Source organism: Myodes glareolus, chromosome 2 (genome assembly GCF_982192425.1).
Source record: "Myodes glareolus chromosome 2, mMyoGla1.1, whole genome shotgun sequence".
Classification (NCBI taxonomy): Eukaryota; Metazoa; Chordata; class Mammalia; order Rodentia; family Cricetidae; genus Myodes; species Myodes glareolus.
Genome location: NC_142027.1, coordinates 2,410,123 through 3,526,680, shown reverse-complemented (window position 1 = coordinate 3,526,680; position 1,116,558 = coordinate 2,410,123). Strand labels below are relative to the sequence as shown.

At 44.6% G+C, this 1,116,558-nt stretch overlaps 6 protein-coding genes, 2 long non-coding RNA genes and 1 pseudogene across 20 annotated transcripts in view; 4 read left to right on the top strand and 5 right to left on the bottom strand.

Moving 5' to 3' along the window:
• Window positions 1-14,081: 14,081 nt before the first annotated feature.
• On the bottom strand, window positions 14,082-35,195 carry LOC125392812 (integrin beta-2-like protein). 3 transcript variants are annotated; one of them, XM_085685850.2, is made up of 16 exons: window positions 35,028-35,195; window positions 30,533-30,593; window positions 30,258-30,346; window positions 29,195-29,375; window positions 27,553-27,723; window positions 26,526-26,683; window positions 25,477-25,632; window positions 24,576-24,671; window positions 22,618-22,707; window positions 20,774-20,914; window positions 19,474-19,661; window positions 18,573-18,817; window positions 17,856-18,075; window positions 16,784-16,971; window positions 14,732-14,884; window positions 14,082-14,451 (listed from the first exon to the last, which is right to left on the bottom strand). In XM_085685850.2, the coding sequence occupies exons 2-16, from the start codon at window positions 30,588-30,590 to the stop codon at window positions 14,384-14,386; spliced, it is 2,202 nt and encodes a 733-aa protein (XP_085541976.1). In that variant the 5' UTR covers window positions 30,591-30,593; window positions 35,028-35,195; the 3' UTR covers window positions 14,082-14,383. The 3 variants fall into 3 exon arrangements, with proteins under 3 accessions (XP_085541976.1, XP_048278724.2, XP_085541979.1); XM_048422767.3 differs by having other exon boundaries at window positions 14,082-14,454; window positions 35,028-35,192; XM_085685853.2 differs by lacking the exons at window positions 30,258-30,346; window positions 30,533-30,593 and having other exon boundaries at window positions 14,082-14,454; window positions 35,028-35,190.
• A 21,725-nt stretch (window positions 35,196-56,920) lies between these two features.
• Pcp4 (Purkinje cell protein 4) lies at window positions 56,921-116,775 on the top strand. The gene is made up of 3 exons (XM_048422609.2): window positions 56,921-57,075; window positions 84,501-84,552; window positions 116,376-116,775. The coding sequence occupies exons 1-3, from the start codon at window positions 57,067-57,069 to the stop codon at window positions 116,501-116,503; spliced, it is 189 nt and encodes a 62-aa protein (XP_048278566.1). The 5' UTR covers window positions 56,921-57,066; the 3' UTR covers window positions 116,504-116,775.
• Window positions 116,776-189,736: 72,961 nt separating this feature from the next.
• On the bottom strand, window positions 189,737-760,717 carry Dscam (DS cell adhesion molecule). Of its 2 annotated transcripts, XM_085685855.2 has the most exons (34): window positions 760,576-760,717; window positions 652,468-652,785; window positions 636,824-636,970; window positions 445,993-446,139; window positions 441,597-441,875; window positions 437,569-437,844; window positions 432,720-433,016; window positions 431,729-432,004; window positions 413,345-413,623; window positions 403,448-403,567; window positions 381,623-381,796; window positions 320,892-321,088; window positions 318,970-319,066; window positions 318,282-318,410; window positions 312,525-312,692; window positions 304,053-304,123; window positions 291,346-291,586; window positions 289,780-289,926; window positions 284,596-284,751; window positions 279,250-279,383; window positions 257,367-257,520; window positions 252,433-252,550; window positions 250,349-250,512; window positions 248,531-248,629; window positions 245,171-245,359; window positions 243,836-244,126; window positions 240,886-241,062; window positions 229,543-229,573; window positions 222,289-222,404; window positions 219,023-219,172; window positions 211,213-211,410; window positions 209,298-209,600; window positions 197,846-197,908; window positions 189,737-192,250 (listed from the first exon to the last, which is right to left on the bottom strand). In XM_085685855.2, the coding sequence occupies exons 1-34, from the start codon at window positions 760,616-760,618 to the stop codon at window positions 191,895-191,897; spliced, it is 6,105 nt and encodes a 2,034-aa protein (XP_085541981.1). In that variant the 5' UTR covers window positions 760,619-760,717; the 3' UTR covers window positions 189,737-191,894. The 2 variants fall into 2 exon arrangements, with proteins under 2 accessions (XP_085541981.1, XP_085541982.1); XM_085685856.2 differs by lacking the exon at window positions 197,846-197,908.
• Window positions 541,199-541,296, top strand: LOC125393010 (U6 spliceosomal RNA; annotated as a pseudogene).
• A 207,521-nt stretch (window positions 760,718-968,238) lies between the features above and the next one.
• Bace2 (beta-secretase 2) lies at window positions 968,239-1,053,717 on the top strand. Its single transcript, XM_087898701.1, has 9 exons — window positions 968,239-968,574; window positions 1,012,379-1,012,467; window positions 1,020,132-1,020,348; window positions 1,024,690-1,024,818; window positions 1,025,943-1,026,077; window positions 1,027,756-1,027,857; window positions 1,034,896-1,035,045; window positions 1,038,375-1,038,543; window positions 1,053,253-1,053,717. The coding sequence occupies exons 1-9, from the start codon at window positions 968,275-968,277 to the stop codon at window positions 1,053,504-1,053,506; spliced, it is 1,545 nt and encodes a 514-aa protein (XP_087754827.1). The 5' UTR covers window positions 968,239-968,274; the 3' UTR covers window positions 1,053,507-1,053,717.
• On the bottom strand, window positions 971,832-974,115 carry LOC146895750 (uncharacterized). Its single transcript, XR_015735559.1, has 2 exons — window positions 973,112-974,115; window positions 971,832-973,031 (listed from the first exon to the last, which is right to left on the bottom strand). It is a non-coding gene; the product is annotated as an uncharacterized LOC146895750 (long non-coding RNA).
• LOC146895751 (uncharacterized) lies at window positions 1,038,550-1,047,653 on the top strand. Its single transcript, XR_015000684.2, has 2 exons — window positions 1,038,550-1,046,156; window positions 1,047,376-1,047,653. It is a non-coding gene; the product is annotated as an uncharacterized LOC146895751 (long non-coding RNA).
• Window positions 1,053,718-1,062,891: 9,174 nt separating the features above from the next.
• LOC125392659 (interferon-induced GTP-binding protein Mx1) lies at window positions 1,062,892-1,082,277 on the bottom strand. 7 transcript variants are annotated; one of them, XM_087898690.1, is made up of 15 exons: window positions 1,081,935-1,082,274; window positions 1,080,971-1,081,108; window positions 1,078,839-1,079,029; window positions 1,076,340-1,076,532; window positions 1,075,437-1,075,574; window positions 1,074,628-1,074,782; window positions 1,074,257-1,074,395; window positions 1,072,130-1,072,328; window positions 1,071,307-1,071,385; window positions 1,070,193-1,070,315; window positions 1,069,744-1,069,885; window positions 1,068,353-1,068,511; window positions 1,067,121-1,067,197; window positions 1,065,713-1,065,967; window positions 1,062,892-1,063,466 (listed from the first exon to the last, which is right to left on the bottom strand). In XM_087898690.1, the coding sequence occupies exons 3-15, from the start codon at window positions 1,078,938-1,078,940 to the stop codon at window positions 1,063,233-1,063,235; spliced, it is 1,995 nt and encodes a 664-aa protein (XP_087754816.1). In that variant the 5' UTR covers window positions 1,078,941-1,079,029; window positions 1,080,971-1,081,108; window positions 1,081,935-1,082,274; the 3' UTR covers window positions 1,062,892-1,063,232. The 7 variants fall into 7 exon arrangements, with proteins under 7 accessions (XP_087754816.1, XP_087754819.1, XP_087754820.1 ...); XM_087898693.1 differs by having other exon boundaries at window positions 1,081,989-1,082,274; XM_087898694.1 differs by having other exon boundaries at window positions 1,080,971-1,081,105; window positions 1,081,989-1,082,274.
• Window positions 1,082,278-1,091,514: 9,237 nt separating this feature from the next.
• The window catches only part of Fam3b (FAM3 metabolism regulating signaling molecule B), a 39,740-nt gene continuing 14,696 nt past the window's right edge, over window positions 1,091,515-1,116,558 (bottom strand). For 3 of the 4 annotated variants that reach the window (XM_048422657.2, XM_048422660.2, XM_085685858.1), the window contains exons 3-8: window positions 1,102,627-1,102,750; window positions 1,098,904-1,098,962; window positions 1,096,924-1,096,974; window positions 1,096,273-1,096,360; window positions 1,095,220-1,095,352; window positions 1,091,515-1,091,648 (exon numbers count right to left, since the gene is read on the bottom strand). In XM_048422657.2, coding sequence (XP_048278614.1) covers window positions 1,091,559-1,091,648; window positions 1,095,220-1,095,352; window positions 1,096,273-1,096,360; window positions 1,096,924-1,096,974; window positions 1,098,904-1,098,962; window positions 1,102,627-1,102,750 — 545 coding nt within the window. In that variant the 3' untranslated portion in view covers window positions 1,091,515-1,091,558. The remainder of the gene's footprint in view (window positions 1,091,649-1,095,219; window positions 1,095,353-1,096,272; window positions 1,096,361-1,096,923; window positions 1,096,975-1,098,903; window positions 1,098,963-1,102,626; window positions 1,102,751-1,116,558) is intronic. The other variant, XM_048422658.2, reaches the window with a different exon arrangement.

Here is a 1,116,558-nt window from a genome sequence, read left to right as displayed (position 1 = left end):
AAAAAGATTGTCTTCCTCCCCGTAAATGGAGACTGATAGTTTGTTCCCAGATGCCCAGACCTGAATCACACAGAAGCTATTTTAATTACAACACTGCTTGGCCAACAGTTTAAGCGTATTTCTAGCTAGTTCTTACATCTTAAATTAACCCATTTCTATTAATCTGTGTATCACCACGAGGCTGCGGCTTACTGGAAAGTTTCTGGCAGTGTCTTTCTCCTTCAGTAGCTACATGACTTCTCTCTGACTCCGCCTACTCTCTCTGTATCTCTGTTCGGATTTCCCACCTGGCTTTACTCTGCTCAGCCATTGGCTGAAACAGCTTCCTTATTAATCATTGGTAATAAAACATATTCACAGCATACAGAGGGAAATCCCACATCACTCCCCCAGCAGCTACCCGCTGCTCCTCAGTTTATGGGCGGGGACTTGTGAGCCCCTCACCCTCTGTCCTAGTTATGGTTACTACTACTGTGATGATGCTTACACTTCCATATCACAGTTCATCATCAAAGGAGTCAAGACAGGAACTCAAACAGGGCAGGAACCTGGAGGCAGAAGCTGATGCAGAATCATGGAAGGGTGTTGCTTACAGGCTTGCACTTGCTCATCCTGCTTTCTTATGGAACCCAGGACCCCCAGCCCAGGGATGGTACCACCTGCAATGGGCTGGGCCCTCCCACATCAATCATCAATTAAGAAAATGCCCTACAGGCTTGTCCACAGTCTGATCTTATGGAGGCACCTTTGAAGGCATGAGTCACAAAACAATCCCACACCAGTTTGAAATTATGATTAACAAAAAGGTTATTTATTTAAAGGGAAAAACTTACAAATCACCGTCCTAGACAACAGTCCTCTGTGTGACCGGAAAGAAGTCTAGTAGCCGGAAGCAGAGCCTGAAGCAAGAGGGAGAGAGAGAGAGCTCATGGATACTGCTGCTTTTTAAAGCAGGTATCTTAAAGGCTATTGGCTGAAGGAACGGAAGGAGCTCCCGTAGCACACTTTCGTAACTGAGATTTCTTTCTCTCAAAAATGACTATGGTTTGTGTTAAGCTAACATGAAACTATACATCACACTCCATGCTGGGATGTTGATTGACTTGGTCTTGCCCAGGCAGCCATGGCTGCTATGACTTCTTGAGTGCAATGGTCCTGTGGTGTCCAGAAGGCATTGCTTTTTACAGTCCTCCCTGACCTCTGGCCCTTACAGTCTCTGCCCCCTTTTCTGTAATGGTTCCTGAGCCTTGGTCGGTGAGGGACTGTTACAAATGTTCATTTAGGGCTGAGCCCTCCACAGTCACTTATTCCCTGCACTTTGACCCAATTTTGTTCCTTAAAAAAAAATATAATGTGGCGAGCTCCCCCCCCACCCCCAGCGGCCTGCAAGCCAGGCAGAGGCTGCCGCCAGAGCGGTGCAGATTCCCCACCGGGCTTATCCCGGACAGGCTGGTCCTGCCATGCGGCTGGGAGATTCATCCAAGCGGGTGGGTGACCAGGTGGCGGATAAAAGGCTTACAAGACATAGCAAATAGACATAAGGCTGAACATAAAGCTAAGCATTTATTACTTAAAGAAGAGGCAGAGAGACAGAGAGACAGAGAGACATAGAGGAGACATGTGTGCACATGCTAAGAGAGGAAACAGAAAAGGAGTTAAGATGGCGAGAGGTCAGAAGAGAGGTCAGAAGTCACTGGGAGTGGGCGTGGCTTGCCCGTTAAAGGGACCAGACCAAAAGAATAGCACCCATTGTCCACTGTATCCACTGCATGAGCATTGGTGCTGTCTTTATTATTATTATTACTATTATTATTATTATCATTATTATTATATGTGTATTCTGCCTTCATTACTGTATGTGTACCAATGTTCACAGTGCCCATATAAGCCAGAAGAGAACATTGGATCCTCTGGAACTGGAGTTAAAGATGGCTGTTAGCTACCGTGTGAATGCTGGGAACTGAACATGGGCCCTGTGGAACAACAGTCAGTGCTTTTAACCATTGGCCATCTCTGCATCCCTGGTGCAGAGATTTGGGTGGCAATCCAAAAAAATCGCAGTACTTAAAAATGAAGTTGTTTCCAAGAAGGAGTCAGGAGGCTTCGCTCGTGAGTGGCTCAACTTCTCCTGGATCTTCTCATCCTGTGTAAAACCAACGTGGCTGTTAGGATCCAGGATGAAATTTCTGCCCTTTCCAAATCCCATCTACACCTACGTTTGCTCAGTGAATTTCACTTCCTGCACCTGGTGTACTCACATTTAACCTAGACGCATGGCCGTTTTTATCTCGCGCTCCAAACTGGTTAGTTCAGATTTCTCTTGTGGTTAGTAGTTAATTAATCTCATGTTTAGCTATGCTACTGCTAGGCTAGAGCTTTACTTTTTACATATGACAAGGCTATTTCTGTGAAGCCCAAACAAATGCTTATTCACCCCAGAGAGCAAGCCTATGACAGCCCAAGGTACGGATACCATTAAAGTCCAACTTGTTGAACCATAAGTTTTACTGAGGATACTTACAGGAGCAGAAACCACTCAAAGACAGCTACATCTCAAAAGCCTACATCAGTGTGGGTGACAGACCACACATCTGGAAACCTGAGGCACACTGTGAAACCTACAGACAGCTCAACAGGTTGAAAAGTATCCCTTCCAGGTCTCTCAGGTGGTCTTGTCTGAGAGGGACTGGTGGAAGTCTTTACTGCTTATATACTTCTGGGAAGGAGGGACCTGGTGAGTCTGGTTGATTTCAGGGACTCCTTGGAACTCTTTTGAGTTATTTACTGCCTGTCTTAAAAGCTTCCCTGCAGGATGCAATGTTTCACTCTTCCGTCAACATCCTGTCTTAAGAAGTTTCCTTTGAAAATAAAAGGTTCTAATCTTGGCGCAAACTGCTACCCAACCTTAGGTTCCAGCGAATTCTGTGGAATTGTTAAACAAAAGATCAAGATGCATACCTTGTCACTCAGAACTCCTCCAGAGTCACATAGCACTACTTAAACTTCAGTTATTTAAACTAAATAGAATTCAAGATCTTTTCCCCTCAAGTATACCAACACATTCCAGCCCAGTAGTCACTCATGGCCAGGGGCTACTGCATGTAGACAGTCAGATGGCAGACTTTCATGGTTGAAGAAAACTCTGTTGGACAGTGCTAATCTACAGAGAGCTACTTGGTGATGACCTTGACCTGTCACGGGCTCTTTCACACAAACACAATCTGTGTTTTCCTCAGTGTGAAAGCCTTCAGTCGACTGGTTTCTATTTATGGATACCGCAAACCCCAAGGCAGCTCTCAGCTCAACATGGTGTTTTGCTGATGTGGTAAAAGTGTCTTTCACTTTGCAGTGTAGACAGCTGAGGCAGGCTCAGGAGGCTGGGGTGTGAGGAGGAGATCCGCAAATGACATGGACAAGGTGGTTTATCCAGAATATAGATGAGGGTCTCTGGTGAGGAATGTCTGATGAGGTCACAAATACAGATAAACACATACCCCTCAAAGCCTTGAGCCATCAAATCCTGGCTATAGAAAAGCCCCCATTGACATCCTGACTGATTTTGAACTTGACTGCTTATGCCTGATCTTTTCAGGGCCTTCTCTCGTTGACTTAGGGCAGGACTGAATGGGTGGTGACAATACCCTGAGGGTAACTGGAAGCATTTCTTCTGCTCTGTGTGGCTCTGACCTCAGCAAATCATTAGGGAGGTGAAAGATTGCATGTTCCTAGCAATCAGAGGGCATCAAAAGTTAATGGGGCCATGACAAACAAGAGTCACATCATCAATATCTTGCCCATCAAAGTGTTCAGGACACCTTGGAGAGTAACCATCTATTCTGTTTGGAGATGGAAAATCTGAAGAGCTCAGGGAGGAAAGGGGAAGATGGTGAGGGGAAGATGGCGAGCAAAGGCTCAGAAATATGGAGCAAGCCAAAGGCCTTCCTTGGGAAGGGGCTCCAGTGGCCTTGCAGCACACACACAGACTCAGAAGGCCTGAGAGGACTAGTGGTGGTAGAGTTGGCTAGACCTGTGTAGAGCAGATCCCATAGTTTTTGTGGCCTTAAGTGGAGGAACATAGCCAAGCCTAGGAACCCACCCTGAACTAGCCTTGGCCAGAAGCCAGATGCTCTGTGAGCACATTGATAAGTTAGTCTGGGGAGGGGGAGGGCAGCGGAAACTGAACTGGGTAAGGTAGTGTGTAAAGGGTGTGGATGGATAGGGCGAATGTTCAGGAAGCGGAAATCAAGGAATAGTGAGTGCATTTGTGAATCAGAAGGAAATACAGGCTTCCCAGCAGCTCCATGGCTCATTCCCTCTCCCCCACAAGGCTGGCCACTTACCCAAAGTGTACATGACCAGAATGCATGCACCTTTCTTGATTGAGTAATTCAGGCCCTTTGGTAACCATGTCCACATCAACAGGACAAGGAGACAGAGTGATAAGCCTCTGAGGTTCCTACTCACTGTCACACGATGCAGGAATTTTGTCATTGGTCCGTTAGTCAATTGTCAGGAGCACCTTGGCCCATAGGGAAGAATTTTCATTAAAGGGTGTGTGACCCGAATACCCAAATGAAAGGTCAGGGCGGGCAGAGGATGCTTTCTTGGGTGTAGGCGAGCTGGCGCGGAAGCACACATGGCTGGCAGCTTGGCTCTGATCTACTTTTGGAACAAAGTGGCGTTGGCGGCCCTGTGCGGAGCTTCGTTCTGTCCAGTGAATGCAGGTCATTGATTCCTGATTGACCCCATTTGCTTTCCTTCCTTAGTCACAGAGATGTTCACACAGACAGGACAGCACCCATCCTATCCTCCCCCAGCGTGGCCCAGTGGTTGGAACTGAAGCGCCTAGCACCCTCAGTAGAAGCACGGGGTGGGGGTGTTTTTGCAGGCGGCACAAGTTTGATTCCTCCCAGCACAGCCTGTAATCCTTGGGCAGGGACTGACAAAATGTATTTGTGGTGTCTGGTGGCAGACTGAGTCCTAAGCAGCCCCCATTGTCTGTCTTGTGCTGCTGGGAGCATAGACCTCTTCTAAAACTGCAGTGGGATTGTTGCCCACTAGGGACCGAGGCAGATCCTGAGAATTATCGCCCAGCCAGTTGTTATGGTTGTTTGTACAAGCCACGCCCACGCCCTCCCCAATCCGTTGAGGCAGGCTGATCTTCAGCTTCTGGCCTGAGCTCGCTCTCTTTTCCCGTCTTCGCTTCTGCCTCTCTGCCCACTTCTTCGCTTCCCCGCCCTTTATCTCTCTGTCCTCTTCTCCTTCTCCTCGCCTCTCCTCTAAGCAATAAATACCCAATTCTATTCTGTACGATGTGTCTGTGCCTCCTACCCGCCGCCTGCTCACACTTCTGGGCTCGCTGGGACCAGCCGCTGCCATGTGTCTCCCTGCCTGGGACCAGCCACCACTCGGGGACCAGCAGCCCTTTCTGCCAAGGACTGCTCTCAGGGTCATGTGCCTGCCGCCACATGGCCGGCTACCACCATTTGGGGACCTACCGCATTTCTGCTGCATACAGACGCCAGGGATCTTGAAGCATTTTTTAAAAAAATCATAACACCAGTGACCTCAGGTCGACAGATTAGAGGTTGGTGTCCCACCTCCTGATAATGCTGGGCTGACACAGCAAAAAATCCATAAGGTCCCAGCCAGTAAATCTGAGGGGAATGTAGCCCAAAAGGCTTGACTGTAAGTCTCTCTGGGAGCCTAAAGAATGTGTGTGTTTTACAGGATAACTTCATTTGCAGTTGGGTAACGCTTTTCAGTTTCATGGATAATAAAGTCTGAGGTAGTTCAACTAATAGAAAAAAATCTAAATAAAAACACTATTTTTTTATTAGTGATGGAGGTTCCCCCCCCACCAACTTTTAAAAAATTAATTCTTTGGAAATTTCACATCATGACCCCAATACTGTTCATTGGCCAGTCCTTCCATATCCACTCCTCTCTCCCTTTAACCTCTTCCCCAAAAGATAATAAAAGATAAAAATTAAAAAACAAAAATAACCCCACAAAACTCCAATAAAAACAAACAAATCATCTTGCTGACCCCTCTGGGCAATGGCCAGCAATTTCAGCCTTCTCTCACACCAAGCACAACTGTTACGTTTCTAGTTCCACCACATCTGTGCTACCCTCTTCCTCTGTCCCTTCACCCCTCCTCCTCCACCCTTCCCCCTCCACCCCTCCTCCTCCTCTAATCCTCCACCCTTCTTCCTCCAATCCCCCACCCCTCCTCCTCCAATTCTCCTCCTCCTCCCCTCCTCTTCCACTCCTTCTATTGTTCTTTTTAAAAATAATATGATAATGGGATGTCCCGGGCAGCTCGCGGAGCAGGTACAAGTGGCAGTGCCATGCGGCCGGGGAGTCAGGGTCCCCGGGCGAGCGGCAGAGTCAGGCAGCTGGATGCGGTGGACAGCAGAGTAAATGGACATAAGGCTATACATAAAGCTAGACATTTATTACTTAAAGAAAGGGAAACATAGACAAACATAGAAAGAACATAGACACACACATATATACACACACGCACGCACACACATGCACACACACACAAGAAGAGAAGATGGCTGTGGGGGGAGGTCCAAAAAGGCTGGGGTGGGCGTGGTTAGTTCTTAAAGTGTCCCAAAGTAATAACACTTTCCTCCCCTCTTCTTCCTCCCCCTCTCCGCCCCTCCTCTTCCTCACCTCTTCCTCCACCCCTCCTCCTCCAATTCTCCTCCCCCTCCTCCACCCCTCTTCCTTCCCTCCTCCACCTCCCCCTCCTCCTCCCCTTCTCCTTCCCCCTTCTCCTCACCTCCTCCACCTCTCCTCCATCCCTCTTCCCTCCCTTCTCCCCCTCCTCCTCCCCTGCTATTCCACTCCTCCTGCCCTTCTCTTCCACCTCTCCTCCTCCACTCCTCCTCCTCCACCCCTCCTCCTGCCTCACCAGCACACCTTGGAACGCAGTGGCATTGGAAGCCGTGATGTGACCTACAGTTTATTCTTTTGCCCAAACAGATTTACTTGCAAATGTTCATTGCAATGAGTCCTTGAAGGCTTCTGGCTTTTGCTACCCACAATACTGGACTCTATCTGAGACTCCTCTTGGATGGTCTGCTGCTTTCCCGAGTCATGGAGATCCTGCAGGTATGGTTCAGCAGGACAGCCCCTTTATCCATGTCAGCAGTTCATAGGTGGGGTAGTTATCCTAGTGGGTCAATTTCAGTTCCTGGATCTGGTCCTGGGTGATCAGCCTGGGTTTCCTCTGTGCCCCACCCCCAGCCACGAGGGGTAAAGGGTAGGACCAGCTGGCCCATGAGCACATCACTACTGGCACTGCAGATAGAGAGGGGGTAGAAGGCAGCTCTTCCTAGCGCAGTGGCCAGAGAGGGGCAGGGTGCTACTCAGCGTGTCCCTCAGACTTCAACATGGTTTCAGGTAACCGGCCAGTCTATGGACATCTGCATGACCTTTGGTGGTAGCACTAGCCATGAACAACAACACAGACCCTGGCTGCCATAGGATACAGCTATGGCCCTCGGCAGCAGCCATGACCCAGATGATGAAGATTTTCATTCCCTTCAGAAAGTACAAGTTAGACAGTTTGGGGCAGCATAGCCGCTAAACGCTCCTATCACGGGAGTAGCAAGGATAGAAAGTTTTGTTTCCTTCCTGCCTTCTCCCAGCTTCATGGTATGTTTGCATGCATGCAGCTCTGTATGATGCATGCATGTGTGCATATGTGAGTGTCTATACATGAGTACATATTTGATAGGTATGTGAATTGCATGGGTACATATTGTATGTATTTGTGACTATATACATGGCATGTATGTGTGCATTTATATGAATATAAGACTATACACATATGTGGTATGTGTGTACTTTTGTGTGTTAGTGTATGTATTATACAATTTTATGTACATGTGGGCTCTGGTTTAACACCCCAGCTTCAAGTCTAAATTCTCTTTATGACCACCAGTGATAAGAGGCCCCTCTCTACATACAGGGATGGCAGCTGGCCAGGGACTTCTCTTTTCTTCCATTGTAGTTTTTGGTCAGTGACATTTTCCTATTCCTCTGACATACTTCTTCCACAGTTACTCCCGAGTACACCCTCCACCCAGTGGCCTTTAATTCCTCTGATAGGTTAAAGCCTTACTTTTACTTTTTGTGTATGAGTGTTTTGTCTGAATGTATGCATATGCACCACATGCAAACCTGGTGCCCTTGGAAGTCTGAGGAGGCTGTTGGATTTCCTGCCACTGAGGTACAGAAGGTTGAGAGCCACCATGTGGCTGCAGGAAACTGAGCCTAGGTCCTCTGGAAGAGCAGTAAGTTCTCTCAATGCTGAACATTCTCTCCAGCCCCCTCCCACAGACTTTACTCCAATCGCTCAAGCCGTTCTGCCTGCCTGTCAAGACGCTCACCTTCCCTGTGCCCTCCTAACTCCTGGCTTAAGCATCTCAGTGTGCTTAACTTATACATCTTAAGTTGTGTTAATATCACCATAAGCGTCTCCTCCCTAGAGATGGGTTGCTCAATGTGGCATAAATACGATGCTGGACAATATGTGTTCAATGTGTGTTTTCTGAATCAGTTCCCTGCAGGTAAATAGACTGACTCCTCATCTGCCTGTCCTTGCCTGTTCTGATGCTGGTTGCATTGGGGCAGGCACCTTCTGCATGGCGCATAAACTCTCATGGATACAAGATTTAATACAAAAGCTAGGAGTCAGGTGAACATGTGTTTTCTTTCTAGGCAGCAGCTTGGCTGTTTTAGGAATCCCTGTATGTGCTCAGGAGTGGCCACCCACACTCACTGGCTTCTTAGCCATCAAAGCCTCTCAAACCAGGGGGCAGGCAGGGCTAAGTGTGATCATTGTGATATGTTATTGTAGGGTTGGAGTGCCCCTTTTTGGAGTTAGGTGACCCACAGAAGTATATTGCATGGGAAGCTGGGAGAAAAGTGACTGAGCGTGGGGGTATCCTACTGTGTGACCTGGGGTGTGGTGTTTGAAAATCTGAGACACGGACTCATTGCTAAAGGTCTAGTGCATCTCCACATGCATCCAAGATTACTTACTTGATTTCTTTCCCTCCTTCTCCCCTCCTTCTTTCTTCCCTCCCTCGCTTTCTTTCTTGTCCGGAGCTGACACTGGAAACACTCCACGTACTAGGCAAGACTAGACCTCTGAGATAAATCACCTATCTCTTTTGTACTTTCTATTATTTACTTTTCTTTAACGATTTATTTTGTTATTTATTTGTCCATATATATGCCTGCCTGTGTGTGGTGTCCATACAGCTGCAATGGATGCCTATGGAGGCCAGAAAAGGGGATGAGATCCTTTGGAACTGGAGCTATCGGTGACTGTGAGTTGCCCAATAAAGGAGCCGGGATCCAAACTCAGGTCCTCTGCAAGAGCAGCAAGAGCATTAATCTCCAAGTCATCTCTCCAATCCCCTTGACTTTTTTAGTATGATACATAGTCTCACTAAGTCGCTCAGTGGCCTTGAACTCACACAATAACCCAGATAGGGCTTCAACTTGCAATCTTCCTGCCCCAGCCTCCCCCAGTGGCCATGACTGCAAGTTTGTACTGCTAGACCTGACAGATTTCTCAATGATTAACATGTGCTAGGATTCCACGTTGCTTGAAAAGAAGCTTCTGATGCCCCACAACACCTGGAAATACCTGCAAAGTCTTCCTATGCCCCCAAACATTACAAAGGCAATAAGCCTATTTATAACCATAAAAACCTCATTGTGTATACAAGTGTAGAATGTCACAGTGTAAGACACGTTAAATTACCTATGAATGCAACTACATTAAAAAAAAAAAACACTTTGGGATTGGGAATTGGGTTTGGCTTTGTTAGGAGCCTCAGCAGGAACTGTTGGCCCCTTGGTAAACTGCAGCTATTGGAAGTCATGTTGAGCATCTCTGGGGTCTCCTTGGGGTCTGCCAACCCTCTTCCAGTCCCTGCCTTTGACTAGATGACAGGTTTTTTCATAAATAATTATACAAACTTTGCTGTGTCTTTTCTTTATAAATTCGCTTCTCTGTCATCTGTGGACATGGGGGATTTGTCTCTACTCTGTCATTGAAATACTTACAAAGCTATCTGCCACAGCTCAACACTAGCATCCATCCGATGATTCAGAATCATGAATTTGTATCTGTAAACCTATCAGGGATTCTGAGTACTCATCCTTGCTCCTGTCATGTGTCAGGAAACACAGAAGTGATTAAAGAAAAACAAAATGAAACCCTAACCAAACCAGAAATACTTTCAAAAGTTACAGAAATTCACACACAAGTCCTATAAATATTTTCCAACTATTGAGTATGTATCTTATGACCCAAGACACGTGACTTAAGTGTTTGCTGGCAAGATGATCCGCACTATTTTAGAAAGCAGTGGAAATCGTCAATAAAATATGTTTCCGTCTTGCAAGTCCACGAATACTGCAAGCGAAGGTTATATAAAAATTAAAAATTAATAGCAGAGGAGAGAGGAATAGCATGCTCTACAAAATGCTCCTTAAGCCACCCTGCCTGTGACATTGTGCACAGCATCCTGAATGCACTGTGCTCAGAAAAAGCCAACCATAGGTATCTACAATCAGGTGATTGGCTCTTTGACATAGACTCTTGGCTTGCATAACTCTTGACTCTTGGGGTATAGTCTCTCTGGTACCTCAGAAGCATCACCCTGATAAAAAACTGACATGTTTCAGTATCATTGTTCAGTGAATTTCCATGGAAGCTTCAAGGTTGCCAAAAGCCCTCTTTGTCAGAGCTTCCTTTGGGACATAAAGAATATTCCTGTCTGTGTAGAATTTCCAAGTTGTTGGTTTTGTTGGTGTTTTAAGCTTGACTGTAGTTTATAGTCACATCTCATTGAACTTACATTTGTAATGGTCTGTCCTGTCTCTTTAAGAGATAAGCCACGCCCACTCTCTCCTCACTCTGAGACAAGCTGATTTTCAGCTTTTCCATCTCCCTCTTCAAGAGATCTGCCTCTCTCCACTTCTCTCCTTCCCCCCTCTCTCATTCTCTCTCTCTCTCTGCTCCTCTCTCTCTCTCTCTCTCTCTCTCTCTCTCTCTCTCTGCTCTTCTCTCCTTCTCCTCCTTCTTCCCTTCTATAACCCACTAAATAAATATCCAACCTTACTCTGTATGGCATGCCTATCCATGTCTTTGTCTCTTGCCCACTGCTGTGTGTCTCCCTGCCCAGGACCAGCCACATTGGGAGACCTGCAGTGTGGTCTTGTGGGATTCCCATTTTTCTGTCTCTCCTTGTGGTCTCGTGCACTGTCCCTACCTGGGACTGGCTGCTTTCGGGACCCCCTGCCCACTGCCTGCTGCCACATGGCCTGCTGCCTGCCATTGCTTGGGGGCCTGCAGCGTTTCTGCCCCTGCAGCCACAGGGGATCCTGCAGCATTTTTAAATTTTTCCTTTTTAGTATTTAGGGGCCAGATTGACCTGTAGCTTCTCTGATCTGTGGACTATAGACTTTTCAAATACCCTCTATAGTTAGCCTGTGTGCAGGCTGGGACTTTTAAAGATATTAGTAAAATTTATTAGAGATTCGTAATTGTCTCTTGAAGTTAGTTACCTCATCACCCAATGTCCTGATTATGTGACCCAGCGGTAGCAAAATTGATGGGGTAACGGTGTGAGTTTCTTCTCCTACACAGAAGGTTGTTTCAGGAAGTAAGGACTCAAGGTAGGGAAAGTGAGGCAGGAAAGGTGACATGAGGGTGCGTGAGTTATTAACACAATGCACGGTGTTAGTAAGAGCTACTGCTGTAGGTGGCCTGAGCCCAAGTCCAATGATACTTAAAATAAAAATGTGGGGTGTTTTTCATTTACCTCCTTCAGGACACACAGGAGCAGGCACAGAGGAAACCTGAAAAATGCAAAATCTCATTCTCTGCCCTGGAAAATGTACAACTCCTAACTTGAAAGTTTCAAGCACATGATGGTAAGAGCATGAACTAGAGTTGGCCATGGTGCAGACTCTCGAGGTTTCATTTTATCATTAAAATAAACCCAATGGCAGTTGTCTGGGTAAAATCTTGAAATAAATCAGGAATTTATGTCATATAAAAGTCTAAAATGCAGAACAGATTAGCGGCAGGACCCTGAATGATGGAGAGCCACCATGCACACATTTAAATGGCTGTTTTAAGAAGGAGGCCCTAGTAGCAAGGTTGTGGGTGGGGCAATGAGACTGACTACTCTGGGGAGGTGTGGTGCTTTGAATAAGAATGGCCCCCATAGGCTCATGCATTTGAATGCTTAGTCATCAGGAACTGACACTACTTAGAAGGATTAGGAGGTGTGACCCTGTTGGAGAAAGTGTGTCACTATGGGTGGGCTTTGTGATTTCCAGGGCCCAAGCCAGGTCTGGTGGCTCTCTCTTCCTGCTGCCTGTGGGTCTGGATGTAGAACTCTCAGCTACTGCTCCAGCCAATGACTGCCAGCACATACCATGTGTTCCTGCCATAGCAATAATGGACTTAACTATTAAATATTGTAAGCAAGCTCCAATTAAATGTTTTCCTTTATGGGAGTTGTTGTGTGGTCAAGGTGTTTCTTCACAGCATAGAACACTGACTAAGACAGAGGGATGGGCACTAAGGTCTTTGGAAAATTGTCTCTTTCAGGATTGTTTAAATCTAGGACAAAATCATGGTAAGACAGGAATTTGGGGACAGATATCCTGGGATGCCAAGGTTGACTCAGAGAGGAAGCTGTGGGCAAGAGTAGACTAAGGATATTTATCAGGAAGAACACATTTTGCTGGCAGTCCAGAAGGACTTGCCATTGGGTTCTCTATAGTGCCTAATTCATGAGTGAAGAGAGATGATGTGTGAAATAAAGAATCCAGAGAATATTGGAGAAATACTTTTTGGGTGCTGACTCTACCCTGATTCACTATGGAAGGGAAAGGTTCTGGAGATCATCAAGAAGAATGACATGAAAAGAAGAGAAAAGGAAAACCCAACATTGGGCAAAGGGTGGCCCCAAGAAAGGCCAAATGGTAGACAAGTGATCTAGCAAGGAACAGGTGAAGCAGAACGGAGATAGAAGGAAATATCATGAGAGTACCTACCCTGGCATCAAGTCTTCCTCAGCTCATGGATGATGGTCCTAAAAACCAGCTGAGTTTTTTTTCTTTTTATTTATTTTGTTTGTTTGTTTGTTTTTTGTGGAAATGGGTGTGCAGATGTGGTTTGAAGCTGGTTTGTTTCCCAAAACTCCTGCAGGGGCTTAATACTTCCAAACCATATGTTAATGGTAGGAAGAGGGTAGAAGATTAATTTCAGTGTGGTGGCTAACACCAGAGCTTTTGGAAAATTATTAGATTAGGCAAAGTCATCAGATTGAAACCTCCACTATCCTTGTGGTCACTTTATAAGAAAAGGGAGAAAGCCCACACAGAAAAGAAAAGAGAAGAGAAGAGAAGAGAAGAGAAGAGAAGAGAAGAGAAGAGAAGAGAAGAGAAGAGAAGAGAAGAGAAGAAGGAAGGAAGGAAGGGGAAGTCAACTCCTGGAATGATTGATGCTGAGAAGCCCAAGGTCCACAGTCATCTGTTGATGAATGGCTATAGCCTGTGGTGGTTAATCTTGATTGCCAACTTGACTAGATTTGGAATCACCTAGGAGACACTCTGAAGGGCATTTCCAAGCAGGTATAACTGAGGTAGGAAGAGTCACCCCAGACATGGGCAGCACCATTCTATAGGTGAGCGAGGGTCCATGACCAAATAAAAAGAGAGAAAGTATGAATGCCAGCATTCATCTCTCTCTGATCCCTGACTGTAGATGCAAAGGGATCAGCTGCCTCATATTCTGGTTATCATGATCTTCCTGCCCATGTAGTCCCAGAAACAATATAAAAGTTGGGCTAGTTCTTGGAAGGGGGAACCCTAGAACTCACTGGCTAGCCAGTCTAACCAACTGGTGAGCTTCAGGTTCAAGGAAAGACCTTGTCTCAAAAAATAAGGTAGAGAGTAATGGAAAAAGGCACCTAATGTCACCTCCTGACATGTATGTACACAGGAATACACACCCAAAAGAGATGTTTAACATGTAAATTAGCCCTACATTTAATTGAACTGGTTTCTTACTTTTCACACACAAAGCATGTGCCTGGCCTCCTAAAACTTAGGAAGTTTATTTTTTTCTCAAAGTTTTATGAATGATTGAAGAGGGGGCTGTCCCTGGAAAGAAGTCCACTGAAGACCTGGCAGCTTGGTTGCTATGGGAACAAATAAAGACAGCTTTTGTGTTGGTGATTTGGGGGATAAGCCATTTGCTGGTTGGTTATAGCATGGAGGTGTGGTTGGTGGGTCCTTTCTGGTTGGTCCTGGTGCCTTATCTTCATCAGGTATCCTGTCTCTCCTGATCCCACCATGGTGATTCCTTATGGTGCTGTTCTTGAAAATGAGGCTCTTCTGGGGGAGAAAACAAACATGACTTTGTTTGTGTGGGGAGGGCTTCTGGGGCTCTCTTGGAGGCTACCAGGTCAGTTTAAAGATGTCACTTTGAGGACCAAGGCAGAAGTGAAGGGTCTTCCCACGAATTAAATCGTTGCAGCAAAGCTTTTATAGTGTGCACTCAGCTGAGCTGCTGAGGCAGGGTGTTTGCTAACCTTCAGAATCAGCCATGACCTACAGTGTGAGAAGTTACAGAGCATAGCAGGGTGCAGGATCATGTAGTCTAGTCACTTACGCTGGTCCAGTGTGCGCCCAACCCCAACCATTCTGGAAAGCTTGACTTTCTGGGTTTCCTTCAGGTAGATTATCCAGAAGACCAATAGGAGGACAGCAAGCAGCAGGACACCCACTGCAATGCTCAGCACAATGGTGGTGACGCTGGGACACTCTAAGGAAAAAGCACAAGCCTTGAATTATGTGAGTCTCTACCCAGAAGACTACAGCCTCTGCATGTTACCCACTCTACAAAGGGTCCCACTCCAGAGACTTGCTGTCTGCCACACAACATGGGTACACAAGAGAACACAGCCTCAGTCAGCATCAGAAAGCAAGGCCAGTCTTTATGGTCCCAAATGATACTTAAAGGCCACTAGGCCTGGCCTTTTATTCACAGAGAAATTTATGGACATGCCTGAGGAATTCTAAGCCATCTTACTGCACAGTGGGAATGCGGACCCCAGGAGAAGTCCATGATCATGGCCTGAGGACAGGTCCTCACCCAGAGTCTGTGCCCCACCTACTCTCATGAGTTTCAGCTTGAGAAGGGTTGGAGAACAGTAGGCTCCAGGTTTCTGTCCTGTAGGAGTTCCAGTGTGCTGCTGGCCGACATTTCTTGTGGTTGCTCAAGCGATCTCTCTGCCTTTGTCCTTTCAGCTAAGTATGAATGGGATGAGGAACTAGAATTCTGGAGCTGCATACTGAAGACCTGAAAGGACATCTTGCCTTCTGCCCAAATCCACCATCTTCTACATCTTTGGACATTGTCACTCATCACATCTCTGAACCGCTCTAACCCCCTGTGTCTCATTCATCTGTTGGGGAACCCTGGACCTTCAAACTATCACTTAGTCCTCTATCTCTTCTGCCATCTCCATCCAAGGGTAGTATCTGTCCATACTACTTCTGGACTCAACCCAGCTCAACCTGCCCTCCTCCAGTCTTAGTCCTGACCAGGACAGCAATATTTGGCAGGATCATGCCTATCTAAGCTCAAGATAGGACCATGTCCACTTGGTCCCAGGCAGTATAGGCACACCTGTATTGATGACTGGACAGTATCAGTATCCCTGACAAGGGAGCAACCACTTTATACACTGAGATGATTATTTCCTGATATCACTATTATATCTACCTGGTCCCCGATAGGTGTGGGTTAACCCAGCTCTTGCTAGAATTGTATCAATATGGTCCCTGACAGGACTATCTGCACCTTGATTTCTGATAGTGCTGGGTCTGTTTGGTCACCAAGAGGACCATGTTCACCCTGACCTCTTACAGTACTGTGTCCAATATGACCCTCAACAGTTCTGTGTTGATGAGATGAGATTTTTAAAAAAAGACAATGTGAGTACTGCCCTTTTTCTTCTGGGAACTTCTCATAGCTTTTGGGCATGCTCAGGAACAAACTTGTACCTGTAGAGGATGTGTGGTGCCCTTGGGCTGATGACTGTCATGACCGCCGACCTATTGGGTCTCCTTGTCTCAGTGATCTCATTTTTCCTTCCAGGAGAATGGGCCCCTCACCACATGGTCTTGTGTCATTTTAACTGTAGTTGCAGCCTCACACTGTGCTGGACGTTGCCTGACAGGACCATGCCATGGACCCCACAAAGACTAGGTCAGAATCTTCCATTCACAGATATTATTGTCCAGGACTTGAGCTGTGTGGGGGCAAGGAGGGCTTGAGGGGCAGCAGCATCTCCATTTCTTTGAGACTTCTGATAGGTATCCTGAAACAGCTAACCGGTACCAGTCCTTGGGGCCCTCCCATCAAACGGGAGACGCTCCCACTGTAAGGAGTGGTGCTTCCATGGTTCCATGCTTAACACGGACTGCAGCTACCATCAGAGGTACTTGTCTGTCAACCATCTCTTGGTGCAGGGGCAGGTGAGGGTACTGCTCCCCTGCCCAGATATCCTGGATAGTTCTCCTTCTGCTACTGAGTATCCTTGCCCACTGGAGAGAGACCCTTCCCTTTGCAGCTCTCTTGCTATCTGCAGAGGCTCCTGGGCTAGAGTTCTTGTCACCACGTCCTACCTCACCAGATCTGGGCACTGTCTGGCCTTACCTCGGCTCTCCTCTACGTAGATGGAATAGATGCTTCTCCGGTCTCGCTGGCGCACAGTGTAGGTTGTCCAGCAGCCCTCCGCATCCTGTTCACTGCAGTTCTTGCGATGAAATTCTGAACTCAACAGATCCATACACTCCCAGAAGCAACGTATTCCATTGCTGAGTTTTAAGCACTTGGCACAGGAGCTGAGGAGAAGTTGGAAATGAGTTTGATGGAATGGGGTGGTGAGGGAGTGTCCAAGGGCACAAGGATGAGCAAGGTGCACACTGTGTGAGGGTACACAAGTGTGTTGGGGTGCAGCATTATGCAAAGATGCATGAGTGTGTCAGGATGTACAATTGTACGAGACATCACAGGTGTCAGGCTGCATGGGTGTGTCAGGGTGAATGGTGAGTGAGTGCATACTGGTGTGTGAGCATGTCCCAGCCAATAAGGGTATACTGATGTGTAAGGCTGTGTGTGTGTGTGTGTGTGTGTGTGTGTGTGTGTCAGGGTGCACGAAGTGTACTTGTATGTTGGGGAGCACTGGTGAATGAGAGAGTACCGTGTGCAAGGCTGTGTGAGTTTGTCAAGATGCGTGTTATGTGAGTGTGAAGTGGTGTGTCAGGGTGCACTGGTGGATCAGTTTGTCCAGCTGTGCAAGGTTTCACAGGGATGCCAAGGTGTATTACTGTGTGAGCGTAGACTGCTATGTAAGGGTGCCCTAATAATTAGGGTGTACAGATACGCAAGGACGAGCAGGTGTCTTGGGGAACGCGGGAGTGTCAAGATTCACAGAGCGTAATATGTGAGGGTATTCCACATACAAGCTGGTCCTGTAGTGAGAATCCCAGGTGCCCTTAGAGGTCAGCACAGTGGTGTAAATGAGGATGGAACAGATTGTGATCCTGGGAAGAGACCCAAGGGTAGAGCCAGTGGAAATTGGATCCAAGGGAGGTACAGACCTCCTCAAAATGACACCTCCTGCTGGGTCTGCTGGATCTTGCTGAGAACTATGGTGTAGTGGCACCCCTGGGGGACTCCCTGGTGGCCTAGCTGTGAGGGCAGTGTGGGTGGTTGGTACACTCACATGTACTTGTGGCAGCGCGAGAAAGCACCTGAGCTCTCCTCACACAGCGGTGGTTGGTAGCCGGGGTCACACTCACAACGGTTGCAGCGGCATTGGCCATGGCCATTGCACACCACCAGGTTTTTGCTCAGACAGCCCTCAGTGGACCTCCGACACTGGCAGGCTGAGCCCTCATAGCCTTCCTTGCAAACACACTGGTCACAGGAGCAGGAGCCCCTCTCTGGAAAACAGTCGAGGTCACGCAACTCACCTTCCTGGAGGTGGGTGAGAACTAGGAACCACTCTCCCACCTCCCTGGGCCCTTGCCGATAGTGCCTGCCAGGGAGGACTGTACTTACAACCTCCTTGCTGCCTGCTCCTATCATTACCTTCTCACCCAGCCCTACAACACCAGGGAAGGACAACTGGGCAAAGACACAGGGACCAGGGAGGTTCCCCACCCCTCCAGCAACACATCCGCCTTTCAGCCAGACTGGTCCTCCACATCCTGTTTGAATAGCCTTTGGGTCAGGACTGTTACTTCTGTTGTTTTCCAGAGACAATGGCTGACCCTCACAGACATGGAAGGCCTGCCCATGGAAGAAGCCTTGTTGCTGCTGTGTAGCTTGGCAAGACTAGCAATCATCTGTTCATCGGTCCCAGTGTCCCATTCAACGTCTTCTGGCGCAAACTGAGAAGAAAGCCCACCTCCCATTTCCGGCGGCCCTTGTCACTCACGTGGGCCACCGCAGACTTGGCCTTCGTATCTTTCGCAGTTGGTGTTGTCACACTCGCAGTACCGCCCGAAGATCACTTTGTTGGCGATGTCACTGGTGTGGCACTCACACCGCCCACAGATGCAGTCCCCCAGTCCCGAGCACACGATGGAGCTGTTGTCTTTGCGGCAGCTTCTCTGCAGTTCCTGGCTGCTCTGGCCCTGTGTCTGGCACTCACAGTTTTCCCCTATGTATCCAGAGTTGCACCTGTGGCCGTATAGGAAGGGCCGTGCTCAGGTTCTTCCCTGAGGTGGGCACACCTTCAGCCCTTGGGCCCAGTGCACACACCCAAACACCTATAAAGTACGGCACACCGTGGCCACTCCATGGTGGTGTTCTGAGCATGCACCTGAGATAGACACGGAGAGCCCTCCCAAGGCTGCCCTGGGTAGAGTGGCCAACCATAAGCTTGACTTTGGCCCATGAACAGTCCCTGTGACAGGCTACTATGGCATTGCACAGATGGTCCACATCGGTCAAATAGTACACTCCTTGAGGCTTCTAAATGTCCCTGGATCTCTGGTAGCTGATGGAGCAGACCTAAGCTTTGACTTGGTCTCAGTCCTTGCCTGCTACTAGATCTATCTTTTGGTGAGAGGAGTTTCCTGTGAGCCAGTTCTCTGCCTGGGACCCTTCATGGCCAGAGAGTGGCCGGAGAGAATTGCTGAGGAATACCCTGTTTTGGGGCGTGATAGCAAGGACTTTGGGAGTGTGAACCCCAGGCTCCCCACCAGCACCTCTCACACCGTGCCGCCTAGGAGTTATCTAGGGGAAGAAAGTGCTGTGGGTTGTCCGCAATCACCTCATCCATAGATACCCTTCCCATAGGTTGGACTGCCAAGGGCTGCAGGTACCTGCCTCACCTGCAGATGCCACACTCCATGACACCCTTGCCTCCACAGAGGCCGTGCTCCTGACTCGAGTCCCGGCACTGGCACTCACACTGGGGAAGGACCCTCACGGTCACCGAATCAGTGGAGCTCGGGGCCTGGATGACAAAGGCTTGCTTCTGAATGCACTCTGAAGCCATGACAGTGACCTGGAAGGTGACCTATAGGAGGATAGTGGGGCTTAGACAGGGACCATGGGTAACCTCAGGGGTGCTGGTAGGGATCAGAGTGATGTCTGGGGAGGGGTGGCATGGGTTCTTTCTGAAGCAGAGTATCTTGGGACAGATTATGGACCAAGCTGTAGGGAGCCCCGACCCCCACTCCACCCCACCCCCAGTCCTTACTAACCAGCATCCAAGCACTGCTGTGAATCAGACTAGGGAGGTAATGTTTTTCATTATTACAGTAGGAGATTTTTACACTGAACGTGTGGGGCACTGTTTTCCCTTGTGTCCAGAGTGCTAAGATAATAGAACATCACAGGAAGTGTGATGTTCTTTATCCAGCCCAGAATAGAGGTGAGGGTCCCAGGCTGTGACAGCACACGCAGGCGGCACAAGGATGGCAGGGCTGGTGGCAGAGGGAGCTGGTTTGCAAAATCAAGCTACATCTGAAATCAGTTTAAGCCAATGGTACTTAAAGATAGAGAAGAAATGTCAGTAAAAATAAGTAACGCACCATCTAAAATTTAGAATAAAATTTGTCAATTTCCCATGTAAATCACCCAGCCCGAGGGGATGGTATTCTGTTTGGGGTGTGTGTAAGGGTGTGTGTGTGTGTGTGTGTGTGTGTGTGTGTGAGCTAAAAGAAAAATTAAAACTTGGGTAACAAATTTATATTTGTTAGGGAAAGAACTCAGTTTGTTTTTCTTCTTACCTGACTTGATGTTTCCATCAAAAGGTAAAATGAAACAGAAGTCAGAAAAGCTGACCCAATCCGTCTTGTTCTTTAATCTCTCTTCGTGTCTAGCAATTGCCCCCTAGGGGGCGCTGTTATTGCATGACTGTTAGTGTGTCTGGGCTATTCCAGGAGGGATGTGGGGTTTCCTGGCCTGCGCATTTAGTGCCTTCCTGCTCCTTAACATTACTGTATAGACAGCACCAGTCTCCCAAGTGATGTTTACAGGGAGAAGCGTCTGGCCGCTGGCCACCAATTGCTTTCCCATTTGCTTGCTCCAGATGAGCCTTTGTTTCCTCCTAAATGTCCCTGGGATTGAGTTATTGAAATACCTGGTAGGCCCTCTACCATGCTGGGTTGGGAACCCCAGGCTCACCTGGTTGTTGATCTGCCCACCGTCACACTCCCCTCTGAATTTGCCTGTACTTGATGTCCCATTACCGCAGAAGGAGTCGTAGGTGACTTTCAGGGTGTTGGGGATGGTGGTGTGGTCCAGGAAGACTTTGGAGGTGAGTCTCTGTTGGCAGAGAACAGCCATGCTCAGGGGTGAGAGGTTTCAGCTGTCCCTGCCCCCCAGTACTGTGGCACTGTTATACTTTTTATGCCCCCTCTGCACACCAGTTGATGACACAAACACCTATTGGTAGCTCAGTGAGCGTGCCAGGGCAGGTCAGCACGTCGATGCCATGGCTTATTCTGAGACAGGCCACTGGTAAGAGATCAGCATCGACACAGCTGTGAGCCCTTTGAGGACAGTCCCCTCACTGCTGAATGCCAGGGCCAACTGAGGAGGAGCCACAGACTGTTGAAGATGTGAGAGACGGAGCACAGATGGGAGGAGAAAGGGAACAGGTGGCATCTGGCGAGCGGGCAAGGATGATGTCACCTGAGTCATCCCTAGAAAGGCAGAGCTAGCAGCAGCCTGGCACAGAGGCTTCTTGGGGGCATCTGGGGTTCACAAGGCTACAGAAGGAAATGAAACCTCTCCATGGTCAGTGACGGCAGTGTTACAGGGGCCCCCACACACTGTGCTGGCGGATCCCAGGATGCTTGGTCACAGAAGGCTAGGTCAGAATTGAAGGATACCTGTCACTTGTAGATTTCGGTATCTGTAAGCCCCGAGCAATGCAGTATTTGGTGCACGCTGGTGTCTACGAGAACTCTGGGACCCCGAGGGTGTGGATTTGGATGCAGCTGGATAGGCAACACACCAAGGGGAGGATGAGGAATGAGGGTCTGCAACATTTGCCTGGGGCAGGAGTGGGACCAGCATGCAGGAGGAAGTGCTGGTTAGCTTCTGTCAACTTAATACAAACCAGAGTCCCTTTGGAAGAGGCAACCTCAGCTGAGGAATCGCCTTATCAGGCTGGCCTGTGGCCACATCTGTGGAGCATTTTCTTCATTGCTAATTGATGCAGGAGGGCCCAGTTCACGGTGGGTGCTGTCTCTTTAACACAGTAACAGCAAATGAAGTAGGACAGGTCCTTCTTCCCAAGACTGTCTACACAGCATCTGAATTTACTAAGGTGATGTCTGCAGTCTCCCCAGCCTGTGAGACAGCATGTGCTCTCCCATGGCCACCTGCCCTCCTCTATCTCCATGGCGGTAGGCAGGGGAGAGCCCCATCTGGGCAGGACTTAGAACTCATGTTTTAGGGAGAGCCAGATGAGATCTGTGAGCCACACATTCATTCACCAATAAGAGGAACTGCCCTGTGCTCTACGTCTGTCGAGAAGGCTGTAGGGTGCCTGTCGGGGCTGCGGGAGGCTACAGCAGAGTTCTGTAAGTCAGGGCTCTGCTAACTGGTGCGGAAAAATTGTCTGTATTCTGTCAGTAATGTTTTAAATAAACGCTGATTGGCCAGACCAGGAAGTAGAGGCAGGGCAATGAGAACAGGGGAATGTTAGGAATGAGGAAGCCCGTTCCTCCCAGTCCTTCCCAGAGGAAGCAAGATGTAATCTGCCCAGCTGAGAAAGGTACCAAGCCATGTGGCTAACATATATAAGAACAATAGGTTAATATAAGCTACATGAGTTAACAAGAATCCTGAGCTAATGGGCCAATCAGTTTTATAACTTATGGAGATCTCTGTGTGATTTTCTTTGGGGCTTGCCCGCTGTGGGGTACCAGGCAGGACAGAAACCCCAACAAGCCGGCCCTCAATGTTACAGCTAACTGTGAAGTTCAGACCATCTCATCCAGCGACTCCATGAGACTCACCCTGTGGGTGTCCTTAATGAACTGGGTCACATTGCTGGAGTCACCTGAAAGTTCCCTGATGGCCAACGTGGAGATGAACGTGGTGAGTCTCTGTTGGGAGAGAAGATCAAGCTGGCACCTGGGACCACCAACTCCTCCGTGCTCGTGAGGGCTTGTGACACCCAGAGGGACCCTCTAGCTTTCCAAGTGGCTAGGATGATGCTCAACTGAGTCTCCACTTCACAGAGTCACAGAAGGAGCATCGGTGGCATGCTGCCAAGTGCCGACACCTGGATCTTAGTACGCTCGTGTCTGTGGTGTAAGTGCCCCTGGCAGCCAGTTCCACTTTCAAGCTGTGATGTCACTGACTGGGGAACACGCACCTGTCCTGTCATGGGGCAATGTTTTTACCATATCATCTTGGTGGACAGAAATCATACCCGTGACACATAAGGGCACAGACGGCTAGGAAGTGGTAAAATCACAGGAAGAGGTAAACCCTGAGCATTACTGGGTTTGGGCCATCTGATTTTAATGGGGACCATGTTACACAGCCCTGTGACAATGAGTTCTGGCAGGACTGATCTGCTTCCCAGAGTGTCCCTGGAGGTGGCTCAGCCTGAATCCCTGGATAGCTGCCACCATCCTCCCCACAGCTGCCTAGTGTCATTCAAGGAAAGGGAATGTTGTACCCTCTCCAGATAAATCCTACTGACAGTCAGGATAGACACTTCTCTATCCCGCACTGTCCCTAGAATGGAGTCTGCCTTCTCTGGGAGCACAGTAGGCTTTTTACATCCAGGCCACCAAACCTCTCTGAGCTCGTCAACTCAAACATTGTCATTTGTCTTGGCTATGGGATCAGCCCACCAGGAAATTTGGGCTCTGCCTTGTCCAGTTTATGAAAGTTGCTTTCTTCTAAGTCCAGAAGCATCCACAGAGAAGGGTCTTGTGTGTAACATTCTCATGTGCTCCCTGAGGCATTGACCAACCTCCCAAGAACTGAGCCTTATGAAGCCCAATGACCTCTCAGGGTAAAGGAAGTGGCGGGCCTCAGGTCTTTTATCTGTGGCTTCCTTCCTTGTCACCACGCTGCGTGTGGGCTCTGTGAGGAGGGGATTGTCATAGCCCAGTCACAGATGAGGACACAGGGGCTGTGACATCCTGACTATGGAGTGGTCTCCTCTTTGTTACGCTAGCTGGCAACCTGTGCAGAGCCAAGCCACTGTTCTCCGTGACTGATGTGATGGCAGTATTCCAGGCTGCCACCTGTCCTCTCGTTGTCTCTGCAGGGTAGTTTCCCTTCTCTGGAGCCTGGAAACCTAACAGCAAGAAGTGTGGTTTTCCTGTTGTCTTGGCAACCAAGGCTTGCCTGAGACCTGTGATGTGACCCAACCCTGAGTCCGCATTCAGCAATGCACATCCAGCAACAGCCAACTTCCCAGCCATTGTAGAGTTTCCTCCCCCAAGATTCATGTTCACACTCAACCCAGCCCTGCACCCGGCTGTTGTGCAAGGCCACACAGCTTCAGAGAGTTCAGGCACAAGGGGAGTCAACCTGAATACTCATGTGTATGCCTATGAGGATGGATGATGTCAGGGGACACTGATGTCACTCTCAGATGAGGAGAATTTGTTACTGGGGCAGCTGCTTTCTGAATTAACTAGATGGATCAGCTTAGGGGTCCCTGGAGCAGTCCTCATAGAGGAGGAGGCTGAGGTCCCAAGTTTTCCCACTGTAGACCATAGCTCTGAGGTTCTCCTGTAGGCATCCTGCTGACCCAGAAGAACTGGTCATCAGACAAATAGATCATGGCCATCCTCCTCGTCTCAGACTGCTGGACGTGTGTCTCATTCTGGTCTCAGGCCCTTACTCTGGCAAGTGGAAGCAGGACTCCGGTGATTCTGCAAGGACGCTGGGCTTCCTCACCCTGCAACTGAAATGCCTGCCGCTCTTGGTCAAGACCCACCTCTCTTACCTCATGTGTTTTCACCATCCTCGAGGGCACCATGACAATGGGCTGGATGTTGTTTTCAGCCAGTTTCCTTGCCAACTGGAGCACTGAATGGTCGTCCTGGGGAGAAGGGAGATCCCGTCAGGCCACCCAGTGGCCTACGGCTCTGAGGACTATGATATCCCCCTTGTCCTGTGGTAGCACCTTATCTGAACAAGGCGTGCAAATATGTGAACAGAATTCAGCAGAAATGAATGGTACTGAAAGACAGTTAAGAAAACACCAAAAGTTGCTCTGTGCTTGGTTTCTTGGTGCAGACCTGGGATTCCTCTAATCCTTCCTGGCATTTTCTCAGCCTTCCTTCTAACCCACATCCGCTCATTTGTGGCTCTATTAGACCCCACTCTAACAGGGACCCATGGCTGCCGTGCTAGGTTGGGACTCAGGGAGGGGGGTCTTCATTGTCCTCTCTTCCAGACTCTGATTCAAAGTTACCATTAGTCCTGCTGCAGCTTGCCTGCAGGGCCCTTCCTCCTAGCCCACTCCATCCCCTAGGGACTGTTCTTCTCAGTGGCTCCTTTTAGCCCTCCAGCCCATCTCATATTCCTTTGTGACTCCCCTGCTGACTTGCAGAATAGGGGAGACTCTCTTCAGTATGTCTTGGTGTCCTGCTGCTGTGCTCTGGCCTGAGGTTGATATCCGAGACCTAATAGGACCACTCACAGCTTCCGGAGTTTTTCTTGAATTTGTTTCTTAGGTTGGAAAGAGGTATTTAAGGCTCTGGAGAGGTGACCCTGTGTGATCCTGACCTGGCTGGTATGAGGGAGCAAGTTTATAACAGTCCTGTTTTTCCCCCTGTTTGGGTTCCTGTCTTGTGTCCTGCAGGGCTAAGCCTCAGACAATGCCAGGGAAGGAAGGGGCTCACAGGCTCTCTTCTGCTCTTGAACACGCCATCTTCCAAGTGACAGTGGCTATCGCTGAAATTCTGTCTGGTACCCGGACTCTTGTCTTTAGCCAAGTAGAAATCGTTGTCTGTGACGAGCACCAGAAACCGTGTCCCATTACGCCAACCGATTTCTCTCTGAGAAACAAATGGCCTGGAGTTACCCACTGTACTTTTTCCGCTGGCCACCTTGGGAGCCAGGTGTGGCAGCCTGGAGCCTGCCCCTCTTGCTTTGGGGTTTCACAGCAGCCAGACAGCAGAAAGAGGGAGTTGAGATTGAGTCTGGGGTGTGTCTGCTAAGATGCCCAAAGTGTGAGGTGAGGGGACATGAAATGCATATCTACTTCCCAATAGGCAACACTTCTATAGACCATCCCTCCAGACCCAGGACTGGGCTCCCCAAAACATCCCCCCAAAATCTGTGGTGTCCATCACGACAGGCAAATCCCAAGTGTGAATACAGGGACCACAGGGGAACTGCATCTTCCTGGAGAATCCCCAGAAAGGAGTGTGTGCTTGCACCCAGGAAGGTTTGGTCCAGGGCTCCAGGGAGGCCAGAAAGCTGTGAGAAAAGAGCTGAGCCAGGGCACAGTTAGCTTCCTGCAACAGTGACCTAAAGAGACAGCCTGGGGCAGGTGTGGGACGGGTGTGTGGGTGAGAGGGGTCGTGGGCGCAAACTCTGGCCAGGGACTGGTGTCTTGCCTTGGAGGTGAGAGTGGACCCCTGACTCAGGATGTGTAGGATGAGGCCCAGGTTACCATGATCACTTGACAAGTTCTAGGCTTCAGGAGGGTTAGGCATCATAGATAATAGTGAAATCTGCAGATAATCTCCCAGGTTCCTTTGCCCTCTTCCCTCTCTCCCTCCCAGCCACCTCCTGTGGCTCTTGAGAAGGCTAGTGAGGGTTATTCCTCTCAGGCTGACAGCCAGCAAAGGGGCCATCGACTTGACCCTTTGAGAGAACATGGCTGGTACAATAGCTTGCCGCACCCCAGAAGTCTTCAGACCTCAGAAGGGCTTGGTAGGCTCACCAGGCACGTGGCGACTTGCACCATAGCATCCAGCTGTCCCTTGGGAGTATTCAGGTTTCCAGAAACCAGTTGCTTCGCCAGTTCCTTCTGAAACTGACTGGAGTCATCGGTCAGCTTCAGGATGTGCTGGAAGGTCATGTTCCTGATGAATCCGAAACCTAAGGAGGACAGGTGAGGTTGGGAGGCTGTGGTGGTAGGAGGTGGAGGGAGATACCTGGACACAACCTTAGTTTCCCTGCCTTATAGTAAAACAAGGGAGAAAACAGGATGGTGGATGTGTGTGTTTGAGTATGCATGTTGTGGGAGTTCCTGTGCATACATGTGAGCATTCAAAATCATGTATACGTCTGAACACAGTTTACATAAGTATGTTCCTATATGAATGTGAGCATGTCCAGGTGTGGAAATAAATTGTTCACCTGTGTCACTGTATGTATTTGAGAATGTGTGTGCACATGTGGTCTTATACATGTGTGAGCATGCCTGTGGGTGTGGATGTGGCTATGCACACACATACAGGTGCATGAATGTGAACACAGATGTCCAAGTGTGAGGGAGTACATCACTCTTCAGGGAAGAGAGTGCTGTTTGGGGGAAGCCAGGACTCGTGGAGCTGTGCACACATCACACATGCAAGCACCCAAGCCTTATTCTCTGTGAACCTGTTGGTGTTTATGGAGCTCTGACCCTTTGACCTGCCGCTCATTGTGATCACGGCCTTTATGCTACAATGGTTACTTTGTCGACCTAATCTGATGTTTACTTGTTTTTAGAAATTAGCACTTCTGTCTTTTGATCTTACCAAGAGAGGAGTGAGAGAGAAAAGAAGAACCAGTGGAGGGCTGAATCTTGTGGTTAGTGACTGGGCATGGTCCCTGGAGGGGATGCAGGCCCGCTCCACCCACAGTGATGCCCTGAGAACTCCCCAGCGGCAGCTCTCAGGTCTCTGCCTCTGGTGTGTGGGGACGGGGTTGCCCAGGATATGGGAAAGGCTGAGACAGATCCCTGCGGTGGCTGCGGACCTCACCAATATGGCCTGATCTGGTGATCTCATTGAGAGCTTGGAGCAGGTCACTGCCCAGTGTCTGGACATTGGAAAGATGGCCTTGCATGGAGTCAGAGATGGCCATCAAGAGGTACAGGTCAACAGAGTTGACCTGGGTCTGCTGGACGCTCACGTTGAATGCTGCCGCTTGACCTGCGAAGGAGAAGGGTGTCTCTACTGGGCTGTGTTGTCTTAGGACACTGGTACTGAGCGGGGGTTGCACATGAACTGTTCTCTCCAGTAGCACCTCGGTCCTCCCAGTTTCTTCCATCATTGCTGCCTGGGATAGCATCCTTGAAAAGGGACCGATAGCTGTGCCTGGTGGTGCACACCTTTAACCTCAGCACTTAGGAGACAGAGCAGAAAAATCTCTGTGAATTGGAAATCAGTGTGGGCTTCATAGAGAGGCCCTGCTTAAAAGGGAGAGGGCACCAAAAACTCTCGTGCTTCTTCCTGCCATGTGGGGACACCGGACAGATGGCTGAAGTGGCTTCTGAGGAACCCAGCAAGCTCCAGCACCCTGATTTTGGGCTTCCATTCTCCAGATCCATGAGCAGGATGTCTTATGGGTGAGTTAATCAGCTTGCGGAGCCAGCCCACACAAGCCCTTTGCTTCTGCCCATGGCTGGATTTACTACCCTGGCTCCCTGCGGCCAGGCCTGGTATCAACACTGGGGCCTGTGCTCCGAAACACTTGCTGTGGCCACAGTCACATCATCTGTTGGGCAGACTGGTTTAAATAGTTTCTCAGTTGCAGGATTCATCAGGGCCCTTCTTCTTTCAAGAATACTGGGCCTTCTGAGAGTGAACGCAACAGTATTTTCCAAATGGTTTGTTCTCTCTTCTCAACACCAAAGCAAAGCAGAACAAAACCAGCACAGGGTTAAAAAAGAGACCAGGCATCCAGTGTAGACAGCAGACAATGGAGGCTGGGGGAGATTTGCTTGCTTAGAGTTAGCAAGAGGCAGAGCTATGTGTGGAGAACCTCAGCATTTTTAATTAAAAATGCAATTATGATGTACATGGTGTGTGGTTAGTGTGTGTGTGTGTGTGTGTGTGTGTGTGTGTGTGTGTGTGTCTACCCTTGAATCAACCCCTGAATTCAAGTATGTCTCTTGTCTCAGTCTCCTGTGGGTATTTCGGAGCTCAGGTGTCTGGAGATTGGACATCAGTCTTCCCAGCAGCCTTCAGGCCAACCTGGATACACACCCTGCAATGGCGAGTGTTAACTGTCCACCTTACACAATATAGAATCACCTGGGAGAAAGGCCTCAGGTTTAACCTGTGCGTGACTGTCCTGTGTCTGCCAGCTGAGGTGGGAAGACCTGCCCACCGTGGGCGGGAGATCCTGTGCCCTATGAGTTGCGTAAGAGCTGAGCAGCGGCATGTATACATCACCCTCTGCTTCCTGACTGTGGATGTCAGGCTCCCGCTGCTGTGCCTCCCCCACCATGATGGGCTGTACCCCTGAACTGTAAGTCAAACTCTCTCTCATTTGAGCTGCCTCTGTCAGGAATCTCAGCACTGTCAGGAAAATAAACTGAACCACAGTGACGCGGGGGATGCTGGCCGAGCTCCTGTAAACACCTTGTGCCTGGTCCGCCCCAGGCAAGTTCAAGCCTACCTGGTCTCAAGTAAAGCGTCACATTTTGCGGGGACAGCTGCTTCTGGTCCCTGTCCTTGTCCTCCTGGGGTTCAGCAAGGCTCTTGGGGTCCACGAGGTACTCAGATGTGCATCCCCTTAACAACAGTTGCTCTGGAGTGTCACAGCGGACTGACTCTGGCTGCCCTTGGCCTGTGAAGTTCTGGGGAAAGGACCAGTTCCCCAGGTTAGTGTCACAAGGAAGCTGACGGACCATAGGAACTAAAGATCCCAGCCTATCTCCTCTTCACTTGCCATTACAGTTTGGCATAGAAACCTCTGTGGATGGGGGCAGTCTACCCAAGGAATATCTGGCCTTGAAACAACCTTGGTCTCCTCGAGGGCTCCAGATCAGGCAGAGCTACGAGCTGGAGGCCCTTTACTGCCCTTGAACTACTCCCTCTAGCACTGAGGACTGGAGTTCAAATCCCCAGCATCTACACGCAAATAAATGCCGCATGTGCCTGTATCCCAGCATAAGCACTTCTGGCCACCAGCTTGTCTCTAGGAATTGAGAAGGAATAGGCGGAGACTGAAGTCCGCTTCTGTACTCTACTTGTGTGCATGGGTACATAGACCTATATCACACACACACACACACACACACACACACACACACACACACAAGCACACAGACACACATACAGAGACACAGACACACATACCCACACAGACACAAACATACAGAGAGACACACACAGACAGACAGACAGACAGACACACACACACCACCCTCAATGTATTTAAAAAAAAATGGGGAGAGTCATTCTGAAGAAATTCAGAACATCCAGAGGGGCCCCTGGGCAGGCTTGAGACACTGAAACATCATTGGGCAAATGATAGTTACAGAATATTGAGTAAGATAGAGATGCATGTATGCATTGAGGGGAGGAAAGGAAGGAGAGACAGACAGACAGAGAGGAGAACGACAGTCATGGGGGAGGGTGAAGACCAGAGAGAGATACACACAGAGAGAGAAATAGAGAGAGAGACAGAGAGAATGAATAGATGTTATACTCCGCCCATCAACTCATGGGGTTCTTACCAGCTTCTGGCACCAGGCGCAGCCAGGCCCTGACCTGATGCAGTCCCGACAGGTGCTCACTCTGTCCCTGGTACACAGCTGGGACAGGCCTGGGGAGACAGTTGGGTGAGTAAGTTCTGCCCTGCCCATCCCAGCTACCCCAGAGTCAACAGGGGGAAGGGGGAGGGACACAGGAGAGGTCAGGTCAGGACTGGAAGCCCCGTGTGGCTCTGTGAGTTGAGCGATGTCCTTGGGGTGTGTCTGTTCTTCCCAGAACACCTCATGATAGAGCTCACCAGATCCCAGGGAGAGCAGCCCAGTTAGGATGAGGAGCAGGGGGTGCCGGCCCAGCATGTCCTGTGGAGGGAACGACCTGGTGAGTCAAGGCTGACCACCGACAGAGCCCCTTCTGGATTGTCTGAAACGCAGGGCTGCTGAGGGTGGAGGGGATCTAGTCCCTGATACCTCAGGGTGTAAGAATCAGACAGGTTCCACGCAAAGTCAGTCACCAGTGTCACCAGGCTCGGGGAAGGAGAAAGTGAGGAGCCACAGGCCTATTGAAGCGGCTGGGGGGCACCAAGTGCAGAAGACACAATACTCACTGTAGGTGATATATACAGACATATGCAACACACACACACACACACACACACACACACCATGTGCTATCTCTCAACACAGACACTGCATGTTACAAACGCTATGTGTGCTCCATGCTGCTGAGGCCGAGACTTCAAGGATGGAACTTGGGCTACAAGCTGAGACTCTGTCTGTCCTGGTAGTGCTGGGAGCTATACATGTGTGACTGTAGGCCACTGCTTGTTCTCCATCCCAGCCTCCAACCTGTCCTTGAGGTGTCTGGAAGTGGGCAGTTTCAGGGTTGACTAGTTGTCTCTGGCCAGACTTAGTTACTGAGTAGATCACACCAGCTCTGGGTGGATACCTCCTAACTTAGATTTGCTCTCTTTCTAAGCATACCAACTGGACTCCCCCTTCCTCCTACAAAAACCAAACCAAACCAACAAAACAAAACACCGGTGGCAGTATGAATATTCTTGTACCCTTTGATAGGGAAATTTGAACAGGATGGATATGGACCTCGTGTACCCCACACTGTCCAGAGAACAGGAAGGGGCCTGGGTTACAGCAAGACTAACCCACAGATGCAGTGTCCCAACGACCTGATGACAGGTAGCCTGCCAGGGTGGCGGTGGTGCCACCTCCCACCCCCACATCGTTCCTTGCTTATGTGAACCCTGTGGTTATTACAAAGAATGGCCTGGGAGACTCGTCTCGCAGGCTGGTGACAGGCAGGCACTCCAAAAGACCCTGAAAGCGACCACACTAGGAAATTCAGGACCCACCAACTCACCAGAAGTCTGTAGCAAAGCCAGCTTTCTCCCTGGGGAACTGGTGGCACAGCCCAGCACTCTCTCAGGAAGTGGTGAAGCTTACCACAGCCCCTGCTTTGGGCTTTGGTAAGTTTCCTTCTGTGGAGATTCTGTTGAGGACCCGGGTGCCCTCCCCTGGCACCAAACACAGGCATCGAATGAAGACCTTATTTTGGGTTAAATCAAGCTGCAAACACCTGGGCTATGGGACCTGAGGAATGCGCTGGAGGGGAAATGGATCCCATCTACATTACGTGTTCCCATGTAATGTGCAGTGAGGGCAGGAGGCTGAGACCAGCAAGAAGAGGGGGATGACTTCCTGTTGCAAAGTTCTCCCAATTGCTGAACCCTCCACCCAGTCCCGAGAAGCCCGAGGCTCCCTGGGAGAGATACCTGTGTCAAGATGTTACAGGGGTGAGCAGGGAAAAACTTGCAGAGCCCCAGGGTGGGTTTGAAGGGAGAGCAAGCGGCAACCCACGACACCTTGTCTGAGGGAAAACAAAATTAAAGCCTTGTGATGATCACAGCCCACTCAGTACTTTACATGGAAGCCCAGTGCCAAGGTGGAATCACTTCTGCCTTTTCACTCACAAAAGACCTGGGGTAGGGGAGCAGATGAGAACCAGGGCATTAGGGGAGCAGATGAGAACCAGGGAATTAGGGGAGCAGATGAGAACCAGGGCATTGGGACACCGTTCTGAGATCCAGTGCTCCAGGTAGGGACAAGCTACTCCATCACCAGTATTCTCAGTTTCTCCAGTAATCCTGTCTGTGCCTTCCAGTTTTCTATATAAATGTATATAATGACATCTTTTAAGAATAAGGTTATTTTTATTTATGAGCATTTCATAATGTATGCAATGTAACTTAATCACATCCACCTCCACTTAGCCTATGCCCACATTTCCCTCCCAACTTTATGTCCTCCATTATTTAATATTTACATAATTTTTAAATTCATGTGTCCTTGCTTACATATATGCATGCCACATGTGTGTGGGAGCTCAAGGTAGCCAGAAGTGGGTGTCTGATCCCCTGGAGCTGGTATTACAGAAATTGTCTGTCTCATGTGTGCCCTGGAGACGAACTGGGGTTGCCGGAAGAGCAGCAAGCAGTCTTAACTGCTGTTAAGAGTTATTAAATAATTCTTAAATAATTAAATAATATTTATTTATTTAAAATTAAATAATGATTTATTATTTTGAACCCACTGAATTCAGCTCGTGCTTCTCACATGCATGTGGCCTTGCTGTCATCTTTTGGAACCATGCTCCCCCGCAAAGAAGAATGACTCTCCCTCCCATGACAGCTATCAACTGCCAAAACTACAGGGTGGGGCCTTGGAAGCCCCTCCCCCTTCCACACTGGAGTCTTTCACTGTCTTGATCCATGGCCGGTCTTAGAAGAGCTCTCAGTTCTGTAGTAGCTAACGCACTGCCTGAGACTGCCGCTTCCACAACCCACTGGCTCTGTTGTTCCCACCACATACAATCCTGGGGAGGATTAGACCATGGCGGTGGCCGCCGTGCTCCATCAATCCCTGGATGGCTCTTGTTCACTCTTTCACCCACTCATCCCTCTAGCAAGTGCCTTTCGGTCTCTCCTGGTAAAAGACTAGATCCATCTAGGCTATCCTTAAGGATTACTGGATTCTGCCTCTACTGGTCCCTCGGCATCTACATTGCCCCCACTTCTACTGAGTTTCCACTCCAAATGTTCCGGACACAAAAGATGCCACTTAAAAGCCAGCTGGGAAGAACTACTTTCCCGAAGCTGACTATACTCTCAGACTCTAGAGCACCAAGAGAGCCCTGCCTGGGGCTGGGACAGAAGAACCCCATGCCTGGAAGCTTCTATAACAGCAGCAGCGTGCCTCTCAGGCTCAGAGGTCTCTGCATCTCATACCGGCCGGATCTGAGCATCTCAGAGGCCTGCCTCCAGCCCATGTCTACATCTCTCGCCCACAGGAAATGATAAGACCTGTGGTACCAAGTTATGAGCAGGAGTGAGGCTATGGAAGGCCCACTGGGGTCAGGGACAACCCAGGGTATTGGTTTCCACGGTGTCCCCTCTGCCAGCTGATCATGCTTTCCCACACAGCCTTGGTTTGCACTACACCCTTTCTGGGAGGTGGACCTGTAGACAGCATCCCAGCGTCCTCAGCAGCTCTTCTCTCCATCCACCCACGGCTCCCAGTCTGGTGCTGGCCTCCATGTCACAAGCATGGAGTCACTGTTCCAGGGGGGTGGTTGGTGCTACGGCTACCCTGCTGCTCTCACCGTTCACCACAGTCCTCCCCGTCACGACTGCCGCTTCAGGCACCACAGGAGGTGGCGGCTGTGGATGCTGTCCTTCCTTCCACTCATCAAAGGACAGCAGTGCAGGGACCCAGCCCCACAGTCGGTAAGCTCTGGGTGGAGATGGCGGCTGGGCAAGGGGCAGGCCACAGCGCTCAGATCCTAGAAGATCCAAGGGGAGCCCTGGGATCCAGAGGCATGACTTCAGCTGCCCTCTCGTCTGCCAGCGGCCTTGAGAACAGCTCTTATGAACGAACCTGACCATGGTGGAGAGATTAGGGTTACCTGAACCAGAATCCCACACTAGTTTTGTTCCCTTAAGCACAATGCTGACCAAGTGTGACGTCTACCAGGCCAGGCCTTTTAAAGCCTGAGCACCAGGGATTCAGGAGACACCACTAGGGAAGACACATGCGCGGGCACACACACGCACACACACACACATGCACCACACACACATAATTGTACATACATACAAGCATGCATGTGCATATCAGCACACTTCACACAGACCCATGTGCATGTGCACAGACACACATATCACACAAACAGACCCACCGTCTCTCACACAGGTGAGTCTGGAAGTAGATTTATCAGGCCTAGAGGTGTGAAGAGGTGGATAGAGGCGCACACAGCTGGCTCCTGCACATAGCCCTGAGAACTTCCCCCAGAGCTCCAGTCCTTCTTGGACCCTCCACTTCCAGCCTGGGGTTAGGAAGCTCTCCCCATAAGAGGATCATCCCGTCTCTGCTGGGTCTGGCAGCCGCCATGTCTCTGGAGGCCCAAATAGTGTATAAGATCCTAGAACCAAAGCTGGAGGCCTGTGCATCTATGCTTATTCTTCACCAGCCTGACCTCATGTTCTCAGCTCTAGGTGTTCCTAGCCTTCTTCATGGTTCTTCCTGAAGGTTTCAAGGGGCCTCTCCTACTACAGGGCCTTTATATGGTAGTCTTGGAACAGTTTTCCTTCAGACTCCCTGAACTGGGGTCATAGAGAGGCCACAGGATCCTCACCAGGGCTGGGGTCAGGTCTCCCGCTGCTTAGAAAAGACTAACATTGAGGTATCCTCTGTAAGAGCCACAGGGACAGGGCCCCCACTCACCGCTTGGCTCCTTGGAGGCCTCGGCTCAGCTGGAGGTTCTTCAGCTCCTAATCAGCGTGTCCTGGGGACTTCTCTGGCAGACCCGCCTTAGCTTGGTGTTTCCTCTTCTGACTTAGCTCCTGGGAGGAAGTGGTGATCTGTGGCTGATTGCCCTACACATGGGCCTTACTCAGTCCTCCATGCCATGCCACACACTCTCAGCAGCGACAAGGTGGCGGGGCGGGGGGGCTGGCAGTGATGAAGTGCTCATGGAGGGAAGTAGACCAGGGGAGGAAGGGGAGTTGCTTAGAACAGCTATCTGAAGACACTGGAAGATTCCCCAACATGTCAAGGATGGGTCAGGATCCAAGGGCCAGTGGGCAGGGGCTGGTTCTGATAGATTCGTGCCCAGATGTGGGGAGGTATGATTTAGGTATGAGCAGCAGGCAGAGAGCCACAACTCAGGCAGAAAGCAGCACCGCAAAGCTGGTCCCCTCCTTGCTTCCCACCTACACCCTCCTCTGACATCAGACTGCAGTTTGGCCTTTCAATGTGGATGAAAGACCAGCAGCTTCCCAGGAATCATCCAAGCCTTCAGGCCTGATTGGAACCGCCGAGCACCCAGCCTCATGGACGGAGCAGCTCCCGGCCTCCCAGGTTCTCCGGTGTGTAGATGGCTGTCAAGCTCCCACTGTGTAAACTGATCTAGTAAATTCCTTTTTATAGCACAGATTCATCCCTTTGGTTATTTTCCTCTTCAGAGCCATGGAGGACACAACAGAGCACACGGTGTCCCGGCATACACTTTAAAACATCATTACATTTTTTGCTACTGAGGCATTGGTCCCAAAGAGTCAATAAAAACAGTATTTAAGAGAGCCTCAGAATTAAAACTGATGATTGGACCCAAAGGAGTCCGTTTCATGCAGTTAAAAAAACGATCTCAGTTTCCATTTTGTAACATATGTGCTTATAAGATTTATGTGTTTCCTCTTTCTAGATTTATATGAATTAACTCAACCTGAATCCTTGGAGCTTTGATTCTTATAAATACCATAAACAGTAACTTTGTTAAGTTTTTTCAAAACTTTAAATTACTCTTCCATGCTTCATGAAATGATGGGCCAAAGCCCAAATCCTGATACATTTCTGGAACTTTTATGCTAATATATTTCATTGTTGTTGTTGAATGTGCATGCTCGCATAGGAAATTTAAATTCTAAAATAAGGACACTAAAATTAAGCCTTAAAAAAAGCTGTCTGCCTATCTATCATCTATTTGTCCATCTCTCACTCTCATATCTATTATCTATCTATCTATCTATCTATCTATCTATCTATCTATCTATCATCTGTCTATTTCTCTATCATATATTTATTATCTATCTATCATCTATCTACCATCTATTAATCTATCTATCTATCTATCTATCTATCTATCTATCTATTGTCTATCTCTCTATCATATATTTATTATCTATCTATCTATCTATCTATCTATCTATCTATCTATCTATCTATCCATCTTCTATCCTTTCTTTGCTAACCCAGCCCTCCATGTACTTTGGACTTGTGTAGTTATGGTAACAGAGTCTGCTTTATACCTTTCTGCTAGTAAGGGTATTACAGCAAGAAGAGTGTGTGGTTCATTGCAGTTCTTTTCACATGGTTACAGTGTTGACTTCTGTTAGTCAGCTGTGCTATTTAGGGTCCTTCCTTCCTTCCTTCCTTTCTTCCTTCCTTCCTTCCTTCCTTCCTTCCTTCCTTCCTTCCTTCCTTTCTTCCTTTCTTTCTTTCTTTCTTTCTTTCTTCCTGTGAACTTGACACAAGCTAGAGTCCAGGGGGAAGAGGGAATCTCAACTGAGAAAATGCTCCCATGGGAATGCCCGTAGACAAGTTTGTGGAGGCATTTTCTTGATTAATAATTGACGTGGATGGGCCAACCCACTATGGCTGGTACCACCTGTAGAAAGACTGAGCAAGTCCTAAGCAGAGCTCCTCCATGGCCTCTATTTCCGTTCCTGCGTTCAGATTCCTGTCGTTGGTTCTCACCCTGACTTTACTTGGTGATGGAGTGAGACCTGAGAGTTGTGGGCTGAAACAAACCCTTTCCTCCCAAAGCTGCCTTTGGCCAGTGTCTGATCACAGAAATAGAGAACAAAGTAGTATAAAAAATGGTACCAGAGAGTGGACTATTGCTGTGATATCCCTGCCCTTGTTGTTTTGCAGATAATTCTGGAATTATTTGGAGTTTGGGGTCTGGAAAATTCATTACCGCTCAAAGCTTAATGGGCTATTCTGTTGGAGCCTGGACGGTAATGCTTGAGCATTCCGGACAGTGGAGGCCTGAATGGTACTGTTGCAAGCATTCTGAACAGTGGAGGCCTGGCTCGGGAAGTCTATGAGAGAAGTTTGAGTCCCTTGAAGACTTTGTCAGGGCCATTCATTTTATATTCAAATTCAGAATGTGGTTTCTGGTCAGCTGGAGTCAGAGAATCAGCTGCGATTGACTGGAGACCAGTACCATTTCAAGTGAAACCTTTGTTTTCCTGGGACAGTGGGTGTTGGTCACTTGGAGCTAATATTGGCGGTGATTAAGAAGGCATCAGCCTCACTGTGAAATCTTCTCATGGGCTTTTCTCAGGGTCGGCACACAGAAGCTGTAGTCCGCAGAGGCCATGGCTACGTCTGGAGCTGGCAGCCAGACTTGGTCATGCTTGATGGTGTGAGAGAGTCATGGAGGGCAGCTTGGCACTGTGTGGCAGAGCCAGAGTCTCTCAGTCTCTCAGTGTCACTGCTTTACAAAGAGTGGGACCTGGGAGAGTGGAGCTGATCAGTGAGAACTGAAAAAGGTACCAAGCCATTTGGCTGACATAGACAGGAATTATGGGTTACCATAAGATATAAAAATTAGTTAATAAGAAGACTGAGCTAATGGGCCAATCAGTTTATAACCTAATGTAGACTCTGTGATTTCTGTGATTGCACAGACTAGCGTTTCGTGCAATAGTCAACTTTATTCAGGATTCAGGCAGCTTATACTCTGAGGGTTAAGAAGGTCATGTGAATATAGTTCTCATGAGTTCAAGCTGTAGCAATCACAAGGACAAGCCACACATGGCAAAAGCATACTTTTCCGTAGCGGCATATAAAGGCTGACTAAACATTTAACTGAATAACAGCAGCAAGCAATAATAAGTAATAAATACCAAGTGAACGCCCTCTATCGCTACCCCTGGCAGGAGCACGGAAGCTCATTATGTGAACAGTTCTGTGTTTTGAAGAAGCTGAGGTCACAACGCTCTTGTTTTCTTGGAGTGTTCTCACAAGCACACAGAATTCTCCTCACATGGCTCCGTTCCTGGACCATGTTCTGACAGCCGAGGACAGGCCAGGTGAGGGAAAGATCGTAAAGATGAAGCGTCAGTTGGGACGATGACCTTGGAAATTGGAGGTGCCAGGTCAGTGGGATGACTGCCAAGAACAGCAGCCATTGTGGGGTGGATCATCCTGAACCTGCGAGATGAGATGTGTTTGCTGTGAATGGCAGAACCAGAGAGGTGGGATTATCAAAAAACCTTACTCACTGAGTGTAACATGAGGGGCCGGCTTGTTGGGGTTTCTGTCCCACCCAGTACCCCACAACCGGCAAGTCCCAAAGAAATCACAGAGTCTACATTAGGTTATAAACTGATTGGCCCATTAGCTCAGTCTTCTTATTAACTAATTTTTATATCTTATGGTAACCCATAATTCCTGTCTGTCAGCCATATGGCTTTTTCAGCTGTCAGCTCACATGTTGCTTCTTTGGTGATCTGGGCAGGAATGGCAGAAAGAGCTTCCTCCTTCCTAGCCTTCTCCTGTTCTCATTGCCCTGCCTATACTTCCTGTCTGGTTGACCCGCCTATACTTCCTGCCTGGCCAATCAGCGTTTTATTAAAATACATGATTGACAGAATACAGACAATTCTTCTGCACGAATTGAGGATCTCGATGAAGTACCAGATAGCAAATACGAAGCTATTTGTAACATTGGGTTTTGATTTTAATTCAGTTTAATCATAACCGTGTCCTGATGCTTCCCTATAAAATAAGGAATTTTTAATTAGTTACTATCAAAAGACTTTGGACTTTTAAAGAGATATTAGGTATTCTGAAGATAGTAAACTTTTAAAGTGTTTGAGTTTTTTAAAGTATGGGATTTTCAAATTGACTATGTTTTATATTGTGGTATTAATGTGAGGTCTTGGGGAAATAAAAATTATGGTTTAATGATGATATATTTGTGTTTCAAGTTGACAACAGGTCAATTATGATCACTTTTTTTGTCAACTTGACACAAGTTAGAGTCATCTGGGAAGAAGTCTCAATGAGAAAATACTTCCACCAGATTGCCTGTAGGTATTTTCTTGATTGGTGATTGATGTGTGAAGACCCAGCCCACTGTGGTTGGTGCAGACCCTAGTCGGGTGGTACTGGACTGTATACAAAAGCAAGCTGCGTGAACCTTGGCGCACAACACTGCCTTCCCCTGTGGCCTCTGCTTCTGTTCCTTTTCCAGGTTTCTGTCTTGCCTTCCCACAGCGATGGGCTAATATTTGAAGAATATGATGAAACACCATCCCTCTACCCTGGTTGCTTTCAGCCAGTGTTTCGCCATAGCATTAGAAAGCAAACTAAGTTATCAGATTTGTCTTGTTATGATAAAAATACTGGGAAAAACCCAACTTAAATGAGAAAAGTTTTTCTCTGGATTGTGCTTTCAGAGCTCTCAGTCTGTGGTCACCTGGTCTGTGGTGGGCAGAACCTGGTGGAGGAAATCTACTTTGTCCTGTGATGTTTTACTCTTTTGGCTTTTTTGGGGGGTGGGGCACACCACTCAGCTCCTAAATAAATCACACATGAAGGCTTATTCTTAGTTATGAATGCCCAGCCTTAGCCTGACTTGTTTCTTGCCAGTTTTTCTTGAATTATCCCAACTACCTTTTGCCTCAGGGCATTTATCTTTCTCTATTTCTGTAGACCTTTCTTTCCTTCTTCCTCCGTGGCTTGCTGTGCAGCTGGTGGCTGGCCCCTAATTTCCTCCTCTCCCTTACTCTCTTCGCCTCCTCAGTTCTCCTTTTATTTATACTCTGCCTGCCGTCCCTGCCTATCCTTGCTCCTGCCTCGCTATTGGCCTTTAGTCTTTTTATTAGACCATCAGGTGTTTTAGACAGGCACAGTAGCACAGCTTCACGGAGTTAAACAAATGCAGCGTAGACAAAAGTCACACACCTGAAAATAATATTCCCCCACACCACTTACCTCCTAGAGTGCTACTAAGGGAGGGGGAGGGAGTAGAGGGAGAAGAGGAAGGAAAGACAGAGAAGGAGGGGGATGGAGGCCAATGATGAGTTAGCCTACTCAGAGCCCATTCCTCTGAATTAGATCCCACTTCCCAAATTCCCATCGACTTCCCTAGACCCTCCAAAATTCAGCCCTACCAAGATGCACCCATTGGTGAGGAGAGTTTCCCAAAAGTGCCTCCTTTGGACCTTGTTGCTCTGGGAGACCAGACCTTCAACACATAGGCCTTTGAGAACAACTTAGATCTAAACCAAGATTTCGAAGAAGTCAATATCCAGCCACCATCCTCCGGTCCCTTTATCGTGTGCAGAATGCCAACGGGCTTTGTTTCTTCCGTTACACTGACCTTCATGGACACCCCACCCCCCTTGTTAGATGCTGGGTGGCATTTCTCTAAAGTTCGTCTCAAGGTTATCTTTAAAGCAGACGATGTGTGTCCCTGGAGGGTTGAGGCAGCGGAAGTTACTCCCAGGAGCTGGGCAGGATGAAAAGCAGGACTGCCCGCAGCCCCTCACTACACCTGGAGTGATGGGTTCTTGTTGATTCGTAGAATGGTGGACCAAGCACACAAAAATTTCGTGAAACCGCATATTTTAATTTAATGTTTTGTTTGTAATTTGGATTCTAATTTTATCCCTAGTTGTTTTGTTATCAAATATTTATTCTTCTCCAATTTCCAAGCATTATTGAGGCTCTGGGATTTGCTTGTTTCTGAGAAAAGTGGGGATCCTTAGCCTGGATGGCCAGTATAGTATCAAGAGAAGAGGTTAGCATGGACTAATTGAGTACTCCTCCTGTGAGGACAAAGACCAGACTATCCAGAACTGACAGTTTGTTGGATTATGGATGCAACTCCAATCCCATTAGCTCCTTGCAGCACCTCACATACACCCACAGAAATTAGGAGCATGATACCCTATGCCTAAGCCTACCCAAGCCTGGCCCCCCATGTAGTTTTTTTTTAGGGTATATTTCCTAATATAAAACATCAAATTCAGCTTTGGGTCTCATTTTCCATCTCTAAATGTTGTTTCCCCCGCTGAGGCTTCCTTCATGACCTCAGCTAGAGATCATTTCCTTCCACAAATGCTTACACAATAAGAAAACAGAGCACAGGGAAGGAAAAAGATGGAGTCAGGTGGGTGGTGATAGAACTAGACAATCATCATGGGGACCACCATAACTGTTGGGACCGTTTGGAGTCCTGGCCTCCAGCTGCTCTTCCCTGCTAGTGACGTTTTCTTGCCCTTCTGATTTGAGCTTCTGAGAGCAGTGTCAAAGCTGTTTACCAACCATGCTTCCTGAGCACGTATTGCCCTGGCCTTGATTAAGGATCAGGCAATGAGGTCTTCACCTGTGGCCCACCTGACTGTGTTAGGTATAAAAGCCTCCGTGGTGCTGTTCAGTGGAGGGCTTCTTTTACCAGCAACTAGAGAGGTGTATGCATGTTTAATCCTGACATCCTTCACTCGGTATTGGTTCCAGGCCATGTAGGCACGGCACACAACTAAAACAGGTAAAACTTAAGGGACACAAAATTATCGCGGTACAGAATAGCCATACAGCCTTAGAGCATCCCTCTCCCGCCCACGTTTCTAACAGATCACAGTATGAACTTTACTGTGTCTGTGGAGAGGTTTGAGTGATAGTCAGCGCAGTCATCGGTCCACACGACCATCACTGGAGATTCTGACCTCATGGGCTGTCTGCTCTGATGCACACGGATGGGCTCAGCATCAAATATTCAGGACTCTGAGCATCGTCCAGGCTCAAATCAAGGACGTGGTACCGTCGTGGATAACTGGCATTTGACTACAGACTTACATACGAAACAAGACCATTTATCGCCCATGTTAACTTTCTTGGGTGAAATAAAATAAAAATATTTAAAACTGTTAGTTTTCTTAGAACAGTTCTGGGATAGGGTGTTATTTATAATGATTTCAACCAACTTCCAATGACTTAGCCAACAAGGGGGAAGGAGGGAGGAAAGAGGCTGGGGGGGGGCAGGAGACAGTCAACAAGCGAATGTAAGACGTTAACAATCAAGGGTCTCCAGGAGATTATTGTCTTAGACTTCTGTAGGTCTGATGGCTTTCAAATTTTTGCAGTAAAGAAAATTACACAGCAGTAAACCTATGTACATCCTTTGAGACTTTAGTCTGTGCCCTCTGTCCTGTCAACTTCAAGCCCAGACTGGTCTCTGATTCTCTGGCCTCAGAACACGTTTGTGGCTGAAACCTCTGCTGTAGGAAGAACCCTATAGCAGAGTCCTTTAAATGGGAGGGGAAAAACCTATGATTTTTTCCTGCAATTCTTTTCCCAGGTGGTACCTGTTCCTGGGGCCTGTGACCTCGTGGCAGGCCACCCAATTGCTGTCCTTGAGTGATGTTTAATCTGAGGGGCTAAAAGCCTTTTGATTCTATTCTACTTTCCACTTGCAGTGGCTGAATAATTCAAACAGGCATCATCAGAAAGGAAGGAAGGCAAAGAATTGTTCTGAAAATGAATTTGAAGATATCTCAGAAGGAGGTTTATCTTTTAAAGTGTGTTTACACAGACCAGTTTTAATTTGCACATTGGTAGGGTTCCTCTTGTTCCCAGGGTGTACCAGGCACTGTGCTGGGTTGTTCTTGGAACCGTGTAAACTGGAAAATGGTCAGATGTCTACCCATAAAAGCAGGGAATAGCTGGAATACACAAGCAAGACAATTGGGGCAGGGAAAAACCAAAGAACTCTTGCCACCATGACAATCCTTGGAAACTTTTTCTCTACTCTCTATTGACTTTTCATTTTATTTTTATTCATTGTTTTTGCTTGACAAATAGTTATTGCAAAGATACCCATAGAGCAATGTTAGCTTTGATTGACACACATAGTGATCCTCCTAGGGAAATCTCCATATTTATTTCTTTAAAGTTTTATCTGTATTGTGAATACTTTCAAAATCCTAACTTCTAGCTTGAGATCTATAATTTCTTATCATCTCAATCTCTCTGCCCCTCCTTCACTTCCTCCCCTTTCCTTCTTTTTGTCTTTTCTTCCCTCATCTGTAGTTTTAGAAGCTGGACATGGGCTCCAAGGCCTTGTCTATGTTAGGCAAGAACTCTATCACTGAGCCAGTCCTTGCTTCACTGAAATGTTGAACGTGAGCAAACCAAACTGACTTGGAGGTGAACAGAGCCACTGCCAGCTGGGTTTATGAAGTCAGCACTGAGTAAGAGGAAGACAGGGGCAAAATGCAGGAGGGGTCTTGCCAAAGACCAAGCTTATAGGAGAATCTGATCTCAAGTCAAGTCCCTTGGCTATCGGCCAGGATCAGTACTTTCGTTTAGTTAGAGTGAGGCAAACTGGAATGGAGGCATGGCTGTCCTTTTGCCAAGGTCTCCCCAAACAAGAAAGAGTAGAGGGAAGAGGCATGCTTTCATCTTCACTTCCTCTCTAAACTCCAAGGAATAATTATTGAGGCCTTTAAAAAACTCATTAATTCTCTCATCTGCATAGAGATTGGAATTTGTTAACTGATCATTAATGCGTTTCCCCCTTTTAATTAAAATTCATTGCCAGAGGAGAGTATGGGTGTTCTGGGGAGACACATTAAAGGCAGAAAGTTAAGTTAGAGGTAAGTGCATTTCCTCCACAATAATTTCCACCATGTTCTTTCTGCCCACCACAGGCCTAAACACAATCAAGCCAGGTGACTACAGACTTAGGTAGTGAATGGGTGGGCTCGAAGCCCTAGGCATCCTGCAGTGTGTGGGGCATCCCTACTGAGGGGCGGTTGTCTGTATCCAGTGCCCATGGCTGCTTCTCTAGCAAACATCTCCATACACCCATACTTACTCAGACAATAGAAGGAATTGTGATGAGCCTCCACTAAGCTCCCAGCAGGCCTGGGAAGTGATCTCCATGAACTTCTAGGGGCTCAGGATTGACTCATGAGGCTGTAGTCCTACTGTGTGTCTTTGTGGCTTAGGTAAAGTCCACTGACCACAGACAGGCAACTCAGCACTCCAGCCTAAGTTCTGGGAAACCTTACCAGATGATTATATGGAAACCGTCACCCAAAAGCTCATCAAACCTAAGTGCCTGAGATGACCATTTTGCTGACATGGGTGCAAGCATTTCATAAACTCTCTCCCAGGACACCAAGGCCAGGCCCAGACAGCCTAGTCATCGTCTGGTTGGCTCCCATCGGGCAGACCTGCCTCCCTGTGGCCACTGGCCATCCCTCTCTTCTCCTTGGCTAAAGTCAGGCGAATGTTTGCTTGGTTTGAAATCAGAACAAGCCTAGGCGAGGTGACTCTGTGTGCTTTGCTCTTACTCACATGCAACAGAATGTGGAGCCAGAACCAGGCTTTCAGCTCTTTTTGAAAATGAGGTTAAACTTGACACTTCACACAAATGCGAAGCTGACCTTCTTAATTTGAAGCCCCAGAGTTTTGCTGTGTGTGTGTGTGTGTGTGTGTGTGTGTGTGTGTGTGTGTGTGTGTGTTTGAAGCAGGAAAATGTAGCTTTTATTGTTCAAGGTCAATTTTTGATAATTAAAAAGGAAAATTATCAGTGAAGCCAAAAGTTGTTAATTAAAAATTTTCCCTCTTCCCTCCTTCTGTCCCTCCCTCCGCTTCCCCTTTTCTTCCTTTCTTCCCCCTCATCTCCTCTCCTCCTTTTCTCCCTGACACCCCCCAACCCCGCAAGCACTGGGAACAGAAATAGAGCCTCAAGTACGCAGGGCAAGCGCTAATTGAGCTACTGAGCTACGGCCAAGGCAATGTTTTACCCCCTCCCTTTTTTTGTTACTACTAATTTTTTAAAAAGTTGAGATAGAGTACCACTAGTTTGCTGGGGTTGGCTTTGAACTCACTTTGTGGCCCAGGATGGTGTTGATTTTGTGATCTTCTTGCTTCCTAAGCAGTGGTGGTTATAGGCTTGCATTGCCAGGCTCTGATAACCTAATTTATAATTTTTCTTCTTTCACTCCTACTTTGAAACCTGGTCTTATTGTTGTCCTGGAGACGCCACCAGGATCTACTTATTTATTGAGCATCTGAGTTTAATACGCTGCAATGACACGTGAACATGGGGACTGATGTCCCAAAGCCTCATCATTGTGAATGCTTTTACCCTGTGTCTTGTTCATGGGTGACTTGTTCGCTGTTTTCCTTGTGTTTGAACTGCCAAGCTGAACTATTTCAGATGAGTTATTGTCAATGTTCTATCCTCCTCAAAGATAAAATTGCTTCAGCCTAGACTATGAGGATTAGGCTTGAGCGGGAGTCCCAGCTCCTAAAGCTGAAAGGAGCCATGGCAGCATCCGACACCCAGCTGCTGGCCTTCTGTTTTTACAAGTGTTAGATATCATCATTATCATTTAACTTATCAGAAAGAAAATGCATTATGTCTGCTACACAATGAGGACCAGATTCTCAACTCATCAGACACTTGGTGAAATTCTTTGAGACGAAAGAGAATTTTCCAGAAATTTCATGCTAGAGTTGACTTCAAGCTCCTTGGAGCTATAACCTGCTCCTATGTAGCCTTGGTCTTACATTGGCCTTGGTCCATACAAATTTATCCACAGCCAACACTCTTCTGTGCTGGCTGTTTTTTCTTTGTTTGTTTTGTTTTATTTTTAGTTTCCTTTTTAAATATTATATACTTGACACACGCTAGAGTCATCTGGGAGAAAATGTCTCCATCAGATTGGTCTGTAAGCAGGACTCTCAGGGTATTTTCTGAATTAATGCTTAATGTGGGAGAGCCCAGTTCCCTGTGGGATGGCCTAAGAAAGGCTGCTGAATGTGAGCCTGGGGAGCAAGCCAGCAAGCACCCTTCCTCCATAGTCTCTGCTCCAGGTTCTCTCTCCAGGTTTCATCTTGACCTCCCTTCACGATGGGCTGTAAACTGTTGGAGGACAATAAACCCTTTCTTCCTAGGTTGCTTTAGGTGATGTTGTTTATCACAGAAACAGAGCAAATGAGAATAACTTCCCTCATTTCTCCTTGTGCTTCTCTGGCCAGGAGGAGTCCGACTCAATAACACTGTAGCCTAAAACTTATTGGCAATGTGTGTGAGAGTCTCTCTCTCTCTCTCTCTCTCTCTCTCTCTCTCTCTCTCTCTCTCTCTCTCTCTGGGAGTCTTTGGATACACAACCCCCCCATGTCACCTGCAGATAAAAGATCTTCTTTTGTAATCTCTGTTGCTTTGACAGGAAAAATAACCTCTAAATATTACTGGGAAAGTTGGTAGCTATCCCCCTGGGGATGAGCCTATTAGATACACGAGACAGTCTTCATGGCCGAGGTTCATAGGTGTGATATCTGTGGTGTTTGCCTTTGTCCATCCAGGCTGCTCCGTCCTGGAGCCAGGGCCACCCTCCAGCTGTCTGGTGTGCTATGCAGGTGCCTTCTCCCTTATATCTTGGCCCACCCACCCATCAGTCTCCTGCTTGTGCTTAGCACTCCCACGGTAAATACCGCAAAGGCGGTGACTTCAGCATCCCTTTCTCTTCCGGCTGCTGGGTCCTACTTTCCCCTGAGATATAAGGGGCTGCGTATTGTATCCGGGCATTTCAGGCTGTTATCCTCACATGGATCTGGCCCACTCCTAAGTAGTCATAGCTCATTGTGAAGTTTCAGGTTCGTCCATGGTTTTTAGAAACCTGCAGGCGCACAGAATCCTCAACAATTATGTATGCTGGAGTAAGGATATGGCGCAGTGGATAAGGCGCTGGCTATGTGAGCATGAAGCCTGAGTTTGGATCCTCAGCACATTGTGGATGTCGGGCATTATAATCCTAGCATTGGGGAACAGAGACAGGAGGGTCCAAACCGTAAACGAGAAACTTTGTTTCCAAAGGTAAGATGGACAAGCAGTTGAGGAAAGACACCCTCGTGTCCACCTCTGCCCTCCACATGTGCCTGTCTGGGCAGACATTTCTTCATACATGCATGCACATACACCACCCATACAAATAAAAGATTAAAAAAGAAATAAACATTCCTGTGGACCTTGTTCCGGCATCTGTTAGGGAATGCACGTTCCAGGCAGAGTGGGCAGAGGGCTTGCCTGTATTTGACCGTCCTCAGGAGAGGTGAAGCCGCAGGTGAATTTGGTTCTTTAGAATGCTCAGGTCAAAATCAGGCGCAGCATAGAACGTCATCACCACAACTCCCCGTGGCTGCAATCCCGTTCTTAGGAGAGGAAGGAAGAGCTTTGGTTCTGGCTCTTGTCTACACATGAGGGAAACAGCCGTTGGGTTCCAAGTATGCAGTTGCGTTTATGCAGGTCTTTTAAAAGATTTTTTTTCTGAAATTCTTTTTTTAAAATTTTATTTTATTTAGCATTTATTCATGTATTTTACACGGTTTTATACCTCATTCTCCAAGCTGTGTGTGAGCTGGAACTTGTCACAGATGGGACACAGTGTGCTCTTGCTCCGGTGGTACCTCGTCCCCACTCCTTGGCTGCTTAATTAGGAAATAGAATCTTTCTTTTTTTTTTATTGATTTTTATTGAGCTCTACATTTTTCTCTGCTCCCCTCTCTGCCTCTCCCCTCCCATTCAGCTCTCTTCCAAGGTCCCCATGCTCCCAATTTAGAATCTTTCTAAAGACTCTTAGTTCACCGTATTTGACTGACTGGTTTTTCCCCTAATTTCACCATATTGGTGATAGTATTCATTAGCATGATCCAGTAGCTAGAACTGCTTAAGGCAGGTATCCACAGAAAATGGAATAAACCCATCATTCTTTATGCTAATACATTTTTATTCTTGAAATAGCGAAAAAGATATGAATTCTTTTTGGGGGCATAATTTTTAGACATGACATTTGCTTTTGTTGGGGAAGATTGTAGCATAGTTTCCCAGCATTTCATTGGCATACACAGAAGGGCTGGAGAGTGATAATCACCTAGCGTTCTTCTCTCGTGTCCCCTTGCACAGAGCATCACCAGACATGTCACTGCGGACACTCCAGAGTGTTTAGTCTCTCTCAACCCCGTCTCTTGTTCTACTCCTCGGCTCCAGAGGCCCATGGATAGTCCGTGGCTCAGATATTACAGACCCTCCCCCAAATCTTTGCCTCTAAATACATCTGCCTGATGTGACCACTGATTCTCTACCACAGCTGTGAGAGAGGAGTGGCTCTTACAAAGAGTGAGAAAGTAAAGCAAAATTTAACATGGGTACTTTGAACCATCGAAATTATGTTCCTGGAGGGAAATCGTGGGGTTGATGCATCTAGGGAATGGCATGCTGACATTGTGGGTACCACACAAAACCACCTGTTCTCTGGTGTGTTTGCAATTTGTGTGTGTTCACAGCAACAGGAAAGGGACTAATACATTCTGGGTGCCCATGAGTCCCGGTATGCTGTCACCGGGGCTGCCTTACGGCCAAGCATACACAGCTTTAAAAACAAACCTAAGTTCAAGGGGGCAGCAAGAGCTGCCAAACCACTGGGATGTTATATAATGTTATTAGTTGGGGCACATTACTCTCCAGAGCTGTGTTTCCTTCCCCGCTCTGGGAGCTCAGGCCATGGGCCACGTGCGGAGGTTCTGCCCCACAGGTGTATTTTGGCTGAGCTCACTGTGTCTGCTCCATGCCGGGAGGCCGTCTGTGTTTATGTCCTGTGTCCTTTCACCTAAGCCAGAAGGATGATAATCTGGGCCCCTCTTTGTACCTGAACTCTGGTTGTACAGCAGTTGTAGGAAGGGGGAGGCCCAGGACACTCACGTGTCTGGAAAAAGTGATACCTTGGGAGATTCTGGAAGACCCCTTCCCAGTATTGCAGGAGAAGTAAATGACAATTGGGGGAGAAGACTCTGGTCAGCCTGCGTGGAGAGAGCACATTCTTGGGCCTGTTGGTCTACCTTCAAGTATGGCTGATGGCTGTACCCAGGGGTTCAGCTTCCATGAGCTGTCGCGTGTGTTAGGGTGGACTTCTTATGATGTGGCTGCTTTTAAGTCTCTGCCGCTGTCAGTTACCCCAGTGATAACTCATTGGCTCTCTGGCTCACCAGTATGTCAGTGACACCATTACATCTGTCTATTGTTCCCTTTCAGGGCAAGTGGATATGTGCTGCGTATCTTTGGGAAAGTCTCTCACACAGCTCTAGAGTTGGCAGCCTTCAAAACATTTGGCTGCCAAAATGTCTCTCCTGGCCTGCTGTACTCCAGTAAATCATGGCCGTGGTCATTTGAGGAACAGTTGGAAGCACTGATGACATGTCTGGTAGTCTGGTAGTCTGGATTCTGTTGCATGGGGTTGGCCTAGCTTTCAGTCAGCTGCCAACTTCATCCAACCCTAGAACTGGACCAGGAAGCTGAAGTCTTCTCTTTCTGTGTTTTCTCCGAAGAATTTTTTAATAATGGCATAGAAAAACAAACAGGCAGAAATACTTTGAAAAGAAGTTTTTTCTAAAAAAGTTTTATTTATTCTTCTTTCATATAATGAACCCTGACCACTGCTTCCCCTCCCTTCGCTCCTTCCAGTTCCCTCGCCTTACCCTCTCCCTCAGATCCACTCCCCACATCCACCCCCACCCCAGAAAAGAGCAGGTCTCTCAGGAATATCAACCAAACACAGCACAGAAGATACAATGAGACCTGACACAGAGCCTCACATCAAGGCTGGTCTCAGGAGCAGGCAAAAGAGTCAGCGATACCTCTACTCCGCCCATCAGGAGTCCCCCAAAACACCAAGCCAGGAAGCTGAGCTTGTAACTGCTGTGCCTGGGTCAGTCTCTGTACCACCCACTTGGGGTTTCTCCTGTCATTTCCCAACCCACACGGGTCTCTGTATGTGTAGTTTCACAGATCAGTGTTTCTCAACTTGGAACTGTTGACATTTTGAGACAGACAGTTGGTCCCTCCTTCCTTTATTTCATTTTTTCTTTTTATTTTATGTGTCTGCATGTATGTATGTACATCATGTGTGTGCCTGGTGCCTGTTGAGGTCAGAAGAGGGTGTTAGATCCCTTGAAAGTGAGTTGGTTGTGATCTGTCATATGGCTGCTGAAAATTGAACCCAGGTCCCCTTCCCCCAGATAGTTCTTCATTGTGAGGCATAGTTGATACTGCAGGACATTTAGTCGCATCCCTGGTCTCTGTGCATTAGATCTATATAGAACCTGTGATCTACTTAGGTTGTGACAACTAAAAATATCTCCCTTGATTATGACAACCAAAGTGTCTCCAGATGTGAGGGGGAGGCAGAGGATCACTTTTCCCTTCATTCGAGACCTAATTGTCTCAGCTCTGTGCTCCTCCTGATGGCCACCGTTACACCCCTGTGAGTTCTGTGCTCCGCTATTATCTTCTAACAGCCGTAGGCCATGGCAGCCACTGACTGCCTCCAGTCCTTAACTTGTTTTGAAGAGCGCTCTCACCTCTCTTCTGATGGTTGACTGTTGACGGGCCTTTGGTACTCCCTTGTATCCCAGCCATGGCTGCAGAAGAAGACACCTGAAAGCTTCTTGAGAATATTGGCTCCTCTCACCAACACATTCCTACAGTGTCAGGAAGGGCGAAGACCTCGCTGCAGACTTTTGAGTCTGTTCCACTGTGGGTATTTGCTGATTCTCTAGCACCTCTGGGATTTATTCCGGAGCATTCCCCCTGTCATTTGAGGTTCCCTCTAACTTGGTTTCAGGGAGTTTTCGTGTGTGGGTCGATATGCAGTCAATGACTCCAGGGAACTCTTTGCAAACGTTCGAAATGTTACAGCTGTCTTTCTTCTGGTCTTTAGTCTTCCAAACCTTGGTCTCTGGTGACTCCTGGTGAAGGTGACGCCTTCTCTGTGTTTTCTAGACCTACTTATTCACTCCAGCATCGTGCCTTCTGCCTCTATGTTGATTTGGAAAGGGTCTCTTCTCACTCCTGTTCTCATACTTCCTCTTTCCTCCCTTGAGGGAAATACCTTAACCCTGCTGCCTTCAGTGGCTTGCACTGTACCCGAGACCACTGAGGGGTCCACATGGTCTGCATTGTGTACCTGTGACTACTGAGGGTCCACATGGTCTGCACTCTGAACCTGTGACCACTGAGGGGTCCACGTGGCCTGCACATTATACCTTTGACCACTGAAGGTCCATGTGGTCTGTGCACTGTACCTGTGACCACTGAGGGTCCACGTGATCTGCATGCTGTACCTGTGACCCCTGAGGGTTCATGTGGCCTGCACTCTGTACCTGTGACCACGGAGGGTCCACATGATCTGCACTCTGTACTTGTGGCCACCAAGAGACCCCTATTGCTTGCACTGTACCTGTGGTCACCAAGGGCTCCATGTGGCCTGATAATGGGTTGATAACACAGATTTGGCATCTCTCTGCTCTTGTTACCCCTGTGTTGGTCAGTTTGCCTGGAAGGCAAAATGAAGTGGACACCAGACTGTGGAACAATATCACAAGGACCTTGACTCACAACCACGGGGAACTTAAGAGTGGGGTGGAGCATACGGGCTGGTTCTGGGAGAAGAGCTGCTGTATTTCTCATGGGGGCTTTGGAGCTGAGGTGAATGATAAAATTGTCTAGAACCGGAACAAGAGTGCCAGGCTTCCAGGGGAGAGACACCTGCTCTGCATGGCATAGTGGCTTGCAGGCAGCAACCTGCTGCTGAGCACAGTCTTTGGAGACACTGAGCTGAGAATAGAGTCCATTGCTGGTGATGTCAGCAGCTGAGAGAACATGTCCTTGGTATGTGAGAGGGGGATTGGAGTGCCTACTACAGAGTCCACAACGGACGCCAGCCTTGGCTGTGGGTCAGGCGGCATTGCCAGCTTGGGAGGCTGGAATAGGACTCCACAGAGAGGAGGATACACAGCTGGCATTTCCTGACAGCTGGAAGTCTGCGGTCAAGGAGTCAGCAGGACTGGTTCCTCTGGATGCCCCCTCCTTGGCTTGCAGACAGCATTTCTCATGATGGCCTGGTCACTCTGGGCTACATTCCAGTCTCCTCTCATGTAAAGACACCAGTCATGCTGGACTAGGACCCATCTTGCGCACGTGTTTGATCTTGCTCATCTCTTTAAAGTCTTGGTTCCAAAAACAGGCTGGGGGCCAGGGCTGTGGCATGTCAAATCTAGAGGAATTCGTATAAGCAGGTGCTGTCCTCCGCCCCAGGCGAGCAGGTTGGGGACACTGTGAAGAGTGAGCCGGGAGGCTCTCCCTGCTCTACAATGGAGACGGGCAGATAATTAAGAACACAACAAAGCACACTTGCGTTAGCTGTCAGGGACACTGGGGATTGAGAGTCCTGCCAGCAGGCCCATGGCACAGCCTTTGGCAAATGCCGCTGGCCTCCGTGTCACAGAGGAAGTTACAGGGGTGACAGGCTGGTTCTGTGAGCATCACAGACAGCCCTGGTCCCCAGGACAGGCTTACTCTGTTAATTGGGCTGAAAGAGACTGCAGGTTATACAATGACCTTTCCCTCTATAAACAGGGATAAAAATAATTCAAAGCTTAGGAAGACAGCGGCTTCAGACAAGTTTGCTGCACTGGAGCTCAGAGGAGAAGCCGCGGTCCGCCCCCTCAGCTGTTCCACCAGTCTCTTCTTCCCTGAACCTGGAAGCTTGGGAAAGAAACAATGGTGCCACCCAGCATCAAAGTGGGATGGAAGGCTGAGGGCATAAAACACACATGATTTAAGACAAGAGACAGCTAAAGAGGAGGAAAAGGAGGAGGAAGATAGATGGGGTGGGGGAGGGGGAATGGAGAGAGTGGAGAGATGAGGTGAAGAAGACAGAGACAGAGGAAGGGAAGTCCAACAAGCTTGAACAATAAGACATACACACCCATTATGCAGACCAGTTAGGTAAAGGGGACCAATAGCCTGGGAGAGATGGAGGGTAGAACAGGACAGCAGGATGGCTGGACCGCATCATGTGCTAAACCCCGACAAGGCCACAGCCTTCTATTTTTGCTGTTCCATTTCTCCCACAAATGCAGCAAAGTCCAATGATCTAGGCTTGGAAGAAGTTCACTTTGCTAGAATTAAAGAAGCAGTTTTAGAAAGCAGGCTTGAAACTGGCAGCGTAGAGATATTTGAAAGACTCTTTACCACTTGCAAAAGAGAGAATTCTTATATGTCTTCAGGAAGCAAGTGCATCTAGAGTTTTCTTTCTTGCATAACCTTCACACTTGGTGGCTGCTGGAAGGTTTGTGTGTAGCTTCGGGTGTCCACTCCTTGCTGGGCTATGAGACTCCTAAGAGCAGCAGAAGCATGAGCAGGGTGGGAGGGCCTGGCCTTTCCCTCCTCCAAAGGGTGCCAAGCCCAGATAGAAAGACAAGACTCATAGGTAGTGGTGCCCATTGGTATGCCAAGACCACCACATGCTTGGAGAACACCACAGAGTATTCAGAACCAGAGAGGCCCCTGACTCAGAGTTCAGTGACATCTATCTAGCAGGTTGGTAATGTTCAGAGCAGCAGAAAGATGAGGAACCAGGTGGGAGCCATGGGCCTCTGTTAGGGTGGGGTTGCTGGGACCCAGGGATGGCAGAGGTGCACAGGGCTGTCCTCAATGCTGACGGGAGAGTGGCTGAAGTAGGAAAAGGAGGGTTATCATGGAAGCTGGAAGCCATCGCCAAGCCCTGCTACAGCCCCTTTGACAGTGCCAAAGCTTCCTGTGCAGGGATTGTGTGTGCTGTGTGGGAACATAGTGGCATCTGGACCATAAAGCGTGACGATGTCAGGCATCAAAATCTGAAGAAGCAGGAAGGAGGCTGGGGGTGGCTCCTTCTTACCTCCTTCCCTCCCTTCCTTCCCCACTTCCTCTCTCCCTTTCTTTATTCCTCCATGGCAATCTTACCTGGAGCCCTACAATACCAGGCTAGGTGTCTACTGCTGAGCAATATCCTGACTCCCTTTCCCCCTTTTTATTTTGGGACAGAGGCTCACCAAGTTGCCCGGGTTGGCTTTGAAATTGCTGCCTCAGCCTCCCAAGTAGCTGGGATTACAACGGACCTTCAGGTACATGAAGCGTTACATGAGCCTGGTTTTAAAAAAAAATTCTTCTACTCCATATCTGAAGAATGATGCACTTGACATAAAAGTCTGATTAAAGGCCCAATCAAAAATAGAGTGTGCCCATGTTTTCAACATTTTTTTGGCCCACCTCTGCCCCCTAGGCAAGAGCATGTCTCTTCTGCATGAGTGTACACACACACACACACACACACACACACACTTTACACAGTTCCATAAATTATAAATTACAAAAGCTGCCTATATTTTAATGTGGCAAGAGTGAAACATGAACTGGGATGTAAAACATGAAGTCATAAATTTTACTCTCCTCAGGTTCTTTCAGCATTTATTTACCAGCTCAACTCAATATACTCAGTACACACAGATCACAGACAGACAGACAGACACACACACACAGAGATTAAGTCTTCAGCGACAAAGTCTTAATTCTTGTAACCAGTGGAGAAGAGTGGACACTGATGATCAGACAGACTTTTGATAAAGTTGTGTACAAAGCTACTTGACACCCTGGATTCAGGTTCCAAGTTCCTGGTCCATGTGGCATCTCCTGTGTGCCATGCTGTTGTGGGAAGTCTCTGGTTGACTGTCCATGGGCTCCCCATCTGCAGAGTCGCCATATGGTGCCCGGGGTTCAGATTTCCAAGTCCGGTATCTGTTGGGAGGGAGGGAGGGAGTGGTTGCATTTCTGCTTCTCCTCTGAGGATGGGTGAGCTTCCTTTTATCTGGGCTGTTTGCAGCCTTTTATCTGAGCAGATAGCACTATGGTCCCAGGTCTGCGTTCAGGATCTGGGGATACCTAAGGATGTCATGATGCTGAGCCTTCATAAGGGGGTGGATGTAGAGGATGAAGAGGATGCTGTCTATATGTTTATATGGTTAGAATACATAACTGATTTGTATATAATATACACACTAGCATACGTGTACACGCATGCTGTGAACCATGCTGCCCACAGCGTTCACTCTGTGAAATACGTACCCTGGTGAACATCCAGTGCTTCCCCTTGGAAGACATGATGCCCATGACAATGACTCTGAGCTAGGCTGGGCCACAGTTGGAACTGTAGCTGAGACTCTGGTCTGCTGCTCTCTGATCTCATTCCTACCCACACACATGGACTAGAGCTCTGTTAAGACAGAGCGCCTGGCTTTGCTCCTTTCCAATTGGGGACACATGGAAGATGACCGTGGGAACATAAGGCAGACAACTTGGGGTGGACACAGCTGAGCTGAGAAGAGAAAATTAGTACACAGGGGTGCAATGTGGGTCCTTCTGGGTGCAGGGAAGCACTAGGGCAGGTTTTGGGGATGCTAGGAAAGGTTTTGGGGGCTCTTGACCTGGTCCTTCTAGTCATGTTGATGCTCACTGGGATTAGCTAGGATGTAGCCTGCGATTATCTCTCACCTGGCAGACACCACACCTCCAGTGTGGATATTAAGACTCCCATGGTCAGGACTAACGGGAAAAAAGAAAAGAGTTTCTAACCCACAAAGCTAGATAAGACCAGGGCAAGGAGCCCTTTAAAGGGGTCTCATTTGCTAGATGGGGCTGTGAGAACCCTCAGGGAAAGAAGCTGCCCACACCCCACCACTGCCAAGTGGGATTCAGGATTGTTAGACTCCAAAGGTCACAACACACACCTGTCCACATCCTTCTACCCTGGGGCCCAAGCAGGCAGATGAGGTACAGGGGACAAAAATGGTAAACTCTAAAGCCTGAGCCTGGTGCTCCAAAAGGGAGGCAGGAGACAGTTGCTGGAAGCTCAGGAGGACTTCCCATTGCTCTTCATCGGAAAACCAAACCAGTGAATTATGTGTGAGATCTATTCCCCGAGAGTGTGAACCTCACACCTCTGAATACATCAATACATCATCAACACTGGGGTCCTGTGGCCAGCTGTGTGGCCGTGACTCTTATGTTCATCATTCTTTTAAATTAAAAAAAAAAAAACCTTTCAAAGCAACAGTATTCATTACGGCCTTTTCAAAATTCTTAGTTTTGGTTGGTCTTCCCCCTCCTCTCTTCTCTCCCATTTCCTTGCTCCTTTTCCTCATTTATTTCCCCCTACCTACCAGTATTCCCCATCCACTTTCATTTAATTTTATTTTTACCCTCTTTACTTCATCCCTTGAACCCTCCCTCATTCAAATAGAAATACATGTAAAAAGTTGAAGTTGGGATAGCCGTATGAGCAGGAGCATTTATCTTTCTGAGTCCAGCCTACCTCACTTACCATAGTATTTTCCATTTTTTCGTCCGTTTCACTGCAAATTTCATGATTCCTTTTCTTCTATGGCTGAATAAAATCGATTGTACCATAGTTTAATTATCTGTTCATCTGCTGATGGGAAACTATGCTGCTTCTCTTTTCTTGCTATCGTGACTAGAACGGCCATGAACATGGATAAGCAAGTATCTCTGCGGTGTAGAATCCTTTTAGGGTGGATGCTCTGGCGTGCAATGAATTCCTCGGTTCCCACTTGGTAGTGGAGCTGAGACCTACTGCGCAGTTCCACGATTCTCCACTAGGTGGCTCTTTGCACTCTCGTATGTCTGCAGGCGTTCAGACAGGTGAATGCATTTCATTGGCTGGCGGGAGGCATGATGCCATCCAGCAGCTCTTTTTAAGAGAAAAGCCAGGACCAGAGAAACAGCCACCCCTGAGCACTGCCTTCTGTGCTGTTCTGTGGGACGTAGCTGCGGAGTCAGGCCAACATGAGTGAGGTGAGCAATGCTTGTGCTAACACAGGGAACCGGGCAGTGACAAGGGTCTGCACCTCTGGGAGTCTCAGAAACACGAAGGGTGCCCAGAGGGGTTGAGGCGTAAATGAATCCTGTCATTATTTGCTTTGAGGATAGAGTCTCCTGATATCTTGGTTTGAATGACAGTGTAGAAACTGGTTAAGTTTACAACTTTTGAAATCAACCTTAGAAAGAAAAAAAAAAAGGGTAGGTATATCGTTTCTGATCTGTGACTTTGGGTTTTGTACCTTTGAAGAGAAAGCCCGTTGTTTGACTCTCTCTTGAGGGTTTGTGCTTCTTCCAAGGAGTGTGTCCTCACGTGTTTCCTTGGGGCACAATCTGAGGGTTGGCGGACAGAGCTGGGAAGCACAGCTTCAGAAGAGAGGTGGGGAAGGGAGTGAGGATTTGTGCTGGGGTGGCAGCTCCTGCAGAACCATTGCCTGTGACAGACAGGGCTTGCCATTAATCAGTTAAACAGAACCCAAGGAAGCATACAAAGTCCTAGTCTAAGAGTATATGTGTGTGTGTATGTGTGTGTGTGTGTGTGTGTGTGTGTGAGAGAGAGAGAGAGAGAGACAGACAGACAGACAGACAGACAGACAGACACACAGGCACCCAGAGACAGACAGACACACACACACAGAAAGACAGACAGACGGACAGACTGCTACCTCTGAGACACCAGGGGGTGTTGGCAGGAGAGTTCATCTCAAACTGAAGATGCTTCTCCTATTTTGTGTATGCAGAGCATGTTATGCTGGGGTAAATTTGTGGCTTGCATATTTTTATTTTAAGAGATTACAATCTCTCCCACATGAAGATTTGGGGTTATACAATGCTATCCTCTTTCAACTAGAAGTCCAGGCAAGTCCGTTTTCATTTCCCCTGGGTTGGTACTTAATTACTTTGAGAGATCTGTTATCTTCTTTGTATTTTATTATTTAAAAAAAAAATGTTTGACAGATGGGTGAGCTTTTTTTGGAAGTCTAGAGTAGAATTAACAACTTCAGAAATGAAATGCCTCCTCAAGGCTCTCCTCTCTTTGACGGGCAGGCGGCTTTGGATATAAACAACAGGAAGAAGGGCGGGCGAGGTGGTGCTGCACTGAGGTACAGGACGTGGGACCGAGCCAAGAGCTTGGGGGAGGGGGTGAATCTGGGCTGGGAGATGGGAGTCTCCTGGCAACCCTGGAAACAGGAGCCACAGTGACAGCCATTGGTTGCCTCATGGTGAAGATACTGAGTGCAGTGCCAAGCACTCCCACACGGATCCCCGTTCTGTGAACCTCTCAATACCCTGGACAGTCTGTAACAGACGAGGAAACTGAGGCACAGAGAAATGCATTCACTGGTTCAGGGCCACCAGCGAACAAGCAGGAGATCCAGGACTAGCCTTGTCACACTGCAGCAGTTGGTACCAGGTTCCTGGTGGAATCCAAATGCACATGGGGGCCTCTGAACAGCTGGGGCAGGGAGGAGCAGAAGGAGGTGAGCACCCTGGGCTCTGAGGAGCAAGGGCATTGAGGACAAGGTTTCTTTTCCCTTCTGTGTGGAGGAGGGGCTTTCTTCTGGGCTTCACTAAGACTTCAGAAGCACGAGGCTTAGGAGGACCTCACCTGGTTTGCAGTAGGAAGGGGTGGCTGTACAGTCAGCTTTCCCCATGCATATAACTCAACAGATTCTCATCAAGGAGGGGTCTAGAGAGAAGACTAATCCTGCAGCAGGGGCGCCTTTCCTGTGCCCAGTTAGCAACCCTGGATAGTGCTCTTTCACTCTTCCTGCCAAGGCTCATGCCTGGGGGGCCTCCAGTGCCTCCTTGGGCGCTCAGAAGATCTCCTGACTGCGTAGGTCTCCAGGGAGGAGCCTAATCCCAGAGGTCAACCCACAATTAGGTTCACAACCTCCTTTCTGCCGAACCTGAAATTAGGGCAGTCTCACAGACCCCACCCTGTCCTGGCTGTCCACAAAATAGTGTCACAGCCCAGTGCTCGTTCTGAAATCTGCTTCTGTGTCCCCAGTCCTTCAACACCCCAGCTTTCCCGGGCATCCATTTCCGCTTCTCATCCACACCACCGCTCCTGATCTTCCCGCTGCTGGCCAGTCTCTTAGTCCCTGGCTGGTGGTGTTCTTTGGAAAAGAGAGATTTGTCCTTCGACTAAAGCAAATCTACTTTAAGATTTAATAAAGGGGTCAGGGAAGGATCAGGGAAGGGCACTGAGTTCCCAAGGTTTCCCTTAGTTGGATGAACTACACACACTGCTTATAGTATCAATAATTCCCAGGCAGGACTGGAGACACATGATCATACATGACTAGTTGTTGGCCAAAGCAGAGGCCTTGCTTTCCCTCTGCCCTCAGGCTTATTTGGGGTTGATGCAGGTGAGTGAGTGAGTGTGTGTGTGTGTGTGTGTGTGTGTGTGTGTGATTAGTCTCTTTCTGCAGCCCTCAGGGTTCATAGCAGGTGGAGAAACTCCAGAGATCTCTAGTTAATCCCTTGAGTCAACACTAACCTATATTGGACAGAGAAGACCCTGAAAGGCCAAAGGCTGCCTGGGGTCAGCTCTGTACTTCTGGGATTGTTGGCCCCAAAGGGGAAGGGGCAACCATAAACTGGTCCTGATGCTGGATTTAAAGGGGACAACTTAGCACAGTGTGGTTTCCGTGCCTCAGAAGCATTATTTATTCATTTATTGCAGGGAGAATGGCATGTGGTCAGAAGAACAGGTTAGGTGTAGCAAGGAACTCGCTCTGCTGTGCTTTGTTGATCTCGTGGGAGATCTGTCTGCCCCTTTCCTAAACAGAAATGGAGGAGGAGTGGATTGTGGGGAGACAGGGTTTACGGTTAGGATGGGAGAGAGACTGAAGAGGAGGGAGGGGAAGTTGAACCCTAGATGTAAAATAAAAAAGAAAATAAATTTATTTTAAAAAGTAGAACACCACCAACAAAAAAGTCTAGCAAAGAAATAAAGTCCAGATTTAGGACCGTGTGAGAGTGAGAGGGGAGGTGGTTTGCGGGCATCTGATTTCCATCCGTGTTAAAGTGTGTCAGCTGTGCTTGGGGCAACCTAGGGGGTGAATTGGGAGACAATTTTGTAGGGATCTAAATGTGGGCTTAAGTCTGGTAACCGCATTTGAAATCTTCCCAGCAAGGCCTGAGGTTGTAAAGTAGCATGTACAAGAAGGAAGAGCCTCCCGTTGCTAAAAAGGATTCCTGGGAGCAAGTATAATGTCCTAGGTCTTCATCTTAGGGTTTGCTTTTAAGTGGCTTTTCAAAACAAACAAAGAAAAAATTCATTTTGGAGAGCCCCGAGTGAGATTTTAATGGAGAATAAATTTAAAACATGACATGCCCTCTCACCCTGTATGGAAACTGTTTGAGGGAGATAACTCCATTATATAACACATCAGACATGATAATCAGACATGAGACCCTAAGCCTCCCCTGCACGCTGTCCTACACTCTCTGGTCATTTTGGCTTAAGTAAGATGGGTTAGCCCAGGGCCAGAGCTGAGGATCTTTGGTCCATGTAGACACTGACCACAGTGAAAAGGCCGTGCCTGGTGAAGAGGTGGTTGAGACAAGGTCAAAGACATCCAAGGGCATATGTGTATACACACACATGTATCCTGAGCACTTAGACAGACCTATTGCCTCTTCCTGAAAACACTGATCTGGAAGTACAAAGAAAGCAGGACTGATTGCCCCACCCCACGGGACTCCCTCTGAGGCTCCCTGCACGGGGTAGGAAGCACAGAAGATGCATGAGCTTCACAATCAGAAGTAGATACAGGTTAAAAATGTGCAACATTGGCTGGGGGCCAATGGAGAGTGGGGTTAGGAGACAGCAGGACCCAAGGTGAGAATTAGTGCTGTAGCCTAGGTTCTTAGGACTCCATTGCCACAGTGAACTGGAGCCAATGCTCTGCATGGGAGGTTGGGTTTTGGAAAGGACTGTGTGGCTTAGACAGACACATGGATTCTGAGAGTTACAGACAATCATGGTGTTTTCAACAAAGGCCAACTGGCGATTTGATTTCTTATGTAATTCTAGCCTCATTTAGGGGAGCACATGAAGTATGGATATGGAAAGATCCAGTGAGATCCACTTAGTGAATTTTTTTTTTTTTCCGAGACAGGGTTTCTCTGTGGCTTTGGAGCCTGTCCTGGAATTAGCTCTTGTAGACCAGGCTGGTCTCAAACTCACAGAGATCCACCTGCCTCTGCCTCCCGAGTGCTGGGAATAAAGATGTGTGCCACCACTGCCCGGCTCCACTTAGTAAAGTATTTTTATTATCATATATTATTTGTACAAAGTAATGGATTTCATGATGTCGTTTTCAAACGTGGATTTTGCTCAAGTTAAACCACACAATGGTGGACGTTATTCTCTCCTTCAAATGGGGATGTTAAGTCCTGTTGGATGGTGATTACAACGTAGGTTCCAAGGTTAAGCCCAAAGACATGTTTTCAGGGCTGGTGATCACAGTGGATTGTCATAAAAGTTTTCCTAAACTGCATCTCATTAACCAAGCTCAAGATTAAAGCACCCGGTGTTTTCTCTTTTGAATTCTAAGAATGAATGAAGGCAGGCTGCATGATTATTTTTTTTCCAGGGAGAAAAACTGAGTAAATGAGTCCCCATTGATTTTATTGACGGTTTGGTGGAGGTGGTGTGGTCAGCATGAAAAGGAGACCCACGCTTGCGCCAGGCAAACCTCTCGGGTCTATGATGGACACAGCCCCTGCTCCAGCATTTAATGGTCATTTCTTCCCTCCGTGCTCTGAGAGACCTCATTCTAGTGAACTCTGTACTTCCTCAGTCCTCAGCCTGCAGGGTGTAGGAGCCAGTTAGACTCAAACAGAACCACCAGCCTCAGGTTCAAGGTTTCTCACAATTTCTGCAAACAGTGTAAAGGCTGCAGGTGTGGAGTCTGATATTGCACTTGTCTGTTGGCTTCCTAAACCCAGTTTGAGCCAGCAAGCTCATAAGGCCCTGAAGGTGCACTGTAAGGACTGAAGCATGCTTCCTGGCCTGTCAACCTGCTACCTACTGATGGGAAAAGGCTGGGCTCTAGATACAGAGCCAGGTTTGTGTCTGCCAACTAAATGAATCAGTGGGATTCCAGTGTGGATTATTAGGGCTCTTTCTCCAGGCGTTCATATTGTTGTAGGATGTGTTATCAGGGGACAGAGCTTGCATTTTGTTCTTTGCACTGAAAAGAACACCCTTTCACTAATCTGAAACCCCCGGTGTGCCACTCAGATCTCTGTAAATGGGAAATGAGGGTGTGGCCATACACACAGAACTCATGCTTCCATAGAAGCAGAAAGAAAAGGAGAGAAGATGGGAAAATCCCAAGAGGAAGAACACTGGGCATTTGGGAAATGCCAGGAAAAGTGCGAGAGCTAAAGGAAGGGTTGGCTCAGACAAAACGAATCCCCGTTAGTCTCCTTTGAGACTGACTCACTTCGGTAGAGTTGTGTGGAATTAAACAAAAAGGACAAAGACAGACAGAGTCCAGGTCAGCGGAAATTGACTCTATTGTATCAAGACTGACTGTGTGAGAATTCTGAGAGAGTCTAGGCAGATCTTTCATAGGAGGGCTTCTGGCATGGAGACAGACATGTAAATCGCAGCATATTGTTGGAGGAAAAATATGTCTAAACAGACGGAAGGCAGGTTGTAGATGTAAATATTTTAATCAACAGTTAAAATTAACTATCAATAATTATCAAATTGTTACAACAAGGAAAAGAGATATTTTGATTAAAACATTTGATTGGTTTATTATTTTGTTATTATTAATGCTTTTGCGTGTGTTCATGTGTGGGGTGCGTGTACTTGTGTGTGCACACAGTGGAGGCCAGAAGACAGTCTCTGGTGGTGCTCTTCAGCTGTCCACCTCTTTTGAGAATGGCTTGGAGCAGCTTACAGGTTGGCTGTGCTGGCTGGCCAGTAAGCTCCAGGGATTCCACCTCCTAGTGCTGGGACTATAGGCACCCACTGCCATGCCTGGCTTTGTATGTCAGTACTTGGGATTTGCATTTGATAGGGTTCTCATGCTTGCTTGCAAAGTATTTTTTGACTGAGTCATCTCCCCAGCCCCACAATTGGGCTATTTTAGGTCCCAAAAATGTTTGAATGTTTAAATATCTTAAACAGGACTGTATTAGCACATGGAAGGTGACCAGCCCAAATGTTTCTTGGGGTACTCCAAGGTAGAGCGCTTTCTACACCCACAGCCCTGTTATAGACCCCTGCCCTGTTGGCCTTCACTTTGAATTTGGCTATGCTATTTCCAGTCTTTAAACTGAAGTGAGGCATGTAGCCACATTTCCCTTCAGTGGAATAGAAACATGAGAAAGTTTGTAGATAAGACAAACCAAACTAGCCTGCCTCACCCCTCAGTGGGCCAAACCCATACTTCTAACCCCCGTTTCCAGGGCCGCTTTACATGAGCAAATCTGCCTTAGCCACACACATTCGGCATCCATCGGCCTGTTACTGTTTGTGCCTCACAGATAGTACTGCATTTCTGCATCGGGATTTCATGGTATGCCTTGTCATTCGGTTTCTGAGAGGGAAAGCAGTTGCCCAGATTTATGGCTTTGCCAGCAGAGACATCAATCACCCACTAAACTCCTGTATTTCTTATTCTGCCCTTAACCTGGTACCTGCTAAATAAAACAGAGACGAATTAGAGTCATGGGGCATGAAAGCAAGCCTCCATGCACAACAGGACCCCTGCACAGAGCATCTGTTTGGAGATCAGGGTGGATTGTTCTTCCCACACAAAGGAAATCATTTGCACAGTGCAAAGCAGCGAGACCAGGTGCAGGGAAGTACCTCTTCCTACATAGTTTCTGCCCTCTTTTGTAGACAGTCTTGGCTACAAGAAGACTCAGATGTTAGACACACCTCTATCACGCAGCCACTGGTCTATTTCCATCCATGCAGAAACTAGGCTGGGATATGGGCTCACTTGATTCTAAAATTCTGATTCTAAAATCCAAACCTGTTTGAGTGAGGTGTAACCAGAGTCATGTGACCTCAGAGCACCACACCTGTGTCTCGGCTAAATGCTTAGCAAAGTGACTAGCTACTTTTTTTAAAAACATAGTTGCTGAAAATGACAATGCATGTGAACATTTATCTAACACAAATAAGAATAAAAATACAATAAGGAAATGTATCTTCCCCTTTCCTAAGATCTTTTTCAAAAGCTGATACAGAAGTCTGTCATATGACCAGATTTCAATACAGAAAAATGAACTGGAGCTGACACGTAGCTTAGTTGGTAGAGTGTTTGTCTAGTGTGCACCAACAATGATGCAAATACATAAAGGGGACACGGTGGTGCATACTTATGCTGATGAACAACCCTGGGTAGACAGAGGGAGGCAGGAGGATCGCATGTTCAAGGTCATCTTTGCTTACAAAGCAAGTTTGAGGCCAGCAAACAGAACGTTAAAGAATTTTACCTACGCTAACATGGAAGTTTCCTACATGTATAATACTCTTATTAGGTAGTAGTTTCATTTGGGAGCTATTTTCTTGTACATTGGAGACAGGCAAATTGTACCTAGGTGTTGGCGGAAGGAGGCAGAGTCAGAGAAGCCATGAAGCCCCAACGGAGATAGATGCTGGATGGGATTTTACCTGGTAAGCCACAGCCACGTGGCAACACACAGATTAATAGAAATGGGTTAACCAAAGATATAAGAGCTAGCAAGCAATATGCATAAGTGATTGGCCAAGCAGTGATTTAAGTAATATAGTTTCTGGGTGGTTATTTCGAGTCTGGGCAGCTGGGAACAAACAAGCAGCCTCCTACAATACCTATAGTTTTCTTATTCTAATTGTACACACAAAGACATTCCTGAGTCCACGAACTGGTCAGACTCCAAGCCTGAGAGTGTCTGTGTTCAGGGCTGGCATCTGCACTGGTGAGGGGTAAGTGCCTGAGATATTATAGCAGGCAGACAAGCCTGAGAACACCCACCTAGGGCAAGAGCTTCCTTCAAAGATTCTCAGCTCTTCCCACATTTCAGACTTCAGGGTGGAACTGCACACCTGAGTTGTCATAGTCATTGGTTTGTACTATTCTGTCTGAGGACCCCTCCGTTGCCATCACCAGCCTTTCCCCTCCCACCTCTGACTCTTCACTTAGCTGGCATTGCCCTAACAACGATGCTTTCATCACCACATCACTGTTGGATTGCTCAGACCTTTTGCAGATACTGATGGGACAATAGAGTAACATCCCCCAAGGACCTCGGCTTGGTTAAACCCCATTGTTGACAATTTGTGTACATGTATGTACACTCACTGTTGTTTCTTTTTAAATTATGCTTGTGTGCTAATACGGTTTAGCTGTGCCGGTGGCATGGTGTGCATTAAAAGCCATTTACCTGCCATAGGGAGGTGCCGTTAGTTAAAGACAGATGGTGCTATCTGAGTCCTCCTCAAGGAGCATGAGACATCCGATGTGGCATAGTAATACTTTCAAGGCATGTATCCAGGGCAATTTCCAGCTATGAGAATCTCATGACACCTCTAGAAAGGGAAAATCCCTATCACTCCAGTTCTGAGCTGTTTGTGAAACCCAGTCTTTGATGGCTGTTACCATCAGCAGATGCAAACATAAACCCTCAATTCTCTTCACTCAGCACGATCCTGACAGTGACTTGCCTTACAACCTCAGAGGAATTCAAACAGTGTCCTGTGTCAATGATACCCTCCAGAGTTGTGCTGTGTACTTGTACCGTTGAACATAGTGGCCCTGCTCCTGCTGGCTTGGTGTCTGTTTAAGAACTATTGACACAGGGAAAGACTACAGCTATACATAGATGTCAGATTTGACGGAGATAGTCACATCAGTCAAAGTGGCCATTTTCAGTTTTTATTTGTTACCGGTCATCTGTCTACCTACCCACCTATCATATCTACTATCTATCTATCTATCTATCTATCTATCTATCTATCTATCTATCTATCTATCTATCTACCTACCTACCTACCTATCATATTTACTATTCATCTATCTATCTATCTGCCTGTCTGTCTATCTATCTATCTATCAATCATCTATCTATCATCTCTATTATCTTTTATCTAGCATCTATTTATCATCTATCAATTATCTATCTATCTGCCTATCATCTATCTCTTATCTATCAATCATCTATATCATCTATGTATTTACATATCTGCCTGTCTGTTTGTCTACCTATCTTCTATCCATCTATCCATCAATCTTCAAGGCAGGTCCTTTCAGTATCACCTAGGCCAGCCTCCTGGGGACAAATGACCCTCCTGCTGCAGCCTTTCAAGTACCTGGGACTTATGTGCACTTTTTACGGGGTTGAAAGCATTCATTTTTCGTTAGGGGACTGAGTGACCTGAAATTAATCTCATTGAAAATCCCAGAGCTCTTGAGAAAAAAAGCTGGTCTTGTTTTTTCCTCCACATTTCTCATCCTATTAAATTTCTCATTTTCTGTCATATTCTGGAAGCTACCCACTACGTTTTATACCAGTCTCACTTCCACTTAAGTATCTGCAAGAAATAATTGGAAACAACATAGTCCTGGGTATTTTTTTATAGTCTCTAGCAAAAATAGTCCCATAGAAGTCTGAACAAAGACCCTCACAGGTCTGTTCCTGGCTTCCGAGGTGGCTTCCCAGCATTTACTTTCTGTCCTGATTTCTTTTTCCCCATGTCCCAGTAACGTTTCTATGCCCATGAAATAGTTTTTGGAGATACTGTAGGCAAAGTTTACCAACCACGTCCATGCCTCTCTCCCCTCCCAGGGTTCTGAATAAGAAGGAATGATCTATGTCCCAGAGAATTATGGCCCTTGTCCTGATCAAAGCTGTTCCTTATATCATTGTCAACCACACGCTTGATAAGTCATGTTGCTTCCTGTCCTCTACAAGTGTGACGTTATAAGTGGCTGTGTCTTCCACACATTTTAATCCCAAGCATAGCCTTGAACTCCCACTGGTAGACATCTGGTTTACCTGTCACCCGCTGCTGAGGGTGTGGAAACACAGTTCTGGCCTCTTAGGCTGTTAGTGGAGAGACAGAGCCATGGAAGATTGGTTCCTTTGTGGTTTCCATATGGAGTACAAGTGTCCGGGAAGTAGTAGAAGATTTGTCACTGTGCAGGGCGGTGAGGAAGAAGAGAGACAAGGTTCAGTGAAGCCTACCAAAAGAGGGAGGACTCGGTTGCCGATGAGGATCATAGGAACAGTTAGTAGATCTTAAAGGATTAGCATTTTAGAGTCAACTGAGAAGTTATCAATAGCCAGGATGCATGAGTGGGTACGCACCTATTGTCATGTTATACTTAACTTGAAGATCTCTGCCTTAGTGTCTTTTTCTGTTTTCATGGTACAGAGCTCTGATAGGAACAACTTAAGGAAGATAGGGTTTATCTCCAGGTTCAGTCCATCATGATGGGGAAGTTATAGCAGCAGAAGCTCAAGGAACCTGGCAACACCACATTCACCATTAAGACACAGAAAGGGAAGGAAGCTAAGAAGATTGTCTCCTTTTATGTAATCTGGGACTCCCGGCCTGGGGAATGGTCCCTGTCCATGGTGGTCCAAGATGGGCTTTCCCACATAAGCTAACATAATCAAATGACTTTCCATAGGCAATGCAGACGCTCTCCAAGAGATTCTAGATTCCTGTCAGGTTGACACGCACCATCACATGCCCCAGTGTCAAGAATATGCTAAAATAGACAGAACACACTCCTATTTTTTACTAATCATAGTGGGACTCCGTTGATTTATTGCTTTAAAAAGCATGAAGAGGGAAATTTTCCCTATGCTAAATTAGAAATAGGTCACAAGGGTGCAGTCAACAATATTTTTTTCTTGGAATTTTAACATTGCTCTATTTTGTAAAGTTTACACATTCTAATTGTGAGAAATCTTATGAATTCAGACCCATCTGCAATTCATCTTCCAGGAGCGCTATTGCTGATTCATGACGGCATATGGCTGCGTTCTTTAAGCCTTAGGGCTCCAGGTGGCTTCTGACCGTCATTATTATTCTCTTCTCTTTAGACTTTGCCCTCGGATGGACTCAGCTTCTATTTCTAACTCCGTTCCCACATCTGCATTAGCCCTCTGAAAATCTCTAGCTAATACAGGACTTTCTCTCAAAAAATTTTTTTCTGTCAATTTTCTCCACATTAGAAATGTGGGCTATTTTGCCTCTTCTTGAAGAATGTTTCTTAAAATAGTTGTAGCAATTTGTCAAACGCCTCCACGAAATACCTCCTTCAAGTTCATAGCTGTCTCCCCCACCCGCACTGGGATTTAGTCTCTCCCATTTCCTAAACTGACCTGTTTTGTTCTAGGGGCCACCTTTTTAGAAATTTCCGTGGTATCATTTCTCTTCTGAGTTCTTGCGGATAGTCAGTTCTGGGAGAGACTCGTGTGAGCATTTCCCTACAGTTGAATTCTGGGTGAAGACTTTGAATTTTCACACATGCATGCACACACACACACACACACACACACACACACAGAGATACAGCCTAAGATGACTCCAGAGCTGTGAGACGTGGCCTCAGGGGACCCTGTTCTGACTTCCCGAGTCCGTTTAGAATCACAATGCAGAAGTGAGACACAGACTGTGGATGGAAGTGGCAAGCAGACCTACCAGACAGGAGGGAGTTTAAAAACATCAATTGTTACATCCACTCCTCCCCCTTATTTCACCCCCATGGCTCTTTTGAAGTGTTTTAGCTCAAGGTTGGGAGAGTTTGTGAAAAAAAAAAAAGCAATACAACCTTCCTTGTTAAACATTCTTAAGAATACTAAAATGTGACAACAGAAGTTAGACCCAATCTGAGGTCCCTCTTAGGGTGTAGTGTGACACAGTTGCCTAAATCACCCCGTGGACAGCCCTGGGTAAACATAGAAGCCTTGGTAGCTTTTTGATGAAAACACACAAGAATTAAACAGAAAATGAAAGCATCTGTGGAGGTAAAATGTGATTCTGTCACCCTGGAGGGGTAGGGGACTTTAGACATTCAGTCTGTTCTTTCTGAGATGACCCATGTCTGACACTAGAACTTGGTGGGCTGGGTCTTTCTCCCCAATCTGGAGAGGCTTCTGGGCTGACTCTGAGGCAGATGAGAAATTTCTTTGTCCAGGAGTCAATTGACCCTGACCATTGTTTGAGCAATGAGGTTATAGAATTGATTAATAATACTCTCTCTCTCTCTCTCTCTCTCTCTCTCTCTCTCTCTCTCTCTCCTCTCTCTCTCTCCCCCTCTCTCCCTCTCTCTCTCTCTCTCTCTCTCTCTCTCTCTCTCTCTCTCTCTCCCTCCTGCCCTCCCTCTCTCTCTCTCTCTCTCTCTCTCTCTCTCTCTCTCTCTCCCTCCCTCCCTCTCTCTCTCTGTGTGTGTGTGTGTGTATTTGTGTGCACATACACACATGTGGAGGCCAGAAGACAATCTTGGGTGCCATCCTTAGGAATGCTGTTCACTTCCTTTGAGGCAGGGTCTCTCACTGAGCTGAAGCCCATCAGTTAGGCTAGGCTGGTTGACTAGCGAGCTCTAGAGTCTTCCTTGGTCCACCTTCTCACCACAGGAATTATAACACACCATCACAGATGGTTTCTTCACACGAGTTCTAGGAATCTGAGCCCATGTGGTTATGTTTGCATTCATTGCAAGCATTTTCCCAACTGAGCCATCTTCCTAGCCTTTGCCTGTCCTCTAATCTGTCTTAATTTTTAAGTATTGAACGATGATAGCTAATTTAGGACAAAATAGTCTCCTTTCTTCCAAAAGTATACAACCTCAGCCTTCTACCATCTTGTGAAGTTATTTTCATGTAAGTAGGAAAAAAAATTCTAGCAATTTCTTTGATACCCAAAAAGGAAGTCTCCTGCTTCAGAAGCTTGGTATACCTTTCTGAGAGAAGCACATTTAGCACCATACAGTATTAAGCAAACATCTGCTTTCAGCAAGAGATCAGGAGGCTTTGGCTCCAGACGAATGGTGTTCACGTGGGAGTTATGAAGTTCCCAACCATGTGACCAGAGGTCAGGAGTGACAGAGGGCTTTTCCCGCTCACAGAGCCCTATTCTCACAGGCTCACGACACAGGCCTGTGAATCTGGCACTACACTGACTCTGCCCAGAGAGGTTTTCACCATCAAGTTTGAAGAGAAGCTCGTGAAATTGCTTAGCCCATCTTGTTTCCTAAGATGTGCCTGATACCACCCCATGTAGAACTATGTGTGACATCATCAGTTTCTGTGCAGTTGCTTTGTTCTTTGAATAAGGAGGGGCAAAGATGACCCAAGTCTACAGGCAGATGGACTGAGTTATCTGTACTGCAAGTGGCAGAAGGCACCTCCCAGTGTGGTCCTTCATTGTCTAAGTCTAGATTTTCCCCTGTAAAAAGGTAATGTTAAGGGTCAAGCGCTGAATTTCCGTGCTGGTCTGTTCAAATTCCATCATCCTACTCGGTAGTAACAACCTAGGGGTACTTCCAAACCTCGTTCCACCTCAGGCTTTGTGTCTGCCGGACTGGACCTCAGTGCTGTGCCTGCCATGAGGCTGATTCCCTAACAGTGCCAAGCTGATGTGTAGTGTTATTTAATTTGTATTTTAATACATATTACTTGCCTGAAGATAAGAGAGTAAAACAGCCCCACAGGTCATTCTTACATACAAGGCAGTGGTAACACACACCTTTAATCCCAGTAACCACACTAGTTTGCCATAGAAACCAGACGGGGCATGCCTTTAATCCCAGCCCTAGAGAGGATTGCAAGATGGGAGGAGACTGAGAACTGTCTCCATTTTTGGACTGAGGTTGAGGTAAGAGCCAGTGGCTAGCTGTTTTGCTTTTGTGTTCTTCACGTTGAACCCCAATTTCAGTCTCTGAGTTTTTATTAATTGTGCCTCATTTAGCATGAAATGTCGCAATATTGATGCTCTTGCAAAGGGGAACTTGGTCATTTGCATTTGAAGAAAGAGCCTTAAGCTGATAGAAGAAATGAAAACATGTTTGCCAGACTTGAGGTATCACCCATTCACTCAGCCTTACTGTGGTATTCTCCCAGGTAGCAATGGATTCGGCTTGTGTCTTTTCTTTCCTCATTTGTCTGCTTGTTCGCTTGAAGAAGCTGAGCATAGCAGTTGGTTCTTACTGGCTCAGCCACAAGAGGGTTGATATAGCCAGATGTGGATGTGTAGCAACCTGGGTAGGTGGGCACTCAGGGACCTGTGGAGAAAGATTCTCCCAGTTGTGCGATTTCATTCAGAAATTGCAATGCCTGATTTTGGTTCTCAACTTGATGACATTTAGCATCACTTTGGAAACAAAACTCTGAACACATCTGGGATGGAATTTCGGGGTTCACTAAGGTAGAAAGTCTCACTGTCAATGTTAGTGACATCCTCCCATGGGCTGGGGCCGCTGTTTAAATAGGAGAAAGTGAACTCAACTGCTTCTTTTTGTTTGTACTTTTTTTATTTGTTTTCCAAGACAAGGTTTCTGGTGTAGCTCTGGCTATCCTGAAACCCACTTTGTAGACCAGGCTGGCCTCGAATTCACAGAGATCCATGTGCCTCTGCCTCCCGAGTGCTGGGATTAGAGGCATGTGCCACTATTGCCCAGGCATTTTCTGCTTCTTGACTGTGGCCGCAATGTGACCAACTGCCTCACACCCCTGCCACCATGCCTCGGCCACGGTGATGGAATGTCCCGCACACCGTGAGCCCTGAGCCCTTAAATTGTAAGCCAAAAGAAACCCTTCTTTCAACTGTTGCTTTTGCCAGGTTAGCAGCAGGAGAGAGAACTACGACCCAGGTCTCTAGTTACTCTTTGCCCTTGAGAACACCCAGCTCAGCCCGGTACAGCACATATCTATGATGCCACACATGATGGAAGAGGGAATGTTCTTGTTACTGTTGACAGCAGTGAAAAGATGTATCTCTTAGGCTGGAGAGATGGCTCAGTGGTTAAGAGCACTGTCTGCTCTTCCAGAGGTCCTGAGTTCAATTCCCAGCAACCACATGGTGGCTCACAACCACCTGTAATGAGATCTGGTGCCCTTTTTTGGCCGGCAGGCATGCAGGCAGGCAGACCACTGTATCCTTAATAAATAAATCTTTAAAAAAAAAAAAAAAGAGAGAGAGATGTATCTCTCTCTGTGGCCAGTTTCTGAAATCCCATTTGACTCCGTGCGATTTTCTGCACCTCTGGTCTTAGGAATGCAGACCATCTGAAGGGAATCACACTTTGCAGGAGAAGCAGGCAGACTTTGTGTTTGTCTTAATTGCCTTACAGCATGGCTTTCATTCAGTCCTTGAAAACTGGCTCTGCCTGTTGAGTTTTCTCCTCTTTTTATTTTCCTAAGGTAAGCGTCCTCCAATGAGCTACTGGAGGTGAGCCTTGTTCCTGTGGCTGCCTGTGTCTTTGCCTTGACAGCTGCTACCCTCACCCTCTTTCTTACTGCTGCCCTATGTCTCGTCATCCATTACTTCTCAGAGCAGGGAGAGAAGCGAATCTCTTCTGTCCGTCTCTGCTCTGTGGGTATCAGGTGCCTTCTGCATGTTCTGTGACAAGACATTCAGATACTTCCGGATATCTGTGCCTCTGTCTTCTCTGCCAAGCACAGCATCTGTGGCAAGAGCATAGATGGCCTTTACCCCCGTGGCCTTCGTCATGATGGTAATCTAAGGAAATGGCTCAAATGTAGGCAGTCAGTGGGGGAGGTGGGTGGGAGGAATAGGGTGTCTTTTACCCAACCTTGGGTTTTCAAGGAGGGTCAAGGGTAGATTAAACCAATACTTCAAGTGGCCTTCCTCCAACCTCAGACTTGAAGCGATTGAGTCCAATATACACATATGATGTAACATTAAATTCTCCTGGTTTTCCACCCTCAGCTGTGTCCTGGCCATCAGCACATCTCCCTCCTGCATGGTCCTTTTCTAGAAAAAAAATATACTATCTGTAATTTGTACCAAAATAAAAAGGCATATCTGTGGCAGAATCAGGGGTCCAGGAAACCTTCACTGGGACCAACAACTGCATGGCTGGCTCAGGGAGAGGCTGCAACTTAGAAATAGTTCTCTATCGCTGGATTCTCATAGTGCCTGTAGAGACTTTCTGATTTCATGCTTTTTAGTTCTCCTTGAACAGCTTGACTAGATAAAGCAACCACGATGCTGAGGCACGTGCATAGCGTCCTTCAGCCATGCATGAGATGGATGGTCACTCTTTACCTTTCCATGGCTGAGTCAAATGTAGCCTTTTCTGCTACTGTAAACATATACCACCATGTGTATGATGGAAGAGAAACAGTCCCACTTCTTCAAAAGCCCGTGTTTACCATTTCAATGCTGTGCTACTCCTTTTAGGGAGTGACCACTGCAGTGTGAGCGGTCAGTTCTCACAGCTCCCTGGGGGAGATGCCTTCTTGTTCCCATTTTGTAGACCAGCAAACTGTGACCTAGGGAAGTTCACTGTCCTTCGCAGGGTCACAGTTCTAAGGACTGCTGGACTAGGATGCCCTGGGGTATCTATGACCCCATTTTGTTGTTTGAAGTTTTGCATGTCTGTTTGTGTTGTTGCTGGTATTTTTAAGCCAGGCCTTCAAAGGTATAGTTTATATATATTGGCGGTCACCCCTCTCTCTTGTGTGTGCTTTGGCATGTCTGCAGTCTTATTGTTGAGGTGCTGACTGTTACATCCTCCTCAAAAGTCCCTTTGTGTTCTTAGGGTCACTTCCTCTTCCATCCCATATCCCTTACTTGCCTCCTTCACTAGTGGTCTCTAGGTGAAGAAGGTTCTAGTATGGTACCCGCAGTGCCTATAACGTCACAGAACAGATGACCTCAGGGGCTTGTATAGCTGTTTTCTCGCTGTATGCTTAGATTCCTAAAATTACTGGTGTCTTGAACCCCAGTCATGACATGTTTTCTGTATATCATTACTTTGTATGAGTTTGTAAATTTGGCACAGTTAAGAGATTAATGCTGAATAATGGAAAGGAGCAATTGTATTTATATATTGTAATCAATACTGCGATCAAAGTTGAGTAAATACGTGTTCTCTGTCTCTCCATGCTTCTGTATCTCTCTTGGCTCCTTTCTCTGTGTGTCTCTCTATGTCTCTATATCCCCTTCTGCCTCTGTTTCTCTCTATCTCTCTGTGTCTTTGTCTTCTCTACCTTTCTCTGTGTATATCTCTCTCCATATCCATCTCTATCTGTCTCTCTCTCCCTGTCTGTCTCTCTCTGCCTTCGCATCTCTTTCTGCTTCTCTCTCTCTCTCTCTCTCTCTCTCTCTCTCTCTCTCTCTCTTCTCTCTTTCTCTGTGTGTGTGTGCCTTTCTCTGTCTTTATCATTAGACTACACTAATATTTTTAGACCTCCGTTGGCTAAGGGTGACTGCATCCTCACATAAATGCAGGGAGGGGACCGAGCCACAGTGGTTTCCAAATGGTGCTTTACAAGGGCCAGTGGTGGTCAAGTCACAGACCTGCAACCCCAGTGCTCAGGTTGCAGAGACAAGGATGAGAAGTTCAAGGCCAGCCTTACCTACAAAGAAAATTTGGGGCCCACCTGGGCTGCATAAGACTCTGCCTGAGGCCCTTCCCCATCAAAAAGAATAGGGCAAGTACTGGAAACATGATGAATGACATTTTGGTGGAAGTACCAGGCTTTTAAAGTGTGTATATCTCCGAAAGTGCTAATTAAAAAGCACACAGCTGTGAGCTAAGAGTACACAGTGAATTTGTGGCAGCCCTTGATCGCCTGTAAATAAGGTCTCTTTGAAGGTTTTGGCTGGAATTACAGGTGTGCCATTTAATTCCCTTACACAACGGTCAGTTGCAGGTGCTTGGAAGAGCAAACGTATTCCAGGCAAATTTTAGCCTCTGAGTGTTGTGTCTCTGGGTTGAGAACCAGGGCACAGGGAAAGAATGGCAAAGGTAAAATAGCCCGACTTCAAATCCTCATCTCTTTTTTTAACCAATTTTTTTTATATCTTTCCAGCTGAAGTTTTCTTTTGACATTAATTTCTACTCCTTTAGGGATTAAATTAGCAGAGCTTTTAATGTTCAAATTTTGGAATGTTGCTAGAAGAATTATGACTTAAAAATATCAGCGGCAAGAAATTAAAGCTATTCTCCTCTCATCATAAAATGTAGGCATAAAAGTCTCTCCTGCTCTTCGGGCAGACTCGGGGACTTTGATTGGAAAGGTGTCTTTAATGACATGCTGTTGATGATCACTGTGGCCCCAAGCGCTCATCAGCAACCTGCTGGCCGACCCAGCTGTCGCCTGCTTCTCAGCTCAGCCGCTGCAGGCTTTGCTACCCTGCTCATTTAGACTCTGAACATCTAAGAGGCCCCTGGTCCTTCATCAATAAAACATTAAATGTAATACCACAGAAACACACCTTTTTGTTTCCTCATAAACACGGGGATCAAAAGCAAGCAGGGAAGGACTCTTAGAAGGGCTTGCTGCGATAATTGGGGAGGCTTCTCATTTGATTTTTCTCCTGTGTGGGATTTTGAGTCTGCAGAGAGGCTGCAATATCCGAACCTTCCGTGCCTCGGAGTGCAACGCTCTATAATGGCATGCAGATTCGAGCTTCTTGCTTTATTCATGACTCATCGGAGGGATGGCTCGTGAAGATGCTGCTAGTGTAGGGGAGCTAGAGACCCTGACACTATCACAATGCGACTGTTAAGATTTTGTAACGTGGAGGAAGACAGTTCCACAGAGGAAAATCAAAAGAGAAAGTGTGTGGCTGCTGGGAGTGGGGGCGGGGTGGATGATAGAAAGTAGCATCGCTAGCAGGAGCTTCCCAGTCACAAGGACAATGACAGGAATGGACAGGGACGCTTCTTCCCTTTTCTCCGTGGACCACCTGAAACTGCTTGGTAGCCAGGGACCAGCCGAGGCCAGAACCCAGGAAGGGAAGGTGAAATGCTAGAGAATGCCTTGCCACCAGGACTCACACTCTCTGTACCCAGGGAAGCCATCTACCGGATGGGCCTGGGTGGTGGCTCTTGAAAAGATACCATCACAGAGGACTGAAGAAGAGCAGGACTCAAGGCCTAGGTCTCTGGCATGTGCCCAGCAGGGCCCAGCTATGAATATCTTTCATCCTGGGTGTGTGGGAACTGAGACTGAAGAGCCTAGTTGGTGGGTAACCCTGTGCTTATGGTTGGCGATAGGCAGGAGCCCCTGTGAATGAGGAGCTTGTGCCCAGACCTTTGACCTTAGGTATTCTGGGCTCAGAATTGTTCTCACGTGTTAGGTTGGCCACTTTTCTCTCTTTGACCCCTCCAGATTGTGAGTCAGCCACAGTGGGAGAATCTCTCTAACCTAGCCCAGGCCTGGCTCAGTGAAGGCAGAAACAAGGGATGTTGGAAGAGTCACTGTCCAGGGTGGCTTCTCATTTGCCGGCTGACTTTGTCTCTGCATGCCAATGAATGTACTTGATTGTCATAATCTGTTTCCTTAAAAAAAAATTATGTGTATAACTTTGTGAGTGTATGCCGTGTGTGTGTGTGTGTGTGTGTGTGTGTGTGTGTGTGTGTGTGCAGGTGCCTGCGGAGGACAGAATAGGGTGTTAGACACAGGAGTTCCAGGCAGTCATGAACCACTGGATGTGGGTGCTGGGAGTGAAAGCTTCGTCTTCTGCAGCAGCTATGCTCACTCTGAACTGTTGAGCCATCTCTCAACCTCCTGGTAGCTTACCTTTAAAGTGATCCTTTCATTTCTGTGTCAGGATGACACTAAAGCCCTCTAACTGGGAATTTTCTTAATTAATCAGTTGAGGGAAGCAGACACCTGGTCCACGAGGACCCATTTCCTTCCCCACACAAAGAGCTTGGCAACAGGGCTGAGAAGAAATTTCGTTGTGAGTCAAGGGCTCTTTGTTACACATTCCTTGTCTTCTATAAACCCAGCCCCCAAATCCTACAATGGTCATTTGCCTTTTCCAAAGCTGCCAAAGTCAAACTCAGATAAAATCCTCTCTCTGTGTTCGAGAAGAAGGCAGGAGACTGGCTTCTCCGTGACTGAGGAGAAGGCAGGAGACCTGGGTGTGTGCAGCCTGAATGAGATTAGGCATGTGCAGCCTGAATGAGATTAGGCATGGTTTGTGCACTTAGCTCTCCAGGAGGCTCCTTGTTTCTTAACAAAGTGGTTTTTGAAATGGATGACTGTCCAGCAAAATGGTATCTTACAAAATTAGTTAACTAATGAATTCAGATTTACCCACAAATGCTGTAGACCCACCTTCAGAGAGTATCCCTGGGCTACAATTTAGATTCCCATTTTTTTCTTAAAAAGTTTCTCCTCCTCTTCCTTTTCCTCCTCTCCTTCCTCCTCTTTTTATTCTCCATCCTCTTCCTCTTCTTCTTCTTCTTTTTCCTCTCTTTGTGATGTGTATGTGTTTGTGTGCATGCGTGTGTGTGTGTGTGTGTGTGTGTGTGTGTGTGTGTGTGTGTGTGTGATGGTGCACTTGTGTAGGTCAGAGGAAAACTTTCAGGAGTTCATTCTCTCCTTTCATTGTGTGGATTCTGGGGACCAAAGTCAGATCATCAGGCCTGACAGGTCCTCTTTACCAACTAAAACATCTTCTACCTCTCATTTTTTTTTCTTTTTTTGAGACAAAGTCTCATGCAGTTCAAGTTGGACTATGTAGACCCAGATAGCCTTGGTTTTGTAATCCCCCTGCCTCAGTCTATCAACTGCTTGCTTTGTAGGAGTGTGTACCCACCTGGTGCTGTACCCAAAGTCTGCCCAGTGAGAATTCAGATTGCATTTCATACTCTTCAAACTTCCAGTATTAAAAATGTCATTTCCTGAGGGTGTGCATCTCATTCTAGAGGTGTAGCTGTGCCTGCTCAGACAGAGTGAACCTTGTGTCTCAAGTTGAAAATTAGCATGAATAACGACAGTGCTTTTGCTGATTTAGCCTCCGGTGTGTAATACAAATAGCATACTGACATCACAGGCATGAATGGTGAAGTAGCAGGTGGGCCTGCAGCCTCAGGAGTCAAGAAATCATGTAACAAAACTCAGGAGCCAGCGACGTTCATTCTTAACATGTAGCTGGGGTTCACAATGTGACAACGGCTTTAACAATTGTTCTGCGCTGGAATAACTTTCCAAGTTGTTGTTGTAACTAGCAGTCTTGAACCTAATGCTTGCATTCAGAAAACACAGGGATTTGTGCTGTCTTGGCCGCACAGGAGCCTGAGGCAGAAGGGCAGACAGACATAAGCTCAGTTCCGGCCCTAAACTTTGCTGGTGCCAGCTTTAGCGTTGCGTTCAAGAATCTACCTCGATGACTGAATTTCTTAGTGTACCTGTGTATTTGGTCCCCAAAGAAGTCATCTTGTACCAGGGTGGTTATTTTGTAAGTGTGGTGGTTTTGTGGGTGAGTTCTCAGGGAAGAATAGGGGGACTGAGATGTTGAGTCCATTATGCTCAAAGGAAACATAACCAGGGTTTTCAAGAGATGTCATCAGGATGTTGCTGAGTGTGTTAATGATGTTTCTGGCACTTTTCTGCTCACTGTGATGCTGTGTTGTCAATGTGCATGCTCCTGACTGTGGCTTAGAAGAGGCATGATCTGTATCAATATTCATTCTTAGCTCAAAGTACGTGAAGAAGCCTGATCTACATCAATATTTATTATTAGCTCAAAGTACGTGAATAAATAAACCAAGTGCCGACTATTTCCTAGAAATTGATGTGATCTGTTTAACCAGAGGACATCTGCTATGAAGCAATCATTCATGGCTTTGCAACTGGCCTGGAAACAGTTCACCCAGTAAGGTTTGGGTGCTGAGTCCTTTGCCTCCTGTGTGCCACAGCAGTCCTTGCCTGTGAGGAACTCCGTGGCCAACAGTCCTGCGTAGGCTTGGGCGTGTGCACAATTGCAGCACATCATTGCCTCTCCGCTCCAAACACCTCCATATCCATCTCCCTACCCCTTCCCCGGGGACTCCCCCTTCAGCCTGGCCAATGCACAGTTAGGCAATGGGAATCAATGCTCCGTGGGGTGTCTTTGATCAGAGAGACAGAAGTGCTGAACTACAATTCCTGTGCCTCCTCTGCCCGTCATCCCCACTGACAGCCTGAACAGCTCTTGAGGGCGACCTGCACCTAACCACGGTCAGCTTGAGGAAGCATCCTCATAGTGGATGCCTCTGCCTACTGCCTTCCCTTCACTCGGGTATCACCCTGGCTAAAATTATAGCATGAACAATGTTTCTCTCAGGCTCTGCATTCTGGGAAACCCAGACTAAGACACATACACACACACATACATACCACATACACAACACCCATACATACATACACCCCACACACAATATACACACACCACATATAGCACACCACAAACACATACATCACACACATACATGAAAATATATAGGCACACACATGCATGCACACACACCATACACATATATGCCACATACTTACAGATGAGTGCACAAACAAACACATACACCATCTCCACACAGATCATCACCACATCTAAACACACACACACACACACACACACATTCAACACACATGCACGCATGTATAAATGTTTCCCAAAGATCTTTATGCAGTGAGACTGTTCAGGAAAATTACTTCAGAAGGTGTGCCTTTAGGTTACTTCTCTTGCCTTTTAACTGATACTTAGAATAAATTAAGCTATCAAAAGGCACATTTAAAGGCACAGGCCTCGTTGATACTATCAATTGTTGTTTAGACTCCTTTTAATTAAGGCTCACTAAATTCTCACATGTTCTATTTTTATTACTGATCATTGGTGGGGAAGAAAAACTTCATGTCAAAGTCTCTCGGAGAGCATCTACAGATGGCTAACCTAGAACAGCGGGCCTGTCTAGGATTCTGTCCTATCCCCTCATCAAAGAGCTTAGATACATCCTATTGCCAATGTGGACTGACCGAAAGGGGATTTCATGTTTTCTTTTGAAGTCACGTGGGTCCTTAGCACACCTAATTGTAACTTAAGGTCAGGATTAAAGTTGGAGTCTCTGAGGACTGCTACATGGCCTATGATTCTTGTAGTCTGGCCATTTATTATGGTAACAGCAAAACTGAGTGGAAGGTCTTGGACCATAGCGGGTCCTCTGATTCTACACGAGGCTCTGAAGATGACTACAGGGACATGACTTTAACATGTCGGAAGACAGAGCTGTGCACCAAATGAGGGCAGACACGGAGCTGCCTTCTGTAGCAGGGATGCTCACTTCAGATGGCAAAGGAGAAAGAGACTGTCATTCTCCCAGACACTCACCCTATGGAACAGGATGCCAGGGGATCCCAAACAGGAGCATTTTGTGAACCTGGTCTTGTTAGGATGGGATGGAGCAGGAGATGATCAGAAGAGGATCCAAATGAGAATACTTGGTCCAGTACCTTTGACAAAGTAGATGGTCAGACTCTGTAGGCTTCTCCTGGGACTAAATGATGAGAGGTCCCAGGGCACAGGTTCTGATGTAGTTGAGATGCAGGCTGAGTTTCTGCTTCCAAGGTACCACCCATGTCTCCAGAAGAGACAATAATCAACTTCTCATCATCAGCCCTCCCTGTTCTCAGTGCCCACAGCCTTTGACTAATTCTTTAGAGTCCCCTGAAGACACCCAGTCAGATTTAGGCTGATAGAACTTGTGGCAGGACATGTCCTCAAAGCTCTCAGATACACTAGCGTTTGGTTTTCTGGACTGTTCTGAACTATATTTTCAATACCTGACGTACAATGTGGTAATTTTTCCATTGGGTATTAAATTGTAGCTAGATATATTTACCTGGAGTGACTTCTGCCTATGCTCACATATTATATTGTGAAATGGATATTTGAACTCAACGGCAGTAGTGGCATTCACAAAATCATGGAGCCATTTCTGACATCTTAGAAAAGGACACAGAATTCCTGAAACAGGGTTTACCTCTTCGTTGTGTTTATTTCCTTTAGCACTTGATTTAATTATGATAGATTATATTCTTAATGTTTTGTTCAGGGGGCAATGTAGTATCAGGATGATGATGTCATAGTTGGAGTTGGTGGAGGATGGAGAGAAGAGTCAGCTCTTCTCTTGCCTTGGGGTGAGAGTAGGGGTGGAATGAAAAGGCAGCCTCTTTTCCAAAGGTAGATGTTTCTATTACTTCATTAAAAGTAACGTTTTTCCTCATTATCCTTTACAGAAAAACTTTATCTGTTCATCTGTTCACTCACATACCTGCCCATCCACTTATCTATCATTCAACCACCATCTGTTCATCTATCAACCATCACTCATCCATCCATCCACACATTCATCCATCCATTGACCAACCCACCCATTGATCCATTGATCAACCCACTCATTGATCCATTGACCCATCCATCTATCCATTGACCAACCCACCCATCGATACATTGATCCATCCATCTATTCATCCATCCACCAATTAACTTACCTAGCCACCCACCCACCCATCTATTGATCTATCTATTAAATGATCCATCCATCCATCAATTCATCCACCTATCCATCTACCAGCATCTCCATTAATCTATCCATTTATTGATTCATCCATTTATCCATGGATCCATCAGTTCATTCTTCCAGCCACACAGTCATTTATTTCAGAATAATTTAACTCTGATATTTGTGCTATATATAAGCTCAAGAAAAAACCCACCTCACAACCACCCTACACTTCAGACCTTTATTATTGGTCTAACTACTTCTTCCTATAATCCAAGTGTTCTCGATACTTGATACCCATGGGTGCCAATGAGGTCACGTTAGTCTTAAGACATGAATTCCCGTCCTTTGGTTTCCCTAGCTGTGGTGGTGGCTCACATGTGGCACATCGTGCAAAGAGACACACGCTTGCATAGTGGCTAAGAGCAGGACCCGAGTGCCTGCTCTTTGGGTGTAGTCCTGGCTCAGCACTTCTCAGTTTTGCCTGTGTAAAGCTCTGCTCTGTGTCTTAGGACATAGTAGGTAAAGTGAGACTGAAGAAGCTGATGAGAACACACACCTCATTAAAGACAGTGTCAGAATCCACAGAGCTGGTGGTGTCTGACGGTCCCAGGGTCTGACCTGAACCCTCTGCTCCTTAGTCCAGAAATACTTGTCACCCCATGTAATGGGACAGTAAAGTAAACATGTGAGGACCAGACTGTGGGGACTTGGAAGCTTCTGGGCACCCTCCACTCCACTCAGTCTTCCTTTGAAAATGTCACCAGGATTTTGAAACAAGATGCTTTCAAGGATTTTTTTTTCTGTCAGGATCATTTTCTTATCTGAGACGGCATCTCTCACGACGTCTATCCCCTCCATTTTGTTTCCATTGTGCAAGAGCCGACATAAAAACCCTCCTCTTAGAAATCCTGAAAGAATGACTCTTTTTCTTCCTGTGCACATCTCATTCAGTCTTCCCCTGGCTCTAAAATGTGATCTTTTATGGTGCTAGGTGGCATTTGTGGCACCTGAAAGGTACTGGTGTTTAAGGCATTTAAAAATGATGGGCCAGGGCCTGCACCCTCTTCGTGCTTATATCCCATTTAATTTGTCTTTATTCTGCCCTGAAAAATCTCACCTTTCATTCTGCACAATTTCTCTTTTATCTTCATCCATCTATGAATTATTCAAGGAAGGGCTTAGATAGTGGGCTGGCTCATACCTGGGGTGGCAGCTGCGTCCCTGATTTGGGTGGTTTAGCTTCCATCAGGAGCCACACATTTACCAGCTTTGTATGACAGAGGACAAGCATTGGTATCAAATTAAGGGCAGACGAAAAGAAATGGCTGTTTGTACCTGTACATTTGCTCTAGGCAAGGAATGTGCTCTCTGGCTTAAATTAAGCTGGCTGTGTTACAGCCTCCGCCTGGTAGGGGTGAATGCCATGGCAGGAACAATTGATATCTGGCTGGGGGTCGAACAATGGCAAGTCTATCGCTATAGAAACCCAAAGGTTCCAAATTAAATATGAAGAAGGGGCCAGCTTTCTGTGAACTTTCCTCCTGGTTCCTTCCAGAGAGGAGCTTGTCTCACAGGGTGGAGCACAGCGTCGCTGATCTTTAAGCTTTGCAAGGGCTGAAAGTGTTGGTAACATCCTGGGGGGCGGGTGCCCTTCGGTATGCTCTCTTAGATAATCATTTCCTCGGGACAGTAAGCATTACGGGTTGTTCAACTATGTTGACATTCATATTTATCATTGATTCTGTTGGTTTACACTGATTAGAACCTGGATAATCCATGTTCATCAGTCATCATTGACTAATGACTCCCAAATTCCTTATGACAACATTGAACACTGAAGGGCACTGATACCCCTCCTAGGAGATTGTTTGTAGACTGGCCTGGGCCTCATGTATGAACTCTGATGTCATCATGACTTCTTAGGGGTCACTTCTGGTGATTTGTCTTTTCTGGTAGCTGTCTGTCTTTCCAAAACCCCTTTACTGTAGTTATGTTACAGTGGTAATTTCCACAGGACACAATTGGCTCCATGCTTCCTACTGGCCCTATTTCCTTCTCCTAGAAATTAGAGCCATTGCAGCCTCTTCTTGTCTTCTCAAACTGATGCTTCCTGAAAATTGTCAAACACTTGGATTGACAAGATGCATATTCCTCCATGCATCAAAATAACCGCATAGGCCACAATAAGCTTTGAAGAGACAGGCTCTCTGTTTATATGTATTTATGTATGTTTTATATATATCTTGAGAATGCTCAAGGAATCTCCCAGACTGAAGCAAATCTAACCTTAAAAGTTATTTCTTCATACTGAGTTTAATTAGGGATGACTAAAATTAAATATATGCCTGAACAAAAATGTCAAAGAATGAATGAAAATGGTATTAAAAATAGCTCATAATGTTTTTCATACTTCTTGCCAAACTGGACAAATGGAAATACCCGGGACAGGCATAGACAATGATAGATAAAGTGGATTAGCAGTGGGGAGGAATGAGCAACATAAGAGTCCCTACAGTGAACGTAAGAGTCCCTTGTGCCTGGTGTGAGAACAGGGTGGTGTGAGGCCAGCCTCGGCAGCCTTGGGGTTGGCACGCAGCCTTGGCTACTTTCCTTCTGTTTGGATAAGGTTATGTTCAATCAGCAACCCTCACCATCTGGCTTTTCATGGGGCTTCTGAGCTGTCTTCAGCCAGCAGTGGGCACTGGCAAGCGAGGCGGTGGGCAGCTTCAGCAGGTCCTTGATGGGAATCACTGTTTCGTGGTCTCGCCGGCACCATACTTTAGAAGTTATGGTAACTCTGAACTCAATGTGATATGAGAGATATTTGAATGAACAGAAAAGATGAAGATAATCCAAAATATGTCTGATCATTTCTTTTTCCTTTCTTAAAATGTTTTTCAGAGACAAAGCGCTGGAGCGACCAACGGAAAAGACAAGACTTCGGGAGATAATGGTAAGACGGCAGCAAAGGTCCTGCTGCCTCCCCACCCCCATCTGCGTCTCCCTGGGCATGTGTAACTTTGAACCGTGCCTTCCACCCAAACCGGCTTGCTATTTGTACCAGTGCTTTAGTTTAGAGTGGCTTTTAGCAACTCACAGCGAGCCTTGTGGTCCATCTTTGCAACGAAAAGCCGAACAAGCTAAATGTGATGCTAAGAGCCATTTCCCTCCCAGTCAAGAGGACTCCCATTTTGGGCAACATGTTAATTACAATGCAAATATAGTTCTCTGCTTTCTTCATTAGGGTTGGTGAGATTCCACCCAAGTTGTTGTGAGGCTAAAATGAGATCAAATGAGATAAGTGCTTTGAAAACTGTGAAATGCTCAACTCCTGGAAGGAGGATAGAGAACTGGGCTCTGCCCTCCGGAGCACCCAGAACCCAGTGCTGGTCTCTGCCGTGGTGCTGGGGCAGGGCTCCTGCTTTTACTGCAGAGTCACCCAGAAATAAAACCATAGGGTGCTGGGAGCATACGCCTCCCTTCTCTCCAGGGTTCACTGGGAACAATCTTCAGGTGTAGGAATGAACTTCATATTTTATGGAAACTAAAGACTGGTTTGGAAGACCTGGATTTGGGGCAGAGAACACTGTGTAATAGTGAGCCCCTTTCCCCACAATAGCTGGGGACTACAGTGTTGTTCTGAGGATGCTAGATTCTGCATGTTCTTAAATTTTATGAATTATAAAACATGGTCTTCTTTATTAGAAAAGTTCTATTGCCTCCAACTGTGTGGAAGGGAAGCTGGTGTCCACCAATCAAAGTGTGGATAACAAATGAGACTCAAGGGGAGAACATCCCGTTGTACTGTCCTGGTCACGGACAGAGCTGTTGAAGTGACAATGACCTTATCAGAGTGGAGGATGAGAAGGAGGGATGCTGGGTCTTCCAGATCCTGAGGATGCTTCATTTTATGTCCAGAAAATTTTTGTCCCCTGTACAGGACTGAGGGAATATGCAGGACACTGGAAGGAGATCAGAAAGTTGATGGCAGGGCAAGAAGGAGGAGGAAGGTTGACACTATTGGTTCTAAACAAGGAAGGGTGTCTGTGTATCGAGGAAGGGCGTCTGTGTATCACAGAGAACTATACCCCACTGAGGCCTCCACTGATTTTCCTGGTCACACAGTTATATCCACCTGTCAACTGAAGTCTGTATCCACAGCTTCTCACAGCATCAGGACTATGGCCTTTACAGTCCACCTATCCTCAGGGTCACCAACCTGTTATAACTTCACTTGTGACCTTAAGTATGCCAGAAGACCTCCCAGACCTTTAATGCACATTGGCTTCACTAGAGATGGTCCCTCGTCTGGAAGTGAAAGTGAAGAAGTTTTCAAAGCTTGCTTATTAATAAATAGGAATAAACATTCTATATATCAATTCAGGAGACTTTTATTTATGAAAACTTCCTATTTCCAAAGCATCAGTTCTATCTAGTGCTGAGAGCAGCGGTGTTTACATCTCTTGCTGATGTCTGCCCGACAGAGACCTGCCGAGTTTTCCTGTCTGCTGATGCATGCCTTTTGCAATGCCCCATGATGTGCAGCCTCTGGAAAATTCCACCGTGTACCTGGGAGGGAACACGGTTTTAAGAAGGGAATAAAATCTTTTATTGTTCAACTGCATCCTTTATAATCTCTTTTATGACATTGTCCCTAGCCCACACTTTGAGTTGCCTGTTCTTGTGTGAGCCCTGAGTAGCCTGGAGCCTGATGCTGAGGCATGGTGGTGGCTGGGTTGGCACCAGGTCTCCCGTGACCCATGCCTCTGTACACACACTGACTTCTCTTGACGTGCCACTGTTTCTTTGGGGCATGTCTGCATGTCCTGGGCTTTGTATCACAGGCATGATTGACCCTTACGGAGGACACACCTTTCTATCGTTTAAAAACTGCAGTTTCTGCCAGCTTTAATTTTTTTTAATTAATTTTTAATTGTTTAATAATCATTTAATATTTGAATTAAGAGTTGGTTCTCATCAGTAGGCATGAAGTGAGCCTCTTTTGTGGAGGTATAAAAATTAATCAAATGGAAAAAGTCAAGATACTATGAATAAGGTTTTTTTATTATATAAGCCTAGATCTCAAAAGAGATTTGCTTCTAAGTAGCAAAAATAAATTAGAGATTATTTGATAATTATAGGATAATGGCACTGTTTAAATCCATACTATTATAAATAAAATATTCCTTGCTTTGAGAAAAAGCTGCTTACATATATTTGTGTATGACATACTATTATTATATTAGTAAGCCTTTTGCAGGCTTTTATCTCGAGAATGAACAAGGACAAAGACTAGCAGGGCCCAAAAAAGACTGCGCATAAAATGTCCCAGGAGCAGAACAAATTTCCCTGAAGATTTTAAGTTACTTAATTTCTTATTCTCAAATTTCTGGATCTTGGAATTTCTGTTTTAGCTTAATATTAAATCACATTAAAATTCATTCTGTCAGAGCAATTATCAAGGGAGATCTATTATGTTAATGTATGTTTCCAGTTACTATCACGTGAAGCTGCCTACACGTGTTAAAGGAGCAAGGACCCACGAGAGCAGACCCGTGCAGCGTGAGACGCCGCAAGGCTGTGAGAACCACATCGCAGTCCTTAATTTTAAAAGGAGGATTTCCAGCTCTATTAGTGCTTACAAGCCGACATGCTATTTTTCTAAACATGGATTCTGTTGAGGCCTCTGTTTGAAATAGAAGGTCATGACAACTTTGGGAACGATCTGTGGGTCATGACGGTTTGTATCATGAAACACGGATATAGGGGATTGCCTTCTGGGCTTGACTGACCTGTGTACTTAAGGCTGTCCCTAGAGGGCTAATGGCTAGGGACAAGATTTCCAGAAATGCTTGTTGTCACTATCATCATAACATCCATTGACACAAAACATGACACCTATCCATTTCTTAATGTCCTGGATGCCCCCTTACTCTCCTGAGGTATCAGTCCACAGAAGCCCAATGCCCCCTGTGTTCATTTTTAACTTTTTTTTTTTTTTGTGTGTGTGTGTGTGTGTGTGTGTGTTTGTGTGTGTTGGGAGTTGTACCTTTGGAGGCAGAGGTAAGAGATGCTCCTGGAGCTGGAGTTAGAGGTGATTGTGAATTGCCTGATAAAGGCCCTAGGAATTTAGCTTACATCATCCGGATGAACCATACGTGCTCATAACATCTCACCTTACCAGTCTATGGCTGGCAGGTTTTTTTTTTTTAACATTAAGATTTTGATTTCTTTGGTGTATACATCTGCTCTTGTGTGTGCAAGTATATGTGTGTGGAGGGTGTATTCCTTCACCTTTTTTCTTGAGACAGACTCTCTCACTGCACCTGGAGCTCACTGGATTTTTCTAGGTTTTCTGTTTCCACATAACTTTGTATACATGACTGTATCGAAAAGTCACAAGGGTTATGGGGATTGAACTGTGTCCCTCGTTCAACAGGCACTTTAACCAGTGGAGCAATCTCTTCAGCCTGGGCATTGGAATGTGGATGACCTAGAGATTTCCCTGGCTCTGTGGACAGAGCTCCTGGGGCCATCTGCTGAATCAGGCCCTGGGAATCACGGCCCCTGATGTAATTTTCCACCTCAGTGAAACAATAGTTCATGGCCCCAGTGACAGATCTTTGCAGTCTAGACAGAAAAATTAAATCCAAACATGTTTATAAATACAGATGCCATCTGAATGTACATAGCTCAGTACTATTCGCCTGTTTATTCTTGCAAAAATCATATCTCTTTTCTGGATGTTTGATGTGTGACCTGATATTGGTCACTCAGAGAGACCTGGTTTAAGTCTCTGTGTTGACAATGGAAGTAGAGAGACACCGAGAGGCAAGCAGCTTCGGGGAAGTGGGGGGGACTTCCCGTCGAAGGAGAGATTTATGAGTAATAACCCTTCTGGATGACTCTGCTGCTTGCCCAAAGCTAAATTGAGTTTCTAAAACTGGGACAGAATTCTCCTGACTTATCGAGCTATGATGAATTTGTTTCTAAAGATTCCATGTGAAGAGTGAAAGGCAGACAAACCCACCAGGTTGGAGAAAAGAGCAGCTCCCTGCTCTGAAGGGCAGTGTCTGTCACTACCTGGGGGTCACCCTGGAGTTGGGGGTTCTTTTATGAGGGTAAATAGTACAACACAGCCTCAGGTTTGTAGTCCAGAGGTATGCCTCTTCCTTGGGGTTGGGGCTGTCACTGGGAAGTTTCTGGTAGCTGTGAGCATGTGCAGGAAGAAGGCAAGACTTTCCTTGATGGCCTGCCACTGACAATGAGGGAAGCGCTCTACTGTATTAGGTTCTGTCCTCTGCCTATCTTGACTACAATCCAAATAAAAGGAATTCAAGTTTATTTTACCTTTACCTTCGAGAGAATCCACCCACTGGTACATAAGAGAACATTGTTCTTATTTTTCTGCCATCAAGCAGGTAGGGAGAGTGACTGAGACCCACCTTAAACACACATAGGCATGTATACACTGGGCTTCTTTGAGGGCTCAAAGAAGATGTGGAATTCTCCTATGCATGCCTTGTGCTCCTTGCCCTATCCCCACCCTTATTTTAATGTCGCCCACTAGCCAGCAACAGTCTTGTCTTTGTTCTTGGTGCCTGACAGGTTATCAAGACCCACATACAGATGTGGGCTGATTGTGCCTAGGATCTGCTGAATCCATCACTTTTTGATTTGTACAAGCATGGGGTGTGAGGTCACATGTGCAGGGGCGAGCACGCGGTGACAGAGGACTCACATTCGTGCTCAGGAGAGAAGACCATTGTTGGAGGATGCTGCTGAGGTGACATTGCATTTGTGTCTAGGCTGACCTAGGAGGCAAGAGAATGAGATGTGTTCTCTAGAAAGGTGACTGAATGAATGTCTAAGACCCCGGGTGCTTCTCTGCGTAACGTGGCTATGCCTGACTTTACATAAGGCATGGAGACAGGGAGGCCCAAGCTGCCTGGGATGCAGTTTTGGTGTTGGGAGTCAGGAGGAAAGCTTACCAATGCATTTGGAAGGTGGGTAGAGATTGATCCCTTAGCTCCCACCGAGGGGCTGACTCCACACACATCTCAGTTCAGCTGAGATTTGAGCTTCTTTGAAAAGGGACAGTGACACCCTTAAGCACACCTCAGAAACTTGTGTTGCTTACCCAGACTGCACCTGGCTATGGAAAACTCCCCTCCACGAAGCCATCAGGTTCCACAGTGTGTGATATCTTCGAGGCCACTGAGCCTTTTCTCTCTCTGCTGCTGCAGTAAAACCTGTCCTGCAGAAGCCGGGAGCCCCTGCAGGAGGACCGGGAGTGCAGCTGTGCATACCATAAAAAACAGAGAAACAAAAAACAAAAGAGAAAACATCAGCATGCCGGGTGAAAATCAAAACACTCTGATCTCTATCTAGGCTTTTTTCTTGTTCCATTTCCTTCTCTTTTCTTATTTGAAACACTTAATTTACACGCACATTGAGAATTTCTGAAACTCAGGGGTGAATCCTTTGTGCTATTGGCTCCGAGTCCTCTACAGAATCTGTATTCCGGGAGGAAAGGATGGATGTCCAATGTTGCTTCTAATATTGATCCAGATGGGTAAAGAATGAAATTGGAATTGCTTATTAAGCCGGGCCTTTAAGCCATCAGGGTCTGCAAGGAAGCCTGCTTCACGCGTAGCATTGTTGAACGAGTGGCTGATTCTGTGTGAAGGTTGTCTTGGGGGTTAGTGCTGACCGGATTTATTGCCATCGATCTGAGGTAGCAGACGGAATTTTAAAGAGATGTTTTGCCCTTTGGGTTGAGCAATGTAGTGACTTTGATACACAAGAATCATCTCAGAGAAACTCGATGTTGGTCTTCTTTGGAATGAGTACATCTGATACGTTATTAACCACATAGAAGAAGGTGCGGGCCTCATCCTCTATTCTTCCTCCCCTTCCATCTTCATTCCTGTTCCCCTTCCCTCCCTCCCTCTCTCTCTTGCTTCCTTCCCTCACCAACTTCCTTTCTTGTTCCTTGCCTCCTCCCTTTTTTTTTCATCTTTTCCCCTTTGACACTGAACATGGTATAGGAAGGCTAACTAGACTAGCTGAATATCAAACTACATTTCACATCACAGGCATTAATGTCAACCTGAAGTGATGAATGATGCTCAAGAATGCTCTTAGAGGTCTTTCTAAGCCCACCATGATATCATGACCTGGGAAGATATTGACCTCTGCCCTTTGGAGCTCTTTCCCAAACAGGAGACAGTAGCTTCAAGCTACGCTTATGAATTATTTGGTCAAATGAGGAAAAATGCAACAATTTAGACATCTCAATGGACTTCCGTTTGTGACTCTAGGGCTGGGCACCCCCCGCCTATGAAACAGCACATGCTTTTAAAGGAGCTGACAAGTTTTGTAGGCAGAAGGGCTATCGGAAGCAGAGCAGACGGTGGCTTGGCTGCTTTAAATTTCATTTTTCATAAGGGTTAGAACAGAAGGAACCCCCTCCCAAACCTTGCACCCCGAACTGGTCTGCTGGGGGGTGTGACTACTATGTCTATTCTCATCTGGGGTCAGATGATGCCTTCTTGCTGCTTGTGATGTGGCTGGGCTGGAGCAGGCACCCTATGCAGACCAGCTCCTCCTCTGGGTCTCATCCCACAGGTTGTATGGAATAGTATTTCCTGTGTGCTTGCAAATCTCTCATTCCCCACCCCCACCCCGGGTAGGTGAAGCAGTCCTAATCTTATTTAGAGAATTGATTTTTGCAGACAGTGATTTCCTGGAGGTGTGAAGTGGTTTACGCTCCAGCCTGGGCTATGTGAAGAAAAGGTGGTCCAGAATCATAGGCGTCACACTAGGGAGGTTTGGCAGGGAGTAGCAGGCCTGTGGAAATGCTGGGGTATCCCAGCAGTATAGGCTCCCAGAAGGCATGTGAAAATGCTGGGGTACCCCAGCAGTATCAGCTCTCAGCAGGCCTGTGGAAATGCTGGGGTACCCCTGCAGTATAGGCTCCCAGAAGGCATGTGAAAATGCTGGGGTACCCCAGCAGTATCAGCTCTCCACATGCATATGAAAATGCTCTGCTGTTCTTTGAGAGTGGGTCACGCTCACGGGCGGATCTGTGTTCCCAGCTAATGTGCAGGATTGGGTGCTGCCTGGCCACTGCAGTGTTTCCAGGGGCAGATGGAAGCCAGTCTACTCCAGTTTCAGGTTCTAGGAAGGAAGGCTCAGAAACTGTAAGAGAAAGCTCTCCAAATACACCTTTGGCGAAAGCCCTTGGGGGCTGTTGGGAACTTATATAAATTCCTTTCAACTAAGTGATTAGCTTCTATAGCTCTCACAATGAGTAACAAGTCAGTTTCTGATCAATATTAATTAATCATGAAGACTAGGCTCAATATTTTTCTCTATCCCATCAAGAAATGCTATTTCAATTTCTACAGTCTTATTCTCCCCTAAAAGGGGTTTTCCTGATTGAGTAAGTGACCAGTTTTCATTAGACTTAGGCAGGCTGAGAACCAAGTTATGCATCAATCATTTTTTAAGAATCACCTCAAAATGAGATGGTAATCAAGCCCAGAGGGCTGGCCCCAGCACCATGACTTTGTCTGGTAGGTGGCAGGGGTGTGCCGGTGTCCACACACCTCTTATGGTTATCAAGATTGCAGAGCCCATGGGAGACATAGAGCAGGCTTTGTCTTGAGTGTCCAGCAAGTACACCCAGGCTCCAATTCTGGTAGGAACAACCTGAGCAAGCTTGTTCCTGCTTGTTCCACTTACCACCCCTCTTTCCCTGTTTGTTGTTCATGAAGGACAGGGCCAGTGGCATTTGCCTAGGTCTCAGTGAGACATGGAAACTTGTCCTTGTTTAAAATGATTAAGCAGCGCATCACACCACATCCTCTGGGTGGAGGTGCTTTTCAGAGCCCGGCTGTCTGCTCATGTGGCTGGCTCAAGATGGACATCATATCCAAATTTTATTTTTGAGAAAGCAACTAATCACACAATGATCATGTCAGAACCTATTTTCACTGTGTCACTGCTGAGTTGCTGTCTTATTTCAACGTAGAGATAACTAGAAATTTCTAGGCGTTAACAACTAACTCAACGAAGTTAAATGGGTGGTAAAAATGATTTATTGTTCACTCGGAAAACTGCACTGGAAGTGTGCAGCTCAGTAAATCCAAACCCTGAGATCCACTTTGGACTCTTGTGAATCTTCCTGGACCATGCAAAACATCACCAAGTGGGCTCAACAAACAAACAAACAATAAAATAAAATAAAATAAAATAAAGCCAGAAACTGAGGAGATTGTTCAGCCAGTAAGATGCTTACCACACACTAATGAAGACCTGAGTTTGGATGTGGAGTATCCATGTCAAAGTTAGGTGTTGCAGCATGCGCCTTTAACCCCAGCACTGAGGCAGAGACAGGGAAATCCTTAGGGTTTGCTGGCATGGCTGAATTGGTCAGTTCCAGGTTTGTTGAGACACCCTGTCTCCAAAATATAAGGTGGAGAGTAACCGAGAATGACATCAAACATTGACCTCTGACCTCCATATACATGTGTGCACACATGCATGTGCAGCTGCCACACACTTGTGAGATACACATGCCATACACACAGACACACAAACATGCATATATGTATACCACCCCCCCACACATACACACTTATTACAGTGGTGGAGTTGGTAGGCACACCAACACCCAGGCTTGACTGGGTGACTGAATACAGAGGGTGGCCAGTGAACTCAAGGAAGCAGAGTGGATCACTGAACTTCAAGTTCGGATGCTGATTCTTTGGCTATTGATCACACCTAGACAGACAGGACACTCACAACACAGCCTGGTGCTTGCAGAGCTCAGGGTCAAGTTGATCCCTACGTGATCATTCCTGCCGCCCTGAGAGAACTCTCCCTGAAGAGGCACAAGTGGCTCCTAAGCCAGAATCAAATGCTACTCAGACAAGCGTTTTCCCAGAAGAAACTGAAAAGCTCACAGAGCAGGAACGCATTCAGCATAGGAAAACACCAAATCAAGGAAAATGGAAGGAAATATTAATTGGGTTCTCATTAATTTCTCAAATGAGGCGCAGCAAGCCTGAATGCTATTTTTATTTTAATGAGCTTGGCCGAGACTGCTGGATCCCTGTAGGTGCTGGTTGTGGCTTTGTTTGATTTCTTACTTGGACCACACCTTGTGGTAGATTAAAGATGGCTACCAATTACCACCTGGCAAACTTTGCATCTGGGTGAGCTCCGCAACTCATCAGACCCCGAGAAGCTAGCAAAGTGGATGCCACATCACAAAGTGATGCCCAGCCTCACTATTGGCAGCGTCTGTTTTCCTGCTTGAGAGTCATCCATGGAAAAAGCCAGTTGCTATATAAGAAAGGCAGCTTCCTTGGACCTCCAGGCTTTGAGGGGGCCTAGGCTAGCCATATAGAATGGCCACATGTATAAAAATCATCTGCTCATGGCTATCTCAGTCATCGATGAAGAGCCACGATGAAGAGGGCTTCAGATGGGCCACTTTGCTTCTCGCATTTCCTCCCCTCTCACCTCCCTTCCATTCCTCACTGCCCTTCAACCTTGCTCTTTTCTTCTCCCTCTCTCTTCTTATGCATCCTTCCCTCCCTCCCCCTCTCCGTGTGTATCTCTCCTTCTCTTCTTTTACTTTCTTCATTCATTCATCCATCCATCCATTCAATATTCTCTTGTCTACTGTGTACCACATTCTAATCAGAGCTGGTGATGAACTATTGTAAGGGAGGTGTGTGTGTGTGTGTGTGTGTGTGTGTGTGTGTGTGTATGAGAAATCTGTAATGGCAAATATACCTGTTGTGGTCCCAGGAGAACACTGGAAACACTGAATGGATACTCTGAAGTGCCTCTGCTCTGAAGGGACTATTTGCAAAGATGTGTGGCAGAGCCGAGAGAAACACAGAGGAGAGAGTGTGCCGTCTAAGACTTGCCATGAGATTTTGTCGGGTGTCAGGGGTGTTTACCAGGACTTTGGGAACAGTGGCACCGCCGCAACATAGCAGAGATGTGTGGGGCTACAGGATTTAGCAAATCAAGGTACAGCATGTTCACCCAAAGTTCAATTTCAGATAAGCTGAAAAAAAAATGTTTTCAGGATGCATATCATGCAGTGTTGGGGTATAGTTCTTTCAAAAACATTTTACATCTGAAGTTAAAAGTTTACCAGGTGTTCTAGTGTGTCTGGCAGCTCCAGGTTAGAGGGAAGGAAGAGAATAAACAGGTTTTCTGACCACAGCTAGGGCCACCAACTGGAAAACCTAACCAGCACCACAGAGCCACTGTCAAGAGGAGGAGAGAGAGGGATGGAAAGCCAGGGAAGAGAGGACACAGGAATGGCTGTGTGGACGCAGGGTCCATGCTTAGTTTCCCACAATGCACTTCTCTCTTTCAGTGTTGTGCTAGGTCACTCTGATTAAATAACTGAGGCACTTGTACTAACGTGTCTTTACGGAGACAAAGCAGGCATGTCACCCAAACTCAGAAAGAAAAAAAAAACCACTTTCTTCCTCATCTGTGGACCCCAAACTACAATGCTTGCATACATATATGTAAACGGCTATAGGTGTGGGTCTAGTATAACATTTAGAAAGGCGACAAAGGGGGGTATCAGGTGATGAGCAAGGCTGAATGCAGGCAAAGGACACAAAAGTCTGAGGAGGACATAAAGCTAACTGCTTTTCTAGTTTTAGATCTGTCATGTTTCCTCTCTCTTTTTTGTGGGTAAGTGTATATAAATACATACTTGATCATGAAACTATGAAATCTTGGTAAAGTTCCATGGTTTCTGAGTGGCTTTTCGAACCATAAAAAGCTCACTGAGATGTGTGGGGTTGGGAAAGGGCTTGTTTAGAGGCTACATTAATCTAGCTGCATGATGTGTCTTTAACACTATTTAGTGAGTATGTGCATGTACCTGGGTGTATACGAGTATACCATATGTGCTGCATGATGCTAGCAATGGTGAATTTATTACAATAAAGTGATATATATATATATGTGTGTGTGTGTGTGTGTGTGTGTATACATCCCCACATTTACACACACACACACACACACACACACACACACACAAACAGGGATGATTACCTTTCTACACAAATAAAACACAAAAGCAGGTACAGCCAGTCTAGGCCTGACATCCTTCCGTTTGAACACTTAAAGCCTGATACACTTAAAGTAAGGTTTGTTTTGCAAGGCCACATCTTGCTCTCCCAAGGGCATTCGTCTGTTCCTGTGCAGATGACGGAGCATTCCTATCATTCCCTTTGAGCCCCCATCCCCACTTATAAAGGGATTATACAGGATCAGAGGAGCAAGGAGTCCAAACAGCAGACCCTAGTGAATCCCAGGCATCTGAGAAATGGAGAAGGGGGGAGAGAAACATTGCCTCAGCAGGTTCCTCAGAGCCTGGAGGAAAAGAAGTGCAGCTTCTAGACATCTATGATTGAGGACCACAGGGACCAAACCCCATGTATGCTTAGAGAGCTCATTATCTGTGGCAGGAGCCCCCAACCAGCATACCACAGACTTCCAGGAAAGCTGCCTTCCTGTAGGCTGAGAGAGAGCCTAAGGCTGCTCCTGCGGAAGGGATCTGTGGATGCGCTGTGCTGGCCCACAAGGAAGTGGGAGGGGCACCACTGGCTGCCGCAGTGAACACTACCGTGCCTCCTGTGCACAAGGCTGAGCAAGGCTGTATTCAGTATTCATCTCCCCCAGTCTGCTGCTAAGGGAGGAGATGTTAGCATTGGCCTTGACCTTGCTGGGGAGGATGGAAGAGCCATCTGCTCTCCTTCGGGTCCTTCTTGGCTGCCTCAGCTTTGAAACCTTGATTTAAGCTTCTCATTAAACTGAAAGATCTGCAGCTTCAATAGCACAATAAATGGCCACGGCTCTCTGGTAATCAGCCATGTCTGCTTTTAACCTGCTCCCTCCTCCTCACCATGATGCTAAGAATTGTGTTTTCCTGTATCATGGTGAGAAAAGAAGGAATAGGACCTCGTTAGTGATAAGCGACATCTGGAAGTTTCAAACAGCAGCAGAGGTGGTCAGTGAATGGAAAACGAGCAGTTTATTCACTTGATTTTTCCCGGCATTAGTTTGAAGATTTCTTAGTCTTGCTGTTGTGGTTCAGAGATTGTGGGTTGATATTCCGTCTTTCACTATTTGTTCCTCCTGCAGGTAGGTTCCAAATCTCTCCAACTTCGTGTAATCCTCTGCTCATGGTACACTGTTTGGAGCGGCTCTTTCCCTATCACATCTTTTTCGGCATTATCACCATGAATAAGAAGACTCATTATTTGCATAGGTGATAGTCCATTCACTGAAATGCTTGCCTTCCAATCATGAAGGCCTGACTTCCATTTTTTGAACCCATATAAAAAAGGAAAAAAGCCAGGCTTGGTGGCACTCGTTTTTTTGTTTGTTTGTTTGTTTGTTTTTTGTTGGTTTTTTTTTTTTTTTGCCCTGGGCAGTGGAGACCAGGGGTTTTTGGGGATTCACTGGCAAGCTGGTCTATCCTATTTCATAAGTCTGGAGCCAAAGAGAGACTCCAACTCAAAGAAACAACATGGATAGGACCTGAGGAATCCAATGTCTTCCACATGTGTATGCTTGCATCCACACATACACCTGCACACACGAGCACACAAGGTTATATTTCCCTTGGAAGTTACCTTTCTCCCAGTAACTAAATATGAGCTGCTTCTTAGCAACTCTTGAGGTTCTTTTGGAGTCTGGACATGATTTTCCAAATTAAGCAAGCTTTTCCCCTTTTTTGTTGAGATCCGTGTGGACTACAGATTAGCTGACATACAGATTGCTGCTAATGCATTCAGATCAGCAAACAGAGGCCTCAGTTCACACGGGTTTAGAAAGCACTCCTCACAGTCTGTGGTTGTGCTGCACGTGTGCCCTGCACTAGCTTTGTGTGTGATAACTGCCTCTTCACTATTTCTAAGCACATTCTCCCCTCTGTACCATTCTACCACTGCAGATGCTACAGATAACTGAAAATTGAGCCATGCTCTGGAATTCATTGAGGAAACAGGCCCTCAGATATCAGAGATATTTCTTTGCAGCCAATGCTGATGGGAGCAGAGTGACTTTTATTCCAGCCCTTTCAATCCCAGCCGTCTTACAGAGCCAGTTGTCTCCAGGAAAGCTCTGTGTGCATCAGCAGAGCCCACCCCCTACCACACAGCATCACAACGTGTTCAGACCACAATTAGCTGGCGATTTCTTGGACTTCAGGTTGCCATGTTTCATTGTGGATATAAAAACCCTTTGGCAGTTTGAATTAATAAGTGCTTAGCAAGGTGCAATTTCCCACAAGTCCATAAAGCAGAACAGATTTTTATAGTGAACTATGATGATGAGTTGGGACATCAGTGATGGCTTTGATGCTATCTTTGCTGGTTATCAGGCACCTGCTGGTCTCTGCCAGCGCCCTGGCTTCTCTGAGCTCTGTAATCATTTCCTAAGACTTTCTCAGGGACAAATGTTCAGCTCTGACCTCTCCTAGTCTATCTATGGGTTTGCTGTCACCATACTGTCCCCTCCTCCGGTGTAGGTGCATTTCAGCAGATGGCTCTCAAGTCTGTCTTTCCTTCTTTGGTTATTACCCTGACTATAGCAGGCTGAGCCTGCTTGCTCTGAGGCTTGGCCAGACCACTGTATCTGACTTTTGATTGGCACCCAAAGAGATCATGCATCAGAATCCAAAAGCTTCCTTTGTCCCTGTCATTCTACACCACTGAACCTGTTCTGGATTCCCCCACAATAGACCATTGCATCCCTTTGGTCTTCATTGTCTTCAGAGGGGGATAATGTTTCTCCTTTCTCATTGTGATACTTCATGAGTTTGTGACTGGCTCTCGTCGTTTCCAGAACACTCTAGAATAGTTTAATTCTCCTTTCCTTCTTTTCATGTATTCATGTGTGTGGTATATGCATGCATGCATGCATATGTGTGTCTATGTTTTTATGTGTGGTGACATGTGTGTGTGTGTGTGTGTGTGTGTGTGTGTGTGTGCATGCATGTACATGTGCACGTGGAGGCTCCAGGTTGATGTCAGTTTCCCTCCACCAATCAAGCTCAGGTCTCAGCGCCAAGGTTGGTCTAACTAGCCAGCTTACTAAGGGGATCCTGATTCTAACTTCCAAGGCTGCAATTATAGATGAGCCTCTGCACCCACAAAGCATTTTATCTGGGTTCTGGTCATATTAATTCTGGTTGTCTTGCAAGTGTGGCAAGTACTCTAGCTGCTGAGCCATCTCCCAGCCCCTGAGTTCTCTTTATTTTTCTTTTTCATGCATCAAAGAAATGTTAGATATGAGCCCAAGAAGAGACATGGCAGACGCAGTGGAGGGGAAAGAAGTGGGGGGGCTAGGGAAAGCTGAGCTGGGGCTGTCAGTGAAGACACAATGACAAATAATTTGTAAGCAATTTATCAAAAATACAAAAATGGGAGAATTTGATCTAAATTTTATTCTTCTCTCACCCCTCACACTACACACAAGCGCATGCACACACACGCACACACACATATATACACACACACAAGCATGCATGCATTCTTCTCCCACCACTCACACACACACACACACTCATGCACATACATGCACACACACGCGTGCACACACACACGTGCACACACACAAACACGCACACATTCTTCTCCCACCACTCATACACACAGATACATGCACACACACACAAGCATGTGTGCATTCTTCTTCCACCACTCACATACACACACACACACACACATGTGCGCACGCACACAGTCGCTATCATGGCATCTGCTTTGTGTTGACCAGCTATTCCTGAGCATGGGGCCTGCCCTGGAGCGCATTGATAAACCCAGTGACAGTCCACTGAAGAAGACCGCTTTGCCTCCCCTAGCACCTCCCCTAGCAGCTGTCCATCACAAACGGCTGCTTGGGTGGGACCTTGTGCTGTTTTCCTCTTCTCGGTGCTGGGATTTTGTCTGACTCAAACTTGCACTAAAACAACTCCCCAATGACCTTCTGCTCCACCCATAGGCCAATGTGTCACACAGCCCTCACCAGACAAGCTGTTTGCAGTAGACGGTTAACACAGACCCATACGCAGACCACATGCAGGTGGTGAGAAGGCCTGCAGGACTCAGCCATAAGCAGGTGTCTTTAGTAAACCTCTTCCACCAGGGTTCAGGGTTCCATGTGGAAGCAGAGGCAGGAAGATTTTAAGAGCAAGAGGTGGTGAATGACTTTGAGGAATCGGTGCCTTTTATACACAACAGGACTGGTACACGTATGAACTCATAGAGACCATGACAACATGCATAAGAATCCATACGAACTCATAGAGACCATGACAGCATGCATAAGAATCCGATCTTTTATCGCATAAACTGCATTTCCAACCAGCTGACTGCTGATTATGTAAAAGGGTGCCTTTTCCTGGACATTACTCTGGTCTGCATGCAGTTTTTCAGGGTGGATCCATGACCACCATTCAGATGAGTACAGATGTAGACAGCAATGTCCCACACGTCACGGATAGAGGGGGCTCCTCCCATGCCGGTGAAATGAACACCTATTAAATCACTGCTGTTTTTTCAGCCAGAATATTCCTATTATCTTTTGTAATTTTGAAGCTGTTTTCCCTGTCAGTCAAGGCGATGCCACTCGGCTCTAAGCCTTTTGAGCAAGTGCCTGAAGCGGCCACACTCTGCCTGCCTCAGTTCTGGTCACTGGTGTCAAGTGAGAATTACTTGTCAAAAGATTATCATTTGCCCCTTTTATTGACACTTAAATTATGGCTCTCTGTCTGAAAGAGCAGAGTGTAATTTTGAAGTTAGTAGCTAGATATGCTGTGGGCGAGGCAGCTAAGGCCTTAGAAGACGTTGTGAGACACACGCAGATACAAACTTCACTCTTTCTGTTCACACATCTCATAGTTGAACAAATCCATGAAATCCTGCCAATTATGTGTCTAGGTTTGAGACAGCCCAGTAGGTCACCCTGATTGTTCACAGTGAGTGAAATGTAATTCCCCACTGTATGTTTCTAGGCTCAGCTTAGAATAACTCTTGTGAAAGGTGGGCTGTAACTGCTCTTGGGAGATGTTCCCATTCTATAACGCACTAATGTCAGGTGCTTTTTAAAGAATTCTGCCTCAGTTGCAACCCTTGCCAGTTCCAGCTGCTGTACCGTGGGCACCTGCGGTCCAAATGTGTCCTCTCTCACTTCTCACACTTTTGATCTAGACAGGAAGGTTCCTATTCCCTCTGTTGATAATTACAGTGCTTCAAGAATGGGGTTTTAACAATCGGCTGGAAAATAGGTGTTTAAGTTTTTAAATTTTATTTTATGTGTGTGAATGCTTCGCCTGCATGCGTTCTGTGTACCACATGCATGCATCATTTATGTAGGTGAGAAGAAGGCATTAAATCCCTTGGAACTGGAGTCATAGATGGTTGTGAGCCACCACGTGGGTGCTGGGGCTTGAACCCCGGTCCTCTGGAAGAACAGTCAGTAACCTCTGCGCCATCTCTCCCACCTCTGAATATCGGTCGGATCACATTGCCTGATATGTTAGTTTATTTTCTGTCATCATGATAAATACCATGACCAAAGCTACACGGAAAGAGATTACCACCTCCAGGCACAATCCATCCTTGAGGGAAGTTACCCATTTAAGCCTGACTTCAAAACACAAGCAAACAAAAGACATGCTGCTTCGGGGTCCCTCACTGGCTGTTGCTCAGCTGGTTTGATTACACAGCTCATACCCACGCGTGCCTAGGTGTGCTAGGTGTTGGTGCCACACACAGTAGACTTGGGCCACCCACACCAACGTCCATCCAGTCTCCCATGGATGTAGGGCAGACTGATATGGGCAATCCCCAAGAGTTTCCCTCTTCCTATGTGACTCCAGGCTTGGTAGAGTTGAGAATAAAAGCTAACCAGCAGCTGATGATGGAAATTTCTCTCTCTTTCTGGAATTCACGAAGGGACTGAAATGAGCGTGTTTTTGTTTTGGTCTGTAAGAGTGCTTCTGGGGCCCTTGCAGGATCAGTCGTCTGCCTGCCGGTCACATTGCATGGTGGCTGAGGCAGCTGGTTCTCCTTGTTCATCCACCTGTCCTGATGTGAAAGAAGCCCGGAGTTCACCAACCCTGGGGAAGCTTCCTGGAATTGGTTATTAGAACATTGTTAGGTGCTGCTTAAAGCCAACTTTCCCTCTCTAAAACCACACAGTCTTCCTGAGCCCAGGTACCGCCTTGTGTGGAGTAGCATTTCATTTCTTCTTGGGTTTTAGTTTATTTATTTTTGTGTGTGAGTATGAATATATATGTGTATATGTGTGCGTGCGTGTGTGTGTGTGTGTGTGTGTGTGTGTGTGTGTGTGTGTATGTATGGAGGCCAAATGATGACCTTAAGTGTTATTCCTCAGGTTTTGTGCCACTGTCTACCTTACGTTTTGTTTTTAATATTTTTGGAGACGGGCCTCTATCACTGACCGAGAACTCCCCTTGCACATAAGCTAGGCTGGTCGGCCAGTGGGCCTCAGGGATCTGCCTGTTTCCACCTCTCTGGTGCCAAGATCACAAGCACACACCACTCTGCCTGTCTTTTGTTTCGGGGTGTGTTCAGGGGATCTAGAACAGGTATTCATGCTTGTAAGGTGAGCTTTTCACTTCCTGAACCATTTCCCAAGCCCAGGTTTCATTTCTACTTCTTTTATTTTTATACCATCTGGGCCTACTGCACTCCTGGTAACTAGAATGAAGCTTAAGCTTCAGGTGAACCATCTCTAAGGAGTGATTTCCAACCCCTCAACCAGTGTTTGTTTGGTCTCTGGAGTCAGCCTTCCTTACAAGCAGACAGCAATCAGATGTCTTCATTGCAGACATAGGCAGTGGAAGGCCGCAGATGTGGGCTCGGAGGTCGGAGTGTGATGCTCAGATGCCAAGGACAATCTCTGGTAGTCAACACACATCTTCGCATGAATAGACACATGTATTATTGATCCAACTCCAATCATTGTCCTTTCTGTGTCATTACACAAATATTCAACCATGTTTATTGTTTTAAAAATATACAGAGAGGGCAGACATCTTCACAGTGATGCCAGTTCTGCCTTCTGCTTCATCAACACATCCAAAAGCACATGAGATTTGAGGCTGGTGACGGCCCAGGTGAAGGGCACCTCTGCTCAGCTCTTCTCAGCCCTGATGAGCTTGCCTCTGGCCACGTTGCAAGTTCTCTTTCAGAATTCCATTTAGAGATTTGCACCTAAAGTCAAATTCCACACACAACAGGCTCATCTGTTTGCATCCAAAAAAGACGGTACAGCAATCCTTGACAATATGCAAAGAAAACAGCTGTCTGCCTGGATTAGAGGCACAGAGCTAGAAAGCCAAGACAAAGGTGTCTTATGAGATAGAGCCTGGCTTGGCAGCAGTGGGAGCCATAGGGGAAAAAGCATTATCAGCTGAGGATGCCGGAGCAGCTCGCTCTGCTAGGAAAGCATTTTCATCAGAAAGCAGTGACAGGAACGGGGTAGGGAGAGGAAAGGCTGAGTTTTGCCTGCTACTTCCGGCTGGGAGGGCGATGCTATCTGCCATACTGAGGTTTGATTCCAACATCTTGATGAGCCGAGCCTCCTTTTCTTCTGAGCCCTGGGGCGTGCATCCTATTTGCCTAGTTTCTTCCTTTCCTCTTTCATGTCAAGCGGTCTGTGGACTAGGATAAGGGGAGAGTTACAGACACTCGGTGGATTCCAGGGTGTACATTAGTGAGGCTCTCTTCAGGCTTAATGTGTGCGGCAGCTTTGATTGTATTTGACTGTTCTTCCTACCGAAAACAAAGGAGGTGTCTGCTCCTCTGAGCTCGCATCTGGAAGTTCGGGAGCTCAAGGCATAGGTGAAGTTTGTATGTCAAGGAACACTTGATACCCGGGAGATCTAGGCAGGGTCAGGGACAGGAGAAAGACTGATGGTTCGAAAGCTCTGGAAATGATTCAAAATGGGGCCCAAAGTAGAGAGAAAGGAATCAGTGACTGTGTAGGAAAATCCTCCTCCTAGATGCTGCATCTGCCCTGCCCACTGTTTCCGTAGTCAAGTCCTGGGGGAGCCATGCTCTTTCAAGAGATTAAAATGCATCGTTAAGTGAGAAGTGGATTGCTACACCCTACAGAGGAGAAGATCACACCAAGGGGGCCTTGCCTGCAGCTGGTGGCTGGTAAAGGGTATGGATGCAAAGGAAATACCGCTGTGAAGCTTCGTGGAAGACGTTCCAGTACTCGGGGCGGAACCCAGAGCCTGACACATGGCAGGCAGGGATGCTACTCCTAAGATTTATGGCCCCTTCCAAACGGCTTTTCATTGAGACAAGGTCTGAAAGCCAAAGTTCTCAGATTGTTCTTGAACTGATCCTCCTGCTCCAGCCTCTGGGGAGCACAGTGCTGCACCTTCAGACTGATCTCAAACTGAGGTTCTTAGAATTGGAACACTGTGGAGAAATGACCGCCCACATCAGAAAGTGAGCAGATAACACAGAAGAAAAAAAAAGGCACTGTGGTGTGCCTTTGGGTGTCCGTTATTACCTTAAATCCAGCATGTCCAGGTGTGTTACACTCTGACTGTGACATATGTGTGAGAAATGAGGGTCATCAATGGAAGCAGAAAGCCCAATTAACAGCATAAATAATAAGCAAGATTATTCTTCTCTCATCAAAGGGAGTCTGGAGGTCAGTGTCTTCCAGGGAGAACTGAGAGTCTCTGTAACTGTTCTTCCTTCCTCAGGTTAAGAACTCTCCCCTCTGTGGTCCAACATGGCTGACTAACATTGGCCATTGCATTCACAGTTCTGCATAAGACAGGGACGGCGGGGAAAAGGCTACAAGGAGAAATTTTCCTGTCCATATGGTATCAGCCAGAACTTAGTTGTACATCCACACCCTGTGGTAGGGATGCTAGAAGCTCTCTTCTTCTGGATAAGCACACACTCAGTCTCCAATCCAAGCTTTTATAGCTAAGGAAAGAGAATAAACAGAGACTTTAGCAGACGTCACGACATGCACCTACCTCTGGGGGTTCTTGAGCACTTTTGTCCTGGCTGCTCTCTTATGGGGAAGGCTGTGCAGGGTGGGATGCTGATGGAGGGTGAAGGAGGGAAGGGAGGCACCTCACTTCTGTGGTCCTCCATCTCATTGGTTTACTGCTGTAGAGAAGGGACTTCAGTTCATTCCATATGCTCCGAGGGGAGGGAGACTTTCAGGATGCTCTCCCCACTACCCCTAAAGGTTCCAACATAGTCTTCCCCCTTGCAGTCTCTCCAGTCAAAGCACAGACCACTTCTTTATGTAATGAGGTTTCTGTCCTCCCTGTTCCTGATGCCGGAGGCGAGGGTAAGATCAGAGGGGCCAGCATTGCAAGTTACCTTAGGAAGTGCTTTATTACAGGGCACACACATATCACAGGACGTCTAGGAAACAGAGGAGCATCCTGGGTGGGGCAGAGCGAGGCAGGATGCATGAGGGTCATCCAAGGGATGGGTCATCTAGCACCCTAACCCAGAGCACCAGGCAAAGGGCAATAAACAAGGCATCCCTGTCCTACTCCAGGGAAAGCCCCTACATCAGGATCCTAGTGCTGGCTGGAGTGGGGTCCTCACGTTTTTGGGCTCTACCTGGGGCTTGTATTCTCCTTCTATCTTGTGTTCCGACAGTGCACACACTGGCTGAAACCTGCTCAGCAGAGTTCCCAGGAATTGCTTCCCCTGGTTCAGCTTCCTCAGTGCAGTGAGGAAGCCAAAGGAGAGCACACTAAATGAGCCAGCCAGCTGCCATCCCTAATAGTAGTGATCCAGTCCTGGTTAAAGCAATGTACACTCAGTGCTTGTCCCTATATGAACCCAACCCAGATTCCTGTTCATAACATTTTCCCATATAGGGAGGGACCTCAGAGCATGTACAGACTCCCCTTTCTGTCCTGGCCAAGCTGCTTCTGTGTGCGTGACTGTAGCTGTTTCTTTCTTCTAAACAAAGGAATAGTTTCGGCTAATACTGTGCCCTAAATATAGAGGCAGGAGCTTTAATCTCTGTCTCTTCAGAGTATGACTGGTGACAAGCTCTTGAAAAGTGTGGTTGGGATAAACTCTGGTGGGATGTATGCTTTCAAGGGGAGATCAGGACATGGAGCATCCAGTGGCCTGGCCCTCTGGGAACACAGGAGGGGCATCTACAAGCCAAGAAGACAGCATCAAGGGAAACCCACTTTTCTGAAACCTGACCTGGGCTTCAAGTGCTAAGGGTGGGGTGTGTATGGACCATCAATGTTTGTTTCTAAAGCCCGCATTCCATTTGGTGTTATTTTGTCCTGTTCGATCTGAAAAATGAACATGATTAGAAATGAGTTTTGCCTTTCCAGTGCAAAATTATTTTTGAATGTTGTGTAGATTGGATCTTGGGGGATTGGACTTGAGGGACATTCGACCCTATGATGGCTTTCTTTTCCATCAGTGCCGCTATATTTGCACACACTTGGTTAGATAAGCGCACACACAGTTGTGGATGGGGTAGGTGAGGTTACGTAAGCCAGATACAGCTCCACGGAGCTGGAGATGGGATGGTGGTCACGGGAAGCCCAGAGTAAACTGTCCTTTTCACATGACCAAATTAGGCTCCCCATCCTCCAAAAGCCAAGCCACTCAGCACTGGACAGCAGGTCTCAGGGTACCTCTATTTTAGGACAAAGAATTACTCTCCTTTGGGAAAAGCTGCGTGTACCAAAGAAGGGGCTATCCTGGTAAGTGGGGAGTTTGAGGAATGGGGACCCTGTTTTTCTATGATTTATGGAAAACCACAAAGCAGGAAGTCTACCTGCCTGTTGTGGCTAACGCTTGACCTTGCACATTAGTCTCTGCTCGTTGCAGAGACTGGGAAAATCGCAATTGTTCACACCAGCTGCCCCCGTGCAGTCAACACAGAGGTGGCTGCAGGAGCCAGCAGGGGCTCTGTGACTTGTGATCACACCTCCTGCTTGGCTAGGGAATGGCCCTTTCTCATTGCCTCGCCAAAGGGACACTTCGGATCTCTGCATGCCCTATTTTCAGCTTTTAAGAACATTTTGTCATTTTTTTTTAAAATGGGGACTTCATAAAATACAGTGCTCAGTGTTCAGTGTCAGCACTGTAATCCCCTTATGTGCATAAATTTCTTCTTATTAGTCTTAGTTTTCAAGAAGAAGGTGGCTTTATCTTCTCCACACTGGCTGTCTTACTGTCTATGTCTTCATCCATTTCAAGGCTTAAGGAATTAAAGCTCCCAATTCCTGTGTGTTTTCTTTGTCATTTTGTCTTTCACTATCCCAAGGGCAAGGTTTGGGTCCTCAGAAAGGAACCCACACTGGTTCCCTAAGTCTTTGATAAGAGAGAAGTGTGGACTCAGCTCAGATCCCCCAGCTGCTGTGTGGACTAGCTTAATTGTATCAAGGGCAACACAAGTCATAGACTAATTCTTTTAGAGTTAATGTTATACTTTGAAAGATGATAGGGCATCCTGTGAACCCTGGTTTTCACATACCCCACTTGCAGGGTGTGCTTAAGTTAAATTCCTGTTATTTCCTTATGGAGTGCTAAGATTTCAGTCCTTTTATAGCGCGCTATGTGCTGCGACTCCCAGCGAAGGGAACTCCTACTCAGGACAATTATATCCCAATTTACTGCTTATGTACCGATTTCTGATCTACAGGATTAGGCCTTAGGAGGTAATTAGTTTCTGTCAAATAAAACTCAAACTGCAGAGAGCTGTGATTATGTAAATGGAAGCCTTTCCATGCGTGTGTGTGCATATACATGGGTGTGTATGTAGTGTGGGGGTGTGTTAAAACTGAAAACTGTGTGTTCATGACTTACTGCTAAGCACCAGGGGATAATGAAGTCACGTTATCATAAACCGAGAAACAAAGTATTCAAGAGTTCCTTTCTGAAGGTCAGGGGTGAATATGGTGTGCGTGTGCGTGTGTGTTTGTGTCTGTGTGTGTAGGCATCAAACTTAGGGTCTTGCACCTGCTAAGCCTTGCTCCACCACTGTGCCCCACATACCCCATCTCATAATATAATTTTGAATTTTGCTGTATTTCAGACTCTTCACTCCTTCTTGAGCTGGGGTAGGATCTCGGAAGAGCTCTGTCATGCTCTGGGTGACTTTTCACAGCTGTTAATTTCTATGGAATTAATGTTCGTTATTTGAAGTCTGCTACTTAGATTGTGACTGCAGGGATGGGTTACAGCTCACTAAATTGTCATTTCTAAGCCATGGAGAATTTGGCTGGTGCTTCTCTCCTTGGGACGGGATTGGACTATCCCTCATCTCTCTCTGGTGGCTTACCTGATAAGCCATCTCTCTCTCGCACACATATAGTACACACACATCACACCATATACACATCCCACAGACATACACACTCATAAACCACACACATACAGCATACCACAAACACACACATACCACACACCACACACACACACACACACACAACACACACATCATACACCATATACATATCCCACAAACACACCTCACCCCAAATACCTCACCACACAAATCGTACACACTCACCGTGAACACACATACCATACCCACATACTGCCTACCTCCCACATCTCACACATGCAAACCATACACACACCACAGACACACACATACACAGTCACACCCCCAAACACCTGCAAACCATACACACACATCACAAACACACAAACACACACACCCCACACTCCCACACCCCAGACATGCAAACCATACACACACATTACAAATACATACACACACAGACAGACATATACAAACACATAGATGCAAACACAGGCACACACACAGACATAGACACACACACACACACACACACAATACTTTCCTGTCTGGCTTGGCACCTTTCTCTGATTTGAGAATGCTCTAAAATTCTACTTTTTAATGAGCATATTTATCTATTTTCTGCTTTCCTCTGGGAATCAGGAACCCGAGTGTGTTCTCTGCTACACTCCAGTCCTCAGAACAGTGACAGCTCATTGTGTACCCACTGCTAAGAGATAATAAATCCTGGCAAACCGCACCTGGTCAGCCTGGTAGATGTTTGCAGGCTGATTGGTTGAATCGTGTGTTCAGACTGGAAGCTCTGAGGTTGTGATTTCTCCCAGAGCTATGCTAATTACCATATGCAGGAGCCCATCATCCTGGCCTACATCCACGGAGCAGAAATAGCGCGGCATTGCCACATACCCACACAGTGTAAAGACTGGGTTTGGAGTGTACTCACCAGGTGATCTTGGGCTAGACACATGGTTATCTCCAACCTCTGTAAGATGGGGACAGCAAACATTCCCCATGGTAGCATGTGCAGATGAGGACACCACATAGCAGAGTGGCTTGAAAACCCAGAAATTCCAGAGTCAGGTGAGGGATCGTCATAGGCTGGGTTGTGATTCTCTCCCACAACTCTATTCGAAACACAGACCTCTTGTACATCAAAATGTGGCTACATGTGGGGACAGAGGCTTTAAGGAGGTGGACTAGCACCCACCGAGGCCATTAGGGTGAATGGTAATCCGGCAGGACTGTGTCCTGTTAGACTGTAAGTGTGCGGCCACAGGGATACTCTTTGCCGTCCAGGCACACTGTGGGAAGGCAGCCCTCTGAAGACTCTGAAGAGAGGACCCAGGAGAAACCGGCCTTGCTGACACCTGTTTCAGGGTTCTCCAGATGACACAAAACACATCCTAACTGTGGTATTCTGCCACAGTGACCTCACTGACAGAGGGTGCTCATCCAGTCCCGTTGATGGTAGGTGGGCAGACCTAAGGACCACCGCTACCACACCAGACTTGAAGTCTGTTAGAATCTAAATGTGCAAGCTGAGCTGTGAGTTGTCCTAACACTACCAGAGGCCTGAGATACTCTTGGGACTTTCTCCAGCTGGTAGCAGTTCCGTAACTTTGTAAATGAGATTGCCTTTCTTTCCTTCGTCCATCAAATGGTTTGTATAAGAAAACCTGTGGAAACACGTGAAGGAGGACCTAGCTCAGGACCAATAAACAAAGACTCTGAGTCTAGAATGAGGTCTTTTGTCAGGGTTACTCGAATGCTGCCATGACAAGGCCAGACATATTTCCAGAGCTACTACCTGCCTGGATTTCTGCAAGATGAAGCTGCATTTCAGGAGCGCGGCATCAGAAATGTCTGTGGTGGAGTGAAGTATAAAGCCGAGTAGGACTGTTACTTTCTAACTGGACCTTAGAGGGTAGAGCAGAAGCACAAGACATCCTGGCACTCAGGGAGAGAGGTTTCTTCATGACGCTTGTGGCATTTGCAGATTTCTGTGGCATGTCCTGCTAGTTTGATAAAGTCTCTATTTAGAGGGAAAGGCTTACTTGGCTGGGGTCGTTTTCCAAGCTTTGTGTTCTTTGGTCTGTGTGTCTGTCGGTCTCTGTGTGTGTCCCTATGGTCCCCTTGTGTAAGAGAGAGGAAGAGAGGACGGACATGCATTGTGATAGTTAGACAGATGTATGATAGGTAAATGATGAGTGGAATGGTGAATAAATAGGTGAATGGAAAGACAGATGGGCGAAAAATGAATGGAATGGTGGGGGGTGGATGGATAGACGAATAGGTGAAGTGGACAGATGGCTAAATTAATGGACACGTGAACAGATAAATAGACAAAACAGATAGATGACAGAAATAGATAGATAGGTAGATAGATAGATAGACAGACAGACAGACAGACCATAGGTAGATAGATAATGCCTGGGTAGATGTTATAGTAGTTAATGTCAGTTGTTCAGCTTGGCAAATTTTGATTTCTACTTCTTGTAAGACAAGGTCTTCTAAGTGATAAACTCAAGAGTAGAAGTCTGTGGGGTTGGTGGGGGCTCATGGTCCATTGCTCACAGGAGACATTGCGGCTACGGGAGCCTTTATTTTCTTGAGCAAATGGTCAGGAAGTCAGGGCTGCCTTCATTCTCTGATGGAGCTGCGAACTTTTACACCGTCTGCTGAGTGGTGTGGACATGCCCTTACTCATGACCACTCTGTGATCAGATTCAGCATTTTATTGCCCATGCAGAAGGAAATGACATTCTTCCAGAACTCCAAATAATGTCTGTGCAATCCTACGCTGGAGTGTTGTGGAAAAATACTGCTTGTACAAAGTGATAAAAAGCCACCTTTAGAGGCAACTGGTGTAGGGTTTTTCCAATTCAGGCATCAGAATTCTAAATAAAAGTGTCAGGAAGGGCCACCCAAACCAGATACAGGCCTTCAAATATCTTTATGAGACAGCCAATAGAGCTAAAAGGAGAGGGTTGCGCTGCCAGGTGGGAAGGACAATGGCACTTTGTACCTGCTGCTAATACAGACGTACCACTCTCTTATGGATAGAACAGCTGCACAGAGAGGCCCCTGCTGTGTTCAGGGTCCTCCTAGCTACGGTGACTGGGGAGGGCACTTCTGTAGTGTCTAGTCTTTCTGTATCCCCTGGCCTGTGAGTTATGTCCAGCAGAAATGGTTGTCCCTTACCAACCAACATTTTGAATATGTTTTCCATGGTTCGAATTACACAGCTGGGACATTTCTGTAGCAAGCCAGACATACTTAGCTGCCTAGGCTAACCATGAAGCATCCACGATGGTACGTGCCTGTTTTTCTCTGAATTAGTGCACAAGTAACCTGTGAATCACACCAGTAAGTAGATGCAGAGACCTCAGGGCTTAAACGCCTTATGCTTGCCTGTACCCTCTTTCCCTGCCCCTGCAGCCCTGGCCACATATAGCCAAATGCATTTAATATTACAGTTTTACTTAGAATAAGGTTTGATCTGCACAGCTGGGGGCCAGGGTAGGAAGTAATTTGACTTCAAAAAAAGGAAATTCAGAGCTGTGTTAGCTGCAAACCTACCTTGGGGTCACGGTGGGTAGAGACAATGCTTAATGTCACTCTGATCTAAACTTCTGTTGTGCAGTAGTCTTAGATGGGAAGATGCAAATGAGCATCTGTTCACCCCAGGACCACAAGGACAGACCAAAGGAAACATGTCCACCCAAGTGTAGCTTTGTCAACCAGGGTCCTCTGCGTTTGCTGCAGAGGCATGCGTGAGGGCTTGCATACCACAGTATGGGTGATTCAGAGGCAGCTGCATCATCAAAAAGCCCACTCAGAGTGAGTGACAACCCATGAAAACCATATTCCTGGCAGACAACTCCATGGAGGAGCCTGCCTGCCCTAGAAACTGTTTTCTGTCTTTATAAGTCTGGGGAGGGGCCTGGTGAGTTTTGTGATCTTCACTGGTTTCTGAGTCTCTCTGCCTCCTTCCTGGGGGAGATTTCTCGGTTTGGTGGAATCCGCCACTCATCACTCCACTTTAGTCTGTCTGTGACACTGGAGGGTAGAAAAAGAAATTATTTCGTGTCTATATTTTTTTAAAAAAGGAAAACCAAATACCAAGGCAGTTAAAAAAAACCTTCCCCTGGGTCACAGCAGCTGAAGCATCCCCTAATCTGACTCTAGCTGGGCTTCACACCTCTAGTGTCCCCGAAGAGGGTCTGACTGGTGTGGGGAGCTAGTGCCTCACTCCACAGAGGCTAAGGGCACTGTGGGAACACAATGCATGTGTTTTGTTTATTTCCTAGCCAGATGACAGTGGCAGCCAGTGTCTAGTATGGGGTAGGGTTGAGAAACCTGCACACAGCTCCCCTTGACAATGGGGATGCTTGGACTGCTTTGTCCTCACCCAGGCCTTCTCTGCTATACCCTCTTCCAAATCCCAGGTGCTCAGGTCAGTGATGGGAGGTAACACCTATGCCTTCCTGATCTTTCTTTGGGTATCTATGCCTGCATGACCGTACCCTGTTTTCTCTACCTCTTCTCTGAGGTCCACCTCTTTAAGAATCAATGCTTCCTGGGCCATTCTCCCATGGCCACATCCATGTCTTCACATCTTCCGTCACCTGTTCATCGTGCACTTCTGGTGGCCCCACAGTGGCTTTGACTACACACTTCCCAGCCTCACTTCCTTAGAGACCCGTTGTGAATCCATGGTAGAGGTGGAAGGTGAGAACAAGGATCCACTGGCCAATGGAAATTACCTATTGGAGGGCATGCTGGTGTCTTAGACCTAGGCTGGAATTGTGTGCTCACTTGATAGAGTTGTTCACAACCAGCAGCTACTCATTGAACACCCATTTGGTGTCAGGCCTTAAGAGAGCTGCTGGAACAAGGTAAGCAGAGCCTCTTCCTTCTCAGGCTCACACCCTAGAAAGGGGGGTTGCAATGAGGACAAACTAAGGATGGAAAGAAAGGATTAGAGTAATGGAATTAGTGATGGTTAATAAAGGCTAGAGTGACTTACAACGCAGATGTGTGTGTGTGTGTGTGTGTGTGCATGTGTGTATACATGCACACATATAGTGTATTTTCAATGAATATCATATATGTAGAAACAAACCCTAGGGTCTTTGGCTTTCCTGTTTACAATATTGAGAGAGTCTATGACATCAACAGCAAAAACAGAATGAGCCCTAAGTTCTGCCCTGGCATGAAGGAGAAGGGAGGCTCTCCTCAGAGTCACCCTGCTTCTGAGCTGTCATCATCACTAGGGATGGTTCCAAAGATAGAAGAGGCTCTGGAGACGGGGCTTAGGTGTGATACTCCCCAACTTCTGTGGCCCTCTCTGCTGTTGCTGATTGGTTCTCAGAACTGACCTGTCCTGGCTGTCAGAACCCCATGGAACCATTGCAAACCCTTCACTGGTACCAACTCTTTGCCCTCAGATCCGATGAGCTGTCTGTCTTTCTCCTCTTTTTTCCATCACTCTAGTCCCTGGTACATGAAACTCATGGCTTCTTCTGTGACAATGTAGACTTTCCCTGAGGGAAGGAAAGGCTCTGAAATAAATAGAAAGTGACAAGTCCTTAAATATAAGAAGTTGCTTTGGAAAGCACTGTAATATTTCTCAGACATGGGTGGGATCAATAAATCACTTTTGGTGGGAGATATTAGTTTAAAATGTAATTGTAAAATTGATGTTTATGACCTGTCCTACTGCTGCATCTCGGATTCCCTAAGATACATATTTTTCACATCTTCATTTATCATTTGTCAAAACATAAAATTATTGTTTTTCCCCATTATTACAAAAGGGAGAAGGTGGATCAGTCTTTCAAAATACGTGGGCTGCAGCAACATTTTTAATCTGAAAAAAAAAAACCTCTCCCAACCTCCCTTGAGCTGCAACTAATTTCCCCTATTGCATGACTTTGCAATGGATATAGGGTCTCCTCTTGGAGGGAAGGATCTGATGTACAAAACTCCTGTGAGAAGTAGCAACTCACAGAACTACAGTCAGACAGTGCCAATGTCAGTCCAGAGTTAGGGCCCCTGCGTATCTGTCATTCTTGCTGTTAGTTCAGTTTCATATTTCCCAGCATCTGCTTGGGTTGCAGGCAACTCCTGTCTTTTCCCGTGGCCCTGCCCTCCATATTCACTGCAGTGTGGATCAATATGCCAAGGACTCCTTGACCCTGAGGAATGTAGCCAAAGCCTTCCACCATTCTCTCTGTCAGTTGGATCCCATGAATCATGAAGGATGCCCCTCAACATTCCCTGTACAATGCACTCTTAAGTCTCAGCTTCTGCAGTCATGGCAGTGAGTTAAAAAGAAAAGCGAATTGATTTAGGTCACAAACCCATCACACTAACAAGGCTTGCAAGGCCAGAGGCAGATCACTCGCTCCCAGATGGAAGAATGCCCAGAGTGCTTTAGGCAGAACCTGCCTAGTCTCTAAGAAAATTGAGAGGAGCCTGCTTAAGGATCTGCAAAGGAAATGCCATGCTAGAGGCATCTGAAACAAGTGTGGGTTCTTCTGTATGTCTCTCATCAATCGTCTATCTACCACCTACCATCTATCTACTACTCTCTATCATTATTTACCTGCCTGTCTGTCTATCTGTCTATCTATCTATCTATCTATCTATCTATCTATCTATCTATCTATCTATCTATCTATCTATAGATCTATTTATCTATTATAGATCTGTTGATCTATCATCTATTATCCATCCATTTATCTATCTGTCTATCTATCTATCTATCTATCTATAGATCTATTTATCTATTATAGATCTGTTGATCTATCATCTATTATCCATCCATTTATCTATCTATCTATCTATCTATCTATCTCTCTCTCTATCTATCTATCTATCTATCTATCTATCTATCGTCTATTTATCTGTCATCTATCATCTATCTATCTTCCATTTACCTATCTAGCTGTCATCTTTCTATCAATACTCTATCTTATCTATTTTCTATATATCTATTATTTATCTATTATCTATATTTATCATCTGTTATTTCTATTATCTTCTCCCCTCCACACTCTGCTTTATCTAGCTAGTCTCTCTGCTCCATGTGCAAGTCCAGAGTGGCAGTGAGGCTTTTGCATAGGTCCAGGGAAGGTGGGAGCTGCTGCTGTCTCTAGTTGTGGCTTGCATTAACCTTAGTTCCTTTTGACTACCTTCTCTGTACATAAGAACTTTTGTCTCAACTCAACTTCCTTTTAAAAAGGAATGACAACCTGGCCTCTTCCTAGGATTAATAAATGAGCAGTCTTGCCCTTATAGGCAACTTCCTTTAAACTACATAAGAACTCACCTGATATGGGATTCTCCTCTGTATGCTGTGAATACGTTTTGTTACCATTAAAAGCAGCTTTGGGCCTATGGCAGTGCAGAATAGATTAAGGTAGGAATTCCAAGCAGATACAGAGGAGAAAAGAAGGTGGAGTCAGGGAGATGCCATGTAGCTGTCAAAGTAGACGAATAACCCAGAACCTTACTGGTAAACCACCAGCCTCATGGTAAAATACACAGAATAATAGTAATGGGTTAATTTAAGATGTAAGAGTTAGTTAATAAAAAGCCTAAGCTAATAGGTAAAGCAATGTTGTAATTGAGACAGTTTTGTGTGATTATTTTGGATTTGGGTGGCTGGGAAACGAACAAGTGGTCTCTGCCTGTAGTCTCCCTGAGTCTGAACTGGAACCCTAGTGTCTGCATTCAGAAACAACAAAGAAATGATTCTTTTGATGAGTCTAATGTCTAGTCTTCATTGGATTGGAAGATGTAAAAAGATGTCCTCTCTCCCTTCTCTGGCAGGAGGATTTTGCTTACTTATTTTTTACTTCTGATCCCCTCTCAGGAAGTTCCCAGCACAAAGGCACAATCACCTTAAGTTGTCACTTAGCACTGGTTTGTCACTGTGAGCCACCCAACTTGCCCTGCAGGATCACACTGTATGATTTATGGAACTGTGATCTCTTATGGCGGTGGTCACATAGCGTCATTTGGTTATGAATATGACAGCTGCTGGAGCCTGGAAAACAATAATCAAGTTCATTAGCAGCACAAGTATCTAAAGCAGCACCCAGTCAGCTCTGAACACGGTGACCATCAGCTAGCCTTACAGAAACAGTCAAGACTGTGTCAGTGACTTTCACCTTCCTGCTCATGGGTAGAGTTCAGATCATCAGAGCTCTGCAGGTCCCAGGATTTTGCTTTACAAACAGGGCCCTGTCTTGGGGTGGGTGAACGAGTACCTGTGGGTACACTGTGATGGGCCACCCTACGCTTCTGCCTATGCTTCTGCTTTCAGCTAGATGGTCACCTGATGTCTCTGGTTTTTGTTTTGTTTTGTTTTGTTTTTGAATACAGATGGGCAGAAGAAAGTCCAAGAAGAGTTTGACATCGACATGGATGCACCAGAGACAGAGCGTGCGGCTGTGGCCATTCAGTCCCAGTTCAGAAAATTCCAGAAGAAAAAGGCCGGATCACAGTCTTAGTGGGGAAGCTGCTTCCTAGGCAATCCGAAGACACTGAGTTCAACCACCACCCATCGAGAGATGAAAAGAACAATACCCTAGAGAGACGTCATCCACACAGCATACACCCCGCGGCAAACCTGAAATGCATGTACAGAAACCCTTAGTATTTATGCCCCTATAGGAAGGTGTGCACATTGAAATTGTGAGCAGCTTAATCGGGTTCTCTCCATTACAGTTCCTCTGCAACTATTTTCCTTGATGTTGTAATAAAAGGAGGTAAGATAAGTGAATCAAGTGTCTGCCTTTATTTTCCCAATTAAACAAAGCCAGGAAAGTGTCCCTAAGGTTAAAGCAACCGCCAGCCTGGCATCTCTCGTACTCTTCAAGCTTAGAGATGTAACAAAGTGACTTGTGACGGTGGAGCTATTCATCCTCAACCTAGCAGTGCCTGTCTTATTAATAGGGTGCTAACTGCCAACAGGTTGTTGCTGGATTTTCTTAGCATGGACGTATAGTCTGTACCCTCGATTGTCCCAGATTCAGAGTTTATAACCCATCCAGGAGAACACAAGGTATGGGAGGGCCACACATCTGTGGCTGGAATGTCACCCACATGTGCTCAGCGAGGGCATTTCAGATCTACAAAGAGTTGCCTCGTGCCACCAGGGCCATATTTGCACCCGTGTAGCCCCAAGCAGCAAGCACATGCTCCAGGCTCCTCAGTGCTCATGGTGTTTTGTTACTGGTTAACCTCATTCATCAAAATCTGTAGTTTGGAGAGGATGCCCAACTTTTCTCCAGGTCAAAACTCTCAGGCACATGGTTTTATATGCTTTGGAGAGCTCCTACTGATAGCAAAAAGGTCCGTTTCATGGAAAGCATGGCTCCATGGCGTCAGGAGTCAAATACAGATTGGTAAGGTGTGACTGTGAGCTGGCCTTGCACAGCAAGCACCAGGAGCATCAAACACCTATGTTGCTTATGGTTGCTCATTTGAGCATTGCTATGAGAGAGCCTGAAACAGAAGGGACATTTCACCCGACACCTGAGAATGCTCTGTGCTCTAGGAAGGCACCATGGGTTCTATGGACTTGGGCGTGTGACTCCGGGTGGGTCATAAGCACTTGTGAGAGGAGGGAACAATGTGTCTGAGTGTGCACACTTGCATGCTGGCCTGTGGATGAGTTTAGTGGGATGATGTCAGCTAGTGAACACTACACAGGACCATTTCTTCAATGCCAACCAATGGCGGCTAAGTAAGATTCCGGATGGGCCAGTCTCCATTGAGAAGAAGACAGTAGGTTGAGAATATACAAAATAAAGAGTAGCTGAGATGGAGGTATGAATGTCACAGGAATTAGATGGCTTAAGATGTCATCCCCAGGGCTCTCGAAGGCTGTTACTATAAAGGAAGTTGGAACCCCAAAACATGCGCATGTAAATGCTATAGTTGTCTGTACCACCACTTCCCGAATCCTCCATGGGGAACTTAACCTGCCATAGGAAGGTAGTTCCTTGATATCAATATGCTGATAAAAATCTTGCTTTGTGGTGGTTTTAAGGTTCCCATTGCTGTGAAGAGACACCATGACCATGGCAACTCTTACAAATGAAAATATTTAATTCAAGCTGACTTATAGATTCTGAGGTTTAGTCCATTATTATCATGGCAAGGAAACATGGCAGTATGCCGACAGACATGGTGTTGGAGAAGGAGCTGAGAGTTCTGTATCTGAGTTGTCAAGCAAGCAGGAAAAGAGAGATCTTTGAAACCTCAAAGCCAATCCCCAGTGATACACTTCTTCCAATGAGGCTACACATTTCCTGATAGTGATACTCGCTATGAGCCTGTGGGGGCCATTTTTATTCAAAACACCACAGTGGTGTGGCTGGAAAAATTTTAATAATCTAAAATGAAGTAGGTAAAATACACATATTTCAACTGGCAAAAGCATGAGATCCTTATTGATACTTTGTCCTGGCTCAACTCAAACCATGGGTCTCTGCTATTTATGGTCACATCCACTTAAATCAATAGATCCTGACCCAAGGTAGGATCAACCAATCAGGTTCTTCCTCCTGAGAATTTGAGTTGATGATCATGAGACGTTAGGCACTTAATGGTGTGGATTTGAGGCTCAAAGAAGACTGTAATAACTTAAAGCTAAAAAAAAGGCATTCAAGTTTTTAAAAAAAATTATTATTGCTAATGAAATTATCATTATTTGTGAGAATCTGTAAAAGTCCATGTGGAAGGAGATACAGGAGCATACAGGGGCAGAGTGGAGACTCAGAATACACAAGCCCATGAGAGAGAGAGAGAGAGAGAGAGAGAGAGAGAGAGAGAGAGAGAGAGAAAGAGAGAGAGAGAGAAAGAACCCAGACTGAGTTAGTCATTTGATTGCTATGAACAGGAATCCACTCACAGTAGCTAAAAAAATAAAAAGAGAGAGAGAGAAACCCCCAAAATAGAACATTCAAGACATCCAAGGAAAAAAAGAAAGAATCCATAGGCAGGCAGAATTTTTTGAGGGTTATTGGTATCCTGGGGTGCAGTGAGAAAGAAGTGACGTCTCCGACATCATCTCTGCAACATCTTATGACTTACCGTAAAGTTTTACAGTTTTCTTTAAACTTGTTTTGAGCTTTTCTTTTTGTTCTGTTTATAGACATAGCCTAGTATTTGTTGTCCTTCTACTTGGGACCTTTATGCAAAGTATTCTGCAGCTGCCTTTGCTGCTGTCTATGAAAATGATTGATTTCTGAATCTTTTGTTCTGCGAGTGTTCATCCGAGTGAGCCGTGTGATGTCGTGGCTTTTAGGAACTTCCTGTGGCTTCGCAGGGAGACAGTCCTGTCTGTTGCAAGCAATATCATTGTCTCTTCTTTCCCATGGCTTTTAAATTCCTTTGCTTTGCCTCTCTTCTCTTCACTGTAATCCATCCCCATGCCTTGCAGAAGGCTTGAGGTCATTTCAGGGTCATGGTGATGGCGTCAGGTTGTCTCCCAAGAAAGCCCTAAACAGGGGTCATACCTTTAGGGCTGAGTGATTTTGATTTCAAATAATCATCTTTTTAAAGTCTTATAAACCTCTTAAGTATTATTGAATGTATATATTTTACTGACGAGTAACCTAGATAAATTAGTATAATCATCACAAGAGACTAGACAGGGAGGGAAGCTTAGTGTTAGATTTTCCGAGGGTTTCTATTTGAGGGGAGGTTTCATTTTAGTGTTGGGTCTAGGAAATTACAACCTGTATCCCTGGGTGCTATGTCCAGGGTTCTATGCCTAGACTCTGTTCTGTGATACTCAGTGTCTCAGTCAGCTAGAGATGCTGTAACAAAATGTCATGGATTTTTCTGACTTAAACTCTTGGCATTTGGCCTTTGCATTTTCTGGAGGCTGAAGTCCCAGGTCACAGGCTTGGTTCCCAGCTATCAGCTAGCTGCTGTATTGCTATTTATTTCACTGAAGAGAAAGAAGGAAAGACAAAGTGGAGAGAGAGACAGAGACAGGGAGAAACACACACACACACACACACACACACACACACGAAACAGACACACACAGAGAGAGACAGACAGATAGAGAGAAAGTGTCCATTCTTCTTTATTTTTGTAACCTAAACTTGAACTCCCCATCTTTTTGTCTGAACTTCTCAAGGACAGAGGGGATGTGCCACTGTGTCTGACCCCTTTGCTATTCTTGTAGGATACTAATCTCATCACAGGGGCTCTAGCTTTATAACACTGTCTAAGCTTAGTCATGGGTCAAATTCCCTACTTTCCAATGTCCTAATATTTGGGGTCAGGGCTTCACTATATCAGTTTAGGACTGGGAACACTCAATTGGTCTGTGCCATCTGGCTCACTTTAGGGCTCCTTGTTACATAATGGGATCAGGCCAGAGAACGATTGTTCTTTGTTTACCGCTCGGTTGATTCTCCACAGGCTTTGGCCTTATGCTCACCGGCTGCCTCTGTCCACTTTCAGTTGTTGCTCTCTCTAGTTTCCTTACAGCTGTGACAAGCTCCTCTGCTTCCCATGGCATTGCCCTTTCGAGGTTTTTTGTTCTTTTGTTAAAAGGAGCATAATTGAATAAGGATCGGAGAAAGCAGCCTGCTCCGGTATGTGTAACCTTTCCAGGAGTCAGAGGTCTGCAGAGCTGGATAGTGATGGGTTGGGCAGGACACCACACACACACACACACACACACACACACACACACACACTCGCACCACCAGAGGCAGGGCCCTGTGCTCTTCTTTGGGTAACACGGAGGACTGTTACAAGCAAAACTATTCACTCTTTTCTCTCTGAACTGTAAAGCCCTTTTGAATCTGAGGCTCTTGCAGCCTCAAAGCTGCCGTGCTCATTATTTCAACGCTGCGGGTCCTCTGCCCCTAGGAGCTTAAAGGACGAGGAGGCAGTCCTCCCTGAGTGCTTCCAAGGCTTTCATTTGGGACCTGCGTGCTGCCTTAGCTACACAATCACTTCCCCAGACTGCCTGCGATCTGAGGACCCACAGCAGTTACTGTAGATAAGCTCTTGTTGAAGGCCAGGCTCTACTTTTGCCTCAGCCTGATGAATTCCTGCCATGAAGCACCTAGACACCCGAGAACGCATTGATTCTGTCGACAAAGGAGGACCCTACATTCCCAACTGTGTTCTCTTGTGAGCCTTCACCACACCACAAGTGTCATCCTGGTGCCTTGCTCCCTGGTGTAGCCTGGGCCACTGTCTATAGGTGTGCTACCTGTCCTTGTGTTTGGAAACAACAGAGAACTGGTCTGAAGTGGAGCCTATGTCTGACTTAGGTTATTAACTGGTTCAGAGGCCTTTGTTGTTGGAAGGAGAGGGCCACTTGTTTGTTTTCTGCTGCCCAGCTAGCTTAGATCCAAAATAACCACACAAAAGATGTATTAATTAAAAAAAATCACTGCTTGGCTCATTAGCTCTAACTTCTTATTGGCTAACTCTTACATCTTAATTTAACCCATTTCTATTAATCTGTGTATCACCACGTGGCAGTGGCTTACCAGCAAAGTTTTGGCATGTCTGACTCTGGCAACGGCTCCATGGTATTTTTCTGACTTCGCCCTTCTTCCTCCCAGCATTCAGTCTAGCTTCCCCTGCTTACCTAAGTTCTGCCCTGCTACAGGTCTAAAGTAGTCTCTTTATTCATTAATGATAATCACAGCACACAGACGGGACTCCCACATCACTTTGTGAAGGTACTGTGTGAGAGGCATCACCATTCTAGACGTCATCCCTCTGATTTTACCATGATGTGCCCATTTTGCTCCTTCTAGAAATTCTCCTTTGGTACCCAGCACATGAGTCTGGCTGTACTACCCTTACCATGTTGTCCTGCCCTCCAGACTCAGTCTCTCATTGGCTATACTATGAGGTTGGAATGAAGCCAGTAACTTTTGAAGGCCTGTCAGGGGCCGCTGTCTTCACTGTTTGCATGGTCCTTTTGCTCTTTCCATGTAATCTCCCCTATTGCTTATCTAGATGTTAGACTCACAGATCCAGCCTTTGCCTGACCTGTCTTTGCATCAGGAAAATTCCCAGCGTTCTCTGGTTCAGACCTGATATACCTCTTCCTGAGGTGGATGAGGTAAAACTGACTCCTGGATAAGGTAAGCTTGCAGCTCTTAGTGCCTGCTCACGGGAGAAGTTTGTGGTTTGTTTGAAGCAAAGTTAGAGGCTAGGGACTTTGGGTCAACTCTGTTCTCCAAGTGCAAGGTGTGTGCAGGTTCAGATCTGCAACAACAGACATTGGTTCTAAAAGCCAATGAGCAGCCCCCTCCTGACTGAAATGGCAGCTGGGAGATGTAATCTGGCTGAATGCACCTGGGGCAGAGAAAACAGGTCTCATTTACTCCCTGTCCCCCACTCCTCTTGAACAGACTTCATCCATGGGGTACTCCTCTTGAAAGCATTTATTATAGTGCAAGTTCACATGCATTGATGTGATACTTTGATTCATTCTTGACCCTTCTACTAAGCTACATGAGGTTAGGGACATCCATTTTGTTGTTTAACTGTTTTTTTAAAAAAAATTTGTAGCAAGAATGGATGAAGAAGGCTGGGGATGTAGCTAAGTGGTAGCATGCTTGCTTACTGCTTGCTCTGCATGAGCTTTGGGTTCCGTTTCCAGAACTGCAAACGAGAATGACTGGTTAAGTGTGGCACACTCTGTGCTGACCCCATATTCCCCACCATTTCTGAGGGCAGAGGTATATGATAGGGAAATGTCCTATGCTTTCCTTCAAGAATCAGTTAAGAAAATCCCCGGCCCATCAGAGGTCACAGCAGCCTGTATCCTTCTGTCTTCTGTCTAAAGATGGCAAAGTCCCCATGGTTTGCACTTTCTTGACACTCAGTTGTAATGAGTAGATATAGGCATTCAGAACAAACAGACATCAGAGCTCGGGGACCTGTCTAGGCTTCCCTATGATTTCCCCTTGAGACCAAGCATATTCTGAAGCTGTGGCCTCCTCAGGAGAGATCCCTATGCTCTAACCCTGAGGTCCTGCACACTGCCTTCTGCATGTATTCTTTTCATGAGAATGAGGTCCTTCCATCCATCAGTCTCATTGTGGACAGCCTGGAACATGAGAACAGTTGAGCCAGCTTTTAGTTACTACTGCTATCAATTTTATATGGCCTCAATCTCTCTCTCCTTGTATAAAATGGACATGATATAATCCCCAGAGGCAAAGATTAAACAGGCCATCTGGTTGGAGTAATTTCTGTATGTCAGGGCATCATAAGCCAATACACACTTGGCATGTATTGATTGTCTCATGTAATATATGATATGTCCCCATTTTATAGATGAAAAAAACAGAGGCTTGGAGTGGATGAAGAGTGAATAGGGTCACCAAACTTGGGTGAGAATGACTCCTTCATGGGTTGGATTTATCAGTCTGAAGTCTTTGAACCATCACTTGGTGCTGTATGAGGCATTGAGCCTGGGTGTGGATGGTAGCTCCCTGTGGTTCCTGTCCACATGGAAGACTGACTGGATTCCGCTGTCTCTATTGATGCTATGCTGCATTCTTCTGTGTTTCACAGCCTTTGGAGACTTGCAGCCTCTGAATCTCAATGGAAGTGGCTTATAGACTCAGAGCCTCTGAAGACTTCCTTAGCATAGGTGAATGTGCTCCTAACTCTGTTGGAGTGCCTTGCATACATGACCAAAGTCAGGATTTTGAGGTGGGAAGACTCTCCAGTCATAGGCTCTGTATTTGAGGGAGCCAGGGGGATGTGGGCTGGGAAAGGAGCTGGAATGGTGGCAGTGAAGTTGATAAGGTGTGCTTTGAGCTTGGATCAAGAGTCATGAGCCAAGGACTGCAGGTGGGATCTAGAATTCAGGGAAGACAGGAAGACAGATCCTCTCAGTTCCTCCAGGAGGAACCAGCCCTACTTGAACTTGGGCTTTGTGTTATAGACTATGAGTCAAACCCTAGGATAGCATCAGCAATTTGTATGGTTTGAAGCTACTGGGTGTATGACATTAATTAACTACATCAGCAATAGAAAGCTAACATCGTGGCACTTTGTCCTGACCTTTGCCTGTGAACACTTGATGTCTTCATGCAATGATTACTCTTAACATGAGTGTGAATCCTATTCTAGCTCAGCTAGAGGGAGTTCCCTGGGAGGGAGCATACGAGTTACTCAGATCAGCGCAATGGTGCAGATGGGGTAGTGGAGGTGGCGCTACCTATCTGCTGGGCATTAAAACTGGGCACAGTAGTGTGACCTCAGATCCTATGTTATCTGGGGGGCAGGGGGTTGTGACCACATTACCTCCCCACAGTCTGCTGGGAGCCCCTGAGGAGGTGCTGATGGCTGCCGTAAGCCATAGGCATCTGCCGCTGCTTGACCAGATAGTGGCAGGACAGCTTCAGAGGCAGCCTGCAGCCAGCCTTGCTGTCATCACTAATTTACTCCTGCCTGATGGGGCTCAACCCATTTTGTCTGACTCGCCTGCCATCAAGTTGGCAGCCCCCGCATGAATGACCGGGATGCTGAGTCAAGCTGATAAGCAAGGCTGTGGTGCGGATGGCTTTGCCACTGCCGAGCTGAGAGCTGAGGGGAAGAATGAACACAGGGTGTGTTACAACACAGGCTGCTCTTACCACTCCTGTCTCTGCAGGGCGGTCCAGTTCCTAGAGAATAGGGTGCAGCCTCTCCGTGTTCCTGGAGAAGGGAGTACAGTGGTGCAAACGACTCGAGGTATTCGGCTATTAGTTCATAACCCCAGGTAAATGAAGGATGGTGAAGCCACTCCTGTAGCGCTGTTCCTGAAATTCCCCGGCTCAGCTTCTGTGACTGTCAAGATGAGCAGAGGCAGTGGGAAGCTCCCTTCTGGAGGATTCGCACTCAGCCTAGCTCTCCTTCCCTTTTCCACCTCACCCTCCTCATTGACCTTCTATGGCTCATGTTTGTAGACCAAGGGCTTTCAGAGCTAAAATGACCTTCAGGGCCTCACTAACCCCTGCACTTTATAAAGATGTCAATCAAACTCAGTGGCTCACCCACGACTGAGGCTAAGCCTTAGCATGGTGTCCGGTAGGGTCAGTTCATCTTCTGTTGAGGTCTCACCCACCGGCCAGGACGATGTACCCATCTACCTCCTCCCATCAGAGACTCTAGGCACGCTCCTAGTGGCTCCTGAGAACATTTGCTTAAATTCCCCGGGGATAAAATTAGGGGAAAGATCAGAAGGTGGCTTACCCCATAACTATTCCAATGTACATTGCAGATGTGTTTGTGAGGATGGGTGGCTAAGTTGTAAACTCAGCACATTAACCAGCGCCCAGGGTAGCAGGGGCATCACCAAGAAGGATCCTTTGCTTTAACACCCTCAAAGGATACCTGTTACAGCCGCTTTGTGGGTCAGAGGCAGAATTTCAGCCTTCTTCAGCCGTCTTTAGGACCCCACTTTTCCTCTTGTGGCCAGATAGATTGCCACTGTGTTCAGATCCAGATTCAGGATAGGACAAGGTGAGGGACGACTGTAAGGATAAAGCTGGAGTGAAAAGATCCAATCTCTACCACACAGGCCACCTTTATAGATGGATATTGGTGATGTGAAGTCCCCAGAGAGGGGACTCCTGTTTTTCTCACTGGTTTTGTGGTATTTCCTGCAGGTGTGCTCATAGTTGCCTGCATCTCTCCAGAATGTGATTATCCAGTTATATCAATACTCCCGCTTGCCTGCACACAGGGCTGCTGCAGGTGACGGCTGCCTTGCACGGTTCCTAACCTGATGAGATTCAGAAGATGAATACCCAGCTCTCTTGATCTTTAGCCTCTCTGAGACTCCAGAGGTCCTTGAAGCGGGCAGTCCCTCATTATACACAGTCGTCTGCTCAGAGACGCAGTCTGATTAAACCTTCTTTCTTTCCCTGATTCAGATCCACACTTTGCCCACCCCAGATGATCCCTCAGTCTCTTTAGCAAACTCCTTGCATTCAAACCCTTGCCTCAAGGTTCGCTTCTGGGAGGCACTAACCCAAGACATATGGTGAGGGAGATGTGTGGGCATTTTGAGCCAACACTCAGAGGTTCCAAGAATTCTAGAGCCTTCAGAGCATATGCTGTGTTTACATCATGTTTTCCACAACTTGGAAGAAGAAAGCAATCTCCTAAGATTGGAATGGACACTTAGTTTTAAGTCAACTGAAAGTTACGTTCTTACTTTGAAGAGCAGGCAGCCCCACAAGGACAAAGAAGGGTGGGGTAGGACTGTGTGGCTGATCTACCTTGCCAGACCCAAGTGCTGGGGAAATGGAGATGCAGGGTCTCTACTTTCCCAGAGGGCACTTTCTGATGAGAAGTTGAAGATGTGAATCTACGAGAAAGACGTTTATGAACCCCATGATGTGCCACGGTGTGGCTCGGACTTATGAAAATGTGATTATACTCTTGAGAAGTGGAGAGATCTTAAGGGCGGGCTGGGCATCTGGAGGTTTCTAGGGGGTGACTGGAGAGGGAGGAGGAGAGAGGACACTCAGGGAGGAGGGCAACATTTGTAATGAAAACGTGTGGCTGCATCCCTCACCACGTGGCTATAGGGACTTAAACCATCACTCCCTTCCGTCTGGATCTAGAATCTTCCAGGAACATTAGCTCTGTTCTTCCTGGTGGGCAGGGGTGCATTTTCAGTGTTTCAGAGACATTGCCCTTTCCCTGGTAGAGCTCTGCTATTTGGGATGGGAATTTCTCTCTACATAGGACACTGTGTCTTGGGGTGCTCTGTCTTGGGGGTGCTTCATCTTAGGGATGCTCCGTCTTGGAGGCCCTCCATCTTGGGGACTCTCCAACTTGCCCCGAGTTCTCTCTGCTTCTTCTAGGAATTTACTTGTTTTTCTTTCATTGAAGATCCTGCTACCTCTATCCTCAAATCGTTGCTAGAACCCTCCTTCCTTGACCCACCCTTCTGATTGTCTGTCCATCCATTGGTTTTCCTGTTTATTCGTGTGTGTGTGTGTGTGTGTGTGTGTGTGTGTGTGTGGTTTTTCTCTCACTCTCTTCAAGGCTTTTATCTCCTTACACTTCTTACCCGCACTACCCTGGAGCACCCTACCACCATGTCTTGCAATGGTAATTCAGATCATTTCCTAATTTTGCAATGATTCCAGTGGACTGTGGGGCTAATGTGGGACCAGAGGATGTGTGGGGATTGTGCCCTCCTGATCACAAGTTTACCAGAAGCTCTCCACACTTTTGACTGGGAGAAGCCTGACTTTACTGCCTACAGGCCTCTGAGCTGCTGTCCAGCCTCTGCAGTTTCCCGAGACCTTGGAAATCAGTTCTGTGTGGGGCACCTCAGTTCTTCTAGATCAAAATGGCACAAAACCATGCCTGTAGGGCATTTTCCTGATCCTAACGGATGTGGAACAGTCCATTCTCTTATAGGCAGTACTGTCCATGGCCACATGGTCCAGTATTGTGTAAGTAAGCAAGCAAGTGAACCAACAAGCAGTGTTCTTCCACGGTTCTCTCTCCGGGCTCCTGCCTTGCATTCCTGCCTGACTTCATTTTAAGACCAACTACGGCCTAGACGTGTAAATTGCTTTTGATCATTTTGATCATGGTGTTTATAAAGCAACACAAAGCCAACTTGGACAGACATCCTCCTCCTCCTCCTCTTCCTCCTCCTCCTCCTCCTTCTTCTTTTCTCTCTCTCTCTCTTTTTCTCTCTCTCTTTCTCTCTCTCTCTTTCTCCATATACATATAATTTATTTAACATCTCAGCCCCAGTTTTCCCTCTCTCCTCTTCTCCCACTCCCTACCCCTCTCAATCCACTCCTTCTATGTTTGACAGACCTCTTATGTTGCTATAAAGTGAGGGTGTAGTCTAGACTAGTGCCTAGGTGTGCCCCATGACTTCTTCTGGCTCATGACTTTATTTCCTCTCAATGTTCACTATAGGGTTTTACAGTCTCTACTACCATGCCTTACAATGAAAATTCCTTTTAGTTTCTGAGCTACCAGTGATCCCAGTAGTAGGTAGGGTAGTGTGGGACTACAAGATATATGTGAGTCATGTTATTCTGAACCCACATTTACTTACAATATTGGAACTTGATACAACCCCTAAGGTGAGGATCTAAGCCATGTACATCTCACCCTTCCTGCCTTTCTGCTTTCCATTCTTCTACCACCTTCAGATTCCCGCTGTAGATCTCCTGGGGACACAGTTGTGTTGCTTAGGGCATTGGTGTGAGGTACTGCACTAGGTGACGCCACATCTCAGTGGTTGAATTCATAGGAAGAGTGCGTCTTACTCCTAGTTCAGGAAGTGTGCATCTTACTCCTAGTACAGGAAGTATGTCTTAGTCCAGTTGTGTTAATGAATAGGAAGAGAGGGTCTTACTCTTAAAGGGCTAATGCACAGGAAGTGTATGTGTGTCTCATTCCTATCAAATCGAGGAAGGAGCATCTTCCACTCTACCCGGAACTATCTTGGGAGGACAGGCTCCATCCCCTGGTGATTCTACACCTTTTGGGCCACTGGCTTTGGAGAGCAGGAGTTTGGACAATCCCATGGTGTAGTCATTTCCTGGGGCTATTCCCACACAATGCCATGTACCAAATGCCTGGAAAAACAGACGGTTCTGGAGTCTAAATATCTTTTCTCAGGGGCTGACAGTGTTGATATCTTCTGCAAATTACAAGGAAGGATGTATTCCTCAGTTCTCTCTTGACTCCTGTAGGCCAGCAGTTCTTGGTACTCCCCAGTTTGTGGGTACAGAGATCCCTTCACATGCCATATCACGCTTGTGAGGGTCTCCTTGTTTGCATGTTTTGTCTCTCACAGTGACACCTGCCATCTGGATTTAAGGCTCACTCTACACCCTGGGTGACATCATCTGATTTCTGACCTACTTACATCTATAAAAGCTCTTTGCTCCATGCCACCACCCCAGGTTCCAGGGGTTACGCTATGCCTTTAGGGAGTCACTGTTCAAAACATCACACAGGTTACTTTTATTGCTAGGCCTAGAATGGGGTACATGTGTCCATTCTCATTCAGTTTTCCAGGTTAGTGCAAGCACACAGCCCAGTCCCGGCCGTACAGAAGCAGAAGAAACTAGTTTCCCTGTGTGCCCCAGAGAAGGCACAGAGTGGGCAGTGTCTGGCCAGTTCTGGTCCAGAAGCAGGAGCCCGGGAGCACTTCCCATTGATCTGATTCCCTGCTGCAGGCCTTTCAAAGCTGTCTCATTATCATCCTTATAGAAAGTAGGTAGGCACGCTTAGTTATTGACTTTCAGATAGAGAATCAGGGGCACAAAGACATGGGACAGATTTCCCAAGGTGTTTTCAGGTAAAGAACCTACTCCTCTTTTCATGGGAGTAGACTATTTATAGAGTTAGTATGCTGTGTGTGCATGGCTGTCCACTGGTGGCAAAAACAACAGAGGTGTGTGTGTATGTGTGTGTGTGTGTGTGTGTGTGTGTGTGTGTGTGTGTGTGTGTACAGGTGTGAATACGTATGGGAGTGTGTGAGTGCAGTCATGCGCATGTACATATGTGTGGAGATGTGGATGTCAGGTATCTTACTCAGTCTCTCTAGTCCCTCACTGAAACTGGGACTGGTCAGGTTAGCCAGGGAGATTCAGGGGTCTGCCATCCACCACATCCCCAGTGTTGGGCTTATAAGTTCCTGCCATTGCATCTGCCTTTTTACGTAGGTTCTGGGGATCAACTTGAAGCCCCGTGTTCAGTTGAAGCAGCCCTCTCTGGACCATTTGCCAAGCTCTCTGCAGAGGGGAGGCCTCTCCGCACTGAGAGGCTATGTTACATTACTGGCGGCCTCCCCTCACTAAGATGCTGGTAGGACTTGTGTTTTCTGGAAACTCGAGGAAGAATTTGCTTCTTGCTTTCCAGGAAGCCTCTGCTGACTCCTGGCAGTCCTTATCACTTTCAACTTGGAGACACAAAACTTCACTCTCTGTCTCCATCTCTCTCTGGCTTCCTCACACTGTGCCAATTCCCGACCATTTGTCCTTGTGAGACACAGTTGTCATGGTCCCCACAAGTCCCCAGACCTTCCTTTTTTGATCTTGAAGCTGAGTTGGCTGCAGTCAAGAGTTTGCTGAATGTTGCCTTTTCTCTAGAATATTCTTTGTCTCGCTATGGAAAATGTCTCACCTTTTCCCTTTTACACCGTGACCTTGAGACCAAGAACACAACCAAGTTCTAATTTAAAAAATTGGTGACACAGATCGACAGGAGTGACAGCGAAGATTCCTTAAGTTGATGGAAATAAATGTTGATAAGTTCATCTGCCAGAGGAGAGGAGCTGGCAGGGTGGAGGCCGTGTGGTCAGCTTAAACCCAGCTATTGACTTTGGAGGCGAGGAGACTGCAAACTCATTTCCGTCTTGGCTGCTCTCGGAACTGCAGCTCAGCAGCTCAGCAGCTGTAGCACAATCTCCGTCCAGCAGTAAGACATCAATTGGCAGCTTGTTTGAAGTGGATCCAAACTACCTTGTCCAAACAGAACCACACAGTGCATTTGTAACAAGACTCCTTGACTTCACAGTGTGCGGGGAGGCAGGGACCAGGGTTAATTTCCTTCCCTGAGCTGCCCCTTCTGTCCTGGAAATTTTTCTGCTGCCTTGCAGAAGACCGAAGAGGAAAAACGAAGGTTGTTAATTTTGTACTTCGCTACTGATTATTGATTCATATCTTTATTGTACACATAGTCAACCAAACAGCAATCTTTGAAAAATAAACAATGACTAAGAGGAAGATGAGGAACAGACAGAACAAGAGAAACATCAAGGGCAGGGAGAAGGGATGGAGAGGAAAGCAGGAACAAAGTAGTTAAGAAGTGGGAAAAAGCAGAGCCCTCTGGCTTGATGCTGAGGTAAGAGGACCTACTCCTGGCCATGCTGCTACTGAGTGCCCAGTGAGGCGGAGCCATGTTTGTCAAGGTCCCCATCAGTCCACTGCCATTCCTTTCAGAGGAACAAGCTGCCTCCACCCTAGGAGCTACACAACTGTGGTCAGTCCGTTGTGGGAGAATGTGAACATGAAACCAGTCCTGTTTGCACCTCTAACATATGAATCACCGTGCCAAGTTTTCATAGAAACCACAAATGGCACACGAACAGCTGTTCTTGTGAGAGAGCTCCAGCACCTGCTGTGTTAGGATGTGACCATCCATTATCCAGGTGATAATGGTTGGAAGAAGACTTAGATTATCACGGCTGGCCTTTACATTTCCCCTTTCACAAGCAACCATGACAGGGCCCAATCTTGGGTCCTACTTGCCCCTGGTTTTAAGGAGGCATGGAACTACTTAAATTAATAAATCTATTAATTGACAACTCTGGACCTAGTATATTAACAGACAGCTATCTTGTCCTACATGGCAGGGACTTTTCCTTTGTCTCAGTCTTTCAACCTACTTTGGGCAGGGGGTGGGGGATGGAGCGATGTGTTTCTTTCTGCAACTGCTTCAAGCTGACATCATGGCATTGTTATCCGGGCCCAAGTAGGTTGAAAGGCTAGCCAAAGGTGGGAGGGGGGCATTTAGGCAATGGGGAACTCAACAGACTTTGCTGAATGAACAGGGAGGGTTCTTATCAGCAGACTGGTTTACCCTGAGAACTTTGCGCTAATGAGGTCATGCAGCATGTGGCCATTGTTACATGCTGGTACAATGTCTTTCAAATTCACGTGGATTTAGTTACTGGCATTTTATTCCTTCCTATAGAAGAGTGGATTCCTGTTGTGGGGCGATTGCAATGTGTTTCCCCAACTGATGGAAAATGATAAAGAATCAAACTTTTTTCCAAAGCAGCCATTGCGTTTCTCAGCGTGCCTGCCTTGCATGAGATAGTGAGTCGGTCCCCGTCCTTGGAGACACTTGTTCTTGTCCCTCACGACCTTTGGAAGTATCATTCATTATGTCACAACATCCCTTAATTTCTGAAGAAAAACTCAAGATCATTTTGATCCCCAATCCTTTGTGACTTGGCTTTGCTGTGAAAATTATAAGATTCATTTATTCTAATTTTCAAAAACTTTGCAATGACGGTCCTATGTCAGTCTCTTCCATCCACCTGTGCTGTGTATACAAAAAGGGGCTTTACCCTGTCATCTCATGGCTCCTGCCCATGGAAATTTCCCTAAATAACTTGTCTGGTAATTTCTTCTCTTCTCTTTTTCTCGGAGTTCACTTTCTAGAACATCTATTATTTGGATGTCAGCTTCCTGGAACAATCTTTCACTTTGTAATTTGTCCTTCCCATTTTTCATTTCTCTACCAATTTGTCTCACTGGCTAGATTTTTTTTTCAAATTTTTATTTTTTTATTAAGACACTATCTACTCATATCTATCAGGATATTAATTACAGGTTTTCTCTAAAGATCTGTTCTTATTTTTGCACTCTATCATTTTTTTCTATTTCATGCTTTGGAAATCATCTTTCTTTTTATTCTAGATAAGTAATTCTTAGTGGAGCAGGAGTGTATTCAGATACTTAACTGTCAAGTGTTGGTTAGTGGTATCTAGAAAGAGTCTTGGTTCACAGCTGGGGTGGGATGCTAACATCTAGTGGGCAAGGTCAGAGATGTTACTAAGTGCTTTACAACAGAGAACACACTCCCTTACATCATGAAGTCATCAATCCCGTGTGTCAACAGCACAGGCTCTGGGCATCCCAGTGCTGACCAGCTTCTGTCAGATGCCTGTTGGTTCCTGTCTGCCAATGCTTCCTTAGAAAACATTGTGTAGACATTGCCCAACACAGATGAGAACCTCAGACTCCCCTAAATGAGAATGTATGGTGGGAGGAATACAACTCTGGGAGCCTGCATTCTCTAAGAGAGGAAAGGGGCTCACCAGTTAATGTGCAAACTCGTATTTGGTCTCAGGAGAAGCCGTAATCACTGGATGGACCTATGCTCACACAGTCATTCAGTCATGTCCTTGTGTGTGGTGACACGTGATGTTTCACAGTTCCTTCCCCAGCGCATTCTTCGTAACTTATACTTGCCTTTGGAGTTGACTTCACCTGTTTCCCTAGCAACTGCCACATGCTGCTGGCTTCTTGAGCCTCCGTATTCCCCTAGTCGTTGCTAGGCCTCCGTTTTCACCAGGGAAAGTTGAGTGTGCTATCTACCCATTCCGCAGCCCCTTGATGCAGGATGCCTGTTCCGCAGCCCCACGATGCAGGAACTCAGTTTATTACTGTGAGTGTCAGCTTATATAGCTTAAGTGACATGGTGTGATGTGGGGTACCTCCATCCAATGAGAGGCTGCCAAACCTTCCCTCTGACTGGAAGGCATCTACCTAATTTCTGCTGTCTCATCCTCACTCAAACTCAAACCAGGCTTTTCTTTCTGACCTATAGGCTTTGAGGTACAAGCCCTGAGATAATTTTGGCCCAAGAATATGTTTATTAAATCCTTCTTACATGTCTTCCCTATTTCCACATGTACCCTGATGACGTAGCCCATGGTTGAGTTTACTGGCAAAACAGAAGCTATTTGTGATGGTCAATTTTGAGGGATCCATAAACCCCTATGCCATCAACGAGGCCCACATCTTGGTGTTTCTGTGAGGAATTTTATGTAGAAGACTATTTGATGGGGGAACTCACCCTGGATGTGGGTGGTACCATCCTGTGGTTAGATTTCCCAGGCTAAATGAAAGGGGAATGAAGAAAAGATAGCTGAGTACCAATATTTTCTTTGCTTTCTGATCCACTCAGAAGTAAGCAAACAGCTCAGCTTTCTACAGCCATGTTTGAAATCTCTCTCCAGCCTTCCGTAGCACAATAGGCCAGAAAGACAACTGCAGGTGAGAATAACTTTTATTAGTATTAATAAATTTTCCTCCATGTTACCTTTATCAGGTTACAGCATTGATCCCTCTGTCTCCCCAGTCCCCTCTTTTTTGCCCCTGTTGCCCTGTGTACAAAAACATATTTGTCCCCTTGCCAGGGTGCACGATTATCATGTGGATTGGATCACACCCCTTCTGGTATCCTCAAGGGAGATACTCTACAATTTCCACATTTTTTGTGAATATTAAATTTCTTTCTCGCTGTAGCTTTTCCCTTCTCTGTACCAATAGAGCTAAGTGCACTGTCTTCCAAACCAAAGTTGCTGACAATCTCATTGTTCTCTTAGACATCTGATAGGATAAGGTCAAGCATTCATAACTAAAAAGAAGTCTCAGAGTCATGATTTGGGAGCTGGTTGGTGGTCCAAAAGCAAAAGCCTGTTACATTTGGTGCCCCATATTGGGACCAAAGTGCCATTTTACCTTCATGAGAGTGGCTGCACTTTAAGCTACCAGGTGTCCAACCACCAAGGCTGTAGCCTGTGGGGAGAATTCTCCAGATAATGGCTGTTGCTGCTGTTAAAGGCAGTTCTAACCAAATATCTATCATTCTAATACAACTTGAGATTTAAAGGCTAGAGTGAAATCCAGTGAGCTCAGTGAGTTATAGCAGCAACTGGCTAACTTTCTTGGCTGGTGTCCCCAAAAGTCACTCCCTTTCACACTGCCCTGACCACCACCATCACCACCAACAACATGCTAAGCTCCCCCCTGCTACTTCCTGTCAACCAGTCATTAACCCTACCTCTCTGATCCCAGGTTAATTTTATTAAATTAATGAAAAGGCAACACATCGTTACATAGTTAACAAATTTAATACAAACAAATGTAATGCAATTTTGCCTGGTTAAACAAATATTCCACAATACACATTGACCTCGAATTCACAGAGATCTACCTGCCTCTGCTTTCTGAGTGGTGGGGCAAAAACTGTGCACCACCATTCCCAACTGTCTGTGGATTTCCTCTTCCACCTTGCATACTGATGCTGTGGCAGGCCTTCCTCCCAGAGAGAACTGTGTTTCTTCACCCTGTTTTTTTTTTCCCTGTTGATTTCTTCTCTCTACCTCTTTGGCTCTTCCTTATATTCTTACTCACTAAGTGGGGATCATTGCTTCATGTCATTTTTCTCTGGCCAGGATAATCTTTAAATGTACCCACCAACTGTGTTCAGTTGGCTTTTAAATCTTCAACCAGTTTCCTGGTTTTAATATAAGACACAGAAAATCTTCCCTGCAACCGTGTGGGTGTGTGTGCATGTGAGTGTGTGTATTATATAAATATCTATGTGTGCACGTACATGTGGAAGCTGGAGACAATCTCAGCGGTTGTCTCTTAGATACTCTCTGTGGTGGTTTGAATAGGTATGACCCCATAGTCTCATGTGTTTGAATGGTTGACCATAAGGAGCAGCAGTCTTAGGAGGTGAGGTCTGGTTAGGGGAAGTGTGTCACTGTGGAGATGGGCTTTCACGTCTCATATATGCTCAAGCCATGCCCAGTGAGACAGACTCCTTCTCTAACACCATGTCTGCCTCCATGCCTGTATGTCCTGCCATGATGATAATGGACGAAATCTCTGAATCTGAAATTTTAAAAAATTAAAGGTTTTCCTTTATAAGAATTGCTGTGGTCATGGTGACCCTTCACAGCAATAGAAACCCTAACTGGGACACCGTCTACCATGTTTTGTTTTGCTTTGTTTTGTTTGAGACAATGTCTCTCATTGGCCCCCAAAGGGATACTTGGGCCACCAAACCACAGGAATCTGCCTCTTGCTGTTTCCTTAGCAATGGGATTATAAGTATGTAATACCACAACTTCCTTTTTCATGTGGATTTTTGGGGTCCACTCTAGATCTTCATACTTACCTGGCAAATGCTTTACTGCGGAATCGTCAGCTCAGCACAGAAGCGACCTTTTGAGTTAGGCCATGCATGTGTAGTAAACACATCTTTATGTTCTCAATTTCACAATGCTTTTATGTCCATGTGTCTGGGGAGAATGCTCTTCCCGAGACAAGTTGATTTCTGAAGACAGTCAACAGCTTCTCCAAGCCAACCAGCCTGAGTCCCTGTTCCCAATCGTTTCTTCATCTGACACTCACAGTCCTGTCCCATAGTTTTTCTACCCGAAATCACTCCAAGGCCCAGGACCCAAAGCCACCCTGTGATCTAGCACAAAGCAATGTAAATCGTCCGGTCCTGAGCTCGCCCACCCTGGTCTTCTCTGCCTCTTCATCTGTTTCCATGGACGTCTGAATAGGTGTCAGCTGTACACGCCTCCTCCTGGGGACCGCCTGGCACGGTGTGCTCCTCTCTCTTGGGAGTGGTTAGTACTAACACCTTGTCTTTGTGCTTTCTCTGTCACCCCTACAAATCAAATCCTGGGTACAGCTGACACAGCAGAGGTCAGAAATGGTAGCTAAAACGGTGCTGCTGTGGCCAGCCAGCATCCTGTCGACCCGTGGCGGCTTCTGGGCTCACACCAGGAAATTGCCTGTCAGCTCAGCAGAAGGATTTGACCCCTCTCCTTCCTTCCATATTAAACCCATACCTCACTTTCTACCAATTTGGCACCTTTTCTAATTCCTCTGAGCTATTCACATACTTCAGTTTCCCAAAGTACCCTGGAATTACATTCTGCGGTCTGTTTTATAGTCTTGTATTTATTGTAAATTCAGAACAAAAGCTGTTTGTTTGTTCAGCCTTTCAGAGCATGGGGGCAGGCCCACTCTTCAGAACTACAGGGCTCACCTACTCATTATGCTGCCCCTGGCTGAAGTCTCATGGCTCAGGTCCTCCTTGGTGTTGGCTCACTCTGTAATCTCCTGGGGAGCATTGTGAAAGCAGCCCCGCTTGCTCTCTTCCCTAGCCTGATTATGGGTCTTGGGCATCGGAACTTTAACAAAGCTTTTCATGTAGTCCTGATGTGTTGACAGACCTGAAGGCCAGCATTGCGGTTGAAATTTCTCATTGCTCTTTTGTTCGTATTTGGCTCTGTAATTTCCGTGTATATTAAAAATGGCATAAGAACAGGTTTTGGGAGCTTGCCCTTGGTGTCCCTCAGAAAGATCTGGGCAGGACCTAAGGATTTACTTTTCTGATACACTTCTGCCTGGTACTGCTGCTGCTGCTGCTGCTGATCCAGGGTCTGGAGCTGGGGAATCACGGCCTGACTTGGTCTGTTGGCAACCTATTGGTTGCAATTTGATTCTGAGATCTAGGGGTAACCATTCAGTCTCTATATGGTTATAAAAGCCCTGTGTCCCGCCAAACTCCTCCACCCTGCGAAAGCCTGGGATAATTTGTCACTCAGTTTGTTCACTTCTAATCCCCTGTAGTTGGAAGTGTGACTATCGCAGTGCACAATGCCTGTCTGCACTCTACGCGCTACCATACAGTTTGCGAGCTTTGGGCAAAGGGGCTGGAGGTTGAAACACACAAAGACACAGAGACATGGACCTCTAGTCACTGGCAAGAAGCCCTTTATTCAATAGCACCACGGAGGTTTATATACCCAACAGACAGGTGGGCCAACAGGTGAAAACCTTATCCTCTGATCCTCAAGGCAAGACAACACTTGCTCGTGAAGCAGAGCTGGTAAACAACTTTGACACAGCTTTTAGTAACTCAAATCAGAAGGAAAGTAAAGATCACTAGCAGGGAAGAGCAGCTGGAGGCCAGGACTCCAAATGATCCCACAGATCATATTTAGAACAAAAGTCTTGGTAGATAGCATTAGCATGAGAATCATGAGTTGGTACTACCTGCATCTGGGCGGGTCCCGTGCCCAATGGCAGGTTATCTTTTACAGAAAGGAAATAGAAAGCAAGTTCTGTGACTCTTCTTTTTGCTGTGACTAAATAATCTGACTGTCACAACTTGAGGGAGAAAGGGTTTATGATTGGCTCACAGCTTCAGAGGGCTGTGTCCATGATTGCTTGACCCTACGTGCTTGGACAGAACATCATAATTGCAAGAGGTTATCCTGGTGGGTGTTCTTTCCTTCTTACCAGACAGGAGGTATAGAGCATGACAAGCCAGGATTCAGGAATAATATACCCCCAGGACCTACCTACTGAACTAGTTTCCCCAGAAAGGCTGAATGTCTTAAAGTTTCCACACCCTCTAAATAGTGCTGTCAACTGGGGAACCAAGCTTTCAAAGTGTAAAACCACGGGGGCATTTCATATTTATACTTTAAGACTAGAAGAACAGGAAGCAGCTAGGCAGCCAGAGAGAGATGGGATGGAAGGATGTGTTTCCAAGCTAAGAAGTGCTTGGAACCACCATCAACTAGAACAGGCAAGGCATGGAATCTCCTCTGCAACCTTCAGAAAGTGCAAAGTCATGGTGACACCTCGGTTTTCTGTTTCCTTGGGCTCCCACATACTGTTGTTTGGAGCTACCCTGTTAATTTGCTACAGCTGTCTAAGGAAAGGCATTTGGTTATACTAACCACGACTGTTCTAGATGTGAGACACTGAAAACACATTGTCTCTGCAAAGACTAGGGCTTTGACTGATGGAGTCTATAAAAACGCCTCCCAGAGAGAATAGCTAGAAGCCACCAGTGCACAGCTAATCTGGCTTATTAAAGTGTGGAGGATAATCTACAGCAGATCATTAAGCAGCAAATGACATAAAGAGAAAAACCTATTAATGACGACTGTGCTGCTGTTTTGTTTGGCCAGCTATGGCTGCCTGACGATCATGGATAACACATTAACATGTTCTGGAGCGTTTGTGCTCTGGGTCCAGAATGAGAGCACTGGGGGAACCTGGGGAGGCCTGGCTACCGTCGGGGCTGGGACCGTCCCGCAGTGTCCCAGAGTCAGATGACAGCAGGCTACAGAGGTCCTCAACACAGGGAAGCAGTACCCAGCTGAAAAGACTGGCCACATCCAAAGCATGTGAAAGGCAGGCAAGATGGATACAGAAAGGTCCAGAAACAGCAACAGCCCTGCCAAACCTAGCCTGGCTTGGGGGGGAAAGCAGGCATAGGTGGGTCTGGGCCTGCTTGACACATTGTTTGCTCCATTGGTTCTGGATATTCTGGCTGTGGTTGGAGACATCCAACTCTGACTCCCTTGCTGAGTCTTGAGTCAGGGTTTCTATTGATCATCAATGTCTGGATGGTTCTCTGAATGTACTGCTGTGTGAATAACCTCATCCAGGCCCTTATACTCACCACCTGTCTGGAAAATATCACGTGTAAGCCAGGAGTAGTGATTAATTCCAGTGCTCAAGAGGCAGAAGCAGGTGACTGAATGTAAGGCTAGTCTGATCTACAGAGGAACTTCCATGTTTACTAGGTCTACCTAGTAAGACTGACTCAAAAAATTATTGTATAATCTGTTACATATTTTCTTCTTTTTAAAAAGTGCACTCTATGCCTGATATAAACCTTTACTATTCAGAGACTGTAAACATTTTCTTGTTTAAAAAGTTTACTATGTGTATTGTTTAGGTGGAAGTCCTACTAGTATCTATGTCTATACAAAAAGATTGAGATGTTTGAAATCCAGCTCAGGCCCATTCCAGACCCTGTCCTCAGGGTGCTAAGCTGCAGACCCCTCCCCTGGAGTTGCCTCAGTCCAGACTCTGCCCCTGAAAAAGCCCACCATCAGTGGCTCCACCCCTGAAGGGAATTAAAAGCCCCCACCTTGTAGGTTCCCCTGTGGTCTTCTCATCTTCCCCGGGATCACTCAGGAATGCTTTGCTCTGATCAAATCTGGATTTATTAATTCAGTTTGATTGGCTTATGACATCAGTGGTAGCAGATTCCCATTAACTAGGGATTCAACTTATCATGCATTTTATGCACACAACATTATATTTTAATACACATATGCAGGTCACAATCAGGTTAACTGGTCTCTCATCTCACAAGGTCACTTTCTTCTTTATTTCTCTTTCTCCCTTTTTCAGTGTGTATGTGTGCATGCATGCATGTCCAGAGCCAATGTGTCTGTGTACATGCCTGTGCATGTGTCCAGAGCCAGTGTGTCTGCATGAGTGCATGTGCATATGTGTGTGTGTCCAGAGACAGTGTGTCTGCATGTATGCATGTGTGTGAGTGTGTGTGTGTGTGTGTGTGTGTGTGTGTGTGTGTGTGTGTGTATGTGCATGCATGTGTGTGTATCCAGAGCCAGTGTGTTCTATTCTTCAGGAATTACATTGTGGATTTTACACCAGACCTTTGGGAATGTATGCCATGTTTTCTGTGACTTTATTGCTCATTCTTTATCACTAGGCTCCTTGGGAAACAGGTTCTCACACTCAGAACAGTTGTAAAGAACTGTGCTAAGACATTGGTTTTTAAAGAGTCCTCATGTAGTCCTTTTCAAACGTAAAAGACGTGCCATATTTAGCTCTTGCTGCTGTCTCAACAGTTGACGGTGGGGGACCGTCTTAGAGAAATCCTAATGATCTTCCTGCTAAAAATAGAAGCAACCTGTCAAGATGCAGTGGGCTCAGCCTTCTCACTTCTCCAAACAGAGTGGGTAGCAAGCTAAGATGCTGTAGGGTTTTAGCAGGCAGCCATGGTGTGTCTTCGTTTTAGGGAGGTTAACATAAATGAAGCTTTGCTATCCATAACTACAAGGTAGATTCTAGGGTTTATTTATTGACTTGTTTTTAGACTTTGCAGTGTAGACAAGAGAGTGACATTTTGTGACATTTCCTTCAAAAGAGCGGGTTTCATAAAACCCAAGTAATCTTGCTCTGTAGCTGAGGTTGACTTTCAATTTCAGATCCTTCTGCATCCTCCTCTGGGTGCTGGGGTTACAGGAAGGTGGCTTCATGTCCAGGTTGAGTGACGTGACGGAACCCAGGGCTGTATGCATGCCAGGCAAGTGTTCTATTAACTGAGCTACGTCTCCCGCACAGAGAGTGACTGTAGGAAATCCTCCCAAAGTGAAGCTATCAAATGCCTGAGTCAGAAAAAGGAGAAGAATCTAAAAATATCTGTCGCATGTGGATAATGACTGCAAACACTAAACATCTTTATTTTCAAGAACTTTGGTACAAAACTTGGAAAAGCTTGGTTTTGGCTCCCCTAAATGTCCAGTTGGATCTGTTACCACTTTCGTGATGAGGTCGTGATGAGGTAACAAGAGTGATGTTACCAAACTAAACAGCAAGATCAAGGATGCTCAGATTTTCTGCGAAGGAGACCTGACTTCTTAGTTGCTATTCTAAGGGGTTGTTTCTAGATGCATACCAGTGTCTCTGCAATGTGGAGGCTCTAGTTACTGTCATGCGAATGAAATTAAGCTTAGGAAAGATTAGTTTCTTTTAGTTTTAGCATTTTCTAGAAACACCTCCAGGGGAAGTGCTTTCCTTTTGTCCTCCTTCCTGCCTTCTGTCCCTCCTTCTATTCCTCCCCACTTCCTTTCTTTCTTCTTCTTCTCCCTCCCTTCTTCCCTCCCTTCCTCTCTTCCTTTTCTCTTCTTTTTTCCCCCTGCTTCTTACCTTGGGAAATTGTAACTCCTGGTAGAACAGCTTGCTAACTCTTGGTTTGCAGGACTAGGAATGGCCTCTTCCAAATCCTGAAACCCAAATGTGTAAGACCAGCTTTGGGAAAAGAGATGGCATTTTGGAGTATATACCTGTGCTGGCTAATTGTATGTCAACTTGACACAGGCCAGAGAGTCATCTGAGAGGAGGGAACCCCAACTGTGAACCTATCTCCATGTAATTGGGATAGAGGCAAGCCTGTAGATCATTTTCTTCATCAGTGAATGATGTGGGAAGGTTGTTTCACCCCTGGGCTGGTGGTCTTGGGTTTTGTAAGAGAGCAGGCTGAGATTCACTGGGGAGCGAGCCAGTAAGGAGAACCACTCCATGGCCTCTGCACCAGCTCTAGCCTAAGAGTTCCTGTCCTGACTTCTTTGGTGAGGAATAGTAAGTAGAAGTATAATCCAAAAAAAAAAGAAAACCATTTCCTCTCTAAGTTGTTTTGGTTATGGTGTTTCATAACAAGAGAGTGGGGTGTTGCTGTGACAGACCTGACCATGTGGTTTGGGGAGGATTGTGGAAAGACTTTGGGACTCAGGGCTAGAAAAGCCTTTGAGTGTTGAGAGCTCTGTTAGTTGTCCACTACTAAGTGAGCTGAACTTGGTAATATAAGATTCATCTAGGGTCATAGAAAATAGCTGAGGCTTGGCACTGTGGGAGGCCAGGAGATTATCAGTAGCCTCAGTCGAGTTGAAGTTCCAGGATTTGGTGTGGGAGAATTGTCTGTATTCTGTCAATCATGTTTTAAATAAACGCTGATTGGCCAGGCAGGAGGTGTAGGCGGGGAAACCAGACAGGAAGCGGAAATGATGCAAGGAGAGCAGGAGAATTCTGGGGAGGAGGTAGTTGATTCCTCTCTCTCCTGCCCAGATCACCGAAGCAGCAGGATGTGATCTGCCCCACTGAAAAAGGTACTGAGCCACATGGCTAACATAGATCAGAAAAATGGGTTAATCAAGATGTGAGAGTTAGCCAGTAAGAAGCCTGACCTATTGGGCCAATCAGCTTTATAGCTTACGGAGTCCTGTGTGTGATTTTCCCTGGGACTATACAGCTGGGGGGCAGGGCGGGAAAGAAACCCCCAAACAAGCAGGTTCCCCTCATGTTACAAGGATTGGAGGGGTCATGCAGAGAACCACTGTGAAGAGATCCCAGGGGAAACCCAGAAAGTAAAACTGTTGAGAGCAGAGCAGATGATGGAGGCCTGGCTTGCAAGTGTCAGAGGGAATTTAAAGACTCTATTGTGGCCATTTTCTATTTCGAATAGCAAAGGGTCTGGGTTTCTGGTTAGCACTGACTGAAGAGTCAGCTGTGATTAATAAGATCCCAGAAGCCTACTAAGGTGAAGCTTTGTTTTGCTGGGATACTTAATGCTGGCTGGCCAGAGTTGAGACATTAGAGGTGATTATGAAGTGACCAGCATCAGAGGTGAGGTCTTCTGGGAAGTGTTTCCTGAGACTCAGCACACAGAAACCATGTCCCAGAAGCAGCCAAGGTTGTACCTTTATGGTCAGCTGAACTCCGGACTTGGGAGTGTAAGATTCATCCAGGTGGCACTAGCTTTGAAAGCATAAAGGGGTCATGGAAAGCAGCTGAGGCTTGACTCTGTGAGCAGCCATTGGTGAGTAGGCAGCCTAGGTAGCGGTTGAAGCCCCAGGATTGAAGGGGTTATGCAGAGAAGTGTGGTACCATGAAGAAAGCCCAGGGGAGGCCATCGGTGAAAGTGCAGCCTGAGTTCAGAAGAAACCCACGGCACTGTGGAGATGCTAGTGTTGTGCAAGGACCACCCAGAGTAGCAGCAGTCGTGGGGTCAAGGCTGCCAGAGCCTTGGAAGACAAGCTGTGTGTGCTGGGGAGGGCAGAGCTGGTGAAGTGACCCGAGCCCCTTGGAGGAGCCCAGAAAACTGTGAGTGAGTCAGATATTGGACACTGAATTATTTACATGGTTGGGGTGTGGTTTTGCTTTGTGTAGACTGTGACTGTTCCCTGGTTCTTCTTTCTTTAAGTAAGAAATGTTTAGCTTATACTTTATTTCATAGGACCTGGCAGTGGGGAGACTAAATTTTTAAAAGAGATTTCTTATTTTAAAAAAGACTTCGGAGTTTTATAGCGACTGAACTTTTAAAGTATTTGAATTGATAAAGACTGTAGAACTTTTAGGTTTATTATGTTTTGTATTTGTGATATATATTAATCTGAGATCTTGGGGATGAAATACCCCCTCCAAAAAAAGGTAAAATTTATGGCTTAAAAAGTGTTGTGTTTCAAGCTGATAAAGCGTCAATTGTGTTGGCTAATTTTATGTCAACTTGTTATTAGCTAGAGCCATCTGAGAGGACACAACTCCAACTGAGAAAATTCCTCCCTAAGACTGGGTTGTAGGCAAACCTGTAGAGCATTTTCTTAATTGATGGGGAGGGCCCAGTCCATTGTGGGTGGACTGGTAGTCTTAGGTTCTATAAGAAAGCCAACTGAGTAAGCCATGATGAACAAGCCAGTAAGATCCTTTCAGGCCTCTGCCCTGTTTAAGTTCCTGTTCTGACTTCCTTTGATGATGAACAGTGATGTGCAAGTGAAGGCCAAAGGACATTTCCTCCCCAAGTTCTTTTGGTCATGGTGTTTCATCACAGCAATAACAACCCCAACTAAGGCGATAAAAGGTATTGGGATGGGCAGATGGCTCAGTTGGTAAAATGCTTCACAGGCAAAAATGAGGAACCAAGTGTAGATTCTAAGCACAGGTGTAAAAGATGGGCTTAGTGGTCTTCACTGTAACCCCGGTGCTTTGGGGGCAGGTACAGGAGCATCCCTGGGCCTTGCCGGCTAGGCAGTCTAGCAAAATGGGAAGCTCCAGGGTCAGAGAGAGACCCTGTCTCAAAAAATAATGTGGAGAATGGTAGAGGAAGTCACACAAATCCAATGTCTGGGATCTGTCCATGGAGTTCCTGGCACCACTCAGCTGTCCTTGCTGCGTTCTCTTGGTCTTACTTTCTCTGAGCTTTCCCCGAAATGCACTTCCATAAATATTAATGCTTTATAGATGAGCTAAGCTGCACATTGAATTGGTTATTCTTTCTCACTGCTCCCTTAAAAACATGCTGACCTGATGTTTTCCACTTCAAATTTCAAGAGCCAGGTGGAATATATATATTTTTAAAGTTTGTATGTTCTCTTTAGCTGGGACTCAAGGAGGAAATGGGCAGGCATTTCTAAAGTGACTTTTCAGAAAATGTTATATCTATATTTTCATTTTTAACAGCTTGAATTGAAGTTTTAGAAGACTGTTGTTGCCTGTGAGCAAGGAAAACCTTTCTTAAGAGTTAGGACCTAACTAGAAAACTCCAATAGCATATTCATGTCCGTTTGCTTAGGGCGGCTTGCAAAGATAAGAAACTAAACAAAGGAAGAGGATGGGTTTGCCTGGGGCCACTCAGACCCAGGCTGTCATGTCAGCTGTTGGTGTCGTCATTTTTAATATTTCTAGAGTCACCATAGCCTTCAATTCCATTGTGATCTTTGGCCCTTTCCATATCTCCCATCCATGCTGAATTCTAATTTTAAGTCATGGTGATCCTATAAGATACATGGAGCTATTCCAATTTTTTGTATATATTGAGGTTTGCTTTGTTACCTAGTATGTGGTCAATTTTTGAGAAGGTTCTATGAGGTGTTGAGAAGAAGGTATATTTTTTGTGTTTGGATGGAATGTTCTATAGATGTCTGTTAAGTCCATTTGAGTCACAATATCTGTTGGTTCTCTTATTTCCCAGTTAATTTTCTGTCTGACAGATCTGTCTAGTGGTGAGAGTGGAGTGTTGAAGTCTCCACTATTAGTGTGTGGGGTTTAATGTATGATTTAAGCTTGAGAAGTATTTCTTTTACATATGAGGGTGCCCTTATATTTGGGGCACAGATATTCAGTATTGAGACTTCCTCTTGATGGATTGATTTTTCCTGTGACATATATGAAATGTCCTTTCTTGCCTTTTTTGATTTTAGTTTGAAGCCTATTTTGTTAGATATTAGGATAGCTACACAGTTTGTTTCTTAGGTCCATTTGATTGGAAAAATTTTCCCAACCCTTTACCCTAAGGCAATGCCAGTCCTATGAGGTTGAAGTGTGTTTCTTGTATGCAGTAGAAGGATGGACTCTGTTTTCATATCCAATCTGTTAGCCTGTGTCTTTTTATAGGTGTGTTGAGTTCATTTATATTAAGGGATATTAATGATCAGTGATTGATATCTTCTGTTATTTTAGTTTCTGTTGTTGGTGATGTTATTATGTCTGTTCTTCCCTTCTTTGGGATTTGCTGCTGTGAGATCATCTATTGTCTGTGTTTTTGTGGATGCAGCTAACTTCCTTGGGTTGGAGATTTCCTTCTAGTACTTTGTGTAGAGCTGGGTTTGTGGCTAGGTATCAATTTGTTTCTGTCATGTAATATCTTGTTTTATCCATCTATGGTGATTGAAAGTTTTGCTGGGTATAGTAGTCTGGCATTCGTGGTCTCTTTTTTTTTCAAAGTTTATTAAATTATAAAAGTTTCCATTTCCGCCCCTCCTCCCAACATCCTCCCACTCCCCCCACTCCCTCTCCTCCTCCCTCTCCATCCCTAAGAGCAGTCAGGGTTTCCTGCCCTGTGGGAAGTTCAAGTTCCTCCCCCCTCCCTCCAGGTCCAGGAAGGTGAGTATCCAAACAGACTGGATCCCAAAAATCCAGTATATGCAGAGGAAACAAGTCCCAGTGTCATTATCAATGGCTTTTCAGAAAGACTCCGGGCCAGCCACATCCAGAGCATCCAGCCACATCCAGAGCATCCGGCCACATTCAGAGAATCTGGTTGGATCGCGTCCTCGTTCAGTCCCAGTCCAACTGGCCTTGGTGAACTCTCCTTAGATCAGTCCCCTTGTATCAGTGGGTGATCGCACCCCTCACGGTCCTGATTTCCTTTTTCATGTTCTTCCTCCTTCTGCTCCTCATTTGGACCTTGGGGGGCTCAGTCCAGTGCTCCAGTGTGGGTCTCCGTCTGTATTGTCATCCATCGTCGGATGAAGGTTCCCTCTGGTCTTGCCTTCTTTGCTCACGTTCTCTTTCCTTCTGATTCTGGTTTGGACCTAGGGAGTATAATGCTTGACCAGGACCTTCTGGCTTTCATTGTTTCCATTGAGAAGTCAGGTGTAATTCTGATAGGTCTGCTTTTATATATTAGTTGTCCTTTTTCCTTTCCAGGTCTTAATATTCTTTTTTTTATTCTCTATGTTTAGTGTTTTGATTATTATGTGGCAAGGGAACTTTTTTTAGATTGAGTCTACTTGGTGTTCTGTAAGTTTCTTGTATCTTCCTATGCATATCTTTCTTTAGGTTGAGAAACTTTTCTTCTCTGATTTTGTTGAATATATTTTCTGTGTTTTTTGAGTAGGACTTCTTCTTTTCTCCCTATTGTTCTTAGGTTTTATCTTTTCATGGTGTCCCAGATTTCCTGAATATTTTGTGTAAAGCTTTTGATAGGTTTAATGCTTTCTTTGAGTGATGAGTCTATTTCTTCTATTGTATCTTCAACACTTGAAATTCTCTCTTCTATCTCTTGTATTCTGCTTGTTTATGCTTGCATTTGTGGTTCCTGATCATTTTCTCACTTGGCTTGTGTTTTCTTTATTACCTCTATTTCAGTTTTCAAGTCTTTGAATAGTTTTTTTTTATCTGTTTGATTTTTTATTTGTTTTCTTTAAGGTATTTGTTTTTCTTCTAATTTTTTTGTTTGTCTTTTTCTCCATTTCTTTGAGGAAATTTTTCATTTCCTCTTTAAGGGCCTCAAACACTCTCCTGAAGTTATTTTTAGGTCATTTTTTTCTGCTTCTTCTATATTTGGTTGCTCAAGTCTTGCTATGGTAGGGCCCCTAGCTTTTATTGGTGTTGTGTTGTTCTTTGTGGTGTTGAGTGTGTTCTTACCTTGTCTACCCACCTTTTCCTTTGATTGGTGTAGTTGGGGCTTTCTGTGTCTCTGGTGATCAATCTTCCAGGTGCTAGTGGATTCAAAGACCAGATGGTTGTTCTCATGGTTCAGTCAGGGCCATGGTTTCAGTCACCTCAGAGGTCTCTCAGTGTTCCTGGAGGTCACTCATCACTCCCAGGTGTCACTTTACTGTACCTGGTGTTGTTTGTTCAGGCCTGTTCCTATGGAGGTTGCTTACTTGGGGCTGCTTCCACTGAGGTCACTGTCTTAGACCTGTTCTGACAGAGGTCACTGACTCAGGCCTGCTACCTCAGAGGTTGTTGGTTTATGCCTGGTCCCAGAGAGGTCTCTGACTTGGGTCTGCTCCCTCAGTGGTAGCTCCCTTGTATCTGCTCCTGTGGCAGTTGTTGCCTTAGGCCTGCTCCTGTGGAGGTCACTGGCTCAGGCCTGTTTTCACAGATGTCCCTGGCTCGGGCCTAGTACCTCAGCAGTTGCTCCCTGTACCTGCTCCTGTGGAGGTTGCTGCCTGAGGCCTGCTCCAGCAGAGATCACTGGTTCAGGTCTGCTGGCAGAGGTTGCTGGGTCAGGCCTGCTTCCTTAGAGGTAGTTGATTCACGCCAGGTCCTGCAGAAGTCTCTGGCTCCCATACTTTCGTTTTTAAAGACAAGTTTTCATGTAACCCATGCTGGCATTGAACTTGAGTGATCTTGAACATCTGATCCTTGTGCTTGTACCTCACAAATGCTATGATTACAAATTTGTACAACTATACCTAGTCTGTGTGGTGCCAGGGATAGGGACCAGGGCCCTCGGCATGCTAGGGAAGCGGTCTGTCCACTGAGATACACACCCATTCCTTACACTTTGTTGGAAAGTATGTTTAGACATCAGGTGAAGATGACCCTGCTCCTGTCCCACCGGCAGAAAACTCTGGAGTTTATGGAAAGAGTAATCAGCCTCCTTCCATTGAAGGGTCTTCAATGATGGAACTCTTAAGGCTTTCCACTGTTTTAAATGACTGTTTATCCCACCCGTGCCTAGGAGCCAGCAACCTGTCCAGCATTTTAAACAGCCTTTCTGTGTTCCATACAAGTCTGTCACCAGGGCGCTAAATGACCTTTAGAAGTGGTGTCTTGGTTTTGAGGATATGTTGTTGATTGACTTTGCACTCAGTGTAATAGAGTTATCATTTCGTCCCTCGGTGGTGATGACATGCTCAGTGCCCTAGGCTGTGAGCCAGAGTCAACATCCCATGTAAGAAAGCCATCATGCCCTTTGCAGAAGAAGAGAGATAATAGATTCCCGGCTCCACCTGCTCTACCCCCACCAGCTGGGCGGAACTCATTTTCTTTTGTAGCCTCAAATCTAATGGATTATCTCTTCTGAACTATCAATTTCAGTTTATCCAAACTGATGGGCCCTCAGGGGATAGACTAGGCACTGGCTGTGTGCTTTGATATAGGGAAAGCATGGACTCCCATGGTCAGGAGATGCATGGTACACTTTTAGATTTGTGTTAGTCTTCAAAAGGTACTCACACACATCATGCAGAGTGTAATTAAGACAGCTAAGAGCATCTTCATTCACAGTGTTTCGGTTGCTTGTGGCATGCACTGCACTTCTGGGAAGCCTGGTAGTGTTGCAGTATGCATGCTGCAGAGTGAAGTAACTGACCAGCCAGGACGCTGTCCAGTTGAAAGGGAGCCAGACTTCTCACAGACCACTGAAACGCACGCTGAAGTCATATGTTGCCTACTGACCTGTGTACTGCCAGTGATCACGCAACTGCATGGACTGAGTCAGGTACAAAAAAGCTTTGCTTTGGTGACATTTTGGACATGCATGTAAGATCTAGGAGTTTTACTTGATGGTAGCCTTTATAAAGTGTTATATGGACAGAGGCACAGAGCTCCTCTCTCTCTCTCTCTCTCTCTCTCTCTCTCTCTCTCTCTCTCTCTGTGTGTGTGTGTGTGTGTGTGTGTGTGTGTGTGTGTGAGAGAGAGAGAGAGAGAGAGAGAGAGATTGAGTAAGTATGTGCATGTTTGAGTTCATGCATGTTCTGGTCTCCATCACCAAGATTCAATCATGTTTGGTTCCATCCTGATTACTCCATCTAACCCTAATCATCCCCTAAAGGTCCCATCTCTAAATAGCAAAGTAGGATGGAGTCTCAAACATTATAATACCCCCTGGTGGGGATCAGATTTCTACAAGAGGCTGTAGGGGCACTTGAACTATACCCAGACGATAACAATGACAATTTTATCTCATACTATGAATTCAAAAGCAAATACAAACATTTAGGCATTCAGAATTTATTCATTCTGAATAAATTCATGTTTTACAGGTTAATATCTGCAGATTCCTATAACATGATGTATACATGCCATACCCAGATTTGGGGTTCTTGTGAACTTATGGATTCCATGGTAAATAGATGATGATTTATGACAGAGGACTTTATAACTACCCTAACAAAGATGAGAAATTTACCCTCTTGATGCTCAAGTCTCTACACTGGCAATGAATCTCCATCTTCACATCCAGGTAACCATAATGCAGTCTCACACATATGTGTATGTCCTCAGTCTCTACCCAGTGGGGAGCCAGCTCTAGAGAGTTCAGGAGAGATGTAATGACTCAGAGTTTCCACTGATAGCTGTTTTTCTTTTCCTCTCTTTGTGGTGAAGTGAAAATTCAAGGTGACAGCATCCTGGAAATGAAAATGTATCCTATCCTTTGTCTTAATCTTTTTTACTGCTGCCATGACAAAATATCATAGACTGGGCAACTTAACTGTAGAAAGAAATTTATTCCTCATCATTTAGGAGGATGAGAAGTCCAGTATTAAAAGAACTGGCATCTGGTGAGGAATTCTTTACTCTAATGATGTCATATGTAATAATATCATACTAAAATGACATCACTATATGACATCATTGTGTGATTGCATAGAGGAAGATGCCACCTGACAAGAAAACAAACACATATAATCCAGCTCTTTTTTGAAGTCACTAATGTTAGCAGCAATGTTTTGACCTGATGACCTCATCTAACCCTAAACATTTCTCACAAACTGCACTCCAAATACCATCAGTACATGATATTGGGGATTAAATTCTGGGGGACACATTCAAATATTATGACCCATTTTTGGAAGCTTATTAGACATCCATGACTGTTGGCAGAGGCCTCTAGTTCATTTCCCAGCTGCCCTGACTTGAAATAACCACACAGAAACTCTATTATTTGCAATATTCTTTGGAAAATAGCTTAAGTGTATTCATAGCTAGCTCTTATATCCTAAACTAACCCATCTCCATTAATCTGTACATCACCATGAGGTCATGGCCTATCAGAAAAATTTCAATGGGCTCCAGTGGAGGCATCTGTCTCCTGCGGGCAGTTATATAGCTTCTTCCTGACTCTGGTTACTCTATCTATCTATCTATCTATCTATCTATCTATCTATCTATCTATCTATCTATTTATCTATCTCAACCTGGCTATATTCTGTTAAGCCATTGGCCAAAAGCAGCTTCTTTATTAACCAATAAGAGTAACACATGTACAGAAGGACTTCCCACACCTCATGACCTTGCTCAATGAAGCATTATTGGTCTATGTACTTCTAGAGTTTCTTGTATCTATTTTTCCTTCCTCATTCACTGTGCCATTCCCAATGAGGACAGGACTCTATCTATCTACATCCGTGGGGATGGCCTAGTTGACATGTCTACTCTCTGACTTTGTAGCTGCTGTGGCAGACAGAAAGGTTCAGATTTGGGCCCCAGGTGGGCAACAAGGTGCATCTAACATCTATGCTTGGAACTCTAAGTGTCTTGAGTGTAGGACAAGGTGGAAATGGAGCATTTTCACCTGGTAAAATCAATAAGGTCATTTATTCTCTGGGGAAGTCTCTAGTGGAATTGAACTTTGGTTGTCATTGGGATCTTATGAGGAGAGTGGAGGCATTTTTAATCCCCTCTTCTTTCAGGGAGAAAATTCCCACAGCAGTGACTTGTTATAATTCAAGGTATGGATTTAATGGGTAGGGCAAACACTCAACAATAGTATCTGTGGGTTATGTCTGCTATAAGGTTGACTTTCATTAAAGCAAACAAAAACTAGAATGTAATTTCTTGAAGCAACTGACCAGATTTCACTCAGATCTGATGACTGAGGCAGGTTAGACACTAGTAAGCATTTTAATTTATTCAAATAAGAACAGAAGTTGCTTGGTGGTCTTGAGCCAGCATTGTTCTGGAAGGTGGCTGAATGTTTTCATGACCTCTAAGGCCACAGGTTCAATCAATTTGCACATCTCTGCTCATCTGTTCTGTTGTCCAGATCAATTATTAAAATGATGTTTTAAAAAGTAAGACATTTGAGGTTCAGGCATGGGATGCTGGCCCAGTTTCTGACTATTCCAGGATACCTTGTGGCCTTGAATAAGCCTTCCAATTCATCCCATAAGAAGCAGACTCTGTGAAATGCATTCAACTTGGTTTTACAATTTGACTTTAATACATATCAGCTTTGTAAATTAAAGTTTACAGTGCAGCATATCTTTATGAGCACACTGTGTCTTGGTCCTGGGTACCCCTGTTCCCTTCCCGTTCCCTGCCAGTACCCATCTAGTCCCTAAAAGTCCATCTTAATTCACTTGCCTATCTCTCATGTCCTCTATTCCACTCTACACCTCCACAAGGTTGACTTACTGATCTCCAAATGTGAGCCAGAACCTGTGGTATTTGTCTTTCTAGATGCTGAAATATGGAAGTTTTCAGACTCTACCAATGGGAATCTAAGTCAGTATGTCCCTTTCCTTGGGGTCTAACAAGCCAACTTGGAATTTTCCCAGCTTGGGAATTTTTTCCTTGAGAAACATGGTAAGTAAGTAAAGACATCTCTTGTCACAGGGTCCCGATGACAAACCAAAGACACCATGGAAATTAGCATGGGAACACTCAAATAATGGAAAATGCCAGAACCCAATGAGAGCATCTTTACATGATTCAACTATGTCAATGCTGAGTATGCACATAACGGAGATGAAATGCTTATATTCCAAAAGATACTTTTACCCCCAGTTTCATTACAGAACAATTCACAGAAACCAAAATGTGGAACCAGTCCAGTTGTCCTTTGGCAGGTGAGTGGATAAAGAAAACATGGCATAGTAGAAAAAAACTCAGCTGTTAAAGGAATGAAATCCTGTCATTTGCAGCAACCTGTGTGGAACTCACAATAAGTTGAATGAAACAAACCAGACATGGGGGGAAAATCAACATCCTCATTCACTTACACTGCAACTTCAAATTGCCAATGAAGACTATATAAATCCAGGTTGTCTTTCTTTGTTAAATAGGATACACCTTAAGTAACTAACAGAAAAGAGTCCCACTTTTTATTTTTTGGATAGATGAACATATGTGAAAGATACAAATACCTATACATAATATAAACTTTCCAACAAACCCCTGGGGGATTCTCACCCATGTAGTTTAAACCCTTTGACAATATTAGGTCAATATTAGACAATAATAGAAGTTACCCACACCACTTGATCCAAGATCTTGGAAACCTTTTTGTAGGTGAGAACATTGTCAGAAACTTCATGGTGAATACAGAAGTCACTAAAGCAGAGATGAATACAATGGAAGTTTCTAGATCTAAAAGGAAGGCTAAAGAATCTTGCTCAGACAAAGGGTAATGACCAAAGCATGACGGATGAAGCCACATACTGGCCAGTCTGTATTCCTAATGCCAGTATTCATACAGCCTGGGGCATAGGTTCCCTCTGGCCCTGACTTTACCATCTGGGACATGAGGTCTCTCTGGCTGAATGGAAGCCCTAGACATCCATATGGTAGCTATGATAGTGACCCTGCCACTAAGTCTTTCACCAAGAGTCCTGCAGTTTTGGATCACTGTAACAAAATGTATGGGATAAGTCAACTTATAAGAAAGGTTGTTTTGACTAATTTTGACTGACTTTGGAGATTTGTCTGTAGTTAGTTGGCCTGTTGTTTGGGGTGCTGTGGCAAGAATGGGCTGGTTTAAGTCACTCATATCACAGCATCTCAGATAAAATAGAGAAAAGTGAGCTGAGCTCTCAAAAATCCCTTCGACTAGCATACCACCAATGACCTAACTTCCTCTGTGTCGGTCCCAGCTCTTAAAGGCTTCACTGCTTCCCAACAAAGCCAAAAGATGACTACCAAGCCATTGAGGGATGCTTCAGCAACAAACTGTAGCACCTGGAATGGTGGGGATACTGCACGGGGAGTTTGGCCACCAAGATTTGTGTTTCCCATGCTATCCATCTTCTCTCTATTCCCCTCTTCCTTTCTCAAGTTGTTTATTCCTTACTGAGTTCCAGTGGGCCTTGTCCTTTGCTGGTACACACTTGATGCTTGCTGATGAAGTTAGGGTCAAAGAAGGGATTGAGTGCCAGTCTGAAGACCCAGTCCTGCTATAGGACGGACTCATAAATTGCCACACGTTGATGAGTTGTATCTGTATAGGAGCCTGTAACATGAGAGGGCCTGCTTATTGAGGTTTCTATCCCGCCCAGTACCCCACAACCAGCAAGCTCCAAAGAAAATCACAGAGTCTACATTAGGTTATAAACTGATAGGCCCATTAGCTCAGTCTCCGTATTAGCTCTTGTAGCTTATATTAACCCATTGTTCTTATCTATGCTAGCCACACAGCTCGGTACCTTTCACAGCTGGGCAGGTTACATCTTGCCTCTTCGGTGATCTGGGCAGAACTACGGAGGGAGCTTCCTGCTTCCCAGAATACTCCCATTCTCTTTGCTCCACCTCTACTTCCTGTCTGGTTTTCCTGCCTATACTTCCTGCCTGGCCAATCAGCATTTATTTAAAATACAATTGACAGAATACAGACAATTCTCCCACAACAGGAGCCAACTGTGGTAGGAATAACTAAGTTCATCCAATCAACTCTTGTGTGTGGTTACTGGAATAAACACCAAAACCGCATAGCTTTCTATGTCAGAGAATTTAATAGACACATCTGTCTGAGACAGCTACCAGCTTCATTGCAACTCCACTCAACACATAGGAATGTGGGAGCTTGACATTGAGGCTTGATCCCTGCTCTCTCTGAAGGATACCTACCAGGTACTGAGAACTAGTCACTTCTCTCATACCCTAGCCATTTCCCAATGCTAGCTTGTGATACAGCATCCACTCTGATAGAGGAAAAACTAATGGAAGGTCCACAGAGGAGCACAACCTTCTTACCTGTATCAAGTCCTTTGAGGCTGAATAACCACTCCTATTTGTTTTAAGGCTTTATTTTGTTATTTGCTCGTATCCGGTGCCTGGCAGATTGGGCTCCCTCAACCTGTGTCAATCCTGCTTCAGCACATGACCCATTACAGGTGTTTCCTGGAGGAACCTGTGTACAACATGTATGTAGGAGTTCCTAAAGGCTGATTCCAAGGCTTGTGAGTGGGCAGATGAACATCTCTAGGCGTGTGAGTGCCTGAGAAGGCAGATAAGCTTCTTTGGGTCACACAGGTTTCTTGGGAATGAAACCTGTAAATACACTTTTTAGAGACTTGTTAAGAAGAACAGAATATAGTAGGATCACTGTAATTGGTGGCTAATATTGTACTTCAGATGGGAAAGAAACCAAGTCACCTTTCCTGGTTGTTACTCACAAGGGCAGCTTTCTGCTGATTGTGTTCCAGAGCAAGATAGTAAAAGAGACCTCTCCAAACCAATGCTTTTTGTTGATCATTGAGATTCACCACTCCTCATCAGTCTCAGCATGTCCCCCTTTCAAAGACAAATCACAGAACTTCAGCCTTGTGCCCAAAGCAGATTTTTTAAATGTGGTACAAACAACAATATTTGAAATGCCCAGGAGGCCTTTGGAGTGGGGACACTCACCACAGTGAGACAGAACTTTCTAACTGATGGGAGGCTGAGCTCCTCTGAGAAGTCAAGTTCAAAGTCATTTGTCACAGAATCCTCATTTAAGGAAGTGTATGTCACAATGTCATTATTTTCAGCAAGGACAGTGATTTTACCTTTGTTCCCAAAGAGTCTGGTTTCTTCAGCTCAGCATTTGTGGTTTCGGTACATCAATGAATTTCCTGCCCGTCAGGGCCTCTGCCCTGGGGACATGTCTCCCTTATGAGATGTTCAAAGTCTTAAAAGAAGCAGAAGGATAAATGTGGTCCTGTGCAGCTGGGTGATGGGGTCATGGGCTGCCCTGAGAAATTCTGGGATTGAGTCTTCGTGGAATGCCAGTGCATGTGGGAGTATGTCCTTGCCCTGTTGTTACAGTTAAGACCCTTGGGTAGCCTGGCATTCTTCCTAGGAAGAATAACCTTCCATATTACAAATCATCCATGGTCAACAGCTCTGGGTATACACTTTCTTTTGCACAACAGTTTCTTTTAAGTGTTTGTTTTGATATTTATTTTCTCATCTATGCAGATGTTTTAGTTTTGTTTATTTAACTTTTGTGTGCACATGTGCATGTGTGCTCATGCCTGTGGAGGCCAGAAATTAACTTTGAGTGTCCTTCCTAAGCATCTGTCTACTTTTCAGATTTTGAGACTGGGTCTCTCACTGGCCCAAGGCTCACTGAACCCAGGATCCATTTGTCTCCTCAGCACTGGGATTAGGACTGTAGAACACACCATGCACAGCTTTTATGTGGAACCAAACACCTTAATGACTAAATTTTCTCTCCAGCTTCTACATTTATTTTGTTTGTTTATTGTGTGTGTTTATCTTGTAGAATATATGACTACATGGGGATTCTATAGTGTTCCATTTACTTTTAGGTCTCTCTGTCTTGAAAGTCCTGGCTTGCCTGGACTCTCCCAATATTCAGGAATATATAAACTCAGTAAACACAGGTCTGACCAAAGCCTCCCAGCTCTTGTACTAGTTCATGCTCATAACCGCCCCTTTCTTGGCATTACCAATTTTAATAAACTCCAGACACATAAAGATTCCTCCCCAAGAGAGGGTCAGCTTTGCTTCAGACTTGTCTCTCTCCTTAAATGGAGTGGCTCACCAAGAACAGCAACATTCTCTGGATCCTGTCCTGCCCAGGAGGCCTGCTCTGGGTCTTCAAAGCATGCATAGCCAACATCAGACTGAAGGAAATTTCAGTAACACAGCATACTTCTGGCTCATTTTAGAGCCATGAAATGCAGTTTTATTTATTTATTATTTTATGCTTTTTGCCAGAAGCTTAAATTATCTCAGTCAACCTCTGTTGATGGTCTGTGGATAAACAAAAGTGCCTGTTGAATTTGTGGGGAAGTTGCACATAAAGGAGGCTTGTCATTAAGTGAGGGATCAGCCTTTGGAGCAGCTAATTAGGCAAACCTAACAGAGCCTCCATAAATGTCTCCCAGGGAACCCACAGCCCTGCTCAGTACTTCAGCTGCATATTAAAGATTCATAGCTTCTGTGAGCCATTCAGAAACCTGGAACAGTCATAAAGGCACATTCAGCTCCTGGGGAAAATGGAAGGCATGGTGTTTAAAATAATTTGCTTCATTAAGCATGTGTGAGAGACATGGAATTACACAGTGGGAGTCTTTGTGGCTACCTCCTACTTTCTTTCCAGAATTCCTGACCTCAGCCTTCATGTTGCACCTCTCCACCTGTCCCCAAACAGGATCCTGGGCCCATTGGTTTATATTAGGAAGCTGTCTCATTCGGACAATGCATACCCACTATGCTTTCCATGGTTGAAAATAGTGCACTTTGACATGCCATGACTTAAGACCAAAACAGCTTGAGATTCAGAAGGATTCTGGCCCTCAGCTGGCGCCATACAGAGGATACAGGGTTGAGGTGGGGGTCAAGATTTCTTCTTCCTCCCTCCATTGTGAGTGTCCTGTGACCCCCATCACCACACACCACATCTGGGTGTCCCGAAACATTCCCTTGTCTCTCGAAGTTCTAGAGGTCAAAGTTCATGATCATGGCAACCAAACCTTTCTCTTATCTACCATGACTGACAACTTTAGTGTGTCTTGGATTTCAGGGACCCCAGCACTTCACCTTAGTTTTGATGTGTTTTCTGTGTCACTCATTCTTCTGTATCACTCTTATAAGGACAGATGATGCCATATTTGGATCCTACCTGAATGGTCTAGGGTGACTTTATCTTGAGTTTTGAGGGTTTGTTTGTTTGTTTATATTTTTGCTGTGTGTTTGAAAATACCATTTTTTGCCCAAATATGGGTACCTTCCAATGTAGGTGGAGGCCACTCATTTGTTTCCTGGCTGCCCAGACCCAAATCAATCACACAGAAATTGTATTAATTGAAACATTGTTTGGCCAATCACTTATGCATATTGCTAGCTAGCTCTTATATCTCAAATTAACCTATTTCTATTAATCTGTGCATCTCCACATGGTTGTGGCCTAATGGTAAGTTCCTTTATGGCATCTGTCTCCTGTGGTCTCATGTGGTAGCTGACTCCATTTTCTCTCTCTCTTTCTCTCTCTCTCTCTCTCTCGCTCTCGCTCTCGCTCTTGCTCTCTCTCTCTCTTCCAGCCTAGTTATATTCTGTTAAGCCATTGGCCGAAAGCTTCCTTATTAACCAATGACAATAAAACATATGCATAGCATATAGAGGGGAATCCGACATCACTCCAAGTTCAACCCACCCTTTTCTCAGACTATAGCAGAGAGAAGAGCCCTGACATTGTATTCACTTGACTTCCAGGAGGCAACCCGTCAGGGTCAAAGACAGGAACAGTCTTTGCTCACTCTAGCTCACTGTCCTCCTCATGGATATGGTTTCGATTGCAAATGTTTCCCAAAGGCCAACCTGTGGTGCTCTTGAGAAGTGATGGATTCTTCAAGAAGTGGGTTTGATGGGAAGAGTTAGTGTTAGGGGTATGCACTTGAAGGTCTCTGATCTATTCCTACCTCCCTTTGTTTCTTTGCTGCTATGAGATTAGGTTTCTTCTACTATGAACTCAGTGTATTAAAACCTCAAGGATGATAAGACAAGTCAACCTTTGATTGATTTTATTAAGCGTTTTGTCACAGCAATGGAAATCTGTCATCAAGATAGTGTTTTTAAATTCTCGGCTTGATGTGCCCTGTGGTGTAGCTCTGGAGTTGTCAGTATTTGCATATAAAAGGTAGGACCTGAGGATAAATCCTTGAACTATATACCCTATATCCTTGGGGTATGTGTTTGAACTATATAACCTATATCCTTGGGGTGGATTGTGTATGTGCTTTCTCTGTTAGTCCACTTGGTACTGCTACAATGGAATATCACAGCCCTGTCTATGTGAACAGTAGAAGCTTATTGTTTTTTGAGTTTGAGAAGTTCCAGATGAAAAGGCCCTAATTGGCAATACCCTTGTGCACTGTGACACAGTCGGAGCCATCCCATAGCGAGAGAGCATTCATTGCAAGAGACGAAGATGTTTATCTTTCTTAATCTACTGTTGTGTGTTCCCTCAAGACCTAAGCATCTCCCTTTCGGTCTTGCCTCTTAAGCTGTTGCAGGTGAATTAAGTTTCCAACACACTCTTGGGTCAGGGCACTTTCACACCCCAACAACTGCTGAGGTGTCTTCACAGTTAAATTGGAGACTATAGAAATAAAAATCAAAATTCCTTAATTGTCAAATAATGACATTCTGAATTCCAAAGGAGTTGGCAACCCAGCTGGCACGTTTTCCGGTCTTTCATCTTTAATTAGAGCTTGAATTTGATCAAGAGAAAGCCATAAACATAAAGCATGACCTGAATGAAAGGCATGCGTTTGTTCTCTTGTTTACAGCTTGCTGAATAAAGGTCCATGAGGGCAGGGTCCTTGTTTTTCAGGTAACTGGGATCCCAGCTCCCATCGCCTGAGTTAGATCTGCCATCTCTGAATGGAAATGTGGCTACTAAGGAACGCTTGGAAATCGCAAGGCTCTATGTGGGTATATCTTGTCTGCTCAGAGTCCATGTTTCTTCATTTACCAAGGTCATTTGGTTCTCCTTGGAGTCTTTTTGTTTGTTCGAGACAGCATTTTTCTGTAACTCACTTGGTAGACCAGGCTAGCCTCAAACTCATTGCGATCTGCTTGTCTCTGTCTCCTGAGTATTGGCATTAAAAGCATGCATCACCATGACTGAGCATCTCTTGGTGTCTTGACCACCTTCTGTTCACATGCATCCCATTGGACTGTGAGGAATGCAAAACACTGTGCTGGGCACGGCAGATCAGATCTCTCTCTGTCTCTCTGTCTCTCTCTCTCTCTCTCTCACACACACACACACAGTATATAGAGAGAAGAAGATACCTGCTCTGCAGGGTTGTTCATGACAGAGGACTGGAGGCTGTGGGGCAGGTCTTGTGGTGACCATTGAGTGTAGTGTGTCTCACAGTCCCTGCAGGACGATGTAGCTGGTGTCTTATCCAGTAATGTCACAGGATAACAGGACCTAAAGCCTGCTGTTCATGGGTCCTCAACAACTCACAGATGATTCCTGGGCCCAGAAGAGGGAGGATTGCCGGACTGGACTGGGCCTTTATCTTCAGGAGCAGAATAGGGAGGGAGTTTGCGTTGGGGACTTTTCGTCCTCCCATCCCCATTTTTGTCAGAAGTCAAGAGCAACAATTTCTTTAGACTTCATTAAAAGCTTAATCCAGAGCTGTCCATGAGAGCAGCTCCAGGCAGCCTCGTTAAGGTCAAACCACTCACTCAGTGGTGTATGTTGACTCTGTGCCTAGATCTACCTTTTCCCTACCGGTTAAGGAAATATATATATAATAATATATAATAATAGCATCCACTTCCCAGGATGTTGTCTGGAATAAGAGGATGCATAAAAGACACTGGAGTCTTGCCTGGGACTCAAAAGCCCTGTCCACTGTTGTCATGACGGATAGGCCATGTGCAGGTGTGGGGCAGATAAGTCCAAGGGGAACTGACTCTGCCACTAAGAGATTTCACTTTTTAAGGTCTCATTTTCCCTTGTGGATAGCCGAATAAGATATATACAAGCCCCTTAGGAAGGTGTTTTAGTTTCCTCCATTGCTGTGATGAAGCACTGGGGCGGGGGGGGGGGGGTAACTTAGTGGAGGGGAGGGTGTATTTGGCTTACAGTACCGGGTCTGAGTCCATCATTGTGGGAAGTTAAGGCAGAAGCTCAAAAAGATCTTGAAAGAGAAGTCATGGAGAACAGTGCCTGCTAGTTTGCTCAGCAGTTTATCCAGCTTTCTTTCACGGCCTAGGGAACGGCACTGCTGCCCACAGTAGGCTAGGCCCTCCTGTATCAATTAATCAGAGAGCCCCCACCCACAGACCTGTCCACAGGACAGTCTGGTCTACGGAATCCCTCAATGGAGGGTTGCCTCTCAGGTGACTCTAGGCTGCGTCAAGTTGACAGTTAAAACTGCCCAGGGCAGAATGGGCGCATAAGGGCCTGCCAATGAAACCAGTGTCTGGGAGAACAACTGTCTTCTTACTCTGCACACTTTTTCTGCTCTCCATCAGGATCACCATCAGGATAATTTCCACTGACTGAATTCTTACGTTTATACAGGGGTTCAAAGTTGTAAAACATTCTTAACAAGTTCAGGCCACAGTGTTAAATTTTAACGTCTATGGTCCAGCGACTATAGCCTGGTATCTGAAGTTCTGAGATGTGAGGAGAATGCCAAGGTTGCTGGGCTATGGGCATTTCAGAATTCACAGAAACCACAGAGACTTGACTGCTTCTCATACAGGAAGGTTGGTGTACACCTTCCTGTCTGCTCTAGTGCACTCAACGTGGTTCTGGTGAGAGTCACTGTTGTCAGTGTGTCCTGTGAGTGTGCTGTGAGGAAGGCCAGGTATAAAGGCATACAATAGAAAGTTATGGAACCATGTGAGGCCCTAAGCGAAGCACCGCAGGGCAGGGTTTGGATAGCACATTTGGGGGATGCTGTTCAAAGGGTAAATTGGATAAATTGGTAAACCGATAGGGGAAGAACAGGATGAAGGGAGCATAATGAGGTGGGATTCCATAAGGAACAGCCAAAGGCTGTGGGGAACAAGGGTGATCTGGGCTCCCCTCACGTGAAAACAAGTACAGATGCCCTTGCCGCTCTACCATCTCAAAAACTGTATTCTGGGGATTGGGACACAAGCATTGCTTACATAATTTTTATAGGCATAATTGATTGAAAAGAAGGCAGAGTAGAAACGTTCATTTGCCCTTAAAGTCAACTGCCTTCCTCATACGGGGAATGTGTTGGGTTGAAAAGAGCTGGGGGCCTCTGGAGGGTCTGAGACACTCCAGTCAACTCAAGAAAACAGTCCGAGTCCAAATATCCATGTCAGTCATGGTGAGTGAGGTGGAGTGTCTCACAGAAGGTGGTAACATAGCTCTGCAGACAGAAAGTCCTTGAGCGGTTTGGCAGAACAGCCATAGGGTAGGGAGCCACAGGAAGGACGCTTTATGGAAGCAGAATGAGCCTACAGCCAGCCTGTGGAACTTAGGGAGAATGGGGGGCGGGTAGAAAACTTCACAGCAAAGAATGAGTAAAAGTAAATTGCCTGGGAACCAATGCTTGCTGATTTTAAAATAAGATTGTTGATACTGTGCATTTTGCTGCTTTTGTTTATAGACATAAATATATTTACATGGACTTTTGAGCTTCCTTCCCTTTGCAAGGCTTGTTTTCTTGGTAAAGTCACTTTCTTTCTGTCAGCTCCAGTTCCTTCTGCACTAGGTGTGGAAACCTCCATCTGTGTCACAGTAAAAAGAAGGAAACAGCATATTCAGTTGTTAAGGGAGGCTGCTCATTCGTTCCTGCTGCCCAGACCATGAAATAATCACTCAAAAACTATATTATTTGCAATAATGTTTGGCCAATAGCTTAAGCATATTTCTGACTAACTCTTACATCCTAAACTAACTCATCTCCAGTAATCTGTGTATCACCACATGGCTGTGGCTTACCAGGTAAAGTTCTGTCCAGCTTCTGTCTCTGGTAGAGCTACATGGCTTCTCAATGACTCTGCCTTCTTTCTCCCAACATTCAGTTTAGTTTTCCTGACTAGCTCTACTCTGTCCAATCACAGGCCAAGGCTGTTTCTTTATTCATCAACCATTAAAAGCAACACATATTCATAACATACAGAAGGACTTCCCAGACCATTTCCCCTTTCCTGTCTAAATGAAAAGGAAGGTTTTAACTTTAACATAGTAAAATTACATATAACAAAACAGATATCAAGCAAGAATTACAGTTACAATATTTATATCTACTTTATTTTTTATTATAACTAAGGAAAACTATATAACTATATATTCTTCAACTCAAAGACTCCAGAAGGATATATTACTTAAGTAAACAGGAAGTGCATTGTAAGCAACCTCCAAAACTCTAGAATTGACAGAGACATCTTCCTGCCCGGATAGTCACCCAAAGTCCTTCCACACCATTGGGGCATCCATCTTCAGTCTACTGGCCCATAGTATCCAGCAGACTTTTTCATGAAGCAGGAAATTTCAAAGACAGTTCCACCTTTGTTGGCAATTGATCAGCCACTTTCTTCTGTATCCTTCAGAATGTCTGGCAGACTCTTTCATAAAGCAGGAACCCCAAAGGTCCATCTCACCTTTAGGCAAGTTTAGCAGTCATTTCTCTGTGGGTCCTGCATGTCCAGTGACACAGTCCAGGCAAGAGCAGTTTCTTGTCTAAATGGCTAACCAGCTCCATAAGGAGCCTCTTTGATACCCATCATCCTCTTGAAGTAGATTGGTGCTGCCAGGAGCAGATGTGTCTCTTTGTCATGAAAAGTCCCAAGTTCTTGAAACATTTTAAATGTCATATTCTGTAGTCTTTGAAATAAAGAATATCTAACTGAAATATATATCTAGATAGATTGATAGATAGACAGACAGATAGATATAAAACCTAACTAACATGACTACAAGCTTGACTATTATAGATGACTCTATTAACCTATATTTCTTGTGTAATTATGCATTACACTTTTTAATAAACTGCACAAACACAATACCTTAATCAAGAAGAGAAATATATATATTACAAAATTGACCTTAAATTTGTATCAGTAAACCAAGATCCATACCAATGCAAATCTCTATAGCATATCTCCCCTTAAATAAATATTTATAAACAATATTTGGGGAATTTGGGTGCAGTTCTCTCCAAATTGCTTCCTGCTTTTGGTCTGGTGAAGTAAGTTTTGGGGGTGTTCATGGTGACCTTTCTGTAGGCTTTGTTCCATCAAACCATATTAGTCTGGAAGAATTCCACAGGTATTCATCTTCTGTGGAAACAAAAGTAGAACCCCTTTTCCAAAGCAACATATCCTTAGACTCAAATTTTGAAGTCAAGATACCTTTAAGATATATTTTGGTTTAATTTAGCAGCCCATACAATGAAATTTATCTCTGTACTTAGCTCATTCACAGTCAAAAAATTCAAAGAAAGCACAATAATATACACAATCCAGACTCTCTGTGTATATTCCTTCATGTGACTTATTTTTCTTTACTCCTTTAATCTATGACTGACTGTACTCTCTCTTTAGAGACTTTGTTTTATTTTTTAAAAAACCACTTACTTCTTTTTACAACTCTCTATACTCTTTTTGTTTTTTTTCCAAGCCTGCATACATTTATCAAACACTGTGACCAATTTAGAGGTCTTAAAAAAAAACCTGAACCTGTCTTTATTGTGTATCTGTAATTATTTTCTGACCAGAAGTAACTTTTTTAAAAATACTAAGTGGGCATGTCTAGGGCCAACACGGCCCTGCCTGCTTGTTCTGGCCAGTCCAGCATGGCAGAGGCATGTTTGCTACCTCTGAGAGTCATGTACATTACCCCTTTTTAGGTACACAATAGGTCTATATTGCTACTATGCAAGTTGTAGCACTCTGCTCACAATCTCCATTTAGTTGCTCAGTCTCCTGAAAGACACAGAGTTCGTGCTGGTAGCATGGTCCAGGAAGCTGCCGTTTTGAAGCAGTATATTTTTGTTTTGTTTTAAGAGAGGATGACCTCTCTTAAGAGAAACTGTGTTAAGCTCTGTTTTGTGTCTAGAATTCCTTTCCAAACTCTCTCAGGTTTTAAGTGGATGCAATCAACCATGTCCCCTAACATTCAATGCTCTGGCAGAACCTGGATAGGCTAGTCATTACCCAAGCACCATCCCTGAGACTACAGGACCACTTTCTTGGAAACATCTGAGTAAAAAGACTCATTTGGTTCTTTTTGAGATGATTTCATGGTAACTGTGCTACCATGGAAAGTGAAAGGGATGATGGGTAGTTTTAACTGTCTACTTGACACTATCTAGAACTGCCTGAGATGGACAGTTCAACTGGGGAATTATCTAAATCAGGTTGGGCTGTAGAGGACTGCCTTGATTGTTAATTGATGTAGACAGACCTCCCTGGTCTGGGGTACTGGGCTGTGTAAGGATAGAGAGGGCTAGCTTAATCTAAGCAGGCAGGCAGCTTGGGTGCACACCTTTCTCTCTGCTCTTGACTGATGTGATAGTGACTAAGTGCTTGAATTCCTGCCTTCACTCCTCAGACAATGAACTGTAACCTATTTTAAGCTGAAATGAACCCCTCCTCCCATAAGTTGCTTCTGATATTTTATCATAGCAACAAGAAGTAAAGTAGAACAAGAAAAGGTCACCAGGTTTGGGAAGTGGACAGCATGGCAATATTCTGAACTGTACTGTAGGGAGGTGTTCCTTGAAAATCCTTCACGATCATGAGCACCTTCATAATTGCATGAAGGTCTACTGTCCCATCTATGTCATTAATTCCCACACCACCCCTCAAGGCCAGCACCTCCCCTCAAGAGTCCCCAAGGAATAAAGACCCATGATTGGTCACACTCATCTCTACGTAGCATACACCTCTTTTTCTCCTCTCCCCACTTTTCCTTGGCAGATGCTTCCTAGAATAAGGTGGTCTGGTCACATTAGTCAATGATTAATAAAAAGAAATTAGTAAGTTTAGTCAAATCGCTCACTTAGGGAACCTGGGTCCTTTCTTGATTGCCCTCTCCTTTAGCTTCCTCATTCTGTCTCCCCCAACACCAAGTCTGTCATCAAGCAATAAATTCCTTTTAAGATTATTTCCCCACAGAGTTTCTGCTAAAGGAGGAAATTTTTCTTTTGGAACTATAAAAATCTAGGCAGAGCTTAAGAACCACCTGAGTGGCCCCAGCCCACCTTCTAGTGAACACTCATTACATCCCAGGAAATGGTTTCCTAGCTCTAACAACTGCTATGATGAAATGAGAATTTATTACATGGTTTGGGAGCTGAATGTTCCTTGGGAGTTCAGGAGAAATAGAGACTAAACTCCTGTTCCATGGCCAGTGTGACCCCTCTAGCAAGTGAACACAATCTCCTTTTTTTATTTTGAGCTCAAAACTGACTCTAAAATTCTAGAAGTTTCTGTTGTCATTGCCACTTAAAAGAAACTGGTTCTAAGAGCATCTCAGTGCGTAGAACAAATGGAGTTCTAATGGCCTGTGGTGCTATTTGAATATGTGTGCCAATAGGTATTACCCATTTAGGAAATAAGTACATGGTAACCAAGAATTAATTCTAATGCTGGCTGTTGTTATGGGCAACTAATTTACGTTGATTCTTGACTACAAGGAACAAATTGCTAAGAGCAATGAGGAAATTAAGAAAGCTATCTTTTTCCTCTGCTTGTAGCAGCCGGTGGCAACCTCTCCTGCATCTGTGCAGCGCCCAAATGTCTCCCAAGTGCATTTTCCATTTTTTCCAACTGTTGAGCATCCTGTTTGCTATGTACTGTTTTTTGGTGAATAATGAAAGAATCCAATATGGAGGACTTCCATGGGGTGTTAGGACTGGGACACTTAACACATATTTGGTTATGTTTCTCTCAATGTAGGCCAAGTAGATGATCCAGGAGAAGTTGAGGGCACTGGGGTGTTGTAAAGAGGAGCGGGCTGCATTCCTGTTTCCAGGCTCACGACCGCCTGGCTAGCTTATACCCTGAAATAATTACACAGAAACTGTATTCATTTAAACACTGCCTGGCCCATTATATCTAGCCTCTTATTGGCTAACTCTCACACATTAGCTTAACACATCTCTAATAATCTATTTGTCACCACGAGCTCGTGGCTTACCAGGAAAGATTCAGCATGTCTGAACTGGCTCCTTCATGGTGGGCGGCTCTCTGTCTCTTCCTTCTTTCTCCCAGCATTCTATTCTGTCTACTCTGTCTATTTAAGCTGCTATCCTATCAAAAGGCCAAGGCAATCTCTTTATTTAACCAATGAAAACAACACATAAAAGACTTCTACACCACTGGGGGCTGATCAGAACAATTGGCCTTGAATTCAATTAAGGATATAGATTTAACAGCAACAACAACAACAACAAAAACAAAAAACAACAACGGAGGACTAGGTGAGACATAGCTGCTCCTCTTCAACAAAGGAGGAGGATCCTTGAGGATGTAAGGGGAATCTGGGTGGTTTTCCATGCTTCACATAGGGTCATCAGAATCACAGGCTGGCCTGACCACCAGCTTTTCTCTAGAATTAACAGGCAAGTTCTCATGACATCACCTGGAGTTCTTCTGAAGATGGCTGTCTTCTGAGAGCTGTCCTATGGGAATTCTTTAATTTTCTTTCCAACTAAGAGTCATGCTCTTAAATAAGACCAGGTAGACAGAGAGTCAAGAGATAAGCTTTGGCTCGAACCCTTGCATGGAATTTTTTCAAATCCCCGTGGTTTCATCAGATTTTGTTTCCCCATAAAGAAGTCAATTTGTTGAGAATACATAACTCATTTTGTTTGTTTATAAAAGCAATTCATAAACACATTTGCAAGTCCTAGAATAATTTCCTTTCTAACTGCGCACCATGGTCTTAATGTCCTTCTGGGAACGATTAGATTTTAGGCTGTGTCATTTTCAACTCTGTTTCTATTCATTTCTAAGTTAAATGATGATGTTCTCTCTTAGTAAAAATTAAAAATTAACATAACTCCCGAGCTTGGAAAGCATTTTAAATACCCTAACGAGAAAAATGCCGACTCTAGGGGTGTAAAGAAAGCTGAACATTCTAGCCTGACATACATCTTCCTTCTCCAACATGGAGATGCTTCCAGCATGGAATTCAGCTATGTATAGATCAGTGTCTTCAGATGTCACTGGAACCAGTCTATGCAAAGACTTGTAGAAAAACAAGAAAACAACAGTCTGTGATATCCCTAGAGGCCAGAGAAAGATACCAGATCCTCTGGGACTAGAGTGACGCAGGGTCATGAGCCTCCATATGGTTCTAGGCACTGACCCTGAGCCATCTGAGAGAACAGGCTATGCTCCTTACTGCTGAGTCATCCCTCCAGCCCCAGTCCCTGCTTTTCATATCTTCTCTCTCTGAGATATCTGGCTGTGGTTGCAGTCATTGCTCACTGCTGCATCTGTATGCCTGTCCCTGGCAGGCAATAAATGCATAATTAGCTGGTGAGTATGATTTGTACTCAGGCCGCATGCTATTGAACATGAATTTCCAAGTTGCTCTTACTGGGAGTGACATAGAGATGTACATACTTTTGCTTTATATCTTATGTTCACATGTTTAGTCAGAGTTTGAGGACCTACCTGTTATCATGAGTGTTGGAGATGATTATAGAGAGTTTCTGTATCTATCTTTGTTCCTAATATTAGACAACTTTGTTTTACATGCTTTCCCAGTTCCTAACCATGCAGGCAACTTCTGTGTGTGTGTGTGTGTGTGTGTGTGTGTGAGAGAGAGAGAGAGAGAGAGTGACACAGAAAAATACAGAGATGCCGAGATAGACACAGAGACACAGAAAGACACACAGACACAGAGAGACAAAGGCAGAGATATAGGGACAGAGACACAGAGACTCAGAGGGAGACATAGAGACTCAGAGGGAGACATAGAGACTCAGAGAAAGACACAGACAGACTTAGAGACACAGTGACAAAACACAAAGAGATCCAGAGACACACAGACATAGAGAGAGAGGTGCAGAGAGACACAGAGCGAGACACACAGAGACAGACACACAGAGACAGAGACACAGAGACAGAGACACAGAGAGAGAGACACAGAGACAGAAACACAGAGAGAGAGACACAGAGGGAGAGACACAGAGACAGAAACACAGAGACAGAAACACAGAGACAGACACAGAGAGAGACACAGAGCGAGACACACAGAGCGAGAGACACAGAGCGAGAGACACAGAGCGAGAGACACACAGAGAGAGACACACAGAGAGAGACACAGAGCGAGACACACAGAGACAGAGACACAGAGAGACACAGAGACAGAGACACAGAGAGAGAGAAAGAGAGACAGAGAGACATACAGAGAGAGACAGAGAGACATACAGAGAGAGAGACACAGAGAGAGAGAGAGACACACACACACACACAGAGACACACACAGACACACACACAGAGAGACACACACAGGCACAGACACAGAGAGAGATAGACACAGAGACACATACAGACACAGAGAGAGACTCGGACACAGAGAGAGACTCAGACACAGAGAGAGACACATGGACATGGAGAGACACATACAGAGAGAGACACATACAGAGAAAGATGAGACAGAGAGGCACACACATAGACACAGAGACACACAGAGATGTACACATGTACACACACAGAAACACAGAGATACATACGTGTGCACACACAGAGATGCATACATGTGCACACAGAGATGCATATGATGCGGGAGAATTGTCTGTATTCTGTCAATCATATTTTAATAAAACGCTGATTGGCCAGGCAGGCAGTATAGGTGGGAAAACCAGACAGGAAGTAGAGGTGATGCAATGAGAACAGGAGAATTCTGGGAAGCAGAGAGGTTCCTCTGCCACTCCTGCGCAGACCACCGAAGAGGCAGCATGTAAGCTGTCACACTGAGAAAGGTATGGAGCCCATGTGGCTAACATAGATGAGAATAATGGGTTAATATAAGTTATAAGAGTTAACAAGAAGCCTGACCTAATGGGCCAATCAGTTTATAACCTTATGGTGTCCCGTCTGTGATTTTCTTTGGGGTTTGCCAGCTGGGGGGTACCGGGCGGGACGGAAACCCCAACAAGCCGGCCCCCTCATGTTACATGCATACATGTGCACACACAGACACACGAGATGTACACAGACACACACACAGAAATGCACACATGTACACACACAGACACACACAGAGAGATGCACACATGTACACACACAGACACACACACAGAGATGCACACATGTACACACACAGAGAGATACACACATGCACACACAAGGGAGAGGAAGAAGCTGCCACAGGAGTCAGCTAATGGAACACATGATGAAAGCATCATTTCTTGCCCTAGCAGACATTTAAAAATGCATTCCCTGGGCTGGGGAGATGGCTCAGTGAGTGAGGAAGCATGCCACCAAACCTGACAATATGCTTTATTCTGGTACTCATATAGTAAAAAGAGAACGATAACTTCCACAGGTTGCCCTCTGGCTTCCACATGTTCTTGATGGAATATCCATGAATACTACATACATTGATAAAAATAGAGAGCATATGTATGTGTCATATATGCACTAAATACATAAATAAAAAATAAAGAGTGTATCTGAGTGTCCCACACATACATACTACATACATAGATAAAAATGGAGAATGCATCTGTGTGTAACACACATGCACACTACATAGATAAAAATAGAGAACATATGTATGTGTCATATGCACACTAAATGCATGAATAAAAAATAGAGAGTTAAGTCCAGTGTTCCAATGTGGGTCTCTGTCTCTATCTCCATCCATCGCCAGATGAAGGTTTTACGGTGATAAGCAAAATATTTATCAGTATGGTTATGGGCCTAGGCCGTTTCAGGCACCCTCTCTTCTGTCCAGAGAACAATCTGGGGATCTCTCCTTGGACCTGGGATCCCATTTATAATCAAATCTCCTGTAAACCCTAAAATGACTCCCTTAGTTGAAATATATTCTTCCCTGATCCCATATCCATCCTTCCTCCCTCCCCCCATCCCAGTCCACCGAGCTTTCCCCATTCTTCCCCTACTCCCTTCTCTCTAACCCTCTCCCCTTCCAACAACCCTCCCACCCCCCCATGCACCCGAGGTTACCTGGGACTAGGTCCAAACGAGAAGCAGAAGGAAAGAGAACGTGAGCAAAGAAGGCAAGACCAGAGGGAACCTTCATCCGACGATGGATGGTGATACAGACGGAGACCCACATTGGAGCACCGGACTGAGACCCCCAAGGTCCAAAAGAGGAGCAGAAGGATGAAGAAAATGAAAAAGGAAATAAGGACTGTGAGGGATGCTATCACCCACTGATACAAGGGGACAGATATAATGAGAGTTTACCAAGGCCAGTTGGATTGGGACTGAACGAGGACGCGATCCAACCAGATTCTCTGTATGTGGCCGGATTCTCTGAATGTGGCTGGCCCGGAGTCTTTCTGAAAAGCCATTGACAATGACACTGGGACTTGTTTCCTCTGCATATACTGGATTTTGTGGATCCAGTCTGTCTGGACACTCACCTTCCTGGATCTGGAGGGAGGGGGGAGGAACTTGAACTTCCCACAGGGCAGGAAACCCTGACTGCTCTTAGGGATGGAGAGGGAGGAGGAGAGGGAGTGGGGTGAGTGGGAGGGTGGTGGGAGGAGGGGCGGAAATGGAAACTTTTATAATTTAATAAAATTACTTTCAAAAAAAGAGATTTATTTATTAAAAAAATAGAGAGTGTATCTGTGTGTCACACGTATGCACACTACATACATAGATAAAAACAGAGAAAGCATCTGTGTCACAAACTATTTTATGAGGGGGGCATGATTTAGGTGTGAAGTCATTGCCCCCCACCATTGTCCAATAGCCCACAGACTGTCCAACGGGTTCATTCTGAATTTCAGCTTCAGATTTAAGGCAGACATCACATTGCTCCTGTCTGTGATTTTCAGCTGGGCCACGGTGACACTGGCTTCTATAATGAGGGATCAGCAATTGTATGTGATTTTGTACAAGTTTCAACAGGATGCTTCTCGGGACATAGAGGGACAATTGCCCACTGATGGCTGTCCTAGTTTCTGTCCATTAAATGACCCTTAGTAAGTTCGTTGAGTAAGATATCCAAGTGAACAGAGGAGGTGGCAGCGTGGCTTAGAAAACCCTCTAGATTACCCACCATGCACCCTGAGCAACTAGTGTAACCCTGAAGACCACGTACTGCAACCACTGTGGAACGTGGTGGGGAACTCAGAAATACTGGCATCTGGGTGGATCAGAAGCTGGGGCCGCTGCTCACTGGGAAACAGCACCACTGCCATTCTGTACAATCTTTCCCTCTTCCTTTCTCTCTCTTCTTCCTCCCTTCCCTTCTTCCCTCTCCTCCCCCCTACCCTCTCCCTCCCTCCCACTCTTTCTCTTCCTCCTTCTGCTCTCTCCTTTCCTCCATCCCTCCCTCCTTCTCTCTCTCCTCCCCACCTCTCTCTCTTCCTACCTTCCCTTTCTCACACCCTCTCCTTCTCTCTTTCTTTCCTGTCCCATCCCTTTGCTTGTCGAAACTGAGGCCCCAATGCAGTAAGAACCAACAAATCTTGGGCCAATTCTCTCTGCCCAGTAGAAGCACCCATGGGAATCTCTCTAAACCAGAGGACCCCACTTGGGATTTTCCAGAATCCCTGCAGCTTCATTGTTTTTTCCTCCAAGGAAGTCAATTTGTTAAACATATATAATTTATTTTTGTATGCTTGTAAAACCTCTCCTAAATACATTCATAAGCTATAAAAATAATCACATTTCTAAATTTGCAGCAGGGTTTGTGCTTGGGAAACACAGATTTTAGACAAGACACAGAGACAGATTTAAATGAACAGCTGGTGAGACAAGCTAGGGAAAAAGAACTCAGCCCCTAAATAAGAGGGAGATTCTGACGAGGGAGTGCAGTTCATGGGCGTCCAGATGACTTCACAGGGGCTCTTGCTCAGTCAGTGTGAGTCAAGTTCCATCAGGAGTAGCTCAGGACTGAAATCGTTTGGTTCTTGAGGTTCTCCATTTCTTTAGTTTGGATCTCCGTTACTTCAATAGCCCCTTCCCACTGGCCTCTCAGCCTGATGTAGTTGCCTCTTCCCTTTAAGATGCCTACAATTAGAAGCCTCTTGCAGCCTCTCTCCCAACTGATCCACAAACCTCAAGGTAAGGTGGCTACAGTGATATGGTAGCCACTGGAAAGCAGGGACTGGGACAGGCTTCTCACCTGAGGGGCAGGCAGATAGGACTGTCCTCGACTGAAGGCTCAGGTCTGAGAACTAAAGCTTAGCTAGAGTTGCACCTTAACCATCAACATCCACCCACTGTAACTTTTGAACTTATAAGTTAGTCCCTCATGTTTGTAAAACAGGCAAATGATATCTCAAAACATGAACAATACAGCCTCCAGCACAATGCCTGAAACTCAGTGTTTGCTGCTGTGGGAAGCGGGCATCAAGAGTCAATGGGAAATGTGAATATTCACAAAGTCTTTCCAGGGAAGGCCCAATAAACACACACCTAACACATACTTGAGCATGTGTATATGTATTAACATATATGTGGCTGGTTTTAACATTCCTACAGGCCTGCACATGTGTGCATGTGTGAACACACATGCGGCTGTTTGTTAACAATGTTAGTCCACTGTGCTTTCCCCTCTTCTTCCTGTCACATGCCACCTCTGCCTGCCTGTTCCCTGTGAAGCTGCTTCTGGATCTCAGTCTTAATCAGTCACTTGTCATCCTACAACACATGTTCCACTCCTTTAGCAAGATGGCACAGTGTACATGATCAAGGCCACTCTGACCTTGCTAGACTGAACTGCTTCTCCACACAGGCCATACAACAGATATAATTCATGCAACACATACAATGCACACTATATGAGCATGCTACCAGACAACACCATTTTCAACAGCAGACACCACACATGCATAGGTAACCAGACAACACACACACACACACACACACACACACACACACACACACACACACCACACCACACCATATGCAATGACACACATACCTCATGCCCATATAATACACAAACTGTACTACACAACGCACAAACAGCAAACATATACTATATATACTAGATACACTCACATTGATCACACACACAAACCACAAACTATCATACACACAAAAGCTCACATACACCCCACATATTATATGTGTACACATACACACACACACACGAGGCATGCATAGAGGCATGTACACAGACACACATGCACCACATCTACACACACTACACATGAAAATAGTACACACATATAAACCGTGCTGACACACTCTCCTAAGCTTGGGATATTATTGATTTTAGTGAGATGGTAGTCTCCTTGTAGGTGGAGACTGTTTGTTTGTTTTCCGACTGCTCAGACCCGAATAATCACACAGAACTGTATTAATTACAACACTGTTTGACCATTAGTTTAGGCATATTTCTAGCTAGCTCTTATTTCTTAAATTAACCCATTTCTATTAATCTGTGTATTGCCATGAGGCTGTGACTTACTGGGTAAGTTTCTGTTCTGCCATCTTTCTCCCTGGGCAGCTACATGGTGTCTATCTGACTCTGCCTACTTTTTCTCTATATCTCTGTTCAGATTTCCCACCAGGCTTTGCTCTGCTAAGCCATTGGCCCAAACTGCCTCTTTAATAACCAACAGCAATAAAACATATTCATAGCATACAGAGGGGTATCCCACATCATCCCCTGACACATTGGGCACAGTGACCACATTTATGTAAAGTTTTCCCATGCAGGTTGATATGGAAGTTCACAGTCTGGACCCAGCCTCTCTATCACTGCTCCACTGGAGGCAGGAACCTGGTCCCTGAAGTTTCTGAGTCTGTATCCCATTTTCTGGCAGCCAGCTGTGCAGAGAGTACAACAGTTTTCAGTGGTCTGGGTCTTTTAGGTTATGATGTGAGGGAAAAGGTGCTAAGTGAGGTCTGTGCAGATAGGGAGGAGCTGAGACTTCTTTGGGTTATGGCCCTCCAGCCTCATTGTCTCCATAGCAAGAATGGTGTCAGGAGATCCTAAATTCCATCCTGAGAGGATGTGATGGAAAGGAGAGACTTCTGGGGAAGGTCCCACCCCCCGTGCCTGATGCTGTCCCATGGAGTCTTCAGTTCTTCCAAAGTCCAGGCAGTGACCAATGCAGACAAGTCTTTGAACTCCAGCCTGGGGGCGGTGATAGTGATTTGATTTTCTCTCATTACACTGAGGCAGGAGACTTTCCAAGGCTCCCAAACACATCAGAAAGTGTCATCTTTGCCTGCTGCTTTTGCTCCAGGTGGCAGACGTCACATTAATAGTTTCTTTGCTTGTCACTGTGACAAAATACCTGACAGGAGCCACTTAAGGTTGGGAGGGCTTGTGGTGAAGGTTTGCAGAGGGTAAAGCCAGGGCGGTGGTTCCACAGTGGTGTGGGCATGTGACAGAGCTCCTCACGCCACAGCTGGACCAGCAAGCAGAAAGCTGCTCTGAAATCAAAGATTTCTTCTTTCTGGTGCCAAAGGTTTCTTCTCAAGCCTATATGTGCTATCTAGATCCTATTTCCAAAGTCTCCCAGGACAGCTTCCCTAGTGGGGGAACCAATATCTGAGTCTTTGGAAGACATTCCAGGTTCATATTGCAACAGAGGGAGCAATATAAAGATCTCTGCCACTCTCCTCACATTCATAGGAAGATCTCTGCCACCTGGGAATGTCCCTCCCTTTTGAAGAGATGTCTTTAGTTGGGTCTTCACATCGCTGGGGGAGCAATAGATGAGGGTACTCTCATAACCTGGGTTCCTTTGATACCACCAGCCACCAACATTACCAGTGGTTTGCTTTAGAGAATGAGGGGCTCACTCCCCAAAGTCCCCTACAACGATATTGCTGCTACTCTTTAGCTCAAACCCAATGTGAGAAACTCATAGAATTGGTGAGACAATGTCTTCATTCAAATTCTGTACCCTGTACAGAAAACCACAAGATTCTGAGAGAGGCACCTTGTCTACCCAAGTCAATGGTGGCAAGGTTGTGAGGGGTGGAGCCACACACAGAAACTGCTTCATTGGCCTTTTGAACCACCTAAACAACGCATGCCTAAGATTCCAAATAACGATTCTCTTCTTTTCCCATCAGTGTGTGTCATGACCCTGCTGTCCCTTCAGTAAGCATGAGAGAGCCATACTCAATGTTTCCTCTTTCCTTGCCTCTCATGTGATCAAGCACCCAATTCTTTCTAATTTGCCTCTGGAATATTGTTAAAACTCTCCACCTCACCAGCATCTCAAACAAAAATCTGGCTTTTGAAATTCTTATAGCTAACGAAAGTCAGGTGTTCAGGAAGCTGTACACAGGTGCAGTGGAGGTGGCATGAAACACTTGTGTGACTGGGCTCTTGGCAGGCAGCTGTCGTAAATGTTACTACACACACACACACACACACACACACACACACACTTGTGCACACACACTCTCATACACTCACACACATTTACATGCTAATACGGAGTTCTCACATACACTCATGCATACACATTCATGCACACACACTTTCACACACTCACATTTACACACTAAAACACTAATTCAATGCTCTCACATACACACACATTTGAGTTCATGCATCTCTTTCACACATGCGCTCTGCACTCTCATGTCAGCATTGAAGATCAACATTTTACTTCCTGGAGAAACAGGAAGAGATGCACATGCATAGTGCATAGGAATTAAAATCCCGTCAAGTTCTCCCTCTCCCACCAGAATCTCTCAGGGTCCATCCTGCATCTCTTCCCTTCTCTCCTTTGATTTCACTTATCTTCTCTCCTAGATCTTTCTCTGTCCTTATTAGCCTTTCCAAATGAGATGTCTGTCTTTCACTTACCTTCCCTCTCTTCCTTCCATTCATCATGGACACAGTGGGGCTCTTGTTTTGGTAAATGTATTCCTTTGCACACATTTCTATCTGGAGTAGAGATGAACAGGGCTCTGAGAGGGTGAGGAGAAAGTTCATAGGATGCATCAGTGCAACAGTGATGGTGACATAGAGGTTATGGTCTATGGTCTACGGTCGTAGGAAAAGCCATTTGATGTGATACTTGAAAGTTGGGTGGTGACTGTTGTTGGTAAGTGATAATTGTAGTATTTGGGAAAGAGTGCCAGAAAACACACAAGGCTTTGATAGGTGATAAGGCAAAGGCAGGGCACAGGAGAAAGCTGTCAGTAATAGACACACAGAGGGTCCCAGTAATACAAGGGGAAACTTGATGGAAACATTAGGGTACGGAGGGATCACTCAAGTCTAAGGATGTTTTCAAGACCTGGCATTTTGGTTGGCAGAAGAGGAAGAGCGAGGATCATAGAGAAATCAAACGTATGCAGAAGCTCAACGTTTGGAGAAGGGGAGCTGCTCTTGGAATCATGGCTCCCCTTCTTGCTAGAATGGTGGCCTTGGGGAAGATACTAAATCCTCTGAACTTTGCTTTGTTCATTTGTGTACCTTTTGGGGGACACAGAGTTTCTGTAAAAGGCTCATTTGGAATGCTATGCTCTGTTTGACCAAACCTATACATGGGGAAAGAGGATACGATGCTCACGATGTGTCCGATGTCATTACCTGAATTCAATGCCTATTAACTCATTGAATTGTGTGCACTCAGTAACTAATCATGCAATTCTTAAGAGACTATGGGGTTATTATCTATTATCCCCACTTCACAAATGAAGCAACCAAGTCAGAGAGAGATTAAGCAACTCTTGAAGGACACAGAGTTAGTGATCAGCAGAGAGATCAGCTTGACAGTAGCAACCACTGTGCATGCAATACCACTTCATGCTAAATGGACTTTCAGGATGAACACTGAACAGCTGATGTAAAGATTGAATAAGAAAAGAGAAGGAAAATAGATGGGAAGTTTCACAAAGAAGGTATGAATATCTGTACTGATTATTTATTTACCTATTATCAACTTGATACAAGCTGGAGTCACATGGAAAGAAGGAACATTAATTGAGAAATGTCTCTACCAAACTGGCCTGTAGGCAACTCTGTGAGGGTCATTTTCTTGTTTAGTGATTGATGTGGGAGTGTCCAGCCTACTGTGGGCATGCCTGTCAGGTGGTCTTTGATGGCACACATACTAAAAAAAAAAGCAAGTTGAGCAAGTCAGGAGGGGCAAGCAGTAACAGAACTCCTCCATGGTCTCTGTTTCAGTTCCTGGAGTTCAGCTTTCTGCATTGAGTTCCTGCCTTGATTTCTCTTCACAATGCCTGTAACCTGTAAGTTGAAATAAATCCTTTTCTCTAAGTTACTTTAAATCATGGTGTTTATCACAGCAACAGAAACCTAGGTAAAACATTCTCAGTAATCCATATATAAATATTCACCTGCCAAAGACGAAGAGCAAGAGAAAGGAAAAGGAAAACCTGGGTTGACTGTGATTGTGAGTGTAGGCTTATAGGCATTGCTGAGGCCAGGAAGATCTATTCCCACACTTTTGGTTAAGACAACAGATTTTCTTTTTCTCTTGCTCAATTCCAAGTAGTAGGTTGTTCACAGACTTGCTTCTGAAAGACAAAGCATTAATTACTTAGGAGTCTTACAGGGGAAGAAAGGCAGAGTAACTGTTACCACACAGTAATATCAAGTGCTCTATGAATCTGTATGTTAATTCCCTAGGGTAGCAGCGTCAAGTTACACCAGCTATGTGGCTTAATGCAACTGGTTCTAGAGGCCATGGGCAGGGCCATGGGGAAAGACTGGCTTTCACTTTTTCCCAGATTGTATGTGGACACCAGTCCTTGGATTTCTTCAACTTGCAGATCGACCACTCCTGCCTGCATCGCCTTCACCACATTGTCAGCCTCCCTGTGTGTCCGTGGCAGTGTCCCCCTCTTTTCTAAAGACGCTCAGTTTGTTGAGTTAGGCCCCTTGCTGATGAAGTATGACCTCATCATAAGTAGAGTCTTCAGAGAACCTATTTCCACACAATGCCACATCCCCAGGCCTTTTGTGGGACCTTGTAGCTGTTCCACATGGCTATGCATGGCAAAGAATCATTTTGCTGTTTCATCTTCTCTGTCCCCTGCCTTTCTACTGGCTTCTAGCTGCTATATATGTCTGAGCTCTCAGAGGCAGAGATGTAATGTCTAAAACAGAGGCCAGATCCTTGACTTCTGAGTTTCAAAACAGTCTCTTGAAATCCACTGTGAAGATAGGCTAAGAGCCAGAGGACTTTTGGCTGGTAAGAACTCGAGTTTGTTGAGAGGCAAGAGGATTTGTGAGCTCCTGCCGAAAGCAGAGCACAGCGTATAAAATAAGGACACAAGGATAGAGAGGACCCAGGCTGTGACTCGAGGATGGATTTCCAAGAGCTCACAAAAGAAAATAAGAATTCAAGGAGCAAGGTGCTTATAAGGGAACTAAGGAGGCAGGCCTTAGGCACTGCAGGCCTTAGGCACCGAAGATTATAAACCACTCTCGTTCTGTTCCCTACCAGAGTGCACATCCTACAGAAACAAGAATTAAGTCGAGAGATTTGGGTACTCCATGAAATGGGGTAGAAACAGCAAGCCTCCTCTAATGGAGGAGTGGGGAGCACCCATGATGAGGGGAGTGTAAAGCTGGAGATATCTAACTGTAGTCTCAGGGTCCTGAATCAAGGTAGACCAGATATCCTGAAAGTTATAACTGAGCACAGTGGCCATGTGGGACCTTCCGGAGCAAGATGGGGTGCTGTATTTATTTAATAAAGAATTTCTCAGTACAATTTGCTTATTTTAAAAAAGATATAACATTTTAGAAAAAAAGAACTTGTCTTAATACTTTTATTAAGTCTAATAGATAAGAAATAAATGAGACATGTAGTCACACAACATTAGTGATGACTTCACATATTAAACATGTTGCTTTCTGGGTAGAAGCAGTAGTTTTTTGGAAAGTTTAAACTACAAAGGTTGTCATTTATACATTTGGGGGTACAGATTCTTGTAATTTGGTTCATTCTCTGTCCCCACCATTTTCCTCCTCCTCCTCCTCCTCCTCATTCACTTTATGATTTGGACTAGCCCAAAGAACAAGATATGATGTCACAGATGGGAAGGGAAGTATATATGATAAACCACAGAAGCATGTGGTTCAACATATACATGAGTCCATTGCGTTAGGAATTAAATCTGGTTCCCATGGGCATTTGCCCAATCCAAAGTCTTGTGGGAGTGTTTGCCTTATGCTCCTATGCCCACATATAACAAAATAACCCTATTTGGACCAAATGTTGAAACAGTGCTGGAGTCTCTGAGTGGGATATTTGTTGGGACATTCTCCATCAGCAGGTGCTTCTGAATATGTGTGGGTTAAAATAGCAACTGCTCACATTTTTAAAGAATTTATTTAGCACCAGGCATTATTCCAAGCCCTTTAGGTGTATTATCTCATTCTGTACTTACAAAGGGCCTCAAAGGAATAACAACCTGTGATGGTTAATCTCAATTATCAACATAGATCGAAAAATCGCACTGGAGATGGGTCTCTGGGCATGCCTTAAAGAATTATCATGATCAGTCTCATTGAGATGGGAAGCCCTTCCACTGAGGTGGCACTGTTCTCCAGGCTGGAATCCCAGACTCTGTTGAAAGGGAAAATGGGACTGGGTACACATGCTCATTTATCTGTTTCTTGACTGTGGATGCAACATGATCAGCTACCTCAAACCCATGTAGTCATGTATTCCCCTCCACAATTGACTGGAACCTCAATCTGTGAGTCAAATAAACCCTTTCTCCTTTAAGTTGCTTCCATCAGGAGAGTTTAGTAAACAACAGGAGAAGGAACCAGGACACAATCATTTCCTGTGCTTTACAGATGAGGAAACTAAAATGTGAGCAACAGCTCACACAAGATCATATCCTGGCCTACACTACAGACTGTCTGGACCTGGTCTATAGATCTGAACCTTGTCTGTAGATTCTATGTTCTCAACACAGTATGTTAAATTTCTCAAAGGACTGCTGTGCATCAGGAAGTCAATACAAGAGAGTCTGGAATAATAAGAGAGAAGTAAAGCACCCCTGTTTTGGCTGCTTCATAAGTTTATAGGTAGAAAGATGCTGCTATGGTATACAAGAGTACTTCAGGGTACTCTTGACTCACAGACTGCGAAGTTGTAAGGAAAACCATTCTCATTTTACAGATGGAGCAGGGAGCAGTTCCCTAAGATCCATTCCTTTCTGAAGAACTAAGTTACTGGTGTAGGGAAAAACATTTTCTTCCATGGTGTAGCCTCCTATGAGTAAGTTGCCCACTCTCCTGCAAATAATGTGTAGTCTGAGGTGTTTCTGTGTCCTGGCCAGTCCCACAGTTGCTTATAAAATAATTACCCAGAGGCTTAACATTAACTATAACTGTTTGGCTAATAACTCAGGTTTATACTGACTAGCTCTTACATTTAAATTAATCCATTTTTATTAATCTGTGTTCTGCCACATGGCCCATGGATCACTGTAGATGCTCTGACATCTTCCCCCTTCAGTGGCTGCTGGCCTCCCACTCAACTCCACCTTCTTTCTCCCTGCATTTCTGCTTGGATTTCCACCTAGTTATATTCTGCCCTGCCCCAGGCCAAAGCAGCTTTATTTATCAACCAATAACAGCAACACATATTCACAGTATACAGAAGGACATCCCACATCATTTCCCCCTTTCTGTCTAATTAAAAAGGACGTTTTTAACTTTAACATTGTAAAATTGCCTATAACAAAACAGGTATCAAACAAGAATTACAGTTATAATATTTAGTATGTTTGTATTTGGCAAAATTAAAGACTCAATCATCTATTCTATCTTTGTGAGTCTAAAGTTTTATATATAATTAATCTTTTATTATAACTAAAGAAAACTATAGATATCCAGTCTTAAATTTCATCAAAGACCCCAGAAAGATATAATATTACCTGTGTAAACAGGAAGTGCATTGTAAGCAACTTCTAAAATTCTAGAAATTTACAGAGATATTTGACTGTCTGAACAGTCATCCAAAGTTCTTCTGTAATATTGGGGCATCCATATTCATCCTATAGGCCTAGAGTATCTGGCAAACTTTTCAGTGAAGCAGGAAATTTGACACTGTTCCACCTATGGGGAAGTTTGTCAGTAATTTCCCTTTGTGTCCTGCAGAATGTCTGTCAATTTCTTCTGTGAAGCAAGAATCTGAAGGACCCTCGTGCTTTCTTTTGACAAAATTCAATGGTCATTTTCCTGGGGATCTTACATGTCCAACCCTTAAAGCATCCTGTCAAGCAGTTCAGGCAAGCCTTGTCACATTGAAAGCAAACTCTGTAACAAGTTTCTTCAATGCCCATCATCCTCTTGAAGTAATTGGTGCTGTCAGGAGCAGATGTATCTCACTGTCAAGGAAAGTCTAAGTTTTTAAAACATCTTAAATGCCATATTCTTTAGGTCTTCAAAGTGTTTGAAGATTACCTTTCCATCTGAGATATATCTCTGTATATATAGAAAACCCAACTAATATGACTATAAGCTTGACTATTAAAGATGTCTATTAATTTGTATTTCTTAATTTTATATTACATTTTAAATGAGCTTCATAAACATAATACCTTAAATGAGTATATATATATATATAAACAAAATTGACCTTAAATTTGTATTCATAAACCACAATCCATACCAATGTAAAGTATTCATTTCTATATCAATAACTCTTCTTCTATGCACCTGTAGCAGCCCTAATTTCAAGCTCATTAGTTAAACAAATGACAGGAAAGTAAAAGGGGAGAGTGTTGGGAAGAAGAGGATCAGTGGGGGGGTGCCAAGAGAGGGTGATAAGATGAATAAGTCACAATACATTATACACACACATGAGAATGTTACAAGTAAACTCATTACTATGGATAATATGTATGACTAATATATGCTAATGAAGCAAAAATAATATAAGAATAACAACAAAGAAAGAAAGGAACAACAGAGCAACAAAAATGAAAAAACAAAAAGAAGTTCATGTTTTTAGGGCTATTATTTTGGGTCATAATCTAGCTCATTTTAACTTTGTGTGAGATGTCTTTTTTCACCCATTTCTCTCTTTTTAAAAATGCTGTGCTCAGTTCCTTGGCTCTCACCAACAAGCGCTTTCCCAGGGTGTTAGAAGCAGTGGACTCTGCTTAGCGGAGAGTTGGGATCACAGACCAATAATAGAGACACCACAAAGGAGCCTTAAAGGGAAGTCAGACTTGAGTTTCTGGAAATGCATTAAAGGTTCTGCAGGTGTGATCCAAGCTATAAATACCAGGAGCTGTCTTTCAAAGCCCTTTCTGCTAGTCCAAGTGTGAATCCTCATTAGGTTGTAAGCCCTGAATGGATTTTTGTCATCAAAGACAGTGCTAAAAACAGATGCTTCCTGGATGATTCCTGTCCTGCTGAAGAAATCAAATGATCACCCTTCACTGATTTCAAAGCTGTTTTGGGCTCACTTTCCCTAAAATCCATCAGTATAGATGAGAGACCTTTTTCTGAGTGCCTACATCATAGGACAGTTCTGTTTCTGTGTGTGTGGGGGGGGGGGAATCTGAACCCAGGACAGTGCTTCATCTGACTACTGGGTTGTAGAGTCCAAGGGCCTCTCTAGCGTCTGTTTCCCCTGGATTGTGGGCAATTGTGGAGCAATCTTCCAAGTTCTTTTAGAAACACAAATGAGAATTTTTCAAGAGGAAATGACCCTATCCCTTCTTCACACTTAACTAAGATCTATTTGAACCATATGTTGAGAAGCTCAGACAAACATCTCTCTGAGTAAATCACACCTGGGGAGAAGAAGAAAAGTGATATTGACCTCTGCACAGCTGCTTACTCTTATTCATCCCTTCCACTATGTATTTTCTTCTTGTCAATATTTATTGATCATCTAATACATTCTAGGTACTAGGTTGGTTGCAAGAGTGGAACAAATTGAAGAATTCACTTTATATAGAATCTCCAGATATACAACTTGAGATGTGCATTACTGAAGAGCTTCTAGGTAAAACCAGAAAGATGGAGGATTAGAAAGGTTGCAAAGGCTCTCAGTAAAGACATAATGTCTGACAAATGTGTGAATTCAAGTGACTCCTGAAAGATGTACAGGGCAAGAAGGATGGGTTTCTATGTTCCTGTACTTGTCAGTCATTGGCTAAGATCTTTCTGGGGATTTGTCAGCTCCTAGGCAGTTTGGAAATGTGTATTATGAGGACATGCAATCCCCATAACTCACATGTAATCCCCTGGAGGAAGCTGTAGGTGCCCCCATCACAGGAAAAGAACATAGAAGCTGGGAAGACTAAGAGAGACCTGGGGATTTGGGTAGTGAAACACGAGGGAGAGTGATGACTAACTTTGTGTGCCAACTTGACTACATGCAAAATCAACTAAAACCCAAGGATTTTTCCAGATTGGATCATTTGAGATTGGAAAGCCCACCTTAAATTTGGGTCACATGGGAGGCCTGCCCATTTCTGAATGGAGACTTATGAGGAAAGGATGGGGAGGCGGTAGATAGGAAGGGCAGGGAGAGAACAGGAGGAGAGGAGGGAGAAGAAAGAGGGGTTGGTATATAAAATAAATAAGAAATGTTAATTAAAAAACTGGGTTACAAAGTGGTAACCCACATAAAATGACTGGAACAAAGAAGATTTTTGCCTATTTGCCCTCACTTTGCTGGCAAGTTCATCTATCCTGTTGTCAAGACCTTCCTTCCCCTGTATTATAATGAAGTTCTTTAAGATTACTCCATCATAGACTGAATGCCACCAGCAGTTCCCCAGCCTTGGACTGGGACTGCCTAGACATCCAGCCTCATGACCTGAACAACTGCTAGATTTGTGGTCTTTCTGTCAGGAGATAGCTGTTGTTGGACTACATCCTGTAAGCCCTTCTATTACATCCCCTTTTAATGCATGTGTGTGTGTATGCAAAGTCTTCAGAATAAAACATTTACCAGTGTTGGCCACTGTGGGAAATACTGAGTTTGAGTGGGTGTGAGGGGTGCAGAGGTTTCGGTAGACTAAACAAACTAGAGAACCATTATTAGAAACTATTATCAGTGCCTCAACAGTCCTCGAGCACTCAGTGTAGCCTTGGAATCGAGGAGAAGACTGACGTCCTGAAGTTGCCTTGACCTAGACAGGAAGTTATGCAAGAATCTGTGTGAGGAAGGACACGAGACAGAGCAATTCTAAGAAGAAAAGGAAGCAGAATGAAAAGTCAGGTAGAACATGGGACATAGGGGGAGAACATGGTGGTAAAGCAGGGTTCCAGTGACACCAGGAGCAGAGGGTGAGTGTGCCACCAGGTGGAGGTGGAGCTCTGAGCAGATGGTCTTGGCCACAAACTCTGAGAGCTCACAGATTTGAAGGAGCTTTGGAGAATGAGGACCCTGGGCACAAAACTAAGAATCAGTCCAAAGAAGAAAAGAATTATAACCCAGGAGGAAGACCATGGCTCTACCGCTGCAGGAGAGGAACCATGGTGCTGGTTGTGAGGGGAGCCATGACCTAACCAAGGAAGTGAAGGGCAATGTCTACAAGGTGAGGGGAAAGGGAAATTTTATTTTTCTTTATTTTTTTAGTTTTATTTTCTTTTTTAAAATATTTATTTATTATGTATACAATATTCTATCTGTGTGTATGCCTGCAGGCCGAAAGAGGGCACCAGACCCTATTACAGATGCTTGTGAGCCACGATGTGGTTGCTGGGAATTGAACTCAGGACCTTTGGAAGAGCAGGTAATGCTCTTAACCTCTGAACCATCTCTTTTAATTAACATTGTTTTCATTTATTTTATATACCAACCACAGTTTTTCCTCCTTCCTGTCCCCCCTCCACCCAGTCCTCCTGTCTCCATTAGAAAGGGGCAGGCCTCCCATGGGCTTGACAAAGCATGGCGTATCAAGCTGAGTCAGGTCCTAGCTCCTTCCCCTGTACACTTTTTCTTGATGTGTGAGACTTAGACATTTTGCACATCAGAAGTGAGAGAGTCTGCAAGAGGGCTGTGAGGATCCAGGGAATTGGAGTTGTTGCCATTCAGACCCTGGCAGATACTAGCTGTGAGCAGGAGGACACTCTTCTCTTGTCCTCAGTGGACTGGGGTCATCAAGGGTGTTGGGTCAGAGGGAAGAGATGTGGAAAGGAAATGGAATGAAAATTTAGGAATTGCCTTGAAAGCTGCACCTCATCTGTTTAGAACCAGTTTGGCTTTAGATGTGCTGTTCTCACAGGAGCTGGCTCAGCTCTGGTCCTCTACTTTCCATTTCTAATAGGGAAAAGGGGAAATGTTCTACCAACAGGGGCAGTGGTCTGAGGAGTGACCGGAACCCCATCATTCTGGACAGGCCATGTGCCTTTTTACCAAGGGCAGAAACAACTTAAATCACTTTTATGATTGATTATATAGATGATCCAGCAAGAACTGCTAAGGGTGATTTTTGAGTAGAACCCTGCCTACCGAGCAGCTTTGTTTGTGAGGCCCTGGGGAAGTTTGGTCGTTCCTGCAGCAGCCTGTGAGATATTCTACAGCAGTGCCTTTAACTTGCTATCAATCAAGCTGTTGTTTCCTTTTCTTCCCGTACCCTCCCCAACAAAGAGCAAACACAGAAGTCAGGTTTAGTGGCTCACATCTATAATTCGAGTACTCCAGAGGCGGAGACAGAAGGATAGTTGCAAGTTTGAGGCCAGCCTGGTCTACACTGTCTCAAACAAACAAATGAATGAACACAGCAAGCTGAGTTTATGGATTTATTAAAAAGATTAAAATCAGCTTTCTACACCAGACTCATGGACATTTATTTAGACTATCATTTTACATCCCACAATACTCCCACACCCCTGCACTCACTTCATAATGAACCTTGAAAACATTTACCTGCTTGTGTGCAGTGCTAGGATTACAAAAACAAAAAACAAATGAGAAGTTTCCTTGGCACCATGATGACTTTCCCACATTTGCCCAGCGAGATAGATACTGAGAAAATCCATTTCCCTGGGGAAGTCATCAGGATTCGAAGATCTTCTGGTCCAGCCTGCTGTCTCACTACAGAATTAACCTTGCTTGAAATCCAAAGATGGGTTACTGTAGCAGTTGGTGCGGGTGTCAAGCCTGGGTACATAGAAGCACACTGAGTATCTTTTGCTCTGATACCATGTGCTTTGCTAAATCTCAAAGTCTCCATGCAAATTTGTGTTCTGAAGAGTCAACACTTGAGTCAGGAAGGCAGATTAAAACCTCAAGGAAGGTCTTTGATGGATGGACAGTCAGTGACGTAGTCGTGGGGATGCTCTCTAATATGCTCTGAGATACCTCTGTGGGAGCATTGTGATCCTCTGTTCAGTGCAAAGTTCTGGCTCTTCCCCTGGGAATATCAGCACCTTGTTGTTAAGTGTTAGCTCCTGCACATGAGTGGGTGAAGTGCCACCCTTTAATCTGAGACACATGGAAGGGTTTCACAGAGAGCCAACTGGAGAAGTTCATTCCAGAGGGAAAAGGATGTTGTTTTATCACACCCCCAGTCAGAACGGCCACAGTGCTGGCTTTAGACACACTGACACGTCGCTCTGGAGGATAAAGGAACGGAGAGGTGGTAGAAGGCATGCCTGCTTTGTTGGGCTGGGTTTGTTGGTAGCTCTATGAACTGTGCTCCACATGTCTGGCATTAAATCACAGGTCAAGATGTAGCACCATCACCATTATACCGGAGAAGAGGAACTTCATAAGACACGTTCAATTTTGCATTAAGAAATGGGTTGCTCTACAGAGTTAAGCTGTAGGGGACCCTCAGCATAAATAAACTCTGGAAGTAAAACCCTATATCTTCACATAGTGTGTGCTTAGAGACTCTGCTTGTCTTGATGCAATTCAGGCCCTGTGGTGCCCAGTGACCCTTCTAAGCACTGCCCAGCCTCTGATACACATGATTGTATCCCTCAGTACATTTTTTCTCAATGAAAGGGCTATCTCCTTGAGACAGAATTCTGTTATCTCTGGGAAGACAGAGGTAGGGCTAATAAACATGTCTTTCTTCTTACAGTTTATTTGAAGTTTGCAGAACACAAAGGCTCACAGGCTTTGTTTTGGGGAGATAAAGCAAGCACCCTGCAGGTGCTCAAAGTCACTTTCCCAAGTTTTATAATTTGCTTTGTCTGAAAGTGAGAGGTTGAGAAGAGGAAAGGAAAAATAAAAGTAAAAGTAAAAAAAAGAAAAAGAAAAAAAAGAAAACCTGACCAACATTTCCAGCAAAGTCAAAACACTTAAGCGTGGATCCCTTACAGGGCTAAGCTACATCTTGCCTCTACAGAGTTCAGGAAGGGAGCTGGGGCTGCTCACTGTCAGTTTGTAAACCAAGCAGTCCATGTAATAGCTTGTGTGCAGAGGGCTCATGCCATAGCTGACACTCTCTGAATGGAGGGTGCTTACTATGCTCTATTCTGGAAACTGAGGATCCATGCAATAAGACAGACTTCTCTCCTGATGGAGTGGACATTCTTAGGTAGGAGAACTGATAATAACGACATTATAAGGAGTAAATTATATAGTGATGTAGAAAATAAAAAACATGTGAATAAAGTGCCGGTGTGGATGGCAATCCTGGGACAGGTCACTGTGGTGTGGTACAGGAGCCCATACGGTTTTCATGGAGGAGGTAAGCTGAGACTGAATTGAGAAGAGAGAGGATGCTCTCTGACCTCCTGGATCTTGGGGACCAGTGATGGTGTGAACTCGGACTTCCTCTCTTCATTGTCTGGGTAGTTCCAAAGTCTGAACAGAGCATCTGGCTACTCTGCCAGGCCTTTGCCTCAGGAGATGTCATTTTCGTTATTTACAAGAACATTTAATTTAACACAATATTCTCATTGTTTATCAGGAACACACTGACTCTGTTGTTCATTTTCAATGCAAACTTCCTTGAACAAAAAGTTTCACCAAAGCCCTACAGAGATGTTCTTAATTGTAGGGTGTCTGTTTGGTGGGGCACTGAGAACTGTGTCCCAGCACATACTTCCTAGATCTTGCTTGAGGACTCTGAGATGATCTCATCACCTGGACTCCCCCTGACTTCAGTCTGTGGGATCCTTTCTATAGCTGCTATCTGACCCTTACACGGTTCTGTCTTACTAGGGCTCCATCACCTCACGCCTCTCCTTCAGAATGTGGATGAATGTTGTCTTTTGTATTTCTTCTTGATTTAAATCCCTTGTTGAAGGGTACAATTCCTTGATGGATGAGAAAATACAGCCTTTCTTTTCATCTCATCTCACCTGTTTCGAGGGTGATTTTTGACCAACAATTGAGAAGAGAAACTTGGCGGCTCTTCAGAGCCTTGAGTATTAATGTGTTGATCTAAGAGCTGAGGTCATCTCTGGGCCATATTCTTTAGAAGGTCAAAATAAGGCTTTCCAACATGAATATACTCTTAAGTTCCTTTAGCCTTTATTTACATCTGAAGCTGGACTATGACAGACTAGTCCTTGGCTTCCTGATCCCAGATTGCTGTGCATCATGTTGGAAATGGGTTTATTATATCTTTCTAGAATATCCTGGTTGAGTTTTAAAAAAAGGAATAAGGTTGTTCATATATCACAGCCCCGGGTCAAAAAGACCTTCTTGGAGAAGTTGCTTATTTGAAGAGCCGTCTAAGCAATGACTTGTTCCCAGTGTCTTAGGGAAAATCCAGGAGTCCCTGCCACAGCGGTTCCACAGTTCTGCCACAGAATGGGCTAAGAACATACAAGCCTAGCTCGTGAGCAGCTTCATGCTATCCCACTCTTTAGATTTTCCACCCTCTTCTTTTAGCCTTGTGGATGTGGGTATCAGTGAAGCATCAGGCAGACACGTGAACTCAATAGAAGCCCCAGCATCCCTAAAGATGACAGAAGTGGGAATGCTGTGTGACTTACAAATATCTCTACTTACTTTAAGGAGGGGCTATTTTCCAGTAATTTGGTTGGATTAAAGGAAACCCAGTCTATTGAACCAACAGGTCTTCCCCATTCACCTAACAGCTGTTAGCCAGAGGCTAAGGAATTGATCTGAGTTGACCATTCTAAGATATGGATAAGATATAAGATAAGATAAGGATATGAGAGCTGGGGTAATCCCTAGGTCATATTCCTTAGCAAGGGAAAACAAAACTTTCCAGTGTGGAACTCCAGTTAAATTCCCATAGCCCTTTGTGAGGACATGAATAGTCCAATGACCTTCCGCACACAAACAAGAGAGACAAGAGGATACAGAGGAAAACTCACTGCTGTTATTGCTGTCATAATGGTCTTTTAATTCACAGCTCTACACCCCTTTGCAGACAGTATCAGGCCCCGATCTGAGGCAGGGGGAGAAGTTTTGGATACAGTGCTTGCACGTGGAACTCATTTTAACAAGCGTTTCCAAGGCAGGAGTCTTGCAAGCAATCCATCGCAGAGGCAGACATGTCGAATCTTTTATTTTTGTACATCTTGGGAGAAAACAAACTGAATACACTTCCAAGGGTGGGAACTCTACAACTTTTTAAACTTATTGACGCTAGGGTCCGTCTTTCTTTCTCTAGAAAGTAGCATCTCGATCCTCCCACATCCGTGAGGATGTCGAGGGTAAATTGTGCTCTGAAACCATAGCGAGCAGCACGTAGCTCCCATCCACAGAGGCCCTAGTGTCGGAGCTGTTGTATGGCTGTGACGGAGTCTGGTACCTGCTCTGACTGTGCTCTGTGTGTCTGAAGCCCAGGAGGCACAAAGTCTGCCTGGAATAGATGGAAGGAGGGAAGGGTAGAGAGGGATGGGAAAGACAGAGAGGGAGGGGGAAAGGGAGTGCTGTCATCTTGTTCCAGATAGCAATCACCACACCAGCTTTTGCTGGTAGATTCCGTGGGGGCATATGAAGGAGGTCTGAAAAGGAACTTGTGTGTGGCATTACTGGGAAGTAGGAAGCCGTGGACGTGGGGTCAGTTTTTTTCCAGTCAATGCCAAAACTCTAATGTGAAGACCTGGCTCTCCTTGCCTGTTAGGGGAGGCATCTGGAATGGGGTTTTGCTGCCTCAGAGAATGGCAGGCTCTTTCTAAGGCACACTGTGTAAGAGTCAAGGGATGTGTGGGGTATAGTTCCTCCCATTTGTGAGTAGGCTCTCTGTTTGGGTAAGCCCTATGACAAGGCATTTAGACAGAGAGAAAGGAAAAGAAATACAGAATTTGGAGGAACACCATAAAAGGACTGATTTTTCCTCTGGACGCCAAGGAGAGGGTTGGAGGAGACATCTGAAGATGATCTGCTGTGAACCTGTCAGTCACAGCGGAGACAGGGCAGGGAAAGGGAGGGGAGACACAACATCACTTCCTTTCTCTCACAAGTCAGGGCTAAAACAAGGAACTTAAGGGGTGAGCAAGCATCTCTTGTGAGGAGCCAGAGAATACTCTGGGCTTTGCGTTACTCAACTTGACATCACAGCACAAAAGCAACCACAGATAATGCAAATGGAGCGAAGGGCCTTTGGACTTCTTCCAATAAAACTTTATTGACAAAGAGCAGTGCGCTGGATTTGGAGATGGTCTGCTGACCCTGATGAGTTTGGCAGCAGGTCCTGCACGGGACAAGGACCTGAGTCCTGTGAGGGGCTTAGGATATTGGACGGAGACCAGGCTGCCTTTTGTTTGTTTTCCAGCCGCAGAGCTGACGCCGTGTCTTCTGCTCAGAGCTTTCACATCCGTTTTCCTAGATTGGGCACTGGGTCCAGTCATTTTGTTCACAAACAGTATGAGCAGGAAGAAGGCCTGAGCCATGGATAGGAGGTATCAGTAGACATGCAAATAAAGGCAGACCACCTTTTCTCTTTTATTTCGCTTAGACAAAATGCAAAGAGTGTCTCATCAAATTAAAAAATAAACAGAAAAGAAGACCGAATGAGTTTCCCCCCCCCACCCCCTCACTGAGAGCACTCATCCTAATTAACAACAGAAAACCAAACCGAGGACCTGGTTCCTAGTGGGAAGGAATGGTGTGCACAGGTGACGGAAGCTTCCCCTGCCCCCTTAGCAACGTTCCTCTTCGATTCACAAATAGGCTAATTTCCCCCCATTTCCTTTCTTGACTCTTGTGTGCTAGAACTTCTGTTCAGAAGGTTTAACGAGTCCCCATGCACTTTGTAGAAAATCAGTAAAAATGCTATAGCCTGTGAAAATCATAAAACTGGACTTCTTTCCCCAAAAAATCAGATGCCCAGGCAGATGGAGCCCACACTTAGACGGAAGAAAAGCAGAGTAGTCTTTGCACTGTCTGTGGTTTCAGTATTTTCTTTCTTTTTTTTTAATATATTTTGGCAATTTTCTTTAATTATAAATATTGGAATTCCGTAAAAAAAAGGTAGCTTTGATTGGATCGTTTAAATTGTATTTACAACCGCTGTCCAGCCACGCCATGTGTTATACCAGGGTGTAAGATTTTGCGTAGGGATTGTTTCCTTTTAAATGGCCCCGAGAGTCCAGCAGTGACTCCTGGGAGCTGCTCATTTTAGCTGCCTGTCCCAGCTCTGCACCCTCTCGCTGAGGTAAGGTGGCCACGGCCCCTTGTTGCCACGACTGCTGTCCTTCTCTTGTGGAAGAGGCGGAGGAGGAAGCCTCCATAGGGGTGGGCTCAAGGACCGTGGGGCGCTTCAGGGTCCGACTTTTCTGGGGTTCCAAGCACGCTTGTCCTAAACTCAGGTCCCTGCTGGTGCCTGGTGCCCCCCGGTTTAACAAGAAGTCCATTCGAAGGTATGGAGGCAGGTGTATGAGGTCACCTGGGAACAAACACAGAGAGTTAGTCAGTGCCCTCATTTGCTTCTCTGGGCAGAACACCTCAGGAAAGAAGTGGGAACTTGGCTCGAGAGAAAGTGTTATCACTGTGTCAGGGGACCCTTCTTAAGTCACCTCACTGGAATGCGCTCCAGATGGGCAAGCGGATGTTTTTTCACACTTCTCTCCCACGGGCCACAGAACACTAACTGTAGTTCCGCAGTTTGAGAGCCTGAGGCATGGAGCTAACAGGTCCTGATGCCCTTACCAGTATCTATGTATACCGGATGCAACACATCTGCTGATATGAACCGTGAGAGCAAGCCCCATGTGATTAGAAGTGTGGGGTTCATGGGGCTGGAGGTAAGAGCCAGGGATACTGAGGAAATGGACAGCTCTCTACTTTGGACGATCCAGGGAGCCCTGCGACCTTGGAAAGTTGTGCGTGATGAACTCAGGTGAAGAGAGCATGGGGCCCCCCAGCCTTCTCACCACCCTGGCCATCTCCTTAGTCTCCTCTGTCTTAGCCAGGCTGGGGTGAAGATCAGAATATCTGAGTTGACTCTGCTTCCTTTGGCTTCTATGCTGCCATGGCAACACGCCTTCTGTCCTTCAAGAGTACTGGCTTTGGGGAAAAGGGGTGCCTGATGCCAGCCTCCACTCACACCCCCACTTGTGGAAGCTTCCTCTCCTCTGGGATCCCCTTTTGTCACAGGCAAGGGAAGACCCCTCTGGTGACTTTTCTTTCCAGTTATCCCTTCTCCATGATGTCCTGTTACCTGGCTGGGGCGTCCTGAGCAAAGCACTGAAGGCTGTGCTTCTTCCTGCCTCTGTCCTTCTAGGTCTCAGTCTGCACCACAGTCCCTGACCCACCTTCCCCATGAGGATTCTCTAGCAAATCCTTTGTCTCTTTCATCTGCCTTGCTATGCATTTCTTGTCAACGCTGAACGGTCCAGCACGGTGTCTGTGGCTCTCAAGTACAGAAGCATCATCGTGGAGGTCACTCCAGCCCAGTTGCCGTAGTCTCTGCTATCTTCCTGGTCCTCACCTGCTCCAACCCTGGCACCATCTGATGCTATTGGTATTTTCCTGCCCCACCTCTATGGCCTCCCAGCTGCCTCTGCACCTCGGACCAGTAGTCTTCAGTCTTCACCCCACAATACAGAACTTTAGAACCTTCCCAAGGGCCTGTCCTCAGCCTCCTTGGGAGGGCCAGTTGCTTGCATCATCTTTTTTGTTTGTTTGGTTTTTTTTTTTAATCAGTAATTATCCTTTCCATTCTGTTGTCTCCTGAATCCCAAGCATGAACGTCAGAACCTCGGCTAACATTTGCCTATAGATATCCACCCTGAGTGTGAAATGCCACAGTCCACAAATTTAGGTCAGAAAGGCCAGGCCTCGTGCCAGCGCAAACCCTAAGCATCCCGCTCTCCATAGTGCCCAGCACTGGTTACTGTTGTCAGCATTCTTCCAGACATTAATGATAGCCTTTTTATGGGGGAGTGCCTTCCTCTTCTGGTTACTTTGTTTGAATATTACCTTGTGACTTGTTTTTGTCCCCCATCTCCATGAGCCTGTCTAGAGACATTAATCCATCCCACCACCCCTCTCAAAGAGTCGGCACACTGGCGTGAGCCTGTAGAGGCAGCCGCACTCTGCAGCTTGAGTTGGACTCGGTCTGGTACTTAGCCTCTGTTTTCCTGGAAGACATACGCACCACCCTCCAGCTTATCTAAACATCTTAGTTTTCTCACTTTAAGACACACGTAGACAAGGACTGTGCAACAGGCTGAAATGACCCCGGGGGTCATCTGCTTCTGCTGATCTCGAGGCCGCAGGACCTCACTGTCCTGGCACACAAACCAGGTGGGCAGGCCAGAGAGTGTGGCGGCCATGTGCAGTTCTCTAGCAGTGAGGATGGGGAGGGGGATGTGTTGATGAGAGAGACATGACAATGGCCTGATCTCGGGGCTGGGGCCGCTATGGGATGTGAGAGAAGAAGGAAACTGAGACACGAAGGACACCTGTCAGAAATGGCTTCCGATGTGAAGTGGCAGTGACCAAAGGGAAGGGTGAGCCCTCTGTGACTCCCTCCAGGTTTTAAGCTCAGGAGATAGGGGAGAAAGTTGACTATACCATGGTTTAAATGTGCTCATACATTGGAGGCTGGGGCCGTACTGTGGTGGTGGAGCCTTTAAGGGGTGTGGTCTAGTAGAGGGCCTCAGGACAACTGGGAATGGGCCTTGGAAGAGATATGGGGGTCTCGGTCTCTAACTGGCTTCTCAGTCTAAGAGGCGGCCTCTCCACCACATTTCCACCGTCTGCCACGGCCCTCTCCAGAGTTCTCATTATGCTTTTTGCAGCTTCGTTCTTCAACACTGACTTAAAGCCATGTAGTTTCCTCATAAATCTAACTTGCCTTTGGTATTCGTTGTATTCACAGAATCAAATAAACATAAGCCACCAATTACAAAATGATGCACTGGGGAAAGGTGGTAAGCTAGAGAGGATGGGTTGATCTCAGACACATTGAGTCTGGAGGGATTGGGCCTCACCCATAACATCTCCAGCATGACTCCCACTCCCACCCCCCAGTTCTGGCTAAAATGGCTGAAAGTCCCAGTTTATTTTGCTTCAAAATATTTCTGGGGTGCCTTATTTTCCTATAAGTTCAATGTCATTGATCCAGATTGCCTGTGGTGGGAGTAAACCCAGCATCCCAGAAAGTTCTCTGTCTTCCTCACTGAATAGTCAGCAGGACATCGAGGACCATAGTCTACAGTTTAAGGCTTCTAGGAAGAAATAAACCCAATCCAAGGCAAGCACCTCAGAGCATCTTAAAGGGCATTCTCTTTTTTCAAAATGGTACTGCTTTCATAAGATTTCCCCCAGAATATGAGGAAGGATGAGCCTACTCTTTGGAAATTTGCTAAGTGACTTTCTTGTGTGCCGCAACAACTTGCCTCTTGGTATTGGTGGTGTGAAGATTTACCTACATTCTCTTGTGGGCCTCCTGGGGCTCTCTCCACCCTGTAAGGACTGATGAGGATTGCATGTTTTCATTACGAACCACTGTTTGTCATCATCCAGATGCCCTGGCCAAGCTCATGAAATTCAACCCTAGTTCAATGCTGGTTTTACACATAAGATTGAATCCTATGGGGGTCCAGTCATAAACACTCAATAAATTGATCATGACCCTTTGGAACAAATGACACACTCCACTATCCTTCTGAACAGGGTTTGGGTCACTTATTGAAACCAGATGCCACCTCTGCAGAGACTAATGTGGAATGGACATGAAGATTAGATTTGCTCTTAAAAATAAACGCAAGGATTTAATTTTTTTAAAAAATGAAACCCTATGGTCTTAAAATTTCCTTGTCTTCATTATAGTAATGGACATATTCTTCAGTTTTCTTTATCAAATGACTAATATATGCAGAAACAAACACCAAGCCATTAATAGAGATGGCCTTTAGAAATGAGATAGAGGGTTAAGGTAACAGCCCAGTGGAAAAAGTGTTTTTCATGCAACCATGAAGCCTGGAGTTTTGATATTCAAAACCCAGATCAATTCCAGAGCTCTGATGATGGAGACAAAGGCTCTTTGGAGCAAGCTGGTGGGCAGGACTAGCCATACTGGCAAGTTCTGGGGTCAAGTGAGAGGTCCTGCCTTAACGAATATGGTGGAAAGTGGAAACATACCACACATACATGCACAGACCACACATGCAAATAATGCAAGATAAGTAAGATGGAGGATTATTTTTCAATGTGAGGGACACTTGCTCTGTGAATCCATACATGCTACCTGACCAATTTTGAAACATATGAAATTTTATATATCTAACCCCCTAAAAGTGAGTATTACTAAGAGTTCAATAGGCAAACTAGACTGACGTACTCTTTTATTCAATTGTGTGATTATTTTTTATCCTGTTGTCCCAATGCGTGGAACAGGTGGATCACATATATGCCAGTGTTATTTAAGGGGACAGGTTAAGAAGATCGGTGACTGCTTCTGATATCTGACTCCATCTTGCATGCCTGGTGTGTCTGTAATGTGCTATGATCCACTCAGGCCTCAGTTTTTACCCCATTTGCTCTCCATCCCATTTCGCAAACTGTAATGATCCCCAACAAGCCTGTGGTCTTTCAGTCCCAGCCAGATTATAGATTTCTCTGGTGTGGGATTGTACAGCTCAAGACATACATGTTTAAAATGAGACCACAATGCTGTGTGCTGGCTAGATGGTTCAGTAGGCAAAGGCATTGGCCCACCTTGCCTGGAGGCCCAAGTGTGGGTCCCAGGACCCACATGGTAGAAGGCAAGAAAAGACTTCCACAAGTGGTCTTCTGACGTCCGCACACATATGCGCATCTATGCGCACACATATGTGCATCTATGCACACACAATGAATATGACAAATATTTTAAAAACAGGGCACCCAAGGTTTATGCCCATCACAACTCTCCCTGTCGGTGCAGTGACCAAGAGTGTGTGACAGCCTAAACAAAAGCTTGGTTAGAAGTGCTGATCTCTCGTAATGAAACTAGAAATCTTCACAGCTAGGTTTCCTTGCTGGTCTGTCAAGCAGCTCTCAACATCTACTATCTCATAAAGAACCAGAGTTAAAAAACAGGCAAAGCTTTAAGAAGTTAGATGGTTGCTCAAAGAGTTGAAGAGCTACTCTCCTTTGTGTGTGTGTGTGTGTGTGTCAAAATATATCATATAGATATATCAAATATGAATGATGTTTTCTAATCAGTGTATAGTGCAGCTCTTTTGGCTGTGTGAGTGCATCAAATGAACATGCTTGATAATGCACGTGCTTATGGGGAAGGAAGCGCCAGGGTGGTCAGCATTTTATTTCTGTTGAAATCTACATCCACACTAAAGTCTGAACACCGGCTGGGAGATGGGGTTGTTTGGAAATCTGTTTAGATCCTAGGTTCCTCAGGTGCCTGCACAAACCAAGGCCATCACTGAGACGACAACTCCAGGAAGACAGGAGAATCTGGGGTGGAGGTGACGCTGGGCACTGGCTCACGTGTCTGCCCCCACCCCAGCTGTTTCATAGGAGAGACTCATTCTTGACTCCAGAGGCAACAGCTGGAGGTTGGGAGGACATTCTGAGAATGACTAGTGTAGGCCCTGGGTTAGGTAGCCTTGTCTCAAGACAGGAATATTTCTCTCCAGTACGGAGTGCTGTGGCAATGACTCTATTAAGCAGCTTACATGCAGGTTTCAGCATAGGACAGGGGTTTAGAGGTGGACGCCTTTCAGAAGAATGAGAGGGGGGCTGATTAGTGGCACCCATGGACCCAGGTCCAGAATTCTGAGTGTAGCTTCACCCAGAGAAGTGGCCTTTGCAGATGGGATGAAGCTAAGTGACCTGAGAAATGATCATTTGGATTTAATACAGGCTTTAAATCCAGTGACATATGCCTCTATAAGAGCCAGGCAGAGGGACATGGAAGGGCGTGGGGATTGAGCATTGAGAGAATGGAAGTCGAGCCAGAGTGTGGTCGAGCCAGAAGCCCAGGGAAACCTGGAGCCAGCAGAGCAGGGGTTGGCCAGGAGTGTGCTCTTACCTAGAGCCCTCAGAGGAACATTTGTCAGCTGGTGTCTTGACTTTGAACTTCTGGTCTCTAGAACTGTGAGAGAATAAATCTGTTTTAAGCTCTCAAGTTTGTGGTGACTTGTCCCAGCAAGCCTCGGGAATCCGATACCTTTTCTTCTCCTCTGTGATGGCCTTAGGGTCTCTCTAGCAACGGCCACACCCCTCCTATCCCATTGGTCCTTTCTGCCTCCACCAGCCGCAGGAAGAGAAGAGCTGAGGGAGCTACAAAAGGTTCCTGCAAAGGCTGGAGCTCTGCTGGAGAGGTGCTAGTGCCACCTGCAGTCCCTCCTTTCTCCTCCACCAAGCCCGAGCCACAGACCTGCGCCTGCTCTCCCACTCCTGCAGAAACAGACCCTGTGTATCTGGCTAGAGAGACAACCCAGAGCTTGGCAGGGAGACTGGCTTCCTGCAGCTCCTGGACCCCCAAGGGAAACACCATCCTCTATGAGGGCCTCCAACTCCACAAGAGAAATATACCCCCACTCTGGTCAGCCAGGATCCTCTGAGTTCCCCACACATTTGAAAGCACTGGTAGTCAGCAATTCAAGAGCCCTTTGAGTGAGTATATTGTTTATACACCATGGTGCTACCTCTGGGCATCCTGTGTGCGGGATCTGGTGCTGTACAGGTACAGCAAAGTCAGTCCTCATCCTGTCTGCAGTGTGGCTCTGCGGGTGGGAGTTGTAGGTACCATATCCTTGGTTCTTCTTCCTCTTGGCCTCCCACTGGCCTAGCTTTCCCTCCCTTCCTCCCTCACTTCCTCCTCTTCATTTTCCTCTCCTCCTGCTTTTTCTCACTCTTTCTCTTTCCCCATCCTCTATTTTCCCCCTTCATTTTCTTCCTTCTCCTCTTTATCCCTCTTTCTGTTTTGTTTTTCTTGGATAAAGCTTTCATTCATGAAGTCAAAGCCACAGAGAAGGGTAAAACTCAGGGGTTATGGGTAGGAGAGTGCAAGGCAGCAATCACCCCAGGCAGCCAACAAAGTGTGTGTGTGTGTATGTGTATGTGTGTGTGTGTGTGTGTGTGTGTGTAAGAGGGAGCAGGGAAGGGGAAAAGGAGAGAACACACACTTATGAAAGTGGGGACACACCCATGCCTAGGTGACGACTAACATTTGACATGGATTCTCTTCTTCCATGTCTTCTACCCTCTCTGTCCTTGTTTATCCCACGGTCTGCATGTCTACTTTCCCCTAAGTTACTTCAACCCACTTAGTGCCTCTTTCCCAAGCCAAGCAGCAACACAGACTTGTTGGCAGGGGCTTATCAGAATCCCAGCTGGGCCTTTGAAACAGTCTCCTTTTGACTCAGTCAAACTTAAAGCACACATTTGTATACCCGTCAAGCCCCTCTGTGCTTGGGGTCCACACCCCTGTGTCAGAAGCAATGAAACAGGGCACTAGGAAGCTGAGGCACTTTGGGGATATGGCCCTGGGGGAGCCAGAGCTGAGTTCAAGATGTTGAGCACAGAGTGGCGTGTGAGGCTGAGCTGGGTGGGGACAGGGTGAGCTGTGGGTGGGTGAGAGACGGCCACAGGGGCAAAGAGGCAAACAAAGAGTAAAGAAATGGCTGCACACAGGAGGACAGAAGCAGGGGCAAGAACAGGAAACAGCCACAAAGAAATGAAAACTAAAGGTGGGACAGAGGTAGAAGGAAAGCCTGCTCCAACTCACAGGCCATCAGAGAGGTGGGGTGGGACCACAGGTAGAAGGGAAGCCGGCTCCGACTCACAGGCCATCAGAGAGGTGGGTGTGATGGGAGTACCCGTGTATTACAGTCACGGAACAGCCCCTTCTCAGCTTCTGAGATGTATGTGCCCCACCAGAACAATACACATTCATTCCAGGCGCCCTTTCTCACATTTTCCCCCTGGGTTTCGCTACAGATGGCAAATCGTACCCACCACTGCCCTACTGGGAGGAGTCCAGGCCTCAGATTTAACTTGCATCTCAAGGAGGAGGACAATTTAACTATTAACTCAGTGTTATGTGTTATTTTCCGATATAATGCTTCGTTTCTCATCCTCTGCCACGGCCCTCTGGGGACCTTCAGTGACAGTAATGTCTCTGAAAGTCCAGATTAAGTAAGCTAGCATCGATTTCCCCACTTCTCCTAACTGGCAAGCACACAGATGTAATTACTGCCCCCTGGCCTCTAAGAGGCAGGATTCCTTCCTCTCATCCATCAGCACCTGAGGCTTAGAGCCTGTCATCCTCCACAAAGAAGGGGGCAGAGTCAGGCTGTCTGTCCTGATGGTGTGAAAACTGCTCTATGTATATGCTGCCTCCTTGAAGCTAAAAACTTCCAAAAACTTCCCGAGCTGTCTCAATGTATTCAGACTCATGCACGAAGTCTGAGTGTATTTCAGTCCTGGAAAGGGAAGGACATAATCCATCAGCACGGCTGCAGAAATCCTGCGGTGGGAGTCAGTCCACACATCTCAGCTCTGTCTCCCCACCCCGTGACCATCTGTCATATACCATACAAGCAGAAGCACTTGGTCCAGGTCAGTGAACCTTCGCTGAGGTTGACCTCACCCTGGGGACCTGTGTGACCCATATTAGCAACTATGGGTCAGAGGGCAGGGGGTGGTCAGGACCCTTCCCTCCAGCACCTGTCTCAAGATAATCACTTTGATATCACTGCTGTTGGGAGCCCTCACTATAGATGTTGAAAGTTCAAAAAACCCTAAGCAGACCCTTCTCTGCTTCCAAATTCTACATGGGACTTACTGGTCTCAACCTGTGTAGGGCAGTAGCCCTCTCAACGTACCAGCGCAAGGAGCTTGGCCTTCGTGGAAGACCACGGGAAGACGGGTGAGTCGTACAGTGGTCAGACAAAACCCAGGCGATTCTCCCACTGAACCTGATGAGGTGGTTGCTGAGTGAATTGGAAGGGCCAGGGTTTGAAAGTTCATGCTAGAATCCCCCCTTTGCTTCCAAATAGTTCTGGGGAACCCCTGAAGCACCACAGTCAACTGGGGGGGCATGGAAATGTCTTGAAGTTTTCAGCTTGACAAAGTCTTTCTTAGATGCTGTCTCACTTATAACATAGGTAAAGTCTACCTTCACTGGAAGCTGTCGGGTCAGTGTGTCCGATGGAAGGAAGGAATCCATGCTTCTTTAAGAGCTGAGCATCCCTGGATGTATTGCACGGTGACGCTGCCTTTTCATCCTCCTCTGCAATACCTTGTTATCCAGGAACTGGGAAGCTGCGTAAATGCTGTCCCAAATTCATGGAAAACTAAGTGTAGCACAGTTCTCAGGGGCTCGGATTGCCTCCTGGGAGACATAAAAAGGACCTTTCATCAATTTCTAACAAGGTTTTGATGTCTGTGCTTGGATGCAGCTGGGTATTGACGCAGAAACAAGGCACAAAGGGCACTCAGACCTCGAGTTCTAACAATTTCAATCACGACCATGGAGATGAGACTTGCCACACTGCAGTCTAATAGCTAATGAGTGAAGGCGACTGTGGAGCCTGCCTTCACCTCAGGCAGACAGGATCTAACACATTTTTTAGTTTAATATTAATGTCACACTATGGTAATGAAAACTTGTAAACCAATCTCTCTGTAAACGAATCTTCACTCCCAAAACAGCAACCAGGAAAAACTCTAAATAAATGATGTGGCATTAATATCAGAGGGCCCACTGTTTGGACTCAGTTACTGTTCTTGGCTTGTGCTTTGGAGTCTTCATGCATTTTTAAGAGTACACTGATACTGTGGTCTTCCTGTTTGCTATGGACTTTTAAAACTACACTGAGGTATGAGATAGGACTTTTTAGTCACATCTCATGAGTCCTCAACAGTAAACTCCTCTATTTATACCAAAGTGGGATCAGAAAGTCTTTCCTGGCCTTAGGCAGCAGGAGAGTTCATGAGCTGGGGTACTGAATTATCCACTGGGAAGGTAAATGAGGTTCTAAGACAGATCTATCCCTTCCAAGAGGTCCCCTTAGGAAGCACAAACTAGCCTAGGCTAGGAGCTTGTACTTCTCAGTTTATTAAGTAGGTTGAGAAATCTGGGCCTCTTAACCATAGCAAACAAGATGGTTAGTATTCCTAGATCCACCCACAAGATGAGCTGAGTTAGCCTGGTAGAAAACAGCTTTACTCTAACTCGGGGTTGCAGGAGGTCGGAAGTTGGAGACTGGAGAGCAGGGGAGGCTGGCAAGGAAGATGGGTGATTCTTCAGTATCTTGCCAGCTTCTACCCTGAGAACAGTAGGAAATCACTGAAATCATTTAACTTAACTGTTAAATGTCTTGAAATCATGGTTTTCTTTTTCTAGTTGGGGATCTGGGATATATTAGAATGTGATAATATTGACAAAAACAGTATGGAACCATGTTAAAAAAATGGTCTTCTCTAAGGTTGTCTCTTACAGAATAGTCTGTAGACCTCCATGATAGTGTGTGTGTGTGTGTGTGTGTGTGTGTGTGTGTGTGTGTGTGAAAATGCATGTGGTGTGTGCATGTATGCATGTGGATATGTGTACAGGAGTGCCTGTCTTCCAAACCTGGGTTTTGTCCTATTTCTGAGATTTTTATTTTCAAGATTTATCTGTATTGTATTTTTAGGATCTTTTTTCTGCATCCTCTTTTATGACAATCTATTCAGATAAACCAATCAAATAGGGGAGAGTATTAGGTAAATTTATTAATGCCTTTATGGTTTTGGGTAGTAATCAATATCCTTCTATACTAAAGATGTTCAGTCAGTAGTAGTGGTTCATATATGCATTCTGATGGGGTGTATCTGGAAATACAGTGAGCATTAAGTCACCATGTTGAGCTTTTTTGCTTGTCTTCTGTGGCAAAGAACTCTGGAAGCTGCCTCTGGTTACTCATGGGGAAACAGGTAACCTTGTTTGTACATCACTGGTCCATTTAGGGTAAGGCTTTTTTGAGACTTAACACCTCTTGGGAGACTGAAACAGTTTTTATCTCCTCAACAACTAGAACATAACTCCAGCAAATCAACCAAGAAAGCAGAAAGTTGTCCGCTGGGCCTCAGAAGTTAAAGAAAATGCAGTCATAGCCAAGAACACAAATAGTGTGAGAGGAATGGCCAATCGCCCATGGAGCAACCGTGGCTAGTATACTTTGCAGAACACTTGGCAATGTGAGAGCCTCAGGCACTGGAGGCTCCTCCTGAAAGAAGGGGAGGTGGCTGCAGGAGATTCACTCGGCTTCGGTTTCAAGAAAACAGTGGTTAGTTAGTTTCTGTCAACTCCACACGAACTGGATTCACCTTGAGAAGAGGGGCTGGAGAAAGTGCTTTCACCAGATTGGCCTGCAATCATGTCTGTGGATACTGTTCGGATCAGTGATTAGTGTAGGAGGGATCAGCCCATTGAGGGCAGTGTCACCCTGGGCAGATAGTTTTGGGTGGTAGACAAAAACAAGCTAAACAATGATGGAGAATAAGCAAGGAAGCAGTGTTTGTCCAGGGTTCCTACCTATGCTTGAATTCCTGGCCTGACTTCCCCCAATAGATTGAGATGTATAAACCAAATGAACCTTTCTTTTTCCAAAAGTATCTTTTGGTCATGCATTTTTATCCCAATAGAAAGCAAACTAGGCCATGTACTTAGAATTCTAAGAATAGGGCCATTGAAAAGAAGTCTTTCCGTAATGAATGCACTGAGGGACCATCACTGAGAGCAGACTAGAATACTAGGGAAACCTATAAGAAGCTGAGCTGCAACTGCCCATCAGGGAGATCTGGTTTCTAGGAAGGAGCAAGAATGAGCACACTGCTCCACTCAGAACTGCCGAGTGGGCAGAAGAGCCACTGGCTAGGTCTGCTGGCCAGCTCCAAAACTGACATCCCTGGTGGGCATTTGGATGTTTGCCTGTGCTTGGTAGGTCATATGGGTCTATTGTCTCACGCTGTAAACACCAAATGCATTCTCACACCCTACCTTTTTTTTTACTCTTCTGTCTGCCTGGGCCATGGCCACGCAGGGTCTTCTCTCTGCTCCTTCTCTCATATGTTTTACATCTCATTGCTTCTGAGAGACTTCTCTGACCATCTTTGCCAAAATATTCACTGATAGATTGTACCCTATCCCTAAGCTACTTCTCTCTAAACACTTAGCCTGACAAAGCTATGGTGCTGGGTCATGCAATGACATCCTTACAGCTTCTTTTAAGATGGGGATCTTTCTGAGTCTGTCTAGTACCTTATCCTCGGCTCCCGGTATTTACCAGATACCCAACAAACTATTTACAGGAATAAAAGGAAGATGTGTATTTTAAGAGTACAAGCTGAAAAAAGCACCTTGTAGTCAAATACCATTAAAATCTAAAGCCAAGCTGCAAAAAGTAGTGATCTGCCAGGAAGGTGGTGCTCATAGACACTGAGAGTGTGTTTGTGTGTATGAGCCATGTACATGTGATTTTGAATCCATGTATATGTATCTATGCCTGCATGTGTGCATTTTCAACCAACTCATTTGTAGAAACATGCATACATGTGCCAACATAAAAATATCAGAGATACATATTTCAAAGGGAATCCTTTTCCTGGCTCTTGGAGTGACATTCATGGTAGAAATTTCAAATCTGAGTGAGGAAAATGCTGAACCTCAGTGTGTAGCCTCTAGATGAACATCCAAAACAGAAGTCAGGGCAAGGAGGTTCAGTTGCTTGAGGGGAACTGTGGTGGTTTGAATAATAAATGTCCCCCAGATAGTCTTGGGCATTTAAACGCTTGGTTCCTAAATAAATAATGGCCATGTTTGGGACGATTAGGAGGTGTGGCCTTGCAGATGGGAGCGTGTCACTGAGGATGTTCTAGTGAGCCCTCCCTGTTTTTCTTCTCTCTGCTTCCTGCTTCTTCTTCCATGCTTTCACGATGCCGTGTGGGATCACAAGCCCAAGTGAACTCTTTCCACGCTGCGTTCGTCATGGTGTCTTGTTACAGCACTAGGAAGATGACTAATACAAGAGGGATTTATGAAGCATTGGCTGTGAGAAGCAGCAACTAACACCAAGAAAGGGAGCACCAGACCCTAGTGTGAGGAAGAGCCAAGGGAGGTCATAGTGCCAACTACTTGCTAGTGAAGAGTTATGGAGTTTAATCTTCATTAAGAGGCCAACATAAGAGCCCTTGAGGCTTCAGAGATGGAAAGCACATGTTCAGATAGGCAGCCTTAGGTCGGAGTAGTACTTAAGTGCTCAGAGGCTGGGTCGTCTTCTAGACACCCATTCCTTCAGGCATGGGTCCTGCCTCACTCTCTCCTCCCCCCCCATCTATCTCTGATCCAATTCATACCTTTAGGAGAGGGAGACAAAATGAGAAGAACGGATCCTAAAATTATAATCCAACAGCTACTTCGGATATCTGGTTATTCAATAATCCCCTAGACAGAAGCTAGCTGGGTGAGCAAGCCATTGACCAGCTGGGAACTCAAAGACATCTTTGGTGGAGAGCTGGGTGAATAGATCTAAATCCAAGTTAAAGATGGTGCAGGTATAGACACCTTAGGGTAATTGCTTTCCCCAAGGCTGCTGGACCAGGTACAAAGGGAGCATAAAGAGCTGTAAGCTGATTTGTCCCCCTGCAGTGACATCTCTCAGTTGCATAGGTTAAGCATCAGAAATAAAGAAGCCATGGTAGCCAAAGAGTGACAGAAAGTGGCTCAAATACTCCTAGAGCCAAGAAGGGCTCCATAATTTGGGAGAAGGGATGCCCTTGAACTTACAACCAATTACTCTGAAGAAAAAAAGAGTTTGAAATTTTTTGTCTTTTAAAAGATAGAACTAGCTAGCCCTGACTGAAGTAAGCAAGCACATTCTAATAATTTACTTAAAATGTTAAGTCCTTAAAAGTTAAAATTAGGTAGTATTAAATGTAAAGCTAGACTCTGACCCACTGGGGGATCATCCTCTTTTCTGTCTGGAAGTGATAAGTTTGGATGTTGTCAAGGGCAAGAGGAGAAAATACATCAATTTGCCTAAAAGTATGTTGAAGTAAACTTGGATTTCCTTTTGTACTTAAATATATCTGGCCAATCATTTCTAGCAATTAAAATATGAGCCAGTTGTCCAATCTTGTCATGAATGCAACCATACATATTCAATAATGTCTATAATGCCTATACTATGCACAGGCATAGCACTATACATAGATTCCAACACTGTTAATTCACATAAGACTAATTCTTGAACACTGTCTAGGTTTTCACTGGGTTTCTATAGACCCTGAGGGAAAAAGATAAAGATATCCATGACCCCTTTTCTCTTTTCTTGGAGTTGTGTTTGTGACCCAATTCCTGTTTGTAGGGAATCTGAAAGTTTGGAATCATAACTGTTGGTACTGAAGACAGGCAACGTAAAAAGACAAGGAGATAAAAGTAGAGCTAGTGAGGAGAGGAGCAAGATACCCAGAGAATGGCAAGGCTGCACCCAGATCCAGAAAGTGAGATGCCCTATCTGGAACTCAGGGAGACACAGAGCAAGGGCAGGTCAAAGAGCTGCGGCTTGAACACACCCTGCAGTCAGCATCATACGAGATGGCAGCCTTCTGCTCTGCGTGTCTTCCACTTGACATATGACGTAAATGCAGCTATCTCACCTCATTCCCATCCCTCCACTACTTCTCCTGAGGGAACCTGTATGGTCTTCCCAGCATAATAGTAAGATAAATAGAGAAGACCAATTCTTCATCCAGTGGGATGTGGAAACTCTTGGTCATTGTACCAGAATTGTGTTAGACTCTCGGTCATTTGCTCAGAAATTACGCATGCACTTCATGCATTTAGGACTGACTGATGTCACTTTTACCCTGACCTTATAACCCTAATTTTTTTGACCCAAATACAAAGGTCAACTTGGTCTCCCTGCCACCAAGGATCATGATTCTTCCAGGAAGTCCCTGTGCTGATCTGCCTGCTTTGGGTGTCACTACACCTCCAGATCTATTGTCACACTGGACCTGGGGTCCTCCATAACCAATTCTTCGTCCACACCAACTTTAGTTGTAGTAAGAAGGAACAACAGAAGGGACCTCAGAAGATGGAATCTCTCTCTAGAGCATATTAAAAATTCAATAATAATCCAGCCCTGTGGAGTAGACAAAACAAAGTCTGTGGATATCAGTACTCATATTGATTTAAGAAATTATTCATATCTAAAGTTATAAAATCACTCCACTTTAAATAATTCAGTAAGACAATAGCCACTTTGTGGTGATCTTTGGGATGCTCTAAGGGATTCAGGAAGCAATGTCATGAATAAAAGTATAAACTTTAAATAAAATTTTTTTAACCCAACTATACAGACAACATGTCATCAGAGAGAAAGGTCAAACCTTCAATAATTTAAAGGCTTGCAAAAGTAGGGCAGTCATCCTAGCTGGAAGTGTTTTCTATGCCCTAAATCACGCTTGAAGGGGAAGTGGTGGCATGTTTCGGAGCCTCCTACACTGCAGGGGTCCTAACGACTTTCTGGAAATAGGTTGGTACCCAGAACACATTCTCTCCTCTTTGCTTCTCTGCACTTTGTAGCACTCTCATGGATAATCCCCCCACTATGGCACCAGCGCCACGCCCATCCACAGTTGCCAGTGAAGCTAAACAAAATGCCTACAGCTCATCTCTCCTGCTGCTGCTCTCGACACCTCTAGGATGAGCAAGGTCTAAAAGCCATTCAGTTTATCGCATCTTATCTGCATTCGCCTTTTAAATAAACACTCAGCATAGCAAAATACGTGAAATAAAAACACCCACAAATAACATCTTGTCCTCTCCCTGGCAGAGATAGACAATGTAAAAATAAATGTAGTTCCGACTCTTTAGATTTTTTAGTCTCTGCCATGACTCTTGGGAGATTACTTGCTAGATAGATAATTCTTATTTTACATACTTTAGTATCCGTATTTATTAGGGCCTTACTTCAGCAGTGATCATAACTTAAAAGGGAAGGCATAATATTTTTAAATAGTGCCATTGCTGTGGCTCAGGCAAAGAAGTTCACTGTTCCATGTGGCTCCTTGGCTAGTCCGTGAAGGGGAAGGCCTGGGGGGCGGGGCGTTTCTTACAGGTGGGAAACAACAGGGAAGCTGATTCCTTGGTTAGCAGTCTACTGGCCTTGCGGATTCAAGCCAAAGTTCTCCTTCAGTTGTGCTGGGCATGGTTTGCCAATACTACAGCCAACATGTAACAACTGAGCTTCGACAGAAAACCAAGACTTGTGACACAATGCCCAACCAGGGCCCTCTGTACTGTGGTCAGGTGGATGGAGGTGGTGGGTCTTTTCTTTTAGCTAGACCTCAGACTAGCTAAAAGTCCTCAGACTCATCAGCACTGTGAAAGACTGGACCTCTGCCTGTCAGCCCTCATCAAGTGCGAAGTTTAGATCTCACTCCCAAGCCCAGCGTATTTGCACAAGGTCAAGCTGAAATCACATTAGCACCAGAGTTCCATTCCCCAGTTCCCGTTATCTCAGTGAACAACTGGGTAATGCAGTTCCCCTGCTAAGACCTTTTCCCTTTCAAAATCCCCCAGTGAAACAGTATTAGAACAGCTCTTGACCATTGACTCTCTCATCAAGGAGATGGGATGTGTTTCCTTTGACCCCAGTTTCCTGGGCTCTTCTTGGACAATAGCCTACCTGGAAGGCATGTGTCAGTACTAGGGCTGGGGATGGCTGAGTGTGTGTCTGAGGACCCCAGTGTGGGAAGCTTAGTTTTCAGAGTGTTGATGCTGGGAGGTGGTGGGGTTGTAGGGAGTAGGAACCCAGTGGAAGTTCAGTAGGTCATGGTTGACAAGGTTTAAGGTGGTTCTGCATTAATTCTCTTAAGAGCTAGCTGTTATAAGAGTTCTTTCCCATACAGAGTGTGTGGTCTTTTTGTACAGATATATCCCAGCCCCCCAAATATTATTTACTATGAGACCCTCACTTTATAGTAATTGATGGCAGCACCATACCATCAGACTCTAAAACTAAATAAACTCTCTTTCCTTACCAAGTACCCAGCCTAGGCAAATTTGTTATCATAATAGCAAATTGATTAATATGGTTCCCCCACTAACCTTAATAAAATGTCTATTTCCACTTCCTCTCAATTTAGAATGCATGCACTTAGATCTAACTCACCATGTTAGGAGGATGCTTAGGCCACATTCTGGAAAGACTTACGTGGGAAACAGGGCTGGTAAAGACTTGGAAGTTGAGTTAGTCATTTTTTAGAAGTGGATCCCACAGTTATGGCTTGCTTTCCTCACTAGACTTTGATCAAATCTCAAGATTCATGAATAAAATAAGTGAATATTATTGCTTGCAGCAGATAACTGTGGAGTGATGTGTTCTGCAGCAGTCAGTCAGCAAGAAGAACACCCACGCAATCTGAGGACTGAGAGAGTGTGCACGGTAGACAGATGACCTAAGCAGGTCCCCACCCTACCTCCTCACCTGGCCGATGGGCCTTCGGAACCGCCATGTTCATCACTCGGCCTCCATCCTGAGGTTTCGGGGGAGACGCAGTGAATCTGCAGATCCCCGATTCTGAAGGGGTACTGGAGGTCAGACTGTCCGTGTACTCGTTTGTCCCTGCCGTCAACTGCTCGGAGGACGTGTCAGATATGAAGCACTCTGTGATGGTGAACTTGGCATGCCTCAGCTGTTCTTCCATCTTGGCATGTTCGTAGGCCCTGGCCAGTTCTTCGTAGGTAGAGGAGGCACTTTCTGTGGAGACCATGCTGCTCCTGGCTCGGTCTGTACCATGGGAGGGAGAAAAGAGGAGGAACGACTTAGTTGGTGGTCCATGTGTGAACCAACCAGATGACCTTTCCTGGTTTCTAGCTGTAATGTGCAGACTGATAGGACCTAGGAGAGGCTTGGCTCTGTCTGAGGATTTGTCTTCTACTACTCTGAGGACAGCTTCACCAACAAAGCTCAGGGACTTTGCACCAGCTCAGCTGCTGTGGTCACATATCCCAGCACTGGGCATTTTCATAAATAATCAAAGCCTTCTTCTTAAATAATTTGGCTTTTGGCAGGGACACTTGGGAGGCAGTGTCAAAGCCACAGCAGCCCTTCCTACTCCGACCCGCAAACACGTCTGCCCTGCAGAGACTCTGTAATTGGCATGGATATCCAAATTCTGTGGTTCAGCTCCATGGGCCTTAACTTGGGAAGGAAGCTGGGATGGGTCTTAGAACAAAAGGCTGGAGTTGGCTGAGTCAATAAAGCACCTGTCACTGAAATATAAGGATATGGGTTTGAACTCTAGTGCCCACATAAAAACTGCATTTAGTAGAGGCAGGAGGATCCCTGGGGCTTGCTGCTGAACCAGGTTAGGTGAATTAGTGAGCTCCAGAGTTAGTGAGAGACCCTGTCTCAAAGAAAACAAGATGAGGGTGATTAAGGAAGACACTTAGTGTCAACCTCTGGTCTCCTTGTGTCCATGTGCGTACACACACACATTATGCACACATTCTGAAGACTGGCTTTTTCACAAGGCAGAACAATGCCTGGTATCCGGAATGTATCCTTTATGGTTACCTCTCTTGATGGGAACTAGAAAATAGGACAGAAACCAGTACAAACAGGCCTTATAATAACAAGGCCATTTTGTTTCTGTTAAAAGCACCCCTGCATTTTACATCTACAGCAAAGTTTTGAAGTTACCTCCATGGAACTCTGAGAACCTTCTAAGAGAAATAACAGACATAAAAATAAAATCCCGCGGTGACATACCGCCTTTGGAGTCCTGTTTTTGAAGTGCATTGTGAAGGAAGAAAAATGACTGTTAACCTTTCCTATAGCTATTAGATTCAGATCTCAAAGATTAGGGAAGTTCACGTTGGAAGTGAGATCATGGTGGTTGACACCATCAATGCCATGGCTTGTTTACCTTACAATCAACCTGGTTCATTGCCAAAAGGAACAGCCCATGTTCCCTCTATAGGGGATGCTGTGACCTTGTTATTGAAGGAATGTCAAGTTCAGGCACTTAGTCCTGGAGGTGGGAGTGGGTCAGACGCCTTCAGAGTGCAATCAGCAGTTACTGCCATTGCGTGGGTGAGAATGTAAAAGTGTCTCTTTCTGTCTATAGGATAAAAACTAAAAGGGAAGAAGCATCATGGGTGGGAGATCCAAGACACCAGCAAGAGATGTTTCGGTTAAATCCTGCAGAACCCAGGGAGGTCTTGCATATGGGAAAAGCTGCACAGTTGGCCTGAGAACTGGCCGAGAAATGGGTATCATTTTAAAGTGACCTTCAGGAGACAAGCTAGGCAGGAGGGAAGAAAGGTTACACAGGCTCCCCTTCTCAGAGAGCCTGGGAAAGCCTGCTGTGATCAGGGAAGAAGAATGCAGGGCCCACCTGTGTCTTGTGATGGGCTGACACTGTAGCTGTCACTCTCCTTGTCCACGGATCCTGTAGCCCTGGGTGTGGGCAGTCTCCAGTCCGTGGTGAGGGTGTGTGCTGAGATGGTAGGGTGGGGTCTGTTGAGCGTCCACTGGCTGGCGTACCGGTTTCTTGCTGTGGGTCCAGCTTTCGCGTTCCTCCTGGTAGTGGGATCTGCAAGGAGTGAGAGGTAATGTGTATCTGTCTTCAGGGGTTAAGTACAGCATGCAGCTGCCATCCCTCACCTCCTGCCCCCTCACTCAGCCAAGCCCCAGGGAAGCCTTCCTTGGCTTTTCCTATTGAAAGTCCTCTTGCTTTTTTTCATGGCTTACCAAGTTCATCAGATACTTAATTTTTTTTTTAATTCCATACACAGAAGAACAACCCATTTGGGTTTGAAATCTGTATATCAGAACCTTGTTTGTGGCCATGAACAATTTTATGACCAGAAACAGTCATTTAAACTTTCTAAGTATCAACATCTCCCATAGATAAGAAAACTTGACCAAATGTATTTGAACAAGATTTTCTTTCTAAGGTTTGTTCACCCTCCATTGCTGGTGTGGACTGAATTACACCCTGTTCCTTACTTCCCCTCAAGTACATGTTCTCATCTTGACTCCAGGGATGTAGACTGTGATCTCATTTGGAAAAATAGTCCTTTCATGCGGGATCAGTCAAGATGAGGTCACACAGGAAGAGGGTGGGTCCTCATGATGGTGGCTTATGAAATAGACCCAGGAGACAATTGCCCCCAGCAGAGAGAACAAAAACTACATCTTAGTTCAGGATGTCCAATGAACAGACTGAAGCCTTATGACACTGACATCAGAGTCTCTGAAGACTTGTGGTTTCTTATTGACTCATCAGTTCAATTTCCCATCCGGTTATTTAAGCTGAAGTCCTTGGAGACAAAAGACCGTATCTTCTTTCTGGTCCGGCATTCTCTCAGCACATGATAGCAAGTCTCTCAAGCATCATGGGAACTTCAGTGACCAAGACTTGGATACTTACTATTTAACTATCTATTGATCATATCATCTGGATAACATGTGTGCACATGTCAGCAGGCTGCTGTCAGGGGTGTGTGTCTTCTATAAATCTGGAACTGAGGCAGCAAGTGAGTAGGGCAGAGTGCTCTTAACTCAACCACTGTGATGAAAAAAGGGACATACTAGCGGCTACCTGTGTTGGACCCTGGAATGGGTCAGCGTATTACTTTTCCTGGAATTCTGTGAAGGAGGGGAAGTGTTCTGTTCCCTGGAGTGATTTTTTTTTTCTGGGATTCCATCTGAATGGAATAGTAGCCTCGGGTCCTGGAAGAGTCCTTCCACTGCTGAATTTTCTGCTTCTTGTAATGGCATGGTCTGGCCACTCTGTATTCATTGCTGATACAGTTATCTCAAAGGAGCAAACTGGGATCTAATTTTTGACATCGCTGCCTACTCTCAATTGCATGCTCCCATAAACTTGGATGTCTCCAGAGCAGAGGCAAGGGTCTACCTTTGGAACTATCTCTATGGCCCACAGTACAGCCTGAAACCTCTTCATGGATGAACAATGGCAGATTAGGCATGACACAGCTCTTCTGCCCATCTGCTCAGGCACTCTCTCTCTCAGTCAGATGTAGCCTGATCCTGGCTGTCTGGGTCTGTAGTTAGGTGGCCACATGACCATGACTTGTCTATAATCTCTGTTGGAACAAGAAATGCTGATGCTGGACATCAGGAAGAAGCCTTTTTGTGTATGTGTGTGTGAGAGAGATTTTCCCCTTTTCAGGTTTCTAGTTATTGGTATTTGAACCAATCCATCATTCTAAGATTCAGGAGAGGAACATTAAGAAGACAGCCAAATCAATACATTTTAAGATTCTCTGGGTCATCAGAAGACCCAGTCCTGATGCACGCTCTCAACTGCATTGATTTGATTTTTTTTTAAGACACATTTCATCTCTTGCAAAATTCCGTAGAAGAAGGCTTTATTAGAAGATAGTTTTTGGTCTTGGTGAGAATGCAAATGAGCTATGCCCGAGTGTCAGAGCCCAGCACACAACAAGGTGTGAATGATAATTGTGCTTTTCCCAAGGAAGAGGAACATTCCAGAGAGGTCCTCCACGAGATGGAAAAACAGTGTCATGGGTAGGAGTCTAAATGTCTTTGATAAGTGGAGCTTAAATAAGTACAGCTTGTTATTTAAATGCTAATGAGTCTTTTCTAGAAAATTACCCAGCCCCTTATGTAAGTTTTGAGGAATCTCATGCTTATTCTTTGGGTTTCTTGTAGAGGATTCTTGAGTTTTCTCTTCACCTGGATGCTGGCACGGGGCAGATTCAAAGTCCCTACCTGTCTTTTCAAGTCTCTCACATTCTTGCTGTGTTTCCTGCCTTTGAAAGATGGCTCCTCAGTGGTAGGGCACAGGCCTTCCTTCCCACAGCCCCCTCCCCCACTGAGACCTCCCTATTTGGAAAATTTCTATTCAAAGCTAGAACTCTTTTCAAGTTAATTCTACTCATTATTCTTTTCTTTTTTCTTTCTTTCCCCCTGGATGAGGACAGCGCTGGCAGTGGCCTGATAAATACTAAAAATATAGGTCATGGTATTAGTTTTCTCAGCCGTAGGCCACAGTTCTGTTCTGTGCTATGTAGGTGTCCCAGGGTTGGAATTGTGTCAGGATGTGGGAAGGCAAGGATACTTGACACATTTTTTTTTTAAATAACCAGGTTTGGGTGACTATTATTTTGTATCTTAACTGAATGAGGTGTGACAGCCTTCAAGGCAGAGATGCAAATACTTGAATTCTGCTCAGTGTTTTCTTTGCATAGTTACTAGCTCATCTAGGGACTTTTCTGTCCCTGCATGGCAGATCTTTGCCAGGCTCCCAAACCTCTAATATAAATACAACTTGGTGATTAAGCAGCACGCTTGCTAAGCAGCCAATGAGTTAGAGGGCAAGGGCTATAAATACCTCCTGGCCTCTCAACTCTGGGTCTAAATCTGCATTACGTTTCTGCCCATTGAATCAAATTATTTTAATTATCCTGAATTTGGGATCAGAGAGGATTGTGTGGGTAGTAGGGTGGTTACAAAGCACATCACATGGGCCGCACTCACTGGATTAGTCTTCCTTTAATCCTCGGCAGGCCTTGTAGATGAGGATTCGGCTATGCATGGGGAGCTCAGCAGTCTTCTCATGCTTAGGAGTGGAGCTGACCACTTCCCTATTTAAATAGCAAATGTTTATCCAGGGCTTATGGTGCACTCTATCGCTGGGTCACCTTGCCCACAGGAGCTATTTTTCCCTGTACTAATTCTCTAGTAACATTCTGTGTGATAAGAGTATATATGCATATTCATGTTTATTTGAATATATAGTATATATAATACACTTAAATATATAATATATTTGACAGATAAAAAGTTCAACATATATAATATATTATATATTCAAATATATATATAATATGTTGAATTCAACATGTTATATATAATACATTTCAATATAAGATATATATATATTCTCTACATCCACTGGTTCTACAGGTTCTACACACAAAGGTTCAGCCAATCACAGATCACATATATCTAGAAAATAAAATGTGTCCATCTTGGACATGTAGAGATGTCATTGTTCTCTAGCTAGTATAGGATAGCAATTATTCACACGGGATATACAGTATACCAGGCATTTTAAGGAATCTGAAGGTTATTTAAAGTGCACGTGAGGATGAGCACATGTTCTATAGAAACACTGGATCATTGTGTCGGTTATTATTTTGTTAACTTAACACAAGCTAGAGTCATCTAGGAAGAAGGAACCTCAACTGAGAAAATGCCTTCATCAGACTGACTTGTAGATAGGTTTGTGCGGCATTTTCTTAGTGATTGATGAGGAGGGGAGGGTCCAGCACACTGTGGTTGGTTCCACTCTTGAGCAGGTGGCCTTGCATAGTGTAAGAAAAGCAGGCTGAGCAAACCATGGAGAGCAAGCCAGTAAGCAGCACCCTCCATGACCTCGGCCTCAGCTCCTTCCTCCAGGTTCCTGGTGTGTCTGAGTTCCTGCCCTGACTTCCTCAGTGATGGACTATAATCAGTGATGTGTAGGCTGGAACAAACATTGTCTTTTCTAAACTGATACTGGTCATGATGTTCTTCACAGCAATAGAAAGCAAACTAAGAGAGACCTTTTACACAAGGCGCTTCAGCAGCCACGGCTTTTAGCAACTTGGAAGTCCTGGAACCCATAGATATCAAGGAAGGATGGTATTTAATGAATGCCTGGTAAATGCTCTGTATACAAGTGAGTAAATTGATGAATGAATAGATAACTTTCAGGTAAACATGAGATCCAGACCCTAAAACTTCATAGGTCATTCATTACACCACTCTGAGGATGGGTGAGAAAGAGGGGACATCAATTGAATTCTCCAGTTCTACTCTAGTAAGTTAAATATCTTTTGATTCCCACTTTTTATTTTGATTTCAGCACTCCATAGCTGATAAGCACTTGAATATCTTTAGCAGGTACCTAAGGTATGTCAGGTACTATGACATGTGCTGGGAGCAGGATGTAAATGAGCCCTGGGTTCAAGTGTGTACAACATCATTGTCATCCATGCAGGAGAAAAGATGTGACCTGAGGAGAAGACATGACCAAAAGATGGGTATTCATACGCGGAAAGCAACGGATGGCGCCTTATTTACATTCCGCAGCCATGATAAGAATTTGGCACAACTCTCTGGCAGGCTAATAAAATACTTAAGAACACACATTCTGCAATGCAATCATGTTTGTATACAAACAACAGCTTTCAGATACTCCAGTCACAAACAAAGGCTCCTGAAATACAACATGATCCTAATGCAGAGGATAGAAGAATGTTGTCTTTTGTGGTTGAGACTACGGGAAATATAGTTAAATCAAAGAAACCCTGGCAGTCATAAGGACTGGATTCTAGAACCGCCTTGGATACCAAAGCCTGAAGATACTCAAGACTCTCTGACAAGATGACAGTGTTTGCATAGAACGTGTGTGTGTGTGTCCTCCCACACACTTCAAAGCACAGATTCCTAATAGCACCTAATTTAATGCAACCACTGTAGAACTCTGTTTCACTGCATGTCTGAGGGAGAATCGTGATCAGGAAGCCTCAGCCCCGCTTGGTACAGGTGGAATTCTCATCTACGAAGAGTTTGATTTATATGCAGCTGCATTAGCAGAGGCAGAACCCCTAGGTACATAGCTGGCTGCAGGAATGAATCTCTGCGGATACAACAAGCTGTAACAAACTGAACTCATGCCACCAGACCACATGATTGTGTAGACACAGATATGACACCTGGTGACAAACTGCAGGGAGCAAGACCAAGGACCTGGGTTCCAGAACATTTCTAAGTTTCAAGCTTTCAAGCTGCTGTGGGGCCAGTCATCCACTGTCATAATTAAAAACAAAACAAAACAAAACCCCGAATACTGTTGTTCTCTCATATTTGTAGTTTTGAGAAAATAGTTAATGAGAAAATTAAAAGAATTCCAAACATCTTCAACAGTGTTTTCAGGACGACGCTAAACAAATCCATCTTAGGATGGGAGGAGGGTGAGGCAAGCATTTGAATAGCTTTGCTCACTGTCAGCATGGTTTAATGACATTCACTGTAAAGGAAAGAAACAAATGCATTCTCCGATTGTAGTGTTTCCAGGTGACAGCCAGGCTGGATTCTGGGAGAATATCAGAATGAAATCCAAATGCATGGCCTGGCTTGGGCAGCTGTTTCTCTCTCTTTATGGCAGCACCGCAGGGCTGTATCTACTCCAGCACTCTGGAGCGTCTTGGGGTCTTTCCCTTCCTGTTCTCTGCCGATGACCAGCTCCAGTCCTTTGTCTAATGACCGTGATACCCTCTGTCCTGGGTCAACGCTTCCATAGAAGCCTTCCCAAAGGACCCCAGTCTGGGAAGCTCCCTCCCACTGTTCCTGCTCCAGATTTCCTTGACCCTGCATCTCTTCATTCTGTCTTGTCTTCATCTAGCATTTACTGAGGAAGAAAACATATTCCTTGTTTAATGTCTGCTTTCCCCACTAGGATGAAAGCAAACATTTTTCTTCATTTTATTTGCATTTCTGCCACTGAGTATGAGCCATATATGCAAAGTAAAACCCAAACAAACATGTCTAAATGCTGAATGAATGAATTCCTCCATTTCCCCAGTGATGTTTAACAACTTGATAGTACTAAGGCATGTAGCACATCCTTCCCAGGATGCCTGACTGCTTGCTGGAGTACCTGTGTCTGTACATGATGCAAATTCATCTCTGTCGATATTTTAAATGCCATCAAAACCACCACTTCCCATTATCCCAGGGCTTATTCTTCATGCAGTTGGAAGTTTCTGGTACATTCCTGTCCCTGCCTCCTCCTGTGTTAAATATTTGTGATACCCATAGAGCATATCTTTGCTCTTTGGCTATTCAAAGCAAAGCACAATTCTGTGTTGCCTTTTACCTAGCGGATAGAACCCACATGCTGTGATCGAAGCAGGTAAGACGTGTCTCCCAGATGTGTCAATTTCCCCAATTTAAGAGCAAAAAGTAGCCTAGAAACCTAAGAGGACACTGCCCTGAAGGGACTGAGCTAAACTGTGGTTGGAGAGAGGTCAAAGGCCTTGAAGCATTTTAGTAACAAGGCTCTTAGCTTGTAGACATAAGCCCAGGGACCTAGTAGCTCCACTCACACACTATGTGTGTCTTCAGAACATCCTGACTTCCTCAGAAGGAAGTAAGCATGCTTAGCACAGGGGACAAACCAAACACGGCTTCAGCGTGGCCAAAGCACAGTTTCAGATGATTCTCAGCCCATGTTCAGTGCCTTACTGAGTATGAAAACCTGGTTTGGGGATTGATCAGTTGCTTCACAAAGCTCATTGCACAGCACAAGCTAGAACTTGCAGACCACAGCTTTAGGCAATAAATCATGGATTTTCCTCATGATATTATGCCGGTCTACAAGTGTGCACTACTTTGTGCAAAGAGAGTGATTAGGGACTTAAAAGCTAGGCAGCAAAGCTTCCAAAATGCCAGCAATCAGGACATTAATTTCTCACCCTTTAAGGGGATTTAAGAATAGTTTCAATTATGAAGAAACAAGGCTATCTAATTAATAAGCTAGATTCACATTTAGGAGACTTAACTTCTTTGCAGTTATTAATTTCCATCTATTATGGATGCAAATATGAATAATTAAGCACAACAAAATCTTTAGATTAACCAAAACCATCATTTTTCTCTCTGTGTGTAGGAGAAGAAATGTAAGCTATGAGGTCAGACATGTTAGCAGCAGCCTCCTGGCTTTCTTACTTGATATGTGCAACTTGGGGCTGTCTGTTTGAAACTCCATCTTCCAATAGTGAAACAAGGACTCTGACACCTGCTTTATGAAAAGGTGCTGAGAATAACACATGTGAGGTTGTTTCTCTCCCCAAATGGGACACTGCCAAGACACACTAAAGTCAATCACCCTTCTCTTTTCCATGTAGTAGAAAGTTCAAAGGATTCAATTCACTTGACATTTCTAGCAATATCTATAGTAAACCAAGACTAAGACTTATTGGTTTGAGTTGACACACATCTACCAGTGTCAAATAATAAGCGAAATTTCAATATCCCAGTTCAAAGTTCATCACATCTATTACTTAGGTGTGCAGTTGAGAAGCCCCACGGTTTTGTTTGCTAGGGACATGGATACTGTCAGCATTGATAACACCCACATATTCCAAGCACCGTTGACCACTCACTCGTTCCTGGCCGAGCATCTGAAACGTCCACTAGGGGCCCGGTGGCCTGAGATACGGATTGATAATGCACCGTGTGAGTTACTGTCAGTGACTTCTGTTTAGCTGCCTCTCCAAAGTCAGCATCCGTCAGCAGGACGGTGGAGCGGTCATCTATAAGAGGGGACACACAGAAAAACAAAGTGTGTTTAACGAGGATAGCCAGCACTGTGTTTGTGTCTGTCTAAAGATCACACACACTTTGGTACAGAGAAGGGTAGCTACGCTGAGGTGTGTTTTTTCTCTCTTTGGGCTCAGTTTTTTATGAAACCAACACCAGTGGGGTAGCTGACCACTTAACACACCTCAGGTTTATGTGTTTGTCCAAAGCTTGCCCAAGATAGTGTACAATGTCAGTGTTCCCAGTAGCAGGGTTGCCTCACGGGGCAGGCCCCTTTGGCTGTTGGAACACTCTGAGGAACTAGGGGACGAAACCTTGCAGTCTTCCACAACGGGGTTGGCTGCCACACTGACCTCAGCCAGTGTTTGGAGGACAAAGGAGAGAAGGGCTATCCGGAAGAAATTGGTGGGCTTTTTCCTCTCCTTTAAAGGGATAAGGCCTGCTCTTTTCCTGCTCCTTCTGAGCTTTAATCTTTAGTGCATGCTTTGACTGACTTCCAGGATGTCTCTCTTGTAAGAGAACTCTCAGAGCTCAGCCTGAGGGCTGGGGAGGCAGGAGTCAGGGCCGAGGTGGATTCTGTCTGCCTCCGAGTTCTCAGGGACCAGCTGTGTGAGGCGTGTGCCACTGTGTGTCTGAGGACTGCCATTACTTTCCACGCTTAGAGTTCTTTGACATAGAGGGAGACTTTGGTTGGGATATATATAGTTTCTGTACATTTTCAAAGACTGTGATTCAAGATAAGGTTCTGATTACCAGTTAGCCAGGACCTGCTACAACATGTCAGAAGGGGTGGGGTGGGGGGCACTGATGCGGTGTTCACAAACAACACGGCAAAGCTTCTGTGCCCAAAAATGGCTCTGAACAGAGCGAGCCTTACAAAACCCAGTTGCTGTTCAGGCTCTGGCAGGGGAGGAAAGGCCTCTTGAAGTTAGAATCAAATTTCTTGGCAGAGAACTGGGGAGGAGGCTGCCAAGCTGCCTGTGAGTGTCCCAGCGGGTGGCACAGCACAGGTTGGTGCCCAGTTGAGTGCCAGAGCCGGGCTGGGAGGCTTGGCTCTCGAGCTGTCATCTGACCCCTCACAGAGAGTGCACAGAGATGGATCTGCACAGAGATGGAGTCTCACAATTAGAGCTGGCACCAGAGGCCCTCTCTCTGCATTGGTTGGTCATTCATAACACAGCCGTGTTGAGGATTCTGGTGGGCAGGGTTTTTTTTTTTCCTCCAAATATGAGATTCATGGCTGGATTATAAACCTGTCCTAGGAAATATCAAGTGTCTGTCTGTTTAGGAAGTTAACCATCCATTCTGGGCAGAGATGAATGGCGGTCTCATATTTTTTTATAACCAAAACCTGGATTGTTTCCTAGTAATTAGGAAATGCCATTGACCCGCTATTAGGGAACTATAGGAGGCAAAGGATGGTGGGTGACAGATGATGTGGGGCAGATTGTGATGCATCTCTGGCCACAGGTCCTGGTGACATACAGGGATGACGGGAGACCGTCTGGTGTTCAGCCAGCAACAAAGAGCCCTGGAAGCTGTGTGCCACTGACAAGCTCCATCCTGTTGTAACAGGCATTTGAAGGACTATGAAGGTCTAAGGAGGAGCATCTTACAAACATCCTTCCTAAGTCCTCACCATATTATCTAACACTGTGATCTGGCCAAGCTCCCTAGCCTCCCTGTATTCTGAAGTGAACACACAGGGTGTGGCTTAGAGAAGTGTGAGGTCAAAGGTGATTTTTGTTTTAATGCCTCACTTCCAGAGGTCAATGAGACCCTGTGTGTGCAAAAACCTAAGCAGCAAAAAGATAGACAACTAGAAGCAAAGCTGGCTCTTCTGTCTGCACTGAGAAAACCTAACACACCCTCCTGCATTTCAGATAAAGAGGGGCTTACTATTTGACGAGGACCTAAGAATTAATGGGAGTCAGATGACTGAGGACCGGACTAGACTTGGTCATAGTTTTTCTAAATGAGGCTGTCCTTGGACTGAGTTCCCATGCAGGGAGGGCAACCTGGGCCTTGGCATTTCAAAGCCATCATCCCAAGAGACTTGTCAAGACGGTGGGACAGGGAAAGGGTGAAGGTGCCACAGGAGACTTCCCCTGCCCTGCCCTTGCAGCCTTTCTGGCAGCAGATATTCAGGGACCAGACTGGGAGGCAGGCTGTGTATCCAGGCCATGGGGAAAGGATTGCCCTGGCAGTGAGCGGCAGACACTGTCCAAAACAAATGTCGTTTATATAGAGGCAGTCCCAGTAGCTGTCCACTAAGATACTGGTCTATTTCATGGTTCTCAAAGCCTCACAGGACTTCGAGGGTGCTGAAGAATCCTGTCAGTAGGATAGCAGGTGGCAACGGCCGATCACTGGAGGAGGATGGTGTGGTGGCAGCACTGGAGGTCTGCCAGAACCCCTGGGTCGGCTTCTGCCTGGTAACTTTGGCCAGCTATGGAAACCTTTTCACATCTCACATAAAAGCAGTTACGCTTCCTATGCGCTGATGGAAGATTGAGCAATTAACCCACAAAAAGCACTATAAGAACATGTGGGATTTAGAGAGCTCTCAACAAATGTCAGGGGCCCGCTGTGACTGCTACAAAGAGGAGGTGACTGGTCAAGATGTTGGGTTTGTGGGTGAATAGGCCATAGTAACTGTTTTTTTTTCATGGCTTTTCTGAGAAACTGGGGGGCTGGATGTTATGGAATGCTGGGAACAGGGAAATGCCTACATGGAGGCATTTATTTATTTAAGTGTTAATAATCAAATTTTGAAGGCGTATTTAAGGGGAACTGACCTTGTTGGAGTTGGTGAGGAGAATACAGACGATTTCTAAGATGGAGTTTTAGGAGGTGGGCCCCAGAGGCTCACTGGGTTGTAAAATATTCATCTTTGGAGGGACAATGGTATCTTCAGGAAAGCCCCAAAGCTAGCAGAGTTGGGGAACTCTCAAAGTACATTTACTAGTATTTATTATTCCCTTCAGTTTGTCTACTCATGGGACAGCCAAGATATTCTCCTATCAAGCACTTCCCATACTCCCAGGTGAGGATGAGAAAGCCTGGCTCCAGCAGCCACTCTGGGTAACAGAACCAGCAGGCGCCTCACCTATGGTCTCCATTGTATCTCTCTCTTCAATCAAAAGCTGAGCCCTGGGTATATCGATGTGCATTCTCAGGGTCTGTTGCTGCTTGCTTAGGGTATCTGAAGTCCGCGTGTTCTTACTGAGAATAAAGGAGAGGATGTGTTAGCCAATCCACTTCAGTGAGAAACTATGCCAGCCTGTCTCTCAATATTCATTGTTTAATTACGAACACAACCTGGAGGGAAGAGAGGGGAATGTACATGATAGAAAAAATGCTTTTCCTTCTTTCAAGGTAAATTTATCACAATTAAATGTCAGTAGACAAAGGAAATGCAGAACATATAAATTTCTAATAGATGGAATCGATAAAAAAAATCAACCTTGAGAAAAATCCCTGTTTCTTGGGTAAGAGTGAAAATGAAGCACACAGAAAGGGGACACTCAGACAGTGACATTCTCATTTCTCAGGCACGAGACACAGCGAAGACAGCAGGGGAGGAAGACTGTGGGCCAGCTGGGCACTAGACGGTGCTTTCATTAACAGATTTGTATTGATGTCTGGTGTCCTTTGGTTTTTGTTCAAGTGACAAATCACTCGTCTTGTTAGCATCTCCAGCACCACTTTGGTTTTCCTAGCTGAGCATGTATTTTGAAATAGAGGGGAAAAAAACTTCAATTACTAAAATAATTTTATCTCAAAATTTGTGTACCAGAAAATTACTCTGAGAGCGAATTCTCTGAAAGTAAATGGAAGTAGGTGGTGAAACTGTCTGGTGTAATCACAGCCGGTTACAGCCTGCAGCTCGAAGTTAAACTTTCATGCTGAAGGGAAATCTGAAAGAGCCGACAGGGGCCTTAATTAGCAATCCACGTTAGGGGTGGTTCAGGCTTTTATGAGGATTTGCTAGATGTTAAAACGTTTTATAAAGCACCCCCCTCGCCAGTGCAAGGCATTGGTACACTTCATCAGTGAGACTGTTTATGGCAGCCCTAGATCCAGGGTAGAGTCTTCAAAGTCTACAAAGGATAATTTCTGGAGGCAGGCTCGCCTGATGGATGCTTACCTCCTTCCTTGTTTTTTTGTGTCTGTATGCATGCATGCCTTTCATGCCTGTGCCCGTGGAAGCCAGAGGTGATGCTGGCTGTCCTCCTCAATAGCTTTCTATCTTCTGGTTTTGAGATAGAGTCTCTCTCTGAAACCAGCGCTAGTTGTTTCTTCTAGGCTACTCAGACACAGACACATCTGAGTTTTAATGAGTGCTGGGGATTCAAACTTGGGTCCCAAAGTTTGCATGTCAGGGTCTTCGCCCGCTGCACCACCTCCCCAGCCTCCTTTGCTAGTTACTCTCAAGGGGGAGGAGCAAGAAAGGTCTGCCCAGTGCGGCTCACATGCTTTTATCTCGGATGGAGGAATTCTTAGGCCTCTGCTTCCCCTGTTCTTCCTCACCTACTCCTAAACCAAGTGACGGATGGGACCTAAACCACCCACATCGGGTCCATTTTAAGAAACTGTTGAAGCCCAGGTTACAACTGGACATATTATGATGCCCCTTTCTTCACAAAGCACCCCATAAGTAAGGCCACTTCTGGAAGGTTCACTGCTTCTCCGAGTGCTCAATCTTGAACCGAATTCCCTGTTCTGCAGACTCGTAGCTGGGTGTAAGTGGGTTATCTTCTGTGATCAGGCCAATCACTCGCAGCCCAAATTCAAGCCTTTTGGCCTGGTTTTTCACATGGTCTCTATACGCTTTCAAATTATTTCACTTCCCCCTGCGCTTGTGGTTAAATAAAGAAGGGAGAAAAGTGCAGAGATTCACAGAGTTGCAGGAAATGAGGAGCATTTGAGATCCTCGGGGGCCCGTGTGCCTGCCATGTTTCCACCATCTGAGTTTCCACAGAAACATACGGGCAGTCCCTCCACTGCGAGTATCCAGAAGACCTGTTTAGAAGCCTCGCAGAGGACTTGAGCATGTCCTTGCACGAAAATAGAAACTCGAGCGGGTTCCTTCTCCTCAAACACTGTTCCAAGGCAGCCAGCAGCTGCTCCGACAAACTATGAGCACCCATCACAGGTTACACTCGAGTAACAATAAATGGTCCCCTGTCACAGGAACGGAGGAGGAAAGCTAAGTAACTGCTGTGAAGGCCACAGCTGATCTCCAGCCCTCCCACCACGTCCTTGTGATGCTTGCCCACCAGTCATCTTCTCAGCAGGCCAGGTTGACCCTGCGGGGGAATCCCTCCCGTCCTAGCCCCATTCTCTACTTAATTTAGTTTTCTTTCTTGGCACCATTACTCTCCGGTGTACGTTTAATCAAGTCAATTAAACACATGTAATTGGTTGATCTTGTTCATTATCTGTCTCTCCCACTGGAATCCCAGCTCCACAGGGATATACTCATCTGGTCTGGTCCTCACATGTCTCTAGAACCCGCAACAGCAGGTGGTGAAAGGAGGTGCTCTATAAGTATGTTCTAAACATGGGACATTATCACGGGCAATAAACCATGAGCCTTGCAACCTACTTCCAAAGGCTGTGCTGTAGTTGATACCTTCCTGGTTTAAAAAGCTGGGCTCCAACTAAGATGGTTCATGATATTAATATTTACTGGCATGTTTGGTTTTCTATTTAACATATAAAGGGCAACCCTCAAAAATTATCACCGTTGGTCATTAGAGCCACAGCAAGCCTTTCAGCAATGTAGTTAGCACACACCCATTGGCAACACCTAGAGGATTCTACACGTTTTTACTAAGGAAGCAAAACGATGGTTAAAAAAAAATGACATAGCATAGGACCCAGATGAATGTGTTAGCTATCAAAATGTGACCTCTGCTGAGTCATTTGACATTTCTGTTTGATTAAAATGACAGCTGCGGGGAGTGGAGGAAGCCTTATGACAGTCTTCCCAGGTTACCCAGCAACTCTGTTGTCTCTATAATCTCTAAAGTCTTCATGTTTCCTTAGAGTCACATGTGTCAGAATGTGTGTGCATCTGGGTTCGAGTGTGTGCCCCTGTGTATGAGTGTGTGTTTGAGTGTGTGTATGAGTGTGTGTATGCGTGTGTGTATTTTGTACATTTGTGTGTGTGTGTGTCTATAAGTGTTTGTATGTCTATGAATATGAGTAAATGTATGTGTATCTGAGTTGTGTGTTTGTGTGTGTGTGTGTTGTGAGTTCTGGGGTACCAGTGAAGATGTACTTGCTTCAAATATGATCAAATGACTGAAGTATAAAATAACTAAAGGCAGGATTATACCTGCTTGTGACATCTGGATGGACATTTTGAGATTATATGTACAGTGATGTGAACATGAAAAGTCTAAGCTAACTTAAATTCTAAGTTTGAGTTTTCTCTCTAGCACCAGCTCCTATACTGATGCTGGTCCTTGGACACTGACATAAGCTGGTAACTATTCAGAGCAAGGCAGTCTCTGCAGCTTGGAGGCTGATGTACACACATCTTCTTTTTCTTCTCTCTCCTCTCTCTTTTGTTTCTCTTTATCTCTCTGTGTCTCTCTCTCTCTCTCTGTCTCTCTCTGTGTGACACATATGTGTATGTGTCTGTGCACAGACAGATAGAGGCCAGAGGTTGATATCAGGGTGTCTTATTCCCCATCTTATTTTTTTTTTTTTTGAGACAATGTCTTTTCACTGAACCTGGAGCTACCGAAGCAGAAAGACTAGCTGCCAGCAAGGCCCTGGTGTCTGACTGGCTCCACCCCTGTCACTGGGGTTACAAATACCCATGGAAACACCTGGCTTTTCTGTGAATGCTGGGAATGCAAACTTAGGCCCTCATGTTTGGACAGTAAGCACGTTATCCACGGAGCTATCTTCTCAATCCAGGTTTGCTTTTCCTTACTTTCCTTTTCTTTTTTTAATGTTATTTTTACTGAAACAAATGAAAAGAAAATCTTACATTCAGGATTGTCACCCAGCATGGTGACATCACTGCCTTTCCTTCTCAGTGAGTTCCACCTATTAGAAGTACTTGGAAATAGTTTTGCCAATCACTGTTGTTCTTTGGAGGAAATCAAAATAAATAACAAGAATTGGTTGTTCTAATGGGTTGCATTTCTCCTCTCTGGGGTATTTGTTAGGATGAAATGCACACATGGGACCGTGGAGCCTTGTGCTGGGTGGTAGTGCTAAGTGAGAGACTCAGGAGGGCCAGGTATCTGATTGTAGTTGGGTAACATCTTCATTACCAGACTAGTACAGCTATCCTTGCTTAGTAATCAAAGCCCTGGGGGAACATGTTTCAGTAACACAGGATAAAGGCAGGGGAAATTCTGAACATGTTCTGGTGGGAAGCAGAAGGCAAAGTGGATGATGTGCCCAAGGTGAGAAAGTCAGTTGTTGGCCATGAAGACCAGAACATGAGCTTGTGACTTCATATTTTCCTCTTAACCATAGCTTACAAACTCCTCAGCTGGCAAAAAAAAAGTTATCCAGATTAGGGACCACAACTCAGAGGTCTACTTTTTATTGATGGATAGACTAGCCTAGACCTCTTAGGTCACCTCCAAAACACAGTGCTAAATTGCCCAGTCTGTGGTGGCCTGGCCAGGATACTGTCAGTCTAAGATTGAGCTGGCCCAGCATAACAACATCACTGCCTCTCCTTCCCAGTGAATCCTACCTCTTAGAAGAGCTTGTAAATAAGTTTTCCAGTCACTTCCATTCTTTGAAAGAAAACTAAAATTATCAATGTGAAGTGGTAGTGGTTGCTAGTTTTAATGTTCTTAACATTAATTGATAACTAGTGGGAAGACTATGATTCACTCCTACTCAGCAGGTGACCTTTCAACTCTTCTATCTGCCTATCTGCCTTACCAAAGCCTATTACTTTCTAAGATCTTGCTCTGGGGACCTTATCAATGTCTATTACTTTCTAAGATCTTGCACTGGAGCTAGCAGGGAAGGTTATGCTGGCACGTATTTTGGTTCTCAGAAGAAGCAAAACTCAGATCATTCTTACTACACAGAAAACACAGACTATGGTTTCACATCCTTCAAGTACAGGTGTGAGTTATGGATACAGACACCTCAAGGACATTGGGAGAGACACTAATGGGAAGGAGGGGCTGGAAAATCCACACAACAGGGGGAAAGCATCCTGCAATTGCCTCCAACTTTCCAGGAGGATGCAGAAGCCCTATTGGGGCCAGATTAGCAAAATGGCCCCTGCGAATGGGCAGCTGAGGTAAGCAGTGGTCATGCCATGCAGAACTCCAGTCAGCTCTTATCACTTACACTATTGATTATATATGACAGAGCTTTTGCAAGAGCAGCCAGAAAGAAAAAAAAATGAACTGTATGGGAGATTGCCCCATTTTAAATGTCAATTAATTCACAGTTTTCCAGCCTACATTATAAAATTTGTTCTGCTGAGTCAGTCGTTATAAGTCAAGTAGCTTCTGCATCTTTACTTTCTAGATCTTTCATCTGGTAAGTTCGGAGGGGCCCGGATCCAGCATATGAGACTGCAAGGCATCTTACTTTCTTAGCGAACAAATATGGGTTACCAGAGGAGCATGGCCGTGAAGGGTTTTATGCAGATTTGTGCAAAATCTCTCTCAGAAGTCTGATGTTTTCTGATTATAACTATATCCTGAAGGAGATATTTTGAGGAAACTTGGATTTGTTTGCCTTTCATTCAAGCCCCAACTCTTGTAGCCATCTGTCCATTGGACAAATTCACTGAGCTATGAAAAGAACTTTTAAATTCTACATGACTCACATAGGCCCTGTGCTCTGATAAATCCCAGCTCCCAAACTCAATCACTAAAATTCAAAATGCCTGTACCCTGCCTTTACCTTCCTACATTCCTACTCTTGTCAAATGACATCAACATTCATCTAATTACTGTCACCCAACATTTCAGAGTTAGCCTGGATTCCTGCCATACTATTGCTTTAGACACACAGGCTTAAAACACAGTATCTCCAAAGATGTTTCTGAGAAACAATCTTGGTACATCAGTGGCATCCAGTCTTTCTATGCTGCCAAAGATTCTGGTGACACAGGACATGGACTCCTGGTGAATAACAAATCGACAGCTTTACATGTATAGATGGACAGGAAGGGAAGTCAGCCACAGAGGATACAGAGTGGAAAGAGCTCCAACTCATCCTCTTTTTCTCCCAATCAAGGCAACCTAAAATGGCAACCCCACATTGCCTACTAGGGACTCTGATAATTTTCATGCTTATTTGCCTGTTTCACATTTTATTTGTTCATTACATTATTTTGTTTTGTTTGGTGCCTGTCCTGGAACTAGCTCCTGTAGACCAGGCTGGCCTCAAACCCCAGAGATCTGCTTGCCTCTGCCTCCCAAGTGCTGGGATTGAAGGCATGTACCACCACCATCTGGCTGATCATTACATTATTAAAACGCTTTTAGTAAGAGTATTAGGGAAAAGGTAACGTGCCATCTGATTAACCCACATATGTAACTGCTCAGTCTCACACTGCTCCCATTTTTACATAGTGCAGAGGTTAGAAAACATAGGGGAACGAATGTTTGAAGGCAAGTGAATGGGGACTGGGGGGGGCACAGAAAGAATGCAGTCTGGGGGCATGGAAGTGACATTCCCTCCTCTTCATGCCATTGTCTACCACTGGTCCCGTGGGCATTCACAGGTAAAGCTTGAAAGGAAGCAGCTTATTTTTGACAGTTCTTCCACGGCCCCTATTCATTGCATCTGCACATCAGTGATGAATGGGGACACCACAGTGCTGAGGATAAAATACGCAGGCTCCAGCGAGGCCTGGAGTGCAGGGGCAATAGCAGTAGGAACTGGAGAATATACAACTAGAAGGGTGCACAAGGCACCTAGGAACTGAAGGTGAGGGTCTCTCAGTTTACTGTGGGCCTTTGGAGCACTGTGCATAGCACATTCCCTTTTGTAGCCTTTCTTGAAGTGGGCTAACTCTGCAGAAAGAAATCTTGATCTCAGAGACTGCTCACCCCTAATATAAGCAAAACTCAAGCTCTCCCTAACACACCCTTGATCCCTGCTTCAGCAGCAGCAGCACCCTACTGCTTGAGCCCAGCCCACACGAAGCCATGTGGGGCAAGTCATTCGGTGTCCGTGCAGCCAGCCACCATTACATGGATGTTTTGGAATGGAAATGGAAATTGTATGTTGAAATGAAAATATGCCGCCAACTTCAGATCATTCTTATCATTAAGAAACAATCAAGGCAAAGTGGAACTGTTCTTTTGCCACATGATGCCCAGGAACAATTAGAACATTGTGTTCTTACCTCATGAGCATTTCAGCTAAGCTCTTTGCATCTGGGGAGAGAGAGCTGGTGTTAGTACAAGAGCAACAACTCATACTTAATATACACTTAGAAGAAATCAACTCGTTTATGTGGTCATAACAAACCCTCCAGTCAGATGGCAAGCCATTTCAAGTGCATTTGTTTACCAACACTACACTAATGACCACAGGCTTTATGGTTCCTTTATTTCTTCTACATAGGACTCTTTTATGGCTTTTATTTATAGCAGAAAGATGCACGAGGATCCTGTGCCCATAAAACTACAGACATCTATTAAAGTTTTTATTCCAATCTATTTATTTATCACTTCTAGAAAACCCAGTTTTATAGTCAATACTCAGGAAATTAATGTTTGGGGAAAATCATTTATGTGGAACAAACTGACTCTTCATTACCCATGAAAGACAAGAATGGAAAATTGAAGTTACTGCACCTCGCTTTACAGGGGTACAGTCTAGAGCTCTGTGCCTTCGGGTTGGGCACTGAGTTTTAAAAACTTGGATGTTTTATTTCACACTCAGAAATAAAAATTTTATTGTGGAATACCCCTCCCCCAAAGCCCAAACACTATTTATAGAGACCCGGTTATCACCTCTGACACAAGAAATTGCATCTCAGAATATTGTAGGACAGATCGACTTATTTGGTAACACTATTTAGAGATGGCTCTAAAGTATGATTTATGCTTTTTACACGTTCCCTCCTGGCAAAGATGAAGTTTCCTTTCCTGGAACACCTCTCTCTCTCTCTCTCTCTCTCTCTCTCTCTCTCTCTCTCTCTCTCTCTCTCTATTTCACTGCTCTATGATTTTATGTTAGGTACCCTGTTCAAGGAATACAACTTTATGGATGGAAATGGATTTGTTTGATGAAGAAAGGCATACGCACAAACATTTGCACCTCCTTCACTGGGGGCTGTGATTTGCCTGTTTTGTCCTATGTGCAAAGATGTGGGGACAATCTCAGATCTATTATCCGGCATCTGGTGCCCCGATGACCCTGAGAGATTGTTCTACAAGCCACCGGGCCATGCCAGTTCCCTTTGGAAGCCTCAACGTGGGAGCCCCAGCTTTGTGCACAGATGGGTTCAGTATGGAAGACAAAACTTGCCCCCTCTATTCCACCCACATGGAAAAACACAGGAAGCAAAATAGTACCGAATCTCCCAGCTCATGTCTATATATTTGTCTGCAAAGATGAAGTAAATAGCATGAATCTCTACTCTTCCTGAATGATTTAACAAGTACAAAGTAAATATATCTATGGGATGCCAGAAGCTGGAGAGTAATTAGCTCCATATAATACCCAACAGTGGCTAGTACAATATGCTAAGGAAGAGGACGGAACTTTACAGAGTAAATACTTGTCTTCAGCTCACACTGGGCATGTACGTCTGAGATACCCAACCCCACACGCTTGCCATTGCACTGCATCTTTGATCCAGGTTAGCCACCAGCACTCCTTGGGGGATTTTCACACTAACGTGTATGGTGCCAAGGCTTCACAAAGGAGAACAGAATTTTCAAGTACCCCTCTAACTGAATAGGCCTTGGCTGTAGCTGGTTGATCTCCTTCCTGGGCTAAGATCACTGTAGGACTGGGCCCCAAAGCCATGCCAGTCAACCCTGAAGCCCATCCTTGAGAACGATGTCTTCCTTCCATTTTAGCTACCATGTTCTGCTTCCATCTCAGCTGGAAATTTTGGAAAAGTTGTACTAGTTGACATTTCTGTCTTCTACAATTTCTAAGTTCTCAGGAACTAAGTTAAGAAGCCCAACTCTTCAGCACAGTTTGGGTTTGGGTGACGTGACCCTGGAGCATGTTCTAAGGACTTGTATCATATCACGCTTGTTCTCTTAGGAGTACAAAATAAATTCCTCTAGTATCACTGCATGGCAGTTAGAGATGAGGACACGGGCCCTGAGTGGCATGTCCAGTCTTGGTGGCTCAAACAGTTTCTCAGCTATCCTAATGGTGCTTTGTACCTGGAGTAGAAGAAGAGAGGTAGACAGGTAGACCCCCAGGGACACCAAGGAGCGGACACCTGGCCCCATCAGGTTAAGGGAGATGATCCAAGGATAGTAGTGCATCAGAATAAGCCGATCTGGGGAGAAGGAGACTGACCTCTGCTTGGAAGGGGCCAGGAACCTCAACTGAGGGGGTAGACTTGAATGGTCAATCTGTTCCACACAGAGAACTCACAGCATGGGATAATGAACTTGTTCAGGAAAGGATGTATCACTTTTACTGGATGGAGAGGTCACTGGCTTGGTGATAGATGGGGGTGGCCCAAATGTTATGGAGGTGACTAGCATGGTCTGAAAGCTGCTGCCTGCTAAGATGAGGTTGAAGATGGCAGAGGGATGGTAGGGGATGAGAGGGCTGTACATTGGTGCTCATCATGCCCCTTACTCAGGGGGCTATATAGGCAGCTGGATACTGCGTTCTCCCTCCAGCTTCTTACCGGGGGCCAAGTGAGAACCCGTGGGGGCTGGATTAAGGAATCAAGTGGGTGGCCTAGGGGTGGGGATGATATTACAATGTGATATTGGAAAGCAACTGCCAAAAATCAGAGCCCTGACAATTGTAGTATGGACAGGATAGGCAGACTGCACAGAGCCCAGGTAAAAAGCTAGAAAGGGGATGCTCAGCAGGGGATAGGACCAGGAGGCTAGTAGGCCATGGAATCTAGCTTTGGGTGGAGAGCCGAGGAGACCTCAGCTAGAGGTGGAGCTAGAGGTGCTGGGTGGGGCTATTTAGAGGCAGGCTAGGAGTCAAGTTAGGAAGAGATCTGGGCAAAGACAAGGCTTGGAGCATTGCTCATGCTCCTATAGAGAGAGGGTAAAGCCCAGTGGCACATCTCAGTCATACTTTCATTTAGGGAAAGGAGAGAAGAATCTGGAGCAAGTTAATACATCATAATAATTGTGGAATATAGGATCTTAACGGTGACAGAGGCTTTCAAATTAGCTTCTTAATGAAATTTAAATCCCTTCCCTTGGGTCTCAGGTGGCTATTACAATGAGCGCTACCTTTAGGGGGGTCCAGAGCTGGGGTGGTGGGTCACCGAGGTGACTATCTCCTGTTGTTGTACACCAAGTGCCCCCTCACATTCAGGACACTCAGAATTCAGTGCTCCCCCAACATCTCCCCATAGGACCTTGTGCTTTGTTTCTTCTTCTCAGCTCAGATACTAACTAGAGTGACCCCAGCTTCAGTGTCTATTTCTGTCATAAGGAGAACCAGAAGAGCAGCTGACTTACACTGTGCCACCCAGGGCCACACCTATGATTGACACTCTCAAAACCAACCCCATGCAGTAGGGATCTTCAGCACTGAGTTGCTCAGTGGGAGCTCCTTTGGTGCTCCAAGGCCCTCAGCTCTACGTTGGCTCTCTGTTCCCTCCTGGCACCAGTGGCAGTTAGCACCGTGGCTCTTCTCTGAGCCTGTAGCCGAACACTCTCCAATCTTGCCTGTGGTCACCTGTTCAAATACCCATATTCTCTCCCTCCTCTTCTTTGCCTCCTGGGTATAGCCTAGTCCTCAGTAGATGGGAAGTGGGGAAGAGGCCCAAGATTTCTTTGGGATCCTCTTTTATCGCTGTTTTCAGACAGGGTCTTAATATATAGCCCAGTCTTGGTTCACACTCCTGATATGATCTCAGCCTTCCCAGAGCTGGGGTCACAGGTGGGTACCATCTCACTTGACTTTCCAAAGATACAGTTGCCGTCGCTGGTACTGAAATTCTTGATACACTTTCTGTCTATAGTGATGGGACCTTCTGAGGCCATCCAAATAGTATTGGTGTTCTCATGCTTGGGCTGAGTGTTCTCTTCTTGAGTTTAAATTCTCTACAATCCTCAAGCACTTCTCACAGGGCCTAATTTTTAAGTAATTCACTACTTTGGACTCTCTTTTATGAAAGGCTTGCAATCTCATAATGTCCTTTATTTAACCAGCCTGAGTGAAGACACTGATAGCTTTATATGTATATAAATTATATTATATATAGAAAATTCATATATATATTCTCTTCCCACACACTCTTGAGAGCGCCATATCCCTTACAGGAGCTGCAAATGATTTTCTACAGCTCCTATAGAAGATTTTGCAGTTCTGATAATTAAATGTCACTTTCTTGACTGTAGACTCCAAACTCCATGCTCTTTGGACTCTCCACCCTGCTGTCTTAGTCTTCCTCCCCATCTGTATGAGCTATGTATCACAGTCTGCCCAGTCCTCCATGGGGCTCACCACAACTGACTTCCTTCCTTATTAGCCTTGTCAAAGCAGAGAGTGGGCTGTCCCAGATCTCTGATGGCTCCTATTCCATTTCTTGATGGCTCGGAAACCAGCCTTTCCACGACTTAAGTTAGCTCACTTCAAAATAAAAGGTTCTGAACTGATTAATTATTAAATGGGTGGATACTACCCATCACCTAGCATTTCTCATTCACCTTTGGTGATCCAAAGACTCTCCACAAAAATTTGTGGATCACGGTGGGAAGATTTTGCTTAGAGACTTAAAATGGTCTCCCTTGGGGTCTCTCAGAACTTGAACCCTGTGATCTGATTCCTGATCTTTCCAGTGGTAGTTGTGGGTAGTCTTCAGTGAGATACCATAGCATTAATTGGTGTCTACGTTTCGCTCATTGTCTTTTGAGACATGTGTGATTGTTTTATTTCAACACCAATAAACCAACTACCTCCCCCCAACCTTGGTTACTTCAAAGGTTAGGGGGAAAACAGCCAGCTAATCAGGGCTCTGGTAATGGTTAAGCATTTAGAGTTGTCTCTATCTCCTTCTCATATCTCCTTCATTTATCAGTCTTGTCTGTCCTCCCTCCCTTCTTCTTTCCTCCCTCCATCCCTCCCTCCATTTCCTTCTTTTTATAATTACTGGTCCTGACGTTCCAGCTCAAACAGCACTCCTCCTGCTGCACAGCAGAACAGATGTTGGGAGGTTTTCCTTCCTCCTGCCATCTGTTCTGTGGGAACATCACCCAGAGCCCAGCTCTTCCGGCCCAAACACAGTCAAGCAGCCCTGTGTATAGCTTTCTACGTTTTCACATATTTCAGATCAATCTGAGATAAAGACTGGGTGAAATAGCTCCTGAAGTCCTTACCTACCTCTACAGACCTTTCTTGACTCCTCTACTATCTATTGTGTAGGGATTGATGGAGAAGGTATACCAGGCTAGTCCAGTCATAGAGACCATGTAGAAGGAAGGGGTTTCTGAAGATATTTTTCAGCCCCTGAATGATACAGGGAAGACTGGAAAATAATGACAGAGATAATGATGATTGGGGTGTCTCTGCTCATCTGCTTGTGGAGAAGAGTTTCATGTTTGCGGTGAGGTAGAGAACTATTAGGGTCTGCCAGTGGGCAAGAGGCCATGCGGCTGAGCACATGATACCGACTGGCTTCCAAGTGGTCAATGGTGAAACCCCTCAGGGAGAAGTGTGGAAGTATGGCAGAGATGCAAGGCACAAACTATATATCAATGTGTTCATAAAATTAGGGACCATATGACAGGGCGAGGCAATCAAGTTAAAATGGATTAACCAGAGGGTTTGGGAGGTGGGAATTGTCTTTATATGCTTTTGATAGCATGCTTACTTCTGACTCCGTGAGACATTGCTAGTCATTAAAATTTTACTTGAACTTACTGAGACAGTCTATCTCTTGGTTGTACATGCCAAGTTTCTTGGGAGGGCAGGGGTTGGAACAGTGACCCGAACTCTCTTCATTTTGTCCCAATGTTGTCTTAGACCTTTTCACAATGAAAGATTCATTCTGGCCTCTAGTTTTTAAGTCCACAACATGGACACTGGCAATGCCAGTATGCCAATATCCCATCGAGTCTCCCAGGTGTTGATGGGAGAGGACTCTAGAAGTGCACTGGTCTGTCAGGTCTGGGAGATCCACCCCAGGGGTCTCAGGAGCATCACAGTTTGGCCTTGTTCAGTGTCTATGCACCCTCTGAGGATACTGTCCTCACCTTGGCTCTGCTATGTGTGAAAGAGCACATTAGTAGGTTTGCATGAGGTCACGGAGTGGTCCACCCAGGCCCCTTCCTACAGCCCAGCAAGGCTTTCTTAAAAGTCTCAACAGCTTCATATTTTCAACATTTGTATGTTTCTTATGTTTGAGAGAGGAGAGGAGGAGAGAGAGGGATAGAGGGGGTATAGGGAGAGAGAGAGAGAGAGAGAGAGAGAGAGAGAGAGAGAGAGAGAGAGGATTAAGACAGAGCATTCTCACTCATAGCCTCAGGTCTATGTTTGCTTGTCTGAAGCTCTTGAGGAAAACGGAGTGTGGTTGGACTAATCTCTATTGTGAAGTACTTGTATACCTCAAAGCAGAAAGGATCTATGGAGAAAAGATCTCATTTTACTGCTCCACTCATTGAAAATTCCCTACTATCAGCCCCACTTCTTGGTGCAACTGAAAAGAGCATATCATAAAGTAGCTCTATTTTTGCAAGGGCTATAAACCTGCATTTGGGTTTTTACAAGATGCCAGCCAGAACTTCTCTTCTAATGACTGGCATGCTCGTGTGGAAGATTTTCAAGTTGAGGAGCCATAAATGTACCCAAAGACAGTCTTACGTGCTCGTGACCTGAGAACATTACAAGAGCAAACAAAGGCAGGCCAGAGCACCCTGGCAAGCCAGGCAAGGTTCCAGGGACAGCCTGACATCCACGGTGCCTGCTCTTGACTGCCTGTTCTGGTGTCCAGCTCACCAGCTGCTCCTGGTCCACCTCCATCTCATCTCAAGGCCTGCTTGTTCTCTACCCTCTCACGCAGAAACTCTCTGAAAACTGTGGAGAATGGGAGAGAAAGAGAAGGAAATGATAGGATTGTTCAAGGGAGGAATAGAGGATGAAAGAGGAAAGGGGAGGAAGAAAGCACTGGAGGGAAACGAAAGATAGAAGAAAGTTTTCATATAAAGGATCCTGATTTTGTGTGTGTGCGTGCGTGCGTGCATGCATGTGTGTGTGTGCGCGTTCATACACATGTGTGCATGTGAGTTCATGTGTGCATGTGCGTGTGCATTTGTGTGTGCATGCGATGGTAGCTCATGTTATATAGGTGTGCATGTGTGCACCTTTGTGTGGAGACCAGAAGACACTCTTGGATAGTACATCTCAGGCACCATCAGTCTGTTCACCTTTATCAGGTGACCTAGAGTGTGACCAGAAGGCTGTCTGTCTGTCTGTTCGCTGGGCCCCAGGAATCTTCCTCTTTCTACCTTCTAATGCTGCAATTGCAAGTGCATATCACCAAATACCTAAGTAGCATCTGAGGACCAAATTCAGATGCCCGTGCTCACGAGGCAGACACTTAACTGAACAACCCTCAGTCCCAATACCATGTTCTCTTAACCATCATTTATTGGGTTGGCAATGAACCCTTCAAGGGTCACCATTTTTTTTTTGTATTCTCCCCTTTCCCTGGGGTAGGGAGTTTGCTTTTTTTCCTTTCTCCTCAAGCTTAAGTGCCAGTGTGCTCTAAGCCTGCCTGAGCTTAGGAGAGTTCAAGTTGCTTTTTGGTTTTAAAAATGGGGAAGGCTTTTGATTGTTTACAGAGAAGAAAGTAGTCAGTAGGATTAAGAAAATGGAAACAACTCCTCACAGACACCCCCAAGTCTGCACCTTGGAAAACACGAGCCCAGATTCTCTTTGGAATGACTGCCTGGTTTTGGTCAGTTTGGAAATGTTCATTCATTTTGGAGAATGTTTGAAATAGTGACTACTTTCTGTCCTAAGGGGAGAAGGGTGTTTTTCTAGAGAAGTAGTCAAATTGTTGCCAGGCAGTCATGCCAACTGATCACTATGTTTATCTTATTTGAGGCAGAATTCTGGTTTGGCGATGCCAGCTTACCCCTGCTAAGTGGCACCAATGCAGGATTTCGGGCCCTCAAAACTCCCCTCCTAAACAGCAGAGATTTTACTAATATTGGAGGCGAGTACTAGACCTGGAATCAATTTTTTATTAGGTTGGAGCTGCTGGGATTCTGGGTCCAGCTGGTGACTCACTCTCTAACCTTGCAGTTCAAAGGATCTAGGAGCTGGGGAAAACCAGGGCATCATTAAAAGCAAGACACAGCGTCTGAAGTCCTGGATAAGGATATAGATTTAAAAAAAAAATCTAGTACTTGGAGACAATTTAGAAGGTCGCTGTGCTCTAAATTTAGTAAGTCCTCAGGAAGGGAGAATATAGGTTGGCTGAGCTGCTTGAGTCCCATTTCCTTTCATTTTATTTTTGCATAGAAGAATATTACCTTGTCCTCCCCTAACTAGGTTGCTCCTCTACACAGCACGATGTGCCATCCATAGAAGCATTTTAGATGTCTAACTTTGGACAACGCCACTAAAGAAGGGGGACAATCTGAATGTGCCCTCAAATAACCTTAAGAGCATCCACGAGGTGCTCTTACTTTTTTTCCTAATTCAAATTGGCTCACCCCATTTTTGCTCCTGCTAAGTGAATGTTCAAGCCACAGCCATGTGTTCCTAGAAACGCTGGCCTTCTTTTGGACAAGAAAAGCATGGCAGGAAACACTTTTCTCCATGGAACCTATAAACCTATGGGGACCGATTGGAATGTAAGCACAGGATCTGTTGTACGTGGGCCAGCCTTTAATTGAGTACCATTGCTAATGAATTCTGAGGGGTTATAGACACTCATGACTTCAAACTCCGTGGATACATCTGAGGTGGAAATGATTTATGCAGTTAATGGACATTTCAAGAGGGTAGGGAGCTTGTAGCTCTCCCTGGGGATTGGCCTGGCTTTCCACGACTCTCCTCTTCTCCATGGTTCTCTGTGGACCCATCACTTACTCTGTCCTTTTAAGGCAGCTTATCTCAGGATTACAAAGAAATGAGTGTGTCCTCTACTTCACACTTCTAGAGGATCATTGTCTACTGTTAGAGGGTCTTGGGGATCTTTTGATTGCCAGGATTATGTCAAACTCTTGTGATCAAAAGTAATTGGGGAATAGGAAAATGTTGGCTTTTTTTCTTTACATGTGACCCATGGTAGACTACCAACAGTGGATTGCTAAATTAAATCCATCTCAGCTTGCCCTTTAAGTCTGGCATTAGAAAGTGATGGGGTCTGAATTGGGTACCACATTCTTTGCATTATTACCCCTCTCCTGTTAGATTCTTTGTTCTAGAATTTTTTATGAAGCACTTAAAAATGCAAGAGTGTTGGTACTCTGTTGCTGAAACAAGCTTGAATTCTTTTCTCCTTTAGCATCTCTTGCTGCCTCCCTGTAGAAACCTTCCTACTAGTTCTTCCTTATCTCCTACACAATGGAAACAAAACCACTTCAGGGACTGAGAGCCTGTGCCCTCAGATGTGATGGACTTATTGCAAAACTTGAGAGTCTAGATGTAGAGATGCTAGCAAAAAAAAAAAATGTTACTCCCAGAATATTCTCTGGACACCGCAAATCAACAACTAAAGGTCAGGGGACTGGTAAGGAGGAAAATTTGAAACACTGTGGGTCTCTATCAGTCCGACCTGTTGGCAACGGCTTTTGCTGGAAATGTTCTTGGCAGAGAAAAAGCAATGTTAGGTGCTGAGGTTGTAAGTCCAGTCATGAAAATAAAACAGTATCCGAGGAAGAGGAAATAAGTGAGGGAAGGGGATTGGCAGATGCTACAGCCCTGAGAAGCCCTGTACAGCTAGTTCATCCATCTGCTACCACATTCCTATGAGTCAGCCCAGGTCATCAATAAGACACTTTCGTGGCTGGTATGAAGAGTCTCAGGCAATTCATGCCTTCTAAATGGCATGACACTAGTCTGACACTGCTGTCTGCATGAAAGAAGAAGTTAAACTGGGTAGATACCTCAAAGACAACGTCCCCAAAGCCCAGCCCATTGTGATTTACAGTGAAAGGTGTTATCAAAATGTCCATTGATACTTTAGTGACAAACACTCTAAGTGCAATGCAGCATGATCTTTTTTCTACTAAGTTTCTCAACACACTGGGTATTATTCTATCTTTGCGATAGACTCTTACCTTTCCACTTTCTTCTCGTCCCTACCTCCTTCATGCTTTAGGATTTGTCCGAAACCCTGTTTGGGCACATGTGACCAGCTAGATGCTGAGGAGTGCGTATCTCAGTAGTACTTAGAGTCTGGGGGGCACATGACCTTGATCTGTGTGTGATGCATCTATCAAAGTGCTTAGGTTAGCTACAAAATCAAAATGCAATTGATTCAGTAAGAAAATTTTGATGAGACAGTTGACTCATCTGAATTTCTGGGCCCTGGGATATTTAATGGAAAGAGTTATAATGTGCAGAAGGGCAAAAAGGGATTTCAAGTTGGCAGAGTGAGAAGTTGATAGTAGCAGGTGTGAGGGGGATATGTTAGGAGATTTCTGAAGAGGGAAATGGACCACACAGCATCATGCCCAGCCATGGGATCACGGTCAAATTAAGCACTTACAGACGAGATCAAGTATGGAATCAAGGTCTGGGGGGGGCACCATGGATGTGCTTGAAGAGTGGTTTCAAGGCTTACCCCTTAAATGTAACTCTGAAGGCTACAGAGATGTGACACCCATCCACACTGTCTTGATAACGGAAACACAAGTAACCCATGGGTGCCCTTGATCAAACAACCGCTTGGTCTAAGACCTGATAAGCAGGAGATACAGAATGATCCCTTCCTAGAGTTCCTTATTTGAAATTCCTTGCACTCACACTGTAGAGCAAGGGCTGTTGGCAAGGAAGTGTGAAGAGCCTCATCAGCCAGAACCACACAGAAATGGAGTCTGTTCACCACGGCTCCCTAGCCTGTGTCCTTCTGCTGCGTTTCCCTTGCAGGTGAACTCTAATTCAGGAAAGGGTGCGTTTTCTGCCTCAGTACACGCTCCCTGTACCACTAGTCCCTATCTCTGCTTCCAGGCAACATCGCTTTCATTTCCAGAGCAAATCTCAAAGCTCCTTTTCTCCTTTCTTGCTACAGCCATAATTGGTGGCTTTACCAGAACCACTGAAAATCAAACAGAGCAGGCTTGAAAATCCCATGAGAAATTAATTTTCTGTGTCTGCCAATATCTAGGATTTAGGGGACTTGTAAAGGGGCTGCTTGCACTCAATTTCTGATTGGCGTGTGACTGAATGCTTTTGTCTCCCCAACCCCAGGGCTCCAAAGTCTTGCAGAGGACACATCAGGCACCGAATCGAACATAGCTGGCAGAGCAGGCTCCTACAGGACACGTCTTTGGCCTGGAGAGTGGACTCTGGCTGGCCTCTCTTTAGGGAGCACAGAGTAGACACAGGTGCCTGGACCTACCTCTCAGCCGCTTCAGCCTCTGTTCCCGCCGCCTCCTCCGCACAACCAGTAGCAACACGAAGAGCAGCAGGACCCCGATCAGGATGCAGGAGATGGTCACTAGGATCTTGAGCCCTTCGTTGGTTGTCAGGCCTTCTTCGCTTTGGACAACTGACTTAATGAGTGGAGGGATTGTACCTGAAAGCAGGGCCACGATGTTAGATGGCTATTAATGGCGACAGCATGGTGGAGTTTTTAGGGATGACAGGTTACAGAGAAAACCGCGCGGTGTGATCCAGGGGTGTCTGTGTGATGAGAAATGAGGGGAACTTTCCCGCAAGTCTCTGTGGATTAGGCTAGCTCACTCATCTTCCCTTGGTCCAGACTCCTAACTCGCTCTCCGTGCTAGCTCATCTCTGGAAAGGACTGCGATTTGCACAGCACTCTGTGATGCCACCGCCTGGCAGTATGACACCTGGGCTCCTGCTCACCAAAGCCACATGACTTCACCTGAAATCCACTGCCCACTTGGCTATCACCCATAGTGCTTTGGCTAAAGGCTGTTTGAACAATAGATTTATCAACTACATGGAAGATCTCTGGAGAGGAGAATGTAAGGTACGCCAGCCTAAAGAAGGATATAGCTTTAACCTTTTGATTTGATTGCAATCCTAGTTTCACGGCTGCTTTTAAGACCACCAGTTTAGGGTAGAAGAGCAAAGGGCGGTTTTTCAAAGGGGGTCCTTCTGGGTCGCTGAAAAGGGCATTGTTACACTACTCGACACAAATTCAGATAATTTAGAATTGAAAGAAAAATAGACATGAAGTGAACTCTGGGCTGCCTTAAGATGCTTTCTGCCCCAAGGCTGAGCATGGGTGCAGAGATCTAAACAGACATCTGTTTTTTTATGGGGCACACTTCTTGCCATTCTCTATTATATAAGGCATTCCACTCTCACTGCCTTTTCCATGTAAACCAGAAAGCCAGGGCTTTAGGGAAAATAATGCAGAAATAATGCCATTTCCCCAAGAGCAAAGATGATCTTATCTTGCATTTAGTAACTGGAGCAGTGAAAATACAACCGTTGGCCCTCTTCGATCTCTGCTGGAGCCAAGCAGAGTTCTTCCAATTTCACAGCATGTCTGGCAGCAGACCTGAGCCTGCAAATAACCAGACACCAAGAGAGACACAGAAGAGGCACCTGTGGGCTGGTCTGGGCACGGGGCACCACAAGGACATGCAGAAAGTTTTGGCGAGGGAAATAGAGGAGATTCAGATAAAGAGGTGGGAGAGTTGGGGATCTGACCTTTGTTTTTCCTAAAATGAAAACAGTACCTTCAGGCACAAGTAACAGAAGATACTAAAGGTACAGAGCCATGGTGTCATTTCAGCGGTCTCTCCTGTCTTCTTCGAGACAATGTAAAAATATGGACTCTCATTTGTCTGCCCTATGAATTTATTTCAGAAAATATAACACAGCTCACGTGCCCTTTTCTAATATGACTATTTGTGACAGACCTTTTAGTGACGTCATCAGATGTGAGCAAGCCCTTCACATGTGGATTTCAGCAAGCTCTCCAGCCTCTGCCGGTACGGGAGCATAGCCATGGGCTAGAGTATAGGTGTCCAAAGTGACAAGAATACTGACTGCTCAACTGGGTTTGTGCTTACAGGGCGCTTGGATGAAGCCTTCAATGCTAAGTACGTGATAAAAGCCATTGATCTTAGCCCTTTGTTTTGTGAGAACAGAGAATGACGCCCCATTGGGAGAAGAACCTTAGACATGAATGCTGCTCTGCCTATGCATGGCCCTGAGACAAGACTTCTCTAAATGAAGATTCACAGAGAACAGAGGGACAACGTAAGAGGGACCTGGGTCTCTGAAGGGGAGGATGGCTGCGCAAAGCCACAGTGGCTGACCCAGTGCCACAGCAGACCACTGGGTAGAGCTCCAACACCAGAAGAGCTTCTGTCTGGAGTCCTTCCTGCAGCAGCAAGAGGGGTTTGGTTCTATCTGAGAAGCACTGTAGAAGCAATGACTGTAGACAGGAGGTAGACACAAGCAAGATTAGCGCCATGTGCTAGAGAGGAAGGAACAACTCAGGGCCTACTGGGACCACAGGCCATTCTGAGGAGTGGAAAGGATGGAAGACTCAGAGGGGAGCTGGTCCACAGCTCTAAACAGCGGTCTAGATAGACCGCTGGCGAGTCTATCGCTGCTATTCCACAGTGAGGGTCACTGGGAGACTACAGAATCATCAAGGACATGCAGCAAGCAAGGCCTCCCAGAAGACCTACTAACCCTTAGAGCGGCTGTCTCAGCTTCGCTGAGCTGAGTGCTATCCAATGATCAGTAAGAGACTCCCAGTACTAGAAAAAGGGCCAGAATTTAAATCATTTGGTTTCGGGCAACAGAAGGTCAAGAGACTCACTAGTTTTAAGGACGTGTACATCTGTATGTGCACAGGCTCACTGTGACCCCACTCCCACCCTAGTCCTCTCAGTGCCCCTGCTCCTGCTCAGACTAACCTAACTTCCTTTGCCATGGAAAACTGCTATGCACATGCATTTTAAGGGTGTAATGAGAGCAAACAGAAAAGTTGTTGTGTGGATTGGGATGGGTGGAGGAGGGGTGGGAGACAACAAAAGCAGTGTTAGCTCATAGTCATTTGCAAAGCAACAGAACCATGAGGCAGAATCCTTCAGCCCTGAGAGAAGCTGCTTCTTCACTAAGACCCCCAAGGGAGTCCCCGTGGGTCCTCAGTCCCATTTCAATGGACACACAGTGATGGTCATCTGTGTGCAATGAACTAGGAAGCCCACAGAGAGGGGCTCGGAGGCCCGAACCCTAACGGGCTCTGGGGGCACTGCTCACTCCGTGACAATGACAGTGTCTCACGGGAGAATGAACAGCACACATGTGCGCATCCCTGAGCCACAGACAGGAAGGTCATGAAGTCTGGCGCTTACTGCCATCGTAGTTCAGCGTGGCGAAGTTGGCTTGCTTCTCCGCACAGCCGGCACTGTTGCACACCCGCATCTGTAGCTGGTACCACGTGGCCTCTTGCAGGTCATACAGGATGTAGGACTTGGAGAGAGAGGTCCTCTGCGCCGTGGTCCAGACTGTGGTCCCGAAGGGTCTGTACTCCAGCGTGAAGGAAGTGATGGGGCACCCCCCATCGTTCCAGCCAATGAGATTCAGCCTCACCCGGGTAGTGTTGATGCTGGCGAAGAGCTCTTGCTCCTTGGAGAACTGGGGTTCTGTGGGGGGACACAGGCAGTGTCACCTCTGGGTAAATGGGTGATGGCATCGTGTTCAGGTGCTCGCCCTCGGCTACGGTCCCTGAGTAGCCTAGCTCTGGCCAAGGCCAGATCACCAGTCGTTCACAGCAAGAGCAAAACCTTGGGAACCAACAAGTTTTCCCAACCACAAGGACCTGGGCCTCAATGGATACAAGCTATTTTTATGCAGTGTAGAGTTCTCTGAAGAACAGCTCTATTTTTCTTATGTGTAATCCTCCAGTGGTTCACACACGGCAGTGTGTGGAGCTGAATAATTTCCCTTCTCATGCAGATACTGAGTGGAGATTTGGGAGAAGGCAGAGTGGGATTTGGGAGGGATCAACAGCTCTCCTCTACAACCCGAAGGCTTTGTTCAGAGGCCTCTGACATAGCGGGCCTAATTCTGCACAGACCAACCTCTCTTCCCCTGAATCCTTGTCCTATTTTTCAGGTCTCAGGGGCTAAATCCAAATATTGCACCTCCCTGGCCATCTGGGTTTACTCCCCTGGTAAGAGAGGAACTCATTAGATCTTTCTTCTCCTTGCTACACAGAGAGGGAGCCATGTCCCCCCCTCCTTCTTTTCAACCATTTCTGGCTGCACCCTTGACCTCTGGGAGCTACTTCTTTGGGCTTCATCTCTATGACTTTTTACTTTATTTCAGATAAAATCCCAATTCACTTTGAAGTGTGTTAACCTATTAGCCTAGTCATTTCCAGGCTGAAAAGCTGTGAGGACAGGAGCCTCATTTCATGACTGCCCATCCTGAGTGCTCTTTCTGAGACCTTTCATAGGATATTTGTCTTTTCATAGGGTATTTCAGCACGTGAAAGAATGAGATGGGTGACCAGAAGGTTCTATGGTCTCTCTCATCACGCTGCCAGTCTTATCTCAGGAACAAGAAAATTCCAACACCTAGAACAACTCGTAAGTATTTGCTGAGTCTTTCACGGTCCTCTTCCCTTCATGCTGGGAGAGAATAAATAGAGAAATGGCAGACAGACAGGCAGAAAGGCATCTCACCTTTTCCCAGAGTTTTCGCTTCAATGATTTCGCTTATGCGGCCTGGTCCCACTCCATTTTGGGCAGTAAGAGTGAACTTATACCACGTCCCACACTTGAGGTTTTCCAGGCGGTAGGAACGCTCACTGGGGCTGATGGGAAAGCTTCCCCACTGCTCGCTGTTGTCCTCGGAATACTGAAGGATGTAGCCTATTGGAATCGAGAAAAGTCCTAATTAGCAGTCTCTGCAGAGGAAATCGGGCGGGCTCTCTAATTCTGGGTATTTTCAGAAGGGAATAATTCTAACACTTCCTGATTCCAGGAAGTTTCCCCTATGTCAGGAGAAGTGCTGGGGATGAATTGATTAGTGAGCCACTTTGGCCACACAAGTCACTATCGCTATGGTAACATTAGTGCACTGTGTCTTCTCATGCCCATTTAACACCACGTTAGACAGTACAGGAGCAGAGCGCATGTGTAAGGCTTTGGGTATAAGCTGAAGGGGCTATGCTGACAATGGGGGCAGAGGTCACAGTAGGAGCCTTCACTATTACCTCCTTCCTACATATTACTGCAGGAAACAGTTGCAAGCACAGGGGAAACTGGCTCCAAGCTCTGCAGCTACCCAAACATTTCTATAGCAACCTGGAGGCTTCTTGGAGTGAATGGTCCATCTCTCCCTAGAACCACTCTCTTCATGGTGTCTATGCCCACTGCCCAGTGTCCATATCAGACATCGCCCTAAGCACCTTGCTACATCACCTCACACAATTCCACAAACTGTGCTCTGATCTCACAGTGCCAGTGACAACAGAGGTGTGAGGAAGATGCTAAGTGCCCACTCCTTGCCGTGGCGTCCTGGAAACTCTTATATTCCTTATCACTGACATCTGCAGTCATGTTTCTGGGATCAGATGATCAGTTTCAGGGAACACTCCCTGCTGTGTCCCTTGGCACCTAGACTGTCATAATCTGACTTGTGCATTGTCAAGGCCCCAGGGGACTAATATCTTCTATCTCTCTTTGGAGGGTGGTTCCTCCTTTAACACAGACAGAACACTTCCCATCCACCACACTGCAGAGGCTCCATGCCCAAACCCGTGCCATTCAGATTCCCCAAGGCCCTCCCTGGGGTATCATGCACCCTGCTTCCTGTGCTGTCATTATCAGTGTCTTCCATAGTCTTCCACCTGCCTGTTCTCTCTGGCTCCCTTTGCCACAGAGCCCCCACTTCCTGGACCCTTTGCCCACTTTTGTGTTCCCCCACAAACACCCAATCTCGGCAGAAGATCTTTTCTCAGACCCCAGTCTCCACTCCAGATCCCTCATATCCTGGGGACTGTGTTTAGCTCTCCAGAGGCCACCTCAATACCAAAGCAATCTGGCTCCCTGATTTCTGTTCCCTGATGCAGCTGGGTTCTGTAACATCGACATCTGTCAGTATAGGTGCCCAATGTATCAAGCCCTCCGATGACAGTGGCTTTGGGGACCACAGTTTTCCAGGAATGTTCTGAAATTTCCTGGGACGCTTGACTTGGAAATTCTTCATCAACCAAATTAGCTTCATTTCCAAGACCTTCTACACTGGCAGCTACCCAGGTCTCTCTCAAACTAGGATGCTAACAAAATTCAGACAATTTGGAATCTAGATCCTGAATTCCTTGAGCCCATTTGTTTTCTCCATGACTGTTCCCTCTCCCTCTGCGAGGCCGTCTGAAGCACGTGAGCCCAGTTGCCTTGACCGGCTGTGCACTGCGCTCGCACAGACATTGTGCTCCATGACCCTCCTCCCTCTCCAGCTGGCCTGCAGCACTTTGGATTGCTGTAGTAATTTGACCACCACAATCGGTGCTGCATGGCATCTGCAGCTGGGTCCTGGTGGCTTCTTGGCAGCTGTGATCTTTTTTTCTCTGCTAATGAGTCCCTGTGCCTTGCACATGGCAGCCGCTTCAAAGCTGTCCCACGCTCCTCAAACCCACAGGCACAGCCTCACCCCTAATCATCAGCTATTTTTATAGAGTAACCTCACCTTTTTTCTTCCTGACGAAAATAAAAGAAAGAGACTCCCTTCAGCCAGCACCCAACAACTGGCTCTAGAAGACAGCCAAGTCCTGACTATGGGCACTTGTAATTTCTGGGGAGTGGGAGGATTCTCAGCAAGGCTGCAGTGCTGAGAATCAAGCTGAAGGAGACTGGATGCCATGCTCCCAGGAGTCAGAAGCTGGCTGGGTGCCTGATGGCTCCACCCTGCAATGTATGAGTCTTCCCATCTGTCTCCCCATCCTTGAGCCTAAGTTCCATCCTCTCTTATGATCTCTGTTACAAATCAGCACTCACTCTCTCCCACATCCTGCCTCTTCCTCTCGACAAAGGACCTTTCCTTGTCTATGGATCCCTAGATCAGGCACCAGCTCCACTCCGGGCAGAATGACCAGGGTGTGTCTTTGCTTCAGCCTCCCTCAGGCCTTGCTATGGTGCTCTGAATCCAAAGTCTTCTCGCAAACAGGTTGTTCTCAACCTGAACACTCTGGGCCTTTAATCATGTACGAGGACAGTAACTGGTGAGTGGAAGCGATGATGCAGAGATGACAAAATGTGGTGGAAAATAAACTAACACCTAGGAGTCATTTGATGAGTACACGGTATATTTATTACAACTCTAATGACTTTTTTCATGATTCTGGACAGCTGGAAAAGAGAAAGGACCATGGGTTGCTAAAGTTGGAAACTACTGAGACCAGTGTGGCTTACAGAGAAGAAAACTAGGTGGTCTTCTGTTGTGGGATTTCAATCCCTCTAGTCAATGGCTTTTAGGGATTATGAATTCTAGGGTGTGGTTTTGTCTGCAGAAGTGACAGTTTATAGCTCAGGGAGAGGGTCTTGCCCTCTCTTGTTCCTGCACTCTCTTGGGTTGTTGGAATGGAGCAGGCAGCTTGCTCTTCACCCCTGACAGAATGACTGGATGAAGACAGCTAGATCAGCAGTGGCATCTAAACTGTTCTCTATCAGTGAGCATTTACCCCTATTTTATACTTAAATAAATTGAGACCCTGCAACATATTCTCGTGGTTTTCTGCTCTAGTCTTTATCATTTCTCTTTCTTTTATTTGTTAGTAGTTCACTATTAACTGTATTAACTATAGACTTATATATACCAGATAGTTTCGTAACTGGGAATCCTTGGATAAATGTTCCAAGTTTCAACAAACACCATAAAAACAGATGCATGCTTCAGAAGCATGCAGAGATAATGGGAAAATTAATTTTCTGAAGTACTTGGGGAGAATAAACTATCACACAACAGTTATTTGATGAAGATGCGTTGCTTGTTGGTCAGTGAATATTCCACAAAACAGTGATTTGGATGGTTTATCTCATTACCTCTGATGGAGCTACCCCCATTGTCTCCAGGGAGCCAGGAGAGGGTGATGGAGGAAGATGTCGTTTTGGATACAGTGAGCCGAGGCTGATCTGGTGGAACTAGAGAGGAAACAGTTTGTAGAAAACAAGAATTAGTTCTTCACATCTTCAACCTTCTGTAACAGTCATTTACCAAATCATTTGTAACAGCCATTGATTAAATATGCATTTTAGGCTGCAAAGTAGGCAATTCATTTCTGTCAAAGTGTCTATTTCCTTGATATCCCAGGCTAAAGAGACAGAACACAGTGAATCTATTATTTAAGGAAAAGTCAACCACGTTTCTACCTCAACTTACACATAACTCATTTTCTCACCATCCCTTAGACTCCTGAGTTGCTCAACATAGATTGAAATCTTTAAATTTACTGAGGACACAGGCACTAATTTATTCTGAACTTCAGTCAGGAAATTAAGTGGAAACGATAGACACGCTCGCTTTTCCCAAGAAAAAGGAAAGGGAAGATTTGTTTAGCAGGAAGAATACTTATAAAAACTTCCACGCTTCAAGGCACAGCATATGCGCACATATACACACCCATACACAGGTACATACACACAACAAACACATATATGTGCACACATATGCACATAAACAGACACAAACAAGCAGATACATAACCACACAAATACATATATACACACACACACACATGCACATACACACATGTAGGCAGACACATGCGCACACTGGCACATAAATACAGATACACACATGTGCATACATGCACATATACATGCACAAATAACTCTGAAAACTAAAGCTGTGACAGTGTTTGTGGCCATGTGCACCCAGTCTCATGTAAGGATGGAGGGACACAGACTGCTAAACAATGGCCTTAATTCAATTCTGGACAAAACACTAAATTGATTCACAATCAAATCATCCTAGACTTAGAGAGCACTCACAGAAAACATTCCCTCTTCCTGGGAGGTAAGCCAGAAATGTTGACCCAAAGGCCTGAAACATTGACCCATTTGCTTAGAAAAATAATTTAATGGTACTTTCAACAATTCCCTAGAACTATCCTGACTTCAATTAACTCAAATTTCAGGATAGATTACACAGTACTGTTAGAACATATGGTCCCTCGTCATCTTGTCCTGTACAGGAGAGAAATGATGGCATTTTCATTTGCTGTGATCTATTAATGTGACAATATCTGAATCCAAAGAAGCACACACTTTAATTTTCCTCTGATAAAAATATCACTTCTGCAACTAAATCTGAAGCCATTGAATAGCCATGTGTGTTCTGCACACTGATTTAATACCACATTATTTGAAGGTTGCTGTGTATATTTTTGTAGGGCAGTAAATTACTAAATGTCCTGCATCAAAAACGAAGGATAACAATTCAGTGGGCAGCTCCATGAACAGCTGACACTCTAAGTCTCTTGTTATCCTACTTTGCTTTGTAGTTGATGCCGGATGTCACTGTTTGTTAACTTAATTAGCAGACATAAATGATGACACTCAGAGATTTACTTCCCATGAAAGCTGTACTGATTATACATGTGTGTGTAAACCATGCATGAGTTGAAATGATCAAGAATGACTTTTTCAGAGATGCTCACATATAGAAATAAAAGACTAGACATTTTATACATAACAAAAAAACAAAAGGACTTCACACACCACTTTGATTGCTTCAGTCTCTATTTTGCTAAATGAACATTTATTTACAAAATAAAAACAGCAATGAGCTATTCCTGAGTTGACTCAATTTTGCTATCTGCATGTAGGAAAAGATCCCTCAAGAGGCCCCCAGCTTTGTACCTTGAACTTGCAAATTTAAAATGATCTCATCTGATCCCCAGTTGTTATTGGCGACACAACTGTAATAGCCCGAGTCCTCTGCCTTCACCGTGCGAATGATGAAGCTTCCGTTGCTGAAGATGCTCCTACGGCCATCAATCGTCACCAGGCTGGGTGTCCCGTTACTACCTCACAGGAAGAAAAATGCACAGATTAAAGAAATTACAACCCACATTAGCTGAGGTTGGCAAAAAGCATTAAGCCTTTCTCTGGAGCAAACAGTAAATTGCAACCTCAATTATGTTTGCATTATAAAATAACTATGTTGTGATTATGTGACCAAACTACTGACTAGTGGAGATTTTTTTTTAATTCTGTCATGCAGAAGGTTAGAGCTGTGCCAGTTGCCAAGAATTTAACTCAGCGAGCGGTCAGGTGCTCACGACAATTGTCACTTGTACATGTCTTCTTCTACTACTCAGCCTTTGGGGACTTTCTCACTGTGGCAAGAGTGAAACTCTTGTTGGCAGAAAGGCCAACTTGATCAAATCATGCATAGCAAACTAAACTTTGCAATCTATATACGTAAAATTACTTTCAAATCACAGTTCTTATTAACTTAGCATATGCAAAACAATAAGGCCTCTCCAGGGGACATGGAGCTAACCCTCCTGTGAAGAGTTCTTTGTCATCACAACCACAATCGGGGTGGCGGATTGTCCAGTTGAGTAGGGTCACTCCCAGGTAAGGCAGAGTGCCAGCTTGACCCAGGGAGCTTATGCATTTGCTTTGGATTAACTAACTTAAAATGCAATGAGAAAATTGCTCACGGGACCCAAGCCATTATTTCAATCATTTACGCTTGCAAGTGCTTTTGTTTGAAAATAGGCACCCTTCTGAATCCATTATTTTAAATCTCCATGCCTATTAATGAATGTTCAGCCTCTATTTATATCTGAAATTCTTCCCCTGCATAGTGATAAAGCATGTTTGAGAGACACATGGACAGAACTCATTACTCTCCCTCTGTCTTGGTTTTATTATTATAGTAATCACTATAGAGCACAGAGGACCAGTTTTCCTGTTGGCCAAGTTCAAATATGTTTAATTTCTTTATCTCAAGACAGGGTCTTGCTATGTGACCCAGCAGGCTGTCCTTAAACTGGCAATGTTCCTACATTCGCCTGCCAAGAGCTGGAACTACATGGGACTGTGTTCCATCCCTTATTTCGCTTTAATTATGTGTGTATGTGGGAAGAGGGGTGTGTAAATGTATTACCCATGGAGGCAAGAGGCTTTTGGATCCCCCTGGAGCTGGAGTGACAGGTGGTTACAAGGCACTGGATATGGGTGCCGGGAACCAAACTCAGGTCCCCTGCCAGGCCAGTACTGAGCCATCTCTCAAACCCCTGAATTCCATTTCTTAAAGGTCCTTCTGGGGGCATGTGCCTCGGGTTGTATTGTTCGTTCTCTCTGAAGAAGAGAGAGCTGGGAAAGCCCTGATGACTTGAGCACCTTGTCTCCGTGCCTTGGCATCATAGAGCAAACGCCACTGCGATAATTGGTGGTCTGGTTCCTTTCCTCACAAGGGTTTTCATAGATTTCTGGTTCTGATTGATAGAGGACTGATACATAGATTTGATCAAAACCACATGCTTTAAGCAATTTCTCCCAAAGGAGTTGCAATGCTTGAAGGTTGGTACTGGCTGCTCTTTCTCCTTCATTGCAGGAGAGTGCTATGTTTCTTCAGTTTCTATTAATATGCCTGAAGTAGGGGTTGGCATGTAACCCAGTAGGTAGAATGCTTGCCTAGCATGTCTGATGCTCTGCACTGAATATACTGGGCATAGTGGCATATGCCTGTAATCCAACACTAGGGAAATGGAGGCGGGAGATCAAAAATTCAAGGTCATCCTTAATCATAGAGTTTGGGGCTGGTTATCTTAGACTACAAAAAATAGTATCTATGCATGTACAAATGTGTGTGCATGTGTGAGCACAAACACACACACACACACAGAGTAAAATCCCACTAGACTTAGTCCAAGGCTGCCTGGCATACTGGCTAAGGACTCGCCAAAAGGCATACATGGGTTACTGGTTACCTGTCTTTCATCCATTTTACTGCAGGTGAGGGGTCTCCAACAGCTTTACAGGGCAAGACGATGTCCTTCATCCATGGAGTGGTCACTGTCCCACTGAAGGTCAGGATCCGTGCAGGAGCTACAACACCAAAGAGTAGACTGTCTATACAGAGCCAAGGTGAGCCTCCCAACAGAGTAGCCCCCAGAGCCAAAGAGCAGACTGTCTATACAGAGCCAAGGTGATCCTCCCAACAGAGTAGCCCCCAGAGCCAAAGAGCAGACTGTCTATACAGAGCCAAGGTGATCCTCCCAACAGAGTAGCCCCCAGAGCCAAAGAGGAGACTATCTATACAGAGCCAAGGTGAGCCTCCCAACAGAGTAGCCCCCAGAGGCAAAGAGGAGACTATCTATACAGAGCCAAGGTGATCCTCCCAACAGAGTAGCCCCCAGAGGCAAAGAGGAGACTATCTATACAGAGCCAAGGTGAGCCTCCCAACAGAGTAGCCCCCAGAGGCAAAGAGGAGACTATCTATACAGAGCCAAGGTGATCCTCCCAACAGAGTAGCCCCCAGAGGCAAAGAGGAGACTATCTATACAGAGCCAAGGTGATCCTCCCAACAGAGTAGCCCCCAGAGGCAAAGAGGAGACTATCTATACAGAGCCAAGGTGAGCCTCCCAACAGAGTAGCCCCCAGAGGCAAAGAGGAGACTATCTATACAGAGCCAAGGTGAGCCTCCCAACAGAGTAGCCCCCAGAGGCAAAGAGGAGACTATCTATACAGAGCCAAGGTGAGCCTCCCAACAGAGTAGCCCCCAGAGCCAAAGAGGAGACTATCTATACAGAGCCAAGGTGATCCTCCCAACAGAGTAGCCCCCAGAGGCAAAGAGGAGACTATCTATACAGAGCCAAGGTGATCCTCCCAACAGAGTAGCCCCCAGAGGCAAAGAGGAGACTATCTATACAGAGCCAAGGTGAGCCTCCCAACAGAGTAGCCCCCAGAGGCAAAGAGGAGACTATCTATACAGAGCCAAGGTGAGCCTCCCAACAGAGTAGCCCCCAGAGGCAAAGAGGAGACTATCTATACAGAGCCAAGGTGAGCCTCCCAACAGAGTAGCCCCCAGAGGCAAAGAGCAGACTGTCTATACAGAGCCAAGGTGAGCCTCCCAACAGAGTAGCCCCCAGAGGCAAAGAGCAGACTGTCTATACAGAGCCAAGGTGAGCCTCCCAACAGAGTAGCCCCCAGAGCCGATCAATACTGCAGCTGTTGGTGCTTTTCTCTGGCGACTGCCTTATAAGGGGTTTTCCTTGTAAGGACTTGTTCACAGATGAGAGTTCCCCACTGCGGCATCTTTTTCTTCTTCCAACCAAATATTAACAGTATATTAAACACTCGGAGTTTCATAAGCCAGGCAACTCCAAGCTGTTTCTATGAGCTCTATTATTTTTTTTCAAAGCACTTTATGAAGTGATTCATCTCAGCCCCCAAAACCGCACGTTAAAATATACTTTTAATATCTGAGAGAATAGACACCATAAAACATTAAGCCCAACAGCCAGAGGAAGTAAATCTGGATCAAAGCTATTTACCGGCTGTATGATACTTTATCCACTTCCCCACACAGTTTGGTCTTTAACTCACGCACACATAAGGAAAGAGGACAGTTAAGGGTGGCCATTTGGCTTGGGACAGTGGTTCACCCCAGCCACTACTTTTGGTGATTCTCAGGACTGGAAAACAACTCCCACATGTACCATTCTCCAGGCACTATTTCCTGGTGCCCAAACGCCAAGGCAGAGGCTGTTCTTCTGTATTTGAGCCAGCTCACTTGGACATGCACTGGAGGCTGATTTTGCAGAGAGGAGAGGCAAGTTCTCCTTGTAGGAGCTCAACCTGGCTAGATATTCAGACATGGTGATCACAAGTGGGAAGCCCCAAACTTACTCTGGAGCCATACAAATGGGACCAGAGCTGCTGGAAGACCTGCATGGTTCTGGGTTTAATACTGGCCAAGGGAGAGGAGGGCAGGAACCTGGGATCCCTGGAACCGAGTCTGGCTCAGATCACTGACTATTACAAACAACGAAAACCATTCTTGCTTCCATTGTCCTGAACATGGTGGACGAAGGCCAGCTGCCTCAGAAACTGGCTTTGGTGTGAGGAACTTTTCTAGGCAGTCTGGTCATGTGTGTGAAACAACTCCTCATGGAGGTGGGGATGGTCTAAGACTGAGGCTGCTTTTACCATCAGTCTTGGTGGGTTTTGTAATTTTTCTTTCCCAGTCTCCCAAGACTGTCCTTTATATTTAGGAGGATGCCCTCAGGGGCAGAGTGGGGACCTTTGAAGTTTTTAAATGGCCATTCACTTTCAGGAATACACATACACACATTTATACATACATACATGTCGTATATGTGTGTACACACACATATTCAAACTCATTGTATAAAGAACTGTGCAGTCTTAAATATGTCAGTAATAAGAGAAATTGGGGGTTATAAAGGGCAGCTCTCTGTCTGTACCCTACACTTCTGCAATATGAAGCTGTTCTGAAAAATAAAGTTTATCACAGACAGACAGACAGACAGAGATGGAGAGAGAAGGGAACACACAGATACAGACAGAGAGAGATAGACACAGAAAGAACACCCCTCACCCCCCCACACACACACCCCCTCACACACAATCATGCATGAGTTTCCCTCCTTAAATCTCCCACAGTATCTTTGCATTTCACCCTGAGTGAGGTCTGAAATCCCAAACACAATCCCGATGCTCTTGCAGGCCCAGGCCTTTTTCCTTTGGTCTTCAGCGTGTGCTGTTCTCTCTGACAGCTCCACTCAGTTCCGACACTGCTGCCCCTGAGAGCTGACTTTTAATTGCAGCCTCCTGACCTCACATCACCTTTATCTTTTCCAGCCTTGACGCATGCCTGTGGCCCTCCACGTCTCCCCACTTTCCTGGGGACCTCATGCCTGTGGCCCTCCCTCCACTGTCTCCCCACTTTCCTGGGGACCTCATGCCTGTAGCCGTCCACCACCTCTGCACTGTCCTTGGACTTCCACGCCCCTGTGCCTCTTGTGGTTTTTCTGGATAACACTTGGGGCAGTTGGCCACTGTGCATAGGTTTCTTGATGCTACTTACAGACCATCTCCCACAAAACTGTGAGCTCCCTGAGGGTAGGGGTATCTGCTCTGCTCATCCTTAGAAGAAACAGTTCTGCACTAAGCAAGCCATCCTTCTTCTGAACACTCAACTTGGCCCTATTTCCCAGCCTTCATTTCATCGCATGAATTGGGCCCTCCAGGTGAACCGTCTGGTCAGAGGTCTCTGTGTTGGGCCAAACTGCCAAGATTTAGGAAGATTTGATTCCACAGAAAAACCCTGTGAGCTAAGCTCCTTGTATTTCAGTTAGTCTAATGTATAATAATTATTTAAATAATTATTTGTTTGTTTGGTGGTGCCAGGGACCAATGCAGGGTCTCATGCATTCTTTACAACTGAGTAGAATATTGCCACTCCAGGGATTGATTTATAAAATAACTTCAATACAGCCTCTCCTGGTCGGTCCCACTCCTAATGAGCCTGTTTTTATCTGAGCCCTATCTGACAGTATAGGATCACCCCTACTTCTGTCAGCCTGTCTGCAGACAGGAAGGGCCTGCAGGAATTCCTACCCATTTATCCTACAGGGCAGAATTTATAGACCATGCCTTCCCTGGATTCCACTGCTTTCTCAATGTTTAGAAGGTATGTGAATATCACAGAGAAGGTATGTGAATATCATGGCTAAAGAGTACAACGGACCAATAATTCCAGTGTATTTTTTTAATTGATGTTTTACCTGTCTGCGTTTGTATTGAAATTGTAGAACTTTTTTCTCCCCTCACCATCTTCAGCTGCCCATTCCCCAGCTATCATAACTATAAGCATGTTACCAAGGACTTTGGGAGGTAAAACTCCGGAGTTGGGAATGTCTGGGATTTTCCTCAGTAGACATTTTAGTAGAACTATATCATCAATGCAGAGTCAAGAGGCATCGCCTGATGGGACTGGAATTAGAATTCATGGAAGCAGACTCACTTCCATGCCAAGGCTGATGCGATCACACTGTGGGAGCACTTACTGAGAGCAACCACCACGGCGAGCAGCGTGGCTGTGTCTGCTTATGATGCTCTGGCTACTGTTACGGTGAGACAAGGCTCTATACCGATGCATAGGGATGCTCTGGTCCTTACCGACTCCAAGTCTCTTTGTTACTTTTGTGGCATTCTACAAATGAACTATGTGGTGGTTTGCATGAGAAGCATTTCTCGTGGGCTCATGGATTTGAATGCTTGGTCCCCAGTTGAAGGTTCTGTTTGGGGAGTTTATGGAATCTTTGGCAGGTGAGGCCTTGCTGGAGGAAGTATACCTCTGGGGTGGGCTTAGAAGGTTTATAGCCGCACCTACTTCCAGTTCACTTCTGCTTCATGCTATGGCTGGAGATGTGATCTTTCGGTGGTCTGCTCTGGCTGTGGACGGCTATCCCTCCCTGCTAGGACAGTGGCTCTCTCTGGAACTGTAAACCAAAATAAACTCTTTCTTCCATAGGTTGCTTGGCTGCTTTGTCATTGTATAGCAATTAAGAATAGTTAATCAAAACATTTCACATCTCACACACTGTGAAACGGGCATGTCTTTTTAATAAGTGTGAACCTGACTTAAAGAAGAACTTGGGGAAAATGGCAGGTAGTGATTATCACTAATTCTCCCAAACACACATTTCTAGTATATGAAGCCATCAGCCCTTGGTGTTGTGTTCACCACAAGGGAAGCTGCCTTCCTGACTGGCACACAGAGCCAGGACTGACTAGCTGGAATGTGATGCCCACAGCTTTCTTTCAGGGAAAGCAGGGGCCTAACAACCATTGAGCTGTGCTGCGCTTTAAGGTTCTTCCGCTGCAGTTCACATACCTTTGGCCAGGGGCTCGACAGTGATGATCTCACTGCTGTTGCCTCTTCCGGCTGATGTCACCGCCACCACCCAGACACTGTACTGTCGATTCCGACTCAGGTTAGGAATTCTGTAGGAAAACGAGTCAGGGGAGGCTTCGAACTCGCTGATGACCTGTGGGAAGGCACAGACATGTTCCCTTACTCACGGAAGCAAGCAGTACAATGGCTTCCTGAAAGAATGGCAACCAATATATTGCCTGTCCTACCAGGTGAAGCCTCTACCACCAGGCACCCTCTGAAGGGCTGGATTTTCAATGTCAACTGTAATTGGTATATTTAGGTGGCTCATAGTCTATGTCATCTGCAGCACCTTTGACGACCACCCAGCCTTTACTGTTTGTCACCAAAGAACACAGAACACGTGAGACAGTGTTTTAAAAGTTTTGCTCATGGGTGAATGGACGGTAGTGATCTCTCAGAGATGTCAATCAACAGGCTAACTGCCAGGGTGTTTAATTTTGAGAGGGGCTTCAGGTCACAGTACATGGGGGACCCAAGATGATCCTGGCAGCCCCACAAAGCTGAAGGGACAAAACTGAATAACAGTTCACAGGACCCAGGACTAGAAATGGAAAAGGCAGACACAGAGAGAATTCTCGGGATCCAGGGAGGTTTTATGTGGGTGTTCAATGAGCAGATCTGTACACACATGGGTGGAGGAACTCCTCAGGACGGGGGAGAGCCACCTGAAAGGCTCTGAGTCAGAGTTCGGCAGTCACAGGTCTGGAAATGCTGCCGGCTCCCAACAGTATATACACATGAAGACTGGGAGCACTGGCTTAGATCATAAGGGTTTTAGCCTTGAAAGTGAGGAATATTTAGCTTAGGATTCAATAGTAGTCTAGCCTGGTCTAAAAAAAAAACACAAAATCAAGAACCAGAAAGATGAAATGATCACTCAGTAACAATCACACCTCAGAGTGAAGGTAAACAATAATTAGAACATCTACCACTCAGAAAGGTAACTTTCCTAATGACATCCAATTAAAAAAAACTTGCTGTATATGAACACCATCAACATTATTACATAGATGAGTTGATAAATAAAATGTATTATGCTCAATCCATGCAGTATTACTCAGCCATAGAAAAGAACAGAGGACTGTCAAATATTACAATGTGAGTGGATCTTGAAAACACATTGCTAAATGAAAAAAAATCATAAATTATCATACAAATTTAAATGTCCAGGTTAGACAATGTATAGCCAGAAAGTTGAGGAATTTTGGGGGCACTGTGGGCAAAGAGAACATGGGGTTTTTGTTTTTGGAAGACAGGATCCTTCTCAAGTTAGAGAAAGGAAGGGTCAAGGGATGAAGAGAGCACACTGAACTGCCCACTTTGAAAGCATCCGATCTGGGCTGTGTAAATGACTTCTCAACAAAGCCAAAGCAAACAAACAAACAAACAAAAAGGAGGGATTCCAGAATACGGAAATCATGAGTCATGGAGAAATAATTATATATATATATATATATATATATATATATATATATATATATATATATATTAAAACTGACCCACAATCGACACAGAATGATTTTTGCAAAGTCAACAAAGCAGTTTTATAATTATCTTACAGCAGTATTAGAACTTCATAGGTAAAAAGCTTAAACTGAAAGGTGGAAGGCATAAAGATGCTTGCTAAACTCAAAAGACATTGCACCACCCCCAACACACACACACATATGTGCAGCACTGCCTGGACTTGGTAGGTCATAAAAGAAAAAGATGGCTTGAAGTTGGGAGGGGGTGTGAGGAAAATCCGGAGAAAACTGAAGGGAAAATGGAGGGCAAATACATTTATTTCATTGTGTGAAATTACCAAATATAAGGAAACTATAAAAACCACAGAAGACTAGATTGTTAGCAGACAGGATGTTTGGGGGAAAACCCTAGTGAGCATCATGCTGTCCTAACAGGTTAAACGCTGGCAATCAAGACAAATGTATAAAGCAACAGCATGAACAAGTGTGAAACTAGTTAATGATGTGTTACATTCACTGATGCTGTGAAATATTTGCTTAATGATGCAACGTTGTGTTGCATTCTTTTATATTGCATTTTTTAACTCTGTAAAACTGTCACTTTGCCTACCTAAACCACCTGATTGGTCTAATAAAAAGCTGAATGGCCAATAGTTAGGCAGGAAAGGGATAGGCGGGGCATCCAGGCAGAGAGAATAAATTGAAAAAGAAATAAAAGAGGGAGGGGCAATAAGGAGGAGAGAGGACACCAGGGGCCAGGCAGCCATCTACACAGTCACAGAGTAAGAAGGAAAGAAAGATATCTAGCATAAATAAGATTAAAAGCCCCAGAGGCAAAACATAGTTAAAGAGAAATGGGATAATTTAAGTTAAGATAGAAAAGGTACCCAGAAACAAGCCAAGCTAAAGGCAGGTATTAAAAAGTAGGAATAAGTCTCTGTGTATTGATTTGGGAGCTGGGTATGGCCCCCAAAGAGCTGAGAGCAAAAGAAACAACCAACTATGGAGGAGCTGTGGGGAGAAAAGCTGTGGAGAAATGCTGAAAATCTTCCAAACTTGAGACCCAGAGATACAAGAATCATACTGAGCTTCAGTCAGAAAAAATAAAGTCACATAAACAACAGCAGAGCAGATAGATCATAATCCAACCACTCAAGGCAGAAGCCAAGAAGCAGTTCAGAGACACCCAGAGCTGTGTGGGTGATGTCATTCCAAAGCCAATCCAAGTAAGATGCCTGCAGGACAAACTTTTAACCAAAGGGGAAAAGAATCAAAGTATGCATTCAACATTTTCCAAAATTAAAGGTAAAACCTTTTCAGATATTTAAAAGACTAGATGACTCTCCAGGAGAGACACAGCCTGGGAGATGTTAAAGGGTCCTGAACACAGAAGGAAAAATGTCCCCATTGACGCAAACCCTCAGATGCTTGGGCACACGTTAGCCTGCACCATGTGACGTGTGTATGTCTGCATCTACACTGGCTGACCTCGGAAAACCCCATGGCCCATTGTTCAGGTCAGGGGGATTTCAGTTTGATACTTGACAAGTTTATGTGAGAACTCAGAGGCTGTGTGCACGTGCTTGCCTTGTGTGATGTTCCAAGATGAAGCTGGAGCCATGTTAAATTTTCAAGCTTAGTGATGTTCAAGGGAGGGAAAGGAACCAAATGAGGGGCCTATTTGAAAAACACATTTTTTCATTATTTAAATTATACTATTGATAGTTAAAAATAATTAAAAATAATAGCTTGGCCTGGGTTTACTTTATGGATAAAAGTAAAACACAAGATAACGACTCGGTGGTGGGGAGCGGAAACAGAAAGCTGCAGCAGAGGCGCACTGGAAGTTCCGCTGCTGTGGGTGAGGTGTAAGGGGTCAGAAGCAGACTATGATAAATCTGCTCAAGGCCAATCTCAAAGAAACCACTCAAGTTTCATTCTGAAGTGGAAAACAAAGCCACAGACCTGTGAAAAAATTAAGTTGGAATTATAGGAACATTTAAGCCATTCAAAGAAGGCAAGAACAGAGCAAGAAGGAAAGGGAGCCTGAGCAGACATTTTGAACCAAGTAGCACAATAATCACATCCATAATTACATTAAGCAAATGAGGTTGAACCCCTGAATTTAAAGACAAAGGTTTTTCTACCTGGTAAGGAAACAATGGCCATCAAAAGGGTAAAAACAAACCAAAACCAAAATAAGCAAACAAACAAAAACAATATCCTATAGAAACTACCAAAACTAACCTGGGACATTTTCCGTAATATTACACACAATATATTCAAGAATAAAGCGTTCTTGACTGATAGTGTATAGAAACCACTTTGATAAGGAGGTCAGCTCACCAAGAGGCTAGAGCCATCCTGAACCTTTATATACTTAATAACAAGGCTCTGAACACACAGACAAATCAAAGGAACTGCAGAACCATAGACCAAGGCAGCTCACCACTGTTCCATGAGCAGCCACAAGAAACAGTTGATACGGGGACTACATGCACCTTACAGGTAAGAAACCTGGAGGGTACACACAGGCCATAGCACCAGACCAGGCGAGCAGAAGAATTGTGTTTCTCACTTCCAAACTCATCCTCCCTGCAGTCAGTTATGACCAACCAACTCTAGATGGGCTCTCTCACTGCTGCCTGATGCTGCAAGAACCTCAAGTGCCTGGATCAGCCGTGAAGTGGGGACGCATTAGCTCTGCCATTAAACCAGTTTAACTGTATCTCTTCATTGTCTACCAAATCCCACAATCCCCTAGCAAAAAAATTGTCAGAGGCTCCTTCACAGTCAAATATTCAGCGTACAGGCAAATTTCTCTGGATAGATAGAGGGAAATTGATTGGGCCTCTGCAGGGATTACTCAGTGGTTGCATGCACTCCTTAATGCACACTTGGATAGACACTGGCATTTAACTATCCCCATCCCTCATAAAACATCCATAGCCAGACTTCCAGAAGTTTGGAGGGAATTTGGCTTGTTCCCTTGCAATCTGCATTCTGAGGCGGAAATCCTGAGAATATGTGATTGCACTGTGTGATATTCTACAGTTTTGCTGTTGCCAACTTATTGTCTCAAGGCTTAGGGATGCGGAGATCATAGCAATCATCTTTATTGAATATGCAACATCAACAAGGAATTATATATACACAAAATAAAGATTTTCTGTGGCAAACACAGCTTTCAGTCAAAACCCAATCTGTATTCTGTCTATGAGGGGTAATTAGTCTTCACTTCCAAAATACACATTTTATTTATGTTTTGGCCACAGTGTGGAGTATGGTTAAATCAGAAACAAAAAGATTCATTTCTTATGCAGCTCTGCTTGCTTCACCACTTACACAGAAGATTAGCCAAGAATCAAAGAACAAAAGTTTCTATGTACAAAAAGCCCTTCCAATTGCCATGCCAACTCTCTAGAAATCAATTGGGAAATAAGAGTTTAGCTATTTAGTATTTCCTAACGGTACCCTGGGAAAGTCAATTATATGATGTCTTCACCCTTTGATATCCTTTGAGGCATTTTCCTAACATCTGTTATAATCAGGCACCATTTTTCTTGTTTTGGTAGAGGGCAAGCAGAAATTGACAATCGAACCATTAATATAATTGAAGAATCAAATAACTTATGTAACTGAATATGTGATTAATGCATCTTAAAATCTGAGCAATATCCATAAAGAAAAAGAGTGTCCCTAAAGATGCCAGTCTTTCCTAATAAGAGATGAGGCCCTTTGCTGAATCTGCTGATGGTGGGTTCTGGTCATCCATCTCTGGGCCAAAGAAGGCAGAGCAGCAAAATGCTCTATTGACAGGTGGCAGTGTCTGTAGGGAGGAATCTGTGAGCTCCAAGGAAATCCTGTGAACTTAAGTCTAAAGGACATAGAGTTTGAGAGCTACAATACACTTGAAGCACGAAGGCTAGCCATGAGGGCAAAGGCTAGCCCTACTTGCCACAGGGAAGAATTTCAGGACCCCTACCACTTCCAGAGAGAGGTTGGGTAATGGACACCCATTCATGGGGCCCAGAGGAGGGGACAGAATAGGAGCCTGTAGATGAGACACCTCCAATAAAGGGGGCGCTTTAGAAATGATGTCATACTAGTTTCCAGCAGAATCTCAGCTACTGTTGGTGAATAAACCAGGATCAGAAGAAGAGGTAATGGCTAATAAAGAAAGGAAGGAGAATTGAAAAATGATTTTGAGCTCATTCAGTGACCACATCAACTCTATTAGATCTTTTCCTTAAGCTTGGCCAGAACAGTCAATCCAAAGAGTGATGTTGCCTCTTGATTCCCTCGGAAACAGGAACCAAAATATTTAAATATGTGTTGTAATAGCAGTGACTACATATACATTTCAACCATGTTCTTTCTAGCATGTTTGCAATAGTCCAGTATCACCCAAGGCAACTTTTACATACGTTTTGCTTACATGACTGTCCCTTTTGAATTACTGGGCACGTTCAACGGGAAAGGATGAATTTTACTTCTTGAGTTTTCCCAACACATCAGTGGTAATTACATCAAAGACTCTGAAATGTAGAAGAGGCTGGAGGACTAGAAAGGAAAGCAGGGCTTCCCTATGAAGTACGACAGGATATGAGGCTGAAGCAGAGTATGGGGCTATTAAGTATAGTAGGGATTGACAGACCATAGATAGCAAAAGAAGTAGTGGAAAGGTAGTGAAGGTGCTTTAAATATTTAATTAATGATCAGGACTAAAAATATGGCTCTTCCAGAGGACCAGAGTTCAATTCCTAGCTCTCGTGTGGCATCTCATAATCATCTGTAACTCAGGTCCCAGGGGATCAGATGCCCTCTTCTGGCCTCTGTAGGCACTAGGCATGCGCATGATGCATAGATAAACATGCAGGTAAAACACTCATACACATGAAAACCTAATAAACACTTGAGGATCCCGTTACACACATGAACTCAGAGCTGCTGTGGGTATTGCACAAGACCAGTACAAGACCAAGCCAATCAGAAATTCCAGTATAGATGGGATGGGTGCATAGCTCTCATCCCCAGTTGAGATGTTACTGGCACATGATGGCTACTGGGGTGGGGGGAATGGCTACTGGTAGGTTCCTGTGCCCATGGGTGATCCTACACTCATGCACATGTGGGCAGCACTAATTGGAATCTGTGGGTTTAAAGTAATAAGAAATAGGGGGGAAAGGGCATGAAGTTGGGAGGGAGATTGTTGAGGGGATTGGAAGGGAGGAGTAGGGGTAGATATGATGAAGATGCATTATATACATCATGAACATTTTAAAGCCTGAAATATTTAAAAGACACTCAAGCATCTAAACAATTTTTCTTCCCTTAGATTTTCATCTATTCAGTCTTTTCTTCAGAGTGGGACAGAAGTAAAAGATTCTAGATTTTATTAGAGGCCTGAAGAGTGACTTGATTTTGAACAGGCTGCTGTCGTGATTGGGGTACCATGGCTATAGTTCAGTCCAAGCTTCCCAGCTTCCCAGAACACTGGGTGCAGGCACATGACCTCTGTAGAGCTCCTCGGTTCTCATTGAGAAAGGGGTTCCTGCTGTGTCCAGCAAGATGCTGCAGGGGAGACTTTTGGAGTTGGGCTGCTGGTAGCTCTGCATCTGTTGTTTCGTTAGCCATCTCAGAAAAAGGCTGCCCTTTATTGTCTACAAAACCTGAGCATCTTGGCTTTACCAGAGTCCAGAAATAATCTACACTTGTCCTAAATCAGTGCGCAGGTGATAGGAAGTGGCCATCAGAGAAAATGGAAGAAGATGACAGAGTCCACTCTAGATGATGTCATGTGACAGGGCCAGCTCATGATGTTCTCCCAAATGAGACTGGTGTTTTGTCTGAGAATTCACACTTAAGTTCTCCTCATTCAAACAGTGTGATCATACCTAGCAATGTGGGAAGCTGTGAGGGTGCCCGCAGACACCTCTGAACTGAGTGTGGGGATACAGGGGTAAGGAGAGACATCAAGAATGATAGGACTCAGGGAAGAGTTGTATAAGCTTCTGGGCCGCAGACCATTGTGGGGTTAGCATTTAAAGATGACAGTTCTCAGTGAGGAAGATTAAGAAGTTTCACCAAGGCAGTGGTAACAGAGTGTGTGGGAACCCAGGGCTGTGCAAATGTGTGCAAAAGCACACTATAAAAGTAGCCCGTAAAAGGTAAGGCATGAGGTCAAGATCTCCCAAACCTTCTGCCAGCTCTGGACCCTTTCCTCTCTTTGGAATGCATTTTTTTCATTTCATTCACCTATTTATTTATTTAGAGGACACCACATCGCCCTTTACTGTCCATGTGCCCCTATTCAATTCCTTTTGCTGGCACCCAAGAGTTTGGAAGCCCCAGTGGGTGATGTGATGTAAGAAACAGATTGAGACTGTCCATTTCCAGTGTGAGGTGTGCTTAGAGCTCACCAGGTTACAGACAGACAGGAGGCACTGTACCCCTATTCCTTATCCATTGGCTGCAAATGCTTATCTCAGAACTGAAAGCTGTGAAGTCAAAGCAGCCACTGGTAACATGACTGAGGCCATCACCAGAAATGAGGGCCATCTCCACCCACAAATTATTCATTAGATAAGTTTCAATTCCTAAACCAATGAGATGGGAAACAGGAAAGGGGCAAATCTCAGCCTAGAGAAGAGGAGGGCAGGACTTTAGAAACCCTGTCTGAAGATACCAAGAGACTCCACTGGACAAAACTGATTTACCAATCTTCCTAGGAAGTCAGGGCCAAAGCTCCCTGTGTTGGCTAGGATGGCCAGCATGTGGTTACTCAGTTTGGGCTCATGGTCATTTACTAAATGTTCTAGCTCACAGATCCTAAGTTAAGATCGTGACTTGGCACACAGAGGGTTAACTAAGAATGAGGCAGGACAGGGCTGTTAGGAATTCTCATTGGAACCCAGAAATAAGACCATTCAGTGTTCCCCCTTTTAGAGCTCTCCCTGTCATCACTGAGGACACGGCTTAATATTCAGCAAGACATCTGGGGGTGGAGGGATGGCAGTTCTGTGTGCTTGTTTAAAATGTATATTTATAGAAAAGTTTTATAGGACTTTTGACATGTTTGCCTCCCCAGATCGTATCCAGCATGGAAAATGCAGCTGTCAGGATAAATCGTGTGACGTCTCAACGGCTGCCGACATTTTAAGAACTCGGCTTTTCTGTACCAGGGTCTGCTGGGTGGAGTCCCGGAGCCCATAGACCTGTGCTGTCTGTTCCTTGAAAGAGGGCAGAACCGCCAGAATGCTCGCTGTCTTACAGTGAGTCTGTGCAGTTTTATGAATGGCCTCTGTGGCCTGTCTTCACGCTTATTTCTGCCTTTTGAATGCTGGCGTCATCACTTCCCTTTCACGTGTACGATCACTTTATAGGTAAATAACATAAAATTAGTCACAATTAAGGATGTTAGACCTTTTTTTTTTTGATAGTTCCTGTAATCACAGATTTTATGGAATAGTTGCTGAACTCATTCCCCAATCCTCTCCATTATTTGGCTTATTGGATGTTAGTAAAAGCCCCTCCAGTCCCCATCAGGGCCCTTCTGTGACCTTACTTTATGTTTCCCCTATAGCCTTTCCCTGCATTCCACTGTGAACTCTGATCTTGCCAGGACTTGAAGCCAAGGTCACCAAGGGGTGAAATTTGCCTCACCCCTTTCTCTAGGGACTCTTCCCAACCCTCAGCTTCTCATGGGGTCAATAGCCACCAAGTAGTCACTAGAATGTATCGAGGAAATGCTTGTTGTATTAGGAGAGTTTAAAGATGGCCCAGAGTGGATCAGAATTTGGAAGGGAATGCGTGTGTGCGGTAGCTACAGTATAGCAATCTACTCAGATTGAATTATTCGCCCTGTCTGTCGGATGTAAAAATTATTCCACTTTTTAAAAAAGAATTCAATTAACTTTTAATGAAAAACTAATTCTATCAAAGAAATGGGGCACTTTAAAAGACTTAACATCTAATAACTAACTCAGTTTCTGAAGTCTAGAAAGCTTGGACTCTATCGGTCTACAGCAGTGTCTTTTAAAAACGGAAAGAACGAAACGCAAAACCCAGAAAGCCGTTCAGTTGTTTTAATGGAGGAGCAGTGAATGGCAGCCCCAGAACACGTAAGTCTTCCTGTTCAGAGGCCAATCAGAATAGGAAGTTAGCTGAATCGAATTGATAGTTAAAAAATCCCCATGTATAATTCATCTTGATAGAATCAGCACCTTGTTTCACAGCTTCCTTCTCCAGAAGACAATGATCAGTAGAGAGAACTTTGGAGGGCAGAGGGTGCAGAGGCCACAGAGGCTGAGGAGGTGGCACTGGCAGGAGAGGCAGCACTAACATTGTAAGGGAAGTGTGTTAGCCTGGCCCATTTCTGTGTTGCTCTGTGTCTTCCTGAGATCAGTGGAGATCTATATCCATACATCTAACCACTGGCTGCTTCTGCAGAGCCTTTCAAACACAGAATATTTGACTTGTTGGATTTTCAAATATAAGAAAAAAGAATTTCTATTATACTTTGCAGCGAATTGAACATAATATCCAGAAAGACCATGCAAGAAGACTGCCTAGAATCAAGGTCACTGTTTCATTAGAATCCACACGACAGCCTCTTCCCTTTCTAGGCTTTTCTAATCATATGCCCCTCCTTCCACTACCCTGTCTCCATTGTCACGCCACCTGCCACCCTAATTACCTATCTGTCAAAGGGGTATTGTTCGTCTCATTTATGGCTGTCACCCATTCAGTGACTTCTGCACAAAAGAACAAACTTAGCATCCTGCCGCTTCTCTCTCAGAAGAGAAGAAATTCAGTGACGATCATTCTTAGTAATAACATAACCTAGGTACAATATACAGCACTAAAAAGGGTAAATATGGATGTCCATTACTCTTAATTGAAAAATACTTGAATTCCACTTAATTCCTTAAATAGCACAATATGCTTGAATCAGGCCAAGTCAAAGAGATGGGGTGTTGACAAAGCCAGGGTCTCTGAAAGGCTCCAAGGGTGGTCAGGAGGGCATTTCAGCCGAACCATGCTGACGGTCATAGTGTGGTGATGGGCAGCACACAGAGGATGCCTAGGACATGGAGCTTTGGGAGATGCTATGACAATGTCAGACCCACCTGTCATTAATTACACAGTTGCCTTGGACCACAGGGAGACAGCCAGTAAGAGAGCCCGGACTCAAATCATAGGCTCAGGAGTCACTTGACTCTGGTGGGTGCAGATGGGCCCCAGGCCTGGCTGCCAGAAAAGGCGCAGTCTAAGCCTCTTTATCTAAAGTTTGTCTAAAAGTTAAAAACAATTTTAAAGGGCATTCTAGCCTACAGGCACTGAGGGAGCAGTGGGCAGCACTGGAAATGAACATTCAGAGTAGTCTCTACTGCCTTCGAGGCTGAGTGCAAGCCACGTCAAAGAACTATTGTTGGAAGCTCTTCTCATAGAATGAGCAAGCTCTCTGATGGGCTTTGGAAGAGTTTCCCTGAGTTTGCTTTTCCACAAATGTCATAGGCATGTGTGCTCAGATATCTCCTTGACTCTAACACGTAAGACTGGTTTCAGGATTCCCAAGCCAAGGTAATCTCCACCCTTCTGGTACAGGCCACTAGCATTCTAACAAATTTGGTAGCAGGAAGACCACACAGTGATCGGCTGGTTCCATGGAGGGAAATATCTTTTTATTTGTTTGTTATTTGTCGGTTTTGAGACAAGGTCTCACTATACAGTCCTGGCAGGCATGGAACTGGCCATGTAGACCAGGCTGACCTTGAACTCACAGAGATCTGCCTGCTTCTACTTCTCTTTGCCTCCACGCCTGGCAAGAAGATCATTTCTGAAGAATGAGCTTTTGGGTGACCACACATGGCTGGGGACATGGCTCAGCGTGTAAAAGGATGGATGCATAAGCGTAAGAACTTGAGTATCAATTTTTAGCACCCACATAAGGCCTGTTCACGTAGTGTCTATAATCCCAAGACTGGGACGCCTTAGAAGGTATATTCCTGGAGCTAAGTAGTCACCCACTCTAGCCTAATCAGGGAAGCTGCAGGATCAGTGGGAGACTCTGTCTCAAAAGGAAGAAAAAATAAGGTGAAGAGAAATAGACACAATACATTGACCTCTGGCTTCTCTACAAGTACATACAGATGTGTACATGCCCACACATGCACACAACAGACACACACACAAGCATGGAAAGTGTACAGAAGATTTAGAATCATATCCTTTAGAATTAGCTATGATGTATAGTGGAAATTTCAGGAAGCTTCCAGAATACAGATCCCAAGAGTTTTTATAAACCAGAATTGATTTTTTAGGACTGGTGTGCTTAGACACATCCTTGCTTCTGTGAAATATTTCCAGGTTTTCTACAGCCCTGCATTTGGTGTCAGGATACTAGAAGTTAGAGCTACGTGTGGTCCAGTGAGTACAGAGGACCCAGAGAATGTCTGAGCCAAGAAAAAACCCAACAAAGGTCTTATGGACTTGCTAAATTGCAGATGTATAAATGAAGCACAAAGGTCTATTGTTAGCTAAGAACAAAGGGACCTCTAGGTAGGTCACTGTCGGAGACCAAAGGAGGAATGTTTTCATGCCAGCCGTGAAAAGGTTCAGGCATGCATCCCTCATTCTTCTGGTGTAGAAAACAGCCAGCATCTGCAGGATGCTTTCCTGTCTGGGTAAGGAAACGTCAATACATGGTTCCATCTCCCTTGGGTGACTCAAAGTCACAATCTATAAAATTTAAACGTCCACCTAGAAATCTCTTGGGCATCTTGGAGACTAAAACTACCTCCTGGACATCAGAAGCAGCAGCTGGGCCATGCTTATGTGGCCATGCTTATGTGGCCATGCTTATGTGGCCATGCTTATGTGGCCATGCTTGACTGGCTTAGTTTCCCATTGCCGTGACAAAGCTCCATGACCAAAGCAACTTAAACAGGAAAGAGTTAAAGGAGTTTACAGTTCCTGAAGGTTAGAGTCTGGATTATCAGTGTGGAAAACATGGCAGTAAGCAGGCAGACATGTTGCTAGAGATGCAGCTCAGAGCTTACTTCCTTATCATCAAGGAGTAGGGAGAGAGAGAGGAGGGGGAGAAAGGGAGTGGGAGAGAGAGATAATAGGAATGGCTTGGGTTTTGAAACCTCAAAGCCCACCCCCCAATGATGCACCTTCCCCAACAAGGCCACACCTCCTAATCCTTCCCAAATAGTTCCACCAACTGGGATCAAGCAGTAAAATAGTAAAATACATAAGTCTATGGGGACCATTCTTGGTCAAATCACCATACATACTAAGGCACAAGGTCAAAGTCATAGAACAGTGAGATTGAAACCCACCATTAAGAGAAAACCCAGGCAAAGTTGGGAAAGACATGGGCCTTCAGGATCATGCTGGCCAGCTGTACTGTCTGATTTTCAGATTCGGTAACTGAGTGAGGCAGTAGGGTAGCTCCTGCACAAGGCGCTCATTAGAAATAACTGGTATAAATAATATTTTTGAAAATGTGCATCATTGAAGGTAGGGGCCCAGCCACCATCTACAGAGATACATCAGAGAGATAGTTCTTAGGGTTCCATGGTGCCTAGCAGATTTATTTTCTCTGGTTAGCATCCTGTGTGTGTGTGTGTGTGTGTGTGTGTGTGTGTGTGTGTGTGTAGTATATATGCTTGTGCAGGCCAGAGGTCAACTTCTGGTGGTATTCCTTGGGAGCTGTCTATTTTATTTTTGTGAAACAGCCTATCAGTAGGACCTGGGACACATCCATTGCCCCAGACTGGCCAGCCCTGGGATCTTCCTGTTTCTACTTCCCTGGAACCCCCAATTCTGGAATGATAAATACAAACCACTGTCCGGTTTTTTTTTACTATAGTGTTGGGGATCAAAATTCAGCCCCTCAATTGCTTTCCCAACTGAGCTGTCTCCTCAGCTCCACATCCCTATTCCTGTTCCCGATTCACCAGCTAACAGGGTCTTCCTTGAAGCCAAGGTTACATTCATGTCCTAAGACTCTAGCTCTGGCCATTGTTTGAGGCATATAGCCCTCAGCTGTGTTCCTGCTATATAGTGGCTGCAATTGCCACTCTGCCATCCTCTGCTACCCCGCACAGAATGGAGTCCTGCCCTGGCACCTTCTGCCTTCTCTGGGATTTCTGAACACATGCCCTGATGATGGCTTCTTGGGGACCTTCTGGGTAGGTTAGGCTATGGTGATGGCTGACTAGTGATTTCTGGGGAAGCAATAAATTCCCCTAACAACCTTTCTAGGATTTCTTTTCGTCTGTCATAAATCCTGCCTGGGTGTTTGCTGGAAAAAAAGTAACATAGAGCTGAGTCAATATTAACTTGAAATAGGCATGAGCAGGAGATAAAGAGAAGCCACTTGCTGAGAGACAGTAATTCACTGGCTGCATGCAGCAGGCTCGATTTCTGCCCAGGCATGAACCCAGAGCCTGGCTCAGCACTTTGTGTAGGGTGGTGTTCCATTCATTTCTGGATGTGTTGAACAGATGAATAAAAGGTGTATTAATCAGCCAATCTGATAAGTAGTGATAGACAAGGAGTCAAACCTAAGTCTGGACTCTAGTCGGAAGATAAGAACATGGTTGGAACATTAGCCACCCTAGGAAACAGGAATGGAAGGGCAAAGGTGAGTCTGGGGATATTGGATGTGGCCTACAGGTCAGCTAGCTCTCAAAATGTAGGTGTTAGGAAATCAGACAAATAAAACCAAGTGTTCCACAGGATGGAACCCATAGCTGGCACTGTTAGGGGGCCAGTATCCTGTGGCTAGATATGTCACGTGCCCTAGGGGATAAATCAGCATGGTATTAAACGGATTTCCAATGACTCATTGCTATACTCAGAGATAACGCATCCTTCAGCTTTTATCAGGGCGGTGCCCTCTTGCAGTAGATGTTGATTAACACAAAGACACACAACTGTACAACATGTGGAATGTGAGAGCCTACAGAAGGCCCAGCCCTAGATGGGATATCCATACCATATACCTTCCTTCCAGGATTCAGTGATCACTGTGGAAAAGGAGAGAAGAAAGACTTGAAAGGCCAGAGGAAGTGGATAATTGTGATGAAACCATTTTTTTCTGAACATGACAGTACTTGCCCATTTGAATTCATAGCATTTGGGACAGCACGCAATCCAAGCTAGACAAAATCCGAGCATGTGGAGGGGCTGGGACACATTGGTAGCTACTGGGAGACGGGGAGTTAGTTTTTGTTAAAGGTGTGTCTCCCTGGTAGGGCAGCAGTTCTCAACCTGGGGGTCCCCAGACACCTTCAGCAAACCTGTATCCACAAAAAAGATTTGCATTATGATTCACAGTAGTAGCAAAACTACATCTATGAAGTAACAATGAAAATAATCTTATGGTGTGGGTCATCATAACATGAGGAACTGTAGTCAGGGGGAACAGTATTAGGAAGGTTGAGAACCACTGCCCTAGGGAATGGGCCCACACCTGAGCGTATCTGCGGCACAAATTGGACTCAAGGGGTTTTTAAAAGGGGACAGGAAGTTGGAAGGGTAGGATGCAAGAACGTGGATCTGATCAAAATACACTATATATAATTCTCAAGGAATTCACAAAATACTATTTTTAAATGGTTGCCAGGGATGGAGATAAAAATGTGAACTCAGCTTCAGGTGATTGTTAATTTGTGAGCTAGTGACTCTGGAAGATGGGGAAGAACTCAGAAAGGGGAAAGGGGAGAATGCTGGGACACACCTACACACCAGACCGCTAAACCAAGTAAAGATGGAAGAACACTGGGGCCGCGGCGGTGGCATCGCCCTCAACCCAGGGGCCACTTAAACACCATCTAACACGGTTTCCCGTTAAGTTCTTAGCTGCACTTTCTCTGTGTGGTACTGTCCTGGGAAGGCGGGGACCTTATAGGAGTCACATTCTTCGCTGCTTAGACCCCTGCTCACGTCTCAGTGGAGGGAAAGCCTCACTGTCTGGAGTCAGCTGGAGAAGTGGGCTGGAGCCAGCTCCCTCAGTAATGTGTATAACACACCTTTCACCTGCAGGAACTGGGTAACGTTTCATGTCTGGAACTTCTTCTGAGAATTTTTTAAAAGTTTATATACTTTATTTTTGTCTTTAATACATCCCAACTGCAGTTTCCTCTCCTCCACTCCTCCTACAACCCCCAACCCCCTCTCCCATCAATCCACTCTCCTGTCTCTTCTCAGGAAAGAATAGGCCACCAGAGATATCCACCGAGCACAGCATAACAAGATGCAATAAGGCTACACACAAACCCTCACAGCGAGACTGGGCCAGGCAACCCAGTAGGAGGAAAAGAGTCCCAAGTGAGAACAAGAGAGTCAGAGACCCCTGCTCCCACTGTTAGGAGTCCCTTAAAAACATCTGAGCTGACGATCGTAACATGTATGTAGAGGGGCTAGTGCAGACCCATGTGGGTTCCATGATTGCCACTTCAGTCTCTGTGAGCCCATGTGATAGCAGAAACCTATTTTTAAAGGCTACCACAAAGGACCTGGGCTGTAGTTCAGTGGGTAGCATGTTTTCTAGACTGCAGGAAGCCCCAAGGTTGCCGGTATTGGAAGGAAGATGTGGGAGGAAGTTAGCTACACAGTAAGTTTGAGGCCAGCCTGGGTTACACAAATCTTTGTCTCAAAATAAAAAACAAAACAAGATATCGTATCTGAGATGGGAATAATTGATGGAACTCACAGCTCATGGATGATAGAATTTTAATAATTTTTATATGTTTGTTCTTCATCTATGGGAAATTTCTGCTGCTTAATTTCACATTTCTGACTTTAGTATTATGAAGTAGATAGTTACTGTAGCTTAGTGTTCATCTATATTTTTTCATAGGTGAATTTTCTACATTTTTTACAGATGGAATTTAAGGAAAATGCAGCTCAGCTACTTCCTAGTCTGAAACTATAAAAAATTTTTATTCTACTTTATGCTTTTTGCCTACCTCCATGTCTGTGTATCATCTGAATACTTTTGTCCTTGGAGGCCAGAGGAGGACGCCACATCCCCTGGACCTTGAGTTACAGGTGTCTGTGAACTGATATGTGGGTGTTGAGTTCTGTGTTAGAGAAGTCTGTGTCCTAAACCACTGCTCCATCACTCAAGCCCCTAATGCCCCTAATGAGAAACTTCAAAAAGTTACCTCACTTCTTTGGGTTGTATTGTTTGTAATAGTTTATATTATTTTATTATTATACCATTGTTATTTGATAGCCTGAATCTTGAGGTTCTAATTACATTAATTTGGAGGCTGGGGAGATATCCACTATCTTTGGGAGGCTAGTGCATTTTCTGGGTGCTTGAAGTAAGAAGATTGTTTTATTTGGTCTACATTTAGACCACCAGAAAACAAACCTGGCTAATTTACAGCTAGTGTGACATGTCTGGACACCTTCGAGGTCTCTAATAATGTTGTCTTTTGCAGATATGAACTGGACAAATAGTGTGATATAACCGCCTGTTGTTAGATGGGGTTACACATGGGAGAACAAACTGCCCCTTTTAAGGAGGTCTTAGAGAGAAGGGGAGCTCTGCTAGGGATCTTGTGGTGGGGGCACCATCGAGGAGCTGCGCCAGGGGACTCATAAGAGAAGATCAAATTAGAGGGCACACCATGTCTTGATTTATCTTCCCGTGTTCTACATTCAACTATGAAATTATTTCAAACACTTCAGATTGATTCAGACGAGAAAAATGACAGAGCTTGTGCTGCCCTCTGCTGGCCATCACTACACATAGCATGGATGTTCATGTCTCAAAAAGAAAATGATTATTGTTTTCTGACTAGTGTTCCCAGTGCTGGCAGTTGCCACACATGCTACTGGAGGAGAAGAGCAATCATAAGTCTCTCCCATCTAGGAACCCTGTGAGCTACAACAGCAGCCTGCCTGTAAGATATGCCCCCTGTTGGTCCAAATGTCATGCGAATAACAAACCACTTTAAAAAATGGAATTAGGGTCCACTTTATGAGATGGAACCCACGTCTGACACTGTTAATAGAGGCCTAAAACTTAAGACTTGATACATCATGGGCCCTAGGGAAAAACCAACTACTATTCTGTTAAATTAACATAGCAATGAAACAACTCCCAAATACTGCTCCACCCACAGATTACTAGATTGTTTAACTTCATCAGGTTCTTTCAGGAAATGGTAATTAATACAGAGACTCACAACTGGACAATGGGCAGAGAGTGAGAGACTTTGGAGCCCTCAGCCCTAAACGGACTGTCTTTACCAAATTCCTCCCTTCAAGGTTCAGAGATCTATGTGGGAAGGGAGGGAAGACTTTGGGAAAACTCCAAAGGAACAGTGTCTTCTAGACACAGCAAGGCTGATGCACAGACGAAGTTAAAAAGATTGCAACAGTCAGCCTTCATTGCCAGCCACATTCAGAGTGTCCAGTTTGACCACATGCTCCATCACTCCCAGTCCAGCTGGCCTTGGTGAGCTCCCACTAGATCAGTCTCACCGTCTCAGTGGGTGGACGCACCCCTCGTGGTCCTGACTTCCTTGCTCATGTTCTCCCTCCTTTCTACTGCATGGACTGACTTTGTGGGAGCCTGGTTTGATTAGATGCTCACCTTTATAGACCTGGATGGAGGGGGAAGGACCTTGGACTTCCCATGGGGCAGGGAACCCTGACTACTCTTAGGACTAGAAAGGGAGGGGGAGGGAGGAAAGGGGAGAAAAAAGGAAGGCGGGGAGGAGGTGGAAATTTTTAATAAATAAAAAATAAATAAATAAATAAATAAATGGAGATTGCAACAGCATTTAGAAGGCCTGCACCAGTCCAAGCCAGACAAAAATCCCAGCACAGAGAAGGGGAGATGACATAAAGTCCTGCTCCCAAGCAAGAAGGCATCTTCACTCCATAACTGCTGGGAAAGGAACGTTAGCTTTCTTCAGTGTAGTGTCACTGGGTGTGTGTGTGTCTGTGTGTCTGTCTGTCTCTGTCTCTCTGTCTCTTCTCCCCCCACTCTCTCTCTCTCACTCTCTCTCTCTGTCTCTCTCTGTCTGTCTATTTGTCTCTCTCTCTCACCATGTGTGTGTGTGTGGGTGTGGGTGTGTGGTGTGTACATGCTAAGTTGGGGAGGTCAAAGAATACAATCAAAATATATTGTACGAAATTTTTTTTAAAAAATCAAGACTTAAGAGGAAAAACTAAGGATAGGGAAATGTTCTCTTCTCAGTAATTTAGTTTCTTGCTAACTCTACATGAAAATGGGCCAACAGGTGATGTTTACAAGGGTTCACCCTCTGATCTTGATCCATAAAGACATGGTTAATTGTCTTTGTCTTAAACAAGCAGGTCTTAGTCACAGTGAGGCGGAGGCATGGCTGCAGAGATGGAGCAAGGCAGCCTGCAGCTTGCTTTGCTTCATCACAGGCAACACAGGACTCCTGGTCTTTCCTGTGAAACTTGGGACCTTGCAGCCAACATATTTTTGTATCTGTAGGGAGATTTTTTTCTCTCTTTTCATTTTTTGAGACAATATCTTCCTATATATCCCATGTTGGCCTTGCACTTACGATTCTCCCATCTCAGGTTCCCTGGTACTGGAACTGCAAGCATGCGCCACAACACCAGCCTTTTGTTATTTTAAATCTTATTTCATATGTGTGTTGGCTGGGTGTGTATTCTACCATGTGCACACAGGAGCTCGCAGAGGTCATAAGAGGGAGTGAGATCCCTTGGAAGTGGAATTAAAGGGGATTGTGAGCCACCATGGGGTGCTGGGAACTGAACCTGGGTCTCCTGCAAAAGCAACAAGTGCTCTTAACTGCTGAGTGGCCGAATCAGCCCACCTTTTTGCATTTCTTAATATCACCAAAAGTCAGTACAGAAATAACAGAAATAACTTTAGAGTGGTTAAGGCAGCAACCAGGTCTGTCTCCTGTCTCTTTAGAGAAGGTTCTAGTGTGTTAAAGTACAGGCTTCATATATGAAGGGACAGTAAAAATCCTTTCCATCCATTTTGTGACTGCTGGTGCATATGGCTCTTCCTTTTTACTATAGTGGGGGGCATGTCATGTATGCATGTTTGCGTGTATACATGTGTGTGCATATGTATGTGTGTGTTGTATGCATGTGTGCATGAATGCATGCATGTGTGTGTGTACATGTGTTTGTGTGTGTGTGTGTATGCCAAAGGTCAACCTTCAGTGTTAATCCTCAGGTACTGTCCACTGTCCACTTAGATTTCTCAAGACAAGAGTCTTTCACTGGGACCTGGAACTTGCTGGTAAGGCTAGGGATCTGTCTGTCCCCGCCTCTCCAGGACAGGGATGACAGGCCCAGCTTCTTACACGGCTTCCAGAGATTGAATTAGTGTACTGTGCTTTATGAGGGCTCTAGTGATAGAGCCATCTCTCCAGCCCCTGTGGACTTAGCACTCTCTGGTACATCTGTCCTGTGATCTACTATCACCAGCCAGGCTGCATTCACATTCAGAGGTGAGGAGCCGTCTGGGGCAGCCAGGGGCAGCTGGGGTGTTCTTTGAGCTCTGCCAGTGTCCTTCAGCTTCTGACAGTCAAAATAGCAAAGCTGAGAGTTTCAGCAAACGGACGCATGAATGAGTGACCAGTGAAGGAATGGAAATAAGGAAGTGGTTGGAGCGGACAGCGAGTGTTCTGCCCACCAGAGATAATTCACCTTCTCTTTTGAAGACTTGGAGACATGTTTGGACCAATGCTAAAATCAGGAGCTGTGGTGAGGAGTCGGGCCCAGACCCTTGCAGAGAAATATAACAGCAGGTGTTCCCTCCTGGTAGAAGGCTGACAAAAACTCTCCGAGTTTCAAGAAAAGGGATCAGTGTCTGGCAATACGATACTTGGCGGACAAGGAGCTCACAGACAGTCTGGAACCCAGCCCTGGCCGTTCGGGATTGAAACTGCACTTCATGGCAGGGGCGGGTGGTGGGACACACAGAACACACCTGTGACTGTCTCTGCAGGAGCTGCAGCTGCCCTAGGCATGCACAGGGTCCCTGGCTCCTACCCGACTCATGCTGTGTCTGCACACCAGGCCTCAGGCTCCACACTCCAAGAGAGTCTGGACTCGGGAAATGCATCAGTTCAATGAAAGAACTGGTAAATAAATTCGGTGATATTCTCCAGTCTCATGGAGGAAGGCAGTCCTAACACCCCCACCCACATTGATGGGAACTGAGATGTTTGGATTCGTGAAGCAAGCCAGTCACAATGAGGCAGGGGTCGTCACATTCATAGGGAGGGAAAGCAGCTCCTGCCTTCAGTTTCTGCTCTGACTGCCCTCTGTGTGGAGCATTGATGCTGAAGTGTAAGTCAAATGAAGAATCTCCTGCCTATCATGGCAACAGAAACCTCACTGGGACACCATCGCAAACAGACTCAGCTAGACTGGCTAGCCAGTAAGTTCCAAAGATTTGTCCATCTCTGCCTCTCCGGAGTTGGAATCACTTGCATTACCACACCTGGCTTTTCTGTGGGTGCTGGGGGACCCACTCGGGCCCTCATGCTTGTCTGGAAAACACGACTGAACCATCTCCACAGCCTGGCTACATGTTTCTAAGTTTTATGCCCGGAACAGGGAATACAAAGGTGGGTTCGACATCATCCCTACGTTTTGAAATTGTCTTAAAATCTCCATGAGAGCACTGTAAATCTGAATGCGCTATTTTTATATTTTCTTTTCTCCGAATTCCCCTCTTTTCTGAAATGACTTGGTATCTGGCCACAGAAAGTTCAAATTGGTAATTATTACCCAGCACTGCTAGCAGCAGCGATAATAAGCAGTAAGGTTTGAAATGGTGTGCGCATTCCAGCTCCCAGCGCCTTCACCAGGCCTGCGGCTGCTGTTGCAGAGGGCACAGGTCCCCACTGACAGGCCTAGCACAGCAGGGGTAGTCATTAGCGCCTCAGCGTGGGAGGCCAGTGAGGGAGGCCAGCAAGGGAGGCCAGGGAAGGAGGGTGGGCAGGAGCATGTGGGGGAGAGGGAAGGAGGGAGGGAGTGCATTTGATGTGGCAACAGCGCAACCAATAGGTGCTGTCCAGTGAGTAACAATTAAGGCACAATTATGGCCTCTGCGCTGGGATCCTGATAAGACGGTGGCAGTGCACACTGGCTCCAGGCAACCGCATCCCATGAGATAGTGCAGGGCTGCTCTGGAGGGAGGGGTAAATGAGGACTTTGCTTTGTGTGTGGAGACAACCGCAACGAGAGAAAAACCACCAAGAAGCACAAGTGGGAGGAAGGCCGACGAGGAAAGAGCATCCTCAGCGAGGTCCTGGAAAGGGGCTGGAAATGCACCTGGCTGTTCACCAACTTACCGTGGGGTAGGGGTGGGAGCAGAATACGGTGTACTTCCGGATGATGCCGTTCAGCTTGAGCGGGGGCAGCCAGGACACGAAGACCATGGAGGCTGAGGCTGCTGCTGCCTTGACGCCAGCAGGAGGACCTGGAACTAGAAAATCCAGGGTTAGTCACTGGGTGGAAGGAGCCCTGAATGGTTGCCCTGGTGACCACCCCTGCCCCGGTAACTATCTGGTAGCCTAGCCCCTCTCTCTCTGCTCAACTCTTTGAGGGCCAGTGTCAAGGGTCCCAGCGTTCCTTATTTATAAACTGAATCCTGACCCCAGTGGCTTCAGGTGCCACCGTATTTGGAAATAGAGTCTTTAAAAAGGCAAGGCCTTGTTGAATGCTCAGTAACAACTGGGCACCCATGTCTTTTTCTCTAAGGTGTGAGGGGAATTGGGAAAGAAGGGGTAGAAAGAACATTAGACTTGGCAGATGGACTGGGATCTTTTAAAAGAGGGTCTGGGGGTCAGAGACTGTGGATGTCAGAGTTCTGCGAAGTCAGAGTCTTCCTGTCCTCAAGTGAACTTCCAGGCTGGGGTGGGGGTGGGAGTATTGACAGGAGTGAGCAGTGAGGGCAGGGGTGAAGGGTAGGGATGAGGGGTGGGGAAGAGGGTGAGGAGTGAGGGCAGGGTGAAGGGTAGAGATGAGGGTGAGGGGTGATGGCAGGGGTGAGGGGTGGGGAATGAGGGCAGGGATGAAGAGTGAGGGCAGAGTTGGGGATGAGGGTGAGGGGTAAGGGTAAAGTGAGGGGTAAGGGTGAGGTCAGGGGTGAGGGGTGAGGATGAGGGTAGGGGATGAGGGTGAGGGGTAATGGCAGAGGTAAGAGGTGGGGAATGAGGGTGAGGGGTGATGGCGAGGGATGAGGCGCAGGGATGAGGGTGAGGGTAAGGGTGAGGCATGGGGATGAAGGTGAGGGGTGGGGATGAGGGTGAGGGGTGAGGAGTGAGGAGTGAGGGCAGGGTGAAGGGTAGAGATGAGGGTGAGGGGTGATGGCAGGGGTGAGGGGTGAGGGTGAGGATGAGGGTGAGGGGTGGGGATGAGGGTGAGGGTGGGGATAAGAGTGAGAGGTGGGGATGAGGGTGAGAGGTGGGGATGAGGGGTGGAGATGAGGGTGAGGGGTGATGGCATGGGTGAGAGGTGAGGGGTGGGGGTGAGGGGTGAGGCCAAGTGTGAGGGGTGATGTGTGTGACAGGATGCAGAGGACACACCGGCTGTTGTGTTGTTGGCTTCTATGTACTGCACAGGGCACAATCCCACATTCTGAGGTACTAGAACTCTAGGAAGGGCTGATGTCCTCACAAGGCATAAAACCTTCAGTACCTATTGAAAGACTACATGACTGGTGATTGTGTGAACACACAGACAGACACACAGACACAGACACACACACACATACATATGCACGCACCATTTTGGGGTTCACTAAGATGCACTCACATTTGGGCATACTATGTTGTGGCTTAATAAGAAATGTCCTCTAAAGGCTCCTTTGAACACTTGGTTCTCAGTTGGTAGCTCTGCTTAGGAAGCTGCGGGAAATTTAGGAGGAGCAGGCTTCCCGGAGCAAGCAGTGCATCACTGAAGTGGGGGGTGTGTTGAGAGTTTGCAATCTCACCCACTTCCTGATCTTGCTCTTGGCTTCTTGTGTGAGGAAACAGCGAGATCGGCCAGCTTCCTGCTCTGCACTGGGGATTCCCTGACTACCCCCATGCCTTCCTCACCGTGTTGGGCTCTGCTTTTGGGAACCCATACTAAACAAATCCTTTCTTCCTGATGTCACTTTTGTCTATATGTTTTCTCACAGCAACAGAAAAGCAACTAATACATTCTCAACGCTTTTCAGGCTATGCAAAGTTCAGGATACAGGTAGCCAAAGGAGTCTCAGATTCTGACGTGGGTGTCTTTTTCCCTCACTCAGCTTTACCTTTCGATATCTCACCAGCGAGGAGCTGCCCTGGTGCCCCGTGGGGTGGATGCAGAGATCACACATTCCATCTACCGCTGGCCTCAGAGGCTCACAGGCCTTAATGATAGGCTTAGTAAATATTTAAATTTAAACAGAGCTGGCTCTATGTATACATACACTATGTGTACTTTTTCATAAAGGGATGGAGGTTGAGTTTAGTGCATGCCTCAGTGTGAAAATAGCTACTGAAAATTAATAGATTATGTTTTGTTTGTATTCTTTCCTTGCACAGCTATGCTTAGGTTATCGTTTGGGCAAATAAAATGATATTCAGATTCCACACATGTTTCAGAATTTAGAATTCACTTGCTCAACAGAATAAAGCTGCACAGCAAGGCACTTCTTATACTCTTTCGGCAATGACAACTGTGCGCGTTTTCACTGAGCTAAGAGTTCTGAAAAGCAGATCTGAAAATTCAACAGTTCTCACCCCAAGAGGATGGCCACGGAGATGGCACTACGGCATATGGGTCTGAGACTTCTATGCCTGGACCTTTGAAATGACCAGAGGCCCGAGAACATGTCTATGAGTCTAAGAATCTTTTGGGACTGAGAAACTGAACAAAAGAGTTGTTCTCACTGTACAAACACCTGCTTATAATAGATATGGAGTCTCTAATGATGGTTGGCAAGCACCCTGCTGGGATGGTTAGTGTTTTGTCAACCACATAGAAGAGTCATTTGGGAACAGAGAACACCATCTGAGAAAATCCCTCCATGAGAGTCTGTAGAGCACTCTTTCTGGTCAATGATTGATGTGGGACAGTCCATGATACTGTAAATGGTGCCACCCCGGGAAGATGCGCCTCGCAGAGCAAGCCAGGAGGAGCAAGCCAGTAAGCAGCACTGCCCCTAGCAGCCGCATCAGCTCCAGCCTCCAGGTTCCTGCTTTCGGTTCCTATCCGGACTTTCCTCAAAGATAGAGTGTGATATGGAGATGGAATAAGTCCTTTCCCCCAATAGGTGTTTTGGGTCATGGTGTTTTTGGTCACAGTGTTTTTGGTTACGGTGTTTTGGTCATGGTGTTTTGGTCACAGTACTTTTGGTCACGGTGTTTACGGTGTTTTGGTTATGGTGTTTTGGTCACGGTGTTTACGTTATGGTGTTTTGGTCATAGCAACAGAAAGCAAACTAGGGCACATTCCATTTCTAAGTTATGAAATCTTTTTGTGTTTCCCTCTTTCTTTCCAGTCTCTACTCCATTTCACTACAAAAATGCCAACTTATCCTAAATCAATACAGACATTCAACTTGTAGTTCCCTTTGTCCCACAGCACCAGGATGAGAGGAATTCTCCACCTCCTCCATGGTGTCTTGTAGAGACATTGACAGTCAATCACATCTCCATACACTGCCTGAACCAGGTATAAAAGCAGAGATCAGTGAATGGGCAAGTTAGACCTTAGGCTTCAGGGACAAACACTGAGACGAAAACTACCATTTCTAAAACTGGGTGATTAATTAAAAAATTGATCCCAAATTTCCTGTTGATGGGAGCTGTGGAGATCTTCCCATTTTATTGGACTTCTATAGATTCTCCAAAAAATGTTAAATGTCAAATTTTATGCTACAGATCGATTTCTCTCTTATTATTATTCCAGAAATATCTTATTATCTTATTATTATTATTTTATTATCTTATTATCATTATCTTATTATTATTCCAGAGATATCTGTTTCACCATTAGTGGTGCTCTGAGAGAAGGGAGAGCAATGAACAAGGTATACAGGGAGGGGCACAGCAGCCTTCTCTATGTCAGCCTGAGGCGTGCTCACTTCACTTCTGCTTTCATACATACGTCAGTACGCTCTGAGGGGTGCAGCAGCTTGGTTCTCTCTTGTTCTGAGCAAGTAAGTTGTTCTAAGTCTTGTAGACAGCGGGACATGACACCAGCATTCACACAGCTCTCTGACACATTTTAAACAATAGTTCCTCTCGTTCAGGACTTAGCTTTGTGGATAGCTCAAGGCACAGTGACTTCCCAAGGACACTGCATTTTGACCTTAGATTTCCTGAAAAGACTCAATGTCATTGAGTAGAACTCACCAACAGCTGCATATTCTTGAGAAGAATGGCCTGTGTGCTCTAGAAAAGCTAAACGAAGTGAGGACTGGCATGCGTAAGGAGGCCCGGAGAGTCGACAGAACGCTGTAAGGGGGTAGGTGGATGGGACCGTGGGAGAGAGAGCAGGGCATGGTTCCCCTGAGGGGCAAGCAGGGTGCAGGTAGCAAAAAAGCACCCTCTGAATGTCTGGTGATCGTGAGGATGATGGACAGGGGGTGGGAAGGAGAAGGAGGAGGTCCCATTCTTGTATCCAAATCTGAGTTCTAAGCTTCGCTTCTAGGGCAAATGTGGGCTGGAATCAAAGAATAGCATGCTTGGGATCCATGCAGTTGAGGGGGCAGAGACATCAAACCTGCCAGTCCCAGCTGGTGACAGAATGGGCCACAGTGTGGGTTCTCCTCCCTAACTTGCCCCACTTCCTGGGGATGAAGATGAATAAGTTCAGATCATGTCTACACAGCACTTGGGTACTGCCGTGTCCTGGGTCAGCCTGTGTCTGGCATGACCGGGTGCCAGGAAGCTTCCGGAAGGCTATAATGCTTACTTCTTCCTTCACCAATATCGCCGATGCTCTGCTGTGCACCGAAGCCTAAACTGCTCCTCACATAGCTCCGACAAGGACACAGGGAATTTTCCTCAAAATAAAGAAAACTGCAGGCCAGTTTGTGTGGAGCTGGTCTGGAGTCAGAAGGGAGATAAAACCTACCTAGTCAGCATAAATCTTCGTAAGAATTCATTAAAAAAAAACACAAAGCTTAGAATTCAAGCTTTTCTAAAATGATCCAATTCATGTGAAGTAAGACTTGGGACAGTCCATAATTTTTAAGGAAAAGAGGTGAGCCTGGTAGTAATTGAAGTTATCTGAATAGAACACAGAACATTCAGCAGGCATGTGAGCTCTGGAATGAAATGTGACTTTAGTTGAAACAAACAAACAAACAAAAATGATTTTAAAAAAAAGAGAAAGAAGACAAAAGAGGAGGGAGATAGGAAGAGAGGTAGAAAAGGGGGCAGGATGGGGAGATGAAGGAGGAGAAGTGGGAGCGGGAGACACAGAAGGAGAGGGGAGAATAGGAAAATACTTAAAGGGCAGGATCAGGATCAATCAATGACTACATCAAGCAAGGTCGCAGGAGGGGGAGGACCTGACTCCCGCTGGACTGTGTAGAAGGGCAGTGAAGACCTGAGTGAATGAGGCAGGGGCTTCTGCCCAGACACCAGACCAGTGTGTCCCGGGACATTTAGGATCTGCGTTTCCCAGCCAGTGCCCACACATCTATGTCTCACCATCCTCTTTGGTGCGGGTGAAGATCTGCTCGCTTCGGACGCCATCCCCTGCGCGGGTGAAGGCCAGCACCTGGATGCTGTAGTTGGTGTACTTCTCCAGTCCATCCAACTCCAAGGAAGGCTGAGTGGTGGTGACATTCTTAATCTCGCCCAGCTCTGGAGGACAAAATCAAAGAGTAGGACCTCATTATAGAGCCCGTCACACCGCCTGGCTGACCTCCTCCCTGTCACACAAGGTACTGGAAGGAGCCGTGCAGAGGAGTCACCCGACACAACCACCATGTACTGTTTGCAAGAGAAATAATCACCTGTATTAAAATGTCTGAAAAAAAACAAACCAAAACAAACACATTGGAAAATAGTAATTCACTCTTGATAAATCAAATTCATTGTCACGATGTCATCCTGGGAAGGACTCACACTGGCAGACAGCACTATGCACCTCTCATTGGTGAGCTATCTCTCTATACCTAATGGCTGTTCACTGTGAAACTTCTGCAATGTGAGGACTCCATGTATATATGAAATATACATAAATGTAAATATAAATGTATATATTTCATTCCCCCCCCCATGTGTGTTGCTTAATCTTTTGCCAGCTTGACATAGCTTGTGTCATCTGGGAGGAAGGAACCTCAGTTGAGAAAATACCTTTTTCAGACTAGCTTACGGACATGTCTGTGGGACATTACTTGATTAATGATCAATGTGGGAGGGACAAACCCACTGCGGGTGGGGCCATCCCAGGAATATGGTCCTGGTTGTGTCAGGAAGCAGGCTGAACAAGCCATGAAGGACAGACCAGTAAGCAGCGTTTCTGTCTTGAGGTTCTGACCTGACTTCCCTTCATGGTGGACTATAAACTGTATGCTGAAATAAAAATAAACCCTTTCTTCCCCAAGTTGTTTTTCATTGGTGTGTTTTATTCCAATCATAAAAATCAAACTAAGGCATCTCTTTTGCATGTGTGTAGGTATATACATGTGTGGGGTGCACATGAACATGTATGTTTTGATGTTTGGAATCATCCTTGTTCATGCCTCCATCTGTGTATTGAGAGCTCTGTCCCTGATCTACTGTTGAGGCAGGGTTGCTCAACTAAACCCACAACTCACTGAGATGTCTGACCTCGCTTGCCAGATTGATTGCCTTGGAGTCCCCTGTTTCTGCCTTGTGAGAGTGAAATTACAGGCGGGTCACTATGCCATCTGGCATTACATTGGTTACAGGGATCTGAATTCTGGTACTCACGCTTGTATGGTGAGAACTTCAACAACCAAGCCAGCTCACAGGTTCATCATTTATATACATTTTAAATTCTACTATAGCAGATGCAGATTTTTAGGTACTCAAGTTAATCTCAAATATCTGAGCTAATGGACACGGACAACTTCCAGCTCTGCCCTACATCACTGACTATGGTCACCTAGGTATCCACAACTCAGTTGGCCCACAACTAAACCTGCATCTTGGTAAACAAAAGAAACACTGACTTTGAAGGGTGATAGAAAAGTAGTTTGGCCAGATGATGGAGGATTTTCTCAAGGAGTCTGGGTATCAGGATTTCAAGATGTAATTGTTCGGCAACATGGAGATGCTCCTGACTGTGTGTGCTGCCTCACTATGACTGAGCAGACACTGAAAGCAGGCTTGCATTGGAAATGATCTGAGCAGCTCAGCACATGCGTTTTACCTGGAGTGAACCCTTCTCTGCGTCACCGCTGAAGTGGCAGGTGATGTGTGAGAACCTCGGCATGTGCTAAATCTGCCTTACTTTCCTGAGTGGGCTCCAAGAGTGCTATTCAGAGCTGGAACACCATGCCTCCACCTCAGGCAGAAGGCACTTGGCAACCGCAAGCAAGTGGAAGGATGCGGCAAGTGTCTACACAGCTGTAGACCCTGAGTTTCGAACAGAAGCCAGTCACATCCAAAGTGGTGGCGCAGGAGGAGGCCTGAGATCTGCTTGCCCGGGGCCAGGTGTCTGTGAGCAAGTAGGTAGCACCATGTGACTGCCATCTTACTTAAGCAGGACTAAGGCGAGAGGCAGGGGCCCAGCAGGCATTTGCTGGGTGGCTGGCTGCAGTAAGGGATGCCTTTGATATGTTCCATAAGTATTGAGAGCTGTATCCCTGAGCTCTTATCTCAGGTAGGGACATGCCAGGTCTGCTTCCTCAGGCACAAGCACTGCTCATAGGACCAAGATGCACAGATCAAGCCAGCTCAGCAGTCCATCTCCACAGCCATCATTTGACAGGCAGGGAGCTAAGGGACAGAAAAGCAATTACCTTGCCAGGAAAAGGCTAAGATCCCCAAGGCCGAATGGGAGCATTTACCACACAGTCTTAGATACTGGGTCCTGGATACTTGATGAACACAGGGAGATGGAACTAGAAGCATGTTCTTTGATTGGGTCGCTGTAGCATGTTGCCCATCAGCATCCCACCCAGAGGGTCAGATGTCAAGAGCCACTAACATTCAGATTATGACATGTATATGTGGATAGTGTGTATATGGCACATGTAATGCCTGTGAGAAGGGTTTGTCCTGTGTGCTGGGTTATGCTGTATATGTTGTTGTAGTAACTGTAGTGTTTACACTGTGTGTGGGCATATGTGTCATATGTAGTATGCAATGTGTGTATAGCATGTGTGATGTGTGTTTTAGTGGGGGAGTTTACCAAAGTAGTGTGCATTGCATATATGGTGTATGGTGTATATGGTCTTTATGGTGTATGTGTGTGGTATTCATTCTGTGTCTTGTGTGTGTATTGTGGTATGTCTAGCATGTATATTGTGGTGTGTCTGGTGTGTGTAGTGTATGTGTGTGGCATGTGGTACGTGTGATCTATATGTGTCTGTAGTGTATATATGATATGTTGGGAGTACGTGTGGTGTATATAGTTTGTATGGTGTGTATAATATGTATGGTATATTTATTATGTATATGTATACACGTGTATATATATGCATATATGATATATGGTACATGTGGTGTGGGGGCAGGATATATATGTGTGTTGTGTATATGGTATGTGTGTGTTATATGTATACTCTATGTGGTGTGTTCATATATGATGTACATGTGTGAAATGTTCTCTAGGTCTGGTTAGATCAGGCTTTCTCATGCCACTCCATGCTCAAGCTCTGTGGAATCCAGGACAGTGGGGCTGGTGCCATGATGGCACCTTGCTGACCCAAAATGCATTTCTTAGAAGTGGCCTCAGGCAGAGACTGCTTATTCTTTTGCCCAGACCCAAAATAATCACACAGAAACTATATTAATTAAGATACTGCTTGACCTATTAGTTCAGGCTTCTTAATAACTAATTCTTGCATCTTAAATTAACCCATTCTTCTTATTTTGTATTTTACCGCGAGACTTGTGGTTTTCTGGTAAGGTTCCAGGACGTCTATCTCCTTCAACAGCTACATGGCATCTCCTCGACTCTGCCTACTCTCTCTCTCTCCATCTCTGTGCAGATTTTCTGTCTGGCTTTGCTTTATTAAGTCATTGGGCGAAAGCAGCTTCTTTATTAAGCAATGGCAATAAAACATATTCACAGCACACAGAGGGGAATCCCACATCAGAGCCCTCAGGCAGTGCTTCAATTTCTGATGTTTCCTTCCTTAGCTTTTGGAAGTCGTGAGTAGAACATCTGAAATAGACACTAATATCACTGGCTTGGCCCTGATTTTCCGAGTGGAAAGAGACTGATTTAAAGTCAGTCCTAAGAACTGACTTTAAAGATGTGTGGCCATTCCAACTTTAAAGTTTGGTGTGTATAAAGACACTCACAGTGTGTAAAACAGTCTCCTAGGCTACACTGCCAAAAATGGATGACCACAGACGTTTTGTTACTCTGCACTATGTTCTTTAAAGCTTTTATCGGTGTGAAGACTTCAGCTGCTGACTCTTTTGTTTTGGCCCCCATTTTGTGGGTAGCATCTGCTGATTTGATGAATTACTTGGCCACTACGTGCCACTACTTGGCATTAGTGTCCTGTTCCTGCTCATGAGCCCAGCGCCCTCTGAGCCAGCCCTACTCTCTCCCATCTTACAAGCTAAGAGACGCTCAGTTAATTTGGGTCTACAGTGCATCTGGCATTGTGAGTTCTCCTAGGCTGTCTCCCAGTGCAGGGTAGCATGGGAAGCCTGAGACTCCACTCCAAAAGGAACTAGGCCTGGGAGATAGTTCTGGAAACACAACCCTTAGAATATGCACAGTAGAGGGTCACACACTGGCAGTGACTCAGCAGAAGGTAGTACTTGCTGTTGTGCCTTCACTCCTTCATTTGGTGACAACAGCGGAGTCATCTGTGCGGCCCAGTGTGTCCCTTACTGTTTGGAGATGGGACCTGCTTAGCAGCACAGACCCAGAGGTCCTGAGTGAGGAACTGGAGACTCTTGTACTTGAGCTCTTTGCCCAATAAGAAGTGAAGTTTATATCTAGGCAGAAGAGCAGAAGAATGCTCCATGGTAGAGGGGAGGTAGGAAGAAAGGAGGCAGGATATAAGGGGATAGGGAAGTGAGGAGCAGGAAGAGAGGAGGTGGGAAGTGAGGGGTGGGGAGAGAGGACACAGGAAGAGAGGGACAGGAAGAAGAAAGCCAAGGGGCAAGAAGGGAGGCAGGAAGAGGGAGGCATGGTGGGTCCAGGGGCCAAGGCATGGGAGCATTCCAGGAATGGAGACCTTGGAAAGATGTGTGCACTGTCTAAACCTGGGGTTTTTGATTTAGTGGCTCCTTTTGGGGACAATCATAAGTTTCTTGAGGTGTTCTAACATTTTCCTGGAACTCTTACATACTTTTTCTATAGGGAGTTAATGTTTCTTTGCAGAGAAGAAAGGAGCAACATTTAAGGGCATGTTATGTATAACATTCTAAATAGAGATTTATAGCTGAAGACACCTGCAGTTTTGACATAAACACAATTTAGAAAATGCCTAATGTCCCCAACTGTCACTGCCTCAAGCTTTTTTTTTTTTTTTTTTTTTTTTTTTTTTTTTTTTTTTTTTTTTTTTGGCATGTGTATACACAGGTTCAAGTGTCAGGTGGTTGAATAAAGAGTAGAGTTTTCATTGGCAAAGAGGTCCCCCCAGAACCCAATTTCATCCTAGGGAGGGGGTTTTCAGGTTGTGTGAGGCATCCCATAGGAACACCTTCAACATCCCCACTGAGTCCTCTTACCTCCGTCCATGAGGTTGGCCCAGTAGATGACCCTGAACCCCTGGAGAATCCCATTCAAGGCCTCCTTGGACAACGTGGACCAAGAGATTGATATGCTCTCTGGTGATGTTGCTATGGCTTGAACATTTTCGGGAGGGTAACTGGGCACTGAAACGAAATAATTAGAACCTATGATAGCAGCAGGAGGGGCTGTTAGCAGAGCAATATTAGAGAGGCAGCTAATTACTATCCTAACATGCAGGACAAAGGAGAATGTGCTCAACCTCACAAAGAAAGGAAAAGGAGTACCATTCCGTACAGGAATACTGCAACTCAGGTGAGGGTCTTGAGGCTGCACAGTTTCCGTGAAGGGTGTTGTAGTTCCTCCCGCCCACTTAGTAACTCCACTTTCAGGAATTGATCCCAGACTTGACTCGAGTGGATTTCAAGTCCTAAGGATGAGCGCACTGCTTGTCTGCTTCGCACCTTCACCACCCTGGCAAACTATTGCTTTCACTTACATTTAGTGCACACAACACTGGATTAAAAGACTAAGGGAAAATGCAGGAGAGAAGAAATACAACCATGCAGCTTCCTTATCTCATCTCCAAAGCCTCTTTATCAGGAGCATAAGGTTTTATCAGAGGCAAGAGAGAAAATTAAGGTGGTAGTATATGCTATTTACTCATTGATTGATAGGGTCTCTATGCAGCTCTGGTTGACCTGGAACTTGCTCTGTAGATCAGGCTAGCCTCAAACTCACAGAGATCTGCATGATTCTGCCCCTCAGCTGCTGGAATTAATGGTGCCCACCAGTTTATACACTATCTTAGATATTGACTCTATGTTAACTTTAAATGTTGGGGCAAGGAGAGGGTGCCAAATATTAGCTGAAAGTCATGAGAGAATAAATGGAAAAGAAGGGCTAAACCCTCCTGCAGAGTAGCTAGAACGCTTTGGTCTTCTAGGTTCCAGTTCTCGAAGCTTTCTCTGGTCTACGATCAAATGGCTCATTGTGCAAAGAGTTTTTTAAATGGCAATGTGTTGATGCCACCATGTGCTGAGTCTTTGGGACAGGAGAATTCTCTGTCATCAAGCACTGTTGGGCTGTTTTACTGGGATAGAGGAAGTTTGCATGAATTCATTTTCATCACTAGAGGGCGCATGATCACTATAAGATCTGCTCCAGAGAGCCTGGGCCTTTTCCGTGGGTTTTCTCTGGCCACAGAATGCTTGAATGGAAAGCAGCCATCAGAAGGCGCGGGGAGGGGGGGGGCAGGGTAATAACACAATTTTACAATATACAGAAAAAAATTCCTAAAGCTTCATGATACTGGTTTGGGGAAAGATTTGGAAAATTATATTTCTGCTCTATAGATGGGGACAGCTTTGGTTTTATTACTATTAAACTCATCTTGGGTCCAAAATGAAAGAGGAAGATTCAGGAATACTTTTGGGCTTTTGATGCAGACCCATCCAGGGCAGGAGTGAATTGATGTGGTGGGTTACGTAGGCCAAGCAACGGGGAACTGGGCTGCAGGGCAGAGAAAGGAAGTCATGCCACAGGCTGTGGATGTCCAGACCTACCATCCTCCAGGGTGGTAGCGATTATCTCCTGAGAAGAAGGTCCTGTGCCAGCCCGGTTGCAGGCCTGCACCACCAAGCCATACTGGGTGAACTTGTTCAGGTTGTCCAGGGTGTACACCTCGCTGTCCCCGGTGGTGTCAATACTGATGATATTGAACTGGAAGTTGCCTCCCGTGCTGTACTCCCGGTAGCCTATTTGGTAGCCGCGTATGATTCCATTTTGTAAATGTTTCTTGGGAGCCTAAGCAGGAAAGAGAAGAATACACTCAGGAACACGGAGGCAGGAGAATCATAACATGCAAAACAACTTGGGAAAAAATAAAGCCAGATAACAGTAAGGGTAAGTGCAGCAGCCACAAACTCCTGCACAACTCTCCCATGGCTGAAAGCCCAGGCTAGCACGTAGCCCTAACTTCATGGCTGTTTTTTCTTTACATTGATCCCTATAATAGCCTACAAAAAGTGTAATTCCTGAGTCAGGCACTGTAGGAAATTAACAATCGCAACGAATGATAGAGACATAATAGAATTAGGTCAATATAATGTCATAAAGGTCATTTAAACTTACAAATCACTTATTTCTGTAATTTTCTATTTACTATTGTCAGGTCGTAGTTGGTGAGGGTGAGGGTTGTGTAATGGAAACCGTGCAAAAGAAAGCCACAGGCAGGGCGGCTTTCCCTGGCTCCTCCTCCTTCACCTGCATGTGTGGTATCTGGTCTGACCTCGTCGTCCTCTGGAATGCTTACACTGTGACCCTTAGTTTTTACAGAATGTCAGACACATTTAAGTGGCAGGAGAACAGATCTGAAACTTCAGAGTCTGTGCTCCAAACCTCTAGGCCAGACTGCTGTGGTTAACTTGACTCACTGGTGGGAAGATATTCTGGACTTGTAGTGTTGGAACACATGCCTGTCACCTCACTATCATGTAGTTCTTCCTGCTCACCGTCAGCTAGTGGTCTATCTAACATCATCCTACAGTTTTCTATCTACCTATCATCTATCTGTCTGTCTGTCTGTCTATCTATCATCTATCTATTGTCTATCATCTGTCTATCTATCTACCATTTATCAATCAATCAATCTATCTATCATCTGTTGATCTATCATCTATCTTTTTATCTATCCGTTATCCATCATCTTCCATCATTTATCATTAATCTATCAATCTATCTTCTATAAGTTAATTACAAACCATGGATCCAGATCTCTCAGGTTATGTAAACCTTTCTAAATCCCAGAAACACTAACAATGCTGAAGGAGAGGGAAAGTAAACACAAGAACTCTGAAAAATGCTGATAGGCTACGTGCGTGGCTGCCAGGTCAAGGCCAGCAGCAAGTGGCAAATGAGGTCTGTGAGAAATAGTTCATAGATAGGGAAGCCAGATGGGTTTGTAAGGGTGGCCTAGGTTCAGCAAGTAGAGTTGGGGCCGTGGGGGAGAAGCTGTCAGGAAGAGGCACAGGAGTGAGGCATGATGGGAGGGAGTGGGTGGGATTCTAGGGCAGAACAAGTCTCTGGAAGTCAGCAGCTACAAGGAGAAGGGTTCAGATAACAAGGGAACCACAAGGTGCTGAGCAGGAGACTGAATGAACTCAGCAGATACTGTTAGCCTGACATGTTCTCCTCCAGGGGAACAGGCACCCTGGGCTAGTGTCAGGACACAATCTGAGTCACAGAGATTGCAACATTTTAAACTTTTAATTAAAGCACAAAAGCTGCAAGTGCTTATGGGGCCTTCTTACAGCAAATTTCTTCCTGTGGGGTTTCCTTGGGACCTGGCTGCTGTCCTCATCTGCCAGGCTGTGTGCACAGGGGTGTGTGGGCTCACAGCGGGATATCAGCCATGCTAATTAGCATTTACTATTTAAGTGAGCATCAGGGTGAGGCCCTGATGTAAGAGATCACACTTAACTTTAACCTGTCACCTCCATGGGCTTTGCCATTCATTTTGTCTTCAAGAACACCTAAAGATTTTTTTTTTTAGCGTTTTAGAATCAGAGCCCAAGAAAATCGCTACACCACACCTGCCAACTTGCATGTACAACCTCTAGCTAGTTAATAAAATTAATTTTCCTGTAAAAATCATTATATGCAAGCCAATTTTACCAACAGAGAGATTTATTCTATTTCATGTAGATTTTTTTGTAATTATCAGATAAGTGACTCAAGTATAAATGATAATTTTTGCAAATTATATTCATATCCATTAAGCATGCTCTCTAATTGTTCAGCTGGCTCCCTGCAAGGCTTCAAGAGAAAGCCAGTCCGAATCGCAGCAGGATGCCTATGCAGGTAGGTGGAGGTGGAGCCAACGCCTACAGAAAACTTATCTAGAGAAACTGACTTAGAATTGTCCTGGAAGCAGTCATAGGCGATCGTGCTGAGTTATCACTCCTCTAGGGACATGGTTCCTCTCTGTGGTTAGAAAGCACTGCATCTAGTTTCCCTGGGAGATGAACGAGGGCTCTGCTCTGCTCCTTTACAAGGCTTTGTTTAAAATAAAAAGCAACAATGTTGCACAACTTCAAGCCAGTTAAAAATTCCAGCACAGACAGGGTAAGGGTTTCAGAGGCCCCACTCTTCGCTGAGGAGCTGTTGACGGCTCCTGCAGAGGTCACCACTTTTCTTTAGGACTGTGGCCACTGGGAGAGGTTCTCCATCCCACTGAGTGGCCACACCCATGTGCACTTGGGCAGCACTAACTAGACTCGGCAGCTTAAAAGTTATACCAGAAAGACATGAAGTTGAGAGAGGGAGATGTGATGGGGGCCCTAAGGGAGCTAGAGAGGGGGTGTGAGGGGTGGATATGATCGAGAGAGGCTGTATACATATATGGAATATAAAATATGGATTTTTAATATGGAATATTAAAAGAAAATGAACATTTATTTAAAATTACATTTTTCTTAGATCTATTTTTCTCACTTTACACTTCTGCAAAACATGGCCAGGAATAATTGAGTCCAAGGCAAGGATCCCTTGTGAGCCTGTGCACATTTGATCTGGTTTGTTTCTCTTGGCTAAGGTGAGGTATTCCTCACATCTGCATCTAAGTTTGCTCATTTAATATGTCATTAGGATCACAGTCTCCTCTTTGCACCAGGTTCAGAAAACCATGCTTCGTATGCCGATGTTTGATTATAGTTCATTGTTCTCCCATTATTATTACTCTGCAACTAATTTTTAATCACAAATGTGGCTGAGTACCTTTGCAATCTAGTTTTTCCACTTTCAATCTCATCTGTGGGACTCAAGCCGAGCAGTAGATGACTGCCTTATTTTTAAAGCCTACATTTGAGTTGGCTATTAATGAGCAGGAATTTGCTATTACTCTGTTAGAAGGGTTAGCATAAGGGGATGTATTTGTCACAAGGAGACGGAAATGCGGTCTTCCTCCTCCTCAGCTTTGGACAAGTTCCATGCTATTGCCCATATTTCTTTTTCAGGTACCTCATGGAATTGCTAGCTACCCCTGTAGACAAAGCGGTTACAGCTGTCGTATAGAGTGAGGACTCACTACTGCCACCCTGCCTCTGGAGCACCGTGGTCGTTGCTAGCAACACTAACTACCCAAACCTCCACGCCTCCTGCCTTGTCCGATTCCATCACCATCGCTGCTGTCATCTCTTCCCACATCCTCAACATCATCTCGGTTCTCCTGCACAGTTCTTCCGAGAAACAGCTGCTACACTGAGAAGATTCTTCCCCATTCCACTATGCAAACCCTGCTCATTCTGGAGGGCAGTGCCCGGAGGCCTTTCCTCAGACTTCACAGGGCGCCTTCTAGGCCACATGCCTGCTTCCTAGGGGCTGGCTTTCAGCCAGGCCTCCTGAGGACAGGGTAGCTCACATATCCTCTCGTGCCCAGGACTGGGTCTGGCATGGGCTTTTGAAACCTCTGAAGCCCACCCACACTGACACACTTCCTCCAACAAGGCCACACCTACTCCAACAAGGTGTTGAACTCCATCCATGCATCCTAATCTTTCTCAAACAGTGCCAGTCCATGTGACTAAGCATTCAATGTACGAGCCTAAAGAGGCTACTCATATTCAAAACGTTAGGAATATTTCCTAACATTAGCTCCCTGCCAATGCAAAATTTCCAATCAAGCCAAATCAAAACAAGCCAAATTAAGAAATATTCAGGTTTAATGGGAGTTCTGCACTCTTGGGTGGCCCTGAGGAGGAAACTGGGAAGCTGCAGAATCGTGATACCCCCAGAAGGAAGAAAGGGAGACCATGTGTTCCTTTTTTGGGGGATCACTTAAATACCCTGAGGAGGGGTCAGGACCTGGTCTGCTGGGATTTAAAGTCCAGACCATGTTGAAGGAGCGGCGGGCTGCGTTCCCACCCGGATCCCAGCTAGCTTACCCCCAAAATAATTACACGGAAACTATATTCATTTAAACACCTCCTGGCCCGCTATCTGTAGCCTCTTACTAGCTAACTCTTACATATTAATTCAACCCATTTCTCATAATCTGTATGTCACCATGAGCTCGTAGCTTACTGGGAAAGATTCAGCATGTCTGACCTGGCAGCTTCATGGCGGGCAGCTCTCTGACTCTGCCTGACTCTGCTTCTTCTTCCCCGCCTACCTATGTTCTGACCTATCAGGCAGGCAGCTTTCTTTATTAATTAACCAATGAAAGCAACAGATAGATAGAAGACTCTCCTACATGAAGACCAGGTCTGGGGGCTGGGATAGATGTGAGGGGCAGGGGCCTATGCTCCCGACTTGACATTAGCTACCAATGAATAAAGAGAAACTTTAAGGTTTATGAGAAATCCCACCTGGCAACCACTTCTCTTAAAGCTCAGTAAAAAAGCATTTTGCAAAATGGGTGCCTAGAAATGGAGCAAGCAAAGTAATTCTGAGGGCTTGCTCCTACTCAGCATTCAAGCTCAAGAGCCTTGCAGATGAGTCCCTTTGCACTGGGAACCTGGTGTTGAATACTGCGGTTTCATAAGTGAGTGGCATCTCTTCAGCTTTTCTGGAATCCCTCTGAAGGTACTGTACACTCTGTGGCAGAGGTCACGCTGGGTTAATTATTTACCTAGGCTGGTTTTTATTCTTTCCCTCTCCCTTTGGAACTAGGAACAGCCCCAATTTTCTTGCACTGACTCCTCTCATTTGTTGCTCTCTGTAAACCTTGGTCCTTCTCCAGCCATGCCCCTCACCCAGGTACCCATCCTTCTGATCTCTAATCTCCCCAACCCCCACATCCTTAAGGCCTTTTCTTTGATCTCCATGACAACAACAGCACCCTGTCAACCCATTTGTATGGCTTGCAAATGACTGTATTTTATAAGTCTTTCTCAAATCTTCTTTATCCTTTAAAGAAACAGAAACGGCAGAGTGGCAGGGATGTAGAAAGATTCACAGCTCACACCATCACCATGGATGCTGGGGACTCTCGCATGGGCAAGACTTCCTGATATCTATTCCATCTCTCTCTACACTGTAAGAAGCCTTTAAAGAACAGGGTCCTCAGCCAGGCAGTGGTGGTGCACTCCTTTAGCCTCAGAGATCACAGGCAGATCTCTGTGAGTTCGAGGCCAGTCTGGATTACAAGAGCTTGTTCCAGGACAGGCTCCAAAGCTACAGAGAAACCCTGTGTTATGGTTTTCGTCTCTTTAAGAGACAAGCCACGCCCACTCCCGGCAACCCCTGCCCTCCCGCCGCCATCTTAGATTCTCATGGTTCCTCCTTGGTGTACATGCGTGGCTCTTCTCTGTCTCTCTCCTCTTCTTCTTTCCCCACACACTCTCTCTCCTCTAAGTAATAAATATCCAATTCTATTCTGTACAATGTGTCTGCCCATGTGCCTTCTACCTGCCTTCTACCTGCCTCGCCCTGCCACAAACTGCTCTCCTGGAACCTGCCACAAGCAGCATAAAACCCTGTCTCAAAAAAGCAAAAACACAAAACAAAAACCCAAAAAAAATAGGGTCCTCTTCTGGGGCTGGAGGAAGGAGCTCCTTGGGAAGGTAACTGAAAATTTCCTTCAGATTCCTGAAAGTTCTCTTAAGATGCACGTTGTCCTCTTGCCCTTTAATTACTGGATGACAGCTGTGTCACTCATCGGAATAGTCCCGCCCCCAAGGAATGACCTCTTCCACAGTCCAGATGCACAACAGCTCCACAGTAAAGTGCTTCACAAGCTATGCTTCGGATTGGGCAAGCATGAGTCGGGTACCTACGTGACACAAGGCTTTGGGCATAAGGGAACCTGAAGGGATGTGGCTACTACCACCTTGCAGGAGGCTTATACTGCTGAGGGGTAGCCTCAGATACCATGAGAGGGACATAAAATACAGGGCTAGCCCAGGAGAAGGGGGGGGGGAGAGCAAAGTTGCCCAGAAAAGAAGCAAAAAGACCTGTCAGATAAGGAGTAGATCAATGGAGCTTAGGGGTGACCCAACAGCTAGGTTCAGTGGTGGCACTACAGCTGCACCCTGGGGAGAAAACACAGGTGACCCAGGAGACATGAGCTCAGCATGAGGCTGCAGAGTTATCTGTTGGAATCCTGGGTTTCCAGGTGACAAGAGGGCAGAGCTCAGGTCCCCTGAGAGAGCAGCAGGCTGTTAAATGCTGAGTTTGCCAGCCCTGGGTAGTATCGTTATCCTCACTCAAAGGTGGAAATTCTAAGCGTCTAAAGGCTTTTTTCCTGCAGCAGGGGTCTCTGGAATCAGGCTGGGCTCAAGGACTGCCATCTACACCTGAGGAATGACTCACAGGGCTAGCCTCTGCCTCTCCCTGTACTGCTACTTGGGCAATGGGAAGCCCTTGACTAAACCAGAGGGATTTCAGGGATCGGCACAAGGTAGGTAACAGGGGAACAGAACCTCAAAAACATGTCAGATAAGCCTCTCTGCTTCCCCTCTCAGGCATGCAGCAGAAGCACAGCCAGGCACAGAGCAGTGGTGGGGTTTATGTGTGAATCTGGTGAAGTGGCAGGACGCTCCCTCCTTCCCCCTTGCCCTTCTTTCTCAAAGTGAATGAAAACAGGCTACCTGATTTCTCTTGTTTTTTTACCTGAGATTGGATTGTTCCTGGTAGAGCAAATAAGCATGACGCTATGTTTTATGATGGCAAATCTCTCATCTAAGATCTAAGTAAAAAACATCTCTCTTATTTCGCTTGAGGCTGGGCATGGGCTTATGCTGGAAGGTTTGCCAAGAGCTGGGGGGGGGGGTGCTCCTCTCACAAAACTGGGGTCTTTGAAGCTGGCTTATCCAGCGACTTCCCTAAACTGGCTTACTTAATCATGGTGGAGGGAGGGAGGGAGGGAGGGAGACATAGAGCATGCTCCAAATGGAGCAAAAGCGAGGTGGTTCCTGAAGGAATGTGCCTGTTTAAATGCACAGTATCTGCAATGTGAATCTGTGGCCTGGGTCTTGCTATGGAGGACAAAGGTTTTCACACAAAAAGACAGGTATATGGACTTTTTAAAAACATAAATCTGAATGCCGACATGCGATGCACGCATTTCTTTAATGAATACAAATTTCCCTCCTGCTGAGGAGAGAACCCTCACAGAGCCTGTACCTCCTGGTCTACCTCGAGGATCCAGAAAAATCAATCCTACCCCATGAGGATGAGAAAGGCTTTGAAGCCAGTTTCTTCTCTCTCTCTCTCTCTCTCTCTCTCTCTCTCTCTCTCTCTCTCTCTGTCTTGTGAAAGGGGAAGAGGTTAGACCTGCTACTACATGAAGGCCTGACAATTCCTTACATATCTGTGAGACATGTACACATTTTTAATAAAGCACCCATAACCCCCAACAAGAACCGGTGAATTAATTCATGAAAGCAAATGGAACTTTGTAATCTTTCATAGCCTTAGGATTAAGAGAATGGCTGAAAAAAAATTAAAATGTATTTCAAGACAACTTTTTTATTTTTAACTCTTGTAGGAAAGAAGAGTGTTGCACTAGGTTTATAATTTAGATATAAAATGCTAGTAGGGATCGGTAGAAAACAGATCTGCTCCAACTTCACCGTGTCAGGTGACATTCACCCCGTGAGGCTGGAAGGCCAAGTAAGGGATTTCATATTTATTAAGCCTTGTAGGCATGAGCTACCCACATGGCAGCTCACAGCCTGACCCCAGTCCACCAGCGGTCACTAGGGGTGCAGAGATGGGCTTGGTGAGAAGTCCATTCTTCTGAGTCTGGAAATTCATCGAGACCCTCATGGAAAGCATGTAGAATTCTAAGTGAAATTTTTCGCTTATTAAAAAGCATTCTCAGCCGCGGTATGCAATCCTGAGGAGGAGACACAGGCAGAATCTTCCCTGAGGTTTCATTCTGAACCATCAGCTTAGAATTGCTCTCTGCATGCTAACACTTCAGCAAGTGAAAGTGTATATTTTGGAAACACTCTATAAAAGACTTCTCATTTGAAGCAAAATTTTACAATTGAGATATTTTCTGCATTCAATTGCAACCTTCTGAGATATCTAGAGTAATTATTTCACATATTGACTATTTCTTCTATGAGTCACTATGGTAAGCACACACACACACACACACACACACACACACACACACACACACACCTAATCCCAGCATTCAGAGGACTGAGGCAGGAGGATAACAAGATCTAGATCAGCCTGGACTTTATAGTAAGCTCAAGGTTTGCCTAGGCTACAAAGTGAGACTCATGGTCCCAGAGACAGAGAAAGAAAGATGCTTCAGAATATAGATTAAGACAGAACTCTCTGGGTTGGGGAGGGAACCTAAATATTATTTTAAAGTGTTCTATCAAATAAATGCATTATTTAGTCATTTTTAATGTTTGTTCTGATTTTGAATCAGAAACAAACCTGCAATCCCCAGGAAAACCTCTTCCCTCTGGCAGCCAGAGCAGAGCCCTGGAACTCATTGTTATTTATTTCTACTTTAGCAGGACATATTGTTGTAATCTCTGCCAAGCTGCTGCTCTGTGCGTCCACCTAACTCAGAAAGTGCAGCAGCTGAGCCTTTCTGTGCAGCCATCCTGCCTCACACAGGGACTGACTCCTGGATGCCCTCCTGGGGCTCACAGCTGGGACCTGCAGCCAGCTGTGTTCTACAAATGTACCACAGATTTGTGACCCTTCACCTTCAGTGAGTGACAGCAGAAAGGGTGTGAGGGGCACAGCTCTGGTGTCCAGTGTCCTGCACTCAGCATTCCACCAAAGCCTACCTTGGACCTTCGCCTATTCCTCCCTGAAGCTTGCATCTGAATAGTGTGGCCTCTGCACCCCATGATGCTTTTCAGAGGCTACTGTGCTGTGAATACATGGCCTAGAGGTTCCTTTGCTCCACCTGTCCACCCACCCACTCAATCCATTCTCTCTGCACTCATTCACCACTGCCTGCCCACCCACCCACTCACTCCCTGGCTCATTGGCTTGCTCATCTTGCAGACCCGCCTACTCATAAACACTCATTCATTCATTCTCTCATAGCTACCCTTTTCCCGATTCATTTCTTCACTCACTTATTCACCCATGTACGTACGATGAACAAGGCACACATGTCTCTAAGGGGCCCGCAGAGCCACAGAGGAGATGCACAGAACACAGGGTACGCGGTGAGAGTGCTGGGAATGTCAGGCAATCCCATGTTGGGGATTCACCTGTCTTCCCTGAGTGTTACATGCGACTGGAGCCTGGAGAATCCGTAACTGGGCAGGAAAGGCACCATAGGAACTGTACCATGGTATCATGTGAATGATGACAGGTAAGGACAGCACCTTGGATCAGGGGATGGGGATGACTAGAGGGGAGAGGAGCATGGGACTGATGGTGGAGGCCTCAAGTGTCTATGGGATTGGTCATATACCCAGGTCTGGGCAGCCTCAACGAGACCTGAAAAGTTTCAGATCTCACTCTTTTCTTTAGTGAAAGAAACAGTTAAAATGAAAAAGAGGTAAATAATTTATTTTGATAACAGAGATTCAGAAGAAGGTCTACTCATAAGACAATGATTTAAAATTTTAATACCTAACTCGTGCAATTGAAAAATTAGTAATTTTTCTTTTATCTTTTAGGGATGTCAAGACTTAAATGGTTATTTTCCCACTCAAAACCAAAAGCCCCACTCTCCTCCTCCCTTCCCTACACTAGACACATCTTTCAACCCTGACAGCTGTCCATGGGGGTGAGTGAGTGAGTCCTCATCTTAGGTTCCTACCATTCCACACATACCCATGCCTACACCTGGACACAGGGGCTCCCCGTTTGGCTGATGCTGTCCCCCTGTCTTTCTGCTCCTCTCCCTTTCTTCTTCCTCTGTAGGCTCCTTAAACAAACTGCATGTTCTGAACTCTTCTACCACAGGGAGGCATGTTTGAAAGCACACACCATCTCTGCATGTCCTTTATATCAGTCCACAGCTTGCCTGAAACAGGAATGCCCTTTAAAGTCTTTTATACCATCAGGTGGAGCAATAAGCTAGTCTGCCTGAGTCTCCAGCAGCCATACCTCACTCGGTGGGGTTGATCACCAGTATGCCTGCCCAAGAGCCAGGCAACAGTGCCTGCGGGCAGGGCTGTATACCTGCATAGCACCTAACTAGTGGTCTTAGAAAAGCCAGGTGTGCTATGCATTCCATAACACCTTCATCCCTTTGGCTTTAGGAAGAAATGTAATGTAATGCATTAACTTTCACTGTGGCATTTATTTTAGGACCCAGTTCAAAACCCGAGAAGTTCCAATTTTAACTACAAGAGGTAGAGGCTCTGTATACAGACACACCCTTCACATAGGACCCCTCCCCCCCAAAAAAGAAAACTCTCTCAAGGCCACAGTAATATCTGGCCCTTTCTAGTAGCTAGATGCAAAGAGATGTATGGAGCAATTGGCTGAAACTTCATAGCCTCTATTCAGGGCAGACTGAGCCAGTTTTCTGTTTGGAGCACGGCTGGGATGTGCACAAGGTTAGGGCATGCTGAGATCCTTTTATTGTACAGTGTGTGGTGCTCACAGGAGTGGACTGGTCACAAAGACTACGGACAGCTCGTCACACTCTCAAGCCACATGGTCTGTCATGCTGCCTGCTGCAAACACGGCTCATTGGCTAGGGCTAAAAAAGCGGACGCACAGGGACTCCCTGCATTAACCTGTGTAGTACCTGAGGCGGTGCGCACCCCACAGTGGACGCACAGGGACTCCCTGCATTAACCTGTGTAGTACCTGAGGCGGTGCGCACCCCACAGTGGACGCACAGGGACTCCCTGCATTAACCTGTGTAGTACCTGAGGCGGTGCGCACCCCACAGTGGACGCACAGGGACTCCCTGCATTAACCTGTGTAGTACCTGAGGCGGTGCGCACCCCACAGTGGACGCACAGGGACTCCCTGCATTAACCTGTGTAGTACCTGAGGCGGTGCGCACCCCACAGTGGACGCACAGGGACTCCCTGCATTAACCTGTGTAGTACCTGAGGCGGTGCGCACCCCACAGTGGACGCACAGGGACTCCCTGCATTAACCTGTGTAGTACCTGAGGCGGTGCGCACCCCACAGTGGACGCACAGGGACTCCCTGCATTAACCTGTGTAGCACCTGAGGCGGTGCGCACCCCCATAGTGGACGCCTGCTTCTATCACACATGCTCATCGTTTTATGAGAGGTCCAATAGGAAGAGGAAGAGAAAGGGAAGAGAAGGAAAGGGGAGGGGAGGGGAGGGGAAGGAAGGGGAAGGGAAAAAGTTGGAGAAGAGAAAGCCAGAAACAGTGGAATTTCGTAGAAGCATGGATCCAATAATAGTTCCCCAGACGAAACAGCATTTGACCCATATGGTCATTGCCAAATGCATCTCCAAGGAGATGGCTCATGTCCAATGCATCTCACCCACAGGTAAGTGCCATTTCCTGAGTATCTGCGAGTCAGTGGCCACTCAAAGCACTGACCTGTGACAGGTGTGCACAGAAGACAGATACCACCACCTCCTTTACAAAGTTTACCTTTAAGGCAGGCCCCACCCTGGCTCAGGCTTGCTCCTCCCCATCAGGGCAGCCCACAGCAAGCTGAGCAGCAGCTAGACCTTCTCTACAATCACACTGCCCAGGAGACAGGGGAACCCAAGGACACAGCTAGCTAATGTACAGCGAGGGCTCTCTCCTTCCTTCCGCCATGCACCATGGACTACACTGTGCTTTCTCCATTCCCAAGAAGCTTCTAGAGGTTTTCAGCTGTGATGGAATTACAAAGTCAAGGGGTATCCATCTCACTATCTACCTGAGGCTGATCCTAGGGACCATGGTCAAATTCTCAGGACAAAATAAGTAAGCAACTTCATTCTTTAGAGATATATAATTTTCTATAGAGGAATTCAAACTATGGATATCAAACATGCTTCTGCCACAGAGCAGTGTTTCAGTTGATGGGACAATGGCATGTATGATGACTATCACAAGGATTTGCGTATTTCGAGGTGTCACAGCCAGCTTGTGTGAATACACTCTATGATAGTTTCATGGTGACGTAACACCCAAAGGCAGATTTCTCAGGATGAGTCCTTGTCTTCAGGCAACTGTGTTTGTATTGAATCATATATATGGGTATATATTAAACCATCTATATATATATCCAATATATATTTTTGGAAAATAAACTTTTTATAAAAATGTTAGTATCCTGGCATCAGGACAAGAATACTGGTTCATACACTTGGGAAAGTGTCAAAGACACATACGTTGGTTCAGTTTACCTTCCAGGTAACCCTGATGCTCTGAGATGACGTGGGCTCCAGGTGAACTTCCTGAGGTGGACCGTCAGGAGCTGCAGGAACCAAAAACACAGAGGCAGGTTATATACACCAGAGGCAGATTCTTTTCTTTTGTAAGGAAGCGGGCAGAAAAAAAAATCAACAATGGTCAAGATACCCATAAAATGTTACAAAATTATCTGTAACATATGTCCATATGTATGTATACTTTAAAACATTTTTAGGAGACTCAGAACACCAAACGTAAAGGCCATACCAAGAGTTGTGATTCTGTATTGTTTACAGAATAATGCAAGAAGAAAAGTCTATGTGTGTACAATTCAGATTTAGTCTTTGCAAATCTTTCTAAATTGAAGTGTGGACCTGCAGGATATAACGCAGGGATTCTGAGAGATGACTCTAAATGACAGGGAGGACTGCATATTAGCATTCAAGAAGTAAAGAAAGTGCTGTAGGCTTCAGGCCCATGAGAAGAGCAGAAGAAGTTGCTATGGCCCATGGAAAGGAGTGTTCTCTGCTGCTCAGACCCAGGGACCTCCAGGGTAGGGATGAGCTGAGGAATGAAACCCCAAGAAGAGGTGGGTTGCTTGGTTACAGCTTTAGGAGACTTGGAGATAGTGAGGAGGGGTAATGTGTCACTGACCGGATGTGGGTGGCAGAGACTCTGCCGAAGTAGAAACAGGAACAGAGGGAGCGCCATACCCACTGGTAAGCAGGTCAACTAGTCCAGAGGCTATGTAAGTCAGTTTCAAGACTCCTTATAAAACTAAAAGTAACCCTACCATGTGATCAAGCTACCCCATCCCTGGGTGTTTACCCAACAGACACCAAGTTACCATGCCATAGACACATTTGTCCATTCACATTTACTGCAATGCTTTTCGTGATAGCTCATTTATGGAAATAACCTAGGTGTCAATCAACAGAGGGGTGGATCACGGTAATGTGGTTTAGGCACACAGTGGTAGTCTACTCAGCCACATGGAGAACAACGCAAGGAAGGGGACGCAACTGGGGTTGATCACATTAAGCAAATGAATTCTATCTCAGAAAGACAATAATTATATATTTTTCTCATTTGTGGGTCCTGGAGTTTAAATAGATGCATAAAAGTCATGTATGTACAGATGACATGTAAGCGGAAACAAAACTGTCTCAGGGGATGGATGGGAGGGGCAGGGGAAAAGGAGCGTGGGGCAGGAGGGCTAAAAGAGCATGAAAATGGCCTTGTATAGCCCAGTTTAATAAAGCAACAGGGAAAAAAAGAGGCAAGAAAGAGATTGATGCTCAAGCTGCTGGTCAATGAGAAGAAAGGCGGCAGACAGCTGCCATACAATACAGGATAGAAAGGACAGCGGAGCCTCACAGGGCAGGGGTTGTGGGAGGGAGCAGAGGACGGCATCAATGCCAGGTGATGAAGTCTAGAAAACAGGGCTCACTGTATTTCAGTGATATGCATCTGAAGGCCTATGGGGGTTCCTCCATGTCCGAGGACTGCAGAGAGGAGGGACTTCAGCCCATAGTCAGGTTTCCTAACCCACAGCCCATCCCCAGTCTTGTCCATATCTTCCCTGAAATCTGCCTCCAAGCTTGCCCTCTGCTTTCTCTGACATCATCAGGGCCCCCTTACCCTGGCACCCTGCTGTAGTTCGGCTTCAAAAACCACCCAAATTTCTATTGCATTAATGAAAAGGGGCCAGGTTCCAAAGCACTCTGAAGCTCTCATCAATCCTAGTTACCTGGATACTCTAGTTCCAGTTCCCTAGTCACACTCCCTGCAAGGAGTCCCACTCCCTTTTACTTCATGGCCTCCTGTTCATTTACGCATTTCCCTTGTCCAGTACCTTAGCAGCATCAAAGCACACAGGCTCTAGAGAGCTGTGAGCCTTTGCCCTTGAACTTTAATTTTCCTCCATCAAATTCTAGCCCTGTCTGGGAGCTTCTACAGGCATTATTCCCACTTGGGTGCACACCAGACCCCAACATGTCCCTAACATGACCCTAGCATACCTCTGGCCTGTCTTCGGGCTCCCAGGGTCTCTCAGGTGCTGAGTCCAGAGGGAGTCCCTTTCTGGGACTTTGCAGATGTAGAAACAGAGTCTCCTTCTTCCCCTTAACAGGTCCAGGCACAGCTGTGTACCTGGGCCACCGCATACCCTTGAGTTTTCTAATCTACCTGTCAAAAGGTTTTCCTAGCATCAAAGTTGCTTCCTAGTATCCAGTCACTGGGACCTTCACTGCCAGAGCTCTGCCTCTGAATACTTCACACAGGAAACAATGTCAGACCTGATAAAACCCTGTGAAACAGACTTCTCAGTTACAGAAAAACATTAGCGTTCCCCATCAGAATCGTTCTTTTTTCATAAAAATGTATTTGTTTTTCCTTTTTTGAATCATGTGTATGTTTATGGGTGTGTACACATAAATGCAGTACCCACAGAGGCATCAGATCCCCTGGAGGTGGAGTCAAAGGTGGCTTTGAGTTACCTGATATTAGTGCTGTGAGTTACATTTGGGACCTCTGCAAGAGCAATGTGTGCTCTTAACTGTTGAGCCATCATCTCTCTAGACTTCATCAAAATCACTCTTGCAAATACATTTTGGATTGACCTTGTCAACCCTAACAGTGTCTCCACTTAGTCTCTCAAATTCTCCTCTCTTGAGGGCGGACTAAAGGTGATTGTTGTTTCTACACATCATTTGAAAGACACTTTACTCATAAAAAGGATTTTTTTTTTAAATGAAAACCTTACTGAGCTTCAAAGGCCCTTACTCAATCACAGGCAACGTCTGCGAGGCGATATCAGGGCAGAGAGAATTCTTAATGCTGAAATGGAGAGAGCAATTCACAGGTTACCCTGCCTATTGCACTAAATTTAAAAGTCATGCTGGCATTTGATACTTAAGAATTGGTATACATGCTCCAAAATTGAAGCTGTAATATATAAAGGAGATTTTGGGGGTTCTTTTGTTTTAAATATTTAGTTTTATTTTTAAGTGTGTGTGTGTGTTTGCATGTTTATATGTATGAGTGTATGGGTGTATATATACACCTATATATGTATACACATGAATGCGGGTGTCCAGAAGAGGATGTTAGACTTTGGAGCTGGAGCTACAGGCAGTTGTGAGCCACATACCATAGGTGTTGGGAACTGTACTTGGGTCTTCTGCATAAGCAGCAAGCACTCCATCCTTGAGGAGGATGTTTTGTTTGTGCTTTTTATACTAAAATACACAACAGTATCCCTAGGGTAGGCAAAGACTGGAGGGGAAGATTGAAAAGTAGCATCATTTCCCAGAATTGATCATCTTTGCACATCTATAGAAGTAAAAACTAGCCAATCTGTAAAGCGGCAGGGATTAGCATCTGTTCACAGTTTCTAGTATATTTTGCCAGGACCATAGCAAGGCAACTTTCACCCATTCTATTTAGTTGGACACGTCAAGGAGAGATCTATGTGACTGCCAAATGCACAGGATTTCCCCATTCACTGGCTTGTCTGCATAGGTTCCTCCTGAGTTGGCTGCTCCCTGTCCAATGAGCCTCCTGCTTCTGACAGCCAACTGCCTCTCAAAGAACTGTGAGAGGCGAGGCTGTCAGCACATTCTCTCTCCCAGGCATCCATTTCCTAGCTACAGTCACAATCCTGAGTTTGTTTATTGAACCGGGAAGAACCTTCCTGATGTCTGTCTGCAACTCTCTGCCTATCTGGGGAGTTGAAAAGCATCTACTGAGTCAGGTCATGGTGGAGACCAGGACTGGCATATCCATTCGGCACTGTTCTCAGTGGATGTGGCAGGTCCAGTCTCATCGGGAAGTGAAGAAAGACAAGGATCTTCATGGAAAGAAAAAGTGCTTCATAGTGACAAGGTTTGTGTGTGTGTGTGTGTGTGTGTGTGTGTGTGTGTGTGTGTGTGTGTGTCCAGCCATAAAAGAGAAACAAAGTTGTTTCCTTTGTAGGAAAACAGATACAAACAGAGACAACCTTACTAGGTGCATTGAGCCAGCATCAGAAAGGTGAGTATCTTAAGTCTTTATGTTTTGCTTTTTCTCTTTTGTTGTTCCTTGATTTTAAATAGATATGTAAAGTCACACTTGCAAATGTGACAGAAAGGAAACTGACTAGCAGGCTGAAGTGAACTATATCCATGTATGGGTGCTGCTGTGCAATGGGTTAGGATGAAACAGAAGACCCAGGAGCCACTGCGTAGTCTCACACACAGATCTTCCTCTGTCTAGAAGCTGGGTGTGTGAGAGCAAGTTATGGTTTTGTGGGGAAGGTAGCCAAGATGCTGCTCAGTAGAAATATGAACATCATACTTCTGATGCAAAGACTGAATTCATAGGAAGTTACTGATGGATTAGCCAGCCATTCATCTACATTATTTAGTTATTCAGTTATAGCATGTGCCAAACATTGTTCTGGGGCCTAACATGAAACAATAAAAAATGCCAGTAGCTGTTGCTGTGCATGTGAGAGAGGGCTGAAAATAAACCACAGGCTTGAACCAGAACAATCCAGTGTGTCGGATGGTGGCCAGCTACTTTAAGGGGAGTGTAATGAGGGTGTGGGCTCAGGCATACTAGAGTGAGCCTTAAGTAGAATCCTAATATGGGTTGGGACAATATTTATAGAGTTGTTAGACAAAGGATAGAAAGTGAAGAGGGAGAAAGGGGAAGAACACTCTAGAACATCCTAGAACATTTTCAGAGCATCCTAAATTAGCATCAGGTTCAGGCTCCTTATGTGTATGAAACAGCAGGAATACTAATTATTTCTGTAGGATTAATTGCTAAGGTTCTCCCCGAACCGAAGGTGAAAAGAATGGTAACCAAGAGAGGAAACGGTTAAAGGCTCTGTTGTGTACAGGGCATGGCTGGCCCACAACCTACTGCAAAGCCAATGCTTTCTTGTGGCCTCTCTGAAACCCAAACCATCCCTCTTCTGCTAGTCTGGGAAAATGCAGTGACATTCAAGATGCTTCAGCATAATTGGACTTCTAGATTGCCACACAGATTGATAATGAAGATGATGAAGGGGCCAGCCACCCCACACTCGGTCATGGGCACTCAGTGTCATACAACCTTCAGGGTTCAGCTGCTAACGGGAAGTGGCTCTCTGGCAAGAGTCGGCCATGGTGTGACATGTCTGGTAGGTATCATAGAGCCCCTGGAAGTCAGAGGCACTTCTGGTCCATTAAGAGGTGATCTTGTCAACTCTGATAGTGTGTCTATTCACTCTGACTTCTTTTGGGGGCACCATAAGGAAGTCTAGAGTTTAGAGATCGCTAAATGGTGCGATCTTTGCTACATACTTGCTTTCTGAGGTCAAGTGCATTTAAGGGGTATGATTATTCACATGGGCACTTTCACATAAAAATATCCAGAATTGAAGCTCAGAAGCAATGATATTTCCAGCGCTAGGAAGGAGCACTGTGCAAATGACAGCAATTCCTTCTTGAGGCAGCTCTGTGATGGATACTGCGGGGGCCTTAAAATCAATTTCCCATGGGGCAAACATGTAAATTCAAGGCCTCCAAACTCTTTCTTAAAGGGTGATAATTTGTTCCTATGCAATCTGTTATGTTTTCTCCTTAATAAATTTTTTTTGTCAATTTCATACACAGATGCAATATATTTAGATCACATTATTCTTGTTACTGGGTTACTGGGTAGAATTTGGCTTCCTTGGTTAGGTTATTGATGCTTCAGTTGAGGGAAGGGAGGGGCCGTTGTCAATAACAGGTTCATCAGAGGGAATACCACACTGGACTCCAGTGGAAAGCTGCCAGGCACAGTTGGAAGGATGCATAGTGATAATAAGCGCCTGGATTTAAATAGCGATACATCACTGGGAGCGTGAGCATTAGGAAAATCCTAAATGGAGCCTTCCCAAGGCTAGATCCTTCTGCAGGTTATGACTGGGGACACAGGAGGGGAGGAGGATGAAGACCCCTGAGCTGGCAGTTAGATGTGTGGTGGGAGGGTCTTATTCCATCTTCCTTCTTGTTCTCTGAGTCTTCTTGCTCTGCTCTTGGCCATTTTATCTTTTTTTGTCTAGACCTCCCATTTAGTTGGCTCAAGCTCCTTTAAGAAGAATACAGCCATCCACGAACTTTAAGAACTTTAATTTGTACAGAAATTGGTACTTCTATATCATGCCGAAGAGCATAAATATTAATATTCAGTACACACACACACACACACACACACACTGAGAAATCTCCTTTCACATGGAACACACTGGGTTGAGATATCAATAGCAAATACTCCCTAGTGTTTGGAGAGTCACAGCATAGTTCAGGACACTGGGGTCCATGCAGATGTGACCATAAGCCCCATGTGTTATTGTCATCAAGATCTGTGATCTCAGATGCTAAGACGTGGACACTGGGTCTACCCAGAAACCAGATCAGTTACCTCATGGGGTGGAAGAATCTCTGACCTGGCTCTTTTAGGAAAGGCACAGAAAAGCAGAGCCAAGGTTTGGAAGATTTAGGAGAGTGGGGAGGGAGAATGAATACCCAGCAGATTGTCAAACGGGAGGTCAGAGTAGGACTACTGGGAGTAACTTCCTGCAGCTCCATAATGGGGAAGCGGTAGGAGCCCAGAGCTAAGCAACTCACAGATGTCTCCTCTGCAGGTGTGAAGTGATAAGTGGTCTCAGATCCCCAACACTTGGCCACTACAACACTACAGTTTCTAGGCAATGCTCATTGCTTGACAAATAATCTCTTTATTTTCAGAAAAGTATCACATAGGTCTCCCTAGATGACTGCAGTTCCTTCAAAGTCATGCCTTTTGAGCATCATTGTCAGAAGGTGGCTGTGGCATCTGTAGCCACAGCAGTCAGTTCTAAGGAGGGACCCTTGATCAGCGCAGTGGCATCCCCATCTGTGAGTCACACATGGAAAATGACTTTCTGATTCTTGTCATGCAAACCCTGCCCAGAGACAATGCCTCGCTGCTAGCTACTAGTCCATCCTCTTCCTTGCTCATTTGGATGTCAAATCAGGTCCCAATTGGGGCTGCCCAAGTCAGCACCTAGGCAACATCCAAGAGCCTAGCCAGGGAGCTGAAGGGAACAGATTCTGTTTCCATCTGCAGAGAGACCAGCAGCCAGAGCTGTTCACCTGACCTCCTAGATGCAGGGAGAGATGCTGCCATGGCAACCAGAGGCTGCTGCAGAGGTGAAGAGGAAAGGACACAGCCCGCAACAACAGCAGTGCTAGTAATGGCCGTCAGGGGATCAGCTGCAGGAGACACTGCTGGGAAGAGGGCGTGACTGGATGTGAGGGGACAGGAGGACGCCAGGCATGTGGCTGAACAGTGCTCTGTGGGTTAAAGAATGTGGGAAACTTAGTCTTTGGACAGCCAGTATTCTGTAACTCCAGGAAGTTAGGGACAGTGTAGGTAAACATTTTTATATGATTCTGTTTTTGCTGAAATATATGTCAATAGTCAGTTTTCAGCTATTTCTGAGATCAAAGTACTTCCGGAGTTCGGAATTTGGCTTTCCAGTGTCTGCACAAGGAAAAAAAGGAACCAGACATACATCTATTTTACAGATGAGAGGACATGAAGACAGAGGCCAAGGATCAAACATGAAGACAGCCTGGTGCCCACCCTTAAGAACCATTTTCAAGATTGGATGTCTTCTTGCACTGAGAAGTAGGCCCTGGTTTATGGCCTTGAACACACCCAGTCTTTTTTGACCTTGGAAGCTAAGCAGGGTCAGACCTGTTTAGTACTTGGATGGAAGACACAGTGTCCATACACTTAAACTTATTTCATTAAGAGTAATATTGACCACATAACAGAGAATTATAATGCAATTGCTGGGCTGGTTCCGAAATCACACTTGAAACAATCTTGAAAAAGGGGCAACTGAAAGATGATATGGTGTTCATTATTGCAGGGCTTACACTAAAGAAAAGTTGAAAATGACCAACATGTCCAACTGTGTAGAATCTGTTAAATATGTGGTGGGCTATGCTACTATGAATCGTAGGAAAGAATTTCAGATGAACATAATGTCTATGCAGAATACAGAGTGGGCAGTGGGAAGTCAATAACAACCTGCCTGGAAGTTGATACCAACTTCCGGTGAGTCACGGTCACTGGAAGATGATGGACGATGGTCTGACTTTAGATTAAACTTATATAACTCTTTGATTGACAGTGGAAAAGTAAAGGTAGGTTTGAGTACCAGTCATTCTTCACTTTCCAAGAAACAAGCCAGACATTGGCTCCTTGCTTCCTTCTAACAGAAGGCCAAAGACATTGGCTTCCTCCCCTCCTCCATGGGATAGGCTCACAATCCCGTACACTGGCCAGGGCTAAGTTTTCAGTCTTCAGGAGCAGGGAAAGGCATGATTTGATTCTACATTTAAGCGTCTGAATCACAAGAGTGGATTGCTGGGTGGCAGGTTCTAACCAGTGCCACCTACCTGCCTCATCCGCCGTGATGGTGATCTCGTTGCTGGGCTCACTCTTGCCAATCCGGTTCTTGGCGTACATGCGGATGCTGTAGGTGGAGGAAGGGTGGATATCAATGATGGTGGCCGAGTTCAGCTGAGGGGAAACATCTTTGGTTCTTTGAGCAGAATCCCAGGAGTCTTTTGGGTTTTGTTTTTCAAAAAAGAAGAGATAGAGATGTGAGTTTTTTTTACTCTGCCTTTGAAAGTTCACAACAGGAATTTTAAAAAAAAAAGGAAAAAAGAAAGGAAGAAAGAAAAAAAATACCCCCAAAGTGAAATCTCAACACAATGTCCCCAGCTTCTTGTCAGAGCTGGTCACCAGAGGGTACATGGGGTCACACACTTATTACCCATGGCAGTAGATAAAGGACTGAGGTGAACTTGATATGGGAAGGGGCCTTGAGCAAACACAGAACACATATGCCTGGGGAAGAACGAGATGGGAAACACACGTGATGGAAGCTGGTTCTGTGGAAGCCTCGGCCACACACGAGCTTACTCTACAGTGCACCATGACAAACTATATTTCAGACACTGCTCCCCCTCCAGGTCCCCAGTTCTAAAAGGTACAAAAGCTCAGCAAAACCCTTCACTATATCTGACCCTTTCTTCCTAAACCAAATGTGATAAAACTAAAATCATTTTACACAAGCCAGTTCAACCTTAGTGTAAACCCGACAAAGAAGCACGTTGATCAATTTTGATTTTTAAAAACTCATTGCATCCCAAATCTTTTTTGGCAGGAATCCATTTTCAGTCTCAGATACTTTGAATATCAGCACCTCCCTACTGTGAAGGGATATTGTGAAATATGTGACAATTTGAGCAGAAGAATTTTGGTAGAAGATGAGGTCAGCCAAGTTTCTTGTATTAGAATAGATGGGCAGTTGACTGAGGATGGGTATTCATTAGCAGATGTTGAGTATAGGAGAAAAGATACCCTGAGACCATGGATGGAGAATATATACCCATCCATCACTACCTGATCCTCTCCTATGATCTTCAACACACTTAAGGATTTTCATGGAGTCTTGGGAATGTCAACTCCTTTGTCTCATTAGTGATGAGCTTAAGGGGGCTGCCTTGTCTCAGTGTAAAGCAAGATTTGAAGAAACAGAAATGCATGGATTCAGAATGCTTGTAGGGGTCTTCTTAGGGAATCACACATAATGGAAATGGATCATCACTATCAAAGAGCAAAGTATAGGCATCTTTTGAGTTGGGAAGACTAAGGGTAGGGTACCAACATGGAGAAAATGTGGCGAAACTAAATGATGAGTTTGATAGAGGATGAGGGGAGGAAATTTATGTCAACAAAATGATGTGCAACCATGAGCCTATCACATAGAGAGAAAATCAAGTCTCTTATAGAAGATGTTTTGATACAGGGAGGAATCACTAGAATTGCTAGATACAAAGAAATACGGGGATAAGCAGGCATTTGGATGGTTGATGGTTCTATCAAGATATTATTACGCAAGTTTCTGAAATTGCAAGGATCAATGAAGACACAACTTTTTTTACTTCAGCCACATTTATGGGACATGGAAGAGAATGAGAGCCTAGAGAGGCTGCCTGCTTCTTTCCCCAACCTCCCACGTCCTGTGAAACACCAAGGCAGGGAGGGAGTGACTCAACAATCACCAGCTATGAGCTCCTCCGACCCAGCCTAAGTCCCTGCAGGTGGTCCACTTGCAAAACAACCTTCTAGTTTGACTCAGAAGCCACCCTCCCACTCACAATTTGCTTTTTACCTTAGGAAAACAAAATCATTTCAGACAAAGTAAGGATCTGGTTTTCAGTGTGAAAGTCTAGGTAGCCAGTCTACACACAGATGTTGATAAATAGAGGCTGGCATTTGACCTCAACGGTGTTACCTCAACCTCAAGATCCTTATTCTACAGCCTTCACATGTTCTCCTAAACCTCTTATGAGATGATAGTACCAGACTCTGCTTCAGGACTGCTCCACCACAATAATGTCCCTGCAAGGCCTCGGCTTAATGGTGGGAAAGAATGATGAACAAACATTTGTGTTAGATAGAAAAGGCAGCAGCTCTGGCCAAAAAAATGATGGGAGCATTGTGTGCTTGCATGAATTAAAACTCAGAGAGCAGTGTAGCGCCAGACTGTGACCTGGTTCATCAAGCATGCGCTAGAAGTGTCTGCTGGAAAAGTGGCAGACCCCCAGCGGCTGTTGGAAGAAGGAAACAGAGAAGTACAATATTCACTGCTGGTTCCATGGCTCCAAACAATCCAAGGAAGGACTAGAAAGCTTATAAATTCTGTGAACCAGTTCAGCTTGAAGGTCAGATGTCTGACCCAGAATATGACAGGTCACCAGGGACAAGAGTAATAATGCCAATGTTAGCCATCTGCCAGGTGCTGACCGTGGTGCTGAAGTTCTCCACACTCTTGGAGGAGGGAAGAGAGGAAAGGGGCCCACAGAGCAGACAGGGAAGGAAAAAAAGACTACGGTCCCCCAACATGAGAGAATGGGGCAGATGTAACAACTATAATCCGATGAGGATGAAGGGTCCTGATGGGAAGATGTTGGGGGCCTGTCACAGAGGCCAAAGTGCCCATGTAGAGGAGACGTAGTGTCCCCAAGAACCAAAACAAAGGGACAATCAGAGCACCACAGAGCTGCTGGCAATAGAGAAGATACATGAAGCATGAAGGTACCTGCCCTCTAGTGCTTGCCTTCTACATGATGTGGTTTTGTCCTGGGTGTTTCCAGAGTGGATGGTCACAGAGGCAGGTATGAATAAGGGCTCTATAGTATTATTAATATTTTGGTGACCAAAAACCAAGGACATCTGTCTTCAAATCATGGAAGATCATTTGTCCAAGGGATGATGTATGGGCTGAAGAAACTCTGTGTGCATTAACCCAGGCTACAGCCTGTACGAGTTCCAGCTGGACAGGGCAGAGTGGGCCTTGCAGAGCTGGTAAGTTCATGTTTCCTGGACTGGATTGATCCAACCTTGACTGAGGCACTGATAAGAACCCTCTTTGCTAAGAATATGAAGTGCTTTTACTACACTGGTGAAAGTAGCTCTTGTAAAATAATTACTATAAGGAGGTGAAATTTCCTGTACACGATGGTGGCACCGCTGCAGATGAGTGGACAGCCAGGGTTCAACGGACCCTGATTATGAGCTCAGAATGTGCACCAGGAACCCTGGAGTGCAGAGACACTGGAAAGGACTGGCCGGAGACAGGTCACAAGGGAACTCCAAGGAGACAGCTTGTGTCTATTCTCAGTGGAGAACAGATTGGGTTAACTAGTTGGGATCCCACCAAAAGGTACAGGATTATGGGTAGAGAAGAGGAATGGCCAGTTGGGGAGGGCTTCTTGGAAGACATAACCCGAAGGTTGGGTTTTCTATGAACTTATCTTAGAAATTTTATTCACTTACAGATATGGTAATGAGTTTACACACCCAGAAGTTACCAAGGAAGGACATGGCTCATGAAGATGCTGACAGACACGAGCTAGACAGAACTGAATGCAGCTACTACATATTAGGAGAGCAGTTTCTCCCTCTCTCCAGGGCTTCCTACTCTGAGGCTGAAGTATGTAAATTAAAAACAAGGAATATTTCCTCCACATTCTATTCACATTAGATAACATACCATGAGCTAGGGACCTGAAGGAAGGAAGAAAGCAAAACACAACTCTGAGAAACTTGTCAGGAACCGAGAAGGGTGTGCATTGAGATTTCTTAGATGGTGAATTAACCCCATCAAGATGAGCTTTTATAGGCCTGCATCTTGTAATTTTATTTTCATGCATGTTTGAGTAACACAAAAGACTGCACTTGTCGGGGTGACCGTGCGTCAGAAAATGAGTGAAGGGTTTTAAGTGCACTTCTGTCTTAACATCCACTGCCTATCAGGTATGCAGAACAATGGGCAGTGTGGGAATAGCAAGCAGAGGGAGCCCAACCAACTCCCAGACTGGTGGAGGGACATGCATGCATGGATATGGCAGTTCATACACACAGAGGTGCCTACTTAATATATGTTACAGAACTTGCCAGAAAAAAAGGAACACCAAGAAAGAGCGGGGATCCTATGATAGAGGGGAATTAGGTCTTTCTGCCAGAGGCAGCCTTGGCTTCTGCAATGGTCTCTTTTCACAGATGAGGTTAGCAGAAGGGAGACAGATAGAGGAATAGCAAGGTGAAGTCAAGGCCAGCAGAGGGCCAGCATGAGCTGGATTCTAACGCTCATTACTTGGTTTGGGTGGGCACCAGATGTTGGCATGGTGAAGGCAGCATGGACCAGTCCAGCTCTGCAGTGGGAGGCTGCTATGTGTTCCAGTCTGAAGAAAATGGGCAGCCAGTGCTCAACCTGTGGGAAAGTGGGGCTTATCTTGCTACCTGGGTCATGTTGAATGACTCTGCCTGTCTGTATCTCTGCTGTCCCTCATCACTACCACCTGTTTCCAGGCAAGTCTGCGCCTCACTTCACTGAACCATCTCTTTTCTTTAAAGCCATCCTCTCTCCTAGTGGGCCCTGAGAGAAGCCTGTTTGTCACAGCCCTGGATACTGCTCCACCACTTTTCCCGGAGACATAGTGACTTGGAGCTGCACTACTTGCCTCGAGGGTCTTCCGGGAGTTGCATGCATGCAATACTCCCACCTGACACTCTGAGACCAGAGAGCTGAGCCACCCTCTGTTCTTATGTGCATTCCAAATTAGCTATTGTGAACAAGATCCTTAACCATTGATCCACACTTGACACTCGGCTCTGAGTCTCCAAATTCTGCCTCTCCTAATTCTTTACTTTGGTTCACCAATTCCTGGTTCTATCTGTGGCACACTGCTAGTGAGATATCTTGCCCTCTGGACCTAGTTTTTCCCAGCTGTCTTGAGTTTGATTTGTTGCTACATCTCATCTTGAAAGAGACCAAATCATTCCTGACAGGGCAATGTGAAGCAACACATTGGCCTAGAAAGAAAAAAAAATGCTCACGTGCCTCTGAGAAGCGAATTAACCCTTCCCATGCAGATTGCTCTCCTGCCCTACATCTTCTGTAAGACACAGGAAAATTCTGGCGAGAGGCCACAGTGGTGCTATTCTGTCTTCATCTAGGGAGACTAAGATTCCAAGTGGGCCTGTCGTAGCCTCTGGAAAAAGACCAGCGAGAATGCCTGCCATGGTGCTGCTAGCTAGGTCAGTTTTATGTGTTGGCTGTGCACTGGCTGGGTGCTCCCTTGCCTGTCCCTAGGGCATTTCCAGGGGGTTGTTGTAGAGCTGTTATCACTTGAAGGAAGATTGGCCTTCCTCATTCTGCATAGACTTGTCATATGCCACATCTTGCAGATACCTGCATGGTGGAGCCTGAAGCATGGGACAGGAGATCTAGGTTTGTAATCCAGGGCAGCACCTATCCAGAGCAGTGGAAGGTAAGGAGGCTGGTAATTAGGAAAGACTAGGATAGAAGCCTATTTCTGTTGGTGCCCATGGGCAAGCCTGTGGTGGCAGGACCAAGACCAGTGGGGATCAAGGCCGAGGTCTAGCCAGGTCACTCAGACAGGGACTGAATGTGGGCAGAGAAAGAAACCTGGACATACTCATGCGAGGCATGGACCAAATGGAAAGAGCATTCTGGGATTTGTGTGTGGAGGAGCTGTGGACACACAATGAAGAAACAAGGAGGAAGGCAGGCGGGCATGCAGGATGCAGACAAGTCAGGGGGAGAGTGAAAAGCTTACCTGATTTATTTTTGCATTCGATGTCATAGCCTGTGATGGGGCTGTTGCCGTCAAACCCCATGGTCCACCTGAGTGTGATTGTGCGTGCTTTGACATCTTTGATCTCAATCTCGGGAGGGTCTGGGGGTTCTGTACCATCAACAGAAAGACGGAGGTTAATTCAGATTAAGCCTGGACTTAAGTTCCAGTAGAAGAGTTGCTTACACCTAGCAGAGGCACTTCCTGATAGAAAGCATTTACTATCCGATTTTCTTTTACTAGTTAACTAGAAGGTACTGCCCCACTTCCCCAACAGATTCTGTTTGCAGCCTGTGTGGCACCAGGCCAGACCTGCGAGATGCATGTGTCACTGCTTTGACTCACAGCACATTCATTCCCAGATGGTGGACTTCCAGTCCACCCTCCTCATCTTGTACACAGGCTCCCAAGATGGAGTGGCTACGCTCGTTTATATTTGGCCCAAGTCTCTGGTGTCTTACCTGTTCTGGTCCCCACAATGGTTTGCTCCCTGAATTCCAGGGCTTCACTCTGACATAGTCACACCTTCGGATAAAACCCAGATTTATGCCAGTTTCCTACACAGCTAGGACTTCCTGAGAACGCAAAGTGTTCCTAGCTGATTGGGGCCATACTGCTCCCTGAGGTCAGCACACCTTGTCCCACATTCCTTTTGCTGTGTCCATCCTACCTTGCACTGTGAGTTGAATTATTCCACGGTCCTCCCCATAAGAATTGATAGCATGGCAGGAGAAGAAACCAGAATCTTCTCTCACTGTTGGCAGAATCTGTGACCAAAGCAGAAAAGACGTCACTTCCAATAGTAGTTTGAGCTGGAGATCAGCAGACATGGCTTCCTGCCCTTCCCAGCACTCATTACTACTACAAACATGGACACATACACACAACACAGACATAGACACAGAGACACACATAAACATTCCCATTCCCACATGGACACAGATACACACAGACACAAGCATATTCACACTCACTCACACTAACACACATTCATGGATACACACTCACGCACACATTCTCATCACACATAGCACACAAAGAGAGACTCATGTGCATACTTTCCCATTCACACACATGGATACACACAGAGATATACACACAATCACATTTACACAGGCACACTCAGCGATGTATACTTAGATGCAAATATAGATGTACACACACATATCCAGTTTCACAGTTGTACACACAACCTCACACACCCATGTCCATACTCACAGACTCACCTGTACATGTGCACACTCACAGGCAGACACACTGACAAAGACATAGTCGCCCACAGACCAACACATACTGATATACACTGATACACAGTTGTATGCATTTACACAAATGCACCCACGTTTATACATCCTGAGGGGAAATTACTTCCATGCAACAATAAGCATGCAAACAGGTCTGTCTGCCTTGTTGGACTAGATATCTGATTTACATGGGCTGCTGTGGTCAGGCCCACATATACTCCACACACTTCTCTCTCGTCCCCTGTGGTGTGATTTTGAAGAGCCATGCATAAGAAAATCTATGAATGAGTCATCTCTCTGCACCCACTACTCTAGTTTCCACGGACACAGTGATGCCTTTTCTAAACACACTGTTTCTTTTTAGGATTTCCTAAGTGGTCAGTATAGCAGCTCTACACATTTCCAGTGTATTTGCTATTTTGAACAACACGGAGTGGGTTCCAGTATTATGAGATGTGTATTATATGCAATATATGCAAGTCTACGGTATCCAGATACATGATTGCAGCATCCTCATGTCTGGTATCTGTGAAGCTAAGACACGGCTGTACTGTCAATGTTCGCAGGACCTCACCAGTGTTCTGCACCTCAGAGCCTCGAGGACTGCACCCCGGAGGCAGAGCCACTGTCTGTTCCAAGCACAGAGCTTTAAATTTCCCTCGTGTGTGTGCTTCTGTACCAGCATTCCTCATTACAGAAGCATTGTTCAGTCAGTCACCCTCAGTGCAGCAGACAGAACAGACACGCTTCCTCCTAGTTCTTGCCAGTCTAGATTAATGACGGAATATTCTCTTCATTGGATTTTCTACAAAGAATCAAATATTTTTCCTTTTTTTTTAAAAAAAAATTATTTTGTTTTCAGTTACATGAATATATGTTGGGGCATGTGTATACGTGTGCAAGAACCCATGGCGACCAAAAGAAGGCATTGGATCCCCAAGAGCTGGAGTCACAGATGTGGTGAACCATGGTGTGGGTTCTGGGCACTAAACTCAGGCTAGCTATTAACTCCCTAGCTAGCTCTCTAGCTTTTAAAAATATTTTTATTGTAGGTTTTCTTTTCTCAAAGCTCATGCTGTTGCATATGAACCTTACACCCACCCTACTCCTCTGAGGACAACACTCATGGAGAGACCTCCTTCAGGGCTTAATTATTTCTCTGTGGACAGTGGCTGTGAAGTCTACTTCTGAAGGTCACTCGGTGACCTTGTCTATGTAGATCAGCAAAGGAATGGGGTGTCATGAGAAAATTCCAACAGGATATTCACATGTCATCGCAGCCATGCACATGTCTGTGTCCAAAGGCTGACGAACTGTCCCAGAACTCGGTCCCATCTGGCATTTTTACCTGCAGGGTAGAGATCACCTCCTCTCCCACCTCCTTGGTGGACACCAGGTAACGGGCCATTTCGGGGTTAATGATCCTGTCCTCTTTCTCCCAGCGGACAATGATGGGTTTCTCGCCATGCGCTGCGCAGCTCATCTCCTTCTTCTGACCCTGAGTGGCCAGGGTGGTGTTGGGATAAGAGGTTATCATAGCAGGAACTAAAACAACAAAGCACAGAAGACAAGCCCAGCTCAGCAAAGCTGCAGTTCTGATTCCCCCACCATCACACCCAGTGACGCTGCAGGAGACAATTCTTTAAAATAAAATGTGTCCAAGAAACCGCTGAGCAAGAGCCAAGAGGAACAAGCTACAGACAGCAGAAATTGCCCTGTAGGGTCATATTCAAGGAGTTGCAGTTCTATTCCAAGTCCTCTGGAGCCAGATGTGAGCCAGGCGCGTGGCCTATGTCACCACAGCACACAGGCAAATAACGGGTCTTCAGCCTTGGGGAGGAAACCTTATTTATGAAATTACGTCAATCCTGGTAACTACTTCTCACACTCTTCTCGGCTCACTTCTCTGACAAACTTTGCAAACCGCTGTTAAATCTTTCCCTGCAGACCTCAAACCTTCCTTCCCTCCTTAACTACAACAAAAGCTCATCCTCAACTTACAGAAAAGGAAGAAGGAGGAGGAGGGGAAGATAACCTTTATTCATGAAATCTGCATTTTCTTTCTTCTACTCACACTTAATCTGTAGGTTTTTGCCCTTAGCAACGGGTGGCATAAGGCTCTATTCTTAACTCTGCAAACCACCTGGAATTCTGGAAGCCTATTTTAAAACCCATCTTCTGAAATTCATTCCAAAGTTACAAGCAAATGAGAGGGAGAATGCAGGTCAAAACCAAAATGGGCCCTGGAAAGCTACAAGCAATGGTATAGGTGCTTCAAAATCTAAGTTGTCATGTGTTGGTGTTTCAGTTATTTGAAAGTTGTCATGGTATTAGTGCTTTGGTTATCTGAGAGGCAGAGAGCTAAGAGGCAGACTTCCTCACTCAGGTGCCTCAAAACCTTCACCTTTAGAGAAAATGAGAAACAGAAAGTCAAATAAAAACTCCAAATGGCAAAGGCTACAAATAACCCCGGCTTGTGCCACAGGCAGAGAAAAGCTATCTCCTCCGAGAATCTGTCACTTGCACAGCCTGACCTAGATTTGCAGTTAACTCATGCTAGAGAATTAACGTGGGGATGACCTTCCTTTGGTGACAAGCTTGGAGAATTCAGCAAAAAACAAACAAGAATACACCCTGGAAGGATTTGACCTCCCACCTGCTCTGCTGGCTTTCAGTCAGATGGAGGTAGCCATGAGCTCTCACATAACAAGTACAAAGCAACCTGTTTGATTGACAGTCGGCCTCTAATGACTCAATATAATAGATCACCCTCACATTTTAAAATATCAAGGCTAAAGAAATAAATACATAGAGGCATATTTAATAACAGGGGTAAGGAATGCAATGTCTTCAAAGGGACTGGGAATCTTTGAAAACTATTAAAAACAAATCCTCATGTCTCCCACATGTCCCCATGTCTCTAATCCTAGGGAGAAAGACCCCTCCCTTGTTTCTAGGGTCAAATTTGAATTTGTGTTCCTCCAAAATTCGTGAAACCTCATAATGTGCCTTTCTGTGGAAACAGGACTTTGCAGAGATACATATTTGACAGCCAGGGTCTGCTGCAGTGCAGGCTGTTGGGTAGACAGTGTTACCTCTGCAGTGAATGTTCCCACCTAAGTCCATAGCCTGAATCTTCTATGGGATATGATATTGGGGGGAGGTTGGCTCTATTCAACAGGTATGTTTGTGTAACCAAATATACAGTATATTATATGTATACAATACTAATTACACAAACAGGTATACACGTTGTATGATGTATAAATACATACATAATGTACATCCTGAAAAGGATTTTACAGAGTTACATGTTTTCATACCACATCAACTTCTAACTAGCATTTACGTTATTTTAGAAAGAGTCCTGTGTACTTCACTGTGCCAACCCCAAGGTTGAGGGAACCACTGATTTTACTTTAAAATTTTTATTAGCTTTTATATATTTATTCTCTTTTTCTCACTCTCTTTCTGTGTATATACGTGTGTGTGTGTGTGTGTGTGTGTGTGTGTGCCATAGTGTGTGTGGAGTTCATAGATGACATGTGAAAGTGTGTTCTCTCTCTCTACCGTGTGAGTCCTTGGAACTGAGCTGAGGTCATCAAGCCTGGCTCCTTCTCCACTAAGCCTGCTGGCACCACATTCCACTCTTCTGTGTCTTTTCTGTATACACCTTGTAAATAGGACCATGCAATATCTGTTCTCATGTTAGCCTTCCAAGCTCTTTATGCATAATGGACTCAAGGGTCATTCACATTGTGGTGAATAAAATTTGAAATTTTATTGTTTTCATGACTCCCTTGGATGGATCTTCCACGTTTTATGGTCTTCAGTGTCTCAAAGTCATGGGCAGTATTTCACAGTATATGTAAAAAGGGGAAAGGAGAACATGAAAAACGGAGATTTTCTATGAGGAACTGCCCAAGATTTCCTTCTTCCAGTGTTAGTATTTAGAGTTCAGTATGAGTTCAGGGCTTCTGTTTCCCTTGGGGTTTGTTGGACCAGGGACACAGGGCAGGGTGTCCCTGTGGGAAGGCTGGAGAGCCCCAGAATGCAACAATTTAAGATCTGCTGATGAAGAGGGAAGAGCTGCTCTGTACAGACTGAAGCATTGCTTTGACAACTTGAACACTTTTTGCCATTTCCTTAAAAATATCATATATACATACACAGAGACTCATACCTCTCTCTCTCTCTCTCTCACACACACACACACACACACACACCTCTCACTCACACACATATATAAATTTGTGTGTGTGTGTGTGTGTGTGTGTGTGTGTGTGTATACATGCACATCTGTGGCCCTGAGAACAACTGGCATGAGTTAGCTCTCTGTTTCCTCCATGTGGACCCCAGGGATCCAACAGAGGTCATTGCACTTGGCAGCAAATGCCTTGACCTGCAGAGCCATCTTGCAAACCTCTGTACTCGCTTTCTCAGGCTGTAACAAGCTTTACCGCACACTATGTGGGAGACATGCTTCAACAAACCATGCAGCTTGGGATTTTACTCACTGATGCTATTCTACCAATGGTGCTCCTCATTTTTAGTCATATTTCTCTTTTGGGTGAGAGTCCCATCAAGACGGGGCTTTAAATTCTGGTAATGAAGCCAGCATTCAGTCAGAACCGCTCAGCTAGCCTATGTTTCCCCACCCTGCTTAGAGTGGTCAGAAGAACCCATTTGTTTTAATGAGCCATCACCATGGCTTCTCTTCAGTGCTGATGTCTGAAGGCACAGCGACCTTTTCACTTGTCACAGTCCTGGGAGCCGAGAGATGACAGCATGTCAGGGCAGCTGCGCTCTCTGCCATGATTCCTGAAGCATCACAAATGGATGGAGTCATTTTACAGGAATTGGTACCAAGGAGAGACTGTGAGAAATCTGCTAGCCTCAGAGCAAATCCAGACCCAGGATGGCTCTGGCCAAAGCTATGCGCTATGTGTTTCCTGCAAATTTACTCATTAAGGCAGGTATTGTTTTACATCAGGAGAAACGAGTTCATAAGCTTCTCTCATTAGCCATGGAGCTACCCCATAGCTCCTTACCTCGCAGTAAGTCTGCATTCTTGGGTTGTGTTAGGAGCATCTTCTGACCTACTTTCTTGCAGTTTAAAGATTCAGCCATGCAGGGTTGCTGCAGCCCCTGGCCAGAGAGAGTCATCAGGCATCTCTCCACTTGACTCACAGTGCAGTGGCAGGGATATGACCTCCTTAATTTGACACTGACAACGGTGGTGGGGATGTTTGTATCACTGAAATGGGTAAATGCTGGAAACTGGCCTTTCTTCACCCCCTCCCATTAGCAGCTAATTATTAAGACACTTATGAATACCGTATTTGAGATAGCACTTCTCACTCTATTTAATGACTTCTTCTTAAGCATCTTTTCTAGCACATTTCTGTGTGCACGGTGACAACTTCACCACAACGAGAGCTAACACCGACACATACTGCATGCTTATAACTTCCATCTGTGTGAATGCCACTACTGTAGGGACCTCACACTAATGGATTCCTGCAGTGTTTGTCCTTAGTGTCCAGCTTGTTCTGCTGGGCATAGCATCCTCAGGTTTTATCTATATTACTATATATGCCAGAATTCTCTTCTTTTAAAAACAGAAATGATATTTCAACCAAAGCCTAGACCACACTATCAAAGGATCCTTTGGGGCTGGTGAACAGTTTCCTATGGTTCTCCATGGACAAAACATTGCCGTTTTAAAAGCCTGCAGGAAGAACTGTGTGAGGAAAATTGATGAAGATTCTCCGCCTGTTTTCCCTCCAGCCGCTCAGTGGCCAACCTGCCTCTTCCCAGTTTGGGGCCTCACACTCTCCGCTCCACTCTTGTGTCTTCTGTAGGAACAAAGCGACCCATAATCCCCTAAATTCTGATGACAATTAATGAGATTATGTCAGAGGCACCAGCTACAGGGTGTCTGAAGAAAGGCCTCGTGGACTCCCAGGTCCTGATTACCACTGCTGCAGGGTCACAAATGCCTCCTGCCCAAATACTTATTGTTCATAAAAGTTTCAGCGAGTAGGGCTGCCTACTGGGCATCTCTAATCCCTATAAAGAAAATGATTCCTCCTGCCAGGAATTAATAAGTTCTTAACTGCGCTGAAATATCTTATTTCAGGGTTATTGTACTTACATAATGAAGTTACTTTGATTATCACCATTAATCAGGTCCATGTTTCTGAGCTAGAGTGGGTTGGACTTGACGCCGGGCTTTAGCAAGGACAATATCCCTACTTCCTGGCTGTGGTACCAGACTGGCTGACATGATTAAACCTGTCAGGGCAACGACACAGAATGCTTAGGCTTCATATCAGATTCGTTCTGAAGTTGCTTCTTGTCCACCATTGGAAGAAATTTGATTTATTTTGCATGACAAGCATGCATATTAAGCAAGAGATATTAAAACAGTATTTTTTCCCTCATTCACAAGGAGATGTGGGAAGCCATTTCTTTCTGGTCATTTTTTTCCTTTCCTGTCTGGTTATGTACATGGATATTCTGCTTTTGCCTAATAGAAAAACTCATTAGTAATTAGAGGAAAATGAGAAACTAGTAAATAGACTTGAATTTCCTGCTGAAGCGGTAGTAAAAAAATAAGTGGAAAACTTGCCATGCAGCAAGACTTTATGCAAAAGGAGATTAGAAAAAGGTCAAGAGTGGTGCTTTGATCAATCTCGACAATGGCTTTCCGAATTCATTCTCTGTGGCACTCCCTCCCACATTCTCCAGAGCCACCAGATCACGTGACCAATAGGATATGGCTGAAGTAGTGGCTCATCTCTCTAAGATCAGATTATAGGATGTCTGTGACCTCTACCTTGGGTATGGCCTTCCATCACCGGCTGCAGAGAAGCCTGCTACAATGCCACCAGGATGCTGAGGCCACCAACTGCGGGACCCAGAGAGAGATGGATGTCAGTCTGCTGCTGACCCTCTAGGAGCCTGGGAATGGATTTTCTCTCGGCTACTTCTGTCCTCATCGAGTATTCCGATACGGTTTTCAGAAAGCAAGCAGTTTCCATGGAAACAGAGCCAGCAGTTTCCAGGTGGCTCGGGGATGGACACAGTGAATCAATGGGCCCCAGGCTGCGATCTGGCTTTTGAGCAGGTACTTCACATGTAGATGCGTGTGTCATGGAGAAACACAGAAGATGAATCGTCATCCTCCTACCAAACACTGGCTGGTGATCTATACCATAATTCTTTGCTGCTTTGCTGCCTGGGCACCTGACCTGAGGCTCCCTGGCAGCAGAATGAAGCCAACCTCCCTCCCTCTCTCAGGTATCCTAGGGGCTTCCTCCACCTACAGACTTTTGTCTAGGAAGGTGTAGAAGGAGTGGCGGGCTGCGTTCTCGGCCCGCCGTTCCTTTTACAGGAAGGGGCAATGTCAAAGTCTTCTATCCTTTCTGCCTTTGAGTTGACATACTTAATGGAATTTTTAAATTTCAGAAATGCCTTCACTTTTTAAAGCTATTCTGTCCACATTTGGGCTCTAACCCTCTTTATTTTAGCCACTAACCAATGCGCCCATGGGAAATTCAGTTCCATGGGATGCTTGTGTGTTTGTATATAATGCTCATCTTTGTTTACTGAGTGCCTTCACCAACCGGCTATATTAGCTTCACATGGATGATGGGGGTGTCTATGCTCACAGTTTTATAAGCGTTTAGTCTTTATAGCGACTCTAGGAAGTAGACACTGATGCTCCCTCAGTTTTATGATTCAGAAACTGAAGCGCAGCGAGGCCCTGGATCCTAGAGGCACTGAAGAATCAGGGGGAGAATCGTAATCCACAAAGCTGACCATTTCCCACCTGTGTATGAATTCATGAACTCAGCGTAGCCTTGCCTAACTCTTCTAGCTGAGATTTAAATCCCCAGTTGCTTTTCCTAAGCCTGTTATAGACTGTTCTACAAGGAACAAGTTTTAAATGAGTGTGTATAGAAGTGCTCAACTATGTTCTTAGTAGCATTGTTTGTCATAGCCAGAACCTGGAAACAACCTAAATGCCCTTTGACCGAAGAATGGATAAGGAGAATGTGGTACATTTACACAATGGAGTACTACACAGCAGAAAAAAAATGACATCTTGAATTTTGCAGACAAATAGATGGAGCTAGAAAACATCATTTTTAGTGAGGTAACCCAGATACAGAAAGACAACTATCACATGTACTCACTCATAAGTGATTTTTAAACATAAAGCAAAGAAAACCAGCCTAGTAACCACAATCCCAGAGAACCTAGACAACAATGAGAACCCTAAGAGAGACATACATGGATCTAATCTACATGTGAAGTAGAAAAAGACAAGATCTCCTGAGTAAATTGGGAGCATGGGGACCTTGGGAGAGGGTCGAAGGCGAAGGGAGAGGCAGGGAGGGGAGCAGAGAAAAAATGTAGAGCTCAACAAAAATCAATAAAAAAGACAACAACAAAAAGAAGTACAGACTAAGGAAAAACAAAAAGCCATTATGAAGGAGGTAGCGTTAGAGAGATTGTACAGGTCTGAAGCTGTAGTGTAGTGTGTATATGTGTGTGTGTGTGTGTGTGTGTGTGTGTGTGTGTGTGTGTGTGTTTAGGTATGAACATGTGTGGGTGAGCCTGCCCGAAGAGGTCAGGGGTTGACCTCAGGTATCTTCCTCAGTTCCTCTCCATTTATGATAATTGTGCCCTTGCCTTCCAGCACAGCCACATGGAGCCGTGAGCACAAGCATGGGCCACATATGACACACACAAATGCACGTGTGCACGTATGAATACCTGGTGCACCCATAAGAGAGTACATGAGCGTGCACAGAGTCTGGCAGCTGCAAGCAGGGGCATGCTCTCACACACGTGTGCATATGTCTGTGCCCTCTATCAACCCACAGCAGTAGTCTTTGGAAACAGCTGTCAGAGTCCTCTTGGAAAACCAATAGGATATCACCACATTCTTTTCAATTGAATTATCATAAAGTCTTCCTACCAAATTTTATACAAAACCAAGACAATGTGCAAGTCTTTGCAGCATGTATTTGTGAATAAATACACGATTGCAGATTTCTTATTTAGGAGTTCTACAGCTCTCCAAGCTTGCCAGATTTTACAGGTTTCGTGAGAGGATCCTTGGCTGAGTGTCTGTGGAGACGGAAGACAACCTGGATGAGTCTGCAGAAAAAGCACGGCTTCAGGAGGTGCTGGGAGTTCAGCCTGCTCAACACGAAGTCACCGCCTTCCCTTCCTTGTTCTGGACGGGAGAGGGGAATTCTGCTCAAGTGCTGGAGTACAGATATCAGTGACGCTTCCGGACAGAGGGTGTGTCGAGCTTACACACACACACACACACACACACACACACACACACACACCTGAAACCAAGGCTTTTCCTCATCCTACATATAAATCCATGTATCCATGTGCCCAGCTGCACACATATGGCATAATCTCAGAGAAACCAGTCAGGCAGCATCTTTCCAATGTCTCCTGTCTGTCAGTTGTTTCCTCCTGAAAGGAAGACAGAGGAGGAGGGGCTTGTCAGCAAACACTGCTGCTAATGAGGAGGTGTTTTATGACCTGGCACTCTCAGGGGGGGTTTAGGTTCCAGAGGCCTGTGAAGTGACATGTGTAACTGTCCCTCCCAAGGGAAGTGAGCAGGCACTAATTAAGGTATTGGTGGTTCTAAATGAAGCAGAAACCTGCTAGGAAGATCGAGTCCCAGAGAAAATGAGGAAAAAAATGAGCACCATGGAGTACGGAGCCGTGTATCCCGGGATCCAGGCTTTCAACCAGTGCTCATTCATGCAGGGTGTGTTCCTGAACCCAAAGACTCAGGTCTCCCCAGGCACTCCATCTCAAGCTACACAGTCCGGAAGTCATGGGGGAAGCACGAGAAATGGGACCCCTCTCTCCTCACTGTTCTTGTCCTTCTAGAGGAAGGCTGACACGGAATGATCCCATACAGATGATTCTACACATATGATCGCAAACACACAACCCATACATACGATCTGAAACATAGAACCCATATATAGAACCCACACATAAAATCCCACACATATGATCCAACACATACAATCTACATGCAGGAACCCTCATATATGATCCCACATGTGTGATCCCATATAAAAAAAGCCCACACATATGATTACATACATTAACATACAAGGCAGGAGCAGGAAAAGCTGAAACAGGCTTCAGAATACTTGAGAACATTATATAATACTGTCTTCTCATGAAGAAAGTTCACAACACTACCCTTTTTATTCTCTGTGTGTGTGTGTGTGTGTGTGTGTGTTTACATGCACATGTATGGAAGCCATAGGAAAGCTTGGGTGCCTTTTCTCACTAGCCTTGGGTTCAGAGAGAGATCCCACTTCAAAAAATAATATGAATAAATAAATATGAGGACCTGAGCTTGGTCTCCAGCAGCTATGTAATAAAGTTAAGTGGACCATGTACTTCCAACCCCAGTGCTGGGGAAGTAGAGGCATGGGGCTCACTGGCCAGCTAGTCTAACTGAACTAGTGAGCTCCAGATTCAATGAGAGAGTCTGTCTCATAGAATAGGTGGAACAGAACTGAGGAAGAATTCTGGCCTTCAAATTTGTGTACATAACCACCCAAATATCAGCACACACACACAAGAACATGAAACTATTCATGCAAAGCATATTTATGAATTCTTTCTTCTCAACCTGTTTATGCGTAATATATATCACACAAGGGAAAAGAAATAACATTGAAATATCTTTTTAAAAGAGTGCATGCCACATCATATTCAATTTCCACATTATATTTTTCTGTCTTATCTTAATCCTTTATAATAAACACATATCATTTCTCAAAGAAAAAACCCAACAACTATTTTGATTTTGGAAAAAAAGAATCTAAACAAACAAAGAAACAAGCAAGACAACCCTCAAGTTTAGCGGCTCCTGCGCACAAAGACCTGACCAGAGACTGAAATAGTTCCTGGATGGGCGGACTGCTCCGCAGTAGCCCCTGTGCCCAAGATGAATCAGGCACAACCCTTCCACCAAAGGAGAGGTCCGCAAACTTCCTGCAGACACACAGAACTGCACACTGCTTTCCCTGAAGACTCAACCAACAGGAAAAGGGTGGGAAAAGATATAGCTTACGGGTAAAGAGGGTTTTCAATACAATTCGGGTGCACAGAGCAAGGCAGCAACTGCCAGCGCCTCGATCTCTTCTCACCCCCTCAGACATCCACCTCAGTCAGCCTGAAACTCTAGAGGGTTCTAAGAAAACCACGGCTGGCATAGGAAGCTTCGTTCTTAGTGGAGTTAAATAAAAATCCCTCAGCATAAATAGACCCGAAGACAAGGTCTTAGCTACGGTGACATCGCTTAGGAAAGTTGGAGAACAAAGGAGCCGACAGCTAGATGAGGGGGTGCTATTCTGAGACCTGCACTCAAGATTAATTGTAGGGTGATGTTCCGTGGACTCAGAGAGGCTGCCGTAGCCACTTGGACAATGAGTGGTTTTGCCCCACGTCTTCTTCCGTTGCTGGGGACCTCAGAGTGGCTTGCCATAGTGGATGAAGTGCACCTGATTTTACCTTGATGACAACAGCCAGGGCAGGAGGTTGTCAAGGAAGCAGAGAAGGGAGGGACTGGTATGTGGGAAGTGTGGCTCAGCCCAGACTCCTGGAGCCACCTAGTATGTTTGTGGTCATAACAAAGCAACCGGTATGAGGAATGGACTCATGTTTTCTAGGCTCTGTAGGAAAGCTGCACTTGCAGGGATCCTGTCCTCCCAGTGTTAGCATTGCTGAGGTCTTCTGTTTGCTTTGAGACAGGGTCTAACTGTAGCCCTGGTTTCCCATGTGTTGAAGTTCTGGGAATGACCCACCTTCCCAGCCTGTGAACTCTTCTAACGATCACTCCGAAACCCAGATTGTCCTTTTCTAAGCTTTTCTTTCACACTTCAAGAACCTGGAGGACATTTTCAATGTAGCCAGCTTGCGGTCACATGGCCCACATGAAATCCTTCATTCTTATGGGTCCTGCATCCCAGACAAAAGCTTGAATAGATTCTTGGACCCACAGCCAGCCAGGGACTTGAACCTTCGATGTTCTCATTCAGAATCTTCCCCATTAGACTTGTCTGTTCGGGTTCCATGCTTATCACCCTAGCTCAAGCCTCAGTCAGCACAGCCTGGGCTGTGTCCCTCCTCGGCCAGGCTGAGATTGCCATCTACATCTTTGTTATCTTTCATTGCAATGCACAGCAGACCCCACCAGACACCAGGATGCAATACCCACAGCCTGTAATTACAGACACCTTTTCATTCTGCTGCAAGCCTATTCTAGTGGTCAAGTTCCCCTTCCTCCATTCTTGGTTACCTCCAGTATTTTTTTTTTCTCTACTCCACTTAGCATGTTGCAGTCAAGAAGAGAATTCTTCCCTACCCAGGCCTGTCTGGCCTAAGTACAATCTTTATTTCTGGAGTCCGAATGCTGCTTCTCAGCTCGTGGTGACCAACTCATACTGTATCTCTCCCATCTGCTCTATCTTCTCTGGGGTCCTGGACATTTAATAAACATACAGGTCCGTTTGTGACCTTCTGGCATTCATTTCCTTTTAATTATTCATTCTGAAGCAATTCTCACAGGAATCTGCAAAGCTCCTATGCAGTCCTGCATGCATCTCACCCAGTTCTCTATATGCTGTGATTTGTATGAAGTTGTGACATCATATTAAAGCCAGGAAATTAGTACTAGGGCATTATGCTTCCAAGCTGCACTCACTTGTACGTGTGTGTGTGTGTGTGTGTGTGTGTGTGTGTGTGTTATGCTTTTTGTACATATACATATGGTCTGTGTGTTTGTGTATGTGTCTGCGTGTGAGTGCAAATGTGTGTATTGTGGGTTTGTGTATTTGTATGTGTGTTTGCATCTGCATGTGTGTGTGAATATAAAATTCTATATAACTTCATCCCACTGCTGTCAAGGTACACAGATGTTCCATGTCCCTAGAACTCCCCGTTGGGACCTTCTGTATTTGTGCTCAGATCCATCCACGCCTTGTTCCAGTCCTCTGGGAACTGTCTCTTTAATTGCTGGAATACGTTATAAATACAATCTCTTGAAGTTGACTCTTCTTAACAAATACATTTTTATTTATTCTATGTGTTTGGGTATTTTGCTACATGTACATCTATGCACCATGTGCATGCCTGATACCCACAGAGGTCAGAAGACAGTATTGGATCGCTTAGAACCGGTGTTGCAGAAAGTTGTGAGCTCTTATATGGATGTTGGGAATAAAACCTGGGTCTTCTTGGAGAGTAGCTAGTTCTTAACCACTGAGGCACGTCCCTAGTCCTGAGGTTGACTTCTTAAAGGTTTACGCAATGTTCTAAAATCTGTTAAGATTACTTTCCCAATAATACATTTTTTTTTAGCCTAGCAGTGGGAGGTCATTATAGGAAGACTGGAGATTTTTAGACTTGTAGCTTGCTAAGAACTTTGGGTCTTTTGCAAGTTGGGGCTTATGGGTAAATGTGCTATGAACATTCCTACACAAGGATATTTTTGAGGACACAAGTTTTCAGATCTCTAGGATAAATGCCTAAGAGTTTAACTACCATGTCACACAGTACATACACATCTCATTTTATAGGGAACTGTCCAGTGGTTTCCAGAGAGGTTGGCCCATTTGACATTGCCGCCAGCCGTATTTGAGATCCACCCATGGTGTCCACATCTTGCCAGAATGTGCCATTAGAGTTGCTTTTTCTATTCACAATTTTCATACGTGTATGGTCAAATATTTAATTTTTAATGTGCAAATCTGTCTATTCATAAGCTAATGTGTGAGTCATAATCCCAAAGGTATAGCAACACTTCCTTTGTGTGCGTGCATGCGTGCGTGCGTGCGTGTGTGTGTGTGTGTGTGTGTGTGTGTGTGTATGTGTGTGTGTGTGTGTGTGTGATGTGTGTTGATCTCTCTCTCTTTTCTGGGAGACAGAAATTCTACAAATTCTTTTGCAAAAGAGGAAGAACATTCAAGACAGAGAACACATCATCAGTCAGTCCACCCCGTGTGGACCCTTCTGGCTGCTGATGGTGCTTTCTATAATTGGACCAAAGCAAACTTGGAGACAGAGGTAAACCTGTGGTCCTGTGTTTGAAGAAAACACAGGGATAGCTGATCTGAGAGCTACGTCAGAGTCAGATACCCTGCTTTGTATGCACAATAATTACATCTTACAGTGTGTATGTACATGCGCCTTTCCTTTTCACCAGGATTTTTTGTCTTTAGCTTTTGATAGTTCATATTATTTCATTCTTGTAGATTACATTATCTAAGTCTTCGGTGGTGGCCTGTTTATCTTTCTGTTGTCCAGTCTGCTAAAAGTTGAGGCAAATCCTATAGCACACTGTATTCAAGCAAATTTCCTGTTTGTTTGTTTTTTCATAAACTTCAAAATATTTACATTTTTGTTTTAAGTGGTGATATTTCACACAGGTTAAAATAAATTAAGGTATTTTATTCTTACCCCATTGCTTCTCCCCACTATACTGGAGTGTGTGATTCACACAGGTGCCCACTGAGACCCTTGGTTGTATACTTTTTTTCCTAGCATTTCTTTACACATATGAGCAAGGAACAGAGGTAACAGTTATAACTGGCTTTAGGCCTCTTGCTGTGGGTCACTGTCTGCCCATTTGGCTAAAGTGGGACCACTGTCCTGAGCTGGGTACAAATGCTTTCTCCCTGGAACCCTGCTGTACTTGCAGTAAAGATGGCACTGCCTGCCTTTGTGTCTCTACCTTGTACATGAACTTTTTCTTAACACCTCAAAGACCGAGGCTTTCTGTCCCAGGGCGGGACCCGTCAAATGCGGCAGGTACTCGGAGTTCAAAGGGGAGACCCTGCCCTTTGAAGTCTTCCGTCTTCAAAGGCCAGAGTCTCTTAGGTTCTGTACCAAAGGTGGGAAGTAGAGGGGGAGGGGCAGCATCACCCTCTCTGCCGGGGGGGGGGGGCTTGGAGCAGTGGGCATCTTATTGAGACTGATGCAAAGGTGCTCCCTCTCCCTTACTCCCATACTCCCTCTCTCCCTCCTTCCTTTCACACACTCTCTTTACACTACAATCCCAGCATCCTTTGGTTTGGATAGAGCCATGGAATTCCAGGGGTTCAGAGGCAGTCCTCCATGTCTCCTTCCCTCCCTCCCTCTGTCCCTCCCTCCGTCCTTCCCTCCCTCCCTCCCTCCTTCCCTCCACATACTTTCCTCTTACACTATAATCCCAGCATCCTTTGGCTTAGATAGAGCCACAGAGTTCCAGGTGTGCATAGGCTGGACTGGGTCTCCTCAGATGCCAAGGTCTTCAGTTCTCTCAAACCAACCTGCTGCCATCTTTCTCTCGTAGAAGATTCCACTCAGTCTGAGGACCTCATTAGCTCTCAGTGCATTTGGACCCTGCATTATGCTTTGGGTTACTGCTGAGTCTCCTGCTTCCCAGTAGTAATGATATCTGTAGAATGCAGAGACCCCTAGAGCCCACAAGCCAATGAACAGCTTGGCTCGTTATGGCAGCGGCTTGGATAACTGTGTATTCCTAGTTACAGCCTGAATACCCAGCCACATTTTTGTGTTGACACATTGACTACCATTTCATATATTCAAAATTAACTAGGAAATCTTTCAGGCATGTCAGAAGAGAGAACGGATGCTGTGTGGATGCTGTGTGCCCTGATAAACATGTCTAGCATCATATGACCCCAGGCCATTGTTCACCTCCGCCATCCTAACTCTAGGATTTTATTGCAATATCAGGGCCATGAGATCTGGACAATGTGATGAGAAGCGTCACACAACAAACAAAGGTCATTCATTCCATCCAGGTCGTGGTGTGTGCTCATGATAGGCTAGCTGTGGCTGGGCTTATGACGACCCTCATGTTCTGATGACAGGGCAGAGTGATGCTGAACACAGACTTCCTTCCTTCAGAATACTCCTTCAATTTCATTCATGGTGTATGCGTGTACATGTGCTGTGTGTGCGCACGAGTGGGTGCATGTGAATGTATGTGCATGTATAAACTCATATGTGTGCATGTGTACGTGTGTGCACGTGTACATGTGTCCACATGTTTGCATATCTGAGTACAGGCGTGCACACGTCACAGCACATATGTGTGATAAGAGGGAACACCAAGTGTCCCTTCTCACTTTCCACCTTGGTTGATACAGGGACTCATCCTAACCCTGTAATGGAGCTGAATCGTGAGCTTCAAAAATATACCTACGTGCTAGCCCCGAGAGCCTATGTCTGAAGTTCCCAGATAAAAGAAACAACATCCACGTTAAATATTCTACAAGGTGATGGACAGAGCAGAATTTTGTGTTTGTGTGGAGTAGGAATGTTACATATCCAGAACCAATTATCTTGGGATATCTTTAACCTCCTTTAGAGCAATCCATTGCCCATCTCTGAGTCTGACCTAATGTCCTGTGACAATAAGGTGACGTCCTTTGAGAGGCCTAAATAGACCATTACCTCCCACCACACAAAAGCTGAGGCAGTCATTACAGAGCCTCGAACATCCACAGCAGAGACCGCTTCACTTCCCATAGGCCCCTGCCTTATGTTTCCACCAACATATTTCAAAAAGTGTTTCAAAGACTGGAAGAGAGGACTTGACAGTTAAGAGTGTGCACTGATCTTGCAGAAAATCCAACATCAGTTCCCAGCATCCATGTAGGTGACTCTTACTGAAACTATCCAATGCCCTATTCTGGTCTTTGAGGTACCTGCATTGGCACACACACACAAAACTGCATGCTCACCACAGACACATTCACATAACTGAAAAATAAAATAAAACTTTAAAAGTGCTTTGATTGTGACTCTTTTGTTCTGCTAATGAACATCTATTAAATCATTTTTCCATGGAATGTGGTATTTGGGGCAAATGGATTCTGTGTTCATCGTGCCCACTTATATTTGACTCTAAAATAAACTACCACACATTCTCCTTGTGGTGAGACTGCATTTTGAAACAAACTTCATGGAGCTGGAGAGATAGATAAGAGGTTAAGAGCAGCCAAGAAGTGGAGATGCACACCTCTAATCCCAGCACTTGGGAGGCAGAGGCATGCGAATCTCTGTGAGTTCAAGGCTAGCCTGGTCTACAAGACCTAGTTCCAGGACAGGTTTCAAAACTACCAAGAAACCCTGTCTCAAAAAACAGACAACAGCAAACAACAAAAGAGGTTAAGAGCACCAGCTGCTCTTCCAAAGAACCAGGGTTCAATTCTCAGCACCCACATCGCAGTTCACAAGTGTCTGTAACTCCCATTCCAGAGTATCTGACACCCTCTTCTGGACTCTGTGCACACCATGCACACGTTTGTTATATATACATACATGCAGACAAACAGCCATATACATAAAAACCACATAAACCTTCAAAAGGGATGAGCAATTAAGGTAAGCATATCTAACTGGACTCATCCTGACTTTGAGTACCAAACCTAATACATGTCCTGTGACAATCAGGAGTGTCCTTGTAGCCACCATGATGCTTTGGATGATGTTCCATCATTTTTAGGTAGCATTGTCTTCACCCCAGAAGTGTGAACATAAGACATGTGACAGATGAGTGTGTAAGGGGAAGGGGTCTGTCCTTCTCCGGAGACACCCCTCCACCACTCCCTGTGTATTCACAGAGCTGGTGTCAGGCACAAGGCTTACTGAGGAGAAGTGGCTTTGCTGGTGGCTTTTAGGTTACCAAGGCACATGGCGGTCATCTTCACTACAAACTGTGACTCCTTTTCTGTCTGCACACATGTGAGCATCTGGAGAAAGGGAATCAATGATCACAGGAAATCTATATGGCATCTGCTGTGGTTTCAGCAGGATTCTATGCAGATGGAAACTCAGGAAGCCACTGTAGATTATTTTAGAAGCTAGGAAAAAACCACTCAGACGTTGGCTCAGAGATGGGAGAGGAGAAGCCAGAGTCTGTACCCCGAGGCAGATCCTCACAGGCCTCTCTGTCACCGAGGAAAATCCTAAATAAGCCCAGGTTGGTTTGCTCCATTTATCCTCAGCCATTAATTTTGTAGACTATGCAACTAGTCAATGCATTGCCAGTCTCTCTCTAGCTCTACCACAGACATGGCTGCTTCCACGTGGGTTATGCAGATACCGGTTGCCTAGTTGAAGTCCCAGGGCCGTTCAAGCTGCTTCTGCTAAGAGCAGTCTCCCCTTGCACCTGCAGATATGCAGTAGTCTGGCTGACACAAGACGAAGAGGCCAATCTTCATATTATGTCTCTCCTCTCTGTAACCTGAACCTGGCAGCTAAGAATGACTATCGGCTGCTGTGACCGAAACACCAGGCCATGAAGGTACCTTACTTCCTGGAAGATCTCCATTTCCAGAAAAGCACAGATATTCCTACCTTCTACCAGTCTCCCTCCTTCACTTTCCCAGGCAGGGTTGTGATTCCTCAGCACCCACAGTGGGAAGGCTAACTGGAGAGCTAATCCTTGGTGCTATCTCAGCTTCTGTCATTTGATGTTTGACACGCTTTATCAAGCAGCGGCAGGACTGAGCCCTTGTAACACTCCCTGTCATGGCTTCTGCCTTTGGGGACTTTCAAATGCGTTTTCTGAATGAGGGGACCAGCTTTGAGAAGGGCAGGATGTTGGTGACCGCACCCCTTCAGCATCTTTTACTCTTTCCTGGAATCCCAAGAGCTTTCTCCCAGGTACTGGGGACCTGCTGTGGAACTGTCACCCATTGTCCCCAGGGACTTCAATTCCTAGGCAGACAATAACCAGTTAGGCCACGGCAACCAGGAAGAAAGGAAGGCCTCTCTTGTTCTTTCCCTGAGGAGCTCAAGTGGCTTGCACCTAGCCTAACCTGCTGGGAAATACTGTCTTCTGTCTAGTCACCTGTGCCAACCTTCCTGGCCACCACAGGAAGAGAATATTTAAAGCACTCTTAGCATGGGGCCTTTATTCTAAGATAGCAGTGCTCCAAACGCTCACAGGCAGGCCACGTGTGGTGAACACAGATAACATACAACACACAGAGCTTGTCTGATACGCTTCCAGGTCTGGAGGAAAGATTTCTGTGCTGTAAGCATTTAATTTAGGAAGCCTGTGCTTGGCTACGCAAGTAGACCCAATGCATAATAAACATTTGTTTAAATGGTTGACGGAAAGTGGCAAATGGCCTCTTCCTGCTTTGTTTAAAACTGTGATGTTTGTACATAAGATTCTCAAGATAGGCACAGCTACAAAAGTACATTCATGACAATGTTCCTGCTGCAGAATATTCAATAAGCAGCTCAACACACACAGTCATTTCTTTTGGCCTCTAGCCCAAAACATGATTCATTTTTGATGAAATTTACATGAAAACAGTTGTATCTAGATACAATTAGCAAAATGCCTGCAAGAAAGGTATGCCTGTTTCAGGGTCCTGTTTGAAACCAGAGGAATTGATTAGCTACACCTGATGGCCACAAGGCATCCAGAGCCAACAGCAAAGCCAGTGAGAGTCACAAACATGGAAAAATGTGGACACACTGTGAGAGATCTGAGCCATCACCTGAACAGTGAAGTCATGGGAAAACTGATTTTGCACCTAGAAGACAGGGTAGTTGTCATGTAGCACAGCACAGGTGACTATGGCCATGGTGGCTGGGAATTTGGAATGGTCCCTTGATCCTTCTCCTGAATGGTCACTGCCTGAGCATGTGATGGCACAGATAAGACACTTTACAGGACAAAATGCCAAGTGTACTTTTGAGGCTGGTAATTCTGTGTCCCTCCCTTATTTTTTAGGTTGAAAACAAAGATAATTGGGTGTGAACAGTCCAATGGAGCAAAGAGTCCTGTTCCCAACCCAAACTTAGTGGGTAGATTGTTCATGCTTGACTTTGAAACACAGCATGACTTCCTAAAGAGAATCGAATCTGCTTCCCCAATGTGATGGGGCAAAGGGATTTCAAGACTGTCTTGTATTCAACCTCTCAGAAGATATTTATTTCTTAACATTTTTGTTATATTTCTTGAGACTACTTTTGCTGATTATGAACAAAGTAAAGCTTGATTTAAAAATCTTAGAAAATATATTTGGTGATGCAGATTACAGATAGAGGGGTCAGTATTTATGAGGCTCTAGGAACTATTCCCTAGCAGCAAAATGAATGAATGGATGAATGTGGATGGATATGAATGGATGATGGATAGGTGGTGTATGGGTGGATGGGTAGATGCATGGATGGATGGATAGATGGATGATGGGTAGGTGGTGTATGGGTGGATGCATGGATGGATGGATAGATGGATGATGGATGGATGGGTGGATGGGTGGATGCATGGATGGATGGATATATGGATGAAGGATGGATGATGGATGGTGGATGAATGGGTAGGTGGGTAAATAGATGATTGATGGGTAGGTGGGTGAATAGATGGATGATGGATGGGTGGATGGATGGGTGAATGGGTTAATGATAGATGGATGGGTATATGTGCAGATGGAGGGATGGATGGATGGATGCATGGGTGGGTGGATGGGTGGCTGAATTAGTGCACATAATGTAAAGGCGCACTCCAGAGAGAAACAGCTACTTGCCATGGTTAGTACCTTCTCATTGTGAACATTGGATTTCTTCACCTTGTCAAAGCTATACTGTTTCTCTTAGGAATTCCATTTAAATGACTTATCTTTATATCCATACATCTCTCATCCTCCATCCAAGAAGTTTCTATTTCCAGTAAATGGTAACACAGAGATCCATAACTAGCCAAAGTACAGAGAATAAGAGATGGAGGAATGCTTATTCTTAAAGGAAACACATATACAGCAACCCCTCTCCCAAGGTCCAGGGATCATTGTAGAATATCAGGAAGAAAGAGTTTAAGAGACAGAGGTTGTGGATGAACACAAGGAAACACTCTTTTGGACAGAGCAGGGAAGATGTATATAAGAAGTCCCAGAGGTTGAGACAGTATGCACAAGAACCATGTAGAGAGGCACACAGTCCCACTCCAACTGAACAGCTACTGGCAACTGATGGATGTGGGGAGATGGAATGACAGTTTTCTCTGAGAGGGAGGCCCCTGGTAAGCCAATAATACTCCAGGAAAAGACCACATACCCAAGAATATTTGTGCAGCACAAACAGATCCTCAAGGATTAAAATATGACACAAAATTGGGTGAGCAAAGAAAGGAAAACAGGAATAAAGCTGGTTGCGAATAAGATCAAAACATGTATAAAACTCTCAAAGCAGTAACACAAATAAATAATAAGAAATGGAGTTTTAAAGATTATTTGTGTATCTTCTACGTATATTAAGAGATGTAATTTTAGCTACACTTAATAGTATTATAAACTGTTGAATCAGAACAATAAATGTTCATTCATGCAAGCACTCCCTCAGCTGCTCAAGCACCATTATGAAGTGCTCTGTGGGTGCTAGTTGCATAAATCTCTATGTTGGATCTTTTTCTTCTTTGCTATATATAATCAAGATGAAGGTATTGGCCCAACAGAGGTGATCATTTTGTTACTATTTCTCCATCTTTTCAAATTGCCTTAGAGAAAATTTCCCATCAAATACCATATCAGAATAAAAGTCTTCGTTCCTGTCTGTCAACATTTCTTATTATCCTTCTTTTATTTTTTGACTTACACACACACACACACACACACACACACACACACACATATACATATATATTATATTATATATGTGTATATTATATACACACACATATATGTGTATATATATATATATTCCTTAGTAATGTCAGTACCCCATAAAATGTGGTATTCCTCTCATACAGCATTTTCTATTCCACAGGCCATATGTCATTCTAAAATTAATACTAGTGACAATGATTACGTTCTATCATATGCAGAATTCTGTCATACATTCCAAATACTACTTATAGACTATGCTCAATCCTGTTCATATGTAAATATTTTTTCCTTTCATAAGAGATACTAAACAGTTGCAGGTAAATTGGGCTTAAGAATCTATGGGAAAAAAGCTCAATATAAAAATTAGAATTCTAAACTCCAAGGAATTGATGGCAAAATTTCTCCAACAGCTGTAAATGGTTTATAAAAAATCTCTTGTTGACTTAGATCCCTCTCCCCTCTCTCTCTCCCTCCACTTTCCCAGTCTCTATGTTTATGCTATGTCATCAGTTATGAAACATAACCTTTCTCCTGTTTCTAGGGCATGGGCTCCAGGGAGCAGATATTGGGAAGATGTGGACAACGTACAGATACACTGCTGTCCTCATGTGACCAGCTACACTGGGACACAGCTGAAGTCTTCATGTGACCAACTGTCACTATTTCCATCAACAAACTTCATACAAGAGTTTTCACACAGCCGAATCAAAAATTGGGAAGTTCGTAGGACCAATAGTTGTGGGACCAAGAGCAATCCCTAATGAATGACCTGGCTCTTTGGAGCCCATTTCCTATGAAGAGAAACCTTGTTCAGCCTAGACACGAGGAGGAGGGCCTTGGTCCTGCCAAGAATTTGTTGACTCCCTGTAACATTGAGGGGGTCTGCTTGTTGGGGTTTCGGTCTCACCCAGTACCCTATAGCCGGCAAGTCCCAAAGAAAATCACACGGAGTCTATATTAGGTTAGAAACTGATTGGCCCATTAGTTTAGGCTTCTTATTAGTTCTTGCAACTTATATTAGCCCATTATTTTTATCTATGTTAGCCATATGGCTTGGTACCCTTTTCAGCTGTCAGCTCACATGTTGCTTCTTCGGTGGTCTGCGCAGGAGTGGAGGAGGGAGCTTCCTCCTTCCTAGCCTTATCCTGTTCTCATCACCTCATCTCTACTTCCTATCTGGTTGGCCCGCCTATACTTCCTGCCTGGCCAATCAGCATTTTATTAAAATACATGATTGACAGAATACAGATAATTCTCCCACACCAACTCCCCATAGGAGGCCTTACTCTCTCTGAGGAACAGATGGCAGAGTAGGGTGAAGGGAAGGTGAGGGGAACGGTAGAAGAGGGAAGGGGAACTGGGATTAGTATGTAAAAAAAATAATTAGAATGTTCAGCCAGGTGGTGGTTGCACGCACCTTTAATCCTAGCACTCAGGAGGCAGAGACCTGTGGATCTTTGAGTTCTAGGCCAACCTGGTCTACAGAGTGAGTTCAGGGACAGCCTGAACTATTTTGTAGCCAGAACAGGCTACACAGCGAAACCCTATCTTGACAACAAACAAACAAACAAAACAAAAACAAAAAAATTAGAAGGTTCATGAAAGAAAACAGATAAGTTGGAGCCAATAGACACAATGTACAATAAAGATACTGAATTGAGTGCACAACTGAAGATTCCCAGTGACTGTGTGAATGCGAAGTGCCCCCCCCCAACACGCTCACATATTCGACCACCTGATCCCTGTTAGCCCTGTTTAGAGAAGCTCTGATACCTTTGGGCTGTAGGTTGTACCTAGGAGTGGATCGCTTGTGATGGGCCTTCACAGATACACTTGCCTCCGGTAGTGAGATAGTTTGCCGTGGTCCTATGACAAGCTACACCTAGGACTTCAGCTGCCACACTTTCCCTTCTACAATGGACAGAAAATTCTGAAACCATGAGGTAGGTAAACCCTCCCTTAGGTTCTTCTGTCAGAAATTCTGTCATTGTGATGGAAAAATGCAACTTGACAGAAAACTGGAGATAAGAAGTAAGGCATTGCTAAGACAGCATCAGACCACATGGGTCTGAGACCTTTGGATTGGTTTATTGGAGGAATTTGGAGGAGTTTATAGATGTGGACGAGAGAAACCTTCATGTGTCATATGCTGTACCTAATGGCAGATTCTGTTGACAATTTCGAAGTCCAGATGTGTGATGGGAATGTTCAAAACTATGAGGTTTTGGATGAGAACAAAGACACTGTAGGGAACTTGATAGAGACCACTCCAGTGATATTCTGGTAAAGAATCAGGTTATGTTCAGTTATGTCCTGAGAACTTGAGTGAGCCTGGATTTAAAAGTATTGTACAAGTTTATTTGGAAGAAGAAATCTCATAGTTTCCAGGTTATAGTATGGCTGTTGCTGCTTCCTCAAGTCAGGGAGAATTTAGAGAAAAACTCAGAGCAGAAAAATGTGATAGAGGCCAAGTGGGAAAGGCTGGGGCCGGTAGTGGACAAAGCAAGTGCTGTGGGCAGAGAGGCAGCAGTTGCTATGGAGACTCATCACGGAGACAACAGGAAGGAGCTTCAGTGGCAAGACTCCACCTGCCTGGAGCTTCAGAGTGAGACCATTGAGCTGGCTTAGTGGGTGAAGGTGCCTTTCCCCAAACCTGTCCACACGAGTTGGATCCCAATACCCACAGGATGGAGGGAGCAATGTGACTCCCACAAGCGGTCCTGTCACTTTCACACAGGCACCAGAACATGTGCATGAGCATGCATGTGCATACACAAACACCCTTATAACATGTTAATAAAAACACCTGAAAAGATTCAAGGTGTAAAACTGAAAACCCATTTGGGCATTGTTTTCAAAAGGAAGTCCCATGATCCTGTAAGCAATAAGCACAGCCATCGAGAAGTGTGCCTTTTTTTTCTAGTTCAGCTATGCAGGGACTTGGAGTCCACTGCAGCTATGTGCCAAGTGGTGCAGCCACATCACTATTGGCAGCATAGCTTGGAACCGTCTACATGATGACAGTGTTTCTGGTATGCAAACTGCAAGACTTATAGGGTCATAGAACTTGCACCAAGGTTCCAGGAAGAAAGCTTCTGAGGCTAGTCCCAGAAACAACACCCTACATGGACACTGAGGGGGTAGCTGTGAGTTGCATCACACATAACTAATATACACTCCATTAGTTACTTTTGTGTTGCTTCCGACGAAACACCATGGCCAAAAGCCACTTAGGGAAGACTTTATTTTTGCTTGTGGTTTCAGAAGGTTAAGAGTTCATCACGGCCTTGGAAGAATGGCAAGAAGCAGCAGGCATGGCAGCAGGTACAGACATCTGAGAGCTCGCATCTTCAATCACTGGCCCAGAGTAGGTATAGGTAAGGATTAGCAATCTCAAAGTCCACCCCCAGGGACATACTTCCTCCTGCATGATTGCACCCCAAAACCTCCCCAAATAGTGCCATCAACTGGTAACCTAGTGTTCAAGCATCTGAGTCTATAGGGAGGGAGAGGTAATTCTCATGCAAATCACCACACATACATGTAAAATAATTGGAATTATCCTATGGCAGCTCTTGTCAGGTGTGTTCTGTAGAGAATTTTTGAAAAGATCTGTGAGACGTAAGCTATTTTCAGACAATCACCAAGACATAATTTCCCTTTATATGCTGAATAGGGCAGAAGTAAGACATGCCCGGGCACTAGCATGAGCCACAGTCGCTCTCAGAGGTACCAGCTGCAGTGTTCTTCATGGCCATGCTTACCCTTATAACAAACGATGAGACTGGAGAGATGACCCAGCAAGTAATAGCACTTGCTGCTCTTGCAGAGGACCCGAGTTTGGTTCCTACCACACATACCAGGTAGTGTGAGGTCACCTGCAACTTCAGTTTCAGGAACTTGAGTGTCCCTGGACTCACTGGACACCAGTATACACAAGTATATACCCCCACACAAACACACACACAATGAAAAATAATAAAAACATATCTTTAAAATAGAACAAGCAAGGGGATGCGCCAGATTCATGGAAGCACACCCGTGAGGACACGGATGACCGTGTTTTATTCTGTCTTCACCCTCAAGGACACATAGCCTTTCAGACTGCACAGAGTCAACACAGGGAAACACAAAGATTCCTGGGAGACAACGCTGGGGCCGATCATCCCTGCTCTTCATGGAACACATTTTCAAATCAAGAACATGTGACAAACTATATTTTGGGGAAGCTAATGCACAAAATGAAGAAGGGATGTTGTCACTTCAGAGAAAACAACGGATTGTGCTTGTCGTCAGTGATAAAGTTAGAGATTTGAAGCTACTGTCAGATTTGGGAAAACAAACTTCTTTACCATATGCTTAACATGCTTTCATGATATTTAAATACTTCTGGATGACTTTAATGGCAGTGCTAAAATGTGATTTAAGAAAATAGTGTGTAAGGAGATTATGTCAGTATTCAGAACAGTCACATAACTGAATGAACCACAGTTTTCCAAAATTAAATGTGTGTTCCAAAACCATACGTGTGAAAAATCCATTCACAATGAAGGACACAATGTATCTGTCTTAAATGCAGTCAATATTAAGTTTTAATGCAGTCAGGGAGGAAGTGGTTGTTAGTACTGTTTCTGTCTCATGCATCAGCTCATCTTTATAAACTACCACTAGTCCAATTCTGGTACAGTTTCAGAGGTGTAGGGCATTGTTTGGGAAACGTAATTATTCCAACCTTAGCCAGCCACACCCAGGTATAAGCTGCAAGCTGCATTTGTGTTTGTTTGTATGGTGCCTGCATGCACATTCCTATGTATAAGTGTGGAGGACGACTCTGGTATTGGTTCTCATCTGCTAACCTATATGAAACAAGGTCTTTTATTTTGTTTGACTGTGTATAAGAAGCTGGCCTGCCCCACCTCAATCTTCAAGGGACTCGCCTGTCTCTACCTCCGATCTCTCTGAAGAAGTGTTAGGATTACAAACATGCCCTTCTATGCCCAGCTTTAGGTGGGTCCTGGGGGTCCAGACCCCCAGAACAAATTGAGTGCTTCACCCATGAGCCTTCTTCTCTCCAGCCGTAAACTATATCTTTGCCACATTCTTCAATCAAGACAGCAACGTCAGACCCAGCAGTTGACAGGGTCCAGAGAGGAGGCAAGAAGTGGGTGAGGAAGATTGAGCCAGGCCGTTGGTGGTTGTGAGGTTATTGCAGCCTTACTAACGAGCAGGCAGAGTGCTTCTTTATTTATACAGAGCTCATTAAGCTGGGATAGATTCATGTTGTTCCAGTCAGATCATATCGCTTCTGCTTTCAGACACCTGTTGTTTCACTTCCTCGTGCCTATCTTTTAGTCATCATTGACAAACCACGACAGAACAGAGTTACCTTTTATAATCATTTCTACTCATCAACCACACTAGGCAGCTATACTAAGGAGTCGAGGGAGCACCTGGATAGGTACCAAAGATGATGGTGATAACTTTAGCTGAAAAAGACAAACTGAACTCTTTAAATATTCTATGATCCACTCAATTGTCCTCTCCCAAGAAATTAAAGCTGCTATAACTTTTCATTAACTATTTGGCCATTAGCCAATATATAAATTAGCACAAACAATTTCAAACAAGATTGGTTAAATAAGAATAAATCTGATATCGTGGGCAGATTATATTCAACTGCCTCTGGCAGTGGGAACTCAGTCAACTATTTTATGAAAATATTAAGAAGACAGGGGAAAAGAGACTCGATCCTCTATGGAGATCATTACAGCTGCTTGCAAGAGAGTTTTGAGCAGTTACAGCTTCATCTTGTTAGACAAACATGGTGCCAGGACACAGACATGTATGCACAGGAGAAACTTGTGATAGGGAGAGATCACTTGGGAAAGACAGCACGCATCAGGATGATCTACAACACTTTATTAATTCCATCAATAAATAAGTATCTATGCCCAAATGGGCAGAGACAATAACTGGCAATAAATAACACCTTAAATGTGAATGCAAAGTGATGACAATTGTCATAAGTAAAAAAAAAAAAATAAAATTTGCCTTTCTATTTTCTGGTGTGGTGTAAATGTGAAAGACTCCCCACAGGCTCTTGGTCCGCAGTTGGTGGCATTGCCTGGAATGGTTGTGGAACTCTTAGGGGGTGGAGACTTGCTGAAGGAAGGAAACTGTTGTGCACAGGCCTTGAGAGTTTGTTTTCTAAGACAAGATTTCAAGGTGCCTAAGCAAACCTTGACCTCACTATGTAGCTGTGGACGGCCTTGAACTTCTGATCCCCCTATTTCTGCTGGGATGACAGGCCTGTGGCACCACATCCATTTTGTGTGGTATAGGCAATTTCACCTAGGTCTTTGTGCATGCCAGGAAAGTACCCTACCACCTGAGCTACATCCCCATCCCCAGCCCCAGGCCTGGAGGTCTGAAAGCCTGACCTCACTCATGCATGCCCTCTGCTTCCTGCCTGAAGATGCACTGCCATCAGACACCTCAGGTTCCTGCTGCCACGCCTTCCCTGCTACGATGGACTGCACCCTCAAACTGAGAGCCGATATATCTTCCTCCTTACGTCACTTCTTGCCAAGTATTTGGTCACCACAAAAAGAGAAGTAACTGCTACATTTTCTCAAATGAGCATCAGAGACAATGACATCTCCCAAATGACAGTGTTAGGGTAACTATCTCAGAAAAACTATGTCTCAAATACAGAAGATTATATGGACACATACACAAATGCATTCAAAATGGACATATATAGACCATGTGTGATTTATATATGCTAGAAATTTTCAAAATTAACAAAAAGAGTGGTACTTTTTGTCTTGAATTACTTGCTGAGATATTGAATCTCAAACACATTGACTCTGAACCCTTCGCACTCTTTTAGGGAAGCCTGTGTTCATTACAATGCACATGTGTGTAACAAACCCATTTTACATGCTCACTACTTGCTCAGGTTATTTGTTGATAAACACTGAGAATATCAGTTCAAAAGAACTTAGGCCAATTACCTGGAGGGCATGATACCTTCTGACCCAGCCCTGCCTCCTGATGGTGAGTAGGTATAATAAACATATATGTATATGTGTATAATTCATATATAATTCTTCTCCTGTTACTGCTTCATCATGGTTTGGTTGCTGTCCATCCCTGACATTTGCTAGCAGTGACCCATCTGATGGACCACATAAGACAATATGAGGCTAATCACCATGCAAACACCTCTTCATAGCAACCTCAGACACAGCCTCTCAGAGGATCTATTTCACTTCTAAGAGAAACATCAAGTATCAGGAGATACTTCATATTAAAATGATACAGGTTATTATATTTGGTTTATGAAATGAAAAAAAAGACATGGGCAAGAGATGAATGGAGACACCTAGGCTATAAATAGTCCAACTTCATTCACTCCTGATCACCCCAGAATGTAACAAATGACTCAGCCCATCAGTATGTAAACACCTCCTTGAAGCAGGGCAACATCAGCATGCTTGAACCTCTCTATAAGTTAATTTTTCACAAATGTTATTCATATTTGAGAAATCTCTTGGGCTTTGGGGGTGGGGTAAAACTCATTTCAAGGTCAGGAGTCAATGCTCAGGTACCACGTGATGTGATAAACTCCCACCATCCTGAAATTCCATTCCCCAAGACAGATGACCCAAACACTGGGAGAACAGAAGTGTCCAGGAGTGCTGGTGCACCACAGATAACCACAGACTCGGGATTTGTTCAGCACAGAGGAAGGCAGCTGACATGTCTACATCTGGAGAGGAATGTTCCTGTCCTGTCCCCACGCTGAGACTGGATGCTCTTTCAACACGTTAGACAGAGCCGAGGGCAGATGTCTGAAAGCTCAACAGCTGTCTCCAGCTCACCTGGTTACATTTCTCAGGGTGGAAATTAGACTTGGTATCATGGAGGTCTCGGAATTCTGTCTCTGCAAAGCTCATGCCCTTTCTCACTAAGACCCTAATTGGACACCGAGGGAGGATGCTTCCTCTTGTGTTTGAACATGAAGGACTTTACAGTTTAAATTCACAGACAATAAAACAGATACAGATAATGAAGGAATCCCTTATGCAATGCACTTGGTTCTGTCTAATTAATGAATGAACACTGAAACATTATTAACACAAGCCCACACTTTGTTTAGATGTTTCTAGAATTTAAATAGTGATTTGTTGTTGTTGTTGTTGTTGCTTTGTTTTAGGATCCCAAAAATGCACAAAAAAATGATATTCTGCTTCATTCTCTTGTTTCCTTAGGTTCCTCTAAGCTATGACAGCATCTCTGAATTTTTTGTGTGACTATCAATCTGGGTGGGTGGTCAGGTATTGTGTAGATCACCCTTTAGTGTGGATTTTTTGGCCCCTCTCAGGACTAGACTCGGATTATGGGCTTCTTAGGGGTAAAACAGGAAGTCCCATGCCAAGCTGTGGCTGATGCAAAGCACTGGTCACTGTGTATGCTGACCTGAATCCCTGACTGGAGAAGCAACAATCTTGCTCCAGGCTCCTTCTGCAGAGGATGCTTGTTCTGTCCAGAAGTAGTGAGAGCTACATTCTGTTTCCCTGGCAGTGTAGCTGCAACATTATCTGGAATCCTTCTGATGGACGCTAGTTCACTCTCCCTTGTTAATTCAATCATTTACATTAGTATGAGCTCACAGATCCTTATTGATAGATTTGTGTTATAACCCAGTGCTTCCTGTTTCCTTCTGTTTTATCCCAAAGTGTTTCATTCTGAACCTTTCCCTGTAGTAAACCCCTGAAGGCTCTTTCAGCTTGGTTAGCACATCACTCATGCCACTGACCCCCCCTTTCACTATTTTTGAGAGTCTGGGTTTAGGTTCGCTCCTTTGGATGTTTATATCTCATTTTCAGTAGGACCCGTTGTTGGGAAGACTACGCTTCCTCTGTGAAAGTCTGTGTGTGCCGTTTACCCTGTACAGGTTCAGTTCCTGATTTAATTCCGTTGCATCAATCAGTGCATTGATTGTTTTGCAATAGCACATTCCTAATTCCCGCGGCTTTCCAATAGACACTGAAGTTAGGAAGTGTGAGGGTTTTTTTTTTAAAAATAAGCTTTCTTCTTTATAACCATTCTCTTGATTATCTATAGAAGAGTTTTGTGATCATGCTGAGTTTGATTTAGTCCATTCATCAATCAATTAATCAACAGATAAATATTTCATGAGTGTAGAGAAATGGTCTTAGTTCTTTCTTAAATGGTTTGTATAATTTAATAGTGAAGCAATCTAGGTATTATGTCTTCTTATTTTTAAATGAGCTTTCAGTTCCTTTAATGTAATTATGTTTGTGTATTTTTCCTTACTTGATCTTGGAGATTGCGTTATTTCATCTGTGTGAGACGCACCTCTTGACCAGCAAGCAGGGACGACCACAAAATCAAGAATCCTTCCCAAATCACAACTTTATTTGGAGCCTCATGGTTGAAGGGGGAATGGGGGACGAGAGAGAGAGAGAGAGAGAGAGAGAGAGAGAGAGAGAGAGAGAGGGAGGGAGGGAGAGAGAGAGAGGGAGAGAGGGAGGAAGGGAGAGAGGGAGGGAGGGAGGGAGAGAGGGGAGAGAGAGAGAGAAAGAGCAGAAAGCCAGAGAGAGAAGGAAGAGAGAGAAAAGCCCTAGCGGCAGCTGTTTTTCTAGGGTGGAGAGGCTCGGATACTGTCCTGATTGGTTAATACCATTCTGCTGGTGCCCAGGGCCTGGAGTTTGGCCAGGGGCAAGGTTAAGCAAAGGGTGCTCAGCCCCACCGGCAACATCAAAGGATTTGTTGACCTCCAAGCTGCAGGACCACCTGTGCCATCTCCTCATACATCTGAATAATAAAGACTCTGACATCCTGTTCTTCAGACTCTGGCCTTTGGGGTCAGCAGGACCAAAAGTTCTTTCATTTTTCATTTCTGTCTCAAATTTCCTAAAGTAGGGATTTAGTTCCTTTTTAAAATTTGAGATCCTTTTTCATTTGTATACATAAATTTATTTTCTTTAAATTTGATGTTATAAACTGTTTACTGCAGTCCTCAAATTTTAATTAGTTGAATTTTCATTTTTATTGAGGACAAAACATGTTTAATTTCTATAAGACTTCTGTTTTGACCCATGATGTTGTTTAGAGCTCTGATATTTTTGACTTCCAAGTATCAGGATATCTCATAGCTCTATACTGTTAGAAAGGATAGGTGTGGGGTTGGGGGTTGGTCTATAGCAGTGGTTGGTGACCTGTGGGTCATGACCCCTTAGACAAACCTCAATGTCCAAAAATATTTACATTACAATTCTAACAGTAGTGAAATTACAGTTTTGAAGTAGCAACAATAATAATGTTATGGTTGGGGGAGTCACCACAACATGAGGAACTTATTAAAGGATCTCAGCAATAGGATAACTGAGAACATCTGGTCTATAATTATAATTTATAATTATAACTTATAATTAACCCACTGTGCTGTAGTTGGCTAGTGTATCAGGGCTGCCCTTTCTCTAAGCACCTAGATTTATAGTTCCTTCCCTGACTGTGGAATTCCTACCCTGTGGCTTTGAGATCCTGATAATCCGGCTGCATGTGTGCGTGCATGCCTGTGTGTGCTTGCATGCGTGTGTGTATGTATGTGCACACGCAGGCACACACATGTACGTGTGTGTGTGTGTGTGTGTGAGCAATCGCCACGGAGGTAGTATACAGGAGGCTTGCATGAGGAGGAAACTCTTTCCACAGGATAAACTTGTGTGGTTTAGTTCTAGAAAAGCCTTTCTCCATAAGGAGTACATGCTGCTGGTACGGGAGAACTAATAAGTAGCCTGACCTAGTGGGCCAATCAGTTTATAACCTTATGGAGTCTTGCGTGTGATTTTCCTTGGGACTTGCTGGCTTGTTGGGGTACTGGGCGGGACAGAAACCCCAACAAGCAGGCCCCTCAAGTTACAGATGGCGCCCACGTGGATAACTGAATCCACAGGAAGCTTGAGAAAGCTTGGGAAAGAGTAAAGCATGTTTTCTTGGTAGCAGCAATTTCTCAGGTCTGCTCTGCTTGCTAGAGGCAAGCAAGGCTTTCATCTAAGAGAGGCTTCCTGACTCAGCTTCAGCTGCAAAACCCTGCAGCTCTTTTAAGAGGTCCTGCCGCAAAACACTTAAATGGTATTGATGAAAAGCTGAACACATGCTTTTCGGTTTTCAGCCGTAGCCGAAAAAAAGCTGCGTTGTTTTAAAATGCCGGTTTTCTGGGCTGTCCTGCCAGGTCAAACTCTGACTCTTTTAGGCAGGCAGTCCGACTGAGTGTGGTCTGTGAGCAGAATGCTGCAGCTTGCTGGCAAGGACCTTGAAACGCCATAGAGTTGTGGCAGTGAACTGAAGCTCTGGCTGGTATGGTATCTCAGCCATGAGGAATGGGCTGGATCTAGCCGTCAAAGCCACAGCTCTCCATATTGCTTAGTAAATTAAAGGCTTATGTAGTCAGAAAAAGAGAGATATACAGTAAAGAGAGATTCAAAGAGGAAAAAAACCTCTAAATATTTTACAGTGTGTTAAAAATATATGCAGGCTAAAAGTTAGTTCTTAATGTAAAAAAAGGAAGAAAGAGAGTAGTTGTGTGTGGTGGTACACACCTTAAATCCCAATGCCTGGGAGGCAGAGGCATATTGACCTCTGACTTCAAGGGACAGAGGTAGAGATTGACCTCTGTGACTTCAAGGTGTGGTAGCACACACCTTTAATCCCAATGCCTGGGAGGCAGAGACAGATCTCTGTGAGTTCAAGGTGTGGTAGCATACACCTTTATTCCCCAGCACTGGGGAGGCTGAGACAGTGAGATCTCTGAGTTCAAGGACAGCCTGGTCTACAGTGTTATTCCAGGACAAAGATATATACAGAGAACCACTCTCAAAAAGCCAAAAGTTAAAAGTAAAAATAAAAGAAATAGAGGTTAAAGTAAAGCCACATAAAGATGGGAAATATACAGAGAATCTTGATACTGTATGCTATTATGCTCTCTTTGAATTGTTTGAATGCTGAGGAAGGAACAACAGTTGCTAAAAGACTTTTGTTTATAAATGCTGCTGAACTAACCCAAGATAGGTATTTTGAAAATACCTTGGCTTCAAAACTGAAGTCAAAAGGTATGTTACTTTGGAGAAGAGATTCTGTTTTTGTTTCCACAGAAAATGAGAGGCTATGGATTTATTCAGAGTTAAGAAAAATCACCTTTGACCAAGGGAGGCCACCTGAGAAATCTCCGACAGAAACAGGTGGCCCAGATGACAGAGTTCTACATCCAGAACTGATTCAAGACTGCAGCCTGAGATGATCAAGACTCCCAGGATACTTCAGTCAGGACTTGATTATAACTCTAAATTTTCTTTAGGTCCCCATAAGATCATCAGCGCCCCCAACCAGCAGGAAGTAGCCTGAAATACTACGCCCACATTCCCAACAAATGGACCATGGGTATTTTCCTTTGTTTAAAAAAAAAAAAAAGAGGGAAATGGTACGGGAGAATTATCTGTATTCTGTCAATCATGTATTTTAATAAAATGCTGATTGGCCAGGCAGGAAGTATAGGCGGGTCAACCAGACAGGAAGTAGAGGCGGGGCAATGAGAATAGGATAAGGCTAGGAAGGAGAAAGCTCCCTCAGCCACTCCTGTGCAGACCACCGAAGAGACAGCATGTAACTTGCCCAGCTGAGAAAGGTACGGAGTCATGGGCTAACGTAGATAAGGATAATGGGGTAACAAAAGTTGTAAGAACTAATAAGTAGCCTGACCTAGTGGGCCAATCAGTTTATAACCTTATGGAGTCTTGCGTGTGATTTTCCTTGGGACTTGCTGGCTTGTTGGGGTACTGGACGGGACAGAAACCCCAACAAGCAGGCCCCTCAAGTTACATGCTGCTTTGGACCACAGGATGAACTTGTGTGGTTCTGGTCTAGAAAAACCTTTCTCCATTAGGAGTACATGCTGCTATGGAGAAAACCGTTCACACTGGCTACCTGCTGGATTCTCTGCCACAGCCACCAAGTGTCTGACTTGATTGTAATCATGAGAAGCTAGTGGGTTCATGAAGGGCAAGTTCAAAGAAACGTGAAGACCCTCTAAGATTGAGACTCCAAAAGTTTCTCATTATTTCCTTTGCTTTATTCATCAATTCATTAGTCTGACAGTAGCCATGTTCCTGCTCTCTTGGACTCCGGAAGTTTCTCCAGCAAGCAGCTAGCCAGAGATAGCTGCTCTCTCCCAGTGTGAGGTCCCTTGGCATTTCCAGTGGTGGGTTTTTGTTTGTTTGTTTGTTTGTTTGTTTTTCTGTGTGACTTGCTCTCTTGCTCATTTCTTTGGTGGTTCTGAGAGCAGCTATTGGAGTTCAAGTGTTCTTAGAAGGGTGAAGGTGGCCTTTGTGTTCTAGAGTTGGAAATGGAACTCAGTTCCCTGTGCTCCTGAAGAGATGGCAAGAGCCCCAGCCCCATTTATACATTTGTTTTCTTTATAAATCTTATTGGGATGCTGAGACCGCTTCTGCTAGTCAGATGACTGGAGAATTTGAGGAGAAAATCAAATATATGTAATTTATAAGTGTGGCTTAATATAAAATGAACAAAGTTAAGATGAAAAATGAGCTGTTTATAAATGGGAATAAACATTAATCAAAATCCCATTAAAGTACTTATTCGGAGTTGCTAGAATCCTAGATGGAATAATAAGGTTTGTGTGCTGGACTAAAAGTTAGGGGAGAGGGAGACTATAATAAATGGCCACATTAATTTTTAATTCCAAAGTAATACTTTAAATATTTTTTCTCTACTAAGAGAAGAATGGGAGGTCTCTGAAATCCTTAAACAGATAGACTTCAATTTGAGAAGGAAACACAGTTCAATCACTCTGAGACAATTATGACAGATTCTGCCAGTGTTTCTGGGACTTCAGAGAAATACACACAAAACACACTAGTGTGGAAGATACTGTATGTTAATATCTATATAACAGTGGGCATCTCTGTCCCTTTGTTCCTGCAAACAATTTCATTCCTGCCTTTCAGATAGACTCTGTAGATACCCTAGTATATGCACCTTCCTAGCTCTCTGGGTAGCTGTTATGATTCCTTGGCATGTGCCCATGTACCACATGCACACACACCCTTACACGAATAATGGGGACTAATTCTCAGTAAACTTAAAGCAGCTAAGGGGGGAAGGTTTTTTTAAAATTTTTCTTCTTAAATTTTCAGGTTGTACACTGTGGGGGTTTGAAAGAAAATGGCCTCCCAAAGGAGTGGCACTATTAGGAGGTGTGGTCTCATTGGAGTAGGTGTGGCCTCATTGGAGTAGGTGTGGACTTATTGGAGGAAGTGTGTTGGAGTAGGTTTTGAGGCCTCCATTGCTCAAGCTACATCCAGTAAGAGAGACTACTTCCTGTTGGCTGCAAGAGTCAAGATGTACAACACTCAGCTACTTCTCTAACACCATATCTGCCTGCATGCCATGTTGCTCCATGATGAAAATGGATTACATCTCTGAAAATGTAAGCAATCCCAATTAAATGTCTTTCCTTTATAAGAGTTGTCATGGTCATGGTGTCTCTTTGCATCAATTGGAACCCTAACTAAGACACACACCATCACTGTGAGGAATTCAAATCAGGAATTCAAGCTGATAGTAACATCCACAGTCAAATGCAAAGAGACAAATTCATGCACATTTAACACTTATATAACTTTCTCTACATTTATACAGACCAGGACTCAAAGCCAGGGAATACTGTCAACCTACTTCCTGGCTAGGTATTTCCATATAAGTTCAGGCAATCAAGACCATACCCTACAGACATGTCCACAGGCCAACCTGATCTAGACAACCCCTCATTATACTGGTTAATTTTTTGTCACCTTGACACAAATTAGAGTCATCCTGGAGGAAGGAACCTCAGTTGAGGAACTGTCTCCATCAGACTGGCCTGTGGACATGACAAGTCCATGGGCCATTTTATTGGCTGATTATTGATGTGGGTGGACCTAGATTTCAGTGGGTGGTACCATTCTTGTAGAGGTGATTCTGGGTGGTACAAGAAAGCACACTGAAAGATCAAACCAGTAAACAAAATTCCTACATGATCTCTTCATCAATTCCTGCCCTAACTTCCCTCAGCGATGGAGCACGATGTGAAAGTATAAGCCAAACACACTCTTCCCCAAGTTGCTTCTAGTCATGGTGCTTAACACAGCAGTGAGAAGCCAACTAGGACACTCCCTGAGACTTTCTTCCCGGGTTCTACATTATGTCAAGCAAACATTAAAACTGCCTTTCACACGGTGTAGCACCAGTTCACCTACTGGCACTCCAGAGCCCTCACTTGGTAAGATGCTGGGAGGTGTGGTGACCTCCAACAGCACTGGTGAGGATCATGTGCTCCTTTGTACCTCTCTTTGACTACCTTGTGATCCACAGCACCCCAATTCTGTCTTTTACACCTCTCCCATCACTTCTTCCTCAGAAGGTAACACCAGTGAAGAGAGAGACAAAACAACATTTCCCCAAGTTCACATGCAGGGCAGATAGAACCAAACACATTCACAATCTTACAATACTATAGTAGTGTAATAATGACTATTTGTCAGAGGTATGCTTTTTGAGAGTTCAGCAGTTAGAGTAAAGGCAAATCATCCTACTCAGGCCACGGATGTTATAAAGAAGGCGGGCTTTGGACCTACGTGGTCCTAATATTGGCTTTGGCTTATAAGCAGTTAACAAGGAACGTGATTGTCAGCTTGATCATGGGCAGTTTGGCTCTCATAGCTCACACACGTGTCTGACCTCAGAGCTTTGGAGAGGAAGGTCAGATGGAAGCTGTGACCAGAACTCCCACCTCGACTCTTCTGTGATATTCTAGACGTGGTTTGATTCTCTTTCCTTTTGCTTTCCTGTGATGACATGGTCCATGTCCTCTTCATGTTGCATTTAAATCTTAGGGCTGAAAATAGTAGAGTTCTTATTTCCATGACTTTTGATTCCGGGTTATTTTCTCTGACACTACAATGCGAATGGGAAGTATGGTTTTTAACCTCGAGTTCTGGTCTAGCCTGAGCTTTGGTTATTCCCTTCAGCTAGAGTGTAGAATCAACTAATGTCTCAGTCCCCTCCTAACTCTGACCTCTGCGAGCTCAAGGTCTTCTAACTTGGCTTCTAACATTGTGACAATGTATCATGTCCATAAAATCACACCATCACTGTGTGTTGGTGTGAGAATGTAACCACAGCAGTGCAAGGGGGATTTCATGGTGTGCTATGAGGAGCCCACACAGAAGCTCATGAGAGCCGAGCCTGTGGAGTCTAAACTCTTGAATTGTTTTGCGACAAAGGTGGTGTATTACTATGGGACCTCCACCTTTATCCCTACAGGAATTCAGGATATGGATGAGGGCTAGACCCTGGAAAGAGAACAAAGACGATGAGAGCCAAATTGGCGGCCTCACTTGGTCCCCAGTGTTTGCTAAGCATTTGTGCTGGCTCCTACGAAAACACCAATTCCCTTATGAGGTAGGCAAACACAGGAGAGGAAAGTGTAGGGTTTGCAAACACTTAGTCATTTTATTTTCTCTCGCATGTAGCTTGAAGTATGTTATGTCAAGACCTATACTCAAGCACCATTGCTTAAGTCTACCTGAAGTTCTTTCTGAGTGCTTTAATCACAGAAAGCCTAGGCAAAGGTGGGAAACAGAATTCAGCCCTCAAGGGCCATTTAGAGGGAAGAAAAGGGTGCCGCCTACATCAGGGTCAAAGGCAGTCTTCTATCAGAGAAATGCTCTGTTCTCCCTACCCCCTTCCAAATGTATTATCTGCAGGCAGGTTTGGCCTTGCTCCAGATGACAATGCAACTGCTTTTAATAAGGATACATAAAGATTGTATTTCTTTACAGAAAAAAAAAAAAACAATCCATTTACGCCAGACTAGAGGCCTTCTTTCTCATAGGGAGAGCTTGCTCCCACCAACTGTGACAAACATATGCTTGTATCATTCATGAGACTAAGGAAGAAAATTCATTGTTGCATGGGTGATTTTTCAATTATTCCCAAGTACGGTTGTTTGGCTATAAAAATCAAAATTCCCATAGTCCCTAGTAATGAAGTAGGCCTATCAAAGGGTCGAACCCTGGGGTCTGTGATACAGTTCTGCTGTTAAATGTCTTTTAAAAGGTGCTCTAGAATACTTACCTGTTTCTTCCCATTATACTCTAGTCTACAAAAGCCCTCTTGGACTTGGCTACCCATGTTCCCTGTCTGCATTCTAGAAACTGCTTTTGGAGGACAAGTGGCTGACACCTTCATTCCACAGAGTATTTCAAACACCAACCCCAGGCTTTAACCTTAAGGGGAGACTTAATCAACACCTGATGTCCGAGTAAGCCAAAATCTGCTTCCCTCAGGGTCCAACTCCTGTGCTGTGCCAAGAGCATCTGAACCTTCTGTACCTTCCCACCATGTTACAGACCCTTTCAGCCTGTGGCAGAGGCACCTTCCTGTTCTGACTGGTCTCTGTGATTGAGGGAAAGATTGGTGATTCAACACTTGGATTGAACTTCTGATTTTATGAGGTGTCACTTCAGTCGGATAAACACGGAGCCTATGACCAAAACAAGGAAGAACCTAGTCCAGGGCCAACAGCACAGTGAGGTTCCCAGCAGGCTCCTGGGGCTGGCTGCATGGGTAGAACTGCAATCTTAGGCTTTAGATAAGTACTCCATATCCCTGTTTCCTCATCTTTAAATGGAGTTAATAATGATACCCATGTCTGAGAATGGATGCAAAGTCAGAATTTCTTGACATTCTTAGATAGAAGTGTGAGCCCATTTCCTGCCAACATGGGAAGTTTATTCAAAGGATAATAAATTTTACCTCTTGAGACCTCTGGATGCCTTCAGCCTAAAACTGACCCACTGAAACTCACAGTGACATTTTTACAGTGATGGATCTTGGGCCCCAGAGAGATAGAATGTAGGAGACCTGAGCCAGACACTGTGGTTTAAAATACACACACACACACACACACACACACACACACACACACACACACACATCCTTCATTTTGAAATGTGCTACTCTGAAAGCTTTTTGGGAGAATCTTAAAAGTTCCAAATTTGAAGGCTGAATATGTGGCTCAGTCAATAAGAGTGTTTTCCTAGCATGCATGGAGTTCTGGGTTTGGTCTCCAGCACCACACAAACTAGGCCTGGTGATGGACAGGGACGACAGTGAGAATATGAGAACCTTAGGACAATCCTCAGTTACATAGAGTTTAAAGATACCCTGAGCTATGTGTAAGACAATGTCTTTAACAAAACTTCTAGATTTCAAGTGAGTGTGTGTGTGTGTGTGTGTGTGTGTGTGTGTGTGTGTGTATGCATGTGTACATGCCTGCAATCTCATCTACCCAGAAGGCTGAGGTAGGGAGATCTCAAGTTTGAAGTTAGCCTGTGTAACTTAGCAAGACCCTGTATCAAAATACAAATAAATATATAATAAAGAGAAAAGACTAGACTTTAGCTCAGTGATCTAGTCCTTGCACAGAATCCATAAGGCTTGGGGTTTGACTGGTAGAACAACAACAAAATCAAATTCAAATTTCCACAACTGCTTGCTCATATGTCAGAAACTTTGTTTGTTCTGTGTTGTAAGAATCTGTCATGACTTTATGGTGAAGCATTTAAACCCTTTCTTGTACTATAGCTGGGGTAAAAAAAATCAGTGACTGGCTAGGTCGGAGACCTAGAGGAGAACCTTTGTCAGGCACCACCTCCTCAGTGCTTAGCTTTATACCCAAGGATGCTGCGTTCTGCACCCCTCATCTGAAGATGGTGGTTGACACCGTGATCCACAACTGGTCAGGATGCAGAGAAGAGCCTAGAAGGGATGTCTATCTCTAAATGAGACACCTGTGTCACCCCCGTCTTCATTGCAGAAGAGGGGCAGAGAGTCTGAGAGCCAGCAGGAGTGTGTGTCTGCTGTGAAAATGAACTTTCCAATCACGACAGTGCATCTGTACACACGAATTTATGGTAGCAAAAATCAGTCAGCAAAAATCCCAACATGGACCAGGGAGAGACTCATTAGGTCCCTCCCCTATCTGAGGAGCTATAGCAACCATGGCGGCTGAAGCAGAGAGAGACAGTTTCTTCAGGGATGCAGGCCTGAGAGGATGCCCATGCTCCAGAAGATGGCCTTGTGCCCATGCACATATAGGCAGCATTAAAAGGATGCAGTGGGTGTTAAAAGAATGTTTTACAAAGAGAGAACACATGAAGTTGAGAGGGAGAAGTGATGAAGGGGTAGAGGAAGAATTAGAGGAGTGAGAAATAGGGTGAATTTGATCAAAACACATCAGATCCTTGTTTGAATATTAAACAAAAATGTATTTTTTTTTTTTTTTACCAAAGAGTCAACATTTGAGGCTCCTGCCCAGCGCATCTCACGTTCGAGCTTGAGCAGTAGATAATTCTACATGCTCACTCGGCTCTCTCGTTCCTACTAGGGACAGTATCTGTACACACTCAGAGAAACTCGCTCCGATGTGGCAGTCCAGGTCGGGGAAGTGAGATCTGGGCCAGCTCACACTCATGAGAGCCTCTTTGTAAGCCGTCGTACACAGACTTCAGTTGAGAGTTTCTGGGCCAGGGCTGCAGGAGAGCTGGATGCTTCAGGGACATGCAAGCCTGCCAGTAATCAGTAGGGATGAAGGAAGTGTTTGAGTCATGAAGTCTAGCTGGCAGGTGGGCTGGCCTCAGTGGCCTCTGCAAGGAAGACAAAGCCATCAGATGCACCAAGTAAGGAAGATTTATCTCTGGCCCCTTCTCTCCAGGAAGGAAGTAATTTACATGTACTTCTCAAATAGCAAGGCCACCCAGACCACAGCGGCTCTTTTCCATGCCAAGCACAAATCTAACCAGAAGGCTGAGCATCCCTAATCCAGACAAATTGAACTCCCAATCCTTCTGGTCATGAACATTTAGGGTAAGGGATACTCAACTTTTACTGGCTTTGCACGGTCTTAAATGAAAGGAGGCTATTCTTCAGTGACATCCACCTGAGGAGGAAGCACGGTCCCTGGGAAGATTAGAAGCCTTTCCACGAGTTTCTGGAAGCTTAGCCTTTTCAAGTGATAGCATGCCCGTGCCCTTCTCACCTGAGTCTCTGACAGTGATGTCAGCCCCCACCCGAGGTGACAGTTCAACTGACTTCTATGGAGAGGAAAGCAGCGACTTCTCTCTGAAGAGCAGTGGCACGTGACATGTCTCATTCACCATCTAATTGCCAATCTTTTAAACTCTCCCCATGAATGACTTCAGAGACAGAGAACAGTCATGTGTCAGTGCAGAATCAGACAATTATGATGAATTTCTGTGGCTCCTCACCAGCCCTGCCTGTCTCAAAGGCTTTCAGCAGAGAAGACTGTGCACCATTTCAGATGTCAGACTCTGAATTCCCTGGTGCTGAAAGGTTATTTGGTGCTCTGTACAAGAGAAAGAATTAGTAGGCTTTTTTTCTCTTTTTTCTTTTCTTCCGAGTAAGAAGACACAAAGGCAGAACACACTGGGAATAGAATACTGGGCCACATAAATTTCCCACAAAGAGACAACAATAAGGATAGGCCATGGGACTGCCTTAGATGGGAAGGGGGTTTTCCTGCACTCTGAAGGCGGACTTCCTTAAATATAAATTTTAGTTTTTAATCTCAGCAACACTAAACCAAGAGACACATTCTAAGTTTTTAAGGGACAAAGGAAATAATTCCATAGGGGGAGGAGAAAACTGGAATGTATTTCCTGCATAAGGGAGCTCAGTCATTCAGGCAGGCAGGTGCTATATGTGATGAATAGTTGATTCTGTCCAGAATTCTAGAGGAAACGCCAAAATGCCATCGATGTAGAAAAAGAGCTCACTAAGTTCTTCACAGAGGGCACAATGTTCAGAAAAGAGAGAGCTCTTTGTCTGATGCTGCTGAGTTGCTTGGTGCCAAAGAACACTCCATCTACATGGCATAGATCCCATGGGTCCCTCCTTTTTGCTTCTTATTCTCCCAACTGTGTTCCTATCTCTCTGACTTGTGCCCCTGATGATGGGTCCTTATTACTTATCTTTATATAGTGCCTGAATTGACTTCCCTGGATCTGGGATTTTCAAAGCTCTGGACCCCCCAGCTCACTGCTGCACACTCTAACCTGAGCTTTAGACTCAATCCTGTATCTAGAGTGCTAGGTAAATACTGCTGTTTGTTCATGTTAACTTTAGAATGTTGAGAGATCCTGCAGAAATCCGGTTGCATTTTATGGTATAGAATTAAAACAAGCGAACGACACATAGAGAAAAAAAATCTTCAAGAGGTGACATTGGCAGCACAATAATTGGTCCAGAGAATTCGTCAGTGAGCAAAGTCCTTCCCAGGAAAGCATGTGGACTTTATTTGGATCCCCAATACTAATACAAAAGCCAGATGCAGTAGTATGTACCTGTAATCCTAGCACTCCTATGGCAAGATGGGGACAGAGACAGAGGATTCCTCAGAGGCTCACGGGCCAGCATGGCATGAACAGTGGTAAACAGTAAGAGACCCTACGCAAACCAGGTGAGATATGAAGAACATATTGAGAGTGTCTTCTGACCTCTATCTCTGCACTATGGCATGTATTTATTTGCATATTACATGAATGCACCTGCACATGAATGCTCACACACATGTTCATGTGCGCATGCATGCAACACACACACGTGCGTGCATACACACACACACACAGAGGGTGTGTGTGGGAAATCAAATCTTCAGGAAAGGAAACAGACTGAACTAGTGTTTGATTAGATTCCTTGGCTTTCATTGATACTTCTGGGATTCACAAACACAGAATCTGTTTTACACACAGAAGCACACATGCATGCAGATATGTTTTCTCATGCATATATGTGTGCATACATATTCTTTTTTCCTAGTGAAGAGGCAGCAAAGAGGAATGGAACTAACATCTTTAACGTTTTCCTTATGTGTATTAAAACTGGGAGGGGGGGTGAGCATGATCAAAACACATTATACAAACTCTCGAGGAACTATTTTTAAAAAAAAAACCACTCAGAATAGGATGAGACCAGTGTTTCTTCTGAGGCTTGTTTCACACCATGCCCCAAAGCGGCAGACACAGATGTAAAATGCAATCGTGGAACCCTCTGTCCAATATGAAGAAATGGAAAGAGGACAACAGCAGTGCTTTAATTCAGCTTGGGTGGTTTCTGAGCACAGGGCCCCTTGAGTAATCACAGGTCACCAAGCCAGCTGTCCAGCCAGCCTTGACTACAGCAGAGCAGCCGTTCAGGATTTTAGAATATTCTGTTTTTACATGTTATTTCAGCATCCTATTCCATGGCCTCTAAAGGGCCAGGGCTCTGGACTGGATGAGTATTTCGATAGAAGAAGAGGACAAAGAAAGAGGCCTCCCTTGGGATACCCACTGCTACCTCCCACCACATTAATTTCCCTAGATATAGACAGGGTCCTGGATACAGTGACTCACACGGGCCACACTGAGATGGGGTGGGAAGGGGTCTCTGGGAAGTCTATGCTGCATTTCTATCCGTGACAGCCATTCCACCTCTCCAACCCCAGAATGCTCAGCTAAAGGGAACCAGATGATGCATATTCCTGAGGCCCACCAGTGACTTTAAATGACACAAGGAGACCCTTTGTAATCTACTAGACTGCAGTGCACCTGGTCACTCTCTCTCTCTCTCACTGTGGCTGTGATCTTCTTCATCATACATACTCCAGTCCAGGTCTTATTAAATTCCACAGTTGTACCACTGTGGATTATTCTCCATCTCCTCCTTAAGACTCTGTGCCTCCTTTGCAGTTTATTTGTTATGACACAGATCTAAGAGGCCAGGGAGATGAATTCTGGAGGAATGGGGGTGGGGGTGAGGACGAGAATGCAAGTTGCTGAAGGCATCCTGGACCCATGCTGATCCGGTAGCAGCATCATGGCTTAGAGATCCTGAACATCTGTACCAAGAGCCATGCACAGCTGGAGGTGAGCAAGGTGGGGCTGCAGACATGTCCTAGACCTCAGGTTCTGTCCTAAAGCCAGGGGCAGGGTGCACAAAAGTAGTGTTAATAAATAACGAGACAAAGAGGCAGAGGTGAGACTCATCAGGATGCATTACACACATACCTGGATAAAACTGCTAAAGTCCAAAGAGAATTTATTTAAAAGAAGTGAGCAAGTACAGTCTTGCTGTGATTGTTTGCAGAAGGGCTAGCTAGATTCTGCCCTGGAAATTTTCCCACAAGAGAGTGCTCCTCATTGCTGTCTGGCATCAGGAAAACCTGGTCAGGCATTAGCAATCTATGGGAAGAGAGATGTAACTGCCTGTCCTCCCCCCACTAGCACTCCTGCCCATGTGTCCAAAGGTATCATGTCGCCCCAGCCGTGGCTCAGCTGTCAGCACACAGCTGTGAGAGAAAGTTAGGAGAGGATTACTCCAGTGACCATCAGTGACATTTACTGACATGCATGTCATCTGGTCTACCTCTGCCTACTGGGATGATGGACACAAAGTGCAAATCCTCAAACCAAGGCTGCGTGAATGCACTGGAGCCCTGAAGTGGAAGGACTTCAAGCCTGATATTCGGGAACATTGCCATGCTATCAGGCTATGACGTCACTCCTTCTCCAGACAGGGAGCACCTGGGCTTCCTGGGTAGCTAGCCACGATTTCCAGAACCCAGCTCCACAGTTCTCTGTGCCTATGCTCCTGTCCACCAGGCATGCCTCACGTGCACTATTGTTCATCTGCCCCTCCCCATCCTGCACCTTTCCCAGTGGGCACCTGTCTCCTGATTCTTCCCACTCTCACATCTCTCCGCGGGAATAGACTTACAGGGGTTGGGTCAAAGACGCGTGCAGATGCCTGAGTTACCAGCATCTTATCTCTCTTGTTTTTAGAGTTTTGCTGGCAGTGAGGGCTGGAGAGGGAAGGGTTTGACCTCTCTTTTGCCTTGTTCCTGGGCACTGCCAAATGAGGAAGCCTTAGCAGTAGATTCGTCTGCTGCATCTCGTTACTTTACAGAGGCTCTCCGAAGTTTCCATGGATAGAAGGAGGAAAGGGGTGGTTGGTAAGGAGCAGCCCTAATATTCCGGTGAGTTCCAGGTGCCTGTTGCTTAGGGTCATCAGAAAAGTGCCCAGAGAGTTGAAGGAGCATAGTGAGAACCTCACACCCTCCACAGGGCAGCAGGTACCACAGGAGAAATGGTCTCCGGGGAGCAGGATCCTGGCATGCCCCCTGTTCAATAACAACACAAGGAGAAGCACCTCACCGTTGAACCAGGACCCACTTCTCCACGGGCAGAAAGGGAAAAGATCCTGTGGTATTAAGTGCAAGCTGCCCCATATGTTGAAGTGATAGCAGAGACCGGAATTAAAAATAAGATTAAGATTAGAACGGTAGATTTGGAAGTACGGAGGAAGCTGAGCAAGAGGCCTGGTAGCTGGGTATAAGATGGAGTAGAGAGGGGCGGGGGGTTGAGCCTGCGATGGCAAAGAGCAGACATGAGGTGCTAGTGTCTGGTTTTTCTTTTTGATGTCCTTTCTCCTAATGCAGCTAGTTGTAGCAGACTGAACTGGAAGGGAGGGTGGCTTCAAACAGGAAGGCAGCTTCCACCTCGGAGACCACCCCCAGCCACTTCTCAGACGAAGGAATGGACAACAGTAGTTAGAGTTTGAGGGGTGTGAAAGACGTCACCTACCCCTAACTGGGTGCACAGAACATGAAAAACCATAGGCACATGTGCGGAGCAAGTGGACCCACCTCTGGACCAGCTCATCACAGCCCAGAGAATTAGTCAGCCTGCACAGGAGTGCCTCGCCTTTGCTCGGTTTCTGGCATGGCCCTATAAAAACTGAAGAAACAAAACAAAACAACAACAACAAAAAAAAAACAAATGGAAATTCAATGCAACCCCCACTAAGTCTTGCAAATAACTCCTATCCTTGGGACTTTCTCCTGCCTTTACTTAATTTCTGACTTTCCCCCCAATTCTAATAAGCTTACTTCCAATTTCCATACTCCACTGAAACTGTCACAAATCAGCTTCTGTGTGTGAGCTGATAACAGACAATAAATGTGGAGCCAGGTCCTTAGGCCAATCTTTGAAGTCTGCTAGTGTCCAGCCTCTCAGGGTCCTGGACCAAGCCCAACTGGGTCAAGAGACGTCTTGTCATTCTTAAAAATTCCAAGATAACAATGGTTAAGACAGTGCCACATACCTCTAAAAAGCAAAGCTAGAAAAACAGGTAGCAGTCCATAGCACATAGATGAAAATGTCAAAATTTATGTTAGTTCCTTGATTTCTTACTTTTCCAGGGACTAGAAGGTCAGCATTTGTTGGAGGGTGGCCGCTTGTTGGTTCCTGGGCTGCTCAGCCCCAAAATAATCACATAGAAACTGTATTATTTAAATCTCTGCTTGTCCCATTAGCTCTAGCTTCTTATTGGCTAACTCTAACATATTAATTTAACCCATCTCCATTAATCTGTGTATCTCCAAGAGGTTGTGGCCTATCAGCAAAATTTCAGTGTGTCTGTCTCCTGCCTTTCTCCCAGCATGTAGCCTAGCTTTCCCGCCTAGCTCTCTTCTGCCCTGCCATAGGCTCAAAGCAGTTCTTTATTAACCAATGGTAATCATAGCAAACAGAGGGGGAATCCCACATCACCCATTAAAACTGAGAGTTCTCTGGAAACTGGGACAGTTGGTTACCCTATGTTAAAAACACTTAATTTTTAAAAAAATGAGTGTGTGTGTGTGTGTGTGTGAGAGAGAGAGAGAGAGAGAGAGAGAGAGAGAGAGAGAGAGAGAGAGAGAGAGCGCATGTATGGGGATTCTCCCATTCTGTCTTAGGAGCGTCTAGACTATAGCGCTGAGATAGAACGCACACATGCACACACACACACACACACACACACACACACACACACTCACTCACTCACTCACTATTTTTGACTTCTGTGTATAGCATCATATGGATCTGGGAATCTGTTGTGAGCATTCTGTGTGGCCTAAGATACAGATTTGGGGCTGGGGCACTGACGTGAGGTGGGGTAGAAGCAGAAGCAGTGGCTCCATGAAGCCGGAGGAGAGTGAGGAACTGCAGGTCTGGTGTGCAGCTCCATCCAGGCAGCCTCATGCCTAGAAAGGGTAGTGGGATAATTTCACAAGGGCTGAGAACAATCCTACTGGCAGAAAGTCCCATCCTGTCACATTCTTGGTAGGGATATTTTAAAAGAAGCTGAGGTTTTTCTGAAGTTTTAAGCTCCATCATAGTCTACATCATAAATTCCACTCACAGTGACCTTGACTTTATGACCTTGGCCTCTTAAAACTGTGAAGACGGCCTGTGCACTTGGTTGAGTCTTCCTCTGCAGTGCTGAGGCCTGCAGCCTGACCTGGAGATTTGAGGGCTGATGGATTCTTTAGAAGCTTGGTCCCTGCAGCATCTTAGCATCCCCTGCTTCCTACAGGCTTATAGCATGTCTGAAAAAAATCATATCCTGCAGTGGGAAGGAGCTTAGCTGTTTTAAAGAGAAATCAAGGGTATGGATTCAGATATGGGGAAAGGAAGGGGCTGTTGCCTTTAAGAAGTAAAACAGAAAGACCTGTGTGATCCATGTGGAAAGCTGGAAATAAGCGTCTCAAGCTGGCTGCTGTATCATCAGTGGTCCACCGTAATTGCTTCAAGATTGCACACTTACAATGGACATGGACATTTTTGATTGATGGCTGCTAACGCAATGTAATACACAGCCATTTTACATTCCCCACTGAAGAATCGACCCAGCATTTCTCGATCCCCTGATGGCTTTTCTGTGGTCTCCTTTATCTCTGCTGCTCATCAAAGAAAGGGCAGCACACACATTAAGACACCCCTGAAGTGCCAAGCAACACCCCAGTGATGGCTGCTGAGCTGCACTGGGCCGGGGCTGACATCTCCAACCTCAGCACTAATGAGAACATTTGAAAGATTACTGACATCTTCTGCCCACGGAGGTTGCCGGAAGTAATTAAGCACCACTTTCACAGAGGGCTGCTTTGGAACACACAGGACTTGAACGCAAAAGAGCAAGTGGCTGGGTTGTGAGCTGGTGCTACCTGGGTTTCCACCCTTAGGGCTCCTTCCCTGCTTGCCAGGCCAACTTGAGGATTTGTAAATTCACCTTGGAGGCCCTCACTCTCCTTCGCGTCGTATTGTGGGGAGGCAGGGAGCCATATGCAGGTTCCGAGGCTCCTACTGCATGCAGTTCATCCTCTTTCCCATTATCAGGGGAGCAGGGTGTAGGTTGCTCTGCCGTGGAGGCAGCTGAGCTTGTAGAGGACCAGATGCACACCAGACCATCCAGAGCAGGACAATGTATTCCCTCGGCTGGGCATGCGGTGGGGCACATCGACCATTAAAAATCACATGTGGCATGCTACTGCATGACACGCAGATACTCAGCAAACACATAGAGGCCTGCCTGGAATAGACCGTGAAAGAGCATTTAGGTGTTTCCAGCTATGGGCAAACAGGCACACATACAGTATTGAAGAGAATAATATTTGCCAATATGTTTGTAAATTTGGGGGGGCAGTGCCCATCATTCCCATGTTTTCTGCCATGTGAGTCAGTCCTGAAGACGGAGTGCTCCTTGTTTCTGTCTCTTGCATTGGATAAGTTTTCACATCACTATAATTAAATGCCTTGAACGGCTGATGTTATGAAGGCTATTAAGATCACAAGGTTGGAGATGCTGTGTGTGATGAGGGGTACCACAGAGAAGGCACAATCGTCTAACTCCATGTCCCTTAACTTGGGGATTGTGTAGAAAGATGTCTGAAAATTTCTTCTCAAATAAGTTATATATATTTGATTATGTGCCCCAATAGACAGTGTATCCAGAATTTATCCTGGTTTCCTGGATACAACTTCAAAACCCCTTGGAATTCCCTGAGTTTTGAATGCATTCTGTTGTCATTAGTAGGCCTTTTTGGCCAGGCCCGAGTTTATGCTGTTGAAGTGACTCATTATGGGACAAACGAGTTTCCAAAGATGGGTTATCCATCTCAGAAGGAGCAAGTCTACAATCAGAGGGCTGAATATTCAGCCCCAGCTGTGACATCCGGGAGTAGGAGCAGCTGGATTTCTAGTTCATCACATGACCGATAATTGAATCAAATCATACTTCAGGAACTTAGATACAAGCTCTGGACAGTGAGACTCAAAAAGAGATTTCTCGTTGGTGGTGTAACAATATCCTCTCAGGTCAAACTTTCTTCTATGTTTGAAGGAAGCTGCTTAACATTCAAGATGGTGTAGGGGCTGGTGAAACATTCCATACTGCAGGTAAGCTTGTTAAACTCATGACATAGACAATTCAGTACCTCCAGGAAGTCTCTGAAACTGACTGGGACAGTCAAGGTCTGACAAGTCCAGTTGACTAGAAGGGGCTCAGACAAACTGAGCTGCCTAGACTAACACTCCCTAAGCTGCTGAGGTACTGGCAAGCTTTTCAGTGTCCTCCAGGTTTCCAGCTTTCATGAGTGTCCCTCATGCTGGGTGGGATTTGGCAATGCAGATGATCTGAATGACTTCTGTTCCTGTGGCTAACCCTTCACCCCTATTTCTGCAAATAACCCAACAAAGCTCATTGGTTCCCCAAGATGTACTTGGATAGCTTGTTTATTTGTTTGTTTATGTTCTGTTCTGCTGTTGGCTGCCTACCTGGGGTGAGTAGACATTTATTCACAGATGCTCAAGAATGGTGACGCCTATCAGTATTCTGAGATAGAGACAATGCCCAAATACACAAGCACAGAAACTCCTGAACCGTGAGCCAAGGACCCTTCCAGATGTTGTCATATGTCCCCGTGTATCTGGCTGTTCATTTGGATCCTCTGTCATCATGTCGCTGAGTACAGTTTTGGGTTCCATAAGTTGTCCTAACAAATTATCAAACACAAAGAGGTTGTGTGACCTTTAACTCAGAACTTGACAGGCAGAAGAGGAGGCCATCTGAGAACTCCAATTACCGCTGGTGTCTGAAGTGAGGGAAGCCTTGCTGGGACCTGATGCTAACTCCAGGTCATTAGTGTGAGAGTTGAACTGAATCACAGGACGCTGCCTGGAGTAAAGAAAGGTGTTAGGATGTAGACCATTTGTCAGACAGAGGGCTTTGATGGCCAGCAAGCATTAGAGAAATAGCCAGAGCCAAGGTGAATAAAAGATTCTTTGTCCCCCACTGCCTTCTTGTATCACCCCAACACAATAGGAGCAAACAGTCCTGAATGAAAAGACTGGCTGCTCCAGGCCAAGGGAGGGCAGAACATCACAGCTTAAATTGGACTGGCCGTTGTGAGGGGCTAGAAGATAACCCAGAGTGCATTTGAAGTCAGCGACAGGAGAAAACAGAATGAACCCATTCCTAACCAGGACCAGATGTTTCAATAAGTTTGATGTGTAAACACATCTGCACACTTACTGATATGAAGAGGGGTGAGTGATTGTTTTATTTAAAGGTCGTTAGCTGATGAGGCCCACTGGTATTAAAGAAGGCAAAAAATTACTTTATTCATTAGCTACCAATTTAAATGCTAATATCTGTGATAGAACTTCATAGTGTCATCTGTGATGGTATTGAGGAACCATGCCTAGAGAATTGACTCATAAAAGAACCAGAATTGGTACAGCTTTCAAGATCCACACCTAACAACCATCTTCCTTCAGTTAAGACCCACTCCCAAATGTGGGAGGCCTAGTCATCTATAGTTCTGGAAATTGAAAATCCAAAGACTAAAATTTTGGCTCTGGTGATGAGCCCTAAACAGCATCACACCATGGCCATATTGTCATGGTGAGAACATCCCCAATACCCGTGGAATTGTCATTAAGTTTTAAATAAAAGCCCTCCTTTCCTTATTGACATTCTAAGACATGGCTGCAAACTCAGAATGGCAAACACTTCCTGACCATGTTTCACTCCTAATGATGACCCATTCTGCATCAAGCCTACACACAAGGCACAGAAGACTAGGCTCTCAGCCTGCACACCTGAGATCATCGAGTATGAGATAAGATACACAAGCTACCCAGCCATGCACTAAAATACTGCCCATGCAGCATGAAGACAGACAGAGTTGTGTGCATTTACCTAGAAAGATAACTTTGAAAAAACATCCATTTCCTGTCTGGTAATGGCTCTTCCTTTCTGATGTGCTCCCACCATGATGACATCTGTGATAGTGTGGTGCAGCTTAGGGTTCATCACCAGAATCAGGACCTTAGTCTTTGAATTTCCAAATAGGCTTATAGACAGTGAGGTATTAGGCATTTCATTGTGTAACTAAAATAGACTAATAATACAAACACGGAAATTAGAATCACCCGAGCACCTTTTACCTTCCCACTCTCTATGGTGTAGATGAATACTCAGCTGTTTTTGTAAAATCCCACATATTTCCTTTTAAGATAACAACCATGCAAACCCACAGTTCTTTGGCATGAGATGAGCTACAGTCCAGCTCACCAGCTTCGTGATGACAAGGTTCTTGTTGGCCTGTGAGTATATGGGCTACTCTCCACTACTGCTGGATTTAATATCCATAGCAGGGTGGCAAGACATAAAATGTGGACATGAACTTCGCATTCTCAAATCCACTGGTCCAACAGCGAGGGGATTTTAGACGAACAGGAAGAATGTGTGTGCACAGAGTTCTACTGACCCCAGCTGTCTCGGCCATTCTGCTTAGCCTTGTCTGAATTACAAAGAACAGATGGCTGGTTCCTGCCCTGATGGCCTCGGACACCCCACCATGACTTGCCCTGCATTATAAACACTCATCAGCCAATGTGCTCTGGGGATGCTGACTTTGGATGTGTCCTAACACAAGCATTCCAGACTGTCTCTGCAGAGGTCAGACCTGGGTGTCCTCAAGGGAGAGAAGAGAGTTGTGGCCTGAATCTGTGTTCAACTCTGAATGAATTACAGGAGGGAGTTCTCCAATTTCACCTTTTCAGACATGCGCTGGCGTGTCCACAGGGCTCACACGGCTCATGTGCTCCCAGGGCTCACAATAGGGGTCTTAACAGGGCCCACAAGGGCTACCAGGACTCAGGTGCTTCCAGGGCTAACAGGGCTCATAGGGCTCCTCACAGGGCTCCTCACAGGGCTCCTCACAGGGCTCCTCACAGGGCTCCTCACAGGGCTCCTCACAGGGCTCCTCACAGGGCTCACATGGCTTATGTGCTCCCAGGGCATGCACACAGGGCTCCCAGGGCTCCTCACAGGGCACACAGGGCTCACAGGGCTCACAGGGCTCCTTACAGGGCTCACAGGGATCCTAACAAGAGGAAGAGGTGACCTCAATTAAGAAAATGCCTCTGACCCAAGGCAACAACCTCCACAGGAGCAGGTACAAGGAAGCGACAGCCAAGGGAACAGGCCTGAGCCAGAGACCTCTGCAGTACCGGGCCCAAGGCAAGGGACATCTGTGGGAACAGTCCTGAGCCAGCAACCTCCACTGGAACAGGCTCCAGGAAATGACCTCCACAGGAGCAGACTTGAGCCAGCGACTTTGCCTGAGCAGGCCAGAGGCAGTGACCTCCAAAGGAGCAGGTACAAAGGAGTGACTACCAAGGGAGCAGGCCCAAACCAGAGTCCTCTGCAGGACCAGGCATGAGTCAGGAACCTTCAAAGGAGCAGACCTGAGCTAGAGACCTTGGTGGGACTGGACCCAAACCAAGGACCTTTGTGGGAGTACGTGCAAACCAGGGACATCTGTGGGAACAGTCCTGGGCCAGCAAACTCAGCCAGAGCAGGCCTGAGAAAATGACCTCCACAGGAACAGGTACAAGGGATCCACCTCTGAGGGAGCAGACTCAAGCCAGAGACCTCTGTGGGACTAGGAATGAATTGGCAACCTCCTCTGGAGCAGGTCTAAACCAGCGACCTCTGCCAGAGGAGGCTCAAGGCAGCAACCTCAGTGGGAGCAGCCCCAAGCAAGCAGTCTCCGTAGAAGTAGGGCCAAAGGACCTCTGGGATGGCAGAGAAACCCCCTGGAGTGTTGAGCAACCTCTAGGAGCAATGAGTGACCTATGGGGTGACTGGAACCGTGACCCTGACTGCACCACAAAGAGTAACCATCTGAGCCTTGGGTCCACTGGCACCTGGAAGACCCATCACCAGAAACACATACCCAACTATATCAATGAAAGGAAAAGATGAGTAGACAAGGGAAGAACACACTCAACACCACAAAGAACAACACGACACCAACAAACTCTAGTGGCCCTACAATAACAAAACTTGAACACCCAAATATAGATGAAGCAGAAGAAAATTACCTAAAAAATAACTTTTTTATTTTTTCGTTTGAGGCCATTATAAAGAGGAAATGAAAAATTCCCTAAAAGAAACAAAGAAAAAGACAAACAAAAAATTGGAAGAAATCAACAAATTCCTTAGCAAAAAAACAAGAAAAAGCAATCAAACAGGTGAAAGAAATGATTCAAGACTTGAAAAATGAAACAAATAAAGACAATAAAGAACACAAACTGAGGGAATTATAGAAACAGAAATTACGAAAAAACGATCAGGAACCACAAATGCAAGCAAAAAGAGTAGAATACAAGAGATGGAAGAGAGAATCTCAAGTGCTGAAGATACAATAGAGGAAATAGACTCATCAGTTAAAGAAAACATTTAATCTAACAAAAGCTTAACACAAAATATCCAGGAAATCTGGGACACCATGAAAAGAGCAAACCTAAGAATAATAAGGATAGAAGAAGAAGTCCAACTCAAAAGCACAGAAACTATATTCAACAAAATTATAGAAAAAATTCCCAACCTAAAGAAAGATATGCATATGAACATACAAGAAGCTTACAGAATACCAAACAGATAGGATAAAAAAAAATCCCCTCACCACATAATAATCAAAACACTAAACATACAGAATAAAGAAAGAATATTAAGAGCTGCAAAGTAAAAAGGCCAAGTAACATATAAAGGCAGACCTATCAGAATTACACTCGACTTCTCAATTGAAACAATGAAAGCCAGAAAGTCCTGTTTAAGCATTACGCAACCATTAAGAGACCACGGATGCCAGCCCAGAGTACTATACCCAGCAAAACTTTCAATCACCATAGACAGACAAAACAAGATATTCCGTGAGAGAACCAGATTTAACTAATACCTAGCCACAAACCCAGCCCTACACAAAGTACTAGAAGGAAAACTCTAACCCAAGGAAGTTGGCTATATTCACAAAAACACAGACAATTGATGATCTCACAGCAGCAAATCCCAAAGAAGGGGAAAACACATACAATAACATCACCAACAATGAAAACTCAATTACCAGGAGCTAGCAATCACTGGTCATTATATCCCTTAATATAAATGGACTCAGCTCACCCATAAAAAGACATGGGTTAACAGATTGGATAGGAAAACAGAATCCATTCTTCTACTGCATACAAGAAACACACCTCAACCACAAAGGCAGACATCACCTAGGGGTAAAGGGTTGGGAAAAATTTTTCCAATCAAATGGATCTAAGAAACAATTTGGTGTAGCTATCCTAATATCTAACAAAATAGACTTCAAACAAGAATCAATCAAAAGAGACAAAGAATGACATTTCATAGTAGTTTCAGGAAAAATCCATCAAGGGAAAATCTCAATATCGAACATCTATGCCCCAAATACAAGGGCACCCTCATACGTAAAAGAACACTAATAAAGCTTAAATCACACATTAAATTCTACACACTAATAGTGGAAGACTTCAAACCACACTCCCATCCATTGGACAGGTCTGTCAGACAGAAAATTAACAGAGAAATAAGAGAATTAACACATTATGAATCAACATAGTAAAAATGGCAATCTTACTAAAAGCAATCTACAGATTCAATGCAATGCCCATCGAAATCTCAAAGAACAATACTCAACTTCATATGGAAAAACAAAAAACCCAGGATAGCCAAAACAATCCTGTACAATAAAAGAACTTCTGGAGGCATCACAATCCCTGTCTTCAAGCTCTACTACAGAGCTACAGTAAAATAGCCTGGTACTGGCATAAGAACAGACAGGAGGGTGAATTGAACTGAATTTAAGAACCAGATATCAATCCAAACACCTTTGAACACCTGATTTTTGTCAAAGAAGCAAAAAATATAAAATGGCAAAAAGAAAGCATATTCAACAAATGATGCTAGAATAACTGGATATCAACAAGATATATCTCCAAAATATACAAAACTCAAGAAATTGGCCATTAAAAGAATAAATAATCCAATAAAAATGGGGTACAGACCTAAACAGAGAGCTCTCAACAGAGGAATCTAAAATGTCTTAAAGACACTTAAAGAAATGCTCAACTAAAAGAAATGCTCCTTAGCCATCAGAGAAATGCAAACCAAAACAACTCTGAGATTCCATGTCATACCTGTAAGAATGGCCAAGATAAAAAACACTGATGACAACTTATGGTGGAGAGGATGTGGGGTAAAGGGAACACTCCTGCACTGCTGGTGAGAGTACAGCTGCTTTGGATTTCAGTATGGCAATTTCTCAGAAAATTAGGAAACAACTTACTTCAAGACCCAGCAATACCACTTTTGAGTATAGACCCAAAGGATGCTCAATCGTGCCACAAGTACATGTGCTCAACTCTGTTCAGCATTATTTCTCACAGCCAGAACCTGGAAACAAACTGAATGTCCCTTGACCAAAGAATGGATAAGGAAAATGTGGTACATTTACACAATGGAGTATTACACAGCAGAAAAAAAAATGATATCTTTAAATTTGCAGGCAAATGGATGGATCTTGAAGACATCATATTGAGTGAGGTAACCCAGACCCAAAAAGACAAATATGATATATACTCACTCATAAGTGACTTTTAGACATAAAACAAACAAAATAGTAACCTACAATTCATAATCCCAGAGAACCTAGACAACAAAGAAGACCCTAAGAGAGACATACATGGATGTAATGTAAATGGGAAGTAGAAAAAGACAAGATCTCCTGAGTAAACTGGGAGCATGGGGGCCATGGGAGAGGGGAGGAGGGGAGAGGAAGGGAGGGGAATGGAGAAAAACGTATAGCTCAATAAAACAAACTGAAAAAAAAAAAGAAAATGCCTCCATTCCTACAGGCTGACCTGTAGGAAGTCTGTGGGATGTTTTCTTCATTGTTGACTAATGTGAGAAGGCCTAGCCCATTGTGGGCAGTGCCTTTTCTAGAAAGATGGCTCTGACTTGCATAAAGAAAGCAAACTGAGCAAGTCATGGAGAGCAAGCAGCATTCCTCCACAGCTCCTGTCTCTGCTCCTGCTCACATTCCTGTCCTGAGTTCCCACTATGATTGGGATGTATATACAAGCCAGACAAACCCTTTCCTCTCCCAAAAGTCACCTGTGGGCAGTTTCCTGCTACAATGACAGAAAACATAGGAGATTGGCATAGACCCTGGCATCATGGAGTTGTGCCCAGGTTGAGCATGAGGGAGGTGGGTGGCAGGTCAGGCTGTACTGTGCCCTGTGGGCTGCTCTGGGGCTACAGGCTTCATCAGATCCCAAGAGTAATTGTCTCTCCAGGGATGCTTCTACCACTGTTTGATAATCAACGTTCTTTTATGCTGCATGAGGGGATCAGAAAGGATTGAAGCAGAGAGGCAGACAAAGGAAGAGCTGCTTGCTCAGTGTGAGCTACTGCAATCATGTTCCTCGAGAGATACAGCCAGTGGCAGAACTCTGGAGGGGGCAGGTGCAATTTTGGCACCTGCAGGAAACATTAGGAGTGACTTCCATTTGAAGAATTATTTTTCTAGAAAAACCACCCTGTTCCCGAGACACCAAACGGCCCCTGGTATTGTTGAAGAGGCATAGTCTGGGTGTCTGGCTTGATTTACGCATTCACTACCCATGGGGGTTAGAGGTAGTTGTGGCCCCAAGACCAGGCTTGATCAGAGGCAAAGTCCTGCCGTTCCTATCTTTGCCGCTCCTCTAGTGTTTGATTTCCTTTCCTGAGAGGATGACAGTGTAGACTCAGAAGCAGGAACGCCAGCTGAGTTGGAAGGTTTCGCACAGATTCATCTTTCATCCTATTGATGGCTTTCCCTGACAGTTCCCTACGGTCTGCCTGCTATCTGCCAGGCATCTTGTGCTTCCAAACAAAAGAGGGCTGTGGTGGATGTTAGTCACTAATAATGTCCTCTTTTCTGACTCCAGTCTCTGTGTCCAGTAAGCAAAGTGGACAGAAGGCTAGTCAGTGCTTACCCCTAGTTTCCCGCCATAACCCCAATAGTCCTCAATAACATATAGTCCTCAATAGTCTATGTTTTGCAAATGTGTTTGAAACTTAGCTCCAGTGTTGTTGCATTCTGGGAACCCTGAGTTTCCATCTGAACAGCCACTTCTATCCCTTCACACATCCTGAGGAAGCAGCAAGCTCTCCCATGTAGAAATAAATACAGCCCCTATACAATGAGACCAATTAACTAGAATATATAAAGAACTCAAAGAGATACCCAAGTTAAAACAAGATAAAAAACCACCAACAAATGCATGATGATTATTCCTCTAACCATCAGGGGAAAATGCCAATGAAAATTATGTTGAGACTGGTTTTGTCTTACCCTAGACAGAAGAGCTGGCTCCAAGAAAACCAATGACAACGAGAAATGGTGAGGAGTTGTGGGAAAGGAGTCTTCATACAGGGCTGCTGGGGATGTAATAAATTAGTGCGACCACTGTGGAAATCAGTGGGGAGGTTCTTCCAGAACTAGGAATAGTATGCTTGAATGATTCAGCTATCCTTCTCTTGGGAATACACCCAAAGGAATCTAAATTAGCGTACCATGGGGGACACCTACTCACCTTTGTTGCAGCATTATTCACTATACACCAGTTATGGAACCAACCTAAGGGTCCATTAAGATCTGGATGGATAGGGACATGTAATATACATCTACACACAGTGGAACACAGTCGAGTTTTATGCGTAAGCAAGAATGCACAGAGAGATAGATAGAACTGTGGATCACGTTAAGTGAATTAAGACAGAACAAAAAAAAAACCAAAAAATTACATATTTTCTCTCATATATGGGATACACACACACACACACACATTTGAAAGCTAAAGGGGACTACTTGGACTATTTGAGAAGAGGAAGGAAATTAGTGGACAGGAAGGTAGGAGAGGGTAATGGATATGGAATACAGTTACGGCACATGCATTATTTGAATGAACTGTCATAATGAAGCCCATCACTTTGTATCATGAGTATACATTAATTAAAATAATGGAAATAAAACTGAGCAGTAGAAAGGGGAGTACACTGGACAGCTTTATTTGCAGCCACGAAATCTCCTTTATAGTTATTTTTCTTCCATTTGGAAGTCTCTGGAAACTTGAATTCTTCCTCAAGGGCAGAAGGGGCTGGTCAAGCATCTGGAGGTGTTAGCCAGTGCTGACAGTTGGTCATGTCATGGAGACCATGTAAAAGGTCTTTTAAGCTGGGGGTTCTTGCTCCTACTCCTCTTTCCTGTGCTGTGCCATTAATGCTTTCTCCTCCAGAATGATTTTCCTGAAAGCTCCTGTTTCTAGAGGGTTATTATGTTTTCTTTATCTCTATAGCCCATGATTATGTTGTTTTATAACCCACTAATTATATGGTTTCAGAGACCACAAGACTTGGCTGGTTCTAAGAAACATGTCCTAGAATGCCTGCCACCAACTTTTGTCTCCTCCCTCCCCCATGTAAATTGCGTGGAGATCCCTCTTGCTCCAGTCTGGGAACAGTGTGCATCTTTCCCCTTCCCTTTCTTTCTGCAATGACCCTCCTACTCCAGCCTCAAAACCTGGCCCTTTAGATACTCACAGTCATTAACATCAAACTGCAATGCAGCAGGATCATACTCTAGAACTCTACAACACCTCAGCCAGCCCCAGCTTCTATGTGTCATGAACTGAGAGACTTAACAACAGACAATTATTCCTCACTGTCTGGTGGCTGCAAATCTAAGATGAAGGGCTGGTTGGGCTGGATTCCAGAGAGGCTGTCTTCTGGCTTACAGGCCACCCACTTTGAGGAGCTGAACTCATGCCTGATCACTTTACAAAACCTTGTCTTCTAACACCATCAGAGTGGGGATGGTGTTAGAATTTAATCCATGAACTTTAAGTACCAGATGATGAAAAATACTTACTGCTCCCAGGGGAAGTGGGAGGTGTGCCCTGGCCTGTGACCCTGAGTTCTGTTCTCATTGACCACTGAGGTCTTTGACGCTCAGGAGTTGTACACAGATGCCCTCTGTCTCTCTCTGCCCTCCAAGAAGGGCAGACACCATCTTTCTGATTGGCCTGTGACCTGCACTACTAGTTCCTACCACACAGGTGTGGAAGCAGTAGATGGCGGTGGGGGTGGGAATCTGCAACTTCTATGTTTTACATTTTCCCCATTCTTGAAGATCTTTTATGAAGCTGAAGTTCTATCTTCTGCTATCTGCCATGAACATGGCACATGTTATTCACTGTCTCACACAAGTCAGTCATTCTATCATCTTCCATGTTTCTCCTCCTTCAAAAACACAGGCATTTTCATCCACAAGGGTAAAACCCATGACCAACTGATGTCAGGTGCCCCATAAGACCTTGTGCTGTTTGGTCTTAACAAATTTTTCTTAGAATTGAAAAATTATTTTACAAATTAACAAAGCAAGTATCAAATATATTATTTTTACCGTGCAAAGACTAACCGGCATCAACATGGCTTAGTTTACCTGAGTATTTCAAGGACTTAAAATTTTAAAATACCTTACCATTTTAAAATATGCTGATTTTACAGTTTGTTTTTGGGTTTTTTTTCCACAAAATTCTCCCAGAACACAGGATGAGAAATTTCAAAGATTATGCAGTAGATCAGGAAACAACCTCGTTTCAGAATTGTGGTGTGCTTCTCTACTCTACCATTCAGCAAATAGCTTGAAATTCCCATTTTTTCTGGTAGAATAATGGACTAAAATAAATCCTTAGTTGATAGGATAGGTACTGACCCATATAAAAAGTCTTTGAATTACATACACGCACCCTAAAAATCAAGTCCTCCGAAACAGATGTGGTTTCTTAAAGATCAATAGCAGCGTCACTTTAAAGCAGGAAAAGTTTGGACAAACTCTTGTTGTCAGGGGGCAAAACCAAAGCCAATTAGCCACAAAAAGCTTATCAGGGCGGGCGGTGGTGGGCGCATGCCTTCATTTCCAGCACTCGGGAGGTAGAGGCAGGTGAATCTCTATGAGTTCGAGGCCATCCTGTTCTACAAGAGCTAGTTCCGGGGCAGGCTCCAAAGCTACAGAGATACCCTGTCTTGAAAAAACAAAATTAAAAAACAAAACAAAACAAAACAAACACAAAAAAACAAAACTAAAATGCTTATCTAATAGGAAACTAATCACAAAGCCGTACATAGCCACATAAGCTTTGTTAATGAGAATTACTCAGCGATAAATGGTCCACTCTGTGTTCTTTGAGTGCTCAGTGGCCCAAGTATAGAGACGACTTCACAGTGATGAGCCCTCTCCCACCCACTAGGTCAACAGCACAGACCGGAAGGCAGCACCTACGCTCCACTCATGCTGGAGCTCTCCAGTGGCTATCTATACAATTTTTACATTTATTTATTTTACTTGGGGATGGGGTGGAGGGTGAGCTGGGGGTGGGGGAGGAGCATGAGAGGTAAGGGGAGTACATGTACCACAGCTCGCATGTGGAAGTCAGAGGGCAACTTGCAGGAGTTGCTCTTTGATCCTCTCCTTCAGCCATATGGGTTCTAGGGATTGAACTCGGATTCCCAGTCTCGGCAGCAGGCTCCTTTACCAATAACTACTTTATAAAGGAAACCTATGACCGAGCCAGTTTTCAGCGCAACACACGAAACAGGCTCTCTTAAGAATATCTGCAAGGCCATGCACTGAACTCCTTGACAGTGGGATCAGTGCATAAAATCGTGGGTACCAGAGCCTGAGGTCAGTGACCTGGGAACCAGCTCCTCAGAAGAATGCTCGTCTACACCCAGGATGTGGGGAGCCCCAGACGACTGCTGATAATTTACTGGCATTTTCCACTCGTTTTGAAAGTATGTCCAACGCTGAAAAGTAGAAATATCAGCTACAGAGAAACCTGCTTGGTTTTGCTCGGAGACACGTATGCATGAACCAACTGAAAAGTGCAGCCCCCAAAGACCTACGTAGGGAAAACAAAGCATTCTTCCTCCTTACTTTTCACTGTGAGGTACATGGACTTGCTGACGTCCGCGCCCACATCGTTGCTGACCTTGCACAGGTAGTAGCCACTGTCTTCTTCCACCACGTGCTTGATCAAGAGTGAGCCATTACTCAGGACCTGGATTCTGCCATTCAGGGCAATTGGCTGGAACTGGGGGACCCCAGCACCTGGGAGAGAATCATAAAAAAAAAAAAAAACCCATGATGCCAAGGAGTAATAATTGATCTTCACTGGCAACCAAAAATGTGACTGAAGACTTCCCCCTGGGTGTGTCTGTGAAGCAGAGAAGGGAAGGACACTGTGTGGGGAAGGTAGTCCTATGCACTAGGACCCTGGACTGAACGCAAAGGGGGGAGGCCAGCTGAGTGGCAGCATTGCTGCTTGTCAGTTTCCCAGTCTGCTGAGATGTAAGGAGTGCCAGACACACCCCCCACTGCCATGAACTCCTCGGTGTCTACCCTGCGGTATACCATTATCCTATCAGATAGCGAGCGAAAATCAACCTTGCTTCTTTACCTTGCTGCTTGTATTTGGTCACAGCAGTGAAACAAGAAAGGGGTCCACAATGGGAACAAACTCATTAGCAGCAAGATCAAGTTCTTTTTGACACACGAACACCTAACACACCTCACACGGGCAGAACTGGGAAATGACAAGTCACATTTTCTTCCCTGTAATAACTAAAATCCTTATTTAGAGAAAACCACATTTACTTAAAATGACAGGTTTTTTTTCAGAGAATGAGATTAAAAGGTAGGAGTGCTTACACACATTTCCTCCATAAAATGCCAAATTTGATGAGTGTTAGGCAGCTGATAAAATTATTGAAAGAAATCACAGTTAGAACAACCCCAGAGTAGACATTGCTCATCTTGTGAGCAAAATTCCTCAGTTCCCGTGGCACTCCTTAGTTTGCCTGTTAGAGTGGAGAGCCACAATGCATCATCAATGCTATAGGACCCTGACTCTGCTGGGGTATGTGAGTCAGGTCATTGAGTGAAGAAAGTGTTAAAACTGTGTTGCCTAGGAGTGTCTGCAGGTGCAGATGCTATACTCAAGGGAAAGAGAAGAAAGGATCTTAGAAATAATACAAGAGAGGGAGAAGATTCTGACAGACGTCTAAGCTAACAGTGGCTTGGGATGACCTATCACACTGACTGGGATGTGTGGGGAAGATGTGGTCCAGGTCATTTAGACCTCCTCCTTGCCTCTCTACCCTGTGAGTTTGGGGACTGGGTGGAGATTCTGCACAAGAGTTGATTTTCCTAGAGGAAACTCACAGAGTGAGCCAAAGACAGGAGCCCCAGAACAGGCTTGGAGCTGACTGATCAGGTCTGCTATGTCCACCTTTCTTCCATGGGGATCTTCCAACACCGCGCCCAAGAACACTAAACTGCACACATTGACTGTTCTTCCCCTAAAGTTTCTGCTGCAGGGACCTCAGAGCTGGGTCTGAGCCTCCCCAGGAGACCATGGAAATGAATACTGTTTCTGGGCATAATGAGTAACAACAAACAGAATCACTGCAGGGTGGCTTCTCTCAAGAACTGCTGGAGAGGACCTGTAGCAACATGAATTAAGAGGCTGAAAAGGGGCTGGAGAGATGGTTCAGTTGGTGAAAGAGCTTGCTATGCAAGCATGGGACCTGATTCTTAGCACTTACACATGATGTCAGGTCCAGGATGTGTTCCTGTAATCCCCACAATGAAGAGACAGACAGAGATGGAGGATCCCTGGAGCTGGCTGAGCAGTCAGTGTACTGGGACTGACCAGACCCAAATTCAATAAAAATCCTTCTGGGACAATAAGGTAAAGAGCAATATAGGAAGATATTCAGTGTTGACTTCTGGCCTCTACATGTTAGTGTGTGCACACACATATGCACACAACACAGGAAGATATTCAGTGTTGACTTCTGGCCTCTACATGTTAGTGTGTGCACACACATATGCACAAACACATGCATATTAAGTAATCAAGCGGGCCAGCAAATGGCAATGCTGCTGACAGTGTCCTAAGGTGATGGTCTGGAAACAAGCCAGGCAGGACTCTGACAGGGTAAACAGAAACCTAAACTCGGCATTCCTCAGGAACCTCCTAATCTCATGAATAATCTGATTGTTAATTACCTCTGGCAAAAGACTTCTAAAACCTGATTAACTCAAACAGTCTGTAACAGATCAAAGTCCCCACACTAACTCCCAGGCTGTTCTGGTGGCCCTGCCACCTCTCTCTGCTTCCTTTCCTGACAAAACTGACAAGATTTCCCTTCCTTGGTCCTCTGCTCTTCTCTACCCTCTGAGGCAGCCTGGCAGCTCGTGCCCCTCCACACGGCAAGTTGTTCTTTCTACCCACAGAGTGTTCCAGTTCTATGGTTTTGTTGTGCTTGCTGACAACAAACACATGTAAACAACACCACACACAGACACATACACATATATACCTTTGTCCACACAGACATACATTATACACACTGCACACACATAGACATACATACTCAACACACACAGACACCCCCACACATACACATACACAGAGTCAGACACACACACAGACACCCACACACACACATACACACAGAGTCAGACACACACACAGACACCCCCGCACAGACACATACACACCCATACACACACATCATCATACACACCCTCACACACAGACACATACACACACTCCACCCAGACATATACACATACAGACACACTCATACACACACAGAGACACACCCATACACAGATACACTCACACACACAGACAGACCCATACGCACATAGACAGACATACTCACACAGAAACACTCATACACACACAAAGACACACCCATGCACACAACTGAAAGGTACTCTACTTCTGTTAGGGAGGAAGGAAATCAGAAATGGAAGCTGTTTGTCTGCTCAGCATCACAACTGTTTTCTTTAAAGTGAATCTGAACACTGAGGTCCCTGGCAACTAGGCAAACAAAGTTGCAAACAATTAAAATGCCTAAAAATGAGATATGAACTGTGTAGAGTAATTTATCTTTAGCACATGACAGAGTGAAGGGGTCATAGGTATAAAACAGGGTGAAAGGGAAGGACTGGGAAAAGCTGTGACCTCCTTCAGTCTCCCCTGTAGACCAGAAGCTACTAGAAAGCTATGTGACTCACCCCTCAATAAAGCAAAGAAAAAGAGGCATAGAAAAACAGAACTCTTATCAGAAGCAGAGGAAACCACTGGGCAGAGGCTTAATAATAGCTTGCTAATTTACATAAACAGATGGGAGAGATTCAGATGAAATATTAAAACTATTAAAAAGAGACAAAGCAATAGAAAAGTAACTGCAACTATTATGTGTGCGAATTATATTCATGAAGCTTATTAGCAGAGTGGACACAGAAGAAGAAATGACTAGGTCAGCAGAATTTATTCATTGTACAGCAAAAGGAACAAAGGAGGGGGAAATACATGAACTCATTCAAGATCCTCAAAAACTTGCACATTCTGAGTAATTATTGTCTTAGAAGAAGAAAGAAATGGATATAAAAATAATTTTTAAATCAGAAAATAGATTTGATTTGATGAACATTTATAGAGCTCCACACTCAGCAACAGCAGGACAGGTAAGTGGTAACTTTCTCTGGAGCAATTACTGCAAGAGACAGTGCCTGAGCATCTAGAGTCAGTGTTCCTGAGCAGCTAGAGTCAGTGTTCCTGAGCATCTAGAGTCAGTGTTCCTGAGTATCTAGAGTCAGTGTTCCTGAGCAGCTAGAGACAGTGTTCCTGAGCAGCTAGAGTCAGTGTTCCTGAGCACCAGGAAACAGTTTCCTGAGCATCTAGAGTCAGTGTTCCTGAGCACCAGGAGACAGTGTTCCTGAGCATCTAGAGTCAGTGTTCCTGAGCAGCTAGAGTCAGTGTTCCTGAGCACCAGGAGACAGTGTTCCTGAGCAGCTAGAGTCAGTGTTCCTGAGCAGCTAGAGACAGTGTTCCTGAGCAGCTAGAGACAGTGCCTGAGCATCTAGAGTCAGTGTTCCTGAGCAGCTAGAGTCAGTATTCCTGAGCATCTAGAGTCAGTGTTCCTGAGCATCTAGAGTCAGTGTTCCTGAGCAGCTAGAGACAGTGTTCCTGAGCACCAGGAGACAGTGTTCCTGAGCACCTAGAGTCAGTGTTCCTGAGCACCAGGAGACAGTGTTCCTGAGCAGCTAGAGTCAGTGTTCCTGAGCAGCTAGAGACAGTGTTCCTGAGCAGCTAGAGACAGTGTTCCTGAGCAGCTAGAGACAGTGTTCCTGAGCAGCTAGAGACAGTGTTCCTGAGCAGCTAGAGACAGTGTTCCTGAGCAGCTAGAGACAGTGTTCCTGAGCAGCTAGAGACAGTGTTCCTGAGCAGCTAGAGACAGTGTTCCTGAGCAGCTAGAGTCAGTGTTCCTGAGCACCAGGAGACAGTGTTCCTGAGCAACAAGAGACAGAGTACTGGAACACTGTTAAATACATGCTGAAAGCCTAATAGGAGGTATTTGCAGGATTTTTGGGAAACGTGCAGTTCAAGAGAATGTAGCCCTTACCTATGGGATCAGTGCCCTTTTAAGAGTGACCCTGGAGAACACTCTTGTCAACTGTGAGGGCACAGCAAGGAAGTCAGTAGTGTAAGGCACAGCAGGAAGCCCTCAGCAGAATCTGGCTTGCTGGTTGGCGCCTAACCTCAGATGCTCAGCCTCCTGAATTAGTGGGAGAAAAAACTCTGCTAAGTGAGCCTTTGATCATGTGGCAGAGCAACCTGAGCGAACTCAGTCATGAGAAGACATAGTACTGCAAGCTGTGAAATAAATCTCAATAAATGCTATAAGATGAAAATAGTAGTAAATGCTTTATTTCTGCAGCAAAAATTAAAATTGATGTCAGTGTAAGAAATACATCTGGACAAACTCTAAGTCTCCAAGAATTTGAAAACTAAAATGTCTTTTTTCTTTCTTTTACCTTTCCTTCTGTCTGTTGTCTGTTTTCTCTCCCTCCCTTCCCCCTCTCTCTTTTTAATTTTTACAAACAGGTTACTTTATGTAGGCCTGACTGTCATATAACTCACTCTGTAGGCCAGTGTGGCTTGAAGTCAGAGATCTACCTGCCTCTACCTCCTAAATGTAGGGATTAAAGGTATGGACCACCACCACCATCATCACCACCACCACCCAGCAACAGTGCATTTCTTAACAGCTCATGAATCAAAGATGAATGCACTAGAAACATTAGAAAGTATTTTGAACTGGGTAAAATAAAAAGAAAATATATTAAAATGTGTGGTCAATACCTCCATGGTCATACATAGTATTGAATGCTTATATTAACATTAGAAGAGGAAAAAGGACATAAATCAAGCATTTCGCTCAAGAAGATACTACAAAAACATCAAATACACACACAAATGAGGAGAAGGAAGAAAATCACAAGAAAGAAAGCTGGAACTAATGAGATGAAACAGAAAAACACCAGAAAAAATTCAACACAGCCAAAAGCTGGTCTTTGGAAGGGACAATAGAGTTGGTCAGGAAGCCAATAAAACAGATAGAAACCATAGCCAATTATAATATAATAATCTGTGATTACATTTTTAAAATGCCAAAAGTAAAGTAGTGAATAACTTAGTAAAATTAAATTTAGCAACTTCAGTTAAACAGATAAATTTCCTTAAGAAATGATCACCTTTCACTAATTAATGAAAGCTATCTTATAATTTACCTACTGTGGTATTAAACATAAGAACTCTTCGATTGGTACTCCATAGTAATTTAGTAAAAAATAAATGGAATATTCCCATTTTCTTTAAATGATTATAACCCCACCATCTAGAGAGATGACATCCTTCATTTTCTAGACACATAAAAATTTATCCCTACTTTTACACACAAAAATTTATGATTCAATTACAGGGGAGCTGTGGTATGCCTTGATGTGGCGTGTCCTTCTGTATATGTGTTGCTTTTATTGGTTGATGTATAAAGCTGTTTTGCCCAATGGCTTAGTGGAATAAAGCAAGGCAGGAAATCTGAACAGAGATAGATAGATAGATAGATAGATAGATGATAGATAGATAGATAGATAGATAGATAGATAGATAGATAGATAGATAGATAGATGATAGAGAGAGAGAGAGTAGGTGGAGTCAAGGAGACACCATGTAGCTGCCGAAGGAAAAGGACGCCAGAGCCTTACTGGTAGGTCATAGCCTCATGGTGACACAGATGAATAATTTAAGATGTAAGAGTTAGCTAGGAATATACCTAAGCTATTGACCAAACAGTGTTGTAATTAATATAGTTTCTGTGAGTTTATTCGGGTCAGGGTGGCTGAGAAACTTAAGTACAGTCTGTTTACAGTGACTAACACCTGGCAAGTAGCTATCATACACCGATGTTGACTTCTAGCTCACTCCCATCCTCTTTTGTCCTCCCTCCCATTTCTCTTTTCCAGGATGGGAACTATCATGCTGCAAGCCTACAATGGCATTAGCTGCCTTATGACAGGGCTCCTGTAGGAGGCATTGAGAGTCTGTGACGAGCTAAATTCTGCCAATCAAGACATGGGGGAGCATGAAAACTCTTAATGTGACTGCACCCTCAGCTGGCCCTCAATGGTGCTGTTAGCCTAACCCAGGGAATTTAGCTCTGCCTGCATTCCTGACCCACACCGATGGGAGATGAGACTCATAGAGATTATAGTTACCCACTTTAAGGGAGCTAGTGATCAGTCTTCCTTCATGGGATGGAGTGATGACTGGTGCTCCTGAAGTATGGACAGCACACCGTAGGTCTATATCATTGTGGTGTCGATAGTTTAATTTTGCTATTATTATTTACTCATTCTGTGACTATCTGGCCTTGTCTTAAGGTCAGGGCAATGAATGAATCTATCTACTTTACCCATCAATACAGGAGATGTGGAGCGGTAAAGCCATCTGTATGGCTAACCTTCGGAGTGACATTCTGATCAAAAGGAGTATGCACTTAAGTGTGAATATACATTATTAAATTGCTCACTAAAGAATGTTCTACTTTTATTTATACCAGTGTTGACTGCAGCTTTATTTTATACATGTGCAGTATTAAAATTTTTAATCTTTCTTAATGTGACACTATCTTATTTTAACAGGCATCTTTTTAATCTTTGCTAATAAATAATTTTGATCATGTTTTTATATGATCAGAACAGAAATTTTACTTAGTATTTGCTAACAATTCCTTCATATTTTTGCTCATTTCCTGCTATATTTTTGCCTTCTTAGTATTCCAAAGTACTTAAGTTTTAAGGAAAATGTCGCATTCTTATTTCACAAAATTTGTTTTTGATTCTTGTTATTTTGATAAGAGTTTGATGGCGAATATTGTCAGCTTCTCTTTCATTCATGGGAATGGAACTTTTCCCTCTTAAAAGTAGGCTGTATTTTAAAGGATTTAGTTTTATAAACTATAACATAACTTATGGAGAATATGCTCCTTTGTAAAATTTTACTGAAAGTGAAAAATAAAAGAATGAGTCGTGCATGCCTTTAATTCCAGTATTTGGGAGGTAGATGCAGGAATATCTCTATGAGTTTGAGGCCAGTGGCCAGTCTGGTCTACACATCTAGCTTCAGGACAGCCAGGACTACACAGAGAAATGCTGTCCAAACAAACAAACAATGAGACAATGGAAAGAACATGGAGCTGGAAGCAGGGGAAGGGAGTTAGGAACCAAGGTCTTCTGGGTTAGGCAAGGCTGACGCACACACTACATCTGTGGTCACCTATACAGGCTTGAACAGAATCAATTCTGCTGAAAAGTCCAGCACGGAGCAGGAAGCGGTTTCCAGGTTCACCCTCAACCGACTAGCAGTTAATGGTTGCTGGGGGGGGAGGTCATTTTTCATTGTGGTTGTTTTGCTGGTAGGTTGGGCATCTTGCATTGAAAGGCTTCATGCCTACTTGCACAGGGTCAGCACCAGACTCAGGACCTATTAATAATAGCTCTTTAAAAAGCAGGTGTCACATTGAAAGGGAGAGGGGTTGCTGTAATGGGGAGAATTGGAGAGTTAGTGGGAGTAGATAAGATAAAATACATAGTACCTATGTATGAAAACTTTAAAGACTAATAGAAGTATTATTTTTTGATGAAGGGAAAACCCTCCAATTTTTATTTAAGTTCTTCAACGTGGTCCAGTTTTTTACATTTATTATTTGTGTGTGTTTGTGTATGCATATGGATCTACAGGTCATTGCCTGGGTGTAGTGGTTGGAGGGAAATTTATGGGAGTTCTCTTTCTCCATTGTGTGGATTCCGGGGATCAGACTTAGGCTGTCAGGATCGGCAGCATGACTCTCCCCCACTGAACCATCACACTGGTCTTGCTTCATGATCTGACAATCTGTTATAGGCTCCTACTGGGTTTCCCTTCAACTCCCATGAAACTGAGAGCTAGATTCAATATAATGCACATGAGGTAAAAACTCAGCTGAGGAGAGAATTTCTCAAGCTCGCACATGTGTGTGTGTGTATGTGTGTGCACACATGTGCAGGCACACATGCATGAGTACACACCAGGCTGAAAATTGAGAACTCAAAGAGCTATGGAATTTATAAACTACATAAAACTTTGTTTGAAAGATCTGAAAATCTAGTGAGATTCAGGTGAGCTTAAAGAGAGAGAAGATCACCCAGATCGATAACACATACTTCATGTTTTCCTCAAAGAATTTTCTCGCTAGAAAAATACTTTAAATGGTGGAATTTATAATGAGGAATTACTAGATAGACAGTGGGAGAGGGTGACCTATTAATTTCTATCTGGATGGATATGAGCCTGTGCATTATTTAAAGGATCTAATGAAGATGGAAATAAAGTCTAAGTGCATTTGAATAACATTAAATCTTTGCTTCATCGGGATAAACGATGAGCCAAGTTGAAGGGTTACGGCATGTGCAGCTCTGGGCACATCTGCTACATGCATGAAGCAAGAGCTTGTTACCAGCTAGTCTGTCCATCGAGAGGGCCACAGACACAGGGGCTGGCACTTCAGACATGAGGAAGCGGACTTCAGTGTGGCTCATGGAATTCTCAGTCCTCTCCTTTAGGGTCATCATTACTCCACAGAGTGAAACGTAAATCAGTGCGTGCAATCTGCAAATTGGAAATTGTCTCAGCACAAGGTAAGCACCTTGGGCAGCAGCCAGGAGATAGACTTTAAGTAGCAGCGGTTGGTTATAAAGAGCTGTCAATTTTCTGTGAATAGCTGGCATCAAGTGGGGACGGTTCTGAACTTCATCACAAGAAATCAAGTGTTAGAGAATTTTGTAAGTCCCAGACTGGATTCCCAGTGATGTTAACACCCAAGTAACCTTACCGATACACTGGGAAGCCAAGTCTCTCTGTGTGTACTGGGAAGCTATGTCTCTCTGTGTGTACTGGGAAGCTATGCCTCTCTGTGTGTACTGGGAAGCTATGTCTCTCTGTGTGTACTGGGAAGCCATGCCTCTCTGTGTGTACTGGGAAGCCATGCCTCTCTGTGTGTACTGGGAAGCCATGTCTCTCTGTGTGTTGAGGTTGTAGGAATAAATTACACTTAGGAGAACAGCACGGGAAGCAGGTGCCAAACCAAGTACCTGTTTCCTCTTTCTCTTTTAAGCTTTGCTGATCATAGATCACTTGTCTGGGTGTCAGAAAGACCTAGGTCCCACTTCCCTCTGACCTAGCCAATGGACCTGTAGACAAAGAGTTGATTCTTTTTACATCTTTATACACAAGGTGAGAAATATTTACACAGATTATTTGTGACCAAAGAAACTGAGCTTACAAAATATGAATGTAAATACCTACAATTATATTCTGAATAAATTGTTCGAAGAACACACTCATAACTGCCTATCAGGGTGGCGGGACAGATGAGATGGATTGAAGCACAGTACAATGGGGGAAGAAATATCTTTGTTCTCTTGACCATATCCCAGGGGAAGGCTGCATGCTATTTTTCTCCCCTCCAAGGATCAGAGTGTGTCCCTTTCATCCTTGTGGAGAGGGAGCGTTTTCTTGAAGAGCGAGCGGATTTTACTTCAAAGAGAAATTTCCTTTCCTTGAAAATAGTTGGTAGGCTTCGGGAGTAGCCCTCAGTGATAGACTATGGTATGGAAGAATAAGATGAAAAAGCATCCTTTCTCCCCGGCCTGCTTTTGGTCATGGTGTTTATCACAGCAACAGAAAACAAAGACCTTCGCTGCCATGGGCTCTGGTTTCTACCTTGTGAGTGAGGGGCATTCAGAATGACAGGGACAGAGCAAGGGAGGAGAAACCACCATTCTCCATGGGCCATTCTCCTTCATAGGCTGTGCACGGGAATGCAGGCACATGCTGTAGGTGAGATTATTCGTCCCTGTGAGGATTGTCTGCCAAGCGCAGCTGCAGATACGGATGCGAGCAGCTTCTCAAGGCACCTATATTTCTCAAGTAACCATAGGACAGCTGCTTCCGTTCTCCCATCCCCCCTTCCTGAGATGCTGTGCTCTCAAACTCCTATATTTAACTCTTCCTTAGCACTGCACCACCTACCAACTGCAACAGTATCTATGCAGTTTTCTCTTCAAATCTGAAGTTTTGTTCGGAGGATAGTTCAGCCACTTCCCCTTAATTCCATTTTATTTTCCTGTGAAGAAACCTATCCACTTAAGACGATGAAGCTTCCCTGGACCCTTCTCTGAGTTTCTCTGGCTTAGTAGGAAGGTAGGGTGTGAGTTTGGCACTCCAATGACCTGTTTGGAACTGGGCATCTAATGGGAAGGATTCTTATCCCAGAGACTCAACACTGGCTCTGCATAGAATTAAGCATAAAATTAAACTGCGAGGCAGTCACACTGCACTTGCTGGTGTGGCCTGTGGCACTGCAGGACGTGGAGATGGCTGGCGAGATATCACGGCTGCCACCTCTGCAGCGGGATGCTAAGAAGTCCTGCATCCAGGTCTATTGGGCATGATTGGTACCACACCTGTGCTGAGAAGTTTTATGTCAACTTGATACAAGCTAAAGTCATCTGAGAGGAAGGAACCTCAATTTAAAAAATTCCTCCATAAGACTGGAAGGCGAAGTCTGTCTGGAACCCTGGACTGAGTGAGCTGGGAGCCTCACTAGGTCAGGCAACTGCGAAGGATTCCTCTGTTTTCTGACACTGAATCTCCACTCATGCCAGCTCAAAGGTTTTCTCTAGTATCAATGGAAGGAGATAGACACATCAAGCACCCCTTACTTGTTATGTTTTTAGCCCCTTTCGAAGAACTCATTGCTTTGCCAGGCCCATGACTCTCTTACTTGGGAAACAAACATGGATGCCTTTGTTGTATGCTTAGGATTATTACTGAGTTTTCAGGTCAGTTTCCTACTTGGGGGATAGGAAGATGTCACCATCTCCCGGTCAGAGCCTTGAGAAACCTTGCTGGCATATCTTAGGATTCATGTGGCACAATCATGCTTAAGCAGGGGACAGGGACACTAGTTTTTAATGCCTGCAATAGGCTGTTGTGTTCTAGAAAAACAGTAGCACAGAAGAGGTCTAACCACGAGATAATTCAAGACAACACAGAGCAGGAGCTGGTGCAGGGGGAGCCCTGGGTAACAATTGCAAGGGCAGGAAGATGGGCAGGTGGAACTCTGGTGGGCAGTGGCCTTCCTCAGCCAGGCTTCTGCTAGAATCTTGATTCTGGCTGTCTTCACTAGGAAGATGACAAGAACAGAATTAGATTGGTCCCAAAGAGTTGGCTAAGACAAGACTTGGAAATAAGGCAAGTTCAAAGGTACAGTTCAAGAGTGGGGATTTGAAAAAGCCATATCAATGCAAAGTTCATGGGGCTGGAGATAAAAATTAGAGTGTGAACAGCCCTGAAGTGAATAGGACAATTAATAGGACAGATGCTCATGCCTGATGCTGGAATGATGTAGGTGGGTCTTCTTTCTATGTGTTGCTTTCATTGGTTAATTAATAAAGAAACTGCTTGGTCTGATAGGTCAGTACATATGTGGGTGAAGTAGACAGAACAGAATGCTGGGAAGAAGGCAATGAGGAAGACGCCATGATTTTCTGACCCAAGATGGACGCAGGTTAGGATCTTTCCCGGTAAGCCACCACCTCATGGTGCTACACGGATCACTAAATATGTGTTAAAGCAAGATGTGAAAATAAGAGGCTAGAGCTAATGGGCCAGGCAGTGTTTAAAAGAATACAGTTTCCGTGTAATTATTTCGGGGGTAAGCTAGCCAGGATCTGGGCGGGAATGCAGCCCGCTGCTCCTTTTACACTGGAAACAAGAGGACCTGCAAGGTGACAGGCACAGGCATGGAAAGGGACCATGGAGGATCAGGAAGCTAATGGTCATTCTTATCTGAGTCCATATGGAACAATTTCCCTTGGAGTTATCTTAAATTAAGACTTCCCCCCACTCTCACCCCCACAGGGAATCTTTATTGAAGGCCATGTTTGTATTTGAGCATTTCTCCTTTAGAGGGAGATGAATTTGTCTATAACATAAAACAATCTGTCTCTTGTCCAGCAAGAAAGGAATGATCCTAGTAATTCACCAAGGTCTGAATTTGGGGATAGAAGAGACCATGTCCTACAGCAAACCTGCTCAGGGTACTCAGGCCTGTCCTCGTCTCTGTGTTCATCATGCTCAGAGATACAGTCTTCACATTTCTGGAAGATCCCAAGGAATATAACCTTGACATTGAACAACAGGGTTTGTCAAGACCAAAGGAGACAGCCTGGGACTAGCCCTTTATCCAAGAAGACTCCTGAGAGAGTGGGTGACTTGGGCATTTTGACAAAGTGTGTGGAGCCTATATTTGTTTCTAGTCTAGAACTTTGTATAGTGACATCTAGCTAACTGTGCTGCAGTCTGGTTTTTATTTTTACGGATTTCTTAACAGAAGACAAGACTGCATTAATCCTATAAGGAGTATGTAGCCTAGGGGAGAACTCCTGCTAATGAGGACAGGTTTCTGGTGATGAAGTGTATGGTACGGTCAGGCCTCAGGTAGGCCACACTTCATGAGTTTATAAGTGTTCAGTCTTAAACAATCTGTCCAAGGTAGAAGGAAAACACAGTGAAATCAAAACTTCCACCACCAAATAGGGACAGATTCTCTATATTTTTCCAGGGAAATTTGGGATTGGAGAGACTAGGACCTTGGATGAATGGCTGTGAGAGCTGGAGGGACACGTGGAAGGGGCAAGAAGAGAAGTCTAGCTATAGAGAAAGAGGCAGGGAAAGGTGGGGGGGGGTCCCAGACAAAAACAACTTCAAGGAGAAAGAGTTTCTCCTGGCTGAACAGTTTCAGAGGGTCAGTGCCCACATGGTTAGGGAAGCATGGAAACAGGGAGGGACAACATGGAAGCAGAAACAGGAAGGTGGCTGATTCCAAACATCCATACTCGAGAAACAGGAAGAGAACAGAACTGGGACCAGGCTATAAGCCCTCAAAGCTCACTTCCAGTGACAAACTTCTCCCAGCAAAGCTCCCTTTCCCAGTTCTTACAACTTCCCCAAACATCACCACCACCTGGGAACCAAGTGTCCAAGTACATGAGCCTAGGAGGGACATCTCACATCTAGACCACAGAACCATCCCTGTTTAACACGGTGTGCCCGCTTGGGAAAGGAGACATAGGAGCCTAAATGAAGGATGTCCTGACCTCCCTCTTATCTAGATGGGGATATGAGCAGCGAAACAGGGCGGGAAAAAGGGGGCTCTTGCTGGCAAGATCTTTTATTCATAAAGCCAGAGAGGAGTCCAAGGTCCTCCCCCAGGCAGGATTCCCCACCCTCTCTCAAGCAGGATGGGAGAGGGAGGAGGGGGTGTGGGGGAAAGGGAGGGGATTGGGAGGAGGGAAGGAAGAGTAAATAACTGAATGGAAAAATAAAAAAAAAGAAATTAAAGTTAGAAAACATGACAAATACATATGCTTGCCTAACTCAAACACACACACACACACACACACACACAAGCCAGAGAGGAAGAGATAGAATCGCAGGCAGTAGCTGTTGCACCCCCCAGCAAACCCAATGGGAATGGGCATGTACTCGCCAATGCCTAATGGAAACACAAGCTACAGAATTGATATAAAGTCCTTATATTCTAATGATTCAATAGTCTTTGAGTCAACCTTGAAACTTACAAGTCTCCAAGTTTCCTAGAATAAATTTTCAGAAAGTCGATTTTCTTGATTAAATCATTCATGTAAGGAAGAAAGGTCAAGCAAAGGAGCCCAGATGAGGCAACAAACATGTACTTGGAAATAAGTGTGTGTGGGTATAGGGGTGATGTCATTGAGATGTCAACCTTCACAGCAATGGTGGTAGGGCAAGAATGGGGCAGCTCAGCTTAACAGACAGAAGACTAAACTAGAGTCCCATGGTCACAAGCTAGTTAGTACAGGTGACATAGGGGTTCCAATCAGTGGGAAGAGCTTAGTCTATTCACAAGTCCTGCAAGGCATCTGGCTAACCACAGAGTAATGACTCTGGCCATGACTGTAACACCAGGTAACATGTGCTAATTGTTGTCAGACATTGTAACAAATAATTTCTACGAAATTTCTCACTAGATCATCACTTCACATCCCAATTCTGAACACAGGGTCTCCTCACTTTGGCACCCAGGCTGTCCTGGAACTCACTATGTAGACTTGAACTTGTGGTTAATCCCAGGCCTCATCCTAGCAGAGGGCAGGGACCAGGAACATGAGCCACCACACCTGGCTTTAAGCACCAGCATCATATTGATCTCTTTATTCTGTGTTGCATGGGAGAAAACAGGCTCACACAAACTGAGCAGTTCATAGCAGGGATGTAGCAGACAGGGCCGAGCTGGGTCTCCCAGCTGATGCTGTCTCTCCATTCTCTTAGACACAGAAACAGATGGAAGAAAGAATGTTGAAAATCGCAAACTCAGTTTTGTGAGAGCTCAGAAAGAGCTTTCATGGCAATGATAAAATGGGCAGCAGCATAACCTTCCATGCATACTGGGCAGAGGTTCACATAGTGAGACAGGGAGGATGGATGCCGCCATCTTGGCCAGTAGTGATAAAGTGGGGTCAAATTTGATGAGGCAAAATCTACCTCAAGGGGTGGCGTGTACGGGCTAGGCATGAGCTTCAGAAACAGATAGGCAGCTGTAAATGAGGGAGGGACCATGTGCTGATATACAGCAATTTCTTTCTAGTCACATGAACTTTCTTTGAGTATTCTTACAGATTCCAAGGTCTAAGAATGGTATCATAGCGAAAAATGGAAGAAAGAGAAAAATTATTCAGTTGAGGAAATTTCGCCAGAAAAAATAAATATATGTGAGTTACATACAAACTAGATAGTCATGTGTCTATAGTGAACTGCCAGCCATTTAAACTGCATAAAGAAAGCAGAGAGCAAAATGATATTGTGAAAGACAAAGTGCAGAGTTCGCTAAGGAGCAGAGGTTTTGTTAGAGAAAATAATAGGAACTGGAAAATTTCAAATTAAAATGAGAACACATGAACAAGACATCACTGAGAAAACTTGACAAGGGATGGTGTCTGACGATGGAGTTGGAGAGTCTGGAGGAGAGGGTTGGAGAACATGACAAGGACACACTGTAAATGCCTTGACTTCCTTCACATTGACTGCTTGGTGCACACAAGAAGACCAAGTCTTTTCCAAAGGAAAACAAGGCAGTAACATTCTCTTCCACGACAGGGTAGGAGCCACCAACCTCCTACCAGGTGAACGGTGCTTTGTGGTGAAAAGCCAGACAGAAGAGTTTGGATGGCCCTCCTGATGTGCGATGTCATTCTGTATACGTGTTGCCTTTATTGGATAATGAATAAAGCTGTTTTGCCCAATGGCTTAGCAGAGTAAAGCCAGGTGGGAAATCTGAACAGATATACAATACACACACACACACACACACACACACACACACACACACATATATATATATATATATATATATATATATAGAGAGAGAGAGAGAGAGAGAGAGAGTAGGCAGAGTCAAGGAGACACCATGTAGCTGCCAAAGGAGAAAGACCCCTGCCAGAAACTTATCAGTAGGCTACAGCCTTGTGGTGATACACAGATTAATAGAAGTGGGTTAATTTAAGATATAAGAGTTAGCCAGGAATATGCTTGAGCCATTGACCAAACAGTGTTGCAATTAATATAGTTTCTGTGTGATTATTCATGCCTGGGCAGCCGGGAAACGAATGAGCCATCTTCTATTTACACTTCTCCAGAAAATGCTGTGGCTGAGGGACTGGAGGGGCACAAAACTGACCCAGGACTGTGGGGGACTGAAGTGGGGCCTGTGGTATCAGGGTAAGAGGGAGACTAGAGGAGCCCTGTAGATGGGGAAAGTGCTCCTCAGAGACAGAAAGGAGAGAAAAGAAGTAGAGGGGAAAGAGAGAGACAGACACAGAGAGACACAGAGAAGAAAGGAATAGAGGAAAAGAGGAAGCAGGTGGTGATGTGGAGGAGAAGAGAGCAAAGAAGAGGGGAAAGAGAAAGAAAAAGGAAGAGAGAGGCATAGAGGAGTAAAGGAAGAAACAGAGTGAGAGAGGAAGGAAAGGAGAGAGAGGGATAGAGAGAGCAGGGGAGAGAAAAGCATTAGAGAAACGGAAAGGAGAGAGGACTGGGAGAGAGGGAAAGAATAAGGGTGAAGACAGACAAAAGAAGAGAAAGAAAGGAAGGAGGGAGGAGAGTGGAGGGGCAAGGGAAGGAAGACAGAAAGGGAGGGCATTTAGTACACACAGAACTGTTACTATGGGAACTCATGACTGCTTCTGCAAAGAAAAACTCCTTCCCTCCTTCCCAGCCCAAGATCTCCTCCTCTCACAGTTTAGGGCAAAGACCTGGGCACATTTCCAGCTCCCTCGTTTCCTTCACACACACATCCAGTTTGCCAGTTACAGAAAGACAGCTTCCAGCTCCACGTCCGTCTACCCTGCTTCAAGCTCATTATGACATATGTTTCTAAGCAGGTCTGGTATGTTTCCTGCCTCTTTCCCATCTGGTTTGGGAAGACACCAGCACCACTGTGGTCCTGTTATGGCATGAACTGCGTTGGCTCCCTCTAACTTTACAGAATAGAGAATCCACCATCACGACCAGCACAGGGTACCACACCCCTTGGCCAAGCCATATGCTCACAGTGATTGATAGAGTAATCTAACCCTGCAACATCTTGTCATGTACTTTTCTCCAGACACTGTGTCCCCCTTGATGTTTCTGGAACATTCCAAGCATCCTACTTGTGATGGCTAATCTTGAATGTCAATTTGATTATGTCTAGAATCAACTTAAAACCCAAGCTTCTGGGCATGATTGTAAGAGATTTTTATATATATATATATAAGATTATTAGGTGGGAAGATCCACATTAAATCTGGGCCACACCTTCTGGTGGCAGCCCACATTAATGGAGATGGAAGAAGAAAGCTTTTGCTTTGTGGCTTCTTGCCCTCACTCTCACTGACAAGTCCATCTATCCTGCTGCTGAGGCACTCCTTTGCTGGTATTAGAACCTACTTCTTAAGGATACCAGCACAGACTAAAGGCCAGATGAGACATCCAGTCTTGTAGACTGAACAACTATAGAATTTTCAGCCTTTTGGTAGTAAGACAATCACTGTTGGACTAACCAGATTACAGCCTGTAAGCCACTCCGAATCCCCATCTATGTCTTTATATCCTCTCTCTCTCTCTCTCTCTCTCTCTCTCTCTCTCTCTCTCTCTCTCTCTCTCTCCATTCTCTTAGTTCTGTTCCCTTAGAAAATCTTAACTAATAAAGTAGATAAAGGGTCCTGTCTCCCAGCCTAACGGCCTGAGTTTGAACGCTATTCCTCATGCTGGATTGCCTTGCCCAGCCTGAATACGGGGGGGGGGGGGGTGCTTGGTCTTATAGCAGCTTGATATGCTCTGTGGAAGCCCACAGGAGGCCTGCTCCTTTCTGAGTGATTACAGAGGCAGTGTGGGTTGGGGGTGGGCAGAGGAGAGGAGAGAAAGGAGAGGTTGCGGTTGGGGTGTAAAATTAATTAATTAATAATTTTAAAAGATTTACTTTTATTTTATGTATGTGACTATTTATATGTCTGTGTATGATCTGAGTGCTTGGTGCCCACAAAGTCAGCAGAGGCAGTGGATGCCCTGGAACTGGAGTTACATTTGGTTATGAGATAGCATGTAGGTGCTGGGTACTAAACCCAGGTTTTCTGGGAGCGAAGACGGTGCCCTTAACCTCTGAACCATAACCATATCTCCAGTCCTGTGCGCTGTCGTATTTAAGGGAACTGGATTTCTGTCCTCACTGACTGTTCTATTTGAAACATATTCCATTATCAATGCAAGTTTTAATGTGTCATCTTTATTGCTTCAGGAAAATAGCACAAACCATTCTTCTATTAGATTGGAAGCCATTAAGAATCGGGCATAAAATGCAGCATTATTCTTGTTCTAGGAAGCGGGCACTACTTCACACTAAGGAAGTTTGTGCAAATGAATAAAATGCTGGCAAACTGTCAATGTGTCTAAAAGCTATAAAAATTGTTTACACTTTGAGGCAGCAATTCTACTTACAGAAAATAATCCCGGGGGAAAAATAAACACATCTACAGAGATCAATGTAATGGAACACAGCATGACATTTTCCCAGAATAAAGAGCTGAAGAAAAGCCAAACACAGGGAAGTCCTAGGGACACCTGAAATCTAGTAAGATGCCACGCTATGGCATGATAGCCTGCCTAAGTACACATAGCACAGCCTGCTGATTCCTTTATGGAGGGGGGAGCTGTCCCGGGAGCCAGGGGGATGATAGCACAGCTGATGAGAGACGCAGTTCTGGAAAGATCATTAAACGGAGCAGACCTAGGTCAGAGAAGGAGCCATTCCTGCTGGCCCTTCCACCCTGGGAATGTCCAAGTTGCTCCCTAGTTTATAGATGCTGGGGAAACGGCATAACACATGAAGGTGTGAGGTCAGGGTCTCTGATAACGTAGGTGAGCCAGTGAGTGTGTCATCTGTGATATCATAGGCATGACCAGAGGACCTTGTGCCAAGTAAACATGGAGGAACTAAGAAGTGCTGTGGGACTTCACCCGGTGATAGAATATAAAGCAACTGGCCTCATAGAAAGGAAAAGTAGCGTGGTGGGCATTAGAGGCTTAGGAGGGAGGCTAGCGCAAGACTGGGCAGTGGACTGCACATCTGGTTGGAAAGGATGGATGCATATTTGTCTTGCTGTTTCATTGCAAGATGACTTCATAGCAACAATCTATTATGCATTTCAGAGGAGCCAGGGGAAAGGACTTTGGAGTGTTCTGATTACAAAGAAAGCATGGGCAGTATGCCAGTTCTTCTGATATGCCTGAGACAATGAACACAAGTAGCAAGAACACATTGTATGCCACAGGTGCAGTTACCTGTCAATCAAAAGCCAAACTTACAAGCATAAATTAAACTCTACTGTCTACATGGGGGAAGAGTAATTCTTGTAAGTCTTTGTAAAAACCCCCACCCCCTTTCATTTTTCAAGGCAGTTTTTCTGTGTAGCTCTGGCTGTCCTGGATCTCACTCTGTAGACCATGTTGGCCTCGGACTTAGAGACCTGCCTGCCTCTGCCTCCCTGAGTGCTGGGATTAAAGGTGTGAGCTACCTACCACACCCAGCCTGTAAATTTTATCTTAACTCTGGCAGTGCTGACTTGTTAATATAAACTCACAGATGTTTCAAAACACATATTGAATGTCAATATCTGGTACTACAAAAAAAAAAAAAAAAGATCAACAGCATATTGTTAACTGGAAAATTAGGATTACAAGCCAGAGAGGATCACATGATCATTTGTAAGAAACCTTATCTGTACATATCTGCTACTGAGGACCGTACTGGCAGCCCTGATTAAAAACAACAGCAATCGTTCCTTTGATTTTAAGTCCTATTGTATTTGCGAGGTATTTCACCTCTAGAGACTTTCTTCTATGGTTTCCTTTTTTTCTCTCCAATAATCTGAATTTCCATGGGGGGTTTATAAATGAAAAAGCTACTATGACTTAATGCGCATATCAGTGATGGGAAAAAGTAAAATGAAAATGTGGGTACCATCCTACCCAGTCAAGGGGTGTGGAGTCTGTACAGAGTGTGTTCACAAACAAGATACAAAGACAGATATGGCAGTAACGGGTCCCAGAAAGACCCCAAAGGGGGAACAGAAATGTCAGTTAACAAGGAATGCAACAATTTAACACAATTAGTAGTCTAAATATGCAAATGAAAGGGGGAGCCATTTTCACTCACAAGAGTGTAAAGATAACACAACAAGGAAAACGATCTTATCCATTGAAGGGAGAAAGGGGCACACATCCTGTCACTGTTGAGGGCAAAGTGCCCTTGGCTAAGACAGACAAGGGCCTTCGATGGAGTCATGATAGGTCACTTCTAGGAAGTTACCTGCACAAAACAATTACTCTCTTAGACAATGAAGTGGATGAAATGAGGTTTATCGCAGGGGTGCAAAAAGTCTGGAAATAGCATCAAGAAGGAGCAGAGAATGTGTGTGAGTGGCAACATTAAAAATAATTTTGACAGTAAATGTCAAAGAAAGTGTTCACACTATCCAATATGCTGCAGATAGGAGCTAAATCAAATTTGTTCTGTTTGTCCATTCCAATCTAATAATGCAACATGAGGCTCCAGATAGGACTAAAAATAAGTCTCAGGGGAAGAAACTCAGCAGCAGTTTTTATCTTTCGACACGGTGATTCCCACAGGTGGGAGAAGACCTACAACAGGGAAGGGTGTTTCTTTTTCTTTTTAAATTAGTTCTCTTGCTCTCCTAATTACCACCCAAAGCCCCTCTCCTCTCTCAGCCGATCTACACCGAGGAGGTGACAGCAACTTTACCGTTTGCTTTCCCCTCCATTGTGGTTGCTTCCACAGGGAGAAGATAATTTATTATAAAAAGAAACGCTTAGAATGCAGGTTGTAGTTAAGGAAACAAGGAGAAAAGCAGACTCATGATGATAAAACATGAACACTGCATCTTCACTGGCTGGGGGAGATCATGATTGACCGGCTGTTCATTTCTCAACAGACGCCTAGTTCTTGGTGGTTGGATGAATAAATCACAGAATGTGAAGACAGATCTTCCTCATTGGGGATGGCTGGGGACCTTGCCTGTAGAAAACTGTATTGTAAATGGAAATGATTTTCCTCGGGTCTAAAATGGTATCACCTTCAGCTTCCACAGCATATATTGCAATCTGACAAATGCTCCCTTTGTGATCTACCTGCGGAACAAACTCCACCATCCTCTTGAGGAGGTGTTAGGTGTGTTAGGTGTGGAAGCAGAAACACAGGTCACTTACTAAGGGATGCCTCTGGAAGCAGCATCCTGGGGTGATGGTATGTAGGGTTCTGTCTTATCCTGATAAATCTAAAAAGTCAATTGTTTTAACTTTACTGCTCCAAAAGCACAGAGTGCCAGGTATCTAAGGAATAATTTCCAGCAATGAATAATTCCAACACCGGTGCCCCCCTCCTTGTATTTGTATTTGTGTTGACAGGGGTGGTCATTATAAAGACAGGAAGGTATATTTTCCCAGGCGTTGAAAGTCATTCCAAGAACATGTTAGGGGCACTTCCGTGATTTTAATGAGTCCTTAGGGATCCACTGTGGTGTATATGAGATGGATTGTGGGGGAGAGAAAAACATATCTGTCTACAAGAAACGTCTCTGAAAGGACAAGTATTGTTAGCAACATACCATGTGTTTAGCATGCGATAAACAGTTCAAGTAGCTTCATACCTTTTGAGAACTTCCACACAATTGTAGGCACAGGATAACCCTCTGCAGAGCAATTGAGAATCACTGCTTTGCCATAGATCCCATCCTGGTCCCGGGGTTGCACCACAAATTTAGGAGGAACTGCAAAGAGAAATGAGTCATTCAGACAAGGCCACTGGTTAAAGCTGTGATCTTAAGAAACAATTATCTCTGTAAACCCTCAAGTAGAGAATTGTCATGCAAATGCAAAAGCAATAGCCATGTTCACAGCTCAGGACAAGTATGAGAAACAGTGTGGTCATCTACAGACTGTTTTTAGCAGAGATTTTGTTTTGTAGTAGGGAAACCTGTTTTTCATAGATGCATGAACGGCATGTGATACTCAAAACTTTCAGGAATTCTCTCCACACAGAATAAAATAATGGCCAATATATAATGAAAAGGTAAATTATATGTTCCCCAAATTGTACTTATCAAGGATGACTGTTTCCGCTGTTAGGACCTGTTCAACGTCTCGCAGACTTTCTGCTACCAGAAGACGAGAAAACTGACAAGCACTCCCCAGAGGTGGCAGAGAGCATGGCATGCTGAGGACCAGCACACACAAGCCACTCTTCCCTATATGTCAGCACTGGGCAGGCCCAAAGCAGAACCACAGAGTTGGTTAATTGCAGGTGCCAAGATGACTTTAGTGTACCGATAACCCAGGAGATTCAGAACCTGGTTGTGAAGTGAATTCTGTGAGGTGCTGGGTAGATCCATCTTAACATATAGCATACTCAACTCTCTACTTACAGCCCAATGCTTTTGCTAAACTACTAGGAGGTTAGTAGTGTGAGAGTCTTAATAGACAGGTCATCATTCTTCTAGAAATGGTGGTATCTGACAGTGGTGGCATCTGACTCCCAGCACATCTACAGTAGACTGGGGATCCTCTGTGGGGTGGACTCCTCGTGTGACAGCTGTGCACTGTGAGAGAGAGGTTGCATCCACTGGAGATTAAACATGTGGCATACAAAGGGTGCTCTCTTTCTTCCCACACCTGATAAAATTAATCTTCCTTGCTTTAGATTCTAGAATTCCCAATATTGAGACACACGTGTGAACCTCAGTACTTCGGACAGGCAGAATTCCACGTAGCACATGCTATGGACCGAGGAGGTGTCTAGGATTGTTAACTGAAATATTATTATTAACTGAAATTAGCAGTTTAGAAACATGCTGAAAGGATTCAAGCCACAGTGGAGACCAGCTGGGTCATGAAGTAACTAAGGATGAGGGAACGATATCAAGAAAAGGAAGCAGCTGGAGATGGAACCCAGGAGAGAACAACTTCTTTTTCCATTTTTAGTCCAGTGTTTTGTTTTGTTTCAAACATTAAACATGGAAAGGTGACAGTGACGAGGATGAACACAGCTCAGGATGAACACATCAGTTTCCAGTTCTGTTGATTCTTGCATTGGACCTTGTATAGATTACAAAGTGGCTCAACTTCCTAGTACATAAATTAGGGATAATTGTGGTACCCATGTCATAGGACTGTTATGAGGAGAAGATGAGTTGAGGATCATAAAGTTCGGGACTTTGTGGGAAGAAAAAACAATGACTCTAGCAGCTGCTTCCCTTAGTAAATTCAGATGCCCGGTTTTGAAACAAGCACTCACAGAGCAAAGGGACCTGGAATATTTATAAACTGCCCAGCAATTTTACATCATGTAAATAAGATTTTGAGAAAAATGCATTTGATCATATGTATATATACTTGGAATAAATTAATAAAAGCCAATGCCTGAAGGCCAGGAGATTATTCCTAGGAAAATATGAGAGATTATACAGACTACTTTTCTCTCTCTTTCTCTTATTTCTTCTCTCCCACCTCTCCTTCCTTGTTCCTTCCCCATATTTCCTCCCTCTCTATCTTTCTTCCTACCTTCCTTTTTTAAAAAAATATATTTCTTTTTAAAATTTATATGTATGAACATTTTGCCTGCGTGTCATGTGTTCAGGGACCAAGGAAGTAAGAAAAGGGCATTGGACCCCTAGAATTAGAGTTACAGATGGCTATGGGCTGCCAGGTGGGTGCTGAGAATTGAACCTGAGTGCTTTGGAAGAACAACCAGTATTCTTAACTGCTCAGCCATATTTCCAGCTCATGTTGTTAGGTTTTTTTATTTATTTACTTATTGTTTTCTTTGAAACAATGTTTTCCTGTATAGTTCAAGTTGGTTTGAAACTCTCAACCCTCCTGCTTCTGCCTCTCAAGTTCCAGGATGATGGGGGTACCCCCTCATGCACCATCACACCACCCCCAATTTTCTAATAAAAATGATCAACAACTTTCAGGGTAGATTAAAAATTAAAACCGCACACTAGACTCATTATCCGTGGTGTGTGAGGCAAACACACAGCTAGTTCTGCCAAGAGGAAGAGCTGCTTTTTTTTTAACCAGATGAGACATCCAGCTGGCACATGCTCAGTTACCACTCATCCATGACCCTTCACTCAATTTGGCTCTAAGCTAAAAACTCTGCTTAAAAACTCATCAAAGATGTCTATATGGGATATTAACACATGGTAAGCACAGTGTAATTACAAATGGAAATGGTCTCTGATTAGTAGAATAATTCTCCGATGTCATTACTCAAGAATTATCCACATACTGGCAAGGACAGCCCATGGGTTCCCTAAGTAGGCTTTTCTCTCTCATCATAGAACTCCCTCTTCTGAGTCTCACAGTGATATATGCTTTCATGACAACACAAGTAACAAATAAGCAGGTCTCTGAATTTTTATGATAAAGAGAATAACCAATGGCTTAATTATCAACTACTCATATGTGATGCTACTTGAGACAACATGAAAGAAAATATAGACCACTGAGCTCATAGCCAAAGCATATCCTAACCCTTCCCATCACAGGGAGAGTGGGAAACTCCTGGGTTTGAGGTGGAGTCTTAGAGTTTGTGTCTCTTATATCTCCCAGGTGATGCCGAGGCTGCTGGTATCTGTTCCAGATGGCTCCTTAACCATACCAGGTAAGAATGAGTGCTAGCTGACCATGATAGAAGATCACTCACTAAAGCAAGTTCTACTGCCTTCTACTGTCTTTGATCTTAATCTTCCCTACTCTTCTCTTATTCGGGATGCAGGATTTGCATCCCAATGAAGCGATCTGCAGCCAGTTCTGATGACAGTCTGCTCCCAGGAGAAACACAAATAGTAGGTGAGGGCAATATTGTCTGTTAGCTTAAATGGCCTCCGTTTGTCATTCCTGTCACCAGGGCCCCACTTGAACCCCTTCTCTGTCCGTTGACGTAAAGGACACTTGGAAAACCATCACAAAACCATGAGCTATTGATCATGCTCATCCTCCTGTGCTGCTTCACAGGCTGTTGGGTAACTTCCCCTGTAGGCTTCTCTGGAGCCGTTCCAGAGTTCTTCCTGACCACCAGTCCCCAGGATGGTCTTGCTTTGGGTCTTCACTTTTTCTCCACGCCTCTGTTTGATGTGTTCCTACCTGCCCTTGCTTCGTCTCCACTGAAAGTTCATCCCTTCTCTGAACCCCCACTCCCTCTTTTACTACAGATGCCTGGTATTGCTTCTCTAACTAACTGTCTCCCACAGCAAGTTCTGCACCTGGTGAGAACAGACTCTAAGTACAGGGTTTGGATGCTGTTTTGATCACAGGATATTCACTAGGCTTAGGGGAGATGGAGGCTCTTCTGGTAACCACATGCTCCAGCCCAAAGGTTGTTAGCGACTTACAATCCCTGGACATCACAGGGGAACTCCCACTATGTACGAATGAGAAGGTCAAGGTTCAGAGAAGTCACCCATGTTTCCAAACTCACATAGACAATGCACATACAGCCGTGTGAGTCTGGTCAGCCTACAGAAAGTTCTGGCATTGTGTCTACACCCTCTCTTTCTTCATGAACCTGATTACATACCAAGGTCCATGGAGTACATTCCTCCGTGAAATCTCTGATCATATCAAGAACATCAATCTCCCTGCTAGGAAGGTATGTTTTGCTCCTGTAGTTAATAGCTTGTCACTCCAAGACTCCCCAAACCACCCTCTCAGTGACAGGCAATCTCAAGGCCTCTAAACTCCTCGTTCTGTTTCTATGTTTCCCATGCCACATCACAGACCAAGACTTTAAAGCATACGAGAGAGAGATGTTTCTCAATTCCAGTGAAAGATTAAAGTAAAAGGCACAGAGAAATTTGATATACTTTTTTTGTACTTTCATGTGATGTATTTCATCAATTTAGTGTTTGCATCCTTCATGAACCAAGAGCCAGCTGTGTTCCGAAGTTAATAGTTAGGGCCCTGGTGTGCAATGTGGAATGTTCTCTGAACAGTGTCAGTGAGCAGAAAGAGCCTTAATGTCACCTGGAAGTTCTATTTTCATTGATTCAGTGCAAACTGTGGCTAAAGCAGTGATTAAAAAGTCCCTGGCTTACCTTGGTCATTCACATCAAAAGCTGGAATTCTGAGCGCAGCTGCCCAGTCTCCAGACCACAGAAAAGGGCTGGCACTCACAGCGGGTGTGAACCTGGAGACCCTGCCCTTCCTCAGCTCCTTTGTATGAAGGTCAGAGAGAATGGGACCATCACAAAGACAGCTCAAACAAATGCCCAGGACAGTGGTGCACTGGCTGCTCTCTTGGGAAGGTGTGTCATCAACCCTTCACATGCAGACCTGAACACAACTGGTCATCAAGGGTAACAGAAACTTCTGCAATGACCCGACCCTTCCTACAGCCACCACCTGGGTCCCATGTCCCTGCTTCTCGTGGGGAACAGAAAATTTCTGCTGGAGGCCTCTGCACTCTCCAGCTCACTTCTTTCAGAAGGTGATCCATGCTTCTAATTGAGTTCCATGGCCTTAAGGTTTTTCTTAGGATCCTGGACCTTGAGTCAAGTCAACCCTGAGCCTCTGTCATCCCAGCGACTAGAGCAGGGTCTGGTAAGTATGGATGCTAATTAAACAGCCACTAATAATGGAAGAAGAAATAAATAAATATATAAAATTAGAGAAGGTATAGTCATTTGAAAGCAAGTACAAAGTGTTAGATTTACAAGTTACCCTTGGTTGTTTTAAGGATATATAGCTTTGAAAAGTTTCCTTTCTCTTTAGAAAGTAAAACTGAATACATCACTAGGAAGATGTTTAAGGAAACAAAACAAAGACTGTCAAGGGGAAAGACTTTAAGAGAGAGACAGTGCACACGGAGCTTCATATCCCACAGTGTCTGGCAGATTCTTTTCTTTTAGCTACTGTTTTGATGAAATAATGAGATGAAAACTAGCCAGAAGGGACCTTGACATTGGTTACTCGTAGGGTTGTGTGCTTTCTCAGATTTTTGGTTTTTATGTGTGTGCATGTGTAATCTGACTGCCTGTATACTTATATGCTCTATGCATACAGTGCTGGAGGCCAGAGCAAGCATCAGGTCCTCTGGAGAAGGAGTCACCAATGGTTATGAGACTCCACACAGGAGCTGGGAATTGCATATGGGTCAATTGTAAGAGCAACCAGTGCTATTAACTGCTGAGCCATTACTCCATATCCGGCAGTCGGTTATAAATTCTTCAAAGTGACTTGATTTTATGATAGGACAATAACCTATCATGAGATCTGCATGATATAAATTCCCAAACTGGTTATGCTGTATTCATCAGTTCAATCTGGAAATACTTTTTCTCACTTTTTTTTAAAAAACTTTGGTTTTGAGATGCACCATTCCTCCATTTTCTTTCCTCCCTCCAAACCCTCCCATAAATGTTTATGTGTTCTCCTTCAAATTCATGGCCTCCTCTTCTCATTAATTATCATTGGGCACATATATTCCTAAACATAACCTGCCCCATCTATTTGTCATTTGTTATTGTATGCAAGTTTCCAGGTTTGAACATTCAGTATTAGACTACCAGTCGCTGTGCTTTGCTCTTGGGAAGACTGTTTATCCCACCCTCAGCATTTCTGTAGATCTTCATGGACAGTTGAAGCTCCATGGGCTGCCCCCATACACTTTGGGATGTCTGTTGTTGACCTTGCTCAGCTCGTGTTCAGGCTGTCACGTCAGTGGGGATTTATGGGAATATCTTACGACATAGCTAAGAAAACAATGGAAGTTGAAACGTCTTAGGTTTGTACTCTCACCTCTTCCGTCATCATGGGGCCTGTGACACTGTCGTGGTCTTGTTATCAGACAAATGTGTGCTGTGCATTGAATGCAAAATCTCACTCATGTGCTTGGAGCATGGAACCTCAGCTGAAGGTGCTGATTTAGAATGTGGTGGGACATTTTGGGGGGGGACAAGACTGGTGGAGGGCTGTCACTAGGAATGGGTCATGAGTATCACTCTCTGTGTATTATAGCTCAGCCAATCTCTCACACAGTAGCAGTGTGATAACTGAAACCTAGTACAATAGGCACTTCCTATTATATATACACATATAACATGGCAACAGTGTTCCTACTATAGGCTAATAATTAAAATCACAGTACCAGGAATGGGTGATGTCTTTTGGAGTTGTTGGCCAGTGAGGTTATATAGCCCACAAACATTATAGGTTATTGCTAATGCTTTTGGCTGCCCTCCAGAACTTGGCAGTAAGATCCCATTGCTGAAGACACCAAATATTTGAATCATAGAACATGAAGATGTCAATCTGGTACACACCTGAAGGCATCATCCCTACTGGCTAGCTTTCATGGTGCCAAAAGTGCTAGGAAAGCTAACAGAGGAGGAAAGTAATCATCCACCTTACCAAGCTATGAATCAAGAGAACTACAATTATTGTGATTGGTACAATTGGGGTTCAAACATTGTGGAAGTCACCAACTATTTTACGATTGGATTTAAAGCTTACCCGACAAGATGAAACCCATACCTGCATTATTATTGGGTCAGAAATGGATATGATATTAAACCAATTTCTAATGACTTATCATCATACCCATAGATATGTGTATCTCTCAGCTCTCACCAGAGCAGTGTGACCAGTTGGGTCTCTGCGTTAATCCATTTGTGGTATATGATGATTAACATAGAGACCCACAACTGATCAAGGTTCAGAGAACAAGAAACTGAAGACTTCTCAACCCTATATGTGTAATATACTTTCCTCCCAAGGCTAAGGATAACCATGGGAGGAGGGTGGACAGAAAGACACTAAGAGCTAGATGAAGTAGACGAAGATAAGGAAACAATATCCTCTGAATACCACAGGGAAACTGCACATACTAACTCACAGTGATTGTGACAGCCTGAACAAGACCCGTGTAGCTCAGACCAGAATCAAAAAATAGCATTGAGAGGGAAGATGACATGAAGTTTACTCCTAGCTGAAAAGATGTTAGCAAATTGATAACTCCTAGGAGAGGAGCAGTCAATTTTCCTTATGAATGTAACTCCTCGAACGTTGACCACACTCTAGAGGAAGGCCACACTTCCGAGAGAATATGGGCAGCACAAACTGAAACTGATGGGTGTTAAAGAAAAGAGACAGAATTGGGTGGGTAGGGAAGAGGGGCACGTGGACCTGGGAGGAGTTGGGAAGAGGTGGCTAAGGCCAAACCTCATGGCTCAAAATTCTGAAAGAGCTATTAGAAAAATAAAAAGATAAGTCAGTCGATGTTGCCACCCTGGTCAGAGACTCTGGGCATGAAGGGAAAAGAGTAGACTTTTGAATAACCATGTGGTCAAAATCCAGGGTACCAATGGAGGACATGTCAGAGCCCACTGTAAGACCAATGAACGGTCATAGGTGGTCAAGACCTGGTCCACCTCTAGGTTGTCTGACTCGTTAACCTGGTCTACAGTCTGGAAGCTAGACCTTTATAGCTCTCTGTGACACTGTAAGCTTTGGCAAATCTGAGAATCACTTATCAGTGATTTTGAAAAAAGTTAATAATTTCCCACAGAGATGGGAGATAGATCTATTTTCAAAAATGATCATTTAATGGATCTGGTTTAGGACCAGAAATCACACACATGTGATCTTGAATGTTCTGGGGGTTCCATGGTGCACTTCATGTGAGATTCTGTCCTATAACACCTTGCTCTCTCTAACTTTTCAAGTCAGAGTGACCAGTACATGAAGCACATTCCATCCTCATAGCTCTGTCACTGACCTGCTGACACTGTACATATAACAGAAGCTAATTTTTGAAGAACAAGTCCATGACTAATGAGATTAAAATCCACTCTGTCACTTGAAGACTGAGGCCAATTCCAGTTCAGCTGGCATTAGTCTTGGCCAAAATGATGCCAGTTACTGTTTCTACTATTGCAAGTAATAATGATAACGATCATCATCATCATCATCATCATCATCATCATCATCATCCTAGCATGCTCTTTTTTTTTAATCTACTGTTTGTATTTCCTGACCTCGGTCCTTCAGAGTAGTTTATACTGAAGATAGTCAAGGCACTGTTACGCCCTTCACAAACAATGGTAATTCTGCTTGGAGGAAAAACTGGGAAGCTGAGACAAAAGGAGGTTCCTATTTTTATTTATCTTTTAAAAAGTTTGGGAAAGGGAAGAAGTTTCCTAATTCCCATAGTTATGTGTATCTTTTGTTTATTTCTCAATGAAGATCTAGTGTTCTGCTTATTTATTACAAGAGTGTTTTGGTTTGGTTTTGCTTTATTTGTTTTCCAAATGTATGAAGTTGTCTTCTTCCCACAACTTCCAGGAGCACAGCACTCTCTGGGCTCTGTTGGTGAGGATTAAGAAAAATATTCGTTTCTGTCAGAAAAGGAGAGGTGTGCGAAGACACAGCTCCAGACTAAGGAAGGACGGGGACCCTTTTCTCAAGGAAGAGCACTATTGATGGGCCTGGAGATAATAACTGCATCGAGACACCAATATTTGGAGACCAAACAATCAGATCACTCCTTCCTAACTACCTTCTCAGTGTGCGTGATGATTACACCCTTAGAGAATCATGAAATCATATCATATCTGTGCTTGACAGGTCGGTGGGTAACTCGTCCTATGTCACACTTGGAGCATGAACCATCGTGAGGCTCTGGTGTCTGCAGAAAAGATTTGAAGCAAAACCAGCACATCTTTGCAGGATTGAGGTCACTCCCAGTGTTCTCTATACACTACACTATCCTGTTTTATTTGTTGACCATAGATACTATGACAGTAATCTTAATTTAAACCATCTCAAAAGCTTCTCCCAAACAATGATGTATTAAAGGGAAGTGAGGAGCAAAGTGGGTCCCATCTATAAAATCTTCACCATGCTGTAGCTCTTTAGAAAAGCTGTGATATTCAGTATTAGTCCATGTTATTCTTAAAAGGTTTATTTCACTTTTAAGTATGGGGGGGCAGGGGTGGGGGTTGGGGTTGGGGGAATCTGTGAGTGCAGGTGCCATGAGCGGCCAGCGTCCTCCATCTGCTAGAGCTGGAGTTACAACTGCGGTTGAGAGCCACTGGACCAGTGCTGGTCCCAGAACTAGGTCTTCTGCAAGCATAGTACACACTCTTAACTGTTAACTCATCTCTCCAGTTCTGTGAATGTCCATTTCGACAGCTACGAATCCACATGATAAGGTATATGATTAAAAGCCTTATACAAAATAAACATAATAAAGCCAGGGCTAACAAATTTTTCTCCTTAAAACCTTATGTGTTCAGTGGAAGCCCTGTTTCATCAGATTCCATGACTTTCCCTTGTACATGTTCCTAAGCCATTTTGTTGGACATATTAGAGATTAGACAAATATAACTTTGTTTCAGAATTTTGAGGAACTCATTATTGATTTCTATAACTGTGCTTCTCTTTACGTAAGTGGGAGAATAGAGAACTCCTGTTCCTGATCTTTTTCACAGTATTTCAAGCCATGCCACCATCACATCCCGCCGCGTGGGCTACCTCGCTTCACCCACCTCTCACAATCAGCTGACTCTGGTGCTCCACGGCTGCCGCCTCGTTCCGGGCGATGCAGGTGTAATTCCCATTGTGCATCAGGGAGAGATTGGAGATCCTCAGGGAGCTGGTGAAGTCGATGTTGTCAATGGTCACCCCGAGGCTTGCCGGGATCGGTCGGCCATCCTTCTGCCAGGTGATGGTGATGGGTAAGTCCCCCGAGACCACGACACACGGGATGAAGACCCTCTGCCCGATGGAGAATCTTGGGAACTCAAAAGGTTGGATGAAAGGTGGAACTAGAAAGAAAAAAGTAACAGAGGGAAGACAATAATGAGTGGCTGATATTTTACTCACTCTTAAGCCATTTGCCAAAGAATGTGCAATGACCCACATGTACAGTCCAGGAGTCTATAAGTTAAAGACTTATGGAAGACTATAAATCTCCTCTATAAAACTATATAAGACTATAGAAGGCTGGCAAGTGTACCTCTGTCACTCAAATTTCTCAGCATGCTTAATGCAAAGCAATGCTCCTTTGTCATTCAACAAATATGATTCATCTAATTCTGTTCAATACAGCAGAATTTACTTTTGGCTGGCAACATTTGAACTGTTCTTCAGTGTGACGCCCTTGAGAGGCCTTTGGGTCTGGTGTGTCTTTTACACATGGCGTGGGATGGAGGCTCTTGCTTCCTGTTTTGCTACCACTGGCACCGAGTGGCAGACAGGACCGTGGGTTCCAGTGTCGGCCCTCAGGCTCATCAACATGACTAACTAGTAACAGTCACACATTGCAGCTACTTATCTTAGGTAGTGGGGGTGTTCTACACCCATTACAATTTGCATTTTCTCTAGAGAGCATTTCAATTCATGAATGGACCCATGCCAGGTTTCTGTGCTGTTGGAATAGGTTACGCTGCCAGTCTGGCCAGAGAGTCAGCTAAACATTCTAGATGCTTCTTTCTTAATTTTATCCCTTCATAAACTGTTCCTTGTCTTCTTGCCTCAAGACCATGTTTCCGTGTCATCTTCTTTGATGACCTAGGAGACTCTTTACATTATAGTCTAGTCAGAGTAGAGCCAAAGAAACCAGGTTGGAACCCTAGGAATGGGCAGGTTATTAATACACCATCCGTAAGATCCCTGCAGCCAGGGAAATGGAGGCTCCAACAAGATGCTTTGCCCTTTGACTTGGAACGAGTTGGTCTTTCCAGGAGGCCTCAAGCCATTTACAGCTGGCTGAGGCTGGAGCCTGTATTGCTGCTAGTGATTGTTGTACTTTTGCATGTACTTTTTTTTAAAGAAAAAAACATTTTATTTTTTTAAAGAAAAAAGAAACATTTCATTCTGAGGGATTGAAGATAACATATGCTATAAACTAAGATTCTAAAGCTCAAAATGGCTTGTGGTAAAAAGACACCATGCCAGCTGAATTGACAGAAGGGGAACCAAACTGATATCCATAGTGTCTGTTCATCAATCCACTATAGACTCAGCTTTACTATTAACTCAAGGGAGATGTTAGGAACACAGCTGAGAAGACTAAGTAGAGAACAGGTACTCAATCATTCATTCATTTAATGAAATGTTGTTCCACAGGCACCTGGCATGTGCTTAGCCACCACTGTAAGTCATGAGCCCAACAATAAACACAGCGTATGGTTCGCTGCCAAGTGCAGTAGTCATGAAGACATAGGCAGTAAACAGCAACACAGCAGGGTCATGGCTACTTGGGGACTTGACATTATCACTGTTGCTACTACATTCTCTCAGAAACAGCTGCCAGCCGGAACTCAGAAGTGCAAACACAGCCCAGAGCTAGAAGGTCTAATCTTTAGGAGGCTTGAGTTTCATCTTAACCAGAGAAATTTAGAAACAAAAACAGCCAAAGAAACCAATAAGCACAGCCAATGTCCAGAGCATTACAGTTTCTCCAGGTGGAGTCACAGCTTTGGGTCTACAAAGAGCTGACTTGGTGCTAAGGGGCAGGACCTCAGGACACTCTCTGTGGTGCTACAGGCAGGAATGGGCAGAGGAGATGCGTTAGTTCACAGCAGCAACAGGCTGGGGGAAACACCAGTCGGACAAGGATACTTGTCCTTCTTTACCTCCTGTTTACTATGTGCACAGACAGTCTTAATAGTGAATGGATTTTAATGCTTTGCAATATGGAGGACTGCACTATTCACCTCTGGTTTCTTACACACGGAACCCTGGTGGTCATCATATTTAGACAAACACTGGTCCCTCTTGCTAGCTGATCAGTTCTCTAAGGCAGGAGCTGGGTAACTGGGCTGCACAGCTGCCCATCCAGCAGTGCTACTGAAGATCTGCATGTAGCCAGTCCCTGGGCCTTGGTTTCCCTGTCTATAAATGACAACCAAAGCCCCAAGTCCTTAATCAGTCATGACGGTCAGTCAACAACCAGGGGCAGTGTCTCCATGAATTTTAAGTGCTTGATTCAGTTCCTGTGCCTAAGAGGAGAAGCAACAAAACCACATCTAAGGAATTTTAACAGAGATAAAAAACATGTATGTGCTTATTTTCTATCCATCGAGACAAACATGGAAAGTAAGGTGCGTGCACGTGTATGTGTGTATGTGTGCGTGTGTGTTCTTATGAAAGCATGTATGTACACTGGCAGGAGAGCAACCCAGACTATTGTTCCTCAGAAGGAGCTTGTCTGCTTTGCAATAGGGTCCCCATTTGGTGTGGAGCTTACCAAATAGGTCTGGCTGGTTGGCTAGAGGGCCTCGTGTACCCTCCTGTGTCTCTACCTCCTTAGTGCTGGGATTAGAAGTGTGCATCACCACACCTGGCCTGTTTCATGTAGGTATCAGGGATGGAACTCACGTTACTATGCTTGTAAGACAGGCACTTAACTGAGACATCTCCCCGGCCTATGGAAGGCGTCTTTACATAACTATTAATGACAAAACAAGTTTAAAGTGTAGATATAGATAATTGTGTTCAACAATTGTGAGCTATACCAATGACCCTTTATGCAAGGAGAGTTGTAAGACAGAAGAACTTCACGTGCATACTATTTTCCAACAGTAGACAGAAAGAATTAGGTACAGACGGAGCGGCATTTAAATCCACATGAAATCCAAGGCAGGGGCTGGGAGATTACTCAGAAGGTAATACCACTTTCTGTTCAGATATGAAGATTCCAGTTCTAATCCCCATTATCCTCATAAACAGCCAGACATGGCTTTATGTGCACTTATAACCTCAGTGGTGTGTGTGTGTGTGTGTGTGTGTGTGTGTGCACGCACACACGCATGCATGCACGTGTAAAATCACTAGGGCTTCCTGGCTGCTCCTCTAGCTACAGGTTCAGTGATGGAGACTCTATCTCAAAGGAATAGAATGGAAAATGGTGGAGTAAGATACCCAGCATCCCCTCTGCCCTCCACATAGGTGATATACCTGTTCATAGGTGAACATATGCCATATGCATACACATGCATAAGAAAATGCACACCCCAAAATCGAATACTTTCCAAAAGTTTAACATGAAATTAGAAGGGACACAATCACAGCTTTGTCAATGACTTCAGACATGGCTTGAAGAGACACACATCTAAAACGTAAGTCAAGAGGTGTGCATTCAACACACTGAAACGCAATACTGCTGGAGAGCGAGCTCAGTGATTAAGAGTGGGGGCTGCTCCTGCAGATGTTCAGTCTGAGCCCACATGGGGACTCAAAACCATCAATGATACCAGTTCCAGGGTGTTTTCTTCTCACCTCCATGGTCACTAGGAACAGATGTGGTGTGTGTGTGTGTGTGTGTGTGTGTGTGTGTGTGTATACTCATATAGATAAAACAAATAAATTATATGTATGTATATATGTAGGTATGTATATGTGTATGCATATATATCCCAGAAAACCAATGCCAACCACCTCATGCATGCCACTCAGGACATAAGCCACTGCTCTGAATGTGTTATTTTAAACTGCCATGATAGTCTTGGTTAGTCATTATTCATAACTAGTTCTAACTAGATGCCAAGATATGAGGGATCCTGACCGGCTTGGTGAAGAACCACAGTGGGGTGCTAAAGGGAGGTGAGAAGTCAGGAATGGATATGAGCACATAACTTGTCTGGAGATGGGAAGCATTGCACAGGATCACACTGTCCCTAATGGCTGGTTTTTCGGTGACAATTGAGACTGAATTGAGAATCAGGGTTCGTATATTAAAAAGATAAGAAGTCATATTTAAAATGTAGTGTGTTCATAGAAAAGTACAAAATAGTTAACATACAAATGTGTACGGTGAAATAAGCAACGAGTCAGGGGAAGTCAGGTTTGCTATCTGATCCTGTGCTGGTCATCGCTATTTTTATAAGTGCACATGGCTTTATGTGCACTTATAACCTCAGTGGTGTGTGTGTGTGTGTGTGTGTGTGTGTGTGTGTGTGCGAGCACGCGTGCACACGCGTGCATGCACGGGTAAAATCACTAGGGCTTCCTGGCTGCTCATCTAGCTACAGTTTCAGTGATGGAGACTCTATCTCAAAGGAATAAGATGGACAATGGTGGATGGAGTAAGATACCCAGCATTCCCTCTGCCCTCCACATAGGTGATGTACTTGTGATGGGCCACCTCTTCAAAGCAGATTAAAGGCCTGGACCAATGAACTATCCACATCACCTCATTGCTGCTGCCTCTTGCTTCAGTTAGAGTAATCGATGACAAAATGACAAACATTCCAACAAGGGCCCGGCACAGAGGCCTTGCCTTGGTGAGGTCTAAAACCTAACTGCCAAACTGAACCATGTAACAATAACATTAATAATTAGTTATAATAATGAAACTCACCACCATCACCCACATCCTCTCTTCACAACCTTTGAGAGCGCTCAACCACATGATCAGGATATGTCGAATCCTCACCCAGTTCAGAACACCCTCTTAAATGAAGCAAAGCGCCCAAATCCTGCTGATAGCAAATGCTGGCAATATTACAGAAGTGGGGCTTCTGAGTGTGATACGCACTGGGTTTTGACATAACCTTTCTGCAAGAAGTATGTAAATAGCGGTTAAATGTCACCCATTACCGGGTTTGTGTATGTAGGAAGGCGGGGGCTGAGAGCCTTCCACTATTGCAAATGCCAGCTTCCGCTCTTATGCCTTCTAGACTCATACTAGGGATGTGAAATAACGTTGATCCATTTCTGTTTTTACTCCCAGAAATTAAAACGGTGTTCTGTTTAAAAAGGAGTCTAGAACATTAATGAAAGACCATGGGTTGAGTGCAGGTAAATCTTTGATAATTAGCAATGTTATCTCAATTCAGGGTTTGGGGAGTGGTGTGGAGGATGGGTGTGCTCATGATTGTGAACATATATGGGGCCATTGGGATGACTTTGATGGCTTCTCTACATTAATTTTTGAGACAGTGTCTCTCAGTAAACCAAGGATTTAGCATTTGGCTAAAATGACGGGCCACTGAGTCCTGAGATCCACCTGTCACCCTCACCCCAAATGCTAAGGTTTCAGGTGTTGGGCCTAACACCACTGTTTTGTGCTGCTGTGATCTGAACTGAATGCACAAAGACCTTTGCCTTTTAAATCTCCTAGGATATATAAATGGACACTTTTCTCAGTTCCTTTCTTCCTACTTTCTTTCCCTGTTTTACACACTGTTACTTCTTGTTCTTCAGAACGTTTTCTTTTTTGTGTGTATCTTGTGTGTGTGTGTGTCATACGTGTCCATATGTTTATGTGTGTGCACATATATGAGTAGTTAAAGTACATGTGTATGTGAAGAAGTGTCTTTTTCAATCATTCTCCACTTTAATTCTCTTGAGATAGGGTTTCTCATCAAACCTGGAGCTTACTAAGTCATCTAGACAGGCTGGTTAGCAAGACCCAGGGGTCTTTGCATCTCTCCCTGCTCAGTTCTGGGATTATGGGTGTCTGTTACTATGCCAAGTTTAAAAGTCTGAACTCAGATCCGTATTCTTGTGTGGTGACCACTTTATCAAATGGACAATTTCCTGAGCACCCTTCCTCTAACATCCCTGTACATTATAGGAAGACAATTCCTGTGAACACTCTATCAGAGTTCAGTCCCAACGACACACCACCTGAATAACTGTGCCATCATGAAACCTGCTCAGGCCTTGCCTAGACATCTCATTGGCCACCGGCCATGCATGTGCCAACTACAGCTCCAACACAGTGTGAACAGCATGAGGCTGCTGACCAGGTGGGCTCACAGCCAAGAATACCAGCCCCAGACTGTTCGCAGAGACTCCGCATGCTTTAAATCTCTCCACCTATAGAATACGGACTCAGTAGGACGTGGAACATGGGACACAGCTGAGCCCTCTGCTCTCTGCAGGACCTGTGGTTCAGAAGCTACTGTGAAACGCATCATGGTTTTGGCTTATGTGGTTTAGTGATGTATGTAGAATCACCCAGGATGACAGGAGATAGATCTGTTCTCTCTTTTTTTTATTTCCCATATCTTATGGAATAAATATCTTATACACTTTAATTGCATAATAATTTTTGAAAGAGAATCCTTAGTGATGATTTCAGACAAAGATTTTATAGTCTGAGGAGTGGACCCTCCTGAAACACTTAAGAATGACTTCAGATAGAGAATGAGGCACATATGTCTGAGATGTCATAATCAGGACATCAATAGGAGCAGACACGTGCAGCATCCAACTCCTGATTCTTCCCATCCATGGGAGAAATGGTGTCCACACATGGCCTTGCTCTCATGAAATTCACTCCCCTGTCCTCTGACCAGAGAGGCCTCACAGTGAACCAGGCTGTGAGTGGGGTCTGCCGCGACTCCAGGACAAAGACACCAGGCCCAGATTTCGGACGTGAAATGAAAACAGAAAGAAGAATGTTACACCTAAAAGAACTGAGAGGCCAGAATGTAGCACACAGACAAAAGCTTGGCTGTGTGTTTGGCCTCTCACTCCCAGCTGCCCTTGGGCTCCAGGATGAACTGATATTAAACGACACTCAGATACTGACCTAGCAAACTAAACAAGGACAGAGGGGGCCAGCAGGGCATCCTGAACTTCTGCCTGCCGTGGGGAAGGCTGGGGGAGGCACAAGGCTCCCTGAAGCACGGTGCTGACGCCCCTCCAGGTTCAGTAGCAGGATTTCCTTAACGTGGCATCTTGGCACGCTTCAACAGTCCACACCATGTAAAGTCGGCAGTGTTAAAAAAAAAATGCCTGCCTTCATCAAAAGGTAGTCATGAGTTAACTAAGTGGGATTTGGAGGTGTTATTTAGAGAAATTTCGAGGGAAACGCCGCTCTAAAAGCTGCTTTCCTGGAGAAGTTGCCTACAGGAGGATGCTATACAGAAGAGAGAACATATATACTTCATTAGTAACCATCCAGGTCTGCCTGTAACGCTGCCTGTGGATGCTGCACCCTTCTGCCTTTGTTGTCTTACTTATTATGTACTATGCCCAAGTGGGCAATGTCTCGTTCAGTTTGACCCTTCTATACCCAATCAAGCAACATCTTGCTAGCTTTCTTAGGAACAGAAAAGGGGGAAGGATGCTAGGGAGGGAGACACAATTTTAACATGCTTGAGACTGTTTCTCATTATCTTGGAAAAATAAATAACCTGCATTTTGTGTTTGTCTTTTTACTTAGCGTCTCTGAGTTTGGTAAGAACTGAAATACCACCTTTATCTATAATATATGTAATGAACCAGTATTTAAATGGCTAACACTTTTCTGAAGACTGATGTCAGCTAATGTTTAAGCTGGTGCCTGTTCCCAGCTAACAAGGCGGGGAAGAACTAAAAAGCCATCAGCAGGACATGTACAACAGGTCAGGAAAGTAGCACATCTCCCCCAATTTGCTTAAAAAAAAAACTCCAAGAATTAACGTGAGAAAGACACTTAAAATGCTTTAGAAGTTCTGAAGACACACTATAGAATTGAAGTAAGGAGGAACTGGTTTTTTTTTCTTTTTCTTTTCTTTTTTTTTTTTGCAAGTGAGATGTAATATGCTGTGTGGTCTCTGGAGATTTAAGACAGTCAAATGTTCTCAGAGAAAGGGCAACTGCACCTTACAAAGAAATCCCAAAGTTCATGGTAAGAAAAATGAGATGGCCAGAATACTGTCACCCAGATGCCCCATGGGAGACTGGGGAGCATGGATGGCTCCCAGAGCACTCTCACGCTTGCTGTGGAAGGTATTCTTAGAGCAGTGATCAGGTTACATTGAAATGCATAGTACTTTATGCGAAAAATGATAATGCTTAGACCACGAGAGTATGCGTAATGAAGTGAGCAGAGTCACCATGGGTGGGGAGGAAGTCTAGCTCCCTTCTGAGGCTACATCGCTGTGCTGATTTGTCTCTGGTTGTCCTGCATCTTCACACTGGTGAGAGGAGCCACCAGATCCCATGGTACAGGGGAAAGAAAACTCCATCACGGTTTGCTCATTTAAACAGAAAAGTCCTGTCTGATGGGTTGGGAAGATTTTTGTATTTGTTTAGATATACTTGCTATGTGCGTTGGTCTGGGTGTGTGTGTTTGTGCAATCATCTGTGAAGGACAGCTCAGATGTCATTCCTTGTTAGTTGATATGGAGTCTCTCACTGGTCTGAGGCTTGCCAGTTGCTAGTCTGGATGGCCACTGAGCCTCAGGGATCTGTAATCCCCAGTTAGGGTGACAAGCCCATGCCACCATACCCATCTCTTATTGTTTTTGTTTGTTTTGTTTTAATTTTTTGTTTGTTGTTTGTTTGTTGTTGTTTTCATGGGTTTTTGGAATAGAGGGAAAAAAATCGTCATGCTTGAAAGGCAAGCAATTTACGAATTGAGCTTTCTCCTAGCCCTTCAATGGACTTCTAATACACACATACAAAATAATTACTTAGTGAAACTGTGAAAATAGAAGACATTCATAGTCAACCTTGGTAATGGAAGAGAAAACCAAATTAAAGTATCATATTTACACCAGATCTGCCTTCAACAACCAAAAAGGCAGTGAGAGCATCCCTTGCTGGGATATGGAGAAAGGCGCCCACTCAAAGGTGGGTGGCACCAGAAACCCACAAAGGGATATAGAACTGATAAAAACCAGGTAAATTCTGTGACCTATGGACTCTACTTCTGTTCCTAAATTTCCAGGGACACTACACCAGACATATCTACAGGATACCCACGATAGCATAATTCCAGAGAGTTGGGACCACGAGGACCTGATTAGTCTCTGCATTTTTAGTATATGTATTTGCCTATGTATGTGAGTAAAGGCACAGAGTTTTCTTTAAAGTAAACACTTCCTACAATTAAATGTATGTGTGTGTGTGACCCTCCTACATCATGTGTGCGGTGTGTGTAGTGTATGTGTGTGTGTGAAGAGTTATACCAATGTTACTATCATTTTTCAAGACAAGTTAAAAGAAACCAACATAGGGGTTTTGTATAAGCAGATGGCAACAATGTGACCCCCACACAAAGTTGACAAAACCAAACAAAAATCCCAGTGGCCAGCACTGTCAGGGACTTTGTTCACAAGTTGCACAGCTGGCTATGCCTTCCAACAAGGAGACCCATCCTTCATGTTGGAGGTGGCCCTCTCCTGTTCCTCTGAGACATCAGTAAATGCCCAGAGGGCTGTGTTTCTTTGAGTGTGTGTCCTCACAAAGGAAAAGAGCTGCTAAGCGCTGCAGCACACAACACAGCTGATCCTTGTAGCATTAGAGACGGCCTCTCAGGAATGTATAGGCTCCCCGCTTCATATAGGGACTTGGTTGATTTCCATGGACAGAGTGCAGAGCACTAAAGGCTGCCCTGCATAGGAAAACTGGTCCTAGAAAAAGAGGAGGCTATACCCAGCAGGAGAGGCATCATTGATATGCATAGTCATGTAGAGAGACATAGAGGACCTGGAGTGCAGCAGGCTGAGCCTAGAAGCCCCAGGGTGCTCAGCTCCGACATCCTATATCAACCAAAACAGGTCTATGAGGGATGCTCTAAGTAGACCTCAGAGGCGCTGAAGACTGCAGCCATTTATTCAAACACACGGGATCCTTCCCTGCGGGGTTATAAAGAGGGAATTTGACAAGGCCATCCCATCAGTCTTCTGAGATCCCATCAAAGTACTGATTTAAAGGTAAATCTAAATCCCTGTTTGTAACAATAAGTTACCACAGGTCATTCATTTAGTATGTAACATTTATGTTGCCATTCCTCATTGTTTCTTCTGTATTCACTGTAACAGAAACTCTGCATTCCCTAAGTACTTGCTGGAAAATCAAAGTAAACACTTAACAGATAAGACTTTTCTACCACATACAAATGACCTCTGTAGACAGAAGACTGAAAGAGAAAATACTCTGGAAATGTTATGTTTTCTCTATAAGATACCACATGTCTCTACTAGAGAGATAGCAGAATCTATCTAAAGAGCAGAAACTGTATCAGCCATCAATGGGAGGGGAGTTTCAGCCCAGAGTCTGGACACTTGTAGCAGTCGATGGCATTCAGGGTAGGACAGCCAATGAGCAACTGTGAGAGATCTTGGGGGCCATCTGCCAAGGGTGTTTCTGTAGGCCTGGACCACATTACCACAGCTGTGAGAAGGTCTTGAAAAATGACATCATTGGAAGGCGGCATCCCAGCTGCTCACAGAGATGGAAGTTGAAGATTCACTCTCAGAGCTATCTTGTTACATAGCCCAGGCTGGCCTTGATCTCTACGTGCTGCCGCTCCACTCTCCTGAGAGCTGTGATTATAAGAATTCACTACCATGCCAGGCTCAGCACTGTTGGTGATGGTGAATGTGTGTGTGTGTGTGTGTGTGTGTGTGTGTATGCGCGCGTGCACACACGTGCGTGGGGACGTGTGTGTTTTCATGTGCATGCATGAGAACACCAGAAGATGTCATGTCCTATTAACTATATCATTTTCTACCTTATTCCCTGGAAGGAATGTCTCTCAGCGAACTGGAGCTATATGGACAGGCAGCAAGTCCCAGATTATATTACTGGTATATGTACCCATGCCAAGATATTTATGTGGGTGCTGTGGAGTCAAACTCAGGTTCTCATGCATGCACAGCAAATGCTTTTACACACTGATAGATGTACCCACTACTCATGTCTCCACTTGAATTCTCTCTGTCCTGTCATCTCAGATTGGATCTTCATGTTGATTTGCCCTAATTTCTGTTGTTGATTTGAAACAGGATCTTTTTCTATAAACCAGGCTGGACTTTGACTCACAGCCTCACTCTCCTGCCACAGCCAGGCTCTACGTTTTTATAAAATAATATTCTTGACTTTCATGGTAGCTTCTTCACAGACCCTCTGGCCTCACAGCTCCTTGCGCTGACCTTGACTCCTCATGCAGCACAAGCTGAAAGATGTAGCGGGGTATCTGGGGCTGACAGCCTTGACTACACTACCAGATGCCTCCTCTCCTTTCTTCTGATTCCCTGATTATGCTTCAACTCCATGACAGAGGCACTGTGAGCATTAATTAAGAAGACACATAGGAAAGTGTTTTGTAAACTATGAAGTTTTATATCAATATAAATAGAAGGTGACATTTTTTTTTAATCTAGCAGCCAATTAGCTTTCTTGGCACCGTTGGTCTACAGCAATTAGAACACTCAGTCAGGCAGCGTTCAAGTTCAGGGAGGCTCTGACGCATGGAGGGAAAATGCTTTGAGATATGGTTACATAAAACACTGCATAAGATGAAATGAAAGGGGGGTCCTGACTTTCCCTTCTGCCTGTGGATTGGGAGTCAGCACAACCATACTGCTAAGTGTGTTGAACATATTTCAGAACTGCTTAGCCTCAGCCACGATCGATAATGAACAGATTGAATCAGCTGAATCAGTTGTTGAGCAATAACTCCCCCCAAAATATCCAGACATATGCAACAAAATAAACTGAAAGGACATGATTACTATTTTTAAAAAGATATATACTGAAAAGTATTACTTTCTCCTAATATCACTTAAATCCACATGCGTTGACACATGTGTGGACACATGGCTACATATATAAACACACACAGCATGCATGTGTACATCTACATATATAATTAGATATTCAGGTTTTGAAAAAAATATCCTGGAACAAGATAAAAATGGTTTGCTTTTATCATTTGCAGTAGTATTATAGGAATTGAATGGGTCAAACCCTATTTCCCGAGGAAATCAAAAGTGTGTGCGTGTGTGTGTGTGTGTGTGAGAGAGAGAGAGAGAGAGAGAGAGAGAGAGAGAGAGTTTGTATGAGTGAATCTGTGTATGTCTTAGTGTTTGTGGGTCTGTCTGTCTCTGTCTTTGTGTGTATGTATTTCTGTCTGTATGTCTCTCTGTGTGCCTTTGTACATCTGTGTGTCTCCATGTGTTGTGCATATAATTATGTGTATGCCTGTGTGTTTGTATGCATGTGTCTATGCTTGTGTTTATATGTGTATATGTTTGTTTGTTCATGTGTGTGCGTGTGTGTATATATATATGTGTATATATATATATGTATGTATATATGTGTATATATATGTAAAGAGCAGAGGATAACCTTGGTTATCTTCCCTGAGGTGATATCCACATTGTTTTCTTTTGAGAAAGGTTCTCTTACCATCCTGGATCTAGACAAGCAGGCTAAGGTGAATGGCCAGTAAATATGAGATATCTTCTTATCTCCACCTCCCCTGTTTGAGAATAACTAGCAAGTGTCATCACCTAATTGTTTCTTACTTCTCTGAGAATTTGTACCATGTGTTTTGATTATACTTGCCCCTTCCCCAGCTCCTGCTGACTCACCACTAGTCCCCAAACACCCAACTCTGTCCTCCCCTTTTAAAAATTATCCCCCAGCTCCAATTTGTGCTGCCCATATATTCTTTTTTATTGCATTATATTGAACTCTACATTTTTCTCTGCTCCCCTCTCTGCCTCTCTCCTCCCCGCTTCAAACCTCCCCCAAGGTCCCCAAGCTCCCAATTTACTCAGGAGATCTTGTCTTTTTCTACTTTCTACTTCCCATGTAGATTAGATCTATGTAAGTCTCTCTTAGTGTCCTCATTGTATTCTTAAATGTGTGGTCTTCCATTGGACCATGGTGAACTTACCAGAGGCTACAATCTTAAAGCAAGCTCTCTCAGCACCTATCAATTGCCAGTAGCTCTTAGCTAGAGGTGGGATTTTGCGCTCCCCTCCCTATCCCATGCTGCCTTTGGTCAGGCTTGAACTTGCTCAGCTCAACAAAAGCAAACAGCTGGCAAAAGTTGACAGCATCAGAAGCTCCAACTATAAACCACGAGAGTACAATTTGATTTGGGATCCTATACTTGCCCTAAGAAGGTTGAGGAGAACACACTGATGTAGGGAATTAAAAGGGTCAATGTAAATGTCACAGACAATATCATACTTGGACCTCAGATGATTGACAGGTCTCCATGTAAGCGTGACCAAGGGGCTGAGCAGTTTGTCAGCCTGCATGAGGGATGACTTGGTTTGTTACATCCTGGCCACGGCCACACACATTGTCTACTGGGTGATGAATTTCAGTCTACACACTGAATTCCAGAATACCACTGTCACCCACAGCTGTCCCTCTGAATCCCTTGGTTCCAAAGACCTAAGCGTGCTTAAATCTCTTTTGTGAAATGGTCTCATACTGGCTTATAGCCAGCTCTTATCCTCTGTAGACCCTATGTCATTTGTAGACAACCCATAATACCCAAGTACGGGACAGTTGCTATATATTCTTGTTTAAGGAATAATGACAAGAAAGTTCTACAAAGGGATGGCACGTGAGGGAGGGTGTGAAGCTCCTGTGAGGTGTGCACACACAACATTCACATGAGACTTGGACAATTCTTAGCAAGCATACACTCATGGTTTGCTTTGGGGTAATTTTTAAAATATTTTCAAGTATGTGGTGTGCTGTGGAACAATCCTTTCCTACACTATGAATATGTATTACTCTCACTGGTTAGTAAAAAGCTGACAGGCCAGTAGTGGAGCATGAATTTAGGCAGGAAAGACAAAAATGAGAATTATGGGAAGAAGAAAGGCGGAGTCAGGAGAGACACATTCCAACTGCCTAGGAAGCAAGACATGCTAGAGGACAGGTAAAACAACAAGCCATGTGGCAATACATAAATAGAAATAGGTTAATTTAAATGTTAGAGCTAGGTAGTGATAAACATGAGCCACTGGTCAAGGATTTGTAATTATTATAAGTCTCTATGTATTTATCTGGAACCAGACAGTTGGGACAGAGAAACATCCACTTACAGGTGTGTGTGTGTGTGTGTGTGTGTGTGTGTGTGTGTGTGTAAAGGGCTCAAGGTTGAAATCCAATATCTTCCTCTTTTGCTCCCCACTGTATTTGTAGAGATAGAGTTTCCACAGCACTCACTGATTTAGAGTTACGCTTACCAACCAGCAAACCCCAGCGTCCCTCTTATCTCTGTCTTATCTGTCAGTGCTAGAAATACAAATATACATCAAGTCTGGTTTTTTTTTTAATGTAGATGCTGGGGATCAAACTCAGGTCCTAATACTTATGACATTTCCCTAACCTTTGGTTTTCAATGATGAGTTTGCTGATCTGAAGATGAGGAACCCACAATTGTGGAGAGCCTGCTAACTATTCAACCCTACTCAATGAATGTGTTTGTGAAAGATTTCCACCTTGGCACGTTCGCATCTGGTGTAATTTCTTCTCCAGACTGTTTCCCCCAAATCCTTTGCTTATTCTGTAGATGGAAGTCCTCTTTTCTCCCATTGTTCACACTAAAAATCTGAGTCACCTGGTGTCTTTCATTCTGTTATAATCACGTTGGACCCATCAGTGACCATACAGAATTTGGATCTATCCTCCACCTCGAATGCACGTTACTGGTCCACACTGCCACCCTTCTCCCCATGACTCAATCTCCTCACTGTGTGACCGCTTCTGTTCTCAGCCCTGGATTCACAAATGTCCTTGCCTGTTTAAATCCAGTTCAGGTTGTGTGGCTTCTCTGTCCCAAATCATCTGTCAAGCTCTTCCAAACTCAGAAAAGAAGCCCAGACCCTCACACACCAAGTCCTGGCCTACCATGCCTGCTAGAAAAAGGCCTTCTACCATGGGACATGGGCCCATTAAGTTCTTCATCTTCTGCAAGCAGGGTGCCTGGTCTGCTTCCTCCAGCCAGGCAGGAGCACCCTTCACCTTTGTTCTGTCTATACTCAGTGCTTACGCTGTATACACCTGCACCCCAACACTCTATTGTCTCCTTCCCTGCCTACATCCTTAAACATTGCAAATATAAAATCTAGCCATATCTGCCTACCAATAAGTTCAGTTATTAGTACTTGCTTCCCAAAAAGCACTGTACTGAAATGTAACATGTGATAACAGTTTTCTCTGGATAGCCTTACATTGGAACTGATAATTTTGTACTGCATTATACATGCTTCATAAAAATCCACAAACACAAGACTACCTGTCTAAATACTTTTCTTAGATCATGCTGATTGGTCATAAGACCAAAATATTATTCTTTTGGGCCTAAGATATTTGGAGTTGATTTATGGCAATCAACAGGATCAACAATAGCACATCAATTTATGCTGGTCCAGCAAGCTTTAAGACTCAAAGTTAATTATTCAATTGTACCTTGTACTGATATTTCATTTGTACTTTGATAAATAAAACTTGCCTGAAGATCAGAGAATAAAACATCCACACTGATCAGCCTTAGAGACCAGGCAGTGGTGACACACATCTTTAATCCCAGTAGCCACACCAGTTTGCTATAGAAACCAGGCGGTAGCAGTGCGTGCCTTTAATCCCAGCAGTAGAAAGAAATATAAGAGGGGAGGAGACAAGCTTCAGACATAGTCTCATTCTGAGATTCCTGGAGGCAGGACCGCCATTTCAGATTGAGGTAGAGATAAGAGCCAGTGATGGCTGTTTTACTTTTCTTATCTTCAAGTTGAACCCCAATATGTCTCTGGGTTTTTATCAAACTATAGTTTCTTGCTTAAATTTATGCCTCCAAAATTTACTATCAAAGTATTTGCATTAATTTATATCTAAATGGCCATGTTTTCATCAGGTGCTCTTGAAGGAACAAATCTTACTAGCACACCAATGGGAAGGGCAGACACAAGTTCATTTGTTGTATCCTTCATTATAACCATTCATTAGGCTTTAACTACAGAATGGATAATTTGTAGCTAGCTACATTTTAGGCTATATTAAATATTTTCAAATGTGGCTTAAGAGATTTCTGGGAAATCTGCGCACATGCGAGGAGATCACAAAAAGAAAGCTTCTTTCATTACAATGCAGAGATATTACCTGCCTGTGTCCCTGTGTGGGCATTCACAGTGCTGCTGTCACAGGGTAGTGGAGGAGACCCTGGGGCCTCAGCATCAACTATGGCAGGCACTGGAGCACAGCAGTGATCACCAAAGGGTTCCCGCCATGCACCCCGAGGGTTTTGTTTCTGGGTCTCAGTTGGTTTTATTTGATTGCTTGATGGGGAAAAAAATGGCCAAAGACCTAAGCAGCGTGAGAGGACAGTTATCTATAAGGAAAGCACTGTGGCCTGTGGGAGTTCAAGCCACTAACTGCTTTGCTCATGAAATTCCAACTGTTTTCTGCTAGAATGACTCCCTAAAATGCTAGCCAGGCAGACTTTTGTGTTTGGTAGACTCTGTTGGAAGAGAGAGGTGGGAGGTTGTCAACTCCTAGAATCACACACAGCTGATGATGTCACAAATAGCAAAACCCAAGTCCCAGTGCCTTTGAGTTTGTGTGATAGTAGTAATTTGATATTTTGATGCTGAACAATGAATTATGTTAATATTCAAAAGAGCCTCTAATCTCAGTGAGCCAGTCATCTGCAAATGTTGATCCAATCAGGAGATGGAGTGTGGGTGAAAACTCATCCAAGGGTGTGATATATCTTAAGACAGCGAACTGAAAACATTCGGCGATGTGGCTCCCATATCTCCATGGCAACAAACACTTATACCACTGCTGAGGTTTAATTTTCTGCACAGTCATGTACACGCTCAGGTGTTTTATGGCTTATGTGTTTTGTCTTTTGTGCTTGTCTGATGACTGCCTCTCCTGCAGGGAAAAGCCCCTCAAAGGAAAGCTCACGTTTCAGTCACTATCACATCTGCTGCTCAGGGATGGTGTCAGCACGGCTCAGATGCTTCATAAGTGACAAAGGATTGTGCAACACCAGAAGAGGGCCTTGCTTTCATTAAATGCTACTCTGGTTTTTTAAGGAATTGTAATTATTTTAGAAAAAATAAGGCATGAAACAATTTAATAAAGATTCAAAATACTTAAGTACAAGTGTCTAATATACAACATATACCATATTTTTATAATGGACCATTTTGTGTGAGTGCATGTGTTTATAGATGTTTCTTAGAATAAAAGTAAATCTAATATGCTTTGAATAAAAGGAGTTTGGGAACACCCATATGAAATCTACGTATTTTTGCCACCGGAAGACCCTTGGTGAACACTGCTGTGTTCCAGTGCCCTGCCATAATTGATTCCGAGGCCCCAGGGTCTCATCCACTACCCTGTGACAGCAACAGTGCCCACACAGAGAGACAGGCAGGTAATATCTCCTAGTACCTGGGAGAAGTCTGATAGTTCATGGAGGCAGCTCAGCATAGCTGGAGAGTGCTCATACCATATGCAAGCTGTTTAAGACATATATTGCATGGAAGGCATTTGCATCGGTGCAAAACCTTCATTTTATGTTTGGCTGGGGTAACTGACTTGGGAAGAAAAGGAGTGGCTCCCCCAAGCATCTGCTGTGTGTCCTTGGTGGATCTGACACTTCACTGCTTGTTGTGGGCAAAGGATTTTGAGATGGCATTGCAGAAACTTCAGAGATTATCCTCACTGTTGGTGCCTTGTATATGACATGATGTAATGGATAATTTAATTGGAAAGACTGTCTGGGGAGCTGTTAGCCATGGGTCCCCACATGAGCCATAGGAATGCTCGGTGCTTCTCCTTTGCCCACTCAAGATGAGTCTTTGTCCACCATAAAAGAGTCTTTTGCTATTGGGATCTACAGAGCTTGCTGATGGTGTCTTCTGAGGAAGAAAGATACATAGTCTGTAACTGATCTGATAGAAAACTAGAAAGCCAAGTCAATAATATGTCTTCTGGAAACGTTAAAGCCACAAACTCACCTTCAGAGAAAGTGGCACCCAGTTCAAGTCCTGCGAGGATCCAGGCTCATACAGACAACATCTAACACACCTCCCATCTATCAGTCTTCATGACACCCCAACTCTACCCAGATTCTGAGATGGCCCCATCCCAAGAGCCAGTCTCATTGCAAAGCCAGAGTCGGAAAGGAGCTGCGTGGGACAGGTTGGGGGCGGGGTTACCTTTCACGGTCACGTGGACACTCTGGCTCGTGGAGAGCTGTGGCTGTACCAGCACATTACAGGTGTACTCCCCCTCGTCCACTTCTTTCTGTACGTCTGAGAGTTTCAGAGTGCCGTTGTTCTCAAATGCCACCTGGCGGTGGTTGAAAGGAAGCAGATTAGCGTTCTTGTACCACTTGATGGAGTAATATGGGTAGCCAATCACGCGGCAGTGGATGTATGTGTCCCGCCCTGCTATTGCAGTGATGTTTTTCATCGGTCTGATGCTTGCAGGCCCTGGAGAGACACAAGGAAACTCTTGAAAATAATTTAAGGGCACATGTCATGGAAGGAAATGGGTACACCTTTCCTTTGGTGAAAACCAATTATTTTTATGTAAGCACACCTTTTTTTTTTGTCTCAGTTTCTTGGCATTTGGCATTTTCTACTAAAAAGATTTTTTTTTCCTTTTACAATTCTCAAAATGAGTCAATGGATGCTAAAATCTTTTATCAGCTACTTCTATGAAAATATTTTGAATTACAAGATAAAAGACAGTTTAACTAATGAAAGGTAACTAGTCTACACTTCACAGCCAGCTCTTCTGGTGAGACCGCTGACAGCAATCGATCGACTCTGTCAGGTGGATCATGAAGATGGAGGTTATGTCGCTGTGCTACGGATGTGAGTTAGGTACTGTGGATGGGAAGGCTCACCATGGATGTCATGAAACAGGAAAAAGGGAAAGAGGGAAGGGCATGCAGAGCATAAACCAGAAAAGGAAAGATATCCAGTGGATAGGTGGAAGAAGACAGAAAGTAGACAAGCTGACTACAGAGACCAAAATGCCATTTTCAACACCGGCCGACCAGCGCCATTCCTGAGGAGAGGGCAGGGAGAAGGAGGGACGGCTCCTCCATCCACATTGCAAGGTTCAGCCCGGAGCATGCAGCACCCATTCCCGCTACAATGAGTCGTGTGTGTTTGTTCGAGGAGCTGATTTGACAAGCACCTCTTACGTTTATTCGAGCCTGGTACAGGACGACTCCGGCCGAGTTGTTGGCGGTGCAGCGGTAGACGCCGCCGTCCCGGACCTGGGAGCTGGAGATGTTCAGGTAGCTGACCACGTTCCCCTCAGATGTGATCATTTGGCTGATGCGGTGGCCGCTGCCCTTGAGGATGGGGTCATCGTCCAGGGTCCAGGTGACCGTGGGCAAGGGCGTTCCCTTCACATTGCACACGAGGGACACTGGCTCTGCAGGGCTCACCACTTTCTCACTAAAGGCAGAAATGATTTTAGGAGTTCCGTCTGCAGGGAGACAAAACAAGAAAGGAAGTGGCACATACATGTGACAAACTGTTGCCAAGTAAATTGTTTATTGCTTGGGAGAAAGATGAGTGGTTGGTCAGTACCTTCCTAATGGGCCCTGCTTTAGGGAAACATCAGCTTCCAAGGGACAGGAAAGAGTCCTGGGAGTTAGCATCTCTTTCCTGATGACCTTACCAGAGTGAAAGATGATGCAATTCAGAAGTCTCTGACAAATGTGAGAAATCCCAGGACTGCAGTTCCAACATGCATGTGCCGCAGAGGAGGATTCTGCACACCCCCAAAGCTGCTTTATCTAGTTTCCCTTAATGTTTGCACAGAGAGCTCATAGGAGACGGTTTAGGATACAAAAGAAAGGTACTGGGAGACATGCTGTTGGCTTTATCATCCTAAACATTTCATTTCTCTGCCCCAGGGTTCCTGAATATTTACTTCTTCACTCTAGCTCAAGTGTTTGTGGCTGGAGGAAGCCCTCAGACAAACTTGTTTCTCCTATGTGTTGGTTGGTAGCATAGACCTTTGGGATGCAAACATTTTACTTCTATTTTCAGTGATGAGAAAAGAACTTTGAAATGTTAAAAAATACTTTCCAAGTCCCATCAGTATTATATATCACATTTACATCTATGTCTCTTTAGTTCCCTGGAGTCTAGAATATTCTTGAATGTTTCATTTCTTGACTTGAAAAAAATGCATGTATATATATCACATGTGTAGCGTGTCCTCAGAGGTTAGAAGAAAGTGTCAGGTCCCCAGAAACTGGGGTCACAGGCTGTGGTGAATCACCATGTGGGTGCTGAGAGCCTGGGTCCTCGGCCAGAGCAGTCAGTGCTCTGAACAGCTGAACCCTCTTTCCAACACTGACTTCTAGAATATATGTAGAATATAAGTAAATATGTGTTAAATAATTTAAAAGATCTATTTGTCTGGTGCTCTTTTCAAATTACACATGGTACCTGTCAGACAAACATGCAGGGTACCAAACACCTGTGTACATGTACTAGTGTACATGTAGTGTACCTAATACCCGTGTACATGTACTAGTGTACATGTAGTGTACCTAATACCCGTGTACATGTACTAGTGTACATGCAGTGTTCCAAATGCCTGTGTACATGTACTAGTGTACATGCAGTGTACTGAATACTTGTGCACATGTACTAGTGTACATGCAGTGTACTGAATACCTGTGTACATGTACTAGTGTACATGCAGTGTACTGAATACTTGTGCACATGTACTAGTGTACATGCAGTGTACTGAATACCTGTGCACATGTACTAGTGTACATGCAGTGTACTGAATACCTGTGTACATGTACTAGTGTACATGCAGTGTACTGAATACCTGTGTACATGTACTAGTGTACATGCAGTGTACTGAATACCTGTGTACATGTACTAGTGTACATGCAGTGTACTGAATACTTGTGCACATGTACTAGTGTACATGCAGTGTACTGAATACCTGTGTACATGTACTAGTGTACATGCAGTGTACTGAATACCTGTGCACATGTACTAGTGTACAGTCAGTGTACTGAATACCTGCAAGTGTGTGTCTTTAAAACAATTTCTTCCAGGTGGTTCCCTTTATACTTTTGTCTGATCATCTCTGTGTCCTGTCTCTAAATCAGGACACAATTCTATATCCCTTTAAAATTTATGATTTAAAATTATACATTCAAGTCTAAAATGTATATCAAATTAATTTATGTAAATCCTGAATTTTGATTGAGTTGCTTACTTTAAGATACACTTATTCACATGGCTGTTGCTAGTTGTTGGCACTATTTCCTTCACCTGTTGAATATCCTGTATCATTGTGAAGTTCAATTGACTACCCATGGAGATGACATGCTCCACAGTGAGGCTTCAAAACCAGAAGGAAGGAATCCTCCAGCTTGGTTCTCTTTCCAAGCTTGTGCAGCTTTTAGCCCTTCAACATCTTATGTTTACATTGTAAATCAACTTATTATAAGATCCCCACTTTTTCATATCAATTTTAAATTCATTAGATAGATGATTGAGGGGGGATAAGGTCTCACTAGTAGCCAAGCCTGTCCAAAACTTGTGATCTTCCCACCTCAGCCTCCCAAGTGCTGGTTTATCTGATATGTTCATTCTTTATAGACTTTACGTTTTGCTTTAAATCACCAAATACATTTCAACTAATGGAATGACATTCCTTGTCCACTAATCCTAACACATTGGGTAGCCCCAAGTCTTTTTCTATTGTTTGCTTTTTTCAGCTGGTGTTGCTTTCTTTTTAATGTCTCTAGTGTTTTTCAGCTGTGGAATTAGATTCCCATCCACACTGTGGTACATGTGTTTAAAACATGTGGACCAAGTTTCCTTAGGCAGCTTGTGTGATGATTTGGGGTTTTCCTCTGGTATCTTTCCTCCTGTACTCTCCACCCCACTCCTCATGTGTGGGTGCCTTGTCCCTCTTGGCTCTGTAGGCTTGGGCCCTTTGCTTTCCTTCTAGTTTCAGCTCCACTGGACTGAGAGGTGTCCTTAAAAAAATTGAGTTGATGCAGCCCTGTCCCTTGCTCCCAGCGACCAGTCCATTCCATTTGCTCTGGAGTTTCCCACTTTCCTACACGTCATTTGCCCATTCTAAATGCCATTTTCATGGACACAGAAGCTCACTTTATGGCTGCTACTTCTTCACTCCTAGAACGTGAACCACTTATCTCTTACTTCCGTTGTGTTTCCTAGTTATTCTGGTTCAATAACAAACCCACCATTACAGGTTCCAGGGATTTCAGCCTCCTGCCAAAGGCTCCATTCACAGTCATGGGGAGGCCACTGTACGCTGAGATTATAACTTTATCTTAATCTACTTCTTACAGTGGGAACCATAGGAGATTCCCGAGAGAATGTTGTCAAGCGCTCTCAGGTTCTAGATATGTATTCTTTCTTTTGTGACATTTGCACTATCACCTTTCCAAAAAGAGGAAAATGAAATGAATCTTCTCATCCTCAAAGGAAACTGGCATGAGATAAATAAGTTGGGGCGAGTTCTCTGCGCCCCACACCCACTTTCTATTAGAGTGATGGTTTTGTGAAGATGAAGGCAGACGTTATTTTCCCAGGGGAACCTGAGTGCCTTTGTAATCTGCTTAGCTGTCACTCTGATAACGGGAACCCTTTTGATATCATTGTGGGTGATCAATATGCTCTTTAGGTTTTCTTAGTTACTTGAGACAGTTACCAAGGTAACAGGTCCTGGACAGATCATCTCTTCTTTTTCTTTATCAGAGAAGCTAAAGATAGTGACTATGGGAGGACCAAAGTGCATCCTGACTGACAGTTCCAACTCTAAGCAAATTGATTACTTTTTGCTCTTAATTATTATGTGTGAAGTGTGTCAGGCATTTAACACAAGGGCTGTGCCGTCACGCCATTTCACCTCTGCATCATAAACCTCACTGTCTGTAGTGATGCTCGGATTATCATTGCTGAGCTTGCTCATTGCTACAAAGTAGCTGAGGTTAAAGGCACAATAATGGAACTCTTCTCTCAGCATCAGACAGATTTAAACTTACTCACATGTGATAATGGGTTTTACTTATTCTATCCTTAGGCAATAGAAAAATAATTTCATCACTTTCACCAATTGATAATGGATGGATTTTAAATGATAGCTAATGATACAATTCCCATCAGGACACCCAAGTACATAGACAGGAGCCATTTCAATTATCTGGTGATAAATATATACCGTGCTTAAATGTCACCTGTCACACCTCCATTCCCTGGATGACAGATGAGCTTGAAGTACTCAGTAACCAATTAAGAAAAGCAAACAGAGCCCATGTTATTCTACCCCAGGGCAATTCCTCACACATTCCTCACAACTAATACGTCTGGGGACGTATTGACCAGGCTACAGACAATGCCATCAACCATAGGTCATATTTTCAAGCCAACATCCTACTGAAATTGAGGTTATTACTGACATTAGCTTCTTCTCAAGTGTGGAATCGTCCTGTCCATGCCTCATAGCTCAGGAAAGATTTGTCTGTATCTGGAAACATTTTGTGTGTGTGTGTGTGTGTTTGTGTGTGTGTGTGGTCACAACTTAGAGGAGGAACTGTTGGAATCAAGAGACCAGAAATGCCCCCTAAACACCCCACAATGTACTCATCATGTAGACCCCAAATAAACACCCATTTTATGCATCTCACAGCCCCCAAACAAGGTATTACTAAAAGTATGCATCTAGAGGATAACAAATTGGGCAGCAGACTCAAGGCTCTAGTTTCAAATGTTGATCTTTCGGCAAGTAACTTCAAACATTGAGTGGGAAGCGTTCATCTTCCAGCTCACACTTCTCATTCAACACTGTGCCATCTCCCTTATCAGAACACTGATTCCCCCTTGCTTGATCTAGTAAGGTCAGAGTTAATAGATGGAAAGAAAGGTAGTGTGGCCGGTCTTCCCCTATGAGTGGTGTTGCATGGCCCTCTCCCCATCCCACGCTCCACTGGCTTCTGTTTGGGGTGCACCCTCCAATGCTGCCCACCTACCTTCAAGGACCACCTGGACATAGTCTTGAGCAGACAGCTTATCGTTGCGCACAAAGCACTGGTAGGCACCCCCATCACTCTTGACCATGTGATCCATTATAAGGTTTGCGTGGTTCAGCCCTGTGATCCTCACGTTTTTCCCAGGATTGAGGATTTCACCATTTCGGTACCAGGAGAGTTCCTGGTCCTCATTTCCCGTCACGCTGCAGGACAACGAGACCTGGCTGCCCACGCTGCTTTTAACTTTCCTTGGACTGATGGTGGCTTTCAGTGGCTCTGGGGAGTAGGAGAGGGAGAAAGAGAGAGAGAATAAAACATCACTAGGTATTGACACTACTTAAATAACACTCTGGGCTTTGGCTGAGACCAAGGTGTAACTGCCAGGTACTTCATTTGGATCCCACATCAGTTATTTGGGGGTTCCCATGTAGTGTTACTTTGGGGGACTACATCACTGTTATTTGGGGCACCACTCTGTTTGGATAATTCTTTATATTTTTAATGGTCCTCTTTCTTCATATATACCAAATAGCACAGTATTGGTTACACTTCTTCCTCAGAGCACACAAGATAGTTTTGATTCATGCATACTAAGAAATGCAAAATGCTACTTACCCACAGGTTCATGGGTATGAAAATATAAACCCTGCTGGCTTTGTCCCAAAGGAATACTGATGGCTTTGCCCTAGTCTACTCCCACATTTGGGCCAATAACACATGGATAACAAGAAAAGAACTGGGTTTAGATGTGTGACCACAGTGTTTTGCTTTAATGTACGGCTCACTCACTGAAACAACGATGGAATTCCAGTCTTTGAAATCCAGGTTTCTAATTCTACAACTAGGTTACCTAACTCAAGGGAAGAATATCCAAACAGCATATGAACAGGTACCAAGGTTTGCACTCATGGGTGAGACAGGTGAGCAGCTATTCTGTGGTATAATAAGTGCATGCCAAAAACAACTGGATATGCCTCATAAGCTGTCACTACATAAAATTTTGTTGCTGTCTTCATTGCCAGAAGAAAAAAATGGCAATTACTTACAGAGTTGATATGTCTTAACCAAATTCACTGGAAATATGAATAAAGCCAATAAGCTTCATCTACCTGTCCCCAGTGTTCCCAGTGTTCACTCTTTCAGGGTACAAATCTTCAGTTATCAGAGTGTGTGGATTGACCAAACCAACAGAATGAGTGTGACAGCCAAGGAGTGACATAAAACATGTGCAGTAAAGAACAGGAAATCCTCAGACGACAGGGATGGCTAGAACTGGGTCCAGAGAGCAGAAAGGGGGTTTCAGAGTGCACAGAGCACAGGTAAGCCAGCGTCTGTTTCAGTCCGGATGCAACAGAAACTCTTGGAAGTATAAAAGTGGGAGGCAAACTGCAAAGGCAATCTGAAACAGATTTATAAAGGGGCCTCACGATTCTAAAACAATTTTTAATGTGTATGGATATTTTTCCTGTATGTATGTCAGTTTACCGCATGTATGCATAGTGTCTGTGGAGGTCAGACAAGGGTGCTAGATCCCCTGTAACTGGGATTACTGAAGGTTGTGAGCTGTCATGTGTACTTGGAATCGAACCCAGGGCTTTGGAGAGACTTGCTAGTGCTCATAACTGTTGAGCTATTACCATAACCCCATGGAATAATGTAATCCCAGATACTCAGGAGGCCATGGAAATATGATCACAAGTTTAAGGCTAGCCTGATCAATTTAGTGAAATCCTGCCTCAAAAAAAATATTTAATAGCAAGTTTGGGAGCACAGCTCATTGGAAAAAGCCTGAGTTCAAACCCCAGTACTACAAACAAACAGCTATTGAAGATGGTTAACTAAGTAGTTGGCACCATCAAATATCTTCAGGAGAAGATTTGATGGTGGACACTGGTGGAGGAAGGCAGTCATCAAGGAGGCATAAAGCCTCATAGAGGTGCAGACTGCAGCTGAGAAGAATCAGTGTTCAGGACCTGACCTGACTTGGACAATGAAATGAAGCCTTGAAAAGAACAAGCCTTGAAGTTTTTTCACAGGAACAAGAGGGGAAAATGTTCCTAACAAGCAGGTCTGTTTGGGAAGCAGAGTTTGTGGTGACTCCATTCTGGCCTTGTTCAACTTTTCATTGAAATGTCAAGCACCTTGCATAAAGCTTATATTGCTATCTGTCACCTAAGAAGAAGCCAGCTCTACTTATGGACCTGGAACCCAATAGAATGCCTTTTCTTCCATCAAGAGCAGAGGGTCAGGAGGGAAGATGTGATATTCCGTGGGTTGAGTGAGCCTTCCAGAGGATGGGGAGAATTGTGAGAAGGGCCAAAGGACTTCTCTGGATGTGGCAGAGGATTGATATTATAGAAGCCAACATGGTAGGAACCTCTAACTTTCCACGGATACCTTTGAAAAGGTAGCCAGCAGTAAATGTCTTAAGAGAGAGAAAGCAAGACAACGCTGGGAGTCAGTGTAATGGCAGGAGGGGAGCATGTCTGGGGATGATGCTTTAGGCTGCAGGAAGAAAAGCAAAAGGTTGTAGACACCTGAGATAGGAGAATGAGTCCACATGGAGAGAGCAGCCAAGCAAAGTCACTGGCACGCTGACACAAGGGGGTGTAATTATTTGAAGGATTTTAGATTCATCAGGATCTATTACACCAAAAAAAAAAACCAGGACACATGTCCAGAGTTTCATTGAGACACCCCGCACACTACACTAAGATATAAAGTTGCTTCAGGAAGAAACAACAGAGGACCTCATTACCATGAGAGCATTTCGAGTCTACCGTCCCACCTCTGGTGGCTGTCAAATATTGAATTGGTATATCTATGTGAGATTTAGTTCTCTAACCAGGAAAAGACAGCTGTGGGAGACACTCTTCCATGATTAGCCAGCCTTAGACTGAAAGCATAGCCCGTCCTAGGCAGTCATTCAAGACTCTGATTTAAACACATGCACCTAAGGTACTATGAAGGCATGTGGGCTACCTATGGTTGATTCCACACTTCGGTGCTGGGTTGAACGACAAACATGCTAACGCATGCTAACACAGCACCTCTATCTTAAGGGTGGGAACTTTGAGGCTCTCTCAGCTTAGCTCAATTTCTCCAGTTCTAAAAGACATTGTAAAGTTAATTACAAGATTTTGTTAAGGAAGGCACATCTTATCTAGCGGTGCTTTTGTTGCACCCTTCTGGGCATGTGAAGTTGGTCTGTTCACTTTTTTTTGGTTTCCATATTAGTAAATTTGAGGATGTGTCCAGACTAGGTCAGAGTGCACTCCACAGCTTGCCTCCTTGCTTCCCAAGAAGTCATCGGCATCTCCTGCACATTCTTTAAGGCCATGGCCAGGACGGAGTAAAGAGGGATCCTGGAGAAGATGGAAAAGTGCTCTCTACAAGATAGTACAGGGCCAGTGAGGTGGCTCATCAGGCAAGGCTCCTTGCTGTCAAGGTTTAGCATCTGAGTTTGGGCTCTGGGACCCAAAGGGTGGAAGTAGAGGACCACTTCTTACAGGCTGTCTTCTGGCATCTACATAGGAGTGATGGCACATGAGTACCACCCCAGCACACACAAAATAAATAAATGTAGAAAGAAAGAAACTGTCTATTGTCTGCCTAATTTCGAAACTGCATTTCTGCTGATAGCAGCCCTCATGAGAAATTTAACTTTTAGAAAGAGGCTAAGGTAAACCATTTGCCTGACTTCCACCACTGAGCTAACACCCCACACCCTCCCTTGACTGTTTTCAGAATTGGCCATTGTGAACAACAGCTAGGTGGTATTTTCTTGGGAAGGCAGCCATCCTGTGGCCTCATGAAAACTTCAAGGCGTGGCCATCAGACAATTCTGAGTTCAAAACTAGGCTGTGTAAGCATGTGGGTAACCTCCCATCTGACAGGCACAGGGTACCATGGGTGTAGGTCAGATGCTGTGAGGTCAGAAGAAGGCTGTGGGGAAGGATGAAGATTAGTTTCCCTCTGACACCAACCGTGTGGCTACCGCCACCTCTTCCAGTTACCGTCCAACTTACGTTTCACGTACAGGCGGCCTATCACCTTGGCAGTGCCATATCGGTTGGATACTTCACACACGTAGCTGCCTGAGTCCGAGGGGCGGCTGTTCTCAATGAGCAGCCCCGTCACTGTCTTCTGGAACCTCCCAGAAAGTTCCAGGGGCATGTTGTCCTTTAGCCAGCGGTAGTCCGGCTCGGGATGCCCAAGCGCTTTGCAGGGCAGCTCCACACGCTGCCCCGCCATGGCTTTGCGGTGGTCAAACCCATCCAAGATGGATGGGGCTGAGTTCGCTGGGTCTGCAGAAGAAAAAACGCAACTGTCAAAGGCCAAGGGCGGGGAGTATGTGTGGATACTGAGGACCACATGTGGGCGTTCACACAGCGTTCCTGCACCTCCTGCCCACCGTGGCCACGGATCTCAAAAACAGAGAGACAGATCTGTTCTGTTCATAACTCAGGAAAGTCTGAACCCTGGCCAGAACTCTGGCTGCTGATTCTTGCTTTGCAGAAATACCTGGAGTCAGCGTGCTCTGGCAGGAGTTGCCAGCTCAGAAAGGAAGGAGATTATCTTATGGCAATGGAACATATCATACAGTTCCTCTCAATAATAGCAGAGAGCTGTTAAATTAGCAAAATTCATTCTGCAGGATAAAGGGGTTTATTATAATATCTCTTTATTCATTTTAGATGCTTTAGATTTGTTTACTTTTGGTTAGCAGTATTAACTGTACATACTATGGGGGTTTGATAACATATTTCAATACATGCAAGCAAGTTGGTACTGACCAAATCTAAGCCCCTTTTCATCTTCTAAATATCACTAGTCTACGTTCAGCTTGATTTTGTGTTTAAGGGTCACATATGGATGGGAACCTGAGGTTCTTGTCTTTCTCTGCCTGCCTTGTTTCACTTAGCTTTACAGCCCACTTTTGTCCATGGGGCTAAAAATAATGGGATTTCATCTCTCTCCATAGCTTAAGGACATCATGCTGTGTATGGCACATTTTCCTTGTCTGTTTTGTAAATCTGTTAATGACCTAAGTTTATTTCACATCCAGGCTAGCATAGATAGTTCTGGAGTCAATGTGGCCATGCCAGGATCTCTGTCACACGCCAGTGTCATTCCCTTTGGGTCCATACACACAACCATAGGAAAGCTGGACCACACAGCAGATCCCACTTTAACTTTGTAAAGGTTCGCATGTTGTTCCTGATGGTGATTGTACTAATCTACATTTCCACAGTAGGAAGGTAGAGAACTCTTGCTTCTCCATACTCTTTCTGACTGGAAGGAAACACTTGCCAACTCCTCTGCTAAAGGATCAATGTACAGCATAGAAAGGATCTCCGGAAAACAAATGAAAACACATTTGAAGTGTTTTAAAAATCCAAATAATAATTTTAAAATGAACAGATATTTATCAAAAGAAGATATACCATGGGATAGTAGGTGTATATCAACAGCCAACAGGGAAATGCCAATCAAGCGGCAGTGAAACTCCATCTCACTCAGAAAGGCCGGTAAAAGAAAATCATTCCTTCTCCTAAAAACAAAAGCCCTAACTGGGGTCAAAGTTCCAGGAAGTCAGCTATTTGTACAACTCCCAGAGGTGGCGAAAGAAAGCAGTTGACCTTAACTCCAGACACCCAGCAGTTACAAAAGTAGGCGATGTACTGAGTCCCCAATGTCCTTCTCCTACAGTCCTGAAAAACAACCGATTTCTCCCATTCTGCCCCTAAGGAAGCCCTGCTATATCTTCCTTACTCCTAGATACAAACCCCATTCATTTCATGTCTTACTCATTCTCTAACACCCTGGTGATGGTGTGTCCAGGCCTTGGGGAACCTGGCGTGTAGGACAAACACCCACAAAGTTTAGTCATGGAGACAGAAAGGTGAACAAGGAAGAGGAGAACACACTCCTGTTTTGTGCAGCTGGTACCTCAGAACTAAACATTTCTTTCAGGAGAGAAGAGTGATATTTCTAAGACTCGGGAAGCTCATGAAACTTACAGGACTCAGGAAGCTCATGAAACTTACAGGACTCAGGAAGCTCATGAAACTTACAGGACTTGGGAAGCTCATGAAAAAGTCCCAGAAAGACTAAATAAAAGGAGCAAGCAAGCTGGCCATGAGCACTGGGGGAGAACATGCCACACATTTTCACTTGTTGAAAGTGGACTCTGGGAGCCAAAAGGTCTTTCCTGTTGTAGATTCCAGTGTGTTTATTTCAAGAATCCCCCGAGTTTCACTGTCCTGAGTCAATCAGGCCCCTGAGTCTGTAATGGGGCATGGGCAAAACAGCCAACAGCCAAGGGGATTGAACCATTGCACCACTGAGAACAGAGGGAAGGCAAACTTCTTCCAACCCAGGTCTATTACTTATCCCATAACATATAAAAGTGCCTGCCGTGGGAATGAGAAGCCAGAAATTCAGGCATGGTAAGCTCAGCCATGGAGAGAAAGCTCAATGACAACTCCAGCTGATACCTCTACTTTCCCAGTAGACTTCTTCTGAATGATATGAGTACCCAGTTTGATGATGTCACCTTTATCTATTGCTGTTTGCTCTTTCACCTGGAAGCTTCTATAGAAGAGGCATTCTGCCATCCCTAGGACCTTCTCAATTAGGAGTTAGAGCCCACTAACCAAAGGGGGCTTCCCTGCTAGATTTCTGCTGCATGTTAAGAGTCCGCTGATTTAATATTACCTTTGTCTGCTTCCCATCAGGCCACACCAGTCATCCTGCTGGGTGGGAGCTTCTGCTTTGATTGTGCATTTCTATCTTCTGCTTCTCTCTACCCACCTCTTGTTTATTCCCTTCTGTTGCTACATGCTTATCAAATTCACTGTTCAGAACACAAAAAGCTGCTGTCATAAGCCATTCTAGACAGCACAGAACAGGGGGCAGGGCTCAACCTGATTTAGGTGACAGAGGGATTTCAGTCTGGGGGTACACAGCTGTATAATGCACAGGGGTGCTTTCTCAGAGCACAGCAGACCAGGAAATTGAGAGGAGACACAGATCAGAGGCAAGGTTTGACTACAAAGGCTGGACCTGAGACATTAGAGCCCTACATACACCTCCTGAGATCCACTTCCTAAGGGTTTCCCTCCCATTTCCCAGGGAACAAGTACTCAAAACATAATCCTGTGGTTGACTTCTGAAATCCGCAGCATTCTGCTCCTGGATCCCAGAGGCTCATGACCATCCCATAATACAAGGTAAATTTAGTGCAACTTTAAGAGTCTCCCGAAGTCTCACAGCCCCAACATGCTTCAAATGTTCCCCAGAAACTAATGGGCAAAGTCTTAACTGTGATCCTTTGTAAGTATTTTATCTCAAAAGGGAAAGACAAAGACTAGCAATGAAAGACTGGACCAAAAACCTCCAAATTCCAGTATGGCAAACACCAAACCCTGTGGTTTCATGGCCTGTATCCAGGGCACACATGGTATCATGGTGAGCGCTCAGTCTTGCACAACTCTGGTGCCATGGTCTTGACCTCCTGCATTACACATGACCTCCTCCCGGGGCCAGTTCACTCCAGCACCTGCAGCTTCACTAGAAAGAACTCCCATGTTCCTGGCAACCCTGACACCCTGGAGACCCATGGCAACTCGAGTGTCACCGTTCCACATCCATGTGTAGACTGCCTGGGTGTTTTCTACAGGAACTTTGACCACACTGCACATTGTTTGGTTTTCCAAGCTTTTCTTTAAAATCTTGGTATAAATCTCTAAGATCTCATGACCCTTACCTGAAAAAAGTAGGACCTACACCACGTCCTGCCACACACCTAAGGAGCAGCCATGGACCCTGTCCACAGCAGCCTCTGAGTGCCAAGGTGATCAACCTGAAAAGAACACTTCCCTAGACAGCTTTGTCCCAGCAGGGCTTTTGAGGCTAGTACCACTGGAAGCCGACTGGGATTGGCTTTATCTCTCAATGAGAAGCAAAAACATACAAAGATAGTAAGACAAGTGCATGGAGCATGCTTCCAAAGCTGAAAATCATTTCAGTCAAAAGAATGTATAATCTTCCCAACTGGAAAATGATTTGGAATATTTGAGTTTGTATTGCTATATGGACGCTGACTTAAAAGACACTTAAGCTGAAGGTTCCCACTGAGTCACAAATTCTTCTGTTTTTGATAAGACATCAAGAACTGACCAAAGATGTATGCAGCCCCGAGACTGCGCTCTCACCTGATATGAACAGTCTCGCACTGTTACTTTGTCTCGTCTCCCCTGTGTACCCCGAGACCACGCTCTCACCTGATACGAGCAGTCTCGCGCTGTTACTGTCTCGTCTCCCCTGTGTACCCCGAGACTGCGCTCTCACCTGATACGAACAGTCTCGCGCTGTTACTTTGTCTCGTCTCCCCTGTGTACCCCGAGACTGCGCTCTCACCTGATACGAACAGTCTCGCGCTGTTACTTTGTCTCGTCTCCCCTGTGTATCTGTGCCGCGTGATACAGCGGTAGTTGTACAGGCCGTCTTCGTTCTGTACATCTTTAATATACAAGGCTCCCGTGGATGTGATGAGAAATCTAGATCCTGAAACAGACAGAAGTAATGACTTTGTGAAAACAGGGTAGGAACAGACCCCTAACAACTCAGCATTAAACCTGTAGATTAGTGTGCCTCTCCGCCCTTCTCAGAAAACCTTCATTACACAGTAGACATGGGTAACAGCAGCACACAACTGGTCTAGGTGCAGAGAATGAGACTTTAGAATGTTCTTCCCTAAATGAAACACATATTCCTCACTGCTCCCCGGCGGCTCATGGATCTTGAAGAAGAGGGGCAGAGAGACATCTTCTAAGAGCCAAAGGCAGTGGAGGACTGCAAGCATTACTACCAGGTCAAAGTTCAACTCTGTGTATTTAGTGTTTGAGGGTGTCTGGTTCTTTTTCAGTTAGTTGTGAAAAAACAAATCTAAAAACTGACAGTTCCTGTTTTCTTCTCACGCAGGAGGATTTGTGCTTGCCCCCCCTGCTCCACATCCTGGATGTGGTCTTATTCTCACCTGTGTGATCAGATTGCACAGACAGACAGACTGACTCTGACAGCAAACACCAGAGCTTTCAGAGAGGTGAGATTTCTTTCCTTTTGAAAATATAGACTCCATAGCTAGGCAGTGGTGGCTCATGTGTTTAATCCCAGCATTCTGGTGCAGAGACAGGCAGATCTTTGTGAGTTTGTGGCTAGTCTGGTGTACAGAGCAAGTTCCAGGACAGACACCAAAGCTACACAGAGAACCTCTGTCTTGAAAATCAAAAACAAAAAAAATACAGACTCCTAAATTCATAGTATAAAAATATAAAGATCTAAAAGTTTCTAAACACATCACACTGTTCAATTAAAAACAGCAGTAGAACTAAAGATACTTGCCTTGCTATCATTAGTTAAACAAGTAAAGGTATAGACATTGCCCTTGTCACAAAGTCCCTGTCATCTGCTGGAGGGTGGCTTAGGCCACTTCTGTCACTGCTGGGGTTGTCTGTGGAGGATTTCTGCATGGGATCTGATTTCACCTGATTTGTCTCTGGAAAAGACTAGAACGCAAAAATATCTTCTTTTATTTCTGTCTTTCTGAGTTCAGTTGAAAGCTTCTGTGGTTTACTGTTGTAGGATTATCAGGTCTTGTGTGTGTGTGTGTGTGTGTGTGTGTGTGTGTGTGTGTGTGTGTGTGTGTTCATATCTGTGCAGGTATATGTGCATCCCAATACCTGTGCACATTTATATCTGTGCAGGGGCACATTCATCTTCGCAACTGTGTCCACTCAGATGTGTGACAATTGTACAAACATCTTCATATCTGTGCACATACACATGTGCAACAGGTGTACATGTATCTTCATGTCTGTTCATGCTCATGTCTGTGAAGGTATACACGCATCTTCATATCTGTGCACATTCATGTGTGCGGCAGGTATACAAGCATCTTCCTGTCTGTGCATGTTCATGTGTGTGCCTGCATAAGTGAGTTCACATGTATCTGGAGGCCAGATAGTATTGTCATTCCTTAGGAGATGCGATGGCTAATCTTGAATATCAACTCAAATGGCTCTGGAATCAATCCAAATGCACCTGAGATTTTCCTTATTAGACTATTTGAAGTGGGAGGATGTAGATGTACACAGTATCTTCCACCCAGATGAAAGGACACAGAATGTGGAAACTTCGTATGCACTCTAGCAAGCTCATCTATCCTACTGCTGCTGCATCTGTTTGTTAATACTAGAAGCAGCTTCTTTGGGCTCAGCCCACTGTGAGTAATGCCATCCCTTGACAGGAGAGCCTAGGCTGTTTATAAAAGGTAGAGGGTGAGCATGGGAGCAAGCTAGCTGGTAGCATTTCTTTGTTTTTCTGCTCCAGGCTCCTGCCTTGAGTTCCCTCCTTGACTTCCCTCAATAGACTGTAAGCTATAAGCTAGAATAAATGCTTTCTTCACCGAGTTGCTTTTGGTCATGGTATTTACCACCACAGAAAACAAGCTAAAACAAGGACTGTTTATTAAATACACACATTTTTGAGACATTGCCTCTCATTAACTTGGAGCTTACCAATTTAGCTAGACTGTCTGGCCAGTAAGAATCTACCTGTCTCCACCTCTACAGTGTTGGGATTATAAGCACACGCCACCACTCCTGGTTTCTTTGATCTGGGTTTGCAGGAATCAAATTCAGTGAGTTATTCTCACAAGGTGAGCATTTTACAGACTGAACAATCTTCAGTGTCCAGTTTCACTGATTTGAGGTCTCATTTTTTTCTGCTGCAGGCAATATTCTCTCATAATTCTTGTCTTGCAAAGACCCCATAATATTCATAAGAAAGTTGCACTGATAAAATGTAAATAGCATAAATTCTTATATAAGATAAAGGCAATTCAAAAATCACAGACACGAAAAAGATAAATAAAGACAAATCCTGCTTTAGCATAACTTAAAATTACTGAAAATAATTTAAATAATTACATAATACTTAAATTAACTTGGAGATTATCCTATCAAGCCATTCATTTTAAAATAGGAAAATATGATTAATGATAGAAACGTTAAAAATTTTCCTTCATGTTCTGCACTGTCTAGATATTTTTTTTTATCTTTTCCTCAAAAGAAAGTAATGAGAAATCTTTTACCTCCTGGTATGTGCCATCGTACTACGAGTATATCTTATTAATATACACAGTGTGGATCAGAAACATGTTTTCTTTTTCAACATATTTTACATGGTTATATAATGCTTCAGTAACCCCTTCTTTTGAAGTACAGTGACAGACAAGAAGGACCAAAAGGAAACATATGCAGAGTCTGTCCTCTTCTGAGCATGGAGCGTTTCCCTGACAACTGGCAGGCCATCAGCTGGGAAGGAATAAGTGGATGGCCATCTGTGATGGCTCTTTAGCAGGGCAGGAGGGAACCCATGCTGGCAGTGCCAGCGCTGTTCTGGTCCTGGGCACACTTGCTCTGCACTGCTAACTTGGCACATGAAGAAGAATCTTAAGACATTATTTCAGAAGAACTGGAATCTTCTATTTTTGTGAACACTTTCTGAGAAGTTCAGAGAATGGAGAAAGAGCTGACCTAGCCCATCTTTGATGGCCTCTCTTTTGTCAATGGCCACTGAATTCCATCTTGAAATTGATCGATGTTTTAAAACTGAAAACAATGTGGAAGAATAGAGGCTTTTCATCATCAGAGAGCATGAAAGTCCATGGCTCCTGGGTCATCTCACCTCTAAGGTGTGCGGAACCCATTGGGGACAATGAAAATTGAGCAAAGCCCTATGATACACTGTCTCTATGGTATTAAGGACCTCTCCACTGTCCCCTGGTTTTCTGCTGCATCCTGCCTGCTGCTTTATGCCACACGCTCTTGAGACATGTATAAAAAAGGTTTTTTTTTTAAATAAAATCATACTTTTACATAGGTTATAACTTTTTTGAGATAAAGAAAAATTCAAGCAGAGATTATTAGAGTCAATAAACTATGACCCCCCCACACACATCTTGACTCTTGAGAAATGCCTGATAACACATTGCCCAAAGGCAAATTTTACAGTTAACATACTTTTTGGTATATAATACAGGGAGAGACTATAGAGTTTTAAATGAAAATAATTCTTAGCTACAGTTTGAAATTTTTGGCATGTCAGACACTTAGCAAACCAGAGTCACCAGGATAAGTATGGCAGTAAGTGGTTTATGACTTTGAGGTTGTCACTGTGAACATCGTTGATGGCTGGGATGTACTATTCTGGCATCACGAGATGTCTGAGAAACATCCTTGGCTTCTCAACATATACTAAGTGTTCCCTGAGTTCTTAAGTGCTTAATCCTCTGGGTCATTGCTTTTCTACTTCTTGCTTCTCTATCTGACTGTTGCCTGTTACTGTTGTCTGGTTTACCACTATCCCAGTCCTAACATTTGCATGATGTGTTTTAGTGTCCAGAGTGAAGGCACAGGTGTATAGTTAGGACTCTAAATAGGCTGCAGGCGGTTCTTGAGCCAACCTGCAGCCACTTAATGTGAGCATTATTCTAGGACCACTAAAATAAGTATGAGGCCAAGCCCTAGTCCAGCTGGCCTGCCTGGAGGAACCACATGGGTTGGTGGGGTATTTCTATCTAGAAACACAGGACTATCTCAGAAAATGAACATTTGCATAGTGGTGACACTGCAGGATCTCTTGGGTTGAGCATTCTACAGTCACGTGTCTCCCTATTGTGGTGCTGAGGGGTGGAAAGGCCACAAGATTTTTTCTGAAGCTAAGCCATGGTCCAGTTGCACAAAAGGCACAGATTATCAATGCTCCTGTGCCATGTATGGGTGAGCAGGTTACCAGGACCCAGCAACATGCTCATCCCTCAAGCTAGCAACCCTCTGAGCTCCAGGAATGCAAACTGGCATAAGACGAAGCCCTATCATCAAGGGGCTTCTATCCTAAACAGCTGGTGCGGAAGAATTGTCTGTATTCTGTCAATCATATTTTAAATAAATGCTGATTGGCCAGGTAGGAAGTATAGGTGGGTCAACCAGACAGGAAGTAAAGATGGGGTGATGAGAACAGGAGTATTCTGGGAAGCAGAAAGCTCCCTCCGCAGTTCTGCCCAGATCACTGAAGAAGCAAGATGTGAGCTGCCCCACTGAGAAAGGTACCAAGCCATGTTGGCTAACATAGATAAGAATAATGGGTTACTATAAGCTACAGAGCTAATAAGTAGCCTGAGCTAATGGGTCTATCAGTTTATAACCTAATGTAGACTCTGTGTGATTTTCTTTGGGGCTTGCTGGCCATGGGGAACTGGGCAGGACGTAAACCCCAACAAGCAGGCCCCTTCATGTTACAAACAGCCTCGAGTTTTAGGATTTAAAACATGAAGAAAGAAAGAAAGAAAGAAAGAAAGGAAGGAAGGAAGGAAGGAAGGAAGGAAGGAAGGAAGGAAGGAAGGAAGGAAGAAAGAAAGAAAAAAGTTGGAATTTATCCTCAATCCTGTATGTATTCTTTGCATCAATCTAAATATTTAGCTGCAGCCAGTAAGATACCTATTATTAATTGCTTTGCTCACTCTACTTGCCTAATTTGATCAGTCTCTTATAAATGACCAAACTGAAGGATCTTTTCAATGGTTTGAGTTGGACTAAACTTCCCTATTTTGAGAGATTTTTCAGGATCACAGAGAAAACCCAGACTCCAGAATCCAATGGAAATGAACACTAAATTGCTTTGTCAGTTTCCTACTGTGTGATGCCATTCAAGACATTTAGTTCTCTAAACTTTAGTCTAGTCTTCTAAGACTGACAGAATATCAGTTCTACTGTTGAGGGTTAGACGATGGCACAGATGTCGGTAGACACCTCAGTTTCCAGATGAGAGCAGGTATCAATAAGGTATCCTGAAGGAACTAGGAGAGAGTAAGCTTCAAACAGCTCATCGTGAGAGGGCCATGCAACATGGAAGATATGTAAATGACTTTGAGTTAATCATTTCACATTTATAAACATATGCATACAGAAGATGACATCCCATAAATCTTTGAAATTTTGATTTGTTATCTGAAATACTATTGATAAGAATAAACAAACATAAATATGATGCTGAATAGAATGACCATTCTGATTCAGTAGGTATTGATCAACATGTGTATCCATGTTGTCCCCACGGGCATTGGAACACAGACACAACATGTTATGGTTCACTTTTTAAAAATATTTTTTATTTAAATTTCTTTAAATAAAAGAATATTTCTTTAAATAAAAGGTATTTCTTTTGCCTTCATTCTTAGTGGCTCTTTGAGAGTTTTGAGTTTCATATACTATGACAGGCCTTCCAAGACATGCTCACTGATGTAATACTGACACAAACAACTTAGGAGTAACCAACCACTTCCCGATTGGGTTGAAGCCCAATTCCACAAGATAAAACCCAACCATAATATCTTACCAGGGTTAAGGACATATGGTTAGATAGATCATAGGCCCTAGAAAGGACCTACCACTATTGCACTGCTAAATGGACATAATATTAAACTGACTCCTAATGACTCATTGTTACCCCCCTGAGAGCAATATACCTCTTATCCATCATCTGAGAAGATTCTATTTTCAGTAGATGGAGGCTTACACAGAGATCACAACTTGCCAAGGCAGAGAGGATGAGAGACTGAAGAGATTGCAGACTCCCATCCCTAAAGGTAATATGTGTACTGCCACACCACCCTCAAAGTTCAGAGATCATTGTATTAAAGGGAGCTGAAAGAGTGCAAGAGCCAGAGGTGGTGGGTAACTATAAGAAGGTATCTCACTTAGCAGGGCAGCTGAATATAGGAGCTCACAGGAGTTCATTTTTACGTTATAATCACAAAAAGCAACCTCACTTATGAGAAAAAGTCTAACCATGGATGACATGGAAGAGATTTATAAGACAGTTCTGCCATTTGACCATGGGTATAGCTAAGCAAAGTGTTGGCCTAGTACGCATGATGTACTGGTTTGGGTACCCAGCACCATCAATATACATGTATAGGTATGTGGAGTATATGTATGTGTATGTATACACATTGTGTATGTATATACATGTGTATGTATTTCTGTCATTTGATGTCAACATGGTAAAATATGTGCGAAACCTGTGAGCCAATGTTACATGACCTGGCTATATTAACTGGGGTATGGGGTGATACAGTATGTCCAAGAACATGCTTACACATCCCAGTGACAAGCTGTGGGGTAGGAGAGTCACACAGACATCTGTTAGACACTGATTGTATACCTGTCCAAATTGCAGAGAAGTTCTAATCCTACTGTGTGATAGCATTCAGAGTTAATTTGGGAAAGTAATTTGGGAAATTTGGGGAGGTAATCATGGGTGGGGCCCTGTGCTGGGGTTTGCGCCCTCGTATGAAGAGGAAGTAAAGCAAAATCATCCTCTCTGAGGTGAGAAGACACAGTAAGGAAGCAGCTACCTACAATCCAGAAAGGGGTGGTCAACAAGCAATGATTCATCAGACACCCTCCAAAACTATGAAATAAGTATTATGTAGCTGCAATTTAAACCATTTATTCAGTGGGATTTTATGACAGCAGCTGTCTTCAGAAGTCTTTGCAACTGTACAGCATGATCATGGTGGGAACTCGGGAAATTTCTTCAGTGTCGTCGTCATGTTGCATGAATTGGCGGACATGAGATTTAGTATCTGAACATGAGGCACACATCAAGGAGTCCTGAAAAATAGTTATTCTGCATCCCTCATACTGCAGCCAATAGCAGGGCTCTCTCTTCCCACCGGCAGACTAGTTATTGATCCATCCGCATGCCTGCTCTACACTGCACAATGAGTGCCTAAGGATACCCATTTCCCGGTCTGCATCTGCAGCCCATTTTCTACTCACTGTTCAGGGGGTTTGCAATTATAAAGACATGACATTGACATCTCTAGATGATGCGATGGAGTTCCACCACACCAGGTCCTCCTTAGGGGTCAAGATAAAGTCCCACCAAACCAGGCCATCCCTAAATGTCAGGATGGAGTCCCACCACACCACGTCATCCCTAGGGGTCAAGATGGAGTCCCACCACACCAGGTCACACGTGCTGCATATTAAGGATTGTACTGTGACCACATCCCCATGGACGTTCCTTGGTTTCCTTCTCTATCAGTACTAAACACCTTCCCCTTCTCTCACTTGCTGTCCTCAGCATCTCTGAGCCCCACTCTCTCCTTAGATGCCTCCTTTTGTGCACTCCTAATCTCAGCTCCTCCACTAAGTTGTTAGCAGTGTTGTCCACATTCTCCATGCCTATGGCCTCTCCTCACCCATACTGAGTTTTATCATATCGTGATGGGAATGCATGCTGTTCATGCATAGGACTCTGGTCCAGTGTCCCTCTCCTCTACTGGGAATAGCAAGACATCATTGCACAATGTCCAACTTCTCATTCCCATTAACCAGAACAGAATGTGCTTATACCATCCAAGAGTATTTGTTAGGCATCCATGTGAAGCAATCTGTCATCGTTGCTGTGTTTAAAATTCTTTCCTAGGTTAGGGAACAGCTCAGTAGTGAAGAGCTTGCCAGACTACAGTTGGGATCTCCAGAATCCACATCAAGCAGGTGTGGTGGCAGCCTTCATCCTAGCACTCAGAGGGCAGAGACAGGGCATCCCAGGGCAGGCTGGCTGGTTGGCTAGCTGGAGTAGACATAATCCACAAATACCAGGCTCAGCAAGAGGCCCTGTCTCAGAAAATATAGTGGAGAGTAATCAAGAAAGATATTAAATGTCAAACTTCAGTCTCTATACATGTGTACACACATACCCATTCTCCAGCATACATGTGTGCCCACTACACACAAACATGTACACATAAATACATACATAGCACACATGTTAAAACATTTTCTATTTCATTTTTGGCAAAAAGACAAAAAGCTAAATTATACCATTTTATAATCTGACATAATTATTTTCTCATATACATTCTATAAAAATGATCTCCGGGAACGATCTCACTTTATTACCTGAGAGTGAGCCCATTTTAGGATTTGGATGTTAATTATTCTTTCATTAGCTCTCTGGCTTTTTGCTGTGCAGCTGGGTTAGGCCTTCAATAGGCCTGGTACAATTGCAAAAAGATTTTAAAAGCAGGCTTGATTTTTCACTCCAAACCATTTCTTCAGTTTGCTCTCCTTATTCGTTGCTTCTTCCGTCTGAACTGAGCCAATAATAATTAAAAGAGCAGATGGCGCTGCTAATCAGATGTGGCTTGGCAATGCCACATAAAGAACCTGTCTAGGCTTTGCCGCCGCCTCGCCCCAACAGCTGCATCCCCGCACGACAGAACTTTCTCTAGGTTCCTCAAGACAGTTTGCACAGCAACGTCAGGAAGTCAGAGGACTGGAGTTAGAATCTAAGTTCTACGTCTATGTGGTTAGGAGAGGATGCTGGAAAGGAATATATAACCTTTTAAAAACGGGCATGCTCAAACAGCACTAACTGAATTAGAAGAGGAGGCAGAATGACTTCCAAGTTCTCAATTTCTCTTAGTTCGGATGTAGGTCAGAGAGGAATTAGACCCTCGGCAGGACTCTTCTGCACGCTCTGATCTCTGTGAGAGACACCAGCAGGAGCTGCAGATGGGACCTCCGAGAACAGCCTGAGGAAGATGGCGCCTCGAAGAACAGCACTGGCAGCTTCATCTGAGAGAGCTGAAGGAGGGGTGGGTGGTTAACACGGCTGGTGTGGAGGCATGGCTGAAACATTTTCCATCTAACATTATATGCTGACGTTCTCCAACAAGACCTTACTCAGAAACAAGGTCACTGTAGATGGACTACTTCAGGATGAAGTCACCCTGTGTAGAGAGGGCCCCAATGCGCTATGACTGGGATCCTCACAGGAAGTGAAAATTCAGCCACAGAGACACCTGAGTACAATGGGAATCCTGATCAAGGCAGAAGATGCTATGTTCTCAGTGAGGGCCAGAAAGGACCTCAGGGTGGGAACTCTGCTGCAGAAGGGCAGGTTCCCTAGAGAATACAGCTGAGTGAAGCAGGCTGCATGGGAACTGATCTAAATGTGAAGGAGCAACCTGTCTCAGAGACTGATGATGCTCAGAGCACCCGTGTGGGAACAAGAGGAGAGGGTCAAGGAACAACCCAGCAAAGGAGAGGGCAGGAGACAGAGGATGATCAGGAGACACAATCCAGCAAAGGAGAGGGCAGGAGACAGAGGGTCCAGGGAATGATCAGGAGACCCAGAGGAGAGACTTTGTAAGACCACAGTGGCTCCTATAGTCTCAACCCTGTGCTTTTCTACTGCATGGCCTGGGATGCACACGTGGCTTAGGGCTGGCTTGTCTCATCTGCACCGGGGCCACACCAGAGTGATGTATCTTCTTGGAAGCATTGTTGAATGAAGCAAGGACTGGGAAGGAAGCCAGGCTATGTAACAATCTAACTATGAATGATCAGACTTCTAGACTAATAATATTAAATATCCAGCTGCAACTGCTACCAATGTACAAAGGACAGTTAAAGAATGCTCTAAAGTATTCCCCAGAACAAAATTAAAGGCTGGGTTAAACGACAAGCTGCTGCATATTCTAAGAACAGATGATTTGATATTATGAAAATATCAATTTTCTGAAAATGAAAGAAAGAAACTCATCTTCCTCCATTTCTAAAGAGAGTCCAGTTAGAAGTCAACCTCACTGATACCAATTAAGACATGCTATTTCCTCCAAAGATATTTAAAAACCAGTAAGACCCTTGAGGATATGTAATCTTGATGGGAATAAAAGGAAATGAACATGTTTTATGGAATATAAATTGGTGAAGCATTTCTGGGGACCAACTTGTGTGATTATTTTTAGTCGTAAGTATTGTGTAGACTTCAACCCAGTGGGTCTTCTCCAAAGACTCTCTCCTAAGTAAATCCTCAGACACAGCCACATACTCATTGATGTCCCTCAAAACACAGTGAACTATAGTGCCCTCTGATGCTTTAGAAACAGTAGAATGTTAACTGAGGGTAAATGTATTAAAAAATAAATATGCTCAAACTCACAGTGATTAAAAGGACAGGAAGATATCGAAGTTCTATAAAGATCCCCAAGGCAATCTAGAGCAATACCAAAATGATACATAAATCAATGTACTATATATGCACATGTATAAGCATAAATCTGCATATGCAAATAAACAGAGGTAATGAAGTAGCAAATATTCATGGACGTAAGCTGGGAGAGGAGCGGAGTACATTCTCTTTCTTATGCCCACACCCATGTGCTCTTACACACTCTAGTAGCCTGCTCTAAGAGGCGTCTGTGGGTGTGGTACACAGCACATGTAGACCGAAGCCCTGGTAGTACGGTGACACAGGAGGCTAGGACAGGCAAGGTGTGTCAAAGGCGGCCTGATATCTCTTGCTTTCCAAGCTAGTCTACTGGTGGGCACAGCTGCAGCAGAGATAGATGCCTCCAACATTTCTTTGACCTTTGTTATCCCTGCCCTCCCAACATGCTCCCCCTCCTCACCATCCATGGCTGCTTCACTCCCTCCTGGTGTTGCACTGAACTGCACTCAGCATCATGGTTCTTCAGTTAGAATGTCAACCACGATAGAGACCTTGGGGATAAAGCCACCCTCTTGCTTCCCCTTGTTTCGGCCCTTTCCCTTCTGCTCTGCATTATATGACTGGATATTCAGGCTATACAGATTTTGAGGTCCCCCTCCCCCAAATAGAATAAGTAATTATAAGGCATTCTAGTGCAGGCAGTGACCCAACCCTGTCACTGTTCTTTGTTGTAATCTGTGATGTCGAAGAAACCAACACGTAGTTTTGGAAGAGATCACTGGAAGTAAGGACATGTGGACGCCCAGCCTAGCTTCTAATCCAGAATCCTCTGGCATACACATGTTAAAACACTCTGAAGGCAATCTCACAAAGACATTTTCCTCCTGTAACTAAGATTTGCTCAGTGTACTTCTCCCACAGTTAAATGAGGCTCAATTACACACTGCTAATTTAAGCCCGCACACTGCATTCAACTGTGCACCTAATTACCCTGTTTAGTTTGTTAATGATCAGAGCTTTGCCTGTGCAGATCTTGGAGTAAACCATTAATCTTTACTCTAGTTAGATTTCTCATGATTTTCCAGAATATATCCTTCAAAAAAAATAAAATTAGATTTTAAAGAGATTATTTAAGGTTTAACAACAACAGCAACAATCAAAGACACTCTGATAACTCACTCATTCGCATGATGGGACACTTGCCACCCGTTGTGGGGCCTCTCATGTTTAGGGAAAAAAATGCTTCAGTTGGAGATAAGAAAAGCAATTAGACAAAGGAGAGAAAAGTGAGCAGTGTGGGGGCATAGGTGGATAAAAGAGCTAAGAAGTGAGCCTGAACACAGTGAGCGCTTCCTTGGCAGGAAGAGGGGGCCAGAAGGAGAGAGACAGAGACAAAGACACAGAAGGACAGAGACAGAACAAGCAGAGGAGAGAAGGGGAGAGAGAAACAGAAGAGAAAACAAGAAGAGAAGAAGGGGAGAGACTGGAAGGGAATTTGGCAACGTAGAGAATCAAATGGCACAGGAGAGGACAGACATGGTCAAAGCATGATATAGACAATGGGGGTACCCATCCATTTGTATAATCATGCAGGCACAATAATTTTTTAAAATAAATACTTCTAAAATGTTAACTCTAGATAGTTATAACAACTATTGGAAGGAGCTGGAGGGGAGCGCAGGTCCTCAGGAAGGGCTTCTCCAGCCCTCAGCAGACCCAGCCACTGTCCATTGGGCAGCTGTGATAAAATACCCAGACAAAAACAGCTTAGGGTAGAAAGGGTTTATTCTGCTTCCACCTCCTGCGTGGATGCAGTCCCTCATGGCTGTGGGAACCTTTCAACTCCAACTCTTCAGTCAGCAGAGAGACAGCAGGAAGGGCCAAGCTGCACAACCCCCAAAGCCCACCCCAGAGATGCACTTCCTCCAGCAAGCTCCATTTCCGAAAGCTTCTACAGTCTTCCCAAACAGCACCACAACAGGAGTGGGGACAGGGTTCAAACACTGAAGTCTATGGGGTGGAGGGCATCTCACATCCAGACCACTATGCAGCCTGTGATGTGCTGGGAGAGCTGCTTATCCACGTGGTTCCTCAGCTCCTTCATTCCCACTGATTCATTCAGAGAAAAAGCCCCATGAACCTGGTCTCCACCAATGTTCATCCAGCTGCCTCCAGGAGGATGCCCCATGTGATCTCTCTGCTCCATGTTTAACACTTACTATCCTTCTTTCTGTAAATAAAGGAAAATGGATCCATGGCTTAGAGTCTTTGGGAGGTAACTGCATTAACCAGAAGTCGGTATATCTGCACATATACATTTGTGGCTGGTTCTATTGGGTTTACCTTTAAAGGGAGCAATGCAAACACTCTTTGCGCACACTTTGCTTTAGACACACAGAGCTCTTTAGGAGACAAAAAAGAAGGAGGAGTGTAGATGGGGTTAAGTGACTACAGGTTATCTCAAATGCAGTCCAAGAATGGCCTGGAATTGGGAAGCTTAGCATCCATGTCTCTTATTATTAACACATGAAAGGGGTGACTAATGGGTCAGGAAGGAAAGATACAATTATCTGAAAGGATGGGACATTAGAAAATACTCTGTTGTGCACATGCTGTTCAGGACAGAGAGTGAAGTAAGCATAGGCGAAGCCTGTGGCTGAGGGCACCTCTGCCTTAGTGAATGGGAGGGGGGAACCCAAAGTTCCAGGGTTTGACACCAGGGCAGAGGTGGGTGACTACTACTTCCTGACGGTGAGACAAGAGGTGAAACCCAATGGAACGGGTGAAACTGGGAGGAAGAGAGGTGATGCAGAAGCAGAGCCCACAAGGGGTGGGAGGCAGCCCTCCATGGAATGCAGAGGACGGATGGAGAAAGTCAGAGGGGAAGACGGCTTTGAGGGTGTGGCTGCATTTTCCTGAGACAGGGTAGTTCACAGTTGGTCCTTTAGGGGGAGCCCTGGTACCTTCCCCCAAGGCTTTTCTCCCATGTCTGCCTGGCAGGCATCTAACACGAGGCTCTCATGTTTAGTACTTTGTTTTTAGAGCCAACCCACGAGCTCGTTCCTTTGTAAGGGTGCCTCCCTCCATGGGAATAGTCAGACCATGATCCTTAAAAAACGTATTTTATGAGTCTAAGCACAATACGTCCATTTCCAGCTAAACGGTGTCCATGAAGGGGAAAGCACACAAGGAGTTAAAAACGGGGTGTGACTTCCATGCTCTGGAGAAAGCCCACCCTGCCCTATGCTTCATCCTCTGTGTTTTCCTTCCCATATATCTGCACTAGGACAGTTTATATTAGTTTTTACATCTGCAGGACACACTCATTCTGTACGAGTCTTCTTTAGCGAGTCTCACAGTGAACGCCACCTCGTGTCCTTCACACGCCCTTAGAGCAGAACGTGGTAAGGCTGTCTACTCCTTTGATGAAGTCCGGCATGTTTTTAATAAAGGCAGAATTTCCCTACAGCAAAGACGAGTGGAAGTCCCCAGCATTCCAAAGTAATCCACCCTCTTCTTGAGATGGAGCACAAAAGAGTTTCCTCGGATGTATATCCCACTCGCTTTAATATTTATGAAAATTACTCTTCTGTCCTGTTGGGAAAACTTCAACATGTCCCTTAAACAGGAATAAAACGAAGCTATTTTAAATGATGTGCACCGAGGCATTTTTTAAAAATTTCTTGATATTAAATTTTAATTAGAGGATAGCCAATATTTTATCCTGAGACTTTGTGCAATGAGGACCACAGAAAAAGGCAACATTATTTTTAAATGGACACCATTTATTATTTTTAAACTATATATATGCATATGTATTTGTGTGTACATCAACAACAACCTTCTATCATTGGTGGCTTAGTATTAATACTACTCTGATACATTTATTAAATAAATCTCCCAGAGCTTGACTCTCACACACGGTAGGTAGGAGCCTGACAACCACAGCCCAGGCAAGTGCTCAAACCATTTTAATCTTATGAACCTGGTAAAAATCTCGCCACATGGTGTATAATTCCAGGCTTCCCTGACACAGACTAATTAACAGAGTGAAACCACACACCATATTCTGAAGAGATGTGACGTGCTACGGTCACAGGACGGGTGGGAACTCCCCAGAACCTTCTCATGTAGCCACAGACCATCGCAGTTGCCCAAGCTGCCATTCAGGGACCTCTCTACGGATTGCCACAGCACACCCATCAGAGACGGAAAAACTGGAGAGCTCAGGTTTGGGAGGATGCAGGAGCGAGAAGACAGAAGTGCAGGTGAGGGGAGCAAACGAGAATCTTACATCCTAAGAGGACAGCTGTGTTCATTCCCCTGGTCACAGGAAAGGAGTCCTTTGTCCACTGCTCATTGCTGACTCTGCCCCCTTTCCTTTCAATGTCCTTGGGAAGATGCTCATGTGTATACTCAGAAGGAAAAACCGATGGTGCCTCAGTCTCCCCTGACGCCTGTGCTGGTGGATGAGAAAATCTCAACATTCAGCTCAAACTTGATTTTTTTTTGTCTGTTTTTCTGCACACGAGAAAATTCTAGTGTCTTAATCAGTTTTAGACAGCGGCGACTTTAGATGGACCTGTAACACTCACACCTGACAGGTGTGAAGGAGATTCGCCTGACTCATGGTAGATAGAGGCTGGATGAGCCTAGGGGAGCTGATTGCTATGACAACCCCTTGCATGTCTGCCATGGGCGTCACCATTCTCTTTGGTGTCCGTGTAACTTTCCCCACACCGTGGTAGCAAAGATCTGCAGAGGGGATTGAAAACAGGTGTGCAGATGTACATATTCCTGCAGGACGTGAGTTGAGATTAGGCCATCTGCAGGGTCCATCCTTTCCCGAACCCTTTAGCTTTAGGTTGCCTGTTTGATGGCAGTGTAATGTGCATCTCCACCTCTGCTTTCACGGGTTTCTGTTCCTTCCTTTGCCTCTGTGTCCATCTTCTTGTTTCATAAGGACAGAATTCACACTGGATCAACGGCTCACACCATCCCACTTATCCATATAATATAAATAATATCTACAATAACCCAGCTTCAAGTAAGGTCACATTCTTTTTATTTTCTTTTCTTGTTTTTACATCCTAATCAAAGTTTATCAAAGTTTCCCCTCCATCTCCTTTTTCCACCCCCACTCCATCCACTCCTCCACTGTTTCTCTTCAGATACAGGTGGGCATCCGATGGATACCAGACAAGTGCACCACAAGAAAACCCACAGAACCAACTAAACTGGGTTCACGGGGGCTCACAGAGACTGAATCAACAACCAGAGAGTTTACAGGGGGCTGATTTAGGCCCTCTGCATATATATTATAGTTGTGTAACTTGGTCTTCATGTGGGACTCAACAGTGAGAGTCGGGATGTCTTGATGTCTTTGACTCTGTTGCCTGCTTTTCGGACTCATTCCTCCCGATGATGTCATGTCCCATTCTAAGGTCTGGGGACGTTAGTGCTTTGTCAGTCATTAGAAGCATGACTCATCGCTTGTATGTGCCACAGAGAAAAGGTTTAAAATAGGAATGGAGATGAGGTAGGAGGAGCTCTCAAGTCCAGTGTGGGCAACACGGTGAGTTTGAAGAGGCTAGCCTAGGTTGCATGAAACCCTAGCTAAAATAAAGCATATGAGAAACCATAACTATACTTTTCCCCCTAAAAATGAACAGAGGGATTTCTCCAAGGAAATAAATTCATCATAGAAAAAGTGCTAGGGATATAACACTGATGTGGGATGAAATCAACTGCAGAAATCACGGGTCCTGAACTGTGTGCAGCCCCAGCCTCCCCACAGCTGCCGCCATGGCAGTGGTTTGATAAGCACAAGTATTACCTGTTCCCCTGTCATGGCTATGGGAACCGACAGAGGAGAGGGTATTCCTCCAGGTAAGCTCTGAAGAAACCAGTTCTGCATTTGGAAACCTGCATTCATCAACACCTAACAGGCATCTGGAGGCAGATCACAACTCACTCCACATGCCTCCTGCTCGCATTAAGAATGTCAAGGTGTGTTTGTCACCGTGACAAACATCTGAGCAAGACAACTTGAAAAGACAAAGTTGAATTTTAAATTTAAATTTAATTTTAATTAAATTTAAATTTAAATGTTGGTTTTCAAAACTCCAGGTCATTGGGGGAAGGAGGGTGTGGTGGGCAACTCACAACATGGTGGACATGAAACAGAGACAATGCTGTGCTGTATGAACTTCTGCTCTTATTCTCTCTCATTCCACCTGAGCCCTGGAGAGGCAGCTCAGGAGAGGTAAAGCTCCACATAATGGTGAGAGAACAGAAACCTAGCTCTATCCAGAACCCTACCCTGTGAGAGGGCGCCACCCACATCCAAGGCAGGTTTTTGCCTCCTCTCTAAAAACAAATTCATAGGCAATCTGGGGGTATATTTCACTGGTCTATGAGCTTCTCGGTCAATAAGTTGATAGTCAAGATTAGCAAGCACGTAATTCTTAATAAAAGTGGTGAGCAGTGCAGTAGCTCAGACAGTAAAGGCACTGACTGTGTAAGCCTGATGACCTGAGTTCACACACACACACACACACAGACGCATGCACGCGCGCGCACACACACACACACACAGACGCACGCACGCGCGCGCACACACACACACACACACACAGACGCACGCACGCACACGCACACACACACACACACACACACAGACGCACGCACGCGCGCGCACACACACACACACACACACACACACCCCAAACTCTCTCACACACACTAATCAATAAACAAACATGACAAAAAAGTACAGACCAATGAGGAAGCAGAAGAAAATCTGTGTTGAATAAAAGGAAACAACAGCTTGAGTGTATTTAACAGCTACAGCTCTCAGGGAGTCTGGGGTTTCTTTGTTTCTTTCTCTGGGGCAAACAAACTCATCAAGCCTCATGCTGTGACATCTCCCTCCCTCCAATGGGGTTTTCCTCTAGGCAAGGGCAAGAGTGTCTACAGCTCAATGTGGGGCTCACCATGACTGCACCAGCACAAGTCAGGGGCCCCACCCCTGTGCCACATGTCATGTGACAAACTCATCTAATCAAGGTTTGCTTAATAATGGAACCTAGAGAATGGGTGCCAGCCCATCAGGTCTGCTGGGAATTCCTTATTGCAAATGTCTAAGGATGTCTTCGTTTCAGAATGTAATTTTGAGCAGGACACGTTGCTGAAACCTGCGTATAGCAGAAGTTGGGCTGTGACCCTGGGTATCCGAGATGAGTCAGTCGGGGATTTCTTTGTTCTTGCGGGGGGGTGATGAAGAGAGAGATATAGACAGACAGACAGACCTATAACACAGACAAGGACACACAGAAATACAGAGAATGCTATAGCAAACACGCAGAAAAGAATGAAGCCAAATGCTCTTCAAAGGCAGTGGCTTACATCACACTTTTAAACAAAGCCCCTCCTTCCTGTAGATTCTCCATGATCATCTTAGATATGTTTGGTAAATACCTGATGCATTTCATTTATTTACTGTGCCACTCCCTCAAGCCTTTGCTCAGTTAATAAATTTCTAAATCTGTTACTTCATTATAAAATAAGAAAAGAAATTCTGCATTTTAAATCTCTGCTGTGTCCCAAACAAGAGAAACCTATTAAACTTCTTTTAAATGTCTCAAACTCATAGCAATCCTCCTGTCTCAACCTTCCAAGTGCTGGGGTTATAGGTGTGAACCATCCATCATACCAAACTCAATGAAAATTATTTTAGCAAGTATTTAGAGACTTTCAACACTAAGGAAACAAACCTCAGATATTCTGGTTAGAGGCAGTAGCTTTCCTAAACTGAAATATATTTTTAAATAGTTACAGATGACGGTAGGCCAGAAAACACAGCTCTTCCAAAGCATGAGCTTGTACTGCTTTCTAAGAACAAACCTTAATAACATGTAGGAAGTCATATCACCAGGTTATGTTATTGATACCCATCAGCACATGGGAAGGGTAACCACGGATTCTTTTAAGACTGATGAGATGGTAAAGGCACTTGGCAGCAAGATTGACAACCTAAGCTCAGTCCTAGGGACCCACAGGGTAGAAGAAGAGAACTGACTCTTCTGACTGTCACTTGTCAGGATACTGACACAAACACACACATTTACGCGCATATGTGCTTACACATGTACATGCACATATACACATTCACATGCATATGTGTTCACACTTGTATGTGCGTGCACACACTACACACATTCATATGCATGTGTGAATGCACATACATTCACACACATATATACTCACACATGTACATGCGTGCACACACATACACATGCATATGTGCTCACATGTACATGCATGCATACACATACACACATTCACATGCATATGTGCTCACACATGTACATGCATGCATACACATACACACATTCACATGCATATGTGCTCACACATGTACATTCGTGCACACCCATTCACATGCATATGTGCTCACACATGTACACGTGCGTGCACACATTCACATGCATAATCTCGCACTTGTACATGTGTGCGCACATACACATGCATATATGTTCATACATGTACATGCATGCACTCACATTCACATGCATATGTGCTCACACGTGTACATGTGTGTGCAGACACATACATACACATTCTACTAAATAAGTAAATGAATGTAAAGGAAAAGCTGTTTTAAGACCTCAACTCCCTGGATAGAGGTTTCCTGTGCTGATGATTCAAGGGAGAGAATCACAGGCACAGACCCAGCTCCCGTCTGGGTCTGGTCCACGTGCTGAGCCTCTCTCCTTGGGTCAGCTGATCTCTGCAAAACGCCAGAAGAATGTTCTCTGCGGGGCCACAGGGAAAGAGCAACCCCAGAAACCAGGTGCAGCTACCAGAACTCCAGAGATGTTCAAACCCGGGACATAGATGAAGCAAAGAGTGAGCCTATGACAACCAGCAACACCTGAGTTCAAGTCCTGGTCCCACCCCACCAAGAAAAAGACGGACACACTGCACCATCCTGACACAGTGGAGTGACGCACAGAGCAGAGGCAGTCAGTGAACTAGCAAACATAACACTGGGAGTTTCTAATATATCACTGTTGTGAGATAAATGAAGTTTTGTGCACGGATCCTTGCCCACAGTTCTGATGATTTCCTCAGTATGGTTACAAAGTTTCTGGGATTCAACCTAATTCCTTTTAAGGAAGGACTCTAAATGGGTGAGTTGCTGACATGAACTAGATAAGGTAACTGAGAGGCTTAACGACCTGCAGTGGTGATCTGCCGAGGGCCCAGACTCTCATTACCTGCCTCACCCAGACCATTTATGAGCACAAAGAAGGAAAAGAGGGGTGCTGCGACCTCTGCTGATTGCCACCCCTTGGGACTCATCACTTCTTTTAATCCCCCAATTCTGCGAGTTGGGCATTACATCGGAGGCTCTAGGTTTAATCACTGGGGGATGAGGTCACACAATCTCGGTTTCCCTGACTCTGAGGAGCACCTTATACTGCATGAGAATGGATGAGTCACATGGTCAAGGTGACAAACTGAGGCACTCGGGTCTCTGCACGTCAGGCCCTCCCTGTGCATAGACCCCCGCTAGATCTGGGAATCCCCAAAGCTGAAGGCAAACTGGGCCTTGTGCACACCATGTAACTGGGAAGCAGTGGAGGCTTGAGATAAAATGACAGTCAGGAGGAGGTGAGGGCTTACAACTTTAATTATTTATTTAGTTTATTTATTTATTTCCTAGGGCGACCTACATTGAAGCTTTAGAATAGAAGTCGGCGGCTTTTACATGGCAAAATGTGTGACAAACAATTCCTTTACTGTCATAGTTCATGAAAGGATATTGAGCCTGGTTAGTCTAGTTTTCTATGAGATTTCCCAGACCTGTAAGGAAAACTCTTCATCTTAATAACCAAGGCGACAAGATCAAGTTTCAGCTTCCTCTTTCTTCCCTTCCCTGGATGGTTCCAAACAAATAATTTCGTGTGGGACCAGATTTCGAACCCGAGAGAATATTCTGGGACATTCTTTTGTTATTTTTGTTTTAATGAAAGTCAAACTTGAAAACCAGAATTTTCCCTCCTCAAAGGTCAGCTCTATTTTTACTTCCCTTCTGGATATGTTTTTAATCATGACCTTCTATTCTCATCGGTACTCGGCCTTGTTACGAAAGCAATTTTGTCCACCTGCAGAGTATAACGTTTTCTCTATTTTAAGCTGAAATGGCTGAAAGAAGTTTGTAAATGAACATATTTTCTTAGGTCCACTGCGGTGAGACTATGGTCAGAGGTTTGTACCCAGATTCTATAATTCTCCACGAAACTTCTTTCTTTTTCTATATCTTCAATCCACAATACTTTAAAAATGAATAAAATAAAAAAGTAAAATCCTGACATATTTCTCTCCATATTAATGAACTCCTTAAAACAACAGTGTTGCTCTAGCAATGTTACAAAGAATTGGTTCTGTGAATAGAGACTCACAGGCAGAACCTTGGGGTTGGCCATGACCTTGATGGCTTTGCTTTATTCTTCACCCCGAGGTCCTCAAGGGTTGGGGATGGTGGCATTTGCCATGTGACTCTTCTTCCTCATCGGCTGTTGTGTAAAGAGTTCTTGAACCAAGCAGGCAAGACTGTTTACAGGGCAATGCCAGCCACCAGCCCTTACACCCCAAGTTTGAGCCTCTAAAACTACATGGAGGATGGAGAAAGGCTACTCCTGAGAGTTGTCCTCTGACTGCCGCACACTTGTGTGGCTTGCTAAATGGGCACACAGATACCTACACTTAAACAAGCACACACTCTTGACACTGACTTCAGGGAGTTGGCAGGAATGGGGTTCTGTGCAGGGACTTGAGTTCCTCTGTAGGTCCTAAGCAGGCCCAGGGCTCCTGCGTCATCCTGAACTGTGAGCTCATCAGGTGCTGTGCCGCTAATGGCCTCACAAGGCTCCTTTGGTTAAGATATAGACGTTGACAGAGAGCTTCCGTTGGCGCTCAGGTGGCTGAGGCCTCCTCCCTGAATCTCTGAGAACACGATCCTATCAACCTAGTTACCTGTCAGTCATGTCCCAGGATCTGTCCCCATCGTTCCCGGACCTCACACTCCTTTAACAGAAGGTAAAACATGATGTCACTCATTATCAATGTGATTATGGTTAGAAGGTCTGACACAGCAGGTGAGACAAGATGAGGGGATGAGACTGTGCGGTGGGTTCCTCTGCTCCAGAAATCATATTTCTGAATTCTACATTCATGAAGAATGCATTCCCCCAACAGGATTTGCATGCTGCATGCCTCCAGCTTAAACAGACAAAACAAAACGAAAGGGATTGTTTCCTTTTTTAGATATTGGCCTCAGAAAATTCTACCATTGCTGAACATCTATTCAATAAATGCAGCCTGCCACATACTGGCTCCCTCAGGGGGCAGGAATGGCCACTGTCCCTCCTTGACTGGGTCTTACCTTTCGTGTCTGTCTAGAGAAGCCACCTCCATTTCCACTCTGGGTATTGCTTGTCATGCATTCATTTCCATTCTGATTCAACAAATGGCTTCTCTTCCCTAGCGTGATTCAACAATTCATCAGCCACATCCCATGCATCCTGTCACATATATTTTGTGGTAAAATAAACTCCTTGAAAGGAATGCAGGTCGATCTTCACTTAATATTTGAATCTCATGTCTCAATGAACTATGTGAGCCACAGGTGGGGGGTGAATAATATTCCTCCTACACAGAATCTAGAACATGTATATGGGGAAAATACATACGCTTACCTATGTTCGATAATATGCCTTTCAGGATACACACTATAATAGAGCTTAAAGGAAGAATACTAATCATGTATGGGTCTTAATGAGAATTTAATGTAGTTCTACACATAGTACATATTATTAAAGTTTCTCTCACAGGGTCTCCCAGGGAAAACAGCTGGCCCCTAGCATGTGTGAGGCTTGGGTTGAATCTTCAGTACCGAAAAAGAGAGAGAGAGAGAGAGAGAGAGAGAGAGAGAGAGAGAGAGAGAGAGAGAGAAAGGTAGAGGTAGTTTGTTTGGCAGACATCCAAACAAAGAAATTATAGCACTGAGTCTAGGAGACCGTATTTGCATTCTCTCCTGTGTTCATGGCAGAACTGCCCACAACAGCAAGGAATGGGCATAACAGTGACCATAACACAGATGGACAGATGAATAAAATGTCCATATACACAGAGGACTACTGCTCAGACTTGACAAGGAGAGAAGTCCTACAACTGATGACATATGATGGATTTGTCAGCAGTCACAGAAAGAAAGACCCTGTTCTCATGTGAGATTTGAGAAGTGAGAAAAGAGAAGAGGGTGGCATGTCTTCCCTGGACCTAGGGGCCTGTGACCTGGAGCATTGCAGATCACAGAACACAGCTTTAAGCAATATGGAAGCAGTAAGTTAAAAGATTATTATTCAATATACTGATTATAGTTAAATAAGAATATATTTTAACTTACCAAGGAGCAGATTTTGTTTGGGATGAATTCATATTTTAATTAGCTTGACTTAGCAATTCCAGAACACATACATATTTCAAAACCACAACTTGTATAAGTATATATTCACATATATGTATTCTATAAATATATGTTAATTTATCAATTTAAAGCATTTTAAAAATGATAAGGGAAAGTTCTAAAAAAATGAGGCCTACGTCCACACATTCTACTTTTGATGAAACTGTGCCTTGAATCAGATTCAAAGGGTGGAGACGTTCTTCCCACCCTTGAGTCTGGGAGAGAATTCTTTTTTTGACACATAACATCATCCATATGCTACTCTGAGAGTTTCATTCATCCTTTTGGACACTGTGGCTTCCATGCTTACTCAGGTAGAACCAAACCTATCTGAGAGAAGAACTGGACACACGCAGGAATAAGAAACCTCCCATATAGAGGAATTCAAGCCTAGTCTTTTGGAACATCTATCTGCGGTCCCAGGCAGTAGAGTACAGGGAGAGGCCATCTTTGATACGTCATACCCAGCCCCAATACGTGACAACATCCGCAGCAAGGGAAAGCCTCTCTCATTGGCCCCCTTAGCTTCCTGCCCAGGGAATGCCAGATACAGGATGATGACAGCTTAGACACAGAGTTTCAGAGACTCCATACATCTGTTAATAACCTCATCTGTTTCTAATAGGAATCAGTTATTTCTAAAATCACTCAGTGAAACTGTATTTTTCAAGAGTCCAACAAAGTGTCCCAGGACTGACACAGAATAATAGAAGCCTAGACTACTCCCATCCCCAACATGAGGGCAAGTGCAAGTGAGAGTCGGAAGACACTGGAGAAAAATTATACAGAAAGGAAAGAACTAAGTGAGCTGTTAAGCCTAGTCAGAGTGCTAAGACGAAGACTCAGATATTTGGATGATGAGAATGGTAACCTGAATCAGAAGGTCTGAAAGGGACAGACAGACAGGGAACATAAGGAACAGCATGACTCACTATAGAGAAACCAGCAAGATGCACGGTGACCAGGGATGGAAACCCCATTTATACAACACTTGGTGGGTACACTATGCAGTTCAGTTGTGGTGCTATAAGGCCATAGTTGGACAGGGTGCTCAGTTTTAGGGATGTATTAGATGGAGGGCATCAACAACTTCAAAGCTGAACATCTATTGGTACAACAAACATTGTTCAGTCTTAAGTGGTTTCTTGTAAGAAGGTTCTTTGGTTATGAGTTCTATTAACTCTGTGGGGTCTAGTAGGTACCACTTTGCCTCGCACTCGCTCTGCATTTTCCTTTCTGACTACTTACGAGTGGTGGGCATGGGTACAGGGTTCTTTCCTACTGAACGAGCAGACTGATATAGATACAAGTGCCAGGCATGCGTGAAGAGAGAGCAGTCCTCAAGAGACCTGTGATGTCAGCCTGTGAGTATCACTGTCAACTTGACTGGATTTGTAAGCACCTAGGAGACACACCTTCCCTGTGTCTGTGAAGTATTTCCAGAGAGGTTTAAGTAAGTGGGAAGACAGTCCATGGGCTACAGTCCTGGATTAAGAAAGGTGATGGGCGGGGAGGAAGCCAGTTGGGAACTAGTTTTGATCTCTCTGTTTCCTGACTGGATGCCATGTGACTGCTGCCTCAGGTCCCCAGTACTCTGCCTTCCTACCATGATAGAGTGTGTCTTTCCATACTGCTAACCAAAATAAATCCTTCTCTTCTTACATTGCTCATGCCAGATATTTGGTTACAGTGACTAGAAAAATAATGAATATAGCCATTCATAGAAAACTATTGTTTCATGTATCTGATAATGAGGCCTCTTTTTTCCACCATCCAAAATCTAGAATAAAATAGATGTGTCAGTGATTCATAGGGTAGGCACTAAATATTTCTTTGAATAACAATGTTATTACCCAATATTTTTATTTATTTTAGGTTCTGAGGCTAGAAAGCTTGGCTTCTTTTATGCTTTGAATGTAAAACATTTCCAATGAATGCTTGGTTCCAGACAGCAAACTAGGTCTGTAAATATCCTCTTGTCTTAAGCAACTTGGATAAGGCAAGGGTTTCATTCAGCAATGGCTCCATGATTTGGAAACCAGGTAGCACATGACTGTGAACCTGAACAAAGGAAAGTAAATGGTCTGCACTTCATGTTGTCCTCAACCAACACCATGGACAGAGGTCTCCAGATAGAGTGAAGTAGAGAAACAAAAACTGCAGAGACTGTTCAACACGAAAGCAAAAGAGTTAAGATCATCATATAAAATGGGCAGCAGACAAGGAGAAAGAAGGAAATTAGAGCAAGACTGACAAGATCAAGAGCAGGGAAGATGCAACTACCTGGCAAGAACTCTGAAGCAGAGGGCATCACGCCCAGGTGATGGAAGATGCAAGCGGAAGAGTGTGATAGATAGTTTCTCTCATACCTTATGTGAGATGAAACAGTTTCTCATGATAGCACAAACTACCAACCTTCACCTGCTCGGGAAGTGATGGAGGAGGGTTATCTGTCTATGTGTTACTTTCATTGGTTAATAAAGAAACTGCCTTGGCCCTTTGATTGGAGAAAATTAGGTAGGCGGAATAAACGGAACAGAATGCTGGGAGAAAGAAAGCAGAGTAAGGCAGTCGCCATGACTCTCCTCTCTGAGACAGACGCAGGTTAAGATCCTTCCCGGTAAGCCACCGCCTCGTGGTGCTACACAGATTATTAGAAATGGGTTCATCAAGATGTGAGAGTTGGCCAATAAGAGGCTGAAACTAATGGGCCAGACAGTGTTTAAAAGAGTACAGTTTCCGTGTAATTATTTCGGGGGTAAAGCTAGTCAGGTGGCGGGCGGCCGGCCGTTCCTTCTACAGAGAAAGACAACCTTGGTAGTTGAGATGGGGGATAGATCTGTCAACTTGACACAGCCTGAAGTCACTTGGGAAGAGAATATCGATGAAGGACTGTCTAGATCAGGTTGACCTGTCAGAGGACTGTCTTAACATTAACTGCTGTAGGAAGAACCAGCTCCCTGTGGGTGGCAGCATTCCCTAGGGAGGTGGGCATGAAGGGTGTAAAAGTGGACAAGTGAGCAAGTCTGCACGCATCACCTCTGCTTCTCACTGTGGGTATGACCAGCTCTCTCAAGTTCCTGCCTTGAGTTCCCTGCTCTGGTGAACTGTGGCATGGGATTGTCAGCTAAAATAAGCCCTTTCTCCACAAAGTCACTTTGCAAACCAGAGTAATGTAGCTAGAATAGTCGGTAACTATTAAAGACATCGATTTTATACCTTAAAATCCTCATCAAAATGCCCAGACAGTTTCAGGAGTGACTTCTTTCAAATGTCTTAACTGGACATATCAGGATTGCGCAGCCCGCCTTCCGGCAAACAGAAAGAAAGAAATGCTCCTGGTCTTGCTTAGTGAGGCCAATATTCACCCTATTCCAGAGCTGGAAACACTGCAGGAAGAAAATCCTCAGCAAAATGCCAGTAAATTAAATCCAGTAAGATCTGAAGAGTAATACAAGACAGCCAAGTGCGCTTATCCTGAGAAAAGAAGTCAGGGTAACATCGGAACAGTCAAGTGGTGCCACCTCCATCCAGCTGACCGTGTGAAGCCACACTGTCCTCAGGCACCTCCCAGTAAATGGCTGAATTGCTGGGGCTATATCAACTGTGTAGTCTATTTCTGGACACAGTATCATTTCTATTATCTTTACTATTATTTTTCTGCCATAGCATACTGTTTTAATCACATTTACCTGCAATGAGCTGTGAAGCCCAGCAGTCCAAGTCCTCACTCTGTTCTTGTTCAGTGCAGTCTAGAACTTTCTATCGCCAACATTTCTTTGCAGACTAGAATCGCTGTGTCTGTTGCTTGCTGGAACTAGGGAACATGTTCACTGAAAGGAGGGATAATGGAAGGGCTGGGGCCTTGACTATATTTAGTTTTCTAATCCAATCATAATTAATTCTCACATACATTAAAAGGTAGCTTTCATTTCTCTCATTAATATTTTATCCAACAGTTTTGGTTTCTTGACATTTGTCCTAAGTCTCTTAATGTAATGGATGTCTTATAAGTGATCTTATTTTTAAATGTTAATTTTTCATTTACTTGTAATAAACAGAAGAGCAAGTGTAAATGTATGTGTGAGAATAAAGAAGAACGGGAAGTGTGTGTGTGTGTGTGTGTGTGTGTGTGTACGTGAGAGAGAAAAGAGAGAACAGAAAGTGTCCATGTGTGTGCGTGCATACATGTGCATGTTAACATATGTACTTGCATTCAAGTGAAAGTCACAGGAGAATAACAGATGTTGAGTGGTCTACTCTATCGCTTTCCACCTGATTTATTTCCCTGAGACAGGATTTCTCACTGAACCTGAAGTTAGGCTCAAGTCCAGAAACTCACAGCTGTCCTCCTACCTCGGTTCATACTGCATTGAAGTTAGGGATGTATACATAACTTGCTTGGGCGGTTTTTTTGTTTTTGTTTTTTGTTTTTGTTTTTTTTTTTTTTAACAAACACAGTTGCTGAGGATTTGAACTTAAGTCCTCACATGTGTGGAACAAACCCCTTAGCCACAGAGCCATCTCTCCAGCCTAGAGATCTACGTTAATTTCCTTGGTGCATTGATCCTATAGCCTTGCAAAATCATTTGATATGTCTGGCATTTTCTGTGGAAAGAAGATGAAGTACTGAGTGTATTGTCGACATGAGCATAGCCAAGTCCAGAACTCCACCCAATGCCTCAAAGCCAGGGAAATACCAATGCTCCCCCTTTGTTAGCCTCCAGGTTCCACTACCTGGCTCAGAGGATTGCAAAGCCTAGCAACTCAATGAAGTAGAAGAAAAATATGTAAAAAATCAATATTGCAAGATTTGGATATCTATCTGAAAGACACTCATATCCATGTGTGCTAAAGGGTTCTTTCCTTTTAAAATTACACTTTTTTCATTTATTCAGTGTGTTTTTCACATCATGTCTCAATCCCATTCATTCCCCTGCCCTTCGCATCCATCCTCTGTTCCTGCATACCCCCCATAAAACAAAACTCAAGAGAAAAAAAGGAAGAAAATAAAATGAGAAAAATAAAAGGGGGGGGAATTAAAAAAATCTCATCATGGAAGCTGCAGTGTGACCCAACAAGTCACAGCAAAAACCCCTTTGTCCATACATCCCTACTTGCTAGTGTTCATTGCAAAGAGTCATTGGTCTGGTTCAAGGTCCCTGGTCTCCACTACAGGTTTGATGCTGGGCTCCTACTAGGACCCTTCCTGGACATCCCACTGCTACCCTGTGGTTGGGTCTGTGAGTCAGGTCCCTTCAAGTGCTCCAGCAGATCATAGATAGGGTGGATGCTGGGGCAGGTCAAGCCATAGCCCTGGGTCTGGGCCTAGGCAGCTGTCGGGTTGGTTTGTCCACCAGATAACAAATTGAGACAGCTCTCCCATGGTCACAATTTTGGGGCTGGCTCACCTTTGCCTGTGTTAACAGTGTTGGCTCTGTTTTGCTGCCCTGGCTAGGTGCAGGGCCTGCTTTCCCAAGTGTTGCAGCTGGTGCAGTCAGGGACAGCTCTTCCACTCTCGTGACCTCAGGGCCTGCTCTCCCCCTGCCCCAGGCATTGATGGGCAGGGGGCGAGGAGGAGGGCAGTTTTCTCCTGCCCATGCCACCACAAGACAGATGGGTAATGGGGGCAGTTCTTCCATGCTCACAATCTCCGGGCTGGCTCACTCACACCTGCCCTAACAGTTTGCGCTCTACGGTGTGTAGGCCCATATTTCTATATGGTGTGGCAGCCAGGCTCTGAAGCCATAGGCCCACCTGAGGTGGTCACGTAGACCTGCAGACAGGCTGTCACTCTCCTCAACAATAGCCAGGATGTGCTGCTCCTTCCTCTTTTGTTATAAATGTAGATAGCCTGGGGAGAGGTGTTTGCTGAAGCTGATGACTTAGTTGCAGGTGCTGTCCCTAGTCGCCTGTTCCCCAGAAAGAGAATATTAATGAGGTATCCACCTCGGTTGAGGGGGGGATTAAGAGATGTTTGATATAATAAACGCGGGTAGATCTTCAGGAGGAGAAGCCTGAGATGTCCTTCCGTGATGATGGTGTAAGCTGTGTCTGGTTTATTCTTAGGCCTCTGTACCGGTCCAGTGAGGGAAAATAGTTTTCTACGTTGGGACCCACAGGCCCTACAATGGTGCTGTCCTAGTGAGGTGTAGAGCCTGCTCCCCTGAGCGTTGCAGGGTCAGGGATGACGCTCCCTTTCTTACCACCACAGCAGGGTCAGCTCTCCCATTTGCCTCAGGTGTTGGTAAGTGGGGGTGGGGGGCCAAAAGGCTCTGTCATTGTCACCACTGTGGCTGTGAGAAATTAAAGCAGATGCTGACCTCACCTTAAGAGCTAAATTTTCCATTTCTCAAAGAAAGCATTTAAAGAAATTGAGCCACCCTTGGAATAGGCAAAGATGTTTTACTGGGGACGAAGGAGAAAGAAAACTGCAAAAGGAAAATCTTTATGAAGTAAATTCAATGACAGTGTTGACAACAATGGAAACATTTGCATTTCCAAAAAATATCATTAAGATGTGGAGAAAGCCAAGTGCAAGTTCAAAGAAGACACTCTCCAAGCATTGGAATAATTCAAGGTGTCAGCTGTAAGACAAATGATCCAATTCAAAGCATTCATAATATTTGAAGGAGCACTTCAGAGGGAAATCTGAGTGGTCACGAGCATGTTTTAAATGTTCGTGTCTCCATCAAAAAATGCACAATAAAACCACAGTTTGATACTAAAGAAAAAAATTCCCCTTTCTAAAAACCAAGACCCCAAACTGGGCTTAGGGTTTCAGAAACCCAGCTGTCTGTACAGTTCCCAGAGGCGGAAAAACAAAAGCAAAACAAACACACACAAAATAAAACACAAAAAGCAGCTGACCTCAACCTGATACCAATGGTTACAAAAACAGGTAACAGTCCCAGTCCCATCCTCACCTACACATTCACAAACAAACAAAAACCCACTTACTTTCCTCCATTCTTCCCTTATTAAGACCTCCTTTTCCCTCCTAGCTACAGACTCCACTCACATCACATACCGAGTGTTCTGGATATCTGGGCACCTGTGAGCCACAGCCTCTCAGGCTTTTAAAGTCAGCCCCTGCCATTGAGACTGGTGTAAATTGCCCTTCCTTGCTTCCTCTTGTAAACTTAATCCTTGTAGAAACAACTGCATGTTTCTAAGATGAGCTACAGCTCTAATGTGTTGGTGAGAGAGAGAAAGAATTACATCTTTCTGTTAGATTTCTGTTAGAATCGTGCAAACATTCCTGATTAATAAGCCACACACAGATATTCAGTCTGATGGTTTCTCAGGCTGCCTCTCTTCTGCCTTCTTCTAGGATGCCAGACTTGAAATCCTCACCTTCATCTCATCGCTCAACACTAGGTGGTGATGTGCAGTTTAAAGGACGTGGATTCCGGGTGCTGCATGGGGGAGGGCACATCTTGAAAACTCACAAGTTCTTATTATACAAGTGTGGAGATCTTGGAAGAGGTCATTCACCTGCCAGCATGAACCAGACTACTACAAGGTTCCCTGACAAAGTGCTTGGGTAAATCACCAGGCTCGAAGCTTAAGAGATTTCCCCAGATGTGGCACAAGGAAAGGAGACCATGGCCTGCTTGACTTCATTCATGAGTAGGTCCAGGAGTTGCTCAATCACATCGATCCACAGTAACAACTGCAGGTGCTGGAGTGTCTACCTGAAGTTTCAAGGTCAAGGCTACAGAAAACACATGCACTATAGTGGAAACAAAGGGAAGAACAGACCAAGAGACAGACACACAGGATCATTTTGGACATGTTTTATATGTGGTTGGCATTCAATACAGCTTATTTATTTACATCAAAGCTATATATTATATCAAAGAGAGACTGATTTTTCCAGTCTGGGGTTGTAATTATAATTGAATGAGGGAGTTACAATCTTACCGTAATTTTTAAAAAGTGGAAAAGATTTTTTTTTTTTAACTGGCTTATACATTCAAGCAAAACAGTAGCAGGGCATAGCTGACTGGGAAAGGCAGTGCAACATGTGGTCTGCTTGTTAGAACTTTCCAACAGGGGTGCGTGCCAACGTTGGCTTGTGATGGCCATTAATGATTGGCAATTTCACTACAACTGGAATTAACTAAAACTCAAAAGTAGAGGTCACACCTATGAGAGATTTCTGCATATTTCGAAGTGGGAAGATCTATTTTAACATGCATCTTTGAGGTAGGAAGAAAAACTTGCCTTTAATTCAGCTAGGGAACCTCTCTGACCGGAATGGTCCTAATGTCTGGTTGTGGGGAAACAGATCCAAGTTTCCAAAGACTATAGTATAGCTGGTGGCTTTGATTAGTAGAAAAGGTTGTAGATAATGGAATTGAAGTCAAGGATCCTTCAAGGACAAAAGAGCCAGATTAGGCCTAGATATCACAGTGTTCTCTGGCCCCACACAGCTGCCCCTATCCTTGGAACACAGGTCCTACACACTATCAAGGGAACAGACTTCTATGAGATGCAATTTGTGCCATCTCCATAGTAAGCAGGTGAGATACACCTGAGTGGTCCTCCTCAGCCTGTAGAGGTCTTTTCTTCAACCTAAACCAGTGGGCTCAATTTACATTATAATTCATAACAGTAGTAAAATTACAGTTATGAAATAGTAATGAAAATATTTTTATGGTTGGGGAGCGCCACAACATGAGAAACTGATTAAGGGGCTGCAGCATTAGGAAGGTTGAGAACTACTGCTTTAGACATGTCCTCTGTTGGCAGAATTCCTTCAGTCTATCTCTGCATCCCACATCTACAGACTGAACCAGCTATGGATTCAAATTAACTAGGAAAAATATGTATTTATGCTGAACATGGACAGAAATTTTGCTTGTCATTATCCCCTAAATGGGTGGTTCTCAACTGTTATAAATCATAATGTAAATACCTGATACACAGAATATCTGACAGAAACTCCTATCAAAGGGTCAAATCCTAAAGGGATTATGACCCACAGATTGAGAATCACTACTGTAAAACACATGGTGGCTACTTTGCTAGAATTTACAATGTGTCACCTAGAGAAGACTCAAAACCCATGAGAAGGTACTGAGGTTACATCAAGAGCATGGTACATCCTTAGATTGTGATGTTGGAGGATGTGCAAGTGGTGTAGTTCTCAGTCACAGCTACCCTTCAAGGCTACTTCCTGACCATTTCCCCCCCCCCATGGTGTAGACAGAAGTTTCTGTCCTTCCTGGTCCCACAGCCATTCAGTACCAAAGAAACACACAAAAGCTCATATTAATTATAAACTGTTTGACCTATTAGTTCAGGCTTATTATTAACTAGCTCTTACAACTTAAATTCACCCATAATTCTTATCTATGTTTAGCCATTTAGCTTCTCAGTGAGGCATTCTCATCTTGCTTCCTCTGCATCTGGCTGGTGACTGTGTCTGTGCCTTTCCTCTTCCCAGAATTCTCCTAGTCTTGTTGCTTCACCTATACTTTTTGCCTGGCGATGGGCCAATCAGTGTTTTACTAAACCAATATGAGTGACAGATCTTTACAGTATATAAGAACATTATCCCATAGCACCATGGTATTTTCCTTATGACCCATGCTGTGCTGGCTTCTTCCCCTTTGGGAACCTGGTCCTTCTTTGTCTTTATTGATCCCTCAACCATACTTTTGAGCCTGGGTTCCTTCCTTTTTAACAGCCAAAAAGTTTTAGCAACAAAGAGGAAAAAAATGGTTGTCTGATTAGGTGGGAAGATAACATCAGTGGTGACCTGTGCCCGGTTTGTACTGTGTGCCTAAAGGACACTCGCTGAATTTACCAAGGTGATCGAGTGAGCATCCTCCTGGTCATCTCTTAGGACAATGCTATTACGTTACCAACGTAAAGTAATTTATGGAGGATGGGCACAGGGCTAATGAGTCTGTATTCTATTTCAGCACAAAGATCACACTGGACAAAAGTGCATAACTCTTCAATGAAGTAAAAAAGGCAACTATTTACAAAGAAAATTGTGGAGTTGATATTGAGACTGACTGGCTTAGTACAATTTGTTAAATAAAATAATAAAGACAATGTATGGAAAACTTAAAATATTCCAGAGCTGTGATGTGGTACTAGACTACTCTCTAGTGGCTGATTACAGGGCTAGGTGCTTTCATAATAAATTCCGAATTTCACATTAATGGGAAAAAAGAAGGGCAAATAGCATTGACTTTGCGTCATTGAGTTCTTTATTGAACATTTTATGCAAACTATGCTGGAGAAATTTAAAAGTCAAGGATTTGTATAACTAGCTATTCTTAGAGGAGCCAGTTAAAAGATGATGGGAGATGTAATTTTCACGCAGATTGTGTCAAGCGAATGATGACACCGACCTGACTGACCTGCAGTACGTGACAATGTCTACAATCGTGATATCCATGCTTTTATTTCCTCTGACAGTTCCAAACTAACTGGGAAATTTTCCCTAAACTATGTCCTGAATACAATCTTAACATTGTAAATGTTGAGTAAATACCTTTAATATCATTTTTTGCTTCTGTTTTACTTTGCTGATGTATGATATTTTATATAGTTTTAAAGACCTCATTGCTTTTAAGTTTATATCATTTTCATGACTTTATGAGATGGGAGCAAGATGCTGGGCTTAATAAGCTATAATTATATAATAGAGATTTTGCAAGGAAATCGTTAATTTCTGAGTATAATAGAAAACACACTAGATTTCATTTCAGAAACCTGACCACGAACTAAGCACTGTCTCTAACATCATAAAACACTGGTATTTGATTAAAATAAGAAAAATAAAAGGGACACAGAGCTGGGTCCACTTCCACATCATAAGGAGGTCACTCAACGTTTATGATACTGTTTTTAGTATTAAGTTAATTTGTGGTAATTATCTGGGTAATTCTATCATATTTTCAGGGCATAAACCATTTTCAAATCACTTTAATTCATCAAATAGTAGTATGCTTTAATTATCATTAATTAAAAGAAACATGGATTTCTGGAAGTAAACGCTCTGCTAGATAAATCAGTCAGTGGAGACAAAGGACACAGCTTATTGCCATTATATAAATCTTTGGTCACAGACATGATCTCATTCGCTCCTAAGGGCAACAGTGCTGTGTTCTCATGACTGCCATGTATGAATACATAATGCTTCATTTGATCCAGTCTGCTCCCTCCAACTCTTGAGTGAGGTAATGGTTCACAGAGATGTGAAACTCTTGAATGAGCATAACTTTTCTTTTCTTTTCTCCTACACTGAGGACCAGACTGTTGTATTTTCATGGGCGTGAGAACTAAAACACATAATCGTCCAAATGGGAAGAGAGATCCTCCACTGCATGAAGTAACCAGAAGATAGTAAAGAATTAAGTAGATTGGGCAGGAGATTTCAATGTTACCCACCTTGGATTTTAGTATATTATCTGGTTAGGAAGTATCCTGCCTATCTTTAATCAACTTGACATATCAACTTGAGAAGGGAGTCTCAATTGAGGGATTGTCCAGATCATATTGTCCTGTAGGCTTGTCTGTGGAGGGATCGTCTTGATTGTTAATTGATGGAAGAGGCCTAGCACATGATAGGCAGGTGATCTTGAACCATATATGAAAGTTAGCAAAAGCGCTGGAAAGATGGCTCAATGATTTTGAAGAATATCTGGGTTTGGTTTTCAGTAACCACGTGGTAATTCACAATCATCTATGATTCTACTTCCAGGGGTTCTAGTGTTCACTTCTGGGTTCTCTGGGCACCAGGCACAAATAAACACGCCACACAGCCATGTATTCATACAAAAACCTCATACACACAGAATAAAAATATATACGTCTCTGAAATTTTACATGGCATCTAAGCATTGGGGAAAATACAGGGCCAGCCTTCTCTGGTGACATCTGGCTGCTACATGGGCATGTGGATCTCTCATTCCCCTCAGGGCTCTTACAGTGATCACTCAGAAAGGAATCTATCATCATTCACTTGGAACAAAGAAAGAAACTAATTTCTGATTGACCAGCGACTAGAAACATGGTAACTGATTTAAAAATCGTAAGTAGAAGACAGGGCATGATGGCCTTATAGGATATATGTATATATATCCTTATAGGATATGATGTATAGGAGATGATGGCCTTAGATGTTTACCTAGTGACAATGAAGGTAAAACAAAAAAGTGACACAAGAGAAAATATAAAGCTGGACGCAAACATCTCAGATACTTTTGACAAAAGTTTTAATACCAAAGAAGCAAAAGGAAACAGTAAAACAAATAAACAGATAAAACTATATTTCAAGGTAGAAAAGAACTCAGGTAATGTCAGGCAGTTTATCTGAAAATACAATATTAAAACACACATTGAAGACATTTTAAAAGAGAAGTTAAAAATCTCATCTAGTTTTCAGACTGATAAAACAGGTTTATATAAATGAACAATACTGGCTTCTACATCTAAGGAAAACACACCATCCTCTGAGTAACTTCTATGCCCAGCTCTCTTACCTTTAATGTGTACAAGACAAGAAAGAAATTTACCAATTTCAAAGTCAGACCCGTTATAGCATCCATGTATGCAGAAAAATGTTATTCTCATATATAGCACTCTATATATGAAAAGATGAAATACAATAATTAAGAATATATAACATGATTTAAAACTAAGACATCTCAGTGTAATTGTTAAAATATGTGCTATAATGTTAATAAAGCTTAATAATATCAGTTCTACCATCACCATCCCTGTCATCACTATCGGCAGTATGATCAGCAACTGCAGCTCCAAAATCAGCATCATCAAAATTATCAACATCATTATCATTATCACCACAATTACCAAAATCAGCATCATCTCACAATTAAAGTTATTATAATCACTATTATCATCATCACCCAAAACACCATAATTATAACTACTACCATCATCACCAACACCCTCACCATCAGCTACAGCAGCATCATCAGCAACAGCACCACCACCACGACTACTACCATCACTACCACCAACACAACCATTGATATCAACACCATCACTGTCAGCTGCAGTGACATCACCAACACCAACATCATAACTACTGCCATCACTACCACTGACATCATCACTGCAAAAATCGTCAACATCAACTCCATCACCATCAGCTACAGTGGTACCACTTCCATCATCATAACTACCGTGATCAACATCATCATCACTATCATAATCATCATCAACAACACCATCACCATCAGCTACAGCTGGATCACCATCAGCAGCAGCACCACCACAACTGCTACCATCACTACCCCTGACATCATCATCATCAGAATTATTAACACCATCACCATGAGAATCACCACCACCATCATCATGACTACTACCATCGACATCATCACCATCATGGTCATCAACATGAACACCATCACCAGCAGAAGCACCACCATGCAAAGCTCTACATTACTGCTACTGAAACAACGAGCTTCCTAGAAGAATATAAAAATCAGAATCCTATTAAGTTTCTCTACAGATCCCAATACAAATGGGAATGCTTCTTTATTTCTGACTTTGAGAGTGAGGAAAGTACACACATGTACCTGATAATAGGTTGAAAGTGGTCACCCAAACGCTCAAAATGACAGTGTCACTGACAATACCAAGGGTTGTAGTCTGGACTCTCAGCTCAGGCTGGATTCTAACCACATAAATAGTAGAATTGCTACTTAAAATCAGCATCCCCAAGAAACCTTGTAAAGTGGGTTTCTGTTAGTGAAGAAAAGGCCATAATTACCCTAATCCATCCCTACAGTGAACTACCTCTTGGAAGAGCATCTAGTTCCCTATTAACTCAAACAAGCTTGCAGCATGTCAAAGCCCTATGCTAGTTCCCAGGCTATTCTAGTTAACTTGCCTTCCTCTCACTGCAACATAACCCTTCTAACTAGCAAGACCCTCCCTGTCATTTTGTTTTTCTCTGGCTCCTGAGAGATAACCATGGCAGCTTTGAGTTCCCCCAAATGAACCTTTTCATTTTACCCATGGGGTGATCTGGCTTGGTGGCTTCACTATAGTCTTGTTAACACCTATAAACTTTGAGTGAATACTCCTGAAGACTTAATATACGCCCTGCAAATCTTTTCAGAAAAAAATGATTATAGAAATATAGTCACATAGAAAAAGTTTCTATGAAGGACATATTAAAGGAAGAAGAAATGAAATAAAACCATTAAGCATAAAACAAAGTAACAAGAAAAGTCTACTGTGATGACTTCATAGCTCAGAAGGACTCATTTTCAGTATTGTTGAACAATTTGATGAAATGATTATAACATCAGAGTTCGTGAAATTATCTTGGTCATAAATTATACATAGAGTTCTATTTTCAAATACATCTATAGTCATCAGAAAGATGGAAAAACATGGTTACGCTTGAACATAGAGGTCTGGCTGTAGCTCTGTGTCTGTAGTTTGCAGTTCTGTGATTTTCTTTCTGCCTTATCCTTTGTATCTTCCTAATTTTCTAAAACCAGAATATAGAAAATTTACAATAAAAACTATCTTTTTCAAAGAAGAAAACAATTAAAATACTTCAGAGCTGAGAAAATTAAGAATTTAATGGAATAAGAAAGAACTGCTAGAATTCATTGCAAGTTCACAAAGAGATGCTACTTTGAAATTCTCCATTATTGGGAGAGCTACAGGCTCATGACCACAGCCATGATGGGGCCTTGAGGTAGAGGCACATTACAAGGGATGGGTGACGTGTGGAAGGTTACAGGCTCATGGCCACAGCCATGATGGTTCCTGGAGGTGGGGGAACATTATAAGGGATGGTTGACATATGAGCATGACAGGAGTCTTAAAGGGAGAGATCCATCAATTCCTGGAATATCTTTGGAGACAAAAACACATCATGGCTGCAGGCAGCCATGAGGGGCCCTACAGGGAGAAATAGGAACCTTTAGGTCCCTCAGTTCCCTTTAGATTCTAACAACAAAGCAAGTTTAGGGGATTGGGCAAGCCCCATACTGTGACCTAACCTGGCCTAACCTGCATGCTGGGAGTCAAGAGCACTGATCAAGTCTAACTACAGCTGAAGGCTGTCTCGCAGCTGCATGGAGAGAGACGGCAAGGGTGTGACCTGATATCTGAGAGACAGAATAGCAGCTAGAGGATTTTTAAAGTAGCAAAAACAAAGAGAAAAATGAGGTTTATACAAACATGGGCATTGCTAAGGATTGAGCTATGTTCTCTCAAAATTTATAGGCCTATTTACTAACCCATTATTTCAGAATGCAATCTTATTTGGGAAGAGTGCCCTTGTATATGCAATTAATTACACTGATTAGGGAGAATCCCTACACAAGATGGAGTTTGGACACCAAGAATGATATGCAGAGATGAAGACAAAGATGGGACAATTTCATGATTGCCAGAAACCCCAAAAGCTGCAAAACAGACCCTGGCCAGATTTCCTGTATTATTTTTCTGTTTCTATGAGAAAATACCAGGATGAAAGGCAACCTAAGGAACAAAGAGCTTATTCTGACTTATGGTTCCAGAGGGATAAAAGTCCATAATGCTGGGGAGCCATGGCAACAGGCAGCCAGAGCAGGAAGCTGAGAGATCACCTCTTCAACAACCAGCACAAAGTAAAAGGAGAATTGAAAGTGGGGGAGGCTATAAAGTATCAATGTACCTCAAGTAGCATGCATCTCCCAGCAAGACCACACACCCTAAAGGTTCCTCCATAACCTCCTCAAACGCCATCACTCACTGGGGATCAAGAGTTCAAATACCTGTGCCCATGGGGCCATTTCTCATTCAAACAACCACCCTCTTTCTCTCTCAGAACATCAGGAACAGTCAACGAAGTGAACACTTTCGTTTCAACCTCTAACATCCATGAGGCTATGTACTTCCGTCACTTAAGCTATTTGACTCATATCTTCTGTAGTGAACCCAGAAAACTAATGGAGCTGTGTAATAAAGAGCGAGCCATCTCCTGTAATCTGATTGGTGGCTACCTTAATTGTCATCAGAGAGCCTTCACCCAGTAACGGAAAATGCAGAGATCCGCAGCCAAGCACTGGGCAGAGCTCCGGGAGTCCTGCTGAAGAAAGGAAGGAAGGAGTGTATGAGCCAGCGGGGGGGGGGGGGTGGTCATCACATCACAAGGGAACCCACAACTGACCTGGGTTCATAGGAGCTCACAGACTCTAGATCAACAGCCAGGGAGCCTATATGAGACTGACCTAGTCCCTCTACATATGTGTAACAGTTGTGTAGCTTGGTCTGTTTGTGGTATCAGGGCCTGTCCCTAACACTTGAACTGGCTTTTAGGAAACTATTCCCCAAACTGGGTTGCCTTGTCCAGCCTTAATACAAAGGGAGAAGCCTAGTCCTACCTCAAATTGATATGTCATGTGTTGACACCCATGGGAGGTCTGCCCCTTTCTAAACAGAAACAGAGGAGAAGTGGATGGGGGAGCAGAGGTTAGGGAACGGGGGTTGGGGGTAAAGGGAAACTTGATTGATTAACAATAACAAAAAGAATGAGTCTGGGGACAGCTGCACCCTTGGGCACCACCTTGAAAGTGTGATGATCTCAGTGATTTTCTACACATTATGTTAACCTGACAACTGCTTCAGCAGTGTAGAAACACACAGGGACCTGCATACGCTCAAATGCTGAGACCTGGGGACAAAGGCTGGCACCACTACTGCCTGCAGCACAGACACACTCGCTCCCCTGCTCTCTACCTGGTTTCCCCTAGGACTGACATCAGAAGCTGAGTTACCTTGGAAACTGGGGCAACAGAACAGAGAAGCCAGGCACCCATCCTTTCTTGTCAAAGATAGAGTCAGCTCTCTCCAGGAAGCTTAGCACTTGGCAGAGCGAGTTCAGCTTACTCAGAAGACGGAGTGTGGCTTCCTTCTACAAGCTTTGGGCAGGCCTGAGCTTGCCCCCTTTGTGCAAAAGTATGTGTGCATGCCCAGACCTGCTGTGTGCCCCTGACAGTGGCTCCCCAGTCTAGAAAAGTATGAGTTTCCAGTCTTCTCACAAGACTTCCAGAGACAACAAAGGTGCTGTGACAGCTAACCCTGACCTGGAAGCTCTTCCCACTCCCATTCACACTCTTGGAATTTTCATTCTGAGTATCACGTGGATAGATGTGAGAGCCTGTCAGCTTGTACTGTGACCAATCACTACTTTAATAGACTTGTTAACTGAGAAAAAGACACCAAAATGGGAAGGATATTCAGAGCATGTGGATCTAAAGACGAATGTCACTACAATTCCTCTGGCGACCAGAGTGAAATCAACAGCTTCACAAGAAGGCGCACTTTTGTTTTTCTGGGTTCTTTGCAGGCAGGAGGCTGGTCACAGGTCTAGATCGCTGCCTCCTTCAGACACTGGGCTGCAGTTTCTGTGCCAGTGAACAGCTGTGTTCCAGATGTCTGTGTGTATGCACAGGGAATGAGGGGATGGTTCTCAACAGAATCCCTTACCTGCAAACTTTCATCCTATTTTCCCATGGACTTGGATCAAGGATGGTAGCCATGGCACACCCACTGACATGCGACCTGCTTACACCCAGGACAGACCTTCATGACCAGTTTCTACACTTTATTCTGGAGCGCTCAGATAAAGCCCTCTGTGGTTATAGCAGTATATATTTCCCAGGGGGTTCACCTGCTGGCAGTTTGGTCCCCAGAGTAACCACATAAGACGTGGTGGGCTAAGTTTTTGGGAGATGGCACCCACTGGGAGGTAGCTAGGTCCCTGGAGGCATGTCCCCCTAGGAAGGGTTTAATGGAAATCTCAGACTTTCCGACTCCACAGCTGGAAGAGAAGTGAGTCTCATTTTCCACTGTGCTTATCCTCAAGTGAATTGGTCTAGCAAACGAAAACAGACCAACCCAAGGCTCAGAGCACTTCCCAGCTTTGTGGTCCAAGTAGACACCACGCTGGAGTAGGTCTGGCATTCGGAGCACAATTTATTTCTAGTCTTTAATGGCTTAGACTCCAAAGGTCATAAATCTGTGTTGACATACTTACATATTATAACCTCATATATATGAACTAAAAGCCTTATTTAAAAGTTAATGTGTAAAGTCTAACTTTAGAACATCTTATACATTGTTATTTTATAGATTTTAGGTAACAAATTGCTAAAATCACATTGTTGGGTTTTTTCTCCCCAAATGTGACAGCCTCAAGCTGAACTCTCTTATAGAAAACTCACTACTTTCAAATATGCCTTTAATATAACATGTAATAAACCCCACACACATGTCTATAGACACAGAACACGGTGGTCTAATCAGGTCCTTTGCTAAGTAATTACCATGCCACGACTTTAGCAGCAAAGGGTAAGCATCTGTATCTGAGTGGAATGCGATGAAATGAGTCTTGAAGCGGTAACTGCCATTCGTCAGCATTAGTGCACAGGCTGTTGACAGGCATGCTGTCTCCCTGGCAACACCACGGTCCCTTTTCTTTCCCAGTAACCTTGGACACTAACGAGGCGTGCGAGTCCAGAGGGCATAAAAGGTATTTCTTATCTGTTTCCCCATTTCTGACTTGACCAGGCAGAGGCACACAGGCTTAGCTGGAAGCATTTGAAGCAGAGAGGCACCTACTCCCCAATTCTGACTCTGTACATGAACATATTAAACACACACATACACACACACACACACATAATCTTCATTGACAAAAATCACTACTAATTTTAAACTCATTATCACAGAGAGAGAAGGGGGGGAGAGAGAGATTTAAATTATATAGTGTTAAAGTAAATTAAAAGGAGGCTAGGTCTAAAACATATCCCTAAGTAAAAGTGAACAAGTAAAGGCAACTGTGTGGGACTTCAGCATAAGCCAAACATACCTTGAGCATTTGTTGTTGATGCACTCCCAAGGTTAAATAAAGACAAATAGCAACACGAAGAAAGGAGAGAGAGAGACAGAGAGAGAGAGAGAGAGAGAGAGAGCACATCAAGGGCAATAAAACACAAACAAACCCGACTTGTACTCATTTGATTGGATTTGGGCAATCATCTCCTACCCCCAGGGCCCTGGATTGCACGGGAGCAGGCAAGGCTGCTAAAGATGCCTCGGCTGTCTCCCAGCTCTTTACTTCTACCCTAGAAACGCCCATGCCGTGTTCCCTTCATGAAGGTTTGACCTGCATCTCTTTCGGAGCTGTCTAATTCACAAAACACAGTATGTTCTTTAAACTTAAAGCATTTTATCATGCCTCAGTTTATTCTGTTGAAATTGAATATATAAATTTCTGCATTTCGTGTATTTATAACAATAAACACCTAAGACCTGGCCCACTAAAATGATATAAAAGACACATTCACACCTCAAATGAAGACCTTGTGGAGCCAAGCACCCCTTAAACATCACGTGAGATCCTCACTTTCAGTATCTTGGTCTGTGACTCTCTTTGGGACAAAGGAAGCAAAAGACTTTAAAATGCTGAGGGAAAAAAATTGAATAATATTCTAGAAGATGGAGGGAACCTCCACAGGAATAGACTGGCAGGACTAATATTGAGGTATCAGAACCAGGAAGGCATGGATGCATAGACTAATGCAGCGCTCAGGGGGCAGAGGCAGGGGGATCTCTGTTGTGCTTGAAGTCAGCCTGACAAGGAGTCAAATTAAGCACAGTCATCAGGTACATTCTAATTCAATGGGACTAGTGTCCTTTCTAGGTTTGGTAGAAAAGCAAACACATATAGGGGGGAAATGACTGGAGACACAGAAAGAAGGCAGGGAGGAGGCAGGAGAGAGACCCCCACAAGCCTGGTGGGGCTGCCAGGGTTACAGAAACCAGCAGGGGCTACAAAGGGCAGGGATAGGGCTTCCTCCAGAACCACAGGGATAAGTATGACCAATGGCATTTTTATTTTGAAGTCATAGCCATGAAGCATTTGAATGAGCGCTGGTCATCTTAATCTAGTCACTCTGGGGTCTAGTGAGTCTTCATATCCCTGGGTTCTGTGTCTGCGGATTGATCTCATCATGGGTCAAAAACCATTTCTAGTATCCCACTCCTTCTTCAAGAGACATTGTGTGTGGAGTTTCCTAAGGGAGGGGTTCTAGGAGAACATAGGAGATATGTATGTGAAAATGGGAGACACCGGGAAAGGAAAGTTAAAACAGGATTAAGATCTGGAAGGAGAGGATGGAAGAAGGAGGGGGGGTTGTCAGTTCAAAAGCTGTATGAAAAAGCCACATGAAAATTGTTTTCTAAGTTAATTAAAAATATAAGTTAAAAAATAGCTAGGAAAAGTATATACAGCATGGCTGGGTAATCCTGCTCTCAGAAGCTAGTTTATCAAACAAAAAATCCCAGTCCCAGATGTAGCATACCTCCTCATAAACTGTCAGTCAGGGAGGGCCCAGAGATTCCCCTAAATAATAAAGGCTCTTAGCACTCTTGGTTGTCCACTAGAAGTAGCTGGCAAGTCCTTACTGCTGAGGCATCTTGGCTCAAAGAGGCAGAAAAAGCAAACTGAATCTGAGCTGGTTGCTTGCTCCTGTTGGTCAGCTTTCACAGTGCCAGAAAGTTCTACACAGGCTGCTGTGGGGAGAAGTGGCGTCGCTGGGCTTACTCACCTGAGAAAGTACAATGCCAGCCTGCCAGGAATAGTGAAGCCACTGTTATGGGGTAACCAACTTCTCTCAGCTTGGGTTTTAGGCTCACTCCACAGAGGGAGAACATGGTACTCTGGCCAAAATCCCAAGGCTGGGGAGTTCATAGCTCCTTGAGGGACCTAACAACTCCATGGTGTCAAAATGTCTTCCACCTTTCTATTTTCACCAGAGATAAAAATTATTGTCAGCATTAAGCAAAGACATTTCTATCCACAGGGTATTGTGGTAAGTGCAGAGCCTCATGGCTGCCCCAAGCTGCTGAGAAGGACTGATAGTTGTGCACTCAGCCCTAAACAGGGCATCTATGCTACTTCATATACAGCTTAGGGAACACCATAGACAAGGGGAAGTACGAGCTCAAAGAGGCAGGGAAGGACTGAATTTTCCTCATGGAATCGATATGCCCATCATAAGCACGACCACACAGCAGCTGCGGTGGCTTGCACTGGGCCTCAAAAGCCTGGGTCTGTAAAGAGTTAGCCATGCGCAAGGGAGGGGCTCACGTGTAAATGGAGACTTTCAGTGAAGCCAGGGAATTTGAAGGTCAGTCCTGCCTTGTACTGGAGAAGTTCGTCAGTTGCTTCTTCTGTGTCCTGCAGACCCCGGGAGGCAGGAGAGAAACCAGGGACCAGGCAGGACAGAGAATCCTTGTAGCCACACTCACAAGGTTCTAGAACTATTAATTAGTAATGGGTTCTGAGGGAGAAGCAATCGTGTTCGGTTATATACCAGTGGTGAGTACACCAGGCTCCCGTGGATATTTCCAAACCTATGGCCACATGGACAGCCCTGGTTAAGGTCAGTGGGTCACAGAGCAAAGTGAATAGACGTGAATGTGAAAAGGGACAGTGATGGGTGTAAGAGGGAGATGAGAGTGGGCGGGAGGGGGAAGAAAACAGAGCCCACTGCACACAAGTCAAAGAGTAACAGAGAACAAATTAAATCAATAAGGAAGTTTGGAGTTAAAATGTATTTTAGAAAGGCGCATATGTACTGAGCATGCAGGCTTTCATTTCTATTGTTATTTAACCCCGAAAATGCAGTGTAAAGGTTCATCACATGACATCTCCAATGTATCAGGAACTAAAAATAAGCCACTGCTGTGGGGTCTAACAGAGGATGTGTAGATTCTTGGCAAATACTGTGCCATTTTACACAATGGACGTGAGCATCCGAGGATTTCGATATCTCAACGGGGTCCAAAGCCAGCCTTACAGATAACCACAGGAGAACTGGAACCAATGGTTATCACAGGAAACTCATACGATTTGCTTCTTCGTCAGAATATAATGAAGCCACCCCACCACCTTATACATGATTCAACTGAGAACCATGAATTATGTGAGTGTAGCATCAGAAAGTTAACAGCATTCAGAGCAGTGTGCAGAGTAGAGAGATCCTGGCAATTGCTTCTTTGGAAGTTGAAGCAAACCATGACTCCTGTGGAAATGAATGTAATGGCCAGCAATTACTAAGCACAGCCTGCAAGGAATGAACACAGCCATGGAGCACTGAGAACAGCCAGTGAACACTGAGCACAGCCAGCGAGCACTGAGCACAGCCAGCGAGCAGTGAGCACAGCCAGGGAGAACCGAGCACAGCCAGGGAGAACCGAGCACAGCCAGGGAAAGCCGAGCACAGCCAGTGGGAACCGAGCACAGCCAGCGGGCACCGAGCACAGCCAGCGGGCACCGAGCACAGCCAGCGGGCACTGAGCACAGCCAGCAGTAAGGTAGGTACTGCTTCTGTGCCAGCTCACTGGTTCCTTCAGCATCATGAGAAAAACCTGGGTTCAGGGGACACAGCCACTCTGCGATGGGAAAACAGGCCTCCTGGGTCCAGAGTTACCAACTTTAAACAAGACACTATTGGCTTTCTAAATTCATACATACAATGGCTGTCCTACAGGGCAATGTCACTTCTGCAGCCCCCCATGCACACAAACGTTTGCTTTAGAAACCATTTCTCTACAGTCCAGTCAAGCACAAGGGAAGGCAGGAGCTTGGTGGGGGAGGACTGGTGTACCCACCTGTCTGCTGGTAGCAGGCATGGGCTCAGCCCTTCATCTCTCCCCCTTTTCCCTGGCTAGGAAAATGGAGAATAAAGGACTGTGCAATGTCACCCAAGAAAGATGATGTCACCTGAGGTGGACTCCATTAGCCAATGTGAAAATTATCACCTAAGAAGCTGCCCCCCTTTAAGGAAGGTAAATAGTGTCACCTTAAGAGGATGATGTCATCTGCGGTGGACAATAACACCTACAAGGTATTGCCCGCTGGAAACAGACAAAGTCACTTTAGATAGATGGTGTCACCTAGGATGGGCCTTGTCGTCTGAGACACACATTACATCTGAAATGATGTTGTCCTGAGGAGAGTGACCCCATCTAGGGTAGACATCGCTGTTTAAGATGGACAGCAACACCGGAGAGGGAATTATTACCTGAGATGGACTACATCACTTGACCCAACATAAGACAAGGCTAAAAGTATTCACCCTAGAGGAGCTATAGTTTTCAGGAAAGGCTGGGGACTCTGTTGATTCCAAACAGCCTTTCACCCCAGCCTGTCCCTAGCTTATAAACTACTGTCCCGGCAATTCCAACTGAAACAACCCCCCCCCCCCACCCCCGGCAATGGCCTCCTCATTACCCACAACATCACTCTGTCTCCAGCAGGAGGCAGTGTCAGGCACACGTGTTTAAACACTAAGTGCCACGTGGGCCACTAGGAGATGAGGCCACAGCAATCATCTTGATAAGAATAAGTGAAGAGTAGCCTACCCTTTCATCTGGACTTCAGAATCCAGGGTGGCAAAGGTTTCCAGACAGAGGACCCAGGATCACCAATGGAATGCTGGGAAGCTGAAGTTGTAACCATGAGCAGATGTAAAGAGACTACCAGCTAGCAAGGGGGCTCAGAGTTAAAAAGCAAAATAAATAAACAAACAAATACTCCAAGGTATTAGCTCGGCTACATGGTGGGGACACAGATTCTGCTGTTATCATTCCTCATAATGAAACATTATACCAGAATGTACAACCTGAGCAGGCCATTGAGTGAAAAGAATTAAGCAAAATAATGCACACTGATTGTAAAAGCTGATTCCGATGTGCCATGTTTAAGGAAGTAGGGGTGTGCTTTTATTTGGACAATTACTGACAATGAAAAATTCATATTGATTATCATCAATATTCTGTCACAAGAAATACCTGATTCCACATTAAACATATACGGAGACACGGAGAGTGTCCCACGTACACATCTACAGGACCTCTCCCAGCTCTCAAGAGCTGAGTGACTTCCAGCAACCTGAGAGCAGCTGTGACTGTGCCCATTGCAGAGGGAAATCAGTAGGAGACCCATGGTGAGCATTCATCCTAGGATGCCACGCCCTTCCAGGCCTCCATCTACCTCATGATATACTAGAAAGTTCCCAAATGTCTAGGGCACAGCAGAGACCTTTTCATAAAGACCATGAAAGGGTCAGACAAATTATCGTGTTCTGGGACTTAGGTTCTTAGGTTACAGCTTTCAAGCAGAATCAGCATAGCTTAAAGGAACCTTCCAGAAGCCAGCCAGTTCCTGTTCATATTAGCCCTGGTCCAATCCCATTCACTGGACCTCTGGGTAACCTGAAGTGTCCTGTATGGCTTTCAAATTCTGTTATTTCCATCTGACTTATGTGGGATTACATAGTAACCAAACAACATGCTTTATACTTTCACATACCATATCTAAGACTTTGATTATTTGCTTTAGTTTCTATATTAATATAAGATACAAGGCTTAGATGAAAGTTTTTGCTTTATCGCCTTATAAATGTCTGCTCGCATCTGTATCATTTTTGGAAGCAACTGTCTTTGCTTCGCCAAATCGATTTCCCACCTTTGTCAGCAGTGGTGTGGGAACACTCGTATGGGTCATTCTCTGGGGAGATCTGCTCTGTGTATATCCCTCTGCCATTGGGATCTTTCTGATGGGTTTGTGTCCATCTAAAATATTTCTAAATCAGTAGCAATGACATATTTCTTAATCTAGAGGTAGACTTACCATCCAGAAGTCCACAGAAAGGTGGACACGTGCCCTGAAATGCTCAGCCTCCACAAGAGACAGTCATCTCTTTGATGTCTATGAATGCTGCTTTCAAGACTCTCTTAAGAGAGACGATCATGGATGCCCAGCACCCTTTCCTAAAAATGCACCATTTTTTATATGTAACCTACATATACTCATATGTAGTATATGTAGTATACTTAGTTATCTTAGTTATCTCTAGATGACTAATAAAAGGCAATAAAAATGCTGAATAAGCTAGCATTATACTGCAACATTTAAAAAGGCAAAAAAAATCTGTATACTTTCAATGTTGACACATTTTTTTTTCCAAAATACGACATTTTTTTTTAACCTGAAGTTTATGGAATCTACTGACACCTAGGATTAACTGTTAACTTGTATTTTCTGGCTGCAGTATCTCACAGAGTTCTTAGGAATAAATGCTGGAACTCTGGTCCTCTAAACTTGAAGACTGACTGCCACACCTTCCATTAGCTGACTTTCCTGGTGAGGTTGGTGTGCCGTGGCGTGTGTACACACAGAAGACCTCACTTCTCACTATATTTACCTCCTAATGCCAGAAGCCAGATTTGGCACATCAGTTTGTCTGTATATGAGAAGCGATGTCAGGGCCAGTTTATGAGCTTAGAGGAGTCAGCACAGAGCAAGATTGCAGCCCCTTGGGAGAAATCAAATAGTCACAGAACACCATGCCTAGCATTAGCTTTGCGGGAGAGTGAATCCCTGTGTTATTATCTGGATTTTACATCTGTGAGGCTAGGCTGAATGTTTCTGTTGCTTCTCACCAAACAGGGTATAGAACTCATCTTTCATTATGGTAGACCTAAGTTATTGCACATTTGCAGTTTCAAGAAAGGACAAGTTTTCAAATGAAATTGCTTGTGCATGTATGTACATATGTATTCACATGCATGTGTGTGTAACTATATAGAAAATGGTCTGCTATACTCAATGCAAATATTTCCAAACCATAAGATGCAACAGACACAGAAAATGGATTTTACTTAAGTAAAAAAAAATGGATATTTATTTTTCAAATTCCTAAGAAGGCTCAACATCAAGAATATGGAAATAGCTCTTTTAAAATGAAATCACAGTACTGGAACAAGTCTATAAAAGATTCATGAAGGTCCCCAAATCTTAGTAACCCCCTGAAGTGAGGTCTTTGAGCAGCCCCATTGGCAAGTGAAGAGCAAAGGCACCAAGAGCTTGAAAGCCCCAAATTCACATATTTGGAGAGTCAGACTGGATTAGGAAGCTGGGGATACAGGGCGTGGAGTATTGTCTGCACAGATGACTATGACTGAGGGACACTGTTGTTACTGGAGTATGAGATAGTATTCGAGCTCACTTTCAAGCCTAAATTTCTGTAACCTCATTTAATTACCAAATGCAATGTAAACTATATCTTGAGGTTTTATCCAAGCAAAGTTACCCAAAATATAAGCCAAAGAAGGTCATGCCTAGCATCTCGCACGTATCTTGGAAGCAGTGAAGCAGCCCGAACCATAGCAGGTCTTAAGCTTACAAAGTTGGTAAGTGAACCATGAGTGAAAAAGTGAGCCGCATGAACAAAATGCAGCAACAGATCACAGAGCGCTAAGTCCTGTCACTCACGTAAGCCCCCCAGCTGTGGCATCACACTGACTCTTGTAGTTCATTATGGTCTTGGACAACCTCAGTGACAAAGCTCTCACTACTATCAGACTGATGATTTCACATAACACCATTCTACAAGGTTCCTGGGTGGACGAACACTTCATTTGCTATTGTTTGCTGTTAGCAATGTAAGGAAGGAGTGCTGGTCAAGTTGAGTGACATGTGTGCTCTCAGAACGCTATCAAAATAAATGGGCCTTGATTCTCCCAGTCCCTAGGCACTAGGCTAAGGGTAGAGTGTGACCATGGACAAGCTGCATGCTCTGAACAATCAGGATTGGAGAGTTCATTATCTAAAATGTAGGTGGCAGTCAGCATCTTGTCCCCCGTTGGTTTTAGTACCAAAAACAACAGATGCTCAATGTCCCATAATGGGGGGGAATATGTGAGGGTAGATTCATCACTGAACAATGAAGGGATATTTGCCTTACACCTCTTGCTAAAGAAACTAACTAAATAGGCTTCAGCATAAACCTAAATTTGCTGTCTTTCTGTGAAGCCTCCTAAAAACTCCTGTGTCATTATATCCCTGTCCAGCTCCATGTTCCTCTTTGGTCAGGAGGTTTGTCCACGCAGCTCTGCGTGCATGCATTTTCTCTCCCTCCCTACTGGTACTCACCTGCTTGGGGTTTTGCTCACACGAGTCACTCTGACTGAATTATTCTCCAGCTCTTGGATGCCTGTTTCTCTCTTCTTCTATGGCACACCATCCCCCCCCCCCATCTTTTCACTTCATCTGTTTGGATTTCATAGCATTTCTCACGGGATGTAACCATGTAGTTTGTTTGCCTAACGCATATCTTTCCCCCTTAATTCTATCCAGAGCATAGAGGTCATGAACAAAACTGAATAATTTCACCTCCAATGGAGGAGCAAAGGGCACATTTTTACAGAATTTGTTAACATGGAGAGCAATTTATACTAGGCAAATGAGGAAGCAATGTGTCAAGAAATGTAAGGTCATATGCATTCATGTTAAAAAATACTGCATGAAAATTTGCATATAATATTGATATATGATCTTCTATATGCACAGAACCAGCATGAAGAGATAGAAACAGCTTTGGAATCAATCTCAAGTAGTGTGTCAGAATTCTTTTAAGTTAATCAATCTGCATGTGCATGCTTACATATGTGTGGGTTTGTTCTCACATACATAATACATATGTGTGAATATATGCATTTGCATGTTTGTGCAAGCATGAATGTGGGTTCCATGTGTATGTTCATGTCTGTGTGTATATATGTGTGCATATGCTCATGAATATGACTGGATGTGAGTACCTGTATGTTTGTATGTACATGAACAAAAGCACAAGGACAGCAAACGCAATATTCCTTCTTGTCTGATACCCTACAGCTACTGATGAAACACTGGATGTTGGAAGCAGTATGTCAGACTTCGTATCACACCTCTGTGGCCATGTCATGGGGATGAGATGTGTCTCGAAGGTTGAGTTCCGGCTATGCTTTTATGTATCTACTTAACTACTTAACTTCTTTTACTAGCATTCAATGCTAGCCCCTTTCAAAATAAGAGTATTAAGCAAAGTTTTAATTAACTTTATATCACTGTGAGTATAAACATGCATAATATTCCTGGTTTGGATTTATGTTACATTAGCGTGTGCATGAAGTCATTGAGAAGACTTTCTTTCTCTCAGCAATATTCAGTGTCTGGCAAACCATGACAACTCCTAATTAAGAAGACTGTTGCATATGGCTTCGCTGAAAGTTAGGAGGCTTGGAGCTCCAGCTGCATTCTGGGATGCCAGTCGGGTGGTCTGTGCTCCCATCTGTGTTCCTCCGGGGGAAGCCAGATTCCCGTGGCACCATGTCTCACGACTAGGGTCCTTTGTCATTGAGATAAAAGTCAGGTTTATGGGATCAGCTGTTACATAAAAAAGGAATTTATCAATAGTGTGTGAGTGTATGTGTGTGCTTGTGTGGGGGTGAGAGTGCACATGTCTGAAGGATATACGCACACATGTTCATGCCTGTGTGTAGGTCAGAGATCAACCTCCAGGAGCCTTCTACTTTGATATTTTTAAGGATTTATTTTTATTTTAAAACTATGTATATACATTTGTGTCATTGTATGAGGGAGTGGGGAAATGGGGCCATGCATGTAAAAGTCAGGGGCCTGAGTTAAAGGCAGTTGTGAGCTCGTCATCATGACAGATGATAAATGAATTCTGATCTTCTGTAAGATCAGTGCACATTCCAAAGCATTTAAGACAGTCTCCCCCTGGTTGGGAGATCACCAAGTAGGTGAGGCTGACTTGCCAGGAATCCCAGAGATCAGCCCCAAGATGCTGTTCACATCCCCAGGGCTGGGATTCTGCCGTTTGCCACACTGCTGGCTCTGTGCATATAGGTTTGGGAGACCGACCGCAGGACCTCACGCTTGTGCAGAAGAGCTCTACTGACTGAGCTGTCATCATTGGTTAGGGGGAGTAAAGCTCACAGCACTGGGGTTGGAGGGGTGGCTCAGCAGTTAAAAGCACTGGCGTGTCCTCCATAGAACCCTGGTTCAGTTTCCAGCATCCACTCGGCAGCTTACAGAAGTCTGCAACTTCAGTTCCAGGGAAACCGACTCTGAGTTCTGGCCTCTAAGGCTCTGCATGTATGTGGTGCGCATATGTACACAAAGGTAAAACACTCATAAAGAAAAAAATAACTCCTAAAAACCATAAAGTGTCACACTAACAGTCTCTGGCATGCTAGGTCAAGGTCATAAGGTCATTCCACTAGTGGAGCAAACAAAACGCCAGTGTCCTTACCACAAACGCCCGAAGTGGCGACATGCTCACTGTCTCGGCGGGACCTAAGTATGCTTAACCAATAAACTTAACTACTTCCGCTTAACTGCGGAAACAAAGTTTAACAGGAAATCAGTCAGTTTCAAATTCCATCTGAGGCCTGACTACCCAATAGTCACAGAGAAGTGACAACAAGATCCCCTAAGGTCCTTGTCGGCCTCACATATTCATGGAGAATCATGAGGCTTCTATAAGCCAACAGTGCCAGGATGGATTCAGATGGGTTTCCTCTGGAACCATGAACATGCACATGTACTTCCCAAATGTGCATACACACGTGATCATGTACACATAACACACAATAAATAATTATATTTACCCTAACAAATCCGATTTAAAGCAGAACATGGAATACACTAATTGGCTGCCGATATAAAGTTCTAGGTTTTATTAACACACACTGTATGGTATCCATGCTCCAGCAGGCAAGGGCGGGGGTACTCCGCTTGACTCATCAATCTGTGGGAGCCTCCGCAGTGGGAGAGAAGAGAAAACACCAGGATTGTCTCAATTATTTTCTTTTTCCTTTCTGTTGCATGAAGCAAACAGTTCTCCATCAGAGTTGGCACCAAGCAACGCAGCTGCAAGCAACGTCTGAGCTAGGATCTGTGCCAACTGCTATACTAGATGCAGGAAAAACAGAGGGACTCTGCAAAATCCTGGCTTGGGCTGAAATTAGCTTGTGTTTCAGCTGAATTAGATATAATCAGATAATTCCATATCAAATTCAAAATGAGTTTGGAAATAAGTTCTGATATTTCTAATAGTTTTTGCATTAGAAAAAACAACTTCTGAACACTACATGCATGTGTGTGTGCTATGTGTGTATGCATGTGTGTGCTCACATGTGCCTGTGCATGTGTGTATTCATACACACATTATGCATAGTCCTGCAAACACATGTGTTGACGGAGGCTGCTCCCTTGTTCCCAGCTTCCCTGACCTGAAATAACTACACAGAAACTATATTATTTTTAATACTGTATGGCCAATAGCTTAAGTGTATTGTTAGCTATCTCTTACATCCTAAACTAACCCATTTCTATTAATCTATGTATCGGCACATGGGTATGGCCTACTGGTAAGATTCCATCCTGCGTCAGTCTCCTGTGGCAGCTCCATGGCTTCTCACGCACTCTGCCTACTTTCTCCCAGCATTCAGTTTAGTTTTCCTGCCTAGTTCTGCTCTGCCCTATCACAGGTCAAAGCAGTTTCTTTATTCATTAACCACTAAAAGCAACACATATACAGAAGGACTTTCCACACCACACATGCACTATCACATACATGTTATTATTGTATAAGATGAAGTTTAGTGTGTCAATTGCACATCTGGTTTCCTTTTTTAAAAAAATTTTTTATTGATTTTTATTGAACTCTACATTTTTCTCTGCTCATCTGATTTCTAAGCTCAGGGATTCACAGATTATAAACAGCCTCCCTCACTTTCAGGAGGCACGTGTTCCTGAGAAGAGAAAAGGAAATCCATCGAAAAGCAGCCCTCGCAATTCTGTCACTTAGTTCCAGTGTGACAAAACAAACAAACAAACAAACAAACAAATCCTGGCATGTTACTCTGGAATAGGCTACCCTGCCAAACTGATGTGTTCAGTGTGGATGAATTTTGTATTTTGACTGGCAAATGACTTCATTCCTGCTATGTACAAAGTTCCAACAACAACAAAATAGTTTTTCTTTGCATTTTCAAAACCCTATCCAAAGTACCTCCCATTTCATTTCGCTATGTATTTGTCAAAGTTTTACGACATATCTCCGACTAGCCTTGAATTCACCATGTAGCCTAAGCTGGCCTTGACTTACATACAGCCTTCCTCCTGCTCGGGCTCCTGGAAGCTGAGATCACAGGTGTGCGCACAACGTACGCTCACTTGCACCTCTACCCATGAGGTCACACGTGTGTCCTGTGGTTCACAGGGCAGCGGCCTCCACTGCTGACATTTTCTTCTTATCCTACCTTCTGCCTTTTGTGGCTGTGCTTGGCATTCTACTTGCATTCTGTGGCTATGATAGAACACTCTGACCAAACATACCTTGTGGAAGGTGCTTCATTCCATGTTTCTAGGTCACAGTTTATCACTGAGAGAAATCAGGACAGGAACTTAGGCAGGAACTGGAACCCACTAAAAGCTGGCTGTCTCCATTTACTTCGCTTAGCTCTAGTGTTTAGACTAAAATAACTGGGAAACTTTGAACATGACTGTTGTGTGTTACAACGGTTAAAATACTATATTCAAAGATGAAGATCCACAGCTAAAACTCTTCTCTGTTGTGAGAAGAACTGGTCTTCTACAGGGATGAACCTCCTGATAGGTTACCAACCCCAAATGGTCAGCTCTAAACACATGGGCATATGAGTAACACTACATACTAAGACTCAGCAGGTAGGTACTGAGTGCCTCACAAATATGCATATGATTATATATATATATAGTTGTGTGTCTGTGTGTTTAGGGCTGACCACTTGGGATTGGATATAAACAGAAATATGTAACCATAATAATTAAAGAAAAATTACATGAGTTTGATAAGGATTCATGAGGGGCGTGGTAAGAGTTAGAGGTGGGAGAGGGAGGTGCTAAAATAAATATAGTACTCATAAATAAATTAAAAATTTTAAAATTTAAATGAAAAAATAATAGAGAGGAAAAAAATCAGAGATGAGCCATAGAGTGATGTTTATAACAAGGTACCAAATGCCTTTAAATACTTTAATGAACTAAAATCATGATATAAATGGGACAGGAACAAGCTGGGCAGGGCCCATACCCACCATCACTGCCCATGGCTGATATCCTAGAGATGAGGAGCAAGTAAAGCCTATCACTTTGTAGTTAGACATAGCCATTACAACCACTAAAACCATCTCGATGGTTCATACTCCAAGAAGGTACACATTCAGCCACACAGAACAAAGGAGAAATCACAGGCAGAAAGTCTAAGGTAAAATTGGGTGCAGCACACTGCAAGTCTAAAAAATCCACTCCTATATTGGACATACAATTTTCCATTGTTTTGCTGAGTGTTAAACGGCCTCAGTTGTTGGGAGCCACCTGGAGGCACAGGTGGTCCTGCAGTTTGGAGGTATACCTGGCTTAGCCACGTGGGGCTGAGCACCCTTGCCTGCACCCTTGCTTGCACATGCTCAGACCAGCAGAATGGCATTAACCAATCAGGACAGCGTTCAAGCCTCTCCACCGTTTAAAAGCAGCTGCCTCTGGGCTCTACTTCCTCTCTCTAAGCTTTCTCTTGTCCCTGCTCTATCTTCCCTTCCCCCAATTTTCCTCAATCAAATGCTCCGAATAAAGACGTGACCAGGGAAGGAATTCTCATTTTTAGTGGCGTTCATTCCTGCTGGTCAGGATGCGCGTCGCACTCAGTATGCCAGCATTTGGAAAGTCTAAAGGCGTAATAAGTAGGTATTTATACACAGCTATGCCACTCCCCGTTACATAGCGACAAGCTCAAAACAGGGTCAAGAGCATCCAAGTGATGAGGACCCGGTGTGGAATCGGCAAGAGAAACTGAAGAGATGTGTCTATCCTCCTGTCTCCCAGGAAATCGTAAGTAAATAAAGCAAAATGTATGAGATAAAGGATAAAGCAGAAGTCTGGTGTCAGGGAAGAGCCGTCAGCATACAGCAGCAGAGACAGCAAAGACTTAACGTGTTGAGCAGACCTGCTTGTAACAGACCTAGTTTTATAAGATGAAGACAGTTCTCACACTTTCCTTTCCTGTACCTGAGAAAATTTATCAATCTTGAAGACATTATGTCAGAAGGCAGTTCATTAAACTTTGGGGAGTGAGGGTGGTAGAGAGAAGGATAGACGCTCAACTTTGTGTGATGAAACTAACTTCACGGGGTTTCCCACCTGGAGTCTCAAAGGAAGCCAAAGTAGAGATGGAAGAACATCTAGACAATTTGTTCACCAGATCGGCTCACATCAGAGCCTGTGTGATGCAGCAAACACAATACTTGGAAGAGATCTCATCACCTTGTATATTGTACATACAAATAACATGAATGGAAAGAAATGATGGAGGCAGCTGACTGAAAGCTGTAGACGAAAAATGGAGAAAACCCACATTGCAGAGCAAGAGGAGCAAGGAGCAAAAAATACACATAGTAATCAATGTACCTATAGGCAGCCTTTAGCGTCACCAAAGCCATCAGAAGTCAAAGGAAAGGCGCAAAAATACGAGTTCCAGAATCCATGCTGAACAGGCAGAATGGATGTGAGAACTGACAAGTAAATCTGAAGTTTTAAAATAATTAATGAAATAGATACATTCTTGGTTAACCGTGTTCAGAAGAACCACACACAAGATGAGAAAGGAAAAGTGGAAGAGATAGATCATAAGGGGATGGAATGTTCTAACATTCAGCTTGCTAAGCGCAAATTAGAAGCATGCATATTTAAAAGGAAGAGGGCAATTATCATTATTTGCATACAATGAAATTACATAAATAAAAGATGCATGAGCATCGATTGGAAAGCCGTCACGAATAGATAATTCTGTGAGGTGACTGGAGCAGTCAACGATAGTAGACAAACACCATTCTGGAATCTGAGTTTCAGATTTCATTCCCAGTAGGAAACGAAAGAATGGCCATGAGGAATGTGTAACACCCACAGGAGCACCTGACATACACCTCTCTTAACAAGACACTGGGTAAGTAGAAGGATCCTTTGAAGATCAGTGTCTAGAACACCAACGTTACCATTTTAGCCCAAAAAGACCCAAACAGGCTCATGTGCTTTTATGTTCGACCCAGCTGGCATCACTGTCTGAGGGAGGCTATGGAGCCTTCAGCAGGTCACTGGGAATTAGGCCTGAAGGACCATAAACTGGCCCCACGCCATCCATAGTTCCCAGCTCATTGGTGCACCAATGTGTAAGCAATCTGTCCTAGGCTCCTACTGCCCTATCTGAAAAACAAGCTCCAGGTTCAGGAAGAGACCCTGCCTTAAAGGATTACATGGAGAATGATGGGGGGATACCTAATCCCCTTCTTTGGCCTCCTGTGTGTGTGTACACACCCACACCTAGATGTGCATAAACATACATACACATACACATTAGAAATGTTCTTTTTAAAAATGCATAGCTAATATTACAAGTGTGTGTGTATAAATCATTGGCTAAACACTAATATCTGGCTGCTGATCACCACACCCTTTCATCTCAATTGTCAGAACGTTAAGCCTTAGTGGTCCCCTGGATCTCCTACCCCGGAGCTACTGACTACACACTTTCCAACTGGCATCTCCCTTTGCAGAATCGTGTCTTTGGGCTTGCCATCCTCCTGACACAATGCCTGCTTCTGATTCCTTTGCTATTATTCCCTTCCTCTCGGACTGAGCCATGCATGGCATCGCTCAGAGGAGTGCTCATCAAACCCCATGACTTCATCATAGCTACGTGTGTGTAGATTACTCCAAAGCTCCCATCCCAACTGCTGCCTGACCATCATTGCAAGGGCGCTGTGAGAGGCCTCTGAGATTCCAGGAAATCTCTGTCCACAGGACAAGAGGGGATGAATAAGGTAAACAAGTCGCCTATCTGTGGGAAAAGATGGAGATCATGATCTGAATAAGGTAAATGGATTCTGGTATGTGTTCTGTGTGAGTCTCGTCTTGGTCTGTGAGTCCCTCATCTACCACACCGACTTTCTATTCAACATGAAAGAGCTATTCGAGCAGAAAGGACGAAGCCTTGCGATTCTTCGGCATTCCCTAAGCACTATACCTCTCCTCTCACACATCTCACTCCAGGCTCTCACACGCTCCATCCTCACACGTGACTCAGACCCACGTGCACCTGGACTCCCTCTTCCCCGCCGTTCCTGTGTCTTCATCACCTTATCCCCTAGTCAATCACCAGAGTCAACATTTAGACACATAAGTAAGATTATGTTTTATTATCTCCCACTTAAAACGGAGATGGCTCCTCTCAGGGGTCCCTAAAATAAAAGCCCTTGCAAGCATGAGCAAGACTCTCAGCACCATTGTATGTCAGCTCACACGTGTCATACCTGGCTTGCAGTGCTATGAAACCCACTTAGTTACTTCTCCTGTTGCTGTGATAACATGTTCTGACATGAACAACGTGTCATAGGGGGAGTTGGCTTGGCTCACAGTTCAAGGGTGCAGTTCATCATGGTGGGGCATCCGCAGCAGCGGGAGCTTGAGGCAGCTACTCCCATTGTACCCACAGTCAGGAAGCAGAGAGTGAGTGATGGATGCTGGTACTTAGCTGTCTTCCTCTACTTCCAGGGACCCCTGCTCAGGGAATGCTTCTACCTATAGTGGGCAGGTCTTCCCACTCTACTGAACTATGAGCTGGTCTTTGAGGCCCCAGTTTAATGAATTTAGCATACGTGTTGTTGAAATGTTGATACTGAAGAGGAAAATCTTCCAATGCGGGGGGGGAGGAGTAAACTGAGGTATCAACTGCTTAAAAACTTCAGTTAAGTTGATCTAGATCAATTCTAGATTCTGTATACCATTAAAAGTAATCAGATTAACTTCCTCTGTTTATTCTCTCAAGAATAAAGCCATGTGCCTTCTTCCAATGTCAGTGCAGTCAACTGGTGGAACTTGAGTGGGGAGCATTGACCTGGACAACATGATCAGTTATAAACACTTCTGGTTAAAGATATGTTCAGTAGGGTTGTCATCATCAAAGGTCTGTTTGCCTTTTAACACATAGGAGCAGAAGAGCAGACTCTCACTGTTCTGTGCGATAGAATCATGTTCACGAAGATCTCAAAAAAAAAAAAACAAAAACAAAAAAACAAAAAACAAAACAAAAAACCAAAAACCTGAAATAAGCAGACATGGCCACAGGGTCCTGCAGTACAAAGGCAACTTTTACTTCACAAGCAACACCAGCCTCCCACAAGCCTATGCAGAACTCCAAACAACTGGATGCTGAGCAGAAGTTAGCCAGGTTGTCATACTCTCAGCAATGGCATAAGTTGTATCCTGGATCCACCTGCCTCCCTGAAGCTGGATCGATTACCTCCATCCAGTTCTAGACCTGAGTCTTCTCATGCTAACATCACCTTTTCTCCTTGAAATACCTGGATTTAATGAGATTTCAGCCGCATCAGCTTGCATGTGACTGTTGGTCACAGCTTCCTTAGACCCAGGTGGGAGGGATGGAAGGGTCCCTGCCATCTAGGCAATCCTGGAGCAGGCTCCCCCCACCCCTGCTCAGTGCTTCTGAGCAACAGGATCTGTCCTCTGCTTCAACATTCAGTGATAGGGAAATCACTACCATAAGCATTCTATTTCTATTTTTTTTAAAGAAAGGTTTTTAATGCCAATTTCTTCTTTCCAAGGACATAAAACCCTTTCCCAGCTTTTCTTCATGTCTTCTTCCCTGGCCATGCAAGAAGTATAATCCTTATAAAGATGGCTTTCTGACCACACAGTTAGCCAGCACACTAGTCTACATGTCCCCACTCCCCTCAGTGACTCTCACACATGTCATGAGACCATTCCTCCAAGGATGCTGTGCTGCTCTGGGACTCAACATGCCAATGTCACCTGCTGCAAGTGACCTGATACACTGGCAAAGACCTGGCTGTGCTGGCCAAGATCACTGACATTTCACAGATGCAGCTGCATTATAAAATCTCTGGAACTTAGTTGACTCTGATCATCTGTTTTGTTGTCTTTGGTTCTTGTAGTTCTGGGGCTAGATGCCCCCACACCCACCCTCAAGCTCCTGCCTGGTAGGCAAGCTCCCTAATGCACATCATGCCTCAAACAATTTTTTTTAGTTTATATTTTCAATAACTTTAAAATAGCTGGATCTTGAGAACAGAGAATTTAAGTCAATGAAGAAATAGCTAGTCAAAACCTAAAGCCATTTATTTTGGCCACCAGAGGGCTCTTGCATTTATCCTTAACTGTATGAGTCTGTATTGAAACAAGCAAGAAAATGACACTTGAGTTCAGCAAGCTTATCAGAATGTGAGATGCTACCTACCCTAAGACACATAAATTTTATAAAAATCATTTGATGTATCTCTCTTTGTCCAATGCAAAGCTCTTTAAACATGCCCAGCACATCATATGCACAACCATTTAGTCCAAAAATAGTTACTATATTTAATTATTTTCATGTATACATTGATTAAAGTTTTTCCATTCAGTCTAGACATCTAGTATACCATCAAAGCAGATGCTTTATTTTCAGGAGTGTGTACTTCGCTGAAAGTAGGTATTTAGAAGTCTGAATGATAACATGGAATTAATTTTCTTATCAAATTGAAAATGAGTTTTTAAAGAGATCATGCTTAATGTAGGGGAACAAAGCAAAGAATCAACACTTTTTGGCTTTTAGACATAAAACAAAAAAAGCAGCCTAAAACTCATAATCCCAGAGAAGATAGACAACAGAGAGGACCCTAAGAGAGGCATACATGGATCTAATGTACATGGGAAGTAGAAAAAAACAGTATCTCCTGAGTAAATTGGGAGCATGGGGACTATTGGAGAGGGTTGAAGGGGAGGGAAGAAGAAGGGAGGGGAGCAGAGAAAAATATATAGCTCAATAAAAGCTTTAAAAAGAATCAACACTTCTGTACATACTAGAAATTAAATCTGATGGCCTTGTTTGTTTGGAACAGAGATGTGTAAGCTTCGCTGTACTGTTGTGCTGTAAAATGAGTTTTTAACAAGCAGCGGCCTGTTGGGCGGATTAAGGAGAACAGGCTGATGTTGGAATTCTTATCAGGAGTGTTGAAAACAGTAAGAGCAAGGGAGGAAACCTCCAGACCGAGCAAAGACAAACTAGTTCGGTAGTGAATTAAAGAACCTGGAAATGGAAGGGCAATGCTGTTGAGAAACGCATAATGATTCCAAACAACTATAAATGTCCATCAACACGACTCCTCTTCTCTGAAATCAGGAACTAGAAGGGCTGACCATGGAGACTTTCTTGTGGCCCACAGAACCCTGAAGCAATTCAGGAATTGGAGATACCAGGCACGCGTAATTTCACAGTGAGGTAAGAGCTGAAGCCCCAGCTCCTCATTTTCTACCTCCCTACAGCAGTCCTTTGTCAGGCAGCTTATCAGGGGTCAGAGCATTCATTTGGGAACTGGGAGATGAAGAGACCACCAGAACCATGGTGAGAACAAAAGACAGCTTTATTTGGGGAATGAACTGCGGGGTTACCTCCCGGAGAAGGAAGAACAGACCCACCAAAAAGGGAGCTGGGGTCTTTATAGGGTGGTTTTAGGTCGGTGAAAGAACTGCTGTTAGCAAAATTTTGTATTAGGGGACTTCTGGTTTTTAAGATAGCAGAATATTGTGAAATAAGGGTCAGATAGATTCTGAGGACTGCAAAATATTCTGTTTCCATTTCTCCCAAACGGGCCAGTTCCTACACAGGTCATTCATCTTATGGTCTTATGGGAATCCATCTTGGGTAGTCTAGCACTATTTTTTCCTTGTTCTATAGACGGGGGAAATGAGCCACGATGATATAAGCCACATCCCCACCCAGACCAAGTGACTATAAAGTTCTGAGCAGACACCAGATCTACAGAACCCTATAGCCTACAGAGCCGCTATCAGACCCCCTGCTTGGAAAAAGGGGGAGCTGCTGTGTGTTCCCCATGTGCTCTGCTGAGAGGAGAGCAGATCTTGGATGTGGGGTACCGATCATCTGTCTCTTTGTGGCTGTTTTTGGCTCCATTGTGTCATTTGCACGTGTTGCGGAAACGAGCGCCTGTTTGTGCACACAGAGGGGATGTGGACACTGTGTCCTTCCCTGGCCGCATTTAGAAGGCAGGATTACATCACACTTCAGAACATATGCTCCAGAGCGTTTTTTTCTTCCACATTCAACGATATTTTAAATTCACTAAGAACTATTTAAAGCAATTCTAAAGAAAATAATTTCTTTAGACTAAAGAAAACTTTGGGGATATCATCATGTTTTATTTTATAATTGTACCAATTCTATTTCTTTTTAACTTTTTGTGGTACTGGAGATGAAATGCAGTACCTCATGCACGTGCATGTGGGCCAAGCCCCAGCCCAGAGCCTAAATCTTTGTAAGCTTGTTTTCTTTATGTGGACACACACACACGCACACACACACGCACATGCGTGCGCACACACATGCACTGTTGTATTAGATGCATTGCTCCCTGAACAAAAACAAGGTGAAATCACTTTGAAACAGTTTCACCTTTGACTTTTCGTAACAAGATCACTCTTGAGTTTTGAAGTGATCCAGCATGTAGTTCACAATCAAATATGTGGGCAATTGATCTGTGTGTGTGGTTGTATATGTGTATCTGTGTCTGTGTGTCTTTATGTATATTTGTGTGTGTGTATGTGTTTGTATATCTATCTCTCTATGTGTGCGTTTGTGTGTATGTCTTTCTATGTGTGTGTGTATCTGTGTCTGTGTGTCTCTCTATGTGTATTGTGTGTGTATGTCTCTCTATTTGTGTGTTTGTGTGTATGTCTCTCTGTGTTTGTGTGTGTGTATCTGTGTCTGTGTGTCTCTCTATGTGTATTGTGTGTATGTCTCTCTATGTGTGTGTTTGTGTGTATGTCTTTATGTGTGTATTTGCGTTTGTATGTCTGTGTCTATATTTTTCTATGTATGTGTTTGTGTGTATGTATATGTGTCTATATGTCTCTCTATGCATATTTGTGTGTGTATGTCTGTCTATGTGTGTGTGTGTGTATCTGTGTGTATGTGCATTGGGGTGGTTTATTTAAAATGTTTGGGTGTTAAAACGCTCTTGTCTCTACATTCCATTCTGTCCCCTTCGAAGATAACTGGCTCGCAGTGTGGATGATGGTAGAGAACCTGGGTAGCAGCTAATGCCTGCAACCATGGCAGTGGATATAATAAGAGTATGTACAGTTTCCCACACTGACTGTCATGGGCATGGCCTGGTACTTGATATGGTTGCTACTGAGGTCACATGGGCCAGTCTTCCCGGTAGGTGTTGAGTCTATTTCTGCAGGAAATTAAACAATCATGTGGACAACAGTTTATTTAGGTAGAAGTAACACTGGTGATTCTAGGAGCAGAAAGACATAGTTCACCAAACCGGCAGAGACCAAAAATCAGCTGTAACAGCATGGTTTACTTGCCATCAAGAATTTCCAGGTACATCTCAGGTGTGAACTTGACAGCCAGAACCAAACAGAAGAGCAAGCAATTTGTATAGCATGAGAGCGTGACCATTCTGCTTGAACCAGATACTGGAATCCCTGAAGAAGCTTTCAGAGGCCAGGCAGCCACCAGGAGCAGGAAAGGGTGTGAAAACCTACCTGTCACTGGAAGAGCCAACCCAGGGATGGCCAGGCTTTCTGCCATTCTGGAGGGGGCGCTCTGCTACCTTAGCCAAGGCATCCTTGTCAGCTTCATGAGAAACATACAAGGTGTTCGTCCTGAGATCAGAAGGTCATCTGTGGAGTGACCTTACAGGTCTGTGAGAGCAAGAATGTGTGTGCTCCTCTGCTTTTCAATTATGATATATACTCAGTTATGTCCTCCAAACTCACATATGAAACCCTCAATGCCTACAATGTAGCTGCACTTCGACTAGATCCCCTGAAAAGGTGCTCACATTTGAACAAAGTCACAAAAGTGGATCCTAAAACAATGTGCCTAATCTCCTCCTCACAGGAGATGACCATGTTTGGACACAGGGAAGATAAAGTCATTGCTGTGACTTGGATATGGTTAATCCCAAGGACCCTGTCAATCTGACTGATGACCCTCAGATGCCAGGACTTTTAAGGGAGACCTAGGATGAGGTTCTTGGTCCCTGGGGCATGTCCTTGGTAGAGATTCAGATGGCTTTGGGGGAGGTCTGCACTAAGGGCTGGGCCTAGTTCCACCCAGGATTCCTCTTCTTACTTCTGTAACCTTCAACCATGGGCAACACCAACACCTCACACAGCCCAGAAGACCCAAGTGGAAACTGTACAAGGTAGGAGTCAGCCTGATGTGCAACCAACATAAGAGAGATAGGACTCTTTCCTTCATCAGTAGCCTGGCCCTGGGTTTCTACTGCGGTATGGCAAAGCTGAAGCTCCTACAGTGATCTCCAAGCCGAAAGGGAGGCCTGGGAAGGAATGAACCCTAACCCTGCTCCAACCTCCAAAACCCTGTGGAAACAAATTCTTGTTCAGTCATACATTGCTGTTGTTATGGCAACCAGAAAAGGACTATAGATGGCCCCCAGAATGGACTCATAATGTGTGGGGTGCAGCTAAGTGGTGAATGGTTCGCCTTGCATGCACAAGGCTCTGTGTTCTATCCCAGCACTAAACAAAAACAAGCAAATCAAAACAAAACCCTGAACGTACATACATGCCTAGAAAAGGATCCAAGAATCCGCTGGCACATTCCTTTGCATCAGGGGCAATATGTTTGAGATAGAACGAGGGATTTCTTTTTTCTTTACAGATCACATGCACTTTCTTTATCCAGAACCTTCACAGGGGTGACAGATAAACAAACAGAGCCAAGCAAGCTGCAAATGGAGCCGCTGCCACAGGAGTTCTGCCCTCCTCCCGCCTGGAGCCCCCACAGCCCCTGGGGCTCCCATGAAGCAGGGTTTGAAAAATGCTTCCTCCATCCTGGTGTCTTGCAGAGATCTAACATGTCAGCAAATTACCTCCAGTTCCCACATTATCGTTAATCACGGGCCTCGTGGGATGACACCGCTCCACCAGACATGACAAATAACAATGACCCAGAGGCTCTTGTGTGCAGATGTGTGCCCGTGTGCCTGCAGAGGGGGTGGGCATCCACGAGAGATGGAGAGAAACTTTGTTCTTAATGCCTCCTCTGGGGCTTCCTGCAAGGAGGACAGTTAATGCAGACTCCAGGCAGGACGCTCACAGCATCCTGCCCAGACGTCCTTCCGGGGTCCCAGAGGTGCTCAAAAACATTTGAGCATTTCCAGGTCTGTGAAGAAGAAATGCCCATCTCGCCAAACAATGAGTCATGCTGTCACCTCACTTACTCTGGGTTTTACAGAGCGCTGAAGCAGGGCCTCTCGAAGTCCCTCAGCGAGCAATCTCTGTATCCTCCTTTCCTCTGCTCAGTTAGCTAGCAACAAGCTTTCAATGCCTGTGTGCTTGGCACTTCAGTCAGTTCCACAGGGCCCCTCCCTCCTGGGTTGACCTTGTGATTGTTGGGTCCTTCAGAGGACACTAGGCTCTTGCTGACACATCTCCTAAGGCTAGATGCAACTAGCCTAACTGGGCTGTGGTGAAATGTGGTCCCCGGCTCCCGCAGCACTGAGTGGGCCTCCTTCTGGAGATGCTGGCCTTTCTGCTTTTTCCATTCTCTCCTGGCTATGCTCCAAGCAGTCATATGAGGGTGGTTGCAATGCATAGTCAACTTTACCTCTGAGAAGTGTGAGGCTTTCTTAGGATCTCAGCCTGTGCTCTAGACTAGGGTATTTAAACTACACAGCACACTTCTGTTTATCCCAGAGAACAATGACCTGATTCTACACAGGCCTCATCTGTGAAACTGGTCCCCTCACAGGACAGACTGGGAACTTCCAGGAAGAGAGGGAAATACCCCCAAACTTCTTTCCCCGCTGTTTGCAGCCTCTTTTCAACATACAACTATTTTATTTTAGATGGGAAACATGAAGAAAAAAGCAGTTTAACTCTGGATCTCAGTCATTCATTATAAGTTATGAACTTTCAAAAACATTCTTAATTTTCTCGAAGCTCAAAGTTGAGGCCAGTACTGCTCACTGAGTATGAGTTGTGTGGATCAACGTTTGCAAGTTAATGTTTATGTAACGCGTAAAATGCACAGTTATGTGCCTGGCACACTATAATCCACTCTGATGATGATGATGATGATGATGATGATATTACAACTGTGATGCAGGTTTAGACAAGAGGTAGTTCACACTGTGTCAGCTAAATATGTGTAACCTTCACTGAGCAAAGGACATTATCAGACCCATCATAAAGGCAAGAATTATAAACTGGGACAATGAGAGAAATCCCACAAGTAATTGTAACTACAACCCAACAGATTGAGCCTTCTTGTGTGCCTGGTGATGCTAAGCTCTGTGCTACAAGACCCATCAACCACTCTGGAAAACCTTGATTTGAAGATTTTCCCTAAAGTGTAATGAAGCTAGATATAGATGCTGGGAGGCATTCCAGAACTTCCCCCTGCTAGACAACACACACACACACACACACACACACACACACACACACACACACACCTAGTTAATAATGACAACACACGAGCATAACAAGAACGAATCAGTGGAAAAGGGCTCTCTGTCCCATGTTGCTCATTTGCCTGTGCAGAATAAAAGACTGCACAGTAATATTTCACCCCCAAACCCAGTGAGCTAGGACAGAAACTGTTGCAGGTCATGAAGCAGAGGCAGAAGCACCACAGGTCAGAGCCATTTCTCCCCAAGTCTGTAGAACTATGTGGAGATGGTTTAGTGGGTGGGAGCACCCACTAAAGCTACACAAGCAGGAGAACCCAAGTTTGAGTCCCCACATAAAAGTCAGTTGTGACCACTCACATCTATAACCCCAGTACTGGATGGGGAGTGAGGGAAGGACAGGAAGATTGCCCAGGTTTGCTCGCTTCTGCCTGGCTCAAGGACAGGGGGAGATCCTGTCCCAAGGGAATGAGGTAGAAAATGATAGTGTAGCCTTGTTATGTGCCTGGTGATGATAGCACCAATAGTCCCCCTTTACCTCAGTTCCCACATATATGGATGCACATAACCACACATGCACATACATCATATATATCCACACACATTGTGCATGCACCACACATATACAAGCACACAAACCTCAAGGTGGCATGGATAAGTCATGTGTTGGAGGCTGATGCACTCCTAACTGTAGGGTTATACACACGGGCAGATTTCACACATGAAAATTTGAAGCTATCTCTTCAGAACGAATAGATTTTCCGTCTTAAACACCTAAGATCTAGCCGAGGGGAAACATGAGTGGTTATGGACACTATCCTTTGCTTTGATTCACTCCATATGAACACATGTCTTAACATGTCTTACAAGCAACATATTCACCTGTGATCACTGAAATACAGGGGCTGTGGTTTCTGTCACTGGTGACCATGGGTCTTATGTCACAGCTCATCAGAACTACTGCTATTAATAACTAGCCACAGCTCTGTGTGAGGAAGGATGAGGGACAAGAGACTGAGGGAGCCTAGGAAGAAAGATGCTACCTGTTCTCACCTAGACTTTGGATGACTCAGACCTGGATCTTCAAGGTGATGCTGACTTATGATGAGAAACATTGGCTATTAGCATTTATATGCATTTTTCTCTGAAGTAATCAGAAACTATTTCAGTCCCTTTACCCATACTCCTGATTTGGGAAAGCAGCAACACGCATATTCACACCTGCAAACAAAGGCCTTTAAAATTGTTAAGCTCATTTTTTATAGACCTCAACAGAAGCCCCTTCTGTGGAAAGCTGGAGTTGAGGGGAATTTTGCCCTGAAGTACCCCAAATTCTTCAGCAAAAATGGCCCAAACCATCTCAGCAAGATCATGAGAGCAGAATTTTCTTAATGTGTTTATTGACATGTGCAATAAGAATGGAACTTTTTCTGTTCCATTAGAGTTTCCTGTGAGTTCATGTGAATGCATATATATGCATGTGCATATGTGAGCATGTGTGGTGAGGTCAGAGGTCAACTTATCACTTCTGCCTTATTTCTTGAGACAGATAAAGCTAGAGCCCATAGGCTAGACTGACTGGCCAATATGCCCTAGGAATTGTCCTGTCTCTGAGGCCCAGCATCAGTTATGGACACACCAAACAATTATGAACACACCAAATAAGGCTTCCATGTAAGTACTGGTAGCTAAACTGATGGGCTTCTGTAGCAAGAGCTTTACCAACTGACCTGACTCTTCAACCTCAGAGCCACTCAAACAAAGCCAATAGCAGATTAACATAGTAAGCTCATGCCATAGCAGAAGTGCAACACCTTGTTACTCCCTTGGAATTGGGAATGAGTTTGGGCACTCCATACAATACCAGGCACCTGTGGCCAATGGGACCAGTACCAACCTGTAGTGGCATTTCATTTGCATTTTGATAAAAAAAAAAAGCTTGCCTGAAGATCAGAGAGTAAAATAGCCATAGTTTACAGACCAAGCAGTGGTGACACACACCTTTAATCCTAGTAGTCACACGAGTTTGCCATAGAAACCAGATGGTAATGGTGCACACCCTTGATCCCAGCCCTAGAGAGGAATATAAGAGGGGAGGAGACAGCTCTCCGACATGGTCTCATTCTGAGATTCCTGGAGGCAGAATCACCATTTCAGACTGAGGTAGAGGTAAGAACCAGTAGGTGGCTGTTTTGCTTTGCTGATATTCAGGTTCAACCCCCATATCTACCTCTGGGTTTTCATTAATTTTGCTATACCAACCAGTTCTGGAGGAGGAGGCAGCAAAGTAAAAATTGGAGGGGCTTCAGGAAGCCACCGACAGATGGCTACCCAGCCAGACCAGCACATACACTCAGGTCCTCTCACCCACACCCATAGTCTGCTGAAGGCTGGTTCTCACATACACACCCATAGTCTGCTGAAGGCTGGTTCTCACACACACACCCATAGTCTGCTGAAGGCTGGTTCTCCCATACACACCCATAGTCTGCTGAAGGCTGGTTCTCCCATACACACCCATAGTCTGCTGAAGGCTGGTTCTCCCATACACACCCATAGTCTGCTGAAGGCTGGTTCTCACACACACACCCATAGTCTGCTGAAGGCTGGTTCTCCCATACACACCCATAGGCTGCTGAAGGCTGGTTCTCCCATACACACCCATAGGCTGCTGCTGAAGGCTGGTTCTCACATACACACCCATAGTCTGCTGAAGGCTGGTTCTCCCATACACACCCATAGTCTGCTGAAGGCTGGTTCTCACACACACACCCATAGGCTGCTGAAGGCTGGTTCTCACACACACACCCATAGGCTGCTGATTTAAGGCTGGTTCTCCCATACACACCCATAGACTCCTGCTGAAGGCTGGTTCTCCCATACACACCCATAGACTCCTGCTGAAGGCTGGTTCTCCCATACACACCCATAGACTCCTGCTGAAGGCTGGTTCTCCCATACACACCCATAGGCTGCTGATTTAAGGCTGGTTCTCCCATACACACCCATAGACTTCTGCTGAAGGCTGGTTCTCACACACACACACACACACACCCATAGACTGCTGCTGAAAGCTGGTTCTCCCATACACTTACTATTGATGATTCACCGCCAGGGTGGGAAGTTAGCACTGATTGAGAATGTCTCATTCTCTCTGTTTATGTTAGATGACAGTCCCCTCCTGTTTCCCCTTAGAGTTTCAACAACTGTGAGCATTTTGCCCCAACGCTGGTGGAAGTGCAAAATGAGGAGGCTGGGGTGAGATGGTGTAGACGTTCCCTTCCCACAGACCTGTACTTGTAAATGAGGTGAGGACATGGGAGTGCCATCGGGGAGGCTAATGGCAGGCAGCCTGCCTAACCATGACTGTCACAAAGAAAGAGCATCTGCACTTAGCAATTTTTAAAGGTATATTTGACTTGAGTTTTCTGTACCACTAAGAGATACAGCTCAAAATATTTGACAACAAATGATGACAATTTTTTTTCAAAAGCCACACATTATTTTTAATTTTAGGAGGTAAAAGCATGTACTTAAAGAAAAGATATGGGAGAGACAATGATGCAAGCCCAAATAAAGCCTTGATTCCTAGTGATTTCACCTTACCTGTAAGTCAGCAAATATTTTACCTGAAACTTTCTGAAAGGTTTTCATCTTTGGGAGTTTTCCTTTAATTTAATGCCAAATCTATTCATAGTAAATAGAAAAGCCAGCCCCTCTATCAGCCAACCTGTGATGGATAAACGCCATTTGAGGCATTTTATTATTAATTGCATGAAAATCAATTTAGGCATTTAATTACGAGGCTTTCTATTTAAAGGGGGGAAAAACCAAGCCAGATGGTCAGTATGTTTATGTAAGAGGTTAACTTTGCTCCATTATTTAATTTAATAAGGGCCGCAACACATGAATAACAATGCTTGCCATTCAGATAGTCTAAGAGGAAGGTACCTGAAGGGCTTATTTCAAGAGAACAGGCTGACAGTTTTCAATGTAAAGAACCAGAATGTATGGCGAGCTTGTTGAAGCGCTTAGATGGAGAAGGAGAAACGTTACTTAGAGGCCTGTCACTCGGCTTACTGTTTCAGAAGAAAGTTCTATTGGCTTCAGTTACCATTAAATCTCCTATCGCACCAACCTCATCAGTTAAACATCATAGGTTACCTGGAGGAAGCTGTGTAGTACACACAGGTTTTCTGTAGTTCCTTGGTCCTACAGATCTAGTGAGTATCTGGCAGGAGAGGATCTTGAACCCATCCCTTCAGTATTTCCCACAAAGAGTCCAGTTTTTAGTGAACTCTATGCAGTCAGAAAGGCAGTCCTAGTGTAAGGAGTTAGACATTGGTCTCCTTTCAAGAGTGCCCACCTTCACCTTCCAACTGTCAATATTCTTACAACGTCCACAAAGTCCAAATCCCAATCTCTGTGTTGATGTTTTCAGGACTGGAGGATGATTCAGTGGTTAAAAACTGGCTATCTTTCCAGGGAACAAGGGTTTCATTCTCAGCCCCCACAAGGTGGCACACAACTGTTTACCATTCCACTCCCAGGGATCAGATACCCCCTTCCAAGCCCTAATCCTTCCAAACTCTACCCCTTCCTCCAAAGGCACCAGACACATGTGGTATACAGGTATAGATGTATACCTGTTTCATGTGAAACAGGCACATGAAACAGAACAAAACAAAGCTGAAGTTTCCCTCCTGCTTCACCATCCTCTAGGGAGAGATGGGAGGATCCACAATGGGTAGAGCTTGGCTGGGTGTGTCTTCTTCCATCATTCACTCTGTTCACTTATCCTGACTGTGTTCCTAGATCCTGGGGCTGCAGAGGGACACTGCCAACTGGACACTACAAGCCTCTGTGGGTCACATCCTTAGTGGGAACAGTCGCCTAATCTCAGTGACTGACTGCCTCATTAGTTAACCAGTTAAATGACATCTTTGACTAATAATGTCCCTTCACTAATTGCATGAAAGTCATGAGCTACTTCATAGAGAGTTCAAGTAGGCATCCTCTGTTGCTTCCTGTGGACAGTCATCTCTTGCAGCTGGCCTCTTCCTTGATCCACTAAGCTGGAGGCCACCCAACAGGAAACACACACCCATCTCTACCCCTAACAGCGCTACTAACATAAGGGCTTGATGGCTACCAGACTTTATGTGGGGGAGACAATAGGAAACTTGCTACAGACAAAAATGCTAAACCCTACCTACCATCAAAGGGTAAATGTCCCCAGATGACTCATCTCCAGGGATCACCAGCCTTGGAGGCGATGTCTCTTTCCTTAGTGTTGAAGCTGCCTTCTTTTCTGTCTCTCCATTTGGATATGTCCTTTGACCTTGAAACTCTCTGCTGTATCTTTAAAGACCTTTCTCAAGTTCTGGAATTTCACAACCAAATGTTGTTCTTGGCCTCATACCTATCCTGGGTTCATCCATAACTCCTGTAGAAACAGATGTCTACTGAAGATAAAAACCCTAATATTTCCTTCTCATTCGCCCACCAAAAACACCATCAGCCATATTCATTTAATTTCTTTGGTATGGAAGGAAAAACAGAGAAAGCTGGCCTTGGCTGGCTTTTATATAAACTGGTAATAAGTAAGGGAATGAGACTGGAGAGATGGCTCAGCGGTAAAGCGCTTGCTGTAGTAGCATGGGGAGCTGTCTGGTCGGGATCCCCAGAATCCTTAAGGTGGGCACAGTAGTATGGGATTTGTAACCCAAACACTCTGGGGAAGGGAATCATAGATTGACAGTTTCTCAGGGCTAATGAACTCCAAGTTTAGAGAGAGAGAGCCTGCCTCAAAAATAAAGTGGAGAACAAAAGAAAAAGACGCCCAATGTCAACCTTTGGCCTCCTCATACATATCCATTGGAGAGCTCACCTACATACACCTAGATGCCACACACACAGAGAATAAATTTTAAAAATGATACATATGCAAATTTTAAGGATTAACTGTACTAAGCAATTAGTAAATCAGACATAGCCCTTATTATTCATATTTACACATTTAATTTTAAAATGTTTTGAACATGCTTATTTAAATATAATTATGTGAAATTTGAACAAATTTATTATACATTATATGCTATTATATATAAATTCATACATATATACAAAACACACACATATACATTTACTCAACTTTCACATGGATATGCATGGAGCCTGAAATATATCTTTTGAGCATTAACACTAAATCAATTACTATGGTTATCAAATATTTTAAAATAGAAACCTCACTAAAATCTACTGAATTTTCTTCTAGTGTGCCATTATACCTAATTATTTAAGACAACGTACAATGGTGTGCCCTATAAACTCACTGTAGTAAAAATAAAATAAGCCCTGCCATATGGTGGGTATGGGGAGCACAGACCTTGAGATACTACTCAGTCCCTAGAGGTCAGGCCTAGATGGCTGGGCGGTTACCTGACACCATGGCCTAACAGACTGTTCTCTCACCATTCACCGCACCCTGAACCCTGCTCCTACTTGGTTTGGCAAACTCTGAGTCTGACACAAGGTAGTTCATGGTAAACGGGCAATGCCTATGAAATGAATTGGCTATAGTGACGCCATCTGGTCCTAATTGTACTTGTCTGCTTAGGTCCTATTCAGACTTTCACCACCCTCTCCGCCCCCGCAACAGCCACATCCACCTTGGCAAACCTTTTGAAACTGTCCATGACTGTGACCGTGGTCCAGATGTATTAACCAAAATAACTGCTGTTCGTGCAAATTAAAACGTAAAACTAAAATAGCTAAGAGAAGGTGTAAATCAAAAGTAGTTGTCATGGAATGTTGAGAAAATACTACTAAACTTTGCAAGAAGACAGATATTACTATGAGACTTCAACCCCTCATGCATACAATCCTCTCCCCTTGAGCACTGGGTTTAATTGTGGTTTTTGTCTTTAAAAAATGCTGTACCCGAAACTTGATTATATATGGGATCCCAGGTCCAAGGAGAGATCCCCAGATTGTTCTCTGGACAGAGGAGAGGGTGCCGGAACCGGCCTTGGCCCATAACCATACTGATGAATATTTTGCTTATCACCATAGATCCTTCATCTGGCGATGGATGGCGATACAGACGGAGACCCACATTGGAGCACCGGACTGAGCCCCCCAAGGTCCAAATGAGGAGCAGAAGGACGAAGAAAATGACGAAGGACTGCGAGGGATGCTATCACCCACTGATACAAGGGGTCGGATCTAATGAGAGTTTTCCAAGGGCAGTTGGACTGCGACTGAACGAGGACGTGATCCAACCAGATTCTCTGAATGTGGCCGGATTCTCTGAATGTGGCTGGCCCGGAGTCTTTCTGAGAAGCCATTGACAATGACACTGGGACTAGTTTCCTCTGCATATACTGGATTTTTGGGATCCAGTCTGTTTGGATACTCACCTTCCTGGACCTGGAGGGAGGGGGGAGAAACTTGAACTTCCCACAGGGCTGGAAACCCTGACTGCCCTTAGGGACAAAGAGGAAGGAGGAGAGGGAGGGGGGGGAGTGGGAGGGTGTTGGGAAGAGGGGCGTAATTGGAAACTTTTATAATTTAATAAAATTACTTTCAAAAAAAAAAATGCTGTACCCCTGAGCTTGGGTACCATGAGCCTCTGAGGCATCAGCCTGATCTCGGTTGCTGGTTAATAAAAGGATTCATATACTTTTAATTGGCTCTATTAGCACAGCTGTCAATAACAATCTCGTGGATATTATTTCAGTAAACAAAAGCGGGAGGAAGAAGAGAGGAGAAAGAGAGGGATGGGAGCTTGCGGGAGCACACGACTTTCTGTGTCTGGGACAGGAGCACAAGAGGCCTTTCCTCTTTTCTTCATTGTTTTTATTGAGCTAAACATTTTTCTCACTCCCCGTTCTTCACCCCCTCTCCCCTTCTACCCTCCCCCTGCGCCCATGCTCCCGATTTACTCAGAAAATCTTGTGGCTTTCTCCTTCCTAAGTGGCTCCATGCACATCTCCCTCGGAGTCCTCTTTGTTGTCTAGGCTCTCTGGGGTTGTGGACTGTAGGCTGGTGTCCTTTGTTTTATGTCTAACATCCACTTATGATTGAGTATATACTATATTTGTCTTTCTGGGTTACATCACCTAGTATGGTTTTTCCCTAGTTCTGTCCATTTGCTTGCGGTTTGTCAGCTATGTTCATAGCAGCATTACTTGTAATAGCCAGAACCTGGAAACAACCTAGGTGCCCCTTGAAGAGTGGATAAGGAAAATGTGGTACATTTATACAATGGAGTACTCTTCAGAGGTCTCTCCTCTTGATGGTATGAGCTTGCACTCTCAGCTTCATGTATTATCCTGGAAGAGCATCAGGTTGAGCATTCCGACCCACAGCACAGTGCCTTGCATGAAAGCTGAGGTTTTCAATGGCATGGCATACACTACTGTTCTAGGAAGGCATGCTGCACACCCCTCCAGTCTCTGAGGGGACCTAAATGGCATGTCTTCAATCATCAGAGCGGCATTCATCATCAGACAGAGTTGAAATGAGCTTCATTGGAGTTGACGTTTGTAGGGCATCTGCACCCAAGAAGGCTCCCGTGAGCTAGAACTGATATACGGTTCCTGGAGGACGCCATTCTGTCACTGCCAATCTGCCTCCGGCTCGTGAGCACTGCGATGGACTTCAGCGGCCCTCTCTCTCTCTCTCTCTCTCTCTCTCTCTCTCTCTCTCTCTCTCTCTCTCTCTGTGTGTGTGTGTGTGTGTGTGCGCGCGCGCACACGCGCTTATGTACAGATAGTATAGATAGAAGGAAAGTATCTCAGACTATGGCTAGTAAATCAGTTTTACTGATTTAGCTAAACAGATCTGGTATGGCAAGAATTAATACAAAGGACTTCACATGGGTGACATCACCAAGGCCTTAAAGGTGCTTGGAAATCCTGGAGTAATGGGAGCCACTCAGATGCATTCAGAAGAGGAATAATGGAAGCAGATTTAAATGTCAGTAAAACGAGCATAATGACAAGGAAGGGAGACCTCTGGAAGAGAGTCCACAGAGCAGAGGCATAGGGGCTCATCCCAAAGCTAGTAATTTGAGCAAGCTAACAGGAGCAGATAAGTGGGGAGGGCAAGAAGCCTGTGGTGCTGCTCAATGGGGAAGAAATTGTCCTGGCTTTTACAGAAATAAATTCTCAGGACCCTGGCACCAGTGTTAACAGGTGGGTTTGATATTCACAGAGATAAGAAACACAGAAAATAGAACTGTGGTGAATGGGCCAGTAACTGTTCATAGAGAGCCCAATCCATGTATATTCTGAGTCTTGTGGTCTACAGAAAGGCTCCCCAGGTCAAGGTGCAGTTGATTGCCCTAAGGTGTTCTGTGAAAGCATCCTGCCTCTCAAGAGTTGCAGCAGGACAATGCCTCTGCTGAGCTGATAGCTGCTGGTGCTGGTGCAGTCTAGGGTTTGAATGAAGGCGCTATGTTGATTGAGGGCTTTACTTTTTCACATTGTCAGTTCCACAAAAGCATAAGCAGCAGTCAGCTGCGCTTTGGCAGAATACGTGGCTGGGCACCCTGAGCAAAGGTCTGCATAGGGAGGGATGCTCTGCTGCTGAGCCTCTCAAAGGCCTGCAATGTCTCCATGGAGACTGTAGCTCCTCCCTTTGCAGGGGATAGAAGAGGGTACAGTTTCCATCGTTGGTAGCTATGTGTGAAGGCATAGCAATGCTCAACATCAGAGCTCTCTGTTCTGAAGTCTAATTGTGCTGCTACTAATGGGTAGTAGTAAGCCCTTTACCCTTTCCTAACTCTATGGACACAAAGCAACATATGCATGGCCACCAAGAAGAGAATGCCATCTACCCAAAGGAGAAAAGTCAAAATGTATTCATCTAACCACCAAGGAAATGCAAATCAAAACCACAATGAGACATCCTCCAACTCTAGTAAGAATAGCTGCCTTCAAAAAGAAGGTAACAGGGGCTAGAAAGGATGTAAAGAGAAGAGAATCCTTGCACGTGGTCAGGAATGCAGATTACCACAGTCATTGTGGAAAATCGCACAGGAAACGTAAAATGGAATTTCCACATGATCCTGCAATCCTGCTACTGGGGAGATATGCTCAAAGGAAATACAATCTGTTGATGGGAGAGACAACTGCAACCCCGTGTTTGGTACAGTATTACGTTCAAAGCAGCCAAAAAAGGGGAGCAATTTGAACCCACCAGTTAACCAGCAAGGAAAGAACATGTGGAGCATATGCCAACCTTCACACACATGTATGTATAAGTAAACACAGATCATACACACACACACACCATAGAAGAGAAACCATAGCATTGACCTGAACACTAACTTTTTTATATAATTCTAAAAGCACATAAAATGATATAAAAGTTAACAGGTGAAATTATGTCAATATAAAATATACAATATCAACTGATTGTTTCTTGTATACAACAAAATAGTGCATTGTTAGCCAAACTATGATTATCAGTTAATATCTTAAATATATAAAATTGAAGCAATTCAATAGAAAGAAAACACATCAAAAATAGGCAAAGGACCTGATTAGACATATCTAAAAAGCAGATACATCAATGGCCAACAGGTGTAAGAAAGAATGTTCACCCTGTCTAATTGCTGGAGACATACAAATTAAAGGTATCAAGAGATACCACTTATACTGGTTAGGATGGCTCTTGTCAAAAACCAAAGGCAATAGAATTTGGTGAAAGGTGTAGAGACAAGAGAATCCTGGCTCAGTGCTAACAAGAATGAGGTTAGAGCAGGTGCTACTGTCATTGCATTATTTACAGTAGAGGGTGGGGGAGAGCATGAGGGAGACAGAGAGAAAAAGAAAGGGAGTGGATTTTCTACTCTCCTGGGTCTCTTGCAGATAACAGAATCTGAGAATGCCCAAACCATGTATGAAATGGCCTAGTATCTGCACAGAGCCCACACATATTCTGATAAACTCCAACCACCACCAGCTTACTTGTATAATAATGTATCTATATGTATGTGTGTATATATATTCATATATACACTATATATATATATCACTTATATGGGTATTAATATAGCTAACACAGAGAAAATATGCTAGCTTTAAAAGGAAAAGAAACCCTCATTTAAATCAAAATGGACTTTGAGTCCAATCCATAGAATTTGGATTAGAACACAGGATGATTCCCCTTCATAGCTATGTGACAAAATCCACTCTTCACCAAGTGAGTGTGTTCCTACCACATAGGATGACTCATCATTCCTGGCAAAGTTAACCAGGAAGAAAGTAGATTGCTGATATGATATTAAAGGAAATGCCCTAAGATTTCTAAACCAGAGAGATTCCACCGAGATGGGCACATACACACCTAGACTTAGGGGTGTGGAGAGGGCAGCTATTCTAGCTGGGTCGCATGCAGGAGTGAAGCCCAGCATGCCAGACATGCAGGCAGCTGGAGCGGAATCCCTACTCAGCAGGGCCAGTCATCCCAGCCACAGAATTCCTCGGGCTTGAACAGTTCTGACAAAAACCATCCATCTCTTTAGCCGGCTTCTGCCCTGCCCTTCTAACACTTTGCTTGGACTGATTCAAAAAACCAAAAACCTAGGACTGTACTCCACCTCGGACAGAGCAGCTGGGCTCCAGACTGGAGCGTCGTGTAGACGAACGGCTGGGTTCTTAATTAAGAATCTTCCTACTGGCAAAATGCTCATCCTGTTTAATATGTAGGTGACGCCATGCTTCAATAAGCCTACTAATTCTCTGGGAAAGGTTTAGAGAGATAATGAAGGGATTTATTCCTAGTTGTTCGCCCCCCAACTCATCCTTTAGACAACTAGGTCAAAGAGCAGAAATACAATTAAATTTAGCAAATACTTCTGGAAAGCCTAATAAGATTGCATAGAAATAAAAACTAGCTAAGTCTCTGAGCTGGAAGTAAAGGTTTGAGCACAGTTCATTCTGAAGAGAACTTGGTGGCACCCAGAGGGGAAAAAATGGAGCACAGGCAATAGGAAAGGAAGCTACAGGACAAAACACAATGGGGATTTTATTTTTGCTCTTTTTTCCTTAGTATTTACTATCTACTTGCTAAATATGATACCTAAATTGAATGATTAAAAAAGAAAAATGACCCTTGCACAGACATTTTTCATTTGCACATCGATTTATCGTTTTATGGAAGATGGAAAATTACAGAAAGAGCAACATATTCCCCAGGCTGTTTCTCTCTCTCTCTCTCTCTCTCTCTCTCTCTCTCTCTCTCTCTTTCTCTCTCTCGCGACTCAAGACTCCACCTTCTCTTCATTCTTCTGATGACATGTCAGGAGCAGATGGCATCTTATCTGTTGGACAAAGTGGCCATCGGGACCTCCCTGTTTGAATGCCAACTGCTTACTTTCTGAGCCTGACTTCTTCCCATCCCTTCACGGATATAGATGTACCCCTGACCTTGGGCCTCTATCTCCTTTAGTCTAGAATAAACCTACCTAATGCTGCGACCCTTTAATACAATTCTTCATATTGCGGTGACCCGCCAACCACAAAATTATTTCATTGCTATTCCATAACTGTAATTGTGCTACTGTTACAGATGGTAATATAAATATCTGATATACAGGATATCTGATATGCAACCCCAAAGGGGTCACGACCCATACGTGGAGAAACACTGATCTATAGGAAAGAGACCTACTTCGAGCCCCTGGGGATGAGAGAGAATCTGATAAAAAGAGGCAGATTTTAAAAAGCTGATGCAGTGCCCTGGGGTCAATAAATGACTCAAAACGATTGCCTCCCCCAGGCCTAGAGGCATGATAGAAGGAGGCTGAGGTTTACAAACAATTTGGCAAAGAAAGAGTAGATGAAGTAAAATCAATGCCAGCCAGCCCTGCTCTCTGTCCCTGGTCTCCTGCAGATGTTTTCATTGGCCGAGCCTAATAGGGAGTCCCCAGGCTGTGGCTGGCTGCAGAAGACACGTAAAGGATGTGCGTGGGAGGCACAGGACACAGGCTGCTCTGTTCACAGAGCAGGTTCAAAGACGAAACATCTACGGCAGACAATACCCACTTTCCAGTCTAGAGAGAAGGGGCTGTGTCTCTCTGTTACAGGATTATTGGATTAGCTAACAAAAACACAGAAATCTGAAGTGTAACATGAAGGGCCGGCTTGTTGGGGTTTCTGTCCTGCCCAGTACCCCACAGCTGGCAAGCCCCAAAGAAAATCACACACAGGACTCCATAAGATTATAAACTGATTGGTCCATTAGCTCAGTCTTCTTATTAGCTATTATGACTTATATTAACCCATTATTCTGATCTACCTTTTTCAGCTGTCAGCTCACATGTTGCTTCTTTGGTGGTCTGGGAAGGAATGGCGGGGGGAGCTTCTGCTTCCCAGAATATTCTTGTTCTCATCACCTTGCCTCTACTTCCTGTCTGGCTGACCCACTTATACTTCCTGCCTGGCCAAACAGCGTTTATTTAAAATATGATTGACAGATTACAGACAATTCTCCTGCACCACTAAAGTTGTAAATTCAGAAAACAGATATATTCTAAAGCAAGTATTGTCCCACACAATATTTGGGGAAGTGCAAAGTAGTCCTTGCTATTTATGAGGCAGTCACATTTCACTGGGTGCTCTGTTGTTGGAGGAGGCCACTTGCTTCGTTCCCGACTGCTCAGCCCTGGAATAATCGCACAGAAGCTGTATTAATTAAATCACTGCTTGGCCAATTACTTACATGTATTGCTAGCTATCTCTTCCATCTGGAATTAACTCATCTCTTATTTTATATTTTACCACGAAGTCATAGCCTACCAGCAAAGTTTCAGCATGTCTGCCTCTGGCAGCTCCATGGCTTCTCTTTGACTCCACCCAGCATTCAGTTTAGTTTTCCCCACCTAGCTAAGGTCTGCCCTGCTATAGGTCCAAAGCAGTGCTTTATTAACCAATGGTATTCACAGGATACAGAGGGGAATCCCACATCACCCTGTGTTTTATCTGACCGGCTTCCTCTCTGAAATTGTTTCTGTCCCAGAGATGACAGCACACCGAGCTTCTAGCAGGCCAGCATAATCTACCCATAGTCGCCTGTGAGTTTCCTATTTTTGTGCTGTTCTCTCCACTGTAACCATTGGCTCCTGTTTTCATTTCATCCTGGTCTGTAAAGTCCATCTTCATGGGCTTCGTAACCCATTGAGGTCATCTGCAAATTGCCTTCCTTCTTATAGACATCTGTCTTTATAAAAAGCATGAAGTCCAGCATTCTGCAAGCCTAATGCTTTCTCAGCCATCTCTGGGCACAGATCAAACCCAGGGATTTTTACAAATGACCCCTCCTCTGGGGAATCTTCCATAAATTTCACAGAAATCAACACAGAAGCAGGCCAAGCCGCCCTCCCATTGCCTTCCCAGGATTATAGCTGTTATCTGAGGAAAGGCCACCTTTCTGATGGATGGTGTGAGCAGGTCCTCGGACTCTGCTTTCATGACCTGTCACCATTCCTTAACTTGTCCGTCATGGGGGATGCTGGAGCTGAATAGGGGCTCTTGGAGTCAGACCTAGATAGAGAAGGTAGAAGCGATGGGATATCGGTTCCAAAGCTGTGTTTGTCTCTCCAGTCAATGTGCCCTCTTGTTGGTTCCCAATTTTCATGGTCTCGCCCCTCCTCTTCCTCCTCAGATGCCTCCTTCTTCCTCCCCCTCCCTTCCGCTTCTCTCTTCTAACCCACAATGACCATCCCAGAATCTGCACGCCTGTAATTCTCTTTTTCCATCTCACTCATTGGCTCCCCTTCCCCAACCATCTCCTTTAAAACAGCACTCGCATTCCCTAACCTATTATTTGGTTCATTTTTATTGGGATCATCAATAACTTACACGTAAATAATTAAATACATTTAAAATTAAACAAGAATCATATGTTCTGTCTCAAATACCATTTTCATTCTCAATGAATCTAGTGCCAAGAAGTGAGAGCAATCTAAGTAATCTCCTATCCCAAGAAGAAGGGATTTTTACCAATGAGATGCCAACTCAGTTTTTTATAGCTGTATAGTTGTGGGTCAGGAGGTTTTGAAAAATCATCCCTTATGATACCATTTTATGTCACACAGAGGTGTGTAAATAAGCATGATTCAAAGGTGATCCATCCCTCAGAGCATGATTGCTTGAATCAGTGAAAGTGTGATGTTCACAAAGAATATGGAATGCACAGTCTTGCAGAATTCTACAGATTCAAAGTGGGTAGGAACATCATATCTGTCCAAATTGTACTAAGTGAAGGTTGTGACCCAGACCACTGAACCCCAGAGCAGGAAAACAAGAACTTCTAAGACAAAAGAAAATGAGGAAGTGGGGCCTTGCAAGATTCCCCCTTCTATGCTGTCATGTCAACTGGGATGATCGCATGTAGTTCCTGTGTAGGCAGAGATACCATTGAGATTTCATGTGTGTAGCTTCCCTCACATATCAAGTGACATTATTTAGCAGCAGACATCCTAGTCTGATGTGCATGAGGGAAATCTCATAAAGCCCCACCCTAAATAACACGCCACAGGTAGAGAGACAAAACCTCTAATAAGTTACCTAATCCCAAGTGGTCAGCATGTGTAAGAACCAAAGCCAGGGAGCAAAACAGATGAGGAACACAGGGCATAGAATACGGAATTCTTTTCAGGTATAAAGAATGACAATCTGTCGTTTGTAGGACTAGGAATACAAATGGGGATAACTAGATAAAGCAAATGAAGACAATCTCAGATAATGCACGTCCGTCTCCCCCACCACCACCTCGTTTCTAGTTTTATATCTCATACAGCTACATAACGCGTATAAGCCTTGGTTAAATAAATGTAGAAATGAGATTGTCTACAGGAACAAACAGGCTTAATGGGAGGCAGAGGGTTGAGAAAGGAGATGGGTGGGGGAACTGGGCAGGGTCCACTTGACATGTAATATATTCCAGTAAGAAAACATATTTTAAATGTGGAAAATCATCTGCTTTAGAAAAACCAAATTTATTGGTGATTTTTGGTTTCCAAGAACAACAAGTACACAGTGTTGTAAAATTCCAGTTGAGGGCAACACACTTTTCCTAATCTGTGGTCTTTTTTAATCCTCATTCCAAGGAATAAAACAGTAAAATTTGGGGAAGTCAAAGATTCATCGTATTTACAGGCACTCAGCACGGCCAGTAGAGTCTTGTACTTCAAACAAGGAAGCAAAGCATTTGCAGACTTAAAAACTGATTCTGCAAATTGTACTTAGTAGCTGTCCAGAGGCTGATGTGTCTAACAATATTTGATATGATTTTTGAGTAAATTTATTCCAATATGCTATGGTCTGTGTCATATTTTGAAAGGGTTACACTAAACGCTGCATTTCCTTCCAATGATGAGATGGTTAACATTTTGGGTAGGTTTGTAGGAGGATTGATGATATCATCGATGACCTAATCCAAAGAAAACCAAGACCCTCCAAACTGACTTCTATTGAAATTAATTTTTAATAACTGCTTGGTTTGTATCACTACTTTCCCCAAATGCTAATTAATTCTAACTCTAAACTATGTAATTATAATACTTCTGCTGAAATACAAATTATCTGGTGCCCCGGGGTGAAGGAGTTAGAATACATTTCATGTTCCATTCAATCGAGAAAACGTGCTGTTTCCTCGACCGTGGAAATAGGAAGCCACGAAGCCGTTGACTCACCACCCTCAAGCCTCTCACTTCCCTTCCTTCCCATTTAGCAGGAAGACAGACCCAGGTTGACAGTTGGCATCCAGCAGACTTAATGCCTCTTTCCATGGGGTGCTGAGGGATGGTGGCCTGCCAGGTTATTTTTGGCTAGGAGCCTTCAGCGGCCTTCATTCAGTCAGTGGCCTTAAGTGGCCGTCCCTGTACCTGCAGAATGTGAATTGACGTTGCCATGGAGACAGAACAACTCTTCCTGGTTCTGTCAAAATCCATTTTTCTCTGTGAGTAGGCAGGGGTCAGGAAAGAAACCCCAGGGGGTGCCCGGGAGAAGATGGGGGGAAGCAGGGAGGACTGTACAGGGTCCAGTGGAGTGGGAAAGACTCTGTGGGCTTTATCTGATAAAACGGCCCATACAGAGCCCTTTCCCTTTTGCCTCTGAGAATCCAAACAAGTCCTTGCAGGCTGATGTAACATATTAGGGTCTCTATGTCCTTAGCTGTCACAGATGGGACCTGAGGGAATCTCTCAGCCCCTATTGGGGTGTGTGTGTGTGTGTGTGTGTGTATATGTGTGTGTATACAATGATAGAGGCAGAGGACAACCTTGGTATCAGTAAGCCCCAGGCACCTGTCTGTCCTCACCTCAGTGCCTGGATTATAAGTATGTGCAACCACATCCAACTGTTTTATGTGAGTCCTGGGAACAAAACTCAGGTCCTGATGGCTTTCAAAAAAGCATTTTATCCACCCACTTAACTCCCCAGTCCCTTACCCTTTAACTTTCAATTAGAAATAAGTTTGTTTAATTAAATAAAATTCTCTAAGTAGCATTGCTAAAAGTTGGATTCATGACATTCATATTTATCTCTCTTCGCATCTTCACTGCTCACATGCATTAAGCTAGTCTGCCTATAGCTTTAGCAAGAGAGTTGGTGTAGGGCTCTATACATAATAAGGAAACGCATATAAGACTCTCGAGGGAAGCCATAAGCATTCTCATCCATGGAAGTCAGTTCTTTCACGATGCTATGGACTGGCATGCAGGTACCGAAAACACAGCTCCTAAGATGCAGAAGGCTGGTCAGAAGTGTGGTGTCCAGGCTCTCCAGGGGCCTGGCTTCTAAGCTCTGCCCATGGGCAGTTTCTCTCTGCTGCCTATTCAGGACATTTTACCACAGGCTGGTTCTGGGTCCAGCCCAGTAGCCTCTTTCTTGGTCACCTATTTAGCCCAGAACAAGGCTCTGAGAGTAAGCATCATCTTGCAGCCACAAGCTCTCTGGTGTCTCCTCTAGACTCCTAGCCTGCAGGAACAGTGAGGGAGTACACTCAGACTGCTTGGGTACAGGAAACAGTATGCAGATATGGAACCATAATGATGGGTGTTAGCGAGTGCATATGAATTACTAACATTCTGATTTAGTAGAACTTTGTGCAAGCATTATGGTATGGAGAGGGGGTATCATGCTTGCATGATCACCCTTCCCGAAGGCCCCCAAAGACTGACACATCCTGCCTCAGATTTCAGTGAGACCCATGCTCAGGCTTCAGCTCATATGTAGTAGTCAGTTTACCAGAAGACTATATACAGCACCATGCATGTTTTCAATATCTGTGTGCAGTCACTGCCCAAAAAAGCATACAAAGGCTCAACTTCACTATATTTTAAAAAGAAGGTCCATTCATTGTAGTATTTATGAATCAGATAATTCAAAAACACATCCAAATAACCTTCCATCATTTTCCTCCATCTAGATGTATTTATACAAAAATAGTGAGTTTTCTGCTGGTTGGCCAGGCTGTAGAGTCTAGCTACTTGATCAAATTCTAATCTAGGTATTGCCACAGTGAAGGTATTTTGTTGACACAGAGAAGAACTATAATCAAACAACTTTATGTAAATGTGGTCAGCCTGGACAAGAAAGGTTGGCCTCATCCAGTCAGCCAGTTCAGTGCCTCAAGACCAACAGCAAGAGGTGTGTTCTGAATGTTTATGTCCCCCCAAAGCACACGCTGAAACCTACACCTCAGATCAGTGGCCCATAGTGGCTTTCACGAAAGAGACAGAATGAGAGCTCTGACCTCCTCTACCATCTGAGGACACATATCTGAGTTATCACATATGAACTAGGAACTCTGGCCTTCACCAGAGTCAGCCTACAACATTTCAAAACCAAAGACTGCCATCAACAATCAAATATAATACATACTCATAAGCTTCTACTGGTTTCTAAGGCAGAAGAAAACCAGGACACCAATACTAAAATTAGAATAGAAGGAAAGATCAGAAGTGTGTACTGGAGTGCAGGAAAGAGCTGCGTGTGTTTGCACATGAGGATCAATGTGGGCAGCTGGGCTGTCTCTCAGACAGACTAATGAAGTAGGTGACTTAAAATCTCTCTTCCTTTGTTTTCACACTGACCATACAAGCTTTCCCACATGCTTTCAACCAGAGGCCATTGTGACCTTCAGGGAATGCTTGATAATACTTAAGGACTCACATTTGCAAGCAGAAGTTGGAGTGGGGGTTTCTTGACATCTCATGATGGAAGCAAGGGGTGCTGCTACAAATTTAAAGATTCACAGGATAATCCCACATCCCCCTCTCCTACAACAGAGAATCGTCTTGCCCAAAATGTTAAGGTTTTAACCTGTGAATCCTGCTCTGGAATTGAAGTCCATCGGAAGTGTGTGCTTCTGTGAGTGAGGGAGCAAATTAAAGTGAAGAGAGAGGGAGAACTCATGGTTAAAGCAAGGGCCACAGAAAGCAGTGAGGAAAGAGGAAGCTGGTCAAGAGAGTCAAATGTCAGCGTGCCCTTAGGATGAGCGCTAGCAAAGAAAGGCCACCCCTCACTGTCACGTGCCAATTCCAATCAGCAAGAAAAGACCCTGCAATGCAATTTGTTCTACTTGATTATCGCTCATTTCACTCAGAGCCCATGTTCATGACGAGCAAGTACAAATCCTACAAACTGTGTTTAACAAGAATGTGGTGTCCATTAATGCCTTCATTAATTTGATTTCCTCCTTTAAAACAGAAACTGTTGACAACTAAATCTAAGCCATGCCATGGCTTTGGGCTTCAGTTCCTCAGCCGTAAAGGTGGAGAGGTTCAGAGGGGACCTTGCACGCCCCAGCTGATCTAAGTGAACGCTCAGAGCAGAGTCTGCACATCCTGTGGATACTCAGTGGCAAGAGAAAGTAATCTTTTCACTTCCAACATTTGACATCCGAGCCTACAAACATGTGGTCAAACCATCTTTAGGTCCAGAGGTTTGATAACATCCCAGTAAGAATTTTGTTTTGGTCAAGACAGACCACACATGCTGGCTTCTTACATTTATTCATTTGTCCTTTCTTACTTCCTCTCTTTTTTAGCAAGGGTGCATCTGCCAGGGATTGTGAATTTCATGATGCAGTGTGGACTTGGGCATATTCCTTCTAATTGTCCTATGATACAAAATTAACTACAAGCAACACAGCAATGTTCAATGAGCAACAGACACTGATGGGCAGGTACATTGTTGGTTTTAAGGTCAAAGTTCACATAGTGTGGGAAAGTCTTCACTAGAGAGTGAGACACCAAGGCTCTGAGGAAAACCTTTTATTATTAGCTCTGTGTGTGTGTGTGTGTGTGTGTGTGTGTGTGTGTGTGTGTGTATAAATGTATTCACATGCATGTGAAGGCCAGAGGATAAATTCATAAATGCCACACATTTGTTGAGTCAAGACAAAATAAAATGCAATGAACTAGAAATGCACAGTTTCTATTTGACCATAGGAACAGTCAATCCCTCAGGAGCTGCTTGTGTGAACAATCAGGCTTACTTTACAACATGAGTTTGATTATAACAAAAGATACAAACTCACACTATTTAAAGTAAAATAATCTTTTATTGACATTCTCAGATACCCCTCCATTCCTCCTTTGTAGGTGACTCTGACTTCTGGCCTTGGTTACCTTTGATCAGTTTTCCCAATATTCCTGTTCCTGGTGGTGATCCTCCATGCTCACACATGGGGACTTCACTTCCTGTTCCTGGTGGTGATTCTCCATACACACACAGCAAGAACCTCATTTCCTAAACATTTCTTATTCTTGGTGATGATCTTTCATGCACACATAGTGTGGACCTCACTTCCTAGATTCTTCTAGCTCCACCTCCCTTCGGACACATACCATTCTTATGCACAAATGTGGAAACCTCCATGGCTTCCAGTGCAAAACCTTTGTAAGGATCTTCACAGCTCCTCCTACCAAGGATTACAGCTTTCTCTGCTTCAGCACAAAGTCAACTTTACAGCTCATTGACTCACAGAAATCTGCTGAGTTGCCTGTGACAAGCCCAGACTCACCTTCTGGACAACAGGAAATACCCTTCCCAGTGTCTCATCTCCTTGATGCATAGCTAGACAATCCACACAGCAGAGACACCTGGTGGATTCAAGGCTGCTCACAAATGCATGGCAGAACCCTGCTGAGAGCAGAAGAACCTCCCAACTGAGCACAGCCTAAACTGCCAACCAACAGAAGGGTGAGCTATGCCAACACCTGTTGTTGAGGGTACTTGGTTACACAATGGATAATAGAGAAACTATGAAGAAGCCCAATGCAAACCTTTCACAGTATAATTTGTATGTTACTGCTAAAGGCACAACGCAAATAAGAAGCCCGCCTTGCCTCTGCAGGAAGGACCTGTATGCAGGACTGAGGCACACACCTAAGTGTGCCTCTCTTTTTCCTTCTCCTAAAGACTGCACTCCCCTGAACTGTAAAGACTTGAGCCTGAGCTTTTAACCAACCACCTCCAGACAGGCCCCTGTGCCAGGGGACAGGCTGACAGTCATGCTCTCAAATCGTCATGGCTCCATTTTGAAACTCAAAATCAAAAGTGAAAGTAAAGTCATTTAGGCGTTGAGATGGTGCCACCATGGCCAGGACCACAGCATTTCTGCAGACCCTGGGGTGATTTTGCAAATTATAATTGATGTGACTTTATAAAGATCTTCACAATATTGGCACAGCTACAGCAATGCTAATATTTGATGGGGAAATTCAAGGATCCATGTGCTTGGGTCTCAGATTTGTCATCCAGTTACTCAAAGGGCTGAGACAGAAGGATCACAAATTCAAGCCTAACCTGAGTCATCTATATAGTTCAAGGTCAGTTATGACAAACCTGTCCCAAAAAACTGAAAAGAGGGAGAGAGGCTGGAGCTGGCACTCAGTGGAAGAACACTTGCCTAGTGTGTGTAAGATCCTAAAATCAATCCCTAGTACAGTCAATAAAAATAATAGTAAATAATAATAATAAAATCACATCAGTAAAGAATTTATTATGTGCTAGAATTTTCCTCTGCCTGTGTGTCTCAAATAAGACATAAAAAAAGAAAGACTCACCCTGTTAATTTAAGAACATGGCTACCAAACTGAAATAGATTTTTAATATTAATCTTTGGTATTGTGTTATGTATTGTTAGATTGTATAAATCAGATTTATAGACAGACAATGTATAGGCAGTGCTCTATGTTTTCTAACAGAGTGCTAACTTGAGCCATTTCTGCCCACTGTATATGGGACGCCATCTTTCCTTGAGAGAAAGCATTACTTTTGCTAGCCTCAACATATCAGTGACCGGTCCTTTCTTTCTGTGTCATGTGGCTAATAAGTTTTACATGTTCATTTCACTCTCCAAGGAAAGGGATCGGTTGTTCCAAATCCCAGTGTCCAGGGGGCTGATTTTGCAACTCTTCACAAAGCTTTTCTGTGGGATACTAGCAGGCTCTTGGTCTCTGCTCCACCTACGGAGACTGTGGGATACTAGCAGGCTCTTGGTCTCTGCTCCACCTACGGAGTTAGTTGTCACTCTTTTCAGAATTGCAGAAAAAGGAGAAAGTGACTACCATCAGCCATGTTCACAGAAGCCAGAATCCTCAAGAGATAAAGTCATGCTTTATCATTGGTGATGTGGAAGTGTTCTGTTTTTAGCCCCTCTTCTTGCTCAAAGTGTTCTATGACTCATCTTTGGAAGGTCCACCCAGTCCACTGATACTCATAAGCATCATCATACATCCTCAGGACTGCAGGCTTCCAACACAGAACATGCTGGGGTTCTTAAGATAACGCTTTTGGTAGTGTTAGCTTGTATTCATTAAGATCTGCTTTATCCCAGCAAATATCCCAGACTCAGTACCCAGTAAAGTAAAAGAGTCCTGGTCTCTGTCCTGGTCTCCAAGGACCAATCCTTTCTTTCTAGCAATAAATACAATCATTTTTCTCACCCTCAATCCCACTTGGACCCTGATCTGCTGGGTAAGAAATGTTCAAATTAAATTCCCAAGCTTCACGGAAGCTTTGCAATATAAATATAAAAGCTGTGAGAATATTGCAAACAGGGCTTTGAGTTTGAAAGACTTCATAATCAGATGCAGAGCCTACACCTTTCTACAGCAAAGCTTCCTTTCATTATAAAACATCAGAGAACTGGGTAAATCTTGGCCACCTATCTCCCTGGGACCTTCTTTCTTCTTTATCTGCAGGAAGAAGGAAATGAAGATTGTTTACCTGGAAATCACAGTCAGACGACTCAATAAGGTTTATGGGCATTGGCCTTGCCATTTTCTCTCCCCACTCCTGCTAGCTGCCCTTTGAAGAAACAGTTTCTATGTCACTGACAAGTGCTTTAATCCTGAGAGTGCTGTCAGCCCTGAGACCTGCCTTCCTCCCAAGGAAGAAATAAGAATCAAACTTAACTTCAAACTTTCCTGGCTCAGCCTCAAGAGAGGCTTGGCCATAGAATACTCTAGAATGTTCTAGAATGTGGATATGTTGAGATACAAATCCTGTAAAAAGAAAAAACCTAAACCTCTCCACATAAGGTCATCTTTTAAGAAACATCAGCCTTAGGCTGAATGTGAAGCATCTTCTCAGATACTCTCCTCCCTCTAACAGCAGTGAACAAAGTGGTTGGTTAAAGCTGTTTGCAAAAAGTCAGGAACAGAGTTTCTGGCCTCTTAGCTGATAAGTCATCTATAGTAAGTGATCCACTGGGAGCTAACAAAAAGAACAAAGAACTTAAAATCACATCTCTTTGTCTTTGAAATTCCCTATCCAGAGACAGTCTTTTCTCTACCTGAAAATCCCAGGCCCATTCAAAATCAATTGGAAAACAGAAACCAAAAGGCTCCATTAGGAGAAGACAGCACTTCTTCCCTGACTTTGTTGCCTGCCTTCTCTCAGCATCCACAGTGTCTCCCAATCTGTGTTTCTACCACACGTGTCCTGTCTCTGCCATTTCCACGCTTCTCCACTTTGAGCTTCCTGACTCTCCCTTGGACCTTGACCCAAGGTTTCCCATTTCCATTTCTGATTCTCACTAGCTCTGACAAACCTTCTAAGAATACAAGATTACAATGCAGATGTGATCAGTTCTTTCCCGCTGCAATATCTTCGTACCCCCTTCCCCATGTAAAGAAACTGTGGTTGGTTACACCCTGAAGGTCATAGTTCAGCTTTCACCAGCACCTGCAGTCATGCGGCTTGACTGCACTCTGTCTCCCTGTCTCCTAAGATGTCTCCCAACTCAAGGGCCCCAAGCTCCCATCTGTTAGAACACCCTTTCCTGCACCTATCCCGATGGTCCTCCGGGCCTCATTTCACCTGCCCTTCCTCTAGTGACACCCTGATCGTTTATCCTGTCCTCAGGACACTTGTCACAACCCCTGTGTGCTACAACCCAGGGTGCACAGCCCTTGTTAGTGCTTTCCTTGTCAGCTACGCTGACAATGTCTCAGTGCACTTGGTTGGGGAAGAGACCATCAAAAGTGGATCTTCAAGGAGATTAAAGTCCAGAATTTTCCAATTAGCCTCCGGGGTGGGGGGCGGTGCACAAAATGGTTCACTCGTCTCTAAAATGCTCCTGCTATCAGAGTACAAATTCAGTAATGTCATGAAAACACAGGTGGCTAAGTTAGGTGAAGTCTGGCTATGTGTGTGCTAGAAGAAAGAGATCATCTCATTTGCTTGCTTTATAAGATGAATGCACAAGTATCTGTCGGTGCTAAGACAGAGCAGGGAAACTGAGTGAAAACTGACGTCATTGTTTCGGCACAGGGTAGAGACAAGAAATGGCACCTGCTGTCTTGATGTAATAATGATTAAATGTGTCTTCAAATGTTTGTGTGTGAAAGTAATCAAAAATAATTTTCTTGATGTAATGCTACACAAATGCTTAAATATACAGTATTTACTACATATAGATATAGTAATCGATATTTTAGATATTCTACATTTTCTAAATCCATTAAAACGGTTCTTTCTTCAGTTTATTAACTATCCAAAGCATAAAGAATACCCAAATGTACTCGTATTGAAAAAGGAAATTAATCTAGTTACATGTGTGTTCCTCCATCATCCACACATCCACGTACCCACCTACCCACCCATCCACCCATCCACCCATCCATCCACCCATCCATCTGTTCATCTATCCACCCACCTTTCCATCTGACCATCTATTCATTCATCTGTCCACCTATCCACCATCCTTTTATTCACACATCTATCTGTCCATCCATCCAAACATCTACAAATTTATCCACTTGTTCATCCATAAATCCATCCATTAGTCTGTGCATCTATCTGCACATTAATTCATTGAATCCATCTGTGCAATTCTTCCATTGATCACTCATTTTTCTTCCATTTAATGAAGTATGAAAATAAAGTCATCTTATTTAAGTGATTATAGCATGTTATCACTTCTAGTATCCTAGGTTCTTAGAGGATAACATCCTGAATTATGTTTTCCAAAATGAGTCCCTTCAATCAGCTTTTATTGTTAAAGTTTTATTTTTAATTTATGTGAATGATTGTTTTGTCTGCGTGTGTGCATGTATGTACACTGCAGGCATGTGGTGTTCAAGGTGCCCAGAAGAGAGTGGCAGTTTGCCTGAAACTGGAGTTATAAACAGTTATGAGGGGCCATGTAGGTGCTTGGAGCTGAACTTGGGTCCTCTGTGAGAGGAGCAAGGGATCTAACTACGGAGCAATCTTTCTAGCCTTTAATTAATTTGATAAATATTCAGTTACTGATACCTGCTGAATCAGAAATTATGACCTTACTTTAAAGCACTTTGTAATATTTTAAAATTGACTTGAGAGCACTGGTATCAAGTTCACTGCTATGAACTATCAGAACTTTACAAATAAAAAGCAAAGAAAATATCAAAGCTTTGCATTTAAAAAAATCAACATTAAAATAGGCAACTGTATGCTTTTTTATCCCTTGAAATTATGTTATTCCCAAGTTAGAGTGTAAAAAATTTTTTATGAAAATTGACTTATGACTAGAATAGAAAATTTGACCCCAGGTGGCAAAATCAATTCAAATTCCTTTTGACACTTTCTAACCTTGGAATTTCTCCAGGAGCAAGTAGCTGTATAAAGATGATATTCTTGGATATTAATTATGTCTAGTAGTTTCCATTGGGGGAAAAAAGTCAATGTCATTTGTGACAGTGCTGAAGAAAGTCACACTTTTTCCTCTTCTCATCTACGAAAAGGGGGGAAATGGAAGATTGACTAGAAAGTGCACATGTCTCCAGCATAGCTGAAGGGAGCCTCACCATCAGTAGCAGACTGGGGAGATGACAAGTGCAGACCTGCCCCAGGAGTGATGCTGAGGCCCTGCAGGCACCTCCGCAGCTCTCACATTCCCTCCGCAGGCAGTGGCACTCATGTTCAGGCTCATGGTTAGGAATAAGCTCCATGCAGCTGTCTTAAGCAATATGCTCCTTCCTTCTGCCCTACTCCCTTCCCTTCCCCTTCCATTGTTGCTTTTCTCCTTTCTTTCTTACTCTTTTGGTTTGCTTTTATTGACAGTGTCTTGTTGGCCTGGGGCTCACCACATAGCCCGAAGTTGGCCTCCAACTGAAGACAGTCTCATTCCTTGGTCTCCTGCATGCTGGGATTTCAGGTGAGTGAAGTCATGCTCAACATGGTTTAATATTCTTTTTATTTGGTGATAATTTATCTCACTTACTGTCCAGGACAGTGATCCATGGGAGTTACGGATCTCTTTAAACATATCGATCATGTTATTTCATACCTTGACATGGGCAGTTAACCAGATTTGTTTTCTATAGTATGTAGGTCAGTTGTATCTGCCATCTGTTAACCCTCTGTTGTCAAGCGGTAAGTAGACAACATGACCTCTCCCAGTGTGGATGACATGACCTCTCCCAGTGTGGATAACATGACCTCTCCCAATGATGGGGATAATATGACCTCTCCCAATGTGGATAACATGACCTCTCCCGGTGTGGATAACATGACCTCTCCCAATGATGTGGATAACATGACCACTCCCAATATTACCTGGGAAGCCTTGGCATTTAAATTTTGTTTCAGAACATATCTTGAATAATCTAAAAGAGGATAGGAAAAACAGAGAGTTCTGGCTTGGGACCACGAAACGGACTTTTGTGCTTATTGTGAACACATCTGATAGGAGTCATTTCTTCAAGAGATAGTCATCTTTACTGAAGTATAAAGACCTGTGGGGTCAAGTCACTGGATTCCTGCTGGTCTGAGATCCACTTCTTACCGGATCTAAATATTCAAACACTTCTGTACAGAACTATTCTCATTAATCAAATGCATGCCAGAATGTAGCACATCTTAAAGACCTGGGGAGAGTTAAATAAGATGGCTGCATCTCATCTTGAAGGCACTGGAGGAGAGTTAAGCGAGGTGTGACACATATTAAAAGCTTAGAACTGAGCTTAACAGAAAGGTAGGTATAAAAATCAAAGCACTTGCTTTCTCTTTTGTTTCGGTTTTTGTTTGTTCACTAGGTGGCCTCAAAGCTTACTGTGTATCCCAGGACTGTGTATCCCAGGATTGTTTTGAACTCTTGACTTTCCTGACTCAGCTTTCCAAGTGCTGAGATTACAGGGTAAGGCACAACACCTGGCTTCTCATTTTTTACAGGCTGCATAAACTCAGGCAAATAACTCCCTTAGATTTATACCCTCAGCCATAAATTCAGACAAAAACACAAAGTTAGAGGGAAGTTTAAATAAGGTAGCATGACAAATTCTTGGCAAATCTCGGCTCTACTGTATTTTAGTCCCCTTCTAAGTTGTATTCCACATTTACTAATCAGCACAAGAGATTTATGATACCCAGGGGGATTAGAGAGAAATCATTAGCATCATGAATTCCAAGGAGGATTGCCTTTAACTTTCTATATGCAATACAACATTCATATCCTTTATTAATGTATGAAGGGAAGCATCTTACATCCCAGCAACCTGCTAAGAGCAGAGGATACAGGGACACATAACTGCCAGCCTCCTGACCTTGAAAAGATCGAAGTCTAGTGAGAATGATTGACAGATGTGATGGCAGAGGGATGCAAGAAGAACTTTCTTCAAGGTTATTGACTGAGATTAAAATGGGGTAAGGGGAACTTTCAGGCAAGTAAAACCACCAGTCTAGCAGAAATATAAAGCAAGATTCCCTAAACACAAAGTGCACAATAGTCAATGATTTGGAAGCATAGCATCTACATTGGTGCGGGAGAATTGTTTGTATTCTGTCAATCATGTATTTTAATAAAACGCTGATTGGCCAGGCAGGAAGTATAGGCGTCAAAACCAGACAGGAAGTAGAGGTAGGGCAATGAGAATAGGAGAAGGCTAGGGAGGAGGAAGCACAGCAAGGTGCCTTACTGTCTCTGAGGAGTGGATGGGGGTGGAGGTGGAGATAGAGGGACTGGGAGGAGGGGAGGGAGTGGGAACTGGGATTGGTATGTAAAATGAAAAAAAGATAGTTTGTTTTTTTTTTAAAAAGAAAAAGAGTGCTCACACATATACTAAAATTGGAATGCTACAGAGAAGATTAGCGTGGCCCCTGTTCAAGGATGACACGCAAATTCATGAAGCGGTCCACATTTTTTAATTGAATGGAAAAAATAAAAAAAAAACAACAGGATATTGTCCTAAAAACAGGGGGAAAAAAGAGAGAAAAAAAAAGAAATGGGCTCACCAGCAAATCATATGCTAAATTCCCGAGTCCTCGTGCCTCACAAAGAGACTTCCTTATGATAGGGTCTCTGCAGAGGTTATCAACTAAGATTCAAAAGCCTTCCTCAAAACATGCAGATTAAAATAAAAATTAACCACTAGATTCTAATTTAGTGCAAGGTCAGGATAAACACTTGAACATATTAATTTTTTTTATCAGCACACCACTTAGGTCCCCCCTTACCCAAGGTTTTGGTTTTTGCAGTTTTAGTGTTTCATGATCAAGAATGGTACAAGACGACAACATAGAAATTTCCAGAAACAATTCATATTCATGTAACCTTTGTTACAGCTGTTGCTACACTTGTTATATTGCATTAGGGTTAACTGCTGTGACCCTCCTGATGTGGTTAGTTTATAAGTACAGAGTCACAATAGGCATGTATTGTTAGGAAAATTCATCTATCCGTGCTTCTGTTTTCTATGTGAGGGTAACAGTCTGAAGAGGGTCTTGCAACAGCACGAGAGGGAGGACTTTTTGTACACCACCTGACACAAACTTATGGTTTTAGGATGGGTAGAAGACAGCACAGAATCTTAGCGCTGATCTTTTGACCTAAAAATACAAAGATTTCAAAGGTTAAGTCAGCCCTAGTGGCTGTGTAGGCAGGATGCCAAACACTTCTGCCCACCTCCTGCTCTTAGAACAGCACTGGCTCTGTAGAATCTGCTCCTGGATTCAAAGCTCTCAGTTGATTGCAAGCATTTTGCGTGAATCTTCGTAGAATTCCTTTTTTGTTCTGAGCATCAGTTTCATGAATGGTGGAGACTGCTGCTTGACCTGACTCTCCAGGAGGGCACTCCCTGGCACAGTACTACCTCAAGGTTCTGGCTTCAACCCTTTGAACAATGCACTCTTAAACACCTCAAACTACTCTCACTACTGAACACAGACCCTTGAGAGAGTCCCTGAAATATTCTAGCTACTCAATGCTATTTAGTCTGGAAGTGTTGAGGGGGTTGGGAGGTTGAGAAAAAGGCAGGGTAATACACAGAGAGACAGATATGGTGGCTTATGGTACATGCTATTACCTCTTGCGAAACTAGCCAAAAATGAACAGTGCTTCTGAGAACCCCAAACTCCAAGGGAACTAAAATTTTTATCTGATTGGTAAAATCCACGAGGGGAAATTAACTGAAAAGAATGAGCCATTTAATGAGTGAACGGAGCTGCTCCAGCTCCGGCTCCCATCCAAACACTCCTATGCTGACAACTCTATTCCCAGACCTTTATTATTACTAAGAAATAGGATTTCAGAAGATGTACTTAGTGGAGGTGGGATGAGCTTCTGACCCAACAAAACTCATAGACTTACAAATAGAAGACGTCTGCATGAGAAACAGACAGACAAGGGGAACACTGTGTTAGGATGAAGGCAGAGAGCGATGTGGTACCTCTATGAATTAATGATAACCAAGGAAGGCCAGCACCCTCCAGAGGCTAAGAGAGTCAGCATTGTTGATATTTCCTTCTCATAGCTGTCTGTTGCATGACCCAAGGCCCTTGCACCTGGCATCAAGTGGTCCTCAACCTCCCTTATGGCTTTTCTGGCCCTTGACAGAGGCCCAGGTGCTGTGTGTCTGAACCTCAGAGTATTTAATAAATGCTCAGCAGTGGTGAGGAAGGGGTTTTTGAAGGAAGGGAAAAATGATGGTAGAGAAGAAGAGCAGGGCACCCGACAGAGTCTGTGTAGCAGCTGTCCAGCACAGAGCTAACCCTCCATCCCCCATCACTCATGGAGAGCCCTTCTGCCTCTCGACCAAGGAGCCCAGGTCCCACAGACACAAACATTTGGTTATCTTTTGTTTCTAGGCAAGAGAGGCAAGAGCATACTTGCAGAGTCCGAGGCACACCTCAAGACGTGGCAGTGCCTGAGTACGGAACATCCATCATCAGAGCTCTCCTCCAGGAGCGTGAGCTGCCTACAAAGGGCACAAAGAGCTCTCTTGGATTGTCCCTTATTATAATCTCCACAGATCTATAAAACCATGTTTAAAGTCATTCTTGGGGAACAGTGAATATTTGTAAAAGAATACCAATTTTCTTCTTTTGATTCTAAATACAATTTGGTCCAAACTTAAAACAGAGCAATCCCCAATTAGAAAATCACAATTTGCTAGCTGATTTAGCTAACTTTCTGTTTGCTTATGAATTCTAGAATGGTGGTTTATTTCAGTTTATTCATCTTAACTCTAAAAAAAAAAAAATACCGTCTTGTAGGTAGAATATAGGGCCTCACACAAGCTAGGCAACTGCTTCTTTGGTCCTCCTGTATCATTTGTTTTGAGACAGAGTCTCACTGTGCATGGCCCAGACAATACAGAGGACTCTTGGTTTGTCTCACTTTCTCTTAATGGATTCATTAATGAATTGGCCATTTCTCACGTATTCATATACATTATATATGTTCTTATTTTCCTCATATGCTATGGGAAATACAATAAAAGAGATACTGTTCCTGTATGTACAGCTTCTATTATATTGGTACAAATAACCTTGGCCAGAGCTATAAGTGAGGCCTACCCTATACAGGGACACTTCATGGTCAGTACCATCTATCATATGTCTTATTACAATCCATGGTCCCTACCAAGTGTGGACTAATGATCAGCTGTCAGACTTCTGGACTGCTCCTTGCACTTTTGATGTCTGTTTGCCTTCCTTTCCCATGCATCACAGAGGTAGGCAAAGCAAAGCAATCTCATGAATAAGTTCACTAACCATTAACTAAGGCTCCTTAGGAGCTAAGCTGTGGGTCAGATGACAATTCCTCTGAGAAGTCACGCTGATGTCTCAGGTAGAACTTGTTTCTGTTCCTTTCTCACTCAGGGGTCTATTTTAACACCCTGCATAATCTTCCCACTGTTAATATCAATTATACAATATCTGTGGCCCTCCAAGCTCTCTATATAGGTCTTGGAAAATGGACTGTTCTGCAGCTATAGAAACTGGCTATCTGGGGAATATTTAGATAAATATTTCTGATTTTGTGGGTGTCACAATGGACAGTATGGAATTTGGTTAACAGTCTTAAAGCACATCTCCCCAAATAATAGAAAATTATGGATACCTTCAAGAATGCCACCTGCATAGATGAGCCACTGGATACAAAGAGAAAGTCAGGTCAAGACACAAATGAAGTCAGGTGGTATTGGAGAACGGTCTGTATTCTGTCAATTATATTTTTAACAAATTCTGATGGGCCAGTAGCCAGGAAGGAAGTATAGGACAGACAACCAGGCAGGAAGTAGAGGTGGGTCAATGAGAACAGAATTCTGGGAAGGAGGAAGCCCATTCTCCTGCAGTCCTGATCTGATCACAGAAGAAGCAAGATGTGACTTCCCCACTGAATAAGGTACTGAGCTACATGGCTAACACAGATAAGAATAAGGGCTAATAATGGGCTATATAAGTTATAAGAGTTAATAAGAAGCCTGAGCTAATGGGCCAATCAGTTTATAATTAATGTAGACCTCTGTGTGATTTTCTTGGGACTAAACAGCTGGGGGAACCTGGTGGGACAAAAAACTCAAACAACAGTCAGGAAAAAAAATGCTGCACAATATCTTCACAAGGGTACCACACTTCTTTTTCACCACGGTCATGTTGTTCTCCAAATGACTAACAGATTTCCAAAGATGTACTTGGTCATCTTGTACTTGGTCCAAGGATGTAGGTTATTTCTAGAAATAAACATTTAATCTTAAAAATTTGGAAGGCAAAAGCTATCCACTGTCAGGGTTTTAAATGACCCACTCATTTTGACTTGGAAATAATATTTTCAGGAGCTTATTTGGGGGCTTGATGTCTTCTGTCATACAGCGGAAAAGCAATAGTGTGGAGCCCAAGAGAGATCAACAGGTAAAGAAGTTGGGTACAAAGGCCCACATCCAGAGGTCAATTCCCCGGCCCTGTATGCTGGAAGGAGAAGCCTTTGGGATGTGAGCCCTCAGGAGGATTAGTGTTTGTATATTCAAAAAGACATGCAAGCTAGCCCCCCCCCTCCACCCTATGCCATGTGAGGGATCTGAAGTGGGCCCTGACCATACACTGGAGTTACTAGAAGTCTGGGTTTCTAACTGTCAGGCCTATGAGAAATGATTGCTAAACACCACACAGTTTGTCAGACACAGCTCAACAGACCAAGTTCACCAAGACACACATTTCCCAATGAGGAAGTAAAACTCACAGAGAACAAGTTATTTAAAAGCCTGACCATCAGATAGGCACATGACAGCTAGACTTTGAGCCTCTGGAGGCTGCATCCATGTTCTGTTGTGTGGCTAATCTAGGAAAGATCATGGAAGAGAAGGCATCCCTATCTGTACACGGGTAACCTACTTGCTCTGATTACATAGCATGATTTTGTTTTTGCACACTAAGCTCTCTGAAACATCTGTCTGACCTAATCCTAAAGATTGCAAACTGAATTTACAAAAAAAAAAGCCTGTGTTGAAGATTCTTTAAGAATGTCTTGAACTTCATGATTAAGTTAAAATGTGGCCAATAAGAGCCAAATTATCTTGGACTGTTCTCAGTCCCGTTGAAAGCCATCCATTGATCCATTTGCCACCCTGTGTTTAATTTAACATCCTGATGACTATCAAAACTTTAATATATACTCTTAAAAGACTGCTAGATTCCACCAATCCTACACTAACAATGTCACCGGACACTACTGGATCTATAGAAGAGCTTTCAGTACTTTACTGTAACAACCTACCTGTGATCCTCACTGACGGTATTATAAATATCTTGCCTTGTGACTTTCTTCTGTAACTAAAAAATAAAATATCATGTGTCTATCCACAAAGTAACAAGGTATTTGGGGCAACATGGATCCCTGTACCTGGGTCATGACCACTCTTATTCAGCTCTAGAATAAACACTCTGTTGTTCCTTTTGAGGTGAGAGTTGTGATTTTACAACCAGACAGACGATCAGTAAGTCCAACAAAAGGTAGCAGACACAAATAAAAGGTAGAAAAGAATGTAGAAGGCATAGCTCTTGCCTTTAAAGTAGATGGCAGAGTTTATAATATTTCCTAGGCCAAAAACCTTAGACAAGAACAAGTCTTTTCCCATCTGAGAGTATTTTAATGTGCAAACAGTAAAATATCACATACTTATCACTAATACCTCAATTGCATATGTGTCTTTATCCTGAAAAGTCCTGCCTAAATCAATAAATCATGGAGGCAGGAACAAGGAAGGCCCCTTTGTGTCCTGGGGGCCTGTATTCAGCCAGAAGCAGGCACGCTGCCCTCCAGGCCCAGAACTGAAGTCCATAGAGGCCCTCTGGGAACCACAGTAGAGTGGGAGGACTCATCCAGACAACGGCCTTCAGTAACTTTGGTGAGGCGAGGTGTAGCTTTGCTGGCTGTTTGTCCACATCAGCCCATCATGCCCAAGTCTGCTTGTGTGTCACCCAGGCAAGTCTGATGTCCCAATTTTCAGTTTCTCCATGGGGATGATTGGGGCAAAGTACAGCTGGCAGGGCAGGATGTCCTCTCCTTGGGCACACCCCCTAACGCAGAACAGCAAATGAACGCGTGATGGGAGGGGTTCCCTGCCCAATCCACGCACGTGTCTTGAGTGACTGATGTTTGGTTGGTGCTGATATGACTGTTCATTTAAAAATTACAATTGATTTAATTTAATAAAAGTCTGCAGGTGCCTTTTCTAAAGTTGGACATATGTCACTGGCCTCACTCCAACCACATTCAGGGAAGAGACTTTCAGGCCATTCTGCTAAAAGTCACCACAATGCTCCTGTACCTTTTGGGGGCAGGGCTATGAGAAGGTGGCTTTGCTCCAAATTAGGTAGGATGCAGAGGGGGCTGGAGGGTCCTTTATAGAGTCTGACACCTATCATGGGGAGGAGCCACTGGGGGAAGGGCCACTGGGTAGAGAGGCTGCTCTGCTAGGGAAGGGGCCAATGGGGACCACTGGGGAAAAGTCAGTGGAGGAGGGGGAACTGGAGGGAGTGGCCACTGGGGGAGAAGTCAATGGGCAGGAACCACTGGGGAAGGGGAAGCTGGAGGGAGGGGCTGCAGGGGGAGAAGCCAATGGGCAGCATTTTTTCTTTCTGAGTCAACCTTATCTTCAGCCTACTCTCTACCCACAGCTCCACCTACCTCAGAGGGGACAGACCAGAGATAGAGACAGGGGACACCTCACAACCATCCCTATGCTGCCTCCATACTGCTAGGCCTTTTGCTTTGCACATGCACACCACACCCACTACCCCTGGGAAGGTCCCAGACCAGGTGGCTCGGAAGAAACACAAAATGGTCTTCCTAATCATAAGGGCCCAGATGCCTCCCTGCTATCTCCTGCAAGCTCCTGCAAGCTAATACCTCAAAAATCAAAGGCAGTCCACTCTGCTTCAAAGTTTGGAGAACCAGCTGTCAGACCACATGAAAGCCATTCTCCTCATGGCTAAAGTTTTAATGTACCACTTAGACAGGGAAACTAGAGGGGTTTGCATAATTAACAGAGCACAGAAATCCACAGATAACGTGATATGCTGTTTAGAGGCAGAAACAAAAAAGCGACTTGAAAGAGGAAGGCATGCCCTTTCCCTCACAGCTTCCCTACATGTCATCAGGGGGTGCTGTAGAGTTCAGCACAGGGGGCCCCCATTCCACAACCTGCCCAGTCTTACTTCCTGGACCTCTGCTGCTCTGTTTCCATAGCAACACCTCCAGCATCTTTCAGAAGAGCTTCACACTGGCAGACCAAACTCAGGACAGCTCTGACATATTCCCTGAACAATGGGTGTCCTGACTGGAAGAAGCGGGGAACTGGGAGGCAGAAGGGGGCGTTTCCTGGCAGCCCTGATGCTGGGAGGAAATCCTTGGCTTGGCATCAGCAAGGGGCACTAGTTCTCAGCCTGCTTGCTCAGCAGAGGCAGCCTGGCATATGGTGTCTCCAATTTTTCAGTGACAAGCGGTATGTTAGCATCACTGAGGAGAAGCAGGGAGAGAGCCAGTTGGCTGATCACTCCCTGCTGCCTGCACCCTCAGGCAGAATCATATCGCTTTACTCAGATGAGTTCCTAACAGTTTCTTCAATTTGGCTTTTATAGAAAAAAAAAAAAAGAAGAAAAAAGAAAAAAAAAAAACAGCTCCTCTCACTGTGTCAACAGCCACCCGAGGGCCTACCACTTTATAACACAAGTGTATTACTATTTAAAGTCAGGCTTTTAGCTGAGCTCCAGTGCTGCCTTTGGAGTTTAATTACCACCCTCCCCACGGGGCCCAATGAGCCATACACTCCTCCCAAGGGGCTTCTGCTAGTGATAATCTTTAACTAAGTCAGGAAATTCAAATGGCTCCTCTTCAAGTGCCCTTGTCTAATGCCTCCTCTGCTGCAGGACTGGGGATAAAGCTCGATGAGTCACAAACTGCAGAAGAATATACAACTGGAAATGAGCCAGCAGGATATTTGCATGGAATACACATAAAATATGTAATTTGATGTGTAAATATATTCAATTTATATTTCTCCTTCTGAGTCATGAGAAAAGGGTTTGTTCGACTGCAGAAGCAAGCTCCTGAATCCATACCCAACATTATTAAAACAGGCATTTCACCCTGACACCAAGAGGGCCCACTCTCTTTTCCGGTGTGTCTGGCTGAAGAGAATGTTCGAAGAGCCAAGGTCACAGTTTTCTCATTTCCTAAATACCCATTAAATCAGACCATTCTTCTAAAGTATCATTAAATAGGCATGACTTTGAGACATATAATTGTGTCCAGAAACGATTAAGATGTCAAGGGCCGTGTTATCTGAGATGGCTCCAGTATTTAAAATCTACTCCATTTTCCAAAAACCACCAGAGAGTCAAATGGAGTAAATGCAAAAGAGAATTTTTATCCATTTGTTTTGAAATGACAAAAACATATGTAAAACAATGTTAATTCAAAGAAAGGTGATAGAATAGCCTCCGGGTATTGACTTAGCTGTGGCATTCAATGACATTCTTAGACTTCACGTGAATGCCTGGTCCCTCCTTCTGCACAGAAGGTGGTAGCTGAAGAATGGGACCAGAGATGTCAAAGCAACTCTCTCCTAAGGTGTGCAGGGCATGGCTACCCTAAAAGGGGCTACCCCTCTTCTTGTCCATTCCTCCTGAGACTCAATACAGCATGAGGACTACTATTCATGGTCAAGTTAGGGCAAGGAAAACTCTACTGTCTTGTTGTCTTAGCAGAGAGTGTTTAAGGAGTAGGGGTTCTGGAAAGTTGTTAGTAGAAAGTGTGGAAAGGAAACACTGGAGTCTCGTAACTGCGGGACTGACATCTTCCCAGAGAAAAAGGTTAGGCTATCAGAACCAGAGACACGGAAAAAGTTGAGTTGGGGGTCTGACCATTGAATACGCAACGTGACTTCATAGTAGATGGTAGATGCTTTTACCTCAGGAGCCAGGAGGGGGCCCTAGTGTGATCAGACATCTAAGCAGGGCACCTGCGGACCAGCACTGGTGACATCCCCTAGGAGGAGGCTTGGAAATTATGACTTTGCAAACTGAAGGCACAGTGAGGTGGGGATGCTATCTTTCCAGGTGGCAGTTGGTGGGAATGGTCACTTCTCCTTCCTAGCCTCCCAGTCACTCTCGGTCCCTCCCCACAGAGGCTGATGGAGTTGAGGAAGCATAGGGACATTTTTAGGACCTACGACGGTTATTACGGTGCAGAGAGGGGAGAGTGGGTCTGAGCTGACACACTAAGAGTTGGATATGGTCTACCTGACAGCAGAAGGTCCAGTTCAGGGCTTTTCTGGGCCTAAGAAACAAATCCACAAAAGCTGAGCATTTTACTGCAAATATCATCAACCACATACCATACGACTGTGTTATCCGATGCCTAGCAGAGTGGCTCACGTCTGCCCTGGGTCTTACAAGACTGAGTCCTCTTGTTGAAGGCTCTCGGGAAAGGGTCACTCTGATCCTGATTCCTTACTGTATACGATATTAGTGAGTGGACTTCTAATTCTTAGATGGCTGTTGGAGGCTGCTGTCCTCTCTGTAGAACCGTCTACCTCCCTTGGCTGATAGCTTCCTCTCTCTATTACTTCTCATGCTTTGACTTCTCCTCCTAGATCCGAAGGGTTTATATGCTATTGCTATTATATGGCCAGGACCTTTGGGATCTTAATCGCATCTGTGAAGTCATGTTTGCATATAGATGCTACTCAGTTTATGATGAGATTACCTCTTGATAGAATCATTGTGAATCAAAAACATTCTATGCTGTGACAGTATCTCTCACTGAACCTGGTGCTGAAAAGTTTTGCTTGACTGGCTGGCCAGTAAACCCGCAGATTTTTCATCACTGCCTTCCAGAGCTGACTCTTTCATGGGTACTGGGAATCTGAACTCAAGTCCTCAAGTTTAGGCAACAAGTACCTTACTGAGTCACCTCCCAGCCTCCATGGATAACATGAAGGCCTGTTTGTGGGGTTTCTGTCCTACCCTGTTCCCCATGGCCAGCATGGGGGCCATTTGTAACATGAACCGGGTCCTGTTTGTTTGTGTTTTCTGTCCTGCCCGGTTCCCACAGCTGGCAAGCCCCAAAGAAAAATAACACAGAGATCTCTATAAATTATAAAGCTGATTGGCCCTTAGCTCAGGCTACTTTTTTTGATCTTGTAGCTTATATTAACCCATTATTCTGATCTATGTTTTCAGTGGGGCAGATCACATCCTGCTGCTTCTGTGGAGGAAGTTGATTCATCCCACTCCTGCCCAGAATTCTCCTGTTCTCATTGCATCATTTCTACTTCCTGTCTGGTTTTCCCTTCTATACTTCCTGCATGGCCAATCAGCGTTTATTTAAAACATGATTGACAGAATACAGACAATTCCCCCACACCACGTGGATTTTGTCACAGAACCACAAATGGGCTAAATTAACATAACATCAGTCTCCAGAGGTGGAAGAAGAAGCAGTTCAACAACAAGTGACCATTCTAAAGTGGTAACGCAGAACTCATGACAGTTACTGCCCATTCACAAGATTGTCTAGCGGATGAGACAGATCTCAGACATCAGCATACCATATTTCACTGACTCTGCCTCCTAGGCTGGAGCAACTCTCTGGAGAGGCACCTGTCTCCAAGGAACCTCCACAGAACCATCGACTGTTCTAGTGTTGGTCCCATGAGAACCGGACACTTTCGGCCTTTCTGCATATATTTCCATTTCTGCACATTATCAATATTTCCATCTTCTTTGGAAACCTAATAGTCTACACCAGTATTTCTAGTTCCAGACTGCTGTCAAGGGTTAAATGACTCATCTCTATCCACTTGAAGCAGATATTAAACCACATTTAAATTTAAGCTGGCGGACCAATCCACAGACAATCATCTTCCTTTAGTTTTTGCCCTGGTGAAATCGGCATTTAGGTAAACTTATGTCTCTTCACCTCTTGGCCCATCTTCCTGAACTAACTTCACCATGATGTATGCTGCACCAACTGTTTTGTGGTGACTGTTCTGTGTTGAACCTAAAGGCTCTCTCCTCCCACCACGTAATCACAGGCATCAATTCCTCCGCCCAAGGACTGAAGCATTGTCGCTGTGACTGTAGTTAAAGACAGGAGGGAACATCTGGAGAGGGTTTCCTAATGCTTTTAGACCAAGATTAGGATGTAAATCCAACCCGGAAATTGAACCCTCACTAAGCATCTTTGTTTATCTGATTACCACTCAAAACCATCTGCACTTAATTGTAAGACAACAAATTATTCTACAATCAGCCAAGATTAAAGGATTGAGCCTCTTATAGATAGTTTTCTAGGGGCAGCATGTAAAACTAAAAGAAATAGTGTATGTCACTCTTACCTAAAGTTTAGAAAGCCACCAAATGTTTTGTTTGTATGTTTGAGTGAAGGAAGGGTGGGTCACTAGGCTTTTTGGTCTACAAAGGGCATGCACACTGAGTGGAGACCTACTCTTCCCGTCTGAGAATTTGTGATGAGAGAGTATCACAGCGGGTATATCTCTCACATCAGTATTGGGGTACTTGTAAAAAGCAGAAAGCCACCATACCTTACCACTGTGGGACTCTTCTAGGTATACTATGCCAAGGGCATATCCCAAGACCCTACAATATTTCTTTTCTTAACTATTGGCAAACAAATAAGACTTATAGATGTCTATGTCATTACCCAAGGCCATGTTGATCTTTCCTTGACATTCCTTCATCCAGGAATGTAGGTAAGGCATCTAAATGGTTCTCCTTGTTAAGTGCCAAGATAGCACACTAATTTGAACCCCCAAATATTATATACACTTCTGCTACCAGCACTTTCTTCAATTTCCACCATCATTTCTTCCTGTAATTATTTGTTTTGAATTATTTCTTCTGATATTCTAAGGTAGAATCATGGCATCGCTCAAAGGAGACTTAAAAATAGCAGGATACAGCAGGGAAGTGGCACATATGAATTCATAGAGACTGTAACTATGCACAAGATCAAGACAAGCAAAATACCAACATGGTGCTAGTGATGGGGTGGGGTGGGGGTCATCAGGAAGCCCCACCCCTAGCTGAGGAGCTGCTGACAATTGACGGCTGCTGAGAGAGAGAGCATCAGGATGAGGACCCGTAAGCCGGGGATGTTCCCACACACATGAGCATCCTGGCAGTGAAGAGGATGCCTCAAGCTTGAGAGAGAGAGAGAGAGAGAGAGAGAGAGAGAGAGAGAGAGAGAGAGAAGAGGAGAGGAGAGGAGAGGAGAGGAGAGGAGAGGAGAGGAGAGGAGAGGAGAGGAGAGGAGAAGAGAAGAGAAGATGAAATTGAGAGGGAAGAGTGATGTATAAGACAGAGGAAGAACTGGAGGGGAAGGAATAGAAGGAGGACTTGATCAATATCATTACATGCATATGTGAGATTATCAATCAATAAAAATAAACATTTCAAAATACAGGATTCTTGAGAAAGTACTCAGCAGAATTTCTTCACTCATCTTAAAGGCCAGCACATTACCCAACCTGTGCAGAACAGGTTATCTGGCTCTTCCCACCAGAGCGAGCAACAGAGTCACACCTGGAGACCCTAGGGCCTCATAGCCTAAAGGAAGGTGCTTCCCAATGCTGGCCTTGCAGGGGTTTTGTTGCCATTGTTTTATATTTTATAATTATTTTAAGATATATAGTGCAGTTTGATACACTGCTAGCCAAATGGCATCCTACATTTAGAGCATGGTAGACAATCCATACTCAGAAAATGACACATTATAGAAAGGACTGCTGCACACAGAAGCCCATGTGCCTTCCTCCTGGCTATCTCTGAGCCCTTTTGTCTTTGCAGGTCTTCTTAGCAGGTGGCAAACTATGTAAATGCATTTTGTGGCCTTAAGGAGTAGACATTCTCTGTTCCCACGATCTCTCATAATTTGGAGGGAACAACCACTAACATAATTTAGCACTTCACACATCCTTTGAGAACTATCTTCTTGTCTACTTTCTCCATCATACTGTGCGCTCTTTAACAACAACATCTCTCTAATTTTTCAGTAACTATCCACAAACTCAAACAGAAGCATCTGCAGTTGAGTGATAAATGAACACAGGACCAAATGCCAGAGGAGTGAGTAAATGAAAAGATAAGATACCCTACATTCCAGAGATCTGAAAGGTTCATTCTCAGTCACATGGTTGAGCTGGGGTGTCCTTCTGTATATGTGTTGCTTTTATTGGTTAATGAATAAAGCTGCTTTGGCCTATGGCAGGGCAGAATAGAGCCAGACTGGAAGAGATATACAGAGAGTAGGTGGAGTCAGAGAGACACCATGTAGCTGTCAAAGGAGACAGATGCCAGATACTTACCAGTAAGCCACAGAATCATACTGGTACACAGATTAATAGAAATCGGTTAATTTAAGTTGTAAGAGTTAGTTAATAAGAAGACTGAACTAATAGGTCAAACGGTGTTGTAATTAATATAGTTTCTGTGTGATTATTCAAGTCTGGGTGGCCAGAAATGAATGAGCAGTCTCTGCCTAAACATGATACTTTCAAACCCAGGATCAAATCATTGCTATTCTCTCTTATCCTGAGCTTGATGAGAGGAAGTAACCAGCTCAGATTGGTAAGCATTCCAAAAAGACCAAATCCAGAATCGCTGCAGGCACCATGCCATGTGCTGGGTACCCAAAAGAAGAGAAAAGTGCACATGTCCCTGAGTGCTTAAAAAGCAGGACTTTTCCTTGGGGAAAGTATTTTATAGATGTGCATTAACTCCTTTATAGATAAAAATCCAAAGAATAATTGTCATTTCTAGCTGCCAGAATTGATGATGTATTACCTTGACTACAGAATTACTGAGGACCCATTTAATGGGCTTCTGGAATCTGCTCAGAATCAAGGTTCACCAGAGGTAGCGCCTCTCAATGATGCCAAAAGAAATATAAATCAAAATGAAGTTGTGATCACAGAGCCACAGATTACCCTATTTCATTATGGAAGATGACATATTAATTTAACTCTCACATATAAAATGATTGCTTTTTAAGTGAGCTCAGGGCACTTACTGATTAATTTTAAACCAACTTCTGTTCCAGTAGTAGCAGATTTATCAGCTGGATAAGAGAGATACCAACTGAAAAATATCATAGCGTTAGTATTTAAAAAGCACTTTTATGAGAAAAATAGGATTGTAGAAGGAAAAGTAATTCATAACCCATGTTTAAGTTTGCTTCCTCCTACCTCCAGATCCAGACTATTCTAGAATTACTGCCTTTAGGTAAAGGCATCATAGTCCATCATTGGAGGAAGTTGGGACAGGCACTCAAGGAGGGCTGGAACCTGAAGGCAGGACCTGATGCAGAAGCAATGGAGGGGTGCTATCTACTGGCTTGTTCAGCCTGCTTTCTTATAGAACTCAGAATCACCATCCCATGAATGGTACCAAACAATGGGCTGGGCCCTTCCCATCAGTTACTAAATAAGAGAACGTCTTATAGTCAGATATTATGGAAACATTTTCTCAACTGTGGTTTCCTCCATTCAGATAACTCTAACTTGTGTCAAGTTGACATAAAACTATAGCACACAACTCAAGCACCAGAACTGGTCTCATTTCCATCACTCCAGTGAACCCTTGGATATACACACCTGGTAAAGAAAAGGACAAATCTGTGAAACCCACACTGAGAAAACCAAAACCAGCTCCCCCAGCCAGTAGTACCCAGAACTGACATCAAGAAATTATTTTTCATTGTTATTGTCTTTACTTCTCTTGGAGCCCACTTAACAAATTAGTCCATTGCTAACTGAATGAGGGGGAAAATGTATGAATTCACCATCAAAACTGTTTTTCACTGCTCTTTAAACTACAAGTAACATTGTAAGTTAGCTTTTCTTCTTTATTGGGTATCTCTTTGAAGTATATAAGAAAATGAAATTTACCATCACATGGGTGTAGGAGTGCAACTTTCTAGGTGTCTAGATTGTAGGTCTGGGACTGATCTCATCTACACAATGCACACAAGTTTACAGGTGTGAGACATTATTGATTCAAGACCTACAACCTTTCTCAGTGCCATCTACTGAAATAGTTAATGGATGGAGTGGTGTGGGAAGGCTTGAATGCTGGGCTTAGAGACTATGGTGGTCGTTTCGGCTTCTTGTCTTTCTCTGTTCCTTCCACTTCTCAAGCATCAGTGTTCTTTGAACATCAAGATGTGAGGATGTGAAGAGGCAGGATTCTCAGGGCTGGGCATACGTGCGCTTTCCATGCACAAGGGCTCTTCATTCACCGCACAGGACGGGTCAATCTGCAAAGCAGAGTCACCTAGGGAAATCCCAACAGAGTCGGGGAGAACTCTGGTAGGCCAGGAGCCTCCTGGGTATAGATGGACTTTCTTTTCTGCCACCAGCCCCAAATAATGGTACTGAAACTTCTTATTAATTATGAAAGCTTGGTATTTAGCAGAGGCTTGTCTCAACTAGCTGATAACTCAGATTAATCCCTTTCCATTGTTCTATGTTCTGTCGTGTGGGGTTACCTCTTTCATCTTGCATCTCCTGTTTCCTCTTCCTCCATGTGTTCTGGTATCTTCTGCATGATTAGCCTCTTCTTTTCTCAGCCTCTTCTTTTCTCTCCCCAGAAACACCGCCTATACCTCCTGCCTAGCTATTTGCCATTCAACTTTTTATTACTAAAAACAGAAATACATCTTTATAGAGTGTACAAATATCTCACAGAACCTGGGGATGCTAGGCTGGGTGAAAGGTGGGAGAATGGGAGGATGTGGTTTTGAAATTCCTGGCCAGCTCCAGAGTCCTCATCTTCATTTCCTATGAGTATCCATAGCACCTAATGCTGCCATGTAGCCTGGACTCGGGAGGGTGTGAAACACAGGTATTTTCAGCCCACAAATAGCCACACATTGAAGAAAGCAAAGGGTAGCAGGGCCTACTGTGATTATGGAGCTGATAGGAAGAAAGGTCCTGCATTAGTCAATGTTGATAAATGCTACTTTGAAATTTAAAAAAAAAAACAAAACGAAATACGGAAAATTTCAGGTCTAGCCAACATCACAACAAACACTTGGTGTTTCAATCAATAAGGACCTGGATTCCATTGCCATATCAATCTAATGACCCAAGCCAACAAAACCCATTATACAATAAAGGCCAGTAAAGATAAATATTTGAGCATCTGTCTACTACCAACAATGGTTTGTGCTCGTGTCTGATTCTGAGAACTCTGAGTCCACAAGAACAGCCAACTGCTCACACCTGCCCCTGGAGACTTTTTTTTCTGACTGCCCATCAACTTTGGTTCAATGAAATGATGCCTATATTCCCTGAGCTACTCTATAAATGGTCTGTGTCTCTATGACATGTGGGTTGAGGATCCTTGAGGACCATGGGCTAGTTTCCACTTGTCCCTTCAGTTCAGGTTTCTCAAGGACTTGCTTTCATGAATCTTTATGCTGGCAGAGGTGGAGGACGACGTTGCTTGCTGTTTAAGAGATGCAAAGGCAGTCCAGGAAGTCAATGGAATTACTTAAGGAAAATAAGATCAAAGTCACACAAGGAGCTTAATGTGGGGCCATCTGTGCCTATCCGAATCTCCTGTAACATCTGGGCATGCTGCACCCTTGAAACTCTTCAAAGCGCTTATTTTTAATTACTGAATGTGATTTATAGGTTCAGTGACTAAGGCAGAGACAGGAGATCTGCAGAGCAAGCTGGGTAAGCTAGGTTAGACACATCCGCGAGCTCTGGGTTTGATTGAGACAGCCTACCTTAATGAATACAGTGGAAGGGCACTCAAAAATGACTCCAGCAACAATCATGCCCTTCACAGCCACACTCACACACGTTTCCATATGTGCACACCACACATATCATGAAGATGAAAAGGAGAGGAAATGTATGTGACATCAATGACATCTTCAAGGACTGAAGAAGCTTGGCCCATCAGCGTTGGATCTCTGCCCCTTTCCCTGACTTCCCCATGGTGGCTCTTCCCGGTGGTTGCATTCATCCCATGCTCCCGTTTCTGTCTGCTCAGTCTCATACCCACAGCCCTCGCTCCACACAGCTCTCATCTGCAGAAAGATGAACCAGGTTCCTGGCTGCTTCCCCACCTTCCCTCTGCCAGCCACTCAGCTGTCTCCTTGCATCACCACCTCTCCCTCAACTGCTTTCCTCGCACCTCTGAAAACAACAGCTCATTAGAAAGTGATCAGAGACCGAGTGAGCAATTGAACATAATTGCACAAAATTACACAGTTCTTAACCCAGGCACTCTACTGTGTCTCAGCTTGAGAAAACCAAAGGCCTATATTTACTGGCCAGGCTCGTGGGGTCACCACGGTAGTCCCCAAAGGGAAGAGGGGAGGACTCCTGGGTACAGTGTACTGGAACCTAAGAGTTTACTTCTCTAGGAAAAGGAACAGAGACAGGGAGAGAGAAGGATGCCTGCAGGCAGAGACAGCAGCATTCAAAGAAAACTTGCAGAGATGCATCATGGGAGGCAGCGGGAGCACCACAAAGGCCGCTGACTTCAGCTCATGAAAGCTTTCATAGATGGACAGCGCGGCCATTCCCACAGGATCCTCACAACTCAAAGTGACAACACAGCAAGGGCACTCTCGAATCCTAGATCTCCACTGGGTGGTTCACTCTCCCAGTCTGCCAAGGGCTGCCAGCATTTGTTTCACCATTGAGAGCCATGCATGCTGGGTCCTCACTGAGCCAGGAGGCCTGATCACCCGTGCAAAGCCACCTGAGTTCTTGCAAATTACTTACACATGGTGTGCAAAATGGATTGCTAGAAAAGCCATTCTTAAGTCTATGAAATTCTACCGAATTGTGGATTTTGCAATGAAGCACCCATCCTCATAATGCTGAGTATAGGAGGTGTTCTACAGTAAGGCGTTTTCAGACTTGAGAGTATGTGCACATACATGTCTTAAGGCTGGAACCCACGTTTAAATATAAAATTATATTGTGTTTCAGAGATACCTTATACCATGAAGGCAACTTTACATAATATGTTTTAAATAATTTTGTGCATGAAACAAAACCTCATAGTTTAGGATTTCTCAGTTGAAGATCATGATGGTACTCAGAAATTTCTGGACTTTGGAAGACTTCAGCTTTAAATTTGTGAATTGGGGTTGCTCAACCTGTGTCACCTGGCATTTAGAAATATATGTATATATACATACATATATATTCTTATTTATGTATATATATGCATTATGTTATATTATATTTTTTAATTATGTTTACTACCCAGGCTTGTGGGGTCACCTCAGTAGCCCCAAAGAAAAACAGAATGATGCATATATAATTTGATATCTGTTGTGCTAGATATTAAGTTTAGGATTTTGCACATTCTAGGCAAGCACTCTACTACTGAATTACATGATCTAAACTATAATTTTTTTACATTTTTCTGCATTTACTTATTTGTGTGTGCATGTACGTGTGTGTGCACACATGTACACATGTGCCCTGCATGCTTGTACACATGATACAAGATAAATGTGGAGGGTCAGAGGACAGCTGCAGAGATTGGGCTCTCCTTCCACCATGTGGATCCTGGGGTCTGAACTCAGATTTTCCGTCTTGGCTGCAAGCCTCTTTACCTGCTGGGCGGTTTCACTGCTACCTAGAATCTCTGAGTGACGGAACTGCAGCTGGGTGGTGTTCCTTTGCGTAGTCAGAAAAGAAACCAGGAAAACTGAAAGTTTAAAGTTAAGACTTTCCTATTAGAATACATTTCAGTGAAGACAGAGCTGTAGAGGGGAAAGTTGAAGCCTCGAGTTCAACACCAGGGCACTAAAGCAGAAGGCAAGGGGTAGTATGTGCACTTCCCACTGGAACTCGAGTGCGTTAGAGGCTGTTCAGAATAGGCTGTCCACATTTCAGAGATGCGTGCTGTGTCCAGGATCAGCACAAAATCCTTGACATGCTCACCTCCTCTTCATGGATGCAGATACCTAGCTGTCACATCAAACATGGACAAACTGTCCTGATTTTGCCCAGGGACAACGGAGCAGAGCATACAAGGCAAGGTTGTTCTCACACTCAGTCCAGCCACCTTTATTCCCTCCCATCTCCAGCTCAGCCCTAATCAACCTCTCCCATCTTTCTTGCACCTACGACGTGGATGGAGATGAATACCTCACCTGTGTGGTACCAGTCCCACCTCCTGCCTGAGGTTGCTCTGAGCCTCCCTTTGCTTCTGGGAATACATCCAAGACTCATGGAAGAGGCTACAGGCATGGTTCATTTAAGAGAGGGACAGCCTAGCATGCAGGAAGCCCTGGATTTGATCATCAGTACTGCATCATCCAGGCCTGGAGGTGCACATATATATTGTCCTTGCACTTAAGAGGTAAAAGCCTAAGAATCAGAAATCTAAGGTCATCCTTGGCTACATTGTGAGTTTTAGGCCAGCCTGGTCTATATTTAACCCTGTTTCAAGTAAACAGACTAAAAGAACAGAAAACCAAACTATAGTTATGATGGCTGACAAAGGAGAAGCTGTCAATCATTGTTTACTTGTGGGGGTCCTATCCCCCCTGGCCCAATCCTGAGGCAGATGCTCTAGAAACATGGAGGTTTGTAATTTCCGTTCCAATGGAACCATCGGGGAGCTGCCTTGTGGGGAGTCAAGAGTTCAAGATAAATCACCCTGACAGTTTCTTAACATTTAGCATCCTACAGATGTTCAGGTGGGTGAAACATTGCTAATCTTTATCAAGACTCCAAGACACTGTTTTACTTACAAACACAGGAGTTTATGTTGCTTTCTTAAGGGAGCCAAATTTGCCATGAGTCCAGGTCCTGTGTAAGCTGTTCATTTTAATGCTGAGTTAGAGAAGAATTCACTTGCTTCTCGGGCCTCTGAGGTGATTACCCAGGTACCGTAGATAAGGAGTGGGCAGGAGAGGGCAGGAGAACTAATCCTATTTATACATTACAGGATGCAAAGGATAACTTCAAAGCCATTGCAAAAAGAATAAGTTTGGTTTGAAAATGTTGAGAATAATTGCAATTATTTCATTAGATCACCACAGGCAGTCTGGTCCTTTCTTCCCTCCCTCCCTTGGTTTGTATGTGATGTTGGGCAAATACATAGTCTGCATTGGAAATCAAGAGGAAGATGATGGGAGAAAATTGCACAGAATAAGAAATGGCCTTGGAAGGAGAAAGGCTTGCCAAGTAGAATTACAAGTTAGAATGACCAAGCTACTCCCAGAAGCCATAGCTCCCCACTGCCATCAAGATGCTCAGAAAAGTTGCCTTCTCCAGAATTTTCTTCTGAAGGACCATGCACTAAACTTGGATATAGCTATTTGGATCTGAGATAGGCCAGCAGGGGAGGGGGGATGTCTTGTCCAGGATGCTGAACTATCTACCCTGTGCATGGGCATCCTGAACGGGTGACATAATGTCTACCTAGATATGAGCAGACTGGAGCCGGATTCAGAGAGAAAGGAAGAGAGAGTATGTTGGCAGGGAGAGAGTAGCACAGAGAGGCTGGGGTACCCCGAGGGCCTCCTGTTATTCTGAGGCGGTGATGAAACTTGGCAAAGACAAAGACGCTGATGTTCTACCCCAGGTGCTGGTAGTTTTATTTCTGCCTGTTTTATGTCTTGCCTTAAAAAAAAATGAATGAAATCACATTCAATCCACAATGTGTGATATATGCAAATAAATCATGATTTGTTCCAATACATGATTAGGGTAAGAGACGACTTGGCACTAAGACAAAGTGGTGTGCCACCAGGATGCATGACATGGATTTAGTTAGCTCACCTGTATTCAAGGGGTGTCCTGGAAACCGGAGGGAAAAGCAGCAGGAGTGGGTGGAAGGAAGGCAGAGTTCTGCTTCCTCTCCTCATGGTCCAACCTGTGCCTTGGGAATGGATTCTCTAGAAGAGATGGCAATGTAGGGCCACACAGAGGGGTCATGAGCATAGCCTTCTATACATGCTATGGTGTTCCATGGGTGATTACGTGGCTGATGAGACATACATCCAGACAGTCAAGCAGCCATTGGAGGCAAGCAGACAAGAGATGTCATAGCTCAGAGAAGATGAGTCATCCACTGTTAGTCCCACCATCCCCAAAAGGCCCACAGAAATCTAGTAAAGAGGCTCTTTGTCTCAGTATCATGTATAACTGTCATGGTACACTAAGTTATATATCTCATAAATGATACACTATATACTATACTAGATGCTATGTACCCACTATACACTCTCTACTGTACATTGTACTACATATTACACACTATATATTATATGCTATATACTATACACTACGTAGTATTCACTACACACTTTAAAGGTGTATGGGATAGGTGGTGATGTGGGGTTCCCCTCTGTGTGCTTTGAATATCATTAAATAATAAAGGAACTGCTTTGGGCCAATAGCAGAGCTATAGGGGAACAGAGCTAGGTGGGGGAAACTAAACTGAATGCTGGGAGAAAGGAGGCAGAGACAGAGAGAAATCATGTAGCCCCATCATAAGCCACAGCCTCGTGATGATACACAGATTAATGGAGATGGGTTGAATTAAGATGTAAGAGTTAGCCAATAAGAAGCTAGAGTTAGTGGGCCAAGCGGTGATTTAAATAATACAATTTCTAAGTGATTATTTCGAGACTGAGCAGCCGGGAACCAACAAGCGACCTCCTTACTACAGGGTTGGGTCAGTTGTCTTCCTCCATCACCCTTCAGCTTTTCTTTCTTTCTTTCTTTTTTTTTTTTTTTTTTGACAGTCTGTTTCGCTGAACCCTCTACTCACCAACTGACTAGACTCACTGGCCAGGAAGATCTGGGAATCTGTCTGCCTCCACACCCTCTACTCCCCCCCCCTCCCCCTGAAACCCACATGAAGGTCAACAGGTTTACAACCACAGTTGGCTGGTGATAAGGATCTGAACTAAGATCCTTGTGCTGTGTGGCAGGCACTTTGATCACTGAGCCATCTCCCCAGACAGCTCTCTATCCCGTCTTTACCACGTTCTTGTTCATTACCCCGTTCCTACCTCCCATATGGAATGCAAGCTGCACAGGTGCAGCATCTGTGGGCCCTGTTACTGAGCACCACCCCACACTTGGGTCCATTCTTGTCACACCATAAGCACTCAGAGACCACTGCTCACTACAAAGATTCATTCAGAACATTAGAATTCATCCTTTCAGGTGTCTGCTCCTTTCTGTGAACCCAGAACTCGCTGACTCAGCAAGTCTAACTATCCAGCTCGCCTAGAAATCCCCCGTCTCCTCCTCCTCAGCACAGAGGTTACAGGCCACCTTGCCCTCCAGGCATTTCCATGGGTGCTAGGGATTTGAATTCTGGGCCTCACGCTTGCAAGCCAAGTTCTTTACCCCCTGAGTCACCTCTCCAGTCTACATTTTTAAATATTTTAGTATTTCCTATTTCAGGTTTCCAGTTGTGGATCATTAGCTTACATTTAAATAATAAAAACTTCAAAAATATGGAAGATAAGTAAACCAAAAGTGAATCCTAATCCACTAAGAGAAATCGTACCTTTTGTCACCTGATGTCCCAAGCTGTACCAAGGTCTTTGCCTACACAATAGGCAGTGACCTGAGCATATATTCTGAGAGCCTGCTCCAAGAGCCTGAACAGAGAGCCCTGTTGGCGGCAGCAGCTCCTCTACCCCAGGAAGGCCACCCCTAAAAGAGGCTGCTTCTGTCCGCAGCAGGGTGACAACTTCTACAGGTCACAGTGTCTCCAGGGACTGAGTGATGGCTGAGAAACCCAGACAACACCAGCCACAGCAGCTGTCTAGCTCTAGAGGGCTGCCATCTCCCTGATTGTTGGAGGTTTTGGAGACGGATGAGTTCTAAGCAGCAGAAAGGTCCTTCAAGCGGACGTAGACTGGTCCGCTGCCCGGAACACCTACCTAACCCAGCATGTCTATGTGAAAGAATCGCACAGTGTTCCATTTTCTTGTATTTTTAAGCATCCTTAAACAGCCCAGATTGTCCAAGATTGACTTATTTGCTTTTTCTTAAACCAGCATAGTTTATAATAAAGAAACTTAAAATTGTAAAGGGGGAGAGTGGGGAGGGGAAGGGGGACCAGACAGCAAAGTCTCGGCAGTGAATGGTTATAGTGGTTATTTTCTCCTTTAAATGACTGTGTGGGCATTTCAGCTCTTTGAGGATCCTATGTTTTTGTTTTAAACACTGAACATTGTTTAGGATTCCAGGAAGTGTTTACCTCCTGAGGTGGGCACACCCGTTTCCCAGTGGCACAGGCCTGGTTAGAAGCTCCTGGAGAGCTGAGGCCTTCAGCTAGACCCAGAGGCCCACAGGCACCAGACTTCCTGAGGATGGGGTGAGAGCTCTGCCTGCAGAGGTCCCGGATGTGAAGCTTGGTCAGACTGTGGGTGTCTCTTTGTGCTTCCCATGTCAGCCGCCAGCTCTGTTACCATGGAGATCCCTTTCCACTGTGCAGCCTGCCTGCAGCCCTTTGAGTCTCTCTCAACTCTCCATATCTCGGTAGAGATAGGGAGGGGGTGACCTCAGTTCACTACCTCTGCCTCAGCCCTGTAGGGCCAGGGTGGTGTGCCTGGTAGGATTCAATTCAGCTTTTCCCCTGCCTCAGCTCATGGGGAAAAATATAAACACACATACCACACACACACACACACACACACACACACACACACACACACACAGAGGCACAGGTGTGTGTGTGGGGGGGTATGTGCGTACCAATAATTGAAAATAAAAAAATCATATGCACTATGGTGGTTAAAATCAAAATTACTGTCAATGCTAAAATTTGGAGAGGAAATGGAACATTACAAACAATCATGCATTTCTGGCAAGAGTTTAAATTGTACATTTTGATTTTTCTTATGAAGTTAAACATGCAATTTCAGTCTAGCATTTACCCAAGAGAAATGCTAACATATGTTCACAAAAAGGCTCCCATAATAATATTCCTGCTAACCTTTCTCATATTAATCAAACACTGGAAAGAGCTCAAAAGTCTGAGAACTAAAGGATGGGGGGGTGTATAGAATAAAGGAAAAATTCTTTCTGAAACCAACAACATTTGTAATTTTTCAGTGGTATTATCTTGAAGACAAGAAGCCAAAGAATACACACTCAACTTGATTCTATTTATATGGCAGATGGACTAAAGCAATCCATGTAGACATATGGGAAAGGGACTGTTAGGTGCTGGTGGTGGAGGAAAATCTCACTGGAGGAAGGGGCAAAGAAACATGCTTGGGTGATAGAAATTGAAACATCCTTCACAGTGCTTTTGGGTGGCATTGTCATAAGTACAGACAAATGAAAAAAAAGAACACATTTAGCTGAAAATTAATCCTTTGTACTTATATAATTGTAGGTCAAAATTCACTTCAGAAAAACTATGAGATGGTGGTACAAACTTTCAGTCAGAACACTAGGGCAGTTGAGGTAAGAGGATCTCCCTAGATCTGAGTCCAGCTTGACCTATGTAGTGAGATCAAGGCCAGCGTATTTAGTCAATAAGACCCTGGGCAAAGTTCACATATTTATGCAATAGGAGAAGGTATTTGCTATGCCTGAAATCATCAAAATAAATTATTTAGTATACGAGCCTCCTAAAAACGGAAAAGGAAGAGATTTCAGCTATAACTCAGACAAAGACCAGGCAATTTTTACAAACAGAAAACTCAAAAGCTACCAATGAATATAAATAAAATCCCCCAAACTGACTAGTAATTAACAAGAATAAAAGCAACAAAAAAATATCCATTAGTCATTTTCACTTATCAAAGAATGGAAATGAGAGAGGAAAAAAGCAGGAGGGAGGCAGGAAGAGAGAAAGAAACAGAGAGACAGAGACAGGGAGAAAGAAAATATGTTTCAATGCATTACTTACTGACTAAAGCTTGGAAGGAGACAGTGAGACAGATGGCACTTAAAAGGGGGAAGCCTGGAAGGAATCCCCAGATTTGGTTAATACCTGGACCCTCAGATTCTAGAAATGGTGCAGATCTAGCAATGCTTTTTAAAAATCTATGTCTTGGCTATATCAGAGATTCTGAACAAAGCCAGGTAGTCTGCTCAAAAAAGCAAAACAAAATGAAAGCCAATATTTTTCTATACCCAGCTATATTACCATTCATAAACAAAGGAGAATAAGAGACTGCCAACCACATACAAGCTTCTCACAGAAGGACCTGGGGAAGGAGCTAGTGTCATAGGAACCTACCCTTAGCTACCCTGAGTGAAGGCTACTCTACAGTGTGCGGAGCTAATCAGGACCAGGTCACACTGGACCTAGATGATTCAGATTACTCCACAGATGAGATGGCAAGAGAGGAAGACCATGACTGCATGAGCAACCCTAGCTCTAACTTTAACAAACTTTTAAAAGGACCAATAGGAGTATTATTCTTAAGTATTATTTTAATTATACACATATATGGGGTACATTATGATAATTTGCTTTATCTATTCAGTATATAAAGGTCAACTCAGGACAATCTGCATACTCATCTCCTTAAATATTCATAAAAATTCATGAGCATGCAAAAAGAAAAAGAAATTTAAATTCTAGTCAAAACTTTGAGAGTTGGAAAAGAAGTTCAGAATTTAGTGGGGGTGGAGAGAGGGCTCAATGGTCATCAGAGTATGGCTCTCAGCACCCACACTGGGAATTCTGAAGCCATCCTCTGTCTTCTGAGGATGCCTACATTCAAATATGTATATACACATGTACATACATGTACACATAATTAAATATAAAGGTCTCAGAGAAATGGTTTAGGATTTTAGGAAGTGTTAAGCTCTGTGCTCATTATAAAGGTCACTAGCTCATCAGTCAGGTACACCCATGAAAGTTCCTAGACTCAAGCAGATTAGAGACTGTTAAAATGAAGAGAATTCCAGCAATCCCCGAAAGGTTGACAGAGAAGTTGAGGAGGATCCAAGATAGAGCACCCACTACAACAGAAATCAAAAGGAATGCAGATGTGTATAGATGACCTACAGAAGGTCAACAGCATTTTTTAAAATTTATTCTTTCATGTGTACTCGTGTGTGAGTATAATACATATTACTTTGATCATATTCCCTGGTCCATTATCCTCTCTTTCAGTCGCACCAAACTTCTTCCTCAAAAGTCTCCCTCCTGCATTCTTGTCTTATTGATTTCTTTGTTTCTTTATTTTGACATCTATGCCACCCTCTCCAATGCTCAGGAACATTAAAAAAAAGAAAGCTTCCCCCTGCCCCGACCAAAACAAGAAGAAAATGGAAAACCCAGAGGATGGGAGTAGGGTGGTAAAAACGTCTTCTTGACAGGATTGTCTTCTTGAACAGCAACATTGTGGTCACCTGCATAAGATCTACACAGGATCAGGCCACTCAACATCCTATAGTGGAGAGGGCTGGAGCTCATGAGGCCCCACCCCTCCCTTAGGAGAAGCAGTTCCTGGGAGAGGGGGAATCTATCCCTAGGTGGTGTAGCCACTTGGGTAGGTTGTCCTTGCTCAAGTAATTAACCCCTTATCCATGATCACAGAAGGAGCCCTGTTAAAGTGCAGTGGTTCACAAAAAGGGAAAAGGCAAAAATACTTGTGCAAGAATCCCACCGAGGGCTGCCTCATTTGAGGAATGGGAAGAAATATATAGTTTGGAATCATATCCATAAGGAGAGGAAACTAAGTCACTGGATATTAAATTTCGGAAGCTGGGAAAGTGATGCAAATGCCAGCAAGTTTAAAGGACATGAGCGAAAACTGGAGCTAAGGGAAGAGAAGAGCAGGGAAAGAAGGAAGTATCAGGTCCTCATGGTCCTTTTGGTCCTCTGGGTCCTCAGGGTTCTCCAGGTTCCCCAGATCTTCTGGGTCCTCTCTCTGGTCCTCTGCTCCTTTCGGTCCTCTGGATCCTTGTGCCTCTGGACTTAGTACTCACGGGCCCTTGGGCCCCTCTGGGTCCTCAAGCTACAGGGTGATGGTAGGAAGCCTCATGTTCAGTCCAGACCACCAGAGGCCACCTTCTATCAGTACCATTGAAAACTGCCATAAGGTAAGTGCCAGGCTGTGGGCCCAAAGTCTTCTCTGGGTCTTTTGGAATCTCCCCTGTAGCTCATGAGGTAAACATTCCATCATTTTTTTCCCCAAAAGGTCCAGAAAAACAGCACACCCAGACTCTCACACAATGATGTCTCTTCAGTAGCCTGGCATCTGACTTTCCTGACACCAGGGTACACCAAAGCTCACTGAAAACATCTCAAATTGGGTCATTCACAGCCAGCCTTAATCCATCCTGATTCTCCTTCCAACACCTTCCTATCATGAAGAAACATTTTGTTTTCCCTTTAAACAAGTAACTCATTCAAATGCACTCGCACTTCTAGAAGAAAGGATTATGGCCTAAGGATACTGTAAAATGCAATTTATTTGATCTACTTATTTCTTAATTCCCTCACCCCATATGTTGGTGAGATTAGCAAAGGGAGAAATATGGTGGAACCACAAGGTGATTACTTCAGAGAAGTCATGCTATGGCTTAGGATTAGGGAACTGAGGCCCAGGATTTACACAAACCCAGGTGAAGCAGCCTCACATCCCGTATACTGCATTTGAGGTGGGGGTGAAGTTCTGACAAAACCACACAAAGTAACACATTCACAAACCTCATACACAGCGATGTCAGATGACAGCAGTAAATACAAGATGGGCCATTCCTCACGGTTGTGTTAAAATGAGGATGGGGCCAAGGAGATGGAGCAGCAGATGAAAGGAGCTTGCCACTAAGTCTGAGGACCTGAGCTTCATCCCTGAAGTTCACAGGACAAAAAGGAGAGACATGATTCCCAAAATGAAAGTCAGATGCCAGGCTGTCAAGAGTAGAGATCGTGTAAAAGACTGAAGCAAAGTGTGCATAGTAGCCTTGTACGCACTGTCCTCTTTGTCTCTGCTGTAGCCCTGATCCTCACACTCACTTCTGGAGCGACTGAGAACAACTTTGGGTGATCTACACACACACACAAACACACACACACAACTACTGATAATGAAGATATTCACACACACACACTACTAATGATGATGATATTTTTACACACACACTACTGATGGTGATGATGATATTTACACACACACACACTACTGATGGTGATGTTAATATTTACACAAACATGCCACTAATGATGATGATGCTCTTTTTATGAATAATGAGAATGATTATTGTTCAAACACATACCCCCCAAAATCACCCGTATCAAACTTTCACTATGACTTTCAGTCTTTTACTTTCCTCTGCTTCATTCTTATTTTATTATTGTTACTTAATTATGTGTATGCTGGGGGAGTATAGGCATATGAGTGTAATATCCTTAGTATCAGAAAAGGACACTGCATCTCCCCATGGGCACAACACTAGGCCACACCTCTTAAAGGGCCCAACATTTTCCAGCATTGCCATACTAAGACCAGATTCCAAACCACCACCCCTTGGGGGACACACTGACGCTATATTAAACCCTAGAAGACACTACAGAGACTGTTTGACAGGATCACCATGGACGCATGTCAGTTTAAGTATATCCAACCCTACAGAATGTATAGCACCAAGGTGAACCCCAGTGTAAATGACAGCTATTGAAATAACAGTGTGTTGGTGTGGGTTAACAGCCCCTAACAAGTGCTGTGCTACAATGGGGTGCTGAGAGCCGGAGAAGCTCTGCATTAGTGTGCAGGGATGAGGGTGTGTGAGACCTCCAATCACCTTGCTTCAAGCCTAAAACTAAAACACCTGAAGAACAAATAACCAAGATGCTGAGGTAGTAAAATATGATGCCAAGATCTTTTGTTTTATGTATGGGTGCCGCATGGGAGTAGAGCTCATTTACTTCTTGTGTATCCACACGTACACATGCGCATGCACATGTATGAAAATCAGAGGTCTCTGCTTCTATCACTCTCTACCTTGTTTTCTTGAGACAGGGTCTCACAGAATCCAAAGATTACAGACTGGGCTAGGCTGGCTGCCAACAGGGCTTAAGGATCACCTGGTTCAGCCTCCTAGCACAGGAATTGCAGGCAGGATTACAGATCTGAGCCACAGCACCTAATTTTTTAATGTGTGTGTGTGAGATCCACAATTAGCACCCTCATGCTTTCAAGACAAGTGCTTGACCCTGAGCCATTATGCTATTCATTCCGTGGAAAAATCACTTGGCATAACGCAAAATATAGGAAGAATCAATCTTCCACCAGCTCTCCAAATTGATCCCAACCTTCTAGGAGTGAACCACCTTCCAGACCCACTGTGACAACATCTGTAATAAATGGAGTCCCATGAGCTCTGGGGCTGGAGTTGGGTCTCCCCGAATTCTTACAAAACGTAGGTAACTCAGCACAAGTAGCTTCAGGTTTAAAGCCCTCATTGCCTGGTCCTAGAGTCCCTGGATCTGGTCTAAGAATAAACAACATGAGTCTCTGTCTACAAGAGATGAAGGGGGCAGAAGATGGTTCAGAGGGTGAAGGCAACTGTTGTAGATCCTAAGGACACAAGTTTGATCTAGGGGACCAGGTAGTGGAAGGACTGACTCCCTCAAAATTGTCCTCTGATGTTTACTTATGCATACACACACACACACACACACACACACACACACACACACACACACACAGAGCGAGATCGAGAGCGAGAGAGAGAGCGAGAGAGAGAGAGAGAGAGAGAGAGAAATGTGTGTAAAATAACATTTTTACAATAATCTGATCTGATAGGAGCTTGTGGTATCTAAAAATACAAATAAATTGATAATATGAAGAAACTGAAAGTTTGAGATGCGGCCACAAGAACCCACAAGGGCTCAGAAGTGTGAGCAGCAGCAGACACACGCCTACCTATGCAAACAGAAAAAAGGACAAGAGAGAAGAAGTGGAGCAGATGGTGCCCTATGGGGTGGGAGAGGACACTTCCATGCTCATCACTGAGTGGGACTAAAAGGCTCTCCATACAGCAGATCACTGGATACTCCCAAAGAGCTCTACCCTTTACCCAAGTTCTTGGGACCAAAGACCAAAGGAAGCACTAGGATTGAGACCTGTGAAGACAGAATTCTTGAACACCCATGCTGGAGAGTCTGATGAACCACAGTGGTCAGAACACAGAATGGTTCGGGAGGTGATAAGAGGCACTGGAGTCCATGAGAACCAGGACAGGCTAATAGGAGGCAGAAGGAAACCTTCCACAGTGTATCAGGTCTGTCAAGCTGTGATGTGTCCCTGTTTTCAGCAATCCGTATTATAGTGAGAGCTGTGGGCTGTTTCACAGGGAAAAGACTTCCAGGACCTCTTATAGAACCTGATGAAATGAAATGGCCAGACTGATGCTCAGTGGCCCAGAAGGACAGCCCAATAAGAGTAGCAGTACTGCATGGGAGAACTGGGGTACGTCAGCGCCTGTGATTACACTGAAGGACAGAGACACATTAGCTCAGAGCTCCTGCTTCTCTGACTGCAGAAAAATCACTTCTTAAATGCAAATGCATTTGTCTTAAACAGGCCTCCGTACTCGAGAGTTGGATGTTTCTCTCCAAGAGGCCTTTGGGTGTTCTAAACTGCAACCTTGCTTGTTGTACAGGCAACTGTCACTTGCATACATTGGTAACCAAGCAACTAAACATCAGCCAATCAGAGCAGCCCATCACTTAGCCATTCCGAACCTAAAGACTCCAAAATCATGTCCAAATAAGGCAAGCCTGGTGTTTCACTCACCAGCCAATCTCTGCATGTCATTTCCAGTACTGCAGGTGCAGAAAGGGCTTCCTTGCTGCATACCAAACCATCTTCCCACTGGGATGCTCTTTGTTTCTAGAACTTTTCCTTTCCTTAACTAAAATTGGTTCAATTCTGACTGGAATCAGTCTTTTCTTTGGACTCAGGAGGATTTGCTGGAAAGCAGGTCTGACTCTGAAGATCTCATGCAGGGCCTGGGGCAGAGCTTCCTGTGAAGAACCTCCACCTTAGGCTTAAAAACCATCTTGTAGTAAAGACAAACTAAGTTTATTCCTGATTCTCAAGGGCTGGGCTATGCCCCGCCTGTAACCTTAACTACAAATGGTTCTGTACTGCCTGTTCAAGGATGGGCAATCACGTCTTTGTTTCAAAAAGTTGTTTATAACCATCTTGCAACCCTAACTTCTTTTCAAAAGGTTATATGACCACTTACGACTGCCTTGCTATAACTATGACTACCTTGTTAAGCCCACCTTGTAACCATGTCTTTGTTTCAAAAGGACATTAAGACTAACATGCTTCTCCTGCCCTGTAACTCTGCCTATTTTGCCTTTCGAATCCCCCATTTGAAAAGCTTCTACCCCTGAGCTATAGCAGCCTTTCTTCTTCACACCCAAGGATGACCTCTTGAACTCCACCTTAGGGTGAGGCAGCAGTATACACGAATAAAAAAGCTTGCTTTAACTGCTTGCTGTAATTAATTTGGTCATGATTATTTAGGCTTGTGGTTTTTCTCCTCCCATCTTTGGGATTAACAACTGATGATGCTGATGGCTGCAGACCCTTAGACTGATCCGGCGTCCCTGGCAATGCAGCTGTGGGCCTCCCCAGGAAGGCAAGTAGGAGCTTAGATGAAGGTCCATGCTTGAAACCCAACTTTGCAAAGAAATCCCAGAACATCGTCTTGCCTAGTTCATAGATATGCAGGACTCAGTCAGTTTCGGAAGTAAATCCCTGTACCTAACAATTGCATAGAGCCTGGTACCTCAAAAGCAGACCACACAGGTCCTCAGTATGGATGGCCTGGTAGAAATAAAGATATTCTGAAATGACCCCCCCCTCTCAATCTATCAGATTGTTGAAATAATGAACCTCAAAGAAATGGAAACTTCCTCAGGAATCTCATGCTTGAAGGAGAGGAAATGGCACCAGACAGAAGGGCAGTTTGTCTATCTGAAAGAAGAAAATTCACAGGGTTCTAAGGCTTTGGCAAAATACCTTATAGGATGAAGATGAAGCCCAGACAATGACAGTCAGTGGCAGGCAGGACCACACCTTCACCAGGGCAGCTTATGTGTACACATATTCCTGGCCTGTAATTTAAACTTCGGTCCCACTTCAGGACCCCAGTGACAGACTTGAGGGACAAGAGTCCCTCTTCTCAATGTGGGCAACATTTAATAAATCTCTTTTTTATGCTTTCCTTTTGTAAATTTTTGACTCTTTAAATTGTTTTCTTGAGGATGAGTAGCCAGACCTGACTTGGGGTGCAGGTTGAGACCTCAGAATTTGATAACATAAGTAGTAGAGAGATGAAGTGGGCTTCCACATCAAGAAACACTCACAAATGTAAACGAGGCACCAGTCCCGTCACCAAAATATGGGCAGATAAGTGATTCACACACATTCATGTTGGAAAATTCTATATTCATTGAGTGCCACATCAAATTTTATGAACATCAATCACTTAAAGGAAACAGATAAAAGGGGTCAGGGCTACAGCTCCACATAGAGCGCTTGATAGGAATGAATTTGTTGAGGCAGCCGGGCTCAATGACTAGTACTCTAAATAGATAAATAAATAATGATAGCATTTGGCCTTTAATTGACAGTATTACAGACAAGCCAGGATACAGCTTTTATTTAAAATAAGTAATTTATCATTTGAGAAATCTTGCCTAAATTCTAATAAGACCTCCAGGTAATATTTCTCTATTTAACATGTATCTGCATTCGAGTTTCCACACATTCAGTGGGATATTCTTTTTAAATTATGATTTTCCAATTTACGAGACAGATTGTTCTTTCAGTGCTCTCACAGAGCCTTGGGGCCCGAGCTGGAGATGAAAGTTAAACATCTATTTGCATTTGAGTTAGGAAATCCCTGTCGTGGTTCTGTGAGACTTTAGCTGTCTCTGTGGATTTGGCTAAGATCAAAGCCCCAGCATTAAACGATCCTGGATTTTCATGCTCCCAACAGCCAATTGCAAAAAGGTATTCCTGCATACCACGTGTACCGCTGCCTGTCTGTCTAGTACTTCCTTCGACGTGTATCCACCTGCTTCCATTTGACTGGATGCATGGGTGCTGGTACTGCAGAAATCTGCAAAACTGAGAGTAAGCAGAATCTGAAATGTAGCTACGTGGAAGCCAGAGACAGTGCATATGCAAAAGCCTTGTCCTTAGCCCGAGGGTGGCCACATGGGGGCTTCCAGTTGCTGGTTCTGGACCCACAGAACACAGCTCTCACAACAAAATGAATAAGAGATAGCTTATTCTTCTCAAGTTAAATTTGAGTAACCATGGCCTGGGAGCACATATTTAGATTGCCCTAAATGCCATGTTCCAATGCGGAAGTACATTCATGAAGTTGTATAGTTTTACAGAAGAAACTAAGTTTTAAACCAAACCAAGGGAAGTTTAAAATACAGTTGGTGGGTACATCAGAGAGGCAGGTATACCAAAATGAGGGAAGCTTTGCTATAGTCCTCAGACACTATTTGATCACTTTCTTAGCTGTGAAGTTGGTGAAAACTATTTGCTGAGTAAGTTAATAGATCATAAAATGATTTTATCTATTAGTGACAGGATATTAGTTCTGGCACTGGGGTGGTTAAGGAATGATATCCAGGGGGCTAAAGCTAGCCTACGATGAAGTAATTAGCCTCTAGACCTGTAACATTGCAACCTCTCCACATTAGTCAGTCAGTAGTAGTCTCTGCAGACAGCGTCCTTCCAGGAATTCTCCTCATCAGGTCCTTGGCAGTGACCTCAACACTCAGAAAGAGGCAGGGTGCTGCTGGCCCTAGAGTGTACCTCCTACACATACATCAGGTAACATAAAAGCAAACGTTCATCTGTCCAACAAAACAACTGTGTGATTATTCTCAACACAGCAAATGGAAATGCTTCAGTAGGAGAGCGCCTTTGTAATTAATCTTGTACATGACCCAGGAGGGTAAAAGTGTTTATAAACATCAATACTGAATCAATAGAGTCAATAGATTTCACCTGAAGATAAAATAGTATTAGATGGAATGGGACATTTCTAGAACAGCATATTCTCATTGCTATTTTTGTTTTATTGCATGCTCCTAAAAAGTGATGGATAAAAATGATTACAAGGTGATAAATATGATCGTGTCTAAATACTTGCAGTACGGACAGCTCCCGAATAAGCCAATTTACCTTTGCCAAAACCATGGGCAGAAGAAAAAATCAAAAGGACTTACTTTTCTATGGCTATTACTCTGTCTGTGCTATTCTACATTCAGGGAAGTGTTTCACAGGATAACTGAATTAGGACAAAGAAAATTATGTTGACCAAGGACGGAGACAGAAAACTTTGCTCATGGAGAAGAGGAAAGGACAATCAGCCACTGCCGCCGGGTGGTCTAATTTTCAGGACATGCATATTCTAAGCTAATAACTCAGAACTGGAGACTTGCATTTGTAAGGAAAAGGAAGACGGGTCTGCTGGTCCACATGACACATCACAGCCCTGCAGCTGTAATGTCTCCTCAATCTTCAAAGGCCATGAAAATAACTATTATTCACGATGGAATTGCAATCTACCAACAAGTCACTTTTGTATGGTGGTAATCAATGAAAAGTCAGCAATCGACCCTGCGGCTCTTACCTCCAAAATACAATCTCGAGACTTGGGTAGCCAATTAATGTTTAATTCATGCTTTTTTCCTCAAGAAAATGAAAAAAGTGTCACCCACCTTCTAAGATTCAAGACATCACAAGATAAGGAAATGCAGCCTGGAGATTTTAGAAGTCATTTTTGCCCACATGTGATGCTGCAGTGAGTTCCTGGTGTGGTGCAGAACTTAGAATCCCAAGCCTACAATCACTACACAACTATCTCACTATTGGACTTCGAAATAGTCATTTGAAAAATATATACTGTAATTTTTCACCCTCTGATAAGTTGGATCTGGATGATGTAGTTTAGACATCTTTATGAAGAAACTGGCTCTAGGTCATAGAAAAAAAGCAGAAAAACAAAATATAAAAATGAGAACCAGGATGTGCGCTGCAAAGGCCTCTTCTGAACAAGGCTTGGAGATTGCATTTATGAACTCACTGCAGCTGTGGTTCCCAGCACAAGACCTGTATAGAGTGGGTTGTCGGCATTTCATCCTGGTAAGTAGGGAGGAGTTCCTGAGACTCCACCCCTCCCTGAGGATCTACTGACAGATGCTGGAGGAGGAGGAGTATCAGAAAAACACACGGAATCAAAAATCAAATGTATCATAAAATGGTGAGATTTGCCTTTTATCACTGATTGAATGGTATCTTAATTCTACCCATCTTGTTGAGGCAACACCATCTCCATCATTCAGATCAGTTGGTACCCTAGGCAGACTGGGCCTTTGTCTATATCATCTCCTCACTTTGGAATCCCAGACTCCTCTTTATATGCCACCCCTTAAAAAGTCATGTGACAGAATACCACAAACTGGATGGGTAGGTAATGAATTCCCCACAGACTGGTACTTGGAGTCTAAGAATAAGGAATTAGTATCTTGTGAGGATTTGTTCCTGAAAGGTGGCACCCTCTCCCCACATTCACATGGTGGGCCAGGCAGGGCAATTACCTGGGACCCAATCCACACACATACATGCATGCACACATGCATGTTCATCAGCACACTGGAAGTATGAACCATGGAGAACACATGTATTCAGATCACGGTAAAGGTCCTTCAGAAGGAAGTGGCAATGGGAACAATCCAATCTTTACCCACATAAACACTTGTACTCAAGCAATGTTCTTGATATTGAGGACATCACCATGAGCATAATCCATTCACAAGTAACCTCCCTTGTAACAGGCCAATGGACACAGAGATTCTGAAAATCAGACAGGATCTGCTCTTCAGAGAGGCAGAAGGAGATGGCTGTAGTGGTGACTAGCAGCCAGGGAGCAGAGGGAGAGAGGGGGGGCACCACGAATAAATAACTACCAGAAGAGACCACAGGTATGGGTGTTATGTATAAGGACAATTTATCACAGTTGGAGAGAAGAGCTTGGGTTAATCTAGTTTCTTCCATACCTCAAGAAACTGGCTACCCAGACCTCTACACTACCCTCTATTCAGAAGTGAGGTAAGAATGGGTGGTACCCAGGGTGTTGACAAGTGGTCCATGCATCTAGAAAGCAGATGTAGCTGCCTAGCTGCCTTCTGCCTCTTGGACTAATGACCATTCTTAGATAATGGGACCAATAGAGGTTGAAAGACTGACTGCAGATCTGCCTGGGCTAAGGGTTCTTTTTCTCAACGTGAAAATCGTGTCTGTCTATCTTTATTCTGTCCACTGAGCATGGAGGGCTTGTAATCTCCTGAAGCCACCTATCTCTCTCAATGAGAATGCTGAGAAACCAGAGAAGGAAGCTAACTGATGCAGGTTCCTTGGATCTGTCTCTGAGGAAGGAACCGCATTAGTGAAGACCCAGGAAATTTGGAGACAATGTGTCAACTTTATAAAGGTTAACTAGGTAGTCCTCAATGTGTAAGCCTGGAGGGATCATGTGGTCTGTTCTAGAAATGCACAGCAAAGAGACAAGACCTCACATAGACCCTGTGAGACAGCAACTACCTCGGCCCTAGCTGCCTGGTAGTGTTCAGAAGGTGGCACAGGCTACGTGTGAAGGGAGGGTCGGCGTTTCTGAACTAGGTGCACTTTATTAAATTGTTTCCAGGAGGAAGATTACCCTGAAAAAATGCAATAGCTCCCCCAAGGAGTTCAAGACTGGATGCCATCTATATGGGGTGATGGGGAAGCCCCCTTAGGTAGCTGTCTGTCAATCATTACATAGCCTCATGGGCTTGTGTACTTTAACATTTTTTAATCAGAAGAAGTGGCCACACGCTGGCAGGGAAGGTCAAGTCATTGGCTTTGTAAGATGGATTCCTGCTGTGATTTAAATAAAACTCAAAGGCACATAAGGCTTGCATAGTTACAAGGCTCAGCTTGATGTCACCCTGCCTGTCTGCCCCATTTCACTATAAAATGTTCTCCTTCTCCATCTAGACTGTTCCTCTAAACAACCTTTCTTCCTTCCCGTGTCCAGAACTCCCTCCTGCCTATGCACACTTGCCCTGCTATTTCTTCTGTGAGTCTCTCTCATGCCTTAGCTACAACATCACACTCCCTGGAAGCCTGCAGAGGCCTTTCATGACTATCCTCTCTGCCATCTTCTCTTAGAACATCTCTGCCTCCTTTCCCTGGGCTACTTCCTTCCTCACAGTTGTAGAAATCACCTTTTGAGCACAAATTGGTTTTCTGTGTCCCTCATAGAATGTCTTGCCCATGACAACACAGACCTCAGATACTGGAGAAATGGCTCCATTGACAGAGTGCTTGCCTTGCAAGTATAAGGATATGCATTTTATCCCCAGAACCCATGTAAAAACGTACAGTGATGCATGCTGTAACCCCAGCTCCGGGGAAGCAGAGATGGGAGAATGCCTCTCAGTAAACTTCAAGCCAATAGAAAACCTTAAGGGAGGTGGGAAAAGTTCCTGAAGATGACTCCTGAGATTGTCCTCTGGCCTCAGTACACACACGTGTACATACTTGTGCACCCTCACAACACGGTATTAAAAAAGAAAAACACATACCTCAGCCTTATTTTTTGCCATTCCTAGACGGCAAAGGAGCCGACAGAAGTTCATCACAGGCAATTGATAAACATGGGATTAACTAATGCCTTGGAGATTTAGAGAGGCCAGGAGGTGCACAAAACAAAGTATCTGACCAATTAAATGTTTCACTGACCAAACTGGCCCTAAACTGTACTACAAAATGAAGACTAAAAGCATTTTTGGTTCCAAGCTTAAGCGTGATACTTCCTCAGAAATCTGTTACCATAATTATATTAGGTGTGATGAATAGAGAAGACCCTATCTCCAAAAGCCAAAAGGGGTCTCTTTCCCTTAAAGCACAATATTAAAAAGTACCAGACCTGGAACAATGATGCACCATGTAATAAAGTTGGGGGTGTCTGCAGAACCAGGAGGCCCCAGTAGGCGACTTGTCCATCTTCTTTACAGCAAACACAGATCTGCATCATGGTGGTCAGGAGTTTGGGAGGGTGGTCACCTCACCTATTTAATAACTGACCCTGATAAATGTAAGTGTAACCCTGGGCAAGGTACTTAAACTTGTTGGAACTTATCACTTGTGAAACAAGCATTAATAATTTTCTTAAGAGTCAGTTGTATCAGTGTTTTCTCATAACAAAAAATCATTGACAAAAGCACCTTCAGGAAGTAAGTTTGTTTTTGCTCACAGTTTGAGAGTAGAGTCTGTCATGGGTGAGGAAGACATGGTGGCTGCGGTATAAAGCAGCTGGTCACAGTGCAGCTGTAGCCAAGAAGCAGAGGGAACTACATGCTGATGCTCAGCTTGCCTTTTCATTTTTATTTACTCTGGAACCCCAGCCCACAGAGCGGCGCCACCTAGTTTCAGGTGAGTCGTCTCGCTTCAGTTAAAGCTATCTGGGACTGGTCTAACAAACAGACCAACAACCATGTCTCCTAGGCATCTCAAGATCCAGTCAAGCTGACAATCAAAATCAGCCTTCATGATTCTTACAACTTGAAATTGAAACAAGTAACCCAGAAAGCCATTCGTATTTGGCACAGAGAAGGAAGCAATAAACACTTGTCACTGTGTTTATCCCAATGCTGTCGTTTCCAAGTGGGTGAAGACATTCTACTTTGAGAAGAATGGACATGAGCATCTTATCTCCATGAGGCTGGTGACACCATCATGCTGTCCAATGGTCACTTTCATAGTCACGACTGCAAAACTGCTTCCTCTGAAGAACAACCTTCGTGGAACATATTGATGATTAAACTTTAGCCATAAAACACCCACCTATGTCTATGCTCCTGCAAGGAATTCTAAGAAACTCATTGGGTCATCAAAAAAAAAAAGGCATAAAAGTGTAAGAGGGACTAGTCAGAAAAAGGAAAGGATGGAAGGGAATGGTGAGTGGATAAGAGGGAGTAATGGGGTGAATGTGAATTTTTAAATGCATTACGCATGTAAAAATGCTATGATGAAATTTATTAACTGTAATCAACGTTTGTTATTAAAAACTTAAAAACATAATAAAGCCAGAATTCTGATACTTGCTGATGCTGGTGCTGGATCCAAGGCCACAGGGAGGTTTTCAAAGCTCACCTTTTTTTGTCAAGGGGTTATTGAACTTGGCAGTTATGAGTTTCTTCAAGAAAGAAAAAAGTGCTGTCTGTCTGAGTTCCACAGCACAGAACAAAAGTGTCAGGGTGGGGGGAGAGCAGGAAAGTGTGCACAGGCTGTGGGCTCACCAGGCAGCCCATACAGCCCCATGGAAATTCTTCACAGCAAGAAAACATCTTGAACATCCCCATCCAACACCCTGAGTGTTATTAAATACGCACAGTAAGAAAAACTGTTGAACTCAGATGGTTTTAAAGAGAAATACAAGTGATTTAAGGGTGGGTTCACATTACAATTTTATAGTTGAAATTACTCTTCGGGAAAGATAAAATTGCTCATTTGTGCCCCATCTCTCGAAAATGTCATAAATATGTATAGGTGAGCACAGCCCATCACAGAGTAACAGGGAGTCGACAGGAGGCCACATAAGAAGCAAAATCAACAGCCTGTTTCTACACTTGTATTTGTCCCTGAGATGAAACTCCTTGTCAATCACTCATCCTCAAGACACTGACTCTTAAAAAATCATTTCTACTGATTGCTTTATTTCATCATCTAATTTCTAACTTACAACAGAGTCAGAAACCACCATCTCCTAACACGATGTGTACCTAGTAAGATGGGGGTATTGCTAATCCCCTGGGCTGCCACTGGCTTAGGCCACTTGGTCAGACTAGAGGTCCCTACGGGGTCTTCAATGCAAACATTAGACAAGCTCAATCAAAATAATCTGTTTCTCTACGATGAACTTGGTGAGGAGAGAAGGGCCTATAATTGAGTTTGATTTTAGGGGATGATGTGACCTTTGTGGGTTTAACTAATGCAGAAACGAATTAGTGGTGACATCTCTACTACACAGACACATGGCTTTCTCACTCCTTCAGTTACAGAAGCACAACAAGCTTCAGAGAAACTTTATAACATTGGAGGGTGGTTAGCAAAGGTTCTTTTGCCTATTATTTTGCATCAATAGAATAATAGATTTGGAGACAATTTAAGTTGACAGTAAAGAACAATGGCTCACTGTGCCTTGCCACCCCTACACAATGCCCTTGGTTATGGAGACACTGCACAGGTATCATAAAATTTACCATGCCCAGGTGTAAATGCACAAAATGGCAGTTCAACTTCTCCAGAGGCTGAAGCTAGGTCATAGGTTCAATTCCAGCTGGGCTATAGGGTGAGCTCAGAGACAACTGATGAACTTACCAAGAACACTATCTTAAAATTTGTTTTAAAGGAGCATCGTGCTTGCCTAGAATGCATGATACCCAATATATAAAAACAAATAAATAATAAACAAATTCATTATAGCTGAAAAAACTATATTGATTAATATCAATCAACATCTCTCTTAAAATATTATTTTGTGTGTGCATGTGTACATGCAAGTACACAAACCCACGTGTGCACATGCAGAGACCAGATCTATCTTCCTCTACAATTTGCCACCTTATTTTTTGAGACAGTGCCTCTCACTGAAACTGAAGCTTACTGATTTGGCTAGACTGGCTGGCAGTGAGCTCAGGACACTCCTGTCTCCATCTCTCAGTGCCAAGATTACAGACAGATGTCCCTGGGCCCTTATTTTTCCGTGGCTTCTGGGAATCTGAAATCCAGGCCTCATTCTTGTACAGCAAGAGGGCTCATTTCCCAGGCCCTCTCTGCAGCCTCACAGAGTTTCTCTGCACTGTACACTCTATGGTTTTGACAAATGAGCAACCAAACATTGATTGATAGTATTAGACAGGACAGAATCAAAGAACATTCTTTCACTATATTCTAAACCCATTTCACTTATCCATCTCTCCCTGTCCCATGCTTTCAAATACCTGGCAATCACTGATTTCCTTACTTTCTTTATAATTTTGTCTCTTCTGGAACGTTCTATAGTTGGAATTATATGGTTGAAGTCAAGCAACATTTTCAGATCAGCCTCCTTTGTTGGATAACACACATTTGAGATTCTTTCATGTCCATTAGTAACCTGACAGTGCATTCCTTTTTGCTTCTGAATAACTGCCCATTCTATGAATGTATACAGCTTTCTCATCGCCTTAATGACAGAACAGTATCCTGACTGTCGTTTGGGTGAGGATAAACCAAGCTCACTTCAGACACTGGCACGCAGGCATTTGTTTTCCTTCTCTTGCGTTCATTAAACATTTGCTGCTTTTCTATAACTTGTCTATAACTGCTCCTCTTTTTTCAGATTTCTTGCTCTTTGTATGTGGGCATCCCCATGCTGGATGATTCCCCTCCCCTGTGTTTGGTCTTACGTCCATGAGCCTACTGAAGGCATCCTTCATTTCTATTTGTGTTTCCAGCATGCCTGCCTCCCCCTGCCCCTTTCATGCTGTCCATTTTGTTCCACTGGCACTTCAGGCTACTCAAAATGATCCATTTAAATCTCTACACGATTCCCCAGTTCCTGCATTATCAAACCCTGTTGTTACGTTCCTTCTTCCTTTCCATATGAATTCTGGCTTCTCATTTCCTGAATGTGTTGCTACTGAACGCCAGACTTAATCCAGGGTATCAGAAGACAATACATTTAGACTCTGAATGTGGGGTTCTGTGGAGCTGGCCAGGAACCCTGCTTGTTACACTGTGGATATGGGTCCAAGAGACTTTAGTTCCATCATTTTCTCTCTCTCCCGCTGTCTTGATATCTGTTTCTCTACAAACTCATTCTTTGAGGCTTCTGATATGTGTCTGCTAGTATCTTAGTTGTGATAATTTGCCATAATTTGGGGTCCCATTGATGCGGTGGTGAGGTGTTGGGAGGGGAAGCTTTGTGCTCACGTGCCCCTATCTCAACTTTTAGCATCTCTGAGCCTCAGCATAGTGACCCCCAGAAGGGTTCAACTTTGGGAAATTCTACTTGACCCCCACTTCTCATCTTCCTCTTCACGTGAGGCAAGGAAGCTAGAGGAGGCTGCCACATCTGGCTGACTGTCCTTCCTTTAATGCAGAAAAGGACTTTGAACATAACTTTTTTCTTTTAGAGTATAGTTTATAGGGTAGGCAGAGAACACTGGGATTATTTCAAAGGTTCCTCTTTCACTTGTCGTGACCTCAACAGTTTGGGATTTCTCCCATATCTGTGTAATAATTTGGTAAGGTTCTCGAAGGTGAAATGCATAGGTAGATTGGGGACTCCCAGGACACTTAACTCTCAAGCTCAGCAATCTTGTTCCTGCTCATGTAGGTCCGTCTCGGCTGTCACTCTCTGAATGGACCTGCACTTCAAGATTTCAGAATGATTTCAACCTTCTGACGGCCCCACAAAAGTCACTGGCTTTCAGTTTGTTCCATTTCTGTTTGTTATGAGAAATAAGAAACCTGATCACTGATAATTTCCAAGCTCCGTGTGTGACAGCTAAAAATGCAAGTCTGTGAATGTTGGGAAAAGGACAGATAGTGAGGATGCTTGGCTCTGAGAAACATACATTACCTCTGGCACTCAAGTGTGATATTGTCACCTGAGAAAAGATATAAGCCAATGCACACTGTACAGATGTGACCGTGAATCAATAAACCTGCATTTACAAAAGCAGGGGGAGACCAGGCTTGCTTTGCAGACCACAGTTTTTAAGCGACCACTCTGGGCCAAAGGCCATGAATCAGAATACCACCAGAGAAAAGCTAAGGAAAGTAGGATCAGTGTTAAGCAGAAAAATAAAATATTATTTAGTAAACATAAACTAGTAAAAACATACTAAAGACATTATTGCCATAAAATATCCTGTATCACACTTTTCTTAAAAGAAGTATGTTGGTGTTAGCTTGATTTGTGAAATAGCCAGGCTAGCTAAAAGATAAAACAATTATATTTTTATTTATCATAAGGAGCAAACTCACAGACAGGAATGAGAAGTCCAAGCTCAGCTGTGGTGTGAGGGAGTCACGCAGAGCATGCACCTGGGCCACACACATTTTCCTACTGGTCCCAGAAAGCCACACCCTAACTTGGTCCCACCTCTTAAAGGTAATTGGTTGACCAAGTTTCCCCATCAGAAGTATTTTATTTTGGATAAAAATGTATAAATCAATCAATACTTCTCAGTTGCTATATGAGATGGTGTTGGCTACATTGGAGAACAGGGAGAGTAGGGGTGTTGGAGACCAGAGTCCCCACCAACAGCTGCTAGGATGGGGAAGCGGAGATGCTCAACAAGAACTAAAACTCCAGATTTTTTTCTATTACATTTATTCACTGTCTTTACATAAGGGGAAGGGGACACGGTGCACACATAGAGGTGGTCATTTGCAGGAGTTAGTGCTCATCTTCCAGCTTGTGGGTTCTGGGGACTAAAACCCAGGCTGTCAGACATAATGATAAGTGCTTTACCCACTGAACTATCCTGCTGGCTCCAAATCTAGATTCGAACTTAAATGTTCGCAAATTCAAATACCTCTTTAAACATGGGATAGGTCAACAATGTGCAGACCAAACACAAATGTTCCAAAGTGGGTTTTGCCTGGATATGGACTCCGATGCAGTTCAAACCCTACTCTGACTTGAGGACGCACAATAATCAAAGACTTTCTATGAGGTCACACAGTCAAGGGACAGTCAGGGTGCTGGGCGATGAGCGCAACTCACACTGCTTTCCCGGATCAAGGTACAGGTCCACTCAAGAGGACCTTTCCTCCTCTGTGGAGCTGGTGGCTGCTGCATAGCCACCACATACCACTTTCTTTCATGGACAATATTAATGGTCTTCATGTTTACATTTTAAAATAGCTCTTAAAAAATCAACTAACTTCATCATTTTCCCCCCAAGGAGCATAATTATGTTTTACTTAATCAGCATGGAAAAAGAACCCTAATCAAACAGTCACCATTTTGCCTGTGCTGTGAAATCACAGCAAGATAAATGGTTCCAATCAGTTACAGGCCATCCTCGAAAGATCATGGCATTTAAAAAAAACAAAATGTGCTTCAAGCTACTTGGACCCAACTTCCCACTGCCTCACTGCCCCCTTTAATTCTGATTCACCCTTGAACATTTCAGCTTGCCAAGCATGGCAGCTTTCTACAAAGCAAAGTTAAATCTCAGTGGACAAAATGAAAAATAAATGAATGCGTAGAGGCTCTCAACTTGGTCAAGTCTTGCCTCCTATGTGCTGTCCTTGATGAACAGAAGAAGCAGAGAGGAGCCTGGATTACTGAGCTGTATCAGAATGAGGGGGAGTGGGGGAAAGTGGGTATTGCAGTTAGGGAGGTTCAGAAGAAGGTACCTGCCACACAGTGTTGGCCACACCCTTGGTCCTGTGACTGAGTCCTACAAAGACAGATGCACAAACTAACAAGTACCAGAAAGCCAGGGCCACTGGGGCTGGAGGCAGAGCTGATATTGGAGCTGTTCAAGTTTGATTTTTTTTAAAAAAATATTTTATTCTGTGTGTACTGTGTGTGCCTATGTTTGTATTATACCATGTGTGTACAGATGCCTGCTAAGGTCAGAAGAGGAGTCTGGTCCCTTGGAACTGGAGTTACAGGGGGCTATGAGTCAGCTGGTGTGAATACTGGAAACCCAACTCAAGTCCTCTGGAAGAACAACAAGTGCTCTTAACCACCCAGCTATCTTAGCCCCTCAAGTCTGATATTGTAATGTGAGGTCAGCACATGTTAAAGTTACCCAGTGTATACAAAGACACACAGTCATAATAAACTCTGGTAAAATATTCTTTGCATTAGCAAAGGAATTGCCTTAGAAACCTAGTAGCGGGGCACCTCATGACAGACACGTGTCTGCTTAGTGTAACCTCACATCTTCCTAACCCTATGATTAGTTTAAAATATTGAGCACAAAATAAACTTAGTATACCAGAGAACCAGCGCTCAGCAGGCACAGGACACAGGGGAGCGCACACTGCGGACAGCTGGAAACTGCAGATCACTGACACCACTCGTGGCATAAAGCAATGTCACACCCACACTGCTAGCCTAGGAAAAGACTGACATTCAAAACTGTACTGAGTCTGCATCACTCCACATTTTGGTGTCAAAGGTCACGCGTTGCTGAGCCATGGTCATTGAAGGGAAGACTACCTTTTACATGGCTGTGGTCTTGGCAGGTCACAGAAGTGATTCATCACAGAGGTGTCTTTCACACAGAACAATCAAACACTTTGTGACTTAATATAATAATTGGTACCAGGGAGAAATGGAGAGGTACTGAGTCAAGTATCCTTAGAGGAGCTATTTCATCACACACATTTAGGCATTCCTTAAGCCAGCCTCCAAGGAAACCTAAGAAACACAGATCAAAATAATCTACTTTCTACCCAAATCAGTTCTGATAACGAAGCTCATCCTCAGTGAGACAGGCTCCACGCCATAGGATGAACCATGGAGACAGTGGGTGACATTGGTGGGTGCTCCGGTTGAGAAGGCTGGAGACACCGAAAGCACTGACCAGAGGTGAAAGGAAGCACCTAAAAGAATCACCTCCACTTTGTATATTATCAATTCACCAGCCTCCACTCACCCTTCACATCTATTGATCATCCAAGCACACACAGAACTGTGCTACTTCTAAACTGCTTTTTTATCTTTTATTTTCATTTTATGTTTATTCCTATGCATGTACAAGTATCTGTATGTTTATGCCGTTTGTACAGCTGCCCATGGTGGCCAATAGAGGTTATCCGACCTCCTGGAACTAGAGTTACAGATGGTTTGAGACACTGTGTAGACGCTGGGAACCAGCACCAGTGGGCACCAATCGAGCATCGCTGAGCCTCCTCTCCAGTACCTACTTCTAAATTCTTCTCAGAGAAGTGTTTAGTGGTGGGAAATAGGAAATGCAACATTTTAGTTAGGAACATTTAAATAATAACGTCAGCAAGTTTGGGTCTCCAACTGTCACCTCTTGTCCTAATTTAAAACTATTGTCTCTAGAGTGTATCCTGGTTCACACCCAGTTCAATTCCCATGATCCTTCTGTGTAAAATGAGTCAAACTAGATAGATTGCTTCAGACTTTCAAATTAGTAGGTCTGGGTTTCTCCCCCAACAGGATCCAAAATGAGCTGAAATATGCACATTATACTGAGTTTTCAGTGCCAGAAGCAGCAATTAAGCAAAATTGTTGTCATAAAATTCACAGCGAAGAGAGCAGGAACACCTGGATCGCTATCAATTAATTCCCCTCCTAATGTCCAGCCCAGCTCGCTTTCTCTTTGTGTGCCATGATACTTGGGTGAGGGATGTTTACGGCTTATCGTAGGGGTGGTGGTTAAGATTTCTGTGAATAGGAAGCGCTTTCCCTCTGCTCTGTGCAGACTAGACTCACACACAGGGAGAGGAAGACGCTTGAGAAAAAGCAAGAGCCGTAGTAACACGGGCCTGGGTGGTGTTTTTAGATGCTCCTGCTAGGGAAGGCAGGGTGACTCTGGGAAGCAGTCAGTGGAGGGGCAGGGGGCATGTGTGGATCCACCTTTGTGGGTGCAGAAATAAGGCTGCATTGGCTTTCCCAGGAAGTGGGTCAGCTTTGGTGGGGGGAGTGATCCAGAAAAGGCAGGTGTGAAGCCATTAAGATTGCCCCGGTGGCCAGTATGAAGCTGGCTATCAAGCTGTATAGAAGCAGACTCGGACCTAGTTTGGGAATTAATATTCTGTCCATTGCTCCCTTTGCCTGTGTTTTACAGGTCTCACAAAGGTTTGAGGCCACCTGGCTTTGAAAATAATGCAGGGATGCTATGACTAAGCTTGAGCCCAGGAAGAAAGCTTTTCCTGGAGAGCATTTGAGCATATTTGAAAACCACACAGCATGTCCAAGTAGGTTAAGAATAGCAAAAATCATTTTGGAAAACAAATATTAAGCACTCTACCTCACTGTTGCGAATGAAAAGCCACCAACATGTCTCAAAGCAGGAATGCATTTTATGAATGGCAAAATGGCAAGACAGAAATAGCTGCCACAGCCCATGAAGCAAAGCTGCCCCCGGGACCACTCTAGAAAACATGCAAAGAGCTTTGCTTAATTGAGCCTTTTAGTTTCATTTATGTCTGCCTATGGTGGTTTTACATGCATATTTTAGAAGCTTAATTTTGTGTGTGTATATTGTGTGTGCATGCTACACACCCCATGCCCACGTGCACACTGGAGTAGGGCGTTGTGCACACCCATGAATATATCTATAGAGACAGATGCCCATGGAAGGAGAAAGGCTGCTGGAACTCTTGGGGCTGGAGGTAGCTATGAGCTGCTCAGTACGGGTGCTAGGATAAGAACTCAAGTCCACTGTAAAGACAGCAAGTGTTCTCAACACTGATCTAGCTCTCTGGACCACGACTGTAGCTTTTAGTCCTTCAATATGATGACGATTGGTTCCAGTCCCGTTTCTGAAGGACTGTTGCTGCTATTGGAGCAGGGCATGGACTCAAACCTTGCTCCTGGCTGCAGCAGTGTGGAGAGGCAGGAGCATCTCCCATCTTCCCTCTTTACAGGTTGGGGACCTGGAGCCATTCGTTTTTCTTTAGAAAGCAAAAACTGGCTGCACCTGGACACACTACTAGCTCCTTGCCACAGGGAGATTCCTACTCACGAGCTGCAATCTAACAGAGAAGAAAAAATGTAAAACAACAAAAACAAACTAAAAAAACAGGCAAGGCAATTAAAAGGGAATGCATCACTGGGCAACCATCACCTGACTGTTTTCCAAAATTTATCTTGCATTTTACAGACACTGGGTAATTAAAACAGAAAGAAGCACAAAATAATCAAAATATAGAGGCCAAATTACCCCCCCACACACACACATACACATATTTTGCACATGAGGCGAAATTCTCTTCAAACTCTTAAGTTCATTTCAGCCCAGGAAAAAAATGTAGAAAGGTTTACAACCCATCTGAAAGTCACAGGATAATGAGAGAATAGCCCCCACCCCTGCAACTTAACCCTGGTTAAGTATCCCGGCAGGGCAGATGGCAGACCCAATCCTGGGGTCCTCAAGAGCCTTCTCACAGGAGAGCAGGCCTCAGACTCCTTCCGGGTCCACAGGAGCAGGCCTGTTCTGGGCTCTACTCCCCAGGATCTGGGAAACCAGCCAGGAAACTGCCTAAGGCTTGGTTTCAGGCCAATGCCATTCTGTGTGGTGTTTTTCTATGCTCTGAAACGAGAAAGGGCTAACATCCTGATGAAAAGTAATAGAAGACTTAGAGCCTGTGGGACTTTCCTTAAAGGTTTTCCTAACAAGTAGAGGCTACTTAAACTATGATGGAAAAGCAATCATGAGCACCAAACTACTGTGGCTTTTTTAGAACGTTTAAATGCTCTCGTATGTAGGTTGTGAAGAACTGGTCCTTGTGCAACCCTGGGGCAAGTTTTACTTCATGACCCCAAAGGTGACCTTTCCTCTGATTCTGTAACCCCATCACTGAGACTACAAAGAGAGCAACAAGATGATTCAAAGGTACAAGACTTGCCAGGCAAACATGAACACCCAAGTTTGGTTCCTAGAGCCCATAGTAGAAGGACACACACACAAACACACTATACTAAATAATAGTAGTAATAATAATAATGATAATAATAATAATAAAACCTTAGTTGTTCTCATTTCCTTTTTGCTGCCGTGATAAAATACCCTAACAAAAGGGCAACATAGGAAAGGAAGGGTTCATTTGACTTCCATCCAGGTCACAGTCCATTATCTCATGGAAGTTAAGGCAGTGACTGAGGCCGTCACATCTACAGGCAGCAACAGATAGGGAATAACACCAGGCTCCTTGCTTTCTTGTGCGTTCACTTTCAGCTAGCTTTCCTCTCTTAGACTGTCCATGACCCCCTGCCTAGGGAATGATGCTACCCATAATGGTCGGTGTCTTCCTACATAGATTGTCACTCAAGACAGGTCTACAGGCCACCCTGATCTAGATAATTCCCCATGAAAACTTCCTTCTTGGGGTGCTTCTACATTGTGCTATGATGACATCAAAACTACCCAGCATAGTAGGCACGCACGGATTTGATTAGGATGACTGTTGCAAATGGCACAGGATGGAAGGTGCTGGAGCTCCAACAACCGACATTCTCACTGTGGTCCAGCAGAAAGCGCACCCCAGCCCTTCTCTATCTCTCAGAATGAAGGAGAATATTTCATGTAATCAGCATCAACAAGCCACCTGTTAACAGAATATCAGCAGCACCCAAAGAGACATATTGCATTGAAACTGCAGAATCTACAGACTATATATGCACATAGTCTTACCTAGCCACACCTCATCCTCCCTTGTGAGCTCACACACAAATAGAGCTGTCGGTAACGAAACACAAAGAATGAGTCTGAGAAATACATCATCTGCGGTTTCAGCACGGTCCTACCTTCATTGTTGCTGCTGTGATAAAACATTCTCACAGACAGAAACTTAGGGAAGAAAGGGTTTATCAGGCTCACAATTCCAGTTTCTGATTTCAGGGGAGTCAAGGCAGGAGTTCAAGTATCTGGTCATAGTACATCCACAGTCAAGGGTGGAGAGAGAACAAGAGTGCACACACTTGATGGTGCTCCGCCCACTACTCTCATACAGTCCAAGATCTGCTGCATAGGAAATTGTGCTGCCCACAGTGGGCTGGGTCTTCCCGTGTCAACTAATGTAATCAAGACAATCCCTACAAACACACCTACCGCCCAACCTGATATACTCATTGAGACTCTCTTATTAAGTGATTGTAGGTTGTGTCAAGCTGATAATTAAAACTTTTGTAATCAAGGAGCTGAAAGGAAGAGGAGTGTGACGTCAGTGGGATATTATATTTTGAGATCATTATGTATGACCATATCATATACCACTGCTTACTGACAAGAGCATCACAAGGCTTATGGTTATGACTATGTGTTCTATCAGAAAGCTGAGATGGTTCAGCACGTAAGGTAGCTTGCCGCTTTTCCAGGGGACCTGATTTCAATTCCAGTACCCATGTCAGGTCGTTTAAAAACACAGGATCATTTGGTATTTTGAAAGAGGGTTATCACTTCCTGAGAGAGCAGGGTGTGTCCTAACACTCCAGTTCTGGGAATGTGGTTATTTTGTCTATGTGACAGGTAGGATGTCTGTGGCGGAAACATTACTAGGTCTTGTCAGTGGCCTGGGATGTGTGAGAGATGCAGACACAGGAAGCAAAAGTCAGCTCTCTGCCTAGATCTTCATGTCACCACAGGCTCCAAATATAAAACAGTCTTTGCATGCACCCTTGCCCTAGATCTACCAAAAGAATAAAGAAGATACTATGTGCACATATTTTTTAATTTTTTGTGTATATGTGGTATGCATGTGTGTGTGCAGGCATACACATGTGTGTTCATGCACATGGAGACCAGAGGACAACATTAGTTGCCATTCCTCAGATGCTGCCCAATGATCTGGAGATCACCAAATAGACTAGGCTGGCTGACTAGTGAGTCTCTGGGATCTGCCTGTCTTTACTGCTGCAGCACTGGGGGTGGGAGTGGGAAGGGGTGGGAGTGGGAAGGGGTGGGAGTGGAATGGGGTGGGAGTGGGAAGGGGTGGGAGTGGGATGGGGTGGGAGTGGGAAGGGGTGGGAGTGGGAAGGGGTAGGAGAGGGATGGAGTGGGAAGGGGTGGGAGAGGGATGGGGTGGGAGAGGGATGGGGTGGGAAGAGGTGGGAGTGGGAAAGGGTGGGAGTGGGAAGGGGTGTGAGTGGGAAGGGGTGTGAGCTCCCACTGCTGCAGCACTTAGGGTGGGGTAAGGGTCAATGCTGCATTGTAGCACTGCTGCTTAGGGGTACGCTGCAGCACTGAGGAGGGGGGGGGTGTGCTCCACTGCTGCAGCACTGGGGAGGAGTGTGCTCCACTCCTGCAGCACTAGGGGTGGGGGTGGTCTCCACTGCTGCAGCACTGGCGAAGGAGGAGGGGAGTGCTCCACTGCTGCAGCGCTGGAGGTGGAGACTCCCCTGCTGCAGCGCTAGGGGGGACTCCATGCTCCCACTGCGCCTTGACACTCTGCCTCCCTCCCATCTTCACATTCAACTCCATATCCTTTCACAAGAGAGGCACAAACCTGTACCCTGACTCTGAGTTTGTTCTTCCCAGGAATTTTCCACACAATTGTACTTTCTGATCTAATTTTCTGCTTGGCTTAGTAAATTCTTCTTGACTTAATTTCAATGCTCTGAGTGGCTAAATGTTATCTAGTTAAGATGAACCCTCCAAGTAGACAGGCTCAAAGCCAATCACTATCTGGGCATAACAAGGCTTTCTGGGCTTCTGTTGTTATTTTGGTTTTGGTTGTTTTATTTGACTTCATTTATGTTTTAGTAAAGTCTTTATATTTCACAAAGTAGCCAGTCTGACTTGGAGTTTGCACTCACCCTGACCAGTGATTAGCCAGGTACATGGGCCACAGGCATGGACCACCATGATGAGTCTGGGACAATGATTCTTAAATAAAATGTAATTCACTCTATTTTTGTATAATCTGCATTTCTCTATTTTTCATAAGTATGATATAAAATATTATATCCATTAAATTACCCTAATGTATAATGAAATTAATTATTTAAAGGAAAGGAAATTAGGTTTGTTTGCATAACTTATTTTCATTGAACCCATTGTGTCTTTTTTTGATTAGCATTTTATTAAATATCTACTTATAATAAGGCTACAAATAATCTGCTCTAGAAATTCATTTTCCATTATGCCTGTGCGAATATGTCCATGAAGACTTCTATAGTTAACAAACCTTTATTATAAGATTAAATTTGAATTGAGAGCTATTTTTAAAAAGCCCATATAAACAACTATATGCCAAGAAATTTAACAAGCAAAAAGAAACTCACAGATCCTGAAACACATACTCCATTTAAGACTAAATCATGAATGAATACAGAACTGATAGCAGGTAATGACTGACTCAGTAAATGAATGCCTCCCACAAATCATACCTGAAACCAGATAATTTCACTGATTCATTAAAGGTAAAATAATACCAATTCTTATTAAATTATTCAGGAAACACAGTTACAGGCTCTCCCAGATATATTCTAGAAGGCCAGTGCTACCTTGACCCTAAAACCAGATAAGGACACCAGAAAAGAGAAAGTTTTAAGCTAATATTCTCAATGAACACTGGTGCAAAAAATCCTCAAGAAATTAGTGAACCAAATCCACTGGCGGATTTAAAAATGTATTTGTCATGACCAAACACGAAATACCCCAGGACTACAAGGATAGCTCAATATCTATACATCAAAAACAATATAGCAGTCTATACAGTGAATATCCATAACCAAACCTGAATAAATGAGATAGAGAAAAGTGCAATTGAACTTAAGAGCAGTGTGTATGTGTGTGTGTGTGTGTGTGTGTGTGTGTGTGTGTGAAAGAGAGAGAGAGAGAGAGAGAGAGAGTCAACAGCTGATCTCATGCTGAACTGAGAAAATCTGAAGGCCATCTATTCATGTCTAGGAATTAATATATGTGCCTTCACAACTACTATTCACCATTATACTAGATGTCCTTTCCAAAGCAACCAGTCAAGAGGGAAAACAAAGGCATCTGGATCAGCAAAGAGGGTGCAGATTTGTCACTATTTACAGATCATGTGATCTATACAGGAAACCCCAAGGACTTCAACACAACTCGGATCTAGTAACGAAGCAAGCAAAAGTACAGGGTGCCAAGTTGGTATAGAGAGGAGTGGCGTTGCCGGTGACCGTTACTCGATATCTGAAATAGAAAGCAGCCTCATTTCAACAGCTGAAAATGACACTAGAAAGAAACTTAAATGGTGTTACAATGGCATCTGCAAAACATGGATGAAAGAAACCAAAACAGTCTCACACACACAAAAAAAAAAAACACAGAAAGAAGCCTGAGGTTCAAAGATTACAAGGAGGACTATTGCAAAAATGCTCAGTCCAAAGCAACGTATAAACTTGAGGTAATTCTTACGAGAATGGTAATGGCAATCTATGCAGCACTATAAAGAACAAGGCTTATGGATGGAGTCGCAAAGAAAGCTTTAAAATTCCCAGATAACTAAACAACCTTGATAAAGGAAAGAATAAGACACAATGCTGAAAATGTACACGTGACCAATGGGAGAGAACAGGGATAAGAGGTGAATCTACAACCAATTTAGTTTCGACAAAAGGGACAAGAACACACATTAGAGAAAGAATAATCTCTTAAATAAATGTACAGAAGAAACTAGCTATCCACATGTAGAAGAAGGAAGTCGCACAGATACCTCAAAATGCATTGAGATCTTGAGGGTAAGGCTTCAAACTGACACCATTGTATGGAAACTTATGAGGTGAGCTTTCAGCACATTGGAATGGACAATTTAGGAGAACAAACCCTCCAAAGCATAGCAACCAAAAGAAAACAATAGGCAAATGGTGTTCCATCAAGCTAATAGAAGTATACAGATTAAAGAAAAATTAAGTAAAACAAAAGTGGTTTAAACTTTTACAAACACACAACTCAGAAATTGGAACCTGTGCTCACGTCAAACCTGCAAATGATTGTCTATAATGGCTACGTCCACAATCTCCCATAACAAATAGCCCACCCTCCTCCTCTCCCAGTGAGAAAATACAGAGGTCTATCCATACAATGGCCCCTCAACAGATGCAGAGAGATGCGTCGAGGGAGAGAAGCCAGCCACGTGGGCCATCTCCTCCATGCCCGGATATGGGGTGAAAACACAGCAGAAGCAGAAGGGCATCGTGTAGATGGAAAGGTACAGACACTGAGGCTAATAGGCAATCATGCTTGTCACCCAGTCTCCTCAGCTCTCTGCACAGGCACAGCCCCTACCCAGCATTGTCCTAGGTGTTAGCCCCACCCACAAAATTAACCAAGTAAATTTAGAGTCACCAAACCCCTTTGGCAGGAGGCACAATTTTTGAAGAAGGAGGGGACCCATGAGGGAGCCCTTAAATATATATTTAAGCAATTCAGGGAGAACTCATGTAAACAGTCTTCATAGTGGGGTTAAGTGGTAGATATCTTTACAGAGCAGAGACCCCATTGCTTCCTGAGATGTTTCCTGAGCCCCGTGAACTTATTAGACACTTTGATGTCACAAAAGAAGTGTGATGTGCATATGTACAAATGATTCAAACATAGCAAAAAGCAGCTAAAATAAAAAAATCAATAAAGCAGTTTTTAACAAAAGCATTCTACACTGGATCAAAGAGAATGCCGGGCAGCTACATGCTGCAGATCTGACACCCATTAGTTCTCCATTTCAAGGAGACAGCTTGGCAAGAAGGCAAGGCCTGTCTGTAATGTCTGTAATGAGCTTCTCTGGGGCAGAAGCAAAGACGTTTCTCAGACAGAGAATAAATGCACACACAATGCAGTGTGCACCTCTCGCAGAGAAGTCACCTTCCAGAGGCTTCTGGAAGATACAAGACTGAAGCCCCTCCTGCAGCCTCCTTACAATCCTCTTTACTGGAAGAACACACTTCAGACATAAATGTGTGGTCAGGAGAAGATCCTTTCCTAGGATATTTTTGTTTTCTTCAGTTTTTAGTTCTTTAAAACATCCACAAAACAAGGAATCAGGCTGCAAATAAAAGCTCACCCGAGCCTGGTGCCATGGACACCTCACTGCCTCTCTCGCCACCCAAGGACTGTGCTAATTAATATAGAAACTGCTGCAAACGTGGGGTTTTTTGAAGGACTTCACTTCCAATGTTTGTTCGCTTCCAACAACTAATCATTGGGGGAAGCATTTTGGAGGTTCACATTGGCGAACAGACACTCACATTCTTACCCAGAGCTGTCTAGCTCAGTAGACACCATCCCCAACAGCTCTGAGAGACTGAGACTCACTGAGTCTCAGCTTCCATTTCACTGCCCTGGCAGCCAGACTTTACCTAGTAGGGTTCATAGGAAGCAAACATGCAACTGAACCTCGTTCCTCCCATCCACACAATAAATGCAAGAGACAGATGCAGGCGATTCAGAGACAGATTTTTCTGATTTTTCCCCCTGTCTGACCCAAGCATCTACCCAAAGGAGAAAACCGCCAGCCCTGCTAGAGTATAGTAGGAGGGGACAAAAAGGGACAGTGGTGACCCAGGAAGTATGAGCAGTGAGCACTTCTACTTAGTCACTGGGCAACATCTACGGATACCTCTCCAACCCCCAGCCCACCCCCAGCCCAATGTGACTTAGACCTTCTTCTGTGGCTCGGTTCATAGGACTGAGGCATAGAGAAGAATCATCTCTGGCATATGTCCTAGAGATTGGTGACTCCTCTTGGCCAACTGTTTCCTTATGGTTGACCCAGCTGCTGGCCTGCCCACAGGTTCCTGCCCATTCACTCATCTCCCCTCAATTCCAGTACTTCCATCCTACCTCTCCCCTCATAAAACTACTTTGATTACCTTTCAAAATGCACTCTGACTTTCTAAGCAAGCCCTTGGGTGGCATTGGGCTCCCTTTGACTCCATCTGACTCAAAGGACATGAGTCACTTTCACCTAGCTAGCCCAAAGCATTTCTGCCCAGCACCACTTCCCAAGATCCTCTCTGCTCCATCCTTCTCCTGTGACTACAATTACTGGGAGAACAGGAAGAAGTAATAACATAAGAATCTGTAACAGAAGCGCAATGATTGTTCACTTGGGCACATGACAGCAAAATGGAACCGACTGATAGATGCTCAGAATTGAACCACGGTGAGGAAGAGCAGGAGGATAAAGACACCCAACTCAAAACCACAGGCTGTAGCTGCTAACCAGACTACCCATTGTTGGACTTTGTTAGCGCTTGTCATTTCATAAAATTATAGCACGTATGAAAAGATTAGAGTCTATAGTAAAAATTAAAAATAGGACAGTATTTATACATCAATTAGGATGCACAGGAATTAGTTCATGCCATAAATGGAACAAGGTGGAGGAAGTAAGACAGACAGACAGACACACACACACATACACACAGCACATACATCCATATATGTATTTATTAAAAGGCACACATATGACTGGAGAGATGTCTCAGTGTTTAAGAACACTTGCTGCTCTTGCAAATGACATGGGTTCCGAGATCCCACATGGTGACTCACAACCATATTTAACTCCAGTTCTACAGGATCCTATGCCCACTTCTGACATCTTCAGGGATTGCATGCATGTGGTGTATAGACACGCATTCAGACAAAAGACATGTGTACATACAATTTTTAAAAAATTAATACTAAAATAGGCATACACATACTCTTGCACTTTTGTGTTTTGTGTTGTGAGGCTAGCTTAGGAGTTGAGCCTTCTTTAGCCCTTGGAACACATGTACTAAAGGGCAATTCTCTATACATACACAAAAGCATTTCCTACACAAATGTGTGCATATTCACATTAAAGAACATAGTTATATATTATTAAGACCTACATAGTCTTAATAGTACATAGTCTGTGCACTGGTGCAGGAGAATTGTCTGTATTCTGTCAATCATGTTTTAAATAAACGCTGATTGGCCAGGCAGGAAGTATAGGTGGGCCAATCATACAGGAAGTAGAGGTGGGGCGATGAGAACAGGAGTATTCTGGGAAGCAGGAAGCTCCCTCCGTAGTTCTGCCCAGACCACCGCAGAGGCAAGATGTAAGCTGCCCTGCTGAGAAAGGTACTGAGCCATGTGGATAACATAAAAATAATGGGCTAACATAAGTTATAAGAGCTAATAAGTTGCCTGAACTAATGGGCCAATCAATTTATAACCTAATGTAGACTCTGTGTGATTTTCTTTGGGGCTTGTTGGTTGTGGGGTACCGGGCGAGACAGAAACCCCAACAAGCCAGCCCCAAAAAAGAGGGGAAAATGGTGTGGGAGAATTATCTGTATTCTGTCAATCATGTATTTTAATAAAATGCTGATTGGCTAGGCAGGAAGTATAGGCGGGTCCACCAGACAGGAAGTAGAGGTGGGGCAATGAGAACAGGAGAAGACTTGGAAGGAGGAAGCCCATTCCTCTGACTCCTGCCCAAGATGTAAGCTGCCCTGCTGAGAAAGGTACTGAGCCTTGTGGCTAACGCAGATAAGAACAATGGGTTAATGTAAGCTACAAAAGTTAATAAGAAGCCTGAGCTAATGGGCCATTCAGTTTTATAACTTACGGAGATCTCTGTGTGATTTTTCTCTGGGACTTGCCGGCTGTAAGGTACTGGGCAGGACAGAAACTCCAACAAGCCGGTCCCTTCATGTTACAGTGCACCACAGATGATTATGATAATTGCCATGGTTCATTAAATAATGGAAATAACATGTGTGCTCATGGGCAATCTGATCATACTCAAGTCCTGAAGGCACTCAGCTGGAATATGTAACCTTTGCTTCCATAGCGGTGGCTTCCTATCCTGACTAGATTTTGTGTTATATTATAAGAGAAAGGAGTCACCTCACTGTACTAGGTGGAGTTGAAGCTGAGGAATCTGGGGCTGAAGACAGGCTGTGAAGGGGACGTGTGAATCCTTTTTGCACACTGACACCACAAACGTTGTCATGTTCGGTATAACACTCTTAGTATTTGTCTGTTTCTGGTTCTTATGCATATGTCTTTTCATTTCATCCACCTCCAGGGAATTGATTCTCACAGGTTTTCAAAAATCATGTTGCAGGGAGCTCATTATTCATTTCGTGGGTCATTGCCTACATTAAGTGTTCTAACTTGATTTGCCACCTCTCCCCTGTTTTTTTTTTTTAGGGTGTTTAATGGCATCTTTACATACTGTAGCCTTTTCTTATTTACTATTTCATTGGGACTAAAATAAATGTTCAAGTGGTTTTTTACTTGAATAGAATTCAACTCCAAGCTGTGACGCTGGGGCTCCTGATATGATGTTTCTGTAGATCAACAGGTGGTCATTCTTTTTACACAAGAGTCATAGTCCTGTGTGGTAGGTTGGATGAAACAGTCGCTGTGGGCTCATAGGGGGTGGCATTGTTTGAAAGAATTAGGACAAGTGGTCTTGTTTGATTGGTGTGACCTTGTCAGAGGAGGTATGCCACTGGGAGGGGGCTTTGAGTTCTTAGAAGCCAAGCCAGGCCCAGTGGCTTACTCTCTCTTCTTGTGGCCTGCCAATCTGGATGTAGAAGCTACCTCTTCAGTACAGGGTCTACCTGCATGCTAACATGCTTCCTGCCATGACAATAGTTGACTAAATGTCTAAAGCTGTAAGCCAGCCCCAATTAAATGTTTTCCTTTATAAGGGTTGCTGTGGTCATGGTGTCTCTTCACAGTAATAGAAACCCTAAAACAGCCTGCATAGTAAGGGTGTCTGCTGCAATAGGTAGGCAGTAGTTCTGGAATATCAAACAAGACAGGCTTTCATGTTCTTCTGGGACTTTGGGGGTCAGGTCAGGGAGAACAAGACCACTACAATGCAACACATATCCTAAAAATCTCTGCTCTTGGAAAAACTCACTTGAGTTAATCAAACAGGCAACTGGAAAAATAAAGTATGTACAGATATAAGACTGTATGCATTTGTGGAATTCTTAAGGAACATTATTGATTCAAACAAACTTGTGGGAAGCCCATAAGCCCAAAGCAATGACATTTACATGCATACATGCAAGTTCTCCAACTGGGAAATTAATCAAAGAGAAAGGAGGGGGTTGCTTGAATGTAAGATTGCTATCCTTGGGAGAATCATAGAGAACTGTTGGCCAGGATCATGTGATAGGAAGGAAATGTAGGGCTGTGTCCATGCCTCAGAAGCTTGAGACTTTGTGACCTAAAAAGGTGATGCAGAGGATCATTTTTTTCCCAAAGAGATAACACAATAAATTTGCTTGCCCTCTCTCTGTCTCCTTCTCTATCATCTATCTACCTATTTCTCCCATTTCTATCTATCTACCATCTCTATCTACCTACCTACCTATCTATCTATCTATCTATCTATCTATCTATCTATCTATCTATCTATCCTCAAGGACATACACCAATTGAAAATTAAAAATAAAAAAGGAGAAATTAATGGTCTCTTATGTTCAAGGATATTGGGATAAGTTCCTTCAAAATATCTCCAGGATTTAAAAGGATACAAGCTTTCCTCTTTAAATGTTGCTGGAGTTAATGGTTGATGGAGAAATAAAGCAAAATGTATCTAAGATCCTGTAAAGCATGGGCAGAAAGGAGACACACATGGAAGATTTAGGAGATATTGTTAGACAGGTGTGTCACTGGGCATGCATACAGACAAGAAATACAGCATATATCAGAGCCAAGCACTTTCATAGTTTTGAGCATCTCACTGGAAGCCTTGAACTATGTCTCCTTCTGGTGAGAAGAAACTGCCCCAGAATGCAATATTCTTTTATTTCCAATATCCCTGCCTGATGTGAAGATGCTCTCCTCACACACCCATTGGTTTCCCCTCCTCTCTCCTTTCTTGCCTTCATGTCTGTGCTCAGATATCCACCCTTCAGAGATTCCCACATGAACCATTCCTTCCCACATGTTTGGCAGTTTTTTACTCCTGTCTCCTACATGAGGCATTTACCTGTTTGTTAAAATCATTATTTGCATTCTCCCCTAAGGCACAAGTACCATAAGAATGAGAATTGTGTCTGGTTTCTTTTATAGAATTTCCCCACATTCCAGGAACTGTGTTGGGCATGCGCTAGGGTTGTTGAACTATAATGGCTTGTTGAATAAAGGATGAAAGAGTTTGGGGGAAACTGGTGTAGAGGAACAAGTTAGAGGGAAACAAAGGTGGGAAGAGAAATGGTGGCAGAAGTAAAGGATAGAGGGAGACAAACCACAATAACAGGAAAGTAAAGACAAATAGGAGAAATACAAGAATGAAAATAATTAGAGTCTCCTAGAGGGAGTTTCAAATTCAGACAGAAAGAATGTAAGACAATACTGAAAGTGAGTATGAGGCCCAAGATATGGTGACAACTGGGGTGTAAAATTAAACAGTTGGGGTTTGACTTTAAGTGAATGCTTCACAACTTTGAACGTCTGCCCAAGACTTGAGCAAGACCAAGCCAATCATCATTCCACTGTGGGTCGGGGAGGACACAAGGGTCAACACCCCTATCTAGGAAGCTACTGGTAATTGACAGCTATGTGGGGAGGACAATCACCAACTGTGGTTCTTGACAGATTGTCAAGGCTCCAGGTATTGTGCCACACCCATGCACACACTGGTAGCACCATTGGACTTAATGGAGACATGTGAGGGGAGAGTTGGGAGGGAGTAGGAAGTGGATATGATTAGAATACAATGTAAGCATCTATGAAATTCTCAAATAATAAGTAAACAAACATTTTATTAAGAATTTTTAATACAATCTTTTCTCATTTTATACAGCTATCCCTATTCCCACTACCTCCCTGCCTCCTGTCCTACCCTTCACCCTACCCCATCATCCATCCACTCCTCAGAGAGGGAAAGGCTTCCCATGGGGAGTCAACAAAGTCTGACACTTTACTTTGAGGCAAGATCAAGACCCTCACCCCTCTATCTATGCTGAGCAAGGTACCCCTACAAAGAGAATGTGCTCCAAGATAGCAGCTTAAGCACTAGGGACAGGTCCTGGTCCCATTGTCAGTGGCCCCAAAGATTCCACAAGTCTCATAGTTGTCCCCCACATTCAGTGGTTCTACTTTGGGGAACACTCCTCCATTGCTGGTGGGAGTGCAAACTTGTACAGTTACTTTAGAATCCAATGTGGTGGTTTCTCAGAAAATTAGGAATCAATCTACCTCAAGACCCAGCAATACCACTCTTGGGAATACACCCAAAGGATGCACACTCGTACCACAAGAACATTTGCTCAACTGTGTTCATAGCAAAATTATTCGTAATAGCCAGAACCTGGAAACAACCTAGGTGCCCCTCAACCAAAGAATAAATAAAGAAAATGTGGTACATTTACACAATGGAGTACTACTCAGTGGTAAAAGACAATGACATCTTGAAATTTGCATGTAAATGGATGGAACTAGAAAAAAAAAATCCTGAATGAGGTAACCCAGACCCAGATAGACAAACATGGTATGTGCTCACTCATAAGTGGATATTAGTTGTAAAGCAAAGGATAACCAGTCTATAGTCCATGATCCCAGAGAAACTAGGTAAGAAGGAGAACCCTAAAGAGAGACATATGTGGATCCCCCTAGGAAGGGGAAACAGACAAGATCTCCTGAGAAAACTGAGGTGGGGGGGGAGAAAAGAGAGGAGAAGGGGAGGGGAGAAGGGGAGGAAAGAGGAGAACATGCGGGAACTGGATGCTCAAGAAGGGGAAAAGACAGAGAAGGAGAGAAAAGAAAGTGTTATCTTGATTGAGGGAGCCATTAAAGGGCTGATTAGAAACATGGCACTAGGAAAATTCCCAGGAATCCACAAGGATGACCCCAGCAAAGACTCTAAGCAACAGTGGAGAGGATGCCTATACTGGTCTTCCCCTGTAATCAGATTGATGGCTACCTTAACTGTCATCATAGAACCTTAATCCAGCAACCGATGGAAGCAGATAGAGAGATCCACAGCAAAGCACTGGACTGAGCTACCAGAGACCAGTCCAAGAGCAGGAGGAGCGATAATACGAGCAAAGGGGTCAAGACCATGATGGGGATACCCACGGAAATAGGTGACCTGAGCTAGTGAGAGCTCACTGACACTGGACTGACAGCGGGGGAACCTGCATAGGTAGATAACTATTTTTTAAAGCTTTGGTAAAATAATGCAGATGAAAAGTTGCTGAAGAGTTAAGGGGGAAAATGGGAAACAGTTAATGAAAACGATCTAATTAATGAAAAAAGGAGGAAGGGAGGCAAGGGCTGACCAACCTTATCAGCCTGTAACTGGAGAAAGTGTGGTGTGTGTGAGTGTGGGCATGGGGAGGGTGGGTGAAGGGGGACAGGGGTTGACTAACCACTGTGGGCTGAGAACGAGCTTCATTGTGGCTTCCTGATAAGTCAGTGTACGAAATCAACATGCAGCTAAAATGCATGTGCTGCGGATCTGCCTTCCCTCTCTATTTCTATTCCAGGAGATAAGATGGCACAATTTTCACTACTGCACTTTATTTAGAGCCTTTTTAGATAAAAATTTCATAATCACTCAGAACGAAGCTTCCCCAGTCAAAAGAACTGATCTAAAGACAGAGAGGACACCGGGACAAGGTCAGCCCTTCAAACATCACCCTGCACACGAAATAAATATATAATAGAAATTCCTACGGGCCCTCAAGATACAGGCAAAATAGATTCTCTGAAGAGAAAAAATACATTTTGTCCTAATATTGGTTTAATAGATTTTTTTCAACGTGATAAGAAGACTGGAAGGAACCTGGGTAAGTCTGGATGGATTATGCAAATGCCCATTTCATTCTTGTGCTTTGGGTGAAGTATCTGAACGCTTTTTTGCAGGCTGTAAACCCCAGCACCCCCTATCTCTGCTGTGCAGCTGGGAAGCAGAACCAAAGGATTAGGCGTGATAAGCACGTGATGCCTCAGGGAGCTCAGAGGCGTCTCAGCCGCACAGTCCCCTGGGGCTTAGGATGTGGATTTTAAAATGCATTTCCCCAATCTTCACCAGCTTATCTCAAGTTAGAGGTGCAATATTCTCCCTCAGAGAGAGGGGGAAATGAGAGGCACGGAGAATGTGCTGTGTCTGCAGCAGGAATGACAGAAACCGCCATCTGTAGGTTATCCCATGATGGAGGGACCTTCCTCCTTCTGAACGTGTGAGGTTGACGCTGTGAATCATCCCTACAAATCTACCATGATGGTTCTTTTTGTCAAGGCGGTGTCTCATTAGCCCCTCACCAGTCCAGCATCATTTGGGCTAAAAGAAGAATGGACCTAGCTCACTGCATCTTTATAATCTGTAGGTTGAGAGCTCAGAAGACTTGATTGCTACAAGCCGTTCCTCTCTGGTGTGACTACACCAGTCCAGATGCCTAGGGATGACTCTTCCACATCTCATGTGGTAAATACACACATGCCTGCCATTGGTGGCTCACTGCACATCAGGCTTCCCCAGGAAGGCCCAGGGGCTGAGGCAGCATCAAGCATGCTTTGTCCTTACAACACTATCCTCATCTTCCAGGAGCTAGAACTTTCCTTGTAGCTCACACAAGGGAAATGGTAAAAATAAATCAGATCAGCAACGCACACCCTTGAGGAACAGTCCCAAGCTGGGACACGTATCCACATACTCTATTTTCCTGATAAAACAGAACAGAAATCAGTCCATCGTCAGCGAACCTCAGAGATAAATTAACGCCCTGGATGCACACATCAATCTCCGCTGTCTGCCTTTATGCTCTGATGTGGATAAATAGGACTGATGAAGAAAATTTACTATTTGCTGCATTTTCCCTGTTGTGGAATCTGTACCACTCTGTGCAGCGTGCCGTGGTGATGCCCCAGGCTTCCTGATGGAGACCACCTGATTATAATATGCCAACAGAACCCCAAACAGACTACTAGGTAGAGAGAAATCAATGGCATGTGGTCTCCTTAGGATGCCACCTAGCAAAGATGGTGTTCTGAACGTACCATCAGGAATGGATGAGAGCCTAGAAATCAACTGACATTGAAACAGCATCACAAGCACTAGGGCCCAATACTTGGGTGGGGCGCGCACTGGGGGTGGCTATGCCCAGTGGTAAGGCAGATAGGATTAATGGCTCCTTCGTGTGACTCTGGGACTCCCTGATTTCAGCGTGGCAAGGCTGGGGCTCTAATTAAGAAATGGGTAGTGCTGTTCACCAGTTGTGTGTAAGCTTTAAGCTAATAACTCAGCAATTACGAGAAAAATGAGCAGTAATTACACCATTTCACTCGCGGCTAGACAGATGGAACGCTCTCTCGTTATTGGCAAACTGTCACCACATCCAGTTCCCTTTCGCTGTTTACTATTTTTGTATTTTGATTAAGAGTAATTATAGGCTAGAAAAATATGAAAAACATGAATGTTGGGCATTCTTTAAAAATAGAAGGCCCTTCTCCCCGTTCTGCGTTGATGGGTTTGCCACGAGATCCATTACACGGCATCTGACATCAGCACCCTGCATCCTGGAAATGGTTGAAGCACGCTGCCTGCGCCTCCAAAGATTTGAGAGAGATTCCCATGACAGCTAACTATATGATTTCTGTAGAGCCCCTCAACAACCTGCATTTGGGGTTTGCTTCTGCTTTCTGTTTTGTATTTGTGGTTCTGTATCCCCTCATGGTTTCTCATTTCACAACCAGTGATCAAGCACAGAACTCTACCTCCCTCTGGCACGAGCTAACAGCGGGAGAGCTCTCCTGGCTGTGGTGTCCAAGGCTCTGGGGCACAGATGCTCTACCCTCACCATGGCTTTAGTAAACATGACCAACCACAGTGATGCTGGGTGTGGTCCACACATCTCCTTCCAAGCCTTTGAGTGTGAGCAATGCCAGCTAAGGTCATGTGATGTTGACCCTTTGGTTCCTGACTTGTGACAACATGGGGAGAAGCTATGGGGATAAGCTGGTAATATTGATGCTTATGTAGGTTAGAAGTGATTTTAAAGGAGATAGAAGTGACATAGGAGCACATATTGAACACATGGGCTTATTATTAGCTAATAAGTAGAAATTTTAGCTAATATGAAAAATGTCTACTTTTAGTTTAGTCTGAAGTGTGAATGAAAGTAGTGTTTCCATGATTCTATGGGTCTCTTTCTCTGTGTCTGAGAGTGTGTGTGTGCGTGTGCGTGTGCGTGTGCGTGTGAGAGAGAGAGAGAGAGAGAGAGAGAGAGAGAGAGAGAGAGAGAAGAGAAGAGAGAGAAGAGAGAAGGGAGAGAGAGAGGAGAGAGGAGGGAGGGAGCAAGAGAGAGGGAGAGAGAAGAGAGGAGTCTCTGTGTAGGTGCATGAGTGTGTGTATGTGTGAGCATCTTTGAGCCAGACCCCATGATTCCACGTCTGCTGCCTGTGAAGGTGTGCTCCCAGGATGACGTGATCAAACCCACTCAGTCCTTCACAGCTCACACTAAGCAGGACTTGCAGACAAAATTACTTTTCCCTTCCTAAAAGGTGAACCTGGGAACATCTAAGAAGCTGTTTGTGGTGCGTTTTCTTAATGGGAGAAAAATGGGGGCTTGTTTTACACAGGCTGCATATTGATTCATAGACCGGCTGTGTGTTCACGCCCCCACTCGCTAATGGCCCTGCCTGTGTGGTGATCTGCTGAGCCAGTAAGAGGCGCAGAATTGATTGGGTCCAGCCAGGAGCCCTGTACTGTGCTTCTCTGGGGATGGGCGCACAAGGCAGGATGCCTGTGTTGAAGCAAAGTCCGCCTCACAGCAGCTACTACGCAGGAGCCAAGAGAAGCAGCAGGAAGTGGGGGAGGGGGAGGGTGGGCAGGGAGAACTGTGGACAGGCTTGTTTTTGTTTTGGGGGGATTTTTTTTTTCTCCTAGAAGATTCTGCAGCTGCCACACCGCTGGCTTTCTCCCAAGGCTGGAGGGAAAGGATCAGAGCAGTGACCAGGTGCAGCCCGGAAAGGGGACCTCAGATCTGATTCTCTCTGCTTCTTGTTCCCTATGCTGCCTTAAAACTCCCTGGACCTGCGTTATTTACACTGTCCAGGGAGGGAGAGAGGCCTGTGCCTCCTCGTCTTCACTTCTGTACAGCTGCACCATGAACGCTTAACTGAAAAGCAAACAGTATGAAGCAATTAGGCAAGTCAGCTCAGCTAATGGCTTCCCAGTGATTGATGGATGAGGGAGCGGGAGGTGGGGGAGGGGTGCTCTAGGAAGCCAGTTGCTAAGGGGGTCCAGAGGAGAAATTGTCTCAGACCCTTTCAACCTTACCAGGGCCCATCTACCCTTATCTGAACACTTGCTCTACACTATCTGAGAAGGGCCAGTAGGATATGAAGTGTCCCTCTTCCTTAGCCTAACCCCTTCCCTGATGCTAGCATACTTCACATATACATACATACCTCATAGAAACCACAGATGCCATACACCCATTTCATATGCATTATGAACATATTATATCATTTACCACCCACACATGACAATTCACACCATATATGGCAGGGCACACACACATACACCACACACCCCACGAGACACAAGCATACTCCTCCCCCACCACACACACACACACACACACACACACACACACACGCACACGCGCGCCAGGACTCCTCAGAACTTCCAGTCTTAGCAAAGCAGCTTTGTGTGATCACTTTTCTCTTGCAACCGTGTCAGGGGCCACAGCTTACAAAGACACTCTCTCTTCACCTTCTCGTGAGCTTGTGTTTGCACATGTGTCTACATATACAGGTGGAAGCCAGGGGACAATCTTGGATGTCCGTCTTCAGGGCTTTGGTTTTTGAGACAGGGTCTCTCACTGAGACCAGGTGCTCCCCCATGAGGCTAGGCTGTCTGTCCAGTCCCACCAGGCTCTATCCTAACAGCAAAGAGAAAGGGGATGTGGCTAGGTCTGAGCCACGAAGCAAAGGGTGGAGGGCAGGAAGGATTGTGGGGGAAAAGATATAAGAAGAGAAGTTGAGCTGGATTTTAGTGGGACTGACAGCCTAGTCTGATGGTGGTTCTGGTGCCAGAGACCACTGCTCCACCACTCTGTAATCCCCTTCCCGCTCTCCAGGGAACGGGGTCACCTTAGGATGCTTCCTGAGCTCGCAGTCACTGAGCCTTCTCTCCCCTCTGACCCCTAATCTGTGTTCTGTTTGTTGCAGTATTTTATGATCTTCTGGCATTTCAGAAAAATCTTAGTTTCAAATTAAAGACAAAGCAAATTGTAATATGTGCCAGTCAAGTTCATGCAAGTTTTTGTTATTAAAATCAATACCTTTGCAGACCTCTCTGAAATTCTATACATGAGGTCAGAGTCGAGTTCCTTACCAATGGTGGGGAAATTGCTAGTGATAGTCAGAGACCTAATAACTGTAGCACAGTTGAAACACAGCTACACTAGAGGGGGAAAAACTGAACTTGCAGAGAACCTGAATCTCGCCCATTCAGAAATTCTCTATGAAACTCTTTACCTTCAAAACTCACCATGAAGTCATACTAGCGAAAAGTCATTTTCCTTTTCACAATGCAGAAGCTCTTGGACTTTTCAGCTTTAATGAAAAATGTGGCTGTTTACGGGACACCACATATCCACATGGAAAAGAAAACATTGCCAGCTGCTTCTAAGCACCCAGATGCTCTTGAATGATCTGCCCATGTGTCTTCCACACTGAAACTGCCACACATGCAGAGTGGAAGGAAGGTGTTACATACAGGAGGGAGAGATACTAGCATTGGTTCAGAGATAGGAAATGTGTTAATTTCATGCATGCAAGACAGTATGTGCCTCAGAGTAATGAAGAAGAAGAAGAAGAAGAAGAAGAAGAAGAAGAAGAAGAAGAAGAAGAAGAAGAAGAAGAAGAAGAAGAGCCGATAACACTGTAGGCTAGTTTATATTTTGACATCAAAAAATATTTTTTTAAATCAAGTGAAAGATTCAGTAGATGTTATGACAGAGCACAATGTGCAAATGCCTGCATCAGCATTTAAGTCATCCTAACGATGCATTGACACACAAAACCAACGTTCTCAGCTAGTTACTGATCCTGGCGCCCCATATGCCCACCAAATCATTTCTGTTTAGAAATTGCCAGTGGGACCATTTCTTTTTTTTTTCAGAGGTCTGGGGATAGCAATGTCTTGGTCAAGTGATCATTTGTCCTTTTGTTCAATCACCCCTCATTAAAGAGAAAGTATGGGAAGAATGCAGGACTCTATGTAGGAACTGTCCAGGTTGTAGACAATGAATGTTTCAGGTTGACCAGCTGTCCAGTTCAGATGCACGTGCCTTACCCATACCTGAGATCAGATTGGATCTGGTCTGTGACATCAGAACTGATATTCTTGGTAGGGGACTACAGGGGCTTGAAGCTTGAGACATTGGTTCCTGGCACACAAACTGCCTCCAGACAGCCGTGGCTAATGCTAGGGCTGTCAATCAGTGTTTAAGGTTGCAAGCCATTGCAGGTATTCATACTGACTGTGGAACACAGTTATAAAGACAGGGCTGATGAAACCTTTGCAAATAGTAGCAGAAACTTAGTATGTAGTCCTAGTAAGCATGTTTTCTTTCAGGATCCTGCAAGACTCAATGTGCCCTGTGTGTGGTAGGGGCATATATGCCCATGTGGAGAGGGTGTCTGTACTGTGTGCATGACTACAAAGGCCAGAGGACGACATCAGTGTCTTCTTCTACCATTCTCTACCTTATTCCTTTGAGACAGGGTCTCTAACTGAACCATGAGCTCACAAATTTTTCAGCTGGGCTTGCAGTCATCAAGCCCAAAAGATTTGCCTGTCTCTTCTCCTTGCCTCCTAATCCAGTGCTATGGCTGTGTGTGCGCTCTACCATAGCTGGCCTTTTACATGGGTCCTGGGGATCCAACCTTTGGTCCTCATCTTGAACACAAGTATATTGACCTACCAAACCATCTGCCTAGTCTCAAAATGCCTTTTTGAGTTGATTTAAGAGTTGCCAACAAACTTAACTGAGAAGCATATATGTTCTAAATATTTGTTTACATCCCATCTGACTTATCCCAGCAATGATTTCTACTCCTAGCCCCATTATTTGCTAATGCAATTCACCTGTTTTCCCAAAGTGCACCACTGTGATACCTGGTCATTTAACACAAGAAGCCCTGGTGCACTGAAAACTGACTTCACAGCAGCTAAATGAGATGGAATACACACCACCTGTATTTTACAACGCACACTATTGGCTGATGCCCCAAGAAAGATGTCAGTTCTGTTTTGGTAGAAACATGATCCACTTTTGGAAGATATTGTGTTGACTTAAGTCAACTGCAAACTCCACAAACCAAACTCCCTCTGCTGGTGATTAGTCTCAGGTGAATAAGCATTACGACCATTTTTCAATTTGAAATACTGTTTCAGGAATGAACTACCCTACCCAAAGAAGTCCTAAAGAGGCAAAACTGTTTTCACTGCTTAGCAGTGGGCAAAGGGAGAAGCCTCATTCTGCTACTGGCCACTGTCTGCTGGTATAACCACTGTCCCCTACAGCCACATGACCCTGGGAGCTGTTGGTCATTCTGCCCTTGGGAGAAAAGAGAAAACATCAGAGTTTTGTTTTTGTTTTTGTGTGTGTGTGTGTGTGTGTGTGTGTGTGTGTGTGTGTTTTGTATTTCAAAACAGGCTTTCTCCGTAGTTTTGGATCCTGTCCTACTACCAGCTCTTGTAGACCAGATTGACTTCAACTTCACAGAGATCTGCCTGCCTCTGTCTCCTGAGTGCTGGAATTAAAGGCATGTGCCACCACTGCCCGGCTAGAGATTTTAAAATAATGAGATTGCTTTTTGGTTGGAAGTCAGGCTTGTGTGTTGGGTGGGGTGTGTGTGTGTGTGTGTGTGTGTGTGTGTGTGTGTGTGTGTTTCTCAGGTGCTGTCCACTCTGTTTTTGAGACAGGGTCTCTCATTGGTCAAGAGCTTGGCAAGTTGGATAGATGGGCTTCCCTGTAAACCCGAGATCTGCCTGTTTCAGCTTTTGGAAAAGATTCTCCTGGTTCTGTGAGTTCAAGCTTTGGGTGAGCTTGTGAATCCTAACAAATTCTGACCTTCCTACGTGTGTTCCTACTATGGCGTGGATCATAACCATCTCTCAAAGGTCTACGTGTGAATCCTTGGTCCCTAAAGTGAAACTGCTGAGAGTCTATGAAGGTACTGTATGTGTGGACTTCAGTATGAACATGTTCTCACTGTAGGAGGAAGGACCCTGCCCACTTCTGCCTCTCTTCCCCTTCCCAGTCTGCAGATGAGGTGCTCTTACTCTACCCTACCCTCCACTCCTGTGTGCTCTCTGGCCAAGACTGGACAACAACCCACCAGTCAACCAGGTGCTGAGGTCTTTAAGACCTTGAGCCAAAATAAACTTCCTCTCTAAGTAGCTTGCCTCAGAAGCTGACCAGCACAGTTTCCATTGGTGGTGCAGCCTAGGAGCATAGAGAGAGGGTGGCCACTTCAATGAGCTCAGGCAGACAGACCTGTGTCATCTGACACTTCTACATGTAACTGAAGCCCCCTGCATGGTGTGGGAGACCCTGAGTTCAGGGATTCATCCCTGAATTGCCTGAGATAACCACAAACTGAACGAAGTTAACAGTCTGCCACCTGGTGTACTGAGGTGTATATTACAAACTGACTGAGCTACACAAAGGTAGAATAGAATTTCTAACACACATAGTGTTTGTACTTTAAGAATCATGCCCATGTATAGATATGTACCCTTCTAACCCAGTCAGCCACAGTATTCCTAGGACTGTAATGCCTTTTTATTTTTCTTTACAAAACATATTGGCTACTAGGGGGATACACAGCAAAACTGCAAAGCAGAGTCCTGTTAGATACACAGCGGAGAGGTAGAGATAGACACATCCTGAGGCTGTGCTCAGGGAAGCACAATTTCTGCAGTCAGTGCAAACATCCTGGTTTTCAGGAGACTCTCTGACCTCAGCTCACCTGACAGGTTAAGTAAGGCAAGAGGTCCTTCCTTGGCAGTTGTTCATGGTATTAATTTTCTGTTGTTGCTGTAACAGGATATTACAAACTTGGAGCTTAAAACAGCATGAGTGGGGGTTACTCAGTCAGTAAAGAGTTTGCCTTGTAAGGAGGAAGCCTGAGTTCCATTCCCAAAATTCACAATAAAAAGGGGTTGGGGTGCATACTGCTGCAGGCTTGTAATCCCAGCATTGGGGAGAAGAGCAGATCCCTGGCTGTAACTAGCCAGACAGCATGGCCTACTTTGGAAAGCCAGCTCGCTATAGATCGCCCACCTCTGCCTCATAGGGCTAGAATTACAGGTGAGCCACCACACTCACCTGGCATTTATGTGGGTTTCGGAGACACTGAACTCTGGTCCACTTATTTACATAGTGAGCATTTTAACTGCTGAGCCTTCTCCCTTGGCCTCTTTTTCTGTTTGAAGAACCACATAGAACATTCTTCTGCCTTCACACAGCACAATTCTACATTACTTACATGAGTGTTCCCAATGTTTCAACAGTCTCATCTCTCTTCCTAGCTGCCTTTGGAGTTGTTGAGGGTTAAGATAATTACATGTGACATCTGGGTAGAAAACAATCATGCTAATTCTTTTCAGCCAGTGAGGAGGAGAGTAAGAAGTAGAACTCAAGCAGGAGGCTAGGAAAGAGCTTTGTCTGAAAACTGCCTGCCTCAGAAGCATGAGGACCTGTGTATTTTTAAAAATTAAAAAGACAAAGGAAAGAAGAGGCAGGTCTGTACCCCAGCACCAGGTGCAGGGGTGGAGACAGGAGGATTCCTGAAGCTCACTGGCTACTGGCTGCAGTCAAATTCATGGGCTTTATATACAGTGAGAGACTGTCTCAAAGTGGGTTGGGGTAGAGATTGACAAAAACATTGAACGTTGAAGAAAGACATTTAACATATAACCTCTGGCCTTCTCTCTCTCTCTCTCTCTCTCTCTCTCTCTCTCTCTCTCCCTCCCTCCCTCCCTCCCTCTCCCTCTCTCTCCCTCCCTCCCTCTGTCCTTCCTTTCCCCCCTCTCTCTTTCTCCCCATCCCCTCCCTCCCTCCCTCTCTCTTTCTCTCTCTCTCTCTCTCTCTCTCTCTCTCTCCCTCTCTCCCTCCCCCATCCATTCCCCCACTCTGAGGGGGGGGGGAATAGATACCATCTTCTCATTTTAAGTAAGGATCAGGAGCCAGAATGTATTTATCCTGTTTTACCTCAGGTAGGTCAATGTGGGATTGCAGTCATTTGTTCAGTGAGCAGGGTCAACTTCATATGGGGGTAGAGGAGCTGCTTACAGAGACCCATTTATTCAATAAAGGGACCTCAACTGCATGTCTTTCTGCCTGTCCAAAAACACTCAGAAAACTAAAATCAGCACTTCAGGGAGATTTTTTAAGTATATAATTTTAAAGTCATTTCAAATCTTTAAAAAAAAAACAAACAAACAAACGAGAAACAACCTTTTGCCACGGTGCACAGCCTGTCATTGGTAACAGGCTGTCTACCTTCCTGGTGGCTGGACACACCTTTGTGCCATTATGGTAAAAGGAGCCTGAGAAGGAGGGGGAGGTGGGAGCCTGCAGGTCAGGAGCAGCAGATGTTCTTGAGCAGGGTTATTCTGCTTAATCTTTCATCTCTACAAGTTCCATTGAAGCTTACCTAAGGACCACATCAGCAGTCAGCATTAAGATGCAATTCTCTGTTGGACTAATTACCCAAGTCATCTTCATAATCAATAGAAGCAAGTAACTCAGGGCATCACCCCATCTCTTGGGTCTTAGCCCAAAGCAGCACATGCACCGTTTTCCTGAAATAGCTTGAGAAGAGGAAGAGACAGCTTCTGCAATGCGGCAGTTAGCTGGGGTGCTTCTCTGGAAGACCTGCGATGCTCACTTTGTGAGCACTCCCGACACAAAGCAATGCAGTCTTGTGTGGGTGTTTACATACGGTGTTTCTAAAAGGACAGACAGTGAAAGGCTAACAATGACTTTGCATCTGAGGGTGCCCAGAAACTGGGAAATGAGTGGCTGGAGTGGCTAGAGTTGGGTATTCTTTTGAATTTTGAATGATTGCCTATTTACAAAGGGAAATCAAACAACATAAAAAACAAGTGACCAGCAATCCACAGTTTAGAAGATGCTCCTTTGTGGGGGAAATGGGACCAAGTGAGGCTTGGGAACCTTTGAAGCAATGCCGGGCTGTTAATACAACTCTTTGGTAGATGCAGGGGTTCTATAGGGAACAAGAGAAAGAAATTGGCTCACTCTAGGATTGTTAGGATGAATCCAAGAAATCTAGGGATGGAGGCTGTGCACACGCCATTTGCTGGTGTGTGATGGAGGCTGTGCATAGGTCATTTGCTGGTGTGTGGTGGAGGCTGTGCACGCGCCATTTGCTGGTGTGTGATGGAGGCTGTGCATAGGTCATTTGCTGGTGTGTGATGGAGGCTGTGCATACGTCATTTGCTGGTGTGTGGAATTTGGTTTCTGTTCTGAGCCTCAGCTCTGGAACAACACCGCCCCTCCCCCCCGTTTCTTTGTCAAGTCCTTTGGTCTAATGCACCCTAGAAATGAGTGTGGTTTGCATCATGTTTTACCTGAGCCAATTTCCCATGCTCAGGGTCACAGTGAGCCGAAAAATTCTGCCCTAAGCCCTCAGTTTCACATCACGAAGCATCATGGGAATTCTTAGGAATTTTCATATTCATGAAACTTAATTATAGCAAAATCGCCAATCTGTAAAACACGTCTGCTTTGGAGCACTACTTTCAAGTCTGAAACAGAGCAAAGAGACAACAGCCCCCTGGAGAGTCCCACAGTTTGCATTGAGAAACACCAGAGAGACCAAAGTGGGGGGAAGGTGGGGAGGAAGGAAAATACAAACATATCCAGAGGAGCTTTGTTTACCCGGAAAACCACAAGTCCCAAGAGAGGAGGGATCTTATTAGGACCGTGTAATCAACCACAATATTCAACCGCTGAATAAAGAGCGAGATAAAGTCACCAGTTTAAGACATTAGCCCTACAGACACACAGATTTTAGCTTCTGGGTTTTAGAGGAGGCTACTTAGTCTTGGCGCTGTCTGCTCTGATAACAGGAAGTTGAGGGGGAGGTATTTAAGCCCCTGCAGTAATCTCCAGAGGTGCAAAATGTGTCTTGGAGAGAAGAAAAACCCTCTGAAATACCCTAGTATCTATGCTTCACCAGCACAGGGAGGAATGATCCATAGGGTCCGCCGGCGTACAGAAACGACGCTACACAAACGCTTCTGATCCTTTGATGAAAACTGAGGCAGTTACGTTGCGATGCAGCTGTGATTTCCCACCAGAGAAGTAGTCATAACCACAGCCTGGCACTCGGCTCTTCCCCACTATCAGAGAGATAAGCTCGGATTCAAGGCTGATGTGCTATTCATGAACTTGAGACCAGTGACAACCCCCCCCTTTGCCTTTCTATCTATACCTAGGTTCCTATTTAGCCTGAAACTTGAAGGTTTGACCACAGGATGGCCACGCCGTGTGCAAAGGGCCTTCATCCCACACTTAAAGCAAGAAAGATGAAACATAGTGGATGAGATTTTCAGAAGGGATTTTTTTTACACAATTTACAGTTAACAGATGCAAAATGCACAAAAAATCTAAAGGAAAATAGATAAGAATGAATCCATTGCTTTGAAGAGATCAGTCAACCCCATGTAGTATAATGCAAGACCATTAGCAATGGAAACAGCTGCCTCTCTCTGAAGAATAATTGACTGGGTACTGGGTTCAGTGCCTCCACCTTTGGGTTGTAAGTTTGCAGCGCCTTAAGCTGGTGTGAGGATCTACCTTCCCTTCCTGAAAGTTGCCTAAATCAAAGGTCTAAGGTTACAACCTCACAGAGAGGCAGAATTCGGCCACAAACCTTCTTCAAAATAAGAGTCCTTAAACATAACACCTGGCTGACTTCTTCAAGTCCTGAAGAAATAAACAAAGGGAACGGGCAGAGAGGATGAGAGGGAGACACCAACATGGCTCAGCGCTGAACACAGCTGAGGATGTCAGCAGCAGGCCCCAGAAGGCTTGGATTCATGCTATTTCAGGAGAAATGGCAGCGTTCAGCTTCCATTGTTCCCCTTCACACAAGACTAGGTCCAAAGAGACAAGAGACTTCATGGGATCCCAGCTGGTTCCAATTAAAGCCAAGAGTCTAAATTCTTTTTCAGAAATGATGAGTCCTTGCTGGTTGGTGACCATGGGGAGCATGGAAAACATGTACACTACCATGTGAAGCCAAATGCAGACCTGGCTAAAGCCCAAGAAATCAGAGACTCGTGGCTCCTAAAGTTGGCAAAGGACTGAGAGCAAGTAGTACTGTCTACTGACCAGGAGTCCTCCTGTTCTTGGCAGTCAGAAGAACTAGAAAACAATCAAGAAACCCAGAAATGCAGTGAAACTCTCCAAGCTGATGTCAGACCACGGGCAGGAAAAAGTGTGCACTGGTAGCTAATCATAGTAAGCAGATTAAATCAGTCCCAGAGAGAAAGCGTGCACTGTCTCTCATCTGTGGGTCATGGCTTTTACATAGATTTGTAAATGCATATGTCTACAGATGTCATAAAAGCAGAAGAAAAACACTCTAGGGAGCAGAGGAAAAGGTGTGGGGGGAAGAGGATGGCAGGGATGTGGCCTTAGTAACCCAGTGATAAAAGAAAGAAAGGAAGTCAAAGTTCACCTCTATTCCAAGAACCCAAGGAAGCACCATCTTGTTGAGCTATAATGCCACCCAGTCTCCCTGCAGACCCATTTCTCAGCTAGGGTTAGGATGAGCCCTCTTCCGATCCTTGGTCCTGAGGTTTCAACAAAGTAGGACATTTTGTTGTGTGTTTTCTATTGCAAAGTAGAGCAGATTTGACTTGAAGGGATGTATAAGCCTCCTAAGGCTACTCTTAAGCATGTGAAATATCATCTACACACATTTAAAAAAACATACCAACAGATTATTCCCTATAGCTCACAGGCTCACAAATACATCCTAAATATACCACAAACATGCACAGAAAGTATCAGTGGGGTTTTATTTCTGGTCAATATTTTTTATGAAAAGCAAACTTACTGAATGCGACAGAATACAATATAAACATTTGCCTCTGCATTGGGGTTAGCTCCCGTTTTGTTTTATTATCTGTCCCTTTCTATCAGCGCTTGCATGCGTGGCATGCATGTGTGTGGGCATGCATGTGTGTGTGTGTGTGTGTAAGTGAGCACACATTCCACAGAGTGAATGTGGCAGTCAGAGGCATACCAGGTGTCAGTATCTGCACCCGACCTTGCTCAAGACAGAGCCGCTGTTGTCTTTTCCAGTCTGCCCAGACAGGCTAGCGGGGCTGCAAACTTCCAGAAATTCTCTTGCTCAGTCTTCCATGTTCTCATAGGAACACTGGGATGACAGTCACTTGTGTCACATGTCCAGCTTCTTGAGTTCCGGGGATTCAGACTCAAATGCTCATACTGCTGCACCAAGAACTTTACTGGCTGGACTGTCTTCCCAGGCCCCTTTCTTTCCCTTTGAGATGTATTAACAATGAGAACAAAGACACTGAAGGTCTGCTTAGTGCTGGGCTAGAGGAGCAAAGTGTAAAGACAGCATCTCTGCTGGAAAGAGTTCCTAATTAAAACGGGAAATGCAGTCATTTAAAGTATGATTTCAGGTTAGGAAGAAAACTGACTTTTCTATTTTTTATTTGTTTTGACTTGAGAAAGGGTCTCACTTCGTAGTCTGTACTAGCCTGGAACTCACTGTAGAGCCCAGGCTAACTAGCTTTATATAGCTCTTGCTTTATATAGGTACTGCATACAGCCTGATTCAAGCCATCAAGGTTCTCATTGGCTCCTTGAAAGGCTTAATTCTGGAACCTTTAAAAGAAATGTTTTTATTACATTTTATTTATTTATATTTTGTGCATCTCTCTCTCTCTCTCTCTCTCTCTCTCTCTCTCTCTCTCTCTCTCTGTGTGTGTGTGTGTGTGTGTGTGTGTGTGTGTGTGTGTTATCTGTCTATTATCAGGATTATTGTCACCTGTGTTTGGAAGGATGGCTCAGCAGTTAAGCAGAGCTGCTCTTCCAAAGGACCTGGGTTCAGTTTCTAGTACTTACATGGAGCTCAGCATCACCTGTAATTCTAGTTCCAGAGGATGTTTGCTCTCTTCTGGACTCTAATGATACCAGGCACATACTTCAAGTCAAAACATTCACACACATAAAATAAATAAAATAAAATAAATCCTTAAAAAAGATTATTATCAGCAAGGATCTGCAGGTCTCATCAATTTTCTCCCACCACATGTACATGTGAAGAGTAGATATTAAGTAGATTCGTTCTGGACAGAAAACTAGGGTTCACTTAGAACTCTGTTAGGGCAACCAATGAAAACACAATGTGATGGTGTGCTAGAGATTGACAGCCTTTGTCCAGTGTAGTGCACTGGGGTGGAGGTGAATGAGAAGAGCAGCTTACAAGGGGAGACACTCGGGTGAAGCCATGCATTTGCAACTAACACCTCTAACTAGAACATGAGGACATGAACCTGCGGCATCTGACCGGCTTGCAGCCTTCCCATCCAGCTGAGAGGCATCTGTCACTTGATTCTCCAGTCTTTGCTAAAGGAGCCTGAGAGAACCAGGACTCTGTCTCTCATTCACAGATGGGGGTGTGACGTGGACCAGCTCTAGGTCTTTGGAAGAGAACTTATGCCCCTGAGGCACAGAACTGTTGCTGAGCCCAGAGCCACATTTGGCCTGCTGAGGTTCCATTTACCCAAAGGAAATTCAAGAGTAGTGAGATGAAGTAGCAAGTCGGAGGGATATTCCTGTGATCTTTCTTCCCATGAGGGTCTCTGCTAATCCTTGATGTTGCTAGACCTTCAGGTGGCCATGGCAAGAATATCCATGAGCTAATAATTCCTGTTTTAACTTATCATGTAGTGGTAGCTTGAATGTAACTGGCCCCCATAAACTCAAATAGAGTGGATTATTAGGAGTTGTGACCTTATTAGAGGAAATGCGTCACTGTGTCATGGGTGGGGGGACTTTGAGGTCTTCTATGCTCAAACTACACCCAGCATCTCAGTTCACTTCCTGTTACTTGTGGATCAAGATATAGGACTCTCAGCTCCTTCTCCAGCACCACATCTGCCTGCACACCACCATGTCCTCCTACCATGATGATAAAGGACTGAATCTCTGAAACTGTAAGCCACCCAATTAAATGCTTTCCTTTATAAGAGTTGACATGGTGTCTCTTCACTGCAATAGAAACCCTAACTAAAATACATGTAGAAACAAGAGTCTTTTGTAATATGTTACTGCACAAATCATGTTGAAAACAAAACAAAAACCCAAATAACAACCACAGTACTTTTGTGTTTTCAGGTTTATGTATATTGTTTGATCTAAATATAATCAGGATATAGTTTCTGCATACATGCTACATTTATATCCTAAGCCAAGCTTTTGCTCCTGTGTATCAAGTCCTATCTGGGATGTCCCTGTGCCATATCTGTACACTCATGATTAAAGCAGTACACTGTTGTAATGAGCCAATAAATGCCTTACCACACCAACCACATCTCTGCAGAGCCATAGGTGAATCTGAAGGGAACACGTACTTATATGAATGTTATCTTCATCTGCTTTCTGTTGCTATGACTTAATGTTACAGATAGAGTAATTTGCAAAGAAAGGGGGTTTATTCATCCACAGTCTCAAGGGCTGAGAAATCTTAGAGTGGAAGGGGGCAGTAAGAAAGATTTGCATTGCAATGGGGACCCTGCTGTGGCCTGAGCACCACGGGGCCAGATAGCAAGCTGATAACTTATATCAGTCTCTTCTTTTATGAGCTTCCAAGGCCCCTTTCATGACTTCATCTGATCTTCATGGGTGTCCATGTTTGTTTACATGTAGGTGCACACTCATGTGCAAGTGTACATATATAGAGGTCACCACGCAGACTAGGCTCTGGTCAACAAGACTGTCTCCACTTCCTCGGCACCAGGAAAACAGGTATGTGCTGTCACACCTAGCTTTTAACATGGGTTTGGAGGATCGAACCTGCATCCCCTTGTGCTCACAATGCACAGGCTTTACTGACGGAGCCATCTCCTGGGCCACCCCTCTGGGTTTTGTGTGTGTGTGTGTGTGTGTGTGTGTGTGTGTGTGTGTGTGTGTGTGTCTTATCTCCATAATCTGCTTGAATTATTTATTCTGGAATAGAAAACACTTAGAAACCCAGAGCTCAGTGATCAGTAACCCTGTGATAAATCGACACAGGAACAGTGTGTGTCTACGAGTATTGTGGTAGACACTAATCTCCTACACCAGATGCTCAGAGAGTAATTAGCACACACAGACCCCTGCCATGTATTCAATAAGAACATATTCTCTGAGTTCACACCACGCTCCAGCCACGGCTCTCAGCATCAGCACACCAAGCCAGCCCTGGGACGGTACTGAAGCTCCTGCCCAGACACATTTCATTCACACCCCACAGAGCTAACGGTTACACTGTCCAGGAAAATCACACCACAGTCTTCCTGGAATGTTCTTACGGTTTCCATTTCTTCTACATCTACAATTGATTTTTCAAGTCTTCATGGCTCGCTGTTTTCAGTATATGGCTGTGAGCAAGTGCTCCCCATTGCCTCTCACAGACAAGCAAATCTCTGGAGCTGGGGAGACAGCTCCATCTGTAAAGAGCTCACGTTGGAAGCCTACAAATGCCAGGACTGGTGGCATGAATGCTCAGCTCCAGAAGTGGGGAGGCAGAAAGAAATGGATCCCTGGGGCTCAATGGCCAGCCAGCCTAGACCACATAGAAAGGTCCAGACCAGAGAGAGACCTGGTCTAAAAATGGAAAGAGAAGATGCACAGTGCTCTGAAAAACAACACCTAAGACTGTCTTCTAGCCTACACATGTTTGTACACATGTGCACATACACCCACACATACATGAACACACACATATACACCCCTTGAGGGACAACACTTGAGATTGCTTTCTAGCCTACACATGCAGGCATACACGTGTACACACAGCCACATATACATGAACACACACACAACGTAGCCTATATTGACTACCCCTGCCACCAATGTTGCTTTCAAAGTAGCCCTTCCACATCATTTGACAGCATGGTTTTGGACTATGGGTTGTTGGGTATTGATTTGTTCAGTGTTCAGCCATCGTCGATACACAATCATGTAGAACACTTGTCACTGACTGCATAGGCTAACATAATTGCACACACTCATGTGATACCGACCTGTCAGCAAAGCCAGGGCAGCAAGCTATAGTCCACAAGAGAAAAAACAATCAATACCTCTTTGAATTAGCCACACAGCTCACCAGGTAGGATTATGGGTGCAGGAGGTAGAACAGATGTGTAAGATCCATGTGTTTCTCTTTCCCTCCAGCTTTTTCTTCATCTCGCTGACCCTCACAGCATTCTTGTGATTGATTTCCAATACCTGCCTCTCATCCCCAGTTTCTGTCCCACCTAATTCTGCCACGAAAGAATCTCAGAGATAAAAAAAAAGAAGACTCAAAAGTAAATCACGGGGAAAAATGCATTTAAATGACCATGTTTCCCTTAATATTTAAATGTTGTTTACATATGATGGTTAGAAAGAAGCTAAGCCTCCTGTCATTCAGTCCTATCATTGTAAGTTGATGTACGTGAATAGTGTTTGTGTGTATGTGCATCTGTGTGTGGCATATGTATGTTTACATGTATGTAAGTTTGTGCCCTGCATTATGTGTATATGCTTATGTCTGTTTTTTCATTTATATATGTATTCATGTGTTTGCATGTGTGTTTTGTGTATGTGTGCATGATGCATGCATGTGAAACGGTGCATGTCTCTGTTTTTAAGTGTCTGTATGTTTGTGCATTTCATTTATGTGCATATGCTTATGTGTGTTTTGTGCTTATATGGATTCACAAGTTTGCATGTGTGTTTCATGTATGTGTGTGAGCGTACATGTGAGGGAGTATGTATGTGTGTGCATATAGTTGTGTTCACAAGTATATATGTTCATGTGTGCATGTTTGTGCATTTCATTTATGTGTATATGCTTATGTGTGTTTATATATGTGTTCATGTATATGTGTGTGGTATGAACATGTGTATGTGTTTGTGTATTATATGCATATGTGTGCTGTATGCATATGTGTGTGGTGTATGAATATTTGTGTTTGTGTGTGGTGTATACATGTGAGTATGTATGTGTGTATGTTGCATACATGCATTTGAGTGTGTTTGTGGGGTATAAATGTGTGTGTGTATGCTGTATGCGTGTGTATACGTGTGTGTGTGTGTGTGTGTGCGCGCGCGCGCTATATTCATGGAATGGGTATATTCCCTCACAAGGGCCGTAAGAGTATATATGGAGGTCAGAAGTCAGCATTTCAGGTGTCTTCCTCAATAACTTCCCTTCCTTAAATTTTGAGAGTCTCTAATAGAACCTGGCTCTATTGGCTGGCCAGTCAGCTTCGGAGATGTACCTGTCACCTATGTCACATGCCCAACTTTTCTGTGGGTGTTGAAGATCAGAATCTGGATCCTTGTGCTTCTGTGCCAAGCGCTTTACCCACTGAGCCATCTCTCCAGGATTATACAGAGAAGTCTGCTAAACCAGCACCATAGATTCTAAGCCCATCCCAGAATGTCTGCCCTTCCTTTTACCCAGGTGGGTAGAACATGAGGTCTAGACTCTGCCTCCTCAACGTAAGTAGCTTTCAAGATAAGCATACCCTTTATCGTCCACCAGCATCCTTTCCCATCCTGCTTTGCATGACTGCCCACAAGAGCACCTAGAGGACCCACATCAGCAGACCTGAATGAGGGCAGCTTCAGCTTAGAGCTAAGATTTCAGAGATGAGCAACAAGGAAGGAATTTTTCCCACTAGCAGCAAACAGGGGCAGGATCTGCGAGCGTACGGGAGATGTCATAAATGTAACTGTTAAACATATGAAATCAACTTTCTAGCTCCATCATTTTCCTTGTAAAGATTTTTTTGTGTGTGTTCTGATTGTTTACAAAGGTTTTGTAACGGTAGAGAGGTGGCTCGGTGGTTAAGAGGTCTTGATGGCTGCTCTCGTAGAAGAGCTGGGTTTGATTCCAGCACCCGCAGCGAGGCTCACACCTGCCTATGTAACTCTAGCTCCGGTGGATCTGACGCCCTCTTCTGCCCGCCACCTGCACTAGGCACACAAGTGATACACAGACACTGATGTAGGCAAAACAGCTATATATAAAAAATTTTTAAAAAATCAAGGTTATGTCATTTTTAAGGCACTTGCAAAAATATTTTGGTGATTTTGATAAAGGCGTAATAGAGGCACACGTGTTCATGTTCCATGCCCACAGATCATAACCAGGAAACAGAGCAAGGGTGTGAAAACAAACCTGATTCGCATATCAAGATCTGCAAATAGCACATGTGAAGAGCCCAGTGAAGCTACTCATCCACCTCAAAGAGGCCATAGGATGTGAACGGCTTCCACCTAAAACTGACCCCAGAGTTCACAGAAGCCTGCTGCAGGAGAGCCATAGACAGAGTGAGGAGTGGTCAACACCATGATGGGGGAGGGGCTGCACTGACTGGCTTGTTTCTACTGACTTATTGGCAACTGGAATGTTATGGACACATTCAGGAAATCCTCGCAGATGATATAAAAATAACCTGCAAGGCTAAGCCACACTTCCTTCAGCACTCTTTTTCTCCTAGAAAGAACATGAAAATGGACATCTTGCAAACCTCAGATCCTTGGATAATACTGTTTACAGATCTTGCTCACTTGGAAACTACCACTGCAGACACGTATCATGCAAACCAGGCCCATTGTGCCCTTTGGTGCTCCACCAGGGTATCTGGCCTGGCTCCATTCCCTTCTGGAAAATAGCCCTCCTCAATTTCAAGTTCATTTGGCTTTTTCAATGATAGGGTTTCAACTTCAAGGGATAACAGTGCTGAGAACTAAAAATGTCACCATCTAATTAAGGAAGGGGGTGCATAGTATGTTTTTCTCTCCCAATATAATCTTTGGTCTGAAAATGACTCCATGAAGGCTCTTTATAAAGCCCTTTCTTTTCCTGGTGTAAGAACAATGGTAGAAAGAGACACTGTGGGTACAGGAGAACAAAGAAATGCTGGAGAAAATGATCAAAAAGCAAGAGTAAGGGAGCTATGAACAGAGAGAGTTGGAAAGATTCATAGACTGTTTTGCCAGAAGTAAAGGATGTATTTGCCCTCTACACACAAGGCTTCCCTGAACATGAATCTCTGCTCAGTCTGGGAGCAGAGAGAGGGGGTATTGTCAAGGGGGTAATCTGGAAACATAGAAGGCTGAAAAGTCATGACACTTGGGTGCTGACTGGTTTTGTGGCAAGCCACCATTCCATTGAATTCATAATTTGCCCATGTGTCTGTCGTACAAAAAAAAAAAAACCAGAAAACATTAATCTGAGAAGGCTTCCACTTATCACAGAATATTTATATGCCAAATCCTCTGTGGGCTTCCAGACTCCTAAGCTGAAACATAAACAGAGCTGGAACCTGGGGAGAGGATGAGATCATGGGTACTTGATTAGATTCCTCATCAAGAGTCACCAGAGGAGCACTTAACCCTTCATATCACGCAAGGAAACAAGAAGACGACTGTGAACAACAAGGTGCCTTGTCTAGGAAAACCTACCCAGCACCTTAATCCTAGATTCTCTAGAATTGTAAGAAATAAATTCCTATCTTTATATCAACCAGTCTAGAGTAATGTATTACAGCACCTAAAATAGACAAAGACCATGCATGCATGAAGACACATGTATATGCATGCTCTCATGCACATGTACATGTACACAAACACACACACATACACTTTATCCACAGGAACATTAGAAAAACACTTAAATACACACACACAACATTTTATTCACATCAAAGCATAATTTAACTACTTGATATTGAAGCAAGCTCTGAGTTATAATCTATTTCCGAAGAGACTCACTAAGATACATGTGGCTTTCACTACTGTTAGAGAAACAGCTTTCACACCATCGGTCTCTGTGGTGCCCTCAGCACAGCTGACTCACCAGCATTAAATGAATTGTGCCTGGCACATCTCCATCCCACCTAACACCCTTTGTAAATAGATCGTGTAATTTTTTTAAGTGGCCATGGTTACACTGGTGTCTTATCCACCCAGCATGCTTAATTTACAGCCATGAAACAATTTTAAGTGAAGAGCAACGACAAGAAGAGAAATGGCTACAAGATGGCCCTGGCTGTGCCCCTGCTCTGCTCATAGGCTTCCCACTGGCCAAACAACTGCCCCCTGTACTTCTCTCGCCATGCAACCCTCTCCTGTCTCCTTTGTCCAGGTCGTAAAGTTGGTCTGATGTTCTCTTCACTGACATCCCGCAATTTTAATACCCATGGTCATTAATGAGTGTAAACACCCATCACTGTGTGATGTTACATGGATCCATGGACAAACATCATGCATGCAGAATATCACTTAGATGGAGGGACAGGTGCAGCTAAGGACTGCACTCATGACCATGTGTCCAGTGCATGGTGGGGAGGCCATGATGCATCTCTAAAGATCTTAACATGAGGTTCCTGTGCCTTGGGCTGTAGTTTGATTAGATGTTGTGACTTAGATTTTTTTTTTTGAGACAAAAATCTCAAGAATTCCAGGCTAGCCCCAACTCACTTTATAGAACAGAATGATTCTGAACTCCTGACCTTCCTGTTTTACTCCCAAGTGTTGGTATGTGCCACTACACCCAGTTCATGTGGTTTTGGAAATCAAACCTAGGGCTTCATGCATACATGCCAGGCAAGTTCTCTACCAACCATGCTGTATCGCTAGCCTTCAGTGCTGTAACTTAATACATGCTACAGTGTAAAGCTGGAAGGGGCAGAACAGGCATTTCAGGAAAATAACAGGAAACTGTTCACTTGGGGAACAATGAATACCAGCAATTGGGTGACCCATTTTCCCATGGAGTAACACTATGAGGCAGGTGTCAGCTGCAAAGTCCCAAGATGCCTCTGGTTTGCCAACCGAGATACTCTACAGAGGTGATGTTAAGTCATATTTTGGGAAAAAATAGAGAAAATCAAAAGTTCTTTCTCAAAGAATTGAGGATAATTTGAAAGGAAAGCACTGTTATGTTTTTGACAGAGAAGTCTCACACTCAAAATTTGCTCAATAAATATTCATGAAGCCTTGCCTCTGTGTCCAGCACCAATGTACTATGCTTCATGGATGGGAAGGAAAGATTAGAGATTGTCCTGAAGTTAAAATTTATCTTTCAGGCTCTTGGAGAAGAAGAGTTATCACCTTTCCTACCCTGTGTGCTATACTGTATCACCCTCTCAAACAATAGTGGCACACCTGCTCTGGGGGTAGCCAACCACTCCTGGTGACCCTGTGTGCTATACTACATCACCCTGTTGAGCAATAGAGGCACACCTGCTCTGGGGGTAGCCAACCACTCCTGGTGACCCTGTGTGCTATACTATATCACCCTGTTAAGCAATAGAGGCACATCTGCTCTGGGGGTAGCCAACCACTTTCTGATTGGACTTGGTACCTGTTCCACAGGAAAGAATTCATGTCTGACACTGTAACATGGCTAAAAGCCCATGGTTCAGAACATTATAGACCACACATAAGAAGCTACTATGATAGTTTTATTACATGGATATGTTATCCAACTGACTTCTATATATTTATTCTTATATCCATCTACTAGGGCTACTCTCAGCCTTGGTCAAGACATTTTTTTGTAGTATACGGCAGGCAGTTAATGTAGATTCATACTTGGTCAAAGTGATGAAAATACATGATCATTGAGTTCTCAGGCTTAAATGAGAGATTGTATCATCCACTCCATGGCTCAGGAGAAGCCCACACACCTCCCTCCACAGAAGAGGGAGTAAAAAGAATACAAAGCTGGAGGATAGAGAAGGCTGATGTGAAATGATGTCTTCTAGGTAGGATACAGCCTTTGCACTTATGGTTTCCAGCACTGTAGAAGGGGGAGCCCTTTATTCTATCATGGATGTAGGAATGGTTCATGAAAGCTGGCTCCTCTCTGAGGGTCTAACGTCAGTTAACAATTGTAGGGAAAAGGGAATAACTTTCTTCATGTTCCAATAAATAACCTCCCTACCACGATCATGGAAGCAACCATAATTAAATTCAGTGATACACACATACATTCACACAAAGGAAGGAAATTTACCGACAAGAAGGGTTTCAGCATGAGGAGAGGGGACTAGAGGGACAGTTGGTAAAATTAATCAAAATACCTTTAATATATTTTAAAGTCATCAAATACTAAATAAAACAACACAAGATATGATGATGATATGCAATTTTTTCTGGTTTGATCAACATTCAATATATAATCTAAATATACTATTCATGTACTATTCTATACAATTATATATCAATACAATTTTAAATAATGAAAGATTTTATATTTGCCTCAGGCAATTTTGTGTATTTGCTTTTTCTTCAGATAACATACTCTCCAAGACATTAATCACATTACTCTGAAAATACAATAAAATACCCTAAATACATCAAATATCTAGAGCTAAATCCAGCTTGGTTCATGTACTTGTGAATATCTTCCTTGCTTTAATAAATCCTTTCCTTAAGACTTGTTACTGTTATAAGTGGCACTCAGTTGCTACCTGTGTCTCTCTGGGCCTCAGCTTCCTCCTCTGTGAAGTGGGATGGCGAGAATGACTGCCTGGTGGGGTTGCAATGCAGCTGTCAGTGAAGCCTGGGGTGTGCACATGATGTCATGGAGAGCCACTTAACAACCTGTGCCCCTAGGTGTGTGCACGTGATGTCACGGAGAGCCACTTAACAACCTGTGCCCCTAGGTGTGTGCACATGATGTCACGGAGAGTCACTTAACAACCTGTGCCCCTAGGTGTGTGCACGTGATGTCACGGAGAGCTACTTAACCTGTGCCCCTAGGTGTTCTTGTACACCTGTGCCCTAAATCCCCTATGACAGTTAAAGCCAAAAAAAAAAATCTGTTTCCTTTCATGCCAGTTTGTTGCCAATTTTAGGCCATCACCTAATTTATATTTGAGGAAACCCTTTTATCAAGTCAGTAAAAAAAATGTTTGTTATAATAAAACCCTGTAGACTGCCGGTTCATAGCAGTGCTTCAGGGTCACCAGAACAGAGTTCCAGTTCACTCACCCACATCCCCCCCACCCTTTGCATTTCGACAACTCTTTTTGAGTTATCTTTGCTCCTCCACTTTTTACAAATACCACACTGACAACTACTGTGTGCTTCAGAAGCACAGTGCGGAGAGTATGATACAGACGGTAACAATGACCAATGTTTATGTCAAGCTCCACTTGTGACACCTCACTCATAGCCATTAGTATTGTTTTGTTTCATAAAATGCATAGTGATACGGGGCTGGGACATAGCTTAGTTGGTAGGGTGCTCACCTAACATATACAATGTGGTGGGTTTAAGCCCCAGTATCTCATAAACAAGGCATAGGAATGGACACCTGTCATCCCAGAATTTGGAAGGTACAAGCAGGAGGATCAGAAGTTGAAGACCATCTTTGGTTACATATGGTGTTTGGAAGGAGCCTAGGCTATATGAGCTCTTGTCTCAAAAAAAAAAAAAAAGAAAGAAAGAAATTCATGAAGCTACTGTTCCTATTCTTTGTATTTTACAAATGAGGAAACAACTACAAAAATGTTATGTGACTAACCTATCATCACATGGCTTGGTCTACAATCTGCAAAGTGGACTTTGATGTTGGCTTTAGGATCCACATTGGTAGCTCACAGAAGAAGATACAGCCAGAGACCCAGAACCACCTAATTGAATAACCCACAGAGCACCTTTCTTAGCTGGCTCCGAGTGTAGGCATTCACTTTCTTTATGATCATACTGAATCCCATCACACAGAGGGATGGAGCCAGGCTTTTCTGGGTTCAAATCCCAACCTCCCCCCCAGACTACTGAGGGTAAAGGGCACGCAGAGAGCAGAAGCATCAGCAGAAGAGTGTGGGAGCTGACAAGGAGTGAGCCAAACAACACGGAACAGAGCACACGACTCATCGCCCATTGCCTGTCCTTGTCTGTCAGCTGGAGCCCTTCCCTTTGCTCTAAGTCAAGCAGCACACATGGTCATTTTCTGTTTTCTCTAAAGTTGGATACTGGAAGACTGACACTCCTACCATCCTCACTTTTCCAGGGATGAGGAGGCTAGGATATTCTATAATCCCGTCTCTTCCTCTTCCCTACAAAGGGGATGCCAGCAGTCAATGAGTTCTCCAAACAGGATTCGCTTCAAACTTCAGCCCTGAGTGAGCTCTTACAAAGTCGGAGAGCTTGGCATTCATTTTGGAACTTGGTAAGAAAAACTTATTTTTTCTAAGTCTTTAGACCTCCAACCACCTCCAATATTTATTGTTCACTCCCCCTAGTAATCAACTCCCTTCTCTTGGGATGCGAGGGAACTGAGGTTGAAAAGCCCGGGAACCCAGCAGACTGCATCTGAAATGAGGACTGTGTGCTCCGTGAAACCCTGCACGAATCACAGGAGCGACAACGCCTTCATTTCACATCCACTTCCAATGTATCGAATAAATTAATCTTAGTCAAAAGCTATATTTGTAAATCTTGAATCCCATTTCTGGGGGTGTTTTTTGTTTGTTTGTCTGCTTTGGACTACAGTAGACAGCCTAGCCTAGTCTTCCTCATGACTCCTGACTTTAGTGTGCAGATAAAGACTACCAAAGAACACGGCATTCATTCCTGCCCAAGACTGCGTCTGAATAATCCTGTCACTTTCTTCAGCTTTCCTGAAATGAAAACTCATAGCTGAACAGGAGACTAGAGAAAATGCTTGGGCTCAAAGGAGGTCTGCTGGACCACCATGGACACCTGTTTCTTAAATGAAGATCTACACATCCCAGGGAGGGAGACAGGGATGGACAGACTGAAGCCAGACACGTGTTCACTGAGAAGAAACAAGATAGGTACCAGTCAGGTAGTTTTGGGGACATGCAAGTCATTTGGAGTAAAATCTCTTCTGAGGCTGGGGATATTTGGATTATTGGCATTAGAGCCATCACATCCATTCACTTTCTTAGTAATTTTGACGGTTATATAAAAAAATCTAATTTGTGAGAATGTATGAAACAATTGAGCCACCAACACAAAGAAGTTGTGCGGTATAGGGAGAGACAGCCCAGAGGCTCTAAGATTGTTGCTATTACAGCGGGCAGCCTGCATGATGGACTTTTTGCTTTTCTCTGGGAACAAGGACTTCAAAGGGTCCTTCCTGGTGAGAGTGGTCCCTTGCCTGAACTGCATAAATAAATGAAGTTAACGCTGAATATGTGCCTCCCCAGAGCGTCTGGGATGAGGAGCCTGGACAGCCTGCCCATGAAAGCCGTGCCCCACCATGGCTTGCGCTGGTAGAATTCGGTTTGTCCCAGGTCACTTCATGGGGAGGGCACTGCGCTCTAACCGCAGCTCTGTCCCTTGTGCCGTTTCTCTGCTGAGTCCCTTCCTTTAACAGCCTCAGGATAGGTGTGGCCAACTGTATTCAAAGCCCTCTGGGTTCTAGCAAGTGGCCAAGGCTGGCATGACTTTAGGAATCCTTGACACACACACAGAATTTCCTGGAGACTATACCTAAGAAGGGGACTGATTCTGACAACAGAGATTAAGACGGGAAAGAAGTGTCATGGAGTTTCAGCCTCCTGTCCTTTAGGGACCTAGGAAACCATGAGTACCCACTTGAGGACGCTGAAGCTGAAACCAGAGAGACACACCTGTCCCTTTGACCCAGGCAGTACTCTGCCCAGCATCTGAAAGCCATCTTCTCTTGGAAATACTGAACAGTAATTCAGGAGGGGTGGGAGCCTGCTGCAAAGAGCCTGAGCTGAGTTTTATTCATCATGCTTATGCACACCATACATACACAGCATATACATGCACACAACACTTAGATCACTCTCCACATATACCATGCACATATCAAATACACCAGTAAAATGCATACACACATGGACACCTCCAATGCCACTCCTGGGACAACCTCTAGCTTAGGCTAAGTGTGCTAACTCACTGTTCCTTTCTCTTTTGCAAAAAACACTAGTGTGGTTGTGTCTCCTGTCTCTGGCTCCTTGGTTTGGAATGCTGGTCTGCAGCGCACAACTTCCAGTACTGAGGGTAGTTATTCCTCTTGGAAGGAGGTTTTGTTGTTCAGGGTCTTTGGGTTTCTTGGATTGTTCAAGACATTGAACCCAACTGCTGACAACACATGACCCCATCTCAGGATCCTCAGGAAACCCAGCAGAACGACAAGTGTCCTGGTTCCAATCACACTTGCAGCGATAGAATGTAGACAACCAAATCAGTGAGCAATCTACTCAGCTAAATATAACTAATAGCTTTCAAACAGAAGCACTTCCCTCCCTCCTCACGAGCTTTCTCAGGGAGCAGCTCCAGCAGGCCAGACACACCACATCCCCAAACCTTCAGACTCCAGCCCCGACGCTGAGGCCCCTTTCTGTGCTGTAAATGAGGTTCCTATTTGCTGAAATAATGAAAATTATTATTTTCATTATTCAATGAAAGTCAATGTAAGTAAAATTAGATAAATACATGGATAAAAGCGGGAACATTCCACTCAATCTTCATTGGTTCCGACAAATCTTTCACTGTTGCTTCTTTCGCTCACCCTGGCACCTCTGAAATCAAACGTGAGGTTTGCTGGTGACAGTTTTGTCCTTTCCCTGGCATGAATTATGACCTCCTTACCCCTCTGACTCCAGAATGCCACGGTTGTCAATGAGACGGCAACTTACACAGCACCGTAACAGACTGCCTTGGAAACACTCAACACTGGCTGTAAAATTAAACTCTCAACACTGAGAAAGGAGCTCTTGTGTTCAGATGGTAGATGCAGTCAGGGAACATGCACTGAGGAACAGCTCTTGACCCCAGCCTCTCACCCCCAAGGAGAACGAATATCCAAGCTGCTCTGGGCACAGCTTGATGAAATGTGCCGAAGGGAAGCTTCCCTCAATTCGCTTAGCTCTGGCTATCTTTTAATTATTTTCCCTTCCTTCCTAAAATGCAAAGGCTTTTCTAAATAATATCCATTTTCTGGAACTTTCTCTGCTTCCCCTGGCAACATCATCTGTGATCTGAAGCCTTTTTGCCCATTCTCCTGCCTGCTCAGTGTGTTGCAGTCTCTAAGCTCTCTGGGACAGAAACCACCCCGACAGGGGCTGCTCCTCAGAGTCACCTCCTGGGTTATCTATGACAGGCAGACATGGTTTTATCCCCTTCAGACAGAAAGGCTTCACGCAAACTGCTGGCCTGTGCCATTTTATATTTCACAGGGACAGAAAACCATTCCCTTTTACCCCAAATGTGGGAGAGAGACAGTCATCCTTAGACCCGTACTTACCAATCCTATCATAAAGCTCTTGGGTCATCTCAAAAACAGGGGTCTTCAGCTAGGAAACTCTACAGAGGGAGGCAGCTACTGCAGAAACAGTGGTGTCTACTGTCTCCATTTTCCCAAATCTGGTCCCCTTTGGTTGTGTCTTTGATATTAGTATGCGGGAGCCCCTGGGGAGACTCTCACAACTTTATCAGCAGAAGCAGAGATGGAGTGCCAGGCCCCCACATCACTGCCTCCCTGCATGGGAGGAAATTCTCAATGGGCATTAGGGACAAAACTCACAAAGACAGACAGGGCCATTGTTCTCTAGGATTGTGTCCTTAGGGCTCCTGGCAACGGCAAGGACTCCATGCACTTTGATAGCCAAACCACTATATTTTTATGGGGCTGCATTAATATTCAAAGGGCTTTTGCTGCTCCGCAGAACAAAGGACGTGACAAAGGGCATTAAATCAGGCAGGCATCCCCCATGACTCACTGTTCTTGTTTCAGGAGTGTAAGAAGACAGTGGGTCAGAGTCCACCATATTTATAGGGATGTCAGGTTTGTGGTATGTACCTGTTCTGGAAACACAGAGCTCTATCCTGCTATCCACTGTACCAGAGTCTGAGAGCAAAGGTGAAGCCACGTGGGATGAGAGATGCCCAGGCGGCAGCAATGGAGTCATCAGACATTATAATCTTTGAGGTAATTATTGGACTCCTACTCTTAGGCTACCAAAGTACTCTTTGCAAATATAATCCAAAAGAAATGAACTCATTCATGCCCTGGATACTGGGAACTTCAAGAATAGGGAAGAAGCAAAATGTGTTTCAGAGTGGGCCTCAGGTCACCTGAAGGCTCCACCATCCCCACTCCCATCCCAGCCCCTAAGAGAAGTTGGTACATTCAACCCAATATGCAGCAAGGCCATTGGGCCAGACACATTAGATGTTCCTATCAGAGTCCCTTGGACCAGTCCTGTTTCTTCTTGCTTATTTTCTCAGCCAAGGTGAAGGAAAGCAAATGTACGGTGGTATAAACAGCATTCTGCGGCCTCTTATAGCTGTGCATCAGTGATTCAAATTTCCTTTCGTTGAAAAGCAATAACTTCTCAAGGTCTGGGGGTCCAAAGACATCCAGTAAGCAAAGCACTGTCCAAGCAAGTGTGGGGACCTGAATTTCTATCCCCACATAAAGCTGAATATAGAAGCCTGTAATCCCAACACTCCTATGGCAAGATGAAGTAGAGACAGGAGAATGCATGGAGGCTCACAGGCCAGCTAGCCTAGAGTAAGAACCAAAGCAACAGTAGACAACCACAAACCTTGCCTCAAATAAGATATAAGGGGAGGATCTCCACTTGTATACCGAGGCACTTTCCTGCGTGCACACGTGCACATGCGTGCGTGTGCGTGCGTGCGTGCGTGTGTGTGTGTGTGTCCCCTTGCAGAAAGACAAATATCCATTTCCAAAGCCCAAAGACCCTTTGGCCCAAAGATGTATACAAACCCACTGTTTACATTCTCAAAACACTTTGGCTGCTCTGAACTCAAGTGGCCCCCAGGCGTTCAAGGATAAGCCCCATAGCACCTTTGAGACCAGAATGCCTTGCCAGAAGTCTCAGGAGGCACTGTTCTTGGTGCTGCTCTTGGGACCCTCCTGGATGTCAGGAGCTAACATCTTCCTGGAGCTAACCCAGTTTCCTGAACCAGCTCACTGCTATGGAGCTCATACCAAGTTCTCCACGGGCAAAGTCGCTGCTAAATTGGTGGCCTGCTCCAAGAAGGAATGCTGCCTGGGACAGATGCTCCAACCAAATTCTCTGGAAGCCTAGGCTGCCATGGAGATACAGGAAAAGGGAAGCTGGTCTGAGCGCAGCATGGCATAGATCTAAACGAACCCGGCAAGACTTGCAGATGGAATGCTGGAAACATGTGAGTTCACCTTCTGGTGATCAACAACAGGGCATGTGTCATTGGGACGTTTTTTTCTGGAGCTAAATTTGGATTCAGAAGAAGTTCTCTGTGCCTGGGACTGCAGGCTGTGCAAGGTCTCCCTTGCAAAGAGTCTGGGAGCCATCCCAGCAGCTCAGCCTTCATATCCCACCACCCCTCATCCCCAACATGGTTGTTCCACAGAGCTGCCCTGACTCACATGCCCTGTGCCCTGAGTTACCTCTAGAGAGAAGCAGAGGCCTTTTCCACCCAAGCCATCCTAAACTAGCTCATTTATCAAGATACTGGCTATTGTTAATGGCTTCTGTCAACCCCGGTGACCACATAACCTTGTCCCCTCAGTGGGTGCGCTGCACCCATAAGCACCAGCAGATTTTATCACAGAGCTATGCCCCCACCCACCTCTACTGAGAGAGCTTAACACAGCTATGGAGTCATGAGATAGTCAGACTAATTATAGGCCTGCTATATTCAGGCTGAATGTCTAGAGTCTGTCTTTCTCCACCTGGCTGGCATACAAACAGCTGTCCACTGATGGATTCTTTCACACGATAACATCCTATCGCCATTTCTCCATCTCTCCTTTTGGGCCCACATCCCCAGATCTCACTGGACCTGTGACTACCTTGACATAAGAACAGAGATGGCAGGTGTTACGTCCAAGTACGACTTCTCCCAGGGAAGATGCTGAGGCCTGAACCAGATGTGCTGCTATGTGATAGTGGAATAACCTTCAGGCCAGAGTGAGGGGGACAGTGAGCAAAGTCCCAGACAGTCTCCTATTGGGATACATCCTGCCTACCCACTGCAGCAAGCAGAGGTTTCCTCTCCCGAGACACAATATCTAGTAACGTCAGCATGGGGTTCTTCCTTTCTCTCCCAGGAGACTCTCGGCTTAACTATGTCAATATGAAAGCCCCTTCTCTTCAACACTGAACCAGTAAATGATTGCCTCAGAATATCCCGATTTGCCATGCAGACTTCTAAGGAGAAAACATGAAGATCATCAAACCATAAATGTTGGAGTGCAGAGGTGTGCAGACGAGTCTTTATTCTCATTGCCATGATCACGTTCATCTCTGAAACTCAGCGTTTTCCAGACCGTAACAGATTACATGATTAATCAGCATTGTAGCAAACACTTATCATCCACTGCAGTGTGAGGGTGTCAAGTTCTCTCTAAGCTACAACGAAAGCCAGGCTTGCTGTGCCACAGGCCTATAATCCTAGCTATTCACAAGGCTGAGGCAGGAGGATTGAAAGTTCAAGGCCAGCAAGGATAACATATAGAGACCCTTCTCAAAATGAAAAGCACAAAGAGTATTAAGTTGTGTGACTGGATTCTCACTGAGCATGTGCAAGGTCTGTGCTCAACCCCAGGACAGAAAATCAACAAACAAAAAGCAACGTCAATGAAAATAAAAACAAAAACAAACACATAAATAAAAAATGAAACTACAGTCTCTTGCCTGTCCTGCAATTCTGTATTTCCTCTCCGGTGTGTTTTCAGGATGACATACCTTCATTTTCACTAGGGTCTTTCAAGTGGCTATTTTACATGAAATGACAGTTGACAGATCTCACCAAGATAATCATGACGCAGAAACAAAAAAAGGCATCTCCGTGACAGGCTGAGCTGCTGTCTCTATGAACTGACAGGATGCCGTAGCTAGTCAGAGAGTGTGTGTACATGCACACATGTGTGTGCGTGCATGTGTACATGTGTGTGTATGTGATGAGTATGCATGTGTGTGTGAGTGTGTGTATATATAGGTGTATGTGTGTGATATCTGTGTGTATTCTGTATGTGTGTGTGTATATATATATGTGTGTGTGTGTATGTGTGTACATGCACGTGTGTGCATATGTGCACACTCCTTGTCCTATTTCATGGAGACCACAGAGAGCAAAGAAGTTGTTTCCTGCATGTAACAACATACCATGCATCAGAATTATTCCTCACAGCAGCAACCATTTCTAAGACACCAGAAGTCACCATGAAAGGAAACAAAAGATGGGAAAACTCGTCACTGTGTCCAGCTGGCCTTTACAGGTCAAGAACATAGGGCAAGAAGCCAACTTCAACACTCCTGGCAGTGGATAAACTGTGATCTTGCGCGGATTGAGTTGGCCTGGCACTTCTAGACACTCAGTACAGACCCAAAAGTTATTTCCATAGGAACATCCATTTCTGCATCGAACACAGATTCTCAATAAAAACAGCGAGTCCAAAGTCAGTGATAGAACATTACTCTTGCCACATTTGAAAGGACCAACGGAACAGAAACCAAGGCTTCAGCTTGCACCCCAATTCCAGAATATTAGCAAACCTGCATCACTGAAGTGTCTCAGGGACACAATACTCAACTTACCTGATTTTTAAAAGCAGAAATAAAATCACAATTTTCCCATAAAAGTTAGGGCTGTGTGCACAGTACAAGTAATTAATGTCCCTTAATTAGCCAGTTCTTCAATAAGTATGGGAAGTGGACCACCATATACTAGCAGGTATGTTAACCCCATCACATGCATGCTACCAGGCTTATTTATAATAGGGAGCCAACCAAGGCAGGCTCACCCTTTGTTATAATCAACCAAGGTATTCTTCCTTCTATCACGCACAAATGGAGGCCCAGTTCCTACCTCTGAAGCAGCCTCATGACAGGCAATCATGCTCAGCCTACCTGAGACAAGTGAAACCGTGTCTTTCTCCCATGAGACGACAGTGACGTACGCCTCCACCGAGGAGGGGATAATGCACTTGAACACCGCGACATTGCCTCTCATGGTTTTCTGGTCTTCCACACGGACTGTATAGGGCTCCCGTAAAACTGGAAGGCAGAGAGAGGATCCTTGTTAAGATGCATAGACAACGAGTCCATCCCAGCCAAGAAGATGCTGTTCTAACGCAAAGGGCATGGCACACCCTTTGTGCCAACTGCAGAGCACAGGCAGTGGAGAGAAATCAGTAAATGTATTCATCTGTCTTCCATCACCTAGCTAAACACCCACTTCATTAGCAATACGCTGCACTCTGCACCTCCTAAAGGAGTCTAACTGGAGACATTGAACTCGGCCTCTACGGGGAGCATCAAAAGGCATGGGGGGGGGGGACGTGGGCTTCCTGGAGAAGGGGCAGATTCTAGGGATTAGCGTCTCTTAGTCTTCTGAAGACCCAGGAATAACAGTAATTAGGAAATGAATACAAGACTCAAGAAATGCTTGCTGCGCAAGTGTAAAGATCTGAGTTCAAATACCCCGAACCCATGTATAGCTAGCGGAAATAGTGCACGGCTATAATCCCAGTGCTCCTAAGGTCAGATTGGTGGTGGAGATGAAAGGATCCCCCAGAAGCACACAGGCCAGACAGACTGATCTGAACAGTAACAAAAGAACAAAGAGACTCATCTCAAGCAAGGTGGACAGTAAGGAATAACACTAAGGGTGCTCTCTGGCCATACACATACATGCCTGCACTCACACATTCTCTCTCTCTCTCTCTCTCTCTCTCTCTCTCTCTCTCTCTCTCTCTCTCTCACACACACACACACACACACACACGGAAGGACTAAGAAAGAGAGAAAGAGATCCTTGAAAAATTAAAACAAGAAAAATAATTTAGACATGAACTCTTCAAAGGTGTTTAAAGCCTGTGTGGGAGACCATCATTGTTCTGGGAACTGTTCAAATACTCCCAATAATAGGAATATCCCAAAAAAGAGTCCAAAGGGTCTTCTCTGCATATTTGACACATTAGGGCTCGTGGGGTGCTCGGTGCCCATCCAGCATGCCCAGCTTCCTGGGTTCAAATCCTTTCCTACCCGACATTACCTGCAAGGCAGAAGGAAGCCCCAGCTCCACCTGCACCAACAGGTGATGATGGGAGACCTCCTGCCTGGGGCTATGGCAGCTTCATGTCTGCTGAGCGGGCTGGGTGGACCACCTGCCCAACAGCTGGGGAGGGACCCGGTCTTTGTGCCAGGCTTATTGAGAGAATAATGAACCTTGCTAGGATTATTTCTTTATTCCATCTTTATTCACTCAATGCTAAATCAGGCAGTGTGGAAAGGGCGCCTTCAAGGTGTTCATTTCAAGTCTGAAATTTTCTAGATAGGCAATGAAACACCTCATCATTCAATCAGCTTCCTCTGTGGATGTCACTCAGTGAACAAATATGGATCAAGAAAACTGGCCACGAAAATAATTTTTAGAGAGGCCGATACCCCAGGAAAGAGAGGAAATGCCCCCAATGGAGTGCCCAGGGTGTGAGGGGATGTCTCTAAAAAGGGACTGACTGCTGAAGGAATCCAGCAGTGACACGCTGAATGCCTTCATAGAAGACACAGCATTGATGAAACTGTTGCCTCTCAACCAGCTTACTCTCTGTTCTTTGACGATACAAACATATCAGTGCATTGCTTTACTCTCTGGCAACTCTCCTTTATGCCCCTCCCACCCCCATCAACCTTGGACCTTATCATTGGTTCCCTTCCCACATCAACATTTTATCTTGTGACCCACTGTTCTCTCTCTCTCTCTCTCTCTCTCTCTCTCTCTCTCTCTCTCTCTCTCTCTCTCTTAACACTCATATTTGGTCACTTTTTTCTCAGCTTGGAGAATTTCTTTATTCCTATCTCAACCAGAAATATCCTTCCACCTTGAAGACTCTTTTGAGATCCTGCACCTCCTCTGAGTATGGCGGGATCTGAAGCTCTGGGTAGCATATAATATCCATGCCTACTACAAGAGGTCCTTGGGGCACAACTAGGTGAACCAAATGCTTGTTTTCAGAAATAGCATTATTACCAGGTAAGGGGAAGACTTTATGTAAGCAAATGCCTGGAGCCTAAGGAGAGTTGGAGTCTCCTTTTCAACTCGGAAAGGGGCTAAGGGTGAACAGATATACCTCTGTAATGTTTGAAAACTCAGGCATCAGGGAGAGCAGCAGACAGAGGAGACAATGGGGTGAGGATGGGAGAGAAAGTGGGTGGACAAGAAGGAGACAGAGACTGGAGCTCCTGGGAGCCTGGTAAGTATCCGAGTCTCATATTTTGCCATCCTTTGGAACTGGGCAATTTCCTCAGACCTCTGGACATTCAGCTTCACATATAATACATCACACATCACAAATGGAAATGTTTACTAGAAATCAAGTCAAGGGACCTAATTGCATATCAGTCAGGAAAGAGAAAATGCTACCAAGGAGACACAAACAGCATCTTCACAGCCTTCATGTCTTGGCTGTTGCTCTGACGGAGCATCATGACAACAGAAACTCTGGGGAAAAGGGTTGATTGGGCTCACACTTCCACATCACTGTCCCTCACTGAAGAAAGTCAGGACAGGAGTTCAAGCAGGGCAGAGTTCTGGAGGCAGGAGCTGATGCAGAGGCCATGGAGGGATGCTGCTTACTGGACTGTTCATCATGGTGTGCTTGGCCTGATTTCTTAAAGAACCCAGGACCACCAGCCAGAGATGGCACCAGCCAAAATTGAATAGGTCCTTCCAAACCAATAACTAATTAAAAAAAAAAAAAACTCTACAGGGTTCCCTACATTCCAATCTTGTGAAGGGTATTTTCTCAGGTGGGGTTTCCTCCTCTCAGATGACCATAGTTTGTGTCAAGTTACATAAATCTAGCCAGCAAAACTGACCCCTTGCCAACCTGACACACAAACATATAACAGTTAAGCCACAACCTTTCCTTTCTTGTTGATTCCTATTAATAAGAACATAATATAAAACATTTTACAGACTGAAATTGTTCCACAGCTTTACAAATTCAAATACTTCAAAAATTTTCTCATTTAAAATCCAAAGTCTCTGTAAAAGACAAAAATTTCATTTTTAAAAGTTTAAAGTTTCTCACCAGAAGATCCTATAAAATTAAAAACAAATTATGTTTTCTTACTTTAAGAAGAACCAGGGCATAGTCACAATCAAACCAAAGTAGTGCCACCTCAACTGTGTAAATGACTCAATGTCCAATGCCTGGGATCCACTCATGATCTTCCGTGCTCCTCCACATGGTGTGGGTCAAGGTTCTAGCTCTACCTGCTGCAGCACACACAGCCTGTCTTCGGGAGCTCTGGCAGCCTCCACTCCACTGCTAACTGCTGTTCTTGGCAGCTGCCCCACAGTGCCGGTATCTCTGAACTGCTGGGGTCTTCTCTTGCAATTTGGATGCACTTTTACCAATGGCCTCTCCTGGGCTCTCTTCATGGTGCCCCAACTCAGCTTCTCTGTGTGACTCCTTTGATTATGGGCTTTCAACTGTTACTGATGCTGAACCTTCACTAACAGCCTCTCCTGGCTTCTGACAGTGCCAAGCCTCTGTTGTGCTCCATGACCCCTTCGTGCCTTCAAAACCAGCACCCGTCTGGGTGACTCTTACATTACCAAGTTTGGTGGCTAGCATGAGGGACAACCTTGGCTACCTCTAAACACAGCTTGCATGTGCTAACTATGAGGAAGATTTCACCTCAATGATGCTGGTTTCTTCTTAATCACTGTTAATTTCTCAGCTTCAGTTGACCAGCATCTATTGTCCCAGTAATGAAGTGGTTTTTCTTCAAAGGTTCTGGTATCTTGTTAAGCACAGCTGACTCTTCAGGCCCAGGTAACCAGGACCACAGATTTCTAATTCAAACTATGCAATGGCCGAGATAGTCTTTAAAAGACTCAAACTTCCTTTTGGAACTTCACAAGCAAGAACTCCATCCTCTGAATTTCTCTCAACATTCTTATCTTCCATACTATCATAGAATTATCTCATCAAGGTTTGAATGCTCAATGGCTTTTCTAGCCTAAAGTTCCAAATCCTTCTACAACACTCCCCGAAATACATGGTTAGGTCTGTCATAGCAATACCCTAAAATCCTGGTCCCAAGTCCTGTCTTAGTTAGGGTTACTCTTGCTTGCTGCAATGAAACGACATGACCAAAGTAACTTTGGGGAACATTTTCATTTGGCTTATATTTCCATATTGTAGTCCATCACTGAAGGGAGCCAAGAAAGGAACCCCAGCAGGGCTGGAAACTGGAGTCAGGAGCAGATGCAGAAGACATTGGGTGGGAAGGGAGTCTCTGCTTAGTGCTTGCTCATCATGGCTTGCTCATCCTGCGTTGTTATAGAACCCAGGACCACCAGCCCAGGGACGATACCACCCACAACAGGCTGGGCCTTCCCTCATCAATCGCTAATTAAGAAAATGCACTACAGGGATGCCCAAAGCTGATCTCATGCAGGCGTTTTCTCAAGGTTCCCTCCTCTCAAATGGCTACAGCTTGTGTCACGTTGACATAAATCTACCATCACACCATCCAAGACTGTTCCTTAGGCCTGAGCTTCAGGGCCACAGGCTACAAGGTAAACAACTGAAGCCTAGTTCATGTGACTTGTTCAGTCAAGGCTCAGCTCCTGGGAGACCTGCACATAGAATGTGGAGTGACTTTTCTTCTTTAGCCACCTACTGGTCTCTCTAGTGCAAAAGCTACCTTGAAAGTCATGATTTTAAGTCTCCATGACTCTTGTTTCTCTCCCCTATTAAGTTCACCTCTAGGTCCTAAATCAGCGAAGTCGCTTGGTTTACTAAATATCTTATATCCAACTACCTACCCATATCATTCATTCTAAAGACCAGCAATGGAGCAATCCAACTAAAAGCCATCACAGGGGCTGGGGAGGTGGCTCTATCAATAGAGTGTTTGACTGGTAAACCAGAGGACCTGAGGTCGGCTCTCCAGCACCCATACAGAGATAGGGACAAGGAAACAGGAAGATGCCCAGAGCTCACTAGCAGAGCCTAACAGAGTAGGTTCAGTGAGAGACTCTGTCTCAAAAAATAAGTAGGAAAACAATGGAGACACCTAACATCCATCTCTGATCTCCACCTGCAAAGCATACATGTGAATATACCCTGATGAACACACACACACACACACACACACACACACACACACACACACACACAGAGTAGAGATTTCTGACACAGGCACATAGCAAACGCTCAATAAATATTGCTGCCCCTCCTTACCGACAAACCTGCTTCAGCTCCAGTGACCTCCTGAGAAGTCAAGTCTGTGGATTACTAAGTGTACTAAGTTGGGTTCTCCCTAGAAGGAGCTTGGAGAGATATAGGGTTAAGGATATGACCCTAGAGATGCTGTGAGGGAGAGGAGACACAGGGGCTTCAGAGAAAGCAAGTGTACAATGTTGGCTTGCAATGGAGTTCCTCCACCCAGCCCCTTTGCAGCCCAGAACCCCTCCCATATCTGTGCAGACCAAGTTCCAGCAACCCACTGCTGGCTCAGTGCAGGACCCATGCTATAATCTCAGGACTGCACTGTCTTGTTTGTGTGCCATGGTGCCAATCACCAAGCACTCCAGAGGCTGCAGGTCCAAGCTCTGAGTAACTAATGCAGATGCTACAGATCTTCACCAAGTGCTGCCACACCTCCAAGCCTCCACTGCAGTCGCTATGTCTTCCACCAGCCAAATGAGGTGTGGAGGCAGGTGTCAGAAGAAAGAGACTGTAGTGATTACCTAAGGACAAGCCAAGACAACTTGCAGAACAAGAGGATTGGAAGGGATTCATCTCTCCCTCCCTAGCAGACATATGTCTCTAATAGGCAGCACCCCTTTGAAACATGATCTTAAAATAACCCGTTTTACTCTGAGAATTGATTTAATTCAAAGTTGATCAAGGTTAACTATACAATTTCTGGGGCCAAGAGAAAAAGGAAATTTGGGGTTTCAGCTAAAATATATTAAGATATAAGGTTAGAGAGATGGCTTAGCAGTTGCGAGCACTGACTGCTCTTCTAGAGAACTTGGGTACAGTGTCCACCACTCACAAGGCAGCTCACACTTGTAGCCCTAGTTCTAGAGAACCTGATGCCCTCTTCGGGACTCCATTGACACCTGTGCACAATGCATATACATACAAACTCATATAAACATGTGAATAAAAGTAAAATAAGTATTTTTAAAATATAAAGATATTAAAATGTACAATTTTCTTTCTTTTGTGGTCTTTCTGTCACCCTGTTTTTATTTGTTACTTGATGTCATACTCCTGAGGATACATGGACAAGGTAAAGCTGGACTCTCAAAAGAACTCAGAGCCCTCATCCCACAGAGATCACTTGGCACACCAGGGGTGAGGTCACCCATCCTGACAGCCACGAACTGCTGGCATAATCGTCTATGTCCAGTTCCTGGTAGGAAAGCTGCTCTATTAAGATTAGGTAACAGGTAAAGTCATTCTAAAAAAGTCTTTCACACAAGACTTCATGTCGCTCCTGCCATCTCTACTCCGTGATTTTCATACCTGATGCTTGGTGTTTAGATCCAGGAATCATGTAGCGTTGATTTGAACATATGTTTGAGGCCTGGGTCAAACCTTAACTTTTAATGTATGGATACACAAGTTTATCAGCCTCATTTACCAAGACAATGGGCTGTTATCTGCTGGAGTACCTGGGCATCTTTGTCCATATTTCTGTCCTACTTTTCATTTACAATCATTACCCTTACAGTAAGTATTAAAATAAATGTTGTTGGCTTTCCTGAATAATTACTGACTGCTAAGATTGTTTAGACCATTCTACATCCTTTATGTTTCTATATGTGTTTTGGAATCAACTTAATTTTTATTTCTCAAAAGCCTTCAGGGCCACTTGAGGAAAGAGGCAGTATCTTAACAAATCCCCAGCTCATGAAAAAATTTTTTATTTCTCCTTTTATTTCTGTCTCCTTTAGTTGCTGCAAGCTTTTGGAATTATATGTAATATTCTTTCTAGTTTAGGGTGAGATATTTTCCTAAGTATTGCTTGGCTTTGATTCTATTGTAAATAGTACTTATAAATTGTCTAATGATTGTTTGTGTGTTGAGCTCAATACTATGGTTTTGACAGACCTATTTATTAGACCCAGTAGTTTTTTTAATGGATCATATTAGATTTTTCCACATTCATGATTATACTGACAAAGAAGTATGAGTAATTTTTTAATTGGGGGGAGGGAGTAAAGTGTATTGTATGATGTATGTGTGTGGTTGTTTGCTATATGTTCATGTTCATGTGTGTGCATAGACATGTGGAGGCCTGAGGCTGACATCTAGAATGTTTCTCAATCTCTCACTGTCTGATTAATCAAGGAAGGGACCCTACATGAGTCCAGAGCTCACTGGCTAAGCCTGCCGCGGAGATACCGGTTCACCTCCCCTGTTGAATTACAAGTGGCCGCCAGACCCACTGGGCATGCCGCGGTAATCCCAACATCTGTCTTCCTTCTTGTACAGCAAACGTTGCTCACTGAATCCGGTCCCCATCCAAAACTTCAGTCTTTGCAACATTTTACTGCTTTTCTTCTCACACTGCTCTGGCTACAACTTCCAAAGAAGAGATGGTCAAAACAGAACCTAGTGTTGTCCCTGACCTATGGGGAAGCATTTCCTCTTTGATCATCATTTCTGACGTTAAGCAGACCTGGGTTTCTGCCTTTGTTAGAATGAGGAAACTCTCACCTACTCCAAGTCTTCTGAGATTCCTGCTTGCTAATCATGAGATGTGAAACTTTATAATAATTTTCTGCATCACATGGAATGACCTACTTGTTTTTATTTTTAATATGGCAATAGAGTGGGTTAACTCATCAATGTTCAAGTCTGAAGCCACCCTTGACTTCTGGAGATGCTCCTTGTATGAAGTATCTTTTGTATATTATTTGAGTCGACTTGCTGAAGGTTTAAGAAATTTTATATCCACATTTGACAGACACTTGTTTATAATACATGTGTCATTATTTGGATCAGGGCAACACTAGCCTAAAATGACTTGAAGAAATATTAATTCTTGTTCAATTTCCTGGAATAATCACCTTAGAATTTTTATTATTTCTGTCTTAAATGTTTATTAGATGTCAAACTGAAGTCATATGATCCTTAAATCTTATCATAGGAAATTTTTATCCACAAATTCAATATTTTAATTCTCAAGTTAGTTTTGAGATTTTGAGTCTTTAGAGGGATTGTTCGTTTCAAAAATGCCTTATTTATTGATATATATTGTTCTTAATATTCACCTATAGTCATTTTAACACTTCTAAAACATGTGTGGATGTCCTTCCCAGTGTAGAGAAGTCACTTCCGCTATTCTCAATATTGACATCGAATCCTCTCTCCCTTTTTTCTTCCACCTGACCAGCAGTGTGTACATTGTATCAACTCCTCTGAAAGAAGCCACTTCTAATTCCATGGGATCCTCTGATGCTTCCAAACCACCTTCTCTTTGTTTCTACTCAAGCCTTTGTTTTCTTTGATTATATTTCTAATTTCTCTTTATATTTAAGATGGAAAGTAAGACCACCTTTTAGGACCTCTCTTCACATGTAATAGCATAGGTGTTCAGAGCTATGCTTTCTGTATTGCTTTGGTAAGATCCCAATTATTTTAGTAACATTTGTATTAACATATATTAATACGCACACGAATGGGTCCCATCACATTTTCATACATGCACATGACATATTTGTTCATATTCACCCTATCATCCTCTCTTGTCCTAGTTCCTACTTCTCCCATCTCCCTTCCACGTTTGTGTGTTTTAGTTCCCTGGTGACCCAATGCATTTCATTAGGGTTGTTTACAGGAATGTGAGATATTACTACAGGAACATGAGACTCTTCCCAGTGGCTACAATACTAAAGAAAGTGTATCTCCCTCCCCCAGCAACAGTTAACTGCCAATAGATTCTCAGGACAGGTGGGGCCTTGTGAGTCCCCCTTCCAAAACATGATCTTACAGGTCAGATGCGGGTAATCACAACTGAGTCCAGTGTATATGTGTTGTTTTTATTGGTTAATTAATAAAAAAGCTGCTTTTGGCCAATGGATTAGTAGAATATAGCCAGGTTAAAAGAGATTTATATATAGAGAGAGTAGGTGGAGTGAAGGGGCCACCATGGAGCTGCCAGAGAAGAAAGATGCAAGATGCTAGCAAGGAAGGCCACAAGCCTCATGGTAAAATATAAAATAGAAATGGGTCATTTTAAGAGATAAGAGTGAGCTAGAAATAAGCATAATCTAATAAGCTAAGCAGTGATTTAATTAATACAGTTTTTGTTTGATTATTTCAGTTCTGGGCAGTCGGGAACAAACAAATGGCCTCCTTAGAACAGTCCAGGAGTGCTAGAAAGTGACATTCAAGGGCACTTGGCCCCTTCTCCAGCTCCGCTAACCCCTGCTTTTTAACTTTCTCTCATGTCCGAGGTTGATCCAAATTTCTATTATTTTGCAAACTTTAAGTTTTCTTCTGTGTTTTTAGAAATATAGATCATTGTTTATTACTATTTATGTGTGCCTATATGTCTAAGAATTTGAATGTGGGTACCCACAGAATTCAGAAATGGGTGTTGGATCCCTGAAACTGGAGTTGACCTGGGTGTTGGGAACCAAATGTCAGCTCTCTGAAAGAGCAGAAGCACTCTCCACCCTTGAGTTCTCTCTCCACCCTAGGACACACACCTTTACTCTCCACCCTTGAGTTCTCTCTCCACCCTAGGACACACACCTTTACTCTCCACCCTTGAGTTCTCTCTCCACCCTAGGACACACACCTTTAGAAGCACATTTTATACCCACATATTTGGTCATTTCACAGAGATTTGTTATTAATTTCTAGTTAAATTACACTTTGATCACTGATCAAATTGCATGCATTCTATGACTTAAAGGTCATTTGAAATTTATTTTACTACCCAGGATGTTATAGTAAATGCCTGTGTATTCCAGAAGAGAATGTATGTATGTGTTAGACAGACCATTCTTTATTTAAATATGAGCTGACCAAGTTGATCAGTAATCTCACTCAAGGGCTCTTTATTACTATTTTGGTGCAGGAGAATTGTCTGTATTCTGTCAATCATGTTTTAAATAAATGCTGATTGGCTAGGCAGGAAGTATAGGTGGGTCAACCAGACAGGAAGTAGAGGCAGGGTGATGAGAACTGGAGCATTCTGGGAAACAGAAAGCTTCCTCCAGCACTCCTGCCCAGACCACCAAGAAGCAAGATGTAACCTGCTCGGCTGAGAAAGGTATCGAGCCATGTGGCTAACATAGATAAGAATAATGGGTTAATATAAGCTACAAGAGCTAATAAGTAGCCTGAGCTAATGGGCCAATCAGTTTATAATCTCATGGAGATCTCTGCGTGATTTTCTTTGGGGCTTGCTGGTTGTGGAAAACTCAGCAGGACATAAAACCCAACAAGCAGACCCTCATGTTACACTATTTGGTCTATTTTTGCTTCTATTGTTCTGTTATCAGATACAAAAAAACTTACGGTAGTTATACCATCTTAGTTACCATCTTGTCTTATGAAATTACCTATTTAGCTCTGTGTTATTCTTAGATAGAGAGCATACTTGCTTGACAATAAATTCTAAATCTGCTCTTTTTGGCAGTGGTTTACCTGGTCTTGCCTGGATGTCCATGGCATTTCCCCTACCCTTCTATTTTGAATCTAACTGATGTGACTTGGACATGACAAAAGTGTTCCCACTGAAGGTCCATGTTCCAGCAGCTTCCTCCCCACTCTGATGGTGATGACAGGCGTTAGAAGCTTAATGAGATGTCACATATTGGGGGTGGTTGGGTTATCAGTGGTGTAGCCTCTAGAAGGGATTCAAGTGGTTCTTGTGGGAGCCCAGTCAGTTCCCACGAGACCAAGTCTCTATGATAATAAACCTGGCCCTAACATGTAAACTCCTTGCTGGTCCATGTAGAGGCGCCCCTTTAATTTTCTGCCACAGATGTGACCAGGCTAAGCGGCACTCACCAGGTGCAGCCATCCTATCTTGGATTTGTGAGCTAAATAAATCTCTGAGAAATAGTCTGTGACTCCGGGTACTTAGTTAAACAGCAGGCAAGAGACAAACTCTCTGTGTCTTTGTTTCAAGGGAATTTCTCTTACACAGTGTTGAATACAGTCTTGCAATCTCTGCCTCGTGATTGAATCACGTGACCTTGGCATTGAATATCCTTATGTTTTATTTCATTGTTGGGCTCTCTGATTCATTCATCATTACTTATATATGTTTTGTTTTTCCTATCTTCTTTCTTTTTAACATTGTTTATATTTGCTTATTTTTAAATGTATGGGTGTTTTACATGCACTTATGATATGTAACAAGTGTGTGCGGTGACCACAGAGTCCAGAAGAGGGCATCAGATCCCCTGGAACAGGAGATTTTATAGTTGGTTGTGAGCTACCATGTGGATGTTGAGAACAGAATTCAGGTCCTCTGTAGGAACAATGTTTTAACTGCTGAGTCATCTTTTCAATCTCAAGTTCTAGACTGCACTTTTTTAAAACAATCTACCATTTTGCTTCTTGGTTGCCTTATTATCTATAACTCTCCGGTTAGTTATGTTAATATTTCTTTAGATTTAATACTATATATCTTTAACTCATCACCATCCCTAGTAGGGTGGTATTATGCCATGACACACTTAGTAAAATTACTGTATTATTAGATTTTCCCGACTCTATGCTAGGTTTTAATGCTCTGGCTATCAGACATTTCCCTTCTACATACCACAAAAGACAAGGGTATCATCTTTGCTTAAAGGTTCAATTATATTTTAAATGATATAAAATTAGTACAAAGAGACATCAAAGGTAGGCAAATTCTTCCTGAACTAGCATAGTTCTTGCTAACAGGCACACCAAAAATGTATGCATTAAGAGCAGCAAGAGAAGCGGTGATCAGGAACTTGATCAAATATCCGGGAATGGTATAGCAGGATTCCTGCTGAAAGTAGACACTAAGACGATAGATATGGGAGGCCACAGCTGAGTCTGGTTTAGAAGGCAGGACTTGAAGAGCCCAGCTAGCCGTTAATACAGAAGAGACTCCTCACTGCTGCCTTTCCCCTTTGAGGACCAGAGCTCTCACCACAGCTCTTGCTTGCACACCTGTGAGTATCTACCTGTGTGTTTATGAATCCTCCATCAGGAAATATGAGATATTACAGAAGCCAATCCCAGGCTGGTTGATTCTCACTCCTGCAGGACCCAGAATGGGGAATTGTGGGCTTCCATATTTGGACCTTTCCAGGTGTTTCCTTTGCTGTTGGTTCAGATAAAAGGCTCCTGACACTTCACCTGGGCCATCAGTTAATGCCATTAGCCACAGTTTGCTCAGGAGGAAGCATGAGATGGACATGTTTGACCTTCCCGAGCTTCCCACAACTCACTGCTATTTGCTAATTGACACACACAGATAGGCACCCAGTGCCTGTACACACAGTGGCCCATGTGCACCCAGTCTTTGGACAAAGAAGCGTTTTATGTTAGAACTATGAATGCAAGTTAATGAGGCATTCAGTGAGTAGAAAAGCCTCCACTTTCAGGCACCTAAGCCTACATCAATATCATGCAAAGGATGTAAGAACCAGAGGTCAGAGAGTATCAGGGCAAAACAGAACAGGTCTGTCACACTCATAAACTCAAAGTGCCTGTGGTTGCCTTTGTCTGACATACACAAGATCAAGCCATCTAACATTTCAGCATGGAAGGGGAGGGTATCACAACCACCACCCCGTTAAAGCTGAGGAGATTTTGGCAGCTGATAGCTACTCGAGGAGGGAAGAGTCGGTTTTCCTCAAGAGTGTGGTCTGAGATAGGCTGACTATGCTCAAGAGGGTGGCCTTTGATAGGTCCATACATGGGCAACACTAATAGGAGTCAGTGAGTTATTTAAAAAAAAAGACATGAAGAAAGATGTTGGGATACATCCAGGAGGAATTGGAAGGAGAAAAATAGGGTGGGACAAATATTCTCAAAATACATTACATACATGTATGAAATGTTAAAAGAATTTAAAAATGAAATAAAATAAATGACAGGACATTAATGAGAATGTGAACTCCATGCTGTAAAAGGATAAATGTGGGCGCAATGGGTCATTCTAGAATAACACTAACATCAGCCTAGAGGGACAGTTCTGATTGACAGGTGACACAGGTGAGGGAAAACCTCCAGTTCCAGACTGTGCCCCACAGTCAGAGCCGACACCTTTCTCCCTCATCTGCCCTTGAAGAACCATGTGGCTCTGTCTTTACAGACAGGGGAGCAGCATTTGCAAGCATTCAATAAACAATCCAAAGATTACAGTGGTGCTGGAGGGGTAGCTCAGCATGGGAGTGTACCCGAGTTCAATCCCCAGCACTGAAGAATAATTAAATGAATGGCAACAAAGGATTAAGGCAAGCATGATGTATTCATAACAGGAAGCAAAACTAAATAAGAAAAGATGGCATGGAGACATGTGTGTCTACGTTTCAAGGTCACTAGCAGCAACCATGCAACAATGCAAAAGGGCACCAAGCACTCTGGTGCCACATCAATGTCTTCAAAGCTACACAATCAGTTGGGGGTAAAGTGCTTGCTGCATAAGGACCTGAACTGGGATCCCCCGAACCCATGTGAAACCTGGGCATGGCAACACAGCCTTGCAATCCCAGTGCTGGGCTAGAGGGTGGGCAGAAACAGGCAGATACCTGGAGCTCACTCCCAGCAAGCCTACTCAAACAGACGCGCTTCAGGCTCACTGAGGGACTCTATCTTAAAGAATAAGGTGGACAGGGACTGAGGAAGACACCCAGTGTAAAGGTCAGGGCAAATGCATATGTACATGCACCAATCACACACCCAACACTGCAAACAAGTGAACGCTGAGCCCTAGTCAGAAAACCCAAGTCAGAAATCATGGATCCAGACACAGGGAAAGCTATCTGAACTTCCACATCTTTCTACAGTTGTATTTTGTAGACTATAAATAAACGCTCTTAGCACCTCGCTGATATGCTCACCTGCATAAGGCATCCAGGATGTCAGGCTTTAGGGTCCTTACCCAAATTCTATTTGCTTTATTTTAGCGATTTGACAAATATCATGCTCCAAGCTCCTGACTAAAGTCAATCTTCTGCTTTTTCTAAGTATGTTCTGAGGAGCTGAGGAGTTGGCAGTGTGAGTCACTGCTGAACCTATGATTGTTTATATTCAAGTGATCACATGCAGACTATCCAAAAACATCACAGACTTTACTCGTGCCCTGGTGTCTTCCAGCAGCACCTCCCCTCCCACTGCAGACACTGTAGATGCTTAAGCTTCCAGCATTGACCAAGACAACTGTGAAGATCACACCTGGTCATTCACTGTGTTACGGCACCACCACACCCCACCACCCCAGCATTTCAGATACCCAAATTCTGTTTGCTAACGGGACTCTCCTAGCTGGGAGTGTGCATTACAGGGCTTTGCTGACACCTTAGAAGGTCGTGGTCTGTTCTGTGCTGAAAGACTCTGAGGTCTGTGAATCCCAGTCAGGATCTCAGAGCTGACTTTGTAACAAGAATGAGTTTTAAAAGATGCAGTACGTTGTTCAAAGGGACACATTTCAGCAGTGTGTAATGCCATCAGGAATGTAAACACAGTCTTTTGATATCAATGGGAAAATGAGACTATTAGATCAACTCTCTTTCCACTGCAGCATGCATTTAGGTTATGTCTGTTTTCTTTTCTGCTCAAACAGTGGCCTCATGTCTCTCCCTTCCCCCTTCCTCCAGGTGAGATAGGAGATACACAAGCAGGGAAATGGATAGAAGTACACACAGGGAGGAGGCACTGAAAACATGAGTCAAAATACCATGACGTAAATATACAATAAAGTTGGCATGGTGCTTGACAACCATTAGAGTCATGTGAGTGCATGAGTGTAATATTTGGAGATATGTGGATGCATACATGCACTCATGGCAAAGGGCCAGCGGCAGGCAACAGGTCTTGCTTTATTACTTTCTACTTTATTCCTCGTGCAACAGGGCCTCTCTGTGAACCCTGAGCTAGATTGACAGCTATGAAATCACAGATCCTCCGTCTCCACACCTCACAATGCTATGGACCCTGAGCTAGGCTGACAACCATAAAACTACAGAGATCCTATGTCTCCACCCTTTACAGTGCTGGGGTTACAGTGATATGCCCACATCCGGCCTTTTTATTTGTGTGTTGGTGGTAGAATACACACTTAGGTTCTAATGTTTGCACAGCAGGCACTCCTATACACAGAGCCTTCTTTCCCTGCTCACAAAACATTCTTTTCTAGATTTAGCCCCAGCACTCCAGGACACTAAAATCTAGTGACGGGAACACTGCAACCACCAGCATCAGCAGTAAACACATGAGCTGATGAGGTCCCCAGGTCCTCAGCCATTCTACCATTCTCCTCCCTTCCAAGTAGACCCAAAGAAGAGGGGTACTCACCAGCCTTGATGTGGACATCCTGACTTCTAATTTTCCCTGAAGGGTTTTCAGCTGTGCAATAGTAAGTATTATCATGGATTAAGGTGCTGAAGCTTGAAGGAGGGAAGGGGAAAATTTGGAGAGTGCCGTTGGGATGGACGTGGCGGATCCCGGGGACATCGTAGATCTCCTCGCCCGTTGCTAGGTACCATCTGAGAGTCACAGGAGGGATGCCTGCAGCCGGGCAGGGCACCAGCGTCCCCGACGTGCTTGCAAAGACTACCTCTTGCAGCGATGCATTGACAAAGTAGAGGCTGGAGTGGGGCTCTTCACTGAAAACTGTAAGAGATAACACAGACCTGTCAGTCATTCTGGCCTCTCAGGGCTACACTGAGAAACAGTAGGGGACTCCACTAAGACTAGATGGGCGAGCATTGATCAAAACATTACAGAGAGTCTGGGTCTTGGAGGCAAGGAGTTGATGCTATGTCCATACTCTGCATGCAGCAGACAGGCAATCTCAAGAGGACTTAAGAGCCTTTTAATGTATGCCCCATGACATGCTCTGTCTCTGGTGACCATGTCTAAATCTAAATTTTTTACTAATTTTAGATGCATTGAATGCCCTCCTCCTCCTCCTCCTCCTCCTCCTCTTCTTCAGTAGAACCTAAGTTTCCTGGAGACCAGGGCCTGGCAACTTTCACTATCTTCTGAGGCATAGGGTTCAGCTACCAATGGGCCCTCCATAACAAGAAACAGGAATCAAAGTCCCACAGCCAAGTCTAGAACTGAAAGCTCCCTTTACCAGCTGCACCGAAACCCATCTTTGAATAAAGTAAGCTACAATTTTAAAAGGTAAAAACTGAAGATGTCATGTAAAGCATTTTACAAGAAAACGAAATGCCATAGCAGCAATGCACATTTTGTTGAAAATTTGAGGTGATAAAAAGAACTATGACAAGACATCACCTCATACTTCCACCTGCACCTCTGCTCTGACCTGGACGCTTGTCTTTGCAGACAGTCTACCAAAGGGCCTTGCCTACGTAGTTAGAACAAGCCAGACCATACACAGAACCTCAAGTTTCTCTACAGAGACCACAAATGTGTCTTCATGATGCATATTTGACACGACATTACTTTTAGAATTATTTAACTCATCTTTTTTACTTAAAGCATTGCCTACGTAGTTAGAACAAGCCAGACCATACACAGAACCTCAAGTTTCTCTACAGAGACCACAAATGTGTCTTCATGATGCATATTTGACACGACATTACTTTTAGAATTATTTAACTCATCTTTTTTACTTAAAGCATTTCTGTTTGAATGACTAAAATCAAACCTACAAACCTGTCCATACACATCTGGGTTTTTTTTTTTTAGCTCATTTAGTGAATATTTGTGTTTTACTCCGTGTCACATGTATGAGGAGTAGTGATTGTATGCGAAACTATGAAACTCAACCACTAGAGCCCAAAATTCAAGCATATATAATTACAGTGAACAGGGATGCTCAGATGACTGTCTTTTTAAGGGGAGAAGCACACCCTGGCATGTATCTCAAAGAGAAAAAGCACTGCAGGTCAGAGAGAAGAACACTAGTGAGGATTGCCTGTTCTAGGCAACCAACATTAGGACCCATGGTGTAATTTTTCTTGCTTTCTGAACAACAGTTCTGTGAAGTTAAGTAGGAGCAAGAGGCAGAATACAACATGAACATTCTGGTGAGTGTCCTGATTCAGGAAGAAGCTATGAGTAACAGAACCAAGATTCCATCTCTTAGGATTTGTGTTTTATCCTCTTTGGTTTCAAGGTGGCAATACAGTTTCCCTCCTGTGTGTAGGGTCCCAAAGCTGGTACTCTCAATGGATCACCCCTGCCCTTCCTCATCTGGTTTTTCTCACGACTGTGGGGAGGTGTGCTTTGGAAATGCAGCTGGTACTAAGTAAAAAGTTTCCGCAACCTGATAAACCTCTCCTCTGATGTAACAATCTGAATCAGAACAAATTAAACCAAATAAGAAAAAGTCCAGGTTTAATGGATACCAACGCTTCTGGATAGCTTTCTAGTTTCCCAGAGAGGAGGCAGAAAAGGAAGACTGGAAAACCACGTGTTTGTTCTCTGGGGAGCAGTATAAATATCCTTTGGGAGTCGTCTTGAGTCTCTCAGGGGAGGGGTCATCATTTCTCAGGGTGAAGTCTGGACTGAGGTAACTTCCAGAGGAAGGGGCTTGGAGTGGAATTTCCACCTGGATATTCTAGACTTTTTGGATATATGGATGCCAGAGGCTGGGGTATAGCCTTCAACCAAACACCAAGTCCAATAAATGAATGCACCCAGCTACTTACAAGTACTCAATTGACATGATTTGAGATGAGTGACTTAGTACTGTTTGTAAAGATAATGGGACTGGAGAGGTGGTTCCGTGGTAAGGAGCACTAGCTCTTCTTTCAGAGGAGCTGGGTTCAATTCCCAGCACCCTCGTGGCAGCTCACAATTGTCTGTAACTCCATTTCTAGGGGCTCTGACACCCTCACACAGACCAAAATGCCAATGAACATGACATTTTAAAAAAAAACAATGGAGTTGGTTTGGACAAGCAAGACTCAGGATATATGGGCTAGTATCAGAGCCTCAGAACTCCAGAGGGAGGCTAAGCATGCATGTGGCTCCAATTTCAGCTAAACAAGAGCACTGTATGTGTAGATTTCTGTCTTCCTGCCACTGAGATGCTGTGTGGGCTTCCTTCCAGATTCCAGCTTTGTAACCAATGTCTTCCCACACACCCTGCTAGAAATGTCATCAGTGTTGGGACATTTATTGATGATACATGACATTTGCCAGACTCATGATCTACCAGGTCATTGGTTTAACCACTTCCTCTATGCATACTTTGCCAAGTTACAGAAAAAAAAGGCTTTCAGTAAGTAGCAAGGCATGAGGTGTGACCTGGCAGCAGCCTTGTCCTAGTATTGGCCATGTCACATGATTATTAGTGGTAAACCCTTATGCAGACATACAATGAAAAGGTGCAAGCAGAGCAAAGAAAAAGACAAATGTGCCATTCGAAGAGAAAAAGCACCAGGATATGCAATGTTGGAGCCAAGTCCTGTGTTCATAGGGATAAAAAATTAAAGAAAAACCTGATGTTATATGGAATAAAGGGAATAGTAACCTCTGGGCAAGACATTACCCTGCTAAGCTTTCAAAGTGTGAACAGGAACTAAAGGAAAGCTTAAACAGTGAAAGAAACCATCAACAACGAAAACGGATACACACGTAATCTGAGGAGGGGCCAGACCCAGCCCTAGCAAGCATATCTTGACCGCTTTAACCGAGTGGTTATGCATTTAAAGTCAAGAAGGATATAAGAAAAGGGTTTTGGGACTCTCACTCCAGAGTTAAGGAAAGCCACTGAGGTCAGGCTTGTGATAGGGGTGCCCCTCCATGGAGGTCCAGAAAGGCCATTGCCTGAAGCTGTGAGGGTGAAGCCTGGATTAGGTTGGAGAGTTGAAGATGCCAGAGCTATGGGAAGCCTTCCGAGGAAAGCTGCAGGCCAAGCGTGGAACCAGCTCCAGAGAGAGAAGGGTGAAGGGTGTTGCAGTCAACAAAGCCAAAAGGAGGGATGGAGAGTACTTTGACATCAAATATGGAGATACATAATTTGGAGTTTTCCCTGTCGAGTTTCTGTCTTGTCTTGCTTTGTTCTAGTATTTTCTCACTATGCCCCTTTCCTTCCTTTTGGAATAGTAATGTATATTCTGTGCCATTCTATATTGGAAGTATGTGGTCTTTTTAATTTTAATTTTACTGGGGGTTACAGTTAAGAGATTGCCTTGACTTGCAGAAGAGACTCTGGGCACTTAGTGTCAAGACTGTGAAAGACTATGGGAACTTTTTAAGTTGTACTAGATACATTTTACATTATGATATGGCTATAACCTTATGGGGACAAGGTGTGGAACGTGGTTGTTTGAATGAGATTGACCTCATAGGTTCACATATTTGCATCCTTAGCCCCCAGACTGAGATGGATCAGGAGGTATGACCTCACTGGAATAGACATGGCCTTGTTGGAGGAGGTGTGTCACTGGGCATGGGCTTTGAACCCCCTACTCCGGATCGATCTCTCTCTCTCTCTCTCTCTCTCTCTCTCTCTCTCTCTCTCTCTCTCTCTCTGTGTGTGTGTGTGTGTGTGTGTGTGTGTGTGTGTGTGTATCTGTCTCTCTCGCTTCCTGCTGACTGTGGATCAGGATATGGATCTCTCAGCATATAAAGTTCTCAGCTACTTCTCCAGTACCATGCTTGCCTGACAGCCACCATTCTCCCTACCATGATAATAATGGACTAAGTCTCTGAGACTGTAAGCAAGCCTCAGTTAAATGCTATGGTGTCTCTTCACAGTAATAGAACACCAACTAAGACAATCTTGGTTCTCACGTTTCTTGACTGCATTAAGAGGTCACCTCAAGCCATTGACCAACACCATCTGAACATGTGTTCATGTACTGTATTGTGGAAGTGGAATGTATCTCAGAATGTATCCCCATAATTGACTGAAACAAGACTCTATCCCCATCATCACCGGTTGACACAAGACTCTATCCCCATCATCACTGATTGACACAAGACTGTATTCCCATCATCATTGGTTGACAGAAGACTGTATCCCCATCATCACTGATTGACACAAGACTGTATTATATGAATACCTTTATTCTATAAAAGTTTATATGCAAAGTAAGTGTGATTAATTATTGTCCACCTGGTTGTGCTTGGAATCTCCAAGAGACTCACCTCTGGGCAAGACTGTGAGGATGCTTCCCGAGAGTTTTGACAGAGGTGGGAAGACCCACCTTGAATATAACTGGTGCTATCATGGACTGCGGTCCTGGACTGAATCAAAAAGACAAAAGCAAACTGAACACCATCTCTTTCCATTTCTTGATTGTGGACACAGCATAACCAGTCACCTCACAGTCCTGCTGCTATGACGAGTCCAACACGATAGGCTGTGGTCTCAAACTGTGAGGCAAAATAGCCCTTCCCTTCCTCAAGTTGCCTTTACAGGCATTCGTCACAGCGAGTGAAGAAAAGTAAGCAAAGCAGTGATGTGATTTAACTGAACTCTAACATGTGGCATTCTTAAAACGTCTAACAAACGCTACTTGCTCACCCTGTCTCCATTGCTGCATCTCACATCACTCTGGCATCGCAATGTCCATTGATAATCTGTCAATCTTTTGGAATTTTTCTTATGAAACTTCTGTTTCACAAAATTACATCTATTTTAAACACAGCAGGATCGTCATTCACAGTTAGGGAGCAGACTCTTTGCGGAAGCTGAGAAAGACTAACTCCCAGCAGACATACAGGTACCCAGAGGTTCAAGACAAGCCTCAACCCTTCACTGTGGAGAAGAGATAAGAGTGTGTTCCCACGAGGCTTACACAGTCTAGATGAGACACATCAGAAGGTGTCATCAATCTGTGCATCTCAGAATGCATGGTGGTGCACAGCATCACATACCCACTCCCCAACACTTCCTAGAGGCCGATGGCAGATGACCTATATAGGCTTACAGACCCAGAATCCAGGAGAATGAGTGCCCTGTTGACCATGAAGCCACCTATTGTACCAATGGTACCATACAGACAGACAGGTGCCTGTTGGTTAGGGACAGACTTCTTCGGGGCACTGAGATACTGACGAACCTATTTTTGGTGCCCATATGGGCTGTAACCTTCTGTCTGGGAACGACCTAACACCACCAAGAGAGACAGAAGGATGGCTTTCTCCCTTGTAAAATATACCTGACTGACTACATGTTTTGTGACCCCACCCACCCTGGATTCAGCAACTCTAACTGGTTGAAGCTGGGTTTGTTCACTTGGTAAAGTGTTTGCCTATTTTGTAAGCATTAGGACCCGAGTTTGATACTCAGAACCCATGTTTAAAATGCCAGATGCGGTATCACAGGCTCACAATCCCAGAGCTAGGGAGATGGAAACAGGATTCCTGGAACTTGATGGCATCAGCATAGTCTACCTGGTAACTACCAGGACAGTAGTATCCTTGACTCAAAAATGTTAACATAGGGACCATCAAGACTGCTCAGTAGGTAAAAGGCCTTGCTCATGTGAGCCTGATGACCTGACTTTATTGCAGATTCCATATTTAAAAGCCAGATGTGATGGTAAACATCTGTGATCCCAGTACTCCCACAGCCGAGATGGCAGGGAAAGACCAGCAAGTCTGCAGTGCAAAGCATGACAGACAGAAGAGAGACTCTACAACAAGGGAAAGAGATCGAAATTTGTCCTCTGACCTCCACACACACTGGGTGACATGCATACCCCCCCACACATACACATGGTCACCCCCACATCCATCTGCACACATGAGCATCCGTTTTGTCAGTGTATTGGTTGGAGAGCATCATGAGATGCATGGCCGCCGTCAGACCGGATGGAGAGCCCCATCAAGCAGTGCTGTTAGATGGCTTCACAGTGGCCTGTGGTGGTGACCAAGTGAGGCCACAGGACATGCTTTCATCTGTAGCACTATTTCTTAGGCAAATAGATCATGACATGGGCAGCCATTTTCATACTGTGTATCAGTGCTGTGTCCTAATAATGGGTGAGCAGGAGGGCAGGGATCAAATCACCTGCCCTTTACATTCCGGTCATTGCGCCTTTCCATGACACACTCAACAAGCCACGCAAATATCATTGCAGACAACCTCAGCACCTCCCATGACTCTCGGTTACTTTAATAATGCGGTTGATTCCTTTCTTCAACACCCAGTCTTAGGTTGGCTTTGTGCATGAGGCTTGGGCTTCTCCAGAGATCTGACCTGGGACATGTTTCTTTCTCTTGGTGACCCTGAGTCTGAGAAAGGCTAAGGAACACTGAGCCAGGCAGAAAGATATTGGAGTCCAACACCAACATAGAAAGATAGCTGCCATTCCTGAGGGGGAAAAAAGCACCTTTTATGAAAACCATATCCTCTGAGGGCTCATCAGAGAGCAGATTCCCTGCTTCTGCCCTTCTGAACAGAACTGAAATCTTCAGCAAAGCTTCCTAAGTCAGAATATGGAAATCATTACCAGCTAAGAGATCTGCTCAGAACAGAACCGAGATTGTAGTTCAACATTGCAGTTTTCAACTCAAATAAAAATGTGGATGCTAGCACTATAATTTTACATTTCAGCTTTCTAAGAAACTGACATTACCCCAAACATATTGTTAGGAATGAGGTAACTGTCATTCTTCAAGGCTAATTAATTCCACCCAGATTTCCGGGGATTTTTTTCCCCCGCATTAATCTTCTGCCAACTCAATTGTGTGTGCTGTGAACTAAATAAAACTTGGTCATATCTGAAATTATCCTTTCCTATCCTGAAAGTAGTCTTGCCAAGAATAGCAAAATCTTTGAAACTATAAATGTATATGAGAAATATTGCTCAATTAAATGTACAGTTTACTGTTGAAGGCCACATTCCAAGAGCCAGCTTGTGAAATCCTTTAAATAACTGTACAGAAAAGGTTAAAAATGTTTAATCCCAGTAAAGAAATAAGAGATGTGGAGTATTCTGGTCACTCCTCATATTTTTAAGATTTTTTATCTCTCTTTTACGTCACACCACTGGTCTTAATAATTAATATAAATTTATTCTTTAAGCGATGCAGCCAAGTATGGTAGCAAATGCCTTTCATCGCAGCTCACAGGAGACAGAGGCAGAGGGTGGCAGATCTCTGTGAGTTAAGGTCAACCTGGCGTACATAGTGAGTTCTAGGACAGCCAGAGCTATGTAGTGAGACACAAGGAAAGAAAGGAACAGGAAGGAAGGAAGGGAGGGAGGGAGGGAGGGAGGGAGGGAGGGAGGGGGGGAGGGAGGGAGGGGGGAGGGAGGGAAGGAGAAGGGAATGGGAAGGGAAGGAAGGGAAGGAAAAAAGGGAAGAAAAGGAGGGAGGGAGGAAGAAAGGAAGGAAGAAAAAGTATGCCATCTCCCACCTCAAGCAAAAGGAATCCCAGACTTGTTCAGAGAGATTTTGAGTATATTTTGAATGGGGTCATGTATAGAAAAAATAATGGAATTTCATGCTATATAATGACCCCTGGTCGCCCTGTGATCTAGGCTACTTCTACTCATGGCTCAGTCAGCCTCCAAATGAATTCTATATGTCAAAAACCACAGAGAGCTAAGCAGACTGCTTGGCACGAGCTTATGTGAGATCCTGGGGAACCCACTGAAAGCAGCCAGAGGGTTGGACTCTAGAGACATCCTCCCTCAGTTGCAGACTTGGCACTACGTTACTGTTATCACATATGGCACAGGCTTCAGTGACAGAAAATGTTACACGCACACGCACACGCACACACACACACACACAGAGAAAAAAACAAATTCATGTTCAACTTTCTTAAAATGCAGTTATGGTCAGGTGACATGGTGGATGGGGGAAACTCATAGAAAAGGCAATAAATAACAAAAATCATCTCATCAGGGGCATTCATTGAGGCTAGCTATATACCAGGTCTTGGGTAAGGCCCTGACAACACACAGGTCTAGTGCCATTCTTTAGGACACGTTAGTCTAGAAGCCTTCGAGAACAGCTAGGGTTCTATCTGCTGAGTGCTCCAGAGGCATGCACGACTAAGCAACCCGAGTTAGGGGAGGAGGAGATGGCTTTCTGTGTCACAACAGAAGATGTAACAGTCTGGTGCTCTGCGTGTCATAGTCAGAAGAGAACTGGGAGTCCCTGAGTTTGGCAGTTTCATCTGTCAACTTTACTAAACTGAGAATCACACGGGAAGTCTCAATGAGGAGCTGTCTAGATCAGGTTGCCCTGTGGGCATGACCTTGGGGGTTTGTCGAGATTACTAAGTGAGGTGAGAAGATTCAGCAGGAAAGTTGGTGGCCCCATCTCATAGGCTGGGCCCTGGATTATGTAAGAATGAAGAAACCAGCTGAGTCCAAGCAAAGAGCAAGCACAGGAGTTGGGATCCATGCGCCAATCCTTTCTCGGCTCCTGACTGTGGGGGCACAGTGCTTTCGGTGCCTGCCTTGACTTCCCCACCGTGATGGACTGTAACCCAGAATTGCAAAGTGAACTCTCCCACCCCATTTGCCGCAGCAAGGGAAATAAACTTACAATAGTGCAAACCACAGCAACTTCATGACATGGCTGAGTCATCCAGGGGTTTCCTCTGGACTGAGCACCTATGTCTCAAATCAGAATAGCTTTGAAGACCCATAGGAGACCCTCACAAGACTCTGTCTATTCACAGCCCCACATGGAGGGAGAAGATGGGTCATGAGGCTCAGAAGATCCACAGGAAGTGTCCTATGAGATCCTCAGGAGGCCCCTCCCCTCTCTGAGATTATAGATGAGGTAACAGATGAAATGGGACTTTCTTATGCTCCAGCCATGTTTGAGCCACCATGCTCTCGTAAGTCATGCTGACAAACTCACTAGTTCACAAGCTGGAACTGAATAGAATTCTTCCTTTAGTCTCTTGGTACCCTCTCTACCTGGGGTGAAGAGATGTTTCTTTAGGCCCCTTCAGGAGAACCACTGGAAGCTTGAAGCCCTTATATTTCCCTTTTCTATAAATACTTATTGAACACGTGCCAAGTGTCTGGCGCTAGCTCAAGATCTGGGTACATTAACAATCAAGGCTGATGGTATCACTAATGTCATGGGCTATAGCAAAATGTCCAGATTTAAAAAAAAAAGGCTAGATGAGTTATTCTTGATTCTACAGAAGACAGGTAGTTACTCCAGTAGGCACATTCTGGGGAGAAATGAAAATACATGTCCACACACAAGCCTGTAGACAAATGTTTAAATCAGCATTGCTTATAGTAGCCAATGAACATACAACCTGTATGTTCATTAACTGAAGAGGTGACATGAAAAGTGTAGTTTATTCATACATTGAAATGTTATTCTGCAATTAAAGAAAAAAGCAGTTAAGTACCAACCTAAGCTACAATGTGGCTGACCCTAGATGATACTGTACTGAGATCTGAAAGCCAGCCACAGAAGAGCACAGACCATGTCATCGCTATCACATGAAGTTTCCAAGAAAGGAAATTCTAGAGGCAGAATGTAGGTCAGTGGTTTTCCTGAGGCTGGAATGGGGTCCAAGGGACCAGGGAGTCACAGTCAATGGTGTAGGGTTTCTGTCTGAGGTGTTAAAAATGCTCCAAAATGGACAGCTGAAGGCTAAGCATCTGTGGATAGATTAAAACCGCTGAATTACATACTCTAACTTGGTACATTTTATGGCAAGCAAATTACATCTCAAAAGAGATGTTTTTAGAAGATGGGAGTCATTGCAAGTTTTGAAACAGTGCACCTTCCCAGGTCAGAGTTCGAGAAGGGAGACACAGCACAGACAGGAGAAAAGGCCAGAAGCAGGAAGCTGGGAAGTTACTGTGCCAGCTAAGAGGAGAACAGCCCAATCACACAGACACATCTGATTATAATCTCCCCAGAGTAGTGGACAGAGTCCTGGGAGAAAATCCATATGACACACGGTGACAGCTTGGATGCTTGGCCACAAAGACGAGCCCTTAACGAAAGAGACTTGCAGAGCAAAGTAGAGGGTGGGGAGTAGAGAAATCAGGGGCCTCTCTACGCAGTGAGGTCCAGGGCACTGCCCTTGGACACACATTAGCGTATTCATCCAAGGCTCCAAGAAAGAACAATAAAAATAGTTGTCCATTCATCCTTAGGTCTGATGTCCCAACAGAAAGCACAGGGTGACATGAGGTGGGGACCTGAGATGACAGAGGATTTGGCTCCAGACACAGATTGAATACTACATGACAATCACACACACACACACACACACACACACACACACGGAATGTTGGTAGTCATTTCACAAAGATGAATATATAAACGGCCCCTAGCCTACCAGCACTTGATAAAGCACTTTGTGCCAGTTCCTGGAGACCCCGGGAGAAAGAAAACTAACTCCCCCGAGTGGTCCACATGTATGCTGTGATATGTACACACCTACACACCACACACACACACACACACACACACGTTCATGTGGTACAAACACACACGATACACAGACACATGCACATTATATACAAACTCCATGACATAAATAAATATAGTTTAAAAAACTTAAAAGTATTCTTGCATGCACAAAGTTTCATATATTTCTTGTTGATTTTGTTACAGATTCTTGAGATCAGTCTCAAACTGCACTGCAGGCTGGCCTAAAACTCACTATATATAGCTCAAGCTAGCCTCTTTATGGTTTAGTCTTCAAAGTTCTGGGATTACAAGTATGTACAGTCATATTTCTGGTACATGCTGTGTGTTTCTGTTTGATTTTGGTTTTGGTTTTAGATACTAAATTATCTTGCTTGTTGTTGATGGTGGTGGTTTTTGTTTGTTTGTTTGTTTGTTTGCAGTGCTGAATTGGAACTCAGTGCCTCGTGCAAATTTAATTATTGAGCTACACTCCCAGCCTCACATAAAAGAAAAAGAAAAAGAAAGAAAAAGAAAAAGAAAAAAAGCCAGACACAAGAGAGTCCCATCTCTGTTCCTATCTCCATCAAATACAAACAGAGAAAGAACATCACCCTGGTGCTAGCCTTAGGTACAGAGAGATGAATGGGCACAGGAGGAGACAGAGACAGCCCCACTGCTGCCATAATTTGTCTTGTTCTGGAGGCACTTTACCTCAGCCAGCCAAGATTTCCCTTAGCTGTACACTGGGTTCAGCACATAGTGATAGTATGACCATTATATTATACTTAGAACAGTAGGAAAACAGAAAAAGAAAGGAATACAAAGGAGATTGGGGGAGAACAATATGACCAGGGCCAAATCTCACAGAAAAATTATGTATTAAGGTAAAAAAAAAAAAGAAAGGAAGCAATTCAGAGGCTCACACCTGTAATTCCAGCACCTAGGAGGCTGGAGGCAGGAGGATAACCATGAATTTGAGTTCAGCCTGGGCTGCATAATAAGTTCCTGACCAGTCTGAATCTTTGTCTTTTTATTTATTCTTCTCTCATATGATACAACCTGACCACAGCCTCCACTCCTCCCAGTCCTTCCCCTCCGCTCTTCCCTAGATCTGTTGTGGAATATTTGTTCACACTGTGAAGATTGTTTTGATAAAGAGTTTAATAAAAAGGCACAGTGATTGGCTTAATAAAGAGCTGAATGGCCAATAGCTAGGTAGAAGAGATAGGCGGGATTTCCAGGAAGAGAGAAGAGGAGGATGAGGAATCTAGGCTCTTGGGTTACGCCAGAGAGACGCCAATGAGGTGCAGAATGAAAGAAAGGTAAAAGCCACACGGTAGAATATAGATTTAAAAATATAGGTTAATATAAGATAAAGAGCTATTAACCTATATTTTTAAATCTTTGAGAGATTGGGGGTAGAGGTGGGGTGAGGGTAAGGGGAGACGGTGAGAGAGAAGTGAGAAGGGAGGATGGGGAGAGCTTGGGGGAATGGGATGGTTGGGATGGAGGAGGGGTGGATGAGGGAGCAGGGAAGTATAGATCTTAATTAGGGAGCCATTTTAGGGTTGGCAAGAGTCTGGACTCAAGAGGGGTTCCCAGGTGTCCAAGGAGATGTTCCCAGCTTGTTCCTTGAGCAGCAAAGGAGAGTGCGCCTGAACTGGCCCTATCCTATAGCCACACTGATCAATATCTTGCATATCACCATAGAACCTTCATCTGGCAATGGATGGAGATAGAGACAGAGACCCACATTGGAACACTGGACTTAACTCCCTAGGTCCAAATGAGAAGCAGAAGGAGGGAGAACGTGAGCAAGGAAGGCAGGATCAGAGGGAACCTTCATCTGACGATGGATGGAGATAGAGACGGAGACCCACATTGGAGCACTGGACTGAGTTCCCAAGGTCCTAATGAGGAGCAGGAGAGAGAACATGAGCAAGGAAGTCAGGACCGCGATGGGTGTGCCCACCCACTGAGACAGTGGGACTGATCTAATGCGAACTCACCAAGGCCAGCTGGACTGGGACTGATGGAGCATGTGATCAAACTGGACTCTCTGAACGTGGCTGACAAGGAGGGCTGACTAAGAAGCCAAGGAAAATGGCACTGGGTTTTGATTCTACTGCAAGTACTGGCTTTGTGAGAACCTAGTCTGTTTGGATGCTCACCTTCCTAGAATAGGATGGAGAGGGGAGGAACTTGGGCTTCCCACAGGGCAGGGAACCCTGACTGCTCTTTGGACTGGAGAGAGAGGGGGAAGGGAAATGGGGGGAGGGGAGGGAAATGGGATGAAGGGAGGAGGTGAAAATTTTAATAATAATAATAATAATAAATATTTTTTAAAAAGATAAAGAGCTAGTTAGGAACAAGCCTAAGTTATAGGCTAAGCTTTCAAAATTAGTACAAGTGTCATTATTTGGGGGTTGGAGGCCCAGAGAAAAGTCTGATTACACAGCTCCACAGTTCCTCTGTTTCCCTTCAGAAAAGAGCAGCTTAAATTATAAAGTGAGACCCTGTCTGAGCTCTCACACTCCCTAAAAGAAGAAAGAAATGAACAGAAGGGCATTATGGAATATCAGAGAGCTTTCAGCATGTTAATGGCTTCTGAGATGTAGAACATCTGAGAACTAAGGCAGGGTACTGGATTTACAGGTCACAGGCACTCACTTCAAGTGGACCTGTCATTTGGGTTCAAATTACTTTTATTGATTTTAGAAGAATTTATAAGCTGATATGTATCCTGCTCTCTGTAAAGGTCTTACAAAATGAAAGGAATATAACCATGCCTTGGGTAAATATGTCAGGGAAGCATAACCTTTTGCTGATTTGGAGACTTTAAGCTGCTTTATGTTTGAGTTAATGTCTTTAAACTCCTTGTCACCCGGATCTGACCACTGAAATCAGATGAACCGTGGTCTTATCGTGGCCTGGGAATTATCCAAGTGTCTGAGAAGTAATTCCAACTGAGGTTATGAGGCATGCCTTATATGTTTCAGCAACAGCATGCTGAACTCTAATGTATGTTCGTGGTACTTTACTGGCCCACAGCACTGAAGCCCTGGCTCAAGTACCTCCTTGTGAAATAAGAGCTGGATAAAGACTTGACCCTGACAGACAACGCAGGAAGCCACATGTCTAATGATAAAACAGCCACAGGAGCAAAACTCAAAACCAGTTTTGACATCCTGCCTTGTACAACCATGCATTTAGGCAATACAGGCAGGAAAGCATGCAGCAAACCAGACAGGACCTGTTTAATTCCTGAGAGAGTTTCCAACATTAATCCATTGATGTTGGATTCCCCTCTGTATACTATGGATATGTTTTATTACCATTGATTCATAAAGAAGCTGCCTTGGGCCAATGGCTTAACAGAGCAAAGCCAGTCGGGAAATCTGAACAGAGATATACAGAGAGAGTAGGCAGAGTCAGTGAGATGCCATGTAGCCACCACCGGATGTCGGAAGGAACCTTACGGTAGGCAACAACCATGTGGCAACACACTGATTGATAGAAATGGGTTGATTTAAGATGAAAGAGCTAGATAGAAATACACTTAAGATATTGGTCAAACAGTACTGCAAATAATATAGTTTCTGTGTGTGATTATTTTGGGTCTGGGTGGCTGGAAATAAACAAGTAGCCTTCACCTACAATCCAAAGGGGAAAACAGAATAGCTAAGTTAAGAGGACAATAGTGTGTGGGACCAGAGAGATGGTTCAGTGGTTAAGAGCACTCACTGCGGATTCAATGCTCTCTGCTGCCCTCCACAGGCACAATACTCAGACATGTGTGCACGTGCATGCACACACACATGCAACATGCATACACATACACATACACACACACACACACACACACACAAAACATTATAAATTAAACACATCATTTTATTTTTCAAAGAATCCTAATGCACAGACAGGGAGGTGTAGAGAGAGAGAGCTGCAGGGAGTTGGAGGTGGTTTCTCAATGAGTCTTTGCCTGTGGTAATGAATCTACCAAAAGGGGAAAGATAACCTGGACAGGACAGGTAGCTAATGTGAGGTAATTCACATTACCTCTTGCCAGAGTACAGGGAACATGTGCAAATAACTGTATTGGTAAGTCATCATATGCTGCTGGAACTCACTGAGACACTGACACTGGCACCTAGGTCTCCACCCCCATTCCAGACCCAAGCATTTCAATCTCAAAGCATTCTCCAAGCCCTCTTGTCTGGGGGTAGGCTGCTCCTAACTCTGAGACACAAAGAGCAAAACAGCCCAAGAATAAAAACATCAGGTCCTTGGGAACAGCTAGGAGGTAAACCATTTTCAATAGAAGTCCTTTTTTTTGTCCCACAGTATAAAGATTCCTGCACGGAGAGAAAGCAGCCAGAAGGTCAGCTGTGGAGAGAAAGCTCTATCAGGAACTCCAGCTGATATCAACATCTCCAGTCAGTGTCTGCTAGATGTTGAGAGCCTTACTAAATGACATCATCTCCATCCTCCGCCATTACCTAAGAGAATGTGGGGACCCTAATTTTCCCAGGGACTCACAATGGGAAACTCCAACTGGCTGCCTAAAGGGGCTTCCCAGCTGATTTCTGATAGATAATTTGAGTACTTAATTGGATATTTTGCTTCTTTCTTTCTATCCATCTACTTCTATTTACTTAACGAACTCACTCATTCAAAACCAGAAGAATGGCTAACGTAGAACATTCTCTGGACTATACAGCAGCATGTTTCAGACACGGCATGCAGAACTCACCACCACTGCAATGGAGGTCAATGTAATCTCAGCAAATTTCACAAGAGAGCCTACAGGGCTGTCTTACTGGTCCAAAATACCTTAGCTGCCTAATAAACTCCAACACCAGTTAACAGAAAACAACAAAACCTGACAATCAAGAATATGAATTTCTAAAGAGTGAGCTCATACTATGGAGTTGGACACAGAAAGAGAGATCAGGAAACCACTGGGCAGAGACACTGAAAGAACTGTGAGAAGATGTCCCACAATGCTCCAGTCAATACAATAGAGGTAAGCATGCTGATGTGAACAGTGCATGTTAGCCAGACACTGGCACCTGCCCAGCTATCTACCACCTTTTCTTTGGTTCTCAGTTTGAACGTTCCTGAGGATCTCAGTTCTGATTTGTCTCCCAAGTAGATACCACACTGCTCTCTAGGTTTCCTGAGTCAGCCTGTCATAGCCACATTTGTAACATCATAAAATAGAGGGCCCCTACAAACAGAACACATTTGTACCATCATAAAATAGAAGCCCCTACAGACAGAACACAGGTGATGGCGTCTCTTGGTCCTGGTACTCAGAGCACAAAACTTTGCTTAGCAGAAATCTCCACATGTTTATTAAATAGATCATTAAAGCGTAAAAGGGGAAATATGATTTTTTTCATACTCTGTATAACTGAATAGATTCATTAGAAGGAATAATTCCTGGTGTGTATTTCTTAGACATCAGCTGTCACACACACAAAAAAAAATCCATCATCTAGCTCCTAAGAATCCTGAGTGACTAAGAATATAATTCCTGAGATGCCCTAAGAACTCACTTCTGAGACACAAGCTGCTTTGTAAGAGTGCTCTTTACAGTCAACATTCTTACAGAATTCACAACATGAAAAATAAAGATCATCTTTTGCTGTGTGTTTTACCCAGAAAACAGCTCTGGAATGACTGCAATATCCTTCTAGAAAATTTAGCTCGTATGTGCACAGGAGTTCATTGCGTACACAAAGTCTCTAAGTCTCCTGGGAGATCTGAAAGTTGCTGGTGACATGGATGGCTGTGGTTCAGAACACAGACCCTCAAGTCAGCCATGCACATATAACATATGACATGCCAGCATTTAAACATTAAGTTCACAGGTGTCAAAGGACACAAAAGTGGTCAACAATTCAGAACTGGAAGCCCATGGAGGACATGGATTTCCACAAAGCAAACAGGCTAACGTAGATCATGTGACTGGTTCTGCCTTGGTTTGAATGTGATCCGAGTCATCTCTGAGGTCTGTGCGCTAGAGCTAGAAGCCATAACCATGTGCAAGGTTGTCAGTTACTTTCTGCTGCTGCAACAAAATGCCCTAAGAGGAGAAAATGAAAGAAGAGAAGATGCTGTTGGCTCACAGTGTGATGGAGAATTCCAAACAGTAGCACCTTGAGGCAGCAGGCACATGGTATCCAGTCAGGAAGCAGACACCTAGAAAGACCTAGATTTCGCCTTTATGTCCAGACCAAGACCCAAGCCCGGGGAATGGTGCCAGTCACTTTTGGTGTTGGGTCTTCAAAATTCAAGGAGTCTACTATTTTCTAATTATTGAGCACAATTCCTTACAGGCCTGATCAAAAGCTAAATGACTCCTCACAGGTGTCCTGGAGGCCTGTCTCCTAGGTGACTCCAATTCCGGTCACGTCAGTAATGGGCACCAACCACCGCAGTGTGGCAGTGTGGATGGCAGAGTGGGTGCTTCAATAGCTGGTACCTAGCAGGAAGAGAGCACCGGGATTGCCATCGTTCTCACGGGACGCTAGCTAGTTGTTAACAGAGACTGGGCCTCCACTACTCTCTAGCTTGCTCTCTCTTCATATGACCGTTCCCTCACACGCACATTCTGCATGATACCATCTGAAACCATGGGATACAGGCCAGGTTAGCCCTTGACAGAGCCACTGCCATACTACTTCCCTATAAACCTCCAAACAAGCCTCTTCTTCCTCACCTCAAGCATGTTGTCACAGTAATGAAAAAAACTAATTCAGATTCCATGGAATTTGGAAGCGTGGACAATTGGGGGGAGGAGTGGGATAAGTTAATTAAGGAAGTGGGATGAGATCAGAATCATGTGAGAAATTGTGAGCGAAGGAACAGGCCAAAATAAGAGCATAGGGACTAACTCCAACATTATAGTCATGTTGAAAGGGGTGCCTCCTAATTCTTAAATATTAAGGGGAGACACTGTGGCAGTTACCTGTATGAAGGTGTGGTCTTTAACAGAAAGAACTGTCATCCAGCAAAACAACAAAGCAACCACACAACAATACACAGGGTGCGTTAGGGAGGTTATGTTAACAGAAGCCACCAGCATCCATTAAAGAACCAATAGAACCTAGCAAGGTCTGAGACACTGTGTCCACATGAGAGCAAAACCTACATTCAGGGATCACACCCCCAGCACCAGTGCAGCTGCAAGCTCTGCATGTGTGCAGTGATGCAGAAACACATGTAGCCTCCCCAATCTCACAGCTCATGGTCCTGCTGGCGGCCTATGGTCTGTTTTCCATTTTACCCTGGCCGGGTGGCTGACTGAAATCTAACTTTGAAGTAGTTTCTTCAGGCGGGTCATGCTCACGTTTTACTTCATGCTGTAGAAACAGTAAATGCCATGTTTTGAGGAGGCTCTAGCGGAAAAGTCTGCAGTCTTCTAATTCACCATCTCTTTCACGTCATATGGGATGCTGTGGAGCATCATTAGAGCGGGACCACACGTGGCCCCACTTCCTGTCCCTCTGCTTCCTGCCTGTGGATCAATGTGAACACGGTCAGGTCCTTCACCACCACGAAGGCCTGCTTTCCTTCCTAACCTGTGACCCAAAATAGACCTCCCCCCTCCGTTAAGAGGCTTCTAGTCAGTCATGTGGTCACAACAATGAGAAAAGAAACCAATACACCAGGATCGCCATAGCCGAGTGTAAACCAGTCTAGGCAGGCACAGAAGGCGAGATCTACTCCCCCCCACACACACTCCCTAGAGATCAGCTTCTGAGAAAAAGATCAGTGTTCAAAGACCATGATGTGTCTGAACGTATTGGGAAGGGGACTGGCTTCTGACAGAGAAGCCAGAGGGTGAATTAGAAACCCATGCTGTAAAAATGAAGTAAACAAAGAAGCGAGTTTATTTCCTCTGTAAAACACAAAGCTATAATAGACAAACTCCTCTTGATTGTATATTGTTCCACAATAGTTAATGTTTACAAAATTAAACTAATGTGACTTAAGTTTTCAATTTTGATTTACCTCTCTTACTATCATATACAAAGGGCAGGGGGGAGAGATACATGATCTGTAATATTAATTAAATACCTACCTGAACCTGGAATATCATTTCTACATAACTAGTTAATCTAATAATCTGGACTGAATATTGAAGACACTTGACAGGGGTCCATAAAGGACCAGAGAGATGGCTCAGTGGTTAAGAATGCCGGCTGCTCTTCCAGAGGACCTGAGTTCAGATACCAGCAACCACACTGGGAGCCTCCAAACTGCCTATTACTCAGTTCTGGGGAATCTGATGCCCTCTTGAGGCCTCCATGGGCACCTGGATATTTGGCATACATGTACACATACACATAAATAAAAATAAAATCTACTAAAGAAAATAAGGGGGTATAAATGAGTCACTGCTAGCTACGCAGTAGCTCCTGATGAGCTACAACCAGACCCATGACCTCACTCTCCCCTTGCTCTGGATAAACCAGAGCTTGATTCTCCTACAAGCTCTCACCTCACTCTTACTCCTTGGGGGCTACCTCCTGAACCCCTCTCTGTGACCTCTTTGTGACCGTATTACAGACTGTTTTTTCTGCCACTTTGTTCAGAGGCAGGAATTCTCTCGTGCCACAGAACTGTCTACATGAAGGGACCACATTTTATATGATTTTCATTGTCTGTCAGTCACCATGAAACCTCACCGAGCTCTGGAGGATACATACCGAGACGCAGAAATCTCACCTAGGGAGATGGAGACGTGTGTGTGCATGGGCACGAGTGAGCACATGAAGACCACAGGCTGATGCCAGCTTTCATCCCCAACTTAGTACATGTGCTACAGGCATACACATGCGTGCCGAGGAAACTGTTCTTTCTCTATCACTCCTGACCTTATTAATTTACAATAGGTTCTTCCACTGGACCTGGGGCTGCGCTGGAGGCCACCAACCACAGCCATTCTTGCTTTCATCTCCTGCAGTCCAGGGGTTACAGGTGTGGGCGCAACAATGCCCAGTATTTTATACAGGGGGCAGAGATTCGAACTCAGGTCTTCATGCTTGTACATCACATAATGAGCCATTTCCTCAGACCTCTCTGACTTTTGGAGACAGAGTCTCCCATTAAACCTGGTGCTCACTGACTTGGCCAGGCTGGGTTTACATAAAGCTCTAGGGACCATCCTGTATCCACCTTCCCAGCACATGGACTATAGGTATGTATCTCCATACCCAGATTTTTAGGTAGGTTCTGGAAATCAAAATCAGGTTCTGGTAGCCATCTTTCCAGTACCAAAATACTAGATTTTTATTAAAACTATCAAAGGTCAGCTATTTTCTTGATGGTTGCTCAAGCCAAACTCAGGGCGCACCTCCACACCTCACCTTCCTTGTATCATCTTGAATTTTAAAAACCGTACCTTCAAAATCTGCCCAGAATCTGCCACCACCCCCTCCTTTTATCTCTGTTCCCAGTTGTCATGGTTTTGCCCCTGGCTTAGTCCAGTTCTGCCTCCTGGGTTATGCTGTCCCTGCCCTTTGCCTAGCCATTCTTTTTCACCTCTCAACCTCCTGATGAGCTACAACCAGACCCATGACCTCACTCTCCCCTTGCTCTGGATAAACCAGAGCTTGATTCTCCTACAAGCTCTCACCTCACTCTTACTCCTTGGGGGCTACCTCCTGAACCCCTCTCTGTTCAGTCCCCTCAAGCTACAGAGCCCTCTGTTGCCTCCAACCATGCCAACAGGTTCATATCTCTGAACCTCTGTTACATGCTCTGTCTCTCCCTGGAATGTTCCTACTACAAAAGCCACTTGCTTTATTTCCAGAAATTCCGAATCTTTGTTGGGACTGTCTTTCCAAGGAGGGCCAACCCTCGATCACCGAGGTCACGTCACCTGCTTCTATCCTAGAGCTCGGGCCTGGTGTCCCATTGTGTACTTTCCTGTCTATTCATCTGCTTGCATGATCTGTCTCTACACCCACCTAAAACGGCTTTCTAAATCATAGATATTTTAGGTGTCTCTATTCCTTAATATATCCTCCATTCCCAGGATCTCAATAAATATTTCTTTGCCACATGACTGTTGGGGTAAATTCAATTGCATATAATTATATCTCGGTGACAGATGATACTTCAAATTGGTCTTTCCTGCAGATGATTCACTGTGCCATTTATGCAGCATTTAGACACTTGCAGAACTTCTTATCCCTTCCAGAGACTTCACACCCACTCCGTCTCCTCTAATCACCTGAGTGCTTGCTGTCACAGACGCGGCTGTGACACAGACTCACCGTGGGGGAAGGGACCTGGTTATCTGAGTTCCCATATGTTCACTCTGCACAGTGCAGTGATGAGGTGAATCCTTCACCAGGTCCTGTACACCTATACATGACATTGTTCCAACCTCTACTCCTCTACTTCTGGAAGTGGCAAGCCTTTCTCCAAAAAATTGCTATCAGTGTACTATGAAAGTTTATAAGGCTTTTGAGTAGGCCCCAGGAAACACACTGTGTGCTTAGCAAAGCACACATCCTTGTGAGAGTCTCAGAGCATCAACTACAATAATATTTGCAAACATAGGTCAGGGTTGTTACAGGTACGGAGTTGGGCAGAAATGAACTGAATACCTGCCCTCTGGGGATAATTCCTAGGGTGGCAAGACTATGCTACTCTCCTGGTGTCCATTATAGAGAACTGGGATTGCTCTTTTTTAAAACTGAGACGAGAAATCTACAAGAACACACTTTGACATTATTGTGAGAGGCACAGAGCAACCTGGGATTTGGTTCAGGTTTTAAGTAGGGACTGAGTTTGACCTCAGACTGTTTGAGGAGGAGAAGAAAGCTCAAAAAACCTGCTTAGGAAGGAGAGAAGAGGCCACGGGAGTCTAAATCTTTGTCAAAAAATACCCTCCTGATATGCCATTTGGTTATTCCACCAGGTGTGTCCAGCTGCAGGCCAATGGGCCTCACATAGCTGAGGACAAGATCATAAACATAGTTATGAGGTTTCTTGGAAATTTTCTTTTGTAACTAGAGAGTCTACCACGAGCTTTGTAGATGATATATAACACTAAGCATCATCACAGTGTCTGTCGTCTGAATGCATGCCCAACATCACTCTAGAATAATAACTGAACAGCTAAAGGGTCCAACAAGTTCGAGGTGAACCTGTGCTACCCTACTGAGTAAAATCTCATCTCAAAAACAAAATCAGAAAAAGGGTCTGAGAGGATGGCTCACCTTGTCTAGTGTTTGCCACTCAAGCAGCAGAGCCTGAGTTTTATTCCCAGCACCCAGGTCAACAGGGTGTGGGAATAGACAGGAGGCTCCTGGGACTTGATTCTCAATCAGTCTAGACCAAGAAGTCAGCTCTAATTTCAGTGAGAGACCTTGTTTAGAAGAATGGTTTAAAGTAAGTGTGGGAATACTCAGCATTAAACTCTGGCCTCCACAGATGTGTGCATGTGTATGCTCTCCCTCCCTGTCCCTGCCCCTGCCCCCCACCTCCCTTCCTCCCTGTCTCTCTCTCTCTCTCTCTCTCTCTCATACACACACACACACACACACACACACACACTGCTACCTCTCTTTATAATCTCCAGTGTTTGAACTGACTAACACTCTGTAGCATGTCCTTCCTTTATAAATGAACAAAAATAAAATAATAAAATAAAACAAAGAAAATTCTACCAGGGAATGTCTTTGACCCCAGCATTTATTTTCGGTTTCTTTTCATTGTTATTGTCCTATAGAATTCTCATTCTGAGTAGGTCTCAGAATTCAAACTATCGCCAAGGATGAAAACAACCAAACCAGGAATCATGCTTTTCAAAGTACTTTCCTCCTCCAGGTCTGTATCCAAGTCAAAAATGTCACACATTCACAGTGGCATCCAAGCTAAACCACAGACACACTGGTTTTCCTTGGAGATCAGATCACAGTTGGAATTCACTGATTTTTGACAGTTTGCCTTTCACATAGAATGGATCTGCTGAATCACACAAACCCATCCAAAGAGGGAAAAATCCCATGCCCTTGCCATGAAGTATTTATACCAGAATGGATATTGAACATACTCTGGGCAACAAGACACTGCATTATCAACCCTAAAACCTTAGTGGGGCATGGGCTTCATTGAGCAGAGACCCTGTAGCCACCCAAGACATTCCCTCATTCTTAAACCCCCTGTCGGTAGTGGAAGAGCCAACTGTCCCATACCCCACCACCAACCACACAGGGAAAGCTCATAAGGAGGTCCATTACCTCATGGAAATTTTTAGTTGATTTGGACTTGACGCATTTGAAGAAATGTGCCAGAGTTACGTCTTTTCTATAAGGTTCGGTTGGCCTGGAATCCTGAAGAACATGTTTGAATAAAACAAGTCTTTTAAAACAATTCCTTGCTGGTAACTTTTGAAAACCAAATTGAGCTGTACTGCCTGGAAGTTACTACTGAAATATTTCAAATTAAATCAACTCAGGATCATCCATTTCCAAGAAACCATGAAGACAGCACCAGACACAGAATTTGCAGAGCTTGATGAAAATCATCTTTTAACAGACAAAGCTGAGATGCTACAATAAGGAACCCCTGCAGTCCTGCAGCGGATGCTCTGGAGTCAGAGTAGGTGTGTGGTCCAGCTCTCTCTCCATGGCTATTTGCACATGAGTGAGATCTGCTGTGAGATATTGCAAGCCTGTTGCTAAGGCAACGAGAGTGCAGGAGATATGGAATAGGAGCCAGAATCTATTCATATTGCTCCAGAGCCTATATCACCAATGTCTCATTTGTCTACAAGGCGTGATTAAGGTATCATAATATAAAGATCATACAAACACCTGGCTTAGGGATGTGTGGTTACTCTTCATTGTAACATACTCAATATTTAGCATCACCATGGAAACACACCTCTATGTATGAACTTATGTTCTGAAAAATTTTAATGAGCAGGGAAGACCCATCCTGAATGTGGGCTGTTCTTTTCCACAGGCTGGGTTCCTGGAACAACTGCCTCACATGCCTGACTCTATGCCTTCTCCACCATGATAGGCAGACTGTGCCATGTGAGTTAGAAGAAACCCTTACTTCCTTACTGTGCTTTTGGCCAGGCACTTCATCACAGCAACTGGAAAGAAACTGAAAAGACCAGCAAAAGTGCTGAAACTCAACATTAATACTATAACAGTGTAGGATAAGGGATATTCATATTGTCAAAAAATCATCTAGTCTTTAGAAAATTAATCTATGACCCCCCCCCAGGTCACAAACACAGGACTATTTTCATGTCTACACACACATATTAATTATATTCAAAAAAGCTAGGTGATGGTGTTGCTTGTCTTTAATACCAGCACTAGAGAAGCAGAAGCAGGTGGATCTCTGTGAGTTCGAGGCCAGTCTGATCTACAGTGTGAGGTCCAGGAGAGGCAGAGGTACACTCTGTCTCAAAAATAAAATTTAAAAGAAATCAAAACAATGAGTTTTGACTTTTTTGTTAGACATATAAGGCCAGTAATTAGGAGTATGCCAACAGCCAGATGAGTGTACCTCAATAAGTAGAAATGATGAGTGCTGTCATCTTGGATGTTTTGAAGTAGCCCTCCTCAGGAACTAGCGAGCCAACCTCACTGTACTTCTGAAAAGACACAGGCTAAACTGTCTCTTTGTCTTGTTTAGCATTTGGCCTTTTAAACCACCAGAACAATATTAGCATGAGATAGTATTGACTAAATTCTGTGGCTCATGCTGTTCAGTATTTTCTGTGACCTCACCAGCCCTATGAATCAGATGTGTTGTGTTTCTTATCACAGAAGGGAAAGGAAAAGCCAGACAGGGACATGATATATCTCATGGAGATGGAGGGTATATCAGTTTGTGTTTGTGTAGATGGAGTTTCCATCCTACCCAAACCCACAGCCATCCAACTCCAAAGAAACACACAGAGGACTATATTAATTATAAACTATTTGACCTACTAGCTCAGGCTTATTATTAACTAACTCTTACAACTTAACCCATAAATCTTTTCTATGTTTAGCCACATGGCTTGGTACTTTTTATCAGTGAGGCATTATCATCTTGCTTCCTCTACATCTAGGTGATGACTGTAGACTGAGCCTTTCCTTTTCCCAGAATTCTCCTAGTCTGGTCACCCCACCTATAGTTCCTGCCTGGCTACTGGTCAATCAACACTTTATTAAAACAATATAAGTGACAAATCTTTACAGGGTACAAGAGCATTATCCGACAACAAGTTTGTTAGATCATGCTGACAAAACACCACAGATTCTGGTAGATTCAACCACAGAAATATATTTCCTTCTTCTTCTGACACAGTTTCAAGTTCAAAGTGTTGCAGTGTGTGTGTGTGTGTGTGTGTGTGTGTGTGTGTGTGTGTGTGTCTACATCCCAGCCTCCAATTCTCATAATTGCATAGCAATATTAGTTAAGACACACCTTGGTAATCTCTTTTGGTTTAGTCGCCTCTTTATAGGCCCCTTCTCTGTATATTCACACTCAAAGGCATTTGGGTTTATGGTTTCAACTTAACGAAATTTGAAGGGAGATGTTTAAATCTGTGAACAGAAAGAAACAGGGATAGTCAAGAAGTATACTGACATGGTGGTGATAGAATCCTGGATATGGTGTGGTGATTTCTCTGTTCAGGAAGACCAGGTGTTTTCACATGGCTCTTTGGATCTTAAGAAGTCCAAGTGAGGCAGATTTTTGCCTCCATGTGTAATAAGATGCTCTACCAATTAGGTCCCCAGCACTGAAGGCTTTGCAAAGATGTTTCCAATGTACAGGCAATAGTCAGGATTCTTAAAGGCTTGATTTGGCAATACCTAGGTCCTCACGCTTTCCTCGTAAGAAGCAGAGACTAATGAAGCTGAAAAGCGTCCTCTGCCTTAGAATAGATATCATTTCTATAACTTCATCTCCTCGGAGACTCCTTTCCTAGCTGATGTGAACAAGGGTCCCATAATTAATTACATGTTAGCTCTCATTCCTAAAATAGCTTATGCAATTATTGAGACAATTTCAAGTGAACAAGCATTTGCAAAATAAGTTACTTTTGCCCCTAAACTAGTTTTAATTAGCTACATGGATCATAAAACTGGAAGATTCCAGCTTGGATCCGAGATAAAAGCTTAAGAATGATGGCTACAAAACTCTTCTAGAGAAGAATCAGAATGGAGAGAAGGCTGTGTGCGATGATTATCACTATTTAATGACACTTGGTGCTGTCCTGGGCTGGAAGCCAGCCCCATGGATGGGAATATAATTTCCTATCTATGCTTCTACTTCCTAAGAATACCTGCCTTTTCTTAGGATTGGGAGATTAGATGAATGTATAGAATGATTCAAAAGAATAATGCTGACAACTGATTATTAGTACAGACATGTGTCCACATCTGATTTTCCTCCCAGTATCTGATAAACTTCCTCTTTTAGAAGCATTTTATGGCATGCATGCTTGACTTATACTGTGCAAAGGACTGTGCTGGCCAGGAGAGGAAAGCAGCAGTGAATGCACACGAGGAGGGATGCACAGCCAAGTTACTGTGGTCCCCATCTGCAACACACAGCCCATAGCATTTGCAAGAAGGGGGGATGAGAAGCATGGGGTTGTGCAGGCTGATGGGGAACAGCAAAGGAGGACTGCTTCCAAGCCACAACAGTGAGCGCTGTGCTGTCTATGGTATATATATTCCACATTAAATACCTCACGGTGAGGGATTTTTGTTTTTCGTTTTGTTTTGTGCTTGTTCATTTGTATTTTAGACCTTATATGGGAGAAGTGGTACTCTACCCAGGGCAGTTTTGTTCACTAGGGAACATCCAAATATGTTTGAAGAAGTCACTGGGAGCTAACGAGGTTCTATGATATGGAATAGTGGCTGGATTGTTTCTGAGAATCCTCCAGGGTACAGTACATCCCCTGACAACAGAGAACTATCCAGTTCAAAATGTCAATGGTGCCAAAGGTGAACATCCTTACATGATGTCCAGCTCACTGTGGGTTGTCAACAATGCCTTGGGGTCACCTGGACATCCATGCTCTTCAGATTATAAATGTGGCCTAGAAATGGCTCCAAGAAGACCCTGCTTGTGGACTCATGGCTTTATCAGCTTCTGAAGAGAAAAGACCATGGTGCAACTCTAGATGGCTGTAAAACGTAGTATGTACATGTCTGCCTATACACACAAATGCATGCATGCGAATATGGATTATGTGGAAGCGAAAGGTTGAACTACCTCCTCCACTCTCCATATTACTCTTTGATCCATGGTCTCTCAGTGAACCTGGAATTGAGCTAAGTTACCTGTACCTCAAGTCCAAGGATCCCGTCTCGGCCTCCCCAGCAATGAGACTTCAGGCAAGCATTTATATGTCTGGTTTTCTATGGAGAGAGTGCAGGGATTCATCCTGAGGGTTTCATACTTCTGTAGCAAGCACTTCAGTGATGGACTAATTTCCCCAGCCTGTAAATGTACCTTAAATGGTCAATAATCAACTAGAAAAGTTCTCTTTAAAATCCAAGGTGTGGGAGAGATGCTTCAGTGGTTTAGATAACCTGCTGCTCTTGCAGAAGACTTGGGTTTGGGTTCCAACACCCACATGATAGCTCACAACAGCCTTTTACTCCATTTCTACGTGATCCAATGTCCTCTTCTGACCTCTGAGAGCGCCAGACACACGCATAGTACACAGACATACATATGTAATCAACTGTACATATAAAATTTAAAAGTTATTCTAAGAAAAAAAATCCTGATAGGCAAGAGGCTAGAATTCAGCCTTGCACACAGAAATAGCAAAAGCTTCTGGGGTGGGGATGAGGAGGTTTTCAAATGTCTTTCAACTGGCTTTCATCTCAGTGAGAGCAGGGAATCTGCACTGACTACAAACACAACTGTTCACAGCCTGTAGGTAATGCACCCTGTAATTTCTTCCCACAGACATTAGTTGAAGCTGCCACCCCACCCAATCCAACCCAAGCAACACAAGGCCATTATGAATACCCCCAACATCATCCAGCAGCTTAGGATCATCCTTTATCCCACCTCAACCCTAGAAGCTCAGGACCATCCTTCACTCCCAGTATCACCCAGAAGCTCAGGACCATCCACCACCCCTCCTCACCCCAGCAGCTCAGGACCTTGGCCTTCTCAGTTTCCCATATCTTTCTTTCCATTAGTGCTCCATCTCCCTATGGACACCAGATCAAATTGTAAACAATGGAGGGGGACTTTCTGTTTACTTATCCCATGCAACTTCCACAGACATTCTGGCTTTGTGAACTCCATCTTGAGCTCCAAAGGCCCTCAAACATGGATGGATGAAAACATCAATGTTTTTGTCAGATAACGATGATGATATCAGAGAAACCAGGACTGCATCCCTCATCTTTCACTGTATGTATGACAGAAAGTAGAAACAATTACTAGTTGGAGTTTAAGTTGATCAGCTCCTTGCAAGTCAGTATTCAAAATCCCTAGGTATTTGTGAGCACACTGATAAGGAAGCTATGCCTCTCTCCCCTCCCTATGTACTAGTTTCACACAGCACCCTGCAAGAAACCCCAAGCTACTCTCATCTTCTGTGCACACTGTAGTATATTGACCCAATGGCTGTGTTGCTTGTCCATAGCCAGAGTTAGTCACATAACCAACGGGTGGGAACAGAAAATCATGTGTGAACAGACCTCTGTCTCTGGGCTCCATGAAGAAGTAGTAGTGTGGGTACTAGTGGGGAGTGGATCATCTCTGTTACATGCAGCTGGTCTTGTCTAGAGCAGGCCATCTGTCCAGTGAATTCTGTCAATCATATCCCCCTTATCTGGGTTCTATTAATGCTTATCCTTGCACACTGACAGTGAAGGTGGGGTAATATAATTCCTCCTCTTGTCACCTTTCACCCAAGACTAGACAGTCAGAAAGAGACAAGGGGATATAAGTGGAAGCAGGGCCTACGGCTACACTGAGGATGAAGGGGGTCCTACTGCTGAGAACCCCATCAAAGAAGACTCACCTACTTGGGAGAGCAGGGACAGATAACTGCTTATGAAATAGAGGGTGGAATCTCTACTAGCCTAAAACTCTACATTATAAATCTGTATCTACTCTGAGAGCACCAAGCTACTAAGGCTACCATGACAATGTGCTACGGATCTAAGGGTTTCAGTGACAGATATTTCTAATCCAAGTTTCAAGGTGTCCCTAGGGCTAGCTCCCCCTAGAGCTGCTCTCTTGGCTTCGTGGTGGAGACTTCTGTTCCTCAATGGTCTCCTTTGGTATATGTCTTTATCCTAAGTATATCCTTTTTGTAATAATAAATATGTTCAGGTGTTCATCATCATAACACAATGAACATCTGCAGAATCACATCTGAATAGCTCTCTCTTGATAACCACAACACACACACACACACACACACACACACACACATACACACACCACGTACAAATCCATATTTCAAGTAAGTTTACTATTTTGCATTCATAGCTCACCCTGGTCTGATGTTATGGGCCTTAGATTGGACAGATCTGAATCCTTAGAGCCCACACTGATGACTATTGACTGCAGTTACTAATACAAAGGTTTGCCTCTGAATCTGGTCACATAAGTAGGTCTAGGATGAGGGCTTACCCACAGAACATCCGAGGAGCCCAGGTCAGTTCATAGCTCTTAGGATATATGAAGTGGTTTTACTTCTCTGAGTCATTTACTTTCTCTAGCAATAGAAGTTTCACTGTGATTGACACTTCTGTCTCAGTTGCTAAGGCCCCTCCAATCATTGGTTCTCAAACATAGTTCTTACATTCCTTTTGTTCAGGAAAGGCAGTCTGTAGGCATGTAAACATGATGGCTTCTCCACAACTGTTAAGTCAAGAGTGCCTCAAATCCTTACCAGCTCCTTGCTACCAGTGGTCCTTAAATCTCACCTCTATAGGGAAGAAATCCCATGCTTACAACCCATTGACAGGAATCTTCCAAACCAAAACTATGTGGATTTTGACATAAAACTCAGATATCCTGTGAGGAAGAGGAACTCACATACATGTGTCTTCATCCAAGCAGGATATGTAAAGCCTCCTGTATTCGGTTAGCACTGAGCCCCCAAATGAGCCTTCTAGGAACATAAAGGCAGGAAAGGGGATGTAGGGCTTGGCAAGAGACTAATGCTGGTGTCTCTAGCCTCTACTGATCATCCAGAAAAGGAAATCAAAAGGATGCCCATAGCAAGGCTGTCCCTAGGACCCTTCCCTCCCTGCGTTGTTCTAAACTCACTGGGAATAGCAAGCAGCTCTTTAAAATTCAGCATCAGGCCTCATGTACATTCAAGAGCAAATTACTTCAATCATGCAATTTTATGCATCTGTGAAATGTGGCTGCACTGCAAGAACAGACTGATTTGGATTGAGAATGTGATGGAAAGGAAGGTTAGGGCCCACTTGGATGGTCTTGAGGTCTTAGACCTAAGCAAGACAGCTTGACTGCAGAATGGCAGGTGAACGGTTGGGTAAAAGAGGACTCAGAAATACAGAGAAGCTTTGTGTGATTGCTTTCAGCCTCTGTATGTATACCATTCTATATCCATAGATTCAGCCAATCATAGATAGATGTTGGGGGTAGGCTGCATCTAAATATCTGCAGACTTTGTTCTTAGTGTGATTCTCAAAACAACGGTTTTTACATGGCAGCTGCACTGTAGTAGGTGTCATAACTAACAACAAGATGGTTACAGTGTACAGAAGAGAAGATGTGCCTTGGTTTCAGGGAGAAATGGAAGGGACTAGATTTGCGGCGGGTCTAGGTTCTAGAAGCAATCCTCACAGGCAGAGAAGATGGTCCTCTAAAATCTTGCGTGAAAGTTTTCAGAGAAGAGGGGCAGCCCTGAAAAGTCCTCTGTAATTTCTAAAGGTCCCCATTAAAGTGTCAGAATATTGTTCAGCTCAGCAGAACTTGAAGTAGAATCATTCCCCAAGTCTAGGGCAGTCACCCGGCAGTCTCTCAGGTTGATCCAGGATACCCTGGCTAAGTAGCCATTTTGTGCTACACATGGGGATGGTGGCTGTTCTACTAGCCCAGAATCTGTGAACTCGAAGGGACCTCTTTCAGAAGATCACCTAATGTCAGAGAAGCAGCCTGACTGCAAATTGAGAAGAGGGTGAATACAGAACATGACAGTGGTCTTGAGTTACCAGAGAATGAAGACCAATAATACTCTGGGAAGCTATGTGGTTCACCTTCCTGGTTTTCTAGCTTGACCTTGGGAGCAAAAGGGGGGCAGGAAAGATTAAACATTCCTACTTTAGGCTGTTGGGCTATAGGAATTAAATCACATTTTTTTTTAAAGTACAGAATACTGATTGGGACTGGAGAGAAGGCTCAGTGGTTAAGCACGGGATGCTCTTCCAGAGGACTTGGGTTTGATAACCAGAACCCACAGGACATTGACAACCCTCTGTAACTCCAGTCCAAAGGGATCTAACACCCTCTTCTGGCCTCCATGGGCACTTCACATATATGGTATATAGAAATATATATAGTTGAACACCCTTACACACAAAGCCACTGTGATTTAACAAGCCCACACAGCTGAATCAGAATCCCAGTCAACAGGGCCCAGGCTCAGCCCTTTATATTTTAAAATTCCTCTGTGATCCTGTTACATAAACTCTTTCTAGTGGAGGGGGAGCACAAACACCTGTCTGCTCCCTTCTCTCTATGTAGGGCACCGAAGACAAACCAAAGGCCAATTCCACCAAAGCCCAACTTGGGAACCAATTAGCTTATTGGGTTTGCTTACAGAACATGAGTGGAAGGTTACGTACAGGAGCATGGATAACCAAAAATTAGCCATAGTACCAGAAAGTTCACTAAATGTGGGTAATGGCTTTCTTATAGCTTCATAGAGTACCCCCGTCAGTACTCCTGAGAGAGGTCAACTACCTACTCCTGAGTGCAGCCTGGTATATGAGTTTTACGTAGTAGTTTCTTCCCAAACTGAAACAACTCATCCTTCAAGGAAGCGCCTTAATATAGAGGTGCATAACTCACAATAACTTCGGGAAGTCCCTGAAATGGACAAGATTCACTAGGCCTCTCCTCTCTAAGTAAGCAATAAAGCAGCTGAGAATCAGTCTTAGACAAGCCAAGCAGCAAAGAAGACTCCAAAACCAGACCAGCTTCTTGGAAGCAGCAACAAGCAGAGCTGCCTGGAAGAGGTTTAGACAAACCACATCATTTAGAAAGAACTCTCTTCAGCCTGTTGAGCTGCCTACAGGCGGTATAGTGTTCTCCAGGTTCCCAGCTTTGGGAGCTGTCACCCATGATGGTGTGGCTTTGGTGAGGAAGCTGTCTTCGAGTCATTTCTGTTCCTGCAAATGACCTCTTACCCATTTTTTATAAGTAACTTCAATAACACTGTGTGAGCTTTGCTGTTATCTGTCTGTACTTTGGTCTGTTGTGGCCTCCCTATCTGGGATGAGTAGACATGTATTTTGCATCTCTCTAGGAAAACTATTGTCGCATGACAGTGTGGGAGAGTTATGATGGAAAAGGGACAGAGGTGAGTAAAAGATGCTGGGAATTTTCATTAACTAGAAGTAGAAGAAATTCAACCACTATTTCTTATCATACAAAACTCAACCTCAGAGGAATTAAGGACATGGTGAATTAAAGGGTAATATAAAATATGGTTGACTCTTCGTAGCCTTTGATTCTGCATTGATGGGTTCAACCAGCATGGATCAAAACTGTTTGTACAATATTAGTATCCATTGAACATGCATGGAGTCATCTCATATTTATTTTCTACACACTGTTTATACAGTTCTGATACAGTATTAGATGGTAAAGGTGTTAAATCAGCTAGATATATCCTAAAATACCCAGGAGGAGGTGCAAAGTCACAGTAAAACACTAATGTATAGAAGACATCTGGAAACCCTCGAGACTCTTGGACACAGGGAGTCCTGAAAGTCATTCCTGGCAGATGCTGAGGACCACTATATTTGAAAAAAATGTTTTAAAATGCCATTACAATTCTCTGGTGGGAATGGGTTTTTTTAAAACCAAAAAAAAAATTGATGATCACCTATTCAAGAAATATTAGCATCAAGTAGGTGATGATCACCTATTCTTCAAGAAATATTAGCATCAAGTAGGTGATACTTATATTACCTATAATATACAACTAGCAACAGGCTAGCATATAATGTAACTATTTTAATTAAAGAGAGAAATAATAATAAGCAAGTCAGTCACTGAATGGTGTGAAGACACTAGGACACATTTCACAGGAAAGAGACAGGCAGTGTCCACACGAAGTGTCTCCTGAATTGAAGAGAAATGAAGATGACTGTTGGATAGGTTCACCTTTCTCACACTGATTTGGTAAAAATTAGAAAGCTGGGTGGTACCAAGTGTTAGGCAAGACATGAACAATGAGAATAAAAATATATGACTATTGTTGATATAGCAAATGCTCCTACAAATGAGTAAACCCAGGAGCTATGGGAAAACAGCACACGATGGGAAGTGTTCTTGCCAATGCAAAATAATATCTATATACCATCTGTCTATCAACTTATCTGTCATCCACCTAGCCACCTGCTATCTATTGTATCTGTCATCGTTCTATAATTCATGAATCGTCTCTGCCATGTGTCACTCACATCTGTCTTCCTATCACCTCCCTATCACCTATTTATCATCTATGTATCTATCTCTCATCTATCTATCAATCATTTATCTATTATCTATCTATTTATCTATCTTCTATCATCGATCTATGTATCATCTATCTACCTATCATTTATCTATCATCTATCATCTATCTATCATCTATCTATCATCTATTTACATATTATCTATCTGCCTATCAACCATCTATTTACCCTTCAATCATCCATCTATATATATCTACTTATGCATCATCTACATCTACCTATCATCTATCTTCCTATCTACAATCTACCTATTATTAACAATGCTTTTCACTCTTTTTAACTCACTAAACTCTTTTTCTAGACTATTTCCTTCAGCATGTACTATCAGAGATGTTTGTTTTCCTCATGTCTCCCCTCACCTCTTTCCCTTGCTTCCTTGTCTCTTTCAGCCTCCTGTTCTTTGCCTCTGTGACCCCTGCCTGCCCAAGGAGCAGTATCTGGAGTTGAGTGGTGCAGACCCTTCTTTCTCAAATCTACCTGTGTCTCTGCATTCTTCATCTGCCCTTGTACGTCAGCTATTGCTCCGGTGTCCACCAAATGTTTCTATTTGGAGCACTGTATTCTAGTACTTGAACTCTTCTCACTCACTCCATCACAGGGGAAGTCCCTGTTACCTGACCGTAAGTGAATATTGGCTCCTATCTGCTGCCATCAATACACGTCACGGGGGATCTCAACCTTCCTAATGCTGGGACCCTTTAATACAGTTCTCATGCTGTGGTGACCCCAAGCCATATAATTATCTCATTGTTACTTCATAACTGTAATTTTGCTACTGTTATGAACTGTAATATAAATATCTGGTATGCAGGATACCCGATATGTGACCTTAAAGGGTTGATATGTGACCTGATATGTGACCCACAGGTTGGGAACCAATGCTCTAGAAGGTGTTTCAGTGACCTGGGGCCAACATGAGGAATATTTCACACTAAGTCAGGGCCTGGCTTTCTCCAGGTAAAAGGAAGGGAGTTTCTAGGTTATAGTGTCTACCAGAATACCCCATGTTATCATTACATGCTAGATAATAAACATGTATTAAATAGATGAAGTAACAAAGCAAAACAGTAGGAGAAAATGGGGTTCAAATTTCCACAGCTGTCTGGTGACTCCACCCACATCTACATAACTGGCCACTTGTGCCCACTGTGAGCTCCCAATGCTGGGAAAAATGATGCACATTGGGGTGGACCAGCCAGTGGTTCGGAATGAATATTGTCATTCCTGCTGTGGGTGTGGGTGCTTGGTGAGCTTATGTTTTATTCAGTTAATCTCCATTTGGGGAGACTCTGGAAGAAAATTCACCCAGTTTGCATATGCAGGTGCATTCCTTGGCCATTAGCCCCTACTGAAAGACCTGGTCTAGGACACTCTGGTCATGCATGGTCAGTCTAACATGGTGACCCTAAATAAAGAACCTTTACATCCCAGAAGGGGCTAAAGTGACTAAATGATGATCATGGAGGTAGAGATGTAAGCCAGAGGAGAAATAAAGACACCCCAGCATAGGAGGAGGGAGGCTTCTCTATGTGCAGGTGAGGCAAGACCTGGATCCCAGAGGTAGAAGCCAAGCCTCATACCTTGAGACCTATGTTATGCCAAATTTAAGGCACAGACAAATTGGTTTATTGGTCAACAGGTAGATGGATCTATTTACAAACTAACTGGATTATTAAGTGCAGACTGTATCTGTGTAGCCTGAGATAGCTCTTTGTAGAAGGAGAAGCTGCTGCCCAGCTAGTTTACACTCGAAATAATTACACAGAAACCATATTCTTTTAAACACTGTGTGGCCCATTATCTCCAGCCTCTTATTGGCTAACTCTCACATATTGATTCAACCCATTTCTAATAATCTGTATCTCACCACAAGGTCATGGCTTACTGGGAAAGATTCAGCATGTCTGACCTGGCAGCTTCATGGCGGGCAGCTCTCTCTCACTCCGCTTCTTTCTCCCACAATTCAGTTCTGTCTTCCCCGCCTACCTATGTTCTGACCTATCAGGCCAGGCATTTTTCTTTTTTAATTAACCAATGAAAGCAACAGATAGATAGAAGACCCACCTACATCAGTTCTTCACACTAATAGCAGTAATTGCATTTCAAGAATCTTACTTAGATGAGGTCCAGGCAGCTTAAATGTTTTACTTAACTCTTAACTCCCTTTTTCCACTGTGGAACCTGTGGTTTAAATCATCCTAACAGGCAGAAGAAAGTACACACACACACACACACACACACACACACACACACACACGGGCACTGGGAGAGTCAGGAATTACAAGTGGAGAAACCGAAGCTTTGGAGAAAGAGCAGAGGCAGATGGACTCCAAGGCCAGGGCCAGTACACTCCAAGACACCGTACTCAGAGTAGAGCTGTCCCCGGTCACTGTCTATGGTCTCTGGTCCTGCAGCTGGCTAGACTCTGAGTCTTCCTCTTCACTACTCCCTACTTCTAATTTCCACCTGTAAATCAGGGGTCCCTGCAAGTGTCAATGTTCTTTCTGTCTCTGAACACAGGAATCTTGAACAGGACGGAAACACACAGTGGGAAGGAATGGTGGTTGATCTTTTACCCTCCCTGGGCTCAACGTCCACCAGAGGGACTCATCTCTTTCTATCCATCACACAGACAGACACCCTGCTTCATTCCTGCTTTAATTCGCACAGGGTCCTCCCAGCCACTGCTAACTGATATTTCTCAGAAAGCATACACAACTGAGGCAGTAATCATGAACATCAATGACCCTTCCCCAGAACACCCGACGTAGAGGTTTGTATGGAAATAGTAGACTTGAAAGGTAAGCAAGGACAAAAGCCAGTGCTCAGAAGTCAGGGTCACAGCCACTGCTGTGAGCAGTGGCGGCTGAGGCGCCAGGACACTGGAAGTCTCCGTAGAAGCATGCCTAACGACCTGCCTGAGGACCTCATGAGTGCAGTGTGCATACCCTACTGTGCTCAGAGGCCAATCTCAGGCACACTCCACCTCCTGGAGTCCTGGGTAAAGTCTTGCCATTGCACAGCTAGGGTTTGGAGAGCTGCCAGAAAATGGACTTCCTTGAACATTCACAAGCACCTGTGCACCTGCTACAAGGAAGGGCCCACAAATCCTGCAAAATCCTGCAGCTCTGGCTTAAGGGAATGGACCCAGATGAGTGGAGATGTGTGCACGCTTCAACCCTTCTGAGTATACAGACGTCCCTCGGCATCAGAGGGAGGTTGTTCACAGCACGTGACTACAACCTCTTCCAGTCGTCTGGGTGTGTTTTTCACAGTATGGTGCTGTCCCTCAACCTGGAATCTGGGTGTGGCCACCCAAGTTTCTTCAGACAGTGAGGTATCGGTAAACGGCGGTGAAGCAGAGACTTGAAGAGGCTTGCACCTTGGGGGACCTGGGCTCACTCGAGTCACGCCATGTGGGTAAGGCTGAGCAGAGCAACCTGAAAGCTGAGACACATGGCAGAGTGCAACCTTTCTGCACAGCCAAGTCATTTCAGAAGCGCTGCCTGACCAGTGCATAGAACTCTGAGAAATCCTAAGAGTCTCTCACTTAGGTCACTCAGGTCTGGCACAGTAAGAAGTGTTACTACAGCCCTTGGAGAAGTTTCAGAAGTACCTGAGCCTGCCAACACTTTTAGACTCTAGAATTGTGACACTGAATTCAAGTCAGTCCGGCTGTGTTAAGTCTGCAGTTGCTGTCTTAAGAGATGAACACATGCATTCCACTAGACATAGGACAGGAGCAGGTGAGGAAAGATCACAAAACAAAGCAAACGTAATACAATAGGCAGGAGGTTCAGGGAAGTCTGCTGAAGGTGAGTGACTCACTTGGATCACTTCTGAAGTTACTGTTGGTTCTGCAGTCGCTGCTTGGGTGAGGATAAGGAACCTAGCTTACATCTCTTGAGGGTACTAATTCAGTACCCCCCCCACTATGCTCCCAAATGCTCTGATCTCACCCCCAGTCAAGACATACCCAGTGCAAGAGCAATGGGCTGTAGGTATTTATATGCTTATGCATTTGCGTATGTGTACACATGCATGGATGTCCCAGTTAGGGTCACTACTGCTGTGATAAAACACCATGACCAAAGCAACTTGAGGAGGACTGGGTTTATTTGGCTCACACTTCCACTGTCAGTCACTGAAGGAAGTCTGGACAAAAACTCGAGCAGGTTAAGAACAAAAAGATAGAAACTGATGCTGAGGCCATGGAGGGGTGTGACCTATTAGCTTGCTCCTCCTAGCTTGTTTAGGCTACTTTGTTATGAAATTCAGGAACACCAGCCCATTGACTGCCCAACCCACAATGGACTGGGCCCTCCTCATCAATCACTAATTAAGAAAATGACCCCCAGGCTTGCCTACAGGCCAGGCTTATAGAGGGATTTTTCTCAACTGTGGTCCCCTCCACTCAGATGAATTTACCTTGTGTCAAGTTGACATAAAACTACCCAGCACAATTGAACCCGTGTCAACTTGACACACAAACATCACTGTAAAGCCACAATCTTTCTTTGTTCATCTCAGGATCACAAATTTATAAGAAAAAATTGTTAAATACTTACCTATTATGTTCTTATTTCAAGAGGGAAGAACCTGGGCACAGTCACTATCAAATCACAGCAAAGCCAAACACCAACAGTGTAAATCACTCAGTGTCTAATATCTTGGTTTCATTCTCGATCTTCTAGGCTTCTCTAAAGGACCTGGGTCACGTCAACAGATCCACCCTCAGCAGCACACACGGCTTGTCTCCTAAGCAGAAGCTAGCTTCACTCTGTGGCTGCCTGCATTCTTGGCATGGTACTAGCATCCCCAAAATTCTGGGGTCTTCTGCTACAGAGGGATGACACTTTCACCGATAGCCTCTCCTCTGTTCTCTTTGTGGTACAAAGACTCAACTTTCACCATTCAATCCTGGGGCTTCCACTGCTTCTCCAGCCGCACCTTCACCAGTGGCCTCTCCTGTGCTAATTAAGCCACAGTTGCTCTCCATGGACAACATGCTTCCAAAAGCATACCAGCTGGGAGATTCTTACACTGCTAAGTTCAACTGCTAGCACAACCTTGGCCACCTCTACACACAGCTTGCATGTGCTGACTTGAACGAAACACTTCCCAGAGGATTTCACCTCAAGGGTGCTTGCTGGTCTCTTCTTAATCACAACCAATTTCTCAGCTCCAGATAACCAGCATCAACTGTCCCAGTAGAGCAAGGGTTTTACTTCCGTAGTTCTGGTATCTTGTTGAACACAACTGACTCTTCTGCCTCAGCTGACTAGAACCAAAGATTCTCAATTCAAAAGAGCAAATGGCCCTGATAGTCGCTGAGGGACTCTCAATCTTCCCTCTTAAACTTCACAAACCAGGCTGCTATTGTCTTCTTTGCTCTCAACATTCTTATCTTCCAAGCTCCCGCAGAACTGCTCACCAAGCTTTGAACAGGAATTGGCTTTTCTTGCCCAAAGTTCCAAAGTCCTTCTACGATACTCCCCCAAAACAACATGCAGGTCTGTCACAGTAATACCGCATTATCCAAGTACCAATCTTTGTCCTAGTCAGGATTAATCACTATTACTATGATTTTTTAAAAAACTGACCAAAGCAACATGGGGAGGAAAGGGTTTGTTTGACTTACACTTCCGTATCCCTGTTCATCACTGAAGGAAGTCAGGATAGGAACTCAGGCAGGGCAAGAATCTGGAGGAGGAGCTGATGCAGAGGCCATGAAGAGGTGCTGCTTACTGACTTGTTTAGCCTGTTTTGTTACAGAACCCAGGACCACCCAGCCCAGGAGTTACCCCACCCACAACTGGCTGGGTCTTCTCCCATCAATCACCAATTAAGAAAATGACCTACAGGCTTGCCTACAGAGCTGTCTTTTGGAGGCATTTTCTCAACTGATGCTTGCTCCTCCTAGATGACATTAGCTTGTGACAGTGACTTTAAATTATCTAGCACAATGTATATCTGTTTTTGTGTGGGTGTGGAACATGCCCAAGCATGTGAAAACCAGAGTATAACATTGGACGGTGTTCCTCAGGATGGATATATATATATATATATATATATATATATATATATATATATATATATATATATCAGGACCTCTTAATGGCCTAGAACTCACCAAGGTGGCTGTGCAGTGAGTGAGCCCTGGGCATCTGCCTGTCTCTGCCTCCACAGCCTGTGCCATTATATGTAGGTTTTTTCCCCCATGGGCTCTGATGCTCGAACACAGATCAAGCACTTTACTGCCATCTCCACAGCCCCAAATGGGTTTCACAGAAGAGCCTAGTGAGAAGGCTCTGACCAACAGATGACAGCCATTATAGGAAGATATCAAGGATATTGAGCCCTGCATCTGACCCACAAGAAGTATTTAGCCCAGTAAAGAAATAATCATACTGGAGAGGAGTTTCTGATATCCTCCTATGCCTAGGTGACCTCCATACAGACCTGGTCTTATCCTTGGGTTAGTTGTTGAGGTTGGAATCCCAGAATTCAGAAGATGAGCTTGAAGACTGGGTAACTATGGCAACGGCCCAAGTCTCCTGAGTTTGCTCCATATCCTTCCTCTTCACCCTTCCAAGAGCTTGGCTGAGACAGCTGGCTCATAGCATGGTGTTACTTCCTGCTTCACTGCAACCCTCTCCCCTCCATATTCCTCTCTCCTCCACATTCCTCTTCCCTCAGAGCCACTAAGCACCAGCAAACCCTAACCATGCTGTCTGTCCCCAATGAAGACAACGGAGGAACAAAGGAAGTGGGTAGTCCCTTCACCTCTCCTCCCCACCCCTGTGTCAGCCAGCCCTTGCAGCCATCTTGTTTCCAATGTTGCAGGGTTGCCCCCATTTTCAGATAACTGAACTGAAGCTGAGATGGACCCTGACTTGGGCACAATTCTAGAATTACCACAGAGACTCTGCTTTTTCTGCCATACTTAGAAAGCCTACTGTTGGGGAATATTGTTTTCAGGTGTGTGACTTTTGTTTACGCTGCATTTGTTTAACTTTGTGAAGCTGTGTTACTGTGCCTGTCTAAAACACCTGATGGTCCTAATAAAGAGATGAACGGCCAATAGCGAGGCAGGAGCAAGGATAGGCAGGGCTGGCAGGTAGAGAGGATAAACAGAAGGAGAAATAAGAAAGAGCAACAACAGAACAAGGAGAGGAGGACATCAGGGGCCAGACACTGAGAAAGCATGAAAGTAAGAAATACAGAGATAAAAAAGATAAAAACCCAGAGGTGTAAGGTAGTCGGGTTGTGAGTTCGAGGCCAGCCTGGTCTACAAGAGCTAGTTCCAGGACAGGTACCAAAGCTACAGAGAAACCCAGTCTCGAAAAAATAACAAAATACAAACAAACAAACAAAAACAAAAAGAAAATCTTAGCCAAACTAAGATCAGGCATTCATAACTAAGAATAAGCCTCTGTGAGTGATTCATTTGGGAGCTGGAGAGTGAGCTCCCCAAAAGCAAAAAGAATAAAACATCACACAACTGCCCACCATTCCTGAAGCTGGAAAGTGTGATTTACCAACACCCATGGCCATATTTAACAGACAAGCGCTGAGAAGTGACCCCAACTGAAAAGCATTGCCACTGAGCTAAGCAATTGTATTTCCTTTCCCATTATTTATGACCACTGCCCTGCTTGGATGTCCCATCTCCTAGGGAGTTAGATGTCTATCAGATACATGGTTAATGCCCCTATCCCAGTACCTACTGCTGCCCGTGCCCCAAATAACCTGCTAATCTCTTTCCATCCTATCTGAATATCCATTTTACACAGAACATTAACCCCAAGACCCCTGAAAGTCACCTCAGCCATACCTGTTGGTGTATGTGTGCATGTGTGTGTGTGTGTGTGTGTGTGAGAGAGAGAGAGAGAGAGAGAGATTGTGGGCTTCTCAGAGGTTGAAAGAACTTCCAGAAAACCACAGATTCTTACACCCCAACTCTTCCTCCTTCCTCTCTGAGGATGCTGGCATTACTGTGTAATTTCCTCCCTCAGAACCTCAGTGCCTCCAACCTGATCTGGGAGCTCTATGGGATCAGCAGTCTAGCGCTTGAGTCAGTGGAATCTTGGCAAGGGTCCTAGTGAGTCACTCCAGGACAAGCGTAGGCTGCATTATACTTTGTCTAAGCCACTGGAGGGATCCACCATGGCCTTATGGAAGCCATGCAGCAAGGCTAAGCTGAGGACAGCTCCAGGCCACTTCACCTACCCCAGCGGGCTACCAGCATTGTTTCCCACAGCTGCTGTAAAGAATCACCGTAAACTTACTGGCTTAAAAACAGTAAGTCAGAAGTCCAAATGTGTTTACAGAAATGTATTCCTACTGGAGGATCCAGATAAGAATGTTTCTTATTTTTCCCTTAGAGAAGCTACCTGAGTTCCTCGACTTACTGCTTCCTTCTCTAACGTCAAAGCCATCAGTGAAACGAAGCTGTATTTCTCTTCACCCTCCCCCAGTTATTCTTCCCCTCTCCTGCTCCCTCTCCAGGGTCTCCACCCCTCTCTCCTTTTCCTCTCCCATTCTTATCTCCAATTCTCTCTCTCTCCTGCCTCTCTGTCCTCTCCTGATCTTCATATTCCCACTGGGAGCAAAACAAGGAAGAGCCAGTAAAATCCTTTACTGAAGACTCAAAATAAATCAGTCCCATGTACAACTAGACTCGGACTTCCCTGGCATAGTGAGTTTTTCTTGTGCAAGCCATCTAGTTTTAGGGCTTGGTTACATTAGTCATCAATCCAATACGAATAGGAAAATTTCTAGCTAACAAGTGTTCTTATACATACAAGTAAAGAGAAACCAAGTGTGTCTGAAAGTTAGTGCAAACGTCAGCTTTAACTACCATTTTTTGGAGAGGGGAAAATGTTATGGCAGGGCAGGGCAGATGCTTATGGCTCAGTTTCCTAACCATGGCTTTGATGGAGGTGGTGTGCTTTTCTCTCCCCAGGAAGCTATGGACAGAGCTAAAGAAGTTGCCTTGGCTTCCTACCTCCCCACAGAGCTAGCCCAGAGACCTGCAGAGCAGTCTGGCCAAGTCTAGCCTCTTGTGTGTCCCCTTCCTGCCCACTCTTCCTCCCCTCTTTTCCTTCTCCTCTTTAAGCAAATAAAAACAAAATCCTAACCTATAAAGAATGACAACAATTACTTTGTGGGCTAGTGCAGATGGAGACTGCTCATTCATTCCCGGCTGCCTAGACCCAAAATAATCGCACAAAAACTTTATTAACTACAACACTGCTTGGCCTATTAGCTCAGGTTTCTTATCAGCCAGCTCGTCTATCTTAATTAACCCATTGCTATTTATGCATTGGCACGAGACTGGTGGTTTACCAGTAAGGTTCTCTGGCGTCTGTCTCCTTTGGCATCTCTCTGACTCCAGCTACTCTCTCTATCTATCTCTCTTCAGATTTCCCACCTGGCTATATTCTGCTCTGCTGCAGGCCCAGAGTAGCTTCTTTATTAACCAATGGTAATAAAATATACTCACAGCATACAGAGGGGGATCCCACATCAGGCTAGAGGGATGGTTCGGTGTGAGGCCTGAAGTTCAGATCCTCAGAGCTCACATAAATGGCACATTGACATGGTGGCCTACCTGAAACTCCAGTACTCCATACTAGGAAGGTGAACACAGGATCACCTGAGCAAACTGGATAGATAGTGGTCCCATCCATATCAGTGGGCTCGGGGTTCAATTGAGGGATCTTGTCTATTCATAAAAGGTGAAGAGTAATGAAGAATGACTCTGACATCAGTCTAGGGCCTACACACAAATATATGCACATTTGCATGCACACACATACATGTGAACATACATGCATGTACCATGCACACCACATTCACACACACACACACACACACACACACACACTTCAGAAAAGATCACTTTGTTCCCATGAGAGATAAATTGGAGGCATCAGAGCATGGAGTGGTATCACTGAGCAAACAATCCTTGTAGGCAGGACAATCTCCAACCTTGCCCCGAGACCACCACAGATACTCTCCAAGATTTGTAGGATGGCATTTTCCCAGCACAAATTAGTTCGGGGACATTTTGCAAGGAATAGGGCAATTATCTACTGGAGACTTCCATACACTAGATGTGCGCTTTAATTTTTAAGCCACCGACCCCAGATACTCAGTGTCTTTTATTAAAGGCACAAGGGCCTTCATCTCCATGGTGTCAGTCTCCGCTCTGCTTTAGACAGGCCTCAGAGCTCCTCAGGCCTGCTGCTGGTCAACTGCAGGGAACGGCGGGCCTGCATCTATGCCACACTAATTATGGAGCGCATCATTTACTCAGTCTGACAGGCTGGGCCCTCCTCCTTCCCTCCTTCGCAAGCCCTCAGAGGCAGGCAGCGGATGCACATGGTGACAGCTGGCAAGCCAGCCTCTGGGAATAAAACATTTTAGCACTTCATAAATTTCTAACAAGGTTTCAAATTGCCGCCACTTCCCTTCTTCCAGCTCCATCAACTAGCAAAGGGGTGGGGACAGAGACTAATTAAATCTACAGGGGGAATGCTCAACCAGTAGGATGAATGCTTATTAAAAATAATGAACTGTTAGAACCAACCTGCAAAGCAAGCTGAAATTCTCCCTGTGGCCCCTACATATATAAATACAAAATGCAGCCTCTGACTTTGTGTGCATGTGACATGTGGCTTTAAAATGCCAGAGGATGCAATGCCCACGGTAACAGAGTCGCTGAGGGACGGCCTTTGTAAACCTACCAGAAGGTGACATACAACTAGGATGCTGGGAGGGGCTAGGACGCTAATTGGAAACACAAGGCTGGGTTGTAACAAAATGAGTCCTTTCAAATTCATTTCCCCATTATGATACTTTTACTGCAAACAATTGATCACTGGTGGGTGGGGCATTAAGCCAGAGCAACACAGTCTTCAAATCCTCAGGCAGTGAAAATTTCCAAGGCCTTTTTATGTTTATTTAATCTTCTTGAGAATTTCATACATGAGTACTGTATTCACATCATGTCTACCCTATAATCTGCCCCCCTCCAATTCCTACTGTGTCTCTCCCACCTCCCCTTTTACTTCAAGACCTCTTCAGTTATGATACATATACAACATACACATTATATACACACATAACATATGTATGTATATATAATTTAATCACCATCCATTACTTAGGAAAATTACTGGACAGCAACAGTGAATGGTCCTCTACATTCTATGCTGTAATAGGAATGAGGTTCTGTTAGTAACAGGCAGTGTGCACTCTGACAGCATGGGTGGGACAAGGAGAGCATGGGAGTCACACAAAGATGCTGCAAGGACAAAGAGAACAACCTAGTACTATATGGGAGTGGCTGTAAACAATAGAAAGATAGAATCTTAATTTTCCACTGAGGAAGATAGCTTTCATTTTCCTACTTACATGTGTCGGTAACCAGAGACTGGAATGTGAGTCTCACAAGCAGCTCCCTGGTCTGAAATCAGGTCACAGGGATGGATTGGTCACATGAACACACTAGCACTGGATCATGGCACTGGGGATTCCCAGCAGCCACTCTGTTGCCAAGCACTAAGCAGCCATCCTTGCCCGGCTGCCACTGCATAAGGATGCTCCACGGCCCTAACCTTCCTTTCCAGCCAGCCAGCCCCAGATTCCTGTGAATCCCCAGCCTGCAGTGAATCTGGGGATGGGCGTCAAGGTGCCTGCTCTGCTCGGGTTTTTCAGTAAACATTCTAAATATCAGTTTGGCTCCCAGTGAGGATAGAGTATGCTGGAAAGAGCATCTCCGAGATGCTCCTGGTTGAACGGCAGGTTGAAGTGATATCTCCATATTAATTGCAGCCTTGCTAGTGTTTGGTGCTGGGTACCACAGCTAATTGATGGTAGCAATTGACAGCCCTGCTCACGATGTCTTCTGTGATATTTGGGGCATAACTCAAATGATTTGACATGACCAACTTTGCACTTTGCAAATTAGTACCTTTGATAAGGGTTCATCTCACCAGTGTGTATGTGTGCTTAAACATATGTATGTCTGTGTATATGTATGTATATGGACATGTACCTGTGCATGTACATTCACCAGCATATATCTGTGTATATGCATGCATTGCACCCATGTGTGCTCACTAAGGGATGAATATTATTTCATTTTTCCTACATAGGCACAGGTTTGGTTACAGAAACAAAAATTTCAATCATAATAAAGAACGTGATGAAGCAGAAAACCATGCACTTATAAAACATTTTGAGATCTGTAAGATGAATTAGCAGGTAAAGGTACTTGCTGCTCAAGCCTGGTGACCTCAGTTTGATCCCGAAAATTCACCTAAATGTAGGAGAGAAACATCACATGAAGCTTTCTCTGGCATCCACACGTGGCATGAATCATGCATACATGCACTCTCACACACATATCATGTACAACAATAAATGAATAAGTTCAAATAAAGACGATGGTGATGATGAACAGAATTAGGAAGCCATCTGAATGTGAAGCGCAGCACAGACTTTGAAATGACTATAGGACCCACAATCATCTCAAGCCCCACATCACATCCCTAGCCATGAGGCTGCCATGTGATCAGTATGGAAACAGCCCCACGACATTATTGTCTCACGTTCTTCTACTTAACTCCAAGGAGTCTTCCATGCTCATGGTATGCAATGTTTCCTATGGCTATGTCATACCTTCTGCTGGCAAACCCTCGACCTGGCTTCCAGTGAGTCCTGAAGGACATGACTGGTGAGGGAAACTGTGGCCCTGGTCGGTGTCTAAATGTAACAAACAACCTGGCCGGAGCTTATTCTCAACAGACATCAAGCTCAGTTTAATGTTCCTGAGGATGAGCGACCAGGTTGGGGGCCATCCCAGTGGCCATGTGTATGGAGGTTCTCCCTAATGTACTGGAGGCCACATCTACCAAATGTGTATCAGGTCATGTAGAATGTTTTCTAGGCCAGAGCAGCTTCCAAGAATCACATTGACTGGAATTAGCAAAGTAGAACCCAAAGCAGTTAGTCACTAGGAACTCAAGCTGAGTCCCCTGAACTGTGGAGGGCCTCAGAGCAGGAGCGCTCAAGGAGGTAGAAGGAGAAACCACCATACTCTGGAAAGGAAGGCAGGTGGAGGCCCCAGGAGAGAAGACTGCAACTCGTTCAACAGAGAAGTGGATCCAGTGACCAAGGCTGTGGTATTAATGAGCAGTTAAAGACATCTTTTGATGTCAAGACGAAACCAAAAAATGGGGACCAAAAAATGAGAGCCTCCTATAAAGGGTACTGGGTATCTGTTCAAATCAGGACACAGAAGCCTTGACCTTGGAGGGTTTCCAGATTCCTGTCATTAATCTTCTCCCACCCTATATGAACAGTTCAGAACAAAGAGTGACATTTTCAGTCTCTGAGGAAAAACTTGTTCACAATGGTTCAATGTTCTGAGCTGAATGTTTATAAGAGAGGATGGGGCATATAGAAAGCTCTACCAAAATGTGCAGTCTGGTGACTGGTTCACAGATGCCCTCTGCTAAGCACCTGGCCTTCAGAGATGCATTCATGGAGCCAGAAGAGGTAAAGCTGGTGGCGCTTTCTGGCCGGCAGCTCAGACCCTCAAGAGAAGCCTAAATGCAAACCAAAGTGTGGCCGGTAGCTCAAGAGCCCTCAAGAGAAGCCAAAACGCAAACCAAATCTCTTCTGGTCATCCCCCAGAGAAGTGCTTCTATCTGCCATCCTAGCCCCAAGTCTTATTTCCAGATGTGGAAAAGTGGCAACAGAGCTGCTCACCGAGCAGCTCCCAGGTGGGATCCTCTAAACTCTCCTTGAATAGCCACACATCTTCAACTCCTGAGTTCATTTGTCACAGTCTCTAAGGTGAGCAGATGTGATGGGTAATCTTTGGTGCCAACTTGACGACATCTGAAATCAACTAAAATCCAAGCATCTGGGCACACCTGTCAGGGATTTTCTTGATGGCATTATCTGAGGTGGGAAGACTCACCCCAGATCGGGGTCACACCTTCTGGTGGCAGTGCACATAAGAGAACATGGAAGGAGGAAGCTTTAGGTTTCATCTGCTTGATCAGCTGCTCTCTAGGAATCCTCCTGGGCTCTAGTACCAGATTGGGATGGCTGAGAAATCCACGTCTAGAAATCCTCCTGGGCTCTAGTACCAGATTGGGACAGCTGAGAAATCCATGTCTAGGAATTCTCCTGGGCTCTAGTACCAGATTGGGAAACCAGGCTGAGAAACCCATGTCATAAGTTGAACAAATATGAGTTTCTTCGTCTTCCCGTCAGGAAACAGTCATTGCTGAACTACTCAGACCATAGCTTGCAAGCTTGTCAAGACAACAGAGCCACCCTCAACATCTGACCACCTGGGATGTCTGAAGGGGTCTCTTGGCCTCTACCATCTCTTGGCGAAGTCTAGTGACCCTGGCCTGCCTTCAGCAAGAACCCCGACAAGTTAGGATAGTCGTATGCACCTCAGGCATGCCATCTCTTACCAATTTTCCATCCAGAGACTCCTGATCCTGGATCGTGAACCCTAGTTCTCCCTTGCTGTATTGAAAGGTAAGCTAGTTTCTCTCCACTGCCAAGCTCTCTGTCTGGTCCTGATGTCTGCTGACCTCACTTATTTTTCCAGTAATAGCTCTGTGCTCTTCTACAGGGAAAGCGAAGGGATGTTCTTTGAATATACCCCATGAAGTTTCTAAAAATACAAGGGAGATATTACATCACTGCTTCCATTTTTTCCTCAGCCAAAACAGGAAGTTGCCTTTGACATTTCTTCAAAGAATAATTTCCTTCTTTTTTTTTTTCAGTTTCTCACTTTTATTGAAATATGAAAGCCAGATTTGGAGCTGGTTCTCCAGTTTCTTTACACTGTTTGCCCTCTATCAGCAGTATCAAAGGATAAAAATGTAGGCATCTGATTTTAAGGTTTCCCATTTCAACTTCAGTGCCCAGGGATTCCGAGCCCAGACACTGAGGCTCCATCTGAGGCCATGGTCATGGGTGCATGGACCTGTTGGTGGTTACTGGAGTCTCATCCACAGTATTTGCAGCAGTGTTTCTTCATGAAATCAAGTCAGTGTTGTCCAAGTCCCTGGACAGTCCCTGGCTTTCAACACAGCTGAGTACATGGACTAACAGGTAGCCTCTAGCACCTGTAACCTGCCTACAAGAGGCTGGATCAACCTTCTGTATGCATAGACTTCCCTCTTTCTTACACCAAGATGAGAGGATGTAGTGGCGAATCAATCCCACACCAGCTATGTTTTAAAGGGGTATTTATTTTGGGGGGTAAAACTTACATACACCATAAACCGTCAGGAAGGGAGCCTAGTCGCTGGATCAGGAGCCAGGAGCAGGAGCCGGAACCAAGAGGCCGAGCAGAGGCTTGCCGCTCTTCTTTTAAAGAGAAATATACCACGCCCCATTGGGCTGGTATTTTAGCGGCTATTAACTGACGGAGCGGAAGGCGCTCCCGCAGCACTGTGGGCTCGTGCTTCAGAGACTATTGGCTGAAGTAGCGGAAGGTACAAGGATGTTATTAAGAATCCACTTTCCAGGTGAGGGGACTGAGGTGCAGGCCACACAACTGCTATGGAAGGGAACAGAACTACAAAACTGAACACAAACATGTATCGTGGTAGCTACTAAAAAGCATAAATCATTCCAGGAATAATGTAAAATTACAAACAGGAGTCAGGAAGGGGCCAAGTGAAGGAGTAAGGGAAAACCTGGGTAGCCACTTTCTTCTACAAACTTCTAGAGGCTTTGGAAAGTCTTGAAAGGAATGAGGCAGATGGGAAGTCTCGCAAATCCGCAATAGCTTGGGTTGGGCTTGAACGTGCATGAAGTTTGCTACTCACAGTTCTGTACTCAGAAGCTAGCTCCCTCCAGACGAGGCTTTGAGGCAACTGCAGAGTCTCAGCAAGCACAGGGAGACAGCAGTAAGCTCCCCCTGATACTGCCACACAAGCCTTCTGTTTGAGGAACAGAGGGAAAGAGGACAGCTGTACCCAGTCAGCAGAGACCCAGGTGGCCTCTTTACCATGGTTTACAGAGGATGGGTGTCTCAAGGGATCCCCTAACCTTCAGGCTGATGTCATAGCTCTAAGCTGTGGTGGAGAGACCCAGATAGAGGTGGAGTATTAGGATTGATCAGGAGCCCAAGTCACCTCAGACAATTTTGGAAGAGAGGTGCTTTGAACGAGAAATTTGTGAGGACCAGTGCAGGTGTTCCCTGGGACCATGGCCAAATTTTGTTTTCCATCCTTAGATCCAGGAGCAGGGCTGTCTGTTTTGACTGGTTTTCTGGTTCCAGAAAAGAAAGAACTTTCTTTTCTGCACCGTTGGAGTCCAGTTCACTTCCGCCCTTACTGCAGCTCCATGCGAATCAAGCCCAGGCTAAGAAAGCATGAAGGTGTGGAGAGACAGAACCACACATGTTTTACTCTGATACTTCACATAGAACTCGGAAACCAATTTGTCTGACAGGTGCTGCTGTTGTTTGTGACAAACTTCAAACCTGGAAATAAATTCCAAGTAAGCATAGTAGGATTGGCCTAAAGTAGGAGGGTCAGTTCATCTTCCACAAGTTTTATTTCCAGGGGAAATACCATGGTGAGAGGAGGCCGAGGTTGGAGTTGGTCATGGAGTCTCTGTGTGTTTTCTTACTACATCATAAGAGAGGGACTGGGACCATGAAAAACATTCTTTTTGGCTTCATTTGCTGATAAATTCGTAATAAGATGAATGATAATTGGCATAGAACTTAATGCAGAAAAGATTGATTATACACTCTGTGTCAACGCAAATTAAACCCCTGATTGCCCCTCTTTCCTAAGGGTTAGAGACATTTCCCATCTGGCTCCCCATATATAGTTCTGTGTGATGCCCACCCTGTGTGATGGCTAACATTGACTGTCAATGGAAAACCCATCATACATTTGGGCAGGACCAGCCCACACAGGTTGGGATCCCTGGATCATAAAAAGGTAGAAAGTGAGCTGAGTACCAGCATCCATGTCTGCTTCCTGACTACAGGTGCAATGTGCAGCCACCTCAGGCTTTTGCTGCCGTCACTTCCCTGCAGTGGCGAAGTGTACCCTCAAACTCTGAACCAAATATGTCCTTCCTTCCTCCAAGTTGCTTTTGCCAGACTTTTGGTCACACAATAAAAAGAACAAATAATAGATGCAGTTTGGAAATCGCCCGAGACTCACTGGCAGAAGTCCCCCCTTCTCTGCTTTTCTTGGCTTTCTTCTCTCTCTCTCTCTCTCTCTCTCTCTCTCATCAATGTATGCATGTGCCAATGTGTGTGTGTGCTGATATGTGTGCTGATGTGTGTGTGTGTGTGTGCTAACCTGTGTGCTGATGGGTGTGTGTGCTGATATGTGTGTGTGCTGATGTGTGTGTGTGTGTGTGCTGATGTGTATGTATGCTGATGTATGTGTGTGCTAGTGTGTGTGTGTGTGTGTGTGTGTGTGTGTGTGTGGTGTGTGCATATGGAGGGAAGACATTAACGTAAGTTGTCTTCCTCCGTTGTTCTCTATAGTTTGATTGAGTCTGTCACTGGACCTGGAGCTTGTCAAATGGCAAGACTGGCCATTGAGCTCCTGGGATCCACCTGTCCCCTTTCCTACCCAGTGCTGGGGCTGAAGGTGTAGATCACTAGGCCTAGTTTTTTGTTTTTAATGTAGGTGGTGAGGATCTGGACTCAGGTCTTCACGACCATACAACAAACCGTCTGCCCAATGAGACCCCACCCCAGCCTTTGTCCTCATCTGATTATCTTTTATCCTGTACCAGGGCCTGGAACAAATTCCTCAGCATGACAGAATTAAGAGACAGTACATAAGAGCCAGCAAGCTGGTTCAGAGGGTGGAGCATTTGCTGCAAAGCTTGATGAGATGAATTCCATCCTTGGGCCCTCCAGGTAGAAAAAAAAAAAACTACTGAAAATTATCCTCTGTCCCCCACCCAAATTTGGTGTTGTTATACTCAAATAAGTAAGTAAATGAGCGTATTTTTAAAAAGACAGAAACAGCTCTTGAACTAGTCGAAGCGACGGCTGTGTGGCAGCGAGGTCTCCTGCCAGCAGATGCGGTTGGTCCATAGCTGCTCCCGGTTTCAGCAGTGACAGTTTTCCAGCTGTGCATCTCGCCAGGAACCGTCTTCTTCCGGATTAAGACCGAACCCCACCATTAGATGCTCCTCACCCTCCTCTGTCACAGCCAATCACAGACTGACTGCACCCCCAGGCTTCCCCGGTGATAGGAGATAGAAATGATTCACAGGGGAGCCCTGGGTCCTGAGGTCTCCTACAGGTCACCCCAAGAGCCTCATCTGAAAAGTGTCTTTGATGAGTACCCCCCCCCCAAGCCACACACATCCTTCCTGTCCCCGGTTGGCTTTCTAGTCAGTTTCCCTCACAGCAATGCCCCTCTCAGGCTCAGCTTCCGGTCACTCTATCATAACCAACTGCTACAATCCTGAGGCTTAACAGCAAGTTTAGGTCTGAGGTGTGGGTGAGCACCCATACTACATGTACTACGGTACTACACCTGTAGTACGGACAAGTCTGAGGTGTGGGTGAGCACCCATACTACATGTACTACGGTACTACACCTGTAGTACGGGCAAGTCTGAGGTGTGGGTGAGCACCCGTACTACATGTTCTATGGTACTACACTGTAGTGCGGGCAAGGGCCTGGAGATTTAAACACACAAAGACACTGAGACAGAGACATGGGGACACAGGTCATCCTTGAAACTTGAATGCCCCAGAGCATTGTGTTCCAGGGCAGCTTATACAGCGATCCTTAACGGATAGCCACACCCCAGTCAAACCCACCAGAGACCACTCCCCTGCCATCAGAAACTCCTGAGGGTCTCATGCTCAGAGCAGCTGCAAACACAGGAAAACAAGTTGTTTTGCTCTGAGCAGCTGCAAGCATAGAAAACAAGTTGTTTACAGGAAATTCAGGGTCTGAGGGTCCGCAGCTCCAACAGCAGGGAACCTGAGAGCTCCTGGCTTGCTAGCCAGCCTCTAGACACCCCTGATTTGCTGACATGCCACTCCAGTTCTTGTCTCCAGGTCCACCCAGCTTCATTCCTTTGAGGCTACATGCCTGAGCCCACACCCCTCCCTTTACAAGGGCACCAGCTCATTTAGGGTTCATCCTAAATCTTAGCTTCAGATCCTCACTAATTTTATCTGCGAAGGCTGTTTCTGCCACGCAGCATCAGAAGACCATGGATCTGAGAGAGAGAGCCTCAGCCTCTCACCTCCTCACTGCACCACCCTAAGACACCAACTGCCTGCCCCCAGGCTTGTCAGGAGCAGGCTCAAATCTCCTGTTTTCCCTCTGACCATACCAAGAGGCATTTGAGAGCAAGACACTGCAGCTGGCAGCTGTGTGCCTGGGAACTGCAGGTGCAGGGAGCCACTCATTAAGCGGTGCTGCACTTTTATCCAAAACATAGAACGTGTCAGTGATCTCGTGGACAAGGGAGCAGGCAAGATGCTGAACACAGGGAAGTATGGGTTTAGATGCCAGCTGTTTGCATTCATTGTTTAAGGAGGCCAGATGCCCAGCATCTAGGGCTGTTGGGGATTCAGTTGGAGTTGGGTCCAGATGCATCCCTACTGCTGGGAAGGAAGCCATGGTCCCTTGGGAAGCAGAAACTAGGTTGAACCTAACCTACTGAGAATAGGGCAGCATGCCAGCTGAGACCCTGTACAGCTGAGAGCTTCTTCTGAGAGTAGTGACTCCGATACCATATCAGGTGTGACAGTCCGCCTGGCATTTGGTCACTGCAACAGCTTTGCCATAAAGCCAATATTGTTTCCCATCTGAAATTGTAATATTAAGGCATAGAGAAGGGCCAAGATGGTTCAGGGGTTGAACCCAGCTGCTGCCAAGCCTGAGAGTCTGAATTTAATCCCCTCAGACTACCACTGTGGAAGGACAGAACCAACTCCTACTGCTGGTCAATTGACCTCACACACATGCCATAGTATGTATGCACCCATGCACATGCACACACACGTACACATGAATACATACATACATATACTATACATACATACATACATATGCAGACACATATACACACATACAAACACATTCACACATACACACATACTTACATATACATATACATACGTACACACATACACACACAAATATACAGACAATAGACACACACATATATATACACATGCACACACACACATATGGTGTGGGAAGTCCTTCTGTTTATGTGTTGTTTTTACTGGTTAATAATGAAGCTACTTTTGGTCAATGGCTTAACAGAGTAAAGCCAGGCTGAAAGAGAATTATAGAAAGAGTAGGTGGAGGCAGAGAGAAGCCATGTAGCCACACACAGGAGACAGATGCCTCTGCCAGAGCCCCACAGAACCTTGCCGGTAAGTAACAGCCATGTGACAATACACAAATTAATAGAAATGGGTTAACTTAAGATATAAGAGTTAGCCAGAAATACGCTTAAGCTATTGGACAAACAGTATTGCAAATAATATAGTTTCTTTGTGTTTACTGTAGGACTGGGTACCACCAACCTCCACCAACACACATACATACATACATACATGTACATACATACACATATACAGACACATACACATATCTATAGACACATGCACGCACACACAACACAAAGCAACAATGGCCAATGTGAAGAAGGGAAGAGCATGTGGACAGAGCTGCCGTGCCAAACACAGCAGTGAAGTCAGTGGGGTAGGAACACACGGTCCCATGAATCATACATGAAGGGTCCAGGAGACAAGGTGGTCTTCAGAATCTCCTGATAGCTTTAGTGACCTCTCAGTCCCAGTTTCGAGAAGATCCACCTGGGCAAACTCCTTTCTCCCCTCTGGTTATGTAGCTGGGGAGTCACATCTTCATGCTTCAGAGTGGTCTTAATGAAAAATTCTAATTATGAGGCTGGAGTCAGTCTTGCTCCAATTCATTAATGTGAACTAATACATTCTCCTATAATGTTATGAAGATAAACTAGTGTAAATACGTGAGATATTCTTATGTATATATGTGCGTACATATGTATGCATTAAAACAGTATATTACTATGTAGCCCTGGTTGGCCTGAAACTACTATATGGACCATGCTGGACTGGAACTTATAGATCCTGCCTCTACCTTATGAGTGCTGGGATTAAAAGCCAGTATGTATCATCTTTAAAACCAGTATGCATATTTAAATCACTATTAGATACAAATAAGGCTTCTTCATATTATATTCCACATTAACCATTATTCTCACTTCTGTCTCTGGTGAGTCTGAAGATAACAGTCCTCGGCAAGATGACTTGATAGGCACAAATCAGACCTCTTGAATATATTCTAAGTCTGGTGGTCAACCATCCATAGCCCCTAATCACCACTCAGGCCTCTGGCTTTTCTATACCCTTTCCTCAATAGAAACTATGAAAATTGCATGTCTTCCTTATCACTATCTCAGATTTGTTGGCAAGATGGATTTAGCCAACATAAACACAAAAGCGAGACTCATCTGTTGTGCAAGGAAGTATTTGAGGTGTGAGCCTGGAGAAGAGGACCACTGGACCTGCTGTGGATGAAGCTGCAGATCAGCGGCTGAGCAAAGGATGGTGGTAGTCATGCTTTCGGAAAGATTAGCTGACAGCTGGTGGTGTAGCTCAGAGATTGGGTTGGAACTCCTTAGCATGCATGAGGCCTTGGGTTCATGCCCAGGTACCATGGAAGGAAAGAACTGGCAGGAAAGGTAAGATAGCTTTCTTCTTTAAAAATCAGAAGACTTTTCATTGACACTGGCAGAATATGCTCAGCATGTACCTCTTCTCTATGAGGAAAGAGAGAAACCCTTCACAGAGAAAGAAGCATCTGTGACCACAAAATCTCAGCAGACTATGAGGTGCAAGCCCTTCTAATGGCATCCTCTTTGCTTCACTCTGCCTAAGACAAAATCTCAGAGGCCAGGCATTGTCTTTTTAAAGATCTGAGTCTCCTCCTCTGCTAGTCTTGGCTTTTGAGTTGACCTTTCCTTCCCCACAAAGTTTACCTAAAATTTTTTTCTTGCTAGTTTCCTTTCTCTGCTGCACACGAAAAGGTGCCTCTGGTGTGACCGACCACATTTGGGGATGACACAGGAGATCCTAAGGGTTTTCAAGTAGTCACAGTTTTCTCCTGCCTTTCCCTACCTTCTGTTTGAAAAGACATGTTTACCAGCTGGATTTTAGTTCTGCTCTACAAAGACTGGTGAATGTTTCCATTAAAACAGAAGTCCTGGCACTTATTTATTGCAGCTTACAATCACAGGCTAGAACAGTTGGAAAGGCCTCTTATGTAAAGTTAATGGGAGGTCAGTAATTTTTGCCATCTAGGGAATGTTGAGGATAAGGTTTCCATGACCTCAGTACCTCAAAATATATCTTCAAATATTCACTCTATTTGTCTTGTTCCACGTAAGTCATTATTCAGTAATGGGGTCAAGTTTAGGGGAAAGCACATGCCAAGCTTGCATGAATATGGTTCTGGGTATAAGCACAACTACTGTGTCCCCAAGTCCAGTGGAGCATGCAAAATGTAAGGCCCTCCCCTCTTCTGAAACCCACAGCAGCCTCCTTACCTGACCTTACCTGCCATTTAGTAGCCAACACATCTGCCCAGCCTGTCTTGCTGTTCTAGACCATGGACCAAAACAAAATTTCTTCCCCTTAAGCTGATTCTCCCGGGTATTTTGTCACAGCAATAAACCAACTAACACAAACACACTTAGTAAAATTCTCTAAAACATCCTCAATAGTTGGATAAATTCTAAAGAATGGAATTTTGCAGTCAAACAGATGTCAGTTTACCATTTTTAATATGAATTGTCAAGTTCTCCTCCAGAAGGATTGTGCCTTTTAATGAAGTTACAATATTTATTAAATAAATATTATTAAAAAATATTCTCATTATTCATTGCATATTCATTATTCACTAGCACAGGCACTGTCTCAGTTCACAGCAAGGGGAGAGATATAAAGTCTGTCTTCCCAGAACTGAGTTCCAGGGTTAGTAAGGCAAGGAGCAGTGTGGAAATTTAATGAATAGATGCTTTCAGGTAATATAATTCAATGAAGAGAATAAAGAGAGAAGCTGATGGGATGCGACTTCAGAGTTTATCATCGGTGATGGTCCCTTGTCTAGAAACTGACTAACGTAGAAGGATGCTGTCTGAGCAGAAAGCTGGCGTCCAGGATGTGGGGTGGAGTTAAACAGAAGACAGGCACCCATGTAAAACCTGTATTCTGGGCAGTGGGGTCAGAGACAAGCAAGAACCAGATGGCAGGGAACTTGGATTATTCAAATAAACAGCTAAGATTAGGCCATGCATATTCATGGAAGGAAAGAATGGAAGATGCAGATCAAGCCAGATGCCATCTTTACTACACATGGTTGTGTCCAGCCCTTAATAAGCAGTGTTGTGAGCATAGGGTTTCCTACTTGCCCTGTCTGTTTATGCCATTGTAACAGAGGTAGACATCACCACCTCCATTTGCACATTAAGAAACTAGGGTCAGAGCCAGGACTCATGGTTTGTATGTAGCAGAGCCTGGCTTTAAATTCACATGGTACTTAAGTTCATATATTTCCTACCAGGACCCGAGTAACTACTGCCCCAAAGACGAGTATGATGAAGTCTTAGAAATAGGAAAATGACCACTTGAGCTGTGCACAGGTGACAACATTTTATTTACTGCATATAGTTCAGCATTTGATTTACTGCATATAGTCCTTTATCTTGCCTATTGTCACATTATCCTCCAGATTACAAACTGTTTTACCAAAAACAAACAAAAAAAGTTATCACAAGAAGCTGGAGAACAGAGGTAAGGATGGCCACATATCCCAGAGACTGGTCACTGTAAGAAGGAACTAAACTTAGTCTGGTGGCACTGGAGAGATGGCTCCGATGTTAGGAGTGCTTGCTACTCTGGCAGAGGACCCAGAACTCAAGTCCACCAGATCACAAGTTTCTTCTGCTTGTTGATCATGTACGAGGCCTTGAATCCATTTCTCAGGATCACACTGTCTTAGTTTGTGTCAAATAGTTTCATGTGACTTGATATGTGTAGTGTGTATATAATGTTTATATGCTTTAGAAATAAACAAGATTAAACTATGATACAGTAGCACCTGATTTCATCATATATAACTTATGATTTCATGTTAATAGACATCATCACACTTGGTCATGTTGATGGCATTTTCTGTCTCACTATGCTCCCCTTTTCTTTCTCAGATTGCCTTCTTATACTATCCAGGACCACCTGCCCAGGGTGATACCACCCATAGGTCGGGATCCTCCAACATTGTAACATGAAGTGGCCTGCTTGCTGGGGTATCTGTCCCACCCAGTACCCCAACAAGCCGGCAAGCCCCCCAAAAAAATCACACAGAGGACTCCATAAGATTATAAACTGATTGACCCATTAGCTCAGGCTACTTATTAGCTCTTATAACTTATGTTAGCCCATTATTCTTATCTATGCTAGCCAAATGGCTAAGTACCTTTTCTAACTGGGCAGCTCACATGTTGCTTCTTCAGTGGTCTGGGTTGGACTGGGAGGAATCAGTTTCCTACTTTCCAGAATTTTCCTGTTCTCATTGCATCACCTCTACTTCCTGTCTGGTTTATCCACCTATACTTCCTGCCTGGCCAATCAGCATTTATTTAAAACATGATTGACACAACATCAATTGATAAAGAAAATGCTTGACTTGAAAGGCATTTTCTTGATTAATGGAAAATGAAAACTGTGTAAGCATACAATGTATAAAGTCCTAGTAGTCTGTTTCCAGACAGAATGCTGAGAACTGAGTCCTTATCCAAGTTTGTACCAATCAACAATTGATCCAAAATAAAGTGTGAGGGGCTTGCTCCAATACTGACCTAAACATGAGACAAATTTACACTCTTACCAGCATGTTTGTAGATAAAATATGGAAAAGCATTGCTGGCTTTGTCAGCAATCCTTGTACTGTTAGGAACACCATGCAGATTTTAAAGTGTATGCTGGGCGGAATTCATCGGGAGTGTTTGCCCATTCATGTGGTTTGCTTAATTTTGTATCATTGTTGCCTCATCGATTTTAAGGACTATAACAAAAGATTACTTCTTTGCTATATGAGTCATATGTTATCATATATATCCTACAGAATTCCATGTATTTTATAATATTTTACAGTGATCATATAATATTTATTAAATGTTTGAGACTTTTGTCATATCTAAGGAGGCATTCCCTACCAAAAGATGGTTTAAACTAAAACAATTTTTTTTAGTATTGTGGATCCACATTTTAAATATGGACATTTATTTCATCTATACTGCATGTGAGGTTAAGGACTAATATGCAGGTTCTAGTTTACTCTTCTAAATAATTACTAAGTGCCCCACTTTTATTCACTAAAGCCATCTTCCCTACCTAGACTGGAGTTTAGACATGGCTCTTGACTTTCTTATAAGATGTTTAACTGTCTCTGCACTTAAGACAGCTGATGATGGTACAAGGCAGCATGGTGCCCACTTGTTTCCTTGTATTTCTCTCTTCTCCAAAAGACAAAGAAAAATATTTACATTCTGGCTCTTATGTGACTAACCCTCTCACCACCTCGCCAGCCTTATACAGAAAACACTGATGTGAAGAAATCCTACTACACACAGTTTTGAGTGAACATAACAATAGACAGTATAAGAGATTGTCTGTGTTAGCCCTTGCCATTATTACCAAATTATTATTTCCTCTATGGGTTGTTTTTTTGTTGTATGCATCTTTATCTGGTAATTTTGAAATTTATGTTTAGATTAAGTCCTTCCCACGGTAATAATTCAATTGTAAATTATATTAAGTTGCTGTTGCTTATCTTGATGAGGTATTAACTTAGGTTTCTAACATCTTTCTTTCCCTGTATTCCAAGTTTAATGTACATCATTCCATGTTAAATATTTATAATTTATAACCATACTTCTATAGAAATGAGGCTTTAAAAGCTCACCCAGAATCTTACTATCACTATTCCTGGAGATATGAGGCCTTTTGTATTATACCTTGTTTTGTGGATTATACTTTTTTCTCTGGGATGAATTATGTCTTCCCACATTCCATCACAATATTCCAGGCAAGCAAATACCTGGGGTATTTAGGCAGATCGAGGTAACAAACATTAATAGGAATACTTTTGTGACCACATTTCAGGTTATGAATTTAGAATCTAGAAATCAAGACAGGTCATTAAGAGTTTACTAAGAATCTGGTCCTCATTGTTTCAACTCAACTAGCTAGCCAGTAAGTAACTGGGACCCACTTGTTCCACCCTCCCTTGTGCTGGGACACAATGCCACACCCAGTTTTTTGGGGGTTGGAATCCGAACTCAGATTTTCATGATTGTATACCAGGCACTTCATGCACTGAGCCCTTTCTGCACCCTGACTTAATATTTATGATATATTTTGGCTGGAAATTCAAGTAGTTCTGCTTGAAGTTGACTACTAAGATAACTGTTCTTAAGGCTGATAGACTGATATAGGTTAATACTTTATCTGAATGAATTACTCACATGGACAATTTAACATGGTCACTAATGGATCAGAGGACATGCAAGGAGGCTCATAACCTTCAACACCAGCACTACATGGGAGTTTTGTTTAAAATTCCTAAGAAGAACAAATAGTAACCCAAATTGCAGTGTGACTAAGATATGCAGGCGACTCTAAGGCAAGGACAAATATGAGCACACATATAGAATCCTATTTGATTCTTGGCTGATCCATGAATTAGTTATTACTACTCTCACTATTCAAGTTAGGAACCCGAAGCTTGGAGAGCTAAAATACTTTCCCATGAAGGCACTGTTAGCAGTTTGTTAACTAAGGTTAGAACACAGCCCTAGTCAAGCTCAAGGACTTGGTGTGATGCCAATAATTCAGTCTAAATACTTTCATTCACCTAACTTCCTCCAGGATGGTGCAGCTTTCATCTGTTATGCAGAGATTGTGTAGGACCAGTGAGTAAATCCAGCCTAGAAGAGTATTCCGCAGAAATACAAAAGAAAAAATACACACAAAACTTTCCAAAGGACATCAGGATGATACTCAGGATCATGTCATCTTCCAATGTAACTTTAAATATCTAAGCTTCATTATAGCCATGCAGATGGTCAAAAACCACTGCAGATGTTCCTCCTGGCCTGGAATATTGATTATACCTATCAAGGAATTTCTACTTTTATTGGTGCCATTATCATATTTAACTCATAACTCAAAAATCACATGTGTCCTCGTCCAGGCACACAGGAATTTCTGTGGTCTCCTCCCACTGTCAGTAGGCTGTCACTCAAAGCAGGCTCCTAATTTCCAGCCAACCATTTCTCAACTATAACCACACTGTCCTCATGACATCAAATCACCTGGATCAAATGTATTTATAACCGAACGTTGGTTCTTCTTAGCACCCACTCGGCCATGGCTACTTAGGTTCACCTACCTTAATTAATTTATTCTACTTATATTTATTAGGTTCCCACTATGCACCAAGTACAACATAAGATTCCTCGTGTAAACAGTCCCAAAGTCGAGTAGTTATGAGATCACAGCAATGCATCTAGCAACTGAGGCATTATAAGTATTCTCTGGAAAGAAGTAAGGCACGCAAGGATTGGAGTTCCAGATCAGATAAGATGTGGGTGAAAGGAATCAGGATGTGTTAGCAACTTTCCTCATCACAGTGTCAAAACACCAGGCATAGCAATGTAAAGTAACAAGGTTTTATTTTGGCCGATGGTCTCAACAGTGATAAAGAAGTCCGGGTCACCATGGAAGGAGTGGTGTGGTAAGTCTATGGAGGGCAGATGACAGGGGTGGCATGGAGTGACAGGTCTGTGGAGGGCAGAGTATGTGATAGATCGTTCACATTGTAACTACCAACCAGGAAGCAGGTAGGGCTAGAACCAACCGGGGCTAAACTCCAACTCCCAAGTACCACCCCAGTATCCCAACTCTGCCAGTAAGGTCCCAGTCTCAAGCTTTCTACAACCTCCCAAGACCCCAGCAACAGCTGGAACCAAGTGCTCAAACACAGGAGCCTGTGGGGACATTTGATTCTTCAACCATAACAGAATATAGCATTACTCTGCTCCATCATTCCCTCAATTTTATCTTGAGAAAATCTGTTTTAAATGATTCTTAACATCAGGAAAAGAAGCCACAGATAAATGCCCATCACAGCGCACCAACTAGAAGAAAGCACACCTGAATGTTATCCACATTCCCACGTTGAGGCTGATGTTGGTTCCCTAGAAAGCTGTGACTATTGCAATAACACCCAAGCAAATTAGCAACCAAATCACCCATGCCCTCTGCTCCTCTACAGCTCCTTTAAGCATCCCTGAAATAACCCACACTTAAGTAGGTGTGCCTAGTTAAAATGAGTCATATCTACTAAGGAAGCAGCAAGTAGATTTGGACTTCTTTCCACCCAAGTTGGATTTTTCTAAATGAAGAAAAAAAAAAGGTGGGAGAGTTGACTCAGGGGTTAAAGAGCACTTTTTGTTCTTACAGAGGACGCAGGTTCAATTCCCAGCACCCTCTTGATGGCTCAGACCCATCTATAACCCCAATCCCAGGGGGTCCAACTTTCTCTTCTGACCTCTACGGCTACCAGGCACACATTTGGTACACAAAAATACATGCCTTTAGGATGCTCATACACATAAAATAATAAGATAAGTAAATCTAAAACAATCCTAAATGAACATTTAACTGGCACACATTTATTTTGAAATTAAGATGACACACTTTCAGGCAATAACCATATGGACATGCCTGTCCTTTTTAATTGGTATGAAAATCAGACTCCCTTTAGGATAGAATGTAGGTTTGTTTGGTGAGACCGCCGGCTTCCACTCCACTGATGTACCAACGGGAACGTCCCAGCTCAAGGGCTCATCTGGTCACAATGGACACATTCCTCATCTCCAACAGAGTCTAACCCAGCTGCTCTTGTCTCTGACTCTCCCAACCTTGAGCCCGTAACGTTAAGTGACCCTTGAAAATCCCTACTGTTAGCCACTTGCTCCAATCTCCAGCATCGCATCAAGACAGTGCTCTGCACACAGTATGTCTACGCCCTTATAGAACCGCACACATGGACTTTCAGAAATAATAGAACCCTCTTTGAAAGATTTACTTACTTAATTTGTGTGAGAGTATTTGCACATGCATGTGCACATGGAGGGTAGAAGAGGGCACCAAGAATCTGTCACTTTCTGTCAGTTCCTTCTTTAGAGGCAGAGACTCTCTGAACTTTGGGCTTACATTTTCTGCTAGGCTGGAATCCAACAATCTTAGTGCCTCCACTCACCCCTCAGAAACTGGGGTGATGCGAGTGTGTCGGAGGCTGTTTGCCACATGGGGTCTAGGATTTTAACTCTGGTTCTCGAGATTCCACAGCAAGTGCTCTTAACTGCCAAGCCACCTCTCCAGCCCCAGAAGTGAATCCATTGAAGATTTCAGTCTATGCTGAAATCTGACTTCTAACTTAAGCCGGATTATTCGAACAATATGGTCAAACAAACCTCGAGATTTATCAACTGACCATCCTAACACCACTTCATGAATTCTGGAAAAGGGCACAAGGCTGTGTGGGTAGATGAAACCTTTAGAATTGTTTGCTACTTGGCAAACCAAATAGAAGAATGGCGTCTCTGATATGAAAAAAGTCCAATATTTTATGTCATTATGTAGCAGGTAGCTGGCACACATTGAGCCTGAAACAGTAACTAAACATTGCCGAGGAACCACGGAAAGCTTCTCACTGTAAATGCTTCTTCCTCTGCTTTAGAACAATGAGAGACAACACCCAAATGTTGACAGAAATCGGCAGAGCGGGAAGGTCTGTGAGCACTTCAAGATGGATAGCTAAGTCAGAACAACATCAAGGCAAGGAAGAGGACAAATGGCTTTTTTAAAAAAAAAATGCAGAAGAAAACTGGGATTAAAGGAATCATGCCTTTGAAGAATAGCTCAAAAGCAAGGAAGAGTAGCAAGCAAAACCAGTGCCCTCAACTGGCCAAGAAAAAGCTCAATGTCTGCTCTAGAACATGTTGATTGGCCATGATGCTGGGAAGTTGGCCTAACTGCAGCCTGGTGAATAATGGATAACAAGCCTCGCAAACATGGCAGTGGCTTTATGATCTCCTGACAGGCCACCTAGGTCGTTAAAACCTTGCCCGCGGTGGCAGGAGCAGGTGGATTGTTCTGTTCTGTTTTGTGTTTTTAGATATCAATTCCCAGGCTTGAATGAGAACCCTGGGCCAAGCCCTGCCTCTGCTGGTTAGTTCCACATCAGCAGATCATGTGTACCACTCTGTTAAGCCGGTGCTTCTGGGATGTATACAGGCATGGAGGAAACCCACTTCTTCCCAGTATCAGAGGCTCCTGGTCCACTGCCCAGAATCTACAAGAGAAAACCCAACTCCCCTCCCCAAGATGTGAATTTTGACCTTCATTAGGCTTCTCAGGTCAGTGCTTCTCATAAACGATGACCAGAACCTATATCATCTCAAGCTGACTGGAACCCACACTGATCCTGACAACTGGTCTGGCCCCTCCAAAAAACATGACTTACATAGCTCACAAAGCTCATACTTCTCCACCATACTTTCAAACTAAAAGACACCGAGAGATAGAAGCTTGCCACAAACGCTTCTTGATGATCCTCATGTTCCATATTATTACATAGAATCAGTTGAGTAGGTAATTATTTGAATATGAGCGCGCATGCACGCGCACATGTATGTGTGTGTGTGTGTGTGTGAGCGTGTGTGAGTGAGTATGAGTGTATGTGTTTACACATGTGCAAGCATGTTGTCTCTGGTGCAATAAAGCATTAAGAGTACAAGGATGATGAAAGATGAAGAACCACACACACAAAAAATTATAAAATCTCCTAGGAGACATAAAATATTCAAATATCCCACACCCAGGCATTATTGTATCTAGGATACACTGGAAGCTTCGTGCAAACAGGGTCCACAGCGATTAGCTGATGGAGCAAAAGCTTTTACTATTGTTCACAGGGATGGGTTGAGGACAGAATACATTTATATCCATCTTCTGAGAAGCCTTTATAAATCTAAGAAGAAAACAGAGAGTGTTTAACGTCTGACAACATGCCCCTCAGGAGTCAAAATAACACTAGTTATTGCTATCAGAAATACACAAACGAACTGTCAAAACACACAGGTTTAATTCTCTGAATCAGGACACAGTCTCATTCTGTTTAGAAGAGGCTGCACAATTGGCAAAGCTATAAATAAATTTACCTGTCCTTATTCACAATGTTTTCACCCCAAGCTCGGAGACCAGGTCACAAGCCAAGGCTCTGCAGATATTTCCTCAGCTTAGTGAATGTGGACCAACACAGAGGGCTGATGAGCGCTCTGATTTTCCAGGTAGAGTTACTGCCGCGGTACGCTAAGGCTGCCATAACCAAAGACCACAGTCTGAAGTACAGAATGTATTTCACATGGTTCTAAACACCCCAAGTCTGAGTTCGAGTCTAGTTCAGCTGACTGACTTCTATGGTCCCAGCTGTCTTTTTTAATGCAGAGTAGAGACAGCCTGGGCAGGTCACTCATGGTATAACCCATGCGGAGCTTGCTTTCCAGGGGTGAGGAGCATTGCATTTGTTATGGGAAGGGTGCAGGGTGACTGATTCTTATGACACATTTTATTCCCTCAGATGAATATTTATCTCAAAAGGGATTTTTTTATCCCCATGTTTCAAACAGAGAATCAATTTCTGGAGTCTGAACTAAATAAGATGATAAATGTTTATATGAAATTAATTACCAAAACAAACTGCTTAATTATCCAATACAATGCTTCTGACCCCAAAAGCCTGTCAACCGAAGGTTTGGTCACCAGCCTGGAGCTGCTAGAAGTGAGCAAAATCTTTAAGTTGTTTATCTTACATATTTCATTAGTGTTAAACTAGCAATGTTACTAAACCCTTAGCTCTGAGCCAGATAAGTAGGTCTAACGCCACATGCCACTGCCCAGTTAGCAGTGGGTACTTGGAGCTCTGAGGTAAGAACTCTGAAGTTTAAGTTGGTCACATGCTCACCAAGTATCCATATGTGACATCCAGGAATCGGTGTTGCAGTCCCAGGTGTGGAATGTGTCCAACCCTACCTAACAACTCTGCCTTCAACAGCACCCAATACTGTTTCAACAAGATCAGTCCTTTGTTCTGCAGGTCTGACATTAGACATCACTGTCTTATTAGGTCTACAACAACAACAAAAAGCATTCCTAAGCATAGGGAAAAAAATTAAATCAAGCAAAATACATGGAGCACATATTTTATTATTTTACAATAAAATTCAAGCACTACTAGTTTTGTGGTGTATAGCTGAAAGTTAGTGTTTTGTACTTTTGGTTATTTTTATTAACTCTAGAGTAAGTAGGTAGATTTTTTTTCCTTTTAAAGTAAACAATATTCTGTGGGAAAAGGCTAACCTTTCTTGGTGCTACCTCTTTTTTCCTGGGGATTATTAATATCTTTTTAATAGAGTTCATACTGCAGAATCAAATTTTTATATCACAGAGGGATTTCCAATTTATCTCAAGTTGCACGCTATTCATCGTCTATCAAACTGAGCTTAAGTTTCTAATTGAAATAATTTTTCAAGTGTTGGGCAATAAAAAGGCAGCAAGTGATATATTTAAATTATTTATTCATCTTATTTATAATTAATTCTCTTTCTTCCTTGCTGCACAGTGAGGCTAACCCATTGCTTTTGATTTTCAAGTCTTTGCTATCGTTAGGCAACAATAGAAGCGGCTGATTTCTTTCCACCCCTCTTGTGCTTCATTGCTCTCTGGGGACCCAGGCAGCATCAGTTTAAATCAGTTAAATTTAATGCATCAGTTCTGTTGTACAACACTCAGCTCCCAAATCAAGAGCACAGTGAGGAGATGATGCCCTGCTCACAGGAAAACTGGAGAGAGGAAAAAGCAGCCACCTGGTAAGATGCATCAAAAATAAAAATCTTACCCAGGGACTTGCAAGGACTATATATTCTCCACCTTATCCACCCTTTTTATTATTAATATATATTATTCTATTATTAATATTGGCATAGTCTCCCCCATTGTATGGTAACTCTGTTTCAATTCCTTTCTTATATGTATACATTTTAGGAAGCTTCTACAGTAGTAGGCTATCGTGGCTTTTTAAACGGTCTCTAGTGTTATCTGCCCTCCTTCACCTCGCCCTCCCACTCCTCACTAAATGTAAAATTCCGAGTGTTGTTTTCCTTTTATAGCATTATTACCTATTTCCAAGTCCTTAGAAAATCCCCTCCTCCAACCTACTCTGGTCCCCTATTAGCTACCCAACTCCTGTGGATATTCTGGATGAAATACACATGTCTGAAGTTTAAAGACTAACATCCACACATAAAAGAAACATGCTGGGTCTGAACATCTTTACTTGGGATGATTATTTCTGGCTCCGTCCATTTCACTGCTGATGGAGATTTAGGCTGTTTTCAGTGTCTGGCAATGGTTGAGCAAGCGTCTTTGTAGTAGGATGTAGAGTTCTTTAGGTTTGTGCCTAAGAGTGATACAGCTGGATACAGAGATTGATCAATTCCCAGCTTCCTGGAAACTTCTACACTGATTTCCACAGTGGTTGTACACTTTACACTCTCACCAACATTAAAATTAGTGCTTCCCTTTCCACTCATCCTCAGGCACAGGTGTTGTCATTTGTTTCACTGAACTTGGCCACCGTGTTCAGTTATACTAGGGCATCAGTTATGGAGTTTGTCCTCTATGCTTTATGCTGCCTTGCAGATTATCTGAACCATTTTCCAATATCTCCATTTTCTTGCCCCATCATCAACAAATTTCCTAACTCTGACCACAAACATGGCCACCTCCCTCCTTACATTCCACCCTCCTGTGTTCCTTCTTCTTATGACACCTTAATCATCATCAGAGCTTGCATCCATTTGGCGACCTCACTCTCTTGCATGCTCAGATAGCCACCGACCATTCATTCCACCATGTTCTGGTTCACGCTCCTGTAATTCCACTCTGCCAAAGGCCCGAAATGCCATCCATTCTGACCTCCTACAAATACACATTCTAAGCCCCCAATCTTCTCCTATTCATACACTTGTCCTGACAGGAGCCTAGAGTGTCTCCTTATCTCCGAGGATGTCCTGCAGTTTCCCAGGCTTCCCTTCACACAGGGTGTGTCCCATCTTCACTCCCTTTCCATCTTCGTTAGGATTACGATTGTGGTGATGAAACACCATAACCAAAAGCAACTTGGGGAGGAAAGGCTTTCTTTTACTCACAGTTCCATGTAACAGTTCATCATCAAAAGCTGATGGGCGTGGTCGACCAGTAGTTAGAATTAACCAGACCAGCTCAAAAACAACGAATATAGTTTAATAATTGGAAACGGAGAAACTTATACAACCGGGGTCCAGTAAACACCATGCGCAGTCAAGAGAGAGAGAGAGAGAGAGAGAGAGAGAGAGAGAGAGAGAGAGTGAGTGAGGGCAGGCACACCTGGATCCCCAGTTCTTTTTTTCTGTGGCTGCAGGCAGCCATACCCTAGCCAGCTGTGATTGGCTGAGCATCCCCATCAAAAAGCAGTGAGGCAGGAACTCAAACAGGGCAGGAACTTGGAGGCAGGTGCTGTTGCAGAGACCATGGAGGGATGCTGCTTACTGGCTTGCTCCTCATGGCTTGTCCTGCCTGCTTTCTTGTAGAACCCAGGACCACCAGTCCAGGGATGGTGCCACCCACAGTGGGCTGGACTCTTCACATAAATCACTAATTAAGAAGATGCCCTACAACCAGATCTTATGGAGGCGTTTTCTCAACCGGCGTTCCCCCCATCCCAGTGACTCTAACTTATGCCAAGATGACATAAAACTATCCAGCACACTTTTCCATCAACGTCATCAATTACTAACCAATGAGTACTCGTATGACAGACGCTGCTACTCCTTCACTCCTCAGTGAGTAGTACATGTCTTTGTTTTCCATTCAATAGCTGGCACATGCTGGTTACTCAGTAAATGTCAGCAAACTAAGGGGTCTGAGGAGATCCCATAAGGAAAAATGGAGAACAGACTAAGATGGCATGCTTAGTTCTGGCTGGAACTTCAGCTAGAAACCCAGAGACTGCAACATCTGAGAAGATGAAAACACAACCTGAGGATATTTGGAAATAGCTGTGCGCTCCTGCTATCCATACCTGAGGGGAACAACTGCCAGGGTCAAAGGCCTTCAGTCTGTTACCCAGACCACAACAGCCCCAAAGAGAGGAGCAGAAACTGTGCCATGCAGGTCAAGGTTAGGTAACAGGACAAGAACAGTGATTTACTGAGTTTGCTTGACCTGTTGGGTACTCAGGACTTTCCATTCTTAGCTCATCCAAGCTTCAAAACAACCCCATGAAAAGAAATTTGCAGGAAAACGGATGAATCTGAACAGAATGACATTAACTGAGGTGACCCAAACTAAAAAAAAAAAAAAAGCCTATGTTCTCTATGACATGTGGATTCCAGCTGTAAAGTATAGAGGGGTGTGTGTGTGTGTGTGTGTGTGTGTGTGTGTGTGTGGTGTGTGTGTGTGTGTGTGTGTGTGTGTGTGTGTGTGTGTGTGGTGTGTGAAGAGAGGGAGGGGACTAAAAACTAGAAAGGAGACTAGAGAGGGTTAAAAGATGAGAGGGTGATAAGGGGGTGGGGTGTGTAAAAATACATGAGCATACAAAATGAAAAGAAACTGCAGGGAAGGGGAGGGTACAAGGAGAGAGTAGGGTTCAGGAATAAGGAAAGAGAATTTACTAAAACACGCTTTGTTAAAAATTTCAAAATGATATTTAATATCTTGCATGCTAACTAAAAATGTTTTTTAAAACCTCCCCAACACACACACACACACACACACACACACAGAGAGAGAGAGAGAGAGAGAGAGAGAGAGAGAGACCTCTGGAGAGCTCTCTCTGATTTTACTGCTGACATCGGGTTTACTCATATGACGTTCCCTGACCAATGGCACATGAATGGATGAGGGATATGCACAAGTCTGTGAAGTTGTAGGCACCACTGCAGTTTGTGTGAGAAAATGTACCCCAGAATTCACTGGGCTCTCCATGTCCCACACTCAGTTGTGGGAATACAGACTAAATCTCAGTTGCCTTGCAGAAACAAGGGGCTTGGTCAGTTCAGCACAACACCTAATCACAGTGGAAGCAGGAAACCAGGACTCATGCCATATCTCTGCCTTATTAATAGCATGCCCCATTTTTAGAACGAGATATAAGTCTACTCAGTTTGGGCTCCATTCTCTCCATCCTGAAACCAGAGTTGCCCTTACCGTGTGACCAGGACCCAGCAACAGTACAAGCAACTCGACATCTGCTTGGAATTGAAGACTCAACCCACAGTCTGTATTTTAGCATTCAGAAAAGCATTTTCAATACAAATTCTATTAAGTTCTGCCTTCTACATTGCCTTAAAGCAAGCGTCTGTGGTTAGTAAGAGTAAATCGTGAAATGGAAATGGGAAGCTCATCCATGTCCAAGTCCAATATGCAGATGGGGAAGGCAGCACACTCATCTTCTCACCATGGAAGGATTACACGGCAGTGACAGCTCATGTAAGGGTCATGGTGTTGCTTTATAGCATGGTAACACTTGCTTCAGCCACCAGCAGGTCCCTTTGCTGGGAACGCATACCCCATGCTGGCTTTGCAACTCTCTTCAAGACTCAGCTGCCCACCTCCGGCCTGTCAGTATTCTCTGGGGACTCTTATAATATGGAGAAGGGTAACCTGTTCTTCTCAAAACTTGCCTATACCAGGATTCTGTTGTTAGCTTTTCACCATTTGTAGGAGTGAAATGGACCTGTAACCATAACGCTAAACACCCTGAGAGGCGCTGAGAGAGGAGCCCAACATCATAGACGCCTCTTTGCTCAATCCTGCCTCTCAGCACAGTGATCTGGAACACCCAAGCAATAAAGAGATGAATACTGGTGGTTCAAGACGGTGGAAGAAGCAGGTCGAGAGATCCCTGTGTCTCTGAGCCATGCTTTCCCCAGTGAACAGGAAGGTTTTTGACAGGCTGGTTTATGAATAAAATCATGACATGAGACTTTTCCAAAATGTCTGCTAAGAACCACTTCAAAATGAAGTCATCAAAATTATTGCAAAATGTAGACTTTAAATGCAAACAGCCGGGGGAAGGAGTGTGCTTGTTATGTAGAATTCATTATCAGTGTTTCTGAGTACAGCCACTAGAAGCATTTGCATGGGATTGTTTTTATGCAATTGCTTGGAACATGAATAGAGAAAGAGCTGAATGTGGAAATTCCAGAATCCCAGGGCTTATTCAGGTTTGAGTTTTCTCCTGTCTTGTCAGAGAGAAATCTTATATGTACAATTCTTTTCCCTAAAGTCTTCAAATTTTAATACAATAACTAATCTGATTTTGTCTAATTGATCAGGGAAGTTATTAACAATTGGTGCACCACTAAAGTGTGGGGGGTGGAGACCATATATGAAGGATTTGATCAATACCATTTGGGGAAAATTGGTGTGGGAGAATTGTCTGTATTTTGTCAATCATATTTTAATAAAACGTTGATTGGTCAGGCAGGCAGTATAGGCGGGAAAGCCAGACAGGATGTAGGGGTGGAGCAAAGAGACTGGGAGTATTTTGGGACATAGGAAGCCCTCAGCCATTTCTGTGTAGACCATTGAGGAGGCAGTATGTAATCTGCCCAGCTGAGAAAGGTATGGAGCCATTATGGCTAACATAGATGAGAATAATGGGTTAATATAAATTATAAGAGTTAACAAGAAGCCTGACCTAATGGGCCAATCAGTTTATAATCTTATGGAGTCTTGTGCGTGATTTTTTTTGTTGCTTGCCAGCTGTTGAGGTACTTGGAGGGATGGAAACCCCAACAAGCCGGCCCCGTCATGTTACATATGGCGCCAAAAAAAAAAGAGGGAAATGGTGCGGGAGAATTGTCTGTATTCTGTCAATCATATTTTAATAAAACGCTGATTGGTCAGGCAGGCAGTATAGGCGGGAAAGCCAGACAGGACGTAGGGGTGGAGCAAAGAGACTGGGAGTATTCTGGGACACAGGAAGTCCTCAGCCACTCCTGCGCAGACCACTGAGGAGGCAGCATGTAACCTGCCCAGCTGAGAAAGGTACGGAGCCATTATGGCTAACATAGATGAGAATAATGGGTTAATATAAATTATAAGAGTTAACAAGAAGCCTGACCTAATAGGCCAATCAGTTTATAATCTTATGGAGTCTTGTGCGTGATTTTCTTTGTTGCTTGCCAGCTGTTGAGGTACTTGGAGGGATGGAAACCCCAACAAGCCGGCCCTGTCATGTTACAGAAAATCAATCATTAGATGCAAGTTACTTTCCTTAGGAATCTAGGTGATAATGTAAGAGTATATACATATATAGATTCACACAAGAGTATCTACAAAAAGTTGTTTAGATTCACTTAAAATCTGCAGATTTATGTAAGGGTGAGGTTACCCAATAAACTATCAAGCAGGAGGATAAACAGGGAAAACTATATCAATTATAAAACTCGTCTTAAAATGGAGTAATTTAAGTGGTAGGTTGAGGATTAGAAGCAACCCTACTCACCACGAGAAGAATATAGCTATTTCATATCAGTGAGAAGGTATTTTGAATCTAGTGGCAATATGGAAGAAATGATTCCTCAAAGGGCAGGAAATAAAAAATGGCCACAGGAACACCCCCAAATGAAAACCCAGACAGTTCAGATTATGTAAATGTAATGAAATTTGCATATCAAAAACTCAACATAATCCAAATTCAAAGGAAGATAATAGATGTCAAAGTTTGAACACAGCTGTTCAAAAAAATAACTCTAATACATAAAAAGGGGGAGGAAGAAGGGGAAAGGAAGTAGCAAAAGGAGAGAACGAAGGAAGAGGAAGGGAGAAGACAATGAGGAGGGAAAGAAGGGTGGAAGAGAAAGGAGAGGAAGAACAGAAGAAAATAGAAAAGAGGAGGAGGAGCAAGAGAAGAGGAGGAGGAAGAGAAAGAGAGAAAAAGTAAGAGAAGAGGAGGAGAAAGAGATTGCCGAGCTACTTCACAAGTCACTTACTAAAAAAGAAATGGGCAAAAAACATGAACAAGTAACACAATTCCAGCATCAGCCTGAATCTACACCAAAGATTTTGCTAATCAATAAATTTTGTTAATTGTAGCAAAATAGAATTTTGCTATTAGAAGTCTATCATAGAGAAAACATGCTAATACAGAAAAAATTTTCATGAAGCAGGAAAAAGAAGGAGAAGAAGAGGAGGAGGAGGAGGAGGAGGAGGAAGAGGGGGAGGAGGAAAAAGAGGAGAAGGAGGGGGAGGAGGAGGAGGAGGAGGAGGAGGAGGAGGAGAAGAAGAAGAAGAAGAAGAAGAAGAAGAAGAAGAAGAAGAAGAAGAAGAAGAAGAAGAAGAAGAAGAAGAAGAAGAAGAAGAAGAGGAAGAAACAAGAAGAAGAAACAAGAACAGAAGTGTGGCTAGAGATGTAGTGCAGTTAACTGTTGGGGACTGTGGACCCCAGACCTGAATTTCCTGTAAACAACTTGTTTTCCTGTGCTTGCAGCTGCTCTGAGCACGAGACAGGGGAGTGGTTTCTGGTGGGCTTGTAGCTGAAAAACCCTGATAGTTGGGGTGTGGCCATTAGTCAAGAAACCTGATATAAGCTGCCCTGGAACACAATAAAGTTGGCATTCTTGGGGAATTCAAGGATGACCCATGTCTCTGTCTGTGTATGTGTGTGTCAATCTCCAGGCCCTTGCCTGGCTCGTGAACCATACTGTAGCATAGCGCATAGAGCGCAGAAAAAGCATAGTGCTTTACAAGAGGAGGCTCCCAGTGAGATCGAGACAGGGAAGTTGCTTTACAGTTGACAAAATTCATTTATGGCTCAAAAAGACCTAGCTTCAGTCCCCAGTACCACACAAACTGGGGTGGAGGTCTCAGCCTGTGACCGAGTATTCAGAGGTGAAGAAAGGGATCCATCAGAAGGTGGAGGTCTTCTTCAGCTATAGAGGGGGGTGGAGGCATCCTGGGCTAGAACCGCTGTCTTGGAATAAAAAAAAAAATCAGAAGGGAAAGAGAAATTAAGGAAGCGCTAATCTTAAATATCTGACAAACAAAAAATCCCAGTTTTTGAGAGTCTATTATATTAAAATCTGCAAGCATTTTTTCTTTCTTTCTTTCTTTCTTTCTTTCCTTCTTTCTTTTTTTCCCATCTTTGGATCATATGCTTCAAATAGTTTACAACCTTCAGATATTCAAAATTCACTGTTTTTTTTATTCAGAAAAAAATCCTAAAACAAAATTAATACTAAAAAGCTTAAATTTAAGAATTTAGCATAAATTTGGGAAAATTCCATTCCCAATCCTGTAAAAACATAGGATAAGCCTTTTGAGATATTTTATATCCAAGAACAAGCCTGTTTGTTAATACATCACAGATATTCTTGGCTCATTATGCAGACAAAGGACAATACTAAAAAACATCTGTAAGGAAACATCTTGGATTAAATCAAAAAATTCATTTTCTTTATTTCAGAGTCCATGTTGAGAACATCAGTGGTTCTCTTGAGTTCTAGTGGAATCAGGTTTTAAAAATCTAGATTTCTGGGGCTTTAGATTGGGTCATTTCTCATTTGCATTGAGTTTGAACTGTCAACCAGCAGAAATGAGAGCTAACGAACAATCAAGTTTATACCTTCCATCAGTTTTCTATGAAGGGTGATAAAAACATAAACTCATCCAGATAACTGATCAGAGAAATACAGGGAGAAAAAACTGAAAATAAATGCTGCTGCAGAACGAGTTTTCTTTCAAGGCTGGAACAAACTCAATGCTTGAAACAACCCATACCCATTCTCTCCCAGTTCTGGAGGTCAGAAGTCTACAAGAGTTTCATGGGGCTGAGTTCAGAGGGAAGCAGGCAGGACTTCAACCAGGGAGGGTCTCTAGGCAAACACCCGTCACCGTGCCTTTTCCTCCTTCTAAGGGTTTCCTGCATTCCTTGACTCGTGACCCATTCCTTACACCATCCAGATTGTTACATTCCCCAATGTCCTGGAGTCTGGCCTTTCTCTCCTAAGGATCCTGTGATTGACTGTGTCTAGCCTAATGAATAACCAAGAATAATATTCCTGTCTCAAGAACCTGGATTGAACACATCTTGCAAACTTCCTGTTTTTCTACTCACTAGCTCTGACGTTCGAACATGGGGGCATCACCCTGTTGACCACACCCAACCACCAGACAATGAGGCACAGAAGACAGGGTTCTTGTTAGAGCAGCTGTGTGGTTGGTAGGTCTTTATTTGTTTGTTTGTTTGTTTGTTTATTATTGCTGGTATTTTAAACATGGAACCATTATTCCCTTGGGAGAGCTACATTGAAGGTAAGCCAATTTGATTTCTAGAGAAAGGATTTCTCATTCTTAAGCCTTCTCCCTCCTTCACCAGCCTTCCAAAGGTGCTGCCCAGCTGATGGCTCACCCTTTTCAAGAGCAATTCCAGAACATCTGCCATATGGTGGATGCAGATGTGATCGCTGGCTTTTGCTTTACAAATTAGAATGATGCCTCTGAGTCTTACCTGCTCTCATCTCCGAAAAGACAGCAACAGGATTAGGATGCCACTCAGCCACGTGAGAACAATAGCTAGGACCCCAAGTCGTCCACCTTAGAAAACCCCCAGGAAGGGCAATAAAGGGTAATGAAGGCAGTCAATGAAAGTGACTCGGTTCCATTATAGAACATTCAACTCTTGATCGCATAGGGAAGGACCGTGTATAGGGGTCTGATCACTCATGACATGCTGTGTTTTCCCAAAATAATCTATCATCTACTCTCCGGCCACCAGTCCTCCCTTTCTCTCCCCTCTCCTCTGGGTTCACAGTCTGTAAAGACAGGCATACTTATGTTAAGTCTCAGACTGTTGTGGTGAGGTAAAAATTACTAAAGAATACTACTATGGAATTGTACAGATACCAGAATACACAGAAACCTATTGTGTTAATCGGGTTACTGTTGCTGTGACAGCCTGAAGCAGTTTAAAGGGGAACATGACCTAGTCTGGCTCAATGTTTCAGTCCATCATAGCAGAAAGAGTGTGGACTCACAGAATCATCAACTCATGGAAGCCAAAAGCCCATCAAAGGAAAGAAATGATCAGGTCAAGATACACCCTTCAATGATCAAAGAGGCACACCTTCCACAGTTCCAACTAACTCTTACAAGACCATCTGAGGTTTGACTCCATCAATGGATTTAACTGTCCATTAGAGTGAAAGCTTTGTGGTCTAATCCCTTTGGGAAATCGTTGTGGGTATGTTCCACAGATCTCCTCAGTACTTCTCAATCTAATCAAGCTGAAAATTAAGGTAGACCATCACAGGTCCGCCCCTTGGCAACCTGATACCACAGCATACCAGTCTTTCCCACTTGTTTTCCAGCCATGCGTATCAAACAAATACAATAATGGAGCCATAATCAGTCCTGCCTGATACACCTATACTGCATGCAACCATACACTTGTCTTTCCCAAAGGTTTAACCCTTCAGGATTGCTTGGTGGGTTGGATTCTGCTCCGCAGAATAGACTCACTGCTACTCTATGCCTTGTGGAATGACCTGACCCTCCTGGGATACTGAATCGTCATCCTGGGTCTGGTCTTCTCCTCTTCCTAGAGATAATTCTGCACCTTCTCCAGGGTCACACCACTACCACCATCATACCAACTGCTGTTGTTACCATGACAACCCTCTAAGAGACAACAGTGCCCATGGATTAACAAAGAATGCAAAATGAACTACTCCAGAGATGGTTACAGGAAACAGCACCTGCTTTCTTGCATGTGAGCAACCACTAACATATCAGAAGCATATTGACTATGATTGGCTGATTGGCACAGCTCGGATTGGACAGTGCAGAAGAAGCACATTGAAGCAGACATGGTAAGTATAAACCCATCTCTAGGCTAGCTACCGGCTACTCACACAACTTCAGAATTCCATGCTGTCACTGCAGGAGCATAAAGTGCCGTGCTTCTTATTTAGAAGTACAGTGTGCCAAGGATGCTGGCCACCAGGTCAGACCTGCATTTCCTCCTACTACCAACTTTGAAAGTGTTAATTTGACTATTCTTGAATAATCCTTGACCCTGTTGCCTCTTCAGAGAAAACCATGCCCCACCCTCTGAGTGAAGCCACATCCACAAACTCTGGTCTCTTAGAATGTTAGGGGGTCCCACACAACTCAGCCACATTTCAATGAGTAAAAGGAAGAACATACAGGTGCCAAAGTTATTTCCAGATTTTAAATGCCATGTGACTTCATCTCACTAAAATGCCTATAAAAATGAGACCATCAATGCAATACTGACAAAGATGTAGAGAAAATGGGGCTTCATATCTGATAGCGCCATGTGAAGTAGTGCATTTATTTTGGAAAATACTTTTGCCATTGATTTAGAAACTACATAGTACTTGATCAAGCAGCCCAGCATCTCACCTCTTATGTTTCTACCTAAGAGAATGAAGAGGTATATGTATATTAAAACCTTATATATGAATTTTCACAGCAAAAATTATACATAGCAGTCAAAATTATAAACAATTCAAATGTCAGTCAACCACCTGATGAGTAACCAAGACCTCATGCCTCGTATGATGGAATTCTGTTTGACAAGTAAAAGGAAGTGAGCACAGATGCTTTCTGCACAGTGAGCTTTAAGGATATTGTGCTAGTGAGAGAGCCAGGGACGCAGACTCCACATACGTGAACCCATTTCTATGACATTTACAGAAAGACCTGATCAATACATCAGAAAGGAGCTGCAAGGGCTGAGTGCTGGAATCAGGAATGGGAAGAGACTGAAAATGTAGATAAGGTGTTTTGGGGTGACTTCAGTGGCAGATCTCCCTGACAGACTCGCAACACTGTAAACCAGCTATGCATTAGTGGATTATACACATGCACATATGTATACACACAGCAAAAATAAAATAAAAACTTGGTGAATTGCTTGCCTTAAGTAAGAGAATCATGGTCTGTGAAAAAGCATACCTCAATGGAGATGATAAGATGATAAAAATAAAACTAGGTAATGAATAAATGTCTGATAAACTGATCGTTCTGATTGTCCAGTACTGACCTTTCCTGTTTCACACTGTAGGCTTTCAGTGTGTTACCTGTGTCCCCTCCCAGCCTTTGTCAACTGCCACAGTCTTTTTGTTATGGTCATAGAAAAGTCTTTGCCTATGGTGATCATTCAATAATCATTCATTGAATTGAAGTCAGATGGTGAGGGAAAATGGATATTATATTCAGGACATCAAATTATCCTTGCAAGGGACTCATAAACACCATATCTTGGCAAAGAGCAATTGTGCAGGTTGGAGAGGAGCAGATCATTTAGCTAAGGTCATAGCACATTAGTCTTTGAGGGGAAAACCTCAAAGATTTGTAGCATTGCTGGTTGACTTTGGGCCAAAGGACTGTCACTGGAGAAGAACAATACGTTAGTCACTCTGTTGCAAAAAGAACAGCGGGCTGCATTCCCACCCGGATCCCAGCTAGCTTACCCCGAAATAATTACACGGAAGCTGTATTCTTTTAAACACTGCCTGGCCCATTATCTGTAGCCTCTTATTGGCTAACTTTTACATATTGATCTAACCCATTTCAAATAATCTGTGTAGCACCACGAGGTGGTGGCTTACCAAGAAAGATCCTAACTCATGTCCATCTCGGGTCGGAGAGCCATGGCGTCTGCCTCATTGCCTTCCTCCCAGCATTCTGTTCTGTTTACTCCACCTACCGAATTTTCTGTCCTATCAAAGGGCCAAGGCAGTTTCTTTATTAACCAATGAAAGTAACACATAGACAGATGACCCTCCTCCATCATCACTCTAAAGTGGCAGAGGGTGCAGGTTCTTCTGCATATCTGATAGCCCACCTGGGCATTCTTGTAACAGAGAAGACAGAGAAGGGTCTTTGCATGTTAGCCTGTCTACTCTTTGGACATCATTAGCCAACACAGCCTCTATGCTTGTCCTTGGTCTGTCAGAAGCTCCTGAGCACCTAGTATGTTCCAGTCTCCAACTGCACATGGATTGCACAGTGTTTCACCTTCAGGGAGAAAAGTTCCACAGAGGAACCTGGGAACCCAATTCGCTTTTTTTCTAGAGGTTCACTGAAAATGGTATGGCATGCCCAGCAAATAAACTCACAGGATGTCTCCCATAGCATGTCTATTGGGTGGTTTGATAAACCACAATGTCAGAAGGTTGGGTGGAATACTGAAACTTTGGCTTCAGGCATATCTGAATTTAGATCCCATTGGTAATCAGTTGTCCCTAACTACTTACCTCCCTAGAAATCTCTCTCTCTCTCTCTCTCTCTCTCTCTCTCTCTCTCTCTCTCTCTGTCTGTCTCTCCCTGTGTCTGTCTCTCTGTGTCTGTCTCTCTGTGTGTCTCTCTCTGTCTCTCTCTCTGTCTCTCTCTCTCTCTCTCTCTCTCTCTCTCTCTCTCTCTGACCATATGGTCTAGTCTCTAATCTTACAATCCACCTCAGCTGAGCATCCACAACTATTTGACTTTCATGTCTTCAGCTCAATACCTTATATCAGAGGCTTTCACTGGCCTCTGACCCCTGATCACAGGCCCTCTATCACAGCAGTCACACCAGGCACATGATACCCAACTCTCTTCACTTCCAGTGCTATATTTGGAGATATATATCTTATTCATATATATATGTATGTATGTATCACCCCATCCTTCTTGATTAAAAAGGGAGAAGATGGTGCTTGGTCCGTACTCCCCTCTTTTGGAACTGATATTGAGAGTTCTTTGTAGACATGGCACATGACCAAACACATCTCGGGTCTGTAACTAAAAAGAGAAAAGGAAACAGTGAGTTGTGGAGGTTCGTTTTCATCCCACAGATGAGTGGGAAGACTAGGGAGAGCCTGAGAATGACCTTTAAAGAATTCTAACACTTTAAAGCCTAGCTAGGATAATCCTTTTGCAAAAGGGTTCTGCTGCACAACCAAAGATGAAGGTTCCTTGGCTCGGAGGATGGTCACTCACAGCAGAGAGTTGAATTTGAACGCAAGCTTCTGAGGTCTAAAGACCATGGTTGAACTAGAGATCTGTGTAACTCAATCTGCAGCCATTAGAGGCACATAGAGTGTGAGGCACATATAACTATGGAATCTTTTTGTCTCTGGAAAAAGTTCAGCATTCAAAGGTACCACAGAAACTCACTGCTGCAGCCAAGAGACCGCCAATGTCTAAGAGGAAGGAGAAAGCAGAGGCATGGGCATAAAAATCACACCGCCATGAGGAATGCAACTGGAGTGTGCAAAGGAGCAGCTGCATGTGTGCCAGCCAGCAAGGGGAGGACCTGATTCCCCATCCCCACCAGCGTACCACACAGCTTCCCCACCTGGGGATGCTTCCCAGTGCTCCTTTGGTAAGACTTTCAAAGAACTTTCCCAACATTTAGCCTGAGGCTAAAATTCTCACAGACTTACTTACTGTGCTGTCATCAAAATGATATGAACAATTCATGTGAGAGCCCAAACTCTTAGTGTAGGAGAGAAGAGCCCAAATTGAGTAGTGCTGAAATCTCCCCAGAAAAGAAATGACACGAGAAAAGAAATATTGCTTTCTCTTTGTTAGATGTAAGAGTGGTTTTCAAAGTCCATATGAAGATGTGGACGGGTGTGGGTGAGAGAGGTCTGCCTTTCCTGTCAGTGTGAAGCCTCAACAACAGCACCAGATGATAATGAGCGGTTGATATGAAAAGATTTTGTTGAGTCCTGACGAAGACAAGACAAGGAAAAGGAATATAACAGAACAGTAAACTGAGCTGATTACGTGTACAGGTGACAGACGTGGGTCACACCCTGCATGAGGAGAACATCGGAACACCTGAACCACCCGTCCTCATCAAGATGCCTTCTATCATGGGAAGGAGATCATGGGGCAATGGCAGGAGCCCCACATGGATTGACCTCCTACTTAGTGAAGAAAAACGCTGGAAAGAACTGTTGGTTGCATATCTATGTCGCTAACAAGGATGTGAGACAATTGCAGTGTTTGAAAGTAGAGGTTCAAACATAGAAAAAAACACACAGGGCCACAGGAAGACTCTTTTAGACTTTTTTGATGTGCTTGAAAGCCGCAGTGCTGGAGGGCAGAGCAGCTGGGAGTGTAGAGGCTCTGCTCTGCCAGACCCCACCTTTAGGATGTCACCATTTTACTTCTTTTTGGCTCTGCAAGTGCCCCAACCTCAGGGAATGTAGACCACGAGGGTCCAGCCCTCCTGTGATTATCTCAGAAGGAAAGATGACAATGGACAGACCACCAAGGCTACCTACCTTCTTCCACATCAAGGTCCTCTACTTCACCAGACGGCCCCTTCTTCACATAGCTACAACCTTGACAGACATAGATAAGGCTTCCAAAGCATGCTTCTTGGAGATATAAGAGCTCACTACATGTGCAGGAACAAATGTGGGTTCCTTCACCACTCAGCGTAAATCTAGCACTTATCCTACCAGGAAACCAGAAGACAAATGCATTAATACATGCCTAAGATCTCCTGGAACAGCTGTGCTTTGGCCTGCTTTCCGAAGATATTGAAAAAGTAGCAATCACTGAGTGACAGACACCTGCCATCTCCCTTTTCTTGGGGTATTTTCACTTGGGTTATGACCATTGTGCTTCTTTATAATCACTTCATTAGGCAGAGATCACAAGGACTTGGGCTGTTAACATTATTCCAGTGTTGATTTGGGGTGACTTTTGTGACTGTGGGCAATCCTTTGACCTTCTGTGATACAGAATGGTTTTCTGTGACAATCAGAGCTAAGAATAAGAAATCTTAGCATGAGTCTAGCAGTTAGAAAGAGCTTGGTAGATCAGAACCACCTGTGATTCATTACCCCAATAAGGCAGCAAGGCTGAAGTCTCCTGAGACCCCAAAGTCAGAAACATGACCAGAATGGTACTATCCTGTCACACTCCCCAGTCGGCCATGGAAACAGTGTCAGAACTCACAGAAAACAACGTTGGACTTGAGGGAAGGGTCTATGTTTAATTTGACTTTTTAAAATAATGGAAACCACTGTGGTGTTGGTATATGGTATGCAGTGTGGTATGAAGCTTGGTCAGAGGTTCAAAAAGAAGTCAGTGATCCACCCTGCATTGTTCTGAATCTTAAAATGAAGAATTGGAGACTTCAAGGAGCTAGAAGTCCTCTCTGTCCCCAGAGACGACAGCGGAGGTGGGGACTGATGATCTCCATGACAGAGAACCAGAAAGAGCTAGTCCCACCCTCTTCGGAGACCATCTCTTCCCAGGAAACCTACCCAGCCCTCACCCACCATTACTGCTGAAATCACACTGCAGGGACATCTTTAGAACAAGACTGTTATCCTTCTCATTTCACGAATTCTGGCATTCATGCTTTGAATGTGCAACTAATATTCCTGAGCATGTGAACACTGTGCTCTTCCCGGGATATAACCAGAATCCACGGAGAAGAAGATTAAAACCAGAACTCTTCAGGCAGCTTTGAGCCTGCTCTACTATGACTTTCTATGTGATGCAGGTGATACTTAGAACCTTTCAAAAAAAGTACTTTCTTCACCTCCTCAGTGGGTTAAAGATTGAAATCTGGGACAGCCAAATAACGGGTTATCCTTACTTAAAGACATTGAGTAAATTAGATCTTAAAAAAAAAAAAAAACTGGTACCAACAATTAGGAATGCATACTTCCTGTTTCTAAGCAATTTCAGGTTTAATTAGGATTCTCTAAGCCCCATTTGTCTTAACAATTTGACAGCTCTGGCTTCCCCTTCTACACCCACACTTCTCCTTATTCATGCTCTTTCCCGTTTGTAGCATTTTATTCCACACAAATGCCAGGAGGGGAAGGGAAGGCAGCAGCCAACACCAGTGCAGCTTGCATCGCTCCCTTCTTCCCTGGAACTTGCCACTTTCAAAGCACCTATGATAAAAGGTTATTTCCTCCTGACTGACAATGATCTCTAAGCTAATTATTAAAGTGTCTTCCTAAAATGTATGTGTTTGGGAGGCTTCCAAGAGAGGCAGCCTCGAAGCTCCTTGGAGGAAGAATATGACATCACAGGGGCAATGCGTGGGAGAGCACCCGTTTGTCCATTTGAATTAGTTTCATCATCCATAACAAGTGTTTAAAAGGCAGAAGAGCAAAAACCATGCATAATGCGCTGTGCGTAACGCATAACGCACTGTGGCACCGTGCATAATAATCAGCCCGGCCTGCTCCCGCCACCCAGCCTCCCAAGACTTCTAAATCTCTTCCAGTAAGCATTTTGTGAGAAAGGCTTTGATAAAAAATGCCATTTAGGGACTTTCAAATTTACAGCCAGGCAATTTGTCATCATTTATAGGAGCGAGAAGAAGGGAAACGGAATATCACACTCTCATTTACCAAACCTCCCAGGGGCAAAAGCTCCTGGCTTCACTGTGGAAGAGCACTTGCTTTTCTTCAGGGACTTCATGTGGGCCTGCCCTGCCCACTTGGCAAGTATTTTTTAAAAAATACGACAAAGTCTTTAATCACACACCACACACACACACACACATGCACACAAATTCAAACTGCTGACTATTGCTTTTGTGTGTGTGTCTGTCTGTCTGTCTGTCTGTCTGACCACTTGGGATTGGATAGCCTATCCAGGGCTTGCTTGCCCCAGACAAAAGTAGATTCTTCCTCTCTCAGCAGCCATTGACACCTCTAGCTCTTTATCTTGGGGGGAGCTTGTGAGATTTCCTCTGTTCATATTATCACGTCACCTGGTGCCATCTTGCAGGAATTTGAGAGAAAATGGGAGGCACACAGGAAAAGCTGGAGAGGGGGGTGAGAAATGATGTAAATATAGCATGCATGCTCTTTCCTACATTCTCAAAAAGAACAGCAAAATAAATGTTTAAATAAAATAAATATTTAAATAAACATTTAAATAAATGTTTAAGATTTTTTTTCTAACAAATGTTTAAGCCTTCTCACAACCACTTGCTTAGAACAGCTAGCCATCCAAAGGCTTAGAGATGAACTCCCAATGTCATCTGTCTTCTTCTACCTTCAACTTTCAACAGAGGCTGGGGTAAAGACAGAAGAATATTAAAAATATCCATCACTCAAAAACAATATTATCTAGAATATGTAATAAAATTAAGATAGTGGTAACTGTGGAACGGGAGCAGGGAGAAAGGAAGTAGGAAAAATGTATAGCTCAATTAAAAAACATACAAATTTAAAGAAGGAAAAAAAGTACTAACTGTCTATAAAATATAAGTGAACTCAGAATGAAACGGGAGGTTCTTTGGAATGAGATTTGGTTCACTTTAAATTGAGCATGTCTTTATTTTATAAGAAAGAGATTTTCATAGGTTGAAAATAAGATTTAGTAAATCATTATCCATGGAAGCAGAAAGAGAATTGATGTGATGCCTGATAAGCCAGGCCTCGAGCAGACTTCCAACCACCCAGAGCTTGAGCAGAGAAACAGCGGAAGCTGCTGGCTCCCGGGCCTCGGCCCCGAGCTAATTGTGCAGAAAAGGCCTAGCAGATGACAGAGGCTTCGCATTCGAAGGCTGCTTAGAACGGGTTAACACGAGTGATTTAATTATTGAATGATTAATGAAGTCTAAAAGGCAAATTCAAGTGACCAGAAAAATTGTCTTTCAGCTAATTTAACATTTTGCCGTAATTGAACACAGATCGCCTCAAAGCACAGCTGTGGTTTACGCCGAGAGAGGAGCACTTTGCCACCATGTGAATCTTTTCCGGATGACGGGGGAGGCTGTGCCATCAGACCATCCCCTGGACTTTCACCTTAGAAGGCACACAGTCCTGGGAGGGGGTGAGAAGAGCCAGGGCCACAGGAACAGCTGTGCCTGCTTCCAGAAACAGCACTGAGTGCCCACTCAGCCAGGTATTAAGGAATACACAGCTAATGTCATCATATCACTAACCTGAATACTTCTAAAAAGAACCTATCCCACTTGGGTAGGGACACTACAGACTACACTGTTTGGCTGCACCATGCAATAGACACGCATACATTAATCTAGATTGATTTATACAGTGTGTGTGTGTTTGTGTGTGCTGGCCTGTGCATGTCTCTCTCTCTCTCTCTCTCTGTGTGTGTGTGTGTGTGTGTGTGTGTGTTCTTGTGCCTTGCATCCATGTGTGGGGAGGTTTATGTGCATGCATGCATATGGAAGCCAGAGGGAAACCTTTGGGTGCTGTTTCCGAAGCACCGTCCGCCTTTCTGTCTGAGAAAGGGCCTCTCACTGGCCCCAGCTCACCAACAGCAGTCACCAAGGGTTCAGGATCCACCTGTTGTGCTTCCTTAGCACTAGAATTACAAGGGTACACCATCACGCTCAGTCCTGGATTATACATGAGTCCTGGGGATTGAACCCAGGTCCTCATACTTGGAAGGCTAACATATTACTGACTGAACTATCACATAACTGACCACAACCACAAACCACAGCTGTGTTAGGCTGTACCAGGGAGGTTTCTAATGCCTCACAACAGCCATCCAATCACACGCGTGGCATGGTGAAATCATTATTAGCTGGGTGACGGATCATCCTGGTTTGGGTTCTAGCTCTGCCCAACCCATACTGGGTCTTGTTGCTGTTGCTGTCATTGTTTTGCTTTGAGAAAAGGTCTCACTATGTAGCCCTAGCTGTACTGGGACTCTCTATGTAGTCAAGGTTGACTTTGAACTCACAGAGACCATCCTGTTTCTGCTCTCCAAGGCCTGGGGATAAAAATGAACACTAGCGCTACCATGCCTGCCATACTGTCTTCTCGAAGCAGTCAGTTTTTATCTTTCATCTCCATCTCCATCGTCCCCAAACAAGAAGTAACAAGTAACTCCTCCATCTTCATTCCCCATAGTTCTAGGACGCACAGGTCTTAACCTTCAAAGAGGACTTGCTACCACTGGGAGCGATGGGTGAGGCGGGAAAGACAAAGATGATATGTCTTAGGATAGTGAAGTAAAACCATGGTTCACAAGAACAGCAACTTGAAAGGGCCAAGTCATCGAGACAGAGCAAGGAAAAACACAAGCGTCATCTAAGGCCGAACCCCACAACCGTGAGAAAAGGCAAAAGGGGCAAAGCATATGCGGGCTCCTTGCGGCTGTGAACCAAGTGCACCAGGACCAGGTGAGTTTGGATATCCTTGGCAACGAGGAAGGGAGGAAGACATTACTTCTCTGGAGCACAGTCAGCAGCATGTGATCAAGCCTTTACTGAGTCAGCTGCCTCAAAACGTCATCAGTAATCTTGGAGTAACCTGTTCCAAAGAGATAAAAATCTTCACCGCTATTTTTCAAGTTACCTTCACTATTTTAAATTCTTTGACCTTTCACGTTGTATATTCAGGTCATCTTCCTCTCTCTCTCTCTCTCTCTCTCTCTCTCTCTCTCTCTCTCTCTCTCTCTCTTTGTGTGTGTGTGTGTGTGTGTGTGTACACGCACATATGGGGTCAGAAGACAACCTTCCACTCTTTAATGACTACAACTCACTGTCACTTCTCCCAACTGTCACAGCACAGGGAAATTCTATGCAAAGTGCCAAAGGAGAAAAGCAATCAGCTGTCCTGCCCGGCTGTAAACCTGCCCACCACAAGAATGGCTGACCTGACAAGACAGCACTGAAGGTGCAATTGTAAGACTTTTATCCAGGGGGTAACCAACAGTTAACTTGACTTTAGATCTGCTCAACTGGAAAGAGTTCATAGCTGGTCTTACCCCTGGCTAGAACCATCATAAACCCGAGAAAAGAACCCACTACTGCCATTTTCCTCAACCAATATAATTCTAACTGTATTCTAGATATTTATCATTTAAACCGACAGAAAGTGTAGCTCTTACCCTTCATCAAGAAGCTTCTTTTTGTAGCAGATGGAGATCGTTACAGGGCACAAGTTGTCAAAATGCAGAAAACAACACTCCATAGGCTCCCAGTTCCAACTGATACCACAGCAATGCAACCCATACTCCTAAGGCTTAGAGAGTATCTTGGAAGAGGGGTGGGAAGATTGTAACAGTCAGAGTACCAGAATAGTTAGATAGTGCATAGATAGAAAAAGGGAAGTTGTACCAAGAAATCTCAATAATATGATCCTCCTATACAAGATCTGCATAATAACACCGCTTGTCATGGGAGCCAATATGGATGGGAAAAAATCTCTTAAGGGTCCACCCCTCTATGAAGACCTACAGCCAATCAATGACTGCTGAAAGAAAGAGAATGAATTTACTCCAGGGACAAGCTCCCCAAGAGTTTATCCAATGCCAAGTGGTCAGTCGTAAATGCATGTACAAATGAGCAACATTAAATGGATTCAGTAAGGTGTGTGTGTGTGTGTGTGTGTGTGTGTGTGTGTGTGTGTGTAAAACACAATGATAATTAAAGAAGTGGTAATGAATTTTACAGGAGTAGTTGGAAAGAGAGGTTATAATGATATAAATACAGTACTCATGGGAGCAGCTCTATTTTTTTTTTAATGATGCTGTAGTGGGAACCAGCTCAATAGGTTAGGGAAGAAGTCTAAGGTAGATGAAAGGCAGGGAGCCAGGCATGACCACTCCATACTGAATGCTCCCATCCTCTGTTGAAACCACAGGCAGAGGCTTTGCAGGCTGGAGTGGGGAGATCTTGCTTCCTTAGAGGTGGGAGGCTTCAAGCAGATGAAGAGGCTTATTACACATTCCAGGGAGCTCTCTCTGGGCCATGGTGAAAACATGCCTGAGGATAAACATGAAAGCCATATGGCAGGCTATGCCAGTAGTCAGGCTGAAGACTGGCAGAGAAGGAGGCGAAAGAGAGGAGACAGGCAGGCTCTGGGAACAGCCGCTCAGATACGTCAGCAGTTTAAATACGTGTACCAACGGAACTGGGGGTCATCAGGGGAAGTAATAACAGCCAGAGTCACAGAGGCAGGTGAGTCAGTTACTTCTCTGTTCTGTTGACAGGGCAGTATGGCAGAAGCAGCTTAGAGAAGAAAGGGGACCGTTTTGGTTTACAGCTCCAGAGGGGAGTCAGTACATCCATCGTGCTGAGGAAGGCACAGCAGTAGCAGGATCCTGAGGATCACGGCCTGGCCATCAAGAAGCAGAGGGATCACATTTCATCCACATACAGGAATCAAAGAGAGGAGGAGGAAGAAGAGGAGGAGGAGAGAGAAGGGAGAAAACAGGAAGTGGGGGCAGGATACAAAGCCCATGCCCAGTGGCATACTTCCTCCAGCAAGGTTCTACCTCCTACGGGCCCCATAGCCTTCCCAAATAGCATCAGCAACCAGGAACCAGGTGTCCACATACATTAGTCTATACATTTTTAATCCAAACCATGACATCATGTGTAGGATGCTGCCTTTTATCTATGGCATCTAGAGACAGAAACATGAAAGTAAAGGGACTGATAAGGAGTGTGAAGGGGAGAAAAAAATAAAGGGGAGAATGAGGAAGGATGAGAGTAGTGAGTGTGACCTAAGTATGTTACACACAAACATGGAGATGTCATCATGACTGACACATGCTAATGAGATATAATAAAATGGGTGAGGAGTAACGGGGATGGAAGAATGGCACCAGAGCTTTTGTGTTGTGCAACAAATGAAGAACCATGCAGATTTGGGTGGCAAAACCATGAGGCAGGAGCAGGGGGAGAGAAAAACCCACACTCTTGCTTTAAAGAAGAAGTGTGAGCCATCTAGAAGGTTTCTAGGGAAGGCATTGAGTCAGCAGCTGGATTTGATCCGCACCAAAACTCAGTGTGGGAAAGATGTGGGCATAGATTTGATTGTGGCAGTCATCTGAGGAATAGATATTCATTCATTCATTCATTCATTCATTCATTAGATGTCTGTGCCTCACTAAAATGCTGTAAGAGGGAGGCAAGGGAACTGAACCCAGGGGCATCACATTTAGAGTCTCACAGAGAACAAGCTGCCAAGGAGACCAAAGAGAATTCACAGAACATGGCACCCAGGTGCCAAGGGGAGGCTTCCCAGAGATCCACTCAGTGGGATCAAATGAAGACTAGAAACAGCAAGGTCACTGGGATGTTGACAAGAGCAGCTCCAACGAAGTGGTAAAGATGGTTAAGCTCATGGTCAAGACCGAAAGGCAAGAATGGAAAATGAACCAAGCTGGTCTCCAAGTGCGTGGCAGTGTCTTGTCTGCCACAACAGGAGCAGAGATATAGCTGTAGCAGTGGTCAAGGGTGCAAGACACAGGCTTGGTCCAAAAGACTTAAATTTTGTCACACACAGCAACAGTGTGTGGAACAGGACTACACACCCATCTGCCACAGATGGAGACTTCTCTGGGGACTCTCACCACTGTAAGACTAAGGGGCGCCCACTTACACACCAGATTTTCATACTTTGGTTGTAAAAAGCATCAGAGAGATAAATGATCAAAATGTGCTAATGAGATTGTGGCTTTTATCTCTTGTTTCATATATAAAGAGATACCAGAATGTTAAGGTCCAGAGAGGAAGGTCAAGGCTAAGGCCAAACACTGAGGGTTAAAGTTCTTGGGAGATGGGAGATGAAGGATGTAGACTCTGGATGTTGGTCTAAGCTTTGACAGGAGCAAAGCTTGGGTCTATACCCTCACCAGGGCTAGGTAGTATGTGGGGGTGGGTACTTCAGCATGGGGTCTGTACTTAAGGTTCAGTATTAAACGTTATTTTGAATTCATAAAAAACAAGAAGAGCCTCAGGTGACTTACTGACTCATCCTCTTGTTCCTTGGTGAGGTTCCCTGTACACACAGGCCAAGAATATGACTTTCGCCCTGAACAGGGGCTTCAGCTGCCTTCTAATCTGAGGAGTTTGTCCAGACCAACAAACCAATCACATCTTCCCAAGGCAAACAGGTAGCCTCTCCTCTTACAAGTACAAAGACCTTTTTCCTTGGTTTCTGGTTGTTACACTGACTCCGTATGAAGTCTCATGTGACCCTGTGTGGTATGACTGGCATCTTCACCCAGGATGACAGGTCATGTTTATGTTGTATTCAGTATCCAACCACCCTTGCAACAAATCCTTTCCTCTCCAGGGGGTGGAAAGGGAGAGAGCAGAGCAGGTATGGGTTTCTAGGAGTGAAAAAACTGAGAGGGGATGCCTGTGCACACTGGAACTGTGCCATGGTCTTCTGGTTATTATGATGTCTTCTCAGTCAATGGAAGGAGGTCATTGGCTGAGAATCTGGAGTGGGAAAGGTACTCTGAGGTCTTGGGAAGAAGGAGAATGTCTGGAGGTACAAGAATGGGTCTGAGGAGATGGAAGGAGGTCTGAGGAGGAGTGTTTATGAGGGAGAAGAGGGTCAAAGTGAGTAGGAGGAGGTCTGGAGAGAGAGGAGGTCTGAGGAAGTCAGAGGAGGTATGGAGAGGTAAGTAGAGTCGTAAAGTCAGTCATCTCCTCACAGGATGGTCCAGCAGAGCGGAACAAGGGCATTGTGAAGGCCCACTCAATTCTGTGAGTCTCCTTAGTGTCCTGGGGGAGCTGGGCAGTGGGCAATGTTTATCTAGTGGAGGTTGGCTGCTCTGAAAAGTGGTAGGCAAACCGACATGGTTAGTTAGTAGGTCTTAGACTTCTGAGACACGGGAACTCAGGGAAGGTGTGATATGTCAGGGGAAGTCAAGCTAGAGAGGGTGCAAGTCAAAATGCCTGTATGATAGGTGAGCATTTTGTACTAAAATTGAGAGGTTTCATTTTTAATACAAATCCCACAGAAATGGATATAAGAGCATTAGAGGATACTGGGTTGCTGGGATGTAGAACTGATGTGGGCTCCGTGGAGTGGAGAAGATAGCATGAGATTGGCAGTACCCTAGTGACCGAATAGTCTGCTTTAGGGATGAGGTGACTGTCAGAGTTCTGTGATCAGAACTAGTCTGACAGCTGGGTGTGAGGCTCTGTTGGGAGAGCACTTGCCTCACACACACACAAAAGGCCTTGGTTCCAGTTTAGTATGCCATAAATCAGGGTGTAGGGGTGTGTATCTGAGAAGTAGAGGGAAGAGGATCAGAAATTCAAGGTCATACTTGGCTACATGACAAGTTTGAGGCCAGCCAAGGATCCATGGCATGCTGTCAAAATGAATAAACAACGACCAAAACAAAAACAAAACCCTAAGACTCCCCAGTTATGGCCGCATTATGATACTTTCTTCTAGCCTTTCCCTTCAAGGAAACACAAAGACAGTGTTTGAATATTTGCATCCACTGCCCCAGCTTCTGGCATAGTATATCTCTGGATGAACACTGTCACGTGATACAGTATTTGTGCTCCATAACCAGTGTCACTGGCGGGAGCATCATTGCTTGATGAATGTCAAGTGTAAACTCAACTTAGGTTCTGAGATTAAACCTCCCAGGTTCAATGTCTGCCTCCACCAGCTGCAGCATCTGTGGCTTCAGGATAGTCACCACACCTCGGTGCCTTGGTTTCTTCCGAGAGCCAATTGGAAGCACTCGAGGACTTGTTTTACAATCAAATTATAAATAAAATACGCCAGCACAGTTCCCAGGACAGAGTAAAGGTTAGAAATTATGATAAACAGGTCCACCCAACACCGCGCAAGAAAGGGACTCTATAGTGATATTTTTATTTTATTTGTGTTTTAATAAATAAAACTTGCCTGAAGATTAGAGTGCAAAGCTAGCCACACTAGTCAGTCATACAGGCCAGGCAGTGGTGAAGAGCTCCTCTCTAGTGGTTGGCTGCTTTGCTCCTCTGATCTTTCAGCTTGAACCCTAGAGAGGAATATAAGGTGGGATGAGACAGGACCTCGCTCTCGTTTCAGTCTGAAGATCTCATGGAGGTAAGAGCTCTCTAGTGGTTGTTTTTCTTTTCTGATCTTCAGTTTGAACCCCAATATCTGTCTCTGGGTTTTACTATTCGTGCTGCAGGACTCTATCAATGCCACCATAGCCATAGGTTCCTGATCACTCATCCAGCAGAAAGGAGATCAAGTAGCTCTCAAGCTCTCCGTCATCTGCTTTGCTAGGGACCGATACCCAAGGTGCGTGAGAGAACCAGAGTGAGGGATGGAGACCCAGAACACAACTCCACGGGAACACTGTGCTAACCACTCCACAAATTGCATGTCACACAGAGAGGATACCCAGATCAAATGTCATACTCTACCACCTTGAAATCACCAGCTAAGACACGGTATCACCCAGGAGGAGTTGGCACAGGCAGCACCTGTGAATATTATATATGCACTGCACACACACACACACACACACACACACACACACACGATTGTGCTCACACACACACAGGCACACACTATTCTCATTAGGAGAGTTTTTATTTGAGCTTAATATATGAGAATCCCTAGGCAATGTTTTCTAAACTTTTCAAGACGTGTGTCCCAGATTCTTCACTAAGACACATAGACAATGGCACTGCGGGAGGGACTCAGACTGTCTTAACAAAACCAATCTGTGTCTCCTTCTGATGATCCATCACTAAAAATACATTCCCATCTAATTTTGGTCTCCAATTCAGAATTTACTAAATGTTTTGATTCTAACATTTTTGGCATTGAGAAAATTGATGTCTTGTTCAGAACATCTGAAACACAAAGTGCTTAAAGAGAGATAGAGGCTTTGAGCTTAGAGTTGGAAAGAGTCTGGCAGGAAGCACGCCTGTGATATCAACTTCAATCCTCTCCAATCTTCAGCTGGACCTAGAACCATGAGATATTTCACTGCAGCTTGAATAGAAGTCCATTAGCCTACCCTTTAGTTGCCTAACTTAAACAAGGTGGTGGCAAGGAAAAATAAATTAATTTTCCATACGTTTATAATGAGTTCAAAGTCAGTATCTCACTTGCTCAACATGACTCCTAATTGCTCAGCTTCAAAGCACATAGCCATCTGCGGCGTAAAAGCTGCAAAGGAGTCAAAGTGGCATGATTCAAGAGTTAAGCAAGTTTGTTGTGAAGTAAAAGCCATCGTACTGTGCCATATGACCTGGGCTCTAAAGGCCCCCCTGGAACTATTGCTGACTGGCCTGGGACCGAAATCTAAGGACATACATCTGGCTTCGCCCTCTGTGAAACTGATGTAGAAGACACAGTGAAGATGCCAAGAGACAGGACCCTCAATCTTCTGTTTAATAACTATGCTACTTAATTCCACCTGCTTTCCTGTTTGATGGCAGCGCCTACCTGCCAGCTTTGGGCACCGCAGGAAACGCTCTGGATAAACCCTTAAAGTAGCACCTCAGTTCTGGTGATGGACAGCAAACCTCAGCGACAGGCAACTGTCACCATCACTATTATGGGAACCAGGCACGGAGATGTCTTGTTACCCCTGGAGCATCTACACCCGAGGTTCCTTGTGCTTTCATCCTTTCGTGTGGGAGGAAAAGAAGAATTACAAGACATCTTTCTTCAAATAAAGATAAGAGATTTTAATATCTCTGGATGAGACACATGTGCAGTACTTATGTAAACATTTTCCTGTGTGTGTGTGTGTGTGTGTATGACTATGTATAGAGGCCAGATGTTAATGAAGTTAGTATCAGTTACTTCCCTATTACTCTTCACCTTATTTTTGGTGGCAGGGTCTCTCACTGAACCTAGAACTCACAACTCAATCTGCTGTCTGGCCAGTGAGCTCCACCTGTCTCTGAGTCCCCAGTGCTGGAAATACAGATGCACCCTGATATGCCTGCCTAGATAGATAGATAGATAGATAGATAGATAGATAGATAGATAGATAGATAGATAGATAGATAGATAGATCTGCTAAGAATCTGAACTGAGGTTCTCAAACTTACATAGGAAGGCAAGTGATTACTGGCTGTGCCATCTCTCCAGCACTATACTGACTGGTATTTCCTACCTGCACTTTCATCCGCTCATTGATTCTAGTAGCCCAGTGGCTCTCACAATAATGTAAGCAACCCCAGGGATAGGCAGTGTCCAGTGCTGCCTACTCAGAAACACAAGGTAGCGTAAGTCCAGCAGACCAAAGCATGAGCACACTTTGATAGCAAAAGTTAAAAAAACAAACAAACAAACAAAAAACCCTCTTGGTATTTCCAATGTATTCATGGTAACCAAATGGCTTCCCGATACTCACATCGAGCAGGGGGCAGTGGGGAATGCTGGGATACTAAGAAAAATACAAAACTCCTCAAACTACACAAGCAGCTTCAATTTCTGGCCACCGGTTTCCTCATCCTACTTCCGAAGCATTTCTTATATATTTTATATATATTTATATATATTTCTTATATATTTTACCTTCACAAACTTTAGTACCCTCTCATCCAACTGATAGACTCACCGTAGAAAGGCAAGCCCAATACATGAACTTAGTAAGGGCATCAGCACCTTAAATTGTATTATTACAAAAGCAGAGCCAAGCGATGGGGTTTATCAGAGAACACCCCTCTCAGGGCCACCACAGACACAGGCAAATGCCAAGAAACAGCAGAATCAAAGGGAAAATAATTCATCCAGAAAGATGACTGAATGCACCTTCTGGCCCATATAGTTGGCCCATGTAGCAACCCACTGAGTTGGGTTGATCAGATTTCTAGCACATTCCACACTGAATGTCTCTAAGTAATTAACGATTTCCATCTAGGGTTCACTTGTGTCTAGAGGCTTCTCCACTCTGGCCCCTGCCTGAGCAGTGGACGGCATTAATATCCCATCCTAATTACTGGGTAAAAGACTCAGAGCACTTTGAAAACACAAATCCAAGTCCACAGCAAGAGCAGGCATCCATCAAGCAGGCAGAACCAGGCACTCTAGACACAAGGCGGCCAGATGAAGGAAAATGCATTCTGAATGGTTAGCATACAGGGTTAATCACATTGTAATTTAATCATCTGATCAAACACAAATTAGCATAATCACTTGAGGAAAAAAATGTCTGGCAGAACCCAGGCGTACCTCCAGGATCCCTGTCCTTAATGATGTAAAAGGGAACATGGATTTGGTTTATTTTTTTTAATGATTAAAAAATAGTAAACAATGGATAATGGATACAAACCTCGTGATCTATGATTTTAGCAGCTGAGAAATTATAATTGAGATTTGATTGTGAATATCTTCCTCTCTCCCTCCAACATTATTCTGGAACTCACAGTCATGACATATAACTGGGGGCTAGGGACAAAGTAGGCATAGAAAATATACCTGGGATCCTAGCACTCAGGAGGTGGTGGCAGGAGGACCAGGAGTTCAAGGCCATTCTCAACTACACAGAGAATGCCAGACCAACCTAGGACAGGTGAGACACTGCCTCACATTAAATAAATGATTATATTGTGCATAGCAAGGCTCTAAGACAAGGTGCAGGGTCTCAGAGATAAAAATAATCTGGACAAGATCATTCTTTATTCTGATAGTCATCCTGACTATCACGGGATGCTGAGCAGTTTCTCTGGTTCCCACCCTTCCATTCAGGAACCAACCTTCAGGACCCATCCAGACCTGCGACAATCAAGCATTGCCCGATACCCCTGTGACTGCAAAACTGCCAGCAGAGGAAATCTGAGATTAGACTAAAAATGAGGACATTGGGAGCATATTTCCCTTAAAATAACCAACATTTTTTGAGAATGGGTGATATGCTTCTTTATTGCCATCTGCCCCAAACCTAGGAACCCAGAACAAGAGTTACCAGACTTTATGAATTCCACTTTGTATTTTGTGGCTTTTTCTGAAATGCCATAATAACTGGTGATGCCCATGCCCTGGGTGTCAGAAAAAAAAGCAAATCATTCAACGCCAGTTCCCCTTGCCTGCTTGCAGATGGGGACAGAGCAGCCTTCAAGGGGGGCTCTCAGACAGCAATACGACCCCAGCAAGCGAGAAAGGCAAACACGTCTCCTCTTCCCTGTATGAGAACAGACCACCCTGAATTTAGACAGGTATGGAGCCTGCAAGGGCCCCCAGGCTCCTGAAGAAACAACACCATTTTCCTACACTTTTCCCCTTGTACAAGAATACGCTGATGGTTTCCTTTCATTGCACAAGGACAGAGAGAGAAAGTTGGATACAAATAGAGGCAGTCCCTCTGCAGCTTCAAATAGTCCTCCACTCAATGCATGTGTCACGGGGTCACACCCCTCCAGTACCCTGCCTTCTACGGGTGGGATGGGGTCCCAGAGACATTTATGCATACTGAAAGTCTGGGGGAAAAAAAGCACTCCACTCTCAGTAAGCTATGTAAGAATCATTTTCTATGAGTCAAGGTGATTTGTTCTAATCTGAATCATGCAGTGTCTCATTTTTATCTTCTATCAAAAAAAAGTGGCTCCCTATTTACAATTACTCCTGGGTCTCTCACGGGTTATGAAGGCTAGTGATGGAAATATTTATGCCCTTTCCGTGAAGGAGAGATGAGAAAGGCTGACCCACTCCACTAGAAACTTCCAAAGAGAACGATGTGTGCTGCGATGTGCTGGCTTCAAAGCTCCCGATCCGAGAGGACCTGGTGCTATTTTAAACTGGCATCATCTCCCACGAATTCCCTCAGAGCTCGAGACTCCTGAACATAATCTTCTTTCTTAAAAAAAAAAAAAAAAATTAAAGACACAGAGGTTCCGGAGCCTATTGCTGCAAAGAAGCAGGCATTGGCCCAACTACCACAGTGATGAGTAAGCAAAAATGGCAAACCTTCAGCCTGCAAAATCTTTTGTCCAGTTCTCTGAAGCTCCAGCTAACAGCAGCTGCCCTGAAGGGTCATTTCTGCAGTGACTCACAATAAAATGGCCAATAGACTAGAATATAAAACTCTTTAAGATGCCAAGAAGGGAAAGGTTATTTTTAATATTATCTAAAATAAGATCTTAGGACCCAAAAGGGGGCATTTATAAAGGTTCTGAATTTAAGCCCTTCTTCAGCACACATTTGAGTCTATTTTAGTTTTGAAATCAAGGACACAGTATTTGGGAAAGATAAGTCCACCACTGATCAACGCCTTCAATCAACGCCCTCAATTTTATCCTATATGCGGAAAGATACACAGTGAGTGGCAGGAGTTCCCTAACTGCTATTTTCTCTTTTCTGACGACATAGTAGATGGTGCATACATTGAACAGGAGACACAGTAAACTTGGTCACTTGTTTATAAGAAGAGAGTAGACACCAAAAAAACCCAATAGCAAAAATGATCCCAAGTCCCTGCCACCTGGATTTGATGTGAGCTTGTGTACAGATACCGGGCTACAGGTATGCGCAATGTTCCAGGACAGCCTAGGGGCAGTATCTCTAACTACAGGTAGATCCTTTCCCCTGACTGGTCCCATTCCAGTCCGGCTCATCACCTAGCTTGTTCAATACTGCAACCTAAAGGGTCGCCTACTGTCAACATCTTGCCTAGAGAAATGTGACTATCTTTAGGCTCCAAGGGGTCTCTCTGCTAGGCTTCCAGAAGCTAATAAATAGGGAGTTAGGGGAAGAAATTCAGCAGGGTCATGTCCATCAGCAAAGCTTCTGCATACAATTAAATAAAGCATCAAATATACCAGAGAAAAATGGCATGGATCAGAGGGATTGGTAAGTCAATAATAAGGGACAGGTAGAGAGATGGCAGATAGATAGACTGATAACAGATTAGGTAGGTAGGTAGGTAGGTAGACAGACAGACAGACAGACAGACACTGAGATAGATACAAAGATAGATGCAGAAATAGATACAGAGAGATAACAGGCATAAAGATGGATTATAGACGAATAGATAGATGACAGGCAGATAGAACAATAGTTGTTAAAAGATAAATTATTGATAGACAATAGATAGGTGGTAGATAAATGATAGAAAATGACAAAAAGATAAACGTCAGATGGATAGATGATAGATAGGTATATAAAAGATAACAAACAGAAAGACAATAGCTAGATATATGATAGCTGATTGCTAGGTAAAAGCTAGATGATTGGCAATTATACAAAGATGAATGATAGGTAGCTAGACATATATATATAATAGATTATAGATAGATCAAAAATACATAATAGATGCAAGGAAGTCCTTCCCTTAGTGCATATTTTTACTAAGGAGTGCAGTGGGCCACAACGACCAAAACATTCAAAGGTATACATGTCCTAGAGGACAGAATCAGACTTTCTAGGGAAGGAACTTGACCATAATATATAAAACTGTATCATCTATAACTTGAGATGCCCCAGGGCTATGAATAAAAATGTCAAAGTGCTAAGCAAAATCAGAAACGCTGGGGGGGGGGTGTCTCTCTAATCTATAGCCCACCTCAGGCTCCCAGGACCAAGATTTCCAAGGAAGGCTCAAGTCCCAGAAAATCCCATAGGAAACCTGTCTTCTTCCCTTTCACTGGCCTACCTCCAGGCATTGACAGCCACCATTCTGAGAAATTCTAGAGAAGGGGACAGTCACCAAATTCAGCTCAAGGCGTCTGCAGATGGTTGTCTCCTCAATTTCCATAGTCCTCTTATCGGGCAATGGGAACAGAGGGGTTTGCAGCTATGGGCCTAATGTATTAGCCTCTTCCATTGCTATGTTACTCCTCCTAACCTCTACTTTCATTGTCTCTGAGCATCTTACACTACCGAAACCTATAGAACCTTCTAGCCTAGTCCTTCCACCCTTGGGGAGTGAATGACAGAGGTGTTTGGAGTGGAAGGGAAGGATATAGGGTTTCCTGTGACTGTGTATACCAGTGAGGTTGCAGCTCTGCTGTGAGATCCCAGAGCAAGGAACAAATGAACCCTCAAACAGAGCTAAGTACCCAAAACTAATACCAAGATCACCTCTAGGTCGATATTTTTCTACCCAGGTTATCCCATGAATTTCCAATCAGGGTAATTCTAAATAGTAGCCAGCAGAGTTAGAAAATATTGGGTTTGGTGAATTCTAGCATACATCTCTATCATACAAACGCTCAATAATTTCCCATATCTCTCAAGTTCTGCTGTCCTGCCAAGGTACCAGACAAGGTGCTACCTTGTGGAAAGAGTCTCAGCCCTTTGAAAGCACTTTGTGTCCTCTGCACTTTCTTTCACTAGACAGAGACATAGATGAATGACTTTCCTTGCTGGAACTGGGGATGATACCCTGGCTTCACTTCCTGTTACTGTGATTAAATACCCTTAGAACAGCAACCTTAAGAGAGAAAATATTGAGGCTGGAGAGATGACTCAGTGTTTAACAGTGCTGGCTGCCCTTGCAGAGCACCCAGAAGGCAGCTCACAACTGTTAATGGCTCCACCAACTTCTGCTTCCCGTGGACATTAGGCATGCATATGTTGTCCATGCATACATTCAGGCAAACACTCATACACATAAAATAATCTGTTCATAAAAAGAGAGGGGTTTCATTCGGCTTTCAGTTCCAGGTTACAGGGCTTTATTGCAGAGAGATCATGGCAGGGACACGAGACAGCTCACAGTCCAGAGCAAAGAGGGCATGTATACTTACTACTCAGCTCACTTTCTCAGCTCTCAGTCCAAGACCCAAATATGGGAATGGTAGTGTTCACATAGGGCTCAGAATCCCAACGTTAATTAGCATAATCAAGACAATATCCACAGACATGCCCACAGGCCAACCTGATCCAGACAATCCTCATTAAGAGTCTCTTCTGCATTATTCTATATTGTGTCAAGTTGACAGTTAAAACTAACCAGTACCCACATTTCAGGCATTTCCTTTTCATTAGCCAAAGAAATAGATAAATTAAGTGACCACCATTCACGGGAGTGGACCCAGCAAGAGATAAGACCTAGAGGAGGAGGAGGAGAGAAGCCATAGAACCTTCTGAATGACACACAGCTGCCCGCTTTGCCAGCGTTGCATGTTGTTGGGTCTCTAGTTCCTTCCTGAATTCTCACAAGTCATATAACATAGCACTGTTATTTGTACCCCAGCTTCTACACATCACTTATTAAAAAGTGTTCTGCAGCCGATATTAAGAAATAAACACTGTAATTAAGAAGTCTGGGATTTGGGGTTTTCAGCATCCTAAGGGAATGCCAGATCAACTCACACCACAGCAGGGTGGCTGTGGAGAGAAGAAATGAACGTGGAGTTTCCTCAGGAGAAATATGTTTACTTAATGTGAAGTCCCCATAATTCTGCAAAGGGAATAGGATCTGTACAGATAAAGAAAGTGTCCCTCTTGCCTTCCTTCACCTGAACCTGCCTTTGCATTAGAATAAACTCACAGGCATTTTCCCATAACCCCACAGTCCACACAGAGTCGCTGAGAAGAATGGGTGCTTCACTCAACACAAGCAGGAATCAAAGGCACAAGTCACCACCACTAAACAAGTCTACCTCCCTGGCTGTGACCCATTCACACTGGGTGCAACCCCATCTTAAATCTGACCATCATGGTGACCCCATGGGTGACCAATGGGAGTTACTGCACCACATTGTGGGTTTGCAGCAGCATCCAACATAGCAGAGCTCAGAGACCTAGAAGACCCAATGACTCCGATTAAACTGTAAGGAACACAAATGAACTGTTTACATTCTGTACGAAACCAGGCTAAATGTTGATCTCTGTTTCTCCATTAATATTAAAGGAATCAAGGGTGGCAAGAGTCAAAATCAATGATCACTCTGCTTCTCCCTCTCTAATATGGGCCCTTCACAGTCTGAGAAGAATGGCCTCTATAAAGTTACCAGGTTACTATGGATCTTCCTAAGATAAAAGGCCAATGATCCACACATTGATGTGGGAAAGACAGATGACACCAGTACAAAATTCCGACACATGTCCAACGTCTAGGCTCTGAACAGGAAAAAGTATCATGGGAGGAGATAGCAAAGCCAGAATGAGAACCATATCCCATCCTAGGTAGAAAGAACATTCTGGTTCTCTTTTTCTTGTGTGTGTGTGTGTGTGTGTGTGTGTGTGTGTGTGTGTGCATATGGATGTGTGAATGTGTGTATGTGTCTGTGGAGGCATCATCCATGGGAATGAATCCACTTCTCTTGAACATGTAGCTCACCAATTAAGGTAAACTCTCAGGTCAGCAATCCTCAACAACCTACCTGTCTCTGTCTCCTTAGCACAAGAATTACAAGCATGCAACCCTGCACTCTGCATTTTCGTAGGTTTGGGGATGAGCCCAGGTCCTCGTGCTTTCAAGGTGAGGATTTTATTGGCATCCGTCTATCCAATCCCATGTTTTTCTGTTTTTTAATATGTTTTAACTTGTACATACGTAAGGGACTTGAAAGTCTGCTAAGTGAAATAAGCCAGACACAGAAAGGAAAATAACCTTGCTGTTATAAAACATGGAATGTAAAATGAAAGGAAGACTGTTATATCTAAGGGAAGGTGTATTCCTTTTCCCTGTTCAATAACATTAATGTCAATCACACAGCCTGTGGCTGTATCTCCTGCCCCATCAGGTCTGACCAATTAGAAGTATGTGTATCTCAATTTAAATCTGCAGAATTTAATAACAGGTTAGTAATGAGGACCCTGTGACAATCACGAGATCCTCAGTGTAAGCCTTTTTCTCTCTCTTTGTAATTGCTGTTCTCTGGAAGTGCGTGCTGATTCCATCCCCTGGTGTTCTGCTGTGGAGTCTCTAGGGGAGCCCATGCTTATTGCAGAATAAATATTAGAGACAATGTCCTCCCTGAGTCTCCCAGCTCCTGTTCAGACTCACTAGAGTCTCTTCCCAAGCTGAGGGAGGACTTACCACTGATTGAACTTCCAGAATATTCTGTAGAGTCAAGCACAATTTCTCACTGTTGGGTGATTTGCTTTGTCTCCACTACGGAATTCTGTACGGTACTAGGAAGATGGGGAAAGCCCACATTTAGAGTGGAGGCAATCCCTCACAGTTTCTATTCCTTTCTTTCAGGTTCTTTGCCCCTGCATTTCAAACTGGCTTTCTATAAATAGGACTGCTTGCTCACTCTCAAATCTTACTCACTGTCTTCTGAAGTAAAAAAAAAAAAATACATCTTTAATAGAGATGTAGGCAAGATTCATCTATTTCTGTCGGTTCATCTCCCTCTTTCCTCTTGGTTCGTTGTATACCTCTCCAGCTGCAACTACCCTTTCTCTATTAAGTGGTTTTAATATTTATATATTTACATAATCTAAGAGAGTTAACCATCCATGCTGATCAACACAATAAATGCTAATCTCTAAAAACGAAAAAGAAGTTGCCTGTAAGCTTTGTAACATTAGATCCTTATTTATAGCACTAGGATTTTAACAATGATTAAAATATAATCTTTTTATGTTACTCTGATGAGATGCCAATTTTATATTCAACTCTGCCACAAAATAAGATATTGACAGGAGACTCACAGCCATTTGAGACTTAAGAAAATGCAGTAGTGTGACTTTTTAGACATGATTAAGGCTCTAAAACCTTGAGTTTTATTTATTTATTTTTTTATTCTCAGGAGCTTGGTGGGAAGCTTAAATGTCAGACTGCTGTTTCTAGCGAGGATCCAGAATAGATCCTAGCAGTGCCCAAATCTTATCACTTGGCAAGGGTTCTGGGCTGGGATGAAATCGCCGGCTGAAACACCAGCACCTCTGCACCACAAGAAGGGCACCCGGGGATATCAGAGCAGGCTGTGTCACCGAAAGGAAACCCCACCACATTCCACACATGAGTCACTTCTGTGTGAACACAAACGCTTCTCCTGCCACAGGCCAGCTGCCTGTCAGAATGCAGAGGCAGGCTGACCGAAGCTGCCAGCTGCTCACCCGCCCTTCTCACACAGCTGAAGCAGAGGTTGAAGGCAAGAGAGCAAGCTGAGTGGAGAACCTAGGATGGGAAGGAAGCTAGAGAGAAAGGAGAGAGGTCAGGAGAGAGGAAGAAAGGCTAGCAAGAGGAAGAAAGCTACCCTCATTTTAGTCTAAGTCATTTCCACCTGGGCTTCCATGTGCTCTGCTGTATGCAAAGGACACACTTGGGCACAGTGGACATCTCAGCCTGTTGGTCACTTCTCAAATGAGCCCCAAACAGGCAGGTAACAGATTTCCCTGAAGCCATCAGAGAGAAAGGCAAGGTTTTAGGAAGGATAATGGAGACTGAGCCCAGACCTCTGAGCATCTGGGCAGAAGCTGACTGATCTTTGAAACAACATCCGGGATCTGCCCTTCCCATTGGCTCTTTCTTCCTGCAGCCCAGGTGGAGAGCTTTCTGCCTGCAGAACGCACTCGCACTTGGGTGCTCCCCTTCAGAATTCATAACCGCATGTATACACCACAGGGCTGCCGGAGTCTTCCATTCTCACCAAACATTTAGCAAAGGAAATGCAACTTTGAATTAGCTAGTGTTTTCAAAACATTAAGGAATGTGAATACAGCTGGGGTGGGGGTGGGAGGACAGCTAGAGGTGAACTGAGAATTTCTGCGCCCAGATTCTTGGAACATGAAGAGTTAAGGATGGGTCCAGAGGAACAGGTGCTGTCCAATTTGCTGGCGTGCGGGTAGGGGGGCGCGGCTCCAGGCCCCCAGAGTTTTGCAGTCACAGCTGCAGGAGATCGACGGGCTGTGGACAAGCAGCACGCCAGCATCACCCCTGTCACCAGCAGCAAAGGAGAAGCCCCGCGGCTCCTGGAATGACATTGGAAGGTCAGCCAATCGGGCAAGGAGCTGCCCCCTCCAGGATGCGCAAGCCACCCCTGGGTTCCCTCTCCAGCACGCAAGGGAGACCTTGTGGACTCTGTGGACCATGGACTCCTGACACCTCCCTTCCTTCTGTGCATCTTCGGAGACTGGAGACATTGCTGCCAGCCGTGTCCTTCTTTGCACAAGTTAAAACAAAGGCTGCAGACCATTCCTGACCCGTCAAACCCTGAACATGATCGCTGTGTGTAAACCCCACCTCCTGATCCATGGATTCTGGGCGCAATGAACTTGAGGGACACTGGGGAGGCGGCTTCTTAGGAAAGCCCTAGACGAGTGAGTGGAGCATCCTCGGAGGCGGAGGTTTGCCTGCTGTCGAGAGCTTACTGCAGGAGTCTGGCGTGGTTTGCCGCCCACTAGTGTCCTATGGCGGGGACACAATTGACATGCAGGTAGCAGCCGATCAGTGTCTCCCAAGCTGACAGTGCCTGCCCCTTAGGCCCAGAATGCATCTGAATTCATGGTCAAGAAAATGCCCTCTGTATGCATGGCAACCCCAGGATACCTGCCTAGCTTAGGTGAACCTCACTGAGAAGCCAAGAGAATGGGGGTACTCATTCTAAAAACATCCCCAATGCCTTACCTATTGCCATCTTATCTACACTTAACCACATCCTAGTACAAGGTTTTGTAAATGTGGGAAATGGGGGAAGGCTGTTATTTTATTTAAAAACAATGAAACAAAATAATGCATTCCCATTTCCCACAGAGCTCATAGATCTTAAGACAGCCCCTCCCCCTTGACATCAAGTTTCTTTGGCACTGAGCTGACTCCTGTTCAGCCTTGGTCACCTTCCTTGTCTACTCCAAACACATCCATGATAAAATATTTTGTCAGCTATATAGAGATTCAGTGCTCAGGGATTTAAATGTGGAGGGGTTTTTTTTTTGTTTGTTTTTTGTTTTTTTGTCAAAATTACATCTCTCAGCAGCATGACATATGGTTCAGGGTATGCCCTGTGATTTGCTGGTTCTCCCAGGCAGCAGGGAACCCTTGGTGACACCCAAGTGGCAAGGAGGATAGTGAAGGAGAGAAGGAAAATTGGCTGGCATTTATTAAAGGTCTGCCTGGCATTTTGTTTTCCTACAGAGGGCATCTTGTAGGGGCATGCAGCTTTTGTGCAAAAGCCTGGCCATTTTAGATGAACTCTGCAATTATCAGAAATAATCTCACTCTGCTCTATAAATATGGGGGAGAAAAAATTTTTTGCTTATATATGTCTGTGGAAACTAAAATTTAAAATACCATCTTGGAAGCCTTCAAGAGACAGCAGTACCTTCTAAGGCCTACTTCTATGGTCGAATAAAATACCAGGTGGTCAGGTCTGTAATGCCCGGTCATGTGACCTGCAGAGCTCCAAAGACGCTGCACACCCGACTTGCCCTTGAGCCTCTCCACACCATCTCTCCACTCTCTCTTTCCACAGCGAGCACAATGCAGGGAAGCTCAAAATCTCGCAACCAAAGAAAAGTCAATGTCAAGGGTGCATGTGTGTAAAACCAGACGCCAGCATGCAGCAATAACACGGTCTATGTGTGTGCTGTATATATGTACAGTATATATGTACTGCCCTCCCCCACCTCTGCTCTTGTCGGGACTCACTGGCGTTAAAAATCAAGAGATCATGTTCAGAGAAATGAGACAGCCACACATTCATGCTGAACACACATGCAGCAGCCTGTGTCTGTGCGTGCACACATGTGCCCCAAAAGCTGTCCTGTGAGTATTTCCAGGGTATTAGAGAGCCCACAGACTACCTCACAGGCTCCCTGCATCTTCTCAGGTGAGGTCACTCACAAGATTTTAACCCTTGCAGGGACTGGTCTCTCGATGCTGCTCTTTGCCCCAAATATTCCCGGTAGCCCGTCCAGCGACAATTTTAATTAGGAAATGAACGTGCCCCCAATACAAGCTTGCTACTGTTCGGATGAAGACAGGATATGTAGAACACAGGCTAAGCATACCTGCTCCTGCTTCTTACCCCTCCTCCAACTGTTCATTTGCATAATCTTTTACAAATGAGAAATAAAAATGACTACAATGGTCATTTTAGTGTCTGAGGCCTAGCAATAGAGCAATATTCAGTTTGGGTCTTATCACACATTTGGATATTTTTTCAAAATGAAGATAGGCCAAAATATTGCAGTTGCTGACAAAAAAAAACTCCATTTCAGATAGCATTTAGTTTCATATTTTTGAAATGTTGTCTTACCAAAGGCAGCCTTCTAAACAAGGTTCTTATTTTGACATAAGTACATATTTTATGATATTTTCCATAGTATATCTTAAACACTATCCCTGAAAATCCCCCCGCAATGTAAATGCCCAAACCTCCAGAGTCAGTGGGGTCTTTCCCTCAAGCTTGCTCATATAAAGGAAGGGCCATTTTTATGTGAGGCAGCTCCCTGGCCTTCAGTTGATGGGGTCAGGGCATCTTGCCTGTGCATTTCACTGCAACAATAACTGATTCTCACAACAGATGCTAAAAATCCTGCAAATAATTCTTGGACGACCCTACCCAGTGCACAGGAGCCATCTATGCACATATTTTCCATACGGTGGACTTCACTCAATTTGAACACTGCATAGAACCCTTTATATAGCACTGTTTAGTTATGAAAGGCTGATTTTAAAAATCATAGACATTTATAGCATCCATGTACCAGAGACTCTCATAATTTCTTCTTTACCATGCTCACCATATATAACTCACACTGAAAAACAGATACTGGTTGGCTGACAACTGGAACACCCTGGCTCACCATCCTGAATCACCTATTTCTCCCCAGAGTGGAAATCTCCCTTCATCCAATAGCCCAGGCCCTTGCACAGAGTCCACTGACAGGGAGACAGGCCATCAAGGCATGGTGGCTCTGGCACATCTGTGAGCATCTGAGCCTCTTCTGTGCTTTCCCATTAAAGCAGCCAGGGCTGTTCTTCAGACTTAACTGAATGCTCAGAAGCATATTTATCCCCCAAGGTAAATTCCCAGGAGGAGGCAGGACAGGTAAAGTGCCCTCTGGGAGGGAGGGGGGGTATCTTGTCAGAACTTGCTCTGATTTTTCTGCCTGGGAGGAAACCTCAAGATGAAAGCTCCTGCCACTTTGCTTTTGATTATATTAAAGAGCAAAGTGCCATTTTCGTGTGAATTGGGGGGTACTTTCTTCACTGGGCTCCATCTTTTCTCAGTCATCCTTATTTTTTTTTCAAGCCTGGGAAGCATCATGTCCTTCCTTTGGCCCGGGGTTGGCCATTCTCTAAGTACTACTGCGAAAGGAATTGCAGCCAGTGCTTGCAGCTTCCCTGGGTATTTCCCAGAAAAATCTTACAGCCTCCCCTTGGGTTCTCCTTCTCCTCTTTTCTTGTAAGGACCAGATATATTCATTCTCATTCTCTCATGTTCATATGCTCTCTCCCTCCTCTCCTGGGTATAATGCTTTAATTTTAACTGTCAGCAGGTTAGACGTTTTATTGCAGATGCTGTTCCAAAATTTGAAATGGGGATTAAAGCCCTGGATGCTTCCAGGCGATACCAAATGATGGTGACAATTCTCTCTCTCTCTCTCTCTCTCTCTCTCTCTCTCTCTCTCTCTCTAACATGAGAGAAAGCCATTCATACATGTAAGTTCATATTTACGCTGTGTGTGACAGGCAGCCCAAGGTGCACACACATACACTCACTAATTGGGTCTGACTCCATCGAGAACGATAGCTTTCTAAATACCAGGAAGAAAGCATTTCAATATGCAATACTCAGCTGAACATGAGGGGAAAAAAACCACGTACAACGTTCACCAATTTCACTTTTACAATATACAGGTGATTTTTTAAAAATTTGTCAACATTACAGATGATGTAATGCTTAGCAGTGCATATTTTTACATACACTACTGCGAGGAACATGTAGTGTCCAGGGACGAGGGGGATGCGAAGAGACGCATCTTTCCCACAGCCTTCAAGGATGAACTGTAGCAGAATTAAAGAGGAGGCTGTAAGGCTCAAGAGCGCAGAACCTGAAGGCTACTGTCTTAATTTGACTCCTGCACCTGCCTGCGCTCCTAACGCCATGTCGCTTCTCTGGTTGTGTTATTCAAAGTGGCGATCATCCCCTCTCTTCTCCCCAAACCTGGCTGACTCTGATGAGGTAGCTGTCTATCTCTGGAGTTGGGCTCTGAGCTGGCACTTGGCTAGCTAGCTAGGTAGGCTGCTTCCAGCGATTGCAGAGCGATGCCTCCCCGGCCTCGTCTCAGTACTGCCTAACCTCTCCAAAGCAATGCAAATATATTTTTAAAAATAAATAAATAAACGCATGCATGAACATTCCAACCCGGATAGGGAAGGAAAGGAGGGAAGACTTCACCCATGCATCCAGCCCCCCACACCGCACCCACCCCCCGGGCCCCTTCCCAGACAGGAATCAGCGCAGATCGCAAGGCTCACCATTCGCGAAGCTCTGGAACAAGGAGAGAGCCAGTATCCACATGCCCCTGCTGCTGCCCGGCCTCCCGCGAGCCAGCGAGCCAGCGAGCGAGCCACGCGCCGGCCTCGCCCCCCGCGCTGCGCTGCGCTCTGCCGCGCCCGGCCCGGCTCCGCTTGCCGCCCGCCACCTGCCCAGGGGCCGCCCAGCAGCCCAGCCGCGCTCCCCGTACGCGGCGCCCCCGCACACCTGCTCCCGGGCGCCGCGCCCCGCGCCGCGGACACAGCCCAGGTGCGCCGTGCGCTCGGCTCGGCTCAGCGGGCCGCGGGCAGCCAGGCGCGGGCGCACAGCCGCAGCCGCGGGCGCGAGCTCATGCCGGGCGCCCCCCGATGCGCAGCGCGGCCAGGCGGCGGCCTCCGGGGCGCCGGCCTCACCCTCCGCAGCCAGGCAGCAGGCGCGCGGCCAGGCTCATCCTGCTGCGGCGGCCTCGGGCGCCGGGTCCCCTGTGCTGCCCTTCCCTGCCTGAGCCCGGCGGGCCGCGCGCGGAGGCGAGCGGGGACCCCTCCCCTGCTCTGGCCGTTGGGGCGCTCTGCAGTCTTAAAGCAGCAGCAGAGGAGTGCGGCGGATCACGCAGTCAGCGGGACCCAGGGCTCAGAGGCTCAGAGACTCGTCCCCACACAGCCCATCTTGTGTGTAGCTCCTTCTTGCAGGTTGCTAATGAGATGCGGCCGGGGGCTGACCACTCCGGAAGGGTGCCAGCTAGGCAGAGGTGACCGCGAGGCCTTAGCAGTTTTGATGCTATGTGCAGCAGGATTCGGAGTCCGTATTGACTCTCTGAAAAGTCTAGTCCATCTGCCTAAAGGGAAATGCTGCCTCTGAGTCCTCGCAGCTCCTGGGAAGAGCTCTCTGACTTCACTGGCTGATTTTTAATTATCTTGAATACATACTAGGATATAAACAGGAGCGATTCTAATTTTGATCTCTGAGTGGTGCATAAAAACTGATTAAAATAGCTGATCCTGTGTGTGAGCCCCAACATACAACCCCTTTCTTGGCACTATGCAGACAACAGACCGTGACCAAAAGGGTCTGCAAAGGGATTCTGAAGTCATGGTATTTATTCAATAAAGGCCCTGGAAAGGGCACATGTCCATAACCAACACTTTACAAAATAATAACCTACAGGGTCAGAATGTGCCCCAATTTAAAGTCTAAGATTGAATACACACAGGCAAGGGGATGGACTGGGAAAGCGTTGAGGGAAGGCAGAGAAGGACCATTTTGTGAAATGGAGACAGTATCCCAGTCATTCGGCATCTTCTGCCTGGACTGCATGTGCCCTTCCAGATGAGGCACCCCTAAGATTGCTCACAGAATAACCCAGCAAAAGCCAATGTCAAGGCAAAACTAAAATGGTGCTTTACCAGGGCTGGGCACAAGATGGCCAGGCCCTGTGTGCTGGGAAGGGTCAGCTGAGCCCTGATGCCGCTGCACTGGCTGCCATTGCTCTGCAGCTGTAGGTGATCACGTGCTGCCGCCCACTCAGACTGCGCCTCCAGCCCTGCCAGCCACACATGAAACCCCAGTGTCCTCTGGCTTTGCATGCAGAGGGTGTTCACTCCCTGCTCCTTGAAGCTGTGTGTGGAGGCAGGTAGTGAGCCTGATTCCCATCCCTGCATCCCAGGTCCTTTAGCCCAGATTTATTCACGCGTTCCAGCCATCTTACTGCTCAGCAAGGCCTTGATAGGTAGCCAAGCTCTCAAGACAAAGCCAGGACACACACGCCAGGCTCAAACCACCGCCTCTACTTACCAGATCTACAGATCTAGGCATACATGCATGCCTCATGAACCTCCCTACCCTGGCACATAGAACAGAACCATCAGCAACTCTAACTATAAAGGTTGTTGTGTTCCGAAGCCTAGCCTTGTGTCTGGTCCCCATGACCAGTAGTGGCTAAGATTCTGAGTTGAGACAGGACTGGCTACATAAATTTGGGGATCTAGTATGAAGTGAAAATGCAAATGAGAGGAAATACACCACTTACAACCCCTAGTGGAAATTTCTTCCTTACCTCTGCAGCTTCTTCTGCCCCTGCCTTGACGTTTATCATTTGCTGCTGACTGTTTCACTGTTAGGGATAGTTGGGAAGAGTCCAGCTACACACAGATGCCAGGCTGCTACAAAGTAACCCAGGGTGGTACAAGTGGCCCACATCTGCCTCCTTGTTTTCCTGCCTTCCACCTGGCCCATGTGCCAGGCATAGCCATGATTGAGAATAGGGAAACATTCTTCATTCCCTAGGTATTGCTGCCCCAACGTGACAGTAGATGCCCAAATGATTGTATATCCACACTGGGAAACTGTCCTCAGTGCCTGGCTTAGAGGTGGGCCAGAGACTCAAATGGCTTCTGGATCATGCATGACAATGACAGTCTGGGGGCCTCCCCGTACACAGCCAACCTAAATCATCCCGATCCTCATCGGGGACAGGGAGAAATGGCAGAAAACAGACCTTCCCACCAAAAAGGGCATAACTCGCAGACAGGAACAGCCCCACAGTGGCAGAGCCAAGTCAGGACCTGGAGATTATGTAGAGAAGGATATCTTGCTATGATTAAAAAAAAAAACCAATAAAGCAACTTAAGGAAGGAAAGGTTTATCAGCTCACAGGTCAGGGACACAGCCCACCATTGTAGAGATGTCACAGTGACAAGAACTTGGGGCAGCCGATGACACTGTTTACATTCAAGTAGAAAGTGCTGAATATTTGCACTCAGCTCAGTTTCTCTTCTTTATACAATCAGGGATCCCAGGCCTAGGGAATGGTGCCGCCCACAGTACTCATTCTTCTCACCTCAATTAACCCAATCAAAATTATCTCCTACAGCACACCCAAAAGTCCATTTCTTGAGTAACAATTAAGATTAGTCTTCATAGATGGGTGGCTCAGAGCCTTCCCACAGGGATGCTTATGGGAATGGCTCAGAAAGCAAGGCTTTCTGACTTAGAAAACACATGTCCAAGGGCACTATCATTGGAAAGTTCAAGATGGTCAATGAAGAACAGTGTGCTATGAACAAGACCTTAAAGACTCACGGAGTGTGAAGGGTGATGAGGTATTATGTAGGACACTGAGTCCAGCCCTAGGTGGTTGACTTCCAAATGCATCTTGATGGGCTTGGATTAAAGGCCTATGCACTAAACTCTCAGATGTAGTCACAGCAGACGCTTTGATACAGAAATTAATATGGCCCACTTAACTGTGAGCTCCGTGAGATCAGAGACTCATTCTTGGTCAACAATAAATCCCTAAGACCTTGCTCACACAGACCCTGTGATGGTTAATTTGTTGGTCAGGTCGATTGGCTGAAGAAATGCATTAAGAGTTTAAGTAAGGCACCATTGGGATTGACTGCAAGCCTTTCCAGATATCACTTGACACTGAGAGTCCTGATTTTAATCAATGGATCAACCTATAATGGCTTTTGGAAGTGGTGAAGCGAAGGTGTGGCCTGGGAGAAGGAAGAAGGCACTACGGAGTCAGGCCTTGGAGGCTATGTTTTACCCTAGGTTTTTCTCATGTGCCTTCTTTCTACTTTGTGCCCATGTTTGAACAATGTCCTCTGTCACATACTCCTGATACTACAATGTTCTGCCCAAGCATGTGGTGCCAACCAACACTGAGCTGAGCTCACAGTTCACATAGTTGGCACTGTGAACCAAAATAGCCCCTGCACCACCACCACTACTTAAGTAGCAAGTATCAGCTATTTTGGTCACAAACTCAGGTATGTAGTAAGCATTTATGCAGTGGTATGGGAATCTCTAGTGTAGATGGACAAGGGAGCCCACCCTACAGAATATACACATGGTATGGGAGGTCCTTCAATCTGTGTGTTGCTTTAATTGGTTAATGAATAAAGAACTGCTTTGAGCCTATGGCAGGGAAGAACAGAACTAGGCCAGGAAAGGTAGGCTGTATGCTGGGAGAATGAAGGGCGGAGCAAGGAAGACACCATGCAGCCACTACCAGAATCAGACACGCCGAAACTTTGCCTATAAGCCACTGCCACGTGGTGATACACAGATTAATGGAGATGGGTTAAATTAATATGTAAGAGATTAGCCAATAAGAAGCTAGAGCTAATAGTCCAAGCAATGATTTAATGAATACAGTTTCTGTGAGATGATTTCAGGGCTAAGGGGCCAGGAACCAATGAGCAGCTTCCACCAACACACACACAAACCCTGGAAATTCAAGACTTCAGGTCCCCTTGCCAATAAATATTTGGAGGACATGGCATTATCATTGAGACATCCAGGTCTAGTAAGATTCCACATGCAAAACTGAATCAAGAAAGGAGTCATGTACCCCAAGGATTTAAAAACAGTTAGACCCACCATTGTAAGATATCGTGTCTCATGAATTTCTTTCTTTTCTAACCCTTAAATGAGACCTGATCAGATTTGGAGCTGGAGAATTGTCTGTATTCTGTCAATCATATTTTAAATAAATGGCCAGGCAGGAAGTATAGGCAGGAAAACCAAACAGGAAGTAGAGGTGGAGCAAAGAGAACAGGAGTATTCTGGGAAGCAGGAAGCTCCCTCCACCATTCCTGCCCAGATCACCAAAGAAGCAACATGTGAGCTGCCCAGCTAGAAAAGGTACTGAGCCATGTGGCTAATGTAGATGAGGATAATGGGGTAATATGTGTTATAAGAGCTAATAAGTAGCCAGAGATAAGGACCAAACAGTTTATAATCTTATGGAATCCTGTGTGTGATTTTCTTTGGGGTATGCCGGCTCTGGGGTGCCAGGCAGGTCAGATACCCCAACAAGCCGGCCCCTTCGTATTATACAGCTTCCATCCGAAATCATCCCATATGGACAGAACACCTGCCTGATTCTGACTTGGTCCTTCTACATAGCAGGACACACACGGACTAAGTCAAGGGAGCTGGCTCTGTGCCCACTGGGGCTGTGTTAGGGAAGAGACAGTCACATGGGGTTGGGGGCATGCATCATCCAAGGAGCAGTATCTCCTTCTCCTGTTTTCCTGGAAGCGTCAATAAAAGCCATGTCCTTAGAAAAGCCTGGTATGGACCCTGGAAGAGCTGGGCTGGACCCTAGAAGAAATGAAGATGCTTGAAGCAGAAAGCTTGTGGAGACAGACCCTACGGTCAGACATATAGTTAGCTCTGGTCAAGACGGTAAGTAGTTAACCAACTGGGTCCTTTATATATTTCGTGAGGCTCTCAAAGTCAAAAAAAAAAAAATGACTACATTTAGTGGTGGCCGGTAACCTTGGCATTCCTGGGCATGGGGTTTCATCACCACCATCATGGCCTACACCTTCCACAGACTTGTCTCTGGGTGTGTGCCCCTGGGTGTCTCCTCTACTCATAAGGACAGTCTCATAGGAAATTAGAAACTTATCCTACTATAGCATAAACTCTGTCCTAGTTAGCTTTATTTGTAAATGCGACATAGCCCAGAGTCAACTGAGAGACGTTATTGAGAAATTTCCTCTCAAATTGCTATGAAGGCATGTCTGATAGAGATTACCTTGATTAATACTAGTCTACTGTGGGTAGCAAGATCCTTAAGCAGTTGGTCCTGGATTATATAAGAAGGCTGGGTAAGCAAGAGCCTGTGAGACGTTGTGTTCCTCCATGATTTCTGCCTTCAAGTTCCTACCTAAGCTCCCTCAATGAGGGACTGACCTGGAAATATTAGCAGAAATAACCCCCTTCCTCCCCTAAGTTGCTTTCGGGCATAGTATTTTATTGCACAAATGGGATAGCCCCATCTAAGCTAGTTACATCTGCAACCGGTGACGACCCCACTACCAAATAAGGCTGCGTTGTAAGGCACTGTGAAGAATTTTATCTACTGATTGGCAAGAGAGGAACACAGTTTAACTCATAGAACTGGAATGCCTTAAAGCGGGGTGAAGAGGCCTGGGAAGATGTTCTAAAACTTGCATGAAGACACCAGCCCTCATTCACACTGAGAGTTCCGTAAGCCAACCCTGGGGGTGCAACCTGTGATCTCAGATTTAAAAGGCTAAGACAGAGAGATGGTGAGTTTAGGGGAAGCCTGGATTACAAAGTAAGACTTTGCCTCAAAATAACAAACCAACAAGTAACAACAGCAGAAGTCAGACCCGAGCAGGTACACCCCACGCTTGAAGTAGGAGCCCAGACTTTATTCTTCATCCTCTGGTCATAGAAAATGTGGTACAGTGCCTGATCTTCGCATCACAGATGAGTGCTGAGTGCTGCAGGATGGTTTGCAGCTAGTAATTACTCGTCTAATGGGGTGTGGCCTCATATACTATTTCCCCGGATGCCGAAGAGCATCCGGTCTTTCTCTCCTCTCCCCTGGTTCCCGTTTGCTCATTCGCATTGTTTGGATCCCATCTCCATCCACCGATCAAGCAGAGAATCCTGATTTGTAAGTTTCCCCCTAAATAAATAACTATCTATCTCTCAGTTCTGAGCTAGTGTGGAATTTCTTTTAAGCGTCCGATCTCTCTGCCATCAGCTGAGGTGACTGAAGGAGACATAGGAACTGTTCTGGTGATGGCGGCAGAAAACTAGCCACACCACCACAAAGCTGTCTCGATTGCTTCTAGAGCGAGCATGTGACAAACTGCCTAAGGATGGTGCCACCCGCAGTGGACGAGCAATAATCAAACACTTGTCAGAAGGGGGTTTTCAGCTTAAACTGAAGCCAGGCACTGTCATACCTCCAGTCTCAACTGCAAAGTGCAGAGACAGCCAAGGATGAATGCAGAAACCCTGCTATTCTTTCCTACCATGACCTGACAAGGTCCTCAACAGGGACATGGGGCTGGTCTGCTAACCACAGCCAACACAGTGGTTCGTGGGATCTCAGTGATGCTTAGGATAGTCTGGGAAGAGGCAACACAGCCTCTAGGCTGACTGGACTGTCCTCCATCTGAATTTGGGTTTTATAAAGTTATATATGTATGTGTAATTCATCAGTACATACAGGGTTGGCACTTCCTAAGACTTCAAATCCTTGTAAAGAATTCAATTCTCCTAGTTTAATGAAGAATTCAAACAATAAATGCAATTTCTTGGAATAAAATTTATCTTTAAAACTGACAGATTAATTAAGCAAAGTGTGAGTATATGTGTGTTTATGTGAGTAATGCTTGTGTATTTATGTGTCTGTGCATATATGTGTGTCTGTAGACTGTATGTTTCTGTGTAGTGTGTTTTCATGAGCATATATTATTAAGTACTGGGAGTGGTTTTGTGTCTGTTGGATAGTTTTGTGTTGACATGACATGAGTTAGAGACATTTTGGAATAAGGAACTTTAACTGAGAAAATGTCCCCACCAGACTGACCTGTGATCAAGCCTGTGGTACATTTTCTTGACTGATGGTTGGTAGGGGAGGGCCCAAATCACTGTGGGTGGTGGCACAGGTAATCCTGGATGCTATAAGAAGACAGACTGAGCAAGCCATGAAGATCAGTCCAATAAACAGTACTCCTCCATGGTCTATGCTTCAGTTCCTGTCTCCCGGTTCCTGTTTGAGTCCCTGTCCTGACTTTCTTTGGACTATGGTGTGGAAGTGTAAGATGAAACCCTTGTCTCCTAGCGTTGCTTTTGGTTGTGATGTTTTGTCCCTGCAATAGATACCCTCACTAGAAGTTTCACAGTGTTTATGTGATATGGATGTGTTTCTGGGTATTTTTATTCATATGTCTGTGAGGATGGTGTGTGTGTGTGTGTGTGTGTGTGTGTGTGTGTGTGTGTGTGTGTGACCAGGCAGGCAGACTGTGCTCTGGGATGCTCTTATTGGCTTCTGATTCTGGACACAGATAAAAGTACCTTCCTGAAGAGCTAAGCAGTGAGTAAGAGAGCAAGGATGCAAAGAGAGAGAAACAGAATGAGAGAGAGTGAGAGTGGGAAAGAGGCTGCAAATAGCACTGTGATGGTAGAGCCCCAGCAAGGAGAAATAGGACTTCATTACCGACGTATGGTGAGCAGGCTGGCAATATAACCAGAGTTGTATCTTGTTTTCTTCTAAGGGTGCAGTGGGGATGTCTGATGGAGCATAGGACACATAGACACCTCCAGGAGATTTTGGTCAAATGCAGAGGTGCTAATGGGGACCAGCGACACAGCGACACTAGGATAGATACATGTGTATCTTCTGACACTGGGAGTACTTGAGCTGTGGCAAATATTCCATATTTTGCAACAATCTTTCGGTGCTGTGTGGACAATAGTCTGGAGGTGACTTGTTCATCTCAGAAGCAACCTCTTTGTGTGCTCACTACACTCCCTTCTTCTCAATGGGATGGGTACTAGCACTGTTCCTCTAATCCCTGCGTGAGTAATTCTAGGTTCAGACAGGGCAGAACCATGTTGACCAATACGCAGACAGTGAGGGGTGTATCTCTGCTCATATCGTGGCACAGTTCTCAGAACCAAGTGGTGCCTGGTTATGTCTGCAATTGAAAGAGGCAAGCAAGGAGGATATGGAAGGATGCCAGGATGAGCCATGCGCCCAAGGAGAACACTGTGTGGACAGAAATACCTCCAGAAGATACTGGGGCATCAGACCACAGTGTCTTCTCCACTCCCAGCCTCACACATGATCTGGTCAGAAACTCTACAGTACCTTTCAGTGTCATGAAGCATCATGTAAACAGTCCTCACCATGGCAGCAGATCCACAGTACCCCATAACCCTAGCCAATCGCATACCAACAATATTTCTGTTAGACACTGGCTCCTTGAATGATTCTGCAAAATGCCCAGCAACTTCACCCCTCTTCCATAAGGTCCACCATGAGTCAACACATCACTACTACCCCAAGGTCAAGGCCTTCCTAACAAATACCCACCCCTAACTACACCTTCTATGGTTTCCATTTTTTAAGCTCAGAATGTTTTCCACAGTGACTCCTGAGTAGAGGTATTTCTCCATTGGCCTCAAAGGTCCAAACGGGAAGAGGAAATCATGTCTTTAATTCCGGCCTCTCAACATCTGGAAAGGAGCTAGGGTGAACTTTGGGCAGAATAATGAGGATTCATTATTATATAATTCCGAGATCAGAGGCCCCTAAAGCTGCAGTCCCAACTGGGTTGTATGATTTCTTGTACACTTTGTCAAACATGGCAGAGGAGGTGTGGTGGGTTGTATGAGAAATGTCCCCCATAAGCTCACAGATGTAAATACAAGCCTCTAGTTGGTGGTGCTATTTGGGGAGGTGAATGAAACATTAGGAGGTAGAGCTTTGATTCTACTTTCTCTCTCTCTCTCTCTGTCTCTCTCTCTCTTTCTCTCTCTCTCTCTCATGTGTCTGGTGTGTGTGAATATGTGTGTATCTGTCTCTCTGTCTGCTATCTATCTATCTATCTATCTATCTATCTATCTATCTACCATCTATCTATCTATCTATCTATCATCTATCTATCTATCATCTATCTATCTATCATCTATCTATCTATCATCTATCTATCTATCTATCTATCTATCTATCTATCTATCTATCTATCTATCTCCCCCTCTCTGTCTCTGCTTCCTGCATGAGGATGTGGACAGCGAATGTGATCAGTCAGTTTCCTGGTCCTACTACTATGCTTTCCCTGCCTGGTTCCATGTCTTCCTCACCATCCTCATCATGATGAACACTATAAGTCTAAACAAACCTGTCTTCTTCCTTAAGCAGCTTTTCTCTGAGTATTTTATAACAGCAACAGAAAAATAATTACTGGGGGAAGGTGGAGCAGGGTTGCTGTCCCTTCTAGACAGAGAGGAACTGGGATGTCAAAGCACTCAGAGGGGTGAGTGAGGGCCTGTGTCCCTGAGAGGTGTGCCAAGGGCTTTAGCCATAGCAAATATGACCAAGACTGTGCAATCAGGCCCTAGCCTGCAGTTTTGCTGGTAGAGCTACACAGATCACTTAGCTGCTGACCTAGAGGGATGGATGGGTGATCGGCAGCCCTTCTAGAGAAATGTCTGTGAACAGCCAGCAAGCAGTCCGCAAACACAGCCACGAGAACTGTTGCCACTGCCACACTTGGGTCGTAGCTGTGTTTGGCAAAGTCTTACTGCTTGGGTGAGAGTGAAGGAGCAGAGGAGAGGTGAGCAGTCATACAAGGAACACTAGGGAAGAAGGGAGGCCTGTGTGGTACAAAGGTGGACAGGGATAAAAAACAAAATTGTCCTCGGACTTCCTTCTAGGTCACAATAGTTCAGTTTAAGCAGCTATGAAACGTCAAGTCAGTTGGAGATGAGATAAACTTGGACCCACATCCATTTCAGACGTAAGAAAATGCTGGCTTCATTTAAAAACTAAGCTAAGGTTGGTGATGGAGCTCACTGGCAAATGACCTGTCTAGCATACACAAGGCTCTGGGTCCAATCTTCTATACCACAATAAACAAATGAATGCGTATTTTTAAATAACCAAACATTTAATTGATGCTGTTTAAATGGCATGCTTAATATTTGAATATTTAATTTAATATTTAAAAGACAAAGATAATAAGAGCAAGCAATATAGGTGGTAGATATTCTAGAGAGTATGAGTCGGGGACATGGTTTAGAACATGGCAGAAATACTGTCTCTGTGTTATAAAGCTTGCTAAGAGAGAAACAAAGCAAAAGAGAAGGAAGGTGGCAGGAGGAAGAAAGGCAGGAAGGGAGGGAGGGAAATGAGTGGAGGGGGAGAGAGAGGGAGGCAGGAGAGGTAGCTAGAGGGAAGGAGGGAGGGAGAGAAGATAGGAGAGGAGAAGAAGGGAGGGAGGATTTTTATAATGTTGAAAGAAAGAAAGAAAGAAAGAAAGAAAGAAAGAAAGAAAGAAAGCAGTATGTCTCATTTTCTAAATCAAATAAAATGCTGTTTCTGTCTTCTCTTCCACCCCTCACTCCGCCATACAGAGAGGAAGAGAGCCTGACGTAGGTAAACATGTTGCATACTAAATATACATTCTATTTCCAGGGTGGCTGAAGGGTGTAGGTGGGAGCAAAAGAAAGGAGAAGAAAAACAGTTGGGAGAAAATGAATAAAGAAAGAAAGAAAAGGGTTTCATTAAACAAGAAGCCATGTCTAGGCCACAGCTTGCTTCTGAGCCCACGGACTGTTGTCTCTGTAGTGGTGTATCATGGTTTGTCTCATAATTTGAGTTTTTAAGTCTTTTGTTTTCTTTATTAAAAATGTCTGAAATTAGACTGAACAAAAATCAAAATTAAAATGCATGTGTGCCATGACAAAAGAATACCTACTGAGTGCACATGCTGGACCTGAGATCCAGGATGTTCTTTCCTGCACTTGTGACTTTGCTGGTCCTCCCTGTGGAATGTGGCTCCTTTAAGAGGACAAAGATGCCTTCTCCCACAGCTATGGGTCTACAGCCATCATTCTGGCTCCCCATGTTCATGTGAGGACAAATCACATGATGTCAGAGGCATTGGGTCACAGACACAGCACTCAAAGGCAGAGCACATAGGTATAGGGAATGAATCCTGTTTCCTGAACTTAACTCTACCTGGAAATGACCTTCAGCGATGAAGTTGGCTCAGAGAGTGGGAGGGGTATTGAGAAATAAGAGATAAATGATAGATAATACACAGAGGCTGATATGAGAGAATGAGAGAGAGAGAGAGAGAGAGAGAGAGAGAGAGAGAGAGGAAGGCCAGACCTAAAGTCCTTGTTCTTATCTTGCCTACAGAACCTGATCCATCTTAAAAGAGTAATATTAGTGTAACCAGAGCACCTCAAAGAAGATACTTGAGATAGGAACAGGACACAGTAGAGACATCATTACTTCAATGCATGTGCAACTTTATCACAACTTGAGTTTTAAGAGGAAGTGCTAGATATTTGTAAGACATGTTAAAAATCTTTGTTATTGCTGTTATAGAAAGAGTCCCCACTGGTTAGCTTTTGCATAACTAGAATGTGCTATGCAGGCCGCTAGAAGAAAAAGTTATCAACAGTCTTGCTCAGCTGTCAACCCTGTGAATTAAAATAATGACAGAACTGTCAAGACCTGCCTATGGGTGCAGTAGTGGCATGAATGTTATGGGGGCAACCAACTTCTTTTTAATTGGATTCAAGGTCTGTTCCACAAGTAGAAACACCTGCCTGGTGCTACAAGCCTGACCAATAACACATGGTCGGGGAGCTCACTGGCCCCACAGGTGACGATACCACTATCATTCTGCTAAATGGACATAGTATCAACTGTCCTCTACCATAGATTGCTGTAACTCTCATGCCTCATCACAGAAGTGCTCTTGTGTGGTTGGTGGCTAAAGCAGAAACTCACAACAGATCAAAGTACAAGGAGTAAGTGTCTGTGGAGCGCTCAACCACAAGTAGGCATTTGTATCACTCCTCCCCTCAAGGCTCAGAACAGTCACAAGAAGAGGGATGGACCAAGCATAAGAGCAAGGAATTTGGGAGGACACAGGGAAACAGTGTCTTCTGGTCGTGACAGAATGGCAGCCCTCAGCACCTGTGGTTCCCTGCACAACACCTTCCACAAGATCAAGCCAGTCATCATTCTAGGTTGGAGAGTGAGTGTTTCACAGCCCAGACCCCTAACGGAGGAGCTATAGATAGTGGATAGCTTCAGGAGGATTAAAAGTGAGTTCTCTTTAAATGTGCTACCCCCGATAAATCAAATACCATCCAGTGGATGGCCCACTCTCAGGAGGAAGTGAAAAGCATAAATTGGATGCAGCGGTTACTCAAAAATTAATAAAAGGATACAACGTTGGAGGGTAAGGAGGTGGGATTCAGTCTGGGAGGAGTTAGGAATAAAGGTGGGGAACTATCATCAAAATACTTTGGCTAAAAGCCTCAAAAATTAAGAAAAAATACTTTAAAATCCTATCTTCTGGGGGCTAAACCTTCACACATAAGCCTGCAGGGGACGTTTTTAGATTTAAGACATAGCAGTAATGAGTCCTCTCCAGGGACAGGACTGAAGTATTGAAACTGAATCTTACTTGACTGCCAGCACTATCGGCAGAGTTGGCTGTTTAAGACAAGTGCAACCCATTTCATCTTCAGCAGATCCTTCTGAAGCAAGTGGACCATCTGCACATATGACGGATAGCCAGGACATCTATTCAGCCATTAGCAATGACTGCTGAGCCCCTGTTACTGCGGGAACCGTGAGCACACAGATTGCACTGGGAACCAGGAGCATAGGTGAGATGAATAAGCACAAACTGCTTCTCTCATGATATGTGCAGTCAAAATTATCCTTGTTGAGGGCTGGTGAGATGACCCAGCAAGTAAAGGGCCCTTGGCACCATGCCTGATGACCTGAGATCAAACCAGGGAGAGGACTGACCTTCACAAGCTGTCCTATGACCTCCACTTGCATCACACACACACACACACTAAAATAAACACACAAATAGATAAAATGTAATCAACTCATACCCATTTTACGCTCACTCTGTTTATGAGAAAAACGCAAGAAGACAACTTATTAAACTCTAAGTGACTTGTGTTCTGATGTCAGTGATTTCTTTCCTCAGGCAGTTTGCAACCAGAGAAAACATTGGTCACATTGCACATTCAAAGATGAGATAGATGGTTACTGTAGCACAATTTACAGCTGGGTGTGGTAACACCAGGACCCATGAGCAGAGCCTGATTTAATCAGTTGTAATGTATCTGCTAATGGATTATCATGTCATCATTAAATAGTCACTGAAGTATAAGAGTTCAAACCTCAGGATGTGCTGGATCCTCAGGATGTTTTGTATAAAAGAATGGAAGGAAATCACATACATCTTCACTTACTTACAGAGGTGTTCACACACACACACACACACACACACATCTCCACTTACATACAGAGGTGTGGACACACACACATCTCCACTTACACACAGAGGTGTACACACGCATCTCCACTTACTTACAAAGGTGTGCACACACACACATCTCCACTTAATACAGAGGTGTGCACACATGCATCTCCACTTACTTACAGAGGTGTGCATACACGCATCTCCACTTACATACAGAGGTGTGCACACACACACACATCTCCACTTACATACAGAGGTGTGCACACATGCATCTCCATTTACTTACAGAGGTGTGCACACACACATCTCCACTTATATACAAAGGTGTGCACACACGCATCTCCACATACATTCAGAGGTGTGCACACAAGCATCTCCACTTAACACTCAGTGGTGTGCACACACACATATGCACTTACTTACAGAGGTGTGCACACACGCATCTCCACTTACATACAGAGATGTGGACACACGCATCTCCACGTATATACAGAGATGTGCATATGTTTATAAGCTCTCACATACATGCAGTCCTCGGATGAACAACTGTGAACACATGAATTTCAGTTTGGCTTACAGTTTGGCTAATTTTCAGTTAAGAGTAATTATCATCAGAAAATATCAGTGAGCTTTAAGCGATTGTTGCACAGAGGACCAATGAGGTATCTCAGCAAGTAAAGGCAATTGACACCAAGCCTGACCTTAACCTGAGTTTGATCCCTGAGACCCTCAAAACAGGAGAGAACCAACTCCCACAGGTTTTCCTTTGGGGTCCATGGGTGTGCACACACACATGCATGTATACACAATAAACAAACAAGCAAACAAATAAATTAAACTCTAATAAATAGATTATTGAATACAATATTATGCAAACATAGTAACCAATAGCCACATCAGCCTTCTTAGATTTAAATTTGAAGTAATATAAAAAGCATTTAAAATCTTAGCTGAATGCATGGCACAGTCCTATAACGCTGGCACTCAGGACAGTGGGGCAGGAGGATCATGAAGGAGGACAGCCTTCACTACATAGCAAAACATCCTGAAAAAAATAATAAATTTGCTTCCTTGGTTGTGCCATCCTTATTTCCCATGCCAGTCACCACACCCAGCTGGTGACTGGCATATCAGGTGGCACAGATACAGGACATTCCCACCACTATGAATGGTGACTTGGGGTGACCTCAGCTCAGAGCCTCTCGCAGTCCCAAAAGACACAGTTCTGGAGGTTCAATCTAAACCTCTGAAATCTCAGATACCCAAACTCACAATTCTGAAAGCTTAGAATTCCAAATGTTGAAATCTTATAAGTCTGAAACCACAAATAAGAATTCCTCGGAAAACAAAATAAAAGGGAGGCTGTTCCGCTTTCATTCTGTTGCTGCGACAAAAACAAACAGCAACAGCAAAAACCTGAGTGGAAAGCAAGTTGTGGAGAGAAGGCTTACGCGTCTTAGTTGTAGCTCCTTATGAAAGGGAAGTCAAGGCAGGAACTTGAGGCAGTTCATCGTATCACATCCACAGTCAGCAACAGGGAGAAATTATTGTAGAGATGCTACCTGCTGCCAGCTTCCATTCCCCTCCTCCTGTCTCAGCTGAGCCCTCTGCCTAGAGAATAGTGCTGACCACAGTGGGCTGGGTCTTTCTACATCAATCAGCTTAACTAAGACAATCCCCTAGACATAACCACAGGCCAATTTGATTTACGCAATTCCTTCTCTTACTCTGGGTTGTGACAAGTTGACATTTAAACTAGCCAGCTTAGGGGCTATGCAAGAAGGGAAGGAGACTGAATTCCAGGTAAAATATTGGCTACATGTCCACCAAGGATGGGAACTATAGTTTCAAGCTATAGTTTTATACTTCTATGTCCACCTTGGATTCTTTCTTGCTAAATGAAATTCCTTCTCATGAATTAGAGTCATGTCTCATTCATTTAGTAAGTCAAGGTAGTTCCTGACTGGTTCAAAAATACTTATAAGCACACTGTGATGAGGAGACATGTTGACTGAGTTTTCTGGCCTGCCCTGTTCCCACAGTCGTTAAGTCCCAAAGAAATCACACAGAGGTCTACGTTAATCATAAACTGATTGGCCAATTAGCTCAGGCTTCTAATTAACTCTTATAACTTACATTAGCCCATTATTCTTATCTGTGTTAGCCACATGGCTCAGTACCTTTTTCAACAGCATAGTCACATCTTGCTTCTTCTGTGTCTGGACAGGACAGCAGAGAGAGCTTTGCTCTTCCCAGAATTCTCCTGTTCTCATTGACTTGCCTCTACTTCCTTTCTGGTTGTCCCACCTATACTTTCTACCTGGCTACTGGCCAATCAGTGCTTATTTAAAACATAATTGACAGAATATAGACAATTGTCCCACGCCAGAGACACATGTGGTTCTATTTGGTGGGTGCCTAAGTTGCAAAAATGACATTTGGAGAGTTTGCTTTATGTACTTCTTTGCTGATTTCACTTGGTAAAAGTGCACTACCATGGCATTTGTCTGAGGATGGATGTCCATCTGACGTGTACCTGACTGTCCATCCTCAATAAATTAAGACATCTGTGCATCTGCTTCTGTGGAGGACAACACTTCTCAAGATCTTGGGTTTGGAGTTGCTGCACAGGAAAGCACCTTATGAGCTTGTGATCCTTCTTGGCAACAGACTGAATCTGTCTGTCAACGTATTTCAGATAACTTTTGTTACACATCTGCATGCACACAGCTTCCAGCAACAGTACACTCACGTACAGAGTCCCCAGCCACAGGCACACATGTGTGTACAGCCTCCAGCCATAGGCACACATGTGTACACAGCTTCCAACCACAGGCATGCATGAGTATACAGTCCCCAGCCACACACACTTTTGTACACAGACCCTAGCTACAGACACACCTGTGTACACAGCCCCCAGCCACAGGTACACATACATACATAACCTCCAGCCACAGGTACACAGGTGTACACAGCCCTCAGCCTCAGGCAGATGCATGAACACATTTTGCTTTTGGACTTATTTCTTTGTAAACACAGCTACTCATCTTAAGTATTAGACTTCCATGACATTAGGCTGTTTATTCTTGAAAAAACACATATGTTATTGTTTCCTATTCTATTTTGTAAAATGACCCAATGTGTGTTCTATTGGGTTTTTCTATGTTTCTCACATAAATTCCTTTGAAAAGTGTAAACTACACAGTGGTTAAAAAAAATGACATCTTAAAATTTTCAGGCAAATGGATAGATCTAGGAAAAAATATATTGAGTGAAGTACCCCAGACCCAGAAAAACAAATATAGTATGTATTCACTTATAAGTGGGTTTTAGACATAAAGCAAAGAAAAACTAACCTACAGTCCACAACCAAAAAAAACTTAGACAACAAAGAGAATCCTAAGAGAGACATACATGGATCTACATAGGAAGGTGAAAAAGACAAGACCTCCTGAGTCAATTGGGAGCATGGTGATCACAGGAGAGGGTAGAAGGTAAGAAGGGAGGGAGGGGAGTGGGAAAAATGTATAGCTCAATAAAAAATGTGAATTCGTGTCTTTTAAGAATTCTATGTTATTTTTCCAAAAATTACATTTCCAATATTTTCACCTTTCAGGACTCTAATCCTCAGGAATCTTGATCTTTAATAATTAGTCTTCAGAATGGTACCCTTTGGGTTTGTCCCAAATTCATTCTGGATACTTCGCAGAGACCTAAAGTTAGAGAAGTTTTCCTGAACTACCAAAGCCTTTGCTCCTCCTTCTAGAATTGATGGGAAAGAAAGATGCTCAGCAATATTTCCCACCACAAAATTAAAATGAGCACAGCTCCCTCCTCTTCCTCTTTCTAAGACAGGAAACCCATCCCCTCCACCCTCGGCATTGTCATGATGGCAGGCTCTTGGTCCTTTTACAGTATGCATTTAAGTGCCCCAGTATCTGGGCCCTTTTACTGCCTTGCTTCTTCAGTTAGCCAAAGTCTAGTGATGCTGCTCGTAAACATAAGGCTATAGCTCCAGTCACAATATTCAGAATTTTTAAAGCCTTCGTTTTCTAATTTTTGAGGTCCTTTTCAACTTCCAGAAGCCCAACTATAAGCCCAACTGAAGTTATATTTGATAACTGTGGTTGTGTGGCTCAGTGTGATGAAATGTATCGATGAGAAGTTCAGAGATGGATCCTCCGCGTGGACCACACGAGGATGGCACTGGCGTCCCTTAATCACTATTCTATAAACTTAAATCTACCCTGACCTGGTGGTATAAAACAAAAATCTTCATAAAACTGAATATGTATTGAAAATGTATACTTTTCAATCATTTTTCAATCTACTCTATAAAAATGTTTTAAAGGAAACCTAGCAGTGGTTAACAAATGAGACACAGGGTAATCACTACCTTCATAGCTAAATTTTCCCTAATATTTTTTTCTGTTTTGGGGAGAAAAAGAACTTTAAGTAAAGATAGTTGTCATTGTTCTTAGATAATGTCATCTACAGAGAAAAAAGGGAAAAGATATTACATTTAAAGAAACAAGGACATGGTGGTTTTTAATGAACATTAAAAGACTAAGATGAGGTCCAAGAAATCAAAAGCATTATAGTTGAACTTAAAAATCCCAAAGTAAATATTATATAGAAAGCAAGAAAAACTCAAAGGAAAAAAATGGAAAGTATAGCTGTTTTGCAAATTAGAGGACTAGTCTACCAGGCCTGATATTGGAATCTAAATAGTTACAGAAAGTGCTGTGCCTACAATTCACAATCCCAGAGAACCTAGACAACAAAGAGAACCTTAGGAGAAGCATACATGGATTTAAACTATATGACAAGATCTCCTGAATAAATTGGGAGCATGGGGACCATGGGAGAGGGTAGAAGGGGAGGGGAGAAGAAGGGAATGGAGTGAAAAAAATATGTATCTCAATAAAAACAATAAAAGAAGAAAGAGAGCTGTGGAATAATCCTCATGTACACTGTAAAAATTTGTCACCGAAATTGGCCTAACAAAATATTGAGTAGCCAGGCAGGAAGTAAGGAAAACCAAACTAAAGATGATGGGAAAGAAAAGGGCAGAGTCAGGGGACACTGGTCAGATGCAGAGACAGCAAGGTGGGTATGACATGTGTCATGTGTCCCACCCAAATAAGGAATATGGGTTAACTTAAAAATGTAAGAACTAATTAATAATAAGCTTTAGCTATTGGTCGAGCATTTATAAGTGGCTACTGGGTATTTGGGACCATGTGGCTCCAAGACAGGAAACTGTCACCTACAAAAGAGAATCTCCTAGAGAAAGAAAAGATCATGAAAGTAATAACGCAAGAAGTTCTCAGAACCCTCAGCTTTTGCTCTAGTAACCGTGCTGGATTATGATCCCTTTCACAGAGGTTGAGAACTGATGTTCTAGAGAGACAAGAAAGACTGGAGATGAGGGCAGTGTGTATGTAGAAAACCCCACAGCTGCTGTATTAGTTGCTATTGTGTTGTTGGGATAAAACACCATAATCAAGGAAACTTAGAGGAAAATGTTAATTTGAGCTTACAGTTTCAGAAGATACAAGCCCATCACTATCATTAAGAAGAGGCAGCACGGTTACTAGAGAGAAGCTGAGGGCTCACACTTTGAACCTCAAGCAGGAAGCAGAATGAGAGACGTAGAAATGGTTCAAGTCTTCAAACTCTCAAAGCTTGCCCCTGACGGCATTCCTTTTTCAGCAAGTCCACACCTCCTAAACATATCCCAGCAGAACTACCAACTGGTGACCAGGTGCTCAGACATCTGAGTGGGCGCCCACTCCTCTCCCTCAGCCCATCTCAGACCTCAGATGTCTAGGGTCTCCTCAGAGCAGACAAGGCATTGACATTCCTCACCTTGCTCAGTTTTAAGAACACTGCCTCCGAGATGAACTCTCTAAACAAACGAATCAAGCATCCATATTGCTGCAGGTTCTCTTTCTGAGAGCCCAGACCACCAGATCCAAGTTTGTTGTCTTTGTGTCTGTCTGTCTGTCATCTGTATTTTCTTCATTCCTTCACCACCTCAGTCAGGTGCAAGTCCCTGGGTCTGAGCAAGGACTCTGCAATGAATGCTTGTAAAACTGCCTAATCAAGGGACAAAATGAAAGCAAGCTCTGATCACCTCAATCATCAGAAGGCACAGTTCAAATTGAGAGACACAAATAAGCTCAAAATAGGAGGGTGGGGAATTGATGAGCAGGAGAACTGGGTTTGGGGTATAACTAACAAATGCCGTAGATTTTAAAACAGCACATTTCTAGAGATATAAAATGTACTTTTCCCCATATTTTATTGTCTGGCAATTTCATGCATTTTTATGATGAATACTATCTATATAATGAACACTAGAAACCAAGTTTAAAACCACGCAAGTGACTGCACACCATGACTAAGCACTATTTGTCAGTGCACTGTAACCTTCATTTAACATTTTAAAACCACTTTTTTTTTTTCTGAGCTGGAGAGATGACTTGGTGGCTGAAGTGTGCTGCATATGCCGGAGAATTAGATATTGGATTCCAGAACCCATTAACAGTCAAGTGAGCTGTGACCCACCTGGGATCCCTGATGTGGGATTCGCCTCTGTATACTGTGAATATCACTGGTTAATAAAGAAACTGCTTTGGGCCTATAACAGAGCTGTAGGGGAACTGAGCCGGGGCAGGGGGGAGGGAATTAAACGGAATGCTCAGAGAAAGGAGGAGGAATTAGAGAGAAGCCATGGAGCCACTGCTGGAGACAGATGTGCTGAAATTTTGCTGGTAGGCCATGATCTCATGGTGATGCACAGATTAATGGAGATGGGTTAAATTAATATGTAAGAATCTTTGAAGAAAGAAATTGAAGAAGACACCAGAAAGTGGAAAGATCTTTCATACTCTTGCATAGGTAGAATTAACATAAAAAATGGCAATATTACCAAAAGCAATCTACAGATTCAATGCAATGCCCATCAAAATCCCAGAAAAATTCTTCACAGACCTCAAAATAACGGCACTCAATTTCATATAGAAAAGAAAAAAAAAACCACAGGTTAGCCAAAACAATCCCGTACAATGAAAGAACTTCTGGAGGCATCACAATCCCTGACTTCAAACTCTACTACAGAGCTATAGTACTGAAAACAGCCTGGTATTGGCATAAGAACAGACAAGAGGACCAATGGAACCAAATCGAAGACACCTGATTTTTGACAAAGAAGAAAAAAATATCAAATGGATAAAAGAAAGCATATTTAACAAGTGGTGCTGGTATAACTGGATATAAACATGTAGAAGAATGAAAATAGACCCATATCTATCACCATGTACAAAACTCAAGCCCAAATGGATAAAAGACCTCAAAATAATGCCAGCCACACTGAACCTCATAGAAGAGAAAGTGGGAAGTACACTTGAACGCATTGGCACAGAAGACCACTTCCTAAATATAACCCAAGCAGCACAGACACTGAGAGAAACAATTAATAAATGTGACCCCCTGAAACTAAAATGCTTCTATAAAGCAAAGGACATGGTCAACAAGACAAAATGACAGCCTACAGAATGGGAAAAGATCTTCACTAATCCCACATCAGACAGAGGTCTGATTTACAAAATATACAAAGAACTCAAGAAATTAGTCATCAAAAGAACAAATAATCCAATAAAAAAAATGGAGTACAGACCTAAACAGAGAACTCTCAACAGAGGAATCTATAATGGCTGAAAGACACTTAAGGAAATGCTCAACATCCTTAGTCATCAGAGAAATGCAAATCAAAACAACTCTGAGATTCCATTTTACACCTGTAAGAATGGCCAAGATCAAAAACACTGATGACAACTTATGCTGGAGAGGTTGTGGGGTAAAGGGAACACTTCTGCATTTCTGGTGGGAATGCAAGCTGGTACAGCCCCTTTGGATGTCAGTGAGGCAATTTCTCAGAAAATTAGGAAACAACCTTCCTCAAGACCCAGTAATACCACTTTTGGGTCTATATACAAAGGATGCTCAATCATGCCACAAGGACATGTGCTCAACTGTGTTTATAGCAGCTTTGTTTGTCATAGCCAGAACCTGGAAACAACCTAAATGCCCATAAACCAAATCAAAGAATGAATAAGGAAAATGTGGTACATTTACACAACAGAGTACTACACAGCAAAAAAAAAAAAAAAAATGACATCTTGAATTTTGCAGGAAAATGGATGGAACTAGAAAACATCCTTTGGAGTGAGGTGACCCAGACACATAAAGACAAGTATCACATGTACTCACTCATAAGTAGTTTTTAAACATAAAACAAAGAAAACCAGCCCACAAATCACAATCCCAGAGAACTTAGACAAAAATGAGGACACTAAGACTTACATAGATCTAATCTACATAGGAAGTAGAAAAAGACAAGATCTCCTGAGTAAATTGGGAGCATGGGACCTTGGAGGAGGGTTGAAGGAGAGGGAAGAGGCAGGGAGGGAAGGGAGGGAAGCAGAAAAAAATGAAAAGCTCAATAAAAAAATCAATAAAAATAAAAAAAAAGAGTTAGCCAATAAGAAGCTAGAGCTAATGGGTCAAGCAGTGTTTTAATTAGTACAGTTTCTGTGTGATTATTTCATGGCTAAGCAGCCAGGAACCAACAAGTGGCCCCTGCCCCTGCAACAAATCCCACTGCACAGGAGGTGAAGCTGGGGACATCCCTGGAGCAAGCTGGCTAGCCAGATGAGCTGAAGCAGCCAGTTCTGGTGTGAGCGGGAGACACTACCTCAATACATGAAGTAGAACATGATCAAGGAAGACTCTGGACTTCAACATGAGACCTCCACACACATGCACACATAAACAAATGCACACACATGCTCCTATACACAATTGCACCTACACTTATGTTAACATGTAAACACACATGCACATATACACAGAAATTAATTTACATAATGTATGTTAGTGGAACAAATAGCAATAAACACATGGTCACCTGCATAGAGCTCAGTTTTCTTTTATGAAAAACACACTCAGCTAACCAGGAAGAGAAAGGAATGTTCTCAATCTAGAAAATGGTGTCTAAAGAGTTATTTTAGTTTTAATTATGTGTTCACTGGGAGAAGCATGTGCACATGAGTGCAGGCACCCACAAAGACCTGGGAACTGGATACAGGTGACTATGAGACACCTGCCAAGTGGGTGCTGGGCATCAAACTCAAGTCCTCTGCAAGAGCAGAAAGCACTCCCAACCACTGTGCCATCCTGTCATCCCCAAGGGTGTGTCAAAATAACCCATGGCTGATAGCACAATTATGGGAAGAAAAGTGGTTGTCCCTGCCCCAAGACCAAGAACATGTAGTTTGTGTTCAACTGTAAGTTTCCTCTAGGTAACTGGGCAGAAGACACAGCAAAAGGCATTGTGATTAGAGGGGGAGGCAGTAAGAACCTCTTTGAGGAGGACTTGCATCCTTGAGGAGTCCACTCTGAAACAAGCTGAGCAGGAATGAAAAGGTATTAAATCAACACATAGAACTTAATTGTTTTCCCTGCAGTTTCACCAAACCTAGAAACGAAATGAAGATAAAGGTCACTACCTCACAACAGTATCTAAGGGAACAGGAAGAAAAAAAAAACTAGGAATATGTTTTTCAAAATAAATGCAAGACACATATCATAAAGACTATAAAATATTAAATAAGACCCAACTGAATATAAAATATCTGGTGTTCATGATCCAGAATTGTGAAGATGTCACCTGATGCTTAACATGATTCAATCAGGCTGGCTAAATCATTGCAGATGCCTTGTTTGTGGATGTGGATGTGAGAGTGTCCCCAGTCAAGACTGTTGTGTGACTTGGAGCACTGAGTGGGGCAGATACATCCCAGATGAGGGCAGTCACCATCCTGTTGACAGGAAGTCCAGACATGTGGGATAATTCTTTTGTACACTGTAAAGATTTGTCACTCGTATTGGTTTAATAAAACACTGATTGGCCAGAAGTCAGGCAGAAAGTATAGGTGGGGCAACCAGACTAAGAGAATTCTGGAAAGAAGAAAAGGCAGAGGGTCACCAGTCAGATAAAGAGGAAACAAGGCATCCAGAAAATGAGATAACACCACAGTCACGTGGCAATACATAGACTAATAGAAATGGGTTAATTTAAGACATAAGAGCTAGCTAGAAATATGCCTGAGCCATTGGTCAAACAGCATAGTAATTTATATAGTTTCTGTGTGATTATTTGGGTCTGGGCGGCCGGGAACAAAAGTGCAGTCTCTGTCTGCACAGACATAAGAAAGAAAATTTTCTCTGCTACCCCACCTGCAGAGGGATGCGCCCTGCTGTTGCAGCCACCACATTGGCTGGATTTGGACATAGACTCCAGGTTGGTTAAACTTTGGACCCTGAAACTTGCGCCAGCAGCCTTCCCTAACCCTTTGACCACAGTCTGATGGCTATAATGTTGGCTTTCTGGATGGGAGGCTTCTGAACATGCCCAAGTTGCACTTGTAGTTTCTTTGACCCGTAAAACCTGCTTCTTTGGCTCTCTATTTTGCAGATAGTCTCTCATGGGGCTTGTTAGCCTCTGTGATCACCTGACTCCTTCCAATCAACACATACATACAACCACACACATACACATAAATATATATATTCCATTGATCCTGTTTCCTGAGTCCTTTGATTAGCATCCTTTAATATTATTTGAACTTATCTATGTATTTAATGTAATCACTGTCTAAGTATCAACTGCTGTTGTTTTAGAAATTGATAAATTGAGCCTAAAATTCATGTGGAAATACTAGAATAAAACCATTTCAAGGAAGGAATAGTAAGCTATTTTTAGTTCCCAGACTGACTCCACAACAATAGTAACCAAGACTGTGTGGTACTGGCCTAAGGACAGGCATAGAAATCAATAGAAAGTAATTGAGCTCACAAATAAACCTCAATAATTAGAAGCAGGTGGCTTTCAGCAAAGGTGATGAGTAACTCAGAGTTGCAGACAGCCACATGTGGACACACTAAAGAATTAGAATCTCTCTATCCCATCTCTAAAACACAGCTCAAAGTAGATTATAGACCGAAATGTAAGTGTGTCTGTCAAACTCCAAGAAGAAAATATAGGAGTAAATATCTATATTTTACTTCCATTAGATGGGTCTTCTTAAATGCACCAAGAAAGGCATATGTGGCCAAAAGGAAACTTGCATAAAGCAGACTTCCAGAAGATTAATGTCTCTTGCGCTGCAAATTATTTGATCAAGGTAGTAAAAATGCAGCCCACGGAATGGGGGAAATGCTTCCAAATCTTATATCTGAAGAATGGCTTGCATTCAGATTTTATAAATAACTCTTACAACTCAATAATTAAAAAATAACCCAATTAAAACTGAGGCAAAGAATGCGATTAGACATTTCTCCAAAAGAAAATATGCAAATGGCCAACAAAACACAAAAGGGCTCTCATCACTCATCAGTGAATACAAACAGAACCCACAATGAGATACTTCCTCATAAATCACCAGAGGTTCAGACTGTTTGAGTTTGTCTGTGTTGCTATAACAGAATACCTCCATCACTTTTTCCAGCGTTTCCATGCCTTATACACTACTTGCCTGTTAGTTACTTAACCATTGTCTCAAACATGGGAGCACCTGCCGAGGACATACTTTTTGTGCTTTAAACTCCCCCTTTCCTTAAGAAAACCCCAAAGCATGAGAATAACAAACTGTAAATTTAGACATGTCAAATTAAAACAGGCTGTGGATGTAACTTTGTGGTGGTGTAGACGGGGCTTGCCATGCACACAGCCCTGGGTTTAGTCTCTAATACCACAAGAATAAAAAAAAAATGAAAAAAAATGTTTTTCTTTAGTTAAAAGTATAAATTCTGGTGTTGGAGCAATGACTCAGTGGTAAAGGGCACACATACTGCTGAGTTCAGTTCCCAGCATTCGTATGGACATCTCACAGAACTGTGACTCTCATCCATGGAAACAGACAAACATGCACGCATGCACACACACACACACACACACACACGTGCTCTCTCACACGCACAAGGGTAAAATAAAAATCTTTTTTAAATATGCAAGTTCTTGACTTTATGAAGAAAAGTATTTTGTAAGCAAGATAGATCTACCACAATAAAATATTTTAAGATGGGGGAAAACTCACTTAAGTTATCTACCTAACTTTTATTAAAACATGTTACTATGATTGTCTTGTATTATTATTATTAGTTGTTGAAATCCTCTCCCTAGAATCTAGTTCATGAATTACACTGTCTCTGTATGTGAAAATGAAGAATAAGGAGAATTAGTTGTGGATAAGGGACAGGTATGAGGTAAACTTTCAGAACTGTGAAGTAGGTGAGTGATTGCCCAGGACTCAGACAGGCTAAGTGGAGAAAAGGAACTGACTTCTAATGGATATGAGGGTATTGGGTGGAGGTAATAACATGTACCATTTAGTTTAATTATGGTTACACAATTTTGTGAATTTACCGCCTACACACAGAGAAGGTCCTCTCTCACTAGAACATGGTCACCTACATCCAGAAGAGGCCCTCTCTCACCAGAACAAGGCTACCTGCAACCAAAGACCCTCCCTCACCAGATTAAGGATACCTACATCCAGAGGAGACCCTCCCTCACAAGAATATAAGCATCTGCACCCAGAGGCCCTCACCAGAACATGGCCAGCTAGACCCTGGTCTCAGACCTCCAGCTGTGAGGAACAGGTTTCTGTTGTTTATAAATTTCCATTATGGAGCAGTGGTTCCCTTGGGTACTTCACCTACCTGCAAAGAACTAAGTCTAGAAGAATGGAAAGTGGAGAACAGATGAATACAATTCATGATGACAACCCTGGGGGAGAAGGAACAGCTGCCGTCATCTGGAGAAACTAGACCTTCTCCTGTGAAGGAACATCACTAAAGGTAATGAGAGACTGGGTGGAGGGGGAATAAATGTCCCCCCATGGGCACCAGGTGCTCTGAACATGCTATCTTTAAAGCTGAGAAGAGCCCTGGGGTGGTAGGACAAGCCTATAAATCCCATCACTCAGAAGGCGAAGGCAGAAGACAGAGTTCAAGGGTAAAAAAACAAACAAACAAACACATTCAGTAAAATAAAATCTTAAAATGAAATCAAGTAAATTTAAAAATTCATGAAGTAACTCAAATATGTCTTTCCACAAACAGCCTGGGGTGGAGCCTCCCAGAATTTGGCATGTGCTTAGATACCAGAGATCCTATGAGTGTGGTTGGTTGTTACCATGGGGGAAAAAAGAAAGAGAGTATGGGAAACCCTTTGAGAAGACCGAAGTTGTGTCTGAGGATGAGGGACCAATCAGTGCAGTTCCTCACAGAACAAGGCAAGTGAAAGAACAGAAACCTGGGCTCCTGTCAGGCATAACACAGTGGGTTTGGGAAGAGAATGCAGTCTGAGGACCACTGAGCTCACCATGTAAATACTGAAACCAAATCTAAAGTTACTGTGTGCAGGGTGGGTGAGAAAATAGCTCCCTCCTGTTAGACACAGGTCAGGTGTGAAGACTGCCTTACAGAGAGGAAGTGAGCTGGTGGTTTCTACAAGGGCACCAGGGACCGAAGGCTGGTGAAAAGTATGGACGCTAATACCAGGGAAAGGGTTAAAACGGAGTCAGCCTGCCCCTAAGAAGAGTGCAAACTTTCCGGAATGAGGAGTGTGGAGCAGTGTGTTTACTGAATTCTGTTTAAACTCCAACAATACAATGTTTAAAAGGACATTTAAAGGAAGTCAGTGGTATAAGGGAGAGAGTCCGCGAATGCCCAGCTGAGTTTGCCTATGCCCCAAGGTCTGGGCCCTGGCCATCCATGCTGGTCCTGTGTGCAGCTGTGTCCCACTGTGTGACAAGGCACCTGTGTGACCTGGCTTCTGTCTGAAGAACACTAGATAGCATTTTTACATTGAGCTAAGTTCCCAACCAAATCATTCTGTGGGTGTGGACACAGCGCTGATACATCACACGTTCAAGCTCAAATTAGTAGTCTGAACTCAGGCTTTCTTTGTTCTTACTTCTCATGGTCCTCTTGGATATTTCCATACTGCATCTCTCACTTTTGCCATGACCTTGTTATGCTCAGTGTGTGAAGTACTTTGGACATCACAACTTAAAGCCACATAGCCGAGAGACAATAAGGACGGCACTGGGGTGATGGATAAGCATGGACACTGGAGGTCCAGGGTTGCTGATATTCTGACACAGACACAGTCAGGTTATAGGCTGACTGATGCCCACAGCTCCTGACAACCATCCAGGTCCACTCCTCCTTCTCTCTCATCTCTCTTTCTCTTTCTCTCTCTCTCTCTCCCTCTCTCATCTCTCTCTCTCTTTCTCTGTCCCAGAAAAACCACACACATACTATATTGTTGTTTGATACAGCCAGTACTAAGTCCTATAAGTAGGAGTCAGAAGAGCTAGACCTGAGTTCTACTCTCCCACTTAACAGCTATGAGGCTTTGACAACATCACTGGGCTTCTCTGTGCCTTGGTTTCCTCCTCCAGCAACAGTGGTGGTAATCGTACCTGCTTCACAGAGATGCTTAAAGGGAAATGAGATTAAGACAGAGCATATGGTCGAAGCTTAACTGTGAATTCTGTCTACTGTAGTAATTTCTATGATCAGCAGTGTTATATTCACCTCACCCTGTCTTAGTCAGGGTTTCTATTGATGTGATGAAATACCACGACCAAAAGCAACTCGAGGAGAAAGGGGTTTCTTTGGCTTAGCTATCCAGAGTCATAGTGCAGAGGGAAGCCAAGGCAGGAGCTCAAACTCAACAGGAAGCTTGAGGCAGAAGCTGATACAGAGGCCATGGAGGGGTGTTGCTTACTGGCTTGCTCCCCATAGCTTGCTCAGCCAGCTTTCTTATAGAACACAGGATCACCAATCCAAGTGTGGCACCACCCACAATCGGCAGAACCCTGTAACATGAGGGCCGGCTTGTTGGGGTATCTGTCCCGCCTGGTACCCCACAGCCGGCATGCCCCAAAGAGAAAATCACACATAGGCCTCCTTAAGGTTATAAACTGATTAGCCCAATAGGTCAGGCTATTTATTAGTTCTTATGACACATATTACCCCATTATCCTTATCTACGTTAGCACATGGCTTGGTACCTTTTTTAGCTGACAGCTTACATGTTGCTTCTTCAGTAGTCTGCCCAGGAGTGGCAGAGGAACCTCCCTGCTTCCCAGAATTCTCCTGTTCTCATTGCATCATCTCTACTTCCTATCTGGTTTTCCCGCCTATACTGCCTGCCTGGCCAATCAGCATTTTATTAAAATATGATTGACAGAATACAGACAATTCTCCCGCATCATTTCCCTCTTTTTTTTTTAACAAAGGAAAATACCCATAGTCCATTTGTTGGGAATGTGGGCATAGTATTTCAGGCTACTTCCTGCTGGTTGGGGACGCTGATAATCTTATGGGGACCTAAAGAAAATTTAGAATTATCATCAAGTCCTGACTGGAGTATCCTGTGAATCTTGATCATCTCAGGCAGCAGTCTTGAGCCTGTTCTGGATGTAGAACTCAGACATCTGGGCCATCTGTTCCTACCGGAGATTGCTCAGGTGGCCTTCCTTGATCATACTGAATTTTTCTTAACTCAGAATGAATCCATAACCTCTCAGTTTCTGTGGAAACAAAAGCAAAATCTCTTCTCCAAAGTAACAAACCTTTTGACTTCAGTTTTGAAGCCAAGGTATTTTCAAAATACCTATCTTGGGTTAGTTTAGCAGTATTTATAAACAACAGTCTTTTAGCAGCTGTTGCTCCTTCCTCAGCATTCAAATAATTTAAAGAGAGCATAATAGCATACAGTATCAAGATTCTTTGTTTGTTTTTTAATCTTTATTTTAACCTCTATTTCTTTTATTTTTACTTTTATTTTTTGTGACAGGTTCTCTGTATATCTTTGTCCTGGAATAACTCTGTAGACCAGGCTGTCCTTGAACTCACAGAGATCTGCCTGTTTCTACCTCCCCAGTGCTGAGATTAAAGGTGTTTGCTACCACACCTTGAACTCACAGAGATCTGTCTGTCTCTGCCTCCCAGGTATTGGGATTAAAGGCGTGTGCTACCACACCTTGAAGTCATAGAGGTCAATCTCTACCTCTGTCCCTTGAAGTCACAGAGGTCAATATGCCTCTGCCTCCCAGGCATTGGGATTAAAGGTGTGTACCACCACACCCTATATAACAATCACTTATTAATAAGAAAATGCCTTGCAGGCTTGCCCATAGCTCAGTCTCATGGAGACATTTTTTCAACTAAGGCTGCCTACATAAGACTGGCAAACACATAGTCCCTATTTTATGAAATCCCATCTTCTTAGAACTCACAGGTCCCCCAGCATCAGGCTCATCCTGAGCATCTGCATCAGAAGCACGGGACGTGATGCTCTTTCCTCAGCAGCAACAGCAGTACGCCTCTTTCATCCCAACAGCTGCTTGAGCAAGTAGAGATTGTGGTACCATGGAGGGTCCCAGAGGCTGCTCAGGAAACTTTAAAGACCCTAAGGTAATGCTTTGAGGTGGTGTGGCCAGGAACACAGTCAGTGGGCCCACCCAGCAACAACTCCAACCAACTGTTTGGACTTAACTGGCTATGTGTCATGAGCAGTAATGGCTCATTCTGACTACGACATAACAGACATGCCAATCAGCCTGATCATCATCAGACAGTGTGTACATGCATTGAAAGACAACATTAGGCCCTGTGGTGGTGGCACATGCCTTTAATCCCAGCACCTGGGAGGCAGAGGCAGGAGCGTCTCTGTGAGTTCAAGGCCAGCCTGATCTACAGAGCTAGTTCCAAGGGCAGGCTTCAAAGCTATAGAGAAACCCTGTCTTGAAACTATTAAGCTCCATAGAAATGCTGTTGCCATGCACCATTACAAACTATTAATAAAATTATGAGTTAGAGAGAATGCCATGAGTGATACCTTTAGCCCTTTGTACTTGTGGGTTCCAAACCCATGAATTCAGTCAAGCCCACAGTGAATATTTGGTTTTATATTATTAGTTATATTTATTCATTGATTTTACATTCCAACTGCAGTTTGCTCTCCCTTTTCCCCATTCCCTTCCCTCAACCCCCCTACAATCCACTCCTCCTCTGTTTCTGTTCAGAAAGGGGCAGCCCTCCCATGGGTGTAAACAAAGCATTGCATATCAAGATAAGGTAAGACTAAGCACTTCCCTTGTATTAAAGCAGGGTTTAATACAAAACCCAGTATGAAGAATAGGCTCTTGAAAGCTAGCCAAAGCATTTGGCTTCCACCACTAAGAGTCTCCCAAGAAAATCGAGCTACACAACTGTCACACATATGTAGAGAGCCCAGATCAGTCCCATACAGACTCCCTGTCAGTCCATAGTCTGTGAGTTCCTATGTGGTTTCTGTGCGTGCCCTTCTGATAATCTTGACTGACCGCCCCCCCCCCCAAGTCCTGGCTAATATAACCCTTCCTCCCTCTCAACAGGATTCCCCAACTCAGCCTCACTCAATCCTCAGTGCTTGGCTGTGGACCTCTGCCTCTGCATCCATCATCCTCGGGATGAAAGCTCTCTGATGACAACTGGGATGGTTACCAAGCAGATTACAGGGGATGACCAGTTCAGGCACCCTCTCCACCATTGCTAGGAGTCTTAGCTGAGTTTGTCCTTATAGATTCGTGGGGGTTTCCCTTGCACCAGGTTTCTACCTGGCCCCAAAACGCCCCCCCTCATCAAGACATCTCTTTCTCTCTTTTTTTAGATTTTTTAATTGATTTTATTGAGCTGTACATTTTTCTCTGCTCTTCTCCCTTCCTCTCTCCTTCAACCCTCTCCCATGGTTCCCATGCTCTCAATTTACTTAGGAGATTTTGTCTTTTTCTACTTCCCATGTAGATTAGATCCATGTATGGCTCTCTTAGAGTCCTTATTGTGTCTAGGTTCTCTGGGATTGTGAATTGTAGGCTGGTTTTCTTTGCTTTATGTCTAAAAACCACTTATGAGTGAGTACTTATGATATTTGTCTTTCTGGGCCTGGGTTACCTCACTCAATATGATGTTTTCCAGATTCATCCATTTGCCTGCAAATTTCAAGATGTCATTATTTTTTCTGGGTGTAGTACTCCACTATGTAAATGTACCACATTTTCCTTATTTATTTTTCAGTCAAGGGGCATCTGTTTCCAGGTTCTGGCTATGACAAACAATACTGCTATGAACATAGTTGAGCACATGTCCTTGTGGTATAACTGAGCATTCTTTGGGTATATATCTAAAAGTGGTATTGCTGGGTCTTGAGGTAGGTTGTTTCCTAATTTTCTGAAAAATTGCCATGATGATATCCAAAAGGGCTGTACCAGCTTGCACTCCCACCAGCAATGCAGAAATGTTCCCTTTTCCCCACAACCTCTCCAGCATAAGTTCTCATCAGTGTTTTTTGATCTTGGCAATTCTTAAAGGTGTAACATGGAATCTCAGAGTTGTTTTGATTTGCATTTCTCTGATGACTGAGGATGTTGAGCATTTACTTAAGTGCTTTTCAGCCATTATAGATTCCTCTGTTGAGAATTCTCTATTTAGGTCTGTACTCCATGTTTTATTGGATTATTTGTTCTTTTGATGACTAATTTCTTGAGTTCTTTATATATTTTGAATATCAGCCCTCTGTCTGATGTGGGGTTGGTGAACATCTTTTACGAACACCTGATTTTTTACAAAGAAGCAAAAATTATAAAATTGAAAAAAGAAAGCATATTTAACAAATGGTGCTGGCATATACTGGATATCAACATGTAGAAGAATGAAAACAGACCCATATCTATCACTGTGCAAAAAAACTCAAGTCTAAATGGATCAAAGACTTCAACACAAAGCCAGCCACACTGAACCTCATAGAAGAGAAAGTGGGAAGTACACTTGAACACATTGGCACAGGAGACCACTTCCTAAATATAACCCCAGCAGCACAGACACTGAGAGAAACAATTAATAAATGGGACCTCCTGAAACTGAAAAGCTTCTGTAAAGCACAGGACACGGTCAACAAGACATCTCCTTTTTTACTCTTCCCTTCCATAGCCTCCCCCACCCAATCCTGTGGGAGAGCTAGCTCTGCTGTTAAGAATACTTCCAAAGGAACTTTGACTCCCCAAATCCACATGGTAGTTCATAATCATCTCCCACTCTAGTTTCAGAGGGTTCCAGCACCCTTTCTGGTCCTCATGAGCACCAGGCACACACAGTGCACATACATATATACAGGCAAAATACTCATAAAATTTTAAACAAATAAATCCTTTTGAATTGTCTGTAGTAAACAAGTACAGACATTTTTCTCCCTTTTTATTACTTCCCAAACAATACAAACTAACAATAATTTACAATGCTTTATATTCAGTATATATTGTAAGTAATTTAAAATATACCGGAGGAGGTTGACAGGTTATATGCAAATAATACCCATGTTACATAAGCAATCTGAGCCACCTCAGATTCTGCTATGCACACATTCTAGAATCAAGTCCCTGTGGATGTTTAGGAGTGATGAGAGTCCATTTTAAATTAAGGAGACACTTTTCTGGACCAGCAAGATAGCTCAGTAGGTAAACGTGCTTGCTGTACAAGCCTGGTGATCCCCAGAACCCATGTAAATATGGGAAGAGATCACTGACTCCATGGTGGTGTCTTCTCACCTCCTCATGTGTGCTGTGCCCAGCCCCACAGATGAGGGGGGAGGGAGGAGGGGAGAAAAAAATAAAAACTACTTAGTAAAAAGAATAAATGTTTTAAATGTCCTTCAACAATACCTGGAGAGAGGGCTCAGGAGTTCGTGTACACTGCTCTTCCAGAAGAGCACGTTCTCCTCTCTCTTTTCTCTCCCCCTCCCTCTACCCTCTCTTCTCTCCTTTCCCTTTGCCCCTCCCCCTTCTCTCCTGTCTTCTCTTTTTTCTCCCCTCCTCCTTCCTTTGCAATGAGTTCAGCTGCTTCAAGCTCCAGCTGCCTTGACTTCTCTCCCACGAATTTTTACCATATTAATTCTTTCTAGCCATAAGCACACGAGACCAGAAAGTATAAACAATCCAGGGAGAAAAAGGACTTGACACATGGTGGTGGTGAAGATGATAGTCACGACCGCAGAGATTATGTTGACAAGGGCAATGAGAAGGCATAGTTAAGATATAAACCAAGCAAAGACAAACACTAGGATTGCATTGGGTTGTGACAATGGGGCTAGCTCTTCTTTAAGGTGTCAGTGTCGGCTAATCTCCAGGTGTCATAGAGACTCCAGCATTACAGATTTCAAGAACACACTACAGTTTCTTTGTTCAGTCCCAAGGATTAGTATTCCAGCTGTAGCAGATTCTGACACGTGCTTCCATCCTAGGGAGAATTAGCTAAACTTTTCTCACTTCCACAGCATCACTTTCCCCAAATGAACACTTTTCTGAAGCAATCGCCGATTTCTCAGTGCTATCATTGGCGTGTGTGTGTGTGTGTGTGTGTGTGTGTGTGTGTGCACGCGCATGCGTGCAAGGTGGTTCATTCCCATGCCACCTTGGGTGCCCACTGTAACATAGCACTGTCAGACTGAAGCATTAACAGTGCCTCAGCCCTGGGTTCTCTACCAACACCACAATGTAGAACTACTCCATTAGAATATGAGCGATTCAGTAACTACACACAGATTCTTCATACTGTCTCTTCATAAGAATTTAACCCAATGCCATAGCCCAGTATCCAGAGTCTAGAAAGGCACAAGGCCCAAAGATAAATCAACACCAGTTATACTGGGCAATCTTTATTAAATTTAACTGTTAACCCAATGGGGTATGTGTTCTTGTGTGGTTTGATACTGAGATTTGTGGCCTCAAGTCAGCAAACTGATTTGTCTCTCTAAGTCTCAGCTGACCTAGAGATAATGATGTCACCTCAGTGTTATGAGAATTGAGGATGCTAATGTTTGTGGAAGGGACCAGTCTTCCATGGGAAGATAGAATTGGGAAATGGTCTTAATTTTAACCTGCCATGATCTTCACATTTGCTTCCTTTTTCTGCATTGTTTGAAATGCCCTAGGAAAGCTAGCTTCATTGGTCAATTTTAGATACTTGTAAGGTGCTATATTCTGATGTTCAAAGGTTACTCTAGCCTAATCAACAAGATTTTTGTGGGGGAGTTCCTGTAATTTTGTCATGTTGTGGGCATAACATGTCTGCATAATTATACCATTTTTGTTATGTTTACTTCTCCTTCTTTAATCTGTCACCCTAATCCCCAAATAGTGGCATCAAGAATCTAGTGAAAAGAAAACCGTAAGGTTCTTCCATGTCTTCTTCTTCTTCTTCTTCTTCTTCTTCTTCTTCTTCTTCTTCTTCTTCTTCTTCTTCTTCTTCTTCTTCTTCTTTTTTCAGGAAGCCATTCACTATCATGGGCCTTCCCTCATACCCCAAGGCCAATGCCTTGTGCAGTCATCCTAGGCTGTAACACACCATGGTCCTCTCTACAACTCAGGAGCCACCCCAATCTCTGATGTGACCACACCTGTACAAGGGAAAGCAGCAGCACCTACCTTCTGGTGTCTGGCTCCTGATCCATCTTTAGGACATGGCCCACTGAAGCACAAGCCCAGGGCACCTCATGTGGCACCTATCAGAAAGGTGACATGGTCAACATGGTTCCCTGGACAGATCACAGAGCTTCAGTTCCTGAGCGAGACTTCCAAATCTACCCATACGCAGTGAGACTTTGGACAAGTCACAGATTGGTTTTCCCTTCTGTTTCCACCATGTCTGTGTGTCCTGGGATTTTTGCTTGATGTTAAGCAGTGGGACTTTCCAAAATCCCCCCTTGCGGGGGTCACAAGACTGAAGCCTACAGATGCCATTCCCACATTTCTTCACCACTGAGTTCTGGGTAGTTTCCAACTATAAGAAGCTCTCACCAGTGGTCTGGAGGTCAGAGGAAGTCCACAGGTGAAAGGACGGCAGATGTGCAGGCATTAGTATAGAGCAGATGTGCAGGTCTCCAATACCAGTGACTGCTAGGCCTCGCCTCTGGGGATGCACACTTTGTACCTGGCATTACATGCGACTTACCCAACCAACCTGACAGAACCCAACACAGAGGTGCTGAAAGGAAGGGGGCAGGTCTGCAGACAGAAAGTTCTCAGAACCACTGCAGCCACACTGTGAGCACACAGTAGATTCATAACTTTCTCAGTACAACTGGCTCATTTGTGCCTATCAGGATAACGGAACTAGCAGACATCACGGATGTCACCCACGGGCCTGGAAAGAGCCCATTGTATTCACTGCTGCTCCGCAACACAGTGACCCTGTGAGTGCAGGACCAGGCAGAGCATCTCAGAAATGTGGTGGGAATTTAAATGATTCGAGTCGATCACATTCACAAAAGCCAGCAGAGTCTTCTTGTTGATCTCTCACTGCAGCTGCTCCAGAAAGAAGGTCGACTCCCAAATAAGCACAAAGCACCCCTCTCAGAGGCACCCCGTTGTTCAGCATCACAAATGGGGCTCATTTGTGGGGAATAAGCATGAAAATTCAGCATTGCATCAGACAATTTTTTTTTAGATTTAAATGAAGTCACCTTATACAGGCAAAATAAGTCAGGGAACTTGAAGTTAGATCATGGGAAGCAGAAGCTATGAGAGCTGTCATCACCAACCTCATTCTAAGTGGTCCAGTTATATCCAGATCTGTGGTCCGTCAGTGACTCCCGTGATTGAATCTGCATCACTTGCACACTGATTGTCCTCAAAGGATGCGCATACGGATACTGTGCCCATTATAGTTTTGCTGGCAGCATTGATGGAATATACACACTTGTGTGCTAGGAAGAACAGACAAGAAGACTCAAAGCTGGAGCTGGAGTGATAGCTCAGGGGTTAAGAGCACTTGCTGATCACGCAGAGGGCTAGAGTTTGATTCCCAGCAGTTCATCAGTTTAAACCCACCTGTAACTCCAGTCCTAGGGGATCCAACACCCTCTTACAGCCTCCGTGGGCACCTGCACACACATGCACGTAAATACACCTACGCATGAGTAAAATAATCACATTTTAACACCAACCCCAGCCATTTTTGCACCACCAGGGTGTTTTTCTTGTAGAGAAAGTGTTCTTTTCAGCCAAGCTTCTCTGTCTCAACATGAGGAGAATACCTGAGGGTGGATCATGTATAAATTATAGAAACATGTTTTTCCCTCTTCTAAAGGCTGGGAAGTACAAGATCAAGGCCCTGGCATACAAGCAGGACTGCTGTCTGCCTCCAAGATGGTGCTGTAAAGGCTGAGTCCTTGAGTGGTGGAAGTAGAAAAAGAATAAAAGGTGTTGTGGGCTGAGATTTTAACACACAGGTCTGGGGAAACACACTGATACCACAACAACCTTCAAAGGTTTTGTTGTATTTAATTGGTTGTTTATTCATTTTATTTTAAGTGTGTGTGGTGTATACATGTGTGTGCAGTGCCCGTGGATGGGAAGAAGAGGACACTGGGTCCCAGGAACTGGAGTTGCCGGAAGTTGTGAGTCTCCAAGTGAGGGCTGGGAACTGAACCCAGGTCTTCGGCAGGAAGAGCAAGCACCCTTAACCACTGAGTCATCGTATCAGTCCTCACAGCCGAGAACTCACAAGAGTTGTTTCCGTCAAATATTCCTAGCGGGTCCTGTTTGTGATGGTGAGGGCAGTGTTCAGTCTCTACCTCGGAGCAACCCTTACCCGTCAGTCTTGGCGCTCAAAGGACTTTCTCTACTGAAACGGGCCATCATTCTACCAAACCCAAGCATGAAACGGACTCTGGGCCACCAAGACTGTTGTTTCTTTTCTAGAATCTTTTCCTGAAAACAGACACTTCACAGTCCCCCTGCAGCCACCCCACATTCAGACATTAAGGGCATAGTCAGTACAGATTTGAGAACAGTTATATTCCCCCCCACACACACACACACACACTCATCACTCCAGGTTTTTAGGACACTATAAAAAAGAAACCTGATCTTATTTGAGTACTTAATATAAATAACATAAAAAGCTAAATTTGAAAGAAAAAACATGTTCTGATATATATATATGCATAGATATGTATGTGTGTGTATGTGTGTGTGTGTGTGTGTGTGTGTGTGTGTGTGTGTGTGTGAGCTGCATGGGAAAAAATGCTTTTTCAACCTCATACATTCTTAATTGCAATGGATGTCTACAATGAAAGGCTGATTACATAATCAGGCAAACGAGGCAAGAAAGAGAGAGGGATTTTAAGAGACCTATTAACCTCTCTCCATGAACTTTTATGTCCCAAACTAAATCCAAAGTTTGAGTGGCCAAAGAGAAGAAATTATATATCATATCCCAGGGGAAAAGCACAAGCCCTTAGAAGAACTAAGGCTCTAATATCCAGACTGAGACCCGAGCAGGACCCACACTCCAGAGAAGAGACAAGATGGTGGCTGATTTGCTAGTGAGATTGCTAACCTTTCTAAAATTCTGCTCCCTCCTTTGTTGCTTATGGCTCTTACTAAGTAGCTGTTTTATCAAACAAACATGCACGGGTCCTGTACTAGATCCTGGAAGGTAGTGATGGCTGCTGTGGATTCAGGGAGACCTGCTATAATTTTCACTAACCCATAAAGATGTATTCAGCAGTGACTTCTGGCAACACAGACATGGGAAATAAAAATTTCTAAGTGACCTGTGTTACGAACACAGGAAGTAACTCAGTGATGAGGAAGTGTCTTTGTGGACATCTGAAGCTGACAGTTCCAGCCCCTGCCTCCCCACGGCAGAGACAACAGAATTAAAGACACCTTTCACCCTCCATAAGTTGTTTTCTTTACTTAAACTTTCTCTGGATTTTTTCACTTGGTAAATATAGAATTTTGTCCTTTCTTTTCAAAGGCTGTTTTTTTTTTTCCTTAAAGGGGGAGTCTGGGTGAAGTTCCTATGAAAATGAACAGCTGTGTGATCTCATGGGAGGAGAAAAGAAATATGTAAGAAGATAGACCTAATGTATTTAGTTAGAAGTTCTCAAAGGAGGAAACGGAGTAATGATTGTCTTTCAACTATTGAGGTGGCTCTGTGAATTAGCTGAGACTTCCTGGTTACTTGCAGAACAAGTTTATGAGAAAGTCATCAAAGTTAACCCATTTCTGCGATGGAGAACACCAGGCAGAAAGAGATTCCACCAAGGTATTCCACCAAGAATGGCTACAATTTCAGGACAAACGTATGAGCACCTCTCATTCGAGATGATACGGCAAAGAACGTGGAGTAAGAAGAGAAGGGACTCGTCTGTGAGAAGCCTGGGAAAGCACCTCCTTGTGGAAGCACTGGGGGTTTCTACTGTGGGAGCAGAAGGTGGAAATTCCCCCCTGTGTGGCTGAGAACCCCTCTCCACATCATTCCCTTATCAGTGGACATTTACCCTAACTGCCAATATAGGACTAGTTTACACCCACAGAGCACACCAGAGAACACCAGGCCAAAGCAGCCTTGTATGCTCTCAGTTTCTAGGCAGATTACTTCACCAGTTAGAACGAATGCCCGGTCATAATACACAGAAGATAAATACTGTTTAGATCAGGGGCTGTAGGCATGAGTGAGTTCAGAACAATGCCTGTCAAGGGGTACATGCTGTATGAATGTTTGCTAAGTAAAAATTGCTGAAGCTCCTCCCCCTGAGTACTGAAAGAAATGAAGTGTGGGATTCTAAAGCCTATCATTGCTCAAGGAAAGCAAACATGAAATGATCCATAGAGATTGGGCTGATTTAGAATAGATAGATTTAACCTTTCTAGAAAATTCAGGAGAAAGGCCAATTGTGAATGTCAGTACCTGAGAAGTGTTGAGATCTGACAACAGCTATAATACACGATGCACCAACCACCCTGCCTAAGATACTGCGTGGTAAGACCAGGCCAGGTCAGACAGCAGGCAGCCAAGGGGATTTGGCACATGCTCAGACAACCTCTTCAGAGATGAGAATGCTGATCCTTTCCTTTATAGAGCAGACTCAGGCATCTTAACTCATAGTCCTGAGACAAAAAAGTAAACATGGTAGACACAGATAGCTCAACTTTGCAGTGAACAAGAGCAAGCATGGGGTCACTAAGGAAATTCTGTGGATAGCATCTTCCTTGTAAGGCAAGCTCTCTGGGCTGCTGGCCCAGATCTGTTAGAAGAGAGGGAGCCACCCGTCTATCTCAGAGACCAGCAGAAAGTCACTAAACCCAGCAAGTCCTCTGGCGAAGAATTCCCACCATCGTTCAGGCATAGTCAAGATAAAAGGAAAATGTTAGAGTACGTCAAGGGATTGGATCTGAAAAGACAGCTGCAGCTGCAATGCTGGATGGTTGCCACGGAGATCAGCAATCCCTACCGCCATGTGAAGAGACTGGGACCCTTTTTCTTGTGTGTGCACATAGTGGGAGTGGGGAGGACCGTGTGTGTGTGTGTGTGTGTGTGTGTGTGTGTGTGTGTGTGTGTGTGTGAAATGTCTTATAGTCCTGGCTCTCACAGCTGAGTATCACATTGAGTGAAGATCAAACTTCAGAGCCTTCCTGTGAGTTCTGCAGTCTCAGCCTGGGAAGGTAAAAATGCAAATGTGTTTAGTGACAATTTCATCTAAAAATGGCACAATTTTGTTGTAGATATTTCCCACAATGCAAAAAATATATATTTAGGAGAAATTGGTCATCTAACTTATCTCTACAGCCTCTTGATAACCCAAATCACAACCAAAGTACAATGTCTTATCTAACTTACTGTGACAAATGTGTGGGATTTTAGCATATGTAGTATGAGTTTGAAAATGAGAAAAACTTAATACAGGGCTGGGGAAATCCTGTGTCATATATATGCCACATTCAGTGTACATGTTGCTTAAATTCAGGGGGGGCATCTTGTAAAATGGGGATTTTTAAATTCTCATTGTGAATGATATAACAAATTTAAACCAAAATGCCATCAAAATTATTTTTGAGATATTTATTTATTAAAAAATTAAATTATGCTTGAGCTATTTATTTATAAAATTATGAGTGAGCTACTCTTAGACATTTTGCTTATAAATTTGACTGAATATATTTGAGTATTATAAATGGGTTTTCTTTTTCTGTTTTTTTTTATCCTGTTTTTTGAGACAGGGTATCTCTGTAGCTTTGGAGCCTGTCCTGGAACTAGCTCTGTAGACCAGGCTGGCCTCGAACTCACAATCTGCCTACCTCAACCTCCCAAATGCTGGGATTAAAGGTGTGCACCACCACCACCTGGCAATGAATGAGTTTTCTTTTATAGTTTATATATTTATTAAGATTTGTCTCAATTTTATGTATGTGTATATGTTTGTACCTGTAGATGAGTGTGTTCGGTGTTGAGTGCAGGCACCCATGGGGACCAGAGAGGGCGCTGGATGCCCAGAAGCTAGAGTTACTGGCTGTTGTGTCTCCCACAAGGGTGCTGGGAACTAAGCTTTCCTTCACCAAACAGTAAGCTCTCTTAACGGTTATGTCATCTCTCCATTTTATTTTAAGACTGCTTATTTAACCTCTCTAGTTAGTTTTCATTGAATGTTTCTATGAAGTATAAAAATGTTACCTCATTACTTGTTTACGATATTATCGAGATAAATCTATCACACAGTGCACTACTGTTGTGAAAAGTAACTCCATCTCGTTTCAAAGATGGTTACACAACTAAGGATAGAATTCAGTGCATCTTAAATGAGATAAATGTCTGTAAGCTGTTTCTAATACTCATTTCAAAGCCTTAAGTTGGAGGGGGGTGCCTTTCCTATGCCACAATATTTAAAATGACAACCACTTGCAAACAGCATCCAGAATGCAAGTTGGAATCTTTTAGACAGAAAAGCAAAGAAAACTCAGAAGTTGAAAGAAAAATTAGAGGAACTCATAGTCATGGCTGGATAAGCGACCATAGGCAGGAAGTATGGGTGAGTTCTAGGTTCTAGCCTGCCATCTTGACTGGGATGCCTCCTCAGCATGTGGATAAATCTGACTAGAACAGGGCTCTCAAGATTGGCTTCCTTTCCTGTTTGTCCTTACTAAACTTTTTTTTTTTTTTTGCCCTATGACTAAACTTCTGGGTACAATGTCCTGAAGACTAAGGGGGTAGGAAGCCTTGGGCCTCCAAGTCAGGTGCAGTGCCCGTCAGGTGGAATTCTCATTTCACACGAAACAGTGGAGTCTTCTTTTCCCTGCTTATAGACCCTTCTTCCAGACGCCATTCTGTCCCCAGCCAACTTGGCCTCCTTCAAGACTCTTTGTCATGGCTGCTGTCCAGTTCCTCTTTAATAAATGATCTCTTTATCTAGACCCATTAATACCATCATTGAGTTACTACTGTGGGTCCCAGCAAGTGTCTGTGCATGTCTGAACAGCGGCAGCTGCAATGGTGTCACACCTGGTCTCTGATCGATCCTGCTGTCACTTCCTGGCTCCTCTTGGCGAATTCACATATTTTTCATCAGTTACCCAAACACAGGACAGGAAATGAACTTGAAATTCTAATGAGCTGGGTTCTGTGGGCTTTTATGTTGTTGTTTTTTTGTGCTGTGTTTCTGTGTTTATTAAAGGCCTTTTGCTAACATCTCTGTTCACAGTGTTCAATGGACAACTGTCAGTCCACATAGGACAGAGGCAGTAGGAATGGCTAACAAGGCACAGGATGTATGTGATGATGTGGGATCCCTCCCCCAATTTCTGTGAATACATTTTATTAGCATTGGTTAGTAAAGAAGCTGCTTCAGCCAATGGCTTAGCAGAGTAAAACCAGGTGGGAAATCCAAACAGATATATATAGAGTAGGCAGAGTCAAAGAGAAGCCAAGTAGTCACTGAATGAGACAGATGCAGGAGAATCTTACCTAGTAAGCCACCGCATCATGGCAATACATAGATTGATAGACATGAATTAATTTAAGACATAAGAGCAAGCGAGGAATATGCCTAAGCTATTGGCCAAACAGTGTTGTAATTAATATAGTTTCTGTGTGATCATTTGGGTCTGGGTGGTCAGGAATGAATGAGAAGTCTCCTTCTACAATGCACAGACAGGCAAGAGAGAAAGCCAGAGAGTCAAACACTTGAACAAGCAGGGCACCTCACCCACCTGCCTCCTGCCTCTTTCAGGTCTCTGCTACCAATGTGGTGAGTTCTCCTCACTAACTCGGCCTGAGAACAGTCATGAGGAGAGCAGACTGAGGCCAGAGAAGATTAAAAAAAGGTCTGCTCTGTAGCGCTCAGCTATCTAAGCCCCTCCATGGCTTCGAGCTCAGAGCCTGGTTCTAGGCCATGCACTCCTCTAGTTTATGAGGAGATCCAAAGTCAAGGCTTTCAAAGCTTCATCTCAGCTCTATCTCCCTTAAAAACACACAGAGTATGACTTCCTGTAGTCTTCAAATAGCAAAAAAGCTTCAAAAAGCTTGGAATGGGCAGGGGTAAAACTAAGTCCTCTGCTACAGCCTCTTTGAGAGCACTTGTCTTGAATGTATAAGAAGCCAGATTCCATCCTGAACATGGCAGGGAGGTAGTGGGGACCAGGAAAGACATGTAGGATGGGAAGCATGTTGGGATGGTGCACCAGTCCTACCTACGGATTCAAGTAAGTCTTGGGAAAACGGAAGTTAGAATGGTGACTTACTAGCAGAGCAAAGTGGCTCATTCATTGTAGAAGTCAAAACACAGACGTCACAAAGCTGTTGGGTAGTTGTGGCTAAAAAAGGAGAGAAAGAGGCTGAAGGTTGTGTGTGTTCATGGGGGGGGGCACATGGTGAGGCTAGAAAAGGCCTTCTTGAGCCTGGTACTCTCTCGGGCATGTGGCTTCTTCTCTACCATTTGCCCATCTCACTTGAACCACAAATCAAATTCCATCTGAACTCCCTTCCCATTCCAGAGTCCTGCTGTGGGCACCTCATTGACCTCTAGAGAGGCTGCTTAAGGTTGGTATGTGTGTTCAGTGAGGATGACTGCACCCCATTCTCCTGCACCCCACCTCTACCCTATACGCCACTTGTCCTTATTGATCAACCTAAGAAGAGACATTAGACTCAGGCAGGGAAAATAGGGCTTCTCTCAGAACACCTAGACCCTTAGGATGATGTACGGAAGATGTGGAAAAGCCAGTGTTGTGAGAAGAAGCACAATACTGCCCACATGGACCAGCAGCATTGAGAGGAAATGGCCAGGAGCCCCTGCTGTAGAGCAGCCCCAGTCCTAGCCCACCTGGAGACCCTGCTGTGCTCTTGACATTCCTGGGATTTTGTTGAGGGAATGGCCCTCCCAGAGAGTTCTAATCTGGATCTAGTTAGTTTTCTGTCACTTAAAATTATATGAATTGTGAAGTAATTGATCAACCTATCATTGATAATAAGTGATCAATATCATTGACCAACCTATCAATCTATCTATCTGTCTATCATCTATCATTGATATCTCTATAATCTACATAGACAGCTACTATCTATTAGCTATAAATCTTAACATCTGTCTATCATGTCTCTCTTATAATCTATATATCTAGCTGCTATCAATCTCCTATCATCTACTAACCATTATCTGTCTGTTACCCAGTTATCCTTTTCTTTCTCTCTCCCTCTCTTCTTTCCTCAATCCTTCCATTTTACATCCCCCCTCCATTTCTCCCACAAGCCCTTTCTCTCTGCATTCTCTTGACTCTGTCTAGAACACTCTGCCATGTCCACAGGGTGAATGCTTGTTGGTGAAAAAGAAAATGTTATCTTGCTCTTGCTCTAAGATCCCTCTGTGACTCTGATGCTGCAATGGTGTTCTCTCACGCTGCACAGAAGTGCTCTGAGAAATTCTCAGAGGCCCCTGGGCCACACTTAGAAAATGTTGTCAGAACCAGTTTCTTCTGTCATCTCTGTAGTCTCCAGATTTAGTAACAAAACAGGAACTAGCTCCATATCATACATGACTTGTAAGACGAGCTCAGAGTCCTTGAGAAGACCCCAGACTCTATCCTTTGTGCTTCCTAAGCCTCCCTCTATAGCCATCTGAGTCCCTGACATCTGCTCCCCCAAGTCCCCTTGGAGAAGAAGCTTCTCTGATGATTCTATTTGACAACAATGTCCTTACAGTACCATCCACAATCTTCAGGTGACACCGCCGTGTGCATATTTTATTCCTGTAAATTACCACAAATTGAGCCATCACTGCAGAGGAATAAAGCGGAGCACATCAAGGCCCTCTGTGTGCCTCTAAGACTCAGCACTCTCAGCAAGAAACTGCAAGACACTGGGCAGGTGCCCCTCCCCTTTGCAAGATCTCAGAAAGCTCTGGACCCATGCCAGACCACCTCAGGAAAAGGGAGAAAAGGAAAAAACAGGGCACAGTTGGTGGTAAAACTGTCTGTTCGCCTGGGGGAAGTTCAGCATTAGAGTTACTGACTGCAGTGGCCCATCTGGCAGTTGGCTGTGAGGAGCCATTCATCCCATTGTAAGTAGATCAGCACAATGTGATTCCTTCACATCTCACTTCCAATTATTCCATGTGGGTGCACGATTTTTAATGCTTAAGGATTGCTCACAGTGACTCTAGAAATGCAAAACATCTATTTATTTTCTGCTTGAGGCTCATCTCTGGCTTGTCTTCTGGGCTTCCCCATGTATGTCTCTGGTGTCAGCTTGACTAGTAGCCTTGTTTAGGCTTAAGGAAGGTGATATGGTATTCCTTGTTTTGAATACCAGCGAGGACCTGAGGGAGGGGCCGTTACTATTCTTGCACTCAGCTATTTAAGTCTAACAAAAGCTTGAAGCTGGAGAGGCTGAGGCCAGCCCCAGGAGCCTGGCTCTCTGGGTCTCTGAGGAAAAGAAGGGCAATTAACATCTAGGGCTACAGAGTTGGTGTTTACACTGGCCCTGATCTGCCAGGGAACAATACAGTACAACCCAGAATCCTAAAGACTGTCAAGAATGTGGCTACCTTAAATGTTATCCAGGATCTGCCCATTCCAAGAGTGAAATTACCTCTGAACAACACACACAACCCAGAATCCTAAAGATTGTCAAAAATGTGTCTACCTTAAATGTTATCCAGGATCTGTCCATTCTGAGGGTGAAACTACCCCTGAAAGCTCTGGAAACATCAAGCAACAAATATTCACACATATTAGGATCCTGGTGTGGTGGGTGCTAGTGGGTGGTAGGAAAATGCTCTGAATTGACAGAGGCTCTCTATCAAGGTCTAAATGCAGATAATCTATAAATGGCAACTGGTAGATGTTGCTTTTCTATATCCGTGATGAAACATCATGACTAAGGAAACTTAGAGAACAAAATGTTTATTGAGGCTTAGAGTTTGAGAGAATGAACTCATACCCATCATGGCAGGGAGCATGGGAGCAGGCAAGCGGGCTTGGCACTGGAGCAGTAACTGAGAGCTTACATCTTGAGGCAATAACCACAAGGAAGAGAGAAACAGCTCACTGGGATGGAATGGGTTTTTGAAACCCCAAAGCCCATCCCTAGTGGTACACCTCCTCCAACAAGACCACACCTCCTTATCCTTCCCAAATAGTTTTACCAACTGTAAACCAGATATGTATGAGTCTATGGGGCCATTCTCATTCAAAAGCCCAAAGTGGGAAAGAGAATCTCCCTTTCAAGTGTGGCAGTTTCTACTTCTATTGTCTTAGGTGTGTAGTATCTTAACGGCTATTTGCTGAAGGAGTGGAAGAAGATCCTACAGCACTTGGTTTCCTCCTGTTGTTATGATAAAGGCCAAAACCAATTCAACCTGGGGAGAAGAGGGGCTATTTCAATTTACAAGATGCAGTCCATTCTCAAGGGAAGTCAAGGCAGGAGCTCCAGGTAGGACCCTGGAAGGGAGACTATGGAGGGTGCCACTTACTAACTTGCTTCCCAAAACTCGACAAGCTACCTTACTCATACAACCCAAGCCCATCTGCTCAGGGATGGCACCGCCACTGCCCACTGTGGGCTGGACCCTTCTACATCAACTAGCAATCAGAAAAATGTTCTACAGTCATGCCCACAGGCCAATATGATTGAGGTGACCCCCTAACCAAGACTCCCTTAGATAACTCTAAACTGAGTCAAGTTGACAACAAAGATAAACTCTTACACCAGGGAAATTTAGCTACATAAATTTCATTCATAAAGGTGTTAGAAAAATGCAAAACCCACATAAGGAAAGGAAAATGAGGAAGGCAGCAAGAAGCATAGCCTGTTGATGGAGTGGAGAGAGGTGAGGATGCAGCCATGGTGGATTGCCCTTCTGTGGGTCACACTAAAAAAAATTAAAAAGATAGGGTCAAGAGAGGACAGCTGTAGAGGGGCTGTCAGACAAAGGATAAATGATGGTGTGTGTTATGTCCAAATCCACAAAGTCCCCCAAAAGCCAACAAGGAGACTGAGTCCCGTATGTAAAAGCAAAGGGCCTTTATTTTATGCAAGTTTGCAAACTTGGTCTCTCTGCATGTCCAATATATTGGAATAACCATAGAGCCCCAAGCTCAGTTAGAGCTGGGTTTTTATAGTAATAAAGGTGGGGGTAAGGGGTTTCTGAGGTTCAGGACCCCTGATTGGCTGACATTTGTCTAGGGCTATCCTGGTGAGTATGTGCTGGCAGGTTATCCTATCTACAGTGGTTGGAACGTTAGGCGTTTCCTTTGAATGGTCTGTTCTTGGGTGGTGCTTGGATAATCTCAGTTTGTGGTTCTTCTGACAACCAGGTATTGCTTCAGGGTAAACTACTGAGACTCAGGCCTCCATTAAACTTATCGATGGCTGAGTCCTACTCTGGCAGGTGAAAATGGTTGGAAGTAAAGAACTTCCTTTGTGTGATCTGTTCATATTTAGCATATCATGGCTGGCTCCTACAGTGTGGACAAGCATGTGCTCTGGCTCCAGGTTGCTTGAGTGAAGACCCATCAGCAACAAGTCCTCCAGGGTGTAAGGAACTGAGACTCCCACTTACACTGTCTTCTGCGCTACTGTGTTCAAGTTTCCAGTCCTTACAGCCTATCAAGTCTGCAAGGCTCAATCTAGAGTGGCCTAATTAGAATTCCACGGAGGGCCCAGAATAATGTAGAACCTGACATAAAAGTTCGCTCACTCTTTGGGGAGAAGCCTGGTTCTGGACTTTATTTTGAATGTTGAAGATATTTGAATATCCAAGAGATGGTGACAAGATTAATGTATATTGGGGGATAATTCTATGAACACAGTCTCCAGATCCACTCACAATATCTGAGTTAGGTTTTGGTTTTGGTTTGGTTTGGTTTTTAGTGGAGTGAGGAGAGCTAGCATCTCATGTAGGTCACACTGGCCTCCAAGTCACTATGTAGGCAAGGAGGACCTTGAATTTCTATTCTCTTGCCTCTACTTCCTGAGTGCTGAGACTGCACACATATGTCACCTTGCCCAGTTAAGCAGGTCCTAGGGATTGAACCCAGGATCTCGAGCAGTGCTGTACTGAGTGAGTTATGTTCTCTGCCCTTCTGCACCTCTGCACTTGGCTTAAGTAGCTGTAATTTTTTTATAACCTCTGAAGCATCTCTGGAAGCCAGAAGCACAAGCTAGGCTGTCGACTCTGCATTTCTTCTGACCTGTGATAAACAAGTCTCACTCCATTTCCAGCTCTGAGAGGGACAGAATAGAACACTGTGCAACCAGTTTACCCATACTTTGTATGTTTGCATGTTCTATGCTTGTGTGCTCTGCAGCTGTTGTGTTCTCTTTATACATGTACTGTGTGTGCTTTTACACGTACTGTTTCTATACAGGCTTTATGTATGTTCTGTGCATGAAGTATATGTGCATACTCTTTTTATGTATATATGTGTGCATCATGTGAGTTTCTCCAAGGGGCATGCTTTAACTTTTTCCAAAACTCTCCTGGGACGCCTCGCGTTGGAGGATCACCTGTGCTGACAGGTAGTGTCAACTCTCTCTATTTTGCTTGTAGGACCTACAGAATCCAGTAGTCCATCTGTGTATATTACATAGCTAGGCAGGGCATTGTAAAGTAAAGAAGCAGAGTCTTGGGGCTGTCATATCATCTCCAGCTGGTGTGCTTGGATGGATATGCAGAAAGAAAAAAATAAAACCAGGGACTTCAGAGGTGAGGTGAACTCACCTGGAGTCAGAACAGGGACTGGAGAGATGGCTCAGAGGCTAAGAGTGTACGCTGATCTTTCAGAAGACCCTAGCTTAATGCCCAGCACCCACATCAGGTGGTTCATAACCACTAATAACTTCAGCACCAGGGGATTCAATGCTCTCTTCTGGCCTCCAAGAGAATTTGTACACATATGCCAGGCAGGCACGCATGCACACACACGCATGTCACACACACACACACACACACCAGAGAGAGAGAGAGAGATACAGTCAGATTGAGAGGGAAAAAGTAGCCTTTTTTGACAAATTTGTTTTCATCATCTGATCATAGCTGTCCCTGAGACTGATTTTAAGTGCATACTTAACTCCCATAGAATGGAGTGTGCCATCTTGCCTATAATCAGATTATTATAAATTACTTCTGTAGGAATAAAAATGATCCAGTTACATGGTATAGTTCACCAGATGTTTCGGTCACTTTTTTGGGAACACGGTATGCTAGTTATGTGCCCTGTGTTTATGGATGCATTATGTGTGTTTATGAGTTCTGTATGTGTTGCATGCTTGTCTACATTGTACGTGTGTTATGTTTGTGTTACTTGTGTATTCTGTGCGTGTGTCACATGTTTTGTGCAAATTTTGATTTGTGTCTTCTGTCTGCACCTGTGTGTTGTCTTTATACATGTACTGTGTATGTTTATACATGTACTGTGTATGTTTATACATGTACTGTGTTTCTGCACATGCTTTATGCATATGTTCTGTACATGTATTATATGTGTGTATATATATATATACATTTGTGTGTGTGTGTGTGTGTGTGTGTGTGCGCGTGCATGATGTGTGTGCTTCTCTGAGAAGTAGTTCTGTTCCACTCCCCATTCTGCATTGATGGTAAAATCAGTGATCAATATAAAAGAGAGATGATTTGGGTTCTGTACTCTTTAAACTTTTTCTTGCTATTGCGAAACTCAAATATCCGTCCAGAAGAAAAAAGAAATTGAAATAAACCATCTCCTAGCAGTTGTAGTACAACAGAGACTTTGTCTCATCAGAAGATTTGATTAAGGCCAAGCTGTCTGGCTGGTGGACGGCCCTGGCTTTTGGCACTCTGTAGAGGCTGCACGTGGTCCAAATGCTCCACAATGTCTTGGGAGAAAAGAAATTTGTTTGTCACCTTCCCTCACTAAACCCCTGGTTCTCAGCCTTACTTGTGGCTGGAGCCTCCTTGAGTGTCTGATAAAAAGGGAGAATGCACCGTCTCCCATGAACAACCTACTCAGGCAGAAATCTCAAGTGCTCAGGAGGCAGCAGTGCAGGTGCACTGACCATTTAGTGTGCTGAACCAACACATCCTTTGGACAGGGCCGTCAAGTGGCTATCCTACGCTGGTCCATTACACGGTTCTGAGTTGCAGAGACCTAGACAAGATGACCTGCTCTTGTGGTGAGCAAGAACACTATAGAAGAGATACAGCGATGGCATCTGACAGGGCTGGAGGGGGGAGACTCAAGCACAGAGTGGCTCGGGAACAAGATCTCAGGGTTACATCATATGAACTGTGTAACAGGTAAATAGTAGTGTTTTCAGGGTGCAGAGATGTTTCTACACAGCAAGTGTTACTCGGACTCTAGACTGGATACAAGAATCATGCCAACAGATAAATAAATGCCATGCCTTCTCTCTGTTACTCTAAAGGATCCAAACTTTCTGATACTTGTTTTGTTTTTTTCAGGACAGAACAAAGAAGATCTGACTTCATTAGCTGTATCCATTACTTTCTGTTGCTGTGATAAAACACCATAACTGAGAGTGATGTGCAGAAAAGAGAGTTAATTAGGGCCTAAAGTTACAGAGGGTGGGTCCATAATGATGAGGAAGATGTAGTAACAGGTAGCCAGAGCAAGAAGCTGAGATCTCACGTCTACCACAATTGTGAGACAGAGCAAGGAGAACAGGTAGAGGGGCAAGGCTATAAACCCACAAAGCTGTCTACAATCTACAGTGATACACGAAAGCAGTGGTTCCCAAGCTTCCTAATGCTGTGACCCTTTAATAACAGTTCCTCGTGTTGTGATGATTCCTCCAACCATAAAATTATTTTGTTGCTACTTCATAATTATAATTTTCATATTGTTGTACTGTTATAAATCATAATGTGTTGACTGAGGTTTCTGTCCTGCCCGGTTCCCTCAGTCATTAAGTCCCAAAGAAATCACACAGAGGTCTACATTAATCATAAATTGGTTGGCCTAGTAGCTCAGGCTTCTTATTAACTCTTATAACTTGTATTAGCCCATAATTCTTGTCTACGTTAACCAAGTGGTTTGGTGCCTTTTTTGGCGAGGCAGTCACATCTTGCTTGCTCTGTGTCTGGCTTCCTCTCTGTGTCTGGGTGACGACTGCAGACTGAAACTTCCCTCTTCCCAGAATTCTTGTTGCCCCACCTCTACTCCCTGCCTGGTCGCCTGCCTATACTTCCCGCATGGCTACTGGCCAATCAGCATTTATTTAAAATACAAGTGACTGGGTATAGACCATTGTCCCCCAACAATAATGTAAATAATTTTTGGAGATAGAGGTTTGCCAAAGAGGTCATGATCTACAGGTTGAGACACACAAAAAGTGTCCGTAAACTATACAAACAGCACCACCTTCAGCAAACCACATGTTCAAACACCTGAGCCTGTGGAGGATTTTCCTCATTCAAACCACAGTAGCAGGCACATGGCTCCATTTGGGGCCGCCTTCATCATGAGGTAACATCTCGAAGTTGGGCTTTTTGCAGCATCTAAATATCATGTTTTAGGAGGAAAATTATACAATATTTGTTATTAAGTCACTAAAAAAGTTGAGTCTAGCTCATTACCCTCCCTCAGAGCCTTCCCTTGACAGATGTTTTCTAGGCTACACTCTCCTGGTTTCCATAGCGATTGCTAAGCAAGTTGCCATGGTCTTTATTGCATCACACAGAGGCAGCATCCACTCTCACCACAGCTTCCAAGGTGTCAGTGCCATTGTCTAACTTACCATTGTCTAACTGCACCATCAGCCTCTCAAAATGGAGCCCTCCTGTGTAACTGCACCTCTGTGTCAAGTGACCAACATCTATTTGCCCTCTGCTCCCCAAGCACTGCAGACCTGTGCTGGTAAACAGCAGTATAGAACATCCAGCAGCAATTCCCATCCGTGCCTTAAAGCACATGGTTATACTTGAGCCTTCAGCTCCTTTGCTTGCCTAATTCAGAAGGGTCCAGAGCTGCTGAGCTTGGCTTCAGCTGGAGCTACCCTGGCTTCTCACTTTTTTCCTGACACAAACCCTCTCCTTCCTGCTTCTTTACCCTGCTACTCTTCGTTATCTAGACTGAGGACTGAATGTGTAAATCATGTGTTTGTTAGTCTTATTTTAAGACTATGCGTCATTGAACACAATAGAACCATATGCAATTATTGAGCTTGAATTGTTTATAGCTATAAATGTGCACCAAGGTGCTGCTTTAGCTCTTCCCTTGAGTGTTAGCACACAGGATTACCAGTTCTAATGATTTTAGAAATAGTGTTACTTTCCCAATAATCAGATATATAGAGAGAAATATAAGAATGGGTATTTGTTTAACTGTCTAAAAATATTTGATTCTTCTATAAAGGTGAAGAAACAAACAAAGCAGATGAACTGCATGAGCGTTAATCATGGACCTTAATCAAGGCAGTAGTTTATGAAACTAGAGGAACAGTAGGACAGGAGAGGCACAACTATGAGTCATAAAGTAGCTTATGACATGGGAAATGGAAGAGGTGTAACATGAAGGCTGGCTTGTTGGGGTTTCGGTCCCACCTGGTACCCCACAGCCAGCAAGCCCCAAAGAAAATCACACACAGGATTCCATAAGATTATAAACTGATTGGCCCATTAGCTCAGTCTTCTTATTAACTAATTCTTACATCTTACGGTAACCCATAATTCTTGTCTGTGTTAGCCATGTGACTCAGTACCTTTTCCAATGGAGCAGGTTACATCTTACTTCTCTGTGGTCTGGGCAGAAATGGGAGAATGGGCTTCCTCCTTCCTAGCCTTTTCCTGTTCTCATTGCCCTGCCTCTACTTCCTGTCTGGTTGACCCTCCTATACTTCCTGCCTGGCCAATCAGCATTTTATTAAAATACATGATTGACAGAATACAGATAATTCTCCCACACCAAAGAGGTGAAAAAATTTTCAAATATTGAAAAAAATTGCCTGTATGACACATCACAATTACATAGAGGAATGCCTTAAATTAAGGACATAGCTTACGATGGGAAGGGGTGGAGAATAGCTCATGTTCATGTCTCCTTAAACCCGCTGATGGCAGCTTCCCCAAATTCTGTGCTCATTGCCAACACCCATCCTGGTCTCACCGTAGTTCCTGTGTCCCGCCCCAGGCACACAGATGAACTCGTCCACCTTCTTAGTAGAGTAACTAGCAAGCTCCATATGTTCTTCACTGAAAAGGGTTGCAGAGACTGTGGTCCCTGTCAGAGACCCGTGGTGCTCTTTTCACTCCAGCTGACAGTGGAGAGACTGGCATGGCAGGAGGAGATGGGTACTCACAGACCCCTGCGGCCTGTGACTGCGGAGTTCACCCTCATGCTTCAAAGAAAGTACAGTTGTCTTTTATCTTTGTTATCAAGGGCAACACTGGGGTTTCACATGGTCCCCCTGTGTGCTGTTTATTTTGTGTTTCTGTGGTAAAATATCCAACGAGAAGCAACTTAGAGGAGGAAGGGCTGATTTTGGTTTAAAGCTCCAGAGGATCATTGTCCACCCTGATGGGAAAGACATGACAGCAGGAGCAGGATTATGTCCACACTCTGGAAGCAGAGAGAGAACTGGAAATGGACCCAGCTACAAACCCTCAAGACAGCCCCTAGAGGCACACTTCCCATAACAAGGTCACATCTCCTAAAAGTTCCATAACCTCCCCAAAACACCACCACCAACATCAAGTGTTCAAACATAGGAGCTTCTGGGCCATTTCTCATTCCAATCACAGCAGCCTTTCCATTAGCACTGGACAAGTAAGTGCTGGCTAGGTGAAGACCAAGGCCAGTTCTCCTGTTGGGCAAAACTCTGGGACAGGACAAGCAGTCAGGGTCACTCAAACCAGGGTCGTGTTTTAGTGGGGGTCATATCTGCAGAAAAGCACCTGCCCTAAGGGATTCAAAGAAGAAGGTAGCCATGAGGCTACACATGCCCCTCAGAGCTCATTAGCGGCGTGAGATACCCATATGCATGCTGAAGCAAGAGAGACATGGAAGGCTTCAAGCAGAAAAGTCACATGGTCAGATTCATGTTCATGAGCTTGTACCCAGGCAGTGTGAGCATGCTAAGTCTGTGAAGAGCACTCAAGAGATTGTAAAAAAAAAAAAAAAAACCTGAAACACGGCAGGATGATGAGGAGGGTAGCTTCAGAGAAGGCATGGGGGATGCCTTTCAGAGCTTTGGGGCAGTGATGGGATCACCCATAGCCAGAGAGACAAAAAGCGAAGCACAGTCTGGGAGGAGAGCAATGTGCTTTTTCAGGAGCAGAGATGTAGGGGGCACAGAAAGTCAATGGTCCTATGTGGCAGAGAAGGGCCCCCAGCAAGTGGGAGGTGGCTGACAGCAGGAGGAACAGAGTGAGTGATTGGAACCGCAGATGAAAAGGTGGGAGGACCGTGTAGAGCCAGGTATCAGGAGCAGACTCACCGGCTTCTACAGAAAAGAGAAAGGACAGCAGGTCACATGACCTGGAGAAGGTGCTGGCTTGCTTTGCTTTTGATTCGGTTGGTAAAGGAGACTTTGGGGTTTGTCTAACCCACTGGAAAACATGCCAATAGAGTAAAGAGCTCTTTACCCCCAGTGTAACTGAAACCATATCCCATCACCAAATATATCCATCTTTGCATAAACCAGCCTGTCATGAGTAGGATTAAGACCCCCCCCCCCCAAAATATGTCTGAGCCTGAAGCCCTAGGACTTTTTGTACACGGCCTTATCTGGAAATAATGTCTTTGCAAATGAAATCAAATTGAGGTCACAGTAGATCTCAGTGATTCCCATAGGCAGTGGCTACAATCCCTGTGAGAGAGAAATTTGGTGACAAAGGTTCACACAAGGAAAATATCACATAGTAACAGAGGGACTGGAGTGATGCATCCATCATCTAGGTAACCAAGGATTCAGCCTGCCATCAGCACCTGGAAGACCTCTCCGAGATAGCAAGTACTCACCTGTCACTTTGATGCTGTGGTTTCAGCCCCTACAACTGTGGGGGTGGGTTTCTATCGTCTAGGCCACAGGGCATGTGTCACCAACTCTGCCCTGCCTTGTCACTCCCCGGCGTTAGAAATGGGGTCCTCCTTCCTTCACCCTGTCCTGCAATTCCCTCCTCTGTGTATGGTTCCTGATACTCCCTTATAGAAATTTTTCTCCACCACTTTGTCTTGAAATCCCCTCCATGCTCCCAAGTCAAGTTCCTGTTAAGCACAAATTCTCTATGGAGCATACTTTCTCCGAAGCCCCATCACATTCTGTGGATATAGAAGTGCTGCTGGCCCCATCGTGTTCCGCACAACACTGTTCTGAAATTCTTCATCTCTATTGTTAGCCTCTGAAGCAAAGACTAAGCTGTGTTTTTATCTATATTTCACTCATCCTGATTAGGTGGTATATCTGCCAGAATCTAGCCAGTGAAACAAAATTCCCGTCAGATAATTTAATATAAAATGCAATCTTGAAAATTAAATTTGAAGAAAACAAAACAACCTAGGAAAACAAAACACTTTGGGAAAGTGAGGCAACCCAGAGATTTTGAGCTGAAGAGGAGGCTTTGTCCTGCCCTAAGACAGAGGGACAGAAGAAGGGACCATCTCTGGAGTGGGGCCAGCAGCAGAAGAGCAACCATAATAGAGATATAGCTGGTGCTGGGGGCTCAGCTCGGGCCAATGGAAACCTGGAAGGGGCCCTGACTTTCCCTCTGCCTCCCAACACCCACCCACTCTCAAAGTGGCTCACAAGGGCTAGAAGGCAGGGTCCTACTAGATAAGAACCCATAACAACAATGGACCTGAGAGACGACAGGGACCATCACACTCCATAAGGGTCTGGACATTTGTCAGGCTCGTGAGTGGACAATTGAAATCCTTGTATCACAACTGCGGAGAACTCTGCTGACTCCAGCATACAGGACAGATAGGACACCTGATTTGGGGGGAGGGCTTGGGAAACTCTACAGGGGGTGCAGATAGGACACACCTGATGAAGGGGGTGCCGATAGGATGCCTGATGAGGAAGGCTGAGCAGACTCTACAAGGGATGCAGATAGGATGCACCTGATGGAGGGGGACTGGGGAGGCTCTACAGGGTCTGGCTACTACCCTACCTACCAACTATCCATGAAGACTGAAGACCTCGATGGGTAATGCAGGAATGTGGAATTAGCCTGGGTTATAAAAAAAAGTGACCCCTTTCTTATTTTTCTAGTGAGCTCAGCTGTCATTTTAATACATCTCAGAGTCCTTTAGGGTGTCCCTGTGGGGAACTGCCCAGATCACAGGGGACATCTGTGAGAAATGGTCTTAACTGTTCATTAATGTAGAAAGATCCCATTCACCGTGGGTGTGGCACTATTTCCTGGACAGGTTGTTCGGGGCTGTATAAAAGAGTGAGCCTGAGAGCCACCCAGAGATAGCATCCATCACGGTTCTTGTTATTACTTCCTGGGTTATGAATGAGTTCCTTGGTCAGAGGCAATGCTGTGTGGAAGAGAAAGCTGGCCTGCCTTCAAGACCCGGCCTCGAGCTCCTGCCCTGACTTCCCTCCGTGATGGGCTGACTATGACATGAAGGTATAATAAACTCTTTCCTCCACTAAGCTGTGTCCGCCAGTGTTTGCTCTCAGCATCAGAGGAAACTAGAACGGGGCCTCGACATCAGGTGGGTTGTTTTCTTCTTTGATTTTCGCTGACGTGTAGGGCCCAACACTTCCGTTGACTTCTATTAGATTTTCGAATACAAATTCAACTTAAAAAATAAAACAATGTGTCATTTCAGTCAAAAATCCACTGTGCATAAAATCTCTAGGTGTAGCCTGTCTTTTGACTCCCTTTGGTTTGAATAGGTATTTGCCACCGCTCCCAGCCAGTATTTTTGGAAGCTCCTTATTCATTCTGGCACCGGGTAGCCGGCCTGGAATTTTATCACACTGTTGTGTTTTGTTTAACTTTTAAAACTCCTGATGGGAACTTGCCCCCAACACACCTTATTCTGTCTAAATTTACAGCTAAATCCACCCAACCCACATGGTTCTGTTTTTTTTTTAAATTGTCTCTAATTCACTTTAATTTTTTTAAGTGCATTTACATTAGTTTGAAAGCTTGAGCCTAACCAAATATTTCTCTAAGGGTTCAATTTGAAATCAGGGCTGAAGGAGCCAAGAACGGGATAATTTTCACATCACAGCCTTCCTGGTCCCTAGAACACACAATGTTGCCATTGTCAGTGTTGACTGGTGCACGGGTAACGGGCGACAGCCTTGTTCATTACTGCAAACAGGCTCCAATTAGCCGGATGGATGTATTGTTAGAACTGTATATCATATTTAATGTCTGCCTCCAACCACTCATTTAATCTTTTCAAACTACAAAAGGTTTTCTCACTGGTTCCCAAGGTCATGGATGGGTACCATGTACCTATATTTCCTATTCTTTCCTCATTTTTTTTTCTGCCTTTTCGCATTTAGTCATTTTACGTGTGTGGTTTAAAGTCTGTTGGCACTGAAGGTGGCTAGCAAGTTAAACTTTTACTATGTTAAACCAGCATGGCCTCTGATAATTACAACTACCATTATTCACATAAAGGGTGGAAGTGAATTTAGGTTTTAACAAAATGCTTTGTGGTGCAAAGCTAGCTATGCAAAGAGCCTGTGTCGAAACAGAAGAGAAGGTACAGGGGCTGAAATAAGGAGTAAGAGGCCCAAAGCTCAGGGTCTAACCACACTGCAGTCCAGCAAGTGGGGTGTCTGGTGTGCTCTCAGACACACCAGAGGGGAAATAACGGCACAGACCAAAAAATGTGCTATGGAAGGGATCACCCACCCTGGTATGATGTTGCAATTTGTGTTCTTCTTTGAAATACCTGGGGTTTTGTTGTTGTTTTTTGTTTTGGGGTTGTTTGTTTGTTTGTTTGTTTGTTTTTTAAGCATGTATGTGCTGACCTAGGCATGGTCAAAGGTCAAAAGGGTTGATTCTCTCCTTCTACCATGGGATCCTGGAACCAAACTTAGGTCCTCAGGGTTGCACCGCAAGTAAGTTTACCAGCTGAGCCATCTCACCAGCTCCAACAAAATTTGTTCTCACGGAAAAAAGAAAAGTAGAAACAGACATCACCAGCTGCATCAGTGTCCAGCTTCATGCAGCATGTGTGACGGTTGTGTTTCTTCTTGAATGTTACACAGTCAAATCCCAGCTGGAAGCTTCTAACACGGGTCTTTCCTCTCTTCAGCTGAGTCAGCCTATGAGGGTAGCTGGGTACTTTGCAGCCTAAAGGGAACCTGCAAAATGATCCTGAAGAGAACCAGAGACTCCAGCACGGGGGTTTTTTTGGAGGACTAGAAAGGATCTTGGAACAGATGGCCAATTAATCAGGTTATGGCTAACCTCACCTGAACAGTGTGGAAAGAAAGCACAAGATGCAGAAAAACCACACAATGCAGCCTGGGTGCAGAATGTAGGGGCCGTATCCCCACAGTCCAGACTCTTCAGATACCGGTACACCATTCAGTTTCCAAAAGCTCCTCCTGGACTATAGAGAAGACATCCACCAACAACAAAAGTCATGTTTGTAGATACTGAGGTCAGAAAAAGGCAGCACTGACTATCACCTTGCGTGAAGTTTAGCTCCAAAACAGATTGACTGTGCGCCACGGCGAGCCAATCTTGCTCTGCCTAACATACCATCTGGTGAGAAAGGGCAAGACTCACTCTTCACTCCACACAAGTCTTTAAGGACGTCTTAAAAGGTTTCCAAGAGCATTCCTCTCATGACACAAAGTTCCTTCAAATGTCCCCGTTCTCTGTATCTCTTGATTTATTGTCTCAAGTCACTCAGGGTCCTTATGAAGGGATAAGATCTCCAGGAAGGTGTTGAGCTTTGCAGCATACAAACCACTGTGCTAAGTAAGGCTTTTGTTCCTGAGAAATTAGCTTTCAGATACTTGGAAACCATATTGTCCCCCATTTGAAAAGCATGCCCATGTAGGTGTCAAGGCAATGTACTGGGATAAATACTATTTTTTTTCTGAAAGCTATGTCTAGTGTTAACCGTCAGTATCTACAAACATAGCCTCATCTGTAAATGGGGTCTTTATAGATATCATTAAATGATCATTTCAAGTGATGTCCTCCTGGGGTAAACAGGTCAAATTCTAGTGTCTGAGAGAAGAAGAAGGCATAGAGACATGGAGAGAAGCCCTCAAGCCAAGGCAAATTGAGTGAGGGGTCTACTTTATGATACTTCATGAAGCCATGATACTTCAGAGAATGACTAGCCTCAACAGAAACCAGGAGGTCTAGAAATTCTGTCAACACCTCAGTGCACACCTATACCACCCTCAACAGTGAGACACAGATTTCTTTTGGGTTTGGACCCCCACTTTGTACTGATTCCTGCCTGAAAACACCAGTGAATCAATCCAGTGAACCTCTTTGACTCAACGGTAGTCTCTAGGTTTGATAAGTTTAGGCTGTAAGATCTTCCTAGTTCACCTGACCCAGAATTTCAAATTCCCTTTGTGGTCTTGTTAATATGGTTTCTTCTCCATCAGAAAATACAGTATATTAGTTTTTTTATATATATGAGAGTGACAAAATGTATCATAGTAGCAACTTAAGGAAGTGTTCTATATTCATTTCTTTTGCTATGATAAAACAATTTGGGGGAGGAAATGGTTTATTTGGCTTACAATCCCAGGTTACACTCTGTCAATGAGAGAAGTCAAGGCAAAACCCAAGTAGCCCATCACATCAATGTGTGGTCAAGAGCAGAAAGAATCAAATGGATCTGTGCACATTTTCTTCTTCGTGTATATACTCAGGAGGCATTGTTCACTTTTATACAATGCGGTGTCCATAAAATGGCACAGCCCACATCCAGGATGGGCCTTCCCATCTCAATTAACAATCAGGACAATTCCCACAGACATGTGCCCAGGCCAATATGATCTAAACAATTCCCCAATTAATATGCTCCTAGGTGATTCTAGATTGTAACATGTTGGGACTCAAAGCTAGCCATCATGGAAGAAAGGACTTCTTTTGACTCAAATTTTCAGAAGATACAGCCCACTGTAGAGGAGAAGGTATGGAGACTGGAGTGGACACATGCTTAGCAATGGAACCTAAGGGGTCAACTCCTGATTGTCTTCCTCAATCAGGAAGCAGAGAGCTAGAACTGGACCAACAGGGGTTAACACTTTCACGACCTATATTCACCACCTAGGCCTCATCCCCTAAAAGTTCTACAGTCTTTCAAAACAGCACCACCAGTTGGATACCAAGTATTCAAACACATGAGCCTATGGGAGACATTTCATGTTCAAACCATAATACCCAAGCAGCATTCTTCTCCACGATAAGCTCTCTCCCTCATAAGCATAGCTTCTCCCCCACTTCTGTTATTTCTCTTGGAGAATTTCCATCTTTCATGAAGACAGAGGCTCTGTAGCCCAAGACAATGAATAGCCACGCTGTCCTGCAAACCTTCCCTTTCAAGTCTGTTCTAACAACATTCACTATTGTTCAATGTCAGTTATTACCTGAATCAACAGGGAAAACATGTGATCTGAGCCCAGCATTAATCTTACACCACTTTCTCACTGCGGGTGTAATGTGCCCAGCTGCTACAATACCTTCCCCTACTATGAAGGGATGAACCCTTAAACTGCACCAGAATAAACCCTTCCCTCCTCAAGTATTTTGTCAGGGCAAGGAGAGATATGTCTACTACAAACTTCATCCATGTTATGATACAGCAGAGTGTGATCTCATCTGTAAACGGGGTCTTTGCAGGTATTAGCAAGCGTGGTGATCTCAGGTAAGGGACCTGAGGCTGGACTTCTCAGCTGCCTGGACCATGAGGAAATAAAAGGGCATGAATCTGTACATAAGCTATCAGTAGTACGCTGTTGACCCCATACAAATGGATCGAGAGGATTCTGATAAGGAATTCTGGGCGCTCTTTACAAGACCAGGATGCTTTTTGGTTCTTCCCTACCCTCTGCCCTTTTCTTTTCTTCCTTCCCTCCCCACCCCACTCCTGCCCAGTTAGATTCATTTCTTAGAGCTTCTGTAACAAGTTACTGTGCAGACTGGATAGCTCAGAAGAAGAGATAATTATTCTCAGAGACTATAGAGAGTGATCAGCCAGAGGCTGGTATCAGCTGTATCCCTATGGAAGAGGGAGCAGAAAGACGGCAAGAACCAGAGGTGGTGGACATCTGCGAGAAAATGCTATTTATCAGTCATGACGAGGCCATTGCAAACGTGAATTCACAGTACATGTGACTGCTTGTATAAGGCTTGCACAAAACCAAGTCAGACAAAATCCTAGCATGGACCGGGGAGGGACTCAAGAAATCCTACCCTAACTGATAAGCTATTGGCAATTGCTCCTAGAGGCAGGAAAGTCAATTTTCTTCAGAGATGTAGCCCCTGGGAGGATACCCATGCTCCAGTAGATGGCCACATATCCATGCACATACAAGCAGGCACTAAGTGTTTTTTTTTTTTAAATCACATGAATTTGGGAGGTGAGGGTGGTTGGGGGCACAGGGAGGGTTTAGAGGAGAAGGAAAGGGGGTAGATAAAATGCACTATACAGGTATATGAAATTCTCAGGTAACAAAGAGTTAATCTCATTGTTCAGGAGGTCAGAAATTTGCTATCCCGGGGTGGTGGGGTTGGCTATTTCTGTGGGCTCTGAGGGGAGTTGGGAATCACGCTTTTCTCGTAGCTTCTTGTTGCTATTGGTAACCCTGAGTGCTCCTGGGCCTGGAGATGCCTCCCTCAGATCTCCGCTTCCATCATTTTCTCTCCCTCTCTTATCTCCCTTCGCTTCTTATAAAAAGAAGATGCATTATTCATTTAGGACCCACCCTCAGCTAGAATGGTCACTTCTATTTCATAAAAGATCCCTTTTCCAAACAAAGCCATGGTCACAGCATCCAGTTAGACACATCTTTGGGGACCATCATTTTGACCCAGCGTATCTGGCACATGTCACAAGCATATGCACACAAATATCTCAAATATTCTCTGCAAACACTCCCAGCATCCACACTCACACAGTTCTCTCCTGCTAACTCTGCCCTGTGCACTGCAGCCGGATCCCCAGCATCTGAAAGTGTAATAATTGACACCCTTCCCTGGCAGCCTTGAAAACAAAGCTCTTTAACAGGCAGGGGACGGAAGGGTGGTAGGAAGCCATCTTTTCCAGTCAGTTGTATCTTTTTCCACAGAGTAAACAGCCAGGGGACCAATGACAAGACTCCTAATTCATCCAGAATTTTCCGTGGTCATCTGCTACCAAGGCTGGGTGAGCTGACAGTCTGCATTTCCGGAATGCACATCTTGGAGGTGAGCTTGGTTTTGTCACGTGGAAGCCCTCCTGGTCCTTGAAATGCAGTAATAAGTGTCTGATGTGGCATCCAGTCTTCAAGAATAAATGATGGACTGTTTTTGTTATTGTGTGGCTGAGTGCAGACTTCAGCTACGGTGCCCCAGGGAAATAACAGCCAAATACTTGGGGCCTGTGTGTGAATATGAAGACAGATGTCAATTTATATCTTCATAAATACACATACATGTTCACACAGGGCTTGTCGATTGTTTGTAGAAAACCCCACACCTTTTTTTCCTTTACATTTTTCTTAATCTATTTATATTATATTCAGTCTTACAATTATTTCCTCTCCAATATTTCTCATTTTCAAGGAAATTCTAAGGTTCAAATTGAGAGTTTCTTTAAACATATTTCTTTGTAACAATGCTTCCTATGTTCCCCCAATCAATTCTTTAACATTTTATTATGTCATTCCTTTTACCATTAATTTCTGATAAATTTTATTGCTATATTGTTTACTATGACAATATGTGTCCTTGACTGTAGGGGCCTCTTAAATTGCTTATTGTTCATTTTGCTATGCTGGGTTTAGTGATCATCCCAGTTGTTACTCAATTCAAATTTCATCCTTTTTCAAGGACCAGCCATGAATATATCCATTTAATATCTATCTAGCTTGTATATGAGCTGGTTCATCATGCATCATCATTCAGGGGTTGTCAAAGTGGAATTTCTAATGTGTTTTGTAATGTTCTCGTTGGTTATGTGAAGCGATCCCATGGTTATGGAAAACAAATACCAGGTCGGGGACAGGCAGCTTTGACTGGTGTGCTGTCCAAGCACTGTAGCCACTACAGTAAAGAGCATCAAATTGCTTCCTGTCCTTTTATTTTCCTTAAGTCAGATTCCCGGAGATCAAGTTTACTCAGAACAAATGAACACCTGTGTTTGGGGTTTGCTTATTTATTTAGGACTAAACTAAAATGTTTCAAAGGGGGGAAACATTCTAAACAGGAAATCTGGTGACAGCTTCACAACGAAAATAGCATCCTGAGATGAGGGGTCCTCAAATGATCCCAGTGACCCCCAAGGTTCTTGAGTCCATTACCCCAGGAACACTTACTATAAATTGCAAAGAGTCTGAAAGAGGGTAAAACGGCAGGGGTTCTGGTCTCCTAAAATTCTCTGGACAGGAAGTAGGTTGAGAAAAAAATTTCAACAGAAAACAGGGATAGCTTTTAGTGTGGATGAGAATTTTAGTGTCCTGTGTCTCATAGAGTGGCAGAACCTTTCTCAGCTCTGGTTGTGGTTATCTGGGGAGGGGGAGATGGGGTTATGGAAACTCAACAACCACCAAGGCCACCTCTGGCACCTCCTCTTCAGTTTCAGACACATAGTCACATACCCTGTAGGCAGAGGTGTACATTAAGGAGATAACAGGGAACCAAGAACCAGAATGTGCCTCTGACATCCCCAGACACCAGCAAGGACCTTTTTGGAACTGTGAACATTCTTAGGCTCTGCCTTACTTAGGCTTCCCATTGCTATGGTGAACAGCCATGACCACAAGCACCTTGGGAAGGAAAGGGTTTATTTGAAGTACTCATCCTGAATCACAGTTCATAGTAGGAAGTCAGGACAGGAAGTCAAACTGGGCAGGAATGTGGGGATAGGTACTGATGCAGAGGCCATGAGAGAGTGGGGCTTACTGGCCAGCTCAGCCTTTTTTATAGTATATAGGACCATCTGTCCAGGGGTAAGAAGGCACCTACTAAATTGTGTCCATTCCACCCTGTAGGTTGGTGACAAATAGCATGTCTCCTTAGCATCACGGGCCCACACGTGTGAAGTAATTATGTCCGCTAGTTTTACTCAACAGGATTCGTCACCTGCCTCTAATTTGAACACTCACACTTGGTGCTTGGGAGCTGATGAAAACTAGAATGTGAGTCAGATCCATAACAGAGGAGATGTCTGTAACTTCGGGAAGCCTAAGGGATTTTGTGACATTATGAGCAATGAGCCAGGTGAAGAAAATTCAGGCTCCCATCTCTTTGACACCTGGTGTTATACCAGTAGCTATTAAATTCTACAGTGAAATGAGCCTCAGAGATATGATAAGTATACCCACAAGTGCTGTAGGAAATCCTTCAGCCAGTAGCCTTTAAGTTACCAGCCCACTTGGGCGTGGCCTCTTATACTATAAAAGCCAATGTAAAGCCTGCACTCACTCTCTCTTCTGGCTGCTGGATTCGGCTGTTGTTCCCTGTTCGAGCAGAGGACTATTGTAGAAGGAGGAGCTGTGGGCTTCCTGCCGCCTGGCTAGCTTTACCCGAAATAATTACACAGAAACTGTATTCTTTTAAACACTGCCTGGCCCATTAGTTCTGGCCTATTTTTGACTAATTCTTGCATCTTGATGAACCCATCTCTAATAATTTGTGTAGCACCATGAGGTGGTGGTTTATCGGGAAAGATCCTAACCTACATTCATCTCAGGTCGGAGAATCATGCCATCTGCCTCATTGCCTTCTTTCCAGCATTCTCTTCTGTTTACTCCACCTATCTATGTTCTGACCTATCAGGCCAGGCAGTTTCTTTATTAATTAACCAATGAAAGCAACACATAGAAAGAAGACCCACCTATATCAGACTGTGATCTGTGATCTACCCCTAAATAAATAACCCTTTATTATACTCAATTCTGAGCTAGTGTGGGATTTCTTTTTAGCGTCCATCTTAACACAAGGGACCTGAATACCCTGAGATGACACTTGGTTTCCTTGGTAAACCTATGCACTCAAGGATGTTTTTTACCTGAGCGTCAGAGGGAACAGGAGATGAATTCCACACACATAGATGTAAGTATCCCCCCCCCCGTGTGTGTGTGTGTGTGTGTGTGTGTGTGTGTGTGTGTACATATGTTATGCAGATGCTCTTTACTCTGTGGTTACAGAGTCTGGACAGGACACCAGTCTCAAAGTCCTGCCTCTGATCTGTTAATTCTTCCATCCCGAATGAGTCAGGTCACAATTCTCCTTGTGATCGCTTGAGAAGAGAACCCAAGAATTCCAGGATCAACACTGGATCTAAGAAACCCAGAGGTGATAGAGTTGAGCAGCGAGCCATTAATTTATGGGAATTTGCTATGGTAATAACAAAATTGAAACACGCCTAAGACTTTGAAGTAAATGCCTGTCCCTCTCAATGGCCAAGACAAGCCCAGGTCATCTGGATGCTTCTGGTGTTCAGAGAGCAGGCAGAACAGTTTTACCTGATACGCATTTGGTTAAGTCACAGCCTGTCTGACACAGTCAGGGAGCCAAACATGACTACCACTTTCATTTAGAGCATGTGCACTCTCAGTGACATTTTAGTCAGTCTCAACATGTCCCCTCTAGCACTCGCTGTTGGCTAACAAATTTTACTTGAAGTTAGAATAAGGCTCCAGATTTTTATGCAAATCCTTTCCCTAAGCAAACTATAAGCCTGGGGCTTTCACCAAAGCTGGCGCCAAGTGAATCAGTGGGGACTGCAATAGAGGAGGAAGGAAAGACACCTCGAACTCCAGCCAAGGTCAAACAGGACAGAACCCCCACTGGGCTTCCATTGAAACTTGGAAGCAGAGCTAAAAGCCAGGGGCAATAATATGAGGCCCTACTGTGCGACTTTTATTATTTTAATGTCACCCTTGTTAGCTGCCCACTGTAGCTTCCTCCCCTGCCCTGATTTTTTTTTATAGAACTCACTAGTGCCTGACTCTCTACAAATTCTCTTCCATAAACACAGGCATTTATATGCCCATACCAACCACGTTGCTTAGACCGCTGACTCACACTTACAGAAGGTAAAATGGTTACCAGAAATGAAAAGATCCATGAATACATTTGAATTTCAGAAAGATTAGCAGGGTCCTGGTGGTGCAGACCTGTAATCTTAGCTGCTGGAGGTTACATGCCAAAGCCAGCCTGGGTTACCTGGAAAATGCAAACCCATCCTGAGCAACTTTATTAACGCTCTATCCCTAGATGAAAAACGCAAGAAGTGCTGAGATGTTGCTCAGGAAGAACATTGCTCAGGGTGTTTGAAGGCCTGACGAAATCCCCAGCATGACAAAAGTGACAGGAGGTGGCAAGGATGGATACAGGGAGGACACTTAGAGATCTAACATTGACAGCTGATTGGACTGTGGAGGATGGGGACATCCTGAGACCAGGCTAAAGGCCCTCACAAAGGCTATGGCAGGGGCCGAGGGTGCCTGGAAAATGTTTAATGACCAGCTCTTGAAAAGGAAAGAAGCAAGATTTGGGGTGTCCTCAGTGGGAAAGGTGCTGGGTGTGCAAGCTTGGGGACCTGAGTTGGGATCCATAAAACACATAGGTTTTATTTGGAGTTTTTTGTTGTGTTCTCATTTTTTAATGTGTGTGAGTGCTTTGCCTTTTGTATGTGTATTCTATATCATGTATATGCCTTGTGTTTGAGTTCAGAAGAGCACATGACGTCCCCTAGAACAGGAAGTAAAGACTGTTGTGAGCCTTCAAGTGGGTGTTAGTGTTCTTAATCACTGAAACATCTTTCCATTCCCTACAAATCAAAAACAAAAACAAAACCTTAATACTATGGTGAGCATCTGAAATCCCAGTTCTCCGACGGTAGGATAGGAGGGAGAGAATCACCTAAAGGGTGCAGGCTGGTTATTCTGGAGTAGCCACTGCAGTGGGAGAAACACCTGAGAAACTTTGCCTCAGATGGAAGATGAGGACGAACCTCAAAAGTCCTTCTCTGACCTCAATATGTGTGTTGTGCCATAAGTGTTTCATACTGCGTTTTGTTTTCTAATATTTGGGCGGTGCAGTGCAGAAGGGTGTGTGTGTTTATGATGCATATATAATTTTAAGTATGAATTTGCTCATATAAAGGGCACAATTTACAAATTATACCCTATCAACATTCTTATTATAAATTCCACACAGCACACTGTCTCTCACAATGTGCTTTCATTCATCCTGGCAGATTTCTTTTATGTCCATGGAAAACTCATGATCCAATTGATGAGGAGCTTAGATATGACAATGAACAGGGTTTAATTTAGTGTGTGAGTCTACATGAGAGTTTGTGTGTGTGTGTGTGTGTGTGTGTGTGTGTGTGTGTGTGTGTGTATGAGGGAGAGAGAGATAGGAAAACAGAGACAGAGGTGTGCATCCATGAGGGTATTGCATGTGTGTGTGTGTTTGTGTCTGTGCATATGTTAATATCGGGTATCTTTCTCAATCATCATCTTAGTTTTTGATACAGGGCTCACTCTGAACCTGGAGCTCATTGGTAGGCTAAGTTGGCTGCCCATCAAGCCTCAGGGATCCACCTATCTCTGCTTCCCTAGCACAGAGGTTACACACACTTGCCCAGCTTCTCAAACTTCTGCAGTGAGCAGTTTACTGACCGTCCTAGTTTCTGGTGCTGTAATAACATTTCTTGACCAGAAAGGAATTTAAGTGAAAAGGGGTTTCATGTGGGAGAATGGTTTGTATTCTGTCATTTATATTTTAATTAATGCTGATTGGCCAGTAGCCAGGCAGGAAGTGTAGGTGGGACAACCAGACAGGAAGTAGAGGAGGGTCAAGGAGAACAGCAGCTGTGAACCCGCCACAGAAGAAGCAAGATGTGACTGCCTCGCTGAAAAAGGTACCGAGCCACATGGCTAACATAGACAAGAATAATGGGCTAATATAAGTTGTAAGAGTTAATAAGGAGCCTGAGTCAATGGGACAATCAGTTTATAGTTAATATAGACCTCTGTGTGGTTTCTTTGGGACTTAATGACAGTCTGTATGGTTTCTTTGGGACTTAATGACAGTGGGAACCGGGCAGGACAGAAACTCAGACAACAGGGTTTTGTTTTATTTTGTTTTGTTTTTGTTTTGTTTTGCCTACATTTCTAGACTGGAACTGGGTCTTGGTATTTTTTTTTGAGTCTTGGTATTTTTGTTTATATTGACAAGATAGACAAAGCACAAACAAATGTGATTCATAACTTCACTCACTGATCACTGGAATATTTTATTTCTTTGCTAAGTGGTTTAATAGTTTGCATGCTAGGTATTTGGAGCCTCAAATTTTTTTCTGTTCATATCATAATGGTAAAGAACACTATATTTGTTTATATTTAATACATATCTGCCAACATTTTCTTCAGCACTTTCTTCTTCCAGACAAGAAATATAACAAATGGTTGGGCAGCATTTTTCAGAATCCAGGATGAGAACACACTGCCCATGACTGATTTCAAGCTACCTTGTCGCAGGCGTGGTCGATCAATAGAATAAACAGACCAATACTATATAAAAGATTTAGCTTTTAATAAAAGAAAAAAGGGAAAACTTACAAGACCCAGGATCCTAAGAACACCAATGGAACCAGAAAACTGAAGGGGCCGGGGGCAAGGCACTTCGGTCTTTTATAGCCCGAATGGTCACACCTTAGGCCAAATGTGATTGGCTGAGATTCCCCATCATCTCCCCCTTTGTCTAAACAAGATTGAACTAAACCCAATACAACTATATATAGTAGGAACAGATATCAAATATAAAAAATTACAACAACAAATAATATAAAGCAAGAAACATGTAACAAAAGTTTTACTAAACATTCTATTTTCAAGGAGTCTAGATAATGTAGAGGGTAATTACAAGTATCTAATCTTCAACTCCATCAAAAATCTGAGAAGGGAAATAATTTTACTCAAGCAGCCAGGAAGTACAAGCGAGAAACTTCCGAAGTGTGCAACAAATGAAAGAGACAACAATCACCCAAAGTCTCGTTTGCAATGTTGAGTCAACCAACTTTGGCTAAGACCTAACCTAACTGACGTCATTTTCAAAGGCAAGGAACCTTTTAGAACTCTCTTACCCTGTCTTGGCAAGATAAGACAATCCTGTTTTTATCCATTTACGGATATTCTGTAATTCTGTCAGTGGTTGAGGTATGGGCTTTTTCTTTGCTCAAAGGCAAGTTCTGCCAGGAAAAAGATAATCTTTAAGTGGAGTGTCTTTGGTGCTCAATGTTCTCTCGGGAGTAGAGTGGTGATGCCAGGAGTGATGTGTCTCGTTATCATGGAATTCTAAGTTAAATTAAAGGCCATTCTTTCACAGCTCTTCGAAGAGGCTGAGGATTATACTATCTATACTAAATGTAATCTCTATGTATCTAAGGAACCTGATTAGCCTAAATATAAGTATGACAAATATATATAACTATTGATTTATAATTCTCGATATCTATCTAACTTGAAGACTAAGAGAATAAACAACTGTGCAATGAATGAGGACAATGACCTCCAAATGTAAACAATGTATATCATTACATAAACAATATATAAATATCTTAATCAGAAGTAGAAATGTAAATATATGTATATATATATATACAAATAGAGGTAAAAGCATACTCACACACAATATTCAATATATCAATATACAAGAATCAACACCAATACAATTTTCTAAAAGCAATAACTCACAAATACCAATATATTATTATCCCATCACCAATCAATCCCCCCTTTTTTTTTCAAGTGGCACACACCGGTAAGATTTGTTGAAGGAGGCAGAGGCAGGAGGAAAAAAGCCCCACGTTGGGCACCACAATGTAGTGAGCATGGTCAATCGATAGAATAAACAGACCAATACTACATAAAAGATTTAGCTTTTAATAAAAAAAAGGGAAAACTTACAAGACCCGGGATCCAAAGAATACCAATGGAACCAGAAAACCAAAGGGGCCGGGGGCAAGGCACTTCGATCTTTTATAGCCCGAATGGCCACACCTTAGGCCAAATGTGATTGGCTGAGATTCCCCATCCCTACCTCTGTGACATCACCTCACACAAGCCCATGACATTACATTGGAGGCTACCTGCAATCCGGGTACCACGGCATACTCACATCCCAGAATCACAGAGGCAGCCTTACATAGCTAGGAACTGGGAGTCTTAATTCATTAACTCTCCTCAGGTGTGGTCTTTGAATGCAAGTTGATATAATTTCACTTTTAACAATTACAATCTCTCTCTCTTGAAACTTAAGCCTTGAAAATAAACCTTCTTCTGTAAGTTGCTTTTGCTCATGGTGTTTATCGCAAAACAGAAAAGCAAACTAATACAGGAAGGAGTGAAATTATAATCCTAGCGCCCATGTACTTAGAACCTCCAAGTGTCTTGTCTAAATAGAATTCTTACAATTATAAAACATCCATTTTAAATGGGAATAAATTTAACAAGAGAAGGGCAGTGTCCCTTGAAGAACAAGATACTGGAACACTGAATAGTTTATGATATCCATAGATACACTCACAATAAAAACATGAGTGAAAATGTTTTGATGACTAAATATTTCAAAGAAGCAAGGTAGATCATGAAGTGTTGAAACAATAACATAAAAGGACTGATTGAGAGAGCCTCTATGAATAAGATTAAAATAAATTGCAATGAAACTCCCATGGCAGAAACACAAACATACAAATAAGACAATAAAAATCCGGATGAATGAGAGACATTAGTATCTGTGGTGTCATTTTATATCATAGGAAAAGCCTGATATGAAATATTATGAATCCACATTTAAAATCTTAGACAAAGAAATTCCTAGACATTTGTAAGGACAACCAGAAGTAGCCTCAGAGAGCAGGAATGGATTGTTTCTAACCATTTTCAAATTCAAACAGACCATGATGAAAAACTTAGAAACCATAAAAGAGATGATGGAAATACTTGACTATAAAATAAAAAATATGTAAATGGAGAATACTTTTTAAAAATAGGTGGTCTAAATTTCTGAAGACAGAAAAATAAATCTATTTAGCTACAAACACAATAAACAGGATAGTGGCAAAATACGTAAAGTATGTAAGTATTCAAAAACAAAACAATGCTGGTAAGATTGCTCATTAAAGACAGTTTTTTTTTACCAGACCTGAGTCTGATCCCTTCCACTTGATGGGAGTAGAGAACTGGTCCCCACATGTTGTCCTCTGAGCATCACGTTCATGTGTATGGACAATTCATTCGATTAGGTGACAGCTAATGGCACTGTACTAGGAAGCATTCAGAATGAAAGTCCACGGAGGTCGCGGTGTCACATGATCACAGCTTCAGCACAGCGCCTTCGACAAGGTGCAGGAAAATGGCTGTAACCAACCACTTTACAGGCCTCATTGGAAACTGAAGGGTTGTGGATTTGCAGTGGCACCTCTTGGATGTTACCTCACCGCCTTACATAATCCACTTCTGAAGATTTATCTCAGACTGCAATGGTTTTTATAGCTGATGTTCTAGTGCATATTAATGGGTGGTTATCTTCCTTCCTTCCTTCCTTCCTCCCTACCTTTCTTTCTCCTCTCTCTCTCTCTCTCTCTCTCTCTCTCTCTCTCTCTCTCTCTCTCTCTTTCTCTCTCCTTGGTGGCACATAAAATAATGTGTGCTTTATCAAGGAATTGAAGATTTCACAATGTCCATTTGGAGAAATTTTTCTTTATGACAGCATTCAGAAAAAAACTATGAATCAGCTCATGGGTCAGTCATTCAGACAAAACATGGAATTTATGCTAACTCTTTAGATTACAAACCTACATTAAGCCTATGAATTCATATAACCCAAGCTGACTTCAAACTCACAGCCTCCTGCCCCAGCCTTCCAAGTAGCTAAGATAGAAGACATGCATTTTCACATACAAATTCATTAATGGATGCATATAGTATGTCTATGTATATGTGTGCATATACATATACCCCCATATGATGTGGGATTCCCCTCTGTATGTTGTGAACATATTTCATTTCCATTGGTTAATAAAGAAGTTGCTTTGATCTATGGCAGGGTAGAATAGAGCTAGGCAGGGAAAACTAAACTGAATTTAGGGAGAAAGGAGGTGAAGACAGGGAGACACTATGCATGTAGCTGCAGAAGAAGAGAAAGAAGCCAGAAACTTACCAGTAGGCCACAGACTCATGGTGATACACAGATTAATAGAAATGGGTTAATTTAAGATGTAAGAGCTATCTAGGAATATGCCCAAGCTATTGGTTAAACAGTGTTGTAATTGATAGCTTCTGTGTGATTATTCATGTCTGGACGGCCAGGAAACCATGGCACAGTCTCTGTTTACACTCACATATGTGCTTGCTTGCACATGTGTTTAATTACTGTAGGACTCTGGTATTCTTAGATGCCTCAATAAAGGATCTGGTAGCGGGAGGAGATAATTCCACATTCAGCTTCATATTCTGTACATGGTGCACCTAGTGGTCTATCATCTTTGAAAAGTGACCACAATTATAAACGGGCAGTGGTGGCACACACCTTTAATCCTAGCACTCAGGAGTCACAGGCAGGTGAATCTCTGTCAGTTCAAGGTCAGCCTGGTCTACATAATGAATTCCAGGACAGACAGAGCTACACAGTAAGACTCTGTCTCAAATAAAACAAACAAACAAAAAGATCACAATTATAATTTCCCCCAACTGTCAACGCTGTAGCCACTCATGGTTGAATGACCCCTGCGGATGGAACATGGGAGTGAGCACTAGCCACTGTGGTGCGGGAGAATTGACTGTATTCTGTCAATCATATTTTAAATAAATGCTGATTGGCCAGGCAGGAAGTATAGGCGGGAAAACCAGACAGGGAGTAGAGGTGGAGCAAAGAGAACTGGAGTATTCTGGGAAGCAGGAAGCTCCCTCTGCCATTTCTGTCCAGACCACCAAGAAACAACATGTTAACAGCCAGCTAAAAAAGGTACCAAGTCATAAGACTAAAATAGATCAGAATAATGGGTTAATATAAGTCATAATAGCTAATAAGAAACCTGAGCTAATCGGCCAATCAGTTTACAATCTTATAGAGTCTTGTGTGTGATTTTCTTTGGGGCTTGCCGGTTGTGGGGTACTGGGCGGGACAGACACCCCAAAAAACTGGCCCCTCATGTTACGCCACTGGGCCTGGGGAACTAAAAGGGGGAAAGAAGCCCCCACAGCACATTATTCTTTATTCTGAGTCTTACTGTGACAAAAAGCCCCCCCACTCAGTATTTAAATGTTCCTTCCTTGTTCTGTTCACTATATTTAAGAATCATAAAAGCCTTTTCAAAAGTATGCTTTAAGCTGTCTGGACTTAAGAAACTAATCCAATTCTAATGAACTTTGTAAAAAAAAAATCCTTCCTATTTTTCTGACGACAAAGGGGACCATGTTCTCTCAGGGACAGAGAAGATGGATTCTAGAAATTTCTATAATAAGAAGTGGAGATCTTTCAGTCAAGGAGAGAGAGCCATCTGACCGGGCAGGCCTGTGTTCAGCTGTGTTTGGTATTTTGGAGAACAGTGATTTTTATGTGTTGACAAGGTCATCTTGACCCAGCTAAGGTCAAAAACAGTGGCTTCAAAATGTATGTCAGAGCGTCCTGTAAATCAAAAACACACATTGAACTTCCATGTTGCCTGTACAAACGTGATGTCATGACGAGGGCCACACGGGAGGTTCAGGTCTACATACGCAAGCTCCCAAGACCGTTTGCACATCCTAGCATCAAGTCCAAAGTAGGCGAGAGGTAAGTTCTGAAATTAGGCACCCAACACCTTGATAAAGTGCTCATACTTTTCTGCTGTTCAATTTAACTCAAAAAGCATAGAGAGGAGACTTGGGAGATAGCTCTGTCAGTTTGTGTGCACACCACACAAACATGAAGACTTGCGGATGACCCCAGAACCCACTGAGTTCAGACACACATTGTAGCCCCAGCACCGGGGTGGCGGAGATCAGCAGATGCCTGAAGCTCACTGACTAGCCAGCCTAGCCTACAGAGCAGGCTGGAGGCCCGTGAAAGATTCTGTCTCAAAATGCTGGTGGGTAGCACTTGAGGTACAGCAATTGCAGTGTTCCCCTGGCATCCACATGCATGCTCACATTCACTCCTGTGCCTACACCACACACACACACACACACACACACACACACACACACACACACACACACACACTATAATCCACATACACAAAGTGGAACAGAATTGAGGTTTGGTAATCATGATGACTACAGTGGGGAAGGGATTTAGGCTGCTGGGGTGGAGTCGGGATACACAGGCCACCCAACTCCCAATCTAGGGTAAGGTGGCGGTGGTGTTGTTACCTGGACAGGGTGACCCTTCAGGAATGCTCCACTCAGCTGCAAACACACACCTCAGTGCAGAGAGAGACGCACATGAGAAAAAGCAAATAAAATCCAGTGTTTCTCGAAATGACTGTTTAAAATGTGACACACTGTCTGCTGAGGGTGTCTGGGAAAGCCTCACTCCTGCCATCAGGATGACGGTTTTTAAAACTGCTTCACCTGAGCCCTCAGCCTGCAGCCTCTGCCACGGCCCTTTCTCCACCAAACTGTGTCTGTCAGCCTACAAGTCCCTCTCACTCCGTCCTTGGGTTCTCAGGCACACCTCAGTGTCTGCTTCACAGGGGACCCAGACACAAATAGAAAAGGCTGCATGAAGACAAAACCCACAGGATGGGTTTAATGCACCCACCAGAAGTGGATACTTCAATGGTTTCACCAGATTCAAAGATGTGCGCAGTCAGCAGACCCAGCATCTCTAGAACATTTCCATCAAGCTAACAGATAATTGTCATGTATTGAATGTGTTAAGTTACAACTCTAAGTGTGATGATGTTAGGGAGTGGGACCTTTAAGGGGTGATGGGGGCTGGATGGGGCTAAGAGGGTGGGCCCTTAAGGTTAGCACCCTTATAATAACAGACATGACAGTTTTCTTGCCTCTACTCTTTCCATAACATTGTCCTCCACCTCTGCCTCCTCCTCTTCCTCCTCCTTTTTCTACTCCTCTTCTTCTTCCTCCTCTTCCTCCTCCCCTTTCTTCTGCTGTTCCTCCTTTTCTTCTTCCTCCTCCTCCCCCTCCTTCCATCTTTATCTTCCTTGCATGATGAGAAGATGGCCTCTGTAAGTGAAGATCACCGTGGTCTCGGGTTTCCCAAGCCTGGAACTGGAAGGGATAATTGCCTACCGCAGTCACCCCTCACTGCATCTGAGATATGAAATGCTGGTGCGTTTAGGCTTCAGTGACCAGCCCAGCTTCCCGCATCACACCCAGGACTTTCCTTCCTATTTTAGCAGGTGGTCATCCAGGCCAGCCTGTCTCAAAGCCAATTTTCAGAAACCCCTGGGAGCTGTGCTATTGCCAGTGTTGCTGTCCCGGCTCCAGCTGAACATCCACGTTGGTGACAGGAATGGGTACACTCTCATGTTTGGACACCCTTTGTTCTTTCTCCGACTCTTGTTCACATCGGTAATTCATTCCAGTTTTTTTTTTTTTTCCTAAGAACATTTCCCAGGACCAACTGTGGCGTGGAAAGTGGTCCCTTCCCTCTGATTCCGGATAAGGAAAGCTGTAAATAATTTAAAGTTCCCGCTGTGCAAAATTGCCCAAACAGAAAGTGCATTTTTTATGTTTGGCACTGAGGATGGTAAGATAAGAAATTGTGCCAATTTTCCTACAGGTAAAATTTTAGCTGCTTTCTAACACAAGCACTTTGACTCGGAAATAAGAAACATAATGAGATTCCTTGCAAGGCATGTCAGCATTAATGTGGGGCCATAGAAATAATAGCCCACTTTTACCTTTCTCTCTCACACACACTCAGAAGAAAGAAAAAAAAAAGAGACAAAATTACTGTGCTGGGGACCATTAAGCCACACCCCAGGGCTCAAAGACTGCACTTGCTAATGGCTTCTACACTGCTGCTGCAGTCACTTCCTATTTGCATGGAAAGATATTGTTCTGCAGCACAAAGTCCTGATGGAGACACTTTGGAATATCTACATATTACTATATTGTAAACCTCCCTGTGACCTGATTTTCCTCCGCTAATTGTCAAGTCTCTGTAGAATGAGGCTGCCTCTGGCTTCACTTGGCTTGGTGTATAAGGTGACCTCCACAAAGCGTCCTGTGGTTTGTGGCCGGACAGCTGGGTTTTCCTCCTTCCTGACTGATCTGCACGGATGATACCAAAGCTTCCTTATAGAGGAGGAAGTGGGGGAGGGGACAGGAAAGAGGAAGACGAGGGGAAACAGTTGAGTAACACCTTCTCCCTGTTAAATGCCCTCCGCGGAGTCAACTGGAGTCTACAGTGGGTCTCTGATCCTCACTGACTGTAATCTGTAAAAGCCTGCCTGTATCCAGGCCCTGCATCTTCTGAACATGGCAGCTGGCATCAGGCTTCACTGTGGCATGAATATCTGAGCTATCATGGGCCAGGCTGTGAGGCACGGGTGTCTGAAGCACCCATGCAGCATGCACACCTAAGGCTGCATTTCATTTCTAACATGGCTTCTCCTGGCATAACTTTCTCCTCTACACTCATTCTTAAGTCTCCAGTGGACCACATTCTATGAGGCAAGGGAATTTGGCTTGCCCACAGAGGCATTCCCTGGATCACCTGTCAGCCCCTATGAGCCCTCAACACTATGAATGGGCTTAGGGGGCGCAGGAAATGCCTCTAAGCTCATTTCCATAGAGTAAAGAAGGTCATTTGCATATAGTAAGCTCATTTACATGTAAGTAACCAAACTGCGTTCCCCTGGGCCCAAAGATAACCTCTTTGGAGTGACCTTAGACCCAGATGTATCAAGTTTGACTGTGTTGGAATGGTCAGTACCTTGACAGAAGATGGGTGTCCCATCCTCTGAGGTGTCTTCAGCTTCCTGTTGACTTGAGCACCCCAGTATTCCCAGAGACACAAATTTCACCCAGCAGAACTGGAGAGCTTTGAACCCTCAGCCCCCGCTACCTTATCTTGAGACAGCTACACGCACTGCTATGGGAACTTTAAATTTTCTCCAGCCTGGACATATCACTGACCAAATGAAACCCCGTTGAAGCTGATATGTTTTAAAATTCATCCCAGAGACAAACACATGGGTTTCCCTTTCTGCGATTTTTCTGAGGCTGGCTGGAAGTTCCGAGGAGAAGGGTTTTGGGCTGTCTTCCTTTGCGAAGTGATGGGACATTGCTAGGATGGACAAATAACATTTGACAATGAGTGGCGTCCATCTTCCCTGAGCTTCCATTGAACTCAGTACACTTTGGGGATATCTTCCTATGACTTAAGAAAAAGTCCAGGATGAGTTTGTCACATAATAGAGTACCTGATAGCTCATCGATAAAAATGAACTGGCATCTCACCTGCACTTCCCTGAAGAACAGTCTCAGCTCTGTGGAAGGAGACTGTTGGCCTGTTTGTGCCGGGACTCGGAGCTAATGGTCATCACATTGGGACACTCAGCAGGAACATCAGGAGTGCACTCAGCTTCCGATGCCCTATCCGCCTCTCCCCAGCGACAGACGTGTCCAAGGCAGAGTGTGAGTCACAAGTTTCATACTTTTCACCGTCAAGCTGTATTCCATGAATTATAAATCCCTGCTTGCTGGTATCTGCTGTGCATTAACTGCGCGACTGTTATAGCTCAGAACATACTCATCCCCCAACAGCACACAATGAAGGGGTTGGTAAATGAATTTCTGTAAATTACAGTATTGTTATGAATAATTTCTGGATGGTGAAGGTCCCAGTGGTCTTGTCCGACTCTGAGGATAGAGCCTACGTGGGACATCACTGTAAAAAAGGCAGCACAGGCTGGGAGGGTTGGCCCATGCTCATCATTCCAGTACCTGAGGCATGAGGACTGAGGCGAGTTCAAAGTCATCACAGGCTATATAAGAAGACCTTTCCTCAAAAAACAAAACAAAAGCAACCCAGCTCAGACTGATGTCTGCATTCCTTTACATACTTCAGACAGAACAGCCACATTGGGGACACAGAGCTTTCAGTCACTCACTCAGACACAAGTGAGACCTGGACTAGGGCCCTGAGAAGCACAAACCTCTCCCGTCAGCCTCAGGGTCAAACTCCCACCCTGATGTAGCCATTTAGTAAAGATTGCTGTAGTCTATTTTTCTGTTGATGCAATAAAATCCCCAAGACTAAGTGATTAGTGAAGAAGACAGGTCTATTTGGCTCTTGTTTGTGGAGGCAGAAATTTCACAATTTTGCAGACCTGTGCTGTGTCATAACAAGGCAGGGAAGAGGATAAGTGGATTTCAGTGGGAGATGTACAACAATACCCTGCTGAGAACCTCTGACATCAGGTCATCTTCCTTAGTGATCTCACCGCCTCTCGTGTGTGTGTGTGTGTGTGTGTGTGTGTGTGTGAACCTCTGACATCATGTCATCTTCCTTAGTGATCTCACCGCCTCTCGTGTGTGTGTGTGTGTGTGTGTACCTCTGACATCATGTCATCTTCCTTAGTGATCTCACCGCCTCTCGTGTGTGTGTGTGTGTGTGTGTGTGTGAACCTCTGACATCATGTCATCTTCCTTAGTGATCTCACCGCTTCTCGTGTGTGTGTGTGTGTGTGTGTGTGAACCTCTGACATCATGTCATCTTCCTTAGTGATCTCACCGCCTCTCGTGTGTGTGTGTGTGTGTGTGTGTGTGTGTGAACCTCTGACATCAGGTCATCTTCCTTAGTGATCTCACCGACTCTCCTGTGTGTGTGTGTGTGTGTGTGTGTGTGTGTGTGTGTGAACCTCTGACATCATGTCATCTTCCTTAGTGATCTCACCGCCTCTCGTGTGTGTGTGTGTGTGTGTGTGTGTGTGTGTGTGAACCTCTGACATCAGGTCATCTTCCTTAGTGATCTCACCGCCTCTCGTGTGTGTGTGTGTGTGTGTGTGTGTGTGTGTGTGTGTGAACCTCTGACATCAGGTCATCTTCCTTAGTGATCTCACCGCCTCTCCTGTGTGTGTGTGTGTGTGTGTGTTCACATCTCAAGTGCATGAGTACTTGTGGATGAACACTCGTGGAGATGGGAGGTCAGCACTGGGTGTCTCTCTCAACCTCTACCCACCATATTTTTGAGACAAGGCTTCCATTTAAACCTGGATCTCAGACTAGCTTGACTGGCCAGGAAACCCCACCCAGGGAGTCCTCTTATACCCATGTTCTCAGTGCCAGGGTTCCAGATGCATGTGCTACCGTGTCCAGCTTTTATGTACGTGCTGGGAATCGAGACTCAGGTTCTCCTGCACATCACTGACTGTGTTGTCTTCCCACCTCCCACCATATTACAATGTCAATCAAATCTCAAAATGAGTGTCGGAGGGGAGGGACCATATTCCAAACGCAGTGAGATGTTGTCTTCTTAGAGGAGAGCAGCCTTAGCCAAGATCTATCTAACTTTCTAAGTTTTTTAAAATGACACTTGTGGACAGCATTCTAATGTGCTATAATACTGAAGCACTCCAGGACATGCAGCAATGCAGTTCTCCTGTTCAGCAGAATTCACTTTACATGGGAAGGTCACAGAGGGACAGAGAAGCAAGGTCAGCAAGATCCTTCGGGCCATTCTCACAGCCCCTCAACAATTATGCGGAGAGAAAATACTTTTGTGCTTCTAAAGTCAAGGTTTTCTAAATAAATATTTCCAAGAATTTGGGCCTATGAGCTCACATGAAGTCTTGGGAATTAACTAGCCAATTCATATTTAAGGAGACATCCCAGAGATACCCTTACTCTGGAAGCTGTGCTTACAGCAGGGGAAATGAGTTCCAGAAACTGGAGCCAGGCCACAGAAGCTGGCAATAGTACTGCTTAGTCCTTGAACACAGATTTGCGTTCCAGAAGGTGACGGTGAGAACCCAGGACCCCTTTTCTCACAGCCTCAAGGAACAGGTGATTCCCTTCCCTTCTAAGAGAGGTGGGAAGCGGTTGCCTCTCCCTCCCACAGACAGAAAGTTGACCTCACCTGAAAAACAGGCTGGGAAGTTTGTATGCACCAAGTGTCTGGCCTGGCACTGGGGTTAAGAAGCAGAGTATGAGAATCATGTGGCCCTTCTTGGCTCTTTAAGTCATTACTGATTATCTGTCTCTAATCCAGAATGTCCAATATGCCCATGCATGACTTGTTACAAAAGGCAAACACCAGGAAGCCAATAGAAACTCAGAACAGAGGGACGTAGCCTGTACCATGCCTCTGTCATCTTGCTTGTGGCCAGGAACAAGCACAGGGCTGAAGGGAAATCAGGACGGGGATTTTGGAGTCATCAGTTCTTGTTTTCTTTGCCAAATGAGTATCATTGGGCTGTGGTTTGTTTAATCAGAGTCTCCCACACTCAACCCTGGGTGGGATAATTCCTTTTGGGGAATGGGGCTTCCCTGTCATGCTGCAACACTGAGAAGCTACCTGTAACTCAACCCATTTGATGCCAACAGATCATGCCCACCAGAAATGGGTCCAGACACAGCCAAATGACCAGCACAGGGAAAAAAATGAGCTCTGTGGACAGCAACTGTTTGGTTTGTATGTTGTTTTTTAATGTTTCCCTTCATTTTTGATTCACGTGTAAAATTGAATAATAATTATTATAAAAGTATGAACATATCATAATATGTAATGTTTTTAAAATGTAACAGTATATAATAATAGAATTATGGTGACTTATAATAATAACATTATTAGGGCTATCAGTTCTTCATAAGGATCATCTTCAAATTCCTCCCACAGCCTTTTCACACGTGTGCTATATTGATCCTCATCACCCTTCCTTGCAATGGATGCATCATCCTCTTGTCTAACCGGAATACAGCATCCATGGACCAGCCTCCTCCCACCCTCTTTCTCCTACCCTATGCAGCCTCTAAGCCCTAGTCTACCTTTTCTCCTGTGAGATCCCATAGCATTTCTCTGTCCTATGAGGGCTCATTTCACTTAGCACAGAGCCCTGAAGATGCGTCTGTGTTAGCACTGTGGTTAAGTAGTATGCAGCTGTATATTTGTACATTGCCTCCTCATTAATCTGCTGTTAAAGTCTTACATTGATTCCCTATCTTGGATGTTAAGAATAATATCACAAAAAACATGGGTTATAAAAATATTCTTTGCCGTAGGCTGGAGAGGTGCCTCAGAAGTCAAGAGTACTATCTGCTGTTCCAGAGAACCCAGGTTCAGCTCCTAGCAGCCCGCAAAATGGCTCACAACTACCTGTGACTCCAGTTACAAGACATCCAATGCTTTTCTCTGGCCTCCAAGGGGGCATCAGGCACACATACAATACTTATACACAAATACAATCATGCACATGAAATAAAATAAATAAATCCTTAAAATATTTACTCTTATAAAAAAATAAAACTAGCTTATGATACAGCCATCATATTACAGAGTACACACTCAAGGGAAATGAATTTAGTGTGCTGAAAAACTCCTGTGTGACAGCCACATGTGACATCACTGTCTTTAGACCTCGCCCATGTTGAAGGGTGTGGTCGATCGGTAGTCAGAATTAACCAGACCAGCTTAATATAAAAGATTCAGCTTTAATAAACAGAAGAAAGGAAACTTACAAACCAGGGTTCCAGCGATCCAGGAACGGAGGAAACAAAAGGGGCAGAGGCAAGCGCACCTAGATTTTTATCTATTTTCTTTGGCCCCAGGAGGACACACCCTAAACAGAATGTGATTGGCTGAGCTTCCCCATCATCATGTGTGAGTCACAGTTGAGATCAGAGAGGCTAAAAGAGGCCACACTCAGAGACAGGCTCCCCTTGGATGCTGATCATGGTGTTCCCACTGGCATCCGACATCTGTCTCTTCTCCTAGAGACTTGCATCCTTGCCCTGTTAGCTTCAGATTCTTTTGTGCTCACTCTGACCTCACACTGACCCTTAAATGACTTGCTTAGACTATGTTCCTCCTCTATCCATATCCTCCTCAGTCATACCCTGTGATGATCAGTATTGATTGGCAACTTGACAGGATCTAGAACCACTTGAAGATAAACCTGTAAGCATGTCTGTGAGGGAGTCTGTAGATTGGGTTAAATGATATGGGAAGACACACCCTAAATGTGGGGGCATCATCCATGGGAATGGGTGATTGGACTGCACACACAAAAAAAGCTGAGCCTCAGCGCTCTCTCTCTCTCTCTCTCTCTCTCTCTCTCTCTCTCTCTCTCTCTCTCTCTCTCTCTTCATCCTGACTACAGACACAGAGTGAACAGCTGCCTCACATTCCTGCTGCCAGACTTCCCTATCACGTAACAATGGACACTCAAACTGTGGATCAAGATAAACCCTTCCTCCCTTAAGCTGTTTTCACTGGGTATTTTGTCATGGCAACATACACCTCTGCTTACCATAACCTAATGACTCTGCTCCCTGGGCACAGTGCATGGTATTTATCAAGGGTCTAATTTAACTTCCTCCAAAGCCTTGTGTCGTGGAGACCATACCCACTCTCTCCACAAAGACACAGAATCTCAGAGAGTTTTGTGGAGGGCCGGACCACATTCTCCATTGCTTCTAGGAACAAAGGTAGAGATTGACCTCGGTGACCCCAAGGTGTGGCGGTACACGCCTTTAGTCCTGATGCCTGGGCGGCAGAGGCAGATTGACCTCTGTGACCTCAAGGCGTGGTAGTATACGCCTTTGGTCCCAATGCCTGGGAGGCAGAGACAAGCAGATCTCTGTGAGTTCAAGGTGATGTAGCACACGCCTTTAATCCCAGCGCACGTGCTTGGTAACTCTCTACCGCTGCGTCCCTGCCTACTCCCGAGGCATCATCTGGGATAATGGGCAGTGAACCAATCAAAGAGTGACACGTCCAAAGCAGGGTCTGTTTCCTATATAAGGGATGGGTTCCATCTTATCTGGGTCTCCGCCATGTTGGCTGATGCCCGCTCTCCCAAGGGGCATTAAAGCTTTACTGCAGAAGTATCCTATGTGTACCGCGTGGTTCTTGCTGGCGAGACGGTAGCGCGGGACAGAGTTTCATCCGTCAAGAGTTACTTCTGACTTCAGACCCCACGCTCCGTTTACAGCCCCTGAACAACAGCCCATAGTCCTTCAGTATTCTAGAACATTAACAAGTTCAGATATCCTGTTACTTTTACCCGGACATAGGCATACATGTCATGGAATTAATGTTGGGGAAAGAGAGTGCAGTATTGGAGTATAAAGCTGGAAACACATGACCATGCCCTTCTGCCTCGTTTTTACTCTTCAGACTCAGCTGGTGCTTGTGCATGTGTACAACAAACCCCACACTTTGGACAGGCAGGTATCCCAATCTAGGAAACCCCATTCCCCGGTGGATGAAGGTCTGTTTGCAAACACAGGCTTCCACTGTCCCCATCCTGTCCACCCTGCCCTGTGGCCAAACCGAATCCCCATGGGCGTTGTTCAGTCATTTCCTGTGTTCCTGACAGCTCACATCTTTTCAAGGATATTAAGGTATTAAAGCCACAGTTTATGGTTTTTTATTGTGTTTTTCCCCCCACTGTACAAGGACCTGGCTGACACCATGGAGTGCCGACCCACTACAAGAATGGTGTAAAGACAACTTCTCTTTCCTCTCCCTTTCTGAGTTCTCCCCTGTGACCAGTTCCAGCATAATTTTTTTGGCACACCTCGAAGTCTTCCTTGGATCCACACTGTAAGCTTTCAGTGTGTTGTGTTGTTTCTAAAGAAATTGTAATTTTCTGGGTTCTAATTAAAGTGCCCCCCCAAGATACTCAACTTTTCTTCTGCCTTGTATAATACTGTGCATTTTTTTATTGTGCATTCTGCCCCTTTTGGTGGATATTGGGTCCTCCTCTACCCTGCTCCCTGAAATCCTGAGACGCCCACGAGAGCTATTGACCTCTCTCTCTCTCTCTCTCTCTCTCTCTCTCTCTCTCTCTCCCCCTCTCCCTCTCTTCTCATAAAGGAAAAACATTTAATTGGGGTGACTTACATTTTCAGAGTTCAAATGTAAACACTGGACTCCACTTACATTTTCAGAGTTCAAATACCAACACTGGCCTTAACCGTCCAGCATAAGCATGGAGCATGACTTCCTCATCCAGTCAGTGATGAGCCCATGGAAGTGGCATGTGCTGTTCTTCTAACATCCATGCTAGAGATGTCAGAGATGGAGCCCATGACAAATGCCAACATGAACCCCAAGTCATTTTATTAAAAATGTCCTCTGTCCTGAGTAGTCATAATAGGCTGTAATGGGCCAACGCTAACGCTACAACATTTTTATAAGAACCAGACAAATTACTTATCTCCCAGGTTTTAAGGGATGGAAGCACTGTTGTGCTATAGTTCGAATGTGTTCCCTGAATTCATATGTTGGAAATTGAATTCCCAATGTGGCAGAGTCGAGAAGTAGAGCCCGTGAGAGGCGTTTAGATCAAGAGGAGCTGGAGTCTCTCCGAAGGGACATTGGGAGAGTGGGTTTCTTCACCTGTCTTCTTGACCTTTCTTTCCTCTCTCCACCATACAATGATACACAAAGAGGGCCCTCGCCAGTGTCTTTCAAACTTGGACTTCTCAGCATCCAGAACTCAGAAAGTAAATTTCTGTCCCTGTTAAATTACCTAATCTCAGGTGTTGTTTTAGCATCAAAAAATGAAATAAGACATACAGCAATCACGAAGAATAAAAGAACACAAGCCACAGAGACAGGGCACCCCTTCTAGCTTGGTAAGAACACAAGCCACAGAGACAGGGCACCCCTTCTAGCTTGGTAAGAACACAAGCCACAGAGACAGGGCACCCCTTCTAGCTTGGTAAGAACACAAGCCACAGAGACAGGGCACCCCTTCTAGCTTGGTAAGAACACAAGCCACAGAGACAGGGCGCCCCTTTTAGCTTGGTAAGAACTGCTAACTATCTCAGGCCCTTCACCTACGTGCCATTACTGAACATGACTTGAAGATCAGACTGGCACTAAACCGCAGAGTCTGCTAGCTTTGGGGAGTCTCTCCCAGAAGGAACGCTGGCCTGGAAACTAGCACACACGTATTTCCCCGGTGGGAATTTGCAAGGCTCTGTAGTGACACTGCAGAGAAAACCAAGATGCAGACAGGGACTGACATTCTCTGCAGTCATTCAGTGTTTGAGAAACCAAGTCTCACTACAACGAGAAGCTCTGCCACATGTCCAAAGCTGGTCTCTCTTTCAGGTCATAACCCTGTGTGTGCCTGGATTAAGGGAGAACTCAACTCAAAATCTCTGAAGTATCTCTATACTGAGAGTTGTGGAGACAGAGTAAAAACCTTGCAACATCAAATTTCCTCCCCCAAAAATAGATTAGCAGATGTTAATTAAACAAATTTTGATAAAATTTTACTACAGGCCTGACCTAAGATAATTTGAACTAGGAGAATAAAGGTCTCCCTCACTGAATGGGGGCATAGCCTAGAGTACTTATGACTTACACATATGCATTGTCTGAGATACGGTACAAATATCATTAGAAAGGCAAGATTGAACCAAGATTGAAAAATATAAAAAGTTTTTTTAGACTTCCGCTATATCTTGTGAAGAACTTGCCTAAGTTAGCAACCATACTTAAGCCAAGAACAGTCTAGACAATGGGAAAAGAGTAACTCTGCATGGATTCACCCAAGTATTTATTTCACCAGGTAAAGCGCCACCAAGAGTAGAGAAGTGGACACATACACAAGAATCTCAGCTAAGAACCATTTTGAGGCAGCCCAAGCCACTACAGCCATAACTTGGTAGAAATGCCTGCATAGGGATTTCGTTGGATTTCCAGAGGCTGAAGGTGGGCTATCCTGACAGTGAGGCATAAGGAGCACCCAGACATCTGTGAGCTTTCATCAGGTGTGACTGTTGTTCTAAGCTGTCATGATTGGGCTAAGAAATGGCTGGAGAGCTGAGAAGATAGCGTACAAGCCTGAAGACCTATTGTCAAACCCCAGTGCTTCTAGGTGGAGAAAGGAGAATCCCTGCCTGAGATAGTTAGTCTGCTATTCCAGCTGACTTAGCGAGCTTCAGGTTCAGCAAAAGACCCTAGTTCAAAATAAAGCGTGATTGCTGAAGACACCTGATGTCAACCTGGCTTTCACACACACACACACACACACACACACCTGAGAGATTAGTGGAGAACCCCATTGGGTGTATCTTTAATGTTATTTACAGAGACTAACTCATGAGGGCCCCGAGATAATGCAGGGATTATCCCTTTTATGCACTCATGGAGAGATACCACTATTGGGAAGTGATGGGGCCTAGCTGGAGGAGGTCCATCAACAGGGTTACATCCTTGAAGTTGCATATCCCCATGACCCCTTCAGACTCCCCATGTCTGAGTCTCATCCATCAAGAAGGGCATAACAGCTCTCCTACACCACACACTCGAACCACCAGGATGCCAAAGAACAGGAGGCAAAATGACCAAATACTGAAGCCTCCAAACAGTGAGCAGAAATAATCCCATTTACCTTTCAGGATATAAAAGCAGCTCACATATGAAGACTTGAGACAGAAGCCCTGTTCAGGGAAAGGCAATCACCTTGAAATGCAGGGTTCTCCTCTACAATAAAGACAAAAGGAGTGGGGTCTGTATGGACATTACCCCACCTGGTAAAAGGCATTGCTCCTAGGCAAGCCCCATTGTGTCCTCCTGTCTGACATGGGAAAATGCATAATAACCAGGAACCAGAGACTTAAGGAAATAGATTTGGGGATGCTGTGGCCAAGAAAGGGGAGGACAAGTTCTTTAAAAAGTACTTGTGAAGTCACAGCTCAGAGTCACAGCAGTGAAAACTCTGGGACTTAGTCACCGAGTTACAGAAAATACTCCTCTCACATATATACACCATCAACGCTCCAGAGTGAGAAAGAATAGTTGCAACTAAAAAGGAGCCACAGAGATGCAAACTGCACCAAAGAAGGAGAAACTAGAGAAGCTTCTGCAAGGAAGTCAGGAAACAGCAAGACAACTACAAATCTATACTGATTAAAATATTGTTACGCACATAAAGACACATAGATCAATGGAACAGAAAAGATCCCTCCCCCAAAAAAACAAACATGGTGTGGGAGGTCCTCTGTCTATGTGTTGCTTTTATTGATTAATGAATAAAGAACTGCTTTGAGCCTATGGCATGGAAGAACAGAAGAAGGTGGGGAAAGCTAGGCTGTATGCTTGGAGAAAGAAGGGTAGAGTTGGAGAGAAACCATGGAGGCAGAAGTGCTGAAACTTTGTTGGTAGGCCACGACCTCATGGTGATGCACAGATTAATGGAGATGGGTTAAATTAATATGTAAGAGTTAGCCAATAAGAAGCTAGAGCTAATGGGCCAAACAATGATTTAATTAATACAGTTTTTGTGTGATTATTTAAGGGCTAAGCATCTGGGAACTAACTAGCGGCCTCCCTCCAACACAAATATGTATAGTCATAACTCTTCAACAAGCCCATGTTCGTATTAAGTTCCAGAAACAGCGTCTTCAGGAAAAGAACACTGGATATCTACAGGCCAAGTAATAAAACTGGGTCTCTGCTTTTCAGTACATACAAGGATCAGCTCAAGATATGCCAGACACTAACGTGAAACTGTGGAACTTCTAGAGGAAAACATTGGGGGGATCTTTTTTAAGTTAGTCTTGATAATGACATCTTGATTATTACTTCAAAAAGCACAGACAACAAAAGCAACAAATATGCACTGGGAACACATCAAATCACAAAGCTTCTGCACAGAAAAGGAGATACCTTAAAGACAACCTGAGACGTGTCAGGAAAGATCCACATGCTGTGTGATATGGTGTTAATATGTAGTGTATGAGGAACTCAGCTCTCTCCTAAACATGTGATTGCTGGTTGAGCACAAAGCAACGGTGGCATGTATTTTATACACAAACCATTACAGAACTTCCCTTTCTCTCTTTTAATTTAAAATAATCTGAGTATAGGCCAGAACGGTGAGACGTGCTTGAGCCAGAATCCCCAGAAAGTCGTCATCACTCTGACAGTACCACCACAGGGCTTCTTTTCCGGTTTGCTAAGGCTGCAGGCGTGATGAGGTGAGAGAGTCTCCCTCCTGAGAACCTGTGGGCCCAGACACTTCTCTGCAGTTGGGAAAAACAGTGGGTGGAGTTGCGCCACTGTCCAATCACAAAAGCTCTCCAAATCTCAGGTGACACTTTGGAAACCAAATGACCTAGAGGGTAGGAAGGCAGACTGTGAACTTTAAATCTTTATGAAGTGTTCTTTAATGTTTTGATGGTATGACCAACAAGGAAGGAACAAGACCGAACAAACAGGTTTTCTGATGTGCAGAGCAGGAATAAGGCTAAGGGTTGTGTGCAGGAGTTGACACAGGAGGGACAAGCCTCAATGTCTTTTGCCTTCTCATGTTTTTACCAAGAGAGTAATTTGAAGAGCTAATGGTTCTTTAAGCCTTGCTTAGCCCTCAGGATGCCAGGGTACTTCCTAAGGTGAAACCACCAATTGATCAGGAAGGTGCATGTTGATAAAAGAGACTGCCCTTATGACCCAAAACACAGGATGGGGCAGCCAGGAGTTCTCTGCCATGGGCCTGCTGCGATGGAGGGAGCAGAGCACATGGCCCTACACAAGGGTAGATTTTTTTTTTTGTAAGGCTCTTTTGCTTTGCAGTACCTTGAGTTATTTTACCTGACTCTATCAGCATCTTCAGAATCCTCTTTTTTAGGTAAAAGCATCTTTCTCTGCTTATTAGAGACCATATATTCAGGTAACATCCCTTAAATATTTATGTAGTGCATTCCCTAGGGACAATTTTATGGGGAGAATGCATGCTCACAAATTCTAAAAGAAAGATCCCAAACTGTGGGCTAATTTACAAAGCATATGTACACACAAACATGCACAATATTGCTTTAAATACATGCAATGCTTCTGTAATGTAGATTCTGGCAGGCGAGAATTTTGCAATTCGTCCTAACGTGTGTCTTTTACATTCCATTACGAGAGTCCATAAAGACGAGAAGACTTGACATCTTTGCAGTACTGAGCCTGGAGTGGTGCATGGAATGACTGACAGCCTTGCAGATTCCTAACCTGAGCACAGTGAACTAGGACCCACAGCGGTAGGTCCGACTGGGTGGCTGTGCTAGCCTTGTCTATCAGGCCTAGCAAGACTTGCTTGATATTCAATACTCTCTATCTTGGTAACCAATGTTTCTGTCTTTTCCAATTAATTTTAATACTTGATTATAAAGTAATATTTCAGAATGTTGCCTATAACTAATGGTCCATACCCAGTTGAATACATTCCTAGGGAATTGATCAGATCCATCTTTCTAAAGCGGAAAGATTGACATAACCCTGTCACCCTCTGAGAGGCAGAGCAGCAGACCCAATAATGCTTCAGTCACCAGCAATACAACCTATAACACTGCCTCCTTGGGCCAAGTGCCAACTCAGGTAGGCAAACAAGGGGTTGCATGAAATTAATTGGCAAGGTTGTTCAAAGTCCAAATTACAGTGATTGATAGATGGGTGCTATTCACAATGTAATCTGATTTCTAGTTTCCAATGCAATTTGTTTGTTCCAAGGCAAACTAGTATGCTCTAGAAAAGTAAATGTTTTTAAAGAGTTTCCCCACATCATATACACAGCACATTCGCTTGAACCTGAACTTTCTGACTCACTATCCAAGGGCCAAATAGAGACCTAGGAAGCTCCGCTGCCGAGAGCAGTCTTCTTGTGTTTCAGAACAATTGCACGTGGTAGGCTTTGAGGGAAGATTAAGAAACTATTGAAAAAGCATAGAGACAAAAGAAATGGAGTTAGATCCCACAGTTTCAGAGAAAAATGTTGGAGAAACTCAAATAAGCACCTTATAATTCTCAGGTAAGAGTGTGTGTTGAGGTGTTGAGGAAGGGTGCAGGGACCGGAGCTTCTGCAGAGCAGAAGCAGCAGGGACAGCCCAGAAAAGGCGCTCAGAAGCAGAAGAACCTCACAGGTCAAACAGCCCCGCCCAGCCCCAGACTGTCACTCACTGCAGAAGTTCATAGCATGGCGTCTCAGACAAGCAGTTGGCCAGCTGTGATGTGTGAACATGGAGACAGGGACCAGGGGCTCCATAAGAAGGCCTGAGCCAGCTACAGGGGAAAATGGTAAATCGTGTCTGTCTTCAGGGCTCCCGCAAAGGCACATCTTCCCTTATGCTCTTTCTTCTTTGCAGAACATCCTTTATGCTTTTCCACCGGTCAAGTCCCCACTTATCCCAGGCCAGGGAACTCTGCAGTGAGGAGAACTCCATGAAGGGATGTGTTGTCTCCCGTAGTAGTAACAAGATCCAACTCCGCATGAGCACAAACTAAGAACATGCTAAAAGCATGCTGAGTAGGGAGACAAGAGAGGCTTTCCATTCACAGGGAAGGCAAAGCTAGTAAGGTGCCAACACCATGATCTGATATCTATTCTAAACACCTTTATTATCATTATGACAGATCAGGCCTATGATGGACAACACCACTCATGAAAGTCTCATGAGTGGGCTTTGCTCAGTATTTTACACTCCACCTGCTGCCTGGGACACAGAAGAGCTTGATGTTTATGAGCAAATAAGCAAATGGAGGAATGAGGCGTTGGATGTTCTGGTGAGTAGGAGGGTAGATATGTCTTTTTAAATGTCTGGGATATGTTAAAGGTAAATATTTTAAACTTTAGCATGATGAAGGTAAAAGGTTTCAGAGATACAGCTAAAAATATCTGGAAACTCAGTAGAAAGACAACAACTGAAAGAGACAAACAAAACCAGTGTCTGGAAAGAATTGAGAGTTTTGCCACGGCTGTGGCTGCTGCCCTTTGAAAGCAAGTTCTTTATACAGTTAAACAGTGCTTATACCTGCTCAAGTTCCAAAGTCCTAATGAGTGGTTACTGGACACTCTAGGGAGTCACCATTCAGGTATTTCCCGGGTCAGGCCGGCCTGTGGCATATCTGTGAGGGATTGTCTTGACCGGTAATTGGTGAGGGAGGGCTCAGCCAACTGTGGGTAACACCATCCCTAGGCGTGTGGCCCTGGGTTATATAAAAAAACTTAGCTGAGTATGAGGCAGAACTCCAGCCAGTGAGCAGTTTCTCTGTGGTTCCTGCCTCTGCTCCTGCTCTGACTTCCCTTAGAGCCTGACTGTGGCCCAAGTGCCACATAAAAGCTAACTAGGACCATAAGTATTCAACCAACAAGAATAAAATCGTGTCAACTTGAAGACCTGCCCCTGAACATGAAAGAAGTGAAGCAGGATGCTTAAAAGAAGTCCCACACTGGCTCAGAATTGAGAATAATAGAGGGTTATTTATTTAGGGGTAGACTCACAAATCAGTATCCTCTGCTGGAACAGAGAACAGCAACCAAATCTCACAGCTGGAGGAGGCCAGATGTGCGCTTTACCTCGGCATAAATAGTATGAGGCCACGCCCAAGTGGGTGGGTAACTTAAAGGCTACTGGCTGAAGAAATTCCTACAGCCAAAAAAAAAAAAAAAAAAAAAAACTCATCTAAAACTACTCAAACCTGAAAAATCACCCAAATGCCTAAAATTAGTGAACTGATAAACCCACCACGGTATACCGGTATACATGACAGAATATCATACACAAGGAAGAGGCACAAGAACAAACTGTCCCTAACCAGCGAGGCGTAGATGATCCCACACGCCAAGCTCCAGCTGAGACACAAGGATGGATGGAAATGGAACATGAAGGCCTCTGTGGGGCCTGGAGCCACTCAAGCTCAGGACACCAGAAAAGCAGTCTCAATCACAGGTTGGGCTCAACCTGCAGAGGCTTGGCTTGGGTGAAGTTGGTGGTGACCCATGCCTGGCAGCACAGCATCCCTGCCTGAGTTTGTCTGCCCTGGCTCACTCTCCTGCTGAGACACAGAGACTGTACCTCCTTCACCATGAAATGGCATCTCTCCCCCAGTGTCTTTTCGAGAGGATTAATTGCATTTCTGGGAGTTGGAGAAATTGTGCTGCCGTTGAAATACAGGTACTGATTGCCTACCTAGGCCCATTCAGGAAACTTCCTCTGCTGTTATTAAGCGTGGAGGGCTTCAAGAGGCCCCACACAGAGGTCTGAACTTACCCTTACCCTGGTGGGCACCTGCTGAACTAGGGGGTCGCCAAATCCACACTCACAGTGCTCAATTAAGCGCTGATTGCAACCCCATGCCTGCCTCCTCTGAGGTAATCAAACCCCTCTCCCAACTCCCTAGGCAGACTCTAGCCAGAACCAACAGGTGTGCCTGCTGAGCTTCCAGAGGGACTTCAAACTCAGAGAGGAGGGGGGAGTGGGGAGAAAGAGAGGAGAGAGGAGAGGGAGGAAGGAAGGAGGGATGCAGGCAGGGGTGGGGAGATGAAGAGAGGGTGAAGGAAGAGAGGGAGGAAGAAGAGACAGATAGAGAACCAAGCTGCCTGCTCACAGAGGTTGCCCCATGACTTTCTGAAAATTTAGTTGCCTGAACTCATGGGCAGACGTTGGTGATCTTAGGGCTAAAAGAGTCTGGTTTATCTCTATTTCACACGAGCTGGGGATCTTCATTATTTTGTAAAACGAGATGTGGTGGTGGTTAGGGTCTCATGTGTTTTAAAACAGGATCTCGGGTATCCTAGGTTGGCTTCAAACTTACTAAATAGATAAAAATGACCTTGAATTTCTGATCCTTCTGCCTCTACCTTCCAGGGCTGGGGTTGCAGGTCTTCACCTGCCACAGTTGGTCTATACGTGCTAGAAATTGAACCCAGGGTTTTATGCAAGCCAGGAGAGCACCCTGCCCACTGATCCACAGCCACAGCCCCTAAAATAGCGAGGTTTTTTCCCCCCTCACTGTTTTGAATGAAGGTCAACATGACAAATCATCTCCTAAGCACAAAGGACCAGAACTGGAAATATCTCAGTCAGGTAGCCACAGCCATGATCAACCCTTTATGCAAGGAGGCAGAATGGCAGCCCCCAGAGGTGTTCTCAGGTCCCCTCTGAGTCACACTCCGTGAGTGTGTTAGAACTCTAAGCAGAAAGGAGTATGTGTAATGGAAAAGTTAAAAATGCTGCAGGATTCCCAGTGGTTGCAGCTGCAGGAACACTGCAGATCCCCGAGCAGCGGCAGTGGGCAGCGGGGGCCCGAGAGAGGCCACGAGGGGAGACAGATAGTTGGGCATGCCACAAGACCATGCTGTATGTCTCTGAAGGCAGTTGGTCCCGGGCAGGGAACCATGTGGCGGATGAGAGACAGATGGATAGGCATGCCTGGCGGAGTGAGGTTGGATATTTATTTAGCAGGTTATAGAAGGGAAGGGGGAGAAGGAAAAGAGCAGAGAGGTGGAGGGGGAGGGAAGACATGGGGAGAGGTAGAAGCTGCCTCTTCAAGAGGGAGATGGAAAAGGAAGAGAGTCAGGGAGCAAGCAGGGAGGAAGTGGGCGTGGCTTGTCTCTTAAAGAGACAGGACAGACCATTACAGTATGCAGCACTGAGAAGGATCCTGAGATGAAGCAATTAGCCTGGCTTGCAAACTTGGCAGCATAAGACCAACATGATGCTTACAAGAGGGTCACAAGGAAGGAAGCATGATGGTCCCCTCTCTCCTCCCTCCCCCTTTGCTTCTATAGAAAGATCAGAGACAGAGAAGTGCACCCATTCACAGACCTGGAGGTCAGAGGTCAGTATCAGCTTGCAAGATGCTACCTTTCTGGCTTTAAGGGTAGAAGAGGAAGCCATAGGCCTAGAAATGCAAGTGACCTCTAGAAGCTTGGAAAGTGGAGAAGATACATATCCTCCTGGAGAATTCTAGAAACACCCAAGGCTGCTGGCAACTTGATTTGAGGACTGCTCATCACCAAAGCTTTGTGAGACCCAAGAGAGGTTGTTAGATGCTGCTAGACTTGTGGCATTTTGTGGGGATCCAAGGAAGTCCTGAGGCGATGTTTGAATAGAGGATGAGGCCCTGAGGAACTCCACATTGTTTGACTTAGGCATAGCCATGTCAAGGACCCCAAGGCCTCAGGCCCAGGCGAATAACAAAGCCCTCCTCTGTGGGGAGACTCAGGGATGGCAAACTTCCCCTTTAAGTGTGAATGCTGACAGTGTGTGTACAAACAACACCAAGACTCCAGGTAGCCTAGCCCACTCCATTTGAGTGTGTGCATCCTACCTGGCTATAGCTTTTCTATAGGTCTGTCTGCCTGTCTGTCCTTTCTTCATTCCCTTGTCACCCTAGTCAGATTTCTAGGTCAAGTCCAAAGCTGTTCATGGTATAGAAGTATTTTATTACAGCAACAATAAAACAAAGCATCCTTAAAGGCAGGAGGTTAGTCTCCTTCAAGGCTCAGCAGCTCTAACTGTCACTGCATTTAGATAAGAAATGCCCTTCCTTCCTGGGGTTTGAGATGGTTCACCAGGTAAAGACTCCTGTCACCAACCCTGATGCCTTGAGTTTGATTCCCCAGAACTCACATGGTCAAAGGAGAGAATGTACTCCTAAGGTAGGTGGGCCTCTGACTGCTACACTCCCATGATATGATGCACCACTCCCACTCACACACATACACACATGCACGCACGCATGCACGCACATGCATGCACATGCACACACCTCAATAAATTTAAACAGTCCTTTCTATCTTCCAAGAAAGTCAACTGTACCCATCAGACCTTCATTTTTAATCCTAAAATGCACATATTTGAAATGTGATGGCTTCTCAGATACAGGCTCAGTATTTGACAAAGATATAACAAAATAGAAACTAAATATGAGGATTAAAAGCTTCAAATGTGACATTCTGGAAGTTTTCACAAGGGGATAGCAGGTCCCATGTCCCTCGAGTTGTGGGGTGCAGAGCTAAGGGTGTTTCTAGGGTGGCACAGACTGCTGCCAGGCTGCTGAAGAAAGGGAAGACTTTTTCTTTCCAAGGAGTTGAGTTCTAGAACATACTATCTCCAGGTGAGACTTTCTGGTATAATAAAGACAGCTTAGAAACAAGAAAGGCTTGTGCTTTCTGATTCAAGGTGCAATTTAAACATGCTCTGTTGGGACAAATCGCCGGCTCTTTCCCCTCATCATGTGATCTGTGGGTGTTCCCAGGACTCTGCTGAGGTAAGAACACATCACAGGGGAAGGTGTGCAAAACAGAGTGCATTGCACAGATCGTGTCGTCTCTCTGCAACACTGCACGGGGGAAAGTGTGCAAACCAGCGTGGATTGCACAAACGGACCATGCAGTCTCTCCACAGCACTGCTTGTGCATCTGCTCCCAGCTACCTCAGTGTCTTAGTTTTCACAGCAAGCAAACAGTCCCTCTCTATCGCCAGCTCCTCTCTCTCATACACATACAGGGCAGCCATTACCAGTTAACCAGGGTACCCTTCCTGCTTAGCCTAGGAGCAGCCTATGTTTCCTCAAGGGGTTGGGATGTAGATGCTATGGGAGTACAGTGTATGCTGCACAAATCCTAGTTCCCCGATCCAGAAGAGAAAATAGTCATCATCATTATCATCCCCATTTCCATCAATACGGGCCAGATCTGAGCTGCCAGCCAAAGAAACCGGGAATGTGTTTGCCCACCCTGAGCCGGCACCTCTACCTGTGGAGGCCTCCTGCTGATGCAAACACTGCCAGGGAGGAAATCTGACATCTACCGGTTTAACAGATAAACACTCTCAGGTCAGCTGCAGAATCCTTAAAGGGGCTGCAGAGATGCAGGGCCTGAGATGACTAAGCAGAAGAGGAAGGCTTGATCTGTAGGAAGCTACCCAGGTACCGGGACAGAGCACAGCTTCATAAATGACCACTGCAGGATGGAACTGAGAAGGGAGAGGGATAACACCGTGGCAGGAGGATGGGGAAGAAAAGCTTCCCAACTTAACAGCTAACAGCCCAGGGTCTCCTAACCACACCTCTCTTCCTCACATGGACCCACCTAACTGTGGGTTAAGGGCTTATGCATCATCTCAGTTGCTATGGAAACCTGTGGCCTCTTCCAGCAGAGACATGGTTTTCCTGAGCTAAACCAAGTAACTGTTGCCCATCGGCTATAAAGCCTGGACAACAAGTCAGCGCTGAATGCCTCAGCCATTTTATTTTTTATTTTTAAAACAGAGCTATATTTTGTTGTTGTTGTTTTGTTTTTTTTGTTTGTTTGTTTGTTTAACAGGAGGGTGAAGGCTGCAGGGCAGAGGTCGTTCAAGGGCACTTCATTCAGATTGCTGGGCTCCTGATTCCTGATCTGAAGCCCAGCTCACCTTGGCCCCACCCTCAGGTCCAAAATATAAAAGACAACAGGGAGGCGGTACTTAGAGCTGGTTAAAAGAAAAGTAAATAAATTCCCTTTTAAAGAAGGTGTTTTCTACCCCTCTGGAACACACACACAAGCAATAGGAGCTTCCTAAGCCTCCCCCCCCTCCCCCCCCCCCCGTCTTTTTGTCATCTGGATATTTAAAACCAAAGCAGAATTTTGGCCTAGGTCACTCATCAAACAGTAACGATATTATCTAATTCATGTCTCAGATGAAAAAACTGAATAAATAATAGAAAACTGAGTGGATTAAAATTGTAGGCTATCCATCAATGACCGTAGATGTCGGCAGTGTTGGAGAAGATTCAAGTAGAACAGGATAAAAGCAGCTTGTGGAAGACCTGGTGTGTGGGGAGGGTGGTGGGGACGCAAGGGTGCCACCAATGGGAGGGTTGGTGAGTGCTGTTACTTTACTTCATTCATCTTTCTCAGCTGATTTTATTCAGTTAAATAGATACAATGTTTGTGTAAAAGGCGGGAGAAATGCACGCTTTCATGTTTTAAGAACAGTAGCTTTAACAACAGCCAAATGTGGGAGAATTATCTGTATTCTGTCAATCATGTATTTTAATAAAACGCTGATTGGCCAGGTAGGCAGTATAGGCGGGTCAACCAGACAGGAAGTAGAGGCGGGGCAAAGAGAATAGAATAAGGTTACGGAGGAGGAAGGTCCCTCCGGCACTCCTACGCAGATCACTGAAGAGGCAGCATGTAACTGGCCCAGCTGAGAAAGGTACGGAGCCATGTGCTAAAGTAGATAAGGATAATGGGGTAACATAAGTTATAAGAGTTAACAAGAAGCCTGACCTAATGAGCCAATCAGTTTATAACCTTATGGAGTCTTGTGTGTGATTTTCTTTGTTGCTTGCCGGCTGTTGGGGTACTGGGAGGGACAGAAACCCCAACAAGCCAGCCCTCATACTACAGCCAAAGCCCAGTTACAATAACAAGCTTTTGCACTGTAACAAATACTCTGACTGAAAGCATCCTCGGTTTCCCTTTTCTTCAAGGAATGCCAGAAATGAGAGAAAAACAAACTTAATGGCGGTATCATGGGGAAAATGATACTGCTCCATTCCTTCCGGGACATCATCATTACCTCTGACCCTCAGTACGCATTAATAGAGCCTCCACCCTGGACTGAGTACCCAGGGCTCAGGCCTCACACAGAAAATACAGTCACTCAGAGAGAGCAGGCTGTTGCCAGGAAATGGTAAGGACACTGTGTGTTCCGCCCAGGTACAAGAGAAGGGGCAGTTTTGTGTTTTGAACGTCAACTGTCGTCGTGGCTCCTGCATTAAAACATTTGGTCCCCAGCTGGTGGCACTGCTTTGTTAACCTTTAGGTGCTGGAGACTCGCTGCAGGAATTTTGTCATGAGAGTGGACATTACGGTTTTCCTTCCTGCCTGCATTCTGCCTCCTAAGCGGATACAATGTGATCAGACACCTCCTGATGCTACCACTACACCTTCCCCACCAAGGTGGACTGTAGTCCTTCAAACTGATAATCAAAATGTTGCTAAATCAGACACAGATAGTCAATACATGATTATGAAGAGGGCTGCAGGTGGTCCAAAATAACTTGACTTTGAATCTTCAACATTCCAACTCTACAGATCAACCTTCCTTTTGGATCCTCCAAAAGGAATGTCCAGAGGTGTTGGACATGGATGCATTTTAAGGCAGCAGACATAGACATTTTTCAGAATAGGCATAGGCAACAGAAGAAAGTGTCACCCACAGTGAGGTAACAGATGCCCCCTTTGGGTTGAGCACTGCATGCTTGTTGACCTCAAACAAGGAACCGTGCGTGGTATTGAACAGCATAGCAAGCTGGAACAAAGAGTCTGTTTTAACACAGATATGAAGGAGGGTGTTGCAGAGAGCTGACTTTAAATTTGGACATGTGCCCCAGGATCACAATGAACACTACTTAACACATGTCTTCAATGTACTTAAAACAATACAAGATCTTTTTAAATGTTAATTAAAACTGCTCAATTACACAGTTTTCATGGGGAAACCTTGTAGATGACAATGCTGTGTCCCAGTATCACACACAAAAAACAAATGTATGCTTTTGAAATCTGCAGACTACCCGCTGGACACTCCTGGACTTCATGTCTGACCCCAGAGAGTTCTTTAGCCAATGTGGCCCAGGGAAGCCAAAAAGGTTGAACACCCCAGGGTACACACTGAAGCCTTCCATGCATGGGATCTGAACATGCATATTTTGAAAATTGAAACAAAAATACACATATTTGGTCCAAGGAGAGATCCCCAGATTGTTCTCTGGACAGAGGAGAGGGTGCCTGAACCGGCCTTGGCCCATAACCATACTGATGAATATTTTGCTTATCACCATAGATCCTTCATCTGGCGATGGATGGAGATAGAGAGAGAGACCCACATTGGAACACTGGACTTAACTCCCTAGGTCCAAATGAGAAGCAGAAAGAAAGAGAATGTGAGCAAAGAAGGCAAGACCAGAGGGAACCTTCATCCGACGATGGATGGCGATACAGACGGAGACCCACATTGGAGCACCAGACTGAGCCCCCCAAGGTCCAAATGAGGAGCAGAAGGAGGAAGAAAACAAAAAAGTAAATCAGGACTGCGAGGGATGCGATCACCCACTGATACAAGGGGACTGATCTAATGAGAGTTCACCAAGGCCAGTTGGACTGGGACTGAACAAGGACGTGATCCAACCAGAGTCTCTGAATGTGGCCGGATTCTCTGAATGTGGCTGGCCTGGAGTCTTTCTGAAAAGCCATTGACAATGACACTGGGACTTGTTTCCTCTGCATATACTGGATTTTGGGGATCCAGTCTGTTCGGATACTCACCTTCCTGGACCTGGAGGGAGGGGGGGAGGAACTTGAACTTCCCACAGGGCAGGAAACCCTGACTGCTCTTAGGGATGAAGAGGGAGGAGGAGAGGGAGTGGGGGGAGTGGGAGGGTGTTGGGAGGAGGGGCGGAAATGGAAACTTTTATAATTTAATAAAATTACTTTCTCAGAAAAAATACACATATTTGCAAACACTTTGAAGGTGTATGAGCTGCAGCTCTCATACCCAGGAGGGGTACAGTCCACAGCCCATCATGCATGTTCATCTCTTCCCCATCTACATATTAACACACGTATCACTGATGCCAGCAGAGAAGTTGGAGGGAGTGGTCCCTTCTTAGGTCCCCAGCCCCTTCCCCGTTGTGAGGGGTTTTCATAATTTGTGTCATAGTAACCAGACTTACCATTCTGCATCTCTGAAGGTCAGAGGGGGTAATGATTACAGCAGTGAAGAGAATCATCCCTTTCTCCAGAAAGTTGGACCAGCATCTCTCATTCTCCTTCCTGGAGTCTCTGGACTCTTGTACTGACTTTGTCCTGCCATTTTCATTTCCTGCCAGGAAGCTAAAAGGGACAACAAAGTTTGGATGGATGGATGAAACAGAGATGCCCACTTGTATCCACGTAGCCCTCAGAAAGGATGAACAGCACATTTTATGCTAATCAAGCATAGTTGTCTTGTCCTGCAAAAGCCTGCCTCACAGATAAGCAAAATGTGGACACACAAAGAATAACAGGAAAATCTATGTGGTTCCGTCACTCCACTGAGGTAATGCAGATGCCCCTATGGTCACCGCACCTTGCAGATTGCCTCAGTGGCGCTCAAACGATGAATCCAAAGACAGAGACCTGCTTCTTTTAGCCCACAACTAACCACCCCACATGGGTTTGCTCTACACTGCCAAACAGTGGGCCACTGCCATGTAAATTTACAGGGAAAGCAGGTTCAGTGCAAACACAGTCCTAAGCAAGAAGGTCACACAGAAAAATGAGGAAGGATGTGAGAAGCCACCAGCAAAAGCTGTGCACACAGCAGGAGAGTTAGGGGCTCACCCATTTATTTTTCAGCTGACTGCAGGTAGGATGCCAGGAATCATTTTAGCTCTGAGGAGGTTGGCCTGCTAACTTGTCAACTGGTGTAACCCACTAGCTGGAGAACTCCCTGCTCTTTGGACCCCTTAGCCAAGGGAACTGGCCACTTGTGCACTCATGACTCCAGAGCAGAAAGGTCTAAGAGATTATGCATGTACTTTAAAAAATGTTATCAATCTTTTACAAAGTTCTCTTAAATATTAATTCAAACAGAGAGGATATGGGCTGGTTGATTTTGAAGACGGGTTGCCTCTTGAGAGATACACTAGGAAATTGTTATTGCTGCTGCTGCTGCTGCTACTGTTACTGTTGTTCGGGGTGGGGGGAAGGCGGTATGGAGAATTAACTTCTTCCTAGGTTTCCAAACAGAAGACTTGCACACGTAGTCAAAACTAAAAAAACACCGTTTGAGGGGACAATTTTCATTGTTTCTCTGACTAACCTGACTTCAATCAAAATCAAAAATGTCAGACCACCTCTTTACACCTATAGAGAAGCTTGGGAGTGTTTGTCAGCTTGTTTTCTCCCGGAAAAGTGCCATAGAAAACCAACTGTTAACTCTTTTTAAAGAATACACACTTTTAAGAGTTATCTGTCAGGCTGGAGAGGTGGCTCAGCGGTTAGGAGCACTAGCTGCTCTTCCAGACGTCCTGAGTTCAGTTCCCAGCAACCATATCTTAGCTCACAACCATCCATAATGAGACCTGGGACCCTCTTCTGGCCTACAGGCGTCCATGCAGACAGAATACTGTATAAATAATAAATAATCTTTTTTTTTTAAAAAAAAAAGAGTTATCTGTCACTAAAATCCTCCATATAGGCTTGGCATGGTGGTGTACACCTTTAGTCCCAGCACTCAGGAGGCAGAGAAAAGAGGATCTCTATGAGTTTGAGGCCAGCCTGGTCTACATAGAGAGTTCTGGGATAGCCAGAACTATTTAGAGAGACCTTGCCTCATAATAATAATAATAATAATAATAATAATAATAATAATAATAATAATAAACAATACCACTATTTAGTATCTTTAGTTATCAAGTCGTTACATTGCTCACAAACAAATAACTTTTAATACTTTTAAAATTTAATCACTGCGGGGGCTGGAGAGATGGCTCAGAGGTTAAGAGCATTGCCTGCTCTTCCAAAAGTCCTGAGTTCAATTCCCGGCAACCAAATGGTGGCTCACAACTATCTGTAATGAAGTCTGGTGCCCTCTTCTGGCCTACAGACATACAGACAGAATATTGTATACATAATAAATAAATATTTTTTAAAAAAATTAATCACTGCTAATTGGCCCACAATCAGAGGTAAGAACTAGATTAACCAAAGCATTTAAATTCTTTTTGTCCTCATTCATGCCTGTATTAGGCATTTTCTGTTGCTGTGACAAAATACCGTGGTCAGAGCGACTTTTAGAATTTATATGGGATTATGGTTCTAGAGGGATAAGAGTCCATCAAGGCTGCAGGCATGGCTGCAGGCAGCCGGAGCATAAAGCTGGCTGGTCATATCTCATCTGCACCTAGAAAGCAGGGGAAACCTGGGAGCTGAGTCATGCTCTAAACCTTCAAAGCCCACCCCCAGTGACACACTTTCTCCAGCAAGGCTGTACCTCTTAAAGGTTGTATAACCTCCCCAAACAACTTCACCAACTGAGGACCAAATGTTCACAAACCTAAACCTAGGGGACGTCACACTCCCAACGTAGTTATATCCTAGAATTCTGCTTCTCTATAGTGATTGTTTTGGTATTTCTGTTTGCAGCTAATGGCAATACCCTTGGCTTCCTTCCTGAAATGGGTGTGTCATACTTTTTGCTTCATCTTGGGATTGACCCTAAAATGTAAAAAGTAATAATGCCTAAGACAAGGTTTTGGGGGGGCGGTGGACAAATTCTCAGTTGGTAAGGGCTTGCTGTGAAAAAAATAGAGACTTGTGTTTCATCCTGCAGAACCCATTTAAATAGCTAATCGTGGTCATGTACACCTCTAACTCCTGCTGTGGGAGGTGGAGACAGGGGATCTCTGGGGCTTGTTGGTCAGTCAGTCTAGTCAAATCTGTGAGCTAGTCTAGGTTTGGGGAGAGGACCTGTCTCAGAACCTGATAGCAGAGGAGACAACTGTCCCTGACATCTGATCTCCACATGCTCATGGAGAAGCAGATTTATAACATTTTTAAACATTAAAAACAGATAATAAGGCAACAGTTGATTTCCTTTTTCCATGGCATTATAGATTTTCTTTTTTCCTGAAATATTTAATTATCTATTTACTATCTATTATCTACCTATGTATACTCATTGTCTATTAATCTACCCAGCTATCATCTATCACTCATCTACCCATTTATGTATTACCTACTATTGTATCTATCATTCATCCATCTATATATCTATCTGGCAATATTTCCTTTAATTGTCTATTCACAACCATCAATGTTTCAAACATGGTTTCCAATCCATGTCTCTCTTCTCTCCTTTCCTGTCTTCCCTGAGCCCTGTGATCTAGAGTAAATGCCCTCCAGTTCTGTTTTAGGGCAGTAGACCTTGTTTGTTTTCCTGGTACACATTCTGAAATAAGTTCTTCTCTCATGTTGCTCAGGAAATAAAACACCTGTATTCAGGCACCATCTGTTTTAACATCCAGAAGATCATTTTGTTGCCTATTCAGTTCTAAGTTGTAAACGACCTTGGAACTTGGGAAAATAATCCCAGATAAGATTGTTTCTGGTCCAGTGGTGATAGTGCACGCCTTTAATCCCAGCACTCGGGAGGCAGAGGTAGGCGGATCTCTGTGTGTTCGAGACCAACCTGGTCTACAAGAGCTAGTTCCAGGACAGGCTCCAAAGCTCCAGGGAAATGCTGTCTCGAAAAACAACAAGAAGATTGTTTCTGGTAAGAATCCTGCAGCCAGTCTGATCTGGATCCCTTGTAGATCAATAGATCTTATTCTCTGGATCCACACAAATCTTCTAATTGATATCATTGAATCCCCATAAAGTGTATCTCAATGTGTCCTTTCCCACGCATTAAGACAAGACGAAAAGACTATTTTAGGAGATATTATATATGTTCAGCCCTGGAGAAGTTTCTTCTAATGTTCCCTCAAAATCACACTTCCTTGTGTTTGCTTTGTTCTCTTCCTGTAAAATTCTGTTTATTGTATTTCAGTCTTTTAAATAGATCTGTGTTGCCTCCTCAATACCTGGGCATACTCCAGCCCTTCGTCGAGTAGTTTTCAGCCCAACTTCCCAAATTTCAGCCCAAATTTTCTCAGCTTCTCTTGTTAAACAGTATGGTGAAGTTTTTACATTGAAAAAAAAATTTTCTTTTCTTTCCAATACATCTTTTGAATTCTTTTATAATCTTTTTTAAACCTAGCATCCTGTCCATGTACCGTGAACTATATATTGTGAATTATATACTCCTAGGTCTCCCTGCTCACACCAATGAGGGTTTTTCACATACATTTTAATCCCCTGAGTAATTTGTCTCCTGGTTGCTTGTTTCTTATTTAATTTGTTGGGTTTTTTTTTCCCCCATTGCAGACTTCCTTCAAATCTCTGCCACTCCATTGTCTGTTCATAAAACACAGTCACTGCAGGGCTAAGTTCTGTGTGTAAATGAGGCTCCTGGTCTGGGGTTCCACTCACAGCATGAGGGTGGAAAACCATGCTGCATCTTGCATTGAGCTCATGCTGTGGGCTCAGCCCCTCTCAGAGAACCCTGCTTCCTCAGAGGCTTTGTTTAGCTTCTCTTGTCAGGAATCCTTTACTCTGCCTGCGGGATAAACATCTGCCTGCTGCTGCCTGCTGGCTGCTCTGTGCTCAGGGATGCTAAGGAGTCCATCAATGTTGACCCTCCTATGTATCTCTCTCTTCTTCAAAGGTATCTGAGTCCAGAGCCTCTGTAAGAGTCTACAGAACATGTGCAGAGGAGGAGTTGGTGGCCCTCCTGGTTGCTTCCCCTGCCACACCTTCCCCTGCTCGTCAGCGGCTGGGGCCCCACCCGTTGTCATATTTAGGAAGCACAGAAACCCGCCCTGCTCCATCAGTTTCTCTTCGGTTCTTTCTGTAGCTGCGAGAGGACACACTTTTGCTTTCTCACTCTCTTTATAAATGGATCCTGACGGGAAGAGAAGAGATAGAAGGAGGGAGAGAAGGAAAAGAGAAGACAGACAAATATGCTCAGATTGCCGATTGAACCACAACCACCTCTCAGGCCATCCTGCTTCCTTGGACATTTTGTTTAATTTCTTCCATTAGGAAGAAACTTTTGGAAGAAGAAAATGCCTGCAAAAAAAAAAAAAAAAAAAAAGATTTTTTTCACACACACTACATAGTGTGTATGTGTGTTTGTTAGAGAATATTTTATTTTTATTCATGTGCATGTGTATTCGTGTACATATACCACAGGTATGTATGAGTGCCCAGGGAGGCCAGAAAAGGGCACCAAAATATTAGACCTGGAGTTACAGGCAGCTGTGAGCCACCCCACCTTCCTGAGTGCTGGGAACCAAAGTCAGGTCCTCAACAGTAAGAACAGTAAGCTCTCTTAACCATCTCCCTAACTCCTGGATAATTTTATTTTTTAAAAAGCAAATAAAATGAGAGCATTCCGCTGAGTGACCTGTCATGGGTTCCTGCTTTGTTTAGCGCATAGCCTCTGATTTTGAATATTTGGGAATATGGTTCTCACCCCTATGGAGGTTGCATGTCTCTAGAGCTAGCAGACACTTCTCAGAGTGTTCTAGCTGCTTATGGCACTGTGTGCTCACTGAGATGCTCAAGAACACCTAGACACAGTGTGCCAACAGTATATAATAAAATCTGGTTCATGACCTGTGACCAGGCCACTGGGGCCAGCATTCCCATGGCCCTTGGTGCTAACACAGGCCACAGACATCAACACAGACCCTGGATACAGAAGGGTGATGGGCCCAGACATGGCCCTTGGCTGCAGCTCAGGTTCCAGGTGGCAGTGTAGGCCACACTTAGCAGCCTGTTCCTCGCTGCCTTTGTGCCTTCAGTTCCACTTCCCTCCACAGTGCACGAACCAGTCCATTTCTCCTTCTCTCCCGTTTCTCCACCGCATACCTGGTCATCATAGAAGTGCCCACTGGTCCAGAGGATGAGATGCTGGGCAGGCCAGTGGCCATCTTCTATACATCTGAGTCATAGGGCACCAAGTGGGCCTGTAGGAAGACCCACTTTTAATTCAGATCTTTTGAGGTAGGAAAAGATAGGCTTTTCCTCTGAGTCACCTTCTGCTGGCAGCCTATATAAGGGACATGGAAGAAGGAAGTTTATTTTCTTCTGTGCTGTGGGATGGTCCATCTGTACACTGTGAATATATGTTCCTCTCATTGGTTGACAATAAATATGCTTTGACCTATAGCAAGGCAGAATACAGCTAGGTGGGAAAGGCAAATGGAGATAGAGATAGGTGAAAGGCAGAGTTGGGCGGAGAGGCGTGAGTAACCAAGCAAAAAACAAGATGCCAGCAGACCAGTAAAAGCCATAACCATGTGACAACACATAGATTAATAGAAATGAGTTAATTTAAATGTAAGAGCTAGTTAGCAATAAGCCTGAACATTTTGTAGTTAATATTAGGCCTCTAAGTGATTATTTAAAAGCAGCTGTGGGATAGGGTGGGGCAGAGAAACTTCCATTCACATCTTTGCCTGCTTGCTCTTGCTGGCAAGTCCTTCATTAGAGCCTACTCCTTTGGAATTCTGGTGTATACTGAAGACCAAATGAGACATCCAGCCTCATGGACTGAGCAACTACTGGATTCTTGGACCTTCCATTGGTAGACAGCCATTGTTGGACTAGCTGGACTACAGCCTGTAAGCCATTCTAAAAGATCCCTTTTTTCTCGATATATAGACTCATTCTATAAGTTCTGTCCCTTTAAATAGCCCTGAAACAAATACAACTGTTAAAATACAACTGACTGGCTCAGGTCAGCATCTCCAGGTATAGCTTCAGGTCTGGCCTCAGGCACACACCTCCACTTGAGCTCTCTTGACTACCAATGAGCCATGGTTTCCCTGCTGCCCAAACTGCAGACTGCCACCCAGGACCCTTCCTTTTCTCCTTTTTTGATCCTGGTGCTACTTTGGATGTTCTGTAAATTCATACCCATTTTTCCAGACTTGGATGAACCAGCCCTTTTTTTGATAATATGTCATTTTTTCTATGATTTCCTCAAATAGATGATGGACACATTGACCCAAGATGAAGAAAGCTAGCACTCATTGATAATCTACCTATTCCTTGGCACTCCCCAGCAGCCTCTTGGAAACTAATACCTAATACCTGACTCTTCTGAGCCAAATAAATAAATAAATAAAATCAAAGCAAGTCAAAGCAATCGAATGCTGGTGTTAACATTTTCCAGGTAAGGGGCTGGAAAGTGGCTCAACAGTTAAGAGCACTAGCTGCTACTCCAAAGAACCCTGGTTCAATTCCAAACACCCACATGATTGCTCACAAGCATATGCAACTCCAGTTTCAGGAGATCCTATACCCTCTCCTGGCCTCACTGGCATCAGGCACATAGGTGATGCACAGATACACATGCAGAGAGAAAACACACACACACACACACACAAAAAAACCAATAAAATAATTCTCAGAGACTGGGTATGGTGGCTTTAATCCCAGCACTCAGGAGGCAAAGGTAGGTGGATCTTTGTAAGTTCACAGCCAGCTTGGTCTACATAGTAAGTTCCAGGCTGTCTCATCAAACCCTCTCAAAAAGAAACAAACCAACAACATAAAAGATCTTCCAGATTTCTCATTCCTCACCCACTGAGCTAGAAGACATGATGTTCTAATTTGCTTTCTGTTGATATGATAAATAATATGAGCAAAAGCAACTTGGAGGAGGAAAGGGTTACAGTTCCTCATCAGAAGAAGTCAAAGAAGGAACTCAAGGCAGGAACCTAGAGGCAGTTCCTGAATAAGATACAATGGAGGAGTATTGCTTACTGACTTGATTCCCATGACTTGTTCAGTTACTTTTCTTGTACAGCCCAGGATCATCATCCAAGGAATGATACTGCCTACAGTGAGTTAAACCATCCCCAAATCAAAGGAAGGCCTCATAGTCATGCCAACAGGACAATCTGTAAGACAATTTAAGTATGGCTTTTCTCTCAGGTTATTCTAGTTAGTATCATGTTGATGATAACTAACCAGCACAGTGGCCTCTTGTCAACTTGATGCAAAACACAACACTATTAGACCATAACCTTTCCTTTCTGGTTTATCCCCAAGGTCTTGTGTTAATGTCTTTAAAAGTCCTACAATATCTACACTATAAAAGTTCATCATTCAAAATATCCAAAGGCTCTACTGGGGGTTCCTATAAAACCCAAAATAAATTGCATATTTCTTTAAAATTCAAAATAAGTTACATATTTCTTATTCTAAGAGAGAAAAATATGAGTACAATTACATCATATCAAAGCAAACCACAATATCCAGTTGTGTAAGTCAAGCCCTGAAGCTCAATGTTGTCCAGGATATCAGACTAAATCATAATCTTCTGGACTTAAAAGGGCTTGAGCTATCATATTTCTCTGGCTCTGCCATCTGAGACATCCAATAGTCTCAGATCAACTCCACCATATGCCTATTGTTGCCCACAGTCTCCACAGTCCCGATATCTCCAATATGCTGTGGCCTATACTGCAATTGAGTCTACAACTTCACCAATGACCTCCTGACATTTCCTCAGGGACTTGTGTTATTAAACAGGGTGCCAATCCTCAGTTTCTACTCATTACCCTTTCAGGCTTTGAAAGCCAATACCATGTGGGACTCTTACACCGTTAACAAATTTGGCTACCATGTTAAGATGCAGACGTACCCCCTCCCCCATTCCAAGACCACAGCTTTAGTGTGTTGGCCTGAGGAAATGCTCCCAGAAGAATTCACCTGAATAATGCTGGTCTCTAATTGATCACATCTGATTTCTCAGCAGACAACTATTGTCCCAATAAGTCACAGAAGGTTTCACTTTTAAAGATTCTTATTTCAAATATATCATACATAGAGTCTTTGGGGGACCCGCAAAGATCCTTCAGAAACTTCCCAAGTCAGGCCTCTATTGTCTATGTTGCTCTCAATACTCTGATCATCATCAAAGCTCCCACAGAAGGGCCCATTAAGCCCTAAGTACTCAATGGCTTTTCCAGTCCGAAGTTCCAAACACTTCCACACTCCTCCCACAAAACCCTGTGCTCTGTCATAGCAACACCTCACTCCCGTTACCAATTTCTATTCTAGATTGCGTCTCTGTTACTATGAGGAAAAAAAGTAACCAAAATGAACTTGGGAAGGAAAGTTCATTTTCATAGTCCATTACTAAGGGAACTCAGGACATGAACTAGTAGCAGAAACTGAAGCAAAGTCCAGAAAAATGAAGCTTCCTGGTTTGCTCCCATGGCTTGTTCAGGCTTCATTTTTATGTATACTGGGACCACCTGCCCTGGGGTAGCACCACCCACAGTGATTAGGCCCGCCACAGTAATATTAAGTCAAGAAAATGCCCTGTGACCCATAGACAAGCCCACACACTAGTTGAATGGAGGTGATTCCTCAGTTGAGGTCCCCTCTTCCCAGGAGACTCTAGCATGTGTCAACTTGACAAAAACTACCCAACATAATCGCTTTAATAATGATTGCCAGGTGGTGAATAAGTACAAGAGAAAGTCAACAACTTCATTCTTCATCAGATAAATGCAAATTAAAACCACAGAGAGGAGAGAGGCGGTGCTACATTTAGAGACAACCAAGGAAAAACTGGGCTCTCACATCATCCTGATTGGAATATGAACTAGAAAATTTCTATAGAACAGTCACTATTTGCACTACACTAAATATATGCATACTGTAACTTAGTAGGGCTAGAACTAAAACTATGCTTGGAAGATAAGTACATGTATGTTCACAAAAACATGTGCACAAAAGTGTCAGAGCAGAATTTGTCAAGAACAAGAAGCAGCTCACCTCTGCATGAGCAGAAGAATGAGAACTACTCCTTGGGGATGTATCTGCACAATGAAATATCAAACAGCAGAGAAAAGGAACAAACCTTTCCTACCAAAATAGAAATGAGTCTCACAGATAGTGTCAAAGAAACACCATCCTTCTATCTCCTTACAGTCCTTTTTGTGAAAGGTATGATTTTTATTTATAAAGTTAAACAAATTTGAAGAGTTGATAATATTACTTAGAAGGGAGAATGAAAGATACAAATGGACGTTTGGGGTGTGAGAAGTGTTTCATTTATCCCCATGCATAGCTTTTGGGGATTCAAGGGGGTAGGCAATTTTTTTCAGCTTCTCACGTGTACTTCATTCACAGGTCTGTTTTCAAAATAAAAAATAAGTGGAGAAGAACAACATAAGTTAAACACAAATCATTTGAGAATTTATTTCAAAGGGGTAAACTAAGCTCAGGTCAGAGATTTCTTAGAAATAGGAGCTGTTCCCTATTAGATTACAGAACCTAGAAAAATGGCTGGCACTAAGTAGAAAGATGTTCAGTTGAGGGGGGACAAAAAGGAGGAAGAAGGAAGGAATGTTTGTGTCTGGCCTCTGAAATCCAATACTATCTACCTGTTACTGAGCAGAGCCTCAGTGGACCTCCTGTGCCTCCTAGTCACTGCCGCCGCTCTCCTGTCTCCCTCTCCCGCCATAAACTCCCCGGCTGGCTTTCTCTACCAACCGAAACAGTGCCTGGCTTCTCAAGGTGTTTAGTAACTCTTTGTTAAACGAGCAAACCTCATCTTTTGTGTCAGTCATGGCAGGTTTTTGTGGTGGCCCTGAACCAACACAGTGCTGTAGAAAAAAATCCTGTGAGATGGAGGCAGGAGAGAGGCAGAGAGGAAGTGAAACTCTCTGGACCACAGAACTCCGCTGCTTGCAACATGCACACGCGTGGATCTTCTTCCCAAGAATTTCTCGAGTTTGCCTCCATTTCTCTCTCTCCACCCACACTGGTAGCAAGTACCACTATGCTACGCACAGGAATGCAGCCACTGAGGTGAGGTGACCAAGCGAGATCCGATGAGCTGAACGTGATGAAATGGATTCTCCTCTGTCTGGGCTTGTGGAGCCAGGTCAGAATCTCCAGGCTGCCTTGCTCTCCTCGAAGGGTGGAAACCCTGCTTTTCTGCCCGGCCTGAAGACTGGAGAGGTTTCTGAGAGAATGAACAGCTGCTGAGGCTCCCCCAAGGGGGCAGCATCCCCCGCCTGTGGAGAGTTTTGCAGCTTTTCTTTATGCATTTTTAATCAATCCTAAGCTACTTACAAAAGTGTGCAATTAGTTTCTGCACTTGGAGTTGTAATAAGGTTTAATGACTCCACTTGGATCCTCCAAGTGAGCATTGAGACTCTGACTCCTGGCTTAAAATTCAGCTTTGGCAACAGAGAGGGTAGAAGTGGAAGGCTTTTTGAGATTTTAACTTAAATATGAGAGAATAGAGCATCTCATCTTTCTTTTGTTTTGTATTTCAGGAGGAATTTTTTTCTTTTTTGGGTCACGGCAGCTGAATAAAATCTAATGGGAAAAGTAGGCCATGTGAGCTTTTCTTTTCTTTTTTCTTTTTTTTTTCTTTTTCTATTTTTTTTATCTGTGGAGTTGGGCATGCAGTGGTTTAGGTGTGGAGGTCAGAGGACAACCTTGGTCACTGATCCTCACCTTCTACCTTGCAGGAGACAAGGTGTCTTGTTGTTTATTGCTGGCTTTCCCAATCTTAGGATTCTCCTGTCTCTGTCTCCCAATCTGCTGAAAGAGCATGGGTTACAGACCTTGTGAAGCTTGTACATGGTCCTGGGAACTGAACTGAGGTCCTCATGCTTATGCAGTATGTACTTTACCCACTGAGTCACCTCCCCAGTCATGTTACTGTCTCACAAAGAGAGGTCGTTTGGTCCTGGGCAAGCCCTTACTTAGGGCCTCCCTCTGAGTGCCTCTAACAAAGCAAACCTCCCACAGCTCCTGGAAGATGTTGTCCAATGGTTGTAAAGTAAATAATTGTGAATTCAGCTTGTGGATATGAGAGTCTTTCTTGGTGTCAGCAACTGCTCAGAGTGTCATATGTCCTCACAGGACCCCCCCAAGCATCCCCCATTCCAGACGCCCAGAGGTACTAAGGAGTGTCTTCTCTTTGAGAGCACAAGTGAGCTACAATGTCTGTGCTTGTTGAGAGGGGTCCCAGGCTTCCACGAAGCTGGTGCAAGCCACCCAGCCCAACACTCTGCAGACAACTAAGAGCACCCTTCACCAAAGCTCTGCTCCACCTTCTCTGGATTTTGTTATGTAGGGCTCTGCCATGAAAGACACAAACGAGCCTGACCCACCAGGGAAGTGGCTTCCCTCAGTCCAGGACTCTAAGAGGCCATGTGGGCTGACTGGATAAGAGAGAAGACCCTGACGTCACAAGGCCTAGTGACCACTGCGTCACTGTGCTGCCAAGCAGCTCATGCTCTTTACATAGACATGTGGGGAGCGAATAAGCCAAACATTGAAAGACAGATACCAAATGCCCCCCTTGGATCTATGCTCAAGTAATGTCAGTGTGAATGTAAAACAGGTGAAGGGTGTTGAGAGAGAAGGTGGGCATGGAGGTAGTTATCTAAGAGCTACCAAGATAGAGTAGGAGAGACGGAACAACCAGAGGGCCTGCAGCACAGTGGGGTTGCTGTGGTTCACCACCTAGTACAAATTTCATGAATAGATGAGAGGAACTTAAAGTCTCCGGTTTAACATAATGATGAGATGGAAACACTAATTACCGTATTTTAAGCAGTTTGTTTGAATAGCGTGTTGTCCCTCATAAATATGTACAATTAAAATAATGATATAATGGGCCAGCAAGATGGCCCAGTGGATAAAGGCATCTACTACCAAGATTGACCATTTGAATTCCATTCCCAGAATGCACATCGTGGAAGGGGAGAACTGACTCCTACAAGGACTACTCCTCCCCATGTACATGCAATAAAAAATGCAAAATCAGAATTATGTCTGGATATTTAAAAATATACAAATAAAACAGTGATAAACAAAACTTAAAAACCTGAAATATAAAAAAAGTTTAGGTGAAGCATGGTAGTGCAAGGGAGAAAGTGTGTTTTAGTCCACAGTTGAAGATATAGTCTACCATGGCAGGGAGGTGGATGCAGCAGGAGCTTGAAGCAGCTGGTCACATCACATCCACAGAAAATAGAATGATAAATGTTATTTCTGTTTCGCCCCTCTCCCCACTTACACAGCCCAGGATCACAGCCAGGGAATGGTTTACCCACAGTGGGCAGGCTTTCCCACCTCAATAAGATAGTCTGGACAATCCCACACACACATACCCAGAACTCCACCTCTGAAATGCTTTTAGATTCTGTCAAGATGACATTCGATATTCACTATTACATATCCTAAGTACAGTCTCTCTTCAAGATCTGCTTAGCTAATTTGATAGTCACTGTGACTAAGTATACAACAGAAACAATTTAAGGAGAGGAAGACTTAATCTTGGCTCACAGTTCTGGAGGATTCACTCCACAGTCACATGGCCCCACACACTGGAACATCCATCATGGCTGTGGAAGTACTTAGCAGAACTGTTCTCTACTTCTTGATAAACATGAAGTAGAGAGAGTGGAGGGGGCTGAGGACTGGGTGTAACCATCAAAGGCACAGCCACAATGACCTGCATCTAGGGCCCACCTCCCAAGGTTTTGAAAACCTCCCAATATAGTGCCACTGGATGGGGACCAAGTATTCAAAACACCAATAGTTTATATTTAAATGATAGCAGGACTCAGGGAGAACCTTTTTGGAAACCCTCGGGTATCCACACCTCCAGAAGCTCAGGTTCCATTTATAAAATCATGTAGGCTTTACATGTAACCTGTGCACACTCCACATGTACCTATGATGATGATATGAGGAAATGATTGATGTTGGAGGGAGGGCCAATTTGTAGGAGGAGAGGTCACTTGTTTGTCCCATTATCCAGTTCCCGGCCGCCCCGCTAGCTTAGACCCGAAATAACCACACAGAAATGTATTAATTAAATCACAGCTTGGCCCATTAGCTCTAGTTTCTTATTGGCTAACTCTTACATCTTAATTTAACCCATTTCTATTAATCTATATATTGCCACGAGGTCGTGGCCTACCAGCAAAGTTTCAGCACTTTTATCTCTAGAGGCAGATCCATGGCATCTCCCTGACTCTGCCCTCCTTCCTCCCAGCATTCAGTCTAGCTTAACCCATCTCCATTAGTCTGTATATCACCATGAGGTCATGGCCTACCAGCAAAGTTTAAGCACGTCTATCTCCAGCGGCAGATCCAAGGCGTCTCTCTCCTCCTTCCTCCTCCCAGCATCCAGTTCCCTGCCTACCTAAGTTCTGCCCTATCAATAGGCCAAGGGACTCCCACATCAGACTGATGCACTCAATTGTTTACAGAGTCATCTATATTCAGTACAGATCCAGTGTTTGTTGAGGATTTCCTGTCTGTATTTGGTTGGATCCTCAGATGTAGAACCCATGGATATAGAGGGCTGACTGTTGTATCAAGAAATAGGCAAAAGACAGAGGAGAAAACCCGAGGCTAAGGAGGGGAAATTTCAATGGCAGATGTCCCCATGGATCATGAAGTTCTGCTGTGCCCACCTCACTAGGAGCAAAGTGAGAGAGTTTCCTCAGCTGCTAGGCAGACCTGAGTGTGATAGGGAAAGGGACTTCTGGAATGGAAAAGGGAAAGGTGGGTCTCAGTATGATAGCTCCTCAATGGTAGGTACAGTCTAAATGGTACCCTGGGAAGTAAGTGTGGCAGGAGAAAGAGAAGGAGACAGGAGAAATCAGGATCATGTTGACCATGACAGAACTATGGCTATTGAGGGTTGGGTTGGACCAGTGGCCATCTGAGCTGAAGATCATCTCAATGATCAACAGTTCACCAGAAATCCTGGACTTTCAGACAATGTATCATTGCTCTGTGGACAACTATCCATCAAATGCACACTTTCCAGAAACCCTTCAGGGTTCTCGAGTCTCAGTTACTGTACTCAAAGCAAAACCACTTACATGGAAAAATAACTCATACAGAACACTGACCCAAACCATTTGGGCAGTAAGTGTGGTCTAAATGGTGGAGAGAAGGCAGAATGCGTCTCCAAACGCTGCTACAGGGTCCCTGCAATGGCTTCCTAGCTAGGAACTGCAGATTTACACAACCCAGTTAACGTCTCTCTACCAAAACTTCGAATACTTCAGCCACCCATTCTGAGTCATGCTTGATGCAGATGCCCTCTATATTAAAGATCTGAAATCTGAGCATCTTGCACAGAGAGCATTGGCATGGCAGGAAATCTCATTAAGAAAGAAAGAAGGCGTTTGAGGCTTGTTTAGACTCAAGCCTCAGGACAGGTCAGCTTGCCCAAGGTATCAAGTTGGCCGACTTGAGCATCTCACTCTGGTACTGCAGGTTTTACTGATCTCCATGATACATGAATGCCCCTGCTGTTACGTGTCTGTTTGATGGGTGACGCAGCTGAGGGAGGGAAGTATGAAATGCACAAACCTGATCCCTGAGACAACCAGGGCTCAAGCCTGCAGTTCTGCAGGAACAAATCGTTTGAAGGTGAATATTTAAACTTTTACAGGCAATAGTATCAAATGATATCAAACGCATGGGAATAGACCTAACAGAATCTGTGCAGGACTTCATGGTGAGGGTTAAGATGCATTACTAGAATGTAAAAGGGGGGCTGAGAAATGGAGGGATAAGTTGTTATCATAAATGGAAAAGCTCAATGTTTGATAACTTTTCACCCCAAATGATCTATACGCTTGGCCAATATGGATTAAAATCTCAATAGAGGGGTGTGTGTATGTGTGTGTTTATGTGGATATGTTTGTATGTATATAATATATGTGCATTTGTGTGTATGGTTGTGTATGTTTGTGTGTGTATATTAATATCTAGGTATATTAGCATATATGTGTATGTATATTAGTATGTGCAGTGATATTCCATCTGTATATGTATATTAGTATACGTGTGTATGTATATACACATATATAGCATATATGCTTGTATATATGTATATTAGTATATATGTGTAGTGATAATTCATTTGTATTTTAATAAATAAGTAAAGCTTGCCTGGAGATCAAAATGCAAAATAGCCACACTAGTTAGCCATACAGGACAGAACTGGTGGCACACACCTTTAATCTCTGCAGCCACACTAGTTAGCCATAGAGGCCAAGCAGTGGTGGTGCACACCTTTAATCCCAGTACTAGAGAGGCATATAAAGTGGGATGAGACAGGAACTCGCTCTTGTTTGGTCTAAAGATTTCATAGAGGTAAGAACTCTCTGGTGGTTTGACTGCTTTGCTTTTCTGATCTTCAGGTTGAACCCCAATATCTGTCTCTGAGTTTTTAATTACTCATGCTCCATATATGCTTATGTATATATGTGCATCTCTCTCTCTCTCTCTCTCTCTCTCTCTCTCTCTCTCTCTCTCTGTGTGTGTGTGTGTGTGTGTGTGTGTGTGTGAATGTGTGTGAATGTAACTTGACAAGGTACCATGAGCTCCATCTTAAAATGTAAGGATCTAGTACAGCAAAGACAATCTGGGTTAAAATAGAAAGAGGACTACATTGCCACATCTCAACAAATCCCTATAAAAGTTTAATTAATTTTGAATTGGGTCAAAGCCAATATCAAAGACAGGAGAGTCCAGACAATGACTCACATATTTGCAGTCTCCTGGTTATAACACAGGCATCAGCACACCAGCAAAATGGGAAAAGGGTGAATCTTTAAAATTGTATAGAAGGAGTTAGATACCAATTTGGGGATAAATGACTTTGAATTTATATCACATACAAACTTTAATTTGAGATGGGGAGCTGACATAGTTAAGCCTTTAAATATTATGGAAGAACATATTAGAAGGTCTTACTGGCTTTAAAATAAGACAACATTCCTTATTTCTGAACCAAAGCATACTGACTACAAAAAAAAATGCTGTATGTTACTTCATTAAAATCAGAGGCTTCATATTTGTCAAACTAAACTACTTTTAAAGAGGTGAAAACGAGGGATAAAGAGAGAGCTTTGTCAGCATGATGACCAAAGCTCAATGCCCAGATCCCACATTTAAAAAGCCAAGTGTGGCTATAAACAATTTTAATCCTAGTACTGGAGAGACAGAGACAGGCAGATCCTTGGGACTTGGCTGCAAACCAGCTGAGCTCCAAGGCAATGAGAGACCCTGTTTCAAAGAAAAAAAAAACCAAAGCAGGAAGCCCCTAGAGAGTAAGAATAACAGCCAAGTTTGTCTTTTGCCTACACAGAGTTGGTTAGTGGATTGGCTATATAACTTCACAGTTCTGATTACTCTGGGATGATCCAGTAAGCTGAGCACAGGATATAGTTATTTACTGCATGTCTCAGAAAGATTTTGCTTATTTCTAATTACACAAAAATGCAACTATAATCAATGGAGTTTGAACTGTGTGGTTATTACCTCTTGGGAAACACTCAAGCAAGGTCACACGAATTAAGAAGAATAGTCAAGCATAACACCTAATCACCAATAAAGGCTAGTGATCCAGGAACTGACCCCAAGGAAATAAAATCTGTGAACTGCCCAAAAGACTTCAATAAACTCAGTGGGATGGGAAGATCCCACAAGAAGACACCGAAATGAAAAGCCAGGAAAATAAAATCCAAAGGATAATGAACAGAAAACATGAACCAAGAGTCAAACAGAAATCCTAGAGAAAAAGAAAACAATGAAAGACCCCCCAAAATTCCATTAACAGCGTCAACAGCAGACATTGTCATTGAGAAGAAGCAACCACCCAAAGAGGAAAAACTGGACATAAACTACCTAGGAAGATGTAGATTGAAACTGTGGAAACACGAACTGGAACTACAGGAAGCTAAAAACTACACACAACAATGGAACCCTCAGAAGCTAAGAAAGATCATAGGAAACTGGGGATGAAATGTTCAAACACCTGAGCCTATGGGCATTTCTCATTCAGACCCCCAGATACCATTCTACACCTCAGAACGTTGTGACCCAGAAGATGAAAGATGTGGACAGTGAAGTAGAAAACTTGGAACCTTTACACTTTAAGGGCATTTAAAGTACTGTGTTCTTTTTTGTAATTCTGCCCAAATCTCAAGAGGGATTTAGACACTCATATTCATGAAATGCAGAACCTCCTAGGCAAGATAAACTCAAAGATTACCCAAGATACATTATTAGCAAACTTGAGTGGGGTGGGAACCAAAGGCAAAGAGAATTTTGAAAGCAATGAGAGACAAACCACTAGTCACACATGAAGCAAATCGTGAGGCTATCAGCAAATCTCTCAGCTGTGGTGGTTCCTGCAGGTTCTGGAAGATAATGATGCATCCCATTAAAAAAAGAATATTATGTCAGCAAAACAATCCTTCAGAAATGAAAGAGGTATTTTACCATAAAACAAAAGATATAAATTAAAATTAGTTTATCAAAACCACAGGTGCCTTGCGAGTTACACCCCCCCCCCCCCCCGACGAGGTCTCTCACTGAACTTGGAACTCAACAATTAGAGTAGGCTTTCTATTAGTGAGTCCTGGGGTCTCATATGAACATTTGCCCATTGTGGTGTTACAGAGGTATGCTGCCACACTAGGGTTTACATAGGTCCTAGGGATCTGAACTCAGGTCCTCACGCTTGCAATACAAGTGTTTTATTGGCTGAGCCATCTCCCTAGCCATGATTCTATTTTTTAAAGTTGAGATATCTCCCAACTAGCAGGTTTGCACAGGAGAAGATGACAGCCACAAAATGAAAGGTGACCCGCAGAATGGGGAAAAAAATCATTACAAACCTTGCGTTTGATAGGGCACTAATATCTGATTAAAAACTTCCTAACAACCAGTAAGAGACTAGCAATGGGCAGACACAGTCTTCTGACTAACAGGTAAATAAAAAAGTGCTCAAATTGCCGTCACTGGGCTGTGTAAACCAAAGCCACAGTGGGACACTGTATTCATTTAATTTCTGCTGCTGGGGTAAAATACCCTAACAAAAAGCAACTTCAGAAAGAAAGGGTTTATTTGATTACAACTCCTGAGAGATACAACCCGTCATAGTGAAGAAGGCCTGGCAACAGACAGGAAAGGCTTGGAAGCAGGAGCCGGAGGATGGCTGGTAACATTTTCATACTTTACAGGTAGCAGAATGAGGAACAAAAGTGGAGCAACTCCTAAAGTCTGCCCCTGACAGACCTCTCCAGCAAGCCTGAACCTCCTGAAAGTCCCAACCTCCCCAAACAGCATCATCAACTGGGGATGAAATGTTCAAACACCTGAGCTTATGGGCATTTCTCATTCAGACCCCCAGATACCATCCTACACCTCAGAACGCTGTGACCCAGAAGATGAAAGATGTGGACAGTGAAGTAGAAAACTTGGAACCTTTACACTTGAAGGGCATTTAAAGTACTGTGGGTTTTTTTTTTTTTTTGTAAACGGACTAGTTTCTTCAAGCATTGAAGCAGCCTATGGTATGACTCAGCAAATTCCACTCCCGTGTTCACACAGGAAGTTGTACTTCTCAGCATCAGAGCAGCCGTAGGACAGCCCAAGTGTAGACGCTACCTGTCTATCAGCACAGGAGCTGATAAAGAAAATACGAAATGGGGGCCAATAAAATGGCTCAGTGCATAGTGAGGCTTGCTGCCAATCCTGTTGAGCTAAGTTTGATCCCTAGGATCTACGTGATAAGAGGAGGGAACCAACCCTACAAGCTGTCATCTGACTTCCATGTACCTTGGGATACATGTAACACACACCTACACACACGCACACACACTTAAACACACATGTACACACACACATATAAATGTAATAAAAAGAAAACATAGTATGTACTTTATATATTACATATGTAAAATATTTCCATCTGTAAGAAGAAGGAAATAGAGTCATTTGTGATATCAGATGAAAGAGAAGTTATTTTTCTAACTGTAATAAGCCAGAGAGACCAACACTAATCAGTGGGTGTGGCTAAAAGCTCTGAGTTCTACTATTCTCTACATTGCAAAAACATCAACTATTACACAGTGCCATGTACAAATAGAATCTAAAGCAGGTGAGTCATATAAACAGCAAGTAAAGCAGAGGTTCTGGGAGCTAAAAGACAGGAACATGGAAGAAAGACTGGTGGATTGTAGTGTAGTCACAAGCTGAATGGGCTCTGGGAAGCAGAAGACAACATGGTGGCTACAGTACAGTGAGCTGCCATCTTGTACTGAAATTTGCAGAGTACATCTGAAACACTCTCAGTACAAAAAAACCCCAATGAATTAGATATGCTAATTAGCATGGCTGTTAATTGCTTCTCAATCTATGCCAAGGCCTGATAGCATGGTGTAAACCTTAATATATCGATTTTAAAATTATTTTCTTTTTAACTAGGAATGTGATGAATGAGAAATATCCCCCATGGTCTCAGGCATTTGAACACTTAGTTCCTGGTTGGTGGCACTGTTTGGGGAAGTTTGGGAGGTGTGACCTTGTTGGAGGAAGTACATCACTAGGATTTGGATCTGAAAATATATAGTCTCACCCCACTTCCAGTTCGCCCTGTTTCATGTTTCCAGTAAGAGGTGATCTCTCAGCCTCCTACCCCTGCCATTTGCTTGCGTGCCTCTGCCCACCATAATGGTCTCTTATTCCTCTAGAAGCATAAGCCAAAATAAACTTTTCCCGAAGTTACCTTTGATCATGGTGCTTTATCACAGCAACAGAAAGTGTCCAGTGAATGCATATGTGTTTGTATTTGTGTACAGGTATGGCCAGGTGCCCACAGAGTCCAGAAAAGAGCACCAGACCTCCTGGGCTGGATTTATAGACATTTGTGAGCCACCCTGTAAAGTTGGAGGCTACTTGTTCATTCCCAGACACCTAGACCTGAAATAATCACACAGAAACTGTAATAATTGCCATACTGTTTGGCCAATAGCTTAAGTATTTCTAGCTAGCTCTTACATCTTAAATTAACCCATTTCTATTAATCTCTGCATTCCTATGAGGTCATGACATACCAATAAGGTTCCAGCTTCTGTCTAAACCCAGCAGAGATTATAGTGCCTTTTACTACTGATGAAATTAAAACATTATGGGAAAGAGTTTGTGCTAAATTTTTAGGAGAGATTAATAGCAATTATCCCAAAAGTGATAGAATTAACCTTATAAAGAGAACTACTTGGATCCTTCCCCACATTGTTCATGACACACCAATAACTGGAGTCCTTAAATTCTATACTGATATAAATAAATCAGGAAAGTCAGGTCACAAATCAGAAGATTTAAGTAAGGTGGAATAAAGCCCTTATAACTCTGTCCAAAAAAAAGCAGATTTATATGCTATTCTCATGGTACTAATGGATTTTAAAGAACCTCTCAGTATAGTTGCTGATTCACAATATGCAGAAAGAGTTGTCTTGCATATTGAAACCACTGAATTTATACCAAATGATACAGAATTGACTTCATTATTCATCTACTTTCAAGATATAATCAGGAATAGACTTTGTTATGTATACATAACACACATCTGATCCCATACAGGTCTGCCAGGTCCTCTAGCACAGGTAATGCAGAAATTGATTAATTTTTGATTGGAAATGTGCTGAAGGCCTCAGAATTTCATTAAAAACATCATGTCAATAGCAAAGGTTTAAAGAAAGAGTTTCCTATTACATGGCAACAAATTAACGAGATTATAAAGAGATGCCCTACTTGTTTTTTCTATAACAAATACCACTACCTACAAGGACTAACCCAAAAAGTACTCAAAGGAATGAAATCTGGCAGATGGATGTGTTCCACTTTGCAGAATTTGGAAAATCAAAATATTTACACCCACCATTGACACTTATTCAGGTTTTCAATGGGCAACTTCTTTGAGTTCAGGAAAGGCTGTCAGTAATCACATATTTATTAGAAGTTATGGCCATCATAAATATATCTGCACAAATAAAGACAGATAATGGTCCAACTTATGTCTCTAGGAAAATGAAACAGTTTTTTGCTTGTTATAATATTAAGCATATTACAGGTCTAGCACACAATCCTACAGGTCAAGCAGTTATAGAAAGGTCAAATCAAACTATAAAGGATATGCTAAACAAATGGAATGGAATGGAAAATACTCCCAGAAATAGATTACATAATGCTTTAGTAACCTTGAATTTTCTTAATGAGAAAGGAGCAACAGCAGCAGAGAAACATTGGATAATAGAAAAAAACTTCTGAATTAAATCAGCTAGTGTATTTCAAGAATGTGTTGACCTCACAATGGAAACCAGGAGATGTGCTACCTTGGGGGAGGGGTTTCACTCTTGTTTCCACAGGAGAAGAAAAGCTATGGGTATCAACAAAATTAATAAAGATTTGGCTTGAAAAAGAGAAACCTCTTGAGAAAGAAATGACAGCTAATCCACAGAGGTGATAACCAATCAGGTGGTAAGGAAACCTCATAAGTGTTGCATGAGGAGGGTGGCTCTTTGTTTGTCCCAGCCGCCCGGCTAACTTACACCCAAAGTAACCACATAGAAATTGTATTAATTAAATTATTGCTTGGCCCATTATCTCTAGCCTCTTATTGGCTAACTCTCACATCTGATTTAACTCTCACATCAGATTATATTTCTATTAATCTGTATGTCATCACGAGGTCGTGGCTTACCAGGAAAAATTCAGCATACCTGATTCTGGCCGCTCCATGGCAGTTCTCTCACTCTGCTTTCTTCCTCCCAGCATTCAATTCTGTCTTCTCCACCTACCTAAGTTCTGCCCTATCAACTAGGCCAAGGCAGTTTCTTTACTCATTATCCAATGAAAGCAACACACAAACAGAAGGAACTCCTATACCACATAAGGGTTGGGACAGGGTTCTGTTCTTGTCTTTGCAGAAAAATACTCATCTTTAAAAAGTCAAGAGATGTTGGACATCTAGATGCCTAAATAAAAAAAGATAGCTTTCCAGAAAGAATCACCAAGCAAAGAGAAATCTGACTTACGATGCTGTATCAACTGCACAGTAAAATTTGATTATCTGAACATGTATATCTCTCTACTTAAAGATTAAAGCTGGCTTTGGAGATGGACAATAGTTATTGTTAAAAGAAAAATTCAGAGTTTCTGTCTCATGTCAGGAGCCATCTGGTATGGAACAGAAAGAAGAAAGAATTTAGGAAATACCATACCTATTTTTGTCTCTATTGTAACTTTCATTGAGTATATGTCTATATAAATAATGTTTAAGTTTTCTACAATAAAAAATGAATTTTCATGCAGTAATATATGAAGTTTCCAGGAAGGAGATAGGGCCTCACAACAGCAACTCCACCTGGTTGATATGACATCACAAGGCTGATAAAGCTACTATATGGCTGGTTTGGGGTACCGACTGCTCACGATGGTTCCAACTTTGTTAGGTGCACCTTCTTACAACATTTTGGCCAGAACTCCAAATAGAAACCTCAGAAAAACACTACTGAATACTCAGAGACTATTTGCAACTATACTAGACAGTAGTCTTGAAACTTAGCCATAATTTTACTTTTATAGGATCCCATAGAAAGAATATTGCCCCCATGGCAGCTGGAAGTAATTCTAGAAGACAATGTCACTCCTCCCAACTAAGTTGGTCCTCAGGGTTAGGAACTTCAATTAGGAGTTGATTATAACTGGTATAGGGTTGATTGTTGGGGTAAAATTATGTAGGCTCAGGGATTTCTTAAAAAATGGGAAATTGGATGGGATAATAGGTAGATTAGTGTGAGCTTACTAATGCTAATAATAATAGTGAGTAATAGAGTGAATACTTGTGAGTAATTATTTATAGGCAATTTATGTTAGTATAGATTTTTGTATATTGATACAAATTCAAATTATGTTGAATATGCTCTTATTTCTGTTTACAATATTTGTCTTAGGCAAAGTTATTTTGCTTTTACCTCTGTAAAGACATTTTATATACTGATACAATTTTAAGATATATTTATCATATTGCACTATGCATTTCTACCTCTGAACAAGATACATATACACTGTTTACATTTTGATATTATTGTCCTCATTTACTACATAGTTTTTTAAAGATTGTTTAATATTCTAATATAAGCCCTTACTCTTTAAGCTATATAGGTATTAAAAATTATAGGTCAATAATTATCCATGTTTGTCATACTTTTAGTTAGACTAATCAGGTTCTTTAGATATATAGAGATTGTATTCTACACAGACAGGTAATCTTCAACCACTTCAAATAACTATATAATATGGCATTTAAATAACTTATGGTTCTGTTGTCAAGAGACATGATTGCTCCTGGCAGCTCCAATCTATTCCTGAGAGAATGTTGGGCACTGAAGACACTCTACTTTGAGCTTGTTTTCTTCTTGGCAAAACTGGCCTTTGGACAAAGAACTGCCCATGCCTTGACCACTGATAAAATGCATGATGTCTGGACAAGACAAGCAGGATATAAGAAAAAAGACTGCCAAACCTTACCAAGGCAGGGTAAGACTGTTTTGAAAATTTTTCTGCCTCTGAAAAATTGTCTGTCAGTTACTCTTGGCCTTAACCAAAGTTGGTTGCCCCAACATCACAAATGAAACTTTGGATGATTGCCCAGGTACCCAGTTGTCTCTGTTATTTGTTGCACATTTTAAAAGTTGCTTGACTGTACTTCCTGTTTACTCAAGTAATATTATTTCCCTTCTCAGATCAGTCTTGATTGAAGACTAGACAGTCATAGTTACTTTTCTCTTATGACTTGGCCAAGCTATTTCTAATACAAGACTTAGACTCCTTAGGATAGAATAATTTTTGAAACATTTAAGATATGTTTCTTGCTTGATATTGTTTATGCTGGTTGTAATTTTAATTTTTGTACTTTATATTTGTTCTTATTGTGTATAGTTTTGTATTAGACTTAAAACTCTCTTATTTAGACAAAAGGGGGAGGTGCTGTGGGAACTCCTTCACCCAATAGCCTTTAAGATACCAGCCCACTTGGGCATCGTCTCATACTATAAATGTAGCTGTAAAGCTTGCAAGCATGCTTTCTCTCTCCACTGCTAGATTCTCTCTCCATTGTTCCCCATTTGTGCAGAGGATGGTGATCTGTGAGCCTATCCCTCATTTCTATATCAAAGAACCCTTTGTTATACTCATTATGAGCCAGTGTGGGATTACTTCATAGCATCCATCTTCAACCATGTGGGTGTTAGGAACCAAACTGCAAGAGTAATCAGTATTATTAACCACTGAACCATCTCTCAAGCCCCAGTAACCACATTTTTATCCCCCTTTTGTATCTCAGGTAAGCTGGGACATAATGGGTAAAATTTCAGCACACGATTACAGTTATTCACATCTGTCTGCACACCAACTTTGCAAGAGACATACATTAAACATCCCAAATGAGCAGCTATGGGCAGCAGTGAGGTGTTTTCCGGTACTGTGGCTCATGGATCTGGCTGCTGTTGCCACCCTCCCCTGTGCTCTCTGACCCTTTCCTGTGGTGATATTTTGTTTGTGCTTTAACAAATAACGCTTGCCTGAAGATCATCAGAGTGTGGAGCTAGGCACACTAGTTAGTCATAAAGGCCAGATAATGGTGGCACACACCTTCAAACCCAGCACTATGGAGGTGGAGATGGGAAATGATGCAGCTGGTCAGAGAGTGGAATATAGGGCTGGAGGAGACAGGACCTCAGGATTCAATCTGAGGTTTCGTAGAGGAGGCATTCACTCTGAGGACTTGCAGAGAAAAAATACCCCATTCGGTCTGAGGTAGGAACTAGTGGCTGCCTGCTCTACTTCTCTGGTTCTCCAGTTTTCACACCTTACTATTTGACTCTAGGTTTTTATCATTAAGACCAATTAGAATCTGTGCTTACAGCTTCCTCCAGCAGAAACCCGAAGGAAGCACACAGTGGGGAATAGCTCAATGGTAGATCATCTGACTGCAGAATTATCTGTTAATGTAGGCGGGAGATAGAATTGTCTCCCTCCAAAAGGTCTGTGGAGAGCCTAACCCTGGTACTGGAGCACACTGACTGCATTAAGAGCTTTGCAGACTTGATAAATCATGGTAAATTCATCACTGGGTTAACATGGCCTAAACCCAAAACACATACAGAAAAATCATCAACAATCTCTACCTTCCTGTACAGAGACTATGAACCCTGGCTTTCTAAGAGTTTCTCCACAAAGAATCATCACTAGCGTAAGAAAACACCTGGGCCCAGATGCTTCACAAAGAAAAGTAAAATTCATTCGGTTCCCAGTTCTGGAGGGCCAAGGCAGTACTCCAGCACCCTGGCCTCCAGCACCCTGTTGTGGCATCAAAGCATGCAGGGCAGAAAAGAAAGCACCCTACCCCATCCCACTGCAGAAGGGGCCCGATCTCAGGGTGTGGCCTCAGTTGCTGATTTCTGCAGCTCCGTCACTCCATGAGACCAGTGTCAACCCCTTCTCAGGGACTGCCCCTAGGACCTGAGCGGGCTCCCACTGGCTCACCACCTCTCACATTGCCACACCAGGGACCACACTCTTCTCTCCCTTGTCAAGTGAAGAACAAAAGTCACATGTTGGAAAGACTTAGTCTTGTGTCACAGACCTAGGACCTGCTAACATCGCCGCTCTGCTCTTATGATTAGGTGAATCAAAAAAAAAAAAAAAATGTTTTAATTCAGTAGTGTGAGCCCTCCGTGTGATCAAGCCGCTGCAGAATCCTGGCTGAGCAAACCCTTACTCAAGATTTCATTCTCTGGGGAAGGAGCAGGAAGGGTGGGGCAGAGATGCAGGGAAAGGTGAGCCTAGGGTTCACATTTAGAAGGGGTTATGCCTTTCAGAAATCACATTGGTGTCATTTCACACACCTAACAAAACACAATGACTGAATCCTTCCTAAGGATATAACAACACAGCCAATTGTCCTGCTGTCCAGAGTGACTGACAGGAGCCTGTGTCAGGAGTCAGCTTCCTGAAGAGCAATCTTCTAATTGAGTGCCTAGCAGACCCCTAACTAGGACAGCATCTCTAGGTGCCTTGGGAACTCAGGCATTTTAATTACCCGTACTGACTGGCGTCTATTTGACATCGTTGGTCTGGCTCAGAGTCCTTTTATAACACTCTCATTTGACCACAAATCGTGGGTAGGTGGGGGGGGGGGACCAGCTGTGGCACCCGCCCCCCTGAAGGCTGCAGCATTATTTTATAATGTTTGATATTTAAATTTTAATGAAGGTGGAAGGAAGATGGACTCCGCACATGAGGGAGGTGAGTAGCAAGAACCTATTCCAGAATAAACAGGTCAGCTGGAAGGTGGAAGAGGCTGGGGGACCCCCATAGTCCAGGAGTGCACCTGCATGTGGGCAAATGAGCTTCGGCTGGAAGCCAGGGTTCAGAAGGGAAAATGGCTTCACGAGCACAGAAAAAAGACGTGGGCGGGTCATTCCTTGCCTGGGCTTGAGAGCCAGGCTCCGCTCCACAGCTCTGCAGATTCTGCAGCACCTCTTTTCTGAAGATGCCTTGCTCTGCAGACACAGAAGGGAGCCATGTTTCTCCCCCACCTGCTGGCAGTTTTCTGAAATGCAGGGCACACCTGGTCAGAAGCAGGCTTCCTGATCCCTCAAAATTCTATCCTTCTTCCTCTCCTTTGGAAAGCAAAATGCGGCCCAGAAATCAGCCCCATCTGCCAGTGTATTTCACATCTGGTCCTTCCGTTTCACACCGTGTCTAAACCTCTGTGCTTCTGCGTTGTACGCAGAACCGGGAATTGTGGGATGTGTGAGTGGGAAATACTTTGTGATGTCAATTGCTGGGATTCCTCTCCCAATGTTTCAGTGTTTTTGAGAGCATGTTACAGTGTGATGTTTCTGCTCAGGGGTACAGTGTGTGCTACTTGAAATCCATCTTTATGAAATCCTCCCTTTATGAAATCCATCTTTTCTTTTTTGTTTTAATTTTATTTTACTTTATAGATGTGTATGCATCTATACATATATGTGTGTATATAGTATGCTTACATGCATATTTGTATGTGTGCTGTACGCATATTCACATGTGTGTAGGGACATGTGTAGTGGTACAAGTCCACCTGAAGACCAGATGTCTTCCTTAATCATTCTCCACTTTTTAAGACTTATATTTTTATTTTTAATTATTGTGTATGGAGTTTGGACACACGCATGCAATGCCCTTGGAGACCCCAGGCACCAAGTTCCCTGGAGTTGGGGTGGCAGACTGTTGTGAACCACCTGACATGGGCGTTGAGAACCAAACTCGGGTCCTCTGCAAGAACACACTGTGCTCTTAGACACATTTTATACTGAGGTGGAGTTTCTCAATTACGCCCAGAACTGACCGAGCTTGCCATCTCACTCTGAGAATCCCCTGTCTCCATATCTCATCTGCTAGGCTTAAAGAACAGCCATAATTTCCATGGGTGCTTGGGGATCTGACCTCAGGTCCTCTCACTAGTAATGCAAGATTTACTGGCTGAGCCATCTCTCCAGCCCCAGAGTTGACTTCCCAGCTTGAACATAGAACATGAACACTTGTCTTTCTGGATCTGGTTTATTTCATTTAGCATAATGCCTTTCAGTTCCATTTATTTTGTTACAAATGGTAGGGCTGAATTCTTTTTATGCTGAATAGTATTCTACTATGGGTCACAATTTCCAATTTCTTTTTTCTTTTCTCTTTCTTTCTTCTTTTTTTTTTTTTTTTTTCGTTTTTCAAGGCAAAGCTCAGAACTCACTTTGTAGACCATGCTGGCCTTGAACTCACAGAGATCCTCCTGCCTCTGCCTCCTGAATGTGAAATTAAAGGCATGCACCACTACCACTTGTGGGGGAGTCACAATTTCTTTATTCATTAATTCAGTTATTTACTCACGTTAATGAGCAACCTGGCTGTTGTGACCCGTGCAGCAATATCCATAGGTGTGCAAGTCTCTCCTCTACAGACTGACTACATTTCTCTTGGATATACATGCAGGGGTGGAAACACTGGATTATATATATGGAGAATCTATGTCTAGCTTACTGAGGAGGCTCCACAGTGTTCTCAGAATGACTATATTAATTTACCTTCCCATTGATAACATTTGAGAGTGCATTTTCCTTGATATCCTGGCCAGCGTTCATTCTTCTTCTTCAACAGCCATTATGTCTACGGTAATTGTGAATATAAATCCTCCCAAGTCCAGAACGACTCACACTTCCTCATAAAAGACTAGAGTCATGCTCTTTAGAAATGTAAAATTTTTATGCCCCCAAATCTCCCTATTTTTACACTGAAGGAGGGTTTTCTCACTTGAAGAACACTGATAGCAGTCAAGGTGTCCTTCTGGTCACCTGCCCACCCCTCAGATTAGCACCTGGGCTTTCTAGAAACACCAGGGCAGGGGAAGGAGAAAAGGAGCCAAGAACAGGCCACCCATTTCTCAGATTCACTGAGTCTCCTGAACAGGACACATGAGCTGTAAGTCATAACTAGTCTCGTTTCCTGTGTCCTAACCAAGAAATGGATGGGATCAGCCAGAGGAGGGCCCAGCCGGGGGCAGTGGAGAGCAGTTTTGACTGAACTTGTCTGCCAGAAATGTCTCAGGGACAGGCAGAGGCAAAGAAAACTGGGCAGAATGGGAGATTGCAAGTCAGTAGCCACCTCCACTGGTCCCTGAGCTGGCTCTATGCACCATCAGGTGTCACTTAAGGCCAACATCCCCAGCCGCCCTCAGCAACGAATGAGCTTCGCAGAAAGATGAGAGGGTGGGTTTCCTGTGCTCTCAGGAGTTCTTACTGTGCAGATCACCTCTGCTTCTTGCTCCCTGTTGGCAGGTGAGGGCTTGCACGGGGATGAGGGATAGCGAGCAGAGTCTCTTCCTGCCCCCTCCCTGGACAGCCCTACCTCTGCACAACGTTCTGGGCATCCCCTCGTCTGTTCTGCTGGTGTAGATTCTCCCCGTCAGCTTCTTGACCTTCCTATTGCACATTGCACCATTTCCAAGAGGGCTGACAGGCACTCACTCTGCTAACAGAGGGGCAGAGCAGTTCTGTATCCAACAAGTTGTCTGCATACCCAGGTTTGTAGGACTGAGGCCCTGTAGTGCCTCTTGGATACAAGTTACAAGAGCTGGGGCTGGAGAGATGGCTCAATGGTTAAGTGTACTTGCTGCTCTTATAGAGGACCAGAGTCCATTTCCCAGTACCTGCCTTAGGTGACTTACAACCACCTATAATGCCACTTACAAGAGATACAACACTCTTTTATGGTCTCCTCAGGCACCTATCTGTCATGTGCATATAACACACACACACACACACACACCCCACATTTTTCACAAAAGTACAAGAGATAATAGTGACCACTCACCAGACACTTGGCATTTGTACACTAACAACTGCTAAACACTACTATACTCTTTTGATTCTTGAAGATCTCAATGAAAAAGCTACCATTTCACCTTCAGAAACATGGCATCCCAGCACCACAAAGCTACTAAGGCCCAGAAGAAAGACCCACTCCCCAGCTCTGATGACGCAAGGGCAAAAGTTGTCTATTGATTATCTTCTCGCCCTTAGATCTAGGACATCTCTGAAAGCAGTGCAGAAACACGCACTGAATTCCCAAGGTCCCAACCCACAGGCAGATGTGATTCTATTCTCAGGTCACCTTGGGTTTTTGGATCCATACCCTGAAAAGATGACTCTTCCTGTGTTTTCTAGGCATCTGCAGAGATTGAGATGACTTGGACCACTGCACTCAGGATCATTCTCTATGTTGTTTATTATATTGTCCACCCCCCAAGGTTAAAAGCATAAGAGCTATCCGAGAAGCTCATGACATTAAAAGAGAGATTTCAAGAGGGTGGGCTATTACCCAGCCAGTAAAGTACTGCCTTTGCAACACGAGGACCTGAGTTCAGTCCCCAGAACCTACACAATGTTGGGCATGATAACTACACTTGTAATACCCAGGACACAAGCCAGACCATCTAACCTAATTGGTGAGCAGTTCCAGGCCAGTTAGAGACTCTGTTTCAAAAATAATGGATGGTGTTCCAGAGGATGAAACTCAGGACTGTCCTCCAAACTCCACATACAGTACATAGGCACCAGCACATACATGTACCGAGCACACACACACACCAAATACACACCTTAAAAATGAAATCCCAACACTAGAACCCGAAGCAGGAGGAGGAGAGGAAAAATGTTAAAGAGATGAATGAGACCAGGGGAGAGAAAAGAAAGAAAGCACACAGAACCAACTCCTGAAGCAGACAACAGCAAGCCTACACTCCCGCCCCCCAACATGGTCCTCAGCTTCCTTGTTTCCTCCCTGCACTTTGACCCATTTAAACACCACCATTCTGGTTGGGTAGAGCAAACCTTGTGTCTGGATTGCACTAGAAATATCCGAGGCTCATATTCCATGTTGAAAACGACCAGATTTGACTGCAGTCGTTTTGTGGACGTAACAATGAATCAGCAAGAATGGGAGCTGGCAGAGCCCAGCACAGGGGGACCAGGCAGAAGCACAGATGCAGTTTGCTTCCTGCATTCCTCGCAATAAACAGCCCTTTATATCACTGCGTAACATCTAAAAATAGTTCATTTTAAATTTTGAGCCCTTGTATGTGATGAAAGGAGACCGTGCATAAAAGCCGGTTATTCGTTTATTCTCTACATTAAAGGCTTCGATGGTAAGAGCCCAATTAACAAAACAGACCAGTGGGAAATTACACACACTGCTTTTTGTTTATTCTTAAGAGACTCTGCGCTCATTCCGCGCTGCAAGGAGATTATACGCATGACTTACGCCACTCACACACATGAAGTGTTTGCTCTCTCTGAACTTGGGGCACTCCAAAATGACCGTGCAGGAAATAACTGAAGGGGAAACACAATTTCAGGAAGATAGCCATGCTCTGCCATTCACAGTTACGAGTGGCATTTCCTGGCACCATGCCCAAAGACTCAGACAGAGCTGTGGCCAGAGAGATTTTCAAGGCTGTGACTCCAGGCACCAAGATTGTCACTTGGGAATTCTGTTTTTCAGTCCTGGGCTTACCCACTTGGTCTCCTCAGCCGCTGCCCCCACCTCGTTGTGTGTGTGTGTGTGTGTATGTGTGTGTGTGTATGTGTGTGTGTATGTGTGTATGTGTGTGTATGTGTGTGTGTATGTGTGTGTATGTGTGTATGTGTGTGTATGTGTGTATGTGTGTATGTGTGTGTATGTGTGTGTATGTGTGTATGTGTGTGTATGTGTGTGTGTGTGTATGTGTGTGTATGTGTGTATGTGTGTGTATGTGTGTATGTGTGTGTGTATGTGTGTGTATGTGTGTATGTGTGTGTATGTGTGTATGTGTGTATGTGTGTGTATGTGTGTGTATGTGTGTGTGTGTGTGTGTATGTGTGTGTGTGTGTGTGTGTGTGTGTGTGTATGTGTGTGTGTGTGTGTGCAGCCCAGAGACTGGTGTCAGGTGTCTTCTATTAGTTTCCATCTTAGTGTTTGAGAGAGTGTCGTCTCACTGAGCATGGAGCTCACTGATTGGACAGGCTGTCTGGACAGTAAAACCTGGGGATTCTCCTGACTCTCCCTTTGCTAGGAATACTGTGCTACCACGTCTGGGTTTGATGTACATGTGGAGATCCAACTCAAATCCTCATACTTGCCTAACAAGTACTATAGTCACTGAGCCTTCTCCCTAGACCTGTACCTTCAGTTCGGATATATTATCTAAAACTAATTTTAATAAATTATATTATTAATAAAAATATATTATATAAAATTACTTTTTATCTGTTACAATGATTATATGGATAAGGACCCCAGGTCTAAGGGGCCAATTAGTTATGAAAACCCTGAGTCTTGACCTCCTTTCCTGGCACAGGAGACAGGTCACAACCTTATCTCAAACACATCTTCAGCCTGTGTTACTGGGTTAACTTCTCAAGGACACTGGAATCATTCCTAGGGGACTCCATAACTAATAGCTAATAGGAATCCCACCCGGCCCTGGGCATGCAAGTCCGTGATCTGACTGTTCTGATCCCCACATGCAAGACCTAGCATTCTGTGTGATTTTACTGACAAGCTGTTTGCCCACCAGCTGGGAAACAGTCTTACTTGAATGAACCACTTGGCTGGAGTGAGGCTGCTGACCCTCAGTGTCCCTATCTCCAAAACCCCAGATGACTCTCTGCTCCGTGTCACTCGTGGCTACGACTTGTGAGCTGATTAGACTCCACCTCTTCTTAGAGCAATGAATGTCTGCAGAAGCTAGTGCTAAAGAGAGAGACAACCGACAACCGTCCATCCCCCGGGGGATGGCACAGGTCATCCTAAGAACAAAGCGACAGTTTCACAGAGCAGCACTCTCTCAGTCCATCACGAACTTTCCCAAAAGATAACTTACCTACCATCCCCCCGAGAAGCTTGTTTATAGAGGTCTCTTCTGTTCTTTGAGAATATCAAAGTTTTAGATACTTCCTGTGCCACTCCCAGAGTATGTAATATATGTAATGCTTCTTAGTTAGTCTTATTTTTCATCTCCCTCCTCCATGTGTGTATGCATGCACATGCACACTCGAGTGTGTATACATACATGTTCTTGTGAGTGCTGCCAAGCACATACCACAGTCCATATGTGACAATCAGAAGGCAATCCAAGTACCTCGCCTCTCACCTTGTTTGAGACAGTGTCTTAGTGTTGGTCACTGCATATGCCAGTCTATCTGACCCATGTTTCCATAGATTTTTCTATTTCACTTTCCACCTTCCTGCAGAAGTACTGGACTTACAGGCATGAGTTACCGTGACTGGCTTTATGTAGATTCTGGGGAAACATACTCGGGTTTTCATGCTTATGTGGCAAATACTTTGCCCCAGTCCCAGCTAATATTTTAATACCAGGAATGACTAAGAAGCCTGTATAGAGTAGTCACAGAAGCAGACAATAGCCAAGAGAGAAGAGAAACTTCTAACCCACGCTATGAGCCCAGTCCAGGGGCTGTCTGGTGGCCCATGGGTTCTCCAGTTTCCAGCAGGGTTGGCAAAGCAGACTGCACCTCACACCAGGCCCCTGGTAGCTCAGGGGCCCACTCCATGCCCAGGGCAACACTAGCCCAACACTGAAAGAAAATGAAGACATCAGATCTGTTCCTAAACACAATCACTGTGGATGGAGGTGAATGAGCATTAACTCAGTCTTCAATGGGATTGCGAGGAAGGGCAAGGGCCATGAAGGCAGAGATGAGCCAGGCAGGTCTCCCAGGTAGTGGATGGACGCTCACAGCTGCATCAGCAAGGAGGAAGCAGCAATTGAGGGAAAAATAAGATCATGTGGGGATTCCGAATTCTATGAGAAATACAATGTTTCCAAAGCTGAAAACACACACAGCGTGGATTATAAATACGCAGCTATTATCCACAGCTCTGTACAAAGTGTGTTATTATCTAGATTATTAAACTAGTGGCTTAGATGTAACCATTATGAAATGATTGCAGAGGAGGAAGATTGAGGAGTGGGGCTAATTAAGGCAGAGCATGGGAGCCTGGGGGAAGTCAAGGCTGGATCCAGACCCAGGCCTCCCTGTGGCCTTGTTTTGGACTATGAACGTGTAAAACAAAGAGGGTGTTTTCAAAACCACATACAATGTCCAGATGTCATTCTCTGTAATTACAGTAGGCACATTCAGTAGGTGTCTGGAAAACTGTGTTTCAATAAATCCTCTAGGCAAGTTAAATAATGCCTTAAGCGCAAGAGGGAGATATAATGCAGAGACTGTTTCCAAAAGATATAAAGTACAAGGTATCAGTTATTAGTGGCGATCAGGCCCCCACAGCTGATCCCAACCGTAGATATGGTGTGATGACAAGAATCACGGTGTGAATGATGAGGGCGGTAAAACAAAAGTGAGTTACCTCACAAGTGAAGAGCTCTTCCACATTTCCTTGTGCTTGTGTGTGTGTGTGTATGTGTGTGTGTGTGTGTGTGTGTGTGTGTGTGTGTGTGCGTGTGCATGTGTGTGTAGGTCAGAGATTGATGCCTGTCTTACTTGATCAACCTCCATGTTGTATAATGAGCAATGAGCCCGGGCCCTCACTTGAAACAAGAACTTGTTTGATTCCGTTAGTCCGGGTAGGTAGCTTACTTCAGGGATCCCTTGTCTCTTCCTTCTGAGTTCTGGGGTTCAGGGGACTGTGACACCTGCATGTACTTACGTGGGTGCTTGGAATCTGAGTGGTGCTTTATCCACTGATCCATCTCCCATCCCATAGTTTATGTTTGGGTTTTTGTCTTTTGGTTGTTTTTTTAACCAGAAACTGACTCCAGCCCATCTCAGGGATACATACTGTCATCCCAGTTAAGACAAGGAGACAGAAAGTTCAAGGTCTGCCTGGGTTACATACCAACACTCTGCCTAAACTTGTATTTTAAAGATATCCTCAGCAGGGCAATGGTGCTAGAGTATGTAATAAGATAAAATATGAGCAGGGCATAGGTCCCCAAGCCTACCCTTGAAAGGCCAAGGCCTGAGGACTGCAGAGTTTGAAGGCAGCCAGAAGAGTTCCGGGCCATCCTTGACTATAAAGTCAGATCCTGTCACAAAAAGAACAAAAATAAAAATAATAATATAAAAAAGGATAAAAACAGAAGATGGCCAGACAGTGGTGGCACACGCCTTTAATCCCAGCACTCGGGAGGCAGAGGCAGGCATATCTGTGAGTTTGAGGCCAGCCTGGTGTACAGAGCGAGTACCAGGACAGGCTCCAAAGCTATACAAAATAAATAAATAAATAAAACAGAAGCTGACCTGAACTCTTCCATCTGGGTACTGGGACCCCCAGAAGCTGACCTGAACTCTTCCATCTGGGTACTGGGACCCCCAGAAGCTGACCTGAACTCTTCCATATGGGTACTGGGACCCCCAAAAGCTTTTTCCTAGAAAAACTGGAGGACTTGGATCCATGAGAGTCAGAGTTGAGGCCCAAAGACTTGTATACTCATTGGGAGTAAGGCTGGCGGGTCTGAGGAGAAGCCTTCTCTGTCTATAAATACCTGCACTGCAGCTTCTGTTGAAACCAAGGTCCCAGGTCCAAAGAGATAGAAGCAGAATTGAAGCCCTACCATATATTTCTCAGCCACTTGCTAGTCAGGGGTGACAGTCTTAGCAATATCCAGGGTTTCCTGCGGTGCTGCAGCCGGACAGCCACAGGCAGGGGGGTCAGTGCTCGCTACTCCCCCATCTTGTACACGTTGCTGAGATGTTATCATCTGGCCAGGGTACCACCACAGCCTCCACGAAACACCAAACACAGTGAGTCTGTACTTGCCCTATCTGGACACTCAACATAACAAGAAAGGATAAGAATCCCATTCAAAGTGGTGAGTTTGCTAGAAAATACATTTGTTGGAAACAATCAGGAGATCATGACTGAAAATTCAAAGAAAGGTTGCCACCGTGTGAGATGCTCAGATGCTGTCAGAGCCCTGGACATCTGAGGAAAACTGACACTTGAGAATTCTAATACAATGATGATTTTTACATTAACAAAAATGTAACCAGGCTGACCTATAGAAAGGGGTGGAGACTCATACAGTGATGTACCCACACTCCGAAGCACAGACTATTCTGTTTGGGGAATAAGCTGGTTCCTGAAAACGATCAGTGTTGACCCAAGGTTTCCAAAGGACCAGGCCTTGGGGAGAAGCTTAATCAAGTGTTTGTCATGCAATTATAACCTCACTGTGAGCTCCAAAAGCCACATAGAAAAGATGGCGTGGCAGCACGCATCCATATTTCCAGCCCTGGGGAGGAAGAGGCAAGTGGATTCCTGGCGTTGCAGGCCAAGCAGGCTTGCCTACCTGGTGAGTTTCAGGCCAGTGCAAGACCCTGTCTCAAAACAACAATGTAACAATGCCTGAGGAACAACACCTGAGGCTGACCTCTGACCTTCGCATGCATGTACACCCTGTGTTTACACATACATATAAGAAAGCAATGTCAGCTCATCACATGATCGAAACCATAAACACATGCACATTTTAATACATTCTTTGATAGCTTCTTTTTGCAGCTGTGCCTAAATTCATCCAAGAACAGGACTGCATGAGAGCTTGAAGCCTGGATAAGAGCCAAGGACATAGCTGGTCCCAGTGTCACCCTTTGCTTCATATGTGAGCAGCTGTGACCTCCACATTAGTCATACTTCCCAGCAGGAATTCCATCAGGAGACGTGCTAGATCAGTTACATGTTAACTACAAGTGTACAGCAAAACACAGATGCTGCCACAACATGCCCAGCATAATTGCCTTGTACTGATAGAATGATTCGCCCCATTCTTCCCAACAGAATGCAGTTGCCCCATCTAATTACTTCACCATCCCCTGGGCAAAAATGCTTACCAGGAGCCAGGCAAGCCTGCAAGCACTCCACACACACCCATTCTGAGCTTCCTCCACAGGCTCCAGGAGAGGTCATAACAATACCCATGGTGAAGTCTGGGATCTCCAACCTCAGCAGGGTGGGGGAAATGTTTGTGTGCATATGTGAGGAGCAGGGAAAAGCAGAGATTTGGGGTCTTGGTCCCCACTCCTACCTCCAGGACAACAACCATATCCATCACCCTCACTTTTGACAACCAGAATCTTAAGACATTGTTACGGACATGGGAATTTTTGGTGTAGGACATTCATTCTCCCCAGGACTTTTCTTGGCAGACAGAAAAGCCAAGATGGCAATGAAGCCCCACACTCTCAGCATCTTTTCACAAAGCCAGCTTTGGCCTCTCTGCTCAGGTTTCAGGGTTTTTGCCCCAGATCACTGTCTCTAGTCTCCTGTTTCACAACCAAAACCTGCTCCAGCTTTCACACTTTTTTCTTCAAGGCCTGAGCTCTGACTTAATCACCTTCTCTGTTCACTCACTTATTTCAGAATCCTTCCTCCCCAGAACTCCAGTGTGGCCCTGCCTTCCCCACATCTTCTCCTTCTCCCTGCAGAACACAGAACATGACATCCCATGGTGTGCTCAAGCGTCCACTTGTCTGTTCTGTTTTATTCTAGGAAGGTTTGGGTTGCAGCTGCACCTTCAGTACCTTGGAGAGCACCCACGGGGGCCTTGCAGTGTTCCTGCCCTGGGTGGGGAGCTGCCCTCACAGCTGTGAGCTCCAGCAACAGACTCTCTCCTTATCCTTTAATTGTGGGTTTCTCCCACCACCTCTTTCACCAGAGAGAAGCATGCCGTGCCCCCAAGTGTAGGTATTCTATGTGCTGCTTTAGATGTGGGGATGGATGGATGGATAGATGATGGATGGATGGATGGATGGATGAATGATGGATGGATGATAGATGGATGGATGGATGGATGATGGATGGATGATGAATCGATGATGGATGGATGGATGGATGGATGGATGGATGGATGGATGGATGATGGATGGATGATGGATGGATGATGGATGGATGATGGATGGATGATGGATGGATGGATGGATGGATGGATGGATGGATCCATTAGAAAGGCCTAAATTATGCCTAGGGCGATGTCCTGGGTCTAATGTGGAAATTGTTTTGTGTTTAGTAGTTAATTCAACCATCATTTCAGTGGGCTCTACAGATACTATCTGTGCTGACCACAGACAAAATGATACTTAAAAAGAAGTCCTTGAGTTGGCACATCCCACTTTCTCTAGGTTGTAATTAGCTCTGAAATTCCTTCCAGTCTGTAAGGCCTTTTATTGCTCTGCAATTCTAGCTGCCTCCTTCTTCAGACTTAAACAATAGGCAGAATGTCCTAGAGACCTTCACCAAGTGCCACCCTCAAGTCCCACCCCGACCTGTGCCAGAAAACACAAAAGGCCCAAGTCAAGTCAATCCCCTCCCAAACCCAACTGACACACAACAGGAAGTAAACACAAGCCCGCCCTCTTTCTCCTGGCCTCATTCCTGATTTCCCTCAGACCTGGAGAGAGTCTTAGAGCCCCAACCCAGCATTCATTCCTGTGGATAATTTAGCTACCCTTGCATAATTATGTCCCCAATTTCTTAATAATTTAGGAATTTCCAGAAAAAATTTTAACAATCTTAACTTAAAGAGGAAGGTGGTAGGCAGGAAGAAGAGCAAGGAGGAGGAAGAGAAGGTGTGGGAGCGATAGGGGAAATAGGAAAAAAGAGGGGAGAATAAACAATGGACTAACCTCCATGCTATTTGCAGAAGAGGAAGAAGAAAGTGAAGAAAACACTAACAATGCAGGTCACTGTAAAGCATGGTGAGGAACACTAACACCAAATGCATTTGTATTAGAATTACAGTATTTTCCGTTTAGAGACATGAGACAAGTTAATTGCATAGTTACCACGAAATAAACTACGTGGCAATTACACAGTAACTCCTTTAGATACCATGGTAATTATACTGAACCGAGCATTCTAAAATAGACTCAAGGTACCAAGTTCACACACAATGAGATGCTCAACCTGAGCCTGGGCCTCTCCAAGAGAATGCCACTCAGGCAACAACTTCTGGTACCAATTTTTAAAGATGACGTATTTATAAATAAAGACACATACCTAGGAAGGGCCCTTAGCACAAGGTGTCTTTTCAGTCAATGGCAGAGAGAAGTCAGTGTTGGGGTACCAGGCAAGAAGGAAGTTGACAGCAAAGCCTTGTCTGAAGGTGACAATTCTCAGAAAAATGTTAGCAGTAGGGTTTGAGAGGGAGTGGAGTTTGTTGGCTTAAAACTTGTATAATGTCTGTGGTGATTGAAAGGACTCCGAGTCCGAGGAAACAGCTCTGTAGAGCAGTGAGGACAATATATTTTACACCTAGCATAAATTTTCTTAGGAATTAAAGGCCTATGATGCAATCCCCCAAAGGGTACGAAGTAGGCACCTTATTCTCCCTGCTTTTCCCAACTATTATTCAGTCGGCTTCGAAAGACAGGGGGTACGAAATATGAATGAGGAGGGAGGCCCAACCTCAAGAAATTTGGAAGAAGAGAAAGAGTCGGTGCTCCTGGAGCCCTGGGAACTGAGCAGAGGGTGGTATTTTGAGGTCACTTCCTGACCATGGGGCAGTCTTACCTAATATAGAGGTTACCCTTCCAGAAGGAATGGGTCCATATTGGCAACAGCCCTCAATATTTCCCTGGGCATGAGTCATGCTCCTTCCCACATGCCAGACATGATCCAGGAGCATAGTGAAGCCTTGCACTGTTTCTTCACTCCCAGGTCTGGGAGTTGGCCACAACCCAGAATGGAGATGATGTCAGGACTGGATTTAGCACTGGCTGCCAAGGCCTTTGTGAATTTAATTTTAGAGGCATCGCTCCGCAGAGCTGATGCCAAGTTATAGCTGATGAGCACCAGAGGAAGAAATGAGATTAGAGATGGGTGAAACCAGATGGAATGGACGCGGACAGGGTGGGGTCTAATAGCATTTCATTTAGACTTTGTGCAGGCCATCTGGCTCCACACACGTGGGGAAATGGGCCTAGCACAAAAGTAGTTCTGACTTGCCCTCACAGAGAGAAACTGAGTCTATTATTTGCAGAGCTATGGGCATGCCACTGAGTCATGAAGTAGAGCACTGTGTCCCACTTCATGGTTATCTTCCCCAGTAATGGACTTCCTCCAATAAGACCAAGCCTCCCAGAAAGGGACCACCACCTGGAGACTGAGAATTCAGGTGCCTGAAACTATGGGGCACATCTCATTTAGACTGCCAGTTGTGTTGTCTTCCCCATCTTTAGAGGTGAGCAGAAGACATGGAAGCCACTGAGGACCCTGGTGCCCAGTGTGCACACTGGGATGCCTGGGTCGCAGAATACATGGAGACCCATAGTTCAAACACTCAGGCACCATGATGATCTGGTCCATGTTGGTCTCAATAGTGCCCCATCTTAGCCTGACACAGACCTGCCTATGGGATGTGGGTGGCCAAAGATGTCTGCTGAGCAAACATAGACCAGGCAATGATTCTTCACCAAGCTTCCCCAGCTTCATAGACTTGAGGCATTGGCACACATTGGAGCACATGTTGAGCCCTAAGCCAAGTATTAGACTGCACAAGTCTGAAGGAGATCCCTTCATGTTGTTAGAACCTCTAAGCATGTAGCTATGTGACAAGAACTCTAAAATGTTCCTTAAGTCTAAATTCAAGCTATGCTTTGGTTTTGTTGTTTGTTTTGTTTGTTTGTTTGGACAGGGTCTCCTAGGAACTCCAGACTGTCCAGAAACTCACCCTTTAGCCCAGGATGGCGTCAGGTTCACAGAGATCCACCTGCTTCTACCTCCCAAGTGCTGGAATTAAAGGTGTGTACCATCACACCTTGCTATCAAACTCTTTATAGCAACTTTGTTCTTTGTGTGTTAACATTCAAAAATAAAACTTCTCAGGCAATATGGTTCAGCAGATGAGAGCTATGACAGAAGTTTCTGGGGGGAATCACACTTTTCACGGAGTCTTCTGCAAAGCTGATTGATTAGAATGTCAGTGACGTGACTGGAGAGGTTGGGACACTGCAGGTCCAAATTGCAGTTTCTCTTGAGCTCCCCTTAGCCCCCTTCCTAGCCCTTCCTTGCCTATGTCTGTCTGGCCTAACATCTCTGGTACTAACTGGTGAAGCCTTTTGTGATGTGTTAACTTAGTATACTCTTCACTTCTACCAACACCAGGCTAAGAATGTTGTCAGCTTGAATCTAAGGCCTGCAGCAGAGGTTCCCAGCTTCATTGGAACCCGCCTGCCTGATGCCCTGACCAACTTATGACTTTTCATGTTCTGTTACTACAAAATCTTCCTATAACTGCTACCCCATTGGAACATAAACTTTGTTAACCTGAGTCTGTGGCCTGGTCCATTATCATTCATATTTGGCTCATAACCGTGTCTTCTTTTCTTTCAGGCAAGAGTTGTATCTCCAAATACATGAAGCATTTGCTCAGCTAATCCCTAGGACCCACATGAAGGTATGAGAAGAGACACCTCCACAGAGTTGTACTCTGGATTCCAGTGGGCACCGTGGTGCCGTTGTACACACATGCAAGGGCATACTCACTATAAACAAATAAAATAAAGTGGCTAGAAAGCTGATGGGTTTTCTAGTTCTGACCATTGTGGAATGTTTGTTCCTTAGTGGTGGATAAGTGCTAATCCCAGTTGATAAAGTCAGCTCAGATTCATGTTTGCAGTTCTGGATGTGAGCCCTCAGTTGCCTGCTCTTGCCCGATACTTCCATCCTACCATCAAGGATACTAACCCTCTAGAGCCATAAACTCAAATAAACCCTTTCTTATATAGGTTTTAGCATAGTGCTTTATTCCAGCAATAGAAAAACACCTAAGACAGCAACCTGGAAGGCTCACAATGAGAGCCCTGAGAACATCATTTAGGGGGATGGACCATGAGTATTAGGAACCTTGGCTCGCCTTGGCTATAGATATGGGAACCTCAGTCCAGGGGGAGGAGGCTGGGGAACACAGCTGGAGATAAAGAGCGGGGTGGGTCATGACATTGCTCAAAGGGGTATTTGTCCCTTCACTACTCTTAAAGGAACGACTAGATCTCAGCTGAGAGCAATCCACCTTTTTAAAGAGTCACATTTAAGAAAGGGAAGTCTAGGCTATGTACGCACGCGTGCACACTCGCATACATGTACAAGATACACCTCTTCTGCTCTCTAGATCTCCCCTTTTTTTTCAATGACAACTGTAATAAAAATTTAAAAACATAGAAACCCTGAGAAGTTGCAGCCCAGGGAGCAGACTTCAGGTCTGCAAGGATTTCTTCAACACACATGCCCTGGGGGCAGCATCCGTGTGGGCGGTGTCCTTTCCTGAGATGCAGTTCAAAGAAAGCACGAAGCTCAGTTTTCTTTGTGAGACATGGACATCTGCTCTCCCCTCCCACGTGTCCCAGAGGGCTGTGGTTGTTTTGTTTAAGATTATCTTTATTTTTATGTGTTGGGGATGCAGTTGCCCAGAGGAAAACATCAAATCCTCTGGAGCTGGAGTTACAGCTGTTGTGAAGGTCCTGACATGGGGCTGGGAATTGATTCTGGAAAAGCAGCAAGTGCTCTTAATTACTGAGCCATCTCTCTAGCCACTACAAGAGACTATTTTTAATTCTACAGGTGTTTTGGTGCCTAAGAGTCTGTTGCCTGAGATAGCATGGGTTTACCTCTGGGTCTATTCTATTCCATGTGACTCTATGTTTATGCCAGCACCATGGTGGCTTTGTCTCTGTGTCTTTAAATCAGGTGCTGTGGTACTTCCAACTCTGCTCCATTTGGATCCCAACACTAGGTTCCCATCGCATAGCCTGTACAAACCCAACCCCAAATAGTCAAAGATCTCACTGTAAGACCTGGATCCCTGCAATTGCTGGAGGGACTGTCAAAGGCACTGTCACAGGTGTTGATTCCCTGCACAGAAGTCCTGTGGCTCAGGAAGCAAAGCCAAGAACAACAGAGGCAGGGGCTGGAGAGATAGCTCAGGGATTACATGCACAGAACCTGGGTTCAGTTCTCAGCATACACATGGCAGTTCACAACCACCCTGTTCTGGCTCCCATGGGCCCTTCATGCACACGGCACACAGAAATACATGAGGTAACCAGACACATAAAATAAAGTTAATTTAAAAAAAAAACTTATGACAAAAGAATCAGCCAGTGAAGGGTCTACAGTTTTGGGGGGAGCTTCTGCCATTCACCTGATGAAGGTAACAATTTGGAATATAGAAAGAGCCCAGAAAAGGTAGCAAACCTTCTGATCCGATGAAAACAGGCAATGACCTGAAGAGAATGTTACCAAAGACTCACAAACGAGTACAGGGAGGAATACTTCCCAGGCTCAGTTAGAAAGAAATCACAAGTCAGAACCACGTGGGGGAGTCCACCTCACCCTAGCCAGAATGGTTATCAAAGAACCACTGCAAACACTGGTAAGAATAGGGGGGCGGGAGAACCTTTACACACTGCTGTGGGGTGTGCATTGATGCCCCTACTGTGAAACTCATTACGGAAGCTCCCCAGAAAACTGAAAATAATAGAATGCCATATGGTCCCGTCAGAATACGTCTGGAGATGTACACATGCCATAAATACACCTGCATGTCATGTTTATTGTTGCGCTGTTCACAAAAGCCATGTTAAGGAATTAGCCCAGGTCAGGTCAGTGGACACAGAAAATGTGGGATAGAGACAATGGGGCATTATTTAGTTAACAAAAAGAATTAACTTTTGTCATCCACAGAAAAAGGATAGATGAAACCAGAATAGTTCAACATAGTCAAGATAAGTCAAACATAAGGAAACAAAAATTCTTTCTTTCTTCTCATCCAGGTCTGGCCGGGCTAGAAGTCGGAGAGAGGAGGGGAGGGTTGGCAGTGAGAGGAGGGGAGGGTTGGCAGTGAGAGGAGGGGAGGGTTGGCAGTGAGAGGAGGGGAGGGTTGGCAGTATGTGCACATACAGAAGGACCACCACAAAGCTGGTGTGTACAATTTGATGTAGTAATTTCACATGTACCTGTGCTTGCCAGTGTGTATGGGGGGGGTGCTGCACACGTGTTCTTCCTGTGGAGACCTGATGCTCATGTGCATCTATCTTGGATTTTGAAGCACGGCCGCTCCCTAGTCAGTGAGCCCCAGGGATCACTGCCTGTGTGAGGCTGCCATACCCAGAGGCTCAAAGCCGGATGATCGAGCTTTACAGCTAGCACTTTTACTACCCGAGCTGCTTCTCTGGCCCCTAAATGAAAAAAATAAGCAAATGAAAACGTTTCAAAATACATTTGGAATAAAGATTAACCTCTTATAGTTTTATGTCTTGTGTTTTTTTCCTTTGGGGGATTTTGGGGTTTGAGTTACAAAGCTCCCACCCAGAACCATTCAGTGGGTGGGGCCTGCCTCGCTGAGACAATCCTGACTCCTCCTCCCAGGAGAAGTACCTGCTTGGCAACAGGTATTCCGGCCTTCTGCCTAGTGAAGGGGTCATGTCTGTGCTGGGGGAGGGTGGGCAATGGAATCACATTAGCTCCTCCTGAGTCAGTCACTATGCAGGAGGCTCTCGGTCCCCACAACACCAAAGCCCCTGGCCCAGCCTCTCAGGAGTCCAGCTCCATCTGCTCCCACAGCTCAGCTGCCTTATTGCCTGCCTTTCCGTTGCTTAGTAACAAGATCACCTAATTATTCTACTAAGAGGTCAAAGAAATGCCAGCAACCCATTGCCTAGACCAGAAAGTCAAATGGCGTAGCCTTTCATTTGCATAAAGAAGGTTCTTTTCAGTTAGAGGTAGGAGGGAAGGGTGGAGTGGGGCGGAGGGAGGGGGGGGATCCCGAAGTTCGGCCTGCGTTTGCTAACATCAGGTCTGGATAGCCTGGCCAGGCAGCGAAGGGCAGCAGCAGCAGCCAGTTAAAGAAGCTGCAGTGGAGTTCAGCTCTTTTTAATTCCTAGACTTGTTCATAGACAAGGAGTAGTATGTCGTCAAGAAAGGGGAACCTTCTTCCTGTGAGATAATGACGTGTTCCTATTGAGGCTTCCTATGGCCCTGGGGACCTTCGTTTTCTGATTTGGAGGTGGGAGGGTTGGATTGAGAGCCATCACGGTTTTTTTTTGGGGGGGGGGGGTTGTTCCTGTTTTTCTTAGCTAACTCATTTTTGTCTGTATGGGGCCACGGTTGCCGGGTTTTGTTTTCTGAACACCTCGCCTCTTAGTGTTTTGGTACTGAATACCTTATTGTGTCTGTAAGGGGCCCCTCAACTGCCTTCCTGTGACCATGTCCCAAGTACTGGCTCAGAACCCTGAGCTAAGCAGGCTGGGAGAAAAGGGAAAATTATCACTTTTTGGTTGGAATTCATAGGAAAATAACTTTATGCTACTGAAAGGCTGTCTAGCTCCTGGACTGGCTAAGTGAAACCAGCTTTTGTCTTCCAAGCTGCCTGGCCCCCAGCCCTTGGTTTTTCCTAGTCCCTGAGCAGTTTTGCAAGGGTTGGTCCTCTGCTGCCCTCTGCTGGCCCCGAGGGGTGATGACCTCTGAAATTTTTCCAGTTGGGTCTTGTTTATTTTAAACCTTGAAAGACACTTCACCTAAGTTTGGGGTTTATTGAGAGTTAACTGTGACTCCAAAATGCACCACTGAGTGACAGAGCACAGGATATAATTCACTGTAAAGCTAAAATATCACACACACACACACACACACACACACACGATAAAGACACCACACTGCAATTATCGTTAATACCACTGATCTGTATGGCTAGGTACTCATGATCATGGTCCATTAAAACTGAGGAAAAGTCTGGTTAATGACAGCAAGTAACATAAGGCACCTGAGTTCCCTCGAGTCTCCCTGAACACTTCTCTACAGACCTGGACTTCCGGGAAGTCTCGATACCAGGTTGGAGGATGCTCATGCTGGAAAGACGGCCTTAGAGAACTGACAAGACCTCAGTCACAGGGCAAGACTATAGCCCTCTGGTCCATCACACCCGCTCCCCACTGTCCCAAGAATAAAGCTGTATTTTAAGACCAATTCCATTTAGTATTCTTCTATTATTTTATTTTAAATGCTCAAAAAGGAAATCAGGAAGTTGAGGAAAAGAACAGAGGCTTTCGTTGCACCTCCAACTGACTTCCTTGGTCTCAATGAGAAGTCCAGGCCAGGATGCATCTCAACCCATGTAGGAAGTGAGGCTGTGCATCCCACAGCCACCTGGGAAGTCCATTATGAGGCATTGCATGTACTTGCTCTGCATTAACCGTTCATATGTGTGTGTGTGCATGTGTGGATATATATGTAAACCTTTAACATAGTCGACATATGTACACATAAATCTTTAATATATATTATGTATGTACTAAATGTGGGATAAACTACCAAACCATCTCTTTATTTCTTCACCGAAGCCTGTTATAAACTCTAAATTTAAGTTCATTTTCTCCACATGTGGCATAATTTGTTCTTTTAAGGAAAAAAGGGGGGAAAAGGTTGTCTTTTTTTTAAAAAAAAAAAAAAAAAACTCCAAGCAGAAAGACATGGGGGACATGAGAAATTTATCAAGGTGCTGTGGCAAAGTCACATCTCCTGTGAGAATCTGAATCTGTCCTCGGTCAACTATCACCATCAAGAGAAAGGCGTGGGAGGTTGGGAGCTGCAGGACAGCATGGAGCAGGCTCAGTCAGAGCTTCCCTGATGCAAAGCAGGTGCCGCCCCCAGATCCCCAGAGTCCTGCAGAGACAGCAGAGCCACCCATGACAGCACTGGAACCTGCCCAGCATTTCTGCTAAGCCAGATGCCGCCTCAAACATGTGATGGGCATGTACACTCCTCTTGTGTCCTCCACCCCCAGAAAAGTCACTGCCCCTGATGCTATTGAGCCCAGAGTCACATCTGTGCTCTGAGGGGGAGTGGTCAGCCAGAATTTCCTGAAGAGAAGCAGTTCAAGAAAAGGCCGTCTGCGGGTGAGTCCACCAGTCAGAGAAGGCTTGGTGGTGGGAACAGCTCTGGCTGTGGCTGCAGGGAGCAGCTTGCTCACATCATGGTGGGTCAGGAAGCAGGAGACAAACAGGAAGTGGCACCTGAAATGAAGCCTCCAGTCCCTGCCCCACTTTCTGAAGGCTCCACACACTCTAAATTAGAGCCCTTGCTGAGGACTAAGCATCCAACACATGAGCCCGTGGCAGTCTACACCCAAGCCACGGCAGAGGGGTCGCCTGCAGAGATGTGTCTTCTGTGAGCTTCCACTGGTTTCACAGATTCCTTAAGGAAACATCTTAGAGGAAGCACCAGACACGGGTGCAGGCTCCGCTGACCTGAACAATACTATTATTGTTCAAGGTGGAGGAACTGGGTCATGCCCTTACTTCAGTCTGCAGGGTAGCCTTGCCAGCAGTCTTATCCAGGGCCCTTCACAGTCCTGAGAAATCTCGCCAGGCACATGCCAACTCACAAACGGTGGGCAGCATGGCTGTGAAGTCACGATCATGTTTTTAGTAATACTTTAAATTCCACCAATATCTGTGTGCATAATAATTTACAAATACCTTTTTGAAAAAGATTAAAAGTTTCTAATGACTTCTCCACTGTGTTATTAATTTTCTGTTGCTATGATAAAACCCAAAGAACTTAGACAACAAAGAGGACACTAAGAGAGACTTACATAGATCGAATCTACATGGGAAGTAGAAAAAGGCAAGATCTCCTGAGTACATTGGGAGCATGGGGACCTTGGGGAAGGTTTAAAGGGAGGAGGGGAGAGGCAGGGAGGGGAGCAGAGAAAAATGTAGAGCTCAATAAAAATCAATAAAAAATAAAAAAGATTAAAACTAAAATAATAACTAATTAATTTTTATAAAGTGATAAAAGTTCACAGTTCTGGTGGTAGCAGCGGGCGGGGGGATAGAATCCATCACAGCAGAGAAGACAACAGCATCAGGAAGCAGAGAGATCATTTCTCTTCTATTCACACAAAGCAAGGTGTGTGTGTGTGTGTGTGTGTGTGTGTGTGAGAAAGAGAGAGAGAGAGAGAGAGAGAGAGAGAGAGAGAGGGAGGGAGGGAAGGAGAGAGAGAGAGAACAGGAAGTGGGACAAGGCTATAAACCCTCAAAACCTACCCCAAGACTTCTTTCATCAAAGCTCCACTTCCTAAAGGTGCCTCAACCTCCCCAACGGTACCAACAATTGGGGAACAAGTGGTCACACACCTGAGCCTATGGGGAACCTTTCCACGACGACAAATCTACTTTGAAAATGCGTTCAGATCTGCCATTCACCCAACAATCCTCCGTGCAATTTCCATCTAGCCTGGCTGTTTGGGAGAAGAGACAGGCAGAGCCTCTGACATTGTGGGGGCAGGATAGAAACAAGAGCAAGCTAGCAAGAAATGGAAGTGGGCAGGTGGGGCTCTAGACCCAAAGTCGGAAGCAGGAACCACAGTCAGATGGGCCAGGGCACGGCCCACGCGCTTGTATTCTGTACTGGACCCACAACAATAGCAGCAAGCATTTTCAATGGAAGACATCATTACCATAGCAGCCACCACAATAGCAAGAGGTAATTTTGCTTAATTTTCTGAGTAATGAATCAAAAACTAGAGAATCCTCCAAATTCCCTACTGAAGAATAAAACATTGCCGTCCCCAAATGTAGAATTCTTGAAACACTTGGTTTTATGCTTTAAGTCACGTTAAAGTGACATTTTTAATGAAATATTACCAAGGCAGCCATTTTACCCAGTCAGGTGTTCCATATTTGATTTGTGAACACTGATTAATACTGAATATAAAGAAAGAAAGATTACACAGAGCACCGGTTACACAGAATCCCATCTCTTCCTCCGTTTGGCCTGGAATGGTTCGTGCACTTCCGTCATAGAGTGCAGCAGAGAAGCCATCAGGAAATGTTTGTTGTAACTGCAGTGATCCAATTAGAAATGTTCCGGCAATCTCCGAGACAAGTGTGAAGAGGCTGAGAAACTTTGGAGAAAGCAGAAAAATGGAGAAGCCATCTGGGAGTCTTAAATAGACGATGGTAATTATTCAGCTGTTTAGAAACAAGTCCTAAACAAGAAGCCTTGAAGCCGGTCTCTCATTTTCTGCTAAAATAATTGCCTGTTTGCGAGTCTTACAGTTGGGGTTTTGTGGTATCACTAACCGCCCACATCCCCTCTCCTGTGGACAGATTCCATATGTCAAGTCCTTGGGGCCACAAGGCACCTCAGGCCCCCGTGCCAAGCAAGGCAGTGCCCCAGCTCTGAGTCCTAGTTCCTGTCTGGAATCAGCTGCCTGCTGTACCAACACTTATTCCCAAAGCTGCAGGTCGAGACATGCTCCTGCTTCCAGTCCTGCAGAGTATTCCAGAGTCCTTCATACTGGCCTGCTTCCAGTGTGAAGAAGGTGAGGTTGATTGCATGAAGATGTGGCGAGAGTGCAAGTTTGTTTCTCTTCTAGTACCTTCCTCAGTGTGAGTCTAGGCAAGCCCTGCTCAATGCCAACCAGTGAATACCAAGAGGGCTGAGAATGTCTCATGATCTCTGGTCCCTGTTGGCAAGCCTTGATGTGAGTCCAGTGGTCTCAGAATTAGATTTCATGGGTAGGGAAGGGCTCAGAAATTAAAATTTTGTCTTAAAAACAGGATAACCTGAATTTGAGCGCCAAAACCTACATTTTCAGGAAACCAGGAACACACTTGTAATCCCAGTGCCGGAAGGTAAAGGAGGACAGAGATACCTGGATTTCACTGGCCATCCAGCCTCACATTGCTATGAGTCCCACTCCCCAATGAGATCCCGTTTCAAAAAAGCAACGTGGAGGGTGACAAAGAATGACACCCACGATGGGAGGTGGTGGCGCACACCTTTAATCCCAGCACCTGGAGGCAGAGGCAGGTGGATCTCTGTAATTTTGAGGCTACACAGAGAGTTCCAGGACAGTCAGGGCTGTTACATAGAGAAACTCTGTCTCAAAAACAAAACAAAAAAAGAGTGACACCCCAAGTTGTCCTTTGACCTCCACACACAGACATATACGAACACAAACATACATGCATGCATAAGCATACACACACACTCATGAAAAATGTAGTCCAACCGCTCCAAGTGAGTCTCCGAAAGCCACAAAAAGCTCTTGGCAGAGTCCACCATTCATACCCAAGCTTTCATGTCAGGAAACCCTGAACTCCCCTGTGCTAGCCACAACACCCCAATACTAGCATCCCCCATCAACTGAGTTCTAAGATGCCTCAGCCCTGCTTTGTTCCCAGCTTCTTCTCTCAAAGTTTCTGTCTTAATTCCAAACTCAGTCTACCCTTGGTGTGGGACAAGGGTATTGTCCCTTGTATTCTGTCAATTATGTTTTAAATAAATGCTGATTGGCCAATAGCCAGGCAGGAAGTATAGGCGGAACAACCAGACAGGAAATAGAGGTGGAACAATGAAAACAGGAGAATTCTGGGAAGGAGGAAGCCCATTGCTCCCTACTCCTGTCCAGACACTGAAGAAGGAAGATGTGACCTACCCTGGTGAGAAAGGTACCGAGCCACATTGCTAACATAGATAAGAATAATGGGCTAATATAAGTTATAAGAGCTAATACAAAGCCTGAGCTAATGGGTCAATCAGTTTTTAACTTATGTAGACCTCTGTGTGGTTTTTGGGGGGCTAAATGGCTGTGGGACCTAGTGGGAGGATAAAAACCGGGCAAGACAGAAAACTCTGTCAACATACCTTGGTGGTTCAGACCCACTAGGACAAGTCTTCTCATTTGCAATAATCCCTTCAGGTGTCCCTAGACCCCAGAGGACACCAGAAGGCACAGACTTGTAACAAATTCTATATAGATGACAATTTTCCTGTTTATGAATAATCTGTGATAAAGTTTAATTCATGAGTTGGACATGCAAGAAATTAACAATTACTAATAAAGCAGATACTATAGTCATGGACTGCCCTGAAGGTTTGTATGTAAGTAGGGCACACGTCACTCAAACACACGCGCTGCGATGCTGTGGTCACCAGTTCACAGGGAGAGATCTGCATAGATAAACTGATCGGGGGGACAGTTCTACCTTCCCCAGCCTGTGTTCTGCTCTTTATCTCCCACCCAGAAACCATACGTTGTGGAAAAGCCAAAGGATGGTTGCAAAGCACAAGCTCACGGAGATAGCTAAGCTATGGGCCCTCCTAACAGTGTGCTGAGCCCATTGTGAAGAAGGGACACAGACCAGAGAGGACACAACAGCCAGTGATGGCTTCAGTGCTGGAGGCTGGGTGGTTGAGAGCGAGGTGGTAGAGCTGGTTCCTCTGGAGGCCTCTCCTTGTGTCCTAATGGGCTGTCTCTCTCTCCATGTTTCTGTCTCTTCTTAGAACTGAGTCAGATTGGATCAGAGCCCCACCCATGAAGGTTGTGTTAGTTTAATCACTTCTTTAAAGATTTTACTTCCAAATATAGTCAGTTATATATACTGAGAATCAGTACTTAAACTTTCAGGGGGCCTGAGAGAAAAGGGACACCTGAGCCCATGAAAAAAAAGTGACAAAGTCAATAAAGACTACACACACACACACACACACACACACATTCACCTACACAGGCACAAACACAGGAATGCACATGGGCATATAGCACACAGAGGCACACACAAACATGCACACATGTACACACACAGGTATGCACATGGACACATGGGCACACATGCACACAGATGCACATTCACATACACAGGCATGTATGTCCACTTGATGTGGGATTCCCCTCTGCATGCTATGAATATGTTTTATTATCATTGGTTATTAAAGAAGCTGTTTCAACCAATGGCTGAGCAGAGAAAAGCCAGACAGGAAATCCAAACAGAGACAGAGAGAGTAGGTCAAGGAGATGCCATGTAGCCGCTGAAGAGACAGACACCCAGAACCTTACCTGGTAAGCTACAGCCTCATGACAATATACAGATTAATAGAAATGGGTTCATTTAAGATATAAGAGTTAGTCAGGAATATGCTTGAGCTATTGGCCAAGCAGTGTTGTAATTAATATAGTTTCTGTGTGATTATTCAGGTCTGGGCAGCCAGGAAACAAAAGAACAGTCTCCTTCTACATCCACTTATAAACACATGCACACATACACACACTCACAGCTGAGTTCTCATTCCTCTGTCACAGAGACCCTGTGGAAGAGCCAAGGCAGTCTTCAGGAGAACACAGATGCCAGCATCCCACCTGGGGAAGTGTGTTATTTTGATAAGTGAAGCAAGGGCTCCAGAGCTGTCTGAGAGGTGTGTTGAGCTAGAAACAGGTGGCACTCATGACAGGTCATAGGCCAAGATACTGTTAATTTATTTTAATTGACTGGTTCTTTTTAAAGTTTTTTAGGAACTCCATCTGAGAACAAGACTCTGAAAGTCAAGCCACCAAAGTTAGCCAACCCAACTGAGGACACCTATCCACGGGCATTTGTGAGGGACACACAGAAAGTCCCTCAGAAAGACAAACCCCCAGTTAAGTTTCATTGCAACAAAAACCTATGCTTTTAAAAAAATAACATAGTAGTGACTATGTGATGCCATAATGGAAATTTTTAAAATTATTAATAGTAATAATCTGAATAGAGAGTTATATGATGCTTCTGGTTTAAATTAGTACAAACTGGTCAATACAGAAGGAATATCAATTAGATAACTTTCTTAATTATTCCTAAGTTAATCTGTGTGTTTAGTGCTATTTCACCTTTCAACATGATGATTCTAAACTCTAGGAACCATAAAAAATAGACTTAGGAAATGAAGGTGTCAAGGTGAGAACCAGGTGGACATAACTGGAACAAATGGATGAGTCAAAAGTCATACGTGTCCAGCACAGAGTAGGGCAAGCAGACCAACATGGACCAGAAGGAACAGGACATGAGCCTCATGGCCTTTGTGTGTGACATGGGCTACAGAAATGGGAATTCGGTACACCTGTGGAGAAAAGTGATGTTTCCTTCACAGCAGTCAGACATGCAAATAACCCAATGCCAGACAGTTCAAGAAACTAACTGCTGAAGGCCCTTGCAACAATGTAGAGAGACATCTTCACAACCTGACATTAGCATCAGACTTTGAACAAGATCCAAAGCAGATAAAGGGTATACCATTTCTGGATGGGTCCATTTAACAAAAGAAAGGGAATGCTTGTGGCTCGTGACAAGAACCACAACACCGCCAGAGCTGGAAGAGGTCGATATCTGCTCTACCCAACTTTCCAGAACTCTATTACCTAGAAACGTCAAGCCACCCATGGAAGGAAACTCCACACTGCAATCCAACAGAAATAAACAAGGTGCATAGGAAATGAGATAGGGGTGTATACAAAGGAGGGAAAATCACAAAGGAACAAAACAGACACAAGAAACACCAAATGACTCCACTCTCTGGATACTGAGATGGGGCAGATTATAAAGAGCTGTGTTCTGGTTTGCTTTTCTGCTGCTGCGACAAGCTCCATTAACAAAGAGCATCTTAAGAGAGGAGAGGTTCACTTGGCAGACACTTCCAGGTCACAGTGCATCTCCGAGGAAAGTTGGGACAGGAACCTGAAGCAGAAATCGTGGAGGACCACCGCGGTCCAGCTTTGTCTATGGCTCAGGATCAGCTGCCATCTATTACAGCCTAGATCCACCCGCCAAGGGATGGTGCTGACCACAGTGGGCTGGGATCTCCCACAACTGTCAATCAAGACAATCCAGACATGGCCCATCTGATGGAGGCAATTCTTCAGCTGAGGTGCCCAGGTTTGACTTTGGATTGCCTCAAGTTGACAATAATCCTGGAAAGCACAGGTGGGCACTGGCTTTTTATAGTTCTGCGAGCTGGTGTTCAAGGTCAAAGTTCTGGCAGGTTCTACATCTGGGAAGGTCATGACCACTTGCTCCACTATGTTTGTTCCCTGGGAAGGGACAGATATTGTGGGTGGGCCCACACAGCAGAAGGAATGGAAGGAGACTGATTCTCGCCTCAAGTCCCTTTATAAGACACGGGCCCCTTGTGAGGCTGGAGCCTTCATGACCCCACCACCTTCTGAAAACCCCATTTTTATTACTATGAATTTGAGAATTAAGCGCCAACATGAACTTTGGAGGAAGACAAATCCTCAAATCATATCAAACCATCTTTATATCAAACCACCTTTAAGGAACTCTTTGTAGGGGAGCTGAGCAGATGGCTCAGCAGTGAGAGCACTGGTGCTCTTGCAGGAGACATGGATTCCGTCTCCAGCACCTACAGGACAGCTTCCAGGTGCCTGTATAACCAGTTCTAGGAGATTCTGGCGTCTGCCAAGTATACATGTAGTACACAGACATACATGCAGGCAAACACTCATACACATAAAATAAAACAGAAAAAAATGGAATACTTTATAGACATGGCTAGTGTGATCAAGAGTCGGGAAAATATGTGCTGATGAGGTGGTTCATTGGGTCAAGTACTTGCTGCCAAGTCCGATAACCTGAGTTTGATCCCTGGGTCCTCTGCTGTGGAAGGAGAGACCCAAGTCTCAGAAGTTGTTCTCTAAACCTTTCATGCACATGTGCACCCAATCACACATGCACAGAGAGATGATTAGTGATAGATGATAGATAGATAGATAGATGATAGACTGATAGATAGATAAAGAAATGTTAGATGATAGAGATTATAGAGAGATGAAAAATGAGAGATGATAGAAAGAGAGATGATAGTTTATAGACAGACAGACAGACAGACAGATAGTAGATAGATAGGTACACGTAGCAGGAGACTGCCTGAAGGCAGAATCAACCAGTTTGGAGCACAGGTGCTTCTGGAGTTTGGGTGGCAGCTAGAGACTGTTTCAGAGAAGTTACAACAGGAAATCCCAGACTTGCTCAGAGGCTTAGGGAAAAAAGAAAAGAAAGCCTGGTCAGGTGGGGGCTCCAGCCCCACGTGCAATTCTGGCCTGTGCCAGTGGCTAAAATGCCTCAAGCAAATGGTTTGTTTTATTTTGTGAATTTGTACCCCAAACGTAACATGATTAATAAAAGACAGATATTGGGGTCCAGCTGAAGATCAGAAAAGCAAAACAGTCAAGCCACTAGGAAGTTTTACCTCGACCACGGCTGGGAGAGTGAGCCCTCGCCTCTATCGCCTCCTGTTTTGTATTCCCCATTAGTGCTGGGGTTAAAGGCATGTGACTCCCTAGTGCTGGGGTTAAAGGTGTGAGCCACCACCATCTGGATCTGTTTCCGCACTGGGCTTGTGTAGCCCAGGGTGGCCTTGAACTCAGAGATCCATCTGCCTCTGTCTCCCAAATCCTGAAATTGAAGGTGTGTGACACCACTGCCTGGCCTCTAGTGGCTTAGTTTTACCCTCTGATCTTCAGTCAAGCTTTATTTACTAAAACATAATGAAAATAAAAGTATGGGACCCTGCCTCGCTGTGATCTTGCACCTGACGTCCCCACTGATGGTATTTTAAAATGTTTTGATTTATGACTTTCTTTATTCTTTTACTATAAAAACCTCACAAAACTGTTACCATGTTGAACATGTCAGAGTGACCTGAATCTGCACCCCAGGCCACGGTCACTCATATTTGGTTCCAGACCACACTCTCACCTCTTCTCTTTAGATGGGAACTGATTGTTTTAAAATGTGGTCATTACGTCAATTAGCAGATTTACAATCCAAGCATGGAAACCTAGAGACACTAAGGTGAATACTAACCACATGAACCACAGGGGCAACAAGCAACCTACTTCTACACTGTAAAGTGAAGTCTAGAAGACAGCAGATGACTTGTCAGGAAGCTCCCAAGATGCTCTGGAAACCCTCCTCATAGATGGGTTTCACTAGCAGCCAAGATACTTCCTGGGGACAGGGATTAGATTAGAACATGCTATGGAAGGTTAAGCACCTTCCCTTTCCCCAGTTACCTTTCGGTTCCAAGGCTGTCCGATTCCAAGACCTAAACCTGGACTTGTGGGTGTGGCCTCCTTTTTTTGTGATTGAGCCTTTGATGGAAGGGTCAGACTTGGCTGAGACTGAAGTAGAAGGAGGAGGATGAAGGTAAATACCACCACAAACTGTGTTCTTCAAACAGGGAATCACAGCATCTTCAGTGCTAAGCAATAAGTGAACTATATCCCAGGTATCTGTGGGCCTTGTTTCCTGGCAAAAACTAATTGTTCTTCTGTGCATGTGAAATCTGCCTCAGATGCCACTTTGACTGACAGGGTTTCTTCAGCCCAAAAAAGAGAAACCACTGTCTCCCTTAGCTGGGAGAACAGTAAGAGAGACAGCCAATGGCAAAAGAGATTCAAATGTGCTGTGTGGATTTGCATAACTAATTCCAGAGGATAACTTAATTCTGGCTTTGGGGTGAAGGGACACCTTGTGTATGTATGCAGGTATGTGCGTACATGTATGCAGACAGGCATCTTTCTCTATTATCTTACTTTTTTGAGACTGGCTCTCCTATTAAATCCAGAGCTTATCAATTGGGTGTACTGACTGGCCAGCACAAACCAGGTATCCTCCTGTCTCTGCCTCCCAGTACAAGGATTAGAGGTGCGCACTGGCCATGCCCTGATTTCTCATGTGAGCACTGGAGACAGAGCTCATCTTTCCATCTTTATCTTAATTACACCCTCAAATACCGACTTAAAATATTTTAAGGTTCTGAGAGAGCAGACTTTTTAGGGAGCCGCTTTCAGCTCATTACATCAGATAAGAAAAATATTAATGAAACAGAATAAAGAATTCATAAACAAAAACAAATTTCATCGATATTCAGTTCATGATCAAAATGACATTTCAAATTTGTGGAGGAAGAGGAATTATTAATGAATATTAATATAAGGACTGGAAGATTATGAAAACTAAACATCCTATAGCCAAATGGAACATCAATAAAACATTTAAATAGGAACATTCTGCCCATGAGAACGGGGAAATGGCAGTGCTGCTGTGTGACCACCAGGAGGCACTCTCAAACACAGCAGGGCCACCAATGTCTTTTTCCCTGGCTCCCGTCCGCACTGTGCCAGGTGAGAACAAGCAGCAAAACTCCTAGATGAAAACATGGAGGAAAGGTTTTATAGAAGTGCTCTTGGCAATGAGTTCATGGCTTTGACCCCCAAAGCCCAGCCACAAAACAGAAGGATGGCAGGGAGTTTCTGCAACCACAGAAGGAGAGAGTGTGCAAGCCTCATGGTGGATGGACTGACACAAGGCATGAGGGACTCCTGCAGGTCATCAGTGAGATAACGAGAACCTGACTTCACAGAGGAGCTGACGACTTGAAGAGACATCCCTCCAAGAAGAGACACGGCGTGGTCAGAAGTGATGTGAGAGGATGCTTAGCAGTCACCAAGGAAATGTAAATGAGACCCCAGAGTGGTACCTGGTGAGGCGGCTGCTCCATGGCAGGACAAGAGGGAGCTGTTGCAAGCTCCTGGAGGGTGACCAGCGGTGAGTACTACTGAAAACATGTCATCTATCATCAGGCTTTCCAGCAAAAGAGAGAGCTGATGTGACCCAGAAATCTCATTCCTGGATACTCATCTGAAAGAAATGAAATCAGGTCTGTGTGGGATTCTCAGTGCCAGTCTGCTCACAATTAACAACAACAGAGATCCCACTGATGGAGGAGTAGGTGAGGACCCTGCTTGCTTTCTGAGGCTGTGATGAAATGCTCCAACCTAAGGCATCTTAGGGGAAGGAAGGGTTTATTTGGCTGACAATTCCAATTTACAGCCCATCAATGAGGAAAATTAGGGCAGGGGCTCAAGCAAGACCTGGAGCAAAAACCACGGAGGAGCAGGGCTTGCTGCCCCACTCACAGACAGGTTCACACTCAGCTATCTTATACATCTCAAGACGCCCAAGGAATGCTGCTGCTCATGATGGGCTAGGCCCTCCCACATCAGTACCGCTCAAGACAATCACCCACCGACGTGCCCTTGGTCCAAGCTGATCTGGGTATCTCCTTAACAGAAATTTCTTTCTCAGGCGACACTAGACTGTCAAGTTGACAGTTAAAGCTGATTGGGAAAGCATGGCTTAGAGAACTGTTCGACTTTATAAAATAGGAAATTCTGTGGTGTGACACCAAGCATCCAGCTCATGGGCAAGGTGCTAAATGAAGTAAGAAAAGAGGGATGGATGTCATGAGAGTCCTCTTGTGTGAGCCAGCCAAAATCTAGTGTCTTAGGCTTTCTATGGCTATGAAGAGACACCATGACCACGGCAACTCTTATAAATTTGGCCTCAACAATGAGTTTCCTTTTCAGAGGGCGCAATATGAAGTTCACCCAGTAGAGGCCACTGGAGGGCCATCGAGGAGGGCTCAGCCTCCTTAAAGAAAATGGCTACCGGGACAGGTAGCGCCCCCTGGTATCTGACGAGGAACTTTTCTGTCTTGCCTGACTCAGATACCGAACCTCCCATAGGTTCCTTGTTTGAAAGGACACAGCCCTGTCCACACCGTGCTGTGACTAAAGCTGACTCAAGGGCCTGGGCCGGTCCACTTGTCCACTGGCTGGGCACATCTTATGCCACGATGTTTGGCCTGAAGCCCTTCAAAGCATGTGTCGTCCTGGGCACTTCCCGTTGCCTCCCTGCCCACACCCCACTACCTGGAGTATTAGCACCCATCCTTGCTGGGAACTCTCCATACACTCCAGTGTTTAATCCACCTCTCTGGGCTCAGATGGCTGTAACTGACCACACAGTCTTCGGTGCTCCATCCCAAGACCTACTCGGGATCTAGCATCTTATTATTCTCTGCCCAGAGAGGCCAGGGATGGGGATTGGAGTGGGTATGAGCAACTGACCCAAGAAATAGTCTGTCAATCAACCATTCCATCAAGAGACAGCCAGAGACCTGGGTTGTGGGAAGCATATTAATCAACTGAATTATCCCATCTCTTTTTTTCTACATTTTGATATGAAATGTGACAACCAGCCTGACTGTAATGATAGTAGCCAGTCCTGTGGGGGACCGCCCTCCAAAGCTTACTGTGAACATTTTGCACATATTAACTAACTTGCCCCTCACAACAAACCTGTGGGATGTGTTATCTGTATTAGCCCAGCTTCACTTAAGCTAAACAGAGACATGGATACCAGGTCAAGGCCACACAGGTTATAAGTAAGTGAACATGAACATGGATGTCCTTTATCATTTACATAAAATTTAAGTTCAGGGCACACACAGCAAGGAACACAAGTAACTTTTCTAATTACCTTCAAATTGAACAATATTCATTGTATACATGAACTGAATTGCCTTCAGGGAAGGGAGGAAGGAGGTTATGAATACACAAGGAACAAATGCGATACGAAAGTGAGCATGGGGTGTGCACACACACATGTGCAGGGCTGTGGTGAGAGCAGAGATGAGAATGCTGAGCCAGCACCAAAGGGCGTCTACCACAAATGTGGGAGTTCAAACCCAACTGGCAGGAGGGTGTTCTCTGTAGTGGAGCACAGAGAAGCATGGGCGAGAGGATTCTGACCCAGGACAGGGGTCGCAGAGCCCTTGGAAGAGCCGCCCTCTGCTGGCTGTGTGGATTTAGCTGGAGTTTCTTAGGGTGGAGATTCTGTTCAAGGTCCAGAACACAGCCTGGCACCCAGTAATTGCTCCAAGCTTATGGAGTGGTAGGAAGGAGGAAGAGGGGTTTGAAAGAAAGAAGGGTTCGAGGGAAGGAAGAAAAGGTGGGAGACAGTGAGCTCCTGAGAGGTTGCAAGCCAGATATCTGGGAAGATGGAAGTCACAGGTAAGAAGCAGCCTCTGGGGCAAAGAGGAAAGGACACTTCTGTCAGGGATAAAGGCACCTTACGTACAGTCATTTTGTACACCTGTTTCATATCTTTCAAATATCAGGTATAAATTGTTCAAAGGGTACATATATTACTAGTGATATTTTTATCTTAAAACCCATCAAAGGAACAAACACTTTTCTTTCCCATTTGATTTTTTTGGTCCCCTCTGAGTGGGGAAGGGGACAACATTTAATTAAAATAGGGAAATGATTTCAAATGCTAACATGGAATTATCATCCATGAAGCTAAGATAATGATCTCAGAAATAGCTGTATGCTTTACTCCCTAGCGAAACACATCTCCTCAAACCTGACCTGCATCAGGTGGCTAGAGCAAGTACCAAATTAATATGTGATTCCACACGGTGCCCTTAATAAAACCTGGGGAGGCATTTAAAAGCTGAAGAGATGAGAATATTAAAATCACCATCCACTACCATATGAGAACATGATGGGCTTCTAAGCTTGTCTGCACCTAGTGCAGGCTCTGACAGTGTGATTGCACTAGGAAAAATTCATTTCTTAGTCCATTTTGTAGTTATTGCTAAAAAGATCAGCTTCCACCCCACTGCAAAGCCTTCCTTAGCTTTTGTACGTGGTCATTTGAATCTCATGAATAAAATTCTGTGATGTTGAGTATCTGGCTCCACAGTCATTTCTCCAGAATGAAGGGATACCCAACTGCTTTCTCCAAGGTACCAGCCTCGGAAATCCATGGCTGATGTTTATCACTTCACTTGGAAGCTCTTGCAGAGCCCATGGATGAGGTTGAATAATTATGAGCCGCTGGTCACCCATGTCAGAGTCCTGAATTGCTTGTTCTGGGACAGACAGGAGTGACCATGCATTCCCAGTGGCACAGGGAACAGACTGAGTGGAGATGAGGCAAGCTTGCTTCTAGCTCAAGGACCGAGTCCGAATTGAGACCTTGGAATAGAGAACTCTGCTTCGCACAAAAAATGGTCAACAACACCCAACAGCCAACAGTGAGCCTTGGAGCAGGAACAAGGATCTCCAGAAAATTGTGGCCGTGTGTGCACCCACCAGCGGTAAGCCATCAGCTCTTCCTGGTCCTGAGAGGTGAGTCTGGAATGACCTGCTTGGGTGTTTACGCTGCTTACAAAAGAGAGACCAAAGGAGGAGCTGAGGGTGGGGGCTGAAGGGTGGAGGCTGGAGGGTGGAAATAAAATAATTTTTGCTCCTAATTACAGAGATGGGTCTTATTTTCAAGGAGAGAGCACCAACAAGTAAAATAGGTGCTGAGGTTTGGATGAGAATGATCCCTATAGGCCCATGTGTTCAAATGCTTTGTCTTCCGTTGGTGTAACTGTCTGCGAAGGACTAGCAAGTATGACGTTAGAGTTGTGTCACTAAGGATGGGCTTTGAAGTTACAAAACCTAAGCCATTCCAATTGGCTCTTCTCTGTCTCGCAGTTGTCTCAACTTGCCGCCTGCCTGCTGCCTTACTCTCTGCCATGACGGTCATGGACTCACCTTCTGTAACCAAGGGCCCCATAGTAAATAATTTCTTTTGTAAGTTGCCTTGGTCACAGTGTCTGCCTTAGTTATGGCTATTACTGTTGTGAGGAAACACCCTATGGCTGAAACAACCTGGGGAAGAAAGGGTTTATTTACTTGGCTTATACTTCCATATTACTAATCATCACTGAAGGAAGTTAGAACAGGAACTCAAACAGGACAGAAACTTGGAGGCAAAAGCTGCTGCAGAATCCACAGAGGGGTGCTGTTTACTGGCTTCTTCCCTGTGGCTTGCTCATCTTGCTTTCTTATAGACCACAGAATCACTAACACAAGGGAGGTACCACCCACAATGGGCCGGCTCCTCCTTCCATCCATCATTCATTCAGAAAATGCCCTACAGGCTTGCCTACAGCCTGGTCATATGGAGGCATTACTTAATTGAGGTTTCCTCCTCTCAAATGATACTAGATTATAAAACTATCTAGCACAACTGACCCCTTGTCAACTTGATGCACAAACACATTACGGTTAAGCCACAACCTTTCCTTTCTCGTTCATCCCCAGGATGACACGTTAATATCAATACCACAATATAAAACATTTTATGAACTGAAAAAGTCTCCATCTTAACAAATTCAAATTAATTTTAACATTCAATCTCTTTTGAAAATAAAGTCCAATGTCTCTCGTGAAACCTAAAATCTCTTTAAACATTCAGTTTCTCAACTGTGAGTGAGCTCCTAAAAAATCAAAAATAACTTAAATATATACTTACTTCAAGAGGGAAGAACCAGGGCACAGTCACAATCAAAGCAAAGTAAGACTAAACTCTAACTGTGTGAATAATTCAGCAAGGCCCTACAGATTTACTACGGATTAATCCTCCCATGAAGGATTGTTCTCATAATCCAATCCTCTCGGTAGCAGCAGCAACCGGTACCAAGACATCAACATAAGTCTTTGGGGGTCATTTTATGTTCAAACAGATAGCTTCCAGATCCTTCAAGAAGATGGGGTTACGATCCTCATCTTTTCTAGTACCTAGGGGAACCCCTGCTGGCCAGTGCTTCTGGTTCTGATACTATCACCATGCCTCTTATAATGGCTTTGTGACAACCTTGGGTCCTACCCAAATAATCCAGGATTTTCTCCCCATCCCAATAACTTTCATTTAATCACATCTGCAAGTCCCTTTCAACATGCAAGGTGACACATTTTTGGGCTCTGAGGACTGGGATATTGGATATTTGGGGTCATTATTTAAACTTCCGCAAGCATCAACTCAAAGAGCTGGCAGAACCCAAATAGTGCAAAGAAAATCACACCAAGAAATATCATAATTAAATTGCTGAAAACGCATTCATATTTTGTTAAGAAAAAATTCATCTTACAAGCAAACTAAAAGAAATACATGTTCTGAGGTGGGGGGATGACAATAAGATTTTTCTCTCTGTTCTAATCAGAAATAAGACCACAGATCAATAAAATGTCTTTGAAGATCATAAAGAAGCCAGAATAGACAGCTTCTTGATCTATTTTGTGCTGTTATACCTCAGAACATTGGAGACTGGGTCACATAGAACAGAAATGTATTTCTTACAGCTCAGGGGCAGGGAAGTCCAATATCCAGACGCTGCAACAGCAAAGGTGTGTTTGTAACATGAGGGCCTGCACACCATCCAGTGGCAGAAGGTGGAATGTCAGGAAACTGAGAGCATGAACTTACAGTCTGACCTTTCTTGCAGTAGCATTAGCCGTGTGTAAGGATAAACAACATCCTATCGGGCACCCTATCCTGATTCGGCTATGTTGGCTGTCAAGTTTCTACCACATGCTTCTGTGAGGACACATTCAGACCGTGTCAAGCAGCATGGGCAAAGGGGGCCTCTGAGACAGGCTGTCAGTACCATAAGATCATAAAGGAGGTGGGGCTGAAACTACTCACGTGAAGGGGTGTGTGTGTGTGTGTGTGTGTGTGTGTGTGGACAGAGAGGGAGGGGAGGGGAGAGAGCACCATGGCAAGCCTACACAGAGGTCAAAGAACACCTGGAGTCATTCTCTCCATCCACCTTTACATGAGTTCCAGGAATCAAACTCGGGTCTCCAGACTTGCAGAAAAGCCCCTTTACCCTCTGAGTTTTCTTGCTGGCCCTGTAATTTTTTGTCTCTATGTAGCACACGACACCCATCTGCACTTTATGCGCTACCATACAGTTCGCGAACCAGGCAAGGGGCTGGAGATTGAAATACATAAAAACACACAGACAGAGAGAGACACGGGTCATCCTTGATTTCAGAATGCCCCAAGAATGTCCCTTTATTGTGTCCAGGGGCAGCTTACATAGGAATAGCCACGCCCCAGCCAAATGCACCAGAAACCACTCTCCTGCCATCAGGAACTCCTGAGGGTCTCGTGCCCAGAGCAGCTGTAGGCACTCAGATCAGGGGAAAACAAGTTGTTCAGGACCTGGGGGTTCACATTTCCCAATATCTCTGAGGTCCGTGTGTTGAAGGCTTGATCCTCAGCCTGTGACACTGTCTCTGATCTCTACCCTCTTTCCAGTCCCAAGTCCCCAGATTCCTGTTTCCACACAAAGGTACTAGGATACCTCCCCTGACACCAGGATTTAACGTTTTCACCCAAGGAATTTTTACGCAACTCCGCCAAGGTACAGGTCAAATGCCAAGGTACAGGCAATGACGGCTGGTCTTAATGCCAACCTGCCACATATTAGAATCACTGGAGCAGGGAGCCTGACTTGAAGAACTGTCACCGTTGCCTTAATTAATGTGGAACCACCACTCTGAGTGTGGGCAGCACCTTCTAGTAGAAGCCGTATATAAAGATCTTTGCAAGACATATAACTTGGTGACTTCCTTTCCCCTCTGTGGTCACTCCCTTTCCCTAACAGCAGAACCAGCCTTCTGTGCTTCCATAATCGACTAAGGTCCACCATATCTCTGGGAACCTTCTAAATAAAATATCTGAAATTAAAAAACAAAACAAAACAAAACAAACAAACAAATAAAAACCAAAGCCCTGCTAAGTCCAGGGCCTGTGACCCATCTGGGGTCTAAACAGGCTGCTGAATCCGTACGTGTCATAGTCAAGGGCTCAGGGGGCTGGGCTGAGTCTGCACAAACAGATTGTTTTCTGGAGGCAGGTACTCACATGAGCTTCTGGGTCTGACTGCTATGTAGGATGATTATCCAGCCAGTGAGGGCACAGGGAATATGTGCAGCCTGCTGCAGCCTGCACATGGTACTCTGCCCGTGGTATCAGTGGGGACCCAGAGCTCCTGCAGCCACATTCAGACACCAAACTCGGTCACTTTGTCTTCAAATGGGCTGAGTGCTACAGTGTAGCGGCCACAGGAAGGAAGCCACAGGGCAAGCCCCTGGAAGAGCCAGAATCGTTTCTCAGCTTTCTGACTGAGGTGCCTGGGGTGGAGTCCTGAGAAGATGGGTAAACTCTGTTGTGGGACAAAACTTTTCCCGGGAAGATGCAACACACACATCTACTCACCCCAGATAGAGTCCATGACAAAGCAGAATATGGATACCACCAAAGTCCACCTTGGGGAACCAGTGAATTTTACTGAGGTTACTTGCAGGAATTTGGGTGAGAGGTTACTTGCAGGAGCAGAAATGACTCAAAGACAGTTGCATCACCAAAGCCTATCCACTGTGGGTGACAGCTCACAAAGCTGGGAACCTGGAGCACTCAGCACAGCCAGCAGGAAGCCCAACAGGTGGGAGAGTGTCTTTTCCAAGTGACTCAGTTGGCCTAAAGCTCTTCCAGGCAGCTCGACTGGTTTCTGCTTCTTCCAGGCAGCTGGTCTGGTCTCAGAGCTGTCCTTGTTGCTTAGTTCTGCTCTTCTGAGAGACACTCTCAGCTTTTAATATTTACTCTGGCATGGAGAGGCCTGGTGAATTTGGTTGGTTTCAGAGACTTCCTGAAACAGTTTTGAGTTGTTTGCCTTCCCGCTTAACGTGCTTCCTTATATAAAAAAAATAAAAAATAAAAAGGTATGTTTCAGTCTCATTGCAAACAAACCCACCATCCAGAGGGCCGCTGGCCTCAGCTCGACCGCTGTGACCCCTGCACTTCTCAGCCGCTTTACAGAACTCTTTCCTCTTCCCGCGAGGCTGGCCTCTTCCCGCGAGGCTGGCCTCCAGGAGCACTCTGGGCTCGGCTTTCGGAGCTGCATCTTATCTGGCAGTTTTGTGCAGCTGTCACTGTGGCCATGACCCATGCTCCGTCCCATTGTCACTGTTTGTGTGTTATGCTGCTGTCAATTAACTCATTACACAGTCATTAAAGCGCTACAACTCTCCAGCTGTGGATCCTGCCAGAACACACGAGAACCGGCGTGGCTCCGCTGTGTCTCAACTCCTGGGTGTGGGCTGTTCCGCTGGGGTTGATTGTACAATGTCCCAGGAGAACAAATACCATTCAGTCGAAAGCAATGTTCAGCACCAGCAGACACACAAGTGGCCTATTAACAAAACAGACACTAGAGTCTCAGGCACCTCCAAAGCAGCTGCTTGGGGGTTTCTGGGTCAGAGGCGCCTGGCACAAAGTGACTCTCTTCCACACAGACGGCTGGAGCCTGTTAAGCAGATGAGATGCATCACTCCAGCTTCGTCTGATTCCAGGAAGCGAAGCTTAGACTTTGCATCATGGGAAGGTGGAACCTGGCAGTCCCTAGGCTGGGACCAGCATTGTACCGGACACAATGGGGATCCCCGAGTTACTCTGTGTATTGCCTGGCCAGGTTCTACACATGTTCCTGGTTTCTTTCATAGCACTAAAGCTGTGGGAGGTGCAGTTGTCAACTTTCCAAGTGAGTCAATAAAGCAGGGTCTTCTGTCTGTATTCAGCTCCGCGGCATAGCCTGCCTGAATCATCCCCAGCTCCCTAGGAGAACTGTCAGGGACTATCCAACTGTCTTGTTGGCTCTACCAGGGTGGGTAGAAAACTGGTACCCTAGACAAGTAGGGCTCTTGGATCCTTTCCATTAAAGTGGGGGAGAGCTGGGCCACAGTGTTGCCCATGTTTAAGGCAGCTGGTAAGTGGGTACAGACCTCAGACACGTGAGATTCAAAGTCCCACATAGGAGGGTCTTGATATAAGTCGGCTAAGAAAGCAGCGGGGTTTCCTTGCTTTGCCCTTACCCCTCCAAGGCAGGGTGACGATGTGGGGCCACTTGAGGAGCTGGTTGCAGCCTCTCCACTGATGTCACACTTCCCAGAAAGAGGGCAGTAGCTGTAGCTCCATGTGCACTGTTCCTGAGGCCCTGACATGACAATTCCCATAGCCCAAAGACTGAGAGAGAGCAAGGAGTGCCTGGGAATTCAAAGTCCTCTGCTATGTTTAGAATGTGTCCCCTGAATGTGTGGGGGACCTAGTCACCAATGAAACAGAACTGGGAGGTAGAACCTTTGAGAGGTGATACAGCTGGAGCTCTTGTGAGATGATGAACACTCCTCGGTGAGTTGGTTGCTTTGGGAACGGGGTCATGGGTTTGGGTTCCTCACATGCTCTGTGTGATGGGCAGGCATGCCCTCTCATGTTTCTCAGACTTGCCAGCCTCTAGAACTCTATCTTCTCTATAAATTCCTAAGCCTCGGGTGCTCTGAAACATCATCACAGACTAGTGCTTCACCCTGCCTCATAATCTAGAATTGAGCTTAGGTGTATCTAATTCCCAGGGAGGCGGTGGCGTGGTGCACTCAGAGGCAGGTGCACGCGGCGATATTTTGTTTCTGTGATAACAAAGAAAGCTTACCTGAAGATCCCAGTGTGGAGCTAAGCCACTATTTAGCCAAAGAGGCCAGGCAGTGGTGGCACACACCTTTAATCCCAGCACTCAAGCAGACAGAGGCAAACAGATCTCTGTGAGTTCAAAGCCACTCTGGGCTACACAGAATTGAACAAGTCTAAAAGAGAGACAGAACTGGGCAGTAGTGGCTTACACTTTAATCCCAGTACTTGGGAGGTGGAGACAGGAAGGGATATGACTGGATGGAGAGAGGACTATACGGTGAGAAGAGACAGGAGCTCATGGCATTCAGTCTGAGGATTTGTAGGGACAGGATCGCCCCTTTAGTCTGAGGATTCAGCAGAGGTAAGAACTAGTGGCTGGTTTCTCTGCTTCTCTGATCTTTCAGCACTGACCCCTATATCTGACTCTGGGTTTTTATTATTAAGACCAATTAGAATTCGTGCTACAGGTGCCCTGCAAAGAACCCAGCAGGCAGTGTCCACAGTGGGGGTAGAGAGTCCAAGGAACCATTTATCATCCTGTCCAGGTCCTGATCACAGGCTTACTGAGTGTGGCTCCTCCTCCCTCTCTAGGAGCTCCCTAAGACAGATGGGTCCATGTGAGCTTGCTTCCCCTGTTTTCCTTGTTGCTGAAGTCTCATAGCCTAAACCAGCATCTGGCTAGTGCCCGCCCCATAAGTATTTGAACTAATCAACAGTTGATTGAAAGGTTGGCCTCTGTGGGCTAAAAACTGAAGAGACCAAAGCTCTTGAATTTGGCTGCCAGCACAGAATTAACCCCAAACTGTTTTTTACTGTGCTCAGTTTGGACACCTGAACACAATAAATCCTGTCTCCATCTGTATCTCTCTCCTACAACACTTCTCTGTGTGTGCACGAGCATGTGCACATGTGTGCACACGTGTGTGAGTGCGAAAGATAGGGTAAGCCTCAAGTACTTTCCCTCAGGAGTCATCCGCCTTGGGCCTTTTGGCTTAGTTTGGTTTTTAAGACAGGGTTCTCGCTGGCCTGAAGCTGATCTAGGAGACTGGTCAGTGAGCCCAGTGGTCCACTGCCTCTGCCTCTTCAGTGCTGGAATTGAGTACACACCACCCCACCCAGCCTTTTCATTTTATGTGGGTTCTGGGGATCGACTCATTCTCCCAAAGCGAGAACTTCACCTACTGGTCTGTCTTCCCGGCCCAACTCTCCATGTCTCGGTGAGAAGCTCCCCAGTTCATACCAATTTCATCCCACCCCAGTACACTATTTCAACATATCTCATTAGGGAGAAAACAAGATTTGGAATGTGTCTGCATACAAAAGGTCTCGTCACAGAAAACGGGGGAGAGGGGCTTCCCACTCTTGAGGTATGTTTGAAGTTGGCTCAGAGAGGAGTTTGAGAAAAGCCCCGAGCATCTGCTGGCCTGCCTTGCCAGTGCTGAACACTGATGCCTGAGAGTTGAGTGAAGCTGAGAAATCACGGGAAGGCAGAGCAGAACGCATCCAGCCCACTCAGCTGATCAACTTCCAAAACGGTCTCTCGCCAAATGGCTCCTGGCTGCCTCCACACGAACAGCAAGCTCAACCACTGCTCAGAAGAGGCATTCTGGCAGGCAAAGGCATCAGCAGGGCAGATCTCTCTTGATGAGTCACACAAGAGACACAGAACTGGATGCAGGCATAGCCCTCTAGTGGTCTTTGCTGCCATTACTCCCACAGTGACCCTGGGAAGCTGCCCATGCTCCACGCTATCCTCAGACAGCCTGACAGTCCTCCATCTTCAGTCGTTCACCTGTGTTCCTTGCTGAAGATCACCCAAGCTGGGCTTGTTGGCTGTTTACATCCCCTCTTAAGAGGAGGGACTTGGGTTCAAAAAAAAAAAAAAAGAGGAGGGACTTGGAGAGGCATCAGGTCCTCTCCTGTATATCCAACTGTTCCCTACGAACCACTGTGTGCACCTGCTCCCTTACTGCACATGCTGGAGATGAGTGGTGGGGGTGGGAGATACAGACCTGGGAAGACTGGGGAAGGGGCTCCATCTCCATGACTGTAGGAAATCCCTCATCCTCACTAGGTAAAGACTTTCCAGTGAGGCCTTTTTGGAAGGGATGCACCCACATTCTGGTAAATAATCTTTCTCCTGTGCTCTTACTGGAAGGAAACCCAATAAACTCGTTGGTTCCCAGAGTGAACCTCTGCAGAATTGCTGGGTGTGTCCTAAAAGGAGAGGACACTGTTTATATCTTCCCTTGGGGAAAAAATATTAGCAACATCACATTTTACAACTGATGATTTCAGGACTTACTATTTTCTGGAACCCATTTGCAAATGCTTTGTGTGTATGAACTCTACACAACCTGAATGATTTGGATTGTTGTCTATCCGTTTGACAGACCAGCAGATGAAGCACAACTCAAGGTATGCACTCAAGACCAGGCAGTCAATCAGGGCTCCCTTTGTATCTGAGTTTAGCAACATGGGGACTCTGCTACAGGGTACATGGATTTGTTTCTAATACCTCCAGAGTCTAAGAGGGCATGAGCAAAGCTGAGAAACCTGTCTATCATTAAAAAAGTCAGAAGTTTCTGCACTCAGGGCTTTCCAGAACCTACTCTCTTCTAGTTGGCCTTTCACCTGGAGGAGACACTCAGAAGGAGACTTGTCTTAGGGTTTCAGTTGTTGTGAAGAGACACCATGACCATGGCAACTCTTATAAAGGAAAACATTTAATTGGGTGGCTTAGAGTTCAGGGGTTCAGTCCATTGTCATCATGGTGGCACATGGCAGTGTGCACACATGGTGCTGGATAAGACACTGAGAACTCTTCATCTTTGATTCACAGGAAGTGATCTGAGACACTGGGTGCAGCTTGAGCATATACCTTAGTCTACCCCCACACTGATACACATCTTTCAACAAGGTCACATGTCCTAATAGTGCCACTCCTTTGGGGGGCCATTTTCTTTCAGACCACCACAAGGCTCTTCTGCTTTTTGCAGACCCACTGGCACACTGACCATTGTGTGCCACACTCTGTCATGATGAGAACTCTCTATAGTTGAAAGAGCCTCAAGCAATTCTCTCCCCTCCTCTTGTTTCAGTCTGAGGGCCATGATTAAGAGGTGGGCAGAAATATCTATGTGGAAATGAAGATTTTTCTCAGAACACTTAGAAGCTGGAGGTTAGTAGTGGACTCCACACAGAGTGTTTGTGAAGCCTCAGAGTCACGTATTCAAGTTCACGAGTGTTGGTCCCTGCTAACTTTGTGCTAACATGATATTTCTTTTGCTCTCAGCAGTAGGCCATGGTGACCTTAGAAACACCTGAGCTGCCTCATGCGAGGAGAGAAGGACCTGACACACACCATGTTACAGAGAACTTTATCTTCCCCTAATTATGTACGTGACATTTCCAAACACGTTTGCATTCTGAAACCTGCAGCATATAAAACACAACTCATCCATGTTAATTCTTTGGGGAAGACGTTTCCTTGTTTTTTTCATGCATGGAGGATCCAACCCAGTGCCTTGTGTGTGCTAGGCTAACATTCTTGGTCTGTGCTTCATCATCACCCTTAGACCACTAACAATCTTTTAAATATGTGTTTTTTTATTTGTATGTGTGCCTGTGAGAATGCATACATGTGTATCACATGAATGTAGCTGCCTATAGAGACCAGAAAAGGACATCGGATCACCTGGAGCTGAAGTTGCAGGCAGTTGTGAGCTGCCTAATGTGGGTGCTAGGAACCCAGCCTGGGTTGTCTGCAGGAACAGCATGTTCTCTGAGTAGCTGAGCCATCTCCCAGCTCTTTCCATCCCAACAACTAACAATTCTTCATCAATATGAAGTATAAGCATTTGACCCCAACTCTCTTGCCTCATTTGAATAGTAAAGAGGCATAGCATATTTTTCTCTTTCTAATATAGTGGAAAATCCTTTCTTCTTATCTAAAAACCAGGAAGCAGTAAAAAGGGACCCCCCACACCCACATCTACCTTCTACTCAGTCTCTTCTCACTGAAAATGAGGGCTACACATGTCACTAATTGGAAACAACAGACCCCACCACAGCCTCTTAACTCTGCCTTCTCCCTTATAGAAAATAAAATGTGAGACTTCTTCAAACTTTGAGGGAACCTGTCCACACACCTTAGAAAAATATAAACAGAACAGTCCTTGGTGGAATAAAGTGTATTATCTGAAGCACCCTAGTGTGGGATGGTGCAGGACTTTACACATTGACCTTTTATAATATCTGCTCTGTTGACTGAGTTTTCAGTCCTGCACAATTCCCACAATTGTTAAGTCCCAAAGAAATCACACAGAGGTCTACATTAGTTATAAACTGATTGGCCCATTAACTCAGGCTTCTTATTAACTCTTATAACTTATATTAGCCCATTATTCTTGTCTATGGTTAGCCACATGATTTGATACCTTTTTCAGCAAGACAGTAACATTTTGCTTCTTCTGTGGATGGATCAGGACTACTGCTTCCTCCTTCCCAGTATTCTCCTGTTCTCCTTTACCCACCTCTACTTCCTGTCTGGTTGTCCTGCCTATACTTCCTGCCTGGCTACTGGATAATTGGGGTTTATTTAAAATATAATTGACAGAATATAGACAATTGTCCACACCACTGTTCCTTGTAGCAACCCAGGCTTGGTGTCCCTAACAATGCACAAGTTGATGTTTCTAGAAATTCATTCCTGACAGTTCATCAGAGAGTCTAACCACCTGTTAAAGCAGTGATCGCTCCACTGGGTGCCTTTGGGCTATAAGGTGCTCTTTCAACACAAAGAAGGACCTGCTGCCTAGAGAACCCTGGGACTGCCTGCCCACCATCTGCCCCATGTAAGCACAAGTTTGGATCCCCAGCACCCATATAGGAAAAAAGCCAAGCATAATAGCCCATACTTATAATCCCAGCAATGAGGAGGCAGAGCCGGGAGGATTCAAGCAAGGCACCTTCCTTCTGTGAGCTCAGAGGCAGCAGTCATAGAGCTGGCCTTTCAGCTTCAGCAAGGACAAGATGCAAGGTGCCCTGCTCTGCCACCTCATCTTCTCCCTGTGGCTCGCTCACCACCCACTCTAAGTGCATCTTTGACCTAGCACCCATGGCTCTTTATTTTGCCTTTAGTTCTGTCCTGAGGTTGTTGTTAGATATTTGTACACTGTGAAAATGTATTGCTGTGATTGTTGGAATACGAAGCTGAACAGCCAAGAGCTAGACAGAAGGTGTAGGCAGGCTTTCTGGGGAGAGAAAGGAAGAGGAGGAGGAATGTAGGGGGCAAGAGAATCAAGGAGACATGGAGAGAAAACAGAAGGTGCAAGACAGAAGAGAGGCAATGTCATGTGATAGAACGTGGATTAATACAATGGGTTAATTTAAGCTTTGGGGGCTAGTTAGAAACAAGCCTAAGCTATAGGCTGAGCTTTAGTGATTAATAAATCTCTGTGTCATTATTTGTGAACTGGAAGCCCCCAAAAATCTGATTACATGTGGCACCCAATGCGGGGCATGCATCTCCACATAGGACCTGAGAAAGCTTAAAGAAAAAGTTCCAGTCACACGAACACAAAACCAAAATGGATTCCTAGTCCATCAATATGGCTCCTGACCATTGCCTGCAGGCTTGAGCTAGCCAATGCCATGTGTGGAGATATGTGAATGGTTTAAAGTTTGACTCACAAGGTCAGAGAAGTCTGCAGGCACACAGTAAAACAGTCCAGACCCTCCCACCAAAATTTTAAATAGATACCTTTAAAAATGGGTATAGACAGTCATAGAAAAAATAGTTTAAAAAGAATAAAGCAAAGTCTTTAAAAAATAGTCTGTGTAAGGATGGAAGATACATAAGGCATCTGGATCTTGTATGGTGTTTTGTTGACTTTGAACTTTTTGAATACTGAAGAGTAAACAGCAGCTGCTGAGGAGACATTGAATTATGAAAGGGACTGCTGAATTAAACAAGGCTATATATTTTAGTGATGTCTTGGCTTCAGAATATAAATGGGGAAATGTGTTAGGTTGTGGAAGAGGTTATGCCTTTTTTCCCACAGGGAACAAAAAGTTATGGTTCTCTTCAAAATTAAAGAAGATTGGTGTGGGAGAATTGTCTGTATTCTGTCAATTATGTTTTAAATAAATGCTGGTTGGCCAGGCAGGAAGTATAGGTGGGAAAACTAGACAGGAAGTAGAGGTGATACAGTGAGAACAGGAGAATTCTGGGAAGGAGGAAGCTGATTCCCTCACACTTCTGCCCAAACTCCGAAGAAGCAAGATGAGAGCTGCCCTGTTGAGAAAGGTACTGAAGCATGTGGCCAGCATAGATAAGAACAATGGGTTAATATAAGCTACAAGAGCAAATAAGTAGCATGAGCTAATGAACCAGTCAGCTTTATAACTCATAGAGATCTCTGTGTGATTTTCTTTGGGCTTGCTGGCTGTGGGGTACCAGGTGGGGCAGAAATCCCAACAAGCAGGTCCCGTTCATGTTACAAAGATCAAATTTGATTGGGGAAGATATCCTGAAAACTGATTACAGACATGAAGAAAGAAAACAGTGAAGAGTACAGGACAGGTGGTGTATATGCTGATCCTCTACTATGGGAACAGCTCTGAGACTGGAGGAGACAGGATAAATCTTGTGGCTACAGAATCCCCATGACTTACTATTGCATGCTATTCTTTCACATATTATGGCTAGAAGTTTGGTTATACAGTCCAAACGAGCTTAGAAAGTTAACAGCTATCTTTTACCTGCTCGAAAATAAAACAAAAAAGAAGTCGTTAATTGACTTGTGCACATTGCACATTCAATACTTGTGTTATTGCATATATATATATATATATATATGCTACCTTTAAAAGTTTATGTATTTTCAGGAAAAAATGACTAGATATAAATAAAGACAAGTAGCCCAGGTGAGCCAACTTCTCAGAATGCCTCTGTTGAGTCTTCTCAAAATTCTGCATCCAGAACAACTTCAAAACTGCTAGCTAAAATGGTCCGGCCTCACAGACTTTTCAGCTGAGACTTCAGATAATCTCTACACAGAGACCAAACAAAAAACAATATAGCTAACTCTTCCCAGACTTGACCATTAATCCCAATTTTCTCAGTGTCCCTTAAAGATGAAATCAACTCCAGACAACAGGAATCTTTCTGGAGACCATGATGCCCACATTCCCAAGAGGAAGGGTGAGTGGATTTTGATCATTTGGTAGGTTAGGATGTTTGACATCATTTAGGGAAGTTAGTTACAGGTTGTCATTGGTAATATTATTGGTAAAGCTGAACAAAGGATTTTAGATTAAGGGATCTCTTTCTGGAGGAAAAAAGGGGGTATAGTTTAGAAATGATGTAATAAAAGAGCGGATTATTGAGTTATTTCAAATAACCACTAGTCTCAAATATTTTAAATTGGTATGGATATTTGTATATTGATACAAATTTAAGGTTATTTTTGGTATACTGTATATGTTTCTACTCTTGCTTACATTTTCTTACTCATACATTTTCCTGTGTGGATTCATATATGTATCTCTTAGGGTCCTCTTTGTTGTATAGTTTCTCAGGGGTTGTGGAATGTAGGCTGGTTTTCTTTGCTTTATGTCTAAAAGCCACTTATGAGTGAATACATATTATATTTTTCTTTTTGGATCTGATATCCATCCATTTGCCTGCAAATTTCAAGATGTCATTATTTTTTACTGCTGAGCAGCACTCCATTTTGTAAATGTACCACATTTTATTTATCCATTCTTTGGTTGAGGGGCATCTAGGTTTTTCCAGGTTCTGGTTATTACAACTAATGCTGCTATGAACATAGTTAAGTACATGTTCTTGTGATATTATTGAGCGTCTTTTGGGTATATACCCAATAATGGTATTGCTGGGTCTTGAGGTAGATTATTTCCTAATTTTCTGAGAAATCGCCATACTGATTTCCAAAGCAGCTGTACCCGTTTGCACTCCCACCAACAATGGAGGAGTGTTCCCTTTAGCCCACATCTTCTCCAGCATAGGCTGTCATCAGTGTTTTTGATCTTGGTCATTCTTACAGGTGTAAGATGGAATCTCAGCGTTGTTTTGATTTGCATTTCTCTGATGACTAAGGATGTTGAGCATTTCCTTAGGTGTCTTTCCACCCTTTGAGATTTGTCGGTTGAGAGTTCTCTGTTTAAGTCTGTACCCCATTTTTAAAACTGGATTATTTGTTCTTTTGCAGTCAAGCTATGTGGGCTCTTTGTATATTTTGGAGATCAATCCTCTGTCGAATGTGGGGTTGGTGAAGATCTTTTCCCATTCTGTAGGTTGCTGTTTTGTTTTGTTGACCTTGTTTTTTGCTTTACAGAAGCTTCTCAGTTTCAGGAGGTCCCATTTTTTAATTATTTCACTCAGTGTCTGTGCTACTGGGGTTATATTTAGGAAGTGATCTCCTGTGCCAATGCACTCAAGTGTACTTCCCATTTTCTCTTCTATGAGGTTCAGTTGTAGTTGGTTTTATGTTGAGGTCTTTGGTTCGTTTGGACTTGAGTTTTGTGTATGGCAATAGTTATGGGTCTATTTTCATTCTTCTACATGTTAATATCTAGTTATGCCAGCACTATTTGTTGAATACACTTTCTTTCTTCATTTTATATTTTTAGCTTCTTTGTCAAAAATCATGTGTTTGTAGGTGTGTGAATTGATATTTTAATTACCTAAAGTTTTTCATAACAGACATGTCTGCTCCTGGTGGGACCAATTTACTTCAAAAAAGATGTTGGGTATCAAAGAACCTCTATATGGAGTTTGCTTTCAATGTAGTAAAGCTAGCCATTTGTTAAAGAAACTGCCCTTGCCTCAACTGCTAACAGCTGACCAAACTGGACGAGCAGGACACAAAAGAAAGTGACTGCAAAACTTTGCCAAGACAAGGACAGACTTTCAAAATTCCCACCTTACAGAAAAATCTGTCAGATATTCTAGGTCGAAGATGGATGCCCCAGCATTGCAGAGGAACCTTGTGTGACTGTCCAGGAAGCCATCTGTTTCTGTCATTTCTATAGTTTAGGAAGTTGTTTTGTTCTACGCTTACTGTTTGCTCAGGTAATACTGTATCCTTCTCCAGTCTTTGATGTGGTTAAAGACTAGAGAGTTATAATTTTACAGTTGTCTTTATTACCAAATTTAGAAACAAAACTTTACATAAAATATGAAAAGTTTATAAGGTTGAGAAATATAAAAGTTTAGGTTGTGTATCTAAAAAAATGTTTTAATGTTTATAAAGATATTTTTAGGATGGTAATACAAGTTATGATAGAAAGTGGTTTAGGCATAAAACTTTGAACTCACCAAACTAGGATAGATAGAACAGTATTTTCTCCAAATTTCCCAAATATAATTCAAACTGGACATTTGAATGTAATTCTTACCTGATAACTGTTCTTATTATGCATAGTTTTACTATGTTAGAGTTAAAAAACCTTTCCTTTTTGTTTGGACAAAAGGGGGAATGTTATGGGATGTTTGCACACTTCGTAAAGATGTATTGCTATAATTGGTGTAATAAAAAGCTGAATGGTCAATAGCTAGGCACAAGATATAGGCAGGAATTCCAGGGAGAGAAAGAAAGAGGAGGAAGAATCTAGGGGGCCGGAGAAGCCAGGAGACATGGAGAAGAAACAGGAGGTGCAAGGTGGAAGAGAGGTAATGCCACCTGGTAGAACATAGATAAATATAAATGGGTTAACTTAAGTTATAAGAGCTAGTTAGGAACAAGTCTAAACTATAGGCCAAGCTTGAATAATTAATAAGAAGTCTTCATGTCATTGTTTGTGAACTGGCAGCCCAAATTAAAATAGGATTTCGTGAGGCCCAGCACACATGAGAAACCAGAAACTTCAGGTGTTGATTCTTAGGCTCTGAGCTCCTGGGTTCTCTTGGATGCAGACCAGCTAAGGTATAGAAAATAAGGACATCCAGGGCCACTATCACTCCTCCAGAATCTCACTGCACACAGAGTGGACAAGACATCACGCCCAGCATCTAGTATGGTGGCTGACAGCAGCCGGGCAAATCCTCGTCAAGATTTTAAGGCAATGGAATGGGACTGTTGTTCTCTGTTTTTGTTGTTGTTCCCTTCCTGGGCTGAAGCCATAGGACGGTGGGACATCTCTTACTTGTTTGTTCGTTTGTTTGTTGTCTTGGGTGTACATGTATCCAAGTTCACATGTGGAGGTCAAAGGATATCACGTGTCCTACTCAGTCCCTCTCCATGTTATTACCTTGAGATAGGGTCTCTCACCAAGCCTGGAGCTAGCCTAGCAGCAAACAAGCCCTAATGACCCTCCTGAATCTGACTCACAGTGCAGGGGTTACGGGCAGTCACAGCCATACCTGACTTTTTATATGGACACCACATATTTGAACTCTGGTTCCAGTACTTACACAGCAAGTACGCTTACCCACTAACCCATCTCCCAGACATGCCATTATTTATTCTGCAGAGAAATTCTGTAGAAAACTGCTTCTCACTGCCAGGCTACCTCCATTCTATCCCTAGAGCCACAGCAGGACCATGAAGCCAGAAGACCATGTGCAGAACGTCCGCTTTCACAGAAGAAACTGCAGAAAAGCATGGGAGAAATCAATCAAATCTTTGTGCACTGAGTAGGGGAGGAAACCATGTCTGCAGGACAAGGAAAACCTGGGTGAAACATGTGGAACCCCTTTCAGTCTGCATCCAGAAACAAGAGTTTTAGAATAGAATACAAACATGATAGATGCATTATATTTGGAATACATATTTATGTGCATATGTATGTATATTCAAGCCCTAGCTCTTCCATCAACTAGTCATCTGTGATTCCAAATTATCAAACCATTGTAAGTCTCAGCTTCCTGAGTCCGTAAACTAAAGTCCATTACTCTTACTTCTTCCTCCCTTATATAAGGACTATATAAGACTATAAGGTAGTCAACAGGAATGAAGTACACTGGGAACTGAATGTCATACTTGTTGTTAAGTATAAATAGCTATGGAAACGCAGAACATATATTCTCACTCTGTGGTAAAAAGGAGATTAGAGACACTAGTGCCATTTCACTTACATTTTACTCCTGAGCTTCATGAGAGGAACGATACAGTATAGATTAATAATGCTTCATTATATATTGATCAATTAATATTATTTTTAAATATGTGAATTATGAGGAAGCATGATGCTTATAAAAACTGAATAAAAGCATCTATACAAAAATAGTCAAGTCTGTACCTGTTTCTTTTTTGGGTGACTATGAAGACCAAAGGATGGTGCGAAGGAAACCACCATGCTCTATGAACTCTGAAAAGTCAACATTAGTTATGGCTAGGATTTTGACTTGTCTTGTTTTATTTATTGTTTTGTTTATTGCTTGTTCATTTCATTGGTTGGTGTTGGTTGGTTGGTTGGTTGCTTGCTTGATTAATTGCTTGGTTTGGTTTGTAACCTGGACTGTTCTGGAACTCATGACAATCCTACCTCAGAATACCACTCGAGTGATGAGATTGCAAGAGAAAGTCACCATGCCTGTGGGCTGCTGTTCTTATTGGTGTAAGTGGTGATGTACCTAGCCAGTCCATAGGGTGAGCACGCAGTCCAACTAGGGCCTATGGGAAGACTAAAGTGGGAGAGATGAGTTAACCTGACAGGAAAGACGTGAAGTAGAACTGGGGAGCTGGGCTTTGGGGACCAGTGGTTCATACAAGTGTCCAGCATGGAGAGGCAGAGAGCTTAGAGGGACCCTCCCTGGCCTACTCTCAAAGAACTCTGCTTTCAGTGGAATATAGGGGGCACTTGGTATGTGAAGGGTCAGGAAGGTAAGGAGATGTCAAACACATGCGTTGCACACTGTTGTCGGCTGCACATGATCTGCAGGACCACGCAGCCAACAGCTTGTTACCCTCCCCACTGTAGTTTCCAAGGATCCGACTCCAGGAGATAAATGCATTACCATGTTACCTTTATGACCTGGATTCCACCCGGAGGCTTTAAACGCCAGAATATCCCACTAGGGAAGGATAATATCACAGGTGTCACCTGAAAGGGCTTTAGGCCAGCCTTCAAGTCCCAGCGCCCCAGGGTTGATGACAATTGGGCACACTCATCTTGAAATCAGCATGGCAGGTTGTGAGGGTGTTCTAAAAGGGCTGTCATTTTGTGAAAGCTCCCTGACCTGATCCATGAGTTCCCAGAAGCAAACTAGACCTGTGGTAGGGACTGCACAGACCCAAGGGGCCTCCTTTCTATCAGCAGTTCCTGGGATGGTACCCTTTAGGGATGGACAGAAGAACCACCAGGTAGGATGCTGCACCGCAGTCAGAAATCTGCCTTCTAGACCGAGCAGTGTGGAATGGGAGATGATGGGCATTCTCCCGTGGATGACAAGCGTGGTGGACGATGTCTGAGAAGGAAAGAGCAGAAGCAGATGGGCAGGTGGCATGGAACGGGTCTTCTTAGCTGTGTCCTCAGGAACTTGTAACCTCAGCCACTGACTTCTGGGGGTGTATTCACTTGTGCGGTTATACCATCTCCCCATTGTTCCTTGGAAACAAAGAACAGAAACATAAGATCCTTCCATTACCTGGTACAGTGCTCATTGTGGACATAACAAACGGGAGAGAAAAGCCTGGACTCTTTGAACAATGAGGAATTCACTGACCCTGTGAAAGAAATACAGACAGCCGTCTTTTTCTTTCCTTACCCCATTTCTTTCGAAATATTCTAGCCAGAATAGAAATTTTAATTCAGGGAAGGATGAATCATCCAGAGACTTACCTTATTCGAACAGATATGATCTTTGCATCCATATTCTGAAAAGATTTCAAGATATAATCTCACCTAGCCCAGAGAAGAAGAGAGACCCAGAGAACGTGAGAATGTGCCAGGAGAGGGACATAGAGACTTCTTCAGATAGTCCCATTTACACACTGGCCCAAGGACCACTGCATCTTCAAGCCAGCTGTTTTCACACATCTGCAGGGTTATTACAGATAATCCCTTAGCTGAGGAGACTCAAACTGCAGGCCCTGAAAATGTGTTGCAGCTCAGAAGAAATGCCCTGAGAGCAACTACTCCAATACTATCTGCTTAGAAGTTAGAAAGGAGAGCCAATATTTGCAGATATAAAATGGTTCAAAGGTGACAACTTCTTTCCTAGGACAGATCAGACTTGATGCGGTCATTTTCTTCCATGACCACCGGTGTTGCAGAAAATGGCAGAGTGTGGTGGGGACACTGTGGGAGGTCCTTCAGTCCTGTGTGTTGCTTTTATTGGTTAATGAATGAAGAACTGGCTTGACCTATAGCATAGAAGGAGAAAGGCAGAGTTAGGGAGACACCATGAAGCCGCTGCCAGAGATAGACGTGCTGAAACTTTGCTGGTAGGCCACGACCTCAGGGTGATATACAGATTAATAGAAATGAGTTAAATTATTATTTAGGAGTTAGCCAATAAGAAGCTAGAGCTAATGGGCCAAGCAGTGATTTAAACAACATGGTTTCTGTGTGATTATTTCAGGTCTAAGCTAGCCAGGCGGCCAGGAACCAACAAGTGGCCCCTTCCTCCAAGAGGACACTGAAAAGGGAAATGTTGGTAAGAGTGGTGGGATTGTGTTCCTTCCTGAAAAACCTGCTTCTGTGGGTAAGGAAATGTGGGTGAATGTGAGCATGTGTGCATGTGCGTTACACGTGTGTCTGGGTCCCAAAGGCTGATGTCAGGTCTCTCCCACACTCACTCTAGTTTATTCTTTAGTATAGAGTCTCCTGCTAAACCTGGAGCCTGACAACTTGGCTAGATTGGCTGGCCTGAGACTGCCCAGTGCCCTCCAGTCCCCACCCCTCCAGCACTGGGTTACAGGTGTAAGTTGCCACACCTAGTTTGTTACATGGGTTCTTGATGTAGGAAGGTCTTCTATCGATAGATAGAAGAAGATAGAAGATCTTCCTATATCAGGTTCTCGGGGTTGTTGATGAAAAATTAAATTCTTTAAAGGGAGAAGGATCCCATGTGGAAAGCCACATCCATCAGCGTGGCTGCTACTTTGTTGGGAGCCACCTGGAGGCACAGGTGGTCCTGCAGTTTGGAGGTAGCCACGTGGGGCTGAGCACCCTTGCCTGCACCCTTGCTTGCACATGCTCAGACCAGCAGAATGGCATTAACCAATCAGGACAGCGTTCAAGCCTCTCCACCGTTTAAAAGCAGCTGCCTCGGGGCTCTACACTCGCTCTCTCTAAGCTTTCTCTCGTCCCTGCTCTATCTTCCCTTCCCCCAATTTTCCTCAATCAAAGGGCTCCGAATAAAGACGTGACCAGGGAAGGAATTCTCGTTTTTAGTGGTGTTCATTCCTGCAGGTCAGGATGCGCGCCGCACTACTTAATCATCTGGTGTAAAAGAGTGACATCAACTTGGAAAGTGAGGAGTCTGGGGCAGCTGAGGACCAGTCACAGGTCTTGGAAACAACCACTTGACATAGCCCCTGTCCTGCAGGTCCTTTGGAGGGGACAAATGAAAGCCTGTCTGACCACAGCAAGGCAAAGTGAGAGCAGATCCCAGGTCACTGCCAACAACCCACCAATCTCTATTGACTGATGAAGAATGTAGGGGTGCTGTGTGTAGTATATATGTGAGGTATGTTTAGTGTATGCGTGTGGTGTATATGACTATGTAGCATACATGTGATGATATACATGGTTATGCATGTGTGATGTTCGACATGTGGTTTACATGCATGTCATGCATGTGTGGTATGCATGTATGATATAAGTGATATGTGCATTATTTGTATGTGTAGCATGTGCAGTGTACATGTGGTCTGTATGGTATATGTGTGGTGTGTATTATTTATGTGTGTGGTATGTGTGGTGTACCTGTATGGTGTGTGTGTTTCAGGTGTATAGCATGTGTGCTATTATGTCTAGGTGGTGTGAATGGTGTGTATGCGTTCAGCAAAATACAACATCCCTTCATGATAAAGGTCTTGGAGAGAACAGGGATACAAGGAACATACCTGAACATAATAAAGGCAATATACAGCAAGCCAACAGCCAACATCAAACTAAATGGAGAAAAACTCACAGTGATCTCACTGAAATCAGGAACAAGACAAGGTTGTCCACTCTCTCCATATCTACTCAATATAGTTCTCGAGGTCCTAGGAGCCCATTTTGTGCAGGACAGACCAGGTTTGATAACTGTAGGGAAAACACACAGTCCAAGGTTCCCTCAGCCACACAGTCAGAGTGTGTGAATGATCCTTCCTGGCAGGAGTGGAGGACCCCCTGTCTGAGCCTCAGACCCTCGACATTCTCATCTATGAGTCCATGATAAAGACTGTGGGTTGTGGATCAAGGTGTGTGCACACCGACCCAAGAAGAGAAGCTCCCCAGGCTCTCAGTCCTTAATGACTGCCTTCTGTGTCCTGAAATATTGATAGTCTAATGCTACAAAATATTAATGTAGCAAAATACCTGACTCAGCCATAATTCACTCTCCCTGTTCCCTGGAGATGAAGAGATATCTAAGCCCTTGTTCTTTATTTAAGTTTTTACGGAGGTTTACACTTTGCAAAGTGTCCTCAATGCAGAATCATCTGGTGACCTGCCCCGTCACTTTATCTCCAAACTACCAGCTATGCTGTGTCAGCTAGTGTCGACTCTTCCTATTTTGGTTCCCTCTTCAGTTAAAATGAGGTCCATAGGAGAATTAACTGACTTCATAAAGTCAAAATGTTTATGCATGGTGTCTGTATATAGTAAGTGCCCCAACACTGGTAGCAACAAGCTATTTCCTGCCTGGAAAGTTCTCTGTTTTGTGTCCAATGTCTGTTGCTGAAGTTACAGTCAATCAGTCTAGTCGGCTCAAGACAAGGTTGCTGTGAACCTGAAAAAGTATAATGAGATGAAAAGGAATGGAGGGAGGGAATAAGTGAGAGAAAAAAATGGAGAGAAAGGGAGATGAGGACAGCAGGAAGAAAGGAAGATAGCAAAATGGCCCTGTGCTGGATAATTTTATGTCAACTTGACATAGGGTAGTCATCGGAGAGGAGGGAACCCCGACTGAGAAAATGCCTCCATAATACTGGGCTGTAGGCAAGCCTGTAGAACATTTTTTAAAGTAATGGTTGCTGTGAGAGAGCCCAGTTCATTGTGGCTGGTGGTCCTGGGGTTTATAAGAAAGCAGACCGAGAAAGCCAGTAAGCAGCGCCCCTCCATGGTCTCTGAATCAGTTCCTACCTCCACATTCCTGCCCAGTTTCAGTTCCTGTCCTGACTTCCTTGGATGATGAAAATGATATGGAAGTGTAAGCCAAATAAACCTCTTCCTCCACAGGTTGTTTGGTCATGGTGTTTCATTACAGCAATAGTAACCCAACGTGAGAGAAGTTGGTACCAGAAGTGGGATACCACTATGACATATCTGACCATGTTGTTTGGAGGAGGATTGTGGAAGGACTTTGGAACTTTTCCTAGAAAAGCCACTGAGTGTTGAGAGCTCAAAGCTGTTACATAGGAGCTTGGAAGATAAGAATATTTAGAGCAATACAGATAAAGAAGGCCCAGCCTGTGAAGTTTCATAGGAAAGATTAAACATTTCGTTGGGGGTCATTTGGTATTTTGAATTAAGATTCTGTGATTCTGGTCAGTTGGAGCTGAAGAGCCAGCTGTGGTTAACAAGAGACCAGCATCACTGAGATGAAATATCTGAGAAGTGTTTCCACAGGGTCAGCACACATAAACTCTGTTACCAAAGTAGCCATTGTTGTGCCTCCTGTTGGCGTTGAACTTGGTAGTGTAAGAATCACCCAAGTGGTGCTAGTTTTGAAGGCATGAAGGAGTCATAGGGAACAGTTGAAGGTTGGCACTGTGAGAGGCCAGGAGAATCCATTGTAGAAAGTGCAGCCTCAGTCGTGGTTGAAGCCCCAGCATTGAAGAAGTCATGGAGAGAAGTTGAGGCTTGGGACAGGGACCAGGCTCTTAGGGAAAGTCCAGCCCAGCTGCTACAGAATACCCAGTATTTTGATTTTGAAGGTGCAGTATCATGAGATGACCACCAAGAGTAGCAGTAGCAGTAGAACCTGCCCAAGCTTAGAAGACAAGCTCTGTGCTTTATAAAGGGCAGAAATGGAGAGTGATCCAAGTCCCTCAGAAGAGGCCAAAAGACCATGAGTGAATCCCAGATACTGAACACTGAATTCTTTACACTCTTTTCACTGTTTCCAGATTGTAACTGTGCTCTGGTTCTTCCCTTTTGAAGTACAAAAGTACTTAAATTATTATTATTTTTTAATTTTATAGGAGCCTACAGTTGAGAGGCTTTGAATTTTTAAAGGAGATTTTGGATTTTAAAAGACTTGATTTTTATAGACTGAACTTTTATAGTGTTTGAATTTGTAAAGATTGTGGTACTTTTAAGTACATTTTATATTTGCGGTATTTTTAAATCTGAGATCTTGGGACTGAACCAAAAAAGGCCCCAAGAGCCTCCATAAGTCATGTCTGATGGGAACTATTACAGGATTTTGAACAGAGGTTGACACTGTGAAGTAAGTTTATAGGGTCCCTGTGAGAAATGAACAGGAGATACACTATAAGGACTAGACTGAGGCTGTGAAACCAGCTGCACCTGGCAGTGGAAACGTTACAGATCCACTAGGGGACAATTCTGAATATAGATTGGTTATGGTTCCTGACAACTGTATGTGAGGCAAAAGAGAAGTATCAATATTATGTCCAAAATATAGGGCCTGAACACCTAGTGTTCTAGTTTGATTTCTGTGACTGTGATAAGATATTCTAACAGAAAACAACTTGGGGGAGTTATTTTAGGTCATCATAGCAGGGTGGTCAAGGTGACAAGAACTGTAATCAACTGGTTACATCACAGCCATCGTCAAGAACAGAGGGAAATGCATACGTGCTTGTATGTATGCATGCATGCATGCATGCTTGCTTGCTTGTGCTCAGCTCAGGCTCCACTCTTACATAGTTCAGGACTCCACATCTAAGGAACAGTACAGTATTGCACTCCCCATGGGCATACCCACAGTATAGACAATCCCTCATTGAAACTATCTTCCCAGTTGCTTCTAGGGTGTGTCAGGTTAACAACTAAAGCAAAGCATCATACCTAGGAAGATGGGTGTAGTATTGACTGGGGTGAGGAAAACTATAGGGGAAGAGACGGTGAATAGAGCAGAAGCTTTGATCATGTTGATGTGAGATAGATAAATCCTAGGGGTTTAGCGAGAGGCAAAGGGTAGAAGAGCATATTCAAATCTAAGGGAACAGTTCACCACATGATTCTGTAATAGCTGGGATCCCTAGGATGTGACTGTGAACAGAGACTATCACTTGAATCTTAAATGTCTTTGTGTGGTGAAGCCTTGGTCCTCAGGCTGCACCAATTGAAGGCCATAGGACTTCCAGGGATTAAGGACTAATAGATCCTTAGGTCATCGGGAATGTGCTCTAGAAGGATACAGTAGGACCTCAACCTGCTGCTCTTCTTTGTGCATCCTAGTCAGGGATGAGTGGTTTGTCTCCGTCACACACTACCCCCATAATGTGTTATTTCAGCCCTAAAACAATGGGACCAAGCAACCATAGGCTGAAATCTCCAAAGAAATGAGCTCTAATGAGCATTTTCTCCTCGAAAGTCAATTGTCTCAGTGACAGAAAGCTGGCAACAGGACCCAACCCTAAAAGTCTGAGAGGAAAAGAGGAACCAACAGTAGAAAGTATGTGTGCGTGTGTATGTGTGTGTGTGTATGTGTGTGTGTGTGTGTGTGTGAGAGAGAGAGAGAGAGAGAGAGAGGGAGGGAGACAGAGAGACAGAGAGACAGAGAGCAAGAGCATACTGAGGAAAATGAAAACCCAGATGACAGCTAAATCTCGCCAACTTTATGCTAGGGTTCAAAACAAAGATTCCCATGCCTTGATTGTCCTTTCTTGGATGATTCAAGCTCATACGCCCAGAGTTTACACTATTTCTATCAAATTTAATGTCTACTGTTGACACACAGATCCAAGAAAATGAGCGTACATATTTACCTTCAAGAACAAAACACCAACTCAAGATCCACAAAGGAAATTTTAAAAATAAAAACCCTGCAGCCATTACATTCCCAAGGAAAAGAATAGCACATTCGTGGCCCAAGCACTACGCTCATGAGCATGTAGCCACCAGCTTTTAGGAGGCGGTAAGACAAGACTACACCCATTTCTCAGAGTGAATGCTGTGTTCCCCAGCCATAGGAAGAATGGATAAATGAGTGTGGTTCTCCAGCTGTAGAAAGAGTAGAAACACGGACACCATGTTCTTCAGTCTTTGGAAGAATGGATAAATGAATGTGGATGTCCTGTTCTCCAGTCTTAGAAAAAGTGGATATATGAGCTTAGACACCTTGTTCTTTAGTCTTAATAAGAATGGATACATGACACAATTTTTATTCAAGATCAAATGAAAGAAATTTCTGCAAAAAATACATAGAAACAAGAATAAAGCAAAAAACCTCAAGACCCATGTAAAGTTCAAATATCTTCTGGTTACACTAACATTCTTTTCTCTTGTAGTCAGATCCAGTGTCTCTACCAGGAAGAGAAAGATCTTTAAGCTCCCTTACTCTCCATGACCTAACTTTAAAATGGGGATAAGAACATCTGTTGATTACAAATAGCCTAAGAATCTAATGAGATACACCAGAGGCAGCATGGGTGGCTCATCAAACTATGACCACCTGACTCCCCTTCCCAGGAAGATAAATTCTAGCGCTGTCTTTGCCAGATGCTTCCAACAACATACTGGCTACACTAGCTCCAGCATACAGAACTGCACAGAGCTGGGTCAGCCCTGCCCTGCTCTCATGAGTGTCCCTGAGACTAGACCAATGGGCCCCACTGTGGAAGAAACACCTTCAGACCTTTCTCTGCCCTCCTCATGCTAGGGTTGAGGTTCTTTACGGGATCTCAAGTGACCAAGAGCAGTAGTGATGGCTTGTGACTCCCAGCCTATGTGTGCAATTTAAAAAGCAAACATCTGCAGTTGCACAGTGCGCAGATCTACATTCAGCTCTCCTCTCCCAGGAGGAACATTAACGAAGTCACTATTACCAACACAAACACAGCTCTCACCCTAAAGGGTCAAACACAACCATGTCCCAGGAACACGGATTCAGGGTAACACCCTCCTAGGTGGTGGGGTTATATGAACTTTGATGGTCACAGAGCAAATGGAAGTCAGAAATTGATGCATTTATCAAATATGCCTGTGAGGACCACAGGGAGGCAGTTATGGCAAAGCAAGGGAGTCTCTGCCATATGCCCTGAATGCTATCTGATGGTATTCTTAGCTTTGGGGTTACTGGCAGCTAGGGGTCTGCTAAGGTAACATGCTCCAAAGCTTTTGCCTGTTAGTCAAAGGGTTGTTAGTTTAGACACATAAATGGCACAAAATTAAGAGACTAAAGGTAGCTAATGATAGTTTTAGACCTTGATGAGCAGTGCCCTCCCCCTTCCTTCCTCTCTCCCTTCGTTTACTGCAATAGGTCAACCCTTCTCTAGGATCTTCACCATATACCAGGACTTCAGTTTTGTTTGGTGCTTTTTGGGGTGCTTGAGTATGGGCCTCCATCTATCTGAAAAAGACCTCCTCAGTGTCCCAGGAAGTAAAGTAGATAAACCTTCCCTTGCAGCCCAGCCTAACCAAAAAGGACATCTAGGGGTAGACCCCAGGGCACAGTTGCACGGCTAAGCAGAGGTGACCCCCATATCCAGCATCCTGGGATTTTCTCTCTACTGGGAGAAGGGCTCCTGATGAGTTTGCTGAAAAGAGTTTTAAAAACTATGTTTGAATTTATGTTTTCATATCCCTAAGAAAAACAATAATTATTTATTAATTGAAGTAATATCATTTGGCTCATAATTAAAGCATGAAAGTTTTGTGTAAGGTGATTGGCATGTTGATGGAGGAGGGTTAACTGTCTATGTGTTACTTTCATTGGTTAATAAAGAAACTGCCTTGGCTTTTGATAGGACAGCAGCTTAGATAGGCGGAGTAGACAGAACAGAATGCTGGGAGGAAGAAGGCAGTGAGGCAGACGCCATGACTCTCCTCTCCAAGACAGCCGCAGGTTAGAATCCTCCCGGTAAGCCACCACCTTGTGGTGCTACACAGATTATTAGAAATGGGTTAGATCAATATGTAAGAGTTAGCCAATAAGAGGCTACAGATAATGGGCCAAGCAGTGTTTAAATGAATGCATTTTCCGTGTAATTATTTCGGTTAAAGCTAGCCAGGAGCCAGGTGGCGGGACACAGTCCACCGCTCCCTTTACGCATGTGATCACTTAGTATTACAAGTAATCGGTGATGTAGGAAGTTGTCCCATGCTATCGTCTCGCCAGCAAGAACCACGCGGGACACTAGGATTCTTCTGCAGAAAAGCTTTAATGCGTCCTGAGAGAGAGAGCATCAGCTAACATGGCCGGGGACCCCTAAATGAGGGAACCCCTCCTTTATATAGGAAGAAGTCCTTGCTTCGGACGTGTCACCCTTGGATTGGTCCGCTGCCCAATTAGCCCAGGTGAAGCCTCGGGAGTAGGCGGGGACAGCAGTGGAAAGTTACCTAGCACATGTGCGTTCACCTGGCGGTGAAACCGGATGCCAGCGCCATCTTGTAATGGGGCATGTGGATGCGGCCCTTCACAGGAAGTCGGTTTTCTCTCCCATTCTACAGCAGTGAAAACATCAGGATTCTGTTCTTACTGTGTCCCAGCTAAACCCTTCCAATAAGCACCTCTGGTCACAATCACCACCCTTTCCCAGGCAGGACTACGGAAGGCAGTTCTGTCCCTTCATTTTTGCCTCCTCGTGCTTAACCCCATTCCCTACTGAAAGACCTACTTGAAACAATCTGGAATATGCTTTCTGTTACTGTGTGATATTTGTTTTTTTAATAGCAAATGTACTGTACTTCCCTCTCTTCTTGCTGATGAAAGAGATAGCTTGACCAGGTAGAGTCCCAAGTTGAGTCCTCTTTACTTCAGACCTCTTGTTCTGTCCCTGCCTGTTGGGAGATGTGAACCCCCAGATCCTTAATTTCTTGTAAACAACTTGTTTTCCCCTGATCTGAGTGCCTACAGCTGCACTGAGCACGAGACCCTCAGGAGTTCCTGATGGCAGGGGAGTGGTTTCTGGCGCATTTGGCTGGGGCGTGGCTATCCCTATATAAGCTGCCCCTGAACACAATAAAGGGGCATTCTTGGGACATTCTGGCTTCAATGATGACCTGTGTCTCTCTCTGTCTGTGTGTCTTTCAATCTCCGGCCCCTTGCCCGGTTCACGAACTGTATGGTGGCACATAGAGCGCAGATGGGCGTGGTGCACTGCACCTACCATTTAGTCTTCTGGAGAGGTGTCCAGACTAATTGAAGTGCATATGGACCTGTGAGTGTGGCAACTTCTCTCTCTCTCTCTCTCTCTCTCTCTCTCTCTCTCTCTCTCTCTCTCTCTCTCGGAGGTGCTAGGGGTGGAAACCAGGGTTTTGAATGTACTAGGCAAGAAGTCTACCTCTGACCTACTCTCCAGACCTTGTCTTTGGAATTCTTCTATGCCTTTCTCAAAATTGCCTGGCATTTGGTGACCCCCCCCCCCACAAAGTAAACTTGCCTGGGTGATCCTTGTTTTAACACTGTCATTTCTGTTCTCTCTGTGGCCTCCTGCAACAAGAAAGAACAGTCTCTCAGACCCCTGTCATCAATACACTCTTTCTTCATTTCTATCTCTTTGCCTTTTTGGCCCTGAGCTACAATAATTCCCTGAATTGAATTACACGGAACCACTAATCCATCACAACAGATTTTACTTCCATCCCTCCCATCCTTTACAGCCTTGCTGGGTTTGCCTTTTATGATCAGAAATCGTGTTGCTGGTTTTTTTAAATCGCCAATGATTGTTTTGAGCTTCAATTGCTCATTTTATTTTAACAATAAAAATTCTTATTTCCTTGACACAACAGCTTATGAAATTTCCCTGGGGGAAACATGGTAATCGTGTGTGAGGCTCTTCACTACCCTCTCAGCCGTGGGTCTTCACGCAGTCAACTTTCCCGGTGTGTCTGGGGTTTTTACACGGTCTACACGTGTGGGAAGTTGGAAGCTGATATTGGTGGATACCGACAGTTACTGTGAGTATTCATCTGTGTTGCCCACTGAGTGGTCTTTGGATTGGAGAGTGGGAACGGACCTCACACTGTCGCTGAGGTGTAGTGAAAATGGATGCTGTGAATGAACACACGGGATTCATGCATGGCACTGGGCATGTGAGCCTACAGAAGAAGGCTGCACCATGTTTCTTTTCTAGAATGACTGAATAGCTGCAGGTTCAACCATGCAGCCTTGAGTTTCTTATTATTGCTGGTGGGATCTGGTGTGTGAGAATTGTCTGTATTCTATCAATCATGTATTTTAATAAAATGCTGATTGGCCAGGCAAGAAGTATAGGTGGGTCAACCAGACAAGAAGTAGAGGCGGGGCGATGAGAACAGGAGAATTCTGGGAAACAGAAAGCTCCCTCCGCCATTCCTGTGCAGACCACCGAAGAGGCAGCATGTAACCTGCCCAGCTGAAAAAGGTACTGAGCTGTATGGCTAACATAGATAAGGATAATGGGGTAATATATGTTATAAGAGCTAATAAGTAGCCAGAGCTAAGGGCCAATCAGTTTATAACCTAATGTAGACTCCATATGATTTTCCTTGGGACTTGCTGGCTTGTTGGGGTACTGGGCGGGACAGAAACCCCAACAAGCTGGCCCTCATGCTGCAGGGATCCAAGGGTCGTCTTGGTACAGTCAAGGGAATAGGCAGAGAGGGGCTAAGCATATTTGGGCATGCATTGCTGCCCGAGGCTTCCTTCTATCTTCACCTTTTCCCTCTAATATGTTCATCAATCCACACATAGGAAAGCTCCAAGCTCCAAGCAGTCACCACTTAAACAGACTTTTGTACGTGCCGGAGGGAATTTGTCTTTGGGATTCAATAGGAAAAGGAAGTGCTTAAGACCTTCAGACAATGACATAAATAATTCAGTCCATGAAGGAAGAGGCTATTCTGCTCAGCCAGCCTGCTGCTAGTAACCCACAAAGACTCCATTGCTGAGGCTTCTTCTTTCTCGCTTAAGTGATCAGAGTCAATGACGACAATGCTTTCAGAGTTGCCTGACTCTGTGGAGGATTCCGCTCTCTCACCAGTGAGATCATTGTCAAGTGACTCTCTGCCTGAGGAAGGGGAGGAAGTGCCATTGGTGTGATGGGGAAGGTGAGAAAAGAACGCTTTCAGAACAAACCTAGAGAGGAGACAGGAGGAAGGAAAACAAGAGAGGTGCCCACCGTCCACTCATATGCCGTCCAGTGGCTTCGAGCCCAAGACAACCTGTTGAACTCGGCTAGTATTTGTTGAGTGATTTCTGCATGACCTTATTTCACCATTTTTGATGATGGGAAGATGTGTAAGATGTGACTGTGGAGCCCAGATACTTTGTTTTTCTACCCACAGAAAGGTGGTTTCCAGCTCAGTTAGACACTTCTGCAGCTGAACTCAACAAATTATTTTAACTTTCAAATTACTTTTATTTATTTATTGAGTGAGTGAGTGAGAGAGGAGTGTGTGGATATATGTGTGTGCGTGCCACAACATATATGTAGGCAGGTCAGAGGATAATTTGGGAGAGTCAGTTTTCTCCTACTGTGTGGATTCCGGGGATGAACTAAAGTCAGCAGGCCTAGCAGCAAGCCCATTTACCTACTGAGCCATCTCACCAGCCCTATTCCTAACCTCTGTCTCACTCAAGCTAATCCTTAGGCACTGAGTTTAGATCCCACTTGTCCTCTCTTAACTGTCCATGTAGCATGTCCTCTGGGCAGTCACGCAGAGAGCTGCCTGACGCTCTAGAGGAGAGGGCACAGAACTATTTCTGATGCTGCAACAACATGTCTCAAGCTCGGTGGCTCACAAAATGTGACTGTCATCCCACTCTATATCATGAATTCTAATTAGTCTTAATAATAAAAACCCAGAGTCAGATATTAAGGGGTAAAAGTTGAAAGATTGAAGAAGCAGAGAAGCCAGCCACTAAGTCTTACCTCTATGAAATCCTCAGACCCAAGGGCGATCCTGACTCTGTGAAACCTCAGATTGAATCCTGAGCTCCTGTCTCCCCCTGCTTACACTCCTCTCTCTGCCCAAGCACATCACTTCCTGTCTCTACCTCCCTAGTGCTGGGATTAAAGGTGTGAGCCGCCACCACCACTTGATTCTGTTCCTCTTTCAGACTGATTTAATCTCCTGTAGCCCAGGGTGGCCTTGAACTCACAGAGATCTGTCTGCCTGTGTCTCCTGAGTGTTGGGATTAAAGGTGTGTGCCACCATTGCCTGGCTTCAGTGCGGCTAGCTCCTCACTCCAATCTTCAGGCAAACTTTATTTATTAAAGCACAAACAAAATATCACCACACCTCTCTCTTGCACTCAGAGCCTTGGCAGGAGTCGCTGGGCACCTGCAGACATCTGCACTGCCTTCCTTTCTGGTAGTTCTAGGAAGCCTTGATTTTCTGATCTTTATCAGTTTCTTGGACATTCCTTGGCTCACAGTCTCCACCCGCCCCTTCTAAACCAGCAAATTTGCACTCGCTTTGCCCTCCTCTTACAGTCAAGGCTCCCTCTGATCATGTCCTTTGAAGTGGATGATAAATAAGTAAGTAATGAAAATGAGGCTACCAGACCTTTCTGCTGCCCTCTCCACGCAGACCAAGAACAGCAACAGCAGGCATTTAGAATCTCAGCGGCGATAGCAGCACACACCACCAGGTAAATTTTCCTGAGGGGGCTCAGCTGGTGCCCCAGCCCCACCATCATACCACTGCATCCTGAAAGTGTATGTGCATTTTGTAAAGAGGAATATATCTTATATGTATAAAGGACAGCTGATAAAGGGGGACTAAGGTAAACCCTTACTCTCCTCTGTCTGCAAATGTGTCCCCCACCTCTGTGTGTGTGTGTGTGTGTGTGTGTGTGGTGTGTGTGTATGTATGTACATGTGTGTGATATAGTGCACCCACATGAGTCTGAGGTATGTGCACTCATGTACACACATGTGAAGGCCAGAGCAAGACATCAGACGTCTTCTTCCATCTCTCTCTATTGCTTATTGCCCAGATCTGACACTGAACATGAAGCTCACCTTTGCTTGACTAAACAAGTTGATTGACAAGATCTCAGATCTGCTTGCCTCTAGTCCCTTCCTTCAGTGCCCCCAGTGCTGGGGTTACAGTCATGCCCAATAATACCCAGATGCCTTAGTTTGCTTCCTGTTGCTGTGACAAACGCCATGATCAAAAGAAGAGTTATTACATCATATACTTCCACATCACAACCCATCACTGAGGGAAGTCAGGGTAGGAACTCGTACAGAGGCCACGGAGGAACATGGCTTATGGATTTGTTCCGTGTGGCTTGCTTACCTACCTTTCTTATGTAACCCAGAACCTCCTGCCTAGAGGTAGCATGGCCCGCATTGGCTGTGTCCTCTTACACCCATCATCAATGAAGACAATTACTCACACAGAGCCACAGGTCCACCTAATCTGGGTAATTCCTCAGATGAAGGTCCCTCTTCCCAGGTAAGTTTAGATTCTAACAAGATGACAGTAAAATCTACCACACCCCTCTTCTTTTTTAACATGGGTGCTAAGAGTTTGAACTCTTCACGATGGCAGAGTAAGCCTCTTCTCTACTGAGCCATCTTCCTAGCCCTTCACCCTTAGTTTATGGGCACAGAGTAGAGTCACTTGCCAATGCAACTAGACTGGTAGTCATGCAAGCCACCACACCCCTTCCCAGGAGTTGCTTATCTCTGCCTGCCAGCACTGGTGTTACGGGTATGGGCTACCATGCCCAGCTCTTCACGTGGACGCTAGGTATGTGAACTGGTGTTTGTACGGCAGGCGTGTTGTCATCTGAACCATCTCCTCAATCCCTCATAAGTCATCATAAGGAGACAGTTCAGATCCAACAGTCATTATATACCACAGCAGTAGGGAAGGTATGGCAGCAGGCACAGGACGCCTGTTGGCCATGTTACAACTGCAGTCAGGAGTGAAGAGGAAGGGGGACTAAGCTTAAGCCTCAAGGCACATGCCACAGGTCTCACCTGCTCCATGAGGCTCTATCCTATAAAGGCACCTTCCCAAACATGCTACCAGCTGGGCCAAGTGCTGCAACATGCAAATCTAGGGAGCCTTTCCACATTCTAAACACAATAAGAAGCACTCCTAGGCCGGAAGTCCTGCCCATTCAGCTGCTTGTGTGTTAAAGGACTTGGTTTCCTGAACCCAAGTACTCTGTCTTCTGGGTCTACAACCATGGCCACCCTGTCCTCTAGGCCCAGACCAGTAGCCGCCAGCTGCCAGGACCATTACAGTCACTTTCTAACTCGTCTTGCTGTCTCCAGACTCACCACACCCGGATCCCCTCCACTTGCAGGCAGGCCAGGATCTCCAGTGAGGAAACATACCACCGGCTGCTCCAGCCCACTCCGCTGGAAGGCACTTCTGGGTGTTACCCTCCTTTGCAGGCCCATCTCTAGCGAGTGACAGACATGTATACTGAACTAGTGAGGATGGCTGCTGTCTGCAGAGCCACCAATCCCTTTCTCCTGCTCTGTACTCGCTATGCAGATAGCATTCTGGGGCCTTCTGTGATGGAGAATTCTGTGACCTTCAGAAAGGGAATAATAGCACTAGCCCTGTGATGAAGAGAGCAGGCTCTACAGATCAGACCTGAGGTTTTGAATACCATTCTCTCCACTCTCCATGCCTCAGTTTCTTTAAAATGAAAATGGTGAAGGACAGATTGAGAGGGATATTTCGAGAGTGATATAGCACACTTCATAACTTGCTTAAAGTGTTCCTAACAAATTCAATACAGGAAAACAAACCTCATTTTACCATTATAGTGACATTTTATTCGCATTTTAATAAATAAAGCTTGCCTGACGATCAGTGCAAAGCAGTCACACCAGTCAGCCATACAGGCCAGGCAGTGGTGGCACACACCTCTAATCCCAGCAGCCACAATAGTTAGCCACAGAGACTGGATGCTGGTGGTGCAGGCCTTAAATCCCAGCAGTAGAAAGGAATATAAGACAGGAGGAGACAGGTCTCAGTCTCTGTCTGGGGATTCGTGTACGCAGGATCACCTATTTTTGGTCTGAGGTAGAGGGAAGAACCAGTGGTTGGCTGCTTTGGTTTTCTGATCTTCAGGATGAACCCCATTATCTGTCACTGGGTTTTTATTAGTAGTACTATATTTGGCACCCTATGTGGGGCCAATTATTGATTGGAAATGTGCTGAAGGCCTCAGAATTTCATAAAAAAATCATATCAATAGCAAAGGCTTAAAAAAAAGACTCTTCCATCATGTGGAAACAAGCCAAGGAAATTATAAGGAAATGTCCTGCTTGTTCTTCATACAATCAAATACCACTGCCTGCAAGAAGTAACACAAAGGATACTCAAAGGAATAAAATCTGGCAGATGATATGTTCCATTTTTTAGAATTTAGAAAACAAAATGTGTACACCACACCATTGATACCTATTCAAGGCAACTGCTTTGAGTTCAGAAAAGACAGATTCAGTAATCACACATTTGCTAGAAGCTATGACCATCACGGGTATACCTGTACAAATAAAGATAGACAATGCTCCAGCATATGTCTCTAAGAAAATGAAACAGTTTTTTTGCTTATTATAATATAAAGTATATATCAGAGAATCAATCCCACACCAGTTATGTTTTAAGGGGTTATTTATTTTGTGGGGTAAAACTTACATACACCATAAACCGTCAGGAAGGGAGCCTAGTCGCTGGAGCAGGAGCCAGGAGCAGGAGCCGGTACCAAGCGCCGGAACCAAGAGAGCTGATCCGGGATCTGTGTCTCTTTTTAAAAGAGAGATATACCACGCCCCAGTGGGCTGGTATTTCAGCGGCTATTGGCTGATGGAGCGGAAGGCGCTCCCTGCCGCACAGTGGGCTCATGCTTCAGCGACTATTGGCTGAGGCAGCGGGAGATACTCCCGCAGCAAGTATATTACAGGTGTACCACACAGTCCTACAGGGCAGGCAGTTATAGAAAGATCAAATCGAACTCTACAGGATATGTTAAATAAACAGAAAGGGATGGTAAATGCCCCCAGAAATAGATTGCAATATGCTTTATTAACTTTGTATTTTCTCAGTGCTAATGAGAAGGAAACAACACCTGTGGAGAGACATTGGATGGTAGAAAAAGATATGGAATTAAATCACTTGATGTACTTTAAAGATATACTGACCTCAAAATGGAAACCAGGGTAAGTGTTACATTAGGAAAGACATTTTTATTTTGTTTCCATAAGAGAAGAAAAGCTATGGATACAATGAAAATAGATAAAGATTTGATTTCCACAGGAGATACCTCTTAATTAGAAGAGATGATGGTGATCATTTAATCTAAACTAGCCTATAAAATGAACTAATGTTTTCCATTTGATCAGATATACCTTGCCAAAAGAGAACCTTCCCAAAGTTAGAGCTGGGGAGGTGATTTGTTTCAGTCTTTTCAGGAGAATGAAGATATCCAGCTAAGGAATCTGAAGACCACTGGACAAATGAGACATCTGAAGAGAAAAAAAAAAGGACAAACCATCCAGAAAAAAAAGTCTCAAGAAAAGGAGTAAATTGGCCTATTGATAAATTACATTTTCAACAGGATAAAAGTTCATAAATCTTCTCAAATGTTTGTTTCTGCTGTTCTCTACAGACATATAATACAAATTGTCTTTTTATAGTCCTAGTCCAATTAAAGATTAAAGCTGGCTTTGGAGTTGGAGTGTGGCTCTCTCCTTCTCTAACTCCAAGTATGCTTATTAAAGTAAAATTCTAAATCTCTGTCTCATGTCAGACGAATCATCTGATATGGGACAGAAGAAAACAAATATTTAAGGACTATTTATTGTCACTGATCTCATAATCCTTTGGCTTTATATTGACTTTTTAATAGCTTTTCCTAAGGTATAAGATTTATAAGATTAATATATATATGCATATATACATTTATATATTAAACTTTTCACCATGATATTAATGGTCATATAAGTCCTAGCTAATTCTAGAAAAAGGTTTCATCTACCTTCCTATACATGATTTTGGGTTTGAGTATCTATCAGTTTTCTGCAGTGAACCACAAGCACACCTAACAGAGACCTTCGAAGTCTCCAAAAGGAGGATGGGGCTCCACAGTGTCATTTCCTCCAGGACTATGACAACACCACTAAGGTGAAAAACACCACCTAAAGATCGGATTTGGACCACGAACTGCTCAGAACAATTTTGAGGTGGCTAGCTGAGATGGTCCAGCCTAACAGACTACTCTAGGCAGGCGCTTTCCCATCACACAGAGTCTAGTCAACAAATGATACAGCTACCTCTCCCAGGACTTAACAATTAACCCAAATTTTTCTCTTCAGGCTTCCCCTAAAAATACCGTTGCCCCCAGAGAACATGAAGTACTTTTAAGAATACTATGCCCACATTCCCAAGAAGTGGGACTGGTGGGTTTTGGTCATTCAATGGGTTATGGATATTTGTCATCATTTAGGAGGGTTGGTTACAAGTTGTTATTGGTTATGGTCAGGAGGAAATTTGAACAAAGGAATTAGATACAGAGTTCTTGTTTTGAAAGGGAAAAAGGGGGCTATAGGTATGATAGCGTAAAAAGGGTAGATTATTGAATCTACTCTGAAAAGAAAAAAGGGAGGATTTAGATATAAGATAAAAGCAACTAGTAATTTTAAATATTTTAAATTGGATTGGATTTTTATATATTGTATACAGATTTTGTATGTTGATACAAATTTGAGATTAATTTTGATAGAACATGCTGTACATACATTTCTACTCTTGTTCAAGGCATTGTACCTATACAACTCATTTAACAATGTAATGCAAATTTCTGATCCTTGAAAATTATTATTACTAACTGTTCAGGATAATAAGGAAATGAAGGTTAGTGGTTAATCACATATTATAATCAAATTTGTGGTCGCATTAGGTATGCTTTTAGGATCAAACAAAGATAAAGTTTAGATAGACAGGTCATTTTCAAACACTTCAGAGATTTACAGAATATGTCATTTAAGGTGTTTTAATAACATAGGTTCTTTTTTTAATGACAATGAGACATGTCTGCTCCTGGCAGCACCAATCTTCATCAGAGAAGATAATGGGCATTGAAGAAACTCCACATGGAGTTTACTTTCTTTGTGGCAAAAGTAAGCCACTGGGCAAAAAAATGTCCTTGCTTTGACTGCTGATTGTATGCTGTCTTAATTGGACAAGCAGGGCAGAAAAGAAAATGACTGCCAAACACTGTCAAGACAAAGTGGGACAGCCTTTCAGAAAACCCTGCTTCACAGAAAAGTCTGTCAAATATACTGGCCTGTAGGCCAAAGATGGCCTAACACTGAAGAGGAACCTTGTGTGACTGTCCAGGAAGCCAGCTGTTTCTGTCTTTTCTCACATTTTTTGGAAATCGCTTGCACACACTTCCTGCTTACTCAGTTAATAATATTTCCTTCTTGGGTCTCTGAGGGAGTTATAGTTATAATTTTCCTTGTTCACCACACATAGAAATCAAGTTATGATAGAAAGTAAATTAGGTACAAGACTTTGGACTCACCAATGTAGGAGAGATATGGAGTATTTTCTCTGAATTTGTTAAATACAAATGGACTAGACATTGTTGGTGTAATTATTTCCTGTTTATATTGTATATTGTTATTGTACTTATTGTATATAGTTTTCTATTATTGGTTATAGTCTTCTTTTTATGTTAGACATAATAAGGGGAAATATAGTGGTATATTATTTGTGTAATAAAACACAAATTAAGTAAAAGTTGCCTGAAGATCAGGGTAAAGCAGCCACACGAGTCAGCCATACAGGCCAGACAGCGGTTGCATACACCTTTAATCCTAGCAGGCATAGTAGTCAGTCATACAAGCCTGGCAGTGATGGCATGCTCCTTTAATCCAAGAAGTCACACTAGTTAGCCACAGAGGCTGGACAGTGGTGGCACAGGCCTTAAATCCCAGCACTAGAGAGCAATATAAGACAGGAGGAGACAAGTCTCAAACACAATCTCAGTCTCTATCTGAGGATTTGTGGAGGCAGGATCGCCCATTTTCAGTCTGAGGTAGAGGGAAGAGCCAGTAACTGGCTGCTTTGCTTTTCTGATCTTCAGGTTGAACCCCAATGTCTGTTTCTGGGTTTTTATTATCCATGCTATATACCATCTCAATGTGTAGGTGTCTCTACTTGATAAGACTCCTTCAGACACACACACACATTTACACACACACACACACACACACACACACACACACACACACACACCAAACCATTATTATAGTTAAAATCATTAATAATAATATCATACTATATCCCTACCAGTGTTCACATTTCTGTGTCATAGTTAACTGCCATTTTGTTCCAATAATGGTTTAAATAATGTCCACTCATTGCAGTTGATTGACAGAGCATGAGAACGTTTTAATTGATAGCAAGGGATAGCAAATCTTCAATGAAATGGATTAGCAAACAGAAAATACTTGAGACTTTCTGGACTGTCTAGTCTCTGATGCAAGTACTTAAACAAACAAGTATGGGTATGTGTCCCTGACTTTATTTAAGGATAAAAGGCCAGGTTCAGGCCCCAGGAAATCACTTGCCAACTTGTGGCAAATGGGTTTCGTCACATTCAAACTTTCTTCTTTGGGCAAGAACAAGCCATGTGTAATAGTGTATATGTTCAGTTTTGCTCGCTCTCTCTCTCTCTTTCCATATATATATATATATATATATGTGTGTGTGTGTGTGTGTGTGTGTGTGTGTCTGTGTGTGTGTATGAATATATGAATTATTTATATATGTATAATATATATTATTTATGGAAATATCATTCATATATACATATGGAATTCATCGGAGCTGTTCTAGATTTATTTTTTGATGCTATAATAAAATATCCTGACAAGAAACCACTTGTGGGGGTGCTGGGGAGACAGCTCTCACAGAGGACCTTACTTCAGTTCCCAACACCCAGACTCCCCACTCCAGCTCCAGCTCCAACACCTTCTTCTGGACTCTTCAAGCATATCACTCTCATGTACGCACACATCCTACACATATACATGCTTTTAATATATATAATAAAAAGTTTACAAATGAACTTAGGAGAGAAGGATTTATTTTAGTGCACAATTCCAAATTAAAGTCCATGATCATAAGGAAACAGGGAAAGATCTTAATACAACTATGAACAACACATCTGCAATGAGAATCAGAAAGAAATAAACACAGGCATGCCCACTTGTTCACAGCACCCTGCCTAAGGAATGATGCCACCTACAGTGGGCTGTGTCTTCTCACATCAGTTAACTTAGATCAATCCACAGACACTCCCACAGGCCCACGCAATGTAGACAATCTCGCATTGAGATTCTCTTCTCAGGTGACTCTAGGTTCTGTCATGGTGACACTTAAAGTTAGACATCACAGGGACATACAAATGGCAATATTCTAATTATATCCTGCCTTCTTCATGTTTGATGGGCAATATGTGCCCACAAAAAGATGCATGCCATCATCAATTATTTTTTTTCCATCATCAATTATTTGTCTGTGAGGAGGCATAGCTTATACAGGAGTCAAGAAAACAAATGCTTGATTCTTGTCTTTTCTCTGCCAGCTTTTAAATGTAATGAGTTGGGTTCCTTAGCATTCTCCAAAGTTAATCAATGTACCTTTAAAAAGAACATTCCGAGCAAACAGATTTTAGCATAATTGAAGTGTTTGGAGCAACTGCAGCCACTGTTTCTCATGACATTTAAATGTCCCGGCTTCACCCTGCTTGTGATAGGGCTTGAGAACTCTTTGATAGCAGCCCTGCCTTCCGCTGTGACAGAGTGTTCTAGGTAGGCTCACTCACTTTATGAAGTTAGTCTTTTCTCTCTAGTATCTTCTGGAGAAAGTGGTGTTGAAACAATGTAATCTGAGCAGAAGGAACTCTCAGCTTCTAGAAACTACCCATGGACACTCTTAAAGAGGGTTTGTTGTTTGGTTTCTGCTTTTTCAGAATAGAGGACCCTGGGACTATACACTGGAATTTAGAACCAGTCCAGGACTTTGCTTGACAGCTGCATCTCATCCCAGTTCTTCTAGGTTCAAATCTCACTTTCAGCCAGGTTGTTTTAATTCTGACAGTCTGGATAACCACCCTCTCCCCCGCTGCCCGCTCCCCTGCTGGGATTGCCCAGTGAAGAGTTGAAGGCAAGATCACCTGGGTGATTCTGATAAACACAAAGTCACCAGGAGTGCACAGTCACAGTGCAGTTGGGTGCTGCCCAGGACTCTCTTGTGAAAATGCAGGCTGAGAACTATCTAGGGTAACCCACAGATTTTTGGGGGGGGAGTATGGAGGGTCTTGTAAGTTGAAGAGGGAAGAAAGATAAAGTTGTTACGATAAAAATATAGTTGCAGCTGGAATTTTCTTTGGGTCACCAACCAACTCCCAAATAAAGACATGGATACTTATTAATCACAAATGCTCAGCCTTAGTTTAGGCTTGTATCACTAGATCTTAATTTAACATGTTTCTATTCATCTAGGTTTTGCCTCAGGGCTTTTTAACTTTCTTTCATTCTATATGTCCCATTTTCCTGCTTCCTCTGTGGCTGTCTGCCTGGTCCTTGGTGTCTTCCTGGCTTCTTTTTCCTCCAGCCTGAATTCCTTCCCCTAATTATTCTCGCTAGCTTGTTTTTCTTTCTTCCCCCAGCCTGAATTCCTTCTCCTACTTATTCTCCCTGCCCAGAAGTCCGGCTTCTACCTCCTCCCTCCCTATTGGCCATTCATACTTTTACTAGACCAATCAGTACCTTAGACAAGCAAGGTAAAACAGTAACACATCTTTACATAATTAAACAAATTCAACACATCTTTACATAGTTACACAAATATTCTGCAACATATAAAGACAGGGAGACACTCATTTGGTAAAGAGCTTACCATGTAAGCAAGTCCTGAGTTCTATCCCCAACACCCACTTAAAAAGCTGAATATAGCAGCCACACTTATAACCCTGTCACTAGAGAAATGTAAACAAGAGAATCCTTGAGACTTATTAGCCATCCAGTCTAGACTGATCAACAAGTTCTAAGTTAGAGACTCTGTCTCAAAAAATATCAGGTGGGGAAAAATTTTAAAAGATGCAAGCATTGGCCTTTGCCCCCCTACACACATGTGCAAACATGCACAAAGAACTGTGACTTAAAGATAAGGAGACAGAGTAAGATTAAGAAATGCTTAAACAAGAGGAAGTTTTAGCTTGTTTACACATGGGTGGGGAGGATCCAGGTGGCAGGAACAGCGCGGGGTTCCAGAAGAAAGCAGAGATGCAGGCTTGCCCTGGACTGCAGGTGACTGGACTCATTTGCAACCTTCTGGAGGCCCTGTGATAGAGAAGAAAGGTGCCCCCTTAGTCCAGGTAGCAGATCCAAAAATGTCCAGGTCCTGTTTAACCTTTTCCTCCAGCTGAGGACAAAGTATGTGATATATAAGGCCAATGATGTTGTGTTGTGTTATGTTGACGATGAAACAAGACTCAGTAGATGATGGTTGGTCTCAAAACTGTGGGCCCTTTAGTCAAAGCTGTTTCACGAAAGCACTAAAATATACTTTGCCCTTTCACAGACTGAGTCTCCCAGGCTTCAGGACATGTAAGCTGCAGACAGACTAAATGCAGACACACTGGGGGAAGACCTAACTGTGTTTCATTTGTCCAGATATTAAAAGAAATTTTATATGTGTAAAGTAATGTCACTTTTTGCAGTAAGATTTTTTTCCCCACAGATGATACAGTCTTCATTAAAATGTTGAATTGGGGCCAGGGAGACAAGGCAGTGGTCAAAGCGCTTGCTACACACGTGTGAAGATCATATCTTGAATCTCTAGAACCCCAGTAAATAGAGGGTGTGCATGACAGCCTGCCTGTCATTCTAGCCTTTCGAGGTAGAGGGATGGCATCTCCAGAGCATGCTGGCTAGCTGGACTCTGGGTTTGATTGAGAGAGCTACCTCAATGAATAAGGTAGATAGTGATGAACAGAGAATGTTCCCACCATTAACCTGGGACTTCCACATGTATGTGCACACAGATGTGTGCACACTCATCACAAGCACCCATATGTGCAAGCATGCATACACATTACACACCAAAAAAGAGAGTAAGTTGGTTATTTGTTATTATTTTATTTATTTTGTGTGCGTACAGGTAAATTCATGGGGCATATGCATACACATATGTACTTGTGGAGGCCAGAGGTCAACCCTGGGTAACAGTCATCAGGAGTTACTTTAGTTACTGTGCTATAACTGTGAAGAGACACCATGACCAAGGCAACTTGTAAGAGAAAGCGTTTTAATTAGGGGTCTGCATACAATTTCAGAGGTTTAGTCCATGATTATCAAGGCAGGAAGTGTGGCAGCAGGCATGCACTACTTTGAAGCAATAGCTGAGAGCTTACATCGGATCCACAGGCAGCAGGCACTGTGGGGGAACGGGCTGGGGTGAGCTTTTGAAACCACAAAGCCCACCCCTTGTAGAATATTATTTTAAAGTGTGTTATATTTATTTATGCTCTGGAACATTTGTTTAACGATGTAAAGATGTGTTGCTTTTGTTTATGCTGCATTTGTTTAACTCTGTGAAGCTGTGATTCATTGCCTGTCTTAAATACCTGATGGTCTACTGAAGCACCAAATGGCCAATAGCGAGAGAGGAGAAAGGACAGGCAAGTGTGGGGGTAGAGAGAATAAATAGGAGAAGTCTGAGGAAGAGGAAAAGGAGCAAGAGAGAACAAGGAGGGGGGACAGCCAACCAGCTACACAACCAGCAATGGAGTAAGAGACAAAGTCAGATTTACAGAGGAAAAGGAAAAAGCCCAGAGGCAAAAGGTAGATGGAATAATTTAAGAAAAGCCCTCTTAGGTTTTATGTGGAGTTAGTAGACCACGTTGGAGGCACCAAACTGTTGTGAGAAGCGTGGAGCCCCTTTGTTCTGTCCTGCCCGGCCAGTTTACACCGAAATAATCACACAGAAACTGTATTAATTAAATTACTACCTGGCCCATTATCTCTAGCCTCTTATTGGCTAACTCTCATATCTTGATTTAACCCTTTTCTATTAAATCTGTGTTCACCACAAGGTCGTGGCTTACCAGGAAAGATTCAGCACGTCTGACCTGGCAGCTCCATGGCAGTGCTCTGTCTGCCCTTCTTCCCAGCATTCAGTTCTGTCTACTCCACCTACCTAAGTGCTGCCCTATCAAAAGGCCAAGGAAGTTTCTTTATTCAACCAATGAAAGCAACACATAAACAGAAGGACCTCCTACACCACAACAAGACCACACCTAATCCTTACCAAACATTTTCAACAGCTTGGAACCAAGCATTCAAACACACCAGCTCACTGGGGCCATTCTTAGTCAAACCAACACAGGCATTGTCCACTTTTCTTCTTATTGAGACAGGGCTCTCACCAGAACCTGGACTTGCCAATTAGACTAGACTGGCTATCCAGTGAGCCGTGGGGATTTGCCTATCTCTGCCTCCCCAGTGCCAGGATTACAGGGAAGTGCCACCATGTCTGACTTTTTAACTGAATGCTTGGGACTAAATTAAGGTTTTTTGTTTTGTTTTGTTTTTACCAATTTGGAGCAGGTGGGTTGTTACTTTAATTCCTAATGTTCTTATTTTGAATTTGCAGTTTTGTAAATAGCGATCAACCTATTGAGACTCCCAATCATTCGCAGCAGGGTAACTGGATCGTTAGACCAGAGGTTGGAGAACTTCTGACTTGAAAGGATCTCAGAATGGACAGAGCCAGCGATCTCCTGGAGGTGTCAGGTAGGCAGCCCCTCCCAAGGGGATGCTATGCATTTAGGACTTATCCCTTCCTGCTTGGCATTGCTCCTGAGCCCTGTGGGAAGAAGGCTTTTACCCGAAGTGCTTCAAAGTTGAAAAGTTAGTGGGAAGGAAAAGGAAGGGCACCTCATGAGGGGACAGCAGATCCACTTTCCAGACAACAGTTGGAGGTAAAGCTATTGTCTCTCTAATCCAGTGGGCATCTCAGTGAGGACGGATGACTCTAAGACCTCTCAGAATAAAGACAAGGTGTCCGGAGTTGCCCTTCAGTGCCTGGCAAGACGGCCCTACCACTCATTAAAACTGCATGTGCTCCTGGTCCTGTGTCTTTGTGTGGTTTAAATGTCTCCCTTTTACAAGAAAAGCTTGGGATATTCGTGGTACATGGAATAGTTTCAAATGCAAACTTTAATTAAACTTGAGTTTCACAGATTTCCCTTGTGTTTTTATTAACTCTTGAGCAAATATCTTTATTATTGACCTTATAACTTATACATCACATAGCACATTCTGTGTACTTCCACAAGGCTGCTATCCTGGGTGCTCTCTGGGTGGATTTCTGTTGGTGGTGGTTTTTGAACCCTTCAGTAATGGACATCAGGGAACATAATAGTCATCTCTTTAAAATTGCCCTTCCTTTACAATCTTGAATTTGTGATGTGAATATATGAATATAAGAACTCTCAATAACCATGCAGATTTATGGGGAATAACAATTTAGGTCCTATCCTGGGATTCAATCAGGCCTTCTTTCACGGAGATTCCTTGGAGCTCAGATGCAATTCAGGGGAAACACAGCTTATATCCAAAGTCATTTAGAAAGCAGTATAGCTGAAGATCTTAGATAGAAAGGTCCCTGGTACAGCAAGATGGGATTCTGACTGGAAAGGTGAGAATAAACAGGGACACTAGAATAGAAGTATCTGGAAGTTCCAGTCAGGAAATAGGGAAGCTTGATTTCTATTCCTCACTGTTTGAAGATTTTTTTTTTTTTGCTAAAAACAAAACAAAAAAATAAAAACTGCCAGCATAATTCGGCTACAGGAGACACAAAGATTTCTTCTATTCCTTGTTTCATCAGAAATCGATGAGTTTAGCGGGTGTAATTGTCCCCCTGCGTTCGGTACCTGAAATAAAATAGTTCTCCGAACACATCTCTGTGGCTTGTTTCTGTGACTAAATAGGCATGTATTAGATGATCCACGGAGCTGGCGGGTGAATGAGAGAAGGGGAGGAATGGATGGCAGCTGACTCTGCGGCCCTCATTTGGGGCCCTGGTAGTAAGGAATTTACTAACTAGGTGGACTGACAGGATGAGCTCAGCTCCAAGCAGGATGGAATCTGCATTAAGGACTAGAGGAGGGCGGGGAACACCAGGCCCTGCTTGCTTGTGGCTTTGAGTTCAGGGGAGGTCAAGCAGGCTGGAGCAGCAGCAGCAACCAAGACCCCTTCTCAGAAATCTAAAGACACCCCCCCCCCACCGCAACCTGCCTCCCCTAACCCCAGTGTTCCCAGGCTCTATTCAAACTTCATCCTTTCTCAGAGAATCCCCTAACTCCCAAGGAGTTGGAAGGGAAGTTCCTAAATGGGAGAAGCAAGCCCTGAGAAGCCGACAGCACCCCACTACCACCACCACCACATGCTCTCGGCACGCAGAGAGGCGAGGTCTTTCTCAGTAACAGGCTCCGTGCTCTGACCGGTGCCTCATCTGGGCATTTCAGCCTCCGCAGGGCCAGGGGACCCCCGCGGACCCCTCGAGCGCATGGCCAGGAAACCAGTTAGCGCCTTCGCTGCGCCTTTAAGGGTTCCCGAAACTTTCCCGCAGCTTTCGGCTGAGCCTCGTCACATCCGTTAGCCGTGGCTTCCCGGGCACGTTCCGAGGAAATTCTGCACTCCAGTTTCCCCGGGAAGAGGCGCGGCCCGAACCTCGTGCGCCCCGCGCCCATCCTTGACCTTGGCCACGGGAGGGGGGGGGGGGAGAAGGGGGGGGATGGGCTTGCGGGGCGGCGGCCGCCAGAGGGGGCAGCGGCTGAGAACTTGCTTAACTCGGCACCGCCCTCTTCTGCCTCCTCCCCGTCCGCCCCGCCCCGTCCCGCCCGGCCCCGCAGCCCCGCGTGTTCGCTGACTCGCCGAGCCCCCGCTGCGGGGATGGGCGCGCTGCTCCGAGCGCTCCTGCTCCCGCTGTTGGCGCAGTGGCTCTTGCGCGCAGCCCCCGCGCTGGCCCCGGCTCCCTTCACGCTACCCCTCCAGGTGGCCGCAGCCACGAGCCACGGAGCCTCGGCTGTTCCCGGACTCGGGACGCCTGAGATGCCCCGTGCAGATGGCCTGGCGCTAGCTCTGGAGCCCGCCGGGGCTGCCGCCAACTTCTTGGCTATGGTGGACAACCTGCAGGGGGACTCCGGCCGCGGCTACTACCTGGAGATGCTGATCGGGACCCCGCCTCAGAAGGTAGGACTTGGGGTCAGGTTCTTTTGAGAACTGTCTCCGCACGGTTTGGTGTTGCCCCTAAAGTAGCAGCTTTCTCCTGAAAGAGGAAAGGGCTATGGGAGCATGGCTTGGATAGGGAGCGGAGTCGCGCGCTAGGGACGCGCCTGGGAGCGCAGCCTCTGCCCCAGCACAGCTCAGGGGGTGTGAGCGAATGTTTCAGAACTTGGTGGCCCTCCCCCACCTCGTGGGCCTGGCAGCTGAAGAGACCTGTAACGCGCTTCCTCTCCAGAAGCGACACCTCCTTCCAGCAGGAGCGGTACCTCCTAGGTGGGTGGATGGAGGGGAGGGAGTCTTGGAAGAAGGTGCTTTTAGGTGGAGGGAAATCTCTGGAGTTGATAGCCTCCCTCCATGCTGTCTCATTGCTAAAGAGACTATTGGCCGACATCCAAGGCGCAGTACCCTTTAAAAGAGATTTCTCCATGAGCTCAGCTAAAAGATACCCGGTTCCGAACTGTTTCTTTGCCTCACTGAGTCGCCTGCCTTCCTCGGAGTTGGTTTGCTGGCTTCCTCTTAGTTGTCCGGTTGCCCAGCCTCTGGGCGCCCAGCACCCGCCAAGACGAGCACCCAGCGGGGTTGAAGAGTGTGAATGCCATTAGCTATAGGTGAACCATACCGGGCGCATAGCAAGGCGAAGACAAAACAAAGCGCAGTCCAAGCAGCTTTCTTCTCCCGCTTGTTCCGACGATGTTCATTTAACACTTACGTGTATGGAGGAACACAGGCTCCGAAGCACGGAATCTGGCTAGGAAAGGAAAAAGCCTCCCAGAAGTGATCCGACCTTCTCTGATCTACCCACTCGTGTTGAAGTTCTCTCATGAGTTGAATGCACCGTATGAAGATACTTTATTTTTATTTTTAACATTATCGTTGGGATTTTTCATGCTGATGTGATCGCCCATAAATAGAACATGCTCATGACTTTTGTATAATTCTAATTAAATTATTCAAGACTTTAAGAAGACACACACCATGCTAATTTGTTTGGTTAAAAAAGAAAAACTTAGGAGTGCATTATTCTGCTCAAAATTTTGCTTGTGGTTGCTGTGCAGGATCCTTGTGTGTCCAGCCCAGGAGTGGCTGCAGGGCAGACTGAGCTGGTCCCTGTGTCAGCTGAGGAAGCTTAGGGGCCCCTGAACAGTCGGACCAGCACGTGAGCATCCCGTGAACTGCCTTTAACAGGACTGCACAGTACCGGGTGGGAGTGGGCCTCTTCTGTGCGGTACAAAAATCTTCCATACACAGGTCCAGACTGTCTCCCCATTTGGGAAACTTCTGCCTTGAAAGATGAAAATTTTTGTTGGTTTTAGGGCAGAAAGGAATGCTCTCTCTTGAACTGAAGCAGGCTCTGGCAGTTCCAGGGCTGAGGAAAGGAGAACCAGAAAAGGCTTTGAGGAGAAGACACCTCTCCCAAAGCTCTCCCCAGCCATTGCTTGCCTTCGTTGGTAATTCAGTGACCTTTACTTTAAACTCAGTGATGAAGTTTAATTAATTAAGTTAGCTGGGATATAACAAGCACCCAGGTTTGTATCAGCACTGCCAAGGAAGTAGTTCCTTCAAGGTTGTTTATCAGACTATAGCAAGCTTTTAAAGAAGGCTGTTTTGTGACAAACACAAGTATCATTTGATTGTTCTGTGTCATGGCACAATGGAGGGACATGCTATTTCATGGCAAAATCTGCATCTGATAATGCCACTGTAAACGCTAGGTGTTGGTGATCTGTTTCCCAGTCTGACCTGTATTGTCTCTGGCACCAGTAGGGGAAGGGGGAGGCTGTAGCTGGTTAGGGAAGGCAGTAGGGAGGCGACCCCTGAACTCCAGAGACAGACCCTGCTCTAGTAGTGGGCACAGGGTCATGCATGTCTTTTCTTTGAGTTCTCTAACATTTCAAATAAAATTTCGTAGAGAAGCAAAAAATTACCGAAAGTTCTTCAGGGATTAATAGCTGTAGTTAGCTTCGGCCTCCAAGCATGATGACCACCTTGACAGATGTGATCTTTCTCATATCCATTCCTTATATCCTAACAGTCTTGTGGGAGGGTGCATATAGGGGTGTGTGTGTGTGTGTGTGTGTATGTATGTATGTGAATGTATGTGTGTGCCTGGGGAAGCCACAAGCTTGGGTGTTATTCCTTAGGGGGCTGTTCACCTTGATTTTTGAGATAGGCTCTCTTGGTGGGATTAAACTGGCCTCCTATCTCTGATCCCAGTGCGTGTATTGTAAACATTCACTTCAAGCCCCAGCTTTTGTGCTAGCATTACTGTATGCCTTGAGGGTGACAAGGGCGAGGCTTGGAATCATCAATGACTTTAGGGCAATGGGGGAAGAAAGAGGGAGGGGGGGGGATGTAGCCCAGGTCATTAGACTGAAAAGACTAAGGTTTGAGCCGCAGGCAGGTTGTACTCACTCCTGTGTGTTTTCTGCCTGCTTTTCCTTGGTTTGTACAAAGAGTCCTTCTAAGGCAGGGGGTGATGGCTCACGCCTTTAATCAGAGACAGGCAGAACTCTGTGAGTTCAAGGCCAACCCGATCTATGAGAGCCACTTCCAGAACTGGCTCCAAAGCTACAGAGAAACCCTGTCTTGAAAAGAAAACAAACAAACAAACAAAACCAAAGGGCCCTTCCTAGGCAGTAGTCCCTGCCCCTGGGGTATTAGGTACTGTGTGTGTGTGTGTGTGTGTGTGTGTGTGTGTGTGTGTGTGACTGTACTCAGAGTTTTTCTCACACTCTGGTCACCCATTCTCCCTCTTGAGGCCATGCTTAAGGACTATCTTAAGGAACGAGCTGTGAGAGAATGTTGGACAAGAGGCTCATATGACCAAGATATGAACCAAAGCTAGCAGACTCCCGCAGTCCTACGGGAAGGCCACCCATTGGGAGTGTGCTTACCCCTGCCCTGCATGCTCTCATACAAGAACTGGGATCCATTGCCCTGCCCACCGATACTGTCTCGAGTCACAGGCCCACCAGCCTGAGAGAACCTCAGAGCCCTGTACTGGCAGGCAGGCCCACGTTGGCATGGAGATGGGAGTCAGGGTTGCTCACTGATACCATTGTGTGACTCCTGTCTAACAGGAGAACCAGCATCCACTGGAGCCATGCAATTTGGTCTTATTATTAATAATAAGGATGTTCAAAAGCAATTATAATTATAGCAATCTCCATTATTAAAATATACTTTCATGCTAACACAATAAATCCAACCGAAGACAGCAAAGGTCTGCAACTATAATGCTTTATGATGACTTGACAAGGGCTTTGGGGCTTTCTGTTGGAAGGGTTTCTCTCATCTGCATTGATATGAACGAAACAGCTAGCAAACTGTTTTCACATTTAAGCTTTCAAATGTAAACATTTAACAAAGTACTTTGGCACATGTGCTGGGCGCTGGGTTGATCAAGTACAGAATGAACTTCTCTATATCATGTAAGAGTTTTCTCTTTTCTTTCCTTTTTCTTTTTGAGTAAGTCACCTGGGGTGTCCCAGTCACGTCAAGCTCACAGTAAGTGAGGCTGGAAAAAGGAAGGCAGCCAGATGAGAGGAATCCAAGTGGGTCTGAGACACTAAGATCCTAACTGTTAATGATGAAGAAAGAGAAGATCAGAACTCAGCTAGTTGCCCCTCAGATCTTCAGGTTAGATGTGGAGTCCCTGGGCATTGGGAAAGCGACTCATCAGAGGATGTCAAAGGCAGACAGAACTCAAGGAGATACAACAGCAGCACCTGGTTTTGTTTCTTGCATATCCAGTGTAGGGTGTCATGCTGAACATTTGTTTTGTGGGGTGTGGGATCAAACACAAACTAGAAAAGTATCTCACCATCGAGTGCTGTCCCCTGCACCCACCCCCAAACCTCGGACTCAACAGTTTGCTCAGTTCACCTCATTGGATTTTCACACCTTCTTGTGGACACTGTACAATCGTTTGACTTAATTTTAAGGTTACTGGGACTTGTGTTGAGTCAGTCATGTCTCCACAGCCAGTCTGTGAAGGGCGGGTCCATTCACCCATCAGCATTGTAGTCTAAGTCCCCCGTCTCAGTAGTAGTGACTCTAGAAAAGAGTCATCTTCCACTTTCTGAGTGGTTTGGTGTGGAGGACAGCGAGGTGCTTTTGTGTCATAGATGACCAGGGCCAGGTGGTTCCCCTTTCCGAGCCCTCCGTCCTCCATACTTGTTGTTTTGTTACCTCTGCATTCGCTTCTTCCCTTCCCTAACAAACCTCCATGGCCCAGAATCTTAAAACAATTGAAATCTATTTCTTCATGGTTCTAGAGGCCCGAAGCCCAAAACTAGGGTGTCAGTGCCAGGAACATCCGGCTTCTGGAGGCTCCAGGGAGGATGTTTCTGTGTCCTTCACTTGTAGCTGTGTTAGTCCAGCCTCTGCCTCATCTTTGCTGACTTTCTTCCTTCTGTGTGTGTCTGCACAGAGTACAGTCATTATAAGGACACCAGTCATTGGAATGCCTTACCTGAACTTCTGTAAATCTGCAAAGACTCACGTGACTGACAAGGTTCTGGGCTTAGGTTTCCAACTCCTACAGTCAGGTTCCACATAACAGTTTCCATCAGCACTACACAGACAGTGGTGGTCCTGTAAAACTGCATGGTCTCTGATGCTACAGCCATATCTGTCTTAGTCACTTTTCCTGTTGCTGTGACAGAAAACCGATAAAAGCAAACTGAAGAAGAAAGGGTTGATTCTGTCCCAGGGTTCAAGGGCAGTCCATCATGGCAGGAAAGCAAGGTAGTGGGTCCTCGAAGCAGCCAATCATATTGCTTCCACAACCAGAATGCAGCAAACAAGGCATGCATGCTGCTGCTTAGCCCTCCCTCTCCATTTTATATAGTCCAGTACCCCACCCAGGGAATGGTGCCAGTCACAGTGGGCAGGTCTTTCCACCTCAGCTGGTACAATCAAGGCAATCAATCTTCCACGGGTTTGCTCAGAGGCCTGTCTCCCGGGTGATTCTAGACTCTGTCAAGTTGACAGTTCACACTAACAATCACACCATTTACGTGTGTCTCATACTCTGTGATCCTTACACAACGACAAAATTATCCAATGTTGTGTCTCAGAACACGTCCCCATCCACAAATAGTGCCTGTGTCTACTCGAGGGCATGCACTCTTCAAGTCCCGTCTACACTTACAATTTCATAGATCCTTCTTGTTAGTGTCAATAATTCCAAGTTGAAGTTCTTAAATTCCTTAAGATTGATGAGCAGATGGTGGTTTGGGTTCTCTTAGTCAGAGGCCCGTGGTTTGACTGTGAGCTGGAGAGGGTGCAGTGGGAGGGAGTTTCTGATGCTCTTCTGCCTTCCTGTGTTGTTTTCCGTAGAGAATGGTCATGCAAGTGTTCAGCATGTCTCTGGTCAGGTGCCTAATTCTAGAATGGCTGACATTTGTGTGTTTTGTTTGAAGCCATCCAACTTCTGCAAGGTCAAATCAGCAGTATTTAAATGCTCTTGTTGAAGTTTGCATTCTAAAGCCTTTATCAGGCACCAGCCACCTGTCAAGAATCAGGATGTGTTTAGCAAGGAGTCTGCCCAAGGACTCTTTCCTGACACACCCTGAGTATTTGCTTTCTTGAGTCAGAGGTGGGTCAGCCTAACCTGTTGTTTGAGGTTAGCTGCCCAGTCTTCCTGTTTCCTTCAGGATGCTTGGAGTCCTCACTAACTAAACACCAGGCAAAGAGTAAGATTAGCCGTTGCTATCTTTGTTTGCTTTCTGTTGCTAATAACAAAATACCACAGATTGGGTAAGTTATGGAGTTTATTTTGGCTTGTATTTCTGGTCTAAAGTTGAAGGCCTGTGTCTGGGACTGTCTCCTTGTTGGCAGAGTCCCAGGGAGACGTCACATGGAGAGGGCTAACCAAATTGGCTTTTGGAGCTGACCTACTCTCAAGGTACTTTTTCCCCAGCCACCTGAATGGATTCATACACTCACAACAACAGAGCCTAGATCAACTCCTAAATGGCGTACCTCTTTAGAGAATACACATGAGCATGGAGGTTGGAGGTGACCCACTGTGTTAAACCATCATCATTATTTTACGTACTGGCTTAGCCCTGGGTGCTCTGATCTGACGGATTTCTCCATCTCCTCAGGGTCTGGTCCCATTCTGTGGGACTTATTTTCTTTAGCTTTTGGTTCCTGGGGCCAAGTCTTTGGCTTTAGATGCAGGGTCCACCCAGGCTTGAAACTGCTAATGCCTGCCGCCTTACCACGCAGAGTCCAGCAGAAGCAGGGTCTCCCCGGATGTGCATGAGCAAGATGTCTCCCCCTTGTAGGAGAGGCATGCGTGTGCCACAGGGCATTTGTGGAGATCAGGACCACCTGTCAGAGTTAACTTGTTTCCTTCTATAGTGTGGGTCCCAGGGATCAAACTCAAGTCACCAGACTTGAGGACAAATACTGTTAGCCCTTGTTGAGCCATGTCCCTAATCCAATCTTTTTGACCCACAGTGGGATTTCTTCCCCTTTGGAGGTCTTGCTGTCTGCCTGACTCCCTTTTAGTCCCCTTGTTCTGCTGTCTAGTCCTCTCTAGTCAGTGGTTAAGTTGTGGATATAGGCAGAAAGCTTCTATGAGGGGAAATGGCCTCTTTGGGCTTTTCTGACTTCTGGTTGTGGGCGGAGTGTGGGGAAAGGTGAGTGTTGCATATTCTGTGTCATTTCCATGACCCTGTGAATCTATGTATGAGACACAGGTGAACTGGACATCACTCAGCTCCTCTTAGTCCATGCTTGGCACTATTGCTACCCAACACAAACGGTCATGTTTTAGAATTCCCCGAAGAAGAAAAAATGCCCGATCATGCTGACATGACAGGCTGGGAATAAAAGCAATGCTTTTGAGTTAATGACTGGCCATCCAACGCTGGACCCTGGGGGACGTTGGGGTTTTATTACCCGGTACATTGTATACATATACTGGGAAACACAATGTCAGCTCTGCTGTGTTAGGAGGATGGAGAGAGGATTGTCTGGGGTGGGAAATCAGGTGATGCTCTGCATCAGCTCCATCATTCCAGGGAACCATGACTGCAGTGGGGAAAAGCTTCTTTCCATCTCTTGCTAACTTGAGAATGTCGAGGAGCTAGGCATAGTCTCCTGGTCCCACTGCGAATCACCCCGGTTCCACTTTAGAAATGGCTTTGGCAATGGGAAGGAGACAAGTTCTGTGTGTCAGTCTTGCACACCCCTGACAGAAAGTTCTGTGTGTGGATGTGTTAGGACACTCTGTGGCAACCCTGAAGCACCTGGGGTCAGACTCTGTTGACAAAGACTTGTAGCTACATATAAAGCCACATCTTGCTGAAGGTGGGCATAGCTTCTAGAAGTTTCTGAGGAATATTAGAACCTTTCCACCCTATTTGGTGCCAAAGAGTTTTTCCCATTGGAAGCCCCTCTGGGCAGAAAGTGTGTCTCTGTGGTATGGTATGCCTAACACTTTAGAGCTCAGATCTGTTGTTTTCTGGATAGTGGGTGTTGGGCAGAAGTTAATTAACTTGGCTGAGCCTCAGTTTTCCAACTTATAAATTGGAGAATTTTGCCCAGTGATCTGAGGTTTCATGGAAGTTTAGACCCTCCTCAGTTGGCCAGAACCTTTGATGAGTCATTTGGGGAGTTGCAGAAAGGCAGAATCTAGTGTCCCAGTGAGCAGGGGTGAGAGCTGCTGCTGGCTCACAGGCTACATCAGGAGTCACTGCTGACAGGAGACGGCTGGTTCACCGGAGCTGGCTACAGTGCAGAATCCTGGGTCCATGCTTCCTAAGTGAAATGCCATACCAGTCCTGAGATTCTGCCACTCCTCGTATTCCTCAGCCGTGCTGGATTCTCTCCTGAGACTCTGTCTGAAGGTCACTGCAGAGGCTAGCACCTCTGCTATCCTGTGCAGAGTGGCTGTTTCTCATTTTCCTAGACATGGCCTTGGGCGTTTCCCCCTTTTTGTTCACTTCAGAAATCCCTCTGCCTTAGGCAGATTGTGTTCCCGAAGCTTCCTTGTGTTGGACCATTGGGAAGCCTGAAATGCACGTCCTTTCAATGCGCTGCTCAGAGCTGTGCTGAAGGCGGCCTTTTGAAATGTCCGGTCTGCACAGAGCCTTTGCTGTAAATCCAGAAAGCTTGAGACTTCCAGGGTGCCATTAATAAGGTAAAGAGAAAAAGAAAAGGCTCTTCAGAGCCCAGCAGATGTCCTGTGCCTCCATGATGTCCATGTCGACTTAAAGGAGCTCTATCACCTGTGGGCACTTTGCTGCCCCCTACGTGATATGGTCCACACTCGTACGTACTCAGGGAGCTGCACAGAGGCTGTGTATATGGTATAAAACTAGCCAGCCTAGACTCTTATTGACCTAGAACTTATCAATAGACTGGGCTGGCCCATCAGTGAGCCCTAGTTATCTTGCCTATCTCTACCTCTCCAACTCTGGATTTATAACCACGTCCCACCACACCTGACCTTTTCACATGGGCTCTGTAGACTGAACTCTGGTCCATATGGTGGGGTAATAGTCTGAGATCCCCATTCTCTCAGTGCTAAAGCAGAAAGGGGGCAAGCTAAGTGTTGGGCTTTGTTGTCCTCTCCAGAGCTGTCCTCCCAATTTTGTCACATAGGCAGATCCATTTATTTTTCCTTAGGATTCACTTTTAATTTTTTATATGTATATGTGTGTATCTACATGCATGGATGATCATGTGAGTCCTTGTAGAGTCCAGAAGAGGATATCAGGTCCCTTGGTTTTCTGATGTGAGTTCTGTGAATGGAACTCCATGTCTTGACCACTGAGCCATCTCTCCAGCCTTGCAGCTTCCTTTATTTGAGACAGGGTTTCTCTGTGTAGCCCTGGCTGTCCTGGCACTCTCTGTTGACCAGGCTGCCCATGAACTCACAGAGATCCACCTGCCTCTGCTGTCCAGCTCACAGCTTCCTCTAAATCAGCTGTTCTGGGCTGGAGAATAGCTAGATGGACCACTGGCACCTGTCACTCCTGGTTTTAGTGCTCACCTGTGTTAGACACCATGGGAAAGGATGGGGAATCTAGCCTGACAAAGTCCCAAACATCTGTGTTCTAAACTATGGCCATCCTCACTGATGGGCCAACCCAGTCTACCAATAAACTTCAGGTCAATAAGAGTCCCTGCTGGTTAGTTTTCGTCCAGTTGACATAAGCTACCATTATTTGGAAAGAGAGAACCTTAACTGAGAAAAATGACTCCCAAAGATTGACTAGTGGAGCAAGTCTGTGTGGAATTATCTCCATTAATGGTTGATGTGAGAAGTGCCACCGCTAGGCAGGTGGCCCTCGGTTCTGTGAGAAAGCAGGCAGAGCAAACCATGAGGAGCCAACCAGTAAGTAGTGTTCCTCTATGGTCTCTGCTTCAGCTCTTGCCTCCTGGTTCCTGCCCAACTTTTCTCAGTGATGGGTTGTGATGGGGTGTTGTAAGTCAAACAAACCCTTTCTTCCACAAGTTGCTTCTGATCAATTAATTATTTATCACAGTACTAGAAAGCAAACTATTATAGAGAGCATCTCAAAAAAAAGTGACAACAGCTGAGGAATAACACCCAGGGTTTTGTTCTGGCCTCTACATGTGTAACACACACACACACACACACACACACACACACACACACACACTTACCCATCTGACATGTGGTGACATGAGCCATGGGCAGACATGAGTGATGTCCCCTCAGCCCATCAGTGTTTCAGACAGGTGGAGGAGCTGTCCCTGCCCCTCACCAAAAGCAGCACTCGGGAGAGTGGTCCCTATACGCTGCCTAGGCAATATAATAGTGCTGGTCCTCTTGTAGCTGTGGGAGAGCCAGCCCTGAGGGCTTGAATGCAGAAGTGGTCCCACCTCTCACTCTTGCTGCATGAAGTGAATTAGTGGAGGCAATGCTGGAGAGAGCTCACCCTGCTGGTGAGGACAGGGGAGAAGTAGTGAACAAACCAACCCTGCAGCTGCCCAGGCCCAGAACCAGGGTTATGATTTGGCCTGCCTGCCCCAACATCCACCCCATCTATGATCTGCTGGAGCACATGAAGTGACCTGACCTGCTGGCCCAAAGCTGCAGGATCTCCACAACACAGGGCAGCAGCAGAATATCCAAGAGTCCTCCTGAGGACCCAGCAGAAATCAGAGGCCTCAAACCAGATCAATGACTCTTTGCAATGAATACTTGCAAGTAAAGATACATGAACATGAACAAAGGGGTTTACTGCGTGACTCTTTGAGATTGGAACTTCCATGAGAAGATTTTTTTAGTCCTCCCTCTTTTTTCCATTTTCCTCTTAAATTTTGTTTTATTGGGGGTGGGGTGTGCAGGGGCAGAGGGCAGAGGTGAAGGGATAGGGAAATGAATGGGATCAGGATACATGATATAAAAATCACATAGAATAACTAAAACAAAAGTTAAAAAGACACACACACGCACACACATGCATGCACATACACACACATGCACACACACACATATACACACACACACGCACGCATACACACACACACACACACACACGCACACTCTCTTAGGGGAGCTAATCCACTATTAATACATGTCCGGAAAGATGGGGACCGCGCAGAGAAAGCACGTGTTTCCTGTTCATTGGGAAAAGCAGCTATGGCCAGATGTTCTGGGATCTGAGTGCAGCGTCAGCCGTGGGAGTAAGAGTTCCAGAAATCTGAGTTCTAGTGAGCACAAAACAAAACAAAGATAGCTAGAAGCCCGACAGTGTGGATCTGCATCCCAAAGGAACCTGAACCCTCTTCTCCCATCCAAAGCCAGGGCTTCTGTCACCAGGGCAACACTTTCCTCTCCGTCTCTGTAGGTTAGGAAGAGTTAGATAGGTCCATACAGGGGATTTTTGGGTTTTCAGGGGGTGAAAGCTGAAAGATCAGAGAAGCCAGCCTCTAGTTCCTTTTTTGTTTGCTTGTTTGTTTTTGTTTTTCAAGACAGGGTTTCCCCATAGCTTTGAAGCCTGTCCTAGAACCTACTCTGTAGACCAGGCTGGCCTTGATCTCACAGAGATCTGCCTGCCTCTGCCTACCAAGTGCTGGAATTAAAGGCATTCTTACCCCTATGATATCCTTAGAACCAATTGTCTTGGGTGATTGTCTTCTGCTCAGGGAGTGTTGAGGATATTGGAGATGAGCTAGTGTCACTACCCTCTGCTAGGTGAGGTCAAGGTGAGGTCAGATGTTGGTCATCATCCTACAATACAGGATGGCCACTTCATACAGAAGAATCTGGTCCGAGAGCAAGGCACGCTGGTTATGGTGTGGCTCAAGGGCTATCTGGAGCAACTGCTCAGAGCAGTTGAGAGAAATGTGTAGACTCAGGGGAGCATGGCAAAAGGACTCCATGCCCTCCCTGTGACCACCATTGTTGCTGTCTTTAGTGTTCCTGGAATTGGGCTTATCACAGATGCAGGAAACCGCTAGGAAGGTTAAAAGTCACTTCTACCCAAACTCATAGGGGTCAAAGAGGGAAAGGGATATTGGGCTAGACTCAAGATGAGTGCTCTTCTACTCCTGCTATATTTGTTAAGCCCCTCCCGTGCACTAAGCCTATTCTAAGCCCTGGGATTGACAGTTAACTACACAGAGAAGGCCCTTGTTTTTACACACACAGCATTCGCCTTAGGAAGACAGATTGTAAAGAAAGCAAACAGTGCTTTTGAGAATGCTGTGCCAAGGTGCAGCCGGGGAGCCCATGTGGGGGAAAGAAGACTGCCAGCAAAGGCTCTGGGGAAGACACTGCTGAGCAGGTGTCGATGGAGCTGAACTGGTGTGCTGAGAGGGACATGCTGGAGAAGATGGGGTAAGTGTTCCAGGGTGAGCCAGTAGGTACGAGTGGCCTCCTCATGCTGTGTGTATGTGGGGAGAAGGGATTGCAAGTGTGTGTATACATCTATGTGTGCATGCCCACATGGACTCATATACCTGAGTGTGTGTGCCTTTGTGTATGTGCATATATGCACATATGTGTGCATTCCCACATGGACTCATATGCCTGAGTGTGTGTGCCTTTGTGTATGTGCATATATGCACATATGTGTGCATGCCCACATGGACTCATATGCCTGAGTGTGTGTGCTTTTGTGTGTGTGCATGCCCACGTGTACTCATATGCCTGAGTGTGTGCCTTTGTATATGTGCGTATATGTACATGTGTGTGTGCATGCCCACGTGTACTCATATGCCTGAGTATGTGTGCCTTTGTGTACATATGTGTGTGCATGCCCACATGTGCATGTGTGTGAGTGTGTATGTATGTATGTGTGTGCTTGCATGTGGTCCCAGCCCCTGCTTCAGCAGGAGATCTTCTTTCAGCTCCTTTATAAACAAGGTTTGGGGTTTGGTTTATAAAGAGAAAAAAATGCCTTACATTATATAGTATAATGCATACATTATCCTGTATCACTTATGGTCATTGTGCATATGTGGGGACTAAGCTGTGGAGGATATAGTTAAATATGAATGGCCTGGGTAGTTTCTGCTTTACAAAGGAAAGTTAAACTCTGGGTACCAGGGAGGCAGTATGGTAGAGACCATTTATCCCATTATGTGTGTTATTTGGCGATCTCTTCATTAGGGGCCCTCAGGACAGGCTTGGAACGAGGAAATGAGTGTGCCTGGTTTACTTAGGACATGATCCCAGGAGATCCTGGGGAAGCTCTGTGTGCAGGAGACGGTACCAAGAGTGGATGGCTAGAGCCATTCCCTGATGGGAGGTATATTAGTTATTTCTGTAGCTGTGATAGAACACCATGACCAAGGCAGCTTACAGTAGGAAGGGTTTATTTGGGTTCACGGTCCATAAAAATATGAGTCTGTCGCCCTCAGTGTAGGGGGAGGCGTGGCCGCAGGCAGGCGTGTTGGCTGGAGCAGCAAGAGGAGAGGGCAGAAAGAGCAAACCGAGTGCTGACATCTTTAAACTCTCAAGCCCACGTTGGTCGACACATCTCCTCTAAAAAGGCTCTAGCTCCTAAACCTCCCCACACAGTCCACCAACTGGGGTCGGAGAATTCAGATCCATGAACGAATGGGGGGCTTTCTCACTCAGACTACCACGGGGAGCCTCTGAGAGATGGCGTCAAGTGAACACATCAGGCTGGGCTGAGGACAAGGGTGCCAAGGGTGTCATCACCCACTCCTGTCACTCACATGCTGGGGCTTATTTTGCCTACCACCAGATGCACCGAGTATAAATCAGCCCACGGTCCTGCCTCACCTGGAGCCCATTTCTGAATGCCTCTGTGAGTCAGACTGGAGTGGGCTCCAGGCCAGGCTTCATTCTGAACTTTTTTCTGGAAGATGACGGTGCGATGTGTAAGGTGCCGGGGCTGAAGGGAGATTATGTTTGGGGTTAAAGACAACGACAAGTCCACCTTGAAAGAAGAGCATTCTGCAAGTAAAGACATTCAGATACTTTGGAATAGCGGGTGCCTCACCCTGCAGAATAGTAGCCAGGAAAAGCTTGGGATACCAAAGGTGTCTAATCCACTGACTTTCTGTGATCCATAACCACATTTAGCAAAAGACGTTTCTAGCAGCTTTTGCACAACTGTACTCTTATCAACGTAAATTCTTAAGTATAGCCATGCCATATAGGACATTTTGCTCAACAGACAGGCATGTGCACACATACAGGGGTGATTGCTTAGACCATGATGGGGTTGAGCAATGCTGATTGCCTTGACACTGCAGGCATTGTGGGATCCCAGCACAAGGTGTTGCTCTCATATTGAAGGTAAAGCTGAAACAGTGTACCTTCCCCCATCATAAAGGTGTAACAGTGCAGTTAGGACAAGTACATCATACTGGAGAAGTGCAATGGGAAACACTAATATGGGTTTATCTGTACTATGTTCTTATTGTTCTGTGGAGGTTGCCAATAATAGAAAGATAATAGAAATATAATAGTACACAGCCTCAGGCTGGCTCTTCAGCTGGAATTCCAGAAGAAGGCATACCATCCTGATGTGGTAACTCTCAGGGTCTTCTAGAGGAACCAGTTTGTAGGAGCAAGGTTGTGATATGAAATGAACTTGGCCCTATAGAAGTCTAGCTTAGTCTGTCTGTTTATGTCTTAGTTTTTAACAGAAAGGTTTACAAGGGTTTTATATTTTAGTCTAAAAACAGGACAGGAGATTGCCCAATGGTTAAAGTGCTTAATATGCAAAATTCACATAAATTCTGGGTGGCCATGGTCTTCTGATATAATTCCTGCCTTGAAAGGTGAGGCAGAGGATCTTCAGAACATACTGGCTAGAAAGACTAGATGTATTGATCAGCTCTGGGTTTGATTGAGACACCCTGCCTCAATGAATACAGTGGAAGAGCAATTAAGAGATGGTTTCCTACATCAACCTTGGGCTTCCATATTGCACATGCACACACAAACACAAGCACCATACACATGTACTCATACACATACAAACATGCATGCTATATACACATACACAAAAAATCTTTAAAATGAAAACATGTAAACGCTGAAGTTCCCTGAGGTGGTCCACCAAGGTGTTTCTTTAGTGGTTTGTTGAATACTCTGATTCTGTTCTCAGAGGTGGTGGTTCACTGAAGAGGTTCACTGAAGAGGTTCACCAAAGCAGTCCATTAGTGGAGTTTCTCGAAGTGGTACATGGTAGGCCTTCATGCCTGCTTACTTGCTCACTCTCTGGCTCATCCACAGACACTTTGGTTCTCCAAACTCGATTCATAGAAAGTGCCCTTGTTTATCCGCTATGCTGTGTTTTTACACTGCCATCTCTTAGTACAGTGCTCAAAACAGTGATAGGGTCTGATAGATCTGTACCCAGAACCAATGGCTACACCAAGGAACTCAGGTGTGTAACATGTTGCATTGTGTGGGTTTATGTGATACATGCTGTGTGATGTTTCCACAACATACAACCACTGAATGCATTCTTAATGTTAGGTTGCATGATGATATGCAAATGTCAAGGTATGTACTATTTTAAAATCACTTTTGATTAGTAAATATATCCACATTTTGGCTTAACTATACTACTTCTACAGAGGTAATTCCTGTCCCTCTTTCTGGTTTCTCTCCACCCCACTGGTAGACTCCATGATGTTGCTTGGATTAGTCAGACTGCAGGCAATGTACTGGACTGTATTTATAGAAAGCAGCTTCACCTTGCACCCAAGAATGGCCTTCGTCTTTTTCTCCATGTATGAGCTGATGCATCACGGGGGCCTTCTTGTGTCTGTCCAGACATGTTTTTCACTGTCCTGAGCTTATGACTCAGGAAGCTGGCTGCCTGGACTGAAGAACCAATCTTTGCGTCAGATGTAGTGAGTCAGGCCTGCAGACCTATGGCTGTAAGCCTACTCGCTCTCCAACCCAGCACTCCCAGGACTGGAGGGGGGCGGATCTACTGAGCCTCCGCACAACCAGAGATACAAGGGTTAGCCCTTTCCCATTTCCCCTCATCTGTAAATATCTCAGCTCTCTGCTCCGTAGGAGAGAGGATGGATTGTAGGGGCCCAGAACAACTACTCTGGCCAAATAACATTTGTATATTAAACTCTTCTTAAATGGTCCAGACTGATTCTCTGGACGAGTATGGTACATTCATGATTCCTGAGTCTTTGTACATGAACTGCCTTCTCACCTTCTGGAAACTTCTGAGACAATCTTAGACCTAGTGTTTATGATGGTATGAGTGATGATTAATATTGCTAAACTGAAAGGATCTTAAATCATCTAGGAAGAAGCCCCTGCACGTGCCTGTGAGGGAATCTGTAGGTTAGCTTAGTCAAGGTGGGAAAACTCAGCTTAAGTGTGAGCACCTCAATTCCGTGGGCTAGAGAACACGAATAAAAAGGAGAAAGTGAACTGAGCACCACTTCCTGTCCCCTGACTCCTAACTATTGTTCCTGAGTATTGATGCAGTATGACCAGATCCTCCATCCCCTCAACTTCCCTACGATGGTGGCCTGTGAGCCCAAATACACCCTTCCTTTAAGTTGCTTTTGTCAAACATTTGATCCCAGAAACAAGTAACTAATATAGCATGATCTAGGTCAGCTCTTCTCTTTTTCTTTCTTAAATTCTAGACTTAGTGTGATGTTCAATATTGATTGCCAACGTGACAGAATCTAGACTCACCAAGGAAACACACCGTTGGGCATGTTTCCAGGAAGTGGCTAGATTTGGCTGGTTGAGGTGGGGAGCCAGCCTTAGCTATAGGTGGTGTCATTTCCTGGACTGAGGTCAGAGACTAAATAATTGAGAGAACAAGCTGGGCACAGGCATTCATCTCTCTGCTTCCTGACTACATGCAGTGTGACCAAACCTCCTCCAGCTCCTGCCACATGCCTTCGCCACCATCATGGACTGTGCCCCACTTAAACTGTGAGCCCAAACCGATCCTCCTCCTTTAAGTTGCTTCTTGTCGGGTTTTGTCACAGCAGTGAGAAAGCTACTGAATGTCTTCAGTCTTGGAACTCTCCAGAGACGGTGTTCTCTGCGCCTCTTGACCCTCCTGTGGTCTAGATGTTGAACCGTCTAGTCTGGTGGCCCTGACTCCCTAGCTCTGTCTATTGTGCCACCCCCTCTGCTTTTACTTCACACTATAATTTTAACTTCCAGTTGCACATTCTGTTTCCCAAATGCTTTCTGTGGATTTTATTTGTGTCCCAGCTGCAGTTCTTCTTTCTCAGGGGAAATTAATAATGATTTTGTTTGACATGTTCTTCCTGCCTTTTGTTTCTCCTCTGAGAGCCTTTTCTCAGTCGAGGGACTCTTAACATATTCCCACCATTGCCTTTCCATTCCCTTTGAAGGAGAAAGCAGGAGAGATCTTCTTGGGAGCTCAGCAATGCACATATAGGGTCTAGAACACATTTCCATCTTTGACACATGTGTGTAATGTTAGACATATGCAGTGACAGGGACTCTGTGGTGTGACCATGGGCATTATTAGACTGAGCTCAAATACCTTCCCATCTCGTCTTCAGACCCATCCATCCTACCTTTGTGATGCAGGCCAGAGCTTCCATGAAGGATGTAGGGAAATAAAAGTCTGTCTTCTTGGTCAAGATATGGGTGTGGCCCTTTATATAATTTTTAATTCTTTTATACTTCTAATTTATTTTGTGTGTGTGTGTGTGTGTGTGTGTGTGTGTGTGTGTGGTGTGTGCCATAGTCAGCAAGTGAGTGGAGGGCTGAGCTTTCAGAACTCGGTTCTTTCCTTCTACCATGTGAGGCCTGGGATTGAATGTAGATCTTCAGACTTGGTGGCCAGGGCCTTTTCCTGCTGACCTGTCTCACATCTCAGCCCTTCTGCCTTTAATGGAAGTACAAGACCTTTATTAGAGACAGCCAAGGTTCAACCTATAGACAGAGGCCAGGAGACACCAGGAATTTTGAGGTAGACACATCTCTGAGATAGTGATCCAATTCTAGCTGTCTCAGGAATCTTTTGCACTTGAAGAAAAATTAATCCCCGCTTGCTCAGATCACTACAAATCTAGTTTTATGTTTACTTTCAACCAAAAATATTCCAAGTTGTTCACCCTTGTTACTTTTTGAAAAGCAGGAAAATCCCTATTCTTTTCCACTTCCTCCAAATAGGCAAACTTTGATTTGGTGTGTGTGTGTGTGTGTGTGTGTGTGTGTGTGTGTGTGTAGAAAGAGTCTCACTCTGTAGCTCAGGCTATGGTAGAACCTACTATGGTTGGCCTCCAGCTCATGGTGATCTCCCTGCATCAGCCTCCTGAATGCTGTTATTATAGTCTAAATATGACTCCTAAAGCCATTTCAATACTGTTGTGGTGATGTTAATAGCAAGATACTTATTTCTAGTAAAGATGTTGTGAGCCCTATTGAGAATCTGGACTGGACACCATGAGAAGATTGCCCAGATTTTCAAATGATGTTCAAAATTGTATCCAAAGGCAAATCTTTCCTACGACCTGATTTTATAAATAAAGGTTTATTAGAACACAGACATTTTTTTTTTAATCTTACACATTGCCTGAGGCTGCATGTAGTTCATGAGCTTTAACTGAATTTTATGGGCTGGGTAATTTGTGGAGGACAGAGTTTTATGTAGCTCATGGTTCTGGAGTCTAAATGAACTCCAAGGTCAGCATGCTGGCATCTCTCGAAGACCTCACTCTGTGGCATGACATGGCAGAGAAAGGATGTCACATGTAAATACAGGGCAGGTATGCCAGCCAAAATCTCTGCTTATCATAAAGTTACACTGAGGCCTGATGACCTCATTTTATTCTAATTGCTTCCCAACTTCAAACACCATTCACACGTACACACAGAAGTTTGAGATTATGTTTCTAATATCTGAATTTCCAGGGCCTCAATCAACTCCAGTGGGTTGCAGAGTGGAGAGGTTGCAGCAGGGGTCCTATTACCAGGCCTGAAATATTATTGATTTGGAATTATGGAACCTTTTGCAAGCTCTAGATTAAACTGTTAGTTGCTGATGACCAAAGGAGGGAGCAGTAAGGAGATACCTGGCCAAGAGGGCTTTGTCTCCAAAAGGAAGCCTCAGACGGGAGGCAGCCAGCAGCGAGTGTTGGGGAGAAGGAAACTGTAGCTCTGAAGAACCCAGAGTGCCCCGCAGAGGAAGGAAGCCACACCCAGGACACAGGATACAGCCCTTGCAAGTCACATAAAGGCTGCCCTCACCCTGTACCTCCATTCTCCCTGTTTCAGGGCTGGAGATGCCAGTGCAGAGTCCTAAGCAAAGGGGTGAAGTAGTAAAAGAATCCCGAGCTAGCTGTACCACCTCCCGCTATAGGCTGCAGTGTAGATCAGGCCCGTTTTATTAGAAGCCTCTCACTCACTAGATGTGACTTTTTCCCAGAAGAGCATATGGTGGAAGCTGGTTCCCAGTGTCTTCAAAGATAAATTCTATTGGACTATGATTGGATTGGTACTGGCCTTATGGAGAGACTGATGCTGGTCCCACTAAGTGAGGTGGGTTTCCCAGCAATGGATTAATTCCTGGGAGGGTGAACAGGTTCTTAGAAAAGAGCATCCCCATGGAGGAAGAGAAAGGCAGCTTCTACAGCTGGTTCCTTTTCCACCATGGTATCAAGAAGCCAGGTGCTGACATCATTTGCTAGGGATTTCCAGCCTCCGGAACCATGACCATAATGAACCTCTTTTCTCTCCACATTACTCAGCCTCAGGGGTTCTATTATAGGAACACAAAATGGGCAGAAGCTTTGGTAGTTGACAGGACTGTACCTGTAATGCCCACACTTGATATATTTCTATAAAGCTAAGGAGGGGAGTATAATCCATGTAGAAGATTTTGTAGCACGTGTTTGAAGGCAGACACATGGTAAAAGAAACTTCTGTTGCAATGTCCCATCATGCAAACTCCATGGAAAGTAACTTGGAAGTGTCTACAAAACTTGCATATGCATTTATCTTTGAATAGATCTTCAGACATCTATTTTTGGCACTTTTTTGCAAAGGTTATGCCAGGGGAAAACACGAAAAGCAATTCACAAGGCCCCTGTGTAGTACCACTGACAATGACAAGTGATAAGAAAGAGTCTCACCTTCCTCATGAGGAGACCCATTAGCAATCCACATTACTAATACACCAGAACCCCATAGTATTGGGCAAGAATGGATGTGAGTGCCAAGAAAGAAAAGCCAGAAGAGCATCCTGCTCCTCCTCCAAGAGCAGCATCTAGCATGTATAGAAGCCTTGTTCAAGAACTCACTTAGGATAGAAGTCTCCAAAATTGAAATGGACATGGTCCAAGGAGCCTGTGGTAACCCCTTGGGGGACAGGAAGTAAATTAGAGAAGGCTTGCCTTGGCTTTTGAATGGGAGAATGAGGAATGGGGTGTTGCTGAGTTTGTGATAAACTCAAATGGAGTCACCTGCCAGCTGTGCAGGACACCGGTGACTGTGGTCCACCAAGTCCCGCAGCTCATGGCTGGCCACAGTGAGCAGTCCTCCTTGTGTAGCTGACCTGTTGTTTTGTGGTTTTAAAAACAAGATCTCTGAAGAAAGAGGAATTCTGTGTTTTCCCTCCCAGAAAGCCAGGATTGTGAATTTGCTGCCTGCTCTTTTCAAAACAATGTTGTTCTATTTAGAAAATGCTAGGAGGACTTATAAACACAATTAAGTCAGGTTCCTCTAAGCTGGTATTTTAACACCCCGAGAAACTGCTTTTCTAAGAATCTTCTGCTGTGGGCAGTCTTGAGCCATTATCTGTAAATGTTTCCATTATTACAAAATGATGTCATTTTATTACGTATCAAAACCCTTCACCTGGAAACAGAATTTTCTACATACATAAAAACTCCCAATGATTTTGATTGTTTAAAAAAAAAAAAAACAACACTAGAAAGTCAGCGAGATAGTTTAGTGGGCAAGGGCTCTTGATGTCAACCCTGACGACCTGAGTTTGATCTCGGGGACCCACAAGGTAGAAAGAAAAGCCAGCTCCTGCAAATTGTTCCCTGACCTCCACACATGCATGTGGCAACAAACCTATACTCATTAAGTAAATGTAATAAAACAATTAAATACCAGAAAAAACATTACCTTTCTGCCGTATGTACCACACGATGGATTGACTTTGGTGAGCGACAGCTTCCTAGTCATCATTACCACTGTGCATATAAGAAAACTGAGGCGCCATCTAGATTCCTTGCTGAGGTTGTGGGTTCATGATGGTAGTGACAAGAGTTTAAAGTAGATTAGCTGGTCCCAGAGTGTGTGCTCTGGACTAGTGTGCTATTACATGTTTCACACCTGGGCTAGCATAATTTGGTTGAAGAACATACATGAGTCATAAGTGTACACACAGAGGAGTTGAATATGCAAAAGTGTTTTCACTAGGCTACATTTCCAAAGTGTCTCACCTGTGAAGGTTCTGAGGCCTTTAGAGAAGGCTGGGCCTCATCTGATTAAAGAGAAAATGCCTGTTGCCTACTGCAGTTATTGTGTCTTGGTTCCAGTCGTGAGGCTAAGTTGTTGTGAATATTCAATAAATGATTATTCATGAACTGTTTGACCAATGAGGTCCTCAGGCGTGGCCCTTGAAGGACGCACCTGTTTCTTTTTGAGTCACATCCTACCAATCAGTCCCAGAGCAAACCAAGCCATCTTCGAAAGCCTTTTCTCCGTAGAAATAATGACTTCTAACACTGATCCCATGTGCAGCATCAAAGCAATATATTTTGCCCTATTAGATCAGATGAATCAAGCATCCTTGACTTTGAACAGTTCCCACTGCCTTTGGAAGTCTCTAGAAAGGACTGCTTAAGCTATTCCTGCTAATGGGACAGGTGAGCTTATCTCTCCCACCCACTAATTCATGCCCTTCCCTAGACAGCCCTTCCTGCCTGCATTAACCTCTGTCTCGGGGAAGCCAGGTGAGAGGATGGAGAAGGCTGCTAGCAGATATTGGCAAGTCCTGCAAGTAGAGTTCAGGGCTCCCGATCACACCTGGATTGAAGCATCTTATTTTGATATCTGGATGGAAATACCACCCTCATTGGCCTCCACCTGTGGCTGTCCAAGGAGAGAGGAATCCCTTGAGACAGTTTCCTTCCCATCTGGACCAAGAAAGCTACATTCTAAGAACTTCCCCTAAGCCCCAGAGGAAGAGTCCAGGGTACCCTTCCTTTATGGCCTCTGATTGGGCTCAGCAGTGTGAGAGAGGAGCTTGTGTGTAGTATCTTCCAATTGCCTTATTTCCTGGCTTCATAGCATATACTTAATTCCATGAGGACAGGCTTATTCCACCCTCTATCTCTGAACTCTCACCTTGCCCAGCAAGGCCCCGTGCACACTGCCCCTTGAGGTTGGATGGGATGGTACCAACAGCAGTAGGTCCCTGATGTCCCTCTGGTGCAGACATTCATGTACTGCATACACCCCCTTGAACATCCCTTCCCTTAAAATGGCTTCCCAGGAAGCCTCTGGTAGAATTCTCTCTGTCCTAGTAACAATGAGAATAAACTTGATTCAGCTTCTAAGTTAATCTAAGATTTTAGGTCACATAAATTCAAACCTCAGAAGTTGCAGAGACTCAGACAAGCAAAGAACTCGAGGGTTTTGTGTCCTCTCTCCTCATGGCCACCATCTCTTACTGCATTTGTGGCTGTCTATGTACATGTGTATATGAGGTCCTATAAAATGATTGAAACTATGCTGTTAGCCGGATCTCAGGGTCACATCTCTGTACTGTATTAACTACCCCCGAACCTGTAGGTTATTTGTTTCCCCTAAATTCAGAAGTCCTAACCAGCACTCAGAACATGACTGTTGAGAGACAGGGTCTTTAAAAAGGTGATTAAGCAAAAGGAAGTCAGTGGGGCGGCTCAGATCTTGTCTGCCTGGTGTCCTTATCAGAAATAATCAGGACACCACACTGACACATGTAGAAGACTGTCATGTACAACCCAAGGGGAGCCACCTGCTCACTCCTTAACCTTGGATTTCAGCTCCCAGGGTACCTAGCACGGCTATGGTATGAGCCCTGGTCTGTGGCATCTTGTTACAGTGGCACCGGCGGACTCAAACCCGCTTCTGTCCCAGCTCTTGGTTTCATGGCGACCCCTCCAGCTCTGTCCCATCTTTGTACCCTTATGCCCTCCATTGAAGGAGCCACCTGGTTCCCAGTGTTACCCACCACACCACTTCACCTTGACAGGAGTAGAAGGGGGCGTCTCCATGTTCCCCATGCTCTAGCCTCCTCCTAGCCTTCTGTGTCTTTGTTCTGCATGTTAAACATCACAGAAACTTACCCATCAGCCACCAGGCACCAGAAGTCATTTAGCTCCCACCGCACCAGGCAAAGTTTTAGGAGAAACTTAATAGAGTTAAAGTTATTTGTTTTTTACGAATCAAGATTCATCTATTTGGGGCAAAATCGTGACATTCTGGTGAATCTGAAATTTACGGCTTCTTTTATAGCCAATCATCCGGGAGCCAGGGCTGTCTGGCTGCCTGAGCTCTGAGCACTTGAAACAAAAAGGATTGGAGTGTTTGGTACCAAACCCGGCACTTAAAAGCATCAGGCTTTCAGATGTGACGTTCCGAATGTCGCCGGCATCTTAGCAGCTCATTGATCTCCAAGCCCAGCAGCCTCCTCCAGGAAGAGAAGATTTACAAGGACAAGGCAGCTGGCTCAGATCTTCACTTTGTCCAGGAGCTAAAAGGCATAAGGAGGGAACTGGCTAGGAGCATCCCGCTCTCCCCACCTGCAGCCTGCAAGGTTCTTCTGTGTATAAATCAGAGTGCAGAAGATTGGGTGGCTAAATCTCATCCTCTAAGTCTGCACTTCGGGTCTTTCCTAAGAGAAATCTGTTTGGCAGCAAAGGAGATAAAGCTTGAGTCGATTCTGGTCTTGTCAAACGGTAACCAGTATTTTTCAGACTAGCAGCCACAAAGATTTTTAGCGTAATTATCAATGCTTCACACTAAAATTCAGTTGTTTTTATGTCTTTGGGTGAATGCTGACTGCTGGCAGCTCTGGATGAAATGGGGTAAAAGTATTGGAGTGCTAAACAATTATTGTGTGTGTGTGTGGGGGGTAAGTGTGTCTGTGTCTATGCAGGTATACATGCTGTGCGTATGTGTGCATGTAGAGGCCAGAGGACAACCTTGGATATCACCGTAAAGGCTTTTTTCCATCTTTTTGTTTTGTTGTTTGTTCAGATGGCGTCTTTAAATTTCTTGGAACTCACCAAATAGGCCAAGCTGACCGGTCAGCAAGCCCCAGAGGCCTCTGCCTTTCCAGTTCTGGGATTTTAAGTACACAGTACTACACTATTTTTTAATGGGTTCTGGGGGTTGAACTCACCTTCATGCTTGCATGGTGAGCACTTTACTGACTGAGCCTTCTTCTAAGACCTTTGTGCTAAGAAAAGTTTAGAAAAAAATCCCATCGTTGTCTGACATGAGCTTTGATAAAATTGTCAGTGTTTTAGGAAATTACAAAACACCGCCTTCACAATGAGTGCTTTCAAAATCTTCATGATGCTCAGCTATGAATTTGATGGATGTGTATCATGGTATGGATCGTGTTTAGCTAACATGTATGGAAATCTGGACCATCATGTGTCACTTAACAGCGGGGATATGTTCTGAGAAACTTATTCCTTACTCCTTACTGAATATACTCTGTCACTGAGGATGTCAGCAAAGCTCAGTTGGACCAGGGATAGTAACAGTTGCTAGGCAATTTCATCCTCGTGAGAACATGTAATAGTATACTCACTCAGACCTGTGCGGTGTATGTCAGCTTCCTGAGGTGAGCATTAGATGCATGAAACTGCTGTTGACATGATACATGTTACAGAGGAGTAGACTCTGAAGAAAACGACTTAAAGGTGGTGTATGTGGCGCTGGGGAGACGGCTCAGTAGTTAAGAGCATTAGCTGCTCTTGCAGGGGATTCAAGTTCAGTTCCCAGCACCCCCAGCATGGGGCTCAAAATCACCTGCATCTCTAGTTCCACAGGTTCCAACATCTTCTTCAGGCTTTCATGAATGCCTGCCCCCATGTGAGCATATCCACACAGAAACACATATACATGTAATTAATAGGGCCTGGAGAAATAGCTCAGCAAGTAAGAACACTGGCTACTCTTCCAATGGATCTGGGTTCAGTTCCCAGCACTCAACATGGTAACTGTAGTTCCAGGGGACTTGAAGCCTTCCTCTGGTCTCCAAGGGCTCTAGGCATGCATCTGATACACAGACATACACGCAGGCAGAACACCCATATACCTAAAACAAAAACAAATCTTTACAAAATAATGTGAAATAATTAAATAATGAATCCTTTTTTTTAAAAAGTAGAGTACGTGACTATAGAAACTCGTACATAGTTGCTTATTAGCACACTCAGTGATGTGCTGTACATCATTGCATGAGTTTGGTAGATCTGTTTATACCACCACTGCCACGGATGCTGGAGGGACGAATCCCATGTGGATTGTAAGACCAGCCATGTCACCAGGTGATAGGAAGATCCCAGCTCCACTGTAATCTTAGGGACCCACTGTGGTATAAGTTGCATGTTGTTGACTGAAATATACTCACACAGCATGTGACCCTAATAGTTATGTTGTTTGGTTAGTGGGTTGTGGAGGTGGTTGGAGGCTGGGAACTGACTCCAAAAGGGACCTTGAATTAATTATTTTTCCTGTTGTGTTAAAATATCCTGACAAGGGCAACGTAAGAGAGGAAGAATTTATTTTGGCTCCCAGGTCAAGGGTACAGTCCAGGGCCAGGGAAGACACAGCAACAAGGACATAAAGCAGTTGGTGACATTGCATTTGTCATCAGGAATTGGGGGAAATAAATGCTTGTGTTCATCTCTTCCTATTCCTCCTGTACAATCCAGGATTCTAGACGAGGGAATGGTGTCCCCACCATGGAAAGATGTTCCCACTTCAGCTCACCTAAACAACTTAATCCTCCATAGGTGTACCCAGCGGCCATCTACCAGGTGCTTCTAGACCTTGTCAAGTTGACAGTTGAGATTAACCATCTCAGACTGGGCCAGAACCAAGGTGGTCAAAGGGCAAGAATCTGTGTCACATGTCCCATACCTGGTCACTCCAGAGAGTGTGCAACTTGCCCCTCTCAACCCCAGAAGTAGAGACTCTGGTGCCACAAGCTGCCAAGCAAAAGAGAGGATCACTGTGGGTCATCTGGAGAGCAGTCAAGGCTATGAAATAGCTAACTAGATTTTCCTGGGGACCCACCCAGAGTCCTTCTTATCCTCTGTGTGTCCCAGGGATGACAAGGCTCCTGGCATAGAGTGGGGCTCGGGAAATACTAACTGAATTAAACGGATAAAGAAGAAATATTGAGACTGGTGCGCTGACTTCACTCAGCTGCTGAGGGTATCAGCAGAAGCATGGTTGGGCCATGTGGGAACTGACAACCGTGCTGCCTTGTGGGTGCTGGTCCCTGCAGGGGTATCCACACCTGGTTGTCCGTTATTCGCTTGGGAACGTATTAATAGCCCAGATGCCAGCTGTGTTCTTGTTTTAGAGGTTCCATACCTCTTGTAAATTCCTGGGGTGATCATAGTGGTCAGCTAGGACAAAGCAATGACCCCTGATATTCCTTTCAGTTCTTTTACTTTGATTCTTAATAAATTAAATTGGACCAGGCAGTTGCTGTGACATCCCGTGTCAACAAATGTAGTCAACGGATATCCAGTAAGCACTTGCATTGGCCTGGCCTGTGCAGGGCAGGGAGCGCACATCAGGGAGCAGGAGAGAAGAAGTCCTGCCTTCCTGGAGCTTACCTGTCAGTGGGCAGGGCAGACAAAACAGCCTGTTCTAGACATACTGTGTGAGGGTGTTGGTGGAAGCTTTGAGAGACACTAAGATATAGACAGAAGAGTAAAGGAAGAGAGATGTGTCACATTTTGTACGGATGGCCAAGCAAGATGATGTCCACTGAGGGCCCCTGGAGTCAGGTTTGGAGAAGACAGTAGAGGAGACAAGCAGAAGGCACAGTTGGTGAGAAGGCCCTGGAGCAGACATGAGCTTACATGTCGGAGGATTCCAGGAAGGCCATTGGACCTCATGGTGGGTGAATTGTGGGGAAGAAGGTTGGAGAAAGAGGACATGATTACTGTGGGTAGTTTTAGAAATATAAAACAGAGGTGCCTTTCTTTTGAGGCACTTGGGAGTCTATGGGCAGCTGGATCTGTTTCTGGGACTCAAGCCAAATGCCTCAGGTAGACTCCAAGTTCAGGAATTCTCTGTGTAGAGATGTGTACACACACACACTCCCCCATGGAACAAGTCTAGACAGAGAGGAGATGGGGCATGGTATGGTCACTGGGACATCCCAAGCACAGATGTAGTGGTGGTAAGTTGGGGGTCACCTTATACCCCGAGAAAGAACAGTCAGAGGCAGGAAGAAAACCAGTGTCACAGTGTCCTGGAAGCACAGGGAAGAAAAGAGCCCTTGGAGATGCCAATCCCACGGTGGACAGAGGGAGAGAGAGTCCTGTGCCTAGTGTAACACTCTGGACATTGTAGTAGAAAGAGCTGTTCTCATACATGGTGTTGGGCTCAAGTGAAGGGACAGGGAGAAAATCTGGAGCCTAGGAGCCCAGTCAGCTCTCTCCAGGGAGTTGCTGTCAAGGAGAGCAGAGAAATGGGACCAGGACTGGAGATTAATGTCAGGGGGAGAAAACATGTAAAGATGGGGACTATTGCATCCTCCTTATAAGCAGGTAGACTTGTCCTGACGGAGTGGGGAGTGAAGGTGAAGAGAAGGATGGGAGGCAGGGGGGAAGGGCCAGCGTCCAGGAGAAGGCCTGGAGTCAGGGTGCAGCTGGAAGTGGCTCCTCACGTGTGTGCGCCAATGACGCAGGGGTTCTCTAGGGTGCGTGATTGAGAACCTGCCAGTGTTTATATGTTGTAATGCTTTCTCCAAATCATCTTTGTTTCTTCCATTTCTGTAATGTTTTAGAAGATCTCCATGTAATTTTTCTCTACCATAATTAGGAAGACATCTGTATTTAGACTGCATGGATGAAAAAGAGGGACACATCTGCTGTTTCTCTTCTGAGTTTGTGTTCCTTCAAAGTATCTAGGTGTCACAAAGCTATGTAGATGCCTATGGGACCCTTGTACCTATCCTGAAAAGAATTCACTTGGAAGGCCTTAAAAAAAAGCATCTCTTTGAGCAGAAAAATGGCATCTTTGATCACCATATGCCCATTAAAATTGTTTTTTCTTTTCTTGTGAGCTTAACCAAAAAGGGAAAAGAAAGAAAAGAAAAAAGGCTTTTGTGCACCACATAGAAATAGTCTGTTTCTTAAGTAGCCGGCTTGGACTTGGCAGAGGGAGGCAGATTGCAAAGAGCAGCCTATCGGTGTTACTCATTCCAAGTTCAGCTGAGCAGAGTCGTGAGGAAAGATGGATGTGAGAGGGGGCAGGTGTGTTTGAAAGATTCCGCTGTAAGCAGGGTCAGCAATCCCCACGCAGAGGAGCCCGGGCTTTGGATTAGCAGCCACCATTAGCATTCTGGACTAAATCAGCAGTGCAGCAAGGGGCGTCTGTTCATTTGTGAACCTGCAGCCATTCTGTGAGTTCAAGGCACTTAGGGAGAGTTCATACTTTTTAAAATGTATTTTCATAGATAAAATCAAATTCCAAAAGGCTGACCCTCCAGGCCAATCAGCAGGTTGGTCTTAAATATAGTAAGAAATAACAGAAGAGACAGACCGTGGTGGTGCACACCTATAGTCCTAGCTTCAGGAGACATACACAGGAGGACGCTTGTGACCCATGGTAGTCAGTCTAGCCAACTCGGCAATATCCAGGTCAGTAAGAGACCCTGTCTCAAACAAACAAAAGCACCAGTGTGAGCAGTGTCTAAGGAATGATAGCCAAGGTGGTCCTCTAGTTTACACCACATACACGCACAGACAGAGAGAGAGAGAGAGAGAGAGAGAGAGAGAGAGAGAGAGAGAGAGAGAGTCAGTTGTTGGCAGTCTACTCCATTACAAAATTTACCTCCTCACTTCTCTTGTGTTCTACATATTAAATTTAGTTATATTGCCTTGAAAAATGCCATAAATATAGGTAATTAGCTGGGTATAGCAGCACACACACTTTTAATCCTAACACTTAGAAGGCAGAAGCTGAAGGACTCTGTGACTTAGAGGCTTGCCTGGTCTGTATGTTGAGTTCCAGGATAGCTGGGCTATGTAGTGAGACCCTGTCTCAACAAAATAAAAATTAACATAGAGGGATTTTCTCTCTCTCTCTCTCTCTCTCTCTCTCTCTCTCTCTCTCTCTCTCTTTGTGTGTGTGTGTGTGTGTGTGTGTGTGTAAGAGAGAGAGAGAGAGAGAGAGTTAGAGTTGCCTGGCAGAGGAAAGAACTTGGAAATTGTACCTGTGCGCTGGTGTATAATATGCAGTGTAGTGTGTTTGGGTTCTTCCCCTTCCCATAGCTAATTCAAAATTAACTGAAGAGAAGATTGATCATTTGTCTTCATAAAAGGTTGTGACTCCTAAGAAGAGGGACCCAGATTCCCATCATCATTATGATATGAGGACATGGTAGCTTGCTCACTTTTTATTGAGCCTCCACCAAAGAGTTGAAAGTGGGGTCTCCAAGGGTTATTTATTTAAATATCCATGCCCACAGTGGTATCTTTCATGGTAGCAAAGGGGTAGAAGCCACTAACAGACAGATGAGTGGATTGAAGAATGTCTATCAGAATGCCTTGGATCAGGCTGCTGTAACAAAATGCTACAGACCGGGTTTCTTACTAAAAGTAAATTCAGGTCTCAGTGTTCTGGGCTCAGATTCAAGATCAAGGTGCCAGTGTGGTCAAGTTCTGATGTGAGTTTTAATTCAGGTCATTGCCTGCTAATTTCCCATACCCTTGAGTAGCAGAAAGATATCAAGAGAGCTCTCTCATAGTCTTACAAAGAAGATGATCTCGTCATGGGTCATAATAACTGCCCACAGGTGCCCCCTCCTCACACTGTTCATTGTGAGGACTCACATTTCAACACCGCAACATGGACTCGCAGCCACAACGTATGAAGATCACCAAACTGAGCGTAAGCAGACACTTGCTGCACTGTGGGTGAATACATGAGCCTCAAGCTTCAAGGACGTTGTGCTCAGTGAAGTCAGCCAGTCTCTAAAGGCATTTCATTCATATGTATGGTCCCTAGAACAGTCACACTCATAAAGGGGGCTCCTGGCAGGAGTGGGGTGGGTGGGAGGAGGCTTGATGGAGGCGGAGCTTCAGTTTTGCAAGATTAAACCTTCCCTGTAGAGAGCTGGAAGGAATGCTTACATACACCACAGTGCGGAATGCACCCTGGCACTGAGTCGGGTACTTTATGTTCTGTGTATTTCGTTGTAATAAAAATTAATCCCTAAGATAATTTCAAGGTATAATATTTTTAAAGGAACTCGATTTTTTCTTCTGCAGAGGCAGGCATATATACCCTGTCTCTCTTTTGTGACAATATTTGAAAGTTGGGAACTTGAGGACGTTAATTGTGTCCTTCTAGAGAAAGTTTGTCTCCCAAGTGGCTTTTCCGTCTAACTCTCCAGCTCTAAAGTGAAGGGGCACCTGGAAACAAGAGTCACAGTGTGGAGGAAAGCCTCTTTTATGCCCCTGAAAAGTGGGCAGGAGAGGTCATTTCTAGGCATAAATGCCATCTTCTAAACCTCTGGAAACATCTAGTAGGTTTTTGGAGGTTTGGGAGGTGCTGGCTTGTCTTCTTGGAAAGAAAAGGTTCAAGAAACCACTGTGTCTGTCCCCAGTGCCACCAATCTGAGGACAGAGTGTCCTTTGTCTTTTTAATACTTTCTTTACAGTGGTTTAGGGAGGACTTTCTTTTTTGTGGGAAATGGATCCTTGCTTTTGTTGGCAGAGGTGAATGGAGCCCAGCCTTGTGACAGACTCATGACTGGCAACGTCTGTCTGTCCGCATTCTTTTTTCATTAGTAGACTCACACCCTGCAAAGGAGGCTGGGTGTAACTTCAGAGGCTCAGAGAAGCTTTGCAGCCCCAGGGGGTCCTCTGGAGAGAGGGCCCTTTGTTGTCTTCTGCAGAGCCTCCTGCCTTCATGTCCTCCCTCCCCAGAGAAGGTTGTCTTAGGAGCAGAAGGGACAGACCAAGCAGAGGAACACATCACAGAAGGGATCACCTGGGAAACTGGGTGGACGTGAGGCTGCTCTTAACATCTCCCCTTCCACTCCATGCTTCCTTTCTGTGTCTGAGGTAGTGACAACATTTAGCCCACTGGTGAAACGGCCTTTGGACCTAGCCTGCCTGGCGTTGCCTGTGCCTGGTCAGGCAGCCATAAGCTGCCATGTCTTGCCTGTTGCAAAGGGAGCCTGTGGATATTGTCTCCATTCTGAGCATCCTGGGTTGCTGAATGGAGCCTTTGGGTACATTTAAGGACCGTCGGCTCAGAGGGCTGTTAGCTATTGCTTTGCACGGTGAAGGCTATCACAGTCACCACCCAGGCCTTTCTGAAAGTTCTCTTGATGTTTTCTAGTTTGCTCTTATGGTGCTATGATAAAACACTTACCGGAAGCAATTTCAGGAGAGAAGGTTTTATTTCACCGAATAGGTTACAATCCACTAGAGCAGTGGTTCTCAACCTGTGGGTCATGACCCACAGGGGTTGCATATCAGATCTCCTTCATTTCAGATATTTACATTACACGGGACAGTAGCAGAATTATAGGTATGAAATAGCAATGAAATCATTTTATGGTTGGAGGTCACCACAACATGGGGAACTGTCTTAAAGGGTTGTAGCTTTAGGCAGGTTGAGAACCACTGCCTTAGAGGGAAGTCGGGGCAGAACCACAAGTAAGGACAGACATAGGGGCAGTGAGGGAAGGTGCTTATTGGCTGGGTCCCCCGACTTGTTCAGCTGCCTTCGATATATAGCTCAGGCCTACCTGCCTAAGGATGGTACCGCTCACAGTGGCTGAACTCTGATACATTAATTATGAAATGTCCCATAGATGTCCACGGGCCTTCATAATGGAAGCCAAAATTAACCATCAAGGCTCTCTAAAGCAGGGGTTGGGCTTATGTAATTCACCATCTATAGGAAATGAATCTTCTATTCCCACTCACAGGAGAGAGGTTTCATAGGCTCCAGTTACCCAGTGGACCAGGATATCCCTCAGCAGAGAAGAGTTGTGACCTATTTTGTGTCTTTAATTTATTTTTTTATATTTTAAAAACTGATTTTTAATTAGACATTTAATTACACATTGCCCAATGTTAATCATTTAAGTCTACGCTCCAGTGGTGTTTGGTGCATACACACTACTGTACAGCCACCAGCTCAGCTTTAGAAAAGTTGTGTCCCTCAGAAAATAAATTCCACAGCCATTAGTAGTAACTTCTCACTTTCCCCAGAAACCTGGTGTGTGTGCTGAGGACTGGGGCAAGTAAGGGATACAGTGGGCAGGTTGGGAGGGAGCCATGACCACAGGAGGGGCACAGGCTATTAAGGATGGTGTGTCCGGCCCCCTATCCTACATACCCCTAACCACTTACCCTCAGAGGAGTGGGTTCCGTGTCCAAGCAGAACCCGGCAGGGGAAAGGCACAGGTGCTGTGTGAAGCAAGAAGGAACTCAATGGGAGAAACTTCCCAAATCAGAAAGTCATTGTGGTTGCAAGATCCCAGAGCTCAAAAAACCATGGGAGGGTATCCAGCCTGAGACATGCCTAGATCTAGAGTTCAAACTCATTAGCTGTGTTTCTCTTGGGTAGGGTGGTCTCAGAGAGGAGGTGCCCATCTCCTTCTGTCTACCCACCCATTTACCCATCCTTCCATTCTCTCATCCACCCCCCTTCAGTCCACCCACTCACCAATCACTGTGGAGCACTTGCTGTGTCCCGAGCTCAGGAAGATGCCATTTGGTACTCGGTAGGGAGCAGAACGGGGACAAGAGACCCTTTCATGGAGGTGCTGGAATTATAATACAGCAGACTTGTGGGCTTAACAGAAGTATTGGCTGAGAGAGGGGACAGATCAAAGGAACTAGAGTGGCAGGGAATTTGGGTGATGGGGGCCCTTGCCAGGGTAGGGAAGGAAAAGAAGGTGTTGTGACTACAGTCTTCTTTGCCCTTTGGGAGATATTCTAGAAGGTTCAGCTGCAGTCTACCATGGGCGAGTGTTCCCCCTACACAGGTCACTTCCAGAGGTTCCAAGGCATTGCCCCTCCCCCATATTCCACTACTGTCTGCCACAAGACCAGAACCTGTGTCCTGTGGGGAAACTGCTGAGTGTACCAGTCACAGCTAGCCCAAGCTTTCTCTCCTGCCCCAGCCTCTCAGAAGGGAAGAGATGTGGTTGATTTCCTGATAGTTTGGGCAGTGAGATCAGTTCTGTAGAATTTCCTCACACCATTGTTTAATGTCTTCAAGAAACCAAAGTGCAGCAAATCACTTCTAGAGACCTGACACTCATGTGATCCGTACATACCAAGGCTTGAAGAGGGACTGTAGACCTTAGAGATTACACAGCCACCAGCAGGTTAAGCTGGGGTTCAAATCTAGGCCTAATGGCCCCCACATCAATGCTTTCTTTTAGAGATGACTCGGAAGGTATGCAGCGAGTTCAGAGCTGTAAAATGAACTTGAATCTGTCAATCAGTGGATCCTTCAAAGCAAACTCATTGATAACATGTTCCCAGACATTGGCTGTGGGTTTGGGATAGACTCTTTCTCCACCCTAGAAATTTGTCTTTTGTGCTCCAAATAACCAGGATCAGTTGTTCCCACAGTTTCCAGACTCCCATAGCTCCTTGACCACCGGTAAAAGGGTGTGGAGGTTTTGGCTCCTCTGCAAGACTAGCAGCAGCTCCAGGTCCAGGATGGCGCTTGGGGTTCAGGCTTTGAGTGACTGCTTAGGTCTGAGAGCAAGTGCCTTATGCACCCTAAGTGCTGCTCTGATTTCCAGCCTTTTCAGCTGGTTTTCTCCTGCTGATTCCAGATATTCCTCGGGAAAGTGGGGCCCAGATAAAGATGCTGCAGCTGAGCCCCCACCCACATGGCAGTTGGTAGCTGCTAGGGACCTGTATGTCCCTCAACATGTGTCTTTCTAGTAGGGGCCCCGTTCCACAAGAGGGAAATCTACGCATGCGCAACACAGTTGGAATAAACTGCGTACCTAGGCAGCCTCCTCTCAGCCAAGTTCAGCAACATCTGTTTGTTCAATGGCACTCTTTGAAAATGATCTTTTTCCCTTCTTTGATAATCGTCATCATCAACATCATCATCATCTTCTGGGGTTGTGGCAAAATGGAATGTGGCAATTATTTTTGTTTTCTTTATCAGGATTGTTTAGGTCTATGAGATTCATTTCTAAAATGAGAGTCTAGAAGAACCCGATTGAGGAAATCAGTGCCTACAATCCCACACCCCCCACCCCCCACCCCCGTAAATGAATGTGGGCAAACGGCCCCCAGTGGCAGAGTAGGAAGGCCAAGGTGGGTATTGTGGGCTAGGCTGGCTGGCAGACTCCAGCAGATGGGCTAGTAATACAATTAGGAACCAATGTGTTAAATGAGCCATTATTTAAATTGTCTGCTGCTTTCTGTATCTGTTAACCTGCTGGGAAAGAGACAGTGGTATCTGAGACATCTTGGGCTCATCACTAATTGGATGAATCACCCAGTTTTTCCCTTTAATGCCACATTTTACCTTATTGCAGCAATTAGCAAATGGCTCTCTGTGGGGTTATTGCCCAATGCATCACTGAAGATTAGGAGGGGTGCAGGCGGGAAGCTACATGCTGGCTTGCAGCAGGAGGCAGGCCTGTGGTGCATCACATGCTTCTCATATCTGTCCTTATTTTTCCATTTGGGTCTCCTGATTAAGGGACATTTGTTCTCATCTGAGGCTGCAACAACAAATACCCAGGCTGGGTGCTTCTTCGCAGCACACATTCATTTTTTTAGGTGCTGGAAGTTCAACCAAGGTCACGGTGTCTGGTTCCTGGTTGTAGAGGCCTTACCTTCCTGAGGCAACAGAAGAAGGGGAGACACTCTCTGAGTACTTTATAACAACACTGATCCCTCTGTGAGGCTCCCTGTTGTGGGCTTAGCACTCACCTGCCCACCCACTCACCCACCCACTGATCTACTGAAGGCCCTGTTCCTTCAGTAATGCAAGCTAAGTTTCAATACATGAAATGGGGAAGGGGTACAAAACCTTCAGACTCTAATGGAATGAATGTAAGATGAAGTTTGTTTGAGTCAACCTCCTGCTTGCCTCTCTTGACCCTCACCTGGGCCTTGGGTCACATTTCAGTGTGGTTACAATGGACCAGGCCCTAGGGAACAGAATCCTCACCATGACCCGTGGCAGACAGGCAGGATGATGATGGAATATTTCTAAAGCATCATGGGGTTTGGTGCTATCTACCGGCCACATGAGCAAAGGCTTCAAAGTGTGCATGAATTTGGAGCTCTGAAGTATTGGTGAGCTTTTCTGGTGTGTTTGTAGTGCAGAGAGGCCTGGAGCCTACTCTAACTTGGTCCTTGTTGGTGGGAACATGTAGTCAGTCAGTCACATGACAGTGGCAACAGAAAACTCAGGCCAGAAACTGGGCTACGCTATAAACTCTCAAGACCTCCATTGGCCTAGGTCACCCAGTGAGGGACTTATCTTCCCAAGATAGCGCCATCAGATGGAAACCAAGTTTTAGATACGAGCCTATGGAGGACATTTTACATTCAAAATGTAATACTTCTCCATTCTGAACAATCTCTCTTCTTTTGCAGCCTTCTCTAGGAATAAGCCCTGTGTTGTGGGGGTGACTTGCTTTTGGGGCCCTACCTCTGAACTGGCCTGTGCTAAACTTGCTGGGAAAGCACAGTAGCACAGAAGGCCTGGACAGCAGTAGGAAGCGGTTGGTGTCACACAAGTTTGGGTTGAATTGGCTTCCTCTATTCTTGTGTTCTCAGCTTCTGCAGAGTGAGGACAGAGAGCAGAGGGGCAGAAGCAAGGATGGGGTATGAAAGAGCTGTGTTCATGGGAGCCTGCGGAGGCCAGGAGGAATTCCAGACCCTGGAGAAGGGATGGAATGGCAACTGAGAATGCCCCCGTCACTGGGGCCATTGTGTGGAAGACAATGCTCTTACTGCTGCCCTGCCTGGGCCTAGACTTGCAGGAGTAGTCAGGGTGAATACAGAATGCCAGGCTGCCTGGCAGCACACAGAAAGAGCAGGACTCGGGGACAGACTGACATTTTACAGGCTTCCTGCCTGCTGTCGGGGGCATGGTTGCCAGTGAGACCCCAGAGATATTTGTGCTGTGGCCTAACAATGACCGTGAGAGACGGCTGTTCTTGTTCAAGAATCTGTGACTTTTATTGTCTAAAACTTTTAATGATCAACAGACAGTATTTCTCACTGCTTGCAGCTGGTTACTGTTTTTAGGTGTCTGGTCCCTTGCCTGACAGGCTCTCCTTTTTCAGAGGTCTGGCATTTCCTGGTTGCCTCAAGAGACAATCCCAAGTGCTCAGAGGCTCTGTTGCTTACTCTCAGTCCTTCAGCTCTCTGTCCGTCCTGTCCAAGCAGCTTTGAGCAGGAGCCAGAAGCTCTTGGGTCTGTTGGTTACATTGTATCAGCTGGGTGTCTTGTTGGTCATCTGAGGAGAGGGACTTAAAACAGATCCCTGATGGACTGAGGGGGGAGGGGGGAAGGAAGGGAGAAGGGAGGGAGGGAGGTGAGTGAGAGAGAGAGAGAGAGAGAGAGAGAGAGAGAGAGAGAGAGAGAGAAAGCTACAGATAGGTAATAAAAACAACAAACTTCTGGCTTCTTCCTTATACTTTTGACTGGAAACAAAGACCTAACGATCTGGAAGACTTTTTCTCATACCAGTAGAGCTCCTCTGCCAATGAACCCCTCTGACAAGTTCAAGGCCAGACTGCGATGTGTTTATCTCAAAGCTGTGAGCCTGTGTTCCTCCCTGTCTTTGTTCAAACTGACCAACTCTGGATTGGGGAGGAAGACTTCTCAAAGACCCTTAGATTCCCCCAACCCTCAAGTGGAAAAGATTCTAGGCTTCCAAGTCTCCCCTCTGTAGAGAGTCATTCTGTGTTTCCTCACCCCTAATAAAAGCCTTTCTTTACCAACTGATTGTGTCTATTGTGTCTGAGATTTCCCCTACTGCTACCTATTGTGCTTGAGATCTTCCCTGCCTCTTAATTTCTTAACTGACAGCAAAACCCAATCAAGACCCCTAGGTGGTAGCAAGTAGCCTTGGAGCTGGGCAGGCTTTATTTCAAAGCCCCTTCCCATGATGGGCCTGTCTTCTTCCACATGTACCATGGATTTGACTTTTGCTTCTCTATTATCCTTAAGCTGGCAAAGAGTGGATCATAGCAGCCAGTTCTGCAGACAGTGAGCAGATGCAAACCTGGAAGATGAACTATGTGATGGAGTCGCAGGTGTCTAAAGCAAGTCCAGGCAGCTGTCACAACAAAGTGAATGGGAGATCTGAAAAATATTTTCCTAACAGCCCGAAGTTTGGGAGTACTGAGAAAAGGCCAAAGAGTCAGGAAGGACCCTTTTCAGGGGAACTTCTTTGGGGAGCTCTGCCTATACCTTACTGTGGTTGTCTGGCTTCCAGCGCTGTAAGAATGAGCGTATGCTGTTTCATGCCACCAAGATTTCTGGGAAATTGTTATGGCTGCCAGTGGAAATTTAAACCCCATGATTTAGGAGAATTGAACCAAGCCTGTCTGTATTAAGATGAATCAATGGAGCTATGGAGTTTTGCAGCTAAGGGAAGAATTTTTCAGGTATCCAAGAGAGAAAAGAAAATCACTGTGTAATAAGGAGAAGTAAGAGAGGGCTTGGATTTCTCATCAGGTGCTGGGTGTTGAAAGACACTGGAAAAATATCCGTAAAGTGAGGATTCCACAAAAGTCACCCATGTCTACAAAACCCAAGCAAGCCATGATTCCAGTGTGAAGACATCAGCGAGGCATCTGGGAATGTGGAAGAGCATGGAGAAGGTGGCGCGCATCCTGGGGCACAGGCTGGGAGTACCTCAGGACGCAGCGCAGAGGCCGATTGTTTGAGAGCTGAGTGAACAGTTTGGACCCGTGGCTGGCAGGAAGTGGTGAACTTATTTCCTTGTAGAATGCCTTAGCCCTTGTGGAAAATACAGTTCTTAAAAGCAAACTCCTGAGCCAGTAACAGTTCCTATTGCTAAACATAACAACTTGAGTTCAATCCCTAGTACTCAAATGATGGGAAAAGAGAGGCAAAACTCACAAGGAAGTATATCTTAGTCAGTGCTCTGTTGATGTGAAGAGGCATGATGACCACAGCAATTCTTATAGAAGAAAGCATTTAATTAGGACTGTTTTATAGTTCAGAGGTTTGGTCCATTGTCATCTTGGCAGGCAGCATGGTGGCATGCAGGCAGATATGGGTCTGGAGAGCAGCTGAGAGTTCAGCATGTGGCTCTACAGACAGCAAGCAGGCAGAGAAAGAGAGATGCTGTGGGACGGTGGTCTGTACCCTGTCACTTATATTTTAAATAAATGCTGATTGTCCAGTAGCCAGGCAGAAAGTGTAGGTGGGGCAATGAGAATTCTGGGAAGAGGGAAGCACAATCCGCAGTCGTGACCCAGTCACAGAAGAAGCAAGATGTGACTGCCTCGCCGAATAAGGTACAGAGCCACATGGCTAAGATTGACATGAATAATGGCCTTATATAAGTTATAAGAGTTAATAAGAGGGTTGGAAAGATGGCTCAGCGGTTAAGAGCATTGCCTGCTCTTCCCAAGGTCCTGAGTTCAATTCCCAGCAACCACATGGTGGCTCACAACCATCTGTAATGAGGTCTGGTGCCCTCTTATGACCTGCAGGCATACACACAGACAGAACATTGTATACATAATAAATAAATAAATTTATTAAAAAAACAGTTAATAAGAAGTCTGAGCTACTAGGCCAATCAGTTTATAAGTAATGTAGACCTCTGTGTGATTTCCTTGGGACTTAACGACTGCAGGAACTGGGCAGGACAGAAACCTCAGACAACAGAGAGAGTAGGCCTGGCTTGAGCATTTGAAACCCCAAAGTCCACTTCCATTGACACACTTCCTCCAACCAGGCTACACCTCTTCCAACAGGGCCACACCTCCTAATTCGTCAGTATCACTCCCTAATGACCAAGCATTCAAATCTATGAACCTACAGGGGGCATTCCTATTCAAATCGCCACAAAGTATATGTGTACACACATGCATACACACACATACACACACACATATGCATGATATATATGGCTAGAAATAATATATGACATGATATACTGGCTTAGCAGTTGAGTGCTCACTGCTCATCCAGAGGACCTAAATTCGATTCCTAACACCTATGTTAGGTAGCTCACAACAGCTCCAGGGGATCCATAACCATCTTTTGGCTTCTGTGGGTACCCACATGCATGCATGTGTGTACACACACACACACACACACACACCTGTTTTTAATGTAGGACCAAGGAGATGGCTGGACTGATAAAGTCCCATGCAGGCATGAGGACCTAAGTTTGGATCCATCACACCCACGTAAAAATCTGGGCACAGCAGTGCACATTTATAACTCCAGCCCTTAGAAGGTGGGTAGTAGAAACAGGCAATCCCTGGAACTGATTGCTCAGCCAGCCTAGCTGAATCAAGGCACTCCCGGTTCAGTGGGAGACCCTGTCTCAATTGAGGAAGACACCAAACACCAACCTCTGACCTCCACACATGTTCATGCATATATCCATGCACACACGTTCATATATACTTGTACACATGTTCACATGTATTTACATGTATGCTCAGATTTTGTTTGCATTGACCACACACAGACTTCTTGTCATATTCCATAAACAATATACCCATTTTTATAGAACTTTCATTGTTCTAGATACTGTAACTGAACAGGGGGTCATTTGAAGTATTTGAGACCAGGTATGGTGACACATGCCTTTTATCTCAGCATTCAGGAGGCAGACGCAGGTGGATTTCTGTAAGTTTGAGATCAAGCTGGCTTATATAGTAGTTCCAGGCTAGTGAGGGCTACATAGTGAGACCCTGTTTCTAAATAAATAAATAAAGTATATGGAAGGATGTGTGTAGGTCCCATACCAGTTCTACAGCATTTTATGTCAGAATTTGAGCCTCTGTGGATTTTTGATATCCCCAGAGGGTCCTGGAACCAAGTGCCTCAGATGCCAAGGACTGACAATAAATGAATATTTATTTGATGACCATTGTATGTTTATGAGATATTCAGATACGATCCATATTGTAACTTCAGAACTTAGGGCTGATGAACATCAAGTTTTTGCTTGAAGAATTGAATTTCATGCCCATCTATTTTGTATTCTTTTCTCTCTGGAATTGATCCAAACCACTCTATAGAGGTGAGAGAAGCCAGCAGCCCCAAACCATCCCTGCAGAGTTCGAGCTTGACAGAATTCTATGCTTAGATTCTATTTCCATGGCCTGTGCTTGTTTTTCTCAGTCCATATCACCTCTGTACCAGCAGCACAGCTAGTGTCTTTGAGAATAAATTAACTGTGCACTCAATGACTGTTCAAGTGACTGACTACTTTGTGCCTAGCTCTTTCCCGTGCACTAGAGACATAATGGGAGGAAATGTCAAATGTTCTTGTCGTTGAGAGAAAGCCCTGAGATGAAAGGCCAATGAGAATGTCAGGATGGAGCGAGTCACGCATCTCCTGTGCCTAGAGAGAAGTTGGTTGGTTAAGGTTGCATTTGGGGTCACACTGAACGGGCTCTAACATTAGTTCTGCCACTACCCTTATATAACTGAGGCCAGCCTCTCTTTACCCCAGTTTCCCCATCTGTGACGTGAGGGTGAAGATGGCACAGTTCTCAGAGAGAACTACATGTTGTTCCAGGGCACTGGACACGCTGTGGATGTTATAGAACCTCTCTCCATAGCTGTCAGGCTGGACATGCCCAGTAGTGTCACAAGAGCAGGAATGAGGAAAGGAGCAGGGAGGGGTGCAGGGACAGGGATGGAAGCTCCAAGGGGTGGTGGTCAGGGCCACATCATTACGAAGGTGCCATCAACACCTCGGGAGATGCAGTGTGATGTCGTATGGGTACACAGACAACCTGGTTGTCTTCAGGGCTGGGGTGGCAGGAGGTAAAGTTTACTGAAGACCATGATAGGACTTTGGCTGAGACTCGGATATACTAAAAACTAATGGAAGAACAGAGAACCGACAGGCTCTAACTTAGCAGGCCAGAGGTCATCTGGCTGGAAACAGAGGAAGAAGGAGGAGAGACCAGTTAGGAAAGGACAAAAGGTAGTGATGAAATGGACCACCATGGTCCCCATGGCAATGTTACAAAGTGAGCAGGTGCCAGATAGAACCAGAAAGTGAGTCCAACAGGACTTGGTGCTGGGTGGGGAGAAGGGAGGGAGAGGAAGGACACTGGAGGTTTACCCTGAGCAAATGTGTACAGAATGATGTTAACTGAGATGGCAGATTCCTTTTTGGGCGAGAATATTTATTTCCTGGGTGCTTACCACACAGTACCACAAACTATGTGGCTTAAAACACCAGTAGTATGTGCTGGGTTCGAGAGACTAGAGTCTGAAATCAAGTTGTTGACAAGACCACTCCTTCTGAGACTAAGGGTAGCTCTGACTTGCCTCTTCCAGCTCCTGGCCTACCTAGCCTGTGCCGTCACATGGCATCCGCTGTGCCCCTGCCTGTATGAGAATTTTCCTCACAGAGAGAACAGCAGTTAGGCTGCATTAGGGCCCTACCTAATGATTTTGTTTTAACTTGATCACTTCTGACCCATTCCTAAACATTGCTCTTCTCACAGGGACAGGGGTTTAGACCTAACACAGTTTGTTGAGAGAATTCAGGTAGATATACTGGACAGGTAAACTCCAAGCCAGGGCAGGCAAGACTGGGGGTCATCAGCACACTGCAAACAAGTGAAAACTCCATAGGGCCCCTGAGGGCCTAAGAGGCAGCAGAACCTGGAAGGAAGCCAGATAGTGAGGCAGAGAGGGTCAGCAGGAGGAAAACCCAGAAAGGGTGGTATCTAGGGATTCTGAGTCAAGTGAAGGAAAGTTCTGGGCCCTGGTCAAGCTGAGGATGCTGGCAGGAATAAGATTGTTGGTGAGTGAGGTCTTGTATTAAAAACTTACCTGCCTAAACTAATGGCATTGTCTGCAGCTTGTTTAATTCCAATGTTAAAACCTTTAAGAGTTTTTTTTAAGTAAATTTTATTAAATTATAAAAGTTTCCATTTCCGCCCCTCTTCCCAACACCCTCCCACTCCCCTACTCCCTCTCCTCCTCCCTCTTCGTCCCTTAGGGCAGTCAGGGTTTCCTGCCCTGTGGGAAGTTCCAGTTCCCTCCCCCTCCCTCCAGGTCCAGGAAGGTGAGTGTCCAAACAGACTGGATCCCCAAAATCGAGTATATGCAGAGGAAACAGGTCCCAGTATCATAGTCAATGGCTTTTCAGAAAGACTTCGGGCCAGCCACAGTCAGAGAATCCGGCCAAATTCCGAGAATCTGGTTAGATCACCTCCTCGTTCAGTCCCAGTCCAACTGGCCTTGGTAAACTCTCATTAGATCCGTTCCCTTGTATCAGTGGGTGATAGCATCCCTCGCAGTACTGATTTCGTTTACCTTTAAGATTTTAACTGCTTTTTCTGTGCTTGTGTCTAAAGTCTGTGTTATCCGCTTAGTTATCACCTAAGCAGTTGGTCTGTGTCTGGACTGAGGATAGATGCTAACATACTCCACCTCCTGGGGAACGGTGTTTACTGAACAGATGAGTCAAACAATTAACATACAGGGCAACATCTCAGTGTCATTAGCCACCAGGTAACTGCAAATTAGATAGCATTCCACATCCACTAGATAGCAGGACCACTCACTTTTGGGAGGGGGGGGCATGGAGCAAATGAGCCCAGGGGACCACAGTGCATTGCTGCGTGGGTGCAACTCCTGCATCAAGGCTTGGGAACTGTTCCCATGACTTTTTATTTAAAGTCTGACCCAGCAGGTTTTATTCCCAAGAGAAACAGAAACACATCCACGGAAAGACAGGAATGTCCAGGCAGCTTTATCTAATTGCCTAAGGCTAGAGGTACCCCAACTGTCCATCAGGAGAAGCAGAGACAAGTGATGGACTACAGCCCGTGGTAGAAAGAAAAGAGCAGATACTCCACAGAGTGTACGAATCTCAGAAGCAACTGAGCCAAAATAGAAGAAAACCACATGGTTAGAGAATGTTGACAAAACCCACCTGTTCTAAGAGAAGACAGAGAGGAACATCTCACAAGGAAGAAAGCAAAGAGCAAATGGGACATTTGGGAATAATCGAGGTTTTAGGGATGTCGTAGTTGGTGTAGATCCTGCCCAAGCTCACCTTCAGACCTCTGGCAGCTTGAGCTTCTTTTTGTTAGAGACAAGATCTCACTGTGTAGCCCAGGCTAGCTTCCAGCCCACTGTCTTCCTTCTCCTGCCTCTCTAGTCCTGGGGTTGCAGACATCCGCCACCACTGCCTCTTCATTACACCAAAATTAGACTTCAGTAAAGCTGAGAGACACCTGTTTGCTGGAGCCAATCAATGCTCAGTGGTTAACAGCACGGGCTCCTCTTGCGGAGAATCCATATTCCATTCTCGGCACCCACACTGCCGTTCACAGCCATCTGTAACTCCAGTTCCAGGGGCTCTGACTCCGTCTTCTGAACTCCATAAGCACGAGGCACACATGTGGCACGTTTACATGCATGCTGGCAAAGCACCCATGAAATGAAAATAAGATTTTTAGTAAAGAGATAGTGTGAAAAGTGTCTTCGGGGACTCAACAGGGAGACGAAGGAAAAACAAACAGTGAAGAAGATTCCTGGGGAACAGAGACCCTGGTAGTTCTGATACTCCAAGAAATAGTTGGAAAGCAGGAATTTCCCAGCCAGGGATGGACCTGAGCAAGCGTTCGGGAGGCTCCTGGGTATCTGAGACAAATCCCACAGGGCTGTGTTGTAGCAGCATCTTCCTGAGCTGTGTTCGGTTTTTCCATATAATTTTATGTATCATTTTTTAACAACACTTCACCCTAAATCAGTGGGGAGATTGGTTTTTGCCAATCAATAAATTATTGTACTTGACGCTTCTTCAAATAACTTGAAACTTTCCATTTCTTTTTTTTTCCTTAAAAAACAAAAGCTGCAGATTCTTGTGGACACGGGAAGCAGTAACTTCGCTGTGGCGGGCGCCCCACATTCCTATATAGACTCCTACTTTGATTCAGAGAGGTGAGTGGTTTGGCCAAGGCTTCAGTGGCTGGCCTTGGGGTCGGGGGTCCTGGACTGATATCTTTGGGAGTGTATTATTAGAACAAAACAGCCAGACCATCTATCTCATTTCAAGGGAGCTGTGTACATAGTTGCACATATGTGTATGTATGTGTATGTGTGTGTGCGCACGTGCACATGTGTGTAAATGAATGCACACAGTATGTGCACTTCTCCTTCTGGGGAATATATATCAGGTTTTCCTGGCAGCCTTGGGGAAATTTCCCTTGTGGAATTTCAGTTGTAACATGTTCCTTGGTTACACGGGAGCTGCATTTCACAGTGGGGGAAAGTTGTTGCAGAGTGAGCCCACCCGTGTGTGTCCCACCCCCTGCTTATCACGCTCTACTCAGGTGCCGGGAATGTCAAGGTCTCCTGTTTGCACAGCTGAAGATAGGGCAGTGACAGAGTCTGTGCCAGTTGGCACCCCTCAGCACCTCAGTACAATACTGCCGGTCCCTCCCTCAAGGAACATAGAGCTTCTGTATGACTCCACATAGCGATCAAATATCACATTGATAGTCCAGGCACAACACCTGGCCAGTGATTATTTTGGACCCAACGAGACTAAGACATGCCCAAAAGTTATTGTTATACTGTGAGCCTGTGTGTGTGCCTGTGGGGTTGGGTTATGTTTGTGCCAGTAGGTTGGGTTCTGGTTATTTTTGTGTTTTGCCCTAGTCACACTGGCAGTTCATTCAGGCTTCTGTCTCTATACAGCCCCCAACCCCTCTCATCACACCCACTGGATGCTGCCCTAGAGAAAGATAGACCTCTCATGTTTAACCCTGTATCCTGGGAGATGAAGGAGCAAGGAGTCTCCCTGAATTCCAGCTTCTAGACCTTAGCCCAGTACCAGCACCTTGTAACAAATGCCTTGAAATATTCCTACATGAGATCAAAGACCTTGTAACTACCACATACATAATTCTTAGGAGTCTGAGATAGTGTAGATGTTCCATATCTGATCCAACAGCCACTTCCCTTGCATACCAGGAAGTCCCAACTCACAAACCTGAAGCAGGTGCATAGCCCACCCTCCCAGCAGCGTGATAATTCTGTCCTTATCACACATGTGTTGGCATAAGATTCATGAGACGGAAGCTGTGAAGCTGGCGCTGGCCTGAGTCAGGGTGATGTGGACAGATAGGTGTGTATTGTAAAGACAATGTCCAGCCAGGAGGCAGCTTCATTCTCAGCTCCATCAGGGTCAGAGGCGTCTTTTGACAAGAGAGACAATGCAGCTGTTGAAATGTGCCAGGGTAAGTAGAAGTCACTGTTGCTGATGCTGTGTGCTCCATCACTCGGTGTTAATTAGTCAGCTGTAGACAGCATGTAGCTTTCTCATGGACCTCCTGCTGTGTTTGCTGTTAGTATGAACCGTGATTCAGGTGAACTTTGTGCCTCTAGCCAGATGTATGAGAGGTGGGCAGAAATTCCCCTTCATCCTGTACAGTAAGCTGGGCTTCTCAGGCCTCCCTTCATCGGAGTCAGCGGGAACTCCTGGGCTTTCCACTGCGGCTTTGACCCTTCAGCCTTCCTTCCTGCTAAGCCGGCAAAGGAACATAGACACCCCCTCAGCTCTGATCTATTTCCCTCGCTTTTAAGTAAATAAAAGAAGGACAGCAGAACACACCCAGGTCTAGGAAGAGCAAGGCTGCCCTCTGTGCTCTGTGTCTGCCATTTCTGCCTTCTCCTTGGTAAGGACTTGTTTGTGGACTTAGAGTCAGCGGAGACATAGCTATTATACAGAATATTTGCTCTCCATGTAAATAATCTTTTATCTAGTACTTTTGCTGATGTTGGCCATGGTGAGGTTTTTCCACCGCTGTATCTGATGGAAGCCAGAGAACAGCCTCTTTCCTTCTGGATCTCTGACAAAGGTGCCTTTATGGAGATGTGGCCCCCTGCCCTTCTATGTTTGAGTATCAACTTGGCCCTCTGATTTCTTCGTTATAATAAGGCTCCTGGTTGGGCATGGCAGCCTCTGATCCAAGCCCCCAGCCTTCAGACGTTCAGGTTTTGTGCTTCCTGAAACGTTGTGCAGTAATTGGAGATTTGGCTCGGGGTTCTTTGAGAAGATCTCTTTGATTTGTGGAAGGTGATAGACACTGTGAGTCATTTGTGTGCCTTGTCCCCATCATGAGTCCTCTTTGCAGTCGCTGGATATCCTGGTGGATAACTATGCAGCAAGAGAGAAAGGGCTACAGTTTTTCAAGTGCGTTTTATTCTCAGCCAATAAAATGGCCTCCAACAAACTGGCTTGGTAAAAGATCCAATATGTACCTCTCTTAACCTTCTGTCAGTTAGGAGCCCAAGCATGCTTGTCTTTTAATATTGCCTTACTCCTATACTCCACCTGGGGCGAAACCAACAGAAACATTGAAGCAATGAACCAATACATTTTATGCAAGGATGCATATAAGTGAGATTAGAAAACAGAGAACCACCTGGGATGTCTTTGAGGAGATCAGGGGGACACACCGTTGTCTTTCCATGCAGTTGGGGGCAATTCTTTCTGTTGGTTGCTCAGATAACTTTTCAAGACTGCCTGTAGTTGACCTGTCTATCCGGAGCTGGCTTCTTTGGAGCCTGAGAGCTTGAACCACTAGGCTCAAGGCTCCCATTCATTCAGCTCCGGTGACTTCTGAAATCATAGACAAGTCACAAGGTCCAAATCACCAAGCCCACTGGTGCCAAACTCTGCCATGAGCACGGAAATCTTGTGAGGAAATCTCAGCATTCCCTTGGTGGGGTGGCTCAGGAGAACAAGAGCTAGCCCAATTCCATGTTCTCTAGAAACAATGGTGACTTTCTCTTGAAACAAGATGACCTGAAGTTCTGTTCTTGGCTTCAACTGATCTCTCCTTTAGTCCTGCTTTCCCTGAACTCTCTGAACAGAGGCAGAATGCCTTCCAAATCTCGTTCAAAGTGTTTTTATTGCTGTAAGCAGACTCATTCCTGGCCACCCACATTCCTGACTGTTTGCCATGCCTGAGCATCTGGAATGGAGGCCTTGCAAGTGAGAAGCCCATCCAGAGTTTTCTCTTAATGTGATCAACATGGAAAGCAAGCCAGAGCAGAAACCCTGTGTCAGAAAAGTAAGGTTTAGCAAATGGAGATGCGGAACTCACTTAAAAGTGTGGAGATGACATGCTAGTAACCTCAGGGCTGCTCATGATGCTGCCCAGGCTTCCCCTTACTCTCTCAGATTTGGTAAAGGATCCCAAAGAGGGTGAACTTACAATTAGAGGTTTCCTACATTCTCTCAGAAAATGTTTTCTATAGGGGCGGCCACCGATTGATCATGCGGAGCTGTTTGAATTAATCACTGCTAAATGAAAGGAAATAAAAGTTCAGCCTTCTGGCATCATCACATTCCAGTAGCTGCATGTGGCTTTCAAAATGGAGGAGAGAGAGGGGGGGAGTGGATCAGCGCCATCATCAGAGCAGGTTCTGTGCTGGTCCAGATCACAGCATTGGACCACTTAGAAGCCTGTTGCCCCGGGTTCTGAAATAACACCTTCAGCCTCTCCCTTCATAGTCATTATCATCCACATCAGGAATGGTCCGCATCAGGAATGGTCGCCCCCTTTTCAGAGGCAGTCAGACTTTAACTTTAGGGTGTTTGGTGGTGTCATCTTAAAGGTGTATTTTCTAGAACAATCTTGAGTTTTCTCATGGTAGCTCATAGATTGGAGAAAAAGCCAATTTGGAAGCCCTTTGATAATTACACTAATCATAGCTGTTTTGTTGCAGACTGGTTGGGAGCCAGGATTTCATTCTAATTTTGTCACACACTAACCTTTCTAGTCTGCATGGGTGGTCTTGGGGGTACAATTCTGTTTATCCTGGAATATTAGGGAACTGAAGCACACAACTCAATAGCTTGTCCCAGCACAATACGACTAGTGAGTGCGTGAGCTTGGATGTGAACCATGGTACTGGAATTCCCACTGCCTTTTTGCTCTCTGCAAGTGAGATGACATTATCCAGAACTATCCTTGTACGGCAGCAGCAGGAATTCCAAAAACATGCTGTGTAGATATCACGCCAGCTCAGCTTCTTATTCTAGGGATCGTGCTAGTGTCTAGAGGAGATGAAAATAAAATACTGTTCAAAGCCCAGCTTGGGGAAGTGATGGGGGAAGACAGCTGACCTTCTAGTTAGCCCAAAGGGTCCACAACTGTAAACAGTGGACCAAATCTGACTGGCTGCTGGTTTTATAAATAAAGTTTTATTGGAGGTACAGCGACACACATTTGCTTCTGTACAGTATATGGCCATTCTCTTGATATAGCCCCACAGTTCAGTACCTGCTGCCTAGATTATAAGATGAGCAAATCCAAGAATACTCGTTTGTAGACTCTTCATAGAAAAGGTGCCCTGACTCCCGTGCTAAGTCATTCTGCCAGCATTTCTGAACTTGACCTGTTTGTTCAGCGTTTGTTTTCTTGCTGCCTTTCACTATCGACATTTTATTTCCTCCTGTGTGCCGCCAACACCTGAGCTTGCATCAACACCAATCCTACCATTTGATCCATGCTCAGACACTCGAGTCCCAAAGGCCTTACCGTGAATATCACATGGGCAAGTACTAGGGTCTTACCAGGGGCTCAGTCTGCCCCTGCCGACAACCACCTTTCTGCCCGTGTCTGCCCCTTCTCAGGAGGTTTGAATTAGTTTTCTTGTTGCCCTGACAAACTGCCTGACAGTATGAGAAGGGAAGTATAGGAAGACTTCAACCACAACTGGCTAGCCTAGGTGTACACATTCTCACAAGCCGCAGTTCTCCTCAGCACCGTGTGTTTCCAGTCTGCCGTTTATCACAGCGATGGAGCCATGCATGCTGCTGGTTGATTTACGCCAGGCTGGATGGCTTCCCTTCAGGGAAGGAGGTGGCCAGTATGAGGCTCCCAACAGTGTTGAAGTTAACGATGGTGGACAGAAAGAAACAAAGTAGAGCTGGAAGAAACAAAGCACCCCATGCATGATGGACTTGCAGACGGGAGTGGAAACAATGTAGGTGAAGACGGTTGAGCAGCTCAAAGGCCCGGCTAACAGCGTCAGCTTGGACTTTCGTTGCCACCTCTCTTACTTCACTCATAGCAGAGCAGCCTCCCCAAGTAGCTAATTAGACCTGGGAAACTGTGCCAGCTGCAAAAAGGCCCTGACTTTAGACAAGTGGTTTAAATAACAGTGCAATTTCAAAAAAAAAATGTATAACCTTCTTTTGATGAACATGTACAGATGTCTTTTCTTTAACTACTAAGATAAGTGATTTTTTTTAAAGATCCTCACAGAACCTATTATAACAATGCCGATCTTTCAGTTTTACTCACTTCAGTTATGTATAGTGCACCAGGCAGAACCACTGTGTGCCGTTTCTTTACATAGCTGCTACACCTTTAAATGTCCATAACTAGATGGCCAGTCCTTCGGTCTGTACTCTGAATAAAAATATCTATTTTCTTTGAATTATCCTGAAACTATTAAACATAAATGACCTCATAAAGAAGTTTATTTACCCAAAATGTGCTAATAGCATCTTGCTCACGGGCAAAACAATAAACTTCTCAAAAATCTTAATGTTGACATTTGAATAAATGATGGAAACTTTCTATCTTAAGGACGTGTGTCCCATCAATTGGAAATAGTGCCTTAAAACAAAAAAAGGGGGACATGGCTTCATTGGAATTAGTTGATACAAAATATTTGCTACTGCAATAGTTCTAGAAAATATGCTGGAAATTGCTTCCTGACATTTTTAAAATTAAAAAGTCAATTATGATTTTTAAGAAAGAAGGAAGATTTATTTTGTTTCGCAGTGTGAGGGTACAGTCTGCTTTCCTGTCTTTGATTTGCTATGATGAAATCTCTGCACAAAAGCAACTTAAAGGAGGGAAGCAGGGTTTGTTTTAGCTCAGTATGGAGGGGAAGGCGGGGCAGCAGGAGTGTGAAATAACTGCTCACAGCCTATCTGTAGTAAAGAAGAGAACAATACCTGTCTGTCACCTTCCCAGTTTGTGTGCTCTGAGATCCCCCTGTTCAAGGACTGGTCCCACCCATAATGGCGGTCCTTCCCACGTCAGTTAACTTAATCAGAGTCTTCAATCCACCTGCAGGCATGTGGACAGGCCCGTCTCCCGTGTGTGATTCTAGATCTGTCAAGCTGGCACCCACTGTCACACGGTCCATTGTGGTGGGGAAGCCGTGGCAGTGGGAACACGAGGCAGCTGGTCACGTTGCAACTGTAGGCAGGAGGCAGAGAGAGGTGACTGTCTTTCTGTTAACCCTTGGGACCCCATCCCATAAGATGGTGCCACCCACGTCAAGTAACCCTCTTTAGAAAAACCCTCACAGATGGGGGTGTGTCTCCTAGGTGATTCCCCGCCTGACCCTATTGTCAGTGAAGATTAACTGTCATGCTTGTGTGCACACTGTTCACTTCGTGTCTCTCTTCTTGATTATAAAAGGTTTTTTTGTGTGTGTGTGCAGAAAGCAGAGACGTACTAACTTGAGGTTCTGTGGCAGAGTTAATGTTAAAACTCAGTGGAATAAGATTGTGAGCAAACAGGAGTCTTGGGAAAATGCTCAGTGATTTGACACACCACTAGGAATTTGGTGATTTTCTTCAGGAAACCTGGTTTGGATGCTCACTCTGTTCCTTGGGTCTCTTCCCATACCCCTCAGAAGTTGCAGACTAATACAGTGTAAGAATGACCTTTCATGGTTAGAGACTGCGAGCCTGGCACAGGGTGCCCTCTCCTAGACGGCCTTTCAGTCCTTGGTCTCCACTGCGGTCTCCATCAGGTGACCACCTCCAGTTGCTTGCTCCATTATCACTCTGCTTGTTCCCCAGCTATTCAGATTCACTCATCGTGACCTGATATTTTATGTCCTTAGATGCTGTCTCTCCTCACAGAGAACCTGGAGAGGGAGCACTCCCGTCTACCTCTCCACTGCCTGACTGTGCCTCTGTGACTCTGCCTCAGTACCTCTTACCCTCAGGGCTGCACACATCCATGTTGTAGGGCACCCCACAGCACGCCGTCAGTTTTGTCAACTGTATTATGAAAACGATGCCATCTTTGAGGCATCAGGGAAGGGCTGTGACATTAGGGGACTCATAAAAGCCTGGGTTTGGGAGAGGCTTGGGTTAGTTGACTCTCAGTCCCACACTGAGACAAACCAGTGGAACCTCCTGCCGTATGACACAGTCCGTTCCTGTTGCAGAGTTCAAGCCCAGTGACCCTGCAAAGCCAGATAGCCCAGGGTGTGTGCCCAGATCTGGAGGGGGGGGTTCCTTCAGAAAATGAGATGGCTAGATTAAGCACTTGAGTCAGGGGTTTGACTCAAACATGGAAGAAGAATTCAACTCCAAGGTTTCATGCCAACCTCATGGAATCCCTTCCATGTGGTATGGCAACAGTTCCCAAATTGCCCATGCTTGTGTCTGTGGGGAATGGTGCCTTGGTCAGCATGGACACTGCTTTCTCCTGCACATCACTTCCTGTGGACTGTAAAGGAGCCCTGTGAACCGTGATGACCAGCTGGGCCACAGCTGGGGTTCCGAGAGCACAGGCCTAGAGACAGAATGCCACAGACTTTTCTTTTCTCTACAGATCCAGCACGTACCACCCCAAGGGCTTTGATGTCACTGTGAAGTACACACAGGGAAGCTGGACTGGCTTCGTGGGTGAGGACGTTGTCACCATCCCAAAAGGCTTCAACAGCTCCTTCCTGGTCAACATCGCCACGATTTTTGAGTCTGAGAATTTCTTTTTGCCTGGAATTAAATGGAATGGAATTCTTGGACTTGCTTATGCTGCCTTGGCCAAGGTAAGGCAGGTCTATCTGTTCAAGTTAATCAGATAATACCAATGAGGTTGTGAAAACTGTCATTAAAGAAACTGGAACAGGGCTCCTGGGCTGTCCTGGGTGGTAGCTGCTAAAAATCACAAAGCTAATGAGACATGTATTCATACAATGAAGTTTTCAGGCATGTCTTCAGCTTGGGGCAACTTTCTTTAAGATATAATGCAAGTTTTCTGTTTGTTTGGTTTTGGTGTGTGTGTGTGTGTGTGTGTGAGAGAGAGAGAGAGAAAGAGAGAGAGAGAGAGATTGTGTGTGCATGTGTACACATGTGTGTATGTGTTGTGGGGTGATCATCACACAAATGAAACAAATGAATAGAGGCCAGAGGTTGGTGTCTTTCTCAATTACTCTTCGCCTTATTTTTTTTTTTTTTTTTTTTTTTTTTAGACTGTCTCTCAGTGAATCTGAAACTTGCCAACTTGCCAATTCGGTGAGGCTGACCAGTCAGCACACCGCAGGGAACCCCTTTCTCCTCCTCTCCAGAGCTGGCATTATAGGCTTGTTCTGCTATATCTGACTTTTTACATGAGTTCTGGGGAATCAACCTTAGGTCCTTATGATCCTGCTTATATATCAAGCCCTTTATCAATTGAGCCATAGTTTCAGCTCAGTTTTGTTGTTTTGTTACTGTTTTTGTTTACTTAATTTCTGTTTTTTTTAAAATTTATCAGAATGTGAGTCTTATAGATTGTGGAGATGGCTTAGAAATGTTGAGGGTGACATTAAGGGGAAACATACATGTAATTAATCTCTTAGGATCATATGAAGACAAGGCCTATGAGTGACACTCAACCGTCACAGTGGTAGAAGTGCTCTCTCAGGCTGAGGGCAGTGCTGTCCTGTCACCCCTGGGGACCCCTGGGGAGACACCAGCAACTGGTATGTGATCAGGTGCCCTGTGGAAAGCCAGCCCCTGTAGGAATGACCAGGGAGAAACACCGGAATGCTAGGCTTACAAAATCAGAGCCTTCCCAAGACAGAATTGGGTTGTATCCAATGTTTGTGCTTGGATCAATCCAAAGAAACGATGGTTTGCTAGAAGAGGGTAGGCAGGGGAGGATCTACCTGGGGCAGTTGCCAAAGGCAGGCAGATTCCCAGAAGGGCTGTATCTGGGAGACAGGCAGGTGCTTATGCACTTGAGAAAAACAGAAGAGTCACCTGTCCTGGCCCTGCTGCTGGGCACCACTCCCTGGCTCAGTGGCTTCGGCCTAAACGTTGAACCCTAGCTTAGTGCAGGGAAATGCGTAGCCACATGAGCAGTGGACCTGTCTGGCCTAGGACGAGCCAGAAAAGATTGTTCACCCACCCTGTGGAACATGTGCTCAGTTCCAGCCTTTCAACAATGGTGTGTGTGGGCAACAAATGGGGAATTACAAGCCCTTGGAGTCTCCTGGAGAAGCGGGTTACCAAGTGCTTGTCAGACGCCAGGCAGAGGACATCACAAGACAGCCATTCACGCACCTCATGTTTCCAGGATGCAGACCCTATGAGCCCTTGCATTCCTTTTACACATGCGGTCGCTTCAATGAAGAGGTTTAGCATTGATTGAAGCCTGAGCCCCAGGCCACGCTCACTCTGTTATAGAGCTAGGACTGGCTCAAGAGCCCCTTTGTCCTTGGCATCGTGGACAGACTGGCCTGGAACCTGGGTTCCTAAGTCCCCTCTGCTGACAGTGTCACCTTGGCCTTGGTCAGATCATATCTTTGGGTGGAAATGAAGGAGAAGATGATTTTAATGCTAATTATTCTGAAGAACAAGTCTCAATTAAGTGGAATTAATAATGTGTAAAGCCTTCATGAGAACAGACTACCTTGGGGTTTCTGGGGAGGCTCCAGACTCTCCCCATGACCTTGTTATCTTTTCATCTGTGAAATCCCAAGGTTTCTGATGGTTAGTTTCAGGCGAGCCATTGGAGGATCTGGTCATAGTCTCTGTAGGGCGTGGGGTGCATCTGGAAGGACCAGCTGGGTAGCCTAGATCAGGTGTCTTACCCCTGAAACAGTGGGGCTGGCTGAGGACTGGGTGGTCCTCGTGTGGGTGCCCTGGTGGGTAAGGCATGCATCACAACCACTAGGGGGCACCTTATGCTGCAGATTCCAGCCCCCATTGTACACCCCTTAGATCTGGATCCTTCAGGGTTGGTTCTGAACAACTCTAGATTTTTCAGTCCTTGAGGGATTCTGAGGTCCAAGGCTTAGGGACAAAATGACTCATAGAATAACACCATGAATGATGCATGTGTCGGGGTGTAACACGTCATTCTCTTTTCCACCAACCAGCTCCCAAATCATGACACAGAGACTTATTAATTTTGAAAGCTCGGGTTTAGCTTAGGCTTGTTTCTAACTAGCTCGTATAACTTTAATTGACCCGTTTCAATTAATCGACATGCTGCTACAGGACTTGTGACTTTTACCTTTCTTCTTCCATGTCCTCCTTCCTCTACATCCAGCCGAAGACTTCCCCTTTCTTCTTTCCAGAGCTCTCTTTGTCCAGAAGCCCCACCTATACCTTCTGCCTAGCTATTGGCTACTTAACTTTTTATTAAACCAATCACAATGACATATCTTTATACAATGTAGTCAAATACTTATAATATCAGGCTCTTTCCATGCAGAGACCTTGGGCCTCTTAACCCCCCAGAACAAGTCTGACAGGCAACTGTGGTCACAGTTGCCAGATAAGGGAACAAAGAACTAGTCAAACTAGTCAGGACCAGTTCAAGAATTGGCCAGACATGAAGCAAACACTCCTCCTCTGCTGCCTCTTAGGAAGGGGAACCAAGATGTGTCCCACCAGACCCCAGCCACCCCTTGGTGGACTCTGGCTCTCAGTCCGTCCAGATACACAGCCTTTCTGCAGAAATCCCATGGAGATGGTGCTAAATCCAGAGAAGGATTATAGGAGCAGAGACAGAAGGAGCAGGTTGCCATAGAGAAATGGATTGAGGAGGTGAGGAGGCTCCTATCTCATTTGTGCTGGAGCTTTGAATTCTCGTGACTAGTAAGCAGTTATTCCTTCAGAGTGACCAGGAGCAGGGTTTCCCTGCCACGGCTGAGCATTGCATTTGTCTGGAGAAACTGACAACCCAAGAAGGCATGGTGCTGCATGCCAGTGACTCCAGCTATTCTCAGGATCAAATCAAGAGGATTGCTGAGTTGAAGAACAGCCTAGGCCACATAGTGAAATTCTGTCTCAGATGAAAGCAAAAAGTAAAATTCTGGCAACTCTTGGTAGCCAGCCCTGGTATCTCACCTTTGCCAAAGGCTAAACTAACTTCCTTCATGGCACCTGCTAGTGTATCCTAGCCCAAAGCTGTTTACAGAATGCCTCACTCACCATGGACACTCTTGTGAAATGTCCTTCAAACTTGTAACTCCATGCAGGAGAGGCACTGGGCAGAGGAAGTCTGTAATCCTGCAGTGACAAGTGTCCTGACTATTGAAGCCTGTGATGGCTGGAATACCAGGGACTGGGATGTGGGTCTCTGGTCCTTGTAGGTCAATGGTTATTTGTATGTTGGATGGCTTTGGGGATAGGTAAAAGTTCTTAGAGTAACTGTGCTCTCTTACCCCATGTATCTAAGCCCAAATCAGTAACTCACTATCACAGGCTCACACACCTCCTGTCTTGAAATGGTGGTAAACAGCTAGGTAGCATCCCAATATCTCCCGCACATATAATACTTTAGTGGTATAACCTCAAATGCCAGACAGAAGGAAGCCAGGTGGGAGACTTCTGAGTGATCACACCCTGTTTCAAACATGTGTGTTGATTAACCTGAAGATTCTTTTTTTTAACATAATTCATTATTGATCCTTTGGAAATTTCACATCATGCATACCAATCCCACTCACTTCCCAATCCCTCCCTATCTGCCCCTCATCCCTGCAGTATGCCCCCCAAATTAATTAAAAAATAAAACAATTTGCTCCTCCATCTTTCCAACACCTCTTCATTCATCCTAGTGGTATCATGTGTCATGTGCCACGCAGTGTACCCTTTCGTCCTAACATCCAGACCACAGAATGTCCATCGCAATGAGCTATTGGTTTGGTTCAAAGTCTCTGACACACCGTCATTACTTATCCCTCTTCAGAACTCCTCTCAGATGTCCTTTTTTTAAAAAATTGTTTTTATTGAGCTATATATTTTTCCACCCCCTCCCTTTGTCTCCCCTCCACTTCTACCCTCTCCTAACCATGAAGACTCTGAAGTAGAAAGTCCAAGACTATCAAAGGAGAGGGATGTTGACTACACTCAGTGGTCACAAAGCAGTAACTGTCTCCCCCACCTTTCTGCAGCCATCAAGTTCTCTGGAGACCTTCTTTGATTCCCTGGTGGCCCAAGCAAAGATTCCGAACATTTTCTCCATGCAGATGTGCGGGGCCGGATTGCCAGTAGCTGGATCTGGTACCAACGGAGGTAGTCTTGTGGGTATCTTTCAGTCTTAAAGGGATGAAAAAATCACAAATTGTTGGGGTTTCTGTTTTATTAAAAACAAGTCAGAACTATTAGACACATAATCTCATATAGGTACTGGTCAGACACTATATAGGAAATGGTTAACCACCACTAAATATTAGGCACCATAGCAGAATTTAATGGTAATTTAACAACTTTGTCATATAGCCTTTAGAAGATGGATAATGGTCCAGCCATCTAAAAATGTGATTCTCATTGCTTCTCTAAACCCCACCCCAGTTGTCTTATTGTCCTTTGAAAATATACAAAGCAGCTGGTTTTCTGTGAGAAGATGTACCAGCAAGTAAGGGAGAGTGGGGAGGTACAGCTAGTGGTCCTCTTCTAGGCAGGGCATACACACCTAGGACTTCCGTGCACTTGATGGGAAAAAGAGCCGCTCTCCCATCTTCCTCCCACCCCTCTTCCTCCTCTTTGTTCCACTCCTACACAAGCACATAGCACCCAGAAAAAAATGTTTAGAAGGAAATGAAATCAGGGCAGTGTACCCCATTGGGATGGTGCAGGGCAACCTTCCCTGCAGAGGAAGGGACAGTACAGAAGTTAAGAAGGACCCCTCTTTGGGAGGTGTGTCTAGTCCCTGTTCTCTCGGCAGCAGGATCAGCACCAGTCATTGCCTTGTGCTAACAGCCCACCTGCCCCGAACACTTTTATCGTCTCTTTCTGTGGGGTAACAGTGTTTTTGCAAAACAATGTCTTGATTAGGAAATATTATGGTTTGTTTCCCTCATATCTAGCTTCTGAGGCCGTAAATCAATGCCAGTCAGAGTGGTTAATTACTCTACTGCATTTGTTTGAGGGAACTCTCAGCATCATGAAGGTGGATCTGAATGCCTGGGATACCAGTGGAACATCTTTGTCAGACTAGGGCAAAGTATTGTGGGACATGACCAATAGCCTCCCAAAACCTTCAGTAAATGGGGAATTTTGAAGCATCATTATTAGCTGTAGAGCATCAGAATAAAGTGCAGGTACTGTTGTGAATGGGTTTTACCCCGAGTAAATGCTTCTCTGTGGAAGCTGATGTAGCCACATAGTTTTTACCTCTTACATTTGTAACTGTTTTTCTTCCCAGGTCCTGGGTGGGATTGAACCCAGTTTGTATAAAGGAGACATCTGGTATACCCCAATTAAAGAGGAATGGTACTATCAGATAGAGATCCTGAAATTGGAGATCGGAGGCCAGAGCCTCAACCTGGACTGCAGAGAGGTGAGAACCTTCCAATCCTGTTGGATTCTGCCTGTAGGTGCTGAAGAAGACTCAGTATTTAACCAGGACCTGGGTGAGAACTCATAAGGTGTGTCATATTACAGGGTAGCTCAGAAGATCCTTACAGGAAGACACAACCTTTATCCATGATGAGTTCAAAGCAGTAAATTATATGCATGTGTACACACCACACACACACACACACACACACACACACACACACTACAGCCTCTGGAAAAATTAGTATAAGTGCTGAATATCGAAAAGAGTGACCAACTTCATTTTCATTTTCCCTGGTCATCTTGGCCAGATGGTTCCTCAACTGTGTTGAAAAGAACCTTTATCAGGATAGAAAATGGAGATTAAACTATCATTAGCTTTATCCTCCTTAAACAACCCCCCGCACACACACACACACACACACACACACACACACACACACAATTTAAGGCTCCTAAAGGTACAGCTGCTTAACAGTGCCACCAGGAAGACACGCACATATCTCGCATTGGCCACACACCCAGTCTCACACTGCATTTGACTTCTTTTGTGTTATGTTATTAACATTATGACAATCTGAGGAAGCCACAGTCCTGTGTGCCAGTTATCAAATGGCTTCTGAAGCTTACCTACCACTCAGTGACTCCACAGCTGCTTGTAGCCCTTCCCTTTCTGTTGACTCTCACATGTGTCCACGCTGCCCTGAATTCTCATGATTACAAACACCTGTAATAAATGTTGGTCTACTCCAGTGCTGTTGAGTTGGGTCCCAAGTCCACATTTCTGCACTGTCAGAGGTCCTTGGTTATCATTGAAGTCTCCAGGCTTGTATCAAATAAAATAGAGTACAAAGTATGTGTTATGTAGGTGTTGTTATTAAATTTCTTTCCCCAAAACAAATAGAGGTGTCCAATCAGAGTTGTCCTTCTCTTTTTCCACTGGTCAAATAATAGAAAAGTGAATTTTGAATAGTTTGTAGAAGTCACTTTTAAAAGGATCATTTTAATCTCTAAAGTCCGGTGGCCCATCCCTCTGCCCATCATGAGGGAAGCTCTGCCTGGGAACTCTAGGTTGTTGCTTCGTTCCTTTCTTGTGCCTCAGAGAGTTCATCTATTGATGGAGGAGGGTCTTCTGCCTATTTGTTACTTTCATTGGTTAATTAATAAAGAAAACTGCCTGGCCTGATAGGTCAGAACATAGGTAGGTGGGAAAGACAACTGAATGCTGGGAGAAAGAAAGCAGAGGCAGGCAGTCGCCATGACTCTCCTCTCCGAGACAGACGCAGGTTAGGATCTCTCCCGGTAAGCCACGACCACGTGATGGTATACAGATTATTAGAGATGGGTTAATCAATATGTAAGAGGTAGCCAATAAGAGGCTACAGATAATGGGCCAGGCAGTGTTTAAATGAATACAGTTTCTGTGTAATTATTTCGGGTAAAACTTAGCTGGGCGGTGGGAAGCAGCCAGCCATTCCTTTTACTACAACCTATGGAGGGAAAACAGTTGTATGGGTGTCCCTTGACTCCTGAGCCCTGGAGATAAAATGACTCATAGTCCCCCTGAGTTGCTGTGGCTGCATAAAGTTGTCAATGACAGACACCGTGGTGGAAATGGGATCACAATACATGGATGAGATTTGCAGCCGTGCTCAGTGTGTTCCCCTTCCTTGTTTTAGTACAATGCGGACAAGGCCATCGTGGACAGTGGCACCACACTCCTGCGCCTGCCCCAGAAGGTGTTCGATGCGGTGGTGGAAGCTGTGGCACGCACATCTCTGGTGAGTCCCCAGGTGCCTGGGGGTGTTCCAGAACACAGCTGTGTTTCCAGTCTCTGGACTCGGTGTTCTGAAGATTTTAAAGAGCGGTTGTTTTGTAAATTGTTGCTTATGAAGTTACCGTTTGCTGTGAATCTATCCATAAACAATACCTTCACGTCAACTTCAGAGGGTTTGTTTCTGAGTGTGCAATATTTCCAGTGTTTTAACGAATAGTAGAGTTTACACAAGAGTTTTTTTTTTTAATCTGAGGTAAAAATTATCTGCAGTATGAGTCCATCATGTGCTTCTTACAGAAATATGGTCTTCTGATAGAAATATGGTCTGGGGACAGTATTGCCAAGTGACATGCTTATTATGCAGACATTATGGGGTATACCTAACACAAAACTGGTAATGTAGGCCAGTAACCAGACTCAACTGGATAAGATTGAAGCTGTAGGGCGATTGGTAAAGAAAAGTCCCCAGACTATCTTGATACAAAATATATAGCTTTAATAAACAGAAGTAAGACTTACAACAGCTTACACCAGAATCCAACCGATCCGTCTGGACACAGGAGCCAGGCGAAAAGAGGGCTAGCGGAGCGCGTTTGCAAGGTTTATAGGCAGGCTTTTGCCTGAGGGCAGCACGCCCTGAAAACAGAATATGATTGGCTGAACTCCCCTATCATAAGATGTCTCACTGGGTAAAGGTGCTTACCAATCAAGTCTGACATCCTGAGTTGGATCCCCAGAACCTGTGTAAAGGTGGAAAGAAAAAACCAACTCCACAAAATTGTCCTCCACATGGATGCTATCTATGCCACATGTGTGTGCCCTCCCACAGTAATAAAAAATAATAAAATCTAAAGAAATAAATGAAACTTTAAAAACACGTTTACAGCTGCTGCTGTGTAACACAGCATTTGGCCTTGCGGTAAGCTTCGTACACAATGACCTTGAAAAGTGTAGTGTGTCAATGTGTAAGCCACTTACACGGCTGTTTGCTGCCGCTCTGCCTTTCCACAGCTGTCGGGACGGAGGTGTGTTCACACCAGCAGAACCACTGGGCTGTGACGACACACGGCTATCATGTGTCAAGAGAGAGGAATGGTCCCCTCCGTTATAGCCTGGGGACCACCACTGTTTCCTCAGGCGTTCACGGGTATGAAAACTTACCTAGCATGACTGTGTGCTAAAGTTGCAGGGAAGCACAGTTGTATTCGTGTCCTTTAAAACGAAACAAATAAGCCCCAGATCTGCTCCCTCTTCGGTCTTCATCCAAACTGGAATGGCGTCTAAACATTGTATAGGAGACAAGCCAGTTGGCCAAAGTAACATTGTTTCATGGCCATATCCTGAAATGTAGATATATCCTGATTGAGAACAGTGTTTTAGTCAGGGTCCTCTAAAGAAACAGAACTGATAAAATGAATATATTTGCTTTATTAGATTGACTTATGATAAGCCAACGAAGACTGACAGTTGACAGCCAAGACTAGCCATCAAAAACAGCATCGCTTTTGATGCTTGCCTACTGTTTCTCCCAGCATCATCTCAACTTTCCAGTCACTGCAGACCAATAGGATGGACCAAAAACGCCTGTCAAGGGCAGGGAGATGGCTCCGTGTATGGAGCACTTTCTGTGTAAGCAATGAGCCCTAGAATCCATGTCAGAGCAGGCAAATGTGGTGGCTTCCTGGAATTCTGCCCTCGGGAGGCAGAGGCGGGATTCTCAGGGCAGGCTGGCTCGCTGAACAAGCTGGAATTGGTGAGCTCTGGGTTCACCTACCCCAATAGAGTGAAGAGCTCCACATATGTCTTAGTTAGGGTTTCTGTTTGTTGTGATAAAAAAAAACAGCAAAACCAAAAGAAACCTGGGGAATAAAGAGTTTATTTCAGCTCACATCTTTCAGGTTATGATCCATCGCTGAGAGAAGTCAGGGCAGGAACTCCTGTCAGGAACCTAGAAGCAGGAGCTGATAAAGAGGCTGTGGAGGGGTACTGCTTACTGACTTGTTCCCCATGGTTTCCTCAGCCTGCTTTCTTATAGCACCGGGACCACCTGCCCTGGGGTGGTCCTAATGATGGTGAACTTGGCCCTTCTATATCAATCATCAACTGAGAAAATGTACTGCAGGTTTGCCCACAAGCCAATCAAATAAGGGTCCTTCTCAGATATGTGTAATCATATAATACATATATGTGCAACCTTCTCAAATATGTTTAGATTTGTGTAAAGTTGACTTAAAACTAGCCAGCAACCACATATATACACACTTGCAATCATACCTGCATATATGAGCACACACATGTAAGCATGCATGCTTTCACTCATTCCTATCACATACACACATGAAAAAAATCAATCTATGCAGCAGCGGGCGTCAAAGGGTGTGTATTTATTAGTGGCTTGCTCATTGCTGGGACACAATACCTCACAGAAGGATTTCTTTTGTTCATGGTTTCAGAGGTGTCAGCTCGTTGTGGTGGGGAAGTTGAGGTAGAGCAGAGAAGCACATGTCATACCATCCAGGACACAGATAAAGAGGTCCAGGACAAGACAAAGCTCTAGACCCTTCCCCAGTACCCTCTTCTAGCTGGACTGCACCTCCCACCTTAATGCTCTCCCCACAATGCTGTGATATTCTGAATCCCTCAAGGAAGTAATGTCAGTCAGGTCAGATCCCTAGTACTGAATCACTTCCCAGAAGCCCAGCAAACTGGGGGACACTCCATATTCAATACATACCAAGTAAGACTAAATCCTCTCCAGCTTCCTCTATTTGGTAGCAGGGAACCCTTAGAGAGGTCCCCCACTTCCATCTGTGGGGATGTTGAGACTGTTTCTGTCTAGTTCCATCTGTCATCTTTCTCTGCCACCTGGGCATCTCTGTCCCTTCTTCCACCGTGACTTCTCTCATAGCTTGGCTGCTAGGCTGGATGACCCACCAAGGGCTACTTGGGAGGCCAGGGTGCCTAGCACTTCTTCCATGAAGCAGTTTCCTTGCGGCTTGCACAGCTTGGCTCACCAACTGTTGGGCTGTCTGCTGCCTCCCTTGCTCTGTCATGTCTCTGGTGCTGCCCTCTGCTGCTGTTTCTCCACGTCAGCTTGGCCCACACTTCTGAACATCTGAAAGAAAAGACCCTCTAGAGAGGGGCCTTTTATTGGGACCAAGGCTGCAACACCAGGGGAGGAGCCCCGTAGTAGGTCTCCCAGCTGACTGCTGTGTGAACCTGAACAGGTACAGCTCAAGAAGGGATGTTTAAGCCAATCACAGCATTTGTGTGGCCACTAACAGGCGTTTGCTCTGAACCAATCGCAGCCATTTGTTTGGGACCAATTATAGCCTTGCCTCTTAGCACCTGTCCAAACAATACCTTTTCTAGACTACCAGGGGAATTGCTCCCTGCTTGGCCAAGGTAGACATGGTTACAGGATCATCTGGAGTTCATCCGGGCTTGTCACAACAAAAAGTCTTGTAGTAAATATTTCAAACAGCCCTGGCTTAGGCAGTGTCTTTAGTAGTGGGCAGCCTCTGCCATCCTTTCGTAGTCTGAAGGCATCTCTGGAATGTTCTGTGAGGCTGATGCCAGTGAAGAGCAGTCAGGCTGTCTGCTAGGCTGATAATGGCTTTGCTCAAGACAGGCAGAGCAGCAAGGGGTCGTCCACCAGCTGCTAACTAAGGAATCAAATTGCTCTGTCCCCAGATCTTTCCTTATTTACAGGAGAATGAACATCAGAGGTGTAGTTAAATTAAAAGCTTAGCATTGATAGATTTTGTAACTGGTTTGTACAATGCTGACTCCACCCTGTGCCCAGAGAGAGGTGAGTGTCCCTTATCTTTCTCATGTCTATTCAAGGTCCTCACTAGATGACCAAACATGAGCATTTTGTGCCCAGGGCCTGCATGGGATACTAGCAAGGGGCTGGAGTGAGACCAAAATGGCCAAATCCCAGCCACTGGCAGGAAAGCAGATAGCCATGTCTGTGTGTCAGATTCCAGCAGAAATCTGGGAATGAGAGAGGCATTAGTTATTCTCTCCCCAAATTGCAGAAACCTGGATCTATACAGGAAGAGCACCCAGCAAGAAAGCGTCACAGGTTCTGGTTTCCAGTGTCAGGCAGTGATCCTGAACAGCCATGCCAAAATCAGAGCAAATCCATATCTCTGCCAACAGCTGCTACACCCAAAAAAATGCCAAGTCAGTCTTTCCATGCTGTAAAGTTAGAATGCTTGCTTAAAATCAAACCCTACTTAAAATAAGGAGCATATGCCCAGTGCTTAAATATAAGTCTGTCCTCCGAGGGAGTAGTGTGAGCGCCTTCAGGCTTTATATTCTGAGCTCTGAAGGATTTTTTTCAAGAGTCACGGGGACCACATGAGTGTCAGGTGTGCAGCCAGCAACCCACAGCCATCCCTCACAGGAGCCTGGGTGGGTTAGTGGAGGGGTGAGGGGTTCGTACTTTGAGTTCTTCTCAGCATCTGATGACTTAAGCAAACCACGAGGAAGAGGCAAGGAGATTACTGCATTTGTTTGCTGTGTCTAAAATTATCCTGTGATTTCACTCAGCACCTGCATCAGGGAGGAAAGGCAGGGGATTGCCAACCTTGGGTAGGACTTATTCTAGTAGTGTGAGTGTTCTTTGCCCTACAGTGCATCTGGACGTCGGTTCCCTTTACCTACAGGGCTCATGGAAGCCCATGCTTCTTGGCCTGGGTTAGATCTAGACCAGAAGGAACTATAAGGCCTGAGCTCTGTCCCTCTGTGTGTGTTGTGCAGGCAGGCTGTAGAAAGAAATGGTTCTAGTTCTGTGCATGAAAGGCATCTTCTGGAGCCCTAAGATCCACATCCCAGCTGTTGCATCCAGCTGTTGCATCCCAGCTGGAGCTCAGCCCAGCACCTCCTTGGCTGTAGAACCCACCATCAAAGTGGAATCTACACAAAGTGCCTCCCAACCTTAAAACTGACCTGAGGTTGAAATACATCAGTCCCTGGGATATTTTCAGGAACAGAAAATACACCTCCAGATCTGACCTGAAACACTTTGGTCACTTGCCTGGTCTGTCTGGGACTCACTGTTTATTACACAATGGAGCTGGCCATGTGCTTCAATGGAATACTGGGCACTCCCAGAAGGCCCAGGCACTTCTACCTCGGTCAAGTCCAGCAAGATGATAAATCCTCCATCCTGATTAACTCATCAGGGGAAGGGCTCTATGATACATATGATCCATCACTTCTGTAAAAGACAAAAACATATTGGCACCTGCTTTAGAAACCTTACAAGTCTACCACGACTGTGCAGGCGGCTTCACGCTCCCAGAGAGTGGGTGGTGGCACCTAGCATGGGCCATTGTTGCACACAGCACTTACCTGGCATTCAGAATGTAGGTGTCACTGTTTCTCAGGACTGACTTCCTGGCCCTCACTTCTCCCGATCGCCTGAAGAGTCTCTCATCCCCCATCACCATCTGCTAGTGACTCTAGGGTACCTATTTATCCTGGCCATCCCCTCGAGCTCAGGGAACTCAGGACACAGATGAGCTGCATGCATGTCTTCTTATTCCCACCTGTGGTGCTGCTGAATGCAGACCTGAGTAAACGAATGCTGGCACCCAGTGGGTAGTTCCTGTCGACACCTTTGCAGTGGCTCTGCCTACCACCTTTCTGTCACTCCCTACCCTGCACTTCTTGTGCTAGGGAAGCTTCACTGGTGACAGTCCACCCCCGCCCTTGGCCACATGTCCCCATTGCTCTGTCAGACACATTCCTTCCACCAACGTGTGGCTCAGGCACAGCCCAGCACCTGTGACTGAGATAGCACAAGTCTAAGGAGCCTGCTCATTTCCCTGCAGGTAGAAGTGGGTGGGTGGCATTGCCTTTCCTGTTCTTGATGGGAGACACGGGTGGCCCTTTGATCCTGTCACTCATTTTTTTCCCACATGCCCTTCAGTGTTGTCTTTGTGTAGGTATTGGGCCCACATAGTGATCCATACACAAGCCCTGGTGGGAGACACTGTCCTGAGATGTTCTAGCAAGTACAGGATCATTCATCACCAAGAAGCAAGATTTGTTACCATGAACCTCCCCAGGGAAAGGCCAAGAGAGAGGGTTTGATCAATGTGCCAGTGTTAAGTCGGGAGTCAGGGAGGCTTTCTGGATGAGGTGGGGTCTGGGCTGAGGTCTTCAGGAGGGGTGTTTAAGAAGAACACTGCATTAGGAAGCAACTAGGTCCTGAACCCCTGGAGTCCCGATGCAGGCAATGCCCCCGAGAGCCTAAGAAGCCGCCGTGATGGGAAGTTTTAACTGTCATATTGGCACAAAGTAGACGCAGGAAGAGAATTACAGTTGAAGAATTAGCTAGATCAGGTTGGCTTGTGGGCATGTCTGAGGATTATCTAGATTGTTCATTGATATGAAATACCCAGCCCATTGCGGGTGGCACCATTTTCCAGCCAGGGCCTGACTGTGTAAGAGAAGAGAAAACTAGAAGGCAGTCACGCAGCACAAGCCAGTTTCTCTCTGCTCTTAGCTGTGACTACAATCAATGCCTCTAGCTGCTTCTCAGTCCTGACCTGAACTGTAAGAGGAGTGACCCACAGTTCAGACAAAAGGCCTAAGCTGCTTTTTGGTCAGGGTATTTTATCACAGCAACAGAAATGGAACTATACGAGATAACTTTGAGAACGTCTGTCTTCTAAAGGCCTGGGGGAAGGTGTCACACTAACCTATGCTTGGGTTCCCCTCCCTAGTGTTGTGAAAGGGAACATTGCCACACGGGTTGGAGTGTTGGAAGGCTGAGGTCCTCATCTGCCAACTGTTTTTAACAGTGCCTAATCCCAGGAAGTGATCTGGTGTCTTGGCCTTTTAATAATAATTATTGTATTATCAGCTTCACTCTTCCAGAAGACTGATGTCCCTGTCATTCTGTCCTGATGAGACGTTGTTTGTCCCTGTGGGCGTCCAGTGCTGGGACCGGACCAGGAAAGTGGGGAGCCGTTTCCTGTTTTGTACCAGGCTAGTCCCTGCTTCTCACAGGATCTGTTTTGTCTAGATTCCAGAGTTTTCTGATGGCTTCTGGACAGGGGCCCAGCTGGCATGTTGGACAAATTCTGAAACGCCATGGGCATATTTCCCTAAGATCTCTATCTACCTGAGAGATGAGAACTCCAGTCGCTCCTTCCGAATCACCATTCTGCCACAGGTACGAGCTTGGATCCATGGTCTTCTCCTTATTTTCACATGTAACTCACAAAACCAGATTTCATGCACAACTAGGCACCTGTGGCCACAATGAAGCCACCACACTGTTGCTTCTTCGTGAGCCTACAGGTCTTCTGGTCTCTGACAGTTTGCTTCATATGGCCCTGGTCAGGAGGGAGCAGACTGGTTCTGGCTGGTGCCTGGGATGGTAAGGGCTCAGCTCACATGTCTGGGGTCAGGTTAGTGACATGACAATCCCATGTGTCTTTCAATCACCAGAGAGCACGGGTGAGGGTTGGGTTCTGAGAGGAAAGAGCCTCATACAGTCCTGTAGCACGGGCCCTTTTTCCTCCCCATTGTCACCAAAAGGAGCCCGCAGTAGACGTAAATTCTCAAGCTAGGGACACAGTCTCCCCCCTCTCCCTGTGGGGAGTCACGTAGCCTCAAGGCATAGCCGCAGGGAAAGGTGAAGAACTTCAGGACATTGATGACCTCTGCCACAGCTGCATTTCCGCTTTGTCTTTGTATCAGTACACTGGAGTGTCAGAAGTGAAGGCCTCACACTGTAACAGCAGGAACTTTCTCCCAAGGGGCTCAGCAGATAAAGTTCTGTCTTCCTGAGCCATGTTCCCCTCTCCACTCTCCCAATCCTCTTTCCCTGGGCCCTGGCTTTGTTAAGACCTAGTCCCTAAGGGGAAAGGCCCCAGTTAGCTGTCCTTCCTGATCTCACCAGAGGTGGCACTGTGGAGCCATTTCCCTGCAGCAGGCCTCTGCCTAACCCTCCCTGAAGTCTAGGGAGGTCAGACACCAGAATCTTAGAACAGGATTTTGGGTGTGTGTGCACATACACACACACACACACAATTTTTTTTATTTAAAGCATCCTCTAGCCCAACAGGAAATTCTTCATACACCGTTGTAACATGAGGGCTGGCTTGTTGGGGTTTCTGTCCCTCCCAGTACCCCAACAGCCGGCAAGCAACAAAGAAAATCACACACAAGACTCCATAAGGTTATAAACCGATTGGCCCATTAGGTTAAGCTTCTTGTTAACTCTTATAACTTATATTAACCCATTATTCTCATCTATGTTAGCCATAATGGCTCCGTACCTTTTCTCAGCTGGGCAAGTTACATGCTGCCTCTTTGGTGGTCTGCGCAGGAGTGGCAAGGGAGGTTCTGCTTCCAGAATACTCCCAGTCTCTTTGCTCCACCCCTACTTCCTGTCTGGCTTTCCTGCCTATACTGCCTGCCTGGCCAATCAGCGTTTTATTAAAATATGATTGACAGAATACAGATAATTCTCCCACACCACACCGTTGAAAATGTGCTTACTCTCACCTGAGATACTGCTAGTTGTCCGTTTGTGCTACTTTGATTTAAAGCAGGCAAGTTGTTTTTGTTTGCTGAGATTCAGCAAGATTAAGTGTTCTTATAAGTTACAAAGTGTATGGTCTAGATCTTTCATATTTATTTAGGCGGTGTCTCACTATGCATATCAGATTAGCCTTATACTCAAGTTTGCCTGCTTTTGTCTCCCAAGTCCATTATCTGGAGTTGAGACACCCAAAAGGACCAACTAAAAGATGCAAACACTCTGGATGGCATCTGACCACTTACTCGTGTCTCCATATCTGATACAGTCTTCTGCTCGTGTCTTCATATCTGATACATAGTCTTCTGCTCGTGTCTTCATATCTGATACATAGTCTTCTGCTCGTGTCTCCATATCTGATACATAGTCTTCTGCTCGTGTCTCCATATCTGATACATAGTCATCTGCTCGTGTCTCCATATCTGATACATAGTCATCTGCTCATGTCTCCATATCTGATACATAGTCTTCTGCTCCCGTCTCCATATCTGATACATAGTCTTCTGCTTCTCTGTAGTTCGTTCTTTCAGAGGCAGGGAAAGGTATATTCTACACGTATTTAGGCAACCTCTAAAACCTTAGATCCAGGAGTTACTGTGGAAGCTACATATGATCCCACAGCTTTCCCTGACTTAAGTAGATCCTCTCTAGAAGTTGTGTGTCCCATTTTACACCAGCCAAGCTTCAGCCCACACATTCATTTAACATGCATTTTTCAGGGCCGGACTCTAGGATGAGGTCCCCAGACTCTAGGGAAGAAGTGGTTAACTCCTTGCGTGGAGACAATGCTTGCTAACAGATAGTTTAATAGTACAAGATGGCTACTGCAGAGTCAGCCCACTAGAGTGGAGCCCTGCGTTCATGCATGCAAACCTACACTCAGACACATGCTCATATATGCTTGGTTGAAATTAAAAATAAAAATCTTTAAAAACTAAAGTTTATTGAGACACTTTTATTTATTCTATGTGTTTTTCACATCATATATCTTGATCCCATTCATTCTCCATTCCTTCACACCCACCCTCTGCCATCACAGCCCCCCAAGTAAAACAAATTTAAGAGGAAAAAATAGAAGAAAATAAAATGAGAAAATAAAAAATGGGAAGGAATTAAAAATCTCATCATGGAAGCTGCAGTGCGACCCAAGTCTTACTGTATGCCACTTTGTCCATACATCTCTGCTTGCTAGTGTTCATTGCAAAGAGTCATTGGTTGGTCTGGTTTGAGGCCCCTGATCCCCACTACACATTTGATACTGGGCCCCCAGTAGAACACTTTCTGAACATCCTTCTGCTTCCCTGTGTTATGGAGATCTTGCAGCTTGGGCCAGCAGGTCAGGTCACTTCATGTGTTCCAGCAGATCATAAACGGGGTGGATGTCTGGGCCTGGGCATCTGTAGGGTTGGTCCACCAGATCGGAAATCCCAAAAGCTCTCCCGTGGTCATAGTTTTGGGGCTGGCTCACCTACACCTGTGCTAACAGGGTTGCTTCTACTGTGTGGCCCTGCCAGGTACAGGCCCTGCTGTCCCAAATGTTGTGGCTGGTGGGGGTCAGGGATAGGGTCTCACACCTGCTTCAGGTGTTGATGGTGGGAAGGGTCATTCCTCTGCCCATGCCACCATAAGACAGATGAGAAATGGGGACATCTCTCCCATGCTCACAGTTTCAGGGCTGGCTCACCCACACCTGAGCTAACAGGGTTGACTCCATTGTGTTACCTTGGTAAGGTATGGGGCCTGCTCTCCCAAGTGTTGCAGCTGGTGGGGTACAGGACCTGCTTTGAGACGCTTTTGATCTCATGTCCCAGCTGCCTGGGGTGATATAATTGTCTTTATCTCCCTTGACCTTTGGTGGGGGGCGGGGACTCTGAGCAGAGTGTGACCTCCCGTTTCAGCCCCTTGTCTAATTCATGCTTTGTCCTGTGTCTCTCCCTCGGTTCTTCAACTACCAGCTCTACATTCAGCCCATGATGGGAGCTGGTCTCAATTATGAATGCTATCGCTTTGGTATCTCCTCTTCCACAAATGCACTGGTGATTGGTGCCACCGTGATGGAGGGGTTCTACGTGGTCTTTGACAGAGCTCGGAAGAGGGTGGGCTTTGCAGCAAGTCCCTGTGCAGGTAAGTGTGGCTTACATGCCACAGGAGCACCCTAAGAATAGGGCCTTGGTAAATGTAACCCACCCGGAACAGTCAGCGTGGCTTTCCGGGTGCTATTGAACCATTTGGCAAATGCTCATTTCTAGTGACCAGAACTTACCACTGAAATGGCCCTTGGGTTTGTTGAATAATGAAATAATGAATAGTTGCTTATGCATGTAATACCAGGGTTGAACCAGGAATATACACATGCGAAGGTAGTACCTACCACTGAACTGTATCTTCTGTCCTTTACTTCTTAACTTTTTAAATTTCAAAACTGTGTCTTCACAAGTTGTTCAGGCAGGCTTTGAACTTGGGATCCTTGTGCCTCGGCCTCCCATTGAGGTGAGATTACGGCCGCACCACCAGGCTCAGCACACACACTGCTTTCTAGCTCAGGCGCACAGCAGGTTCTTGGAGAGTGCTAGTCATTGTGGTTGCACTGAAATCACTTCCCACGCAAGAAATAAAGATGCCCATGAGCCTGGCTGCTGAATTACATTTTGATTTTATTCTGGGGGTTCTGGGAATGAAACCCAGAGGCTAAAGCAGACTAAGCCCATGTCTGTCATTAAACTGTGTTCCGAGGCCATGAATTACAATGTTTTGACAGTTGATGCAAAATTAATAAAGGGAAGAATTCATGAAAATCTGGGTCTTCGTTAGGAAGTAAGAAGTAGAGGTCTGTGGAAGCCGTTTCTTAGAATTCTAAAATAACAAGGCCAAGGAATAGTTGTCTCAGAACATGTTGGGTGGAGTTGTGTGAGAAGCCACAGCAGTTACCCTGCAGAGTCCTGCTGAGGCCTGGGTGGAACTCCACAGGGAAGCTGCTAGAGTAGGGAAGCAACCTCCAGATTGGCTGCTGCTCCAGGTAGGGCTCACATCACACCTGGTACCATCCAAGACTAGGTGTTGGTGACAAGCAACTCAAACGGCCCAAGCGGAGGCAACCGAAGATGTAGGCATGTGATTGCTTGATGGAGAGAGAGGGAGAAGAGTCTGTATCAGGGATGGTGGTCAGGACGGCAGCAGGGTTTCAAAATAGCCTTTCAAGAGACTGAGAATGTTTGCACACTGAGTGTGGTGGGCCATGCCCATAATCCCAGAACTCAGAAGGCTGAGGCAGAAGGATTGCCTTGAGTGAAACTGAGTAAGAACCGGACTCAGAAAATCAAAATATTTGAGGATTGGATGTGATCTGTAACTCAGGGGTAAAGTGCCTGCCTCGGATGCAGGAAGCCCTGGTTCAAGCCTGACCACAGTGCACAGCTTAAAATAGATGTAATGGTCCATGTTTCTAGTCTCTGCTCCCGGAAGATAAAGGCAGGAAGATCAGGAGTGTAAGGCTATCTTAGCTTTCTTTCCTGTTGCTGTAATGAAACAGCCTGACAAAACCATCTTAAGGCGAAAGGGCTATTTGACTCCCTATTGCCGGTTACAGTTCACCATGGAGGGGAAATCAAGGCGGCAGGAGCGTGAAGCAGCTAGTCACATCACATCCACAGTCGTGAGTGGAGAGCTATGAATTAATGCACACAAGCTAGTGCACAACTCAACTTTCTCCACTCTGACACAGTTCAGAATCCCCTTTCTAGAGAGTGGTGTGACCCTCAGTGGGCAGGTTTTCCCATCCCGACTGAGATGACCAAGACGGTCTCCTACAGACAGCCCACAGGCCAAGCTGATTTATGCCTTCCCTTGCTGAGACCCTTCTGAGGGGGAGAGCCATCATGGTAAGTTTGAGGCAAGCTGCTGTCAGCGCACCAGCATCTGCGGAGGTGTGGTAGACGTCTGGAGAATGGAAGGACCACGTTCAAAGGAAAAACTACGTCTGCTCTACCAGGATAACTCAGTCTACACAGCCACACAGCCCAGAATGCATGCATGTACCATGTGACATCTTATCTGACTTTGTATGAAGTTTGGAAATCATGGCTTATCCTGGTAGTGTTAGTGGAGCGAGAGAGCGCGCGCGTGCGTGTGTGTGTGTGTGTGTGTGTGTGTGTGTGTTCCTGTGTATACAGGTGCACATGTGTAGTGTGTACATGTGTACATGCATGTAGAGACTAGAAAACAACCTTCGCTGTCACTCTTCAGGCTGCCATTTATCTTTCTCTTATGGCAGGGCCTCTTGTTGACCAGGCCCTGACCAATTCAGCTGGCCTGCCTGACCTGCAAATCCCTAGACCGACCTGTTCCCACCCTTTGGTGCTAGGATTACACGTGTAACCACTGTACCCAGCTTTTTTACATGGGCTCTGAAAGATCCAACCATACATGGTGACTACTTTACTGGTTTAAGCTGCAGTCCCCTCCCCTCATGTTTTTAATCTTACCATGAGTTTTAAGCTTTGGGGCATGTGTAATCTGTCTTATTCGGTTGCCACCAAAGCCTTTCTCTGCCTCATATGTGAGACTGTGGCCTGAAATGTAGACAGAAGTTTCTGTCTCGCCCGTCTGTCCTGCAGTCATTCCGTCCCAAAGAAACAGACAGAAGGATGTATTAATTATAAACTGTTTGGCCTATTAGCTTGGGTTATTATTAACTAGCTCTTAAACCTATAATTCTTGTCTATGTTTAACCACGTAGCTTGGTATCTTTTTTATTAGTGAAGCATTCTCATCTTGCTTCCTCTGTGTCTAACTGGTGGCTGGTCTCTGCCTTTTCTCTTCCCATAATTCTCTTAGTCTGGTTGCCCTGCCTTTACATCCTGCCTAGGTACTGGCCAATTAGCATTTTATTAAACCAATATGAGCGACAACGCTTTACAGTGTACAAAAGTGTTGTCCCACAGCACTGAAATGTCACAGTATTCTCAGCTCTGAATATCTCACCTCTTTTAAGGTAACCTTATGATCTTAACTGTTTTTCCCACAAATCTTGTTCCCATATTAAATGTTATTAAACGAGGGGCTTCCTTTGCAGCGGCTGGCATTGTGTGCACATAACACTGCCAGGAGTATGATAACCGTATGTTGTATGTTGTCTGAATGGACCACCACTGAATGTGAATTCATATTGTTTCACAGTGGGGCAACACAGCTATCCTGATTTTACTCTGAACTGTGTGTGATGCTGTAATACAAGGTTTTATTTTTCTTAATGGTGCTTAAAACTCTGTTTAAGGCCTTGGCACTTACTTGATTTTGCCAGCTGTGAGAAGATACCCTGGTGTCTGTCTCCTCTTCAACACAAATTATTTAGCTATCAGAGTAATTCCTTCCCTGGAGACTGCAGTGAATGCAGCCAAGTTCTGAAGCCCTGTAAGAAATGGACTCGACATTCTATCTTTATGATTTTCCTTCTTGGTTATGTAATACTTTAAACTGTGAAAAAGCATCCCAAGACCCCTCTCAAGTATCGGTATCCATGGATACCTGAGCTCTGTGTGTAAAATGGTGCTGTGTGGACAGATGGCCCATGCTCACCTCCCAGATACTTTAAACCATTTCTGAATCTCTAGTAATGTGATACAGTGCAAACGCCGTGTAAATGGTTCCCGTTTTGCTTGTTCAGGGAACAATGAGGACACAGCTGACTGCGTCCAGGGACATCTTGTCAAATATTTTCCATCTAAGGTTGCTTGAATTCACAGATGTAGGACCCATTGACCCAGAGGGCTAACTGCGCATAAGGCGTGCACACTTACTTAGAAAGTCCAATCTAATAGATTTTCTAATCATGTTTTCTTCAAAAGTTTGTTCTAGATGTAGCTAGTACCCCCTCAGTTGATATGGATTCCTCTTACGATCGCTGCACATTTATTATTTTGTCAGACAGGTGTAAGCAGGTTACATTAGACATCTGTTTCTGCCCAACAGCTTTGCCTGAACTTTGCTACTCTCTACTCTCAATCCTCCTGCAGGTTTTTAGGGTCAGGCACGGACACTGGTGGAGCTGACTGGGTCTGGCTCTGAATCTGATCATCACCTGCAGCCATCTGGCATCTGCAGATACTGCTCCCAAGCTCTTGTTGGCAAGAGTCCCCCATTCATTGCCGTGAGGGCATCGCCACAACTTGCCTGAGTGTCCTCAAAATAGCACATGGTCCTCTCTGAATGTGTTGTCCAAGAGAGCATACCACAAAACCCTTGAGACATAAGTTGAAGACTTTCTGTAGCCCGGTTTCAGCGGCAGTGCTACTGTTCTGCAGTGTGGAGGAGGGGAATGCATGGGTTAAATATAGGGAAGTGGATCTCAAATGGAAAAGCACTGTCTTGAGTTCTGTCTACCGTAGAATTGGTGATGATTCGTGTTCGTTGTCAACTTGAACACAACCTGCAGTCACCGGAGGAGAGAGCATACACAAGAAAGTCTAGGCCACATTGTCCCCTGGGCAAGTCTGTGGGAGATTGTTTCGATTACATTAATTCAGGTGGGAAGGCCACCCATTGTGGGTGGTACCATTCCCTTGGTTTCCGTCCTGGACTGTGTAAATGTAGAAAGGGGATTACATACAAATAGATACACAAGGATTCATTCTCTTTCTGCTCTTGACTGTGGGCATGATATGACCAAATGCTTCAAGTTTCTGCCTCAACCCCCTAAAATAATGGGCTGTGACCCTAAACGGTGGCACGAGAAACCTTTCTCCTCTAAGTTGATTTGAACACAATACTTTAACACAACGACAGAAGTAAAACTAAGACAGGCTTGAAACGAAACAGACTTTTGTTAGTTGATTTATCTTTTTATTTTTAATTTATGTTATTGTTGTAGAACTGTGTGTGATCTTTGTCAGCTTGATCTCTTTGCTAAATATTATATATTTTAAATATTCTGTGTTAATAGTCATTTTAACTGCTACATCACACCAGATTATGTAAACAAGTACATAATCTTATTAAACTTCCATCATCATCCAAGTATGCAAACCCAAAAGGAAAATGGGCGAACAGCTTGTTGCATAGCTGTGTTCTCTCGTCTATAAACGGTTTCCCTGATAAAAGTCTCAAAAGGTGATTATTTTCTAAAATGCTGATTTGTGTCTCCGTTATAAGTTTTTTTTTAAAAAAAACTTTGCTTGTGGTGCATTTTATCATAAAATGCTTCTTGTGGTGTTTAAGTCTCTCATGAGAACTTGAGGGTCTCTACCCCTGACTGTGGCAACTCAGAGTCCAGTGAGGCTTGGTGAAGGTGGAAACCTGAGGGTTCAGCGTCTTACAGGAAAAACCTCCTTTTGTTCTCAACCCTTCCTCAGACCACAGGCAGCCAGGTTCCCTCGATGGTCAGTTTTTGGACTCTTACTGATAAACCAGACCTACACAGGCACTGTGATTCTAGCTCCTGCTTCCTTGGTGTTTGGGGTCAGATTTTTTGCAGTGTGACTTTCCAGAGGAGATGTAAAAACAAAAATGTCAATGTCAAATAGACAGATCCAAGAGAGCTCACAAGTCTAATATGGCACATTAGTGAGCTTATTGGTGTTGCTCCCAGCAGCATGGACAACCCATGGAAGAGGCACCATTGAAAAGCTAGTGTGGGTGGGGAAAATCCCACAAGGCTGCAGCCCTAGGTGAAGAGGTCCAGGAGATTAGCAACTGCTGAGAGAGAGAGAGAGAGAGAGAGAGAGAGAGAGAGAGAGAGAGAGAGAATATCAGTCTTCCCCAGAGATGAGCCCCCTGATTCGTTATCCACTCCCAAGAGGTCAGCCCTAACACATATGAACAACACTAAATGAACTCAGCAAGTTGTGTTCATCTGTGTATTTGTTTGTTATACATGTAACAATGATAATTTAAAAAAAATAGGCCATGAATCTGAGAAGCAGGAGAGAAGGGGAGGTATTGAAAGGAAGGGGGGGAGATGATATAAATCAAAAAGAAAAAGGGAGAAGCCCCAACCCTAATTGATCTTTTACCTTTATATATTTTTGCACTTGTAAGATCCCCTGCAGCTGTGTAGAATGGAGTGGGGTTTGAAATCTTGGGGTTTGACGAAGGGCTTGTGAGGTCCTATGGCCCTTCCTCCTCACGTGTTTGCAGACTGCGTCCATAAACCTATCTTCCTAGAGGTCTATTTGCTGCCATGATGGCTGGACAAGTCTATCACCATGGCCACCCTGCTCCACGGTGATGATGGTCACAGAAAGCCCTGGGAAAACAACCACAGCATTGCCCACCCTCCGGGGCATGGAGACTCTAACCCTTGTGAAAACTTCAGGCCAGGGAATGGCTCTTCTCCACCCTGCTGAATGTTTAAAATCTGTGGGGTGATCTGAGCACAGTGGTTCACACCCATAGACTCTGATATTCGAAAAGTTGAGGCAGGGGCATCCCTCAAGCCAGGAGTTTGGGGCTAGCCTCCTTAACAAGCCTCTTCAAAAAACCAACACTGACAATTTAGCTCAGGGACAGAGCGCATGCTTAGCAAACCCGAGGCCCAGTGTCCAACCCTCAGGAACCAACTAGATGAATAAACAGTGGGCACTAACTGCACCTTAGCCTCCTGTCTGTCAGAACAGGAGTAAATTCCCCCACAGAACCAACCAAATTGGTGGTGTTAAAACGTATAGACGCTTCTACTATTTCCCAGTACCTTTATTTGGATTTATAATTTCGGGCAGCTCTTAGTTTATAGGGGTTCACTGAGGGTTGCAGCAGGGGAGCAGTGAGCAGAAGCCCTTTGCTAGAATCCCTGGGGCTCCAAGAACTTTTCCAAGCCTGACTCTGTGAACTTCCTGGCTTGTTTACCTGGAGTCCATTAATGTGGTCATGGTGCAGGGTGATTTGGAAGAAAGTGCCCAGACAGTCTACTTTTCTGTTCGTGTGTGTGTAGCCTGGAGGTTGTATGTAGGAGTGCATGTGTGAGTGCTGATGCTGTACACATGGGTTCATGTGCGTGTGGATGCCAGAGGTCAGCTTCAGGTGTCTCTCTCTCTGTCACTTTCTGTCTTGTTCTTTGAGACAGGGTCTTTTATTGGTCTGGAACTCACCAAGTAGGCTGGACCGGCAGCAAGCCCCAGGGATTCACCCATCTCTCTCTGTGATTCCAACGGCAGGCTGCCACACAGGGCCTTTTTGTTTCTTTGGTTCTAGGAATCAAATTCAGGTTCTTAGGCCTGCTCAGCCAACACTTTGCCATCTGAGCCTTTCCCCAGACAGCTTTCTTCTGCCGCCTGTGCCAATTCCAACCCCCCATCCTGCTGGGAACCCCAGTATGAATCTCAGCCAGAGCCTTGCAAATTAGACAGAGTCTGTGAGTCTGTGGGGCAATGTGGAACTCATCCTCCCAAGTCTTTGCCATATCCCTGGACAGATACTCTGGGTACAGGGGCCCCTTCAGCTACCTCCATGTTGCCTTGTCCAGACATCGGCAGGTAAGCAGATAATAATGATAGGGTTAAATTGACGGCTCTGGTGTCTTAATGCCTCCAGGGCTTCTGAAATACCATCCATCCCTTTTTATAGACTGAGACATTTAGCACCCAAGAGCTATATAGATTGCAACTCATACAACTTGAAACACATCGTGGATTGTGGCAGTAATTCCATGAAATTTTTCTTGCTGCAGGTTGAAAGTGGATCATCTGGTACAGCTTATGTTTAAAAATAGAGAGAGTAGTGTGAAGAGGAGCCGCAGAGACGTGCCTGTGCGTATCTAGTTAGAATACTGTCAAAGACACCAAAGCTGAGAACCAGAAAGCCCAGGCTCCTCGGCTCCACATTGCACGGATGAAAACCCTGAGCCCTGTGGAGAGTCTGTGCATTTCACACTTACTACAGAGAATCTTGGCCCTGGGGTTTAGGGGACGTCTCATCCAGGAAAGTGCTTCCCACACAAGCACAAGGACCCAAGTTCAATTCTCAGCACCTATGTAAAAAGCAGACGTGGTGGTGGTGGCGTGCACCTGTGATCCCAGCTCTGGGAAACGGGGGAAGGACAGAAGAATTCCTGAGGTGTAGTGTCCAGTCAGCCTAGTGACACTGGTGAGCCAAAGAGCCCAGTGAGAGACAGGGTGTGGAGAGTTCTTGAGGAGTGAGTGACATTTGAGATTGACTTCCGACCTTCACACCACACACACACACACACACACACACACACACACACACACGGAATGAAAGGGCAGGGAAGAAAGGGAGGAAACAAGAGAGAAACAGAGAAACTAGCCTTAGATCTAGACCCTTCTAACTGCAGAGTATTCTTCCAAGTGAAGCAAGCATTTGCACAGAATGTCTCGGTCATAGGTCTTCCATTTGGTAGGGCGCTTAGTTTCATTCTGTGTCTCGTGCTGGGGGGAGGGGGTGATATGAATAGCATAATCATTATCTTTAGTAAAATGATATGTCTTCTCAGGCTTTCATTATCCACCAGGTTGTGACCTTCTGAGAACAAGAGAGAAATTACACAACTAACAATTTAACCCAAGACATTCATAAAAGCAATTAAAGTAAAGCTAGAACTGACATGTACCCCAGGCACCGTGTACACATTTAACATCTACTAACTTACCTATTCTTCCAACAATGCCACTTTCAGGGGTAGCTATGCCCTCATTTTACAGATGAGAAAAGTGAGCGTCAAAGCAATTAACTGAGAACATAGAGAGACAGGGCTGTTAAGCCAAATGGCACAGTTCCCAACAAGGAGCAGGGATCTGAAGCCAGAGTCCACTTCCTTCCCTGCAGTGGACAGTGTCCTCTCAAATATAAGTCCAACATAGCCAAGTCCAGTCAGTTTCATGGCACCATTAGTGTATCTAATAAATGCACAAACACCTAGTGAAGGGCCGTTCCAGAAAATAACATTCAGAAAATAACTTTTGTCATTATTTTTGAGAAGGCTAACTCCAACCTCCCTATGTGGCCTAGGATGACCTACAACTTCCTGCTTCCGCTAATGCCGGGGTTACAGATATGTACAACTATACCAGCTCAGGCAGTGCTGAGCATGGAGCCCAGGATCCGAAGATGCACGAGGATGCACAAGCCCCTTCTGTAAGATAACCCGCTGTCTCCACAGACTCCAAGCACTGTCCAGTGCCTGCATCATCTCTTGTAGGAGACCACATGTTCGATTTCTGGCTACCCAGACTCCTGAAATAACCACACAGAAACTGTATTAACTAAATCACTGCTTGGCCCATTAACTCTAGCTTCTTATTGACTCATATTCCACTGTACCTGGCCACTCCCTTCCCAGTTCTTCATTGGGAATGAGAGTGTCTTTGTGTGTGTGTGTGTGTGTGTGTGTGTGTGTGTGTGTGTGTAAGAGAGAGAGACAGAGACAGAGAAGCGTGTGTATGCTCCACAGTCTATGAATTTATATATAGTTAACATTATGTTCTAAAAATTTTTAGTTACTATTTATTACTTTTGGTCTTTGGGCCCTTTCATTACATGATTAGACAGCATGAGGTCACCTAAATACATTGATGTTCTCTCTTAGCCATGTTTCCAGTGTTCTCTCTGTGTGTCAATTTACATAGTTTCTGTTCTGATATCTTTAATTTGATTTGTCCTTTTAGAAGATTTATTTCTTCTTATTTTTTATGAATAGGTGTTGTATCTCTGTGTATGTATGTGTGTGTGTGTGTGTGTGTGTGTATGTGTGTACCACATGTGTACACTGCCTACAGAGGCCAGAAGATCACATTGTATCCCCTGGAGCTAGAGTTAAAGATGGTTGTGAGGTACCATGTGGACACTAGACATTGAACCCAGGTTCTCTTCAATAACAGCCAGTGGTCTTAACTGCCAAACCATCTCGTCAGCCCTGATTGATCTTTTTTTATAGTGCATATGCCATTAGCAATGCCAATGTGTTTTTCATCTTATATATTGCACCAGGAAATTTGACTTAGGTCTTCCAACATCTTCTGTACCACTATAATGCCCATATTCCTCCAACTTCCTCATTAGAATATGGTGATAATCAAGGTCATAATATCCTGTGTGTGGCTGAACTCATCAGAGACATTTCTGGCTAAAATTCCTATTTATGAGCTTCATTTTCCTCCTTTTATGTGTGAACTATAAATGGTGTGTTCCGTCTCCTTGCTCTGCTCTGTCCTATAGACCGAATGTTCATTACCCTCCAGGATTCCTCTATGGGAACCTAATATCCAACAGAAGACATCCCCAGCTTGGAGGTAGAGCCTCTGTGTCTGTGACCTTACAAAAAAGCTTTAACAAGATCTCTTACTCCTTCCACACATGAAAACACAGAGGCTTGCCATTCAAAAACCATGAAACCATCTCCAGGTAGGGTTTGCTTACATGCTGTTTGCAAACCTTCAGGTCTGTGGTAGTCTCTCATAGTCCTGGAACAGACTCTGTGTGGCAGCATAAATCAGATGCTTCACAGTGTGAATTTCACCTTGTCAGGGACTGAGTATTTTTGTGCTCTTAATAATACCTGAGATTTGTCCTGGATCAAGATTAAGCTACTTAAAAAGAATGTTTGCTATCTCATCTTTCATTTAGGCTTCTGTAGGTAGTCAGAGATGTATTGGGTCAGTGGTTGGTAGTACTCCCTCCACTATGGAAGAAAGGCCCCTTTTCTGCTCCATCCCTGATCTGTTGTCCTGTCAACTGGCGGGGGGGGGGGGGGACAGCACACAGGGAGCTGCTGGAGATGCAGTCCTCTGAGACCTAAGTGACTTCATATTCTTTCCCAATGACCCTCATGAGTCTCTCTGATCAGTGCTAGCATCCTTCAGACCCTAGGGATGAACTCCAGGACCCTAGGAGCCACCAAGATCCAAGGATGCTCAAGGATGCACAAGTCCCTCCTGTAAGATAACCCACTGTCTCCACAGACTCCAAGCACTGTCCAGTGCCTGCATCATCTCTGTTGTAGGAGGCCATGTGTTTGTTTTCTGGCTACCCAGACTCCCGAAATAACCACACAGAAACTGTATTAATTAAATCACAGCTTGGCCCATTAGCTCTAGCTTCTTATTGGCTAACTCTTACATATTAATTTAACCCGTCTCTATTAATCTGTGTATCGCCACGTGGCAGTGGCTTACCAGCAAAATTTCAGCTTGTCTGTGTCTGGCGGTGGCTCCATGGCTTCTCCCTGACTCTGCCTCCTTTCTCCCAGCAGTCAGTTCTGTTTTCCCCACCTACCTAAGTTCTACCCTATCAACAGGCCAAGGCATTTTCTTTATTCACCAATGGTATTCACAGCATACAGAGGGGACTCCCACATCACATCTCTAGATGATGTCACACCTGACAGTATCAGGTCTCTTATGTAATATGGCACAGTGTCTCCACAGAATATGAGCATCGTATCTAGATGACATCACGCCTTACACAGTGTCAGGTCCCTTTATGACGTGGCATGGTGTCTCTGTAGAACCCATGTGCCACCCTGCACTCTATCATCTCTGGATGATGTCATATGTCTCACAGTTTCAGCACTGTGTAAATAGTTGGTGTTCCTGAACACTGTTGTTCAGGAAGTAACAACAAGAGGAAAAGTCTGCACGTTTTTAGTCTGTGTGCCATTATTCTTATGAAACGGTCTGTGGTTGGTTGAATATGGATGCAAGCCCCCTGGGTATGATGAGCTGAATGAACTCCCTGCTGAAGGTTCCAGGAGGCCTTAACCCTCTGGAGGCACTTGGTCTCTGGGTGAGGCTGTCTCCTCATCAGGACCCTGCACTGCAAACCCTACAGCCATTGTTTCCTGGACTTCTGCTTCTGATGGAAGTGGTGCTCTGGAGCAATCTTCTTTTGTCTTTCATCTTTTCTCACCTATATCCTTTCACCCAGTGTTGCATTTGTTTCAAGTGGGAGGTCAAGCTAGTCGCTGTGACCCCATCTTGGCTGGAAGCCAAAGTGGTTTCAAGGGGTTTTGAATTGCTTCCTGCCTTGTTGCATTGCCATCTGTGCACTGAGCAGGTTCCCTTTCTTCTGTGTACTAGCTGACACATCTCATTTACAAAGTAAATTTGAAGAAAGACAAATGACCTCCTTTGCAAAGGTATTCACAACCTAAGAAAGATTTTACTATCAGAAAGATTTTACTCTCTGAAAGATTTGTATAAGTCTGTGAGAACAGAGGAGTGAAAATAAAAATGGCCAGTAAAGTTTTTTTCTTTTCTTTCTTTTCTCTTCCCTTTCCCTTCCCCAATCCTGAGGATTGAGCCCAGGGCTTCCTGCAGGCTCAGGAAGCATGCTACCACTGACCTACTGTCTCCAGTCCCTAATAGTTCTCCCTCTCAGAAGTAATATCGCTGAAAATCAAAATTAAACATCAATTGACGTGTCTGTAAAACAGCTTCTTGTGCAGTCATCAAAACAGCTGGACTTGAGATTTCATGATAATGCTTTTTGTCATGGAAAAAGTTTACACTCAACATTAACAGTATTGATTGTCCTGGCTGGTGAATCTACTACTGTTTTACTTCCCTCTGTTTGCAAGATTTCTGTTGTAAAATGCATGACTTTCCTGCTGTGGAGTGGGGCCATTTGCCCTTGGACGCTATAGGGCAGAGCTTGGCGCTCCTCCATAAAGGACTGGACAGGAAATGCTTCGTCTTTTGCATCCCAGATGAGGGGCTGAGTCACCAGTCCAGTGCTGTAGCCCAATCAAGAGTGTTCCAGGACAGTGGTGTGGGGCTGGGTGCCGGAAGTGGCGCGTTGACTTTGCCCCTGGGTGTTGTGTGCTGACACCCCCCCACACCCCTCCCACTGTGGGCTCCTGAGGGTGTGAGTCAACTGAAGCTCCATCCCACCATGCTTGGGTATTGGCAGGGAGCTATGTTCACTGACTTTTTTTTCTTCTCAGGTGCTTAATGAAAAGCTGTTATCCTGCAGTCTACACAGGCCAGAAAGGGTATGGCCTTTGCAAAGGAGCCAAGTCACTTAAGGTGTTTTAAAACAACAACAACAAAAAAAAACCTATTATCTTAGTATCATTTTGACTCTGTTTTCTTCTCTTCCTCAAGTGAAAACATTCATATTTGGCAAAACTGGAAGTCTTGGTCCATGGGCCAAAAACTGAGAGAGTGGTCAAGAGGATTTTCTAGCCCACTTTCCTTGGCCCCAAGTAAAAACTTAGAATGCTATAGTCCCAGAAGGAGAGGCAAGCCCAGTTACCTTGCCTCACCCTTATGCCTTCTTCCAGAATTCCTTCCAGCTTCTCCTAGGATGTTGTTGCTCTATTTGGCAGAGGGAACCCGGGAGAGTGGAGCCTAAAAATGAAGAAGACTAAAGTCTCGTGCAATAACTAACTTTATTCAGGGCATCAATTTATATGCTGAGGGTATTCTGAGGATTAAGCAAGGTCACATGAGCAGAGTTCAGTTGAGTTCAAATTGTGGCGTCACCAGTGTAGATGGAAGTTTATGTCCCGCCTGGTTCCACAGCCGTTCAGTCCCAAAGAAACACACAGAGGCTTATAGTAATTATAAACTGTTTGGCCTATTAGCTCAGGTTCATTATTAACTAGGTCTTACATAAACTTGTCCATAATTTATATCTATGTTTAGCCACTTGGATTGGTACCTTTTATTAGTGCAGTGTTTTCATCTTCCGTCCTCTGCTTCTGGGTGGCAACTGCACACTGAGCCTTTCCCAGAATTCTCCTAGTCTGGTCACCCCACCTCTACTTCCTGCCTGGCTACTGGCCAATCAGCATTTTATTAAACCAATATGAGTGACAAATCTTTACAGGGTACAAGAGCATTATCCCACAGCACACAATGGCCGGTCACATAAGTTTAGGCTGTTTACAGTCACACATCATTCTAAATAATGGATGGGATAGTGGGTAACCTGAAGTAAACCCACTCCTATTCACAGCTTGGAGGGGGACACAAAAGCACGTTGTTATGGAGGAACAGAGGTTACAAGACTCTTGTCTGGTTACTTAGTGTTTTCTCACAAGGTCTCAGAAATCACCTCACACAGCTTCATTCGTGTACCGTGTTCTGACACCGAGGTCTTGAGCAGAAGCCATCATGATGGTCTATGCCTCTATGTCACCATTTATACCACAAGTCACATGTTTGCTAGTTGGCCATTTTTGGTTCAAGGTCCCTCAGATCTGATTTAGAAGGAGGAAGTGGACCCTCCTAAGACAGTATGGCTAGGAAAGTCTTGGAGCGACTAAGAATGAGTTGGGCTGGGTGTGGTAATTCGCCTGTTACACCAGCACTCTGGAAGCTGACATAGGAGATCTACCATAAGTTCAAGGGTAGCCTGAACCACATAACAAGTTTCAGCCCAGCCTGGTTGTAGAGAAAGCCAAGGCTGTAGCCTTGTTGGAAGAAAACCAAATAAACAAAATATCAAAAAGACTAGGTTGGTCTCAGTAAGTGTTACATGGGGTCAAATTATCATTGTCAAGAGACCCCTCCCCCAACCATCCCAGGCGACTTTCGCTGAACTTTTTGAATGGCAGGCTTTCCACTCCTCCTTCCTCCTTACTCCTGACAGTCACCACAGCCCCAGTGGTACCTCAAGGCGCTGGCCAATGTGCTGTCACCCCCAGAGTGTTAGCATTCCTAGGGAGCACCAGCTGTGCTTACTTCTGCACAGTGCTCCATCTTGCAGTATCTTCTTCTAAGGAATCTGCACCCCCGAGGGCACACTGCCTCTGAGCTGTCCCTAAGTGCGTACTCGATATCCAAGCCACTGGGACCTGAGTGTCCCCAGCCATGAACTCAGTGCCCACTGCCAGTGGGGGCTTCTTGACTCACAGCTGTGACCCTTCCTCTTCTGTCTCCTCAGAGATCGCAGGGACCACAGTGTCTGAAATCTCCGGGCCCTTTTCCACGGAAGACATAGCCAGCAACTGTGTCCCAGCACAGGCTCTGAATGAGCCCATCTTGTGGATTGTGTCCTATGCCCTGATGAGTGTGTGTGGAGCCATCCTCCTGGTTCTGATTCTCCTCCTGCTGCTCCCGGTGCGATGCCGACATGCTCCCCGTGACCCCGAGGTCGTAAATGATGAGTCCTCACTGGTCAGACATCGCTGGAAATGAAGAACCCCATCTGAACTCCAGCAGCCTTGAACTCACTCTTCCAAGAGGGATGTCTCCAGTCGACTTTTCTGTCCGTTTGTCTGGAATCTCGGCTGTGCATCTCAATGCCTTCCAGACTCACTGTATCTTGATTACTCTTGATTTCCAAGCTTCCAAATCTTTTCTACTTCGGAGGGGAATGATAATAAAAACACTTCATTGTGAACCAAAATGGTGCATTGGGCTTCCAGCTTTATGGGACTGGTTATGCCAAACTGCCCACTGTACCTCCAAAAACAAAAAAACAACCCAAACAAGTAGAAATAGACCATCCATGGTTAGTCATCATCCCTCCTTCAACCTCAGGAAAAATGAGTACGTTTAGTTACTAGTTTTGGTTTTGACCACATTAGAGGGTATTTGCCAGACTATTGCCTGGTCTAGAACAAATGGAAAGGCTTTCAGTATTCTATCCCTGTGCCTGAAAAATTACTCAGCCTTCTTCCGAACCTGACTGCCTACAGGCCCTTGGGTAGGTCTTGGGCTCCACACAGAATGAGAATTGACACAGGTCACACCCAACACAAGTCCTTGCCAGGGGAAGGTCTTTTGGCCATCTAGTTAGAGCAGGATGGAGTTCTGATGAAATGCCTGTGGTATCTTTCACATGAAGGTAAAGATGTCTCTTGTGTGGCTTGGGTGGGATACAGGCAACCTGATTCCCATCATTGCCCTGGCCCATACGGCGAGGCAGAACAGGTGCTGGGTTGCATGCCTCTCTTGACACTGTCTCCAAGCTGATCACGGTCACATACACTTACTCAGATTTGAAGTTAATTAATCATGTTTTAATGAGGAAAACAAACTCCCCCCCCCCCGCCACCATAATTGTTTCTTTTCTCCAGATCTTCTCTGGAACCATGTTGGTAATTACTGATCTGGGAAATGGAGACATGGCCAGATGCCCGTGCTTCTGACCAGCTGTCGGGGAAGGAAGACTCGTGACTTGGAGCCTTTCCACTTTTCTGAGTCCTTTGAAGCCATGTGCTTCCCTTCGTAAAGCACCCTAGTGTGCCATCCAAAGCAACTTGAAGGCATCTGACTGGCAGATGACCTGTGTGGTGTGGTTCTTCCCTCTGGGGGAGTTAAAGCCTTAGCAGTGTGGGAATCAGCAGTATCTGTATTTACTGCCATTTGAGGCCTTTGTCAAAGAAAAGTGAAACCTCTAACTCCATGTGGCCACTTTTTTATGGTGGGACATAATTGGCATGCAGCGCAAATCTTGCTTCCAGCCACATTCCTGTGCCAAGCCCAGTGTCACGTGGTGCTGCCTCTGGTACTAAGCGTCCCCTTCAGCAGGAGTGTCTTTGGTGTTGACAACAGACCTTGTATGGACATCTCAGCCTTCTGTACTGCTCACCCGGTCACCTCCATATTGAGAAATACATGGCTATGCCAAGGATATGCAGGAGCCATCCAGCATGCTGCAGTGAACTGGAAGACTCCCCAGTAGCCAGAGGAACCTTCTGGGAGATTCTTGTGGGAGAGAAATTGAGCTGTGGCAGAAGAAAGATCAAGCAGAAGCAGGGACAGCATCGTGTTCTCACATGCTCACAGATGTATCCGGCCTGCCCTGGCTGAGGACGAGTAATTCCGAAATGCATTACAGGGTTAGAAATCTCTGGAAGTGGGATTCTGGTTTCATGTTGGTTTTTCCACTGATTCCTGTCTGCTAGGCAGGTCTGCATGGAAATGAACCAGGTTCTCACAGACTCTGCCCAGGTTCCCTGTGCTGTGAGGACTCTCAGCCCCTAAACAGAAGGGGGATGCTCAGTTTTCACACTCAGGATGTCTGGTTCTTTGTAACAGGTCAGGATTCTGAAGTGTGAATGTTTCTGCCACACCAGGTTAGTGGGTACCCACATCACAGTACAGGATGCCGACCGGCAGGGTGTCCTGGCAGGTGGGAGAATACTACTGTTTTCTGTATTTCATATCAAATGTGTCTACCTTTGTATCTCAGATGCCACTGATGGATGTGCTTAAGTTATCAAAGCATAACTTAGCAACCAGAATGAAATAGATGGTTGGATTCGGGACATTTCCCCGGCATGTACTGCTTTTGAATCCAAAACTGTGGTGACGCCCACCATCTCGAGGTCTGCACATTGAGACTTCACTTGACAGACTTTCAGGAAGGTTTTCCTTGAACAGAAATTGAAGGGGCACCCTTTTGAGGGTCTCAGTTTTATTCCGAATAGGATGAGGGAAACACCGGTAGGTGGGGATGCCTCCCACCTGCGAGATGCGGCTTTGCACCCGTTTGTCGTAAGCCTGCCAGCTCTGAAGAGAACCCAGGCTTTGCTTTGATGTAAACAAAAAGCTGATGCTTTCTTCCTGATAAATTACCTAGAAGTCTGGAGTTATCTGGGGGCTGTGGTGCACCCCTTTGATCCTAGCACTCATGAAGTCTGATCCCTGTCAATCTCTGTGAGTTCAAGGCCAGCTTGATCTACATAGTGAGTTCTCCTTCAGGCAGCTGAAGTTATTTTTATTTTTTTAAAAGATTTATTTATTATGTATACAGTTCAGCTTCCATGTATGCCTGCAGGCCAGAAGAGGACACCAGATCTCATTACAGATGGTTGTGAGTCACCATGTGGTTGCTGGGAATTGAACTCAGGACCTTCGGAAGAGCAGTCAGTGCCCTTAACCTTTGATACATCTCTCCAGCCCTGAAGTTATTTTTAAAACAAAGCAAGAATCTATGATCTGTGTCCAGTCTCTTGGTATGAATTGCATCTTCTTGTGTCTTTTTGAGTCAGAAAGAAGTGCCTGGACCTAAAGAGATGGGTGTGCTGCACACGACCACGGGTTGTGTTCCTCCCGGGAACATCCTACTTTTGAGCATTTGGGAAAGAATTTATCCAACTGGTCCTGAAACCCAGAGGTTTGAGTTGGAGATACACTTGGGTCAGAAGATTATGGAAGTCAAGTAATTTCCAGAAATCAGCAATAAGGACCCCATGGGGATTTGAGGAAGTTATTTTCTAAAGCAAATTCTATTCTCTCATTTTAGAGGAGGGGGGGAATACTTAATGATTTAATTAAGAACGGGGATTTGCTAAATTGATTTTACCACTTTCTTACCTGGTGAAATAGCTCTGCCTGGTTGGGTTTTGAGTTCCAACTTCCTCCCTGGGAATAGACCGTTGCCCAGAAATCTGTTCCACAGCCAAGGATAATTGAATTTCAAAGATTTTATCTTTATTAGTAGAAACCAAATAGCTGGACAGCATCCCAGTGTGTTTTCTTTTGCAGGAACTTACTAAAATTGATTATTGGCAAATCCACTGGGGAGAAAAATCTCCACTATTTTCTAAGGAAAAACAACTGAACACCATACTACACAAAATTAGTTTTCACTGTCGGGAAAAGTCCACATAACTGATTATGTACACCTCCAGTATGTTTTAAGAAATACAGACCTGAACTTGGAGCAGTTTCTCAGAGAGGGGTGTAAAGGAGTCATGATGTGATTAAAATAAGCTCACAGAATAAGCAGGGTTAATGCTTTGGGGAAATGTGCTTCAGTCCTAGGCATTAGCTTTCTTTCACCCTCAAATTATCCTACTCGGTCTGAGCTGTCTTACTTTATGGAACTACAACCCCCATCCCCAATTTCAAGAACATTGAGGTATTGAAGTCAGCCTTGACAAAGAAAGTATGTGGGAGGCTGGTAGCCTGCATGTTGGTGTTGCCTGAACCGAATACAGATTGGTCAATTCCATCCCCCAAGAGTCAAGGATTCCTGTGAGTTGATAAAGTCTAGACTCTTCGGAGATAAGGCCTGAAGGAGTCACGAAGAGGCATGTCTCCCCTCAGTCTGCAGTTCCTCAATGATCTAGAGAGCCGGGATATCCCCAGACAAATGTGGGCAACCCATTTTGCTCTGGTCTTTCAGTGTGGCCTACATTTTAGGAATTTCCAAAGGAAAGTCCTCTGAGCCAATGACATTCAACACAGGGCAATTTATTTGTTTAGAAGATGTCTCTTCCAAAAAGACCAGAAATGCCAGAGTTCAGGAGTGGGACCCAGGCCCGAGGCTACAGGTTCAAGGCTATGTGCTGGGGAATTCACTGGGCAAGGGGAAGTTACTTAGGCTACACTGACTTGGTCAGGTTACTTTGGGGGACTGTGTCCCCAGGAAGGGCTCCTGACAATTGAAGCTGGACAGTCCCATGATAGCCAGCCCTACCGGCCACCCAGCCACTCTAAAGCCATCAGACCATGACCATGTTCTTCCAGGGATGGCTTCCATCAGGGACACATTCAGAGAGAAGAGGTTGAATGGGCAGAGCCTCCCTCCTGCTGCAGTAGCTTTGTATCTGAGCCCTGTCTACAGTGTTCCTGGTTTTTCTGCAGGATCTCAGGGTGCGGAAGTACCAGTCTTAATCAGAGTCAGCATGGAGAGCCTAGGCATCTGCCTTAGAGTCTAGTCAAGCACACTGGATCAGAGAGTGAACTGAAGCAGTTGCCATGTTGCTAAAGATTTTGAAAACCAAGCTACTAGTCCTCGTGACACCTGTGCACCTACAAAGCTCATGAGTGAGGAGTTCATGAGGGGCGGGGTGGGTGAGCACTGACAGTGTCAACCACAAATGGCAGGGGTTTTTCCTCACAACCCACAAGCTTCCTTTGGATTTTGTGTCTGATGTTTTAGGCAGATGTCCTCTGTTTCTAAATTTAGCTGTACCCTATAATTTTCACAATAGTTACTCTTACAAAGAAGATGGTAGGTGAAGGCTAGACCATAAGTTTGAATCCCTGTCAGGGCTTGTGTTTCTTCACCAAGTCTTCAAATGTATTTGTATCCCAGCAACAGCCAGAAAGAGAATGTTAAGTCATCCATTTAGGAATGGAAGGGCCAGGCACACATACTACCATTTACAATTTATAAATGGATATTTGTGTGAGATCAACCGAGGATGGTCTAAACTGGAGCACATGGTGTGCCCTCACACATCAATCAGAGTAGAGCACACAGCCAACATGGGTTTTTACCCATAGGTTTTGTAATTACAACCAGTAAAGGCACGATCAGCCCTCACTTTAGCTGAGCAGTTATGGCCACATTGGTGTCTGTAAAAGGAGACTGGGAGCCCCCTGTGCAGCTCCACCTACTTCAACACTGGAGCTCTCTGCATGGTCTTCTTTGGTGGGGTGGGAATTAGATCGTTTGTATTCACAGCAGGTGCCCAGATCAGATGAGCCGGCTGGGCTTGCTGTTTTCTGCTCATTGTTCGCTATGGACATTGCTAGATTCCCAGGTAAGTATGCGGTGGCATCCTACCTGGGGAAGAAAACTCTCACAGGGGCCAGAGTGGGTCCTGCTGAGTGTAGAATGCATTGTGAGAGCACTGAGTAACCCCCTTATGAGATTTAAAAAAAAAAAAAGACATCGCTAATTAATTAAGGCTCTATTGAGCAATAATAAAAATTACGAGTTACAAAATTTCTTGGGGTTGAGAGTGTAGTTCAATAGTATAGTGTCTGCCTAGCACCCAGAAAGCCCTGAGTTCAAGCCCTGGTACTGAGAAGGAAGGAGGGAGGGAGAGAAATGTCTTCACAGTTTTATGAAATGTCCTTTGTCCCCAGGAATATAAAATCAGGCCCCTTCCCCCTCCTTTTCCCTTTGTGGCTGCAGTGTTGCACATTCTTACCAGAAAGGGCTGAAGGTCTCTCTAGCAGCGACTCAGTTAAAAACACACAGAGTAGGTTGTAGCGGTATGCTGGTTTTCACTCTTCTTACCTTTTGGGGGGCCCGCCACCCAGCTCCCAACTGAAACGACACAGAGGTTTATTCTTAGGTATGAAGATCTGGCCTTAGCTTGGTGGTGTGGGAGAATTGTCTGTATTCTGTCAATCATATTTTAATAAAACACTGATTGGCCAGGCAGGCAGTATAGGCGGGAAAGCCAGACAGGAAGTAGGGGTGGAGCAAAGAGACTGGGAGTATTCTGGAAGCAGAAGCTCCCTCTGCTACTCCTGCGCAGACCACCAAAGAGGCAGCATGTAAGCTGTCACACTGAGAAAGGTACGGAGCCATTATGGCTAACATAGATGAGAATAATGGGTTAATATAAGTTATAAGAGTTAACAAGAAGCCTGACCTAATGGGCCAATCAGTTTATAACCTAATGTAGACTCTGTGATTTTCCTTGGGGCTTGCTGGCTGTGGGGTACCGGGCGGGACGGAAACCCCAACAAGCCGGCCCCTCATGTTACAGCTTGGCTTGTTTCTTGTCAGCTTTTCTTAGCTTATATTCTCCTGTCTACCTTTTCCCTCTGGCCTTTTCCCATTCTCTGACTTCTGTAAATCTTATTTTTACTCTCAGGATTGCTGTGTAGCCGGATGACTGACCCCTGATGTCCTCCTCCTCCTCTGGCTACTTCTCCCTCCCACAGTGCTCCTTCTATTTATTCTCTCTGCCTGCCAGCCCTGCCTATCCTTTCTCCTGCCTTGCTATTGGCCATTCGGATCTTGATTAGACCATCAGGTATTCTAGACCGACAAAGTACCACAGCTTCACAGAGTTAAACAAATGTAACATAAACAAAGTAAGGCACCTTAACTTACTAGTCCCCAACAGTAGGTTCTCATATGCTGATGAAAGCGGGAGTGGGGGATAAAAAGGATTGCTTCCTGCTACTCCGGTCATCTGCACAGTTGAGAAGCCTAAGGTTTAAGATACACTGAAGAGTCATTCATGTCACCTGGTTCTTTGGCATACAAGGCTTGTGTTCTGGTTCAAGAGCTCTAAGTTATGCACCAGGCATGGTGGCCCATGACTTTCATCCCAGCACTTGGGAGACAGAGGCAAGTAGATCTGTGAGTTCAGTGCCAGCCTGGTGTACAGAGTGAGTTTGTCTATACATAAACAAACAAATAAATAATCCACATTTTCTACTGACTTCTAGAAGAGGCAGGAAGTAGTGCTTTGCAAAGTGTATTTTATGTGGCTCTCATTATTTTCACATTTCCATACACGGTTCTAGGGGGTGACTTGTGTTTCTGAAGATGTTTCTTATTGACTGGTGTTTTCTTTGGGACTCTCCATTTGTCTTTCTGAGTCTGGGCACTGATTACAAATCAACTTGTGGTTAGAATAATACGTGGAACAGAGAGACATTTGTGCCACTGAGTGACTTCCCGGCTACTGACAAACACCCACATGACTGCTGGTCCCTCCAAACCTGGAGTTTTCTAGAATAAATTTATTTCTGTATTTGTCCATTCCACTAAGGTGTACACCACTGAAAAGAATGGGACGTCTGGCTCAGTCTGAATACATAACACTTTCTACTTGTTGGGTTCAGAACTGTCTCTTCAACCTCATGCTATCTATGCCTCTTGGGTCTGTTGCAACTCTGAAATCCCTGCAGGTCACAGTCATTACTTCTACTCCCTTCCATACAACGATAAAGTGTGTGGCGGGAGGTCCCAGGCTCAATGTTGAAAAGGTAGAACATGCCAGAATGGGAGGAAAGGGTGGCCTCATAGAACCTGACAGCCAGCCACAACAGGGCACTGCTCAGGGATGCACAGCCACAGTAAGAGCCCTGGCATGTCCCTTGCGCCCACCCCTTGATCACTCTGAAGCACTCACACATGCATTACCATCGGTGTGGTAAAGATCTGGCTTAGAAGGCCCCTCTGGGAAACGGCTGAAATACTCAGCAAGCCAAAAAGCAGCCTCTGAGAACTGTGTCTCAGTTTTTTAAAATAGGCTCTTTAGGGGCTAGAGAGATGGCTCAGTGGGTGGAATACTTGCTATGCAAGCAGGAGGACTGGGTTTAAATCTCTAACACCCATGTAAAAAGCCAGGTGTGAAAATGCAAACATCTCGACAGAGACAAGTGCATTCCCCGAGCTTGCTGGCCAGCCTGTTTAACCGGAAGGGAAACGCCAAGTTTGGTAAGAGACTGCCTCAAAAAGGAAGGTGGGGAGTAATAGAGAAAGATACTCAAAGTTGAGCCCTGGTCACATGCACACACACCCAGACTTGAGAGGCACACAATACAGGCTCTTCCATGACTGTACGCTCTTATTAACAGTATCCACAGGAGGAGGAATTGAAAAAATTTTCAAAGCATTCAAACACCATTTGAACTAGGACAATAGATGCTTCAGTACTCACGGGGTTGGGGGGGCAGTGAGTGTGATAGGAGGATTGTGAGTTCAAGACCCACTAGGTTACATTGTGAGACTCTGTCTCAAAATACAAGCAAAACCTTCATTAGGAAGAGAGGCAGCAGCAAGCCTGGAAACAGCCAGGAAGCTGTTTTCTAATCACCAGTGTTAGGAAAGATCCTAAGACAGCCACTCTGCCGGCACAAAGAAATCCAATCAAGTCAAATCAAACCAAATTTAAATGTTCATGTTTTAATAAATACAGCACTCTTGGATGGCTGAGAACATGGCAGGGGAGAGAGAAAAACCGGGAGCACATGCGAAACCTGGGACCACGTGTTCCGCCTCTGGGCACTCATTTAAATACCCTGTGGGAATGGTACTAACCCTCTCCTGGGGAGGGATCAGAACCTGGCATGCTGGGATTTGGAGTCCATACCAATGCAACTCCCAGTCCAGGGGGAGTCCAGACCAATGCAACTCCCAGGTCCGGGGGAGAAGGGCTGGGATGGATGCCAGGGACTGGGGTGACGCTCCCAACTTAACATCACACCCAGGGAGAGACTTGCTTTTTGATTTTGTTTTGGAAGTCACCCCTATTTGTGGGTGTCTTTGCAGGTGTGATTCACATTTTTGCCACTAGGTGGAGGTGTTGAGAAGCTTTGTGGACAGAGCTGTTCTTAATCTTCTGTAAATTTATGTGGCTTTCTCTGGCAGATTTATCAAATGCCAGTCCTTCCACTAGGCTCACAGGTCTTGCCAAGGCTGATCTAGGTCTCCAGATTAGGTTTCATGTTTAAATTATCTATGCACATTGTGCTTGGCTGTCATGCTCGAAGGAAAATTGAGACACAGAAGGATGCCTGAAAGTCTCTAGGTTCTCACTTTCAGTGGTGTGGTCCATAATTTTTTTAAAACACCCCTTTGTAGGACTGGAGAGGTGGATCAGTGTTACAAACATAAGGACCTGAGTTCAAATACCCAGAACCCACATACAAATCCAGACACAGTGGCACCCAACTGTTATCCCAGTAACAGTGAGATTCCTGGAGGCTGGGGTTAGTAAGCAGGGTGGTGCAGAGAAGCTCCAGGCCAGAGAGAGATCCTGCTCAAAAAGTACAAGGCACCTAAGGATCGACACCCAAGATTGTGTCTTCAACCTACACAACACAGATATACACAGACACACAGAGAGAAACACATGCACGCATGTACATGAGCAGATACAGATTTATTTTTAAAGTTTGTCACATTACTAGGTCTATTGTCTTAACCCCTTACAGCTTCCTTTATGTGACTGAAATGGAAAATCAAAGGGTTTTTTAGTTTTTTGTTTGTTTATTTGTTGGGGTTTTTGTTTTCATTGTTAGGGGTTTTTTTGTTTTTTGTTTTTTGTTTTTTGGCTAACTTCAAATGGTAACAAGTAGAAGGTTCAGACTATACAACATTAAAGGGGTGGCATTGATGGGATACAGGGCTGAGGTATTTCTCCCTCAAAGAAACCCTTGCTTGCTCCACGCCATGCTGCAGACATACAGGGCAGATGGAAAGCCTCATTCATAGGAGAATTTGGCAAGCTTGTGCCGAGCCTGGTCCAGCCTTGAGAGCCGCCTCTTCAGGAACTTCCTCCTCTCTGTGGTAACCTTCCGCTCAGCCAGGAGCCTGCTGCAGTGAACCTTGTCCTGTAGGAGCTGAAGCATGGATTTCTCTATCTCTTTCCCAAATGTTTGTAGGGTAAAGTACTGGATGATCAGGGGGATCTGTCTCCCAATGCTCCTTCCACACTCCTAGAAGAAGGGGCAGGACACAGAAGGGTTAGACGTAAGAGCTGTGAGTGCCAGACAGACCCAGCTTTCCAACGGGAACAGCCCTAGCAGGTGCACAGTACTGGCCTGGTCTCAGACCCGTTAGCATGCAAGCAGAGGATTGGTGCAGGAGAACTGCTTGTATTCTGTCAATCATGTTTTAAAGAAGCACTGATTGGCCAGTAGCCAGATAGGAAGTAGAAGCGGGACAATGAGAACAGGAGTCTTCTGGGAGGAAGGAAGCTCTTTCTGCAGTCCTGCCCAGATCACCGAAGAAGCAGGATATGACCTGCCCCGCTGAAAAAGGCACTGAGCCATGTGGCTAACATAGATAAGAATAATGGGTTAATATGAGCTACAAGAGCTAATAAGAAGCCTGAGCTAATGGGCCAATCAGTTTATATCTAATGTAGACTCTCTGTGTGATTTTCTTTGGGACTTGCTGGATGTGGGAACTGGGCAGGACAGAAGCCTCAATTATCAGGCCTACTTGTTATGGAGCATGACCTGGACAGGTATCAGTTTGTTGGGATTTTGCCCTACCAGCTTCCCTTCAATAGAAAAGGGTAAAATGAGCTGGAAGATGGTTCACAGAAAGCCCAACTCCATTTCCAAATGGCAGATCTCTGCTGACAGAATCGCTCATCTGTCTTCATCAAACCTCAGAGCTTTCAGTGGCAGGGAACAGGATTGTGCGAAGTCCCAGGCAGAGCTCTGGGTCAGCTGCCTGGGGGAAGTTGGTTTCTACCTGAGAGGATTTTCTACCAGGCCTACAATCTGCCCAACTCTCCCTGTCCTGACACAGGGTGGTGTCCTAGACACACAGTACTGGTGGTTCTACAAGGCAAGTACTTCTCTGGAACTCACTTTCCTTCCCTGGGATAGAATAACATCTGGGGATGGTTAAGCCAATTCACCATATCAGAGGATGCCAGAATAAAAGGAAGACAGATCACAAGTACCTAGCTGGCAGTTCAGGGACAGATTGCAAGATGGCATGCAGCATAGATATATTTTAGGACCAAAGACAGCTGGACTGTGGCTCATCTTCAAATGGAAGTGGAGAAGAGGTATCAGGGACACGGGGCCTTTCAGGAGGCATAAGGACCTCAGACACCCAGATGTGGACACCTTAGGTAAGAGAAGGACCACAGCTTGAAAGAACGGCTGATACCTGCAGACACAAACCCTTCACTTCTTCTACAACATGCAGGGACCTTGATATTACGCTCTGAGAAATAAGACAAGCAGGAAGGGTGTGATTATACTGGGAAGACGTCCCTGGGGTGATCAGACTCCCGGATAGAAAGTAGAAAGATGGCAGCTGGGGAGTATGAGAGAACTAGAGTGGGTATTTAATGGAGAAAATGCTGTTTGTGGCAGATGGAAAGTCCTGGAAGGGCATGGTGGCAAATGCAAAGGTATCTAATGTCTCTCAATTGTTGCACCAAACAGCAGTTGATGTGGAAAGGCTTGTGCATGCTTTACCAGAATTAAAGCAAAGAAGATAAGTAAGTCATGGGGTGCCAGGAAGCCAAGCTGCATGGTCACCAGACACGGGAACTACCCTAAGGGGACACACTGCCCCTAACATACCGAAAGGCCACCTATGGAGCAGCACAGTACCTAGGAAACCCAGTGTACAGGTCAGAGGTGCACATGGCCACAGGGCCTTTCAGAGTGAGGGTCAGAACAGTCTCCAGGATCCATGACAATACCTGAACCTGCTTGACGCAGAAGGATAAGAAGTCTAGGTAGGTCAGAAGTGTAGTGAAATTCTGCAGCACTTTGGAGTACGAGGCAGGAGGATTCCCAAGAGTTTGGGGCTATCCTGGACCTTGTAAGTTCCAAAGCAGCCTAGGCTTCAAAATGAGATCTCTCCTTTAAAGAAATAAATTAATGAAGATCTGAAGTGACTTTAGATGTACAAGAAAATCCTAGGAACTTTGTTTAAACTCCAGAAAGACAAAAGTCTGTTTAAAACACAACAAATACAAGACTGGGAAAATAGCCCTCCCACTACTGAGCTGGGTCTTTCTGGGGCTGGTATTGTAGAAGTGGTTTCTGGAGACTACCAGCTGACCCTGTGGCTGAGGTCAGTCAACACTCCCTGTGCAGAAGGAATCCCTGCTGGTGGGGACTTAACACACAGCACTGCACAGAAAGGTACACTGAAGGAGAGGGAGTGGCCTGGAAACCTAGTGGCTCTGGACCGTTCCCACACTTACCTGGTAGTAGGCATTCAGGTGCTGGGTCATTTCAGTGACAGACAAGTCCTTTTGAGGAGGTTGAGAATTACATCGAAAGGTATTTGAGTTTGACACCTTATTCTTCTCTTTCTCAGCTTCATTCTCTCTGACCTCCTCCAAGGCTCCCTTGTAGACTTGGTCCTGGCAGTAGACAATCTGCTCCATCTGGAAGTGAAGTCGGATCAGCTGTTCAGCTGTTTTCTCTTGCTTTAATCTGATGTCTTCAATTTTGGACTGCAAAGAGAGAAAAACAATCACCAGCCTGTTGTGGGATATCTGTACCCTGTGTGAAGATGCGTTGCTGAATCACCAATAGCTAGACAGGAAGAGGTTGGGTGGGATTTCCAGGGACAGAGAGAAAACACTGGGAAGAAGAAAGGAAGAGTTGTCAGTCAGACTCTGAGGAAGCAGGATGGGCAGAGAGATAAGATAATGCTATGTGGCAGAATGTAGAGTAATATAAATGGATTAATTTAAGTTAAAGGAGCTAGTTGGGGAAAATTCTAAGCTAATGGCAAAGATTTCATAATTAATAGCAAGTCTCTGTGTCATTATTTGGGGGCTGGCCATCCAAAGATAGTCTGACTAGAAGCTTGCTATAATAGCCATCAAGAAACACATGATGCAGAATAAGATCACAGGATACCTGATCCATCCACAAGCATCAGGCCACTCCACAAGAACAAACACAGGTATCACCTGGGAACAGCCCCTGTACCCCCTTGCTCAACTCATTCATGCCACCCTACCAGCTAAGGCTGGAAACCAGGGGAAGCCTAAGCCAGGTGTGGGTTGCCACCTGCTGTAATGGTCAATCTTCAATGTCAACTTGACTGGATTTAGAATCACTGTGGAGACCAGTCTCTGAGCGTGAGGGTGTTTCCAGAGAGGTCTAAGTGAGATGGGAAGGCCCGCCCTATTGAGGGCAGCACTATCCCCTGGCTTGGGGTTCTGGACTGAATACAAAGGAGGAAGGGCTAAGCAGCATCCCTGCTATCATGGCCTGTTTCCCCTCAAACTGTAGGCCAAAGCCAGCCCTTCATGAAGCTGTCCTCACTACACACTGGTCACAGACAAACATCTGTCAAGGGATTCCGTGAATGGCAGATGGGTTCCTCCCTTTTTTTTATTATATTTCATGTGCCTGTGGGCTATCGGGAGTAGGTTCATTTCCTCTGCACAGAACCATGCTCCTGCCTAACAAAGCTCTTTGGACCTGTGGGTTTCAATATCTCACCTCCTCTTCTTCCCCTTCTCATGACTGCTTTAACCAGAAGAACTGTAACCTTGTCTTGAAGACACAAACATAAACTTGATGGGATGGTCTCAAACCAAGAAATCATGCTTATCTATTATTCGTTTAAAAATAATATGTAGTTTGATTTACCTTGGCAGCACTGAAGAGGTTAAAAAAGTCACCAAAATTGTTTGACGATACACTTATGAAGGCTTTTCGAACCATATCTGATGAAAGAGGGAAAAAAAGTTTAATATTGACAAGACCATCTGTACTTTGTATAGACTGGGAGTGGGGGAGTGAGGTTAATGTGGCTACTAAGTTTCCTTTCTGTTCCCTCTGCCTTTTGCTCTTCCCCTTGTAAAGAGGAGGGTGTGCGCTGTGGCTGAGGAACTCGGCAAGTATCTGAACCTCACTATCTCTTGGCCTGGATTATACACTGTACCCCAACTAGCTTCAAAGGATATTTCTAGCAAATTATAAATACAGAAATTCCTTGTCTAAGATCTGTCACCTCTATCTCATTCCTGTCTGTGAGCCTTAAGTGCCCAGCTATCTACATGAAATAACCCAAGAGCCATTTACAGGAGTCAGAAAGTTAACGTTTGCTCCTTTATTCCGGAGTATACACTTCTGTGGAATTTGTCATCTAAGCCACTAAAGCCTAAAGCCTGGGTGTCATGCAGGACGGGTCGTAGACAGGATCACCTGACAGAAGCGAGGGCACAGCCTCTGCTGCTGCTCTTTAGGTGTCATGCAGGACGGGTCGTAGACAGGATCACCTGACGAAAGTGAGGGCACAGCCTCTGCTGCTGCTCTTTAGGTGTTATCCAACAATTTTTTTTTTTTAACGAAGCAGGGGCTCTAACTGGCCTGAAGCTTGCAAGTAGAACAAGTTGGCTGACTGGTAGCCTCAGATGCCCATCTCTGGCTCCACAGTGCTGGGATCGTCAGTGCATGTTACTACGCTCTGCTTTTATGGGGGTTCTAGGGATGGGACTCAGGCCTTCATGATTTCAAGGCAAGCATTTTACTCAATGAGCCACCTCTCCAGTCACTGTAATCTGAAATCTTACGTAATCCTCCCCATTTTTGCCTTTAAAAGTAAAACTTCCATTTGCCTCCGTTTCCTCACGTCCACCCAGTGTCGACTGTGGTGCCAGGTTTTTGGCTGCAGCTCTGTGCTAGGAGGGAGGTATACCCCACTCCCAGTGACAAAGTCTCTGCCTCCACCCAGTACACAAGGCCAGGGAAGCCTGCCCCCAAGTTCTGTGATCGTCTGAGAGGGTTGCAAGAACCCAGTTTTAGAGAGGACCAGCCAAGAGAATGGGAGGCCTCTGACAGTGAACCTCCGTGGCCTTGTACAGCGTTCCTGTACTCACCAGTGACCTTGTGTAGCATGTCCACAGCTGGCTCCTCTAGGACTTTTATTTGCTTCTTGATGATGTTCTCAAACGTCATATAGTTCACAAACCCTGGCAGCTCCCGGCCACGGTACTGATTTTCAAATACTTTGATCTGGCTGTATATCTCAGCAGAACCTAGGGTTGAAGGTATTGTTTTTACAGAAAACATCTTGCAGGATTTTTTTTTAAAGAAATAAAACCAACTCTGGTCTTTCTGAAAAGATGACTACCAAGAAAAAAATGAAATGAAATAAATGTTGATTATGTTCCTTTAAGACTACAATCAGAAAACTGTGTCAAAGGTCACTTCTCTCAGTTGAGACAAAGTGAAATGCAGAGCCAGAGACCACAGCAGAATACATCAAGAGGAAACCAGGAAACAACCTTGTGTGAGAGGGTTTATGAGTCCATTTGCATTTGACCAGAGAAAAAGGGTCAAAGCACACTGTCGAAGGAGTGGGCGGGGAAGCAGACAGGCACCTGGAAGGCCCAAGTGTACATGAAGCAAAATGATTAGTTCCTCTCCCTGCTTCCAGAGCGACTCCTGTGAGAGACATCCCATCAGGAGCAGAACCTTCCCAAGGCTCCTCTCTCCTATCTTGGGAGGGAAGTGGTTCCATGGGAAATGTATAGGCTGGCATTTCACATGCAATTTCACCCACTTACAGTGGACACGCCAGCAACTTCTAGCAAATCACAGGTCTCTTGCTATGACCCCAACTGCCCGTTGCTGACACCTTTCTGTCCTCGTGAGGAACGGTCGCTGTCACCGAAATCAGGCCTTCACACGCTTCCCTCTCTCCAGCCCTCTGTTGTCCCTGTGCTTTTTGTCTGCCCGCATTTACCCAGACCACACACCATGTCCACTTTCTCTCTATTCAAGGAGCATAGATTCTTCTAAAACTCATGATTAAATGGGGTGATTAACCCACATTTTTTTAGATATCTTTAAGAAACAGAAAGAGGTAGTTTGGGGTCTGTGACTCAAAGAAGATCAAGTGTGGCTCCTGTGTCCACACTCCAGCCATTCTGATCCCCTGCATAACACTCTAAAGTCCCCCCCCAAATCCCAGGTTCATGATGGTTTCTGAAGTCACTACTGTGAAAGGAACATGCTCCCCTAGTTTGTAAGTTGCACCTCATCCCTACTGTGTTGACGTTGAAAGATAGGCCTTTAAAGAGTGACCAGGACATGCTGGCCTCACCTCACAGATGGGATGTGTGTCCTCAGAACGGAGGCCAGAGGAAGCTGGCTCTCATCCTCCACACATGAGGACCAAGCTAGACAGTACCATCTTGAAACAGACTGTAGCAATCGAATTCAAATTACCACAGTGTCAGTTACACTAACCAAAATGGATACTCACTTGTTTTGAAATGTTTTTCAATATAATTATTCCAATTAAGAAATTCATTTCTCAGGTTGGTAAACAGCCGACTGTCTCCCTCTGATACGGTTTCCTGTGCTTGTACCATAGCAGTGATATCCTTATTGAAGGCATTAATTTTCTGTGAAAGAGATAATTCACATACAAGGATCAGGTAGATAGATGAAGCTCATACCATGATGGTTGTTGAGCCACATTAAGTCACGAAGAGACATGCCTTTGGCACCAGGAAATCCTTCTCCTTCTCCCCGTGCTCCCCAGTCCCCACCAGCTCTACCCTGCTTTCATCCATTAGTGCTGGTCACTCTTGTTGTATTAGTGATGGATGGAATATACTTCTGTCCATCTTAGGAGACCAAAGACAGAAGAGATTCCTGTAAGATAGTGATGCAGGAATCCTTCATGGGAAGGCGCAAGTGATAGCGTACATCAATGAGAAAGAACGTTCTGCTGCTGTCGTCTTCTGGTATTTCTGTGCCGTACTTCTGCAGCTCCTCGACTGCACTCTGGTAACTCTCCTTTATTTGATTTTCCAATAGTGGCAGCGATTTCTGAAGTAGAAAGACATGAGTGGGACATAGACACACAGATAGGGAATGCAGAGGAGGCCCCTAGCTATGTAGAAACTTGTCTGTGACACAAACTATCTATCCCCTCATCTGTGGGGACCTCACATGGCTCCTCGGCCAGTGAACCTTGGCAGACAGGATTTCCTGCCCATGCCTGTGACATTCTGACAGCCTTTGAAGGCTTCTCTGGTGCACAGTAGTGCTTTAGAGACACCAGGTCTACTCACAAACCTGCGCTGGGCATACAACCTTGTAAAACTGCCCACTACACATGGTTCCTGCTTAAAAGAACCACCCAGAAACAGTTCCTTGCACATCCAAACATGAACTCTGCAAAGACACTACACAGAGCACCTTCTGAGACAAGAACAGATGAACTGACATGAGATCCTTCAATTCTTGTATTATTTTCAACAGAGCTCTACAGCTTACTGTCCCCAGGTTTCTCAAGGCACAGAACTCAGCAAGAGCAGGCCTGCCTCTGTCTGCATCAAGGAGGACCAGAGAAGGTCACTCAGATCATGGTGCCCTGCAGATGCCCTGATCACCTGCATCCTGCGGGCTACAGGAAGACCTTGAACACAGGAAGAGCCCAGGGGTTCTTTCCTCAGCAGTCCTCAAGCAGGTATGGACACTAAATCCACATGTGCTGAGTATTCTCAACATTCCAGGTGGAGAACTAAGGGGTTTGAGGTGCAGACCCCACCAGGTCAGAGAAAGTGAACGTGGCTTCTATCTGAAGAGGTCATTTGAACTCAAACTCTGGAGATCAGTTCCAGAATGGAAGTCTCACAGCCGTGCCACCCAGAAGCTAAGGGTGACAGCAGCAGGAGCCAGCACAAAGCCTTCAGATGCTGGAGTGACTGACTCCCAAACACAGCATGTCTGTGCAAAGAGATCTTGCCCAGCTTGTATGCCCAGAACCGTCCCAGTCCCAACTTAGCTCGATGAAGACACAGCCTCCCTGGCTTACACAGATGTGTGCGATGAGCTCCGTGGTCAGTCTCTCTGCCAGACGGGGCACTGTGGCCTTCCCATCCTCCAGAAGAACTCTGGGGGAACAGGAGAGAGGGTCCCATTAGACTCAGCCAAAACACAAATCTGCAGTCTGCTGTGGGGAGGCCAGGGCCAGTTTGGGAACTGTCAGTGAATGGGTACCTTGAGATTGGTACTCAGGAAGAACTCAGAGATGGTTTTGTACAATGATACAGGGGAACCAGCTAAGATAGTTCCACAATGGGCTTCAATAATCCCCCTCAGCACATTAATAATCAGAGTAAAATCTGTTCTCCATAAAGCATATGTACACCACCATAGCTATGTTATCATAGCACCATGTGAACACACATGCACACACCTTCTATGTATGACACACAAGTATACACGCATATCTTTCTGTGTGTGACATGTGAGTAGACACACACACACACACACATGGGTCCATGTAGAATACAAATTTTAGCATATACACATCCATTCATGTAGTCTACAAGTATGAGTACATACATTAATGCTTATGCACATGAATATACACAAAGCATATAGATTCAGATCTTCATACACTAGGTAGAGGTGCCTCCCTCCCACTCTTACCAGCTGAGTTCAATCCCTTGGTCCACCATGATGGAAAAAGAGAACCAATTCCCACAAGTTGTCCTCTGTTCTCAACATGAGCACTGCAGTGCCTGTGCATGCACAAACTACCCCCTCTCTCACATACACACACACATACTCCTCGTGTCAGGTCTGCTCTTGACTAGCAATTTTCACTACATGGAACAGTATGGTGGAGGCACCTGAAGTGTGGGTGCTCCTCGAAGAAGGCTTGTTCCATCTTCAGGGCCTCAGCCAGGTTCATCCGCTTCTGGATGTCCTGCTGACCCCTGCACTTGACTATCATGTAGCCCTTCTTCAGTTGGAACACGAGATTCCTCATCACATCAACGACCTTGTCTTCAGCCCCTCTGTCCACCAGATCAGGCTTGGTCAAGATCCCTACAGGACAGGCATTGAGATTAGAGAACTGCCCCAAGATAGGAGGAAGCGCATCTCTCACCAGCCACCAGCAGCCAACGGCTACTTCCTATCTGTGCTGAGTAGTTTTATGTCAAGTTGGCACAAGCTAATGTCATCTTAGAGGAGGGAACCTCAACTAAGAAAATGCCTCCAACTAGGCATGATGGCTCATGTGTTTAATTCCAGCACTCAGGAGGCAGAGGCAGGCAAATCTCTGTGTGTTCAAGGACAGCCTGGTCTACAACTTGAGTTCCAGGACCAGGACAGCCAGGACTAGAGAAAACCTGTCTCAAAAAACCAACCCCATCAAAAAAAGAAAGACAGAAAGAAAAGAGAAAAAAAAAGAAAGAAAATGCCTCCATCGATTGGACTGTAGGCAATCCGTAGAGCATTTCCTTAATCGGTGATTGATGGGGAAGGGTCCAGCCCGTTGTGGGTGGTGCCATCCCTGGGCTGGTGGTCCTGGGGTCTACAAGAAGCAGGCAGAGCAGGAAGCATTCCTCCGTGGCCTCTGAATCAGCTTTTGCCTCCAAGTTTCTATTCTGCTTGAGTTCCTTCCCTGACTTCTTTTGGTGATGGACTGCATCCAAGTTTGAGTTTTTCATGTTGTGAATAGACACCATGACCACAGCAACTCTAATCAAGAAAATATGTAATTGCGGTGATTTGGCTTACAGTTTCAGAGGGTCAGTTCATTATCATCATGATGGGGGCATGGCAGTTGACAAGCAGACGTGGTGCTGGAGCTGAGAGTGCTATATCTTACTGAAAGACCCCAACCTTAGTCTCCATCTTAAGATCGAAAGACCCCAGCCCTAGCCTCCATCTTAAGATCGAAAGACCCCAGCCCTAGCCTCCATCTTAAGAAGATTTGATCAAATGGGCCAGGGCAAAACAGGATATCTGTGGGCGGCAAAGCAGTCTTGAGAAAAACACTCAGTCCTTTGTCAAAACCCAAGGGGGGCAGAAACTGGCTGAAACTAGCTTAATTTAGACTTGCTTTTGTAGACTTGTTTTTGTCCTGATGTTGATCCACCCCATATGCTAATTTAATTTGAGTTGACCAATGGTGTTGCTGTTGCTGTGTTTCCCCGTTATGTAACTCTGAGACCCTATAAATACTGGCTGGAAAAATACAAGGGGGGCTCAGTCTCACTGGAGTACTGAGTCGCCCATTGGCGCCTTCAACAATAAAGAATCCTCTTGCTGTTTGCATCCATTGGCATGGCTTATTGAGTCTGGTAGAAATTAGGGTCTTTCACTTACAGGACACAGGAAGTTGATTGACAGTCACACTGAGGGAAGCTTGAACAAAGGAAACCTCAAAGACCACCCCACAGTGACACACTATCTCCAGCAAGGCCACACCTCCTAATAGTGCCACTCCCTGTCAGGGTCCTTTGCTTTCGAACTATTACAGACTGTTACCTGGAAGAGTAAGTGGAAATAAACCTTTTCCTCTCTGGCTTGCTTTTGGTCACCGTGTTTTATCACAGCAATAGTAACCCTAAGACAGCATCCTTTGTGAGATAGAGAGGGTAGCTAGAGAATCCATGCAAAGTACACAGAGATATGTGCAGGTGGCCTTGAGAACACAGTTCAGTCCCTTGATCCATCCTAGCACCTCTCCATGGCCACCACACAGAGAGACAACAGTTATCCATCCTTTCACTCTGTGTGGACCTTAGCATGGATCCTTGGCCAGGGGGTCTCAGCAAATACGATTTCCTCCCCATGCTTGCCCACCTCTGACTCTTCAAGACTTTCCTACCAGGGAGACGAGATGAAGGGCTCACTTCCTCTCACCTCAGTAAGACCCTGGCTGTGCACTGAGTTTGGTTCACCTGGATCCAGGGGATGGATCCCCACTGGCACCCACACACCACTGTTATCGCCACTCTCCTCACCTATGGTCCTGTCCCCTTCAGGGTCCACCTCCTTAGCCATGCTCAGTGCCTCTGTGGTGGCGATGTCCACATTACTGGGGACCACCACCAGGTTGATGGTCTCCTGTTTCTGGATGTATGTCTTGATGAGTCTCTTGATCTGTAAGAAAGGAGATGGTGACTCCTAGTTGTGGAGACGGATGGAGAGGGAGATGGTTGTGGCCATCCACTTGCTTCAGGCCCTGGCTTCCATGGACTGCACCCCTCTTTAGTGAATCCTGGTCATCCATTCTCACGCCCGCCTCCACAAGGTCCCTCCTAGACTTAGCCCTGGACATACTCCAGTGCCCCTTGCAGCCCAGTGTGGGTCAGAGTGGAGTCTACAGTCTCACCTGGCATCCTATGTCTTCAGGCTGGTTGCCTACAGCCAACCTCGTGATCCCAGGCAGGTCAATCAGGGTCAGGTCCGGGACGTTTGGGGAGCTGACATCCAGTCTAATGAGTTTATCGCTGATTTCCAACCCTACCCCAGCAACAAAGTTCTGGGCTGTAGAGGAGGGGAAAGGAAGCCTGGTTAAGCTTTGTGGGGTGGGATAGGGAGAGAAGACCAAGGGAATTTAGACTAGATAGATGGAGGGGATCTTACTCTAGGGAACTCTGGGAAAGCATGTCTTGGCTATGCATGACCCCACAGGTTCCTGCATTGAAAAGTTGGATTGGTCCCCAACTGGTCATGTTTTAAGCTTCTAGATACTTTGTGAGGTGGAACCCCGCTAGAGGAAGTAGGTCACTGGGGGACAGGTCCATACGTCTCATTTCTGGCTCTTTCCTGTGGCACTCTGCTTCTCTCTGTCAACATTGTCCCTCTCATAATAATGGTCCTCCCAGGATCATAGGAAAAGGTCACCATAGACGAAAGCCCTCTGAATCCAGGAGAGAAAGTATGTCCTCCTGAAAGGCATCTTGGGAGGTATTATTCCACAGCCACTGAGAAGGAACACAGAGTCTCTTCTGTCCGGGGGTCCTGGGTGACCGCAGGTTTAAAGGGGTCTCGGTTTTTTTTGTTTGTTTGGTTTTGGGTTTTTTTTTGTTGTTGTTTTTTGTGCTGGAACAGGGTCCTGACAGAATGACTCTACACTTCTCCTCTGACTCCAGCAGGGTTGACAGGCAGTCAGAGGATAAGGGACAATGGGACACCGACCTTTGTTGATGGCTTCTTCCACCTGAGAGGGATCGGAGAGCTCCACTTCCATGTTGTTATAGATGACCTTGCCTCTCCACTCCTCTCCTGGCTCCAACTTCCTCAGTTTCAGCACCAGAGGGCACCTGGTGACGATACCTAGGCGATGCGGTCCCTGTGAGCCCAGTGCTCTCCTAGTGTGGCACCCTCAGCTCTGTGGGGACCTTGGTGGAACCTTTAGTGTACCGGACATCTCTCACTAGCCCCTCACACATCCTGTTCCCTGTGCCCCTCAGCCTACTTCATCCTGCCCCCTGTTATGGTCTCCTTCCAACTCCTGCCTTTACCATGATATTTCAACTGGGTCCCTGGACCATGTCGGCTCTGACCTCTCCCTGAACACTTGATGACCACCTTAGTCATGGAGTTTAAACAGGAACACTAACCTGGACACCAGTCTCTTCTCCAAAGGGAATGGGTCACCTCAAAGGAAGGGTCTAGGAACCTGACCCACTTAGTCATGGCTTCTGCAAACTGCAGTTTCAAGTGACTCACAAAATGTACAATGGGCCACTGCAATGGACTGAAAGCTGCCCCACCCCCCACTCCTGTGTGGGCACCTGCCTCCATGTGCTCAGCCCCACATCTACAGTGATTGTTGGATACAGAGCCTGAAAGGAGGTAACTTAGGCTCATGGAGGGCTTGGGAAGGTGCATGGGAGAAGCCCAAACCCTAAAACTGGTGCCCTTGTGAGAGGAGGAAGAAACTGCTTGGTTGCACAGAAGAAAGCCTTCCCATAAGACAAGGAGGAAGATCACCTTGACCTTCGTTCTGCTGTGTGCCCAAACTGGGAGAGCGTCTGCTTCTATCTTTTGAGCCCCGGGTCCCACAGTCTAGCAAGGCAATAAGCACGGAGCCCTCACCGCTGCCTCTGGGGAGAGCCACTCCTGACAGTGCTTCCAGCACGGAGCTCTTCCCTGAGCTCTGGTCACCAATGACTGCTATGGCGGGCAGGGCCAGGTCCTGCTCCACGCCCAGGGCCCGCAGGGAGTCGATGAGGTCAAGGCAGGGCCGCACCTTCTCCTCATATTGACTGCAGAGGTTGTTCACAGAGTCCTAGAGGAGGGCAAAGCAAGAGTGAGGTTGTGCTCCACGGGAGTGCTCCACGGGAGTGCTCCAGCAAAGGCTGCTGGGTTCCAGGACAGTTATACACTGTGTCAGAATCCTCAAGACAGTGATAAATGGGAAGAAAGTATTTCAAGAAACAATACACATGGGTTCCTCAATCTTAATGACAACCATAAAGATATAAGAAAATTAACAAAACTCAGGCATGGCACACACAATGGCCCATTACAATCAAACTGTTCTAACCTAATCATATATAAAGGTATTTTTAAACTAGCAAGAAAGGGACTGAAGGAATGTCTCTGAGGTTAAGAGCACTTTCTGTCATTGCAGAGGATCCAGGTTCTTCTCCAAGGACCCACATCAGGTGGCTCCCAACTGCCTGAAACTCTAGGCCATCCAATGCCTTCTTCTGGTATCTTCAAGCACCACACACTTGTGGCACACAGAAATATATGCAGGTACACACATATGAACATAAAACAAAAGTGAATTTATTTAAGTAGTTAGAGGGACTAGGAGATGGCTCAGCATTTAGAATACTCATTGCTCTGGTAGAGGATGTGGCTTTGGTTCCCACCACCCACATGTTGGTTCATGTGGTAACCATCTGTACCTCCAATTACAAGGGACAAAACCTCCTTCTTGTGACCTCCCAGGTATCAGGCATGCACATGGTACCCATATACACATGCAGACAAAATACACACTATGTGTGTGTGTGTGTGTGTGTGTGTGTGTGTGTGTGTGTGTGTGTTTTAGGTTGAGAGGAACAAAGACCAGCTTAACAGATGTTTTTTACTTGTTGGTTTGTTTGTTTTAATAGAAAGAACACAAGTGTGGAGACAAAGGGGTGACTTTTATTTACTTGTTTTTTAGTGCTGGGAATTGAACCAGGTGTTTATACATACTAATCACATGCTGTACCACTGAACTACATATATCCATTCTACAGTGATTTAGGATTACTTACAAAACACCCATATTGGGTTTTTGTTTTGTTTTGTTTTTGGTTTTTGTTTTTTGGAATGGTTTCTCCGTAGCTTTGGAGCCTGTCCTGGAACTTGCTCTGTAGACCAGTATGACCTCGAACTCACAGAAATCTGCCTACCTCTGCCTCCCGAATGCTGGGATTAAAAGTGTGCACCACCTGGCTACACTATCATATTGCATATCCAGTAAAAGTATCTAATGAAACGGAAGGATTTATATACAATCACATGCTGTACCACTGAGCTATATATCCATTCCACAGTGTTTTAGGATACTGACAAAACACCACCATTATATATCCAGTAAAAGTATCTTTTGAAATGGATGAAGTATTACGGACAAATGGCTTTGGAGTATGGTGGGACTAGTGTGTCTCCAAGTCAAAACTTGACTGTTGCTATAAGCAACCTATAAGAAGCCGTGGTGCTGTGGTACACTCTTTTTGTACACTGTGAATATTTGTTGCTTTCACTGACTTAATAAAGAATCAAATGGCCAATAGCTAGGCAGGTGGAGGTTAGGCAGAATTTGCAGACCAAAAGAAAGCACAGGGAAGAAAAAGGGCAGAGTCACCAGCCAGATGCAGAGGAAGCAGGAGATGAATATACCATGCTGGAAAATGGCATCACCACATGGTAGAGCAAGGATAAGAAAGGGCATTTTCTCTATTGAGGTTCCCTTTTCTCAGATTACTCTAGGTTGTGTCAAGTTGACTTAAAACTAGTCAGCACAGCCCTGGTTTCATAGAAATTATCCCAAAGACAAAATTAATAAAAGAACTTATCAATAAGTGGAATTTTATCAGAACTTAACACTTGGTTGAAAAATGTGAATACAAGCCATAGTCAAGGAATATTTACAAAGCATGTATCTGAGCAAAGATTTGTACCTTAATATATAAAGTACTCTCAAAACTCAACAAGAAAATGAACCACATGACTTCTTCAGGGAGGTAATATCACAATAAGACCTCACAGGGGTTATAACTGGACACTGAACTATATAGAGAAAGAACAGTTTATCACATTCAGGACTCAGGGCTCTGCCAGTCCCCAATAACCCCCTAGCTTCCCAGACCAAAATTATAACTGACAACATGGAGTGAAGGAGACAGAGAGCCCTTTGTTCTCAGGTTGACCCAAGCAAAGTAAGCAGCTGACCAAGATCTCTATCTTGCTCCAAAACGACAAGAAAGTCACTCTGTCAGGGAAGCAGCAGGCCTATTCTCTTCAAGCATCCCACACCTTCTCAAGTAGACACAACATATGTCCTGTGGAGAGTGGCTTCTGGTAGCAGCTCACCGTTGCCTGGCTGTCCTTAGAAGCATCAGAATATTTCTGTGGCTCCAGGTGATTGGATGCAGAAGACAGCTCTTTCTGATGGGCTTTCTGGGAAGAACTCATACTTGTATGTTTTCCAGGTGGATTTGCAATGGACTTAAAGGGTTTGATTCAGAAGAGTCTGGAAGCGTTACCACGGGTTGAATCCTTGACTAAGAAACACAAAAGAGATGCCAATATTTAGAGCTACCCAATCTTCTCTGTCCACCCCACGAGTCTGTGTGTCCAGCATCACCTCATCATTTTCTCTTCTAGAGAGGGGGTGAAACACATTCTTTGTGTGAGTTAGGAGGGTTACCACAAAAGAAGAGTAATTCTAAAGGTACTCATGTTGTCTGTCAATCTATAATTTTTGTCCAGACACAATTCTTATCTCCCCTGCCTTTGGAAAGATCTCAGGTTTTATAATGAAGGCCCCTTCATTTCCAATTTGAGCCTTGTCTGTTGTTCCATGGCCGTCTCAGTTGGCCTTATTGGACCACCAGGTGCAATCACTGGTCCCCAGGGCTGGTGCCCATGACAAAGATTCCACCTGACTACTCTACAACAGGGATTGAAGAATTGTTTTCTCTTCTTTTTCTTTTTTGCCTCTGGTATGTATCCCCTGGGTTGTGTCTGCAAGCTACAATTGTGTGCAAGTTTCTTGAGTTACCTTTGAGACTTGATGGATCTCAGAGGCAGAGCAACCTCAGGGGTCACACCCACTTCTGCTCACTCAGTGTCCTGGGTAGCCAGCTACACTTTCAGTCCAAGATGAACACATGGGCCCATCTAGATCTTTTTCCAGTCAAAATCAGGAAATCCCCAGCTCCAGAACCACCCCATTTTTGGTAGATGAACAAGGCATCTGTACTGCTAGACCTTCTCCTACCTCTTCTCCCTTGCAGTGCCTATTGCAGAGAGACCATCAAGGCAGCCCTACCACCTTTCATTCAGGTTCCTGCCTCAATTAAGGGTAATGGTCAAGCATACACAAATAGCCAGGTATGCTGTTCTCTAAACATTCCTATCCAAGCAGGCCTGCACTCATTTCGTTGGTAACAGTTCCACTCTATGGGAGGCAGTGCATATTTGCCAATGTCCCTCACGTGGCATATGTCATTTATTATGGACAAAGATCCCAATGCAGGGCTCCTCTGGATTTCTGTCCTGTTGAGAAAGCATCCTCAGGCCAATTGGAACAGGAGCAGCATGAGAATAGGACTCAGCCCCTTTCACTGTCAGAGCCCCTAACCACCCTGCCTGTCCAGGAAAACCGAGATGATAAGACTGGGAGCCTTCCCAGGCCTGTCTGGGTATTAAAGTGGCCATAGAGAGACTCAAGAGTCTTTTTATCTCCCAGTTCCTGCCCTGCCTGTCCCCCTGCAGTTGAAGTGGAAGTTCTGTGGGTCACCCTGCACTCTGAGCAGCTGTAGGACTTCAGACCACCCAGGACACCTCCTACCGGGGACTGGGAAGACTCTGGGAATGTAGATTTCTCTACACAGATCCTCTGCCAGCCCTTCCAGCAGAGTCCCCCAAGGCCTGCACTTCAAAGTCTGCCCCTGGAGTCACCTGGCTTCCTCCCAACCTTAACAAGAGACTTCCATTTGCTTTCCCATGGGCTCCTGGCCCATGCTGCTGGAGAGGTTAGGGGTTCTAACAGTGAAACGGGCTGAGTTCTATCCCCAAGCTGCTCACTGTTTCAGCCTGCCCCCTGAAATCAGCTGGGTAGAACCTACCATGTCTAGTCCAGTAGCTGCCTGAGTTGCCACTGACCCTCTAATTTTAATGGCACTGAGCAATGTCCCACAATGCCCTCCAGGATCTACAAGGAACCCAGAGGTATCCCATAGTCCTGAGCTAGGGCGTGTTCCCTAGTCCTGGTTGCCACTCACCAATACCTTTCATAGTGATGGAGTGCTTGGCTTTCTGGGCTTCCCTGTCTTTAAACAGTGTTGGCTCCTCACCTTCCCAAGGAGAATTGAAACTTGAAATTGTAAGCTCAGGGAAATTGCCTGAGCTTACAACCCAGACTACCTCCACACCACACACACAAACTGTCACTGTCCCCATTATTGTAATAGCACCAAGAAATGCCCTGCAGTGCTCACCAGGGTCTACAAATATCCAAGGAAGACATCCCCTAGTTCTGCACAGAATCCTGTGCTATACTCAGCATCCCTGGCTCAGCTAGAGTGTGCAGCTGCCAGGACTTCGGACCTCTTTCAACAGCGTGGGCTCCGCCCCTTCTGGGGGAGAACAGAAACTTAGTGAATTGGCCTTCCCCACTACAACCACATCTGCCACAAACTGATCTCAGAAATGAAACTCGTCCTTAGGGGCTCTTGGCTGTGACCTAAGGCACAGAAATTGCTGGTGGCTGCCTGTTTTCCCTCAGGATCAGCCTGGCTCTGCGCTGCACTGTCTGTTCCAACAACCTAACCTCCTCTCAGCTGGACACAGCCTGACTAACCTTCCCTTTCCACTGGGCCACCACTCCATGGGTACCAGGATAAGCTGTGTCAATGGTCGCAGGTCCCCTCTGGTTCTTACCCCAGCCTCAGACCCTGTACCTCCCTCTTTCCGTTGGTTTGTTCCCTTCAGACCTCCCTGTGCAGTGAGCCTTTGACTTGTTCTGGTTGAAGATTAACAGAAATGGTGGCCTCCTACAGGACTCTTATTGGTGCGCACACTGGCACCTCCTAGGAGATAGCATTGCCCGACACTGGCTCCCCACAGTCACTCCCTCAGGTCAGTCCAGTCCCTGACAACCAGCCCCCAAAGACTGCTGTGATGAAGGAGTGTCAGCCAGTACCAGACCCTGCCCCAGCTGCAGTCCAGGGGTCCCATAGCCTAAATGGAAACAAACCCCAATTGTGTGAGGGAAGGAGGGGACTGAAGTCCCTTTGCTATGCAGAGCAATCCCATGCAGGGGAGGCCAGAGAAAAACCATCCCAGGTCCTGAGGGCCTAGCACCCTGCTCCTGCAGGGCTGCTGAAGGTGACAGGTGAGGGCCTTCATGGAGAAGTGGGGCAGGCCCAGCTGCAGTAGACCCCTGCTCTGCCAAGAACTTACCTCAGCTCAGTGCCTCTCCTCAGAGCCCAGGGACTTGCTTGCTGCAGCTCTTACCTGAGCTGCCTGCCCTGGCAACTGACAGAACAGACTTCAGGCTCCTCTTGTGTCCCCAAAGGATCAGGGCACTGTCACAGGGTCTTGACCTCTGTCTCCAGGCTGAGGGCAGGGTGGTGAACAGGGAAGGCAGACTCAATGAACCCAGATGTCTCCCAGAGCTGTGCTATAGTTTACACCCCTCAGTCCTCTTTCTCCACTCCCTCTTGCATTTCCCAGTCATTTCAGACTTTGGTTTCAGTTTCATTTCTCTTTGGCTCCTCGTGATTCAATTCATTCTGTGCCGAGAAACAGAACAGCATGCCCGGCTCAGATCATCAGGCCTGGCTCAGACTCAAAAAAAGGAGTGGGAAAAATGGATCTGAGACCGGTGATCTTAGGAAGGTGACCATGCCTAGAGTAAGGGGCAGACGAGTGAGGCACGGGAAATGCTGGCAGAAGGCTGGAAGGGGAACACAGGGAAAAGGAACCTGTACATAGGGGGAAAGAACTGGGCTGGACTAGGATCCGTGGGATCCTTGTGGTTGACAGGATCAGCACCTGCCTAGCCTGCCAGTCCCCAGGCACACTGACCGACATCCTGCAGAAGCAGTTGTGCTAATTCCTGGCCTGAAAGAACTTCAGAGTATTCCCAGCCCCCACCTCAAAAGTTCAGTGCTTAGCCTGTGCTGAAGTGGTACAGTGTTGGAAGCAAGGCTATAAGGAAATCCCCCACCTAATCCCCGGCTCCAGGGTACAAAACACAGGGGCACAGAGGAAAGTCAGGGCCCAAGTCCTAGCTAGTGGTGTCCCAGGAATGCAGGCTGGAGATCTGTGTCTGATCTGAGAATCTTAGAAACTGCTTGTTCAGAGGATGTCCACCCACTCTGGCCATTCTGCTTTGCTCCGCAGAGTGGCTAACCTGCTTTTCCTTCCTTTCTTTCTGCTTCTCCTATGTGGACGGTTTTACTGTCCAGGTCTGGGATGCTGTGTCTGGGGACAGGTGCCACTTCAGTGCCCTACACAGCCAGCACCACGTGTCTTTTGCCTTCCTTCCAACATGAGGCCTCAGGTACGCAAAAGGTATTCTGGGGGCCAGTGAGAAGACTCAGCAGGTGAAGGCACTTGCTACCAAACCTGCCAACCTGAGTATGACTCCTGAGACCACATGGTGGGAGGAGAAAGCAGTCTCCCAAAGCCTTCTGGCCTGATGGCATGTGTTAGTATGCAGGCACACCCTGGTACAGCGCATCATGCTCAGCACCCACCTACACAGCAGGTAGTAGATAGTACCCTGTCCCTTTAAGAGACAAGCTCTGCCCACTCCCAGTCAGTCTCTCATTCTCTTTCATCTTCTTGGCCTTCTCTTCTCTGCCTCTCTCTCTCTCTCTCCTCTCATCTTGTATCTTACAGTATGTCCATCCCTAGGCACCGGACAGAAAGGCTTCTTAAGCTAGTGACTGACAAGCAGAAGAAACTGGGAAGCAGCACCAGGTAGGGGCAGCAAGGGTGAATTAAGATGCCTGCCCCCAGTTCCTCCTCCTCCTTTAGACAGGCTCTCACAGCATATAGCTCAGGCTGGCCTGGAACTTATAATATAGTCCAGGCTGGCTTCAAATTCACTGCAGTCTTCTGACCTCAGGTGCTTAGTTAGCGTTCTCTCTCTCTCTCTCTCTCTCTCTCTCTCTATCTCTCTCTCTCTCTCTCTCTGCCTCATGATTATGAATACAGTCATGTGCTCTCGGGGGTTCCTTTACTCTTACTCTGCCATCATGTCGTGGACTGCAACCATAAACCAAATTAAACACTTTCTTTTATAAGTTGCCTTGGTCATGGTGTGTTATCACAGCAATAGAAAAGTAACCAAGATGCTTGCTAAGACTATGCCCCAGACTGGAAACTGAATCTCCAGTTCTCTCTACCTGCACTTGGTCTTACTGCCCAGGGCTGTGCAGAGTATAAAGGTATATAATTCTCTGCTGAGCCTAGCAACCAGGGACTGCCAGGGTGAAAGATAGCCCAACTCTTCAGAAAGAGGAAACAGTGTGAGGGTCTCAGTTGAACCTTCCATAACGGTAGCTGTAGGGAGCTGCTTTGTCCTGCGTCTTAAAGATGGCACTGGCTTCTGCCTTCCACCCCTCGATTGGTGAGTTCTCTCTAACCATAAACATCTCCATTTATGGCCAAAACTTATAATCAGGCTTGCTTCTGCGTACCTGGGCCTATTCACATTTCCCACATGGCTTGCTGGAGTTGGCTACCCAGAGGCTATTCAAGCAGTGAGTGGGCTTTCCCGGGCATCAGAAGAATGTTTAAGGTTCCTGAATAAAACCCAGAAAGAAGAGTCTTTGTTGCGTCTTTCTTGCTGGTCGAGACGGGCGCAACAGGTAGCCACCTTTAAAGTCATCTATCCCTTACTCAGATCCACAACTGTCTGGCAAACAATCCCTGCACTCTTTGGACACATTCTCACCTGCCTGTCATCTTTCTTTGCTTGAGCTCTAGGTCATATGCACAGCACCCATTGATATCTGCACGATAGCAGATGGTAAATATGAACCTTGTGCTTGTACCTTAGTTTTGCATAGAGATGTATATGTATTAAGATCTAATTATCAGTTCCTCATCATTCAAAACTGTTGGGTACTCAGCTCTAAATGGAACATTCTAGCACCTTTCCACAAGTCTCAGTGATTGTTTCGGAAAAGGTGACAGAGACAGTAAGAGCCGGGGTAGTGGAGGGTTGCAGAGAAACCGCACTTTCTGGACACGATAAGACTATTGCACTCATGAACTCTCGACAGCAGTGGCTACATGCCTGAGATTAAGCCAGCCAAAATCCAACACAGATCAGGGAGGAACTCATTACGTCTCACCCTTGGCTGAGGAGAGCCTAGCAACTGATGGTTGCTATGGAGGGAGAGTCGGTTTCTTTCAGGGTACAGCCCCTAAAAGGCTCCACACGCTCCACAAGATGGGCCTACCTGCACCCCTGCACATACTGTAGTACTTAGTAGAACTCAGAGAGTTTTTTAAAAAATGAAGTTGGAATCAAAAATTAGTGGTGAGGAAATGAGGTGGATTTAGTCAGAATACAACATGTCCATGTATGAAATTCTTAGACGATAAATTTATAAATATGTTGAGCACTGTGTCCTTGGTGTTATTACTTTGGGTCACTTTAAGAACTAACCACGCCCACCCCAGCCACTTTTGGACCTCCCTGGCCTCCATCTTCTCTCTGGCGTGTGTGTGCGCGTGTGCGTGGGGTGTGTGTGTGTGTGCGCGCGCGCGCATGCGTGTGTGTGTGTGTGTGTGTGTGTGTGTATGTGTGTGTGTCTTTGTTTTCTCTATGTTTGTCTATATTTTCCTTTCTTTAAGTAATAAATGTCTAGCTTTATGTATAGCCTTATGTCCATTTACTCTGCCGTCCTCCGCATCCAGCCGCCTGACTCTGCCGCTCGCCCAGGGACCATGACTCCCCTGGCCGCATGGCGCTGCCACTTGCAGCTGCTCCGCGAGCTGCCCGGGACATTCCATCATGATATTATTTTTAAAAAGAACAATACTTGGAACACACATGACTCAAAAGACAAGGGTTCCCGGGAGTTTTCATCCCAGAGGAACCTAACACAGCAGAATTTAATTGAAAATATAATTCTAGGTGGGGGAGCCCTCAGTACCGGGGGACATTTAAATGTTCCTTTTGTGTGGACCCCTGTACCAGAATCCTAACACAATGAGCACGCAAAGGTTAAAGCTATATTGTTTGCGTCCTGATCAATATGTTATAAAATGGACGCAGCCCCTAGAGCACAGGGAGTTTCAGGTGCCACCTGGCTCTTCCTGACCAAGAACTGGCCACAGTGGGAATATTTTTGCGGTGGTCTGCAAAAATACACAGTAGATGACAACTGATATGGTCAACCCATCAGACAAGATAGTGTCTGATGGAGGATAAATTCATAAACAAGGTTTATGAATCTATTGCCTATGGATGCAGATTGATTCTGCCTGTAATTTCCTGTGTGACACCATGATCTTACCCATAAAATAGCCATGGGATTCTTTCCACTACTGTTGGCAACACATTCCTCATTTATTGGTCACCTTTGTTCCAGTGATTGACAGAGGAATGACTTCCTCCTTTACTGTGTGCTTCTGGTGAATAAAATACGCCTTTATAGCCTAGCCTTTGTTCCACAAAATGGTGAGAAACTTAGAAGCCTGTTTTCCATTCATTAGCTAGCTGATAAGGCAATAAAGTACAATTAGCTAGATTGGGTGTCTCTGTAGGATTGTAAACTCAACTTTTCAAAGATAATACTCAAGTACAGAGGTGCAGAGGTCTGGTTTATTGAATCAAAGTCTTTAGGACACGTAGAGACCCAAAACACTTGCCTGCTTCTATGGCCAGGTCCAGTTGATAATGCACAGGTGGAATTGGCCAAACTCCTTAAGCAATTAACACTTTGCAGGAGCTTTTAACCTCAATTCCTGGTATTGCATTTTAGGTCCATATAACTAACCGTTTATATTTAAGGCCTGAAATTTATATTGGTGACAGGAGAAAGTAATTAACCAATTAACCAGGTCAAGAAGGAAACAGAGAGGCTTCACAGACAGACAGGGACTGCCAGAAATAGCCTAGCCTAACAGCCTTGAATAAAAGGTTATAAACTTCTCTCCTGTAATTTCCTCCATATGCTCTGGGGATACATGCAGGATAAGAAAATATATTTGGGGGATGTTTTCCTGTTGTCAACCTTTCTGCCCAAAGTGCTGATACGCTTTAGGCGGGTTGTCATGGTTAATCACAGGTCATTTGCCCCGCCCATCACCCATAGGTCCCAGCTGCAAGACATTCTCCTGTCAGGACAGGGGTGGGGATGGGAGGGGACATGGCACGGGATGGGACAGACACTTTCACACTTTATTAATCTAAAAGGTTAGCTTATAGTGTTAATCATACCTAAAAAATGTAGGTTAGTACAAGACCCTTTGATTCCCCTATAGTTTAGCTTTTCTCCCTAGCAACTCTGGAATCCTTTCTCTGTAGGAGATACTACTACAACCAGAACTCCTTTCTTTTCTTTTTTAATTGATTTTTATTGAGCTCTACATTTTTCTCTGCTCCCTTCCCTGCCTCTCCCCTCCCCTTCAATCCTCTCCCAAGGTCCCCATGCTCCCAATTTACTCAGGAGATCTTGTCTTTTTCTACTTCCCATGTAAATAAATTAGATCTATGTATATCTCTTTGGGTACTAATTGTTGTCTAGGTTTACTGGTTTATTTGGTTTACAAATCACTGATTGTGATTTGTGGGCTGGTTTTCTTTGCTTTATGTTTAAAAACCACTTATGAGTGAGTACATGTGATAATTGTCTTTCTGGGTCTGGGTTACCTCACAGAAAAATGATGTTTTCTACCTCCATCCATTTTCCTGAAAAATTCAAGATGTCATCTTTTTTTCTGCTGTGTAGTACTCCATTGTGTAAATGTACCACATTTTCCTTATCCAATCTTCAGTCAAGGGGCATTTAGGTTGTTTCCAGGTTCTGGCTATGACAAACAATACTGCTATGAACATAGTTGAGCACATGTCCTTGCGGCACAATTGAGCATCCTTTGGATATATACCCAAAAGTGATATAGCTCTGTCTTGAGGAAGATTGCTTCCTAATTTTCTGAGAAATTGCTACACTGACATCCAAAGGAGCTTACATTCCCACCAGCAATGCAGAAGTGTTCCCTTTACCCCACAACCTCTCCAGCATAAATTGTCATCAGTGTTTTTGATCTTGGCCATTCTAATAGGTGTAAGATGGAATCTCAGAGTTGTTTTGATTTGCATTTCTCTGATGACTAAGAATGTTGAGCATTTCCTTAAGTGTCTCTCAGTCATTTTAGATTCCTCTGTTGAGAGTTCTCTGTTTAGGTCTGAATTCCATTTTTTTATTGGATTATTTGTTCTTTTGATGACCAACTTCTTGAGTTCTTTGTACATCAGAACTCCTTTCTATACCTGCCCGCCAATCAGATAGCTGACACGCATTCTCCCTTTGTTTACTCAAGAAATGCATTAAGATCCTGAAATAGCTTTTGCAATCTTTTCTATTGCAAGAAATCTGTTGTGTTGGATGTATAAAAACTGTATGAGCCGGGAGGTGGTGGTGCATGCTCTTAATCCCTGCACTAGGGAGGCAGAGGCTGGTGGATATCTGTGAATTTGAGGCCAGCTTGGTTGAGGAGCTAGTTCCAGGACAGACTCCAAAGCCATAGAGAAACCCTGTCTCAGAAAACCAAGAAAAAGAAAACAAAAACAAAAAACTGTATGAACAAAGAGGTTCGAGGGAATGAGAGCTGGAAAGAGTACAAGATAGACCTTCAGATTGTGTATGTGAGTGTTTTCCTTCAGACAGATAGAAACGTATTCTCCTGAGCACATGGAAGATGGAACGGGCAATGCTTTCTTCCCCCTTCCGTCATGTCTCTGTCTGATTTGTGAACCCCATCACCAACAAACAGTAAGGAATGAACCCCAAGGTTCTGGCTGCAGCAACAAACCTGAGTCATCAATCAGCGTGTCCTGGGAGGACTCCCAGGGAGGACTGTGACAACAGCAGCCTCTGTGGTCCACTACCCAAACCTTTGGAAGATCCGTAAGATCCAAATGATAGAACCTGCTGAAATGTGCTGCAGACAGATCCAAGCCAAGGCCAGTAAATCCAGCCCTCCAATGGAAAAACAAACAAAAGCACAGGAGATTTTGTGCTGCCTACAGCTCTCAGTTTTAGTCAGTGTACTAAAAGGACAGTAAAGGTACAAGATATAAACTTAAGGAAAGGAATCTTCCAGCCGAGGCTACACCAGAAGGTATGGCCCAGTTCTTTATCCTCTGAGGGGTTCCAAGCTCACCAGGTGAGCAGCAGAAACAGTGTTGTAAGAGCAGGTGCTCCAAGCCCCCAAAGTCACAAGACGCTTCTCAGTCCCGGGGCACTGATGACATTCATCCCAACGCATCAGTGACATTTATCATAACACAGATGCAGCTGAGAGCAGGGCACCAACTTGATCTAACATGAGTGCAGCTCAATGCTTGCTGAGTTTCCTTCCCTGCAGCGAGGTCTGTAGGGAGGGACAGAGGGCGAGGAAGAGAGAGCTGCCATGGAGAGGGGATAAAGGGCTGGGTATCATCGAGCCAAAGACCTGGACCCTGCCTGGCTAGGAATGCCCCGGGCCTGTCCCCTTACAATCAGAGGGCGTCAGCATGCCACATCAGGAGAACCGATGGGAATGCATATTCTTCTTTCTATCCCTGAAGGAATATGGGTATTGTTATGGTTAACAATGATTGTCAACTTGGTTAGACCTGTAATAACCTAGAAGACAAACCTCTGGACATGTCTGTGAGGGAGGGTCTAGACTAAGTAAATTGGGGAAGGAAGGCATACCTAGAATATGGCTGATACCATTCCCTGGGCTAGTATTCCAAACTGAACGAAAACGAGATAGTGAGAGGTACACTGGTGGTCATCTCTCTGCATTCTGACTATGAATGCAATGTGGCCAGCTGCCTCAACTCCCAACTGTCTTGACTTCCTTGTCACGATGGACTGTATTCCTGGACCTGAAATCCAAATTCTTATATTGCTTTTGTTAGTAATTTTGTCACAGCAATGAGACAGGTCATTAATACAAGTACCAAGAAGTTTCAAGCCCAAAGGGGTCTAGCCAATTATGCTTGGGCTTATCTGAGTCCAAGAGATTGGTGATCTAACAGTAAGAGGCATCAGGCCCAAGACTGAGGCAGCATAGCTGTGCTGTCACTGAGATCCTGAAGCTAGAATCAGGTACAGGGTTCCCCCATCTTCTGACAGTCACTGACACATATAAGCATCCCCTGCTTGTAGAAGTATCACCGGAATTCTGCCTGTCTTCACATGGTACTCAACATACAGGTCTGTGCCCAAACTGTCCCTGCTTATGAGGTCAGCAGTCATGAGGAAAGAACTGACCCCATTCCAGCATATCCAAGTCCTAACTAGTTATGTCTATGGTAGTCCTGCTTGCAGGAATATCACATTCTGAGGCACTGGGATTCAAGACTTCAGCCTAGGAATTTGTAGGAAAGCAACTGTGCCTACAGTCAAGCCTAGGTCAAGATCCCTCCTGTGATCTGCAAGGGCCACTGCAGAGATTGCACTTCCTGAGGAGCCTGTGCTCTGAAGCCAGAAGATTTCTTGATGCTCCGTGGTCACTGGGTTATTTATAGTTCCTAAATACTCACTGACCTCTGTACGAACGGAGGCTCATCTCCTGCCATGACCGTGTGGCTGTGTCCTACAGAGGAGCTGATGTATCCTCTGTGGAGCTAGCCTGGCATGTCTGGGTGAATGGGGGAGGGGCAACACATGCTCAGGCAGGAGCAGGGCAGAAACTTTCTGAATTTCTGCTTTCTTCCAGTTTCTGCATTGGATAGGAAGGATGCAGGCTGCTGGGTGTTCGTGTCCCATGCATCCCAGGGAGAATCAATGCACCTGTATGCCAAGAGACTGGGGTGGATTGGTATATCAAGGATGCTGGGTTTCAGGGTGCCAGGTGTTCTCAGTTATATTTATTGTTGCAGCATTTGTGTGTGTGGGGGGTGCGCATGAGTGTATGTGAGTGCGTGTGTGCACATGCGCATTACATACTGTGGTGAGGCCACAGATCAAAGTAAGGTATCTTCTTCCAATACTCTTAACCCAACTGATTCATGGTTATGCTTTTGTATACATATTGTACTGTGTATATAAGTATATTCATCTATATGTGCACATATGGAGGGCAGAAGTGGCTTCTCTGGTGGCAAGGCACAGAAAGGAGGTCTGAGCAGATTCTAGCTAGTGACAAATTGTCCTAGTGACTTCATTCTTAACCTGTCCACACTTGCCATCTGACTGACTATATCTTAGGAAGGAATCTCTCAGAGACTCGGATATATGACTGTCCTCCTGAGAGTAGGTTCATGGCAAAGGCACAGTGCCAGCCTCCCTCCTTGCCAACTAGTGCCCTGCACAGAGGCAGAGTTGGTAGCAAATAAATCCATACCCTATGGGGAAATTTAAGAGCGAAATGTGAGGTGACCAGGGATGTTGGCTAAGGCCTCATTCAGTCCCCAGAAGATAAATGCTGGAAACAAGGGTGTTCTGAGTGAGAATGGAATAAAGGGCCTCTGAAGAGTGCTGGGGTGGTCTCTTAAAGGCTACTGGCCAGAGGAGCTCCCGCAGCAAGTAGCCTGGTTTATACACAAGTATAACACTCTCAGTAACCAACAAGGAGTTTTGCTTCTTTCAGCACTACATCCATTTTTCCCCCATAATGACTCCCTTCTGCTTGCTTTCCCAGCTTGAGAATACATCTGCTATGCAAACAGAAATATGATAACATCAGTGTAAGAATCAGTGTAACAATGTCTTGTTGGTTTACAACAAACTTCAAATCCAAATCAACACTTCCTCTCCAATCTGGACTTCAAGGGACCAGACTCCTGGGACATTCCAGCTGTGTGTATCTGTACAAAACGCATTTATTGAGGTCCAAGCACTGCTATCCCAGCCCTTTGGGTATGCATCCTTCAATCTGGATCTCTGCTGGCCAGCCCGAGTATCTGTTCTTGGATTGATCCGAGTGGTTGATCTAAGTGAGGGGAAGAAAAGAGTGCCATTTATCCACTAAGCTCATCAAAAACTACTGTGTCTGTGTCTATTGTGAGCAAAGTCATGTGAACAGAAGTCTCATAGTGGCATTTTCTCAAACCGAGGTTGAGGTTAGAATTCTTCTTTGTATCCCTGCCCCTTCTTTATTCCATGCATTCTTTCTGTCATTTCTTCTTTACTTACTTCCTGGCTTCCCTCCTTCCATCCCTTTCTCTTCCCTTCCTTCTTTTCCTTTTGTCAGTTTCTTTGGATAATGGGGTCTTATTCTATAGTCTGAAACTCACAGTGATCCTCCTGCCTCTGCCTTCCAAGTACTGAGATTATAGGTCTGAACTACCACACCCCAGCCTCAGTGTGTCTCTCAATAATATTTAAATGCAGCTCTAGAACTTTCCCAAAGGATGAGGCCCTTCTGTGATCTGCAGCAGGGCTTAGTAGCGTGGCTAAGAGCCTGTAAGAAGCAGCTACTGAAATATGAACTGGGCTGCAGATTCTATTTCATTTTGATCCATTTAAATGTGCATTTGGTGAGTGTTGCTGTAGGGACAGCACATAGGTATACCTGTCACGGGTGGGAACAGGACTCTGGACTCCAGATCCCACACATGCAGTTTTCGGAGTCATTAGTGCCTGTTGCTCAGCAAGTATGCGTTCTCGCTGGAGTGGGCTTTGTGACTCTATATTTTCAATTCCTCACTGCCTAGCGCCTTTTCTCACACCACAGCATTACAGAGATGTAATTCATATACCATGAAACTTACCTGCTGAAGTTGAGTTTCAGCAACTCAACCATTTTTAGCACATTCCCAATGTGCAACTGTCACTCCAATCAATAAATCATTCTCATCACCGGAATGAGGAGTCACATACTCTGCAGTCCTGCTATCCTTCCCCACCCCAAGCAGCCACGAACCTACTTCCTGTCCCGTTGGATCTGCTTATTCTAGAAATTCTGCATAACAATGAAATCATACAATATGTAATTTTTGATTTTTGTGTTACTCACCACAACATTTTCAAGAAAATTGCTTATGTCAGAGTTTCAGTTCTGCACATGGCTGAAGAGCGCTTCCTTCTATGGCTACCCATGTTGACACTGACCTATTGCTGGGAGGAAGAGCTACTCTGCATAAAGCTGTGCCCTAGTTTCCGAGTGAAGGCACACTTTCACTCTTCAAGAAGCTTCCTAGGCTGTCTCTTTCATTTTGAAGAAACTGCCAGAATGTGCCTCAAGGAGTCTCCATCATTTGCATCTCTCCCAGCCTTGTGAGAATTCTAATTTTTCTACACTCCCTTCAATACTTACCTGTCTTGCTGCAAGTTATGACTACAACCGCCACAGTGAGCTGGACGCTCCATCTCACCACGATCTGAGGCCGCGGGCTACTAAGCATCTTTCCTCACGTGTATTACCAGTCCGTGTGCACATACTCTTTGAAGAAGCGTATCTTCAGAGGTTTTGGCCATTTTTCAATTGAGTTATCTTTTTAATCATTAAGTTGTAAGAGTTATTTATATACTTTGGACACAATTCTGTTGTTTGCAAACATTTTCTCTTAAAATTGTTCTGTGGGTCTTCTCCTCAATTTATTGTTGGTGTTTGGGAGGACCAGGCTGGCCCTGAACTCACAGGTAGCCAAGGTGGCCTTGAACTCCTGACTGTCCTACCCCACCTCCCAAGCACTGAGATGACAAGTATGTGCCACCCTGCCTTGCTTCTTTCTTTCTTTCTTCATGTGTCCTTTGGAACAGAAAACTTCGTAATTTTGAAACTGAACATTTATCTTTCCTTTGGCTGTAACTCTGTGCTCCTCCGGAAGCAACTGCTAAGCTCAGGATGACAAACCAGAGATTTCTGCCCATTTTGCTGTCCTGCTGAGAGACCTTGACAATTTTATCTCTGCCACATTTAGGTGGTTGGTCAGTCCTGCATTGTTGTATATTGCCATGTTGGGGATCCAAATCCATTTTCTCCCTATGTGATATTTGGTTTTCCCTGAACACTTTATTGAAGAAACTATTCACCCCTGAGGAGCTGGTCTTGGCTCACTAGGTAAAATCATCTGGTCAGGTCTGAGGGAACCCTAGCTCTCCTCACCCAACCTACACCTGTCTTCTGAGTGCCATGCAGTTCTGATGACTGCAGCTTTGGAGTAGGTTTTGAAATTAGGAGCCTGCTTTGGTGTGTCCTTATCCCCTTTCCACTAGTGAGGATCAGAGGCACAGAGAGGTGAAGTAGCTTGCCAAAGGCCACACAGCCCAAGGAGATATCTATCTGTGCTATGGGTCATTTGGGGTGAAGGGAATCCTGAGTTCACACTCTCAAAGTGGGCCCCAGAATCCAAGGCAAGCAAGGTGTCTCCCCACCAAACAGCTGCTGGTATCAAAGGATGGACTGACAGGAAAACCACTGCCTGTTCAAAACCACATGACCCCAACAAACCTAGCCCTGAGGCCCTCCTTGTCCCTTGTCTCATGCCTGTCTCCCCTCAACCCCTGTGGGTCTAGGGAGCTGCCAGGCAGAGTCTTCTCCCTTTGAAGGTGATTGTGAGGCCTCTACTGCCTACAGGTCTTCAGACACATCAGGGTAAGAAGTGCCTTCTCTGCAGGGCTGGCTTTCTGTGTGCAGGCTAATGGAGTCACAGAGAAAACACGCTTTAACTGGCCATGGCCTCCAGGTTGCTCAGTTTCAGAGCAGGGGCTATTTAAGAAGTTCCAAGATCTCTGGAGCTAGTAACAGTGGCCTGGCTGTCACCCCCTTTTCCCAGGAGAGGCCATGCTCCAAAAGGAGGCCCAGCTGCTCCTGGTTGTCACTGTCTTCTTTAAACCATGATTCCAGGCAGTGGGAGCAAAGCCTCAAGCTGAATTAGATGTGACCTGGTGTGACCATGGAGATAGGTGGAGCTCTGACTTCTTAGAACGCTAGCTAGCGAGGTGGAAAGATGGCCTTATCAGAGCTGTGGGCCTTCATGGTTCAGTCCATCTCCTCTGCAGACGAGATCAGGCGCATTCAGGGTGGTATGGCCATAGACTTCAGACTCATTTACATCTATTGAAAACGGTCAGTGTGATGGTTCACAGAGGCATCGACTTCGCACGGCTATGTAGCACCACCCATCAGCCGGGGTGTTCACAGAAGACACGGTGCTCAGTCAGAATGTCACTCACTTTGCTCTCTTTGACAAACTACGCATCAAGCCACAGCTGACTCCTCCAAGGGAAGGCAATCAGTCAAAGTCTTCCTGTCCAGGGCATATTTGGCACCTACTCTATTGCAAGTAGTTCACATATAACCACCTTAGGCAATCCTCTCAGCCCCCATCCATGGTATGATTGCAATCCCCAGAGGAGGGACTAAAGAAGGCTAGCCTCCTGCCCAAACAGAACAGTCACTACCAGTAACTGGAACCAATTTGCAGTCTGTAGTGAAACCAGAAGATGGGATGGAACTAAAGGGATTGGCTGACCAGTGCTGTGTGGGAGTGACTGTTGATGGGACACCCTTCACACACCAGAGCCCTGTCTGAGAAGAAATGGGGAAAGACACTCACTTTTTCTCTTTCGATTTCTGAAGGGAGCTCAAAACCCTTTGCGGCAACAAACACCCAGCTTGACCTGAATTTCATGTTCTTGATTTCTTTGCTTCCAAGAGCTTCTATAACATCCTTTGCTTGGGCCTTTAATCTGGGACAAAAGAGAAAGCATGAGAAGGCCTGCTGTGGAGGGGTTTGTGTGTGTATGTGTGTAAGTGTGTGAGGGTGTGTATATGTGTGTATATGTATATGTAAGTATAGGTGTGAGTGACTGTGAGTGTGTATGTGTGAGTGTAAGAGTATGTGTGTATAAGTGTGTGTGAGTGAAAGAGTTGTTGGGGTCTATCTGGCTGTTGTCTGGATGTCCTGGTTGTGTCTCATTGCTTGTCTTGGAAATGAAACTGGCCTGACTCCCTACAGCCCAGGGTTTCACCTCTAGGACAACATGTGCCAGTGGACCATGTAACCCTACTAGTGGGCATATGGCCACATCCAGGAGCCTTTTGCACTTCACTTAGAGCCCAGTAACCTTACAGTTGTGAAAGATCACAATGTTTCACTGTTCTGTCATATTCTCCCACTCAGCCAGCATCATTCCCATCCCTATGGCCCTCCTTCCACACAGTAAGGCCAGAACAAGTAGCTGGAAGATGAAAGCAAATAGCAAAAGTTTCCTTTTCCATGCTCCAAAAGCAGGGGAATGGTGCAGAAGGAGAGGGACAAGAGGCCCAGGTACTCCTAAACAAGTTCACTTCCTAAGCAAGGAGTTCTACATCTATACATGTTCTCTGAACTAGTGGGATGCACTTGGAGAGTGAATGGCTTACATAAGTACTCCTAGTGAACAATTGTGTGTGTGCACATAGGCACTGAGTGTGAGCATGTGAATGAAAGTGTTTGCACAGCATGTGTATGCATGTGTGTGCACGCATGAATAGAAATGTGTCTTACTGCGGATGCGGGAGGGGTTTCTGGCATTTGTCATGGCCATTTCGTCCCTTGGACCCAGGGGCCTTTGCCCTCCTCCTGACTGGCTGCTCTTGTCACCTGGGAATAACTGCATCCACTCACCGGGAGCTCCCATCATCATGGGTCACCATGAACAGCAGGGACTTCGAAGGGGCACTCTGAATGAACTTGGCCATTGGCTCAGAGTTATCTGCAGGGTCAAAGTCAGACAGTAGTTCAGGATTTTTTCAGAGGATGAGGTTCCCATCCTGGCTGTGGAATTCCTTCCCCCCTCCGCTATCTACCCACTCTCAGTCCCCTGCTTCCAAGACTGGTCGCAGGTGTACAATCATGTTTGGCTGCTTCCTCAGGACTGATGTTAGGGGTTCCATGGGACGCTAACTTGGAGAAGCCCTGGGGACAACAACAATTTGCAACAGATACTCAGGGTATAGCAAACATAAATCCAAAGATAGAAACAAGGCAATCCATACAGAGTGGAAAGGCCTGAATAAATTAAACCCTGAAGCTGTAATTAGCCAAACCTGCCACCAACCCCAGTTTTTGCAAGCACCCAGCAACCACCTCTGCTATTAGAGATAAAAGATCAGTCCCCAAAACTGATGTCCTGGAGCATGGTGCTCAGAAATGCAACAGAATCTACAGTCAATAAAAACAGGCCAAAAAATAAAAAAAAAAAAAACCTCTCTGTTTCTGTCTCTCTATGGGGTCTACACAGTTTAGCCTTAATTTTAATCGAACAAGTTTTCTTACCACCTTCATACATGTCAAAGAACTTTGTTGCTATCACCTTCCCAGTCTCATCTGAAAGCAGAAGAAATGATTTTAGGGGAAAGTTCATGGGACCAGGGTCCCCTGGCAGCCCTAGCACTAAGTGACTCTAGAGTGGTCCCCAGCCTGGAAAGGGACTGTGTGGTGGCATAATTCTTCTGAATCTTGGCCAGAGTGACTTCATGTGTCAACCTGCAGCAAAACAGGCTGTCCTTTCCATGGGCTGCATGCCACCTTTCCTGTGGTAAGAGCAAGGTCCCAGTACACAGAGACAGGGAACTTGAGCTTGGCGTGAAGTCACCACTGCCTCTTCAACACGAGGTGGCGCTCTGAACCAGGTTTGCTTAACTCTGTAGCCTGGAAACCTTTATATAAAATAGAACTTTGGTAGGCAGAGGATTGGGAAGTGGCTGTGGCAAGGCCGTCTGTGAGACATCCTGGCTCTAGTGAACAGCCCTAATAAATTCATTTATGTCACCAGACTAGGCCTATTGGACTCCTTATCTAGCCCATCTGCTCCTTCCTTATTTGGGGTGAATAAGAGTTTCTTTGACTTCTCCCAGGGAAGCTTACAGCAATAGGCTGGTCTCCAAGGAGCACCTCCATCAGGGAGGAGGTGCCTGGCCACTTCTCTAGGACTCTGATCTGTGTCAGTCTTGGGAGCTCAATGCTCCTCTTCTTCCCCCTGAACCACCAGAGGCCCCCAGACCTTTCCACTTCCCACTAGGTGTCCTGAGAGGTTATCTGACCAGAGGAGGCTGATGCACCTGCACAGGTTCCCACGGCCCACAGCAATCATAGAGTACTGGTCAATATTATTACCCTTTACCCGGTCCCCAGGAGCCAAGAGCAAAGGGAACCAGGGTCTGTGTGGATCTGAGCTTCACTGTGTCCTCTCCACCTGCCCTTCCTCAATTACAAAGTCTCTTTTAAATTTGGTTTTGGGTTATTTTGTTGTTGTTGGAACATAAATAGCTTGTAAAATAAGAGTTTTGAATAATCATATCATTTTAGAATTCATTACAGTGTAGACACAGATATGAGCAAACACGCTGAAAAACCATGGTATTGACCTGGGGAGATGGCTCAGTGGATAAAATGCTTGTCTTGCAAACATATATGATGTGGGATTCCCCTTTGTATGCTATAAATGCCACTGGTTAATAAAGAAACTCTCTTAGGCCTTAGGGCAGAGTAGAGCTAGGTGGGGAAAACTAAACTGAATGCTGGGAGAAAGAAGGGTGAAGTCAGTGAGAAACCATGTAGTCCCCATTGAGGAGAGATGCTGGAACTTTACCCAGTAAGCCACAGCCATGTGGCGATACAAGGTTAATGGAGATAGGTTAGCTTAGGATATGAGTTAACCAGAAATACTCTAGAGTCATTGGCCAAGTAGTGTTTTAAATAATATAGTTTTTTTGTGATTATTTCAGGGCTGAGCAGTTGGGAACAAACAATTGTCTCGCCTACAACATATGAGGAACTGAGTCCAAATTCCAAGAACTCATGTAAAGCTGTCACAAACCTGTGTATCGTGTGGAGATGAGGTGGAGAATCATGGTCCAGCTAGTCTGGTGTGCACCGTGACAAAACAGAGACCCAGAGAAGAGATCTCAAAGAAAGGGTGAGGTAAGGGCTTAACATCTGAGGTTGTTCTCTAACCTCTACATACACTGTGATACTCGTGTGCCCACACTCATATGAGTGTGGATGCATTTATGTCACAGACACACAGACTTTTAAAAGAAGAAACATCAAGGTCTCTATGGAAATCCTATTACACACACACACACACACATACACAGACTTTTAAAAGAAGAAACAGCAGGTCTCTGTGAGAATCCTATTACACAAACACACATACACATACACACACTGACTTTTAAAAGAAGAAACAGCAGGTCTCTACAGAAATCCTAGTTCAGACTTTGAGGGAATTTCTGAGAAACATACTCCACTTACAGTTGACGATAGCAATGTTTATCCCTCTTGCCACGTTCCCCGTCTTCTCTCCTAACAGCCTAAAAAGAGAGCGGGAGTCAGTCAAAGAGCTCCTACATAAGCTGGGAGAGGAGTCCTCCCTCAACAGCAGCCCTGATCAACAGGCCTTCTGTGCCCAGGACATCGGTAACCCTCTCCAGAGTGAATGCTCCCCAATCCGGAGTGCTCCCCAAACCACCCCACCTTCGCTCTACACACCTGCAAGATTCAGATCCAGTTCCTGGGTGCCTCAAAGTTTCATCTTATAATCCAGACAGGAAGGCTATTCACCAGTTCTTCCCTCTTTAGCCCCTGAGAAGTCATGCCTGGTCTCACAGACTTGAGGGAGGAAGGCAACTCCATTCCAAGTTGGGATTCCTCAAGTCTCTGCTTCCTTCTCCCTTGAGACCCACAGGCTTTGCCTGCATCACCCACCAAGTAGAATCCAGAGTATCTCCTTAATAAGCACTTTATATTACATCATTTCATTTTTGCTTTTCTTTTTAAGATATTTTTATTTTAATAGGTGTATAGTTTGTACACACAAGTGCAGTGGTTGAGGGTGTCAGAAGATGGTGTAGGATACCCTGGAGCTCGAGGTAAAGGCAGTTATGAACAGCAGGATGTAAGTATGGTATGTCTGCATGTACCCATATCTATGCACATGTTCATTAATTTTGTATGTGTGTGGTATATGTACAAGTTGTATGTGTGCATATTTATGCATGATGCATACATGTATTGTGTCTGTTCGCACATGTGCAGGTGTCCACATGTGTTGTATGTTTACAATTATGTGCATATTCTGGACCTTTGCGAGGTTAGCATCAATGACTCAGTATAATCATAGAAAGAATCTGGAGTTTGCCTTTCATGTTAGAGCTATACGGTGGGCAACAGGCGCTTTAATATTCTGTCTCTGCCATGTTTAACTGAAGGCCTGGAGGAGCCACGAGGCCTAGTGCTTTCTCAGTGTTAGATAGAGAATAGTCCACAAGAGCCCCAAAAGAGGCAAGGAAGGACTTCCATTCTCAATAGTAAAAAATTGGATAGCCATAACCCCTACAGGAAACAGGAGATGAGGAGGAACACATTTCAAAAAGATTTGCTGGAAGGTGGTAATGGCACATGTCTTGAATTCCAGCAGAGGCAGGTGAACCTCTGTGTGTTCAAGGCCAGCTTGGTCTACAAAGTGAGTTCAAGGACAATCAGGGCCATTACACAGAGAAACCCTGTCTTGAAAATAACAAACAAACAAACAAACAAACAAATAAGCATAAAAGATCTGCTGGGATAAAAGAGCTCCGAAATGTAGCCCAGAACTTCCCAAGCTAACAGCTGACTGATGACTGACATTCCAGAGGTAAGTCTAACACTGAAGGAGAGCTTTGCTCTTGCAGGAACATTCACAGCTCAACAGAACCTGGAGAAGACAAGAGCACTTTTGACAACCATGAGGGCCTTAGGGACAAAAGTCTGAAGGCAAATTGAAGGCCACATCTAATCTCTCAGATCTTACTGCATTAGAGACACAAAGGGTTGAAGAAAGAAGACAAAAAAACAGAATTTGTGGCCATTAGACAGGATTTTGTTGAACTGGGTAACCAAGAAAATGATGACATTTAAAATGTGTTCGAGTCACCCTGATCTGCCAATAGCTCCAGGTCCTGGGAACAGCAAATGAGAAAAGAAGACAGAAATTCCCACCTTGCTGTGCTTCAGCTGTAGCTGGGGATGCCCCCTGCCAGTTCCTGTGTTGGGAGCTTGGATCCCAGCATGTGATGCTGAGATGCTGGAGGAGGCTGTGGAAACCCTGGAGGAGGGCCAACTACCCTCAGAGGGACAAACGTTCTTCTAGTATGTTATTTTCCTCAGAGAACAGTTCATTGTAAAAGGGCAAACCTGGTTGCTGTCTGCCTCTGACTTGCTTCTGATCATGCAATCTCTGTGTCTATTCTAGCTATTGTGAAGCCACTGGCTAGGAGGCAGGGCCATGTTCTTGGCCCTCTGAGTTATGAGACAGCGTTCTTTTCTACACAAGTCATCCACCTTCTGGTATTCATTATGCGAAGTAAAACTGATTAATGTGTGTCTCTTGCTGCTATTTTTAAAGAAATTCTCAGATGTACTGCCTAGCACACTGTCAGAAGAAGCTTGACACATGAAGAACGAAGTCAACAAAAGCAGGAGCCAAAGGATCCAGCAGAACACAGGAGACAACATTGGTACACTCATAGGCTCCAGTAAGCTAGCCAGCTGAACTTCAAGATAACAGCTTGCAAAAAGGTTGGAAAAAAAACAGAAAATTTCAATCAGAAGCTCACTTGGGAAAAAGAAAGCGCTTAAAAACTAATATAACACGATAATGTAAAACCAGTAGACAGTGGTTGGGTTTACAGACAGATTAGACACAGTAAAACAGACCAGTGGCGACATGAAATAGTTCTGTTCACAGTAAAGCATAGAGAGAGGAAAGAAGTCTGTGGGCTGCTGTGAGACAATGCTCTTATACACTGTGAAGATCTGCCACTAGTATTGGCTTAGTAAAACACTGACCGACAGTAGTCAGGCAGGAACTATCAGTGGGGCAACCAGAGGAGGAGAATTCCGGGAAGAGGAAAGGCAGAGATGCAGTCAGCAGCCAGAAGCAGAGGAAGCAAGATGAGAATGCCTTCTGAGAAAAGGTACCAAGCCACGTGACTAAACATAGATAAGAATTATGGGCTAATTTAAGTTGTAAGAGCTAGTTAATAATAAGCCTGAACAATAGGCCAAACAGTTCATAATTATAGAAGCCTCTGTGTGTTTTCTGGGGTTGAATGGCTGTGGGACAGGGTGGGAAAGAAACTTCCATCTACAGTGGGGTGTCAGGAATAGAGGAATAAGGTTCAACACAAAGCAGGAAGTGAGCTGGGCAGCTGCATTCACTGCTCTCTGACTAAGTGACAGAATGGGACGTGCTGGCCAGGACCCCGCTCCTAAGACTTCCTGCCATAATGCGCCATGTCCTCAAACTGTGCACCCACATAAATCATTTCTCATGTGAGTTGTTTTTGTTCAAGTATTTCATCCCAGCAATGGGGCAAAGAAACAGGAACTTTATCAAACACAATGAAGGATTTTGAAATACACTTATTTAAGAAGCCCCAAAACATCTAAATAAGACAGAGCAGGACACACCAGGGTACAAATGCTGAGACCAGAGATAAGTAAAAATATCTTAAAAGCAATCTGAAAAGCACTGAGCACATCGAGACCCAGGTCTGAGGTTCCACCTTGCACCCCACTAAAGGAAGGAACTATCTCTCTAGAGATGTGCAGGCTTCATCTGTGAAGAAGAGCATCACCCGGCTACTGAGCAGAGATGTGCTCAAAACTGCTAGGACCCTGTCCAGAAGGGAGACTTGTAAAATCCTGTGCTTCCACTAAAACTGTATTTGTAGTTAAAGTCTTTTCCCAAAGAAAAGTCCAAGCCTGGGAATGAATTACATGGAACTACCATCAAAAGAGATCATGAAAATCCTACAAAGAACATGAAGAGCCCTCAGAGACACCCACTACCCTTCCCCAGGGACACGGTGGGTATTTTTATTCTCACACCTGATTTTCAGCCTTGTCAGAAGTTAGGGACATCAAGTGCAGCCTCAGACGGAAGAGAGGGGACACAGCCAAGCAGACACTCTTCCTCTTACATATGGTACTTACAGTTCATCCTCAAAGCAGATCTTGGCATACTTGTCTCGGCCGCCACCACTGAGCAGTCGGTAGGCATAGGTGTCAGGAGGACACGGGGCCCAGTGGTCACATTTTTGCCTTTTGGGGGCTGGGGCTGTAAAGACAAGAACAGGATAATCTCAGAGGTGATTGCTGTGTGACCACCAGTGCCAACAGCTCGGTTCCAGGACTAACTCCCAGTGTGGTAGGGGAAACTCTAGAAGCAAAGTTGGCAGCTATGTTTAGGTCCTGAGAATGCATCTCAAGATGCATGGTTGATGTAACCTGGCTTTGTCTTCTGGTAACAGCCTGGGATAGTGAGCGTGGGTACCCGTTTCAGAGGTTTTAGGATTGCGGCCCTTAGCTGCTAACTCACAACATAATTAACACTGAGTGCTAGGATTAAAGGTGTGTGCTACCACACTGGCTAAAAAGAAAATTTCAATCTTTTAAAAATGTTTAAAATGCTTTCTGAAAACATGATGGTGAAATGAGAAATAAGGAATTTCAGAAGCTGTGGAAACACATAGAAGTTAAACAACAAGGTCATGAGCTATTCGAGGATTAAAGGAAAAAAATCTAAAGTATCTTAATAGGACATTATGACTCCTGTAACATCAGAACTTGGGAGGCTGAGGCAAGAGAATTGCTGTGTGTTACAAGACAGCCTGTGCTGTGGATTGTGACTGCTTCAATCAATCAACCAATCAATCAATCAAAACAAAAAGATACTAAAATGTAGGGAATCCAGCAAAAGTAATTCAAAAAGAGATGTTTACAGCAATAAACACCCATATCGGGGAATAGGAACACTCTCTGGTAAACACCCTTACACTCACGTCAGAGAACCATAAAATGGAGAAAAAACTAAGCCTGAGGCAGGAGAAAGAGAGAAATAAGACACATCTGAGCAGAAGTGTGTAAGATAGAGAAGGCCAAGGAGTGACAGATCAATGGAGTAAAGACTCATTTTATGAAAGAAAATCAGCAAAATTGGCATGACCAACATTAGATTTAAAGAGAGAGAAAGGAGAGAGACAGAGAGAGAGATTCAAATAAGGTCATGTGCAAAGGAAGAGGAATTCTGATGCCACAGGACAGAGACCTGTTCCTCAGATGAACAATCTTCCTACACAAACTGGGAGGTCCTAGAAGAACACCACACATTCTCACAACCTACCAAGACAAAATCAAAATCAAGAAGAAACAGAGAACCAAACAGACCAGCTACAAAAAGAGGGTGAATCAGTAATAAAAACTCCATCATCAAACACAAGCCCAGGGCCAGATGGTGCCACCCCGACTTCTACCAGACATTTAAAGATGACCCAGTACATCAATCCTCTCAAACTCTTCAAAAACCTGAAAAAGGGGGTGCTTCCAAACCCATTACTGGAGGCCAGCATTATCCGGATGCCAAAGCCAGACAAGGACACTACCGGGAAATAAAACTACAAGTCAAATTCTTTGATGACCATAGGCACAAACATACTTCCCAAAATACTGATCGATCAAACACAGCAGGACAATGAAGGGTCACTCATCATAACAAAGTAGAATCTTTCCTAGCTGGCTAGGATAGTTCAACACATGCAGATCAATCAACATGAGACCACACAGATGGAATGAAGGGCAATGACGTCACTGAGGTATCAGTAGAAAGGGAAGGGGAAAACAAGATAAAATTTCACACTTTTTAATGATGAAACTCTCAATGGATTAAATATGGAAGTGCTCAACACAGTGAGGGCTGTATTGGTGCTGAGAGTTGGAACTGGAAGTTTTTCTCTGAAACTAGGAACAAGTTAAAGTTCTATGTCTCACCACATCTATTGAATATAATGCTGGAAGCTCCTGCCAGAGCAGTTATAAAAGAAAGAAATGTGAAAAACATCAAAATAAGTCAGGAAATTATGTAGTCTGTTTGCTGTGGGCATGATCCAATAGAGAGTACCTGATTCCATGAAAAAACAGTTAAAACTGACAAATTCAGTCAAGCTTCAGGATGCACACACACACACACACACACACATACACTCACACACACACACACACACACACACACACACACACACACACACACACACACACAGACACACACCAGAACAAACAATACTACTATTTCTGTATGCTAACAATAAACTATCCAAAAGAAACTGAGGAAACAATCTATTTTTTTTTACCTTTTTTTTATTGATTTTTATTGAGCTCTACGTTTTTCTCTGCTCCACTCCCTGCCTCCCTGCTCCCCTTCAACCCTCTCCCAAGGTCCCCGTGATCCCAATTTACTCAGAACGTCTTGTCTTTTTTTACTTTCCATGTAGATTAGATCTATGTATGTCTCTCTTAGGATCCTCATTGTTGTCTAGGTTCTCTGGGATTGTGATTTGTGGGCTGGTTTTCTTTGCTTTATATTTAAAAAAACCACTTATGAGTGAATACATGTGATAATTGTCTCTCTGGGTCTGGGTTACCTCACTGAAAATAATGTTTTCTAGCTCCATCCATTTGCCTGCAAAATTCAAAATGTCATTATTTTTTTCTGCTGTGTAGTACTTATTGTGTAAATGTACCACATTTTCCTGATCCATTCTTCAGTAGAAGGGCATTTAGGTTGTTTCCAGTTTCTGGCTATGTCAAACAATGCTGCTATGAACATAGTTGAGCACACGTCCTTGTGGCACGATTGAGCGTCCTTTGGATATCTACCCAAAAGTGGTATTACTGGGTCTTGAGGAAAGTTGCTTCCTAATTTTCTGAGAAATCACCACACTGACTTCCAAAGAGGTTATACCAGCTTGTATTCCCACTAGCAATGCAGGAGTGATCCCTTTACCCTACAACCTCTCCAGCATAAGTTGTCATCAGTGTTTTTGATCTTGGCCATTCTTACAGGTATACGATGGGATCTCAGAGTTGTTTTGATTTGCATTTCTCTGATGACTAAGGATGTTGAGCATTTCCTTAAGTGTCTTTCAGCCATTTTAGATTCCTCTGTTGAGAGTTCTCTGTTTAGGTCTGTACTCCATTTTTTGGAAACAATCTAATTCATAATTACTACAAAACAATATGTATGGAAGGCTGGCAATATGGCTCAGTGGGCATGGTTCAGTGGGCATGGGTAACTACTGTCAAACCCAATGACCTGGGCTCAGTTCCTGGAAACACTTGGTAAAAGGTGAGAACTGACTCCCTTAAGTTTTTCTCTGCCCTCCACACAAAGACTGCTGTGGCACACAGGCACATACATGCACAGTCAATCAGTAAAATTTAAGGGGGGAAAAGAAGTTTTATATGGAACCACAAAAGATCCTTCGCAGCCAAAGCAATGTAGAAGAAGTATGCTACCTGATTTTAAATTGTATTACAAAGCGTTGGCAATCAAAACAATATGGAATTGTCATTAAAACAAACATATGAATCAGTGGAAGAGAAGAGAGAGCACAGAAATAAACCCCCACATTCACTCTTTCATTTTTTGCCAGAGATGCATTGACACAAAGAGAACAAATAGCGCTGACTGATCTTATGTCAACTTGGCACACAAACTAGAATTATCTGAAAGGAGGGAGCCTCAGTTGAAATGGTGCCTCCATAAGATCTGGCTGTAGGATATTTTCTTAATTAGTGATTGATGGGGGAGGGCCCATCCATTGTACGAGTGATCATCCCTGGGTTGGTGGTCTTGTGTTCTCTAAGAAAGCAGGCTGAGTAAACCCTGAGGAGCAGGCCAGTAAGCAGCACCCCTCCATGGCCTCTGCATCAGCTCCTGCCTCCAGGATCCTGCCCTGATTGAGTTCCCATTAATGATGAACAGCAAATATGTAAGTGTAAGCCAAATAAATGCTTTCCTCCCAAACTTGCTTCTTGGTTTTGGTGTTTTGTCGCAGTAATAGAAACCCTAAGACAGAGACCATTTAATAGACGGTGTTACAAACTAGACCTTCTCAAAGAGATGGGTAAAGCCAAGCCATCTACACAGATTGAGTCCCAGGACAGTCAGGGCTACACAGAGAAAACTTGTCTCAGAAAACAAACAAGCAAGCAAGCAATCAAGCAAACAAACAAAAACAAAGCAAAGAAAGAGACAAGCAACAGAACAGAAAATAGTTCTGGTTAAAGTCCAAAGTGCATTCAGCACTCCAGCAGTTCAGCGACAAATTTTAAACCAAATTTAAAAACGGGCAAAGGGGTAGCCAAGATGAGACCCAAATCCCATTACTGCATCTTCCTGGGTGTTTCTAATGGTGATGGTGTCAGTGTATTAATGAGAGCCTTCACTCCTGTGTTCCCTTGCAGCTTACTTACAGCATGAAATGTGATATGTGTATACAGTAAAACACTATTCAGTCTTAAAAAGGAAGGCAATTCGTTCGCTTTGGGAAAACTGGAGGATATTCTGCCAAATGAAATAAGCCAAGCATAGAAAGACAATTACCACCAAACCTCTCTCACATGTGGAATCTAAAGACCTTACATTCAAAGACACAGAGCTGGTAACCAGAGACTGGGCAGGTTAAAGAGTGTGGGAGGGAGACTGGAACTGCTTTGTTAAGAATAAGTTTTAGCAGCCTACAAACCACAATCCCAGAGAACTTAGACAACAATGAGGACACTAAGGGAGACATACATAGATCTAATCTACATGGGAAGCAGAAAAAGACAAGATCTCCTGAGTAAATTGGGAACATGGGGACCTTGGGGGAGGGTTGAAGGGGGAGGGGAGAGGCAGGGAGGGGAGCAGAGAAAAATGTAGAGCTCAATAAAAATAAAAAGAAAGGCGAGAGAGAATTATGTATTAGACAAGATCTGAGCTTGTTTGATCAAGAGATTTGCCACGAGACGTAGTTAATATAACACATTGTATTATATACTTTGAAACTGAAGGAGCCACCTTCAAATGAAAACAACTTCTAGCCAAAAGCCTGCTGCCGAGCGTCAGTCAGACACCCTGCTGCGTCTGCACAGGTTAGAATGTCACTCTGTGCACACAGATTTGACTCTTCAGTTTTAAAGTTAATCAGTCTACTGAAAGGAGCCATTCAGGCCAGCAGAAAAGGCACTTGGTGCCAAGTTTGAGGGATGAAGCTTGACTCCCCAGAACCTGCATGATGGAAAGAGAAAACCAGTTCTCATTGTCCCCTGACCCCCACACCTGTGCTATAGCAAGCACATACACGTGTGTGCATGTGGGTTATAATTCTTTTAAAAAATAGGAACCATGATGGAGTGAATGGCTTCACCCCTGGAAGAGCCTGCTGAAACAGGTTAAGGTTCAGAGAGCTGCATGATGTCCAGTGTGCTGTTGTGTCCCTGAGGGACAAGACCCCCGACTTGGCGTCTTGGAACCACAGTCCTCTGTCCCCAAAAGGAAAAATGGCAGCGATGGCTTCCTCTCCTTCAGTCTTGTCTGGGCTGCTCTTTGCTTGGCCTGTCTCCTTGGCCCAGTTCAGCCCCACGCCAGCATCCCCTGCGATGTCTTTTTCCTGTATTTTGTTAACTTTAGCTTACAGTTTCCTTTTTAAGAACTTCTCCAGAGAAGAAGAGATTTTAAGCTGGTATCCAGTCATCTCAGCACCTCCACAGTGGGCAGTTCTGGTGGCTGCTCTGCCAACATCTGTTGGAGGCATGAACATCTGGTAGGCTGATCTGTGCGTACATGAACTCATGAGTTCAAAGACAAGAGAGTCTGCCTACCCTGGGAACCCTGGGTGGAGGTGGGGTGCAGGTCAGCAGTACAGCACACAGGATAAGCTGGGGTGCCCACCCACTGTGAAAGAACAAGGGGAACGACAGATCTTGGGAGCAAAGACAGCACTTTGGTCAGTTTTTAATTCCCTTCCGACAGGTTATGATTATTTAGACCCAAAAAGTCCCATAAATTTTCTTGAGGAGGAATCTTTACTATTCTACCTCTACAACTACTTCCTTCTAGACTTTTCCATGTACACAAAAGGCATCTGCAAAGTTGGAGTATGAATTAGACAACTATTTCCTTCTGGACTTTTCCATGTACACAAAAGGCATCTGCAAAGTTGGAGTATGAATTAGACAACTATTTCCTTCTGGACTTTTCCATGTACACAAAAGGCATCTGCAAAGTTGGAGTATGAATTAGACAACTACTTCCTTCTGGGCTTTTCCATGTACACAAAAGGCATTTGCAAAGTTAGAATATGAATTAAAAACATCATGCACTGTTAATCTTAAGTTTCAGGTACAGTGTACTTAGTGTGGCTCTTGCCAAGCTCTAGACAGCCAACTCCAAATCAACTATTCAACTCTTAATACAAAAAGGTGCCGCGTACACAATATCTTTCCCACAGTTCTAGATAATCTTAACACTCCACAGCGTGTTTAACAATTTAAAAACATCGTGTGTGCTGCAGAGGTGTGGGTGTGGCAGGAAACACACCCACACGTGCACAAGCAGAGGCTGGTGGAGGGTGCCAGGTGTCTCCTGCTCTCTCCCTTTTTCCTTGAAGACAGAGTCTCATACAGGACCAGAAGCTTGATGCTTTGGCAGAACTAGGTGGCCAATGAGATCCTGGGATTCCCCTGTCTCTGCAATGGTGGGGCTACAGGCAGCTCAGCTGTGCTCAGTTTTTAATGTGGGTGAACTCAGTTCCTCATGTTTGGATAGCAAACAGCCTTACCCCTGAGTCATGTTCCCAGCCTCTAGTTAACAGTCTTTAATGTTTAATAATGATACTCATTCCTTGGATATTCGCCTGAAAATGTATTGAACAAAATTTCTTTCTTTCTTTCTTTCTTTTTTTCTTTCTTTCTTTCTTCCTTCCTTTCTATTTATTTATTTGTTTATTTATTTATTTAGTTTTTTTTTTTCAAGACAGGGTTTCCTCTGTGTAACAGTTCTGCCTGTCCTGAAACTCACTTTATAGACCAGACTGGTCTTGAATTTTCATAGAGATCTGCCTGCCTCTACCTCCTGAGTGCTGGAATTAAAGGCAGGCACCACCACTGCCCAGCTTCTATCTGTAGATGCAAAAATGCACATTGTTTAAAAGTGGACGCTTCCCAGTTTCCAGCTCTGCAAACATTTACAGCTATAAAATCAGTTTAGAGAGATGGTTCCTCAGAGGAGAACATTGCTTTCCCTTTAGCACACTGACAGTTCTCTTCAGTAGGTGTGACAGCTTCCCTGGGAACAATTCTGTGCCTAGCACACCTGGCCCGTGTGTGGATCAGAAGACAAACCCCTCCCCTTCTCCTTGCCCTCCTGACAGCCTTCAGCCAGAGTGCTGGTTACAGAGTCTCCTCCACCGGCTGTCAAGTGGGCATGAGCTCTATGAACAGCATGTATACCCACAAATACTCTGTTTTTACCCTGTAGGGGGAACCTCTGACCTTAATGGTTGTTCAAAGAGAAGTCCTGTGGACACCATACACTGTCAGGTTCCAGACAACAAGCACTTGGGACAATAATAGTGTGGCCAATTGGTAGAGAAGGAAGCAAAGGAAAACACAAAAGATAGTTTAAGATGGTTATAAATCCAGTTACAAAATATAAGCAAGTAAATTGAATCTGAAGGCCCTGTAGAGACCTCTGAGGAGTAAGGAAGGCAGCAGCAGCCTGATTGTCCAAGGAGCTTGGCTCTCTAGCCCCCCAAAGCATTCAGAAAGCAGCAAGAAGTTAAATTAGACAGTAGACCTCAGAGTAACAGGCAGAGGGCAAGAAGGCAAACAACATTTCTTTCCCCTAAGTGTAAGAAAAAAATTACAAGATAATCAGTATGTTTTGCAATTTAACTGTGCCTGCAAGGCTGTCAGCAAGCACATTAAATAACAGTTTTAACATATATAGATACATATGAGTCAAGGTCTCTCCCTGTAGCCCTGGTTGGCCTGGAACTTGATATGTAGACCAGGCTGATCTTGAATTCATGAAGATCTATCTGCCTCTGCCCCTCTGTCCCTCTGTCCCTCTGTCCCTCTGTCCCTCTGTCCCTCTGCCTCTGCTAGGAAAAAGGTGTGTGCCCTTCTGCCACAACACATTTAGAATATATCTTTAGAACATACTTTGCATTGTCAACATAGCAGCAAACTCCTATCAAGTCCATTTACTTCAGATTGATTAAAAATTTTAAAACACGTTGTGGGACTGGAAGGCTGGCTGGATGAGTTCCCCTGCTCCTATTTTGTAAGCCCACCTTACAGTAGCTCTGGTTCCATAGCACCAAGAGCTCAAGTGATGGTCCCAAGAAACATTTGGGCTCTATCTCATCTGTGTGACAGTTTCCCAGGCAGGGTGATCAGTTCTGAGCTGGCAGGAAGCAGCTCCTTTCCCAGAAGCTCACTGCCAAAGGCACATATACCTGCCAAGACAGCCAGGGCTGGACTCTGGCTGGGCTTTTCCTTGTTCCTCCTCTGCCTGTCAGTCAAATGGGTTGGGGTTCTGGGACAGGGTGGGATGAACAGCCTAACAGAGAAACAAGACCCCGCCTGCTCAAAATACCAGTCACAGACTCAGCAGAGCTCCCCAGTGTGGAAATCACAGGGTGTCCCTGGCCTTCTTCTGTGAGACCAGCGGCAGAGAATGACAAAGGGGTGAGAATCAAACAGGCAGAAAGTGGCCTGAAGATTGACCACAGCCTGGAGCTGCTCGCTGGCGCTGACACCCATGACCATGCGTGTCTTCTACACAGAGATTTAAAATGCCAGCTTGGGGTGGAGATCCAATGATCTCTTGCTTTCAGATTCATTAATCACTAAAAGTATATTTTTACTGTTTTATTAACAGACCCTTTTCTGAGTTAAGCTTTTGCTTTAACAATTTCATACATGTATAAGATGTATTCTCTTTTTACACTCTTTGAGTACACTTTAATATTTGAAATTTCCCTGATGGTAGATAGGTCACCATCTGTAGGAGACAGGTCCTGTGCCTGGGGTAAGAAACTGGAGCAGGATTCCATGCGTGGCTAGGGGCTGTACTCTTGCCTAGCTTTCCTCCCCCTCCTCACCCCACTGCCTGGCTTGTAGCTCATATCGGTACTGCTCCATATGGGTGTGTGCAGGTGAACGTTCTATAAGGCAGGCCTTTGGTTTCTTCAGAGTCCTTTAGCGCATGCGGCAGTAGTGACCAATGTAACACAGAGGTGAGTGTTTCCGTGCAGGGCCTTGGAAACCAGTATGGGTTTTTTGTTGTTACCGTTTTGTTTTTGATTAGTATATTCAGCATATGAACGCAGTCTTCCACTCATTTCCTAGGAGCAGAGAAGAGCACGTGGGTGGAGAAATGTTCCTGCTTCTCAGTCCAGGACCCATAGCTCCCTCCCACCTGTTGCTGCCCGACAAGGTCACCCTGGACCTCACCTAGCTCAGTGCTCCCAATGAACCCTCTTCCTTCCCAAGACAGCTGATAGCTGAAGTCCAAAGGGATGAGCAGAGGCTGAGGCCCCTGGCCCACATGACCGCTCGCTACTTATTCTAAGACCAAGTGGCTCTTATCAGATCCAGAGGCAGGAAGCTGGCATGGGGGAAGGCTCCAGCCTGCCTCCCAGAAGGAAATACTACTTCCAAGACTCCGAACAGGCCTATGGAAAAATTTTTCATTCCACAAATCCTCTCTGAGGCCAAGTTAACCACAATAAATACAGGTTCTTGGACTCAACCCTAGATCCATGGACTTTCAGATTTCCTGGTGTGCGCTCCAAGAATCTGTCTTTCAAATCCCGGATCTGGAGATTGTGGTTTTCCTCACCCTGGGAATAAGGGTGATAACCCCGGGGTTTAAGAGGAATACTAGAAAGTTGCTGGGTGATGAGATTCTTTCAGTGTGTGACAGAGACACCAACATTTGGGCTACATGGCAGCAGCTTTCCTGCCACAGCCATCACTGCACTGCTTCCCGGGAGACCACGCAGTCAGAACTGGCCACCAAACGTGTTTTGTTACATGCCAGTCAGTGGTAAATGTGGGCTGTGCCTCTGAGCACAGGGGAAGTTGGAGAACAATGTTCTCTGGGGCCCAGACGTCTGTACACCAAGGGGTTGGGTGCTCATCCACAGGCAGCACCACTGTAGCCTTTGTTAAGCTTTTGTCTGGGTCACAACATGAGGAGGGAGAGATGGGGAGAGGAGCTTCAGCAGCAGCAGCCACAGCCAGGAGTCCTAGACAGGACAGCACAAGCAGGGTACTCTGGCAAGGAAATAAGGAAAGAAGTCTGGGAAGTGGGGCTCTGTCGTGTCTCTGAGGTCCTCCAGGACTCAGCCTCAGAGGTAGTACCTGGACAAAGGAGACAGAACGTGCAGGGAGACCATTAGCTCTGGAGCTGCTTCCCTCTGCATCCGCTGCCCCCACCTGTAAGGCCTAGATACAGGTACTTCCACCAAGACTCTGAATACCTACTACATGCATACCTGGAAGTGCCAACAGGGTAAGAAGTTTTGCTTTCTTGTTTTCAAATTCACACAGCACTCAAAGTATCTTTTTATTCATCTAACAAAACAAGAAATGTTTTCACATGAGTTTCTTAGCACTAAAACCTGTCTTACTCTTCTATGGCTGCGAAGAGATACCATAGCCAAGGAAACTCTTATAAAAGAAAGTTTCAGAGGCTTGGTCCATTATCATCATGGAAGGGGCATGGCAGCGTACAGGCAGGTGCTGGAGTAGTAGCTAAGAGCTACATCCTGATTCATAGAAAGAGCCGGGGAGGGGCAGCCTTGATCTTCACAGGCTCAGCAAGCTGAGAACAAAGGGACAGAGGAAACTTCCCTGAGTGTGCCTGGTGTGGGACCTCCAGACCTGAGGCAGCGACCTCCACAGGAGCAAGCTTGAGCCACTGACCTCTGCCAGAGCAAGTCTGAGGCAATGACCTTCACAGGAGCCACCAAGGAGGGAGCAGGCCCAAGCCAGACACCTCTGTGGAACCAAACCTGATTCAGCAACCTCCAAGGGAGCAGGCCTGAGCCAGTGACCTGTGCCAGAGCAGGCCCAAGACAGTGACCTCAGCAGGAGAAGCACCAAGCAAGTAACCTCTTGTGGGAGCAGGCCCAAACAACCCTAGGATTGTAGAGCAACCCCTGGGAGTGCCGAGCAACCTCCAGGGATGACCTCTGGGGTAACTGGAACCATGGCCCTGACTGCACCACAAGGACCAACCATCAGAATCTTGGATCCACTGGCACCTGGAAAATAGCTCACCAGAGGCACAGCACCGGCTACACCAATCAGAGGAAAAGATGGGTAAACAAGGTAAGAACACATTCAACACCACAAAGAACAACACGACACCAATAAAAACTAGTGGCCCTACAACAGCAAGACTTGAACAACCAGAGAGAGATGAAGCAGAAGAAAATGACCTAAAATAACTTTAGAGGAATGTTTGAGGCCCTTAAAGAAGAAATGAAAAAGTCCCTCAATGAAAAGGAAGAAAAGACAAACAAAAAATTGGAAGATATCAAACCCCTTAAAGAAAACCAAGAAAAAGAAACCAAACAGATGAAAGAAACTATTCAAGACTTGAATACAGAAATAGAGACAATAAAGAAAACACAAACTGAGGGACTTATAGAAACAGAATTTATAAGAAAACACTCAGGAATCACAAATGCAAGCATAAGCAGCAGAATACAAGAGATGGAAGAGAGAATCTCAAGCTCTGAAGATAGAATAGAGGAAATAGAGTCATAAGTCAAAGAAAACATTAAATCTAACAAAAGCTTAACCCAAAATATCTAGAAAATATGAGACAACCATGAAAAGGCCAAATCTTAGAAAAATATGTATAAAAGAAGGAGAAGAAGTTTAACTCAAAAACACAGAAAAATTATTTAACAAAATCATAGAAGAAAACATACCCAACCTAAAGAAAGACATGCATAGCAAGATACAAGAAGCTTACAGAACACCAAATAGACTGGATCAAAAAAAAAAAAGTCCCCTCACCACATAGTAATCAAAACACCTAAACATACAGAATAAAGAAAGGATATTAAGATCTGCAAAGGAAAAAGGCCAAGTACCATATAAAGGTAAACCTATCAGAATTACTCCAGACTTCTCACTGGAAACAATGAAAGTCAGAAGGTCCTGGTTAAGCATTATGCAGACATTAAGAGACCACAGATGCCAGCCCAGAGTACTATTCAATCACCATAGATGGACAAAACAAGATATTCCATGACAGAACCAGATTTAACCAATTTCTAGCCACAAACCCAGCACTACACAAAGTACTAGAAGAAAAACTCCAACCCAAGGAAGTTGAACACATCCACAAAAACATAGACAACAGATGATCTCACAGCAGCAAATCCCAAAGAAGGGAAAAACACACACAATAACATCACCAACAACAAAAACTAAATTAACAGGAGGTAGCAATCACTGGTCATTAATACCCCTTAATATAAATGGACTCAACTCACCTATAGAAAGATTCAGGCTAACAGATTGAATATGAAAACAGAATCTATCCTTCTGCTGCATATAAGAAACTAAGCTCAACCTCAAAGACAGATATTGCCTCAGAATAAAGGGTTGGAAAAAAATTTCCAATTAAGTGGACCCAAGAAGCAAGCTGGTGTAGCTATCCTGATATCTAACAATGTAGACTTCAACTAAAATCAATCAAAAGAGACAAAGAAGGACATTTTGTATTAGTCACAGGAAAAATCCATCAAGAGGAAATCTCAACACTGAACATCTATGCCCCAAATATCAGGGCACCCACATATGTAAAAGAAACATTTCTAAAGCTTAAATCATACATTAAACCCCACACACTAATAGTGGGAGACTTCAATACTCCACTCTCACCACTGGACAGGTCAGTTAGGCAAAAAAAAAAAATTGCAAAGAAATAAGGGAAGTAACAGATGTTATGACTCAAATGGACTTAAAGGATATCTATAGAATATTCCATCCAAACATAAAAGAATATACCTTCTTCTCAGCACCTCATGGAGCCTTCTCAAAAATTGACACATACTAGGTAACAAAACATACCTTAAGAGATAAAAAAAAAAACTAGAAAAACCTCATGTATCTTATTGGATCACCATGGCTTAAAACCAGAATTCAACAGCAACACTAATTCCAGAAAGCTCACAAACGCATGGAAATTAAACAATGCTCACCTGAATCATCAATGGGTCGAGGAAGAAATTAAAGACTTCCTAAAATTCAATGAAAATGACCACACAACATACCCAAATTTATGGGACACAATGAAAGTGTTAAGAGGAAAAAATAGAATAGTGAAAGCAACCTGAACAAAAAGAATACAGCAGGAGGTATCGCCACACCCGACATCAAGTGCACCTCAGAACCATGCTCTTAAAAGGAGCATGGTCCTACAACGGGGTCAATGGAATAGAACTGGGGACCCATATATTGGTTTAGACTTACACAGCCACCCAAGTTTTTATAAAAATGCCAAAACACACATTAGAGAAAAGGCAGCATTTTCAACAAATGGTGCTAGGAAACCTGTATTTAACATGCAGAGAAATGAAATTAGACCCTCGCCTTTCACCCTGCACAAAACTCAACTCCAAATCATCAAGGACCCCAATCTTGTTTGTGAATCTGCCATGCTGAATAAAATCTCCTCTTTGCTTTTTATTATCACTTTTATTGTCCTCTTATCTGGTGTGTTGGGGAGAGGCAGTCAAGTCTAGCTCTTGAGGCTTCCAGAACCCAGGTTTCTAATTGTAATCAACTAGAGTCATAAGAACATCTTATACAATTAACTCACCATAATGACTTCATATTGCTAAAGCCTTGCAGCTACTGGTTACCATCAGACTGTGCAATGTGCATTGGGCTCCCACCTCTGCCCTAGAGCATTTTCAACCTCCCACTTAGTGACCTTTGCATTATAACCAGCCCAGGGGTACAAACTACAGCATGCTTACTGCTTCTCAGAGTGAAAGTATTACCTATGAGCAC

Coding starts and splice junctions, on each gene's coding strand:
- Bace2 (XM_087898701.1), top strand. CDS start 968,275: ATGGGCGCGCTGCTCCGAGCGCTCCTGCTCCCGCTGTTGGCGCAGTGG. Junction 1,027,858..1,034,895: donor CTGTGGCACGCACATCTCTG/GTGAGTCCCCAG, acceptor TGTTTTGTCTAG/ATTCCAGAGTTTTCTGATGG. Junction 1,035,046..1,038,374: donor GAATCACCATTCTGCCACAG/GTACGAGCTTGG, acceptor TTCAACTACCAG/CTCTACATTCAGCCCATGAT.
- Pcp4 (XM_048422609.2), top strand. Junction 84,553..116,375: donor CAAGACTTCGGGAGATAATG/GTAAGACGGCAG, acceptor TTTTGAATACAG/ATGGGCAGAAGAAAGTCCAA.
- LOC125392812 (XM_048422767.3), bottom strand. CDS start 30,590: ATGCTGGGCCGGCACCCCCTGCTCCTCATCCTAACTGGGCTGCTCTCC. Junction 18,076..18,572: donor CCAAGTCTGCGGTGGCCCAC/GTGAGTGACAAG, acceptor ACTGTTTTCCAG/AGAGGGGCTCCTGCTCCTGT. Junction 14,455..14,731: donor TGGGCGCACACTGGACCAGC/GTAAGTGACTAG, acceptor TTTCTCCCCCAG/AAGAGCCTCATTTTCAAGAA.
- Dscam (XM_085685855.2), bottom strand. CDS start 760,618: ATGTGGATACTGGCTCTCTCCTTGTTCCAGAGCTTCGCGAATG. Junction 433,017..437,568: donor TGTCCAGGTGGTCCTTGAAG/GTAGGTGGGCAG, acceptor GTCTCCCTGCAG/ACGGAACTCCTAAAATCATT. Junction 192,251..197,845: donor TGTTCCTCTGAGGGCTCTAG/GTAAGAGCACAC, acceptor GTTTGTTCCCAG/GTGACCTCATACACCTGCCT.
- LOC125392659 (XM_087898690.1), bottom strand. CDS start 1,078,940: ATGAGTTCTTCCCAGAAAGCCCATCAGAAAGAGCTGTCTTCTGCATCC. Junction 1,074,783..1,075,436: donor GGAAGAAGCCATCAACAAAG/GTCGGTGTCCCA, acceptor CCTCCTCTACAG/CCCAGAACTTTGTTGCTGGG. Junction 1,069,886..1,070,192: donor GAACGTTCTTTCTCATTGAT/GTACGCTATCAC, acceptor TCTCTTTCACAG/AAAATTAATGCCTTCAATAA.